This window comes from Xylocopa sonorina, chromosome 2 (genome assembly GCF_050948175.1).
Source record: "Xylocopa sonorina isolate GNS202 chromosome 2, iyXylSono1_principal, whole genome shotgun sequence".
Lineage (NCBI taxonomy): Eukaryota > Metazoa > Arthropoda > Insecta > Hymenoptera > Apidae > Xylocopa > Xylocopa sonorina.
Genome location: NC_135194.1, coordinates 11569626 through 12716373, shown reverse-complemented (window position 1 = coordinate 12716373; position 1146748 = coordinate 11569626). Strand labels below are relative to the sequence as shown.

Below are 1146748 nucleotides of genomic sequence, written 5' to 3'. Positions count from 1 at the left end.
ACCTTCACCACGCGAGCGGCCGCAGACTGACACTCCGCAACGGCGATTACTATTCTTCAGAAACACACGGTTTCTGCATTCACCGGTCCGTGAATCCGTGTATGAGGCGCGCACGGTGCCGGCGCGTAACACACGAGGACGATCGTACAGTGAACGTCATCAACCGGGGGAACAAGGCTACGTTTAACTCACGAGCTTGAGTTCCACGTTTTTTTTCATCGTACCTTGGTAATTAGCGGTATATACTAGTTCTCATAGAATTCATTCCGTCGAGGCTGAATAGAGCTCTGTTTTGTTCGATTCCTGGATAATGCAGGGTTTGTTAACGTATAGAAAGTGGAACATTTTTCTTCATACCGCGATTGATACTGCGAGGACTTTACTACACCTTTTCTACGGTTTAGAAAGATCTGTACCACTCTTCTTATTAAAATCTTCCATCCGAGGCGTTTAATTTCTACGCTGATTCGACGTCTGCAAAAAATGACAAAATATTACGCAATCCATTACGAAATAATGAATGAATCGTAGAGGTTCGATAAAATTCTGCTCCTCTCGGTTCATCGATGGTACGATATCAATGATTAGAAAGTAAACAATTTCTGTTTATACCCTGACTGGTATCGAGAAACCTCACAAAGTTCTTTCCCGCTGTACAAAAGAGTATACCGCAGGGAAGTAATAGAACACGACGCAAACGTAAGAGACAACTTTCACCGACGATTATCCGCGCTGTACGCATCGATAAGATCGAATCGCTGATGCTTGATAAAGCTAGTGGGTGAAGTCACGTGCTGTGCACATAATCACAGGTTACAGAAGAAGCATTGTAATAGAAAAACGGCTGTGATCGCGGCTGCATAACGGAGCAGTTACCTGTTCCACGACGCGATGGCAGCGTGTTTAAACGTCCGGGCGAAAATCAACTTTCGTTTGTTCGGAATTAATTCGAGCACGAACATGTTTTGCAATGCACACGGAGTTCGAACGTTCGGCGTTTCGTGTTCTTTCCCGTTGTTTCGAGTGGCAACAATTTTTACGGGTGAATGCGGACGATCCCTTTGTGTCTGACACACTTTTATCGATTTTAGGATCGAATTCATTCTATAGCTACGCGACCGGTCCTCGTCGACCTTTATATATGTACATCCGTTCCTACTTCCCGGCCGTGTAAAAATCCCCGAGGACCTTGAAAGGCCTCTCCCTAGCCTCGACATGCCGGCTGGCCAAGTCTCGCTACATTTTCATGCAATGCGTCGCATATACGCTTTGAAACTCGTGTCTAACCGAGGAATCGTCTCTCCCGTCTCGTATAATCGTCCCAGTCACGCTGTCCTTCTTCTAAGTTACACATACTGGCAAGCGATAACGTAAGAACATTTTTAAGGTACGTCTGTTTTAAGATTAATAAGGCCAATGCCAGATTACTGCAACTTGTCCATCGTTGTCTCTGATAATACTATCAATGTAACACGGAAGTTAATCCTCGGAGCAGCGTAACCGTGACACTGCCTTTCTTAGCCGCGTTGTAATTTTTATAACATGTTCAAAAATCTATATTTTTGCGTTTACAATATTCTAGCGGTCTAATACCCTCAATGCATAATTTTAGTGCACATTGGTGTTTTCCGTGAATGCTTAAAATGTTAGGTAGGGCAGTTACGACAAGCAGGCCGGAGCAAACCTCGTGCTCGCATTCAAGATTATATAACCACGTTTTTATCAGCTATCCAACAATTTTCGAATTAGTTAAATTTAATTTTGCTAAAAAGATTCTTGAAAATGGAATCCTCTAGCAAATTAATTGCCTACCGCAACGTAGAAAATCTGAAAAAAGAGTAACGATAAGATACACGGTTTCAATGAAACTAAAAAGAAAAGATTCCCACCAAGTGTCTACGTTCCGACGCGAGAAAAATCGCGAGCGATGATAAAATAGTTGGAACGAAACTAAAATGGGGAAAAAAAGCGGATTCCACGATCGTTATCGGTTCAGCCACCTTGATATCATCTGCGAATGTGTCCGCCTTTTCCAGACGGAAATATAATACAGTCGACCGCAATTCACGGCGTTTTCGTGCCAACTATTATATTTATATATAGGCCCAGCTGAACGCGGCTTAGTTGCAGTTGTCTAACAAATTTTGCGAACCACATCGAGCCGCAGAATCATGGGATTCGGATCGTGCGATACATTCTGTTCGGGCGATCGTCCCAACGGCGATACAATCTCCCCTAATTTGCAGTCGGCGCGCATTGGAAAAAGTCTATTTGCACATGTACCGGTTCGTATGAACGAGCACGTCTCCGAAGGACCGTTAAACACGGTGAAAATTTTATGAAGAAAGCACCTCGCCGGATAATGGGTCAATCAGCGAGCGGTGCTTTTGTAATCATGTTCGCGTGTCTTTTCTCTGTCCTATCCATAATATCAGACGCGTTCGTTAATCGTTAGACGACGTTTAACGGCCGTTGCAGGTGATTGCGACACGAAGACTTCTCCAAACTGTACGTTTCGCGTAAACATAATCTAAATTTCTTCCCTTTCGTATGGCGCGCGTGACTTTTTCGATACACCGAGAGTTCAACAGACTACAGATTAAGTTGGCGTTGACCATACGAGGCACGTATGTCCGGCTGTTCATCGATCAGGAAAACTCATGACATAGCTGACACGAACATCGGTGGTATCGCACAAACATAACGCGACACTGGATATTCCGCATCACGCTGGGACTGGTGGCTCTGAGTTGAAAAAATAGAAACGATCGTTGCGGCGTTCTCCCGAGCATCGACCGATAAATTACGGAATCAAATGTACGTAACGCCGCACGTTTCATTCCTAAATGGGTTATTGCTAAGAAATTTCTTGAACGCGCAAGTGTAAATGTTTGCATCTGATCGTCACGGTTTCCGCACCGCTGCGAGTAAATAAGTGTTTACGGTTCTTTAAGTTTTGTACCTGACTGATAATGAGCTTACTTTTCAACAGTTACATAGCCGCATATACAATGTATATTCACCGCGACACTCGACTCTATTGATAAATCGGTATCAGTACACGGTTAATTGAACGAAATTAGAAACCATTAGTCCCACACGTGCATCCTAAGTACTGTATTTTTAAATTTAGCATGCTCCGAGCATACCAGCAGCGTCCGTACGGCCAAGATTGATCGGTGCGAATAGAAGTTTCAAATAATAATTGGAAGATAATTAACAAATGTATATCGTTATAAATATAATCATGCATATACATTGGTCAACGCTGTTATATCATTAATAATTCTATTCCTCGTACATATACGTACTGATAATAACGTCGACTATGTGCTGCAGTCCGGCTGATCACGACGGCGCCAAACTACTTTTTCTGCCGAGATAGACCATTGGACTGTTCACCCACATAGACGATAGAGCATGCAATCTTACAGGACCCATATCAACTTAGATATAAACCTAGACTTATTCGCAATCGAGTCAGTTACCCAAAAACCGAACGAACAACCCTAACTAATCAGCAACAGTTGTTGACAGAGTAGCGATAGCATGTTCGTCCAGCAAATTGCCGAACAAAGATTCGTTTAAACGCAACTGAACCACACACAATCGTAGGAAACAAAACACAATGCCATTCCCCTCGTTGTCCTGATAGAATTACTATCCCCTTATTTTGATTAGACACTCACCTTAGCCATCATTCCGTGGGTGGGTCCTAGAGACAGTTCGAATCCGAGCGGCTCTGGTTCCGTGTTCTGGTCTCCTTTGACATAAGTCTCGTCCCGTGTAACGGTAGCAGATGCAACGGTCGCATTACCAGTCGTTTTGATTATTTTCCGCGCGACGCTTCCGTTTCGATCGCGGCCGTGCACAAGTTTCGTAGCGACACGTCGATTGTTCGCACGGATGCCTTCACGTAGCGACGCTCCCGACGCCGTCGTCGCCGTGAACGACGTTATTGATCGGCGCCGTGCGTAGGCGTCGTTACCCACAGAATGGAGAAGGGGTTGGAATTGCCGGTGACGGAGATAGTGCTCGAGGTGGTAGTGGTGGTGGTGATGGTGGTGGCGGTGCTGATGGCGGTGGTGGTGGTGGCGCCGTTTGGAGATGGAAAATGAGAGCGCCACCGCCGAAAATCATTCCATGAGTGTCGTGAAACTCCTCTCCCTCTACCCCAGCTTCCCTTTCTGGAAGCTGAGTAGGCTTCTGGGAAAACAGAGAAATATGGTGCGTTATATATACAAAAATCATAAGGGAGGATGGACAGAGGATGATTACCTGATCGCGCGATGACTTTTCAGCTCTTTAATGTCGATTATTTTGAATAACAAACATGTAAACTGTAGACATCGAAAATCTCGCCCTTTCCGTTATCTTTTAAACTTGTAGGATGCTTAAATCAATCGATCGTCAGTTGCAATCATTTTTTACTATTGGTCGTATAAAAATGTAAAATCATGAGAGTTTTTCTGGGAAATTAATCCGGGAATATTACGGATTATGTTAATCGATCGTCGGATTAATAAAACTGCAATGTTGTTCGTTGCACATAGATACACAGATAGGAAATATTTTTTATTTATACTCGGTAGCTGCACGACACAGTGATTACCAGAAATGCAGATACAGTAGCACAAATGAAAAATTGGTTTTTCTTTTTTGCGTCACCAAACAAAGGTTAATTGTTTTGCTTCGAAATCTAGGCAGAGGAAAAAGAGAGTACATTTTATGGTAATATTCTAACATGTACGAAGTCCCTCTTATAAAGAATTTCATAATCTTATTAATGATAGCAGAATTGTACGATATCGTAATTTTGATTTATAACGAGTCTGTACTTCCTGTAGTATTATCGGTCAGACGAAAAATTGTCTATATATGCGAACGATAAATATTACCTTGATAGACAAAAAGACGAATGCATTTCTCACCTCACACATTTTACAACATTCCATCGAGTCTTCTAATGAAACTTCACAACACAGCTTATACGATATCGTACTTTATACCGTGATAAACAGCCACGCTTCTTATCATTATCATCATGATCATCATCGTCGTTGCCGTAGTCGTCGATGTGTAAAATGATATACAATGATATTGACATCCCAAAATGGCGCAAAGAAAATATTGAAGAGAAAGTCTGTAGCTATCGATTCTATATGATAAATGTGGAATGGATTCTGCACAGATGTTCTTTTACACCTAAAAGAATTTATTTACATTGAGTGATATCTAGAACGATCACGAATCTCTTCCCAAATCACCACTCGCAATATTTCACTTGTATACATTCATGTATACATATATGTGTATATATTTTTCTTGTAAATTATTATAACTTTTAAATATATTTCTATATTTAAAACTCGGCACTATAGGCGTGAGTATGATTTTGCGCATGACATTACACGATCAAAATATTTTAAGGGCTATTTGGCAAACAATGCACGCTCGTTTCACTATACGTTATAGCAAATTTCCATTTCATACCTTTACAATATACATTTGGAATACACTAGATAAAAGGCATCCAAGGCATAATTTGAGCGGCATGTACTTAAGTTACGTACATCGTAGCGTTATAGTGCATTATTGTAATATTCATTGGACATATGCTCAGTTCTGCAAAACTTTTGTTAACTATTAAAAGATGATATCAGGTGATTTGGAAACGAGTTTGGCGATACTCGGTGCATCAATTAACAAAAAAAAAAATCAAGAAAGATACCAACAAAGAGTAAAAGCTCTAAATATAGTTATTACATATGTAACTATTCATACATACATATTGCAATAAAGCATTATGCTCGTTACGAGTGCGGCAAGCTCGATATACCTAAAACATCCGTTCGCATCTCTTTCAATTGGTGTACATTATTTTAAAGACTACGATACCAATTACAGTGTTTTTCCAATGGAAAATATTTTTTTGTCTCCGTTTTGTTCAAAGTAAACAGGTGTAACACAGGTGATCCACGAAGAAACGGCAAGCGATACTTTAAATATTCTTTCGATTGAATATTTTTATTTATCATGTAAAAGATCGTTTTTTTCGCAATGGATTATTGTCATATTTCCTTGTACGATTTGTGCTTTCAAATCCAAAAATATACAGCTTTATTTTCATTGATCCAATAAAGCAAATACTTTTATCATAGTTGATCACCCATACGTAATTTGCTAAATTTGGTAGCAAAGAATCACAGCTAGGTACATCGATAAATAAGTAACAGCAAGCGGCAGTGACTTGTTCCATAGTTCTCAAGTACTCTTAATTAAAATTATATGATCCGTATACCATTTTTTTCTTCATACTTATAATTGAAATATACGTAGAATACACATAAAAATTATCGTGAGTTTACCAGCAAGCCAGAAGATCATTTTACTATACATCACAGGTATGTTCCCATCTGTAACAGTAAGTCGAAATTTATATTCTTTCAACAGTACCTGTGTATCCAGATGCAAAATGAAATGTCCTGTTCTATACATTCATAAAAAGACATAGACAAGAGCGTTGCTTACAAAGAACTTCAGGTGCATCATACTTTTCAATGATTCAATTTTACTTAATGTCAACTAGATATTCATACGGTTCTTCTAGCTCATTATCGAATGTATGCGATACATAATTCTTACTCTCAGTAGTATAATAGTCATCCATTAAAATATATAAAACAAGCAATATTTTTCACAACTGAACATTTTCCAAGTAAAATTCCTTTCCGTTGATAAAAACCTACATTTTCTATCGATGATCGATAAAAATAGCTTTTCACGTGATTTAAATGAGACGCATCACATACATAAGATTTTGGCACTTTTCAGAATTTAAATCGTACAATTTTTCGTGTTCCATTGTCAAATGTAATACCAATTATTTAAATTGCACGTAACACCGTATAATTAGTACACTTTTTTGTATTTACATATGAACTTTAGTTAAAGTCTGACAATATCGCGAACACTTCTGAAAAGTGCAAAGTTAACATATAATTCTTATATTACTCTCGAATTCGACAAATAGCAAATAGACGACTCTATGTTAGTTGTCACATTAGTTTCTTATAAGGCTACATCCAAAGGCTTACGTTACACGAATGTTAGGGAACATTGCACGAAAAATATTTTTATATGCATCGTCAAAGTTAATATTCCAATATGTCATCAGATACAGTTAACTATCAAATGTCAACGTGAGATCAGCATCTGATGTCTATATTGAAATATTAATTGCATTATCATTAGTAAAATTGAAATTAATTACACTTAGATTACAGTCTTTATAGTAATGAATTCGAATAGTCTAAGGCTTGTTTAGGCATAAATCGGATGCTTCAAAAGCATGCGTACTGTATTCGAAACTGTAAATATTAAAATGTTATCAACAGTAAACCTGATTCATTTCGTTACGTTGACCGGTAATCATTTTTTACTTAATTGTTGTAGTTGATTTATTCATCAACTATGATCTCAGTAGAAGTCTCAAAACAATCTAACGAAGCATTCGTGATATAGCATTAAGAAATATTTTCATAACAATTTTCCATATAAAATAAAGTATTAAGTGTAATCGAATATATTTGAAAAATACGATTTTTCATATATATATATGTAAGACATTATATTTTCACTATAATTCTCTCTTATATAACAGCCAAAAAACTTGTACAACTTTTATGTGTACACTGTGATCTCCGAAATTTTTTTTAATTAAGGACCACTTTCAATACTTATTGACTTTCTGCAATCCTTTATATATTTATAATTATATTATCAACTTTCTTTATTTTGTTCAAATGAGAAAAGTCACGCATTTTCTCACTTATCACTTTCTCTCATTATACTTTCTTGAACCTTTTATAATACCTAACTTATGTTAATCGTACTATGTAATATTAAAACTGCTCTCGAATCATCAGGTTTTTTCTACATTTCACTATCTTCTCCCCTTGCTATTAAACATGAAGCAGAAATTATGATACAGAACTTATAGCATTATGGGGTGAACCCATTTGCGTTAACACTTTATCCAACCATTGCAAGGGTCCATGTAAGTGTGCTTCGATCCAACAGGGTGTAGATGTAACATCTTGTCTATGATATTCAGCACCCCAGCCCTTAACAAACGACATTCTGAAAAAGATATAAGTACATACTGTAAATAATACATTATAAACCTAAACATTAATTTCTCAATTATAAATTTTACCTTATGGTACACATTTTAGTTAATTCATAGACTGCTTCGAACCCATGATTAACACTTTGCGAAAGTAACTGTGCGAATTCCTGATTATTAAATATTTTCAGCGAACATCCCGGTGGTATCTTACAGACTGTACTAGGATGAAATCCATGATGATGATTACAATTTCTAGATTGCACGAATATAGCAGAGTCAGAGAGGCATTCTGCGTAAACTTCACCACCTACATAATATAAGTGTACCCCTTTGCCTATATGTCTTCTTGTATTTTCAATAGTAGAATTACGATTTACATTGGACAATTGTCCAAGGCAAAATCGATCAGAATTGTTACTTGGATTTGTAAAACCATCCACAATAACAGAGTGGGAATGACAATGGAAAACTTCACCCACTCTGCAGTTTAATTCATAATATGCAATAGAGGCCCAATAAGGTGGTTCCTGATAACATACTGGAGCTACTTCGGCTGATCCACTTGTATCCATAGCCACCGGATCAGGCGGTGGAGATTGTCCAGGCTGTGAGCCATCCTCGGGTGGAGAATACGCTGGAGGAGGAGTTTCTGGTAAGCCATTAGTTCCATACGGACTTTGTGGATTTGGAGATGTTGTGCTTCCAGGACTGGGAACAGAAGACATAGGCGACGTGGGGTTCACACCACCTGTAGATCCAGCGTTAAATCCACTAGAGGAATAGGATACATTATGTGGCATTGTTGGTTCTGCTATTTGTTGAAATGGTAACAACGAATGTCCAGGAGCATATTCTGAATGTCTAGGAACTAGAACCGGTGGCAGTACTGGACTTTCCACTCTTTTATAGTGATAAGGATTGATGCAAACTTCTTTTTGCTTAGCAGAAAATGGGTATTGACATAATTCTAATGGTTTCAATTCATGATGCGACTGCAAATCTGGCCATCTCCATACTCTGCAATAAATTACATGTGGCAAACCTTTACGATGTGAAACTTGCAGTCTACCATCTAAACTTCTTGGAATTGTTACACATTTACTAGGTGTGCCTGGACAACTCAAAGCACGTTCCAATTCCTCTATTGCACCCTTTCGTTTCTTCAATTTTTTTACTAAAGAATCAATTGCCTTTTCCGCCCATTTCTCTTCCTCGTCTCCTTGTTTCCAACCAAGTAACTTTTTTACAGCAGGACTAGTGAATGAAAATAAACTGTTCAACGAAGACATAGGTCCAGAACTCGATGATCCTTCTTCATCATCCATTTTAAAAATACTGTAATACGTAAACTATAACTATGACTTTTTTTTTTTAATGATATTCTTGTTTTATAACAACCTGTAATTTAATAGAATCCAGTCAGGTTTGTTGAATTAAAAATTTTCTATAGCAAGGTGTATAAATATCTTTCGCAGATACTTTATCTCTAAAAATAAAAAAAAAACTGTACGACAAGATATTACGAAATTTTTACGACACGCTTGAGTTGTATTAGAAAAGTGTGCTGATTAAACGAAGAAATAAATATTGCAGTAAATGTAATATAGGTTAGACATTTGAAAAACTTTGCACACAGAAAATACAAAGAGAATAAAATACTAAAAGATACTGAGCGTCAGAAAAATATGAAAAATTCCTATGACAAGAACGCGAAACAACTAATAATAAATTGTACATATACATACGTATAATTACTTAGCGATCCAGCATTGTTTTTACTATAATCTCCCACTCCTGTTACCACATTCTTGATGCCAACCTCTCACCATCGCGAACAAATAAAAATATCTATGAACTTATCGATTTCCACTTTTGCTGTATCGTATTCTTAACGACAACAATTCCGCGAACACAACAAATATCTAAGCAAACTTTCTTGTAATATAGTATAGCGATTCGTAGCGTTCATAATCTCCCTCTCTCTTTCCCTCTCGCACAACGACTTCTCTCTGTCTTCTAATTCCCGTCTCTTTCGCTCTTTCTCGTGGTTCAGAGTCAGGGTATTTGCAATAAGCAATAGTACAGAGACCTTTTGGAATTTCAGAAAGCGTTCCCACAAATTTTTTTCACCTACTCACCAAAGAATCGAACAGTTGCGAAATTATTCCGACACAGAGATACGTAAATGGAAAAACGAGGCGGATTCCACTTAAATGTCGTTCGCAGTTTTGTTACAAATAGTTATCGTAGAAAGAACGAAATGTCGTATAACAGTATTATGGCGTTGCAAGAACATCATGGCGCCTTGTTTATGAAGGCAGTCCTATGAAAACTGTATGCTTTAATAATGCTATGCATGTCGCTTACGATTCGTTAAATTCGCCCGTTTATTTGAGTCTTCTGTCGGAAACTAATACCTCTTCTACACTTTGTTTTCAACATGTATAAACATAATTTGTGTATACGTTTACGTACGGCAATAATATGCACCCGTCGCACTACGCAACGACAATGTATTCCACGATAAGGGCTGATCGTAGATGACTCACTTAAAAAAAATGATACATTAGAAAACGTTGCGAAACTTGACTGTGATAAACGAAATTAATTACAGTTTCTTTTTTTTTTTAAGTACCTTTTTTATATGGCGTTAATTTGACAAAGTAATCGTGCGTAATAAAACTATTTCAATTCCGTGTTTCATTAGATCGATTAGAGCAAAAAAAAAACAAAAAGCTGTGATTGGTACGAGTTGATCGCGGAAAAGGAGGGAGATTTGATTGTTTTAATTATCAATCGTAGCTATAAATATAAAAGAACGTTGTATTTAAATGATGTAGAATTACTGCACAATCATACAAAGACTTTGTACTGATATCCTTTTTTATTAATAAACATACTGTTTTGCTAGGGCTCTTAAAAATTTCGCTTTTCGAATATTCGCCGCTTCCCTCTGTATTTCTTCATTATTATTAGAATTCAATTCCAGCAAGCCAATTACTTTGATCTGAAAAGGTAACTTAATAAAAAAATGTATGTATTCGTCTTTAAATGAATCGCGTCTAATTACTGACCGCTAACTGTTTTCTATGATGTTCACCGCGTTTTGTATGCAAATAAATGAGATATTCGAGTAGCGTTGTATCCCAAATACAATGGTAGTACGCGTCCATAGCGTCAGCTGAAGCGCAACTCTTTTGGTCGCTGGCTGCCATTTTAAAAGCTAAAGTGTAATCTACTTCTTCTAAAAACTGGCATAATACAGCAGCTTGAGTGTAACATTGTAAATGAGCGCAACATTTGATCATACGCCTATAAACGAGATCGTCGATTTGTAATCTCGGTATTGGTTGGCTAAACAGATCGCTAGCTACCATAATGGCTTCCAAATAATATTTCATTGCACTTTCATAATAGCCTAGAACTAAAAATATAGCGTTATCTCGTCTTGTTTCGAAGCACACCAATTGTTTTCACACGTACCAAAATTAAGATCTCCCATTAATCTTAACCAAGGAACATTGCTTGGATAATATTTCAAAGCTTGTGTTAATAATTGAAATAGCAATTCCCCAATAATTCTAATGTTGTACGAATTAGCACTGCAAAATTATATTTGGTATACTATTGTAAGATAGTATAAGTAGTAAGTAAGATAGTATATATAGAAAAATTTACTTTGGTACACCAGCAGGCCACAGATTAAGGTACTGCGTATGTAATTCAAGGCTAGATTCATCGCGTAACACGTTTCGTAAACGTGCTAATAGCGAAATGACAACAGTTAAAACCATAGGTTCACGTAATCTGCCGAGGGTGCCTCCGATGCTAGCAATAACATCTCTCGAAGCACTACCGGCATTTGTCCCACTATTGCCACTGTTGCTTCGTTTCTGTGGCTGATCTCTGCTTGGACAAAACGCAGCCAAAACTAAAAATCCATGTTTAATATAACGCACTAAATAAAAGTTAATAATTTTGTTATACTGCCTTGTTAAAACCAACCCATATCCCACGCTTCTCTCGGAAATTTTCTTCCGCCCTTGTACTTAACGATATCTTGACAAACACTACTAACAGCTGCTGCAAATTCAGTGTAACTCCAGCGTTTTTCTAAACTTGTTAGGTAGTCCCATTCGGCCATATTTAAGAGGTAAACAGTACAATACTCGATAATTTCTTGCCGCGGAATAACTTGATCCGTTGCTTGTAACGCACCCAGACATTGCTTGCACCGGGTAACTAGACTTTGGGTATCACCTATGGAATTATTTAATTTCTTGGTACTACGTTAATTATAATGAATTATGAGATAAAAAAAATGCTTACATATATTTGTCGCTGGCCAAGCATGAAGACATCTCCAAATTTCAACAAGAAGACATTCCCAGTTTACTAATTTACATAGTTTAAATATTAGCATATTTCCGCTTTGCGAATGCTGCTGTGCTTCTTTTTCCAATACGTTCAAAATTTCAATTGCTCCATCGAAATCTTTCGACATTACTAATTCTCGACTTTTTGCTAATAATATGTACGAGAAATCTTGAAGAAAGCCCCTAGGAAGAGACATTACGACGCTTTGTAACGGAATAGGTAATTCCCAGAAACTGTTTACGTGCCACAAGGGTTTCATTCGGTGTTTACCGTCCAAATGTATTAGTATTTCGTGAATTTCAGAAGTATCGTATGTCTGCATCAATTTTTGCTCTAAATTAAATATTTCTATTTTTGAACTTTCTGTAAATTCATATTACACGTTGTTAAAATAATATTTAACAATTAATTGCTATTAAAGGCTAAGTGGCTAGCAATTAAATATATGTACTAACGAGTATACGTTACTAGTGGTACACCCCAATCATTTTTCAGTAATAAATCCGGTAATTCAAGTTCTTCATCATTAGCCAACTTTCTAATTTCAACTAATTCTTCTTCGTCGAATAATGCTGTGTATAACGGATCACCAAGTATTTTAGAAGCAAATCCATTAATATTACTAGTGTGTACAAGATAAAGGAGATAACGAGAAATACGTTTTTTATCTATGACAGTAGCTTTCTCTATGACGCCTCCTAGAGCCTATAAAAATGTTTATATAGTATATAAGAAAGTAAGTCAATAGATGTAAATAATTTCAGATAGTTAAAAAATGACTCTACCCAAAAAAAAACATCAATTCCCTTATTACCAGCTGCTTGTATTTCAACTACATAATCGCCAAGAATAATACTGTCATCTAAAATTTTTCTAACTAAATTTAGACATTGAATTTGAAGTAAAAGGTCACGAGCTACTACAATCTTTCTATTAACAGATCCTCCTTGCACATCAAGCTCCAAATTATCTCTGTAAACTTGCGGAATTTCTCTTGAAATATTATCTGCTTGTAGAATTTGTAGTATATTCTGCAACAAATAACTTGCATTAATATCTTATGTGCAAGTAAATATTTTAAATGGTATTCAAATGCATACAGTATATTGATCTTTGATCGATGCTTGTAATTGTTGAGTAAGACTTGAAGTAATTCCTTTTATAGGTACTTCGCATGCTACGCAACAACCATCTAATAATTCCTTATAAACTCTACAGTAAAGCTTATCTTCTGAGTTATTAAAATTATAAAACAATTCCTTAGCCTGTGTAATATGACGCTTTGCTTCCTGATACTCTTCTTTCAATAAATGAAATTTTGCTAGATCATAATGTATCTGAAAATGTTATAACAATTGATCATAAACGGATACAGTATAATAGCAATGTTAGTGTATCTGTACCTGGCACTTAAACTCGTCTATGTTTATAGGATGCATGTTCTCCCAATTTTGCTTAATTTCTGTACTATCCTCAGTCAGCATTTGAAAAGTATCAAAGGATAACATTTTTGGGCTTATGTCTTTAGCTTCGAGAACATTATTTAAAACATTCACGCTGTTAGAAGCATGAGCTTCTAACTTTCTGATTATATCATCTATTACACCAGGTGGTACATATGTTGATTCTTGGATACCTGGACTAACACATATAACAAGTACTTTTCAACAAAAATCTATGCCATAAATATTCTTATTAATTATAATAGATATTCAATATTTTACATGTGAAGGAACTGTTGCTTTGACTGTTTATTGTTTAAAGCCCTATAAATAATTGCCCTTATATGCCATCTATGGTACAGAACAATTGTGAACAGAACTTGATCAGAAATCGAATGCAACGTAAATTCAGGTACAGCTGGTATTTCGACAGTCAAATCTGATGTTATATACAAGAGATCTTGAAATAGTGTTAACTGTATCGGCAAAGGTAATTTTCTTTCCAATACATCCAAATCCCATTTTAAATGAGCCGCTACTTTCAACGAAAGAATTTTCAATGCAAGATTTCTATGGCTCCATTTATTCAAACCATTGGGCTTTGCATCGTTTGACTCTGCATCTACAACTTTCACTTCGTTTTCTTTCTGTTCCGAACTTATTGTCATGAATTTGATTATTAAGTCTGTTGCAGAGGGGTCTGAAATAATACCACAGAACTGTGATTAGCATAACAAGTTTAATAATTCCCTTACCCTGTTACTAGTCTACATGACATAGTTAAAGTTAGGTTATTATTTACCAGGAAAGTGTTTAGATAAATGCTGTTGCAATAAAGACGGGTTCAATAAAAATTCAAACCAAAGAATTGTATCAGGGGATATTGGTACTGTGCCTGGCCTTAATAAATCCACATCCATCATTGCATTACGTTTAATTGTACATTTACTATTGAAAAACCTGCAATCTTCATCACATGATCGCAGAAAACTTGTTCAATTTGAAAATGGTCTCGGATCTTCCTAGGTAATAAAGTATTTTTGAAGTAATACATACAAGGGAACTCGTTTCAGATGCAACTACACGCATGAGATTTCACACACACACGTGTCACCACACAATTAACCACGAGGGTATTGTTTATTGCCTGTTGCGTCATCTCTTCGAAAAATGCTCAAACTGGTCGCACATGATTGTCGACAGCGAAGTAAACTACTAAAGAACTACTAGCGCGTTGACCCAATAATAAATGTTTGATCGATCATAAGTATGTTGATTACTTGATTGTTTACATTCACATTTATTAGTCGCTGAAATTTGACAATCATGGTGAGATTAACCGCAGAATATGTTGAGAGAAAATGTTCCCAAGCACAGCTGAACAAGTCTCTCAGTAAAAAGCTGACAAAGGATCAACTACATGGCTTAACTCATTTACGTATGAACAATCTCTTTATTAGCAGCATTGTGAGTTATTTTTGATAACGGATAGCAACGGTCAAGTATATAACTTTTATATATAATCGTGTTATTTCAGGGCAATTTTGGTACTTATAAAAACCTAAAAGTAATCTACTTACAAAACAACGATATCTCTAAGATAGAAAATTTACACTTTGCGTCTAACTTAACGCATTTATATCTGCAACGTAATGCAATAAGTAAAATAGAGAACTTGAGTTCTCTTAAAAAATTACACACGCTCTATTTAGGATATAACAGAATCCTTGTGATAGAGGGTCTCGAATCTTTAAGTAACTTAACCGTACTGCATATAGAAAATCAACAGCTAGCTCTCGGAGAATCTTTATGTTTCGATCCTCGAACTGTACACACTTTGTCGGTAAATTTAAATTTTTTCTATCTTCTGTCCATTTATAATATGTAGTTTTTTTTACACGAATTTTCTTCCATTAGGCTAGTTTGAAAGTACTCAACATTTCGGGTAATAAAGTAACATCACTGAGAAGTATCAAAGAATTGCGGGAGTTAGAAGTTTTGGATGCCACATATAATCTGATAGACGATATCGACGATCTAACGGAAAGCATAAGTGGCTTAGTATCTTTAACAGATTTATCCTTAGAAGGGAATCCTGTAACTCAGTATTATAGATACAAAGAAAATGTTATTGCGAATAATAATACAATAAGTATGTTTTTATGTTGTATATTGTGCGGATTTATATTTTACTTTAAATGTTCCTCGTAGAAACTCTCGATGGAAAGACGGTGACGGATGTATGTAGATGTTTCATGAAAAGATTCAAGATGAGAAAACATCTGTATCATACGAGGAAATCATTAACAACCACGCTGGACGAAGATATTACAAGTATTATTATTGACAATTAATTCACGTAATACGTATAATTGTATTAATAAATATCTCGCGTTACAGGTTCCTTAAATTTACCACCCGCGTTAAAGGAATCAATATCGAGAGCGATATCTCAACATCCGAGGCCGCAGTTGCCCATCGCAATTTCATCTGCGATTAACGAAACGCAGTGCCATTTATTTCCATCTTGGAAAATAGGTAAATTAATAAGATGAGTTTTTTTAAGAAGTTCTAGTTCGATACATATGCCACCAGTAATCGTTTGATCATTTTAATTTAGCACCAGGTGCGAATACTGTAAAGAATGGTCATATTACTCCGAGACCATTTTGGAGCAACGTAAATAAGACCAAGCAATCTCGTAGCTTTCGATCTTTCTTGTACAGTAAAGCTGTTAAATTGCCATCAGTTTAAATTATCTGTCGATATATCTGCGATGTATCGCACACGTATCTGTACAAGGAAACAAGTTCTTCTTTGTTGAGGGTATTCTTCTTGTTTATTAATATTTGTCTTTAGAAAATTATTTATAATTCACTAGATGCTATTTTCGTCTGCATTTAATTGTTTCTTCTTTATAATGTACGTATTGTATTAAATAATTTTTATGTAAATCATTCATTACTGCCTGCATGCCGGAAAGTCGTGTACGAGATAAGAAAAAAAATCTATGTTCAAATTGCGATAAAAAGAAATAAACATATGGCAAATTATGGTAAGAAAAGAAGCTGACAGTAAAAACTAATTACACATTACTTTGTACAACTTTCTAGCACTAAGGCGACGTTTATATTATATGTGCAACAGAACGTTTTTATGGCTAAAACAAAGTACATCGAGAAATTCATGCGTGTAAAACAATAATTCGATTTAAATATAACAGAAACGTGCACGGTTAAACAGTTACGACGTCCTTACACACAAAATACTATTATATAATTATCTCATAGAACTATAATATTAAGTATATAATATAATTATTATGTTATCGCTAAATGAACCACAGAAGTATTAAAGTACAAAATACTATTAACTACATTTGTACACTGCTTGAAGTTTTAATACCTTATCTTTAAAGCTTAACTTTCGTTATGTCAACTGAAATACATAAATTAGATGGTGACGAAGAAATTGTTTTTTTTTTTTTGTCACTATTCGGTATTTTATATGTCGGCGTAGATAAAGAAATCTCTTCAAGCAGAGCTGGTACAAAATTATGGTAATTATAAATTGTACGAATAAACGAATAAATAAATTTCAGATGACACAGGCATTTATAATACATACATGTTAGTCACTATAAGCATGGAATGTTAGGTACGACAAAAACAAGATATGTATATAAAAAGAATGGAATTATATGGTATAAAAGGTACAAGTAGAAAATCAATCTCTTCTTTATCGTAATTTTACTTATTTTTATAACATCAAAACATAAAAATCGATCTACGAAGTTTTCAAAGATTGCTCATAAATAAGAGAGAGAATGAAACGTAACTAATAGAATGGTTGAGCATATTTAAAATGTAAACTAACGCTATAAAATAAAATGAGATTAATCAATCGGTATATTTTATAACATTCGAACAATTCATTAGCTGCCAACATACAACAAAATGTAACATAAAACAAGGTGCATCTCGCCCATAGACGGTCGATGATTATCCTTTGTTCTAAAGAACTTTGAATGCAATTTGTCCAAATATAAAAGTTATCAATATAATATAATACAATGCTGAATGTTAATACCGCATCATTGATGAAATATATAATCTTCAAGAATGTATGTGACAAGTGTAAATAACTCATTATGTAAAAAGTAAAAGTGACGTATCGTTTAATATAAAATAAATGCTTTTTGTGGAATATAAATGTACAGTAAAATACGTAACTTTTTAAGTAACACTTAAAAGAACAAAGGTATAAACAAGCCACCTACAGTGAGATATGCAATTTTAATGGTGCTTTATAATTGCTGCGCATGTACAATGTATATATGCTATTCATACATAAATATATGAAGCAACGGTATGTTTTAATATTTATATAACTTTATATATTTATGTTACTTTACGTTTCTGCAAAGTATGACTTGCATTTTAATAATTTCATTGTAAATTGAGGTTATCAGCCTTTCCTCCTTCTTAGCAATTATTTCTGTGTCGTTCATACAAAAATTAAATAAACTATTGAACAAAATAAAAATCTTATATAAATTTGTAGTTTCTTAAAACTACAAAGTTACAAGCTAAATTTAGACATATACGCTGACCAATGCATCATAGCTCTTGGTATGAAGTTACATACATATAATTTTTGTTTATTGTATTAATAATATACTATCATACCTTATCATCTTTGAAGTATATAATTCAAGAAAATCTACACAGCTTCCAAATGCATATTTTTAAATTATTAAATAAAAGTTGTACACATCCAGTAGCACAATGTCAACAACGTATTCCCATTTTTCCTTTACATTGCTGAAATAGTAATACTTCAATTTGTAGGAAACTTTGTAGATTTCTATCTGCTTCCGCAATTAACCATAAATGCTTATGTGTACATGTATATATATATATTTTTTTTTATTGTATATATTAATATTTAGTACTTAGAGAACTCTGACTTTGTCGCACAATAAACATTATGTAATATCCATTTTGAAGAAAATATGTCACAAATAATCAACCTATACAAAGGAATATTGCAGAAAAGCTACATTTAAATCGCGCGAAGCGTTGCGAAAAAATGTTGTTTTTCACTTAGGTATTGTAAATCTTCCACTCTCTGTTACTTTCCACATACTCATTTGAGTGATTCATTTGTCGTTAAATTCATACAAATTACATTAATATATGTATATTATACTGTTCGTGTAGCTCAGACGTATATTAATTATATAATTACATATCGTTGACTTGTCAACTTTTATTTAAATATTTTTTTATCTGTTTTTATTTCTTTTTATTATATATTAGGCTCACAAAGACGAAATTGAAAAAATAGAAATTTAAAGTACAACGAAAGGGTTGCAAAATTTAAAAAAAATTAAGCTTAAATTTCTTCCAGTACTGTTGAACAAGTCTTGGGTATTATTGAAACGTATTTTATATGAGACTTAATATGCTTTTTACGAGACGTCGTATAAATATGATGTTCGCTGTGAAATGGTGATGTAAGTTTATAGGGCACTCTGTCTTATTTTTCCATACTTATAAACAAATTCTTTTCTCGCGTACATTACGTACATACATCACTATGTATACGTATTACGTATTATTTATATATTTATGTCTCTGCGTACGTAGCTAATACATACTCTGAATATGAACACTGCAGTTTATGGTACAAGGTACCATGACATTTTTAGAAAAACATCATCAATGTTGTAACAACTTGATTTTCAATCAAGTTCAAGCTCATAGTATGCTGGGCAAAGTTTATTATCAGAAATAATGTTCGCTAATTATTAAATATTATTTCTGATATGCCCGTTACTTGGCAAAATATTTAAGTAAACATTGACAACAGCAAAATTCAGTCCGATCATTTCATATGCATTATTGGAGTGCATATCAATTGAATTTTCTATTATTTTTTTTTTTTTAAATCACGAGCATTATATCTTTTAGACGAAGAGTGCCCTTTATCTCTTACAAATGTGATTTTAGATCTTCAACAAGTTACTGTGCTGTTTGTTGTTGAATTTCTATTTTTTCTACGGTCATATCGGGATTCATAGCTGTTGCTTCTTGAATGGCTTCTGCCAAAGCTCGATCGTGATCAATTGGATCTCCGTCTGATTGTATTGTTATTTTCTGTTCTACGCGAGTTTCTACAACTCCATCCCGTTCAGTTTTGTACTGGAAATGCAATAATACATGTATTTTTAACACCATCGTTTTTATGTTAATGCCTTCGCATACACATAAAACTCGGTAGACTTACCGTTATTGTTTCAACAGTGCGAGTTTTACTGGATATTGTCTGAGAACTGACAATTTCTCCAGTTGCACTGTACATACCATCTTCGCTCTCAACAGCTACCTTTCGAGTTTCAGTCGCTACTAATGGAACTGTAGTGGTCGTTGTTATGTTTTTCTCTGGTTCTCCTTTATAGACATGTGTTTCGGTTTCAACAACACCAGCTGGATCACCCTGAATTACATTTACAAAATAATAGCTTTCCTAATGATACAGTTAAAAATGATATTTTGTAATGTAAAGATAATGTTCTTAATCAATATTATACGGTTACATTAATATATTACAAGTACAAACATTTTAAACGATACAATAAACCAAAGCGTTATTAAAGGGTTTTAAACTTTATGTTATTTTTTTAAACTACTGATTAATACCTTAAAACCAGTGCTTTTGATACAATGGATAATATTAAACTTTATATGATGATCTTATGAATGTTAAATAATAAGCATCAATATATAATGAGCATCGAGGAAAAATGGACGAAATATGTCAAATACCCCAAATAATATATACACTTATGTGAGAGAAATTAGTATTAATAGGCAACTAATTGTTCCAATAATTGCTATTCATCGAAGGGTATCTTTCTGTACAGTAAACATACTTGAATATGTACCTGGGTGAAGATTCATCCTCAGAACTAAATTCTTTAAATTTCTTAAACTTTTAAAATCCTGTATTTAGAAAGATATAATAATTTTAATTAATTACATCGTCCCTAAAAATTTACCTGATAGTACTGATTGTAGAAAGCTTGTTGATCATCTTCAAGGTCAATCGGAGTACCTGAATCATCGCTGCTTGAACTGGATGTACTGAGCCTTCGTGAGAACAGCTACACCATGCAATGTGTTAACCAAGCCGGCAAAATTAATTACAAAAATAAAAAAAAATAATTCAATGAAAATGTAGCACTGGTTAAACTTTAATAATCAACCAATGTTCTGAATGAGTTAAATGTAGTTGTTGTAATCCCTTTATTTAGACATATTGTATGATACCGTGATATGAATGTGTATATGATCTTATTTATCCATATATTACATAAAAAATGAATATGTACGGTATATTTCAAATGAAGTATATAACATTGAATGTGGAGGTAACATTGGTAGTTGACTAAACGCAAATGTGTCCCAAGTATGATATGATTCTTCCTTTTTTAATGTATTAATGTATTGCTTGCTTTTTACAGAAGCCACGTTCAATGTAATATCTTAGACAAATTATAAGCATCATAATGTTATGCGAATTTCCACAAGTTTGAACATGAGTGCAATGATCATATTATCAGGATATAACATAGTATGTATACTCTGAATGATTTACTGTTAGGATTAACCAAAAACACAGTATGTGATCGTTCACATAAATGCTTACATGCTTCATCCATTAGTGGTGAGCTTCGTATAAGTTTGAAATATAAATGAATCGTTACCTGTTCGCCAGACAGTACATGACTTGTTGTTCGAACTTCCTGAGTTACCACTCTTTGCTCTTGTCTCGTTGCGCTGGTTGCTGTTGTATGTGCTACAGTCTTTTCTTCTACCTAATATAAAAAAAAATATAAAAAAATAGCTCTCTCTAGCATTATTTTTAGAAATAATGTAGATACATATAATATATATAAGAAGATTGGAAACATTTGTGTGTGGTAACTGTGTGAAACAAGCGGAATAAAATTACGAATACAGCAAATGTGTATGACTTGAAACACTTTTGGAGAAGTGGCTAAGTTATAATAACGCATTACAAACCTGACTGGTTTTTTGATTTTTTTCAAGATCCTCGTGCATCGTAGCGGTGCGTGTGGTGACAGCAGTCGCTGTCATATACGGCGTTCTACCATCATCTGGTGCCTCTGCCTAAATACAACTACATAGTAACTAGTGTTTTGTAATAAAGCAGTAATATACATGTACAAAAATTTATAGTACAAAAATATTAATGGATACTCTTTTTTTAAGTTTCTTCAGTACACTAGTTTCAAGATGACTGCAAATCTCTTCGTTTGAAAATCACATTTCCAAATGATACTAATAACATACATGTTTACTGCATGCCATACTTAAATACTCAATGCCTAAGTATCACATAACAATATCTACAGTACATGTCATAAAGCTACTAAATGCACTATAAACATTATCAGTTAGGATCGATATCGAAAAGATATAGACTCTGTGTGAAAAATGTCTTGATAACTAGAAAAGTTACGAAAATGAAGAAATGTCGGCACTCCTAAAACTGTTTCATCAATACTTTTCTTCTTACCTTGTAATTAACGGAGTAGCTATTTATACTGTCATGAGCAATTATATGTATTTTAATAGTTTATTTTCTATTGCGTATTTTTCTTTTGCCGAGTTCATCTCCCCCCCTCCCGTGTCGTATACAGAAATTTCCATTCCCCATTTGTACTGCGATTACGTTTACGTTTTATGACATTGTTAAATTGTACCGGTGCTACCCCGTAAGGTAGTTAGCACCCAAAGCTAATAATTAATTTGCATCTCAATTTATATCACCTTATTCAAGTGCGTAGAAACCGTTACTTGGCCTGTACCACCAGGTGTAAGGTCTTCAACTTTCTCTTCTATATTTTGTGTTACTCCTTCTTGATCCTTAACGATTGATTGCTTAGTCGTGGTTTTCAACATAACTGTTGGAGCAGTGCTTGGGATTAATTGTTTCTTCGTTTTCAAAGAAACTGATTTCGTCTCATCCTGTACGTCCTGTATAAAATGGCATCACTATTTAAAGATTGCAAATGTAAAGGTTTGCGCGAAAAATAGTAGTCCGACTAAAAAAAATCTTAATTGGGCCCGCATGTAATTTATGTCAATGGAGATCTCATTCTAAATAAGGTGTGACGTGGTGGCGTCACAAGACTAGCTCACAGATCACCACTCATGCGAGAAATGTGAAATACGCGATCATAGAACCTTTCCCCCCTTCCCCTCCCCGTTCTTTTCTCTCTCTCCGTTCTACGAATAAGACTGGCGAGCTGAAGAAGAAGCAACCCAGAAGACGCCCCTTCGGCGAGTACGAAGGCCGCAGGTTTGCGGACGGGCTATGCGCCGAGGTAGAGTGACGGGCTCGACGGTGGAGGAGTCGGGAAGCGAACCAGAAGAGACCCTGAAGCCCGAAGGATAAGATCCAGAGCCCTGCACCGATAAGACCGCTGCCATAGTCCATGGAGACGGACAGGAAGGACCTCGGGTGTGAGAAGGACCTCCACCCCTCCCCTGAGCCCATGGAGAGGGAAACTCAAGATGAGCAGCGGAGCTGCAGGTGAGCCGAGGAAGCACGGCGCGCGACACGCGCCGCAGTTCAAATAATCCAGAGGACCCCCGCTGGACACACCAGAGGGGGCGATCAGGGAAGATCGCCGAAATCCACCGATCGATGCCCCGAACAATCCCCACGCGCATAGCCCTACCCCACCAAGGAACCCTAGGAAGGATCCAAGGGGATCCGAGGACCCCCAGCAAACCTATATAAGAGCTAGCCAGCAGGAAGACATCCTCTTCTTCGCCTCTACTTTTTAGCGACTACTTAGCGACTACTCAGCGAGCAACCGAGCAAGCGATCATACGGAGCGATTCGGAGGAGAGAGAGAGAGAGAGAGAGAGATATAGACGGACTGAACGAGATCCAGACTTGTTCCTGACCATTTTGTTCCCTGCCGCATTTGTGATATTGCGTATTGTAATTTTGTGTTATATAACGGGTGGTGATCCCCGGTCATTCGCGGCGTGTCGTATACCCTTTTGTAATACCGCGTCGAGGCAATCTAGAAAGAAGCCGTGAGTTCAGTAAAACCCGTCACAAAGGACGTTAAACTGGCTAAACAAACACCATTCGGTAGTGACGGAAATTACGTAAAAGACGAAAGACTCACGGAGAATTTGATAGATTAACGAATCAAGAAATTTTTTAAGATTAAGAAGCCTATCTCAAAGACGGTGTTATCCTTACTGGTATTGGAATGTACTGAGCTTTTTGCTGTTCCTTTAACCCTGCGGACTCCACGTAATCCAGTCCAGGAGTCTTTAGGATGGAGGGCTTAGATTCTGCCGTAGACTCAACATAGTTCAGGCCAGACGGTTTTATTCCGGCGAAGGGCTTAGATTCTGCCGTAGACTCAACGTAGTTCAGGCCAGCCGGTTTTATTCCGGTGAAGGGCTTAGATTCTGTCGTAGACTCAATGTAATTCAGCCCAGGAGTCTTTACTCCGGCGGAGGACTTAGATTCTGCCATGGACTTCGCGTAATCCAGGCCAGGTGACTTTATCCCGGTAGGAGGCTTAGATTCTCCTGCAAACTTTGCGTAGTCTAGTCCAGGAGGCTTAGATTCTCCTACAAACTTTGCGTAGTCTAGTCCAGGAGGCTTAGATTCTCCTACAAACTTTGCGTAGTCTAGTCCAGGAGTCTTCGTTCCAGCGGAGGACTTAGATTCTGCTTCTTTGGTTTTCCTTTTCTCCGCTGACTCGGCCACTTTCTTCTCTTCGCCTGGCGCGTAATTAAAAGCCAAGCCTGTAGCTTTTCGACTCCCGCCGGTTGGTGACTGTTGGTTTTGTATTTCAGGCGACGCTGGCCTGTCCTCATACGAAAATCCAAGCGGTGTAAAAGGCTTTTTAGTTGGTGAAGTTTCCGTTTCTTCGTAATCATAAGGCTTCGTGTAACTGAGCAGCTGTGGGGATTCTATTGTACTTTTCGCCTTCTCCCCATCCGATTTTTCAGTTAATGCTTCCTTTGCTTGTTTCTCCGATACAGATAGATTTGATTCTGTATCACTTTTGTTTACCGAGTCCTCCAACTCTTTGTTCTTCTTCTGTTTCTTCTGCCTTGTATCCTTTTCCTTCTTGCCAAAGAGGAAGCCGCCAAGCGGACTCTTTTGTAATAAACAAAAACATGCAATTCCAAACACATGCCATATATCTAGTATCTTTTTTTACATATCATTGACAGATAAAACTAACAAAACTAATTAAAACTAAATATCATTTTTTTTACAACGCGAAAACAAGCTAATACTCGTGCATAATCATATGTTCATATATATAAAATATGCAAGTATGTGATCTGTCTGTTTCGAAATTTTGTCATTTTGTGCGTAAAAATGTAATATTAAAAACAAGCATAACGAGAACTATATTTCTTTCACGCTTAATAATGAACTGTAGCATACAAATGGCGAAATAATTTACTTACCTTTGTTTTCTCTTTCTTTTCTTTATCTTTCTTTTCTGGTGTCTCCTTGTCTTTCTTTTTCAACTCTTTCTTACTCGGTGACTTTAAGTCGCTGTTGTCAAGAAGAGCACTTTCATTTATTAAATCAGAGTTGTTCAGATCATTATGATTTTCCTTTTCATTTTCGTTTTGCTTATCCTTTTTCTTCTTGGATAAACCACCGGGCGGTAGGACCGCAATTCCTCCGACCGGTTTCTATAAGTAAATGTATAGTCACACACCGCTTCATGCAATAAGCACGATTCAGCTCTATAGCTAAGCTATTATCAACTACAAATCTTTTACATTCTCTTGGCATATATACTATATATACGTATATAATTCATGCTTGACAAATTAGGTACGGTCTGCGCTCTCAAAAAAAAATGTCAGTCATTTATTTTGTTAGTCCAAGATACTTTCCTTTCGAGGAGCTTTCTTTTTTACTTGCTGTTACATGAGAGATCCCTTTGGGTACTTCTTAATAATGTATATTACACATGAGATGATTATTATTCGCATGCGAACAATAAGCATTTTCAGCGCTGGTTGAACAGCTTTTTCATAAAATATTTGCATCTGCGCATGCTTATGTGATTATCGTATCGAAATGAAAATTTTTTAAATAAAGTTCGAGAACTCAGCTTTGAGGCGATGGCCGTATACATAATGTCTTACAGAAATAAGTAAAAAGAAGTAGCGACATGCATTGAAAAAAAGGAAAACACCAAATGGTCACGTACATTAAATACGAAAGAATGAAATACATATGTCGATTAATGCATGACAGTATGTTCCAGGTGAAATTCTATACCTTTTTGCCACGATCTGCATCGTACTCTCCTTCCAGGCTACTGGTACTGCTAGCTGATGTTGTTCCAGCACTTGTTTTGCGTGTGAGCTACCGGTGTTAGTTAGGTGTCAGTTAGTTTTTATTTATATGGTCGAAGCACTAGGATGTGAATACTGAATTCAAGTTTTGTGAAATTAAATTATATCGCATACAGATGCCCGTGTGTTCAAATTCCAATAACAATTATTGTAAGACGAAGGTCTTGTAAAGTCTACACGTGTCTACGTTCCTTGCAAAAAATGTATTTCGAATCCGTATGACCGTATACAAGTTAATTAACTAAACCGATTAAATACCGATTGGATAAAAAAATAATATCTATTTCAATTTCTTCCGTGAAACATTCAAATTTTTTCGCTTATTTGCGCAATTTTTAATTGTCGTTAATTTACTTGTATACACGTTGTTTAACTTGCTTCGATAAGTACGAGAAATAGACGTATTAAAATATCTAATGCATACAACTATATCTAAAAACATGGCATACAAGAACAACATGCCATGGCTACAAACATTGTTTGTTTAATTTAAAAAAAAGTAGTGCATAATGATGAACTTGTACTTCTTTTTTCATGAAATATACTATATCTCCTATTCTCAAGTGAACCAATTGGTGTTCTACAATTTCTTCGTAATAAAGTTACCATTGAAAAATATCGTACAACAGTTTGAACAATTAATTAGTGAAACTTATTACACCATCAAAATCTTTAAAAGGAGGCTTTGTTTGAAAGCGTAGACCGCAGAAATATTTCGTTTAAAATTAATTTTTCATATAATAATAATCGATTATGCATGATTTCATGCATCCTCTACTAACTATTGTTATATTCGATATATATATATTTATATTTATGTATAAATATATTCTCCTTTACCTTTTCCTTTTGTTTTTTAATTGGACTAGGCCGCTGATCTATATGCTCCATATCAGGAATCATTTCCGGTTCATAGCTCATTGTATGTCTCTTACTTGGTTCTGAACCGTAAGATTCCACCTGCTTGGGACCTCCTAATGCTGTTACAAGGTAGAAGAACGAAATCTTTCAAAATCTAAGAGCGATCATTTATACAATGGGAGAATTAAAAACGGCACTTGCCGTATATCGCGCTTATAGTTAATATGCATCAAAAGTCTTTTTTACCATCCATGCTGCGAGACGTGGGACGACGACCGCTTAAAGATCTTTCGAATTGCGGAGGTTGTCTATCAATGGGTGTCTTCTTCGTCTCGTAATGAGTTCTTCCTGAATATCGGAAACGAGAACCCAAATGCGGTAACAAACCTACTTTCTTTACAGGCTCGGGACTCATGAGCCTAAAAACGAGCAAAGTGAGTGAGCTGCTTTCTTCCTGCATAACCCGATTCGCTTGTATCTTGTTGCAATTAAATTCGTTGCCAGATAGTTATTTACCTGAAGAAGGTATGGTGTTCCACGCACACTTTCCATAGTTTCTTCGCTGCCCTATGGTTCGCCAGTTTGAATCCAATCGTCGATTCGAATTGCTCGAATTCACCTGGTCTGATCTTTATGTAAAAGTTATGCCTCTTGTACGAGATCTTTAGTATCTTTGGCCAAGGAAACCTATTGATTCTTAATCGATCCCTATAGACGAGAAGTCCTGACGAACATACGCCTAGCATAATATCGACGCCTTCGGAATCTTTAGCAGGGTGAAGGTCAACACCGTACATTGCTAATTTCTTCGCATTCTCGAGATAGTGAAGTTCTGCCTCCGCAGGTGTTTGACCTCTAAAAGATTCATAAAAAAAAAACTCATTGTTCAAATGTTCTTAACATATAAATCACAACAATCACGCGGATAAGTCGCTAAACTAGTAGCCGAGACTAACTTATGCGTTTTATGCAGGTCCATTACTTTTTCCACTAGCTCTGGAGTCTGCTTGGGGGCAAACTTGAAGTCCTTCAAGTAGGTACGGCCGTGCGCGTCTGGATCGTAATCACCGACCTCCGATTGGACTAAATATGAACCTAGAAGAGCGTGAGTGACAAAAGAGCAAGGTAGCCGCCCTGTAATAATGTCGTTTCTAATTTGAAGGCATAGCTGATAGCGGGTTATATCCTCTTGTAATTGAGCTGGGTCAGGCGGATAAAACTTCACCTCGAAATTAAATTTCCATGGTTCGTCTGCAAAAACGAAAGTAACAAATTAGTTTCAACGATCGATATTGCGCAATAGCAACGTGTATGTAGGTATAAAGCAAGAAAATCGATCTACTTTTCACAAATTTTGCGATTCTTTTATCTAAATCTAGCCAGTTTCGTGAATCGTGCCTGTCCTCATAAATAAGACCGAAATAATCTTTTTCCAGCAGATTCATACTCTGGCATATCATGTCGAGCAACTCCTGGCCTTTTGCCTTTCTCTGAAACAAAATCAATTTCTCATTCAGTCCCGATATTGAAAAGCAGACTGTTTCAATTGACACGGCATCTTGATAGCTTACGTCTATGTGGAAGTCTTTGACGGTCCCATCGAGCAGAGTGATCCTTGCAATAGCTGTTTTGCCTTTGCTGACTGGACTCTTCGTGGGCGAGTTCGTCCCGGTTCCATTCTCTGCCGTTCCTTCTGATGGGCCACTAGCAGACTTTTGTTCCTCCGGCATATTTCAGCCCTGTAAAAACATTTCACGCGTTAATCCAATAATCTTGCATGATACGATACTCGAAAGACCTGCACAGCCGACGTGTGCAGTTTTAGTGTGTTTCGAGTATAGATCCTGTCTAGACTAGAGGGTGCCATGTAGAGAAATAATCAATATTTGCCGGGGCTCTTCGAGTTATACGTATCCCGTCTATAAAGCACTTCTATTTCGTTAAGGAAGGGAAACGTAGGGAAAAGAAGAATACTGATACGAATAATTTGAGTCATCCTGATGCATCACAGATATCGTTAAGTAGTGGACATATGCGTTTGCACGCGTTATCTGCAGGCAGTTTGCATACGTGAAGACCACGGACATTTACCTCTTCCTTTTCATTTCAGTGAAAGGAGTGTCTGCGAGCAATCTATGAAATAATCATTTAAAACGTTGGTTGATATCGGTAGTAGTAGAAAAGAGTTTGATCGTCACTGGTCTACAGAAACTAGACAGTAGATAATTCTTGTCTACCCATTGACTTTGTATGCGAATACATTTCTGCAGATAATGGTCTGTATGAGTATGTGTACACGCATCTATACTGATACAGACCTAGACATTGCTGAAACATCTTCTCTAATGAAAACCCTCGTTTTTTTCTTATACATAGCAGATGTATACCTGGTGGAGAACATCGTGGGTAGTACTGTGTGTACTGTTATGTACATCGAGGAGAACCGAACGACAGAAGTTTGCACGGCATTCGAAGCCCCGTTTTCTCATTAGTCGAATTACTTGACCTCGAGGTGCTTGAATTCGAGTAAGTCGAAACCAATAACTTTACCAATGCAAAGACTATTATGTACTTAGATAGAAATATCCTTTCAAGATTCTTAAATAATCTCTCCTTGGCTCGAAACGCACGCCTTGAACGCCATCCACTTGTAAGTCGAGTTATTTGACTAATGAGAAGTGACTCGAGTTTCAACACTGCAATTTTTCCCTTGCCTCGAAGTGCGCCTCGAACCTGCGTTGCTCGAACTCGGCTAATAAGACCAAGAATCCGTGGAAACGTGCACGAATATAGAAAAGAAGAAGGAGAAACGATAAAGAAAATAGCGGTAGACAAGTGACGATTTCGTAAGAAGTTTGAGGACAGGTTGCAGTTACGTGCAACAGGGGCACATGTGTTGCATTTACCGCAGGTCGTTGGCCCTTGTACAGAGACAGAAAGAAGATAGAACCGACGGCCGTGTAAAAGGAGAGCGACGTCTCGATCCAAAGCCAATAAACCGGCGATATTTATAATACCTCGTCTATCAAAATATAGTATCACCAGACGAGATAAAGTGGTTATAAAAGTATCACGTCTGCTCGTGATCGATCGCAGCCCGTCTCTCCAAGGATTCATAGAATCTTAACACCTTCGCTGCTCGATGGTATACGTGGCAAACCCTTCACCATTGCTTACGCTGATTTTCGAAAGTTCTACACGCAACGTGTCCTTGACATTTATTCTACCCTTAGGTTATAAAAGAACCATTAGACGAAACTTGATGAGGTTGCTCGCGTACTTATGCGACATTGGTTTCTGACGATAGAATTGAATGGGTCTCCCATGCATATGCGTAAAGACACTGCTGGTTGGAAACTTGTCGAGAAACGTGTTCGCAGTGGACGAGGAATGTTTAAGCATGGAATTCCTTGAAATTCAGGTTCGATTTCGCGGATCAAAAATAGCCGGGGAATGATACGCGCGCGACCCTGACCGACACGGTTTGCCGGGTCCGCTATTCAAATCGGCTACCACCGCGCGAAGCTGCCGCGGCTACGCTCCCTTATGCAACCGGCGTAGAGCAAATAGTGATAGTAATTCAACCTCAATTGCACGGAATCAGAGCCATACCAGGACGTTGTTTGTCGTTGCGAATAGCATTGGCGGTGACTAGCTTGGGAGAACGAGCAGAAAAACGCATTCGCCGTGATTCTCGGTGAGGTTCTCTCTCTCCCTCTTCTTTCTCTTTTTTATTTTTCTATTTTTTTATTTCAAGCTGCGGCGCGAGCCTGTGACTCACGCATGAGCAGGCGTACAAAAGGGAGACGGAGACCTTTTGCGTGTATCATTAAACGGAAATCACGGTTTAACGTTCAATTCCGTCCGAATATCGCGTTACATGCCTATGTAACCACTGCTGGTCCCCAGGAAAGGGTAATTATATAAATTTGCTGCGCTGTGTTACTGTACGTTGTGCAACATTAAAAAGTGTAGAAAAAAAGAGGGAGAAAATAGAGAATACCTTTTGTAACTATACTCTGGGATGTAAAATGAAGCAGACTTCCTGGACGGAACACGGTTAATTACATCCGTGTTACATCGAAAATATGTTATAGAAGGGCTGACCATACATTGTAAGTACGTTTTTTGAACAAACGAGAAACTAATCGGGTCGAAAATGGGCCAAAGATTGTATCAGGGTTGAGTACGTATGGTAACAGACTTAATGATAAGAAATATCTATGACATCACGCGATAGGTACGAGAAAACTCGATTCATTTGTGAAACACGTAGAAATCATGCTGGAATTTGTAGAATACATGGCTCGGTTCGTGCCGCATGCAAGTTCGACAAGCTTGATGCCGTCATCGCTGGAAGCAGACGTCCTTTACCGTGGTCTTTGCTAGACCGGTGAAGTAATATCCCGATTAGCAGCCATGACGCCGTTGACCAACTAATACTATTTCTGCATATCGCTCGTGTTTAACAAAATTCTGTTACGTAAGTAACGGTTCAGCTAATCTGATCGTGAGATACTGCCGCTAAAACGGAACATGCGTTGGGGAAAATCGGTTACGCTGAAAAATATATCAATGCTTTCATTTTCTCTGCTCGATTTCATTGATCAAGTTCTATCGCAGCAACCAGATTGCCGTGTCGGCGCTATACGCTCGAACCAAGCTAACCGAATCAACGACAATTGAGAAACAGCAGATAAGAAACGCGCTTTTCACCTGCGCAAACCGCACGCGATCGAGACCGTGGTAGATACCAGAGAAGCGTTGGAAACTTAAAACGGGGAGCCTCGATCCACGAGACACGTAGAAGAAACCGGTCGATCGTCTCGTTTCGCTAACGGGTCAGCTGAAAGTTTAAAGGCTCGTTGAATGGAGCGGAGCCGGTCTGAAAGAATCCGCCTCGTTCTTTTTTTTTCTTCCTTCTCTAGCGAGGCTACGTAGCGAGATCCTTTCAAAGACGCGTGGGCTTCATTTGGCCGTGTGTCAAAGGGCTTATTGTGAACGAGGGTCGCGTGATCCATGGCACACGCCCACACCGATCGTGTACACACTCGGGCTCGGTGATTCTATGTGTAGAACGCGTCTCTCGTCCTCCGCAAGTATTAAAGTGCCATCGTCTTTAATGAATGAATTCATACCTCGTTTCGTGGCACAACGGAGACGACAATCGGACCGTCTCTAGTCTTACCAGTCCAAAGACGACGCGAATTCAAATTTTAATTAGAGGCGCTCGTTTTGTCCGACCAATATGTACCAGATATTGCAGAACACCTTATCGTAACACGTGGCTGTGTTCCCACGTTCAAGCACTAAATCCTGATCCTGACGAAGCCAGAGTTACGACGGATCGCGAAACAACCTCCGTTACTGCTCCGTATTTTCCAGTTAACGGAACGGCGATCGTTATTGCCTCGATTCGAAAGAGACTACCGAACAACGGAAGCGCGCACTTAACGGATGCGACGAAATCCTTATTCTGGCACGTGCTCCGGTGGAAGGAGCATGAATCGCGGGGGATGTCATTAGAAAACGAGCCAGCTCTGCATATGCATGAGAGACGCGGCGGAGTTTATGAACCCGACCGGTGGCGGTGGTGGTTCGCGGTTGTACGTGAATGAATATACACGTCGCTCCGCTCGAGCAGAAGCGGACGCGATCGTTTCCGAGCGGTGGCATTTAAATCCCTGGTGCTTACTCCAGCACAATACGAAACGCGTCCGTTTCACGTGCGCCACATTCTGTACCCCATCGGAACAGATGAAAACCCAGCCGGCTTGTGCAGATGTATGAGGGGCAAGGATCAACCCCTTATCCCTGGAGGGGATGTTTGATCGATCGACGTTCCTGCGACAATTTTCCGTTCGGCGAGTAGCAACGAACGACCGCTGAAATACGATCAGACTTGAGGCCAGCGCGGACTATCAACGATCCTGCCTTAACCCTTTCATCGTTAAGATACTATGTTACGCGCGCTTATGAGTAAATTAAATAAGCCAAATGAAGTATTAGTCAGATTTACTCTATTTAGACTGTCCAGAGCTACTGTGACTACTCTCGTGGCACGTATCGAGGAGTTAAACGGCTCATGAATGGGTTCGTAGCTTACGGTGGATAACACTTTGTAACTTATACATGCTAAGTGACACAGGTGATGCTAACCACAGAGTGACGTGGGCAAATCTATCTTAAGACAGTTTATTCCTGTCAGCTACCTGACGCTCAGCGTCAAAGTAGACAGGATGAAACTGTTCTAATTGCAAGGCACAGTTGTTCGTCTACACTTCTTCTTCCGTACTCCAAACCGTTGCGAGTACATTCACGACATGCTTGAATAACAACTTCTGCGAAGCGTGCCCGGACTGCTGCCTGGCCGTGCAACTGATACGGGTAAGAAGAAAAAGGGTCTTCTTCCTCGAGTTCTCTCTCAAGCTACCTGATTTTCCAGCCGACCGGTAATTCGTTGATGCCTACTGCGAATATGTGAACGCACGTTAGTTCGAGCGAATGAACTTCGCTAATTACCTACGTCAACTGCTACCACGTACGAGTATCTTCCTAACCACTCCGATTCATTTCCAAAGTATTCGGTGGCCGTGAGAAATTAACGAGGCGCGAGATACGATGAGACGTATAAAGGAAGCTGACGCGTGAAAATTTTAGCTATAGAGAAAGACTAAAGAGAGGGTGAAGAAGTTGTAGTTGGTTCCCGCGAGGGTTGACAGGGGTGTCGTGGTGATTTTCGTGCAGATACAAGACTGGTTGGGAGATATTTATATTACAGTCGATTCACTCGCGAGGGTTCGTACCGCCACGCAAGTTGGGACAATTTTTTCTTTTTTTTTTATCTCTCAGACACGTCGCACCTCACCAATCGCGAACAGAGAATGCACCCTTCACCCTCGTAGTGAGTTTCTCTCTCTCTCTCTCTTTTTCCCTCTGTTTCTCGTTCAACCCGTTCTTTTATCGCAACGCGGCATTCATCGTCATAGGTCTTCCTCTGTCGCGAGTTTCAATGATAGAAGTCGCAAGGGTGAGAGGACGCGGACGGGAGAACACCGCTGGGAGAGGGTCGCCGAGGATTCTTTGATGCGTGAAATTAAAGGGCTGAAAGCTGCGAAAACATCGTTGAAAATTTTGATAACCAAAATTTGACGATTCCTCGACTCGACTATCGTTTGCAGGGATGGTTCAGACGAGCTCTTTCATTTCCCTGGTTGCTCGTAAATTTAGCCAGCTCGACGAGCAAAGTTTACGACTACTGGTTCCATCGTGAGTGCTACTTTGTTGCCACTAGCGATAGGGTCGAGTGCAGCGGTGGCCCGATAATTTGCAGGAGATCCTCGTTTCTTGCACATCGTCAACACTTGTTACATGTAATTGCTTAGAGAAATATTTAGTGGACTTTGATCTTACCGTTAATTATATATAGAAGTCTAACAGATACGATTGCGATTGGTGGCCTCATTTATTACATGAATCCTTCGATAAGCATTATTAACGGCAATTACGTCTTCAGAGCAAGAAATAATCTGGGCTAGAGGATATTATCGGATCGAGAGAGCCGGCGAGCGGTTCGTACTTTAATTAAACACCGCCGTACGAGACCCTAGCGTATTTTTACACGAGGATTCGTTCACGAGTGTTCGGAGGGGGGCACTCTGTTACGTGCACGTGGAATTAAAAGCTCGAGTGCTCGTCAACGATGAAAACGTATAATATGCTGACTTCGACCGCGTGCCATGCATCGTACCGTATGACTCATGTATATAAGATTGTAATTTTTAACGATTTTTAGGGCGTGGTGAGATTCGAAGCAATTGGATTTCGAATGCACTTTTTATACACCTCTGTACGTTACAAGTTCGATTGTTCCGTTATCTTTGAAAAAATAAGCTATTCCTATCGCTATTACTATCTTATAAACAAAGTATAATCGCCATTGTCTTTCTGCTCTACTGAATACAAAATGGACTTAATGTGTCCAGTTAGTGTAGTTCAGGTACAGAAATTCCATGGATCTTCATAAACATAATACAATATCCTCGTACGACTGGGTATGAATCATAAACGTGCAACGTTCTTCATCTCGTTTTGCTCTTGAACCTCGACAGTGATTTAGAGTAATAACAATGGCAGTTTTTTACGAGCACTTGTTTCCTCGCGTAAACTGAGATAATTGGCCGTGTCCTACCGTAACGCCACGATGCAATTACACGGGCGAGGCTCACAGCATTATTGCGCCTCGTTTTTTCACGGTCAAATCGTTTCCTCTATCCAGCGTGCTTCTTATTTTATATAATCCCTCGTCTACATTCGCGAAAACTATCTCCCTACCCTCGACCTGTTCTACTAATTCGAAGGAAGACGTTTCACGTCCCACATTTTCTGCTTTTTTCCCCCTACCATTGTTAGAGAAACGAAAGTGCCCAGTGTCCCGCGAAAATACGCCTCACGTTCACTGGCGGTAAAAAATAAACGCGATTCGGCGTGCGCGCCTCGGAAATTCGCCGTGGAGAAACCACACGCTCACCGATTAGATGCGCCAAGTGGCCATGACGAAAATAGAAAAGAGAGAAAAAGAAAGGAGGATTCACGTGGCGTGTTTATCATACGCGTGATTAAGAGAAATCTATGGGCGTAATCCGTTTAGATTTAATATGCAGTATAATATTCTTATAAGTATCTCATATTATTGTGTTCAACAATAATAGAAATGTTCAACTGAACGTTACCCTATGAACAAGATACCTTGGAACGTCTGATAAAAAAACGCGATGCATTTCAAACGCTCAGCGTTGCATAAGGTACTATATATAGAGGAAGGACGATTTAAGTTAATCGTGAATTACAATTCCAATCAGAGTGTACCAGAGGCACGTGACGATCGCAGCCACGCCTTGCTCGCGTTTATTATATTACAAGTTTCTTTCGCGCGCGTCGAACCCCAATACTTCCGGCGATCGCTTCATGGAAGACAGTTACGCGAGCACCCCGGAGCCAGCGGTACAATTAAGTTTTACGTGAATCGACCGACCACGCGCCAGGAGATACGCTTACTATAATACTACGCTAACAGGTGTACGATACGCCTTGCGCTGTTATTATTACGGGAGCGCGCCATGCTTTTAATTTCGTTCTCAACAATCCTCGATAAGAATAAACTACGTTAACAGGCGTCTGATAAAAATACCGATTACCGCGTACAATACCCATTGACTGATCTTACGGATCACGTGCTACTTGTTTATTTTCCGCTATATACTGATACCTAACTTATGTGACGAATGAATGCAAATTTCCACGAGTATTGAGTGATTCGTTCTCTTCGGGAAGATCTGTTACATTTGTAATGAGATCTTGGCTAGGCTTTGCAGATAATTACAAGTTTGTTCCGATTTTGGGATCAACGAGGTTGGCGGCTAGAATATTCAAGCGGTACTCGTGTCATAGTTCACGAGCACGCATCGTCCCTCGTGTACAAGAGAAAGGCACGTTACACGGTGTGTTGAACCGGTGTGTAAGCTCGTTTCCCCCAAGTTCATTGTAACTTTGGTCGTGATGTGCATCACCTACTATCAACGCCACACCTCTCTACGCATCGCTCGTGAGTGTACACTTCCTTGCCCTGATTAGCGATTGTACTTCGTTTGTAGTAATAATCTCTAAATACACACTGGAAACTATACCTGCAAAATTACTTTTTGTTATAACATGTAACACGATACGATTAGCATATTATTTGTTTAGCGTTATATTCTTGTTAAGTCGCAGTTACTTTTTTCATTAAACATACGAAAATAATTAAGAAGACAAAACGACTTTCAGAAATAGCACGATATCGTACGATGAAAAGTCGTAAAAATGCAACGAAGAAAAGCATTTATCGATTACCGACGGTGGCCAAGAAAGCGACCGAGTTAATGCATCTTTTGAAAAAGCTGGCGTCTCCGTGACAAAGTGCATAATTGACCTAATTTTTCGTAACGAGTGTTCGCCGGAAAAATGACGAAATACCGAAGCTAGTACGTGCCTCGTAAAATGTGTAATGTCACACGAATGAACTACATAAATCGTTCCTGAAAGCGGACAAACATCTATACCGCAGGGAAACCATCAACCATAGATCTTAAAAAAAGACGATAAATTTGTCAAGCTCGACAAATCAGTGAAAAGACTCGTTCAATTCAATAGTGCGTACATATATATTAGAATAAAGGGCCATATGCGACGAAGTGTCAAGGTGTGTGGCACAGTTCGCAAAATTATTCTTTTTACGCCCAGGGTCGCACACAAAAGCGGGAAGGACAGAGTAGCGGAAATAAATTACAGTCGACTGCACTGTTATTTCAGATTTGTCAATTATCCCCGACCCAGTAACAGAAAAAATTTCCTGGTTTTCCCTTGACAGCGATTTCCAACAGATTCTGCGCGTCTCGTTGTATATCGCAAAGCTTACAAGCGAATGGGTGATACTCTTTCCGACGAAATCTGATACAAGGCACGCAAAGAATGTAACTCACGAGTTTGATCTTGAATGTATTGATTCCACGGCTGTCAAAATTCTTGGATAGAATCGTAAACAACAGACAATAAACCGCACCAGTTTAATTCCGTTGAAAATTTAAGCAATACACTCTATCACATGATGCACGGCGCAATATACATGCAGCTAGGGGAAATAACGCCACGATAGTATGTTCTATCGGACATTTCTATTAACCGGGCCAAGCAGATGTTTCCGTTTATTGTTGATTAAAATATGTTCACGATATTACGTATCTCTGTATAAATATTGTTACTGTTACGTATGAGAGTGAATAAAATGTCATACCTTGTATCGTACGCTTTAACGTTCCTTTAGGTTATGTGAACAATACGCGTCCTTTGTATTGTATCGGGTTTTATGCGAGAATTTTAAGATACACGCGCTAAAACGGCAAGAATTAATTGGTAAATCGTCATGCAAATCCTTCGAACGAAAGTAAACAGTCATATTTACAAACGCGAAGTCGAATCCATCGTTATGAAAGTTAAAAAATAAATTAATATTTCTAAAGTCATATTTGAAACCTTTAGAAAACTTGGTGTATACTGCTCGAAGAATACGAGTAAATCTTGTTATACTATGTACTATGTCATGTTATACCGTGTAATAAGTGAAATCACAAAAGTAGTAAACGTACCTATAGAATGTAGACGCGATCTTCTCTTGTAGAATGCACAACGATGGGAAAATCGCAGATTAAAATATAATAAGAAAAAGTACACAAAATAGAAGCACTAATTGTCTTTCCTCGAACAAATAACGGAATACTTCCTACCATAAGCACATAAACAACTCTTGTTCCAATTCCACCGACAGCTACGAATACGAAACAGGTCCGTCGAATCGCGGGACGACGCTGGATGCGGCCACGGCCCATACTCGCACCATTTTCAAATAGTCCCCTCGCTTATACAAATATTACTGCTTACGTACCTTGATGTATTCAAATTCTTCGATCGATGAATGGTTATCGTTCATGGAAAATCCAGCACAGTCAGAGAATTTCTGCGATAATAACACACCATTTAATTCAAACCGCAAGCACAGCGAACACGGGACTGCTTTCGATGTTCTTACGCGCGAGTCAATATGGCTGACTACCTAGGAAAATCAGTTTCTCTTATGACGCAATCAAGCGAGTACGCCCCGCTTATGCACATTTTCTCCGCTAGATAGCAGCTGTTGGGCTGAAACTTTAGCGGCCGCTAAAGAAGAACACTAAGCATTTAATCCACCTTACCAAACCGACACACAAATGTTGTCACCATCGGTCAAGATTCTCTTCTCTGTCCAATCGAAAACACTGTTGTTGAATTTAAGGTTCAAACGAGAATATACGTTAATTAAAATATGTCTTGATGCATAATTATTTAAATTTCATATAATCACTTTACTACTGTCACAGATAAAATATACCATCTGTATTGTAACTATTATATTACGTCCTATGTCGAATCGGTAACACTGAGGGCGACATCGAAAGGTAAGTACATCTTGAAAGCTACGAATGTAACACAAATCTATTTCCGATGATAGGTCTATAATGCATTTCGTTTGTGCTGTAATCACAAAAGACGTGCATGTTCTACACGTCATCAGTAGTACACGGAAATACAGTTATCGTTACCGATAACGGGCTATCGAATTTTGGTCCTCCTGCATGTTACACGAAATTTAATCTTAGTACATTATATTGTCGTTAGATGTCAAGATGTCGTTGATAACGCTGCACGTGTTACGTTGCCGTAGTTTAAATAAGTTTGTTAGTCCGCTGAGGTTAGCAGCGACAGGTACACTTCTTAAGTCACGATCGTGTTCAGTGTTTCACAAAACCGTGAAAAAAATGTCGTATACTATTGTTGAAAGAGGTGCACTGAACAGCACCGATTACAGAATTTATTTCAGTAAGTATCCAGTAACATAACCTTTAAGGTCCGTTTTAGGTTGTAACAAAGGTTACATCAGCATGTCGGCAACGAATACTTTATGTTAATTTCAGAATAGGTTATTACATTTGCAGCGTGCATGTTGTTTGAATTGTATTAATGTATGAGTCAGTGAAATGCTTTTTTGTGCATATCGCTTTTTCTACGACTTGTTCAATGTCTTAATATATTGTCTTAATGTATGAATTCATTTGAATCGTTAAAAATTTGTAATGAATCGTGCAATGCGTTATTCCGGTAAACAGAAGTCCTACGTTGCAATAGCGCAGTGTTTGATCCTGGGTGAAAGGATCTGAATACCTTAAACGTAAAAATTTTCTATTCCCCACATATGTTCATCGTTTATCTTTATTTTCGCTAGTCTTATTGTAATTTCAGTGAATTTAATGATTATTGTCGATTGCATGGTCGACAATTATTTCGATAAAATCGTTTCGCCGATGTGTTTTTAGCTACTGTTCATTTGTTTTTTTTTTTTTCTAAACGTTCGGCAAGAAATCGTGCGCTTAACTATACGGGATATGATGTTGTATAATGCACGATTGCTTCGGAAAGGTCACGGACATAATATATATACGAAACTTTTTTAACGAAATTTTAACGTTATTATTTCTTTCGAATATTAGTTCGATTATTTGCAATATATATTTGTGAGTGGTAAATGAACTTTATGGAGGATTCTAATCCTTCATACAAATTTTGTGTTGTATATATATTGCAGGAAATGATGTTGGTCCAATTTCACCTATGCATGACATTCCACTTTATGTTGATGAAGCTAATAAAACAGTAAACATGGTTGTTGAAATACCAAGATGGACAAATGCAAAGATGGAGATTAATCTTAAAGAGACATTGAATCCTATTAAGCAGGATGTTAAAAAGGGCAAATTGAGATATGTTGCCAATTGTTTCCCTCATCATGGCTATATATGGAACTATGGTGCATTACCACAGGTACTTTAGGCACTTGTCTAAATTATCAATGCGTTAGATTATCATTAAAAGAAATTAAAGCACAAAAGAATAGATGATTGCAGTTGCTCGTTTATTACATTATCTGGTACTTAACAAATGATATCATCCATTTTATTAACAGTTAGTGTATCAAAGGAAACTAGTCATTGCATGGTACAGACACATACATACTCTTCTATCTATAGATGTTACATCTAACTGTATGAATAATGTCTTATCAAAGCTTATGTAAACAGTTAGACTTAGTTCAAGGTTATCTCATTATATTTATTACTTGTTATATGATGGTTGCTACTATGTTTCTTTCTCATTTCCCACTCCCTTTCATTTCAATACTTTTTTGTGCAACAATGAATGTTAACACGTACTACTTTTGTTTATGAGTAGACATGGGAAAATCCTGAAGTGTTAGATGAAGCAACTGGATGTAAAGGAGATAATGATCCTATTGATGTCCTTGAAATAGGCTATAGGGTAAGGAATCTTTATTGCACGTTAATCTGATAAATTTTAGTTTATCCTTAATGAAACATTTATTATATTAGGTAGCAAAAAGGGGTGAAGTTCTAAAAGTGAAGATTTTAGGCTGTGTTGCTCTTATTGATGAAGGTAGGACAGACTGGATGAATAGCTGAAAATTATTTTTTGAAACATTTTATCTTATCTTTAATTATCCTAGGTGAAACTGATTGGAAGATTATTGTCATTGATATTAACGACCCTTTAGCAGAACAAATGAATGGTAAGACCAATCTTCTATAGTTAATACTAATTATAAAATCGAGTTTGTTAAAAAATTAACAAAATAATTTATAGACGTATCAGACATTGAGAAACATTATCCAGGATTAATAAAAGCTACCATTGAGTGGTTTAAAATTTATAAAATACCAGATGGTAAACCAGAGAATCAATTTGCATTTAATGGAGAAGCAAAACCAAGAGACTTTGCTTTGCGTATAGTGGAAGAAGTGCATCAGCATTGGCAAAATCTTGTAAAACGAGAAGCTCCTGCAGGTGGAATCGCATGGTGCGTAAATTTACCAAATATTTCGCTAAAACGAACAATTTATTTCAAGCTGAATTAACAGCAATAAATTTGCTTGCAGTACTAATATAACTGTAACAGGCAGTCCTTTTAAAATTACTCCTGAAGCTGCTGAGGAAATACTGGAAAAGGCACCGGAATCACAGGAGCCTCAAGCAGTGGAACCAATTGGTAAGTTAAAAATATTTTTTGTATATGAATTTACTTGTCAAATTTATGTAACGTGCATTTATATAATTTACTTATAGTGAATAAATTTCACTTCATTGTACCAATGCAACATAAGCTATAATTGTGCACAAGATGTTAATGTTTAAACAAAGTTTGTTTTGTACTGGTAGTGGGTTCTGTTGTTGTTGTTTATTATACGTTTTGTATGTATTGATATTAAATAGTTATTATTAAAACATTCTGATCTTTGATTTCAGTTGATAAATGGCATTATGTGCATCTTAAGTGAGAATAAAGGAACATTTTCATGTCAACATTTATGTTGATATCTGCACCCTCTTGCTTGTTTTGACAGCACATAACGAAATATCATGTACCCTTCCCACAAATTGCTTTAACATATGTTTTGATACATTCAAATAGCTATATACATGGTGTTTTAATATGATAGTGTATGTGCTTGCAGTATTGGAACAAGCAACATCTAAGTGCAGTAAATTATCACAGGTCGACTATATATGTATCTCATTATTTATTTTAGAATATGTAATTATTCGATTGGGAGGTATGTACAAAGTTTGTTATGTACAACTCAACGACCTATCGAAATATTATTTGTTATTGTTCATACACTATTTTATGTACGTAGATACAATGGGTACTAGTAACTAAATACACTTTTGTCAGAGGTTGTGATGCAACTTTCTATAAATATGCAAGAATAGAATGTTCTAGAGATGTAAATCTTTTTTTTTTTATAATTTGTTATCTTACAAATAATATGTAATGCAAATAAATTAGTTTGCGACTTAATATTTCACTTCGGTAGAAATTAATATGAAAATCCTATGTCCTTACACTATTCCTACTCTTAATATACTTCAAAAGGAACACGAAAAGGAAACGTGTAATGAAATCACAAATTCCTATAAAATTCAAATTGGAAAATAATGTGCATCGTAATTGCACCGCTACCGGTTTAATTGTAAAATAGAAGATCGTTTATACTTCACGATCTCGTCGTAGGTGCGTGCTTAGCTACTACATTCCGCAGAAAGTGGTCTCCGAGGACACATTTCGTGTCTGCTTCGTAGTGTGCTTAAACATACGAGTTACGAGGCATATACATCGTCCTACGGAATATACATCTACCGGACCATGGAGACGAATCGGTCCTTTGGTACGATAAATTTTCAAATAAGATCTAACGCAAAACGGAGAAAGTGAATCGCGATGAACATTAAAAATTCTCTAAAACTAAATTATTATATCATTTTTGTTAATTGAAATATTCTGAAGTTTTCTCTTCATCAATTTTCAACGACCACAGAGGAGATGTCTTAAAAACGATGTTATTTATTTTTTATAAAACGTACACACTCTCCCTCTTTCTTATCCAACGATTTTGCTTTATCAATTCGCAGTTAACCGGTAACGAGGCAGACAAGTTACAAAGTAGAAGAGGCAATATTTAACAAGTATGATATAGCGACCGCCTCTCTCCGCGTTGGCTTAGTAACGTTTACCCCTTTGTCTTTCGCGGTGATGCGATCTATTTTGCGGAGGAAATGTCTGCGCGACGTTGTCTTCCTGGTCTCTACTCCCGTGGGAAGTGTCCGTGCACTTCTACCACGAGGAAAATAGCTTGGAAAGAGGTGAGCATAGAGAGAGAGGTTCAGATACAGTACAGGCTACGCGGTAAGAAAATAGTAAGACAAATTACCACGACAACTTTCCACTCGAAATACAGGCCTGCTTTTATGTCTCCAAGTATACCTTCAAAGAAAGGACGAAACTTAAAGGAATGGTAGAGAGTACCTGCCACTTGTATCTTGTGCTTCTAAAATCTCCAACATAACTCCTGGAAGTATAGCACTATAGCGTATACGTACACATAGCAGTGTTATTACTTGAGAATCTTGCAGAGCTCGTCACGATAATGTAAACTCTTCGTAGACGCTCAATAACCGCAATAATTGAATTTTATAACGACATAGTCAAATTGTTTTAGAAATTCGTGAAGCTTTTTGACTTTGTGGTTACTAACCCCTAATTAGTTATTTCATTTCTCTTACTCTTTCTGTTCCCATTTCACAGTCAATTCCCGTCATTTTTTGCATCAATTCAAAGGATAAGCGGAATAATTGACGTCAAATCAACGTACTTTTAAATAATCATTAACGTCCAAATCCTTTCTCGAAATTATTTATAACAGTTAATTTAACGCCATTAACGTAGAAAATAAGAGAACGGAGCGAGATTCATTTTCAGCCGGATCATTTATCACGGAACCTCTAATCCCGGTCCGAGCTGTAAAGAGCAAAAAAATGTATACATTTCATGGAATTCCTTAGATTTCTCTTTCGCTCTGTAACACCAACGTTTTGGAATAACGTGATAAAATTCTCGAAATTCTTAATTAATCACTCTTGACTCCCCCTCCTTCTCGCTTTCGCTTTCTTTCTCATTGTTTCGAAACACATGGAAATGTCATCGAGTACAATGGAACGTCACGGAACGTGGCGACGTGTCAACAAGATCAGTGATTAACTCAGAATCACCCGTCAAAGTGCCTCTCTAATCCGATGCGGGCTGATGGAGAAAGTACAGGAGAAAAAGAAAGAATGGTACCAAAGAAAAAAAAAAAGAAGGTAAAAAGAATCTTGCCCGGTTGGTCCGATCCTTTCGGAGCGAGGATCCGGTGCGAGACTGGATTCCTCCTCAGTGCCCTTCTGCCGAATTCCCCGCGCCCTTTTTTCTCTCGTCAACTCACTGGCAACACCGGCTAGGTGAACCGAGAGCAGGTGGAGGTATTGACTGGCGCAGTGTACCACGCGCTCGCGCGAATCTTGCTACCGGAGACCCGTCGAGGTAGACGTAACCCATGGAAAAGGAACAGACAGAGAAGGGTAGTCCGGTTTATATAGAAAACCGCCCGTAGCCCCCGTCGTCTCTCCACCTCATTCGCCGGAATCCGACCAATGGGCGGCCATGCGTCTGTGGTAGTGCGGCGTCGCCTCCACTCAGCGCAGTCACAACTCGTTCGACCGTCGTGCTGAGCGCTAGCGCCTTTACGGTATACGAACGGTACGAACGTGCTGGGGTTTACGTGCGCGCCTTTTCAACGCAACGCCTGTCATCGTTCGCGAGGAATTCTTTTGTTCGTAGTTTGTTGAATCGGGTCGCGGTGCACGTGTTTTGCGGGTATCCGCGTTGAGTCTCGCTTCTCTCAGTTCACGGTGGACAGTGTTCTCCCGCGGGAACAAGAACCATGCGATTTTCGTGGGTGTTCGTGGTCACGGTGCTTCTGGTGCTAGTCGCTGGGGCGAGGTGTAAGAGGAAATTCGACGGGGATTTCGAATTCGCGGAAGAGGTAAATCCAACTTCAGTTACATTTATAATTGCGACAACGTTTTGCGATTCGTTTTTATACACTTGTACACGCTCGCTACGCCGGCTAGCTGATACGTCAAATAGCGTTTTCGAGCCAGTGAAACTCTGACAGGCGCATTAATACGTAGGGTTGAAAAGCCACCCCGTGCTCCGTCTTGTTTCCGCGTAATGATCGTCCGCGAATCGGTTTCTTTGAGTCCGCGTTGCGGGTTGTTTACGTGGAATGCTTTATTCGAATAGCAGTAGATTTGTGGACGCGGCAAAATAGTTTTCGTTGGAACACATCAATCGATTGTCAGTGGTCTATCGATACAACGAAGATCGAATTTGCTCGTAATGATTATGTTTTTTGCAAAGATAGTCGTAAGATGTAACGGAGTGTCCGAAAAGTCCGAACGTACATTTTCTCATATTTATATCGCCAAGGATACGATTCGAGTGAAAGAGCCTCGAAGGTTGAATGCGTCGTAAAGACGTCGCGAGATAATACGATAGGTCGTTTTTGTCTTCATCTCATGGCGAGGTGTAACTTTTGGTCTTTAAATCATTGTACACCAAGTGTGCGTGGATAGATGTCAGAGATTCGGAGGTGAATTGCCTGTTTAATAAAAAAGTCCAATTTGCAATGACCTTTTTCAACAGCATCCACAAAGTACACGTTGGCAGTCGTTGTTCAATTGGTAGCTGGAGAACACGCAATGCAGGCACTTTTACTTTCACGTAACAGGATCGCTACACTATGCAACTTATCGGAGCAATTGTTTATTTTCTTTGTGATGGCGTGATCGCTTTCTATACGTTTGATAGAAACGTACGCTTATAAGTATACACAGTTATAATATATTTACACGTATTTTTAATATTATTATGCACTGTTTTACCATGGTCTACTGTATACTTTCGAGTACGTATAAGTCTTAAAGCATTATACATCTAGCTAGAAGTACGCTTTCAACTGCAATGCAGGGAGTCAGATGATAAAGGCAACGAAAAAACTCGCGCACTTTTGTTACGTCTTCATCCTCTCATTATTAAATGAAATTTCAATTATGTCTGAATTATTTGCGCCGTGTAATGCCAACTAGAATAAGAGCTGATACAGAACTGTTCCTTTGCTTTCATAATTGAGTAACACCCACGCGATATGGAACAGTCCATACAAGATGTATCTTTATCAACGAAGCCCACATTAGGGATGGATTTAGAACGCTGTATTTGATTATTCTTCACGTTCGCGCAATATATGCCGGCATTCCCACTCATGTACACCCTCCACTCGAACGTTTGACATTGTTTTCGTCGTGCAAACACTCCGGATTTGGGTAATTGTTTCGTGCTCCATAACCGACGTTCAATATATCCGGAACTGCGAGGGAATTCGAAAACAAGGTCAGGAACAGAGTGCACGTGCGGCTACGTCTCTCCGCGGTCGGTCAGTTAGCGTCGTTCTTAAGCGTCGATCAAAAAGTTCGTTTCAGGGTACTCGCGTATTCGCGCGGATGGTCAGGACACGCGTTCAAAGCGTACCCTTTATTGCGCGCGCGAGTTTTAATATCGCGCGCACTTTAAATTTATGAAGCGGCGTTTTCAACGACGCTGCCCCAATTTTACCATTGCTATAACGTTATAACTCTATACACCGTTGCGCCGCTGCTGTATGCACAACCAACGGCACTTGACCTTCTTATCTTTTCTCTTTTACAATCCGCATTGCCATTTTTCGACCCACGGCCGCGCGCGAATGGAGAACACGCGTCGTTGCGGTTTCCCATCGTGAGAAACTGTTGAACCACTTACCAATAACGCCTCGCTTCTGCGATAATTGCGTTTTTTTCATCCTTGTTCCCGTCTATTGCCTCATCCGCGATACTGCGTTTTTCATTCAGTGCACCTACCTTTTTTGCCCGACAGACGCTGATACTTACATTTCGGGTAATTATGCTGATACAGATTTTGTTTCTGTTTCGGTTGAAACGTAACTGGTTGCAACCCTCTCTTTAAATGGTCTCTAATTAGTAGTCTGTCTATCCGTTATCGTATTTACCCCATCGTGTTTGTCGATATACAAGCACATTTATTTGCTCGACTTTATTTGGTGCACGTATTTCTGTAAATTAACCGTGTGCTTCCTTCGGTGTTTTCATACGATTAATTCAGGATCGCAACTTACGCGCACGTACGTTTGTTACCAGCGTCGTTTCGGAAGGAGCGAGTGCGTGGTTTTCGTTTCTGTTTTCCTCCTTTTTTTTGTTTATCGATTGTTAATAAAACAATTTTAACGTTGGTACCACAACCACGAGATGATGCTCACTGGAATCGATAGCAGAGCAGAAACGACAGCCCCGTTCACCGCCCCGCTGGCTGGCTCGAAGGAACTTCCCGTCGCGAATTATGCTTATCATTTATTTACCGTAACCGAAGCCAATCGATCAGGGTTGATTCGATAACCATTGTCTCATGGTATTCCCGCGTACTCGTGCGGAAACTTTCTTGCTTTTTGTTCTTACTCTCGCGGTATGACGATCCTCGTTGAAAATAGAATATGAACTCTGGATGGAATTCCTATCCGATTTTTATTCTGCTCTTTTTGCGGTTCTTACGTTTTCTTCGGTCTCAAAACAAAGGGTTCGACGTTTGCTGAGGGAGCATAAAATAAAGAGCAAAGATCGGAAGATCATGATTTCGTGGACTGTAAAATACCTATTGCGAGCACAGATCAGATTTATTTAGATGTTAGGATGTTTTTGTCTCGAATTAATGCGGACAACGCCAATGTAACAGTTATCTGAAGAACGCACGAGGGTTAAATCAGCCAAGATCTACGTGTGCAGGTATACCAAATACGGGAGGCAAAAGTCTGCTTTTCGAGGCACGCTGCGAAACGACGTTAATTACAGCCACGTTATTACGGATCACGCCTATTCCCGTTTTGTAATTTTAATAATCGCAGCCGTAGCCTTGTCGTGAATCACAAATCCCTCTCTCTCTCTCTTCCTCACCCCCTGTCATTCTCTGCTGGCTGCTTTCTCCTTGTTTCTTGGTGGATGCGGTTTATAGGTACACACCAGCCGCTTTCCATCAGAGAGAAAATCGATTATCCCGTGGCGTAATGGAAAAGAATTCCACGTATCGATCGCCGCGGGGGTAGAGAATACTGTGTGACCTAGTGGCGCGAAGGTAAACGAGCCGTGCCCGGTTGCACCCGCTCTTTTTCGCGACCTATTGTTCCTTATAAATTACTACTTACCCCCTCCGGTTGCGATAGTAATTTCTCTTGTTGCGTTCGTTCATTGTTTATGACACGAACGGCACACCACCGTCACGAGAACGTAACAGTAATAATAGATATCGAATGGTGCATATTTTATCGGGGCCTCGGCGGAGTTTCGTGTCGAGCCGTGCGTCCTTTCGTTCAATTATTTTCACCTGAAACGGACGTTTTGGATATTAGTAACGTTAAAATAGAAAAAAAGAACTAAAAGCTGGATATCGATAGAAGGATGCCATTAGTTAGGGGATGTTTCAAAAAAATTCGTCCACATTTCACGCTACATTACATCATTGTAACATCGTCTATTAATAAGAAAAAATTCTCGACTGTTCGTGGTTGAAATCCATTTTATCTCACTCGATGCCCCAGGGGGTAAGGAGGGGAAATACATAGAGAAGAATAATTTGATAAAGAGAGAAGATATTTTTAATCAGACTGGGTCAGGATAATCCCTCAGCGTGGCCCTTTAAGGATTAAGCATTTAAGTAATTAATTTCATTGCATCATTTACGTTCAAACATCCATTTCTAACTTTTTCAAAGGGAATTCCCGTTTTAATTACTAATTTCCTCAATTACTCTGATGCTCAGTCAAAGTTCAGCACATCAACTGCAATAGAAATTGAAGGTACGCTCCATCGAGATCAAAATGGGAGATAATTCAAAGTCGAATGCTTTCCTTTGTAACGACTTGCATAATTACTATTATTTACGTTCCTGTGCAGGAGCCAGCCCCGAACCTTGAACTTTTCGAGGAAGGAAAAGCACAGGAGAGATTGAAACGTTCCTGTCCGCGGATATTTCCACCCTCCTACTTGTAACCTCACCAGTTTGACTTTGTCACGCGAGTTCTCGTTACATCGTGTACATGTCTTGCATGTTTTCCGCTTTTCCCTCTTCCCTTCTCTCTCTCTTTCGCTCACTCTCTCATACTTTCTCTCGTTTTACACAATCCTCAACCCACTCGAGATCACTCGATTATCTCCTTTGTCCTGGAAGCTACACGACCGAGTGTGTTTCGTGCTTCAACCCCTTTTCCTTCCTTTACAATCCCTTCCGGACTGTTTGAAATCGTGAATGGCTACGTTTGGATATTATCACGTGGTTCGACGGCCGACTATCGCGGTCTTTAATGTTGTTTCGCGTTTATCTTGTTTTTTTTCCAAATAATGGTACAAAAATACCTGTATCCAGGCTTAAACTGCATTTTAACGAAATTGCATTTTTAACTAAATATTTGGCTTCTTTCATTTACTATTAGATTTTCAATATATCCTTGGGATAAGAATATTATTTAGAAAAATCTAATTCTGTAAGAGACATAGGTTACATGTTTATCTTAATTATCTCACAAGCATCCGCGTTAAATATTCATTCGGCGTATGCACTTCACGGTGAAAGCGCGTCTCTACAACTTCCTATTGCTTTTCTAAAATCCCTCTCACTCATCGACGGCTATCTTGAAATTAAAAGCGACGCGAAGCATCTTTCAACATTGCCCCGTAATTTTCCCTTGACGTAAAAAATTCTGCCCAATGGCGCAATAATTCATAGCGGCTTTATCCCAACCGAATCGCCGTGCAAAAAAAAAGGGGGAGCAGACGCTGAAAACGAAAACAACAAGCGAAAAGCGGCAGAAAAAAAGAATGGCTGAAAAACAGATGGAAAGCGACGATGAAAAAAAAAAAAAAAATCCGAAAACTAGAACGGATGGTCCGGCTGTCGAGTTTCACGGAGGCTAAAACGGGCCATTAAGAACCCTTTAAAAACTCAATACGCTTTTCATAAATTTGGAGGCATCGCGGCGCTGTATCTCGCGGGCCGCATAATCCGAATACCAGTTCGGACGGCGTATTTATGGCGGGCGAGCACGCTCTTTGAAAATGTGAATACACCCTTTATAGGTCGCCGTTACACGTACCCCACGGTAAGGTGGTTCATAACCACGAATTTATACGCGGCTAGAGCACCAACCCCGTGTCTACTAGAGACCACTTTTATAAACCTCTTAGCGCGCGAATAAAATGGCGGCGAATGCCACAATGTCTACTAGTATATAAGCCCAACTAACCCAAGCAAACTAAACCTAACCGTACCTAATCGAACTGCTAGCGAAATATAACCAATTGTAGTTTAAAGAGCATTCTTTGGCGCATCTTTTGTCGCTGAAATCGGTTCGATAGCGTTCGATTTGGCCGAGTTAGGTCAGGTTTGGTTATACTATGCTAGGTTCTAGCATAACCTAAACTAGCCTAACCTAACCAAGCCAGACCCGACATGACTGGGTTATATATATTTTTCCGTGGGAGTGTTACCTCGGCAATTGGCGAGGTCTCGCAAGGAATTCAAGGGGAATTGCGAAAACTCTATTCCCACTGTCTCTCCTAACGTGAACTCTCGTCTGTCTTCAAGATCTACAGTCGGTACTTGCGGGGACTCGTTTGCGTCTACGTTTGTGCGTTCCTACCTGTTTGCGGTCTTTAAATGTTAATTCATTCAATTGTTACTTTGCTCGTCATTAAGCAGAATTCTGGTTAGCTGCAACAGTATGAGTGACGAGTAACCCTTGTAGAAAATGGTCAAAATGAAGTTCTATGAAAGTTCTAAAATATCTTTCGCAGATGTTTTATTATTTATATTTAGATATGTGTTGAAATTAATATTAATATCTTTTTATTCACTGGCGTTATTATCTACTGATATATCCAGCTTTGTAGTAAGAAATTAATGCCACGGTTGAAATTACAGTTTATTACAAATTACGCAATTACCCCGTGCGTTTGCTGCGTTTGTATCATAATTCACGTCAGCGAACTTGATTCGATATTATGTACCGAACAATAAGAGATTAATTACTTTGTCGGTTACAATGATGATGAGTGCACTTGCTATTTTCAGTTTGCTTGGGTATGAAACTTTAATTGGCGCGTGGAACGGTTCCTTGAATTCTGAAGCATTTATTCGTGGATGCATTGAATTGCGCAAAGTTGACTCAATTTGTAGGAACAAATATGAACGATTGTTCTCGCTGTATTTTTTTTTTTTTTTTTTAGATGGACGAAACGGTTATTCCTAGTGGAATAATTGAATATATTTCGTGCTTCTGCGTTTCGCTGGTCCGGTTAGTAGAACGTGCAATCGCACGAACCGTATTGCCACGGTGCATTTGTATCTCTGGAAATGGAATCCATATTCTTTTTCGTATCTGTGCTTCTTTCATAAATTAATCAAAATCATAAATTAATCAAAATCTTGGAACAAAGGATCGTGAGTCGATTTAGAAAATAAAACTGCGAATGTTCTTCGAAAAAAAGGGACTTCATCATAGGGGTAGAAACCTCGATCGTGCGTTTTTGTAACCCTCTCGTGGACACAACCAACGATCGTTTTCACCTCCGTAAAAATGTTTGGCCCGTTCGCGATTAAAACGAGCCGTGATCGAGTCGCGAGGTCGTAAACTAGCTGGCAGAGCCCGGTCGTCGATTATGGAACGCCGTGGTCGTCGCTTTCTGGTGCAATGCAGCAAAGACAGGTAGAGCAAATCGGCCCGAACGTTGCAGGTGGTTGGAACGCGAGGAATGTCGGCTGACACCTTTGGCAATGTTCGCCAACTCTCTCCTCCTACGGTGTCACATCCATTCACCAGGCGATCCTGCCTTTGCCTGATCGCCTCGCGAGTTTATTGTTTATGGCAGCTGCAGACTGCACGAGAAAGCGTGACGCGCACACGATACGCTCCCGAGATCTCGTTTCCGAATACTTGTCAGCCTTCGCTCCTTAATTCCATCTCGTCGATCGAAGATTACCCCGTTCGGGGCCAGGGTTTTACCGTAATGCGACCCCCGCCATAGGGATCGCGTGCTCATTCGTTGATCACCTGTAACATCGTCTCTCTTGAAAATTACGCATTCTTTTGCATCGTCCAACTTTGCGAACGAAGAAAGAAACAGTTGGAAACCGTGAACAACGAGTGTACGAAGTTCACGTGAACTTACAACGTTGTCCGATGGTGTGCTGAATAAATAGCGCGGGATGAACACGGTGTGTCATCCATTTGGAACGGGCGGAGTTGGTAAATGCTCTCCGGTTTAGGTACGAGGTAATATTTGGTATGATAGAAGAGGGTGTACGAGGCAGGCGGCCGAGGGGTGAGTTGATAGGGTTTGCCGGTAGTGTTTGCGCCTCAGAGCTGACACGGTTATTGATCTGCATATGGGTGGAGAACAGAGTGTGCAGAGTTACGCGCGAAATACTTAAGGCGCACGGTTTTACAAGTTTGCGGGGATATCCCGTTGAAGCCTGTACACATTCCATATTTCATTTCGGTCGAAACTTCACGGGGATATGTATACGTAAAATCTGAACCACCGGGCTGTAAAACTAGCTGGAAAGTTTGGATTCCCAACCATATTACACACTTGCGCCGACGCGTCGCGTTACCCCGTTGAGAGCTCGCAATTTCGTTATTAGAAAGTATTAGGTAGCTGATTAATTGAGTGGCCAAAGGAGATTTCATCGAGCCAATCGTCAAGCGAAACCATCGATTCTCTTAGTTAAATTGCCGCTCGTTAGCCACGTAACGATTGCACCGAGGTAATTCGATGCAACCATTCGGTTCATTAACTTTATTTATTTATTTAGCCTCTCCTTCTCTTTTTTCCGTTTAATTCTATCTCGCCGCAGACCTGCGATGAGTCACGATCGCAGCAAACGAGATTTTGTTTTATGTAGGTCGTCGGATTTTTTTTTGTTTTCGGGGCGTTCGCGTGGCGCAGAAAGGGAGGGTGTTTTTGGGCACGGGAGTAATAATAAAAAAAAGGAAAGATTGGAAAGTGGAACACGACATAGAGCGGGAGAGATAAAGGGAGCATAGAAAAGGAATGGATCCAGGTTCAACGGAAAAAATATTTCGAGCAATCTGGGCGGTGTATCGCGCGCGCAACCCCCGCGGACGATTTGCATTTGTATCGCTGCATATTTATCGCGAGCTTTTTCGCGGGCATTTTTTAAAATAAATTAGAACCCTCTTCCGTGTCCTGTCCTTTTATCGTGGACGTTCTTGGCGTTCACGCGGTGCAACTTATCGGCCTGTTCAAATTTCCTGACGACGAGGAGCTATCCCCGACGTACGCGGCTGTTTTACGCGTGTTAATCAGATTATTCCTGTCGACGTTCGGTATTCGCGAAATCTAGATCGCCGTGGCCTTGTTTCGCTTGCGTTCGTACGATGAGAAATATTATTAAGGCACACGATTTTCAAGTAAATCTTCGCGCGATTACTTTTTCACGTACGTAAAAGACGTGCCACCCTGCTGTTTTTTTTTTCGAGGTTAGTTTATTATCAGTTCGTGATAAATTACGTTCATGGAAATTAATCCACAAGTGTATGCAGGCAGATTGGAATTGGAATGATCGATCGAAGATTCTATAAGACGTTCAAACATAGAACGACGCTTATTAATTTAAATTTTATTTACAAGACGAGTTTGAACTGTCTCTTTAAGGCATCCGAAGGCCTGTTTGTAGATTTATTAGACGAGTTTCTCCGTTAAAAATACAAGTAACCTAAGCAAACAGTTAAAGAAGAAAGAAAAACAATCTCTAGTTACTTATTAAACCTACGTCGATATTTCAAATTATACAGGCAGTATAACCAGTCTTAATGAACACATTTTCCTACATCATCACTAACCGAGCGTTTACTCTCTTTTTTCTGTTTCTAAACTAAGTCAACCCTGGATCTCATTACACGTAAAACCGACCAACAAGTTTTAATAAACTCGACCATATAAATCAGCAGCGTTAATTTATTAGAAGCCAACGTTGCATTAATGGGGCATTTAATCTGCAATTTTTCATCGCGATCAATTTAATTCAATGATGTTAATTGATCGAATTAAATTGTAAATGAAACGTTCCGCGAACGAGCCGCGTTTGCAACGAATGGCATCAACAGCTTTGGGGGTGGATCGCAATTTTTTTCGTCGAGGTCCTGTTCGCCCCGATTCACTGAAAACACCAAGCGCATCCCGTAGCATTATGTATATCTAGGTCAGTATTTGTCTTAGAGAGACCCTGGTAATCCGGCTCGTAATCCTTTCTCCGAAGTTCGCTTTTAATAGCCGTTAAAGCCTCTCTGCAGAGTGTCGTAATCCGTGATTCGTTCTCACGCGCGTTCCTAGGCCCGCGTGGGCATCATCCAATGACTCAGCCCTCCGTCATCCTTTAATTAATCCCTCGCGTCCACGCACCTTCAATTATCTGCCTCTGTTTTATCGTCACGGATCGCATGTCCGTTACACTGTTGCATCTGATCCGTACGCGTGTAATGCGATTCTCTCTACAGCGTGACGTGAACCGTGTACATTTCGGCGAACGGAGGCCAATTCATTAGAGTTGTTACATTGGCCATTTTCCTTCAAAATTCTGCGCGTGCATCTCTGTTTTCGTTGAGCAAAAGAAAATAAACTGCGTCGATCTCTTGAGTCGATTAAATCGAGGCGACAAAAGTAGAGAAACCGCAGATCACAGTTCGTTAATTTTAACTCTGTCTTCACTCGAGGTTCATAAGTTGGTACATTACTCTGCATGTTCTATTGCGCGTTGCATTACGCGGTTGCATTGGACACACCTTTAGATCGCGTCCACGCCTTGCATATTTCAAAGCGCCCGAGGAGATTCACGATTCGCTTTGACCGACTCAACAAGATTAGTAGCAAAGCGAACGGTGTACATTAGAATTTTGATCGAGGGGCAATTTACACTCGAGCCGGCGTATTCCCGTTTTCAGTTGTCTCCCGAGATGTCCGTCGCGATGAATGCCAGCTTCTTTTTTCTCCGTCTCTCAAGGTATCGTACACCGCAGAGGGATCTTCTCTGGTGCGCCTACCTCGTCTTTATAATCTCTTTCAAAGGTCGCCTCCGTGAGCTTTTTCAATGGTGCTTGGCGATTTTGAAAGAGAGAACGGAGTTTTAGGGAGAAAGATTTTCATACCACCTTGTATTTTACGCCACCATCGCTATCGCATTTACTTCTTCCTCGGGGAAATTTGGGACGATTTGCAGAGAGGCGTTTGAGAGCGGAAAGAGGTGTAATTTCTACGTTTCCAGGACGAACGTTCTCGCCTTTGATGGCCCCTTGATTCGATCACGCTAGTCGAACCTGCTTTTACCGTTTTCATGCCGCACGGTCGCCGTGAATATGAAGACACCGTTTCAGGGTACCCTGCCATTCAACGGAACGGTATTAAGATTTCACCGGGTCTCGTCCTCGCCCCGTTCCTTTTCCCGCTTGCTCGCGTCGTTCCCGCAGTCGTGATTTTTTTCGAGAGGGATAGAGGGTAGGAGTGGCCTGTTTCCTGGGAGTGTTTCCATACAAAAGAGGTTCTTTCTTTCCGATCGGGGGGGATTACGGGGGTGGTTGTAGAACGTTTCTTTATCCGGCGACGAGCCCGTGAAGAAGCGAAAATGTGGGACCCGATAATGGCCGATCTCGTAACCATTTCTCGGACGCTTTACACGCCCTTCAATTCGTTCTTGCCGATCGGAATTGAAAATAGAAATAATCCTTTCGAAACTCGTTGCGCGTAGGCGTACACTGGATCGCCGCGGTAAAAGAAATCGTTAAAAGATGTTATCCAGCCAGCAGGTGAGGTGGGGGGAGAAGAGAACATCTGAGAATTATTGTGCATTGACTTTTTGTGTAGTTCCCACGAAATTTATGCATTTCCTGGCCCCCGCGCTTTTGTTTTAAACGACGAACATTTCCACCGCTCGTCCTTTTAGCGAATGTGTGTAGTTCTCTTGTTCCGTGCAAACGGAATTTATGCACCTTGGGGTTCTTTATATTCTTTATATATGCTCGTCCGAGTATTTTAGTCGGAAAAAAACCGTCTTCCAACTTTTTTTTTCATCGGCGGAATTTTTATCGAACCGTCGCGTATTCAACGTCCATTTTACGACCAGCCATCCTGTAACCGCGAACGGGCGGAATGGATGCATTCACCGGTTGTTTCTTGCGCCGTGCGTGTACCGGTGACAGTGCAAATTTGTTTTTCGCACGTCGACCCAGCAGAGTTTAAAGGAACGCGACAAGAGACGGCCGCGAACGGTCACGCGGAAGACTAAATACAAAACTGACCAAGAGGAAAATTAGTACATACTTTGTAAGCGTATTTCCGCGGCATTTGTACTTTCGCTTCAAAATATTAGATAATAATTCAATGAAAAGTGTGAAAAGTATAGACACGATACGTTCAGAGAAAACCAAGCACCATTTCGCTAGATTCGAACCCACTCGTGATCCCTGGGAGATTATCGAGTCCCTAGGGAGCTTCGCGAAATCCTTGAATCACCCTCTAGAGTAGGTAAATCCTCCGGACGTCGGGTGCGAGAGCTAAAGGTGGAGAGACAGGGGACGAGAGAAAGAAAGAGAGAGAAGAAAGGGTGGGAATCCTGGTAGCACGGCAAGTCGAGGAAATTTCGAAGGTGTCAGGTGCACATGGTCGCTTTTATTCGTTGCGGGGCCCTTCAGCTGGCCGACAACCCTTAAATTGCCGGTGGCACTTCCGGTGGCGAAGTTTCGCCGGGTCCTTTGTCTTCGCGATCCGCATCGTCGCGTCGTCCGACGCTTTTCCAATTTTCCGATGCCGCGCCCGCCGTGCGAAGACGCCGATTTGTCACGAGTCCCACGATGAACGAGATAAGCCGCGACCAACGCCGTAACGATGCACCCTGTCGAGCTCCCTCGCCGGTTTTTGTCCGCGAGAGTGCAATCTTCCTCGACGTTGACCCTGAACTAGAGTTTATTCGGGTCCCTCGGAGAGGCCAGTTTGCAGGTTGCTGTTCGAAGGACGGGCCATTAGAGGAGTCCAGGCTCGTCCCGTGTCGGATCGATCATTTTTCTCTCCCATCCTCGGCTCCTGAGGTTTTCTGCGAAATGGAACTGGCGGTGTGGAATTATGATGGTGCGCTTAGCTATAGGCTATGGTATTTTTCTAATTTTTTTTTTTAGGACGAACGTTCCAGTCGAAATCTGCAAAAAATTTATTTAGGAAGAGACGTGATAGCATTAATCGCATTGAAAAATTGAGGAGGCTGCAGTTTTTAAATAATACCAAGCGAGCTCAGCGAGTTATCGATCTTAACCAGCAAGGGGACCCGATTTGCATCGGGTTAGCAACCGTGGCGAAGCCTTAACAGCAGAGTCAGTCGGGGTCTGATTGCGAATTTTAAACGTTCGGTGATATCGTCTTGCGGGATCAGCTTTCCAATATCGTGAAAGCGCAGAGGGGCCGCCTTACCTGAAACGTTCCATTCGTTGTAATCTCGAATGCTGCGGAATCAGTGTTCTCGATACGATCTCACCCCTTCCGTTCTCGCAATAAGGGCGCGCGTATTTTGTTCGCTAAGGAGAAGCCAATAAACTCGGTAAGAAAATATCCTTGATAAAAGAAAATATAATCCTGGCCAACAGAGAGAGTCGATCGCAATATCCAATCATGTAATACAATTTTTATATGTCCCACGAGAAGCCTTTATTAATACCTATCTGGATTCGAGTATTTCGATTCGTTCGAACTTCCAGTTATCATTAATATTCGAAACACGACTATTAATAGAATATTTCTTGCTGCAGTTGTGTACCTTTAGTTTTCACACCCTGACAGGATACTCCGCCCATTTCGTTACCTCGTCTTTACTTTGCTTATCGTTAGATTACGCGGGGCAAATATGGCAGATGCGATGTAACCAAGGATCATCAAGCTATAAATAGCGAGACGGAAACGTTAGTGAGGTTTGCTGCAACTTGTTGAAATATCGAACGGCAAACCTTCGATGGGTTATTCTTTGGTTGGTGAACGTATGAACGCGTTGCATGCGCGACGCCACCGAGCGGAGTTCGCTAAGTTGTTGAATTTAGCAGTTTAGAATATGTTATCGGCGTAGGAAGTTAGTTCTTTCAGGAGAAATCGAGGGGAATAATCGTGGGTAAACCTGGGACGGTTAGGCGAAGAAGTTGGAAAAATATTGTCGACACGCTGCTAGAACTTGTAGAAGCGTTCGCAGTTGTTTGAGGAGCAAGAGGAAGTTCTAACGAAGGGGCTAACTTCTAGCCCGGAATTTCTTAGCAGGCAAACTTCGATAGACAGTGCGGTGCTTGTAGATACTCTTAATTAAGCTTAGGTGAATCTTTGCGTCACGTTTTAGAGTCATTGACGAGACGTTGAAGAAGAGTGGAGGAACTCGTGCGTTCATCTCTACCGGGTATATGATATAGTTGGAAGAGGGATCGTATTTTCCCTTGTACCATCGAGTGCAGCGATTTAACAGGCAAGAAACAAACTTTCCTTTAATTCTCCGACCATGTATCACAGATGTCATTAAGAAAAGAAACGATTTAAAGTGCGAAAAGTGAATATTCCGGCAGAACGTTCGAAAGTTACTCGATTGAGAGAGGACGTAATTTGACGATACGCTTAACTCAACTTCAGCCATCGCAGAGAACGTTGTTAAATTTCTGCAAGAAAATAACGAGCTGGTTTTTACAAAAAAAAAAAAGAAAAAATTATGCGAAACCACCCCTTCTCGGTTTGAAGGGGTTGTCGCGTGACAGAACGGTGCGTAAAAGCGGCATAAAAGGACCGCGTTGCTCATTAGAGAATATAATCCGCGATAAAATTGTGACATGGCCGACGAACGCCCGCTACCAACTCGAAACGTGATAAGTGCGCCTTCTCCTCGTTCTGTCGAGGTTACGTCGACGTCTTTTCACGATGGCGTGACCGCCTCCGCGTGCACGCAGGTGTACACGCACCTGTAAATATCCCGACCACCCACGTCGAGGCAAAGAATCTCCTTCGTGGCATGGCGTCCTTGGTCGAGCTTAATAGGGACCGTTCGAGGACGAGAAAGATCCGTTACGTGATTGATGGCCTTTGACGCGTATTTTATTCCACGGAATGCGGTATGTAAACTGCTGATGATTGTCTCTGGCTATTTCAAGAGCTCTCTATCAATCTAACGCTGCAATCAAATTTTTATTTGTGAAATCTCATTTCAACAAACAAAATTTGAGGAACTCTGAGACATTGTTTCCTCTTTTTCATCGTTTCGAAGATGTTTCGTGTGGTTATTATTGGTCGATCGTGTATACAGTTCGTGCAACTTGCTGCTCGTTCGTCATGAAAAATCTGGCCAATAATCTTGGCGCGTGATACGGGGAATTCTCGAAACGGGGAATCGATAGGCAAAGGGGTGAACGCGAAAGGGTGCACACGGTGTGTCCGGACCGAGGCACAGTTATATATGTATATTGACGGTGTTGCGCGGCGGTATATTGAATTATCAGGAATTTGGGTCACGTTCACTGGTAGTATCGGAAATTCTTCGGAACGGTCACGATCGATCGCGATTGATTAATTTTTGGAAAAACTCCCGGTGACCAATCGTGATAGGACTCTGAACTGCGTCGAGCTTTCGGCTAGTAACGAACGAAAAAGGATGGTCGACCCGCGAAACTCGAAATTACCGACCGCCGTCGTAAATCGGCCAGGTACCAAAAGGACGTCTTCCATGAAGACGAACTTTTTTCGACTGACCGTTAGCCTGGATGCTGGCAGGAACTTTTATTACGAGGCGTGGAAATAAAATTGGTTCTGTATCTTACGGAGAGATGGGCGTACAAAGCCCTCACTGTAGATCGTAAAAAGTTGATTTCGTTCCCTGTGGTTATGGAAACGTTTTATAACTCGAAACGGAATTACTGACCGAGGGGAATCTTATCATTCGATGGATTAACAGCGTTTTAATTAATATTATTGTTGAAACTAGGACAATGGAAACACTCGAAGCGTATTAACTATATGGTATAATGCAGAAAGGCTAATTGGAAGCGAACATTTCCGGCTACTGTTTCAGTAAACCGAAGCTTTATGATATTCATCTAGGATCGAAATTCTATTGGTGATATTAGGAACGTTTTCGGTCGAATGTCCCCCAGCGAGGGAAAATTATGCCATAGCACAGATGCCTGAGAAGATGGATTGGGTGATTAAGTGCGAGTGACAAGGTTTTGTTGAAGATCGTAGAGTTGATCGAGCGATGGGTGCACCGGGGGAAATGACCCGTACGAGAAACTCAGTGAATTTCGGATCGCCCGATGAAACTATCGTGGAATGGGAACGAGTTGGCCACTTAATCAAGGGGGTACCATCAGATGCCGTCCCGGAAAGGACGAACTGTTAACTTCTCTCACTTTCGGTTCGTTCCAAATCAAATTTCCCGTACAAGAAGAACCCTCTCGCACTTTCATCGATAGTAAAGATTATCATCAGCCATAAAAATAATATTTAATTACGGACTGGGACTTCAAACGTGGATTATATAACGCACACAAGAATGCACACATGAAATATAACAGATCCAACCGCTATAAAGCATTGTCATTTTTATGTTGGATGGTTGGTTAGCTGCAAATAGATGGGCGGTGGCTCGGTATGACTGCACCCTAACCGACTCGCGTCCTCGCAGCATCGCGTGCCTCGAAAAACTAGCGAGGGTGTTCCGTCGGTGCGGGAGGTGGTGCACACGAAAAGTTCGCCTGAGCTGCGCATCCTGAATCAACGCCGAAGAAACGGAAAGATCTCGAGGCGTTTTCATTGAGCGTGCCTTGCAACCTCATCCTCCCCCAAGCCAGTTTCCTCGAGTTTCCTTCTCTTTCCACCGGAAAGTACCCGCACCCACCACTGTCCCGTTCGGTCCGGTTCGACTCGTTTCCTCTTTCCCGCCGTCATTGGCCGCAGGAAAGAAACGGATAATGGTGGCGCGAGGGACAGACGGGAATAGGGGATGGGCGGCTTGGTGTTGGATAGTAAAATATTGGCCAGACTGGCGGGCGCCACCGACGACTTTTTCATCGGACGACGACGACGACCAGGACGTTCGGTTCCCGCCCTCTTTTCCCGTTCGCTGGACCCTCCGTCCGCGCGTTCACCCCTTTTCCGGTCCCAGCATCCCTCGAGCTTCTCCGTTACTCTCCTAGCCCGTCTGCATGGCGACGCTGCGCGGCTACGAAACTTTCCAATCTTTTCTGCTTTTGTTGGACGGTCTATCTTCGTGTACGTGTAGCCGCGCGTGTCTGCGTTCGGCTTCGGGTCGTGTTTTCGTCTTTGTTTCCATCGTTCTTCCTCTCGTACGTCTTCCACGATTGAGCGATGCCGCTGCGGTGGCACTGGGGGGTGAGTGGCTCGGCGCATGCAATGGATGCACGCGAGGACGTTCCTTGTTACTGGGTTATGGGGCGATCTTTCCGTCATCGGTTTGGGAGATCGATCTGTTCGTAGCTGGAATTTGGAACGGGTTGGCTCTGCTGTTTTATAGCTCGCAGAGTTCTTTAACCCCCTTACCGAGGATGTCTCGTTGGGAGAGATAGAGAAACGCTCACGGGAAGAGAGTCATTCGATTGACAGTAGTTCTTTTCTAAACATTAAACGCGCACTTTAAATTTAATTTCCATGGAAAACAGCAAGGTTCGATAGCAGTGAAATTCAACGGTACATTAATTGAAAAACTTTGTAGCCAAAGGGTTCGAGTCTTCTGTACGCGTTTTATCTCTTTTAGATCTCCTGATTCGCGTAACCGTAAAATAAATTTTTCCCCTTACCTTATTCGCGGTTCTACGGTTAAAAGTTAATTTTTACGTTCCTCTTGGCGAGTTACTTTTACCAGCCTGTTAAAGCATGCAGATTAGACGGTGTAACAGGCTGATATTGTCCACGGCGTGCGAGGGACAGATCAAATTTTGTAATTTTCATTCCCCAGTTTTATTACCCACACAGTCTATCGCTTGTTTCATCCCCTGTTCGAAATGAAGTTACAAGGGGGAAGGACTCGTGGCCCTGGCAGAAGTTGCAAAATAGTATGTAAATTTTAAACTTATCGCCGTATAAATTTTAATGTTTTTCGGAAGCCTTTGAGGACGGCCGCTCGCTGAAATTGCGCCCGCCGTGCCAGCCGAGCGAAAATTTAATTCACCGCCGTTCAGTTTCGATGTATCCTGATGAATTTTACTGCTTCTACCTCGTCAAACGTTCTATTCACACGGATCGTAATTTATCCCGCGACAAATTTCGTTCACCCCCTCGCCACCCTTCTACGACCGTACGCATTCTACCATCCGGAAGCACCGGGCTTCTAAATTCACTCGGAGAGGATTAAAATGACATTCAACTGGATTCTTTATGGCCCCGATTTCTTGTAACGAAATATTCCGATTCTCTGATCGACGAGGATCAGAGATCTCGTACAGTTTCACTCCCCCGTTAATCCTTTTATCGCTTAAGCTGGAAATAGAAGTTGGTAAAGGAGAAGCGCGAAAAATTGCATCTCTTTTTCGCGGTGGAAGTTCCGCTTCATTATTCCAGCGCCCCACAAAGCACTCCGCCCGATCTCTCTCGCATTGACTCTCGAGGGCCGAAAGTAAGATGAAACAGTCGCGACAGTTGCACATTTAAAGCGCATCCCCTATTGTTACTCCTCCCTCTGTCTGCCGGGACGGTTTCCACGGGGTTGTTTACATAGACAACCGATCTGAATTGTGCAATCTCCGGCGCCCCATTTTCTCCGGCTACAGAGAGACCTGTTCTTCCGATATTTATCCTCTCTCCTTTGGTTAACCGCAGCTGGCAAGATGAAGAACGCGTTCCACGCTCGGAGACGGTTACGAATCGCGCGACGCCTCTCTCCGATCCTTTAATTATCGACTCTCCGGAGTGATTTCGCGGATGGGTATTATTTCCCTCGCCGGTAGCTGAAGAATCTAGCGCGTGCCACGAATTCCCTTGTAGCGCCCTTAAACAAGTTAAGACACACCGTGCCTGGGAAATAAAAGTTGCCAGGGAGCACGTTTCGTACGTGATACATTTGTATCGTACGCCTCTTGCGCCGGTCCGGAGCCTTATGTACACGCCCGATTCGACATGGCTGAAATGTTATTTAACACTTGAAACGTTGCAAGCGTACCACGTCAGAGTGAAATTAAGTTACGCAAGGTGACTCTGAAGGATTCATACGGGCGTCCATCTCCACCCTCTGCCCCTGCAGCCTTCTTATCTGACCCTCAATAATTCACAAACAATTCAATAATTTACTCGAGATCAATACCGCGCGAGAACCTCAGTACCCCATAAATTTGATCTACGAGCGAATCTGCATACACAATACGATAAGAGAGAGGGAGAATAATGAGCTCTCCGTTGGAGTTCGTCGATGATCAATGCGAACGTTGTACGGAAAGGGCCCACTCCGTCCTCTGATGTAACCGGACTAGCTGTCCCGCGAAGTTCCCGCCACTCGAGCCAACTGCCTAATGGCCGTGACAATCCCGAATTGCGGCTGTAACCGCTAATGCACTCTCTGTGCCCTCTAATACACGCCGTCTTTACCCTCTCGAGGGTTTTATACGCCGTTCCGCGAAACCGGTGGAAGAGAAAAGAAACGGCCAGGGAAGACGAGACATCGGTGCCATTATCGCGGCACCCGTCGCGAAAGAGAGAGACCGTAAAAGTGATCCGCTAAGGGGATTATTATTCAGAGTGGCCGCGTGGCGAGAGGGATATTCGATCAAAGCGGATTAACAGCAGGGTACGCGTGTTCTTCGCTGTCGCTGGGGAAGGACGAATTCCCGTGTAGCTCGATAAAGGAATTAGAAAAGTTCGCGTGCTCGTCGCGAGATTAGACGAACGCGCGCGTAACAAACTTGGACCCTTCGATTCAAGTTTCACCCTTGACACAGTCGTCTGTCAGGATCGGTACGCGCGTTGCTTATCGGATAATGCCACTGAAACTTGTATTTGCGATAGGAAAGTATTGATTATGTAAAAAAAGTATCGAGTTATGATACGATTGCCAGATGAGCGAACCTCAAACAGCATTGGAGTCTGGTACGTCTTAGATATTGACTTTTACGAGGCATTTAACGCTTTACCATAATTCCCGTGTCTTACCTTTTATCCGTGGTTCTGGTTCAAGTGTAACATAGGGTCATTCCAACGGGTATCTTTCACGGGTGACGTACGCTCGGGGTGAGAGGAGTAATTTTTGCAGAACCCGCGAACCCGAAGTGCAACGTAGACTGTGGCCGCGCGTTAGCGGTTCCCAAGCGTTGGAGGAGGTGATATTTCATACCAGTGTTCCGTATATAATTAATGGCAGCTCCTTCCGGTTCCTCGGCCAATTCCATGGCCCCTCGAACGCCATTAACTCGGTCCCTTTCGCGTCACGACGACGTAAATGATCGTATTGTGTCCTCATATTCATTTACCTTCTAAATCTCGATTATTACCCGCAGCCAGAAGCCTCGGGTGAATTATAAAGGACCTTGGTTGCAGTGGGTGCCATTTACGGCCGATAAAAGTTCCCCGTGCATCACGATCGCGCCGGTTCGTGAACCTATTCCCGGCAATAATTGTATTTTTTGGCCGCCAGCGAATTTTCGAGCGAATTTATCGTTTCCTCGCCAACGAGCACTGATTGAAACATCGAAACCAACGTGTTCGCCAGCGAAACTTCAAACAGTGCATTACTATTTATTACCGGCGCTAATAATATCATTTGGATTTATCGCGAGGTAGACTCTCGAAACGATCATGTGTCGTAATAGATACACGCTCGCAAATAACCGATTTAAAACTGATATCTCCGCGTTCTCGATGCAATCGGTCTTTTTTTCCTTTTTTTTTCACGGACGAGTGTATACACACGGCGCCACCCACGCCTCCGTGTAACCGTACACGTTTCCAGTCACGAGCTAATGAGTTAAATTGAAGTTAGCTTTGCGTTACACGTGACTCACACACTTAGAGCAGCGTTGTCCCATTAGATTAATGAATAAAATTAGCCGCGGCCTTCGGTGATGCTCACCCGCGCCTCGTGCAACTCCGCCGCGTATAAGAGAGCGTCGTTTGCATAATTTATGCCGCTCGTAACGGCGAAACGTGTAACATACATTTATAGAGTATACCGTAACGATTCGCCGCGCGATAGTTTTGCGAGAGGTTCGCGGGTGATCCTCGATTCAAACACTTTGGAAACAATCGAAAGTTTTAGCACACCAACAGCGATTAATACACCTTTTTTTTCACCCGAAGAAATCGACAAGGGTTGCTCTATTTTCATAGCCACCCACGGTTTTCTCCTTGTTTCTCCGCGGATATTTTTACGCACCCCTTTGATCGTACCCTCGCTTGTTTTCGCCCGCTGGAGGGGTAGATTAACAAACTTTCCATTCGAATCACGGTAATTCCTTATCAGACGATATCTCTCGGCGAGTAGGTTGGCGGCAGGGATGATATCGCCCAGCAACCCCTGTTCGAGGAATTCGCGGCAACTTCGGGAAACTTGCTACGTATTGTTGAGTGGTTCTTTCTGTTCTCCGTCGTCGAAGGGAAAACGGGGACTGTCTGTTTTCCGATGGCGTCCCGGCGCACATGCACAAAGGATATCTCTGCGCGAAATTGCCATCTGACTTTGTCACCCGTCTCGAGGGCTTCCCTTTTCCTTCGTCTTTCTATCAATTCAGTTCTGGAAACTTTTTCTTTTTAATTTCTTCTCGCGAGCTCGCGGATTCGCCGATCTCTTTCATTCTTTATGGATGTTTCCTGGAAATTTGCTGTCAAACGTTTGAAAGGTGTTTGTATTTTTGTGTGTATCGTACATGTGGAGGTTGCAAGTGTAATTAGAAGAAGAACACGTGCGATATACCAAAGCCAGCGAAGTAACGAGAGTTTATCGTGAGTTAAGTAACCTTCTGTTCGGTAAGAGGATTGTGTCACGGCTGAAAAATTGGACAGCCGTCTAGAACTTTGTACAGCAGCGAACGACAGTAGTTGAAAGAAATTTTTCAAAATAAAAGTTCCACTGATCGAAGCAGCGCGCATATAGGTACCTGGATTCAATTCCCGTGAAAGAGAAGCGGACTCCTTATCCGTGTTTCGAGAGTTATTTCATATTTCTTCGACACTTGCTAACTTCTCTCGGACGAGTCACTTTTTAAAAATTGTTCGAATCAATTTTATTCATCGTGGACTCTTCGCACCAGTTCTTCGCACTTTCGCGGACGGTGTGCAAAATCATTAATAATTTTCGCGCGAAACAATCGATCAAACGCTTGATTATTAATTGCACGGACATTTGGGTGTTCGTCGTAGCGTTAAATTTGTTCGCTCGAACGTTCGCGTGTTACAATTTGTGCCGTTGTTAGAAACAAATAAAAATAAATGTCGAGCGAGAGACAGGGACGGCGAGTCGAGGTAGAAAAAAAAGAAAAAAAAATATTGGTAGCAGAGCCTCGTGATTTCCATTCGGTCCTCGTATTTGCTTTTCCCGGCCATGAAATCGCGTTTATTAGACCGCTTTTCATTCTGCGCGTGTAATTTTTACGCTTCGCTGATGGTACGCGCCCGGGCCATAATTTGAAACCATGTTTCCAGCCCGGGAGAGCCCGGCTTTTACATCGATACCCGTTCCCATCGACAAATCCACCGTGAAGTTATCGATACACCGCAGCCAGGCCGATTTCCATTAATCAGTTGCCCGGTTACGCGCCTCGGAATTCTCGAAATTGCTCGTAGTTGCCACTCTTATGACTGCCGCGCGAGAAACCATACGATGAAACGCGAGCGAAGGATTTTCTGTTCCATTTCTTCCTTCGGCTTCCGCTTTCCTTATCGTCGATCACGTCTTTGCTTGGCTGTATCAAACGATTCGCGGACATCAACCCTTTCTTCCAGGGGAATGCGATCGCTGGAACATTTCTATACACTCCGAGAAGCTCGAGTATCGATCGCATCGGAAGATTCAACCCAAATGAGATCTGGATAGCTGAAGATATTTTATAAATTCGAACGGGAGAACTTACCCCGTGCAACTGGCTTAATCCACAGAGCATATTAACACAACATCGACCCTATTAACATTCCCCGGTACTTCGCGAACTCCAATTTCCCAGTCGCCTGATTAAAACTAAATAAACTCGATTCTCGCGTGGAATTTCCGGAGAATCTGCTTTGGCGTCCAACCACCGGCAGCGATCCCCTCGAATTGTTCTTGGTCGTGATCGAGGGCCCTGGCATTAGACGTCGTAACGAGTCGAGGAAAGTCGAGGTGAAAGTAGCAGACTGCGCGTATCGATGTCTGATCGGCAAGACGGTGGCGAGGCGAGGCGGGACGGGTGCCACGATTACACGTTATTGTTCCGCGCGGCACGCTTCCGGGCGGCCGCATCTGCATAAACACGATGTCGTTCTCGAGGCACGGCCAGAAATTCCGACTCGGTTATTTTGCCAGGGAGTGGCGTGAGCGTTATCGATTTTCCGCGCGCACCTCGCGAGCATCGGGTCGCCGTGAAACGGAAAATACCGCGCGGGTACCGCGAAAGAATTAACGCTGGGACCGCGGCCATCATCGTTGAAGAGCAACCGTTTCGAAGCGAGCAAATGGGAGCCATGGATGTCGCAAATTTGTCGAGTTAGCAGAAAGAAAAAAAAAGGAAAGAAAGGAGGCAAAAATGGAGAGTTCCTTGTATTACACGCAAGGTTTACAGCGACCCGCGTAATTCGCCTAATTAAGCGAGAGCGACGAGAGAGCAGAGTGCGTGCACCTGTGCAAACATAACTGTACACGTACGTGCAAAAAGATAGGTGTGCGAGATCGTTCGAAGTTGTGAAAGTCCGCTCGTGTATTAACGAGTTCCCCGGTCGACATAAGTACTCGATGCATTTAATATTCTCGGGAGTTAATTCGATCGCGAGACGTCAAACATCAGACGGGGAACTCTTTTAAATTCCCTTTGATTGCTTATCTTATTTTCAAATGGATCCTAGGCTTCACTCTGTTTGGGGCTCGTTTAAATTGGTCAGACGAAACCAAACAGATCGCACTGTGCAAAAGCATCGGGCGAGTGTACCCTGTGACGAGTTTTAAGGGAATTAGATTTTTCGACGCTGCCCGGGACCGTGCTCCAAACTGATACTGTAAATTATCAAAACAGTTCATTAAAGCTACCCCGGTCTTCCCGTGCAAATTGTGCCGGCGTTTGTGTCCAACTTTCAGGGATAGTTCGTTACTCTGTGACACCGAGCAAAATCGATCGCAGTCATCGCGAAACTTCGTTCCACACGATTAAACGAAGTTTGCATAATCGTTATATGCAGTGATTCGAAGAAATGGTGCGAGACAAAAAATTTCGTCCTTGTTATCTTTCCAAATATTAATATACGTTAAGGGAGCACTTTAAGTATCAGTTCCACTGGAAATATGCAAATAATATCCAATTTTACTTCGTATCCTGTCTATCGAAGAGATTTAAAAAAGAAGAGGGAGAGAGAAGGGAAAGAAAAGTTCATCTGGAGACTGAGCTGAGCTATGAAAGGAATCAGGTCACCGTCTTCCCGGTTTAATTCAATCCCAGGCACGGGAACGTTAATGCGCCTCGCACACTATTTGTTCTTCCTTGGTAATCCGTATCGTCGGTGGCCCCGACTTTTGAAGCGAAAACGTTTGCCAATCGCGCTCTGCACACAGCGTGTCGAGGGCGGATAAGTTGGAAACTCGCGCTCGTAACGAGGCGACGACGACTTTGGGGGTTGCTGGAGAAGGAGGCGGAAGGTGGTAGACTTTGGCGGCGGTTGAAATTGAAACTTCGACCTGTTCGAGTGTACGACGTTACAACCCGCTCCCCGTGTACGTTCCCGTCCGGGACTCTAATTAGGAACTTTATATGGATTTCAATTCCCCCCGCGGCGGGAACACGCGGCGAATCTCGCTTTCTTTGATCGTGCTATTCTTTCGACGCTCGTTACAACGATTTAACCGGGATTGGTCTTTGTCGCGGCTAATTAGCCGTCATTAATTGGGGCGTCGTTAAAATTCCAACAATAACGTCGCCTCGAATAGGGAATTTGTTGGACTTTCTACTTCCTTAGAAAAGAAGAAAATTAGTCTCTTGAACGGACAATATTTACCACCCCGTTCCTTCATACACGTCTCTCTATCTCCCTTACCTATCCCTCTTCTTTACCTACATCACAACATTCCCCAAAAAGTAACTAATCCTCCACCCACCTCGTTTAACCATACTCGCGAAACACAATTCATCATACCAGAACATCACCCCCTCGAAGCCTCAGCCGGTCCACGCGAAGCTGAGACAGAACCAACGCCCAAAGACACCCAACGCACCACAGGAGTGATTAATCGCCAACAACCGACGTCCCCGGTCTCGTCTATTTTCTTATCCCTCGATTAATAATCAGCGACAGAGGGCAGACGTCGATGGTCATACCCCTCTTCGACTCCCGTCCCAAGTTTCGCGAGTCGGTTCCACGATTATTAAAGCTGGATCGATCGTTGCAAAGCGCGCGGGAATTAACGCGGTCGGGACTAACGATGGGGTGAGAGGACTTAACGAGAGGCTTGTGGATGCACACCAGCCAAAGAATTAATGAGCCCTCGGGGACAATTATGCGGGGCCTCTCCCCACCCCTTTATAAGGTAATTGGGTAAAAATTAGGTAAACCTTTCGGACGCACGCGTCCACGGGCCGGAAATGTATGCGAAAACTTTCCGCGCGACGCTTTTTCTTTTGCCGTTAAGGGTAAGTTCGCCAAGTCGCCGTCGTAATGACCTACGGTGGGCCAGCCGGTGGAAATTCGGAGTTCTTCCGTTCGTTCTTGCGCGACTCTGGACCAGGGCTACAGGACGGTTAATCGCGAAGGGACGGCGACAAAACCGGGAGGGCCATTTTTGTCGCGGACCAGTTACGTATTCGCCTCCTGATGGCCTTAATTATAGCCACGGTTTGCAACTTTCGTTCGTCTGTATCGAGGAAAAAAATGGACGAGCGGACTTTTCATCGGGGATGGTAAAAAAAGGAGTACGTAGAACGAAAGTTTGTTTGACGAAGCAAAAATTAGCGTTTTCAACGATACGCGTGACTGTTGAATTATGTAGGAGGATAATATTCGAATTGGTATTGGATTTGATTGAAACGTTTCGTTGAACTGTTGGAAACTTTACATTCGAATTACAATCCGTTACAGGCATTTATTTTTAACAACAACTCGCCACTGGTTTTCATTGAAAAATTCAACGCGTAAATATTGGTTATCGATTTTTATATGGACTGCCATTTTCGAGCTTTTGCAAGCCTTTAAAACCGGCACCCTTCCCAATTTTCAAACGCAAGGAGGGGGTAAGAGAGAGCGGAAAATTATATACGGAAGGATGCGAACATTTTATACGCGACGTAAAATGCTCGCATTTATACCGCGTACAAACATTTCGTTGTTTCGAGCGTGTAAAAAAGATATACCGGCCGGAAGAGGCTTATTTCGCGGTCGTAGCGGTGCGAGCGAATTAGTTTTTTACTGGTTTCGCATTTTTATGCGTCCGAGTTAAACTCGCTCGCCATACGAGCTGGATCGAATCTCGTTTTGAAACGCGCAAGTAATGACCAGACGTAATCGCGTGAATAATTACAGCGATATAAATTAAAAGCGCGATCTGTGGCTGGTATAATATTCTCCTGGAAAAAACAAACTGGAAAACCTGTAAAAAATTGCACGCTGCAAACATTGGTAATCATTATTTGAATATATCGTTTGCACGGGTATTATATAGATGTACATACGTAATTTCGTGTCGCGCAAAATGAAATTGTTGTGCACAATGTAATTTGCATAATGCAAACATAATCGTAAGATAAGTAAAATTTTCAATGAAAAGCTTTGTTGGAATATGAAAATGCCAAAGTTCTTTTTGCGTTCCTCGACGTCGCTTGAAAAAACCTGTGCACGCGGGAATTTCTTTTTTTTTTTTAAATTAAACCGCAACTTTGGAACACGCGGAACAACGGCCTCGCATAAAACCAGGGGAAAACCGAAACGCTACACGCGCTGCATCTAAAACGCGCGAAGAATATACAGGGTGTTTCCCCTAACAATTTGCAATCGCACCTTGTAATTCCAATTGTTTCGCTGCGACGGAGTTTCGTGACTCGCCTGCGAATTGCACCCCCGACGACTCGACTAGCCTCCTGTTTAATACCCCAAAATAAAACGAAAGTTAAACCGTGCCTGAAAATACCTTCCCAGGTGGATCGCGAATCCTTTCAATTAAAATACATTTCAGATTACAGCGATAGATTCGTAACGGAAACGCCGTGCATCTCTCTCGATCCGAATATCAAGCGAGCCCAACTTCCAATTCCCTCGTTCGAATATTAATTCGGAGCGGAACAACTTCACGCAATCTCGTACATTCGCGCACGCGTACTCGCGTGATTCGGAATGCGATAAATAAACGAATGCGAAAATGGAGGAGAAGAAAATAAAAAAAAAAAAAACAAATCGCAAACTCCTTCCATCGCTGCTCTGCATAGCCGGTTGATAAATCGGTCGGAAGTTCTAATTGCTCGCTGGTATTAATTCCATCAAGCAACGCATCCGTCCGCGTTATGCGCTGCTGCCCGGTGGAAACTTTACTTGGGTTCTATTGATTTTGCGGATTAACCCACGGCTTAACTTCCACGGGTTAACTTCCGTGGCTTATCCGTCAGACAAGGTATTTGTTAAAAACAATGCCGCGCGATGCCGGTTTACGTTACGTTATTATTGTTGCAGCGAGCGAAATTTAATGGAAAGTCTTCGCCTGACCGAAGCCACAGGAATCGCTCTATTTTCGCATGAAACGGATAAGCTGACTTTTTATAGCGAACGTTAGAATAAGTCTCGGATGATCGCTTCGCGGGTTCGAAGGTACACATTGCATCGGATAGCTGCGCCTTCGCGTGTACCAAGTAAAGGGGAAGGAAACAGGTTACGCACAGACACACTTGTGCGAACGTGCTGAATCGCTATTGTTGTATTCCAAGCGTAGACGCAGATTGAACACGTTTCACGTTCCAGCGAAAAAGGAGCGGACAAATCCGGCCTACTTTTCGCGCGGCAGGATTTTGCATATCGCGCGACGGGGGTGGATTTCCCTTTTCTTTCTCCGCTTCGTTCCGCACACGACAAAAATTTTCACGATCCCAACGATACGCGAGCGTCTCTTCCGGTTTCGCGTTTGTTCGTTGATTCTGTCGAGCAGCCGCGAGTTTCGAGCGGAATTCGCAATGTTGTCTCAGGCTCTCGATCCCTCCCGTAATCCATTCGATTTCGAAGAATCCAAAGCGTATTTGCCGTTTGTAGTTGCCTCGTTGCTTGCATTTTCTGCGCGCTTCTTCCAGATAACGTAGGAATCAATGGAAGTACGTATGACGCGAGGTTGAATCGTCGTTCTTATCGAGGTAATTGGGTCTAGGCTCGCTAAGCCTCGAAGCTTAGAGCGGTCGTAGCGCTGCTCTAATCGCTCGGTTTCGAACAACAGCAGGCGTTGCTGCAGCTGCATCGATAGACGTACCAAGTTGCGCGGACACTTGGCGAGCGATATCGTGGTCCAGCGTCCAGTGACGAGACCGCGTTATCTTCATCAGAAATTAACGCGACTTGTCAGCCTGTTCCATATACCGATACGCATCGATATACGAGAAGACATCGCGTTATTTCGATGCCTGACTGCTCCGCCTGCGGACGTCCGTATCGAAGCTTCCGGGAAGCAACAATTTTTGCAACCAGTTTCAACTTTCAAGCATGACAAAGCCAATTACCCGTTTTCGAGACGTCTCTTGAGTAAACCGCGATATGTTAATGTCTTCTTTTACTATAACACATCCATTCGGCAATTTCCTCTCGACAACCGTGCAGATCGATCAATCTCGCGAGTGTCGAACTCCCGTGTGTCGCCTCACCGTCGAAAATCCTCCCCCAGGGGCGGCTAACGTCCCGAAGAAGCCGGTGCGGGGCTTCATCAATCGCTACCGCCGCCCATTCGTTAAGTTTACGCAGTAAACCAAGATTTACGACTGTAACCGCGCGCTATCCCGGCAGGAGAGCCCAGGTTTGCGGGACAGAGCGAAGCGGGAGCGCAAGTTGAGCCGCGCGGGCAGGCTCGAATCCGTTTTTCGGCCACGGGCCAATCCACTTCGCCCTCGATGAAGAATTTCGAGCGGATTTAGGCTTAGCAGCGGCGGATCGCGGGGCTGGCTCGGATAGACGCGTTGGTAGACGCGCAACAGCGGTGTTCGCAACCCTCTCGAACGCGTAACCTGCAGGTGCAGTTCTGCGTGCAACACTCGACGATGGTTGCGGTTTAGTTTACAATTGCCGGCTCTGTAAACACATTAGCCCCCGAGCAGCCGACTCAGCGCCTTAACACAACGAATTCCGGGCCTGTTTGTACACTGGGAGCCACGGTGCCGCGTTTGCGAACCACGTCACGTCCCGCGCGTGCACCCCCGCGATGCGCCCGCCCTATCCATCCCTTTCACTCTACCCGGGTCCGCTTCAACAGGGTCGAATTATCGCGCGAGAGGCTACGTGCGCCGGGTTACCTCGTCGTTTTCTACCGGCGCACCCGATGGATCGCTCGTTCCGCGTTTACGTGGATCGTTGATGGCGACGATCATCTTGTCTGTCGTCCTTCTTGTATATTCCAGATGAATCTCGGTCACGCGAGACGATCACGCGGGGGTGGCTATGGTTTACGTCGCGGAGGGTGACGGCAGTTTTTGCTCGGGGGTTGAGTCGGCTTGAAAATGGAGATGATTTTGCGCTGCCGGTGAAGTTATTTTCTGTTGAACAAATAGGGGTTGCTTTTTCGTTCGCTAGATGACATCGAATCTTACGGTTCGAATACTTCGTTTAATTCGTATCAAACGGAAGCGACACAAATCACACGCAAGATTTCACGTCGTTATCCGTTCGATTTAGGGATACCCGAGAAGTCGTCGACAGCTTCGTACGATTTAATGAAGGATGCCGTAAAAGTGGCAGATATGGATTTATTTTAAACCTGCTATCGATCGCCTCCTACCCGTCTGAAAGATAGGAATGTCTGCGTGTGCCAGTTCCAAGTTCCTTAACGAGTTATTGAGCAGCGCTTCTCTAAATCCGGACCAGGCGAGAATAAATTAATCATGTACGGGGGAACCGTTCCACTTTTGACACGAGCTACGCCGACTCGCTCGACCCGCATCTGTTTGGTGTCGGGATTTGTGAAAAGTTGCCGACTGTTTTGGCGAGGATCTCGTCTGTTCGTGCGGCTTCCCGTTGAATGTCGGTCACGCGAGCTGATCGAGGACGGAAATGGTGGATGTTCCAGCCGGGGATGATCCTCTTTGTTCGCGTAGAAACGTGTTCGAGGGTTTGTTTCAGAATAGAGATGATTTCGTCTGAGAGAAGGTTACCGTTGCGAAGAAACAGTGGTGTTCTTTGTTTGCTGAGTGGTGCGACATACGTGGGTATTCAATATCGAGACTGAAACGCAATTTCACAGCTCAGGAATACATCCGTAGAAATAATGTACACGAGGATGGTATCGGAATGAATTTGCGTCGTTGAATATTCAGTAATTAAAGGAGCAGAGTGAAGGTTTGGCGCAGCAGAAGGATAATTATTAAGTCCTCTGTGTTTAGCGCCAATGATCAACGTTCGTTGGGATAGCTGGCCATTAATCCTCAGAAATTTCTCTGCGTTTTCGACGTAATGTTCGAAACTCGCCGTAGACAACTCTGTACAAGTATTTCCCTCGTAGTCGAAGGGGTGTACAGCTAGTTTGGAATGGACATTGTTACCCCGCGTTCCACATTAATGAAAGTTCTTCCACAATTAATACAATTTCTCGTAGCAGCAGTTTGGTGTGGACGTTATTGGTGTGTCTGACTTGGATTGCTTCAGATGATTTAGTATGGTAATCCGTTCGGCGTCCACCAAAGTGAAGCCAGGTTATTAGTGGAACGATGTTTAATAACTTCGTAAGATCGGTCTCGAACTCTGTCGACGAAATAATCGACGTTTGAAAAGAAATAAATACACAATCATTTAGGCGTGTGGTTATTCATGCGTCACAACTATGCGGACATGCGAACGTTGGACGTGGATTAGGGTGAAATGGCAATTCGCTTAAAATACAGATCAAATTATAATACCATTATAATGAGAGTCTGAAATGTGATCATCCATGGATGATAACAGAAACGAAATTATATCCGTCCGCGAATAATTCTATATAGCAGAGAATTAGGTCAGAGCCTCCCAACGGAGAAATAAATTCCACGCTTCGGGCGTAAAGAATAGCAACGAGTATAAAAAGTGTTTTAAATGATAGAAAAAAGAAAGTTATCAGCGGGGAAGTTTGAAATTAGCTTACCAAATGAGTCGCTAACGAGAAGTCGCGGGATATGAAATTCTCGGAGCGTGCCACGAACCGGGTAGCGGATGAAGTAACGATCGTATCAACGCGGGACGTTCAAAAGACCCGCCGCGCAAATTGCGACGGAATTTAGCCGGGAAAGTTTTCGCACGGTTTGGGAATTCATTATCTTCTTAAAGCGTTCGAATGTAATTAGTTGGCGAAGTGTCATTAGAAGCCCGTCGTACGTAATTAGCACGTTGGGATTTTCCCGGTTAACGAAGCCTCTTAAGGTTCTTTAATAAGCTGAGGATCACAATCGGAAGGGATCCACGATTGACAATAAGTTCCTTTAATTTTCTGTTTCAGGTGAGTGTCCATGGAATTTTCATCGTGAACGCCACCAGTCGTTCCCTTCCACCATCTCTGCGTATCGTGAGTTCTTTCGATTATCCTTTAACAAAAGAAGACGAAACGAAACTGCTCGAATCTGGTCTTCGTTGCTCTTTTTAGACGTTTCACGGTTTGCGCGTGCGCTCGCGTTCTGTAAAAGTTACGAGTAAATTGAAAGCAGAGTTGCAACGGAGAAATTGTAATTGAAGAAAATTGTGCCGCTTCGAGGAGAACAGTGACATTGGCGTTGCATAAATTTCAACGGCAGTAACGAAGAACGTCAGGTAAAATAGAGTAACGGAGGAAGTATCGATGGCTCCCGTTGGGAATCACCGATGTATACACACCCCCGACGAGAACTTATTAAAAGTTTTATCGAGTGGTGCGGGGCGAAACTTGCGGCTCAAACACGTGGAGAACATTTTGCGGGGAAATATGGCGCCGATCGTGACTTTCATCCATTGCAAATTGCACGGCCCATCGAACCCATCCTATTCAATCTTATAGTTCGATCGAACATTACAAAATTCTTTAAACTTAGCTCTGTATTAAAGGAAGAGGAAACTCGTGACATCATCCACTTAAAAGCAAAGTCGATCGATTCGAATATTCACAGATCGACCAGGCCTGCCTCGAACGCTTATTCCACCCCCTGAACCTCATTAGAACGATTAAACGTCCGCGTAGCACCGGGTAAATTAATTCGCTGCCGCGCAACTGGTTACTTCTTCCATTTTTCCACCCCTTTGATTCACGAGGGAGGAAAAGCGCAGTTTTCATATTCTAACGCGAGCAAGAGTTGGCTTCGGTGGCGCTTTTTTACGTCCGAAACACGGCAATATTTTAACGAGCGCAGAGGAGGCCGGTGCCACGTATACAGGAAATGAGGGGGTAGTTCGCGTGCACCATCGCTGTAAGAAACTCGGTCGCGGTGGGCGAAAATATGCGCACGCTCGGGACATCGCTTCTCAGTGTTAGCTGCGAGCATTCTCGCGTAGAAATACCGACACTTTCGGTCAATTATTTCAGCCGGCCGTTTCAACGGATTCCACTCTTTCGTACAAACCCTCCGCGACCTTTAATCCCAATTCTTTTCCCTTCGCCTCTTGTTCTCTTTCGCGCTTGGTCACTTCCTTCGCTTGTTCTCGAATCGCTGCAATTTTCAAGGGGAAACGTTACAATTTCTCTTTTAGTTGCGTGCACCTAGTGTACCTGGAATATATCCCAGAGTGGTGTAATTGGACTGGAAATTATTCCACGAAGAAACGTAGAGCAACGTTAAATGAGATGTATCGTGGGAAGAGGTGTACACGTTTCGTGACGTGAAATTCCACCCCGATGCGTCTTCGAAGCGAGACGAGAAAGGGTTCGCGACCACGTCAAGCGATCCGCGCGTTCAATCGACTCTCACCCCCTCTCGGTGACACATCGCGTGGCGGATGGAAAATATCTTCGATTCGCGCTTTTGACAAGTCTCGCAGCGAATTGTTTCTGGCTGGCGAAACGAGCAGCGACGCGTAATCGTCGCTGCTTCGGTGGTTCTGTAAGGAAATTTGCGTCGCGCCGGATATGACTGTCGAAACAGCGACGCCGCCCCGGTGGATGGCGGGAATTTTTCACCGTGGAATTTCACGGGGTCGCGGAACCGCCGCGGGCTGAACGCCCGGCGTGAAAATGGAAACGCGATATCCGCGCGCTGCAGCTCGCTCGAAAACCCGCGTTTCCATCCCCCGCTTATTCTTCTTTCGAAAAATATTTGAAACGCGCATCATCCCCGTGATTCTTGCCAGAAGCGGGAAACGCTCGGCGATTCGAGAGAGATTCGAGGTGTTCCGCCGGCTTTTTGTAAGCGCGTTCTTTGGAAACGTTCGCACGCTAAACGAGATCGCTGATTGTGAAGAGTGTCGTTTAGATTTTTTGTTTTTTTCTATACTATTTTTTGGCTGTTGCGATGGTAGATGGCAACGCAAGTTATTATTAGATGTAACTGTATATCGTTAAAATAACGATGAGATTGAAATTTCCAAGTTTTCGCCGAGAGCAGAGTGTTCGAATTTCAATGAAATATGTTATTAAGGCGAATAAATATCGTTATTCTGTGTCTCGCGTAAACCCCGTAAATTATATTTTCAATGTCCATTACAGGGGTATTGGGAATGGCGTGAATTCGCGGCGAACGAATTGCTTATCGGAATATTAATTAACATAATGTGTCAGCTCGATTTTGTTAACAGCCGCGTTAATCGTCCCGTGTAATCTCAACTTTTCAATCGCGGCGAACTCATTTCGCTGAAATTGCGCCGCGACGTCGACGTTCCAGTAAAATTTATTCAATTTCCACGCGCGCCCATCGCATCCGTAACTTTCCATTCTAATTAATTATTAGTTCTATTCCATTCTAATTAATTAGTAGTTATTACTTTCCATTCTAATTAATTCCTTTCTAATTAATTATTAGAAGAAACATTCGCACACCCGAGGAGGAGTAGCGAGCAACGTATCCGCGGAAATTCTCGTCGGTCTGACTTCACTTTTACAGTTTAACACGACGTGTAACTCGACGCGGATAAAAAAATTAGACTCTCAGCGATAATTCACAGCGGCGCAGAACGCATTAATATTAAACTTCCCAACGAACACTGAAATTTATCCGGGATTTATGTCGCGCGATTCAATATTAAATAAATTCCACGTAAATAAAATCCCTCGCAGCCGGGGCTGCCAATTTCTTCGTGAAATTTTATCGCCGTCCCGCATCAGAGATACCCTCAACGCAGCGAACGAAGTTATACCGCGGTGGCGGAGTCGCACATCCGGTAGAAAAATATTTTTCGTATGCACGACATCCACGACGCCGGAAGGATAATGAATTTATTCGTGCTCCAGTTCTGTCGCAGACATAGGTGCGCTGGTTGGTTCGTGTTCGAGCTAATTAATTATCTTCTGTTGACTTTCTAGATTTTCCTCGACAAACACGGCACCTGACCTCCATCCACCCCTCGACTACCCTCTTTCCGCCTTAGGAAACTACCGATAATCAAGCGTGGATGTCATTGCTCGTAAATTATCGTAGAATCGGCGTAAAATGTCCCATACATTTTGTACTGTATGCGATTTGTGCAATTTTCAATGCTCTCGTACAAATGTTCTATTTGATTCATAGTATTACGCGTTAGAATTTGCTGATACCGGTCCCGTTTCGTTATTATTATATCGACGCAATAAACACAATTTATAATTACCGCCATTATTATTAATTATCGGGGCACCTTTCGACTCGGCTATTTGTTAATTATTATCAAGATTAATATTACAATCCAAAATCGACGGCACGGTAAAAAGCAACCGCCTCTATTCCCCGCGGATTTAATATAGAATCGAAGGGAAATTAAAGTAGAATTTAATTTCGTTCGTCGGGAAGTTTGCAATCCATTTACAGCTATTCCCATCACAAAAGATCGACAAACAGATTGAATTCCCGGGATCAAAAATAGAATCCTGCGCTTTTATTTTTGTTGCGATATAAAGGAAAAGCTAATGGAAAACGACGTTGTTCCATGGTACGGACAGTTCGTTAACCCCCATTGTTTTCCCGTTCCGTACTTTTTTTTCGCTCGTCCTCTCAAAGTCACGCGGCGATTCGTCCCGCGTTCGAATTTCGCGGCAATTTCACCAGCGCGGCGTATTCGAGGCTCGAATTTCGCGGCACAATTTCCAGCCGGATTACCGCGCGTTTTCTCGATCCTATCCGGGCCAGCAGGTGTAATTCGGGCCAATTCGGATCCCTGCGAACCATCGCCGGCGGTAATTCGCCGTGGTTTACGGCGTTACACAAGTTTTTAATGAAACTAACGACCGCTGAACGGAATTTGATTACGTCGCCGGCGAAATTACTGTAAAACACCTCGGCATAAAAGGCAATTAGCCGAATGGCCGGATCGCGGACGAGAAAAATTATTATTTATTACGCGATTAACTTTCGTCCGCGGGCGAACCATCCCGGATGACGGCGCCGCGGCGCGGTTGTTTTTCTTTCGCCGTTCCGCCGTCGTTTTTCCACTCTTTCATCGGTGAAAGGGATGATGAATGGACGGACACTTTGTTGCATGCTTGCGCAACGTTATCGATCATCCTTGATAGCTTCTTTGTTGGATGGAACGTATTATTTCTTCCCGTAAATTTGTATTCACCGTAATTGAACAACTCGAACAGCCATTTCTCGCGTTCCGCAAGAAGTTACCGATATACGATTACCAGTCGAATCACGCGAGCCCTGTCCTTAAAGGTAAGACGGAAATCCACGGTCTCGCGAGACAAAAATCTATCGGTAATTGGGTCGCGAGGTCAAACGAAGCGGTAATAATTATTCCAAGAGGTGGCACGGTCTGTTAACCGTTTTTGATTACCAGAAACCCGTAGACATAATCGCCCGAAGTCGCGGTACCGCGGTGGAAACGCGACGTTACGTCGTTAACGTAGCGAATCCGGCGAGAACGATCGCGCAATATCAGAATTATTGCAGGAACACTAATGAGCATCCGCACGCAATACCGTGCAAGAGGTGCACGTGAGCCGTAGGGTTTCGGTTTGTCTCCTGGATACGCTTGACAGCTCCAAGATTACGTAGTTTAACAAGGATGACGTCTTTCGCGTGCGTGTGCAGGAATCCCGCGTAGCGGAATCAATTGTAGCTTCGCTTTGCCAACCATTTCCATGAGTTTCCACGAATTTTCGTGCTTCCATTAAATAGAAAATCGTATTTCAGCCCGAGGACATTCGCATCCCCCTTGCAGTTACCCTCTGTGGTATCAAAGGAAGAATTTCTTGAACGAAAAACGAAAGTATTTCGGTATAATTAACTCTTGAATAGTGCGCTAGCTCGTTGTTGCCTGAACTCTTTTATTCAGAGCATCGACGTTGAAGTTAGCTCTGCTCGCCGGTATCGAAGAATAGCCTAAGTTTCATGGAACTTGTTCTCATCGACGGATAGAAAATTCTTCTGGCTCGAGCTGTAAATAAATCCTGTCAGAATCTGGCTCGTTCCACCCGGGTATTCTTCCCGAATGGAGCGCGAGTTTTAGTTTTAAGGGCCATCAGACCAGTGACGGAGGAGGGTGGAACCTGTGTCACTGTAAGAGGAGCCCTCTCGGCTTTACTGCACACGCGTGAAGCTACAAAATTGTACAGCCGTTCACCGTGCGAGTGTCTTCCGTGCTCTTCGCCGGGATCCGCTGTTAAATTTACGGAACTTACTAAAAACATAGCCACCAGTATACTATAACGTAATATAATCTCACTTCGTGCGCGTCTCCCGTGACTCTCCCTGCGAGTCGCTGTCTACAGCAAGCCTTGATATCGAGCTCTCGATATTCACTCGACGAACACGTGCCCAACTGTCTCGCGAATAATTTACAATTTAGTGAAAACTCAGTGACAGAAATTATCCGCAGAAATTCGCAACAGCAGCGATCCGCTCGAAAGCGAGCCAGCTACTTTAAGTTTTCCGGCGTCCGGTAACCGGAAACGCGGCGGCGCCCGGAAAGTCACGTCGGAGCACGTAAATACACGGACTGGGTGCAAGTTTTAATCGCGAGTCAAGGGTCCCTCTTGGTCTCGAGTTGTTGGTACGTCCGCTAATGAAACGTCGCGAGGGATGGAGGCGCGATGCACCCTGGCTACGGACGCGTCGTCGTTAGGGTTGGTCAGTTCGCGCCCCGGAGTAACGCGATATCGACGATACGTTTGACACAGAACGCCCGGTTGCTCGAATTCGATTAAAGCGAACGATAATGCCGATCCTACCCTCGTCATATTTTCACCCCGTCCGTCTCTCACCCTCTCTCTCTCTCTCTCTTCGTCTCGTGCTGTTACTCCTGGTTCGAGTCCCATAGAAGTTAATACCTCGGAACAGCGGAACAAGGGGAAGCCCCTTTAAGTATTTACTTACCACGTTGATGTAACCAATAAGGTTCACTCTACGGATTCGTTTGTTCGCCGAGAGAGAAGCTCTGGCAGCTTGTAATTCCGCTTAATCGAATTATTCGCCGTCTCTTGCCGCGTCGACGTTCGTACGCGACGATATCGCGTGGGTATTGCATCGGTTCGGTTCGGGGATTCGCGAGAAATCGTCGACCCTTCGACAGCGATTAGCGTTAGATCAGACGGTGGGAGGAAATTCGTATCACGCCGTGGGAAAGGTGAATTAATCGCGCTCGAAGTAGTCGGTTCGTAGTTCCACGCGGGTAACGCGAATAACAACGTGTACGGCCGGTATCGTTCTCTTCTCGCGCGCAAAAACGCCGCGGAGGAGGAAAAAAAAACGGATGGGGAGGAGATAAGCGAACAGTGAAACGACAGAGAGGCAAGCTACACGGAAACGTATTACGTATGCATCAGCGAGATGTTGGGGTACAACAAGGCGCGAGGGCTTTCTAAAAATTGAAAGGCACCCTCCCTTTTTAACACGAGCATCTTTGATGCCACGACCTTGGCGCGCGAGCCTAGCCTCCACCAACCGGGATTTTCCCTCCTCTTTATACCTGTTTCTATCTCGTCGACCTCCTTGAAAAGCAACCCTACAACCGTGCACAATGCACACATCTACATAACGATTCACCGCCGCGTATACAACGTGCGCGCTATCCTCGTTTCTTTCGACTTTTTGCATTCTTTCTCTTCTTACCTACCCGGCCTACCCAACCTCTCCAAGCCTTTCTTCATCACCATCCTCTCTCCTTCCTTCTCTGTCTTCTTTCGCTTCCTCCGCGTCTTCTTCTTCTTCTTCTCCTTCTGAGCGTCTTCCTCTCGTCAGGCCCTCGCGCTCTCGTCCTGTTTCAACCTTAACCGTGCTTGCCAGCAGCCTCCATCCTGGCTGGCTTCGTCTCGACTCACTCCAGAGTGGTTCCGGAGGCAGGCTGGCAAAGCAGGCCCTCTCTCGTTATCGATTCGCGGAAAATCTCCTCCATCATCTCTCTGCCGCCACCCTTTTTCATCCTCTGTGTCTCTCTTGTGCAACGAACCGACAAAAATCTGTCTAGAAATTCCACGTACTCGACGATTCTTCGTTACCAGAAATATCAACGGCGAATCCTCCGTCTCCTTTTTTTTTCTCTCCCCCCTCTACGTTTCTGCCCTTTCGCTGCCGTTGCTGGAATGCTAATCGAAGGTCGCGCACCGCTCGCTAATTGTGCTGCCAGTCGAGAAACGAAGGTTTCCGGGGTGATTTGGAATATCGACGGTCCAGAAGCGTTATTTTTAGAGCGAACGATCGAGACGTTTTCTTGAATGCGGTTTTTTGGAGAATGCCGTCGTGAATAATACTATTTTGCAGACGTTGTACGACATTTGCAACGTATAAGTCAGTATATCCGAAGTGACATCATCTTTCGAAAGTTTTTTCAAGGAGTCACGGGTTATCCAGGTTTAAGTTAGAACGTTCATATTTTAGCATCCATCGCGAGGGGAAGTTACGTTATTCCCGGGGAATTTTCTCGAGTGCCAGCGTCAGTTTCGTCCGAGGGGGTGGAATCGTCGATCCTCGCGGCCACTTTTCTGACACGTAGCAAGGTAACGACGTGCAGCACGGGGTTGCGGCGACGTGAGGCGCGTACAAGCGAGCGCTAGCTGCGAAATTCATTTCACCCGGGCGACCCCTGTTTTTTTCCCCAGCCCCGCCGCCCCTCGACGCGGATATTACGTTGTAACGTGCTTCCTGATTGCGTCGCGACGCACTGACACGTGTGCTACTGCGTCGCGACGCGATCCAGTCGGCCGAGACGCTTAATTCGCGACGACGTCCGGTCTGTTCTCGAGATTAATTGCAGCCAGCGAAAGAAAGATCGGCGAAAGCGATTTTTCGCTAAGTAGAATCGATAAAAAAATTGCGATCTCACCGTTCGGGTAGAAAGTATTCCAATTTCCAACCCCCTGACTGAACGAACTATTGTCACGCGATGTTTCTAACGAAATTAATCACTTTCCACGTGGCATTATAATTTTTGTCGCAGCCTCGCGTAGTGTTGCCTTGGAATTCAATTAATTTTATTAATTCGGCCAGGTCGAGTGGGGAATTCCCCGCGCGCGAAATAAAAGATTCAAACACGGGACCGTCGTTTATTAAAATCGCGTATCGCGTGAGCGCAGCACTCGCACGGCAGCTGTTCGTGTTCACGTTCAAATACCAGCGTAACATTCTTCCGCAAACAGAAAGAGGGAGAGGAAGAGTCGGAGAACATAGTGAAAATCTCGCAATTTCGAGCGGCGAAAACAGGATGGTTCGCGCTGCGACTTTGTCCATTTACACGCTCATCGACAGACTTCTATGCCACAGATATTCCTACGTGTGAACGAGTAATTTTCATATATCTTTTTCTTAAGATACGTAATTGTACATCCATGCGATTTCGTGTCTTCGAGTTAGTTTTGGTTATTACTCGCTTTGAATTAACATTAATTTCAATGCCAGCTTTATTAGTTGTGTTGAGTATCGCGAGGTTAACGATTCTGATCGACGTTGCAGCATCGATACGCGAATTAAATAGAATTATACGACGAAAGGGAAGTGGTTCTTTCTTGTCGCGCTTTCGAAGACATCGTTTTCATTCTGGCAGCTTTTTCCTACGCCCCTTTATCCTCACGGCATAGCGGGGACGATCAAACTCTTCACTAAGCCTTTTGTTCCACGTACGGACGACCGCGGTCAACTTCCCTGAAAGCGGACGTCTGCGACTTTTTCTCTTCCCCTTTCAATGAATATGAAGCCTGAAATGAAAAACCACCGAGAGCTGTCCGCCCTAAGAATCCTCTGTTTTCACGGCGGCCGCGATACCCAGCGATCGAAATCGTGGGATTCACCTACGTTTGTCCCTGCTGAATCGATCACCGTGGTCTTATCGTTCTCCACTGTCTGGCCATTCTGTCGTCGACGATCGTATCCGACGAAACAGGAAGACGACCCCGGGAAATCCTCGCGAAACGGGCAATATCGGGGAAATTTGTGAAAACTCGGAGGATTTTTGAATTCTCGAGGCATTTGGCGTTTTCTAAAGGCGCACTTGTCGCCAAGCGCGGGACACAGATGGAATTCTGAATCTCCTTTTGCCGGGGTATCGCGAATTTTCCTGCTGTTTAGTCCGTTCTTCGCCGGACGTTTTTATCCGTCGACAGTTGGTCGGTGAATACCTATAGCATGGCGCATTGCTCAACTGAACACACGGGGCAAAGGGGTATTTTTAATGTCGGTACGTGCCGCTGACGTATGAATCGATACGCGCGCGTATAATCGTTATCAATGGGTTTGGTCGTACCGTTTTTTAGAATTTCTAGCGAAATGTTCGATGCGCGCGCGCGCGCGAAAGTGCCGTTGCAATTAGGTTGTTCTTTTTTCTTTTTTTTTACAGATTTTTAACGAGAATTTAGTAGACGCGTGTACGCGCGATACGGTTTCGCACGGGTCACTTATTACTTGCGTCGTAATTGGCACTTTATAATAACATACGATTAGCGAGCAATCGCGGCGGAAATGTTCACGGTCATTAAAACAAAATGGACGGGACTGAAACGTCGGGGAACGATCATATATTCATTAATTTCACCGGTTACTGGCCCTTCGTTATTATGCGTTACCAAATTCGTACCAATTATACCTTTGTAATTGCGTATTAAAATTGGATTACACACGGTACATTTGAGCAACAAGCTTTCGGAACTGGGTCGGTCCTGTAACGTTGACATGAGAACTTCTATTCGTCGCTATTGTTCATTTTTCACGTTCTATCTGGAGGGAGCGCCGCCTTCACAATCGCTGCATTGTGCGACCAACTCGGGTACACATCGGGATTGTAACTACCCATTTCGACGTTTAATCATTTATTCGATTATTCTTCCCAATATAGTCGATGAAGTAACTACTCGAAAACAACTAAACCCGAGAACAAGTTTAACGAACAAGAAATTAAATGAAATCTAAGTCGTCGAAGAATCGAATCAAAAGTTCGATCACGTCTCATGTTCCATAATTAATGGTATTCGTTTCCCCGTTATTTTCGACATCGACGCGAATAATTTCAATTTCGCAGTATCGTATTCGTAAATATCGTCGAGTGTAACACGATTACCCATCGCGGTGTTTCGTTTAAGAGAATTGGCTGGTCGATAATAGAAAGGGACCGTTGGTTTCGCAATATCGCGGCCATCTTTGAGCGCATAGAACGTGCAACGATGTTTTGCCGCGATATTTCTGCCCGATCCAATAACCCGCCGGTTAGTCAGCATATTAACGCCGGGGATAATCGCGAGCGGGGCAAATAGTTGGTAGAAATCCGCGGCTCGTGCGCGGAGATTATAATTTACCTTGGCCAATGTAAACCCGCACGGTATCCGCCACGCGTATTTCACAAAGCGGCCATTAGACGCGGGCACTGGGTCCGCGTCACGGACGATCATCGTCTCGAATAATCGACGCGATCGAACGCGAAGAATTCTGTACGCGTTGTTAACAGCCGACGGATTAAACCGGTTAAACGGATTCTGGGCTAAACGGAGGGAAATTCCCCGCTTGAAATGGTCGAAGGTTGATCGCCAAGGAGAGCGAGGAATCTCTCAAGTATCGTAGGATGCTTTTCAAGAAGATTCCACGGTTGGATTCCGTCGGAATATTTACGATCGTCGAGAAGGTCATCGATCGATCGATTGGTTGTTCGCATTCGGGTTGGTCAACGATTATAATATCCGCGTTTCTTCGATTTAACGTTCTGAAAAGAGCGAAGAGCTGTTCCGACGACCATCAAACACAATCAGGTAATTTCCATCGAGAAATTCGTCGGTCGAGAGGCAAAACGGTGGAATTAGCGTGGGACAAAATGAGCGCGCAGCAAGTTGCCAAGTAAGGTCGCGGGGCGTTTAAGTCTCCGGTTGGAACGGGCCGCGATTAACCTGGTGCCAGCACCGGAGGTTGGATCTCTGTCGAGCATTGTGTGTTTTCATTTGTCCCGGCTACGGTGGCCCCGATTATGACCGGCTAAATAGAGAAATACAACGCGAAAATGGCGGTAATTCGGGGAAAGTACCATTCACCGACGGAGAACCGACACGACGCAATCGCTGGCGATAACGTTCCTAATGGGAGGCTCGCGCATCCTCGGGGATTTTTAATGCCTTTATGTTCGATCAGCCAACCGAGTTCCAACTCGATAAGCGTTCAGCTATAAGTGCGCTACTAAATTAATATACCGTCGGTTCGTTAACTAAATTACTCCGTCACGAGGAGAGCATCGACGATTTAAATTTGAAATCAAATCTATCACAGATTATCGAGGTATTTATGTCGAAAAACGTAGCTAAAATGAGACGCGAGTTCTTTCACCCTTCTGATATTAATGGCTGGTTTTAAACGCGGCGATTGTTTGATGGAAAAGATAAATCGAGAATTGAAACGACGGCACTTGGGTGCTCTTTGTGTCGAGCAGCCTTCCCGGTCGTTCTCCAACGATCGTCGTGACGCAATTCTCGTCGTGGGCGCGCCCCGGTAAAACGAGTTTAACTTTGTTTACCGGATCGAGCGGGATGAGAGGCAGAGAAAGAGAGAGAGAGAGAGAGAAAGAAGAGCGAGTAGCGAGCGTTTCGATTAAAAGTGGCACGGTGTCGTTCATTTGAAATGGCAATTGTACGCGGCCGCCGGAAAGAGCAGTCCTTGGAGCAACACGTGCAACTTTGCTGCGGATCGACAACTTTTGGACCGCCGGAAACGCGGACGAAGCAAGTTTCGAAGCGACACCGGCGAGCGGTGCGTTAAAAACTCGAATATAGGGAAATACAATTAAACGCGGGCTACGCGATGAGGCGTGCCAAATGGACAGAGAGCAAACTGGCGAGCGGTTCGAAAAAATATTTCACTCCCATTACCATTTGAAAAATACACCTCTCTCTCTCTCCTATAATACGTCTATCGACGGAAAATATGCGCGTTTTTTTCGCTGCGATGGTTTGTCTATTTCGTCGATGCCTGAAAATGTTCAGAGGCGAGTCGACCGCGCTGTCGATGACACTGATTGATTAGCCTCCCGTTGGCAAGACTCCGTCAATATTGTCCACCGAGCGGCCGTAATATTTCTGGCGAAGAGAGTCATGGGGGAAATTAAAAGGCGGATCGCCGTTAATTACTGGCCGCCGCTGTACGAGTCGAGGGGCCGCGCAGGGATGAATGCGCGTCGCACGGAAAACAGAGGGCAGTCCACAAATATTTGGCCGATTTAGGGTACGAAAGGAAAGTCGAAAACTGTCCGGAAAACAAGCAGCCTCTGCTTGCCAGGATATTAATTGAACACTCTCAAACATTTACCGACTCGATTTACTTTCGCGATTGGAACTACCCCCCGTCTATTGCCTGTAAATTAACGGAAGAACGCGAAATACTTATTTTTCTTGCTCCGCTGATCGAGTCGGCGAATTTCGAACAATCTTCGCTTCACTCGCTGCGTACGCAAATATTTATATTAATCTTAACTGGAATGTTCCAATTATCGGAATGAATCGATGCTATCCCTCGCGATCTTCCAGCGATGTATCGAATACCTCGACTACCCTGCATAGGAAAAGTGTCGAACACGCCGTTGAATGGATTCTGTTAACGAATATACCAGCCCTCTGTTTCGCGGCCCATTAAATTCTTCGCGTCTCCCCGAAGTGACTCGGTAAAACTGACAAAGCGTCATTAAATCTGAGCCCTACCCCTCGGTGGTTGCCGCGACAAAGCGTAATTGCGCGAACGTTGCCGGGATTCCTTGCTTGTTCCGCGGCTAATGCGGCCGCGTAAATACGAGGGAAACGATAGGTCTCCAGCGGTTGCGCGCCGTATAAAATGCGAGTCTGCCTTCCCGCGATCACCCTTCCCGGAGGGTGAAAACAGCCCGAGAGGAACGTGTTACGGCCGCGGTATTGTTATTGGAACCCGCGCACCACCTTTTTATACGGGGTGGATCGAAGTTCGCGACAGAATAAGGCAACGGGTAACTTTTAGGGTTGTTAACATTTTTTCCAAACTAGCTAGCCATTCTAAGGGATGACGCGTACTTGAATAAATTCTGTTGAAGTCTCTAAAGCTGTTTCAATGAATTTTAAATGATCGTATCGCTGGGAGTTATTAATAAAATATATGTAATTACGATAAAGTTACAAGCAGATGGTAATTGAATAATTCGGGTAAAATTGGTTGATTGATATTCGACTGAGATACAATCGGAGCCACACTGTACGTTCGACCGCATGTGTTTCTCACGCTCTCGTAAATCCGTGGAATATATCGAGGGCGATGGCGAGGTGGCCTCATCCCACCCGACAGGGTCACTTCTTCTCCGGCGTTGGGTGAGAACGCGAGGAAGTTGGGACTGGCACGAACGCAATCCATCAGGATACTGATTTCCGTGCTATTGGCAGGGCTCGATCGGAATTCCCGCGTCAGGGATTTTCATGTTTTCCCCTGTTTTCTTTATTCCCTCCATCTTTTTCTTTACGTCCATCGGTTTTCCGTTCGTTTTCTCTTTTTCTCTGCCTCGTCGCAGCCCAACCTTTCCGCTCGTCGTCGCCCTTCCGTCTATCGTTTAACTTTCCAATCTTCTCGACGAGAACTGGGTCACAATGAACTTGACGCGGCAGCTTCGACACCGTGTTTAATTAGTTTCCCATCGTTCCGATCGTTCCGCGCCATATTCTTCCCCCTTGCGTAATTTCTCTCGCTCCGATTTACGAAACCATCAATAATTAAGAAACACAAGATTCGCCCCTATAGTCGCCTTTTTCGCTTGTACAGTATCCAACGCTCGTCCACCCTCAAAGGCGACCAATCTTTCCTCCACTATCGCAACCACCCCTTACATCCACTCAATATTCAGCAGCTCTTTATCCCAAGAGTGACCAAAATATTTTTCTCGATCCTTTCATCCCTCGCTTCCCCTCCCCATTCGTGGGTCTAATCCTGTTCACGCGAACCCTCCACGCGTCACAGAGCGACGCATCTAAAAGCCATCCTGCCACCCCGTTGAAAAGGCAGTGAAAAGCCGCGCGTCTCTGTGCGCGTCCCTAAAAAATTCGCTCGGATAACAGAGGCGACTGCGATGGCGGTGTAGTCGCAGATTATTTCTCCCGATCCTCGAACAAGTTGCCCTTTACTTTAGCGCGTCGGCCCGGCTGAATAAGTTCCGATGCAGTGGCCCCGGCCGATCCATTATCGGGAAACTCTCCTTTCGGGCGCGGCCTCGTGAAACGCCGCGATAAAACCCCTTTTTCCGGGCCACGGGGAATAGGGTCGTAGCTCTGGCGACGGAAGTGGCCCCCCGGTCAGCCCCTCCACCCCCCTCGTCGGCGAGAATTCCATCGTGGCCCAGGGGCTGGCCAACGGGATTCGATTTCGGCGTCGGAATCAGCTTTATAGCCGAGGAACCGGTGTCCGCCACCTTTGTACGCCACCAGCTCTGAAAGTCGAACGGTGTCCCCGTATTTTTCGAGCAGATATCGCCCGTGGCTGGTTGTTTTCACGTCCGCGTGATTGATTCGAGTTACTTCTTGGGTCGAGCCGGGGACTGGATACCCACGGAGGGATAAAAGTCCTCTCGCGGAACGGATGGACGCGTTCAGGTCGAAATTAGCTTGTTCTAACTTTGGACTCTTGAAATAAAGATCTGTGCGCCCTTTAATGGGATTGTTACGAACACGTTAACTCTACTCTTGTAACTTTTTGATATTTAATACTGTGTATACAATTTCTTTTTCCTAACGTCCTCGCGTTTAAGACGCGACTCCGCCATTTTGGTAGCTTTACCGATGAGACCATTCTCAGAGCCAGCATGAAACGTTCTTCCCTCTCTTTTTCTCCTCTCCCTTCTTACACACACACACAGTTGATGATACTTACGAGAATCTAATAAAAAAAAGAGTACAAATGAATCCTTAGTTTTTACATGAACTAAAATCTGGCGTTCGAACTCGGTGAAAGGTCTCGAGGTGAAAAGGGCAGAAATGGGACGAGGTAAGCGGCGTGCATTAAAACAGTATCGGAAAAGCGTTTATATAGAAATGTCCATTGGCGGCGGGGGTAGCTGTTGGCGAGCGTGGTCGCGGTACGAGAAAATGGCGATCGGCCGGAAATTGGTGAAAGAACGTCAGCCCGATTAGCAATTTATTGCCGCGGTCACGGCTGGACGGTTGACCCGATGCCCGGCGCACCGAAGAAATATTATTAGCCGTTAGATTTGCGGCCGGCGATATTTCCACCCGCCTAACCCGGTATATACGAGGCGGTGCCGGCTCCGACCTGCTCGTAAACTTATGTTAAAGTAAAGGGAATGTGTCTTTCGAGAGGACCGAACTTATTTCACTTCACGGAGAACGCGTGGCGTGCTTTTACGCCGAGCATCTCTTCGAATCAAATTTTCCTTTATCCATTCGAACCCATCGAACGAGTTCTTCTTTCGTACCCTTTTAAATCTTCCTTTAGCTGGGGATACAGTTTGTTTCCAGAAACGTTCTCCTATATCTCCCTCCTTCCCTCCGCTGGTAAAGTCCTCGATACGGCTCTGCTTGTTCTTTATTCACTTTTGGCCCCGTCCCGTTGCGATGGAAATTATTCCACCGGTTATCTCGCCACAGGAGGGAGCATATTATTTCGCAGAAACGTGGAAATAGGAAGACGCGAGGGGTGCACAAGCGGCGCGGTACTTTCTCTCCGCGAGGCGTGCACCTGGAAAAAATCGTGCGGCCACCGCGAAGCACATTTTTGCGTGATTACGAGAATAACGGAAGCATTACGGATGATAAAGTGAGATGCACCTATAGAACGCGTGCTCGTGCCGTGCGGGGGTTGCATGCGGGCGCAAAAATTGGGATTGCCACGGGTCCTGCTTGGTACGGGGATTTACGAGTTAGATTAGCCTCTACATATTTTTACGCGAGATGTTTTTTTACCAGATTAACAGACCGGCGTTTGTATTTTATTTCGAGGCCCGACAGCCCGTCCAGCTTGATAGAAATAAACGCCATTTTTCGGGGAGCGCGTGCTGAGAATTTACGCACCCTGGATTCCCACCCCGATTCTTTCTGCGCGAGAACGCGGGGGTGAGAATCGAGTCGAGGGTCGCGTAACGTCGAGTGGGCATCTTTAATGGGTGCATTCGCGACGAAAGAGACTGGCAGAGTTGAAATATCGAAATTAATGGCGATTGGTTTTCGTGGAGATTAAATTCGTCTCCTTGGAAGGAGGAATTAATTAAAGGGAAATGTTCGAGACGAGAGCTTCGGGTTGCCGGTAAAAGGTCAAGGAAAAGGAAGTTTCTGTGTTTGCTTAATGCAACGAGGAACGTCTATTGTTGGATCCTCCTCGAATCGATAATAAAAGAAGACTCGGCTCGCTTCGGGTAGTCATTCTGTACGGTGTCTATTGTGACTCCGTCTTGGTTGATGTTTAGTCCAGTCCAATTAATATTCAGTCCAAATGTACTCGGTCTGATTCGCCTCGGATGGCTCTCGTGTATGACCGACTGTTTTCGTCTAAATGAATTCTCATTAGCTGAAAGGTTGAGGGCTTGAAACGCGGGAGATTGATACGAAAATGGAGCGCTTAATGCGGTCGCATCTGCAAAATCGAGGAGTAATTTAAGACACGGCTAATTGATAGGTGGAAACGAATGTGAAGCAGTTAATGAAATGTGTCTGCTGCGGCGCTTCTAATATCAGAGTCCGAGCGTTGATGGAGTTTAACAATCGCGATCTTCGATACTTATACGAATTTATTGATAAAGACGCTTAACCAAGACTGATAGTAATAATTCGTGTCTAAACAGAATTATTCATACTAACGCGGCATAATAAGTTTACGTAGCCAGCGCACCAGTTGCCAGTGTAAACCAGTGCAAATCAGTAATTCTAAACTTCTACCAAAATTCACTGGCTAACGAACCGTTTCATGGAAACACGGCTTAAACATCTCCGAATCAATAACCGAACAATTCGTTTTATTCTCCGCGAAGAGTAACCACCCCTATGCCCGTCCGCGGATCCCCGTTGAAACGTGTGCGCTCAAAGCGAACGGAACGCGGAATAAATGAGAACGCGGCTTAAGGTTACCTTTTGCTCCCGTTGGATGATCCCGCGAACCACGGTCTGCACCCCAAGGGCCACGATCACAAGACGGAACACAATCGTCGCGCGTTAGCCTCGTGAAATTCTTACGCGCGTTGGAAAGCCGGCTTAATGAATATTGGAAGGGTTGGTTGCGTTGCGCGCGAGCCTCGCCGCAAGTACCGCCGGATATATTCATCCGACGGATCCCGCCATTTATCCGCGAACCCTTTGAAAAGGAGCGAAGGGCACGCGGAGTCGAGCTTTTCCGCTCTTCAGAATCCACCACCGCCCCTCATTTTCCCTCCCATTCCGAGGGGTTGTTATTATTTTTACTCGTCGCGTTTATTTAACGGATTGTCGCCGGCAACCCCGACCCTCTCGCCGGGATAATTATAGAATAACACGTGGCTGGAACGAAGCCATCGGGTCGTTTAGACGCGTCGTACCTGGAGGAGCTTCCGGTGGCAGGGAAAGCGGATTCCTCGGCTGTTTCACGGGTACGATGGAAAAATAATATTTTTGGGAGTATTAGACGTGATTGAGTTCTGTATGGGTTGTTCGAGGGGTCGTCTGAAGTAGAAGGAGGAATGTATGGTCAGACATTCGAGGACCAACGAAGATACTCGTCGCTGTACCATTCACTTTTCTATTCCTCTAGTTCTTTTGATTCGTAACCAAATGAACCCTGTTAGGATTAAACGCTGCACCCGGGTAGCTACGAAATATTCCATCAAAAGTTCCTAATAAAAGAACTTTGCATTTCATCCGCGTTCAATCCCGGGATCGAACGAGCGACCGTTCCAATCAGCGGCGCGATCTCCGCGTTACTGTTACATCAAAAAAGCAGACCGCGACCGGAGGAAGAGCCGGGGATAAAAAAAAAAAAACCAGTCGGCGATCGACGCTCGTACCCCCTCCGGCGGATCTACCATGGCGTTCCTATTAAAACCGGCGAATTAGCCTGGAACGCGTTCGAAATGATTTACACCGTTTCGCTTTTAGCGCGATAGTCGCCAGACGGCGTCGCCTCTGTGTAAACAGCCGCCAATCATTATTAGACCGGCTCATGAACGATTCATTTCGATAGAATATTAAATACGAACGGTCACGGGATATCCAGCCCGTGGACAGGGGGCAAACGGACTGGCTCGTCTGATTCGAAAAACTCGAAAGGTCTGGGGCTTGGTAGGTCTTGTCAGAATTTTTGAGCACCCGGCTCGACGTCTGCCAAAGGTGAATTATCGCTTCGAGGGTGAGCCAGCCGTCGTGCATCGCGTTCGACGACTTTTCTTCTTCTCTTTTTTCCACCCCCGACTTTCTGGCTCTCGTTCTCGTCTCCTTTCTCCGCGTTTCTGTTGGTTTCTCCGACCGTTCCTCGCGGCACTCGGACGGAAACGGGCACGGGCACGGGCACTTGTGGCTTTAATCCCGTTAATGCGTGGTACGCGATGCCTGTCGGCCGTTTCGTTAATTCCTGCCCGTTTCAATCGGCCCATCGTGCGGACTCTCGTTATGCCGGATGCATTTAATACAATGTACACGCCCCTCGTCGAACCGTTCGATCCCGCGTCCGACGGGGCTCGTCGATTCGTTGATCCACGCCGGAATACGCGTTCGACAAATAATAAAACGAGAGGCTCGAAAGGGACCGCGGTCGTGGGGTGGTTGCTCTAATTGTTGGTTATATCGCGCGTGATTAATTCCCATTAATCTGGCCGGGGTTCGTCGCGGTGAATTATTCGAGACTTTACCTCGAGCGAGGTTCCACGGCCGAGGTTCGAGTGCTGCGATCGTTATTCGCTTCGCGTTTTTATCAGATAAAAAGTATCGACGAGAAATGATTTCGCGAGCGACGCGCGATGGAATTATAAATTTAGAATCGTCCTAACGATCGAAACGATAATTCACGTTGACGCGTCAGGGTGACGAGCAATTATCGTAATCATCTTTGACAAATTCGGATGGCGCGCGAGCAGCTACGCGGACGGCGTCGGTGCATCGATTTTCCGTCGACGCGTACTACCGGGGGTTGGTGTAAAAGCGATGCGCGGCTCGTAAGTACCAGGGAATTCTGATTGTGCGCTAATTAACCCCGGAGCCGAATTGGCCCGATGACTTTTCGATCGCCGGTTCCAATTTATCCGCGGACGCTTCGGTTGCACGCGGCCGTCCCATCGGAAAATAATAGTTTCGCGTCGTTAACGTCCCACCCCGCCCCGATAAACAACGTATTAATTGACCCACGAAGCGCTTTCCAATTTATCCGTAGTGAAAGAAATAATTAACGTAAAGTCGACAGATATACCGGGGACAGGTCGGCCGGCGGATGGGATGGGCAATCGATCGAACGACTCGCGCGAAAGGGACGTACAATTCTATTCTATTCTATTTTATTTTTCGATCGAACGAAAGGGACTGTTGCTGTAAAACACGTTTTAACGGGTACAGCTTTATCTGGCAGCCCTTTCGAATCAAAGCTCGCCGCCGTTCGCTGCCTCTGTTAACCGATTCCCGGAATTTTTCCAAATTCTGCTCGCGCTACAGGATTCTATGGATTTTATCCATTCCATTGTGCTTCTTCTACCTTCGACGACGATCATCGTCGCGGTTACATTTTATCCTCCATCGAAAAATCGAATTATCAATTGATAGAGTCACGAGCAATTATCGAAAGAGTCGAAGGGGTTGAAACAACAGCCGATCGACGATTCTACGCGGCGCTCTGGCGCGGAGGAATTGCGGATCGTGTTCAACGGAGCACCCTCGAAAGCGTTTTAACCGCATTAAGCGGACGTGAACAAATAGCTGGGCCCCGACCTGGCGTGTCTCGTTATTTACCGAATGAGCGAAACACAGGTAGAAAAGGGGTGGAAGGTAAGGGAAGACCAAGGCCGAGCCGACTTCTCCGAGCAATGTCGGAGCCAAGTACAACGTCGACGTAAGTTCGCCCCGTGTTCGCCCCGTTTCTCGTTTCCTCCAGCCTCCGCGTTCCTTACCGACCGCGTCGTCTTCGCGGAGAAATGGCCGGGCAAAAAGGGGGTAGGAGAACGAAGGGACGATTACTCGCCGAGCCAGGACTCCCGCGGCCTCATCCCTCACGAAATTCCCTCGTCTAAATTATTGTGGACCCAACTCCACGACCCTCTGGGACGACTATATCCTCGGCTACTCGTTCATAATTGACCATATTCCATCCCCTTTGTGTCCACCCTCCTCCTACATTGATAACGCTGCGCTTTGAGCTCCTCTCTCTCTCTCTCTCCCTCTTTTCCTGGCCTTCCTCGATGGACCAAGATGCTTTTTAGAAGTTTGCTTACCCGTCCTTTCGGATTGTATCGTTATTTAGGACAGCTACTTTCAGTAGTAAATTATGAAATTGAATTGCGAGAGAGGTGTATCGTGTGGCGTTGTATCTTGCGATTCTACGGTTGATTCTTCTTGTGTTGCAAATTGAATTTGGTGTATACACGCGAAGGATATTTTCGTATTTTGTGCATCTGGATTCTTGAGAAATCAGCCACTGCACACGGCGGCCCAATTTTTCAGTCTCGCCCTTCCTTCGTTACCGTTCCTCCGCGTTGTTTAACTTTCCATCCCCTCCGTCGCCTGTTTTCGTATTTCGCCGGCGTCCGAGCAGCTTGTTCGGCGTCTGGACCGCTCGAAATTAGTTCGCCGTCCAGGCGGAAAACCCGATGGAATCGGCGCGGAAAACGGCGATTTTTCGTGCAAACAGCCCGCCTCGTTCCGCGCGACTCGCGCCCGTTAATTGCACCCCAGACGGGGCGCCTGCTCCCTGGTAAATTCCCCCATCTACGATGTACGTTCGCGCTTCCGGGTCGCGGGAGATTAAGAACGTATTCGCCTAAGGACGGAGACGGTCCCTTTGGCGGTTTCTGTTTTGCCAGGACGGGAAACGCGATGCCTTCGTTTGCTCGCCTAATGGCGCGTCCTACATCTAGAACGCGACGTCGCCTCTCGAACGATGAAAAATGATAGGGCCAGTTTGTTGTCCCTCGATAGTTGGAGTGACGTTCGATTGAACGAGAGGGTTGCTCGGATATTGTTTGGCCGGGATGATTGAATTTTTTTCATCGACGTTTTTCGGTTGCTTTCCCCGCAGTGTTTACATTCGAGCATATATATTTTCATCTACAAATTCCCTCGAAAAGTGAACAAGGAACGCGAAAAGCCCTCCAGAAGTTCGCTGGGGATAACCGTATTCCTTAACAAGCTCGAATCGCCGTAAGAAAAGAACGAAATTCAAGGGGGATGCGTTCCGTACAAGTCCGATTGTTCACCTAACAACGAAACGCCTTTGGATCCTACGGAAACGGCTCTCTGTAGGAAAACCGAGCGGAGGTGAAGAGGAAGGGGCGAGATCGTCGACAGTTACGATGGAAGTCTTCGGTAACGCGGATGGAACTCGTTATCATCCTCGTTCCCCGTCGTTTCGGATGCTTCTTACCTGGCCCGTTGGAAGCTGGTCGCCCCCGTTTGTTCTGGTAATAGCCAGCCCGACCTGCTGGCTCGGAATACTATTCGGCCAGCCCCGTGTCCCACTTGCCTAGGCGCTTGTCTACTATCTTCTCTTCGTTTTTACGCGCGACCCGTTTCCACGGAGCAAAACCAACCCCTCCGTAATTCCGTGGCCCCGGCTGAGGCTACGGTGCTGTGGAAAACCGGGTTTTTCCTCCGCTTTTAAATATAACTACAGCAATCGAGGAAGCGTCGTGGAATTCTCGGTTAATAAGTTAATAAATTTCGTCAATAATAAATTAGACGAAGGTTTCAATCGTCGTTGTGTTAATCATTTTCGTTTGGATCGATCGATAGGATCGGCACGGGTAATTTGGGAGCGCAAAGTGGTCGTTGAGAAACGGTAATTGTTTGGCGATTTAGCAAAGTGTCCGTAGGGTGATCGACTATAGTGAGGGGATTAATTCAGCATAGACGAGCTGGCCTCGCTTGGTTGGCGAAAATCCTCCGGTGGCGAATATTCCTTGTCAACTCGGTGTTAATTAACAAGACTCCGTTCGAGCTACTTGCAAGCAATTTCTAACAAATTCCTTAGTCCGCGCTTCGAAACATACGCGAACGTAATAATCAACTTTCTCGGATCGCTAGTAAACTGCTTCCAAGGTAACAAAAGTTCGAATTAATTCTACCTACGGTACCTTGTTCGATCCTCCACTTCAGAACCACCCCTGGGTCCATAAACGACCCATTTTACTGTTCGTCACCACTTGACTTTCGACGCGATCCTTTCTTCGATACAAACGAAACGTTCCAACCGTTCGATGGTCGCAGCTCGTGGTCCCGTCGCGAATCACCGTCTAAACACGGCAATAAAGGCGTCGCGACGCCACCGTTCGCCACCGCCGCGGAGCCCACGCGTTCGATCCACCCCTATTCGCAGGCTCGTCGTCTGCGGGCACGTCTCGTCGCTTCAACATCGGTTTATTGTTAATTTCGCGTTACGCGGTGGGAATTTAAAAGGGATTTCGAGCAGAGGTTGTCGTCCAACTGGATGGTTGTTGACCCATGGTCGTAAACGCAGACGAACTGAACATTCCACGGAGTGAAAGAGGATGGCAGAGGGATGGAAGAACTGGGTTATTACCTGGTCATTGACCGATTAAATCACCCCCTCTCTCGTCAAGCAGGAACCCATAGAAATGTGATTCTTCTTAGAAGAAAAGAGAAGAGCTCCTCGTGTAAGATCTGTTACAATTACAGATACACGTTTCGATGATGACGACAGGTACGTTTTTGGAGCGGAATCCATAATCCGCGCGGAGCGTTTAAATTTCATCCACGTCGTTCGTTTGTACAGTCGCAAGACGGGATCGAGTTCCTTTGATTACTCCCGGGAATTCCACGGGTTCCGGTTCTCTCCCCATCCCGTCCCATCCCATAACATCGTTCCTCTATTTTCAATTCATTATACGCGGCGGATTGTGACGTCACGCCGGTCGCGTCGTTCCATTTGTAAGAAGATTGCGAGCAGCGTGTCAAAGCGAAAACAAGATACGCGCGGTGCGGTTCCCGCGCGCTTCTCCGCTCGTTTTCTTCCCTCCGCCTTTTTATGATGTCACCTCTTTAGAGATACGAGATATCGGCTCGCATCCGTTTCGATTAGCCGAGCGACGCTCGACGAGCGATCGAGGCTGCTGGAAAGGCTGCGTCTGGTCTTCGCTCGAACTCGTTTGTTCGACGTCCATCGAGAGAACCGTGGGCGAGATCAGCGAACCAACGATACGATTCGTGACTAACAAAGTCTCTGAGATAAGTGTTGGAATTATTCTCCCAGCGAATTCCTCGATTCCCGAAGGCGACGGGAGGAAAAAATCGCGATGCTGGAAACCGCGGGTGGAAATCGCGCGGTAGATCTCAGCGGCGGCCATTCCCTCGCGTTTTATCATATCCCCAGCTCGCAATTGTTGTTATCACGCGGCGTACAGCATTTCCTCCGCGTTATCAAACCGTCTCACGGAGTCGCGCCGTTTTATCCCATCGCGCGATCGCGATCCACGCGGAATTGCTACACTTTGAATCTCGGCCCGCACTTAAACGGCCCCTTATCAGCGCGCGGTGTATTTCATTCATATTTCATATGGCGTCTCGCGCACGAATGACTCGCTCCACTTTTGGCCCTGCCTCGAAGGGAACGGAGAGAGAGAGAGAGAGAGAGAGAAGAAGCGGAGGGCGGGAAAAAGGAATTCGATGATCCCTATCTGGTGGCACCGCGTATCGCTTTTCCACGCGAACGAATAAATTAGCAACCGCTGGAGAAACGCTCGGCAGCGTGCAGAACACGGCTTCGTAAATTCGATAACGGCCTCACAATGGCGTTCAAGATATCTCCAACCCGTTCAGAAGTGCTTTACTCTTTTAGCTCGCGAAGGTACGATTGAAATTATTTGCCAACTAAATTAATACCAATCGACGATGGAAATCAATCGGAAGTGATACTTCTGATCGAGATTCGTAAAGAATAAATTCGATTGTTTCCTGCACCGGGACACGAGGCGTCGTTTTATTAAAGATATTTTAAGGGAGGAAACCAGCGAAGAGTATCGTTGAAGCTATGTAAAACGAATATACATCCGATACCCTTACAGTCGAGTTATGACGAGCTGTGTATTAGCTGGGTACGTTCTTTTACGTATTTCTCTGGGGAAATTCTGCGGAAATATTGAAACATCCTGGCAACATTGGGTACATTATTCGAAACATCTCGTTCCTCCCTTTTAATTGATCGTCCAACTACAATTCGTACCTGGTAATTCACACTCAAACGATATTAAAAAACAAAGTATTACACACCCTCACTAAAATCCACTAGGAAGAGATATTTATTTCCATGGACGACGCGCAAGGATCGATGAAGATCGGGAAAACTTCAAGTGTTCTCGAACGCAACCCCTTAAAGGGAGAGAAAGAAAGGGGAAGAGACACCCCCCGTAGGGATGAAAACAAACAACGGACGATCAAAGAGTTGCAGCAATTTCATTGTGTCATCTCGATCCTCCGGGTCTCGACTCGACGAAATAGGGGCGGACAATCCTATTACCGGACAGTAACTGTCGCGAATTGGATGTTTCGGTCGACGGTGGACCGAAGGTACGAAGTCGATTCGCTCTTAGAGTGGACCGTGTCCAATAAGACGACGATAGTTCGTTCCACTTCTCTGCTCAGGAACGACGTCGAACGCTAACAGCCCACAAAATTCTCCCTTTCCAGGATCACGAACTATGACACTCTCCTCTTCTCTATTCTCACCGTCCTAGAACAGGACTGGCGGAAGGTAAAATGGCATTGCTGGCGGGGAGTCGCGAAATTTCGTGGCTGCGAGATCCGCCGGGGGTGGGATCGCCGTTACGAGCTCGTGGAGTTAGGTTTGTCATCGGCACTGGTTTATTGTCGGGTGATCCCCGTCTCTGGGCTCAAAGAGGCGGTGGAAAAACGGTTTTGGGGTTCTCAAAGGGGTCCTGCAACGAGCTGGAAACTCTCGAAGGACTGATGAGGCTTGGACGATGGTCGGGATCAAAGCTCGGTAGACACCCACCGCCAGCGGAGGGGACACAGACGTCGCTCGTTTGTTACCACTTTTGACTCGAAATCGATACTTTCGCACGACTCTCGTCCGCATCGTAGACCTCGAAAACCGTCCGCTCTACTTATTCGAAGAATTATAAAGAAAATTATAACGTTCCACTAAAACAATTCTCCACGATTCACTTAGCAAGGTAAAAAGCTCTCCGCTCGAAACATCCCCCAAAATTCCCTCGGAATTCCCCGCTAACCGTGCTCCGCCTGGTAAAACCGGTAGCCTGGAGAGTGTCACGTTCCCGTTCCAACTTATCCCGCGAGAAAGAGTGCTCGGTTCTTGCGAGGGTGTTTTTGCGCGTGCGGCATCCAGTTTCCGCATCCCGGTCGCATCCAGGAAACGGCCGGGGAACAAAGACGCGCAAGATCCCAGCCCATCCCAACCTCCTCCCCTGCGTCTCCCTCTAATAAAGGTAAATCCGCTTTCCGCGGCTCGGGACGTGAACTACAAATTGCTACGCTCTCGACGATCGACCGCGGCGCGTTCTAATCCCCCGCGCGGATGTCTCGCTGCCGTCGAACGTTTCATCCCTGAGCGGAATCCGGTTCCGTCGCTCGCGAACGACTTCCTTACCATCGACGCCAGGTTGGGAATTAAATGGGAATTTCGCGGGACGATTTCTCGCTGCTGCGACAGAGGGTGAAACGTCGCGAACCGTCCGGGAAGATTATTCGAGGGGGATGGGGCGCGTGCGTTGTAAAATATGACTGCGCGGACGCGAGTGGTGCAAGCTGTTCCAAGAGGATCAGTACGTCTGCGGAGATTAGTGCGCCTTTGGAAAATTACAGGGGATCGTGACAACCACCCTTCTGTAATTAAGTATATATTTTAAAACGTACCCCTGTGTCAACCATTTCGTTATCTTTTCGACGTTCATTTTATAGTCGCGTATTTGGCGCAGTAAGTTTAGAGCAGTGGTATCTTCTAACAATTGCTCGACTCGAAAGCTTTTAAGAGCTTTTAAGAGATACTTGGCGCTCTTCGAATTCCTCGATAACTTCGGTTCTTTCGTATATTAGTTCTACATACATTACTCGAAAACTCCATAAAGTATGTAATCGCATTGGTGCGTGTATCTTTAAGAAAAAATGCTGATCTTAAAACTAATATACTTCAAAGACTCGACGAGACGCGTAACAAAAATAACAACGGACACCTCGCGTCTCCACCCTCTCCGGTGTTCGTCGAGCGGTCCCTTGACTTTAATTTCCATGGCTGAATCGCTCGAGCAGTTTTACGAGAGAGAATTCCACGGATTAGGTCGCGAGATGGCATCGTTTCACGGAAGACAGTGGCCCGTCATGTCGCTACTTTCTCATTCCACGGACAAGATGAGCCTCGGGATCCAATAAAGCGTGTATCCGTCCTTTGTGCTCCCCTACGCGAGATCGCCTGCAGCCTTTCGAATTCACGCCCGGCCAGCGTGAGCCACGGCGAAACTACGGACCCGCTCTTACCCCCGTCGCACCGTAGCGACAGTCCTATCGCGTTTATTACGCCGCCTTGAATTTTTCATGCTCGATTTATCGCCACTTTCATATCCGTTTCGACGCTTCGCCGGACCAGTGCCACTCCACGAATATCCCTCTCGTTCCTCGCAGACGCCGATTGATATCTCGATTCGATGAACTCCGCGAGAGGAAAACAGCGTGTCCGTCGTCGGGCAGTATCATCTTTCCAAGCGCGTCGAGAGATACACGAGATTATAGCACTGTTGCGAATCAGACGTTCGTATCGTAGTAATTGATAATACGCCAGCTTCCTGACAGCTCTCGCTACGATCTGACAGCTTGTCGTAATCGGTCGTCTGGTCTACCACGACCGATAACTGTTTCTTTATGAACACTAATTGGCCATGCTTCTATACATACTCGGTGCTCATAATAGTATGCAGATTGCTAGCGGATTATACATTCAATCAATTAACTACTTCATCCTCCGAGCGCTTCAAGTAATCTGATATTCCGACTGCAAGGAGTCAACCGTTGGGTTTTCAACGAAAGCCTCTGCAAATCTGAACTAACTTCGGAATCTCTCGAATCTAAATTCAACAAAACTGTCGCCTAAAAAAAAAATCGAAATCCACTCCAATCCTCCAGGTCGGTACCGCTGTTTCGACCTACGAAATTGAATTTAGAAAAACCAGCCCATCAGCGATTTTAGATGTCATACAGAAGCAACTGGATCGATCATCCGGATAAGACGCGAGCCTTCGATCGGAGGAGGAAGTCCGAGCGCGAGTAAGGGTGGCGGAGGAAGAGTCAGCGGACGATGGCGCGCGCGAAGGATAAATCGATCGCGTCGATGGCAGGGTGCACGAATTTCGTGGTACCACGTGTCGCTGACCCGGAGAAAGAGAAAACAGAAGGGCGGCGGACAGATTGGTGGAAGGAGGCATTTCCATTTGGCGGAGTGCAATCGACACGGAAAAGCGGCTCGCCGTGGCTCCTCCATTTCCGGATGAGTTTAGTCCGACGCGACGCGACGCGGCGGCGGCCGCCGTCGAGAATTGATTCGTCCCGTGAAAACACGGATTGTTGGCGACCACCGTCGCGATCCGCCGAATCGGGGATAGACACGTGGCCACCCTGTCACGGATTTTCGCCTGTGTTTGCATCTGCTGCGGAAGATTCATTCTCTCTTTTGTTTTGTTTTTTGCTTCTCTTTTTCCGGTGGTCGATATTGGATTATTTCAATACGTCAACGTGGAGGCAGAACACGCGTGCAGACTTTGCGTGGTCATTTTTCTTAGGCGAGAGGACCGCAGATTTTCTGTCGAGTGTCCTCAGAGTGCAGAACTGACCAGACTTGGTTCGCTTCAGAGATTCGGTTAATTTTATCGAAGATGATTTTAGGGGATTTTATAGGGAATTTTCGATACCAGTCGCAGAATATCGTATTGTTCGTCAAGGGTGGAGAGGTCTGGAGGCCAGGCAAGATAATACCAACGATAAGTCAGGCTAAGCAAGTTTAGAGTGGACTTGACTGCAGTGAAATAAATGAAGTTACGACTATAAGCTGGACTAAAGCAAACTCGAACCAAGAGTGAAGTAGAATAGGTTTGCTCGGGGCAGACAAACTTGAATCGAATCAGACTAAATCTACAGGTATTGTAGTGGATTAGTGCCGACCCCCGTACGAGGTTCAAACACATCGATTCAACGTCTGATTATTTCCTCCACGTATAAACTAATATGTCCGCACGAGATGTCTGAAAAAAGATATCGCCAAAGTGGCACGAAATATCATAGTCGTCTGTACGAACGTCGTCCAAATTAGCGAAGTTAAAAAGTATCGCGTGTATGTCGAGGAAAAGGGTTAATTCGTCCCTCGGCTCGGACATCGTCGTTTCAACCCCTGTTCCACTAGTCCCTCTCTCTCTCACTCTCCCTCCCGCATTCTCTATCGCTTCCTTTCCACCCCCTCGCATATTTTCCAGAGTTATTGCAGCGTTAGTAAATATGGCGATAAGCTTATCGAAGTTTTCCGCCGGAGCGTGAGTTTCCCGTCGAATTTATATCCGGCCTCGTGGACGTTTCGTTACGTATTTCACGATAAATATTTATTTATAGAGAGCATTTCAACGTCGCGTTACGGTGGCTCGATAACAAAAACCTTTCACCGTTGCCAGAGCGCGTTATTTAGAAAATAACGCGTACAAAAAGCGCCGTTCGAATTTTCGCCGCGGATTTATCCGCGTCTGCTTGCACGACACCCCCACCCGGCCCGTTTAACCCATTTTTTGTCATAAACGTCGTTACGGGGATTCGAGCACTTAAACGGATAAAAGCAATCGACGCGATGGCAGTTTGTAATTGGAAAACTATTGTTTACAGTAATTTCGAGGAAGGGAATATTTTCCTTCCACCTTTTTTTTTTTTTATTTTTTTATATTTTCATCCTGGTTCAGCGGAAACGCGCACGAACGCACATCGATCGCGCGTTGTCGATGAACGATTTGAAAACCAAGATCGACGGGGTCAAATTCAAGCAACAGAGAATCCAGAAAGAGGAAGGAAGAGAAAGGAATAAAAATTGGCGAAGGAAACGTGTAGCACGATTGACAGGAATAATAAGGGTGGATTAACATCGGGGAGAATGCGGCTCGTTTGCCTCCTAGATGATGAAAAGTCTCGCGTCGAAAAAACAACTGTGCGACTTACCGCGGAAAACGCGACTCGTTTGTTCGTCCACCATTTCCCCTGTTCTCTCCTCCATTCTTTTTTTTCAAGCTGCTCTTTACACGTGTTGTAATTCCGCGTCGATGTGGCGTAATTTGAAAACGACGGGACGAGAGTACGCGACGCGCGGACCGGGGAAAGAAATTGAATTCCCGTTGAATTGTTTCGCTGCGCGAGCGAACTTGGGGTTTGTCGCATTCGCAGTCGCGCGTTTTTAAAAGGACGCTCGCGTGCCATTATTCCTGGCGATTGCCTGAAATTAAAGAGCACGCGGAAAGCAATCAAGGAAATCCTCCCTTCCTTCCTCCCGTTTATTATTTTCAGGCGTTCGTTTCTCAGATTTCTCGCGTTTGCTTGTGTGTTGGACCTATAATTATTAATGAAATATTAATTTTTCATACGTTAGCGAAGGTAGACGAGCGAGGAGGAAATACGAACGCGGAAAATCCCCGTTATATATGGATCTACCATTTATAACTCTTCTGGCGCTGAAAATCAGTGATCAGACTCAACCATTCCATCCGGCAACGCGACAGTGATCTAGGTCAACAATAAGGCAGGCGGTTCAAGCATTTCGAGCGCTACCAGATTGAAGTACATATATCTCGAGAATCATTGAATATCTATTTTTAATATTTCACGTGTGCCAAGATGGATGCGCGTACCATATGATACTGCAAAAATATTGATCAAAAATCTCACGTGAATTGAACGAAAAAAAACATTTACATTCTCAAGCACCGCGAACTTCCAAATCATTTATACCCGTCGAAACAGATTTCCATCGCTTGTCCTTTTTCTAATTTTTAGATAACTCGAATCTGACACGAATCGATACCAAACATTCAGGTGAATCCGAGGCCCTTTAAAGACTGGAAATTTTCAATTCTCTCGCAAGCAAGAGATCCAACAAACAGAAATCATGGTCCCCGGTTCCTCCGCGCTGGCAGTCACCGGCTTATCGATTCCACGATTCATTTCAAGACACATTCCACGGCACGCGCTCGAATTACCTTCCTCTTCGGGGCTCTCCGTCTTCCGGGAGGAATTCCGCTAGCAATTTTTCCGGTCCCCCCGTCGGGATATGACTGAGGAGGCGACGATAGGTGCGAATGAAATCCGATCGGTTGCCTGCTCGACGATGAATCGCCTCCGTCCTCTCGCTCCTCGGCATTCTCTTTGCATGCATTATGCATGCAGCCCCGGCCAGGCGTATGCAAAGCGCGCGGCCGCGCGTGTTCCTCTGTCTCCACGGATTAACCGGATTAGAGGCAGAGTTTAGAAGCGTCGCGAGCCGAGTATTCCGTTCCCTGTCAAACTTTTGCATTACGAGCGCCGGCTACGAAAAACCAGCCGCCTCGTCCGGCACCCTTCTTCGACGCTTCCACCCACTTTCAACGCGTCCCATCGTTTCGACGTCTCTGAACGAACGAGGATCGTTCGCATTAGAGTTCTCCTGCTCATTGACTTTTGTTATTATCGAGTTTCAGGAATTTTTGATCGACTAGAGGGTGGTTGCAGGCATTAGTGGATTAATGCTGTATTGATTATTGGAACGAAATTCGTAAGCGTGATGGTGCAAGTAAAATAGCAGGCAAGTCGTGCATTTGAACGATCTCCATTAAGTCTGGATAACTCGATTGATAAATTTGGTACAGCCCACTCTTCTGTAGCGAAATGCATTATTTTATTCGACGGTGAATGATTTGAAAAATAGTGAAAAAACGATAGATTTGGTTAAGACCGATAGGTAGAGAAATTCCCTGTTGCAAAAGGATCTATATTTCCCGGAAAATCTTTAATCGCTCGCGCGATTTGCGAGCGGTTGGCCAGGCATGACCGAGCGCGCCCCCAGCCCGGAGGAAATGATCCACGGAGCCGATCCATTTCCCGTCGAGGAACGTACGTCCGTCAAAATGCACATCCGGCTGGGCTGTTCGCGCGTACGCGGTCGCGCAAAAATATTCGCTTACGTCCGTCAGCGGTGCGCGATATGGAAAATCTCTGACAAGGAAAATCTGCGATGACGGCCTCGGTTCACTGGTTATGATTCCGCGTGTGATACATACAATCAGTCGATCGATTTTCCATTATCCGCGGGACAATCGTGCAGAGCAACCGTACGTTATTATCATTATATTCCAGAACTGCAGATATCGAAGGGTTGCGGAGGTTCGAGCGTTTAGGGGCGTCTAATGGAGTCTTTCGAAACGCGCGTGTCTATTGACGTTGATGGCTGTTGATTTAAGAAGAAATTGCGTGGCATTAGGAAGGGTTGATGTCGATACCAATGTTTTTCTTCGTTCTCGCCGGTATTACGATCGTTACAGACCGAGAATTAAGAAAGGAAATGGATATTGTTGATAACAGTGTTTCTTGGAAGAAAAATATATACTTCGCTGTTACGCGAAGTCTGAAATACACTTAGAAAGTTCTCCATACTCCGAATTGCGTGTTCCGAGCAAGGAATTAGGAGTTGGAAAGTAGACGTCGCACTTTAAATGAATGCTCACGTTCGCAACGGCAACTGCAGCCGTGGCACGCACGTTTTACGGCCGCCACCCTCTTTACAGCTTGTGTGGAACGTTCATTTCGACGAATTTAATAGCGGCTCGTAGCTATGATCGCCTGTTCAAAATTCATGCCCCCCGCCCCTCGAGATATTCCGAACCTCCCGACTATTTCGAGAAATAATTCTGGGGGTATCGCGACGAGCGTCGCGCGGCACCCCCGTTGCGTTCGAGAGGAACCGCGTTGCCCTCGATGAACGAATAACTTCGAAATTTCGAAGTTTAACGCTTGCCCGTAACTTCTCTGCTTCAAACACAACATTTTCTAGCGCACCATTACACAAAGACTTTAAAAATCCATAAAATCCTCCTCGAAACCGCGCTTGCTTCATCCACCGCGAAACGGTGCCACTAAAAGGGTTGCAAAGGGTACCGTTTTGAAACGTACGAACTCTAGAAATCACAACGCGCACCCTCTCGAAGTCCACTGTCCAAATCGTCGCGATATTTCAAATCTAACCCGCGTGTTACACTTGCGAGCCCAGTAAAACATAGCTGACGTTCGACCCACGAGCTTCAGTCATCGAGAACGCGCTCGGCTGCGTTCCGCGAGCGAGTTAACGCCCCGAGTGCGGGTGACGAGGCCGTCTCCGACGATCAGAGAGCTCGGGAGTAATTAGGCGCGGGACGATCTCATTAACGGCCTACAGGCGGCCCCGGCTTTGTTCGTCGAGCGACAGGCGAAAGTAGTCGAAGGGGGTTAGAGAGGACCAGCATCGCGTCGACGCGGCTGTTTCTCTACCTGCATCGTGGAACGATGCGAGGGCGCATGGCGTGCGGCACCTTTCGAGAGACGAGAGAAGTGGGCGATGGTGGAGTTCGAAAGTTGGAAGCCAAAGGCTTTCGGTTCGGTGGTGGAAGCGGCGCAAGGACGGGCCAGGGAGGATCTTCGGATTATGGGAGCGGATGATGATGGTTCCTGGAGCAGGGGCGTTGGATCTTGGCGCGGGTGGAGTTGACGCTAAGATCGTTCGATGCGGTGGAATTTGGTGCGCTTGCCGCACCGGCTGGTTGCCGATGGAATAAAAGAGCTGAGAACGCGGGCTGGTAGAATATTCCGGATTAGCCGGCACCCGAAACGCAGCATCCATCCCACCGATAACCGAGATTAGGAAGACGGATGGCTGGGGGCCGTGCGTCCGGATTACAAACGTATCCAACTTAAATAAATCTGGATTAAGCGCGAAAGAATTAGCCCCGCGGCGATGCCTGGGACTTTCGCGCGCGCGTGTGCGAGAACACCCTCGTTGCGTTTATGGAATTCGATGCAGTCGATTTCGTCGGTACGATAAGAACGGGGACCGTGAGGGTGGGACGCCCTGTGGATCGAAATTGGGTTTCTCGTTGGAAACTCGTTCGTACACGGAACGAGAGTATGACGGTAACAGCGGACGTTAAAAGATACAGCAAAGTGTACAGAGAACTTTCTGCATCGATGATGTTTATTCGTATTTTGAACTAATAGCACCCGACACGATGGAACTTGAGAGTTAGAGAAACAGTCGGAGGAGAGATCGAAATGTCGCTGTCGAATGGGATTAAATGAGATAACAGTACTTGGTACTAAATTTTGCAATTGAATTATAGATTTATACGTGACACCGGATGGTTTCTAAACGTGAATAATTCAAGCGAAACAGGTAATCCAAGTATTTCGAATACAATTGAATGGCAGCGGAGGAATTAAGAACTTAGTAGTTGAGTTTGCAGGAAGAAATGATTAATTGTCTTGATTCAGTTAACATTAAGAGTATACGTAACTAGTAGGTGATCTATTTAAAAGGGATACATTTAAACCTTTCTCCTCTGAAAAAGGAGGACCAGGGATAGAAATTAATCGGATTTAATCTAAGAGTGTTAAGAGCGTCCCGTTTCGCACAATTTGCCCAGTTTCATTAGCACTAATTCCGAACTACGTCGCTGCGAGATCACGAGAGAGAATATCGTTATTGCGATATAAAATTGAAACGATTGCTCATAAAAAAGTAGACGAAAGAACGAACGCGCGCTACTTTCAGGGCGAAATTCCTCATACAAGACGAAGAATCATAAAAAGAGAGAACCCGACTGCTCGAGGACGCGATTTTCTTTGACACGGGACGGGAAAGCTACGGCTTCCTATTTTCCTTCGAAGGGAAGATGACTGAGATTGAATCGGATGCCCTACAAATACAATTTTGCAGAAAGGCTCCTGTTCGCGTAGAACCGTCAAGTGTGAAACGGGCTTAAGCATAGATCGTTCTCAAAAAAACACGTAGATTTCAGTACCAAAAAAAAGCTGTGACATTTAAAATGGAATATTCCTTAATATCTATCGATCGACGGGTGAAAATCGATGGCGTAACCTCGACGAAGGTCTTCGCACCCAGAGAGGCACCCCCTTCGGGAGGCACCTCTGGCGGCCAGTTCCAGAAGCCGCTGCCCGCATCTCTATCGATCCCAGCATTTTTGAGCGAACCAACCCCGTTCGTACGCGTTTATAAATAAAGGTTGGCCGTCGCGCGAGGGTTAATCCCTCTAATTAACTATAGCGCGACGTCGCAGCGACGGCTGGCCGACGTTCTTCCGGCGTGGATGGATTAAAGCGCGGCGGGCGTCTCGCGAGCCGTGGGGGTTGCGAATGTCGCAGAGAAAGTGGGACGCTATTCAGGCCCGTTCGCGTGTGAGTCGCTGGTTTTTATTCGACCCACGACCGGGACACGCGTGGCATTAATCACGGAGAGTGTACGATCGCCGAGCCGAAGGTTACGACTGAGTTTAAAGCCTGCTCCCGCTTTTGGTCGCGTGGTTCGCGAGCGTTGGTCCCGCGTTCTGACGTAGCCGCGCAAATTTTATGGCCAGTCGCGAGCTTTACTTCGCGGAAATGGCAGTTACGCGAACGTTAAACCAACGCTTTCGTTCCAGTCACTCTGAAAAGATACGCTAAGAAGTCGAAGCTACCCTTAAAACTCGCGTTGACACTGAACATTCCAAATTGTCCCGTTTCGGAACGCGCACCAAATCCGTCGAACTATCTTCAGTAACTGGAATTCTCCGTGCGAGCCAGTTTTTAATGTCTTCGATTATATTCGAACAGCAGCGGTAAATCTACCTGGCGCGATTTCACGTTTCAATTTTGACGATGGAAGGACAATCGAATTCGTGGGTGCTCAGTGCGGCAGAATGGCGCAGAAGCGGATCAATTCGATTCGAAGGACGAGGACATCGCGTACGAAGAGTCCGGTAACCCCGGTTGACCGAGCACGGGCAGAGGTCATCGTGGTCGATCTCCGTGGACCGAATTGCGGAGGAACGTCGCGCTGTTCCGCTACAAAATGCATTACCTCCGAGACGCCACCGCATGTGTACACCCTCTTGGCTCGAGTCGCGTAAAAGCTGGTCCCTGGCAAATTAACTTATCGACGCTATTGTCCCTCGCTGACCCGCACCACCCTTTCTCTCGAGCGGGACCGAAGGAGCGCGGTTAACGTCGCGATTTTTGACCCGACTACGAGTAATCCGAGTTGAACGCGAGATAGAAACTCGAAATCCATTTCGCGAAGTCGGACTCGTTCCACCCGCGAAAATGCCAACCTGAAATCCTTTGTCCGTCCCTCCGTCGTTTTTAAGTCGGATTTCGCTGTTCAGGTGTCTGATTAGCGTGACGGATGAAGATTAAGGAAGACGAATCCTAACGAAGATGAATGTAATTTCAGCGGAAGGACAGTCCGCTATTATTCATTCGCGAGGAAATAATTCGCTGCCCCAGAAATCATCACGCGACGGGCTTCCATTAATGAATCCAGCGAGGAATAATAATCAGTAGCCACGTATGAAGATCAATTTGAAACGTGAAAAACAATTTCCGTGGAAATAATTATTCGCAATCTAAACCATCGATCGAATCGGACCTCGTTCGTACCCCCTGCTGATAGAATCAGTAGCTCGTTCGCTCGTAATCCGGAAATGTACAGACGCTGCCCGAGCGGATACTCGGGCATAATCCGTTCAAGTAACGCGGTGGAAAATCCAGCGTGATTTTTGAGAATCGCCCCGTGGAGAAGCGATCGTGGAACGAGGGTCGAAAGGCAAGGGGATGGAGGAGGACACAAAATGCTGCTGGCCGCGAGATAGAGCGAGCGCCGTTGGCGAACGGATCGAAGGGGGATGGATTCTCCACGGATATTCATCGAACTATCGGCAACGGTCTGCATCGGTTTCATCGATCTTCCTTTTATCCACGGGGCTGAATGCGTCCGGGTACACGTTCGAGTTGCTTTCATCGTTCAAAGATCTCCGACTACTTTGTACGCGCCGCGTCTGGAAACAACCCCCATTCGTGGCCCCCGCCGCGGCGCGATCGATTAAATCGGGACAAATGGAAATTTCGGTGTCGGGTGTAATTGGAGCAGCCGGTGAATGAATTCGCGTTGGCGATACCAGTCGATTGAATATTAACGAACGGAGGGAAATAGTAGAGAAATAATTAAACGCGAAGGGTGCAATCGTTCGAGCTTGGACGCGTAGCGATCTAATCCTATTCGAGGCAACTTTACGAACTTGTTACACGTATTTATGGATTAAAATACAGTTAACCGGTATCGTAAAAGTTCATCTATTCGAAGTGAACGATTTTTCTATCGTTTCAATCCTGATTACCAATGTGTCGAGGTAACGTACCAGCCACGTAGCGATCATTCAACAATTTAACCAGCATCCAGGTGAACCAAGAAGCTCGCAGACCTTAACCAAATCGATCGATCCGCAGCGAGGCGCGGCCGGAATATATGCATTAAAAACTGAAGCACCCGTGGCCTGATTTCGTCGGCTACGCCACGTAAAAGGGATCCCTATCACCGATTCATCCCTGAACCGGATCGCCTCTATCGGGTCCGCTCGGTAACGCCATGAATTTCAAGAAGGAAGTCGAGGATTTCGATTAATCGGTCGCAGATTCGACCCGTGCGCGTATATATGTCTACGCTAGAGAGGGAGAGAGAGAGAGAGAGTAAGCTACCCCATGATAGGAGCCACGAAATGGTTTTGAAACGTGGCCAAGGCCTTAAGTCACCTCCAATCGGCTGGATGCCCCTCGGTGGACGCGACCACCGAACAGTTCCATCCGATTATCGCGATGCCGGCTTAACGTCTTCCTTGGGACTTTGCGAGACTCCACTGGGTGAAACCTTTATTTCTGTACGCTGAAAGTAACCGTCTTTCGCATGAAATTTTCGAAGAATCGCGCGTGTGAAGTAGAAACATTTTTGCGAATAAAATACGAGCGTTTGTAAGCAAGTTGTAACGAGCGAAAACGAATCGCGATTAACTGCGAACGATGGTACGATTCTCTATCGAAGGTGACGGAAACAATGACCGAGGATGATCGCGGACAATCACTGGACAGAGTTCACTAGCCACCGATCGAGCCTCGTCTATCCCGCGTATCCACTGTCTCACCCTCGCTACCCGTTGACGAGAATAACGATGGAAAAACGAACGACAGGCTGGTTAATTGGTAAAGTTCCGCGTTTACGGTGACCGGTCTCGTCCCGTGCGCAGTTTCACTCACTTTTAATATAGCGGCGGGCAAAGGGCAGGTATTAATAGCCGGGGAAAAGTTGATCGTCCCGGCGGGCTGCTTTGCGAATTGAATATTTAAAAAGTAGCGCCGCAGAAAACGGTAAACCAATAAACCTCCGAGCGGCGTTGTCTCAATTTTCCATTCTCTTTCCCCTTTTCATTTTTCTTCTATAAAATCATACGATATAACAGCGGAGTTCTAGCGGAGCCATTCGCGTTCCTTTACTTTCATTCAATTCCGCCGTATCGCGAAAGCGTACGGTATTATTAAAGGACGTTAAAGGATCCTCCGTAATATCCAGTTTGGCCAATCGCTGTACATCGTTGGACAGAATGCGCGTACCAAGCCGTTCCTTCGAATCCTGCCAAAAGAGGAGGCAACAATCGCGAAACACTGGCGGTCGCGTACGCAAAGCACGAAAACGCTTAACTAGAAAAGTTCCCAACCCAATTAGCCCGCGCACAATTTCCAGCCCGACCAGGCAACCCTTCCACGTCGTCCCGCGGAATACCGTGGAACACGCCCGACCTCCTACATGGAATCGACTTATAAAAATGTCGATGCCGTTCGCCGCGACCGAGGCCATTTTTACCGGAAGCTTCCAGTTGGCTCCCGTCCAACCCTTCTTACCACCCTCCGTCTCGCCAGCGCGTATCATTTCTCCAGACGTCCGTACGACGACAAGAAATATTTCCCGGCTATCAGAGCCGTCGGGAAAAAATGGCGACGGGTGAGAGAACAACGGGTTATCGCGTGGATCCGCGAAACGAGAGACAGTTTCGTCACTTCGTTGTCCATCGAGCGAGTAGCATCTCTCAAATATCGTATTTAACCACTCGCGAGGGTGTTCGTAACTGGTGAAATAAAATCCATTGGCTATCTGCGAGTTCAGACAGTTCAGGCGTATCTAGAAACCAGAATTCTATCGCAACGAATCGAGAAACTAGGAACGACGTTATCTATCAGTCTGAAAGAAATAAATTGGAAGGATTACCACGGGGGAACAGAGGGTGCACGGCGCAAGGAACTCTATTTACGTAAGCATTCCATGGAGAATGGAATCGCAGGAAAAATCGAAAGAACGGGAAATTCGTTCTGACTGCTCGCGAGACACACGCGTATGCGAGCACGGATGTAGAGACGATGCGAGGATCCGGGATCCGTAAAGCGGATGGGAACACTTAGCAATTTCATTCGATGCTACTTGAAATAAACCGTATTTACCGGAGATATTTTGTTTGGCAGGGAACTTGTTTGCTTAGGATGGAAACTAGACGCGTCCGTGGTCCCGAACAAGTTTCGAACAAGTAGCTGCAGCCACGGAAAAGCGTTTAATTGCCCAACTTCCGTAACCCAGTTCGCCCGTTCCGTCCTCTTCTTCGACTACCCCCTCGCGATCTTCCCTGTGAGTCGAGTTCCTCTACGAGAAAAGAAAGGCCCGTTGTTGACGCAGCCGAACAATCCATCAGCTGGAGATGTTAATTGGTCGTGACGGTCGGCCTGTTTGGCCCTGGACCAATGTTCCGTCCTCTGGGATAATAATTAAATGAACGACGCGTGTGATCGAGCACGACAACCGCGAAACGGAACAAGGAAACGGGTCAATCGGGGCTTAACGGAATTTCTTCGAGTAGAAGTGTATTTAAAATCGATCAATTGCAATTTTTAAAACGTCTTTCAACTTCTGTGTACGAGATTATTGTTGTTACATCTTTGTATCTTTGCGTTTGAAGATCTTCATTCGACTTTGTTGGTTCAGAGTGATGTCTGACTAATGAGGGTCCACTTCTACTTGCTACTGTGCGCCAGAATTCTTTTACAAAAATTCTTACAAATCTTTTTAATTGAAACAGTATAATATCGTTACGAGCTCCTCTCCTTCGATATTCGACTACCATTAAATTCGTTAATTATTAACAAAAATTCTTGGGGTATACAATTAACCGTGCACAATAGCAATTTATCGTCAAAGCACTCGCTTTGAGGCTTCTGATCGCCCGTTTAAAATTTCGCTCTCGAGAAAATCGCGATTAAATTCGTCGGGGGGGGGGGGGGGTGGATCTTAACGGGGTTAACCGTACCGGAAGTGGCTCGCGCGTTCCTCCGGCTCGCGCACTCGAGAAACATTATCCGGGACTGTTTAACGCGGGCACGAGTAGCCCGTTGAACGCGCGCATCGCCGGCGAGATGGATCCGGCCCTAAAAGCGGACCTTCGTCGACTCGAAAGGCAATTTTCGGCTCGTCGAATAATTCAGTCGGCTCCGCGGGGCGAAAAGTGGCAGGTTATCTCGGCCGGGAGCAACGGAATAACGAAGCGGAGGCCCGGGTTATGTATGCAGCCGGGTGAAACGACGCGCGTCAGCCCATCTACGAGGAGGTCCTCGTGGTCCCGGTGAAACGACCTTGTTAAATTCGCGCGGATCGATACGCGATCCTTCACGGTCCACGGGAATTAATCGCCGCCCGAATTTACCCGGATTCCCGGTGAATAGCGCGCGAGGTTTCACGAATAAGGAAACGAACGAATTGTCCGCCGCGTTGCAACAGAGAGGAATCGCGAGAGTAGTCGGAAAAATATTTCGATCGAGGATTCGACGATACGATAACAAATCGCGCGATAAATTCGAACGATTCGTTCGAGTTAACACGCTCCATTAGCCGACATAATTTCTTGGGAAATGAGCGCGTCGGATGCTCGAGGCCAGTCTGGAATCGCGACAATGACGAGGGCACATAAAATGATTAATCCTCGATGAATGGACAGCCGGATTATTCGGGTGCATATTTTCAGATTGACAGCGACACAATTCCGCGCATTGCACGGGAGAAACGTCCACGGTGCTGCGAAAGCTAATTACGCCGCTGATTAATTATTGATCAACGGGAAACGGGCATTTCCATAATTCGAATCCCCGCTCACCCGCCACGAGTCTCTCTCCTGCTGGCCGTTTTCCGGGACGATCCTGCGAGCTCGTTCCATATTTATCGGTGCCGGAGGCGCTCGATCTTCTCGCGCGACTCTCCTCGCGGCTGCGTCTTTCGAACGCGTTTTAATCCAGCATTCTACTGGTTTTATAAATTAGTCCTTTATAGCCAGCAGATGGCGATTCTGAAGAGCGCTACGCTCTTATTTTGCCCAATGGAAAACGTTCCTATCCTTTCGCATTTAATATCTTTGCATACATTGTTCTTCTTCTTCACTAAAATTCGTTACTCTTCCCTAGATCTTCCTTAACTCTTTCTTCCCTCTATTAGTCGCCTCTTACGACAAGCAGAGGATACTGTGGATGTATTCTGATCCCCATCACACAGGGATACTCTCCTCCGTACAGGGAAATTGGATTCGAAACGCGCCGCCGCGGAACGGAGCGATTAACGCGGCACTCGACGCGAGTGGAAGACCGTCGATCCCCGTCGAAAAGCGTCGACATTCAGCGGGGATCGCTTAAACGAAATGCCGTCTTAATCGTTCTAATTGTTTCAACGTCACCGCTGCGGGTTTCTTAACATTCATGAGATCGCGAATTCCGCTCGAATTATGCAAATTCTGCCAAAGTAACGAGGGAGAGTCGATGGAGCGGCGACGAAATTTTTCGCGCTCGCATCGAAGACTCGTTGAACCTCGGGCGTCTAATAAATTTCGAAGGGCCATCGTTACCAGCGTTCTCGATCGCTGTAATTACTCTCAGGGACATGGAATTCGTTTCCGGCGAAGACTCGAGGGAGAGACGCGGAGAGAACTCGACGTTGCACGAGCAGGCTCGAGGCACCCGGCTATTCCTTATTCCGTTCGATGATAATTACATGCTGCCCGGTTCTACTCGCTGCACCGATTCGCTGGGCCAATTTGAAAGTCGAAAACGCCACGCGAAACGTACAAGTGGCCGGCTCTGAAACGGGCCGCCTTCGAAAATTCACGGAGGACGACGCCGTTATCTTGCTAATTGCGAAACACTATCACCAACCCCCGCCTCTAACTGTATAGACAGCGAGAACGAGAGCGACGATAACGAGAGACTGTTGTTCGACGTTTGTCCCGTGAAAGCTCGACCGTTCGCCGTCGCAGGAACGAATTCTCCTCGAAAGGGAAACGGGGTGAATAGGCGATTTCACGCGAGCGGACGAGGGGGTGGCTACGCGGCAGTTTTCGGACGGAAACGGGTCGTCGAAGCGACCCGCTATTTGCATGGAAATTAAAATATCTCCAATGGATTATGCCGTACTGTAAATCGACGTCGAAAAGTTTCGCGATGGAACATTTCACATTTCGCTGGATAGATGTTACGATCGATACAGCTTGACGCAGTCGTATCAATCGCAAAATTATTAGAACAGCTATCGTAAGAATAGAGTGGCTAGAATTAATTAGCGAAATAGCAGCCTACTCGAAAAACTCCTCCGCGATATTGCTCGCGTTGCTTCTCAAGGAAAATTTGGTCGTCAGCGGTGGTCAGTAGCCCAGATCGTGCAGCCGGTTTCTCCGAAGGTATTTCAGATATTATCCTCGAATTGTTTCCAACTGGCACGTGAACTATCACGCGAGCTCGTTTCCCTCGTCCCAAGCCGCCCACGTACCGGTGCCACGAGCGACCTCGGCTTGAACTTCAAAACGGCTCGATTTTTAACCGAGCAACCCTGAATCTCGCGCACGTGACGGACCAAACCGCCAGGCCGCGTTCTCACCCCCGTTCTGCCGATTAGGCGAACGATTTCGACGCCTGGAATAGGATTTTCACATGAATCTCGTGACACGAGACGCGACCTTGATCGTCGAGTAAAAAAAAAAAAATGAGAAATGCCAGCAGGGTCGTGTTAGCCGGGTATAGAGGCGATTAGCGCCAGGGGCATGGAAATTTATCGGCACTGTGATCGGTGGTGCGAGCCGCCTGGCCTTAATAATCTTTCAGCGGAACCAGGACTTTGGTTCTTGCGCGATGCAGATTTGCATAGAGATGTCCGGTGAGGCGTTCATGAAAATTCGAGCAGACGGAGGCGAGTTCGTTTTAATTGGCTCGAAAGGAAGCGATTGTTTCCTTTGTCTCTGTTACCGGTCCCGTTTTTGCTGTCTGCGCGCAACTGGCTCCGCACGGCGTAAGAGCGAAGGGAATTTCGTTATTGGATTCAGCATGAAATCGTGTGCCGTGGCAGGATTATTGAAAAGCAGGGAATAAGCTCAAAGATATTGGTTTTTTCCTCCCTTTCTTATTCCACCTCTATTTTCTTTTTTTTTTCATTTTAACAAATAAATGATCTTGTCTCCGATATGTGAAAGGAAGAGTCGAAAGTGTATAGCTGAATGGGAATGTTCCTTTGTTGCAGGATGACACGCGTATAATGAAAGTGGGCGACAAGAAGAGATGGATACACGACCCGAACAGTGAGTACTCGACATTTGTATCGTAGATAAAAAGCATTTGCATACACGTGCATTTTCCTAGTCGGCTTCCAGAATTCATTATGCATATACATTTCGCATCAAATCCCTTGTATTTCAAGCAGCGGAGAGTTTAATTAATCGCATAACGAATACTTAAATGGACGCGAGAAGAAGAACGCAATGATATGCAAATGCTTTTCGCATCCGCTGTTGATGGACCATCGAAAATTTTATCAGATTTTTATCAAATCCCGTCGAGCTTCCAATTTATGGCACAGCTTAATTTAATAACCACTCGACGTTTCTGCTAAATGATTGACAATTCGCGTGGCCAGAAATTGATCATCGCGAGCCCATTAAAATCCATCTGGTTCTTCCGTTTGGAAAGGCCATCCCCTCGATTTTCTTTCTAAATAGCCAATTACTCGGAACTTCGGGGCTAACCCACTTCTTGAAGTGCAAATTCTGTCGCCGGGTGAAAAAAAAAAGGAACGAAAGAAAAGACGGGAGAAGAAGAGGGATGAAGGGGAAAAAGGAAGAATAGGTGCGCGTTAAAGTTTCCCAAGAAGTTCGAGGAACCTTTGGTACGCAAATTATGCAGTATTATGATAATCGGTCCGCGGGATACGTAACTTTTCCCAGGAGCTACTTCGGACGGCTCGCAATACTGTAACGAAACTCGCCTCTGATTAACTTTCCGCTTAAATTATCATTCGCCTAAAATTCGATACACTTGGAACACGACGCGCTGCCGCTCGAATTCCTTAAATTGTTCACGTTTTTTCGAGCCCCCTCGAGTCACCTACCCGCCGTCGCTCGGATTCTTCAGACCTTTAGAGGTTCTTGGACCCTCTACTTTTCCTTTGAACCGCTTCAACTTTGGATACACTTCGCGACGCGGCCACTGAGAAATTTATTATCGGTTTACGGTCAATTATTCAACCCTTGCTAACTTAAGATGAAAGAGAAATGATCAAACTTAGCGTCCACTCGTGAGAATGATATTTCGAATGGGAGTTTCACAACCTAATGTTAATTTCTCTATCGCGTTCTTAAAGAATATCTAAAAGTCATCGACCAGTTTTACGAATAAACTGCTTCGTCCGCCGCGGGGCACTTCGATTTCGTTTAAATGCCCGACCGTGCGCCGCAGATTTCATCGAGCCCACCCTCACCCCTTGTTTCGTCGCTACTTTATTTCACGAACGGGCGTGTGTGTCTTTGAAAACGGTACGACGCGGAATCGGCGCCGCGCCCTCGAAAAGAACGGGATTCCGTTTTTGAATCGTTAGCCCTGGAGGGTGAGCGAGTGGTCCGCGATTGTACGCCGGAAACAAATACGATTCTTTTGTAAATCGCGCGGTTAGATCAGCCCCTGCGAGCGACGCACAAAGAATGAATGTAATCGCGCGCACTCGTTTCGTTATTGCTACGATAACAATTCCGCCGTTTTATCTTTTACCATGCCGTCCATCGCGCGTTGCATCCCTTCAATGGCTTAGCCTCTGTGCGCGCCAAACCCACCCCCTTCGCCCATCCCGGCCCACCGTTCGCCCGTTTTCATTTACGGGCACGCAAACAAGTAATACGGAAACGTTAACGCACTTTTTGTCCACGGCTTGATTTGTTGAATTTTTCCAACTTCGATTAATCGTTGCATGGCCGATTATCCAGACACGCGGAGAAGAGAAGCATCGGCTTTAATTTCCCTCGATGTTCCGAGTTGCCGCGCGCTTTCTCTCTTCTAACGGATCGGTTCCATTCATCAACCGGGAAATTTTTGGCAATTTTTCTCGGCTACCGACAGAAAGGATGCGCTCGTTTAGAAACATCTGTGCGAGTCGCCACGAAACGTACCGTCAAAAATACATCACGACAAGACGTGCGTTTCTCGGGGAGTCCATAAACATTTCCAAATGAAATCCATCTTCGTCACCGTTCCTGACAACAGAACGCGAGATCGATCCCGCGGCTTCTACACCCTCTCGCGAATGGAAAATTTTCCCAACCACCGTCCGTCCAGAATCGATAAATCAGATCTGTCGTCCCCTTCGCAGTCGCGACGATTTTCCGTAGCTACGTTCGTTAAATTGAATCGCGAGGCAAGGGTCGAAGAGACAAGGGGTGGAAGAGAGAGTAGAGAGAGAGAGAGAGAGAGAGAGAGACGCGCATGGAATCGCTGGTATGCCAGCCGCAATTACTTTGTCCCCTTTCGGCGGAAATAACCGCGAATCCGGCCGCTGATTCGAGGCTGGTCATAATAATAGCCCCGTCGGTTAACCCTTTGTGCTCGCCGCGTTGCGTACTTCTTGCTGCGGCCGAGAGTAAGCGTGCTGGCCTCGGGTTTAGGGGGATAGGAACGAATGTCACGCGTTCAACGGGGGTTGAACGATCCTGCGTGATTGCTGCGAGTCGGGGAGAATAATCGATGGGGTTGTTACGAGCTGAGGAGGCTCTACAGCTCGATTCGTCTGCGTTTCTTTTAGGGGTGAGTTTCGAGACAGTGCGTAAACTATTTCAATTATATCTCAGTATTTTTTGTATCTTATTTTACCTTTGCAATTTTTGTCGATGTACGAACTATTGAAATGTAGTAAGAGTCACGACAGTCACGCACGAGTAGCTTTCGCTCGAATCCTCTCCTCGACCCGTTGCTCTCGCCGATTCAGACGGCGCAGCGCGTAAATCGCGATCGGAAAGTACGCTCGCGGTGCGAGTTGTTACTTCGTGGCCAATAACAGGCGTGCGGACCGCTCGTAAATTCTATCAGCGTAACGATACGAGCAATTACGGTGGTATCTATATAATTTAATCGGGCATCGGGAGACCGTGGTAACCGCGCGATCCCCCCCAGCCCTCTCGACTCCGCCGCCTTATCTCCTCTGGTTATCATTTTGCGCCGGAGAGGCCGAATCTTCCTGTTTCTACCTGCCCGCCGGAGTGCATCTGTGAATCCGCGCGTCCTTAATTCCCCGATGATACTCCACCACGACGACAGATCTCTCCTCCGTGTAATTTAAGCGGTGACCGAGGAAAGAGGCTCCGCTCGAGAGACGCCGCGCACCGTTGCGCGTACCCGTGTCTTTGGGACGTACCATGGTCGTCGTCGCGGTTTCGGATCCTACGGGACTTCGCCAAGTGCGTTTCAATAACGGTGAAACGAAAATTGCGATCGTTCTGATGCTGCGATAATAAAAATTATTGTGCGTTCATCGAGGCGTGTATTCTTTATAAGTTTTGAGGGATCGCTCGTGTGCTGATAATCGAATTTTTACGGAGATTGAATGACAATTAGAAAGCTTCGTATCGCGACGGATAGTCGCGTCGCGCGACGTCGAACCGCGTGCTCCTGCAGACTGACTGACGTCGTAATGAAAGGTGCTCGATTCGCAGACGGAACGACACGCCACGTTGAACAGTCAGGATAAATCGGCTGGTAATTATGCGCCTCCGATACGTGCTCGCCATCGCGTAATAATTAGCTGTCCGTAAGACGTGTACCTATGCCCGTGCTCTGACAATAAGAACACGTAATTATCCCCTGAGTCGTGTTCGATTACGTCCACCGCGGCAACAGAATCCGCGCGGCTCGACGACTCGTCGAGACGAGACCCGACGTTCGGTTTAAATATCGTCCGATAGAAACATGAATAACTGCGACGTCGGTTAAAGCGTTCAAGTTAATCACGGCTCGCGTTGGAACAGCGTTACGAAGGTAATGGTAATTTATAACGACCGCGGTGAGCGCCGGTTCCTTGGCAATTCTGGGAATGCATGATAATTTAGGGGGAGGATTTATGACGCTCGATTTATGCCAGAAATATTACAGGCTACACTGTTTTAATCTACGCGTGGAACATTTCCTAGCGCTAGTCGGAAAGAATATTGAGTTAGTTTCGCGATTTATAGGGGTCGCGCGTTGGACGATGGACGAATGACGGTGTAACGTGTACTTAGACCATTTCCATGACAACGTCAGCGAAGAAAACCGAAATACGTTCCTATATATTTCTCCATTTAACTCTTATCCATCTCTCACTATTACTTTTTTCCTTCCGATCGTTTCAACGATCTTCCTGGCCCACGTCTCGCAGCTCTTCCGGCTCTGATCCGCGAGAGAATTTCACCGGGCACGCTGACGAGCCCGCATATGTCACCCCCGTACGGTACTCATCCCCCGTTCGATGATATCGGATCCACGCCGCTGCGACGGAACGAACGAACCGCGCGCATTATCGTCTCGAGCTTATCCCAGCATCTTGGCCATTAGCATCGTCGATCATTCGAACCGCATGATCGATCGGGGATATATCCGCCGTTCCGCGGCGTCTAATTCACCGAGAAGTCTGGCCATTTTGGCCGCATTGTGCGCCGTAATTGTCAGCGGCGTAATATACGCTGTAATCGATATCGTAATGCGATTTCGAAGGGGACAGAGGGTTGCTCGAGGGGGGTGGTGGGCGAGGTTTCGGCTCACGGTACACCCGCGAAGGTAAGATAGACGGATAATTTGTGGGGTTAATGGGGTTCTTCGGGCTATTACGGTTCGAGGGCGACCCGAGGCAGCCGCTTCGCTTCTTTCCTCCTCATCGACGCGAAGAGTCACGCTCCACGATCGAGCAGATCGTGTCAGCTGCCACGTTTTTGGGTCGATAATTCGAGGCGAACGTTTTTTGGCTTTTACAGCGAGGATAGTAGGTTAAGTTGCGAGTTTGTAAAATATGTGAAGTGGTCGTAAGAAGGATCGTCGAATTTTTAAGAGACACACCTCGTTCCTAGCTCTTCAGGCTCTTCTTAAAAATGGAGGAAACGACGCCGTTCTTTATTAGAGGAAGGTTTAAGAGCGCCTCGACGAAATTTCTGAATGATACTACTGAAAGTTCTCGGATAGATCCTTCAGGAGCGAACGAAGAGGAAAATGTCTTGGCGAGGAATGAGTACGGGGGGGTCGAAACGTCGCCAGGTGCGCTGGGACTGAGTGCATTATAACTGCAGAGGGGTAGCGGATCCAGCAGGCGTGCTAATTCACTTGGAACGATTTTTGTTTCGAAAGTTCCGCGCAGTCCATTGTTGGCCGACTTGAGGAACTGTGAACACCATTCGCGATAACTTGCCCCGATTAGCATGTTACGAACATCGATGTAATTACCTCTGCGGTCAGAAAGACGTTCTGTCGTTCGTTATACCAGCTTAGATCTCCTGTGAATCCTTTTTTAAGATTCCCACTTTATTGGATTCGACTGAGGCGATTTAACGCGAGTACGATTTCTTCTCAAATTCGATTATAAATATTCTATACTCAATTCATATTCGATTTACTTTAATGGACCATTTCGTATCCTTGAAATCGTTTCGCCAATTATTCCTTACGTCCAGAAAAGTGGAGGTTTTAGCGAAAGGAGCTCTCGTTCGAGTTTAACGAGTAAAAGTCCACGCGACTCGATCAAATTTCCATGCAACCCCAGAGTCCTCCGAGCAGTGATCAAACATCGTAAATCTATCCGGGGAAAAATGCTTCGCGACGTCTGTCAGAGATGAAACGTCCGTAGGAATCGTCGGGGCGACAGGGATCCAATTCACTCGACGCGAAGCCACGCGCGGAAACTGTCGATCCTTATTATTGTCTACTTGTCTCCTTCGAAGGGGAACAACGCGGAGTAAATTATCAAACGTCACCGAATCTCGTCGATATTTGTGTATCGCCTGGAGCAGAAGACGAACGCCTCGATTATATCTGCGAAACGGTTTGACGATTGATCGACGGCGTACGAACGTGGTCAACGTAACGAGTAAAAATATCTGGCATAGGAGTAAAATTATCGTTGCACGCGGAGTATAGAATGAATCTATAATAAAACACGATACGTGGTCGAGAATGAGAGCTTATAAAGAGAGAGCTTTTTTTAAACGCCAGGAAGTGAGAGAATTCTATGAAACACGGCACTTCCTGGTTTTTATAAAGTACAAGAGACGCCATTGATGTTATCCTCGTAGAAGGTATATACGTATAAAATACTGCTCTATATCACAAGGAATCAAATATTTTCCTGATGAATTATGGAAGAGAAAATTTCGTGCACAATTCACCTCTAATTAATGACCAAAAATCCCAATAACACCTGCGAGAGCAAACTCTCCCCCGTCCTCTTGCACGTTTACCCTAAAACAGGCCAACCTGCCATTTATCCCACGATCCTCGCGAAACACCTTCGACCACGGTACTCCAATCTCCATTTCCTGCAATTACACCGTTCCTCGAGCCCTGGCTGCTCTTCCGTGGCATTCCATTTGCAAGAAAGGTTCGCTCGAGCGTCGAAAGGAAGGCTCGAGGATAGGCGTTCGATCCCGGGCCCTTTGATCGGCTGGCTTTTCCTTCCCTTTTTTTCCTCTCTCTCTATCCCTCTTCGCCAGAGCTGTGGGCCAGCGTAAAATGGCTGTCTAAGCCAGGGAGAGATCGAGGCGAGCGAGAGAGCGATAGAGAGAAAGAGAACTCCTTAATTCCTGCCTGCTCGACTTTAATTCCGCCTGCTCCCGCCCTCCCTTCTTCAGGGTACATTACGCGCGGAGGCGACGGCTCGAACAGCGTGGGGAAAACTTTTAATTAGACGCGCAATGGATCCCCCTGGATACAATCCCGTTGCACCCGCGCGTTTGTTTGCGATACACTTTTTCCGCGGGACGCGTATCTTCCTGCGACGCTCAGGCTTCTGGAGGGATGGAAAAGTTGGATTGGATAAACGCGCGGAGAGTATCTGCTACGAGGAATATTCAGACACGCGTCGGACAGTCTGCGATTTTTAACTCGTCAAGCGGAAACGGACGTTTCTTTGGAGGCGATAAAAAATAAAGTTACGTTTAAAATCCGTTCCGTTGGGTATTCAGTAATTGATGATGGGTAGAGACTAAATATTCAGGTTGGACAGCGCTATACGCATTACGGGACAATTATTCGCTATTAAACAAATCGTCGGGATAAAAACGAGAATGGCCGACGAAAAGTTATTAATCGTTTCGCGGTGGCGAAAATTTGTATAATTAAAAGCCGCGAGCGAATGCGGGATGATTAAACGAACCGTTTACCGGAAACCGGGTCACCGTGCCGTTTTTCGAATTCAGCGGCACAATTCCCGGACGCGGGCGAAGTGCACTCGAATCGAGGCGACCCGCGCAAGCAATACCTAAGATGTTAATATCTGTGGGCCGCATTCGAGTTGCATTAAGCACAATGGCTCGTGTAAAAGCAACGAGGCTGTTCGAGGCGAAGTGGAACAACGTACCGTATAGTCGGACAACTAGAGTAGTAGACTCGTGTACGATCGCGTATCTGGTACCGGACCCTTATACAATAAAATGGGACGAGATCGTTCACAGTTGGACGAGTGGACCGTGACGACGTCTAGTTGAATCAGTGTAGCTAATCAATCAGTGTAGGCTCAGACAGAATAATGTAAACTATACGTTAAATAAGTTCGTTTATACCGCCAACTCTACTGTAACACGATTAATTCTTACCGCGTTACAAAAAATCAGATTTCAGCTGGCAAAATTAGATTAATTTGCGACATTTTATATGGAAACCGTGTTATACGAGTACAGTGTTATAGAGTAGTTGACTGTACTCGTACAGAAATTTCTAAACTAGGCAAACTAGGATGGTAGAAATAAATTTGTACGCGATCCGGTTGTTCGAACAAGTGGTACAAGTCAGCGTACAGGAAGGCACCTGACCGATTAGTAATCGATACCACCCTCTCTCTCTCCTTTCCTCTTCAATTTATTCGTTCTAGCAGCCTCCTCGAGTACCGGTAATTGTTATTCCCTCCGAAACAATTCGAGACAGTCCGTAACGGATCAATCAATCAAGAAGCCACGAGCTGTTAAGGGCCGGCAATTTATCCAGCCTGCCGTTTCCACCCCGTACGTCGATCCGGAACAATCCGAGCAGGACAGTCGAGCATGGATCGTGATTGAACGTCAGGACAATTCCTTATCGGTTTTGCACGTCAAAAGGTAATCGTGGCTCGCGATTCAGGCAGATAGGCGCGATTGTCGAGCGCCAGCCGATTCGCGGTGTCGGGGGTTAAATGGGGACGAGGGTGAATTCGATCCGACGCGGTATGATCTCCGAAAACGAGCGATATCGCGTGTCGACTGTTTCCACGGGGCGAACGCGATTGCACATCCAGGCACGCGTTACATCAAAGAAACGAAACGAATCGTTTCGTTCGACGGAAACCAACCCCGTACACCCCCGCGATCGGTTGCCTGCTCGCGCTCAGCGACAGAATTAGCTTCACCCTTTCGACGATCGGCCTTACATTCGACGGCTGATCGCAGCAACGAGACCGTAACCCTCTTTCAGCAACCGGGAAATCCATTCTCGACTCTTGCGAGGGGGTTTGGCAGGGGTTACGAGCGCGATTGAGGAATCGATTTTCGGTGGGCGAAGTCGAGGGGATCGAGTTCGCGCAATTCACCTGTCTCATAGGAAGGGAGTAAAGGATTTCTCGAAAGACAGGAGTAAGCGTTTCGCAATATCGCGACGACCGTGGGTTATCGTAAAATCGACCCCTTCTTTATCTCGATCGCCCGTCTAATTTGGTTCGCGTCGTGAATTACAATTTACAATATTACGCCGTGGACAATCTCGTGTCGAAAATTATAACCGTCATTATCGTCGATTCATCGCAGGTATAAAATCGCCAGGCAAGTTTCATCGCGTAAAAGGGAGAAAGGCATTCCACGGCGAACAATATCGTAAAAAGCGGCGAAATCAGATATTCCTCCACCGGAAGCGGTCTTAAAATTTAATAAGGCGAAAGTGCGAGCGTTCCGCGGCGTCAATACGCTGCCGGATTACCAGGGCGAAGCGTAATATCGACGAGGGAGTGGGCGAAGGGGCGGAGGAGGTCCCCGTGAATTTTTCCACGTCGTCGATCGTGACTGCGAACGCTATAGTTTAATTCTGACGCACGCGAGCAACCCTCCCCCGTCTTCGACGTCGTTCACAAAGCGTCGAGGACATATCTTTCCCGTCTGTTCGATATCGAATCGTATTAACAATCGGGAATACCAATCCCTTAAAGCCGAACCGGGAGCCTTTTAAATCCTGTCTTTTACTCTCCTCTCCCGTTCAATTCTCGTTCCCCTGTTGCACGGAGATGGATCTTCGTTACTGGAATACTTTTCCGAGCAATTGAAGTCGATTGGAAGCGAGCGGTGTTCGGGTGGAGGGGTTCGTACGACCCGCGAATTTAATTGGTTCATTATTTTTAAGTGGGCGTAATTGGAAATTGCGATTTAAAGTAATTCGCGTATCTCGAAACAGGCCATCGTTAAATCCGCGTTACGAATCGCATTCACGTTTAATGACATTTCTGTTTTCCTTTCAGGCGAACTTTGTCGTCCACTGAACTGCAAGAAAAAGGACCTGTGCCTTCTGAAGGATACCTTCACCGCTGTTTGCGTCTCCAAGAAGGAACTCGAGAAATCAGGGTAACTATCCGCGAGACAATGCACACTTTCTATCATCTCTCTCGCTTATCGATCCACCGTTGCTTTCGTTTCTGCATTCAGAATTCCGATCAGAATTTGAGAGGCGTGAAGTTTCACCTTACACAGGAGCATTGATCGACGTATCATAAGCCCACGAGTAACACCAGAATTCGAGTAGGCACCTCTGACTGCATCTCAAATTAACCACCCCGTACCCTCTTCGATAACCTTTCTACGACCTGAAGAGACCTCCATACCATTTACACCAGTTTTCCCATCAGATTGCCGACGAACGTCGACAGACCTTCGTCCCAAAGAGAGGAACTAAAAAAGAAACAGAGAAGATGGGCGAACTCTCGACGCGTCGAGGCTGACTTGGACGGGGTCGTCGGAGGTATCGATCGACCGACAGGTACGCGGGCAAAATAAACAGTGCCGTCGAAATTGGCCGCTCGATCGGGAGCCCCGTTGACGTGGCCGCGACGGATGATTAACGACGATATTATCCGCGAACACGGCATTAAACCGAGCGGATCGGGGTATGCGATGGGGTGGCGTCGGTGCCGGGTATCATTGATTTCGGAGCGTGCTTATTGCCAGTTAACCGGCGGCCCCAGGTTTCCACGTGGATACGGTGGCATTCGCGCAGCCCTGGAATTTATCTTGAACGATCCGCGCGAGACACGTAAACCATGGCTTCATGGCCAATTAACGCATGGATCGGGCCCCGTTCTACGGCTCTTCTGTCCGCGTTCCATAGAGCGGTGGACAATTGTCGAACAGTGACGACGATCATCGGTGAACGGTATACATTCGCGACTAGCTGCTGAAGCTAAGGGTAGGCGATGCGGATGCGAGGGTAGAACGAATAGGTTGCGTTCGAACGGGGTTGCTTTCGTTCCAGTTTCGAAATGGTAGTTCATCATATTTTTGAGTAGAATCTCGGAACAATTAGATATTAAATTTCAAATTTTTATGGTCTTTCGTTGAAATACGAGATAGCGCGCGATTCAAAAGGAAGTCATAGAAACGACGAACGAAAGGGGATGAAGTTTGTCCGCGCCGTTGCAACGCTCGAAAGTAATTCGTTCTGGCGCGTTCTGGAAGCTTGTAAAATTATTCGCGAACGCAGAAACATTGTATTACGGGTACGATAAACAGTGAAATATTAATTTCAGAGGGCAGTTAGCATCCCTGTATCTACGTCCGTGCAATCCTGTCCCTTTTTTTCGCGTGATATATTATATACACGCGATAGTACATTTTCGCGTACGAGACATTGCGCATTGAATAAAAGAAGAGCCAACAAAGTCGACGAGTGCTCGCGTAAACGCGCGGCACGTAACATGTTACGGGTAGAAATTTTCCATTGGACCGTGCAAACTCGACGCTGTTATCGACGATAGAAATTTTCCTCGCCCTCGTTCCGCGCTCTATTTTCCCCCGGCGAGAAATTATATTCGGGAGCGTTCCATTTTCGTTGCCGGGAAATCGCTTTTAACTTATTCCATTTCCAGGGACCGAGACCCGGCATCTTGACACGGTGGATCTGCTTAAATTTTTTAAATTCGCTGGCTCTCCTCGCCCGCGGAATTGAAAACGGACCCACCGTCTACACGATTACGCTTAGCCTCCTCTTAAATTTAATCTGTTTTCGAATAGTTCCACCTTTTTGATATTCTACTTTTGCAATCGTGCAATCTTGCATTACATCGATACGTTGGAATGCAAGTGATTCATCTGTAATTTACGCTCATATAATTTAAAGCAGTTTAAATATCGCAACAGATTTCTAAAGATTTCTGGTACTCCATGGATTTGGAAAATTTATACGTCCCGACTTGGTTGGGTTAAAACTGGAGCAATTGTGGAACGTAAGCGAGGTCGGTTGCCAGATCAGACACTGTCCGTTTCTACTTGGCGACTTTCTTTTCCAGCGACATTGTAATCCCAAAATCCCGCGCAGTTCAGCAAAACCGACGAATGAGAACGGAAACTTCGGTCGACACGGAGGACGACGACGCCTTCTTCGATTCCGAGGACGATGACGAGGATCAGGACGAGTCTAAGTAAGTGTTCGCTACTTTCGTTCCGACCATGCGACAGTTTCAGCGCCCTCGAAAATTTTCAGATCGCCACCCCGTCTTCAATATATTCGAAAACGTTCCATTTTGACTAGCGTACAAATCTCAATCGTGAACATGTCTCTAAAACCGGAAACCACCCGTCCCTCATCATCCCCATCGCTGTATTCATTTATTATTTCATTTCGTCGTGTTCTCTCCTCGAAGCAGAGAAAAAAGTTCGTCGCGTCCCGTTAAATGAAATTTTTTAAATTAATTTAATTAATTTATACTTATCTAAAGCGGTATTCGAGTGAACTATTTTTTTCTCGAGGCAGAAAATCGTGAGATGGTGGATAAATCTCGAGGCAATGTTCGCGCAACTCGAAACGATGCAGTAACGAGCAAACCCGAGACGCCGCAAGTTGTTTCTCGCGTGTTTCGAGAGCGGGATGCTCCATCGAGTTTAGCGCGAGGAAACATTTGCATCCCCCTCTTCGAAGCAATAATTAAGTGCGAACGAAACGTTCCCGTACGAACAATCCGCTCGAATCGGTCGTTCGATTGATTCACGTCGACGTAAACAGGGGAAAGACGACCGTTCCGTTTAATCAGGCGAAACTGAACAATCGTAAATGACTTTTAATCGGGACGCGTTAAATTCGCGGAACGCAACGCGGACGATTATTCCTCTTTCCATCTGTGGAAAAACCGAAACGAATTCCGCTTCGTAACGCGCACGAAGAGAACGAACGTTAATCGCTACAATTTACCTCGATTTCGTCACGAGTTATTCCATTCGATAACAAACAATAAAAAGAGAGGGAGGAGGAGAGATAGAGGGAGAGAAAAGAACGCACACGCGTGCACACCGAGGCAGGGTACAAAAAGAACAGAAACACTGACGAATGGTCGAATAATTCGGTTTAATTGGTTCCTCTGTTCCCTGTCGCGTAAGTCGTATTGTTTTGTTAAAGCGTCGAAAAAAAAAGCTAGAAATGCGCTCGCGGAAAAATGAAAAAAAATCGGGGGAAAAAAATGGAAAAGCTAGAAAGGGAACCGTGAAACATATCGGAGCGAGTCCCGGCGGGCGAGTAGACGCGGCCTGTTTTGTTTTTCACGAGACATTAAGCCGGAATTATTGGTTTCGCCGGTTCTCCGCGTGTCGAACGCAAAACCCTCTGCTCCGACCCCTCCTCACCACCCCACGGGGCATCGTCGAATAAAAGGTTAGCTTTTTAGGTCACGTTTTCATGGATGCGTGACTCTTAAGTTTCAATGCGATCATCCAGACGTGGGGAAAAAGGAACGGGTGCCTTACTTTGCACCGCGAGTGTCGCGTTTGACGGTTTTTATACCGCGCGCGTGTGTCGAGCTTCGTTCAAACGTGTTGCAAGAATTTCCAACGCCTCGGAACGGAAAACGTGGCCCTCTCGACAACAGACAACTTCGTCGATCACGAGAAAATATCATGTTACATATTTCCCCGACACTTTTGTAATTAATTCTTTAATTATTATCACCTCAATTCGTTCGTAATACATCGTAGCACCTGGAGGATCCACAGTTGAAATTTTTACCAATTTCGAGCAACCCAGATCGCTCTCCTCGAAAAAGGTACATCCATATATCAGCGCTACCGTAGAGACTGCTCGATGTCCGACCATAGACGTTCTTGTACTACTTAAACCGCACGGTTCTACTATCTCCACTATCTAGAAACGAACGCGGAGAGAAAAGTAGCGAGCTACATTCCGAAATGTACGGGTAACGGCGTTCTGAATAATCAAACACGCAAGCGGAGCTATCTAACGATAACCTGGTGGCGGAAAAAGAACGGCGCGCTGAGAGCGGGGGGTTGGTGAATCCAATATTGTCTTTGCGCGAACGAGCCGGATTTTCGTTGAAATTCAGCCGCGGTTCCTGGAAGGCCACCGCCGCCTAGCGACACACAATAGCCAGCTCGCGGAAGAATAAAAAATGAATTTCGAACGACGCCGTCGAGGCAGAGGAATGGCGAAGCGGTGTTGGGAAAAGGGGCACGTGAAACCGGATGCGTTTACTTTAGCGCGGAGCCACGTCAAACAGGAGTCACCCTCTCCTCGGGTGAGGATGGAAAAGTGACGGGGTAGGAGTCGGCGAAGGGTTCGAAGGTCGGCTAGCGAGGGGGGGCGCAAGAAAAATTCCACGGGGAAAACAGCTCAGACGGAAGACGAACGGACGAGCGAGCGTAGAAAAAGGCGGAGGGGGTGGAAAAAGCCAGAGTTGCCGGCGAAACATTTCTTCCTACTTAAATTTGCACGAGCGAGCAGAGCAAAGAGGGTTTTCCGTCCGTAGCCCCCCTGCACCTCTCTCTCCGTTTTTCTCCTGCCCCCGTGTTTTTCCGTTCTCTTTTCTTCCTCTCGTTTCTCCTGCCACCCCTCCTAACATTTCAATCCTTGTTTTTTTTCTCTCCCTCGCTGCTCCTCGTTGGGTCCTCGCTACTTCTGTGTCGTTCGGTCGAAACAGTCGGAAAGATTAGAACGAACGAGAAACAGGCCTAATTGCGGGGGAACGGAGCGAATACCGTGTGTTTCGGATGAACGACGCGACGGTGATCAGGTACGATTTTATTGTACTCGACCGGGAGATACGCTGACCTGTTCTACTTGTCGCTGGGCTCAGTCGAACGCGCGCGATCCCATTGTGCTCGAAGGTGTTTAATGGTTTGTTCTACTTGTCGCGGCGCTTTTGTTCGGTTTAAGGGTGCTTCCCAGCCGTGACGTGTTTTTACAGGCGATCGGGGCCGGTGGGAAATTGAATGTTGAAGTTAAATATTGAACTTTCCGCTTTGTTCGCGCGTGGCTCCGCGGCAGAAGGAACGAAAAAACAGGCGAGCCAAGAGCACGGAGGAGCGTGCGGCCTGATATTTTCGATCAACTTAATATCGTTCGCGAAAATATCGGGTGGGAATTGAAACCTGCGCCGCGTTACCAAGGTACATACGATTGAAATTTTGTTCGTTTCAAAAATAAATCGAGCCAAGTAAAATCCTGTTGTTTAAATATAATCTTCCAGCGCGATGGACGTTTTATCGCGAACCAGCCGAGGGGTGGAAAAATAGTAGTTCGACGCGAACAAAGCGTATTGTGGAAAAAAGTGGAACACAATGTTAAGAGGATACACGTTTTTACCGTAGCTCTATATACTTTTAAAAACCGCTGTAATCGACGCGGAATTTATCGTCCGACGAAAATTCACGCTTCGAATACGCAGCTCTATCGTCATCGAAATGAAACGTAACCGAGCGACGATGACGTGAAATGATCGGAAAACGATGAAAGCAAAGATTCCAGTCGCGGGTGGTAACTTTTTTACGGTCGTATGCGTGTCACGTTACGCGTATCTTCGAGTAGAGCCATTGAAACGACTCCCGTACGTCCCCAGCTTCACCGAAAAATCCTCCCGGCTGAAATCCCCGGCGAGGAGAGGTCAGTCTGGGTCACGAGAAGCAGCGGCGGTCACGTACGAGTTGTAACGTCGCCAGAAAACTGTACCGGGGATCGTTAACGAGGAGTGGCCCCTTACCAGCGCCCTTAATGGCCCTTTGTCCAGCGGCACGCGACTTTTCCGCCGGATTTCGCGGAATTCGCGAGACTTCGTTCCGTCTCGACCGATAATGGCCAAGTTTTCGCCGCGGAGAAATTATAACGCGAGTTAGCAAAGTTTCGTTGAACGCGTTCAACGGGGATGTAAGTTGACGAGGGTATTTTCACGAAACGCAACATTGCGACGCTGTCGTTTTACATTTTTGTGTGTTTTTTTTTTCTTCTTCTTCGAGAAAGTTTCCATTTGTTGATCGCGAGCGCGTCGGTTATCGTGCGGGTGCAAACAGTGAGAACGCGGGAAAGGAATCGCTTTGACGCGATCGAGAAAGACGGTGTGAACGAAACAGGCTCGATTCCGGCCGACTAAAGGGTATTATTCGCCGTTCTAAAAGCGGATTTCACCAAGAGCCCCGCTTTCCAGTCGAGAGAAACGACCCCGGCTGTCCCATTTTCAGAAGGGCTTCCGCCGCCACTCCTATTTTACGCTTTTCTTTGTTATAATTAGCGGGACGCGGAGCTTTTGAAAACGAAAGTAAGATCCCGCCCGGCCGTGAAATAACGCCCTTTCGTGCGGACCTTTTATTTCTCGTCTCGAAAAAATACCCAACTGTCAACCCCTTTCTCGCTGAAAGGATTCTTAACGAAATTTTCCCATTAAATGCTACCACTTATTCGTGTAGCCAATAAAGCGACGATACAATGGAGAAAAGGCATGTAAAACGGAGAAAAACGAAACCATCGACTAAACGATAATCAGAGCTCTGTTGTCGCGCATCCCCCTACGCGTGGTGATCGCAGCCAATAAATACAAATCGTTTAATTTCCGAAAAGGAGTCGTAAGAAACTCCCATAAATCGTCGCTCGTAAATGATCGAGCGTAAACACGAGTATAAAATGGAACGCGAGCTCCTCGAACTTGGCTGCCAGACGAATTTATTATTCCCGAATCGCTGACAAACCGGTCTGCGATTGCTTTCGAACAGCGTTCGTTAAGCAACGCCACCTCGTTCACTGTACTTTATCATATTAATTCGACGGAATCGATTCGAAAAGGGAGAAGGGAAGCTCGCCAGGAATTTTTACGAATTCGATTTCGTCCACGATTTATAATTCAACGCGGAAGTCTCTTAAAAGCGCTGTGGACAGAGAAAACAACGCGGTCCATCGTTCGAGACCGCCGGAAACGCGGAGGACGCTCCGAAAGACGTCGCGGGGTTCCTTTAATGCCCGAAGTTATGTCTCGCCGTAAAGGATAGTTTCCTTGGCTCTTTCTTATATTGTTCCACGGCTCGATTCGGTCGAGGACCGGGGAATGGGGATGCTTTTGGCCTGGCAAAATGTGTATTTACGGCTCCTCGTACGGGAACGAGCATCCGGCCATCGATAGGGTCCTTCCACCAGCCACGCGGGGCTCTCTCGACGGTCGAACGACATCGGGAACGGAAAATGAAATTTTATAAACAGCACGAACCTCTGCGATAGCGGTGGAAACGTTCGTACGATGCTTTCCAACCCTCTGGTCTTTACAAACTACGTAATAAATACGTTACTTACGAGAAACAGAAAAATTCTGCAACACTAACAAGGGTACGAAGTCTCTTTTAATAACTGACTACCAGAATTTGACGACATCCTACTTCACCTCGATCAGTTGTCTGAATTATTTAAAATCGTTTCTGAATCCCTACGGATAATTTTATTTATACAGTCGTGTTAAAAAGAGGGGGTGAAGTTGGTTCTTTTTTAAACCGCGATCCTCTGTCAACGAAGAGTCCATTTCCACCCTCCTCGCGATTTCCATTATACCCGTCAGAAGTAGACTGTTTGCTCCATTTGTTTCAACGATCGAACGTCATAAAAATGCCATTATTACAACCCCCTCCCGTGGAAATTCATTACAACGGGAACGCATGCGGGGACGCGTATCGACGAGCGTACCGAAATCGCCACGATAATGGAATTTTTATGATCGCCCCGGCTCGCGAGTCGGCCAGGAAACTCGATGGTCCGCGGATGGCGACGCGGCCCATCGAGCGAGGTCCTTGAATTATCCTGGGTCTCGCGTTTTTCCGAAACTCCGCGAACGGGATTATTAAAACGCGTCGAGCGTGCTCGTCGAAGGTTCGTAAAAGTGAAAATATTTTCGCCTGCAGAGCCAACCCCCTTAAACCGCCTGTCAATACCTGCCGAACGCCCCGCGTAACAGGTATCGCGAATATTTCACTCGGTTATTTTGCGACTACTGCGCTCGACGAGCGAACGAAAATGTAAATAAATATCCGAGGCATGTAAACGGGACTTGGCGAAATTCTAATTAAAAAACGAGAGCACCATGAATAAACGATCGGGAAATATACGAATACATCGTTAAATGTATCGTGGAGCTATAAAAAGAAATCGATGAATTAAAATACGCTAAATACACGAAATTTATCAAGCATATCGAGACTGCAAATCTAAATCGGTATCAAGTGGAGCAGAATTAACGGGATTTTAATAGCGTTTGCAGAACATCGTGTCTCACGAGACGCGCTTAATAAACGTGATAATTAACGCCAAGGGTAAAGTAGAATTTAAAACAGTGAAGGGAGATTAAGCGAATCGCTAGGACAATGCGTAAAAGCCGGTCTTCTTCGTACAAAAGGAGGCGAATCTTGACGAGACAATCGAAATGAATCCTTTGATACTCGCGGAAGGAGTAGACGAGAATTGAAATGACACAGAACGATCGTTCGAAGAGTGTACGTCTGCCAAAAAAAGAAGGGAGCGTTAAGAGGGAAGTGTCCGGGAGGACGCAGTTGGAGAACGTGTGCCAGGAAAATAGGCTCGCGCAACCGCCTCCGCAAAGTGGAGCAGCGACGTGGTAGCAAGGACAAATGGCGGAAAGAGTATCTTCAGTCGATAAGCAGCCGGGTAATGCGATGATGGACGAGCATCGGGGCTCCGTGGTGCTTATTTCGTCGCCTGTTCCCGAGCCTTGCCGCGACGAGAGGGCTTCGCCTCGACTTTATTGCCGAGTAAGCTTCGCTCCCCAACCCGAGGATGGCACGTTCTTCCGCTACCACCCGTCTGCGACCCTCGTACCTCGCCCCGTCGCGGCTGAATTGGCGACTCGTCGAAACAAACGGCATGTAAAATTGCACTCGGCGTGCCGTGCTCGCGGCCACTGGACTCTTTATCGATTTCGAAAGGCTTTCTTGGCTCGTGGAAACCTTGTCACGTTCCCGTGCCGGCAGGAAAATCAATCGTCTTCCTGCAGCGTCGACTGGAGAACCTGAATAATTGCAAATATACATCTCCCGATGGATTAAACGCACCGATACGTTTTACGAGGCGAGACGTTTGAAACGGTGCCCTTCCCTATATCTTTAATGGGCCGACAGTTATCGGGAGGGACATGTTCCAGGGAGAAAAATTGCTGCGGGTACTTGTGCCTGCGCGGTTGACTGTCCGCGTTACAAGGGCCGTAAATTTCGTCGGGGTCGCTGGAAATTAATTTCCATCTGTCCCGTGGCGGCCGCGGAAAAATTTCAGTCGCCCGAGACCTGCTTGGAAACGGAAATTTCTTTGAGAGAGATACGCGTCGGACATTCCTCTCCCGGCGAGAATTAATGAAGAAATAGTTTTGCGATTAAAGCGGACGATTAAAACTTGCTGTCCACTTTGTTGGGAGAATTCCGACGGACATCTGAAACGCGAGGCAAGAGCCGGAGATCAAACCCCGCGTTAAACGCCGGCCTATTCTACGGCGAGCGACGTCGCGTTAAACGCGGAACTGTACTACTTCGCGGGCTGCCTGACCATTGATGGGTTCGTTCTACTTAAACGCGGTTTCGCTCGATACTCTTCAATAATTCGTGGGTTGTTTTATTTTATACGTCTTGCACGTTCTCTGCGCGATCTTCTACTATAAATTTGGTGGTCCTAAACATCTTGAAAGAAACGTGTTAATAAAATTATTGATGGTGAAAGAAAATAATGTCGCGCTACCAATTCAGCCGTTCTCCAGGCGCGCAACCCCCCAATCAACAAAGACTAGATTACATCGACAGGGAAACAAGATCGGCTCTCAGCTCATTTCGAGTAGGAACCGTGTGTTTGCGCGCGGACACGCATACGACGGGGATAAATTAGTCTGTTCGATTGGATTCCTTGCTGCCCTTTGCCGTCTCTCTGTGCCCGCGTCTCGGCCAACGACGCCCGCACGAATTAGGCTTTCACCGTCGTGTACGTGTATCCCTAACCGGACGGCCGAAATGAATGCCGCTGCATGCAATTCCGGCGGCAATAGACTGCGGTCTCCGAGCGTATTTTGCGGCCAGGTTTCCCACCAGCCCGTGCACGCCCGTCCTCCAGCTAATTAATGCACTGTCACTTGACACAATGCGCGTTGCTCGTTATTCGCCAGCCGATTAATCGCGAGTACACCTTTTATCCAAACCTGTGCCTCGCATTATATATTTACCCCCATTGCTCGTCGAGACGTGACTTTCAATCTCTTTTTAAATGGTACACCTCTGTGACGGTCCTCCGACAAAAATGCAACTTCAACGCCCGCCGCTAGAGGAACAGCAACATTACCATTTTCAAGCTCCATTTCTATGTATGGAATTTTTCGACCTGTCCTTAACGTCCCTGCGTCTAAAGTAGGATCTGCTAGATTACTTTACCAATGAGTTCACTAGCAGTCCTTCACTTTTCTTCCTATCTCTTCTCTCTTGCGACCACGATAAACGACGGAACGTATTCTTTAAAAAATTATTAACAGAAAGGGAAATAGAAAGGTGCAAACATTTTCACGGTAGAACAAAACATGTATAGATTAGTTGGGAAGTCTTTCCATGGCCAATCACCGTGGATTACAGCCGCCTTATTGCGATTCATGGGCACGTAGCAACGATTACGGGGTGAAATCCGGCTAACTGCATTTAAACTTCACACGAGCCCCTCCACCATTAACCACTTGAATCCAACGTGTACAAGCGCCCTGCCTCGTTTCCCGATAATTGTTACAAGAACAAAATAGCATTTCCTACTTTTTCTTATACCGCTACGACGATTCCCTACCCCCCGTCGCCTATTCCCGTGGATTTGCCGGAAAAAAGAAGCACGACGATACGGGGGGAACTCTGGGATCTGGCGTTGTAAAACGTAAAGTGTTCCACGGAACGAGATTGCCGCTGAAGGAAACCCTAAAATCGTTGAAAGTATCGCGGAGCAAGCAGAGATCCCTAAGTGGAGTTGTTCCTGCTCTTACGGTTGATCTCTGCTGTTCTCGAGCTAAAATTTGAAATTTTCATGTCTTCGTTCGTTCCCCGATTTCTTCGCGTTTTATTTTGTTACGCTAAATTTAAAAACTAGAAATGTAACAAAATAAAAAATCGCTGGCCAGCGATATTATAAAACGATCGATTGTTGCGTTCGACGCCCGCTAAATAAGTATCGCGATTGAAATAGAGTTACGCGCAGGGTGCTCGACGTCGAGCTACTCGAGCCCTATTATTTTGTCAAGTTACGAGGCAGGGTAATTCCGGCGTTTTAATATACACCGGGTTGGGTATAAAATTTCAATGGCCGAGCCAATAATAGCGCGCCGTGGATATTTTACTTCCATTTGTATTCCACTTGATCGGCTCGAACGTGCCCCCGCGCGGAGGCTCGCCTTTTCCCTTTCCCACCCCGGTTAACGTTCGCATCGAACGATCCTGTCGTAAAAGGAATTCCACCCGCGAACCCCGCGAGCGATAGTTCCGATTTCCCTGCGTACGACAATTTTACGTCCCAACGAACCATAGGTACAGCTGTGTAACACTTAGTGTACGAGAGATCTACCACGATTCGAATAAAAATTTCAAATGTACACAACGAACTGTTTCACTGGTTGGGTCACGCTCGGTTCTGAACCCAGTTTCTTCGAAACACGTACTCGACGCGTCGAGAATCGGTGTATTCCTTCGCGCGGGGGGTTGCGAAGCGTCGTTTGTTACCCCCGTTCGACCGATTGAAAACTGAAGTTCCCGGAAATACGGGACGGGACAGAGGGGGAAGGGTGAGGCGTGGCGGGCTGTGGACGGAAGATCGAAAGGGGAACGGTCAGGGGATTACATTTCGCATTCATGGAATTCCGTGGAGCGCGCGTAAATCAAAAGTTTCGAAAAACGAAGCCGCGTGCCGGGGCGGGCGACGTCGGTCGGGCCGTAATACGGGGCTGGGGTCGCAGCCGGTCGCGACGTCGAGACGCCGGCGTCGCGAGACGCGCGGCGAAAAATCGAAACCGTGTCGCGCGATAAGGATGGCTGGGGGATGGTAAATTTCGGGACGCCTCACGCGGACGCACTTCGTTACGGGGTGTAACGCGCGCGATTCTGGCCGAGCTCTCGTTTCGTTCTCTGTTCGACGGGAACTCCTTCGGATGGTATGGTAAACGGAGGGTGGCGGTCCGCAGGAACCGGCGGCAAATGGAATTTGGGAATTTGAATACAAATTGAAGCGAGGACAGCGGAGTACGGAATGGAGGTTTACGCAAACTTTTCCCTTTTTTTCACGCTGGAAATTGATGGATTTTTCTTTAACGCGAAATAGTGCGGGTACTTGTAGACAAGGACATTCATACTGGAGGCGTTCGATTGGAAAAAAGAATTGTCTTCCTGGGGGTTGTGGAATCACCGTTAGTTTAATCGAATTCGATGGATCTTGATAGGATGAAAGTTCAATATCGACGATCTTGAATATGCGCGTTCGTTACACAAGATAGTGTTAGGACACGTACAGTTACTACAGGACATTCTCGCGAAATTGCCCCGTCACTGAACGCGTCTCTTAAACTGAAATTCAAGATGCTTCCCCGGAACTCTAAAAATAAATTCTCGTTCCCGGACGACGAACGTTCCAAGTTAAACGACCTTCCACCGGATCCCGAAAATTTCGCGAAAGAGAACCCACGAGAAGGGCACGAAGGTCCGCGGGGCTTGGAACGAAAGTTTTTCTCCGTGATAGCACCTGGTCAAAGTTTCGAGGTTCTCACGGGTCTCGAATGGATCGAGCCGATATAAAAGAGCTAGATTAAAGACGGATTGGCACGTTCATTATCAACCACGTCCCTCCGTTCTATCTATTACCCGCCCGTTTCACCCGTTCGTTCTGCAATTCCGACGTAAAATACAACGCGATATGTCGTGCCGATACGAAGCCTGGGAATTTTATATCATCCCACTGGTATCGATCAGACGAGCGTGTTCCACGTACCAAAGAAACAAAAAACGTTTCCGTTCTCTACTCGAGCGGTTTACGCTTGACGACATTCAAAGAACCGACTGGCTCAAAACTAGAACCGGAAGACATTCAAAACAAGCTCGCGAGATTCCACGCTGCTTCCTGCGCTGATAATGGTGGCCACGATAAGAACCGGTTCAAGCACTGTTAGGACAAACGCGAATCTCTGAGTCTTCTCGAAAAGCATTCTCGAACAAGAACCTACAATTTCTTTTCATCCTACCAACCCCTACCGCGCTTCTAACCCCCTATCAACACTCGCCTTCGATGTACCACCTTTTCCTCCGATTTTTATTGTTCCGTCTTACTCGTCGGGCGTTTCTTAAGAATGTAGCGCGTTCAGAGGGAGGATGCGCCCGTTAAAAACAGTAGGGGAAACGGAAATAAAGGGGATAGTTACGGGGTGCTTGTTTAAAAATTGAAACAGTCGAGCGTGGAGTAGGACAGGATGAGAGAGACTTCGAAAATTTTCATAAATGAGTACGGTGAATATAATGGAGGGCATGGCGAATATCAACATTCTTCCTGCAGGTACAGAAATTCGATTCGAGCCGCGAACCAACCCCCTCGCTGTTCCCCCACAACCGACACCGAATTATGCGCTCTCCCGGAATGCTATCCAGCCAATGTATTTCTTCCAGCGTGAAATTATTTTAAAGAACAGAGAGTGAATACGTGGAAAAGTCTGCGAAGACCGTCGGGAATAATTTCTCTTTGCCAGCGCGAATGGGAGGGTTCGGTTCGCCGGGTGTCGGGCGACGGAAGTGGCTACCAGCGTTTAACGCGTTACGCAAACGGGGAACGGGTTCGCGGAACGGAGAAACGGGTGGTGAAATTGTAACGGCGGACAAAATTAATTACGATCGGCGGTTTCGTCGCGCGGGCGAAACTGCGCGAATTAAATTGTTTCGGGGCAGGCAGACGTCGAGATTACGTAGCCAATCGACTTTATCGCGTGCGATTGCGTGGCAGACTGAACAATTGATAATTGATTTCGATAGCCTTGCCGGAATCGGCTCGAACGTGCGTTCAGAAATCTGCGAAGATAAATTAATTTCAAACAGTCGTCCGCTTGGAAGAGGATCCGTCCACGATCTCTTCAAACGACTCGCGCGAAGTCGTCGGCTGGAAATATATGGACGACGACGATGCGACGGAGCCAAGAAGCCGCAGGCCCCGTCTTGATAAAGGAGTTAAACCGGCTTAATTACAGCGTTACTCGGTTTAAACTAATTACGCGTTTGCCAGCGACCGCAAGTTCCCGGGGTGCAACCTAGCGGGTCGGGTATTGTGGCCGAATCCGCAGAGGGACCCTTCTTTATTATACCGCCATAACCGCCCGTAATTCCTTGCTAGAGGCCGTTTCTCCCGTGGCTTCGTGCTGCAACTGTTGATTCGAGCTCGGATAATCGCCTGCTCGAGCTGACACGAGCCGAGGAAGCATTTTTACCCCTTTCTTCGGGGGTGAAACGACGACGAATGATTTTGGCGTGCGAGCTCGGGAGTACATTCGCGTCTAAAACTCTCAATTGTGAAACCAGAGTTGAACGAAGAGCCGCTAAATCGAGAAATGAATTTCAAACACCAGAGGGATAGTATTCCCCCTTATTTCCACTCTGCGTCGCGTTTACCCTTAATTTCGAACAGAACTTCGAGCCCGCGCGCGACACACGTAGGTAATATTATAAAATTCTAATCAACGCGAGCGTTCGTTGCCGAGGGGGGTGGTACGCGAACGGTAAACGCGTTATAATAGCGTTTCAGTTTACGAGGGCGGCCTTTTCACGCCGCGTTGCAACGTTGTTGCGCCCGTTGTGCGCGCAGCCCCCGCGAGCCTTACCCTCTGGTAATTTTCGTGTTACGACAGAGCGCTTAACGGGTTATGAAGCTTTACGCGTTGCGGAAACGCCGGAATTTTTGCCCGCGTTGGGCGTCGTTGCGTTCTCACAGAGAACACGCCACGCGCAAACTTTATCGACGGTTATCACGAGACATAATAATAACGAGGCGGGGCGCGCGGTGACGGTCCAATTTTTATTTTATACCTTTCCACTGGAACCTTCGTGTAGCTCGTCGTAATGAAAATGTTCTACGACCCGCAAAACTCTCTGTAATTATATCGTTGCGAGAAGAAATGGCGTTCACGTGACAATGTAATTATCCCATCAAAGTTTTAATCGAATTAGTCCACTTTTAGTCTAATTTCATTGCGCCAAACGGCAGGGTTGTTGCTGATACAAAAATATTCAGACTACCGTCGCAGTCTACGATCGTGCCTCTTTAAGAGTCTCTTTTCCAGCTGGCAAGAACTCTAAAATTGCGTTCTAGAAGGTCGCTTCTTCAGCTAACGGCGAATTCAGCTAATTGTAAGTAGATTCAGCGAAGCGCGTCGAGCTCTCCAGATTTCTCGAGTCTATCGGTCGTCTGGGCTGCGCGACCAGCTGAATCTACTTGCAATTAACTGAATCGCAGTACAGAGCTTGACCTTTGCCTCTCTCTCTCTCTCTCTCTTTCTCTCTATCTCTCAACCTCAATTGTAAAGCTTCTCTAAATTAGAAAAAAACTGGATTTTAAATAGGAAGAAATCGCGGAATATATTAATATCCGGCTTATTTTTCGAATATATACCGTCGTCTGACCGTGCAGTGGTCGGATTGAAACAATGGAAAATGGTAGCCACGATTTTGTAATTCTGTCCGTTTCTCCGTTAGTTAGTCCCCGTCCGAGCGAACGTTCTCCAGCGCGAGGAGGTTTGACAAAGAGGGCGAGATAAAGAGATTTGAAAACATCAGAAACCCCGGACACGGAGCGACCGTGGTATTTAAATGTCGTCCACTTTATGTGGCGGGAGCGAAGTTATGGAAATGAAGAAAACGGGGGAAAACAGCAGCGAAATGCACTCGGGCAATTAAAGCGGTGCGCGGAGAACGGCCCCCGTTTTAACGACGCGCCCGCGTCTCACCCTTTTGTTCCAGATGTCAGGAATGTCCTGTGGTGAAGCCGACGTTCCTTTGCGGAAGCGATAATCGCACGTACAGCTCGCCATGCCGACTGGAATACCACAATTGCATCCACCACACGTCGGTTCGCATCGCCTGCAAAGGATTCTGCCCGTGCAAAGGTGAGGATCGCGTGTACTACCCGCCGTTGCGGATCGGTTCCACGAGCCATCCGCATATCGTTCGCTAAATACGAAACCCGACCGAGTAAACGAAAGTTCGCGTCGAGGTGAAACGAAATAGCGTTAGATCGAGCCAGATTCTCGAGCTGACATTCAACGCGAAACGATTCCACGTCCCTTGGTTGAACCTTCGAGGGACTCGCATATTGCAATTTACTTGCAACACCGTTCGTTCGCGTGCAACCAGGTCCCGCGAGGTCGACCTCGGCGCAAGGAGGTTGCTTAAAATAATCGAAACGTGGGTGCCTGCCAGAACCTTGAGCGAGGACGACCTTCGATGATTCAGCGCGAGTCGACGCTGCGCTCAATTACGTGTACTCCACTCGCGAGCGGTTCGCCATTAAAATCGAGTTAGCATAATGAAAACGACGATGCCTTCCATCTACGGTGTTGCGCGGAGAGAAAAAAAAAAGAAAAAAAGGAAAAAGAAAAACCGTGGAAGATACCGGTACGCCGAGCTCGCGTCCTTATCCAATGAGGAACGCGAATGTAGGCCAGGCAAACTTGATTTATCATCCGTGAAGCCGGTTTGATTTATCGCCGACAGCTTTTGAGAGGCAAATTAATGGTTCCACGATCCTGTCCGCCGTACCGTATCGCGATTCATACTCGATATCGAAACAAATACCTTTTCGAGATTCGCCTCGATCAATTCCACGGAAACGAATTTTCGCAAGTCGTTCCCTCTGCGATCTAGAATTATAGCGCGGTCTCCTGTATCGAAACACCCAATGTACGATTGTCTATATATTCTAAAGCTGTTCGAACGACTTCGAACAATTAAACGGGCACGGAAAAGGGTTCTCATCTTATCGATATTTGTATCTATTCGCGAGCGACGCGAGATGATCGTGGGACCAGCAGAGAACGCAACGGGAGCGTTTAAACACCTTAACGAACCGTTCGTAATCTCGAATTCCCGTAGACATTTTCTGATTTTACGCGCGGAATTAATTCGTTAGTTTATTCATAAGAGGCCGTGTGTAGTCGGTTTAACAATGGCGGCGTGTTTGCGTCCCTACGGCTGGTCCCGGTGAACAAGCACACTCACCATGAATATTCATAATTGCCTGTTAGAACAATAATGTCGCTGTTAAAGCGTACGAGGCCGCGTAACTCGCGGATGAACGAATGGAAGCTCAAGAAATCACCGGTTCCTTCCTCCTCTCTCTCTCTCTCTCTCTCTCTGTCTCTCTCTTTTCAAATTTGATACTGCGAATAATTCGTTACACAAAGTACTGGCGATGTCGATTTTGCAGAAATGTTTATTTTACAAAAAGGCATCGACTGTTCGATTCCAAACAGTGGATAATATTGTACTATTTACTCGAAATTCAATTGGAAATATTTTCACGAACGTAATTTATTGAAATATCGACTGGTATTTTTTTTTTGCTTCTCACGGGAAAAAAAACTACGAACCAACAGCGTTCGAAAGGTAATCGCGACGTAAATAAACGCAGTTCAATTAATAACGTCGCGGTGCCCGAGGCATAAAATATTCCGGCTGGCGGCCGTGTAAACGTCGACAATCGAGTTTTATCGCGTGGCGGCCGGCAGTGTCGTCGCGTTTGTTTAAAAATCATCGAAAAGCTTGTCCGGCCGCCGCGAATGCAAATGCTAATTTGTTTACACGCGGTTAATGAGTTTTCGTTCGGCCGTTCGAGTTCCCCGCTCGGTTCGCGGGAAATTTCCCGCGAATTTCAACTGGCGAACCCCAGCGCGCTACGAGACCTCCATCAATACGATAAATAATTTATACACGATGCGTATAAAACCGCAAAACCAGAGGGATAGAGAGAGAAAGAGAGAGGAAACGCGCGTTTCGCTCGACGCATCGGAAAACAAAAACAGAGGGAACCTCCCTTTTCTGTTAGAAAACAAAAAGAAATCGAAAGCGCACAATGAAACTCGATGAAAAGGCTTTTGTTTCAGCCAGGGAACAATTAAGAAAATAATGAAATTCAATTTAGATGCTTTTGATAGACGCTTGACGCGAAATTGGAAACGTAGAATTCCGATGGGACGAGAAACTTTCAGCCACCCGTTCAAACCCGAAACACCATTCACCGTTTCATCGACGTTACGGTCTTTTCTTTCGTCTATTAGCGATCCGTCGACGTGTGTGCTCTGGCGAATAATTATGATACGTTCCAGCGGCTGATATACGTCAACACAACAAAAAAATGCAACTGCAACGACAAAAGGCACTCACCGGCAAGTTGTCGCGGAACCGCGACATCACTCTCACCCCTCATGTCTTCAACTACGACAATCATCACTACCAGTATCTCAAGTACACCAAGCGTGCCAAGGTAAGCTGGATACTTATTAACTTGGGATAATCAATATCCCCTCTACATTATATAATATAAAACAGAGGAATTATTAATATACATAATCTTAGGTCTGTAATTATTTTACACGATTTCCCCGCGAGACGAAGTAATAATGTCCCCCAACAATAACCGTAAGCCGATTCGCTGTCCATTAAATAAGCATAGATCATTTAAAACTTTCATTACCCCTTAGAACGGCTGACCGAACATCTCCGTGCTTACCAGCTAATAATCAGGCCCGTTGATCAAAACTTCCCGAACACCGTCGGGGCAACAAATTTTAATTACAACATTCGCGGTCGAGGGAGATCAAGTGGCGTTTCCCTCTTGGTTTAATAACGCGGTAATGCCCGCGCTTACGCGATACCTTAATAAGCAGACCCTGTACCAACTATCGTTTCGACCGGTCGTTAGTCGCCGGCTGGGTTCGGATATTAGTCAATTAAACGGAAATTATGACGTATAATCGTCTGTTGGAAGCAGGGCCGCGTCTGAAGGGAGGGTCGGGAGACTGGTTGGCCTCGCGGCGTAAACATACAACGAACACGAGGAACGGCGGATAAAACCGCGAGGAACAGGAAACAAGGCCGATGGTAGCAGTCAGCAATTTGAGATTCTGCTGAATCGCGTCGCCGCGGACGAGCGTTTCGCGCGAATCGCCGCGGCGATCGGGAGGGTTGTTCGTCGAGGATCTTGCATTTTTCCGTGAAACGCAACGTTTCTGTTTCGCTCTGCCCCCTGCTTTATTTTTTTTTTTTTTCATTTCCGCGATCGGATCAGCAACGAAACGAACCGCCTCGGTAATCTTAACGCAAACAGAAAATCCGCACGTACCGCAAACAAAATTCTCTTCCCCGATTTCTCTAATCTCCGCCTAACCGGCCCTCCTGCAAATAAACGCGCGTATCCACCACCCCTTCCATAGGTCCGGGACCCTCCACCGCGAGATTCGAAGTGAATCGACCAGCCAAGCACCCCGAGCTGCCTACCTGGCCACCACCCTCCTCGCTCGTTTCCTGTTCCGGTTGAAATATTCGCGGCGTCGTTTTGATTTACAACCGTTAATTCAATCGTCACGTAAACAGTTATGGTTTCGTTTATTCGTCGGTGGACACACGGAGGGGAGATGGAGGCTCGCGTCCATCCGCGACCTGAATATTTCAACCGGGGACGCGGGGATTTTAAACGGCCGCCATTACTATTCGTATTAGGGGCTATGAATTATTTAAGTTGGAATCACAGATTCGCGAGATGAACAGCATACTGTCAGGCTAAATTGCAAAATAAATCTGGACCGAGGGGGTCAAATCGCTTTCCATTTAACCATTCGCGAACACCAACACCCCCATACACCCCCTGGGTCTCTCTCTCTCTCTCGCTCTCTCCGTTCGTAGGCCCAGACTCGTTATCGTATTTCATCGGACGAAATTGCACGCGGCGTAAGACCTCGCGACAATCTCCATTGCCTATTAATGCGGTCCGCGCGTTTGTCATGGCGATACACGCTCAAACTGTTGGGATTAGGGTTAAATTGGCGCGGAGGAAGTTGAAAGTTAGCGGAAGATTGAAATTAACCCCTTGGCGATGGGCTGTGCTCTAAGTACCTCTTATAAACCGTACAACGCCGCTTAATAGCGCGCGTTTCCCAAACCCTGTGATATAAGCACCCAACTAAAACAGATTTAATAAATTCTCTAAATTGTAACCTCTGGGATTGAAAAACTCTGATCGTTTCCACAACCATTTCCTAAGCGTTGGAAGCAATTTTCAACTTTGAGGCATCCTGTAGAAATCACCGTGCGCAGTTAAACACGATAGCGTTTCGTTAGTCGCGTTCGAGCCGAGTCTTCGTCCCTGACACAACGACTTACACACCTGGGGATACCAGTGGTTCGCGAGCCAGCCCTCTATACCGTCGACCTTGTAATTTAAGGTTGAAGGTAGGCCGTGGCACGGAGCCGCTCGATAAAACACCAGCCGTGATAGAAGTTTCACGAACGAGGGTGGTGCAGTGGAATTGTCCTGGCCGCCCCTTGATTTACGCGAGCCAGCCTCGATCCTTCTTGCCCCTCTCCGCCTCTCTTCTCTTTCCCTCCACCGTGTCTTACGCGTGTCTTCCTCCGTTTTATTCTTCCCTTTCTTCCTCGAGAATTTATGTATCGATTATCTTTACGATTCTCATTGTCACAGGGGTCCGATAGATATCCCAGGTCTAAATCAAGAGGGGTCCATTTATCCTAACGTCTGTTTCCAAGTTGTCCTCCCCTTTTCCCTTTTTCGTTTCAGTGCGTTCTTCTAATTGACTGCGCGGTCATCCCTGCTTTCGATTGAAACAGAGAGCGAAAGTTCACGTTCGCCATCCGTTTCGACGTCTGAGACAATGAATATTAAACGAACAGCCGCGTTAATGTCGCGTCCAACCTACTTAGGTGCTCGAGCATCTGTAACGAGCTTTTAGAGCGACTGCAAGAGCGGCACTCGACATTTACGCGATTCAAACAAGAGACTACTTCTCACTTTCAACCGTTTCTACTCGACTGATCGTGAAACCTCCTGCCACGCATTTCATCCCCCGTCGGAACGTTCGCCGCCCGTCACGCTCTGCTCGAAAGAAGACGATTTCAATCCCGAGGCAACAGAATAACCGCATTTCCACCCTTCCTCGTGCCGTGAACTTGATACGCGCACCCTTTGTCGTTGAGGCAAAAAACAAACTGAACGTATCCATCCTCCCGTACGTATTTACCCCATTTCCGCCCTTCCCTTTGTATAAATAGACGGGACGGTGGCTGCCAACCGAACAGGCGGACGTGTGCAGTACCTTTCCCCGTTGGATCGAAGATCTCCGCGTCGCGTGATGCGAACCGTAATTTCCTAGACGTGGTATCAGAGATCGCTTTCGTTCGATACCTTTAAATTTATTTAAGGTAACATTCGTTTACCGTCTTATCAAATAAAAAATATTTTTGCCATCTGAGGATGTCCACGTGTAGTTCTCGAAGGGAAAAAGTCAAATCGATTCGCTAAAAGAACGATAGAAAGTCTTTTTCTTATTTTCAGAAATTTTGTAGCGTTCGATCAATTTTTTCATAGGTAAAATGTAAGTAGTTTGTGATAGCTTAATTTGCAACATTCTATGAAACCGAGGAATTATATTTTACGCCGTTAGCGAGCTTTGTATCGGCCTGTAGAGCCAGTGCTCACCCTTCGGAGCCCGTTGACAAGGAAACCACCCTCGACGGTCGTTGGTCGCGATTGAATACAGGAATATCGTCGATAAATCGCAGTTTTCTTCGGGTTCCGCGCGTGCTACACGGTGAATAAAATCACTCGCGGTGCTGCGGAGGACGAGAGATAAAGGAGACCTACCCTCGTCAAATCTAATGAAGTTTTAACGATGGAAATTTGAACGAAAAAAAAAACCGTTTCACCCGATCTCCGTTGCCAACAGCAAACAGGGACGAGAAACGGAGTGCAATTGTCGAACAATTTCGCGAGACGAAAATTGTCGAACCACCGCGAGGGTGAAGATATTCGGTTACGGTTCCTTCTTTTCGCGGGGCGTACGTATTGTACCGGAAACGCGGGGAAAGCGAACGTTAGAGGCGGAGAGTACGAGCGAAATAAATAACGGTGGAAAAAGTAGGGGACGGAACGTGGAAGGATATCAATAAATAAAAGTTAGAAATCGCAGAGGGAGAGGCGCGTCTTCCACGTTGTGCAACGAGGGGGTTGCTCGCGTATGCGTCGGGACTGTCTGAAATTCCCTGGCACGGAAACTGCCGCCCCGCGCCCGGAATCGGAAATTAGCGTGTTGTGTCGGTAAATCATAACTTTCTTTGGGGGTAGTTTACGCCCCCGGCTGGCTAGCGACGTTCCGGATACGAACGGGGCTCGATAAACGTCGAATTTATACGAAACGAATAGCAATTATTTTCTGGCACGGCTGATCCGCGGGAAAATTGAATATTTAAGTTCGCTTTGCTTTATCGTTTAAAAGTTCCACTGGCTAACTGGGAATTTACGAGCCACTCAGGTGCTTCGTGGATGGGGCGGATGTTGTACTTGTGCAGGGACACGTCTCTCACCCCCGCGGAAAATGTATCGATGAGAGGGAATTTACAAGAGAACGAAGCGTTCGTGACTGCGTCGTGGTTCTCTGTCGATGGAGAGGAAACGCGGGGAGGCTGTGGAAAATAACGAATTAAAATGGAAAACTGTTATTCGTTCAATTTTCCAGTGGTCGACGGAAATGAAGCTGCAAAGAGCAGCCGGTGACAAAGTAAACCGTGAAGCGTCCGCGGCGCAAGATGTTCCCGGGGTTTCCGCCTCGGTAAATGCAACGTCCTGTAGCCGACTTAATTAAATCAACGCTTTAACAGAGCCGACAAACATCTCCGTGGTCTCCGCGACACTTTATTCCTATTTTCTCGGGGTTATTTTTATTCCCCCTCTTCGTTTCTCCCCTTCTCCCGTTCTCTCTATCTCCGTTTCGTCCCGCTTTGTGGAAGATTCCTGTGGAAACCAGAGACTGAGGTAGTCCTCGTCGACGGAGACACTTAACTTTTATGATTTTCATTCTGGCAACGACTTCAACGGGGAACATTTGTTTAAACGTCGCACCAGGCTCCTTGGTTAGAAAAAAGAAGAAAGAAAAGACGATACTAATGGGATCCGGATAACTCAATCTTCCATATGAACTTCCTTGGACTCTTTTCTACGCTCTTCTTCTTCAGTTTAGACAAATTTCATTTATTCCAACCCGTGGCAATTTCTCTTTTCATTTAACTTTTTCACCCGCTCCACTGGCTGACATTAATTCATTCGAACGTCGTACGCATATATAATACATGCACTCTTATACGATTTATTAACATTAATTTATGCCAAAACGAGCAATAACTTTGATCCTGCCGGCCGCACATACGCAAACGCGCGTCGCGGTTGTATAATTAGAAATGGCTCTATCTACCGCGGGCTGTCCGATTGGAAATTACTCTATTTACTGCGTGGCTGTCCAATTGGAAATGCCTCTATCTCTACTGCGCGGCTGTCCGATTGAAAATGGCTCTAACTACTGTCATTATTTCTCACCCGTCCCGTAGAAACAGGGGTTGCAGCAACAAAACGCTCTCCGACCTCGTCCTTGGAAAACGATAAAAAAAAAATGCAGAAAAAAAAAAGAAAATTTATTAGAATATTCGCATTACGCGAACCCTCCATCGCCGTTGCCATTATCCACGTTCGATTGCACAAAGTCACCGCCGCCGATCGATCGTAGGAGAAAGTTACAAAGCGACCTGGCGTCGCGCGGGGGGGAAACTGGGGGGTCGAACTCGCCGGTTCTAAAGGAGGCGAAAAGTAGACGAATTAGGGTGGGACAATACGACAGATTTTCAATTTAAAAAGGTTTCCCGAGCAACGCGACGGGTTGCTTTTGTCGAATAATTCCCAGCGCCGCCTCCGCGCAACTCCTACCTACCGCCACCCCCAACCCTCGACTATTCCATCCTCCTCCACCGGGCTCTTGTCATTCGAATAGATTAGCCGATTCAATGAACATTTCATCGCGCGTTTTGCCTCGCCGCGCCCTGTCTCCCATTCTCGATTTTCAATGAGCCCCTGCTTTTGTCTTAGCCACCGGATCCTGCCTTTTTCCACCCCCTATCTGTCGCCGGCTCGTCCTCGCGTTTCACGACGGGCTGTATTGTCTTTTAAGGAACGTTGGCCGAACTTCATCTGGCGCTCGTTGGGAAAAAACGAATCGAAAACTGGAAGAAGAGACGCGTCTCGTTAAAAGTTCTGTTTCGCTGTCACAATAAGCCCGGATTTTCGTACGATCGTACGATCGCGCGACGTGAAACTTCTTCTGTCTCGTCCTTTTCTTCTTCCTTTTTTTTCTTGCTCTTTTTTTCCTTTCAAGAGAGATACTTTCGCTCGCGAAATTTAATTTCACCCGATCGATCCTGCCTACGACGGGATATGGGGTACGCAAGGGATGGGGCGGGTTCGAAACTTTCCACTCGCCCCTGCGAACCACGGGGAACAAATTTCAATCGGACGGCTCCGGGTGACGTTGCGCAAACAACCGGCCCGTTTATTAATCTCTGCTTCCGTCACGAAGAGAAGCGCCTTCGAATCGCGAAAAACCGGAAGATTAACTTTCATTCTAGCTATTCTCTTTTCTCGTTTACGAAGGAACGCGACGTACCAGGATTATTCCTCGTTGTACTGTGCATTTCCGGTTCAGTCGTGTCGCGTAGAGACCCTCCGATTCTATCGTGGCGGTGGAATAATGAATTCGTTAGAATCGAGCAAAGTCTCCGGTCGTTCTTCACGAATCGGCCGATAATCACTCGAGGCAAGCGTTTATGGGATTTATACGCCTGGATGCTGAGAACTTGATGAAAAAAAAAAGAAGAAGAAAGAAGTAGGATTAAGTGCGGCAGGGGGTGGATAAAGCAGCGTCTCGGTAATCAACGTCCGCCTGAAATCTGGAAATCGATCGTCCGCGGATTTCCTTTCGGGGATCTTAATTAATTCACAGGATCTCTCGGATCGGTCGTTTCACTTTTTGTTCGACGATCTGCTGATCTCGACGCTTTGCCATCGCCAGGATTCTCTGCTCGTGGATTCTGTAAACGCGATTTCAAGTTCAAGCCTTAAACATTTTAACGGAGGACAATTTTTTTCGCCGTGCCTACAGTTTCTCGTTGCGATCCCGTTATCTTCGCTGCTCTGGTGAAAATTACCGTTCTCCCCCCGATGTAACCCCATTTTTCTTCAGCCGCGAGAAATCTGCCATTTCGCGTGTTTCAGATTGACAGAAACATTCCCTTCGAAATCCATTCAGACGTCTTCCCGGCCTGAGCCTGTCTACATAAAAACACCTCTTTCCCATTTCCGTGGCCCGAAACAGAAACGATAAAAGATTCAAGCTCCATTCCGGGCGAGGCTCGCCTTTTCCGCGGCCAGAGAGTACCGACGGAAGGAAGCGAAGGATAAAAAAAACAATACATAAGTCGCGCGGGAAGATTGAAGATAAACAACCGATGGAAAATGTAGAGGGCGGAAGAGGAGAGACGCGCTGAATGGAGAAGAAACGGGGAAGAAAAACAGGCGTTTCGCAACGGTGGATGAAAGGGAGCAAAGAGGAGTCTAATTCGCGATGCTGTTCGGGGCGAAATTAATCCTGGAGGCCTCCTTAAATTATTCCTTACCACCGCCGTTAATTAATACTTATCTCGTCTCCGTTTCTTTATTACGTCGGATACGCCCCTCCGTTGGAAAAGGGGGCGAAAAAAGTGTGCCAGATAATTCAGCCGCCAGTATTGGCTTCCTCTTGATATTAAAAGCACGGGTAAACTAGCGTCTAATAAATCAGGGGATCAGTCGCTTAACGCTTTCTTAGACTATATTAAATCGTCGTTCTGAGTTACCTCTGGTCTCGTCTGTCATTACAAATTCACCCTCTAATATATATTTTTTCGTGCGCTAAATATCTGCTAATTAGCCAGACAGGATGCATGCGAAAGATTAACAGAGAATTGTTGAAAATGGCAGAAGAATTTTCAGTCGACGTATCGATCGAGAGCCGTAAGCGGGATTCGTTGGACGTGTTCGCGAAAGATCAAGGGAAATTATAGAGCGATCGTGGGACATCATCAAGCCCGTGCCAATTAACGAACTAATTTTACACGAACGATACCGGATTATTAAATGCGGTATCCTGTATAATTTTGTTTAATCACGCGTTCAGAAGCCCCTCCATCGCCCATCCCCGCCTCTGTGTGCCGGATAAATTGAAACATCGCGAAAGAAACGATTCCCAGATGATAATTGGAGTTCTCGATACCGATCGGTGATTGGTTATCGGGGAAAAACTCGGTGGATAAACATCTGTTCCGTTCATAATAAGTTCCTGGCGGTCCGCGTGTTTTCCCAGCCGAAGGAAACTGGGTAAACCGGAAAAGAAAAGCAATTAAGAGGGAGAATTCCAGGCTTTGGGGGATTAAAGACGATCGACGTTTCAATTTCAAGATACGAGATGCCGATGAATAATTTCTTACCAGCCAAGAAGAACTTCACTTTTACCATAAAACCCCTAACGTATGGATTAAAAAATCTAAAATTCTCTTTCAACAAATTTCATTCCTTTTCCAACAAAAAAAAATTAGCATCCCTACGCAACACGAAAATCATTCTTTTCCTGGAAACTTCATTTCTAAAAATGTCTCAAGCATCTCTCCATCGATGACAGTCAAAATAGACAGCCAAGGTGGTCGAGCGAGGTAGCTGCTCGATTGATGGGTGTCGAAACGAAGGAAAAAATCGAGCCTCGATCCTTTAGTGGAGGGTCGAGTGTCCTTCTACGTGATGCGGCTCCCATTGGGCGACTGTAAGCCTCCCACGAGTCGAAGGCTCGTATTTTCGAGCCGCCCAGACGAGGCGTCTTTCCCATCGATCCGGCTGAAAGCGTCGCCAGACGAGCGAGGAGCCGTAATATCGTTACGGTCGGCTGCAACCCCGTAAGACTTGAGGACGTGCATGCCGCGGGTAAAGCAAATCCGTTCCTGCTCCTTAATCCTTGCCGATTTTCAACGTTCCAAGATCGTTACGGTGTTGCTTCCATTCAAACGGAAGCTGAGCATCGTACGGAGGCGAGGGTGCTTCGTTTGGTCTCGTTCGGGGGTTGAAAATTGAATACGTTCGTATTCGTAACAAGTGGAAGCCCTGAGAATATTTTCTCAATTATTAATACCTCCCATGCAATTTTTAATACTTATTACACCTATAATAATGGACGTTGGAGGCGCGCATCACTTAAACGATAAAACGGATAAGCGTTTTTTTCTTTTTTAAACGCTTCTCCGTCATTTGATTACACGGGGGGGAGATAAAACTCCCGCGGACTTAATGCTGTTACCCCGGCGCTACTTTAATTACCCTTAAACTCAGAAATCTTGGCTCAAGAATCGTATTAAATTTAAACTCGAAATTTAAAATCAGATACTCGATGCGCTACGGGTAAGTGGGATGCTGCATTATTTAGAGATGATCGTTTAAAAAATATCCGGCTTGCGAGTAATGTCGAAGCTGCTGCCGAGCGCGGCTACCGAGCGCCGAGGGTGGCTGGCCCCTCGAGGGTCGGGCCGGAAGTACGGAGGAACGCGCGGAAAATAAAGAGGAGAAGAGAAAACTAAAAGATGAAGACGAGCCACGGTTGTTTTTTCGCGGGCAGAGGCGAGGGACGGCGGGTGCGCGTATAAAGCGGGCGCTGGGTCAGCAAGATTTGTGAGATAGGAATTTAGAATGGGGCGGGAACGAGATACATCGTTTCTACTTATTGTTAGCAGCTCTCCGCGGGGAGAAAATTAACGCGGTACAAGCTCGGTGCTCGGAGCGCGGGCGGTTTTACGGAGAGAAGTGAAAAACGAGAGATTCCTCGTGCACGAAAGCCAAGAAGAACGGGCCCTTTATCCCCGTCCCGTGTACCAGACGTATATTTACCCCGAAATTGCACCTTCGTACGGTTAATAATTGCGCCGGTCAAGAGCGCCGTCTCTTTTGCTCGCCGTGATTCCAACCACGAACCCGTGATCGATGAAGGGAACTGTTTGAGCAATCGTTTCGCACGATAATTGATAGATATCAAGAAAAGAGCAACGCTACGGTAACGAAAAGTGTTCCTTCTCTACTCTTAATTACCGTCCACTCGTAGAATCCAATTGAAAAGCGTGTGCGAAAAGAAAATTATTCTCGATATGTATAAGATACAAAGATAATCGAAAATCAGTTGAAATAGGTAGTTCGTCAAAGACTTAACGTTTCTTTAAGGAATTCATGAGACATGCATACTCGAATTGGGGTTCGCATGAGTACTTCATTCATCTGGTTTTAGGCACTGGCGGAAGGCAAGTATGACGACAAGCATCTGATGAGCAACGAGGTGATGGAGAAGACTCCGTCCCCCCTGAAATCGGCGTACAACTCCCAATCATCGCGTAACTCTGATTGCCCGCAATCATCCAAGCCCGCAATGGCGAATCGTCTCCTGGATTGGTTCTCCGTGGTGATGGCCGACTCCAAGCACCGTCGTCCGCATCCTAAACCGAAAGGTACGACCGTGTCGATTCTGGTGCCGCGTCGGTTTCGTACGTGCTGACAATAATTTTAGTCGATCGGTTCTGTTGAAGAAAAAAATTGATGCAAAAATCGCGTGACCAGCGTACACTGGTAATTGCTCCGCGTGTTGCTTAACAACTGGTAGAAACGGGAATGGCGGTGACGTGTCGAAAGTTGCTCTAATTATCTGGTGAACTGCACATGCGATGACGTGGCGCAACGAATTAGGAAGATAGGGTACAGACACTACAATTATCGCAACGTCATTCGAGTTACGTGAGGGAAACCAGTTTAGAGAAGCGTGGATTAGCTCTGTTCACAGACGAACGATTTGCAATTAAAGATATTCGAACCACCGAAAGCGAAACGTTCCACGAGCACTGAAATCGGATGGGGAGGGATTTCTTGATCACAGAGTGTAATTCACACTCAGCTGAGACGATACTCCGAGTCATTAAATCCCGATAGAGATGATCCCCCTGTCGAGAGACCCGATTGGAACGATAGCCGAGTCGCGAAACCCTGTTAAAACGGTCCCTGAATCACTAGTTCCAATTTGGACGATCATCAAACGGAGTAATCCACTTGAAATAGAGTCGATAGCGATTATCATGTAACAAGAGACGGTCATCGATAGCTAATACCGATATGAACAAATTTCTTTGCCGCGCGAAGAGTACAAAGGATAATTCCGTCACGTTGATTGGCAACACGTTGCCACGTCGACGGACAACGTGAAAAGCTCGTCGTTGACGGTAAACCGTGCGGAATGACCGGGTCGCAGAAAGGGTAGCTGGACGATCGGAGCTGAATATACAAGAGACTAATTGCTTCGCACGGAAGGGCTGGTCTCCGGACATTACAACGCGTACGATCTGCCGCAGTTTGGAACTGGCTCAACGTCACACTGCACGCCATTCGACTTTGGCACAATCACTTTCGTACCAGTTCGGAATTGTCCCGTTAGAATGAATCGCTGCCCGTTCAGATCTGCCGCCGATTACTTTACCCTGTCCCAGCCGATATTGTTTCGACCCTGTACCGTCTCGATTCGATCTTACGGTCCTACCGCCGCGAAATGGACAGTTGATAAATTGCAGAGCCAAGAATACGTGTAATTCTACCGTAGAACGTTGGGTGAAATCTCTATGTACAGTTTCATCCCTGAACTACAAATTCCTCCGCCCCTAAATATTACAATGCGCTATTTCCTCTACAATTAATTCATTCCACCGTCGCGTCTCTCGAATAGCCGTTTGTAGAAATAAGGAATCGTTGGCGTATCGATCAGTCACGTTTCTACGGCTACGACATACTAAATTTAAGTCCACTCGACCGCTAATACAGGTTACTAAAGTATACGGTTCCCATGGAGGATCGACGATATTTATATTTCACATCCCGGTCCGTCTAGAGAGAGGCGGGCATAGGAATTCATATTTCATCCCCGCACCGTTTCCAGGTCACTTCCCCATCGGTTGCCAGAGCGAGGTCAGGTGGATGTTCGGGCATTTGGACAGCGACAACGACGGCAGGCTCTCTCTTTCCGAGTTGTACGGGCTGGAACACGATCAGAACGAGCCGTGTCTGAAACCGTTCCTGGACGGCTGCGACACAGACGGGTAAGAGGTGGACTTCCGTGTCGCGCGATATTCCGCCCACGTAAATCCTCGCCACGTTGTAGTAATCCGTTTGTCGCATCCGTGGCGAGTTCTTCCTACCTCCTCTACTCGTTTTTTTTTTCTTTCTTCCTTCTTTTCCTTCTTCTTTTTCTTCCACGTAATTCTGTCTTCCGTTGCTTGTAAATCATTAAACTTCCGCGGATACGTGACCCGAAAAGGGGAACGGACAGCGAGAGAGGAGGATAGAGGGAAACCCTTTCAGTTTTTAATACCTTCGAGGGGAGGTTGACGCTCGAGCGTAATAGGTCTCGAGCGTACGTGCCTACGAAGCGGAGTGGTCGCCCGTTAAGAGGCAGACACCACCGGGCGTGTGTGAAACTTTCATTCCGAGTCAATTGCTTTCTGCTTGCATGCGAGCGGGGAAATAAGAAACGATGGCTCGTTGCGTTTGTCGCTTTGGGGGCGCGGAGATAGAAACGAGCGGTATTTCCGTTACGTTTGAGTGTACCGGGATTAAGGCGACACTGCTGGCTGGACCGTAGATTTCACACGCTCGAGGACAATGAACTCTGCTCGCTATCATACGTACCACTGTGCCGAGAATCATTTAAATGAACAAAATGTTGATGCGCTGCAACACCATTTTTCTCGTCGACGTAACACTACCAATAAATCTTGGCAAATTCGTGTTATTTACCAGCCATCTGCTTTCAGAGACATTTTCGTAAGCGGTCCCGAATGGTGCGGATGTTTCTCAAAGGCTGAACGTCCCTGCGCCGCTGTACGCAAGCGATCATCACCCGACGTTGCACCTGCCTGCGATTCCCGAGGTTACTACCGAAGCACCCAATGCCACCGTAGTCTTGGACTCTGCTGGTGCGTGGATCCTCATGGCGTCGAGTTCGCCGGCACTAGAACACGTGGAAGCAAACCAGATTGCGGTATCTATATATAGAATTGGCAATAAATATGTTTACATGATTATTCCAGCAGCCACTTATCTGTATCGCCATTGCAGAGACGATTGTGAATAAGATCAGTAATGGTGGTTTGAAGACAAACAGCGTGGACCTGGACGACGACGAAGATGGCGGCACAGACTCTGTCCAGGATCTCGAGGGATCCGCCGATCAGCCCTTGGACTTCTAGACTCCTTAGAATCAGCCAGCAACGGGAGCAGCACCTTGACGTGATATCGAACAGCCAGACGACACACAATTCTTCTTGTAAAGGGGAAAACGGAAACGCCAGGTCATCCGCTGGTTTCGAGGATCGCCGTTGTGATTGGAGGTGTCTTCAGTGAAACGGGTCGGCGAAGGCTGCGACCCACGCGCGAGCCTAACACCTGGAAAGGCAACAAAGAAACGTATATTAACGGAGAGTGACACGAGCAGCGGATATATACCCTCTGGCATCGTGGTTACACGATTTCAATTGCGTCCTCTTTGTCATTGGTTATGAATCCTTAACCCGATAACGAACACCTCTTTTTGAACCATTAATTTGACATGCCTATGTTGATCGTTTGTAGCCTGATTAACGATACTGTATAAAGATGCCCTGTTTTCGTTTACGGTTAATAGAAATTGATCTGTTCAAGAACACAAGTGCCAAACGGGTTAAAGAAGCTGCTAAATTAAGGAACCGTAGGAAGCTTGTACAGTGCAATAACTCAAGGGGCTACATCGTGCAATAGCAATCTCGTGTGGTGCTCTATTTCGATTCAAGACCAAGCGGACGGCGTCGTCGTTCGACGCGTAGGGAGGATCATCCTGGTGATCCTCAGTGGAGACACGTTGTACCCTGTGTGCCCGTCGAGGTACCTCCATGCACAACTCGTCTATAAATAACCTAATTACGTACTATTTATGCGTATACAAACTAGAAATTTCGCGAGGAAGGAAAAGCGGAAAGGTAAAGGAGGGAGAGGGAGGGGGAGAGAGAGAGAGAGAGAGGAAAAGAGAGGGGGAAGGAAAACAGTGTTAGAGAGGAAGACGAACACGAGAAAGAAGTTCATTTTCTATCGAGTAAAACTCACATGTCCACACCACGATGCATAGAAATTACGATACCTTTAACAAGAAGAGATACAAAAAACAAAGGGGAAAACAGAAAAAGAATGCTCTATGTAATTATGATTTTCAACCGCGTTAGATTAACGATATCTCGAATTATATTGTCTAAGCATAATATATATATATATATAGATATACATATAAATATATATATATAATACTGTCTATGACTTACGATAATACAGCGGACGAAAACAAGCTGGCTGAGAGAGAAAACCCGGCTGATCGTCAGCGGAAACGCGAGATACGCGTCGGAGACACACTTAGAAAGATGCACACGCTTCAAGACGTAGGATATTAACACAGAAAAGTATTTGCATAGTCCGAGTCACGAGTAATAGGTTTAACCGAGCTCTCTCGTAATAAGGCACCTTCGCTGATTCTTAACACAGGTAAACGTACGCCGACAGCAGAGATAGATTTCCGTCGCGATACCGCCGCTTATTTATTTTCCTCACGCTAACATTTTACTCCTCCCTTCTAATCACTTCTGCCCTTGTTTTATTATTTTTCATTTTCTTTCTCTCTCGTAGCTATCTTGCGTTGCGAGATTTAGTGTAAGATATACTGCATAAAAAAATGACCTATTTCATACTCGCTAACTACTAAACCGCAGTTCAATCACGACAAGCAAAAAAATTTTTGACGTCGGCATTTTTTCATTTTCTTTTCTTTTTTTTTGGGGTTGACAAGTAATGTTTGACATCGTGCGTATTGGTTCTTTCCGTTGAGTATAATTTTGTTTTTCACTTTCCATAATTTTGTGCTCTTGTAATATGGCAAGTGGGAATGCAGAGAACAAATATCTGGTAAATATTTAAACGATTACACGTCGTGATTCGTCTGCGTCTATTGTAATTATAAGCATTTTTACTTAACGACTTTTACTTAACGAGTGTGTGGTACACCGTAGGTACTAGAGTATAACATGTAATCCGTAGATAACTGATCGGTGTGACTATGTGAATATGCCCTAGTATTAGAAGGCAATTTACGTAGGACTAGCCAGTGCAAATTATACGTATCTCTCATCTAGAAAGAACAAACATGGTGGTTAAGTTTTTATTAAGCGTTAGGATACATTTTATTCCGATGTATTGTTTCATGTTCGGACTGTTCAGCGCTCCGGTGTGTTATCATTAATTAGAGGCACATGTAATACATGAGAATTTCAGTACTTACGTTCTTATTAAGAGCAACAAACATTTACTTTATTCTCTTTGTAAACACTTGTTTGAAGATAATTTTCATGTTTTATTGTTAAAACTGTCCAAGGGCACTTTGCACTTTAATGAACAACATAATACGCGTCACTTTAAAAAAACATTTAAAGTAACGTTTAATAAGGGATTCGTAGAAATTTACCGTGCCATTAAACATTTGGCGTACGGGAACCTCGTCCGCGATGAATTAATTAACTTACTATGTATACTCTTTGCTACGTTGAGCGCAATTTATATTCCGCCTGAATTATTACTGTACCGTCGACCTAGATTTAACAAGTATATTATTAACTCGAAGCAAAACATACATAGTTTTACCGAAAGTCTTGCATATTGTATATACATAATTATATACAATGGAAAATCATCGTCTATGATCTTCGTACCGTGATGATTTTTGTAAGGTATGCACCTGGTCAAAAGCGTAAAGAATTTTTACTTCATTCCAGAGCTACTATTAATATTTCACCAAATTGGTATTGTACATGTGGCTGTAAGAATTCTTTATGAATAAAGATTGTTGTAGAAACTTGGCGGACTGCAATCACTCTGAACCCAATTTATCAACAGGAATAGAAAAGTATATTTACGAAGAAATATATTAGTTTTATTTGAAAAGAGTATTACAAAGTAACCGACATGTTGAAGCCATGGGTGAAATATAGAAACGATAGAAAATATTAATGTGCTCTTTCTCAATAGTTGAGCACTACTCTTAGGCTGTAATGGAAGAAAATTCATGTTAATCGAGAAATAATAACATCGATATCTCAAATAACATATTAGACCGATATTATGGAACTTACCAGTTGCCTGAGTGCAACAAATCAAACCCTTCGTTGATCTTGTCGAACGGAAGAGTATGTGTAATAAATTCATCGAGAATTAAAGATTTCGACATGTACTCTTTTACTAATTTAGGAACACTTTCCTTCGATTTCCATCCACCAAACGCAGTCCCTTTCCACACGCGTCCCGTTACCAGTTGAAATGGACGAGTACTAATTTCTTGCCCTGCCGCAGCAACACCCACTATAACGGACGTACCCCAACCTTTATGACAAGACTCCAATGCAGCTCTCTGAATAGAATATATTCCTTGTAAATGAAAGCAATGCGATCGCCCAATGATTTATTAGCAATTTTAATTCGACAATCAAACCTTACCATTGTATTCACATTACCAACGCATTCGAAAGTATAATCTAATCCACCATCAGTTAATTCGATCAAAACTTCTTGGATTGGTTTTTTGTAATCTTTAGGATTGATACATTCTGTACATCCAAAAGTTTTAGCTAAAACGAACCGAATTATCGTTAATGTCGATAAATTCTTTAAATTAAGTTAGTGAATATTCTATTAATAATCAATTTTTAAAAACTCTTATTCTGTACCAAGTTCAAATTTACTCGGGTTCACATCTACACCGATAATACGCTTAGCACCAGCTTTCTTGCAACCATATGCAACTGCCAGTCCAACTGCGCCTAAACCCCATATAGCACAGTTACTACCGGGTTCTACCTTGGCAGTATTCAGAGCAGCACCATAACCAGTAGGTACACCACATCCCAACAAACACATCTTATCAAGTGGTGCAGCATCATCAATCTGAATTGCACAATGCATACTTTTATGTAACTACTAATAACTAAAATACCCAATTAGACTTAAATATTGAAGCAGAACGAAAGTACCTTAGCAAGAGAAATGTCCGCCACTACAGTATATTCAGAGAAAGTAGAGCAACCCATGAAATGAGCAAGAGTTTGACCCTTACAAGTGAATCTAGAAGTACCATCTGGCATCACACCTTTACCTTGCGTGGTACGAATCTTGCTACACAGATTTGTCTTTGGAGATTTACAGAATTTGCAATCCCCACACTGAGGAATGTACAATGGAACCACATGATCACCTGCATAATAAAATATTAGTCCTTTCTAAACAGGAATTAGAATTTTTGCAAACCCTAATAATAAAACTACGATATATCATTGACTTAATTTAGATATAGTAATAGCGACAATAATAATGTATTACCAGGTTGAAATTCGCTAACATCTTCTCCAACACTTTCAACAATACCACTGCCTTCATGGCCAAGAATACATGGGAAAATTCCTTCTGGATCTAACCCATCTAAAGTGTAAGCATCAGTGTGGCACAAAGCCACATTTACAATTTTAACTCTTACTTCATGAGCTTTTGGAGGTGCTACTTCAATCTCCTCTAACACCAAGGGCTGTTTTTCTTTCCACGCTACAGCAGCTTTACATTTAATTACCTAACAAGCATAAACATCGTTTCCTTGTTACCTCTTAACTGCCTACTTTACTAACTACAAGGTCATCTTTTGTTAAACGAAATAATCGTCTACGTGTGATAAATATCTCTAAATGTAACTTTGTTAAAAGTAAATTCAGATGAATTGTACGTATCTATATAACCGGCTTATTATTTGAGTAACAGGTGAATTGGTTTCAATCACTTTCAACAATGAAATAGAATAATTTAATAAATACCTTTCCAGCCGTACTCGACATAATTGAAGAACAGATTCACTGATCGACGAGCTAGAAAAGAGCAGAAATTCAATGAACAATGCTGCACCGAGTATGAATCAATTCTAGACACCGGTCACGATACGTTTAGCGATAAAAAGGAGTGAATTCAAGGTCGTGTTAGTATACGGTACCAATTAAATACTACTGACATCTAGTGTCTAGAAAGCTATATCTGTTACGATCCGTATACAAGAATGATGAGTAATGTAACAATTTGGTATCCTACATATAAAAAAATTAGTTATCGTTACTAAAAAAGAATTAGATTTTTACCTTTTATTGATCACAATATTGCAATAATAAATTCACAACAATTTTTCGTTATCAAAATTTAAGTTTCACATTTCAATTTTAATTAAATCCTTATCAAATTTCATTGCTGTATCAGAAACTTTATGTAACACGACCTAACATGACCCCTTACAGATAAAGAATTTTGTATTTTGAACACTTAGCAACTTCTATTCCTTTTAGATATCCCGACAACATAACCTAGACAAAATTGTGTTGTCGAGATGTATATCTTAATAGTTTTATTATAATTTATAGTATATTTTAGTAGTTTAATTGTAATTTATTGTATATACCCCATTTTAGAGGTAAGAGAGAGAGAAAGATATATAAGAAAGTCATAAGAAAGAGTGAGACAGATGTTATGACCCTACTCCAGAACCTGTGGCGCCATCTCTGTGAAAAGTGCTCAAACTAGTCGCACAGCGTTATCGACAGCGAAGTGAACTATTGAAACACTACCGCCATCTCTCGGAGAAGTCCTGAAACTAATACCCGATTAGTTCAGGGTTTCCCCGAGAGATGGCCATAGTGTTTCAGTAGTTCACTTCGCTGTCGATAACGCTGTGCGACCAGTTTGAGCACTTTTCACAGAGATGGCGCCAGGGATTCTGTAGTAGGGTCGACAGCGTCTGTCTCACTCTTTCTTATAGCACTCTTATATATCTTTCTCTCTTTTACCTCTAAAGCGGGATATATAAAATGTCACGCGGCGCAAGTAACAGTCCTCTTACTGTGACAAAGTTGTGTTGTCGGGTACATGTAGATTTAGAAATTGTTTTCTGCATATTTATTATATTGCAAAAAATACAAGATAACTTTTATACCATTATAGCAAACGTAAAAAGATCTTTCTTAATAAATCGTTTGGAGTACATTGAGTTGATCGAATCTCCTAGAATGACAAGAATTATTTACTCTAAAGTGGTTCTAATCTTGCTAGAGAAAATGTCTGAATGTGAAAATAAATTATTACATGTATAAAATGCTATGTTTATCAAAATGATTGGAATTCAATTTCCTATGACCATTTTTATTTATCTGTGAACTTTTTTACCCAATCTTAACATGGGCAATGTCTTTGCAAGCGTAATAAAATGTGCAACCGTGTATCCAAGAAGTGCACCTAGTACACATGGAATTGGCCAAGCTTGCCACGGCCTATCCCAGTCTAATGGAATCACAATGGCACCTAACCATGTCCCCAAAAGGGTAGCTTGAATATTCATTTTTATAGCATCGATCAAAACGTTGCCCTTCTGAGATTGTACCCCTGTTATGATTTCTAATGCACCATCCACCCCTAAGTGCAAGCTCGCAGGAACGAATGTCAGGGTAGTTAGCGTGGCAGTGAGCATGGTAGTTTCTTCGTGGTGCATGAATACTGGCGCACCGAACAGTATAATTATAATATAATACACAACTGACAAAAGAAAACTGGCTAACAAAAATTTGAAAATTTCTTTAACATATCTAGACCACGTCCTCCTAGCTTTCGAAGACGTCCTCGCTTCAGTTCTTGTTATAAGCAACGTATCTGAATGGAACATAGGAAACGTTAATTTGACCACCTCCGCAAAAAGCAGAATCAGCAATACCGGAATGAATTTGTACTTCCCCACATTGTACAAATTGTCGTTTAACTTGAGTAATATTAGAATACCAGGAAAGTAAATGCATGTAAACGAACAGTACGACAATAGTAACCTCTGACTCAATTTATTACCCACATTCATCTCCTTAACCTTCTTAACCTGTAATCGAAAACTTGAATATGTTTATGTTACGTAAACAAGACGGCTTCTTACGTGTATCGAATAATTCCTTACTTGGTGTAAAATAAAAAATAATCCTTCCTAATTTATCAATCGATATAATGTAGCTTTACGCAATGCGTCATCGTGTTTTGTTATATCCTCCTTTGAAACGCCTAACCAAATTTTCATACATGTTGTCTTTTAACAATGAAGTAAACCTTTAGAACGCACAGAACGATGATAATTGTGTACCGGTTAATTACACTTTTCCATTAAATAATTAAAAATATGTCACAGAAAGGTGAAAACGCGTACGGACAACACTAAGCATCTGATAGATCAGCTGTTAGCTGTTACAAACGTGGTACTGGTACGAGAAACTGAAGTGCCAAAATTTATGTGTAATTTCAAGATTTCTTGTTTCACGTTGTTGATGTAATTATCATGGGGAAAAATAAGCAAGCGCAACGAACGAAAAACAATGCAAGAGTAAGCGAAACGACGCTAAAGTACTAAAATTAATTTTCATAACAACTATAGGTTAAATTTTGTTATTGAAATACTTTTCTTTAACTGGAAATTATTTTTATGTTTGCGCTGAAAATATTGATAATAATTTAATTCTATTTAAGTTTATTTCATTAAAATGAAACAGTTCAAATATTTTTGTTTATTTTGAATAAAGTTTGTTTTGTATTGTACGACACATAAAAAAGTTCAGTGTTACATATAAAAAGTGGTATTACACTTTATTTAGCCATCAAACAGCAGCAGAAGTGCAGAACTTTTGGGCACTTCGATGCCAAATTTTGTTGGTTTCTCTGCGGTAAAGGATGGAGGATACGTACCTATACTACCAGGTTTAACACTTTACAATACGAATGAAATTGAAATGAACAATGTCGATAGCAACTTTCAAATAGTATTAAAGAAAATGAATAAGAAGGATGCAACAACCAAATGCAAGGTAAAAGATTATTACCTATTATTTGTAGGATTGATTTTAAAGCTAACCAGCATTTCCTTTTAACTTTTTCAGGCCTTACAGGAATTTGCTGTTATGTGTAAAGATTCAGAATTATCAGCTGTGGAAGGAATGTTACCATTCTGGCCACGGTTGTATTGTGCCTTAGCAATAGATGTAGAACACAGAGTGAGAGAGGCCGCACAATTAGCACATGCAGCTGTTGTAAAACGTGTAGGCAAAGGTATTGCAATGTATCTGAAACAATTAGCCGGAGCTTGGTTTACTTCACAATATGATACATATCTTCCTGCTGCATCAGCTGCTAGTAATTCATTCAATGTAACTGACTATCATTTATTAGCAATAAGAGTTTTCATTAACAAGAGTTTCATCGTATGAATTTCTTACACGTAGGATACATTTCCACCAAAAAAAATTATTGATGCTATCGTGCATTGCCAGCGTGAAATCTTGACCTATGTCTGTGATAATATAACTGTTCATACTCCACAGTCTTTGTCCATGCAAAAGTATGTTTCTGTTTATGTAATTATATTTTGAGTTTGACAATTTTCAACAAGCAGATTATATAGAGGAAGAATATGATACTTCTTGTGCCTAGGAATCTTCATACAGAAGAAATAGAAACAAAGTATCAAAGGATATTAATAGCTAGTTTACAAGGATACAGTGTCTATTTGAAGAAAGTTCCTGTTCAAGAAATCGAGAAAATGATCGACATTCATCGTAAAATTATAAACAACAACAAGTTTTGGAAATTAGCTAAGCATGATGTTCTACCAGTCAAGACAGCCTTTTTCAATGTACTAACATCAATAATTGACAATGCTAACATGCTATTGCAAGATGAAAAGAAAAGAACTGTAACAACTATTATGAATTGCCTTGATGAATCAGAGCCTGCACTGTTATCAGCCGTTTGGGAATCTGTGCTTGTCACTATACATAAAATAGAGGTAATTAACTTCTAGTTGAGAAAAGTCTAAATGTAAAATTACATTGCTGTTTTTCTAATCATTCTATTATCTGCTTCAGGACTGGTACAGTGTAGTAAATATAGAAAAATTAGTATTACCGAAATTATGGCGCGTTCTACGAAGTGGAGGACAGTGTTGCGCCAGTATCGTTTATCCGAATTTATTACCCTTTATTAGTCAATTTCCAAAATTAAATGTCGACCCTCATTACTTGTATATAAGTTTTTTCAACAATATGCGACAAGGGTACTTGATCAATTGATTCGTTATCTTAAATCGGTGTTGTACAATGTTTTAATATATACCACCTTTTTCAGATTTTCCGTAAAAAGTGTACAAATAAGCCGTTCAGAAATGTTTGCGGTAACAACATCATTCGCCGAATGTTTACGTTATTCTGTTCTATTAAATGTTAATAATCAAGATTTAATTAACGCACTAATCAAAGAACAGGTTTTTATTTCATTTATCTTATATTATACTATATTGATCTTGTACAGGAAGGACATTCAAATTCATTGATTGTTTCAGTTAATACCGGCACTGGAAATGTGCTTGAAAGAAAATAGTCCTATGAAACAGACATTCTTTTGTGAAATAACCCATTTAATACGGTACTGGAGCAAAAATCGGAATAACAAGGGCTATAAATCTTATTCTTGTTTAATACAAGAATTTTGGCGGACTCTCGATATACTGTTCAGTTCTCTTATACGTGCAAGTGAAAATTCGGAAACGTTTCATACTCCAGATACAAATAATTCCCAAATCGAATTTTTAATTGCACTAAAAACGGGGCCCGAACATAGACGTAAAAATTTAAAAGTTAAATTCTCCGGTCCAGACGAGAATACAACGGCTCAGTCTCATATACGAAATGCAGAAAGTAACACTGATACTGAATTCCTTAGTGAATTGAACACTTTTGTAAATTCCCTTTGCATGAAGTATTTCCATCAAATCACCGACCAACGTGCGAAAAAATACGTCATATATTTAAACAAGATTATAACATGCTTTGAAAGCAAGGAACTTTCCAAAAATCTATCCGAATTTCTTAAAACGCAGATAAACTTCCTCGAATTCTACGATAAAATATTACGGAATTGGTTGCTAACACAATCCAAAGAAACCGAACATATAATAGAGCTCATATTCAATGTTATGAAGTACTTGAGTGATTCTGAAAAGAATGAAATTTTGAAGACATTAACGGAGGTAAATAATATGCACTTTCTACTCGCTTCGTTTATATAAAAGCATATTTAGCTACATATGTTTTTTTTCCTTTCAGTTTGATGATATTGTAACTACGAGAAGTGTCGTACAATGTGCCCTATCGAAGAAGCATAGAAACGATATCATAGTAAAGAAATGGTGTTCACAATCTAAGATAACTAGTTTGTTAATAGATGTAGCAAAGGAGATTGCTTCAGGCAATTATTCTGATTTAGAAAAGAATCAAAACCTTATTTTATTAGCTTTCGAGCCTCTCAATGATGGCAGTAAGTTTTTAATATTTAATGCAGCCTATTATTTTATTTCAAATATAACACAAGTATATACTTTTGTTAGATTTATTAATAAAGGAAGAAGGGGTCAACGAAGTTATATCTATACTTTGCAATTCGTTCCACGGAATAGATGAGTCATGTTTACTGGATTTTGCAAGATTAATCTCTTATATCGTTCCATTAATGTGGACTCACAAACAAACAATAGTTGGAGCTGTACAAATATTGGAAACACTTTTCCAGTTACGCTCAGAAAGCTACTTCAATAATAATTCCGCTTTCGTTGATACAATGCGGGATGTATGGAAGGAAGGTCTTTCAGAAGCTATTCGGAAATTTTCACAAGTAGAATTTGTTGATTTAACGAAAAAGTTTGCGACTTCTATGTGGAAAAAGATATACAACCAGTAAGCAAATTTATCGAAATAATTTTGTACTGTGTTTCTTTTATAATATTTGTGAATGTTTCAGAAATTTCGAAAGTAGCAAAGAAATATTGGTGGATGTAGCGGTTGATTTTCTTGAAATTATACTTGACAACGAAATTTCTATAGGGAAAGATTACATGGAAGAGATTATTTTAACATTTTTAGCAGATTCTGATGTACAAGTATGGATAGCAGAAATGACTGGAATAGTGATATATGGTGAAGTAATAACTGGTAAACTGTATGTGTTATCTCTTGATCAGAAAATATACATTCACCAGAAATGTATGTCGATCGGTTTAACCAGCAATGAAATAACAGATAATATAGAAAATTACTTAAAATGGGCACTTTTTAATATTAATTTATTGAATAATCTGTGTTTGAGATCAACCGATAAATTTAAAGCAGAAGAATCTAGCGTAGAGGAATTATTATTACACGATTTCAATTTGCCAGGAATTACAAATCTGTTAGTTAATATCGTATATTCAATTGTTTTGAGTCAAATTTATTCCAATCATTACAAATCCGTGAGTATGAAGCTTTGTAACAAAAAATTTCAATAGTAACGCAATTAATAGTTCATTGAATAACTATTTTCAGACCAAATGTTTTAATAATGCGAATAAAATTTTAATGACTATATATGATAGCTTTAAACAACTACAAACATACATTGATGAGGACACATGTTATGAAATTCTTGATTACATAAAATTGTAAGTATTTCTTTTCATAAGTGGAGTTATATTGTAGAACATAATTCAGATTGATTACATTTGCAGAAATTATTCCAAATACGGAAGTATGTTATCATACATAATATACTTTTGTTGTACTGAATTATATCCTAGGAAAGAACCTGTAGAATTGTTTGAAAATTGCAAAAGTAGCAATATATTTGATACAAGTGAAGAAATAACGCTGCAGAGTCTACAGGTATCGAAAATGATTTTTTTTATTAACTTTTAGTCCTTTATAATGATAGAGAACGTTATTCTAGATTTTATCAAAATTTCAAAATTTTGAAAACATTTCGATACCAGCAGATAATGATGTTTACGAATTAATAACAGCAAGGAGCACATTAATTAGCCAAGAAGATAATTTAAAATACTCGAATATTTTAGAAAAGATAATATCTTATGAAAAAGAAAATCCCTCATTACTGGCCCTTGATTGGTAACATTTTTATTAAGAAAATTTCCCCACGTTTATAAACGGAATATGACATTTGTAATTGATTTTTCTTTGGCACAGTGAAATTTCCAAAATTCCGTGGCATGAGTTGAATTTACCTCTGGAACTTATAAGATTACTGACGGAACTCGTAAACAGAATTCCCTCCAAGTTAACTTACGAGCATTGGAACTTTATTCTAATATCTTTGGTCTTATGGGAGCTTTCTATCACTAAATCGAAACAAAATGTTAATGATTTTAAGGTACACAAGAATTACCTATATATTGACTATAATATTGTTAACTTAGTTTTATATTATATTTTTATAGGTATCTGCACTAGCAGTAGCTGTGTGGCAGCTTTATTACGCGATCCAAAATTTATTTAGCAAACATGAACAGAAACAGACAGTAGATATATCACCAACAGTGTTAGACGAATGGAAAAATGTTTTTGCTTATGATGTACAAAACGGAATCATTCAATTTTGGATGTTCTATGCAGGTACAGCTACGATTTATAAAATCATTACTTTACTTTTGTCATTTATCGTCGGATATTATATTACAGATTCGTACAATGAAAGAACCATAGCTTTGAAACCAATTGTGCTGCTGGATTACCTAGGAAAAGCTGTGAAAGTATTGAATGGAAACGTGATTTTTGGAAATCAATCACAAATATCTCTTGAAACATCCATTAATCTAGCATTAAAATTACTCCAATCACCTGTAGCCAGTATACAATTGAGCGCGTATCATGTATTGAAACATGCAGTATCGGAACTTGTACAACAAGACAAAGCCACCGTTGAATTGGAGAATTTCGATTCAAATACTTTGAATATTAAAAAAATGGAAGACGTACTTCAAAACACGCAGAACATCGTGAATACCATTTTAATGGATTTCAAGTAAGAAGTCAGCTAGATTTTATTCATAATAAATAGATTTTTAATTCATAATATTTTTCTAGATTATGTGATACTGTAAGTTGTACTATTCAACCGTACACCGACTCCTATACTTACACCGTCGGATATTTATTATCGTGGGCTATTATTTTGGACATGTGCGCGAATGCACACGGAGATTTGCTTTATCAGTATGCCGAAATACTTAAGTAAATATTGTTCTAGCACTTTTTTAATTTCTTAGTTTACGAATATTTATTAGTCATTATTAAGTAAGTTATTTCTGTTTCAGGGACAACTTCTTTCCTAGTTTATTAAATAATATATTCCGACTTATGCCAGTGGAAGTACTTCAAGACAATAAAAATAAGGGTGCAAAATTGGTGGAAATATTTTCTACCGAACCATCTTTAGATTTTGGCGGTACTAACATCATTCTTCTTCTACATTAGTCTTTCTTCTCATATAGTGAACTTTATCTCATACTTCTTTATTTGTAATATCTGATAGAAAGTTGGACAGAATGGCGGCTGGATCATATAGTGTGTTGGTTGTATACGAACAGCTTGAGATATTTACCAGTGTTGGTAAGACAATGGTGGAGCACTGCAGACAGCAGAATTAGTGCTGCAGTGGACAAGATCACAACGCATTATGTTAGTCCTATGCTTTGTCAGGAAGAGCTTCTTAACAATAAACTGCATAACATTGAAAATATGCAAGTAAAGGTTCATCCAACATTCCGTGAAGTGATAGCTTTGTATCAAATGGACGATACGAAACTAGAACTGAACATCGTACTGCCGCCTAATCATCCATTGGGAACGGTTACTGTGGAGCCTGGACAACACGCGGGTGGAACTGCCAATTGGCGGAATTGTCACATGCAATTATCGATATTTCTCACACATCAGGTAATTTACAGTTTAGGTACTCACGAAGCAGTTTGGAATTTATCTACTGTGGATATGAAAATTTTCTTCTATTTAATTCTTTAATCTTGTTTGCAGAATGGATCTGTTTGGGACGGACTTGCATTATGGAAAAGGAATTTAGATAAGAAGTTTGCTGGTGTCGAAGAGTGTTACATTTGTTTCAGTATTTTCCATATAAACACTTACCAAATACCAAAATTATCTTGTCACACGTGTCGCAAAAAATTTCATACGGCATGTCTAGTAAGTTTTATTTGTAATTTTCATTGTAAGTTTGCACAACTGGTACGTTATATATCCCATTTTCCTTTCAGTACAAATGGTTCAGTACAAGCCAAAAGTCTACGTGTCCAATATGCAGAAATATATTTTAAACTATGTTGTATTATTTATATACAAAATTTATATCTCTATTTAATTAAATATACTAACGTCTGTACATAATGCAACTGCAATGGAAGAGATTTATCGTCTGTCAGTTTTACAGTGTACAAATTATATCTGTCTAATGTAAATTATGTAGAAAGATAATAAAGTCATCGATTTAATTTTTTTGTCGATTTGAAGCACTCCCAACACCAATATATATCGCTAATCTTTTCATACTATTTTTCCGAGAACTTACTTTTGTACGTTACTAACTTTAACCAGAATACAAATATTACAGCAAATATGTGATAAGATTACAACTGTTTTTAATCAGGTGACAGCAGGTGATAAGCATTAGTCCACTTTGAAGTGTCATTTGTGCCAGATCCAAAGATGCCAAGTAAGTAATACTATTTTATAAGAATTCGATAAACTTCATTTTTTCATTACATTAATTTATATTATTCACCGAAACGATTGTTTTATATTTAACTATTTTGAAGGATTTTCTCGAAATCTAAATTTCGCTAAAATACCCAGAAATATTAACGCTACTTATTGTCTGATAGCGATTAAGTTAAATAATTTCGAATACGAAATGATATGATTAAAAATTACGTAGTTGGTTTCACGACAGATCGAAAAATTTCTATATGCGAATACATTAATGTAACATGTGTATAACAGACACCACTTATTTGTTTTCCCCTTATCAGCGGTGAAACTGAGTTCGAGAAAAGTCTTACTACAGCACAATCATCACCTGAGAAATCACACTCATTTTAAGCCATCTACACCTATATTATTTATATCTCTTTATCTATTTCATCATGAGAGTTTTCACATAATATTTATTTATATATAAACATACAATAGTGTTTTAGAAGAGAAAAGTAGTTTTGTTACATCTACGATACGGTCATTTTTTTTATATAAGTCAAAGGTAATCATTTATGTTGTAGTAGATGAATCAGAGATTAAACAATAATTTCCATCAAAGGTTTCAGATGGGTCAATCGAACTAGAGGGCAAAGTTTGCCGGAAACCGCGGTCATTGGGGGCCGTGACATAGATGGATGCAACATCTACGTTGGTAGAGCCTTCCACGAGGGTGATATGCTTCCGGCTAAAATAATCCCTGACAGAAGTGCCGCCTACGTATGTCACAACGGTCAAGAACACGTCAAAGATGATTACGAAGTGAGTATATCAGGAAAAGTCGCTGCATATACTGTCATTTCATTCAATCTAGTTTGAAAAATAAGACTTATTGACAACGTAATTAAATTATCTGCAGGAAAATCGCGTACAAAGAAAAGTTAGACACTTACATTTTTTAATCTAATTGTTGATAAAAGTGGCAATTATCTGTCGTTATCGTTCGCACTTTTTATGCTCGCGAGCCACGATTAAATCGAAGGCGGTTCTTGGAGAACATTTGTCGCTGATCGCCTTTTTTTTAGCGAATAAAAAAATTTTTCCGCCGATGAACTTAATCCGACGGTGTAACTGGCTTTTTAACGCACACGCAAACACGAAATCGAGATTTCGTGTCAAGGCGAAGCCGTTTCGCGGCACGGAATTGGTATACAGTTTGCACGATTTGCACGAGCCTTTAGCTCTTTGTACGATTTCGAGCAACACGATTACCTTGGGCTTTGAAAATGAACGCAGGAAAAAGCGATGGTCGCCCTGTCCCATCGGTTACCATCGCGTTACCATCTCGACTTTAATTCTCATACGAAAATCACCTTTGCCTTTTACCTCTTTAATCGATTAACTCGTCGAATACGATCGAGTAGAACGCTTTGTAGAATCAATTGATTGAGATTTAGCAAAATTTTACTAATACTAAAAATTGTTCTGTTCTTTTAAGGTTTTGTGCCAAGGAGAATTCGGATGGGAATTCTGCAGCAACGGATCCGTTCCATCTGACGCGGTAGTCGTAGGACAGACCACCGATGGAGAACCCCTGTATGTTGGCCGTGTTCTCCATAATGGATCCCAAACAGTTGGCAAGGTCGGAACGTTACTGTTCCTTGTATAGGAAATTTCTATTTTTAACTTAACGGAAGCTATTTTTTAATTACGAACACATGAAATCATTGGCGGAAAAGGACACGTTAGATCCGTATCGCCGAATTAAGAATTCAGATGATCAATGAGAATGTCTCTTTGTAGGTCCAACCGAGCCATGGGTGCTTGTACATCCCCTTCGATGGCGAGGAGCTGTCCTTCAGAGACTACGAAGTGCTTGTAATGCACTAAGCAGCACAACGCTATTACTGTTACTATTACGAGTCGCGTTCAATGTATTACTGAGATTTTAACTACTAATGTAAACACAAACAATTCGCAAAACACACTGAAAAGGAATAATAAAACAGCGTTCGTTTCTCCACGGTTGTGTGAATGCACAACAATAAAACATTCTATCTCATCTGCGCCCAGAATAAAACGCAGTTGATACGCATTATATCGGGACAACCGATAAGATAAAGATGGTGTTCTTAACGACGTTAATTATTTGCTAACTTTCGAACCCAGGAAACGTCACGACTCACTATGATTCATTACGAGCATTCGTTTAAGCAAATTAACGTTACGATTTTCTGAGACTGACGCAAATAGATTAAAAACCATCGCGTCACTGGTTGCCATAACTACGTACGTTTTTCAGAGTAATTAGATTGCCGTGGTACAGGAAAAACAAATTCATTCGGGAGCTAAGAAAAATGACTCTAGAACATAATACTTTCAATTAATTCGGTACTATTATACTAGGAGCAGAAATGCTGCGGTAGTTACTATTGCTTCTAAGTTTAACCTAGCGTATTGTCCCTAGCATAATCTTCATGGATCGATGGGTCGAGCTCGAAAGTTTCGTGGGCCGATTACCTCCTCCAAAACGCGAGGCCAATCGAGAGCTAAGGGTCCACGATAAGAGAATAGAGCGAGGTGACCGGGTTTCGACCGGTCGCTCGATCCACGAGCCAGTCTGTTCCGAGTTGAAGCGCGCGGTGACCAGCGGATGTGCCGGAGAAACACGAAAACAACAGGTCTGTTACGGCTCTGAATCGAATATTTTATAGCATCGCTCGAATTACGAGCATTACTCACTTGACGACGTCATACGGTCAGCTTAAAAGCCAGGGCCGTAACTTACACCTCTAATCCAGCCACGAGTCCCATGATTCCTTCTTTAATTCATCCTGAACCTATCGACTCGGCGTACCAACAACCCCCGAGAGGCTGCACGAACATCCCCGCCGAATTCGACGTCCCGATGTTAATCAAGAGCGTGGAACTTGGTGGATGTTTGCGATGGAAATTGACACGTCGTGGCATTGACCAAATTTCTACGGAAGCACGAAGGTCTAGAAAAATCTGGAGGCCATCGAGCGCGCGGGAACGAAGGAACGTAATTGCCAATTCGTCGCAATTGGCCGCCCAGCAAACGTGACTGCGGGACCAGAAAGGCCCGGCGAGCAAATCGTCGTGGTTGGGTATACACTTAATGGAATCTTTGATTTGTCGTTGTAGGTGGCCTCACGGGGGAGGGGACACGGCCCTGTCTGAAATAGGCTCCAGCCGTAGAAGACAAGACGGCCGGTTGTGATTATTTTATCAACAAATTGCCACATTTAAACGGCACCTCGGCATCTGGCCTACCGGAGATGTCGCTCGTAATGCTGCCCGCTGTTTACATCGCTGTTTTTCGATTGTATCTGATTATTTGATCATTAATCACAAAACGCAGTTCGACCGATTAGCATACATAAAAAACATTCTGTTGAGATATTTTTTTCGTCGGTCTGTAGCGAAGTTTCGGTAACGAAAAATACTTGGTGACGCATCGCCAAATATCCGCCGGATAATTTATTGCAAAGTATTGCTAGCAGAGATTTTATGGATATTTTATGATAACCTAATATATTCATCGATGTAAGCGGTCTAAAGAAGAAAAAAGAATGTGATTCTCGGCGGTAACGAAATAAACAAGAATTTCGCACTTGACCCACATCCTTTCCGATGATGCAAAACATTCATAACAGGAGAAAAAATATGTATTACCCAACCATTTAAAAAACCAATTAGTAAACAATCTATTAGCATAAGAAACAGTAGTAATGTATGCAGCAGAAGAAAAGAAAAATACAAACAAATTAGAATTTTGCCAATATTTGTTTACAACATCAAACCCAATGTAGAGTTAACGAAATCACCCTCAAGAAAATTGGAAGGAATCCCTAAAAAATTCAGAGAACCTTCGTCCAGACGCTCGAAGCAGACCTTGACCTGAAAAGCGTCGAAGAACGGAACCGGAAGCGTGGACGTTGCGCGTGGTTGTCGATCGTCGCAGAAACGGCACGTACCGGCGACGTACATTTAACGTCCTAGGTGGATGTACCCTCGAACATACCTAAGTATATACCCGACACCGCTCATGAAGAGGACCGTTGAAGTTTGCTCCAGGAGGGACAGTTGGAGGGATCGTCACGAGGTGGTGGAGGAAGAACCGAAGCAGGAGGTGGTCGGGAGAGGAAGAAGAAGGGAAAGAGGTAACACGCGTATCGTAATGTACAATGGTGCATTAGCCAGGAGTAGACGGTCAGACAGTCTCTCCCGGGGACTGACTGAAATCCGACGAACCGGTGTGCCAGTAAACGAGAACGATTTCAAGAATTGGACTCCTTAAATCGGTCCAGAGGGGAGAAATCAGAAGCCGACCAAGTGAGAAATTCAATTGTTAGATCCTATGACCTAAATAATTAGAAGAACTCGATCCGCTTTAAAATCCTTAGAAAACATTTGATTTTTATCCGAGACCAATAGTGATTGTCTCTTTGAACCCATCCGTATGATTCCAATCACCTTCGAAAACACTTGGAAGTTTCACCTGACTCCGAACCATCAAATTCGTATCGTAAGGGAGTTACTGGAAGTTTGGAAACATCTCATATGACGTAGATTGTTGAAAAGTACTGCGTATTCGATCCAGACACTTCGAGGAATACTTAAGTATCGTACGGTTCAGTCTGCTCCGGTCCAGGGAGATGGCTGACACAACCCCGAATAATCCACCCCAAGTAGAGAAGAAACGAGGAGAGGCCACCGGCAACCAAGTAGTGTCCGACACAGCCGTCGTATGGAAGTCTATGACCCTGCGTCAGAAATGGTCGTACTTCACCAGGAACATCACCGTGGAGCCTATGATCGCTTGTTACGTGATCCCTTGTATGCTAGCCTCTCTGGCCACGCAGAATCTTAGCTTGGAGAAGGCGTGCAGGGTGAATTTAGCATACTCCGACGAAGTCTGCACGGCGTTGGCCGAGAGGAACACAACAGGTTACGAAGCGGAAGAAACGGCGGTTCAGCAGCTGGTCGCTGGTATGCAAACGTGGAAAACAGCCCTGTCCAGTGCTTTGCCCACCATTTTGATCCTGTTTATGGGTGCTTGGAGCGACCGTACAGGGTTGAGGAAACCGTGTATGCTGTTGCCAATTATTGGGGAGTGTCTAAGCAGTGTCAGCATGTTATTGTGCACGTACTTCTTCTATGAGGTACCCATGGAAGCGACAGGCGTGTTCGAGGCACTGTGGCCAGCGTTGACCGGCGGTTGGTTCACCATGTTCATGGGTGTTTTCAGTTACATCGCGGACATCACTAGCGTGGAGTCTAGGACACTTCGAATCGGTGCCGCGAACGTTTTCTTGTCACTGGGTGTGCCGATAGGGATGGCGTTGTCAGGGATATTGTACCTGAAGCTTGGCTTTTACGGTGTCTTCAGCATCTCGACTGTGTGCTATGTGCTGAGCTTTATTTACGGGTTAGTGGTAATCAAGGAGCCACCTAGGCTGCATTTGAAGCAGAAGGCGGAGAAAGTTGAAGAGAAAAAGATGTCTGTGTGCGCCTCGATATTGGATTTCTTCGCGTTTAAGCACATCGAGGAGACCTTCCGCGTCGCGTTCAAGGACGGAAGGAACAACCGGCAGAAAAGGGTGCTGGCGCTCATGATCATCGTTATGGTGGTGATCGGTCCACTTTACGGTTAGTAATAGGTTTCCCTTACTATTGTTAATCGTTGCGATGGATATTTAACATCGCGGCGCAATTATCGTTAAAGCATCTGACAATACGACGAAGCATATGCTTCGTACAATTCTTTAGAATCTTCAAAGTCTTGCGAGAGATAGTCAGATCAATCCAGAAACGCAAGGTGTAAACTAGTTTAACTAGTTTCATGAATTTCAGTCATAAGAACATATTTCAATCGCTCTATTACATTTACAAATAGCCTTTCCTTCTTTTTTCTCCTTTTCTCGTTCACCTATACCACTCGATTTCACTTTCGCACAATTCATGTACACTCCATTTACCCTTTGCCCAACGTAACACGCAGTTAGATCGTTTCGAACCAGAACTTTTCTGGACGGCTGTAATTATTTCTTTTTTTTTCATTTTTTTTTCCATTAATTCGTAATCAAACGGAAATTTTTCTTCGCTGACCGATACATACTCATTTCCATAGACTCGCAATTTGCAAATCGACTGAGAAAGAGAGAGAGAGAGAGAGAGAGTGAGAGAGAGTATTCGCGCGATCAGCTAGCAGAAAGTCGGCGAATTTATCCCTTCTAACTTGTATATCGACAAGTAAATGAAAGTGGAAAGAGTTACACGTAACACTGGTTAATCCTACTGGTTCTGTTGCGGTAACCCACGGGTACAGAGTTTCTATCGGTCGTTGCAGCATTTCGGTCATGGAAATGTAGGAAAGTTAGTACTAGACGTGTATGAAAATGATAGTAGCGGCTCTCGGTGTTGCGAAAAAATAGTTAACCCCGTGTAATGAGCTGTAATTATCGATCAACGGTTGGTAGAACGTACACTGAGCACGTGTGTTTACCAGACATACGATGAACGAGGATACGTTGTACGTAACTTGGAAATTGCGAGAGCCCCTAGAGGAGTGCCAGTGAAAGTGTGATTAATAGATCTGTTCCTGACGAGCGTTGCTTTGTATAATCACCATTCATTTAATAGGATTCTCAGTCATTCTTTTATTGTCAATAAATCTTCCGATAAAGACACCTTTCACGGGTTTCTTGCATTACCTTTGATTTTATCGAATTTAGTGCTTCTTCTTTCTTCTACGAACGGTTGCGATACCAATCTCAAACGACAATACGGTTGCATCCGCCAATTACGGATTATTAACGCATCACGAATTCGTATTGCAACAGAGAATTCAAGGCGAGCGTCCTTGTCATAATTTAATTAGACCGCTAATACGCCGGACATTATAATGTTTCGTTGCGTCTTTATTCGTCTTGGCTGTGCTGCAAAAGCATTAGTAATCATGCTGCTTATAACAATTTCGTATAATGGACTTCTTCCGGATTTTGTGAGGCCAACAATTAGGCAGTCTATCTATATCTGCTTTTATCTTCTTCAAGGTATCGTCTTAGATTCGATAGAAAATATTGCAAAAATTTCAGTTAGACGTTACAACGAACAGCCGCTATTGCTTTATAATTATGATACGTAAGATAGTACCGACAACAGAATAATCAATAAGATCTTACAAATTCTATCTCATGGAGTAATTAATATTTTATGAATGAAGTGTTACGCGATCATAGAAATAGTACATCGTAGTATCATAGACACGGAAATGGTAGGGCAATTATCGATCTGTCGATACGCCATCGCTACCAGACGTACTGATACCAATTGTTCGAGACATCGCGTAATTGGACCGTGAAATTGGTGTACGTTAATTAAGTCAAGCATCGTCGTTTGGTTCAATCGATTCTAAGTACTCCTTTTCGACAATGTATTATAATATAGCTAACCCGTAGACACGTCGTCGACGAACGAAAGTCAGAACGGTACGTTAGCCAAGGCGTTAATTACGATTAGCGTTACGAATAGTAACCACGACAAGGTCGATCGAAAGAACGGGAACGATAGTCGATACGGTGGCTTTGCCGTCGTAACGTAAATCCATGCTCTGTTAAACAAATCCCAGATGAAGTTGCACAACCTACTAATATTTCTTCCCGCACTTTTTTCCCCTCGCAGAAATTCTCGCAGAGTTAGTTGATATCGTAGCCCCTTTTTCAATGGAACAATATGCGGCGAAGCAAGAAATCGTTTAAGAAAATTAAACTGAGAAACTTGATTATCGAGGGAGTCATAAACGGGCGAAACATTCGTGGAAAGTGTGAGAATAAAGAGAGTGGCCTGAAATTTATTACCGTTAGTGCATGCGTGAAGTCAACATACCTATTAGAACACAGATTCTATGAGCACGTATGCTAATATGTGCTGATAGCCTAAGTACCCTGATGTAATTTCAGATCTTTGACCGTCGGAAATCAGTCTAGTCCTCGTTGTTTAAGGGATTACCATAATACATTCAGACTATTACTGTTACAAGTTTATTCTACTGACTGTTAAATTTTAATCCAAGCTTTTATTTCCATCTTCATAACCTCCTCTCTTTCAGAGTTAGCATTTTGGGCCTCGATCTTCGAAGGGTTGTTCCACCCCTTAAACTAGATTTACTGGTTACGAGTTCTAAAGCTTAATTGGAGTAGAAGCTGAGAAATTGGCGTTTAATACAAAGTTTATGTACAATTTAATCACATCAAAATTACACTTTGTCGAGTTCTTTTGCTATTGTTAACATTTGTTATCTCGCAATTATATCCGTCAGCGAATGGAATGCAAAGGTATGTTGCGATTAAAGGATGAGGAGAGCATTAAATGCAAAAGCTACTTACAATTAATGATTCCTCGGCGACTGTCAGCAATTATGTAGCAATTTTATTTCACGACCGAACATTTATAATGGACGTGACGTTCTTTAAGTTTATTTATTCTCAGTTATTTGCATTAATGTTCGAGCAATTTTCGACATTCCCTACGGTCTTCGAATTTAATTCTCCGATTGAACGAAATTGTATTAATATACAAGTGTCTCTTCCTATTCTTTGCAAGCTAATAATGTTCAATTTACATCGAGGGTAATTTTATAATAAACTTTCCTTTTTTCCAGACCACTAAGTGCTCGGTTCTTGAACATGAACCACTTTTACTTAAAACCTACTCGGCTTAACGAATTCGTTTAGATTCCTTCGACGAAATTCTTTATTGCAAAGCATCTATCATCCCATTTTTCACAATTACATTGGATGCTGATTGTAGTTCGATTATAAATTAATTTCCCAGAGCTATAATCTCAAGGGGAGACGCAGTTGTCTGATTGTATAAACTCTGAAAGATAAATCGGTCGATACGCAGGAATTCAGAAATTTTCTGTACCGGAGGAATGCACACGAGAAAAAAAACAATGGAATGATACAATAATAACCTAAACTCGACGGAAACGATTAACCAGTTGGAAAATCATCTAATGAACAAACTTTTTGTATAACGCCGTGTTTATCCTTATGTAATATTGACTTAATAACGCGAAGAAATTATTCAGAATACAACTTGCAATTTCTAGGTAATTCATAGACTTCTAGGAAGAAGTTCCTAAGATAAAGGTAGTTACGAGTGATTAAAAAATTAATTTAATAATAAACGCTTACTCGGTTTCACAGACATTCTTCAGTAACAATGGAAGAGATGAAGTCACCGGTTTTAACTGATTCTTTATCAGAAAAATCTTACCGGAATACTAAAATAATAAATAACATTCTCTAAAATTATAATATGATATAACAGCATACAAGCAAGTATTAATAGTCAACGACCATTCGACAATAAGCATTCGTACATACGAAGGTCAACTATTAAAAACTAAAAGATCGTATCATTCTTTATCGTGATGTGGCAAAAACAGCTACATACAATTTAATGCAGAAGTAATATTAACGATCGTAGAATGCAGAATAGTAATTTACGCTTCTGCAGATTCACATTTGAAGAGGTAGTGATTTAATCGGAGAAAAAACGACGGATACACGATGGATGAACTTTTTTTGCTTGTTCCGATGTACAGCATCGGCGAATCTTCCGCGTGTCATTTTCAACTTCGAAAGCTATTACGCACAGCGAACGATGAAGCAACATTGCAGAGGTAACGCTGGACGCGAGCTGCCAATTCTGAAAAACGTTTTGACCATGATCTTTCATGCTGTGCAAGCGGAATTGTTCCACCCACATTGAATTTAGAACATTGTGGTTCGCGGAGTTACAACGCGTACGCGATGGATGTACCCGGCAAAGTAAATTAAATTATTGTCCTTGTTATTTGGAATTCAAATTTTTAACGACCGTCATTATTGAACTGATTGAGAGGAATTGCGACCCATTCGAGGCTTCCATCGTAAGAATAACGCTCGGTGAGAAAAATTTGGTAAATTTCAAGTGTTCTGTTGTTGTTACAGGTGAAATGGCGGTGATGTATCTTTACATGAGATACAGATACCACTGGAACGAAGTGATGTTCAGCATGTTCACCACATTCGCCATGGTGACTAATTTAATTGGTAAGTAAAGCGAATTAGATAATTCCTTGAATCCTCTCTGATCTAATTATCAACGAAAAATTAATTGACATAAATAGATGATGTTTTGAAATGAAAAGGAAAGTTCTATACGAATGCCAATCTTTCTAGCGGTAATCTCTGATGTTTCTATTATTTGCTCCCTACCCTTAACCCTTTCGCTCTAGTACACTTGTGATAAAACGCGATCACCGTGGATGAAATGCGTCACTAACTACTTGACGCTTACATACAAAGTACTTACGCGACGCACAATTGCGTATTCTGTTCTATAAACTTTACCATCAAATTTTGTTTCATCTATATTTATGTGATTTACTGATGTAGCATATTTTCTATTGATATTATTGATAAATTGTATTATGAATACAATGTGAAGCGACACTTACATATGGAACTTTACATAACAAACATATTCAATTGCTTCGAAATTGTTCAAAGTCACGATTGCTTCGGCACTTAATTTGCATTACAACATTTACATTTGCATCCTATTATATATCACTTTACATAACAAACAAAAAATGAAGAAATGTTTATCCAGCCGAAAGAAATAAATATACGGCGAATACGATTTTGCATTTCAGTCTTATCTATCATGATACATTAAATTGCATTTCTGTGCTATTTTTACATCGCAATGCTATGTACTCTAAAAACAGAATTTTTTTCCAAAGAAATGCTTCTTTTTTTCTAGGAAAAATACATTGTAAAAAATACATTTCTTGTTTTATCCATCTACTGAATGCTTTTTAAATGAAAAAAGTTGATTACTTATGTACGAAAGGTTACCTATATCCGCTACGAGCATGACGACTGCTTTGTCTTGTCAGTCCTTTTCTCTCTCTCTCTCTCTCTCTCTCTCTCTCTCTCTCTCTCTCTCTCTCTCTCTCTCTCCTATGGTATTTTCTCTAAATTTTTTTTCAAAAGACCTCGAGGAAACGTAAAACTCGTACGTCGTTCAATGATCACTTTTTTGTCCGATCGATCCACGAAAGCAACAGGAAGCGAGTTTATGTAATGGTATTGTTGCCAAGCGGAATTGTTGGTCATCATTTTCGAGAGAATCACGGAAACCTAGATACCTACAAACCGCGAGGTCGTATTTAAACGTAGATGAATTATAAAAAGTCATTGATCTGCGCGATCGTGCATCTATCCTTGAAGGAAACTAAGAGATGAGAAAATTGTTGGGAAGGTGCAAGAGGAACGAAATTGCCACTACTAATCGACTGGGGGTTTCCTAATCATTGTTTCCTCTCAAGCAGAAACCTAGCTGATGGCAAAAGGGATAAGTCTCGTTCCTCTAACATCGCGGATAGATCTCCGCAATATAAATATGTTTCAACTGTGCAATTCTTATTATTTATAGGAACTGCAGTATCTGTCGGTGTCTTCAGTCATATTCTGAAGATCGATGACGCAATCGTGGGCATTATGAGCTCGATGAGCAAAATTCTCGCTGGTTTCGTCTATGCATTCGCAATTACAGACTGGATGATATATTTAGGTAAGCGTCTATGCAGGCATTTCTTAGACTGAACAGCGTTATTATCGAATATCACGCATATCGAGTATCACGAAGGTAGCTGGAATTAATCGAATAAAACAACATCGTTTTCGTTTATTGTTGTTCCAGCGGCTATAGTAGAGATCGTGAACGGCACATCATTTATAGCGATGCGATCGATAGCATCTAAACTTGTGGCTGCAGACGAGCTCGGTAAGTAAATGCAAATTTCGTGACAACCTTGTAAAGCTACGTTGTGGAGCAAACCTTTTTTCAGACGTAAAAAGGAAACGGTGTGACGGGTACCGTTGCATAAACGTGATCAATATATTACACGTAGTAAGGATGTTCGTTTACATAATTAACAGATTATCTATGCTTAATTTACATAACGAATGTAAGTTACAAGCATAACGGAATTATCTTTACCAACTGTGATAAAAATATACGTAAACATTACGAGCTTAGTTCACTTAATACAAGGCGGAAGAAAATATTAACAAATCGTATAAATTTAAAAGAGACACTTTAGATCAATCATAAAATTACTAATGAATTCTACTAAATCTAGCGATGAAAAATTCATTCCACGATTTCAATTGTAACAGAGCTTCTTCCTGAACGCTTCTATTAGAATATCTTTTTAATCTACCCTTTAAAGACGTATGAGATGCATATCTAAACGAAGTAATGTCTTCAACGTTTTAAAAATGTCCAGATCGCAATCAGTTTAGAAATAGACGTAGAATGAAATGTATGCACAACGTTTTGTACTACTTGGAATGTTTAGGCACTCACCAACGTGAAATAAGATATAAAGAATTAGAACTATCTAATCAGATCATTCTGAAAAGCACTTCCCTTCGCCCATCTTCTCAGAACTGTGCAAATAGGATAATCTTGTTTGATTATATCTTTAAGTAAGCCGACACCGTTTCTAACCAATTTTCCACGGATTTTTCTTTCGGTTAGAACAACGTTTAACAAGGTTTTCCTGTCCAGCTAATAATCTGCCCAGTCTCGCGATCACCTTTATTCCTTCGTCCCTCCTGACACCATTACTGGAATCTCGAATGTTAATGCAACATCTCATTCGCAACCTTGTCTCACTCATTTTACTTTCCGCTCTCACATTATTTCATACCTTTTTCATTTGTAGGAAAAGTGTACTCGTTACTCGGTGTCTGTGAGTCAATGATGCCACTCATTTATGGGCCCATGTACAGCTCCATTTATGTTGCAACCATGAAAACGTTTCCGGGGACGTTCTTCGTTGTCGGCGCCTGCATGACCATACCAGCGGTCGCCGGATTCTTGTAAGTCTATCCAGTTGCAGCACGGCGCACTCTAGGCACTACCGTCGGTAGCCAATTTCAACATCTCTCGTGTCAGATTAAGATACCATCCCTTCAACATTTTTATCATTTTAATTACGTTTATCGAACGCCGGACTAAATAAAAAGAAATATCATTTCGTTTTCCTATAAATGGTGGACGATCGAAACGTCTTTAGAATTACTTAAATTACTTATCATAATTGTGCATCGTTTAAAGATAGAGATACTTTTTAAGAAGTGCGTTGTTAAGCGATTTCGTCGTTCCGTAGAGTCTATAGAATTTGTTCAAAAAAATTTAGCGGATTAATCGATGATATCATATGTATAGAGTTAATGTGACCTTTTTTGCGAACAGTTGGCTATACACGGAGCATAGACAGGATCGTAAACAGTTGGAGTTAGAGACGAGAGAAAAGAACAAGGAAGGAGCTGAGGAAAACGACTCGAAGACTCCGAAATGGCAAATCGTTGGCGAGAAGAAACCGGACGTTCTTACGGCGAACGGCATCGCAAATTCAGCTTTTGAATCAGATCATTTGTAACAGCTAACTTACTATATCGAAACGCGTAAACTATTTAATTATTAGAGCAAAATTTAATGAAGATGGATAAGAAGTCATTGCTAAAACAAATGATTAAACTAATCGCGTGCATACTAAAAGAGGGAAAGATTTTTTCTAGATACAAAGTACGAACAAAGTATCAGAATCTGATAGTATAATTAGATATTCCTATTTGACAAATTCAAGCAAAATCAAGAGATATAGGAGCACCGAAATCTTAATAGCAACTGAAGTCAGCACACTTACTCGACTCGAGAAATTATTTCAAATAAAGGATAACTTTTACCATATTGATAGAATTGAAGCGGTAAAAGTTTGAAATAGACATGTTAGTACATACGGCCTTTACAATCGATTTAATGGATAATTCACGGCAGCAGGTATTTTTTATTTCAAGCCCTAGTACAAACAGCCTCTCTGGTACTTAATAAATAAATGATAACAATAGATGAAATGGAACGGACGTATGTTTGTTCAAGTGCATCAGTATTACAAATGGTATTTGCATATACTTTTCCCAAACTATCGATATTACTATAAAGAAAAAAAAATACGGATAATAACAAGCGGCAGAAAAATTCAGAAAACAGGACGTTATGCTTACAGAATATAATGTAACTCTTGGACAACAGAGACATGAGTTTCATCTTGTGTTCGATACTCTTAAATCGATGTAAGTCTCATACTCGCGAATAAAAAGTAATAAGGTATCATAGGTGTACATTGTTTTCTATGGATCGCACATTTTACTAGAAAATCCGATCGTACGGGCAAGATCGATTTGCTAGAACGTTTTTACTAAATAGTATTTATACTAAATTAAGCCCCTACATCATTCCTTTACATGTATTATAGTTTATTGTGATATAGTGAAATAGTTTTGTATTTAGGAAATAAATAAAATATAAAATATACAAAAACGGAAGACTTCTCGTTAACTCTTTTTTCCATTGTCGGAGGACGATAAAAATGTTAATCGTAATATAGAGAAAAAGAAATTCAAAATACGAACGTGCAAGGAACCAAAATGGCAGGAGCGCTTCACATGGTGTTCATGCGACGCACACGGTGGTTGAAGTAACACTGGTTCAGGTAGGACAGATAAAGGAGATATTGACCTTGTTTCTACAAATCTTCTACCTCACGTTTATGTATTAAATTTGAGAGAAGCTATGCGTGTATATACATAATAAGATTTATACCGTGAGTATAGTTACTAATAAATATTGAATACTTTTCTAACAATTTAATTATTAATTTAGCTTCCCAAAACCTAAAAGTTTTAAAAAGCTAAACTTACTGTTTCATTCATTAAACAACTAATCTATTCTATCCCTCGTCTGTGGTTAAATAGATGAATCATAGTCAATGTAGGTTTCTACATTAGCGGCAACTCCTCTGGGTTATCTACACATGCTATTTCTATTCGATGAAGATTACGAAATGTTTGGAAGGTGTACGATCTCTATAAAACTGCATTCCCGATGACCATGTGTCACGTCACACGCTACAGTGAAGCATTGCCACCAAGACGAGTGGCATGATGTGAAGGAATTTGGATCGCGTGAACTTTGTGCGAATAAGTCATACAGTATATATGCGACACATTGTGTATCGCTTGCAGTGAGATAAGCTTCAGATAATCAATCTGTTAAAGTGCATATCTGTTACATAGCATCCGATTATTTCACACTCTTGCGACAAACTTTGACCTCTGTTTTTTTTTTTTTTTTTTTTGGATGAAGTAGGAAAGTTCTAACGGGGAGGACGCGGCCGTCTTTGTCTGTGTGTGTTCTACCACTCTTCCTTTCCGTCTCATTTCATCGCACAGTCTGCCTCTATTCGTCGTACGCATCGAAAGCGCTCGTCAGAAAATATAGATTCGAAAACGTGAACGTCGAGCGAACGAACGCTCGGCCAGCAAAGGTAAGCAAAATGTAGAAACTGAACTATTTAGATCTGTTCTTTTGACACTGATCCAACTTTTAATCGATCCTTCGTACTTGGAAGAATCTGGCAATTTAATTTGAACTTGAGAAAACTGCAACTGAAAAACGATCTTAATTTTCAAATGATATTGTTTTCTGACAATCTGTTGTTAATAACGATTTTTCATATCGAATCTACTCGCTTTTGCACATAGATCGCTCATAGAAGAAAGCGGAACGAAACTTTACTACATTCTAGTCGAAGTAATTGGACCAGTGATTCTAGTATCATAAAAATCTATTTTTATTTTCTTAGATAATGCGTTACACTGTGTTTGATCGGTGCACGATTTCATAAGCAATGATTTAAATCTCGCGGGATATACGTTTGATTTCCATTATCATAGTATCTGGTTGTTTGTCGAGATAAGTTTTGAACATTGTATTGTGATAGCGTTATGGAAATCACATAATATCATTATCGATAACCGAATGCTCTAAATCCGTAGTGCAACACGCGGCCAACATAGATGCTTAAACATTTATTGTATGTTTGCACACGGCTATTCTTGTGCACGTAGTACGACGATACTATGCAAATCTGTTTCATTTTGGTTCACGGACACTTGTTTATGACTTGGAAACAATTTAAAGAATCAAAAACAATGCCCCTTATTTACTTGTTCCAACGTGTTTTTCAGCATTGGACAGTAGTCACTGATTACCTTAATTCTTGGTACGTTCTTTCGTTTCGTGCCATTCAGGTCCATTGATAGGAAAAGTACATGCCATTAAATGAATTCATAACGACGGAAACAGTACCGGTTGAACCAGTTCGAACAAAGCAGAGGAACGTTTTTCTTTCTTTTCTTTCTTCCAGTAATTACAGTTTAAATATTTTAAACCTGTGTTCATTGTCACGCTCTACGTAGTCTGTAACAAACATATATCGATTTTAGAAATTTAAAAGTAACTTTTAAGGCGGAAGAAATTTACTTGAAATACGAAAAGGAGAAAGTTTTATATACTTTCACAGTCAACTTTACTTATTTTATACTTCTATAGTTGTATTTGAAAGCATAAGCACAGAAATACTTTTTTTATAATCTAATCTATAATTTTATATACAACGTTTTTCTAACCTTTATATATGAAGGCCTCGAATTGTATTATTTCTAGACAGACGGCATCTTTTTGTCCTTTCCATTTTCTTTGATTCAAAGATCATCGCGTGGCTTATTAACACGATGTATTTAAGCAATTATGTATACACCCAACGTTGTATTATATAGTAGATACAGAGAACAGAAATTAAGTGAATCAGTCCTTGTTTCATTCTCGAATACAATTTCCATATGTCTATGGAAAGAAAGAGGAGCGATATTACGTATGCATAACGCTAAGCTAATAATAACACTAATTCAAAAATAAATAATTTCATTTTCAACCGTCTGTTAATTAACAAAATTAAACATTTTGCATCATACGTATTAGAGTTTTTTTTTAACAATAGTCATGTAAAAAAGAGCTCTTCGGTGATCGTTCGATTTAATGAACCAATGAAAGCACAGGGAACAGTCTTTACGATTGCGATCATTGACTCAGGGAGGGTAGCAATGGTATCGAATTGAAAGCAATTTAACGTCCGAATATAGTGTTAACAATGGCTAATTGACAATTGGCCGATCATAACTTCGATTACTCTTACAATTTGCCTAACTTCGTGCTTCATTCTTCTTTAGACAATACCTTATATGAAAAATCGGCAATTATATAATTATATATAATTGTATTATGTTTTAGACAAAAACTTCGGCATTGTTTAAATTTATCATTTTTAAGTTCACTATTCTTTTCGAAAGCAGATCTTTTGCAACACATTTATATACTCTGATTATCATTAAAACTCCTCTATTTTGTTAAACTTTCTATACAACCCAGAGCTGACTTCTTACGAACATCACAATAGAATTTCAATTTCAACGAATACTTTCGCTATTGAGCACGTGAGAAATAGATGGAAATAAGATAATGGCAATAATATTTATGATTTAATGATATCCATCGTTTCTACGAGACCTAAACATATAATTAAGTCTCAGCGCCTTAAGCATGATGAACAAAATGCAAATAAAAGATATTCGTGGAAGAAAATGATACTAATGAAATGACTCATTTCGAGGAATGACTAACGTAATTTTCGATTAGTAGCGAAGAAACCGTGAATGGAATACTATCCATACTGTCCCTATAATGAAAGCTATTCATTCGATGAAATAATTACACAGAGAACATTCACAATATCATTTTTTTCTAGCGCAAAGGGATGCTATTAAAATGGGCTTATATAATCCTTAATCTGGTGATCTATTCAATCGCGTCTGTCGAAATTAAGAAAGCTAAAGCTTTCATACATTTGACGGAATTGGATTACGAGGATAGTTGTTCGGAAACAGCCAACGCGGAATGGACATTCGTTAATTCACCATCGAATAAAACGTTATCGTTATGGGTAAGTTTATCGGCGACCATACGTGATATTAATTTTAAAAAATAAGCTATGCAAACATTTATGAGTATACTCACGTCGTTGCAGGAAGAAAAACTGATTTCTTATGCCAAGTTCAAGACCTTTCAAAGAAACGAAGTTACCAATAGTACAGAAAATTCTAGCAGTGATTCATCTTTGCAATATAAATATGATATTACGAATAAAGTAGGTGATGCCTTATTAGATAATGAAGATCTTCAAACGGTAGGATAAATTGTTCTGTTCAATGGTCAAAAGATACATGTTATTTGTCTAAATAAAATAAAAATAATTCTGATTTTTATAGCTCGTTCATTTTGCTGGGACAGCAGAACTTCTGAGATTATCTACAATTGATAATGGGTCCTTAAATAATCGCACAAGAAATGGTATCATTAATTTTCCTTAATTATGAGTTAATTAAATAAAAAACTAAATGAAAATTATTTGAAAATATTAATATTTTCAGATGTGGAGAGAATACTGTCCCATAACAACAATGTTGAAAATAAGAGCTCTGTTTGGACTACATGGCATCAAGAATTAACTCCACTAGTTAAAAATTTCTCGACTATCCTACCACTTGCTGATAAAGCAGCTAAAGCAAATGGTTGTCATTTCTGAGAATCGAAATATTAGAATTTTATATATCTTGAATTATACAACTTAATGAAACATAACTGCATTGATTACAGACGCTAAGGACATTGCAGAATATTGGGAACTCTTAAGCGGATATAGCAATGGCTATAGTAATATTAAATATGAATGGAGCAAGATTGCTAATCTTCACAAAAAAGTATTGAAGTTTGTAATAGTTAACTTATCTCAGAAATACGGCATTACTATAAATGATACGATAGCGGCTTATTTACTTGGTAAGATATGAAATGACCTCGTGCACAGAATATCAATCACACTGAAAACTGTAATATTTTTGTGAAAGGATCTTTACAAGGAAGTGACTGGACCCCTATAGCAGTTGATGTAACACCTCACCCAGATTTAATGTACAATGTAAAAAAAAATCTTTGGAAGAAGGTAAAAAATAATTTTTTTCAGTGTCTCTGTTAGGGGCTGCAATAATGGTATAACACAAAAATCAAACCTAACTAATTTGCATTTCAGAAACTTATTGGAAAATCAATGTACAAAACTGCCTCTATAATGAGTAAAAAAATATTGAAACAAGTGCCACAGGCAGATTTTTGGGAAAATAGTCGTTTCAGTCAGCAATGTCCATCGAAGTTAATTAATTTCTGCAAAGGTGCTGTTTTGAGGTATTCTGCGGCTAAGTATTTTAAATCAACTTTTAAATAATCAATCCAACTTTATAATCAAAATTTTTGAAACTTTTGTATACTAGAGTATCTACTTGCTTCGACCCTACCATAAGCAATTTTCTCTCTGCTCATAAAAATGTAGCAAAGGTCGTATTCAACCAATTATCTGTCGAAAAGACTCCGGTACTTAATACAGCTAACCGCTACTCGGGTAAATATGAAAAAATATTTAAAATTATATTTCTTAAATTAAAAATTATATTTCTTTTACAGCTCTAGAAGAAAGTGTGACGGAACTGTTTGGTATTTTAGCTGCAAGCCCTGCTTGGTTGAATTACATTGATGTTATGGATAACTCCACTGATAATGAGCAGCATCTAATGATCTCCTTGATGATTACTGCATTAAACACATTACCGAGAATTTCTTACTATATGTCTGCAGATATGTGGAGAATTAACGCTATTGAAAAAGGAATGACAAAACCTGAAGATCTAATATCATCTTGGTGGATGTATAGGTATTAATATTATTATAAATATCATAAAATTGAGTTTGATGTACTTTTTAAACATTTTCTTCTAACACGAATTTTTTGTAATTTTTATTATAGAAAAGAATACGAAGGACTTGATTCGAATGAAACTGAGATACCTACATTTTTGGATGATGATTATATCACTAGCAATAAACCGTATCTTCCGTAAGTAATATTGTGAATAACAAATATTAAAACAAAGGTATCAAGACATAATATTGGTATGTATTATGTTTTTGCAGAAAACTATCAGGGATAATGTTAGCATTTCAATTATATGAATATCTGATGGAGTCCACAGAAGTGAGATATGATTCAATTGTAAGAAAACCAATAAATATAAATTTCCTGTGAGTATTGCATATAAATAAATTTTTTTACTAACATTGTTATGTCAGGAATTAAGAACATTATTGTTTGTCTGCTATTCAACAGAAAAATGATTCAGCAAGGAAGTGCCAATGATTGGACAAAAGTAATCAACAAATATTTAGAAATAGATCAGATTTCATCAGATTCACTGCTCTCATTTTTCTCACCTTTGGAGGATTATATTGACGATATAGACGAGGATTTCCAACACAAAGGAATTAGCGCCAAAGAGTCCGAGTTAGATGAATTAGAAAAAACTATTATTGCAGAAATAAATGCCCCACCAACAACTACCACGACGCCTAAAAGCATAGGCACAAAAGCAAAAAAATCAGACACAGCACCTAGGAATAAACAGAATGATGAAAGAAATAATGTAAATACTGTAATTGATTCTAACAAGAATTTAACATTTAAATCGTCTGTATCGATATCTGACGAGAAGTCAAATAATAGTACTGTATTAAAGTCAGTAACGACAACTGAAGTTCCTCTCAATGAGTCACCATTCGATGACCTAGAAGACACAGAACCAGATAAACCAAAGATTAACACTAGTAAAGCAGTATGGGCCCTGGCCGCTGTGTTGCTGGCAACAATAATTGTTTGTATAATCGCGATCTTCGGAAGACGAAGATGTCGCAAAACACCAAAAAATAGACGATACGTTTAACAATATGTCAGCAATAAGGCACAATTTATATAGTATATATATTTATTCTTGCATTTAGGTTGTAACACAATCTTTTCTCATAAGTAAGTTATTGTCATGGAGCGTTTAATGTAGAAAGATATTTACTAATTCACAATATTTAACATTCTACATTCCTTACTGCTCGTTGCAAAAAAATGATAGAGGCTATTCTCAGAAATATTTATATAATTCCTGTGATCAGTCTCGCGATACACTTAAACAGTGTACACAACAAAGAATGTATTAAAAAGAGAATTAGAATTTAACAAAAGAAACTAAATGATAAGTATTAATGCCTAAATATTATTAATTCAATTATGAGTCTCTACGTTAATGTAAAGACAAAAGACAGAACAGGAATGATTTAATTGCATAATAATGTAATGTTACCGATTTAATATCATTTTTCTTAAAGCAGAAATTTTAATGTTAGAAATAAAGAACAAATATTGTTGCATATATATATATATATATATATATATCAAGTACAAATAGTTCCTCCAGAAATATGCCAAACCGTAAGAAAATGAGTTATAAAAGATGCACAAAATAGTGTAGTATTTCTCATATTGTCTCTATGGAACTTTTAAAATATGTACTTCAATTATATCTTTGTTAACTTATGTACTATAACTTCTCAAACTTAACTAAGGCTTGTACATAATCGCTTATGCAATTGTAAAATGCAGCAGTAAAATGAAATAGAATGTTTAACTATCACAATGTCAATCACATCACAAAATCAGTTAAACATGTAACATATTTTTCGAATTTAATACTACAATGTACAATACTTGAATGTGTATATGTAGCTCATGTACCATGTACTGTATATTGAAAATTTATATTTTTTATAAAAGTATTTATTTTGTACCTTACAGAATAATAAAATAATAAAGTATTGTTCTGGTACAAAATTAGAAAATGAGAGTTACTGACCGTTATATCAGTTTAATATTTTATATACGCATGGAAATGCGTATGCACTGATAATGCTTGCTTTACTATGCCATACAATGCAGAACAAATGCACACGTAAAACTTATTTACTTTTTTCTTAAATTATTATTACTTTTTACATGTCTCTGTTAATTTTCTGGCAAATGCAATCGCAAGGAAATGGAGGATCATACGAATTTTTTTATTATAAATCCAAAAATCGATATCCTAATTCGTTGGAACATACTATAAACATTTAAATACATCATTCTTCTTCACTACACTTAACAATAACTTAATACAAGTAACTTTACGAAAAACTAGTCTTTGACATATCTTTAACACAAATTTTAATGCGTAGGAATCGACCAAAGCCGCGTAAACCGATCAACTGCTTGCAAATTTGAAACGGAAAATAGTTGCGAAGCTAATTGGTCGATTTTAAACAGTTCGAAGGAGAATACTGTGCCACGATTGGTTCGCATACAAATGAAGTCAAATATGAAATAGTAATAAAAGTATATATTTAAAAAGATGTTAAATGCTATTTTTTATAGTATTCATTAATTATATATGTATCTTCATAATATTAGTTGATACGGCGCTACTTTTAAATCTCTTTTCCGAATACATTACATCATTAGTATTACCAAGCATAATAGATATCTTTTAAAATATATTTTTATTTTATTTATTAAACAAATCTTTCAAAAAAATTTCTTATATACAAAATTGTTGATTTCTACAAACAGGTGTTAGTAAGCAAATGCTTTCAATAAAGTGTTTCTATCATGCTCTCGTTTGCAGTTATGTACTATAGTTCAAGTATAAGCCAGAGGTCATGCGAAGAAGTAACAACCTTTCTGGACACGGAAATCAAAGCGCAGAAAATCAATATAAGGCAAAGTCGGTGGTGAGTTGTGATATAATCACGTATTCTCGTGCAAGAAAGCGTACTGTGATTGCACGTCAGTAATAGTCATCCTTATCTCTTACTCATGATCTGCCATAAACAGTCCCAACACACAAATTAGCAAACAAAGGTATCGGAGGAAATATTTAGTGAATCAAAAGAGAAAATCGTGGATCAGTCAATCGATTATCAGTGCCTGGAGAGGGTGCTTCGGACATGCGCAGTATAACCTCAAAACAATAAGGGATGACCATACCACCGATAGTTCATTATCGTTGCGCCCTTCGCATGGATTCGAACGACAGTACTTGGTATGTTAGTGTTTAAAATTGCACGCACGCGAGGAGAAGCTAAGTGCGAAACAGAATCATCCCCTTTCGTCGTGAACGATCAGTCAAATTCAAGAGCATGCGCATTCGAGCCTAGACAGGGGTTGTTGCAGCTAGGGAGGGGCTCTCTTCGGCAGACTCAGAATATGCATTCTGCAAAGTACATCTTCGTTATTTTTAAGAAGCGACATGCTTATACGGCCACTTTATAATCGTACAGTGTTATTCTATTGGAAATCTACACGATGTCATAATTCGTGGCAGTGTTAAGTGTTAAGTGGATCGACTGTCAGCTGTCCCTTCACCATGAACGTGAGTACTTCAGTCGCCTCTAATATCGACTCGTTTTCTAGAACCAAAGAATGTGGGCGTACCTCTATTCCGCGTGTATGTATATTAACATAATCAGGAGTAGGAATGCGGTGTTGGTCTTTTGTAGAAGAAATAAGATCAAGAAATTCCTTTTGATCCTTTTTTTGTACAACGCAGTTTTAGAGCACACATAGTTAAACTTAATATGTCATTGACCTCTGTTACACATAAAATCGATGCGAAACTTACGTCTAATCATGAAGCTTTACGTTTCATATTGTATTTTCTGTAAATGTAATAATTAATACGGTGTACCAAAAAAACATAATAATGAACTATTGACATTCTTAAAAACGGGCTCCACGTCTTAATTTCATTATTTCGTACTTTAATTACTTGTTAGCAATAATATTTTTTCAAAATCAAAGCAATCCAAAGGACGAATAAATTGCTACTGTTATTTTTATCGATTGTTTATACGGTTTAGAAGAAATAGAAACTAGAGATCAATTCGCGAAGTTTAACCAGCACAACGATCAATTCTCAAACCCCATCCAGTAGCAGATAATTGTACCACGAATGAATCATCCTCTTCTTATTTAGGCACGAACTGTTATTAGGATCCAGTGACCTTCTTACCCAGAGCACTCGGCCTTTTTGTTTGCTTGGGTCAGAAAACTAGCTTAAGAATCGCTTCCAGTCGCTCGTATACCGTCCTTCTGACTAATTACAATCTGACGCCTTTATTCACGTGTTGAGACTTATATAGGTGTACCTTATTTGCCCGCAGGAAAAAAAGAAAGACTGGATAGAACAAAGCTATGTGGGCTGTAGAAAGAAAAACGTGTTTCGAAATTGCAAAAGCAGACATATCTAATCATTTTCCTCACCTGTCTAATCATTTCTTGTTTTTCTAATAAATCTTAGATTAAAATGCCATACAGTGGAAATTACATTTTATTCCTCAAGTTCCTTCGAACAAATGATAACAAATAAAATAGTGTTTAAAAATTAATTTTGTAATTTTATATGATGCAACTTTTATCTTATTAAGATAAGTTGAGATCATACTATCATGTAAAGCAATTTAATAAAAATTAAGTGTAATCATTTTATAATAACTATTATGAAACAAAAGAACATGAGGTATTCTCTATTAAACAGTATTTATATTAGCCCTCAAGTTGTAAGAGGAAAGAATGCACAACAATCTTTCAAAGGTACTGCTTCGCTGCATTTGCGAAGGTTCAAAAATAACGTGGTATTTTATAACCTACTACCTACGAAATAGCTTAAGAATGCGAAATTCTTGTCGCAGCCCATTGATGTAAATCAAATAATGTTGCAAAAGAATAAAATTTCATATATTTTAAAAACTTATTGTGGGTAATCAAACTGTCAATACATTGATATCTTTTAAATATCAAGGGTAATATTGAGTTTCATAAAAATCCACTGAACTGTAAATGTCATTATATTTCAACGTGGAAATGTTTCTAGCAAAAAGTAACATAATCCGAAAAAAATACAATTGCGTTTTTTTTCTCTTACTATTACAAATATTGCCAAAATTCCAGCAAACAAGATTAATAATGTAATCATATTTTTCAGGCCTTGGCGACAGGTATTGTCTGCGGCAACGGAGAACGCGTTGGTAAGTTCAATTTGCGCATACATATAGGGTCGTAATTTATACTTCTTTCGACCCACTTTAAATGTAGACCAACAACTAATGGTCAAAGCCTGGATATGTTACATCCGATGCATTTTCTTATGGTGCTTAATATCTAGTACTTATTATCTGGCAACTTCTTTCTTACCGCATACTTCAGTTTAAGTGTGTTCCTGCATCTTATTGAAGATGTTTATTATGCATTCGAACTACATAAAAAGTAGGGGTATATAGCAAATGTAATACTTATGTTTCCTTAATATCGATACGCAAAGAATGCTAGCTTTTTTCAATGCCTTATTGTGTTCTTAGAAGTATCTTCAAGTAGCTCCATTGTGGCTTTCTGGAATATCTGTTATCTGCGGTCATTTACAGTGTTTCATACAAAGAAAGGACTGTAACGCGTTTGGATTAAAGACGATTATTTCGTCGTCCTATTTCTTTCTATCCATTCTCTTAAACCAATCAACTTTTTATTGATTTTTTATTGTATTTCATCGTATTAATTGTATTGATTGATATAATATACATAAAAGTAACAATCGAAGTGTTTATAAATTTGATGAATCGATTACAGTTACGTATCTTGGCTCGCAGATGTCGCAGTTAATGTTACTGTCTATTTATATGAATTCAATGAAAAAACTGACTCAAACAGAAATGAACAAAATTATAATGACAAATTAAATGTCATTTAAATATAATCATATTAAATAATTGTCTACTAACAAACCGACTGTCTAAGCAAGAAGAGTATTATAATGCTATTTTTACCGTTCAATCCGAGAATCGATTTCTCGCAACAGTAGTCACAGCGATTGCTCGAACTCAAATCGAAAGCATTATCGTGATTAACTGGTATACATCATTCATTACTTTCAATTCGCAAATTAACGAAATAATAAATGTGTAACGATCAAAATTGAAATTCACCGCTCGAGGAAGCTGTGAATAAAATGTCAAACGTTCGATTATACATTGTTTTCCTGTCGATATGGTCTTAACCTCTTCCGTAAAGTGATAATCGATTAAGAATGAAATCCGCTCGCATTTATTACAAAACTCCAATATGAAACACCTCGTACACATTCAATGAGCCGGTAGCGGAGAGCTGCTCTCTATTCTGGCCGAAGCAGAGCGGGTATTTATTAATAGAGATTAAACACTCCGCGTCGTGTCGTGCCGTGTGCAAACGCTCTCCCGCGCAGGACGCACGCTGTTAGGGCAGTCTGACTCAGACAGCGGTCCAGATACTGATTCCGCCGAAATAAACGTTGAAAAATTCTGCTACTCGTTAATTGATCACTGTTCGGGATCACTGATCGGATTAAAGTTTTGTTTCGATCATTATCAGAAAACAAGTGATTACGTTAAGTGTGGTGTTGCATTAGAATTAATATCTGAAGAGATTCGTGTGTACGATCGTCTATTCGACAATTGAAGAGTGAACGGATAATTTTGGATACAATTAGTTCGTGATCTGTCACGCAGACATCCAGTAAAACGATGACATTTTCGTATTTGTGTGTTTCTTGTGTAATGCATCCATGAAAAGTCTCCTCCTTTCTAAGCAACTACAGGTTCGCCCCCTTTTGATCGACCAATGTTACTACACCGAGTGTGTCGACTGGCGAGAAATAGCTGTCACGTATCTGAATGCCGCTTGACGTACAATTGTAATCGTTTAGGTCCACTTAGTGGAAGAGAAAATTAATTCTGATTCACCTGGTCTTTATCTTTTCGAGTTTTGATCATGGTTGTAAGGATACGTTCATTAGTCTCTTACTTATTGTAATGAAGCACGTTTATTATGCACAGTGTTTACTACGACACCGGCAAGATTAATTGTTTCGTGTTATCAGTTACCCGATAGATTATCTGAAAGTAAACGAATTTAGTACACTTCACTTTCTCTGAATAGATAATAGCTCGTATAAATCGTTCTTATAATAAAATCTCTATTAACCTTTAATCAAAGTAGATTATATATGGCATTCGATAATGAACATATATTGTTAACGCAGACATCGATCTGTATGACTCAGTGTTTCAACAACTTTTATCTTTTCCTCATTTTTCAAAGCATTAATCGGTCCGACGAACCTCCGTTATCTTAACATTCGATTAGGTCGAAACAATTGCTTCGCCACTTATTGCAATTTAGGCAGTTGAATGCGTCGATTGACGTAATGTCTATTATTACTATTGTCGACTAGAATATTAGACCGATGCCAAACTTACATTTTGCAATTCTTAAAGTTCCATATCTCTGTTTAAATTGTACTTCTCTTTACTTTGATATCTTCAATTCTGGTTCAAATAAAAATTATGAATCATGCCGATAAGTACGCCTTATCCATATCGTATTTTCAAAAATGTCAATTATAAAGAAATTTCAAAATTTGTATACCTTGTAATGGTTACTAATTTTTGCCTTTTGTTTAGAAGTTTTAAATTTACATTATTCGAAGTATCACTATAATTCCGGCTACGTACTTCGATCAAATCAATTAACACTATGAAACTGTTTAATATGAAGACATTAAAATAAAATTTAATTCGAGAAAACAAAACAATAAAAAGTATGTCAATTTTTCCAGTTATAACATTTCTTCCAACGTAGCGGAAGTCAATGCAGTATTTCAGTATCTCCCGTACTTAGGTTCTTAAAGACCAGGACAGTTGCACACTTTCCATACACAGACGTCGCTTTTCCTTGTCAGTAAAAACGGAAACGTGGGTTCAACCACGATACGTGTGCTCACTGTTCACGATACAAACGCTGAAGTGAAATAGTATGCTGTAAACAAAGGCATCTTTGAAAGGTGTCATCGGCTCGAGTGCGGACAAGCAATCGACTCTGTTTTACGCGTGTTTCTGTCAAAGTGCAAACATCTTTCATGTGTGAAGAGCATCAGGAGATTGCAGTGTCGCAGGAATTGTTCCTATTCGTGATGTAACTTTGAAGTGATAAATGTATATACATTGTGTACATAGTGGAATAATAAAAAGTGAACACATTTAAAAATGATAGACAAGCTAAGCTTAACATTTTTACGGTTGGACGTTTGATAAACTGTGTACTGTTTGTTTTTACGTGATTAAACTAATCTCTTACGAGAATATTCGTTAGATGTTCTAACTTACAGTGAGTCAGCGTTACTACTATGTTGTAACGTGATAGAATAACAAAAACGCTGAATATTGACAAATGATGATAGTGCTTTTGTTGTGCGTCATCATGAAAATAGCAGAGTTCTCTGTGGGTCGTATAAGCCCACCATTTCAAGCGCCTGCACGACCGTCGCATCTTTACTATGGCAAACGCAAGAGGCAGGAACGAAAGTATTACCGGCGTCCTAATGAGAAATGCAATTGCTTTCTGTATAATCGTAAGGAGATAAAAAATTCATATATATTATATATACAGTCATTTAATTCGTATTTAGATATACGCAAACAAATCTACTATAATAATCGAATAGCTCTATTGATAAGGCAGTGGCCTAGTAATCGGTAAATTACGAATTGAAATTCAGGAAGCAGCAAATCTAATTTTCCTGCACCTAAAAGGCAAACGTGCATTTAATATTCTTTCTTCTTAAATGCTATATTAATTTTACAATCATTTGCAAACGAATTAATTATTATTAGAAGAGTAGTACGTATTATCTCGTTCAAGGCTGTGCGTGTTAACAATTGCTAATAAACGTGTAACGTTGAGGCTGCTGTAGTAACATCAATTCAAATGTGAACATATCAAGAGATTACATAAGTGGTTTAGAAGAATTAAAAAAATGTTTCCCAATTTAAGACTTTCCCACGATTACATGTGTGAGAAATGGCACCGTACCCTACTATTTCGGGTAGCCACACTACACATGTGGGAGTGCTTTCTATGTGTGCACGAGAGAAGAAATAATTCTGTGACATCTGCTGAAACGTTTACACACGGAAACGTGATCATCCAATGATTCATAATGTATTTTCGTTAATACCCTATAATTAACTAAAACCATTAAAAAAAGATGAAGAGATAAAAACACACTTGTTTCCTAAAAATTGAAATGCAACATAATGATACTGTTACTATGCTTCAAGGGCTCGTTATTAATAAACTTTAACATTTTTCTTCAATTAAAATATTCTTACCTAAAAATCACAACTGCCTAATAACGAGACGATGTCTCTGGCAAATGTCTCATAGGGATTATATTTCATCGGATAACGCGTAAAATTTTCGTCGAGTCGCAAAATTTGGCTCTTGAATTTCTTCTACCTCTTCCCCCGCTTCTTCTGTGGCTAGCTAAAATTATCTGACGGCCTCGACACTGGCAAACGAAGCACTGTGAAAGATTTTTCCTCGGATCTGTAAAATCACAGCTGGCATTAGCATTAAGAAGATTGTCGAACATGTAAAACAACTTCCATGAAGTCAAACTTCGATTAATGATATTCGGACTACGCTTTAGGATAAAATTAATCAACGTTATCAACCATAAACGCGAATAATTTAAAATACCCAGCAATACCAAATTCTTGGATCGTTAAAATATTCGAATACTTTGCTTTTCATGATAGTAATAATATTATTTCTTGATTTGGAAGGTGTGACGATGTATGTGTACGTGTAATTTTTATAACCATATTGAACATTCAGAATTAAAGCAGACGACTGAGGCAAACATTTTACCTCTAAAGATATGAGTAGTAAATATTTCGACAGACGACAAAAGAAATCTAGCGTGTCGTATCGTAACCTTAATTCAAGCGTGTTGTATCCGATTTCCTTTCGCCCACCCTTTACGCTGGATTGGCAATGCTCATGCGCCGCATGAGCAATCGTACTCCATAGGCGCAGTTAAAATGAATTCCTAACTATGAGTGACGGGTTGGTTTGCGCCATATGGTCGTGAGCATGAGTGTTTTCGGATAACATTTATCGGATGTAAATATTTTCCGTAGAACAGAAAAGCCGGACGACCGTGGCGATGCGGTGGAAAAGAATTATTCGAGGTACGATTAGCAATCGTATTGAAAACATTTTCTTCTTTTTTTACCATGTAATTTATTCTTCGCGATAAAAACATCCGAAGATCATCGAAAGTGTGTACGCCCGTCCATTGAATCGGTCGCGTGTGTGTTAACCATGAATGACGGTAAACTACGAACCACGCTACCGTGTCTTTACTTACAATGTTTATAACTTTTCCTATAATTACAAAGCTTATCAAAATCTAAAACAAAACCTAACATATATAAGAAAATAAAGTCGAACAAATCATTTTATTGTACATGACGAAGTTTGTCCATGTCTTTAAATGGTCTTAACACTTTTACTTACGTTGAGAATATATTAAATTAAATTGGTGATTAATGATAATTCGGAGCAGCTTATTCGATAGGTTTCCTCATTATGCATGTGCTGATCTGCAACGTCATACATTTTACAAACGAAAATGAATACATTTCAATCGATTAATTAATTTTTGATTACGTTACAACTAACCTTAAAACACGCCCTCTTAAGTATCTTGATGACGCGCAGCCTTGATCATCCCTGATACGGAACACGGGCGCACTTACTCAAATGCGTCCGCCATAACCTAAACCTGACGTCATTGGCTGACACTTCTTTATCGTGTACTTACATTCCACGGTGTATGAAGAGGAGGAAACTCCTTGCGTGTTTATTAGTGCATTATTGTTATTGGTATTTATTAGAGCCGTCTCATTGATTTCATTATATGAGGTAACCGATATTACGATACGTGCGTATAACATCGATAGAAAAATATTACGTACGATTATTTTTTTCTAAAAGAATATGATAAAGACGATATGTAATTTTTCCGCGTATTTATCTACGCGACTTGTGTGACACGGAATATGGCATTGCGACGATTCAATATACGATGATCTGTTACGAGGTAACATACAATTGTGATTGTATAATGTAATTTTTAACGATACAAAATGATCCACTATGCATGATTTGCAATATGACATTTGCAAAGAAGAGAAACATGTTTAACAAACCACAAAAACACTTTGTTTATGCAAGATATGGTTTGTTTCTATAATTTTATGTTCAAATTGTGTACAGTACTTTAGTGATTTCACTTATTAATAATACGTAATGTGTCTTAGGTGCAGGCAAGGGGGCTGCAGTGATGGAAGATCCACAAACACCTGGGTCTGATTGCAATTCCAATCCTGCAACAGATTCTATCCAACACGATCTGATTAGTTCTGAGTTTGTACAAGATAATGTGGAGTACCAGTGGTTCATTGATGGGTAGGATTTTATACTTAAGTTACAATATGTTCATATTTTAGTTGTATTTTTTAATTGTGTACATTTATTAATATGTAAAATATTAGCTATAGGGATGGGGGACTTCATGTTCATCCAAGCGTATTGTCCTCACTCTCTGCTTCATATTCTCGGGAAGATTTGGGCTATTACGATGACCTTGCCCGTAATCTGGATGCTAATTTCGCAGAAATTGATATAGAAAGCTTTCGCACAGCAGACATACATACTCTGCTCACTGCATTACCTGTGATGTGCACAGATCCAGTCCAGCATTCTGAGGTAAATATAATTAATTATTATATGTATTATCTATTTTATAGTTTTATACTTATGTTATAAATTTTAAATTACGTAATACATATCTAATTATTAAATTTAAATATCTTCACTGTGGATAGTTTGCAAGCAAATTATATATATTTTGTGCATTTTTTGGATCATATGGTATTGATATTTTTCAACAGTATTAACATTGATATGTTGGAATAAATTTTTGTTACGGAATTCTTTTAGCGATATATATTATTGTTCATCTTCTAACTATCTCTAATTATGGTTCTTGGTTATAACAGTTTAAGGTACTTCCTATTTCTTCACTCTTTTTGTAATTAACATTCTAAAGACATTCTGTATCTCATTATCATGGCAGTTTAACTATCAAAGGGAACGGTATGCCAGTATATCTGGATCTGTTATGGGAAAACTAGACATCGGTTCATCTATCAGCCCTCATACCAGCAGCCAGGTATGATAATGGCTGAAAATGTTGAATTTCTTTTGCTGATTTTGAGGTGGATACATAAAAACAATTACATCAACATGAGTTTTACTTGATATGAAAATAAAACTCAATTTGCTTGCAATTCCTCTGCATGTTCAATGAAAGGAACATATTCAAGCTGGTTTGATTATATAATAATCATAAGAGACAACTAGAATTGATGAAATGAATTGTAATTTAACCTGTGCATGAAAATGAGCTGTGCTAGTTTCATAAAGTGCATGGGAGATTATTTAGAAGTATATAGAATTCTGTAACAAAAACGTATATCATATTGAAGGGAGAAGATTCGGCCTGTTCAACGACGGATACAATTTCAATATGCAAATCGTCGTTACTCTTCTCGCCCTTGAAAGAGACACCCGTACTACCACCGGGGGGTAGCTACAGCGTCGACTCTCTGGACTGCGAGGATATGTTGCTAACATGCCAAACAAACAACAAAGACAACTATACCATTGCTTTTGAGGGTAGTATCACAATGTATTCCGATGGTTCACAAGATTTTGAAAATCAAGGTACATAAAATAAACAAGTTTGATAGATAAACGTAGTAAAGAAATATAATTATATCCTATCTTTTACAGAAAAGCAAAAAACTTACGGCGCGACAGGACCATATTATAACAGAAACGCGGGATTAAAAAATGGATTAGATTTATCGATGGCATGTTCTGATTCTAAAATATATACTACATGGAGTAATTTAAAACATTCTTCTATGAATAAAATAATAACGCGTCATCCATCAGGCAATAACAATACGATACCAGAATTTTCGCATGGCGTGGACAATATTATATCCGTAGCAAATAAAAGAAGCCAAAGTTTGCCAGATCTTACTCAAGCTACGCAATTACAAAATCTCAATATACCTCTTAATTTTTCTGTAAGTATCTAAGAAACATTTTATTATAAAAATTAAGAAAAATAATCGTTTATATCCTTAAAAGGTGAACACATTTTCTTTGCACGCGTAACTGAACGATGTTTAATCAATTGAACGATTTTTGTTCGAATTGTTTTTGATACAGGTTGATTCTGCAGAATCAAACAATCATGCACAACAGTTGCACAGTTCGGGATCTGTAATGAGTCGGTCTATAAATGAAGAGAGCTCGGACAACGGTGAGCACAATTCAACGGGGAAGAAGCTACAGAATTTAAGTCTTGTTAAGTTGTTTATGAAACAAAAGAGTATGAGTGCTGAAGGAATGAGTCTCACTTTAGATCAATCAGACTCGACTAGTGATAATGGATGGCCTACAAATAATAGTGCTAGTGACAGTGGTACTAATACGAATACGCAGATACAACGGCAGAATATAAAGAATAATTCTAAACCTCAAGTTCCAGAAAGCGACTTTACTATGAATTGGATTAAAACTAATGTTCCTCACAATCAAAAGACCGATAATCAGAAAGACAGTTTTAGTGACATTCCAAAGCATACATCAACGATAAGCGAACAAAAGGATGAAATGATGTCATCTGCGTCTGTAGAAGAATTATCAGAAAATATGTCCAAATCGGATTTAACGCATGATAATGACACTGACCAGAATGAATTCGATGTAATCCCTAACGCATTCGAACATCCGCGAAAAGTCGCATGGATGAAATCTTTCGAGAAGAAGCATCCAATTTGCAAAACGACAGGTATTCAAGCAATAGCTGAAACCGAAGATAATTCGGTTCAAACATCGTTAGTATTTACGCCACCTGTAAAGGAGAAAGAAAATCCATCTGTAAGAGAGACGATCGTTAATAAGAAACCAGTTTACGTTGTATATCCGAACTACGCTTTACCTGATTTATCGTTTCTAAATATCAAAGATACAAAGTTGAGCAACGTAGCCTTGAAACCGCAATGTTTCGGAAGGAATAGAGTTAGCTGGAAACATACCGGTAGAGCTGGTAGACCATTCTCATGTAACGATATAGATGCGTTGCGTCAACGTGGATTTTCACACGTCAAGGATTGGGAGTCGCTAACATTCCTTTTGCCCAACGAGTACAAGAAAATTCTACACGATGTGCCAGAAGTTTCGAGGCACATCAACATCAATGAAGAAACGAAAAAGCCTCTGTTTTGTTTATCACCACCGATGCGTCACAAAACTCGTACCATAAGCGAAATCATACCAAATAATTCATCCTCCACTAGTAGTACCGCTACGCAGCCATCCTCTGGATATCGAGGATCATCCACGATACTGACCGACTCATCGACGAATCAGCAAACGTTGAATAACGCAACCAATCCATTGTATCTTTACCGTTATGATAGTATTAGTTCCGAGGCCAGTTTAGTGAGTAACGATAAAAAAATGTACAGGCAAATTAATAAGACAAAGACACCTTGCCCATCTTTACCAAAACGATCGATTTCGTTGCCACACGGTGATCGCGAGTCTGAATTTTCTAATGGAAAAGTGCCACCTAGACCACCCTTACCTAGAAGTATTTTAAGAAAAAGCAAGGTTCCTGCTAGTAAGAGATATAGCATGTTCGAAATGGGAGATGTAGAGGAAATAGAAGATCAATCGCCAGAGACGAATAAAAGGATGTCTTTGCAAGAGCCATATTATATGAACAATGATTTGCAATTGACGTGTCGTGGAAGAGTCATTGATTCAGAAAAGGATGTTGACGAGATAGAAGAAAGATATCATACGGGTAAATATAATTAATCCATACGTACGGTTATGATTATCAGAACTTCGATTATGTTCCATATGATGCAATTATTTAATATTTCGTGGTATTTTGTGGTATTTTAGAAAGAGTAAATGAAATAGCTAGCACTGCAGATATAGAGACTGAAAATTCTGAAAATAGCGAGGATGATGTAAAACAATTGGAAGAATTTTTGAAGCGTAGTGGTTTCTCGTCACAAAGTAGCGACGGAGATACGGAATATCCCGACGTTAAATTAAGATCGTATGTAAGAAAGTTTTTAGCACTCAGGATGAATAAAGACGTTACCAAAGCTACTGAAATGATAGAATCACAGAAAAAGACTGTCAGTTTTGCCGTGAACCAAAGGAAAAAATATTTAGACAATAAGGTATCTTTTTAAAGATGTTTCATATTATTTTTTTTTGCAGTATATAAATTTTATGCGTATATCGAACTTTTTCAAAAGAAAAGAAACAAATTGTTTCAGACTAATAACTTAAATGCTGTTACAAGTGAACAAACTAACGATCCTGCATTTATAGAGGAAAGAAGGGCGACAAGTCCCGATAGTAAATTGGATCTAGATGAAAAAAGAAGTAAATAGATAATTTTACTGGTAATACTCTTTTTAACCATATAATAGATTACTAATATATACATACTTTTTTTTAGAAATGATATTATCCACAAATAAAGCGGTAGATTTATTACTGAAATATTGGAATACTGAGTCGACTCATAATAGACAGAATTACAATGATAAAAATGAATGTGCTTATATTTGTGTTAGTAATTTGTGCCCAGCTTTGTATGCCATCATGTCGGATGGATTGAGACCACATTTAAATTCTACATTCGGACCAATAACAAATAGTGTGTGGCAAGTGGTTGAAGCATCTTCTCAACAAGGTCCAGTCACTAAAGCATTGAACGAATTGGTACAAAAGATTAATGGGGAAGATGTTATTACGGAAGGAATGCTAAAGTTTCATGCATTTGTATTTGGTTTATTAAAGTAAGTAATTATCACGATAAAAACTATTATGCAATTTCTAGTATGAACAATATAACAGTACTATAATTGAGTTGTACATATATTTTTCAGCTTAAGAGCGTTGGATGCATGGTTTGCGTATTTATGTACGAGAGAGTCCATTCTAAAGAAACATTACAATAATAATAGTCTATTTGTGGCAGCTTTGGCTAATTCAAACGCACGAGAAGTTGTCGACGCTCTTTTATACATTTTAAATCCTCTTGTATTTTGTCCATTTCAGCTTGATCTTTTATATCAGTATCGCCAACTTCATAATAGCTTTGGTAATTTAAATAATCATACTATTAATGTAAGTATAGAGAATATTAAATACTCTTAAATGTTACGTGTATGAATATATTAACGATTTCATGCTGTTTGTCGAAGATTTTATTATCAAAATTAATCAATTATAATTATACTACAGGCTGTAAACTTTAGGAATGTCGATCTTAGCGCAAAAGAACATCATTTTGATAAAACGGACACGTGTGCAATGGTTTCTAGTCCCAGGAAAGTTCGTCCGCGATCGTGCGTCGCTTATACCAACTACGACGATAAATCTGGCGGTATACAGAAGGATATGGAAACTGTGAAGAAACGTTTAAGTAATCCTATAGGTTCAAAAATATTTCGTGCTCTCGATAAACTGGCTTCCGAGGACTCTGAAGACTATAGTGATAGTTTAGAACATTCACCATTGAATAGAGCTTCGAATAAGCAATCGATGCCTATTAAAAAATCGCATAGCCCGGAAAGTAAAATGGAAGACGAAGACGACATGCCCGGGGAAGAGAAATTTCGAAAGCTTCAAGAGAAGTGGGAATTAATGGTTGGAAAGGACGATACAAAGATTCAACCAGCAATATCATCGCCCTTATCGCCTACACGAACGCCCACCAGTGCGGGAAAGTCTAAGATACCAAGGCTTCTTACTTCACCGGTGAAACAATCAAGTACGATACCAGGACATGCCAAAAATACGAAATCTCCTATCTCAGGAATTCCATCGTTGAAGAAACCTGTCATGCTTTCGACGACGAAAACTACGCCAAAAAAACTTGTAGAAGTAAGAAACAAAGACGTAACGAAACGTACTAGTAGAGTGGATCAAGAAGTTATTGGGGCAACAAGAACTCATTTAACGCGACCTAGTTCTCTTCCTTACAAGTCTTACGGTGTAATGTCTAAGGACAAAAACATAATATCTCCCCAAAGACGAGCCGCGTCTACGTCTTTGCCACGACCAACTACTACTGCTAGTACAGCAAGAAATCCTCCTACAAAAAAACCACTTAAGTGAGTAGAGAAGAAAGTAATCGTGTCGAATGTATCGTTAAAATTGATTTATTATTTAAAGCAAGAAAATGTTATTATTTTTATGGTTTTTTTATTGCATTGTGCATAATTTCTCTTTTGTTTATAGCTTTAGGGCTTAACCTTTGGTTTTTCTTTTCTGTTTCTTTTTTTGTAGATTAGTAAAATAACAGATCACGCATCTCGGTTCCAGAGAAGTTCGTACGCTCACGCATAGAGTTTCATCAGATAACGGACATCTCGCATTTGGGGAAGGTGAGAAGCTGAAAGTAATTTTAGAAGTAGATAGTAAGTGGTTGTTATGTGCGAGAGGTGATAGAAAAGGTCTGGTTCCGCGGATGTGCGTGCATACTATTCAGACTTAGCCCCACACTAAACATTATTCAACAGAGAGATAATTTAAGTGAAGTAAAGAGTTATAAGACTCCAAAACACTACGAACCTAAAACGAGAGGATAAAGAATGCGTGTACAGTGTATTAAAGGAGAGGCATAGAATTGTTTTTAAAATATGGTATATAGTAATTGTTATTATATCCATAACTGTTTGAAGCTTCATTTATATCAGATTGCGATAGTATTATCGGTCGTATTATCATTGACTAAAGAATATAGGTATCACTAGTCATAGGCTTTCAAACCAGATTATATTTAATTAACTGAACATATACCTATTTATAATCAGAATGTACATATATACAGTGAAATATGATAATAATGATGATAAAGACGATAACGACATGTAATAACTTATAATATTATGAATGTAACTGTGATCATAGTGTATAGGTAAGTTTATCAATGCGACTGTGCGATAACGTTGAATTTTATTTTTAACGCTGTAACTTATATTTTATTCTCGTCTATTCCGTATATCGCACGATTAACAAGTATCTCGTTTAATTTTATCCTGATGTGTATAAATTATTACATTGCGCGCTTGTGGTTCGCAAACGATCACATTTTTTTACTTGCTTCATGTATTGTTTAGTATGCTGAACGGCATACAATGTAATCAAATAAAATCTAAAATTGTAATTGTACCCCTGTATATTTCTTCGTACGGCAGTATACTTTTTGTAAGGCATCTTATTCATTTAGAATATGAAACTAGCGTAATCAAACAAATAAATATAAATAATAAATACGAAGCATGCAAGTCTTGAAAATATTAAACTTCAGTAACCTTGAAAGCTTCTCTTCAATTATGTTAAATTACATTATACAAAATAAACTCAATGTAAACTCTCTTAAATGTACAAAGAAATAAGAATTATGGCTTACTACATGGTCGATGTTTCTAATTTTCATTGATAAGCGGCAAATAAAAACATACGATATATGTTCATATAAGTAGAATTTTCATGTTCATCGAGTATGCTTTCTAAATCTATTCACATTTTTTTACAACCATCGATAGACCGATTTTTAACTGTTTCGCTTATTAAAATGTTTATTATTTCCCGTGCTTTTAATTATGCAATCGTATCGTATATTACATTATCGACAAAATAAACTATCGTTACAGAACAATCGTAATGGTAAACGACGAAATGGTAATTCGGTTTCATTCCTAACGTAATAACACTAGTTCATTACAAAACAAAGATAAAGAGTTACCTATATATATTTAGATATTAAAAAATGTTACATTAGATTATATATCCAAGCACCGCTGTTTTTTATTCCTTCTTCTATAATGTTAAACATCTATAATCGATACCATGATCGTTTCATACACTGAGGAACTTTTTCTGTAACCAACACTCCTTGTATACAATTTTATGGGATAAAGTGAATTCTGTTAGAATTGATACATCTTTCTTTTTTGTTTTTGTTACTTACGTTAGCGCGAAATAACGTTTTCGTGTACACGGTATAAAACTCGATGAGGCCTTTGTTACAAAAATTTGTCACTACGTAATATGATTTTGAAAAACAGTTATACCCAATGTGCGTAGGAACATTCTATTGCTATGAGTCATGTTACGTTTAAATTATAAGAAAGTGCTCCTTTTTTTTCTTTTTCTTTAATAGTCTTATTACTAAAATTACGTTTCGCTAAGTTCTATTTACATTTCTCCTACCTCAGACTGTGCACAGGCTACATGTCTGATCAGCCTATTTAATGTATAATACAATGCAACCTAAATTAAATACGAGTGAACAATGTTTTTCTTCCTGAAAATTCACGACGTACTCGATTGTTCAAAATTGTATATCAGTAGTAACAATCAATAACAGTACCAGAAGCAGACGATACAATTAAATGACATATGTCACGTATGATATGAAACGGATTACGGTATCGGAAGTATTTTGATGACTTTGATATTAACTTACAAAAACGTTCATTGTATTTACAAACACGACTAACAGGTATTTTATATCTCGCGGAATAAGTGGAAATACTTTGCGTTCGACTGATCAATATGCGATTAAACAATAAAATTAGCGCTTCTCGGATACGGTATAATATTACGTAATTATGTCTCGTGATTTGCTTTTAAAATGATTTTACACGAAGCAGCATCGGGTGAAACAACAAATGGCCGTAATTTAAATAACATCATAAATTAATACTTTAAGCCGAGGATTGACTTGTAACTATCAAACAAAGGGGTTGCCGGATGGACTATCTAAGCGTTTCAAATAATTTCATCTTAGCGAGTTTTAGACAATAATACTGCAACCTGATAGTCAAGCGCTATTCAGACTCCGTGCAGAGGCGCGTTTTTCTCATTCCTTAGATGCAAACAAAAGAAAAATTAAAGAAATACGGTCACGCATTGAAGAAACACTCCTCTATATTGAACCTAAGGTATATCTGCGTAATACCGCTTTGATAGTCATTCGGTCAACTAGATTATTACACAACAGAAAGTTGCAAAGTAGCAACTAGTCTTAATGTTAATTGGTGATACCAATTACAATTTCTATAAGACTAAAAGACAGAAATTACAGTATTGATTTACATTAATATACAGTATGTATGTGTGTGCGCGTGTGCGTGTACGTGTGTGTGTGTGTGTGTGTGTGTGTGTGTGTGTGTACGCGCGCGTGCATGTGTGACTGGAATGCCATTATGGTACTATCAATATTAAAACCTAACTTCTGTATATATTCGTGGGATATGGTTTAATAAGAGACAAGCAATGTAACATGATACGTCGTATGCATGTCTATGATTTGTATGTCTATCTACCCAGGCAACACAACAAATCACATAACACTTCACAAAAAGTACCAGCGTATCACGGTGGCGTTCCCAGGTTCCGTAACGTCACAGGGATATCACCAGGATTACACGTATTTAAATACACCAGAACGGCATACGGTATCGTTCCACTGTTGATACCGTCTGCTAATGCCGTTCATTCTGAAATTTTCTCAGCAATGGTGTACGGTGACACTTTTTCATCCACATTATAAACGAATATTAAAAATGACTAAACTAAACAGTTTATTCATTTTGATTCTAAAATAGATTAACATGAAACAAAGGTATAAGATTATACTCGTTTTAATATAAGTATATAATGTCACGCGACGCAAGTGACACTACAGTGCTCTTACTGTGACAAAGTTGTGTTGTCGGGATGTATATTTCAATAGTTTTATTCCAATTTATTTTATATTTCCCGCTTTAGAGGTATGAGAGAGAAAGATATATAAGAAAGCTATAGGAAAGAGTGAGATAGACGAAGCTGACCTCACTCGGGAACCCCTGGCGCCATCTCTGTGAAAAGTGCTCAAACTTGTCGCACACAGTTATCGACAGCGAAGTGAACTACTGAAGAACTACTAGCGCCATCTCTGCGGAAAGTACTGAAACTAATGCCCCGACCAGTTTCTGCGTTCCGCCGGGAGATGGCGCTAGTTCTTCAGTAGTTCACTTCGCTGTCGATAACTGTGTGCGACAAGTTTGAGCACTTTTCACAGAGATGGCGCCACGGGTTCCCGAGTGAGGTCAGCGTCATCTATCTCACTCTTTCCTATAGCTTTCTTATATATCTTCTCTCTTACCTCTAAAGCGGGAAATATAAAATAAATTAGAATAAAACTATTGAAATGTACATCCCAACACAACTTTGTCACAGTAAAGTTAAGTAAAACACAGTTTCCACGTTAACAAATGTCATCCTACGACACTGGTTAAAAAATGAATGAATATATAAAATGCGTGATACGCTGGTGCCACAGAACGTGGTGTTACCACGTACCATCACAACCATCGACGAGTGCGGACGTGGATGGCTATGGAAGGTGATGTCACGCGGCGCAAGTAACATCACAGTGCTCTTGTTGTGACAACGTTGTGTTGTCGGAGTGTGTACAGGATGTCTCAAAATATTACCTCACCATTGCACTCTCTTTCATAAAATCAGTATATGCTTGACAGAGCATGAAAAATTGCAAACATTCTTTACTTCCTCTCTACTATAAACAGTCATTTCATTTATCATCAGCCTTTGGTAGTTAGACTGGTTTTGCTGGCACAAATGCATTGCTTCCTAATTGTTTTAAAAAGAAAGAATAAAAACGTCGAATTACAGTAATATACATAACAATAAGCAATGATGAGATTAGAACATTCATATTACACAATTTTTACAAACAAAATTCACAGCATATATAAAATAAGAAGTATCTCCGTGAATACAGTTATCTCTGCTTTTCGATATGTAAAAGTCCGAAAATTCATTAAATTCTAGATAGTGTTGCAATTAATCCATAATCGATTTTAATGTTACAATATCGTGCGATAGAGTGTAACTGTTAAATAAACTCTTTGTCCTATGAGTCACTTGATCATTTAACAATACTATAATAAGTTATATTGCGTTGCAAAGATGAATATTGTACATTGTTTTCTTTGTCTTTACAAAATAAAGATAATATTTTAGTTATTATATGCATACAATCAATTATGGATTAATTTTTCATTCATAACATTGTACGTTAAAGATTAATAGGTACATGTTACCGATTTCTATGTCTTACATAGCTACAAATTAATATACAAAGATGAAGATGCAGTATGAGCATATGTTACCCTTTTGGCACTGCTAAAACCTAATATCAGAAATAAAACAATTTGTCTAACTTTTACTTGCTCTGATGAATTACGATTGTGAATAACGGGCAAGGTTTGAAACAGAGTTAGGCCTCATTTGTTGTTCAAATACTTATCACAGTTTGTGTAGTGCGTTTACGCAATTTTGATAGCATCAAGCTACTTTAATTTTGTCACGTTGAGAGAAAATTGTTATAGTATAGACTTGATTTATAATACAGTTTACATCAAATTTCTTTCTATAATCTTGATTTAAATAATCCAGAGCAAGTAAAATGAGTCGTCTGTTTGAAATCGATAAATCACTATTTAAATAGAAGTATCAGTATCGTTCAAAACGTGCATCTTGAATAACCATCGTTTTCTCAGAAACAGTTTTGTATTTTCAATCACAGATCGTCATTACTAAATTAATGAGTGATTGAAATATTTCCATGGCCTTTTTAAAAAATTATCCAGTCTCATTGCACAGTCTTCAATATAATTAAGTCGTGGAAGAACGTTAAATGTTCTAATACAAAATAAATCATCTAAAATATTAAAAACTGAATAGAACGAAAATATTTGTTTAATCGCACAGTCAGTGAAAATCGTAGAAAACTGGTTCAAACAAGATGCTTCGTTTCATTAAACATTTTCAACACATAAATAACATAATAATTACGTATTCAAGGCCTTACAGGTCCACTGTACATACACTGGATGCAAGACTAATTTCAAAGCTAGGTTAGATGTTCAATAATTAGAGAATCACTTTCCTTGAGAGAACTGCGTGCTGCTATAAAGAAACCATGGACAATTAAGAGTAAAGTATGTAAGGAAGACTACTATACTTCGCTCGATAAAATTTCATCCATGATTTTTCGAACAGCATCAATTTTGATTATACAATGTATACACCTTCGTATAATCTACATTCTATAAATATACTTCGAAAATTAATATGAAAATGATTCGATTTACCAAATATATCTGTACTTATATATATAAGTGTATATATATATACAAGTCTATATAAAGAAAAAAAGGTTCATGGAGAAAATCTTATTTCTGCGAAATAAATCAGTCACCTTAAATATTGTATGCTGTAAAATGCAAAATAATTAGAGTAGCTTGTTTATTTCGTGCAAAGGTCCTAATAAATTCCTCATAGCTTCCAATCAGTTAACTTGACTGTTTCTACCAGGTACTTCGTATAAAATTGTTGAGTCATCTTCTTTGTAACAATTCACATATGATACTTTATAGATAAAAAACATTGAATGAATAATTCACTTGGCCAGTGTTTCATTCATTTTGTTATCTCTGAACAATCACTGCAGGATTGTTAACATCAATGAGGAACGTAATTGCTTCAAATTAAGAAAATTGTAACAGCACATATACTACATTCGATTCATTAGAATTAAATTTACTTCGACAAATTCCAATATTTACTGCACATACAAACGAATATTTTTCTAATATATAATAAATTAAATTAATGATAAATCATAAACAATATGAATAATTTATATGTGAATAATCCAATGATAAGTACAAGAAAGATTAAGGTGATAATAACATGAAATAAATATAAATAATTTCATTAATTGTAATTTATGTTAGTTTAAAAATAAAGTGTTACGAAGAAAACGATAAAATGTTGAAAAATAATTATCATAAAATGACATGCAACAGTTTAACATTCCCCATTGATGTATATGTAAAACTTATGGTACAGAAAATGGTTGTGCAATTTAACTAAAGCTATAATACACGTAAATTAACTACATGCTAGATTCCTTACTGGTGATAGTCTCGTTGGTATTATCAACTCGTATCAACGTCGATGAATTTAAAACAAGCGTCCTACTCAACGTAGCAACTCTTTCCATTACACAAGAAGCTGAGAGACGTGCTTCAGCATCATGATCCCAACACTCTTCCATTGTATCACAAATTGATTGAAGTCCCTAAACAAATAATATTAAAGCTACCTTCCTTTCCCCCTCTGGCATTCTTTTAAACTAAAACTTACGGGATGTTTACGCCACGTTTCTAGAATGACTGGCCTCTCCTTTTTATGCACAACACTTTCTTGCATATCTTCCAAAGTGGGATGAAGACCAACCTCGTCTTCGAATGGTAATCTATACTCTCCAATTGGTCCCTATAGGAAGTAAATTAGCCGTTCAATTAGTAATTGATAGAACGATATATCTTATACATTGAGATGTACATATATAAGAATTTACATCTTGCACAGTGCAACGCGAAGCTAATTCCCAGAGCACCAAACCACAAGCGTACATATCGATTCGTAAAAATGAATCTCTTGTGAAGTTAATTGCTCCTTCTAAAACCTCTGGAGCCATATACCTTCTTGTTCCAACCTGAAAACAAAAAGATATTCATCCTCGTATATCATAAAATGTTTCAAATTATAAGACGGACGCGAAATGAACATGCCTGTCCATGTGTATCCCCACAAGGTTTCCCAGGAAGAAATATTAACGCTAAACCAAAATCTGCTATACAGGCACTCATATCAGCTTTAAGTAAAACATTTTTCGACTTAAAGTCTCTATGAGCCACAGCAGGTTTATATCCATCTGCTTTATTAGCTGGAATCTCTTCGTGCAAGTGCATTAAGCCCCTAAACAGATTAGAACCATCAGTCTCACAACTTCAAAAATAGAGATTTGGAATATAACCATCCATCGCCCCCCTTTTTCTTTAGAAATCTAAATAGTATATAATAATATATAATCTCTTAACTTGTAATTCTAGACATGTGATAAAAATATTTTATTGAATGGCAGTGTTTCCTAACAGGTGAAATTTATACAGAAACCTTACCTTGCCATAGATTCTGCTATTCTACACATCTCAGGCCATGTGACAACATTTGCCTTCAAATAGTCGCACAGTGAACCTTTTTCATGATAGGCAGTGATTAACCAGAATTCAGCTTGTAAATTGTCACCTCTTTTTTCAACGCCTATGAATCGTAATATATCTTCGTGATCCATGTGTGCAAGTTTGAAAATCTCTTGTTCAGTCTGCCAAGACTGTTTGTCTTGTATAGGAAACACCTTAACGGCGACAATCTCGTTTTTTAACTGTGCTTTCCAAACAGCTCCAAAACGACCACGAGCTTTTATTTCGAGTAACTGTATCGGACGCAATCCTAAATTAGGAGATGGCTGCGGTAACGGCAGTGGTTCTAACGTGGGTACCTAGAACAAACCATTTTATGTAATTCTTATATGACTAGTTATATAATAGCTGATAATATAGCACCAAAAACAAAAGAGTTATAACGTTTAGTAATTGAGAGATCTGTACATATGCCTTCCAAACCTTGTTGAAATATCCCGACTTTCGTCGTCGGTAAAACCAATATAGAAATGGCAAAATGATAGCAAGTAATAGCATGGGTATCGATATTGACAAAACAAGCGTGATTATTTGTTGCTCTGTGTTTGGAACAGGTTCTGATTCTGAAACATCAGAACCATCAATGATCATTTAATAATTATTTCGTGGAACATACACAAATAATTTATTATTTAACACGCTGAGCGCGGCACCGGTCCCTGGGGACCGGCAGTGAACTTTTCGTTTGACCGGCGTCGGTCCCTGAGGCCGACAATATTAAAGTTCAAAAATAAATGTAGTCGTCTCAATGAAATTTATTAAAACAGCCTAAACAAAAATCTGGCTTGGATTTACACATATTGTAAGACGTGACAACATTACGCATGTCTCCTTCCTTTTTGAGTAATTTATGAACAATTCCAAGAGCTAAGCCAAGAGATAAGCCCTATCCAGTGCGTGTAGTCGCATGCTTCGAAATCGCGTGCTTTTAAGTAGCGTGCTTTGAAATCCCGGATCACCCTGCATCATTGTATCACTTGAGCGCTCACTCGCTGCCGGCTGAACGGAAAAGACGGCAATTTCGGCGCTCAACGTGTTCAAATAAGTAAGTACCATGAATAATAGGAGGTTGAATAGGTTTAGAGGAAGAAGTTGGATGGGGTTCCCACGTAAAATTCTTGTTACACATATTGCCGTCGCAACAACAGAAAAATAAATCTTTCTTTCTTTGCGCACTGTTCTCAATGCAATGTGGCCTGTCATAGCAATCGTTGCTATCCAAAAAACATCCCTGAAACGTATAATTTAATGATGATACTTTTAAAATTAATCAGATAACTAACAAACTAAATAATAATAATACAATACCTTCAACTTAATTATAGATTTCTTAGTGACATTATCAATTTGCCACAATACGTAACAATGATTTCTTTTCCCTGGATCGTGTGGACCGCATTCCTCTTTTCCTGAACATTCTTGCTGCGATGTTGTGCACAGTGTTTCATTATAAAATTCGCAAACTTGCGATCCTTTGACATCGTGTCCTGACGTAGATCCTGTAAATAAAACTTTGTTTACATACTTTTTCCACTGGTAGAAAAACTATAATTTGTATTACAGAAGCAAAATTGAACAGTCGCAGAATCGCAAGAGAAACGAATTCATCAACAAATCTGCTTTCTGTATATTCAATAAAATTATATATTAATGTGTCAAAAAGAAAAAAAAGAAAAAAAAGAAAAAACGTTATTTACGTACGTTTCAAACGGAACAACGAGAAAACAAAAATTCAAACTATATATCTTGCCATTCGATTAGATGTATGTAAGATAACGAAGCACTGTTATAAACATAGAACATAACATTGCTCTATAAAGCGTACAGAATTTAGTAACGGTTCGAAACGCATTCGGCAAGGAAATGTATCATAATCTCTGGAAGATCTAATGTTAGTGGGATTTTAAGTTGCGGATGTAACTGTCAAACGGTACATAATGGAGAACGGTGCAATTACCTAACAATCCTAGGATGAGATATGGCAGTATCATCGCATATGCGGACATCGTGAATGGATCGTGAAAGCATACCAAAAATTGTTAAGTCTAGAGGCACGGTATCAGCGATGTGGCTAAAGCGCCGGACTTTGGTGCGCAAGGATTCCGCGCTTAGCCGTCACATCTGGGTTATTTCTAAGTGATCGACACCATCGCGTCTGCCTATTTTCTCGAATACGATCCTACGGCATTATGCTCGCCACGAGGAGATCTCGAGAAACCCGCGAGAAACGAACAAAAAAGACAAATTCCGAGATTGAGTCTATTAGCTATTAAGGAAATTGTGGTAATTCATCCACCAACACATCTCTCTTCCTCTCCCCTCCCACGTTTCTGTCGGAACGCGCACACCATGGGAAATTATGGGATTTTTTCACTGTTAAAACGTTACGATCTTGATCACCTTCCAATTATCACGGCCACCACGGCGAACGAACGATCGAGTTTAATAAACGCGGCCGCAATTTCGACGCGATACGGTCCGGAAAATTTGATAAAAATCAACTAAGCTCGCGGACTTATAAAGATACATGTCAGACACACGGAACGATGGATCATAAACTAATGAATTCCAATAGAACGACGACGCTGATAGAAAATTGATACTATATTTCTCGAACTTAAATACGAATTCACGAAATCGATGATAGTTCACTTTAATATTTCGCGTAGGACAAGCGAGCAAACAGAGAAAGAAGAAAAAAATCGAAGCATCTGTATTTGAATTAAATGGATGGAATTAATAAACTGACTATCGCCTATCGCCGATAATGTAAGAAAGTGTCCTTACCGATGGCGTCCACGTTGGTTTTGAAACCCGACCATGTATATCGATCGGTCGTAATCGCATTTTCGGTAGTTGTTCTTTGTACTTTGTTTGTCAGTGACCGATGTGCGATTTGGATTGCATTTAAATTGCACCCGAGAATCCGTCAGTGAACGGTACCTCATGATTTTGTCTTCCTCCAACTTAAGGTTACCGAAATCTACGGTCAGCGTCGATGATTTTAACGAGAGGCATTGGTGGAAGGCCGTGGTAACACGTTTCTCTGCGGTACATTTTTGAGGTTAAGTACAGGGTGGTGCACCGATCAGATAACCATATCGCGACCGGAGTTTTTTTTCTTTTCTGCCTTTATGAAGTGTCACAGCGTGTAAAGTTTCCCTTGCTCTAATCAAAGTGTACGAAACCGTACAGAGAAACAACGGCCCAAACTTTAAATGACAAATAACTATGGCAACCTCTGCTTCTGATAAAAAGCCAAGAGTAATCATTTTAGGAGGTAAGCATATTCCATTTCGTATGGTAGCGTATAGCGGAAGTGATAAACAGGGGGGACTAAAAAAATGTTTTATCGTCGTAACAGGATGCGGTTTCATAGGACGTAATCTCGTGGAATATCTGTTGAGTAACGATCTTGTGTCTTTCGTACGCGTCGTGGATAAAGTTCCGCCGCAAACAGCTTGGCTTAATGCTAAGCATCAGCAAGTATTCGAGCATCCTTTGCTCGAATTTAAAAGCGCTAATTTAATCAATGCAGGTAATTGGGATGCTGATCATTTTTCTGCATTTTTGGTTTTCAATCCTTAGCCTCTTCTGTTATTTGCAATTAATCTTTCAATTCTATTCCCAGCATCTTGTCAGAATGCATTCATGTCCGATGATCCGATTGATTTTGTGATCAATTGCGCCGGAGAAACAAAGAGCGGTCAAACGGATCCTGTGTATAAGGAAGGAATTTACAAGTTGAGCATGAATTGTGCTCAACAAGCAGCAAAATTACATATTGAACGTTATGTAGAAATATCTTCTGGTAATTTTAGTACTTCTGAAAAAGTATGTGGAAGTTTATATTATTTGTATGGTAACTAAGTTGCTTCCAAGAAAACTTATAATTTGCCTGTTTCCTGTAGATTCCTCTCAAAGAGGAAGATGCTGGAGAACCATGGACATTTGTTGCAAAATACAAGCTGCAAGTAGAAAATGATTTGAAAAATATACCAGACTTAAATTACACAATAGTAAGACCAGCTATCGTATATGGCTGTGGTGACCGAAATGGATTAGGTAACAATAATTTATTTTTCGATCAGTGTTAAAAGAATTAAAAATAAATTTTGAAATACAAACATTTCCTTTGTAGCACCACGTTTGGTGGTGGGAGCAGTCTATAAACATTTGGGAGAAATGATGAAGTTACTCTGGGGACCAGATCTTCATATGAACACGGTTCATGTAAGAGATGTAGCTAGAGCTATTTGGCATTTAGTAAATAGGCCAGATACTGTAGGTCAAACCTACAATATTGTTGATGAAGGTGATTCAACACAAGGATCAATCAGTGCTATAGTTTCAGAATTATTTAATATCAACCATGATTATTGGGGTACTGCGTTCTCCACATTGGCTAAAGTATGAAAGAAAATTTGTATTATTGTTTGTTATCTGCTAATACATTTCATATGTGTATATACGTACAAATCTATGACATTGCACGTATCACATATTTACTTTCAAATTTTTTAGACATAAAATATGGTTACATAATCTATAAATCTGGATTATACCAATTTATTTTAAAGTATATTTATAATAAATATACTTGGAGGTAAACTGTTAATATAGATTAAAAAATGTTGTATTACATATTCTAGACAGATATGAATTCCGTCGTTGAAGAAGTAAACGACAAACATATGGGACCCTGGGCAGAAGCTTGCAATAAAGATGGAGTGGAAAATAGTCCTCTGTCGCCGTACATAGATCAAGAGCTTCTCTATAATAAGCATTTATATCTGCAAACAGGGAAATTAGCAAGTACTGGGTTTAAATATCTTTATCCAAAACTCACAAAGCATGCTTTAAAAGAGGTAACAAATAGTTATTGAAAGAATAAAGAGACCATAAATTTTTTACCCAAAATTTTTACTTTAATCACCTTTGTTGCAGGTTCTTGATGATTATGTAAAGATGAAGATATTTCCACATTCCTTGGTTCTATGAATTTTAGCAACACAGACTGCCAAGATCAAATAATGAAAAACAGCTTACAATGATTTGTATAAATAACTTACAGAGCGTTTCACCTTGTGCCTAGTAATCTACGCAAGTTACATACTCTATTGTATGTTACACACCTTACTCATGTTTTACTTGCTAACAAATATTGTTAGTCAAGTTTACAAAAGATGTACGGATGGAATATGAAGATTTCGCGTATAAGCCTATTGCAATTGTGATAAACTAGGAATTAATGTACTTAATTTTACTATAGTTTGAAGGTAAATGAAATTTTTGCACCGTGAGGTTGCTAGTCAAAAGGTTCAACTTTATATAAGAGCAACAAGTTGAAGTTGAAAAATGCTGAAGAACATAAAAACGTGAAACTTTAGATATTTACATGCCTAAATACGATATATTATAGTATGTAACGTTATTTGGATGAATATTTTAGAGAATTATGTACACATCGCCAAAAATGCTTTTTATACTGAATTTTTCAAGACTGGAAATATAAAAATAAACTTGTTGAAGAATTAACGTGATCTGTAGTAATGTACAAAAGATTTTTTTGTTTTTACATCCACTGCATTCCACATAACGTATATCTTCCAGAAGCTATGACTCATAACTTAGAAATCTTTTTATTCCAAGTAAATGATCTTATGGTTATCTAAATATAGAATATTAGATGTATTCAAATTATATAATGTATTAAATCAAGTACAAATAATATTAATTAAGCTAGAAAATATTTCTAAAACGTCACACACAAACATACATACACACACGCACACAAACACATACAAGAAAATTAGTAGATATATTATAATAAAAGTAAGCCTAATTTTTGCCTAGAGAATAATATAATAAGGCAATGACTGCCAAATAAAATTAATAGTATTAGTCTTTGAAGCAATTGTTATTAATCCTTTGATAATAAAGTTACTCATTTATGCATTTATTTCTTTGTTTCTTTACTATACCTCTTGTTTTGTTCAAAAAATTAACATATTTTGGGGTGGGATACAATTTTTTGTATACATATATAGATATATATATATTTTAACACAACAAACATCGATACACTGTCTTAATTTTATTTCAATCATTGGTTACAACAAGATACTGTAATCAGAAGAGTCAACAATATCATTAAATATTTCTCGTGTATCGTTTTAATACTTTTAAACAATAAGATTATAATTTGATGTAGTTTTCACTATGTATAATATATTAAAATATATACTTTTAATATTTTTTAGCAGATAATATGTGTGTACAGTCTACAGATAAAAGATATTTACAAAGTAACTGCACCCTAAAAAACAGCATAATTATATATATCTGCCATAGAACAATCGTATAGGTATCAGTGAAAGAAAAAAAAAAGATACAGGTGATACAAAAAGAAAAAATAAATTAATAAAGTTTTCTTAGTGCATAATAATTGCTATAATTAACGATAATAATACAAACTTCCATTTCTTTTACCGGGTTTGCTTTTCCATATATATCTTATACAAAATAAAGTATAATGTCTTGGCTATGTCTACTTATTGTATGTGAGAATATACTTTCTGAGGTAAATCGTGTAGAACTAAATTATAGTGCTGTGTAATAGGTACTGAGGTTAAGTTAAAATTAAGTAATATAAAGTGCCGAACCCTAGCATAGGGGTGGCAATTATGGAGGTATATTCAGACTAGAGTCGCCGTACAATACAATTAATACTTTGTCTATGTATGGCCAATACTATTGGATTGGTATATTTTATGAAAAAAAAACTATTGCAAATGAAATGAAGTAAAACTATTCTCCTTATTATTTAATGAAGGTACAATGTTAAATGAAGTTTAATACGGTATACTTGATGCGCAGGTGAAAAAGATGGTATACGAGTAACAAGGAATACTTTTTATATGTATAACTAAAAGTATTGTTTAGTACGATGAAACAAAGAAATAGCTATGATATTTCTAAATCAACGTATAAAATAATTTATAAGACAAATAAATAGTTTCTCTTTTTTTAAGAATCGTATAATCAAAATAGCCTCGATTTTCCAATATTTTGTTTCATACACATAAATGGTTATACTCCAAATGTAACAATTCACAATACTTGCCTTTTTCCCTATCTAGAAGTCTAAAGATAAGAATTTTTTTATTGCTTTGTACTTCAATACTGTGTAATCTTTCAAAGTTAATAAAACACTTAGACAACAGGCACGGCGACTCTATTTTTTGCTTTCTCTTTTTTATTTTTACAAAATTTGAAACTTATCACATCCACAAAAGTAGTCAAAGGAATAGTGATGCTAATTTAACATCAATATATTTAATTCATCCTAAATTTAGCAGATGTTGTCTTGTAAACCGTGGATACTTTTCATGTAAGGTACAAATCAACGCAAGACAGGATTTTAAAAAAATAGAAATATGCCTATAGCAGTCCAAACAATATCGCGCTTAACAAATACAGTACGTTATGCTGCTATAAAATGATCAAAACACTTTACAACTCTACATTCACTTTTTAAAACAAATATTCTAAAATCAATAGTTAAGATTTGTATACAATACGAGAGAAGAACATTTTCTGAAATGACAAAAGTATAAACACTTGCCTCTTAATATGTCTTTGACATATTAATTATTGTAGCTCTTCTACTTCATTAATGCTTTTGATCTGTTATTCTCTTTCTGTCTTAAAAATAATACCTTTTAGTTCACAATCTTTCCTTCGGATTCCATTAATGTAATTAAATTGTACAAGCTTAATAATTAACATATACATACAGTGCAAAAAATATTTAAGAAGTTAAGAATTTTAATGCAAAAAGAAGAATGAATTAATGAGCGATCAGTCGCTTACTACTATATATCAATTCACGTTTTCTTATTTAAGAAGAGTAACAAATACCTTCAACAAATATAAAAGTATACTACCATATGTCAGTAACATAAAATGTAACAGGTCGTGTTAAATATGATAACAAATGGAAAACAAATCATTTAAATAAAAATCACAAAACAAGCATTCTATCTGTGAAATGTGCCTGCGTTTTACAACAAATACAATTTGTTATGAAACTGCGTAAATAAATAGCTACAACCATCTGTTTAATCATGAAATTGAGATTCTGATAACTGTAGATCGTAGAGTATGTAACGAATTTCATATGTAGTAGTTTAAATGAATTTTCCTATTTTTCATGATCAGATCTTGTGAAATTTTCTTAGTAATTCACTAGAATTAAGTTTGCGGAGTTTCCATTAAAAAAAAATTCATGATTATGTTCTGTTATGAAATATGCATTACAAGAAGTTTATATATCAATAGCAACATTGTTTTAAAGTAAAGCAGAATAATTTTTGCAAAAAATGACTTTAAATTATACAAATGCATGTTTAACAAATTATTTCGTACAAAAATGTAAAAATCTGTGTAATAAATATATGGTAAATCTCTAGCATATGCAGATTGAATTATTTCTATTTTTACATGATTCATACTGTGCTTGTAGTGACTATGTTATTGCATAAATTCAGTGTAATGTGGTTGTTTAAAATAGTACTGGATGTAAAATGTAATAAATAACAATTAATGGAGGTACAATAATAACATGACATATCTACGTCTCACTCTAAAAGATATAGCTTATTCTATCAGGTACTGTGTTGGGTTTCTTTTTCTGTCATGGTAACATGCACCAGTCTGGAATATGTTTGTAGTTCTTTCACGTTTTTTCAATTTTTTTACTTTTGTATGATGTAGTTAACTTTAAATATCTTGTACAACGTAAGATTTACCTTTACTGCAAGAACAGGAAAAAGTATATAGACTATATGTTAAATATTTTTAATTATTTTAAATTAATACTTTAATTATATGTGATATAAATTTTTTAGATTTTTCAAGAAATTTTAGAAATATTTTTTACATGTTTCTAGAAAAGCTTTTAATATATTTTTTTTTAATTCTAATGTTAAATTTTTCCTGTTCTTCTCGTATATTTCAATAGTGTATAATACAATTATAAAACATGAAGTATAAAAAGATTCTGCTAAATTAATATGGATATTTCGATTAATCTTTGTTAAAAATGTTGATAACATTCTATTTTTTGATAGAATAAATATTTGTCGAAATTTGTAATGCTACATGTATAGTTATAGTATTTGTAGTAAAAGGAAAAACCTAGACTATACTTTTAATATATAAAGTCTGAATTAGTACTCTTCTTAATTCCTTAGAACCTAAAACTTTTCTTTTATTAATTCAAATTTAGTTAATGGAAAACTTAAGATTGTGGAATGATCAGTACTATTGCTCTCTTTAAAAAAAAGCAATACATATCGTTAAATAGATTAGGCCATACCCGTAACTTGGATACTTCACAATTTTTTTCCCTAACGTGGAGGAATGTATTATTTACCTTCTCAATATTATTCAAAACATGATATTTTATGAATATGTATTCATAATTAACAGACACCCTATTTTCAAGGGGAGAAAGAATTTTCTTATTATCTCGCTTAATTAATTCTCAATTTCATATTCTTTTCTTGCATTTTGATAGATGTCATTTCAGTACTATATGTGTGAGCAAGTTATCTAATGGATATTATTAAGTATTATTTGCATGATCTCTATCCTTGTCACAGTATTATTTCACACCAAATAAAGTTAAAAGAAAATTACTAAATTCCTTGTTGAACTAATAACGTGGAAATACTGTGTTTTCTTGATAGTAATAGCTTGCTTCGAAATATTATATACAAGACAATAGTTGAAGTTTTCAGATTCAACGCACTTTCAAAACGCTATTATTTACATATTGTTTAACCGTGTATGCATGTTAGCAATTTCACTCACTGGTTATGTTGCGTTAAATTTGCAAAATGTAGTAACGCATTACTTTTAACTTCCTTGAGAATTCTGTTCTTTTAACTCATCCGTACGCGTTTATATACATTTGTATGAATACACGTTTTGCAAATCAATCGAGTTGCACGAAAACTTTTTTACATCCTACCTGTTGCAAATGTGAGCATAGGAGGAAAAAGTTTGAACACGTGGTTGCATTGCCTAATGCTTTCATCCATTTGGTCCGAGCGTCGGAACAGATATACACATAGATTTTGGTAGGGACGTATCTCCTTCTGGACATCCAGAATTGTTATTTAAACTGCTACTACTGCTGCCTAAAGTACAATTGACCATCGTGAGCTGTGTACCATCTAGATCTTGTTCTGGCTCTTGTTGCTGCTTTTGCGTACTTAAGATGACACTGTCCATCGTTTTGTACTACATTTCAAAATATGTGATAATTTTCTGTACTAATTATTTCATTATTTTATATATCACTTTAGAGAGACTTTCCTTGGATAAAAAGCTATTCGTACCTGAGAATTATTTGTTATTTGGATATCTTTCGGTTCACCGTTTATTTCCCATGATGGTAATAAGGGTTCTTTCGCGCAAGATTCAAGAATTCCGTTCGATTTTCCGCCCTATAATAACAATATATTTTTGTGGAACTGTTGTATGCAAATATTCACACTTTTGCATATACGTACTTTCGTATCCAAATGTGGATTGGTTGTTATGGGCGACGCAGGACAAAGAACAGCAAGTTCAATTTCATTAGGCGTCGTTCTAGTGTTTATCTGCTGACTCACCGATGTAGAAGATTGATCTGTACAACATCTATTCCCGTTTCGCACCTTATGTAATGTACGACCTTTTGTAGATTGCGCGTGTTCTCTCAAAATACGAGCATTCTCACACTTCTTTCGACAATACATACTACACAGACAGATTGTAATAAACCCAATGCTTATGCTTACACCAAGAATTACGCCTAAAGTGTAATGAACAATAAAGAATTATGTAATTAATTTTGATCGCTATTACTCTTTCATGTAAATAACTTTTGGCAAATAAACTTACTTACCAAGACTTTGATCAGGCTTAGCAGTCTGTGGTGGTTTCTGCTCGTCTGGTGAATTTGTTACTTTCGACGGACTACCACCTGTAATGATAATCATAGGATCCGATGGTTTACCATAACCAGCCTTTGTTGTGGCTTGTACCATAACGAAATATCGCTTTCCCGATGCTAAGCCAGGTAAAATCGTCGATGTTTTGTTACCAGGCACAGTCACGTTTCTCCACGTGTTAGCTGAATCCATCAAATCCATTGTATATATGACAACGTAATTTTGTATTATACCATTTATGTTACTTGGTTCCTTCCAAGCGATTCGTACTTTTGTATTATTTACTAAAAACCATTCTAGTTTTTCTACCTTACTTGGAACTGAAATTAATTATTAAGTTAAATAACATTTCCTTCAATTTGTTTTTATAGAAACAGAGTCAGAGGGAAAAAATATTTCTTCACTTACTATCTTCATTTGTATAACATTCGACGGACTCACTATAAAAACTACTTTGGTTCGTATCGTTTTGAATACTTCTCACTTTAAATTGATATAATGTAAATGGTTTGAGTTTGTCAACGGTAGCCTTGGTATCGTTCCTGTAAAAAAGAAATGAAGATTAATAATGCTTAACGTTAGAAAAATTGATTCAAGTTGTACCGGAAAAGAATAATTTTTTTTATTACATACAAAATAAAACATTTAGGACTATCTGAATTCGCCAAATGAATCGCGTGATAGCATAATTCAAAAGAGTTTATTTTATGCACGACGTTCAATGACCATGTCACATTTATAGAAGTAGGTGAAACGGGGATTGCTTCCAAGGCCAATGGTAAATTATCTGCTTAATAGATAAAAGCATTAATAACATATTGTATTATTATATTTATGTCATAATGAAAAAAATGTTCACATATATAGTGTACTTACTTGTCTCGAGTTGAAAAGTCTCTATTTGTTTTGTTAGACAGCCCGTTACTTTATCAGAGCTTATCATACATAAGCCCATTGTATAAGAAACATTTACATCTAAGTGTAATAAAAAGATTTCCACTTTTTAGGTAGGTAATACATGCAATTTGTTGAAAATAGAAAGTAAGATATCAATACTTACCAAGATTAGTAAATACATATTCTGTAACGTTTTGCGGTAAAAAAATAGATGCTAACTTATGTCCACTTTGATTCTTGCAATAAATTTGCCAATGGTCAAATTCCGATTCAATCTTGTCATTTCCTTTAACATTTATGTTCCATTTCACCTAATACAAGAAAATTGAACATAATATTATGAAGAAAATAAAATTCAAGAAATAAAATATTAAATTAAAAACAATGCACCAACTTTTACAGTCGTCGCGTTTACTACTAATACTTGTACATCCACATTTTTAATAACACATTGATTAGATTCAGCAGATGGCATAGTTACAGTAATCCATTCTAATTGTGATTCGCTCATGTTAGGCCAACCTTGCTTTGTTTTCGCTAGTACTCGTAGATGGTATTGTGCTTCGGGTTCTAAATCTTTAAGAATGTTTATAGTAATTTTTTAATAATGTAAAAATAACGGTTAATGATCCTAAAATGATAAAGAAAGGAAAAATATACGTACCAGAAAGTACATACGATTCCACGTTGGCAGGTAAATGACGAACCGAAGAATATGGATGGTCATGCTTCCTGTACTGTAATTTGTATTGTACCACAATGCCACGAGACTCTTTTTTAGTTAGTGGCTCCCACGATACATTTAACTTTGTACTACTAAGTATTTTTACGTTTACTTTTGGTGCACCTTTAGGAACTAAATAACAAACAAGAAAACATAGTGGTACCGTTTTACATTCTGAATAAAAAAAGAAAAGTAAAAAGAACATCCAAAAAATCACGCACCACTTGGGGCTGTAGAACACAAAATGGTGGCTGATTGATCACTAGGACCAAAATTGTTCCATACTCGTATGTAGAAGGAGTAATTAGTATATGGTTCTAGAAGCTTCGTCACTTCTACTGACGTAGAATTACCCGGTTCAGGTGGAGAAACTTCTTCCTTGCCTCCTTCTTTGCAAATATATCATGTAAAAAAAATGTAATTAGAGATTTAACGTTTTGCCTATGTACAACATGTACAATGGTGTTTAGAATCACTAATAAAATATACACAAAGAAATAAATGAAAATGCGTATATGATAACATGAACAATGCAAAACTTATATAGTTTTATAAGTTTGTATATAACCGCTGATACACCACCATTCAGCTTTGCTTACAGTGTATATCCTTACCTTAAACCATGTCCTTTCTGGAAGTGTTATCCAACATTTTGCAAGCACTGCAGCTAACTTCTGATAAGTTTCATTATCAGTGTGTGCAATTTGACCCTTGATGAAATTAGCTACAGTGCTTGTGAAACGTTGGAATAACTTTTCTCAAAGAACACAACTTACATTTAAAAGTACATTATAATTATAAGAGTGTAATGTAATATTTCTATCCTGTACTTCAATTAAAATTGCTTAAATAACTTACCTACAGGACTATAATGGACGGTATAAGCTTTAATACTGCTATGTGGTAGAGACTTTGGTGGTTCCCAGGAAATAAAAATTTTAACGGGCGACAGAGCATGACATTTTAAAGAGGTAGGTGCAGCAGGACTATTACGAGACGTGTTTACTTGCAGCCGACCTGCGGCCCAAATTTCTCCCGCTGAATTAACAGCAACACATTGATAAATACCAGCATCAGCCGGAACTGTTGCAGATATTGCCAGTTCTATTTTATTAGACTCTTTTATATATATAGTCCTACGTCCTGTAAAAAGAATTTATACATTTACATTATACACGTAGTACATATAAAATAAAGACAAATAAATATTTGAACAAATAACTCTACCATTAATTGTAATATTCAATAAATCTTTTAACCAATATATTTTAGGCACAGGTAATCCTTGTGCTTGACATTCAAATCTTGCGGTTCTTCCATTTGGGCATACTTGATTCGCAGGTGTTTTCACAAATGATGGTGGTATCAACACATCGACTGTTATATTCTAAAATTGTTTTTCAAAAATATTTTATTAAAATTATTAGCGTAATTATATACTCACGGCAGTACTCTTTAATAACACACCTGAACCTCCACATTATTTGTAACAAAGTTTTTTACAGAACATATGTAAATTCCTGCATCGGATGCACTCACATTTACTAGTGATAATATGTTAATACCAATACTAGAATTAAGCAAAATGCGAGGTTGTGCAACATTGTGATTATCTAAAAATTAATAAATTGTGCCATGTTATATTTATATGTTGTAACAGGGAAGTGTCTAAACAATATTACTTATGTTCATATATAAATCACCAATATAGCGAGGAATAAATGACCACATCATAAGTGGTGATGGATATCCAGATGCAGCACATGCTAAAGTAAGATTCGATCCATTTAGCAGCCAATGATTGTATGAAACTTGTGGAAATAACAACGGCGGTGTATATGATCCATTACCTTCTGGTTGTGGAATAACAGTTAATTTTGCTTCTTTACTTTTTTTGGTTTTCTTTAGGAATTCATTATTTACTATGCATCTGTAAGAAAAACAGATAATACATTGTATTTTTATTTATCATATAATCTAATAATGATTAAATAACTACGATATACATACTTATATGAACCAGCATCTGATAACTTCGTTGCTTTTATGTACAGAACACCTGGTGGTACCATTATATACTTACTACTGTAAGTTAAACAATATTAATTAATAGAATAACTGTATAATTAATTGTTATTTGCTATTTAAAGGTACTCACTTTAAATTACTCTGATTGGGTAACAATATTTTTTCATTATGCTGCCATGTGATATTAGGAGGAAAAGGAACACTATCTATTAAGCAAGTTAGTCTTGCTACTTCACCTTCTTGTGCAGTTATATTTTTTGGTGATTCTTTAAACATATGGGCAAGTTCTATAATAATAAAAAAAACATGATTTGCAAAATTAGACATTGCAATGATAAAATATGAAATAAAAATCTTACCTGCTATATGAATGAATGTAGGGGATGATCTTAAAAGTCCTAAATTGGTACGTGTTACACAACGATATTCGTTTTTGTAATTATTTTTAAAGTTAATGATAGTAGTGTTCTTTTCTTTAAATTTCTGCACCATCTGTGAAAATAAGGATTACTTTAATACTAAAGCTGAAAATGAATAACACATACCAGAGGACTAATATTTCATAAAATGTACCTTGTGTAAGTGAAGAGAACCATTTTTGAGAAGAGTACAACGTGCGGTACCACAAGGTGGTGCTGATACTCCATTGTGTAACCAAGAGATATTTTGATTTGATCCAGTTATACAGCTAAGTGTAATTCCTTTCTTTCCCAATATCACATGACCACTAGGTTGAATTTCCAATGTTAAGCCCGAACCTTTAGTTGGACTATTGTTAAAGTTTTCTGATTTCGACACGTTTTTGTTATGCAAACTGGTTCCAATTTCTTTGACACCTGCGAAGTGAAATGTGAACCGTGCAAAGGTTTTAATTTATAAAATTCACAATATATTTCTGTATGAATCTTTAATGTTGCATAAGTGTAATCGTGCATCTAACATCTTTTTCGTGAATGTTGTTCACAGAATCACAATCATATCTGATGACTGAAATTACATAAGTAATACGTTCATAAAATTACATTGATTTGCATTCCAACTTATTGAAATAAAGCTTCTATATAACAAATCAATTGTACATTTACCATTCAAATATTTAAACAGTGCAATGTGTCCATTAAAAAATGACATATTTTTATGTATGTCACAATGATATAGGCAAAATATTTGGAAAACATGATTGCTTTTCTCAGAACGTTACGTGCACGTAAAACGTTCAAGTTTGGATCGCGGATTTTCATTCATCGAGTGCCGCTTAAAAAATGAGAGAAAAACGAGACTATCGGGATTACAATCAACGTTGCTAGTAGAAAATAAACGATTATTAACGCGTGGTCCAGCGTGTATCAGTTCGGCGAATATAAACAGATTAGATAGAAGGAAAGGAGGGAGACGCACCTGCGGCACAAGCGGGCTTTAGCACTTCTGTAAACAAGATGCTCAGTAAAAGTACTCGCGCCGCCATATATTCACACTCATTGGCACTGGTTTCACTGACAAATCTTGGCCGAAATACGCCGTCGGTTTGGTAGACTTTTCTGCGAAATTCGTCGCCGCATGTTTGACATCGCCTGCAAGAGTTTTTGGTCGTTCCGTTCACCGAACTCTTACCCCTCTTCGAGCCTCGCTCTGTGTTCTCACATGATCGCAAAGCGTAATAATATATCGTCACCGAACGATCGAGGACGTCGACAATACCGAGCGTTACACGGTCGTCGCGAATGATGCTCGATTAGCTTCGTTTGCATTAGCACGCGATTCATTCGTTTCTTGCCATCTTCTACCACTACTACCACTATTTGTAATTTTTACAGTAAGGAAAGGCAGTTCCAAAATTCCTCGCTGCGAACACGTGGCGCCGCGCACGGGAAACTTTTCAAGCAGAACGGACACAGCAGGTACGACGATTTGTCGGACAGGGTGTTCGATAACCATTGGTTGAAAATTTGTGACCGTTTGGACATTTTCACGTGGGACGATCTACGGCATGGTTACTTCAATTTGAAGAGAGAAGTGTCATTTTTCGAAGCATCGTGTCGTGCAGCGCCGCGTGAAGTTTCTCTATGCTTTGACCAATAATATTATTGAGAAAACAATGTCAAAATCACCTGCGAGTGATAACACAAATGTGTGTCCTTACGCTTTTGTGTGATATTATTGTACTTAATGCTTATTTTAAAAATATAAACTTTGAACCGTAGAAAGATACATTTTGTACGCTTAACTAATGCGCGATGAAATTTGGTGAATTAGTTATAAGTAGTTTTATGTAAAAGAAGTGGCTTGCGATAATATATCGGTAACAAGTGTACACATTGATATACAAACGTCGATTCCTTGAGAAAGTACCTAACCTCTAAAATTTAAATTAAATATGGCGCGTCAAAGTGTTAATGCAGACAGCGAGAAAATGCATAATCTGTTGGACAATAAAAATATTGACTTAGATAATTGTAGGAAATTAATTAAATCGTATATCGATCTGGTAAAGTTATGGAATTTATTGAATTTTATAAGATGTAGTTAAATTGTTTAAAATTATTGGAGACAGATAATTATTTGTTTGTTTACAGCATTTGTATAGTGCTGCTTTATTTTGGGCAGATAAGGTTGTCTCATTAAGTAACGAAGATCCTAAAGATGTATGTACATTAGCGCACTGTATGTATCTAATGAAGCAATATCATAGAGCTGCGCATCTTATTAGAAGTCGTGGACTAGAAAAAGTAAATTTTAATTCAATAATTATTTTCAATGATATGCAACATTGTTACATAAACAGTTTCTTGAATAATGTCAGTACTATTTTATAGACTGATGTAATGTGCCACTATTTGACGGTAAGAAGTCTTTTAGAGGCAAAAGAGTACAATGAAGCACTTCAAGTAATTAATGAATCGGAAATGTGTACAAACATAACACAATCAGGGTTTGGAGATCGCATAGACATATTGGAAGATGCTCCAAAAAATGTAATTATCTATAGATAGAGGTTCTTTCAAATGTAATTTTCTTCAATGGATAAAACTTTACCAACTAATTTTTGTTCTGCAATAGGTACAAAGTTCAATATTGTATGTGAAAGGAAGAGTATATGAAGCTATGGATAATAGAGCGGTAGCAACCGATTGTTATAAACAAGCTCTACATTGTGATGTATATTCATATCAGGCATTCGAAGCACTAGTTCAGAACCAAATGCTTTCAGCTGCTGAAGGTATGAAAATTGTGAGGTTTCATATAGCGTGAAAATGAAGAAATAAATATTGTTATTTTGTATAAAATTTTAATAGAAAAGGAACTTTTGGAATCTCTTCCATTTGGTGAACAGTGTACAGAGGCTGAAGCAGAGTTTTTACAATTATTATACGAGAGCAAATTAAAGAAATATCAAGAACCAAACAAGAAGCAAACACTTGCTACTTGCAGTGTAATGGGAGTTCTTGTTACTCATAAACTATTAGGTAATTTGGATATGGAAGTTGCAGAAGCAGAGCGATTGTATTACAATTGTGATTATCACAAATGTTTCTCTCTCACGGAAAGGTAATTTCTAGATATTAATATATATTATATCTTGTAATGTATAAGTTTATTATATCAGTGGTGTATACTTTAGGATATTAAAGAAGGATCCATATCATAATTCATGCTTACCAGTGCATATTGCCTGCTTAGTGGAACTGAAGAAAACTAATGGTACATATAATATACTATATCATTAGAAATAAGACACTCAATTCACAGACTTACATATAATACTTATTTTTCAGCTTTATTTTATTTAGCGCATAAATTAGTTGATTTATATCCAGATATGGCCTTAGCATGGTTTGCAGTTGGATGTTATTACTATAGTATAGGTAAATATAATTTTGATGAAACAGTTTTGATATCTTAACTTACTGTTCTATTAAAAATGATGTTCTGATAACAGGAAAAAGTGATCCAGCACGAAGATATTTAGCAAAAGCTACAGCATTAGACAGACTATTTGGTCCTGCATGGCTAGCTTATGGTCATTCATTTGCTGTAGAGAATGAACATGATCAGGCAATGGCTGCTTATTTTAAAGCTTCTCAGCTAATGAAAGGTTGTCACCTGCCACTTTTGTACATTGGACTTGAGTGTGGCTTAACGAATAATCTTAAATTGGCTGACAAGTTTTTCCAGCAAGCTCAGGGAATAGCCCCAAATGATCCATTCGTTATACATGAGATGGGTGTTATATCTTTTTACAATTTAGAGTAAGTATTTCAACGTTTATTTTAATGTTATCCCTGAGACTGAGTTACTCTAACATGCAAAAGAGAGGTTCAAAATTTACTCTGCAACCTGATTAGTGTACTTCCACCCTTCCACGGTTTTTGGAAATCTGCCTAATTTATCAAGAGTTGTCGTTTCATCGAATACAGTTACAAAACTGCTGAACGGCAGTTTAAGGAAGCCATGAAAAGAATTCAAGGTGGCCTAAAGGATGTTATTCTACCTAGCAAGTGGGAAGCACTTCTGAATAACCTGGGTCATACTTGTAGAAAAATGAAGAAATACGAAGAGGCCTTAGAATATCATCAACAGGTTAAAAAAATCGAGATTTAAATAATAACAGATTTTTGTTCAAATTATGATTTACTTTGTAATTCAGTATATAGAATACATAATAATTACAGGCATTAGTCTTAAACCCTTTAAATGCATCAACATATGCAGCAGTGGGATTCATCCATGCACTAATGGGAAATACCCAAGATGCTGTTGATGCTTTTCATCGGGCACTTGGACTTAAAAGGGATGATACTTTTACTACAACCATGTTAACTTATGTTATGGAACAGCTCATAGAAGAATCACCTCCATATCCTGGTATGGTGGAAAAATTGACTTCCTACTACATTTCATTAATAACAATTGCAAATTATACGTTTGTTTGGCTATAAACAATACTTTTTAGATGCACCAATCGATATTCCAAAATATAAATATCCTGCAAATAGAAATCAAGAGGCAGACAATGCAGAAACTTTAGAGAATGTAAACAACATAACTGGCACAGCAAGTCAGGATATTGATAAACTAAGAGTAAATTTATTTTCGGGCTGGGGAGAAGATTCTGCTAAAGCTGAAGACAATACTTCTGATAAAGTGGAACGTAATCCACGAGACGTGGTTGTGAATTATTCCAGCGACATTAGTTCTGAAGTTGAAATGTTAGATTCGTCGACCGCACATATAGAATGAAAAGCGCAAATTTTTTTAAATATAATAAACGGATTTTTGTCTATATAATAAAGCAATTGATTTGCTTCAAACACTCCTCTGTTCAATATTCCTCTGTCATGTATTTTATTAATTTTGTAACATTTTAAACATAAATTGCAAATTTAGTGCAATGATAAGATATAAAAAAAATAGAGATCGAATTCAATATTTTATTATATAATTTGATATTTCAATACGATGTCTTTTGCGTGTATTATAAAATTATGTTATTGTTGCAATGTACGAGCGATATATGTAGTAGCAATTCCTAAAAATGTCTACCTTATCTAAAGCATTTAACGTTTCAAATCAAATTTATTACATATTACAATTTTGTTTATTTAATCTATTATTTGTAAATGCTACATTCGATATTCTGCGGTAGAATTTTTATATTTTATTGGATAAGGGCGCGTTCGCGAACCGCGCCGGCGTTTAGCGAAGATGGTACTCTTGCTGATGCAAGAGGGAGAGGGAGGGTCAGATCTTCAATTCAGTTCACAGAGTGGAGCAATGTGGAGAAGAATGGGCGTTCCGTCTCCATCGTTGCTGTATCGACGTTAAATCGAATAGAAAAAGAAATAAAATTTTGCTTTTGAAGAACCAAGGAACTAATTATAAATGGGCGATTCTAAGAGTTAAAACAATTAAAATATCATCCCCCGGCGAATGATTAAAAACCCGGTGGGATCAAATGTTCTACAAAATTTTTAATGCAACACATAATTGTTGATTCACTAATTTATTAAATTCGCGTATTTAATTCTCTGTGTTCGTCGAATCGAGACAATTTTATCAAAGACATTTATTAAATATCAAATTTGTAATACATTGAACTACGTCACGGCGTAACCACGTTGAATCAGTGGAGAACAACGATCGGAACAATTGAAAATCTCGGCGAGGCTCAATCGAAAATCGACATGCCTACGTTAGTACAAACGGTAAGTCGTTATTCTCTTATAAAATATTTTACATTCTTCCTCTTTAAGTGGTCGATATGCGTTCCTTGATATTTCCCTGCAAATGTTTCGAATGCAATGCAAATGCATCTCGTTTCTCTGTGGACCTGGTTTTTTAACTTGTCATGTGGTCGATTGGTAACCTACTTTGGAATTTCGTTAGCGCTATGGTGTCATTTCGAAAGAGGAATTTATACCGTGTAAATCATGTCTGTACACAGTGACGATTATAATGTAGAACCTAGAATGTGAAACCAAATACCGAGGAATGTCCTGCGTCCTCACTTGTAAACAAACACGCGAATCGTACGTTGAGCCGCAACGCGTCCACGTGCAAAACACGTTGCGTTTCGTACGCTGATGGTCTAGCCCCTTTATCTAAATATAATATATGCATGTTGCACCACCTAAAATTGTCCTTAAACCTTCATCGATAATTTAATAAGTATCAAAGGTAATGAAGGTAATGAAGAATTCGATCGAATTTTGTCATTAAAATTATCTGATATCGACAAATCCGATGGAGATCCTATGCCGTATTTCTGCCGACACGTACCGTTCTTCTAACATTTTAGTTGTATCGTTCAACTTGGATGTGATAAATTTGTAACTAGAAGTTTTATAAAATCTAGGTTCCACTTATATCTGCTGACATATATGTATGTAGCACGTAGAGAATCTCCAGTCATACATCCGACGACTTTCGTAAGAACAATCGATATCGGTGCAAGCCTCGATGAGTCAAAGGGTCGCAAAACCTTAAGGGTTCTCGAAAATATTCCAGTTCTGATCAATGTAACACGATTATGCTAAATTATTTGCGTCGATTATATTAGGTTTCGTGCCCTTTTGAACTTGACAGCATTGAATTCCACGAAGTTTGGAATTCTTATTGAACTTGTAGAATGCTTCGATATCTTCCCCGGCCCTGCAAAATTTTTTTTCCGAATTCCATGAACGCGAACTGGGAGTGGCGTCCTTCAAGCTCCTGTTTTCGTTATTCTGTACCGAAGCGAAAACTCTAAGCACAGTTTGCCGGTGTCGTTCGTAGCGATGACTTCGAGGAATTTAGCGGTAGGTGGATACGCATTAAATTACACGATTTTTCGACTACCAACGGAAACATTTTAGCGTTTGAAGTCATTTAATCGTCTGTATAGTATATCTTCCGATGAATCGTGCAACTTCTGAAATTTCATCACCTTTGCCGGAAATTGCGCAAGGAAATCGGTTGACCAGCCAACCAGTACGCATTAATCAAAAAGTGTGCGATTGAAAAAAAAGCAGCAAATAGAAAATAATAGAATAACGATATGTATCATTTCTCACTCTACGTTCAAACACAATACAATTTACGAACACCAATTCAAACATTCCATATTAGCGACCTTACTTCCTATAGTGTTGTCACTTCGATGTAACGTTCATGTACATACACATTACAGTTCATCACCCTAAAAATTAACCGCAGCGATCTGTCGGAGCTATTTTTTTCGTCTCGAAAACAGAGGAAAACAAACTACGAAACAACTGAGGTGTCACTGTATAAAAAAGAATGGTAACAGGTTACTGTATTATCACTCTGCAACGCTACACCTTGTTATCACGACGCTGGACATATACTGACCGTGATTTATATAATCAAAATGCAAGCCGTTTCGGGCTTTTGGTTTACGATACTCTAATCTTCGGCGCGTTCTTCTTTCCTTTTTTTACAGGCAGACTCATCGTTCGATCTCGACGGGGTGATAATAAAGGATTGGTCTGATCGCAAAAATGAAACAACGCATAGCTTACAACTGCAGCGTGATCAGCAGGACCACGTGCAGGTGCAGACACGGGACCGGGAACAGTTAGAACGTGAAAAGTATTTGATGAAGTTGCAGCAGGACCGTGATCGTGAGCGCGAACGGGAGCATCCTCAACGGTTGCCGTCCATCAGCAACTTATTGCTGGATCTTCCATCGCCATTCAGTTCTCAGCAATATTCTCACGAAGCGTCATGCACGCAACCTAATAAGAGCAACAGTATTGATGGAAAAGGTTCGTTTTTTTCGTTTTACTTCTGATAGCCATGTAATGTTTTCTATTTTCGTATTTGGGTACATTTGTAGATTATCTGTTAATCATTTTGTGAAGCACTGGGGAGTGGAAAGAACTCGGATAGCAATAGTTAGTATAAGTAAATGGAGTGCTAATTATCATGGTGCTTTTAACTATCATTAACTATAATCAATAGCACTTTTGATGGTTAATAGCAAAAGGGTTGACACAGGGTTGTGTCGCATATAATTCTGTATGTTGGAACAAGAGTAACCAACATGGGACAGTTATTTTTGACTATTCTCTGGTTTTTAATGTACATTTTAACAATTTCTCTGCATTGATTGCTTTCATACCGAGATACAGAATTGTACAGTTGTGCGCTTTTTATATTTCATTGTGCGTTCTAATTTAAAAATGTTCCTTTTCTCTCTCTTCTCTTTTTTTTTTTTTTTAATAACACCTGATAGATGCAAGGAAGTTTGTTCTAATTGCCTGCTTGGTCGTTCAATTTCAAAAACTAACGAGCGTATCCGTTTGTCGTTTGTTACTCGATAGTCCTCACGTCCCTCTGATGTATATTTCCGTGAATTTATTCGAAACAACAAACAGACTTTTTCGTTTTTCCTCCCTTGCACTAGGTGACATGTCGATTTCGGATTTATTCGGACTGGGTTTACCGCGGGGATCGTTGATAGGCAGTCAATCAACAGCTACGTCTCCTGGTTGCCGCAATTATGAGTATCAGGGTCGCAATCAAGGATCCTCTCAGCATTATCAGGTGATATTTCCTTTTACTTTATATATTTATGCACAAGCGTCCACCACAACATGGTTTATATGCTGGAACGTTTTACTCTGATTTAGGTCAGGCAACTTCGTTATTCATGATGCGCTTACTAGAGCCAGTTCCTTTAATCTTTCCTAGCTACGATTTATAACGGTTTCCTAAAGATAACAGTTTACTTGCGTCGATTGTGAGAAGAGAATTAAATGTTGCCTACGATAAACACGTTTCATTCGGTCTTATAAAAATGTTAAATGCTTCTTATTTGATACAGTTGAAAAAGTTAATGAATTTCATGATTATATTTTAATCACTTGAAAGGTACAAGGAGCGAAAAGAGCGTGCTATTGTAAAATGTTTTTCTTTCAATTTGCGAATGTAGCTTGTTGAGCACGATAGTGAAAATTCCAAACGGTGAACTAGGCAGCAGTATTCCAAAACGTCTGCCTGCTGCCAATGCAATAACCGGAACAATGATTATCCTCATTGGAGTGACTCCAACTGCTCCTCAACCTTCCTTTTCTGTCCGTTGTGCCGTTAATTTTTTTTTCTTGCACAATAGAGACCTTCTGGCTACCTGATGTATCGATTTTCAATATATTTGTTCTGACGAATCGCTAACGTCAATTTAGGATACCACAAATAACAACAGTAGACCAGGATAATGCCGCGTAATAGCCATAAAGATGAAGTTTTAGAGAAACTAACGGCAATGAGAAACGAAAAGTATTGCGATGTGCTAGTACGTTACGTAATAATTTTTGTTTCAGCTTAAAATTGACCAATAATTTAATAGACCAATATTGGTTCCTGAGTGGCTGATATAATAATATATATTATTAATGACGAATTATTATAAGTAGTAATGTATAATTGCAATCTGTACCATAACAATGATTGAATGATGTTATTCGGTCAAAAGAGGTAAAAGCAAGAGAGACCTGTACGAAAGCTGTGCCTTATCGACCAGACGCTTTAATGGACATTTTATCAGGCTCTTCTCGACGCCTTTAACGTTATTACCTTCACCATTTGCTAGATGCATCTGTACATAAAGGACCGACAGGACATCGAAATGCACGTATTAGAGCCGACGTATAATGCGTTGGGCAAAATAAATTACGCATAGCCGCGCGCGTTAGCGCGACCCGGATTCCAGGGTAGCCAAGAATTTACAAGCTTGAGCCAAACGGCTCTATCGCGGCCCACTCTCCCTTTTTCCCTTTTCTTCTCTTTCGCCTCAACTGTTCCATAAACTTCTAATCGTATATCTCATTGTTTTTATCATTTATCTTGTAACATTATATTGGATGCGATCCAATAACAAATGATGCATACAAATCTATATTCGTATTATCTATATATCTATATATCGTATTTTCAATTTCGTACAATGAATAATTCCTAAGGTAAGAAGATTAAGAAAGTTTTGTCTAATTGTTGTATGTTTGGTGAATATAGTGTGACGATTGGAATGGAATCTACTCGAACTCTTCAATGTTAGATGTTCCAAGCTCCCCGAGTTCTATTACCACATCCGGTATCCCCAGCAGCCCCGGAAGTCTCTATTCGAACCCTTATTCGTACTCATCTACAAAGAGTAGGAATCAATCAACATCGTCGTTGACAAATCGAGGATCTATGCAATATGTTGGTTCACCGACATCGCCCATTCATTCTCCTTTTTACGGAAGACCTATCCGTGGATCACCACCTTACAGGTATTCAATTAGGAATACTTTATAGCCATGTATCGTTTAAACAGTTGGAACTGGTTAGTAACACGTGCTTTATATTTTTAACGCTAGTGACTGTAGTAGTCCTACATCCGAGTATTCTCACACTACAGGATGCAACGGATCTAGATCAAACTCACCAGCAGACTCAGAAACGAGTGGTATAAGTAGTATAGATGAATCTTTATCCGACATAATGGTAATTTCTTTTTTTTAATTCAATACAACTAATTACTTCAATTCATCAAGATTAAGGAGAAGTAAATGATTTCATTTTAGAACTGTTTATCATTTAACTCATCACACGGATGTTACACTCCGCCGTTTCAACGAATGGGAGCAAAAAATTATTTATCTACATCCCATCAGAATTCATCATCAACGCATCATCATCATTCACATGGACATAATCGTGGTCATCACTGCGGCGCGAATCAAGGTAGCGGTTTTCTGAATTCCCTTTTGTCGCACGAGAAAAGCTGTTGCTCCACTGGAAATCATATGATGGGACTGAATTCACCATCCGTGAATATCTTAGATCCACAGATGTCTCTGGAACGTGTAGCACGATTTCATCGAAGTGCTGCTGGTATATAACAGTTTACTCGTTAAAATGTATGCAGACAGAGACTAATAGGGAGCATATTGATAATAGAAGTTATTTCAGCACTTTGCGACCCAATATGCACTTGGAGTGGTACATTGCCACAACGTACTCAGAAACCGTCAGGTTATTCATCCAAGGTATTCCTCGGCGGTGTACCTTGGGATATTACCGAGTCTCTTTTAGTCGCAACTTTCAAGCAATTCGGTCAGATACGGGTAGAATGGCCAGGAAAAGATCAGTCCGCTACGCAGCCAAAAGGATATGTATATATCATATTTGAATCCGAGAAACAGGTAATTAAATATTTTATATTGCATATTGCACGTGTCGTTCCTCTTTTGATGAGAGACGATATGCATTGTTTAAGGTGAAAACTTTGTTGGCATGTTGTACACATGATTTTACCAATGGTGGCAGTTGGTATTACAAAATATCATCTAAACGTATGAAAGCAAAAGAGGTATGTCTTTCCATATTTTATTAACCCTTAGAGTATATATCAAGCTTTGATTTCTTTTTAATACTCCTTTAGAATAGTTACAATTTTTGTACGATTTTAACACAGGTACAGGTGATACCTTGGATTCTTGAAGATAGTAATTATGTTAAATCTACATCGCAAAAACTTGATCCTCACAAAACAGTGTTTGTCGGTGCTCTTCACGGTATGCTTACTGCTGCTGGTCTAGCAAAAATTATGGATGATTTGTTTCACGGTGTTATTTACGCAGGTAGAGAACGAGGCACTTGTCTACCGCTGAATATATATGATAATTAATGGATATACACCACTAACATTGAAACTTTATTTTAGGCATTGATACTGACAAACACAAGTATCCGATCGGATCTGGTCGTGTTACATTTAGTACAAAACATTCATACATGAGAGCAATTTCAGCTGCTTTCATAGAAATAAAAACTGCCAAATTTACAAAAAAGGTTTAAGTAATTTTTTTTAAATATTCGTTTTTAGGTAAGATCGGATTATAACGAAATATATTTCTTTATAATATAGGTGCAAGTTGATCCGTATTTAGAGGATTCTATGTGTTCTGTGTGTTCTTTGCAACAAGGACCCTATTTTTGTCGTGAAGTGGTATGTAAAAGAAATTTTTTTCCTTTCTTACATATAAGATATTTAATATCATTTTTACTCTTTTCTAGATGTGCTTCCGTTACTACTGTCGTAATTGCTGGCTATGGCAACACTCAATGGAACCAATGTTGCATCATAAGCCATTAATGCGCAATTCCAAGACGAATCAAGTGGTCGGATTATCTCCAAACGTAAATTCCGGATCTCGTGGAATTAACACATTTAAGTACAATTATTGAGCTTCCCTTTCATGATCACAGATTCAATTTTTTTTTTTTTTTGACTCTTTGTTTTTGCACGGACGTTGCGCTAGATGACTTATTGGCAAGGTGCAAACTTAGTTTTTATCGCAGAGCTGCGGGCAGCTGGTTTGACGATATACATAAAAATACCGGATATACCAGCTGATCAGCAAATGCAACGATTTGTTTATTATCGTTATTATCAACGTACGTCCGCGGTATAGAGACTAATTAATGAATATAAATCGTGTTTTCATATAAAGTTCCTATTTCGAACGCGGCCACCACCACGTTCTAAACAAACAATACTTTTATTTAGTATGTTTACTTAGGGACTGGTTCTCTTGTTGATCGTTTTATTCCGAAGAATATATTTGTGCCATTGGATAACACATCACATTATACGGCAATTATGCGTTACGAGTGAGCATTTACATTGAATTCGTGTGTGAGTTCAATTGTGGCTTTTATAGTGACAATAATTTTTATACGATAAAATGGGGAAGCCACTCGACTGTTAAAAAAAAGATAAAAGCGGAAAAGAGAAAAGGGCTAAGTTCGTGATGTTAAAAAGCCATTAAGAAAAAAACACAATGCGCCGCTATAATAATCTATCGGCGAAATATTACGCTTAATCGTAAACTATTCGGTGAGATTAGATTATTGTAGTGTTCTAGCGGCAGGAGGGATTAATAATTTAATAATTTTTTTTTTTTTTGTGAAGACCGCATTTGATTCGAGTACTAGCTAGAACCCAGGCTGTATATCGACATTTGTCGATGTTATTGCCCGCCTTTGTAGTTTTATGTTAGATTGTACAGTGTAAGTGTATTGCCGAAAGCGGCCACTGTAATCATAATTTATATTCTTATAATCAAAGCGGTAAACTTTTGCGAGCTTTCGTTTACAGGGACTGTTTAACGGTTGACAAAATGGAGAAGTACACGGTCTACGATTCTGGTGCGGATTGTAATGAATTGATTCTGTTTTTATTTTTTGTTACGATATTATGTTACGTATTTTCTTTCAACAATATTTTGTGGTATTACTTCGTAATCGCGTTTCTGATGTTTTGATATCATTTTGTTGAGCGAATTAAAAATCATATTTTTGCAGATAGATTTTCATTGTCGTTCCTCTCTTTCTGTTTTATCATTGTTTTTTTCCATTTCTTCTTTCTTTTTAGTCGTTCCAACAAAGAATTCTTCCAACTGTACCTTCTGCCCCTCCCTAAACTCCTGGCCTTACGAAATGTGTGCTTATGCAAACTGCTAGATACTAAATGTTATTCCACCATGAAAATTCGATAGATAGTATTAACAATAATATAAGATACTCAGGTTAATTATCATCTATACGATACTTGTTTTAATCATATTAACTTATACTTAATCTTTTAATTTATCATTTATCTTTAGATTGTTTTATATATATAAATTATAAAACATTATTTCAATTAATCATCGTGTGCAATAATCTTACAATTAATAATCACAATTGATCATCAATAAGATCAAGGGAGTATAAGTTAAAAATAATAATTATAACGTTGAAAAGATTTAAATGCAGTCAAAAGCTGAAATTCTTAATTATAAATTTCAACCTTGATGTTAAGTCAAGTAACAAGTAGCTAAGTTTATCTACAATTTAAAAATTATATTCGAAACATATGTGACAAAAAGTAACTTTACTTATATATTTATTGTATTTTTTTTAATGAAAAGCTATAAATCATATGTTATTAATTACAAATGTTCCGAAAAGAAGAATATAAATATTTATAAATGAAAATGCATATAATCAACTGCAGGTAATACTGCTATATTATTGGATTATTTAACGAATATTAAAAAAAGGGAAAATTTATCATATTTCTGAGTCATTCTCGCTTGGTTCAAAGAAGTGGAACAAATAAAAAAAAGAAATATATGGTGTTGTAACATCAAATGCAATTATCAAATAACATGGTTACTATATACGTAAGGAAATACTCATATGAAGTGCTTTAACAATATATAAAATAATATATATATAAATATATATATTCTACGAAAGCTTCGAATATAATCATAAAGTTTTTAGTACACAGAAGATCAGTTTTTGCTAATGCCTGAGGATGGTTCTAAACAAATGGAAGACAAAACCTCTTAGATTAAAAATCAACGAATTATTAATGGCTGAATGATAATGAGCCGTCAGAAATTTTAAAGATGCTCTTTTATCAGAAATATTATCTTATTTAAAAACTTTTAATAAGTCGTGCCTTTTAATGTAATCTCCATAGATTTTATTCTAATGTGGAAACACAAATTATTTTTAAATCATTGAAAACCACGCGATACAGGGTGATCTATTATTACAGAAACAAGACTGCTATTGGTACGCATAATGTCGAGGCTTTCTTAAAACTTTTAAGAGATTTAACCACTCGCGAGGCAATGATTACCATTGTGCCCTAGGTAGCAAAATATTTTTTTTTATGTTCATACAGAAAGTGCCTCCCATTCTTTCACTTTTATTGATAATACAACCTATGTCTATAATTTACACAAATAACATTTGAAAAATATTGTAAAAGTAATTCGAACGTTAGTAAACGTATCATAACTACACTAATTAGCTTAAAATCAGGTAAGCTTTATGTGGATATCAATAATTTATATTGCTTTAGCTTTTTTCCTATTGCATATATTCTTGTTAAAATATATCTTGTAACACAAAATTGATATATTAGAAACAATAAATTGTTCTTTATTGTGTTAACTACATTGTATTGTCTTTGTAGTATATATAAAATTATACTTTAAATTACATACAACGTTGAATACTTAAGATTGCTATTTCATCAATTTTAATACTTTATATTTATCACACAATACATATTTAAATAGATATACAAATTATAAGAATGATCTAATAAAACTGTGCATATGTACAATTCTTCTTATAATATTACAAATACTTCTACTGTTCTTTTTTATAAATACTTTTTCTGTTCTGCTTGTTTCCTTAAAGATTGATACAAACCAATGAAGGAAGATAAAGTTCCAAGTGCTCCAACATGCCAAGTTTTTAATCGACCACCCCAGAATATACCATATGGTAAATAATTAATTGCGTAACTGATATCTAGTATTAATCTTATACAAGTCAACAATTCATTCCATCTTTGTTTGCTCAGCGTCTTCAAAACTACTCTGTTTAAGCACAAAGAAATCATTGTTATTACTAAATCTTATTAACCAACTAAATTATACTTTTTTTTTTTTAAATTTACCCTGTATTACACTTAGTTTCACCAAGATGTGTCTCATAATTATTAAACTTTTTTAATTTCCGTAATGACCTAAAAAATATGTATTAGTGATAAACATTTTGAAGCTTAGAGTGCAAATAATCATGCCCCTTTTTCACATACTTTATTAATGACAAATGCAGAGAAATAACCCAAAACCATTTTGAAACATTATCCCATGCTTCAGCATTAATTTTGATCAATTTATGTTCACCAGCCCAAGAAATATGTTCTATCGGGCAAAATATAGCATCCACAGTAATTTGTATCAGTTCTGCCCATCTGATTAACCAATCTGGTTCCTATTACATGACATATGAAATTTATATGCCTGTAGAAGAATAATATACATCTATATTTTTACATTAATGCATAGAAAATGAAACTTGTAACCTGTGTAAAATGTTCTTTAAAAAATGCAATCTGTTTCATTTAATATGCGTACCTCTTTTCCCCATCCATATGTCATAGCATAATGTATCATAGGTATGTCATCTAATAATCTTAAAATCACTCTACATCCACTCATTTGATTGCTAATTATTCTTAACTTTTGCTCTGTCTCGTTTGAAGACGTGGCCAATGTAGCAAATTTTGCCACATAGGACAATGTTCTTAAAAGTTTATCTCTCCCCTGATATGTATCCAAATACTCTGATATCAGTGCAATACTCATTTTAATGTTTACAAATATGAATTTCAAGTCTTTACTATACTGTAATCATTACATATATATTAACTCTTTGTGGTGCTAATTATTTGATTAATTTGAGAATTAGTATAGTATCCATCATTCGTAAAATAAATTTCAAGGAATAATGACTTACCAAAAATATGCAAATAAGCTTTTGTAATTATATACAGTGACTTCTATCCCACTTATTATGAAGAAATAGCAATATATACAGTGAATTCAACAGTTAAAATAATTTATATGGTAGTACATTTAACATTAAAAAAGCATACTGTTTATATGAATTTATACCTTCTACTTCGTTAAAAAATTAAAAGCTAAAATTTGTTTGTGTTGTGCGTGTATAAATAAGCATAAAGTATAGATTAGGAAATAAATCTTCATTTTTTTTTTACGTAACAATGCACTCTTGTGACTGCATTGTGAGAATTAAAGCGAATACGGTCGATAAAAAAGATATTGTATATCGTATAAAAGTTGGAATGTATTGCAGTAACAATTAACATCAAAATACAAAATATTTGCTTCAAATAGTAACTATTACAAATATCAAATATTTCGCTAATTATTTATGTAAAAGAAAACATAGTTTTAAATATCATGTATTAGAAACAGAAAGTAAATATGTTAAATTAGTGGCATAATAAGTAAAATATATGATTGGCTACGTAGCTACAGAAATGACATCTTTTGTAATAGTCGATTCTCAATGAAAAAGTAACCGCTTTATATGTACGTACAGATTTTTATGGAAAATCGTTTTTATTTCATACTGTAATCGTTATAATACACGGGCGAGATTTATGTTAAATTTATAAATAAGTTTACACATCTATCGTTGTAACTGCGAGTGAACGTGTTACTTAAGGTTTCCCTTCTATGTTTATTGTTGGTCCGCGTCGGAGCGCATGGTGGGGGAACCATCTTTTCAAAGCGTCGCATTCGTTCACTGTTGTGTGTCGCTTTAGAGCAATGTGATCAGTGGTTCGTAGACGTGATGACGTCAGACTTCGAGGCACAAGCCGAGAGCGCGTTTAAAGCCGAGTAGGGCGTGAAAGTGTATGTTGTGCCGCTCGTTTTCCTCCTAAGTTCTCTTAATCTATCCCACCCACGAATATGTACAAATAGCATCGTGTGCCACCGTAAAAACAACGGGACAATTATGATTGGTGCTGTTTTAACGTGATTGATAGTGAAAAGGATACCATGTTCCGCTGCATTCCGATTTTTAAAGGGTGTAACAGGCAGGTGGAATACATTGATAAGCGTCATTGCTCTCTGTCGTGCGTCCCTGATGATATTTTACGATACTCGAGAAGCTTGGAAGAGCTCCTGCTGGACGCGAATCACATTCGTGATCTACCGAAGGTAGGCAAATACCGCTACATGCCAACTTTCTGTCTTACAACCGTACCTCTTTTTCTTTCTTTACCTCTCCCCTCTCATATTTGTCTCTCTCTCCCTCTCTCTTTCTTTCCTTCTCTCTCTCTCTTTCTTCCTCTTGCTATTGTGTCCATGACGTATCATTCCATCGGCTATAATGTAACGACGAACGCTCACGACATAGTTGATAGGGTAGCTTTTATTGTCACATTGCCGTTTTCTCCCCGACGTATACACAGTTGCTTATTTTCGTTTCTCTTGTTTCAGAATTTTTTTCGACTACAGAAGCTACGAAAACTCGGCTTGAGCGACAATGAAATTCACCGCTTGCCACCGGATATCCAGAACTTCGAAAACCTCGTGGAACTGGACGTATCTAGGAACGGTGAGTAGTTCTCTATTTTTTTTTTTCGTTTTTTCTGTTTTTTGGACTACTCTGTTCAATTGTTTCGTGACTTCGTTACCGACGACCACGATAGAGAAGATCCAGCGAAACGGCTTTCGCTTCGATGTTTCATTTCGACGTGAACATTTTTCTGGACGTTTTTTCTCTTCGTCTTTCCGGTTATCTTTCTTTTCGCATACGGTGAGCCAGCAGGCAACCCAGCGCCTGCCACAACGGCTTCGGACGCAGCACGTGTACGTGTTTCAGACGATTGTCAATGGGAACACCGTGTGTAATAACTCGCGTACAAAAGGCGTCGAATAAAGAAAAGTTAGAGTTAAACGAGGCGAACCATTAACGGAACCTCGACTCGGACGTTCGAGTTGGATAAACCGTGTAACAGTCGTGCCCAGTTTTATGTATTAATAAAACGTACATCTTGTGGGTAAGTTACCGTTATCGTTATACGTTTTTACTACACATTACAATAACCGGTGTATCGATCGTGATGATCTAACAGGTTGATGGTTACTTTTTTGTCGTCTTGGTCTTTGTCTCGTAGAACAGTTCTGAAAAGTATTAGCAATAAAATCGTGCATAGAATTGTTACACATTAATCAAATTATTGGCAAAATTTCAACAATTTTATTATCAGATATCGATCAAAAACACAAGTAGAGTCGATTCTATGATCGATATATGTCCAGAGTTTCTCGATCGTGTTTCAGTATCTCGATTAATTCTTATCGTTTTAACTATCGATCCAATGAGCGATTCGTTGGATTCAAAGATCGATTCGTGAAGATCAATACACACACCTTTAGTAAGCGGCGCCTCGTTTACTTTCTAACGACGATGCAGCGGCTCGTGGCTTGAAAGGCACGTTGAAGCGCGTTCTTTTACTCCCGCCTCGAAGTTGTTTCCCAAGAGGGAAGCCTTTCCTTTCTCGCTGTTCGCTGGATTTACTTACCGTTCTACTTCGGCGTTTTTATGTTTACCTTATGCTCGTCCCTCGCCACCCGCGTATATATATATATATAATACACACACACACACACACACACACACACACACACACACACACACACACACACACACACACACACACACATATACATAGGAAACTTCGTTACTTCACATGCAGCACAACGGCTGAAGAGAAGGAATGCACCGTAGAGTCGCGGATGCCTAGTTTTGCCATCAGACCACCTCCCCCTTTCTGTACCGGTCCCTTCTCTCCTTCTACACGCCTGGAATGCTTCTTGCTGCTAAATACTGAGCAGCACTCGTAACTCAATGTTAGGTGAAGATCTTTTACTCAAAACCTTCGAAACTCACAATTTCTACTTGTATCTGTATGTAAGTATTGCTGAAGAAGAGCAAGCGGGAAACAATTGTTTCAAAAACCGGCAACAATTTTCGTTCTCTCTGCGTATGAAATGAAATAGCCATATCACGGTACACACAAATTTTGTACGAATTATCAGAGAATGCAATGTACAAAATGTGAGACCACGTTGCCTTCGGTAATATCGCGAAAGGTGCGACAAAAATACACGCCATAAATAATTCCCTAGCGTAATTAGTACTTCCTGATGAGCGACCGTTCTCGTTATCAATAAACGTGCCTCTTTCGCATTCTTTCGTGTACACGCGCGCGTGACAGACGTCCGTCCCAAGTAATTAGGTCCGAAGTCGTAATGTCTGCGTACGCGTGCACGTTTATCCGTCGCGTGAAATGAAATTTTTCATTCAAAAAGAACCGAACAACGTGGATCTCGTCGGTCATTGTTGTCGCTCCTTTTGCGATTACACCTTCGACTATGTAATAACATCTTATCGGATCCACGACTTACTTTTCATATTCTCTGTAAATGGAAAGTAAATGTCGCGAGAGAAATTCCTTTCTGATGAATTCAGGATATTATGTCTGACAAAATGTTACGTGAAAATTTATCGCCAAGTGGCTCGGCAGCAGTTAACGGAACAGTTTGTCTCGTTGAACTGAAGTAACCGTGTAAATGCTTTACTTTAACTTTACATTGTTAGACGATATCATCCAAGAGCTTTCGCTAATGAATCTCAGTGCTGAAATCGCTTCTGCACTTAATTGAAAGTTGCTATTAGGTACTTTTAAATCACCAACGAAATTACCCGGATAATTACTCAAAAGTTTAGTCGCAATTTGCTTAACTTTCTTCGTTATCTGATTAATTTCGTTACGCGCTCATTCGTTTTCATTAATGAAACTAGTCCGTCATTTCGTAATACTGCTCACCCACTTAGCAAGCAATACCGCATGCCTACTTACGTATAACCTTTGAAATTCTGGTATCACCTTGAAAATTTAACATTTTGACTTTGTTCTTTGCTTTAGCATTCGTTAATAACCTCGAATGATATAATAAGTTGGCGCGAACCGGTGGGAATGTTTAACGGCCTAAATAGAGTCAACAGCCTCCATTTTTAGTCGAAACGCTCGAATAATAAATGCTAAAAATAAGGAATGAAAAAATAGAAGAAGAAAAAAAGATTTCGGACAATGCCGAAGTGTATAATAAGCGACGGCATTGTACGCGCTGAAAATGAATTCTTTTGTTCCGCAATGAAAGTCGAGAGCCGGAGTTCCAGCCAAGTAAAACGCTCTGCCGGTTTTGCGCCACATCGACCTGCGATTCTCAAAAACGAAATCGTGATACTTGCTTGCTCATTCGTCTGTAAACTGTCTCTCTCTTTCTCTCTCGTCTACACCAAATCGATATAAATCGCTGTCCCCGTTGCCGCCAGCCACTCAATTTCTATTTTATCCTGTGATCGCTGAAATTCTAAAAATTCTTCTAATTCCATTAGTACGTTACGAAGCAAATTGTCTGTTCAGGTATTCGGGAAAGGAGGATATATTTATCGAGCATATGGAAATGGTGAATGTGAACGAGATAAGCGGGAATAGATCGCTGGAATTTTCGATAGACATGTGGTCATCGACTCGTGTCACTGTATTGTTTCCAACTGGCCACCACCGTGACTCATTGATAACGGTTCACGATTTGACCGATAAAATCTCTTCTTTGTCATTCATGACCATCGCGGCCGAACAGTTGCCTCAGCGATGTCCTTCGTATAGTAATTCCGTAAGATCATCGCGACGAGCAGTAATTCCCTCGAAGGTAATGCTTTTAAAATAATGTCAAGTTTCAGTGTAGAAACTTTTAACTGTATTTGCTCGATCATCATCTTCCCGGTTTGTAACGTTAAAGAAACCACTCGAGATGCCTTCCTTCAGCAAGAATACGAGCTTCACCAGCGTTCGAAGACTCTCGAAGTCGTTCCATTCGCTCAACAAGCTTACACAACCCCCTATTATAAAGATCTTGGTGAATTAATAACAGGATAGACCCCGTCCATTCGCAAACCCAACATTTGCAACTGCAACACATCGTATTTTAAAATTCTACACTAATCGCGTCAATCCGTATCAGTTTCTTTCCTTGCCTTTCCGTTATATGTACCGAGAGCCGCAGACTTAATCGCCATTAGAATAGTTAAAGAGGTCCCACAGCGATCAAGGCGGCTCCTTTTTCCCATCTTTTCCTCGCGCGAAGGATCTATTTATCGCTTGGATCGCTACTTCCTTCGCCGTCAATCGATACTTACCCCTTCTCGCTCTGGAAGATCAAGTTATCGACTGGAAGAACAGTAAAAAGAACCGAGCCGCGTACCTGGGGGACATTTCACCGTTCCCTTTATTCCGCTTATTCCTATCACGAACCTTATCGAACCAATATTACGTCTGTTTCCTCAAGGACGATCTCCTTATTATTGTCAGCCGTGACACTTTCCAGACGAGATATCTGTGTCGGTCAACGGCAGACAATGGGTCTCCATACGGGGATGGGACACGCTGTTCACGAAATATAGGCCGTTCGAAGTTTGCTAATAGTTGCCCGATAAAGTCCGTGTAACGCGATATATCAGGTCGCGCTAATTTCCACGGGCGTGATAAACTGGGTTGCACCTTGGGAATGATGTTCCATGAACCGTTCGACTAAGTGGGCCGTTCTTGGTGGGATTAGGCGGTTCCAGAATGGCACCGCGTGAGAATAAATGCGCGGTAACAGCACAGTTCTCTGGGAAAGAATGGGGGGCCCCCGAGTCACCGTGGTTTTAACGCCAGGGAAAGAGCAAGTGGCGACGAAGATGAGTAGGAATCTTTTGAGCCGTACGAATGACGCAATACACAGATTTCCTAGTTATGAATTTCGGTTTCAGAAATACCTAATAACTGTGAATGTACTAGAGGGACTGGAACGTTTAAAATTCTTCTTTTAAAATTGCTTCATTGCGTCCTCTATTGTTGGCCGTGTTCTGTCCGCAGAGTCGAAGCTGGATGGTACTTAAAAGCATATGCGAAGGTGAAGGGATTTCGGTATTAATCTGCTTTTTTAAACTGGTATAATCCTTCGGCTTAAAACTTGATAATTTTCACGTTTCCAAGCATAATCTGCTAATACAGGAAGATTTAAAGAAACTCCGTTTGTGTCTGCTTCATATAATATTTAAGTTCCGCGGTATATTGGTGCTTCTAAAATATTAGACACCTGAATGAGCGATAAAGCTGTTTGAGTAGCTGATCCTCCAGTTATTTTGAGCTACGTATAGAGCTATCGATTGTACACAATTCGCTACAGCCTTGTCTCCGGTCCCCTTTATTTTATTTCGATATCGAGCCAAGGAATATTTTCCTGGAACCGTGCCATTTCGAGTAATTAACGAAATACTGTGATAGCCATCAGTTACATTCGCGGATATTAATCTTTAATATCTTTAATGGCCCACTTTGAAACGAAGAGTTTCTATTCTAACTTCGATTTTAAAAATTCGTATTACTAATGTAATAAATTTAAGATTTACACTTAAAGTCTTTTTCGTTAGAGCCTTTCATTCCTTGCGTACTTGCAGATATTAAACGTAGCGCTGGGATCATTGAATTCAATCAAGCATTCCCACTTCAAAAGCCTGGTCAGGCTAGTTTTTCGTGACGGTGCACGTTGGGATTCTTGAAAAAATTATTTCCTGTTCCGTGAATCTATTCGAAGGGACGTAGCCATGAGAGAATCGTGGACGTCGCGTCCAGTTATCACGGCATCGGTTATTTCCTGGTTCCAGTTAGTTTATTGTACCGGTACCGTGGCAACTCTAATGACACTCGTGATGACGGTACACCACAATACGCTTATTAAAAGCGTCTGTCTAAAACAAAGCCTTGTCTATTGAATAGCCTCGTCACTTATTGTTCAATTTGTCGAGCACTAAAGCATACGCTCATTTATCTGACATTATTTATTTCCGTACATTCGGAAACGAATGATTTGTAATTTCCAAAATTACAGGGCGTAAAAGTGAAGAAATTTGTTGACCTAAATCTACATGCGAGGCAAAAATTTAAAGTAGAGAGAATTGAATTTTTCCACTATGAAAAATGAGAAATGTTCACGATTTATATCGTAAACTAGACGAGTTTGGCACTTTTATACGGGTAAGGTTAATTAAAAATTCTTGCTTGTCTAAGCAATGGCACGTTCCGTTCACCACGTGGCGACACGGATGAACAATAAATTTCCTTCGCACGCGACGACATTGATGAGAATACACACAGTCACGTCTATAATTCTTATAAAACTTATTAAATTACCGAGGAAGAAATTACTGGGTTTTCCATTATCGAAAGAAAACATTTTCTCTAGATCTTATTCCTTCTCCGGAACGTTCCGACTTGTGAACTTATGGGACGCTTTTATACGATTATTATATTATCCTCGAATACATATAAATAACTGGTATTTTTTTTGTGATTAGAACATTTAATTGAATATTCATTTGTTTTTTTTATCAATATTTAGTAATTGAAGGTAAATTGATATTGTTATTGAATTTGTTATGAACGTACGACGACGGTACCTCTTCACTTTTGAATGAGCATCGTCCTTAATCACGCTAGTATACGTATCCTTCTTAAGCGGACGATCGTGATTCAGCAATTCTGTTATTCGATCTTCATTCGTTATTTAATCGTGAAAATCGCGTAGGTTGCCGTTATAGCCGCGCTTATACCGTAGAATTAAGCACCCGGAAGAGACGAGCCGGACGAACGACTCCGCGTTGGAAGCTTTGAAAAGAATCGAAGGATTGAAATGTCACGAACCTTCCAATGCTCTTAGCATTCTTGCTGGATCCGTGCCTCTCTTACCTTCTTCGCCTCTCTTTCTCTCTCCCTGTTTCACCGTAAACCCCGTGAACGTACAACTAACCGAATGGCTCGAAACACACTGGCACAGTTTAACAAATAGGCCCAACATTTTTTCGGTTAAACGTACGATAAATTTATAAATCTTTTCCATGAAGATCTATCGTCTAAACAGTGTAATTTGTTTCACGTCGTTCGCTTCGCTGTTCTACAAGAATAAAAGATTGGTGAATACCTCGCGGCAAATAATAGATTGCCTGGCTTTCGACGGTTCAGACAAATTGTTGTTCGTCTCTGCTACATTATGATTGCTATTGTTACTAAGTCAAAATAAGCATCACGCGCGAAACACGTGGTTCATTTATCACCATTTTGCGCGTGAAATTCCAATCAACAACGTAGCTGATTTTTATGGGGATAAGAAGGGGGATGCTTTTAGTTTAACCCCTTCTGTGCTCTCGATACAAGTCTTGTTAATATCGGAGCACATCTCGATTAATTGATTGAAATGACAACTCATATTTCAATCTTCAACTGGAAACAGCCAAAAGGTTAATATTTAAATCTATTCCATTCAGCGGGATCAATGCATTCCCTAAACGGCCTCGGCTCACCCTCGCAGGGCGCATATAGTATAATTTACCGTTGTTCTTTCTAAAATTGAGCCCCCGTTGCAATCGAACGCGTGTGTATATCGATAGCATAACAGTTACACGGTCGGTTGGAAAATAAATAAATCCGTTCTCTCTTTCTCTGCTCCGGTTTCTTCCTCGTTCCTCTGCCATGGCCAACACCGGCGCTATCGCGCGAACGTGTTGAAAATACGACCGATTACGCGCCATCGAAATGTCAGGATCGGCCCTCTTTGTGAATACCACTGACAAATATCTTACGCGGGAGTATACGTTGCCTGGGTAATTACGTGGGATACATCTAAACACCGTGCCAATTTGAAATGTTGCGCATGCCAGGGCGCGGAATAGCTTGGGTGCCTGCGGCCTCCTCTTCTGCCGCTACGCTAACAATATGCCACGTGTCTGTATCAACGGTGACCGGTTTCATAATCGCTACTTTTCGGATCTATCACTGATTTTAACGCGGAATATCGGATATGTTATTCGTAACAGAACGTTGGCTGCGTAGAATCTATATCCGGAACTGTGTACCCGATCAAACTTTCTTCCACTTGTCTTACAAGAATAATTACAGGAATATTGACGATTTTGTCACTCGGTGACAGTTAAATCGATATTCCTATCGTTACCAAAGACTGACTGTTTCCTTGAATCAACCGCGTTACGAATTGGTCCTGGCAGTATAATATGTGTGAGTATTAAGGGGTAGGAAAATGAATTTGTTTCTTTTTTATTTTTAATCGTTTCTAGAGATATTAGCATATAAATCATTTTCATCGTAAATCATCGTATGCAACGATTTTTCAATCGTTCGTTGCCGTTGCAATTTGCAATAAAGAGATGCATTCACGGATATTGCCCAGAAATATTGTCGCGTTTTATCCGGAGAAAAATTCTCCCGGAAACACTGACGAGCTGAAAAGCCGATACTGTGTCCAGCGAGTCATCGAAATAGTTGTACCAATATCAATCCCCTCGTTCCCTTTCTTTCTTTTGTTACTTTTTATTAACAACAATTCCTATTTCCATCGGTGTAACGCGATTCAGACTCTGTTTAGCTCGTTAAAAAAGGGTCAGAGAGCACGAGTTCCATCGAATTTCATTGGTAAATCGAATAAACTACGTTGTTGCGTTGCGTTTGACGCCGACGATGAATTCTGCGAGTCGAGGAAATAAAATGTCTAGTAATTCGCTTTTCCTTCCACCCATTACGAAGCATCTCTTGATGTTCTCAATTTTCCTTCGTAGAAATAACTTTTAGAACGATGCTATCGTAAAGTACCAATTTACTTCTTTTTATTTCAAACGAATTAAAAGATGTTTAGTTTATTATTAATTTATGCGATGATTCCTAGAGAAAGGGAATTGATTTTTAATTGAAATTCCTTTTCCACTGCTTCTAATGTTCTTTCGAACCGACGTAGAGTGAAAAAGCTTCGCAGAATGTTTCGAATCAAGCCTCTTACTCCCATTCAATTGATATTAATAGCGGGAGGTGTGATTTTATTGAAATTTATTGCCATCTTGGGAAAGGTTAGTGTACAATAAAAGTCGCACAAATGCCTTCCACGCCTAGATGGTTTTAAAAACCCGCCTATACTTGCTATAATTTTTTAAACACCTTCCACAAAGTCATATCCTAAATCCGTTTACAATTTCAAATCAAGGTCAATTTAATCATAAAATTCATTCACGTAACGTGGAGGATGAATCATTAATTATTTCCACTTGATGACGCTACGAAGTAACGATTCCAGCGTATCGCTGGAATATTCAAGGAATTAGTTTCGCCATTGTTTAAAATAGCAAGAACGTGGTCTCGGGGGATTGCCACGTAGCCTGGCCATGGTGGATAATCGGCGTGGTCGATTTAAGGCTTTGACAGCGTTACGAGCTCTCGTAGTAAATAATTTCACAAGCGTGCACGTGAAATGCACGATGTTAATCCACAGACACGCGCACAGAGCCGGTTAGCCGAGTCAGAGAGCTTTCCGTGTGCAAGCAAGTGTCATGGTCGGTGAGCAATTCTACGTTCTCTTGAGCAGCAGATACGTTCTATGACAAATTAGTGAGAAGTGCCGTTCGAAAAATCGGAACATCATCGAATGATTTACCACTTCCTGTAGAAAGTTGAGATTAATGGGAGCTATTCGTGCAGTTCCGAAAGGTCACCATTCGAGGGGTGATCTCTGGTCCATGATCGAGGACCCATTGTACAGGGGGCCAACAATGATATACTGGAGTTCCATTAACTAAAGTCCACTGCGCCATTTAATCGTGCCAACGATTAGGAATTTTGCAATCATTACCGTGCCCTGTTAATTAATACCGGTGAAGTTTGTAACTTTAATAATTACGCACAGTTCTGCCGTTGAAAGTTGGCCAGTTACTCGCTGCTGCTTGTTTGATTTTCATCGTTCACCGTTATTGCGTTTCCCTTTCGACTCTCTTTAATCCTTTGATGACCTATAAAACTTTAGAACCGTGAATCTAAATGATGATATTAATGCTGAATAATAGTTTTCATTTCGTCGTTAAAATTAAAGGTTGAAATGTTTCAGCACAGACGTTGCTCTCGAGCCAATCCTTTAATCGAATTGACAATATGTACACAACTATATCAATTAAATTCAAGATAACATTTATGGGAGTGAAGAAGTTAGGAACGCGATGAAGAAAAAGGAAAGATAAAAGGTCTGATAACTGTAGCACTAATAATATAATAATTTTCAACATTAATTTGCCTGGAAACAAAGCTTCCGATGACAGACAAGTGTACATTACATTTTCGTCTCTCTTTTTAGATGCAGTATTAATTGGATCGTTCAATGACACCCTATATAACAGCAGAACATTAATCTTCCTTTACTTGGTCGCTGATATCTCTCTCGTCACGATTATACATCGAATTCAATTTGTGTAATAAATTGCATTCCTATGATAATCGATATCATAAATTTCTGTCTGTCTGAACGCATTCTTCCCGTCTACCGAGAGCACCGCATTAATTCGTACTTTATCGAGTTTCCACCAATAACCGAAATTATTCTCGTGTCGATCAATGTGATCGATAGAACATAATCGCTCGCTATCATTTGAGGCGATAATGATTCGTTGACAATGATAACTTGCGATTCGATACGTTATTAATAAGCGAGTGTAGAGATTCCCCACTATCTTTTGTTATCCGTGGATTTTTCAGAGAAAAGTAGAGTAATTCTCGATTGTGACTCATAGAGGAAAGAAGATAGAGAAGGAAGAATAGTCAGGACAGGAGAGGATTGCTATTACATAATTCATTTGCTTAAAGGATAGTCTCTATCTAATCGTCATCGGTTGAAAAATTTGTTTTTAGAAAGATTCTGTCTTTCGTTCTATTGTAACGAGAAATTTTGTTAGTGACGTCTCAACGTACTTGGCACGTAAATACTTTATGTATATGTATGGAGTACTCTGTGTCATCATGGAACATTTTATATACGTCTACTGGCGTCTACTGGCAGTTTAATCAGTCGCAAATTACTACAGACCTTACTTGCAATCCAATTGTTAGACAACTTGGCTACGCTGATATTCGAGTGCTTGGAGAAACTACAAACCTTATCGAGACAAATTATTTTATCAACGATACGACAAGATGAGGAAAAGTACGCGTGTCGAAAGAAAGGAGAAGAGGAACGCGTTAGTCAACCAAATGAATCACACGAAGAATATTCGAACGTTCACATTTGACGCGGGCAATCCCGATCAATTTCGACGATATACGTCCGAGTTTCAGCAATTTTTCTTAATATTAGAATTTTTTTACCTAGCTTAGCTCCTATTTAAAAGTTGTATTATTCTACGCAATTGAATTGCTTTTTAATTAAAAATGAAAGTAATATTATTAGGACCGAGTCAGAATGTTCTGTACTTGCTAATCATTTCCTACTCCTGGCTAAGATCCAGTTAATTGATCATTTCAGTCGCGTTATATTACATTTTATACCAGTTTATTGCTGCGGCCTGATACTTTGTCACTACATGATTCTGAGGAACAGTTACTTCCAGATCAAGGAGGGAAAAGTTCCAAATGGTCGCGGTTATACGAAACAGACGGTTCGTACCGGCTGGAAAATGAGTTTGCAATGGCTGACTCCCAGCGGTCAACGTATTAAGGCGAGGATATCGGTGTGCATACCAAGTCGCTGATGGAAACTCAATAAGGCGCTACAATTAGGTTACGCGAAACGCGTACACACGCTGGCTTCCCGGACGTTTTCAGTTATAGAAACGTGCTGGGACTCTGCCGCCGACGCCGCCCTTTTTCTGCTTTGCCTTCGTAAAGCGTAATTGGTCTTCGACGCGCGGTTTTTCAAACTTGTACAACCATTGAAAATGGTAGCATGAGGCATAAGGAAAAGGTATTTCATCTGGAAGAATGTAAACATTATATTGAAATCTGTGCCGTAGGCAGCATGAGAATACTCGACGTTCCTCTGTTTTGCGAATTTTTGCAGTGTCGACCTAATAAATTTTTGGCCCAAAAATATACGTTGCAAAAGTTCTCCCTTTCGAGTAAATTTCATCGACTGTTCTCCAGATTCGCGTATTTTGTTTCAAGCGTGACACGAATAAGGGAAAAAGAGTGATCAGCACTATTTGCACTCGTCTGCATATGCGCGGACAGCATTTCTATGTATTGAATAAAAACGATTCGCAATATCTGGGCCAGTGATTGATATTTCTGCGTCGCTTTTGAGACTAGGGTGAACGAGAGAGAGAAAGCAGAGGACAAAAGTGTCCCACTTTTAGAGGCACCCTAGAGTGTTCGTACCTTCGATCGAGCCGCTTTGTTCAGCACTAAGGATCCATCGAAAGAACTACGTATGTATGTACGAACGTGGGAAAGCGAAAATAAACGAGAAAATAAAGGGTAAAACCACACCCTGCACGACCACGAATACCTAACGAGACCGTGAAATTGAGATTGTCTACTGCGTATAGGTAGCGTGGCAGTGGTGATACACGTGCCTCAAGGGGGTGTGAGACACCAGATAGACTTGATTGGGAAACAATTAACGTAGGGGTACATGCTATCCTGAATAAATATAATTCCAGTCGCTATGCACGAGTCAAGGGAAATGAACATAATTAGTACTTTTAATATTACCACTGCGTTTAGATAGATAAATATTTCGCGAGGTCGTCCTACAATATTTACGAAACTCGTTATAGATTGTGCGTGCAACTTTTGCAGTCGCACTTGCTGCACACTTCGCGGTCGACCTCGTTAATGCCTAACAAGTTACACACGAGGACGAGTTTGGGGAACAATCGAGTGGAAACTGACAACTGGAGACACGTTCCCATGTCGAGGGTGTTCCCAGAACTCCACTCTAATTTTAGGTGTACGCGAAACCGTGCTGTTTAATTAAAACGTTTGCATGTGCGTAAAATTTTTATAGTCACATTACGAGGGAGAATTGATGAAACAATTTGGGGAAAAATTCACAAGAAATTCCAGGAATTGGTCCTAGAATATCGATCTCTTTTTAGGTACTTGCGTGCATGTTCGAAAATTAATCAATGGCCATCAGCAACCCTTTTGTTGCGCTGGAATGGTAAGCGTACATATGCAACGAGGTTCGATCAATTTATTATATATACTGAATATTTACGAGCAATGCTGGTCGCGTGCTTTCCGATACTACTACCAATTTTAATATTTTCATGGCTGTTTTTGATAACTTTTACGTTGCAAGAGCTAACGTGGGATTTGATTAAACTACAGTCTCAAGATACTTCGAATAATCCAAAGTTATCAGATACTCGCGATAGCAAAGTAGTTATAGAACTATGAGAAATCGTGGAAAGTTTTTGATACAAGAGCACTGGATTGCATAATTTGGATATTTATTTCATGTACTAATTGGGTCAGAGTTGAAACGTTTTGAGCTTGAATCATGAACGATTCGTGGATGAATCGTAGATTGTTCTCCCACAACCTTATAGAAATAAACGATTTTATTTTGATTCGGAATTTTGCCAAACTTTATACTGCACGTGTTGAGTTAGATAAATTCATGTGTTATACCATTCATCATTAGGGTACTGTGTTTCGTTTAAAGTTGATCGTGGGAGGAAGCGCTCGATATTTTGCTGGATACCATCATTGAACAAAAGTTTGGTAGGAGGGTTGGAGAACTCGAAGCTCAGCATCAACAGTCATTAATTTTACAATATCCTGCATGGAAGCTAATGTTAATATCAAAAACGATTAATTTTGCAATTTACACGGAAAAGTTAACGCTGAAATTTCATGTTCCGCTAAAACAATACCAATGATTAATTATTGTGTCATTGTATTTACGATGATATTATCACGTATTTATTCGATGCTAATGCGAGATGGGTTTCACGTAAGCCTTGCAGTTTTCACTTGTTTCAATTAATGCGATACGCTCGAGTGAGACGGTTCATTGACCGTCACGAAAAAACAAGAGAAAGTAACAATTAAATTACACTGGGATTAGGTGCGTGCCGGTTGCTGTTACATCGCTGGTAATTCTAATTCAGTACTTTTAATTCAGAAAACCAACGGTGCGATTCAAGTCACACGCTAAGCGTGGTAACTTTTTCTGGGAGAGATTACCAACTCGAATACCTAATTTTTATTTTAATCCGTGAATTTTAAAAACTGTTACAAAGTCAATAATTGTTTGCGCGTTCAAGGTCTAAGAAAAATATTGCTATAAAGGTAAAGACATAATTACTTCTTCTGCCTTTACCATTTTTAGTGATACTTTAGTTATTTAAACATACTGTTCATCACATCTTATTCTTCTCCGCAATATATTTTACTAGAAGGCGTTTCTCAAAACGAACGCCTAAACCAGCGTTAAAAAAAAGCTGGAATTTCTTCCCTTTGATTAACAACTTCCATTAAGTATGCGTTTCATTTTAATTAGAAGCACTCTGTGGCTCTGGGGAAACTACATTTATATTACGCCTGAATGCAACGTTCTGCTTTATTATTCATCTCTGTTCTCCAGTTCGTGCAAAATTCAGTAAGGGCTACGTTACAAGACGATGTTGGAGGCAACGCTAGTCGCTCCTTCGTCGTTTTAACCAAGTAGATTCCCTTATGCCCTGCTCGCATGGAAACCCGTGTGTAAAAAAAATGCGACGCACACAAGCCTAGACCGCGCTATACGATCTCGTGAAAACTCGTTGCCTGATCATGGAAGAGATAAACCGCGAGCGACTGCAACAGGTTCGGGTTCAGGAAACTTGCCCCTTGATTAAGCCGCCCACGCACATGCGTGTGAACGTGCACACATCGATGCGTACAGGTTGTTGCGTGGTCTAATTTCTGCTAGCATCCTTTGAACGATTTACCTGCTCGCAAGTGGAATTTTATCAGTAAAATAATCACTGAAAAGAGACGGGGATAAGAGCAAGACATCCTTTTAAAAGAATATGTTTAAGACCCTGTTAAACTATACAGTAAAAAATGGATATGATGTTATAGAACACGTAAAGCATCATCAATGATTTAATCATTATGAGGTGACAGCGATTGTTCTCAATTATCATCGATCAAAGTTGCGTGCAGAGTCGCTGCAATAACACAGGGAAATTATATCATAGTTTTCTACATCATTAGTTCCAATGTAATTTTTGTTTTCTTAGGAACACTTCTTATTATGAGCTTTGGAATTATTGTTGACTCCATCAGTAATGTATTGTTCACCTTGTAACGAGAAAGTTGAAACTCTGGGTGTTACGTGTTGTCTCTGTATCCGTTGTTCGCGAATGGTTCCATTAAACTGGTCTTTAATCCGAGAGTTCCACCGGTTTGCAGATGTGATAGAATTTCTTTGGTCACAGAACTTCGCTACGAAAAGCTTCTATATGAAAACTCCTTTAAATATTATTTTAAAAACCTCTAGACAACATAAAGTATGAAATTTCGAGAATAAGAGAATGTACTCACAAATTAATCATAGGAGAAGTACCACATGGATGCATGCATTTTCTTCGCGTTTATTTTCACTAGCGAAGCAACAGCGTTTGGATTTAGATAGGAGATCTGGAATGGTCAAGACTGGTTGACAGTGAAAACTCGTTGCGTGCAAGAAATATAAGTTTATAGCAACAGGTTCGAGTTCAGGAAACCTAGGCTATTAATGAAAGGCGTTGCACTCGCGTGTAGGTGCAACGTACGAAGAAGATGCTACCGATTGGAATGCAACTAGCAAGATACTTTTCCGGTTCTCGTCCTTTTCGTAGCGTGTACGATTTTTCTCTTAGTAGGACTATGATTATTTACGTGAAGATGAAATGTAGTCTAAACGATCAACCAAGGAAACACGAAGAAAAATAATGTTCATCGTGGTGGTGATCGTTAATTACGGATGATTTGATATTGCTCCCAATTTGGAACGAAACGATAATATTTTCGCAAGCTGCGAGACACTTGTTGTTTCCCGTTCTCGTAGGACACTCGTTTATCGTCTCTTTCCTGGATTTACAAGTGCCCGAGGAAAAACAAAATCGTAGACCGTGTTTTCGAATCTCTCTGCAACTAGTTAGAAGATCAATTGACCGTGACTGGAATTCAATATCCTGAATAAAACTTCTATTCCCCTCTTTACATGGAGTACCGTTTTAGCAACTGTAAATGTATGTATCTGGCCTGAATTCTAGAAATTGATACATGCATTCTTGAAATTATTAAATGTAACCTGTAACCTTCGGGTATGGAGAAAAAAGGGGATGAAGCACCTGGTACAGAGAAAATTGCAGCTTGCGAACTTTCTAGCGAGTTCACCACGCGTTCACGTGTTGCTCGTTGTTACATAAGAACTTAGATCGCGCGTGTAGGCATGACGAAGAGCGAGGTGTCACCCTTCCGTTACACCCTTACTTCATTCTCCATTTTTTCCCCTGTGCTGCTCTTTTTCCGGTTCGAAACAATTTATTAATGTTCCTATGATCACTCGCGATTATCCGATAAATCTGTAACACAAACCACTGTTATTAAAGATCAGAAAAAGAGTATAAAAAATCTAAGTAAACATTGCAGTAAATTTAACATCAATAAGTGTGTTGAATTGAAGAGGCGAAGAATTACGAACTAGACGAGAAGACGGGACACTTTTTTTTTCTTCTAACCGGCTGATCGATTTCTTTACGTGTGTCGCCGATATTACGTAAGGAAAAAAAAGCATACATGTACTGTGTAATCTTTTACCCTTACCGCGTATTACCCTATGTTTCCCGTTGCGTATTCGCGATGGAAAATTGTAGAAGTGAATATCTCTTGTGATTTATGCGGCATAAAATTACACGTCACGAAAGCTTCAGCTTTAAAGGCTGTTTACCCGATTGCATTTTCCCTTTTTTTTTCTCTGGCGAGACCGTAACGCACAGTCTCCCGACATAGCGTAAACAGTGCTGCGTCGGATATTAGTGACTACATATACATAGATAGATACGTAGGGTGTTCTAGTAATGAGGCGATGCAAGCAGGAAGAGAAGATGGATTTAAAAATAGATAGAAAATATAGAATAAAATTTGTAAAATAAGCTCTTACTATGTTTCCTTGTATCAGAAAATTCGAAATATGCGAATGATGGAGGATCTGTGAGAAACGATGCCGTGTATGAGGTAGATACATACATTTGTGCTTTCATGCCTACAGTAATGGATCCTATTTACTCAAACTTAGTGCGTGTTCACATGTCAGGTGGCTGGCCTCCCCACCTCAGCATACGTTACACGGCCTCCGTCGCCTCCTCTTCTTCCAAGGTAAATTGCAAAGGCCGAGGGTGGATGTTTCGCGCTATTTATAATGTTTACAGCAGCGGACGCGTCCAGAGGTATACCGAAGCTATGTTTTGCGTTATTTACTGGTTGCTTAATTACAGATTACTGTATTCGACAAGTAGGCTTGGCAATTGACCGCGATCCCGTAATTACTGAAAATTGACCGATTCGATGGAAAAAGAAAAGGGTGTAACCAGGGTCGTGGCGACGAATTATCACGAGGGTGTGGTAGGAAACGTTTTTGCAATAAACCCACGTAATTCGATTGTAAACATTTTTATCAACCGGTGAGTGAATCATGTCGTAGTATTGTTGATTGTTTGGTTATTCGAAAAAGTGTTTCCTGAAAATAGTTTAGAGCTTGTTATGTTTCATCTGATTAAATAATCATAATCGTATGACACAAGTTAATTAATTTTTGGTCACTTACTTTCTCATTAAGCATCGTTTATAATCTTTGATATACTTTGAATCAATGATTACGTACAACGTGCATATGAACAGACTTAAAAAACTGCTACGTCTCTGTTGAACGCGTGGTGTATTGCACATGCTCATTGTGGCCGGTTGTCACGGCAATCTTCAAAATCGTTTGCAGATCGGTGCATGACGCAATTAAAAATATACTACGCACATATACAGCGCACATTCAATATTGATAGGATGGTAATTGTATCGCTCGATCGGAGATATTTTAACCACAAAACCATGAGATGGCGTATCGTTTCCTCGCTGCATAATATGTAACCAGACAGAAAGTTATCGGTCGATAACGGACGGTCACATATTCGATACCGTTCAAACTCCAGTCAAGCATATTACAAGGCAATCTCTTTTGTGCATCCATTCGTTGTTATAAAAGTCCTCAGACGTATACCTTTGTTCATCGATCATTAACATCCTTTTGGGAACAAAGAGGTCCGACGAACGAAGGGGTCTGACTCTTCTGTCTGGCGGAATCACGGTTAGTTTGTAATTGCTTCACGTCGCTGTCGTTACGTTCACACGTGCGTGCGCACCGTACATGCATTTCGCGACATAGTATGCGTTTGTGTACGCGCATGCATCCGTCACGAAACACGTGCGTACTACTACTATTTCGATCTTACTGAAACTCAAAAAGTTATAACGTAAGACAATTAGTAAAACTTGAATAACAACTTAGCAATTGCATAGTTGATGATGATTGGTGTAAAACACGTATTAAAAGTAACAAGCGATATTCCAAGGTTCAGTTTGCTCGTAAAGACTCGCTTCGCTTACTATGCGATACATGATTTTCCATTCCTCACCCTTTTCTCCGTGCTTCATCTTTTGATTAAGGAATGCACAATTGTGGTGTGATTCATCATACTTTCAAAAATGTGCATGTATTCGTCAATTTGATCTTATTGCACCATAAATGTAGATAATTGGAGAAATGAAACCACATCTTCATACCTATATAATATATTATTTTTGTATAACAAGTTTTTCAGAAAATTTATATTCATATTATAATCTAACTATATCTTGTAATAAATTGTTAACCAATTTATAAATAAAAACTCTGTAATACACGTTTGTAGTATGTTTTTAGTATATCCCAATTAACCAGTTTTTTAATTCACCTAAGTTTTCATATTCCTGCATACGGCAGCAATAAATACGTATATATTGCAATCACGAAAAATTACTCATAAATTCTGTGGTTTTTAACCAGTATATTTTATGTTCGAAGTCTGCAGATTCGTTATTCCCGTTAATTAATAAAATTCCTCAGCTTTACTCGGGGAAACAACAGGAGGAATGTATACATATTGTATTATCTCATCCACAACGCAGCATCCTGCATTCTTATGCAATAGCAGTGTTTAGTTCACCGATCGCGTTTATTTCTCACGGAAGAATTTGTCATTGGGTTTGCAGTTGGTTTCCTGTAAATCAATTGGCCGGTATTATTCAACGACGTGCAAATTATACAATACGTTGCAACATGCGTCAATTAACTCTTTCTTCACATAGCATTCTCAGAGGCTCAAAACTGTTTACGGACCAGAAAGGTCACATTTATTAGCAGAATTTAGAATTTTCGCGTCGCATAAAAAACTACTAATGATTAGATTCAAATGTTAGTACCATTTTTTTTATTTTTTCATTTCAGATATACCAGACATTCCTGAGAACATCAAGAATTTACGGGCACTTCAGGTGGCGGATTTTAGCAGCAATCCAATTCCAAGGTCTGTAAATGCAGAATTTTTTTTATTCGTTTAAAGTGTTTCTTCGTGTAAATTGAATTTTCAAATTCGAAAGAAAATATAGGATTAAGAATTCAAAGAAAAAACAAAAATTATCTTACAGGCTCCCAGCTGGGTTCGTGCAATTAAGGAACTTAACTGTTCTAGGACTTAATGATATGTCTCTTACGAATCTACCGCCTGATTTCGGAAGGTAACACCAACGGAAACTCGTTTTAATTGCATTTGAACTTAAAATGGTGTTAATTAAATTTCGTCGCATCTAGTACTTACAATTCTGTTACCGATTGTTCTTAGCTTGGAGGCGTTGCAATCATTGGAGTTACGAGAAAATTTGCTCAAATCCTTGCCGGAATCGCTGTCCCAACTTCACAAATTGGAGCGCTTGGATCTTGGTGACAATGACATTGAAGTTTTAGTAAGATAGATTTAAGATAAATCATTATAACAAATCTTGAAGGAGAAACGCGTTTATTTTAGTATAATACTCACTAAAAATTGCAATTTTTGTTGTAGCCAGCACATATAGGAAAATTACCAGCATTACAAGAGTTATGGCTGGATCATAATCAGCTACAGCATCTACCACCGGAAATAGGAGAACTAAAAACGTTAGCATGCCTAGATGTGTCTGAAAATCGTTTGGAGGACCTACCAGAAGAAATTGGGGGTTTAGAGTCTTTAACGGATTTACATTTGTCGCAGAATGTTATTGAAAAATTACCAGATGGACTTGGAGAATTGAAAAAGCTTACCATTCTCAAAGTCGATCAAAACAGGCTATCTACTTTAAATCTAAACATAGGCAGGTGAGATTGTTTTTTTACTTTTCGATTGAAGAATTGTTAACATTTTAAAAAGAGTAAAAGCAAGTTGATATACATTGCAGGTGCGAAAATTTGCAAGAATTAATTCTTACGGAAAATTTTCTCTTAGAACTGCCTGTAACTATAGGAAAACTTCATAATCTAAACAATTTAAATGTAGATAGAAATAGTTTGCAATCGCTTCCTACAGAGATCGGTAAGACAATTTCTTTTGTAATTAGATCCTGTTATGCAATAAATAGTCAGTCAATATTTCATGAAAAAGCGAGATATTAATTCAAACTAAACTTTTTTTTAGGGAATTTAAAACAATTAGGTGTATTATCTTTAAGGGATAATAAATTGCAATATCTTCCAGTCGAAGTTGGACAATGTACTGCTCTTCACGTTTTAGACGTATCTGGAAATAGGTGTGTAATTTTTATCGTTAAAGTCGAAATTTTTTTCATGTTTTATTAATTAATAACATTTAACAATACCCATGATTATATTTTTCAGATTACAATACTTGCCATATTCCTTGATCAATCTGAATTTAAAGGCAGTATGGTTAAGTAAAAATCAAGCACAGCCAATGCTTACTTTCCAGACGGATGTCGACGAAGAAACAGGGCAGGAAGTATTAATCTGTTTCCTTTTGCCACAGTTAGAAATCCATCCAGATGGTTAGTAGATTCATTTCTTCAAATTATAGTTCAACGCGCTGCATTCGTAACGCAACATAATATGTTATTTAGATTCAGGAAGACTCGGTATGCTCAGTGGAATGAGAAACGCTGTTCAGGATGGTGAACTACGTGAGCTAGGCAGCAGCGATGATGAAGGTTGGCAGGAAAAAGAAGCGTCGCGAACGCATTCCGTTAAATTCACGGATGAACCTCCAGAAACTGATAAGGAGGTGAGCAAATTACGAAAGACAAAACCTCCTAAACTCGTTAGATTCGTTGTGACTAAGTTTAGGATATTATCGAGATACATTGTGTGTTGGAGGCAATATTATTCTTATGATTCATTGAATTAAAATGATAACAAAAACAAAAGTGTATTTCATTCCTTACCATTTGTCTTCTTTTTTAAAAACGTATTTAAATACATCTAACATCTCCTTTATTTCAGACACCGTTTGTAAGACAAAATACACCTCACCCCAAAGAATTAAAAGCAAAAGCGCATAAATTATTTAGTAAAAGTAAGAGTGACAGTCGATCAGCGTCTACAGATGAGCAGGTAACTATTAATATAATTAATTGATTTAATTATTGAAAATCTAAATTATATATAAATTTTTATTTTAATGTAGTCACATTATATACTACGTTTTCATGGTAAAGAATAATTAAAAATATTTTTCAGGATGTTTCTCAAACATTTGGTTTAGATAAGACAGATACTGACGTATCAACAAAATCAAATGATTTGACAGTAGATACTACTCAGCAAGAATCATCGAAATTCGAGTCATTAGAAAATGAACAAAATGAAATCGTACCTGGAACGATGGCCAATAGTGCGGATCTTCAGTCTAGCAATGAACCAGAAGTAGTTTCTAATCAATACATTACAGAATCTAACATTGTACGTCTTACTATCGACGATAATTTATTTCTTTTATTTATTTGCTTTTTTTAGCAATTATTTTATAAAAATTATTATGTTAGGACATGGGAATTGAGGGTTCAATATCTGAATCAAAGGACAGAAATGACAAAGAAGATGGCGAATCTGAAAATGAAGACACACAAAGACATGTAGAGTTTTCTGTAACAGAAGGTATTGATTATGATGGCAGTGGTGATTCAAATAAACCAAATAGACTGCATCGCAGAGACACTCCTCATCATTTGAAAAATAAACGTATTCATACAGCAGTAGATAAAGAAAAAGTAGCTTCCATTATTGCACAGGTAATTATGGTCTGCCTAAAACATATTTAAAATTTATATTAATTAAATGTATTTAAACAGATGTCCACATAGTATACATGTTTATTTATTTATTTATTTGTAATTAATTGAGAGGAATTTTATATAGTTTTTATAGTATTATATATATTTTATAATATTATATATTATCTGTTAGGCACTTATGAAGAAAAACGAGGAAACTCCTACATCCACGTCAGCACCAGTAGAATCTACAGAGAATTTTGACACTCAAAGTCAAGGTAGAACAATCTAGTTATATTATACTTGACAACGTTTTAATTTATCGTTTAAAAGATCTCTAAATATAACACTTTTTATAACATTCACATAGTAGATATAAAACAAAATACTTCAATAAATGACATATCTTCTCGCCGCAAGTTACACTAAATGGCGAAGTTTTCTAAACTTTTTAGCGTTGTTGCGTCGCAATCAGTGACAGCAAACATACTCCACGATAAGATATCCTCTTTCCACTAGTTATCTTATCGTGTATCCAGTCATTTATCTAACTTGATGTGACAAACGTATGTGCGTAGAGAGAAACGATGGAGAAGATATGTTCGATTAAATTAATATTACGTATTGTGTATAAAAGGTGCAACTAAAAATGCCAAGAAAATATAGATGTTTTGTAAGAAAAAAAGGAGAGGGCGGTAAAGGGAGAAGTCTGTGAAACATTATATAGTTACATAATAAACATAATAATAGTAATAATAATTGAATTGGTATATCTAATTATATAGGTGCCACTTCCGATGCGGAACCAACGATAGAAGTACGAGATGAACAATATGAAATTCATATCGAGAGAACAACAGGTGGTTTGGGTTTATCAATAGCTGGTGGCATCGGTTCAACCCCCTTTAAGGGTGATGATGAAGGCATTTTTATTTCCAGAGTCACGGAAGGTAAACAATTAAATTTAAAGCGACAAATTTTTCGTTGCTAAATATACATATACATTGTGAATTTTATATAATTCGATTATTATATTGTTTTATAGGCGGTCCTGCAGATTTAGCAGGTTTGAAAGTTGAAGATAAAGTATTGTCTGTTAATGGTGTGTCAGTAGTAAACGTAGGTCATTATGACGCCGTAGAAGTTTTAAAAGCTTGTGGACGTGTCCTTGTATTAGTAGTACAAAGAGAAGTTACGAGGATAGTACCTCCATATGAACAGGTTCGTTTGTCTACATTTCTAATTCTTGATTTAAGTTCATTTTTTTGGTCATCAAAAATATGAATTTACATAAAACATGCAGTTTACTTATGAAATATAATGTATAATTTATTAACATTATTGTGTTTAACAGACGTCATCGAAAAAAGACTCAGTGTGCTCTAGTTTAAGTACCAGTAGAGCGCCAAGTGCGACGTCTCATGTTTCATCTACAGGTTTATCACATACTTTGGAGAATGGTGATGCTTTACCTCATGATGCTATTAAGGTATATAATTTTGAAAATTATACATCTTAAAATGAAATATAAAAATTTTAAATTCTTCTTTCCCAGTCTAAGAAAATTCCTGAACCCATATCTTCGGCAAAAGTCGATGATGAACCGATGGTATCTGTTCTTGTTCATACAACATTAATACGGGACCAAAATGGACTTGGATTTAGTATTGCTGGCGGAGAAGGTTCCCCGCCATTCAAAGACAATAGTGATGTAAGATGAAGTTATTTTCTACACTTAGCTTCTCACTCAGTTATGTATAGTCTTTTTCTACAAAATATAATTTCTAGGCGATATATATCTCAAGAATTACTGAAGGTGGTGTGGCCCAAAAAGATGGTAAATTATTAGTTGGAGATAAAGTAATATCTGTAAGTTTAGTACATACTAACGCATTCGGTTCTAGTTTATGTAGCACTGATTCTTTTGTCTCAAACATTACAATTTCGCTTGACAGATTAACGGAGTTGAAATGAGAGGAGCTAAACATGAACAAGCAGTTGCTCTGCTAACTGGCTTGGAAAGATTTGTTCGATTAGTTGTTGAACGTGAAATTCCACGTTCTCAAGCAAACCCAGCTACGGTGGTAACTCCTTCGGAAAAATCGCCACGAGTAATCGGTGCACCTAAGCCATACACAGGATTGTACAACGCCAATAGTTACATAGCTAATAGACCAGGATATACTGGATACAGGCGGTCCATCGACGCAGATAGAACTTTATCTCCGAGCCCAACGTCAAAAACTCCTCCGCCTATGAAAATAGAGATTACTGAGATGCCAAAAATGAACGGTGTCACAGAGTCTGGAAGTATTAAAAACGTTTCATCAATATCATCAAGTCCGACAAATAGCCAACCGCATCCGCAACCCGCTCCCAGGCATAGCATTTCACAGCCGACAATTACACCCATGACAACAGCAAGTTCGACGCCTACGTCTTCTACAGAGCCTAGGTCAAGCTCACCTCAGGAGGACATACAGGTACCGAAGCCAATCACCAACGAAGATTTTCAGGCTATGATCCCTGCTCATTTCCTTCGTCCTCCTACATCCTCGCCGTCACCAGACTCCCATCAGGGCCCAATCGTGACAGTGACAATAAAGCAGCCTGATAATCTACCTGGGGACGTTAACTTCCCCCCAGCCCCTACCGCACTCGGTAAAGTTACTGAGACCATCACAAAGAGCACGCTCACCGAGACCGTCGTAACTAGGGTGACTGAAAATCAATTGGTACCGCCAGTGATTATCGAGGTATGTGCCTGGTAGCTAGATGCATGGATATTACATTGCACACTGCGATTCGATCAAAATTTATTTACAAAATTTAGATATCATTTACCTTCTTTTCGATAAAGAAGATCGAATTGAATGACTAAAGAAAATTTGTTCTGTTAGTTTTTATATATCGAAATTATAATTATTTCTTCTCTAATGCGGGAATAGTTTGCACTTTTTTAATGTCTTAGGTAAAAGTTAAGTACTTAGTATTTATTATTTATTAACTTATTTCCATGCTTGGATGATAATCACAATCCTAACTATTTGTATGGTTCTAATGCCATAAGTTTTGATTAAATATATTTAAATGTAATCAATTATTCATCTACAGAATAATTACGATCATTGGAAAAGGGTGGTTCAATCGGTTTCTTTTCTTGATGCATGATTAATTAAAAATATAATATTTTTTTAAATTGTGACTGAATTTTTGTACACAGAATAATGCTTAGTAGGATTTTTATAATTACAATGATTGGTCTCTATTTTGAGAAAGGTAACTTTAAATAATATTATAGATATTTATTCGTTTTTTATTATTATTGTTTGTCTGTTTTCATTGTCAATCATATTCTTGTTTGGTGCATGTCTATATTTTTGAAATTCTGTGCTATCAGTTTGATCCACTAAATGTAATTGTTTCCTTGTGTATGTGTGCATTTTATCAAACCGTACCAGAAAATATTTGATAGGAATTGGGTGTATACGGAATGTTTTACATTTTATTATATACATTGGATGCTTATCCTCTGTGGCATGGAAATAGGTAAGTAGTATAAGCTAAATATATTCTTTTATTCAATATAATATTATATGTGTATCCTTCACTTTTATGAAAATCCACTTTCTGTTCGTTAAAATCTGTCCATGTTGTCTTATACTATTGTTCAAGACAATGTGTCCACATAATTTAAATAAAATAAGAATTTAGTATGTTCCCTTTTTTTTAAAACAATTAATTATGTTCATATTTTTAGGACGTAATTCTTGTGAAAGAAGGATCGCTAGGATTCAGTATTATTGGGGGTACAGATCATTCTTGCATACCGTTTGGTGCAAAGGAACCTGGAATCTTTATATCTCATGTAAGAGTTTATCAATATTCTTTACAATACTCCGAAATAATGTAATAATACAAGTGTGACACAAAAATTAGGTGGTGCCTGGTGGTATAGCTGCAAAGTCTGGTAAATTGAGAATGGGCGATAGAATACTAAAGGTAAACGGTACGGATGTAACGAAAGCTACGCATCAAGAGGCTGTGATGGAACTTCTGCGACCAGAAGATCAAATTGTGCTTACCGTTCAACATGATCCTCTACCAGAGAATTATCAGGTAAAAACCAATGCTGATGTAATCATTTGCTTGCTGGTCACTGCACACCATTTTACTGCTTTTTAATTACAAAATAGCTTTAAAGAAAAAACACGCTTGTGAAAAATATAAGTTTACAAACCACAAATTCACAATATATGTTTCTCACATGCTTAATTCTCACAATTTTTAACTTTTTAACGTTAAAATTTAATATTAATAAAGACTAGAATTGCATATTGCATTCTAACGCCTTGAATGAACGAGTTCTATATTAATTTAAAAATGTATGTAAAACAATAATTCTAATTGAACAAACAATAGAATAGAATAAAACCATTCATTAAGTGCTTATCATCTGCAAACAGTGGCACTTTGTGCTTCACTTACAATCGTTTCGTTATGCTGTTTCTTAATGCTATTATCTATAATTTGTCCAACAAGCTGGTCGAAATAGAGTACATCCCTGTGACAGTAAGTACTCAATTTTATTTGACCTGTTATTTTTATTTTTTCAATGCCACGCTTACCCCTCTATCAAGGCTGTAAGTAAGCTCAGCACCAAACCACGGATATTTGCTTTTTTGCCTAGATTTGAGATTACATAGAATCCGAAAATCTTTTCTTTTTATTACTTGCTTTATTCGCTTAATGCTAAATTAAAAAAAACTCGATAATAAAGCCATCATGTATCATGCATTTATAATTTTTATGTAAATATATAACATTGAAAATAACAAATTATATTTTAATATAATAGAAAAATATTTAAATTTTGTACGAGTTAAAATGAAACAGTGTAAAAAAATAACGAAAGTTCATTTAAAATTAATGTTACATTTCAGGAATTAGTAATTACGAAAGAACCAGGTGAAAAATTAGGCATGCACATTAAAGGCGGACTTCGGGGACAGAAGGGTAATCCTCTTGATCATACAGACGAGGGGGTGTTTATATCCAAAATTAACACAGGCGGCGCAGCTAAAAGAGATGGAAGACTGAAGGTAACTATTTTTAATGCTTATAGAAAAATTAATCTGTTGTAATTACATTTTCAATTTTAGGTTGGCATGAGACTATTAGAAGTGAACGGTACATCGTTATTAGGCGCGGCTCATCAAGAGGCAGTAAATATATTACGGTGTTCAGGGAATACAATTACGTTAGTAGTTTGCAAAGGATACGATAAAAGTGATGTTGAATCAGTATTGTTAGTATCTGACGGGAGAGAATCGAAAGAGTCTAGAACGTCTAAAGATTTAAAGGATCCTGCGGCAGAGGGTACTAAGTCGTTGTCGCAGAGTGTGTCCAGTCTGGATCGTGATGATGAGGAAGCAGCAACTCTTAGACAAGAGCAAGAAATGAAGGATGAACTTATAGCATGGGAACAAGAAGAAAGAGAACGTGCTTTGCTTGAACATAGGGAAAAATCTACTCCTGAAAAAGTAAGATCAAACGTACAATAAAATAGTCAGTTATAAAAATCTATATATACTTCTTAAATTTAAAATATGTATAAGAAAAACAAACATGTTAGATATTTTATAAATATCATTAAATATAAGTACAAAATAATTGCAAATTGGATAATGTATGCAGAATTTTGTGGCTGATACTTGATTGCTATTAACTAATTTTATATTAATCTTGATATAAAATATCTTTCAATGTTAAATAGGTATTAGATGTAGTAAGAGCAGCTGAATCATTAGTAAGCAAATCAAGTAGTCCGGTTGATATGGTTGTACCACCTAAATCACCAGGTGGTACAAAAGATCTCAAAACAACCACTATTGTGATGAGCAAACATACTTTAGCACCACAGAATACAAATGTAAGTACTTTTATTATATTATAAATTTTTAATTGATATAATTGCTATATTTGCATGTTCTTGCACTAATAAATTTAAAAGTAGTGGGTTTGCTTTTAGTAGTTAGAATAAAATAGTTTTAAAAATAGTAAATTGATAAAAATAGAATAATTAAGTTGTATTTAAGAATACTGATACAAGATCTGTTACTAATTTTTTTTATTCAATTTTAGAATTATTTTAGGTGTTGAATATATTTCCATAAATAATAAATCTTGCATATATGAATGCTTGATATTCTTTAGTTTTATGAAACTGTTATTTCTATTGTTCTCCTCTTTTTTTCTATAAATTGCTGCTTTTTATTTTCAGTTCTATTTGCAAAATATGCATGATTTTGCTGTATGTTTTATGCTCTAGTTGAGAATCATTTATTTATGTACATGTGTTCACGAATACATATACATATGACTTATTAACAAAAATATTCCATGTTTATTAATGGCACTGGAACAAATGGAGGGACATTTGAAAAGTTCAATTTACAAATGATAAAAATGTAAAAGTGGAGTTCTATAAAAGAAGAATAGCTTCTGATCATTTTTAAGACAGAAAAATTATTATGGTACAATGTGGTATTAATAGAAAACGTTGCTCTTCCCTATTGTATATACTTTTATATGGTTGTACAAGCATGGACAGTAGTTTTCATTTAAATTTATTTTACTTCCTCTTAATGAAAGTATATTGATTTATAGGATTATTTAAACACAATAGTTTCAAATGATTAGGAAACCATAAACTCTAATAAAATTGCTAATTTTTAACTAGAATAGTGGGAAAGAAACAGCAATATTACTTTATTAAGTCTTCTTATTCTTCAAATGATTGTACATTTAATGTAAACTGAAATGAATCTCTCAATTCGATACATCATTGTTAGCTACTTTATATATGTATATTTCTTTTCATTGTTCATACACTCACCATAACTCTCATTACTTATTTATAATATGTGACGCATGAAATGTATATTTGTCAGTGTTATTAGCGTCGCATGCTCTCCTGAGCGGCAAAACAAGAGATGTTTCACATGTTTGCAGACAGTGGAAGGTGATAGCGCTACTTTGGCTGCCCTCTAACAGGAGTGAGTCGTTCGACCCTCTACTTATTTCCCCTGTGTCTACGTCCATACCTCTGAATTCGCGGGACTGTGCCATAATAAAATACGATCTAAGGATATTCGTGTCGTTAACTCACATAATCATGGTGTTTATTGTGTTTCATATGGGTATCATTGTTGTACAATTTTAACTATCGTTACTCCGTTTGTTACTGATACTGCCATTATATAATATTAAGTGTAATTATTGCGAACACGCTCTGACTGGCTAGGTTGATTCTCTGTGATTGGTTTCTTGCTTTGGTACAAACAAAAAAAGCAAAGGGGGACTTAAGGTTTTAATCATCACAAAAATGTGATATCTTCCTTACAACAAACAGACTCTCGTGTACATAATTCATCGCTCCTTCGTTCATGTGAATATCGGTTAAAGAAAGATGAATATAAGAAGATAACTTCTGTGATAGGTAGGCGGACGTCATAGATGACATGAACTTCCCACATATTTAACAACATATTTTTAGCGATATTTGTACATTGATTCTTAAACTTATTTCGCAATCTATTTTAAAAGATTGGAGACATATGATGGCTGATTATTGCAATTTTGATTAAGCTTAAAAGAAAGAGTTATATGTACTTTTAGGTACTTTGTTAAGAATTACTGAAAGTAAGAAAAGATATTAGCAACAGTAATTGTAATTCCTGTTCTTATGTGAATACTAAGCAACAAGTGTATATTGTTACACTTCTAACAATTTTTTTATAATAGTATACTTGCTTCTTACATTTCAAAAGAGATACAGGCATTACCATCTTTATCCTTTGTGGTACACGACTTGGCAATTAAAGAAACGAGAGTCTATACACAGTCTTATTTTAAAATTAAATGAGTAACATCTAAGAAATAGTTCCATTACTTCTTAAAATACTTTTAATATATTGTTAATTAACAATCTCATTTATTTAGTATTTTTTTTTAGTTATATTAAACAAAAGTGTAAAGATTTTGTTATATTCATAATTTTACATGAATTTCTTCTAAAATATTTCTTAAAAATACCTTTTTATGTTATGAACAATGCAGCTTATGTACATAAAAAAGGGTGAAATATTTTATTACTTCCAGGGATCTAACCATTATTATATGATTAGGAATTTATAGTTATAATTCATTTTATAATGTTTCATTCACTCTCTTCAACTGTATATCATCAGAAACAAATAATATATTAATCAATGCGTGTATCACTAAATAAGGGAGTGTACCCAAAAGATATCAAGTTCCAATTACTTGCATCATTACATGGTGTATGGTAAAAATAAGAGAAAAAAAAATGAGAAATGAAACGTTCATTGAGACACAAAGTATCATTTGACAAGGTATTTGTGTATCTAGTATTCTTTTTTTCTAAGTTACAAGTGCTAACAACTATTGAATGGTTACTTCTACAGTAAATCTCATATCATTATTGAAATATAAATCAATGTACTGTATTCTACAAATGTTCTATAAATGTTATATGTTGATATAAATCTAATGGACCAGATGTTTATATATTATTACAAAGTATAAAAATAAGATAGTATTTATCTAATTGTAAAGAGAAGGAAAAGATGATGTTAATATTGAAGTTCTAGATGATTGACGTAAAAATGAGATAAATGCAGTGTTCTATTCAAATGTATCAATGCAAACAAGTACTTCTGAAATTAATTTTATTTAATCTTTATTTATTATCTAATCTGACAATTAATACTACATATAAACTATGAAATAAATTTCTTATGTTTATAATTATTAGATACAGAGAAAACAGTTCCTATTACTTTTTTACAATTTTTGGTATAAAGGTTACTAAATTAATTACGTTAATTCAGAATACCTTGTGATGTATTGATGCATATGAAAAAGTGATGGATAGAGGGTACAAATGTGAAGTAACTTTATATAAAATCAATTCTAATATATTTAAAAATCATTAGGAGGGTATACAAAACAAAGTTATGCGCAAAGCTGCATGAATTGTTGCAATAATAGTACAATTGATATAATACTGAATGTATAGGTGGTAAAAAAAGAAGAAGAATATTGAATGAATAAGTTCAAAACTGATTCCTTTTTAATTCTAATATAGATTTTGTATGAGATGTAGTGCTGAAAATAAATCTGTTTTTAAAATATAGTTACAAGTTTTATAAAACGAAAAAATAAGCTGAAATTTGAGAAGAAAAGTGAAGGAATCCTTATTTAATTACATAAAAGTTACATATTTTTGTTTCTTGTTAAATAATTAGTTCTCAGAAAGTATTGCTTTAGTCTAATAGTTTAGGTATACATTTATATAGTGCTTAACAGTAAATTCGTATTTTTAATTATGTTCTATATACTATTAACTCTACTAATGCAATTCTTCATATTATTCACTCAGTCACTAAGGAAAGAGAGCGCTGGAACATCAGTGGACAATCCGTCGCCAAAGTCTCCGGTCTCTATTCTTATTCCACCAGCGAATTTCAATCGTACTACTGCTGTCCAAAGCTTGCCTTCTCCAAGGAAAAAAAGTTCCCTACCAAAACGTAGTATTACATTTGCCGATCTTCCACCCATTTCTAAAGAAGAAGCATTCGATTATACTACTTCTTCCTCTTTGATGAAGGAGCACCCTTCATCCCTACATGATAACAAATTTATTTTCGATCCTCAAGTTACCTCTTATAAGACTGTCTATCAGAATCCTGCCCAGACTATTCATTCTCGTTTCAAACTCCCACCTACACCATTAACTGCTCCTAAATCCACGGCAGATTATGGCACTTCGGCTTCTTTTGATAAACGACAGAACGCACGCTCTGTTGATGGAAATAATCAGGTTGAGGTGGGTTTTTGATAAGCATGTTTAAGTAGCACTAATGCACTATTTCTTCTTGATTTACTCTTTATTGAGAATGTTGATGCATTTAAATTATAGAATTTGACTGTATACAACTTAACACTTATTAACAAAAAAAGTACTTTTCATCTTATTTGAATATATGTTGGTGTGCATGTAATAAATAAATTAAAGTATACTTGGTGGAAAAGGAAGTTTTTATACACATACTACGTAAATTACTGTTACTTTCAATTTTAATGTAACATTTTCAAATACAGCTTTCACCAACGCATTCACCAACACCACCTTTGGTGAAGATGTCGGTTAGCGATAAAAAGAAATTGTTTGAAAGTGCCATGGAGGAACATTTAAAACCTTCCCCTAAACCAGGTAAATATTGATGTAATATATTTCATTAATATAATATGTCATTTTTTTATACAAATCCATCTTCTTTTTTTTTCTCTTTTTTAGAAAAAGTATTTAGTTTTCTAAGTCAGGATGAAGTTGAAAAAATGAAACAAGAAGAAGGTATGATATCTGTTAAATCCTTTGTTAGTATTACTAGTACTGCTACTATTAATGTTATATTATAAGTTTATTATATGTTTTTAGAGAAAAAGATTGCCACCTTAACGCGGGATGAATTAAAATCGTGGGCTCAACTCGATGAGAATGAAGGTTTGGAAGATTTAGAGGAAACGATAGAAGATCGGGATAACCGGCGACCTAAGTAAGCTAAGTTGTACTCCTCATTCTACGCATTTAAACGTGTGGTTATCAAAACCTTTTTACCTTAGTATTTCTTTCTTTGTTTTCATTTTTTTCGTGTCAGCATACCACAAAATAAGAATAAAATGAAAAAGAAAATACTGGCTATTAAGAAATTACGTGTCGGTTAGAAACCGTTGTTAATTATCACGTTGAAGCTTTTAAGCAATAATTTAATCTCTTTGTTGTGAGAATTCTACTTAACTGTAGAATCTTTATGCAATAACATACTTTCTTAATATTGTTCGCGCAAAATATTGTATTACATATTAATAGAATATTTTTTACGGAAAGGATGAGAGAATTAATTTTATATTACATACACAAGTATTATAGCATTGCACTTTAGCACATGATCTGTATATAAAAATATAAAGTAATGTAATCATATTAATTATTTTCCAGTTGTAAGATACTAGACGTGGCTCTCTATTATATTATTATATGCGTATTATACGAGACAGCTATCTTTCAATTGAGAAATAATTATGTCCATATAATTACCAAAATTTTTTATCAATATTAATTGATAGTTTACAAAATTATATACAAATTTTTTTGTTTTTTTTTCATATTAAAGTTATAGTCCTCTTTAATTAACAAAAAAAGCTGCGTCGTTCTATATGAAACGACATAGTGTAAATATCAGTATTTTAATACCTGCGATAAGTTTTATATGTACATATAATTTATATCAGGTGCTTTTTATAGTAACTGTTACTTTATTACAAAAGTGTGCATGCTTATTATAATTAGCGTATAAATAGTTTCGTTACAAGTTAGCGATTTTTTGCTTATAAAATAACGTATACCTGTATATAGGCTTACGAGTTCACATTCACGTTGTACCTTGCAATTCAGGTTGTGGTTGTGCTTGCATACAGGCATTCACTGCACAATAAAAATTACATGTTCCATTTTCTTAATAAGACGAGGTCATAGGTTTACGAAGATAATGTATATCGAAATATAGTTTTCGCAGACAACAATTTTTACGCTTTAATACATTTTCTTCACACGCACTGCAAGCGCATTTCAACGATTTTGAAGAAAAATTATTATTTATTTAACGCGAGTGTTTCGTTCTTGCCTTTATTTATACGAATGTCTTATCGTCATTAAAGCAAGAACGTGGAAATAATTATTCTTCAGAATCTCCCAGCACCGATCCGATCACATAATTCATAGACTTACATTTGATGTGTAGTGTAGTCTAATTTTGTTTGTATTGTTATCGTTTTTTTTTTGTATATAAGTTGTACCAATATTTTTTCGCCTTTGTACTGGACGTTGCTTTTGTACCTCCTCTTTTAATGAATAAATATTAAAACTTTGGCACATGTATATGATTTGTCAGTGTGCATGCTCGTTACCTTGCAGTAGCCGACTGAGCTCGCGAAGTTCGATCCCCCTTCTGCAGAATCTTCCAAGCAGCGTAAGGACGGCAAAAGCAGAACGTCGCTTGAAGGAGAGACTTGTACAGGAGGTATTACTTTCATTGAATGTTAATACAGTATAATCTTGATTACAAGAAAACCAATAAATTCAAAATGTTCTCTTTTATATTTAATATCAATATTTTTATATTTCAAAGTATAAACGATCTTCTTTCTCGATTAATTGAATAGTATCTGTAATGATTAGTTTAAATAATTAAGATTCTACTGTAAGATGATACAACATGGACAACAAGAGTAAGAATTGTTTTAATCTAGAATGAGCACTACGGCTTTTATTTCTCATTTCATTTTTCATTTCACAGGGTAAAATTTCGGATGAAGATGAAGAAAGTCAATTAACCCCTGCCGAGCAGAGAGCATTAAGGGCAGAGAAGCGCGCAGCATGGAGACAAGCGCGTTTAAAATCTCTAGAACAGGTGAATAATCCATGCTTTAATTTCAATACTCCTTATAACTTGAAAAACTCATGCATTGAAGAGAGAGAAAGAAAGAGAAACAATATCTAGATTTATTTATATTAAACGTTTGTATTTAGGATGCTCTTCAAGCACAGATAGTAATTAAGAAAATGAGCGAAATGATGGATACTGCGAATAAAACAGATACAATACAGGATTCCACAGACTCTGTTCTTCCCGTTCCTGAAGCAGAAAAGCCAGCTGATGTAAGCACCTGCATCGTACCATTGCTCTAGTCGTCTTAGCAGCAACTAAAGCAATAAAACGTAATCTAACGATGTGTTTGAAAACTAATTAACCAGCATTATTTTTTATCGTACTACTAATTGTATTTCTTTGCTTGCCTGTAGTTCTCTAACTTTATAGTGTTCCGTGTATTTACAAACGTTGATATTAACTACAATGGTACCACATTTGTCTGTCTTACTATCATAGTTCACTACGTTACGGCCGTCTAGCGCAGATTTTCCCAAACTTGCCGTACGTAGCAAAGTGGGTCCCCCTAAAGAGATACGCGAATCCGAGAAAGTAGTGGACGAGAAGGTCACACGGCGTACCGAGGAATACGTGGATGAGGTGACGGGTGAACGCCGTGTGCGAACGGTCGAGTACGTCGAGAAGCTCATTGAGCGACAGGTACTATAAATTCTAGAGCTAGCACAAAATTTAAGCACCAGAGTATCGTTTGATCTACGTTATGGACCAGAGACGTGTTCTGAAAGATGTATATTTTCTAAACGAGCGATATAGTAATTGTTATTTTATTGCATAGAAACAGTAAAAAGCAATTGCTATAGCTTATCATGAATATATAATTCTAATACTTAGAAATTTTTAGTACAAACATTTACGCATCTGAATCATAACAAGAATATTATAATTAAAAGAATTGGCATATTTTATATTTGGATATTGGTAAAATTACGATTTGCGTGGAACACCTAATATAATTAGAAGATAATCTTTATAAACATTCGAGTAAAAGATGATATAAAAGTGTATATTTTAATGTACTCGTACATTTATAATTTGTAAATTCTAAAACAATCTTATGTGTGTGTACGTATGCATGTTACTCTAAAAATATTTTGCTTTAATGCACAAAAATCTAATGGAAACATTAGTTCAATGGTTGTGTTTGTTGTTCCAAGAATCCGGCACTGACCACGGAAATGCAATCTGCACCACCTTGAGCAATTGATTTCATTTCCACTGAACACTAACAAACTCTTCCTCACACTATTGGTAATGCTACTTTCAATTTTGTTAACCACTAGTTACTTAAGCATGCATAAAGGTATTTTTTTTAACTACTACTTTACTGTGATTATTTTTGTGGTATTGATACATGTACTATCATATTTATGTTTCTAAAACTATTATAAACTTTACGTTCAATTTCATTCTGTAATGGTAGTATACTTGTTTATATTCGTATGTTTCTTACATATGATTTAAGTTAATAATTACATGTAGCGATACAAACTTCTAATGTCCTACTTTAGGCGAAATTTCTTTTGTATTTACATTTATGTAACCAGGTTGAAACTCTGCGAGAAAAGATTATATCGCTGGAATTAAGTAACGCAGAGGATGAGCTAGAAAGTATTACTGGAACGGGGGCAAGTGATGCTGAAAGCGAAAGCGAAGAAATTACCGGGCAGTCTTCTGCTGTATGCACCCCACAAGAGAAAAACGAAACGATTATATCTACAAGTGCCACTGAAGGTGCTGCTCCTAAAATAAGTGCAAATACTGTTGTTCTTGTTTCTAAGAGAAAGAAACGAAAACGTTCGAAGAGAGGTCGTCATTGACCGCGAATAATTGACCGTTGGTGCAAAATGAGGAAGAACATAAGCAAGGAAATTGAAATATTATTTTATTACAGCATTACAAAAGTATATTGATCTATATACTTTACCTACATTTCAAAATTCGAATTCCTACTGTATCGGTGCATATAATACTACAAATCACTCGTTCGGCGCGTTACTCTTTTTTAAGTATACGCATACATGCATAACATAAACAAAATTTCGTACTCGTCATTTTATGTAACGAACTAGATTTATTCAAATCTATGGTCATTCGTTACTTGGATTGTGCTATGTTCTTGGTATTGACATACAGATCTTATGAATAGTGTATGTGTCGCTAGCATTAGTGCATCATAGTTTTCTTGAACTGGTGCAACATATAGTGATCAAAAGAAAGTATTCATTCACTGCAAATTTTCAATTTCTATTAGCAATGTTTCTCTATGTAACATTAAATTAAATGTTTAGTATATCTTGGATATGATTTTATTAACACTTACATTCTTGTAAATTATTGTGGATTAACAGATGTTTTTACTTTTTATTGTATTGAATACTATATTCTCAATAATAGACAGAAAGCTCAAAGTGTGTGAATACTTTTTCATTCGCTATAGATTATAATCAATTTCCATATATCTTCACACTTCATAGACCTTGTATTTTGTACTTTTTTCATAACATTCAACTTCTTATGATATTGATAAAAGGATATATCAATACTGAAAAGTTTTAGGGTGTTATATAAAAATAGTATTTGTACTGTCGACACTATACGATCATAATTCTTTTACGAAACGTATTTATTAAAGTCAGTTTATATGTGAAAAATTGATGTGATTCAATACTAAATATTGTTATATATACAAAGCAATACACATTCCTCTTTGCAATTTTTTTTCTTTTTCTTTAAATGAATATTGTATCTAATACATACAATTTTCCACAGTTTAGATAACAATACAGAAACAGTATTTTAAGATAATACAGAAACAACCAATATACACAGATGAAAAAAGTGTAATCAAATTATAATACAACATAATATATATAAATTGGTTTCGGATGTATGTAAAATTATTAATTAGTTTAAAAATGAAAAGTAATTCTTAATCCCTTGCCGTACTTTAACGAGTCTGAGTCGTGGTAACAATCTCGTGGCTTAAAACATGAATATCACGAATTAGACTCGTAAAAACAAATACGGGCCAAACGTAAACATCACGAGTGAGATTCGTGGACACAAATTCGTATAGCAGATATATATAACAGATCGTCGATTTCTATTGTTATTACGCTCCAGTTTAGTGCGCGTCGTCTCCAACCGCTTGGGCACGGATTTCGTTAAGCTAAATGGTACAGCAAGGGGTTAAACTATGGCTAGTTACTATGGTTTGTAAAGTATTTTATTTATTTTCATCTAGAAGTAAGTAAATTAATATATATGTTATATAAAACTGTTCTAATCTACATTGAAACACATTTTAAAGAGCACATATGTTTAATCTCATTGTTAAATATTAACATCTTTTCATCATTCATTTTTTTCTAGAAAGAAATGTATTTAAAGTTTATTATTTTTTTTTTTTTTATTTTAATTTTATTGCCACCTAAATTAATTGCCACTAATGTGATGGATACTACATACTAAATTTTTTTTTATTCTTTTAGACATGCTATTAAACTGTACACGCTTTGTTTTTTCTTTGTATCTTAATTTATTTATGTGTTAATGGTTGTTATATTTTTAACGTTGGTCTCTTTTATTTTACAACACACAATGTTCTCAATTACATGCTCAATACAAAGAGAGCTAGCCGACGTTTAAAAACAACTAACATGAAAGTAATGGAAAGATCAAAGAAAGAAAAACGCCTTACTTCTATTAAAAGTATAAAAAAATTAATGATTATTTAGGAAATGAAATATATGAATGTATGCTGTTTCTTTATTGTGTTAAAAAATTATTTAGCAATACAAAATGAATAGGTATATTTATTCAGCAGTGTAGATCAGAAAAGAAGGAAAGAGGGGAAACAAATTTTTAGTAGTTCTATTAGCTACCTAAAAAAAAAGATTATCTTAAAGTACACAGCAGCATTCTATATAATTCGTATATGTTTTTTTAATGGAACACAAACCATATTGTTAAGTATTAAGATTATGAATATTATGCATATGAAATTAAATAATATGTAACTTAAGTAAAACATTAATTCAGACAAGTATGCTATTAACTGCGGTGTAAAGTGCGATTAAGGGAGCGGGACCAATTTAAAATTATTAATAAGGATGTAAGAAACAAAAATATGTCTTTCCCATTATACACAATCTCATTTATGTTATCAGAAAACATAAATGTAGCACGTTTTATTTCAATAGCCATTATAAGTAATTTAGTATGTGCTGTCAGCAATAAAATCAGCTATGTTAGTATGGTAAATGTAAAGTGCCAATAATATTAATTATGTATTTCTAGTGAACTTATTTAAAAAGTAACCATTTTTTAAAAAAATTGTAGCTTTTTATAACATCAGGAGTAGCATGATCAAAAACATTATAACAATTATAGTGTTAAATATTATACAACATACATTTCTATTATAAAATAATCAAATTTAAGTGAAAACAATTTTTTTTAGTACAAAGAACAGAACTATAATTATGAACTCCGTTGTTTAGAAGTACTTTACATCGACGTTAAATCCTATTATAGATAATAATAATTTGTATGTACTTTTCAAACCTTTGTACTTTGTTCTTATTTTAATAATCAATTACAACAAACAGAAATATTACATTCTATTGCATGTATTTTATATTTTGATAGTATTACATACCTGGTTTTATATTAAATCGATTGCTGAATCATGCATAGATAGATTAAGTAAAATACATCTGACATAATATAATAAAAAAAGGAAAAACACTGTTCATACAATAAGTATCAAATTTGTGGTACTGCACGTTGACAAATTAAACAAATATGTATTTATTTACCCATGTTTACTATTAAACAATATTTATATAAGTTTTACAATGTTCAACAAATTTGTAAACAAAAAATATATATGCAAGTGCAAATTTATCATAAACTAAGAAGATAAAGAAAATTTCAATGTTTTTATACTGATATTATTGAATTAAAAACCATTCACATATAGGATCATAATATATATCTATTTCTATTGTAAATTACATAATAATTATTTATATATTTGATTTTATCTTTTTGGTGCAATAATTCCCTCCAACTGTGTCTGAAATAAAAATAATTCAATTAATGCACCTCTTTTATGTTCGTCTAGACTTTGTTAAAGTAATAAAATTTCGCTATGTAAAGGTTATTCACTTTTAACTGTTGATTTGTTTTTTTCAGGAATTGTATCTCTTCCATATGTTTTTTTTCTTCAGCTTCCCTTAATTCAGCTGCTCTTTTTTCAGCCTGTTCAAATTTTTGTTTTAGTTCAACAACTGTTTTTTCTAATTCAGTCTTTTGTAATTGCAAGTCATCTGCAGCAGCAATTAAATCTTCTTTCCCTTGTTCAGCCTGTAAAAATCTTATCAAAGATTTAATATCCTTTGATACTCTTATTTTTTAAGAATAATAGCCCATACTTGTAGAGCTTTGCGCATACCAAAAGCAATACTGCTTTGGTATAGAGTTTGATACGCAGCTAATGTCATTTTGAGCTCATCTCGTATTCTAAGTAGGAGCAGTCCACGTTCTGCACAATTCACTGTTACCTGACGTATTATTTCATCTAGCCAAAAGTATTATAAACTGTTCATAAAATGGTAGTATATTTTTACTAGCGTTCTATTGACATAAATACAATTTACCGAAGCACTGTGTATAAAGCTCCCTGCGTACTGGACAAATACCAGTTTCTCTGGCTTGCCTTTGCTGCAATTTCATATCTAATTGTTCTTGCAAATTGATAACATCTAATCTTGTTGCTGGTGTGCTTGATACCTGATATATGAAACAATACATTAGGAATAGAATAGATTATTTACTAAAGTAGGAAGATATACTTTTTGAGTCCATAATTGACCATCCTCTTCCCATTGTTTAGGTGGTAGAATTCTATTTAGAATTTCAGAAGTTTCATGCCGTGTGTCGAGTGTAGGAATAGTTGTTTCAACTTTACAAGCTGCCACTCCGATTTTTTGTACCTGATCTTTAAGTATCTATTTTAATGATAAAACAATTTGAGCAGTTTATTATTGTGCATTTAATTATTCTACTAAAATTAACAAAAATGGCGTTTGTTTTAGTTGGTGAAAATTAAACCTTCTCTGGACGTGTTGTAACTAAAACAGGATTGTCATATTTAACCAGAGTATCCATAGTTGGAATAACTCGATCCTTTATTGCTGTTGCCATTATGTTGTCGATGTATGCACACTATATCATATAATTAATATATCTTTAAAAAAAGGTATCATTTAAGCATTCATAGTTGTTTATCTTCGCTATGATAGCAAAATTTGATACTAGCAATTGTCATAGCAATATTGATGTATTATGCGTTACTAAGATACAGTTACTAAGATAGAAAATTAAGAAATAGCATCACAATACAACTTTTATTATTTCAAACACGATAAAATTATACATAGACTAAAAAACATACATAAACTTTTTAAAAATATATATCATGTAAATATAATATAAAATGCTAGAGTTAAAAGATTAGATCCTTATAAATCTCACATAGATGGGTGCGAAAATTTTTTTACATCTCTGTTGCATGTACCTTTAACATAGGTTTTTAGTTATAATTAATGCGTAACGTAATAACATTTGTATAAATTTGTTAAGCTATCGTCAATATGTATTAAAGTTCCGAGTGTCTCTGCATAATTTTTGCCTCGAGATCTGCATGGAGCTTTTGGACGGTCCTAGCGTGTTTTTTTATATGTTGCTCGTGAGTAGAATTATCTATCTCGTACTTTTTTCCTTGTCGCGCAGCTTCCAAAGCAGCTTCCGTATGCAAGTGTCGTAATTTGAGTAATCTTCCTTCATAGTGTAACAGCTCTTGCTGGTAATAAAGTGCATTATGAATAATGAGTTTGAAGAAAATGTATACACGTATAACTTACCTTCAATGACGCACGTTCTTCTGGTGTAAATTGTGCTTCCAATACGATACGCCATAAACCTTGCACTTTTGGTTCTATAAATTCTTTATGTTTCGGACCTTTCGCAGTTAATCTGTCCAAATGCTCGTACTTATTTCTAAGTTCCATATGTTTCTCCCTAAAATTTCATATGTAAATATCTTTCATTCTAAGTATATTTTTTGTGAGTAATGTATGAGTAAGTATTGTGTACGATCATAGTGTATATGCATACCTAAGTAAACTGGTTTTCTCCAGATGATCTAACTTCTTCTCTGCAACATTATTAGAAATTTCTTCCTCTTTGTCTATTTCATTCCAACTTTCTGGTTTATCATGTAAGCTATCTGTGAAAAATAATGCAAGAAACTTAGTCTATTCTATTTTGAGAACAGTAAGCAAGTCATGTAAGAAGGAATTACTTTTATATGCTTCTTTATCACCAGCGTCCACGTCTTGCAGCAGATTCATGTACTCGTCCATTTTATCTTGATAGTGTTGGAATTCTTCTTTTAAAGTTTCTAGTTCCTCGTCTATCGAATACATAAATTAATTATTATTATTTATTATATAAGCACTCATTTGTTGCATGACTTTTTAAACACTTGCATGTAAAACCTGCCACTTCAGCTTTGGCCCATAATTTGTTTAGTCTTGTATCCCTAAAAACATTTCTGGCAATATAATTACTGCCATCGTTTAAAGGTTTCTGTTTCTTTAACAATTCTGGATTCTCTGTATCATTGAAATTCTCCAATATTCCATAGGTGCTCATAATACCTTTAAAGGAATAGAAAGTTTAATGAAAATTACTGCACGCATGGAAATTGTTGCTATTTGTATTAAATTACCAATAAGTTTCTTTCTCAAACGTGCTTCTTCTTCGCCATTTGGATCTTTCCCTTCAGCCTTGTAATGTTTATACGCAATTTCTTCTTTGTCATGAATTTTCAAATCACTGAATATTGACTGCAACTTTGCATCTGTCAGACGCTGAAAGGAAATAAACTTGGTGATATGTTTTCTCACATGTACGTAGGCCCAAAATTTACTGTGTATATCAATACTTACATTCCTTGCTTTTATCCACACTACATTTAATTTTGCCATGCGAAATGGTTTATCTAATTCACGGAGAGAGGTTGGAAACGCAAGGGGATCCTCATACTTAGGCTTATTTGCAGCTGCGGAATATTTGTTAACAGCTGCACTCGTATGCAACAATAGAATGCATAAACTTATTAATAACCAGGTACTCTTTAAAAATGCCATTATCCTTCGTTCTTAATATTTTCGTCTACTATCCTTGCAGGAAAAGATTAATTAATCCTCTGCTACGACACACGTAAAATTGCCTTTGACCGTCTTTGTACGCTACCTATAAGTTCATTGCAGTCAAGTTTTTTCATTAATTCTTCAATCTCCTTCTCTTCGTCCCTCTTGTCAATCTTGTAAGAGAAAGAAGACAGGCAATTAATTAATCAAGGTAAAATACAACTCTGTTACAAATTTAGATATATCTATACAATAATATAATAGCTTAAATATACACTTGCACACGCATACACGTACACATATGTAGTCACCTTTTAACTTTTATTACCCGTGGCGCCATCTCTGTAAAAATTACGGAAACTAATCGAACTTTAGTTTCGGGTTCGCTCACAGAGATGGCGCCACTGTTTCACTAGTTGACTTCGCTGTCGATAACCGTGCGCGACCAGTTTGAGCACTTTTTATAGAGATGGCGCCAGGGGTTCTAGCGTAGAGTCGATATCATCTGTCTCACTCTTTCTTATATATCTTTCTCTCTCTTACCTCTAAATCTTTTTACAGAGATGGCGCCACTGGTCGAAAAGTAGTTTACGTTTCTTTTTTAAATATTTTTAATATTTAATTAATAAAATAAATAATTTGTGTAATGGAATAATATAAAGTACAAAGATTGTAGAGCATTACAAATATTTATTAAAACCAAAGATAGCCCTATAGGATATGATGCCGCTTTTTGCCATCACATTTGGAAATTTTACATTACTTTCAACATTGTTTTCAATATTATGCGTAGTTTTGTTTATTACAAAAAATATAACGTACAATTTCAAACGAAATGTATGACTGTAAACGAAGTAATCAATTTTATGCAACAAAATACTGTTAACGTATACAAGACTGCATATTTATAAATACAAAGAAAGAAGTTGAAATGCTAATAGCAATGACATAATCACGATTTATAGGCATTATACGTAGTCATTGACTACGGTATATATTATGTTACAACATATTTTTTATGAACTGCACAGGCATCATTATTTTTAAATTCATTCTCGTGAAGCATTATTTATATATATAAAGCTTAAAATATATCACGTATCTCGATATATTCTGTATCAAATATTCAACTGCGCGATATACAATAACAATTAAGGAATATAATTTCTTTCATATTTATCTTTAACACGCTATTTCTTTTTACTGCTTAATGCTGGACAGAATGACACGTATTATGCTTTGAATCCCCGTAATGTTATTGTGTACACGTAAACTGGTTTCTCATTCTCCTAAATTCCACGTAGTTACGTTTTGCAATCACAGCGCATTACAGTTCAAAACGGAGGTCCTTGAGGATGATGTTGGTTACCACCGTAACGTGGCAAGGTTGCATACCCACCGTAAGGAGTTGGAGGTATACCTTGATACGGATTATAATTTCCTACAGATGAAACGCAAAACATCAAATTTAACGTAACATCACGTCAACAATGATTTCGTATTGTTTAAATTACCTTGCGCTGGGTAGGGCATTGTTGCATAAGGATTATACGTAGCAGGCATAGGAGGAGCAATATATGCAGGATATGGTGTGGCCGGGCCAGCACCATATGGCATAGGCATTCCACCTTGGAAATGTGTAGGATATGGTAACTGCGATGATCCACTCTGCTCTGTTCCAGATTGATTCTGCCCTGGTGTCCCTACACATTTATTACATTTCAAAGGTTGATTACGTTAGTTACTTTGTGATTTGAAGTTATTTCATTAGAATTATATTTGTACCCGCGTGATGCGATGGAATGCTGGGAGTTGTGAGTGGGCCAGGCTGGCTTAAATTTGACGTTAAGTCTTTCAGTAATTCCTCTTTCTCTGTTTTCCGAGCAAAACAGAAGTCCGATATTTTGTTTTGGAAGACTACTAGTAACTATAGATAAAGTATTATACGTTTTAACTTCAATATAACACAAACGTAATAAAAAAATATTTAAAATATTAACAACAGATATTTACCTGTGTTAAATCATTGTAGAATTTAGCACCTTCGTTTAAATTGCCTTTCAATTCTTTAAATGCATCATAAGCAGCTGCTAATTTACATAACATCGCCTCTCTTGAACTACCACTACCAGACTGTTCGGATGTAAATTCTGCATGACACCTCTAAAATTGGTATTGAATTTAATACAATTGTAGACTGTAGTTGTTTTGCAGAGTAATAGTTGAGTCAGTTGTACGTACCTGAATATTAGCGATCAATTGTTCTTGTCGTGCAATACTATCTCTTACTTGTTTTTGTAAAGGCCCGTAAGTCTTTCCTAAACTCTCTATAGATAAATTAAGTTCATCAATTGTGCTGTCTTTTGCAAGTGCTGACAAAAATACTGCTTTCATATCAGTAGTAGCAGACTTTAATTCACTTTCTATAACATCACGTTCTGTTTTCAATGCCTCGACCTTGAGACAGAACAACTCAATAGTTTAATGTTATTTGGAAAGAAAAAATCAATTAATTTATACGAAAAACTTACATTTTCCATTAACTTTCTGAGTTGTGCAACAATACTGCTTTCCTGAACCGCCGATCCAGTTGGTACGGCATTAATCATAGTGTTTTCATCTAAACTTAGAATTTCCATACCTTCTTTATGATTTTCAAATTTCTCACGTACAACCTACGCCACGTAACGATTATTATACAAAGGATTAAGGTAAAGACATGTCAATTTTTCACTATAACTCTGAGTGAGATTTAAATTTTGTTTCTAAGGAACTATGTCCAATGACTTAGCATAATGTACCAGTATACCGGAAATATATTTGTTCACCTTATCAGCTGCTACTGCGTTGTTAATAATTTCACGATATTTGCGTAAAGTAGTATGAAATTGTTCTGTTAAACGGCTACTAGGTGTTCTTGTCCAGCGATCTTTGAATTGTTCTTTTAATTGATCATCGGACTCGCGTTCCTCTTGAAGCATTCGCTCACTCTATAAAAATAAAATAATTACTTATATCGAGAAGCAATAATTCTATCGTAATTTGTATGTCTCGTTACCTCATCTAACAGTTCTTTATTTCTTTGCAATAAATCAGGTAACTCTTTCATAGAGTTTTCCAAAGCTCTAATTCCTCCTGCCTCTTTCACATACTGAGCCTTTTCCAATACTGATTGTGGTAATTCGGTTCCACTTGTATCTTCGATAGCTGCCGGTAAATTTAAACTTGCTAATACACTAAAAAGAAATTTATTACATTATTACATTGCTTTAATATAATAACATTAGAATATATATAATAACAGACTTATTACAAAGTATAAATATGCATCATAATCATACCCATTTAGGACTTGTGTCATTTCACGCAATTTGGAAATTTCTGAATTAACCAATTCATTACGACGAACATCGTAAGATGACATCGCTTGATGTACGCTAACGGGCAATAAATCAGAAAATAGATCTAAAAATATATAACATACATGTATAATAAATAGTACAATACATATATATAGACAAGAAAATATTATTACATTTGTTAAAGTAACAAACCTTTGAAGTTCGAACTGAAAACTTCAGGCATTGGTATCAATTTAGCAACACTAGCTTTTCCAACAGGTTCCAAAGATTTTATGTCCGGTATTCTCTCGTGATAAATAAAATCATTGTCTTTTTTCACTTCAGCAAGATTTCTTTGAGCTCTATTGGCATAATCTTGGAACAAATGAGGTTTATTTGAACGTTGCTGCGCAGATTTGAATAGTTCTACAGCATGCTGAAATCATACATCATACTTAATATTCACAAATATACATTCGCAAGCTTAAAATACATCTTACAAGACTTACCTCCAATCTTGCAATTTCTTCTCCAATTGTCTTATTATTTTTACAAACTAACGATTGATAAAATTCAGTCATTGCACGATATCCGGCTTGCTTTCCTGCAATCTGTATCAATATTATGTACAATTATTCAAGATAGATTTGGTATTAATTATGCAAATATAATTGTGTACACGTACTAAGGGAACCCATTCCTTATCCCAAAATGCTCTGAAAATCTCTTTTTGGAATAACTTCAATGCATCTGCATATAGTTCCTCTGCCTGCGAAGCTAATCTAGCAACAACTCCATCTTTCATGGCATCATGGATTGCTTTGTGTACAAATATTTCTTGAGCTTGAGCAAGCATCAATGCAGATAGTGCACCTAATGTTTCTGGACTAATATCAGGTGTTGGTTCTTGTTGGATAGCCATCATAACATTTGCTTTGAGATAATTAAAGATACCAGCAGATTGCTAAAATTTATGCAACAATAAAAATTATGTAGATACAAATATTTCATGCTATCTTTTCAATTATTTTTAATGTTTACTTGAAACAATTTTGCAGCCAATTTCAATCCTTCGTCGCTTTCCAAAGATTGTGTCGCCGCAACCGAACTTTGTAAAGCAGCGATATTAAATAATACACATACTTTTTCATATGCCAATGTACTAATTGCTGAAAATATCAAATATTATATATCATTTTAGATATCGTTAAGTCAATATTATCGAAGGTATAGTCACGAATAATGATACAATCAAGAATGGTTTATCTTATCTATGTACCTAATTATTAATCCTTCTACATCAAATATGAATAGCTTGTACTCTGGATTTAAAAATATATTGAGAAAAACTTACTTAGACTCAGTTTTCCACCAAATATGGTACGATCAAACGCATCTTTCCATTTAAACGGAATTTGTAACTCGTGGGCAGGTATCTTACCTTCCAACGCACACAATTGATCATAGTAACTAAAGAGAACGAGTAAAAGTTTTTTATTTAACAAAAAAAAAAAACAGGTTACTACTTTAAAATAGTATTTTATTGTGTTATAATATATTTATATCCCTATACGTTATTTCATAGTTGCATTAAATATCATGGAAAGTTAAGAAGTATCTGGAAATCTCATAAAACAAAATATAATGAATTATTTACATGCTCGAAAGCATTGTCATAACTAAAATTAATGTAATAATGATTTAAAGATGACTCATACCTGTATATAACCTCTAACGAACTTTCATACTTCTCGAAAGCTCGCCACAGAGCATTATTCCTTAGCTTACTAAAATCTATAATCGCCTCCGTATAGTCCTTTTGATTATTCGCGTTACTGTATGTCGATTTAATAACATTTGACAGCGGTTTAACGACATCAACGTCAGACGGTTTCTTCAACGGGACCGAAATTAACTCAGCCATTTTGACGTCTGGCTGATACGGAACTAAATATCATTTGTCTGTAGATACCTAGTAAGTACTTATGTAGATATCTCAGATGTTATACCTGCGTAGGTACGTATACATTATTATGACACGTGATAATTTTAGGGTACGTTACGTTTTACGTGTAATACATCACGTCTATCGTTCATAAAGCTTTTAAACGTCTTAAAAATTTTAATTAATTACAATGTATCTTACTATTACTACTGCTACTGTAACAAAGTAGATTGATTGCATATACCCCTTATATCCTTGTTCCTCTGCGTGCATCGGTGCATTTTTATACATTTTTCTTTTTCAAATAACATCATTTCTTAATCGAAAAAAGAAAAATACGTCAAGTTTTGTACGAGCAGTTAAGTTACCTAAAATTGTCGATAGAATTTCACGGATCTAAAACATAGAAATATACGATATTAGGACGACAAGTCTACATTGAAGTCGTACACCGATTTTACCTTGTACACGTTATGTTGGAACAGAAAAGAGTCTTTTTAAATCATTAGTATTCGCGCCTTATGGATGCGTGTTTTCATTAATTATGAAGTAGATCGCATACGTCGCTGGTTGTCATAAACTATCTGCGTCATCTTCAGATATTTGTATAAATGAGATTTTTGTAAGTGTTTTTTGGTGAAAACATTAATCCTGCTCTATTGTGTGCGATTTATATAAATTGAGGTGAGATCGAGCAATTATAAAGAGGACGAAAAGTTATGTGGCAGAATGTGGAAATTGTTATTTTATAATGTAAAGGGAAACATATGAAATTGTTATCTCTGTTCAGATTTTCTTCAGACGTTTAAATAATATTAGACAAATACGTGGAAAAAGTAATGCGATTATATTCTAGTTGTGTAAGCTGTATTCGTTTTATTTTCGAATGTTATTTCTGTATAATAACTTGGACGGAAAAATACTATCGATTTCACCTTGAAGATATTTAAACGAGATCAGGGTTATTTACTTCCTTATTTTTTCTTTTATTTATTATTAATACCTGTTCAGGATACTTTGTACAAGGCAATAGCGTTATCATTTTCTATAAAATTTAGGTAATATAATTCTAATAGCTTCTAACACATTTTGATGCATGATTTAGTTGACACATTGAATATAAACATGTCCAAGACATTTGGTTCCAAGACTAAGTACCTTTAACATTTTTTATTATATAGTTATATTTATATTCATTCATACAGGTTAATCTTAAATCACAGAAATGACTCTTATTGAGGGTGTTGGAGATGAAGTGACAGATTTTTTCATTGTCGTGGTCGTACTCTTAGTAGGATGGCTTGCTTGGTACTCTACCAGTATCACGGATCAACCTTTAATACGCACAGTACTTGTATTGCATCGTACACGCACAAGGCTTGCAGAACTTAGAGCTAATCATCAAAATACAAGCTCATTTACAAGACCTCCAAATTTGGAGGTAATGGAAGAAGAGACAATAGAGCCAATCTCTAATGATAATAACAGCAATTCGCAAAGTTGCCCTGAACCATCCATCACAGGTAATACGCCCTAATTAAAGATACTTCTGATGTACATAAGATTATAAAATGGAATTTTAGAATTATTTATTGTCTGTCATAATAGACACAAATGAAGGAATTTCTTCTGACACGCATAGAACATCTGAAGCAACTGCCACAGAGGAAGTACTTATCGAAGCAATGGATTCGTTCAATAATGATAATGCAACTTTATTGCAAAGACAGACTAAAATAACACCTTCTAACGAGACAAATATATCAACATCGACACGCAATGAACCTGTTGAAAGCGCATCTCAAAATCTTTCAGCAAATGATGCTAATACAATTAGCATAAAACTTAAGTTTATAAATGATGATCAAAAAATGGTTACTGGTAGCCTTAAAGAGTTGCTTGGAGATTTTAAAAGGTTTCAATCATTAGTTAGTATATCTTCTTTCCTACCAAATCGTCATTAATGTAATTTAAATAACTTTTTTAGGAGGCATTTTCAAACTGAGCTTGATGCACAAAAATTAGTGCGTTTAGTCTTTAATGGTCGTGTACTGCAACCTGACACTCAAACTTTGGAGAAATGTGGCTTGTTTAACAACTGCGTAGTTCACTGTTTGGTGCATCAACCGCGACCAAACCTTGTACCATCTCAGGCATCAACGTTGGACAATTCTTCACCAATCTATTTTAATCCTGAACCATTCTCTGACATACCTGTTAGTACAGGAATCACCGTAGTTCGTAACGAATGGGATTTGAGTAGACCATTAGTAACCATTGTGACTATCATATTAGGTTCCGCTTGGTATTCCCGATATCATTATGCTCAATTTTTTACTGCAAGTACCACGCTTGCATTATACGCGCTCACTGCAATCTTCGCAATGTCAGTAGCATTAATATTATGTTATTAGTTAGTATCTTTTTTGTGGTCAGAACATCAGAAATATTGAGTGAATTAAAAAACAAAAAGTAAGCAGTTCAAAATATTCAATCTGAACATGGTTTTGTAAACGTTATTGTGTGTTTCTAATGCAGCATCATTTTAAACACATTAGTTTTTGGCTCGAAGGAGAATGAACAAAAAGAGTTGTGATTTTTACCAATATATGAACGAACACTCATGAATAAGTGAAGCATTACCTAGAAAGTAAATCAGTTGCATTTCAAATTTGGAATCAATTTATCCACGTGTTAAGCTCAAAATTTGTATTTATGTAGTTAGAAAAGAAATTTCCTTGGGTACATATAATACCATACACATAAATGAAATGAAAACGTGTGTATAACGTAAAATTTGAATGATTAGCATTTTAATAACTAATGAACATCTGTTTATTCAAATATATTTCCGAAATGAATCTTTGATAAATATTATTCAACTGTTGAATTAATCGTAATAAAATATTACATGCGATTGTTGCGATGGTGCTATATTGTATTAGTTTCAATGCAAAAACTTATATTCATAACTTTTTCATCGAATTTTTTTAAGTTTCATTATATCTATATATGATTTAACTTTCATGCAAAATGTATAATTATTATAAATTGCAGTTAATATAAAAAAGTCATACTTTTATAATAATTTCAAAACTTATAATACTACAAAAGAAATTACATATAGTGATCACCTTTTTTAAGCACCATTAAATAAATTGTTAACAAAAAAATTAATAAAAATCACCAATAGCGTGTGTACATATATGATTCACAATATATTAAACAATTACAATTGTAACTTATTAGAAGATACGTTTCATATTACTTCCAAAAAAAAGTGTCACTACATTTTCTGGCAAATAATGCCAATGAAAACAGTAGTTCATCATTAATTTCTGTAATACATTGTACTATAGTAGTTTATAGAAAAATCAACTTGCGAGGTATCATCATGATTTTTATTGAATATGAGATAAATTACTGTTATGTTCTTTTACAGTTTATTGATTGATTGAATGTAAATAAAAATTAATTTTTTCATCCGAATTTTTGATAAAATTACGCGATAAATTCAATAGAAAAAAGTATATTTGTATATTGTATAGTTTATAATATATATGATCGTTTATTATTTTTTAATTGTATAAAAAATGTTGCAATTACTACTGTTTTTCCATAAAAATCTCAACGACTTTATAAAGTCTTATAAGTAAGTAAATACAATATATATGAAAAAAAGCTGTCACCAAATCGGAATTGCTATTGAAATATATGATGTATGGTTACTAGCGTATTTAAAAAAAAATACAACCCTTAAATGAATGAAGTTATAAAATAAATAAATAATGAAAGAAAATTCATTTTTAAATAAAAGTTAACTTAATTGCAGCGTTTTTCCATGTAACTCAGTTAGTACTTTAGGTATAGGTTCAGAAATGTTTGATTTATGAAAGAAAATATTTAACAGCTGTTTTAACATTTTATCATCTAAGCCGAAGTCTCCCTTTGGATTCTCTAACAGAATAGTACCTTTCCCTAAAGTACCGTTAATATTAACAAATTTACAAATTGATGGCTTTAATACTGCAGATGTTTGAGTTATAATGGAATTTAATGCTGCTACTTTTATTGTCCGACTATGCAACGACAAAACAGTTATCTCTTCTGATATCGGTTTATCGTCGACGTATAAACCATAAGCACAACCATAAATACCGAATATTAGTTCGATTTCATGTTTTAATTGTTCATACGAGATAGGAACTAACGAGTTTGGAGCTTCTAACAGCACTGTTCCAACACAACTGGTTGCTCCATATCTCGGCTTTATACCGACAAGTTCAATATTTACGTATTTTAACGAAGGATCTGCATTTATTATTTTGTTATCTTCAAGTAAATCTACTTTAGGCTTCACTAAAAGAAGATCTAGGTCGATGCCTTTAATTTTTTGCATTTTTCTTATGATAACATTTGCATTACTTGGCATTTTTGTTATGTCTTCTTGTTGAGTTTTAGTTGCATTTTCAATAAACTCTTTATGACTAACAATTACTTTTGCTAAATTGCTATTTTGATCTTGTATTTCATAATATGCAATAGCCTCATCTGATGGAACCAGTTGAGCTTCTTTTCTTAGTTTTTGAATCCTATTAATTACTTCCCTGGCCATTCCTTCATTATGCATACTTTCATCAGGAGTAACGTCCAACAGAATTAAAATGTTTCCCTCGCTGTGAGCTTCGTACTGTTTTGATAATTGTTCTGCTGCTGGTCCTGTAAAGCTGAACATCAACCGTAAATCTTGTTCCTCTAATTTATGACCTTGTATGGTAATTTCTTTTTTTACAATGAACACTTGCAATTGTTCATCAGTTAGCTCTTTAATGGCTTGCATAACGGATTTAAATTCCCCTTTAAGACGTGCTCCAAGTATTTTATGATCTGGTTCTGCTCTTAATTTAACGCCGTATTTCTCTTTGTCTGTAGTAACAGTTAACTCTTTTACATTAAGTTCCTCTAGAATATAAGATTTTAGAGACTTCACTTCTTTTAGTACTTCAAGATCTTGATGAATTACTACAACTTCTGGTAATGGATATTTTACAGGAATTGTTTTCCTATCTCGTACAACGCGTCCTAATTCTATTATGGTTTGCATATAGGAAATAGCTTTTTCTATTTTTTCATTTATCAGATGCAAATTTGGTTCTGGTATCATTTGATAGTGAACACTGTCCATGTTAGTTTTGGATGGAGGAAGTAATTTTGCTAGACGTTGAAACATAAATTCTGTTAAGAAAGGTACAAATGGAGCATTCACACAAACCATTGTATAAAGAACAGAAAATAAAGTTGTCAATGCTTGTTGGCAGTCGATTGCATCACTATCTCCTTTTATACGTTTTCTATTCATTCTTACATACCAATTGGTAAGATTATCTATATATTTTATTAGGTGAGGTATTACGGTATACAATTTATATGCTTGCATTTCTTGTCTGAAAAATTGCAATAATGTTTGCGTAAAGGATAGAATCCATTTATCCATTATATTATTAGAGCATGCATTTTTTGACTGATTGTATACAAAAGTAGTGTTTTCCTCTCTTTCAAATCTTTCAATATTTTGCACTAAAAATCTAAATGCATTGTACCAAGGTAAGAAGACATCTTTTATAACATCTCTAACTCCATCTTCCTTAAAACGGAGATTCTCTGCTCTTACAACAGGAGAATTAATTAAGTACAAACGAAGAGCATCCGCTCCATATTTATTAACAATTTCCATAGGATCTGGATAATTCTTTTTGCGTTTAGACATTTTTTGCCCATCGGACGCAAGTATCAATCCATTGGCTACAAGATTCTTAAATGGAGCCTTACCAAAAAGAGCTGTAGATATAACTAAAAGAGTATAAAACCATCCACGAGTTTGATCTATACCCTCTCCAATAAAATCCGCAGGAAAACTTTCCTCGAATTCTTTTTTATGTTCAAAAGGATAATGCATTTGTGCATACGGCATTGAGCCAGACTCAAACCAGCAATCAAATACTTCTGGTACTCGTCGTAAAGGTGGATATCCTGATCGCTTTGATGGTATAGTTAAATGATCTATGCTTTCTCTATGAATATCTGTTATTTTCGTTTCGGTTAATTCTTCCAATTCCGCGATACTTCCTATGCAAACAACTTCTTGTCCATCCTCAGAAATCCACAAAGGAATTGGATTACCCCAATAACGATTTCTACTAATAGCCCAATCACGAGCATCTCTTAACCAATTGCCAAATCGTTTATCTTTAACATATTCGGGTACCCAATAAGTATCACTATTTGCTGCAAGGAGTTTATCTTTTATAATTTCCACTTTAATAAACCACGAGGGTACTGCTTTATATATTAATGGTGTATCAGATCTCCAGCAATATGGGTAACTATGTTTAATATTAACAAACTGAATTAATCTCTTATTTGTCTGAAGATACTTAATAATATCTTTATCAGCATCTTTCACATATTTCCCAACAAAATCATGTACTGGTTCAAGAAAACAACCACAGCTATCAATAGGACATATAATTTCTTGATCCTTTGTTATGACTCCAGCTGCTAAACAACAACGATAATCATCTTCTCCAAAATAAGGAGCTTGATGAACAATACCTGTGCCTGTTTCTGCTGTGACATATGTATCATTTAACACTACAAACGCACCCTTTTCTCTTAGATTTTCAAAATATGGAAAAGCAGGTTGATACTTTTTCCCTTTTAAATCACTTCCTTTTCTTTTACCTTGTATAGTATATAAATCTTTAGATTTGTATACAAGTTCCAAGCTTGATTCCAAAATGATGTAAACATTCCCAGAAGAATGATCTTTTACTTCCACATATTCAAATGTAGGATTGCAACAAAGTGCTAAATTACTAGGTAGAGTCCATGGAGTGGTAGTCCAAGCAAGAAGAGAAACACCTGGTTCATCCATTAAAGGAAACGATACAACTACGGAGGGATCACTGACATCTTTGTAATTTTGCCCCGACTCAAAATTAGACAGGGGTGTATTACAACCCGTAGAATAAGGCATTACTTTAACACCTTGATATACAAGACCTTTATTGTATAGTTCCTTAAATATCCACCAGATAGATTCCATGTACCAAGGATACAATGTTTTATAGTCATTTTTGAAATCGATCCACCTACCGATTCTACTCACTATTGTTTCCCACTCTGTTGCATATTTCATTACAATATTTCTGCATTCTTTGTTATAAGTTGCTATTCCAATTTTGGCAACATCATCAGGTCCTTTTATATCTAATGATTTATCTATCTCATACTCGACAGGTAAACCATGGGTATCCCAGCCGAATCGCCTTTCCACGTGATAGCCAGATTGATAAGCATACCTTGTTACAATATCTTTTATTGTACCTGCTAGTATATGTCCGTAATGAGGTAGTCCTGTAGCGAACGGTGGGCCATCGTAAAACGAATATTTCGGTTTTCCTTTTGATAACCTCAAACAATTTTGGAAAGTATCATATTTCTTCCATAATTCTATAATGTTCTCCTCCTCCTTTGGGAAATTAATCGTTTCCGGAAGTTTTTCTTTCATTTTTGCGAAAATTTCAACAACCACCTCACAATTCGATACCGGCTGGTATACTGATGCAATTTGCAGATTCAAGCTGCCATGTATTAATGAAGACACGTTACCACACGTTATTGAGTTACACGTAACGAAACCTTAGAGGTTAGCGCTACGATTTGCAGCACGTGCTATAAATGACTGGAAAAGTAGATGCGATATTTAAGTTGAGAACACCTGCAAATTTCGATATGGTCCATTCGTTTACGACGTGAGCAAGATACAACACATAGACATATTAGATCGTGGATCTTTTAAGTTTTAAATTCTTCTGTTGCTTTATTGTTTTATTTCACACCATGCATGGACAGACTATACTTCTCATACCTTTTAAATTTGATTCGATTGAAAATTTTTATTTATTATGCAATATATAAATAAAATTCTGTATAAATATATATAAAATTTCATAAGTATTCCAATAATTAAATTATTTCGTAAAATGTAAGTATTGTGTTTAATTAGATGCAATCTTCGCTTAATTATAAACGTTCTTAAATTTATTTAAAAACATTTTCTTATATATAATGTATAACAAATTAAAAATATATGTAAAACAGAAACTGAAAGCATTCATGACTAGACGTTTCGTCTATTTATAAATAAAACTATGACTGTTGAGTAACCTGCGGTATCCTTTGCCATTGCCCCCCTATATAAATAATTTGTCTTTGCTCATCTGGATGAATAAGCTCATCTGTGTGTTTCCAACGACATTTCTTTTCGCTATCTTTAACACGTCTATGATCGATATAACTAATAACGCAACTAGTTGGAATCCATACAATGGCAGTAATAATTATTACAGCACCAACTATATTATCTTTTAAAAATCGCATAACCTTGTTAATGTTTATGTCCTCAATAATATCCCAAAATCGTTCTACTACGTCTTGAATCGTTTTCTCGCAAACACCCTGTAAATATTTATTTCATTTGCACGTTTAGAAAATATACTAAATAAACTGCGAATGCGTATAAATACAAGCAAAGAACTATATCGTTTTAGTTTGAATACTTCTGCATATCTGAACTTTTCATAAACGCATAAACATACGCAGTCTAGCAATGAAATTTTCTCAATAGTGTTACCTTGTTACAAAAGCCTTGAATACATGGTGTTCCATCCGGTAAAATATCTTGCGGATCTATAGGAAAACACGTTTCATTCAAACTCATTCGACAGCACCTTTTGCACGCGTCTCCAACTGCAAATAAATGTATTAACATAAATACATATACTGTTATTTATTGTGTGACTATATGTATAATAAAATATAAAGAGCCGTACTTGTATCACACATACAACTCTGCAGACCCTGTGTTTCACAATATGGTACACATTTTCCAAGTCTACATTGACCTCTTTCAAGACAACCTGTACCATCATTCATCGGTGGAGACCTAGGACATTCGCTAGACGCTCCCGTGCAACGTGATTCCTGTTCACACGTAGCATATTGTGCATCGCGACATTTAATGCCCAATGGCATGAATGCACATCCTTGGCAACAAGGCGAATTTTTATCGCTGTAAAAATATAAAATTGAATATTCTTAAACTTTACAAAGAATGCACCTTATAGGTATGTGCAGACAATAGTTACCTGCAAACTGCTCCTGAACTTCGACGTAATTTGCAATTTTTATCGCAACAAGCATCATTATCTTCGGTACCAAGTAGTCCTGCATCGCATTCTTCGTCACCTTCGACCCGTAAATTACCACAAAATGATTCTTCTGGTTCAGAGAAACAGCGACCAGATTTTGCTTGTAATACTTTTCTAATAGATCGTAAACTACATGGTGAAAAACGCTAACCAATAAATAATTAAAGTTAAGTATTTTTTCCTGGAATTATTATTTTCTTTCATATTCATTAACTATACCTTATTGTTCACATCGTATCCACTAACACTGTATGTGTACATCAAGTACGAACCTCCCTGACTAGCGCCTGGACTGCATTCCTATTAAAAAGCTCCACTCGTCCAAATCAAAAGTAAACTACTGTTGTATGTTTCAATTACATGAAAATGAAAAAAAATTACCGTAATATCTGGATCATGTTCAGAACCCCAGTTATGCCCAAATTCATGTGCAGTAACTAAATCAGCTTCTCTTGTAATAACCCTTTGTCCATAATGATTTCTACTAGAACTTAAACCTGAATTGAGATACAGCGTGTAGCCATTTTTAAAATACTCTAAAATATAAAGGCAAATTGAATAAAAATTAGAAACACATAGTTTGAGATGAAGACCAAAGTACTCAATTTGACTTTTGAATGATAAATTTTGTTAGCATACCTGGTGTACAGATTCCACCTACTGAATTTCTACGAGGTGATCCAACATATGCTAATCCTAGTATACCACCTTCAAATTTGAGATCAGTAAACAAATGAGCTAAACAAAAATCTTTGTGGCTATATTCTCGACTAAACACCTAAACATCATTGAAATACGTTGATCAATTACGAACTTAAAGTCGTTTAAAAGAATCCGAAAGTCTAAAAAAATAATTTTACCTCTAATAATGTACGGACATCCCACTTGTCCCTGATCATGTTATAATGCGTTTCGCCTCCTCTTACACGGGTTGGCTCACTATGAACTACGATCTTTTTAATAACAAAACCCATTCCTTTAAATCCATCTTGTTCTTGCCGCTCTTGCCATAAGGTATCATTGTAAATTTTATGTACTCTATCGATTAAACTTATCTACAAAACATAAACAAATTATTATCTAAAAACAAGTTAATTACTATTAATTACAGTTAGTATAGACGACTACCAAGTAATTAATGGTAGTTTTTGTACTACTAGCACCCATCTCTTGATAAAAACGGTAGTCAGCAACTAATAGCAGGGGACATCTTGTTTTTGTTGGAGTATATTCATAAGTTTCTGTTTGCCTCTTTGTTCTGGAATGTTCATCTGATTTAAAATCAGATTCTTCTTCAATTTCATTTTCTTCATCAATTGGAATGTCTATAATGTAAACTTTACGTGAAAATACAATAATTTTTAATGCAATTTTTTATTTAAGACAATAAAGTAACCTAATTCTTCTTTTACATATCCACAAGTTTTAGGAACGCTATGCGTATGACCTTCTCCATCTTGAAAATGTTCCCAACTAAATTTAACATCTGATGATTTATAAATAATCATTGTTTCATTCCCTAAATGAGGTAGATGTCTCCAGGATGGCTACAAGAATTTAAAAACTGATAATTTAAATGATCATTATGCTGAAATACATTATTTTGCAATGTTGTTTCCATACCTCAATATGAAATGTTTCATCAGAAATTGTAATACTGCCTGTAAGAATACCATTGTCGATATGCACTTGTGCATGGGAATCAATTTCTCCAAACACTCGTCCATGATAAAAACTTTCATGATCTAAAAAATATAAGATCAAATATCAATCGGTAAAGGCAAATTTATGGAATGTACCACAAGTTTGCATATAAACTCTAGTTGGTATTATTATACGAGTAGTCTATAGAATACATATACCAGGAATGTTTGTACTAAACTTTGCAAGATATAATGTTATATAATCATATTGCTTAGAAAATATATTTGTGTGCATTCATATTATTTTACCTAAGTGTATAGTTTTCTCTTTTCCATCACAATTGACTTCGTATGCTTTGAATTTGGAATGTATAACTTCTCTTCTTGGAGTTAAAATTAATCTGAAATATCTATTAATAAAACAATATATATATACATGCATATAAGTTTTTTTTGTACGTTCTTGTCAATAAACAATTAAAAATATTACCGTCCATGAGAATAAAATTCTAATTCACTTATTTTATTATAAGGATGATAGCTGTGCTGAATACCTCGTTTGACAATATTATGTTTGAAATGAGATGTATGAAGAGTTTCATAATACCTTAAATTTGTATGAAGACCAACTGTAAAAATATGTTTTATAGCATACAAGTTATACTTATGATACAATTTTGAGAAATTTAATGTAATAAACTTACAAATGTCTTGTATATTACAAAAGATGTAGTATATTAGAAATGCATTTTGAAATTCCATTCTTGTTAAAAGCATTTCATATTAGTATGTGCAAGTATAGATTATATTTATTATTATATCTTGATGATTATATATATGAGTCATAATGTACATATATTTTTTATAAACATGCTGATTGTAAACTCACATTGTGTGTTTATACTTAAATCTCAACATTTAGGTTGACTTACTTAAGCAATGTAAACTGTTTTACTGTAAGTATGAGATACATACATAGAAATGTTACTCGACGTCAAAATGTAGTCAGTGAAGATCAATTATGTGAACATAAAGCTTAAAGTATAAAGAGAATGATTATTCGTTTCATATGTGTAAGAAACATATACTAATCAATTATAACTTAATTATCCTAACATGCCATTAACCTTTTTTACTTAGCATCAATAAATAATTTACAAATAGTACATTTTAGAAATGTTTGTAGTATTATCTTGTTATTATATTCTTCATGACAATGTATACACCAACACTAACTATAATTGATTCGAATTTTCCATGGATACCACATTCGAGAGTCAGGTTTAATTTTACTAGAACGTGCTAGAAGTTTTTTAGAACTATAGAAGCAAAAAGATTCTAACCAGCGTGTATTTAGTCAGTCGCAAACATTGCTGTAGGTTGTATGGTTGGTGTATTTACGCTCGTATACACAATCTTTCTGTATAACTAAATTAAAGTATAGCGAGGTTAAAAATGCCACAAGAAATAGTGTTATTACACTGTTATAATCGTGGTTGTGGAAAAAAATTTGATCCGAATGATAATAAAGAAGGTATGTTATTCATCTTCTTCCATTACAGTTTGATAGTTTTACCTCTTCAGTAATATAATTTATTTAGGAGATTGCGTGCATCATCCTGGTCAGCCAATATTTCACGACGCTTACAAAGGTTGGTCTTGTTGCAATAAGAAATGCATAGACTTCACAGAGTTTTTAAATATCAAGGGCTGTACAAAATCACGTCATTCAAATATTAAGCCACCAGAACCAGAGAAATCTGTTGACAAATCAAAGTCAAATGAAGTGATTGAAGTGAAACCTCTTATAAATGGAGCTGGTTTGGAAAGGCCTCCTTTTGATACTCCACAAATCATTTTAAAACCAAATGTGTCATCAACATTATTAGAACAAATTAAAGGTTTAACTTCTAATGTATCAAACACTACATCTGAGACTAAAGTTCAAATCGGACAAAGTTGCAAAAATAATTCATGCAAAGCTACATACAATGGTCCAACATCTGATGATGAAGTATGCAATCATCATCCTGGTACTCCTATTTTCCATGAAGGAATGAAATATTGGTCTTGTTGTCAAAAGAAAACTACAGATTTTTCCACATTTTTAGAACAACCAGGATGTACACAAGGGAAGCATATGTGGGTCTCTGTTGTACGTTTCAAATCTCCTTTTATATACAAAATCTTTCTATTTTCCAAAGAAATACTTCTTATTTTAATAAAGCATTAAAACTTTTCAGAATAGCAGCAAAAAAGTCAAATGCAGAATGGATTGGCATCAAACAGGAGCATTAGTTGTAGTTTCAATTTATGCTAAGAAATATCAACCGGATCAATCAACTATTAAGTTAAACCCTATACGTTTAACTGTCGATTTATACTTTATAGAAGAGAATTCTAGATATAATCTTGACTTAGAATTGAGAGGAGTATGTATAAAGAATTTTTAAACATTTATGGAGTTGATTGTTTATTTTCTAAATTATATAAGTAATATTTATATTCTTGTAGGTTGTTGATGTTGCACAAAGCAGTGTCAACATGCTTCCTACTAAAGTAGAAATTAAGTTAAGGAAAGCAGAACCTGGTTCATGGGCAAAATTAGATTTTCCTAGAACAAATATAGAGCAACTCGAAGAGGATAGTCAGAATGATGAAAATATTAGCGCAAAAGTTGAAGCTGTAGATCTTAGTGACCTTTAAACATATTTTGATCATATTTATATAATTTGTTAAGGACATCATTGTAAATTGTGTACTCCTATGTTACTTTAAAAGATAATACTTTTATTTAAAGACACACAAAGAAACATTATTTTCTTATTGTCGAAATACTTAGTATTTCAATTTGTTACTTTCATAGGAGAAGCTATTTAAAATATTCATGTTATTAAAATTTGCTATTTTTAAAAGCAATGCTGGATTTTTAATCATTTCTATGCCTTATTTTCAGTTTTTTAATATTAATAAATTATTTCTACTTAATAAACTGTGTTTTAATTCACATTTGTACAATCATCAAATAATAGTTAAAACTTCCTCTTCCATGTATTTACACATAAATCAGAATGAACTTAACCTTCTCTTCCTGATGTTTGAATAATACTTAACCTAGCTAATACTTATTGTTTTCCTAAGTATTTTATTATAAAAAGTTATTTATTTGGAAAACTGAAACATTTCTAGACTTTTAAGTATAAATAAAATAAAAATATTTTATAATTATTTTAAATAAAGTTTCTAAACAACTTACATTTTTGTACTGATAACCTTTTTAAGTTAATAATACTTATTAATTTATATATACATATATATGTATACATACACATACACACATATATAATATTTATTACAAATTATATAAAATAATTGATTAGCCACACTATGGATAATACAGTAAACAAGTTACGGGTAAGAAGAATATACATTTAAATCAAATTATATTTTTAAAATTATTTTAATATACACACATGTAGATACTTGCAATTCATGGATATGCTCAATCGGATAATATGTTTAAATCAAAACTGGGTTCAATAAGGAAGGGATTTAAAAAGGAAATTGATTTTATGTTTTTAAGAGGACCACATAAAGTTCCAATGAAAAGTAATTTTGGCATCGATGAAGCAGAAGACGGTATTTGAATATCTTTTGTAAATGTTATGATTTAGTATATAAAAGACTTGAAAGATTCATGTTTTGAGACAATACTATATTAAAAATAATTGTTATACATTTATAGGATATGGATGGTGGTTCAATACAGAAGATCATATATTTAAAGCGACTATTCCAAGTGATTTAGCTGTCGGTTTTGAAGACAGCATAGCATTAGTTAAAAAGACATTTGATGAATGTGGACCTTTTGATGGCATTTTAGGTTTTTCACAAGGTGCAGCATTTGCTACTATACTTTGTTTTATGCAACAGAGAAATTGTAAGTACTGATCATATAAAAATTAGTATGTTAATTATAAGATACAATTCACGTGAAAAATAAATAATTCTGCAGTACTGCAAATTAAATTTGATTTTGCAATCATTATATCTGGATTTAAATCATTATGCAAACCTCATGAAATATACTATGATGGAAGAATAAGTATACCATCTTTGCATGTTTATGGGAGAACTGATCAAGTCATACCAACAGGTGAGAGGCAGAGAGAATTTTTTTTCAGTACATTAATGAAATAAATCAATATGGCACATTATGACATATTATAATTTTTTTTTTTACAGAAATGGCAAAAGAAATTAGCGAGATGTTTATAAATAAAACAAGTGTAGTACACGAAGGTGGCCATTACATACCAAGTAAAAAGGAACATTATAAACAATTTATTCTAGAAATGTTATTAAATAAGAACAAAAATAAATAGTAATATTTAGTTAACAAATATCACATGATATATGAAGAATAGTGTAGTATATAATGATAATAAATCTGTATAGATTTATCTGTATATAGTGATATTAGTAAATTTATTCAAATCAACTATATAAATAAACATCATACAATATTCATTAGAGATGACATCTGTTAACAATTTATATATGGCAATCAAGACAAGAGAGAATAAGAGCATAACAAATGCAAGTGAATTTTTAATATAACATGTAATCAATTACTGTTTTATGCTGTTTAAAGATTTTTTGCCTATGTTATAAAAGGCACTACTAATTTGAAATGTTCAATATCTGGAAACTTAAATTACATATATTAAAAATGTATTAAATAGTGTTTTATTTTGTTTAATAGGGTAAAGTATTATTCCTTAATTTAGTTATATTGTTCATGCATACCTTCATATCAATTTTATGATTTAATGTTTAAGATGAAACATATTTTATTTGTAACAGGTTAAACACTTAAGTAAATATCAACTGCCCTTGTTTATATATATTGTGATTATTCATTGTTCTCGGTTTGAAGATATGTAGATTTATATAGCCTACTATTAGCAGTAGTATATATCTATAAACATAATTGGCATTTCATTGTTTAAATTCCTTTAATAAATCTACAGTATTGAACTTTATTTAACCACTATAAGGACATTATATTTGAATATATATGTAAATCAATAACTAAATTAAATCATTACAGTATAAATTAACTTATTGCAAATTTTTATTTTGTTAAAGTACTATTAGTTTAATTTAGGCAATTCAGATCTACTTGAATGCATTAAATTGTAATTTCTAAATGATAATACTACAACATATTTGGAAGTATTTTATATGCTAAATATTGTATGAATAAATTTAATGTATTTGTAAACTGCACATAATATTTCAATCTATAATAGTATGTAATAAATATACACGTTATTTTTTGCATAAATAAATTAATGTATACGTAAATAAAGTTAACAAGGTGTTATGGTATAGTAAAACATAATTGAAAATTATCTTGTGTTTTATACTAAAATGACTTGATGTAATGTATCAAATGTAATCAATTTTTTTAAATTACATACACTATTTATAATTTATCACATTTTCAAATTTCTATTTCGTAACTTGTAAAACCTAATTTTCAAAGTTTTTTTACAATCAATATTTTTAAAATTTTGCATTTTAAGTAATAAGTGACATTGCTATATATATTTTACAAAATTTGAGGCATTTTGTGTTCCAAGATTAATAAAAAAATTTATAGAAATTTTTTAAGCTTAAAAAATGTATTCACACAAATAACAGATAAATTAGGTTGGAAATATTATAAAATATTATAAGATAAGATATAAACTACAACCATAAATTACATCTGACTGAGGTATTTGGTCTATCTTGGCATTTTTTAACAAAATGTTGAAACATATTTTGTATCTATAAAAGATTATATATAATAAACTTGAATGGTGTACTGGATTATAAAAAAATTTTTACTCTTTATTATCTTTTTCAGTCGACTGTTCAAGTACATAAATACTACTTGAACTACTATGCATAAAAAGAAAAACAAAAACAAAAGAGTCAATAACTGCTTAGTAGTTTCACTAAGGAAGTTAAAAAGCCTCAAGACACTTTTAATATTTGTATAAATTTTTATGTACCTAATATTCACATCATGTTTGCTTAAGCTGTTAGCTTTTCTGGAAATATCTGACAATTATAAAATTGGTGTCAAACTTGACACCCTATCATCAGGTGGTTCACAATGGTAATGTTGTTTCAAGGTGAGTGTTCTTGTCCATTGGTTTCCTGAGATTTCATGACGTCTGGTAGATCAGGCGGCAGTGAGAATGGTGTCATCTCTAAAGGTTCGAATTGTCCATTTTCTTGACGTATAGCTAATCCTACTAATGCAGGACATTGTGGTTTCGCGGTCACTAATGTCAGTCCGTAATCAGATAAAAATTTACTATCTGACATTAGAACATTGTCTTTGTAGAACAGCTGTTGATTTACAGGTGGTATTTTCAATATACCTATGAGATAATGACATTTGTTTTGAAATTACGTTGATTCACAATGTATGAATATTCAAAATGTTCCATTTAAATTTGGATAAAGAGAGGAAACAAAGTAATTAAATCTTCTCCTTTAGAAATGTCATATTCTATGGCATGTACATATAAATCACAAATCCTTACCTTCTATTATTTTTTTAAGTTCAAGAACTGTTGTATTGACCTTGGCATCGGTAAATATCGTCATATTTTTTCGTCGAATCATTAAAAATACATCCTGAAAAGAAAATCTTGATTATATTTGAGGTTATCTTGTTTTGAGGTAAAACGTACAAGCATCAGAAGAAATAATTGAACATAGGCGAAAACTTACCATTATGATTTTAAATATATATCTAAACTGATAAAGGTAATTTAATGTACAGATTTGTTTTTGCTATGGTCCTTTGTTGATTATTGTTTACTTGCAGATCCTCAGGTTAGAGGCGAAAAGTTAAAATAAGGCAGACATTCAAGGACAACATGAACATATAAAACACGTTATATGATTGGTTCTTCTCTTTAAACGTGAACTATGTTTGGCGTGTTGTTTGTTTCTCTAACCAATCACGAGTTGGTTTTATATTTAATATATAACTACGAATCCTTAAATCAGAGATGATATCATTTAAAATATTTATTTATATATTAATAGTGTTTGATAAATGTATAAAAAATACAAAATAGTCATATACTTTAATTACTATATACATTTAAGATGATGAACGAATAAAACTTGTCAATGTTCTTTATTGTAAAGCATATGAAAAGTATAGCTGTTCGAAATGATAAAATGGCAGAAGTTCATTGTAATTAAAATAATAAGGTAGCTATTATTTTATGTAAATTTTAAATCAGTAAGTTTCTTCGCATAAAATTATAATTTCAGTATATATCAACAACCGCAATGTACAATGAAGTTATACATTAAAAGGCGTAAACTTTCTAGGCTTATTAATTGAATTTTCATGTTTGTTATACATTAAATTGAGAAAATGCATACTTTCTAATTACTAAAAAGTGATGTGATACTTCTATAAAGATAATTAAATAAATTTCTTCTCAAGAATGATTTCGAAATATCATATGTGTGAGAGAGAGAGAAAGAGAGAGAGAGGGGGAGAGCACTGCGTTGCTATAGAATCTATGGAAGCATTTTTCGGCTATAGGACTGGTTGTATATGCCTAATAGTTTCGAAGGAAAGGTCCTTGGCCTTAGAGATGTGGGGGCGTCGAACATTCGTGAATGAATTTCCTTTATGCAATGACGTCACTGGTTGCTATCAGTCCATCGAGTTACCCATGAGAGAAGCGCGATCTATGAAAGGGCGCTTGCGCTTTTTAAAATGACCTGCGTGGCGCTCTCGGGTTTTCCAGTGGAGGCTCGCCGAAAGCACCGCTGTTCGTTCGCTCACAACTCGAGTTCCACTGCAACGAGACGAGATGCACCCGTGGTATTCGTTTGCGGAGTACTTCTTTAAGGAAGTTAGACGGCTACGAGATCGGAAGGACATTTAACGAATAGACTGTAGGGAGAGGGCGAAGGAACATCCGTCGCAGTATGTCTCGGTGCGCGGTGGATGTATCGTGAGCAAAATTTTGAACAACGTGTGACAGTTTCCCCGTAAAAGGGCAAGAGATTTTCGGAGATTCGTGACGTGTTCGCTTTTATCGTGAATTATTCGTCTACTTCTGCACGTACGAGCATTTAGTTTTTGATTGATCGATAACCGTGAATTAGGTCGTCCACGAGTCGCGCCCCGAACAGTGGAACCATACGCATAGAATTCGAGAAGGTGGAAAAAGAATCTTAATTGGTGTTCGAACGAGCATCAGCCGACGTGTTCGACAATATTGTATGTCTTGAGCTGCGTCTACGTATATGATGAAATTACAGTTGCTTGTAATCGAAACAGATTACTGTTGGAGGAAAGCGTTGCTTAGGTAAGCCAGATAAACACGGATTTTCAATCATGCTGCTTATGCTTTTAGCGCTTGTCATTGACGTTAAGCTTGTTTAGTGATATGTCGTTTAAATGTACATAATACTTTCTTATTGTATTAAATAATTCGATCATGTTGTATTATGTTACGATAAAAGTAATCAAAGTATTTAGTTTGAAGTATTCTTATACTGTTACATTATATAGTTACATTTGCATTTATAATTTGCACAAGCAAATACTAATTGTTACTTGTTAAATACAATAGATATAGTTATGCAATTAGGTTAGGTTGTTTATATGTTGTGAATTACAAATTGGTGTAATATCTTTCAATGAATTTAATGCACTTCTTTCAAGCATTTCTTATAAAAGTGCAGTTTTTAGATCGATGTTTATTTCTTTCTATTTTTATATTCCTACTTTAGATTTTTTCTGCATTTCTATACAAAAATAATTATCACTTTGTTCTCTACATATAGCCCTCAAGATCTTTAGGCAGCTTTTGTAAATACTTTTGTTATCAAATCAAAAATTAACAAATTCTAGTAATACATTTTTCAAGACATTTGAATGTACCGCAAATGTGCGAGTCGATAAAGTCGATGATTAACAGCTGTCGGTAGTAAACTCCAGTCAAGTACGATAATCGCCGCTACGTGCGTGTCGCTTTAAGGAATTTGTTGATCCGTAGCAGGAAGAAAATGTGACGATTCAGAACGGTTTGGCTTTCTCGACAAGTTCCTTTCGTTCTATACGTTCGTGATCTTTTAGCTGACGCCATCTTTAATTTTTATTGTTGTTTAAGTGTCAATTTTCTGGAACCGCACGGTACACAATGGATCTCTCATAAAAGCGTTATGAGTGTGGACAGTGAGTGCGATGAACGAACATCGAACAGTCGGTCGTCTAAATTAGAATGATAGAGTGATCGCGATATGGGTTTGCGTCGTAGATCTAGTAGTGTTCAACCATCCCTGAAAGATTGCAAGTCAGAAAGGAGTCGTTAGCCGCCCAAGTGTCCATGTAAAAGTCATTCACTTGAATTCTTCCCCTTTGAAGTATTGTTGGTTAGTTTACGTGTTGTTTGATACATGTGTTTTCTTTTGTTTTTTTTGCCTTTTTGTTGCACTGCCGCGGAACGCATTGTCTAAAGCGAAGAAAGTCGAGTCCACGTTTGTTGGTTATGTCTCTGTTATAATCGTCTGTGGTAAATCGCACGCTTCTCTAGCACGCTCCGAGTAGTGAAAAACTGAAAGCTAAAAGTAGTGCGTGTATGTAGAAATAAAATGCACAAGTTACGATTACCTGTCAAGGTTGAATTGCCCAGTGCTTTAACAAGGTATGGTGATATTTGATCTACAGGTATCGATATTGTTTTCTCAGTTTTACGTATCGTCGTAATGCTCTTATGTATATTAGCGTGTCCAGTAAAGCCATACGATTCCAGATTGTAAACAACCATGTTGCGGTGATGAATAACCTGAAATTAATCGTTCCTTTTTTTACATCGTAATTGAACGACAAATTACGTTCCGAATACACGATACGATTTTAATTGCGTCTTTTACAGAACGCCAAAATAACTGGTGTAATTGTGTGTTTTAAATTGTAGCATTATCGTTACACGAATTTGTAACAGTCTCGGATCTAACCATTTAAAAAATATTAATATCGATACACTGTTGCTTTAATTTGGTAATGTACTTTATAATGTTTTGATACAATGTATGAGGTCAGTTCTTGTATATATGTTTATGACTAAAGTTCTCATTGCATCGTGCATGTTTTGTCCATTGCTTCTTCCAAAGTAAGCATGAAACGGTTATATACATGCGATTAAACTATAGTTACAAAGTTTACTAAATTGGAGAACATAATATATTCCATCTGTTATTTAGTAATAAGATAGTCGTGTGTAATTTTCAGCAATATAATCTGACCGCTTCTTTCATGTATCGAACGATCCTGGTTAAATTTCAGATATATTTTAACCTTAATATTGCATTTCTTATTATTAAATAACGATAGAAATAATGAGAGCAGTATGCAAAAATATTTTATACCCGTATATGCTGATTTCGGAAATTTCGAAAGATAAACAATATGCAAGAAATATGCACGTTCACGTTCACATATTTACAATAAAAAATGACGTGACACGATGCATGAAAATGATCGAGCGAACAGCTGATTTGATTCTTTCCTCAAGGTAGGCGCTTCGTTCGATTGGTCGTTGACCGCCATAAAATTTATTCCATCCAGTCGTAACGTGTTTCTATTTCTCTGTCCTAAGAAGTGATTGTTAGCCGTCAGATTAAAATTTGTTAATATAAGTGTTTAATAACTTTATGCTTAAGATTATGACGATTTGAATGGGACAAAAAAGTTGCTCCATTTATGAACGTAGTGGAACAAAATTGTAATTTGTAGTTTATCATTTCTTATGTTGGCAGCAAATTTAAGAGAACATGCGCGAGGAGTCGTTAATTCTATCATTGTCCCAGCATAGGCCAAGTGAATGCTTGTTCTTCTACTAATTGAACCGCAGTCGGCTGAGACGTTCGCACCGCCATTCTTATGGAAAGCAGCTGACCTTGGCAGTCATAAAACCTAATACAAGTTGCAGGGCCCTATCCGTCTCTATCTAATTCTCCTACCATCCAATTCCACGTTTTCTGCGATACGTCAAACCTTTCGAGTAGTTTCTCTGTAGTCTTCGCTTGCGAGGCACCGGGTACGGTGTCCCAGGCAATACAGAGGATCGCCATAACAGCAGTCTGTAATTACTGTTTCATGTAAGTTAATTGACAGTTTGAATGTTCGTGCAGCTTTGCAGCGAAGAAAAATTATAATTATTGAACTTCATTTTGGTCAGAAAATATTGCAGTAACACTATAAGTCTTCTCGTCTCGTTTCTTATATCTGTTAAAAATATATTTGAAGCGAACTGTCGCGGAAAAAAGTTTGTGAGAAAATGTTTAAAAAAGGGAATAGAAATTTTCATCAGAACTGGCATGTGCGTGGTGTATATTTCGAGGCGAGTGATCGATCGCGGTCGTCTCTCGAAGGGCGACGAGGTAAAAGCGAGATCCCCCTGAACCACCTGTATGTGTTCCGAGTGCGCGCGCGCGCGCGCATGTGTTCGCGGTTTCTCGGGTACACGTGCACCTAGCGGTTCAAGCAGAGAACGCGAGCTGTTCCGACTCTCTGCTTACCTACGTTACGGTTTCCCGCAGTGTATTTTTGGCGTCGCACCTCTTATGAGACCTTGCACGACCGATACGTGCTCTTTCTCGATTGCTATAAATCAAAATTGTCTTGTTGAAGTATTCGTGATTTAAATCCTGATCGTCTAATATGTGCTCCGTTACAGTTGCGTCAGTGGCGATATACATTCATCGTTGACAGTGCGGATTTGCTAGAACAGTTTTGTTGATGTGTACCTTCAAGTAACGAATGTTTCGAATACAATCGGTGACGCGATCGTGTAGGAACCTTCGAATGTAACTGAGTATTGTAGATGCTGTTACGTGATTGGATCAATTTTTGGCGTCGCACCTTTCACGAGACCTTGGCACAGTCGGTTCGTAGACTCCTTTGCTCAAAACTGTGCTATCGGACACATCCATCATCGAAATCATGAGCTGATCTGTCTTTATTTGTGCAAGTGATAATTCAAGTTCTGTTAATGGTGTGGACTCTTCGCTGTTACCATTAGGCTTCATCGATAAGCTTATAGAGCATCAAGTACGTAAAGTATTGTCAACAACATTAGTCAACCCTTAATCTCTAAACACGATTAAACAATGCAAATGCAATTATATTGTTAAATGTCATTCGTGTTTTTTCATTTTCTTAGGTTTCACGATTGTGTATTCATCGAAAGCCAACAGCCTGGCACTCCCTCAATGTTTACGCGTCAATGGAATTCCTGATCCTATTCGTGTAACAGTGTTCCGTCCGATTCCTAAGCTTATTTATCTTATTACAGAAATTAATTTTGCCTCTATATCAACGTGCATGTAGATCGGTTAGAGTATTGTTTTCAGTAACACATTCGCGGTGGTCGTTACCAGTCACGTATCATAATGCGGTGTTTCTTGCTCTCTCTGTTGCTTACATTGTGCTTGTTTCGGTCTCTGTTTGCGTCTTTCTCTTTTCCCTTGCCTACTTACCGAGCTCTGACCGACTCGTAGTATTTACATTGCGCGCGAACATGACGCCGGTGCAAACTGTTATTTTGCTGGACGCGTAAGTAAGCAAGATAACTGCTGGATAGATTCTGTTCCTTTTCTTTCCTGCGTCGATTTTTTCGCGGAGTATATCTCAAACATATCTGCAGAATATTACGCAAAATAATTTATCAACGGTGAACACATTGCCTTGAATTATCCGAATACTTTCACGTAGCAACGATGAATGTTTATTCCCTGATGGCTTACATAAAAGATCAGTTATTTCTTGTTTACGATTGGACTTTTGGATGCTTAGTTAGTTTTCAAAAATTTCTGAATTCATTTAATAGAATGTCAAGGCGAAGTGAAGTTAAACTCGCGCGAAAAGAACGATCGTCCTCGTTTAGTTCGTGTCTCGATAATTCGCATCTTTCGTCGAACCTCTCAACATGTTTTTTCAAACACGCACAAGTCTAACCGATCATATATTTGCCCCGACAGTTAAAACTAATTTTCTTACACGTCGGGAATTATTAGCATCGATTTATATGTGCATCAGCCAATTGACAAGGCAATGCGTATTCCATAGCTTTTTCATTTGTCAGAAAGTAATTTCTCGAACAATACTCCTCGCTTGAAAGCGTGCCTATAAAGCAGGAACGGAATCGATATCCTGTACAACGTACGGGAAATTGAGGAAAAGCTGGGACCATCATTAATGTAAGAGGAAGTGGGCAATGGGGTTGTGTTTTGTTCGTTAATGCGATATTATATGGATGATGGAGCACGGCTATATCCTGTGTTCAAACCCTTTGGCTATTCAAATTATAGAGGTGTGTGCGTTGGTAAACAAGTGTTGGTGTAATTTAACTAGCCACAGTGGAAACAGTCTGCGCGGATAACGTCGACTAGTGTAAAGAACATTACCGATCTCCGATTTAAGTTCGATGACGAATACTCAATTTTTGATACGTTAAAACAGACTGTGCGTTTATTTATAAACGGTGAAGGTATCTGGTATCGAGTCAGAGTTCTTTTGATCTAATTTGGCAAAGGGCAACATGTATTTTTCGCGCCAATCCGAACACATGACGATACAGCTAATTGTCATTGAAGATCCAGTGCGTTAATCACGATAGAGGGAACTGTGAGTCAGTTACGGAGAAAGAGGAAATGAGTCACAGACCGGGTGTGACGTAAACGTATCTGTTATGTAGCTAACGATAAGTTTCCAGGGCTTGCCGGAATCGTCGTCACGATGACGTCTTGGATGCATTTCGCGTTCGTCATACTGCGTTCCCACGTCTTTAGGGGTTGTATTCTTCGTTCGATTTCTTTTTCTCTGATTTACGTTAATATGTAATGTTCGACTTATGATAGCTGCATTGAAAAGTGCATTTCTTTACGTAGATGTAGTCGATTTCATACGAACTCATTTTATTTCGGATTTGTGCTGTTGAAAGTCCTCGAGAGGATAGGTCATTGAACCTATCCCTGGATTGACATTCTTGGGTTCGATTAGATTAAGTTGAACGTAAATTATAGTTTAATAAAGATCGATTAGGCGTTACTATCGAATGGTTCGCGCACCGTTCGGTAACTGCTTTCGTTTTATCGTTCTCCTTTAGCGCATGCATTAATCAGACAATTACGATGGCGCCAAACGTTGTCGGCGCGACGGATCGTAACGTTACGGGCTAACTTGCGAACGGTTGCGTAACTACGAGGACTTCTGGATCGTTCTTGTCAAAGGCAGCTGTTTCCGCCTGCTCATCCCGGCTGTTTTGGAATTATGATTATCTGGAAACGCGCAGCTGGATCAATACCCGTTGGCAGCGGTTATTTACGTTGCACCTGATCGATTCGTGCTTGGCTAGTGCATCTTTCGTGATTTCACGTGTCGTCGCGCCGGCTGCTGCGTTTCTTCGATACGCGGTTATTATTGGAGCCGAGATATTAACGAACGCATTCCGACGACGTCATCTGCCGCTCCCTGAATTTGTTTAACTCCCGCGAAAACCGTTTAAAGCCACAATAGTGTCAAGCTAGTTGTCTTAAACGATCCTTAAAGTATGACGGTGCTGGCGTGTACAGCGATGTATAAGCATTAAAGGCACTTGACATGATTCACTCCATAAACATCTTGTGTTTGTAGAACAATTTGTATCATTACTTGTAAAGATCTGTTGCGCCTGATGTTTTTATTATGCAATTCAATTAAACCGCTGAACACGATTGCAAAAATATTCTATCGTAAGGCGACGATTATTTAGATAACCGACACCGTTGTCTAGTTATATGAGGATGACTTATATAATCCTAATGATAGATTATGTTCAGTTTATCTTTAGTTCTTCCTCGAACTGGATTTTCTTCAATATTTTTCTGGAGTGTGCGTTGCACTTTGTTATTACTCGAATAAGTAAGGATTTTAATGTTGGATCAGTTTTTTCTAGTAGAGAATCAACAGTTTCTTCTATCCTATCATCTTCTAATCGATTACGGTTCGTAGAATGATATATTTTTCTATTAACACGCACTCCGCGTAATCTATCTTCTTCGTACACGAAACTAAATGCTTGTAAAATAAGCCGATGAGACCGCGTTCATCAGAATTTCCATAAGTTTTCGAAAGCAGAAATTAATTGTTCCATAACGAGTGACTTTTAATCGGTCATCGCACCCGGTGAAAGTCTTCTGGTTTGTAGCGACCTCAAGATTTTCGATTTTGACCATAGATGGGCAGAAAAGCGTAGAGAACTTATCCTCGAAGGATGTTCTCATAAAAGCAAAGTGAATTGTTCGAAAAAATAATCGAATTACCTTTTAATCGTGCTTGATCACGTTTGGAATGTGATCCCAATGTCTTCTTTTTTACTGCGTTCTCCGTCCGATCAGACCGTGGACGTAGATAATGGCACCTTAAACTTGTCTGTTATTACATTTCCTTCTCTGCTTCTTCGGTTCCATGGTATTTGCTTCGAGTAAACGTTCCGCATGCGTTCCACGGTTAGTTGAAGGAAAAAATATGGACTCTTCAATTTGTGGAAATTAGTATGAAACGAACGCCACGACTGTGTGTTTCATTTATCGTTGCATTTCACGCTGCACACGTGTTGATAAGACCGATATGTAAAAAGCTGACACGGTCACATTGCACATTATCGCCGCTTGAACCTTCAGTGTTCTGTGGTCTACGAAAATGTTACCTGTTGCTGCGCATTTGTAGCTCTATCGTCCATGATGTAATGAATCAGAGTTGGTCTTAACTCGCCGTAACGATGCTGAATCACTTCACTGCCTCGAACCCCTTCGATTCGGTACGATGGAACGTTCGACGACCGGTCCACGTGCCCCGATTGCTTCGAAGGATGATGAACGTGATCGTAGGACGGCAGGTCGATGAGACGTACCAGGTTAGACTGCTTGGTCCAATGGACGATTGTGAAAACAGGACATCGCAGCGAGAAAGTCGCTCGGCGAGGGGTGCAAATGGTGCAACTGGTGACAATACATTAAAGATAGAGCTTGACGATTGGAGGTAATCAAAGCACGCGTTATGATTATCTATGGTAAACTATGTATGGAAATATTTTAATATTTAATTCCATTTGAGTCGTTAATGGTTCATTGAATATAGAAACAATGTACATACGTGTAGTATAACGAAAGATTGTTTAAAGGCGTACTAGTAGAAGGCATTTGTGTGCAAATTACTTTCGTCGATAAATTATGTTCTTCATTTTTCATTTGAGCATTCCTTGACACTACACATCTGCGTTTAATTTCAGAACATTCATCCCACGTTTTATTAACCTGTTGCTAGAAGGTCTTTAACAGCAGTAGCTCTACATACCTCACCTGTGTAGCATCGAATCGATAGTAAATAACTGGCTGCGTCTCTCAAATAACTTCATTCTGTCTTCCGCATGGCCTACGATAAATGCTCCGAAGGGATTCGTTTGGGAATATTCACCATCCAGTTCTTCAGATACGAACGTTCTGTAAAAGACGCTCGTTCGTCAGAAATGTAAGTTTCTCTGGGTCGATTAGCGGTAAAAGTTGCTTGGTTACGATGCAGCTTCAATTTCAAGAACGTTAGCATCGATTCGGGATCGGCATTCGACATGGAAAGAGGATAGGAACGGAAAGCCTTGGGAACAATTGATTCGAGCCTCTTTGTTCGATTTTCTGCGAAGAATTACTTGACCTTTCGGTGAAAACGTTAACCCACCTCTGGTGGCGTTATAGGTGCTGCGCACGTGGATTTTTCAATACAATTGGCCCATTGAGAACTTACAAACGCGAGGAACTATTGTTGCGATAGATCAGCAGAATTTTCCTCGACCCCTGAACATACGTAAGTTAATTGTTCATTTTCTTTAAGACGTTCCTTAAGACTCGTCCGAAAGCATTGTTACCTGTTAAACGACTCAAAGAACGAACATGCAATTTTCTGTACATATGTGCAGTGTAGCTCTGCGCCAAATAGAAATTCATGTCGATGTAAATTAACGAATGCATATTCAACTCTGTGGCCTTCTTCGTAAGCGATATAGTTTGGGTCTTAAAAGTTTGATTGATTTAAGTCTCGTTACTAATTGTAACTTTAGGAGCGCTCACAGTGACCGATGAAATGCCTTCTTAAAAGCGGATGTCGCTGTTCGGTTCGTTTAGAGCAGGCCATGACGTGCACGTAAATGGATTAATAAAATTCTGTTTACCCGGGTCGTGCTGAATCAACGGAACACGCAGATTGGCCAGCTGGCTGCCTTTCTTTGATTAGATACGACGTCTACACAGTTTGTGCCGTTTTCGTGCATATATTATGCCTTGTATTCTTACTTTATATCTCTCATAAAAAGCAGAAAATTCACGACAAAGTAGCACAGAGATTATACTTGGAATGTACACTTGGAATTATTTATAAGGATAACCCATGGTCATTGAATCAGATGAGGTATGGCATTACTTAAGAAATAAGGCGATAAAGGCAACGCGTTCTCGAAACGACACGCATGTTCCGGGTTGACCTAATACTTTACTTTGAGTGATCTACTAAATGCAATTGTAAGAATTCATTAGTCGACAGGCTTAACCCAAATACGAGCCATGTATCGTTCAGGAATGCACTTGGAAAACCTCTCTTCGGTAGACAATAAATTCTTTGCCGTTTACAGCGCTCATCGTTAATTATAACCACGCGTCATAGTGTTATTCGTGGAGAGTTCGAGACACCCGTTCAAGTTGCACTTCTCGTATCAAGACGACTGATTTATTCGCGGAAGAGAAGTCGGTTGCGTATACGGGTCGTTTTGTCTTATTCTTCTTTTATTTGATAGTGGTGTAGCCTTAAAACGAAGAAAGCCGCGGCATTTCCGATTCGAAACTCGTGTCGTTGATAGTAGATGAATTGTTTTAAAATGTTGCGAGTTCAATATGCTTTGTAGACATCTAGGAGCAATCTAATTTGCCCTAATTGTTTTACAGGTAATGTTATTTTGGTTCATAGTGGATGCCAGGACAATTACACTGGAGGGAAACAAAGCAGATTCATTTATACCTGTAGAATTTCTGTTACGCAAATGGAAGTGTCAGTGAAACCCGTCTTTGACAGTGTCAATGACATTACCTACCGCTAAAGATATTCTTATGAATCAATCGATAGAAGCTTACTCGTTGAAAGGAATTGTGGTAGTATTATTAAGTAAGCTGTGAGTCAGACCTATTCATTTTATCTCTCAAATGAGGCTTACAGTTACAATATTGTCTTAACCATTGTTTTCTGGAAATTTATATGAGCATAATTTGTTAACAGAGGGAAAAGTGACTATGCAATAAGAGTTCTTCTTTTACCGAAGATTCAGCGGTTGTAGACTATAACCTCGGCCATGAACACCTAATAGCATCCATGACCGATAAACTATCTGTTTATACCTATTAAAAGCTTCCGTGCTCGCTATCATTAAAAGCTTCGTAATTCTTTATGCGACGTGTTCGTAAAGCGATTATCGAGCCGCAATCATGTTAATCGGTCGTTAAGTTACCATTTTCGAGCGGTGGTGTTGAATGAAGGTAATGTGGCCATGATAGCATAATATAATGGACTAGCTGGGTAATATTGATCGATCAGTATTAAAATATTTAATTCTCGGCGCCCGATAAACTGTTTTACGCTATCGTTTTACACCAGCGGAAGCCTAAAATTAAACACTTACGCAGACGTTTGAAAAGCCGAAGTAGCGGGGGTGGAAAAACAATAAATCTGCCAACCAGCCTACAGTACTGTAGCTTCCTAAAAAATAAATCTATAGTTAGAATTCGATGCAAAACGAGCTCCGCAACTGAGAAACATTTTATTCCACATTTTCGACTTATTTTCGCACGTAGAACAACTTCCTGTCTGGCTGTGCCGCATTCGGACATCCTGTATACTCACATGGTAATTTCTTTCTCGATGTAACGTAAAAATGTTTCCCGACGCTCGCGTAATTTATGAGAGAACGGTCGACGACGATGCGGCGAAAAAAAATGACCCGGTTTCGAACGAGCGTCGACGCGCGCATTCGAGCAGGAAGAAATCACGGGAGATCCCGCTAGAGCATCCTCCCCCTGTTTTTTAATCTTTGTGATTTGAGATAGGAGAGAAAAGAGAGGAAAAACGATCGAATCGCATGGAGCCAGAATGACGCCCACGGTCGTCACGTAGAAATGCATTGACGCATGCTTTTTCGCGAGCCGCATGGCCGGGAGGCGAATATTTCCACGCTTAGTAACCGATCGTTCCATTTGCGACTGGCCTTTGCGGAAAAACCAGCTTGCGCCGTTTCTGTAAAAAGAGCATGACAGAAATAGATAAGGGTACAGGGACGCTGTGATCGATCTTTCGCGATTTAGTGTCGAGGCATACTCGTTCCTCTCGTTATTCCATCTGGATTCCAGCGGATTCCCATGGAACTTGGTGAAAACTCCATCGCTCGGGGGGACCAAGACGAGTTTCTATCTACCGTAGGCGGTAGCCATTTCAGTTGAAAGTTTTATCACGTTCAGTCACGGTGGTGACATAAGTTACGATCTGGATCTGAGACGAGCGTGACTCATTTCGTGTTCCTTGATGTTTCTTGGTGTTCGACGCTATTCGAGGGGACGAATTTATGCGACAGCATGATTGAATAGTAAACTCAACGGTTTCAATGCCTCTTACATGAACTCGAGTAGGTATTCAAATTTCCAATCCTGACGATAATTGTAACGATTCTCTGTTATCCTGTACTACACCAGCTGATACGCGTCGCGAAATGAGATAGTGTTCTAGAAATGAAGGTTATCTCGGCGAGGAAAAGGTAGTTTCAGCGAATTTCGTGAGAGGTCCCTTGGCTATGGAGAGACTTCAGCTGGTTGAATGGGGTCGTCGGTCTGGAACGCCGTGACGGCATGGTTGTAAAGGTCTCATTTGGACGCTTATCAGGTTACTGGGGTCAAGTCCCGTGTTCCTCCGCGAATAACCCCATAAAAGTCGGGATATTGTTTCTGGAATTGCCCCTTCACCGTTCCTCGAAAGGGCATTGCCACTGATTGTTGCTTTCAACTTTGATTTCCATCAAACTCCTGGGAACAGTGAAAGAAGATGTTACTAAAATTCCGTATGAATAACTTAATGAATAGATCAGGGGAGATCACGAAGACCAAACAAAGTGTGTCATTATTTATGCAATCATGACACTCATAGTTAGCTAGAATGTTTTCTTGAAAATATGTACAGCGTATGACAAATGTTTAGTTTCGCAGTAACTCTGTTTACCATCGCGGTTTGATTTGATTGGTAGGTTCATGGCTCGTAGGATTGATTGTAATTTCTCGTCTTATCAATTTGATAAAGTATAGAAGACTTCCACGTTCGTTTGACCAACTATTGAATTATCTGCGCAGGATTTATCGCTCAATTCAACGCGCAGGCCGCGAGAACCGCCTACGGAGGAGTCTGTTTATGGGTGTTCGTGCCACCCACGGCTGAGCTTTTCTTCGTTAGCAGTGCTCTACCACCTCGTCACGCACGACGAGGATCCTTCGAATGTAGAAAAAGATAGAGACAAAAAAAGAACACCAGGAACTGGTGTGCTTCCAACGCGGTTCCTCGCATGTGTTCGACAAATAAATCAGTAATTAACTATGACTCGTATTAATCTTCTACAAACAAGATCTCTTGGCCAGAGCTAATTAAACTCGCGTTGTCATCAGATAACGTTGGGACTTTAAACAATTTCTGAGAGATTTTATCGCATCGAATGATCAAATAACAAGCTGTTAAATTGTTACTTAAGATTAGTTAACACTTTTCGTTATACAAATCAATTTTACAAGTGAATTAAGTGGACATTTTCAGTAGTTAGTTTTCTACAGTGGTTAGTTTCATTTACAAATGAAATAATCACTATATTTTCAATTAGAGAGAGAAACTAACTTCCTGTTTGATGTCCTTATTTCTTTTTTCACGCAGGAACGCGTTCTTCCCTTATAATATACCCGCTACGTTGTTCCGTCTTGGTAATAATCATCAACTTTTCCCTCTTTCGTCACGATCGCGCGGTATTATCAGCAGAATGTCTCTGCACTTTCTCGCAAACCCCCTGTCCGGATATCAACCCGGCCTCGCCCATCTCAGGACTTCAACCGGGAGCCGTGGTAGTCGCCTTTAAAGCGAGCCACGCCGTCGTATCCTTAACACGATAACCTTTTGCTCCGCCAGTGCGATGATAACTAAAAGTAGAACGTTATACCGGCTGCATCGTTGAGCGTCAACGATCCGGTTAAACGCAGACTGCTTGAACGTTTTATCGAGCGACGCGGGTAAGCAGCTTGCCCTGATTTTTACCTCAGCAACGGGCGACGTGTCTTCCTTGATAAAAATAAAGACAGAAAAATTCAGGTGAGACGCTCTGATCGAGCTGGTTGGCAAGTAGTTGTATTGTCGCCGCTCGAAATTTAGCGTGTCACCTGTCTATAAATAATCCTGGTTCATCTGCATTTAGATTGATACCTATCGTCGTCTGCGTCGCCGTTAAATTGTTCAGCGGCTTTTCCGACGTTCCAAGCATATATACGGTTGATTAAGGAATCGCGAGTCGATGGTTCGCTTTAGACTTCTCTCTGAAAGATAAAAAATTTATTAATAACATAACCGATAAATGCGGACTTTTCGACGATATGTGCCTGTCTCGAAGTAGCAGCGTGCACGTTGTATGGTTTTCTTGATGAGTGGCAAGACGATCATTTTTTAAAGGATTGGTGCGTGTAATGATTGTTGATTATTCATACTTTGTAATACTCATACTGTAATACTAACCTTAGAAAAATTACACAGAGAAAAACCTACGATGCGTTCCTTTAAAACTGGTACTTATCTTAGGAAATCAAATTGAGAAACAGACATCAGTTCGCCAAGGTGCTTCCTCGACATCTCCACGATCTCAAGGCGCCTCCCATCAATTTAATGGCACTTAATCGTTCACGATCTTACGTAACCACTTCGCCGATCGAAAAATTCCACATCATCCTCACCAATTACCTTCCATCCGAGAGGTCACCTAAAAAATGAAAAAAAATCTCGATTTCTCTTGCCAAGCTCACTGGAGTATTGCCTCCTATCCGGAATAAAGGATCAGTCGTGTACTAATCGACGCACATCCTCCTGGAATCCTTGGACTCCTCCGCGAGACAGCTTTGCTAGCCGGCACGTGCAACGTAAGAGCAATTGCGATGATAGCTGCGTCTTCTGTTCGCAGGATGGTATTGGACCCCAAGGTCACGAGCCTGCATAGTGATTACGGAAGCTTCGATCGACCACTGGGCGCTGGGGAGGGCCACGAGAGGGACGTCGAGGCGGCGGTTGATGGAAGTAGCAACGGGATGGCACAGTCGAGCGACGTTTACCAACGGCAGCCGTTATTACCTGGCGCACCGACCAAGGGCAAGGATAAGTGGTCCGGGGTGGCATCCGGCTCCGACTATTACGTGGACGACGAGGACGAGAAGATCGACGGTCTTGGACGGCACCCTGGCATACCAAATGGGTCCGGGAATGGTGTCGTTAAGCTCGACATACCCGCGCCTCTTCGGGAAGAGCCCCGTTTCCCGAAAGAAAAGTGGAAAACGTTTCTTGGTAAGGATCAATCGGAGTCTTCTGTCGAACAGTCGGCGATACGTCGTCGAACTCCTGTCTTGAAGTATATAATCCTTTCGAGAAACAAGATCACCGTTTGCATTGGTTATTTGTCTGTTAACTCGGATAAATGACGACTTGCCCAGTCACACGTATGCGGAAACATCGATTTTAATGGCCATTATGAAGTTGGAACAATTTTACAGATCGCGAGAGGAAAAAGTCGTTGTCGTACTGCCGGTTAATTTGTGGTATCTCTCGCGTTATGAAATTCCGATTAGATATCTATAGCTGGACTGATAAGGGTTGTAAAATAAGACAAAATACTATACGGGTAGATAATGTTCTGTTGTAAAATGGGAGAAAATTCGTGGTGTAATTTCATCGGCAATGAACTCTCTTCAGACCAGGCTTCTCGCAAACCGTGCACGCACCATTCACACGGCGGGGTGTCCATCGAGATCGAGGTCGCTACATGACCTGGTATTTCGGTGCAGATCTACTCGAAGGTTGATATAGCTGTGCTCGATCATATCGGGAGTTTTGGATCATCGTTTGGTTTATCTATAAGAACTGGCTTAGTTCAGGCCATTATTTAAGATAACTGCAAACTTGTTTGCTATCTATTGAAGAAGTATTATGTTTATCATTTAATATGCAGCGTTAAAAGAAATTTTATCAGGTGATTCTAGAGATTAAAATCAAACAGAAATCAAAAATAATGAAATTGTCTGTGAAACTTCGTTTTGGAGAAAAACGATTAATTATAAGTTTATTCTATATGGATTTTCAATGTCGTTTCTCTGGAAAATGAAAGTTCAAACACAATTTTTATTATTTTGATTTTTGACTTGTACAGGTTTTCATAGAAGTGGCTGAATATAATTTTCAGTAATATAACAGATCTGCTTATCTCTTTAGAATTGTCTTCATACTTTTAAAATCACGAAAAGTGAAAAATAGCTAGTGAAGTTGTCAAACCTCAAATGAAAAATTAACTGATGCATCTTATCCGGTTTCATTAAACTAATTGCATTTTCCTACCAGATCGTTACGTAAAAAAGTTCTTTATCCGTTCTTCTATGCATTCGGAAGCATTCATCGCAAACAGTGTCATCGCAAAAAAAAAGTCATTTTTATGCATGTTCTCATTGTGTATAATGAACTTCAGTGTGTTTTACAAAAGAACAAACAAAACATGATTCATCTTACGATATGTCAGTCCTGAGAACTACTTGCATATTTTCCATTGCGATAGTATATTTTCTTTTTTACGCGGTTAATTAACATTTAACTTTCACAAAATGAAATGTTGATAGCTAGATGGACGTATTATTAAATGGTAGAAAATTTAATGCACATTTCGATTCGATTTGATCGGTGGTGACATACTTGTAGAAATATATTTTAGGAGGAGCAGCTTCCTGCTCAATTTAACCAATAGTCATTAGAATATACGTCTTCATACATCACCTGATACGTTAATAAATGACGCAGATACATTTCTTCGTTGTCGTATTCGCTCATTAAACGGTAGTCTGTTTCCGTGATCGTTTGCGGATGTAGGAACGATTTCGAGGGAGTACTTTCGAAAGGTTTTCCCTCACTGGCAAGGAAGTCGGAGCGCGCGAGCGAAATTTTGGCACCGTGCCATTTCTTGCAAATGTATGTTACCGTGGTACCAGGTTTGGCGTCGTAGCTTTTTGATTAATATATATATATATATATATATATATATATATATATATATATATGGTGTCCTAAAATATATAGCACTCGTTGCGATTAATGCTCCCTGGTAGTATAAATAACAAGACAATTTGTCTGTTTTTACTTTATTTTTTGTTTTGAATAGGAATCCCCTATAGTACTTGCGATAAAAAAAGTACTGAGCTGAGCAATTGATTTGAAATTATAATTCTGTTAAATCATATACAGAATCACTTTAAAAAAGAGACATTTAATTGGAAAATATCTAGTATAATTGCATCTCGATGAATAATCATAATGTTCTCTTGGTAATACAAAGTTGTTTGCTTTTTATTGCAAGTCTCATTGAAAAGTATAAAAAGTGTTTCGTTTAAAAAGATTAGCTTGAAAAAATTGCATTTTTTCGCTGCACTCAAGCGGAAGAGTATGTCTCTTAAAGAGCAAGGGGTTGTGACAATGATCGCTTACTTATTTTTGCAAGTTAAATAATTTGTGTGCAACTAAAGGAGATACAATTTTTTGTTGCAGCATTTTTATTCATGGTCGTGAACTTTATACTGACCACCGCGTCCCTCGCGTTGGTGCACGAACGGGTCCCGGATCGAAATACGTACGGACCACTTCCGGATGTAGTGTTGGACAATGTCGCCGCCCAGGATTGGGCCCTTAATGTGTCGGAAGTTTTGATTATGATATTGTCCAATTCAGCGATGGTTTTTATTATTTTTCATAAGCATAGGTACGTATCGTATCGGTGTACACCGTGGTGCACTCATTACTTGTAAACTTGAACTTTTGCTCGACAGGCTCGTCTCAGAAGTAGAACAAGTAACAAGTAACTTTAACTCTACGCATTGTAACAGTAGAAGTTTCAAGATCGTTATCCTTTTAGCCCCTCGGATTCTCAGTGTCTCCGTTTTCATTTTCTTCCTTAAATTTTCTATCGTTTCAAAACGAGCTAAAAGGATACCCGTTTAAACCCCCGAACGTCTGAACACTACTGTTGATGATGATGTTTCAGATTGTTCTTATTTTAAGGAAACGTTACGTTGGCTATTTCAGGTTTATCGTTGTTAGGCGAATATTTCTGCTGATGGGGCTGCTCTACATGATGCGCAGCATCACGATGTACGTTACGGTACTGCCTGTCGCCAGCAAAACATACTACTGCAGCCCTAAAGCGAACAACACGAGTCCCCTACTCGTTACGAAGAGGGTTCTGCAGCTCATCTCTGGCTTCGGCTTGTCTATAAACGGCAAGCACACTTATTGCGGGGATTACATTTACAGCGGTCACACAGTCGTGCTTGTACTTAGTTACCTGATTATCAAGGAATGTAAGTAGTTCTTTTCGGTGATATAATCGCAATATCTCTGCCTCGCGAAAGATGATATTAGCACGCTAAAAAGATTGATTGATAAGGAACAGGGGAAAGCTAAAACGATGTTGGGTTTAAAAATGCAGATTCTCCGAGAAGATGTAAACCAATACACTGGCTGGCGGGCATTATTGTTCTCGTTGGGGTAACTATGGTCCTGGTAGCTCACGGACATTATACCGTGGACGTTCTCATAGCATACTACGTCACTACACGCTTATGGTATATTTATCATACGTTAGCTAATAATTCGCATCTTAAGGTAAGCTGAATTCCCTTTTTTTTTACTACTTAAGAATTAACGTAATCGTAGAATCAATTCTTTATTGGTGCCTGCGTACAATGAAATGTAAAACGAAGAGAAAGGGCGATGTAGCATCATGCGAGCGTGATACGGAACCGTGTCGATAATGTTGATGTTGTACATTTGAAATGTATATTTGCAGCAATACGAACCAAACAACTTTTTGGCCCGGCTCTGGTGGTTTCCTATGTTTAAATATTTCGAGAAAAACGTGGGCGGCACGGTGCCACGACAATACGACTGGCCTTTACCCTGGCCTCGACGATTCCTTGCCAAGCATCCTAATCGGGACAGTTAATGTCTGTCTCCGATTTTACGATAGAGGCTGTCAAAACAACGGAGTTACTTTGTTGTAATTTGTATATATATATATATATATATATAAACATATATGTATACGTATCTAGGCTTACAAAAAAAAAAGAAAAAAAAAGCGTGGAGATGAAAGCTTTACTAGAAAATGGTACGAGATATGTGTGGTGCTGTCTTTTGTCAGCGTTGACGAGCGCGTTCAAGTCTCGAGGCCTGACGGAAGTTTACGCGGTGTTCACTTCCTTGAAATCGAAAGGGAAAAGGAAAAACAGTAACAACAAAGGAAAAAAATGAAAAAAGAAAAACTCTAAAAACACACGAACGATAGTGAAAACAGATGCTTATACCGTCATGTTCGTTATCGTCCAATCGCGAAACCTATTTTTTTCTTGATTTTGATACGACTTATACATACATTGTAAGGGGATAGATAAACGTTAGATCGAGATATTAAGTCTCATGATGAATTCACGTAGAGGAAGGTATTCGAGAGTTACCAACAAATTAGTGTATAAAATAAATGCTTAGATATCTCTATTTTCAGATACTCCGAATGTGAAATACTTCGATTGTAAAAAGAAAAATGAAATTTGCGCTGTAACGCAATTCGATCGTGGTAACCCGAAACTGTCTTGTTGAACGTAGCATTTAAATGAATAAAGAGGCGAGCTCTTCTGTAAAATTTCTCGTTTGAGCAACGTTCCGTGTTGGAAAATTAAGAAACAGATAAACATCGGGTGAATAAACAGCCGATGAAGGGAAGTAAATGGAAAGCACCGAGATTTTGTTTGCCGTGAGAGTTTCCTTTGGTTTAATCTGTTCGAGGCGCGTTCTGATCTTTCGACTTCCAATAAACAAGACAATGCCGTTCTTTATTAGACGGCAACATGCCTTATTCCGATGAAATTCAACCGAATGAATCGCAATTTTCGAATCTTTCGAATCCGTCAATTATCGTTCGTTTCCCTTTCTCTCTAGTTTCTCTCTAGTGTCGCAGAAGCTATGTTCTCAAAATTGGAATCTTTTCTTTTTTACCACGGGAATGGTTAGTAGAAACAGTGATTGGTCCATATAGTTTTTTTAATATTCGATCGATGATCGTACAATTTCGTGGGACCAAGAATACAGAGAACAGTTGGAAACATACTACTTTTCGAGTGTTTAGATCAAGGGTAATTTTTTTACGGCGAAGAGATCGCCTCGTAGCGACAATAGAAGACGCGATGACGTGATATAAAAAATCAGTTTGTCTAACATTCACGTTCTTGCTCTACTTTCTAAAATCATGATTTTCAAGCATTGCGAATGCCATGTGTTCTATTAAAGGTTGATGAAAAATTGCCTGTCTACGGCCACGCGATTAGAAGCGACGCGTTAATATGTTTCACGCGCATCAATGAGATTCGTGATTCCTCGGAATAAGGTCGTCTTTACACTCCGCATACACCAGATGTTGTCAGATATACGTGAAAAGATGGACATGTCGAATCGTGCGAAGAAAGCCGAAGGTATCTCTGATCGTGCTTCGATGAAAAGTTGAAGGGATGTCTACGAATAGGAAGAGCATTCTTCAACGATTCATACTTCGTGCGATTCTATTCTATTAACGTTCTTTTGCACCATCTCGTAAACTCACATCGTTAATTCTACGCGATTCTTGCCGCCCCCCCCCCCTGTTTCATCAATATACAAAGCATTTCTTCAGTTTCACTGTCATTTCTTTTCGAACGAGTAGCACAAACACGCTTGGAATCTCCACTTTGAACCGCGCACGAGGCGTGAACGGGGAGTGTTTTAGTGAATCTCAATTGTCCGTTCTAAAGGGATGATAGATAGTTAAGAGACGGAGGGAGGGATGATAGGAAATTATATATTCTTGCGAACAGTCTGTCAATAGTTTTTAAGCGACATTGCCGCCGATTTGTTGTCTTCTGCGTGACCTATTGTTAAAGGATCGCGCAGAACTCTCGTTATTCATTGTGCGAGTTGTTTGCGTTCGAGTGACGCATGTTCGTTCCGAAGTGCATGCGTGGAACTATACACATTGTTGATGGTCTCATTATACGCTTCAAGAAAAAAAAACAATACTTTTTCCGTTTCGACGAACGCAACGAAAGACAGAAGAAAACGACGAGAGACCGTTACGATAGAACGAAGAAGTGTGGTGAAAAGCGAGGCAAATTGAGTAGAATTTGTTGACCCTTATTATGTGTAATTAAGTCTCTTTCCGCCTGTGATGATAAACGAAAAAAAAGCGTCGTCGTTGCGTGAATTCTCGATCGTGGAACGAGGTACAGTCGTGAAACGATCTGTATGGCGTGCCCGTATTATATTGGCCACTGATATTTCTTCTTAACTCTCTATGGACCATTCGGATTAAATTGAAACGTTCTTATCCACTTCCGGACACTTGTGAAATATTTTAATAATTGATTGTTCGTATAAACCACCAGGGAAAACGTTTTACGAGACTGTTTAGACGCTTCGTGAAATTGTAACAATTAAGTTAAGCAATTAAAGAAGTTACAATGGTAATGATGAAACATATTGGGCCGTAGAGGGTTAAACGCTCATATAGATGCGTCTACCGGATACATATATATACATATATTTTAATAAGATTAAATGTGGTTCGTAGCGATATTCTTAAGTGACGCAAGATTCGACGGTATCATGAAAAAAGAAAAAAAAAGGAGGACAGCAAACTTTGGAACATTCAAGTGTATATATATACATATATTTTTGGAGGTGTGCATAGGTATACACGCGCCGCTGAATCGACATTGTAACATAGTGACCACGTAGCGTGTAATTATGGACAGAAATTATAAACTCATCGCCTATGTATGTATGTATGTATGTATATTTGCAAAAATATCTCGTTGTTCTTTCTAGGCGGACACGCTTGCTAACCGATATAGATGAATGTATAGATGAAATTTACGTAGGTCGAAGAGGATACGCCATGGGTCTCTGATATCCTTTGGTTAAAGTGATGTTGGCCCAAATGAGAGCAGCAGAGCGACCGCGCCATGATCTGCCAGAGATATATGCTATTAAACTCGCCTCAATTTCGCCAAGAACGAACCATCGAGCGTGTGCATGTTACGCGTACACGTGCTACGTTTCCGATGGGCTCGTTAGAGATGCGTTTATACGTATGCATACCAGAGCGAGGAGGTACACGATTATACACGCACACACGATAAACGGAGAAATATAAAGGAAAAGAGAAGAGAGGGGCCGTACCGTGGGCGTACAAGGAAAATCTTTTGAATCTGCGAAAGTAAGTTACTGGATTTTTCATGTAAGCCAGCAATATGTAATGTACACAGCTTCTATGAACGGAAGGACTTTGTTAACGTTTACGAAGAGGAAACTCAGAGATGAGATAACCGTAGAGAATATTTACAACGTTATATGGACAGAAATGAATGGGAGTAGAAAGAAAACATGTGTAAAAGGAAAAAATCAGCCATGGTACATGCACATACGCGTGCACGAGCGACATACTATGTTGTGTGTTTATATATGTATATGTATATGTATATATATTTTTACTGTGTAGATATTTTTTGGTAACTTGTTACAATAATCCTATTAGACCAGTTAAGCGTATATACATTATACATACATATATTGTAAATATAACAAAACATAATAGCTGAAGAAAAAGCTTCTGCCCGTTATTACGAATCCGGATACTTTGGGTTCGAATGAATGAATCAAAAGGTATTTTGTTCGCCGTCTTAATGATGGTCGCCGTTTCTATGATGGTTAAATAGGCTTGTTCGATAATTCGCGATTTATTCGTGTTTCCTTTCTTTATCTCTGTGCATATATACAAAGAGATATTGATACGTTCGTATTCTCTTCGCAATTAATCAACGACTGGCTGGATCATGCCTGTATAATCATGATTTCCGTTGTCGATGATTCGTACACCGTATGTACATAACGAATAAAAAATATATATATACATATAGACATATATGTATGTATGTACATATATGTATATATGGCTAAGTCTTCAAGATTGTTCAATGTGAAAGGAAGAGAGCCGCGGGTTTACTACGTCGATACATGAATCCAAGCAGCGTGTAATAATAAAGACAAAAACAACTTGTACTCGATTTTACTTTATACTACTCTATATTTATAATATTTATTACATTTTTTCATATGTTTTTTGATGTAATAAAGTTTAGGTACATACTTTGCAATAGCCGCCTTTCTGCATCTTTACGGTGGGTTCGTCTTTACCGGAAGGACATTCATCTCATGCGTTTTTCTTGGCAAACGTATTGGTATTTCCCTTGATTAGGATGTTCGTAGAAAGAAGATCATTATTTAAAGATGCGTGTCTGCTCCTGTTCTTCCATTTGTACGTGTTGAATCGGTGACTTTTGATCTCTTCAGCAACCTGACGTCTGTTGCATAGGATTTTATTTGGAAGGTTTCTTATGTCCTCATATGTGTTATGCGCTTAAATATTTTTCTATAGCGTGTACATAGATGTATATCTCTGTTATTGTTAGAGAGAGTGATTTAAGGTATCTGCTAGGTAAGTCGGATAAACGTAATTTTATACTCTGATATATACATTGTGTATTGTGTATTTCCCGCTTTAGAGGTATGAGAGAGAAAGATATATAAGAAAGCTATAAGAAAGAGTGAGACAGATGATATCAACCTTACTCTGGAACCCGTGGCGCCATCTCTGTGAAAAGTGCTCAAACTGGTCGCACATCGTTATCGACAGTGAAGTAAACTACTGAAAACTACTAGCGCCATCTCTGCGGAAAGTACTGACACTAATGCTCGACTAGTTTCAGCGCTTCTCCAAGAGATGGCGCTAGTAGTTTTCAGTAGTTCACTTCGCTGTCGATAACGATGTGCGACCAGTTTGAGCACTTTTCACAGAGATGGCGCCAGGGGTTCTAGCGTAGAGTCGGTATCATCTGTCTCACTCTTTCTTATAGCTTTCTTATATATCTTTCTCTCTCTTACTTCTAAAGCGGGAAATATAGAAGAAATTGCAATAAAACTGGCGAGATATACAAGGAAATGCAATAAAATTATTAAAATATACAATAATTATAATAAAACTACTGAAATATAGAATAACTTACAATAAAACTGTTGAAGTATACAAGAAATTACAATAAAACTATAGAAATATATAAGAAGTTACAATAAAACTATAGAAATATACAGGAACTAACAATAAAACTATTGAAATATACAAAAAATTACAATACAACTAGTAAAATGTACAAAATATATATATATATATATATATATATATGTATGCATAAACATTAAAAATTATATTGGGTCTATATTCGATGAAGAATTTGGATACTTCAAAGTAGTATGAAAAATACAAAACGCATTATATGTTACTATATATTTCTAACCTTGTATGATGAACGGAACAGACGATTGTATGTACGTTAATAAACTTTTTCCCCAGCGTCGACGAAACAATACGTTATGCTTCATTTCGCGCCATTAACCACGTGATCTTAGAACATACTGCCAGGTCTGCGCGTGTAATGTATGCGCATGTAGATGGCTATTTCCGTGGACAAGTGGGGGTAAAGGGCCACCATGAAATTTGGTGGGGGTCGTGTGTATATACATACAATCCAACGAAGAAAAGCATCGTGGCTTAAAACACAGTGGAGGGAAATGGAACATTTCGTGTAACGACAAGTATTATATGGCTCATCGTTCTTCCTTTGATATTCGAAACGAAACCAGTATCGTTGTTTTATCTCGCTGACGGAAGTCGACAGTATCAAATGTAAATTCTCATATACTCTAATGACAAGTATAATTCAAAGTATACACCCGTACAGCATTTAAGATTATAAGAAGCCATTGCGAAACGAAACTGTTTTATTTCGTTTTAAGTACGTGGTACATATATTTACAAGTAAGTGAGATGTTTTCTTTTCTTTCCCTTTTTCGGTTTCGTACCCTAAAGAAATAAATATAATGAGAAACGTAAGACATTCCAACTTTGTTTCAAGTGTTTATAATAGGAGCGTGCGCACGATAGTTAGAAGAGCGCATAAAGTTCTTTTTATACATGGTTTGTAAAAAATGCTGTTGTACAATTAATATCGTACGATGAAATCCTTTTTAGCAATGGGTATTAATCCAATGAAGTGGAAGACCGGAAACGTGCTTTACACTATTCTAACACTCCTGATTTTTTATGCATTTTTCGTATATAAAAAGAAACATCATGTACTATTCGAAGGTATAATAAAAGATTCCAATCCCATACATGTTTGGGAATTCGTAGCAGACTTTAGTAACATGAAAAAATTGAATCCGACAATGTACGTAAAATAAAAAATGATTGCACTCGCCACTTTTAGCACGTGGTTATTATTGTTTAATACTCTTATTGATATTTGCAGAGAGGATTTTAATGTTATCGCGGAAAGTGGAAATTACGATCATTGGAAATATTCGGTTGAGTATACAGAACACTTGAGTCACATACCAATTATTCGAAATAAAGCACATGGACATTATGCTATACATCAAGATGACAATGGTTATTTAATTACTTCGAAACACCATACGTGTTTCTTTCCTAAGTTCGGATGTTGTGAGTGAACATTTTTACCAAAGAAAAACAGATTTTTTTTAAGACCAAGTACCGGTAACCAAGTGAGACTTTTAAATGATTTCAATCTTAAATTCTAATTCTCGTTTCAGTGGAATCGATCTCGCAATTCAGATTCGATCGTGACGGGGCAAAAGATACAAAATGTATCGAAACCGTGCAGTATGAATGTCCGATCGTATTTTCACCACTATGCTATAAAGAAGTTATGTACCAACGAGAAGAAATTATGAAGAGATTAAAATTAAAATTCTCGATGGACAAAGTTCAAAACGGCTAATATTGTTAATATAAATCTGTTTTACCGATTCTTGAAAGCTCGAAGTGTATTACTCTTACACTGTTTAAGACTAAATTATATACCATTTTTTTAATTTAATAATGCACTGTCTTATAAAATATAATGTGTATTATATTGAAAATAATAACCATAATTTGTATAGCTGTATACATTTTATAAAAATTTTCGCATGATATTTTATATAACGCGCTATTAATTTATACATATATATACGTATGTCTATCATTAGTATGACCAACATTAAAGTGTAAAATCTCTGACAAAGTAACAAAAAAGAATATAGAAAAGATCAACAATTCATTGAAAACATATACATGAGAGAACGTGTGAAAGGGAAACAGATATCGTGAACTCTTTGTATTTTTATTTATATTTGTTGAAATATATATCGTTTGTAGCACATTTAATCAATATTCTGTATAGGTTTATATTACAACTTGAAACATGTCCAATAAATTCGAGGCGTAAGTGAAACTAGCGTTCTTATTTCGTCGTGCCTTTTTCTGTGGGCTAGATAGAGGTTAGATTTGTTTTAAATAGAAAACAAAATTCATTGACATACTGTCTCGTTTAATATCGATTTTACACGTGTTTCATCGATTAATTCCACGCGTTATCTATTAATTTTTCGTCGTAAAGTATTTACTAACTAGTTCCAAATAACAAAACACGTGATAAGACCTGACATTTGTTAGAAACTAAATACCTTCTACTATATCGATATGTCCGTGTGTTAATTCTATTGCAATTTTTCTGAGACTTTCAACCATTACTAAACAATAATAAAATTGTATTTCTCTGCATGTGACCGTGTAGAAGCAATGCTCTTATGTCGTTATTTAAAAGTATGAAATAAACAAATGAAGCCTGTGTCTCATAGTGGTTTTGAATGAAAATCGTATATAAAAAAATTGTAAGAATAATTCGATGATAATATTCGTAGTTTTATGAGACTTAAGTTATAAATTATAATAGTACTTGCAGGTTAAAAACTAATGAAGACAGCGGAGATGATGAGACACAGTCAAAAGACATTCAAAAAACTGAGAAAGATTTGCTAGTAAGTATCGCTCTCCTTTTCTTTTATTAATATTTTTACTAAATAGCATATATATATTTATATATGTATATGTATATTTATTGTAGCCTCCAATAGAAATTAGTCCAAATGAGCACAAATTACAATATGCATATGCATTATGGTATAGTCGACGCAGTCCCGGTAAACAGTCAAGTATACAAAATTACGATCAAAATTTAAAATTGGTTGGTAGGTTTGCAAGTGTGGAGCAGTTTTGGAGTCTTTATAGTCATTTAATCCGGCCATCAGAATTGGCAACGCCTACAGATTTTCATCTATTCAAAGTTGGCATAAAACCAATGTGGGAAGTAAGTGGCTTAATATCTTTTTATTATCAATTAGCTATTATACTTGAACTGCTAATATATCATTTGTTTCAGGATGAAGCAAATCAGAAAGGTGGTAAATGGATAGTAAGATTAAGAAAAGGTTTAGTTTCTAGATGTTGGGAAAATCTTATATTAGCTATGTTAGGAGAACAATTTATGGTCGGAGAAGAGATATGTGGAGCTGTTGTATCTATAAGGTTTCAAGTAAGATCATTTTTACTATATTAATGTACCGAACCATGAACTGTTAATGATTAAATATCCTGGTTATTGATAGGAGGATATAATATGTTTATGGAATAAGACTGCGTCTGATTACATAATAACAGCACGTATTAGAGATACCTTAAGAAGAGTATTACATCTTCCAGCAAGTGCCTCAATGGAATACAAAACTCATAATGAAAGTTTAAAGAATGTTCACCGGCTCTAAAACCTTGTGAAACTAACTTAAAACCTTGAATTGTTGAAGTTGGATGTTCAGGTAAGTTATATTAAATTATTTTAGGTAATATCCATTCACTTATTATGGTACATATTGTGTACTCTTATATTTAGCCAATTGATACTTGTGAGAAGATGATACTTAGGAGAGAAATATTTTACAACTAAAGAATTTGAATGGCCATCTTATTGGATAACACATTTTATTCACAAGTGTCCCATTGTAACTTATGTAAATAACAAATACATATTGATAATAAAAAAAAAAAGAAAAAATACCCTTATTTCCAAAAAATATATAAAACTTTTATAGTTATTTTTTACTAAAAAATTTAACAAAAGGACATAACTCGTACAATACATTACGTTGTATGTACGGATGTAGAAAGTATTTAACTATGAAAATAAATAATCTCTCTATATGCCAAATATTTTTATTCAAGGGTACTTAAAATTTGAAGCCCATTTTTACATACGGTATTTATACATTTTTACACGAGATCATGTTTCTTTAGAATGTGTGTGTAATTATTAATGTGATTTGTACATAATGCTTCTATCCACAAAGCATTTCAACCAAACTGAAGCGATTATTTTCGATACAAATATTAATATATTTAGTATATTTTAACTTGAGATATATATATATAAAAAGACGGTAATTTTGTTGAAATTTTAATGTATGTACAAACTTTTTGTCTTATGCATATTTAAGGCAATGAAGCATTAACTTGGACAAGAACGTATGTAGTGTCACATACATTAAAAGAATAAAAGATTTCGTATATGTCAATAAATATTAACATTAGTCATAATATAATATGACACCTTATTGTTTATAGACTAGAATCAGATATAGCCAGTAATAAAAAAAAGGCTGTATGCCAAAAAAATACCTAAGATTAATTGTGCTTTGTTTCATGATTCTAATCATTATATTTTTTAGCCAAAAAATTACAACCTTAAGATAATAATTGTGACCATACCTATAATAGAGAAAAAAGATTCTGTTCATATTCTATTAAATAAAACATGTGAGTATAAATACTTACCTAGTACAAATGAAAATATTAATTTAAAATTTATGGAGAGATGGAGATATTCAGGCACACTATTATTCTGTTCTCCCTCTGTAGGTAAAAGTAATCCAACTATACAAATGATTCCAGCAATCAAAGCTACGTAATTCGTTCCTCCTAAAAATTATATTTATTCAATTAATTATGTTAAAAATATTTTTCATTTTTTTTTTTTGTTTAAAATATATAGTGTTTTTCTTTTGTACTTGTAAAGCTTGCAGTTTAGCTTGAATTTATATCAAGATAAAGAATTTTAACATTAAGGTACTTGGAAGAAAATTATATCACGTAAATTAAAATTGAATGGCACTTAAAACAGTATATATTATGTGATGTAAAACTAACAGACTAAATGCGTCATTACACATATATTTGAATCCAGATACTAATTTTAAATACTAACTTATTAACCTTTATCCATAGCATATTGCATATCTGAAGATAGGTACATTTTTGTATTCTTATGTTGAGTATTTCCACCAAATAAATCATATTGTAATTTTACTGATTTTCGCATATATTCTGCAATTGTAAATGATGATTTTTGCCATTCAAATAAGATTACCGTACTTTAAATAATCTTTCAAACTTACTATCAATTGCTTTATTTTGAGCTATAAGAGCATATGATTGTTGCTGTCTAGTCTCATTTATTGGAAGTTGTTGGAACATCTCAGGATCAGGTGTAGATCTTCCAACTGCTTCTGTTGTTCCAGGAAGTAGTTTGGCTTCGACATCTCTTTTTCCTATAGTCTATTAATTTTTCAACAGTATAATTTTACTATGGTACTTAATATATCCTTGGTAAACTGGTAAAAAATTATGAGTCCTAGCTCATATAATAAAATGTACGTTTAATTACCTGTTTAGTTGGATGTTCTTGCATTTGTATTCTAAACTTATCAATCACATTACAGTTACTTAATACAAGAGATGTATGTCTGACAACAATGTCAACGCAACACCTAGCTTTTATCGTTCCCTCTGGATCGACAACTTTATATTTGTTTGGTGCTGTGCATAGTACTGTAATAATGACAGTAGTAAAAATGTCTTGAATAATGTCAAGTAAATATTAGTTAGCTATTAACTTTGGCAATCATAACACACACCTTTAAATCTAATTTGAAAATCATATGGGTTATACAAAGTTAGGACTTGTTTGTGAGTGGACTGATCGTCTAAAAAGAAAGTCATACTTTGAGGAAATACGAACACTGGTAATTTTCGGGGAGTTGTTGCTAACTGGGACTGCATTATATCTGTCTAATTTTGTGTGGTCCATGCACCTACAAAATTATAAAAATTCTTGTTACATATGTCTATATTTGTTACCACTATCTGGACGTATATTATAGAATAATCCTCGTTATTTTAAATCTTTCCTTTGTCAGAAATTTCTTTCACGTATGTTTGACTTTTTTTTATACATTGTAACATCTAAAAGATAAGTAGCCACGATTGTATCTTCAAAACAATAGCTTACCTGTGAAAAAGTGAAGCAGTTTGCAGATTATAAAAGTTGAACTAAAAATTGGATGCTACCAAATTTTAGGCGTTAAAATAATTTATTCGGACATGGATAAAAGTACAGCTGAATACTAGCGTTCCTTTGAATAAAGTTTCAGATACTTATATTCAATCTAATTTTACGGCTCATTTCAGAAATGTGTTCAATCACCCTATTGAACAACTTCGGTGACTTAATCAGTTGCGATAAGCGCCTAATTAATTATATAAAGCAGTTCCTGTAAGATTTAATATTTACAAGCTCGTTAGCGTCATAGGTCTGTTTGATTGACCACTGCACTGTTGATCTTTCTAGTGAAACCATCCTTCGTGGTATGCGTCATACACATCACTTCTCAGTTACCAACACTTGCCGTCGTGTGCGTGAATAAGTTAGTTGTTGTATATTTTCTCGTCTTTCCCTATTCTGTAATAACTTATCATGTGAACCATCTAATTATTTCGTCTTTCATACCGAAGAGAGAGAAGGAGAGCTCAAGTGTATAACATCAAAAATCATTGTACAATTCACATGTTGTTTCTGTTCGATGTGTTTCGATTGGCTCAACGATAAGAAAATTTAATTCCTGAAGATTTCAGTGCGTGAAATGTTGTCTGTGATAATTTATTTGATTTAATCAATCGAAATTCTAAGAAACGACCGTCTTACTTATTCGTCTGCAGTGTTTTTTACAGTAAAACATTCGATCTAAAAGTAAGAAAACAAGACAGTTTAATTTACTAAAATTTACCTAATGTTTCTCTGAGTCAATCCGTCGTGCGTTATCATAGGGAAAAAATATGTGCATGTTTTGTTGGTAGCCATACGTAACATGTTAACAATACTTACATGAATTCAACAATATGGCACCGAATAAACGGACATAGGAGTAATCGTAGAATTACGTTGGTCGAATGTTGTTGATATTACTGTTGTATCGATATAACAACGATGTGCTAACGTAGGAGAGAATAATAAACGTATTGCACACACTCTGATTAATAGATATTGCTCGTGGTGAAAGTAGTAGTTGCGTAGTACGATTTTAATCTGATTTCGGAGTTTTCGAAGTTCTGAGAAAGTTTTCATCAGTGGTTTTATTTTTTAATATAACGGTAACAGTCTTTATTCGTATAATTGTGCTTAATCGATCCATATAACCTCCCCAGAATCACTTAAATTTAATCAATAAAATTGTAAAGAAAGAAATTTGTAATCTCTTTTATTTTCTATTTAATTATAGAACCGCACGTAGGAGATTTGTATTCCATATATGATATATTATAAGAACAGATGTTAATTGTTCAATTTTCCATTACGTACATATTTTCAGGAGTCCACGAAACAAGATACCATGGCTGCTGTTAATCCCAGAGTATTTTTCGATATAGAGGTGGGCGGTTTACCAATGGGCCGCATAATATTTGAACTTTTCGCAGACGTTTGTCCGACAACGTGTGAAAATTTTCGTGCTCTGTGTACTGGAGAAAAAGGACTTGGGAAAACTACCAGCAAACCGTTACATTATAAGGGAATTGTTTTTCATAGAGTAGTTAAAGATTTTATGATTCAGGGTGGTGATTTTTCAGTAGGTAATGGAACAGGAGGAGAATCAATTTATGGTGGAACATTTGCAGGTATATACAGATTTTGATGTATGTAAAAGCTGAGAGTAAGTATGAGATTTATTTGGGATAATATTTTACAGATGAAAACTTTATTATAAAACATAATAAACCATTCTTATTATCAATGGCTAATCGTGGTAGAGACACAAATGGTTCACAATTTTTCATGTGAGTATTCATAGACAAACAGTTGATTAATTTTGGTATAAAATTATAAAAATGTTTAAAACAGCATAATAAAACAATTGATTAAATCCATGGTAGAAGTGCAGGATCATATGGTACATTTATTATACGTCTAGTTTATACTAATTTTAAGACTAATGCGTTCATTATATTGTTTTACTAAATATTTATTTTGCATGTCCTTATTAACAAAAGTGATCAGCTTACTAAAGGTTAATACTTGTAACTACGAAAAGAACTGTATTTTGCATACGAAAATTTTATTTTTTAATATTTCTACTGGCTCAAAATTGTTTTTCTCTGCTGACAGATGTATACTTTGTCAACCTCAGAGGTAAAGGTAATAGGAACTTACTATACATTTAATTTCCATATTTTAACACTTTTCTACGCTAACATGTTTTCAAATATGTTTTAAATGAATAACAGGTGATATAATAATTAAATAGAAGGATAATTAGGTTTGTTAATTTTTGTGACAGTAAATTGTTTATGACTTTTCAATTCTTGATGTTCACCATGTACAGTATCTTTTAATTCATATGAATCACGTGAATCTTCTGGTGAAATACTGAAAAGCATAGAAGTAAGAATATCTTTGAAGGAATGAATAACTTAGCTATATTTCTGTGTAGTCGTGAGGGAAGGGTCTGCACACCACTACTACAACACAATGACCAATGAAAGCTGGCTCTTTCTGTTCATCTCTCATCCCCTTAATCATATTTTGTTGTTGTAGTACAACACAACCAGCGCCTCACCTCGACAAGTAAATAAGAATAAATAATGCATTTGTTATATATTTGTATCAAATAATTTTTGAATGGTATTTATGTTTAAATGTTATATTTTTATTTTAGTGTCCATGTGGTTTTTGGAGAAGTAGTGTCTGGCCAGGAAATTGTTACACATGTTGAGGGACTCCCAGTAGACCGTATGTCTCGTCCATTACAAGATGCGAAGGTTGTAAATTGTGGAGAACTTGTATTAAAGATTAAAAATAAAGGTGAGCCTTTTTTTTTTTAGTGAAAATTAAGTCTTTATTTTAAAAAGAAATTATCGCAATACAATTAAAATTGATTTTATTTCTATTTACAGCAAAGAAACGTGAAGTAAAAGAGAGCAGTTCGTCTGAATCTGATTCTGATTCATATGCAGAGAAATCTAAGAAGAAGAAGAAGGCTAAGAAAAAGTATAGTATATTCAAGTTTTATTATCTCTCAGATAATTAAAGAACTATAAATCCATACCCGAATTTATTTATTGTAATTCATAATGCTGTATATAATACTTTATAATGTTATAGTAAAAAAAGAGCAAAATCAGAGGATGGTGAAATACATGATTCTAATGAAGACGACCTGGGAAAGCCACATCCTCTTGTTTCAGTCACGAAGATAGATCCAGATGAAATCCCGGAAGTACCAGCCAATAAATTTTTATATAGAGCAGGGCCTACTAATAATGCAAATCAAAAAGAATTTAGGCAACATTATGGAAGGGATCGAGTACGATCGCATAGGAAAACTGGTCGCATATTCAAAGGAAGGGGGATATTTGTAAGTATTTATATGTAATATATGATGTATGGTATGTATGAATTTTGAGTATATACTTTCGCATATGAAACTTCATTTTATAAAAATAGAATAAATGGATGCATAAATACATTTTTAGCGATACCATACGCCTTCGCGTAGCCGTTCAAGAAGTGTTACACCACCTCATTGGAAACAGGCTCAAAATCGTACTATTAAGTTACATGAATTTCAGGTACATAATTATATTCAAATGTATCCCGTATAAAATTAATTGAATCAATTTATACTTTTGTTTTTTTTGGGGGGGGTGTTTTAATCTTTATTATAGAAGTTAGAAAAGGAACGTTTAAAGAAGGAGGAAGAGTTAAAGAAACGAGAAGCGGATAGAATTAAGAAGTTCACTGAAAATCCAGATGAAGAAAATCAGATGATGGATAAATTTGAAGCGGAGGTTCATATACCCGAAGAATTAGAAAACAAAGAAAATAATCAAACAGAAGAGAAGAAAATGGACGACAAAGACATCGAACAAGAGCAAGACAATTTGAATACTAGTTTAGATGTTAATGATATGGCATTGAAAGACAAAATGGATGGTAAAAATAAGAACGAAAAGTTAACGAAACGCGATTCACATCGAGCGTTCGGTGACAGATCATCACGACGGGACTCTCGGGATAGGAGTAGGAGACGTGGAAGTGGTAGATCGAGATCGCGGGATCGACGAAGATCTCGAGATAGAGAATACGATCGTAGAAACAGTCGTGATAGAAGAAATAGAAGGAATTATTATCCTCGAAGGCGAGACTCTTACAGGATTAATAGACCCGGCAGGGACAATTACAGACATTACGACAGACGCAACGACTATAGAAGGACGAATAACTCTAATACTAATTATGACACGGACGTTAATTCTCGTTACGATAAGAATCGAAGAAAAAGTGATAACGCTTCAGACTCTAATAACCAACCGAAATTCAAACGTCGTTCACGTTCAACTAGTTCTAGTAGCCAACACTCCAAAGACTAAATGCAATGTTTCCCGTACTGTTTCTTTGCATTATACAAGAAACAAAAAAATATAATTTATGCAGCAAACTAGATTTATTATGTTTTGAAATTTTTTATTTGAATTTGTTTCTCTTTATGGCACTAGGTAAAAAATTTACGTACAAGTAACGTATGCCTTAAATTTATGATGATTCAGATGATATGGGTTACGATATTCTAAATTATAAATTTTAATTTTCTGATATAAAGAATTGCCTCTTATATGCCAATAATTTTTGTATTTCTATGAAGTAAATACAAAAAGTGTTGAAGGATATAATTGTTCTAATATTCAGTTGTCCGTACAATTTTTAAATATGAACTGAAATGTTTAATAGTAAATGTATTTCCTATCTTTAAATCGTATATATTGTAAATTGAAAATTACTTTTATAGTCAGTGATTAATATATACACTTATAAGTTGCATTCGATATTTCCTTACAAATGGTTATTCTATGTATTTTCAGTCTCTTTTTATGTACATACAAAAAAATTAGGATCAAACAGATGAATGCATGTTCTTTTTGTATAATTTAAAAAGAATATTCATATATTGATATAACGTGTAATCATTATGCAAAATAAAAACGAACCACTATATTCTATATTCGTAAAATTACTATCAATAAGAAGCAACAACCTTTAATTCTCAATAAGAATGACTATGTAATATCTGTTGCGAGTTATCATGAACTAACCTTACGTAGATAGAATCCCTAAAAATGTTCGCCGAGAAATCCCGCCTGTGTCTTTGCATTGGTACTATTTGTGCTTTGAAGTTGGCTCCGTATGATGATTGGCTTTTAAAACTTGTTTACGTTAAAATTTGTGAGTTCAAAAGTGATGTGAGTGACAGTGAATAATTAGCAGTAATCAGTGAACATTTTCGACAGGTTCATCAGAATGGTACGATATGCTGCGCTCAAGGGTTTGTACGATCTGGAGAAGACCATCGGAAGCGGAGGTTTCGCGAAAGTTAAGCTCGCCACGCATATCGCAACCGGCGAGAAAGTCGCTATCAAAATAATGGATAAAACATCGCTGGGTGTAAGTGATTTTCAAAAGTTGAGATAAATCGGTGTACCATTTATTGCAACGTTTTCTAATTTTCAGGACGATTTGCCAAGAGTTAAATTGGAAGTCCAAGCGTTAAAAACTTTGTTGCATCAACATATTTGCAGATTATATCAAGTAATAGAAACAGAGAGTCATTATTTCATGATAATAGAATACTGTTCAGGAGGAGAATTATTTGACCATATTGGTAATATTCTGCACTACATACGAATTGTTATATTTTTATTCAATGTGTATATGTATAAAAACAAAATAATTCTTTTTATATTTGTAGTTGAAAAAAATAGGCTCTCCGAAACAGAATCACGAAAATTTTTTCGTCAGATTGTCTCAGCAGTAGCATATTTGCATAGTTTGGGATATGCTCATCGTGATCTAAAACCGGTAAGTTGTACTTTTCTTTTCCAGATTTAATAATTAATGTAAATGATAAACAATATTGCTCTGTGCTTAGGAGAATGTTTTGCTAGACAGGGATGAGAATTTGAAGCTTATAGATTTTGGACTGTGTGCAAAACCAAAAAATGGTATTCATTCACACTTACAAACATCTTGTGGATCTCCAACATATGCTGCGCCAGAACTTATATTAGGAAAAAAGTATTTAGGTACTTAACATTTACTTATGTTTTATAGAGGGGAAAGTATTAGAAATATTTATTACACTTAACTATTGAAAATAAGACTAATATATTTGTTTTACAGGTTCAGAAGTAGACATTTGGAGTATGGGAGTTCTTCTTTATGCGTTACTTTGTGGTTTTCTACCCTTTGATGATAATAGTATAGAGAACTTGTACAGAAAGATTTTAGTAAGATCTTTTATTTTTATTTATTGCACGAACTTACTGAAGACATCAAAGTTAATTACGTGAAAACATTATTTTAGAGCGGCAAATATAACGAACCAAACTGGTTATCAAGTAGCAGCAAAAGATTGATACGAGCAATGCTACAGGTAGATCCGAAAAAAAGGATCACTATTCAAGAATTGTGCAATCATCACTGGATCACAGCAGGATTTCTCAATCCTGTCACATTCGTCCATAAGACCAATGTAAATATAACTTTTTATACCTTTCAGCAACATGAATGTATCATAATATTTTAATAAGAGTACATTTACAGTTCGAAAAAGATGATGACGTCTTGAGTACTATGTCCGCGATATGCGGTGAACATGCTTCAGATATTTGGAAAAAACTTCTAAAAAGTGATCGAACTGATTATAAAACTGCTACGTATTTGTTACTCTTAGACAGAAAACTTCGCGGACTCTCACTTCGAATATCGCCTTCTGCAAAATCCTATTTTAAACCTGAGGTAATATACTGAAAATATATGTGATATATTTTAAGTAAACCTTTTCACTTGTTTCATTTTATTATTCACAGTGTGAAGGAGGAGGTAATGGCATTATAACAAAACTTGATTATTCTCCAAGAAATAAACCTATCAGATCACCAGTATGTGATGCTACTGTCAAGATTTTGTCACAAACACCTGATACTAGTACGTTTTACTTACTTTTATATGTGTTTTATAAACAATGTATATTGTCTAACTACTATCGTATTATTATTTATGCAGCTAACAATTTCATGGAGCCACATTTGCCTGGTAGAAAACGACTTAGAAGTAAAGAAGGAGATGACGCATGCTCCCCTGGTATGTTCCGTAAAATTATACTTATTTTCACATTATTGCTATATCGACACATTTCTTTTAACAACTATTTTTTATCATGTAAAAGTTTACCTATATTACCTATTCCTTGTCGTTAAATGAACCTTTAGGAACACGTATTTGTGTTTCATTACAGCCATGGCAGTTTTATATATACGTTCTCTAGACTTTACTTCTAATTAGGTGATACTAGCCACCTAATTAGAAACTTTAATGAAAGTTTCCAAGTGCCATAAATTGCTGTAGTTGCGCGAAAAGCAGATAATTAGTCAGAGAAAAGCAACGACTTGTGAACAACCACAATTCAGAGTAACAAATAGCTACGCGTAGGAGTTCTTAACTCCATTCCCCTTTAGGAGATATAATTTCCTTTATCCCTTAGTCCTTGCCTCTTTCCCTCGGTTTCTTTTAAATTCGCTCGTTCTTTTTAATTGTACATTCTTTGTATGTCACTTCAATTTTATACACGTAAGTTATATAATTATTAATAATAAATTGATTATAGTTCCAGCGAAGAGAGTTGCAGAAAAAGATAGGCTTGTCTCTACTCCAACTGATACTCCAGTATCGGAGACAAGGTATTCACGCGATAGCATTATATCATAAAATAATTTGTTGGTAAATGATATATACAAAAATAAATATTTAGGGGGTCGCAGTCGTCTACACCGGGGAGTGCAAGAAAAGTAATAATGGGTTTGGAACGTGGTTTGAATCGCGTACGTTGTGTACTCACGCCAAAGAGACGAGTAAAAAGCGAAAATATCGATCCAGACCAACCTAATGTACTTTCCGGAAAGGTTCGTACTTATTACCCCAGATAACTTTGAGAAATCGGTGGTTCTCTGAACTGAAGTATATTGTATCTTTATTATATTTCTCAAAGGGTCTCTGTAACGTATCGTCAACGTCAAACGACGATCCGAAATATGTTCTATCGCAACTGCGTCGCGCGCTTCGCCGCAAAGGAATCATGTGTCATCAAAAAGGGTAAAATTTAAATAAATGCTTTCGTAGATACATTTTATTTTATATTTTCATGCCACGTATCGAATGTATTCGTAGGTTTATCTTGCAAGGGGAAACGGAAGATTGTACGGAAGACGACACTGCGCGGCCATTTTCTTCTAGAAATGCTTGCTCCTTCGAATTGGAGGTTTGTCTATTGGAGGGTGTGTCTAATAACAAATTGGTTGGGATTCGAAGAAAACGATTAAAGGGCGATGCGTGGGTTTACAAGCGGGTGTGCGAAGAAGTTCTAGCTCTGGCAGCTGAAGAGCTTTCCACGGAACCGAAAGGTTCAACGGAATCGAAATGTCCTATTTAAAGTCTTCTCAACGTCCATCTACCTGATAACATAAACGTACATTTAAGGTTACATATCATGAAAAGTCGACGAAACCGTTCGATTATATTCTGATCTCCGTTAAGCATATACTAAATAGGTTAAAAGAGGAAAGTAACGCAGATTATAAAGAACTGTTAACTTTCGAATGTCTAATTCGGCAGATATTATTTTTGACAGTTTTGTAACATATCAGCACTGAACGTGCCTTGTTATGCGTAGAGTGTACATTCTTTAACAGAAGAAACGATCACGGGGGAAATATTGCAAAAACATGAAGGCTATAGTAAATATTTCTCAGGATCTTCTAAACGATATAGTAGAAACTTGCAATTCCAGTGAGGATTAGAATTATCCATTGTGTAATATTTATACAGTAGAAGGGAATTATGAAAGAGTTTTATTTTTTCCTACAATCCTTCGTTCAATATAAGGAACTTGTAGCAATAAAAGAACAGTGAAATTATCCTTTATACATTAAGAGTGTACTATGTATTAAATATGTCTAATCATAATAAGACAATAAAAATGAGAGCATGTATATTTCCACAAATGAAAATTGTAACGCGTCATCGCATAAAAGAAGACACTGTTTAAATGTCAGCGAAAGAATTAAAAAATATCGCGAATAGAGCGATAGACGTTCCAACTCGATGCGAGTTAGCAACGCAGATGCCAAGCTTGGCACAAAGAAACGTCTTGCAAGAAAATCTCGTGCCCCAGCCCCTTTCATAGGAATATGTAAAGCTCCATTTTGCGTTCACCCAGCGGATATAAAATATCGCGGCTCGTTTGAACCGCGGCGTCTACAGGGGAACCACTATGGACAGGGCAAGTTATAAAATCACCACAAATCGATCAGCATAAAGTGGAGCCGCGTGCACTTTGCTTTATTGGCAGTCAAACCGACCTTTTATCTCTGCCCGCTCAATAATCGTCGGTTCTTGTTCGTAGGGGCAGCCTTGGAGGAGTCCATTCCGCCGAGGTCCGATCGGCACGCTCTTTTTTTACTCCTCCACCTCCCTCGTTGAACCGTCGATCGAAACAAAGCGAGATCCGCAGAAAATCGAGCCGTTCTACCGAAAGACATAAACGCTGGAATAAAGAAATTAGACCTTCAGTTTATGATCTTAAAATGTTTCGGATCCGTACCGGATGAACGTCTCAAAGACATACCAACATAGATCAGCCGAAGGCAGAAGAGATGCGAACGAAAAATAGCACCATCATCTTAAAATGTATCGGATCCGTACCGGATGAACGTCTGAAAGACATACCATCATAGGTCAGCCGAAGACAGAAGAGATTCGAACGAAAAATAGATGTGCAGACATACGAATGCCTTTCCAAGAACTTGAAGTTCCCAAGTTTCAATATTATGTAACGGAGAGACGAGGAAGACGAACGCATCCCATTGTATTGGAAAATTTTTACGTTCGAATTATTACACGACCATTATCTCAACGCAAGCAACCGATTTTTCACAACAAGGAAGCCGTGAATAAATCAGTGCAGCACGCGGCTCTCTGAACATCGCCGAGCGAGTTGCACGCGTTGAATAACAGTCGCGATGGGGTGTGCATTTTACTGGAGCCGACCCGACGATTAATTAAACAGGTTATTTCGCAAAATTAATCAAACCGCGCGAAGACAAAAAGCCTGGACGATATAAACGAAGCAACCGGGCGAGACGCGAGCCCTAAGTCGTTCGGGCATAAATTACAATTAAACCGTTTTAGCATGCGTGCGCGAGCGTTCGCGTGAGCGCGCACGCACGCACGTGCAACTTACGGTATTAAATTCATCCTGCATTTTATCGAAGAGGCGAAGAGGATCGGCGCTAGAAGAGGAATGCCATCGGTTCTCCCCGTACGCGCGACGTGTATCCAATTCAATCGACGATATCCGCAGACCGATAATTAAGTTGTCTAACGATCGTTACGACACCAGTTGCATACCGAACGTTGGTCCCTGGGTTGACGTGCAACTTCTGCAAAAGGACACGTTCAAACTGATATCGATTTCGAGTCTTATAAACACGGTGGAACCAGTTTTCGAAAATTAGACGCTCGAGATTGTTTATAGAGCAAGTACCGTGATTATAAGTGGATTCCTTCGTTTCTTAGTGGACGTCTGCCTTTTTCCATTCCTCGGTGGAATTGATGGGATGGGATGAGATTGGGAAGACTATAAAATATTGCTCTATTAAAAAGCATTTTTGCAGAACGCAAATGGTAAATTGTATACAATATTACCAGTTTCATTGTTCGTTCTGTTATTAGAGCTCGAAAAACTTCCTCCTGTTACAATGCTTATCATTTCCGGAATACATAACGATTTCAAGCTGAAGACTTCGCGTACAACACAGAAGAGAACCAGCAGAATTCAAAGATCTGGCCGGACCATCATCCAGGAAGAACAAAAATGGCGGCTGAAAGCTCCACCGTAATCTGAGCATCAATATTGCATCGATAACGTCGTTGAGACCCTGTGAACAGGCATTACGTGTTATAACATAAAAATTGGATGCAAGCGAAACGAGGAGCCACCGATTTCTTATCTGGGACCGTCGAATTACTCGGTGCTCGATCGTTATTCGATCGGGTGCTCGCATGGGGAAGAGGACGACGCGAGTCGAAAGGAGTGGTAGACTCCTCTTGGACGTGTACGTATATGCACGCGTGTGCATTATTCACCACGTGCCCTTCGTTCTCGCCAATGGATCGGGTGTCGTACACCGGCTCGTACCAATTACCGTCTGGCCGCTGGTTAATTAAGGATTGGGGCAATGAGGCCCGGCGATGCAGTTTCCGTGATAATGATTATCTGCGACGGTAATTGAGCGAGCTGCTACGCCGGCGAGCAAACCGAGGCACATGGGAATCGAGGATAGAAAGGAACGGAGGAACATCTGACGTCTCATTTTTCCAAAAATACCCGTGTCTTCGAAAAGAAAAGTAATTCCGTGGAAGCTAGAGATACAAAAGGAATTGACATTTCTAACAGAAATAGACGTTCTGGAAGCAGCGGCTAGGTGGATAAATTCTAGCAAGCGAATGTAGGAAAGAAGATGAAAAAAAGGGGGAAGTCCTGGTAGCCGCGAGGCGAGCCTGCAGGCAGGACGGAGGCCGTGCGTGTGGATGTGCACGGACACGAACGGGTATACGATCTAAGACACGAAGAAAAGGTAAGGGTGGCACGCGCGGCCCGCTTCTATCGCTTCCGGGCATCAGCGTGCTCGCGAGCCGCGGCTAATTGCTCTTTAATGCAAGCCAGCGAGCGCGTTGCTTTTCTTAGACGCCGAGGGAAACTGGCCGACGCTCCTCGACGCCGGCAAGAAACGGAATACCGCGAGATTTATGCTGGCCCCTACGGACATTTCGTTACGCTTTGTCTGGGACACGGTTCTAGTTTTGAGAAAACCCCGCGAGGCCTCTTCCTCCTTTTTTAATTGCGACGGATAACTGTGCTTCTGATGCCGATCTACCGGTGGAAACTCGTATTACAGGATCGTTAATAATCGGACTGCGCGTTGTAGCGGCCTCAGATTAAATTAGCGAATGGAAGCTTCCTCGTTTTAGTTTGCCAGCTCGATGTTTTATTACGCGATCTAACTCGAATGCATTTTTGCAGGGGGAGCGACGACCACTTGCGGAAGAAATTTTTGAGAGAGGAGAAAAGGGACAGAGGAAGGTGTCTCTGGATGTTAGAACAAGAAGGACATTGATGCGACGCGACTTCAGTTTTTCTCAATTCCCTCGTATTTCACGCCGTCGGTCCAACCTTCCAATTCCACCCAATGATGCTCGAATCCCTCCAATCGTTCAAACTTCTCCACTCACAAAATTTGCTATGGCTGTCACAAACTCAGTTCACAACTCACATCGTCCACTAGAAAGCTACCCCAACATCAAAGAGAACGAAAGAATACGAAAGGCAACGCGCACAGGATGCTTCCCCTAGCTGCAATGGACGGCCGAGCGGAATTACGGCCGCTCGAAGCAATCCAAAGTCGAGCATCGTTATGCAGCTTGCACACGGAAGGAAGGAAGGAAGGCGAGGAGTGCTAATCATCCGGTTTACCCGCTCTTTTTTATCTTTCCTTCATTTTTTTTTTGTCTTTTCAGGTCGACCCCGGTTGTTTATTCGGTCCCGGGTCGGCGTGCACACCGGGGGTACAACGGCAGCCAGCGAAAATAAAGGGCAGAAAGCTCGATTCGCCGAGGCGTGACCGGCGTAGTCCAGCAGAAGCTCATACATATGTAGACGGCTCCGGCCTCGGACACCGGGAACCGTGGGGAGGAACCTCCGGAAAAATGAATATGCAGCCACGTAGAGAGGGGTATTATTTTATAAAATTTACTATCTCCCAGGTATATATATCCCAGATATTATGTACTTCTCCGTCGACCATTCTTCACTGTGGGTTCAACGTGCACGTTAACGAGCCCTACTCGACAGATGTACGTCCACGACCAACCGCCTTTTCTGTTAGACAAAATTCCTTGTCTGTTTGAATCTGTACACGAGACTGTTCAACCGAGTAGAGCAGAATTAGGAGACGAAAGTCTGTTTTAAACCTTAGTTAGAATAGAAATTCATCGATTCTTTCCACTTTGCTGTTGAAGTGACATTCGACAGTAGATTAGGTTGTATATAGTCGGACAGTAATGCTGTGTCACGAACACTCGTGTAAATCCTGTGTAGTTTGCGTATTTTTTAGAATCTTGAACTAGTTTAGGGGTTTTAGATCGGTTTCGTTCGACAGCGTCTTGAGGTCTGTCTATGACGGACGTATTTCACTTACAGAATCTTCGCACTTCGTTATACACTGGTATTATTCCTTCTTCGATCGATTTTTCGGTTTGATCGTCCGCTTCCGGTTGCCGTGGAACGTTCGAAGAGGGTTTAATTGCGAATCGAGCTGTGTAGGTACACGCACGAGGCGTCCCGCCTTTCGTTTTCGTGAAGGGACCATGCGACGTGGCGTGGTTCTATAAAATCGTAGCCCCTTATCGTCGCAGAGGAAACGAAACATTAAATCGGCCCCGACGGAGGGGGCGGGCTGTTTCGGTGGGTGCGTCCGAGATTTCCTGTGCGGACTCTGGATGCTAGGAAGGATGACTTCCTACCTAGCGCACAGGGCGCGTCCATCGTGCGCGCTGTCGTCATCGAGCTAGATTTATTCGATGTAACGAGGGAACGCGTAACAGGAATCCCCGCGCGGATCCCTTCGCGTACAGCACGTGCGATCGCCTTCGCCTCCTTCTTCTTTTATCCACCTACTCGAAGTTGTTGCCTCTTTTTCGTTGGGTTTATTAACCCTCTCTGCTGATATCGTTTACCACGGATGTAGCTAGAATCCTTTGCGTATTGTGTAATAATAAAAATCTCTAGTTTTACGCATAGAAGATGTATAATTTTTGCTCGAACCAATGAAATCAGACGCCATCTTGTTTCTCCTCGATTGAACAAATGGACGCTTCAAGAGGTGGAGCGACCAAACTAGTTTATGATTCAAAACCGTGATCCGAACAGCGGCAAGCCGATAGTGTAGTGTTCATGGTCATCGATGACACGTTCCGTGACACGTGCTCGATTGTCGAGCAACGCTCGACCACTTCGACACCTCGAAGGTATTCATCCGTACACGCGCGCCGCTTTTCCTCGGTTTTTCCGTGCAAGCCTGGCCCGGGCAATATCGCGACATCTAAACAACTTTATCATTAATGCAGCAGTAGCGGCGCATTACTAGGAATTTGTATATAATGGTGCTATGTACATATGTAATGCCCCCGGCCCACACATAATGGCGATATCATAAGATACGAACCAATAGCGGCAATTGTATGGAAATATGTATCTATGAATGAAGACACTTTCATTTATGAAACCAGATACTTATGTACCGGACACGGGGCGTTGTAACATCCTGCTATTATGTGTCCTTACCTACTCGTCCCGTCCTCTTCGCCTCCACCATCGATTCCCTCTTCCCTCTGCCGTGTTCCTCGTCTGCTTCCCTTCGGTGAGCCACCTTTGGCTACCGGTCGTACGCTTTTATAGATTGGATAGTTTGCTCGCCGCTCGTGTTTATGCGCATATCGATGAGTGGATAGTTTCGTTCTTCCAGGCACGATCCTCTTCAATTGAAACGTTACGAAATATTTGGGACTTTAGGAGGTTTTCATCTTTTCAATCTGAGTTGGTGCGTGTTCTTCAAGGGTCTGATGTGTGTCGCAAGCTAGTCAAGATAGGAGGAGATTTGAAAGAGTTTTTGTTGAAATATTTTTGTTTCGTTCGTTGGTTCATTCATAATGTCGTGGCTAGGGACTGGCAAGTCAGAAGGGACGCGCAACAACCCTTCGTCGAAGGTGGCGGAGGAGGAAGAAGGCTGGCGAAAGAGGCGAAGCCAGAGGGGGAACCAGAAGGAAAGAACGAGGCTGAATGCGGTGACTGTGACGCTTTCCGGTCAGGTGCCGCCCTGACGATTCTTCTCCTTCCAACTCCCATTTGGATCCACTCATTCACTTACTTTTACCCTCCTCGCTTCGCCTTCCCCCTCGGTCCCTTCCTCCTTAGGTACGTCCACCTCGTCGAAAGAAGGGAAGCAAGTGTGCGTACAGAAGAAAACAGGAAATTAATCCTTTCTGTATTAATATCGCGAGGTCTGGACGGAACGATAATTTTAAAAATATTCTTCCTGATCTTTAATCTCTTTTACGGGGAAATTACACGTAAAGCAGAGGGGAGCAGGAAACAAATGAATTTCACCGGTCACTAAGGCAATATCCGACAGATCGCATTAGGAAGAAGCTAGCCGGTCGCTTCTTTCTATTTACCGCGTTATTACCGGGCGTAATTATCGCGCTGCCTCGGGAGGCCATTGTCACAATGGGCGTCCGGAGTTTCCCTACGATTATCGTACCGAAAATCTCTCGCTGGCCAACCAACTCCTCGTCAGCTTCCTGCCGGATAACGATTATTTGTCGCAGCAACACCGTAAATTCTGTTAGAGAGAGGGAAAAAAAGGAAGGAAAATTAGTGGTAGGAACGACGACTTTCCATTCTGGTCATCTTCGTTAGTAAACTTGATTTAATAGTTGTCGATTCAGATCTTCATATTTTACATTTGTTACCAATTGATCACATTAACATTAAGGTCTGCCCAACAGCCCCAACTTTTCCTTCTCGTTACTTCTCTCGAAGAAAACTACAAATTTCAGAGCCTACTCTTGCGACATCCATCCACGTTCCCCAAACCTAAAACCCACCCCATGCCCGCTACTTTCGCAAAGAGCACCGCGACGATCTCATCGTTCTCCCCGTAGTTTCTCCGCGATTATCCTACCGAAAAATCTCTGTTTTTTTTTCTCTCCCTCCCGCTCGTCCTCTCTCCTCACTGCTCCTCGTCGCCGGTCGACTTCCTGTGCCCGCCGGGTGGACAATGACCAGCACTTGCCGCAATGGCAACGGGGCAGACGCGCTCCTAATATCTGCTTGGCCGATCTAGTTCGCGGAAGCCAGCCGATACTCGTGCATAAAGGTACTTACATACGTATCTGCCGTGCACGCGCTCGAACGTTCACCAGCGCGCGCGCGAGCCGCCCGTACTCTATAAGCATCGCCTGTGTACGTGTGTACATGTGATCCACTCTTCTTTCTCTCCTCTCCTTCCTGTTCCATACCGGTTCGCGTGCGCGCCGCTTTCCACGCTCGAATTTCTTTTCGCGAACCTCCAATTTTTCCTCCGTCTATCGATACGAATCATTAGGGTGGTTCTCGATGTTCAAATTGTTTGAAGAATAACTTGTTAATGGGTAGGAACCGATCTCGTTTAGAATTTCTGTTATTCTTCCGAATGTATCAATTGGGACAAAGTTCAAACTGTCCTAGTACTCCACAATTTCTAATTAGATCCAAAAAGTAATCTCCACAAAGCGTTTAGTCTCACAAAAACGTTCACAGCCTTTTCATCCCCTCGTCTGTCATTGCTGAGAATGGACAAGTACAAGATCGAACCAAAAGTTCGAAACGTTCTGGAAATGGATGGAATCTCGACGAACAGGCCGATTTCTGAAAATCACCTGTCTCGTTCGTCTGTGGCTCTCTCGTCCCAGGTGGCCAGGCTTCGCATGCGTCTCTTCCACTTCCTAGAGTGTGCATCCCCCACGCGGACACGGACACGCGTGACGCGTACAGTTCGCCAGGAGGACTCGTGCTCATCCGCGAGGACAGGGGGGATACGGCGTGTTCGAACGTGGACGAGCGGCGGCGGCGAGGACGCGCGGGGGTGGAACACCTCCGGAGAGGGTTTCTGGAAGGAGGATATGATGGCTCGTGGCGTTATGCTCCGCGGGCTGTTATGCTCCTCGGGCACCACCGGACCATAAGCGAGGCTACTTCGCTCCCGTACGCTCCGCGCAACAGCCGCCACGTTTCTTGTTATATTAGCGCATCGGCGTCGCCCGACTAAAGCTGGGGCATTGCCAGCGCGAATCCTCCTTGCGCGAGTGCTCCGCGGGCTCTGCTCGACGATCAGGGGATTTGATTTCGGAGAGGAATGTTGAGAGTCTCTTGAGGCACTTTATTACTTCTGAGTTCATACTTTATAGATGATAGAATTTTGATAACTTCCTTCTATGTATTTAAAAATTCGACGTGGTACCATTCGCGATTTCGAATCGTATGGAAATGTCCAATTGTAAGCTTACTAAGTAGTTAAGGGTTGTGAAATAGGAATAGTTTCGTCGAAGAATAAAATGACCTTCTGTCGTACAGATAGAATTTTTTGTAGTTCCAAGATGAAACAAATTTGACTGAATACAATATGAACATCGAGGAGACAACCCCCAAGTGGTTGATTAGAAATGGAGACACGCCATTCTATGCGTAGCAGAGCATTCGAATCAGCAGAATTGAATTCAGGAGTCGGACGCCAATGGATCTAGGCACGAGCCACGAGTCTGCGTCGAATATGCCTTGCAGTCTCTGACCCGCAGTTCCTCTCGGGGTAGAGTGTTCCGGGGAGGCGGAGGTGGACGAGCAGCACGACGACGAGGAGCTGGTGGAGGAAGATGCCGCGGTAGGAGGACGCGAGGGGGTGCGTTTGCCGTTCAGCATGCGTAAGGAGCGCCGCGGCATTATGCACGGGCCCGTAAGGCCGGCCTGAAACGAGCGAATAAGAAAGTAGTTAAGGCCTCGGCTGGCGGAGGTGGTTGCATGGATCGGGGCATTAGTTGCCGGAGGAGGAGAGGGTCGACAAGGGGAGAGGCCTGCTGCCACGCGCTGCCTGTCTCTCCTCTCTCTTCTGATGTGCCTCCCTGCCTCTCCTCCACCGTCACTTCCTCCTCCCGAGCCGATCGTGCCATCGTTCCACTCTTTCTAATATTATTTCCTTTTTTCCTTTATTCTACTTGCTCCTTTTTTCTCCCCCTATCCTATACTACTAGGAGACGTCTTCGCGATGTTTCTCGTCCTTTTTCTGCACTCGTTTCTAGATATGGCCCAGTTTTCGTGATTTTTAATCTTTACTTGATTAGCAGCAACTCTTTCGAATGTTTTCTTTATTATTCTCTACTAATCGCTGTTTTTTTTTTTCTTTTCGCAGGCTGTACCAGATAGTCCTGTACTACTTGGAGACATCTCTACGAGTTCCACCGAATGATCTCCTCGCTCAGGTAATTCGCAAAAAATCATCTCATTTCTACAATTCAGTTATCTGTGTTTAACTATCGTATACTACTTATTCTGAACTACTGTGTTCGAAGCACTTGTACTACCGCGTTCGACTGTGCCATTTTACTTGTTCCACGTCACTTGAAGACATTTTTCGAGACTCGTCGAAAAATCGATGGACGCGCTGTTTCTTCGACCTCTCGCAAACCTCTTCCAGATCGAGTTCTTTTCGCCTCCCTCTCTTTCTCTTTCTCTCTCTTCTCCAAATCCCCTACCCCGACGACATCAAGGCTTTATGATCCTCCGCGCGCCACCCCTCCGTTCTCCATGCAATTCGTTCATCTAGCTCGAGCGATCATCCTCCGTGCCGCAATGTGTAACAACGACTCGTCACACTCTGCTTGCCTGCGCACACGATAATTGCCCTCATTATAGTTATTTAAAAAGCGCTGCCGCCTCCTCGGCAGCGATCGAGCCGCGATATAAGGACGCGAGCTCGCGCGCGCGCGCCAGCGCGAATTAATCGCCGCGGTGCATAGAGGGAGGAGAAGGAGGGACGAGAAGCGGAAAAAACGAACAGAAGGAGAGGAGAGAAAATTACTCGCGTACGGTCGTGCGCCTACGTTCTACGATCGTAACTCTGTCGCGTTACCATAGGCAGTTTCAACCGTTTCTTCCCCCCATCCTTCCATGCGCCATCTCTTATTCCGTCTTTTTGCCTCTCTCGCGTTTGCTTTTTCATTATCCATCCGAGCCAGGCCGTTGTTCCGGTTTGGAGGTTTTAAACGAACGTACTGGCTCCTGGTTTGTCGGCCGTACAACAGTACCAGATAAGGACGCGATTCTTTTATTAATTTCTGCCTTTTCCACCCACCCTCTTCGCCGTTCTTTAGCCGTCTCGCCGCGGCGAAACGGGGATGATTCAATGGCAGCACCGCAATAAGAGATTAATGGGGTTTAATTAGCAAGCGGGATCGTAATTATCATGTGCAATGAAAGTTTCCCGTAATTGGGGAATTAAATGCGCCGCGGCAGATAAATTGACGGAGATTATACGGGGGTTGGGGCTTCCTCGCGCGAGCCACCGCTCGTTAAACAGCCCGAGTCTTGCCACCGTGGTTGCGCCGGCTCGTTCCCTCGCGTCGTGGTATTTATTAAGTCCCACCGAGAGATACGTAAAACTACAGAGGAAACTAGTTCGCGGTTTAGATTGCTCGCATCGCGATTTACCTTGGCATTGATTTAAATCTCTATCGCTCAATCCTGGTACTAGCTCAACGATTACGGAGACTAAGAAGAAGCAACTGTGTTTCGATTTATCATCGAAGCTACCCCTACAGGCGAGCAAGTATGAAGGCGACCAGCTACCACGGGCATGCTGTCAATCGAACAGCGAAACAAGCCGAGCCGTTTTCGATAACAGTAAAATCGAACGATGCCATTCGTTCGCGCCGCCTGGAATCGTAGACGTTTGTTCCTGTTTTTATGGTCCGGTTGAAGCGCGACGGTGTTGCGAGCGTTGTTGCTACTTTTAGACACTTGGCGCGTTATTAACGGGTTGCGCCGCGAATCACGAGCCGTGCGATATTTGTGTACACGTCGAGCGAACGGCCACCTCTAACGGTAAACCATCGCGCGATTCCTTAGGTGGCCGATTAATTAAACGCGGTAACATCTGGTCAACCGAGTTTCACCGCCCGCGCCAGATTGATACGATCAGGCTCGAGCGAGACACACGGTTTTGAAATTCAAATAGTTGGACTAATTGAGTTTCAGCTTCCGTGCTAGTTTCCTTGTCAGATTTCTAATAGATCGTTTCAGATAATTATCATTAACTTGGCGATTAATTCATTTTTCTAATTCCCCCTTGATTTCAACCGGCGCGTCGACTGGTAGCAGCGGCCTCGCGTAGCCGGAGCGGGTGCTCGTTCAACAGAAATAGAACAGATGGAACGGGCGTTAACAAGCAGAAGGAATCCTGGTAATTGATATTTCCAGCGATACTTGACACACCATTGAACGATCGCCAGCGTAAATCGTCGACGCATAAATTATTCGCGTCCGCCGCAGAGAGGCGAATCTTCCATTCGACTCTAATTTATAACGTAACGGCTCTTGTACCGTTAAGAGTCGAATATTAGCGAGCTTTTACTCGCCCGTGGCGGGTCGTCTCGTCTGCCTCGGAACGAGCTCTGGATTAATGGTCGGCGATAACGAATTTTCAGATGGATCATCGGTCACTCGCGTATCCGGCGACGATAAGTTACTTCACAAGGAATGATACCGATCGGACGGGAAAAACTCGATGGATCTTCCGCCATTTTCTCGAGAACTCGTTCTACGCACGATATCTATACACGACCGTGAAAAATTCGCGAAGAGAAAAAATTCCCACGAAGATAAGTACGAACGACGTCCCGAGGTTCTTTGCTCGTGCCGTAAAGGGGTTACTTCTACGCTCGCTTCCGCGTTTCTGTCTGCAGAGAGGCGAGCTTCCTTATCCGGCGGACATCGTCCTCACGATTTCGACGGACGCGACGCGTGCGGTGCATTTTTACGGCACGCTCCTCGCGAGGGCGAGGCGAAAAATTCCCATGCAAAGGCGATCAGAGGAGCACAATCGGCCGGGAGAAGACAAAGGAGGAGGGAGGAATCGAGAGGAGAAAGGATAGAAAATTTGCGCGGCGCAGGTTTGATTTTCCAGCCGCGTCCTGGTCGAGAGGCTGATCCTCTCGTCTGAACAAACACCGCAAACAAGCGAGGGAGTGGAGTCGTGGCGAGCAAAAAGGAGGCGAAACTAAGCCGTGTGGCACGGTGAAGCTGCGTTTAGCCAGGACACCGAAAGAAGCGGGAGCAGCAGCATTCCGCAGGGCATAACTTAAGCGAGGCCTGCGCTCACGAAGAGTGGAGACGGGTCACGACGCCATGTGTGCGGCCTACCAACCACACCCACCACCTATTTATTTATGTCTACCTCACGGCTTTTTGCTCGTGCCATCGAGCTTTCATTGCGCCGCGGTCGAACAACGCGAACAATCGACGGGGAAGAAGGGCGGCCGCCCGTACCCGAGCGAAAAGAATCATCGTCCCGGAGGAATCGTCCGGCGAGAGCCACGGCCGTTTCGAATTATTTGTAAAGCGGCTCGCTGCCCGGGGAATCGTGCACGCGAACGTGCCCCGGATTCAGGAAGAACGAAATGGTTAAAACGCGTCTCGACCGTTTCCTCGTGGAATTACGTAACGGCAGCGACGGCGCAAAAATTGCAAGGCGCTCGAGATTGAGAAACCATCGTTTCCACAGCCTTTCTAAGCATTCGAGACTCTTCCCGTTTGTAATTTGGAGCTTTCTAGAGCTGAACATTGCAGATTCTTTCATATTGTGCAACGATAATATTGCTAAAATCGTTAGTTTATCTTAGAGAGGATAGAAAACCGAATAATGCAATTACTTGAAATTCTTTTCTATCGTTGGGTAGAAGACTCGGTGTACACACCAAGACCAACCTCCGTCAACCTAAATCTACCTCCATTTCCGTAAAAGCTACATCGAAAACTACAGTGGAAACAGCATGTTACATACAGTTGAAACAAACCGGTGCGTCAGCGGGTTCCACGATATACTTTCCATTACCAACGTGTCCGACGTCCCAGTCGTGGACATAAAGTCGATCCTTCCGTTTCCGGCGGGCAGCGAGTCCGTCGCGGCGTGATTTTTCCCCGGGCGTGCATTGGTTGGCCGGGGTCAGGTCCCCGTCCCTATCCAGCTGGACGTTTCCGAGGCCGTGGGCAACGCCGTTCATGACTTAACGCGGTGGTTGGGTTCGGCTGTGCTTTGGTCTTTGGCGGTTCACCACTGCCGGGACAATGCTGCATTGTTTCATCGTCTCTGGTAGCCTATCTAGTCGGCACGGTAGCGGGCCCGTACGATGTTTATTATCCTCTTGCGCAACAAAACAAAATGCCCCCGGTGTTATATTATCCACTGGTTCGTGGTCGAATCAGTTTCCCATATAAAATCCACGGTAAGACGCGGCGGTCTCTGTCGTAACTCGGAGCCGTGCACGACGCGAGCTGCTATGGGGTGTCCTTGGGTGCCGTCCGGTACCGCAGGCTCCGTTGAATTCCGTGGAAAAGCTGCCCTGCTCCAACCCATAATGGGAAAAGGGAATGCTTTGGAAATTCTTCGGCAGGGTTCTCGCTCGTTTTTGTCATCGGTATGGGGATCGGCGGCGTTGAAGCTTGGAATTTCTCTGGATGACGCCTGGAGAAGTTGAGTAAGTGTTTAACATGGAATTTTTCACGGTTCTCGATTAATGTTCTAATCGATAGCAATCGCGAGAGATCTTCCACCTGCCTTCGTTCGGAACATCCTTGAAAACTTGATAAACGCTAAAAGGGAATTCCACTTAACGGGCTCTCCATTTCAGATCCTGAATTAATGGACTTAACCAAGCTAGTTGGAAGCGTCCCCTTATCGGTGAGACGTGATTTTAGAAAAATTTTACACTGACACAGTAAAGACGATACCACGGGTTGTCAAGGATTATCATATCAGTACTGGTAAGCAGCGAAACGTTAATTAATTTCTTGCATATTTGCGCTTCCGTGATTAGCATATCGGTTAATTAAGGAAGCTACTTTGTATCTCACGCATCCCAACCGGGCACTCTCGCGGTGCATGCATTACGCGTCCGTCCGCGCGATGACGAAAAAAGGAGGAAGGGAAAAATCCGGTGGAAAAGACAGAGAGATAAAAATGGCCACGGTGGGGGGAAGAAACGCAAAAGGAATTAGAAAAGCTTTAGTGGCCATTGTCCGAGCTGGTGAAAGCGAGCCGTTTTCAGATTTGATCTCCGATTAGCCTTGGCACGATTCGATGGAAATCAACAGGGAACGCGCGTGCACTGGCGAACGCCGGTGGCCACCTCGTCAGGGTTTCCTCGTCGTCGTCTCTATCGTGTTCCTTTCGAGGTTACATCAGATTTCATCTTCTCTTCGCTTGCGCGTAATCTTCTTATTCTTAATTCAAACTACCTTACGCCACTTCGTTATTATCTGCAATTACCACGACCGAGATCGTACGTATTACAAGTTTACAGATTTCGAATGTTTAATTAAAATGTTTCTGACTTAGCAAAGTGAGTCGTTGCCAGTATAAATGAGACACAGGTTAAAGGCTCCACGTTCGTTCCGATGGAACTTAATTGCACCATCCCCTTGGGACGGGGGCCCTCCCTCGGGCAGGTTTTCTTATTTCCATGAAAATCGCTCGCGCCGATCCCGACGACAATGCCATTCCGGTGTTTTAAATGCAAATCCGCGAAAGGAAAAACCGTAAGGGCATTATAATTTATATTACTACATGTGGCAGCGGCACTTCCGGCGAGAGAGCATAGGCGCAGTTCCGGTCAGCTCGGGCTGGAGATCCTACATCGCCAGATTATGAGCCCATGCCGCTTTTACAATGGATCGTCTGCCCTGACTCATACGTCAGCGGGAATAATTTCGTTGCCGCTACGTACGCGTGCACGCGTGTACGTGGATGGGTAGAGGACGTGGACTGCGGCCCCAGCGTCGTCGTCGACGGAACAGAAGAAAAGAATATCGCGCGATCTCTACCCTCGAGTAAAAGTTCCTGGCACGTGTGCGATGTTCTCGATAGATTCGCCGTGCGTCCTCGATGATTGATACCGCCGGCTTCTCGCAGGCTAATCGCGAAACCGAGGATAATTTGTTCCGTATTTAAGAAATTTATTGCGACGTAATTTTGTAATTAAGGGTTGATTATCTTTCACGATGAATCGGATTTATTTCGGATCTTGGGATTTTTTACGAGCTTTCCATATATAATCTACTTTTGCAGTCGTTTTATAGCCTTGCGTTCTTGTTTACGATGTTTTTAATTGCTAAAATTCAGGTTAGATTTTTCTTCTTAATTACTTCCAATAATTCTTTAAAATTCTTTTGAGAAAGTTCCATCTCTCAGCTTTATTTCACAATTAGCAGAGAACATCTCATATTGGACAAATGGTTGTCGTTCAAACGACAAATTGACCGTGTTTGATAAAATCAACGATCTCCTGCACGGTGCTCTGAAAACGGGCAAAGTTCACTTTGGCTTCCTCTGTGGACTTCGATTTGTAAATGGCGGTGGTGTAGGCAGCCGTCAGCTCGGTGACCAACCTTTGAGCCCTTCTGGCGGCGGCCTCGATCGAACCTGATGGCGTTTTTATGCTCCGCGCTGTCCTCACGATCTCCTCCTTGATGAGATTCACCAGACGCTCGTCATCCTTCTCGCTCGACTTCCCCGTCGAGATCACTCGAAGGATTCCTCTGATAGCGTCATCGGCTAGACCTGAAATAACACCGGGAAGCTAAAGAATACTATTCTACTCATCTCTTTGAGTAGAACAATTCGCAGATCAACCAACTACGTGCGTACCCTTTGAATTTCTTTGAAAACGGGGTCGCAAATAAAAGAAATTCTTTTTCCATCTAGAATCGTATGATCATGCTACTTCAAAGTGGAAGAACACAAGTTTTTCAGTTTAAGAGAAGAATCTTAACTTGTTCGAAACGCGATTCGAACAAGAATTGTTTCGTTCACCTGCCGTCGTTGCCCTCCTCCCGATCGATCCCCTCAGATCGATCCCATCGGATCGAGAGAGGCTGCAAGCTGCTAGAAGGATGATCGCAATCGTCGCGATCGTCGCGAACCTCGCCATGCTCGGCCACCCCATTGGTCGAAACTGCTGCTGACACGACGTTCGATTTTCTCTTTTTATACGCATACACGCGTTACTCCCCGCGTGTACGGGTCCCGGTATTATGCAAATCGTAATTTCTGGTTCGTTGTCGGGACCGATCGTTACGGATGGTCTCGATGAGTGTCATTAAAAGGAAAAGACAGAAGGGAAAGTGGAGCAGCGTAACGCGGCGCAGGAAAGTATATTGTTTCACGGGTTTCTTTGATTTTTACGTTGCAACCAAGTTAATGGAGGGGAGAAGAGGCCAGTTGGTCGAGGAAAATTGCTATTACGAGAAAGCGCGGTCACGATTGGGACCAGTTCGAGGCGTATTTTCGTCGAAACTTCGAGTTACGAGACTCGTAAAGTGAAATTGTTGGAACGCTTTGATAACGGGAAGCCTGAAAGGAAGAACGGACTTGAAACTCCACGGACATCGGCAGCGATATATCTGTTTAACCCATTCACGTGCGTCGATCCTTTGTTTCGAGAACTGGCGTGAAATCTATGGCGTAGAAATGACCGAGGACTCCATATATAGCGTTTCGAGCGATACAGGCGACTCTCCTCGACAGGACAACAGGCTCAACAGGTCGTCGGTTCCCCCTCGAAAAACGCAGAACCAGTGCCGATGCTAGCCGGCGGTAAAAGTGCGTGAACACAGGGAGGGAGTGCATCCAGCCATGATTCCTCTTCACCGATTTTTACCCCCTTCCTGTCCCCTTCCACGCCACACTCCCCCATTGAAACGGCGGCTCGATGGCTCGATGGCGATTAAAGCCTGCAGCGTCGTTTCCAGAATTCGTGTTTCGCAAAGGACGTCCACTTTCACCGACGGATACACTTTGGAAACGCGACTCGACGCCGCGTCGAGCGGTTGGACTCGTTTCTAAAACCGTTCTCGTCAACGAAACGTACGGCGTTGCTGGGCGACAATTAAAGGGAACGGTGCACGGAACGTTGCAGTCGAACACGGGACACAACGGTGTCACTGTGCCGCTTGGAACAATACGCAAAGGTTAAAGATAACCGCAAACGACGGCAATTACACCGAGGAAAAAGGGAATTGCGACACGAGCAGAAAAAGAATCGCCGCGGATCGAGAGGTGGTCTCGGTAAGGATCGCGCCGTCGAAGGCCAAGAAACGCCGATCGCGCGATCATTTTCTTCGATAAAGCCGTCGGAACGGGGATTTCACCGCGGTTGGCTCGCGATCCCGAACTTTTCGAGCCGCGGGTTGCGCAAGTCGCCGCCCCGAAGGATACCTCGGGTAACACGCGAAACGCACCCGTCCGCGATTAGCCACGGCTGTCGCAACGTCGCTCGGGCTAGGAAAAGCTGCACGCGAAAGGAGACGCCGCAGGATGTCGAGATAATACACATTATAGGCCGGCCATTATTACGCAGGAGCACCGGTGCCTTCTTTCTACGTGCGCGACGCGGTTGCCGGAAGGCCGGACTCCCGCGTGTCTGCTTTTCCTGCATGAATGAAATGTAATTTAAGCTTACTCAAGTACCCGTATTTCCATTCATCCCACATTCGCGTCTACGAGACTCCTACGTGCCGTCCGATCGCCATGAGGGACGCGGCTGCTTCGTTTCAAATCCGACGGTGGGTTTCGCTCGATAACTCTTCCCCGTGGCCTCGACAGTTCGAGGAACAATAGGGTGCGTTGGCTGCAGGTGGTATCGCGGGGGTTGAAGAGCGTACTATTTTTCTATTTCATAGAATCGATCGTATTTTACGTTTTGCATCGAAATTACTGGTCCAGAATGAACGGATCTCTGAAGGATTCGTAGCGTTGAAGAAGAAATACAGGAATACGACAACTACCTCGAAGATTCCAGTATCGAGAAAACCCAAGAAGCGACCACTTTAGACACAGAGACCCCCAGCCAGGCCCGTCGACAAGCGAAACAGACGAAATATCGATCTCTCGTACCATCGATCACGATCTTATCAGCGACACCCCCGTTGCAAGCCGCAGGATGACGCGCCTCGAACGCTCGGTGCGTGCGAGGTCCTCGGTGATCCCAGAACGACACCGTCCGAGCGTGCACACGTACAGAGGCACAATGAGAGGGCGAAGGGAAGCGAGAGGCACCGAGATCGGGACTCTTTATTCTCTCATATCAGGAACGATGGAAACGACGTGGCCTATTATGAGCCGATCGCGTCAGACACAATGATCAATGCCGGACAGAGCTGCGCGGAGAGCCGGTGAATGGAGGAACGCCGGTTCACCGTCCCGGGATTATGGCACCGGAGAGGGCCACCGAAGATCGACAGGACCGATTACGTCCGCGATGACTTTAAGCCCCCTTTAAACGCTGCTATTCTTTTCGTACGGGCCCTGCTTGACCCCGTCTATCGAGGTGGTATCCGTGCGCCGATTTTCTGATCCCCTCTCGCCTCCTCTTTCTTTATCTCGTCCTCCACCTCCTCCTCGAGTTATTCTTTTTTTTTGCCCTCTTCCGCCTGCTTTCTTTCTTTCTTTCTTTTCTTTCTTTGTTTTCGCGCCTTCCCTTTTGATCCGGGTTTTGTTCCTCGGGATCAAGGGTTCCTCTCGTGGTATACGAGCCGTACGAAGTCCCGGAAGTGTCTCAGGACGGATAATTCGAGTTGACAGGTGGTTATTTCGTTTCTCGCGTAGACTGTTTCGAAGTCTTCGTATTCTTTTGGCGTTGAGGTACGACGATCGGTGCGCGGGATAGAAATGTTGGCTTCGATTCTCTCGAGTTAATTAACGAGTTATTTTGCCACAATGATCGGGAGGGAGCGAGATCTAGTTCCATGGGGGGGAGCAGCGATTTCTACATCTAGGAAATCCCAGCTGCTTTCGATTCACCGTGAAGCGAGAGGAAAAAAACCCGGTGACTAAGCTCCGCGAAGAGAAATCAGGCGACAAATCGATCGTTGGACTTGATCCTACCGTTTCGTCCACCTGCCTCCGAGATCTATCTTCCGTGCCGCCGTTGAACGAAGCGAAACTGTTTCGATCGACGCCTCGACCTTTTGACGCAGAGAAGATGGACTCGAAATTCGAATTTTACAGAGATTTCATAGGATTCACCGCGCCTCCAGAAATCTGGAGGATCCACCGCCATGTAGGTGGTCAACGGCGGAATAATTTTACAAATTTCACGGCTCCGTTTCCTAGCGGAGGTCCTGAACGTTTTTTGTATCGATTAAGCAGAACCGTTGAAACCCATGCCGAATCTCGTCTTCCTGTCCCACTATTTCGAATTAACTCAGCAAAATCCTCGCCTCTGGCAGCCCTGCGATGCAGCGCCGCTCTAATGCCTCCCTTTCACTTCTGAATCTCTTTCCCTCCGTCACCGTCTTTCGCCTCTCTTTCGCTTTGCACGGCTCCACATTGTTGCGCAACACATGGACATTGTATAACCGGTTATCCAACGTGCAGAAATTATGAATATCAATCGTGGACGGATCATTTGCGCGCCGAAATGCTCGTCCAACGATTACCCGTGCAGCTCGACCGGGCAAACAGCGGCTCCCGCTAAATTATCGTCGGCTCTCGTCTCGGTTCTATCGAAACGGCGATTTCTTTGGCACGAGACGAATCACGACTACGCCACTCCGTTATTTCTTCCGTTTTTAGCGATATTTCACCGATAATTAATCCCTAATTATTTTTAATAATCTCGATGAGGAAAATTGACCGTTCAAATCGCGCTAATTTGAAATTGCTGTTCTCCTTTTTTTATTTAGGCAACGCTCGTTAATTGATCGACCAATAGGATGAATAGAAACGACGATGGATTTCGGAGGAAATTGAAGCCACGTTACGGAATCCGTTTTAAGCGAAAAGCGATTCGAGGAACTTGATGTTCAGCATCAACGAGCATTCGTTACGAGAATCATCGTCCTCTCTTTTCAATTAACTCCGCTGACGAAACTCGGAAGTCATGGGAGAGTTAATATTTCATTTCGAGGGTGAAAATAGAGCGGGCTCGGAGGAACGCGACGCTCGAACGATGAGGCAACGGGTAATTAAAATATGATGCGCCGATTGTTGGTTACGTTATCCATAACGATCTATTCCCAACGCGATTCAAGGCAGAAGGACGTACTCGTACGTGTCATTTGTCGACGAGTGCGTGCCTTCTGCACAGGGACGCGGGTTTACCCTGAAACGACATTTCAACCGCGACCATACGATAGCTTGCGCCAGTGGCGCATTGTGGCGCACATCATAGACAAAGCCGGATTATTTTTCACGGTTGCGAAGGAAGCGTGCAGCGGTATTGTGCACGGGCCGCGGTAACAGGAACTAGTAACAATGGTTGTACTTTTTGCCTTCGTTCTTCGTGTTACACTGGTTTGACTGGACTTCTAGAAGAGCGGCCCGTACGCGAGATGAGGAATGGCCGTGGACGGTGTGGCTGTCGGGTTGAGCAAATTCACGTAACCTCGTCATTTGCTCCCTTCGATCTTCGAAAATCGGATATTCTATGGGTCTATCGTTACAAACATTTTTTCTAGAAATATCGAGTACGAAAATTTATAACAATAGTAACAAGACGTACGACAAACGAACTCGTTGCTTCTTTAAAAAAAAGTCAAGCAAAGAATCGAATAGTCGAATGCCACTAGGGATGCGTGAAGCTACATTCAACCCCTAGCGACTTTCCTCTGGACAACAAGAGACACGATGGCAATATCCGCGAGAAATCAACCGGATAGCTGCGATCCGGTAGAAAATCAGTCGCAACGTGCGCAGCGTGTACAAACATCGAACTGTGTCACGGCTAATAACGCGGGATCGTAATCGGGGATAAGTAAGACCGGTAGCCGGTATTGGAAATCTCTTATTTAATCCGGCCTGTCCGTGCACGAGCGTTCTCCAGCCGATTCAGGGGCGAGTTACGGGCGTGTGCGCGGGGATTAATCACTGAACCCGGCCAGGTACACGCGACACGGTCCCTCGCGCGTACACGCGCGAATTACACGCCCGGACACGGGCCAAGGTGTACCCGTACCAGGAGGTAGGACACGAACGTGCGATTTCGAGTCACACCAGGCGCTACTTACGCACGTTTGCACTTCGATCGACCTGATTCCGCGATTTGTCACTTTGTTTCTTCTCATTGCGCACCGAACTTTCACTGTTCGACTGATGCAAAGAGGGCGGATGTCGAGTCACGTCGTATCCTTTAGCTCGAGTTGAATAATTAGGGAATGATTTGATCTTCCTCAATTTCGCGATCAAGATTCACCGTTTCTGAAGATATGAGAATTTTCTATTTGGGTCATCTCTGGCAAGTAAAATAAGAGATAAAGATACTTCTACGTAACGCACCTGCAACTCTGGGTACATGTACGTGTCACTGGGTTTAAGTTATTGGAGTATTTAAGAGTTAAATCGGCAACGAAATTCCCCGAGTATAACGGTGCACAAATTGATCGTTAGAGAATGTGTCGCGGCATTCCGCACGTTTTATTTACAGACACACTCCCGCGTTCGTCCCCCGCTAAAGTGATACTGTTGTAACAGTTTAGCTAACGGGTCGCTAGTTTTTTATGCCCTACTACGCTCGCGCCCACACATTGTAGCAAATCGAACGCATCGGGCAACATTTCATCCGGACATTTAACGTCTCCTCTTATCGGCGATATCATCCACGGCGTCCTCTGTGATCAGCGCATTCCACCGCAAGCGGGATCAAAAATCGCGAACCTGTTGATAAGCCTGCCTCAACATTGCACTTGAGGGAACCACCGTAGAGGCCAGGGTAATCACTTAATTGGACATTTCCCGGGTAGTTCGACCGTAAAATCGCTACGTACCCCGCGGCTAGGAGAGAGAAAAAAAAGGAGGCGTTCGTGAAATCGCGTCGAGATACCGTGGCCGGATCGAGGCGCGCTCGCGTGGACCCAGGAGAGGTGCAAGGCGTACCGAAATGGCGGATCGCGCCGCTCGCGGAACCGCTCGGGCAACGGTCGATCGATAACCGCTATATTAATTCGAATTGAAACGAGGGGCGGAGGGAACGGGTCCGGCGGGTGTCTGGACAATTTGTGCCCGGGACTTGCTCGATCGATATCTGGCTGCGCGTTTTCAACAATGGGCATTAATATCGATCGGCCGTAAAGACAGTGGTCGCGACCGTGTTCGGCTGCGCTTGATAAACCAGCTGAATTATCGCCTTTACGACACCTTAACGCTTGTCGCCGCTAGTTTACGGCCGCCGTTTGCCTCTCGTTATTGCGGACACGTACCTGTCATTATCGCGCGCAAACGGAATCTGTCGGATATTTGTCGTTTCTCGATCTCTCCGTTTTCCTATCCTTTTTTGTCTTTTTTTTGTTTCCTCTCCGCGGGTTAGTTGCTCGGTTATCGATCGTTGCAACGTTATTTAGATGTAATGTCGTATTTCGTATGCTTGTAAAATATATCGATCGATAATGTTGATATTAGTTGTACTTTCGAAGCGATTTATCGGATTTTATTAATTACCGCTGGCAACTTTTGTAACGGTTAACTGTGGTTATTCGTTATTAATATAATTTACCTGAAAAAGATTGAAAATTGTCGCGTGCAATGCGATAAGGCGTGAACGATAGGGTTGAAAGTATGTTAGTCCGAAGTGGACAGTTATTGCGTTAACAGCGATCTCTACCGAAATGGATAACGTCAAGCTGAGTGCTTAACCAGATCGTAAATAGCGGCATGTTTTTAATTTGCAACATAAATTACGATAAATCGAAGCCGCGGAACCCGTTGGATAAGAGCCTAGTCATGAATTAGTGCAACCTAATGTTGCAGGAATATCCAGTGCCGCTGGTAATTGCGTTCCGGATAAGCGCAAGGTTGTTGCACGATACGAGTCCGAACTGTCGAAGGTGTAAATCGTGGAGACAAGTTAGGAGGTTGCAACGTGTAATTACCGAAAGGAAGTAACATCGCCATGTTGGCGAGTGGTATGGTTACTATTGAGAATGAACGTTGTTAAGAACGCGATGGACAGTTACATTAGAGGCGGGTTAGTACAAGTTTTCATCGCAATCCAGTTTCATCCTACGCGGGGCCAACTTATCGTAGACGCAACTTCAGAGAGAATGGAGAATTCAGAAAAGTTGTCGAACGATCAAAAAGTAGCCGTGGCAGATTTAATAGAAAAAGTACGAAGCTGAATAAAAAATGGCTAACGAGTTCAGCTGCTGACACAATTTTTATCATCCATTCTCTACACCTAGAAAAAGTATGAATTCTTTCCCAAGATCGAGATCGACAGATCCTGCGTTTCTATCGATTGAGAAATTGAGCAACGGAAACGAGCATTAAAATTCCAACTGTCGAACGATAGAAAGAAGATCGAAGGGGCGGACAGGAAGTGGCGGTGGTGAAAAAAGCTCGCAGCTTTTTCAACTCTGTCACCGGTGTTTGGTCGGGACGCCCTCGGAACTTCCGCAAGAAGCACTCTCGATAATTCCTACGGAATCCGGTTAATTTTTCCGTAGGCGGTGGATAAAAAGGAAAAGGGAGAAAGAAAACACCGCTGCCGTTCCAGCGTCCACGTAATCCCGTGGCCGGGCTTCTTCCTGTGGCCATCGGAATCGACCGTCCTCGCCTTTCATCTCGCCACTTTCTTGCGTGCATTCCGCTGGACGCGAGCACGCGGCGATCGTCTCCGCGTATCCCCGTAAAACCGAGGCTAGCCTCTCGCGAATGCTCGTCGACATTCTGTTGCAGAATCGTCTGATTCGTCAACTTTTATCAGAAGAACGAACACTTTTTCTTCTCTACCACGCATGGACTACGGTCAAATTCGATAAGACAAGAAGCCAGACCGCTTCCTATCCATCCGACAACGAAACAGACGAACCATCGAGAACTCCATCCTCGAGCCATCAACCGCACGTTTCGTTTCCACTAACCATCGTCAAACTGGTAGCCGCATGGAAGAGGCTGCCGCCGCGCGCGGCCCTCCGAGTACACCCGGACCCTTTATACCGTGTTTCCGGTCGCGCGGAGGCCGCACGTGACTCCGACACTGTTCGCTTCACCTCGGCTCCTGCTACCTGTCCTAATTTAATCTATCTCGGCTTCTGACCGGTGCCCGATTACCACCGAGTCGTCCCGCGACCGCAACCCCAGCCTCGTCTACGCGTGTAAATAACACACCGGCAAAAGAATACCAATATCGCTTAGAGAATTATGCCCCGGGTACGGGGTGAACGGGATCCAGGATCTCGCACCTGACTATCGCTTTCGGCTCTCCACCGCGTAATTCGTGATTCGATCAGCTTACCCCGCCTCCTTCACCCTTGCCCACCCTATTCCTCGATGCCTCTCGATCTGAGACGCGAGAGCGTCTCTCTTTTTGCAACGGAACATGTTCCTTCGTTCGATGCGAGGAGATCGAGGCCTGTGATGGTTGCAGAGGAGGTTAAAGTGCAATCGAATAGCGTTAAGAGGGAGAGATGGTGTTTCAGATGCATTTTAGAGTGGTTAGTTTAGAGTGTCGCGAGGTGTAATTGTTTAACAGAAATTTAGTAGAAATATCTCGCGTATCTAGTAGTGAAACTCGCGTTTCAACGATCGCGAGAATCATACATCTGAAGCAACAAAATGCAACGAGCAGCGTTGAAGAACAATTTCCTCCTCGAGTGAGCCGGTCGATCCTTTCATAAATCATCCTTCAACGCGAGATCGTTCGCGGAAACGATGAGCGTGAACGAGGGAACAGAGATTACGGAGCACGCGTTCCACGGGGAAACGAATACGGCAATTTTCGGCGGGGCGGTTTTTACCCCTCGTTCGCGGCGTGATAGGCGGCTCGCGGCCGAGGAACGCTTGGCGTACGATCGAACGCGACCCGTTAAGGATGATTATGCAATTTATAGCGGGGGGGCAATTTACATCGGGAAGCCATTTAGCCGGTGGCAAGGCAGCGAGGATAACGGTACGGGATGAGGACGCGCGCGATGTCGCCGCGGATCGTGACTATGCTAATGACGGATCATCGGGCTCATTCATAAGAGAAGAAACCGGCTGAATGGCCGGCCGACCGCGGCTCTACGGCCTTTGGACGCGTATCCATCGGCCGCTTTCATCCCGGTGTTTGCGAAGCGTTAGCGCAGCCACGCTTTTTCCGCCGTTTTCTTTCCTCGGAATGAACGTGAAGCAATAATTATAATTGATTGCCCCGCAGCTGCGCGAAATTCATTTTCTTAATACAATAGCGCACTGTGAAGCATGAAGAATAACTCCGTCGAAAAGACAGAGGCGCATGCAACATTTTTGCGCCGATCGATTGATTTATAGTGATTGTTCACAGTTTCTATTTCTCCGATTGTGGACACAGTTTCTACTTTTGCTATTAGAATAAAGGACTGCGATGGATCGCAGTTCTTGCTACCCGCGGCAAAGAAACGTCGAAGTTTAGCCGCGGTTTAATCGGAAAATTTCTTCAAACCGTAACGCCGTAGAATAAGAGAAACCAGGGATTCTTTTATGTTTCGAACCAGTCGTAAATTACACTTGTAATTAAAATGTAAACCATCGACGGCGAGTGTAACTAGCGCGGTACCATAATCCCAGTGGCGAACGTTACCGCGGCAGTCCCTCGTTTTGCCTCCTTTCGTCCCGTCGCCTGTTTCATTTGCGGCGTCGTCGAGATCGAGGGCCTCGTTCAGTGGATCGTTTTAACGACACAGGATCGCGGTCGATTTAACAGGTGTTTCGAGCCCGAGCGATCGATCGCAGCGGCAGCGTCCCTGCCCCCTCGAGGAATCCTCGTAAAAAAGAGCGTGGTGAAGCAGTGGCCGATAATTAAAGCGGCGATCAAAGGATTCGCTTTTCCACCCGTGACACCAGCTGCCGATTGGCCGCTCGGCGATTGAACGATCTTGTGTCATAGCGGATGATTTTTTTCTTTTTTTTACCCTCCTCGTGCCTCTGCCCACGCCTCTTATCCGCCTGGCGAATTGTCAGCGCGGAAGGGCTCCAGAAGCTGGGAGTCCAGCAAGTGCCAACCCCACCTCCTCGTGGTGGAGCCTGGGCGTCGGACTTGTCCGGCGGCTAACGGGGCACTGGTCAAATCGAATAAAATACGGACGGGTCAGGTCAAGTTGTCTAAAAATTTGCCCAATCTAATCCAATTGAAATTCGTAAGGGGTCAGAGGCGTAAGGGGTGAGTATGCACGCGTGCATGTAGTAAGTTCGCCTCCTCGAGATTGGGATCTTGGTTCCTCGAGCGTTAGGGTAGCTGAAGGACTCAGTACTGGGATAAAACTGGAGGTAGCTGGATAACCTATTGGTATATACCCAGCTGGGCGAGGAGGCATGTCTGTTCCTCGTTCTGGGGTAAGATTAACAATAAACTATCAGCGCGAAAAATTGCGCCCTGTCACGCTCCCCGACCGTTCGTTACCGTCGAGCCGTCCGATTTTTCGCGAACCAATGAGAACCTTTTGTGTCTGCCGAAGAATGCACCTGGGCGCTCAATTATTCTCTGGAAGTTACGCCTCGCTTTACTGTACGTGTGTTCAAGGGTGGGAATTGGTTCATTTAAATGGAATTCGCTCGTTTCGAGATCCTTTAATTGCCCACCGACGTAAAATTGTTTTCTGGCTGAACAGACAGGGGGACCGTGGGATTTTCTGATCATTTCACGGTAACATAGAGACCTTAATGAGTGATCGCTGGGAATGAAGTACCTTGGACCGAATCTAGCAATCAACCGGTGGAGAAATTAAGTCCTAGTCCTTGGACACTCGAGAATCCACGAGAAGCCCGACGACGTGCAAGAAAATAAAGAGGATCTACCAAGAGTCGTGAAAAAAATCACTCTCAACTGTCGCGCGAATTTCATCGACCTTCGATTCGGAGCAAGACCACAAAACCCACGAACCACGCTCCCAAAAGACTCGGCTCATTATCCCTCCCGTCAATGGGCATGCAGCTTGGACAGAGTTGCAACGCTGAGCGCCGCCGGTCTCTCGTTCGGCCGAGCGATCTGAAACGGGCATTGTTCGCCGGCTGCGGGGCGGCAAGAACGATCGAATCCACGCGATCGATCACAAGGCAGAGTCACGGGGACGCCAGCGACGTTTACCTAGAAGTATGCGGAGAGTGGCTCCGTCACGGTCCAGGGAGCGCAACCTCCGGCGCTCGCGCCCTCAGCCCTGCTCGAGGCTAAACGGATTTCTCCGCGAGACGCGAGACAGGTGCGAGCGGACACCCTCGTCCTCAGGCCTTTATCGCCTGTCCGTGCCACTGGAAACGACACCGCCGCGGCGGCGTCCGCTCTTTTTCCCTCCATTTTCTGTGGATCATGCTAACCGGTCGCTCTGGCGACCGCGGAACCTCCGTTGGGACCACTCGCTCGTTGAAATCGCTCGACGAGGCTGCTGCTTCTTCTTGCAGGATGGTGAATTGCCATTTCGTTGTGGGGGGATTAAAGGATGAGTTGTGTATCGCGGGGTAGGATGATTGCGAGATCGCGACCGGTGATTGTCGAGCGGTACGGTGGTCGATGGATAGCTGGTTCGGGTGCGCAGGGTTCTTTCGCAACAGTGCGAAGATGGATGCACGTTTTTGTGTATGCACTCGTTTCTTGGGCCTCTTGTTCTTGCGCGATTACTTTACTTTGGTCTTGTATACGTACGAAATTGTAATACATTAGTGCTGTAATGAGGTCTGAAATTGGCAGGATAAAAAGACAGGAATCCGTCGTTCTGTCTTTCCTTAACCCCTCACGCTTCGACTGGCAATCGACCAAGTTCGGCTAAAAAGTATCACGCGATGTTAAATTGTACATTACGGAGAAGTTCGATCGTAAAACGCCAGGGAGAGAGAGAGGGGGGAAGAGGTTAAAAAACCGCTTATCGACAGAACGATCAGCGTCGATCGATATCTGGCCTGGATCTCCACACAATGGCCGCCCCAGTCGCGTCTAACCTCGGCTTCCGGCTGGCGGAATCCCCGAATTCGTATCCGTCCATCTTGCTAAACAAATACCGGCGCACCCGGTGGAATTATAACCACCCTCTCGCGGCATCGCCGCCACGCGCCGTCGACGATCGTATCGACGGACAGGTGCGTCCAGGTGCAAACGAGCTCTCAATAGCGCGGCGACGACGAGCCGCTTCTAAACTTTATCAACCTGTCCCGGGTCCCTGGCCCTCGATCGGACAGATTCCTATCTGGACTTTGTTGCAATAACTCGCTCCACGGTATCACCTCTCGCGATCTTCTCCCGATAAGCCACCGCCTAACGGAATTAAACGCGTACAACGTTAACGATAGGACGTAAAACTTAACGAAGGCGTTCCTGATCGTCTCTCGATTCTTGCAACACGCTTGCTCGCCGGGGTTATTGGTTGATAACTGGTACGTGCCGCGCGTGCTATCAACTTCGTGGAATAGTCGCCTCGATGGTGCAAAGCTGATCGTATTCCGTCGATTAGATGTAATTTGCGCAAACGAAGCTTTTTCTCTTTTTAAGTCAGGAAGGTACTTGCGATAATGTGTTTAGTTTTACGGTACACATCGAGTTGATGCGGTGTAAACTCGACTATAATCTGCTAATTAAGTTTGCTAATCTTCTTCTTTTAGACATCGTGGATACGAATACAAGGTGCAGGCCATATTGTAGATTTATTGATTAGTAAATAATTAGAATCAGTTCACTTTTTTATTCTCTTCGCTACTTATTTCGTGTCAGAACGATAGCACGCCCTGCGGTAATAGATTAGGTAACAAGAATCCACTTAATCGAGCATTCACGCAAATAGAGTTCTAGCATATGTATTTTATTATCTCTTGTACCTTCCTTTTCCATTTTATACAAATGGATGGAAAACTCTTCGCTCATGGATTTGCAAACATTACGTATTTTTAGATAATTGCTAATTAATAGGAATAGAGAATGTTGGTTAAATAGTACGGAAGATTGCTCAGTTGTCCTCGTTCTCACAAATACCTCTCTCTCTCTCTTTTTCTCTCTAATAAGATGATTACCAGGCTCGAGAAAACTTCGTTGGCAGGCACGACTTAGTCGTCGAGCGATTTTCTTTCGACGCGGCAATATCGTCGACGACAGCCTGCGTCGGTATTCCCGGTTACTTCTCGGTTGGTTTTGCGTCATTGTTTGCCGGTTTCTCGTGGTCATCGTCCGTTAGAGAGAATCAGAATTCGCCGGGTTCCCGCCGTGGGAGAGTCGTTCGATCTGGATCACCACGAGAGGAATCGCCCCGGGTAAACCGATCCCGTGGCAAGAGGAAGGTGTGTCACGGTCACTTGGCCAGGAAAGCGTTTAAACAAAATCGACGAGGACAGAGTCCGGTCGCTTAGCGCTCAACGACGTCCGATCCTCCTGATAGATTTGTACTCGCAGTTCACGCGGTTTAATGAACCTTGTAATTAATACGATTTCGTCGCAAACGAATCTCCAATTTGACTCTCGATGTACTGCGAATTTTTACAAGTCAGCGACGAATTAATTACGGTCTGTGTCGTTGTGATTTCTCTACTGCATGGGTAGGAGTCGATAGAATTTCCCCAGACGAAAACTTGCTCGAATCTCGACGATCGTAGAAACTTTGCGTGGTCCAGTTTATACCAGACGAGTTAGATTTACCGGGAAAGGGGAGATTCGAGGAGTTCCAACGTGAAATTACGTCCGGTCCGCATACTGGTGCGCGCTGGTGTTGCGGGGCACACGCACGCGTCGTCCCGGCGAATTTATCGGGTCGCATCGCGGGCCTGTTCGCACGCGATTCCACGCGGAATGGTCTGGCGCATGCAAAAGGAATTTCACTCCCGTAACGAAGTGAAAATTGACGCGCTGCCGGCTCCGTTTTCTGTATAAACGATAGACCCACCGTTAGACGTATCACCCTACTTTCGTTTCAGGCGGAAGCGGCCGAACCAACGAGAACGCCGGACAAACGCCCGGCGAATTCCTCTCTTCCTCCTCGTTTCGCCACTCGTTTATCTTTTCGTTGGCATTTCCTTACGACGTTGGAAAATATTCGAAACCAACGAGGCGGGTTTCGTAACAGGACCAAGGTGGATTCTTAACGAGGACAAATTCTTCTGGTCGACAATGGTTACCAAATGCATTAAAGACACGAGTTGCGAGAAACATCGACGCGAACAAAACAGAGGACGCGGCTATTAAATACGCTCGTGGATGTTGCAAGCAAAAATTACGTATTATTCCAAAGATCCATTCAAATAAAAAATCAACCTAAATCGCGCCAGATAAATCTCAGATCGAACGATTACACCCTTCAATTCCTTAAACCAATTTCCTTGAATAGCAGCACAACGACCACCAGAAATCGTCCCAAAGTGGTCGACTCCATCTCCGATCACTCGACTCGACGGACCCCGCCGAAAGCGGAAGCGGCCATGGCGGCGGCGGCCGGCCCGGTGACGAAAGGGAGCCAAGGCGAACGAAACGGAAAGAAAGCAGAAAAAGCTTCGCCGCAAGGCAACGGCCACGGGGATCGGATCGGGTCCTGTGGAGTGGGAGGCGGCTGGGACTGCGAGGACGGCGACAAAAAAAAATGGGGGAACGCGATTCGAAAAAGCCGGACGGCGGAGAAGCAGGCCCGTAGGAGAGGAGACGAGAGGAGAGAGACAGAGAGAGAAAGAGAGACGGAGGGCCCGGCGAGGTATACGCGTCTCCACGGCAGGGAGCCCGGCCAATCGGAGCACGGTGGGCGCCGCGGGTAGGAGGAGACAGTTCCGCGCCGACAGGCGACGTAATCACCCGCGGCCGTGTCCGCCGTTGCTCTCTGGCCCCTCCGGGCCCTGTTCCCTCTCCCTCCGCCGACGGTTCGGGCCCCAACAGCTCCCTCCACGTCCGCGACACGAGAATGACCCCACCACGGACCCCGTCGGAAGCCAACGCGAGGCGCTGCGACGGTCACCGACCAGGTCGCGAACTCTCTCGGCTCTTTTCATCCCAGCTGAACGTTTATTGGCCGCTTTTCGTCAGCCTTGGAGCAGCAGGACGCGGATTGCCACGGGTGGAGTTGCTGGATGTACCTTTGAAACCTTGCAGAGGTGAGATCGACGAGTTATAGACGCGTTTTTTTTTGTATCGCGAACATCGTGTATCGAGATGGAACGATATCGATCAAGAGTAGTCGTCGGAGGCTAAAGGTCCGCAGACTTGGAGGAGTATGAAAAACTGTAGAAGCTAACGATTGTTTCGAGTAGTTTGATCGATGCCAACACGATGACACTGCAAGAACGAAGAGGAGCAGAATGACAAGCGAATAAAATAAGCTCGACGATTCTTAAGCAACTTTCCAATTACCGATTGATAATTACGCCTAGCACGAGCAAGCACGACTCGAGCAACTTTCGAAAGAACGCGTCTCGAAACTTCAGACTGTCGTAACGATCAATTTAAAAATACCGGAATCCCGAATAAATTTCACACCGTCGAAACAGCGAGCGGGTCCGCCGGTTCGAGACCTTCCTCAACTTCCTCCTCGACACGGCGGACCGGTCGGGGCACGCTCGGTCGGGGTGTGTAATTTCGTGTTATTTTCTCATTACTCTCAACGGCACGGATGAAGATGGGATGTGCCAGCGGCTGCGTAACACCCGGTGCCGAAAGACGCCGATGAAGGCGTTGAAACGATAAGTAGCGTACCGTCGGGCCAGTGCACGAAACTGGACCACGAATCGATCGCTTGCGCATACCGCACGTATCCGTGCGCTCACTGAGACATTTTCATCGTGGCAGATACATCTTCGATTACTCTACGTAGAAACATAATCACCTTGGAATTTATCACTTCCTGCAAAATAGCAGAGAGTGACCTCGCTTCGTTTCTCATCGATCTTTCGCGATTTTCCAATGGAAGTGTTACTTATCGAAGCGTTATGATCGCCAGCGGGTTTTTTTTTCTCTAGGTAGTAGCTCTAACAATGTGTTTGACAAACTTGAGGTCTCGCGGAGCGACGACACGGTTTTTCTACTACTTTCACCGTCCGACCAGGGAGCCAACAAAAAGTGGATAATGGAGTCTAATCGATTCAATTCTCGTCGCAAGGAAATCGTTTTCTCGTTGGCCCGATCGCTGGCATCGCGTGGCTCAGTGATTTCGTAGCGAAACTGTTGTTCTACGCTCTGAATTCGCCGGATGTTTTCTTTGACACTTTCTCGCCGATCAAACCGATCGTTGCCAGCAGTGAAACTTTAGCTACCCGTCGCAAAATTGCCCCGGCAAAGTACACTTTTTCTTGGCGTCAATTAATTTCTTCGACACTCCCAGCTACACCGTGGATCACCCAAGTGGCAACAAGGACCGAAAATATAGACGTCTCGTATCGATTAAGCTCCCGCCCTGTCGCGAATAAATATCTCCCGGTCCTATCTGCAGCCAATTATCGGCAGCTAACCAAATTATGCCGTGGAACAAGTATAATTAATAAATGTATCTCTCACAGATCCACGGATAAGGGCTTTCGCGCGTTGCAGAGGCGATATAATGAATTCATATGCGAGCGATGGAAAAGAATAAAAAAAAACCAGGGGAACGAGGAACGAACGAGGGCAGGAGCGGGGAAAAAAAAGGGGAGCAGAGGTGGATATACGGAGCAGGCCTGAAAGACATTACCTACCCTACGTCCGGCGGGGCTGAAAGAAAGAAAGCCGCACCTGCTGGCGGTGGTACGTTTGCTGACCTACGATTACATCGACGTTTGCTCCTTGAATCGTTTTCCCGGCCGGATACCGATCTAACTGGCTCACTCTGCCCGGCGACGATCCATTTTCTGTTAATCTACGATCAAGAATTTTCGCGTAATCCGACGCCGTTCTGACGTTCGCAGGTGAGGCCAGATAAGGGGTATCGGGAATCTTGGCTGGTTGAATTATAGCGGATCGAGAGCGGTGGGTTGTTCGTGCAGGATTCAGCGTCGAAGCGTTGCAGTACCGATCGTACGGGAAGAGCCGGTGGATATACACAGCGAAAAAAAAAGAAATGGCGACGCTATTGTAATTAAAATCGTAGTTAAGAAGCGTGCAGAGTGCCGTTGTTGCACCGCGCTTCGACGAGTAACACGTTTCGCTTACAACTTTTGAATTATCCTAATGAGGATTTAAAGAGGTTTACAGAGGGTGGGGAGCAATATTATGTACGAGTGTAGAAAGACTTCCAAGGCATAGCGTTTGAAATTTGAAATTTTGAATGCGAAAGTAGTCTAATTGCCTCTGGACAATGGCCCGTTTCACGCAGGAACGAATCAGCCTTCCGTTGTCCACAGGCTGGGCAACGATTTAGTTGAGCGCAGCGAGCAGCTATTTCGCGGCAAACGAAACGGCCTGCTTTCACTCCAGCTGGCTCATTCCATTTTCTATTTTCTATTTCTCACCGCCCAACGCCGCGAGCATAATCGACGTCCACCGCCGCGCATCGCGCGCACCGTTTACGGCTGTCCATCGCGTCGGGAAACCGCGGCCCCTTATCTCCGCCGGCTCGCCAGCAATCAGAATCGATACCGGCAAGCAGGATTTTTCATTTTCTGCCCTGGTGAGCACTTCATTTACGCCATCGACCAGGCAATTGCCACGTTCAAGGGCGAAACAACACGTTGCACACCCCTACGAGCGGCTTTTTTTTCGTCGTCTAATCCACCGTGGCGCCTTTATCTCGGCCGGCTGCTGGACCCCTCGTCCTCCCAGGTGGCAATTCACGCGTTCACGTCTCGCCCCGAGCGTTTATTTCGATCCAACGGTCTACAGCCGATCTCTATCCTCCTCCTCGGACCAATCGAATTATCTCCACCCCGCGAATTATCCCCGCGTTGCGATGCTTAATAGCCCCGTCCAACTGCCTAATTTGCTCCACGGTGTGGATTCGATCCATTACCGGCCGTTCGGGCAGATTTATGGTTTGTCGAGGATCGGGTACGGTGTGATCGAGATGATACCGAGTGTGCCGCTTTATCCTCCCAGTCTAATTAATTGGAATTCCGCTTAAAGCGTGATTGCACGCTCCTTTCGATTCCTCCCGATGCGATTGGGATGGAATCGAGCCGCGTATCGGCAATATTTACGTAGTTAGCGAAACCTAATTCTCTCTACTGCTCTATCTGACATCTCATTGCGTCATTATTTTAATCGAATCGTAATCTACGCCACGAATACTCGCGATCGTCGGATAGGTAAGGGATGTATCTAATTAAGAAACGACACACTTAACGAACAGTGGCTAATTAAAGATCAGTCCGTCTCCTCATCGCGCACCCAAAAGAAGTGTTCCTCGTCTCGTTACTTAGAAATCTCCGATGACATTCGATTAGGCGCCCCGAGGACCACCTCAAACACGTCGACGACCACAAAAATCCCGGGCCAGGTTATCGTCCGCTCGTATCGGATGGAAGAAGGCGACAAGAAAGGCCGTGGCTACCGGAATTGCGTGGAACGATCGCCAGGACGCGATCGTGACGAAAAGGGACGAGTAGGGCCCCGCCCCTGGCCGGGCCCAACTCGTTACAAGGCGTCAGGTGCCCGGGACCGTTGACGCGGCCGTTACTACCATCCCCGTAATAACGCATGCCATTAATAAGAGCACACCGACGAAGGAGGAACGTGCGTGTCCTCGAAGGATCCCATCGAGCCCCGTTCCGGGCCATGTGCTCACCTTCGCGAAGGGCGTTTAACGGTCGAAACTGCTCCGTTCCTCGATATCGCCGGCGAACACCAGCTGATCCGCGTCTCTCACCCCTAGGATTACCTTTGGCCATGTGTTTCCCGCGCTTCTTGCACCCTAGGATGCACCCTGCGATCGTCTATTGGACGATACTCTTCTCGTTTCCGTTCTATGGAAACGCGTGCTGCGAGGGTCTTTCAAGAATAGTTCTTCTGATACTCGAAGGATCGTTCTGCGTGCCCTCTTGCTGTTCTAAATTCGTCGAAACAAGTCCGCAACCTTCATTTCTTCGATCCATGCCTCCGAAGGCATGAATTTGCATAAACATCAATCAACCCCGGTCGCAATATTCTCCAATTCGCCACGCGTCCACGAAACACCACCGAAATGACCCAATAACAACATCAATCTCCCTCTCTCTTCGGAGCGCAATTCTCGAAACGGAACCCATTTATCCCCGGCGCGCCGTCCATCGAGTGGCAGAAGATAGAAAAGCTATTAGGCCCGGAGTGAAGGAAACGAGCGGAGGTTACCATTAACGCGGGACCAATCGTCTATTCCGGATATTGCAAGGGCCGCGCGCAGGAGTGGTGAACGCGTACGGCGCGGGACCGTTGCACCTTACACAGCCACCAGCCGGGAGGAACAGGTGCCACAGCTGTTTCAGCAAGTGCAACGAACGCCGGTGGATAGAACGCGCCGCTATTAGAACTGTTGCGGGCCGGGCGAAAAAGGGGTGCATAACTATTCGAGGTGTTGCGCGTACCTTTTTACAAGGGGCGACCGTTGAACCAGCCGGACAGGATGCGCGCGGCCGACGTTTCATCTGGCACGGGCATCGTTAAATAGCTACCCGAGAACGCGTTAATATTCTACGAGCCCGTACAGTTTCGGGGGGCAAAACGAGGCCAATGTTTCCTTGAATACTTTAAGAGTTAATTACGGGTACCAGAGTACGACTCGTACTTATAGCGTCGAGCGTATCGGATATTTACGAAACGTGGAGTATTCTTCTTTTTTTCTTTTCCTCTTCGTTTCCGTTACGGAGAGATCGATGCAGCTGTACTGCTCGTGTTCTCGTTTCCAGTCGCGTAATCCATCAAAATTACGACTATGTACATGGAAATTGAGGCGCGCAGGTTTGGGACGTCAAGAAGTTCATTAATCGCAATCTCAGAAGCAATTTTTGGGGGTTACGCTGTTATAGCGCAGACGCTGCGTCGGTATTATAATTCACTATGGAATGTTTCCCCCTGGAAACGATTAACCGAACCAGCCTTTGTTCTCCAACCGCGATACTCCCCAATTTAACGTATTTGCGAAACAATGCTGACCGTGAATTTGTAATTCAAACCAAATGAAGGGCCGGGTGAGGGAAGACAATGGAGGGAGCAAAGGATACGAGTCGTTAAATAATATAAATCAGATTCGAAACGGCAAAGACTCTCGTCAAACTCGATGGTCCCAGCGGTCACCACTTCAGCGTGCGATCGATTAATCGAGTGGAGAACAAACGGAGAACAAGTGCCACGGAAGCAGGATATCGTCGGCGTATCGCGTTTCCGCAATCGAACTGCTAGCCGCGCGTTCATATCCTCCAGCTCGCGGGCTGGTTGTCGAAAAATTTGCACAAAAATTCAATGGCCTTCCGTTCGGTCCGTTTCACACGCCCACGCGTTTCCATCGGGCACGTACGAGCGAGAGCGCGTCGATTTACGACGCGGGAATACGAACGAGAAGCACCGACTTTGCCCAAAGTCCAATTTAAACGGGGAGGGAAGTTTCGCTCGGCGCACAGAGCGTGGTTCCGCTCGGTTCCGCCCATAACGGTGACGGTGTGAACTGCTCCGAGTGGACCTCGGAGTAGCCGTGGAATTTTCGACGATGGGCATCTTCAGCGTATGCAGTCGGGTCTTGGGCCTTGGTCGACGTTCTCCAAGTCGAAGGGGTACTCGAATATTCGTGGTGACTGCTCGAGGGATGGTCAGAAGTGGTTCTTCCAGGGTAGCATTATTAGAGCAGAATTGTTCAAGCTATACAGTTGATTGGATCACAAAGCATACCCCATCGTAGAATGAAGAGGAATCCCCAAAATCAGCAAGCAGGACTGTCGTTCGATCGCGCCACCTGGTCAACTTCAAAGCGACCAAGCCGCGCTCCAATCTCTCCTCACCTCTTGCCACAGCGTGTGGGGGCGTCGTGGTACGAGCGTCCACCAAAAGACTTCAAGAAAGTTGCAAGAGAGGGGCCGTTTTCATCATTACCTCTCCCCCTTGAACCCCCTTGGACTATCTCCCCGTCGTCCTATCTATCTCATTCTCTCTCTTCCTCTCTCTCTCCTTCAGTACTCCTGTTTGCCCCCTCGAGAACTCTTTCTCTCTCTCCCCGTCGGCCCACTGATATCGCGGTGAGGTCGCGGTAGAAGGGGAGGCAGAGAGACAGGTAAGCCTCGTAGTGCTCCGTTCGAGGCTTACGCGAACGAAGCCAGCCGGTCGCCAGGAGAAAGAGAGCGAGAGAGAGGAAGAGAGGCAGGAGAGCCGCCACGTCCAAGTGGAGGGAGGCCGGTGAAGCGGAGGTGAAGCGCGACCGGCCCTCTCTACTCCAGGGGCCCAGGCTAGTCCAGTCCGGGACAGCACGCCTCCTGCTGCACGCTCCACGAGGTAGAACGGCGAACGTAGACACGAACACGTAGGACGTGAAGCGCGGGACCAGCCGACCGATCCTGTGTGCGCTACCACGCTGGCTGATCGTCCTCGCCAGGATAACCGCACGGACCTCGTCCATCGGGATCACGCATCGGCGAGCGTGGGCCTCGTCATCGATCACCGTCACCCGGTTCGATCGACGTGCGTCGCGGCCACTTGTTCAATCCCGGTGAATCCCCCCTGGATAACAGGCTAAACTTTACCTCCACGCGTCTATCGATATTATCGATCGCCTCGTGAAAGTTGACTGCTACCCGGTTCGACGCGTCCCAACGTCCGCGGGCGATTAGGTTATCCCGTGATCTGTGAACTGTTCTTTGTGAATCCACTGGCTTCGAGCGTCTTTAACGGAGATTCGCCACTAAGGGTGGACTCGATGACACGGTCGGAGCCTCGAGCCTGTTGAATCGCCGATCAACGACGCTCCCCTTTGTGGTTACCCTCGGGAGTTCCGGAAACCGAGACCCAACCTGGGATCACCCGCGTCGGCTGCACGCGCGTTCGTCGATAGTAGAACCGTGATCGATCCTGTCGGTGGATTTTATCGTCATCCCCGACGGCGAACTTTGCCGAACGCTTCCTCTTTCAACCGTGCAACACCACCTCCCCTCCCCCTGGTATCACACGCGTCCAGCCACGCGATCAGCGGGACCAACGATCCGGAAGGTTTCGCGGAACGGTGACCAACGAGCCGGTCACTCTTAATGAACACCCGATCCACGGTGATTGAACATCCTCTCGTTTCGACGCGTCTGCGAACCGTCACCTGTGTCGTCCGTCGTCGATCATCGACGCGCGCGATGCTCGGAAATAATTGAATTCTTCCTGCCACCGAAGATTTATCGAGGACAGTTTATCAACCGCGGATTTCGATAATACACAGTCGACGGGAACAGCTGGAGAGTTCGTTCGATCCCCGTGACGCGCGCAGATTTGGTACGGATCGGCCCATCGGATTCGTGGCGATCGTTGGCGACGTTTCGAGTTCTGACCGAGAAATCCACGTACGAATGAATTGTAGAGGAACTTGGTAGATAATAGAGAAGCCTCAGTTGTTGTGAACCAAGGGAATCTTGTGCGGGTATGACAGACGATTGTGAACGGTGCGACGGGCCGCGCGAACGGTGAAGTGTTGCCGCGGTGTTCAGTGAATATTCAGAGACTTCAACGCGCGGTCAGGCGGTAACCGAGGGATACAGGCAGGCGACGAACACGACCACGACGACGCAGCGGTTCGTATTCGGGTGAGTTTTCTGTGCATCTCTGAACGAACTACTCGATCTCATATTATTAATCTTATCTTTCTCATTTCCCTCATTACGTGTCCAGAAAAAAAAAGGGTATCGCTATCTAGCCTGCGTGCACGCGTTGATCTGTTACACGCGCTGTTCCGATATATCCTGACTTTACAAGTACTCGCTGATATTTCGAACCTCTAAAATACTTGAATCGACGCAATAGTAAATCAGAAGGAATCGTACGAGGCTAATCGAATATTTTGATACGCGAGCGGAAAAATGTTCTGGTTCGATGGGTTTCAAAGTAATACGCGAAACACGAAGGTTTTAGAAAACATTATCAGTCGCAGCGGGTACTAAGGATTAGAATGCAACGTATTTGCATGCGGTACGCTGAATGGGGCAACGATAGTTGCTTGCACGCGATTCACACGCGCAAACTCTGCACGCACACAGGGCGGCAAACTCTGTGTTTACATTGGCCTATAATAGGCAACTGGTCTCCTACGTAATAATGATAGATCTGTCCGCGCGGTTAATGACTAACGAGCGGACTGTGACAAATATTAGGGGCATTCTCGAGCGACACACGGCAGGAACGTTCCACGGCGAACGATGCACGGCGATTTCTTTTTGCGGACTTTCGTCGCGGAAAGAGCCGAACGGTACGCGAAAAAGTTGATAAGGGACGGTAATTCGAGGTAGCGAACGGTAGCGATTTTATGACAGATTACAGCCGCGATTATTGTGTTTTGTAAATGAAAGAGCGAACGGGGCCGCGTTTGTTTAGTCCTTTTCCTTAATCTCGAAATATATGGAACGGGACTATAAATTCTCGAGTGTCATCGTTGAATCACTTCGTATAGAGCGCTCGAGCGAGTTTATCTCGACAGCGGAATATTCAGCGGAGCAATAAGTATCAAGAACGGCTACGTAGACCGCGTTTTTGAGCGCATTACCGCGGACGTTCCGAGATTGACGCGTTATAATAAACGCTGAACGATCCTATCTCGCGAAACAGAGGCTCGCCAGGGACGTTTATAGCCCGGTAAATCGGCAAAACACGCGGTCTACGGCGAACATTCGCCTCCGTTTCAATCGGTTAATCGCTTCGTCCTTTTTCCCTGGAAATATCCCCGAGACGTTGCTAAAATTCTGTTGTCGGAACTGCTGCTCGAGCCGTTAGAGGTGGTACCGATTATGCGATAATACCGATCGATAATAATTTCGGTGACATAACTCTACTTTTTACCTCGACAAATTTTTCTCTCTTTTTTAACGCAATCGTACAATCACCCTCCACACCGGTCGCACAACCGCGTCTCACTCCATTATTACCAGCGAATTTTGTATTCCTCTATTTCCCGTGTGGCTTCCAGGAAAGAAATCCTACCAACCGTTAGGTTATCTTGTATTATATGTTATCGATGCACCGGTATAATATTATTAAGATATCGAAGAGCCGAATAGCGGCAGTTACATTAGAATGTAACAGGATTCCTAAGCAATCTCATTTTCATTCGCTCACATTCAAACGTACAAATACACCAGTCGAATCCACATCGCGCGTGCAAGAAAATTATTCATTTTCGGATGTTTCGCGGGAAATGTGAGCGCCTGGGCGAGAGCAAAAATTCCCATAGTGGATAAGTTAAATTGAATTCGTTAATATACTTATCGATATCATTACCCGAACTGTAGCCCCCTTTCCCTCCCCGCACGAAAGCATTCCTCAACGGAATTACGCGGAGCGAAAATTAATCGGACCGCACGTCGTTTCCGCGAGTTTTTCGCCCGACGACAGGCATACCGTATTCAATTTGCAGACACCGCGCATCCCCTGGCCACTAACGATCCTCTGCGATCGTCAATTTATCAAATGAATATTCATTCGCGCGCGCGCGCGTGCCGTCGAGAAACGGCGTCCTGGTTGCCTCGCGCGGTCGTATCGGCGCTGTTCATCGAAAATTTGTGCGCGATCGAAAAGCCGGATAACGATCGTCCAGCGAGCCGCCCGGTTTCCTTCAACCGGTCCCCATTATCCTCGAGAAATTCGTTTCTAATCGGGAGCGAAACGGGGGCATCTGCCCTTTTTCCACCCCTTGCGGCACGCTTCCCATCCGAAGACAACTGCCATCTTGGCCAGAGGCAGTTGTTGCGTCAGGTGGCGGTCGTTAAAGACGGCCCTCGTTCGCGTTCGAGGGAACAAGGGTTGACAGACGATAGGGCTGCGAAGGGTTCGCCGACGTCTTTGGTGCCCTGGCTTCCGTTCCAATTGATAACAGCCATTATGGGAACGATTAAGGCGATTAGTTTGCGAGGGGGATGATCGATGCCTGACTGCAGCGTCCTATTGTTCGTGGCGCGTTGGTGTTTTGGAGATTTTTTTTTATGAAACTCTGAGAAGTATTTGTAAAAAGTTTATACGAAGAAGGTCTATAATAGGAGATTCTGGTGAATGTAGATAAAGGTCTGTGAGGGAAAGAAGTAAAGTTTTTGTAAAAATTGGTAATTTTGTATTACTCTGAAGGTGTTAAGAGAGAAGTTGATACAGTGTTCTCGCTACAGTGTAAACGAAGGTGTTTTGAATGGATGGACATCATCGATCGTTTGTAATCGTTTATTGATTCCACCTGACTCAGTTTCTCTCCGGAACTGTTAATGGTCTTATCGATAGCCGTTGCGCCTCGGGATTAATAGTTTTCGCTGTTCATTCGGCGTCCTCGCATGTTACATTGCCGCTTCGTTATCGAACTATCTGAATCTAATTACTCGCGAAACCGCATCCGCGATTTTTCAATCGTGCCAACGATATCCATTCGCGCCGTTCAGCTTTTTCCTTGGAATCTACACTCCGCAATCGTGACTTTCCAATCGATACAGCGCATCGTTTCGCGCTACTTTCCGTTTCGTTCCTTTTTTGCGTCCAGTTATGACTGATTATCACTTTTGCGACATAACTGTACCCTGCTCTCTCTCTCTCTCTCTCGCACGAATAATCTAATCGAGCAGAAGTTAGAATCGTCTCAGAAGGACGCGACAAAGTTCCATCGGAGAAATTAGAGTAGAACATCTAAGCGACATCTTTCTTTAATTTTACTGCAACGCGATGAAGTTCTAAACTCAAGTTTCTTCTTTCAAAAGAGAAATTTGAACTTGGTGGATCTCATGGCATCTCAAATTGCCCATTGTTCGACGAACAGAGAAAGCAACAAAATTGCAGATGCGGAGGAGGAGGGGATGGAAAAAGTGGCGGCAAGAACGAAAATCTAAATTTCTAGCCATTTTCTTCCCCTTACTTTTCCAGGGGAATTTAATATTCGAGTGGCGGAATTTCGGATTACCGATTATTTCGTTTGTCTCGCATCGTAAGCGTTCAACGCTCGTAATAAATAATGCCCGTCAGCACGGTGGTGCGCGGCGAGTCGCTGGGAAGTTTAACCAATCGCGCGGGCAAACTGTTCGCCTGACTCGAAGACCATTATCTCAGCTGGACATCCGAGTAATTTTCTACTGTCATTTCGCATCGAACTATACAATTCCTCTCGTTGCGGGGCCCGCGACACCGTGCAATCCGTCAAACCCCGCTCGTAATCGATCGATCGCGGGGTCACACCTGTTTATCTTCCCGCGACCCGATCGTGTAATTAGATTTCACAACGATTTTCACCCGGCCTACCTGTTGCTACGCCGCGACGCGTCGCGACGAATCGACGCGCGCCAACTCGTCCTCGAAAAGAATACGCAAATCTATTCGCTCTCGAACTTTTCAGCTATTAATTTTCGATATAAATATACGCCGCTGATAACGCGTGCAGCGGAAGTTTCGTAGATACGCGCGGCGTTATTAATGGTACGTGGTCGAATGGACGAGTTTCATCCAGCTCGACTCTATCCGTTCGAATGGGGATCGCAGCATCGTTAAACGCGAATAATCAACGCGCGTTCGAGCATTTTGAAAAGCTTCCTGGTTTAACGCGAGTGATAAAAGACCCGCGGCGGATAGACGCTCGCTACGCGCTATCGATATTTAAGCGTTTATGAAACGATCGAGCGTACGATAAATTTCTGAAACGCGAATATTCAACAGTCGCTGAAATGCCCGTGCCCCGGTGAAACGAGCGTGGTCCACGGTTAACAACGTCCACGGGACACAGATCTTCCGCGCGCGATAAAAAGGCAGGGACGGTTTCTGGTCCGTTGGAGGTTTTTCGAAAAATCGCCCGGGCCACGGAACGATCGTCGAACACGGCTCGATCGGGCCGGATAATCGATGGTCGCGGGTAATCGCGGGATTTTTCGATGGACACGCGCGATAGTACCGCGGGCCCTGAAATTTTACTGCGTCGTCCCGCGACTTGTTCCCCGAGCGACGCGATCGTTATTGGAAAATTTACGCGCGTCTGCCCCGGTTAACGATTCCCGCGCCTCTTATCCCCGCGTTCTCTTCCTGAAATCCCGTGGAATTACGCGGCCCCGCGCACCGTGGTATTACGCAGCTATTACGTGTCACGCACGCGAACCGGAATGCGGCCCCGCCGATAAAACCGTCTCGAAAACTTGGACCGGTCTAATCTAACGTCCATCAGCCTGTTCGTTAGACTCATTCACTCGCTACAAAGTGATATTAGCTGCGGCCACGGTATGCGGCTAAAGAAGTCATCACGTCGTGCAACGACCGCTCGATTCTGTCCTGGCTGATAGAAGAAGGTGAGCCCGGAATGCGAGTGATACGACGCAACCGGCAGCTCGAATCGCGGTTTTAGAACGCTCGACGATAAACTCGATCCTCGAATCGATGGAAATCTTCGATTTTCACGACTCCTCGCGCATCGTTCGCGTAGCAGAACCTCTTCAGATTCTTTTTAAAGCTTCCTAGAATTTCACACTGTCTAGACTCTCCCCTCGACGCGCGAGACATTTCCGATCGGCGTTCAGTTTCTCCAGGTTCGCTCGGTTTCCCGTAATCGTGGAATTGACGGGTAGCTTAAAAAGTAATTTAGTTTCGCGGTAGGATCGTTAAGCCTCTCGAAGACGCTGCGCGGCGTTTCTTCCGGCCGATACCTCGGTAAAACTGTACACGAGATAAACAAGAGCCGGTGGATTCTTAAGTAGACAAGTTTTTCACTCGTTCTCTAATGTCCGCTCCATTTCTCTGATTCCACTGACACTGATACTATTATTTTCATTAAACTACTGTAATACGAGGGAACGATAAGATGCAGCAGCAGTCAGTAGCAAGTCTCGAGTAAGATCTGCGGATTCACCGAAATTGCCAGGTTAAAATGGACGACGGGGGTCGCGTTCCGTCTTCCGCGTTGGTCGTACACGGCGGTCAACCGCAAAGCGTGCAGGTACCGCGGCGTCGCGGATCGTCACCTGGCGTCTGTCACGGCGGGGCAGGAATGCGGTCTAGGTGGTGGCCGATCGCGGCCATGTCAAGGATGCGGCGCGGGTGCTCCTCTTGTTTCGTTTGTTAACCGCTCGACCGGCCGGTTCCTCGCGCCGGTTAATTGCGCTTGGCTCGCGCGGCGTGCCCGCGCGTTTATACAGTTAACCGCGGCCGCGCCGCGTGTGCCCTCTCCGCATGTGGCGTGGCTCGCCACGCCGAGGGCGTCCACAGGTAGCTCGAATCTATTTATAAATCGTCTCTGCTCTGAGAACGATTCGTCTTCCCCTCGATTTTCCTGCTTTTCCCACTCGACGAGCTTTTTTTTTTCTTCGACGTGTTTGTAAGAGTTTTTCAACGATACTGTTGAAGCTCTGCGAGTCGAGTTGTTCGAGTGAAGTACCTGGATGTCTAGGGTGAAGTTTGGAAGAGGAAAATAGTGAATCTTTCTGTAAGGATCGCGCGACTCCATCTTGAAAAATGCCGCGGAGATGAAAGTAAATACCTCAAGATCGAGCAGAACCAACAAACGTTCCGCTTTATCTCGGCTCTCCCGCTTCCAGCATCAGGTCGAGCCACACCTGGCCCCGATTACGTCCCACCTATATATCTATTCCACTTGCAAACCTCCTCAACTATGCGCTCGTTCGGCCAGCCTGCTGCTGGCTAGCCTATCTGACCGCGTAGTCGCCAGCTACTCGCGGTATCTACGGCGCAGCTAGGCTGAACGCGTGGATTTACCACGGGCCACGATCGATTTTATTACTCCTCTGTCGTGCGGAATAATTTCCGTATCGTTCCAGAGATCTGTGGTCCCCGCAGTTTAAGGTTCGCATATCGATTGCATTTTTACATCTTTCGTTTCGTTCGATACCTCGAGCAGTTCTTAAAATCGAGCGATCTCCAGTCGATCTTCCATATTTGGGTTACCCTCTAAGAACTACCCCGTTGGCGAACCAGAATTGTTCCTCGAAGTCCACGCGTCTATCGACTTCACCAACCCTGAGAAGCTGTCACGACGAGATTTACCGCCTCGAAAGTAGCAAAAAGTTCCAGCGACAAGTATCTTTCTCACCCTCTGCCAAACTCTCTCCACGCTTCTCGTTCGCGATCGTTCCATTCGAAAGACGCTTTCTTACCCCGGGTGTGTTCCGCTCGTTTTGCTCTCTTCTAATTAGACGTTCGGCCGGCTCGCGTTTCTTATGCATTCCTCTAGCTCTGGCTGTTTACCCAGACAGCTTTTTCTGCCGGCCAACACGCGTTTTCAGCTGAATTACTGTTCTTACGGGCCCGAGTGCGAGATAAATGCCGCTTGATGGACGAATCATGAGGTTTTAATGGCACCCCGCCGGTCATTCGGATCACCGAGTGGTTATTGCTCTCTCGCCACCGACTTGCCAGTTTGCCGTAGCTAGGACTCTATCTCACAGCGTTCCCGATGCCTTTCGAACCGGTGGCTATCGTTCTTTCAAGCGATCGCTCTTGTTTCGCCTCAGACAGATGGGAACGGATTGATGCGCGGTGATCAGCTCATTCAAGAAACCGGAGACGCTTGTTCTTCATCCGCGAGGTACATTACACGGATGCTTTGGGTGTTCCTCTCGATGGACGTCGCGTAACAATGTTTACTCGAACATTTTTAACAGCTCACGCGATAACAAAAGTGAGATTCAAACGGTTCGACTCTCTTCTCAGTTCAGCTAGACGATAATTCGATTCGTGTATCGCTCGCGGTACCAGAAGCAATAAACTTGAAAGCAGAGGTAGGATTTCGAAAAGGGACGACGACGCACGGGGACACGCGGAGAGTAATGTCAGAGTTGTACGTAGTGGACTGTTTTATCGTGCTCGCGCGGCGAACGACGGCGCGCTCCGCAATCCATTTGGTCGCGAATTAGAAATTAGTTGTCGCGCATTTACATACCGCGCAGGTGGCCGCTCGCGGCCAGACCGGTCACTGTTTTCAGGGTAAAACGAGTTCCGCCCGCGGAAAAAAAGGCCGCGGCACTCGAAACCGGTGCAATAAAGACCCGCGCGATCTGCTACGCCGCGGCGTGTAGCCGGCGAGACGAAAACCGTGGCCGCGGGAAAATTTTCCACCGCTGAAAAAGCCACCTGTCGCGGTGCCGCGAACCCGCGGAAACGTTTGGCGGCTGATAAATATCGCGGGAACGCCGCGTAGCCGGCGCGCGACGATGTTAACGCGTTTACAAAATCGATGAATCGATAAATCCGCGGCGTTCGGCTGATCGTGAATAACCGTGCCGTACAAATTGCTGATCCGAATCTATTAGGATAGCGCGAAGATTTCATTTCTCGATAACAACCGACAGAAGACGCCGGTTTTCTTCCATTAACAGCTGTTACACTCGACAGAAATCGTAAACGATTATTCTTTAATCGAGGTGGGCAGTCGTTCGTTCCTTTTTCTCTCGTTTCAATTGGACTCGTCGTTCGAAGTGCATTAGTTTCAGCGCTGGCCACTTAATGGATATATAGGATATGTTAATAACCGTGTAATTTGTTCGAGCGAGTCGCAATGTATCCTAGAATTTGACACGATCGATTATTTAACCGCGAGAGCGTGGAATGAAATATCGCGTCTGTATATCGGGTAATCGTAAAGCGAAGGAATTCGAGGATCGCGAAGAACGAGGAAACCATCACACGTATCCATTACATCGTCCCTGCGTGGCCATTAGCGTCACATTGATCGACCTGTTCCGCGCGAAATTAACACCGCGTACCACTGCCAGACTACTCTATATACCATTCATTGGCCTCTATAGAAAATCAATTCCATCTATGTCCTCTATCGACGCCTATCGTCGGTGTATCACGGTAACGGTTGGAATTCCACGCGAAACGAGGTCCATTTTGCGAGGTGACGCGAACGCGGAGGCCAACAGTGGCCCCTGACAGCATTAATGGCGTCGCGGGGCCCGTTTTTCCGGCCGCTGAACGCCGTCGAGGGATGCACGAACCTGTTCTCGGGCGCCTCCTTCTGCGGTGCCCACACATCAGTCGGATGTAGTCATCTGTATCAATCAGAGGGACGGTACCAGCTAGTGCGTTATACACTTTCTTTGGCGCAGCGCGCGCTCGCGGCTCTACGTGCACGCGCGCAGTTAACTCCAATCAGGCTCGATTGCATCGGACAAGTGGAATAATTATTGCCCCGCGCCGTGGCGTTATTGAATTATTAGCGACGAACGCGACTCGGTTCGTAAATAAGCCGCGCCTCGCGGACGGCGATAACCCCGATCCCTTTCTTGCGATGTCGACGCCGCGCGTGTAACTCGTTCGCGAGGGTAAAAGAGGCGGATCGATAAATCAGACGGGGAACTAGACGACGATCCACCACCCTGTCGCGTTCGAACTGCTCTCGCGACGACGTTCACGTTCGCGTTTCGCTATTCTATCGCTTGGCAGCCTCATTGGATGTAGAATTTTGGAGCCGCCACACGTACGATCGTAGCAGCTACCGCGCGCGATTAAGCGCGTAAATATTCGTTCGTATAGACGTCGATTTTATTTGCCCGCCGAGGCGGCAGCTACGCGAGCCACCACGGCCAATTGAATCTCGTAAATCACTCCGGCAGACGTTATGAAAGCGAGGATGACTTAATGCGCTGTTACGGTAATGAGCGCGCGAGAGACGTGTTCTCGTGCCGCTAAGCAGCTCCCATGGTGTGCGCCCCTTTGTGCGCGCTTTTGGGCAGAGAAATCATTGCTTGATGGCCTCTTAACTGCCGAGCGTGTAATGCTGATTTCAATTAAACTATAAACGTTTCATCCGAGGTAGACCTTTTTCAGAAAATGAACGTTGGTAAATTTACCTGTACTTTTTTTAGAAAACCAACTTGCTTCTTTTACGTTACAGTTCTCCTAACAAACTGATACTTTAAAAAATTCAGGGCTCTCAATTTTTATGATTCTACACTGTTTTACGCGGAAAGTATCCCCTTCGTCTTCCTCAAGTATATCTCATTCGATAAATACACCCAACACGCCGTCGTATTCACAGACCAGACTCATTTCGCAACCACGATTCTATGATACTCACGCGCCAGGCTTCGTTTTGCCACGTCCATCAACCACGTCGAAATCCTGCCACGTCGAGCTCGATGGTGCGCGTCGCAAAAGTCTCGCGTATCGAAGACACTGGAATCGCGCTAATTTTATAGTGGCTGGTTTTAATTAATGTCCTCTTTAAAAAGCCGATCGATGCCGCGCGGCATGCGATGGATCACGCGGCGCAGCGGTGGAATCTGCGCGCGTCAAACGTGATATATTCCCGATGTTTCGGATCAAAACTGTTCGTCGCGCCGCGATATAAGTCCCGTGTATCCCCCCTTTCGTTGCTAGCCGCGCTGTTGCGCTGGCGTCGATCCTCTTGAATCCATTAGGGATCATAAAAGCGTGTCAGTCATGTTGCGCGAGCCAGAATCGACTTCCTGTTGCGCGAGCGCGCCGTTCGAATCGCCCGCCGCCTGGTAATGAACGCGTTAGTCTCCTATCCGCGCGTTGAAGTCACCAGGACCGCGGCTCGCGCCGCGCTGCTCTTTCCTACGGATTATCGATCGACGCGCGTTTCCTCTCGCGCGTATATTCATATTAATTCTTTATCGCGTCCAAGGGAGCCGGAGAATTGCTAAAAGATCGATCAGGAGTTCAGAGTAACTTCGAAGGCAGTGCAGTGCCATTCGATTTCACAGTTCTTGTCCGGGAAACACTAAACACGGCTCACATCCATAACTCATTTACGTGTCTGCGCGCAATTTATTGCCTCTTTAAACACTTCGTGTACAGGTGCAGGAGTTTAGAAAAGCAATCGATTTCCACCGGGGAGAACGTATCGGGAATTTTATACAGAGCGTTCCATCATTTATTCGATTAACTATCGCTCATTTATCACTGGAATTGAACGCAATCGAATCCGCGGGACGTTTCTCCGCGTCCGCCGTACGATTGGTGTCTTAACTAACGCGTTAAAATTAATTTACGCAAAAGCGGCTGCGTTCTTTTCTACCGTGGAACGAGCGGCTGGCGGAGCGTTGGCGCGTTTCGCGGGCCTCCTCGTCGGTTTCCTCGCGGTGCGTCGCGTTTCGAGAAAGTGTTACGGCGCGCCGCGCGGTTGCGACCTTGGCACGGCGCGGAGACGCGCGTCGGAACGTTTCGCAAATTGCCGGAAATTTCCGTGGGAAACTGCGCGTATTCTGTCTGAGAGTGGTGGCGACGAGCCGCGTAACAAGCAGCCCGGGTATCGGGTGCGCGCGCCCGCCTGAGCGTATCCTCGAACACGGTCCTGCACTTATAGTAAATGTTTCTCTACCGATTTCTGTCTCGAAGATACGCGCGAACGTTGCCTTCGATCGTCAGAGTCGTACATTGGAAGTTTCGAAAAATAATCCGCCGGTATCCAGCGCTTTTAACGAATGATCTCTGTCAAAATTTAAACAGTGCTCCGCCCATTACGAAAAACGGAAGAGGGTCTCCTGGAATGAATGGAAACGTTGCATGGCTCTCACTCGATCGCTAAAGGGAAACGACAAGTTCGAAGGGTAACAACCGTCGCTCGATCCAATTACCCTCGTCAGATTTCACCCGACAAGCCGTCCCTCATTGACGCCGGGAAAAAAAGGAACGAACTAGAGTAGAGAGAAAAGGGGAACAGTTCGAAGGGGAGAGGGCGCAATTATCCGCCGACAGGAAGTGAGAATTTACATTCCTGGTCGCGCGTCACCGTCTAAAACCCCTATTTGTTGGGCTGCCAGCAGGTGTAACGCTCACCCCCATAAATGACCGGATATTTTCCGTGTCGGTACGTGCGTCACCGTAGGAAACGGCCAGAGTACGAATTAGCGCGGCGTAATGGCAGCTCGTGCAACAAGTGCGACTCGTAGGTATCAGGTGCATGCACCATTGGATGGGTAGAGCGAGTTGAACGCGACCGTTAGTGGATCGACGTAGCACGTGACTGGAACTCGTTTCGATGCGTCAGGGGGTGGAACGACGTTCTTGTCCTCTTAGGAACACCCGAAACAGTTCAGTCCTGAAGCTTCAGAGTCATCGCTGACGTTCTGAAGGTTCTCCAAGCGCCTCCAAATACTCGAAGCTTCAACATTTTTCCAACTTGTCGATCCGATCACCAGCTATTAATTACGCTAAATCCCACGAAGAGTAAAAGAAGCTGCGAGGAGAGGACTCTGGTAGATCGCGTTATAACACTGTACCAACCGCTGGAGGCTACTATCTGGCTCGTAATTATCAACGTAACAGTATTAGCAGCTCGAAACGCGAAAGGTGGGCCCCGATAAGGGCGAAGCGCGGAAACGATGATCGGCGTTAAAGGAAAGCGAGCGGGCGAGCGGTCGATGCATCGAGGCTCTCGTAGCCGGTATCAGGTGCAGGGCGTAGGATAGGCGCACACGGTGAACGCAGCCCGTTTGCCACGGCGAGGCACGTGAATGAGGTCTACTCTCTCGAACGTATATACACGATCGGTCGAACCTCGATCGGGTATCGCGCGGCATGCAAGGAGGCGGGTCAAGATTTATCTAGCAAATAACCTCCTGTTGCTCGCACGTACCATGTGTGGCAAAAGTTTCCAACGCTCGTACTCGGCTACCCTGTACTCGTTCGACGTCTCACGACCCCGAAGTCGTCGCTGATTTTCCCGGCTACCAGTAGTGGAGTTTTTAATCATCGCCAGAATTTACTCGCGAGTTGTTCGACAGCGAGTAGCGTGGTTATAGTTTTAGTTTTTAAGTAGCTGATCAGCTGGAATCATTTTATTCTACCGTTCGTAGGCTACCATTCGAACGACTAAACAGCTGAATTCTTCAAGTTGCGATGTTTCCAAGGTATCGATACTCTGAAATTGAAATTCCACCCGAGTCTTACTTTTAACCTACAATTCCCAAGGAATTATTCTCAGATTCCTTCGATTCCGATAGCGTATACTTAGATCACGCTCAACACTTTAGGCGGCAATTATTTAGCGGCGCCCAAGAAGCGCAAACAATCAATAAAAGCAGTCGGCCATTATCCGGATTGTTCAGCCGGCTCGATTTCCCGCGATTTTCTAGAACGGGCAATAACTCGAGCAATAACTCGCGTTCACGCAAACACATTCTAAGCCATCGCCTTGAACGAAAGTGCAAGTAAGGAGCGTGCAATTAAACGAGCCCCGCGATCCCGTCGCGACGGCAGAAGCCTCGCGCACACGTGGGAACATTTTCCAACTTAAAATGGCTCGCGACAGCCTGTTTAATTACCATCCTTGAAACGGTAACGATCTTTCTACACGCTTTTAACCCGCCGTTCCATCCTGAATTTTTTCGCAGAGCCACGCCGATACCGGCGCAATGATAACTAGACTGCGGATACTCACGCATGCATAAAATACGTAATTAAACCGAACGCTGGTCAATTACGAAATACCAAACGACGTTGATACCTTCTCAAATTATATTCTAACGCCGGCAATTTCCACGACGTCGAGGGGAAAATGTTGCAAAGTATTGGTGTACGAAAAATTCTCACGACGGCCTAAGGGCGGCTAATTGGAAGCGCACCGCGCGACAATACGATCGATCGATAATGGTACAGGCCTCGAGGATGGTATCCAACAATGACTCGCGGAACCTCGAGTTCCAGCGACTCTCGATTCGATCTGGCCCGCGATGTCCCTTCGTAGATTGAGAGCGTGGCTTGACAAGGGGAACCGAGGGCCCCGCTTATCTTCCGTTGCTATATTAATTAAGATTCTTTGTTCACGGCCAGCGAGGCTTCTTCGCCACGGAAACATTGAGATCGATCGACGAAGCGTTAAAGTCGGTAGGTAGGATCGGTTGAAAAATGGTGGATCATCGCGACGTTTCTCTTCTAGCCGCGAACTATTTTCTAGAGCATCTTCGATGAGTTCGAGAGGAAATTTAGCGCTCGAAGCCGCTCGTGCATGGAAAATACGACCGTCCTGTAATTCTAGCGCGGTACAAACCTCTGCCACGCGGCTGCCATCATTAGAAGGTAACTCGTTTTGCAACTCGTCGCGTTCGTTTTTCCCGCGGCCGTTTCACCGTTTCCATGTGTCTCTCGATTTTACGAATTACCACGAAAACACGTATCCTCTATCGATTATTTCATTTTTGCCTCGCGTCCCTCTAGCGCACGCAATTATCCTACGAGGAGGAGCTTCCTACCGCGGCTCTTCTATCGGGAAATCGTTTCGATTAACAACTTTATTCGCCTGCTCTTGCGTCTAACGGGCGAGAAACGTTTACATTCGATAACGAAGGTATCGTTAGCGAGAAACGATGCTCTCTTTATATTCCTTTTCCGCATACAAACTTAATTTTCCCCATTATTTATCTCCATTCTCGGTTCTGGATTGCTACACATCACATCCATCGATTAACCGGATAACGCGTCAATAAATTGATTCTGAATTAATTCTGAATACCAAGAAACTATTAGAAAGTATTAGATATCAGATGTCAGGTATTAGATTTTTCTATTGGTTTAATGAAATGCCAGTAAAAGCTACGTTCGCGACTCGCTGCGAGACAATGTGAAACTGTCACTGTTCCTATATTCGAACGACGTGAGTTGTGGGGCCACCTAATATTTTCTTTGTCAGATTTCGCGCAACAGAACGTGGCGCCTCGAGAGAGAGAGGGAGTGGAAATGCCTCTTAAAGCCTCCACGGGGGTTGTATATCTCCTCTTGGAAATTCTGTAACGCTGTCTTAACGAGGTGCCGCTCGACGCGAGTTTAGCGCTCGTGGCACGCACCATTGCGCGAAACGGCCCCCTATATAACCGGCCGCTTGTTTAACAATCATTATTTGCGAGATACCCGTTGCTATACGACACAACGGTATCGGGAACAGATCAGATCGAATCTCTTTGCGGCTCGCGTTCGACCGTATTGTGTTCCACCCTGCGATCGCTTCTCGCGGAGGACAGCCCACGGTTCTGAGAGATCGACCCACATAAACCACCCTCGCGCTCCTTTTTCTGCCGAGCACGATTGCCCTTCCCTCTGGTTTACGATCGTCGCGCCTTTGCTACGTTTTGCGACATCGTTCGAGACACTTTTGTTACTTAAATTTCAATATATTAACAGAGTAACGTACGATTGTTAATTTGGAATTTTTTTATTTAATATTCCATTTGTCGATACGTTTGTTCGAAGTTACGATTGAACCAGTTTCACGTCTGGCCCGTGAAAGCGTGATTTCCATAGGAAGACGCTCGTTTGACTGGCGACCTTCGTCCATCATCTTCTTCTCGACGGTGACTACGAACGAAACGGACAGAGACGGAGACCGTCAAAGCGACCTGATTCTCCCTCAATTATCCGCGACGCCAGGCGGATGCAAGTCGAGTGGAATAAAGGAAAAAAACGACGGAGAGGAATTTGACGTCCGTTCGGCGCATCCGGTGCTGGGGAACCCGTGACGCAACTGGGCTGGAGAGCGAAAGGGAAAGGCTCGAACAAGGGGATCGACGATCTACGATCTAATTCAACTCCCGGCGCCGTTTGTTCCTGGAAAAATCGAACAATCCATCGACGTTTCAGCGAAACTGAAAATTGTGCCTGTTAAACAGTCGTCAAATGGAGAATTCGAGGAATCGCGTCGGAGGATTTGTTGGGCCGGGTAATTGATGATCTAATTGTGACGTCAGGTTTTATTGGAGGATTTAATCGTGCTTGGTTACACAGCGAGTCGCGTGGGAGTCAGTCGAGTGTTGCAAGATGCACTCTCGGTTGAAGTATTTAATCGCAACGTTTCGTGTTGCCGCGTATGTCATTTTCCTGCACTTGTCGCTCGTTGTCCGTTTATTTTTATTATCAGTTTGTACGGAACAATTAGCGAACGATCGCGTGCATAAAAATCGCAGAAGATGTCGCTCGTAAACCTGGTGGAACGAGTTTCGAGAGGTTTTTTTTAAAGAAACCCGAGGGAGCTCGTTCGCCGTCCTAGCTGTTTTGTCGTGGTAGCAACGAGCGTCGGACACGATAAAAACCTTGTCGACTTCCTGTGCCACCCGCCTTCGAGCAAGGTCGCCTTATTGCGCGCCAGATACTCCTATCTCGTGGGCTAATCAACCAGGCAAGGCCACCCAAAAGGAATCGTTCCAACGTCCCCTCGAACCAAGAAACTTTTCGCCTCGTTCTTAAGCGATTCGAACGAAATCGTTCGATCACGATCGCGGCGAGCCGTCTCCGCGATCTCTCGCCTCATACTAACTTTTCATCTGAAAATGCCTGCCTGTTGAGTCATACCGTTTACGTACCGCTCGCATCGAGTTCTGCCTCTATACGGTAATTACAACGACCCAAGGCAAGTGCTGTAAGGAGCTTAGCGATAATTGATCATAAAGGTGTTATAGCGTTGTGCGATAAATGCACCGCTCGAGACGGAGCCAGAGTTCGGTTCGTTCGAGTATGCGCCGAGCGATTAGAGAAACCTACCGCTGACGATCTCTTTGATTGGTCTCTGCTACGGGATCGAGTGCAGTGACTGTCTAATTAGGACTCGTGGGTGGTTCTGATCGCGTGATGTATAAAGTACCCAAATTATTTCAATTACAGGAAGCTGAGGAATTTTTAAACGTACTCATATTTCACCCCTTTAGACCACCCTCAAGAATACAAATTCTTCGAATCTCCCTGCATCTCTTTGAATCTCTTTGAATCTCTTTACAATCGTGCAAAGATCCTGTTCACCTCGAAACTACCCTTAGCAACGAACACGAGGTGTACAGAGACCCGTATACTACCGGCGACAATCTGCTCGGATCGTCCCGTCCCGTTGGATCGCGGCGGAGCGGACGCGATCGTGCGAGCGTAATGGAATAGTAATTGTCAGCGGGACGAACGGTAATCGCGGTGCGCAACAGCCGGGCGTATTGTCGGCCGTACGAGACGAGATCTCCGGTATCGATGGCCGGGGAGCAGACTCTTCCTGGTATCGCGAGGCGGCGACCGCCACAGGCGGAGCTGGGCCGCGGGAACGCGCGTTAACGCGTACGTACGTACGTACGCGGAGCGGATCGCCGATCGTACGCTCGCCCGCGCGCGCGCACGTGTGTTACAAATGCGTTACGTGCGTCCTTTTTCCACGTGTGCATTAGAAGCCCGCTCGTGCGTGCGTGGACGCGTCGCACACGCGCGTGCATGGGTAATTGGTGAGCTGATAAATGGAGAGAAGTTTACCGGTTAGCGCGATGTGTCCTGACCGTTTCTCAGACGGTTGCTACACGTAGACGCGGACTTTTTCGCGAGGATGCACGTGTTCGTTAGCTTAACGAATTGCGCGCGGTTAAAAAGAGAGGGCGGAGGGGGTTAACGGAGGAACGGGTGCGCCGCGATGGTTCGTCTCTCTTTATTTATCCGCTTCTTTTCTTCTGGTAGGAAGTATTTTGTAACCGGCAGCCTCTCCGTTTAACGGTGCAATTTGTTGTCGACTGTGAGTCGAGCGCAAGGATCGCGACGGAAAAATGATAATTAATACCCCAGGTGTATCCGCGGGTTATTTATACAACGAAATGGTATTTTGTTCACTCGGGGGGTAAATTGATGGGGCTCGATCTTTCCTCGATCGCGAGGCATCGTACGAACGTTGTATAATATCACTCGATAATATTCCGAGTGCAACACACCAGTTTCTGCTTAATCATCCAAGTCGATGCACTTGGTACACTCGGCTCTCTGGCTGCGGCCGGGTAGCTCTACTTAACAACCACCGCACCTCCGGGTCGCCGGTTAATGACTCAAAGCAATCAGTATTATGCTATGCTCGATAGGACGTATCAGAAAAAGAGGAGGATCGCCGGGTTGGGGGGGAAAAAAGGAGCATATTGGAACGTTTTAATCACTCAGAAATTTGTACAGGGGAAACAGAAGATATCGATCAGGCGAACCGAGGCGCGTAATCGGCCGAGGGAATACCGTTCCGCGCAGGGATCAACGTACAGGATGAAGCAATTGAATGTTGTAATGGTCGGAATCGATGAATCTCATCGAACAGCGAACGACTACTCATCCTCGTGTCGTGGAATTAAGATATCGATCTATAGAATCGAGCACCGCGATTGGGGAATCGACGGACGGGGCTTGCCCGGCTTATGGGGCATAATATCTCGGCGCAGGATCGGCTACGCGCATCTTTTTTGCCGTGTAGCACGTGTTCATTACGTGGCTCGATGCTCGTGGTGGAAAAATTGCGGCGATGTGTATGTTAATTCGTTCTGATCGGACAATTAGAGGGAACGGTGGATGGATGGGGCATTGAGATATCGAGCAGACGAGCCTCGCGCAGCCAGCACCGACGGAATAATCCTTTCGTTAAACGATTTGAATTATATTTTAAAAACAGGAAACAATTAACGATATTAGAGGGAATACGAATGCGAAGCTGTTGAGCCAGAGGATGGCGGACTTTGAGATTCGTTCTCTGGTAGGAAAAGTATCACGTTGCGTGCATTCGAGGCGGATAGAAGCACTTATTTTGCTTACGAGTCGAGCTGCAGGCTGTCAGGCAGAGTACGAGGAAACAGCCGATGGAGCAGAAGGAAGAGAAAGAAATGGACGCTTGCGGAGGTGGTGTGTTCGATACATGGACGCATCGGGTTGGAACTAGGCTTTGGGTTGAGCGAACGAACGAATCGAACGCAGAGCGTCCAGTATTTTTACGCTTTAATCGACCGCGTCAGGTCTCGCGAGAGATTCCGATCCGGAGACTTGTCGCACCGTCCACGTTCGAGAACATCGCTTTATTTCCGCCACACCTGGCATAATTAACTCTTCTTTCACGTTTTCGATCGCAAATCGTTTCTCCTTCGATCTCGTCGATCCTCGATCAGAGACGATTCTTTCCTTCAAACTGTCGATTGTCTCCCAGAAGTATGTAACGATTAGCAAGAATTTGTAGCGACGATTAGTCGCTCGAATCGAACGATTCGATCGGCGTTGCTCGACGTAGAAAGGAATTCGAGTCGAGCGATAGTCGGAGGATAAATGAAAAAAGTGGAGAAAGAAATCTCGATCAGACGGATAGATAGTCGCGACGTGTGCAATACCAGTGTCGAACAATCGCGACAGGTGGAAAATTCTCGCGTGATAAATTTAGAATCGTATCTCGCACTTTTCGTGTCTCTCTAAAAGCAAAAAGGACTCGTCTTTCGATTAAACAGCGGTAGTTTCAAGAAGAGAGAGAGAGAGAGAGAGGTCGAGCAACGCGCTCCCGTTCCCAGGAGGGACACAGCATCCGGCGACTCCAATAAATCCCAGAATAATAGAAACGCCTCGACAGACCGGAGTCGATATCCTTCCTGGTGCCGCAGGAAACGATCGCGGGGACGACGGTCTGCCCTCGAAGTCGGTCATTATCGCCGCGGCGAATCCAGTTACTTCTCGCGCGGTCTACGCCAATCGATTCGTCTCCGTCGGGCATAACCGATCCGCCGATGTATCGGCTCTTTCCTGCGTTTAGACGCATTCGTGGACGTCTCATCCGCGTGCCCACCTGACGATCGCTTTCTTTCGATTCGCGAACTTTGAAACACTCTGCTGTCGATTGATTTGGCATTGGTTTGTGGTTCGTTCGTCTGTTCGTTGCGTTTTAGCAAAAAAATATGTCTGAATAATTAGCCTCGGTTGTTTCGTTTTTGAAAATTTGCCTGGCGAACGGCCATCGCAAAATCGACGTGCTCCCACGAGAGCGAGATCGGCATTCCACGAATCTTTCATAACAGGATCGACTAATTTCGATTATTTCGGATTAACAGCATCTATTCAGAACGAGATCCGGTGGCCTTTTAGTCACGGTCTTGCGTGATTTACCTGTTAATCGTCACGCAGACAGACACCGATTTCATGGGAGAGGAGTTTTTAGGATACATCCACAACAAATACTGCTCCTCGATTCTGTTTCTTTTTTTTCTATTTTTTCTTTTTACCTGGGACACTTTAACCGTGAGTTTCCGGGATGGTTATGCAAAGGAATGGAAATATTCTCGGCTATTCCTCTTTTTATCTACGCGCTCGTTTTTAATAGCGTCTCTCACTGTTTCTCGAAGTTATTCCGTTCGAAAAATTCCTTTCTCCTCGTGGTTCGATAGAATGTCGAACGGAAATATGACGCATCAAATTACGATCGAAAGGGAAACATTTCGCGCCACTGAAACGACTTTATCTAGCAAAAAAAAAAAAATACGTTCCGTAACAAGAGTACTTAGTCTCGAGAGCAATTCCTTCCGCATGAACGCGAAGCAGAACGAGAACAGAACGAAGAACAGGGCGAGAAAATAAATGAATACATAATAAAATTCAACGTCCACTTCCTCCCCTCGTAACTCGCGTTTATTCCCCGTCATTTCCTAATTAATCCCTGTTGGACGACTTCCTGCAAACGGAACGGTATCCCCGCGCGATCGATCGATCGATCCACAGTCCTCGGTACGCGGGATCACCAAGCGGGGACGCGAGAGGGGAATGGAAGAATGGAAGGTGAGAAAAGCATTGAACGCAGAGGGGCAAGGAGAGGCGGACGGTGGGCAAAAACCGACAGAGGCCTGCGGTGGACGACTTTCCCATGGTGCCAGGGCGGAGGACGCGGGGCCAGGATGTGCCAGGACCAATCAATTGTACACGCCGGCCTCCGTCTTCTTCCTCGCGCCACCGCGCTTTTCTATTTTTTTCCTCTTTTTCTCGCCGCGCCGCCGCGTCTACGTGGCCGGGTGAGCCGCGCACGGAGCCTTCTCCGAGCGCGAGAAATTTTCGCGAACCCCGGCGCAACGGCCTGACGAGTAGTGCGCCTCGTTTTTCGAGCCATCGCCGAGCGGCGACAAGAAGTCGGGGACGGTGGTTCTCCGCGAGCTACGCGGAGGCGGCGGACTCGCCCGTGGGTGGATGAAACGCGAGTCGCTGGGGAAATGAAAGGATCTCGATGCGGCTGCACAGGTGTTTTAACGTTTGCACAATGCGGTTTTAAACGTGGTGGAATTGTAGCGAAAGGGGAGTTCGTTGCTTTCCGCTACCGTTGCGCTAGCTTCGATTAAATAGAATATCGTTGATACGTCGCTCATCTCTTCAATTTGCGTTCGAGCAACAGAGGCAATCATCCTCTTAGGTGGTCCACTAGATAGTGAAATGAAAATCGAGCAGTTTCTCTCAGTGTCGTCGATTTTTGCCAACGAGGCGCATCGCTCGATCGATCCAGGAACTTCATGGGAGGCGCGTCCGATCGAGACCGCACCGACGCCGCGGTTTCCCGATCTGAAACGATCGTGAAAGTGTTAGGGAAACTGCACAGCGGTGGATCCACCGCGCGGCTCGGTTATCGAGCCGTGTATCGATAAAAATGCAAGGTGGCACGCGGCCTGGACCTTCACTGACTGTGCAAGCGGCACGGTGGGCGGACTAGCAACGACCAAGGCGACTGCACTGAACTGGACTGGCCAGATACGACGGGGCACCGTGTTGATCCTTCCAGGCGCCACGTAACGAGACCTACGAACGAACGGATAAACCATTCTCGAGTGTTTCTTGCGACGAACGTTTCACAGGACGATCGTCAGCTGACGGTGAATAGCAAAGCAGAATGGTTTTAGGATTGCAGTGGCATCTGGAGATTAGCGTACCATTCAAAAGGGTATTGCGCGATTTGGAGAACATTTTGGAATTGGTATTTTAATTGAAGGAGGATTCCACAGATTGATGGACACTTGCTGTTTTAATTGAAAACGATGACGTTAATGGCATAGATGATGTTACAGATTCCGCCAGGTACACATATAATAAATTGTAGCAACCCGTTAAAGCTTAACTCCTCGGCAATTAGACGCGCGTTAAATTAGTAAGATAATTTCCCGGCTTGCGTCTCGGGGGAATAAATTAAATGCTCGTCCGGATGATTTAAACGGACGAATCAATGCTAGATTAGATTACGACCTACTAATTAGAGAAGATTAAGGACTCGCGATTCCGTCTGAATTTCTGTACTTATCAACCAGAATAGGGATGACGCTGCACGCGTCGAATGTCTATTCGCTGACGAGAAACTGGTATTTAAAGCGGACGGGATGGAGCAAATAAAGATCCAAGGAACGGACGCGACCAGTCTTTTTTTCTAGCTAAAAGAAACCAGTAGGAAGTCCACCGTGTTACAGTTAGCCGCTTGTATAATCTTCCGATTATCCACCTGATCGGCGGCGACCGTGCGCCATTGTATTCCACCGGTCGAAATCTGCTCGACTACAATGAATTTTCTGCCGTAGACGTACCGTTAGTGTACACACAAAACCCTAAGAAAACGTGGCAAAAATCCCTGTCACGATGCCCACGTCACCGTGACCAATGGACAGTCGAATGATCTTTGTTCTGGGATAAAAATCAGTCTTATTCTATAGAAATAGCTGTGAGACACTGGAATATCTCACTGTTCCAACGAAAAGCTTGCTTGACCCAACGCATATAGTGTTACATGTAAAATTTCAATTTTCCAACATTCCTCGATGTCTCTCTCGATCGCCTCTCTACGTACACGTGTCGATTTTTTTTTCGAGGTAAAGATTGCTGGTCGCTATGAAAATGATCGTAGCCCACGCGTTCGCCAGGCACGATATGAGTAACGTGGAACAGCCTCGATACAGATTGGAATATTCTAGGGCCAGCGCGGGACCGTTTCCTCGCACGCAACGAATCGCCTCTCACGGAGCAGCTTTGCAACTTTTCTATCTTCACGCACGATCGTCGCATCTGTGCCGATCCGGAGCAAAACGGAGCCACGTAGCTGGCTCGGGAGAAATGAAAGAGCCGCGGTGACGCGATTCGTTTCGATACCTGTCGCCGAACCGTGCTCCACGCTCTGCAATCTCTACACGTACGCGCTCGAGTTTCACGTCGATGGATCCATCGCCCAATGGAAACGCTTATTCGACGTTGCCAATGACACATTTTCTCGCAGGAAATATACGATTTCTACCGCCTTCTTCAAACGGATACTTTTGTAATCTCATCTTTATAACCACTGATGCAAAATTTTGGAGAATTTGAAAATCGATAGAAGCAACGCAAAGGTTTATTTTTGCAGAGTAACGGAAGCGCGTTATGGATTCGAAGAACGCCTCCAATTTTTTTAATAGAACGTTACACTGTTTCATCATCGACACGATTGTTCAGACGTCATCCGCAAGCCTTAATGAAAGGTCGTCCAAGGCGAAACCGTCATCGTCCATGGCCATCATCCATTGTTTCCGCGTTCACATTCTGTACCTCAAATCTAATTCAAATAAAGTAATCCCGATCGCTCTGGTTCCCACTCCTCTTCTGGATGCCTCGCGCGCGGTTTTGGTTCACCTTGGGCTCGCTGAAAATGGGAGAAATTCGCGCCCGGGGCGCGTTCCGTGACGAGTCTCGCGGTTTCGAGATACCTCCACTACGCCTCGCCCTGCCTCGAGCAAAAAGTCAATATTAATTTCCGGCAGCACCGACGGATTCGTCATAGTTCCACCTCCGGTCACGAAACGCCTCGTGAACGCCTCTCCTTGTCCCTCCGCTGCTCGATGAACGGCTGACCAGTTTGCTCTGTATCTACTGACCCGCTATTTCGCTTCGCAACCGACTTTCAGCTCGCAGAAGTACCCTGATAACTTCGTATCGCGGACTTGGAATCGTGCAATCGATGCATTTCAACACGCTGATTGAATATACGAAAAACAAAAACAGCTGGCGAACGATTTTTTCAATGTTCCACTGTTAGTAACGTGGTCTGAGAATTGAGCGATTAACTGCGATGTGGCGATCGCATTAAGTAGCATTAATCGTGGTTTCATTAGGGAGAACTTGTTCCTGGCCGTGGAAACGATAAGTGACATGTCAGGAACGACGTTGGTTTTGCTAATTTGACTTTCGCTGGCACCCGTGTTACGTGCCTGTTTAACGGGTTATTAATTCAGCTCGATCGCTCGTAACGACGTGCTCGCGCCGCCTGCCTTTCTCGACGGAGGCGTAGGCACGGTGGATCGATCGACGGATCAGCCAGGAACGCGATATTCCTCGTATCGATTACCTCGCGTCCGGAGACGGGAAACATCGAAAAACATCGATAATCCAAACGGCGCTATCGCGATGGCACTGGTAACCTCGAACGATCGCGAGGTGTTACTCCTGTCAAACGGCATCTAAAATACCAGCCACTCGGACTGGACGGCTTATCTAGCCGATCCACAGCTGAATAAAAGCACACTTCCTAGTAGGTGTAACGAGCGCGAAAATAAAGCAACGCGATCTCGCCCTCGCGCGCGGTACCGTCCGACATCCAAAAACGATCTGCACAATCTGAACAAGTTCGACCAGTCTCCACCCTTCCGTGTACTTAGAAAGCCATTACTCAAGAAATTCCAAGCCGTCCGGTAAATTCAACCGGTCCAACGGTAGATCACTATCCGTGATCCTCGGCTACCGTACGTACCCCCTTTTCCGCCCTTTCACGGCACGATGAAAAAGCGCGAGAGGCATCTTACCGAGTTCTCGATGAAGATAGAAACGTTCGGGGTCAGGGAATCGGCAGATGAACCAGCAGATAATCACGGAACCGGCGTTTATATAGAATGTAGATGTAATCACCGGCTCGCAGGACTCGGAAGAAGGAGACTCGACACAACCTGGCCTCACCCCCTCTCTCTTTCTCACTCTCTCCACCATCCCTCCTCTTTCTTCCTCCCTCTGGGGAAAGGATAGAGGCCAGATGCTGGCGTTGATCCTTCCAACGTCGGTGGGATGCACCTTGGTACCTGTTACCTGCTACCTAGCTACCTTGCATGATGGGGACGGGACCCGAAGGTAGCGACCCCGGATTAGAACGAGTGTGCCACGCGCCAAGGCTTCTACAGGTGGCTCTTTAAAACTCACTTATCCGCCTCCTTCCTCTCGTGACTCCCTCGCACGCGCCCTTAAAGATCGTTCCCGATTGTATTCCACCGTGTGGAGACACTGGGAGGCGGAGGGATCGATCGAAACGCGATCCTGGAAGGTTACCACCAGGGGGTTGGTATTTTCGACGTCGTTGATTAACGATGGAAATTGAGCAGAAGGAATTTCAGACTACGTAGCGGGGAATATAATAAAAATAGAAAAGTACTCTGCTTCGTGGACTTTGGCGAGCGTGGGTCATTAGAATCAGTGGGAAACGTCGCAAAAAATCGGCGTTGATCTAAGAGCGAACAGGTTCACCCAGAAAGTTTCGCCTGCGTTTTTACGTAATCGAAAAAGTCGACGGGGAACCTAATTAAGTGGAATGCGATCGCGATTTTTCTCGTCAGCGAACGGATCGCGTTCTAGAGGCGTACTTTGTCGAGTAGCGAGGTGATAACGCCGGTCGCGTCGAGCGTCCCGATGTCGTCCGCTGAAATGGCCGCTTCGCACGGTCGCCGATGAAATCTCTCATATGTTTCGCGTAATAAGCGGCGAGCGGCCGGTTCGTTACGCGCCAGGCTAGAAGAGGGACCTCTGGACGGAGCTGTAAAAACCGGAATCGGTGGGGCCGATTCGAGCGGCGTCGATCGAGAAGCGAGGCGGGACCCCTGCCCGGCGATAGTTATTGCACGCCGCTTTATCGTGCACCGTTACGCGTCGTTGTGTAATCGAAAGTCCCGCGTCGATGCGCCGGTAGACTCGAAAGTTTATTCCGATAGCCTGGCGTGTCGCGGTAGCGCCATTCGTTGCGGCTACGAGGAATTTTGTTGTTATGGCTGGTTTTATGGAGACTGAAATTGCTGCCGGCCTTTCCTCTTATCCGAGGGTTGTTATCGGGCTGCGTTTCGAGATTCCCAACGAGAAGCGATAGAAGTGATTCTACACGACCATAGGATTCTAACGCATTAACAGATCGATGGAGTATAATCCAACGTTAATTATAAAAAAAATCCACCAACTATTTAAAAATCCATAAATTCCACTGTCTTAAATATATGATACCCTAAAAAACGCCAGCAACATATAAACTCCCAACTAGCTATGTATCAACCGCTCGAGAAATCACCCCCAAAAGAATGCCATCATCCATATCATCGAACAAGACGCGAGATCACTTTCGATCGGCCCGCTCCATCGAGCGGAGGACTCGCGAGATTCTCGAGGGAGAGAGAGAGGGAGAGAGCACTCCGTTGGGACCCGGTCATGCAAGAACGGCCGTGGAACGGCACGTGCCACAGGTGGCTTATCCAGAGCCGGCGGTGTCCGCGAAACCGGCGCGTCTTTTCTCTTTTAGCCGGTCCACACGTCCCAACAGGAAGCGGTGGAACCGGAATCGGGGACCGTCCGCGCGACAGACGACGCGAATCGCCGCTCGCGTATCTCCCTCACGTGGGCCGCGCGCGCCGCCTCTCTCGCCATGCTCCGCTAGGCTCGCGCGATTTTTGTTCATTAACAGGACACCGCGCGCCGCCAGATCGGCGGAGGACCGGTCTCGAGCCGGGATCGCTCGTACAGCGACCGATAACAATGCACGGGGATTTACGAGCCGATCCGTGATAAACGGTGGAAACTGTTTCGGCTCGTTCCCGCGGCGGGGACCTCGATTGCGACTTCCACTGCGGAGGACCGCGGTGATTTACGGTGTTTTTGATCAGCGGAATGGTCGAGGGAGAGGTTGTTCTCTCGATTGGACATCTCGTCGGTTCGAGATGGGGGAATTGGACGAGGGAGATTAATTGGTCTCGCGTATCGACGGGTAAGTTTGTTTCGGTTAAGTCCTGGTCGCGCGTCGTTGAGGGTTGCGAGGTGATACGCGATGTTAGTGAAAGATTTGGAGCTCGAAATTGGGGATGTTAGATGTTTCGATTGATCTAATGCCTCGACAAGTCTCGAAACTATTAATACGAAGGAGGAATTGACCGATTCTCGCTCTCTTTAAGTCGACCACTGTACCTGGTATTAATGTAGAGGTATATGCGTTCGCGAATTGCTGTATCCGCGGCACGTGCGTCGCCACGGTGGCCAAGTACGGTTAATCAGGTTAATGAGCAGCCGCAGCGATCTTTTTGTCGGCTGGAAGCTCGATCGAGCGCCAATGCTAATCCCTCGCGCGCTCGCAGGTTACGTCGACGGGCGCGCTACACGACTCGGTTGAATATTCATACGAGCCATCGGAAGCCGCGCGATCATCCTCGCCTCGATGCGTCCGCGATGGCCGTCATCGGCTGTAAGATCTACGGAAAAACTGGGAAACCCGAAAAACTCGTTCGCGAATCTTTACGTCGTTATGAATTATTCAATATCGCATCGATTGTAGCTTGTTAACGTAACGGTAGACGCGTTCACCTGTCCTGGCTCCGCCATACATGCAATTAAACCTTCGTAAACCATTATATAATATATTCCACTTCTTCTCTCCTCCTTAATACAACACGTATTTTCCCGTTCTCCGGATGTATTGGAAATTTTAATCGTTTGACGCAAACCAAGGTGTGTTTGTTTAGAAAATAGGATAATTCCGCGATTACCACTCAAAATCCTCCTCTCTCTGTTCCTCGTTTAAAAATCGCGCGGTTTCATGGGAATGGCCGAGCAGGAGTTGCAAGCAGCCCTCGATTTTCCCCAGGAACTCGGCGTTGGAACGCTATCATCGTACGCAAACAGCGAACTACTCAGATAGCCGCGATGCAACGAGAGGCAGGGGCGGTGAGCGCTACCACGGACCCGCTACCGTTCTTCCTGCTCGTCTTTCTCTCCGCCGTCAGCCGATGCCCCTTGACTGGCGGTAATGGCGGTGCAGTCGGCGCTTAACAACGCGTGACAATATGCATCAAGAAATTGCCCCGGCCGCCACGGCGTTTCACAATAGATCCCCGTTCGCGTACCCCGGCTCCCTGTTACGCTGTCGTAGAATACGCGCTGGAACCGATACGGGCCCGCGCAACAAAAGAGTCGAACGGCGAACGGTCCGCCGTCGAGTCTCACGCGAAAACGCCTATACATTATGCAACCGGTCGGGCCCATAAACGAATGCCAACAGCGTTACCGCCGTATCGAAGATGGGATCCTTGGAAAAGGGTCCATTCGTCTCTCTGGCTGCGTATCCCGTGGGATTTCGTGGCTGGGTAGGAATCTCCGTGCCTCGAAAGGCTCCCAGCTTCCTCCATCCCTACCAGCTACCTCCAACCCGTTGGTCATGTTTATTAATTTATTCGAATCGCGCGCTGGAATCCACGGCATTCCCGCGATGATCTATATGAAGGTGGCGAACCTGCGGGGCTCCTGCGCCGCGGGCTTCCGTGTTGCATTCTTTCTCACGTTGCCCGGTTCGATCGCGAATCCGGAAATCGAGCATCGGTTAATGCGTTGATTTTTTTCTGAGGCTGCCTGAACTGCCTGGGCGATCTGTTTTTAATATCGTTTAGAGGAGAGGGTCGACGGGATGGCGCGAGTATCGCGGGTTTCCGCGGGTTCTACTATTCGCCAGGATCGGCTGGTATGCGTCGGTTCTTGTCGTTCCTCGCGAAGGAATTCGAGGGTTTATTTAGTACGTTGGTTATCCCCGTAGCGTATGAGGGATCCTCTCGCTTTACGATTCCACGGCCGCGCGGGGTAGCTGGTTTCTAACCGATTGGGCGAGATTAAATCCGCGTCGTGCATTATATACGCCCGGTTGTTTCGCTATATTTCTAATTACAGTAAATTCTAACGCGCGTCTAACAATAAACCACGGGGCACCCGGGAACCTACGGTATGTTCAACGAGTCGTACAGTTGTAAACGAACGTGCATACGTGCTCCACCATTCGGGTGGGATAAGGTCAGCACGGTTTGCCGACGGTTACTAGCAAATAATGGCCCAAGCCATGGGATCTAAATAGTAACGCGCTCGCTATGTGTATCTAGGTATTTTCATTATTTTCTATTAATCATCCACGTTGCACGTCGCTGCTATAATTGTAGAGTAAACCTTCGTGATTACGGTTCGACCATACGATCCTAAGATCGTTAGTACGTATTTGATCCATCCTTCGTAATCCAAAGGTGGACCAAGCATCCGCGCGGAAGGATCGACGATCTTCTGCAGCCTCCTCCAGGACGATGGCCACACACGCAAAGCATTTTTCCCTCTATGCAAACACGATCGTCGAGTTCGAAGCTCGTTGCGCGCAGTCCCAGCTAGTTTCCTCGGGCCCGACAGTTAGAGGCTGGCTGTCTAAAGAGAGGGGCCAGTTAGCGAACCGCGCGGCCGTTCAGGGCTGCCTATAAACAATGGTTTTAGCGAGTGCGTAGACACAACGGACTCCCACGGTCCTTGAGAGGGAAAACGGGGAACGTCGTCTCCGCGAGCGAGCCAGCCAGCCTGGTCTTTACGCGCACTTTGCCCGTCCACCGTTCACCCACTTTGCCTTAGTTAAGGCCGTTTTCGAGCGTTCCTAGATACGCGGACCGTTCTCCCTCTGCCACGACCGGCGTCCAACGACGCCCCGGCTTTTACCCGACGTTTACTCCGGCGTTCTAGCTACATTCCAGCCTCCATTAGGCGGCGAGCACGAGCCCTCCCGTATTCGAGCCAGAAGGTTACCCAGAGCTCCTCTACCGGCTAAACAATCATCCCTCTCGTTTCCGATAAGTTCCTAGCCTTTTTGCTAACCTCAGGAGCGAGCAGTTTCTTGCGCAGCCGCGCGGTTCGGACGTTCCTCACCCAATACCTCCTTTTTTTTTCAACGGGGTAACGACGGCGATGATCGCTGGTTTTCTGAGGTTTAGAGAGAGGCATTCGTTGAGAGGCTCTGTTTCTTTGGTTTCCGTCAGTAATGTAGGCTGGATTGTTTTGCGCAGCTTTCGGACGCGGTTTAAGTGAAAAGATTCGAGCTTTCATCGTGGAATCAATCGTTGCGACTTTAGCATAGAGTTTGGGTCAGAATCACATTTTTCTTGTCCCAACTGACGTTGCTCAGATGTGAAACTGTTATAGTTTAGTATTTAGCAAGGTTCCAACTGGGAATAATCAATTGGAGAGTAACGCGTAGGTCTGGAATTATCGAACAAATCGAGGAAGAAAGATCGCGATGTCGAAACGAAGAGAATCCGACTCCCACGCGGCGTCGAGTTCACGGGATTCCTGCGAACACGGCGGAACGCGGGAGCTGGTTCGAATTTCACGGTTGATTGGCGAACGCCGAATGACAATTGGCTCGTCGGACGATGCCAGTCGGGGGAAGATTTTACGCCATTCCTCCGCGAGCAATCCTGCCCGCGGGAACCGCGGAGATAGCCTCGTCTTTACTGCCTCTAATTCTACCGTGCGTTTATTAATACGGTGCCGGGGCATCGTTGCCACGGGAATCGCCGGATTCTTCCGCGAAGAATCGATTCCAAAGCAAATACGGGACTCGTTCACCCGCCTCGAATAGATGGTCTCGCTTTATTAGAGGAGCGTGGGTTAGCTGCGTTCAACTTTTTCACCGGCATCCAGAGTGGCCTAGAAATGGTCCCTTTCACTGTTCGTATCACCGTTGCCGGGGCCAATCGTAACAAAATATTAGGAACGCCTGGTAACAAGATGACAATAACGATGAGCCAGCGAAACGGATTCGTTCCTGCGCCGTTACGTCACAGAGTAAATTATTTAGAAGTTCAGTTAGTCATCGCGAGAAGAATCTCTACGCGATGCTATCCATGTTTAAATACCAAAGTCGTTTCGGTATACAGGAAACATCTTCAGAATGATTCTTCGATCGATCGATTCCTCCGCAACGGACTTAAAAAAAATTCAATTTACCCCGTCGAACAATCGAATCATCGCTTCTGTGCAGCGCCATTTCGACTTCCTCCTTGGCCGCGGAGGGGTCGCAAGAAAAGCAATTCCCCGAAAACCGAGCCGGGGCGCGTCTTATATAGGTCGGTGATCCGTCCAGAGAGTATCGTTCAGAGAGCGACGCGTCCATTCATCCTTTCATTCATCCAGGTGGAATCAGAGGTGGCTAGCGGGGCCTGGTCCGCGCCGCGGCGGCCTTCTCGCCGGTAATAAGCAAAAAAGCGTAGCCCTGCCGGGCCATTACGCGGGGCGGGCGAGGCGTTCGCCGACCGCGGGGTGTAAAAAGCGTGGCAAAGCCGATTCGACCGCCGCCGTCGCCGCCGACGATTCATTTTTCTGCCACTCCGAGCAACACCCGCGACGGGTAGCTAGACGCGGCCGCCATTGTCTACGGCTATTCTTGCGCGGGGAGGAAGCCAAGGATCGTCGATCGAAAACTGTGTTACACCTTTCGGGTTTGGCGAGGGCCAGCGCGCACCTGCGCCGCGACTAACCGGATGGACTCGAAGAAAACGTGGCTGGGTAGTTGATTTTTCCATCGATGAGGAGGGTGGAAGAGGGTCGGGTATCGATTCTTTTTGCGTTTCGCAGGTTTTGTTCGGCTGGCAGCGGCGATTTGAATGGATCGGTGATTGGAATGCTTGGAACGAACAGAGATGATCGTGTCTTTTTTTGTTTGTTTGTTCTAGAAGGAGACGAGGGGTTGAACAGACGCCTCGTCCAGATCGACGGGGTGTTGTCCGAGGCGGAGGGTGGTGGCGGAAGGCGGGGGTCGGAAGGAGGGTGGCGTGCTATGATCAGCATGGAGCTTCCGGCACACACGACGCAGCATGGTGCTCTTCACCTGGGGGTCGGGGTCGGGGTCAACCCAGGTGACCCAGCCGGAAGTGCCCTGACCGCCATTCATCCGCATCCACAGGACCCTCTGGCTCTCCACCACCATAATCACGGAGCTGCAACACCCGGAGGTATGCACGAGGACTCCAAGAAAAAACGTATGTTTCTTCTTACGAATCCATTTGCCTCGATTTTTTACATCTTGATTAAGAACAACGTAGGAAAGAGTTGAGCGCGAAATCACGTATGTTTGAAATTGTTATCGATGATATCATAGTCGATGTCATTATAGTTGAAGACACTTTCCTACGATTCTAGTTTTAATTAGTTTTAATTATCATAGTTTCTTCGCGATTTATATTATTTTTCACTCTCTCTCTGTCTCTTCTATTAGATCGAGCACTGGTGAGTAATTTGTTCTCATCGGATATTCACTCTTGGATTCGATTGAAGTAGTACAGTTTGTGCAACTTCATTCATCCACTATCAAGACAAACGAGTTTTGACGCAACGAAAGAGTCACGAGGTTAATGCTTCATCACAGTAATTGGTCTTCTTCTTGTCCGCGTTGTCGAGTCAACGTCCACCTCATAAAAACGATCCACGGGCGATGCCGACACTTGTATACTGGTTCTTCGCCTGCCGCCGTGTATCAGCACGCTCCAGGACATTCTTCGAATTCTTCCCTTAACGTCGCGTTGTTTCTTCTACGACCGAGCAATGTAAATTTGTTTTGCTTCTTGCCCGCGCTCTGCCAACTTTTTCCGTTCTTTTTCATTCGACCTTTTCCCGTTTCTTGCGCGCCCGCGTTCAGAATCCGATCGAGTACTCAGATCAGCACTTTCCACGTTAAACAATTAACTTCAACTGCAAATCTTATTGACGGCAAATACTCCCTCGATTCCCTCGCGATATTACGGTACAAAAAGCAACGACACCGCTGCGAGTCTGTCTTGCGCGGCAATTATGCACGGCTCTGCAAATAGCATCGCCGTTCGATCGACGACTTTCCACTTTTTTCCAGCGTCGATCGACGCCAGGGACGGCTAATAACACGATCATATTTTTCGCGCGATCCCCGAGCCAATCGGAATGCTGTACCCGGCAAAAAGCGTCGCGTTCCACGGGCACGTGCTTCGCGGAAAGCCGCCGATAAATCTTCGTCCGGCTGGCTGCTCGAACACGATCACGCGCGATGACAGTGCACCGGGTTGAGCCGCGGCGAGTCGACGCGGAATTCAGGAATCGCAGGCCACGAACGCGGACTCTACCCGCGGAGAAAATCGAGCACCGATTCCCCGGTTTACGCGCGCGGGGCGCCGCTCGCCACGGGAGGAGGAGATTTTACGATCGACGTTATCCGTCCCCGGGAAGACGAATGGACCCACTTTCGGACGCGATTTATTTGTCAATTAGCCAGATACTGGAGATGATTTACGGCGCAATTGTCCCGGACGATGGAGGCTGATCGTTTATCGAGGGGGAGAATTGCCCCGCGTTCGGCTCCGCGGATTTATTAATTCCGCTAGCGGGTTTGACACGCGTACTCGCGATGCTGTCGGAGTTCAAGGTTCTCCTCCGTCGGTGATAGCCTATAATTTTTCAAACGAGGCCAGTAATTTCGCTTGGAGGGAAACATTTCTTTCGCTCGCACTCGTTTCTGAAACAACAAGAGTATCTTGCATCGATGTAATTAAGTATGACTCAACAGTAGGGGTTCCTTTACAAGGTATACAAATGAATCGTTTCGTGTTCGACGCGAAGAAAGAGTTTCTACAAAATTTCTTCATTAAGCCGTAACGACACGCCAGGACGTAAAGGGCTCCGTTATCCACGGCTGCTTATCCCCGCATCGATATCGTCTTAATTGAATCTTATCCTCGCGAGACATCGAGCCTGGGCGATACGTGCCGATCCCTCATCAAAGACCGCCAGAACAAGAGCCGCGTGAAAGGCCTCCTTGTTCCGTACGGAACAATCGAGTTAGCTGAAGTTGCCCCGAGTTCCACTGGCAACGATCTTTTCGAGCACATATACACGTATACACGGTGTGCCTGTCGCGGCTGGTTCACCTACTTCGGGTTGAAAAATTCGCTGGATAACGCGTGACTCACGAGAATAGCCGTTCAGACCGGCCCTGGGGCTGTTGTTAATTCAAAGAAGGGGTAGCACAATTATCCAACAAGAACTTACGAAAGTCTCAAATATTTCTCCTCTTCGATTACTGTGTAACCAGAAAACTGAACCTGAAGAGTCAAGTATCATCGTCTCGCGTTATATCGATTGCAGTGAATCGTGGCACCTCTTCGCACGACGATAGACGAACGCGAATGAAACCGTCGATCTACGCGCAGGATATTAAAGACGCGAGTCTCTTACCGCACGTTTACGAGCTAATAAAAACGAGGCTATCTCGAGCGAGTACGTCTTTCAAGTAGAAATCTTCTATCTAACTCGCGCAGCTAACAGACTGTCGTCTCGCGAGGTGGTGACCGATTTCTGCGAACCCACCCTGTATAGGCGTGCAAACGGGCGCACAAAGGGCCCGGTGAAGCGGTAGTTCCCCGGAACCAGGCGTCGCGCTGCGGACTCTCGTCGCGTACAAACGTACAGAGCCGTTCCGGACGCTGAAGAGAGTGGCGCTGGTTAAGGAAGATGAAAGGCTCGCCGCCGTGGCAGCAGCCGCGAACGCCGCACGGCCCGTGGAGAACGGCACCGTGTTGCGGGGGAGGCGAACGGAGGTACTTGGAGGCATCCAGGAGGCGGCCAGGAGGGGTCGTTAAATCTAATGATATCAAGTATTTGACGGAGAGGGCCGCGATCAGTTCGGGGACCACACAAGCGCGCGCGACTCGCGCGACCACTTGTAACCTCGACTCTTTCCCAATAGCCGTCTGCTCTCTTCTCTTTTGGATTCGTTCGCGTTTCGAGAGGACGTTTCTCAGCTATAGAGCTACGAGCCAGCTTGATTGAGCAATTTTACAAGTGGTTTACGAAACGGGGTTTAAGTGGAAACTTGTTTTTTTCTTGTGGTTCGTATGTGTAGAGGTCGTACAAGCTATTATATTTGTATCAGTATTTGCATATTGATCGATCTGGACCAGGTACGCTGAATTCCTTATCACCTGGCGGTAAAAATGTCTCGTTGGAGAACAGGAACGAGTGTCAGTGCGCGAGCTACCGCGTTTGATTATCCTTTTTTCTTAATTACCCTCGTGTGTCTTTCTCGTATTCATACGAACTAGTTGTTAGAAAATTTGGACTGCTACACTGTTGCTATTTCTTCTCGAGCTGACTATATTTAGCTCCTTGTGTTTATAATACGCAACTCTGTATTTAATATAATTATACGTTTCACCATTGCGCGGCTTTGTTAGAACGCACAGAATTATGTCGATCTTGCGCAAGAGATTGGATAACAGAGCAACAGCATCGGTTTTCCTCGTTTCAACGTTCGTGAAAACGGTGATTCCATTCAATCGTTTATAATTCCAAGAGTACTGGGTCTCTCTGTCGGTCTTCCACTCCTTGATCGATCATTTACCTATTTAACGACAATCAGCACTGATCGCGGTCTATTCCCATCGGCGGATCGATCTATCAGCCAATCGTACCGCGGCCGTTACTAATTGCGCTCGCTGACGTTTACGTTAATCAATGGCTTAAAGTATTGTTAATGGAATCCTAAATATTTGTCGTCTCACGCTGAGCGACGTTCCAGCTATTCGAATTAAATCGATCACGCGGGACCACCTTCGGGCCATTGTGCCTCTATCTCGATCGCCGGAGATCGATATCGCGCGTCTTCGCGGCCAGCGACGACCAGCCACGATGGAAGATCGCCTCGATTATGCCGGACAAAGAGCATAATTCAATCTCTCCATCCGGGATCCGCCGGTTCCCTCCTTTCCGCCATTCCACTTTCCGGTGAAACTCGTTCGTCTTCGATTAATTAAAGATTTTACATACGCGCGTGGGTTAGAGAAGCTTTTATAACGCAGTTGCACATCAGAGGAGATAACATCGCGTGTGGGAGCTGTAAAAATTGCTTGACTGAACTCACTAACATTTATGAGAAAAGAACAAACGGCAAAGTGGAAGATCACAAATTATTCCGACTTCTTGGTTGGTAATTAAGATACTTATGCGTTATATATTTTCAACTGTATGAACTTCTCTTCACATCGAAGTAAATGAAGCTCTCTCTCTCTCTCTCCTTCTCTTTCGAACTTAAAACAGATTCTAATAAAAGACCACCGTACCACTCGAACTCCTGGTGTAGCACGATCATCGAGAGACGAAACGAAAATAAGCTCGATTTTCCGTCCGTGCGTTTCCACTCGCGGCAATTAGTATCGATACGCGCAACATACTCGAGGGTACATCCTTAACGAGCGGATACCCGCGTTTAATTAGCCGACGCGGGGAAAAATCGTGGCTCGCCGCCGGCGCATAAATTGGGCTCCTCCACTGCGCGGGCGATTTTTCTCGTTTCGCGAGCCGCTCGCGTCGACCACCGCCGCGACAATGTTTTAATTGCGAATCGACCGGTCGCAGCCCCGACTCGGCTTCGATTATCACTAATAGCGCTGCGGTTACTGGGTAGTTGCGTTAATCTCTAATTAATACCGGATACCACGCGGAATTACATACGTATGATCCGCAGATTCGATCGTCTGACCGCGACTTTGTAATCGCGATCGATTACGATCTGGCTTTGGTAGCCGCACGGAAAGTGGCGGCCATTTATCGACGATATAGACGATCGCAACGGGATAACTTCTGTGCGAAAAATGTGCCCGATTAAAATATAAAATTACGTCTAATTGATTTCTTATGGAGCTCGTCGGGAAAATATGGAAATACGATATTCAATTTAATACTTTGTTTCTTCGTATCGACTATTGACCGTTCGTAAAAGTTCGAGCGCGATAAATATGAAGAGAATATAATGATTGTGATTAGAGAATTTATGGTGGAAGCTACATAAATTATTACGTAAAAGCCATTAAATCACGGCGATGAAAAAGTTCGATTCTTTCTAGCCTGGATAAGTTTCTCTCTCGGTCGAAACTCGTTCTCTCTGAACTCGTTAGAAACAAGCTCTGCTCGCCTAGCTCTCCAAGAACTTGAAACTCTCGCTAATCTAACGCAGCTCGCTATTAGCGACGTTCACCCCTACACTTACCGTGCGCACACGCGTTTAGAAGAAACCGTTCAATTTCCCAGCGTAAAAGTCGCACCTGGCTGTGGACGGAGGAAGAAAAAAAAAAAAAAACGGTGTCCCTGCTCCTACATTATCTGTCAGATTCGTTGGACCGCATTCTGAGCGGCGCAACGTGTCGCCAACAGCGGAGACACTGGCTCTGCGCCTATGAAATATTAAATCTCACGCGCGGACATTAATTTCGTATGCATCGAAACTGTCCGCCTCTTTGGAATAACGATGAATGCAACGTTGTGGAACCTGCCCCTGGAACTCGCTGCCCCCTGAAATTAACAAGTTCATTTCGCAACGCGCGCGCGAGGGATCGTGGCGCAGAGCCCCGCCGCGCTCTCTTCCTCGACGCCTCTGGAATTAGTCGATCGTCAAACGGAACGAATTCCAACTGTAATAAAGGCGAATCTATACTTTGCATAATGATTTGGAATAAAGTAATCAAAGAGCAGTTACGGCTGCAAAAACTGTCCGAGGCAAATTGAATACAGCGCTCGAGCGTTGCATCAAAGTGTTGCAGGATCCACCTCGTCCCGAGGGAGTAATATCTCCTTCCAATCCCCCCCCTCTAAATACCTAATAACTTCCTTTCGAGCGAGAAACGACTCGTTTCGTCCCATTACGACCCACGTATATTCTAACGCTGCGAATAAGAAAAAAAAAAAAAGAAAAAAAATAGAAGAGAAGAGCCAAAAGGGAAAAAGAGGCGGAGATATCGTGGCAAGGAATTCTTTGCTGGTCCGATGCCCTCGCGGGGATTCCCATCGTGGCAACCCCGTAGCAGAGAGAGTGACTGGCAGCGCGTAATAATTCGCCAGCCGCGTCTGTGTTCGCGTTTAGCGATGGGGAGGGTTCGCGGCGCGGCGGGACGTTCGGGGTTGAGATAGCGACCGGTTATTTATGGGGTTAAATAAAGGAACACAGCGCGATGCCGCGATACCAGCCGCCCAGTACAAATAGGTTGCAACTCGTCTGCGCGGCCGCGGTATCGTTGCGAAGTCCTCGCGATCAGCGACGTGCAGCAACTCTAGAAGTCGCCCTTTTTTCCACCAAGGGACCACGGCGTCGAACCTCGAGACAGCCACGAATCGCTGCCATCGACGAGGAGGAATGCCGCGGATCCTCGATTCGAAATCTCGCTACGAGTCTCTCATTTCCCTTGACTCGTCGTGTCCAGGCGTTAATTAAGCGCAGTTCGACTGTTCAAAAGTCGCGCTGTCATATATCAATTTTACTGGGCTAAGCAACGTTATCAGTACTTGGACATTAATGATGTAACTCGTGTGTTTTCTTTCTTTTGCGCAGATGACGGTGGCCACGGGATGAACCAGGACGGTGAGTCGAAGCACAATTGTCTACATCTGTTTATTATAAACGCGAGTGGCGAGAAAAAGTTTAATCGATACGGATAACGGAATCGCGTCAAAGGATCGATATCTAATCGGGACTGGAAATTTATTGAATCAGACTCGTATTCGTCGTTAAGGACGACGCGGAATCGTCGAACGGGCGGAACCACGCGATCCGCTGATAAGACGGACGCCCCGTCGAAGACACGGCGCTCCGAAAGCTTAACTTCGGTGTCAACATCGGCCGTACCGTTATCGCCGGTCCCGTTATAATTAAATGCGCTCAGGACCGACGCTTATCGATCGCGTCGATTACTCTATCGCGTCGGCGATCGATCGCGAGAAATAACCAATTATCCTAACGCTCGTCGTTATCAACGCGGATGCGCGGCTTCCGCGGTCGATCTAATTGCCGAACCAGCCTCGATATCCAGCGTCGTAAATTATCTCCGCGTCTCCACCGTTCCATGGACCGATTCTGAGCCTAGTTCGATGGCGATGTTATTCACGATGGCCCCTCGCGGTGCAACCAATTTCTTTTCCTCCCTGTCGCCGGTTCTTCGCGAGCCTCGCGGTCGTCGCTCGATCTAGGGGACGTATTCGCGTGGATCTGTCGCGGGCGTATCGCGACCAGAGATCGACGCAAAGTTGCTATTCAGTCGCGGAACAATTAATGGGACCAGTTCGACGCTGGTCAGCGTTGACGATGCTCGATAACATCTGGAATGCTACGGCTGTTTGCGGCGGAATCGCGATTTTAAATAGCTACCGAAGTACAGATCGAAGATGACGGATGGCGGTTCGTTTTCCATTGGCTTCTCAATGTCGATCGTTTTTATTTCGATGGAAAACGCGAGACGGATCGACAGCGCGCATCGAGAGGAATGAAAATACGTAGCAGTAGAACGTAGCCAGGGATTATCATACAGGTCGTGATTCCAACAACCGAGCCAGAGTAACTTAACGCCCCCGGTCGCACCGCCATTTCGAAGGAGGGTTCTCGCGCGTTTATCGGGGCCCTCGATCGCGCCTGCGAATCGCGCGATCCGGACGGATAGGTCCGCGATCCACGTCGAGCGCCGCGGATCCGGCGTGGCAGCGCAACGCTCGCGCATAATTTATGCCGATGACGTGGAAACGACCCCGTGTGTACACGTACACTGTCGACCAAAAGTTAGAGACCTCCCACACTACTCGCTTCACTCTCGCTTTCGTGTCCACTTAGTCATCGTCGCCTCGATACGACTGTATCGCGAAACGTGGTATTGGCACCCTGGTAGATCCTTGCTCTTTCTCGAATACCATCGACCAAGAACCAGGAATCTACTTAAAAATTATCAGTCTGACTGTTTATCGCGGCCTTAGTACGTTTCCCGAACAATCCTTCCCTGGCGAGACCACAGACGAGTATCGTGAGAAATTCCCAGACACCCTCGTAGAAGGACAGTCCCTTCTTCTAATTAATGTCTACGTTATAAGTAACGTCAAGCAAAACGACAGAAGTTTATCCTCGATCTCCCCTCACCCGTGATCTTCCCACACCTGAAACGTTAGTTTATAGGCAAACGATGTTTTGGGCTTCAAGGCGTGATCCCGTACTTTTGACAGACAGTGTATATGGGATACGTGCACATGTAGACGCGAGCAGCGTGCACGCCGCGGTAGGTGGAAGGTGGTGGAGGTAATCACAAGTTTAAAGGGTAAACAGGTCGTAAGGTGTGAGGCCCCTCGAGCTCTCCCCAGCCCCCTCCTCTCTGTCCGCAGTCCGCGCTCAATATTCAACAGGTATTTACATTCGCAAATTGTTTACGTCAGGCCACGATGAAATCTGTCAGGATTTCGTTCCCTCGGCAGCTTAACAGCCTCCGCCGTCTCCGCCTTCCACCGGTTCGCCTCGTCCTCGTCCAGTTCTGGGGCACGCTCGCGCGCGTATCCTCGTCGCACGCGTTCGAGCCTCCTGCGCGATCGCTCGGACGTCGCTGGCGTGAGCCTGCCCTTTCCTGCGCCTCGCGTGCACCCTTCTGCCTCCTCCACGGTAATTACATCTGGGTATTAATCAAGCGTACGTCGGGAACGAGAACCGCGAGATCTTGATTTTCGCCACTTGCCCACGCGGTGGTACGCCCGCCGGGACCATCTAACCCCAGGGCCCGCGCGAGGTTATTAATTTATTGGAGACGCCTGGTTAGGGCCCGCGCATACCTTGATTTATGGGCGCCACGAATCTGCGTGGCGAACGTCACGTTTTGTTCTCTGTTTCTCTTACGTGTATACAAGGTACGTAACGAGAGCGTTTTTTTTTTGAGGCGAACTCTTATGTCGCTCTTGGGATACTCTTTATATTATCGCGGGTTACGCGCAACCTCTGCTTGCCTGAAAATTTTCCATAAAGGCATGGACATCCGCGGTCTGACTATTACTTTCACTGATCCAACGAGCCGATTAGAAAACTGTAACTCCAACAATGTTTCGCAATATCGAGGAACTTGGACAGCACATAACACACGGCTGGCTGTAATTATTTATTCCCCGCCTAATGATTCTTGCTTAATTAAGAACAGCTGTAACTGGAAAGAGCCGACTATTTTTTGCAATAATCGTATGCTCGTGAACTGTAGAGAAATTTTCGTATCCATCGATCTTGTGCTAACCATATCACTTGCAAACGCTATGATATTCAATACTCTCACACGGTACGATATCCACAAAGTAATAAGTACCAAATTTCACTACTTTCACCATCGTAGCCAGCATCTCTCGTCCCTCTCTCTCTATCTCCTCGCAGCTACTCTGAACATGCTCGCGCCAGGAGGACCTATCCCCCTATTAAGGGTTTATCGCGAGTCGTTAATACGGACGCGGATTACACGGCGGTAGCCGTTCGCGGTTATGCCAGGCTGGTCCTAATTATAGCGTAACACACAAGCGCAGACCGTATGCCGCGCTTACGTAATCCCACGATAATGCGGCTCCAGGCTCCTTGCATGCCTCGCCTGCCGATCCGGGCGTTCGCGCGCTCGCGCCGCCATTATCTGCTCGCCTAGGATAATGACATCGGCCGCGACGAGTCGCCCCGCCGTTCTCGTGGAAAAGAATAGTCGACGGCCGATACTGGGAGATCCCGCGTTCGATTAGACCGAACAGACAGTCGCGGTGTCGGGGAACCTCGAGGAACGGACGATAAGGGACGCGGTGGATGTCCGCCATGCTCGCGGTCGCTTCGAAAAAGCGAAGGCGAGGGTGCGGATCGTGGGTACCGCTGGTCTCTTTGCCGATCGCGTGCAGATTGCACGATTTATTCCGCGGGAAGTTCGAAGCAAGATGTCATTTAGCGTTCACTTTGGTATTGGTGAACCGTGCTTGAAAAGTGTCCGTGGTTTCGAGCGCTTCGACCACTCGCGGACATCGTACAATGATAACAGATGGAGAATCTTGAAACTCGACGACGCTCGATCTGATCCAGCTTCGATAATCGCGAACAGGATCTTCAATTTCCAAGATAAACTTCATCTAATCCACCTCCGAAGAATTTCCAATCACGCCTCCAGCCTTCTGCTGTTTCGCGCGTACACGATGCTTCGCGGTTTCCTCTTCCTCCTTTTCTCTTGCCGACGAGAGCTTACAGGGGAACCGGACCGTGAATATAAGAAATGTAATACCGGTGAACGATTAATTCTTGTCACTCGACGAATTCAGGAACCCTGTCGTTGGTGACAATTTATGTGCGATGAACCGAGCGATGGCTTATTCAAGGGGAGGAGAGAGATCGTGATCATAGAAAAATATGATAAACGATGATAAGATACAACGACAGGGTGGTTAAAGTATGTCAGTTGTTGGTCCAGTTAAGTGAAAGTTGCTCAGCGAAATATGGCCCCTGGTTTCCTACGAATTTTTCACTCCTCTTAATTCGCCAGATGAAAGATCGACTGCAACGAGCGGTGACAGCGATCCCTGATAAAACGATGGCCGCGAGAACGAACTAATGGTCGACGATTATTTCAAACGTAGACCTAGCTGAGGTTAATCCATGTCGCGTGATACCTGTTCGCGTCCAGATTGCTCGTATTTCAGATCGCTTCGCCTGCCGTCCACGAGACGACGCGGTTCAGGAAGCGGCTGCCGTCCTCCTCTGCTCGCTTCTTCGTCCTGCACGCTGGACGCTCGGGCGCGCTGATTAGCCCGGCGATAATATCGATCTGGCCGACGACCTTTGCGATAACGCGTTATGCCGCGATCGCCGCGGCTGCGAGATGACTCATCGAACGAGAACCACCGAGCCGGCTGATGCCGCGGCAGCGTCTCTATTGGAGACGATCGTCGTCGGTGCAGGTGAAAACGCGGACTCGCAACCGGGTATCTACAGAGTGGATAATCCTCGAAGTCGTTCTTCGAAGTTCTTCGAAATCGTTAGTCAGGAACGTGTTCGTTTCTTGGGTTTCATTCTTACAACACGATCCTTGGTTCACTTTCCACCCCCTATTTTTTTCGAATATCATCGTCAGAGACTATCATCGAGGGTTCGTGTACACCAATATCTCCATGCGAATCAGCGAAATCGCTTCGACTGGCAACGAATAGCCAGCGACCACCGGTCCGCCATCTCGTTTCCGTCTTCCGTCCGCGGAGAACAGTCAGGCGGGCACGATAAAGCTCCGGTTGGACACGGGCGACGATATTTAAGCCGGTCGACCGCCATAACTCTCTCCGCGCGCAGCGTTTCTACGATTCGACAAAGTAATACGGCCGGTTCAACGAGCTCGCTAATCAACGAAACTGTTTCTCGGCAACGGCTATCTGATGCACACGTACACCGTTCTCGCGGGCGCTCTAGCAGCGCGCGCGTGCGTGTGCCTCGTTCTCCACTCGCGGCCGCGTAAGTGGTACGTACCACGCCCGCGCACGCGAGAACCCGGTTGGAAACGAGCCGGACGAGGACGGTGGTATCTTCAGCGGCGGTGAACGGACAAGGCTGGCCGGCAGCGGTGCCGAGATAGAGCTCGCACGCGGAATGATTTGTATTGCTAAATAATCAGCGCCAGTTGTCTAGGATACTGGTTTAATGACACGCGTCGAGGAGTCGACCCGTCCCGGGCTCTCTCGTGTGCGTGTGTGTGCACGCGCGAGCCGGCTCGCGGAGTCCAGTCGTGCCAATTTCGACGGGGATAACCGCGTAATTTCTGCCACGCCGTTCGATTTTCTCGAGCGTCACGAGCCCGTAAATTATTCCGCGCGTACGGCGTAGAAACGATCGAACTCGCCGGAATCTCTCTCGCTACCTGACTTCGATCGCGCCACCATCTCGAATAGTTTCGAATAATTTCCAATGCCAGCTGCTATCGCCGATGATACCCCGTCCGATTTTCCTCGATCCGCCGTCTGCTCCAACGAGCGATCCTTCCCTCCTGCTTCTCTCGTTTTTTTTCCTCTTTCCCCCCTCCCCCCCTTGGCAGATCGCAACGGAATTCGTGGACGCGACTTTTAAGCGGCCGCGAATACGCGAAGCCGGGAAGATCGACGCGAGGATCGACGGTTCCGCCGCGAATTCCATCGAGAGGCCTCTTCCCTTTTCCAGCCGGGCTCCGCCGCGTCCCGACGCCCAGATACAATCGGTACGACCGCTCCGCTCTATGTGTACATGGTCACGCGTACACTACGCCGCTGCTTCCATCGCGTGTGCACACGGATGCCTGTGTGCACTGGCAAGGGTGTGGCTCTCCGCTTTGCAACGGTATCATCGTTGGTGCATACCGGTTATCGAAAACGAACTACCGAGCAGTTTCGGTTCTATCGCGGTTAAATGGCTGCGTTTCTTTGCTCGATTACCGATTGCTGGGGAGTGCGAGAGGTCGAGCGTTGGTGTCAAGCGGTGCTCGATGCGAAAAATGCTCGACCGATTTATCGAGCTGTTGCGATAGTCGAGTGTATCGATGGTGGTTGGTGAAGTTTCGTACGCAAGGTGTACGAGAAGGGATGAACCTGTGTCGACTTGAAGGATAACCAAGTCCAACTAGATTCTACTTGGATATTTAAAGAATTTGTAGGATTTTGCCGAGGAAAATAGTAATATGACTGGTATCAAGGGAAATAATATTAAATTAGACATTGTATACATTCAAGTAGCTCATAATTGGATGGTTCGAATGCTAGTGGACGAAAAATTTAGATATACCCGATGTAACACGATGTACGCGTTTTCCAAGAATCCGTTTCGACAGGAGGGAGGAATGTTGGTCGTTAGACTGATCTGTCATTCTAATTATCTAATTCAACGTTCGCGCGTTGCGCCACGAGCCATCGAACGAGCAGCGAGCATTTAATTAACAACGGGAACTTTCTCGAACTCGCCTCGTTTCTCAAAACGACCACCGAGCGGACAACTGCTGGCGCACTCCCGAAAGCAATCAGGCAACGACCGCCGCCGCGCTAATTACCGCGCCGTTAATTCCGCCGGGCGATCGACCGCGCGGCTTTCCACGGCGCGGAGCTGTTCGTCATAAATCCGGCCGACCGTAGGCTTCCCTCGAAATCTACGATCGCCCTCCCACGCAACGAGAGTCCCACTTAATTCGAAACCCGGCGTCTCGCGGCGTTTAGTTACGAGCGTGCGCGTACGGTCACACTCGAGGAGGTACCTTATCGTTCCTTCTTTAAAAACCCTCCTCCTCCTCCTCCCCCTTCTTGGTTGTCAATGTAAACGCCGCCGTGTAATGCTCAGCCGGTTGTGTACGCGAATACTTGCGCAAACACCGGGTGGAGCAAGTGCAGTTACGGCAACGAGGTAGTAGCCGATCGCGCACCTCTAACTCGTACAGGAATGTGCCACGGAAAAATTTGATGGAACACAATTTTGTTACTTGTCCCTCTTTCTATGATATCAACCAGATATTTCGTTTCGTTTTGTCGATCATATTTGTTTCTTCCCTCTTTATGAAGCTACGGATACAATGTCGTCTGTAGAGTCGCGAGAAGGTGCTCAGCGAAGGGACAGCTGGTCGAGAAAAAGGCTCCGTTTAGTAACGATCGTCGCTTGGTGACGTATCGCTGCTGTTGATCGCAGAAAACGTCGAATAAGGGAATTTTCAATCAAGGAAGCGTCGTTCCGCCGGATCTGGCTCGCCTTGAGCGCATCGCGTCCCGTTACTATATTCATACACATACGCGTACGTACCAGCTGAATCGAGAGTGGACTCGCGATTAACGCAAGAATCTCGATGGGAATCGATGACACGCGAGGCGTGTGTCGTTGCCCAAGATCGACCCTCCCTTGCTAATTACGCAAGCCGCGTCCCCTGGTTTCTTTTGCCGTCCGTGGCTGCTTGTCGCCGTTAATAAATCGATTCCGCGGCCACGACGGCGGAAGCGGGACCGTTCCGCGATCTTCCTGCGGCTGAGAGCTCGTAGGCGCTAAACGAGCGGGCGCTCGTTAATTTATAGCCGATCCGATTTTACCCGCGCAATTTCGTGAGACGTCGCTCGAGAGTTAATCTACGAAGCTGACCAACATACGTCCAATTGCTTCTGTTCGATACACAACCGTGTCCTCCTTTTAAACGGGATAAAAAGTGAAACGGGTTTATCGTATGCGTCTCGCGTGTTCGATGCTCGAAAATTTCTTATTCTCTCCTGGAGTGATACACGCGTGGATAACACAAGTATCCTTACTGATATAACTGTTCGCGTTGGAAAGTTGTCGGAAGTAGTTGAAATCGATGAAGGATCTACCCTTTAGTGCAGAGAATTCGATCGTTCGAGTTGTTTTAGAGGGGAAATTCCTCTGAGTCCACCGTACGCGAGGATTACCTTATCCGTAGCCAGCGAAATTACTAAATAAAATAAATCCCGTCCGCTTATTGTAGCCATAAACAACAATCGAAGAGCCGGGTCTCGATCCTGCGTAGCCGTCGCGACCGCGCGGCTTAACGCGCAGCCGGCGATGGGAATTTATTCGTCGCCGAGGGATTAAGACGTCGCGCGCGGGTTCTAATTGTTCCGCAAAAACGATCGCCAGGAACGGCCGTTCCCCAGGTGCTTAAGCGTTATTTATAGGCCGCGGGAATTCGAACGATCCGCCGATTAATCGGCGTTTATCTCGTAAAACTGGAACGCGAGCAGCCGGTAGCGATGGACGGCGCGACGCGGGGAGGAATTTCAATAAGCGCAATACGAAGGGGGCAGGCGACCGATCGGCTAATAATACGGATCTCGTGTACACCGACTGCTGGAGAAAGTTAGCCAAGGAGCACCGCGGAAGACGGCGCTCGTTTACGCCGCTGCGCGTACGTCGTATTACACGTTAACGATCTCGATCTCCCGTGAAAGCAACGAGGGAAGAAGAATCGTCCTGGTATCGATCGAGAGGGGCAGTTCCGACGAGAAGCTACGACCCGCGTTCGCCTCTCGATAGCGATACGAGCGCTGTCCGTTTGTTCCACGTCGAGAGACTTTTATAATAAACCACCTTCGACTATCTGAACTGTCGCCTCGACGAACACTCGATATCGATGAAGATCGCAACGAGGAAGCGAGCAATGATTCCCCAAGAGGTTCGATGATCAGGCTATCAGCCTGTTAAAAGGTCCAGGTTCGACTGGAAAGGTCACGGTGCATCCCTGATGGGCTTTACTTGGGGGACTCGAGAGGGTTTCCATTGACTCGTCGGCGGCGAGCATTGGCCATCGAGTCGGCTGGTCCGTAGAGCAGTCTGTGGGGCGCCAGAGCATGACGCCATTAGCGTAACGAGGCCACACGTTGCACCCTCGCGAGCACTCGACTATATCAGCCCCGAGTGCTTAGGCTCGCAATAGACTCCTAGACCTAGACCTCCGTCTAACTGGCCGATATCTCGCAATTCTACCCCACTCCAAGGACACATAGCCGGAGTAAGAACTGACCGCTTTATGTTTCCGCTTCTTGTCGGTTTAATGGCGATTTCGTTCGGCGACTGAACGACACGTGCGACTACGAAAATCATGTCGAATCGAACGAAAGTGATTTCTCTCGAACTTTCTGCTGCAGAGAATCGTTCGATTCGATTGGTAATCGCGAGGATGTAACAATTAAAATATCGTTGCGATCACAGTGTTTACGTTCGTGTGCACGCACGTGCACGCGCCACGTGAAACACCGGCGTCTCCCGTCCCAGTTTTCCGGTTGAACTGATTGCGAACTGGTTCTTGGCCATCGAACCGTTCGATTAATGGCGGACGCGTTTCTTCCGCAGTTCGGTTGTTTCGTCCGCTCTCAGATAAACGCACTCGATCGACGCGTACGGACGCGGCGTCGCGCAGCTACGCGTCACGGTACTGACAGCCCCGGGCGTCCATTCGAGGGTGCGTGAAATTTCGCGTTGGGGTAGCGAACGTACAGTGTTCGAGAATCGTTCGCGTGAGAGGAGTTTGGAGATTCGAGTGCAACGAGACAGGCATTGGGAGCGATGAAACAGGGAAAAATCGAGCGTAGAAGAAAGCTCGAGCGTTATTAACACGCCGCGTGTGCTATAATAAACGAAACGATAAGTGTAATTAACGTCGAGACCGTTAAGGCTGCGGTACATTGATAATTGGCGCGTGCACGAACGCAATAAGTGACATCGGACGTTAGAGGCCTCCGCGTCTGACTATGGACGGTATCGTTCCACTTCTAACCAAGTACGAACGTTATACCCGCTTATTACCAGGCCATTAAGTGTACTTAACGCGTAATAAAACGAAAAGGTTCAATCGCAATGGTTGAAACGTCTGATGAATTTCGCGACTGGCTGTGACGGTATTTAATCTGCTCGAGATCGAATCCTCGGACTGTGGAACGCGAGGAAATTGTTTTCTAACGAAGCGCGGCCACACGACGCGCGGTCTTAATTACAAAAAATCCGCAGGAAGAGAAAAGTACACGTATCCATCAAGAAAGCTGCATAGGAGTATTCAAAGAGCGTCTTCCGAAGAAAACTATCCGCGGCTCGAAGACACGTTAAAACGTTAACGACCGGTATATCAAGCGGCGGCTGCAATTTCAGCGACATCATCGTGCCGGAAGAGCGTTCGCGCGCGTATCGACGCGTAAATTACGCCACGATGGAAATCATTAGCGGGGCGATGCGAAGAAATGACGGGCGGATAATCTGATAACTGTCCCGGACGTCATAATTGGCCCGGTGCGCGGATCGCGCCGGCGATTCGCCACGCGACCATCGTCGAACGTCGATCGATCGTATGCAAATCGATGGATCGCCACGTGAACCGTGCTCGTCATCGGCGAAAATACGAGCGGATCGTGCTCGTGCGCGACCGACGCTCGCGCGAGAACGGGTTGCTCCAATTTTTCAATCACTCGCAAATCTTTCAGACTTCTCTCTCCCCGGCTTTCTATCGCACTGTGTAATCGCGATCTTGTTTTACGAGTCTGGGTCTCGTTAGCAAAAGAACGTATCCAATGTTTCGAGTTCTACTTTAAACTATTATCGACTAATTTACATTAAGAGACTCGTATTAAATTCTTTACGGTGATTACTACTTCTTTAAACGTTGCGACGCGGGGATAAAAAAAATTATTGCGCACCGGTCGCGATAAATCATCGCGTGTAACAACGATTTAGAAAGACGCGAGTCACTCGCCGATGAAAAAAGGAAAGCAGAACGAGTGGAATAGGTACGGTCGGGGTCAGCCGGAGGAGTGCAGAAGCGATCCCAAGGTTAACAGAGCCGAGAGCGGCCTTTAAGGTTTTACGAGGAGACCTTTGCAACTTGTTCAGAGCGAGGAATTGTCGAGTTTAGCTGGCAAACAGTCCCGCAGAGGCGAACGGAGCCAGGGTCAACAAACTGCGTGTACCTGTCAGCTATCATCCGCACGCAACGCCGCTGCGATACGACGGGCTCTTAATTCCAGGCTCCGAGCATCGTTTAGCCGTGCAATTGAATTCATTAATACGATCGATTTCATGGATTCCGTCGGTACCGGTTGTCCCTGAAAAAACCGCGAGGATTCGCCGCGCTTCGAATGCATCCTGCGTTTCATTTCGCTTCCTCGTCGCGATTAGACGCGGAACAAGTCGGAAATGGAGGACGCGCGATAAGGATACGGATCGTCGAGAGAAGTCTTCGATAATCGCGCCTGGTTTCACCAGGAAGAGATGCTTTCGAGACGTCGCGGGCGAGGATGAAAACTCGCGCGAACCACCCAACGCGAGCTCTCGCTCTCGATATCCGTGTGCCTCGACCGGAAGCGGGAATCCCGCGGCCGTCGACGGGGTCAGCAGGGTCGGCCAGCGTGCCCGTAACAAATCAGCGACAGAATCAAAAGTACGTTGCTTGTCTCGCGGTCGAATTACGGTAAATTAGCGGGAGTAAAGAGGTGAGCAGCAGGTACCTACATCGAAGAGCAGCGGCGGGGCCCCGTGCACGGCCCCGTGCACGGCCGTGCACCGGACGGGCGGGGGCAAACATAAATTAAGATGGGGGACTGATTATGAGGCGAGGGCAGGCTATCATTACCCGAGCCATCGTGACCGGTCGACCCTGCAGCCGCGCGGCTGCTGAAACACACCGCTCCCTCGCTCCGTCCCCGGCGCGATCCGAAATCCGAATCATGTTCGCAATCCGCCTGCCTCGTGCCCCGATAATGCCGGGGTGGGAACTGAAAATTATTAATCTCTGTTCCTGCATTACATAGTTCAGCGAATATGAAACGAGTATTGTCGGAGACGCGAAACCACCGTTCCCGAAGGAGCCAACGCGGTAAAACGCGGGGAACGAAATTATCCCGGGTCTGAGCGGGGCTCGAGTCCATCGTGGTCGTCCCTTCCTGATGGATCTTAGTAGTTTAACGTGCGGATGGTTGGAATAGTAGATCGAGTGGAAAGTGTCGTCGTTCTTATTTGCATTGTGGTATTCAAAACTGGCTGACAAACGAATTGACCGGAAGCGATATGAATATTTTCAACCCCGTAGAGTGTTGTGGAGAAACAGGAATTCCCGTGTGAGAAACCGAACGAGCCATCTGCAATCATCCTCGCGTTCCCCTATCATCAACCGATCGCCGCTAACCGGAAGACCGAGCAAACAAGCTCAAAACTTCTGATCCCGCCCGACTAACAGTCTAGCATTAGGGACCGCGCGAGATCGTCGTTGCTACGCTCTTACGGAACGGATCCGCGGCGATTCTAGCGAATTCTGGCGAAAAGATCCCTGGAGCTGGGAGTGCTGGTGGGGTTTCACGGGACGAGGTCGCCAGGAGGACGCGCAAGCTCGCAACTCGAAGAAAGTCCAGCTTCTTTTTCCTACCCGTTGTCAGCTATCCGATCACGGTCGCCGATAAACTCGGTTAGCCCACGCAATTTCTACGCGGTCGTCGCCATATTTTTTGATTTTTCGCGCGCCACAGGCGGATCCGGCGGCCAAGTAGGCCGCTGCTTCCACGTCTGACCGCGGCGATCCTCGCAATTTCCGGTGAAACCCAATTACGATAGTTTGCACCTGAACCGCTGCTGATCGGCTTCCACTCTCGTCGTGAGCGTCGAGACGAAAATAAATGGAGGAGGATACTCTGGCGCGGCCACTCTTCTATCTCGCGTTTCTAAATGCGCGTGGCTACCATCAAGCGGATAGCGGAGGAGATGAAACGCATTCGTCGGGAGGTCGTTCTAATAAGGTGATACGAATTTATTAATGTCAATCCACGCGTCGAGGCCTGGATGGAAATTCTTATTGGGCATGCGGATCGTAGCCGATACACGTTCTATCGGGCGACTAACTGTACATATAGTTATCTCCGAGTGTAGCACGTTTTATCGGCCGCTCTAATGGATCTAATGGTTAAAAAGATGCTCGATATCTGGCTTTTTTGGTGGAGTAGCTGGTACGCCGCTTATAAATAGACTTTAATCGCGCACGGTCACTCCGCTACGCTTGATTCCGGTTTTATCTACGGGACAATGCAGATTTACGTTCCACCTGGGATTGACGAATAGCTTAACAACAACCCAGCGGTAATTAATTCGTTCGATAAAAACGATGTTCGATTTGAACGATCGTGGGAGTGCTCGAAAGGGAATCCATAGTTCTCCAACAATTTTTTGCGATACCAATCGATATATCCGCTCTCCTCATCCAACCTTCGTTATTTAAACGTTGAAAAGAACCTAATCAAATCCAACGACCTACCACAACGCAAATAATTCGTGGAATAAATAAATCGTGGAAAAAATCGCTTCGCGTATCCTATCCTCCATCGAAAGACCAGCGTGTCCGATCGAAACAGGCGGGGGCAGGCGCTACCAGGCCACGCCACTTTTACCGGCCGGCAAGAAAGAACGTTTCAATCGACGTCCACCGATCGACAAAGGCGATCGATCGATCGTGGCGCTCGACAGACCGTGCGTGCCCGCAATTCGCCTTGCTCCGTCACACAGTCAACCGACCGGCGCACATTATTACACGGTGTACGTGCAGCGCGTTTGCATACGAGCCCGTGCGCCGTAACTGCGGCCGATCGTTGCGAAACGAAATCGGCCCGGCAGCCGTGGACCGCGGCGGTAGCGCGCCCGATGACCTTTCGCCGTGCCGCGCCGCATGGGCCCCGCTGTCCACTCGTAAAACCGTGTCCAGGCCCACCGCGTGGCCCTCCTTGCGATTTAGCGAGCGATTTTTACGCGACCGGCCACCGCGAACAATTAAAGATCGTATCGCGGCCACTCACCATCGCGTTGCCTGGCCACGCCAGTTTCGCTGCCTTCGCTTCGCTGGAGCGTCCCGCCGTGGGCCGATCGATTTGGTCCCTCGCGACGACGTGGAACGTGGAATCGTTGAAATTCGAATGCTTCGAGGATAGTTTGAGGGTGCGATTTTTAGAACGAGTAATCGTCGAGGGGGTCGCGCGCGATCCCTTCGACTGGTAGAAATTAATATCCAACACGCTACGTAATGTTCGAGCCGCGCTCGACGACTTTGAATAATTTTTGCCAATTTAACACGGTTTCAGACATTTCTAGTCCACTTTCACTTTCACAACGGCACGTTTCCTCATTAGACAAGATTCGATACAAATCTCGCGGTTAGCTAACTGTGGAGGGGAAATTTTGCAATTGGAAACGTCATCCATATTGGAAAAAGAATAGCGTAACTTCCATTTCGAAGCTCGGGTCAGGCATCCTGGCTGCGTTAACGGCTGACAACGGGACGCCGTGTAGTAGAACGCGATAGGATAAAAGCCGCAGCGTGACGGTGCTCGATAAACACGCGATCGAATAAACCGGAAGCCTCCGCTGCGCGGCGAGCCCCGGTTTTACGAGGAACCATAAACCTCGAACACTCTCGACGATACTTAAGGACGTCGTCGTTTTACCGAGCGCGGGTACCGGGCGTGAATAATTTATACCATTATTATCGAAAAACGAAGCAGACGAGATCGACACCTCGTCGCGAGCTTTCACGCCCACGAACGAGCCACGAGGACGCGTCCAAAACGAACAGGATCCCCTTGACATGGTAACGGGACAGGATATATCCGGACCAGTCTATTCCAGTGGGCTGGCCACGGCTACTGCGTAGACGGGACCCCATAAACTTTTAACAGGCCATCAACAGGGAGCTAATAACTGTAATTGAGGATGTAACGCGCATATAAATGTCGCTGCCAGCCTCGACCACACGATTAACGCTAATCCGCGTATCGCGGCGATCTAACGAAGAATTTCTGACCAAGTAACTCTTCCACGTTTTTTCCATCGCTACCCTTGAAAATCGATAAGCTTCGTTTCATCCTTGCAGTTTTTGCAACGAGGTAAATTACGATCATCAGTTACAGTTAAACGTGAACAGTTTCGGCTAGACTCGAACGCAAATAACTCAATTTCGAATCGACGAGGGGCGATGATCGACTAGGAAGTTCTCGCCAGAGGGTACGCGGGATGGTTCATTAAGAAACTGGCGCGGACATATTTTTTTCCCTCGACGTAGTCGCAGGTTTCCGTCCGTCGCGTTTATCGATGCCGTCGATCGAGCCAGGCCCTGTTTCACAGCCGGCCGATACATCGATCCGATTGGCGAAAAAAATCGATCGTCCACCCTGCGCACGGGCACCGGGAATTATCATAATCTCGTCGTGCTCGCGGATAATGCGGCTGATTTCCCTGGAAGCCGTGGGCAATCTGTGGATCCCGCGTTCGAGAGTGCCCTGTAGGCAACGCGGCTCGGAAAAAGCCGATCGACCCGTTAGAACCGTCCACGGGATGTATAATGGCTCCCTGGTGAACGGAAGACCATTCGTGGTTGACGCTTACTCGCACGCGTTACCATTCGACGACCACTTAAACATATTTCGCTCTCGATCGTCTTGACGAGGGTTCTCCCAAAACTTTTCAAAGCTCTCTCGATTATGAATAGAGAGAAACACAGGGGATTCGCGATCGTCTCGTTGAATTCGAGCTAGGAGAAGCGCTCGCGGATCCGCCATATGTTCAAAGCGGGACTGGTTGGCAGAGGCGTTCGCCAGAAGGGCCTTACGGTATGGTCCGGCCACGCCATGAATCTTTTTTCGCTGTAAAAAGAATAGAGGTGGGAGATGGAGTAAGAGAATGAACCCGGCGAGGCGATCGAAGTGCACGAGGCGGAGCGAGAGAGGGCGAGAAAGAGGTGTATTTGCATAACCGCCCCGACACACAAAAGTCTATGATAAGTTGGCCCGATAAAGACGACCACTTGTAATCCTCGGCTTCTGCGCTCGCGGGACCGTGTACGTGGAATATATCACAATCCTCGGTGCTCGTGGCCGTTCCCGGCTTTATTTCGATTAACGATTCAACCGGAGTGGGACTCGTCCGCTCCTGAATAGCCTCTTCCCTCTCTCGAACTGCTCCTTTATGGAGTGTCGACGAGATTCCATCTCCTCTGGAGGAGGAATTCCGTCGAATCGTCTCGGGAAATTGGCTAATTTCAAATAGAAGATCCACTCGGGCAATTTGATAAATTTCCACGATGAGCTTCCAGCGGGAATTTCATCGACGACTGCCTCGAACAGTAGTATCGGTCCTTTACTTCTCAGACGTGCAACAACGCGACGTACTAAAATTGCTTCCGACATGGTACGCGTATTTAATCTAGTTTTCCAGTCCGCTCGTTTACGATTACACGGCACTGGACGGAAAACCGATCCGCATTCCGTGCATTGCGGTAGTACGTAAAATCGAGAACGCTCGGGCAAGAATTACAATAGTTCAGCAAAGTAATGCGCGCGTAGCGCAAGGGTCTAATTAAGTGACGGAAAAATCGCGACGTCTCGCGAACTACAAACACTCGTATTTATAACACCGCGATGCGAACCGTGCGCTCGAGCTGCTTAAACCCCGTCGCCCTTAAAAATTCCGCCGCTCCATTACTCCGGGTAGTATCCGTTTACCACCCGGAATACGAACCGCGGACGGGCAATTAGGCGGCAGTTAATTAAAATCGGATAGCGCAAACATCCAGGCCACGGTTATTAGTCGCGTTGAATAATTCGCGGATTCTATCGCGCTAATTTTATTGTTTACGATAATAGGACCGCCGGGTGGGAGAGGCGTGCCACGCCGGAGGAACTGGTTCCGGATGGCAGAAAAATGGCCGCGGTCGCGCGAGTATCGCTCGGAAACGTACCGATTCCTCGCCAGCACGATCTCCCTTTGATGCTAACCGCCGCGTTCGGTTAACACCGGCCCCCGTGCCGCGGTCCGCGCCCCCTCGTATTAACAAACAATCTCGTAAACAATGACCACTGTGTTTTCGCCCCGTGGTAGGTGATAGGTGGACTAGGCGGCAAGTGCCAGCCGACCGCGTATATGGAGAACGCACCGCTCGAGAATGCATCCGCTTAGCAAATGCATCCGCGAGCCGGCCTGTTACATATGTACCGGGTGACGGAATTGTGTCCATGGGAATCTGGATAATGCGTCGTTGCCAGAGGATGGAGGTGGCCGCGTTAGGTCATCGCATAGCTAAGCGAGACGAACGCTCTGACGAGTGCGAATAAATGAATAAATTTCGCGCAGGAGAGTATGTGCATCGTACGAACGAATTTTATATAAACAGACCATTTCCTTCTTTGAGAAACTGGTCTTTTTTTGAAGATATGTTAGACTTTTAATTTTAAGGGTGGTTTGCGATCCCTCGCCATTGATCTGTCGCGTACTCGATTCAAAGCGTTGAAACAATCAGTCACAATTTACGATTATTACGAAACGAGCTTGTCGAACGATCAAAGGGAAGGAGGAGATCGCGGAGGTACCAAACGCCAGGCGTCGATCGAATTTAGTCGGTGTGGGGGGTAGTATCTCGAGCGTAAAATCGCCAGCTACACTTTCGACAGGATAACGGATAAGGATCGAGCCGGCATCGAGAGAAGGTGGACACCTGGTGCAGGAACGAAACGTGGGGAGCACGGAGGCGCGTGCTCACGCATGTGCAGGTGACAATCTCGTTTGTGTTCACGTGATAAACACCGCTCGGCTGCCGACGCGGACGTTTGACGTATCTTACGAGCGGTCACCGAGGATTGCTGCTCGCATACTTGGGATTTCGCTCCTTCCCTTCGCGTACGATCCTCCGCTGTCTCTGCTCCTCGGCTTATCTCTCAGCTCCGATATTACCTCGAGGCTGGCAATAAAATCTCCCTTCGACTACCAGCGGCGAGTGGGCTCGCCGATTATTCGTTGAGACCTGCCGCCGGTACTGGATTTGAGGTGTATTCGTCGAAAACAATGGATTGTTCCGATACGCGGATCAGATAACAGCTACTTATTGATGGATGTCGCGATCGATCTAGGCGCTGAACCAGGACTCGAATACGGATCTGCCTATCGCCAGATCGGCGTCAAGCATCCATAAATTCTTTACCTCTCGACGCAGGATTTCAGATCAACGCTCCCTGTTAACAGTAGCGACGAATAACCAGGCTGGCTGGTTCTAACAATTGCTCAGAAATTACGGATTCGAACGACTTCCCGCTTGCAACGGAATTAATCTTCGCGATACGGTTGCACGGACGCCAACTTGTCTCTCCGACAGCCATTATCGATCGGAGCTGATACGATTCTCGGAGAAAAACGAATTTCGAACCGTTCTATTTGAACAATTTTGATCGCGCGAGATCTGCTATCCCCGTAGGCTTGTTCACACGCTATCGCGAACAACGTTTCGTACACAGCCGGCTACGATCTAAGCTGGCATCCGCGAGCGTGCATACCAGAGGCCTCGTTCAGCCAGCTCGCCGAACGCCGTCGTCCCTTTTCATATGCGCGTTAACCTCGGCGCCGTTCGGTTAATTGATCCGGAATACCACTCGAGCCTCTTAACCCTTCCCCTTTTCCCCGTCGTTACCGATAGCTTTTCTATCCGGAGGAGGAAGCTCGCGTAGAGTCGGCCCGTCCTTTGACTCGACGGACCAGCGGAATCCGCGGTACAACCCTGGTATCCGCCGCGATTCCCATATCGGATGCTTCCCATGTTTGACGATTTATCGTTCCCTCCGTCGAGACGAATTTTTCTTCAGCCACTGCTCGCTGTTATCGAAATCGAAGCCCGTCGAGAGGGGATGCTGGATTTTTCCGTGAGGGTTGCGTTCGCGACGATTAGATCAATGATTTTTTTGGGGGACATAGAGAACGCTGATATTAATTTCAGTGGCAAATTTTTACGCTGAAAATATTAATCACGGTACCCAAGCTAAGATTCTTTCACACACGGATCCGTCGATCCGAACAGCGACCCGTCGCGATTAATCTCCATACAAAGAGGAACAAGCATCCCACAACACACCAGTGCACCGCTGCGACACTCGATTAATCACATTGTACATCAGCCGCGAAAAAACACCCGCTATTCGGATCCCTTATCGGCGATTCACCATCCAGCTACCGTTACTTCCAGTTGACAGTGCACGCGCACTCGTGGAGCCGCGATTTTATTAATGAGCCAGGCTGTACTCCTGCGTACCGGAATGCGAGAATAGATTCGGATCGTTTCGTACGAACAACGCGGGTAGCTGCAGAAAATCGATCAAACTGGATCGAAACTCGATCGATACCGACGGCTAGATCGTTCGAAATCCAAAAACGAGGCGATCAACGCGGGTGCGTGATTAACGAGGATTCGTCGCAGACAACGTGGCCTATAAATCCAGCACATCTCTCGATGACGCCCGTTTTATCGGCCCACAAACAGGTTCCTAATAATTTGCAGGCCAATTGAAACGCGCGCAGCGCGATAAATCGTTCCGTTTTCCTCTGCAGCTTCTAGTCTTCGTTTTCCACGTCTCGCCCACTCGAAGTGTCTTTTCGACGTGGAACTGTTTTCGACGTATCTTTTTTTTTCTTTTTTCTCCATGAGTATAAGAATAAGTAGATTTCGATGCAGTGTTTATGCAGAGATGAATCGCGCTGGCATCGTTGCGAATTTCCATATAGATTGGTGTTAATCAGTGCTCGGACAAATCATCTACGATGTAAGCAGCGTGTAATTACGACCGCCGCGGGTTGCGGGCTCGTCGATGCTTCTTTTGCGGAGACGCTCACTGGCGCTGGTATCCCAGCTTTCCAGCTTTCCATGCGAAACGCGAAACCGAAGGGATTATCGCAAATCTGGCTATTCCTCACTCATTTTCTCTTAACACAATACACGAGAAGATAGACAAACAGAAAAATTGAAGGAAAATTGAGTAGATAAAACAATCGTTCCGCTATTTCAGAAGTGATTTACATATTTTTCAATATTCCCAAGACAAGTACAGAGAATACTCGATTAAATGATGAAACTAGATGCTCTGATATTCCCAAAAGATGATATTCCGCCCCCAATTTTGGTAATTTCCATCCTGCTGCGTGTACGCGCGCCGCTTACCGATTCGATTCCGTCGTTTCACGGCGATGCGAGCGCGTCGCGATGCAATTCCGCGCGAGTACCCGGCGGGCAGCGCCCGCTGCTTATCATAAAACCACCGTCGCCATTGATTGTCTCGATAAATCCAGCCGCGTCTCCGCGGGGTGATTAATAATTAGGCGATTACGCGCGGCCGTGCTGCGTGCCGGAAATCGATCGCCGGCCATCGGCACCGATTTTTCGACCCGCCGACGGGCCGGCGATTGCGCGCCTGCTTCGCTCGCGGGACATTAAATGATACACGCAATTATCCTTACGCGACCTGTAACGAACGGCTCGAAGGTGTTCCGTGGCTTGATCACGCACGCAAAATTTTGTAACCGCCTAATGAAACGTCGTAGATCGTACTTCTACCGTTAGAGAAATATCGGACGATCGATAGATCCTGCTTTTCGTTCTTTCAGATTAGAGATCTCGTGATCAGATTCGTAATCTTAACAAGCGTTGCAGCACGTTCATGCAAACGAGCGAATTTTTGGAACGCGTGGACGAGGATTGAAGTCGCGTTTCGCAGACATTCCTGAGGGGTACAGTTTTCATGGAACAAAGGATCGAGGCAGCGCGGTTTTTTAAAACTCGAACAGCACGGTAGTTTCGTTTCGTGTGGGAATAAAGACCAGCTACCGCTGGATGTTCAATCATCGAAGGCGATCGAGGGGGGCAATTACGAAGGCGTCGAATTTAAATGTTCACGGTGTTCCGCGCCAATTGGACACGGGGTTAGTGATCGTAGTTTAGAAACACTTGACCGGACGTGGATAATGGCCGGCGTGGCCACAGACCCGAGTCCACCGACCCATCCGTACTGGTACGCGGGTGTACAATAACCGGGACTGCGGTTTCAGGATGATAGGCTGTCACGCCGCGTTGCAAATGATTTTCGGTGGAAGCCGTGCCGTTCGCCATCCTCCGAATTCGATGACGAAGCTCCTCGTCTCTACTATTGTTACGAAATCGTTCGCTTTCTGTCAATCGAGTATCGAATTCGATCACGATTTCATTTATCCCTTAATATCCGAGAGTACGAAGAATTCCGTAAAATTAAGCTTCTAAAAATAGCTATATCCTGATGGTGTCCGATGGAAATTGACACGGGATTAGATCATAAATTTTCCAGCATAGAAGATATCCGGTGATAAGTAATTTTACAATTCGAGGCGGTGCTCACCGTGGCGTGTATCGGACTTTCACGGGATATTTCTTCTGTCGGTTGCGGTTTCGAGTCCGCTTGCTTAGGCGGGGAACGCGGACAAATCGCGATTCGCGTTCTGCGATTAATTTTTTTCCCCCCAGGCACAGGCGATCGGCCTTCGAACGCGCGTCGAATCGACGGGTGGCGGCGACGCGCCCGTCAAAGCGTAGACGCGGCGGTACCGGACGCTCGTCCGCCGCCATGCTTTCTAGCTCGCGCGGTGCCGCGGACGCGTCCACGGGACAATTCGCGCGACAATCAACGACGCGCTCTGGTTCGTTCGTCGTCGGAAACGGAGCTGATTCTTTCCGGAACGATCGGACGCGGTCGTGGCCACGTTTCAGGCCACGGAAATATATATCTCGAGGCCTGCTTTAGAAATTCGTGGTAATTAAGTTTTGATGAGATTCGGTTCCGTCGGCTAGCCGGCTGCCGGAAGTAGTTAGCGGCCGCGGTACGCGAAAACGCGGACAGAGTTGCTTGTATCGTAAACAGTAGACATTAACGAAAATATAGGAGTAAATTAGAATCGAATTGAATCGAATTAACATTAACTGGAATAACAGTTCAGCCAGCTAAATGGCACTACTGCAATTATTGTTAACGCATCCTAGGGAGTCGTGCGATCTTCTCGTTCGACGAGGTGTCTATGGTTTGATGAATTTAATGTTCATTAAGGCGGTTGTAAAAAGTAATGGACGAATGGCTGGCGTGTCAGGGATGCCAGTACTAACAATCCGATTGTTAAGGTTGGCCAGAAGCGCGGAGCATGCGCTTCTCGCCATGGCTCGTTGGGTCCACGCGAACGGTCCGCGTTCACGGCTCCTTAACAGCCGCCAACAATGGTCCACCGATCGTCGTTACGCCGCGCGTTATTATCCGCCGCTTTACGGCGGACCTGGTGACACCTGCGTTCGTGGGTGGTAGGCTGGAAACGATGGTGGAAAAATCGGTGCTAAACGGTGCAACGAACCAGTGGCGAAAGCTTCGACTAACCGCTAACGGTCTCGATCGTGCAAACACGACGTCAAAACCGGAGGTACCATTTTTTTCTGACGTAAGTTCAACTTTTGAATCTTGTCATTTCGCTTGAAACGCAAGAAAGTGCAAATTTAAAGATATAACGTTAGCGTTGCAATAGTGTTTGTTTGATAGTTGCTTGATTTTGATCTTGATACACCATCGCGTAGGTACCAATTGGTTTCTCGTTTTCCGGTTGACGCGTACGCTCGGATCTTGGTCGAGCGCGCCTCGCATGAAGTTATTACGGGCAAAGTGTATTCTACATTGCGCCGGTAGGCTATCCGGGACCAGGACGAGGTGCTTACCCCTTAATGAGCTATAAAACCTACGTGGCCACGACCGTTTTACGCCACGCGTTCGACAACCGCGATTTTTCCTGTCCTCGGGGGCCTTAACGAAGGCTTTTTAATCTACGACCGCCGCTCCGCTACGGTATTACGTTTTAGTAATGGTCCAACGACGGTGGCTGTAACTTTGTCCGTTTTATTACGTGGAAACGGATTCCAGACGAGGGTCCGCGCGGTTTCAGAAACAGATTCGATTCTGGACGTTAACCGCGTCCTGGTGTACGGAGAATATTAATTACCTATCGCGTTCCATACAAAAAAAAGGCGACCCTTAAATGTTATTTAGTACACGTAAAACAAAGATTGTACAGATTCATTAAGAAAAACCCTGAGTGTTTTAACGTCCTCCAATTCCTTTGGTTTTCGATTCGAGCGAATTCATGAGACTCGATGAATTAAACAAGAGCGCAGCAGCTATTAAATTGAGCATCGAATGAAAATCCGTTTGGGTAAACGGAATTCTGCGGTACCAAAAGAAAGAAAGGGCGTCCTGCATCTCATTCGACCACCGGCCGCGTCGTAAACGTCGACTCCCCACTGAAAAACCAGTAGCATCCAGGGAAAATCGAGCGGAGACGCCGTCGCGCACCTTGACGGAAAGGAAAGGCCAGGCTCGTAAAAAAAAAGAAACGCAGCGAGAGGCGAACGCGAAGGGGAGGCGGGGAGAGGAAAGAAGAGGAGAGAAGCGCGCTGCAAATAAAAGCCGGCTCGTAATTATGTTTACGAGCCGTGGCTGCGACAATAACTGCGGGAAAGAGGGCTATGGGGCCGAAGGATAGCCGGACGGGAGGTGTCGCCACGCTCTCTCCAACGTAATTCCAATGGGAACCGCTCGGCGGAATGGGATCGCCCTACGTTACGATGTTACCCGTGGGCCCGTTTCAATAAAACGGGAAAAAGCAGCCGAGGCGATATCGCGAAAATCGCTGGAACGCGATGATTTACGCTGCCGCGCAGCCTTGACGGACGGGGACGCCGCGATTGGGGTTGATCCAGGGCTGGAATTAATGGAGCCTTTTGTCGTGGTGGTCGCGAACTCTGGGGAATGTTTAAGTGGCAATTCGGTGCTTTTTATTGCGATCGTTGTTACGGGTGTGTACGAGTCGACTGTGGAAGGTTCTCATCAACGTTTGGTGGATCGTAAGGCGATGGCCACCATGAGATAATCGATTGTACCTGCCACGCATCGTTTTCACGTAGTTCGTGCTTTTCCATTTGCCTTGGGAATCGATTAAGAATTAAAGGTAGCTGCTGGTGAGAGGCTTCTTTTCGATCTTGTACACCACGAAAGTGTCCTTGCTCCCTCTGAATCAAAAAACGAAGGCATCTCTTATGTGGTATACGGATAACTTGTTCCAATTGCGAAGTAAAGTATAGGAAACATCGTGCAACGACGAGGTACACTCGTAGGCTGTTATAATTTAACGTGATTTGCGATTAAAGATACATATGCTAGATTATAGAGGCCTATCAAAAAGGAGGATAGCAGCATGACACGCAGATCTGCATTTCCGATGGAAGAATGCCCGCGCGTATGTAGCAGACAGCAGGAAGCAGCCTGGCCGCTTAATTAAGTTTCTTCAGAATTTCTCTCGCCAGCACGCGAGTCTATAATAGGTCCACATTTCTGAGGACAGCGTAAGTGTTAAAGTGAAAAGAGGCGGTGGACGGACAGCGGGCAATAAAACGACTCGATTAACCTTTCTGGAATTCTTGCTATCTTAGCAAATATATATAATAGTGGATCAGTGGAGCCACGTTTCCTATGATACTGTAAATGTTTAACCAAGTATTCAGCACACGGACAATCTCCAAACTAAAATAACCATTCCACACTCATTAAACTCCCCAGAAATGATCGCAACTCTATTCACAAACAAAAAGAAACGCTCTTCCCGCTGCTAAACGCGCCGAATCCAAGAGGAAGGATCGCTAAACCGCTAGATCGCGATCGAATCGCTGCCGATCCGGCATTGATTTGCCAACCGGGTGTCGACGTCTCACTCCATTGACCGAGGAATCGCCGATCGGATCGCGGAAAGTGGCAATTCCCAGCACATCGCAGATCATCCTCCTCTGCTATCATCGTCCGCCGCTTCTCGCGACAGGAGCGATCGTTCGCCGGGGCGTGCGATCCGCTAGATGGTGGGCGGATAAAGGCCCTTATTCGACAGCGGCGGATCTAACCGTAAATCCGTTCGATCTACCTGATCCACGGAACCTGGACGCTTCCACGGCTATCCGCCTCGACCGCGAAGAGCCGCTGCAGAGACGAAGAGGACGGGGGAGGGATGGAGAACAGTGGATGGGTTCTAAACATCGGTTGCTATCGATCGATCGATCGAACGACCGACGATTGTCTCGCGTCGTGAAATTCGTATCGCACAAAAGCGATCCAACGCTCTCTGTTGTCTCTTTCAATTACACACCGTCTCGTCCCTCGTTCCTTTAACGATTTTTTAGACGAACGCAGATAGGATAATTTCGCAACGATCCACGGGTACGCGATCAGCAGGTAAGCGAGAGCACGAGTTCGTGCGGCACGTAATAATAACGACGATAAACAAGCGTTCTAACGAGGCGTCGTAGTAGGCCGGCCGCCTCCGTAGGGAAATATCCATGTTGTTTTATCGAACGCACCAGCGCGCGTTCCGCGAGCGGCTTGGGTCGCGCGGTCTGCACTCTAGACGGGGATACGGCCGAGTAAGTACGCAATTTGCCGATCCTCCGTGTCGTAACAGGTGGAGAGTGGGTTGTTCGAGGGAACCCTGCTGGAGGCTGCTGTCCGAGGATTAAGCTTGGGGGAATCGAACGCGATTTAGAGCAGAAACGCTTGGCTATGGATCGAACCTTCGCGATGCGCGTAATGTTTAACGATAAAATTATGGAGTCGCAGATACGTGGGTGTCTTCTTGTTTTTCGACGATTGACGATCGAGAGAGGAATAGTAGGAGCAGAGCGATCATGCTCGTGATTATCATCGTACAGACAACGATCCCACGCTGCCCTCCTGCGAGAATCGATCGTAGGAAATCGAGGAATCACGGAAAAGGGGTCGCGGGGCACGGCGAAGGACGAGGAAGACGACTCGCGACGATGGAAGGGAGGATTCTGCCCTCCGGGGCTCGGAGCGTTGCAGAACGGACATTTTCTGCGGTCACAGTCGACGGTTATTGGTTATTGCCGCGGAAGTGTTCGAAGCTCTTCCCATGGGAACCTCGTCGCGCGGTGCTCGATTCGTTTCCGTGTTTATTAGAACCGTCGAACTCTAATCCAGTTTTCAGAGCTGCGATCCGCTATCGCGGGTGGGGGAGGAAAGACGCGACGCAGAAGAAGCGGCGAAGATCGACAGGGTCTCGGATCAGCGAGCTCGTTCGCCGACAAATTAACACGAGGTTGCTGCGTTTTTGCGGGTGGCTCGCCTTCGATGAAATTTGCCTCGATCGCTCCGCGCTCGAAGACATATTTCAGCGGTTTTTAGATCGGACTTCTTGCGGCTCGCGCTCAAGGGTGAATGTAGATCGATGTTTTACCGTGGACAGCGACGGTAGGTCGTTCCACTATTCTTTAGCCGGGACGAAGAATAATCGAGTGAAATCGCTGTAAAAGTGCGATCGCTTCGAGCAAATTGAGATCGTACCGTGGGTGGTTGACTCGTTGGTAGAAACTCGGAATGGATTCGCATGGAGCGTCGATGGGGCTCGCGTCATCCACGGTAACACAGAACCGTACTCGACACGCAGAAACGGAACAACGCGCTCTCCATCAACGAATTCGATCAACCAATCAAATCCAGCGTACCGTGCCATCCGTCCCGCAGCTATACTTATCAGCCGCGTATCGCGATATTCGCGAGGAACGCTCGCTTCTCGTCCGATCTCGTTTAGATCGGAATCAGATAGCGGAGACGTCTAAATCGGCACGCGGAAGAGACCAACGACCGGCCGGCTCGTCGAAGCGAAGGGGAGACGGATGAAAAGGAAAAAAGAAAGCGAAAGAGAACGAGAGAGTGAGAGAGTGAGAGGGAGGGTGCACGGGGAGGAAATAAAGAAGAACGCTGCGGCTGCTCGCGTGACTACGTTCGAGTAACAGCCGACACGTAGGTAGTGTAGGTACACGCTGGGACCTGTCCGTGTTTATCAGCCATCACCGTCGGCGAGCTGCGCCGGAAACGTGGACGAGCACCACCGGCCCTTCCGAGGAGATCGCCACGAAAATACGACGCCCGCCTCCGGGCCAGCTACCACTCAGAATTACGCGCCCCGTGATCCACTTAAACGACCGATCTTCAGCCACTGAGCTGAGATTCGAGGGTAACTTGAAAGATGCACCATTTTCATTCACCTTATTAATCATCTGCTGCAGAGAATTTTCAGAGAAACTTGTCAGAGTTATATTTTTGGAAGCATGAAATCACTGGGACACTTGGTAAACTAGAAAAACGATAGAATCCGCGTGCGCGTAACAATTCGAAACAAGTTAATACGCGATGGATTCCGCATCGCGTCGAACGTTCCATCATCTCGAGAAGAAGCGGCGGCTCGTAGCAGCAACCGTGAATCACGTGTTTCGCGTGACTCCCAGCAATACCGGCGATGCACCTGAGCTTCGCAGAACAGGCGTTCATCATTCTAACAAGAAGCATTTTTACCCGCGACTCCTACTGGAACCTAATTCACCGCGTAGAGGCTCGCGAGCCTCTGAGACCGTCCCAATTAGACACCATTCGGTTCTGGCCGTTAATTGCCCGGGTAGGAATCGAGGAAGTAACGCGCGAGCCGGGCAGCCGGAATGGAGCAACGGGCGATGATTATTAAATCGTTAAGAGCCGGTAAAAGCCGAGGCACGCGAGCGCCTGGAACGGAACAGCGCGTGCGCGCGTACTCGTCGCGCGAAAATGATATGCGGAAGCGCGCGTCCGCGAGGAGAGCATCGCGCGGAGGACTGAAAGGTTGCGGAGGAGGCGGCGGCCGCCGCCGCCGCCACCGCCTCAGGACTCGTTTTAATGCGATGCGCCGCGGCTACACGCGAGATCCGACGCGATCCGTTGTGTTTAACAACGCCGCATCCACGCTCACCGCGCTACGGTTACGCTTTAACAAATTCCACGCCCGAGACTCGAGGGGCTGGCCGTTTCTGTTATTGCGCGCGGCTGATCGGCCGATTACGAATGTGGGACCGGGTGAAGAACGATGGCTCGTTCGGATTTCGGAAAAATCGCTGCCAGGCGTGGGTGGTAATGGTGGTTCGCGAGTGGGTACTTCGGCGCGTAATTTATTCGCAGAGCCGGGCTCATTTCTACAGCCGATTCTATAATAATGGTAATATCGTGATAAATCAGCGAGAGTTAAGATCGAATAAATTTCGTCGAACGCGGTAATTTCTTCGAGGAAGAGGCCAGAGAGGCGTCTCTCGCGTAACGATACCTCGAAACGGCAGAAATATTCGAGCGTGAACCACGTAACCGAATTTACGTAACCTAGACCAGTGGCTGGTGCTCGTGGAAGCGGTAGGTGGGCTCGAAACTGTCGCCACTTTCTCGGAATTTGAAAACAGTTCGCGGTCGTTATTACCACAGCCTCCTTCCCACGCGAATCGTCATAGATCGACATACGTAATAGCTATTTAATCGGACCCACTGCCTCGACTTTCCTTTTCCATTTGCAAAACTGAGCGTCGAGGGAAATTGACGATGTAGAGTCAAAGACTGCTCCCCAATCGTCGAGTGTACGCACAGAATATCAAAAATCGAATTAACACGCTACGCGAGACTTGTCAGCGAAGAGACGCTCGCGACAAACGAAGGGCGTCCAAGGGACCAAGGACTTCCTCGAAGCTGTCGATCCGCGCCGATGGGAATTGAATTTGTCCGCTGCGAAACGAGGCGAGAAAGTGACCGGGAAACGGGGGCTAGCACCGAGGACGAACATCGAGCGAGAGATACGCTATTACCAGGTTCCTGGTACCTCGATTAATTGGCCTGTACAGTTAAACCAAGGCCGGGAGGGGGTCCTCATCGATCGGCCCTCTCACGGTTAATTTATTACCAGGCTGGACTCGGTGTCGCGTTGTCTCGGCCGCGATCACGACACGGCGAATGAAGACTTTTATGCTAAACGCCTGAGCCGAACAGGTGGAGAGAGAACGTGCCGCGTTCAACCATTAATTACCGCCGCTGGGAATACGGGATCGAACCCTCGCAGCGAGCTGCCGATTTCGAGGAAGACACACGAACAGGGCGGGGACCAGTCGTGTTGGCATAAGGGACGTCGCCAAAGGGGAAGGCATTTCTCTCGGTTTACACGATGTTTTACATCGTTTCTATGCGATCCACGCACTTTTATTCCCCCGCGGTTCCGAGCCAGGCGAGGTCCAAGATAAGATTTTTCTCGCTTGAACGTGACTCCCGTTTCCTCGACAACCGCGGAGGGAAAATGTCGTCTCGTTTGAGAAAAAATCTGGATCGAGCCCCGCGAACGTCAATTAACGAAACGAGAGGGCGGGATATATCGGCGCACGGTTTACCAGCGGGCACGCATCGTTGCGCTCGATCACTCGATCACTGGCCAGGCTGCCGGTAGCCGCGTCGAAATTATCTGCAATTTCAACCAGCCGACGAGGCCGCGCTGGAAACGATTTATCCGCCGTCCGTGTATTAGCATAAACGGTTTATTTTAGGCCGCTCGCTGCCTCCTCGAGACCTGGATGGACTCGCGCGCTCCACTGATCTCACCGCTCAATCAACACCCCGTTCACGCCTTCGTCGGGTCGTGGCTCACGGTTCGATCTTTACTCCGCGACACGGTGTAATCATTGTCCGCGAGGATCTACGAGCGTACGCTTCGAATGCGAAACCAGAATCCCCTCTGTTGAACGCGACGATTTACTCGCACGATTCGGTTGGGCTTCATCTTCTCATCTTTTGCAATCGTCGCGGTTAGATTTGTATCGTCGTAGGTAGATATAGTTGTTCCGCGTGAGTCGAGGGTCCTATGCGCGTGTCGTATTACTAAAGATTTGTCCGCTCGATGCATTATGAGCGTAATCCGTATTGAAAGTGGGAAAGCGTTTCATAAGGCCGCAGAAGTGGATTATGCTTCCAGCTGAAGGGATTACAGAGGAGTTACGAAAGGAATTATTTACTCGAATCCCGTTTTATTCCCCCCTTCGTGCACAGTGGCGATCCTTTCGAGACCACTAAGGAAGCGGCGTTTCGATCCTTTCAGTTATCATAACGCCGAGTCAAGGGCTTAAGTGGAACGGGTACGGTTGCACTTTTGAATGTCCTTGCGGAGAAAGGTGTTCTATACGAGCGGCCCGAGCTCCGTCGTTGAGTTATGGAAATGGCTCGACGTTTCAATTCGCATTGCGCAAGCCATTGTTCTTGGTGGTGTACTTGCTGGTGTGGTTTTAAGCAAATTGTTATATTTCGTGATAAAATGTGTTACAGTGTATATTATTATAGCGGTATGTTCGAAGGATATTGTATTATACGTATAAGTGGTGTAAATTCGACCGAGCTACTCGGAGAATGTCCGCATTTTCAGCCAAATAACATCATTTCCAAGAATTGCTAAAATCAGAAGTCGAAGTCAGAAGTCGAGCGACGATTCGCTTCAACTTGCGAGTAATTCAATAGCTGTTATTTCAAAAATTGAAACATCGAAAGTCCACTTCAGTGCTCCTTCCGATTCGTCTGGAACGCGTTCGCTGTAATAATTCGATCTGTCCCTCGATCGTCGAGCGATCGCTTGAAAAATACTCAGCGAAACGGTGGAATAAGGACATCCAGAGGTAGCCCGTTCGACGAGGATACGGTTTATCTCCCAACAACGACCACAAACTGCGGATATATCGCGTTACTCGTAATTTCCCGAGTGTCCGGCCTGCACGGTCGCCGTGAGATCGATCGGGAGAGGTCAAGGAAATATCGTAAACCGTGCAAGATCCCGATGATTGTTTCACGCGTAATTCGCCTTTTACGAGCGCTATTAATCGAACGTAGACCTGATTTAGTGGAACGTTGAAAATGTTGAAGCGTTCTCATGCGATGGCCTTCCAAAGAGAGTGCTCCTGTTTTTTTTTTTTTAAACAAATTACAAGACAAGGTGTCTCGCGCAATCTAACGCGGTACAATTTACGACAACATAAAAACTGTACGTCGTTCGCAATGTCCCATAGCACGTAGCAATTCCAGCCGGGAGGTGGATGCTTGAAAACGCACCGAAAAGATCGTCCTCCGCCAAAGCGTCGAGCTCAAGGTCCGTGCACCGCCCAAGAGTCGACGCGCGAGAACAAAGTCCCGAGACGAGCTTCCATCGCGCGACCCGTCTGACCCCGACGGGGGCCATTTCTACTGGAACGTTTCCGCCTGTACCCGGTCTCGAGCAACGGGCCCAGGCGATATATACGAGGGGTCGTATCGCGTTACTCGTAAGTCCGCCGGCGTGTCCGTCGTCGAGTGCTGCAGCCAGAGACCAGCCGAGGGAAACCGTGCTACGGTGCGCCGCAACGATGGAAGTGGGGCGCGGCTGGGTGCCCGCGTAGGTAGCATTAGTCGTCCGATCGAGTTGCTCTTGTTGCGGATAACGCCGCTCGGATAGCGGAATGCGCGAATTCTTTGGTAAAGCAACAGGCTGCCGTGGCAGCGCGCCGCTTCAGGTGATAGAGCGACGAGGTGGCAGGACGGGCCCGCTCCAGATGGCGAGGGCGAGAGCGGGAACCGTGGGCGTCCTTGCCCCTGGGCACAGGGACGCGATGCTCCCTCCGGTGACTGCTGGTGACCTCGCGCACGCCATCACGAGCACACGCCCTTCTAGTCCCGATCCGACCTGCAGATAGGCCAGATTTTACTTTCCTGTTCCCACAACGGTAGCCGAGGTCGCTTGGCTTGGATGCGCGCGAGGTGTTGCCGGTGGTCTCAAGGATTTCGAACTTCAGTGGGGCACCGTGTCGAAATCTCGCGGCGTTTCAACGGGGAACTCGACGGCGAGGTGTTTTGAGTTCTCGAGAGCTACTTTTAACGGTACACAGCGTTCTATCGTAGCTGTGTTCAGGAATTTGTGGAAATGGGTTAGTCTTGGAAGTTGTTAGATAGGCGGAACCGGTAATCGAGCACTGGCGAACCTCGAATCTCGATCGTAGTGGTATCTCGTATACGGTACGAGTTTATCGATAGCGGTCTCCGCGGGATGATGACAGCGGGCCCAATTCCATCGGTGACCCAAAACCATTAGTCCAGTAGACGGCGAAAGAACGGGTTGGACGGGTCCGACGGGTCGCGGATGCATCGGCCGCTGCAGTGAGATCGAAAGGGAGAGTGCTGCCGGTGAGGCCAGGTCATGGTTAGCCCGGGAGCAGGCAATTGGGCGTTTTAGTGGGCCTGGTCCGTTCGTAACGGGTATAATTTACCCGCCGCGGAATCCCTCGTCTTCAGCTGGCGGGTTGATGCAACGACTTAGCCGCCAAGACACGCGATGCAGAAAGCAGGTAGTACGTACATCGGGGTCGAATCTAATTAGCATCAGTGGCGAACGTTGCCTCTGAGCAATCGCGATACAATTTCGAATCGCCTGATATTTTTATTGAAATTGTAACGTCCGTCGTATCTCTGCGACTAATAATGCCTGCTGGCTACTTGACAGAGTGCGTACAACAATGTGCAAGGAAGAGACTCCATAACCAGCGTGGCGATCTCGATAGCACTTGTTCCATTTTCACCAACGGATACCACGTTACGTATGCGTGTATGCGCATCGGAAGCGACTTCCTTCGACTCGATCGCTTCCCAGTTTCCATCGGGGAAGTTCCACCAGTCTCGAAAAGAAACCGGTCTCCGATCTTCCTCGCTGCTCTTCTCCCCCCTCGCGTCTCGTTAGGTGATGCAAAGATGCTGTGGCGAGGATAGGAAAAAAGGCGAAGAAGACAAGGAACGGTGAGCGTGGTCGAACGGAAAACAAAGATCCCATCGATCTAACGACAGAGCCCGGTGGGTCCAATACAGTCATTAGCCCCAGGCGAGCCGCCTAATGACGATGATGCGCGCAGCTGCGCTCCTCCACCCTCCCACGGCACAGCGCGTTTCGATCGCGGGCGCACGCTCCGGTGGAACACGCGCGCGAATCAAACCAGCCGCCATCATTTTATTATCGATGCTATTGAATACCGCCTCTCGAGCCGGCCGTACACACAACCTCGCAGCCACGACGTACCTTCTTCCGGGCTTTAAGGCCTGCTGCCGCGCCTTTATGTAGCGGATGCGGCCCGTTCCCGTTTCTCTCGAGAGAGTCCAGTTGCCCAGGCTCCAGCGCCTGTTCAACGAGCGCGCGACTGGCCCCGCGCTCGCGCGCACGCCTCGAGATATGCAATCTCCTGCCCCTTATCGCGAGGCCGACCTGAAATTCCGCCGACTGATCTCTGATCCTGCCTACTGCCTGTCGACGATCCGCCGAACGGACCGACGATCGAGTTCCCCGGCCGATAAACGCCGCAGATGCGACCAGATAGTACGCCCCCGGCGCACGCACGGGTTACACACCCGTATTCCGGTGTGACCGCTCCCGAGCTTGTTATCTAACGATCTTCACCGCGGACTCACCTAACGCCTGATAAGCGGCGAGCCGCCTCTAACGGGACTGTTAATTACTATCTGTCCGGCGACGATCCCGCTGCGCTGTGAAAGGGTTACGGTTGTCTTTGGTACCGCGCGGGATGGCACTGTTCTGCTTCAGCTTTGGAGAACGGAGGGACTCTTTTTGTCGTCTCTCTTCTCTGGTTATCGTTTACTTTCGTTATTCTTGCTTCAGCTTTGGAGAACGGAGGTACTCTTTTTGTTACCTTTCTTCTGTGGTTATCATTACTTTCTTTATTCTTGTTTCAGCCTTGGAGAACGGAGGTACTCTTTTTGTTATTTTTCTTCTGTGGTTATCATGATTTTCGTTATTCTATGACACTTGTGCGGGAATACCTCGACTCTCGCGAACTCCGCTAGTGACAGTTGATCAAATGGAAGAGCTTAATCAATGGTCGATGAATTTCATGGGGATAGCTACTCTGAACGCAACTTTCGAAGCCACTATCAGCGCCACGTTCGCATCATGTAAATGAACCGCTCGACCGGGTTATTAGCGCGTTCCCAGTTCGCAGCGGCGAAAAATACGGCCGGCGGTAATGAAATGCGGCGTTGGCGTTGGTAACCGGGGAAACGGCTTCGCCGAGATTCGCCTAACGAGCTGACAATTCAGAATTTCTCGCGACCCATAATCCGAGCGGCCATTTATGGACCGTCCGTTTACGGTGCACCGCGATTTTAATTCAGCTACGACCGGCAGTTAAGGCCACTCGACGCGCGCGTTTTGGGCCTGCGAGCGCGAACCTGTCCCCAGTTTAGTTGTAACTCAATCGAAGCTGCTCCTATAACAGGGTACTCTCTCCTTCTGTAGGAAAGTTTCAGCAGAGTGTTATTGTGGGAAAATAGAGCGCCGCGATTCGAAGGCACACGTAAGATCGAACTGGATGTTTGCAACTTCGAACTGCACACATTATCCCCCAGTACATTCCATCTCTCGTTCCTTGATTCATGAACTGAAGTGAAGATGATCTAAACCATCGTTCGTATCACCAGTAGCTAGAAATCGGAATTTCCAGTTTTTTTTTTATCGCATCGTTGCGTCACTGTTAAGTGGCCATTGTATCGTGCCTACATCTACGAAGATCGAAATCGATGTAACCACGAATTTTAAGTAACAGAGCCAAGCTACTCTTCTACAGTGACGAACAGAAGGCTGATCGAATCGATCGATATCCTCCAAACGAACATTTCACCTGGACGTACCTTCCGTAGTCGCAGAACAACAATCGAACCGCCTGATCCATCGATTCCCTCTTCCTGAGCGAGTGATCCCGCGCATGCATCGGTTCCGCTTCCTCCGCGTATCTCCGCGGCGATCGCACGATATTACGTCGGCAAACGACCGACGTGCATCATTACTGGCAATCAATCGGCCGATCGAGCTAACAAAGTAGATGAATTTACGAGCAAACAATTTGTTCCCGGATGAACCGGCGCTGTACGATCGTCCAGCGAGGTCTCTCATCGAGTTTGTCTCCTCTCCGTCCTCGATCCTCATTGTTCGCGGGCGTATTTTGAGGAAGTCGTGCGAGTCGCCCACGCCAGGCGATAGATAAGAGGAGGAAGAGGAGGCCGTGAGCGCCGAAGTTCTGGGTTCGCCTGAGAGCTGGCCGGGCAACGGTTCCAAGAAGTGCAAGAGGACTGTAATCGTTGCCCCTTGCGGCCGCTATACGAATCACTGTCGGCAGAAAAGTAGGAGCCCAGGGGCTCGGCAATTTCCGTAAATACACAGTGAAAACGGCGACCCGTCCGTGGAGGGAGGGGCAGCCCGCTGACAGGCGCAAGAAGACGGCGAAGAGGCGTCTTCAGGAAGTGGTTCTAATAGTTTCCTTCCAACACGGTTATTTCCATCGACGCCGGGGTGACCGAGTCCCCGTGGTCGAAAATCGGCGATTGGCATCCGGACGCGTCACGACTCGAAGGGTTAGATCGTTCCGGCCACTGGAGCACCGTGGGATAATCGTAATGTCGTTGGTGGTCACCGTGGTTGACCTTTTGCCGCGGCTCACGATCGTTTCGACGTGCGCGCGGCAGGGTTCGGTCGATTTCGAGACGATGTGCGATCGTCGATTATCTAAATTAAGCCTGGCGAGGCTTGACACAGTTGCAAACGACATACAAGCTTCCAAAGATTTCCCAAAATGAAAGCAATCGATTCGAAGCGACTCGAAATTGTAAATCGAGCGTAAGAGCTGCTCGCAGGCTGTTCTCCACGTTTTTCATCCCAAGCTGGGTCACGCTCGTCACGGAAGCCAGCTTCCGTCTCATTGGGCGGGCCTGGCTTGTTGCACTTCGCCGGCGACAAGTTCCCCCGGTCGCGAGCGTGCAACGCTCGACGTTACACACTAGCTATCGATAATTTATTCGGAATGGGATGCAAGGCGAGCGGCGCAAAGTCGTGCAGGGCCTGGCGACCGTATGACTTTTCCGTTCCGCCGGCTCCGCGGACCGAGAAATCGTTCGCTCGGATCAGCGCCGCGACGGGCGCCCGGGACGATCGTTCCGATCGAGGGTTGCCTCGTAGCCCAGACGGGCCCTCGCGATGAGGGAAGGCTCGATCACCTCTGCCTACGGAAACGTACCTGCGCAGGCAGTCCCTGGCACGTCTCTATCTGAAATTGGCCGGCTCGCGCTTACGCGAAACCGCGGCGGAGATTTACGAGCGACGACCGCGGCAAATTGGATTCTATTCCGCCGTTCGGCTGGTTCCCTGTCAGTGTACCGTTTCGATAAGGCCCCGTAATATATACGCTACCGTCCGCGCCGCATTAATCGCGGCTGCGAAAATTCTGAACGCGCGTCTGCGTTCCCCAATGAAATTAAATGCTCGCCGCGAGCGGCGTCGATACGGGAGATTACGGGACGTGTTGGATGAACCGTTTAGTAAGTTAATGAGGCGCGAGAAGGAGCCGAATTGCCAGCGAGCTCGAACTGACGCGGACCCGTGGATTGAAGGAGAAAAAAAAAAAAGGAACGATCGGCTTCGTTAACGATTAATTAGCGCGACGCACTAGCCGCGATAAGATCGAGGACATTCCCAACCGGAATGTTAATCTCGATCGATAATTCGCATGGTATTAGAGAAGCTGTCGGGTGGAATCAAAGGCTATCGATCATTCGCGAGTAACGAGGCCTGCGGAAGAAAAATTAATCGGCGCATTAAAGCGCTCGGCTACCGCCGAGGAACGCTTAATGGCAACACCTCTCGTGTGTATCCACGGAATCGTAGAGCGGGCCCCAGAGACGACCATTAGCCGGGATCGTTGTCGTTACGTTGTTACGCGCTGAATTCATCCGCTTTTTGCTGTCGATTGGGCGGGAGATCGCGATGCGCGTACCGGCGATCCAAGCGCGCCCGGATCAGCCGACTCGGCTTGTCCAATCTAACGGAGCAGGGAGCGGACTAATGATGAAGAATACCGCTTTCAGTTGCGCGGAAAAACGATCAATCCCGTAGGAGACGGGGCAAAAACCCTCTGAAATTACTCCTCGCGAGCTGGTGAATCGTAGCCTCCGTGCTAGAGGCGTTTGCCTCGATGAAACGCGCTCTTTCCGGTCGATGGCGACAGGTAAAGTCGAACAGATCGTCCGTTGACAAATCTCAAGATACTCTCTCACATTTCATCCGACTTTTCGTGCAATTATAACCCTGATCGTTTGAGCGTTCCTCTTCGTGGCTCGACGAACGCCTCCAGATACCGATCCTGAATATCCAATTGACCATTTCCCAACGACACTCCTCGGATCTCCCATTAAAACCCGGCGGAACGGAGTCACCGTGACTGTTTCCATCGAATGGCAAATGAACACGTGTAAAACGAAGTTGAACGAGGCGAAGCGGAGCCACGGTTGCGCCAGGCAGACAGACACGATAACGTACGAGGCATTTTTCGAATCGAATTTCACGCCATTTAATGCCACGAGCACATTAGCATAGGCGGCAGGCTCGTTCGGTGTCGCTACTTATTTTTTTTTCCCTTCCGTTCCTTCCTTCCACACCGCGGCGAACGCCCAGCCGCGAGATCTCGTGCACCAGCTCCGAGAGGCAAACGATGCTGTCTTAGGCGCGGACTTCACACGATTAGCATTGCCATTAGCATAAATAGTTTATGGGATCAAAGTGCGGCCACCAGTCGGAGAAAGGGCAGCCAGAATCTGTTTCGATTCATTCAAGGCTCGCCGAATCGAGCGCTCTCTCGTCTACCTACGATCCTGGGCGAGGATATCGTTCGATCCACGCGGATTGTTCGCCGTTCGCGCGCGATCTACGCATCCTGGACACACGAAGGACACTGGTGGAACGTCTCGATCGTTCAGACGCCGGTTTTCACGCTGGAACGTGACCGCGCAGCCTTGCCGCGCGATTAAGACCGTTTTCACGCAATTATCTCTCGGTTGGAACGCTAAACGCGTTCGTTGCTATCGTCGTTTTTTTTCTGCCCACGTTATCTGCTCGCGTGCAATGTTACTAAGTACCCGTTGCGTTCAAGTTCTACGTTTCTGTTGCACCCTCGCTTCTGTATCTCCAGCAATCGGCAAATTGGTTTCTCCAAGATTCAGCGAGGGCCTGTCGCATTAGAAAGTGGAGTTAAAGACAGTCGTGAGGAGAAAACGCGCGCCAGTTTCGACGATTCCCACTTACAATTAGCCATCTTGAACACCTTGGTTGCTCTCCTCTGTAGATCCGAAGTGTCGAGAATTTCGCGTCGAGTATCCTTGGTACTGCCCCATTGGTTTTCAACTGGTCGACTTAATCGAACGTCGTATCGCGACGTTTCGGAGCCGGTTCGAGGGAGAAACGGAGCAACGAGATCGGTACGCGGCCGTAACGCGCGTTCCTCGCATCGTGACGTCGGGAAAACACGGGATGACGACGACGTGGGATCGTCCTTGCGCTCGCTCCCGCGGCCCCCATTGTTCCGCGGCTCGTTTTGCTCTCGCAGTGGGTCGTGCGATCATCGAAAGTGCCTCGTTTTTCCGCCAGATTCGCTTAATCGTCCGACTGAAGCCGCTCGCGATTCAATTGTTCGAGCCGATTAATCGGACGCGGCTCACCCGTTGGGAACACTTTCGTACGTGGAATTGAAGTTTAACGAGAGAACAGCTCGTTCCTCGACGCTTGTAAACGTACGATGCACGATAGGTTAAGAAAGCAAGGGATTTTCACAATTCTGAATAACTTAGTCGACACTTCTCACTTTACCAGTACAACGCTCGCGTTCTGCTGTTTAAAAAGACGGTATAACATTCGTGCCTGCGTCCACGAGGAATTGTTAAGCGAATTTAATTAGTTGTAAAGGCTTGTGCAATCGCGGAGACCGGAGGTCTGTTGAAAGAAATGGAAACTCCGCGGCGAAGAGGATATCCACCTGTTGCGCAAGCCAGATGGATTTATTGGCCAGGGCAGACGCAACGTCCAGTTCGATTTATCTTCTGCGGGTTGCTCAACGCAGAGACAATGGCCCTTGGAAATCAATGTCTGTTTGACGATCGACGTCGAATCGGTTCGTCAAAATTATATACTATCCAGTACAGCTACGAGTACATCGTCTACATCGCTCACCGTTTTCTCGCCAGTTTAGTGTAGATCCGTATGTTGTACGAATCGCAGGTAAATAATTCTTAGAACGTGGATTCTCGTCATTTGAGATTCGTAACGGATAAAGGAATTACTCACACTTTACCGTGCCAAAGTAACTATCCATGATTAAAATACTAGCAATACTTGCAGTTGATAACTATGTTGCGAAGGATACAGTTTGAGTCGACAGCATATCCGTCACAGTTCCTACATCTCTATCAAGATTAAAATTAATTTAGAAAACTGGTATTACGCTCCTGTTGGAGTGTCTGAGAGATAAAAATAGCGTAGATTGTCCACGATCGCATGAAACTTGATTTTTGTAATTTTTAATAGTTTCATCCTCGATCCTCAGGACTCAGCCAACGCGATTCGCGTTCGTCGTTCGCTTTCAACTTCGCAGGTCCTTTCTTCTTTTCAAATTCTTTCTTCGTCCACGAGTTTTGCCTGGCTTCGTTGAATCATCACTTCCTTTTTCGAGCGATCCGCTCGAAACAATTGCGAAAAGTAGGCGCGCGATTGCGCCTCTCCTTGGGAACGGCTTGCGAAACCGATGTCGCGCGATAGCGCCCGCGATACACCCGCGTACGATGATTACAATGCCGATTACTCGTGACCGGGTTTTTGTTTCAGCCGCGCACACGCGCCAGGGGAAACCGGCATGAGAATACCCCTTTTGTGCGAGCCGTCCCGCGAATTCTTTGCTAATGATCCGCGCCACGGTTACTCGCGCTCAAAAATCGAGCGAACTTGCTTGTCGTACGATTTCGCGATATTGCGCCAGGAACACGAAACGCAAATTACCATTTTCAAACCCAGTCGAAGAGAAGGCGATCTCTTTGATCTTGAATTTCCATTTGGAGAGGAACATTGTTACGATCTGAACCATCCTGATCCCAGCCACCTTCGACCCGCATTGGCGAACCACCCCCCTTTCCGGTCGCAGATCTGAATATTGATCCATGTATAAAGCAGCAAGAATTTTGGTGAAACAAGCGACGATGGCGGTAAACGGAGGCCTGTAAACGAGGTTCAATGCCGCGTCTTCCACTTTCCTCGAGGGCGCTCCCCTAAGGGCGACCTCGGGGTTTCTCATGGGGGGACCAGCAGACCGAACTGCGCTGTGGCGATGGGAACCGCGAGATAGCCATCCGCACATTGATTTTCAAGAACGCCAAATTGCAGGAAGCGGGAGGTCAGATCGTCTGTACAAGCTACCTCTCGACGAAAGTGCAAGACGCGTAAGGAAATTCGAACGAACCGGAAATGTTCGTTTTTTACAATGATAAAAATTAAACGAGATTCGAAGGAGAATGTACAGGCAGCGAAACAGTTAATAGTTGGAACGATACGAGGAAGGTTTTGATACTTTTGAGCGGTAATGTACGTGCAACAAACACGGGAGGATGCACCTGTGCACCTGTAACCAAGCGCCGCTCCGCTCTGCCCGGCTCGACCTCGTCCGCCTCTCCTCGAGGAACGCGAGACTTCCGGGAGCAGTTCGTGAGCGAGGGATTTTTCACCAGGGCCCGGCCACGCTGCGCCCTTTATTCGATCCGACGTGAAATTGTGACAAACGACATCGTTCCAGAGACTTAACGAGCTACGACGCTGCACGCGCCTTCGCGGACCTTGTACGCCCCGGGAGCGGCGAGCTTTATCGCGCTTCCGACTCGAGCTCTTTAGTTGAACCGTCCGTTTCAGCCTCCTGCGAGCTTTCGCCGAGATTTAAGACGCGGCGATCTTCAAACTTTTCCTTCTCAGAGGATACAAGCGGTAAGAAACGAATCGTCGATCGCAGCGACGAACGCGTTTCTCATGGTCGCGTCGTCCAAAATCGGAGCCAGAGAGTATCGCATAAATCGAGGACGACACCCAGTGTTTAATAACCAGGACGAGCCTCGACTCCCGCTGGAGAGCGATGCATCTGGGATCGATACAAAGGCAAATCGATTGCTGGCCAGGGTGGAGAGAGGCCCGCGGGGGCGGACGGGGGAGGTCAGACGAGGTTGCCGGGCGTAGTGCACAGCGAAAGTGTACATAACGCGGCCGCCCTAACCGCGCTGTGGATTGCGGATCGCGCGTGCTACCACCACCAGCTATCTAATTGCATTAGCCAGCGCGAATGGCAGCCACGGCCCGGAGTGACACCGATTTACCAGACTTCGACGACGATAGGATCTCGTCGGTTTCGCAAACCGCCACGGCATCCGATCCGTACCCCGTGCCATTTTCAGACGGCGTCCAATCACGATCGCGATACCCACGAGCGGGCCTAACGAAGGACAAACATGGTCAATGAAAGTGACGGACCGCTGGGTGACGAATGCAGATCGCTCGGCTACGATTCTCCCTAATTGATAGGGTGGAGTCGATGAGTCATGAGCTGTCTCTCGCTTCTACACGCCTATATATACCTTCGTGACAGAACTCAGCCGCAAGAAACAATCGATAATAGCTGCTTCAGAGTCTTCTACGAGATTCTCTTGAGACGCGTCGAGAAGCCATGTTTTTTGCTCGAGTTCCAGTGTCCCAGAAAAGCTAAAGTGCACCACGTGCGTAACCAACGAGACACACTTACAACGACCCTCCTAACCATAGCGATCACGAAAACAATCCACTAATTAGACTCCCACTTCGCTTTCCATTACCCTAACGAACTAATTTACGTCCTGCTCCCCTTGGCGAGGTGTGTGTGCACGCACGTCCGCGGGGCGGGAGCAAAGGCGAGTAGAATAAGAAGGTGTTCAGACGCGGCGCGTCTGTTCCAGCTCGCTTGGGAACCCGCCGCGGAGCACGTCCTTGACCGGGTCTATCGTGTGACCGATCTCCGCGCATCACAATGCCTTTCCTCGTGCTCCTTCCCCCGGGTTGCCTCCGCGTCCGACCCCAACTTACTTCGCGGCGGTTTCTTCACGCAACCCTGCATAAAGAATCGTCGTCGCTCGCGCTCGAGGATTTTCGATGTCGATTGTTCATCGCTGAAGAGGAGCCTGATCTCTGAACGCCGTCGCTTTAATGTGCGTAGACGCGAGAAGTACACAAAAATGTTATGCTTCTACGGTGTAAGAAACACGAACACCAAAGATGCCATAAAATTAGATTACGGACGAGATCAGGTACGAGCAGAATTCGAGGCGATGGTGTCTGCTAGTTAGAAGAACGGAGGCCTTCATTCCGCCGCGACATTAATCCCAACACGAGCACGAGTTCGCTCTGCCGTCAAACGACTAATAACGACGACGAAATTACCGGTTCGGAGAACATATTACCGCAAGAACACCTACCACAATTATTCATCGGTGCCCGGCGACGAGCGGCGCGTTCGTCAACCGGACACGGACGGGGCATCGAGGATCGCGGGCATCGTTGGTCGGAAACCCGTGTCCCTCCGATTAACAGCCGGGCCAAGCGTAATCTAGCTGCGAGTCGTTTGCAGCCGCGTCGTAAAGTGTTTCCTGGAACGTACTGCGTAGTAAATGAAGATAGGATCATCAGAGAAACGAGGTCGGCGGTTGCAAAAAAATCACGCCGCCGTTCGTGCCCGAGCGGAGTGCACGTAACGCGTATCAAACGGCGAACGATCGCGCGGCCAGTTAACGCGCCGTGCAATTTGCCCGATATTCGTGTAATTAGAGCGCAAATGGACGGGGAGCGGCTCGAGGGCCGTTGGAGGGGTGGTGGCGGCTCGGTAACCCTCGTCCCCTTCGCCACAGTCGATCGTTCTCCTCTTTCCTCTCTTCCCCCTTGATTTTCGCCACCGCGAAACGGAAACGTCGCGACGGAGACGAATGAGAGCCGCTGGTGCACATAGTTTAAATAGTGGGAGTAAACTGGGAGTAGTACGGTGCGCAGTCCAGAGCGTAAGGAGCGGGGAACGGCCGGCTGAGACAATGGAGCATTAAAGCCACGGCGTCGGTTTTCTAGACAGGAAATTACAGGGATCACGCGGAGATTGACAGAAAAACGGCCATGGAGTGCCCGTGGATAGCGAGGGAGAGGCACCAAGTCGATAAACACCCCGTCCAGGGTCTCAGGGACGCGCTCGCGGCACACGTGAGAACCACCCCTCCAGCTGGAGGTCTACCGTTTTCAGGGAACGGAGATCCGTATCGCTTTCAGCGACTCTTAAACCCCTCGGATAGATAGATTATGAGTTTTTCCATTGGGCTGGTAGAAATTGATGGTCTCGTATAGGAGGGTAGAAAAATAATGGTACCAAGAACGTTTATACGTCGATTTAGTAGACTGGTGCGAGTTGATTCGAGAAACTCCTCTGTAATTGGCGGAAAGTAAGAGGAAACGAGGCTCACGGATAGCGAAGGATGATCGAGGAATCATTTCGCGGAATAATCGAGGGGGTAATACGTTCGATAGGTCGCGGCGTACGATCAATCAGCATCACCTGGCCTCTCAGTGAACAGGTGCACGGCTATTTCCAGACCAGGAACCGTGTAGGCGCACGGACCGAGAGAGGAAGTTCGATAAGTAAATCCTCGTGGCGGTAGGGTCGTTCAAGGTCACAGGCAAGCCGAACATGCCGACTGCCGACGCGGCGTGTAGGATTCGTGCCGAGGCTTGGCAGTGATGTAGCTTCATCCTTCACGTGGATCGTGCTCGCCCACTTTGGGTGATCCCCAAGCTTGATCCTCCGACAGTTACCGCTCCGCAACGCGATTCAGGGTTGCTGGTCGCGTCGATGCGCTCGCGACGCCTCCTCCAAGGGCGATCTAACGGTCGACGCTGGTTCCGTAGATCGAGCGATCGTTGGATCTCGGGGTAATTAAACTTTTTCCTCGCGGAATCGACGAATTCCGCGGCAATTCCACTGGCAATCGTCCGTGGAAAAGCGTTCCTACCGTGCTCGTCGAACGAGCGATCAGGCGACTGTTAATGAAGATCGTTCGCGGAAAATTACACAGGAACGTTCGTCCGCGTGGATCGTTCGTATCTTCGGATGGATCGCGACTCGGTGCGCGTGAAACAGGCTTAACGGTACAGTTGACAGTGCACCGTCCGCGCGAGGATCCACGGCGGACGCGCGAGTGACTCCGCATCTGACGAGCCGTTTTCCCGAAACGCGTATTAAACGCGCGCGTTCCATCTGGCCATCTATCATGCGGTTGTACACACGGACACGTACATTATGCAGGCGAATCCTAAATATGCGCTTCAGAAGGCCCGCGCCTCCGATCGTCTCGGGCGATCACAGAGAGAGGGAACCTGTCCGCGTAGCAGGATCCTGATCCTCGTGGAATCTCGAGCGTACAGCTCAACTATCCTACACGGGACGTCGATGACGTACGGCGTCGTGGCTATCCATTACCAGGGGGACGATAAATTCACCCTCGCCGGGGTTGACCGGGTGAACCTGAGGAGCGGCGTGTCGTACTCTCCTCTGCTCCGCCGGGTGGTGGGTCTCTCGGCTAATAAAGAAGACGAATTGCGAGCGAGAAAGAGAAGGACGGCGCGGGCGAAAGGGTGAAGGGAGATACTACGGTGGGGGTGAGGGGGAGGTAGGGAAGATCAAGCGGGATATTGGCAACATTAAGTATAAATGCAACCTACCGAGATTTATGTCCGCCGCGGAGAGGAGAGAGCGCCGGCGAGAAGAAGAGGAAGAGGACCGTGGAAGAAGGAGGAGAAAGAGGATGGCCGTGTGGTGGAGCAGAAGGGATGAGGTCGCCGCGAGGCGTAGCGGAGACCACACGGAGAGCCGAGACTGCTCGTGGCTCGTGGGGGGCCCTTCCTTCCACTTTCCTCGGGCTCTCTCGCTGTGGCTTGACTCTCTCTTTTACCCCTTTTCTTGCTCTGGTCTGAATTTTCTCGACAATTGCCCTTGGAAGCTATAATCGAGCCCTGAATATCGAATCGCGACGATGGGGGACTTTATTCGGGTGCGATTCGTACCACTGTCCTCTTCATCCCTTAACGAAGAGTGGTATCAACGACAGGTAGACATAGAGGTTCAGCAACGATGACGAAGAGTAGGTTTATTTCAAGAAGCATCGCAGATGGTTCGAATCTCTCGATGAGAAAGGGTGAAGCGGATCGCACGACGATGCTCTCGCTGATGTAACACGAAGGTCACGCCAGATTCCTCTCGAAGGTATCGCTCCATCGAGGGTAGGGGTAATTACTCGGCCACGGCGGGCATAAACGTTGCCTCGAAAATTTGTTGCGAGATATCGTGGCTCACCCCTCGCCCCGGCCCGCCCGTTAATGAAACCGTTTACGATATTTCCGCGAACCGGGTCCCCGCGCTTCCGCCGGCCAGTTTCACCGGAAAGCGGCGATTTTTTTCGAGTGCCGAGCCACGATCCCTGTCCCGTTCGATTTCGACAAACGGACGACGCTCGACATAAAACAGCTCTATCGCGGTCGACATCGTGGCCGCGGGGCCAGGACGGTCATTAGCGAAGAACCATTGGATTCCCTCGATAGCCGCGCTACGCTCGCCATTAGATCGGTCGCTTGTTCCATTCAATCGCCGGTGAGGTACGCGGACGTCCAAGAGAAATACACTAACCATCAAAAGTTCGGATCAAAAGTACCTGTTCCAGCGGAGTAGTTAACGAATTGCATACATCAGAACTGGTAAAGGGCATTGTTACTTCGAGATCGCTTTCCTGAACTCTGTGCGGACGACCCATTCGTCGAGTACGTTCGCGTAGAGGGGGACCAGAGCCTCGGAACTTTTGAGAGCACGTGTAACCAACCGTCCGGAACTTGCTCAACGCAGCAATCCGCCGCGTAATAAATTGTACGCGTGCTTACGCGTGGCAACGGGGATCGAGAGAGGCATTCCAGTTCCCCGCGGGAACTAATCCCGCGCCCTCGGTCCCCGGTTGTCGACGGTTTCAAAACGTTCGGCCGGGAGATTTAAAAACTGCGCGTTGGAATATATAAACGGCGGGACTGGACGACCGCCAACGGGAAACGAGATCGGAACGGGACGGATGAAGAAATGCCCTGGCCGTAAAGATAACCTGGCGTTCGTGCATACGTAACGCGCATACGTTACGTAACAGCCGGGGATATTGCGTCTGGTGGTGATGCTCGGGCCCCGGTGGGACGATATCACCGTTGGGACGGAAAACGCGGATCGTTCCGCGGGTACGCGAACCGGTTTACCATCGCCGATACTATTCAATATTCCACCTCGCGACTCATCTCGCCGTTAATTTATCGCTAGCCACGGTGAAACGTCCGCGCGGGATCGCGATCGAGTCCTCCTGGTTTTTCGCGATTACCCCCTATCAACGAGCAGAAAATATCGAGCCTCGAAACGAACGAAAAGAAACTGCAAGGGCTCGGAGGCTTCTTCGAGTCGAGCGTGGCGAGTCCGCGCGCACGTACATCCGTGTCAGCGATGAAGTCGTTTAATGGGTCTATCGGCGATCGCGAGGCACTCCCAGCGGAAGCGGCTCGAAAACCGATCCGCCCGTCGTCCAACGTGGCTCCACGTCTGTCAGACCCCGCGGGCTTCACCTTCGAGCGCGAGCCACCGGGTGGACGTCCGTGTACCCGCGATGCGGCCCGCGATCCCTCGAGCACGGCGTCGTTTTTCCATCAGCGAGAGCACACGGCAAACCGGCCAGAGCACCGTGCTATCTGCCCAGGCTACTTAACAACGACCGTTTTAGCGTGCAGCGTATACCGAGCGGCCGCATACCGGCGGCCGTATCAATTAGATTAGAGGATTTATTCGCGGTTACACCGGCTGGAAAGATTCTCTATTGGTATGCCTACTCTCCGTGCCCTGTGGTTCGAGCGGTGCGATCCTCCATGCTCGCGTGTGCTACGCTCCTCCGTACGTGCCAGTATCTTATTAGGTAGTGCCTCCCATAAGAACTGAATCTACCACCGCGGTACACCCGCGAACCCACGGCCACCCTACCCGCCAGTCGATCACCTTCTTTCTCCAACCCTGCGCGCCGGAGAACGACGCTAAGCTAAGGGAAACATGGAAGCGACCGCGTGCGGACGGTATGCAATCATGTCATTACAGGCGGTCCTGGCAGAGGCGGCAGAGGCCAGGAGGGGGTTGGACGCTCGCTGTTAGACACCCGTCCACCGGTAGTTATTTATATGGGACACCGCGAGCCTTCGACGATGTCTCCCGCCAGGACGCGAAATCCTTCTGCTCGTCGAGAGACGTTCAGTCGGATGGAGAACGAGGGACGGGTAACGAGGATGCGTCTGAAGGTTCAGACTTCTCTTGGGTAACCTTTGCTCGGTTCTATTAAGCGTACGGTTTATAGATGCGATTCGGATGATGTCTTTATCGTTATGCGATGCTGTTGCGTGTTTAAAGACTGTGGATGTTGGGTGTATACTTGAGTTGGCGAGGCAGAGATTAGTTTCGGGGAAAGAATCGTTGGAGGGATTCTGGTCGGTTCGTTGACAAGCTGGGGTGAAATTTTCCTCTGGTTTATGTAGCATGGATACGAAGTTGGTAGAAGAGCGAAGTCGTTTGGATATTTTCACAAAGTTATGCTAGCGTTGGTTCCTTCTGTTCGTTTCTTTAAACAGGTGATACACTGCAATCGAAACTGGCGCCAAATCGAAAACACAGTCCTCTTGAATTAGCAACAGATTTCCTTAAGCGTGTCATTAATTCAAGAAGAATCGCATCGGGCAAACCGAGACTGGTCACAATTTCCACGTCGAGAGACGTCCAGCCGATTAACAGGCGTCCTCCGCTCGTTGCCGCGGTTATTTACAACCCTGTCCGGGATTTCATAAATTCCATTTGGTCCAGCGGCACGACAGCTTCTGCAACGAGCGAGATCGAACGGAACAGGCGTCGCGCAACAAACTGTTAAAAGACCAGATCTTTAACAACTTCATAAAGGGGCGCAACGAAGCGTGCCGTTCTCGCTCCTCCTCGTCTCGAGGCGGAACGACTCATCCGCCGGCGCGGTGTCGCCGCGCGAACGATGGAATGCGGAGAGAGCGTTGTCGGGGATGGCGCGAGGCAGAAGCTGTCCGGTTAAACGGTGAACGAAACGTACCGTGTCGGTGCCGGAAAACTGGCATTCCTCGAGGTCCGCGAAACGAACTGACCGATAGGGACGGACGGTGCAGGTGTAATTAATGTCCCAGCGCGAGGACCACGCCAGGAGGAAACGATTCGTTATTGCCGCGTCGTTATCGACGAACGACACTCGCGCTTTTCCTCGATGGATAATTGAATTAATAGAATCGAGGCGCGGCTCGCGAGATATATCGCGGCGCACGGATTCCGTTCGCCAACCACGACAAATTAACGCCGACAGATCCTCAGCTTCCGATACGCGGATGAAGAAACGCAAACATTCGACGCGTAGCGTACGAAATATTGCACGCGATCTATTGGCCCTGTTCAGGAGATGGTTGGTATCTGTTTAACGCGACGCCCGGTTCCCGATCCAGCAGCGGATGGTGCCCTCGTTCCTGCGTTCCGTTGAGAGGTCTGTCCTTTTCTATTGGTCGCGTCGGTGATCGTGATTGCTTGGGTGTAAAATCGAATCGAATGGGTCGAACGACGGTTCTGTTTCGGTTTAAGGAGGCCAGTTGGTTTGTCGGAGGATTGATCTTGTAAGTGAACGACTGGTGGACGAAGTAGAACGATCGCGGAAGTGGTCAGACGCGTCCCAAACGATATTTAAATAGTATAGACAAGAATCAATGGATTCGAACGTAATTTTTTGTACAACATTTTCTACTTTAGAAAACGAACGACGTAAAATTGCACGCGCGTAAGTGTAAAATCAATCTGCATAAACGATCGGACGCAGTGCTTCTTCTATTAAGTATATGAATATTTATATGGGTGAAAAAGTTGATTAGCAAGGCAAGTTGACGTATTTACAGGATACAGTGAATAATGACAGAGCTAATCGGATTTCTGCGGATCGAATTCAAATTATCGAGGAATTATCCGCCGGGGAGTGTCTACGAAACTCGCGCGTCTCTTTCGATCGAAGCTTTCGCGACGAGGCTGCAAGTGTCGTTACGGCGTGTGCCACGATCGCTCAGGAATTAATGAGAAAACGAAGAGTAAAAGAGTAAAAGGAAAATAGGCGACGCTAGACGACGCACCCGCTCGAGCGTGAGATGCGTCGTTGCGCGCGGTTGCACGGGCGATCCACACGCGCGCACCGCTCGCACCGCTCGCACTCACACGCGGTGCCGCGCGTAAACGCGAAGGCAGATAGATAGGGATACGGCAGGAAATGATTTGTGTTGTATCTCCTCTCGTCCGGCCGAACAATACCACCATGACTCATCCTCTGTGAGCCGATGCCACGAAATGGACTCTAAAATAAATCCACGCCTCCGGTGCGTGCGTGATTTACAACGAGGGCGCCGCTGCTTTCGCGTAACATTCCTCTGCGCGGTCGCCCGTGCCTGCGTGATAAGAGCGTTGCGTCGATCGAGAAAAAATTCGATTCTCCCCCGTATCGATCGATTAACGGAACTCGCGAATACCGTGGTACATCGCGATCGATAAGATCTCCGCGTTGGTATTCTATTTCGAAGGTCGACCTGCTACGTTCAACATCGCGTACCCTTTTTTCCGCCATCCGATTGACAGTGTATCTGATCTTTATGCAGATGGGTACTTTCATAATCTAGATGGAAATAAAAAACTGGTACTCGTATTTAAAAAAAATTATAAAGTAAACTTTTCTTGTATTACTTTGTACCGTAGGTTCGTCTATTATGTCCATAGATCACGGGCTCGTTTGCATATTTAAATTATCCATGAATGCATAGAGAATTGCACGAACTATTAGCGCGAGAGTACAAACATCCTTTCGCTCTCGATCTCTTCCCCTCTCTCTCTGTCTCTCTTTCCTGAGAAATACAACGTTGGAAACGAACGGTTACGCAGATCGTACGCGACACCTCTCGATCACCCTCGTCGGAAACGAGACCAGTAAGAACGACGAAACCGTCCGAAAAGGAAGAAGAGGAGGTATAGTATGCCCGCGAGGGGACGTTCGTAGAAACGGCGGCGTTGCATCGGTACATAATATCACGGTCGTAATTACGCCGGCTAATGGGGATTACAGCGCGGTCGTGGAGGAATCGGCGAGCGAAGGGTAGCCGGATGATGATCGATACCATTGGTATCATCGTGGAGAGTAATTATGGGCGAGGCGCGGTCGAGGAACGGAGAAAGAGGGATTGGAAAGGGCGCGCTGAAGGGTGGCAGGGGTGATCGAGGTGCTGGCGGTGGTGGAGGGGAAAGAAAACGGGGGGATCTGGGGGGAGTAAAGAGCAAAATAAAGGGTTCCTGCGGTCGGAGGCGCGTTGTTGCGGTTAAAGCCATAACACGTCACGTCGAGGCTCTGCAGCCACTTCTTAACTACCCACCGCGGCCACGGATACCTGCTTGGTAGCACCGCGCAACGCGCATTTATAATATACGCGCCGCGGACGAAACGGTCGGGGTCAATTATCGTCGGACACGACCGCAGAGGGCCCCGCAGATACGCGTCGCGACGCGCCCCGGTTTCTGCCCGCGGGTACCAACCACTCTTTTCACCGTTCCGCGCAAAAACCGGCCGCATCTCGCGTCGCCGCCCCGGTGCATCACCCCCTGGGGGAGGGTCCGTTCGGTGAGAACGATTCGAGTCGTCGCGTCCGCCCAAATCGGGCAAAAAATTCCAAGCTGCTCGGTCGCGATTATAACGCACGTGCACGGGGACGACCGCAGAACGATGTATCGATCTTCTTTGCCCGCGGTGGGGCCACTCGTAGGTTGCGGAGGAACCGACGCGATGCGTCTTAGGGGCGAGATTAGGCTGACGGGATGTTTGATTTTAGGATGAAAGCGATTCGGTTAACGCGAGAGCGCATTCATAATTGTCGATGAAATTTTTCCGTTCCATCGAACGCTGTGTTTCCGATCGAGACATATCGGATCGACCGCAAACGAGTGGAATGAAAAAGTGGTACAAGCAGATTTTATTCGAAGATCGAGATAAGTGCAGGAAACGATACGTAAGGTATTATATTTAGAGAAAAAGGAGGTCAAGTGTTTTTTTCGTTTTTTACGAGTACATGGATTTTTCTGTTAAAGAGTAACCTTACCCAGAGTTTCGTCGAATTAGACGCTTTGTCTCTATGAATGGCGGATGATTGAAGAATTTTCTCAGGGCGGGTACGATCTCAGTCGACGATCAATGGCCGCGTATTTCTACGCGGCCGGCGAAATTTCGAATTAATTGAACAGCAAGAGGCACTCGCGAGGTGCGCGTGCAATTATAATACAGTCACGTGGGATAAACGATGGGGGAATTATTGCACGGAGGACTTGTAAAAACTCGGACAATCTGCGCACGCAATCATCGCGCTTCTAAGAATCGTTCGTAACGAACTCAATCACCGAACGTGCAAAAATGCTATTTTTCCACGGCCTCCATAATCGACGAAACTCGACCTGGATTATTCCCGTCCTCGACGCCTATCCTTGGCTGAATCGAGAGAAAACGTACGGTTTTCTCTTTCGTTCTTACGTTCACAGTTCCAGGCGAGCCGTTTCTGATCATCGCGTACTAATCGCGCATCACTTTTACGATTATCGACATCAAACATTGAGGCGATCCTATCCGAGGGATCTTTACGATCGCGTCTAGTTGTCTCGAATAGAAAAATAGGTAATACGGCTCCAGATTTGTTGATCGACGCTTGTATTCCGAATCGATAATGCCTGTTAAGATCGCGAGTCTCGATAACTAACCTTTGCTATTGGTTCACCGGCTACGCGTTTTACTACCTGCACAACAAAAGATCCACAACGGCGTTAATCGCGTCGGACGTAAGCCCAGCAACGTTATCCAGGAATATTGTGCAAAAAACGTTCGGCTGCGAAATTGTGCAAAAATCCCAAGACCCGAGAGACGGACTTCCGGTACTCGCAGTGGCAGCGTTGCCACGTTTGTTTAGCGCAGCCAGTATAATATATAGAGCTGAGTATGGATGAACTAAAAAACGAGGACAACCGTGTAACGTTCAAGGAATTTTTCTCTCTATAAAACTATCAGAGATAACTTCTAGCCTTGTTCGTTGTTTGTTGGTACAAAGTATCGTGCGAACAGTGTTTCGATCGAATCCGCGTTTGATCTGTGCTTCTGTGGAATCGCTGAAAGCATCCCCTGTGAGGAAGAGGTAGCTTTGTCTTGAAATAAATGAAATTTCAGGAGTAACGCGGTTTTTTAAAATATTCTTACGTTAGGTAAGCTCTCGATTAGTAACCTATGATGAAAACGATGATTCAATAGTGAGGATAAGATTCTCTTTGAAATTATCCCAATTAAAAACCGTGAGCGGAACATTTTTCCTCTTCCGCAATGCTAGTTCGTTGAACACAGAGTAAGAGAATGTTTCAAAATCGGACGCGGTGGATGCTCCGTTACATTTGTAGCTCTAATTTAAAGCGATGAAAAATGAAGAAAATTATCGCAGAAGCCAGTCACGTCACGGCGCTTTCTATATTTCGTTACGCTAATTTATTCAATTAAATTTCGATTCTCCATCAGAATTACTAATTAGCATTCCGAATGACACAATGTTGATTCAACATCTCCGTACACCTGTGTTCTTATTACTCTTTCCGTGCTGAATCGGTAAATTGGTGACCGACACAGGAATGGTAAAGGGGTGCGCGTACCCTCTCGAGCGGTGCGACGAAAAAATATATAGAGTGATAGCTCTGTTCCTCAACTCATCCGCGATTTCACCCAATTTTTGCGACAGCCTTCTGCTGCCATCTGTGCCCTGACGCTTGGGTGCCTTTTGTCGTCGCCATTCCCAGTAGGTAAGAACGAAACCGAGTTTGTTCCAGGCAGCCATTTTTTTTAACGCGAATTTTTTTAATCAAATTTCGAAACTTTGTTACCGATACACGCGACAAAAGTCGCGAACACGACAAAAACGTAACAAAAGTTTACAACAATGAATGGCCCACGTGGACGATCGCAAAGTCGAGTGTAAAACGTCTCCATAAGTCCGCGAACTGTTAACGAAGTTAATTAACAAAACGAGTAGAACGCATCGACCAACTAGAAGCTCTCTTTCCGGCAAATATCGGGGCGTAATCGTGGCCGACTTATCAGTCGCCGTTTAACCTTCTAAACCGCGTGGTGTTTCAATGGTAAGCGATCCTGTCCTTTCACTGATCGCTTAGAAAGTTATGCGTAAACCGGGAAAGAATGTGGTATTAGATGTATAGATATGCAACGCGGGTGCACTTGGATGTTGGATAGATATTACCAGTCGGATTGGTAGGCAGCCAATGGGTATCTGGGCTGTGGGCAATAGTAGAGAGTTAAAGGTGAAATAGATTTAGATACGGCGTCGCGCGGGTTGATTTAGAGACAGGCCTCTCGAGTTATTTGGGTTATTTATAATGGGATAGTAATATTGATATACGAGAAAAAGAGAGAGGTAGAGGGAAAGAAACACGTAAGTCTCGATCGCGAATAGTTGGTAGCGCAATAGGAGGGATCGTAAAATCTTTCTGGCGTTAAATCTCGCGAGGGTAGCATAATTAGGCGCACGTTGCAGGCTACGAATCAGTTTGCGTCACTCCACGATCTACACGTGTTCCAAAGGGCAAGAAACCGCGCAGTTGCCGATCTCTTGTTTTCTCCATCGAACTGCGTTACATTTCACAAGATCAACCTGTCAATTGAACAAATTTTGCAAACATTTTTTTCGTACATCCTTTGGTACCAAACAACCCACTCCTATATAAATACCATTAACCAATTTTCCTTAGAACACAGAAAAGGAAGTCGTCCAGCAGCCTTCATCGCCTAGCATCCCAGACCATGCACGATCCTCAGCGACGTAGTCGAAAGAAACGAAAGAAACCATCGCGAGTCGGCCCCGTTTTACGCGATCGCGTCCTCCAAAGGATCCTCGCGGTTCTCCAGGTACCGATCCGCGTCTCTCGTGCAGCGAGCAGGCCGTGTATCGTGTCAACGTGGCGCGCGTGGGCGTCGCGATATGAGAGATCGCCTCGTTACCCTTCCACCGTGCAACTCGCTCCCAGAACGGTGCCTGGAAACCGTGCAGGGACGAAACAGGTTACGCATATATACGCTTGTAAACGTTTCTGCGTGCGTTCTGAATTATTGCGTTTCCTGGTCGGCTAGTTGGGTGTCCGAGATGTCAAGGGGTGCCACGGGAACTTTTCCGCCCGGCGAATTGACCGCCGTCCGGCGACGGTAATTAAAATTGCCTTTCCCGCGGGCGGCGTGTATTTTAAACCCGATAACCGACCGGCTATTTATACTACGCTCGAGCGTGCGGTACGCGCGCCGATATCCGCGGCACGGTTCTCCTATAAAATGGTCTACCTTGGCCATTTAATTAACAGCGGTGCAACAGAGGCAAAGAATCGCTCGGGTTTATCTTACACTTCCAACCGATACTGGTATTCGAAAGCGATAGCGGGGTTACAGCTCCGTTACCAGATAACCATGCAGTTAGACGGAGGGCTGGAAACATTGTTCGAGTTCAATGAGAGTAGACGAGAGAATTCGAAAATGTTGCGAGGATCGAAAGAAACCGCGGGAAGGTTCTCCATCCGCGGTAATGTAGCTGGCTACCGAGCAAACGCACCGTAACGGGGTTAATTACCGCAGGATCACCCTGCGAAAAGATTTCCACGGTCTACCGTGCGGCAGGCCGCGGCCAGAGGGATGGGAAATTGAACGGTGACACGGAGGACGCGGATCCAGGCTGCGGACGCGAGTCGATTAATAACGTTTCCACCGTCTAATCCAGGCAGTTCGGTAGGTATGACGAATAGGCGCGTTATCCACGCGAGGCCCCAGCTACCGCCTCGACGAGAGACCAAGAGGGTTAACCCCGTCTCCGTTCGCTCTCTGCCGTGCCGTTTCTCTCCCTTCCACTCGAGGCAACCGTCTCCCTTCGCCTCCCGTCCCTCCTGACCCCCTTGGTCTCTCTTCGAGGCAGCGGTCGGGGGTTGAAGGGGGTGGCAGATTGATCCGTCACGGAGCGCGAGCACAATCACCCCCATTAGACATTATGTGCCTCCCGGCCACACATACACGCACTTACGTGCGCTCACGTAGGCGCCACAGAGGGAGAGCGTGCGCGCACGCGGACCGTTACCGTTGCCCGGCCACCGAAATGCATCCACTCGCTCTCTGTACCTGCCCTCTGAGCTATGATACCGTCGCTGATCTACGGTACTGGCCGCGGGACGCGGCACTCGAACAAATACCAAATTCCAGCTGCCACGCGTCTTTAAACCAGACGCCCGCGCGGCGATCCGCTTCTTCGATTCCGGGGCTGGACACTAGATTCACGGGGTTATCGTATGGCTCGACTTTGATTTTTGTATTGGAGGAAAGCTTCGAAATTTCCTTCTATTAGCGAACGTTCGAACCGTCTACGCCAGAGTACGAATTCCATTTTCTCTTATCGTGAATCTCGCGCGCACTGGCGCTTGCACGCAGCGGAGCAACCGACCGGCTGAATCTAGCAATCGCTGCTTGAACTTCCATTTAACGAGCCCTCGGTCACGAATTAACTCGGCCAGAAATACCTGTCCGAGACGATTCCAATCTGCCCCGGCTATCTATCATCCACCTTCCTGCCGCGTCCCCGCGAAGACAACGATCTCGGATTAACCAAGACAAAGGCGTCATTCCCACAGCCATCGTCCGCCCTCCCTCGCGGGCGATCCGAAAATCGTTATCTGAAACGGAAATCGGGACCGTCCGACTTCCTCCTTTACCCGGTCGCGATCGATGGTCTTGTTTGCCGGCGATACTGCCGGCCACAAATCAACCTGGCGATGGAATTTCGATCATATCCACGGGTGTATGTAAATCGTAGAGGGCCCGTTCGATCCGACGCGGTGGCGGGCCGCGGTCTCGTGCCGATTCTGAAAACCGAACGACGCGAGGAGCGCGCGCGGCGACACGGAGCGGTGCTCACCATTTGCCGCGCGCGTCGAAGCCACCCACGTAGCCCGCCGCTCGTTTGTCATCCGACAAATAGCCTTTCTGCCGGGCCGCGTTACACGAGAAGAGTCAAGTACGTGTGTCGACAACGGGCCGCACGCGCGTATTACCAGCGCCTGTGTACCAGCCGCGGCACCGTCTCGTCCGGAAGGATTCGCGCTCGTAAGATTATTATTATCTTAACGGCCACGGACAACCGAGGCCTGGCCCGCGACAATATTTCTCGCCTGCCACAGAAATACCGCTCCTTTCGCTGGCTATTAATCCTGACGGTGATCTCGCTCGCGTCGATCCGGGCCCTCGTCTTGGACGAATCGTCGCGTCGATACTTGTTGCCCCTTTTTGTAAGAAGGGAGCTTGGGGGTGGTTCGAGGGTAGAGGGTTGGTTTGGAAAATTAGTGGAAGATACTTGTAGAGGTCCTTGATGATGTCAAGATAAATCGAGAGGGAAGGAAGAGAAAGTTTATTTGCAACCCTTTCGAATTGTTAGAATTTTCTTGCAATATCTGAGTCATTCCAGTAGAATCTCTCGACAAGACGAATAGAACTCTGGTGGTACCGCAGCGACGATAACACTCGAATTTATTTTACCAGGCGCATAACTCCATTTATCCCCGACTAATTCGTAAGAACACTAAATGTCCTCGATAGCGAGGAGGAGATAGGAAAAAGCGAGCAAGAGGTTCGCGAGAGATCGCGATAGACGACTTCTGGGAAGCGTGGCGTTGGGGTGGCGCGACGCGTAGGCCAGGGTGAAAAGTAGGCTGTTCGGCTTTCCGCTGTTCGTTTTCGCCGGTGGATCCTTCGTCGACGTACTTACGCGGCAACATCTGGCGACGAAGCGGCGCGAGGATGTCGCGTGGCGTGAAAAAAAAAAATAAAAACAAAAGAAACAAAGAAGCGGATAAAACGAAGAGAAAAGAGAGGATACGTAGGCCCGGTAAGCGATACGTGAATTCGCTGATGGATTAGCCGCTATTCGAGGAATGCCGTCCGCGATGCCAGCCAGGCCTCCGGCTGATCGATGCTTTCTTCGTTCGACCGGCTACCCGGCTGGTAATTATTCGTGCCAACAACGCACGAAACGCCGATGTTTGCGTTCCCGCGAAATAACAAGCGTAATTTGCGAAACGCTAATATATCGCGTCGGGGACCGGGGGCATTTTACGCAACACCGAGTGCAAAAGTTACCTAAGACCATGTACGATGACGATAAAAATATAACGAGCCTGCGAGGGGCAGCGATCTCGATTTCTGCATCGCGGGAACCTAAATTTAGTCGCCGCCGCGTTTGTTACGGCGCGCGGGCTATTCTACAAATGCGCGCATTTCGAACGCGCGTGGTGTCTTAATCGCGCCAGGGCGATCCTTTCACACCGGTATCCGCGTTTCTTTCCCCTCGAAACACGTTTGCTCCGAAATAACGAAAAAAAAAAAACGAAAGCAAGTTTTCCCTTTACTCTGACTCACTTGCTGTCGAAACGAGCGATTCGACGCAATGAAAATTCAAGAAATGGCCGCGAGATCTACGAAACTGACGTGGAACATCTAAAACGTTCTGAATATTACAAACACCAATTCCACGCGATTATTGTTACACACGAAGCAAAGAATTGCGACGACAAGTCTATCAGAAGCATCCCCCAGCATCCGGGGTTCGCATAATCGCGAGGACGCGAGGGCAGCCGAGGCAGTGTTCGCAGGGGGTTGGAGCCGTGGAGCGAGCGCGAGGTGAGATGAATAAATAAGAGGGTTTTGAGAGGCGGTCGCCGTGGCCCAAGAGGTTATTACGCGGCGTCACGCGATGATGTATCCGCGCTGGTTCAGATTGTCTCCGCGAGATGGGACCACCGACCGTGAAATATGCACCAACCCCCGGGTTAAACCCCCTGGAGGCACGCCGCCCACCCTTATTCACCGCCGTATCACCACCTTCGGACGCGGGAGATCCTCTCGACGGCGTCTCTCGACTTGGGTAGGTCCAAGCTCGCGTCCCCTCGTCTCGATTTGAATATCAATCTTGCGCGGGGGTGGCTCGATCGTAATTAATGCGTTGGCTCGATCTCGCTGTAATTCGTGACATCCGGTGCTCGATCATTCTCGCCTGGTACCACGCGTTAAGGAGCGTTCCCTTTCGAATCGCTGCTCGATATAAAAGCACCGCGAGGAGATACCGCGGTATATCGTTCTGGCTGAAAAATCGGTAGAACTTGGATATCGCGCCGCGGAAGGCACGTAAGAATTTCAGTACGAGTGAAAGTTCTGCTCTGAGACCCGGCGGTGAAATTCGAATGCGCAAAAAACCACGGGAACGCGTGTATAATATGCAAAAACGCACGAAATATGCACGGCAAAACGCGCGTTCTAACGTGTGGACGGTAGTACGAGAATTCTTACGCTGGAATCTCAACCTTTTATTTACGAGATCGCGAGCTTCGGATAACCTGTGATCCGGCGGAAAAATCGCGAACGATCCAGCGTTCTCCATCCGGGGGAATACGAGTTCCTGCGAGGCGCGCCTCGCGACTTGCACCAGCACCCCGCGTTTTCCGGTGTCAAGGACACATCCCGGAGATCCGTTGTATTAAGCATGAATAGCGTCACGGTAATGGCTGGAAGAAGGGTTATGCCGCACACATACGCGGCAAAGGGGACCCACTCGAGCGGTTTGTCGTTTGTGGTGGGTGGAAAGCTCGTGAAGTTCACCCTAAGTGCAGAGGCACGTGGTGGTCGAAAAGGTGGTGGAGTCAGAGGGGTTGAATAGAGCCAGAGAGAGAGAGGAAAGCGGTCGCGGATAGAGCACGTGCTGTCGCGTGTCGGCGAGCCCTTGTGATCTATGTGCCGTCACTGCACCACCTACGTGTATATATGCATGGAAATTATTGCTACATCGGCCGAATATATCCCTCCTAATGTTCCGTCGCGATGCTCCTCTATTCAGCGGGGTGGCCGCCTCGATTTGCCAAAACATTTTAAAAGCTATCGATCGCGCGTCGCGACCGATGCCCGTCGCTCGTTGGACAGCGGAGAGATATTTCGGTGGACGCGCGAGCAGGAGAGACGCGGCGGTGCCCAAGCCTCGTGCGCTCGTACGTTTCACTCTACTCCTTCTATTTTTTCATCCTTTGGTCGAGGGTTTTACAGTTTGTCTTCCTGGTTGCGTGCATTAAAACCGATTACCACTTCGGATGAATATTCATGGGGAGCGAAGAGAAAGAGTCCGTTTGCCGATCGATGGTGAAGTATGTACCGTGCAACATTGTTGCTAAATGCGGATACGCGGGATTTACTTAACGCCACGTTCTCCGGCTTGATGTTTATTTTCAACTCGATTAGTAACGTGGTAGTATGTCAGCGGTTACTTGGAAAAGTTAATTTTTGACTCATCGGACTTTCAAATGAGCCTGCGCGACACGCTCGGTGATGCGCGTGTACGCATGAATTATATCTTCCTATAAAACGATGGCAGTCTTTCTTCCGTTCGTTATATACGAAATAAATAAAACGAGCGACTGCTAAATAGACGAGAACTACTCGACATGGTGCGGATATGTAAAATTCTCCCCTACCACGAGCGTAGGCCCGCGTTAATCTTCATTAATCTGAGATCCCTATCAACGAGCGTAAACACTGTTAACGATATCAAATACAAATGATGATGATCGTAGCCACTATAGGCCACGGCAAAGTTCGGTCGAGCGAAAGACACGTGCGTAAATAGTAAATATTGCCGTTGAATCCTGAGACATGACTACCCATTGAATAACCAGATCGTGCTAGTCTCGCGACCCGTGCGACGGATGATACGGAAACAGGCTGACGCGGCAGGCGAACGTTCGTGGCCAAAAAGGGAAGGAAAGCGGTCTGCGAATGAACGGGTCACCGGTGAAAGACTTTCCTAGTTTATCGTTAAGTGACGAGCTGTTGTTCGGCCAAAAAACGGCGATGTCCGTGATAATAGACGTGATTGATACGTGGAACAATGGCTGTCATAATCAGCCAGGAAGCGAGCGACCAAGCGTACAATCCCCAGTCTCGTTCCACGGTAAGTTCATTCTCAGCCATTTATTTACGCAATATCGAATGATCTCGTTACCTAATCGCTTTAATCGCCGGCAAAAATCGGTGAAATCAGTCGCTAGAACTCTCCACAGTCGGTCTGACCTGCGCAGGATTATTCCACTCCGCTCGATCCACTGAGAATCGTGGAGCGGGTCAGACGCTTTCCTATTTAATACCATCGAACAACTTGTATATCATTTCCTCGGCAGTGAACGGTGAAATCGTGGTGTTGGTTAAGACGCGAGTTTTTTATTCATTCCATATAATTGCACCACTACGATTATCAGCCGGTCGATTATAGCCTCGTGCTGGTTGAACGCGTTTTTCAGCCTAATCCAGCGGCCGATACCATCGATGATTTTCACATTTTCGCGGTGGCCGGTTAATTAAACCGGTCACGTCAGATCTTTCGATTTAATTAAGCCCGCGCGGAACGGCGGTCCCCGTCACGGGGGCCCTGCCAGAGGAGAATCGAATTGTTTGTCGCCGAGTCTCACGTAAATCCGCACGCACCGCGCAGTAATCGCGTCTAAACAAGGGGATGACGGACAGCGCGTAATCATATTATGATGCTGTGGCCTTTAGCTCCCCTGGGGACGGGGGTGGCCCGTGTGTTTGACATTTAGCATTTCCCGCGGGGTGACAGAGACTCCGTCTATCATCGGGAGATTCCATTCTCGTAACATTTACCAGATATTCCGCGCTGCTTATCGTATCCTTCGTTTCGAATTTCTTTCCACTTCTATCGAGATCCCACTGATTCGACCGTGAGTCGTCGAGCAACATTTCAAGCTAAAATTACGTACACGCATTCCAATAGACACGCGTACGTTAAGCAGCGAGTGGCAGTCGTCGCGTTTACGTTCTTTCTCCCATTTGGCGAGATGTAATTTTGTTGGAAAAAAGATAATCACACCCCGATAATGGCGGGGAGGAAGAAATCGCGGAGCGCGTCCGCAAGCAAACCAAGGGAAGACGTATCGCGGGCGAATCGTAATTTATTTTTGTATCAGACGGATGTGTCTAACTAGTTTGTCCCAGCGAAAGTAAGAGCCACCCCCACCAAGATTAACGATACTTTAGTGCTGTTTTAAAGAGGTACCCACACCCCGCGCCAAGGGCACTCGCGCCCACCCCCATCGTGCGCCTGGAAAATACTCAGGATTAACCTGCTCTCCACCTCCCTGCGAGCCCTCTCCACGCCCTGCCTCCTCCTGAACTCACCACTTCGTTATTCCCTACCGCCGCACTACCCTCGAATGGGAGGGTCGATGTTAGAAAAAGACCGCGCGGAGGGTGGAAAAAAGAGAAGGAGAGTAGCAATCGTCGGAACTTGAAAGCAGGGCATTTTATGATGACTACAAAAGTGGTCCGGCCACTGTTAGGGCGGCGAGAAAGAGGGTGGCACGGCGAGCCGAGGCGAGACTGAGTTACTACCCCTACCAGGCTTCCTTTTTTTTCCGCCCTTAGCCGGTAGAGGATCGCGGTAACAGAGAGAGAGAGAGATAGAGAGAGAGAAGAAACGTCAGAGAAGGAGGAAAGCTGGAGCACGATTCTCTCCCTTACCACGAGGAGAACGGTGCAGCCAGGGACTTGAATTGATTGCTTTCATTACGCAAAAAAGTCACTTCCTCTCTGTCTCCTTCTTTTTCTCAACCACCCCATGCTCGCTCGGCTCTCTCCTTCCTTCTGCCCTACGTCCGTCTAACTTTCCCGCACCCCGTTCCATCCCCAGGCGTATCCCTCACCTTGGCCTCCGTATTTTTAACTTGCGCCGCGCGACACTGGCGAATAAGTAAGTGTGCTATTTACATCAAATCTCGTAAGTTATCGCCCGCCTCCATCTCCTCGTCCCACGACCCTTTTCCACCTCTCTCTCTCTCTCTCTCTCTCTCTCTCTCTCTCTCTCTCTCTCTCTCTCTCTCTGCCCCTCTTCCGTCCTCCTTCCACCGTCGTGCCACGGTAACACGATTAGGGGGTTAATCTTTTGCGGAATAGTTACCGAATTTCGTGGCGCGGTCTCGCGAAGAGCACTCCGGGTTTTTTGCGGTTTCGAGAGCGGCCAGCCAACAGGGGGATAAATTCGTCCGGTGTTTTAACGGCTTTTGTTTTTGCCCTGCCTTTTTTGGCTTTTCGGCCACGGACTGGCTGTTTTTTGCCTCGAACCGAGATTCTCATCGGAGACCCATTATTCCCGTCCGCGCGACGGCAAACAGAAAAATAATTCTCGCGAAACCACCGCGACGTTTCTGGGACTCTAATTGGGGTGGCTAATGAAATTACGACCGCGGATAGACTTTTATCGCATGTTTTTCCGAAGAGTCTCCGCATTTCAAAGCAGCGGCTCGCGGCTTCTTAACAGAAAAATGAAATGAATTTTCCTCCTGCGACCACTTCTGGGTAACGAGATATATTAATTTATTCGAATTACCTTTTCTCTCGTTAAAAACATTTCGTAAAATCTACACTGAATACAAATATCCAGACTAACCACGAAGCGAAGATCGTGCAAACCGCAGACCCCGAGTCACCCGTCTTGTCTATGACAAATCAGATTAATACAGTGGTTATCCGACGGATTAGGAAGGATGGCGGTGCTCCTAGCTACCGATTAGCCGTCCAAGAGCACGCGAGGCAACCCCCAATGATCGATGCACCCGTAGTCGCTGGCTCATCTGCATCTGCCCACCCCTCGCACAGTGCAACAACTATCGCAGCTCGTGCAACACTTCGTGCGGCGTATCCCAAGCGAAACTACGAGTACGACCGCGGAGGAACTCCCCTAAACTCGAGTCGAATTCTCGCGTCGGCGGTGCGCACTCATCTGGAGGACATATTGCCCGTCAACGCGGGCCTGGCCGCTCGTTCGTTCGTTCAACGCAAATGATATGCCAAAGCGTAATCTCGCTAGATCCTCCAGAGATTAGGCGGGTCGACACGATAATGACGAATGGATCCTCGTGCCGCGGGGTAGTCTTTGCTCAATGGGATCGCGACGCAGGTGAACCAAGGATTCCTTCGAGGGTTCTTTCATAGGGGAAAAGAGAAGTCGCCTGCGTGGGGCGAGGGACTTGTTCGGAGAGTGGTTTAGAAAGATTTCAGTCGAAGTTAGAGTCTGTACAAAGGATCAATTCATATCATAAAAATCATAATAAGAAGTATCTAAGCGCATCTCGATTCACTTTCAGAGACTATGCAAAATCAACAATCAACATCGAAACGAACCTCTCGTATCAATGAAAAAAACGACTAATCAGAGTACAGTTCTCAAGCACGATTCTTCCCCTGCTCCTCGCAGGGGCCGCGAAGCCAATCCTTCGGTCTGCGACAACGCTCGCCCCGTCGAAGGTTAAAAAGTAGCCGTGGTAACAGGATGCGGTGTCCGCGTGCAATCGATCCCAGCGTGGCGGACAATCGAAAACGCAGAATCGGCCGGCTAGGAAATTACGGGATCCCCGGCGGCTACGTCGAGTGTCGGATACACACGGGCCGTTGCGCAACGACACTGAGCGTTCCTGTCGGAACGCTCTCGCGCGCGCACATTTCCCGATCTCACGTATCTAATGTCGACGGTGGAGGGCGGCGGAGGAGGAACGACAGGCTCGTGTCCCGGTCGGATCGTAGGAATGAAACGAAGAAAGGAGTCATGAAAGAACGCACTCGAATGTAAACCGGACCCTTGTGAGATTCGCGGCCCAGCGGCGGTCCCACCGACGCCGATGGCTGACCGCACCTTCCGGCTGATCCGAGTCGCAGCGAGCTTCCCAGCCATGGTAACATTTAGATAGGTGGGGAGGCCCCCTTCGTTGTCTGCTCCTCTTCTCTCTGGCCCGCGAGCTTCTTTCCACGGGTCTCGATACACTTTTTTACCCCTCCGCACCCACCCTGCCAATTGGGTCTGTTTCACGCACCATTTATCGGTCGACAGGTTTCCTTGATTTTAATACTGTCTGCAGAATTCCTATTTTGTGATCTGAGTTTCCTGGGCTCCGATGGAAACCATTCTATTTACCGTTTTACCGTTGATTGTATTAGGTGTTAGTCAAACGTCAACAGTTTTGAAGTGTTGCAAAATATTGAAACTTCTTCGAGTGACAGAGTAAAAGGAAACTCGTCTCGCAAGAGTTAAGAAGCTTCGACAGTTGCGAACACCGCGAGTATGACTCGATACAGCGACGCGAGGGGGTTAAATCGAAGAGAACGGAGGAGAGTCCTCCTCGAGAGAGATGTCTCTGAAGTTTCGAGCGCCGTTGCTGCGAGATTTTTTCCTTTCCTCGTCCAGAGCCGATCTGGATCGCGGTCAAACCCTTGCCATAAATTCGGATGCGAGCCCCGGGAAAGTTTGCCCGCATACCGGGCGGGCGCAGTAATTCGGGCGGGGACAAAAATCGCCCTGGCCCAGGGATGAGTAATTCGATCCCGCTGAAGGGTAATTGGAATGCATCGCGCATTGGGCAAACTTTCGAGTTATAGCCGGCATAAAAGTGATAAGTTTCTTCCGGCGAGTAAGCATCTATAGATTACCGTAAATGTTACGCCGCTCGCCGGTGCACGAGTTCCCAAGGAAAAGTATCCGAGCGATCCCGTCCGCGGAGAGCAGCGGCGCAGTTTGTAAACCAGTATATTCGCCCCCCCACCTTTATACTGGCTCCCTCCCCACTTAGTGACACGCGTTACTTGCGGATTCCTAGCCCTTTCCTCCCTCATCCACCTTTTCGCGCGCCTCCACGGACTATCGCCAGTGTCCACGGTATTTTGTCCCGGCGACGTAATCAGTCTCGTAATTAGCCGCGTCTGAGATCGATACTGTCTCCCGCGAGCCGCGACACTCGGTGATCCGAACGGTTATTGAGAAACGATCGCTCGATCGTGACGATCCTTAAAGATTTCGAGCGATCGTTCCTGACATCGATTGGTTTTTTATTCGAAAGTTAGTCAGGATAACGATCGTGGATAGTGATCGAGAAGAAGAGGAGAAAAGGGGTTCAGTGAAAGTGCAAAGGGTTGAACGCGAAACCTTCGCGTTCGATGGTGACACCCCCGATCCAAGCGGACGGGCGCGAGAAAACGTCCTGACAAGGTGGTCGAACGTTGACGTACCGCGAGACGGGTCCTGCCGGAAGAACTGGAGCGACAAAGGGAAACTGTTAAATAAATAAAATCGATAAGGCGAGACATCGTATCCAAGGAGTGGAAGGTAGAGAACCACCCGTAGAGGGACAGGGCTCATGAATAAGCAGTGCTCACGGGGGTGTGCGCCGCGTGATTTCGCGTGGGACTGTTGGCGGTAGACCAGCCGGCGAACGTTTATTTCGCAACCTTTGCCTCTTCCATTCCCGATCGGGTCGTCTTCCTCTCGCGTGACGCAGCCTCTTCGTCCCGCGGCGGTGGATGCCAATAACGACGTTATCCCGCGCGACGCTGCCGCCGTTTCCGTAGAAACCCCGCGTCGCAGAGCCGCCCCACCTCGTCCGCACGTGATCCGGCTCCCAGCCAATCCTCGTGCAGATCCCGCCGGCTGGATGCTGACCGAGGGATGCAAAAAGGCGGGGTTGCGCGCCGCGTGGGGATGAAAGCTCGACGATAGAGGCGGGGGTCGAAAAGCTTCGGCGAAGTCACGTGTGCACCGTCGCCAGAAGCCTCGTTCGTGCTTTCACGTCGTTGTTACCCGCACGACCGTGCCGCTTTTTGGGGTCCAGCCACCGTGTCACCGCGGCTGATAACGATAACGAGAGTCGGACGTGACCGAGAACCCTTTTTTGCCTGCTCCGCTCTTGGGACGGGCTTCCGTCGACGTGCTGTTCTCCTCTCGAGGGGGCGAGTTGTTTTCGCCGCGTTCAGACTGCGGACAATCGGGGCTACTTTCGCTTGATTTTTCGCTCGTCGAAGATACATACGTATCGCTGTGGTGGTTGGATCGTTTTTTGGCTCGAGAATCGTGGATAGTGAACATGGACGAAGACGAGATGGAATCTTCTTGAGAACCGTCGATGTAATCGACTTTAGTGGACTGTTTTCGACTGTCGTTTGAAACGATGGTTTCTGTGCGTCTTCCGGTACCATCGTTACATCGATAAGTGAACGTCGATGGGATCTCGAGTGAACCTCTTTTGGATACGGTGAAGTGGAAACTGTGTTGTTGGCGAGAAACAGTGTGCAGTGACTAAAGCTACCCTTTGTCGCATAGTATTTCCTCCTACGATTTTTCTCTTCTTAAATCTACGATGATCTAGAACTCGTTAGCGCTATTCATCTGATACATTCGAAAGAAGAACCGTTCCAAGGAACCAGCTCCTCGTCTGATCTACCAAACGAACGATGAAGAGGTACGAGAACCCTTTCGAGGACTCGATAGAAAATTCTTTAGTATGTACGGCTCGTGGTTCTGTGTGATTCAGTGATGTCGCGAGTGCAGTGAGAACAGACTCGAAGGGCGGTAGGTGTCTCGTAGATAGAGTTCCATTCCCGACGGACGAGGATTCAGCTCCCGATTCACGAAGATGAAGCGACGGCCGACCGGGTGCTCGACGAAGCCACCCGTCGTCCGGCACAAAGACGCTCCTGATGACAGTCATTGTGCCGCCGCGCCATAGACTGACCCCGGAGGCTTCCGTTAAAAAAAGAGACGAGAGCCACCGCCGCTGGGACCGTGCGAGGGCCGTCATCGTCGGTGGTCAATAGGACCGGCCAGGTCCTTTCGCGACCGTTTCACACGTTCATCCACGCACATCATCCACGAACGGCGAGAGGAACCACCTGGATTCCCACAGCCGACGGCCGTCGGCTGGTGAGGGGCAACGATGGACCTCAGCACCGCCTATCGTTACAATCAGAATATGATGGAATATTACACCTGTAAGCTGACGACACGTGCAATCCTCTCTTCTATTTTGTTTCGACAGTACAGTTTAACTGAGATTCTGTAGCTCTGCGGATGAGATGAGATTCTCATTGGTTCTCGCTTCGACCCTTTGTGGTTCGAAGGAAGATTTCGAGATTGGTACCCTTCGATTATTTCGTGACATACATATACAGGAATTTTCTTCTTTTTATACTCGAGTTTCGACGTGAGAAAATTAGGAACGAGTAACAGGAACGATCGTAAGGATGATGACAGAAGAAAATAATTTTCGTGTAATGATAGAAGCGTTCGAGATCGAACCGCAGAGGGTTAAAATACGTGAGACGTTATCTGGGTTGAATTAGTAATTGAATATTCATATTCGAGCGATTGATTCCTCTAGCTAGCTGATGTAGAATAGGATTGGAAGAGACTGGATAAGAAACCGCGAAACGTCGCCGGTTTTTACGCGAAATAACAGAACGATATAGATTTTAGCGCGGCTGGAAGAAATCGATCAGCTCTGTTCCGTCGATCGTGAGAGCGGGCCCGTTAGCGTAAAAAATCGATTTCTCCCGGGGTTTTCTGCCCGATTAAGCGGTCCGTGGAACGGAGACACGAAAGCCGAGCGACGATCCGCTCCGCTCGGCGACAAATCCTGCATTTGTCGTCTTAGCGCAAACGAGAGTGCGGGAGCAAGAAATCCGATGACCTTCATTCGGTACCGCTAGCGGTACCGCGGACGATAAAAAACGAGACCGTAATCGGTTGCAGTCCCAGCGATCTGCGTAGGAACCACTCGCGAGATCGTTCATCTCCCTCCTCGTCAATTTTCCCTCTTCTCGTCTACACTGGCCAGTGAAACCTCGTCGATCGCGTAACAGAACGCTCGACAACGAAAATCCAAGAGTACGCGGACCGAAAACAGACGGAAACCGCCAGCCGCAGGATCCTCCGGTGGCTACTCTCGTTTTCTCTCGCTTTCTTTTCCGCGACGATTAAGAAGTCTGTACTGTCGATTCAGGAGAAATTCAAAACCGTTCGCGTGGATCGGTCGATCCGCGAGGGGAGAAAAAAAGGGGGTTAAACCGGGTCGAATCGTGGGACCGTGTTGCGCGCTTCCGCGCGTGTACGGCGGTCGAGAGATCGGAAATCGTTTGGGACGACTTCAGAAGCGTATCCGGCGTAATCGCGCGTGAAGGCAGAAAAGTGTGAAACCAGCGAAAAAGGAATCGACAAGTGACGAAAGATAAGCTTACGCTTCCTGGTCGTGTATCGGTTTATTCTCTTGGTTTTTTTTCTTCTTTTTGATGGTATTAATTATTAATGGTATTAATGGCTGGCGGCTCGAAGCGGAGACAATCGAGGCAGCGATGCCGGTTCCGTTCGAACTAACGGCGTGATAATAATTATGAAACGTTAACAAGAACGACGCGGTCAACGCGCGCGCATCGCAGCCGAATCGTTCCGCGGAACCAGCCCGCCAATCGCTTTCATTGAACGGGCAAAATTATCCGTGTAATTGCCGCGGAATCCGCTGGACGTTTCCAAGGGGGAAAAATTCGGGTCGACGATCCTGCGATGGATGAACGAAAAACCGTCGTTCCCATCTGTACACGTAGCTCGACGTAATCGCGGCTAGTTTTTCCAAAGCTCAGAACTAGGCCACGCGTCTCGAAAGTATAGTTTCTACCGGTTGATTTACACATTTTACTAATAATTCATCTACGTATCGTTATTACTGGGCGGAGTGTTTACGAGGGAACGCTGCGCGACTATAATTTCCCGTGTCGCACTGGAATTAAACCCAGCGACCGATCGCGCAGCGAATTTCAGCAAAAATGGAGCTCGCTGGTACCGCGTTCTCCCGTCCATTTTTCAACCGGTCGAGAGTAATAAAGACCAGCGTGTTTACTGCGTACGCGAGGCAACACGTAACGTCAGACCGTAATGTAATACAGGAACAAAGCTGCTGGAAGAAATATCGTGTGACCGACTCTGGAATCTATATCATACGCGCGGTTCCTGCACCTAACCCGCTGCATCCCCTCCGTGTTCCACCCTCTTCCTTCGTCTCGCGCGTCGCCATTCAAACGCGCGCGCGTGTCTTTCCTCCGCGAATACCAGAAAAAGCGAAGACATCGTCGTCGACTTCGTTCGTCCCGCTGGTTCCCTTCGAATAACGCGATTAACCGTTCACCGAGTGTGTCTAATTGCGAACGGTGTTTGTCCCCGTATCGCGATCTGTTCGCGTGGTACCAGCCGACTGGTCCGCGACGGTGGTTAAAACGAGCCGTGAAGATTACCGCGATACGTTCACGGCGGACGCGTTAATGGATCGTCGATGAGAAGCGTGGCGGGCCCGGAAACGGTCCGCGTCAGCTCGACGGGCAGCCAGGTCGACTTATTTTGCATTGTTGTTCTTGCTGCTAGCAGTAAACGCGATGGGATTAGGAAACGGGACGGCTTTCTCCGGCGGCGAGTCGAAACGCCTATAAACGTTCGATTAACCCGTGAACGGACCCGTCGCGCATGGTAATACGCTGTGAGAAAGTTCCGCGGATGATGATACGAATCGGTGGCACGAGGACTGGGCGAACGATGCTGGAAGACACGGTTCAGATCGTGGACCAGACACTAGGACGGTTTAATCGAACTTCAACGGTACTTTACTTCACTTTTACAAGCACTTTACCGAGCGCCGCTCCCAAAGAGAAATAACCTCGCGACGATCCCATCGCTCGAACAACAGACCTCCGAAACGAGAGCCAAGCATAAACAGAGCTAACGTTAATTAACCAGCACCCCCAGCGACGCGGGCGAAACGTCAATTCCGTAACGCAGACGTAGATTCGGGGTAGAAACGAGTAGATACACGATAATAAGGTCGTGCGGCGCGGTGGCAGGGAACAGCAACGGCACGGCAATTCGTAGCGCTGGCAGAGCCCCGGATTTCGGCCTCCGGGGGTGGTTGCCACGGCCCTAGAACCGAGGGCCCTCGTATAGTTGCGGTCAGCAGGCGTGACGGCGTGTGTGAGCCGCGCGTAGGGTGGTCATGGTGCTTTTGCCGGTGGCACTGCCGCCGCCGCCGTGATCCCCGCTCGTGCATCCCCCTGGCTACCGGCCGCGCCGCGGGGGATGCGACCATAAACGCGAGAGCGAATTGATTTGCGACCGGAAAGCGCGTATCGTTTCTGGTAATGATCGCGGATCCCTCATTGTCTTGCTGCGCGGAGATCGCCGATACGATTACGCCCGCGGGGTGGAAGAAAGGGAAAAAGAGGCGAATCGGAGGTTCACGCGCCGCGGCGCGCCCCGTTCCGGTAACAATGACGCTTCTGATCGGAATGGCTGGTTCATCGCGGTAATTACCGACGATTGTTCCGAGTACACGCTTATCCGCGTGTCCGCGCGCGGGTCGTTACGAGCGGACAGAGGATTCGATCGATCCTGTCGCAGTGGTTTGTTCACATTGCCATCGATCGATCGGTAAGAATTCGAACGGTGATTTTAATTCGACGTCTGAGTGCAGAGACGTTTGTCTGTTCCTTTAATTTTGATCTCGATTATTCGTAGGAATAAAGCGGTTTTGACGATTCTCGCGTTCTCCACGATTGTTAGCGAAGTTTTCGCGAGCCAAGGAATTGGAAAGTTGAGAATTGTTAACTAGATTTTTCTACAATGCAAATCGAGAGTTTTCACTCTGTGATACAAGAGCGATAAGCAATCTGGAACGTAATTATTCAGTATTCGAAACAGGCTGGCGAGCGCTATCCTGAAGCAACCGAACGCCATCAATTCGGCGGTGGAAAGAAATATGCACGCGCCCATCAATCGTTCACTCCTATAACCCCTCGTTACGCTATCGCGCCTACGAAAAAGTAACGACACACGTAAAATACGATCGCGGGCGATAATCCACGGCAAAGAAACCCGCGCTCTCAATGTCACGTGAAAGCTGAACGGTCGCGAGACAAATCTCGAATTAATTTTCTAGTAGAACAGTCCTGTCCCGCGCGGACACGACAACAAGAAGATTCCTATCGGGGCTGTTATACTCGACTGCGTTACTGGAGCACGTTGAATCGAACCGCCAGCCGTTATCGCGACTGTTTCGTTCCCGTGACGGGCCACTGCGATCTGCATTAACGCGTCGTCGAAGAAGAAGTCGTTCGTGCAGGCGTGAAGCGTCCGCGGGGTCGAAGAATCGCTCGCTGGGCTCGTCTCGCGGAGCGTGACAGGGCTGGCCGTGGCAGGGGTTAGAAACAACGGCGATCATCGAATCATCGGTGCACTGGCTCGTACACGAGGACATATGTCGCGGTCCAGGACCCTCCATTACGATATTAGATCGAAGTTATCGCGTTAGGCGGCTGTAACGCGCGAAAATAAAGCCGCCTCGAGAGCGTAGTTGTGTCGGTTGGAAAATCGAATGATGTGAAACACGTTGCTTCCATTATTAGCAAATGCGCTGTCTACCCTGGACGAGGGGCGTTTGGGAAACAGAAAACGTCTTCGCACGTGTATATTGATCGAACGGTGATAATTAGAGTTTCTAAGTGGAGTGTGTATAGCATCGACTACACGCTATTCGCAAAGTGGAATGGGGAGTCTAGAGTATTTATTTTTGTGAAAGTTGTATCGCACGATTTGGACGTACGAAATAAAAAAGAAGATAGTCAAGCAACGTCTACTTTCAGTTCGATGGAGAATCATTGCCTGCCTCGAACGAACGAGCGTGTAATTACTTAAAGATATTCCATTCCCTTAGAAATAAAGAAATCGATGCGAGTAATCGTAAAGCACCGATGGAACGCGACGCGCGCAAGGGCGTAGGTGACAGGACCCGGTCAGCGTCGCGTTTTCACGGCGAACGATCGCGGAAGTTCGGCCTCGACGCGGAACGGTAGCCCCCACGGCTAATGCGTTATCGATTTCCATTTTCCAGGCCACGGCGGAGTTAACCAGCTCGGCGGTGTCTTCGTGAACGGAAGGCCCCTACCGGATGTAGTCAGGCAGAGGATCGTCGAGCTAGCGCACAGCGGCGTCCGACCGTGCGACATTTCCAGACAACTCAGGGTATCTCACGGCTGTGTATCCAAGATACTGTCGAGGTGAGTACCGACACCGGGTACAGGCGCCATCCAGGGACCCCCACGCCCGTATCCGTTACAACCGCAACCCCCAACAGCCAGAGCGTCTCTCGCTCTGCCCCTCTTTCCTCCTACGAGCATTTCCTCCGTCGATTCGCTCGTCCACCACGTGAATCGAATCGTTTCGCGAAACGTACCCGTCGAGGACGCGTCAAATTTCGAGTATATTCCAAACAGGAGTTGAAATGTTCAGAGCATCCTACACTTTGCGGAATCTCTAAAGGAAATGACACTCGATGGACAGCTAGATTAGAAATTGTTCGACGAAGAGACTCTAGAGAAAATAGAAACCCTTTCCTCCTCGACGATCGCATTTCACGGCTGACAGAGGGGACAGTTCCAATCCGGCGGACTGTTTAATTCGTCGATGGGAGGCAAAAGGCACCGGGTGACACGGTGGCGCGAATGATTTAGCGGAGGATCAAGTTCCCCTTGGCAGACGTAACGCCGTAATTTCCGCGCGTTCGAGATGGCCAAGGACGCTCGAACGCGGAGGGACGCGGAGGAGCTGAAGGGCGGAACGGACCGAGATGGAGAGGAGAATAGGGGCCAGAAGGAGTCGGACGGAAGAAAAAAAAAAGTATACTATTCCTGGTCTGAGAGTGATTTAATTAAAGACGCTGTTAGGACCGCGAGGAGAACGAACCCGGGGACGAAACTGCGACGCCGGAAGGAAGGAACCGTCCCCCTTTCCACCACGGTCCGGGGGGTGCTGGCGGGTGCGACGATATGCGGTTTCCATGTTTTTTCCACCCTCCGCCCCGCGTTACGTAACGGGTGGCCTCGTGCCGTTTTGATGGCCCGAATGTCATACGTCCCTGCCGCTGGAATATCATTGTCGCATATAGTTCGCTCTTTCACGTATATCCCGCGTCTATACAATAGGCTGGCTGGATTATTTACTACTTTTGCTTCTTCTCGAGTTACCATCCCTTCGATTTCGCTGTCTCTCTCGTTTGAATACCAAGCGAATCGAATTTTCCTAGTTTATTACCCTTGGCTGATATCTGTGCCTCGATTGGTCACGCTTGGGGACGGAAGTATCGTTTTCATGATGTTTAGTAGCTTTTTTTTCTAAGATTCGTTTGCAATTGTTACAAATGATTCGATCACCCGAGGAGAGCGATCGTTCAGTGAAGTCTGACCATTAGATGGCGTTTCTACTTGGAGACCCGCTGGTAACGAGTGTCGGCGGAAATGTTCGTTCCTTGGCAATCGACAGGATCGATATAGGTATTTTCTAGCGTGGACGAGTTCGACGTGGAAAATTAGCGAAATTCATTCAGAGGAAATTGCCGGTGGCCTCGCAATTAATCGTGGATCCCGGACGATTTTAATCAAACGTGCACGATGCCCGAACGATTTATCGCGCGACGGTATTAAACGGCAATGTGTTATGAGCAGAAATTAACAGGTATATTAACGTCGACTGGCGCACTTATTTTTCAACGGATTTACGGCCGATCGGATCGATAAGTCGCGCTGCAGTCGCTGCCTTTTGGTCGCGGCCGACGTGTGAATCAAAAGCTGGCGAAGAAAACGCGGTTGAACGGCCACCGGTTTCGCAATCGATTTCCTAATCGTTTATTCAAAAAACGGTTCGAATAAATTAAGCTGACCGAGATGGAGCAACTGCTCACTTTTTTCCGCGGCACTTCTCGCTTTTTCTAGAACGAACCGGCGCTCGATTGAAATTTAGAAACCACCGGTTGACGCGGACGTAACTTCCATTCCGTTGAGTTGCATTCCGTTAGAAGTAAAGAAGCTTGCTCGATAGATACTCTACAACAACGCGATTAACAAAATTTATTACTCAAGCATCGAATTTTTTGCCAACTCTCGCTGTCGTTCCAAACGACACCGTACTCTCGACCTGGTCGTCGCCACTGTTACCACGGCTGCGACTTCACAAGCCACGGCAAAGACTTTACAGCTATTCTTTCCGACGAAACTGCGACGAAAACGGCCCCAAACTCCGACGACAAGACGCTGTTAACACCCAAGCTTTACGCAGTCACGCGCCACTGATACGTCGCGACGGCTTGGCTGCCGGTTTTTCGCGGAATCGCGACGATCTCGACGCGTCTGCACAAACGAAACGGAAACGACGGTTCCCGTCTAGGTGAAAGTTCAGTGGAGACGGTGTTGAAAACTTCGCGACCAACCTGCTCTGTTCCACCGTGAGTACTTTATCGCGCCGGATGCGCGGTGGTAGACGCATTTTTAGGACGTTTTCGAGGAAACCGGCAACGATTTGCTCGAGCGACTGAAACAGCCAAATGGCGAGGTCCGCCACGGGCTACGCGAACGTTAAACAGCGCTATTATCGTAAAAAAAAAAGGGAAGAGGTGGGACTGAATGCGATTGACCCCGGTCTATCGACAACTCGGGTGGAAATTAACGCGCGTAGGGTTGAACGGTAGCGGCGTGGGTCGATTTCAAAAATCGCGCGACGTAATGGGTATTTCACGGTGGGGGCGGAACAAGGAGGGACAAACGGGGTGGCGAGCACCGCCATGTGGACCTGGAATAGGGTTTTACGCCAGATATAATCGTAATAATTTCGAAGCGGGGCGACACGGCCGCGATCGTTTAAGGGAACCCTCCTCTATGCCCTCGACTGTAACAGGTTCCACCAGCGATCGTTTTTTGCCTGGGGTGGATATCGTCGAATGAAACATCGCTCGACGATCCTGACACGATTTAACGACATAGAACAACGCGAATTGCCAGCCCACTGCTAATAGAGTCGAGGTCTCCATTAGTATTCTCGTGACGAATCTGAATCGAAACGATCGTCAGTCGCGTGAGCAGATCGAGCAGACTATCGTGGTCAGACAGGCCAGTGAACAGCGTACAGCAGTACTCCTTGGTCCACTCTCGTGCGTATACATGTATCATCGCTCGCAATAAGAAACGTCGAAAGAATAACTCTTAAATGTCAGTTCTGTCCGTTCCCCCCGATGGATCGCTTGTTTCTTCGTCGAATTACCAGTCCCGCAGTGTCGAGCCACGGCGAATCAATTTCTCACGCTTCGACTCGGCATGAATCACGCGGAAAGTAATCCCACTAATTACCAGCGCAACGCACGATACGTGATACTCGCGTACGTAGACATTAGTCATTATTTCCGGACAAACCTGATCTCCAAGTAATCAGTCATTCCAAACCAGCAGTCGCGCGAGATAATACTTTGCTATCTTTAATAAACCCCTCGTTCTATGAAGTGTCTCGCGATCAATTCCGTGTCTCTCGCAGTGTTCATAGCAAACCCAAGTTTTTCTACGTCTCGATGCGAACACTGCGAACGCGACAGGGGATGGAACGGGGTGGCGGTGTGGAGCGCAAACAAAATTGGCCGGCATTCGAACGGGCATGAGTCGACGGCCGGGCGGCGGACCCACATCCATCAAGGCGGCCCACAAGCGGACCATTATTGCGGGCTTTCCGGGCTTAATTGAATTTAAGCACCAGCGAAGATATTATTTAACTAATTAGGCACAAAGGGCGCGTTCACGGCGGGCCAATCGCGATCGGGGATCGCGGGCGCGCGTACACGAGCTGGGAGGGCTGGTAGGAGGGACGAAAGAAGAGGGAGAGAACGGGCGAACGGGTGTTCCGGGAGTGGGAGAGAGACAGCGGGGGGTTAGAGGCCGTTTGTTTTAAAACAGCCGGTCGTTGACGCGCCGCTGGACGGCGATTCGTTATTCCGACGTTGGCCGGCCGTCGCGGGAAAAACGATCGTTCCCGCGGGCCGCTCTTCCTCTGCCTTTTATCCTTTGATTCTGCTCGATGGAGGGGAAACAGGGTAAACTGCGCGCTGTCCTTTTCGATTCTCTTACGCAACGGTGGAAACGACAATGTCGATGCACATCTCCATCCAAGAGCGATACGTACCCTTTTGATGATTATTTAGTAATTATTTTTACATCGCATGCGACACTTTGGCGATAGAAACGGATGTAAATGAGGAGAATCGAATTTCTGACCGATCGCGAAGGTTTCTCTGTCGTGGAAATTGTAGACGATAGGATGAACGATTCAGAAGAGTCACGGATATCGCGGCGAACGCGGAGGAACGTAACAGAATCGCGACACAGATCCATCGAGACCGTTTCCTTTTTCTGTTCGCAGGTATTACGAAACAGGCAGCTTCAAGGCTGGCGTGATAGGCGGCTCGAAGCCCAAAGTGGCGACGCCGCCGGTCGTCGAGGCGATCGCCAACTACAAGAGGGACAATCCAACGATGTTCGCGTGGGAGATCAGGGACCGATTGCTCGCTGAGGGCATTTGCTCGCAGGACAACGTGCCATCCGTGTCCTCCATCAACCGGTGAGTTCATCCGTCCACCTTCGTTCCGTTTCACCGAGAAATCGGTCAACGATTTCTCGTCCTCGTCGTTCGATAGAGTAGACTCTGTCATTACCTTAAACAGCAGCTGGCAGACACGATCCGCGAAAGATTTCGTCGAATCGAACTCTCCCCAATCGAAACGATTTAATTCTGCTACGAGTTAATCGACGCGATCGTCGAGACAAGAAGAAATTCATCGTGGAGAACGATCGAAAGGAGCGATCGAAGGGGCGCGAGCGACCATATGCTGCGATCGCCAATGGGAGCGATTAGTTATCCGAGGAGTCGACGGCCCGCCCAAGGATCATCCCCTGTGCGATATCGTGATAAGCTCGAGTGCAGCCGGTCCGTCACCCCGATCCCATTGACCTTTCGCAGGTTCCTTCGGGGACCAGCCGATTAATACAAGTGTTTTTACATCGCCCGGTAGATCAAGCAACGCCGTTGAGAGAAAACGAGGAGGAGAGAGACAGAGGGTAGGGGTGGCGTGGCTGCGAACACGAGTATCCACGAGCAAAGGGATGCCACCGTGGAACAGGGGGGTTCGAACTCCCATGAGACGGCATTACGACGTATCAGCACCGCGCGAACCGAACGAGTGGATCCCCATTTTCGAGCAACTACGAGAAGCGATGGGGAGAGAGGGAACGAAAGGAGAGAGGAAGAAGAGAGAGAGAGTGAGAGACGGACCACCAGGGTACCATTGATCGGCACACATATGTCCCGAGATTTAATCAGTCGCTACTTAAGACCTTATCTCCCGCTTGGTCCGACGCACCCTGCGCGCGGCCACTTCGCCGTCTCCTCGCACCCTCTCGATCTGACGCCCCGCTCACGCCCCGCTCGCTTCAGCAGTGATAATGTAATCGCGCGTAATGCGCGTCGAATTGGCTGGCGCAAGTGAAATCCGTTAACGCGATTTCCGGCTGGCCAAGGGTGTTAATGGATACGCACGCAAATTACTTGGGGCACGTTAGACGGAAGCAGATAGGCTTGAGCGTTCGTCGCTCGGTGACGCGGTTGATCGCTCGCGGTTGTAAGTATCTCTAAAGAGAGATGTACAAGAAGAAGAAGAAGAAGAGAAACCACGGAGACATTCTAATTTCCCATCACCCTATTGTCACTCAACGCGTCGATATGCAAGAGTATTTCGACGCGAGGACCGTTCGAGAAGCTGGAGAGGACTTCCTCGAAGCGCGCACGTATCTCCATTCTTTCCACGAGCACGACGTCGATGGTGTCGTCATAGTCACGGCAGCGTGAAAGCGTGGCCGTATGTAGGTACAGGAATTGCTTTCTGGCCGAGGTTCCCGATGTGTCTAGGATTGCAGCGGAGGGTGCGGCGGCGGCTTGTTGCTCGAGTGACTTCCTCCACCTTCTCTCCGCCGTTCTAGCCCCGTCTCCGTCTAACGGCACGCTCGACCTTCTCTCCATCCACCGTCTCCTTTTCCATCCTTGCACCCCCGACCCAAGGCCCAGATGGCGGGTATTGATCTGAATCCGGAGAGCAGATCGCCTGGAAAAACTTACCCCGCGGATACTTACCTACCCGCCTTGGCTATCTACATGCACCTATCCGACCTGGCTTCGCCCGCTCACGTACTCCCGTGAACGCCCGCAACCTTCCGTTCCCTGTCTACGTGTAGGTAAATGTATTTCCGTTCGCCGAGCAATGGATAGGAAGTCGCTCGATGCTCCGTTGCCTGGCAAGCACGGGACGAGGCGGACGTGTCCCCTCTATCCCTTAAGTGATTGTTCGCGCCGATTGATCGCGCGAAAATCGACCAGGATTCTCCTGTGAATCGTGACACCGTGACGTCGACGGGTAACGGAAGTTTCTCGCGCGAAAAAAACGCGCTCAGTTCTTTGGTGGGTCCTTTGGAAGGTGCCGCGCGATGGAAATTAACCTTGCGGACTTTTGAGAAACTATCAGAGAAACGATAGGAATATTCGATGTTGAAGATGTAGAAAAAAGTGGAAAGCTGTTGGACGGAATGATGAACCGCAAAATGGCGAAAGAAAGACGAGCCGAACGCGGTGACCAGGATTTCGCCGCGATAGAGATAGAAACCAGGGATTATTAGGGTACAGGTTTGCGGGCAGCGCCGGGATTTCTCCCGTTACGAGCGTGTCCCGGTTTTTCTAGCTTCGAGCTAGCTTTCGTACGGAGAAATAATGATACGGCTAATATAATGTATTATCCTGCTTTTGCCGGGGCACCTCGAAATGAGACCGGCCGCGAACCGGGGGACACGGCCGCGGAGAGAAAGGAAGCGGAGACCGGGGCTGGAAAAAAAGCCAACGCTCGAGGAGAACGAAATAATGGAGTGGCTTTCGCGAAAAATAACAGATACGTATATATATATATATATATATTCCCGGGTGGGAGCGCAGGATCGAGGGCCGTGGAAAAACAGGCGAAAAACGTCGCCAAGATTGGACGGTTACCGTTTCGTGGCTCGCCTCTACTTTGCTGAATCAACCGAGCAATCTTTTCTCTTTTCTTCTCCGGCGTTTTCTTCGTTCGTGGCCTTGCGACTCCTTAACTCGCGAATTTATACTGAAGACCCTGTTCTATCCCTCGCGAGCCGTGCTCCTTTCAAAATCCAGCGATTCCTTTAATTCTCGGCTCGTCTAGTCTCGTGGCTTTCATCGCTCGTTTCTCGACTCTTGCTTCGTTCGCTCGATTTGAGCTTACGATACCTGAGAACGACCAGAGACATTTGTACGTCGAAAATCGAGGGGAGAAAGGAACGGAAGAACCCACGGAGGGTCCGCAGAGGTGGAAAATAAGAAGAGAGAAATTGCTGCGATGGTACCGCGGTGGATTTCGGGAGGAAATATTGATAGGCTCGGCTTCGGCTGCGGAGTCACGCTCGAGTAGCCAACTCTCAGTTGAGGTCTATCTTACACGCACGCACGCACACACGCTCACACAGAGAACCCTCTGGCTCTCCGTCCTTCTCTATCTCCCCGCGTTTCACCCCTTGGACGCCTTCCTCCTTTCAGCCGCGGAGGAAGTCTCAGGGGCAGATCGATAAGGAGCGAGGTTCGCCCGAGGGCTTTACGCCGGCTTCACAGCCTCCTTCTTCTCGTTTCCTCCTAGCAGCCCCCGAGACGTCACGGCCTCGCGTGTGCCTCGCTCGCCCTTTCTTGCGGCTTCGACGGAGTCGATAGCGCGGGTCTAAGGGAGGATTATTCCCTTGACTTCCTGTTGGTCCATCCATGGATCATCTCTTACCGTCCAGGATACTTCTTAACCTGTTAACTAAGGTCGACGAGTTTGCTCGCCGCGGTTGATACCTTCTCGGATGGAACTGTCTAGTTTTCTCTTGCTCGCTCCTCTGGTGAGTCAAGCTCCACTTAACAGGTGGATAAGCGAACTTTCAAATCGAAATCGCGATCGTCCGTGCTCGATTCATCATCCCCCTCAGCCATTCAACAGCAACTTTAATTCGACGTAATGACCAACGAAGGCAACAACAGTTGGCAGGAAATCTGTCGCACGGAATCTCTCGATGGAATTGTATCAATCTGTCATCGCGAACGTAGAGAGAGCGGCGGTCTCTCCTTTTTCCGCTATCGCGCAGGGTCAATCTCCCGCGGTGGAAGGCGCTCCATTACTTCCATATCATTTCGCACCCCCCAGGAAAAGGACCTCGTGGCGGCGCGAGGTTCGAGCGCAGGAGCGGCTGGCCCCGTGCGAGGCCATATGGCCGGTTGTCCTCCGCGACGGCAGAGACAAGGGCGGCCAATGGGATCGCTGCTACTTTCATGCCACTTTCGGCTTTCCGCTACCCGCCGTTCCGCCGCGTATCTCCTTCTTCATCATTCGCTTATTAAATTACATCCCCATAAATAACGCCTGCCTACCGGCTGGCTTATTTACCATTCCATCGACTCCGCGGGAGGGATCGTCTTTCCCTCCGTGGCTGACGAATCGTTGCCCGCCGTCGACTTCCAACGGGGACAACCAGGACCACCTTCCGCGGTCTTTTCTCACAGTCGACGTGCTTTATGGTTATACTGCCTTCCCAGATGCGTCCCCCATTTTTTTCCATACGTCTTGCCTTAAGAGGAATTCTAGCAGAGAAACCATCTTTACCGTTGAACCTAGATTTAACCAAGCAGTATAACATTTTAATTCAACAACTGACAGATACCACGACGATCTTGTCGCAAGTAGTAACAGATCAAATCGAAGGGCATGTAAAACTGCTGTTAAGAAAGGAACGAAAAACGAGAAGCTCGCGTGGACCCCAGTTAAAAGCCTTACGCGCGGTTTCGGAGGGAAACAATATGGTGCACCGTGGCGCGCGGTGAAGTTTCGTTAAAGCAGCCATATTTGCAGAACGAGCGGCAAAGCGCGAGAGAGAGAGTGGATAAACCCCTCCTACGTAAAGCGGGAGCACCCTCGGGGTTGGCCGTAGGATCCCAGGGATGATGCTCCACGTTGAGAGCTGCGCCGGTGGCGGCGGTGGCGGTGGCGGCGGCGGCGCGTATCCATAACCGTCCTTTGTCTAGATAACGCAATTATTACCGCGTTTCATCATACCCCCCTCGGTCGAAATTAGCCTCAAATGAAGTTACAATTACGGTATCCTCCTCCGTGTCCCCGACGTCGAACCAAGGGAAACGACGCTGCGGTGGCCACGCGGAGGAGGCGAACAGGCGGCTGAGGGAGGAAGGGAGAGAGAAAGGGCGGACGTTCAGGGGTTGAACGTCGACGACGACGACAACGAGCACGACCACAACAACGAAGACAACGACGACGAAGAGTACAGGCCGAGATACGCAATCCAGGTTGCCGTGGAAACGTCAGAGGACAGACGGAACCGCAATGAAACCGGATGGCCGCCTACTCTGCCAGCCCATAATGCTTCGTCCCCTTTTGTTCTTGGCCGAGAGCTGGAATACTAAAGTTATCCGGCCAGTGCACCGTCAAAATTCTCCCGCCGACAATCGTCGTGACGATCGTCGATGCCTTGGGACCCTCCGTCGACGCTCGACGATCTCCTTCGAGGTTTCGCGCGCCGATCTTTCGATTAAACCCGCGATTTTTCCCGATTCCCGCAGAAGGACTCGACTCGTTTCGAGTTTCAAGTAGAAACGAAACGCGATGAAACTTTCATAAAGCTGGATAAGTCTGGTTCGTTGGTGGTTCGGCTGTCAATCACTTTAACGCGGCCGATGATATCTGGGTGTACGAAAGTGGAATGGAAAGCGGAGCGAAGCTAAAGGAAACATAACGACGCGTTAATTAAGGAAACCGTGAAGGGATCGCGAAGGTAATTTAATACCCCGCGGTGAAAACGGCTGGCACCGTGTTTGATCGCGATGCAACAACGCTACCATGACTAACGCGAAGACCATCGCAACTGCGGGTATCGGCTAACGAGGGAAAGATGGAATTCCGAGGCTGCCCGCCCGATGACTCGCGGAAACGGCCATTTAATAGATGATTGACAGCTAATGAACCAACGAATGCTCGAAGATTAATCGGCTATCTCCAATGAAGTAATCACAGCGAAGTTTGATCGAATACTATTGTACCCGGCACGGTGAGCGTAATATGCCTAGTAATCGAGCATGCCACAAAATGGCGACGTCAGCTGCCGCGGCTCGCGCGCCGGAACCGCCGTTTCGCCATCTATAACCCCTTGCGCGCGGCCCCGTCGCGGAAACGTAAAAATGTTTAAACTCATCGCGGGTACGCCGCGTTTCCTTCTACCGTCATTCATTAAAATAATCGACGAGTGTTTCGAAAGTACGCTCGATCATCTGTACCGCGCGTATCTATACGCAAGATCAAGATGGATGATGGATTCAATTAAACGTAATGGGGAGGACGCACAGACCGTATCATTGCCGTTGGATAATTGAATCGCATCGTTTCGTAATGGCAATTGTAATTCCGCCACATAAATACGTGGCGCGGAAAGAGGCAGGAACTAAACGAAATCTAAATACGAGAAGCACGAGAGTCTCTCTAAATCGACAATAGCGACGATAATTGGCGAGCAGAAAAATTTCCATGAAAGGAAGAGGCTGAGCAAGTGGAGCCTAATGACCGGAAAAAGGAAGCTCATAGGTGTCTCGCGTCGAGTCATTGTACCGAAGAGAGTCAACCGACGAGTCATCCGAGGCCCCCCCGTCGGTGTCGCGGAGATCATCGTCGCGTAACACGAGCCTTGAAATTTGCATCGAAATGCAAATGGCCGGGGGACGCAAACACCGTAAGAATTTGAAGGATCGACAACTTCATAGAAGGCGATCCGGGGGTATATCGGTTCTGCGTGGCTCGCATAAATTCCCTGGGCTCCCCTCGAAATCGCATAATGGCTTGTAGATAGTCTGTGTCCTCGCGACTAGCGGACTGGTGAGAGGTGCCCGGCTACGAGGCGATATATTATAAATCGTGTGCTACATTGTGCTTTAGAGGATCACACTCGTGACTGTTGACTCGCCGGTATCATTGTTGGGAAGAGCGGCTTTTGTTGCTCGTACGCCAGCCATCGCAAACAAACACGCAAACACGCTCGAGAGTTGGGTGTGCGTGCGCGTTCGAAACGCGTACGTACGCGTCGCAAGAGAGAGTGGTACTCGAGAGCCACACGTAGCTGTGGCAGGGTGTCGGGGTTAATATAGTTGTGTGTACGGAGCAGGCAGCTGCTGTTTGACAATGCGAACTACGTCCCCGGATATAATAATATACTCGTCCCTGGTAGCGACCTGGGGGACACTTCATCAAACTGACTGCGATGCGGTGCCTGGGTATCGTGCCACGGTGCTCTGCTTTAATCTAACCTATACCTGGCCCTTTCTACCGTACGAACGTGCCTCTCGAGGGTGTACGGGAGAACCTTACGAGCGTCCGTGCGATTCTTTCGATCCATTGGAGAAGGAGCTATTATTTCTTCGTTTGTATCTAGTTTCTTCTCGATCTCGATCATTTCTCTAACGTGTGGCACGTTGTCAGCGTTGGCCGACGATATTTGGCTATATTGTACCTCTTTAAGCCTTTACAAATTAAAAATTCCGTGGGTTCGAACGTCGCGTCGATTAGCCGGAAACGGAGGCGGTGATCGCGGGATGAAAAGCGGGCGAAAATAATTAAGCCAGCCGCGAAAGATAACACCGGGCGGCAGAAACGGTAAACCCCGCTTCCTCCGCCCGTAGCTTTTGTTCAAGAATCACACCGTGCTACACCGAGAAGCGGCAAGTACAGCACGCTCCCGGGGTATATTACAGCCTCTCTCTCGAGAGAGAGGTGGTGGAATATCAGGGTACACCTTTTCCAGCCATTGTGCGCCTCTGAAGGGCGTACAATGGCCGTGGAGCGAGTCCCGTATTGTGTCTACAGCTCGACGAAATAGTTCTCTGCGACTCTCTCTCTCTCTCTCTCTACTCCTCTTTCTCCCTCTATATCTGTCTCACTCTGGCGCCTGCGTTCCCTGACCCTCTTCGGTCTCTTCTCACCCTGTTCACCCGGTTTCGTCGTCCTCTCTTATTCTTGACTCCGGGTTAAAGAGAAAGGGGAGTTCCGTTCGTACGCCGCACGCTCGAAGCATCTGCCCCTGAATGAGAGATCTGGCAAATCCTCTCGAAAGCCACCCGAAAATCCCCCGCAATCCACACCACGGGGCATATATAATGGAACGTAATAACTTTTTAGTCCCGCGCATTAGCGCCGCGAATCGAGCCGGCCGGTCCCAACTCCGGAACCATAATCGAGCAAGTGGCTTAACGCGACGGGGGTATTGTCTGGTTACCAGCGATGAAACCACAATCACGGTATTATCGCGAACGACGATACTGGTTGACGAATCTTTTATTTACCGTTAATTGGAGACAGATCTATCAACCGTTCGCGGATGAATGCCGTCGCATAAGCGACATTACGTTCCAGCGTGTGTTGCCTACGAGTAAATGTTGTTATTTTACGCGACAGATCGACGCACGTTCCTTTGATAACTCTTCCATGAAAGGAATTACGTGCAAACTAATTTACCGATCCCAGTTATCCGCGAGGGGTGACTGTTGGAGGGGCATTAAAAAAATTTCCACCGAAGAGTCGAAGCGACGGAGATGGTATTTAATCCGCGGGAATTAACTCCGATCCGCGGCAGAAAATTTAAGTCCGCCCCGTAGACGGCGACGAGAGGGGTGGAGAACTGTCAGAGGGTGGCGGAGGCTGGGAACGGTGGCGGCTTTACCGGCGAAATGCGATAAAGTTGGCGTAGAGGTAATTTGAGTATAAAGTTTTATTCGCAATAATTTAGCCGCGCGTAGAAACGGGGGTTGGTGGTTGCAAGGGAGAGAGAGGGAGAGAGAGAGAGAGATGGGGGCGTAGGTGGTGGGTTACAGAGGTGCTCGCCCCCGCGGGAAGCGTGCAGGAGCCCGGGTCATATATTTGATGGGATACTTGGCATAAAGTCGCGCATAAAAGTAATGCCAACATTAAAGTTTGTGGTTCCAGAGCCGTGGCGCGGCTGAAACTCATCCTCCTGCCACCGTACCGAACTATTCCGCTCCTATTCTCGGGACGTCTCTACGATTTTACGCTGGTCCCGAGAAGGTACGCGACCGTGGAGTGTCTTAAAGTATCGACCAACGGCGTTACCAGCCGTTATGCTTCATACGCCACCGTTCACGTTTCTGCGTCAGAGACCGCGCACGTTCCGAGATCCTGAAGACGATCCGTTTTATGCTTGGCTTTTACCATCAATGCAAACAATCGTTACTGTATCACTTTTTAACCGTCGCAAGATCACTCGTATCGAAAAATTCTTCAACGATACCTCGAAATATCAGTGCGATCCACTCAATTTCCCATTCGTTTGACCAAATACGCGAAGGCGAACGAAAGCTGAAAGAAAGTCGAGTTCGTAGGGGCGATCGGTGGCACTTCAGGGCAGATAGTCGAGCAGTTTAGTTCAGGAGTGGCCGTTGGGGAACGATCTGACGGCGCCAGGGGAGGCATAGCTTCTTCCCACGTGGCACCCTCGACACGGTCTACCCTCATAATTCTGCGAGGCCTTCCTCCAGGCGCCACCTCTGGTTTCTCCAAGGCGTCGCGGCCACGAGAGCGACGGAGAACCGACGCAGTTGAAAACCAGGGAAGGGAGCGAGATCCCTTCTTGTTCGCTACCGCGAAGGATTGGCGAGCTTCTATACACCCATCCCCCGTCGTGAATGGAAACCGCCATGTGATTTTCCAGCAGCGACAGTTTCACCCTCTTTCTTGGTGCCGCGACGGGGTCGCGGAACAGAGTTTTATGAGGGAATTGTCGATCGGTTTAATCGGTTTACTTCTGAACACGCGATCGAGACACATTGGAATCCAATCGACGATGAAGGGGTAGCTTTTCTCTGTCACATTCGTAGGTGTTAATTTTTCAAGGATTATCCAACTGGTAAAAGTTGACAGAGAATCTCGAATTGGCAAAATTTCACGATAAAAAGGATTTCCAGTAGTAGTGCTCCGGAAGATGGTATAGAATGGAGAAGGGCACTCGATGATTAGACAAAGCACGAGCAAACCGGAAGGGAAGCGACTCGAGGGAGAAGCGGAGAGTCGAACAAGAAGGGAAAAACGTTGTACCGGCGACAGAACGTTGGGGCTGCTCGATTTTCCCGTCGACCTCCGGCCATAAAGGTCTGTCGAGCAGCTTTAACGGTGCTCCCTGGTTTCCCTATCGAATCGATACACTCTCCTGCCTCTTTCAAAAATCTTGCTACGTCTCGTTTCAAGTTTCAACGAAAAGATCGTCGTACTCGCGCAAAGCGAGTTGAGTGAACGGCTGCACGGAGGAAGAGTAATCCACGAAACTTTCCGACTGCCTCGTTAACAACGGGGATAAGGATCGATCTCGTTTGAATTTCCAAGAAGATCGAAAACGCTTGGAGAATTTAAAAGGCGAAATAAATTACGGTTTCAGCAACACGTGGGATTGGTAATCGTTTTCAGCTCGAAGATTAGCGCAAGGGAAGAAGAGGCGAACCCGGGCTTATCATGGCTTTCTCTTACGTTCTTCGTAGCCGCGTGCACGAAATGAATTTCGCCGGGGTTACATAAATCATGCAACGCGAATCGGTAACGGTCGCTGATACTTATAAATGCATCGATAACGAACGAAACAGCGGCGAGCGCGATGCTAATTAGAAGATAGGGAAACGGCTCGCGCGCGGCTCTGGATAACCAACGAGAGAGAAGCCCTCGGCTCTCGCGCGGCCCTCGAAAACGCAGCGTGTGGCAACGGTTCGCACCATCTGTACGACGATAAAATCTGCACCTGTTGTGCGGACGCTCTGGCGTCGTTGCGCTTATTAGATCGCCGATCGGCGCTCATTATACCCGCGGCCACGGCCCTCTTGGTTGCGTTCCACCGCGTTTCGCGGAAGCCACGGGCCCCGATTTCCATCGCCTCCTCGGATCGGCTAAATCAAAGTCCCTTACGTTCGCGCAATTAAAAACCGCCAACCGGTTATTAAAGCTCTGTTGCAACGGGCCCGCTGTTCCTTTTACAATGTTTTACTCGTCGAACAGAATGGGAGGAAATACGTGGAATTACGACGTTGGCGAACCATCGAGGAGTCACGATGCAAAATGGAGACGAAGCACGCATCAGAGCGAATTCTTTCCAGCTTGATTAGTAGCTGTAGAGAGGTATTAAAAATAACGACGATACTTTGTACAGCTTGGGATAACTTAGAAAGGGCTGGGCTGACTGATAAAACAGTTCAGCGTCCGCGTAGATCGGAGGTATGATACATACCAATTTGCCGGCGGGTTTATTGGCGCCAGCAGGCTCAACGATTTAGGATCGTCGCTAGCCCGCGTCACCCCAGAGTCTAACCCTGATAAGGATCGTTGCTAATTGTTGCGAATTGGCGAAGGTGGCGAACGAGCCAGGGAGATCGGGCAACAGGTGTCATCTGATTGATCGCCGTAGCTCGCACCCCCACGATTACCTAGCCCACAAACACATCCACGCCAGAAACGAACGACTTAATGTCGATCCATTACGCGCTCGCCCGTTGCCACGCGAAACCGCTGACCTATTGTGCGCGGCAAATGTTTCGCCAGCGTGGATCACGCTGATTAAAAAGTCTCTGAATCAAGAAACCGATGAAACACCAAGATCAAGCAAGACGCAGCTGTAGCTGTGAGAGTCGACGATAGAAAAGTCGAGGAGAACACAATCCCAAGCATCGTACAGGCTCCAAACGCGGTTCAGTTAGCGGTACCCGATCACTTCCGTTCTCCGTGCGCTCCGCGAGGGCGTAGTGGGTCGTCGATCGGCGCCTGAGGGACGCGTCGCGTCCGCTTCTTCCGCGAGCAGAGTCGACGTACGCGCGAGCGGTACACCAGCGAGATTAACAACGGTGCGCCCGCGAATATTCGCCAGGATAATTGATACCGACGTCAGAGGACTGGCTGACCATTGAAACCGCGCGCACAATATATCATGGATAATAAGCAGTCGGTGGACGAGCGGAAGGGCGGCAGGGTGGAGAGCGCGGGACTTCGTTATAGCTGGCTGATGTCTGCGTACTCTCCTTGATGCGATTATGATACGCGACCGTTCCGCAGAGTCACGTAGCTATTCTATATCGAAGGTGGAGGCGATCCGACGGGCCTGTCCCGAACAATGGCGAACGACACACGCGTTGTTCCCGCGTTGGTGCACGCGCACCAGAGGCTGGATGGACCGAGCGTGTTCCTGGGCACGCGGTTGCCAGGGTACCACGGGGGATGATCGTGCGCGAACTGGCCCGCGTGATCGTAATTAATCATCCCGGTAACTTCGCGCCGGAGGATCGGTATCTGATCGTTTCTAGTTAGCCGTGGAAAAATTCCGTTACGCCTACTACTTGTGTTTCTGGTTTCGATCCCGCTTCACCCTGTGCATTGTCAGCTAGGAAAGAGATTGAAGAATCTCTTCACTTTATTTTAGTTACTTCCTAGCAACGGTACGATTCCTTCCACGCCCACGATTCCCAATAAACCAACCAAGTTCATCCATAAGTTAGCCAAGTCACATCGAATAGCCGCGTTCGTCGCGATTTAAAATGGCGAGGTTAAAACCACGGATATCGTCTCTGTTCCTGGTATTCTAATGACCACGTAACCCTATACACGTTGCCCATCTCCATTGTCCGCAGAATCGTGAGGAACAAAGCGGCGGAGAAGGCGAAGCACGCGCATCAGCAACAGCAGGCGCAGCAGCAGCAAGGTCAGCAGCAAGGTCAGCCGGGATCAGGTGGTTCCGTGTCTGTGATAGCCCATGCACCTGCAACGGCGGCGGGTCACCCGGCGGCGACCGCTCCCAACGCTTACAGCATCAGCGGCATCCTGGGAATCCCGGCGCACCATCAGGACCCGAACGGCAACAGTATCAAGAGAAAACGCACCGACGACGGTGAGTCATTGAATTCCCCCGCCCGCGGATGTCGATGATCCCGCGACCCGCGATCGTCCGTCCCGCTAACCAACGCCGCCGCCGCCGCCGCCGTCGCGATGACTCTCGCGATTCGAACCGATCGATCCCTCCCGCGTGTCTCGCACTAGTGCGACACACGCGAACGAGGGAACGCTCGACGCGACGAGGCACCAAACGTAAGAAGAGAACGAAAAATAATAGCGGACGAGCTTATGTAAACGTCAGATCGGATCGCGCGAAGGCGTCGCGGCTACATTTCACTCGCGATTGTTGCCCGCCGGGGTTATATAAGGCCCAGCAAGAAACGAGATATCGCTTAGATCGACGTCACACCCGAGTAAATCGGCACGAGTTTCGCCCTGGCCACCTCGGAACTGGCCTGAACAATGGCCCCGCAGTTGAACCGTTCCGCGGGACGATGATACCACGGTGACGTTACGTTGGTCCCACTCAATTTGTTTCGAGCTCCCATTGTCCGCGCCCCCTCGAGACGTTCGTATTTTCGTCGCGTTGTCCCTGGTATCAAGCGAAAGGGTTGCCAGAGGATCTCCTCGTTGCCTCCTTTCAATTGGCCGCAGCGAAGACAGCGGAGGAGGCGACGATTGAGCAACTCTTAGGCTTTTATCCGCGAGTCGTATTCGATTTGCCTTTACATCGTCCATACTTAGGGAAACTTAACGATGTCGCGAATTTAAGATCCTCTGTGGTTCGAACAATGGTTCGTTGGGGGAAATCTAGGTCGTAGAGGCTTGTACTTGGGTTTTGTTAACGTTTGAAGATACTGCTCGTGCTAATTAGAGAAGGTATTTAGCTGAGGATCGCTTACGCTATTTTAAGCAAAGTTAATGGTAAAGCTTTGATAGAGAGTAGAGTAATCTCGATCGATCGGCCAATTATGAACGTATCCAAACGCATCCCCGCTCGAATCGAGCCAGATCCGGTCGGCGATCTTGCTCGAGCTACGAACCAACGATTCCAAGCGTCACCACAAACCCAACCAAGATTAGCTACACGTATACACAGCGTGGGTATCAGTCAAACGTCGCGCAGCACGTGCTGCGATTCATTCTGCTGTCATTGCGTGAATAACGCGTCCCGAAATATTCTCGACACGTGCCGTTGCGACACGTGACCGACGTTGCTCGAACCCGGCGAGAAACGTAGCCGCGTCTCGGACGCGTACACGTTAGGTGCGAACAACCCTCGACGCTCGCGAGCGCTCTCAGCTTCTTTCCGGGCCGGATCGAATCGTCGCAACCCCTTTTTGTTTCTACCAATCTCGCGATCCGTGACTAACGATCGCGTCCTCGCGTAACAATGAAACCGTGATTTGTATTCCCGCGAACGGAACACGATTTCTCGCTGCCGTTGATTTCTTGAGGCGATCTCGCAATTTAAGTGCCGCGTTGGAGGAAACCGCGTATGGTTCTTGACAACCGCCCAATTTTTCCGTATCGAACGAACCAAATCCTCGTTCGACGAATAGTCGCACAGCTTTTCCGTCGAGAAACGCGAAAGGGAGAGAGAGAGCTGGGGGATGCTGCTCTCCGGTACAACCCCCCGATCAAAGTGGCACGGACGCGTCTCGCGCGCGCACATACCGATAGACGTATCGATTCGTACATCGCGGGGGCTCGCGCGAAGCGTGCTCTCGCCGATGGTACGCGAGCAATTCGATATAATCGGATTATGAGCGCGGCGATATGCGGTCGCAAAAGTGGTCGCGTCCGCGGCGAGAGCACTCAGTGTTTTGCGGCCGAGGGGGCGGCCGGAGGGGGTAGAACGCGTATTAGATTATAAACTTCACAGACCACAGACCGGCTCCTCTATCCCCCGGCAACGACACATTAGCCTCCCTGTCCTCCGGGGAGATGATCGCCGGCTGTTCTCGCGAACCACCGCGCCTCTTAACCGGCTGGAATTTCAACGAGCACGCCGCGACGATCGTTTACCGCGGTGCTCACGAACGCTCGATCTGCGGTGAACGCGCCGCGTCCACCCGATGCGTCGCGATCCTCCGGCAGAAAAAAAAACGGGGCCACCCTGCGGGAAGGAGAACCGAGGCGTCCACTTCGCGACATGTGGATCCGATCTGGCGTGTTCAGCCATTTTGGTTTCTAGATTTTTCACTTTTTCCCTGCTCCACGAACGGATCGGTAGACCACAAATTTGTATTCCTTTTTACTGGGCGGGGTGGTACGAGGCGAATCGATGGTAACGATAGACGACAGTAGACTCGATTTGTGGACATTCTACGTTTATTTGCACGGCGCATGCCGATACGAGGAGTATGAGGAAAGGAATCCGCGGTTTTTAGTCCAGGTGGCATTCTGCGATTTCAGTTTAAGTATTTTAATGCCCGTGCATTATACGCGGAATGTTGTAGCGTGTTCCGTCTTTTCAGAGAGAGCTATCGGACGTGACGGAAGATTTACGATCGGGTATGGGATCGAAATGATTTAGCAACATCATTTTTAGACCGTGGACATTCCATCGGTTGCTTGCCTGGTGTACTCTTGACGAGCTTCGAGAGTCGATAAGTTAAAAATCGGCCAGCGGAATTCGGTTAATTGGGAGGCAGGATTTCGAATAGCGAATCAAACGACAAAAACGATCGATCATGCATCGACAGGGTTATTTATGCGTTCGATAGAGTGGCTAAGACGTGTACTAGATTCGAAGAATCCCCGGGGCTTATTACGAATTTACGAACAACCTCTCGAGGGAAGCATTGCAATCTATCGGGGCTGTTTGTTGTCGCGTTACATCTGCGCGCTTTTGCCCCATGCAGAAATCCAAAAGGCCGGCGTTGTCCCACCCTATATTCGACGGGCGACCGTAGGGGACAGAGAACCGGGACCAGATTCACCCCAGAGTCCATTATTACCCGTGTATTGTATTGCTTAACATTGACTCAATTGCTTTCGAATAACGCGGCCGCTCTCCCACCCTCTATCTCCCTTTCTCTCTCTCTCTCTCTCTCGCACCACCACGGCGCGTACGTACGCTTTTGCCCTCACGGGCATCAATCGAATTATTCGATTTACTGCTCTTTTCGGGGGGAGAAACGCTGACCTTCCTTCCGCCATAACTCAACCACTGTCAAATCTGTCGAGGACCAGTGACCGTAATTTTGCAGAAGCTACAAGAATTTGCATTAGACAGCACAACCCTGCCGGGGCGCGTCGCGTCCGACGAATTTATGGCGTCCACCGTCGAGGCTTAATCACCCGCGACGCCACTTTCTCCCGCGGCCCCGTTCCTCCTAAAATTCAATCAGCCATATTTGGATAACCGCGCGAGAAGAAAAGCCAACCAATCGCGACGTGCACCAAGATCCGTTTTAAACGAATTCCCGAACGCGTGTCCCCTCTGAACTCTAAATGGAATCTCGCCCCGTGCAACGTTACACGAAAACCAGACTCCGCGGCGGAGAGCAGAGAGCAAGAGAGCCGAGAGGCAGACGGAGGGGGAGGGCGCGATTAACTCGGCCGATCGAATCGTAAAATTCAAGCAAGTTCATGGAAGCCCACGGTACCGGTGCGCCGTGTTTGAAACGGGGGTTTTATAGCGGTCCAGGAGAGAACAAACCCAGCCGGTCGAATGGTCGGGACCGTCGGCCGGACTGGACAATCACAACTTGACAGGGAGGTTTAACGAGCCCTATGCTACGTACTCCACCCATCTACCCTCGGATGGTCATTTAATTATTCGAGATACCCAAACGTTGGACCATCTACCCCCACCGCCGACGCTGGCATAGTCCGTTTCGCCAACCCCTACCACCGTTCCACGGGATCGTTGGTCAGTTTCATCCTCCTTCCATGTCCAACCGCCTCTCCCCGCGTGCACGTCCACTAAAAGGGTAGAGCGGTATACCGTCCACCACCACCCCCTCGCGCGTCGTCCACCCGCCGATGTACCGACACTCGTCCCACGTGCTTGTTTCTATATTAAACCGACTGGATGGCCGGGAGATAATAAAGACGTATAATGGAATCGAAATTGTTTCTCTATCTATCAATGCCATACACGGGTCTCTGTGCACGGGGGCCGATCCGTCCGACCCCGTCCGACAGATTCAATTTAGCTTCGCGAGGCCACGTTTAATTTGTGTCTTGATTCGTGGGTAATACCGCGGGCCGCGTGTACGTTGTCTAGCGTAGATACGTAGCCGGTGGACGGGACCAGGGGTGCCGTTTTGGTAGACGGACGGTCGTCGCGCGGTTACGATCGCATCGCCATCCCCGATGGCGGACGCTGGGATATCACGAAGCTCGGTAGCACGCGTCGCGGCTCGACAAGAGTTGTTTCGTTATCGCGCGTAATGGTCGAGAAGCTCTGGGACCGCAATGCAGACGTTGATTTGATTGCAGATGACAACCGAGACCTGAACGATCATCCCGAGGACGACCTGAAGAGGCAAAGAAGCAACTACAACGGCGACCAAATGTACCCGCCCGTACGTGTTACATCCTCATACGATCCTCTTCTACTCCTGTTTCTCTCTTTGATATCCGTTTAAGAGCGAATCAGGAAGGTGGGCCATCGACGCCTAACGATAAGTCGATGCCCAACGTTTTCTGGCGAACGGGTACCTCGTTGCCAGCCGACACTCGAACTTTGCCTCGAGCTTCCGACTTCTGTTGCAGCTGTGGACGAGTAAATGGAGCATGAAGGACGAGCACAAGCTCATGAGCGAGCTAGGCGGCGGCGGCGGCGGCGGTGGCGGCGGCGGAGGCGGCGGTGCTAGCGGCGGCGGCGGCACGAACGGCGCTGGGGCCGGCGGAGGCGGCGGTGGCGGCGGTGGCGGCGGCGGTGGAGGCGGAGGTGGCGGCGGCGGAGGTTACTACGAACACGGAGGATTCCCCGGGAACGCGATTGCCACCTCCGCCGAGCTCTACGACACCCTGGGCACCATCAGCACGATGACGCAAGCGCAAACGCCCCATCTCTACACCCCGCCCATAGGGGGCACCATAGGTGAGCGAATCGTTCTCTCTCTGTTCAACCCTCGTGCACACCCTCCTCCTTTCTCTCACCCCTCTCCTTTCGCACAAAATCCCGGACAGTGTGTGCACCACAACCTCTTGTATATAATACCGCCGGTGTACCAAGCCCCTTTCCCTAGCCGACCTAGCAAACCACCATCGTCGCTGCCTCCTCTTCGCCCTTCAACGATATTCCTTCTCTCCATTTGCCCACCTCTTCCATGGATACCTTCTGCTCGTCCACCCTTCCGTATCTGTATCTCTCTCTCTCTCTATGTCTCTCTCTATCTTTCTCTATCTCTATATATATCTCTCACTCACTCTCTCTCTCTCTCTTTCACCACCATCCTCGCGCATCCCTGTACGCTTATTATTGCGGCTTACGTCTTGCTTTGCATACCCATATCGGCTAAATACATGGCTTTAATAATGCATGAGCTGTGCTGAGCAGCGGCCACGGTGCCAGAAGAGGTGGCGGAACGCTCCCCATTCGGTGGTCTATCTCCTTCCACGATGTTCCGGGCTTAGGGATGTATCCGTTGGTACCCAGTACACTTTACTATTCACCTTGTTCTCGTCTTTCTCCGGGCCCTTCTCGAGCCACTTTCGCTTGCATCCACACCACGCGTAGACTGGTCCCAGGGTCGATTCTTGTTCGTATCTTTCTCTCTACTTCACTCACTCTCTTTCCATATATAATATATATATACATACATTTCTCACTCTATCTATCTATCTCTCTGTCCCTTTCTGTTCTTGTTGTCTATCCGAGCTAGTCGCTGCTGGTATATCGAGTCCTGGACGGCCGCGATCGTCGGACTCCTTAACCATTCGTTCGTCTAGTCTCTCTCGCTGTCGCTCCTTATTCTCGTTTCTGTCTTCCTTGCGCCGTTTAACGGCGGTCGATCAACGGCGGAGCGTACTGCTGGTAAAACGGTGTCGAGGGGCAACCGTCGAGGATCGCGCTGGCCCAACCGCGTACACCACGTAGCGAGCTTACACGTGCAGACACGTACGGGAACGGGACGAACTTTCTCCGGGTGGCACGTGTTGCGAGCAACTCGGTCACGCCGCCGCGCGCCGCGGAATTCTTTCGGTCGTTGCTTTTTCGGAATGGACGAAGCGAGCCGTGTAACGGCCGCTTCATCTCATGAAATTCAATCGGGGATCTTCGCGCGGCGGGATCGAAGAATTTTTGAAGGACGACGCTGCCGGGGCCAAGTCGATTCCACGGATTGCTGGCTCACCGCCGTTAATATGTACGAGCCGGACGTTTCTACGGGAGATTCTTGATCTAGAGTTCGCGGGATGGACTCATCCCCCTTCGCGCAACTGTTCGAAAGTGTGCCCGGGGGCGTGACAACGACCTAACTAAATCTCGTGCAGAGTTTCGTGTCGATAATTTCGACGGTGGTACGCCGCGTTTCGTAAGGAAGCGTGTACAGGCTGTGACAGTGCTCGTCGAGGGAAGCGAGAATGCCGCGGTGAACGTTTTTAAGGGGTGGTTTTTATAGCTCGCGCACTCGAGGCGAGAGTTGTTTTATTCTGTTGCTTGTGGAACAACGCAATATCCTTTTGTAACAAACGATCAGAATGGTAATCGTTCATTTGAATGCGCGTTTCTTCAATGAGTTCGACGCAGGTTCGAGAATGTGTGCGAAAAACAAGTGAACGGAGCAGCCACGTGAGTCAGCCAGATATAATATGTATGATAAAGCAATTCCACGCTTACTTATTCGAGTCATTTTAAATTCAATACCTGCGGAATGATTAATTTCCGGACACGTGTCCAATACGACTTTTTTGCCTCTTTCAACGAGCCAGCTTCGAACCGCTTTACACTTTTATGAAACAGCCTGTACAGAGTTCGTTTCTAAATTTATCCCGGACGATCGTAATGTTCGATATCGACGATTCGAGTCGAGCGTGTAGAAGTGGATGGTCTCGCGAAATCGCGTGTCGTTTTCGACGTTCCGCCTTGATCGCCAGCCAACGATACGAAAATCGCAATAACGGAAAAATGGGGATCCCTTAATAGCAGGTGGTACTTTGACGCCGCTCGCGCCACTGACGATGCAAGAACTAAAATTGAGCCAAACATTGGACGGGGCTAACATGTCTCCTTACCATACCACCGGTGAGTTCGCCACCTCTTTAGTTTTTCTTACGGTCTAGCCTTGGTCACACCTTGCGCGTCATCCGCGTCTACCATTTACATGAATCGCCGCGCGAATAAACGTGTCGCTCAACTAATACGTCCCACGTTCTCCACTTGTTCATTTTTTTTAAGTGTACACGGAATCGCGAGCATTCACACTAGAATTTCACTAAATAACTATTCAGCGTCCCTAACTCTCCCACCCTTCCTGTTCATCGTTCGAGTATAAGCTGTCACGCTAAGCGATCGAGGATCATCGTTCCACCCCTTCGAGACGCTCAGTACAGACGTCCATACTGCGTGAACCTTCGCAACGCACACACGAATCGCGAAAGAAGCAACTCCGTATGGGGAGAAAGTTTACTCACAGGTGTAATTTGGTGGATTTTGACACCGTACCGGACGACGAACCCAACTACGTTCCACTACGAAGAGCGTTTCGAGAAAGTCGAGAAGATTCCACAATGTACAGGGCATAATTGCACCCCTTGCCGAGAGATCTTGCGTGGACAATCACGGCCTCGTTCGAGCCGCCACTCACCTCAAGAAAGCGTTACGTACGCTGGTACGTTCTAGCCAAAGGGAGACACCATGTACGATTGACCGTGTGTCCCGTTACCACCAAATCATCCCCCTTCTCGCCCACCCGTACCACCCTGTTACTATTCAGAGACAATTTAATTAAGCTTTAGACGTAAGGCGCTGATCGTTAGCTAGTGCTTGACTCGAATGTCGTGTTGTGTTGTGCATGGCCATAGCAGAGAGCAGTACCGTCGCAGTGTCGTATGTGGGGGTGGGGGCCGGTGGGGGCGAGCAGAGTCCCCCGATTTCGTTGCAGAACGAGACAAACGCCACCCCCGCGGCCCCCAACACCCCCGGAGGGGATCCCGGACTGACGGTCTTGCAGCCGCCAGTTTCTCAGCCCCAGGTAGCATCTGCGATACCACCGTACTCCACGATGCTCCCAAGTTTCGGACACTACGCCACCGGTGAGTATCGAACACGAACAGCCACCTTCTGCTCTCTTTTTTCCTTTTTTTGTACCGATCATTGGAAAGAAAGGCGACGTACGAACCAGCCGAGGAAGCGCGACACGTTCGAAGGGTAAGTCAGGGCCGCCCTACAGGACCCTGACTTACCAGCTTCGCGATGAGCCGCGGATGAACGGCAACGTCGTTGCCAACGCGCGTTAACTCGCTTCCTAGGGTGACCATTGTTCTGCGAGGGAACGCGAATCGGGGATTCCCGGTAGCAGAGAACGGGAACGTAGATCTCGCTTGCATCGCGGTCAGAGTCAAGGAGGAGTAGAGCGAACGATTTCGTTTCCTTTCTGTTCTCGTCTTATTTCACGCCGTTTCAGGAGCTGCGATATCTCTAACGTGCACGTGATCGATGTCTGTTTAGGTGGTGGTGACTACGCGTACAGCGCGGCCTACTCCCAATACTCGAGCGCGCCGTACAGCGGGTACGGTTATGGAGCAGCGACAAGCGGGTTGCTCAGTAAGTAAACAGTGAGTATGAGTACCGATTAGATTAGGGTCAACGAATTGTCAAGTACTAACTCATCGATAGGCTAATCCGATCGGTATCGATAGAGCGGACACGTGCGACGACCGCATTGCCTACCCCCCTGTACGCATTCCCTGCGTGTATCATTCCGGAGAGGAGGAAAAAACAGAGAGAGAGAGAAAACGAAAAAAAAGGAAAATAGCAACGTGGCACAATCGGATCGAACTTTCTAAAACTGAAGAAACACGCCGCTATTTTATTACGCCTCAAGATATCGCGGGTAAAGATCGGGCCCGCAAAAAGCCCTAGGAATCGTGGACAGGCCGGTTCTAAAGTAGCCACTACTCAGTGCTCGCCTTTCATAACGGACGATTGCGGACAGTTCGTAGATCGGCGTAGATACACCTTTGGGTGAAATGCGCGGACAGAGCGTGTGCGTATTCGCCGCGCACAAGAATGGACGGAATAATAAACAATTTTTTTATCGGCCACGCGATACGTTCCCGGCTCCGTTCCTTGTACGTGACGCAACGCGCGCGCCCGTATTCGACACCGTAGAGAGCCCAAGTTTCGCGGTTCAACTTTTCCCCTTTCTATCGGCGCGTTTCGCAACCGCGCCGCGATCATAACCGAGAGCCCAGGTTGTTTCGCCGCGTTGTCGAAATTTCCTCGCGCGCCGCTGTTTATCAACGTCCAGCCGTATTCTAGGGTCTCGTTCTTCGTCCAAAATGAACGAACCGCCCCGAGGTGGTTCAAAGCACCGGGGAGGGAATTCATTTTGAACGTGGAACGATATTCGATATATTTCAAAGCACGAGAAAATAAAGTCCCCCGCGTCGGACGGCGTTAGTGGATTGGAAAAAATAAAATCGTACCTTGTTCCGCAGACTCGACGTACTACTACTGCAACGGGGACACGCTGGCGTCTTCCCACACCAATTCGCAGCAGGGCGGCGGATGTAACAACGCTGGGCCAGAGAACAGCACGGACGTAGCCAGCAGATCGCCTTTGGCTGCAACCAGGGCGAGCAGCGGCGCGAGTGCAGCCTCGCCAACCGGAAGTGCATGCACCAAACCGGATCACACTTCCACGCCGACGGATCTTTATCTGGCCTGATTAAACGATGGTACAGGAGACCAACTCCGGGCAGAGTGTCTCCCTGGAGTGGGAACAGCGACCAACCAGTTAGGACGCCATATCACGAGGAGCCAAGCTGAAATTAAGCAATGATCTCTTTAATGAACGGTTCGGGAACGAACAACCGCGAACCGTTTCGTCGTACGTCGTATAAGATCGGACCACCGATCAGCTGATGGCGAGTTCCCGTTGAGAACCCTGGGGAAGAATAATCGGAGGAACGGCGAGCCAGAGACGGAGACCAGACACGCGTTCGCGTCGACGGAACGCAAACGCTTTTCTACCACGATCGAGTCACGATCGCGCCGATCACCTGTAACTAACGCCACGTTTCGAAAGCTCATGTCGATCGACACGAGAATCGCGAGAGAGATAGAGACTTTTGAAATTTTCCAAGAAAAACGCATAACGACGATGGTTGAACCATCGGATCCACCATACACGCGGCGCATGTACGCACGCGACCGCGCGGCAACGCTCGATGGGACGAGAACACCATCGAACGCTGTTGATAAAGCCGCGACCTGTGATCGAGCGTGCGTCTGTCTGCGATTAACGTTCGAGGTGGTCGCCGACGCGCGACGATGGACGCGTGTCGCGCGACGACGACGGGAACCGTAGCTCCGTGGACGTCGACGATCGAGTCGACGGATTCTAAACGGGCGGCAACGACTCGACGAGTGTCTGGTCGAGGGCGACACGCTAAGGGCGACGCTGTCGAAACGCGCGTTCGGGACTGGCAGTTTGGCCCCGCGGCCGTTACCGACAGTGTCGGTACTCAGAGTAGAGTGCGCATAATCGTAGGTAGTTTAATTTAACGATCCTCAGTTAGCATAATTTCTACACAATGCCCGCGATCGGTCGTCCCACCAAATGTGTTCGTACATTCCTCGACGCGTTACTCGCGGCTGTATCAACAGTTGCGAGAGGGACGAATGTACTTGGACACATTTGCCACTGACGGCGGTTAGAACGTGTACATATATATAAAGTGAAGAAAAAAAAAATTATATATATATATATAAATATATAATTATATATATTACCCGCGTGTAAAACAGACAGAGTCAACTGCCCGATAAGGCACGTTCTTTCTTCTAACGAGCACGACGACACCTGGCCCCCACCCTTTAAAAAAACACCCACCCATCCACACCCCCACCTTCCCTTACTTACATGCGATATAAGTATATATATATATATATAGTAGATATAACGGATAAGTTTATTGAGATTTTTAAATCAGGAATCGACGTAACGATCATTACTGTTAAGGATATTATATATATTTTTTGTAGAAACCAAAGACCACAGACGGATTGCCGAAATGAGAATTGCGTGCGTACGCGTAGCTACGGCAGAAGGCAGAGTTTAACGGCGGTTCGAAATACAAAAAAGAAAAGAAAAGGAAAAAAAGAGAAGAAAAATGCGACTTTTAGATTGTAAACGTGTTGCGAGTGTTGCGAGCGACGTGCAGGATCGACGTGGGCGTGCAAAACAATGAGGGGGATACGAATCACGAAACCGGGAAAGCGTGAAAGGCGAAACGAAGTCGTGAAACGCGCCTGTTCCCCATCGTCATGGTTAATTCTCGAATCGGGGGTAACGTCACCGGAGAATATTACGCAAAAAGATGTTACCTTCGATCGGAACTGGCATCGTTCGCCGATCACGAACAGTCCACGGGTTCTCGCGGGCACGTAACGAACTTCTTCGTGCCGGTCAATTATCGTTTCTTTTTTGATTTTTTTTTTTCCCCAAGTAACGGACACTTCCTCGAGCAAGCTTGTTCTCGTACAACGGCTTCGCCGCTATCGCGCGCCCCCACCGCGGAAATCGAATAGCTTCCGGCATCGCGTCAAGCGGACCGTTTCGAAAAAGAGAAGAAAAACTATCACGAGACCGCGTAATTAACGTCTAACCGCGTCCATTTTAATGAGAAGTTACGTGCTCGCCGATTTCTTTATGATTAACGGTCGAAAATGGTAATTTTTTAACCTTAATAAGGAAATCCGCGCACGCGTACACACGGCGCGCAGCTCGATCCGCGCGGACGATACGAGCGCCTGCATGCGCGCCAGCGGCTTCACGGGTATAAAGTCGCGTGCGCGCGGTATAATTTGAAACCGTGTTGTTTTAAACGTATTTATTTATTAGGCTATCCTCTTGTTTTTTAATCCCGCGATTTATTATACGAACAACTTTTTATCCGTCTACGAAGGTAATTATGCCGTTGTCCCTCTTCTGTACGATGGTAATGCAAGTAGTGCAATGAACATGTCAAAGTATTTTAATTAATTATTTGCATAAATATCCGCGGTGGTGATTATCAACGTATCGCGTCTCGCTTGAGAAATTCACCGTGAAATGGGTTTCCTAGCGCAACCTCGCGCTCGCATCACAGTTATCTCATAATTAACGAGTTAGATTTTACAACGTGTTGCGCGTGAACGATAAGAGCTCGGGTAACTTCGAATCTCCTTGTTACACGTATAATTTTGCTCGTCGCGTTTCTTTTTCTTTCCTTCTTTTTCTCTTTTTTCTTCTCATTCTCCTTTTAACTGCATTTTATTAGAATATATTTATTCTCGAACGACTCGCGCGGTCTTTCACCTTCCCGTTCGTTGTTTCTTCGTTACCCGCGATAAGCGTCCGGCACGGTTGATCCGCAGCGCGCTCGCAACCGATCGTCAAAGATCGTTTCATCGATTCGAGCGTCAGACGGACAGCTTAACCAAAATTTCTCATTCGACTCAAGCGATTCAAACTGCGTCAGCAAGTTTCAAACGGAAAAAATGAAAAAGACCGATCGTTCGCCCCTTACCGGATAGTTGCTTTCCTCAGCTGTTTTTTCAGCCCGCCGACGCGATTTACGTTTACCACGCCTGTAACCGCGATCTCTCGTTGCTCGATAATTGCTATTTATAAATTGTATCGTAGCGTTGCTTGTCGTTAAGTATCGTGCGCAGAGGAAACGGGGACGATGAAACGGGACGAGCGAAGAGAGGGTGATCGATAGATCGCAGGAGGAAGAGAGGGATGAGGGAGGGAAATCGCGATCCTGTTAATAATTTCGAGGCTGCAAAACACAAATTCGAGTATTCACGCTGATTCGCAATCGCGATACACCTGCCACGCCGAGGGAAACGAGCTCTCTGCTCGTTTATCCTCGAGTACCACGTCGAGCGTTCTAAACATACTTCCGGTACACAGGTAGAGAGAGAGAGAGACGTACACGCATACATGGATACATATACACAAATACACAGACGTACATATACAGACCGTAGGGTCGAAGATCGACCAAACGAATTCGATCTGACGTTCATTGCGATTTTATAATTGTCGGGATTGTAATTGACTAATGCGTACTTTCCACATTGTTACTCTATTACTTATTATCATAACGATGATGATTACGAATTCTACATTTTATTACTATTATTATTATTTTTTATTCTATCCGCTATTTACAGCTAATTTTTCTCCCACTATTGTCACGATTATTATTATCGCTAGTTATTTTTTAATTATTATTATATTATTATCATCATTATTATTATTACGATTATTTAATGCCTTTATTATTTATTAATTAGTAACGACGACCTATGTGTAATAAGTTTTGCCAAAGAAATCCGTCGAATGAGAGAGAGAGAGAAAGGAAGAGAGCAATATCGCGGTAACGTTTCGAGCCTTCATACGATGGAGGCGTTCCAGAGATGAAAACAGACGCAAAAAAAAAAAAAGAAAGAAAAGAAATACGGGAAAGCACACGATGTAATATTGTCGAAACGTGAATATAGGGAAACAAACGAGAAAACCGATACGACACGAGTGGGATCACTTTCCCCCCCGCGCAGCATTCAAACGAAGAGGATGTACCCGCGGTACCGAATACCTGTGAGATCGAGACTTCGGCTTGGATGCTGCGCCCCGTGGACATTTTTCATTCGAGCAACAAACTGTTTTATCTCTTTATTTTTTCATCATTTCGTTTTCTTTTGTTCTTTTTTTTTTGTTTTTTTTCTTTCATTTCGCTGTCATTTCGTCCCGTGTGATATTCTTGTTCCGTGCGCCGCTCTTGCCGAGTCTCGCTGTTGATACTTGCAAACAAAACTCTGTACATCCTTTTTAAATAAATATGAGGTTTATATGATGTCTCGCGTTACTTTCTACCATTCGTCCACGGCGAGGAAACTCTATGCCTTGTTATGTCGCAATGTATCATTTTTTCAAGTAAACTGTTGGGCGATTAAAGGCGCCTGGTTTTAAAATAACGACGGGGTCCTCCATGTTGCTGTCGCGATAGTTAAGGAAGAAGAAAGTGATTGCGAAGTTTAAAATGATCGACGCGCGGATATTTAAAAAATGGAAGCGGCCCGCTTCTCGTATTTAAAAGGGTAAACGAAACAAGAGGTGCCACCTATCGTTCGCATGTTCCTCTTCTTACCTCTTGAACGGTTGCACGAAGGATAGCAGCTCGTCATAGGAAAATGTAGATTCCTTCCTTACTCGTAGCTACAAATATAGGTATTCTTTAAACCGACGTTATTAACTTTTTTTTTTATTGAACTTCGTATTTAGTAACAATCTCGTAAAAAATTATCATCGATATTCCGCAACTTGTAATCATACGTTCCGTAAGTTGCTACGAAAAATGTTGTACTTCACGCTTAGGCGATCTAGGTGTCTATAGTTAATTAAATGTAATTTTTACAGCACAGGTAACACGCTCAACGATAAGCATCGCATCGCCCTGGGGGTCCTCGAAGCGTTCACTTTTTGTACACGTAACTCTCGGCACCGCCTCGACCGAAACCTGTAATACGTAGAGCATGTAACACAAGAGATATGTAAATTACCGTTTGCAATAGCGTATACGAGCGTAAGCATCGAGTTTCGTTCGTGTGCGAGCAGAATCGATCGAAACTGAGGAACGTGGGAGTCGCAAAGAAGAACAGCGTCGAAAGTGGAATAAACCCAAAGTAGAATAAGTCCAACGCGTGACTAGAATAAGGCGAGCAGCAGCAATCCAAAGTAGAGCGAATGGATGCACCAGAGGTTTCTACGGCTGTCACTCACCTCCGGGACCAAACAGGGCGGCGTAACACGGATGATTACAATAAGGTTTGCCCTCGTGCTCGGCATGGCTACCGGGAGTTAAGGTTTTGTTGCATTTCTCGCATCGCAGGCAGGCACCATGCCAGTCCTTCCCCAAAGAGGTCTTCCTTTCGGCTGCAACAAACAGACGAGTCATCCACCGAGAACCCAGGCTTAATCTCGTATTCACGTTCCGTGCCGCAGAAATCGACTGTCCGGTTTCTGTGTCACGCCGATCCAGTGATTCACCGGGTGAAACGGAAACGAGGAAATTATTACGTTCGATCGGACCTATCCGCGTGGCCTCAATCCACTTGACTAAAGCCATACACGGCTCTACGTTCTTGATAAAGAACCCAGGAGGAGGTACGTTTTATCGCGAAATTGTCGTTTACTGCGATGCGCTTTCTCGCATGTTACGCAACCGGAGAACGTTTACCGAGTCGTTACGTTCGCGTGAACAGTCAGAGCTTCTGAAGCGCGGTCTGAGGCGATTTCCAAATACGCCATCGTACGTCAGTTACAGAGAATTCGTACCTCTGAACGATCTTACGGATTCTAAAAGAATTTCCAATATTTTTAGACAACTCTAAAACGATTCGAAGATTCGGATAACGATCGAACCAAGATAATACGATAATTTCAAGCGATTCCAACGTTGTCCTCCAGTTTCTGCGATGCAATGAAGTTTCTCCAATGAAGCAGACATCTCTCCAAAGACTCGACAGTGTGGTGAAAACGAAAAAAGATCGAGAGGCAACTTTAGCGAGGCGAAGAAACGAGAAACCCGAGGACGCTTGGCGGTCGTCATCTCGCGGAGGGCTGGATCGATCGGGGCGGACAATAAGGTACGCAGCGGTGGCTGCGCTGTGAAAAAAAAACCGTGGCGCGTGTGTTCCGTATCGAGCAGACGCCGGTGGCATCCCCAAGCGGGACGATGCTCCATTAGCAATTTCGTAATTATAAAATTGAATGGTCGATTCCCGGCGGGGACGATCGACGCGAACGCGAGCCCATTCAACGGAGGCGCGAAAACCCGGGGCGCCGCGACGCGTTTCCCCAGCGCCGTTGCGACAAAGCGCGTCCCGCTTTACAAAAACTGTCCGCGAATTCCCACGCGAGGCGTAACAGAAAGGAGGAGGCACGCACGATTTGCGCGGCGGTCGCGCGCGCGGGGGTGCCACGGGGGGCGGCTACGCGAGAAAAAGGGGCTGGAAACGCGACGGAGCGAACGGAGGAGACAAGACGGCCGCGAAACCTGGCCCGCGTCCCTTTTGTCGCGCGGAGACGCGGTTGATTAATCGAAACGCGCGCTCGTCCGCGCGAGGAACGAGGGGCGCGAGAGGCTGCCTTATTATCCGGCGAGGCTGGTCGGATTGAAAGAGCGGCGCGATCATCCGCCGCGTTCGAATGTCACCGCCGCTTTCAGCGGACGCGACGATCGGGCGTCGAAACGCGTAGACGATGAGCTGGATTAAATGGCGAAGTGGAGACAGAGGCGATGATGAGTTTAGCTGTTTTTATAAATCAAACGTTCGACATTGGTCCGAGGAGCTCCGTCGACGATGGCGTTTCTGAAGGGTCTCGCGGATTTTCGCATATTAGTCGCGAGCGGGGGCACGCTCGCGTATCGCGCAGGAATAACGGGGTTGGTTTCTAGCGCGACAAAAGCCCGCGGAATCAGAGGAGCGAGTGTAGCCTTTTTTTCCTTCGATGCGCCGCGGTGCGTCATGCCATTACGACATATCAAACCTCGCGGGGAAGACAAAACAGACACGGACCGGTGGCGGCCCGGTGGTTGGCATTCAAACGTTCCTCCGCGTCTAAGGAGTAGCACAAAGGCGCGGTGGTGCCAGCGAGGGGAATTGGAAAATGACGAGGAGCGTAGAGACACGGGAGAGATGGGGTCTAAAGGGGTCGATGTCGGTAACCAAGGGTCGGAGGGGGTAGCTGGTTGAGCGAGCGAACAGACTCGCGCGATAGAGACGGAGGAACGCGGAAGAGGCGAAAGAACGAGCGAAAAGGGAGATCGGTAGGAACGGGCAGCGTACCATGCTACCAGCAATGGAGAAAGAGAGAGAGAGAGAGAGAGAGAGAGAGAGAGAGAGATAGCCGTGGAGTAAGAAGGGTACGCATAAAGGGCCATTAGTTAATTAACTCCTAATTATCTGGCGGCGGAGAAGCGAGTGCATAATCGTCAAGCATTGCTGCTGTGCAGTGGTAACGCGAAAAAGAGGCAGACAGTGCTGTGCACGGATCGTTGCGCCCGGGCGCCAAACAATCGGCGGCTGCTGATTGCATAGGCTTGGAACATCATCCCCCGCTGTCTTTCCCTGCTACTCCTCTTTTCTTTCCACCTTTTCTCTTCTCTTTTTTCTTTTTCTTTATTTCCACGGCAGACCATTCTGCGACCCAACCACCACCCGACCGACCGCCCAACCCCATCCGCTGCCACTCTCTTCTTGCCGTCTTTCAAACTGCCGATCTGCCGCCGCCCTCGCCACCCTCCGAAGGAAAGGCCCTGAAAAACTTCTCGTTTCGCCAGCGTAAACCAGCGGATCGAAGGGCGGCCAAGAGAAGTAGATGAAGAAGAAGGAGAGGAAGAAAAAGAAGCTGACTATTCCGCAGTTTCTTCATCCCCCTTCGCCTCGCTGCAGCCGTTCGCCACCGCGACCCAGCGCAGACTATTCTTCGGTAAACCTGTTTCCTCTCTGTTCTTCTTATTATTCACCCGATACACCAAACTCCCCCTGTTCTCCGTTCACCCCTTTCTCGAAGCCTGCTCCTACCGTTGTCGCTGGTCCTCGCCGCTGGACGCTTTATTGTTGTTGCTCTCGATGGCGACGTGACTCGGTTTCCTCGTCCGTTCTGCCTCCCTCCCGTCAGGGTTTCTTGCTGGGACCAGCTCGACGCGGAGGACGCCAGCGTTCACCCGGGACCGGTGCCGTGAACTTTTTTGTTCGACCGCGCCGCTTATTACCGCAGGCCTGCCTACTGGGCCCCCTTTTTACGCCGCCTCTCTGCTTACACGCGACGGATTAACGAGGGATCTTTACGTGGGAGGCGTTCGAATCGCTGGCTACCAAAATGCGAGCGAGTTATTTACGTGCCATCACGCTGGGTCTCTCTGTTCAGCGTGATTAAGCTTGCGACAATATGAGAGTCTATTTAATTCTTATCGAACGTCGTTTTATAAAGAATTGCTTCATGGCTCGATCTTATTCGTTACCGTGTTCTTACGCGAGTTGTGGCCAAGTCGAGGTATCGAATAGACGTAAGTATTGCCCGCGAACAGTGGGTCTTTGAAACCCAAAGGGTCCCTCGCACAGGGACAGCATTCATCCTCGACTCGCTAAACCGTGGGTCGCCGAAAAGGGCACGCTTCTATCGCGGATCACTCTTGGAAGCCGAATAGAATCTACCGTTTCTACTTTTGAACGGGCAACGGGCACGGAAGATCGGACAGGAATTCGAGAAACGTCCCTTGGCCTCGCGACAAACGGTAAACGTTCGAGATCAGTCACCTGTCGGAGCCAAAGGGCTGGACTGTCGTGTCGCGGAAGGTTCTCGTTAAGCAGTCGTAAAAACGAGACGGAGGGCAAACGCGAGCAGCGAGCCGCTCGTCAAATGCCGCGAGATCATTTGAATGTAGCCCGTTCGAAAAGCAAGGGTGGTACCGGCGCTCCCAAAGGGCCGCGGGTCTTACGAGACCGCCGCGGAAAAAGCTTCTACCTTTGACGGGCACGTTACCGTAGAATGCTCCGGTGGAAACAAAGAAAACGCGCGGAGAAAGCCGCGAGTGCCTTCATCGCGGGCTCGCTGTTCGCCACCGTCTACCGCGCGGACCTCGAAGGAAAAGAAGGCCGCGCGCCGGCTCGAAAAAGTCACCTCGCTCGAGAGCGCATCGCGGAATGGCCTGGCCGCGATTTAATTGAATCGAGAGACCCGGCGATCAAAGGTGGACGCGCTTTTTAGGGCGAAGCGTAGAACGGAAGGTACTCCGGTCGAACGCAATTTGAAACTGTAACGCGGGTTCCTTTTTTTTTTTTTTTTTGACGGGATAAGAACGTGCTCGTAAATCGCGAAGAGGTGTGCGTACCCTATCCGACGCCTCGAGATTTGCATATCGCGAGTCAACTTCGATTATCCATAAATCATCGCGAACGCTGCTCAGAAACGATCACCAAGAAGCTGTTCCTTGTAAATCAAAAATTAAATTACCCCTCTCACACCTCCGCTATAAATTACCAAAGACCGTTCACATTTGAAGTACGCACTCGGTGAATAAATCGCGTGCATACTTCGCGTATGAATATTAATTAGCAATTTATTTTCCGGCCCGGCAATTTCGTCTCTGATTTACCGGGGGAAGAAGTTCCCCGACGATGTTTACAAGCAATACCGCGCGGTGATTTACGAACTCTGTACTTTACGTCTCGATTACTTTATCGAACGCACGCTTTCTCAACGCTTTATCGTTCGTCAAACAATTTCAAGCATTCGACGGACACGCTTCGCGATGATACCATTCAGCGTCGGTGTCTGTTCCGTCGAGACGGTGAAGAAGCGTACGCGTGGAGTGGCGGATGGTTTCAAGGGTCGCGGGGGTTAATCGCGAAACCCGGTCAACTCGCGAAATTTCGAGTCGTCCCGCGCGTTCCTGTGAGCGGGTGCTAATTAAAGAGGAGGGCGGCCTCTAAACGGTCGGTCCAGGGCCCCTGGTGACAGGTTAAAAACGCGCTCGCCAGCCTCGTGCGTCGGTTTAGAGTCCAATGACCCAACCCCCTGCCTCCCTGGCGGCCTCCGTCTCTGTTCAACCCTTTGAAACGTTCCACCCGCGATACAAGGAAAAGAGTGTCGTCCCTCTAATTCGCCCGTTGCCTCGGCATCCATTTCTCGCACGCCTACTTGGCCCGATCTGAAAGCCCATATACGCGGCCGTAGGCGGCAGCGACTCTCTATCTCTCTCTCTGTCTCTCTTTCTCTCTCGCGTATTCAGAAAAATCCGCTTCCAACGCTAATAGTGCTTTAACGGGACGTCTAAAAGGCCGCTCGAAAGAGGAAGCGTGCAATTAAAAGCGTGCTCGCCTCTTCTCTCTTCGGCTATCTCCTCTCTCTATCTCTTTCGTTTTCTCTGAATACGAAACGGCTGCGAGCGGAATACCAGGGCGCGTTCGAAGGGAACGCGGCCGCTATCGTTCTCCAAGCCGGCTGGTACCGGTGCCCGTTTATCTGCGCGCCCGAGGAGAAGCGCGGGTCGCCGATTCGACGACGATAAGGTTATCGGGACGGTTCGCTGGACGCGAGGGTTACTCGCGGAATGGACGCGCGATAACAGAGGAATCGAGCGTGTGTGCGTGGCGACTGACGTACCCTGGAGGACTTGGTGTGGGTGATTACTGTGGGTGCGTTGGGGTGTTGAGGGTTGGCGATTTGAAAGTTTAGAATTTGGGGACGTTAAGCGATGGTGATTGCTAGCATTTGTATAAGCTGAGGAAATAGGGAATGATGGTATTTGCAATTGCACCACCGAGTGGAAATTTGTGCGATAGGAAAGTAAATCAGCTGTCGCGAAATTCTTGATGAATCGCGGATACGTTACGCTGTGCGGAAATTATTTAGCTGATGCGCACGATAGAATGGTGAACGTTCTCGAATGAAACGTGGAATTTACAGTTTCCGAAATACGAAGAGGCAGCGAGTCGTACTAAATGGAAATGTAATGGCCTGTATTCGAGCGGCCAACAAGTGTTAATGGCAGCTAAAACGCTTTACGCGATACCCGTGTCTCAAGGTTACCGCAACAATAACAACCATCGCGTAATATCAATTCTGTAGTAATATCCGACGATACCGTAAAGCGTTATCACAACTGTCGAAAACAAAAGAACACTCGACGCTATTAAACTCGAGGCTACTACAATAGCAATGACCAAGATAAAAATACCGGTGCTTGATAACCAATCACTATGGTATAATCGAGGGCAAGAGCACGTTTCGAATGGTGTGCGTTTCCATTGCGTCAATTCGCGTAACTACACGTTGCTTTATCGCGAAGACGCTAAACATTCCACGCGTCCTTACGCGCGTACATCAGCGAACCGATCTCCAATAACGAACTCGGGACTTCGATCGGATCCACCTTCGATCGATCAGCGAACTAGGTACCTTCGCGCATAAATCTTGCCTATTAACATTCAAATCGGCTGGCAACCTTCTCTCCAGCCTGCTATTTAATTCTATGTCGTCACCGCGGCGATGTGGTCGTCGAGACGATGAAACACCCGATCGCGCGTACGCATATACATATTAAATTGTATAAAATTTCCTTCCTAGTGTCTCGTATTACTGCACGTTCTCGTTGCACGTCTGACCGTACACAGTGGAACGAGGCTGACATAATGTTTGTCAAGGTGGACCGCGAGGTCGCGCAGTGACATCATCGGTGTCGTCGTTCGGTACACGCTGGTCTCACGTAGAGGGCGTACGACCATCGCGACGCGTATTTCCTTCGGTAGCTACGTGATTTTTCTAGTGAAAACCTTACGGAAAACCAGCGATAATGCGTAATCAACCGACAAACAGACAGTTGCGCAACCATTGCGTAATGTGTATAAATATCGATCGAACGATCGTTCTGCACTAATCGTGCGACAAATCGTCCCAGAAGAAATTTGCAAATTATGTAAGTAACGAACATTTTCCGAATTGTGCAGATTTAACTTTTCAAGGAAGGAAATGCAATTCCTATCTATTCATGACCATATATAACTTCTGCTGGGACGATAAAATAATGTTTCATAGCTGAATGGAGGTCTGACAAAGTGATTATCAAACAACCAGGAAATTTCTATTGGAAGCTTCTGAATCTTCATCAGCTATTCTAAGAATTACACGTTCACAATTTGGCGTAAGAAGGACGACATGAAATTCTCCAAAAGCGTCACAAATCTGTACATTAGTACATCTAATCTACTCATTGCGACCGTCAGTGGATCGAAAACTACACCACTAAACTTCCACCCTCGACAATACCATCAAACGATTTAAAAATCCCAGAACTCACGAACAAATCCTTTCACTCAGCTATTCCAATGTAATTCGCGAAACGTTTTAGCGGAAAAAATTCCACGCACATATCCCGACGACGTAGAACTGTCCGAAGGAAGCACATCACGCTGCGGAAGCAGTTACTCACCGAAATAGACCGGCTTGTCGCACTTGGGACAGTTGGGCATGACGATACCAGAGTCTCGTTCTCGTGACTGCTGCGTAAACGGCGAACAGGATCCTCTCTGCAGCGTGGTCAACCGCGTACTGGGCCCGCGTTCTGCAAGGTAACGCGATTCTCTTCAGTTGATTGAGCGTACGGGCTGTACGCGCGTGTGTACGTGCGCGTGTGTGTACGTCCGCGCGCGACTAACTCGTGTTTAAGGTCGCGTCGTCGGATCCACTTCGAAACTGGTACCCCGATCGTGTGTAACTACGCGCGGTACGTGCACACGTGACGCGTGTGCGTGAGCTTGGGGATGTGCACCTGAACCTGGCGGCCAGAGGAAAGCGTCCGTGGTGCCACTGTGTGGGTGCACCACGCTCTCGCAACCGCTAACGGTCGTCGAGCGTCTCTCTTTCCCTCTCGATGGAGAGAAGTGGCTCGAGACTTCTTCGAGCGATGAATCGTTCTTCTGTGAACGGTTCCTGTCGGACCTATCCCGTTATCCATTGTTGACAGAATCGTTATCGAACGTGCACGCTCTAGCGCGGGGCTGTTCATGAGTATTCAGATCAGAGGACCTGGCCGGAGCGCACCGTCCTCGGTGTTTATGCGAGTAACGGGGCGAGTGGTTGCACTTGGAATGCAATTGAAAGCGGAGCGGATGACGGATGGCTCGCTGATGGGGTAGGGTTGGGTCGAGGAGGATTGGAAGAATCGACGGGCCCGCGAGACGGATGAACGAAAGTGATTCGCAGAGAAGTCGCGCATTTGCGTTTCTTTGGCGGACATGGTTTTTAAGCATATCGGTCTTGGAGTCTGTTCCCTGCAGTGGCTGGTGCAGATACGACTGGTTCTAATTAAATTATTCAGAATAAAAATAAAGAGAATTAGGGTATCGCGCGTCTTATCGCTTATTTATAACTAGGTATTAAACTTTCGAGTAGACGATAAAGGCACAGGGTACACGTAGATTCAACGGCTGACCACATCCTGCGATTAGTGAAATATGCCCACCGCCGCGTTGTCGAACGCCAGTTCGGTGCGAAAATCATAACGGAGCGCAGTTTAGAGGTATCGACGTTGCTCGCTGAAAATGAACTCGTACGATAACGATCATTTGAAATTGATAACGTCCATCGAAAATGACGACGCGGAGACTGCCGCGAGAATTTTCACGGAGAGATTCAACAGAAAATTCTTGGAGCCGCTGGGTGTCCTTCGCGTAACCGCTGTTCAGCTGGCTGCTTGGCAAGGAAGGATCGACCTACTGGAACTGTTCTACGAAAATGGCGCCGACATCGACGTGACGGACAAGATCGGTAGATGCGCCTTGTTTCACGCGGCGCATCGTGGAAATTGCGAAGTGGTCAATTGGCTATTGGAGCACGGAGCGTGCACGCAGAACCGTGTCGGTATCGATTCTTGTTCGAAGAAGGTGCCCGAGTCATCTTCGAGGATGTCTTTCATCGGTCGCGATGTTGGTAATTTCGATTGATCGAGATTTCGTTCGTAAAATAGTCGTCTTAAGAGGATCGTTTCTTCAGTTGCCGACGCCAGAATGTTGGGGCAGGTCTCCATTGCATCAGGCGGTGAAGAACAACCATTCGGAGGTGGTGAAGATTCTGGTGAACGCTGGCGCTGACGTGAACGCTCGAGACGAGCGTGGAATCACACCTTTGCTTCTGGCAGGTTCCGCGGTTGCTCGAGAGGATTGCAACGAGATGTCGAAATTCAACGACATCGTGGACGTTCTCGTTTCAGCGAAGGCTTCGACCAATGTCGTTCACCCTGACACAGGTACTGCGAAATAAATGTTAGACAATCCAGATCTGAGTAAACTGAGATAGTTGAAATCGTTTCAAGGAACGAACATTTGAAGAGAGTGAAGGGTTCTGGTTAAGTTCTTGTTAAATAACAGGTACCACGGTATTGCATACCGCGGCAATGCTAGGAAGTCCATCAGCGACGAAAAAGTTGCTGAACGGCGGTGCGTGGCCTCTTTACCGGTGTAAAAGCACCGGAAGCACTCCTCTTCACCTAGCCGCCAGCACGGATAGCCCAGAGATACTTTCGATCCTTCTAGAGAGCATACCTTCTGGCCAGGTCGACGTCCGAGATAACGTAACACTTTTCCATCTTCTAAATTTAACTCCTCCTCGCAAAGATCGTTCAACTGTTCCACTTTTTCCCCCTCGACGCGTAGATCAATCGAACACCGTTGCACAGAGCTTCCTACCAGGGCCACCGCGAATGCGTTCAAATCCTGATCGACCACGGCGGCAACTTGGCCGCGGAGACGACCACAGGCGTCACCGTGATCGACGCCATATTCGCTCACACGGCAAGACCAGTGCTGTTCCTCAACCATATTCTGGACTCCCGTGTCAGGATAAACTCGCTGGACAAACATTCCCAGGTAGAAAGAGGCAACGTAGCTAGTCTTGTCGTTTAACCATGTTTCCCAACGTTCTCTGGCTTTCGCCGGTTCTCATGTGCTCAAGATCGTCGTGGACTTCGACGTGCTGACGCCAAAAGGGGAGCTGCAAATGGGAGTAGTTACGTCCCTCATCGCGGCTGCCTCGGACGTGGAACAATTGACGATACTGCAACATCCGCTGGTGGAAACGTTCCTCTGGCTGAAGTGGTCCAGGCTGAGAGTGTTCTTCTTTAGTCTCGTCTTCGTCCACGCCCTCCTGGTCCTTTCTCTGTCTGGCTACTCCATAGCGATACTGCAGCACGAGGCTGACGGCGCGTCCCTGTTGCGGAGGGTCCTCGTTTCCTGTTCGTGCGTCCTCCTCTTTCACACGGTGGCCCAAGTGTTGATGGTGCCTAGGTTCGTCTTTTTAATCGCCACGTAGCTGTTCCTCTATCGCGCTATCGTTCATTGGAAACGTGCTCGATTTTCAGGTACTATCTGAGACAGTTCGAGACTTGGCTGTCACTCGCGTGCACGACGATATCAATGGCCGTTTCAGTGGTCGGCCGTGGTTACGCATGGGAAATGACGACTTCGACGAGGGGGAAAGAATTAAACGCGGCTCGACACCCCCCTCAGTGGGTGTTGCATTCCATCAGCCTGGCGATTCTACTTGTGTGGATGCAAATGATGCTGTTGGTCGGACGTTTGCCGATGTGCGGATATTACGCGCTCGTGTTCTCCACGGTGCTGAAGAACATTCTGAAGGTCAGCGCGGCGTAATCAACCGTGCGTGTAATGATCGCTGCGCCACGGCTCGACCCCGTCGCGATCGAACCACGGGAAAGGGAAAGTAACGAGGAAACCCCCCCGCTCGTCGGAGGAACTCCCAATTTTGCTCGTTAAAGCGCGTCGAGCCGTGCGGTTTTATAAACGGGCGCGAATGAAAAGCAGACACGCTCGACACCGCTAAGAAGAGACGACGTTTTACCAGGAGAAACGTTAACCCTGATTTAATACCGACCAACGGAGGGTACTTTCTCCCTTGAATCCCTGGCCGCGCGATGGAAGTACCGCGTTTAATCGGAACGAAAGGCGCAAGAGAGCGACGAGCTCTCCTCCCTTCGACGAATATCGTTAGAAATGAAAAGCGAAAGGGGTGGAATGGAAGGTTCTAAATGTCTGGTCGGTGATACGGCTCCCATCAGGGCCCACTTGGCTACCCCCACTCCCCTCTAGACCGCTCGATTTCTCTCTCTCTCTTTATCGCGATTATAACAACGTGCATCTGGGGCTTTTTATTTCCTTTCAGGTTCTCCTAGCGTTCGTCTGCCTGATTGTCGGATTCGCGTTCAGCTTCGCCGTTTTGTTCCACGGGAACGACCAGTTTCGCAATTCCTGGAGGGCCGTCGTGAAGACCGTGGTAATGATGATGGGTGAGTACGAGTACGGGGCTCTGTTCTCGGACGAGAAGAATGAGAGTTCGTTCCTACCAGCCACGAGCAGGGTCGTGTTCCTCGCTTTCGTCATGCTCGCTAGTATCGTCCTGATGAACCTGATGATCGGCCTCGCGGTCAATGACATCCAAGGCCTCGAGAAAGAGGTACGAACCGCCGATACTCTCGCTCGTTCATCCCACCTTTTCTCTGCCCGTACGTTTCGCCACGAAAACGTTCCCTCGTAAAGTAATCCGTTAGCAATCCTATCCGATGAAATTCACGATTATTCCACGCGACGTGTACTCTTCTTCGAGACTCTGACTATAACAGCTACTACGTAACCGCGTGAATTCAGGGCCACATTCGCCAATTGCTGAAGCAGGCCGAGTTCGTGGGCCATTTAGAAAGGCTGACATCACACGAAATCTTTCGGGGCAATTGGCTACATCCTTGGTTGGCCGAGCGGCTGAACTCGAGGCGCAGCATTCCCACAAAAATTACGTTCAACTATCACGAACGTTATTTCCGTGAATCATCCCAGGGTGTCCCTGCGCGGCTCAAGGAGGCGTTGTTCCAGCTTGCATCCAAGTATCACCGCGATTACGGAAGGTGAGGCAAATCGTCGGCGCAACGGGCTGATGAAAGTTTCACCGCGCGTTTTCGGTCGACCGCGACCACTTCGCGCGTTTAATTAATAACGCCGCCGTAACGATACGAAGTTGAAGCGGCTTAAAGACAGCGGACTTTTTTCAGGCCCGCAGCCAGTAACAAGCGAGAAAACAACGACGACGGCGGTAACGTGGAATTAAAGACGTTGCTGGAGGAGGTGTCGTTGCAATTAAAGGGGCTTTATTATCCGAGTGCTGGACGAATGCTTCCGAAGCCTGTTAATGTGCGCAATCAAAGAAGAAGTATCAATTTCTGAAGAAATATACCTATTTACCTTCGTCAGCATTTGTATATTAAACAATTGATTATAAATATTCAGAGTATGTCTGATTGTTTTATATGTAAACGATTGCGTTTCATTTGTTGCCAGATTTTGTGTAATTAATAATTTTACGAAATAGTGCCTGTGTGGCAAGTGTGACTGAATTTGCATGATCGCGCTAAACGTCGATACGGTGGGTATTCGCATTATCAACCTAGCATGGCGATGATCTCATTAGATATCGATCCTGGCATAGATGTCTCTGCGATACCTTTTTAGATTTTCAAAGCTAAGCTTGAATCGCGCACGGATAGTATCGTCGATTATTATAAGTACATAAATATCTGTTTATAAAAATACCCTTTGAAATATACGATTTGGAACAACTACACGAACGTCGGATGGAAATCTCTCGTTTCGCATTCGATATTTATCGCGTTTGCTTAAATTTCCATGGAATTTTCAAATATTCTCAAGTGACAGCTGTTACGAGCGGTCGAATAAGCAATAAAAGCAATTAATACGATTATATTTTACAACAATTAATTACGTTTATGGTAGCATGCGAACTCCGCGTTGTATTTCAATTGATACGGTAACGAAATAGAATTTTATTGAAAGTACGCTCGATATCGCTATGTCAACTCTCGTTAATAATTCGCTATAGATGTGCAATAATACGATGAAAACGTCTACGCGCATTTTTCGATGCGATTCCACGTTTCTAAATGACTTTTCGCGATATTACATCGAATATATTACGAATCAAAGTAACAGGTACGATTCGCCGATCATTTCAAATAGTTGCGGAAGCGCGGGAGAAGATGGTAGTTGGACGCGAAGTATGAAAGCGGAGGGACGTACGAACTAGCGCTCGTGTAGTCAACTGAATATCTTTCATCCCAAATCTAAGTTTCTCGTCAAGTATGTATGAACTTTACATGCGTTTCAACTTACGATATTTCTTGAACGTTATCAGCACGATTTTAATCGCTTCGTCGATGATTCTTACGACTGCATCGTATTGTAGGTTATACGCACTAACGTTCAAATTCCAGTGGTTCTCCCTCCATTCGACCCTTCCAGTGACACTTTATTTTCTTTATTTTCCAGCCAATTTCTCTCTCAGCCAGTCTGTAACTACTCAAGAATGTGCACTGATTCATGCGATGCAATTAATAAGTCCTGGGTAAGTTCGTGCGAGCCGCGTAATCGCAATTCGTTGATAAGGATTTACGCGATCGGTAGCAACACGTGAACACGAACGTGTTCGTCGCACGAGGAATAATTAACGCGAAGCCTGACAAAGGTAGGCGCAGTGATTCTGACATTTGAGGTTATTAACATTGACATCATGTTTTTCTAACCTTACTTAAAAAGAATAATTAATTGCTCTCTCATGAAAATTGTTCTTCATATTTAAGCATGCAACTTGAAGTTGGCTGTCATGCATTTCTATATCGAAATTACTTCGTGAAGTTGTCTGCCATGTTTGAACAAGTTAAATGGTGAAGTTACGTACTTTAAGTATCCGATTAGGTTGTAAGCTGTTTGCAGAATTAAAAATATAGAAATATAGGTGAGTAGCTCTTTATCGTTTAAAAATATTAGAGTCGATTTAAAGGAACTTTTTAAATATTGGGTATACTTAAAAGGCCACTCTCTCCTAAGCATACGATATAGTCATAAGATTGCGCGATTTCCTTTTCAGATTTTAATTAAATTCGGAAATTGGATAGGACAGTGGCAGGAGCATACATTACCATAAATTATCGTCCACCCATGGCTATAAAGAAATCACGCACGCACCTGCCTGAACGATCGTAACCAGCCTGGAGAAGAAACGCATTTTGCGGTTGCTGAAGCGAGTATGGCTTTCGAGAAAAGCGGTATCGAACGTGAAACCGTTTCGATAAATTCCACGCTTCCATCGAGAGCAAAAAAAAGAACAAAAAGGTGTCATCGGTGCTGGACAAAAAGGTTACCTTAACAGATAATTTATACCGTAGACCATGGAATGCGCGTGCACGATCGGAAAAAAATTCACAAACGAGTTTCCCCTATTCGAAAACGATCTCTAGGCAGAGCGGATAGCATAGAAGAATTTACGCCTCGCATGAAGTCATTCACCATCGACGGCTGTCGGAAACTCGCCGGTGCTCGTCTTCAATTAGGATAAATTATAGTTTCCAAGGTTGGAGGTTCTACATCCCGCAGCGTGCAAATTCAATGTGCAACACGATGTTCTCCTTCCTGACACTGGATTAATTAACTAACAAGAAGTTGGGTGGTAGATGTAATCGAAATTGCTTCACCTAGATAGCCAATGATAAAAACCTGGTTAATTACGAGCGGAGGCGAAAAGCGAAGACGAACAACCGACGTATCCATCGGACAATCGTGGCTGAAAGAGGTAACCGTGCGGTAAAGAGTACGAAAAGACAGACGACAAACGAGACGATCGCGCGAATGGAACTTAATAGAAGATAAACGTTTTGCTTATTTTTTTTTTCTTTTTCGTTGCGATACGCGTTGCGTGCCTGCGTTTATGAGAGTGTACGTGTGGTAGGTGGTAGCAGTAAGGGTGGAGGATCGTAGACGGAGGTTTCTGGCGACGAAATACTGCACGCAGGAGCAGCGGTAGCGGTGGCGGTGGCGGATCTGGCGGTGGGAGCAGCAACGGCGGCGGTGGCGACGGCGATGGTGGCGGCGGTGGCGTCGACGAAGACGGTGCTAGGAGTTCGGGTGACTCCGCTCGGATTCGGGTGGGGTCGGTTCGCCGCCTTGCCTGCCATGACTGGCCGGCCGTGGCCTCGCGGGGGGCGAGGATGGGGGGAGGTGGCACGTCGGCGAGGGAAGCCGCGGCGGTGAATCCGGCGTCGTGATTGGTTGTCGCGTGGGAGAGCCGCCCGCCCGAGCTCACCGTGACCGGCAGTCGGCACCGAGCATCCAGGCAGAGCACATCGAGCCATCGGAATCGGGGCGAGATACGGAAACACGCACCTCGGGACTTAAACCCACGGGCACGATGGCCGTCCGGCGCGTGCACCGTCAACAACAACAACAACAACAACAACAACATCATCAACAACAGCAACGTCGTCACCGTCGTCGTGGTGCCGTACTGGTCGTTACGCGTGTTCTTCGTGTTTACCTGCGCACGGAATCGAAGCAGCAGCAGCAAGATCGCGCGCTAGCTAAAGCATCGTGGCCACCATCGTGCGGATACGTGGCGCGCGGACTATGCGCCTGGTGCACGCAATAAGAAACGAAAGAAATAGAGAGAGAGAGAAAGAGAGAGAGAAAGAAAAACCGTATATATGTATATATATATGTGTATATATACATATATACTTGCACGCACGCACGCACACGACGACGAAGCACGGAAAGTTGCTGGCAGCGCGCGCGCTAAATACGACATATATATATACACACACAGACGTCGCACGGGGTACGGTGGCCACTCTACATACAACTCAACCTACATCACACACGTTCCACCCGTTTCACCTCTTCCTTGTCCCCTCGTTCCAGCGCCCGTGTATATCGTACCTCCTTTCCCTCCTCCCTTGTGTGTGCGCCGGCCTTCCCACGCGGTCCTCGTATCTTCGCCGAGATTACGTTTCGGTTAATACGCGAGGAAACGCGCGTCGGCCGTTAAACCTTCGGCTCGTTGCCGGCCGTTTTCTCTCTTTCGTGTCTCGTGTCTCGTGGTCATCGTGGTTTCTCGTCGTCGAAGCGTAATCACGATACAAGGTACATCGTTCTTTGTGTTCACTGACTTGGTGGTGCGTTGAAACGTGCGTTCGTCCCCACGGTCAACGGCGACTCGTTTTTATTTTACACGTATACGCGTACACGGTGCAACGTGTGACCACGTTCTGTGCTCTCTTCTTTTCTTCGACTGGAAAAGATACCGGGGTAAATAGTGTGCGTTTAATAGAAAAGAAGCCTGACCTCCTCCGTCGACGACGACGGTGGCGACGGTGGTGGTAGCGAAGGTGACGGTGACGGTGAACCTCTGTGCTCTGTGCTGTCGTCCGTTTCGTTTCTACGTTCGTTCAGTGTGAGACAGATAGCCGAGAGCAGAAGAAGAAGAAGAAGAGGAAGAAGTGTCTGCCCGCGTCCGTGCTCGTTCTTTCGTCGTCGTACAGTCTCGCGCGCGCGTCACACGGGAGGAGCACGCATCATCTATACGAGAGGCAAAGAAAAGATAAAGATAGATAGAGAAAGAAAGAGAGAGAGAGAGAGAAAGGAAGAGCCAGTGGTGTTGTTCCCGACGGATCGTCGACCGATCGGTTACAAGAAGAGTAGCTGCCGAGTCGCGTCCTCCTCCTCTGGTTTTCTTTGGCCCCCGTCGTGCCGCGGAGTTTACTTACCACGGAATTCGAAATTCCCGCGTACCGGCCCGCCTAACCTCTCGTTAATCCGCGGCTCGAGGCGGACACACTTCTCGTGTTAAGTCGCCGGACGACGAGGACAGGAAAGACGGTGGCCGGCCAGCAATAATGCCGCACGTGAGCAGCAGCGGCGGCGGTGACGATCTCGGCAGCGAAGACGAGGTCAAGGTCTTCAAGGATGAGGGCGAGGACGAGAAGAGGTCCTCCGAGAACCTCACCGAGGAGAAAAGTTCCCTCATCGACCTCACGGAGTCCGAGGTGCGTCGAAGTCGCGACCGACTGACTACATAAGATCGCACGTCCACGAGGAACGACAAATCTAGAAAAATAGTATATATACAGTGCTGGACAAAAGTATTGGCACAGCATGATTGTTATGATAAAAATGCTTATAACTATGAAACAAATTGTTAAAAAGGAAAAATTTGTTTACACGTTTATTTATTTATTATTCTAGATTATTATTTAACAGAAACAGTAATATAAATAAAGTGATATGCGAAATAATAACAAAAACATATTTATTGAGCGTTTTAAGCATGGACAAAAGTATTGGCACAAATGATTGAAAGTACTTAGAAATTAAAAATTAATATTTGGTTGGCCCTCCATTCCTCATGATAACTTCCTTCAATCGTTTTGGCATTGAAGTTACCAATTTTTTTGTAAAATCCGGCTCTATATTGTTCCATTCTTGTAAAATAATAGCTTTTAATTGGTTTTTGTTTGTTATATTATATTTTCTAATTTTTTTTTCTAATTCATTCCAAACATGTTCGATGGGATTCATGTCTGGACTCTGGGGTGGGGTATTTAATGTATGTGCGGTATTGTAAACGATCCATTGTCGTACAATATAGGCAGTATGTTTTGGATCATGGTCTTGTTGAAAATAAAAATCACGCGGGAGATTTAATTTATTAGCACTTTTAAATAAATTTTCCTTTAATATATTTAAATATACATATTTGTCCATAATCTCATCTATGAATACTAATTCGCCAACCCCAGACGCTGCAATGGAACCCCATACCATGACTCCACCTCCTCCATGTTTCACAGTGGCTTGTAAATGTTGTGGATCCATTTCCGTATTTGGCTTTCTCCAAACTAATACTCTGCCATCTGATTTAAATATATTAAATTTAGTTTCATCTGAAAATAATACGTTATTCCAGAATGTGGGATCCTTTTTTATAAATTCTTTTGCAAATTCTTTTCTCATCTTCCGATTCTTCTTGGATATGTATGGTTTCCTTCTTGCGACACACGCAGAATATCCCGCATCTTTTAACACTCTCCGTATAGTTTTCGAACTTACTTCTTTTTTATTTTCTTCATTTAACTTTGCTCTAAGTTGTGATGAGTTTAATTTACAATTTATTTTCACTTCCTTTACAATTTTCCGTTTTTCTCTAACTGTTAACTTTGAGGGACGTCCACTTCGATTCCTACTTTTGAAATCTGATTGATTCTCAAATCGTTTTACGACACTTCTAATAGTGAATCGACTTCTATTAACACTTTTTGCTATTTCACTATAAGATTTTCGCATTTTGTGCAAATTTAATATTATTTTTCTCTCTTCACTTGTAGTTTCTTTCCCTCTTCTTGACATTGTTGCTTGTTATATTTCCTATGTTGCTAATCGACTGAACTTAAGGATGACTGTTAGAAAAAATGACTATCAGGGAATCCCCTACCTATACCATCAAGTGACAATCGGATTTTTTTCGGAGAGATACAACTACACTAAATTTTGTATAATGTGCCAATACTTTTGTCCATGCTTAAAACGCTCAATAAATATGTTTTTGTTATTATTTCGCATATCACTTTATTTATATTACTGTTTCTGTTAAATAATAATCTAGAATAATAAATAAATAAACGTGTAAACAAATTTTTCCTTTTTAACAATTTGTTTCATAGTTATAAGCATTTTTATCATAACAATCATGCTGTGCCAATACTTTTGTCCAGCACTGTATGTATACGTACCATATACATATATCGGTTGCATACATACGGTGTTAATCCCTTTACGTTTCACGGTAGAGTTTGAAACGTGACAAGACACGCGACGTCGCGTCGCGTCGCGTCCGTTTCTACCCTCTTTCTCCTTGTCGATCGTCGTGTGTTACGTGCAAATACGTATCGGACAACGTCCGCAGTCTTCTTCTTCTTTGATCCACCCACTCGATCGTGACAGCCTAAGGACGTCGCCATTAAGTGCATGCGTGTGTTTGCAGGAAAAGGGCTCGCTCGCCGGTGGAAGTTACGCGACGACGGGCAAGACGTCCGCGAGATCCGATCTCAGCCCTGTTTTCGGTGAGTTTCCACGTTCTCTTTTTTTACGCTAGCTTTAAGACGCCTACCGTCGATTCTGAGCGGAGACCGCGTGGCTCTCCTTCAGAAATCACCGATACGAAACGGTGAACATAGGGAAAGAATAACGCGAGTTTCGCTCGCACGGAATTAGGAAGCTGATACGTTCGCCGACTAAAAGCACGGCAGTTTTGCAAGTGAGCGAATTACCATGCAAATTTATCCAATAAGATGGAAATGTATTCCGAGCAGCTGTTGCAATGGTACGTTTGTACTAAAAATTGTTTTTTTTCGTACAACACGAGCGCGTGCACGGCCAGAAGAGAATCGCGATTCAGACAGACGAAATTCCAAGTGCCCCCTCGTTCGATTCGAACCGATACGGCGACACCCGTGAAAACCGGCAGCAGTGGTTTCGTTTTCGATCGCGTTTTGTTCGTACGATTAATCGAGACGATTACGTAATCAATTGGATGCGTGAAAAATTGGTCGATCGTCAGTAGGGACGAGAAGATTGATCGTGAACGCGACACGGTCGAAAGTCGTGGGTTATTCGTCCCGTCGGACGTTTATCGCGGCTCGTTCACTCTCACTACCTCCCGCCTCTTTCTATCCCTCTCTCGCCTATGAAATCTGATAACGTGTTATGATATTTTATGCGTGTCGTGGGGGCAGGGCCTGATTCATATAAATTAACGTCATTGTATGCGGTTATCTTACGATCTGGTAACGTAATCTACTCGTGGCAAATCGCTTTTATGTCCTAATGATAATTTAGACGCCTCGCGGACGGGCCCGACGCCCGTTCGCCGTTACGTTCAATCGAAACCTTTCCGCGGCGCGCGTTCCACCCGCGATTATTAACAATCTAGCCCGCGTTCCCGATCGCCGAACGAGATTATCGGGCCCGACATCGTATTATCGTTTATTGCACCCGATTCGCTTAAAAACGCAAACTCTCCGCGGGCGTCTGTCTCTGATTCCCGTTTGGCGCGTTTCCCAATGAAAGCACAGCGCGCACGCATTTACCCGGATCATCTGCTCCCGTTAAACACGCGTGTCCTGTAACGTTAGATCATTTATTGCGCGGGCCCGCTACGATCCTCCTCTGCGAACACGGAAAATTCTGTTAGAACGTTATCGCGTACATTTTCGATAACAGCAGCCTGGCAACGTCGACTATTAATTCACTAATCGATACCTCGATTCTGCATTTCTGTCGTTCGATTCTCATATATTATGAATCGCGGGTACGACATTTTTTGTTGTCACGTATCATCGTTACGATTACCAGTGACAAAAATGTCCGTCGATGCTCGCGAAGGGATTTAATTACTCGCTGGAGGATAAAGGAGAGAGAGAGACAGCGAATTCGTAAGAATCGACGTGTACTCACCTCTTTATTTGATCGATGATCGCACCGAACTGTCCGCTTCTCGACGTCGCCCGCGAAACTCCCCAATTACGTGGACGCACATGCGTCGAAACGTTCGGAGTCGATTCCACGAATTTCGTTCGCCGCTCGGTCGCTTCGTCCTTGCTTTCATTCATCGTGTTATATGACAGAAAGCCGCCTCGTGAACAACGTAAGATATCTATCTCTCCAGTAGAAAAAACTTGTGAATTACCGATACGTGGCTTTTTTCTGCAATAACAGAATGGGTCTTTATCTTTCTGAGAACGAACTCGCCCAGTAGCCGTTTTTTGCTGTGACACGCGATACCGTTCTCTCTCCGCAGCGTTTCCAAGAAAGGCGACGCTCCGATTTACGTGGAAACGGCGCTAAGCATCGCTGGACGCGTATCGTTCGCTGGACGCGTATCGTTCGCCGAAAATTTCGGAGCCGTTTATCGACGTTAAAGGGCACAACGTCCCCCCTTGTTGCTTTTAAACACGACCACCTAGGAACCGTGTTGTCGCTCCTGGATCTCGTTTCGAGTCGAAACATCGACGAGAACACACGTCTCGATCGTTCAACGGAATTAAAAGCGAGACGAAAGTCGCTGGTTCGAATTACCATGGAATCGTAGTGCTTAAACAAATTGTACTTTATACCATTTGGTTTACGTTTCAGTTTCGTTGTGTAAATCTAATTGGTCGATTAAACGACAGCATTTTTCGCTACGATTTTCGCAATCGCTTAGTGGAAGGTTTTAGTGTCGCGAGAAGTTAGCGCGAAGTTGAGATCGAAGAGGTCTTAATGGAAAGTGCGTTCCCTCTTACTAAGAGAAAGGTGATCGTAAATTTGTTGCCAAGCATTCCGTCTAATTGTACGTCGATTTTACGATTCGAGCAATTAAGCGGAGTTTCTTACTTTGCGTTGCGGACCAAGCTGGAATTAATCATCGCGGTTGTAAAACGGTAGCGCGGTGGTGGTAGTTAGCGATTAACGCAAGAGTTTCCCCGTGAGTCACGGCGGTGTTGCAGAGATTTTAATAAGCTCGTCGATTCCGTTCCTCGATCGGCTCCGTCCTCCACGTTGCTAGACGCGACGTCGCGCTCTGGCCACGCTGTATCGCGGACAGAGGGCGCAGAGGGTGAAAAGTAATCGCAAGAGCCGAAAGTAATCGGGCGTCGAACGAGATGGGGCGGCGTGGCGGGCGTAGCAGCGGGCGAAATCGAATTGGCGTTGGTTAAAAGCGAAAAGGGTTTTCGGCGAGAAACCGCGGGCAAAGTTAATCCCAATTTGCCGGGGGAAATTGACCGAAGTTTACGGAACGCTATTATTCTCGCGACAGGTTTGAAACAAATTGTGACTCGTTAGCAAAACGGCTGGGCGAGCGGTACACACGACGGTACGCGGGCGCTGGATATATCCCTCGTCTGGGGGCTTTGTCATTGACAAATCGATGTCGTGTGACACACCGTGCAGGCTGTCACCGGGTTGCCAAAACATTTTAACGAGTTACGCGTCTGGTCCCGTCTACCTTACCTGACGTTTCCGTGAGCCGAACACCGTGTACGCGATCAAAGGATTGCGGGAAAGTCGCTTCGAATCTTTCGCGATGCTTCTTTCGCTGCTCGTTCTTTTTTTTACACCTCTCTGTGTTCGTTCGGTTCCATCGACCCTCCGCAAACGTCGTTTACAGACGAGTTACCTGGATCATGCGAATCTCACCTGGTTCGCTCGTTATTTTTAGACTACGGATGACATTATGCAATGCAAATTGATATTTCTATAGACACGTGAAACACTAACGAGTGAAACGCGTGCGGATTCTTTTTTAAATATCCACGATTTCCAGCCGTTGCACCCACGTCGTTTTATGGTTATATCGTTGCGCTACCGGAAAGCGATCTACTCGCGGCGATTATTAGTTCGTACTGCTAATGTTCGAGAAAAAAGCGTAGCGGCAATTATCGTTAAACTCTACGAGTTCTCTAAACAGGTTTCGGCAGGCTAATTGATAGAGTCCCTGCAAACATCGCTCTCGCGATCGCGTTTAATGAACAGCTAACCTAAATGAATTAGTTTCAATACGAATCGTGTTACATTAATCGTCGAACTGCGTTAACACAGCGTCGGTAACAAGTAAGGATACATCGTCAACGTTCTTCTTTCTCAGCCTCGATTCATAATCGTCGAAATTCCTCGTTCCCCTCCTCCATCCATGCAAATTGTGCCGCCCCAAGCGCGCGTCGTTACCCAGACAACTGTGACAAATTACTTTTTCCTCCTTTTTTTCCCCTCCTCCTCCCTCTCGCGCCGTCTTCGATCAATTTGTCCAGCGAGACGCCACTGCTCGAGGTCCCAGATAATCTCCGCGCGATAACGATTAATCGGCCGAGACGGCGATTATATTGACCGGCGGTTTATCGATGGTCAGTTGTCAGTTTAAGACGAGTTATCGTAGGATCTCGGTAATCGTTTGTTTGTCACGCGCCAGACGAACGCGATTGCACGAGGGTGGTAAAACGATCATTTATCGCTGGCTGGCCGTTGTTAGGCCTGCCCGGAACCCTGTCCGCAGAGGTGGCGATAGTTTTCGCGAAAATTACTCGCTGTCAAATCGGATATCGCCGCGGCGATAGTGGCCCCCGCGCTCGAGCGCAATAATATTTTAATCGCACCGCTGATTTACACGCTGCTGCTATCCTACCGAGCAATAAAGGGTAATTACTTGGAACGGTGTTTTAAATTGTTGCGGTAGCAGCATCGTTCGATTTATCGCTCGACCATATACATCGAATCTTGGGTGGATACGTTTTTTTTCTGCTGGCAAAGTTGAAGATTTCATTTGCACCCTTGGCATTGATTTAGTGGCGGCTAGAAAATTCGTGTTCTCGCGATTTTGTTAGATCGCATTAGAACTTGGAGTTTGGGATGCTGTTTGTTAAATGGTGACGAAGGAATGTCGATAGTATCGTTACTACTGGACACGAGGAATTCGATTCTGTATAATGTTGTTTAGAAGCAGGCGATAGACACTCGATGTGGTAGGTTTAGACGGAATTAGGGGGAGGTTAGTAACACTGGTGGCCCAAGAAAGCGATCTCGCGCGGTACCGTTTATTTTCTTTGACCAACTAATAAAGCATTCGTGCGGAACAAGTGTAAACGAATCCGTGGAGTGTTAAATTATTGTAATTTATCTTGTCTGAACGACGGCGGCGGCGGGCCGTGTGCCCACGACACGAAAATCACTTTCTACGGCGTACAATTACGTAGGGAATAACGCGTTCGTATCAGGATTCGTTGCACCCGCGACGTGAGCGCGATGGGGAGGAAGAGGGTGGGACGCGCAAAATATTACGTCGGGACCCGTCGTAATCGCTTAAGTGGTTAATTATGGTGCTTCAAGGATGGCTAGAGGAGCCCAAGGTGGGATTAATCTTGGCATCAATTACTTCGCTCTGGACCCCTGCCGTTTTTTCCGCCTCCCTTACCCTCCCTCTTCCCGCGTCTTTTTTCTTATTCACGTCGAAAACTAGTTTTCCGCCAGTAGGCTCGCTGCCTTCTGTATGGTGCGTGATGCGTCGGTTACTTTTTTCCCATTCATTAGACGTAGTTACTTACAACGACTTCCTCTACGTGGAAAGGTGTGTGTCCGGTTTTTGCAACCCTCGTTAACTCGTTCCATCCTATCTCTCTTTTTCTTTTTTTCCCTCTCCATTCTTAACACGTAGCAGCAGCAAGCGTTCTTGTAATTTCGGAGTCGAAGATTCGTTTCGTCCTGCGAATAATCTCGTGCCCTGCGAGTCGGATGGTATTCGCGAAATTTGCGTCCCCTGTCTCGTTTCTCGCATCCCGTTCTCGTTGTGCAACGAGAACGGAGCCGTTCACTGGGCCTCCACCCCTCCCACCCCGTCGTCCCTTTTGCCACGGAGAATTGGAAGGCCCGAATTTTTTACCCACTATTTGGCAGCTTCGCGTGATTCGGCCAGGTTCAAGGTACACTAACGATGTGCGTCGGTATAATAACAGAAAACACATCGTGGAATGCGCCCGTGCTTCACCCTCTCTCCCTCTTTCACACGATTCCTCGTTTCCCTCCTCCTCCTCCTGACGTGATCGGTGCGTGCTACCGATCCGACGGTAATTTCGGGACGCACGAATGTGTTTAAAATTGCGTCTTTCGGCGGCGCGCCGGATCGACGAGGTAACTATGCCTCGGAAATTATTGCACACCAACAGGTACGAGGGGACGCGGGCGCGGTATGCACACGGAATTTCAATGCAAACATCTCAATATCAATACGAGGATGCGAGCAGCACCTCGTGCGAGCGGAATTCGCGGCAGATTTTTTTACAATTCCTTCCTTGTTTTCCTCTCGTCTTTAAATCGAAATCCCGCGTAGGTGGACGAACGATACCAGGCGCGAACAATAATATTCCGCGAGAACGCTGTTCCATTGTAATACCTCGCCGTTTATAAACACAATTTTGCCGGCGGAATTTCGGGCAGTTTTTAATTGCGACCCATAGGACAAGTTAATACGATGGACCACCGCCATTGAACCACCGGTATCCGTTGCATTTGTAATTTATTCACCGGTGGAATTTCTACGTACTTCACAATTTTTACCACTCGCTCGTCGGAGGCTATCGATGTCGTTCCAACGGGCGAACGAAATTACCCGTAACTAATTTCATCGCACGCGCGTTTTCCATAAATGGGATTTTTTTGCAAGACGCCTCTTCTTTTCCAGCGGAATTATTTAACTCCCCTGAATTATCTATTTCTCCCGTTCGTTTGGTGGAGCATTTTTTAATCGGATATCATCGCAACCTTTATGAAAAATTATTCAGATCGTTCGCTCGTTCGACGGGGTACCACAGGAAGTAGCGACATCGTCGTTTAAGGCGCGGCGTAGTGTTAGGAACGATAAGATGGTTGGAAATTCAAATTCTTTCATCAGGATTGACGTAACTGTTCTCTCAGCGAGGGACGTTGACTCGAAGTTAAACGCTCCGGCGCGTTATCTCAGGCGGTGATTACGCGGATTCGTGGGAGCGAATTTCGCGTTGGGCGCGACAGTTTCGCCTCGCGTATGTGTTACTAATTATCAGGCATGCACCGTTGGGCATAACAATGACCGTGTGTATTTATACGGTGCATTATCGCGTCACGTAACAGGCCGCGTTGGCCGGTCCGTCGAAATCGGGCGGGTATCGTGGGAGAAAATCGGCGTCGAGCGGCGCGGAAGAGTTGCGAAAGAGCGTCGCGCGAGAGGAAATTCCGCGACTCGTTTTATCTGCGTCAACTGCGTTGCTGGAAACAAACATTGGTGTGTTACATGAACGGTGGGCAAACAGTCGGGCACTCGTACCTGTTCCGATGATGAGTTTTCCGAATTTTGCATATTCAGGAAGCCTTTGCCGCGTTCACTCGAAGAAACATTTTCATTTCCGTCGAGGAGATTCATTTTTAATACGCAACGCGCGCGTACTCGTTCGTGCCATTTCATGGACGGACGGTGAATAGAGATTGATGTAATAAAATTTTATTAAGATTCACGAGATAATGCATCTTTTTTTTATAATAAGGTTCAAGGGGTGTTTGGTTATTTCCATGCAAGAATAATATTTACGTTATCGCAATGGTGTGCTGCATCCAAAGCTTTATACGACACGTGTGTAAAGTCTTATCTTTCATTCTTCGTTGACTTGTTGCTGATAAAAGGCACGGCTGATTGTCCGCGCGTTACTCTACATGCAGATAAATGGCAATGACTTACAAGTACTCTGCTCGCTCTACTATTTCTGCGTTACGCTCTAAAATGCTTCAGATTCCCCGCGTTCTTCTCTATGCAAATAAGCGGTAACAATCTAAAGATACTTTCGATTCTGCTCGCACGTCTCTACTCAAATCTTTGTAGCGACCAGCTATTTTTCATCGATTCACCGCTAAACACGTCACAGCATTCCCCCACGAAATATGATGAAATTCGGTTCTCGTAGAGGGCGAAGAAAGAAGAGTCGAGTGTCGCGTCGCGACGCGTTCCAAGCGGGTAGCCCATTTTTCCGAGGGCTCGAATTTTCCGCCGGTTCGACCCGGCTCTCTCAGGCGTCGCACGCTCGCCGCCACCGCCGCCGCCGCCGCGATATGCACTTTGTCGCTACTTGGAAACTGCCTCCGCCTCCGGATTGCACCTCGCCGCAAATAACGTATGCAAGCCGGCCGCGAGAAACACGGAGAGAGAGAGAGAGAGAGAGAGGAGAACGTGAACGAGGGAACGGGCGAGGGACAGAGCGCGAACGTGTGAACAGAGCGGAAGGGGAGATAGATAGCGCGGGCGAGGGCGAACGAGCGAGGGAGAGAGCAGGGCGAGGGAGCGAGGGCCGAGCCATAAACGATGTGTCTCGTTGTGCGAAGTAATTGACGAGTTCGCGTGTAGGCGGTTGGGCGCCTAGATCGCCCGGGGCGTACCGTAGGCTTATCCTCGGAGAGACGAAAAACGAAACGAAACGAGACGAAACGAGCAGCCCTGATACCGGCTGTGAAGCCGAGTGAGGCCGGAAAGGGGTGGAGGAGGAGGAGGAGGAGGTGGGTTCGCGCGGGTCGACGCATACACGCGCTTCTGCACGCCTCGCACACACGCACGCACGCGTGCACGCGGGTGGAGAGGAAACGAGGGAACGAGGAAAGAGAGAGAGAGAGAGAGAAATTGACAGAAGAGTCGGTTAGTCAGGGAGAGGAGGGAGAGGAAGACAGAAATTGGGAGTGGGTTAGAGTCACCGTATACCAGAACGAGAGGAATATATATATACATATATAGATATGAATGTACGATAGAGAATTAGCGAGTGAACGAGTGAGAGAGAAAGAGAGGGTAGAGAGGAAAGAGCCGCTGCTGCATCACCCTGAACTTGCCCGAATACCTTCCCTTCGAACCTTACGGTGTGTATCCGCTCACCAATGCACATGGCACCCAAGCGAGTTCTCTCTCGTCTCTCTCTTTCTCTCCTACTCTCCTCTTCACGCCTGTCTCCCGTCCCTCTTCGTATATCCGACGATCTCTCTCTTTCTCTCTCTCTCTCTCTCACTCTCTTCGCCTCTCTTTTTCTCTCCTTGTCCCATATTCGTTCGCTCGAATCTCGCTCGCCCTTTCAGTCTGCTTCCTCTTTTCTCTTCTTACTTCTCTGCCTCCTCGCGGAGTTAACCCACCCATTTCTTACGCTCTGGAGCCGTATACCGGGTGGCGGTGTAATATCCGTGGATATAGATAGCACGGAACGGCGACGGGACGGGCTGAACTTCCGGTGCACCGGCAGAGGAGACGCGGAGTTACTGCCGGCACCAGCAGACCCCGATCGAGGGCTGCGACGCTGTTCGAGAGGGTTGGGAGCGGCCGTGAGTGACCCGTGATTTAACGTCTCTACCGAGAATTCGTTCGAAATAGACTGGTTATGAGTTTTCTAATGCTTTTCGCGAAAAATGCTCGAGTCACATAATTCTTGCTCCTCATGTTTCTACTGAAACTTAATTTCAACTTCGAGAGAAGTTAAAAAATTAACACGTTCGTCTACGACAATTGAATCTCGATCGTTTCCTCTATCGATCGCACGGAAGTGCTCGACGCCAATACGTAAGCCAAATCCTTCTTTCGAAAAGCTCGACAAGTAAAGAGAAACAGGGGACCCAGGCATGGACGTCTATCGCGCGAAACATACACCATTTCCAAGTCAAACAGCAACCCTCGTAGCTCTCGAAGCTACCCACGAAGATCACCGCTCCGCGAGACATTTGCGTTCCTTTGTGACGGCGATTATTGGAACACCCGGTGCATGGATACAGACACACCGGCTACAGTCAGCATTATACACCTACCCTGACTCGCCTCTACCTACCTACCTGCTCGCTAACGAGCCTACCTGCCGGACTTCTTGCATTCGAGGAGGTTGCCCAAGAAGAGAGATCCCATCCCATCCCTGGCTAAAGAGGGGAAGGGAGAGAGAGAGAGAGAGAGAGAGAGAGAAGGAGACGGTGGGCTACCCATCCCCATGGGTTCGGGAACTACACCCCGCGGTGGTGCTTGCACCTTCCTTTGTAAACGGTTAAACAAATTTCCCTGTAAAAGTGGTATTCCTAGAAAAACCCCGGGAGACAGGGAGGAAAAGAGAGTATAGGGTGAGGCAGGGCTCAAAAAATATGTTTGCTCTCTCTCTCTCTCTCTCTTTCTCTCTCGCTTCACGCGTCCATAGTATCACGCGTGACGTCCGGGAGACTTTTAAAAACTTTATAGCGGAGCATAAATTCAATTTATCGGTGTCCAGCGTTTTCGATGCTTTTGTGTCATCTTTTTTTTTATTCCCCCTCGCTCTGTTGTGTCTTTGTTCGTTTACAGCGGCGCATCGAGGGCTGGTTCGAAGTGCATGGCGCTATTGAATTTTCGGTTTCCTCGTGGCGGTGGATGCACGCTGTATTTCGAGTCGTGCCGCGGCGGAGTCGATCAATTTTTCTAAAAAAATTGGTAGAATTACAATCTCTGCGGTTCGCCTACGATCTTTTAAAATCAGAAGACCGACAGAGGCGTACGCTCTCTCCGTGGTAGTGCGTACATTTTTCCGGTGACTGAAATATCCGGTCCGTGACACGTGCTCGCCACGTGGGACCTTTGATTCGCGTTGTCACGCAATGCGGCACGTAACGAAGACAGCGGTCGACTAAAATATGCTAGCTAGCCGGTCGTATCGATAAAACAGGGTGAAACCTTCCGCCACTCTACCACTGCTTTTAAAAACAAAAAAAAATACAACAAACTTACACACCAAGACCGTACAAGAATGAATTCAACTCAGTCACGATCCTCTGGCTGTACGCGTTTAACCGCAACCCAATTCGTGCGTCGTTCTCACCTACATCGAGAGGCGGTCGGTCAACAGACTTATCTTCGCGGCCAGAGTGCGTCGACAAACATGTTGAACATTCGCGTTCCGCGATAAGCGCGCCGCGATACCACATGTACAAACATTTCCGCCGTGTTCGCGAAGGGGGCAGCCGTGGCACGGTCCACGCGTCGACCGTCTCCCTTCGGATCCTCTCGCGGGACCAACTCCTCTCGGATCGTTCACGGAAGTTCGAATGAGACGTCGCCTCGCGGGTAAACGCCTGGCAACGGTACCGCCGTTGCCCTTAATCTCGCTTGTACACCTAGACGCTAGCTCGCGGGGCAATCGCGTGATCCAATCAACGCCGATAACAAGATAAGCCCGGGCTGTGTCCGCGCGACGCGCACCTCCGCGGTATCGCCGGTCGATCTCCTCTCGCCTGGGGATCCTATCTCTCCCCACGTTCGGGGTCACGTACGGACGTGATTTCCTCGACTGCGTCGGAGGATTTATCGACGTCCTCGACTTCCCTCGCCTCCTCGACCGTGCAGCGTATCCAGGTTCCTCCCCGTGGATTCTTATTTCCGTAAGCTCCTCCATTAAAAAAAAATTCACAGGTAAATGGAAACTTAAGGTAGCTCTGAGAGCGTAAGCGATACTTGGACGTTGTAAGTAGACGTTTTAACGTGAAGTATAATATGTACAAATGGCCTGCGTGCTAAGCTACCGCTCGGAGGTGAACTTGGGTCGACGTTAAGATGGACGCGGCTACGTGTGCAGCTTAGCATCGCGATGCGTACGAGCCAGTCGCACCAGGCTACCGTACGTCAAATTTGACGTCCACGCGACATCCGTTGCGACGTTCTAACGTCCGCGAGGAGTCGTTAGAGGTTGTCTTGAGGCCACTCTTTCGACTTCGCCACCCAACCGTGTCCACCGCGCCTCGATCTCAGAATCTCGCGGTATTTCCGTGCGATTTTATCGTTCGTTCGCGGGTAGGAACGATGTGGGGGAAGACAGAGGGATCGCGCGAGCGAGTGCGTATATAAGGGAGCCCTCGGTTACTTTCACGCGCGGGAAACTGAAGATGGTCGTTTAACAGCGTCGCGAGCGTTATCGCGCGCGGCGACGCGCGGCACGCGTGCCGTTCACACGAGAACGGTGTTCCTTGACAAGATTAATAATAGCCGGAATTGAATAACTTATTACGAGCGCAGGCATACTCCTGAGGCGGGCTCGAGCGCGTGCTCGCGTCTAGTTGCATCGCGGATAAACATTAACGCTATTTAAAGGGCGAGGATTCATTCATCGCGCGCACACCGTGTCGACGACCGCGTTCCCTCGGTTCGAGCACGTGGCTTTCACCGTCTCCGCGTCCGATTACCGCGTTACGGCTCGTTTTGTTCGAATGATGGATCGTTCGGTTAGCGTAGCTTCAGATCACGGAGAAGCAATTCGGCGATGAGAAGGAGTAGCATTAAAAATGGTTAAGAAACTTGACGGTGTCCAATGATAACAATGATCCGTAAAACTGCTGTCACATTGCTGAGCGTCATTGATTATTAGTCGGTAGAATAACATTTGCGACAATGGCGATAGTAACGAGGGGCAATCCAGCGTTGTAATTTGGAGTTCGTTGCGTCAAGATCGTAGAAGGTGAGCAAACATTTTCGCTAGCGTTAATTAACAAAATGCTTCTTGGCACGTCCCATAAAATAGGGTAGAAAATTACGAATCCCATTTGGCCGGCGCGCGGGACGCCTGCCACGGCCACGATAAATTGAATATCGTTACGAACGGGAAGAACGGATTCACGGTCGTAAAATTCGTAAGGCGCGCGACCGCTCCACTCTCTTTACGCTTTTATAATATCGTCGATCGTCTAATTGCCGCCTATAAATACCCTAATAAACGTATTAACGTTACGACGTGTGTTTTTATCCAACGTGGCAAAGGAGGGACGAGAAAAGGGGGAAAAAGAAGGGGGGAAAGGACGAGAGAAAGGAACGAGGTGGAGGACAGGCCGGGGCGGGAGGAGGAAAAAAAAAAAAAGAGAAGAAATCGCGCCACCGCGAAAGAATGAAAAAGCAAAAGGCGCGTATGATAATAAGGCATGCCCACCAAAAATACCGGTTTCCCTCTCGGGCCCGTGGTTACGATTCAGGTTTGTCCTGCCTGTTTCCGAGACTCTGTCGAAACGATTTTCGTCAAACAAAGTCGCTCGACCGTACGGCTCTCCAGTCAATTAACGCCAGAAGACCGTCGTCGACCTGTTGTCTTGGACGGTTGAGAGGGAAAGAGAGAGAGGAGGAAGCAGGAGGGAGTTTCTCCGTGCTTTTCCCGAGAAACAAGAAATTTCTAAGGACCGATCGGGCGAGTAAAAAGCCCCAGCCTCGGCCTCACCCCAACTGGCAGAAGGAATTGCCCCGCGTTCTGATCAATTCTCGACCGCTAATTGCGCCACTTCCATCCACGAGTGGGTTCCACCAGCGCGACGTCGATGCCAGCTGAATTCGTACCGAGCTTCCTTCCTTCGAGAGTCGGACAGAAGGGTTGCGAAGTTTCGGATGGAAGCCTACGGGGGCGCGGTTCTTGTTTTGGTACTCTTCGCGAAGCGAGGAACAAAGTTGAGCGAAACGTGGAGAATTAACGAGCGATTCGCCAGTGATGGTGGAACCTGTGAAGAACGAAGAAGAATCGAAACGCGGAGCGAGTAAAGTCGGTACCAAAATGGCCGGCGCGAGGTCGAGGAACGGGGAGATTGAAAAACGGGGATGAAGGGAACGCGTGGTCGAAAAAAAGAAGAGGGACAGAGAGAGCTTTGGCGAACGGCGCAAAGGGAGGCGGGGGTGAGGAGGTGTGGAGGCACTAAAGAGCGAGAGAAAGCTGGCAAAGAGAGAATCGGGACGCATAGGACGAAGTACGAACCGGCGAGGGAACCGAGAGCCGAAGAGATACATCGCGACGAGCGAGAAAGAGAGCTTGAAAGGGAAGCAGGGAGTAACGAGAAAGGAATAAAATGAGGGAGGACGGGGAACGAGGCGTACAGAGGGAAGGGAGGAGCAGCAGCACCACGACCGTCCGTTGAACGAAGGTTAGCAATCTGCGTAGTGTTTTACGACAACTATAAATATGGCTGTAAAGCTCTTTGTTTAGAGCAGCTAGTCTCCGGCTTTCGAAACTCTGCCCTTCTGCTGGCAGCGCACGGCCATTTAGGCCTCGAGACCGAGCCGCGTGCCCGTGTAACCGATTCTTCCGTTCGTGCTTGCCGTGCACCGTTGCCGTGGAGCCTAAGAACTTCTCGATTTATTGGATTGCCGTTCGATTCTACGTTGCGAGCACCAAGTTGCACACTCTCCACTGCGAAGACACCGACTTCGTTCGACTGGACGTGGTCAGAGTTTTCGAATCGTTCGCACGATTCGCAAGATTTCGTTGCGCACTCGGTGACGGAATTACGACACTTCCTACCCCTCCATTACGCGCAACATTTTTCGATACCAATTTGGCAGCCATCGATGGAACGTCCGAGCGTTCGAAATTACAATCCTTCAAAGTTTATTGGTAGGTATCTCGAGCATGGTTATCGAGAATTTATAGCAGCACCGAATGCCGCGCATAGAGGGGTATCATACTTTCGTCGCACTTAGCTAGTTTACGATGCCAATTTAGCGGTACAATGTAACGCTCCTGCAAAGTAGTAACTCAAAAGTTATTGCTTATAGCAAGAGGAACGGTCCTTGAGAATTTATAGCGGGCGAATAGCAGCGACGGCACGATAACTTCGTCCCGGTTAATTACCATACGGCACCAATTTTCTGTTTCGCAACGGTAGCCTCGGTGAATAATAACCGCGTTCGCAAAAATTCCCCTGCAACTTCCGCTACCGGTAAGCAGCGCGGATCCGCCGTTCGCGTGATTGTCGCCAGGGTACCCGTGGGCCCCGATATTTATACTAATTACACTATTTGCCCGCGGAGGACGCGCGCGCGAACGATCGGTGGGTCCATCGCAGGAGACGGCCGCGTTTACACGTGAAAATTATCGACGACTCGGCCGCGCTGGTCCATTAAAAAGGGAGGAAAAGAAACGGTTCTCCGTCCAGTGGCATCTGCTAACCATATGCTAAAATGACTGAGCCCGGATAACACCCTGTCACGCTAATGTCAGGTTAAGCGGCGGGAATGATTTACAAGCGGCGAGTCGGAGCGGAGGAACCCCGGTTACGTTGCACACCGTGCAGCCGGGGATACACAGGACCTTCTCTCTCTCTCTCTCTCTCTCTCTCTCTCTCTCTCCCTCGACACACCGTTCATGCCTCCGCGCGCGATACTCGTTACAACAACGTTATTGCACGGGTGCAATTAACGTCCGCTAGATACGCCGCGTCGATAGGTTAAACGCGCGAGACACGTCGCGTGGACTGGGCCCTGTCTCTTTCGCTCGTCCGGCACACGAGCTCGCGGCGCGTTAAAATAATTTATGCCTTCCCGACACCGGCTTCCGGGCGTATTCGTTACGCTCGAAACGCGAGGTCCGTTTGATTCGCGGGATCATTTGTCGAAGCGCCGGCAAAACCCGCTCGATTCCCCGTGACAAGCTGCGCGTGCACGTCCTCCGCTCGTTTACCCGCGTTCCCGCGACGCGGTATTCTTAGGATCCGTCTAGGAGAATCGGCTTCGTTGGTGGCTGGCTATCTTGTCGCTGCGCTATATTGCTGATCGTGTATATATCGCTCGCAGCGGCGGCGTGAATCATTTCGGTGCGCTCGTTGATAAGAGCAGTACTTGTCGAAGATAAGCGAGCAAATGGGGGTAGAGCTTTGATTGGATCCGGTTTCGCTATTAGTTACCGCACTGTCTCCTCGGCTCACGCTTCTACATTTCGTTCGCAGTCTCGCACGCTATGCTACACCGATCGATCGAATCCGTTCTCACCCGTTTCAGTCTCATATTTGGTCAATCTGTTCGACGATATTTCGAAAGAATTTTGCCTTTCCCGCATGCGTTCTAAGCGGATTCGACTCGAATCCAATCGCACGCAAGTACTTCTCTCAAGTAACCTTCTGTTCCAAGTTCAACCTCTAGAACTCCACTACTTTAAGAGCCCTTGTGCTGACAGACAGACACCAGACAAGCACACTCGCGGAGTGTACTATATTAATTAGCCAGTTCGTTTAAGCATTGGTCGAAAAGAAAGACCAAGACACACGCAAGATCATTCGAACGATAGTTAACCTTATGTCTGCGTCATTTCACCCCCAAAGGTATCCCTGCATAAGCAGACTCTCCTCGATTTTCAATTTCCATCGCTGCGAAAAGATCGTAACGCGGCAGCCTGAGCGAGGTGGCTCGTTGGCTCGAAATCAACGGCGGAAAGGCCAGGCAGGAAGTAGCAGGGACGGTATAATAAATGGGGTCGATGGTGGATGAGCGAGCGCGAAAAAGGTGATACGGCGCGGAGACAAAGGCCGGGGGGCTGATCAATCGGGATCCTCTGCCATCCGGCGGTGAGTTAACTAGGGCTAAATAAGGTAGCCGGCCAGGCCCCGGTAAATAATTGTATCTCGTAAAGCGACTAGGTAACCGAGGATTTATATGGGCGTAGCCGACGGGGCCGACACTTGCTACTCCGATACACGACGCCGCCGCCGCCGCCGCCACCACCACCGCCGCCACAACGGGCCCACCACTCTTCGTCCCCGTTCTTCTCCTTCGCCGACCAACCACCGCCACGGCCACCACGTCTTTTTCCTTTCCTTCGCTCTTCGAACAGAATCTTGCGAGTATGTACCGCGGCGTGTACACGTGGCACGAGGTCGTGCTCGTTGTCGGAGGGGACCCGTCCCCCGAAGGCTCGACTTCAGTCATGCAAATTAACCGACGATAACTGGGCGAACGACTAATTATATCCGCGAGATTTTATCGGTCCGTTGGCAGCGGTGGCCAGTTCTTCTTTTTGTCAAAAGGAATATACTTTGGTTCGTAGTTCGATTTCTGTCTGTTGTAGTTGTTCTTTCGGTGGTATCATCGTGTTTTGGGTTATATTTGTATCGACGATTCGTTAGGATTTTCAAGAAAGGGAATGGTTGTAATGGTTGTGGTAAATCGTTTCTCTTACTAGAAAATTTCTTGGCTATGTTCGTTCGAACGGAGTGAAAAAGTTTCCGCGACGCCGGCTCGCTGCACCCTTTACTCCCACGCGGCGGGCAAAAAAATATAGTCGACGCGGGAAAAAGGAAAGCCCACCCGTCCGATGGTTGATCAACGATCTGGGAAATTAATTATCGTGCACGTAGTAGCCTCCCGGAGATTATTAGTCACGGCTTGTCCAGCTTGTTCACGCCGCCTCGAAGGTCCTTTTGCGCGCTTCTCGTGCCTCCTCCTCTTCCAGTCTGTAGCCACGTTCTCCTTCTCCCCCCGTTCGAACCGATGAGTTCACGCTCCTCCGTGGATTCGCTAATCTTATCTGCGGCGAGATACCGTCGCCGTGCTGTTCGTAAAAGCGATAAAATCGCGATCGCCCGCTCTTTAACAGCCTGTCCTCGTTCCCGCAGTGAAAACGCCTTGGTACCTCGAGCGAACAATTCGTAGCCTGGCGAACCGACGTTTATTAATTTATTCAGCGGAAACCCTTTTCCGAGTAGATGGAGCGGTCTAGCGGAAGTCACGCGTCCTCACGTGCCCCGTGCCAAGCGTCCAACCGTGCCCTTTTCTAGCGTCTACGACTCCCAATTCAGACTCGCGTTCTCTCTTTCAACAGCCACGTTTCCAAACTTATTGCCGCGAAATTCTAGCCGAGGTAACGACAGTATTAACCTACCATCGCCTCCAGTTAAAATTCTCCGAAATTAACTCGCGGACGACGAGTAACGCAAATAGCACGCCTCCTATCAAGATCACTCGACGTAATCGATGTACGCCATCGAATAATTACATATCCGTTGTTCAACGTACACGTTCGTGTCCCCAGAGGGCAATCCGCAACGGTCTTCCCTAACCTTCGTACCCTCTCGGCCAGCAACGTACCACCAGCTTGCCCATCAAACGCGAATCGTCGAGATTCCAGCTGGAATTCCACGCAAGTGCGTTTATTTGCATACATCGAATAACGGAACACGCGTACGCGGCCGCGTCGAGGAGGCGAAATCGGCACCCGGGCACCTCTCTCGAAACTGGTATGAATTCTAATGCATACACACGGATACGGTCGTTCCTGAACGACGCGGGAGCGAGCCAAGCCCGCGGAGGCGACTGTGTAGAAGAGCGGGCCCCTAATTTGGGACTTTATCGTCTTGTTATCCTTGCACCTTACGACGTTGACGACCGAGCTCTCCGTGTCCCGGTGTCACTCTGCCCGCCACCTTTTCCTCGATCGAGCCTCGCGTCTCGAGAACGCCATGGCATACGACGACGCGATCGCTCGCGTATAGACCTGCGAAACGGAGAAACGCGCAGAGTAAGCTTGGAGTACGATGGAACGAGAAGGAGAGCGCGATCTTGAGCGAAGAGGACGCGTGGAGGGTGGAATCGAAACGGACAGCGAACGGAGGGAAGCAGAAAAAGAGAAACTGAGAGGATCGTATAGGGTGTTACATACGAAGACAATTTATAATACTTTTTACTTTTATACGTGAATAACACCTCAGAGAAGAAGCGCAAATTTAAAATTGGTGTAGCAACGACGATATATTCGAGAAAGCTCCGTTCCACATGTTCGCGCGCAGAGTAACCCAACCTCCTCTGTCCTGAGACACCCTGTATAGAGCAGTAGTAGGAGTGGGTGCCCGTGTGTCTCCTTGCCCCCTCCCCGTGGACACTCAGGCCCAGTGGGGCCCCTTCTTCGCGTCTCCCCTTTCCATAGCCTGCCCGAGGCCAAGAACGCAGGGCCGTAGGCCCCAGCCACGGCACCGTCGGCTACTCGTAGGCCTTTGCGGCGTTGCCGAGTCCTCCCTGTACGTTCGATCACTCGAAATGCGCGCCTCCTCTCTCGCACACTCTCGTTTGGAAGATCGCGAGGTGGGTAGGGGAAGGACGCGGCGGAGGGGTGGTGGGGCCCCGGTTTCGCATAAATTACCGCTCTCTGCGTGCCCGTGCGAGAGGCCGCTTCGACGTGTCACGTATTATATACACGCGTATATATACGGGCCGTTTCGAGCGCGGGAGAATTGATTTTAAAGGACCGACGATGGAACTGAGGGGAGTAGAGGAGCAGGCGTCTCTCTCTCTCTCTCTCTCTCTCTCTTCGTGCGCGCGATTACAGTGGCTATTACCTACCTACCAGTGGCCTCAGCTCGGTCTCACCCGTCCCCGGTGGTTGTCGTGTCTCCCTGGCGACACACTCGAGACTCGTCTCCTCACCCTCCGCTGCTCACTTTTCTTGCCCCGATTCGTCCAGTTTTCTCTCGAAGACGAGACAGCCACGCGTGTTCCAGCGTGCACCGCGAAATTTATGGAGGACGACGGATCGTCCGCACGAGATCGTCCGCACCGCCTGGCACACAGCTGCGCGCGCCAGCAGGTGTATTTGTGTGCTCGTTAACTCGTAATGGAGATTGCCACCTTAGATCCCCGACCACCCAATGTCCCCGCAGCTCGAATTCTAGCCGCGTTTCTTCGCTGCGGTTCGCCAGAGCGTCGCGAAACGAGCACAGCCCTCGTTTCCAACCCTCCGCCAGGTTACGCGGGTGAAAAGCATTATCGCGTTACAAGAGGCTGTGCTGGTACGTCGTGTTCGAGGAAGGCGCCCGCGCGAAGGGTACCCGGCCCCAAAACCAATATATAATCGGCCGCAGCGTTTCTGACCGTTTTCTTATTTGAATTTCTCGCCTGGTCACCGAGCTCACCCGGGGACCAGCTCGTAAATTCGTGCGTCGAACGAACCGCGCGCGCGTTCCACTGCCGCGAGTATTCGATTCTGCTCGAGGAGAGTCGCCAGGGCGGGCAGCGGATGTTGGCAGGATCGCGCTCCTTTCCGGATAGAAGGTCGTCGGACCGAAAATATCACGCGTGTGTGTGCACGGCCCGGAGGAATTCCTCCGGTTAGTTTATTTCTTTCTGGAAATTACCGCTGGTCGCATTTCTGTGTCGACTAAAATCGTCCGGCTAAACAGAAGACGACCATGCTCACCGCCACCCTTCTCCTTTTTTTCGTTTTCCTCTCGCGTTTGGTTTTCTCTTTTTTTTTTCTTGTTTCTTTTCTTTTTCTTTCTGCCTCTTTCCTTATTTTGCCTCTTTTTTGCCTCGTCACAATACGCCCACGGGGTACGTCGTTCGATTCGCCTTTGGCGACAAACAAGGCGATCGAGAACCCTCGTAGAAATAGTTGTTCGATGCCTCGATCGGTCTACAGGCCTGTCAAAACTGTTCCCCTGCCGCCGCGTTCGATTCTCGGTCCCGCTACCTGCCGCAATGCCCCTCGAGGAAGGTGCCCCGTCAGGAGGGCCTTATTGTGACCCGAATGACACGGATCCTATCGATACTCGAGCCTCGGGACTGTCGATAGAGAGGCGCTGGCCATGATTTTTCCTCGCTGGTGGTTTAGACGCGCTCGTTTCGAGCGGCGTCGCGATGATTTTCAGTCGTGCTCCGCGTAGCGTCGTCCTTGATTTTCAATGGGCCTCGAACAATGGGTCTCGAGGGCCGCGTAATCGGCGTATCGACGATCGAAGCCTTCTCCTCCGTCCTCGATCGACCCTGTTCCTCGTTGCTCCGTTTCTTATTGGGCTTGGAATTATTTTAGAAAAACTGTCCGCCATCGTATTGCTAATCCTGCATCCGAGATGACTCGTGATCCATTGATTTCACGAGAGATTGCTTCACCAAGAAAGAATCGTCGAGTGGGTCTGTCAGTCTATTCTGGTCGGTCACATTCGCGATATCGGTTGGAGAATAAACGGAGGCTCTGATCGTTCGAGCATCGAAAGAGATCTCGACCGATCTGGAAACCGCATCGGACGGCAAAAACCGGCCGCTTTCCATTTTTAACCGTTATTGTACATTCGCGCCACGATCTCGCTTTCTTCCGAGGCCGTCCCCCCCCTGTTATCTCGGCGTTATCTCGCCCCATTACCATCGTAAAACCCTCTGCCATGGCCGCGGGAGGAAGCGCGCGCCCCGTTTTCTCGTGTTATTACCGCGTTCCTCTCGTACCCTCCTTCTATCTTGATCTGCTAGCCGGAATACGCGGCAGCGTCGTAAACTCGTCGAAACGAGAGCCCGTAAACGGAGCTCGGTGTTCGCGCCGCGAATCGGGCTTCAACGGGTGGAAACTACCCTCGCGAACTGCACGCGACAGCGTTTATACATTTTGATGGTCGCCTCGAATGGCTCGAATGAAAAATGCATTTAACAGTTACAGCGTGTAAACGCAACGTGCCCTAGCGACTTTAAAAGAAATTCCTCGCGACCATCGAAACGAGACCTATCGTTCCCTCTGAACCCAAAACGCGATTTTTCGCGGGGACGTCGAGGAGAAACGGCGAGCACAGCCCGATCGATCGACTCTCCGCAGCCCAACGAAATATAAACCGTATGCAAAGGAGAGGACCCACCTCTCACGCGGCGGGAATTCGGCGATTCCGGCAATCGTAAACGGTGTTCCGAAGCAGCGCGGACCGGCCAAAGCAGCCTTGGCCGAAGGCGCTGGCACGGCACCCATTGTCCGCGCCGTCTCTTGTTACGAGACGAGACGAGCCTCGGTTAGAGGGACGAAGAGAGGCCCCCTGGTCCCTGCCAGAAGAAGAACCAAGCCGGAGAGTGCCGCGGTCGAGAGCGAGGGAGAACGGAAACCCGGGTAGTCTCGAGAGCGTCGAGCGACGGAGAAAGAGAGGACGAGCCAGCCCAGGCGGCGGTCAAACAGGCAGACCCAGGCTCTTTCGTCCTCGTTCTTCTCCTTCTGGTACTCTCGGCCTGTCCCGCGTTGCTCGTCTTCTCTTTCTTTTGTTGCGTCCCTTCGCACGGGCCTCGCCAGGCCGGGGACCGTGCCGAGTCAAAACCACCTATGCGAGGGCCCCCGGCAGTAGGTCTGTTGCCTCGAGGCCTCTGGCCTCTTCTCTTCTCCTCCGCGACGATCCTCCACCTCCTCCTCTTTCACGATCCTTCTTCCTCCTCTCGCTCGAGTTCGCAGCGTCTCGTTTCCACCGCGGAGAGACGCGTATCCTCTTCTTGGCCGTGGTAGATCGCAACGAGAGGCTCCTTCTGCTCGCCTGAGCCCGCGTTGACCCCCGGTCAAGCCTGGCCAGCGGAGTTTTCGTACGCGCCTGACTCGAAACGGAGCCGATGACAGGACTTGGTAAAAATTTCTCTGCGAGACGATTTCGAGTTCGACTCGAGGAAATTTATGTTTAGACGATGGTAGGATGACAGCACGGATCGGTTCAAGGATCTAGCTGGGATGAATTATGAAAGTAGAAGCGTGGATACGCTTCTGTTTCGTTCATTCTTAGGAGTACTGTGGACTATCTCGTTTTTCTTTGCTGTTCTTGTGGATAGTTGTTTTGGATCGGTACGAATCGTGGAGCTGGGGAATCGCGTGGCTTCTATGGTGGGGAACTCTGTTGAAAATGTAGCGTATAACGCGGTATCGGCGATTGGTGGATGCGAATTGGACGTTCGCAAGAAGATTTCCGTGGGTCTCGATCGCTTAGTGCGCTCGGTGGCCTCGCGGTCGCTCTCGGATTCTAACCAGCCTAGCACGTCGCAGGGCCCGAGTGTACGTGACAGTGGGTCTGGCCTCGAGGCCTGTCAGGAATCTCCGGGTCCCATTACGAGGGTGCGCCTACTTGCTGATCTTTTACACGGCGAAAACCCGTTTCGTTCTGTCTTCGGATGATCCCGGCGTTCTCCTCTGCGCACGTGCGCTTTTCCGACCGCGTCGTCTTTCATCCGGCGCGCGCGCGCGGGCACACCACGCGGGAACTAGTTTCGCCCGCGTTCCGCCTTTATATTATGCAAATACCCGGCGCACGATAATGAGATTCTCGCCATGGTGATAAATAATCGGGCAGCTTTCTCTAACGACAATCAGAGGCCTGTCCTAGGCTGAAATCGTCACGCGCTCGCGAACAATTCCGCGTCGAATCGCATTATGTATATCCAGCTATTTATCGCGCGACCTCTTCTAGTCGTACGGTTCGTAACTGTTCGAAAAAGCGCGCGGGTCGAACGTTCGCGAGAATCGCGCGAATCGGGACCGCGCGAGAGGGACGCGGACGCGAGAGGGAGAAAGAAACGGCGCAAACACGAAACTCATCGGTCTTTTCGTGGAAGCAATAGCCGTTTCGCTATTGGTTCTGGTATTTACACGCAACGAGCCCCTCGAAACGCCAGGTTCCGGCGATTCCGGCGACAAAAGGGGACAGAGATTTCCGGGGAGATTCATCAGAGTCAACAAGCACGCGGTGACCACCGCGACACGGCACTTGTTGCACAAAGCGCGTGTCTCCAGACGAAATTTTCTCCGTGTCCTTATTTCACTCCGCCAGCCTCTTACTCGGCCCTCTTCACGAACGTCTCTCGCCCCCTAATTCCCTGTACACGGACCTCCCGCGTCGAGGGTCACCGGGTTACACGTCCGCCACGCATTCCCGTTTCAGCGTTTTGCCGAAAGCCTAGGGGCCCCTCTCTACGTGCTAGAAATCTGACTCCTGGATTTCTCGGAGCCAGTCGCCGCTGGACGGGCCCTCTATCCTTCTGCCCTGATCGTCGAGATATCCTGGCAAAAATTCTTGCCACGACTACTCGAAAACGCGTCTGATAGGGCGGACGGGATGCTGGACTCCTCGCTGGCAATGAAATTAACGTCAATCATCAGACACGTTGCCTTTTTTAGCTAGAATACCATTTAGCTTAATTTCCTCGTCAAACAGCTAGGTGGATGCAGGATTTTCATGATACGTCAGAAGCTTTAATCGTCATTAAACGTCGCTATATCTTTCTAATTAATTTCAAAGAGATTTTCAATGGATCGATAAGCATAGAAGTCCTTTCTTCGTGCGTTTCCTCTATGAGAGACTAAGTCGCAAGGTCTTCCATCGAGGGACCCCACGATGGACGCAAAAGAGGGACGTCGTAGGTTTTCACCGTGGACAATCGTCGAGAAAAATTGCTCGTCGCAAACAATTGGCATCTGCGGCCAGGACCAGGCACTTGTTGCACAAAGGGTGTCGGGGGACGAAAATTTCTCTCGTCGTCTAACCGCTGCGATTTCCTTTTCCACGAGGAGGAACCTGGCCCCCCGTGTCGAGGGGTCACGGAACGCTCCGTGGACGAGAGGCACAAGTACGGATTTCTATTGACACAGGCCAATAGGGCCTGGCCTCCGGTCTCCGCAGGAATCTGTACGGTCCTTTTTGGGAGTCGTTTCGAGCCTGGAGTAGGGGTGCCGTAATCCTTGGCCTTTTTTTTTTCTTTTTTTCTCTCCTCCTCTGCTTCATCCCCCTCGTCGTGTTTTCCTCGTGGGACACGGAAGAACCTGATAAATCCACCAGGATTCCTGGATCGTAGGAAATCGTATTCTCGACACGCGTTCTGACTCGACGGAATTAATTTCTTCGAATCATCGCTCGGGGGCAATGAGAGTCCGGGGGTGGTTTGTTCCTTGGTATTGTTTGCGTCACGCGCCTCGACGATCTTTTTTTCGTAAATTTCCTTTCAGTTCTCTGTGAATACGCAATTTCTTTATACTGTCAAACCTCCGAGCAAGGAATTGAAATGTTTTTACTTTGGAAAAAGAAAATGGGAAATGTGAATGCAAAAATCGATAGTATTGTTCGTTCTTGCGTGGCTTGCTCTCGCTGTAAAGTGCACGGATGCAAAATAATAAAATTGCAAGATCGAAGTAGGACTGTACGAATTTCCACGTTCTTTTTTGCCGTTGGTAGCAATTCTGAGTATCAGAGGGGGCCTAAAAAAAGCTGGCCAAGTCCGGCTGGCCATGAATTTGAGAACCGGCCAGTCGTGGCGGTGCAGTGTCGGCAGGTCGGTAGGTAGGCATATAGCGTTGATGGACCAGAGCTAATCTAAAAATCGCCGGAACTTCACAATTATAGTAATTTACCAGCCGACAACAAGCTGTACACACAAGCTTGCCTTATAATGGCATTAACGGCACGCTCTTTCGCTCCCGTGTCCTTTTTAGCCCTGGAATCCAGCCTCGAGTTCGAGCAGACACTTTGCCATCGAACTTTGACACGATCCCTGTCTTCGACTCGTACACTTTCGCAAACGTCCCATTTCCTTCAACCGTACTTAAATAGAATTTTTTTAGAACAATGCAACTCATTATTTAGTCGACAGAAAACCATCGTGCACCATCGCGGATGATCAATTATCATCAGCTTAACGAAGGAGTCCCGCGAAATTTGTCAATTTTTTCGCGGAACGATCTTCGCCACGTAACGACGCGAAAGGGAACAAAGGGAGGGTTGAACCTCGCAGACATTTATCGAGAAGGTGTAACCGGGAATACCTCATGCGTGTCGTTTCGTTGGAACATTTTCGAGGCACGGGACCGTTCGTTCTTTCAACCATCGAGTCATCGATGGGCTACAAACGAAGGCGCCAGCCACCCGCGCCTCGTTACGGAACGCCATCACGATCATTGTCGCCCCTCTCTGCGCGAGATTACAAAGATGGAACGAAAAAAAAACGAGAGAAAAAAAGAGAAAGGATCGAGGGTGAGGCGAAAAAAAAAAATACGCGAGGGAACACGGATAGATTTATCGTTTGTAACAGATAGCGTAGAGTTAGACGCGCCGCGACTCATCGTTTTTCCCGTTTCCATCAAACGAAAATGATCCCCGGCGCAGACAATGCTCGTCGAGAACACTCTGGCTCGAAATCGAGGGCACTCAGAACATGCGAATCCATAATAATCTCTTCGCGGCTTCCGCTCTTTGCCATTCCACTAGTCGACCACGCGGAACTCGCTGGTTACCCTCGAAAAACTCGTGGATATTGTTTAAAAACCCGCGCGTCCGCCCCTCTGCGGGCCGCGTGGCGTGTCTGCTTCCGGTCCAACTACTCCGTCCTGTGTTCTTGGACGTCGCCAGTCCGCACGCTTCTTCTGCTCCGTGTTTCTTTGAACGAAACTTTCGAAAAACGTAATCTCTCTTCTCTTCTCCTACATCTTGCGTTGACTTTTGCAATTTGAATTGCTCGAAAAATCGAGCTACCCTCGCGAACTTTTATCACCAGTCTTCTGGCACGGAGAATCACGATTCTAATCGTGCCAAGACCGACTTCCGTCGACGACAAGCCGCGTAGCGCCGGCCTGTCTATAATTACCGACTCGAAGTATTATTCCAACAAGACTGCGAGGTAAACAAAGCCGCGGGAGAGGAACGAGGAGGAGGCAGCAGCCTAGCGCTTAAAAGGGATGAGCGACGAAGAAGTGTACACGGGCACGAAGTGTTCGAGAGTCGGTCGTACATCGCGCCGCCGTGGAAGACCGATGGAACGCAGCAGAACGAGCGGCGGAGGAGGGTCTCTCTTTCTCGCTTTCTCTCTCTCTCCTTCTCTGGTGCTGGTGATCGTGATGGAAAGGATGCGATGGGAACCGGGTGCCGGGGGCCGAAGGGGGCGGGATGGCAATAAACTTTGGCGCGAGGAGTGTGGCGCACATGTGCGCGCTCAGGATATGCATTTGGAAAGAGAGAAACGGAGCTCTGGGTGCTGTGGTCGAACCAGCGATGGGCGAAATGTGTTTCACCGAGCAGTCGAGAAAGACGAATACCTTTCCAATCTGCGGTTATTTAATGCTCGAATGCAGGGATAATCGAAGAAGGTATTCGTCGCTCGAGTAGTTCCTCGAAATTCTACTGTCGCGCGTAATTGGTGAAATTCGCCGCTGGTATCTCAGCTGATCGGTGTCTCCAACGTCTACGATTTCCACACGGGGATCGAAACAGTGATTTTCAGAGCGTTCTCGAAGTTTTCCCGAGAACCGTAAGAATCGTAACGTCGCCACGACAGTTGCCCCCAGCTGTCCAGAATTTATCAGTCACCAAAATGGCGTCCGCGAACCTCCCGGACGGATCGTTCTCCAATAAAACGGAAGCTTTACGGTCCCGGGGGTAATCCCGGGACAAATTCGCGGGAGATTCAGCGACACTTTTATCGCGACGCATGGGGCCGTGTTTCGGATAAAACTTTCGTTAAATGCCCCGACTATTTGCCCCGCTCGCGGTTCACCACCGGGACGATATACGGTTTTCATCGCGGCGGCGGTAAAACGGGGATCCTCCGCGCGATTCCTCGGACCCGGTATGTCGCGTGCACGCAGCAACCGGAGTGGCTGCGTGTCGCGTTATTTATAGAGCCGCGTAGCTGACAATTTAATCGTCCGCAGTCCGTGTGAATTGCGCCGATGCGCCACGGACTCCGCGGACTCCGCGGACGCTCGTGTTCGCGTCTTAATAAGTCCGTTTCGCGTTCTTTCTCCGGCGATCACCGCGTGGACACGACGCCCACAGTTACCATTTTCCGTTCGCCAGGACGCGGATGGACTATTTCTAGACGAGACTCGCGCGGAACCGTGCGCTACCAATTTTTCACTTGGCGCGACAAATTGCAGAGTAGAAGTAAATCTTGAAAATTAAATCCCCAAGATTCTTCTGGCTGCAATATCGATGAAGAAGCGAGTAGAAATTCGCGAGTCGATCTCGTCGAGGCGGCGACCGAACGGGTTAACAAGTTCGGCCGGAACGCAGCGCGCGATGCGTCGTCGTCGTCGCGTTCCCTGGAAAAGGTCAACGGTCCCGGGTTGCTCGGTGGACGATCGAGATCATCTCTCCGCGGTCCAGCCTCGAACGAAGAATTAACTCTTTCATGGTCGACGCGAGCCTCGCCGCGCGTTTCACGCGGCTGCCTGCGTCCGCTCCCCTCGCCCCTCTCTCCCTCTCTCTCTCTCTCTCTTTCTCTTTCTCTCCTTCTCTGCCGAAGTATTAATTAACCGAGTGGTTCCCCGGCCGCGCGACTGATTTATCGCCGTTTACCGCTAGCCGTACGGTCACGTTGCTCTCGTTGCGGGTTGTCGCGTCGCCGTTGCGACCCATTTTTCCCGGGCATCGATAAGAACTCGACCCCAGCGGCCCGTTTGACTCTTTGCCGATTTCCGACTCGCGGGTTACCTTCCTTGGGTAAGTGCCTCGTAGCGCCCAGGAGAAATCACGCGGAACGGTTCTTACCGGTTTTTACCCGATTTGATCGATTGGTATTGACCAAGCCTCCGTTCGCTCGCTCCTTACGAGGGTTCCTTAATTTCTGAGTGCAGAAGGGTGCTGCTCGTACCATTTATACTTCACTTATTTCTGAATTATCTTTCTAATGGAACTTCGTCGAGGGTTTCATCTGTTTCACTCTAACTTTGAAGATTATTAGCTGGGTTTCTTTTTACTACGTTCGACCCCTTCTAAGGGTTGTTCTTGCTACTTGATATAACAAATCGTTAATGTTATTTTAGAATCGTACTCATAGTCGAACCCTTCGATCCACCCTCAGCTACAAGTTCCACAGCGATCGCATCGTGTTACTCGTCATCCCTCCCGCAGTTCCCACCTCGCGGCTTCCACGTCGACATTACATCGCCGCTGGCCTCCGCACTATTACAATCCTTTACGCGGTCGCGCATCAGGTGTCGCGGAAGGATAATGCTCGGGTGTACGAGCATCGCCAGGTCTATTCCCTTATCGTCCCGGCGATACCAGGGCACAGAGCACCGTGCAGCTCGCCGACCGATTTTTCTCTTCCACGGAGGCTTACAACCGCCCTTTATGGTGCCAGCCGTTGTACCCCTCCATCGGCGGGGGCATTAAGGCGGCCGTTCGCGATCTATCGTGGCCGAGTTAATAGCATACTCGCTACCGTGGCCCCTAACCGCGGTGATACTTTCTCCCCATAAAATAATGGCGTTGCCGATCACCTAAAGATGCTCGTCGCTGCCCTCGATACCATCTGCACCCGAGGGTAGTCTTAGCGATCCTAACTCCGTACCCGTCGCAGATCGTGGCTACGCTACGTGGTGCACACCCACACCAGTGTGCATCAGCGCGTACGAATACGAACGCGCAGGAAAAAGAGAGTGGGAGGTGGAGAGAGAGAGAGAGAGAAAGAGAGAGTGGTGAAGAGTGGGAGAGAGGGGGTGATAGTTATCAGTTCGAATCCTGAAAGCAGGTTTCTACCTCTCGAAACGATCGAGTTTCGCGGAACGGGGACCGAGTCCCGAGCGGACAGGATCCGCCTTCGGCGGATCGGGACAGGGGCGGGCCCCGTTCCCGGCAGCACAGCCTGGCCCAGAGATGATCGGTATCACTTGGCGCGGAGTCCTTCGTGCGGATTCTTGTTGCTCGACGCGATCCAGTTTCGCGGAACGGATAAACCGGCGAGAGGTTTCTGAAACAGGCGTACGGGCCCCATTCTGAGCCGTGCTTAAAGGCCCGTCGGTAGAGAGGGCCGTCGGTTTTCGCGTCTCCGTATCCGCGGTGCCCGCGATCGGTGTCCCTCGAACGGGTTCCACTCGGTGGAGTCCTTAGTAAGTGCGCGCGAATTAAATCCATTAAACGGGACTGGTTTAATGTAGACGTAATAACGACGGGAGGGAGAGAGGATGTCGTTGGGCCTGCACGCGTTGCGTGCGAATAGCTCGCGTCTAATTGCTCGGTGGGATCGTCGGATATGATTATTCGAAGACTATTCGCGCTTAATAAGCGTGCGGAGATAAACGTCGATCGGTGAGACGGCTCGTTGGATTTTTCACGCCTGCCAACTGGCTGCCTCGCCCTTCGTTTAACACCTCCTCCATTGGACGCTCCTTTTTTATTGACTCCAGCCTGGGTTCTCTGGAGTTTAATTATTGCAGCTAACGTATATATAGGAATTGCTTGATTATTTTAAATTAGCGGAGTAATCGGATTCGATTTTTAAATGGCGACGCGTTGATGTACTACGTGTGTCTTCCGTGCGCACGAATTTTGCGAAAGCGTTTAAAAAAATCTGCGACGGAATTTGAAGATGTCGTTGGCGTTTAACGTTACTCACCTGATCCTTTTTTTTGTCTTGATCTGTGAAACAGGTAAGGTGGATCCGACGCCACATACCTCGTCGTTCAACATGGGCTACCTCGTCTCGCCGTACCCCTACCCCAATGGCGCCGGAGGACCCATTCCTGTGTCTATGGTGAGTGTTTATCATTTTATTGTTTCCCGTATCGTTCTACCTGGTCGAGAAAAGAGCACAAGGACGGTCGAGCCTTCCATACGGGGCACGAGCACGGTTTCGAAAGTCTTCCAAGACTTTCCCTCTCCCTGCGTATCGTTCGTTAGCTCTTCAACCCCTTAAGGGATGAATTCTACGAACTTAGTTTAAATTGCACGTCTTACGTGCGTTGTCGCTTCGATGTTGGTTAATATAAAATTCGATGAAAAGAGAGTAGAATATCGTTCTCAGTTTCAAACGCAATTACACCCTTGGAGGGTTAAATTAGAGTACTCTCGCGGCTATCAAAGCTGGAGTACCAAGTAACGCGAAACGCGTCGCCGTTTTCGTTGTTCAGAGCCGAAGTTCGAAGCGTTCCCCCGCGCCCTTTGAGAGATCGTGATTCCCGTATTGATTTATGGCGGCCACAAATTGGATTCACGATTTATTTACGGGCGAACGTTCGCGCGTTCGCCGTGCCCGATGATGAAGTGCCGCTTGGAAGCGGCGGCGGCGGCGTTTAGAATTGTTTCTCTTTCCGCGACGCCTTTTAAACGATTAATCGTGACCGCCGCGCCACGTCACGCGGCGAACCAGCCCGCGCTTTTTCTTTTTTCCTCCTTTTTTCTTTTCACACCGAGCGAAAACTCGCGCGTCCCGGCTCCGTTCATCGCGTACGGCGCTTCTGCAAATATCGGAGGGAAAGTAAAAGGGTTGTCGGAGTCTCGTGTCAGCCTCGCGCGCAATTAGCGGCATTAGCGATTACGCGGATGGAATTCGTTCCGCGTTCGACCGTTATGTGTATCGCGTTCGAACCAGCCAGACCGAGGTACCCGCTCGCGAGGAACGATCCGAGGAATTTCAAGGAATGCCTTGATACGTTGTGTAAAATAGATAAATTTTTTGCTTCGCCCAAGGGATGCTTTGTGACGCCTCTCGTGGGCTGCTAGGAATCCTAATTGCATCGCAAATGGGAGATAAGAGGCGGTCTATTCAAATGCATCGACTCTCTTCGTATTCGCAGACTACATTGGTCGACTCACGCGTACTATAAATTTCATCCCTTAACTGTGAAGACAATTTTCATTCTCTGTACAGCTATAAAAAAATCAATTATTTAAGATAAAGTCAGTGATACGATTCACAACTGCTGAAGTACTCGAAAAACAGGTATGGACCAAAAGACTTGCAGGGCACTATACACGCGCTTCGTACTTGGCTTCGTTTATCGGACACGTGAAATCGGTCGTGCTCGAGAGAACTTGTTTCGCGAATGATTTACATCGAAAGTACGTGACAATAGCGATTTAACGAGGATCGGCGTGAAATCGGAAAAGGAGGGGAGGGGAGAGGGAGGAAACGAGACAGGCTGCACAGGTGTCGACGAGCGTGCTGGGGACGGGTTAAAAAAGCCGGCTAAAATCGAGAGAGCCACCCCCGACCCTCCCGTTCCCTCTATCGCCGCGTTACCACCCGACGGCCCCGCGAGATGAATGAAATTTGCAGATTCACGTGTACACGCGAGCGAATAGCATTGTTGCGCTCAATGGGTCCGCGGATCCGTTTCTGTTCGCGTCGCGCCGCGCGCGTTCCACCGTTCCGTGTTTGGACGGACGGCTAATTTCACCGCGATGAAGCATGGCGTCGCTAAATACTCGGCAAAATTGGTCCGATTCGATGCTTAAAGAGAGCGTACACGCGTTGATCGGGACCGCGTCGCATCGTCTTCGAGCGACTTCGATCGTAGGCTCGCGTTTGTCGCCTTAGCGTGCTCGCGGTAGAACCGGTAGGGATATTCCTCGCTGCATAACCCGTTCTCCGGTGCACGCCGCGTCGATTCTTCACGCTCGATGAACCGCCGTCGCCGCGAGACGAGCATTAATTTTCCGCGATTCGCCTCGTATCGATCATGCTTAACGTCGACGTCGTCTGGAGAGGGTGACGAAGTGATGGGAATAATGGCTCTTGGTTCTTCTCGCTGCGGGCATGAAACGCGCTTCTTTTCGCCTTCTCTCGTTTTGGAGCCTGCGTTCTTGTTGATACGTTTCGCGCCAGTCACGTGAAATTACGGTCCTTCCTTTTTTCTCTCTCTCTCTCTCTCTCTTTCTCGCTCGTTGGTACGTACTTGGCTTTGGAGGTAATTTCGTGGGATTTTTGCGAACGTTCTTGCCGGCCTCCGATTCAACCACCGAGAATAACGTTCCATTGTGACCGACGGTGGAATTGAACGTTGCGAGGGCAAGCTGTTGCTGTGTGTAATTGATAAGCGAAAAGTACCATCGTGGTAATCAGGGAAATATTTCGGTCGTAAATATAGGATATCGGTGATCGAGGAGCGTTCAGCCATCGATAATGGTTACGAGGAACAGAAAAAATTCTCCTCATCGATAGCAGCTATCGCCCACCGAGAAAAGAGAGGACTGTAAATCATTAATAGACGTCGAGGATACGTAGAACCATTCGAACGCTTCCTGTTGCTTGTAAATTTTTGTAGAACATCGCCATTAAATCAGAATGCTCGAGCTTAACGCGACCGTTGCGCCCGCGTACGGTTCTTAATAGGCGGCGGATGGGATGGAGAACGCGTTAGGATCCCGCTCGTTACCGTTTTTCTGTTCGCGTCACCGTCTAACGCGAGATAAGATTACGGAGTTTTCTAGTAGACGGCAAGTGTCAAATATGACTCAACTGGTTCAGTCATCGCCCGCTAAAGTACTTCCTTGAGCCGGTGCTTTTATCGCTCCACATTTCGAGGCGGTCGTCTAGCTGGCCAAGATAATTACCCGAGAAACTGGCTCGCTCCTTAAGTGGCCGTCGTTTCCGCAAAACGCCGCGGCGAGCGAAACGCGGTGGATGCACTTTCCGTGAATTTTCTAATGGATTCAGCCGGCGGATCGCCGTGGTCGCCGCGGGGTCTGGGGTAATAAACTGTAAATAAAATCAGCCCGAGTCGTCGATAAAGGATTGCGTGACGTGGCCGATGAGAAGAGGCGCGCGCGTACGCGACCAGAGTGAGAGAGAGAGAGAGAGAGAGAGAGAGAGAGAGAGAGAGCGTCGATCGAGAGCTCTCTTCGACTGCTCGGAACTTGATGAACCACCAGCCTGACCAGCGATGGTCAGCAACGCTTCCGACTCGCGATGCGGCCCGTGCACACACAACCGTGCGCGACTTCGCTTCGTCTCCCTTCAACCACGTCCTCGAGCCTCGCCTCTTCTTGCTCCTGGCTGAAGGAAGCGAACCCCTGCCAGACCGGGGCACCCAGTCTGGTTTCTCTCTCCCCGTTCTCCATCCGTCTCGCTCTCGCCCTTGGCCCGTACCTTGTCTCGGATTTACCTACCTCGGGCACTCATCTCCTACCATGTCATTATGTCGTTATTTCCGACAACGAGCGTGTCCCGACGAACCCTCGTACGCTTGCCATCGCGGGCAGAAATGGGCGCGAAAGCAGTTTCGGCCCTCGAAATTCGACTACAAACACACCGGGCGCTGGTGAATGAAACCCGGCTGTCGCGGTCGATTTTTCGGAATAGCAGCAACAGCCACCACGGCACCACGGAGATCCATCAATGGAATCCTGCTCCGTATTATTTCCACGCGCGCTTCTTTCGCTTCCTCTTTCGCTTTCTCGACGATACCACGCGACGAAGGTGGAGTACGTACGACGGTGGAGTCTCCGTGCGAGAAGACCAATAGATCGAGGAAACGATTTTCTTCGCTGGTCGATTTGGTCGATTTGGACCTTGTTTTCTAGCACTTGGTCATTAGTTTCTTTAGGCGTAATCGTTAGAAGCGCTGGGATACGCTGTCACGAATAATTGACCGGAAACTGGCGGACGATTCCTTTTGGTAAATGGGTGGATTATTCGGCGAGCACCCTGGCACTTAGGGGCGTGCGCTGTTTCATTGATGACGGTAATGTTTGTTTGCTGTAATTGAGGGGTTTGCGCCGCCAGCCGCAGAAATGTTTGCAGTCCTCCTAATCTTAGTTTCGAGTTCGCTTGCGCGCGTCGCATTCTCGTTAACCTTTTGCCGGGGGGTTTCGTTCGACCGAAAGTTTCGCGAAGAATTCGGTAACGCGCGTATGATAATTGGGGTTGCGATCTCGGTTCACTGATCCCTTTTTTTTCCTATTCTCGTCGAGGTCTTTTAAAACGTTGACGTACGAGAAGTACGAGAAGCAAAACGGGGAATTTCAGGCGGCCTTCAATCATCATTACGCACACTTAGCCGTGGCTCGAGTGCCGAAGAACGATCCGCGGCCGTTCCACCATCCGCGCGCGCGCTATTTTCGTCCGCGCGGCCGATGGGACAGTTTTAAACCACCCGAGAACCGAAAGAATTCTCATTCCGGTCTCGTAAAAAACGTTCGGTTTCCCAAGGTGTCCGTGAGCCGATTAGAAAGATCGTAAACGACACGATGCCAACGATTTAGAACGCGTTACCGATGGAATGTTGGAACATGCGCTATCGCGACCCACGTGCGCCGCCAGCGAGTCACGAGATCAAACCCGTACCCGGGTGACTGTCAAGTAGCGAGCCTGGGTGCCCCACGGTGGCGGTGGTGGTGGTTGTTGGTGTTGTTCGGGTGCTTTGCAGGTGCGATCTTCTGCTGATTAAGCACCGCGGTGGCGACAATTTGCTAAACAACGCGTGTTCCGCGGCGGCGCACTTTGCGGAATACAAAGTGCCTTGGCAACGCCTTTGAGAGGTGCACCAACCCGTGGCTTTCGTGGCCGGGGCTTTCACGGTAAAAGGCCGCGCGTAAAATGGCAATTAGGTGACCAGGAATCCGCTCGCGGATTCTTAGGAAGTCCCCGTGCAAATTGGACTGCATTCTTTAACCGTGAGCATTTTTTACTCTCCCCTCTCCCCCGTCATTTTCTCCCTCTTTCTTTCTCTCTCTCTCTCTCTCTCTCTGTACGTTCCTTTTCCTCTGTACGTCCGTGTATTTGTTTCACTTGGAATTGTTTCGCGATCGGTGATGCGTTCTCGGGAAACCCGAGCGGAGTTTCGATTGTGCTTTGAATAGAAATGTTTTCGGAGGCTCCAAATGTGCGCCAGCGAGCAGCCTCGCTTCGGGCGTCAGGTTTTTCTTCAATTTTCTTCTTCGATATTTTATTCTCTACACGACTCTTCGATTAAAAAATTTTCACAATTCTCGATCGCGCTCGAATATCCTTCGAGAGTTGAAAAACGTCATAGCAACGGTTACGAGTTACCAAAATTCCTGGCGTTGCCTGAAGAAGCAGAAGCGCTAGGGGATGAAACGATGTCCGCCGTCGCGTCGAGGCCTTTTCACGACAATTCTTTGACGCGATGATCGCGCTGCCGGAAGAAAAACACGGACCTGAAACCGTCGATCGAACGGCGAACGACGATGGTCGGACCACGCGCGGTCTCTTTCGCGGGGGCCGCGTTCACCATTAGCGCGGGGTAACATTCCGAAACGACGTTGTCTCTGCAGTCGAACTGCGGGCGACGTCGACTAATGCCGCGGCCAGAGGGAAGCGTGGTCGCCGTGACAAAGGAACGAACGCCTAGAATTCGCGCAGCCGTCGAAAAACAACGAGCGAGAGGAGCTCGTGCGGCAGCCAGAGGCTCCTCGCCTAGAGAGACGCAGGGTGGAAAAGGGAAAGGAAAAATCCTACCGGAAGAGAGAGAGACAGGGCAGAAACGAACGAAGAAAAAAGAACCGACTGGAGTGTCCATGTACGGGCACGGAAACGCGCAAACGTCCCACCAATTAAAAAGAACTCGATTCGACGGGGTTGCTGAAAATAACGGGCGTATCGGAGTGCAGTTTCGCGAGGAAAAGGGAGACAGAGGCACGGATCGAAAGGGTGCCAGAGAAGGATGAGGAAAAACTCGTACGGTGTTACGAGGAGAGAGAGAGAGAGATACGCGAACAGAGAACGAGACGGAGGACACACCAAGAGAGAGATGAACGGATAGAAAAGAGAGGAGGAGGGTTGTTCCACGTAGAACTACGAACATGACGACCTGCTGCTGCGGCGGGGGGTTGCGCGGACGAAGCGTAGGTTTGGGGTCGGTGGATGCACGTGAAATTCAAAACCCTTATATTAAAACACAGCCCAGCCAACCATCCACGGCGCGCTTAATTCAAAACAATATAATGGGCGCAGCAACATAGCTGTTGTCGCCTCTCTCTTTCCTCGTCCTCCGCCGTTCGTCCCCTCCTCGTTCGTTCCGCGACGTGTCTCGTGTCTTTACTCTTTCTTACCTCCGCACTGCTGCTCGTCGACTCGCGCGTACGTACACGCGCGCACACATCCAGGAGGCGAGGAACAGTGAAAATGTTCGTATTTAAGAGAACGCTTATAATGCGGCCTGGGCCAGGCGCGTTCTACCGTCGAGCCTCCGCCTCTGAGGGCTTCGGTCCCGGCATCGAGCGCGCCGCTGCGCTGGTCCCTCGACGGTGGACCAGAGAACGAACGGTGGCCAACCAGCGAGGTGCGACGAGGTGCGACGAGGGACGACGATGACGATGGTGACGATGGTTTTGTCGTGGAACCGGGGGGCTTTGTCTGTCCGCTCCGGCGGAAGACCAACGGCATTGTTCTCATTGTTTCGAGACACGAGCGGCGCAGAAGGACTGCGAGCGACGGGGTGGTAGGGGGTTGCGGCTGGTTGGTAGAGAGCACAGTGGTCGACGGGCAAAAGATGCCCGCGTGATACATGCCTGTCCCGCGTTTAGTACCTCGTCGTGCCCTTCTCGCACCGTGAGCACCGTCCTCCTTGCTAATTGTTTGCCAATCAGTCCGGCTGGTCTAGGCTCGTGGGAAGAGAGCGAGGCTTGGCTTTTCTTCGCCGCTATTGGGTAGCTCGTTTTCTCCTCGACTCCCTCAAAGGCAGAAACGAGAGAGCCCCGACCGAATCGCAAGGAATCGCGTTGCCCCGCGGTCGCTCCGTGGATTTCCTCGAGAACGCGCGGACCCACCCTGAGCGACGCGCGCGCCCCTTTTCCCCCATCCGGTCACGGTTCCGCGATTTGGATCCAGCCGAACGGCGCATGGTCTACATCTTGATCTGTGAAATTGCGTTTCCCTTTTGTCCGGCTTTTTCCTGGATCCCCGGGCTCTTTTTATCGGGCCAGTAATGGGGTTGGCTCGAGTGCTGGTACTTCCTGCAGCCATTCAATTCGTGGGAAGAGTTTTTCTGCTTTCCTCCTTTACTCGAACGCCTGCCAGTTCCTTTCTTCGGCTCCGACAGGATCTGCGCCGGAGCGAAGATGGAATTTTAAAAACGCCGCGTTCGTAAATCGATTCATTTTTACCGCGAGGAACGCGGCCTTGACCAACAGCTTCCGCGGAGGGACTCGCGCGTTCCGTCTGTCCTTCGCTCCGTCCTGACTAGGAACGAGGCGATTCTCCTCTCCGATTAAACGGTGAATAGCGAGGATGACGAGGCTCGTCCTACCGCTGAAACAGAAAATTCATCGCTCGTCAGCTCGGACTGCGCATAGTATCCCGTCATGCTGCGCGATTGGATTTTTTCCCAGCAGCCCAGTAGATTCCACGAGACGCGTCGTCTACGCGTGTATCGAAAATTTCGAGTTCCACTCGCGGTCTCGTTATTCGTAAGATTTTTGTTTGCGCGGTTGGTGGGGCGAGGGGGAGAAGAAAAAGGAAGAAAGAAGCCTGGAGTCCGGGCGAAGGTCGTAATCTTTTGAATTGTGGTTCCATCCAGGACGATGGAACGCGAGATAGAAAACAGGCCCTCCCCCGATACCCGGCGACCGCAAATTTTACCTGGTGCGAAGGCGCCATTAGTTTCGGTGTTCGTGGTTAAGTACTTTTGTGTTTAAGTACCTGACCAACCTCTCCTGTACCCCTTGTGCCGTGGAGAGGAGCGAGGGTGGGGTGGGCACAGCGAAACCCCCGGGGATTGTCCCTTTTCGAGGGATAATACCACGTGGGCCGTTAATGCCAAGATGGCTGCGCGATACGCGACTCCATTACGCACGCTGCGCCTCTTTCTAGCCCCCTTGTCCCTGAAACGAACCCCGCTAATTGTTGTCCTGTCCGTTCATTTAACGTGGGAACATTCGCAAGATGCGCGCTCGCTGATACGGATCTCCCGTCGAAAATTGCTCCTCCGGAGCGGAGCCAGTTCGGGATCGCTTCCATTTCGCGAGGATCGCCGTGGGTTCCTCGAATTATCCAGCTCCCTTTTGGTGGACTGACAGGCAGGATAAGTTATCGTTACGTAACAGGCTATTATCTTAGGGATCTTTCCGTGTATTAATCTACTTTGGCCTTTTGTATTTTCGATTGGGATTGTACCATTGCAGTTAGGAGGAAAATTGGGATATTTATTCTTTGGTGTATACTTTCGTTCTGTTTTTTCTTTTTACTTAAACGTTTCCTGTCTTTTTTAACATCTGACAATTCGTTTTTAATTAAATTTAAGCCCCGCGTTGGTCTTCTCTTTTGGCAACTCTGGACACACCACAGAGAAAATTCTCTCTCGCAACTGATAAGCTTTGTCGGACAAAATAGAATACGTTCCCGTATTTTTCATTCCGGAAAATTCGTTTCAACGGTGTATAAAAAACTACCGACTAAAAACTATGCCAGATAACAAATTACGAGAACAGTCAACTTGGATTCGACCATCCCGCTCGATCTCTATTTTATTTCCAACCCAGTTTCCCCGGAGAGCCGACGAAGACCGCGATCCGATCCGACTCGCGACGGATATCTTCCAAAGCTCGTCTTGTAATCGCGCCTAGGGAAAAAGGAGCACGCACGCGGTTCCCCTTTATTTTAAACGCTCCGTGTCGCGGTTACGACGTCGTTTTTCGCCAGCCCGGAGTTATTTTTGCCCGGACGTCGGGGCGAGCGCCGCGTTTCGTTCGAATCGCGTGGCCCGACAAATCCTCTGCCGCTCATTACGAGCCGCGATTCGACGAGCATGCGTCACCGAGAATATCCAGCCGGCCAGAATTTATTTCCTTCCCGCGCTCGCATTGGACGCCCGTCCATCCCGCGTCGTCGTGTCGCCTCGATCCGCTCGCCCCCAGCCCCGCAGCCCGTTGCGCCCCTCGCTCGTTTGACATAATCGGCGAGCTGCTGCTGCTGCTGCTGCTGCTGCTGGATTTCAGGAATCTCGTTTACCCGGCGACGATATTACGCAAGTCTTACGTGCCTGTCGCGCGATCCTTCCGACTTGCCGGGCTGATCGTTCGTCTGGCTGAAACGGGCCCGGGCTATTACTTTTGAACGAGTTTCTCGATCTCGAGCGACGTTCCACGGCGAGCCGTGCGCCTCTTTGACGCGCTCTCCCCTTTTGACTAGCGGCAGCCGAGCGTTAGAACGCGACACGGGAGCAGGATTTAAAAAAGAGGTATGAAAAAAAAAAAAGAGAAAAAGGAAGCCGGAGGAAGGTAAAAGAAAACGTACGCGTCGGCCAGGAAAAGCTCTCTGCCGTTCCATTTATCATCCGGATGCGCAAAATAATGTCTGCGCGCCTATCTGGTTGATGCGCGGGGTTCTTCTTCGTGGACGAACATCCTTAGTTCGACTTCTTCGTACGGAATTCTATATACTTGTAAATACATGCAGAATCATGCAAAAGTATTATTCGATACTATGGTAGCCCTTAGATCTCTCTAAGCTTGCTCGATTTCTACTTGGAAGTTACTTGAATACAATCAACGAATACCAAAAGTGAGGTTCGTAGTGGAAATTTAGGTGTTCAATGAGTAGTCGTAATTATATATCCAATTAACTCGTTACACAGCTAGAGGAGCATGTAAACGCATTAATCTATATGTTAAGCTGACAAGTGAACGGACGATCTTTAATGGGTTCTCTAAATCGTAGTTAGGACCTTTTTCCTTCCTCGAGGGATGACAGGGAGAATGATAATCCGACTCTGAAAAATTCCCTCGACTTCCCTTCGAACGAAGATTTTTCAGCCCGTCGGTCGCGTCGGAATTTTCGAGAGACCGTACGTCCCCGTATTTAAGTCGAGCCACTACTCGTTTTTAGTTCAACACCTGAGACCTTCGCAAGGGGGTTCCTCCTGGCGCGGGCGAAGGAGAAAGGGATGGAAGGGTCTTTCTGCGGCTGTCTCGGATGACGCGGCGCGTTGCTGAGGGACAAATGAGCCAGAATAAATACCCCAGGGGGTTGGGGCCCGTGAATATCCGTGGACTGTCCAGTGCCTAACCACCCCGAAAACGGAAGCCGAGATGTTTGCGATGGCCACGGGAAATACGGACACCCTGGCTCCTGCGACGGGGCAAAACACGATCATCCCTGTGACTTCTTCTTTGTAAACAGCCGAACGCTGTATCCGCAAACAGATCGCTCGCGTTTCCACCTTGGTGGATTCGTTGGGTCCGTTCGGTGATCGTTCTTCCCCTTGGACGAATTCTCTGAAATGATTCGTGGCCGAGGGTGACTGGCTCACGCGTGTTGAATACGATAAACCCCGAGGATCGTATAATAGAATTTTGTTGGCGTGTAATTGAGTGCAAAAGATCGTAGTAATTTCCAAGCATGTCCTGTCTAATCTAAAATCACTTCAAGATCTCCCACAAGAATGAACTATGTCCACGTTCAGACAAAATGACTTAAATATTAGACAAGGTTTCCCTCGAAGCCACTCCAACACCGTCAGAAAGATCATTAGGAGGGGTACAGAGGTTTCCATCCGAGCGCCCCAAAGAGGGTTCGAAAGGGTTCCTACCCGAAGGTAGCTGGCAGGACCGAAGAGGAGAAAAATAAATGCAGGAGTCTGCCTCCGTGACGTGGCACTTTTCACTGGACAAATGAGCGAAAATAAATACCAAGGAGAATCATAAATATCGAGGGCGAGAGCGGAGTAGGGGGCGGGTAGTGCGCACGGGCACGAAGAAGACGGCGATGCGCCTGGTTCACCTCTGTTTCCACCTGCTCGACGAATAATTAATTTATTGACCGGGCACGCTATTCTGCTTAAGCTACCATTTCATCCGATCCTCCTTGGCGCGCGCAACCGGACATTATAAAACTCGTTCCGCGGCCCGCTCTCTGCCCACCCCGTCCCCCTCCTCGCTGGTGCGCGTTCATTTACATTTAATTGGGAAATCAATCTAGCGCGGGGCATCGTTACACGGAATATTTATAAGGGTGTGGCGCGCGGGTAATACGGGTTTCAATTTCGCGCTCGCTCGCTCGCTCGCTCGCTTACTCGCCCCGTCCGTTCTTCTTCGGCCGATCTTTCCCGCGCGCGGTGCATTTCTTTAATCTACCGCGCGGCCGGCACGTTCGCGCCCTTTTGCCGTTTTCCGATTAATAATTCAACGTACGATGAAAAATTACCATCGCACTGGGAACACGCGCGCATACGCGCGTGTCCGTCCTCGTTCGTGCGACGAGGCTGGCGAACGTCCGCGCCCCCCGTGCGGTACGTCGATGACGACGACCAGGTCGACGGAACGCATGCATATTAGTCGATCATGTAAAGCACTGCGCCGACCACTCTCTAAGCCATTATACGTGCACATCGGCCTGGTTCAAAGCAGCTCGACGTTATTGCGCTCCGATAGGAGCGCGCGTCGTGCGCGCTCTCTACGCGACGCTGTCACCGGCGGCGGTGTTTCGCCGTTTCTAAATGGAAAACAATCGTAATTCAGCGGCGCGTTCACGCCTCGTTAACGGTGACTTGCCGGGGGCCCGTATGGCACGCGAAAAACCGCTCTATACAGGGTGGCTCCGCTCGATTGGTATTCACGGGATCGTTCTATGGATAAGTACAAATCGAACGTCTCAAGTAACATTCTCTCGTTTCCCGTTTTGAGGAATTTAAGGGGGTGAATGCGAAGTATGCTAGCTTAGTCAACTCTGAACAAACTGCTTGGTCGATCCAACACATTCAGTGGCACCAGACAATTTTTCCAACTCGATTCTCATCTTGTCTGCAATTGCAAATACGTACTGGCGGCTGTTTAATGAGAAATGGCTTCGTTCGATGCGATCGTCTCATAATTCGTTGTCGCAAGCGTTTGCGTAAACGTTCGAGAGAGAGCCTGGTTGCGATCGACACAATAGCCCATACCGTCCATTCCGGGACACCCCGTACACCGTTCCAGGGTAGCGTACGACCGTAAATCGTATTGTTGCCAGCGTAGTAATGGAGAGAAGGGTATCCGTATGGCTCATATGCCACCGTCTGAGAATCTGGGACAATGTCGGCCGTAATTCTAGCGGCAGCTCGACGCTGGGAATGCACACGAGTGCCTTCGAGACCCGTCGAGATCCTCGCCTACCGTATATTTATTAATCGATCGATCGACAGATCGACGGCTACCGCTCGGGTAGCACGGCCGCGCGTTATGGACAGGATCAAGTGGGTCACGTACTTACCCGTGGAGTAGGACGCTTGGTATGGGACTCGCGGCCACGTGACACGATCGCTCGGACGGGAGAGATAATCCTTGCTTGACAGCTGCGCCCGATCGTTGATATCTCTCGTGTATAATAATAGTAATAACAATGTGAATGTCTTTATCGTGGTAGCCGCGCATGTGGCGAGCGAGCGCCTGCGTTTAATGGTAATAGCTGTTTTCAGATGCTAACTACTTGTAATATTGGGGTACGGGATTCTGGTGCCGTTTGAAAAACGTTTGATTGCTAAAGCGGGCCTGACGATAGTAACCGTAGGAAATGAGAGATTTATTATAATAATCGCCAAGGAAAAATGGAGCAATAAATCATTGACGACCCTTCGAGCATATCGAGAACAGTTGGAAGAGCGCGGAAGGCGCGTTCCTTTCGACAGAAACGGTAATGTGTGTAACAAGTGTTATCGTCGAATTGAAGAATTGAAATTAACCAGAGAATCGTCAGTCGTTCCATCGATCGCTGATAAGCGACGGACGAGATCTCGTCGCAAGGAAACGTACACCTTCGTCGTCGACATTTGTCTCGGGGCAGAAAATTCAATTTGCCTTGGCGTCCGCGGCGGGGCGAACGAGAAACGGATGGCTGCGGTAAACCTGTTTACAGAAGTTGGTACCACCCGCGGATCGAAACTGCCGTTCGTGATTTAAAGCCAATAACGAAGCGTGAACCGCGAACAAATTGAACCGCAGCCGTGTCTATGGAATTTTTTCCCCAACTTTCGTGACTCGGGACCGGCCAAGGTTGAACGAACCACGGAATCCTCCCGTGCGTTCCGTCTCTCTTAACGATCGATCTCTCCGGTCGGTCGAGCGCGGGGAACCGGCTTGGGAAAAAATCAATCGTTTCGAAAAAAGGGAGAGAACAGAAAAAAGAAAAAAAGAGAAAAAGAAACCCTCGCGCGTAATAAAAAGAACGCGGTGGAACGATGATCCCGCGTTCGGATACGAGCACGAATTTAACTCCGTCACTCGGGAAGGGAAACCTTTCAATCGAACCAGAGGAACGATCCGCCTCGCCCTTTCTGCTTCTTATTCCTCCGCGCGGTTATTTTAAGCCCCTTACCGCAGGAAGTTTATAGCGCAGCGCCACGGTTTTGGGCACGAAGAGGCGTTTCCACGCTTCTCGCTTTGAGAAGACGCGAGGCGAGCCGCGGTGCACTCCTCGAGCAGAAAACACGAGTCGTCTACTAGACTCGTAATCGATGCTAATCTAATTCTTCTAACCCAAATCGCTCGCGATCTACATCGAACTCATCGTCGTGAAATTACCAAACGAACTTGTCGTTGATCTACTCTGGATCTCTCGATTTCACTTCGTGTTAAAATCTTCAAAATACTTTAATGAATCCCATACAAGGATACTTGGTATAATACCTTTCTTTACGAAACGTTTCGCGTTGCGCAAGATTCCAAAGAAATCCTGATCCACGAACGATCGCCCAATTCCTGCGCGATCGAAGGAGCACCTGCGCCGCCTCAAATTGTAGCCATTGTACCCTTCGATCGGTGGAACAGACTTAAACTCCGCGCGGGTATCGTTACTGTCTCCTTCTCGAGCCACGCGGTATCACAGTATCCCTGTTCTCCTCGAGATACCGTCACGGTCCGTCAGGATTCCTCTCTCGACTCGAAGAGAATATTGGCCGGTTTCGAGAAGTCGTAAAGCAGAGTTTTTACGAGGGCAGGTGGGTGAAAATCGGCAACCAGCGGCGCCGTCAGGTGGCAGTGGGTGGTTTGACGCCTGGGACCGCTGCTGACCGCGCGACGGGTTGCGACGTGTGGGCTGAAGGAGGTCCGCGTGGAATTTTTGCGTTGATAATTCTCTGGGACCCGAAACGAGCCCACGCTGAGGCTACCTTCTCATTTTCGGCTAGAACGAAGCGATCGACTGTGTCGATAGTCGTTCGCAGTGCGCGCCACCCAAACGCCCTCCAAATATAAACTGCGAGGAACAGGAAAATTGAAATTAAAGCGGAAGCTAATTGAAAGGGTTGCATATTCGCACGAGTCCAGTGATTACCGCGTGAATTAATGCAGAAATGGACTGCGTGCGCAACGGACACGCGAAGGAGCGTTGGTTTTAAGGGGCTGTCGCGACCTCAGGAATTTCGTGGCGATAGCGCAGTTGTCGGGTAGCATGATCGATCATCCTCCGTCCACGAGGGCAGGGGCTTCTCGGGAAAGCAGCCTGTTTCGTGTTCCTGCAGGTATGCGCACCACCTATACGAGTGCAGCTTCGTTTCGTCGATGGGCCCGTCTCGGAAACGGCGTCGTACGACGATTAGACTGGTGGGCAGGGTGGAAAGGGACGGAAGGGGTTGGAAAGTAAATGGAAACGACGCGTTCGTATTATCTGCAGGACGGAGATTGAGTCATTAGAATGGTGGGCTAATGAGAGCAGCCCTTTCGTGTGTTATGATTGATTTGCGTGGAGTCGGTTGATGAATTTTATCGATGGAAACACGTACGCCGCGTGTGCACGTATACAACGAGCACCGAGTGGTGGCGCGAGTCAGGGAAATGACAGATCGAGCCACTATATGCAATTTATTTCGACGCGTTGGACTTTATTTATTTCTGGCCACGGATCGCGGTTAGAATTAAACCGCGAGCGATTAAGCTAACAGTGTGACGTTAATGGCGATGAAAAATGGGGAGATGGAAAGTGGAGAAATGATCGCAGCGACGCGACAACAAAGGGCGGAGGAATAATAAATTTGCAGCCGATGCGATACGAAAATGTCGTGGGAATTTCTGAAGCGAGCCGTGAAGAACGGCAGCAGAAGTTTTTCCGAGGGACGTGTATCGGCGTTCGACGCGTACACCACACGTTTCTCAGCCCCTCGTACGTGCACGCGGGTCATACACGCGCGCGCGTAATCACTGTGGGATGCACGCCGGCCAGATCGAGGCGGGGCAGCGGCTGGTTCGCGCGATTAGATAAAAATAGTGTCCGTGTCGTTTGTTTATTAAGTTCACCGGGGAGTAAAGTGAACGGATGCAACGAGCCGCACGCGGCTGAACGAGACCGTCGACCGCATTGGCATTTGCATCATTCACCTTGAGAAGTGGATATAGTACGGTGGAAAGCCTTGTGTGTCGCGCAGGCCGCGGATTACGTTTGAAGGAATTTATCGTGCGGTTGGTAACGCACTCGCTCCTCGCGCCCCTCTTCCTATCCACGCTTCTGGAATATGCGAACTCCGCGCGCGCGACTTCGAACACGCACCAATGGATCCTGGTTCCGCGTGTCGACGACCGCTGGATTTACGGCCGATTCTTTCGACCCGTCCCATTTCCGTGATCGCGTGCCTCTTTAATAAGGCTTCTCCGCGCCGTGGACTTTGGACGCTCGCTTCCTGAATAGGTGGACCTCCTCCTGTCACGTCCGAGAATATCGATTTTCTTCAGACTTTGAACGTTTCGTTTATCTCTTTCTATAGGCGCGAAGTGTCGAGCGTTTTTTTCTTTTTTTTCTTTCTGCGACGGAACGATTTATTGGATTAATAGTTATCGAGTGGTAGCGTAGAAACGGTAGAGTACGATATACGTTCCGTATACGGGCTGTTTCTTAATCCGTGAAAGGTATCGGGCTCGAAGTCGTATTCACGATACGTGAACAATGATAAACCGCGTATTGCACTTTGTCTACGGGTCACAGCCTTCCCTGCGAGCAATTCGCTCCGCGAATAGAAATAGCATACCCGCGGACTCGCCGGCTCGTTTGTACCTCCGACACTGCGCCGTTGCACCTTCCATTCATTCCCGCTATGAATTATTCAGTAATTTCGTTCGTAAATGTCAAAAATTAATCACGGCCAATTACTGTTAAAGCGAACGCGTACGCGTTTGGAAGCTTTCACAGCTGTCTATAAAAACCACTACGGCTCGCAAATTTAAACCACGTGCGCCGATAGTAACCCTTCGTACGCGTTCACAAATTACTAGAATTCGTAACAAACAGTTATCCACGCGGCAGCTTCGTCCCTCGCGTTCCCGAGTCATTATCCGAAAAGCCACCCCCTTACGCGTGGCTTCGAAATTCACGGTACCGCGGCTCCATTCGCCATCGTTGGAAATAATCCCGATCGCGGGTGGTCCGCGTGGTCCCTTTAGCGGCGATTTATTTTTAAAGGAATCACGGTGCTCGTTTGCGCCCTTCCGCCAGTCGAGATAAAGGCGCGAGCAATTTCGCCGTCGAGGCGGTGTGAAAACCACCCCTGTCGCCGTCGCGGACCACGCGGACCCTCGTTGAGTGCACGCAGGTACGGTAATTGTAACGCAGCGGCGAGATTACACATTGTCGTCCGGGAAATGTAACCGCGTTCCACGCCAAGTATCGTCGGGGTGGCAGAGGTTGGGCAGAGGGAAAGGGGTTGGAAAATGGCAGGCGCAACGGGCGCTGTCCACTTTGTTCGCACGCGAATCGCAGATACAGAAGGCGCTGCGTGTGAAGAATTATATAAGCGACTGGTAACGCAATCGGGACGATCTTCCAATTAAAATATTCTGCCTGGTGGCTTTAAACAGTTTTCTGGGAGGGGAGTAAGAGAGAAAGAGAGAGAGAGAGAGAGAGAGAGAGAGCGTTGCCGTGGTTGCCTTCCGCATCCACGCAAGAGCAGATTCTTTTTGTTGGCTGCGAGTGCGGGAAATATAGCGGAGGGAAAGAGTAACGCTGGGGAAAAGCGGCGTGGAGGAGAGAAAGAGCGGCGTCCGGAGAAGTTTCGCCGGTGTAACGAAAAAAGAATCGCGCGCGTTGCCTCTCGCGGTCCCCAACTACCGAACGAGCTTTCCCTCCGCAGCCAGTTCTGTCTTTCTCTGCTCCTCGTCTTCTGCCACGGCTGCAGAGCCGCTGGCTGCCGCGCAACATTTTCAAGATCCGAAGAAGCGGTGGAAAGAAAGAAAGAAGAAAAAAAATGAAACGCGAAACTCGACGCGGAGGGGCGAAAGAGGAGATCGGTAGGCGCGGGTGAAAGGGTGAAACGGAAAGAAATTTCCCTAACTAGCGGTCGGATTATCCGCGCTGTCGTTTAAAGTTTAAATCGGTAGCCACGCGACTGCTTTGGTAAACGTTGCGATTAATTGATTGGATCGATTCGACCTGAAATGGAAATTGATACGTTCCTTCTGAAATATTCAGTATCATTTTATCAATGCCTGGTTGACAGGGTCGAAGGGCAATCGGTGCAAGTCGTGAAACCGCATTTTTTATCTCGGCACGGTTCCCAACAGCGTCAACGCAACCCTTATTCTGGCAATACACAAGGGTTAATAACTGTGAAATTGCGCGCGCGCATTGGTCTTTTTTTTTTATTTCGCCCCTTCCGTCCTCTCTTCTTTTTTTTTTCGTTCGGTCCCATTGAAAATTACACGGTATCGAAGTGACAAAAGCCGCGCGGCGCGATGCTAGCGAAATTATATTCAGTGTCGCGGGACGAACGAGAGCAGTCGGTCGAGTGGCATCAATCCGGTTAAATGGCCCTCGATACGCGCGCTCTCCACCGGTGCTGTTTTTGTACGCGCCCGTGGAAAACTAAATCGGCCCGGATGGAACTATTCCGAAGAGCGGCGGCCGCGCGCTCCGGATTCCTACGAATTACTCGTTTCACTCGTTCATGGTTTAATCCTTGCGGTTAATAAACGCGTCGCGTCCGATTTACATATCGAGAGACCATGCTGACGTTGATACAGAATACTTGCCTATAATCGGGAGTAACAAAAAAGTGTATAATTATACTGTCGTGAAACGTTATTTATTACGAGTGGAATGGAACGTTCGTTCCACGCAAACCACCCCTTGTCACACCCCAGGACGAGCCAAGAAATGATATTTTGGTACTTACGTTGCGATCTCAACTAATGCAGTAATTTCCTGCTGCGATTCAGTACCGTCACTGTACGATACCATTACACCCTTCATTTTCCGCTTCATTTATTCTACAATCTCCATACGTAATGGTCCCCGTGCCTTTCAACGTCCTCCTAGCGCAACAGCGAAACGATCCACCACCCCCTAAGTCCGCGCCCCTTCGCTTCCATTGAAAAAATACATAAACCCTGTGGATATCCCTGTTTCGAGCGCGCTTGTCGCTTACACCAGCGAGATGGACGTATTTATCGGGCCATTAAGCGCACCCGTGCCGCGGGGGTGAAGCGTCTGCGACATAAATGCGCGATGTAATCCGCGGGAAAAGCTGTAATCGCGCGCGAGGTCGTGTCACCGGTCGCTAGGTGTAAGGCTTGTGTGTAGTCCGGAGTAAGGAGGTGAAAGAGAGCAAACGATGGACTGGGGAGGGCACGGTGAAGAGGGGTGAACCGAGGGATAGAGAGGGAGAGAGTGAATGAGAGGGAGAGGAGAAATGTATTAGCGTGGTGGTGAACGATGAGAGGGGCGTGCCAGCCGCGGTAATAGCTGGTAAGCTGTGCTATTATGAGCGGCCTGCAAAAAAGTGACGTCACGCTAGGCCACTCCTGTGGTTGACCAAAAGGAAAAAACGAGACGAGGAACGGCGGAAAAAATAATAGAACAGAGAAGGGGCAGTGTAAGAGGTAGAGAGTGAGAGAGAGAGAGCGAGGGAGAGCGAGGGAGAGAGAAAAGGCGCGAGAAGAAACGCATTGCAATTCGTCGCTTCTTATTGTTTCACCGCAATTGGCCACTGCTCCCCCCTGCACCCCTCTCACCCGTCGCTGTTATTGTTTAGCAGCTCGCGTTTTCCCGCCGCTTCATTATACCCCTTTGTCAGCGGCCCGTGAGCTTTCGTCGCGCGCTGTTTAATATTTATTCCTTAACGGTGCATGTTCGCGGTCAATTTCCTGGTGCACGCGCGGCCCGACCACCATCGACCCGATCGCGACCGCTCGCGCCTCGCGTTCCGGCTCTTATCCGATGGCGCGCGTCTAATTCCTCGAAATTCCGCCGATAACTCGATACCACGACGAGCCTAACAGCCACGAACCGCGACATTCGCGTTTGTTAACCGTTCACTCTCTTGGTAATCACTGTTTCATTTGCAATCTGCTCCACTGGATCTAGCTTCAAGTGGACTCCTACCCCTCGCTCTTTCTCTAGGTTTCTCGTAGCGCGCCCCATTTGTTCCGCTCGAAGACTGTCCGCGAGCCACGTAAGTGGTGTCGGATCAATCTTTTCCACGGTACCCCAGACACGTCGATGTGGATGCCATTTACCTGCGATATGTGTTACGAATCTACAGCCAGGTTTAACGATTTCCACTAACCACCAGGGATAGTGGACGAATCGATGCGCTCTAACCCTCTCCGTCCATCGTTTCAATTCGTTTAACGTCGCACGTAAATCGTGCATTTATCAAATTCCCATGTAATCGGGGCATTTAGGATATATAATCGTTCGCTGGCGATTTTGGTATCGCGCAGCGGTACCAATGCGTGTGCCACGCGCGACGTCAGTTAAAAACTCGATAATTACAGGATACAGGATCGAGAGTGGATGCTAGTATCGTTGAATCGCGCGGTAAATAAAGTAACCCTCGATCAGGTATATAAAACCTCTGCTCGCGGTAACTTTTCCGTGCGAAGTATCGAAGTCGCGGGGACCACGTCTCGCGATCCGTTTTAATTTACAGTCAGGATTCGAATGCGCGCGGTTCGCCCACGCGTGCTTTCTAAACGGTCGAGCGGACCGTGGAAGGGCAGAAATTAGCCGGGTTTCTTCGTCGCGGACCGCGCGACACTGAAGAAAATCACGAGGCGAGGCTCGCCGCGGTATTAATATTTATAGAGCAGCTCCTCTCCGGTCTGCTCGCGTGTGTCGTGTCCCCCTTTCCTACGAAAAACCGAGCGACAATGTGTGCCACGCTGTGGGAATATAAATCCCCCGGCCGCTTCTTTACACGCGGGCATCGCTCGACCGCCAAGAGCCGCGCGGGGGTGAAAAAAGAAAAAAAAAAGAACACACCAGCACCAACCTGGCGGATCCATTAAAACTGAATGCGCGAAAAATCGATCGGCGCCCCCGTGTGCAGTTCGCGCGTACGTGTAAAACGTGCAACGCGCGTCGATGGTAACGACGACGCGTAATGGGTGGCGAAAGAAGAGTAGCGGTGGAGACGCGCGTCGGAGACGAGCGTTCTCGACACCCCTTTTCTCTCCTGGGCATTCGAGCTTCTTTGCGGTTCCCTGGAAATCGAACGACTTCGATTCGAAGCTGTTGTCGATCGCTTGGTTACACGTGGTCGCGTCGTGTGTGCAGGCTGTCGAAGAAGAAATTCTGTGTCATGTATAGCTTGTTACGGAGCACGGAGAACTGGAGTACGATCTGGAAACACGTTTTACGCGGTGTATTTATAACTTGATGGGTGTACGTCTGCACTTTGGTGCCGGTGAATCGTTCGTCCATCGCGATAGATTCGGAGAAAACAGAGTTACGCGCTTGAAATTGTTTCTTTCTTTTGCTTTTTTTTTGTGGGGGATGACGAGGGATCGATGATATTTAGCGTTTCGGAGATTTCAACGCTCAGATAGATGCGTGGATATTATCCTGCAACGTGTACTCGGGATACGCGTTTCGTTTCCGTTTGGTTAGCGTCGAGTTTTTCTTTTCGTGGCCGCGCGACGCATCAGAGGATGCCATTACACGCGTCGCTGACAAATGAAACGGCCGGGAACGTGAACGCCAGCGGAGTTTTCTTGCGCGGTTGTCCAACTGACGGTGCCACGCGCTGCTGGAAAAAAGAGAGACTCGTGAGGGAAGGTTAAAAGCGGTGGAGAAGGTACAACAAGAAGAATAGAAAAATCGAAGGTGGAAAAATAGCGCAGGATATCGCTAGAAATTGGTAAAAACGATTCTATTCCCCTCCACTCCTCCAGTTCGAACGAAATTTCCGCGACGACCAGCTTTTCATGGCGTAAGCAGGGTTCGTGACATATAGTTGTCCACGGTGTGACGCGAAGATGACAACACGGTCGTCTTTAATTAATGACCGCCTTAAGTCGACGAGGCCCGGCCACTACAGGTGCAGGAAGGTAGGTTTTGAGGGGTTGCTTTCGTGGTCGCGTGACTCGAACCTCTATTTTGCGGCGGCTCTCTCCAGCTGACTGTTCTACCTGTCCTCGTGTCACGTGACAGCCACCCCTTCCTGGAATTCGCACGAAATTCAACAACTAACTTGATTTCCCCGTTGATGCTATAAACCAGACCCACTCCGGGTTACGCCTTCATCAACCACGGACGATAAGTGATTCCTTCAAACTGCACGTTTTCCGATTCTGTAGAAACAGGAGGGATCGATGCGTATTACAATGGCACACGCACACCGATGCCTCGAGTTCGATTTTTTATTTGTACGCGATTTATTCGCACGCACGCCTGCCGCAACTTACGCCGTATTGTACGACGCGCGGTCCACTAAATATCGTTTTAACGATACCAAGTCTGTATTTGCTCGCTGTCCGTTATTTATTGCTCCGAGAGGATCCCAATTCGCGAAGTTTACGCACTCGAGGCGGGCTATAAAAGCACCCGGGCGTCTCGCTGAAAAAGGCGAGGAACAAATTATCGAATGCCTGTCAACTCGCGCCCGTTAACGATGCGAATCGTTACGAGTTGACGTTTAGCCGTGGAATCGTAAAGAAAAAAAGGGGGAAAAAAAAGAAAAGGGAAGAGCGGGAGGATGAAACTCGTTACGCGGAGCCTGGTCTCTCCGCGGCACGCAACACCGTGTCCGTCGCTGGGTACGTTTTACGGGTAGGTGCCCTCGCAGCCTGGCACGCGGTCCCATTATAAATTCGCGTTTAATCGGGTTTTCGGTATTAATACCCTACCGATCGTTATTATTCCCGACGGTTGTAATTATCGCCGCGGTAATATTCGTTTGCACGTCGCGGAGTCATTACCCGGCGACGTCCAGGTGATTACGTTCCCATCGTTCGCGGCTTAATTAAAAGGGAGTGACAATGCGAGAGGCCCGTGCGCCGTCTTAATAAACCACCTCGGAATATTGAAATCGTACGTGGCGTTTCTCGAACGCGCCGCTTTCGTGCCCTGTTCCTCTTAAACGTACGGGGAAAGAAAGAAAAAAAAAAGGGACGTCCACCGAGAAACCCCTCATTTCAGATTGTTTATCGATGCTTAAGTTGTACCTTGCGGGAGACTCGCCGATTTCGGGGGCTCCTACTCGCCCTGAGCTATGGATGATCGAGTCTCGTGGCGCTCGGCTAAGGGTGGGAGGGAAAGGTCGGAGGGCTTTTTGGCGGCGATAAGAGCTTATTGGCGAAATTTAGCAATATTCTCCTGGGCCGTGAGCCTGCTGCGCGCACTAGTCGAACAAGGGGTACACTCTCGTCCACAAGTAGACGAGGAACACCTCGAACTTTCTCGCAGAGCGTCGAGAGAATCGTACTTTCGAGTGTAATAGTCTTCGAATCTTCGAAACAAAATGCGATCGTTCGATGGCGCGATCGAAGATCCGCTGTGATCGTGGTACAAGACGAAGGCCAACGAATGGCGGGCCACCCCGTTCGGTAACTGCCGCATGCGAACGTTTCTTTATCCCGTGTTCATCAAACGGCCGATGAATTATGAACGGGAGTGTATACGCGGGGTGGTGGGTTTCGTCTCTCGAAGCGTGTGTTCCGATGGGCAACCGATATGGTCGCTATTAGTCTCCGGTGCTCAGAAGCACTATACCTACGGGCCATCTCGCCGGTGTCCAAGTGAAACGGAGGATGAGGCGGACCTGTAGCCGTGCAGGGCTTTTTGGGGCGTAGATAATAGTGAGAGAGTGGCCATTAAGGGGCGAATTGCGTAGCAGGAAGAAGGCTCCGCGAAACTTCGCACCTGCCTTTCCACGCTTCGGATACATATTCATAAATGGACGTCGGCGGGAGGAGGGCGAGAGCGTTTAAAAAGGCTGCTTCTCTCTCTTTCTTGCTCTCTCTCTTGCTCCCTTTTTTCCCTCTTCGCTACCTCCGTCAACCCCCACCATTTCACCCTTGGCCCTCTCGTCGTTTTTTCGCGAATTTCGCCACGAAGCAACCCGGGACCAGCTGGAATGCGCTGTTCCGGTTTTTGCCCCCGCGATGTGAGATATCTGTTAGTCTCGTTACGATCGAGCAGTTGGGATCTGCGATGTCATATCTGCTAATTCTCGGTCTTGTACTTTCGGATACATTTTAACATTCTTCCTCTTTTTGCAGGGTAGTCGGTCCAACGATATCTCGATCTCTTCTTAATTACTGTGATTACCCTTTAAATTAGTAGTACAAAGCGATGGACGATCTCAGCGAGGCGCACTTAAATTCTTAATCGTTCTTACAATTCGATCTACGATCGCTCGCAAAATTTCCGCGTCCCCCTCGCCTCTTTCGAGTCGACGTCCAACAGTTTTCCAAGCGGCCTGGAGTTTTCACCGACGTCCCGGGAATCGTCGCTAATTCGAATGCTAATGTTTTCGCCCGGTGGACGATGGCGTGCACCCACGGCAGAGGTTTCCGTCGCGAGTACCCGGGAATAATGATATTACGCTCACGGCTTGCGGCAATTAAAACTTTGGCAATTGCCGCGGCGAATTATGTAGTTACGTAATTACCACGTCGCGCAGCGGCCGTTTACAACGGCGCGCGATATCTCGCTCTTTGCTGTCGTTCGTCGATGTCGTTCTCGATTACCGGGAACCGTCACAACGATGGTACTAATTAAGAGTGACCAGCCAGCTCGGCGGGTTTCCACTTCCGTCTGAATGCGATCCCGCTTCTATCGTCCGGTTCCATCGAGCGTCCAGAGCACCCCTTCCACGGCCGTGCGTGCTTCTCTTCGATCGTTAATCCACCCCTTGGCTGCGTTTCTTTTTATCTTCGCCAGCCCCGCAAGATTCGTGCAGCGAAACATCATTAACCTTCTCGATACCAATAGCCGATCTCTCGACCGAGAAACGAAAAGCTCCGCTTCTGTTTTTATCTTATTTTTTAATTACCCAAGGCGAAACGAAGACGAGAACCATCGCAGCCGGTCGACCTTCGCTCCGTAATCGTGGCTCGTCCATCCGCGCGTTATCCGTGTGCCGTAGAGGTTGCGTCCGGTCCCCGGGTACGTCGTTTCGCAGCAATTTCCATCTAAATCCGTTGATAAACGGAGCGGGCTTAGGGCCAAGACAACGGTATCATTGTTATCTGGCACGTAGGACGCGTGCCCTCTGGCCGTAGCACACCGGGCACCGTTCAAAACGCCCACAGCCACACGGATCGCCTCGTCCGCGGAGAGACCGTCCGAGCCCTTCATGGTTAACCGTGGCTGGTGCTGCACAGTCGCCTCTTTGTCGATTAACGTCGCTGGCGAACCTCGCGCCGGAATCGAGACCGGATTTTTACCCGGCACCGAGACACTCGTCGTCTTCTTTCATCTTCCACCCATACAGGGTTCGCAGAAAACCCTTAACAGTGATCGTTAGAATCTTTCAACTTCAACTCTGCGGAGCTTCGAATATTTGAAAATCTAAATGTTTGCTGTTATTGTGTTTTTTGTCGTCGAAATTATTTTCGTTTGACAAAATCGAACTCTGATCGCAACGTGGGACCACCCACCTCCGTTTCGTAGCACGCGAACCATTTTAAGGCTGACATAGGAATCAGTGAAAAATCACGCGATCAAGGCGCACGCTACGGTTCGTTTATCCAGGACTTTATCATTATCGGATGTGACTAATGTAGCGTTTAACGCAACCTCTCAGGTTGGTTATTATTATAGCCCTTGGCAACCGGGCCTTTCTCTTCCCTTTCCGTCCCATCGGACGAAACGCCCTTCCGAGCGAGGAGTCCACATGGCCTCCAGGCCCAACGCGTCCCTCTCCCCCTTCTCACCGTTCCCTCTGCCTTTCCTAAACAGCATCTCTGGACACGTTTAGTTTATTCATTCAGTGAACCGTAGGACCAGTCGGCAGGTTTCGGTTATTGTTTCTCGGGTTCCACCGGGCAGAGCTGAAAAAAGGACGTGTCCAAGGCTGGATCGCGGGCTTAGGGGGTCCTTGTTGGTTTTCGACGAAATCCACCGCCCCAAAGATGGGACCCATTGTTTTATTAGCCACGGATCGGGGGTCTCTGCGGGGACACGCGATTCCTCGGTAGCTGAGAGGAACAGCCTATTTAGGGCCCTCCGTGGGACTCGACGAGGGCTTTAGGTGTAATTAACTCTCTTTAACGAGTGAACCTCCCTCCATGTTGAAAAGTCCAATATATGAATTTCATTAAGTGGCGCGATAAAGATTTTGCTATTAATTTTGTGACGATCGTTGGGCTACTTAAATGTTGACCATTGCCAATAAAAGAAGGAATACATATCTTAATATTTTCATCTACTCTACAAAGATAGGTTTATTCGTAACTTTAATACCAAAATTTTACGCTATTCGCACGATTATTCTGTTTCGTCGATGTATCCTTGCGTTATGCCCTTGCGCAGAGTTCCTCGTTCGCTTCTCGCTGAACGCGTAACGACACTTCACATTAGTACCGCGGCCATAATTTCACCCAACGCGAACGAATAAAGTCCCGGCAATAAAGAGTTAAACAATATTTACGTACGTGTAATTGGAGTAGCAATAAGGAGTCGACGCGGTAGTCCGGGTACGCGGCAACTTATCATCGACCGGCAATTTGTTAGCACGATCTAGGCGATAACTCTGACGAGATCCGAACGACAGGGCTGCTATTACGATCATTAGTGGTTTTGCAATTAGCGATATGTCTGCCGGCCCGCCGCGTTAACAAGCTACGATTTCTCTGCCACGGATTATATCAGACTCGTTCGATCGTTTTATTACGCGATTATTGTCACTCTCTGTGACAGTCGGAACGTACGGTGCTCCGCGCCGATTTCAGTGCTCGCTGGAACGATCGAGACTGCAGGTAGAGAGGTACATTCGCTCGCTATGGACGCTCTCCATCAGGAGAGGCCTGGCGATCGCCGTTAGCTCGTTGATAACGTTGGTACCCGCTGCTCGAACCGTCCACTTCGATATCGTAATTGAATCGGTCGACGGAACACCTGGCGATTCGTCCGGTACACGCACCTCTGGTTGTTCTCAGCTGGTGGACAGCGACGATCTCTCCACCCAGGTTGTTTGCTCGCTGGCGAAGACGCCAGCCTCCCCCGTGTCCTCGTTATCGAATACCAAACGCTACTGTTTACGCATACCTTCCGGCGCGTTATCTGCCACAGTTGGGGTACGAAACTGCTGCGACGCGTTATCTGCCACGGGAACAGTTCCGTTCGAGTAATCTCCGTCCCTGGAGGATCGCGCGCAGACGGAGCGCGACGCTCCTTCGGCTGGCGAAAGCCAGAGGATTAACCGTGGGCCCGTTGTTTGTTCGCGGACACCCGGTAGACGAGTGGAACGAGTCGAGGTAGCGTGAAGAATCCTCACGCTACCGTGACTGCTAACACGGGTTAATCTCGCTTAATAACACCCGTAGCGCCGTGTGTGTCTCGCCCTTTGCCATCGTTCATTATCGTTCGCGTAATTTTTTACGGTTCTGCGTGGAATAAACGATATTAATAATACCAGTAATTAGACCAAGGTAATCACCGGGGAGTATTTGTTAATTATCGATTGGCATCGTATGATAACGACGGGAAGGCCTGCGAGGGGGTTGGCGGCGGGAGGGTTGGCGAGCGCGTAAGACGATACGGTAATTCTTTACGGCCCAGTTAAACGCCCATGAAGGAGGACGGCTGTGCTTCTCCCGCTTCAACCCCCTGGCCAAGTACCGACGAGTCCGCGCACCGACATTGTAAATGAATATTAATTACGCCCAATTACCGGCCGTAGGGAGGGCGTTATCTTTTTCAATTAAACCGGCCGGCGATGTGCCGTCGTAACTCCCGAGACGATGCAGCACCCCCTTGATTCCCCGTTCCTACCTGTTTTCTACCCGCCGCCGTTCTACGCGTGTCCAACGGCGCGAGGAACTCCCGTCTGTACGTCTGGTTAGACCTGTCGTTAATTCAGCGATGGCATCGAGCCTACCGCGAGCCGATTCGAGTCCAAACCGATCGAGTCACTTCGTGAATATGCATCGCGCTTGAGAGATGCAGGCCTGCTTCAAGTGGAGACGTGTATTATTAATTTGCCACGTCGAAACTGGGGGGGGGGGGGTGAGTTGCAGCGTGCGTTGGTCAAAGTGTTTTATACAGGCATCTGCTAGTTTCTCGTGTATCATGGTCTTCTGTGGTATTCCATGCTCCACTTTGGGGAGAATTAGAATGTTTTGAGTGCGTTGGAGGGTTGTGAGATTGCGAGATTGAAAAATGATGAATTTTCCCGAGGGAATCTGGTGGAACTCGCAAGGTTCGAGCCCATCGCTAGACGCGATTGAATTCGCGACGGTACCGCGTCGATTTATTAGCCATTCAGGGCCCAACGTGCTCCTACCGGATGAAGTCGGCTCGAGCGAGTTCTTTTCCCTGCGTCCGCCGTTTCGAGGCGTTCCACCCGACGCAGTTCCCGTCCGTGGCGCACAAGCACGCGTCTGTTCGCCCCGCGAGCCGATATCGAAACTGTCCGCTTGATCCGTAGGCCAACAGAGATAATCGTTTACACGCCGCGATCGTGTTAATTCACCCACGTGTCCGACGGAGGGGAAAATCTTTGCCAGAGCGAATAAGCCACGGCGGACGAAGAGACCTCCGTCCGTCCCGATGCCACGCTAATTAGTCTGAATTACGTGCGTGGTCGTTCCCTTCGTTTTACGAGCGTTTCACATGGGAGCATCGACGGGCGTGAAAGGGCGCTGGGGATCGCGAGGTGGGAAATGGGTGCAGTGTTATGGTGCGTCTGGCATCTTGTTCGGCTAATACGGAGTTTATACGCCGTCCTCGAGTTAATTGTTGCGCGAAGAACAAATACCATGTAGACGTTTGAATGTAACAATCGATCCTGCTGTATTGTATCGGGTGTTTCGAAATGATCACCATGTAGACATCGTTCTACGACTTAAAACTGATCGATCGTATCAAATGTTCTTCTGACTGTTTCGAAATTGTCGAACGTAATTACCGTGAAGCGTGTATCTTGATAATATTTTAGGAGCATCCCATGGTACCGCGATGCGACTCGAGTGTTCGTCTCAGGTTCAGTGACTGAGTACTTGTTTAAAAAAAAAAGGGGAAAAAGGAACTCTAGCGCATTAACAAATGAAAAAGGAAGAACGCGAAACGAGGTCGAGAGACTTGGACTGACCCAACCCCAGAGACGGGGCCCGGTGACGAATTGAAATACGAGACTTTAATGCGTCCGCGCGGACCAGTTAAGCGGCGAGCGTAATTAGGCCCGACCCACGGTCCGCGAGTAATTATAATTACGGAATGCTCTGGTCACCTGGGCGCATTAATTTCCATCGTTGAACTTCGCTTGATACCCAGCGCGTTAATACACCGGGTGTTGTCGGTGAAACGAATCGATCGGCGGAAAGCTTTGCCAGTCGACCGTGTCGAAGAGAGCCAGAGAGAAAGAGAGAGAGAGAGAGAGGTGGATAGAGGTGAAATAAGAACGAAGGGAACAACTACGAGCAAGTGCGTCGACACATAAATCCTCCGAGCTTATTACAAATACGTAACGCGGCTTACGCTGTTTATCGATATTGATTTATTCATAACCGAAACAACGTGCCGCGTACACCAAGTCAACTTATGTATATATATATATACACGGCTCGTTTTAGCATCTCGTTAATCTTGGACGCGTTGATTACCGGCGTTAGGCTGCGCCCCGTGGAAACCATCGGCCTCCTACACGAACCGCTTCGCCTTAAATCACCGGCGTCCGATAATTTAGGGGGTCCTTGCGATGCAACGGCACCTCGTTCCAGGCGCACCCCGCGAAATTGGGAGAACGACCGGTGGCCGCGCCCTTGTCCCGCCCTTCGTGCGTCGGCGCCAAGCTTCCGTGATCCCGTGCCCACGGACCCCACCGCCGGAATCGTTTTCTTCGCTGACCATCGACGGAACCTGGTCCTTTTACGGATCTGGTTCGCCGCGCGGGATATCGAACCAATTTGCCACGGTTACTCGGTGTCGTTGACTTTATTAACGAGTTACCTGGAACACGCTCCGCGTCGCTGCTTCGACGAGCCTCCATATTTTTTCAGTCCAACGAGACATCGTTTACGGAAACGCGTCGAGCAATAACCCTGTCCCTCGCTTCAGACGTCGTACAATCGCGCAGCGATTAACAGACACTCGCGATGAGAGAAAAAAATGGATTCCTTGGGAGATAGTCGATAACTCGATGGTAGTAAGTCAGAACGCGATCCTTCGGAAATCACCCCTTCGTTCCGCGAACCGACCGAAATTCCAACTCCGCCAGCCCATCCTTCCGTTTTGCAACGCGCCAGTAAACGTCTCTCCAATTTCCACAGTCTGCCAGTCAGACAACGATCGGCAGTCCCTCGCCTCTCCCCTCAGGGGCATTTCCCTGAACAAACGATACGACGCGAGATTACATAAACACGTAGGCCATTGAATTCCGCGTGTCATTACCAGCGTCGTCGACATGTCGGCCAAGTCGGCGCACGCGGCGGGACGTAGCGGAAACAAATTGCGAAACGCGATGGGACACGTGGGGGGGAGAAGGGTTTTCACCTGCGCGAGAGAGGTTTGTTCCCCTGAACGGGCTGGCCGCGGGAAGCGCGAGACGCGGAGGCGATCCGGGGGCATTTTTGCTGCTTTCGCTCCTTTAATGGCGTCCGTGTTCCTCGTAATTTGTTCGTATCGTTGGTCCCGAGGTATTCCCGGTGCGCGCCCCGTTTCCTTGGCCAGGTTTTTGCCGGTTCCGCCGGCACGTGGTCGAAACCGCCGGACGGGGACGGTTGCGGCCGCAGAAAAAGCCCCCCGTCCCTCCCTGTTACACACGATGGACCCGCGTTAAATGCTAATAAGCGCGGTGGAGGTATGCGGGCCGATGTTTCTTCGGGGTGGTTGCGATTGCGTCGGGGACCAAGGTCGCTGGGTCTGGTCTCGTTCTTGCCGGAGGTAGCGCGTCGTTCTTTATTGGGAAACGGCGACGAAGATGTTACATCGGTTACGGGTCGTTCGAACGATTGTCAGCCGCGTCTCGAGCGGACGCAGGGGACGCTCGATCGAGCGACCCGCGAGTGACGACCAGTGAAATATTATTAGCTCCTCGCTTGTTCGAAGATATGATCGTATAATTTGATTGCCTCCCCTTTTTTTCTCGGTTCTTTCCTTCAACGAGAGAAGAAGCAATGGGTGGAGCGTAATGGAGGCAACGGCGCCATTCAAATTGTTCGCGCAGGGCGCCAAAATAGCTCTGCCAATGATAACAGCCCATTGCCAGCGCGACACGTGACGAAAACCGTACGTGACTGCGCATGGGCAATCGCAATGATCTCTTAAGAGCCCATTTGTAAGTGCGACGTGTATGCCCGCATTAGCGGACCTGCATACTCGACGAAGTCGTCGACAAAGTCGTTTTTCCCGATAGCGAAACTCCCAGAACTACGCTGGGGCGCCCCGCGTCCGCCCTCAATTATCGTCCCCGTCTCGATTTCCACGATCGTTCCTGAAAATTCCCGCCGAGATCGGCGAAACGCCGTCCAGGTCCGTTTAGGCGTTTACCGGCAGCCACCAATGGGCGAACCTTCGATGCGCTAATGACAGGAAACGGGTCGTGACTATGCGAGCGAGCACCGGCGTCCGTTTATGGAGGCGGCTGTGGCAAATTGTCTAAGGAGGGGCAGGAATCCTAAAGAGTCCACCGGTTAGAAAGGAACTCGCCACTTCCAGCGGAGAGCTCCTTTTTCCCTCCCTTTTCTTCTCTTTTTCCCCGCTTCTTTTTCTGTTCCTTTTCTCTTTTACTTATTTTATTTACACGAAGCGTAACACGCATACAAATGCAGCGAACGGCCACGCGGGGATCCTTGAAATCTATCCGCGAAATCTTCCCGTCCGGACGGTTCCCGGCTCATTTTTGTTCCACGACGATATGCATGCGCGACGGTAACCGTAACTGCTCGTCGTTCGTTTAAACTTTTATTACGTCAGATCGTAATCAAAGTACGGCCCGTTGCCCCCGGGGAGAAATATCGGCGTTTTATTCCGCGTTTCCGCCTCTCATCCTTTCGGTCTTGATCTTGATTCCGGCTCGGCCGTGGCTGGAATAGTAATCGCCTGTTAATGCCCGATGATCCTTTGAATTTAGATTGAGATTCCCGAGGAATTTACGAGGAACATCTACTCGTCGGCTAGCGTGTATTGATATCGATGATGCCAGTTTCGATCCGGTAGACGCGAACACCACCGTCCTCACCGGCTGCGAAGCCTGCAAATTCTTAATCACCTCTCTTCATATCGGTACCAGCCTCGTCGCTTTAAAGGGACATCGCTGACGATACGCGGACGTTTCTCTCGTTTCACCAGACAGGCTTCGTCTTCTATACAGACACGTAGAGATACCCAGCGAGCGAGTCGCGTGTCGCGCGACCATCGACTATCCGTAGGGTTCCAAATTTTTCGTATGGTAGGTTCAACGAACGCCTCCTCGCGAGTCGGAGGGTTAATCGAAAGGAAGACCGCGTCACGGAAAAGTTGCATCACGGGTGGAGGTCCAACCGCTCTCTCTCTTTCTCTCTCTCTCCCGCTGAACGGTTAAGCCTCGGCGTTAGAAAAGCAACTAATTAATTAGTTTGCGTGCCGTGACGCTATCTCGCGCGCGCGGCGCTTGTATCGCGGCGGCGGCGGCGGCGGCAGTCGGGGGCGGAGGAGGCGGTAGCGGCGAGAGGAGGAGACGTAGAGGCCCTCGGAGTTCGCGGCGTTGCCATACCTCGCGCACGCACCAAATATTTGACGCTAACCATCGGTGAAACACGCTCTCTCGCTCCCTTTCTCCCTTCTCGCCACGCTCATCGTTTCCATCCCGTTCCATCGCCGCTCCCTCTACGCTCACCGCTTACTAGCCGAGTCGAAAACATCGCCATCGCCGCCGCCGCCGCCGCCTCCTGCGTATTTGCATTCCCCTATAGAGAGCCGGCCACCGAGCGCGCGGTATGCGTGTCATTGTCTCTCGGCCCCTCGACTCGCCTCCCCGGCCTCGCTCGCATCGGGACGCCTTCCTCTCTGTTCGCCCGCTGGCTTTGGTCCTCGTCCCACCATCCTTAACTGGCCTCCTCTGTTCGCTCTGCTGGCCGTCGTCGCTGCGTCTCCTCTCGCAGCGAACCCACCGAGACCCGTGCTCGCTCGCGGTGATCGTCTCGCCGCGATTCGGATGGGCCTCAGCTTCCTGGAAGCGCGGGACCGACTTTGCCCCCGCTCGATTCGCTCTACGAAATCGGTGCAACTCGAATCTCTCGTTTTTAGAACTTTCAGATAAGTTGTTGGATCGTTTAGTTGGGCGATACACGTGGATTTCAACCCCTTCGCTTCGACCGCTTCTCGTTTCACCCTCGCGTACACGCTGACGTTAAACTTCTCTTATCTTCCCTGGATCCTCGTCGCTGGCTCTTTTGAACCTCGACCGCTGACCGACTTTTCACGACCTCGCTACACTGCCTTCGTCGCTTGCACCCGGTCGAGAGACGCCACCGCCTGTGAATCAGATATAAAACAGAGTGGCAATATCCGTAACGAGCTGTGCAGCGTCGCAAAGATCGGCGAGAACCCCGACGGGGCTCGTTTTCAAAGATCTCGACGAGCCCCCGGTCGGGGTGAGTGCTATCGACGTCGAAGACGAGCACCCGGCGTCTGATTCCGGGTCCGGGGGTCTAATCAGTGATATAAAGTACATACAGAGAGAGAGAGAGAGAGAGAGAGAGAGAGAGAGAGAGAGGGAGAGAGAGTGGAAACGCAGCGTATAATGGAGTAGGTGGTGAATCAATAATCTTCAGCCGCGTTTTCCCTGTCGGTTCTCGCAAAGAGAGCGCGCGGCCGATGCAGGTTTTTGATTTCCGTTCGATTGCATTCGACCGTTTGATTCGACCCGTGTTATCGGGTCCTTGAATCGAGTGCTGCCTCAATTAAGTATATTCGCGTGGATATTCGCGGCCGGATAAGCGAATCGATCCTCCCGCCGCCTCATCCGCCGCCGCCACCTCTTCCGTGTCCTCCACCCGCGCCGCTGTCACTCTGTCGGCCCTGTCTTCGTCCCGCTCCCAGCGCGCCGTGGGGCGGCGGTATCGCTTCGCGTCAATTGCGCTTCCTGTATTCGTCGAACGCCGCGCGCGCTGAAACATCCCAATTAGTCGTCGACGAACGTTGTTACGTCATTATCGCGAAAACCTCGAGTAGTCATTCACGACTATTTCTCGCCCGCTTTTCGCCGCCGTTCGCTCTCTCCTTATCCCATCCTTTCTTTCGTACGCGTGAGAAGCAGTTCCTGATTGGAGGGGATGGTACTTGGGGGTCGATGATCAACAAATATCGGATAAATTACGAGAATCGCGTTGTTCGTGGCGTGATTCTGTTTCTTAGAACGCGTAGCGATCGTGATCGAGCGCGAGAGATCGCACGTCCTCGGGGTCCCTCGCGTGGACGTCGAAGCACCTTCGAAGAAATTCTTTCGGCCGCGTTTTTCGGCGCACTTGGCGCACGTACGCGCGTATACACGTGCGCGCGAGAAGAGGCCCCGGCCCCGGCTATAGTAATTTACGAGCGGATCGTTCGTCGAATTCCCCGATGATATTTTGCCTCGCGGGGCCCACGGCCTCTCGTTCGAGCGGAGCTGCAGCTGCGCGCGCCACGCCGGGTCCCGTGCGCCGCCGCTGTCCGCCGATTTCGACACCTTTCGGGGACCCTGGTCGCGCCGCTGCACGGCCCACTGCGTCGTTTCGAATGAGAGAAACGAGCCTGCGGAGCCGGACGCGTCGTATCGTTGCATTTGAACTTTACGACGAAAGCGAGGGAAGAAGCGAGTAGGGAGGGACGGACGCGAGCGGGGGAATTCCGTCCGAGGACGATGATGAAGGCCCTCGCGTTCGCCCCGTTCGCTTCGTCCGCCGCGGCAGATGTCAAGCGACTAATTTGTCCGTTCACCAGCGTGCCTAATTACGAATCCACTTCGAACACTCACTTTCTTGCCCCTCCTTTTTCCTTCGATTGGCCAGCCCGAGGTGTAGATTCGGATCGAGCAGATTCGTCGATTTCTAGGCCAATCGAGGGGACAGCTGCGCCTGGGACAGGTGGAGAACGCGATCTTCCGTTTTGGGGGCGGACTGGGACCTCTCGATCGTGACAACGCCGTGTGTCATTTAATACGGGCAGCTCGCGCGTACGATCGGGAAAGGAAAAGTTGCGCGAAACCAAGGAGAATTAGAGTCGACGGTTGCTCGAGAGCAATTAGTCCTGCTCTCTGGTTTCGGTTCCTCTTTGAGCCTTTCGCGCAGCTTGTCGGTCACACTTGTTTAGCGTCGGCGGTCCCGGTTGGTGTGATTAAAGGAATCTTAATCAGCCTCGTTAGTCGCGTTCCCCCGTTCACATTCAGATCGAGCGTAGAACAATACGCAGTTTAGTTTGTCCTTATACAGCGAAAGGAAGAAAGTTGCTCGGCGTCGTGGCGGTGCTGCTCGTGGTCCCACTTCAGGTCCTACCTACGGGACCCACTAAAATCCATTCCAACACCATTACCAATAAAAAAAAAACCCCTTCAATCACTTGATTTTTTCTCCTCTCCGACAAGAAAGATCTCGAGCTACCATCCATCATACCCGCCATCCGCGTCCTCACACGGACCACGCTTCGGTCCCGCCGCTCCCCCGCCAAACCACCACAAGTATCCCCTGACAAGGGAGACGAACACCCGCGTACATACACCGCGCGCAGTGCACACAGCAGGCTCGCTCGTCCCCCGAACCGGAGGACGACTCCCGAAGAGATTGTCCACTTGACGATGGTTGGACAGCACTCGGAACACGCGGTACTTAGAGAGAGTCGTGGCGGCGTAAGAGGCGGTGGGGACGCGATGGAAACGAAAAAAGGAGGGAAAAAAAAAGGAAAAAAGTGGCGTAGGGGAGGGGGGCAGTAAAAAAGGAAAAAAGAAAGAGGAAATCTGGTAGCTTCTGGCGGCGGTTGCTCGACGCAGGCTCTGCGGAGGCGGCGGCGGCGGAGGAGGATGAAGAGGAAGAGGAGGAGGCGGTGGTACCACGAGAGCGCGAGCGTATAGCCTCGCAGAGTGTCGCGCATTTAGATAATGCGTGCGTCCCTCCCCCGTCGCTCGCGCCCCGTTCATCCTCCCCCGTCGCTGGTCTCTCTCGAGCATCGGGCCGCCCGTAAAAGCTCGAGGCGTGCATCCTTTTATCCTCTTGTAACTTTGGTGCCTTCGCACTTTTCGTTATGCGGCACAGGCCTCTCTTCGCCTCGCGCGCGCGAACGAGCGAGCGAGCGAGCTCGAGCGACCGCGGGAAAAAGGGGGATCGCGGCCGTGTGACGCCATAACGCCGCGCCATTAACAGGCGTAATCGCGCCGAAACATCGCGAGGCGAAATGCAACCGGCAGCTGTGTGTTGTACGCGCGGCTGTCTGTCTGTATACGGGCGGGAGCCGCGATCATCGGGACCCGTCGAGATACCTCGCGACGTACCCGCTCTCGGCCGCTTCCCGTCGCGAAAATAACAGTCGCTCGTCTCGCGCCACTCGATTTCACCGACGTTTATTTCATCGACGGGATCCGGACTAATTATTGGGCTGTCTTGTATTTTCCAACTGGAAAAAGAAAAGCGGAGGGAAGGAAGTTATTTATACATTCAGAAACGAGCTGTCTTTCTGTTTTCTTACACATCTGCCGTACCAAATATTTCTCGTTACGATCTCTGAGTCTTTGAAGCATGTTACCACCCCGAAATTTATAAGTACATGTAAGAATCTAGTTTACACGCTTGACAGCGATCCTTTGCTATAAAATAGCCATCTCGAGTGGTCATAGCCACGCGGCATTGTACCCGCAGAACCATAAATAATCCTCCAGAGGAAGGGGTCTCTGCGTCGTCCTTCCTCTGTCTCCCGCGATCCACCAATTAAAAATCAATTTCACGCCGTTCCACGGCGCTCGAACTCGTTATCCCGCGGCTCGAATTGCCTACCGGTGATTTATCCACGGACTTGTCGCCAATTCTCGCGATCTTGATTAAAGACCACCGGTTCTTCCGCGACTCTCTAAGCGGCCGTGCTCGCCGCGAACCCTTTGAGGGCGACCGTCCGTTGGCGCCCCTGGACCAGATAAAGCCCACCGTCCCGGCAGGGTACGCCTGAAAATTTATTCCCTTCCCACGTGCATCCTCTCGTGACCGCGCTTCTCGTTTCCAACGCGGCGCGGTTTCGCGTCTTCAAAGTTGCCCGCCTTGTTACCCGAGGGAGGCGACCCCGGCGAACGCCACGATTTACGACGGGTAATTACCAACAGGCAGTAGTCCCTTACGCTAGTGCGCCTAGCTTGTACATCAGCGGCCGCGGAGGCGCTCGAGGGACGCCACCGATAGTCGTGGCGCACGGCCATTGTTGCTGTCCGTTGCTCGTTCGACGGAAGCGGCTGCCGTCTCCTCTCCGCTAACCTGGGCCCACCGATCATTTCGTCGTCGGAGGCGAGAGACCGTGGCCTCTGGTACGATCCACGTCGAACCAGGGACCGTTTCAGGTTTCTACGCGAACGATTGATTCTCCGCGACGAGGATAATGGGACGTTTGGTCGTTCGTTTGCGAGCAGCAGCGGTTTTACGTCGTATCTGATACTTGCGAATGCGATATTATGCGGCACTGAAGGAATGAGAAGCGATCGTGAAGAGGTTACTCTTCTTACCAGATGCCACGGGGTTTTTTAATTATCATACTCTGCTCGACGTAATAATTTCAACGATAAGAATCGGGGGATGAAACGTCTCTAATTGAACGGATCGATCACATACCATCGATTTTAGTTCAAAGAGAGTTGAAATAAAAATCCGCCTTTCAATGGGTTTTAAAGTGAGCTGCGCGGATTACGAATTCTTGGTAATCTAGTGGTAAATGGGATCATGGCCGAGTGGTGGCCTCCGCTGATTCTACGGGCGAACCGATTATGGTGCACGCGGAGGAGAGGCTCGGTACTCTTTTCAGTTTCGTTAAATCGACGTTTGAACCGTAGGAATTACGCGGAACCGCGATGCCCGTCGCGATAAATCCCCGTTTTTAACGAAGTGGACTCCATATTTCTCTTTCCGAACCGTTCGCTTTCCTCATTATCTTTGATCGAGTGCCGCCTTTCGATGCAGATCGCGCCGGATGAAAAGCGGGGAGCGCGGCGGCCATCCCTCTAAACATGGAATAAAAACGAGCTGCAACCGAGCCTCCCCTCCCTGGGACTACATATCGATAATCGAGGCAAGAAAAAGTGCTCGGATCTATCCGACGGTAACAAAGAGACACTCTTTACGGCCACGATTCAATTATTTCGCGTCTACTCGATACGCCGTTGCAGCCTCCGTCTCGAGGAATCGGTGGATCGTTAAATTTCGAGTGGTCCCGCTTCCGCCGCTGATCCGCTCGCGCAAAACTTTCCTCCGATTTCTGCTCACGAGCGATTAAATCGAATTACGCCGGTCGAAAATGGAAACGCGACTCGCGTAGCTTCCTCGAGCCGAACGGAATAACAGAAGTGCTTCGAAGACTCGTGGATCACGCGCGCCACCACGGAGAACCACGAGATTCTCAATTTTAGTTACTCCTCGTATCTCGAATAATTACGAAACGATACTCGCCCACCTGGTCCCCTTTGAAACGCGGCATAAAACAGTTGAAGAGAACACATAGAATTTGAAAAGTGTCTCATTAGCTACGGAAGCATTATTATTCCGTCGTCGTTGATGGCCCCAAAGGAGCTCACGTCCTCAAGACCCCTCAGTGGTCCACTGTCGCCGGGCTGGGTACACTTTCGCGTAATTGCATTTCGTCGTACCGCGTCCTACCCCCGTCTCTCTCGACCTCGGCACGCCTAATGGTAACACGTATGCGCTCGTATGTAGGGCTCGGTTGCGCGCGCGATCAGCCTCGTGGATCGCGCGCTACCAGGTTCGTTCGTGACGCGGAATTGCGAAATCGTAGTAGCCAAGGTTAAAACCCGAGCGTGGACGCAGCGCGGACCGCTGAGCGCCTTGTCTGCACCTCCGCGAGTCAAGGTTGCGCCCGATCGACGCTGGAGAACACCGCGCGCGTACGGCGAACAGATCTACGGCGATATAGGCGCGGGCGTGCGGAGTACGGGCTGTACAACGGGGACGTCGGGAGGTACGCTTTTGTCGTGGCCCGGGTACGATTTTATTGAGACACGTAACGGTACGCCCGAGTGATTTACTGGCTGACTCGGCCCTCTCTTTTACGAACTGGTCGGTGGATTGAAAATATGTTAACGGTTAACCACTCCGCGGTAAGGAGGAATTTCTTAATTGGATATTGTACCGAGGAAATCTCATGGTAATTTATACGCGGTTATTTAGATTTAGGGTCGATACACAAAATCTTTATTAACACCGAGGATATATAAGGTGAACCGCGCGATTCTTCGTACAGTATCACCAAACCAACTGACGGCATAATAAAATGACTTCGAAAATCGATATTTCATCGCGCGAGACATCTTACATCATCGAACAGCCCAGTGAACGAACTCTTTCATACCACTTAAACGTATCCCGACACCTGTAGCAGTCCCCCTCGAAATTGCGCAAACCCAATAGAGTCTCGTCACGGTGTAGTCCCGATTTCGGGGGGCATCAACCTTCCCCGGGTTGATCCGTGCGACGTGGACCTTGTTGCCTAGCAGTGGCACCTGCCTCGTGCGATTTCGTATCGCGTAACGGAGAAACTGGAGTAGTCGTCGAGCACGACGCGTCCGGATGGGACGAGCGAGAGGGAACAACAAGGGGGTTGGAAAAGGGAGAGAGAGAGCAGTGGCGCGCGAGAGTAGCGTAGGTGTCTCGTTTCCATGTGGGCCCCACCGGTCGAACGCTATTATTTGGGCCGAGGGTCGAGGGATTCGCGTTATAAGCGAGAAAGAAGCGAGGAAGGGTCCCGTTAGCGAAGGGTCAAAACTCCTCCGCCCTCTTTTTTCGAGGATACCTTTCGTTCCTCCTACTTGGACCCCTCTCCCGTTCTCTTTCACGTCCACCGTCGACTCCGCGGGAGAGGGCAGCCGATGCTTTCTCATCTCGTTCTCGAAGGCGAAGCCCGAAGACCCCAAGGCGCAGGTATAATATAACCTCCACCTTCTCGCCGTCCCTCCTTGTCCAACTCGGTCAGCACCGTCGCATCGTCCGTATTCCGGTCTTCTTCCGCCGCCTCGCACCGTAGTTCTCCTCCTCTCTTTCTCTCTCTGCCCTCCCCTCTCGCGGCTAGCCGAGAGGTTATTTATTACAGGTTTGGCGTTTATATTGGATTTACACAACTTAAATACCGAGCCCGACTGGCGCGCAGCATCAACATAAATATTGTATTTCCCTCGTCGAACGAACCGCGCGGACCTGGACCATCCTTAGGACTCGCCTTTTCTCCTATCCCCGAACACGGGATCTTCTTAACTACTTCCGCTCGATCGACGGATTAACGGACGGATCCTGGTTCTCTTCTTTCCTAGGGGATCCGTGGAACAGTGGACCATTTGCGGTTCTCCGTAACTCGAAGCTTCTTTACCTTCTACCTCGCGATTAATCGAGGTTTACTGCTCGCGCGATGCGCGTCAGCGTCTTAGTCAACCTCCCCTATTACAATAGAGGTCGATACAGACTCAACTCCCTTAGCTTCTTCGTTGGAAGCATCGTGGACTGCGCTGACCCGCGACCATCGCCACCATCGGATCGACATCCCCGTGGCCAGTCGCCAGCCCTCCCTTAAACGGTCGCGTTAACATATTCCACGGGCCAACTCGCGTGGCTCGGCACCGCGTCGGATCAGTTTTTGCGATAAGTGGTAACAACGACACCGGCTACCGCCGTTGTGAGACACTGGTCGCATGCAACCAGAGGAGGAATAATACACTCCTCTCTCCGTTTAACCCTCTCGTTCGCTCCTACCTCCCCTGTCGGCTCTTTCTCGCTCTCGTACGCGGTAGCAGCGGACTCGTTGCTAAGTCCGCAGCTGCAACAACGCCAGCCCGTCCGGAGCGGCCGCAGCAATTCCCCAGGCGCGCGTTTAGAGCAAACCAGCCGCGTATAGCAATCATTCGTCTCCTTATCTAGCGACGGCGGCGAACGTGTAGGCATTCATCCATCATCCAGTAGCGTGGAAAGCACTCATTTAGCCGCTGCCCCGCTTTCAGTGCCCCGGCGAAGTCCCGCGAGGGATATCCGGCACGAGGCGAGCTCGAGTCTCGCGCTCAGCCGCCGAGAGGAACGCGCGTCGTCGACTCTCCGCGTCCCGCCTTCGGAAGCGCCCACGTACGGAGGCGTATCGCGCGATTGCGAGCGGAATCGAGGCCGACGGATAGGACGCGTCGGCTCGACAGCGGTTTCTCGAGTTGAGCGAACTGCTGGAGCAGCCTAGAGCTGGCTTTCGGAGTCTTCTGCTGATTCTAACGTCGACACGTTCTCCACAACGTTTCGCGTACTGTTTCAGTCGAGAGGAATACAGACGCGCGAGCACGTCGTTGTTCTTATGTTAGTCTTCTTCCGACAACGAAGTCGATCTCCCAGAGATCTTTTTTGGAAGCGAGTAAAGCAGACCACCCCGGATGCTCGACGAGAGAATTGAACAGCCTTCTAAGTGGGGCTCTAAAATTCGAAACGACCGTAAGAACCGAGGGAACTCCATAAACAGGGGCGTCAGTGACAACCGTCGGTAGTCTAGCCCCCGAAACGAGCCCTCGAGCAACAAAGGGAAGCAACCTCTTCGTGGCACTCGAGAACTCCCGCCAAATTCGATGAAAGGAGCCGTGAAAGGAGCTCTGCGTCGATGGATTCCTCCTCGCGGTCGATTCGATCGGTTGATCGACGCGTCCGTCGATGAATTATGGAGTTTCCCTGGGTCCATCGTCCAACGCCGCGACGCGTGCATCGATCACTCGTCGTCGGTTGCGGCGCTGATTCGTGCAGGCGTGGCTCCATTGTTTTCATGTACCGATCTCGATGTTGGTAACGACGCAAGGTGCACGTGCGCTGCTCGCTCGTGTACGCGTTTCGGCCCGCTTTATCGACGAGCCCAAATAAACCTCCGATTTATTTATCGAGTCGAGTAACGTGGTCCCGTGTTTCGATAAACTGTTACGAAGTGGCGACGCCCACGTAGAGAGGAGTCCCGTGCCTCTTGCTGCACGCGAACCAGCCTCCGGGACCGCGGAACGAACGTCCGGTCCCGCGTTTCCTCTCCTCTTTCGTCGCTCGCAACTACTGTGCGGCTACGCTTCTCCGTTAATGCGATTCGTGCGTCGTCCACGAGCGAGTGTGTACGATCAGCGGAGGGAACGTAGCGCGGTGTCCGCGTCGGTTTTGGCGCCGCTACGATCGTCGGGACTCGATAGTTGCGCATATGCGGTAAACGAGAGAGGGGCCTCTAGTTTCTCGCTGTTGATCTCTCGACACTGATCGTCACACGAATGCTATATAAAGGAATGTCTTTGTTCGTTTTAAGGGAAGTTACGTTTCTACCGAGGCTATCGCGAACGATAGCCCACGTGGCACGCGGAACGCGTTAATTTTATTCGCTTGTCCGTATGGTATGTCAAGAGCGGTCTGATTGTCGCTGGAAAATGTAAATGAACTTTAACCGTTATCCACTCGCCCACGAGTCTGCCCAGTTCCGTCTTGGAAACGATCGATGTCGCGTGCATTGTTCGCTGATGAATTTACGCATAATCGTGTATCGCTGGAAGAGGGCTTCGTGCGGGGAGACGAGTGTCTGTGCGCGTTCTCCAATTCTTGAGGATTCCTCGAGAGAGAGAGTCGAGGCATCGAGAGGCTCCGTAGGACTCGCAACTCCGCGGACTTAATGGCTACTGGCAGTCGGACCGACGCGAACCTAATCCTTCGATTCACGGTGACAAGTTCCGCGAAGTGACGCGGCAGGTCGAGGTCCTCGGGTAAGAGCCTCCGGACGATCCATCGTCCGCGCAGAGCGATTCAATTAGCCGCGCGCGAGCGCAGGCGTTGCGAATCGCGAAGCACGCGACGAATCCGTGAAGTGGCTCTAACGGGCTGGCGCGCGGTCCGCGCGTACGCCCCTGGCTCCGTCATGGTGGCGGCGGCTCTGCACCGCTTCAGACGCGGCAACATTGTAAACGAACCATATACACACACTTATACAGGCTTGTACAGAGAGAGAATAAAAGGGTATCGGCCAGTCTCTCGCGCGGGAGAGATACGGAGACGACGAGCAGTTGGTCGGAATGCTCGATCCGGCTGGGCAAAATTGACAGAGGACGCGATTCCTCGAGGGGGTAGTAGTCATTGGTCCCGCGTACACGTTCGTATCGATCGTTGGAAGTTAGACTTTCGGAGACCATCGTTAATTAGCATTCGAGGAGGAGAATGTTACCAAGAGGAACCGAGCGAGATTTCGCGGGCGAACGGACGAGACGAAACCGCGGCGCGGCGAGATAAATGGTAACGTACGAAGAAATATGGCTAGACCGCGTGGATGGAAGACTCTCGACGAAGGGAGAAGGAAAGGAGTAAAAGAGAAACGGGGGACGGAGAGGAAAAAGAGAAGACGAGGAGACCGTCAGGATGGACTCTCGCTGGCTGCGAATGTGTGCACACACGTAGTGGGTGTCGCCTCCGCTGCCGTTCCTCGTTACAGACGCAGCCGCTGGACGCCCTCCGCCAGCCCTCACGACATGATCTATCAGCCTTTTCTACGACTAACTCTCTCCTCTCTTCCTCATCGCAGCACCCGTCTCTTTGTCCTCTTTCTTTCCTCGCTCCCGGCGGCGGCGGCGGTGGCATCGTGCCTGCCGCTCGCTTCTCGCCATCCTCTTTTCTGCACTCTCGAAAGCCGCTCCGCGGCCGCACACACTCACCACGCGCGCCTCTCCTCGCCTCGACTGGCGAAGGGAATGAGCGGGCTTGATAAGCTCCCTTCGCTTCGAGATTTTTTTCGGTCCCCGGCTAACCACGGGCCTCCGCTCCCTGAAAAGTGGTAATTGGACTCGACGAGTGCCATTCTTCGCGGTTACCCCGTGACTCGGAGTCTCCTTGGCCTTGATTACGGGTTCCATGCCTCGCGCGGATTAGTTCCGATACTTTCCTCGGCGATGGGGTTCTTGGGGGGGATACACCGGGGTTCATCTGGACGTTGTTACGTCGTCGGACGTAGCGCGTGGTTCCTCGTCAATGGGTTGACGACCCAACGTCGCCTTTCTTGGGATCGGTTACCAGAGTGTCTCCAGCTGCGGTGGATTCGGAGCACTGGGTCAATTGCGGGCTCGCCTCTTCGAATAAAAACCGACTTGCTCTCGCGAACCGTAGCTATTTCCAAAACGATACCCTTATCGACGAGTCCTCCTCTGAATACCATAATAAACACGCCCAATTTTAAAGAAAACACAAAACTTCCACGATCTAATATCATCGACGAGGACGCGAGGAATTAGTTAACTGTCGAAGAATGTCAACTAATCCCGCAGGAAGAGGGCACAGAGGAATCCGACCACGGCCCTGCGCTCATCCTCCCGCGTTGCCCTTCCCCATCAGCCTCCGTTCTTCGGCCCCTCGGCGCGCGTCTCCCTTTTCCCGCCGTTCGATCCCTCTCTTCGCCTCCACGGACGTCTCCTTCGTCGGGCCAAGTCCCCACCGGACGTGCCATTCAGTGGTTCTCAAATCGCAGCCGCACGGTCCCCCGTCTTCAGCAACGCGTGACGCACCGACACGAACAGGCGCAGGGATCCTCCGGCCCCGGCGGAGGCAGGACGAGGTGGCGCGGCCGCCCCGTGTCACGTGCCGGCGAACTCGTTAACTACCCTAACGACAGGATTCCACGTGGCCGGCGTGGTCTCGTCGATAATTGGCGGCGGGCCGGGCAAATTGCCGCTTTTTCGACGATATTATATCGTCGCTGGTGCGCTCGCGACACGCGGATATATCGAACCGTGCGACGAACGACCGCGCACGGTAGGATCGCGGGGACGCGCGCTTCGAGATCGCGTTGGGGTGGTTTCGCGACGACACGCGGGGCGGATAAATCGCGCGTCGATTCTAGCAGGGGTGGCTCCAGAAATTTGTATATACCTGTGAACGCGTTGCAAACGGGAAACGTCGAAGAAGCATTCCACTCGCTAATCGATTCGTTTCCAAGGGGGTGGTTTCCGAGCATTTCTCGCGATGCTATCACGCGACGACGAAGGGAATCGCGGAAGATTAATGCTTGCTTGGTCCAGCGAAAAATCCGTGATCGAATGCGCGCTTGGTACATTGTAACGGTGAAATATCAGGGAAGAGAGCGTATCAGTGGCAGGTACACGCAATTTCGATCGCGGCCAATCGCGATATTATTCATCCCGTGGCCGACCGGCGAAACGCGACCGATCAACGCGGCAGCGGCGTTTTCCATTTAGCGAGCGTCAACGATGCCGATAATACGTCTCCAGGCAACCGCGCGTATCGGTGAGAGCGTGTATCGCGAGGTCGCGAATATTACATATGCGAGACGCATAAATCTTGCAGCGAGGTAATACACGGCGACGCGGTATGCGCTCTAGCACAGCAGCCAGCAGCAGCAGCAGCAGCTTCCCTGGCTGTGCAGCCAGCCCACCGACAAGAGCAAAATCTATGGCGCAGCCCTGTTTAATTCTTAATGCTTAATCAGTGCACCTTATCGCGAACGCGCGCGCTCTCCGACTCTCTCTCTCTCTCCTACTATTTCTCCTGGCGAGTCTGTCTTAAGGCTGGCGAGGCGAGGCAGTCTTGTAAATAGAGGAAACGCGTTTGCCGCCTATCTGGCATCAAAGGAACCGACACCGCGACGGTTTTATATACTTAATTTATGAACAATATACATCGACGTCGACCTACCTCGAATTCTGACACCTCTGCCCCCGCTTTGCTCTCCTTTTCTGTCATTTAGTCTGACGCGAGGTTAGCCAACAGCCACGAGACGCACCGCGAGCGCTAAAAATGGCCGACACGGCCACCATCGAATTTCAAACAGATGTCGGTAAGTTCGATGTGACCCAAAATTCTGTAAACCTCGAAGAAGGGTGTTCAGAGCCACAGGTGGTGGCGGTGATTTAAAACGAAAGGAGTTATCGATTAGTTCTAAGAAACATGACATCGAGCATAGTAACGAGGGTAGAGAAGAATGCAGCTACGAGCGCAATTTTATTATTCTTAATTCCCATCTGATATCTCTATTCGAAATTGGCTCGCTCGATCGTTCCAGACCGATGACGAAAGTGCTGGAACGCGACTGCCAGTCTGAGCGCAGATTTAACCGCGGCTGGAAAGTCTCCGGCGTTCTAGGCCGGCGATAAGGAATTCTCTCCAGTCTTTTATCATTAGCCGTGTCGCGTGAACGTGGCACGCGGTTGTTATCCGGTCCCGCGGTGTTCGCCGCGCGTCGCTCCGCTCGAGCGTGCCCGATTCGATTGCCCGCGTCGCCGTGGCCACCGGCAGGACGCTCTTTATCCGCTGTTGCCCGCTCGTTATTGCATTATTCCGGATTTCGTGGCTGGTACCGCGGATCCTGGAGCCGTGCGCACCAGACGCGTGCAGTAACAGAGGAAAGGTCGTGGGCCAATCCACCGACAAAGGCGCGCACCCCTTAACGAACTGCAGGCCGCAGTTTTTCCGTTTTCCGCGTCGATCGGTTCGCAAACGGACCGCGGGTACCCCGTTCGCGGATTTAATACGCGACCATCCGGCCGGAGCTCCTCGATAGGCGATAATTGGGATTAATTGGAAGGAAAAAGAGTTTTTCCGCGCTCAAAAGGACCGCCCTTTTTTTCACCGGCGGGGGCCGCCATTTAAATCTGCACCGGGGATAATTAATTAACCTCGTATCGTCGTGGCGTTTCCATCGGGGGTGTTCAACGGGCGGCGCCGGGGCAAAGGCACACACGCAGCCGGGCTCACGCTCGCGCGACACTGCATTATTTTAAAATTCTGTTTGCATAATTTTTCAAACGTGAATAAACGAATTCCACGCTACGCTCGTTCCACGGTTAAAAAGCATCACACTGCGCTCGCCTACCCGTTCCTCTCGTGCACACGCGAACAGGTCCTCGCTCCTTCTCTCTCCGCGTTCCTCCATTCCGCTCGCTCGCACTTTGACCGTGTATGTACTCTCCGGCGATCATCCTCTGTTTCTCTCTTGCCGCGCGCTTACGCCACTGGCTTTTATCGAGGGCCGTCGACTAACTGGCTTTTTGGCGCATTTTATTATATCGTGTAATGAGTCCCTGCGCCTCGTCACGTTGGTGCCCTGCATCTCAAAGGGACGCGCACGCCCCTATTCAGCCTGAAAAGGGGGCCCCGGGTAATGACGGCGATAAAATATGACGTGCCTTGCACAGTTCCTCGGCCCCGTGGCCCCTCTCTCACCTGCTGACGCCCTCTCTGTCTATTTTTCTCTCTCTCTCTCTTTCTTTCCATCCCTCTTTCTCACCCCGTAGCCCGACGACGAAAGTAGCGAAAGCGTCGAAAAGAGGGTCCTGCGTTCCTCTTCGCGTTCCGCGCTCCGTGTCCCCTCTGGCTCGCCCGTCCTCCGCGTTTCTCTCGCCCTATTGTTCCCACCCCTTGGGCATTGTTCCGTCGGAATTTTCGGTCGTTTCCCCGCTCTGTTTAACCTGTACCCGTTTCTTTTTCTGTTTCAGGTAAGTGCTCGAAAGAGAAGCGACTGCGCTTCCCACCTCTACGTTCTAGACTCGTGCAGGCGTCGATCTGCTTACCGTCGACGCCTGAGAAGCGTAACGCTACCGATCACGGCCGCGTACGATCGCCAGCCCTGCGTTCTGCTTCTTTATAAATCGCGCAGGCGATGGATAAGACTTGCAGAGTAAGTATTTATGCTTTACGATGTATAACGCAATCCTGTTAAAGAATGGTAGTTTTTTTCTTCGTTTCTATCGTTGGTAATTGACGAAATCGTATTGACAAAAAAGTTAACCACGCGACGTTCAATGCTCGTCAAGAATCTACTACCAAACTCGCTGCTCCGCGATCGTTCGACGACGCAACAAGAACAGAGACACCCGTTCGGGTATCCCATGTCGAGGGTATTAAAACTATAACCGGAGCAGCAGGGCTAGCCGGTAATACGGCCAGGGGGCTTTGTCCAAGAGTCGATGGACTCTTACTTAGCCCCGATATAGGCCCGCCAGAGCGTAATAGAACGTGAGAGAGAGATGGAGGAAGGCGAAGGAGAGGGTGAGAGCGCAGCGGAGCGTCCGCCCGGGAAGGGTGCATTAGCCTAATCCGACGATCCTCGTCGACTGTGAGAAGAGTATCGTATTCACCCTACCGAATCAATCAGCATCTATCCGTAACGTCTACCTTCGTGGGTGGTCGCGTTGAACGGCAGTTTTCTGCGGCTCGCCACTGACGTCCGTTAAGTGTAACGCGGCGCAGCGGTTCGCTGTTCTTCCACGTTTTCCACCCGTTCGTTCTGTCCGTACGGCAATTGCCGGCTCGTCGATTTGCGTAGACCCGTCGATGGTATCCTCCTCTAAGAGAACGCGAGAAACCAGCTGGAATTCGCTTCCGGCACGCGGCACTCGACGGTTTAATCGACCGGTTAATGGCTTAAGAAACGCTTCCGCCTCGGGGACTTTTTGCACCTTTTCGGGTAGAAATCTTTTTCGGTCGCGACGGCGACTCTTCGATGAAAGCTGGTGATTTGCAGCGGATAACGATACATACGGTGGCACGGCGGGCAAAAAACCGGTGTTTCCTTCTGTTGGGTGGCGGTACTCGCGGCGACAAGAAGTCGTGTAAGTGGTGGTTTTACGCGGGACACTGGGAACAGAAGTATCAATCAGTTTTCTATTTCTTCCACACGGTAACCCTTTGCGGATCGGTTTACTTCTGCGACGATCGTACGATTTTATTTGTCCCCGCATTAATTCACTATCACTTCACATATTTCATTTCTGACATCTGAAACGATACTTCACTCACCGTATCTATCTCTTGTCAGTAGAATCTTTCATTCTACTTTATCAAGTAGATCAAGTACTCGTGCCTATACTCGAAGGATCTTAAACAACCCCCAGATTTCGTTCCCATGAGTTTCCAATAAATTAAGAAATAAGAAAGAAAGAAAATCTCGAGGGATCGCTCGGTGAATCCCGAAACCCCCATTCACGCCATTCAAGGGTCATTAAATCGCAGAAAGCTGACGAGCGTCCCGGAAAAGGTTGATCCGTCAATTGATTCCGTCCCACGGTTTCCACGAACGCCGTCCACCCGGCAGTTTGTACTAATCTGTACGAATGATCCTTCGGCGGTGGCCCCTCCGGGCGGGTCTCGCTCCGTGTATCGTGTTCACCCCAACGGGCGTGAAAACGGCCCACTTTGGCCGGCCACAATGGGGCCGTATACAACACACGTATATATCGTTCTCCGTTGGGGAAAGAAGAGGGTGCCCCGTGAACCAGGCAGTAGAAATAATAACTCGTGTAATGGCCGTGGCCGGTTCGTAACCTCCCCCTCGAGTCGAGTCGGCCGCGTATTAAATAAATATAACACCCGCGTAATATGGCTGTTAGGAGAGGCCGTCGGGCGCGGTCGACCCCGTTTGCACCCCATCAATTGCACGCGGTTGTCTATCACCCCCCTCCTTTATACTCTCGCCGCAATATAAACCACTATCCGCACGAGGCTCTCTCACTCTCTCTCTCTCTTTCTCTCTCTCGCTCTTTCCTCTTTCTCTCTTGATACATCTATGGGGATGAATCGACGCTCGGCCACGGTATTTCGTTTAACGCCTAAACGGTGGCGAACCAGTGTGAATCACTTTTTTCGTCTTCTGAGAGTTTCGTATAGACGGTGTACGTATCAGGAATGGAAAAAAAGTCGATGATAAATATCTTAGAATTGTGGAAGAATTAAGTCAAACTTATAGTAGTGAAGGCAGTTCTCGAAATACTCTGTTTTGACGACGCCCTCTTCGTTATGATATTAAAAACAGGAGAAAGGGACGTAAAGAGCACGAGTGGACCAGAAAATAAGACACTTGTAATTTTCCCCTCCATGCTCGAGAGCGTGAAGCTGACGAACGATACGCCCCAGCCGAGCGGAACACCCAAATCATCAGGGCGGAAATCGTCGTTGTGTGTCGTAGCTGGCCCATTCGACGGGCGTGACGATTATTCCCGGTGATCCGTGATCCATGATCCGTGAATGGGAGTCCTCGGTAAATACGGTGCGCGGCCGGGGTGATCCACCGGCTCGCCACTTCGCACGTCCTCCACCCCCTCTTCCCCCCCTCTCTATCCAGCCGTTACGGAATATGAATATGATATCGCACCCCGCCACTTACGAAATGATTTATCAATTGAGCACCGGCAACCCCGGGGTACTGGTGTTGAAATATTATAACATCATTCCCCCCCACAGGCTCACCCTAATATTATCCCTCCCGGCCGTCCGCCATTAACATAACAATGGTCGACCTAATTGCGGCCTAATCGGCGCCAGGGGCTAAACCCTGATCGGCTCTGCCTCGTTCCTTTTTCTGCTTTCCCTGACCTCCTTCCCCTCCCCTCCCCCCTCACGGTTTCCCAGCGAATTGTTTTATATTTTCCGCTCGATCACCGCGGCGTTTTTAATTATCGACGCGCGGAATTTTTTTTCACCCGCTCGAGTGTTTTGATACGTTACAATCGCAACCTGGTTGGAACGAAACACTTTTACGCCCAGCGCGGTTCAAACTATTTTTCAACGACACGATGCGCGCTTTTTAATTGAAAAATATTTATTGGCTAGATTTCTGGCCCCGATTCCTTCCTTTGCAATGTCTATTTGTAAACTTACTATTCTTTCCTGGATATCCACGATCCCAGTTTTCATAAATATTTCGCATCTAATTACAGTTAATCTTCCTTGTCAATTATACATTAGACGTATTATACGATCGAAGTAAATGGGGGGTGCGATTCCCTCAGCACTCCTCGACTTCTCACCCCAGCTCACGTTGTCGAATTCGTTTCTTCGCGATTCGTCGATCCTCCATATCTCTTCTCTGTAGAGATTCGCGAGGCGATGGAAACGAACGATCTCCAGGAGATCGGCGAAACGGTAACGAATGGAACGGCGAACGATCGAGCGAAGAAAGAGCACTGGCACGAGTTTGCGGTCGCGCGTAGTCGCGAGGAATCAGCGTTGCGGCCAGCCTGGCTGAAGAATCTTGTCGCAACTCCTTCGCCTTCCCCGTTACTGCGAGGGAGGGACGGGAGGCGTTTATTCGTTCTCCCCCACAGAAGAATGCCACTTACCGCAATTCCAGCCTCGCCATCGCTGCCAGCCCTTTTTTTTTTTGTCGCTCGACAATCATAACTCCTGGATTTTTCTCGGTTTCGCTGGTCGCTGGATAGATATCTCGGCCGTGCAATATTTCTACCCATCCGCCCCTTCTTTTTCCCATCTGTTCTTCTACTACCTTTCCACTGAAACAGGCGAGGCCTAATCTCCACCGATCTTTCGCCGATTCTCGCAAAGAGGAGGAATCCCGCGAAGGACAGGGATAAGTGGCAGGGTTCGTGTCTCGTTCTCTGATTTCTCTAGCTATTATATAGTGTTGCGCGTTGGTACTATGTGGTCGCTGTTCACCCCCTTTTTATTGACTGCAAGAAGATTGACATTGGATCTTGTAGATGCGCGATGAGAACTGTCGGAGTGGACGATGGAACGTTTCGAGTTAGATGAGGGTTGGTGCTCGTGTAAACTGTTTTACGCGACTCTTCTGCGAAACTTGTAATATGATATTGGAATGAGAAGCGTTACGATTTTTAATGATGGCGCGGCATCGAGACGAAAAAAGCTGGCGTTTAAAAATCGCGTTGCCGAATTTCCCGTCGAATTTTCCCGCGTTTGCTATCCCTCGATCGAAAAGCTCATTAGCGAAGACAAAGCTTATTAGTAGGGCATACTTGGCGCTCGATAAATCCCTGGAAAATTCATACAGCCCCCGCGGACCGACGTTGCAGCGAGTTCAGGGGGTTGGAAGCGGAGGGGGTGGTAGACGCGTATTTTCGTCGACGCGTTTATGTTGTAAACACTTGAATAATTCAGCGCAGAAAATTTCGGCCGTTGCAGCAGGGCAAAGCAACGTCATTAAGTTAATTATCGTCCGGTAATCACCGGTGCGTTCCGCTTTCCACTGATTTTTTCTCTCTCTCTCTCTCTTCTCCTGCTCTTTCCACGGTGCTTTTTTTCTTTTTCCGTTCGTTTTTTCATCTCCTCCCACGTTGTGTTCGTTGACCGCCACTCTTGCACAAAGAACGAGCAAATAAAAACAGTGGCGACGCGCGTGCATCGTGGTCCACGTTGGCTGGAAAGAGAGGACGAGGGTATAGAGATAAATAGGGAGGGGGCTTTGGGGGGATGTAGGGTGGATAATAGGGCGCGGCGACAAAGATATGCGTACGGACAAATGAGCGGGCTGGGAGCATGTAATCATTGTGGCTATTGTCAACGGTGTCCAATAAATAATCAATTTAACGTTAATCTACAAAGTAAAGCTCGCGTCAGCCGTTCCTAACGACCCGGGGTACACTCGGTGCTCGCTGATGACACGTTTCGACCCTGGCTCGCTCGATGTAACGTCGATTTTTCTTTTTCCGTCAAATTAAAAGTCAACCCCCAAGCAATTTGCAGCAGCTTTTTCACGGATCATTTCGATATCTTTCCGGATTTTTCTCCCCGCGCCACGATTTTTCGCGAGATAGCTTCGAGAACGATCCTCCACTCGCTGGCGCCGGTGGATCAATCCAAACGTTACCAGCGGTGATTAGTTTCTCATAAAAAATTAATATCCGATACGAGCCTGTGGAGATGGTAAAAAAGAATGTGTCCTTTACTCGAGTTTCCCATCGCAGACACAGCGTACAAGAATTTTCTATATTATCGATGGTTAGCCAGCAATTATCGTTCCGATGATGCAAACGAGGCTGCTTTAAATCACTCGGAGACCACGGCTGAGGAGCCAGGCTCCGATCTGAGCACCGCCTCTAAACTGGAACCAATTTACATCCTCCCGATTATTCCTTCTTTCATCTTCGACCGCGGCCCCCGTCCAATTACGAAATATATCCGCGTCGCGCGGCCGCGGAAGCTCCGTCCCGCTATTTTTACCCACGGCAGAACCCTCTTATCCGCCTCTGTGAGCCTCCAAGGAGATCCCCGAGCACGGGACATCGGGTTCGGTAATCCAGTTATTGTTTTCCGTTAGGCAGAGTTCGAGGCGTGTCTCGTCGCCCAGTGGCACTGGCCCCCGCCTGCTCGTCTCCTCTCCTCGGTTTTAAGACCCCGTGGAGGCTTTCCACGAGGCTGAAATCAATTTCGAGAGGGTTTAACGGCTCCGAAACAGGAAAGCCAGTGGACAACTAATTCGAGAGATACCGCGCGGAGCCCGCGGACGATATCTCGAGCCATGAATCACCTGTTCCAACGGCGTAGTAACGACCATATCAAGCCTCATCATTCTCGAGACCGGGCACGCCCAGTTTCTCGATATCAACGGGTTTACGATACGCGCTGCTTAATCTCCTCCGCTACACCTCTCTCTACGCGCATCATCCCCCTTATTTCCCACCTGCGCGTTTAATCCAGCCATCGATCCCGATATCCTCGAGATGAATCGTAGGTTTAGTGGCGCTCGCTCGCTCGCTCGCTACGATCTGGTCTGGCTCGACCGCTTGCGCGACAATCAGGCTCGTTCGTTCGCTATAATTTATTATTTCCGGCGCGGACGTGCCCCGAGGCGGAGCGCCAGGGCCCAGGCTACCAGTGCCTCGAGGGACGACGTTTATTTCTTCCCAGACGTTCACGATGACCGCTGGAGACACTCCGGCGATCCTAGAAAGTGGACGACCGCGACGGGGACAAAGGGCCAGCGGCACGAAGGGAACGATAGAGTGGGGAGACTTGGTTTAGGGTAGAGAAAGAGAAATAGAGAGAGAGAGAGAGAGAGAAGCAAGGCGAAAGTCGCGAGCACGTTACGCTCGCATGATGTATCCCCCGGTATGTATGCAGATAATGGATGTGGGGGAATATACAGTCGGACGTATAAAGACCCCACGCAGGAGATACGACGGAATGGAGGCCATCTCTTCACCCTCCGTCCTCCTCCTTGTCGCTCCTCCGCCTCTCCGCTCCTCCTACACGTTCGCGTTCATCTCTCTCTTTCTCTCTCACTTTCTCTCTATGCTCCCTGTCCTCGTTTTCTGTACGTCCGTCTCTGTCCTCCTCGCGACTGCACTCGTGTTTATATATAGGAAGCAGAAGATCAAAGAGCGAACCTTCGCTTAGCTTAGCATCAACGCCGCTTCGCTTGGGGAACCGGCCCATCGTCACCGAGAGATAGCTCGGGCGCTGCGAATGACGACGATGGGTGGTAGCAGGAACGACGACTAACGGGTGGCGCGGCCACGGGTGCCGCTGCCGTTTTCTACGGAGGGTTCTCGGTTCGGTTCAGCGTGTTACCGATATAAATGTTACGCGTTATCGGGGTGGCTGCGGCGGTGCGAGGGGTGAGACAGAGACGGGGATGCCATTGATCTGACGAGTCGCGCGTGCATCCGTCGAAGGAGACGCGGACGCGAGGGATTTCTGGATCGATCTCTCGAGTGCACGACCGCGTTCCGATTGATCTCTCCTCCGCGTTCCATCGTTGCGATCTCGTTGCGCAACGTCTGGCCCACGGTATTTTTAGAACCTCGAAATTCACTGGCTTAGACGTTCCATGTATTTTCGGAATTGTGGATTTCCGGTGGTCGCGCGATTCTGGAATTTCGCACAGTCGAGCCTCGCAGCTCGAGGAGAAGGGAGTTCGTTGGATTTTTTCAGAGACTCGCGCGAGGGATCGCACGAGCTATGTAAAAGTTTCAATCGCAGAGGATAGAGTAACGAAAGGGTTGGTGTTAGAAATTGCGAACCAAAGGAGAGTGGGCGATGGCCATCAGTTCTTTCTCCGCGATGGCGTCTATCTGCAACGATTATCGTACCGTCGATGCGGTTAAACCGTGCATGAATTTCAGCGGGAATTAGCTTGGCCTGGCAGTCGGATTAGCGGATAATAGGGTTGTAATGCACGCACTGCCACTGTTTACGCAGATTACTCCCGGGCGCGCACACACCCGCTCGCCCACGTACGCGTAATCAGGCTGGCGGTTACGTAAGTTCGAAATTAACGCGAACTTGGCCAGGATAATCGAGCGGAACGGGCGACACGTACCAACCCGTTTCGACGGCGCTTTCGAATCGTTTTAAACGCGCGAACACACGCGTAATAACGAGCCTAGCCGTGTGTGGGGCTGGGAGGCGGGGAGGGTGACGGTTAAGGGGGTTGCGTTGGCGGCGAGGACGCGCGAGCGACGCTGGTTTTTCAACCAGTTTCAACGCGGACAAATCGGTAATTCGATTCGTCAATCCCGGAGAAAAATTCATTTACACCTGCGCCGCAAAAATGATTAAACCGGCCGCCGCGCGCGGTCGGGAAAACAAAAACTACAAAAACGCCCGGCCGGCCATGAAATTGAAAATCAACGTTTTAAATCACTCTCGCCCGGCCCGTAGGCCGGCCGCTTTTTGTCTGTTAATCTTTTGCGCGTACGCTCACGCCGTGTTTGCCTTTTCGACGCCATGGACAACGGCTGCCAAGTGCATTTTTTTTCACCTCTCTCTCTCTCTCTCTCGATGACCAGTTTTTCGCCTCGCTTTCGTAGGGGGTAGTTTTCTTATTTCCTCGCAAATGGCTTCTCTCGAGCGATCGAGGTGTCGCGTGGGGTTGAATTTTCGTCTCGACGCGAGGGAACGAGTCCTTTTTTCAACGAGCACGATTAGAATTTCGGAAAACAGCAACACGCTTTTACGATTCGCGGAACGATCGCGTTTACAACGTTCGCGTTTGCCGTCGCTGTCTAATTAACGTAATCACAGTGAAAAACAACTGGATATCGAATTTGACGCGGTACAAAGGGAACCAGAGGGCTGCGAGGGGGAAGTGTACCTCCGCAGGGGGTGAGCGCAGCCGTGCAGCCGCGAGATATGAAAAGTTTGATCGGGTTGATCGCGGTGTACACGTTGTGCACGCGCCGAGTAACTCGATATCGTTAAACGACGACGTTGGCCATGGTTCGAGCGTGCCTCTGATCGCCTCTGCGTGTTTTTGTGTAAATTTCTAGGGGAAAGGCCAAATCTCCGCGACTCGTCGTTGGAAATTCGTTCGTAGCAGTTGTAGAAATGGTAGGGATCCATCGCGACCACCCTCTGAGGGTCGTTCCTCTCGAAAACGAAATCTCCAACCGAGTTCTATTATTATATTCGTTTCCGTCTTATTCTGAGCCTATAGAATCGACGCAGAAACGTTCCGCGGGACGTTCCACGGTACAACCCCACGGTTCGTGGGGCCATTCTCCGTGAAAATCGCAGCTCGGAGGATGCGTTCGATCGCGCGGCCGTTGAATTCGGATGGTTCTTCGTTAATTAGAGATCGGTGGAGGTTCCTGGAGGCATAAAATCCATGGCGGTCCGTCGATGGCGGCGATGCTGGCGGTGGTTGGCGGAGGTAGAGCGGCGTAATCGCTGGATTAATTTCGGGTGAAACTGCCGGCACTCGTGGAACTCGGTAGAATTCGCGGCGGCTGGAAAAGGGGGTGAAAATGAAGCGAACGAACCGCTGCTGGTGGTGCTGCGCGATGAAGGCACGGGGGCGGGTGGGACGGTTGCGGGCGTTCTGGGGGGTGGCGGTGGATTCGGTGGAGTGGCGTGTACGCTGAAGAGGCTGAATTTTAAAGCTAAATGATTACGAAGGGATCCGCGAGCGAGGCTGAAGGGCGAACGGGAAAGAATGAGGTAGAGCGAGAGAGCGAGAGAGGTTAGCTGCTCGCCAGGCATAGAACGTTTTCCTACAAAATGGAGAATAAAATAGTTACGCGTTTGTATTTATTCATCCCGCGCGGCCCGGACGGATTCTATTCCAGTCGATTCTAGTTGATGTATTCACCGCGTTCCCCAGCCAGCGCATCGGGTATGAATGGCCGTACACATTCTGCCGCATGAATCGGCCCTTTTACCGGCTGAAAGTTTTCTCGCTTTCAGGGAGAGAGCGAGCGCGAGCGCGCGCGCGCGCGCGCTCGCGCGGCAACGAGCGAACGGTACACTTTTTCGCACGCATCTATGACCGTGCCCACCCGCGCGGAGGCCCACGGCTTTACCGAAACCCCCCGCGCGAGCGCGCGCCCTATCCCGTGTTCCTTTCTTTCGCCAAGAGTCAGCACGTCGTTAAAAAATACTGTGTTTCAGCGAAACGGCATTCATTTTAAAGACCCGAGCCCTGCCAATTGTTCAATCCCGTCGTACGTTAATAATTCTTGACTAATGAGTTCGAGAACGCCGCGCGCCGCCGTCTAAACGGGGCCGCGCGATATCCGCCCTCTGAATGGATGGTAGCTGCACCCGTGAAAAAAATAACCCGGCATCCGTGTACGGAGCCGGTGCCTGACTTCTGCCCGGGATGTTTCCGTCCGATACACACGGACCGGATCTCGAACGTTCTCCACCCGGCGCCATCGCGGCGTCGGGGATTAGTCGGGGCTCGTAATTCGCCCCACTGTGCGCATTGTTCCTCCTCCAAGTCTCTCGATGGATGCCGCGTGCCTCGATCCCTCTGTTCCTCCTTCTTTGAACGAGAACGAAGAAAAAGAGAAGAGAGTTACCAGATATATACAAATATTCTTCCTCCTTTATGCTGTTTCTACGTAGACGCTCGTAATTATCGGTTCCAGAGAGTCTTCCGTTCTGGCGAAGTTCGATGATTCGTTTACGAAGAGATAGAGAAGTAGATTTCCGGTGAGCGTCGCGGCGCGTAGACAGTGGCTGGCGCCCTTTCGTGGCTCGTCTAGAGACGGGATCGCAACGACGTGCTAATTACACGATGTTCCGCGTAACGAGATGCGGGTCTCGAGGGGGTTGCCCTTTTCGAATTAGATGTCAGCCGGCTAGTCGCGCGGGAGACGGAAGGAGGATGGCTAGTCAGCAGCCCTAACAGTTCCCGGTATCCACCGCCTCTCCTCCGTGTTCGTTCTTACGTAGCCACGATTTTACACCGTCGAGAACGAGATCGGTCCCCCCGGTCTCCCGTGTCTTTTTCTCGCGAGTCGCCTGAAACGAGCGGCCGCTTGTTTCGTTTTCTTCTATCGTGTCATCCAACGTATCATCTTTTCTCGCGTGGAAATAAAAGACACACCGGTTGATACGTGGAAAACCGGACTCGAAGTCCTGCTGCGCTGTCACCCATAGGTTCGTCTCCGCTGTTACAAACAGCCTCGCGCTGATTTTATTCATTTCACGCTCACGGGACAAATGGAAAACCGTACAGGCTGTTTCAAGTAGTCTTCGTTCCTGTTCCATCGACGCGTGTCTCTCAGCGAGTCGTAGCCGCGAAAAATTTGTATTTCGCCCCAGCAGAAACGGAGGCAGGGCAATCTTCTTAGAGCGCCATCGAGCAGGTCAAGCCAAACCCTCCACGGTTCCTCCTCGTAGCCGTGTAATTTATAGCGGAAGAGACCCTCCCTCCATCAGGGCGATCTCTTGGGCCTCCTCTAAGGGCCAGCTCGTGCCTTCGCATCCCTGATCCTAAAACGGACAATTAATGCTCCCTGTCACGAGCCGTTTTCTTGGACAGCGGCTGCGGTAGATCGACGCTCGATTTTCATCGTTCCTGCGTTTCCTGCCGCGAACATTCCGTTTACCCAACGGCCTGGGAACTTGTACGGTTACGCAGCGCAATCGTTGTCACCCGCATGGGTTTTGTCATGGCCCCGAAGACAGACGACACGTTACCCCGTGACTGTTGATGGAACGTATTGTACGTACGTCGCGGCGATGTTCGGTGGTGTGGCGGATTGTTTGGTATTCCGGACGGGGTGCGCGCTTCCGGTAGTAGCGTGCACAATTAATTCCACTGTTGTACGCTCAATGCCTATAGACTCTACGATACTTTTATTTGTGTTCCTTCTCAATAACGTCAAGTGGTACAATTGATAGTTTTTACTCCGGGATCGCTGACACGGCCGCGTGAAATCAACGGACAATCGATCAAAGATAGCCAGCTGCGAATGGACGGAGCCGTTGTGGAAACCGCGCCACTCGAGGCTATTATTCGACCGGGGAAATTCGATTAAAATCTTTCGCCAGATCGCACGAGCGAATAAGAAGTTCGCACGTAATTGCACACTTTGTTAACTCTTCGCGCACCGCGGCGGAACTTGGTTCGTTCGAACGAAATTTCAGCCGGATCGCTTCAACTTCCGCCGGAATCCTATTACCTGATCCATCGTGCAGTCGAACTGCGCCGCGAAAGTCATTCTCGGTAAGCAGAGAATCAGTGAGCTTCCACTCCGCGAACCACACGTTCTCCCGGATCAGGTCAGATAAACGAAGTTCCATCGTAATTGGCGAGTCGCAGTTCCGTCGTTAGTCCGCCTCTGTTCCTACGATTGGCCGCGACGTCTACTCGAAATTTCGCCGGTCCCCTCGTTACCAAACGGTGGGGAGGAACGAATTTCGACGGATCAGGGTGGCGAACAAAGCGGAGGCGCGTCCCTGGCCCCGTCCTCCGCGTGTCGACGCAAACAACCTGCTGCCACCGGCGCAGCCCGATGGAGGTCGCGCATTACCCTCTATTAATATCATAATATAAACATAACTCGCACATGCGAGTCAGCGAGGCGACCAGCATCGCTGGTAGGGGGCCTGCGTGCACGACGAAGCGGGACACGGTTACACACCGCAGGGAGACGAGCGTGCACCACCGAGCCAGGGTTGATTTTCTGGGGTCGATCCCAGCCATCGAAGGGGCTAGAGAGAGAGGGAGAGAGGGGAGCAAGTGGCGCGTGATGAGTAGGGTGTGTTACACGCGCATTATGCCAGGTCCTGGCTGTCTACCCCTCTCTTTCTCTCTCTCTCTCTCTCTCTCTCTCGCTCTAACCGCCCCTCGTGCCCTGATCCTGCGAACGCGCAACCCCCTCTGGCCTAGTGTTCGTCACGGCGCGTTTTATATATCGATGAACCGTCGAGGGTTACAACTATATCGGGTAATCGTTTCTGCGTGTAACGGCGACCCTCGATGAAACGCACCGGGGGCTCCCTCCACCACCCCCCGTTTCTGGTTCGACTTGGTTTCCCGCTTCCGGGGTGCTCTCGCAGACGGTGCCTCGATTCACTTGTTCCGTTCGCGTCAGTTCGCCGTTCTCTTCTTGCGCGCGGATGCTGATGGATTTATTGGATGATCGATCAGGTGTCTCGGTTTTTTGCGACGACGCCCGTTTCCGTGGGGCGTTCAGGGGGCTGCTGCGGCGTTCCTGTACGAGATGCGAGCGTGATTCTGCGGTCGGGTTGCAGGTGAACGCGGTGATTGGAGTAATTTCGGTGTGGCGTCGGGTGCGAACGTGGGATTGCGGCCGGATGATTGGGCTGCTGCGGAAGAAATGGATCGGCGGGACCGTTTAGGGCAGCTAGCGAGCTGCGAGTCTGTTCCATCTGTGTTTCTAACGAGTTTCTGAAAAGTTTCGCGCCGCGACGGAGCAGCTTCGAGGGACGAGACAGGTCTCGAGATGTTTCTCGACGTTTGTCGTTTCTACATCAGCTACAACACGTTACCGTTGTATAATTCACGATAAATCGTCTAACATTACACTTCCCGCGATACATCTTGATTCAATTTCTGTTCTTACGACGACGTAACCCTACACTGCGCATTCTGCTCGAAACTGAGACTTGAAACCCGATTACCATCTGAACAGTCATCGAGATAGCTGAAACATGCTGTAGCGGCCGGCCGCATAAGCAATTTAGACGTCTACCAAAGCAGTTCTGCACCCGCGGGGGGCGAACCGAGGGAAAAGCTGGACGTCAGGCGCATATTTTCCACGGTTAACGGTAAAACGACCAGCTATGGAAACTTACACCAGTTGGCCAGGTAAAAGTCTCACGGCTGCAAGCTAATGAACATAGCAGGATTAACCGGAATGAAAAAAACTGTCGCGGGGATAACCGTGAGACAAATCGCGCTAAGATTTCTCTTTGGGTGTAAAAAAGATAAACGAGAAAAAGTTCACGCCGTTTCGTTCGCTTTATTTAGAATCGCTGAAAGATTAACCTTATTGGTACCGCGATCTCTTTTCAAATGTTTCTCCTTTCTCTCCCTCTTTCTCTTACGTCAGAGATCGCTCGATATGGAATACCGATCGCGACCAAGCTCACGGCTGCAGAACGCAATTAATTCGAGAAATATTTTTTAATACCCGTACCGGTGGTAACGAATGGCGCGAGTCGAGACAGTTATTCGTGTTTCCAAGGTATTTCCAGAATATTAAAATTCCCCGTCGGGTTCCCCGGATAATCGTAAAACTTGAACGGCCCTCGGAGGCGCAGCCGGAAACGCACGCAGCGAATACAAGAGTTCCCTCCCCGGTAACTGTAATGAATTATACCGCGCGAACGCCACCCCGCAGCTTCTAAGAGGCGACGTGCCGTTCTCGACGCGGTCATTATTGCGAGAGAGGCCGCGTTTCCGGTTTCCTCGAAGAAAAGCCGACCCCACGATTTAGCACGCGCGTGCCACGGTGCGCACGTGCACGCACGCGCGCGATCAAGCACGTGCGAAGTCGCGAGCGTTTTAATTGGCGCGATCGCGGGGCCATTTTTCATCTCTGCCCTTCTCGATGACTAAATCCACCGCGGATTAAGTTCGACCTTTTTAACGGAATGCAGTGGTTGTTTGTAAAAATATTCCACGCAAATTCTTAACATTTACAACCCTTGGGAACAAGTCTCTATCGTGCATGCGAGCACAGAGAAACGAATGTTCAGCAAAATCGAAAGAACAGCTCGAAATCTTTCTCGTCGTCGAAACAAACGTCGAACTGGACACTCGTTCGTTTCAGCTCGGGAAAACTGGCTAATCCGACACTGCGTTAATCGAACGATTGGCAATCGCCGCTCGTCGTCGAGCGGGCACGAAATTACGGCGGGAAAAATACGCGGTCGACAGTCACGCGTGTCGCAAACGATCCTCCATTTACCAATCGGCAAATTAAATCAACCCCCCCAGAATCCCGTGAAAAGGGGTTCCGGCAGCCGCGCCACGGTAGCAGCAGCACGCGCCGCGGCGCCGTTAAGTAACACAAGCTCGCGCTCGAACCGACGAGAGGGAAGCAGCGTCATCGACCGTGTGTGTCGCGGTCGGCGGCGACTCGCGCGGCACGCTCGAAAAATCTCGATGATCCATCCGGCCGTCTAACGCGCGTTGTTTTAACGATCCTTTAGAGTCACCCGGTACACCGGTGCAGTGGCGCACTTGACTGTAGCACCGGCACTCCACGCACGCAGGGGTCGAGGGGTTGCATACGTTGCGGTATGGATTAGTTAGGCGGACACAATAATTTTGCCAGCACACCCCCACCGAACGCGGCGATCCTCCGCCACCCCTCGCCCCGGCTGACGCTCTTCCACGCTCTTCCGCCTCTGTTCCGCGTAACGTGCGGGCGCGCAGTGATTCGAAGGGTGTACCCGACGATTCGTTCATCCCCCGCGCTCGTTTCGGACTCTTTGCGCGCGTTGGTTGGAACGCGCGAGCGACAGCCCCGCGCTGGCAACCCTTTCGCTGAAAAGAAGAAATTGACCCAATCCGTTCGTAGAGTTCAACACTCGCTTCGTCGGACGAGCGTAAGTTCTGACAACCGTTCGCGTTGGATGATGGAAATCCATCGCGAGCTTTCGACGGTTCCCATAAGGTCCTCGTAAGACTTTCGTAAGAGGCTTCTCTGGCTTTCTGGTCTCTCGTTGGTGAACGAGGAGAATTTCATCGGTGCGACGACGCTTCCTACGCTAGAGCCTAAGCCCGAGAGGATGAGAAAGAGTTGGCTTGTTGTCCGCCGGTGAGAGGCGGCCGGGCGGAGAGCCGAGCCAAAAATAAAGCGGAGAACGCGCCAGGGAGGCGCGCGGCAGCTGTGGACATTTGGTCATATACGATGGCAAAACTTCCGCTTGATAATCTTCATCTGGCTGGACGTGTTCGCGGCGAGAAAGGGAAAAAGGACGAGGCGAACGAGCGGAGCCACGAAGAGGAGATGGTAGAGAGGGAGGGAGGGGGAAGCGTGGAGGAGAACACGAGGACGTAGTCGAAGACGAAGAAGGGGATCCAGGTTCGGGTAAGGCGACGGTAGTTCCCTGGGCGAGATACGAGGCCCCGAAAGAGAAGAGCGGAGCTAAGGACACCGGTTCGAGGAGTCCGGGGTAAGAGAAGAAGAAGCGGGGGAGAACCCCTGGCCACCCTTATTAAGATTCCAGCTGTGGAATTCTACCTGCGCCGAGCTCGCTACTGGTCTTAAGTAAATAAAACACGACCGGAGCCACGTCGCCTCCGCAACGGCTCCGCTCTCTCGCTCGACCGGGTTTGCGTAGCTGCTCTTCGTCGTCTCCCCTATTCCATCGCGCGCTGAGTCCTCCCTCTCTTTCTCTTTCGCGCCATCGTCAACTTCCTTCTCCGTCTCCTTCCTCTCCTCAGCGTTACGTACCTTTTCTCGCCAGTATATCACAGGTTTCTGTTCTCTCTCTCTCTCTCTCTCTCTCTCTCTCTCTCTCTCACTCTCTTTCCTCCCTGACGTCCCAACCCTCTCGCGACCATCCGAGCGCCTCGTGTTGCTCTTGCCTTGGCTCGCCTTCGACTCGTCCACGTCTCGTTTTCTCGTCCATTATTACGGCTGCTTTGCCTACGTCTCGCTCCCTCCCTCTCTCTCGCTCTCTCCCCCAGCCGTATCGTTCTTCCAGTTCTTCTGTCTCGTCCTTCTTCTCGATCTTCCTTTCCTCGTTTCTTCTGGCTTGTCCCTTCGTTACTGGCCATCGTGCTCCTCAGCCCGGTTTCACTCTCTTCTCTCTCTCTCTCTCTCTCTCTCCCTCTCCCTCTCTCGCTTGTGTTCTCTCTGTGGAGCGCGCGAAACGCGTAAGCGCACCTCCGACCGATTCGGCCCCCGATCGGCCCTCAAGGACATACCAGGATTCCACGGGCTCTCCCCGCGCTCAGGCGAACCGATCGGAAGCGCTTTCGGGACGGGGGCGAGGCAGCCCTTTGAACCGGAGACGCGGAGGAATTCTAGCGGTGAATATTAGAACGCGTTGCTCGGTTGGCATCCCTTTCGCGACGCTTTTGCCCGATCCTGGACGCCGTTCGCTGCGCCCACCGTCGGTTTTATCGATGCCCCGCTCCGCACGATAGAAACGATCGGTTCCGCGTATGCCTACGGAAATGTGTTGGTCACGCAAGTGTTCGAGGTCGGCTGCAGCAGCTTGCGGTTGACAGTAGATACTCCTAGAGATCACGTCGGAGACGCAGAATTATTCACCGCGGATTGAAAATGTATTACATTGAATCTGTTCGTTCTCAGAAGACTCTCCCCCCCGCGAATCTTCCTCGATATCCACGTCTTGCGTCTCCGCGGTCGAGTTAGACCACCATCGGACCGATGGCGATGACACAGAACCGCGGGGCTTGTTATTCGTCACGCTTACGTGCAACGTGGCAGCGTCAGGGGGTGGCTGGCGGATGCCAGCATCTCTTCTGGCTCCATACTTCTTCCAGGCCGACGCTGTCCCACGGATACGTTTTTAATATTCCCCCGGGCGGTGTTTGCGCCGCTGTCATTCAGGAGGATCCCCCGTGCACCCTGCCCTCCGCCAGTCTCCACAGGGTGGTGGTGGTGGTGGTGGTGGCGTTGCCGGCGCTCGCGAAGCCACTGCAGAGGTGTCCACCCATACGCGCGTACACCTACACCATCGAGGGAACCGAAACGGAACGCGAGCGCGAGAGAAAAGGCACACGGATACAGGGGGGCGGGGGCTGTGGTGGGTAAGGGTGAAGGTGGAAAGGATAGGCGCGAGCCGCGCGGCAACAGACACGTCGTCCGCGCACAATGCATCGGTCCGTGACGGTGACGAGAGGCTGTTGCTGATGCTGACGCGGTGGTACGCCTCGCTGATGTGCGTGAGGACACCCGCCCACCCTGTGTCCCGGTTCCTCTCGCTCCAGGCTGCGCGATAACCACCGTGCTGGCTACGCGTGTCGTCCTCCTTACACGAGTTCCTTTCTACCCCTATCTTCATCCCTCCATCCGCAGCCTCGACACGCCGTTTCCCGGTGCCGGGTATCTTCCCGGGTCCCGACCGTGTGCGTGTGCGCCAGAATCAGGCACACGGAGGACACACGAATACACCACGGCCAGATAAAGAGAAGACTTCCGGGCATAATCCGGAGCGTCGCGCGGCGAGGCGCTAGAACAAATCAAGCCGCTTCATTGTTCCCAGCCCCCGAGCCAGCTTTCCTTCTCTCTCTCTCTCTATCTCAGTTTTTTTTCTTTCACTCGCCGCCATCCTGGTCCCTCTTCGCGCTTTTTCGCTCTTCCTCCCTTTATTTTTTGCCATTCGGCGACGATTGGTGCGAACGGCGCGAGGGACGCTGTTAACCGAGCGGAGACGAGGAATTTTCGCGCTACGCCGCGTCTTGGGCTTGAATCGGAGGGAACTGCTAGCGGGATTCGCTCATTGATTGCTTGGTACAGGGTTTTCATCAAGGTTTCTCGTGGATCTTATCTTCTTTCAAGTCGAGGATTGGGAATCGTTTATTGTTTCTATGAGAGACAGAGAGAAAAGTGTGCGGATAGGTAGGAAAAGTTAATCCGAGCAAAAGTGCGAAAACCTTCAGGCCACCGAGCGCCTGTCGCCACGGGGGGCAGCTCGTTCCACGCGAAACGAATCACTTTCCTCCTCGATGTCTACGACTCTATCCAAATCGAATTTCTCTATTTTCCCCTGTATATAACATATCAACAAAGAATCATCCTAGGGATCGTCTCTCCATTTTAAATGCTGCTTAATATCCTCTAAACTCCATATCGAATACACATAAACCAGAACCATTCCGTGTCTATGGTAAAGATAAAACCATGGCAATCACCGCGATCGCGACGTCCAGCATCGCGTTCGACCACGAAACTATCGGTCGAATCCTTTCACAGACGTTCCGGTCGCTTCGTGGAAGGAAGCCGCGCGGGTAGCTCATCAGTGCCCGTTCGTCAGCGTCAATCGGAGCTGTCAGCCCGGCTCTCGCGTTGTCCACGCGGTCGAGTTGACAGCTCGAAGCGATAGAGCCGAGCGGAACTCTCCGGTGACGCGTGTCCCATCCACGGCAGCTAATTGCCATTCTGTCCGGGGGTATCCGACGGCGACTCGCGGAAGATTTCTCTCGCCGTGAAAGAGCTAGGGCTCTATAAGGACAGCCACCGTGCACGGGGAACAACATTCTTCCGTTAATGCAACCAAATGGACGTCGGGACGCGCGGCTTCCCGCGATAACGTCCCGCGTCTTGCGAGGTAACACGTGCCGCCTATTTCGGGCATCCCGTTGGAACCGTTCATTGAGTGCTTCCCGAGTGCGCGATTTCCTTGCTCCTCAGAAATGGCCAAGCTTCGTTCCGAGTGGTAGAAAATGAAAGACAACACTGCGAGCAACGAGAGCCAACTATCCGCCACTCTGAAATGAAGAAAAAAAGAGGAATTTGAAATACAAAACATGGAAGAACATGCGTAAGCGTTGCATAGATATTTGAAGGTACAGAGGAGATAATGAAAATTTGCGTAAAGCGAGGGGAGAATGGTACGCGCATCATCGCACATTAAGAAACTAGGAAGTCTGCGCGTCGTTTACGAAGTTTCGAAGACTATACCCCACTTTGCATACATTTCCAGGAACAGCCGGTCGCGTATCCGACCGACGGTAATATTTCGTTCGAAATCGGTAACCAAAGTTCTCCCTCGGCGGGCGTACCGCAAAAGAACTGACTCGAAGCCATTGTTCGGCCCTATCCAACCCGGAGCGAGCGAAACAGAACCTTTCAAATACCACGTACAACAGGCGACATCGGATTTTTCGTCCGGTAGAAAGCCAACTTTGCCTAACTGTCCCATAAAAAATGCGTAGGACGAAGGACTTTGCCAAACGATGGGGGAGTGGCCACCGTACGCGCGTTCCTCGGGCCACGGGGGATGCGAGGGCCGAGGGGGTACACGGTATGCATTGTGTCCTGGGCCGCGGAGGAACGAGAGGGAGCCGAGAAGGTTCGGGCTTCTAGGAACTCCGAGGTTACATTCAGACTCGAAACGGCTAAACTGGCTCGCCGTTTCGTGCGGGTTACCACATGGGGTTTTCGAGTTACCAGGAAATAACCGAAGAGTCATCCAAGACCGACAAAAAACCGTCTCTGACTTCCCCTCGTAAAGAATTTTCCATGTCGAGGTACCCTATTTTATTTTTTTTTTTTCTCCTCCGCTCGTGCACGTTCCGTGACCTCGTTCGCCGAATGGGATCGTGTTTTTTCCACCCCCTGGCGGAGTCCTCGAGGAAGGTTGCCAGTGATTAATAAGAGGGCCGCGCGGAGCCTCGAAGGAGGAGACAGCTGTAATCTTCAATCAACGACGGTAGACCGTGCAATTATGAATTAAGGATGAATCGCGACAAACAGAGAAAAGTAGGCAGGCGGGGTTCGAGGATTCCTCCCTGGCAAGGGTTCCCTTTTTTTTCTGTTTTTTCTCGCTCTAGTTCGCTCTCCGTCTTTCCCTGTCGCGACGAGAGGAACCACGGCGTGTACGACGCGTGCATTATCCGCGTGTAGTGGAAGACTTTTATTGTCCAGGCCTATGGGTGTGTATGGGTGAGCGTGTGCACCCTCGATCGTGATGGAGCAGCGAGGAGACTGATTGGGCATCACCTTGCGTGGCTTCAATCCGTACTCTCTCTCTCTCTCTCTCTTTCTCTCTTACTCGCTCGTTCTATCCATCGTGTGCTCTGCTCCCTATAATAAATCTCCGGAAATTTCTCATCTCTTTGCCTCGTAGACCGGCTCTTTCTCTCTGCCTCGTGACGCCGGCTGGCTATTATCCGCCACGTGAAAGGGAAACGAAAATAAAAAAAGGGGTGGGAGGGGGGGGGGGGTGGAGAAAAAACTCGGCAAAGAATAGTGGGGGATGGGACGAATTTTAAATAAATCTTTCTAATCTGCATCGCATATTTCCCGGGCTTCTTTTAATGGGATAATAACCGACTAAAGGAGCGACGAAGAGAGAAGGGTAGTCTCGTTCGCGTAATGTTGTATTCTTTGGGGAATGACGCGATTCCCGTATGACGCGCGTGATACAAAGGAACTATTTTGTAATTATTCCAGAGGGGGGCAAATTTTTCTGGCCGGCGTACTTGCATTTTAACACGTTCTTTATCGCGCTATATTCCCACGCGATACGACTTTCCTGCTTCTGTGTACAAATTTTTTAATTACCGTGGAGTCCAATGTTCGCACGAGAAAAGGATCCCATCGATTTCCACGCGTACGCGATCTTACTTCTGAAAAAAACGCGATCGCGGGCGTTTCCATCTCATTTACCTTTGATCGGGATGCACCGCGCGCAACACGGGCGCAGCGCGGCGAGCGGTCGTCGAAAATAAAAACGGGGGTGAAAGGCAGCATAGAGGGGAAGAAATCGTGGAAAAAGGCTAGGCGAGCATAGCGCCGGTGTGTTCTCTGCGCAGCGGGTAGCCTGGTATTTTGGCAAACTACCGTCGACAGTGCTCCCAGTTTGAAAATCAATGCCACCCTCCGCCACCGAGCCAGCGATACGGTGTAACGAAACGCACACAGGCCCGGTGGAAACGTAGCGCAGGAGAAGAAAGCTCTGGTACCGTGGGGGTTGTGGGTGGTGGTTGCGCGGCGAAGAGAACAAGTGAGACAGAGGGTGAAAAAGAGAGGGTGGCTGTGTGCACGGTGTAGCGGCGATACGCGCGCGTGTATTTATATATACGTACGTATCGGTACTCGAACGATAGAGAGAACGTGCGGCAATGGCGGTCGGCTGGATGAGGAGAGACGGGAGCGAAGAAGCAAGGGGTGGCGGGTCGTTGAACATAAAAGTGGGCACGGAACGAGTCACGTGTAGCGCAGCGAGCGCATTGAGACGGATCGACGGGAGGACCGTGTGGCCGGCGTGTTGCAGCGGGGCAAGAGTGGGCTGCCGTGGACGACGTGGATGACGGTGGTGCAGCAGCCGGTGTACCACCAGCAGAGAGCCAGCGACAACCATAGGTGTGTACGAAGCTAGGCTAAGCTGGCTGGTCGGTTGGCTGACTCGGCTGGCTTGCTCGGCTTGCTTACTTGCTTCTGCTTGCCCCGTTAACTTCTCTCTTTCTCTCCCTCTCTCCTCCCGGTGTATAGTATATAACCACCCCCTACTCCCCTCGACAGTTTGTGTATAGCCGCGTTTCACTCCCTCCCCATCGCGCTCTTTCCCTCGCGAGACTCACGAGTCCCCCTCCGGGTTGCGCCACCAGTAATTGCTTCCTTTGAGTAGCTCCGGAGGTGTAATTTAGTCCCCGACCAACAACCTTAACTAATTAACACACCGAGTAGCGAGCGAGTAAGTGAGCGAACGAGTGACGGAGAACGAGCCGCGACGGCTTGACTGACGGACTGGCTGGTTGACTGGCGGCCTGGCTGCCTGACTGATTCCTTCTTCTTCGTCTCCTTCTTCTTCTTCTTCTTCTTCTTTTCTCAGCATCAGACGCTTCCTCCCTTCTTATCCATCGACGGGTTACCGTCTGCCTCTTCTCTTCTCTCTCTTCAACCAGTGGGTACCAGTTGGAGAGGTACCCGCGATTCCTCGATGATCGAAGCCCAGACGAGCAGCCGCGGGGCGCGTTCCACCCGCTCGACGCGACCCGCTAGGCGCCTTCGAGTTCTCGCTGCTCTCTCGCCACGTTCACCGTAAGCGCGCGGCCCGTGACCTCGCGTGTCGCGTAACCGCGCCACTCGAGGCTAATCAGTCGCCCCGGCCGGGGCCTTCGCCGATCGAAACCGGCCGCGTCGACCGACTCGGCGTGCTCGCGGCCCACGATAATTACGGGTGTTCGACGCGCGGCTGCACACCGTCGTCGTCGCCCTTTTCATCGCGACTCCTTTCAGAACGAGCCTGCTCGACGGGAAAGGGGGCTTGTTGTTTCACTCCACCTTTCCTCGCTCCTTTATTCCCTCCGTCCTGCCTTTTTCGACGCCGGCACTGCTGTCTGCGTCCGCGCGCACCGCCTCCGGAGGACTCGCGAGGATCGGTCGGCAGCGATTTCTCTCTGTCACTGGAAACAATTTAAACAACGCACTAAGACAACACGTTACTCTAATCTTGAACGGAACAGTCTTTAAACGCGACGGAAGTAAATCATTTTCAGACCAATTCATTGTCACTTCGTTCAACTTCCATTTTGTCGAGAAATTACGTGCGATTAAAAAGTTAACTGACTATCGATCCAGATCGCTTCCCAGAATCGTGCAACCCCTAACGATCTTCTCGACGCACCTGTCGTCCGGTGTGGGCTTCGCCTAAGCCTCCTCTTCCTCCGCCAGGACGCAGGCCAAGACGCGTCGGATCCTCGAACCGCGCTTAGCCAGTGCCGTGGCGTCTGTACGATGCCCGAACTCGAAGGTCCGTGAGTCGATATAGTAAAAAGAGAAAGAACGAGGGAGGGCCGACCGGGTACAGGGACCTCTCGAACGCGGCCGGTGGTGGGAACACTCGAGGTGTGCAACGATGCTCGTATTTAACACCTGATTAAAGTGGGAGAGAGGGGTAGCAGCGTTGGCGTGACCAAAGCGATTCCTGCGAGATGAGCCCTGCCCCCACTCCCCGGCGAGCACGCACACTCGTTTCGTTTTCGGTACCCGCTCACCTGGCCCTCACCTCGCGACTCCACCGTGGGCCCCCTCCTTCTTCACGGTTTGAGGACATAAGGTGGTCCAGTCGGTTCATCACCGACGCCAACTACGCGTACGCTGTTCTACACGATCGTTCAGAAATGGCAGCGGATACTTTGGTGAACTCTCGATTTCGAGCAACGCATACTTGGTGTGCCAGCGTTGTAAATGTCGATGTTAGTGAATAATTCTTAGATGAATCTGTATTTCTTAGTTTGAGCTTCGCTGAGTCTATGTTTATACGTCTATGGTATCCATTTGGTGGTACGCGAAGATGGATGCAGCAGGTTTGTCATGCCGCCAGGTTTAAGTGTCTGTATATAATTAAACGTTCGCGGTGCAGCGCGGGAATAATATTTTATCGGATACTTTTGAACGTTACTATACGCTGGTGCGCGAATCCTTTCGAGCGGGGGCCCAACGTGGGGATAGGTGCCTCGGGCGACAGCGTAATCACCTGGACGAACTACCACACCGTGGTGCACGGCGTGGAGGCAGTGGCGTAGCCGGAACGAAACGGGCGTGTGTGTCACCCGAAAATTGCGGCCCGTCCGCCACGTACGGGACGATTTACGAGTTGGTGGGCCCCGGGTTTTCGTGGAGAAACGCGGCGGGTACGCGCGTGATTCAAATGTAAATCGCGCGTCGATCGGTGCGCGGGCTGCTCGGTGCTCGCCGTGCGACGTCGGCGCCACGTGGATCGTGTTTCGACCGACGCCTCGCGCAAGAGTTATCGTCCTCTCCCGTTTTCGTGGATTCCCTTTTGGTCTCGCGTCTGCTTTCCCTTTTCCTTTTTCTCCGCCATCCCCGTTGACGTGGGTGAAAGGTTCCCTCGCCGTGGCGGCTCGAGCGTTCGTGCGCCCGGATCGGCGAGTAGAGTCACGATCTCGACGATGGAGAATCGTAAACGAAGATCTCAACTTTCTTCGCTTTTTTATGTAAAACGGACGGACAGATTTGGAAATCTCTCGCGTACGCGTGCTGCACGGTCTCGCTAAGAATTTCCACCGTTGGCTGGCTTCGCGTTCGAGTGTTAAACTCCATTCCGTCGTTCCCGATTCCACGTCTCGACGCTGGCTTCAAGAATCCTCGGTAGAACGTCTTTAAGAGATAGCCAAACACCTCGCTTAGACGTACGGCCTCTGTCCCATCATTACTCGTGGAAGGAGCCTCGAGACGCGTCGAGGAGCGGCCCTCAGGACTTTCTTGTCAAACGACGATTACGGCGCAGCATCCCCCGCGAGAGCCACGGCGAGCGTTCCCTTAACGCGGCCGTTAATCCACGTTAATGACGTCGTCGACGAAATTCATGATTACAAAACGGAGACGAGACGGCGACGACGGTTGCGGGGGGTGGCAAGAGGGCGGCCGCGAATAAAGTGGCAAACTGCTCGTTCGCTGGAACCTCTCTTTTCCACCGCGAGGAACAGCCCCCCCTTCCACCTGTCGCGGCGAGTTTCTTTTGCCCTCCTGCAGCGAGGCGCGCTACTCCGGCGCCTGATCCTTTGAAAATGAAATATTCCCTCGTTAATTTCCGGGCCCGCGAGAGAAAACCGTCCCAGCGAGGGGGGTGGTGCGGTGGAAAGAACGCGTGAAACACAAGGACGCTGGAGGTGGAGCGCGCGTGTCCTCGCCTCGTCAAACGCGCCACCACCGAATCCGCGTTCCTGCTTTTTTCACTTGGCGATTTCTCGCGCGAGCCAAACGAGAGGCGCCTCAATCTTCTCCCTCTCGGAGACGCGATCGCGATCTGACCGTACGAACGAGCGAAACCATCGAAAGAGGAGTCTCGAGGAGTGTTCGCGCCCCAACGACGAGCGCCTCGTCGCGATCAATCCCACGGAGGCGCCATAACTCGCCTCCGAAGGAACTCTGGCTGCGATCAGCTCGCGTATCTTCGAGCGCACCGCGGGGCCGTCAAATGATTTACGACGCGCATCGCGCAGCAACGAGGAAGCGTTCTAAACGGTCCCGCTGTCCGGACCGCGGCGGCATTGTTTCCCCGGTTGATCCACGATCGATTACAGTACCCGCACGAGCGCCACGGTGGCCTCTACGCTCCCGCGGTAGACCTTGTCCAGGGACAATAACACCGAGGTCGACGACGATGGTAGCGGCGGAGGGAGCACGAGGAGGGGTACGATCGTTCCGCTGCTCCGATCTCCATTTCGAGGCGCGGCACCGAACGTTTCCAGCCGACGGCGTGGGCCACGCTTCTGCCTTCTTCGTTCAGGATCATCGTCCACGGTGAAACAATGCATCGCGTGGGATCTCGTTGCCCGTAGATCATCGCGGCGTGCCACTTGATACTTCTCATTTGTCTTCGAGCTGGAACGAGCGGAGCCGCGCCGCGTCGTCGTCGCCCTTTGCCCTCCGAGCGTAATTAAAGATCGGCCTCGAGATCGTTAGAGATATTGGCTGGATCGAACGATGGGATACGTGGCTCGATTTAGTTCCTACGCGATTTTTCTTGGGTCTTTCTCGAAGTGGTTTGTACGCGATATTTTTTTTCAGGGTTGACGAAGGAATGTATTTTGTTGAGCGAAACGTTTCGCAGGTTATTGTGGAAACTTGGTATGGCTCGATGAGTTCGGATCGTGTGCAAGTTGGATCGAAAGCTCGCAGGATTCTGAGTGGCCCGCAAACCGCGACAGATGTTGCTCGAAAAGATTGCAGAAGGGACCGTAATGGGATCCGTACACCGGCTAGAAACCGAACGCTGGCTTTCTGGCCTCCGCGCCGATCGATTCGGCTTTGTTCCTCGTGAATCGATCGATTTTGCCGGGAACATTAACGAGGAGAACCTGTTCCTTCGTACTCCGTCGTACACGGCGGTGTACGGCAGTTTCCGGAATTACATTCGACAGGGAACGACTTTCGACGGTGATCACTCGCAATCTAGAGAAACATCCCTCGCTGCGAAGACGAATTACGATATCCTCGTACATAAAAAATCACTCGTTCCCATTAAAAAATACCCTGGCTATTCATCACGCTCCTACCTGTCCTCGAAATCCAAGCGCTAACGACTTCCAACGCTCGAACCACCCCTCGATATAGACAAGCGTCCAGCAGCACGTTAAAAAGTCTTTCCATCAATGTGTCAATCATCGATTATCAGGAATTACAGTCTGGCAGAGAGGTGGGCGTAATTAATTCTTCTTTTTTTTCTCTCTTCCTCTTTCACTCTCTCTCGCTCTCTCTTTCCTCCTCGGCTCGGTCCGTCAAGGTCCCTCGACGTGCACGCCATTGAGGCAAGGGATGCGGGGGCCCGGGACCTCACCTCGGCCCCTTGTTCGCCGCATTAACAGGCATGACTTGAAAAATGCGGTTCCTAACACCGTCCCGTCCGTCCGTCTCGGCGGAACGACCGACGAGATCGTATTATTAATGCGTCTTCTTGCCTCGTTTCGCTGATAGCCGGGCCCGAGTAAGAAGAAGCTCGGAGGCGTCGCGGATGATAGGAACAAATTACGAAATCCAAAATTGGCGGGATTACGGACGATCGTGCCGCGGGATAACCGGTCGGAGCCCCCTGTGGGCCACGATAATTGAATCGCGAATTGCCAATGGGTGGAGGGGTGTGCGAGAAATCGTATCTGCTATTCGAATCCCCGTCGGATGGTTAAGCGCGCTCGAGAGAGGGATTACAAGCGCGTCCTGAAATTTGACATTTTCCGGGGCCAGTCGCTCGCGTCCGCGAGACACGGTCGAAAGTTCGAAAGACGAGGAGGAGGTTTCGACGAAGCTTTTTAGAGAAGCCCGTTTGGCTGATGGAATATCTAGGTTCAAACTTTAGCTTCTTTGACTGAAGTTTCCTGGCCTTGAACTTGCGCGTTTAAACACAGTCCTTAACTTCCGCCTGGAGTTCCTTCAGCCTTGAACCGCCACTTCTGCAACACTCTTCTCGCCTCTTTACTCTCGGCCCGTTAATATCTCGCGATCTAAAATCGACTCGACGCTTGGTACACCTGGCGTGTACCCGCGAAGTATCTCCGAGCGATTCTCTTTGCGATCGCCGATTAACCTTGTCGTCTTAAATTAACACTTTCGAGCACCGTCCGTGGAACGTTTCGAACTGGAAGTACCTTCCGCGCGACGTGGTTAACGAACGGATCGGTTTCCGTTTGCGGACCCCTACAAAGCACGACCAGTACCGATTTCCTAACCGTAATTGTCCTTGCATTTTCGAACGCGTCGCGCATGACCCGCTACAGGCTACGAGTACGTAGTAAAATTATCTGTGACGCAATTAGGGCAAGTAGATTATGTCGTAGAACGTGTTTGTGCAACCTCATGGAACGCAGAGGTCCTACGAATTAGTTCACTATCCAACTAATAATTCTGACCTGACCACGTTCTTGATGCGTGCACTTTCAGAGACAACTAAGTTCCAGATGGTATCGTCCCCAAAGAACGTTTCCGTCAAACGAACGCGATCGAGATGATTCGTTTCGTGCGGATAAAAAATATCATCCTCCCCCTCCTTCACTTCCTATTTATCATCACTCTCTCAAACGATAACTAATCTTCGATAACCATGAAAACGGCAGAGGACAAGGAAGAAGACCTCGTCCACGGCGTAACACCGTTAACCCCGGTTCCTGGGGATCCTCTCGGTTGCAACCCCCATTGAGGTAGTCCCCGTGCAGCCGGCACACTCCGTGGGAGGCATTGTTCACTGACCTGCCCTTGCCCTCGAGCCTGCGAGCGCGGCTCGTGTGCCTCGTGAATTTCTTATCGCGCCCCCATTGTCCCCTAAGAAGGCTCCGCGGCGTTACCGTGGCAAAGAGGGAGCGAGCCAGCGGAAGAGGAAACAAGTAGAACAAGACAGGCTCGATTCGACGGCGAACGATTCACAGCGTGGCTCGGACGATTTGCGTGGGTCGCCGGCAGTCGCGGAGGGAAGAAATAGGCCGAGTCTCTCTCCGCCGCCATTTATTATGGAACGGGTCGCGTCCCGCGAAGACGAGGAAACGGCGGCGATTCGAGACCCGTGGAAGGGGTCGCGCACGACTTTTCACCGTCGAGGAAAATTCCCCTTGATCGGTCGCCCTGAATAATGGATGCCGATCGAAGCAACCTGCATTCTCTTCCGTGGCGCCTTTAAACTTTCAACCCTCTTACCCGAACGCCGTAGTCCCCAATCGCCCCTCCCACACCACCCCCAGCTCCATTATCGAGATCGTTTCATTTCTTTCCTGCTTTTTTTCTTTTCTTCTCTCTTTTTTTCTTTCTCTCTCTCTCTCTCTCTCTCTCTCTCTCTTTCTCTCTCTCTCTCTATCGACTATCACTTCCCCTCGCGCACCCGCGTCCGTTTTAAATCCCCGCTTCCAGCGCGAGAATCATCCGATTCGACGGGTCGCGTTTTCTAGGCCTGGCAAATCGCTCGAAGCGCTCGCTTTTAGACGGATTTCCCGTGGACCACAGCCGCGCAACCTTGCCGCGTGAATTATTCAGCGGGCAATTTGGTTCGCTGAAGGAGAGTGCACGATGGGGGGGCACCGTCGGAGCCAGCCCGCGACGTCACCCAGTTCGCCCGGGCTGGACGCTTTCGTTTCGACGCTTCCGGCGAGCCTGCTGTAAATAAAGATGACAATTGACGCGCGGAGCAAGTGGATCCTCCGGGTGATGCTGCGAGAGAACGGCGTGTGTGTACAGGCCTGGGGAAATCTGTTTACACGCTGTATATGAGATGGCAGCTGGAGAACGCATCAAACTCAGAATAGACGTTCCCTACTATAAATTAGCACAATTAATTATACATTATAAAAGCACAAAGAAGGGCCAACCCCTTTTGTAGCTAAATTTCGCACGATTCTTTCGTCTCGACTAACTCGCTTTTCCACCGTACGAAACGCGTTAGTCCTCAGTTCCTCTTTCGACTCGCTCGAGTCCTGTCGCGGCAACCATAGGCCAGGTCTCCTGGTCTTTTGTTTCCTTTTATTTCCCGTCTGTCTCTGAGCGCGTGCACGCGGCCCGATATTTGCACGAGCGTGTACACTGGCGAGTGCTCGCGTAGGTTTCGCCTGAGGTCGGTACGTGCGACACATCCCCGATGCGGCGTGTAATCCGGGCCAGGAACATTAATGTTGCATCGCGCGCAGGGGACGACTTAGTGCCTGTGGACAGCGCGACAACTAAACAGGCATTATCCTCAGCCTTGGGCACCCTCCGTCGGACGAATCTCTGCGCCACCCCAAAAGCTGACCACCACCCCTCGCGGCCGCTTCCTTTCGTGCGTCACGAGGGGGCTGTGATTTCCTTCGCTCGCGTCCCCTGCCCTCCTGCACGGCGAAGTTTGTCGTCCACTTCTTTTTCTCCTACTTTTAATGCCCTCGTTCTTCGGGAGTTTTTTTTGGCGTCGTGGCCCTTTTGGAGAGAAGCGGCGTGGCTGAACGAGTACTCCAAGTAATCTTTATCGGTGATAAAATCTGAGACGCGCGATGGCCACGATAATCAGTTTTCTGACCAAGTAAGCAGGGGGACACGCCCTGCGTCTCGCAAAAATTACACTTTACACCGTTCGCGTCTTTTTTATAAAGGCAAACGGCGGTACCGGCAATCAGGTAGCAGCATCTTCAATTACACGCTCGTGACGCGACGAGCAATTACCAGTTTCGCCCGGGTCCGACGGGCCTCCGAACAGTTTAACATGAAAGATCAGTAAATTGCCGCCCCTGACCATCCCGATGCTAATTAATCGAATCTTTCCTGGTTCTCAGCCAATTATCGCCGTCTCCTCGGCGCGTCTTTTATTTTCTGCGAGAATAACATTATGATAGCGAAGCTACTGGCGACGCAATTAATTCCCGCCTCGTTACATCGGGATCGTGCACCACTGTTCCAGGAATTTTCAGCGATTTCTCTCCTCCGTTTTCTTTATCAACTTTAGTGGCGATCGCGCGGAACGCACACTTTTCCAGGGACGCCTCGAACGAGGTTTAAGCGCTATCGTCGAGCTCGTACGCAATTTCTGGCGATTCTTATATCACGGATCTCCGATGGTGCCTCGTTAACAGACGAGATAACGTTAATCGCGTCCTGTCGCGAGCCACGCCGCCATTCGTCGGTAATTAAACGAGGGGGCGCACGGCTCGACATTAATTATGTAACTGGGAAATTGAATCCGGCCGCGAATTTTGTTGTTGCCGATGACAAAGTAACCGGCCGTAAAATCATGCAGCGGGCACGGCTGTCTGCGTGGCGTCGTTTGAAATTCGATCGCGAAATTAATCGTTGAAAGCGACAGTTTTTCCGTGATATCCGCGGTCCGCGATTCGCGCAGCTCGTCGCGTGTCCGGCACGATGATCGATACGATCGCGGTGGCCCGGCAAAGTTTTTAACGACTCCAATAAAACGCGCGAACTCGATATTTTTCCCCCCCTTTTTTTTATCATTCCTGATTTGCCTGTAAATATGTAGAAAAATGCGCAAATGTCTTCCTCGATGGAGAAGGAGGGGGACACGCACCCCTTTTAAACCCCATTCCGTTCGCGTAACTCGTTTTATTGGAGTGCGAAGAGATTAAACGGCAAAGACTCGCGAAGCGGATTTAAACAACGCGGATGAAAGCAATAGAGTAATTACTTAGCATAAAGGCGCGTTTACACCGTCGTATTCGTTTATGGCGCGCGTACAGTAGGATGCTTTGATTCGTACCGCGTGGAGCTGCGAGAGGCTCCACGGTGAAGTACCGCGGGCAAGATAGAAGGTAACTTTGATGGTGTACGAACCGCGGCAAGAACTCGCGCATCTCGCGGTATTTCACGTAGAAGGAATTAAAGCAAACCATTTAGTTCCCGTGCCAACAAATACAGTTTACCTGTACTTGCCTCTGCCTGCGAGCGAACTCGGTATCCTTCACGCGAACCTGGTAATTTACGAGAGAACGCGTAAATATTTAATACGAGGAACGGACGTTCGACCATTTTTACCAAGCGCAAGAAGTCGCGCAGATTCCTCGGTGGATGCGTACAGAGTGAAATATGTATCAAAGAGAGAAGCTCTTAAAACGCGTGTCTTCGATAACAAAAAGAAAATCTACCCTGCGAACGTATCCTCCCACCAACCCTCCACTTTATCGTCTAATCAGCATAATTCCCAGCGAGTCGCGTCGTTTAGTCGTCGATTTGCAGCTGGCGACCGTCTCGCGAGTCGCGACTCCACGCTCGTGGACGTGCGCGACGTTTTACAGGAGAACGAGCCGCCTCGACGAGGGCGCAAGAGGGAAAATTACACATCGAGAGCCCGCTACTGGCGTTCTTCGCCCCCTGGACTGGCTTCCCGACACCCCACTGTCGTTCGCCACGCGTCCCCCTCTGTCCACCCTGGCGTGTGCCCTCCAAACGGAATACTCGATCGCGATTAAACATACATAGGCACACCTCCGTCGTTCACCTTTAATTCCGCCTCGCGCGGCCCTGTCTTTTGCCAGGGGATCCCGCGCCGCCACCCGCGACGAGTCGTTTCCTTCCCCACGACTGACCTCCGCGGACGAGCGTTCTTTCTTTTTTTCTTCCTCGAACGCGCTCGCATAGCGTGTCAACGCCCACGTGTAATCCAGCGACGAGCCACCCCCTGTGTCGCGACCCCTTGATCGGGACCCGCGAGGTTGATCGGCGGTTGCGATTGATTTCTGTTATTAACTGTTGCCAGCGGTCGAGGGTGTTTCTTTTCTAGTATCCCTCTAAACTCGAAAACTGCACGATTGGAGATTGAACTGGCGTAACTTTGACGGGGTAATTAGCAGAGCTGGTTCCAGAGACGCACGTGTGTACCTAGCCATAATCGAGGTCAATGCAACGAAACGATCCTCAAGTAACGTAAGAGAAAAGGACGTTGCAGCATGAAAATCCACTCGTACGTGCGCTCGAACGGTGCACACAGTTCGAGGGTGGAATACGGCGGTGGGTCTCAGGACAAGCGGCGGGAAACGCAGAGCCAGGGGTGTTCCGGCTACGAGGCGAAGCGGAGGAGAGCGTGCAGAACGCAGCGCGCTAGAGCACAAACGGAATTTTTGATGGGGAACGATCCGTTATTCACGGATCTCTCCCTCTTTCTCTATTTCTCTCTCCCTCTCACTCTCTGTCGCGCGCTTCATTGTATACGATCGCCATGTCGGCGGCTCTTGGCCGCCGGAGCAAACTGTCCTCTGGGGTTGATCGATGCTGCCTCCGGTGTGTGTCGAGCTGTGAACGGGAAGAGGGAAGAAGAGAAAAAAGAGGAGCCGACCCCGAAGGAGGGAAAACAAAAATCGCTCGAGGAGCCATCGGACGGGTCGAAAGAGTTGATAATAGCGCGAGATATCGAACGTCGAACGGGGGGGCGGCTCGTTTAGGAATTCGGCGTTCGGTGTTTCGCGCTGCTTTGTCACCCCTGACGCGCTCCGCTCGTTACCGTTGCCCGCTCGCTTCGCGTCATTCTTTTCCGGAGTCCTCGTGGAACTCGATCTTTTCCACGGTTTAGTCTGTCAGAGGCGAAGCGTCGGGTTCATCAGAGATCCGTGCCTGTCGACGTCAGTTTCGATGCCTCGACGAGGTATCCAACGAAGGGTTGACGTGTCGTCAACAATCGGATATTTCAGATTTCAAGTGGAAATTCTTCAAATTGTGCTTACTCCTGGTACTGTGGAGCAGTGATATTGTTACGGCGATTGTAATCGATAGGGTAGAGTCAAAGTGTCGAGACTACTGAAAATGATAATAATGATGATTAATAAAATTTGAAATTTCTTGAGACAAATTCTTAATGAATTCTAAAGAAAATTAATTAAAAAGGTGATATCCATATATCAGTCTATACATTCGCGACACAGTAAGAAAGCGTACAATTCTTAAAATCGAAGAATTCTCTATCGAAAGCTCTAATCCTTAGCGCGCTAAATAATTCCATCGCACTCAACAAGAAACCGCAGACGAATTTCCGTGGCTTGTCGCAGGGGATCCATCCGCGTCTCACCCACCCCGTCGAATCTCCGCGATCCGCGACATCCGCGAGTAAAGCGCGATCAATGTTTCACGCCACGCGTTCTATCGGGTGCCTCGTTTGCGAACACGGGAGGGATCCCTGACGGCATGCAAACGACCCGCGAGGGCATCTCAAAAACGAAAACGAGACACAACGACGAGGCTCGCCGGGCGTGATTTACGACGCGGTTATCGGCTTCCTGGATCGCGCGGCCGTGCAACCACCGAGCGTGCGATATACCAGCGGCAAGAACGACTCGGGGAGAGCCACTCTCTGGCGTTCGTCGCAGCTTTTCTCGAAATCGTCCGCCGCGTTCTACGCGGAATTCAAGTGTAAGGTCGTGAAAGAAACGGAGCCAGGGAAAACGTACTCGCGCGCAGCGAGGGAACGGCCGACGGCCGCGCTCCTTGAATATTAATAACGATCGACCGACCCGCGAGCGAATCCCCGCGCGCGTTCTCGCGCGTACGCGCGCGCTTCTCGTCCCCCATCCGGGTCCGGGAGATCGTAATCGTGCCGCATAATTATTATTTCACCGGGTGCCGCTATTTTTGCAACGAACGAGGAGGAGGACGAGGAGGGTGGAAGGGAGCGCGCGCGGAGACGGGGGTGGAAACGGGTGGGCGGGCGTGTTGCGAAAACTTTTGCGCAACCGGCACTCCCCGCCGCCGCTTGCGAGAGGGGTTGGAGGAGGGACACCGAACACACGGGGGTTGCGCTTGGTCAGTGCTCAGAGCGATATTTATATTCACGGCTTTTTGAGTTTTTCACCCCGGTCGTATCGAGTTTATTTTATGCCGGATTAATCCCGTGCCGGCGACGATAATTCGCCACGATGTTCCGTAATGCAATTACGCTGTCCGTATTAATTCATTTAACTCTGTTGGCCGATGCGCGAGCGCGCGCCGCGGAGGGCTGTTCGCGTTCCGATTTGTCCACGATTTAGAGGATTTGCTGTTGGATCGACGCGTTGGATGTTCGCTTCTGTCTCTTTTCACCGCGAACGATACACTAAATTCGAGCGTTCTTGCTGTCTTGGATAACTCGCAGGCGTCGCGGTTCATCTCCGATCGTTTCCATCATCCGCCGTCGCGTTCATCCTGGAAACGGTGCGTCTGAGCGACGATTGCGAGGGCGTGTTACGTGGGGCCGTCTAAAAATAGTCGTTGGCCGATTACGCGGAGCTCCTCCTCGTTATTTATCGCCAGGCATCGTTAATGCATCGCGCGGAATGCTCGGGGAGAGTGGTGCGCGATCATCGATCGCATTAGCATGCGGCGCTCGAGCGTTGGGCGCGCGCAACCGAGCGCCCCGGCCGATCCAAGAAACCCGAGTCCCGGGAAAAAGTCGAACTTCTCCCGAAGGTGTGCGCGGCTTGAAATTCTCACGGCGCGATCCGCGCGCAGGAAGCGCGGCCAGAAAGAAACAGACACGGGATCGCATACCCGGCCTGGCTGTGCCCGCACGGGACTGGATGGGACGGGACCGTTGGGCCCTTGATACCGGTTTTACGCGAGCTCTAATCCGCCGGAAAGCAGATCGCGCGCAGCTTCGTGTTTCTTGATTTCCGCTCCGAGACGCGGGACGAAGAAGTCGCGGTCAGCTTGGGCAGAAGAAAATGGCATTAACCGGAATACGGTTGTACGCGAGCTTGTTCGAGCGTGGAATTCCACTTGGTGATCCATAATGTAGATCTCAACCTGGGATGAACTCTATCGTCTCGCGTAATTAGATGTCAATTTGTAACTTCTATAATTTTACAAATACAGCAAGCAGTTGATAAGTCCAGCGCGACGTTCTTGTATTCAGTTAATACTCGTCATCGCTGTCGGTGTGATTCAACGTTATCAGACAAGCGAGCGATAATGACGGTAATAGCGTTCCTAAAACCAGTAACGATATCAAATATTTCAAGCTACGCACCTCCGTTATTACTGGGGACCTAAAATTATCGTTTTATCTCGTCACTGTGTATTACCACTGCACCGGGCTCCGGCAATTGATTTATAACGACCATCGTTCCCACAACAGGAGGAACTATAATTGTCTCGAAACAGTCCTGAGGCCAAACGGCGCGTCGAAAATTCCAAATTCACAGAAAGAGCTTTCAATTAACAATTCCACGCGACATTATCACATAACGAGCAGCAGAAAAAACGAAACTTGTCCTACTCGAGTATTTCTCGTTTCATCCAACGTGTCTCCTCGCAACCAAGCCGAACGCATCGGGCGTCTCCGCGAACCGCTGCGAATTAGTCTCGCGACGAATCCTCTTCAATTAGCGCTGCGAAACGGCCGCGCACACGTATATCCAGCCGTCTCGCGTACACGCGTGTAGACGTTTAATACACGAACGATGGAGCCTATGTCGTGTACGAGCGAGGAGTACGTGGGTGCAAGGTTAGAGGTGACCGTGCGCGCCGCGACACGAGAAGCCTCATTATTTTCTAATGCACTTGTTAATTGACCAATCGCGGGAAGCACGCCACCCACACCTACCCGCGGCCCTCCCCTTCCCACCGTTCGCCTCTTCCTAGTGTTAACCGGGGCCGGAACAATTTAATGATCGGCTCCCGTTTCGCCTCGTCCCAGGATTATTACGCCGTCGGCCTTCTTCACCTCCACACCCCTCCCACTCCTCTCCCTTGCATGCTCCCTGGACATCGCCGTTCTCGCGAAACGCAGCCAGAACAGGGATGCTCCCGCCCTCGCCACCACCCTCGAGCAGCGATCGTGGAACGAGGGAGAGGCAGAGGAGACCCTCTTACCTGCGCATCATTTCGTTCGAATGGCCGGGAAAAGCGGACCGGAACGAACGACTCGACTCGACTCGTTCTCGTTCGCAACCCCATTCGGGGACAAATCACCACGATTACTGGGGAAACTGGGATTTTTCGGAGACTGCATTCGGGAGTGGTTCGCTATGGTTCTCTATTTTTTTGTTTTCTTCCTCTTCCTTCTTTTTTTTCTTTCGGTTCCTGGATGCGTGGAGACGCCGCAGGCTGTTTTCTGGATAGACGGTTCTGTTTGGAGTCCGTGGGGATTGGGTAATGGGCGCTGGTTTCTCGGTGGATTGAAGAATGGAGCTGTTTCGAGGGACTCGGGGGGTGATCGATGAGGTTCGTGATGGGCGATGAGCTCGAGCTATCTTGGGACCTAATTTGGTCGTGCGTTTAGAGCGAACCTTGTGCGATTTAATAGCTGGAAAGTGTCTTCTGTTTTCCATTCACTTGTCTCGTTATGCGCTCGTTGCAAAATTTTGACCCCGCTATGTCTTTGCCATTTTTATTTAACTGTTGCTCCACTGTGATATTTCGAAACTGCGCTAATTCTACTGTAATTTGGTTTGACGTTCTTTGGACGATCATCAATCTAGCACCCCTTAATTTACTAGACCCACAGTAGGATTCCATAGTCATAAATCTTCAGTGGTTCCAACCTTTTTCACTCAAGAACGAACGAACCGTCGCGCGCAATCAACTCCTCGAATTAAAGCGGAAACTTAAAAGCACCGGATGGTACGATTTTCAAAAAAGAATGAAAGTTCGTCACCGACCTGGTCGAACACGATCAGGCGTGATCCGGCCGCGTGCTCGTGTTCCGGTAGACCGTCGGATTCACAGAAAGGGAGAGCGTGTGCGGTTCGATCGAAGGCACGGCAGCGTTGCGGATGGACTCGAGTTAAGCAGCGCGACAGACAACGGATGGAATAATGACCCGCGTCCCCCAAATGACGCGAGATGCATATTTAATGGCTCACCTACCTACCACTCCGTCGTTTTATTGTTTGTGTTTGTGCACGTGGCCCTCGGACGTGTGTACGCGGCGGGCTGGTGAGATTCGCGCGCGCGCGGCCGCGGGACTTGACGAAAGAACGGAAGCGGCGTGGCGAAGACGAGGAGGGCGGATGGAGAACGCACTCGCCTCGGTTCCGTCGCGATTCGAGGGCGCATCGCGGATCCAGAAGAGGAAATACAACGACCAATGACGCGACTATCCTCTGACGCTGAAATAGCTTTTGCACCGCGAGGATCCAAAATGGAGACGCGATAGGGGATGCTGCGCGGTCTCCACGGTGTTTAGTTTTCAGAGGAAAGAAGAAAGCGAAGAAATGTTTGAGAGATTGATGTTGCAGATTTCTAAGCGTTTAATCGTTTTACGAAATGTAATATCGCAACTGTTATTGATTCATTCGGTTTGATATTGTTCGCGATTATTTTCCTGGAGGGAGATCTAGACTTTGTATCAACCGCCGTGGAATTCTTCCCGTTTTATCGTTTAATTGTCCGCTGTTTGAACTGCGTTTCAATGTACGTTTGATAAATCGTTTCCATCATCTGGAATTCCACGAATCCGTAATGGATTCGTGTTGGGTGTCACGGTTTCGTAACTTGGAGAGAACGATGGCATTTGTAAGCAGTGCCCATTACGCGGAAAGGTGCGAAGAAAGAATGATCCACGTACGATAAGAATTTATGCGTTTGCGTCATTGATGGAGAAGAGTCGTATCGCAGCTACGGATAACGCGACGAATTTTGGAATTCGAAAGTCTGATCTGATATGACTAATCTAATCTACCTTTTACGTAACGCAGAGTTTCAGAAGAATAGCTCAAAATATGGAGAAAGGAAACTAGTGTTTGAAAGTATTGTTTAAAAAATAATTAGCTTGGAATAATCGCAATTGGAGCCAAAAAAGGGGATCACTTTGTTCTCGTTTGTCCTTGTATAATTCCTCGAGCAAAGATTCGCACGCTCACAGCGCCCGTATCGGTAAGGAATCGCCGGTAAATTGGCGTGCATCGTCACGCTTCTTTCCCGCAATCTTCTTCTTTTCCCTTTCTTTCGCGGAGTACGCTCCCGGGGGCCGGGGATATCGAGTGGCCTTAAGTGGTTTATCGCTCCCCGGGCCGTCTTGTTTTTATTGAATGACGAGTCGTGATGCGATTTCGCCCGAGCGAATAACCAATCGATTTACCCGAAGACATTAGGAGGGCGTCTTCCGGTTAACGTCTTTTAATTTCCTCGATCGTTCTCCGTCGGGAAAACGAGCTCTCTTCCTGAACAATTCAATGAATGAAAATAAATCCCTATTAAATGGAGCGTATCATTTTTCTTTTATGATCAAACATTTTTCCTGACGAAATTAAATGCAGTGGATACTGTATTTTAATAGTTTCCAGAAATTTAGTCAAATCAATTTTCGATTAAAAAATGAATCGCATTTTTTATATATATTTATATTCATTTTTCGAATGATTTTTAGTAAAAAATAGAAAGACACTTTATCTGTCTGCAACGGTGAAGGAAATATGGAAAATGACAAGCGCAGTTTAATCGAGAATGATCAATGGCGTGATCCACGGGAATGGCAATGGGGGGTTGTTCCTTACGAGTGGCGGTATCCACGATACGCTTTGCTTTCCGCCTGATCAGCGGAAATCGTCGAATTCACGGCGGCCCTGGCTTTGCTCCGCGGATGAGCTGGTTTTATTAATCTGGCTGACAAAGAGCTTTCGCTTTTTCGTAAATACTCGCAATAACGGTGGCTTCGTCGCGCGGCCACGGAGAAAGAGCCCAGCCACCCCATACGCGACCCATTGTTGGACGTCAAATATTTCTGAAGATGTCGTTTCATACCGAAAGGGGATGGCTAGTACGAACTTGCTTGAGCACCGTTCGAATCGTTCGAATTTAGATATCTAACGCGAATCACAACTGTACAGATATTTTTACTATCATAATATTATAATATTTTAAACCGAATGACACATGGAACGACGTGTACTAACTTTGCTTTATTTCCTTGTTTGTTTCAGGTAAGTCTATGCTGATCGCAGTCCTCGAACACACGCAGAGTCTTCTACTTCCAGATAATTCTATAAGTTTTTCAACGTCAAATCTATCCATCGTACATGAAACATTCAAGTGAACTTCCCTGTCACGTATCGTAAAGATATCATCGCCATTTCTCCAACTCTTATCGCGCATTCCATTCGGTACTCGAAGACAATCTTCGCTGAACACTTGGAACTCGAAAGATTCGATTAAAACACGAGCATCGTTGCTATGCTCGGGCAATTTCCGTTTCGATCGTTATCGCGGCTATCGATCCGTCCCCGTCGACTTGCCGCCCGCAGCTCTTCCATCAAAAGCAACGGCCCAACGCGCAGCAGTCGCAAATGCAAATCCCATTAAAGAAAGGAGTCCCCCAGCTAAATTCCTACGTCGGTGGAAAATGCATGCAATTCCGTCACGTTTGGCGCGAAACCACCGGCTGGTATCGTACCCGCATCGATCCCCGGTCAGGTACAACAGATCCTCCGATTCCTGGTCCCCATCCACAACAGCGGCCATTAGGAGCGACGCCCGCGATTTCTTATCACACCTGCCTGTATTCTTATTCCTCGCCATTGGCGAGCGTCGCCACGGGACCGCGGGCTCTGGTACTTGCCTTCCTGCTTGCGTGTCACACCGAGGAATCCCCCGTTGACAATGAAACCCGTGTACCCACCCCCCCTCTTCGGGCCCCTATCGATGAATACTTGATAGGGCCGTGTCAGAGTTTGCCGCGACGCGTATACACCCCACCTACGAGATTATGCGGCACCGACGTCGATTTCATGCGTGACGAGGCTGCAATTTGCGAAATGCCACGTATCAACGGCGAATGACCGGCATTTGCACACTTCGACGAAGAATGATGGACAGACCGGCGGGGCAGCCGTGCGTGCTTGTCCACGCGAGTGCCGTCCCCGCGCAGGACACGCTACAAAATATTATCCTTTCGGTGCTGGTAATAGCTGGGTTCAGATAACGAATACAAAATATTTTCTTTTCGGTCCTTGCAATCGCAGGGACCAGCAGAATGCAGTTGCATCGAGAACCTTCGAAACGTTACCAACAAACAGTTTATTTCGTGATGCTCAAGTATTCTAAAGAATTCGTCGCGCTTCATTCAAGGTTCGTCGCGATATCGCGACAGACGATCAACAAAGATACAGTTTGAAGTCACATGTAGAAAAGTATCTCGGAATACCAGCTCGAACGACAAAATAAACCGCGTCCAGTGTCCCCGGTGCGTGGCTGATGAGGCGAGCCGCGGTTATTCGGGAATAATAGGGGCTACCGCAGGATCTTTTGACGAGACACGAGGGCTCCCCGTCCTGGATATGGATTTCGGGCAAATATTTGGACGCGTCCACGAGCCGTGGTACGGGCGAAGAAAAGAAGAAGAGGGGCCAGCCAGAAGACGCCGAGGGGGCGGATGAAGAGGAGGCGAGGACATTGTCCAGTCGCTTAGCGGACCGCGATAACAGAGTTAGCCTGGTCTTGCGGTCCATTGTGCGCACCGGCTCCCTGGCAATTTATAAACCGCACGGTCGCGCGAAAAAAGGACCACGTCTCCCTTGGCTCTCCTTCGAGGAAGAAGCGTCGTCGCCGCGGCATTGTGCGTCCGCCATGAGGAAGCAGCGATGCGTGGACGGGTCGAAGATTTCCCGATTCAACGGAGCGCCATCGGTCCTTAGGTCCCGGCGCGTTCGATCCTCTTCAGGGACTAATCAGCCGTGCCTCGTTTTTTGTTGCTTCCTCCTCGATGTGCCAGCGAGACTCTTTTCGAAAAGGGGGATGGAAAGTAGCTGCTTTGACAGGTTCCTCGTGGAGAAATGACGAGTGTGCCACCTGTTCGCGAGGGGCACAGGGCTTAGCTTTGAGATTTCAATTGTTGCTCGATAGTTCAGGGTAGGTGATTTTCATGGTGAACCGCTCGAATCGAAGAGTTATGGGAATGGAAGCAATAATAGGGTATTCAAGTTAGCAGACGCATAGCGAGGTTGTTTTCGAACGGTTTTGACAGAGAGGATCGCGTCAGCGAAACCGCGGCGCTTGGCGCCATCGTGGCGCGCGTCAAACAGCCTGGCAACCGTGAAGAAAGTCGAACGGGGCGGGGGTCCTCGAAAAACCGGCGATCGGTTGCAAAGGCGTTCGACAAAGGCGCGATATCGCGGCGAGTGAAAGTCGATCGAGTGTTGGGCCGGCCGGGTGCAGCAACGGGAGCGGCGGTCTAAATATTTATACGCTAATGCCTATGCGTCGGTTCGAACATCAAAGACAGGGCAACGTCGGCGGCGCGATCCCTCGCTGCATACTTCGTAAAAATAAATTCCCGTCGATCCGCGCGCTCACGGCACCCCAACGACGTTACCCGACGACGTTGCCCCTCGCTCTTACGTCTGTTCCTCTCTGTCCCACTCTCGAGGGGTTCGAGAGCCGATGGGGTGGCGCGCGGTACTAAAAACCGTCGGTTCCGCGATGATACGCGCGCAGGAACACGAGTTGTGTGCCCGGAGCAAACACTAGAGGACTGGGCTGGTTGGAAGAAGGCGAGAGGATACGTCGATGTGGAAACGAAGGAACCGCCGAGACGTTAAAGCAAACATCGAGTCACACGTCGGCGGGGACGAGGTTGGACGAGGATCACAGAGGGGGGAGTTGTCTTCGTGCTGGCTAAAGTCGAGTTTCCTCGCGTGGGTGGGTTTCCTTGATACCATCGCGCTCTCTGACCCGCATACGTGGATGCTGGGTTACGAAAACATCGCTGGGAGAATGGGGGTGAATTGGAGCGTGAGCAGAGTGTGGTTGTTTTAAACAATCTTTTCGAAACTTTCTTAGTCGGTTCACCCGTTTCATCAGTCAACTAATCCTTTCGATTAACGCGTGGACTACCCTCTAGTCTGTTGTGATACCATATTTCTATCATCTGGTTTCCTAAACAAGCTACGTTAGCAGCGTGCTGTTGTCGTTTCATTTTCTCTCGCTTCGTTCATTGGTAAAGGTGAGAGAAAAGCGAGGATTGGAAATGCCAGGGAACGAGCCAACACCGTGGAGATTTAAGGGTGGCACGGAGAGAGAAAGAGTGCAGTGGGCGGAGGGCTTAGGACGAGGCCCCGGAGACGAGAAGTTCGTCGTCGACGACGACGACGACGACGACGACGACAACGACGTGGAAGAGGGGGCCAGGGTTGAAGGTGGTAGCTGGCGAGTGGAAGAGATGGCAGAGGGTGAAGGCGGCGAGGGAGGCTGGCTCGAGGTGGAAGAACGGGGCTGGGAGGGTAATTACGAAATATAAAGGGTGGGCTGGCCCGTGCCACCGAGCCAGGCAGGCAGACTGATGAATATTTCACCGCGCTGCATTAGCCAGCGAGAGGCGCTTGTGTGTGTCTCTTTCACTTTCCATACACCGCGTCCCTCTGTTTCCCTCCTGCCTCCTGCGCCTCCTTCCCCTTGTATTCTTGCAGAGAGTTGGATTCCCGCGTGTGCAACGCGCTCGTCAAGACGCGAATAGCGTAACCGACTTGGACGCTGATGGACTCTGACTGCTGTTGGTTCTTCTTTTTCTTTTAAATACTCCGTGGAAGATTAATGATCGATTGAAGCGTCGATTCGATTGATTTGTAATGGTAGATAATCGATTCGTCCGACTATATATCGACGAATGCATTTCTTTGTTTCTCTCAGATTAGCTCTCGATATAATTATCATCGCTATTCATTAGCAAAATCTTCAATAAACCCTCCCTGATCTAAAGCGTTTTACCCCATCGCGAATGCCTCGATTCTAGCACCCAAGCTGAACAACTCGAGTAGAATCACCTCAGCCGTCTCGAACATTCCAACATATCAGAAGGGGTGTCGAAGAATCGGTTCTCCCCGTCGCGCAAGGAGTTCGAGCTCCAATCTACAAGGGTGGATCCGTGGGGGTTGAGCAGTCGGTTTTCGATGGTTCGACGACGAGAACAGCAGCCGCAGTCGTCGTACCTGCCCCTCTTCACCTTTCTCGCATAGTCGACGCACACGCGCACAGAACGCGGCTTCGTACAGCGTAGGGTAACGCGTGCACATCACCCTTTTCGGCGCGAGCCCTGCCAGGGCCAACGGGCGAGTCTATCGACGGCAAACGGACTACCACTTCACGTCTGGCGACCCTTCCGTCGTGCACATTCGAATTTATTGGCGCGTGTTCGAATATTCATAAAAAAAAGGGACTCCGCCGACGGAGCGACCGGGTTATATATATATTTTTTTTTTTTTTTGCGTCCGTCCACCACCCCCTTTTCTCTGCGTTCCTCATCCGCACCCCTCGCGCCTCTCGCTCGCGTGTCCCCACCCACTCGTGGCCCGCGACGAATTATTATACGAATTTTTTTCCTTCTCTCTATGTCTTTCTCTTCTTTTTTTTTGTTTTTTGAGTGGCGAGAGAGACAGCTGCTGCCGTGGAGAGACTGGAACCGGTACTCGGTGCGTGCGTCGTGATCGACGGATAGAGGGAGAGAGAGGGATCGATTGTTCGTGCGGACAAAGTGCTCACTGACTTTGGCTGGGTGGTTGAGGGCCTCGTGTGTGCGGCTTCGGGTCTGTGCAAGACGATGCCTCGTCTAGAGGCGTGCGTTTGCCTGCTGTGGCGCTCGTGATTGTCAAAGGCTTTCTTTTTTATGGTTTTCGAGGTGAAATTGAATAAATCCGGGAGTTCTGCGTGTTCGATGGACACGTAACTTTGTGAACTTTCTGGACTTTTGACGAGGAATCATTTCCATTCGTGGATTACCTATGCGGAATAACGCAAGGGTTGAAAAGGAAGGTGGAAATTGGGATCTCGATTGGTGAATGGATTTCAATTATCCTCGTGTTCTATTGAACAGAAATGTGTACATTATGCTGTCGTGGAAAAATCGTACGCCTGCCCTGAATTTACACACACGTGCGTATGCCTTTCAAGTACCGCGCTAATGACGAACGAACGCCACCCTTCTCTTCTCTGTTCGATCTTATCGGGAGGACACGCGTGAAGCTCGTCCAGATTGCGATCTGCACGACCGAAAGAACTGGTCCTATTTACCAAATGCGTTTATCTCGCTAAATTTATCGGTGAATTGCGAGAAAAAAAAGGAAAAGTAATGAGGGGGAAATCGATCGCGCTCTTCAAACCATTCGAAATCCGATCCAGTGTTTGCCGATCAATTCCCACGTTCTATTGGCCGACGACCATTGACAGAGTCCGAAACGATGAAAGACCCATCGAGACCGAGCTTTTAATTACAGTAATTTCGAATGAAAAATGTGCTATACACGTGCCTTCCACGCTGTAAAGTTCACCGTTTAAAATGTCGCACTCGATCCATTCACGGGTATCTTTTAATCTTCTACAGCCCTCGTTCCTCTAAATATTACGTTCCATAGAGCAAAAAGAAACCTCTTCCCGCTATTAAAGAACATCAATTCAGGATCACTCGCAAAACACACCAGGGATACGAGTCATTTTTCAATCTCCGTTCGCCAACCACCGACGTCACCGAACCCTTTGACACGCACACGGGACGCGCATAATAAACCGTACACGGGCGCGCGTATAAACGACGCGGCTCGCATAAAAAGGCCAGTTAGCGATTTCACGGCCAGCCGGGCTCGAAGCGGGGGTGGAAGGAAAAAAAAGAATAAAGAAAATCAGCTCGCGATTGCTCGTCGAAACGAATTCGACGACGTCCAATTTCCGCGTCTCTTTCGATCGCTCCTCCCGCCAGAGGGTTGCGAAACCTGGAAAGACTTCTGCGGCTAGGATGCAAAGAGACACGATCGATAACGGATCGATAACTTCGTTCCGATCTCGATGAAATTAATCATTTTCAAGCAGAAAAAATGCCACGAAAGACCAACACGCAGAACGGACGAGGGACACGTGTGTACACTAACAGGAGAAGGATGGTTAGAAAGAGAAGAGTGATCAATTTTCGAGAAACGAGTTTTCCAGCGTCCACTTCCTCGCTGTCCTATTTATTGGCAGAGGATCGTGTGGTTTCTCCCCCTTCCATAAGTTGAATTAATGCGATTAACCTGTTCGATGGATAGGCGTGCTTTCGGTAGTTCAGTTTTATATTCTGTCCACTCTGTTGAATGGCGAACTTTTAAGACAGCAGAAAAGTGCATCTATTTAAATTGGATCCAAGAAATGTTCCTACATCCACGGGAGTTGATGTTTCCATTCTCGACGAAACTCACCTTCAACCCCCGAACGCACGCTGTCCAAACAACCCACCCACCCTTCGTCCAAAAAAAAAAAGAAACCGCGTGCAAAGGTTCGTCTCTAAAGAACCGGTTGCGGAAGAGGATGCGAGTGCTCACGGATCAGCCACAGCTGCGTGGCCGCGTATTTAGATAAGGGCAAGGGTGCGTGTAACGGCGCGTCTCGGTGGTCGTCGCCGAGAGAACGCGCCAACCCCTTTCCTCCGTTCGTTCTACGGCTCTCTTCACTTTGCCAGCCGCGTATGCGCCCGGTTGCAGTGACTCAGCCGGTGCCCGTATTTTGCCAGCGGAATTCAAAGGCGGGCAGGGGCTATTGTTTTTGGCAAAGATCAGTGTGATCGGTTCGCTGGTCTTCCGCATGGAAAGCCCGACTAGGCGCTCTCTTCTCCCCCTGCTGCATTATTTGCTCCGCTAAACCTGAAGAGGTCCGTCCTATCCCGGACTCTCGTTCCTCCTGCTTCTCTCTCGCTCTCTCTCCCTCTTCCCCTCTCTCTCTATGTCTCTCTGTTTCTGGTTAGGTTCGTTCTACGTGCATCCGGCTTCTTTGCCGGTTCGAACGCAGCTTTGGCTTTTCCCTCCGCTCTTTTCTCGCGCCACGCTCGCTGGTACCGTCTCTCGCTGACTAGCAAATTCTTATTCGACTAGGATAATAATGGGTAAGGTACGTAGTTTGTCACTTGTAATCTTGTTGTACTTGTTGATTTTCTGGATTAATTACTGAGTAGCAGTAATTATTTCGAGATTCCACGGATGGTTGTGTGTATCTTTCTATTCGCGTTTTGGCGGGTTATTTGTCTCGCGTGAGAAGAGGATGGGGTGGAAGGAAGAAGATGAGAGAAAAGGATTGGAAAAGTAGAAATCTGTCGAAATGACGTTTTACTGTTTACAATCTGCAGGTAGTTTGTATTATTAATTAAAGTATTTAAGCGGCTCTGTGTTAGATGGCTGGAATTACTGTCTTTTCTTACCAAAATCGTCTAGTCCTAATTATTAGACAAAAGTTTCCGCTAGGTTGACGTTACTTTAAAATAATACCTTCCTAATAAAACCATCGTCATCGCAACCACCGCGAAAGCAGCGACCCAACCGATCGGCAATCGATCGATGTCGATGAATCAGCGCGTCGAACTAACATCGCCGCGAATAACGTGGTGGCAGGGGGTGGACGGGCGCAATTAACCGTCCGAAAAGACACTCGACGATGAAAGCAGGGACGGGCGGTAACGGGGCGCAAAAACTCTGCCGGAAGTGTATTCGGCCACGTAATCGGGGTACACTCGAACAAGAAGACGACGAAATCGCTGTCGGACGAACGCGGTCTGCCACGGAGGGTGGGCACAGAGAGAGAGAGAGAGAGAGAGTGAGAGTGAGCAGCGGGGGTGGACGGTCGACGACGACGATGGACGGTCGGGATCCGCGAGAAGCGTGGAAACGCGGCGCGGACGGCCTCTTCGTGGCCGGCAGAATTCTGTAACGTTAATATAGCGAACGCCGAGCCGAACTGGCGAGCTCTTTGCCACTCCACCGAGCAGAAATTGATAGGATAAATTCCGGGTCTGAATTGGCTCCGTCGAGCTGGAAACCGTGCCGCCCCGCGCCGCCACCGCCGCCGCCGCTTCGTCCTCCTACGTCGACGCTTCCCACCCCATTCGCGCTACCCTCTGCGGAGTTTCGTCGAACGCTGATGGACGGTCTTCTTTCGCTTCGAAGAGGAATCGACGAGGTTCTAGAATTAACCCGTTCGCCACTTGTCTTTCGAATAATAAGTCCTCAAAATCGTGTTCCCTTTTTTCCATTGAGAGTGGTTTTTTAAAATGGTATCAATAAAGAAAAAAATGTAAAAGGTACAACACTGTCGCGAAAATGGCAATTGGCATACAAATTACTTTTCCAGTGTAACGTGGGAACCAGATGCCTCGAATAGTTAACCGAAACACGAGCAAACCGCGTCACAGCCTCGCCCCCTCCGTGCGTACACGGAAGTCGAGCGCGGACCAATTCAGAATACTAAAAACCGAGCCAACTCCTCGGTCCCGCACCCACCATGGAAAAAAACCATCGTAGACGTACTCTAAATTCCAGCAAACTCCGTCATACGCGTACAAATGAGGATCGCAGGCCGCCCTAATCCCTGCCAGCCGTGTGCGTATCCGCCGGTTTAACTCGGAACAGTTTCGATAGGAACGTCGACGAGGCTGACCGGCGATCCGGCGCTCATTACGGCCCTCGATCGCTTATTACCAGTCGTACTAGCACGCCGCGTGAATGAAGCGATCATCCGCGAGCCGGAGATTTATTTAATGAGCCAGCCACGGTGTTAAACTGGTTTAAGGCGCTGAACCATTATACATTACGAGGCGGCCCCGTCCGTGGTTTCCGCCTCGTACGAGCCCATTGGTGTCGCGAATAGAGATCGATCGTCGATCCAACAGGCAGATAATGCCCGTGGAAAGTCGCTAGGCAGTGACAACCGGCTGACGGGATCCGGCCCGTTGGATACGGCACGGACAAGTTGTTGCCCGGTGTAAAGATAGCGGAGTCGCCGCGGGAAAAAACTCGCCGCGTGATAAAATGGTGCTCCGCTGACACACGTATGCACGTATATGGACGCCTGAGACGGAGCCTCGTGGAGAGATTAGAGCGACGTGGGATGAGCGGGACGGAGGTTGGGTGTGCGTGGTAATCGCGACGTGGTTCAAAGGAGAACGGAAATTAGATCGACGTTAGAGGCTCGCCGAGGTGTAGAAATAGGAATTCGCGGAAAATAACGCTTTCAACAAGACACGAGTGGAAATTGCGTAATCGCGAGGAAAAACCATAGGAATTCCGCTGAAAGTGAACGCGAACGGCGACCCACCCGTTTCGAGCTCCCGATCTTCTCGATGGTCCCCGAAAAACGCGGCAAAGTGACACACACGCCCCGTCCATCCCCAATACGCACAACTGTCGGCTCCATTATGCGCACTTAATTAGGCCATGGCGCGTACAGGGTATTAACCAGGGGACATCGAACGAAAAAAAGAGGAGAGAGACACGAGCAGAGGAGCCATCCCGCCAGTCAATAGCCGAACAAGATACACCCTGCGTGTACACAGAGGAGATAGGGTGAGAGCAAGGTGAGCCAGGGACACACGGGGCTCCGGATGACACGTATCTGGAACGCGGAGGGACGGAGGCACCCCTAGGGGGTAGACAAGATTATAATCGGCCCCATTATTGTACCATCGACGTCCCGGGGGGGATTTCTCCGTCCGACAATGCAGTTACACTTTTGTGCATTTAACATCCGTGGCACTGTCCCATATACGCGCCGCACCACCCCAATGGTGTCTCCTCTTGTCTCTTCACGGTCAGGACGGAGCAGTCCACCCCTTGGTACGCGTGTTGAACGATCGGACGGATCGACGGAGGGGGTGGAAAAATGGAGATCGGGACAGAGGCCTGGCAGAAGTTCGTACGCCCGTAACTGGGGTGGCTCATCATCCTGCTAAACCGTAAAAAGGGATCGCCGGCTATAATCCTACCTGCATATGATGTTCTCAGCTTTGTTTGCCACGGTCACTGCGACATACGCGCGTCCAGGGGGGTGGAAACACGGGGCTTCGTCCGTTCCCTCCTCCGCCACCCCTATTAGGTTGACGAAATGTGCTTAAACGGCGCTCCGCTTTGGGCGCTCGTCTGGAGCAAGGGTGACGAGCGGTCGGAGCGATCTGGCTGACGAAGATGCATGGGAGACGATTACGATTCGGTGGAAAATATTTTTGTTCCACTGTGACAATGCTTTGCACTGTTAAGAATTGTTTTTCCAAGTTCTTTTCTTTCGATTGGGGGTTCAGAAATTTAATAAGCAGCTAGCGTTGAAATGGCTCCATAATTTTTCTTTGCGACAAGGTGAAGTTTAATTGTTTAGTTGGCGGGAAGATTGCTCGCGTTGGGAAAAAACGGGTTTGTTTCATTTAGAGGAGTTGAAAGGGAAAGGGTTGCGTAACGAGACGTCGCGCGAAAGAAGCGCGCCTCTAAGTGTGCATAATTGAGTAGCGAAGGAATTCGAGCCGAAGCAGTTACTTCGTTCCAAGTTCTAAATAAAATTTCAGTTCGCCCCAAGTGCGAATAGTTCGATAACAACGTCAGCAGGCAACTTTCTCCGTATCTCTTTGCCTAGCGAGTTTCCACGCAAATTTCCAGTCGTCCTGCTTTCGCAATGCCCCGAAAGGTGCAACGACCACCGTCGAACTTGAAATCAACGTTCGGTTAATAGAATGTTCATAGTTACCGAGTTTTTCCTGGCACTTTACGAACAAACTCGATACTGACCGAGATATTCGCGGCGTCCCGTATTCGTCTGTCCCAAACAAAAAACGCGACCTAAGTCAATCTCATTGCCAACTATCTTCGCGACCATCAAGAATTTGAAAGACGAATTCGGGTAGTTAACACCAGTTCTTTCGTAGACTCGTCCAGTTGACGCTTCTTCCTTCTGAAATTCACCAGTTGCTCACGACCTATATACACAATGGCCGAAACTTTGTCTGTTATTCCACTCGACGCCACTCGAAACTCGAGCAACCCCCACACCTCTCCGTGGCCACAATGATGCTCTAAAAATCTCTCTTAACATCACCTAACTCGATTCTTATAATAATCCATCAGTTATAAACGTGACATTTTTCTTTCACTTTCCTCCTTTTAACTCGCGATACTTAACAGTAGAATCCATAGAACATTTCTTACTCGACCAATTAACATTACTTTCTCCTCTTCCTGTATGCAAAAAGAATTAAATGATCAATTCCACCTGCGCGTGGTAAATAAAAATAAGCGAAAAACGAGCGTTTTCCGGATGGAGGAGTCGGCGTCGTTCGAGGCATCCGTTCCAGACGCTCGATTCCGTGGGTGACACCGGTAATGCGTAGGGCAAACCCCGTAACCGACCAGGCCATATCTAATAACCGTTATTGTGCGTGCGCGCGTATGTTGACAGTGGTAATGCGGCGTGTAATAGGGCCGACATGCGAGACGCGCGCGTGCCTCCGATATATCGTCGTAGACCGCGGGTTATTGAGCCTGTCGACGGGGAAACGTCGATCGCGCCGGTCGATCGCCTGCCGGACCGTCGAGATGCTTCCGATTAGTTAGCCGTGTGTCTACCGTCCGCGCGTTTCCGTTCCCCAACGTGGCAAATGTTGCGCGTGTCAATTTTTCTCCTTTTCACACTGGCTACCTAAACGCGCGTTTCTCTTTGAGAATTTTACTTGGGTTCGAATTTGGTTTCGAAGCTTCTGCGAGAAGCTGACGTCTCGACTGGTGGAAAAGTTAGACGATTCACTTTGCAGACACCCTCGTGGGTCTGTTGTGGGGTGCGCGCACACAATGGCGAACCTGGCACCCTAAATATGATGTACCGTGACACTTGACACTTGGGCATCGTTGCGATGGTATAATTTCATTAACGAGCCCCTAAATCAAACGCTCCACCTTATCCTCCGCCTCCAGCAACCCCTTACTTAGCGTCCGCTCGGTCAGCCTACGCACGGTGTGTCCTACCCATTTCTACCGGGAGTGCCACGCGCGGTTCGCGGAGTCGTTGCTAATAAGCCGGCCAATTAAACGTTTTACGAGGCGATTTTGTTTTCGCCGCATAACACGACGCAGGGTGGGAGTCGCGCGACAGCTTTATGGATATACACGCGGCTGCGCGTCGCCCCCGTACCAGAGAAGTGTAAACCGGCCCACGGGTGGACAAATATAAACGGTTCATCGTGCTTAGTCCGAGCGCAGAACGCTTGTCAACATGGGAACTGCAAACAGGGATCGAAACGGATATAGATAGTATTGCAGCCGAGCAAATAATTGCAACTACCCCCTCCCTACGACCACCCTCAATTTTCGGGACCTACAACCCTCGTTGGCCCGTGGAACGCGCGCGTCCGCATTATGTAAGACCAAACACGCGAGAGTACATCGCGTACGACGAGTGCTCCCCTTTGAGTGTCCGAGTTAAGAGAGAAGGGTGAGTCGTCCTCACCCTTCTCTGCGTTTCGTGACCCCGTCCTCTTGTCTGCTGGTAACAGGTCGTACGGCGCGTGGGACCTACGTTGTCCCGCTGTCCACGGCTCGAGAAATTATTGGATACCCCGGCGATACTTTACTCGACGCTCTATCACCGTTTCGTAAACTTCACCTTTATCGCGCTACTTTCTTACTCGTAAAATCGCGAGAACCATTGGAATAAACTTGGGAGGCGATTTTCCACAGATCAGAAGAATTTGCATTAGCTCCCTCGCGGGAGACCATAAACTTCGCGCTTCCTCGCAATTAATATTCACCGCACTCCCGTATACGTGTGTACCCACGTATCTCCCAGCCATTACATTCACCCGTCGCATCTTATCAAACGAACGCGCACGTTTCTCCCCCCGGTGTATCGCCGGCATTAATTCCACCACGAATTTTAATATCTCTCTCCATCTGCTTTCAGGTGAGTCCACGTGTTATCTTAACGAACCCGGAGCCGTCCGTGCACAGCCATCCGGTTCCCGTAAGTAATTATTCGAAAGCGCGGCACGCCATTCACCGGTCGTCTGGCCGGCGAGCTAGTTTTATTAACGGCGACAGGAAGCCGTGAAACGCGCGGCGGTATCGCTGGTTCGTATCCGCGGCTCTTTCGCGGATCGACTCGCCTGACAAAGTCCACGGAGTCCGCCTCTGATCGCGACGTGTCGCGATTTTCGTGGACCATCCGGTTGAATGGCGGGATCGCGATTAAACGTCGTCGCGGTCGACGACGAGCCATCTAGATGCGAGGCTTCGCCTCGAAGCAACCGGATCAACGCGTTCGTTTACCAGCGAAAATTTACCATTAAAGTAATTCAGTCGCGAACTGTCCGCAGTAGCGGAGGAGTCATTCTTGAAAAGGTTAGACGCATAGTCAGGAATGATTACCAAAGAAATACATCGAGGACGGCTGTCTGGAAGCAGCGTCCTCGCGCGCTGAAAATTGCGGCGCCGCGAAGCGCCAGACACCGCTCATTAGCTCATTAGAGCGCTACCAGCAGCTACTACCACCGCGTCCATTCTCCTCGTCGCTCTTCTACTCGCGTACGTCCTGCCATCCCCCTGCTCCGCCCCCGTGGTTTCACGCAGGCGTCGCATAGGTGTATCGGTTACTGCGTGCCTGCGTACGCGAACGAAATAACGCCACGTGGACCGGACAATGCCCATCGTACGTGCTGTCAGCCCTGACGAAACCGTGCTGCTGTTAGGAAATCGTGAAACGGGTGTACGATCGCGTGCGCTCGAGTTGGATCGCGTGTCGAGTGGAGTCGAGAAGTTTAGAGAGCGAAACGCGGAAGGGGTGGTTTTCTTATTTCATTGCCTACCACCATCTGATAGACGTTTTTAAAAATTAAAATTGTGGGAAATATTTTGTTCGTACTTCGTCATTCCCACGAGATTTTTTTCTCAATTCGAGCAGAGTATTATTGAATGAAATCAAGATTGTTAGGTGGGTCCGGGTAACCAGTGGAAGCTGATCATTTCCATTCTCGATGGATATAATCTGGACCCTTCTACTTTCTAGGGAGCACATCGTAACGAAAGTAACAATCATCGCCTACCGTCGGCCAGTTTATGGGCCCACTTTTCGGGAAACAGCTTATGAATGGAGCCTGAATTATTGCTCTCCTATGATCGTGTTGGAAACTGGTATTTCCTGGTTCGAATCTTTTTCTACTCTTTCCGTTGGTAGGGTACAAATTACGGCGGCTTCGAAGAAAATATCCGCTCACCGTTCTGCCATCGTAACTCGTTTCTCGTTTCACAAGTCGCTCGCGAATGACTCATTAAATACACTTCGCGTTGCTCGCAGAGAAACTTTCCTCGAAAATATGCCAGACAAATATGACGCCCATACGCAGCGAAAAATGTAGTGCATCGAACTGTCAGAGGGTTAAGAATTTACGATTACTGTAGAAGGGGTGGTTTGCGCGATGGTTTGGGATTGCGCGGCGGTCTCGTCGTCGAACGTTTCGGTGGCGAGAAAAGTGGCCTCGATTTTCGATACTGGCGAACGAAGCGACCGCTCGAAAAAAGAAGAAGCGCTAATGGCGGTCGGAGAAAGAGGCGAGGGATACGTTAGACGAGAGCAGTGTGCTAAAATCGTGATGAGCTAAAGAGCAGGCTGCTTTGCTCGAACTGCGCGCGTGTTTCCGGCAATTATACCGGAGTTTCGCAAGGTCGTAGGATACCGTCCACCATAATGCTGCCTAAAGGATCGCTAATTCGTACTATCGTGCACGCTCAACAATCGTCGCTAATAACAGTCCGCTTCGATGCCTCGAAAAATCCATTTTTCAACGCTTAATGAATTCAGCTATTTGCATACGAATTTGCGAATTTTCCGCGCGTTCTATCTCATTGGGGGGAGAAATAATTGGAAGCAACAGGTTAAAATATTCCGGGAATGGAAAAAGTTCTTTGAATTTATCAGAACGTTAAAAAATCCCGCAACGGATCATTTAATCCCGAATTTCTCGGTGTTATTATATTTCCCCAAACCGGTGGCAATTACGCGTCAAATATTTAGCGTACAATTTACTGGCGAATTACTTAAATAACGCTCGTTGATGTGCGCGCTCCTCGCAAATAGAAGCTGGTCACGTAAGGGATTCGACTGCTTCAAATTTCTGGAATCGAATACAGAAACGAGCTGCTGCCACGCTCGGCAGTAGTCCTCGAGCCGTGTTACGCGTGACACGGCCATAGAAGTATACTCGCTCGCCGAGTAAAAAGCGTTGTCCACCAGCCACGAACGTTTCCCTTCTTCGTGATCACCGCGAGCCAGCAAGAAGCTCGCGCGGCCGAGTTGCGTGAGAACAAGCCGGGAACGGGACGGGGTAAGAAACTTTATGGCTCCCTCGAGTCTGCCGATTGGCATCGCTAGAAAAAACTCACCCCGCCTAGCCTCACCTGGCCACCCCCGCGCCACGGGTGAAGTTGGCCCGTTTCAGCCGTGGTTAAATTGCAGGACTGGGCTAATGCCGGAAACGGGCTGCTTCGCGTTCGCACTTCGCATTCGAACGAATCACCCCGCACTCGTATCATGGAAATCTCCTCAAAGTGGATTAACCGCTTCCGAGTGCCTGGCGATTCGGATCGATCCGCACTCCACGGAGGATTACTTGGTTTCGAGTGGATCGTACAATATCGCTTTCACTTGGATTACCATTTTACTTGGCATCCGAGTTTATTTTCTCGGCTGATTTAAGAATCCTGCCTCCTCAACGATTCTTCAAAGCCTCTTACCTAGATACGCATACACGTATCGAGTTATCTATCGACTTTTTCCACCGTCGATTTTCCAATTGTTGAAAATCTTCGAGTTTCCTAACTTTATTTGAAATTTTCAAGGTTGACTGTGTCTCTAAGAATCTATAGGCAAGAGAAGATCGATCAGTCCGTAAATGGTTATCGCGATAAATTTACCTGTTCATACCCCATTAAACTTCGACGAGGATACAGAGTCGTTTTCTCTGAGAGTCAAGATTCGCCGTAGACGTTAGTGTAGTGGTTTTTATGCGGTGACCAGTCGCGGACAGGACTCTCTGACCCAGATATTCGCATCGTTGGCCGGAAGAACGCCGGTTGCCCGGTTCAGGCCGCTTTTCACCTCGTCTCTCACGTGACGTGAGGAGAAGCGGCCGCCTGGTCTCGTGGGTGGCCCCGGTCCGCGTCCGCGGCACGCCGCCCGTAATTATAGGTTCCTTATTTACCGCCTGTTACACACTTCGTTAGCACATCACTTATAAAGTGGTCTTGTACCACTTAGTAGGATCGCCGGCACGTCGCTCTTTCTCGCTTTCCGCCGGTGATCTGCTGGCTGTGTGGTCGTTCGAGGGCTAACGTAGACGTTTACAAGAGTGAACATGGGGTGGCAATTGGAAACTTATCGTCACGTGATCAGAAGTATTAAGAAACCGATAGTTTTGAGGTTCCATGGAATTTTGTTCCTCAGTTATGTCTAAGAGGTTAACAAATTCGTGGATCATAAGGACACCTTGAAATTAGGAACAGAGTCTTCAACTTTTTTCTCTCGTTCTTCGACGAGTTCTTTGTCAGAAAGAAAATGAACGATTCCCAGCCGCAGAGATTCTCGAAACTCGTGGGTATCTGCGAGGAGGCTTGAAATCGAGAAGGGTAGAGAGGATACGCGGCAGGAACGCGGGAGGAAACGGGCAGGAGGGACGGCGAAATGTTCGCCAGAGGCGCGTTAAACAGGTCGTGATGGTTGCGCCTTGGCCGAGACCTTCGCGGAGGCTCGCCGGCGAGCCAGGCACGTCACGGTTCGGTAATAATCACGGCGGTAGGTGTATCGCGAGCGTTCGCGGAGTAATTGAGAAACGCTCTCGTGTTCGACCACGGCTTGGCTACCGTTCTCGCCGGGGCCCGCCGCTAATAGGCCAGTTGGCACGCACGCGATTCATTCATAAAATCCAGCCCGCCGTCGCTTCAACGTTCCCCCGGAACCTCTCGTCTTCGACTCCACCAGCGAGATAATACCACGGAGGGAGTTCGCGATTTCCTCGAGAATCCCTCTCGCGTGGGAAGAAATATATAAAAATCGTTGCGCTCGCCACGTATCGCGCCATTCTCGTCATTCATACTTTTTACCCTCGTGAGAGTTACAATTCTTACGTTGGCTCGAAAGATGCGAACCAGCGTCATTCTCAGGGTACCTTCCTGTTTCACTGACTCGATGATCGTTCAACCAACGCGCTTCCTCGAGAAACTAAATAGAAAAAGGGGGACCGTCTTCAGAAACGAAGGTGGCAGGGAACTCTCGATCCTCGTCGAGCGTAAAGAGAGAATCTTGGTCTCGACTCCTTTCAGGCTTCGCCAGGAGTCGAAGAGAAGGGACCACCAGCTTACAATTCGGACCGTGCGCCATGGTATCCACCATCGTCGGTTTCCGTGGCCGCGTCGGTAATGAGGTTTGAAAAAAACGACGGAGAAAGAGGCGGAGACAAATGGAAGGAGGAACGAACGCCGGATTAGACAACTCACGGGATCGTCGTCGTCGTCGTCGTCGTCGTCGTCGACGACGCGGTCGTTCTCCTCTCCTATTTGTCCCCGCTTGGAAGGATGATCAGCGACGCTACGTGTCGTCGGATTGTTAGTCCGCGGGCATTCAGGCAAAACTTTCTTGGGGGGATAATTGCGATTGTAATTAAAATTCTCGGGGTGAAAAGGAGCCTGCAGCGGGTCGGTATCCGCGCAGAAATGAGCAAGAGTGGAGGAAGAGCAACCGTGGGGGAGGAGAGAATATATATGTATATGTATATACACGTGTACCGGGTGTTCGATAGCACAGTTGCGACGATGCTTAAGAAATCTCTTCGATTTAAATTAATCCTAAAATCAAGGATAATCTACGGATTGTATCTACGGCTTTGCTTTGGAGAAAAACCATCCCCTAATTGTAAGAACCACTGTGGAAAAATAGCTTATGGATACACGTACTGACGAAGATTTCTATTATTCTTCATTTACGTGTTATTCTAGCCTGTAAAATGGCCTCGTAAATATTCTGCAAATGATCGTCGAGCACCCTGTATATCGGAGAGACGATGCTGAAGCTCTCTTCTCGCAGGGAGAGATGAGAGGGATAGAGAGAAAACGCGCAACCCGGTTGTTGGAGCGTCGACAAGCCGGAGTGCCATAATTGGAACGGTCGCGTGCGCCTGCCGCAGGACAATGGACTCGTCCGAGTGCAAATTATTAACGCGAACCTACTCACCCTCTCTCGTTCCCTCGTCGTTCGCCCTTCTCCGTTGCTTCTTTGCTCCGAACTACCCGGTTTCTTCTGCCGTAGCAGTCCTCCTCCGCCGCAGCCTTCCTGCAACCAGCGTGGCCGCCTAAAGAAAATCGTTCGTCGTCCAATCCGCTTCGACCTGGAAACGGAATCGCGTTCGAAAGTATCTGGGACTCGAAATCGCTATTACATCGCTGTTACTTAAAATTCGAAGGTAGATTTTGGTAGAATAGGTACTGTCTACAATCAGACACGCCCCTAACTAGAATTTTGTTCTTCCTATTATTCTCTCGCGTTCAACCCTTGACCTAAAGAGCTCCAGTTCAACTAAATACTCGATATCCATCGTGCTATCCCTATTATCAAGGGGCTGTAGAATTCCTGAAAAAGAGGCGAACTCTTTTGTACGAGTGGAAAAATAGCGGGAGCATCCGTTTGCAAATAGTACGAGAAAAGGCTGGCGATACACAGGAGGAACCGTGAGATCAGCCAAGGTATTGGGTAGCCTGTCGATGTAAGGATCTGGGAGAGACCTCGAAAATTCGGTCGATTTTAGGAAACCGTCGGAAATCAGGGTCGATCTTGAATACCAGGTGCTCGCGAATCGTTCGGTGAAAAGGCGCGCGGGAATCTATTCGAGCCGATCCGCGAAACGCGAAAAAAGGATGGGACTGAAGAACCGTTAAAAAGAACCAGAGAGGGGAAAAAAGAGAAGGGAAAGGAAATAAACTCGGCAGCTTTGGCGAAAATACCGAAGAGAGAAGAGCCGCGCTCGTTCTTGATACTTGCCAGTCGGGCCGGTCGAATGGTCGGCGCACCTTTGTTTATTCGTGGATCAACGCGAGGAGAGAAACTGATGGATGCACGGGAAACAGAAAGAGAAGTAAAAACACAGTGAAAAAGAGTGTGCGCGGAAGAAAGTGTGAGGGAGAGAGATGGGGGGAGAGAGAGAGAGAGAGAGAGAGAGAAAGAGAGAAAATCGGAGTATAAACGATGAAAGAGAGGGAGGAGCCGAGCAACGAGGGATGATGAGGATGGAGGTTCTGTTCTCGCGGCAGAAATCCAAGTGCAGAATCCTTCTGACCCCTTGTTTGCCCCCTGGACGCCCCTCGGCGCGCCCTCCGCTGGTTCCACGGGCGTCTCTTCAACGGAAAGCGAGTGAATGACGTGGAAGGTGAAGGAATGCGAAGGAAGAAAACTAGCCCGGGGATGCTAGGCGCAGAGGCGCCCGTTTCGACGCTGGTTTTCGAGCTAATGGTGTGCCGGTTGGCGTCGGTGGTTGTTGTGTTGCCAGTGTGCTCGAGCGGCGGCGGTGGTGGCGGCGGCAACGTTGGCGGCGGCGGTGCTGCTGGTGGTGGTGGCCAATCAGGGGTGAGTTCCATTTAAACCGCGCTCAGGGTGCTCAGCCGCGGCTGAAAGGCATTTAGCCAATCCAAAAGGCCTCCCCTTTCATTAGACATCTCACTTTGTCTCTTTCTCCCCGGCTTTTCCGAAGGTTTATATTTTAAATGCTAATTGCAAGTTTTTAATGGGCCGTGCCGAGGCCTCCGGCTTCCCCTCATTGTACCTGGTCGCGCGAGCTGCGCCCAAGAAACGTTGCCAGCCAGGAGGAGCGAGAGGGATGGCTCGATACGCGGAGCCGAGGCTCGCTCTACGAGAAACGAGCGAGCGAGAGGGGGTTGCGATTGAAAGGTAAAAGCGATGCGAGGAGGAGAGGGTTGCGCAGGGGAAAAATAGCCGGGGAGGCAAAGACGGAAAAACACACGCGCGTAAAACCGTAGGGGTTGACGTGTGCGTAATTCCGCTGGTGGGACACGGGTGCGCCTCGACGCGGAGAAACGCGCTACCGCCGCGCGCGCGGGTATTTGTTCCGCCGGCAGGTTATAATGAAAAAATTACGGCTTTCGCGGCCATTATGCGTGCACACGTACGCGCGGGCCACGCACGTAGCCGGTGAACGAGCGAGCGCGCGGCTACGTGCGTGCAACCGCGTTCATAATTTCTTCTTTCTCCCCACGCCTCACGCACCCCCCGGAACCAGACCGAGCTCGAATTAAGCGCGGCGCGGGCACACGCGTGACGCACCTCCTACCGCCCCGTCGCCAATTACCCAGACACCACCGGCCTTTCCTTGTTACCGCCGCCAAGCGGTCTTCTTCTCAGCCCCCCTGCCTCGTCGATGGATTATGTTAATAAATCGGTGGATGATTAAACTTTCGCTCCTCGAACGGATCCTCTGAAACGTCTTTACTTGACTATTTTCAATATTCAAATGTTCTACGCGACGGATAGGGTTTTAGAATTTCTGAAGCTTGCTGCACACCAGAGAATTGCGAAAGATCCGATTTTAAATCGAAGGTATTTGGTATTCGTCGAAACGAATTTTTGGTCAATTCCTAGGATGATGTGTTACGAGGTCTACGAGGGAGTCTACGAATTACCAATGGCCGATCTCGTCGATTTCGAAGGTGATTTCCCACTGAGGATGAGAATTCGCCGAGCATTCGTTCCAGGAAGGCGCCGCCTCCTCGGGATTCCTCGTTCTCATGGTGATCGTTAATTTCGTTACACGTTGTGCGTGCGTAATTGGCCGGGTTGATGCGCATGGGATACGGGAAGAGGAAAAACAAATAGTGGCGTAATATACGGTGCGGCACCAGAATTATAATTAGCGTGTTCGAGCTTGCAGATTCATTGGAATCTTTTGAAATTTCAACGAGAAACGAAAGTTGAGAAACCAGATATTCCTGTTCGCTACACTTTGTAGTTGCTCCAGATTGAACAAAACAAAAAAAAAAAAAAAAAGAAGAAACACAAGAAAAACGAGGAAACTCTGGCACATACACCGGAAGCTTTCGGTCCTTCGCCTCGCTGCCAACTTTCGCACGTGTTTCCTTACGAATTCTTACCAGCGTCGAACGGAAGAGCACGGGGGCGGGTACGTCGAACGAGGCAGAAAGAATCGTACGAGAGTCACACGAAGTGTAAAAAATAAGAGGGCGCAAGGAAGCGAAACCGGCGGGCATAGGAAGAGCGGGCAGAAAGAAAACGGGGAAGAAAAAGAAAAAGCAGAGAAAGGAAGGGAAAAAAGGCGGGAGGAGAGGAGCAGAGCACGGGTGCTCGCATTATTAGCACGTCGAATGCTCGGAAACTTTAGTTAGAAAAGCACATTCATATTTCAGGCTGAATGGCATTATGAGAGCGAAGGGACAGGGCTCCGCGTGAGCGCACGATAACGAGGTTGCCACGACGCTCTCTCGCCCAAGGAGCCAGGGAACAGACGACGAAAAGAGACAGAGAGAGAGAGAGAGAGAGGGGCCGGGGAGAGCCAGCAGCGGCAGAAGAACCGCCGGAGCAAGCGAGACCCGGAGGAAGAAAGAGAGGAGCGCATATGCAAGGGATTCAGGCAGAAAAAAAGAACGAAAGAAAGGAAAGAAAGGGGGACAACGACATCAACGACAGGGAACCGCGACGACGTCGACGATGAGAGCAGGAAAAGCGACGGGACGAGCGGCGGGGGAGGCAGGGCGACTTCTTCAGGATCCTTCCTTCGAGCCACCCCCCGGCTACGGGACCCACTGCTGAAAGGAACAACTCCGCGCAGCGGAGGAAGAGGATTGAAAAGTGCCGCGGCTGAAAGCCCGATTATTTTCCGCTCCTTGTCGTTCCCGCCTAATCAGCGAATTAAAGCAAGCCTGCAGGGGCCAGCATCTGTCTTCTCGTCGGACCACCCTCCTCCTCCACCCCCGCCTGAGCCTTGCTACACCACCGGTTTCTCTCGTCTTCTGTCCGTTGAACCAGCCACCGCATCGCGAACCAGGAGGAGCTACGACACTGCCACGCAAGTTGACGTCCTTCTCGCTGGTCCCTCCCTCGCGTCCTTTCCTCCTCGCGAACAGGAAGTCGATTGTCTCGGCCTCCACGGCCACGCAGGATGGCGGATCGACCGGGGAGGAAACCGGAACCGCGGGGAACGTCGCGTTGGATGACCATTGTTTATTGGGAACCGCGAATTCGCGAAAGTTTAAGCTAGTTGGGTTTTTTCATTGGGTAACGTTTACTTTTTTATAACGATAATGACGAAGCGTTCGATGATGGTTTTTGATGAACGTTCGAGAACGATGAGGTTTGTTTTCCTCGATCAACTGGACGTAGCCAGCCAAGAAATATCTTCTCGACGAAACGCCACCCCCCGTTTCGCTCAGCGCTTTGCGCCAAAATCCTCTCGCTGGGGTGGCTGCGCGCTTTAGCGGCTCGTGGGAGTTTTCACGCGATAGCCGGCCGGGGCCACTCGTGTTTAATGTAAATTCGCAAATTGGAGAGGGCCAGGGTAATCAACTAACCGCCAACGAGTAACTCCGGTAAACTCATTGAAATAGTTCATAACTTCGCCGTTAGTTTGAGTTTCGGGGCTGCAACTTCCACGGAATTTCCCACATCATACCGACCGACCGACTGGCCCGGCATTGTTACGACGTTCCTCGCCGGCAACTTCGCCTTCCAGCATCGTTCTCGCCCGCAATTCTCCGGGCAAATTCGTGAAACGCTTTCATACAGGCGTGTACGATCGATCGAGACGCGTTCTCAGAAGGGGACAATTCATCATTCCTTTTATTCTTGCGAAGTTTTTAAATTCTTTGCGCTCTTTAGTTGAAAAGTTGTAATGAAGAGGATGGAAGCAAAAAAATTAAACGATAAACGAAATATTGAGCAGGTTAATTGGAAGAATCAGTACACGTGATTCGAACAGATTGATCGCACGATACAGCCAGAACTGTAAAACCGTCGTAAAGAAAATCGTTTCAAGAATAGACAAACAAACCATTCTGAACCGCTTCATCAACATCCGCGTCTCGAACGCCAGAGCCACCTCGTCCACTTACTTCGGCAAATATAAAAACGCCCACGACTGACAACACCATAAACTACAAAAGATCGGGGATCACGTTTAAAGAGTATCAATCAAGCGGTCGTTTGCCAGGGGAGCGTAGAAAAAGCGCCTCGGAAACACGGAGACGAAGGTCCGCCGCGGTGCTGGCCAGCTGGTTTCCGTGCCAATCGAATCGATTCGCGATCGCTGGCGCGCTTCCAGCTTGCCGCGAACGGACGTAAAAGCGTCTCCGTTGCAAAGAAACGGGAATGGAATCGGGGTGGGAATTGGGGAGGGCGCGAGGAGTCGAGGAGCAGCGCGAATCGCGCGGCGGGAAAACAAACGAGAGCGCGAGTGAAATCGGGACGTTTCGAGCGCGTTCAGGTGGAACCGCTTCTTGTTGTCGCATGGGAATGCGAGACGCAGGCATCCGTGGACGGCACGGTGGAAAAGAAACGATCGACGATCACTGTGGCGAAGGTTGAATGATTGGTGACGGATGTTGGAACGGGAAGGGTGGATGGACGAACCCTGGTTGATCAATTTTCATGTTTTAAGGGCTGGGAAATTTAAGGTTCGCGTGTCGAGTTACACCTCGAGGTGGATTTCATCTTTTTTGTGTCATTATTATGCATAGGATTGAAACAAACTGTACACGTGTTACAGTAGCACTTAAAGAGTTACCGATTGTTGAAAAATGAAAGGTTGAAATGCCAGACTCTGTGGCACGTTTGATATTTTTTTCAAAAAACAACGTTCGCCAGTGTGCATCAGGAACACTTAAAAATAAATATACTTGTTATATATTCAAAGCATAAAATATTACCGTTAGAGGGAAAAAAAGCCACCCTCCCGCCAGAATAATCCAAAGCCAGCGCAAACGGGAAACGTCAAACGCGAAGCGAAATACTTTAGAGGACAACTACCAGAAACAAATTATCCACCAAACTCTATCTTTGCTCTCCTTAATCCGCCTGTCTCTCCTTCTTCCTCTCCATTCCAATCTATTCTCCACCCTTCTGTTCCTATCCTCCCCCTTTCTCTCTCTCTCTCTCGCGTTGGTCCACTATTTTTCATTATTTTTTTCCTCCACGCTTTAATTTTTCCGTTCTCCTCTCTGCCTCCGCTTCTCTCGGGTCTCCACCCTTCCTCCGCCCTTTTCTTCTCCCTTCCCTCTCCTTCCTCCTGCCGTAGCTCGCGTCCACCCCCGCCTCCGACACGCCAGGACCCTCGGCCACGTACACAAAGCCCAACGGGTCTCCTGCTTTTATTATACGAGATACGAGATAGCCCCGACCATTCCACTTTCCACTCCACCCCCATGGTATCTTTCTCTCTCTCGCTCTCTCTTCCCGCGTGCTTCAGAAGAGAGCACACGGTGACGTCCGAGGCAGCAGCAGCAGCTCGCGCCACTGCGTACAAGTCTCTCTATTGGCAAACTTTGCGAATCTTGGATCACGCCGGATTAGGTATCCACGGCAATATCCTCGGTGCCCGTGGAATTCTATGGGACGCGATGTCTCCATGGGGGAGCGGCTCCTCCGTCGTGCCGACAGGATAGTCCTTGCACCATTGAAATCGTTGGAACACCGACGCTACTTTAATTTCCCGCGACGCCGGGACCTTTCTTGGGGGATTGCGAATTTTAGCGAACGCGACGTTTGCGATCCTTTTCTTTATTTATTCACTTGTCTACGTATGATCGTGAATATACTTAGGGAGCGATTTTTTTTAAGAGAGGAAAAGGAAGATCGAACGAGATGAGAAATCGTAATGGTAGACGTGTACGAGTGATGTGATCCGCGTTGCCTCAGATGAGAGCTAGTCACCGAGCAAAGCAAGAAAGGATGAGATGAAAGTTTAAAGATACGGGCCAGTGAATGAGCAGTAGAATCCTCAGATAGCTCGTAAACTTTGTAACTGCGAAAGGAGATCGAAAATCCGAAAGAACATCGACTCGAGTCTCAATCTTGCAACCCGAGAGACCAGATCAACCGCAAGAGAAGCTTCTCGCGAGCAAGAAAAAGCGCACCGACCAGTTTGCTGAACCTTCCATTCAAAATATTAAATTGACCACGAGAGAGCCCCCCGCCCTTCCACAAAGAAAAGTAAGGAGGACGCGATATAAATACCAAGCGGAATCCAAGAACGCAAAAAAAGGAGCGTCAAGAGAGACGGTGGGTATATATACACCAGCAGCGAACCAAAGAGGTCCCCGGCGCAGACACCAGCTTCGTCCAGGTCCATCCAGAGAGGAAAGGAAGGACCAAGTTTCCCCTTGGAGAGACCAACAAGCACAGAGGAACGTTACGAGAGGAACAGAATGGGAAGGAAACGGCGGGGGACAAGGACGCCGAGGAGAGGCTACGCTTCCAATATACTAAGAGCGAACTCACAGTCGACGGGCAATCCCCCGCTGTTCGACGCTGGGCTGTTGCTTACCTCCTGTCGCCGGTACCTCGTTCTCCACCAGGCATTGTCGCTGCTGCGTTCCTCTTCGCTCGCTTCCTTCGTTCCTCCTTTCTTCCTTTCGACGTCGAGCTCATTGTGCGCCACGGAGACCATTTATTTACGTTTCTGAAACTTTTTTTTAATCCAATGAGATAGCCGACTGCTCGCGGCTTCCTTAATTCCGTCGTGGACGGATTCCGCTGCAGGGACTTCTGAGACTCCTGCTGGACGACACTGTCGAATTTCTCCGTCGTAACTCTAATCTCGTAACGAGTGGAGCTGGTTTCTAATCACTTTCGTGGTTTCGAGTTTTCGATTCCACTACTGGAAGCTCGCGCGAGGTGATAATTTGGCGGCAGTTACACGGAACCAGAAGAAATGGCATGAAATGGAACCACGTGTAGCGTTAACGTAATATTCTATCGACAAATTCGCGATCGTTCAAAAGTTTCCTTAGTTTCGACAACAGAGATGAGTTCAGAATCAAAAAGCATCCGTCACAAAGGGACTTCTTATTTTACAGAAGCGACGATCATTTAAAAATACATCGAAATGGAAGATTTCTGCTACGCGGTGTACGAGAAATAATTCCAACTACCGCGTAGCGCGGATACGAGCCGGATTCGACGCGCGAGAAAGGAACGGTTCCAATTCTAACGCCAAGGATCAGACGATTAAATTTAATTCGAATGGGTAGAATTTTTGCTCGCACCCGCGATCGAATGTCGTTCCGGGTCTCTCCTCGATGGCGATACGGGGTGACGGCGGGGGCGGTGGAGGCCGACTTAAATCGATTACAGGATGGCCCGTGAGATGGAATCGGGTATGGGAAACTGATAGAGCGACGAGATTGGATAGAATGGGAAGCCGTGCAAAGTGGATGAGAGAGGAAAGCAACGTACCTCCACCCCCGCGCTGCCACTAGTCAAGATCGGCTGCGAGAAGTTGCTCCAGTAAATTACACTTTCTTCTTTCTTCTCGTCGAGACGTTGCTCCGATCGTGGCTCAAGCCTGGAGAACTCTTCTACGTCGCAAGTATTTCTCATCGACAGAGTAAAACCGCGTTGTTCCAACGTGAATCGCCATCTGTAACCAACGAAACCTTCTCCCGCGGCAAGGTCGAAAAATCGCCCCGCGCGCGAAACTCGATATGCGGTTTTCAGAAGTTCGCCGTGCAATTTTCACGGGGCAAGGCACATAGGCGCGTACGCGACATTGAAAAGAGTGGCTGGTTCGTCGAGCAGAGGGAGGGACACTGGCGGCGGATTTTACACGACGCGGAGAAGGACAGAGGGAAAGAGGGTGGCGCGGGACCAGGGGCGCGGTCGGAGAACGAGAGACAGAGACGGTCGAGGCTGTCGGGTACGAAAGCCAAAACCGCAGAATGAAATTACTCCTGCTCAATCGTTTATAACGGCAGGATAAATGGATTAAACCGTCGGCGCACAGTTCGCAGTTTATTTGTCATCGTGCGCACAGAGAGAGCTCCGTCCCCGGCCGGACCGCCTGCCCCGTTTCTGTGCCAAAAGTCACGCGACCTTGACATCGGTACACCACGCACTCGAACGATCCCCTGGGAGTACCGTCGCTCCGCGAGCGTCGTCTCACCTGCTCGCAATCGCGTCGCAGACTGAGTCGAGAGTGCACGCGTCGCCGGGGACGTTTGCGAAATTTGGCCGCGGGCGACGCGCGATTTCGAGGAATAAGCGTTCTCGAGAATGTTATCTTGTATTCCTGGAAGCGTACAAGCAGCAAATATTAACGAGCCTTCTTGTTTGAGAACGGGGATCGTTGTGACTGAACATTGCACGACTTGTGTCCACCTTCGAAATAAAGTGTTTTGGTAATCGAAGAAAGTTAATTGAAGAATATATTTTTATATCTTCCGTGTTGAAATACTTTTAACAGGTACGTGATAATATTCGTATTCGCGTTCCAACAGAATTTTCTTAAATACCCGCGTGCGCGACGCGAGCGCTGTACGAGAAAAGAATCATTTAGCAGGCCGCGGGGGGAGGTATTGAAGGCATTACACGTGTACCTAACGAACGAACCGGTGAAGTGAAATATTACAAAAGCCGGGACACGAGGGCTTTTTCATCCTGAGGGGGAGACTTTCCGTTCGCGAGCCTTAAATGGCCGAGGAGAGGAGCGCCCGGCATATGCATTACAACCCCCTATAAAAAGAGTCCTGCGTACGATAACGAAACCGCAGCAAGCTGTAAATCCCCAAAGTAATCTGCTACGAGTGCCCCGCGTCATCTGTCAACCGCGATCTTTTTCTTTATCCACGATCAATATGCAATCTACATCCTTATCGACGTCGTTACTTATATTATATCTAACAGCTACTTAACACCAAGTACGACATGGAATCATAGAATCCTGTAGATATGTGTATTACGAACAAAATCCTAATTCTCGCACATAATTAGATCAACGCGCACGATGCACTCGCCAGATCTTCCAGCGTCCAGTTTCCCCTACTTAAAACCCCAATAACGTTTCTACAAGTCTTTTAATTATTTCGATTAGCAAAGTATTTCGTGGCAAGCGTTCGAATACTTTCGCGAGTCCCTCGAAGAAGGGTAGAGCTGGTTGTTGCTCACTTGCCAGGGCCAATATCCGCGGCGTGTCGAAAGAAAACTCTTGGCCCCTTCGGACCGTGGAACAACGAGGCCGCGCGGGAGATGCGGTAATGAAAAACGCCGTGCAGGGATGGCTGGTTGATACGAGAAGGCGGATAGTCGGTGGCGGTGGACGAGCCTCGAACGTTGGACACGGGAAGAAGGGAAGCGGGAGAGAAGGAAGAGGACAGGCGTCGGGGTTGAAGGGGTTCCGCGACGTGGAACGAGGAGAAGGTGGCGGGCCCCGGTTGGCGTGTTCATATCTGGTCGCGTGTGTGCGCGCGCGGCGAAACAAGGGTGCAAGAGTAGCCTGGGTATTGTTTGAAATGCGAACACTTAGTAAAGCGGCAAGTGAAAAGAGACCAGATGAGAGAAGGAAGGACACTTCGGTGTGCGCTGGCTCGAGGGAGAGAAACAACCGGGGTAAGAGAGGAAACAGTACGCGTATTCTACCACGACCATCAGTATCGCCCCCTCAGTCGGATCCACCCCAAACGAGTGGACCTGGCAAAGGCTTTTGCTTTACGCATTGCAATTTTCCTGTCGGAACTTCCTACGTTACCCTCTTCCACATTTTTTTTTATCCACCCCTCCCGCCCACCCGTTGAAATGTTGATGGTTACGCGAACGCGCGGCAATAGCGGCGTTATCGTAAAATATCTGCAACTACCGATGATACGTATATATGCATATATATATTTCTTTTTTTTTTTTTTTTTAAACGCGCCCTTCGCAACGCTCGCTGCAGCGAGCTTTTCCTGTGCTCGTGACGAACGCCAGAACGTAACCCCGGGTGTAACGGCGATGTCGGACGGATGTAAAAAAAAAAAAAAAATAAAAAATGCACATATAGCCTGTGTATGGTGTTGTCGTTTGTAGCGCGCGATTCGAGGATTGAAGTTATTGCCGTGCACGATGTTGTTCCGCATGGGTGTTGATCGAATGGGCTGATCCGGTTTTACGATTGGTTCGATTGGACGGCCGGTTGGATTTTGGGAGGTCTTGCGGAAATTCTTTTTGTGAAGTGTATCGGAGAAATTGATATGCTCGTTTTTCGAGGTTGGAGAATATTGATCAGCAAAGTGGACATTAATACCTCCTTCGTTCATCGTTTCGCGTACCCAAGCGTCGCGTACGCGTCCATCACCGCCGTGACAATGCAACATCTAATTGTCAGATGAAACCAACGATCCCACTGAATTTCTAATTACGATCGAAGCACGCCTTACCCCAGCCCCGGACCACGGAAACGCCATAATCTTCCACTTTGTCGAGCTCACCCATCAAACCGCCAACTAAAAACCATCATCCCCTTAAAGAAAAAAAAAAGAGAGAGAAATAGAGAGAGAGAGAAGAATGACAGTCGATTACATGCTCGACGTTCGACGAGGGGAGTAGAATCGAAGGGTGGGCTCCGTAGCCCCAGCCACGATAGGCCAAACCAGCCGACGTAGCGGAAATCCACGGTTTATGGCTTTCATAAGCGGACGCGGGGACGGTCCATCGTCTTATGGATTCTGAAATCCGCGACGTTTAAGTGCCGTCGTCGAAAGTTGTGTACGTGCGTTACATCGTGAGGAGCGACGGCAACGTAGACGACGACGACGACGACGACGACGATCGCACCGTGTCCCGCAACAATGACGCGCGTTCCCCGTGGTATATTAAGTCCTGGTTTTTAATGCACGCGCGCGGGCGCGCTCGCGAACGACGAGGCACAGCTGGAAAATGGGGTGGGCGAAATAAGGCGAGGCGCGGGTAGCTAGAGATATCCCACCGCACAATGGAGGACCAGGGAAATCGTTAGGCGGCTTAAACGCTTTGATTCTCCGTCCGTCCGCTTCTGTAACGAACATCCTCGGGATAGACTAATTTCTGGCTGCGGTTATGCCGTTCCATCCGGTTATCGGCGAATCGAGCGCCTCGAGGTATAGAGCAGACGTTTTCTTACGGGGTTGGGGGAGTTATAATTGGAGGAGGAACGGGGTTAGTTGCTATATTATATTATTAAATGCGTTCTTCGGACTTTTTGTTGGCCTGGATTGAAACGAGCATAGATAATCGAGCCTTAGGATAAGAGAGACAAGTTTTAGTATTGCTTCGATGATAGCAAAATCGTAGTTCTCTTTTTGTGAATATTTTGGAAGGGATATTCGTGTTCGACGGAGAAAAATTTGTACGAGGAAGAAGGTATCGTCGCCACAGCTCCCCGTTCAAGCGACGTTCGAACAAAGTTACGGGGCGCCTCGAGAACACCTCCCCACCTTTGCACAGGTTAAATTCACCGTGACACACGATTCAATCGCACGCACGAGCCCTCGTGCACGATTTACACTCCCGTTTTACTATGAATTGTTCTGGGGCTGCGGAAAAACGAGGAAGAAACGTTTGAATTCGGGCGAAACTAACTCGATGTGGTAATTAAACGAGACAGTGTTTGTTATTGATTGATGTACGGAACATAGAATAGGATTAGGATGAGCGGAGGGTCGCCATTTTATTTTTCGATTCGTACGTCGCCGTTTTTCCTTTTCAACCCTCCACTGACAGGCGCAACGGGGGTTGATGCTTGCTCGCGCAGCCTCACACGCCTCCTCGTTCTACGATTGCTCTATCGACTCCTTCGAACTTGTTACGCGGAAGAATTCGACCGTCAAAGTTGTTTCTTCGAGTTGTACCTAGAGATTAATCAGAGTCTTGAGGTATTGCTTGAAAAACTTGGGACATTCATATTTTACTGCAGTATGACATCATTGAAGGAGAATTGATTGGAAACGAGCACGTAATTGGAACATTTAATCCTATTTAAAAAGAAAGTAGTATATAATTCGTGCAAGAAATAAATCGAAGGTAAAATTAAGTTGTTTCTTCCGCATTCGATACGAATTACCGTCTAAAAACCAAGCCACCCGTCCACCAAACTACCCTCAGCGGTGTACAAACACGCGGTGCAGTCGCGTCAATTATTCAGAAAGATCCCACGGAAAATGAGAGCCGGCTAACGGATTTGCAAGATTTAACGAGACGCACGGTCTCACGTAACGACTGCTAAATACTAAACGACCTACGCTACACCTCGCGAGCTCGTCTTCCTCGACCAACCAAACGTGTGTATCAAGCACTAGAAATTAAAAATAAAATCATTCCACACGTACAAGCTAGTGCCACGGGTTTTTTTTTAGGGGGGGGGGGAGCCGAGTTTCGTGCTTTTTCTCGCGAAACACGAGGCGTCCCGGAGCGTTGACCGAACGGGTGCGTCCTCTTGCTGCCTTAATCCCCAATCAGCTTCGTCCTGGCCGGAACGTCGGGCCCAGAAAGCGGCCGTTTGCCGAATTAGCGGGAACCCGAATCCTCTGGTAAATGCAAATGCTCCTCTCGACCAGGTGGTTTCATATTCCAAAGGTTGTGCTCGGTCGCAGAGAGGGAGAGAGAGAGAGAGAGAAGGGGAGAGAGATGGCCAGGTCGATGGGCGACAGTGGTTGAATGCAAGGGGGTGTCTGGAAGACTCGCTCATTAGCGGCGACACAGCGACGCTCTGCGCAAACCCCCTTCAACCGGTAACGTTACTAGCAATTCTCTGGCTCGCGCTGATCCGGGCTTCCTTCTGCTATTCGGTCCATCACGAAATTTGTTCCTCGCGTCAGAGCAGATCAGCTTCGATGTGGACCTGTGGGCATCCGTTCTATACGGGTAGAACTAGAATTGACGTTATCGATTATTAATGGTAATTATTACCGTTATCATTTTAATTCCTCCAAGAAACGCTCTGTCCAATTTGTAGACGAATGCTTTACGCGACGAAGGGATTCGTCTATATTATAAATTACAGGGTTTGTACGATTGTTGCATGTTCAGTTTGGCGTTCAGTGAAAAGGAAGCAGAGATCACGTGAGAACGTGCCGATCCAAGGGTGATCGTTCGAAATCTCGTCGGAAGGTATTAAAATACATAAAAGAGATAGGGTTAACGGACCAATAAGGGCAAGTCGGTGGGTTGGGTGGATCGTTTAATTACCGTCGGAATTAAATATGGCATTGATGATGCGTCCCATCGGTCGGGCCGGGCAAACATGCCGGGTTTCCTTTGAAGAATCGCGAAGCACTACTTCGCCGAGGATTGGAACAGAAGCAAGGGGGTCGGAGTGAAAAGCGGCGCAAAATATGCATCGTTCGCGGCTAGTGGAACGTCCCGTTTGACGGAAGACGAATTCTGCATTAAGTAAGTCAATTACTGGCTGGAATCGATAATTAGCGAACTAATTGAACGAGCCCTTAGCGGGCCGCCGTGTTATTGATCGCTTAGACGGAAAACTCGAACGCCACTGTCTTTCCATCTAAGTGTCCTCGCCCGTGAAAACGCTCCTTAATCTTCCTCCTCGTCCCACTTCTCCTCCTTTTCTCCTCCCTCTCTCCTTGTCTTTTCTATTTGTTCGCTTGTTTATCGTTTTTCTGTTTCTTTTTTCATCCTCATCCTTCTCGTGTCGCCTTTTTTTTCCATCCTCGTCCGACTGAAAGTGGCGATGGTTGGATGGCGGGGCAGAAAGCGCGGCAACTTAATTGCCAGAGCATATCAAACGTGGCAACGTCACAAACGACGCGGCAGCTTGCTCGCCCGAAGAGGAGCATTCAATGGGCAACGAGTAACGTCGCCTGGTAGACGTTCACTCGTTATATTAAAAGATTTGCTGAATGCCAAGCGGACGCGAGAAAGAGGTGTACAGAGGAATAGGGGTTGGGCGGGGTGGTGGCGGTGGTACCGGGGAGCGGTATAAAACGGCCATTGTACCAGCAATTAAAGTAGCTGCACAACCGACTCGCGGCACGTCAGCGTCATTGATGGCGCCCACTAATTTGTATTTGAACGAAACGCGCGAAATAACAACCGCGGCCATTATGTTTCATAGGAACCAGCGGCGAGGGAAACGCCGGGCTTTGTGCTCGATTCGCTCTCGCGCCATCGTACCTTTTCTTACCGCGGCTTCTACGTATGGACCACCGAACGTACAAATGATATTCGAAAGCTTTCTGACCCGCAAACCTTCGTTGAATTTTACTTCGACGCAAATCATTGATATCTATCTCGATGACCACCGTAAAATTCTTCAGAAACTGAAAGAATGGAGAATTTTCGTGTTCCACAGTCATAGCGATGAACACGACTTTGCTTTCCCTCGCACGATAATTTTTCCATCGTCTCTTTTCTGAAAGAAAGTGTCATAACGTTCCCCAATATTCGCCATTTTCCAATCCACGAACGAGTATAACGAATTCATCCCGAGTCCCCGAGCGAAGAGTCAGCAGGACGTTTAATTGAATTCCCGCTGGTTCGACGATCGGTGGAGCTTTTGAGAAGCATCGAGGGCTCCTCCCACGTTTCCGCCGCGGCAGGAAGGACGACGTCTTAAAGCGCCGCGTGGAAGGAGATCAAAACAAATCGGCTTTGGCCGGGTGTAGCGGGAGCGGAGGCCTAGAGGGTGGACGTCGAGGGGTTATTCTTAATATTTGTAAGGTTTTCATCTTGCCCCGCGCAGAAGGAAGCAGTCCTCTTACGTTACCGTGGCAGGGAAACCCTCGAGCGTCGCTGGAAATACGCAAATCCCGGATTAGAGGCGGAGGGCGAAAATATGGGATGATCTTCGTCCTCCCCCGTCGTGGAACGTGTGGCAAAACGTTTGTTGCCGTTACGCCAGCAATTGTAACGAACGCGTTCGAACGCCAGGGGGTAATGATGACGGCGACGAAGACGATACAGGGGGAGGGAATTAATTAACGAACCGTCGCCGCGAGGCTTGATCCACGACACCAACGAGGCTCGATGATTCGTGTCTCCGGATGCGCGCTTCTTTGACAATCGAGTCGTTAAATTTACGAGAAATCGGATTGAATAATAATTAAAGGCCATAGCAAGGTCGGCACTGCTTGATAGAAAATGCAAGGGATGACTCCGCGAGCTTGAATAAGATCACCAAAAAATAGCAAGATTAAAATTCTCAATCGTACAGAATCATCCCCCGATATCCTCGCGTTAAGAAATATCTATTTCAGACGCGTTATACGTTCCATTTACCATCGAGACCAACCAACTTCCGCCTCCCATTGATCGATACGAATCTCCGAACTGATTAACCCTAATGGCTTTCAATAACAGAAACAATCCATTAGAGCTTCGATAAACCCGCAAAGCCTCAGAGAAGCGCAATCCGTTTCGCGAAACTAGAATATTCTCGGACCGATTGTCGCGATCTTCGGACCAACCATCGAGGGCGCGAGGGAGGGAGAGAGAGAGAGAGAGAGTGAGAGACGGGGAGAATGAAACGGTGGTTGGAGGATTTTCCTGGATTGCGAAACCGGCGAGGAGATGGGTGGGCAGGGACGGCCAGTGGAAATTTCGTGGACGGGCCAACGCTTTGTGGCGGCCGAGTCCGCGGACGTGACAAATGGAAACCGGTGGCTGTTGGCAGCTCGTTCGTCGCGTTGGGCTCAGCCGAGAATGACGCCGCTGGTTGTAGTTACCGTTGATGCTGCCGCGTTGTTGTTGTTGCCGGTAGACGGAGAGGTTTAGGCCGCCCTGGGCTGGTACCGTTGTACAAGGCTCACGGCTACGTAACTAATTACCTGATCCTACAACGCGAACAACCGAGCGGAGTTCATTGGCGAGGGAAGGGACGAAAGAGAGGGTTGGAGACGGGTGGGTGGCGCAGCGTTGCGAGGGGCCGGGGATGGCGGCGCGGTGCTCTGTTGCTGACACCAAAGACTTCTCAACTTCCAACCGACGCTCGACTCGACTCGACTCGACTCTCTGGTGCCAACCGTAATACAACTTCGCCGCGTTCTACGAATATATTTCGCTGTAAACCACCGACCCGGCGACCCCGAAACTCGACCGAATCCCACCGATCGCAGCCCGGGAAGGGCGAAATTTACGCGTCGACGAGGGTTGTTCTTGCGATACGGTTCTCGCGAACATTGGGGCGGTTGGCTCGCAGAAATGGACCCGACGCGGTCTTCCGTAAATAACAGGCGAATCTTCACCGTAGACACCGTGAGAATTATTCGTTTCCCCGACGAATCTTTATTAAAAAACGGTAATAACCCGACATCTTCGCGATTCTCCCTGCTCGAGTCCTTCTACAGCGACGGAGCACCGTAGCCGTCGAATTGAAATTGCGCGACGTTCTCCTCCACTCTGTCGAATTACTACTGGGACACACGGGGCGGGAGGGTGGTTCTCGCGCGAACGGTAATTCGCGAAAGCTTTCATCCGTTAAAATCCGAAACTCTCCTAAGACTCTTACACGACCAACTTCTCCTCTCTATCTTCATCTATAGCCGTGCCTGCGCGCGTATACCCTCTCTGCGAAGCGTAGGAAGCGTCGTCGCGCGGCGTGTAATCACATCACGTGCCTCGAACGAGCGCGCGCGAGGACGCGCCGCTCGGGCCCCGTCCTTAAACCGGAGCGCCGTTCGCCACGGATTGGAATCACCGCAAATGAATCCACCATCGGGGAAAGGGAGCGAGCCGGTCGTCAGGCTGTCAGAGAGCACGACGACACGGTCCAGGAAAGGGGTGGACACACGGTGGTGGAGAAAAAAAAAAGAACAAAGCAGGAAATGTCCTTTCGACGTTGACAGAACCATATATCGGCTGGCCACATCAGACTGACGCGTTGTCATATCGGCGTCTCGCTCCTCTGATGATAGGAAGACTATTTATAACGGCGCGCAGGTGGATATATCAGGAGTTGTACACGGAAAATATGGAACGAGAGGGAGAAAGGGATCGATTCGATATTTACAATCTGGTGACCACCCCTTCTCCAGGCACGGTGTGTGTACGTGTGCGATACGGCGGAGCGATGGCTCCGCTCCTCGTCGTGGACCGTTTCGTGCCGCTGTAGTTACCACGGAAACGGAAACCTCGGTAAAAAATAGTCAAGTAATGAACGATGAGAAAGGGGTATAATTTAAAACCTTGAAAGAGTCATTGAACGCGGGAAATAGTAGAAAAGAAGTTACGAGAGATCTTTATTTGCTCGAATGTGTACGAAAATGAGCAGGCTCGAGGTAGACCGTGAGAAAAGACACGAAATTCGAGGAAATACATGGGAAAATAACGTCGACGAGGATGTGGCGGTTGCGTCGAAGCGGCCACGCGTGTATACCTGTGCTAAGGAACGCTTCCTGCTTAGAGCAGGCTGGATTCGCGCGCACACGAATCACGTCGAGGTAACCCAGCGTGTCGCGACAACCTGCACGGCAAATGTTTAAGGTTGTCGCCTAACGATCCGGCGCCGTGTGTTTTCTTAGCTCCGTGACACGTCGTCTGACGCGCCCAAGACGATGTTCCCGATGGCGGAGTGTGTTGGAGTTGGGGTGGTCTCGATGGATTCTACGTAACGCCGCGTTGTCTCCCTTCGAAGTTTCTTGGCAGAGTTGCCAGGCTCGATTGCTGTTGTCGAGAAACGGTGCTGGGGTGTTTAATTAAAAATACTCTCCCTTATCGATCAAGCGTAACTTAATCCACACAAGGGCCAAGAATACACCTGACTCTTCCTATCAGTCCGCGGAACAACATTGACAAAGGTAACTGCGAATTAAAGCTGCGCGCAGTTAATAGAGCGTCTCTGCTCGACAGCGATCCTGCGTTAACTTTCTACAAATTAAACGGAAACCGTTGCTCCCTGCCATGGAGTTCGACTCGATCCTCTGTGCGGGTCAACTTCGCCTGTCCATCAAACGCGGCATCCAACTGTGCAACTCTAAAATGGCCATGAATCAGCTAGGATGCGTCGAGCGTTGCATTCGGCGAGCGATATTAAAAAATCCAATCACCCTCCTGGACCGATCGCCCGAAAGAGCGATCGGCCAACCCCGTCGGAAGGCTCCATATCTGGGATGGGCCGAGTTACGTAAAGCTGGGATCGCCGTTGAACCGTCAAGACTCCTCTATCAATCCTGCGGAACGCGATAGAAGGCAGCAGCCGGGTTGGATAAGAGCGAAAAGAAAAGCGAAGTCGCGGCGGAGGGTGAGAGGTGGGGTTTGGGGGGTGGACGAGGACGGTAGGAGAGAAGGCGGGGAACGGCGGTGGATCGATCGTATTTTCCAATCTCGGCGGAAACCTATCTAGCCCGGAAAGCCCGGCAACAAGCAAGCAAGCAGAGCCTCTCATCCCCGCACCTCCTCGCTCACCCCCAGCGTGAGAGAGACTGTATTTGAATTCCAGCGCGTAGCTCTGACGCGCGCCGCGCATAGAGCATAGAAGCAGCAGCAGCAGCAGCAGCAGCTGGTTAGCCCACGGTTCTGTGTACGGTTCTCTCGGTGTTCGTCCTAGGGGTGGTCAGAGGAAGCGAGTGTATATAGAGATGTACGTGTGTATATCGGTGGTCATGCTGCGTCGGACCTGGCTGGGCCCTCCTGGTGCCTGCGATGGTTCCTGGACCGACGCTGACGTCGACTGTCTTTCGCATCTGCAGGATGGTCCACGGGTAAATCCAAGAATCTTGGTAGGTTTTTCTTAACGAGAAATAGGTTACGATAAGTGGCTCGGTTTGAGCGTTGATACGTCCAGTGGGTCAGGGTTCATACTCTTCTTCTAATTGGAACGATCTATTGCTGTTTGGGACATTGATACTTTGTTAGAATATGTAGAATGTGTGTGTGTTCTTCTACTGATAAATTTTATCAGTATATTTGGACCATTTAAGTTATTTTAACCGAGAGTATCGTAGGAAGATTGGATTAACTCGATACAGTTATTGCGATAAATCCGTATGGTACGTTTCCGTTCTAGTTCAGATGACCTATTGGCTTCTGCGTGTATTACTACAACGAGTATGAAACCATGAAACTAGTTTAACATTAAACATCGTCTCCTACTGCCCCGATTTAAAACTCACGGACCTACTGTCTTGAAGTAACACTAAATCCCTTGAACAGTGGAAAGGTAACCGTGCCTCGATAAGCGAACCGCTTTCAGCAGCTTAAACGCGGACCCCGTACCCCCAAACAGACGACTCGTCATACCCGCAACCCTTCTACCCATGATAACGCTCTCGACGCATAGTTGACAAAGCGTCTCTCCGTTTACACACTGGATACCCCATATATCCATACAGATACACATAAAAAATACACACTGAACCCGTCCAGCCCGTCTCCTCGCCGCGATCTCATCTCCCGCACCCCGATGCACCCTTGTCTCTCTCTCTCTCTCTCCCTCTACCGCTTTATGTGGGTAGTTGCGGCCGGTGCTGCGATTGAATGCTAGGAATTTCATCATGAGTTGAGTCGTGGAGACGGCGGCGGAGGCGGCGCGGGGCACGACGTCGGCCGAGCGAACCGGCGACCAGAGAGAAGAGAGGATCGCGCGGTATAGAGATAGAGCCAACGCCGTCGACGGAGAACCGCCCCCGGGGTTACTATAGCCGGCAACCCCCCTGTCCACCTCCCACCCTCCTTTACCGCCTCCACCTCCTTTTCGCCCTTGCCAGCTATCCGAGGCCAGCGGACAGCGTAGCGTTGTACGAACTAACGGGGCCAGAGCTGCGGAGCACCCTGCAGCGGGGCAGCCCCTTGCTTAGCAGCCGGCCGCTTCCAATCATGATTCCACGCTCCACCGTTTGAAGTCTCGATTGAAAAGGGGCGGAGGTTTGACTAAAGAACGAATGCTACGACCGGGGCTCGTACGTCGTCCGCGCCTCTGCGTCCTACCCGGAAACGGGAGCGACCGGGCCCACGGGACGCGCCAATACGCGCGTCATACCTCGGACCCACGTGTGGGGATCTTTGTATGCTGACAGAGAGAGAGATAGAGAGGGAGAGAGAGATCGATGCGTGGAGATGATATTTTGGTGAGATCGTTCTGTGTGTGTCATAGGTTGTTTCAGTGGTAAGGGTGGCGGGTGTAATTGGAGAGGGAGGACAAAGAGGTTCGTGGTTGCGGACTGATAGAGTAGTTGAGGAGGTTAAGGTTTCGATAGTCTATATTTGTTCTACTTTGAACTACGCTCGATGCAGTGGGTTAAAGTCTGTAAATGGATTCGGTAGTTACATGCACGGTTAGTAAGCGCGTAGTTGCGGACGAGCAAGTGCGAAAAGTACGATCGGAAGTAATTTTTGGTCCAATTTACCTTGCACTTCCGACGGTTGTTTGCTGGTCGAGAGGTTGGTTGAAGTTCACAGAGGAAGCCCGTGTTCGTGAACCTGGTTCTATTAACCTAGTTCCACGCGAACACAAAACTACCCCCTGATACGTCCGAATTACCAGGACCAACCGCCGCGGACAACAGCAGAACTCTGTCGAACAATAATCGCGCGGAGTCACTGAACTTCCCTTTAAATCACCATCCTCGACATCCTCCGACCATCCTGCCAATAATGCACCCCCGGCTGTAGCCCGCCACCCCATTTACCAATCAAAGGTCAAATCAATCCAGCGCTGGCAAAAAGGCCGCGCGCGGAAAAGAAAATGAACGCACGCAACGGGAACGTAAGCGGAGCCGATTGGAAAGGGACGGTACATGGAAAACTCATAACGCAAAATGCGTATCAAGCCGGCACGAATAGAGAGGGTAGTGCTCCGTTAATCATCCGTAACCCGGAAGCGAATCACTGCCACAGTTTTGATCATAATCCAACGATTCTTCCGCTTGACCCCGTGTCGATTCATAACGCGCGTGGATCGGGAAACGCCTTATTAGCGAAATGGGCTGGGGTGGCTGCTCTCCATCCGGGGTCCTTGGATTGAAAAAAAAAGGAGAGAGATGGAGAGAGAGAGAGGTAGAGGTCGAAAAAAGGGAGATCTCTCTGCTGAGGTATTACTCGCGTGGTACGCAGCGTAGGAAGAGAGAGAGATACACTGCTCTATATCATTGTGCCGGATCTCATCACAAAGAGTAGCGATAGCATCGAGCCTGCTGTCGATCTCGTTGCGCAACCCTCCTGCGCGACCCCTGCTCCGCGCGTTCCGTTTCTTCGTCCATTCATCCGTGCTTTGGTTCCCCTGTCGCTTTGCAGAGACCAACTCGGCGCTCTGTGTGCATACGCGCGTACGTACACGCGTTTCGCGAGGGCTGACGTTCATGGTAGTAGCGCGTCGCACGGTGGTAGGGGGTGGGCAGGCCGGTAATCCCTACGAAATTACATATTATTATGACGTGTTATTAAACGCGTAATAACGGTCCGATCCACGGTGCGCCAGGTGGCCCAGAAACAGAGCCCACTCCGATGGAGCCAGCGATAGAAATCGCTGGCTGCTACATGCTCGCGATATTTAGGTGATATCGTGAGTAACGCTGTCGATCGTGAGAGCAGACTCGAGAATGTGATTTTTTTTATAATAGGGCAAGTAACGATCCGGGAGGGACAAACGATGGGGGTTGAACTCAGGGAGATTATACAAGATTTAACATATCGTGGGGTGTGACTGACGTTGTCATACGTATCGTGGCCATCGATCGAAAAAAATGGCTAGATTTTTATTCTGAAAACGTAGACCACTGCTGATACAAAAGTGCCATAGATGGAACATTATAACCGTCCCGTTTCTTTCGTCCTTGCGGCGAAGAAAACGAAGGCGGAAACAAGCCCTCTCAGATGGGTAAAGACCGCGAGACGAGAGCAAGTAGAAAGGGGCGAACCGGGGATGGTGGTATCGAGGGGGCCGCACAAAGTGTCGAGCTAGTTTGCGCTATAATCTACTATCTCGTCGTTTGCAATTAACTTCTCTTGATGATGTCACGTTTCGTTCGCGCCTCATTTCCAGCCGTGCCGTATAACAATCCGTCGCCCTCGCCCCTCCTTCCCCCACCCGCGTACCCGATCCTTTTAACGCTCGCTTCTAAATTTCGTAATCAAGTTTTTCCTCGTCGAGGAAATTTGCGAATCTCTTCCATCTCTTTCCCACTCTCCCATCGCGTGCACCCTTCGGCGAGTTTCTCCGTCTCGCTCACCAGCAGCCCCTCACCCCCGTCTTCCGCGATGGGATACCACCCTCTTCTCTCGTACTTTGATGTCAAGCCGTGAACGTCACCAGCCGACCGTTTAATTTATCGGTCGATGTGTTTGAAAGACCCCCCGCGCGCGCCCCTTCTTGACGCCCATCAGACATCCGTTTTCGGATCGTCGTGTCGTCCGTGCTCCACTTCCTTCTACGCCCGTGTTTTTCATCCCCGTTCGAGCCCTCCCTCGGTGCCGCATCTTCTCTCGATTTTTCTGCTACCTTCGAAGGCTGGCCTTCGGCCTAATTGTAGCTCGTACAAAGAGTAAAGCCTCTCTCGCGTTACAAAATTACAAAATCCGCCTCGAAATCCTATCCTCCACCGCTTTGCATCCCTTCGCGTTGTTCGCGACCGTTAAACCAGCGCGCAATACTCCACGATATTGGATAAGTCCCCGACACATAAGAAGTTGACTCGCCCACCGAAAACTGCTCTCTTAGCCATCCTCGAGCCCCTCGCTCGAAACCACCCCTCCGGCGAACACCACCGTACGCCGTTTTCTACCCGTTCCCGGGCTTCTTCATCGATCAAATACTCCTCTCAGCGCTGGCCAGCAGGTAGCGTTTGCACGCACCGGACAAGACCGCTGAGTAACTTGTCCGTTCATCGGCGGAATCACTTATGCGCGGCGAACAGGTATATTAGCAGGTAGTCGCGGGTACCACGGCCGGTTGGCAGCCGCCGACAGGCCTGTAGGATATATGTAACCCCCCCGCGAAACTTTTCAATGTCGCCGGTTCGCCACGCCATTCAACCGCGTCCAAGGAATCGATGATACCGAGAGAGAGACGACCGGTCAGGTGGCTCACGGCTAGCCTGCTCGCTCGCTCGTTCGCTCGCTCGGGCTGCTCGCCCGGTTGGCTGCTCGTCCGTTACGGCTCATCGTACCGGCGTATAATTTACTCGGATAGGCGTGAGCTTGGATTTATGATTAACGAGCGACGCGCGACGACGCTCCGTGGAAATCAATTACGAGCAGCCGCGTTCGACGCGGTCTGCACGCGCGATTTGCTTCCCGGTAACGCTGATTCCGTTCGACTCGCTGTCGGCTTCTTCTTTCCGTTTCGAGGGCTCGCGCTCGACGGAGGCCCTTCGACGTCGCGCAAGCTTGCTGAAGAGCACACCAGTCTTCCTTCGATTATACGTGGTCGCGCGCGTGCGCCACTTTTCGTTTCCACGGTAGCGAGCTGGTCCTCGGTCACGCGGAGATATTGTTTAATGATAAATAGGGAATTTAATATACTTGGACCGTAATTAAACGGTACGCGGACCGATGAAATAGATGCCGCGCTGTTTGCAAATAGTTTTCATTGATATTAATGATTTCATTGGTTTAAATGGATTGATCTTTTGTAGCTTAAGACGATTAAATTAAAATATCGTTCAGGGGGATGGATCGTTTAACAAATCACCCGTTTGAAAACATCGTTTATCCGCGTACACTTAAATACATCGCGAAGCTGGAGTTTTAATTCGAATTAAGGTCGCCGTGCGAACAATCGCTGAAACTCCATTCGGACATTGAAGTCACTTTTTTCGCGCGACGTTATCGACTCTGCTGGAGAATCTTCCCAACTTTCATTAACACTATTCTGTATCCTGAATCGTTCGCGAGGAGCGATCCTCTTTTTTTTTTTTTTTTTTTTTGTCGCCATGATTGAATGGAGCTTTTTAATTTCGTTTTCGATGGTTCGCCGGAAGTAGCGCGTCCGCGGTGACGATCGCGCGCCGCCAGCCTCCAGGCTGGAAAATTGATTTTCCATTAAGAGGCGTATAATTTGTACCGCCTATCGGTAGAATTTCGATTTCCGATAATTAATCTGTGCCCGCCGCCACCATTTTTCGGCTCGACCCACAGACGTAACCGGTCCTCCGTTCGCGCGGCGCGATCGTTAAGGAATTAACGCCGCGCTGGATCCCATCGGTGATCCAATTTGCGCGAAGTTCCGCGGGGATCGTTCGGAAACGTCCGCTGATCGAATCGAATCGATTTTCTTTGCGCGCGGAATTAATACCCGGCCCCCGTGATTTCGACGTGGAATCCGAACCCCTACCCCCGATGGCTGGCGCGCGAGCCGCGCGGTGATTTTTCAACGACCGGTCGACGGTGACTTTTTGACAAAACAATACCGCCGATATTCGCTCCCGCGCAAACACTGGCCCGCTCTATGAAAAGGCCACAGACTGCGGGGAGTTTGCGTTAAACAAACCCCAGATTGATAACTCCTTCCGCGATGAAAGCGGAATTCGTTAACCAACACCCGGCACCCTCTTCTCGTTTCCATTTTTTGCAAGTTCGACTAAATTTTAGAGGTTTTATGCGGAGGTAGTCTCTCTGGTCTCAATTGTCATCGTCAACTTCGTGATGGGAGCACAGTGAGCCTAGTTTTTATCGATTTAAATTTTTGAATTGTCGCTTCTTCTCTTCTCTCTCTCTCTCTCTCTCTCTCTCTCTCTCTCTCTCTCGTTACGATCCCTTGCGTGAAATGTGTTAACCACTTTAACCTTGACGCAATCTCGATCCATCCAGTGCACCATCACTATTTATGTCGCGATATTAACTCGGCGAAAGTTGGTCGGAAGTTTCGACAGACGATGCGGCCCGATACGCAAGCTGAAGTATGCCAAAGTCGAGGGGGGTAAAACGAGAAAACGGCGTCGCGAAATCGACGAGGAGGAGCGAAAAGCGGATCGCCTCGAAGCGATCCAAATTGGCGATTTTGCTATACAACAATTATAGAACAAGGCGGGAATGAAGATTTCATTAGAGGGAAAATAACGGAACGTTTTTCCGTGATAAGCGATCTAAGACCTTGTCTCGACGTGCCGTATGAACGTGTAAATACATAAAAATATATAGATATACGTATACATAGGGGTGGGTGCGGAGCCAGGGACCCAGAGGCATAGCAAGTGGAGCGAAAATCAGATTTGCTCGTTGTCGCCTCCACCCACGAGCATCGCCACCCACCTACTTCCGGTCTGCCGGCTCCATTCGAGCCACCACCACCCACCTACCACCCTATCGTTCGCCCCTCTGGCCCCGTTACCGGTCCACCCTCGTCGCCACCCTCCCGTCCCGTGCCTCGAAAGCTCCAACGAGCACCGCCCTTTGATCCTGCCGACAGCCACCCTCCTCGACCCTCCGCCGCCGACCTAACTCCATCCCCCAACGGTCCCCTGGTCCCTCGAACTAAACCACCCTTCTTCCCCGTTGCCTCCTGCCTTTCCGTCTCTGTCTCTTCTACTCTCTCTCTCTCTCTCTCGCTCTGTTTCTCTCTCTCTTTTTCTTTCGTCGAACGAACGAACGCCTCCTTTCCCTCTTCGACGAATTTCCTCGCAGGAACACCTTCGACTTCTGCCTCGTCCGGCCCGAGATGATTCTTCTTGGTAATGGAGAACGCTTTGGGGGTGGCCGAGGTAGACAATGGATGAATAATGGACGCACGATAATTAGACTGCGGATGTTTATGCATTTATGAGAAATTGTTACAAAGGCATGGGAAGTGACGGAGTGCTTGTAACGTGGACGCTTTTTTAGAGCATCTAATGTAGACATTGTTACAAGGTTGGTATATAAAGTGAACCTCCGTAGAATCTCCGCGGCTTTGATCGTGCTCTTTTGTTTCACGGGGTTAAAGGGTTAAGTGAACTTTACGATGGCGCAAGAGTACACGCGCAGATAAATATACGCTATTATTTATAATTCCACTTCGTACTCCAGAAATAAGTGGCTGCGGCATTCGGATACGTTTTACCTTCGCGCGTATCATTTCGACGAGACCTTTGCAAAAGTATCTCGCGGGTATCGCTATATTTGGTAATAAACGCGGAGTAACGCGAGCGCGTATTTATTTCATAAAATAAAAATCACGGGCACAGGTTATGAAATAAAATATATTATCGTATCATCCGCTCGATCGGTTTACAGCGCGTTAAAAACGAGCGTGTAATATCAAAAATTTTCGACTAAAAATTACGATTAACTGCCGCGTTAACAGTTTCCACCCGGCGCGCGAGAATTTCCCGTAGAAATTTTTCGCCGCGCGTACGAGCCTGGCCCGGGTGCGCCAGTTTGCCGGTTCGGTTTGCTGTGCGAGAGGTCGCCCGCCGTGTATACGGGGAGGGAATATTAATTTGCCGCGCGTCGCATTAACTGGTTTTTAACGAGCACGGAAATTGGCGGCGGCGGCGGTGCGCGACGCGAGACGGTCGCGTTTAACAAATTAAGTTAATGCTGTTTTTGAATACATAAATAAAACGGCCTTTTACCCGGCCAATTTCACCGGCGTTTCCAACGCCGTGCCGCGGGAAAGACCTGGGACCGAATCGAACAAACGGACCGGAGAAAAGGCAAAAATTAAAGCTATTAAAAAAGACAAAAAGAAGATCGCAAAACTCCGCCTCGATACGCGTGCCTAACAGAAGAAAAGAGCGATCGATTCATTCCCGGGGTAAATGGTCTGCAAATGCATCCCTTCTTTGGTCATTTCATTAACTTTCATTTCTCTTTTCCCCCTCTTTTTTTTTTTAATACAAATCCCATTTTTTTTTTTGCGCCGCTCTTCATCACGATATAATTCGCGTGACGGTAAAAGGCTTACGATATAAGGACGATAATTTGTTTAATTCGCGTTAAAAAAAAAAAAAAAAGATGAGAGAGAGTATCTGTCCCAGAGGCACGCGATAGAGGAGTGACTGAATAATTTCATTCTTTTTTCGGGCGCGGAAGCTTTTAATACCCGATGGTGAACCGGTTTTTAAACGGTCCCTGGCTGAGTCAACAATGACATTTGCCGGTGAAAATGCGCGCGAAAAAAAGGGGTGGCCCCAGTCCACGGGTATTTAAATGGCCATTGGCAGATTACCGATATCGGCGTACTGCTTAGTTAAACGAGTTACCGCGAAAACTCAATACCGCGCTCTGCTCTCGTGCACAGAGATAGAGAGAGAGAGAGAGAGAGAGAGAAAGAGAGGGGACGAGATGGTAGAGTGTAGAGGGTAGTCGACGGGTGATAGAGAAAGACAGAGGCAGCGGGAGGGTGTAACCGGACTGTGAGAATCGAAGAGGCGCGATCTACGTGATCGAATCACGTGGCAGTATTACAAAACTGCCGAAAATTGAAATTACTTTCGACTATTTCCGCCCTCGAATGAATTCTATGACGTTTTCCGCGACTCTTGGGCAAGTTTGTTTGACACGCGGTAGTAACTCGATAGTTGCACGAAACGGGAGTGAAAATTCGAGACTCGTACTATTAACGAGGAAACGCGAACCTGGAAGCGAGACCAAGACCAATTCCTTCGCCCATTTTTCTGCTCCTCGGTCTTTTACCTCCCGACGTTATGCTCTAAACAGAAGAATCGTTTTGTAATTTTCTCACCGAGCAAACAGGGGAGTGCTACGTCCATTAAAATAAAAATATAATTCGAACAATACTGTGGAAAATACGTTCGTTAGAAAATTAAAAGGAAAATGCCAGCAATATAATTTCCCCTGGAGCAAATAGCAGGAAGTTGCATTAATTAAAAAAAAATATAACTTTAGCAATGAATTGGGAGATTTAATCCAGAACCACTGGCTGAGAGTTGATCAAAAGTTCGCTATTAATTCTGATATTTTCTCCACCCGCTCGCTGCACGCTCTCTATAAAAATCCTGCGCACTTACGTAATTAACGCGATCCGGTGGAAATTTACATCGAGATCGGTACCATCCTCGCGAAAGAAAAGCTTAATACGTTTGTTGGACACGCGCGCGCGTACAACCTTTGCATTAGTTTGCACAAAGAACTAGCGCGGATCAAACGGGCGCCAGTTAATAGAGGTTCGTAGCAATTACGGGCCGAAGCTCGCAGGACTTCGTTGCATTTTCGTTCGCCGGAGATTTCCTTGACACCGTCGCTGATAATCTCCACCCTCTCTCTTTCTCCTGAGAAATTCCAACGATGTTTCGTGCGTCTTTTGCACGTGTCAACTTCAAGAGACTCTGAAATATTTCGCCCTTAAAACAACCCCTCGAACAACGATAATATCTTGCAATGAAGAATGCGGTTTCATTTTGCAAACTTCGTTTCAGCCTTTGGTAGTAATTAGAAGCAACTTTATTTGCCCAACTATGTCTGGCAATATTCTCGATTTCGCAAGAAAAAAAGAACTAGAGAAATGACAGAGAGAGAGAGAGAGAGAGAGAGAAGGGTCGCGTAGGAGTCGGAAATCCTTGCCAGGAAATGGACTCGTGGATCGACCGCAAAAGTTCCAGGAAATTCCGTGTCCAAAGGATAGAAATCGCGGAATAAAAATGAAAAAGAAGGAAACGGGCTGGCAAAGGGGGTTCGCCGGTGCGCGGCGGTAGGGAGCCGGGGGTTTAACGTGGCAAAAGAAGAAACGCGATCGCGGCCGTCTGACGGCGCACAGGGGGCCCCGGATCAAACGCGCGCAAGTTAATTGAGCCTCGTGGCAATTACGAGCTTAGGTTGCCGCGCTTAATACATTTTCGTTTACAGAGATTTCCTCGACTCGCTCTCGCCCGAGCCCGCGCGCCCGCGTCCCGGATAACACGTTCTCGCGCTCGCTTTTTCGCGCCCTTTTTCCTGTTTCCACCCCACCCTCTTTGCCGGCCGTTCTCTGCCGGCAAAGGGACCAGAATAGTTGGGAAACCGACAGAGAGATTCTCGGCGAAAAGGAAAAAACGAAAGGAGAAGAGGGAGGAGGGGAGGAAGAAAAATTACTGGGAAACGCGTGGAACACGCCGCGCGTCGGTGGAGGTGTACGCGTGTACACGTGAAAAGGGGTGGTGTAAAGGGGGATGGAGAAAATTGAGAGGAGCGAGAATTGAGAGGCTGGTGTGAACCGTGGGAGCGACGGTGTAAGATGATTAAAACGAAAAACACTAGCGCAGAGAGGACTGCGGGGGTGGAATGGACGGAAGTAGCTGGCACTAGACACGAGATCGTAAAAGAATAAGGGAAATATAATGGAGAACGCGACTGAATGTGAATGGAGAGGTGATTGTTGAATTCCAGCAGAGTTCTCACGCAGACATTGTTAAAAAGCAGAAATCGCACCAAGTGTTCTGTTCAATGTCTTTCGACGCTCATCGAACATCTACTTCTTTAAATTTTAAACAAAAAATTGGGAGAAATAGAGGAGAAAGGCAGGAGAAATTGCACGAGGGTAAAGGAAGGCTAGAGAGAGAAAGAGAGGAGGAGAGAGGAAAGCTCTAGGGGGGCTAAAACAGACGCGACAGAAGCCTCGTTTACGAGGAGCCGCGATTTCGCAGATCAAACGCGGCTGCCTGGAGGTGGCTGATTGCTTGGCATCCAGGGCGCGCACCGCCGTCGTCGATCCTTGTACACAGCCTTCTTCTTTCGACGCCCGGGCGCGAGAAACGCTCTTTTGCGACGCCTGGCTTCCGGCGCCGCTGAAACGCACTCTCCCTCTCTGCCGTCGTACACGCGGCCACCCGCGAAAACACCCACGCACGCGATGTTTAGAAAACAAAAGGGAGTAACGCTCAGGGAACCGGGAAAAGCGCTTTGCGCCGCCGCGTCCTCGCGATTATAATCCTCACGCGGCTGCTGACTGAAAGTGCTTGGGCGCCCAGGGAAGCGTCGAAAATTCCTCTCGACGCTTCGTTCGGGTGAAATGTCTTTCCAATCTGTTTTCAATGAAATTAGATAGAATACAGAAACAGAATTGTTTCTCGTATCAAAATTAGTGAATCATTAGTGGTATCATAGTACGATCTCATAGAAAAATCGTCTTTCATCCCCTAATTTTCTTTCCCGTGAATTTCTCCAAGAGTCGTTTTTCATTTTTCCCCGAAACACGAGCTCCGCCTTTGCTTCACGCGAGCACGTCGACGGAAGAGCGAAATAAACGCGGAGTTATGCCTCTATTCCGGTTTTTTCTTATTTCCCCACTTCGCAGTTTCCTCTGCCTCTCTGAAAAGAGTTTCCGCGAAGAAGCGGGATGTCGTTGCGAAAACATTTTGTTTTTCTTTCTTTTCGCTCCGAAAAAGGCGAGGAGGGTGGCACGCAGGGTCGGTGGACGACGCGCGGTGGGGCGCGGACGTAGGAATGGATACGCGCGGGGGTGCGCGCGTGGCCTTTGATGCCATTCTTGCTCATCAGCCCCGCGTATCGTCTCCCTTATTCCCCCAAATAGGTTTTTCAGATTAAATAAACTGTTTGCACCCTCGAAGGCAGCCGACTTTTCCCCGAACACTTAGCAAAGTGAGCGAACCACCACCGTCGTTACATAGCACCGGCGGCTGGCCGAATCAAAAGCTTTTTCTGCGTCTGAAACCGCGAATTATACGGAAATGCCTTCTTTTTCTCGTGGCCCCTCCTCTCCCTTTCTCCCTCTCTCTCTCTCTCTCTCTCTACACTCTTTTTCATCTTCTTTGCCTTCCGTTTTTTATTTTTACCGCTGTTTCTTTGCCGCACAATTAACGCGCTCTTTTTGAAACAAGCCGAGGGGCTGCGAATAATGCGAATGACGTTTTATTAAAATCGAACTTGGAGAGAGCAGCCAGGTGAAATTAATACACTTGGAAACCAGTCCCTTTGTGGGATTGTAAACATTTCCCCGGATCAGTGTTCCCCAATCTTTTTTCAAACCGCGATCTTCTTTTATAAATGGAAAGTAACCTGCGGTTGCCACGAGGTTTTCCACTAAAAATTATTTATATAATTACTGGAAAGCTCCGTGGCAAAATATGTTCAAAGAAATACTTGCAGTTATAAAAATAATCCCACGTGATAATCCAGAGAACACTTTGCGACACCGTTGAGGTATCCTCAAGCTCTGAAATCATCCCCATTTTCCGGAAATTGAAAAGTTTTACTGCGATTAGCGCGAGCGAATCGGCGAACAAACTGCTAGGCAGATACAAAATTTTAATTAGCATCTGGTCAGTCAAGGGCTGAACATTTTTCACGGATTAATTACCGTCCACTCGTGCCTCGCTCACTTTCCTCGCGTATCAACCACTCTAACTGGCTACGTAGGCTCAGTGAAAAAAAAAACGGGACAAAAAAAGTAGAAGAAATAGAGGGAGGGAGGGAGAGAGAGAGAGAGAGAGAGAGAGAGAGAGACAGTAGGTACCAGGGAAAAAATCTCCACTTTAAACACAGCAGAGGATACTTTATCCGCCTCGAAGTGCACACCGCCGCTTAAACACGGGCAACTTTTCCTCAGGGTTACGGCTGCATCGTCGATGCGCGCCTAGGTCCCGTCGTAAAATGAAGTACAAAGTTGCCAAGCAGCCGCGGGGGTGGCTAGAACAGGAAACGAAGTGAAAGTGGAGAGCATCCACCTTTTCGAAACTTTCAGTTCCGCGCCCTAGGAACACTGTTTTGCTTGTGGAAGCACGTTTTTACTCCCTCCTCCTACTCTTCTATTTATCCCAGCGTTGGACGCTGGATTATTAAGAGGACTTGTTTATTACGAAATCGGAAGGTGATTGTAAGTTTAAATGATCGTTTAATGTGGCGACGCGTTTGATTTTAATTGGGATTAAAGGTGAAAGTCTGTCGCGCGAAGACGTGCGAGCATCGGCAGTTTAACCCTCGCGTGTTATCTGAAATACAGCTAGGAAGCTCAGCGATGTGTCACGGTTATGTACTTGCAATCAAACGAACAAACCGGGAAACCCCGTTGGAACCAGCCGGCGGTGGTGAGTAAAATTAGAGCGATCCGTAGTGGCGAATTCTGCGGCGCGGCGAGTGTTCTATCAGCAGGTAAAATTAGGGCGATTTTCCCAGCGGCGGATATCGCGGAGCGCAAATAGTTTCTGAATTACGGTCGAATTGACCGGAAGAATGACTGCGATCTGCTTCTCTATCGATCGCAATGATTACCATTTGGTAATTAAAATGAAAATTAAGACGATCTTCAACCTGTTAGAAATAAAATATTTAATTGCTGTTATTTTAAAACAGATCAAAAAAGATTCGCGTCTCGATAAACGAAATGGTTTACGCGAACGTAAATTTCATCCCCGGCTCGTTGCAGTGTTTATTAACGACGGGGAACGCAGCCCTTAAAGAGGCGATGAAGGCCGCGAGAAAAGAGGAAAACGGAAAATTACAGGTTCCCGCGAGGAGCGAACGATTCCGGAACGAGCCGTACGGGCCATTACGCTTGCCCTTGCATATATCCACGGAATATATAATTACGTAATGCCGGCCTGAGAAGATTTAGGGGAAAGAGCCCTTTCGTAAGAGGGTTGGCGGGCACTCCCTCGTCAACGCACGCGCAGTTGACGTTCATTGTGCTTCTCCTTCCTGGCCCCAAACGCAAAGATTGTGTAATGGTTATCCAGACGTGTCGTTATGCTTGGGAAAAATATCTATGCCTCCTGGAGAGCGAGGGGTGGTTTCTTCTCGAGCAAGTTTACGAGTCTCAATGATGAAATTATAATGCTCCATCGACGGAGAGTTCAGAATTTGCGTGATATTATAAACTGTCAATAAAACTCTGTACAATTTGCGCTATGGGAGATACTTTATTCTTCGAATAGTTTACAACCCTTAGGAATGGAAAATGAAGCTTGGAAATTATGCTAAATATTGTAAACTTAAAATATGCGTAACGACAGTAAATACAATGAATAGTAAAGCAAATAGAATGGACACCAAAGTCGAAGAACCTGGGACACCTTTAATCGAGCAGGTTTAAAAAACGACCGGCTCATTTTGGGCGCGCTCTCGCACCGCTACTTCACCACCCTTGAACAGCTTCTTTTGTACTTCACCCGCGCGAAGTAGAAGCACGAAGTGAGCCACTGAAACGGCCGGTGAAGAGCGCAGGGCCAGACGAAGATGAAGTGCAGCTGGCGAAGCAACAGCTAGCCGTGCCGTGTCGACATTCGGTTTTAAGTTTGTCACAGTTATAAGCCGCGGCCAGGGCTGCCGTTGAAAGTGGGTTAAACGAAGTTCCACGATACTTCCTCGTGGCACGGTTCGTCGAACGGGCTCGCCGATGCAGTCGCCCCGTGGAAAAGGAGATCACAGGAGGCGGGGCCCTGGCCCTCTCCTCGTCCCGTATCGTCGATCGTCGATTAAACTCAGTCGTTCTGAATCGAGAAAGATGCAATCACCCCGCCCGCCGTCCCGCTTCCTGCTCGATTTTTTATTCATCGGGTGAAAAGGGACGAGAAAGGAGGAAATAAGGTTGAACTTGGCGGGAAAACCCGGGTGCCGGTATAGGATTGCTGGATCGTAGCGTAAAACTCGAATAAATCTGGGAAGCGGCGGAAGGGACGTTAGTGGGGGTTGTTGGGAAGGGGGTGGTGGTCTCGACTCGGGGCACGTCAAAGGGAGAAACTTGCCGGTCCTAAGTGGCGTGCAAACAAGACGAAGACGATAACTTTATTTACGCAGCTTTATGCACCGGGTGTCCGGAAAAATGACTTTTAAACCCCTCCGCGGCGCCCCGAAACGGCGTTCCACCGTGCCCACCCCTATTCAGACCGTCTTGCTTGGACTAAATTCGACCTAGCACCGTTTCGCGCTGCGAATTGTCGCGGCGAAAAAAAAGTGGGTTAACGGGGAGGTGTGGGGGGGACTATCCAAGGTGTGTTTCACGGTGGCGCTGCTGCTACCCCTTTGGCGATGAGAGAACAAAAGATATCGCAAGCGGAGGGTGCGGTAGAATGAAACGGGATAGAAAGCAGGGACAAAGAGGAGACGAAGGACGAGGAGACCGAATATAACAGCGGAGATGCGATGTTAAGAGACAAAGATAAATCGTATTAACGCCTATTCTCCGGGCCACGATTGTGCACCACCCATGCTGGACACATGCAATTCCGTGTACACAGGGCATACGTAAGTGACTGCCTATCTGTAGAGACATACTGTACACGTATATACGGTACACTCGATGAAGACATTATCTGAATATACATACCTGCGTATATACGTATATAGATATAAGGACGCGCATACACAGGCATAACGTTATCGTGGTATCGTATGCACGCGTGTGGTGCAGGTATTTGCACATTCCATAGGTGCACAGACACGCGGCCGATATATTTAAATACAGAGAGGGGGTGGCTCTGTACATGTTTATACGTACGCGTGCCTATGTGTGTAAGGGCGACGCTGTACGTTTGTGCCGAACGTCTGGACGCAGGCGCCGGTAGCCATGGCGACGATTCCTTCGGATTGGCCGCAGCTTCCACTTGAATCCCCTACGTCGACCCCCGCAGCCGGCCTCCGGCTCTGACGTATACTATCCGCCACCATCGATAACCCCTCTGGCTCTCGTAGCTTGCTCTTCCTCTCCTACTCTGCCTTCCTGCCTCTCGCTCAGCCGTACTCGCACCCTCTGACCCACCCCCGCGTCGTCTACCATCGGTTTCCCTCTCTTTCTTGCCCTGTCCGTTCCCACCCCCGCGCAACTACCCCTTCGCCGTCTTGCGAGCTCTTCCTCCCGCTTGTTTCGCTTTCTCTCCTTCCTTTCGACGGATTCGGCCGTTTCTCTGCTGCGAACCGAGACCGGAAAGGAGGCCGTCTCTTGCGATTCGTTCGGTCTCCGGTGTGGTTTTCGAATTTCTGGATCGTTTTTCGAGTGGCTTAGAAAGCTGGTGGTAGTTATTTGATGGGATTCTGGGAATGTTTGGCAGCGATCCGCTTGTGGGTTGTGAGAAGAGGCGATAAGCTGATATTTCTTCATTCTTCTTTTTTAAGTAGACACTATGGCGAAATATCGAATTGGAACGAATGCAGTCTTATATGAATTATTAGTAGTATTGGACTTGGGGAGTATTAGACTTTGTGAATTCTTCAGAAATTCTGACTTCGACTCGCCAAAGAAAGGCAAGTGGCGGATGATTGTTCCCTTATAACGTTTCATTTAAATACATCAAACAAGCGGTATATCTCGCAAACGAACATCGAAACAGCCCCACGGCCGGCGATTAATTAACTCCAGTGCATTATTAGCGTTATTAACGTGCTGCGCCCGCGACACAGCCGACGCAGATAAGGCTGACCACTTCCGGGTGCGTGGCGACCACACGCAGACAGAAACGCCGCCAGGTGAAACACCACCAGAACCAATTAGCATTCTGCTTAACGCGAAGAATCGTGCGGCTTCTTGTTCGCGCTCCACGGCCCTTTCGACCCATGTTTTCTGCTCGCGATCATGCTGCGTACACACCGCTTGATCTCGATGCGAGTTTCGCCTGTTGCTCGCCCTTCTAATTGTTAGCGTTTACTCTCGCATTGTTCGAGGACACACCAAACTAATTATTTCTCTCGTGAATGTGTCGTTCGATGAAGTATGCGGATTCACGAGTAAACATCCTCGATAGAACAGTCGCAGAGGAAGGAAAGGAACGATCCCAGAGATGGTATAGCTAACGACAGAAGCGTCGATCGTATTGTAATTGGTAAATTAACGAAACTAATTTACGATTACAATTGGGACTGTTCACTCGCATCCAATTAGCAGAGAGCTCACGGAGAACACTTGCGCGGTGGAAAGTCCGGATCGCGATCGCGAGGTTTTCCAACGGAACATTGAAAACAAGATTACTCGTTGCGACCGGCCGGGGATAATGATTACGCGCGCCACCCCCGCGCGTCCGGTTTCACGACGGGCGCGAATACGCGCCTCGCGTCGCACCCCAACGCCGGCTAACGAATATCCAACGTCGTTCGTAATCACCGTGTAGAAGCCAGGTTCTCCTCCGTTTTTTTTTCTTCCTCGCATTTTATTTTTTTCCCTTTTCTCTCCTTCCTTTTTTCGTCCCCGCGTCACGAGCGAAATGCGGTTAAACCGTCGGCCGCTCGTGACGGAAATAATGGTAAACGCGCGAGCACGGCGCGCTCGTTTAATTCGTGGCGAACGAAAACAGCCCCTTCGCCCGTCGTTGTTGAGAAGAAAGACGCGGGTCGAATTCCGTCCTGGCCATTCGGCTGTTCAACGTTTCAGCTACAATTTTATGCACACAAAACGACAATTGATGGAACGATCAAGCCACGGTTGGCTCGATCCTGATTCTATTTTGAAATATACTTCGTTTTCTATGCTCTTAGAAAAATATACGATGACAGGTTGATACAGTCGCGAGGCTGAAGTCAATCTTTACGATTGATACGCGTCTCGTATAGTGTTAGACGCGTAGACGGTCGCGAAACGTAGCCGTGGTTAATTATCGTGTTCGCTTCCGGGATTCGCATTCTACGCGAGATCTCGACTGGATGATTTCGGTGTCTGGCTTAATTACTCGCATTCATCGCGCTCGAACTACCAAAATTTATCTACAGTACCTAGTTACACAGTAACACTCCGCATATAGGAAGCACACGCGTGTACACCGTGCAATTTGCCGTTTGGCCAGTTACAGAGAACACATAGAGCGGGGTGGAACAAAGAAACGAGGGCAATGGGAGCGTCGTTGCAGAGGTAAACGTTCTGATGACGATGAACGTCGCTTGCTAATGAACGCGTGTAGCCGATAATTTGAAGGAGCAAAGGGAAATAGGTTGAAAGCACTGCCTCCGCCGAAAATCCTGGCTTCGAGGGGAGAAGTGCTGTTGGGGAGAAAGAAAAACTTTACAGTGGAACGTACATAGGTCAAATAACATTCTTATCTTTGATACTGTCTACGCTTGCCACTTTCGTCGCTTCTCTTAACGCTCGTGGAAAGTGGAGAATCGATGAGACGAGCTTGGCTCACCCCAACCATAAGGCGCCCGCGACGCAAATCTAAACAGAAACCGTAATCGAACTTTGGCGACGTGAGATTCGATTCCAGAACGTTGCAGTAGAACTCGCGTCCACCGAAATCGGACTAGCCGAGGACCAGGGAAATACCAGCACGTGCTGTCAGCCAGCCCGCCGGACGAGAGGCTATCGATCATTATCACGGCGCGAGAAGACCAGTGGCGCGTTGCAAACCTCTAGGATTACCAGGCTGGAGAGTAATCCAATCCAAAGCGGGAACGAGGAAACGTGTTGCAATCAGAATTCGCAAAGAATCGGCCCGGAGAATCGGTAATCGTGTAACGCGAGCACGCTGCTCCCAGACGCGCGAACATTCGATACCGGAAACGAGAATCCTCGAGATGTCTGTGCCATCCAGCGTCTCTCTGTCCCCTCTGCCTTCCTGTTGCTTGGACATTACTAATACTCCGTGGTATATTCGACAAAGGCGAGTGTACGTTCGAATATTCGATAAAATCAGAGAAACGGGGCTAAATGGAGACACGAGGGTAGTTTCAAGTGGAATATGTCAGAAATCGATGGCTGGAGAATGAAAGATATAAGAATAAGATACAAGATGATACATACATATATATCGTTGAGTAAATTCTAGAGCGTTTAGAAAATTTCGTAGAAAATGAATTCGTTTATACGACTCGTCGTCTGAGAGGGAGCGGGAAGGGTTAAATGCATATACAAGTAGGGAGGCGCGTGGGCGGGCGTACATGGATGGTCCGTGTGCAGCTGAATACGTCGGTAAATATGTGGGCCGTAACTAGGAAGCTGTGCACGCGAGAACCGTGTCCGGATAGTCGTCGACCTGAAAAAAGAGGAACTGAAGAAAAAGGAACGAAGAAAGAAGACGGAAAGGAAAAGGAAAAAATGTGAAACACCGATGCTGCGCCGGCCATATACGGCCATGCTCGGTTTAAATGCGCACGCTTAATTATTTCCCAAGATATACGGAGGACGGGGACATTCCTAGCGTTATTACTTCCCAGGATTTTAATATTACTCCCAGCTTCAAATCTCTTCCCTCTTTTCGAAGGAGTTTAATCAAATTTAAAGTGTGCAGTATTTTCGAAATTCTAGATCGCAGAAAACGATGTACCTCCAACAATCGTAAGCTTTTAAGAAATTGTCACTTAGAAATTCGCAATCATTCGCCTGCAACAACGACGACAGAATGAATTGTCACACGTTCGTAAATACGAGGCGAGTAACACGCAGAGGCCACAGGTGGACGTACGATTAATCCTTTCTGGGTAACTGGTTCCACGGTGAAACCAGAAATTTGTATCCCTTTCCCGATATTTTTTTTTTTTTTACCCCCCTCCCAGTCCTTCTCTCTTTATTTTTTGGTACCATCGGCGGAATTGATATTCGAAGAGGAAACGATGATGGCGCGCGAGCAAGCCCGCGTCACGGTGTTGTTTTTACAAAAATCCTCTGGAACGAGAAGCTTTTCGTTCCAGTTTGCGAATCACAGCGCGTGGGTAGAGGGTGGCTGACGGCACGGAGACACGGATTCGGACGATGAAACGCAGGAACGGGAACGAATTTCGAAGCGCTACACGTCCGTAATGATTTATTTTCATCCGAATTTACAGAGCGAAACTGCATTTTTCCCGAATTTATTAAAGGGCGGCCCGTTTAATTGGAAAAGCGAAGTGGGCGCGCGCACACGCACGCGAATTTACCGTTAAATAATTGTTGTGTTTTTCGACGCACCGCGGCCGGAACGAGGACGTAATTTCGCGGGCGTGAAAAAAATTCAATCTCGCCCAACATTCGGCCAACGCCATGGTTTTTCCAACGATAATCCCATCGTTTCGATGTTTCGTCCCTTTCTTCCCTCGCCGTTTAACCCTTCATCGCGCCGCGTTTCGACCAGCAACTCTCGCCGATATAATCGAACGTTTACATTTCCAACTATTATTTATTGCCTTTCCCTTGCGCAAAAATTGAGAAAGATCGCTCGACGAAGGGTTGAAATCACCCGTTAAAATTATAATCGCCAGGCTTCGTAGAGAAGACAACGAAAATTGTACACGCTCAGCGTGTCGCGAGCACAAAAGGGGAAATTGCAAGAACAATTATTTCAACCCCAAACAAAAAGACGCGCACGGACAGAAATAACACGGAGCGAGGAAACGAGAAAGATAGCAAAGCCTCGCGACAGAACGAAAGAGAGATCGATCCAAACGCAAGGGTTTGAATAAGGAATCCCGATGCGCGCTGTTCGCGCAAATAACCATCGAAGAATAAATACCCGAAAGCATATGGGGGTAAAAGACACACGCGCGTCTAGTAACTCGTCTAACAAACACGGAAGAGAACGAACGGTGGGGTGAGGGAGAAAGACTGATTACTGCACATGGTTTAAAGTGCAACGACAAGCAACGACGTCCGTCGGTTACGTTTCCCCGTTGAACGTGGTCGTTCGCCGCGAAACGGTCCTTCCACCCCTACCCAAAGACTTCTCCGCGCCCCCACCACGGCGTCTCTTTTCTCTATCCCTCTCCTTCACCATCAGAACCTAACCACCCCCGCGACGGTCTCGCCGCACGGCAGAGAAACCCTCTCCTCCGCAACCCTCGTGGCATGGCCCTGGTCGACCGAACGAACGAGGGAGAGAACCCTTCCTCTCCCTGGCAGCGGAGCGCCTACGCCTCCCGCGTTGCCTCGGCAACCTCAGCTTGGGGTTGGCCTCCGCCTCCTCCGTGCACCGCGGCTCCATTCACGGCGACCACCTCCCTCGTCCCTCGTCGTTCCTGCGGACCAGCTTCTCTCCTCGTGCACACACCACGTAACAGACACAGAGGACGGAGAAGAAGCGAGAGACAGAGAGACAGAGAGACACAACGTGTGGCGTGCGTGTATGCGCTAGAATATGAGGGTAGAAGGGTGCAAGAGGGAGAGAGAAAGGAGAACTCTTCCACCATCCTCCCGTAGTCGCGCTTCCTCGCTTCGCTACCCTTCCTCGACCGTACCCTGCACCCCCGCACTCTACCAGCTTCGACTGCGCTCGGTCCAACCCCCCTGCACGCCTCATTCTTCCCATCTCGCCCTTCTACTAGCCTCGTTTCAAGTCGGGGAAGAACCGAGGTGGAGAAGAACGTTCCCATCGTCGACGACGACGCGACTTGGCCCGCGATCGTGTGTGCAACGATGTGCCTAGTTGGAAAGACGCGGGCAGCGAGAGGAGAGGACGGTGAAACGGGGCGGTGGAGGACGTCGGCTCCTCCGGAAGCCAACCGGATTAACGTATCTCGAATAATTCATGCATACTCGCCGCGCGAGAGAACCGGCTACCATCTTCCACGGGCCAATTTCAGTCGCTCGCAACCCCTTGCGGGTGGTTCGTGCACGCGCGCGCGTGTCGAAGGGGTTCGCTGAATGTTCTCTATGGCGACCAGCGCCTCGAGAAGACGCGTACCTACTCTTCGATGGTATTATATTATCGTCCTTGTCCGTGGCGACGCGTTCGCGCTGTATTGAGAAAATATTATCGATCGAGAGTGAAAGGGAAAGAGAGAGAGAGAGAGAGAGAGAGAGGGAGAGAGAAAGAGAGAGAGAGATGTAAAGTACGCGCGCGCGCGCTCGTTCGTCCGCCCCTGCGGGGGCGGCCGTGAGAATTTCAGCGTGGTCGATCCTGGCTTCCCTCGGTGGGACGACGATGCGCAGTTCGGGGAAGTAAGCGAGAGCGCCGAGAGCCAGCCGGAAGCGAGGCGCGCAGGTAATCGGGGGGGTAGGAAAGTCGGAAGGGCAAATTGGGATTGTTAACTCGTGCGACGAATGCTGAGTGAGCCGGTGACGGAGGTGTTTGTACGGGGAACTGGAATATTTTGTGGACTCTCGCTGGAGTTTGGTATAAATTATTTACCGATGAAGCGGAAGTAGCTCGCGGTGTGCGTTCGAACTTGTACGTTTAATATCCACGGTTTTAAGTAGATTTTTTAACCCCTACATAACACGTTGAAACATCCTCTATGAAAGGATTTAAGTTTCCGTCCATAGCAGTATATCAGGGCAAAGATGATTCATTTTTATCATTCTCATTAATTTCTGAACGATCCTCGAGTCTTCTCGAGATAGCCGTACAACCCTCTCTTCCATTGCACCATAAATTTCTCCGTATACAGGGGACTCGAAAGCGCCGTTGGGCGCGTGTTTAAAACTCCTGCGGCGCGTCGCGTGTTGCACCTACGCTGGGTTAGTGCAGTCGAGCGAGTCGAATTTCCACGTGCGTGTCAACTGCAGAGGGAACAGGGTGGATGGGAGAGAAAGAGAGAAGGGCGCGGCGCGTGTTCCTCTCCGCGTCAGGCTGTGCGCAGCCCGAGGAACCGTGCAACCCTCTTAACGCCGGCGAGCAGTCTCTTACGATGTTACGACGACGGTGAAGGGTGGAACGCGGCTGCTCCTACGGACGCTTTTTCTATCTCGAATAGGGGTGAATCGAATTGACGCCGCGTAAGAGGCTGAACGACGGGCTCGGATTCGATCTTCCGGATGGAGGAGCCGCGAGCATCTCGCGACTTCCTTCCACGAAAGGGAAACATCAGGAGGGGGTTAAATCGGTGGTAAACTCTTATTCGGTTCGCGATGACGGCGCAGCGAGGAAAGGAGGAACCCTTATCGCTCCGAGGGTGTTGAGGATTTTCGTTTTATCGTTTGATAGCGTTGTCGCTTGGCAAAAACGCGTATCATTTTATTTGCCATTTAGCGAGTTGAATAACTAACCGAATGTTAACATTGTACAGAGGACAACACTCCATTATTCTTTCGCGATCTTACCTGCGCAGGTTTCCGTTTTAAATATTTCTCTCCTGCTAGCGGAACGTTATCGCCATCGCGAAAGACCGTGCCATTAATTTCGCTCCGTCGATACACGAGCGCCGGCCAGAATCGAGGGAGAGGAAAAAGGGCGTGCAGATACGCGATTATCGTCTTTAAAACACGGTCTCGGCTCGGGTCACCGCCGGTACACGGAAAAGCTCTCTATATCAGACCTATAGCAGCGCGGATTGACAGCGTTCCGGGACAGATAACCCAATTAAAACTTACGCGGCCGCCGCGCGTCGTGGTTTCTGTTTGAGAAGAAAACGCGTCGCACGCACACAGCGGGATACCGCTGACACCGCAGCTGCGACTGATCCGTTTTGTATAAATACGTATATACAGACTTGCTTGTATCGTTAGGCGCACTTTCCCCGGCTTAAAATCGTTGCACGAGAAACGGGTACGGCCAGTTTCCTTGCCGGGGTGTGGACACTCGCGCGCCACGGGGGCACTCTGGTATTTTTTCTCTCTCGGGTTTTTTTTCTCTCTCTCTCTCTCTCTCTCCCTCCCTCTCTCTCGAAACTTTTTGCTTTTAACGGCGAAACGCACGATTTCGCGCTCACGTAATCGTGAAGAATGGTTTCGATAGCGTTCAGCCGTGGATTTTTTCAGCAGCCCGGTATTTTTGCGCGCGTTAATGGGCGATTGGAATTTAGGTTCGTGCTCGAGGAATTTCTTCCATGGGATTTGTATTTTGATTGAAAAAGTTCCGCGAGCTTATAATTACGTTCAAGTTGTTGAATTTCGTTTATGAATGCTTTCTCTGTACGAAAAATTTCGGTGTCGCGAGATCAAGAACGAGTTCACTTCCGTTCTAACGGAAGAGTTCTCGTTTTAAAGAAACATATTAGATACGATAAAGATTCTTTTCGAAAGATTTTGAAACGCGGCAGTGACACACAATACCAGCTGCTAATGAATCAATCGCGCAGCGTTCAATCGAACGATTTCCGTGGGAGAGCCGTGGCGACTAATGCCGTACTACGCACGGTCCGGATCTACTGTGTCGAACAAAGCGGTTTCCAGCCGCGCTGCCTGAACTTTAAAGACCATCCATACGCCATTTCTTCGCTCCGATATACATAATAATCCCTCAGTCTTTTACCTTCCCACGCTATGTCTCTCTCTCTTTCACAAATATCATTCCTATTCAGCCATCCTACTCGCTACTTCTATTTTCCATTAATTGCTCAGCGTGCTTTGCTTAATCCTTCAAGTTCGCGCAGCTTTCTTAGGCGGACTGCGAAAATTCGTTAGCGAGGAGAAAACACGTAAAACGCATAGGTGCAACAACAACGACGTCTTAGACGGACAGAAATACCGGTAGGAGGAATTTTGATCGAACGCAGATACACGCTGGTACCTCGACCCGCTATGGCGTGCTGAGGCCAGGTGGCGTGTGGACGGGGCTTTAGATCGGATCGCGGCGGCATGCGTGGCTCGAATTCCGGACGTGGAGGAGACAACGCGTACCGGAAAGTAATCACGCATATATACCGAACCGGGTACAGGGGCTACAGAGGAGGAAGGCCGATCGATTAGCCTGTATCCGCGATACGTACGCCGCCGCCGCGCACCGCAACTACGTGACAAATATTATCGCGATCGACCGACCAGCTGCGTTTGATGTGGACGCGTTTATGAAATGCCGACACGCCGATAATCATGCGTGACCAGCGCCCAAGGCTAAATCCGATTTGCAATATTAAGCCGCTACCCGTGCGTCCACCGCCTGCCGGACGGACAGCAAAGGGTTGTCGGGGGTGGAGGTGCGCGCGGCAATTTTTTCGGTCCCCGGCTAATTAGCCAGGACGATCGAGGGCCGCGACGATGGCGAGGACGACGTGTGGTCGAGATCCTCGATAACCTCGGCTTCCAGCGGGGGCCTTGATTTTTAGGGGCTGCGACGGAAGGGTTGCTGTTAATGGGCGAAGGTGATGCGAGACTGCTGGGAGGTTCGCGAGGGACTCTCGCAGGAAGTAGCTGATGAATAAGTTATAATTCTGGGGTAAATGGTTCGTAGCGAGTTGTGTATAAAAAGGATTTAATTTTTTGTTGCGAGAGATGGACTAATTGAACGATCAATTTTTATTGGTTACGCTCATGCACGCATAATTTCCACCTTCTCTCTACTTTTTCTATGTATAACTTTAATTTGATCTACATAATTTAATGATAATCGTTTGCTCGATGGCTGTATATGCTTACTTTATAGTTGTTTGTTCGATAGAGTAAAGGTGTTTAACTTCGAGGACGCACACTGAAAGGGTTAACGATCAGTTTACACGTAACGCTGTTCGGATAATAGTTTTACCAGAGCTGAATAGAAATTTGTTTCTATTCCCAACGAAAAAAATGTACGTCACGATTGAAGAATAGTTTGACTAAAATTTCAAACCGTGTTGGTCGGCAAAAATTGAATTCGAACGTAGACACTCGAGGCTAATGGAGCTCCAGAGAACGCCATCGAGCTCCGAACCAACACTCGACGCGTCGTTATCGGCGTCGATTTCAATTAATCGTTTCGCCAAAGTGAATAGATAGCGACGCGAGTAGATAGATCACTTTTATTTTGACCTATAACCCATAATCGGAAACTGTAACGTTTCAATATGACCCGATCGTTTTCTATTTGCCCATCGACTGGATAAGGATTCTTCCCTTTCCACGTGCAGTCTCCCAAGTATGATTTAAATTTTTATTTAAAAATTCTAAACAAAAAGACACTCAACAAAGTACAACGAATGGAATATGGAACAGTAATGAAACAAAGAATACTCGAGCCCCAGTTTGTATCGCCATCGAGCGCTACGCTCTGGCTAATGTCTGATCATTTGCGTCTTATTCCCCTAGAACGGAACATTGGAGGAGTATACGCGTCTCGTATGGCGTGGAGCGCTGATCTTTCGCTCCAGTTACGAAAAAAAGAGCCTCGCGAGAGGAGTCTGCCTCTTTCCCGTGCAAATTGGAGCACCGATAAACGCGGCTCGCTCGATCAACCCTCTTTCCAGGGGGAACGTCTATTCCGGTAACTGCGTTCCACGACACGAAGACGGGTACGCTTACCTCTCGTGCACGCGTACGCGATCCTGGAGAGCGTTTATACAGTGTTCAACCGTGCTCTTTCCTCGATAACGAATACTGTTTACTGGTTTCTCGCAGTTTACGATCTCTTTACAATTGATATTGCCGTGGATACCTTCTCTTTTCAGTTAGATTTTTCATTTAACACAAATAAAAAACACCCCTTACCACACAAAGCTGCAGCAAAGTTACATCAACCCAGCTTTGTCATCGAGACCAAAGAATGATCTTCATCGACAGGAGAAACTTCACAGAAGACTACAAAATGGGTCATCGATTGCCATTCATCGCGAATCACGCCGACATCACGCGACACTCCTTCTCAGTTCATCGACAAAATCTTCAACCTCTCTCGATCTTGCATCCTCCGCCCCCTCTGACCCAAAACACGCACGCAGTTAAGCTGTCTATCGTAGCCAGCTCCTTCCTGTGCCACCTCTGAACTTCTCAGTGACTGTACATCCGCCGTTAGATAACGTCTCCGTCCCGCTCACGCTCGCGAGTGCTCCCTCTTCCCCAACCCCATCGTCCTCCATCTCCACCCCCGCCTCCTGCTCTGTTCCTCCTGGCGGCGACGGTACCCGTACTTCTCCTTCTATCCTCCCATCGTTCTCCGTCTCTCTGGCACGGTTCCCGTGGCGCGCGCTCGTTCGTGTTCCCGTTCTCTCGCTCTAACCGCCTCCCCCGCGCTGGCCCCCTGCCCCACCGCCCCCGTAGCATGCCAACCAACGAGCCGGGGCCGCTTTCGCTTTGTGCGCGCCGGGGCGGCGGTACATCAAAGCCTTCTAGTTCCCGCTCCGGCCTTTGACGGCTGCGTCGCGGCCGCTCGCTCAGTCATCGCTCGGTAGGCGAAGCCGGCACGCCGTGGATGAACGGTCGCGCGCGCGCGAACCCTAGCCGGATCCGTCGCGAACACGCAGGACACGCGCTGCCCAGGTGAATTCCGCCCCGCCGTCGACGATGTCGCCCCGTAGCACCAAGTGCACGCGCCTGAACGCGAGGACGACCGCGAAAACGAGGCTGGTACGCGGCTCCAATCATCAGCAGCATCAACGCGAGCAGCAAGGCGGCGGACAGAGCGGCGAAGAGGCTGGAGGAGAGGCTACGGACGTGCAGGAGGAGGAGAGGATCGCCAGGGACGAGGACGTATCGGTCAGCAAAAGCAGCAGCAGCACCACGACGACGACGACGACCAGAACGAGTAAGTCTGCGGTGGCAGCGTGCGAGGGTCGATCGCCGTGGACGGCGCGCATGCGCCAACCCCTGGAGAGCGGCCTCGAGCCCCGTGAAAACGGCACCCTGGTGCAACGATGGCCGACCAGCAGGCCACGCCGCCGCGATCGGATATCCGCAGCCGAGAATCGACTGGACGAGCCCAATCATGGGGATCACGCCACTGTGTCCTCGTTCACGTCGTTGTCCTCGCCGGCACTCTCCTCCACCACGGACGCGTCCTCCAGAAGGTCAACCTCGCCGCCATCGAGCGTCTCGTCCCCGGCGCATTCGACCTCGTCGACGTCGACCAGTGCGAACGTACGCGACGCCAACGTTAGGAGGCAGGATGATCGGGTCGAGGAGAAGAAGAATACGGACGCGAGGAAGTATACCAGTGACCAGGATCGAATCAGAAAGCGGAAACAGGAGAGACAGTGTTCCGTGAGAGCACGCGGTGTCAGGGACGTGATCACGGAGAAATCGTCGACCATCACCGCCTCGACGTCCACCAGTGTCCCTACGTCCACCGTCGTATCGTCCGCCTCGCCGTTCTCCTCGTCCTCCGTCTCGACGAGCTCCGACAAGGTGCACGAACAGTCGACCCAGGCGAACCTCCGCGGCTGCCCGGCGGTCCCCCATTCCTCCGTTATCGAGAGCCTGAGGAACGCTCTGGAGAGCTACGACCGCAGCAGAATCTACCTCGCACATGTGTCCTTCCTGGATTGGCGGGACCTGCCCGGACGGCGCCGCGCCACCGCCGCCACAGCTGGCGACGCGGAGAGGGTGTGGGTGGTGGGGGCGGCTGATCACGAGGGCCACCATAGGACACGGTTGTTGGTAACCGGTCGCCATTGGCGGCCACGTTGCCTGAGACGGGTGAACATGCTTAGCCAGCCTGTGATCTACGCTGGCGGTGGCAGGGGTTCTCTAACCGTCGACCTGTTCCTCTGGTGGTTCCACCGAGAGTTCGCGGTCACCGCGATGGCGATGCATCCCGACGGGGCTGTGCTGGTCGCTGAGAGCGCGGATTACTTGCCACCGGAAGCTGACTGCGTCGCTGCTGACGGATTAGTCAGGTTGTTCGTGGTGCCGAAAGATTGCCTCGAGACTAGGATCGTAATCAGAGAGCTGAGAGTCAGACTGGCGACGGGGGTTCTTACGAGAGCCTGTTACGGGGTCTATCACAAGACCTCGAATCCTAGCGCAGAAACGGATCCACTGCATACGTTTCTTAGACGGTTCACCCTGAAGGAAGCGTTCGCTGACCTGCATCGAGCCTGGCTGAGCGTCAGGTCGGAAACGTTCGCCAGAAGCTGGATCCTGCCGCGCGACCGCGAGGACGCGTCTATCGGTTGCTCGAACGGTATCGTCGGCCCTACGTTGTCCTCTCGCGTGTTCCGCGTCGCGTCAGCTGATCAAGAGGAGGATAGGATGTTGCTGATCGAGTTGCAAAACGTGGCCAGGGAAGTGGGTCTGGAGGTCAGCGACGAGGAGCTGAGCAAGTGGATCCTCGAGGAGGAGAACGAGCCGGCGTCGCGTTGCGTAGTCAGGAAGAAGGAGCTCGAGGAGGATCGTTGCCGCGTGAAGATCGAGGCGGAAGAGAAGTGGGCCGATTACGAGGGCGGGAAGCAAGAAGGGACGGACGGCGAGGAGGAGGACGAGGATGACGAGGAGGAGGAAGACGAGCCGACCGCGGAAGAGACTGTCGGTCTGCTGTCGAGGGTGCTGACTTGGATGGAAAGGGAGCCTCTCGATCCAGGACTGTTACTCGCCGTCAGATCGATGCGCGATACAGCCGCACTCATGGTAAGCACCGACTGATAAGAGACAACCACTCGTGGGTATCGATCGCGTCGTCGGTGCACAAGGGGTGAGGAGAGGGCTTTTGCGACCTTGCGAGCCTTCGCAGCGGCCAGATTGAACTAATTCTGTAGAAAAAGAGAGACGAGTCGGTTAGGAAGAGGAGAGAGCGCACAGAGGGGTTGAAAGGGGACGAAAAAGGGGAGACGCGACGAGTCGCGCGCGTAGAGGACGCTGAAGGGGCCACTTGAATTCGGCGATACGTCGCCGTGACGGCGAATGGAAAAGCCGAACGGAGAGAACGGCGAAACCCTCGAACGTTCGAGGAGAAGCGCGCCGTCTTTGCAAATTAATGCTTCGAGCTCGTCCTCGATAAGCGCGCTCCACCCCCGTTTCGAGGGTTTATTGAATTGTATATTATATTTCCTACTCGACCAGAGGAGAGGAGGGCTTTTTAGGAGACCCATCCTCGGTCCCTCTGCCCACCCCTTCCTGCTGGATCGTCGTCCATGGGACACGGCTACGGCGAGAGGACACGATGCTAATGTCTACGTTAAATAAGGGGGAGAGGAAATGGTACTCGACGGGGCCCCGATCAAAGAATCGGATACTAGCTTTGTTCGATCGTTAAACCGGGTTGTTGGCGGTAGGGACATTAGGGTAGATGGATGAAGGTCTCGATACAATAAGAAGGCTGTTTGATCGAGGATAACTATGTAGTTGACACTTGATAAATCGGGCTATTCTTTGGAATACGGCCAATTGTTGGAGTTAATTGTTTCGCAGTTTCTTATTTGATGCAGAGATCGACCATTAAATTTACCTGTCCCAAGACCTGTGAAGGGTTCTTTTCAATTATCAAGAATCCTATAGAAACGTGTAAAACATTTTTCACACCTGCGTACCGCATGATTGTCTTTGAAGTACGTGTATCTTGAAGGTTCGAAATTCAATTAGCAGTGGACGCTGGAACGCTTGAAAAGCGACACGCCATCGATCAAACGACGGGGCGGAGGTAAAGAAATCAATTTATATCGTCTCACGCAAACACCTGTCGATGCTTCCGGGGCATCAATTAATTAATTGATACCCCCGGGCGGACTACTAATTACCAGGCTGCATTAACGGAGCATTAATCAACACGGCATTAATTAATTACTCGATAACGATAATGCAACGTTGACACGCAAAGCTACACACTATATACAGTTTCGTAAATGATTATGCGCGTGCGCCTGTACATATGTACATATCTATACCCATGTCTAAATGCATACGTGGTACATATATACGTATATAAATAAGTTGTACTTGTTTCGTATTCACGACGATACGTTCGTGCTAACCGTATCTTTCTCCCTGTTTGATTTATAGGCGAGCAAGATGGGCCTGGCGGGGACGCACCCGAGCGGGATGCCCTTCTTCTGCCCCAACGGGGACCACCTGACTCAACCACCGCCTGCTCATATGGGAATTCCACCGTACGGGACGCTGGATGCCGGTAAAGCAGCCGCGGCGGCAGGTGAGTACCAAGTATCTCCTTTAACCGGATCATCGAGCGGATTGAACAGGACTATTAACTCTTTCCTTGGTCCTTCGATGGCCACGAAATGTACAGTGCACCCGATCGTTCTCCATTTTGTGTGAAAAATAGGAAATGCAATCGATCGGACGTTTAAATGCCAATTCGTAAGAGCATCGACATGAAATCGAGACCGAAACGCACCCCTCCGTGTTCTTCTTAATTAAGAAAGTTAGCCTTGAACTGGGTTCAAGTTTCCACAAAACATACACGACGATCGTTTCACCCTCCAGTATCGGTTGAATCAATAATTCTTTCACGAAGTTAAACCGCTAGTGTCGGTGCAAATATTGACAACCCTCTCAAATTGTAATTGATGGAATACTTCTCGTCCCTGTATTAGAGCAACACGGTCTAGCGTATCGTTTCGTTGTATCGATCCGCGCAAATATCAACATCGTCATCCCTGTCATATGCGAACAATATAAACAGGTTTTATCTGCGGCTAGTCCCCATTTAATCGAATCATTTACGTCTCGCTTCTCGAATACAAAACTTCGATCCCTCCCGGACTTCAGAAGCGAGTTAGGTGGGGTGTCCATTAATTCCAGAATAAAATTATCGCGAATTACTCCCAGTAATAAAATTTATCAAATCATTTCCGAATTCAAAATTCAGATTTCATCCCCCCGTTCTCGAGGAATATTCAACGCCCTTCCAGTTTCACTTCTGAGTCGAATAAAAACTAAATACGAGTACTTAAAAATTCCATGCACCAACACTAGTCTCGTAAAACAAGCAACCGAGCACCCTCCGCAAACTTCGTCAAGAACAAAATGCCTCGGCGTTTCCAGAATCGCCCCGAGAATCTTCTCCTCGAGGGTCCGCCCCCGGAAGCTACGGTTAGCGGACTGCGCAATGTCCTTTGGCTCTCGAGGCAAATTAAAACCCGCCGCCGTCTGCGTCTACGCGGCCCGTTGTTGGTAGTCGTGCAAACATTGATATTCCTACGGGGCCCTAATTGAAGGAATATTTCTTATCGAGTCAAGGGTCGAACCGGTAGGGCGAGTACGGGGTGGGAAGCGCGAGAGAGGCGGAGGAGGAGAGGCGTCCCCAGAGGGGTGACAAAGAGGGAACGAGAAGAACGGATGGAGACAGAACGGAAGTGGTGGTGGGATAAGAGAGAGAAGAGAGGCTCGCGAACTGGCGTCAAGTAGGAGAATAAGAGGAGGACTCACCATTAGGCTAATCAGCCAGGCATGCAGCCTCCCTCTGGCGCCGGGTCAAGGGGGTTTCAACCCGCCTCTCTATTTCTACAGCTTCTCTCCTTCCTACCCTCGATGCAACCCGCCCCCGAGACCGCCTCCCCTGCCTTTAGGGAACCCCTAGCTATCAACTCGCCAGCCAGTGTGGATTAACAGTCGATGACCGCGCATCGGCTGAGTCCCACCTGCCGGTTGTGTTGTTCTACCCTTCTACTGTGGTGTACACGACACCAACGAAACCCGAAAACCAGCCTAGCTTCACCTAGCCCGGCTCGAAATTGTACAAAGTTGGGAACTTAAAGAAACGATAACCAAGACCATGTATCGAGTTCGAGGTACGCTACGTTTGCGACACACTTTGTTCATACGATGTTGGATTAGGGGTGGATTTCTAACTTCGTGCTACACTGCACAGTGTTGAGTTTTGCACGCAGATAAGACAGTGGCGGAAGATTGAAATTTTTTTGAGAAGCGTGCTCTAGACGAGGTCGAGTAGAATAGGGTTCGCTTTTGAAGCACCGCGTGGTTTCGCATTAATTCAGGGAGAAGCTCTCGCTTAACCCTCGAAGTTGATATTTTTTTAGCTTAGCTCTACACGTTTCGCAAAGTATATCGTTGCTGCCAGAATTTTTCATCGCTTTACGGTTGTCAGCCCCCAAAGTTCGGCTAAGAACATCCCCGCCTGATCGACAACTCTAATTACGCTGCATTACCCTGACAATACCTTCTGCGAGCTCTTCTCAGACGAATAAAGTCGTCGAAAGAGAACGATTCTAATTCGGTTCGATCCTCCTCTTTCTCCACCTTCTCACCGGATGCTCTAGATATCGTTTCGTGTAGAACAAGGGAAGGAAATAGAAAGAAGACAGAGCAGAGAGAGAGAGAGAGAGAGAGAGAGAGAGAGAGACATCGAAACCTAGAGACTCTGAACGTGTTTGCGCGCGCGCTATCTTTCTATCCTCGCCAACGTCTCCTCTACTCGCCCACGTCTCCTAGGACCCTGGAATATGTAGATGGGGTTGATAGAGAGGAGCGTTTATGCAGGGCTACGAGTTCGTACGGCTCTGGTTCTTTGTCTTGCAAACGAGCGAGCATTTTGCCCCCTCCGCCCCCCCGTCTACTTCGTTCTCCATGAGCTCGAGAGTTCACCCTCGCTCCTTTCCCTCCACTTGCGACGAAGATGGAATCTTCGCCATCTCTGTCCTCCTTGCGAGGGTTTCTCAACGCTATTCACCCGCCACCCACTAGCTCGTTCGTACTCTCATGCTACGTAGCACCCACCGCCGCCACCTCTCTCGTTCAACCCTCCCTACACCGACCTCTCACTCTTCCCTGCTCCACTTCTACCTCCTCTCATTTCTGTACTATTCTATGTCTCTCTTTCTCTCTCTCTCCTCTCTCTCTCTCTCTCTCTCTCTCTCTCTCTCTCTCCCACTTCCTATTCGTTCCCTACCCGCGTATTACGTCGTTCATCTTCGTCCAACGCGTTGATATTACTATTCAGACGATCCTCTCGCACCCTATCTGCTCTCACCGATTCGAGAGTTCGAGAGAAACACCAGCCGTGACGCAAAACCACCCCTCTAGCTCGTCGCAGCTTCATCTCGTATCGTTCCCGCGCTTCCAGGAATATATTTCTAATTAGCTCCACTTTTCGATCTCCTGCGCGTGTTTATTTCAGAATTCCCTTGAACAGAGAGGAGTTTAAGGCGGATAGGAGGCCTGGGGTCGGTACAGGATACGACGCGGAGGGTTCGAGAGAGGATTCAGGGCGTTTCGCCGGGGCTCCGCCATTGATCCGCTTAATTTTTTTCTTTCCTCGCGCCACCCACGCCGCGGGCGGCTGCTCTCTCTCTTTCTCTTTCACCCTCGTTCCGTTGCTCGCTACCTCGCCGCGATTATGAACCGATTCTTGCCGATTTCCTTGCCCACTCCATGGTTTTTTCTTTTCCAAGCGTTTGTACGCTGTATTTATCCTTTGATCGTGAGTTATTTTTAACTGCGATATTTCAGGATAAAGGGTTTCTTCAGCTTCCGCTTGCTGTTGCTGTTCACTCCTCTGTAATGAACATTTTGCTCGCTTAGAGAAAGAACATCCGTAACAAATGAATGGGTACTCGCAACCTCAGCTAACCCTACAAGTTTCCAGTGAAAGTAAATCAAACCAGTCGATTAATAGACATAATAGAACGTCAAACAAGACCGGGGGAGTATCATCGTCACCCTCGAGCCACCCTTGGCTCGCGGGGGCGCGCGCGCACCCAGAAAGCCACTCGGCCTCTTTCACAGGCGGCTACGATTCTTCGAGCACCGTAATCCTTCACGAGTAGGTTCTCCAGTTTTTCTCGCCGCTTCGAGCGGTCACTTTGACATCTTTGTCGGGCTTTCCACGCGTGTGTCGCGGCCTGGCGCCGCCCGTAAACACACTTTTCCTCTCGTTCGAGTGTTAAAATACCACTTGAACGTATCCTCTCGTTGCGAGCGGACCTCGAGTGCCATGGCTCGAGTGCGCGCGCCAGTCCTCCTTACGCGAAAGTTATTCTTTCCCCAACCCCGAACCGAGGGGAGAAACGAGCGCGTGTCCTCGAGATTACCGTGAATCCTTACCCCGATGATCCTTCCGTTGATTAGCAGATTAGGTACTAAATGCTGGCCATATGCACAGCGTTACGAAATACGAACATTGAAGTAAAAAATGAGTACATTAAAGTATTACTGAAGAATCTTTACAAATTTTCCAATCGCAATATTTGAAGTCCCATACGGATTCAAACCTAGACACGATTAAAGCATCACTGTCTCCTCGATATCTATCGAGTCCAACCCTCCGTCACCATGTATATACCGTCCCTTTGTCGATTTCACCCCGGGAACCGTGAGTTTCCTCCCCCATGGAGACACGCATGGCTCCCCTGCCAGTGTCTTCCGGCGGTAACCACGACCGGGTAAATGTTAACGATAGCCTCTAATAGAGCGAACCGTACCATCCCATCCACCTAGAACGACGGAGCTACAGAGTCTCTCTTTTTCTCTATTCCTCTCAACGAAAAGAAAAAAGAAAAAAAATAGTCGAAAACCGTCGAAGTCGTCGGCCGGAGGGAGAAGGCAAGGAACAGAAGCGTAGAAACCTGCGGGGTTAGACGGGACGAGGGGGGCGGAAAGACAGAGAATATCGCGGTGTACGGAACACCGGGAGCTCGAGTTGTTCGAGAATAAAAGAGTAATTTTCCGGGTGGTGAGACCCCGATAATGGGGTTGCAGACTGCCGAGTCGACTGGAAAGTGATTAAGCACACATGACGGAGCCCGCGGACTCGCCAGGATATTACGAGCCACCCCTTTCAACCCACCACCGCCGTCCTGCCCTTCCCGACCGCCCACTCGCCCAACGCAACCCACCCATCCCCTAACCTCCGTTAGTACCCTTATATATCATCCAGCTTCTTCCACGTTGCTCTCCGTCGCGGCTCGTACTTCTAATTCCCGTCCCTTACCTCGTTCGCGCGCGGTACAGGACAGATAACGATCCTTTCCTGTTAGTCGAACGACTGCACCAGTCCAACGACCACCCCCTGGGCGACTGGAGAGAGACTTGATCTCGATATCGACTCGTCTGTCTTCCGTTCACGTGCTTCGAGTCTTCTGAACCCCTAATATATAAAAAGCTGCTCGATCATCAACAAATTTTACTCTCGATTTCCTCCACCACTGTCAATGGAATTATCCCAGTCCTTCCCACGCGGACCTGCGCCTGAACTTTCCAAAATTCCATCAAACTCCGGCAAACTGACCATCCCCAAAATAACAACCTATCACCGAAACAATCTGCAACGTCCTAACCACCCCGCAACACTCGTATACATCATCCCGAAACGGTCGTTCCACTCGAGGACTCCACCTCCTCGAGCGACATCAAAACGATGCGGCACGAATCCATGTCCTGGTGGTCACAAACGGCGCAACCCTGTCCAGTAATCGAGAGCCGCAGGACCGATCTCTTTACGGTCCAGCGATAGACGGTCGTTATCCAGACACCAAGGGCTTGGAGTGGCCCTATCGTGGAAAACCACGCGTTGACCGATTTCAGGGACGATTGCAGAGACGTCCATGGGGGCTGCGGGGGCGGACGGTCGGAACGGGTGGTACACAAGCCTCCGGGACATATTCAGCCCGCGAAACGCAAAAAGGAAGGTGAAAGGCGAGTCCGTCCACACGGTCGGTCCGTATATACCAACGACACAGGGAAAGAGACGAAACGACGAACAGGGGTGGGCGCGCGGGGGTTGAAAGGGGGTGGTAGAGTGTAGAGGGTGAGGAAAGAGAAGTATTGGCCTCGTCAAGCGGTTTCAGGCTTGCCGATATTCCGGCTGCTTCTCGTCGACCCTTATGAAGCCAATTACACTCCGCCTCGCCAAAGGCACCCCACTTATAGCTGGCAGTCGACGTTTCTGGAGCTCTTCGGGGGCCGCGAACGTTTCTGCGGCACGTATACCACCGGTTATGTATTAGATACCGGCACTGCGAGTGCCTGCGAGCACCCCTTTCTCTGTCTCTCTCTCTCTCTCTCTCTCTCTCTCTCTCTCTCTCTCTCTCTCTCTCTCTCTCTCTCTCTTGCTCCCTGCCTGGTCTCGTAACGACGATACGGGGTGACAGCCTCGATGTAGAAGTAATTATTGATAGGGTGAAACGGGGTTCGAATGGCTGATACTGATTCTTTTGGTTCCTGTTTTGGCGGGTTAGAGATGTGTCCTTTTCGAGGGGTTCGAGTAGGTTGTAAGTGAGGCTGATTTTTTTTTCTCCAAGTTTTGGTAATTGGATAGGGATACGTGAACAGCTTTTAGTACAGTTTCATTTTTCGTTAGAGATAATAGGAAAAAATGTTTAGAACATTCGTTCCAAGAACAAAACTGTGTAAAGTATCAACCAAAGCGATATCCAGAATTTTAATCATCAACGAAGATCACGTGCTATGCAAATTACTAACAAACACGCATTCTAAACTGGGGAGGAAGTGGTGGTCGCTCGAGGGTAGGTGGCCAGTGATCCAGGCACGTTCGCCGGGTCAACCGATTCGTGTTTAGAGTGCAAACCTACTCGATATTAAATACATAGCCCTCCTTTCCTCCAATCGGATCGTTCTTCTTTGATCCCAGCCGTAATAATGTTTATTCTGCATCCGTTAATACGCGGCCAGCAAGAGCGACGCCGACGGCTCACTGGTTCGCAGCGAATCAACCAAACCCCCCTCAGAAAAGTATCCCGAGCAGGTTCAGGCTGTTTCTCTTGCAACTGAGATCGCCTATGATCTTGGCATGGCCGAAATTGATCTCACATTTGTGATTATTAGAAACTGACAATTAGAAGTTAAGATTTTTAAAGGTTTACTGATGTTTTAAATATTCGTCTATTTTTTTTTATAAATATTCGTAGATATCGTCTTTCGTGTATTTTTTTAAAAGAATGCAACAGCAGCGTCCTCATTTTTGTTCCAGGTTTAACGAGAGCGCCGATGTATCCCTTCTCCACGGGTCAATATCCGTATCCCATGCTTAGCCCGGAAATGACACAAGTCGCTGCTTCCTGGTAAGTCAATAGACTAGTCTCGACGATGGAAAACGTAACTAGCAAAAATCTGCATAAATAGGATATCTATCGAATCATTTCCTTGCGCGATACCTTACGAAATGACAAAATTAGTCAGCCTATCGTTTATAATAAATAATACTACAATGGGTATTTAGATATTAGAATTCTACGAGTCCCACTATTAACGAGGATCCAGACTCAACGTCCCCTCGTTTCACGGAAAACGTGGGTAAAGAAAGCAGACTAAATAGCCACGATGTCAAATAACAGCTTGGTCGCAATAAACTCTCGGCGACTCCAAGTTGGTCGACTGAAGAAGTGGGCTGATTTACATGAGAAGCAGTCGTTAATTCCTTGCCTTTCTTGTATTAACGATTCGACCCTTAAACGCGAGACTCGACCAGGATAAACGCGACTTATATTTAGCCCGGTGAATCCTTCTTTTGCCGCCCCTAACTCTTTCATCATCCTCGATCTTGAACTCTCGTACGCTTTCTCGTCTACATAGACGATGAAAAGCCGATCGAAGAACGCGACGCATAGGCGATCCGAGGCGATGAATTTCCCGATTCAACTCGCGTTTTTCCGCCTGAATCACGGCTCCGTTACCCCGGGTCATCCTCTCAGTTCCGGTCTATTAGACCCGTTGCCGTTGGAGTCGCCATCGTCGTCGTAGATCCGGTTCGAACGCGCGCTGACCGCACGAGTAACCCTCCTCTTGGCCGCCTACGGTGCCTCAGCTAACCCTCCTTGTTATTTGCTTTCTGCTCGAACCGCTCCAAATTGAGATTTTCCACGGATGATTAGGCCTGTTCTTCTCAATTAGGAGGGCGGAACCGCGCTTTTCCCGGCGATCTCGAGCTGGCTGATCGCGTTCGAGAAGAGCCGAAGCTCGCGACGAGGAGACGCGCGTTCGAGATGGACCTTCGTGCGAATTTCATATCTTAAATGAGTTACGATTTTAGACTTTATTTCGGGACATTTTCGTAGCGGTAGAGAAAGTGACATGGTTTTTTTTGAGAACTAAAACATCGAAAATGTTTACACCACGATTTTTTAGGTGCTTCCACTTAAGAAGTAAATGAATCGTACGATTTGCTCTTGTTTTCAATATGGAACAGCTAAAAAATCGCGGTGGCTACGAAGAATGGATACTCTAATGTGAAAAGACATTTGCTTTCAGGCTAGTACCTTTGCTTGACAAGCAACGATTTCATTTCAGGCACACACCGAGCATGTACCCCATTTCCCAGGCAAGCACTGGTTTCCGAAGTCCGTATCCCACGAGTTTGCCCATCACGAGTTCTAGTTTACCAAGGTTAGTAGGTGATCGTGATCGGACTTGTCAAGTTCACTCGAACACTCTAATTCCTGTTACACATTACTACGCTCTCTGTGTACGCGTCCAGCTAATTTGTACGACGCGTCGGTATCATTGAACATTCTCTCTCGGTCGTACAACTTTGAAGCTTTCGAAATATTGCAAATTTAAGATCTAGCCCTTTCGTTGCAATAGCCTGAGAGAGAGCAAAAGAGAAAGTCTCTTCTATATCTCTCTGCATTTACACTATGAAAGGGTTAAATGATCCCGTAATTAAAGTCGAGTCGAGAATGTACAACAATAAACGATTCCTAAACGAATTACTTTCGACGCGTCGTTCTCCAATCCACGATTAGCGACTATCTGACACTTTTTCCAGTGATCTCTACCGGTTTTCACCAACGGGTCTGATGCCCCCGCACCCCGGACTAAGTCCGCACGCACACGCGCTGGCGTCCCACGCACTGGTGTCCTCGGCGCCGAAGACGGACCATTCCACCCTGGATCACAATCACAGGTTCGTTCTCGACATTTCAGCGACACCTGCACCCTCTCCAGAGAATCGAACGACCAGTCCTCGTCCAATAACCCTCCGCGTTGTTCACCCCTTTTTTCCGAACCCCTTTCCCCGAGCGTATCCCACGGCGGAGCGTAAATATCGATTCCGCGGTCCATTGGAATCAACGCGGTAACGGTACATCGTTACCTTCAATCGATCGGAAAGTTCTGCCATTGATAATTGGCAGGGATGGTGTACCAAGTGTCACGGTCTACACGGACCAGTCACCGCGATCGAATAATCGACGAGCTATTGGCAAACTTCCGGTGAATTTATTAGCGGGAAAACGAGGAGAGGCACCGCTGATCGGAAACGACGCGGAGGCACGCCAATATCATCGGAGCAGTGTGTCAAAGCGCGACAGCCTCGAGAACAGTGCAACGCGCTTTCTGCAGGCCTAATTTTCACCCCGCCGGAGCGAATCCCCGATACAGGCTCTCGCCCTTTGATCATGGCCGTGGATTATCTGATAAATATTGCACACGGACGAGGGGGGAAGCATTATCGAGGAGCAGGGCGGCCAGTCGATAATTCGCTGAATGCACCCTCGATGGATGGAAAGGGTGGAAACGAAACTGGGAAGCAACTTCTTGTCCTACTGAACCGAAAATGGATCCTGTAAACTGTGCTGACCCAATATCGATTATCGCGAGGCGTTTATCCGTGGCGATCTTTCGTCGCTCGTCAATGGACGAATACCCAAGATGGGGCCAGATCCCGTATCTTGTCCTACCGGATCAAAGATGCTCCCTACAATCTTTCGTTACCCGATATCGATTTGTTTCCTCCCGTGAAACGTTTATCTACAACACTCTTCCGTCGTCCTACGAACGGTTCGATATCCAAGATGGAACCGTGCACAGGATACATCCGTCTCGTCTCAGGATCACTTTTCCAGCCCTCCATCGATAAGGGAAAAACGTCCGACCCCGTCCGTTGATAAAGAAGCGTCGTCGGCAGCGTACAGAGGGGTTGACTGATAGTTTCGTTGACGACCATAGGGGGTAGCACGTCACGGGGTGTTCCAACCCCTCGTACAGCCGTTCCCCCTTCGCCGCGGCGAGACACGTATAACACTTATTGAATGACTCTCTTCGCACAGCGTCTGCGCCTGCCGGCGCCGCCGCCGCCGTCGCCGCCGCCGCCGCCGCCGGTTATGTATTGATCATTACCCTCTTAAACAGATTTCTAATTTGCATTAGTACCCGGCCGATCGCCTGGCCCGAGCAACGAGTATACAAAGCCGCGTGGCCGCGCTACCTACGTGTCGGGTACACGCGTGCACACGAGAGTGCCCATGCACGGCAGAGGCCGTGCTGGATCAGCTGGCAGCCGCTGGACGAGTCCTCGCACACGAGGAGGGGAGCGTCGCGTGCCGCCGTCGAGCGTCGTGACGCCGACGGACTTTTACGAGCCGCGTAAAACGGGTCTCTCGCGTGCTACGGGCTTCCATTTTGACCTTCGATGCTACGCAGCCACGTGCTTCGAGTGGTGCGAACAGGCGATCGTTCCTACCTGGCCAACGTTGGGAACCGCGAGAAGACTCGCGGATGAGGTGCACGCGTGACCGCTACGTGTCCAAATCGAAAATTTAAACCGAACTGGTCGCGGAATCGAGCTGGTTCTCTGGAGGACTCACGTGTTGGGATCGGAAGACGGGAACGACGGATAGGACGACTTCTCAGGGAGGAAGAAGACGTCGGTAAATGAAAGCAGCTGATCTAAGGGAACGCACGGATTAACAGAGAGAGGGAGAGACAGAGGAGAAGACTTGGTCCAGTCTAGTGCAGAGTCTGGTCCTGTGCAGGTGGCACGTATCGTGGCCGTGTCCCCAGGCGGAGCGCGGCGGGGGTGTTTAGGGGTGCCGATGGTAGCGCCACGCAGCCCGCCAAAAAAAGGCATCACGCAGGGAAAGCGGAGAGAATGCAATCTTCACCCCCCCACGCGCGAATTATACATCGGCGGATGGTAGGGTGTCGTTGCTGCGGAGCCATGAATCGCGATGATGGCCCCAACGGTGCAGCCCTCCACCCCTCCGCCCCTTCCGCACTCGCGGATAATCAATCGTCGTAACACCGCTCGGTGATTCCACCGACGCCAGGAACGACGCGTTTCGCGCTGGATAAAAGAGGAACACACGCAAGGGTGACGAGAGGCGCGGAGGAAACGGACGGTAGTACAACAGCACCGAACAGAACACCAATCTTTCTTACTGTCTCTTCTCCCATATATCCCTATCACTCTCTCTCTCTCCCTCTCGTTCACTCTCTCTCTCTCTCTCTCTCTTTCTCTGGCTCCTTGTGAAATAATCGTTGTACAGCCAGGAAGGACACTCGCGTGTGTCTACGTAACCGGAGAAGAGTCGCAGAGGCAAGAACTGCGAAAGAAGAGGATCGTCTTCTCTCTGGCTTTCCTTTCTTTTTTTTTCCCCTTTTTCCGTTCGGGGGTGGTGGTGAAACGGGCCAAGAAAGTATACACGAAGGGAGACGATAACCGTGCACGAGATGCCGCCCCTGGAGACATTTTACCGTGCGATTCGTCCGCTCGACGCTCGTAAATGTTTAATGCCGTCCACGACGATATGGAGCCATTAAGCACTACGGGTATACGCGACGGGACACGGCGTGAACAGTGTCGTTTCGACTGCTTCCGGGTTGACGCGGTCGCCTCTGTCGTCGTCTGGAGCAGCAGCCAGGCGCCGTGGTTATCGGCGTAGATGTTGTGCGCGTACGTGTGCTGTTTACAACGGGGACTGCTCCGTCAGGATAACTCTTCGGCGTACAGTACGATGGTCGGACACGGGGACACGGCGACGAGGAGCACCGTGATGGAGTGCAAGGTAACGAGGTGTTACGTGGCCAGTGACGTTTCCGAGCTATTCGATCCTATAGTGATACACCAGACGACGACGTACTTGTACGACAGTGTGAAGGACATCGACGAATTGCCAACCGGATGGATGACGAAACGCTACTCGAGTCGCTGCGTCGATCGCTGCGTGGTGAACGTTCACGTGTACGGAAAGCTGAGCACGCGAGAACTGAAGTAGACAGGGATTAAGAGAGAGAGAGAGAGAGTGAGAGAGAGAGAGAGGAAGAGAGAAAGAAGCTAGACAATACAACAACCAGGGTAGAAGTGATACACGCGACGTCGCGGATCGATGGGTCAGGTCAGACCGTTCCGGTGGGTATAAACGGGGACCCACGAGTGCGATGGAGCCCGAGTGCCTGGAGCCATTGAACCTGGTGATAAAGAAGGACGACAACAGCACCGAGAGCGGGCCAACCACCGTTACGATCGAGGAGGGCAGCAGCGAGGGATCGATCGGGAGAATCGACGAGGAGAAGTGCAACAGCGAGTCCGGGAACGGGATCGAGGACAACATGACGATACTCCAGGACGCGATGAAGGCGGGCGAGGCTGGCTTACCCACCGCCGATCACAAGATCCTCACCGCGCTCTACATGAGCAGCCTGATGCAGATGTCGAACATGAATTTGCCGAGGAGCGTGACGCCGCCTCCGTACGGTGCCCAACACAACTTCGTCCAGCTGTTGGCGATGGTCGAGGCTCGGCACCGTATGTGGCAGCAGATGAACTGGCCGCTGCCGCAGAACTTCCCCAGGAACCCGTTGACCCTGCCGGCCCAGCCGTACTTCGACGGGCCCGCGTCCAATCTGACGGAGCAGCTATGCAATTCCCAAAACTCCACGCCACCCTATCCCCTGTCCTGCACGAAACCCGACCAGCAACCCTTGAACCACGACGCGAAGCAGCCTTACTTCAAACGGTAACCATGGGAATCCAGATGAAACGCACAGGATGGAATACTTTAAGCGGGAACACGCGAATGTCAACCTTCGTTACTGGCGATCGCGTTGCAAAGTACATTTGCTTCGAGCAAAGTAACGCCGTTCGAGGTTCCCATTGAAGTACTCTGTTCTGTGCACAGGGTTCAGCATCGATGTCGCGTGGGAAAACGAGTCAATTTTTATCGCTAAATACTTGGAGGAGATCTAACGTGGTTCCGTTGGCATTTCTGTTGGCAGGTCTACGGTAGAGCAAAAGAACTCGACATCGTTACCGTCGGACAATTCGAAGTCGCAGGACACAGGGCAGCAGAACAATCAAGGTAAGGGCTCGTTTAATGGACCTGGGCTACGGTGATCAGTTTACCGTTGATTTTCACTGTAGAGGTCACCTCTTATACCCGTCGATGATGTTTGACAGATAAAAAGAAACCCCATATAAAAAAGCCTTTGAACGCGTTCATGCTGTACATGAAGGAGATGAGGGCGAAGGTCGTGGCGGAGTGTACCTTAAAGGAGAGCGCAGCGATCAACCAAATACTGGGAAGACGAGTGAGTAGACGGAACTATACATTTTCATATTTGTTAAATGTCAGTGTTAGTGTTGGTGAACTGTTACATCAGGGTTTGTTCGTATCTCTTATCGAGCTTGCTGTACTATGTGTTGTTAATCGGATCCATGGTTGCTTAATATGAACTGCTATTAACCAGACGACGAAATGTTTCAGGAGCAAATTGTACGACTATGATACTTGCTTTTTAAGTTCAAGGAATCGATCTGTATGAAAGCTCTTCGGAAATGTGTGACTGGGCTCCCGAAACATCTTTCTGCGTCGATTAATAGAGATGGAAATAATTGAGAAAACGTATGGGAACGAACTCTGATGTGAATAGACGCGTGCCAAAGTCAAGATTTTCTTCTGCCACTTTACTATCGCAAGTCTCTCTGGAATAGCTTCGAGAAAGTTTCACGCGTAGAACTGAAAGTCCAGACGCAGGCAGTCCGGAAGCGAAATGTTGACTTGGCGAGCACGAAAACGATCGCAATCCCAAGAGAGCACCCACGAAATCGGACAGGGTGTCTCCGAGGACGATCGAAGAATAGAGAACAAAAGAAAGTTGCATGCGTTTTGTTCGTTCTTTCGTTGATCCGCGAGATTGATAAAAATGTCGAAGCACTAACCGTATCTGCTAGTATCTCAGTACGACTAGATAGACTAGAGAATAGAATAGAGTATAGAGAGAAAGAGAGGGAGAGAAAGGGAGAGAGAGAAAGAGAGCATCGTAGGTGGGATCTAAGGAAGTGTCTCGACCACGTAACGAGGGGGTAGTTTCTCTGACGGGACGGGTAGATCGAGAACCGGGTTGGGACGATAGAGAAAAAGTAAAAGATACCTCTCTCTTGGTGTTTTTGTGTGTGTGTATATCCACTCAATGAGGGTAAACAAATCGCTAAAAAGTAATAACGAAAAAAAGTACAGTAATACGATAACATAAATTTCCTTTAAAAAAAAAAAAGTATACACGTGGAAAAAAGAGGGACGTGAATAAAAAAAATATATATATAATAATAATAAAAGGGACACACGGTGCACGGATAAATACTGTGAGACTGTGAATCTGTGAATCTGAATTTTGGGGGTATGACACGCAGTGGCACTCGCTAAGCCGGGAGGAGCAGGCGCGGTATTATGAGGCGGCCAGGCAGGAGCGCCATCTCCATCAGCAACGATACCCCGGCTGGAGTGCCAGGGATAACTACGGATACGGCAGCAAGAAGAAGAAGAGGAAGAAAGAACGGTCCGCAGATCCCACCGGAGGTACCACTTTCCAGTGCTAGAACAGCAGGCCCTTAATAATTCATTATAATAATAATCATAATAATAATAATAATATATAATGATAATGATAATAATAATAATAATTCATATAGATTACCTACTACTGGTTGATATTGAAACGATCAAAGTCTCTTGTGCGTTTCATTCTGTTTTTTTCAAACGAACACGATATATTATATTTTGTTCCGATTTTTTTTCTGGTCTATCGTTCTTGTTTCAAGTGTCCATTTTTTTGTATTTGTTGTATACGTTTCTCTCTATATTTTTTTTTTTTTTTGTTTAATTTTTATTTTTTTTCCGTTCACTTATTTATTTTTAATCTCGTCTCTGGCATTCTTCACTCTTCGACTCGTGCGGACTTTTATTTCGTTTTTTGTTCTCTCATGTGTTCAAAAAGTGAATACCGAGCAACCCTGTTGAGCAACACGACGCCCACGTACACGCGTGCACGCGAGCGCGTCCTGTGCACCCTATGCGCGCCCTCGCGCGCGTGCACGCGCCTACGTACGCGCGTCTCCGTTCTTTCTTTTTGTTTTGTTTTTTTATTTTTTTTTTTTTCCTTTTGCGACTCGATGTATCGCATATTTTATTGGATCACATTGGATTGTCTGTTGGGGGCGGATTCTTTGCACCGATCCGAACTATGCGGCGGCGCGGGCAAGAGGGAACGAACGGACTCTCCCGCGTCATGCGACGATCGTTATACGCAGATTCTTTTTTTTTGTGTATCTGGCCAAACTCCCTAAAGCGGTATCCGTTCGCGGAGAGACGAGGGAAAAAAGAATGTGAAAAAAAGGAAAGCAAAGAAACGACGAAGGAAATGTACGAACGAACATAGATCGACTGTGATTCATTCGAGTGAAAGCGATGATGTACGACGAGAGCCGTAGGTACGGGATGTCTGATAGAGCCTGGTGAACCTCGATTTCCTCTCGGTTCATCCTTTCGTGACTGTTCGAAACCCGGGTTACCGCTACTCTTCTTCTTGATCCGTCGACACGAATCGAAAAGAGGGTTGCGCGCGAACTCTACTAAATCCGCGACGTCTTTTGATCTGGTTCGGTAACATCTTCTTGAACGATCAAATTTTCTTTCTCACGGTCGTGAACGGTAAGTGACGACGGTTAATGTCGTAAAATCCTTTCTGCGATTCACTCGGAAGGGCGTAGATCGATGGGCGTGAATACACTGAGAAAAGCAAACCTGCAATGTCCAATTTGTAATTGGTTTTGCATCGACTCGAGAATGATAATTGATATTTAATTATTAAGAATAGTTTGGCACGTGAACCGTTCTGTCTAGCTGTATCTGTCTGTGCAGTTTATTGTATGTGATCGCAGTGTATTTTTCCAGTGTACAGTTCGGCTGAGAATCATCGAGAGTAACTCACGTGACGATCCTCTATCAGACACCCCGTACCATCCGAACTTGATATGTTTAAAGTAAAGATATACGACGAGTAGAGCGTTAAAAACGAGGGGGAGGGGTGAATCTAGGCTGTTCTTCTAGCACTTTAAACGGAAAGTAGGGACCCCAGTGTTACTGAAAGATATGCTCGAGCAATGGCGGCGGCGCGCCGTATGAGCATACGCAACATGCATATAGAAAAGCGCATACGAACGAGAAAAACAAGACTTTTTATATATCATTTAACCGAAAAAAAAGGAGGCAAACGAGAAAAGAAAACGAGCATATATAACATTTTGTTTAGAAAGAGAGAAAAGATGAGTAACCGTACCTAGCCAAAGAACAAACGAAAGATGCAAATTAGGGTGGCGGCAGTAGCATTAGTGAATCTCTTTTTTTTTTCTACTTCTTGATTAAAAATAATTGTTTAGCCCACGGTTCATGCACAATTACAAATAGTGTTTGGTTCTCTCTCGGTAGTGGCACGCGCTAGGGCGAGAGGAACAGGCCAAGTATTATGAGTTGGCGCGACGGGAGAGACAGTTGCACATGCAGCTGTACCCTGACTGGTCTTCCCGCGCAAATACCAACCGAACTAAGAAGAGGAAGCGCAAACAAGACACAAACAGTGATCCTGGAGGTACCCACATGCCTCACTCCACACATTCTTTACAACCTCCCGCCCCCAACCCCCAGCCCGCCCCACGAACAGCAACAACAACTACTACTTACTACTACTACTATTACCTACTACTCTACTACTACTACTACTACTATTACTACTACAATTACAATTACAACAGCTACAGAAATTTATTGAAATTATTCCACCCTTTTTTCAACAGCCCCCCACCCCCTCATTATTACATATATTATATTATATAATTATTATATACATTCTTATTGCTACACTACATTATGTTGCATGTTTTCCCCCCGTCTTGGGGTTTTGGGTCGATATATATACATATATATTATATATATATTCGATTATCATTATTATTACTATTATACATGCACACGCATATATACGTTCATATATATACATATCGCGATGGGCCCTGGTAAAGTTGCGCATCTGATACGAGTCCGCGCGTACTCTTCATCGTAGTCACTGGTATCGAACGGGGGTGTTCGATTAGCGTACGTAACGTAAAGGGGTACGCTGTGATAAATGTTCGACCAAAAGTGATTTTCTCTTTTTTTTTAGATAAACAGGTATTCGCGCTGATTCGCTACTTTACCAGAGGAGAGACGATGCATATATATGTAACTTATATCTATTATTGTATATGGTCAATGGTCTTTCGTGTAATTTTTAGTTCCTTTTTTCTCGGATGTAACGAACAAAAAATCTGTGTAGAGATATAAAAAAAAAATAGATGGAAAAGAAGGCAGAAAGATGCAAAAAGAAAGAGAATAAGAGAATGTTCGAAAAAAGCCAGAAAAAAAAAGATAGAATACGAACGATACACTCGCGTGAGCGGGCGTGCACGTACGCATGCGCACGTGCGTGCCTCCATGGTGTTCCGACAGATTTCCATTATATATTGTCTGATCAAATATATAACGGGAACGAAAGTAAAATGGGACACGAGCGCATTCAGTACACACGTACACGCACATGACACAGCATTTATTAATTATTAATTACGTATACAACTTTGGGGACGCTGGCCATCTTGCATTTTTACAGGGACCTATACTCCGCAATCAGACAATCCTAAGCGTTTTTAATTTTCACTCAGTCTCTCTGTGTTCACCTGTCTTTCTTTTCTTCTTCTTCTTCTTCTTCTTTTTTCTTTTCTCGTACCTTTCTTTCGCCTCTTCTCTCTTTCGCTCTTACTTCCTTCTTACTTTTCTCTCTGATATGCTAGTTTTTCAGTTTCACACCCCCTACCTCTTTCTTTTTTCTCGCTCGCCATCGCCTTTGATCGTTTCAACATTGCCTGTCAACCCCGTTAATATACATTTTTTTTTTCTGTATTTTTTTTTTTTTCTTTTTATCAAGATCGCAATTTTTATTCATCCACTTGCCCCCTTTATTTCGTTTGGTTCTTTCTATGGTCACCTCTAATCAATCACTCAATTATTCTCGACCCTTACATGCGAGTTGATTCGTTTACGATGCCCGAACGCTCGAGCGTCCATTTTTTTTTCCTTTTTTTTTTCTTTTCATTCATCTTTAATATTTATTGTCTAGAGCTTGCGTTTTTAATACAGATCACGACATTAATTGAGTAGATATGATCTTTGATCGTGTTTTTTACGCCGTTTTAACGTTTTTACGCTGCATGCACGTTTTTACTCAGCTTGACAGAATATCTCTTTTCTTGTCGATTCGCAGAGTCCCTCCCCTGAAGACTGCAATCTGTTGTCGCTTCTTTCGAATCGCTAAACGTTTGTTGGTAGAACAATATAGAAATTAATCACGTCTTCTTGGGAAGATCTGTTATACTAATATATATTGTCAGATTTCTAGACTGTTTGAGCTTGAGGTTAAGCAACAACAAAGTTTTGTCGATTCTAAATCCAATTCTTCCATGTAAGAGAAAATCTGAAGCTTGAACGTAAAGTTTTCTGAGGTAGATCAAGTTCAATCAGTCAGGTTCGTCTTGTTACACGCATGACTAGTTGACAAACGTTGAATTCGTACTCCGTATTCACTCAACAGCAACTAGTGTACGCCTTTAATGCGATCGTGGTGTCGATCGATCGTTTCAAGAGCGAATTATATCCTCCACGGTAATGATAAACTCTGGTTATACCATAACTCGAACGTCACTGTCAATTACGGTCATTCGTTTGGCAACGGGGAAAGAAATTGGACGATATATGCGCAAGAAAAGAGACATAAAAAGTATTAACGCCTTCCCACCCCCTGTTCACGGCCGAATGATGGTGCGCGACACGCTAATCGTTGCACGTTTCGCATTTTCTAGGTAACAACATGAAGAAGTGTCGCGCCAGGTACGGATTAGACCAGCAAAGCCAGTGGTGCAAGCCGTGCAGGTACGTGTGCATCGTGTAGATGGTTTTGACACGTTGCTTCTTGAGAGAGGAATTACATATACCGTCTTGTCGACAAGCTGCGCACGCTGTACCGGTCGCGTGTATATACGTATTCGAATCTTGAGAAGTGTTGAGAAGGACTAGAAGTCTCACGTCGGTTCATAGTAGTGAACACTAGAGGAAGTTACTTTTCTTTATATATGTGGTGAATGATGGTGAACGATATACGAGGCACGGGCTGCTGCGGCTCGAGTATCCTCCGTAACACGTTTCCACGCAAGATCGCGAAGTAATTAAAAGTTCGTGCGCATTCGTATTTCTCTGATTCGGTGAGACGACGCGAGTAACTTCGCAAGTAATCTCGTCTCGAGGAGAGAGGACGATCGAGGGGCGTGAAAAGTTTCCACGGTGGAGGATAGCCGATCGAGCAGCCCGAGGCAAACCGGATAAAGATGTAAAATACAAGAGTTGACCGGTGGTAAATCGGGCCATCACGTACGACGTAAGAGACTTGCAACCCGGGCACGAATCTAGTTGTTTCTCGATTATCACCACTTCTTATCGTTATCGTCTTCTACTCCGTTCCGTCATCCACATGTTATCGTGGAACTTGAAAGAGAGCCTGAAATTCGAAATTCCGACGGGGTCGTTCGAACGCCACCGTATTCACGACCACGTGGCATTGAAACGAGATAAGTATATTCGAGTCCTCGCGATGGAAAAGATAGACGAGCTAGAAACGACCGTCAGAAAATGTGTCTTCCAAAAGATAGAAGAGGGAGAGAGAGAGAGAGAGAGAGAGAGAGCAGATGGAAGGAAAGATTTCGCGAATTTTGAAAGTGAAAATAGAGGATCTTTCTTGCACGCTGCTGGACCGATCCAAGCGGCATCGTCCACTTGTACTTTTTGCTTGTAAATATCTTTACTAGATACCACACAGTAGTTTATTGCGGCATCACGAGCCACCCAGTTTTAGCGCCACTCTAACTTCCGTTCTCACTGTACGTAAAATCGCACAGTGCGCCCAAACGCCCCAACTCCTCCCGGGTTTGTGAATCTCATGGACCTCATTAAAGGGGCGATGACGAATCCCAACCGCAAAACTTTGTTCACGGTGCTACATTTCACGGCGATCGTGAGTGCTCATTCGAAGAGAATGAGAATCGGTTTGATTGAAAGAAACGAAACACGTGAATCAACCAAGCGGAACGCTTGGCTACGAGCTTCACTCGATTTCAATTAGAATTACCTTGTCTCCGTTCTGTTCTTACTTGAGCTGCACAAAATCGTTTTAAACATGGAAACATAGAGTACACGGTTCACAAACTGTCACGGACACGGTGGCGACCAAGCTTCCTCACCGAAGCTTCGCAAGCATGGACTCGAACTTGGGAGACATATTTTCTGATCAGACAGTCTAATCGAGTCGTTGATCGAACGTGATTTAAAGAAATTCCAACAACAACCATCTGGTACCACGATCGGAACGATTCTCGGCGATCCTCCGTGGTCGCAATTCACGCTCGTAAAGCTCGGTAAGCGATCGTGGGAACAGGAGAACGTACGAAGTCGCGAGGAGAGAAGGAAATAATGAACGAACCAGGGTTGAAAGCGTGCGAGAGAAAGAGAAAAAAAAAAAAGAAACGAAAGAGGAACGATCGCGTAGAGTCGGTGGTCCGCGGGCCAGGTTACTCGCTTGTCCACGGACACTCGGGCCGATATGCGTGTGGGTGACGACGATACGGTGTGCGGGATTTAAGGATGGGATTAAAGTGATAACGTCGATGCGACGAGCGCCCCTTTAATGGCTGGTGGTTGGTTTTGGCAGCCCAGTGGAGCATGGAGCGGGGATGGGCATCCACGCGAGCATAATCCATCACGGTGTGGGAAGTAGCGCGGGGGCAGGGGTCGGGGCTGGAGGCGGTGGAGGATCTGTAGGGGCAGCGACTGCCCCCCCAAACACCAACACTGCCTCCAATGCCTCCTCGCCTCAGCAAGAACCCACTTATGTTAATCTCTAGTCAAGCCTATCGCCTCCCTTCTACTGCAACACTTCTTCTTAAACAGTGGTCAGTCCCGACTTAAACCTACGGGCGTAGCTGGCCCTCGCTATGCTCAGCCAACTCTGCTCGTATATAACATCGAATGCAAATAGAAGAGATCCGGACGCTTTCCAGGGGATGTACTCGAACGTGATTATCATCTCTGCGCGCTAATCACGGGAATATTTTCTATTTCCCCTTCTTCTATTTTTTTTGTTTGTTTATGTATGAGTACTTTTGATATAATCTATTCTATGTATTTCTTTTTCTTTTTTTACTCTTGGAAGAGAAAAAGGGAGTGGGGTTGAATAGATGTTTCGCTTCCGGTGGTCGACACGAGCGGACTGGCATAGTGAGCGGCACAGCGACGCCCTAATGCTCGCATTGTTTCTCATTGTTGTGGCTCTTTGCAGCTTATTATTGTTACATTTGATTTACCCTCGTTTAGTTGGACTTTACTCAGTGTTGCCCTTAGCATGGCTGGTCTGTAATACATATATAATACATATATATGTATATATTATATATATACCGCTTGTGTTTATATATATAAATATATACGTTGTTGCGTACGTCTACCACGTGTAACCAAGATACCATATATCTCTAATTACAACAAACATTCTTTTCTTTATTGTTATGTTGTTCGGTTCGGAACGTTTTGGCTATAGAGAGAAGTATACCTTACAATATACATATATAATATATATATATATACATTATTTCTATTTATTATGAGTCTGATTTTGATGGCATGGCAATTCGTGTACGGTAATTATTACGACGATTAATGTGTTGGTAACGGATGTGTTGGATCTACTATTTTTTTTTCTTTTTTTTTTTTTATTTCTTTATTAGTACGTGAACATGGTTCGTTTTATTCCAATATCTTGTCTTTTTTTTTTATTGTTTCATTACTATTGACGTTCTCTGTTTCTCTCTGTTACTTAGTTTTCATCTATCGTTTCTTGTAATGTCGTAAAATATATATACTTGTTGCGCAATGAATATCGGTGTCGTAGTCGCGCGCGCGGCGTAACTCGACTCGAGGCGAGCGGCCCGTTCAGTAGAACGGGACGCTCGGTGGTCAGACCATGGCCAGACCGAGTCTCGAGGGAGCTCGCACGATTTCGAAGTTCGTTCTCGCGATCTTTTGAGCTTCACAGAGGCCGCAAACGCGTCTCAGAATCGATTCGTGGTTCTCTGTATCCAGCTGCTGGTTCTTCGTCTCGCGAACGTCACGAAAATTTTCGATCGACACGTCCGCAAATTTACGAACAAGCGGAAAATGGTAGAACGGAATACCTTTGAAAAGTCTTCGAAATTCGAACGTTCGTTCGATACGTTTCCAAGGTAAATTCAAAACGTCGAAGTTGTAGACTCTGCTTTTGGAAGAACCAGCTCTTTCTTCCTATATTGTTCGTTCGAAATTAATTGGCCAATTAATTAATTGGTTGAAGGCTTCAATTTTTTCCAGATTAACTTTCAAACAATAGGCTGCGATGCAAGGTAGAAGCAATGAGACGAGACGTAGAGAAAGAATTGACGAAGTCAAATAAGTGTAGAGCGTTTTCTAGTGGCGATTGATTGGTTTCGAACGGGCTGATTAATTGTTTCCTAAAGCAGCTGGAGGACAGCACGAATCGATAGTAATCGGAGCACGCAGAGGTGCGAGCTAACGCTTTTGAATCCAGACGTGCCTGCGAACAGTATACGTCCTGCCCCAACAACCGTAATATATTGTTCACACATGGATACACGAGATGAAAAGATATAGATAAAGATTAACTGGCTAAGAGATGAATAATGAGAGCCAATGGCAGAGCGATAAATGTCTCGACTGCGATGCAGTTAGCACACGAGGTCGGTCGGGCTCACTTTTCGGGAACTTTGCAGTAGTAAATACAATACTAATAGAATAGATGTCCTTTTCGTTTCGCGTTTATCCGCCAAATTGATTTCTGCAACAGCAAAACGTCTCACGCGGTTAATAATACAACACGATCGGTTATCGTCTCTCTTTTTTCTTTCTGTTCGTTTCGTTTCTCGTTTCCCTTGATTTTCTTCGTGGTGAAACGGACGTGGGAAAAGCAAGAAAAAAAAAACAAGTTCACCGATCGATCGAGAAAGAGAGAAAGAGAGCGTGCCATTTCGTTGATAAAAGTTCCAAGTTCCACGTAACATCGATCACACATTCATACACGCGAGCACTTTCGCGGGTTCTTCGACAAACGAGAAAAGGAAAACGGAGAGAAAGATTGTCCTGCGATCTTGTTTCTTTTCGCAGCGAGATCCCGTGATCGATTTCCGAACGGCGCGTTAACACGATAACGGCGTTTTATACTGCTCGGGACACGTAGTTCTCGCCTTGCGGATTGATACTACGTCCACTCTTACCAATGAAACTCCACCCGCCCACCCTTGTGCCCATTTGGCATTTCAATTCTTTTTGTTGAGACTTTCGTTTTTCACGTATACGTTTATTACACCACAGTTATTTGCTTGTTACCGTCTGAACTTTTTGAGCATGGCATTTGCAGCGAGTGATTCCGTGTCGAACAATAAAATACCAGCCGCTTGCCGCGCAGAGATCTCGTTGGTACCGTACAAGGAGCCGTACGATTAGCAAACCTATTCGAACCTACGTCATAACTTTTACAATCGCACGATACGATCGATCCTGAGCTCCATTGCTAATCGTACGGCTTATCGCACGGTAAATCGCAACGAGCAAGGAGCATTGTACACCCCGAATCTCGAAAAGCGAGGCGGACCACGAAACTCCCGATTCTCGAGATGTCTGCGCGGTCGGCCATGTTACGACCACGAGTGACCGCATGTTCTTTTAGTTGGTATAATAATACTGGATGTAACCTTCCGCAGGAGGCTTCGAACGTCACACCCCTACAACCTAGCCTGCTTTGGACCACCAGTCCACTACGTTAATTATAGTGAAAACCCTTTTGAAACGAGAAAGAACGACGTTCGGGGCCCATCCTGTTCTACGTAACCACACGTAATATCACCCACCCCTAAGTATCCCCGGGGCAACCCAGGACTAATCTCTGTCCGCTTGTTTTCGCAGACGTAAGAAGAAATGTATCAGATACATGGGGGAGGGAGGAGACGGCGACGGCGAAGCGGACGGCGAAGGCGACGACGATCACTCGGAGGACAACCTCGGCAGCGTGGGGGAGGCAGGCACTCCCGAGGACGACGAGTCCCTGAGCAGTCCCGGGGGTCTGTCCGCGTTGTCTAGTCTGGCCAGCCCGTCGCTGGTGTTACCGTCGCCCTCGAGCCTGGCCAGCCCGTGTCCCTGCCCGCTGACGCCCCCGGTACCGCCACCGCCACTGTCGATACCCACCAGCCAGCCGCACAACCAGCCGCTGCAACAGCCGCCGCCCCATCGTAACCCAGTGGGCACCAATCCCCACGACATCAACAATCCCCTTAGCGTGAACCAACTGACCGGACAGTGTATAAAGAGTGAAGTGGTGTCGCCGCCGTCGGGCACGTCCAACCCGGCGATCAGTGTCACGTAGCCCCGGCCGGAACCACGTGACAGGGCCGTTGTTGCTGCGATCTGCGTAGCCAACAGCTGGACCCGTGTACGTGTTGAACAGACGAGGTGCTGGACGATCATATTTGTCGCAATCTGGGTGAGCAACGACGCGGACCAGACGGCTGACCGTTGCCTCTTGTTCGTCCCGTTCCTCTTCGGGTGGATCCTCGCAGAATGTATACCTAGGCGGAGAGGGTTGCTGGTTGGCGGTGTTCAAGAGGAAACGCTCCGCGGTGGGAGTTTGGAACTGGACTGGAGGACGGACGCGGCACTGGAGTCGTGGAAGCGTAGTCCGAACGTAGTCGGCGGGTTGGAAGAGGAGGATCGCCCTCGACGACGGGGGTGGTTTCAAGATTGGCGGCGGAGGGTGAAGCTGAGGAGATTAGGTGGATCCTCGGGTAATCGTGTCCAGCCTCGAGATGTTCGTTCGCCGGTACGGACCCAGTGCCCACGGTCGATGGTGTTAGGGCCATTTGGGAACTGGGACGACGATAGGGACGTTGTATACGCGTGTAACGAAAGAGTGAACGAACAAAGATGGACAATGCGAACAAACGAATGAAAATGAGGAAAGCAGAGATGAAAATACGATGCAGAAATACTCAGGACCAAGTGTCTGGCTGTAGTCACCCACGCGAGAGAGAGAGAGAGAGAGACAGAGAGAGAATGGGAGAGCAAAGTTGCCATTTAGCATGTTGGAGAATGTTAGAGAGGTGTGAATGAGATAAGATCGCGTGAACGTATGAATGCGAAAGAGAGAGAATGGGAATTGAGTGAAAAGCGTCTACAGGGTGGCGAGATAAAAGTGCGCGTGACTCAGCTTGTAGTCCTTGTTACGTTGTGATGCCAATGACTGAGAGGTCATGTTCCTGTGCCAGGTACTATATTCTATAAAGTAATTATACACCGCAGACGTATAACTAAAGGTAAAACGAGAAAGCAAGAAAGAACGAACGAGAAGATTAAGAACGAATGTTTTATGTGTACGCAAGATAGTGTGAACGAACGACGAAGCGAACGACGAAGAATGAAAGTGAAGAGCAAGAGGATTACCAAGGTACGTCTGAACGCGAGAGAGTGCGAGACAGTTTCTCGTCATTCATTTTATTCGACCTCACAGTGTCAAAATACCTATTCTTCTGTATGTAATTTGTTATTTTTTTAAAAGTCTATACACACACACATTGTGCGGATTGATTAGCGTGTAAGGTCTCTTTTCTTTTCTTTTTTTTTTTTATCCGTGAATCCAGTCGCTTTTTAAGGCCCCTCTTTTTTTTGTATAACCTTCGCCATTACGCCGCCATTTTGTTTCTACTTCGACCGCCAGTTCGTACAATTTTTGGCGAGACTCGCGAGACAGCACAACGCGATTGGCACCAGTCCTTATTACTCTTCTCCTTTTAATCGAGACCCATTACAGAAATGGATCTCCAATAATAACGAGTCATCTAAACGAAATCTCAGGAATCTTTACCAGGACTTAACGATCGAATGACAACTCCTTCGTGAACGATCCGTATTTCTTCTCTTAACCCGTTCCCCTCACAGCGACATCAAAATTGATGAACGACTCGAGAAATTTACAGAAAGTGGATCAACTTGATCGTGGAACGACTTGCATAGAAATAAAAGAATAGATCAAGGATCAAACAAGCGTGTAGAGTACACGCCATCCCGCGCTTTCGAGCTTATAACCGGGAGACGGTTCTGGCGGCGAACGCGCGATCCAGAGCTTCCATTAGAACGTGTCCAAGGGTGGTTCTGTGTGCTCTACCACCCCTCGTCCCTCCTTCCTTCACCAGGATCGTTCGCTATCGAGACCTTGCCGAGAGAAGACAATTACACCACGCACGCGTTGCATTATTTATCGAGCGTTCTCCCGATCGAGCGACAATCACGTTCTCTTCTATTGTGTATCAGTTTTTCTTACTCTTCTGTGCACCGTGACTTTCTTTTCTACTTTTTTTTTTGGCTCACTAAATTGCAATAATCTTCTTAATTTCGTAGTTCGGTCTTTACAAGTGTTTAGAACTCTAGCGATCCACGATCCACGAACGCTGTGCTTCTTAAGCCTCCCATTGCAATTACGTGTTGTCTTTGTCTTCTGATTAAGCGGCAGTGTACCATTGTTGTTTGAATAGCGAAATGATTAAAACGAGGAGGAAAAATATTTCAGCCAATCGTGCGATTTTATGTTTTTTCTCTTATTATTTTTTTTTTTTTCTTGTAATTGCGTTTTTTTATGTTCTCTTCGAAACCTTGTTACTGTGGAATAGTCGTGCGAAGCAAATCGAAGATTGTACGTCTCTACGCCCATCGCTACGATACGTTTGTGTATTTTTATGTTCATTTTGTTTTCATCGTAAAATGTCTTTGAACAGCGCGAGCAAAGGGGCTGATCGTCTCGTAATTCTGTAGGGAATTTTATTTTTCCCTTTGATTTCGTTGCTGTTTCTTTAATGACAAGTTCATCTGCATTTAATTCTTGCATTAATTGCAACTTACGTGTAATTAGAAATGATCAATGATTTTTCCTTTTAATTCAGCTGTACGATCGACACATTTTATTTTCATTCGATCAGTTGTGTCAAGTGTTTCCACGGAATTATTCGTACGAGAAGCCCTTTTAGAATACGTATAACAACTTATTTCTGTTTATTGTTAAACGTCCACTCCGTGGCGATTGAAATTTTGGTCCTATTGCATGAATCCACGGTGCAATCTCCCCTGAACCCCCTTAGGAAACTCAGCGCGAAATGAAACGAAGCTACGGGTCAATCAGAGGGGATATTTCACCTGTTACACCTTGGAACTGTCCAATACCGTTTTTGTTTCTCGCGCGTATTCATTAGCGGAGCAGCTCTTGTGTACATAGGGTAGGGATACGTTTGTTTTAAGGTGCATTTGTTGCGTCGAATGGGAAAGTGCAATGGAGGACTGTGACAAAGAAGAAGAAGAAGAAGAAGATGAAGCAGAGGAACAAGAAGAATATGTAGAAGACGAAGAAGAATAGAAAAAGAGATGCGTTATGCCGCGATGTGGATGTCACGCGTGCGTGTCCACGAGGAAATTAGAAGAAAAAGAGAGGGGATGAGAGTGTGTATGTGTGTAAGTGTATGCGTGTGCGCGAAACGAAAAGAAGCATAGAAGAAGCAATTTTTTCTTTCTCTTTTTTTTCCATTTTTTTCATTTCTCTTGTTTTTTTTTCAAACGCGTTTCATTTCCCGTCTCCACGCGTTTCTTCTCGATAACCCGACTGAAGCGACCACGACGTCTGTACAGCGTGAACGTAAGATAAACCTTGTAATACATGCGTCGACCGAACACTTGAAACTCGAACGTGCCATAACGACATCATGCCAATATTATCGATAATGCAATATTTTTTACGATTACGATCCGTTTCGAAACCGGAGCTTCTGTCAGTCGTGTCTGAACGCTTCGCTGGTCCGCGTTCACCACGGCGGTCTTGCGTCTCTTAGTTCTTTTGCCGCGTTTTTAACCTCGGCCACCGGTTCTTCTCTCCCTTCGGTCGTGCCTCGTCCGCTCTCGATCGGTTGCATCTGCACGCGATCCACCACTTTCTGTCGTCGCCGTCACGAACACGGAGGCTCTTCGAGAGTCCACTATCCGCGGCTGGTGTGCGTCGAGTTAACCCTCTCGCAGAATACAGAGTCGAGAAGAAGCGTTTTTTCATATTTTATTATACCTCTGTGTTTCGACAGGTGCAAAAATAACGAATACTATTAATGCTGAATAATTAGTTATAAATAAGATTAAAAAACACCCTATTTGGTCTCTTCGAGGGGTCCGCGAGAGGGTTGATTGAAATCCCAAATACACAGAATTCGTTAACTTTAGTTGGCTAATAGGTTGCATCGAGCATAAACTTGAAAATTGTCTCGAGGAGGATCAGTAACAATGTTGAGTGGGTACAAAAACCGGGCGACCGGATCTGGTACATCGCGAAACACCATGGAGAACGGTTCGATCGAGAGCGCGCGCGGTGCCGCAAAGGAGGCAAGTACGGGCAAGGACGACCAGCGGTTCACGGAACGAGCGCGAAAGATAGAAAATGGGAAGGCGAAGGAGAGCGAGAGCGAGAACGCGTAAAAGGAGAGGACCTACCGATTGTACTGACAGACGTTAGCCACAAAGAAGAAAAGACTCGTAAATGCCGTGCGATGTATTATTCCGTGTATGTTGCTAGCGTGCGTGAGTGCGTGCATGGGACATGATGACTGCATGTGCATGGTAGCCGAGTTGCGGGGGCAGAGATCGCAGGAACGGCGATGCTCGATTTCCACGCGACAGACAAAAAGCATTTAAACGCATTTCCTCGCTCGTCGCGCGAACACACAGAATCACCGCGCTCGCATCGGTAGGATACGGGCAGCAAAAAAACTGTCCACGAAGAGATCGTCCTGACTCGCGACACCGGCTACACCTCTCGACGGTTCGCTCGTCGATTCTGTATACGGTTTTTCTCTGGTGATACTATAGATCCTTCGGAATGGTCCCTGCCGTGAACGCGCGCTGTGATCCGAGACCAGTTTCGTTCGTGGTAAAACGACGACGAACCCTGACGGGGGATAGCGTGTCCGGGAGTCGGGTCGACGATTTTTGTCGGTGTATCGTTGTTGGGCTCTCGCGTTCGTCAGGATTCTGCTCGTGAAACTCGGCGTTAATTCACTTTGGAAGGAACGAGACGACGTCGCGAGGGTCCTTCGTGGTCCCCACGAGTGGTCAGGGACGGTGAAGCTGTTCCCACGTCGGTTTTTACTCGAAAAAGTGTAGTAACAGTTTCGTTCGCTGCTGCGACTGGGACGTGGGCTCGTCGACGGGCGAAGCAGCTGGACGTGGCGGAGCAGCTTCCGGGATCCGCTTGAAACACGGCCTACAGACCGCGTGGGACGTCATGCGAGGTGTCGCTCGGGAAACGCCCTGACCGTGGCCGTAGGGTGGACCCTGTTTTTCTTCCTGTCAGAGAAGGGAGGAAAGACTTCGGCCCGGTTGGGCTCGTCTCGCTTCAAGGAGTGCTTGTAACATATTGTAAAGTATCACCGACAGTTTTCAGCTGCGTTGTACAGTGTTTTCTAAGTATCTAGTTTATATAGCGTGTAATTGAAGAGGATACATTGTATTTACACTAAATAAGTGATCTGTATCAAATTCATTCTCGTATAGCCTGTACTCCTACTCATTGTAGATGCTAAAAGTGATTTGTGTCATAAAGAAACCTATAAATAAAATTAGCAATTTGAGAATGTTGTCGACCGCGTGGATTCATTGTCTGTTTCACCTCTGCTTGCCTGTTCTTTGCGGTGAAATCAATATCGGCCGTTCGAGGACTTCCCTACGATGGGGGATCTTCGTCGATGAAGTACTGTGCAGAGCTGAGGCGGTCTCTTTTCCTTTTCTCTATGCGTGCATTCGCTGGTACTGTTAGTTCCGTAGTAAGTTATTGTACAAGGGGTCACAGACAGAGAAATGAACCGACATCCGTGGGTCCGATCGCAGGGCGTCACTTATTACCGTCGATTACGAAGGAAGCCGGGAAATGGTGCTTCAGTGTCTCAGAGTATCTTCTTGCTTCCCCTGCGTACCGTTTCACATGTCATCTCTGCAGCACCGCACAGTATCTTCAGCGGAGAAGAGATCATTCTCCGATGATTTCGAACGGCTCGTTTGATTCTCGGTTGGAGAAGGGTGTCTGATACGTAACAGGGTACACTTTTGCTACGATTGTAGAGAGAGTCTATCGATTCTATTATCTTGGCGTCGCGAAGTCGCGGCGCCCAAAATTTCTAGACCGACGCCTGTCGAGCCGCGACGAAACATAGTTTCCGATTATATTGTAGAACAAGTACGTGGGATACCGGGAGAGAGTAAGCGAAGAATGGAATGAAAGTTGAATAAAAAGTACTAGTCTTCTGAGAACGCTTGTTTTTTCTTGAACAACTACGACCCACCTCATCATCGTTCTACGCTCATTCGTTCATCTCTTCACTGCAAGTACGCGCAGATGCTGGAACTTCGTTGCGATCACTAGCGATACAAATTTCTCTTCATTGAAATACCAAAATATAAAGACAGACACTCTGACAACGAAGAATCGCGATTTGAACGAATTTCTCATGGTCACTGTATACATTTCGGCGGACAGCCAGTCTTCGCGTCTGAGAAGAAGGACAAACTCAACACATTGACAGCGTTCAAGGTGTACACGTTGGGTGTCTTCAGATTGCAATTGGTCACGAACACCTTGGCCATCTTCATGATACTCTCGCATTTCATCACGCATGCCGCGCCGTCGAAACTGGGCAGTCCTTGGTCGTTCCTCGCGCAAGGATCGAACAAATAGAACTTCCCGTAGTGCTGCATCACGGCAACCGCCATATTGCTCGTGTGAAGGATCCCAGCGCAGTTCGATCGGAAGAACATGGTCAGAGATTCGGACAGATCGAAGGTATGAAGCAATCCAGCCGTGGTATGGTTGTGAATATGTATGGTAGCCCTGAAATCGCCAACGATGAAGACAGTCAGCAACTCGCTTGGCGATAACGTCCTGTTCCCTGGACGAGCAGCCCTCACGCTGTCCGAGTGTAGCAGATCTCCGTATCTCAGGATAGCATCGATCAACTCAGGCGTCCAAGTGGACGGTACGTGAAGAAGTCCCACAACGATCGCTACAGCAGCGATCGCCGTGCTCTGGAAGCCTCTTCTATCCGTGCTCCAAGTTCTATGATGCATATGAAGAGTCCCGCGAAGAACGCTGAGCTCCTCGTCCACCATGTTGTACTCTGTCACCGTCTCCACGTCCAACGTGGTGTTCCTCTTCATGGATGTGACTGGGATCGGTGGTGCCGTGCAATCGAAGTAAGGTCTGAATCCAGCGGGGCATGGAAGAGGTTCTATCATGGCAGTCTTGATGACCACCCTGCTGATCTCGTAGCGTCCGTATTTCTCCTGTTCGTCGATGTTCGCGAACAGAACTTCGTAGAGGGGCTGCAAGCAGGCGAACCACATCACGCAAGAGGTACCGTAAAAATCGGGTAGACCCTGATCGCTTCGTGCGCGAGGATCGTACATGAAGTAGACGCCCATGTCCTTCCAGATGGCCACCGCTCCGCGATCAGTGACTAAAATTCCAGCTCGATTGTTCTCGAAGAACAACGGAACACCCTCTTCGAGTAGAATAGGCGGTGGAGGTGGAGCTCGTACTCTGGTGGGCCTCCTGCTCTTCTTGCCCCTGCCAGCTCTCGCTCGTCTCTTCGTTCCTCGTCCTTTCTTCTTCTTTTTGTCCTCAGGATCTGGCGGTGGAATCGCCACTATTCCTGCCACTGTGCCAGACTCTATGTCGGCCGTTAGGATGTTAACTCCCACGTAGAACACCCTGATGATGTCTTTGGGCTTGATACGGACTATGGTGGGCTTGGCCTTTTGCGTTTCTCTATGGACGTTGGTTCCTATCGCAAGGATCTCGTCCATGGTTCTTTTGGTCCAGGTGACAGGGTTCTTTACCACGGACATACCAAGGGCTACCACGCAATTCGCGGCTCCCTGCTTGTTCCGTAGCAGTTCTGGGAAGATCTCGTCACCTTGGTGGTAGCTACCCCTTAGAATCGCTCGCGCTTCGCCACGAACTCGCCTGTAGGCGTTCAACGGGGGTAAATTCGAGGGGCGAACGGCGGAGCTGGGATCGAATTTCCAAGGTGGAAGCTTGTTCCAGTTGACCACGTCTATGGCAATCATTTCGTAGTCTCCTTCGTCCCCTAGGAAATTCTGGAGATACTCTATCAACGTCTCGATATCGATGAAACGCAAGACTTTCGGGTTCACCGTTGTCTTATCATCTTTGGTGGTCGCCCAGTCAGGGATCAAGGCGTAGTAGTCATTGTTGCACTTCCAGACGGCTATGTTTCTATTCCTGCTAACAGTCAACGCCCCTGAGTTGAATCTGGAAAAGAAGTTGGTAACTCCTGTCTTCAGACCTTGAACTTTCGGCGGTTTCGCGACCAAACTTCCAGCTTCGACGCAATCCTTGATGCTCAGATTAATACGACGCGTAGAAAGGAAGAATTCCGTCATGATTTCGTTGATCCTCGGAATGGCGCCTTCCCCGAGTCTGTCCACGCACTTCGAGTGCAGTTTATCTCCAGTAACTATCACCTCGTCGAGCACAGCTCGCGTCCAGTATCTCGGTTCGTAGACCTTCGCGAAAACGATGGCCATCACCGCGATAGCCGCAGTTTGGTTGTTCCTGTTATCCTTTTCGAACCTGATATCGTCCATGCCAACCGTGCCATCGATGGCCCACACGTTCTCTGTCATCTTAGGAAAATGGTACCACGGATTGTCGCCAGAACTCGGTCTCGTCGGTCGTTCCTCCTCAGCCACCCTCGTCTCGTAAGCGTTGTCCAAATTGACGACGTCGATGACGAACTCTTCACCAGCAGCGACCTGCTGTATTCCAGCAGCCAACGATGGAAGGTCAGTGTACCACAGAACAGCAGCTGCGCCATCTTTCTCTCGAGGCTCTCCCCTGCTGTCCCTTCCTTTCGGATCCATCGTGAAAAATACGTCCCCCTCTTTCCAAATTGGCATCATTATGTTGTCCTGTCTGAATATACCCATTACATTCGTCTCGAAGAACGTTTCCAATTGTGACTCCAACTCGCTCATCTTGCCCGCGCCTGTGTCCTCCTCGAGACCAACGTACATTCGATTCACCCCAACGGCAAAGTCTTCGTTAATTTCACTGGGCAAAAGGTACTCCCTCGGTTCTTCGTCTTCCCCTCCTTCCTCGGCTAGGTTCTCCAGATTGTCCACGGTGATCTTATCGCCTAACTTCAGAATGTCATCGACCACTTCCCTGTACCACAAATGAGGGTTGTACAGCTTGGTCATCGCTAGAGCCGCCAAGGAACTGCCAGCTTGTTGTTTGTCCCTGGTCTGCCTCTTGAACATCACTTCGTTAGCCTGGTTAAAGCTACCCAATAAAATAGCGCCTGTATCGCCCATGTTGGTATAGTTGTGCAGATCAGGCTTCACTGGGATCTGTTTGTCGGCCTCGATCTCTTCCTCAGTCATCTCGGAACCAATGGAAACAACCTTCATATCGTGAATGGAGAACTCATTGCCAGACTCCTCTTGGTCTTGTCCCGCGTTCGCTTCGATTACTCTCGCCAAGACGGACAGGTCCATAGTTCGAATCACGCAGGCAGCGTTCCCTTCGATCTCTTCCTCGTCGGGTGCCCAGGCACCCTGTTTGTTTCGAGGGTTCGGATCGAAGCAGTAGTACACGTTCACCGGGACCATTTCGTCCTTCTCCTTCACTTCCTCTTCGATCTTCCACACGGCCACGCTCAGATTCTTCAAGTCCACGATGCCGTATTGGTGTTCCTCGAAGAATTGCTTCAAGGCTGTAGTTAAGTTTGGGACATCGACGGTGTCAGCTGGCGAAGTCAGGTCGCCAACGATCGTCCCTTCCTCGATGTCGATCTTCACCTTCCTGTTTTTGAAGTAGAGGTTCTTCTTTAAATTAGGCACGAAGAAGTACCTCTGCTCTGTTTCCTCGGTCGCTTCCACCGCAGGGTTGCACCAGTTATAGTACGCGTCTCCTTCTCGAACTACCGTGTCGATGGTATCGCTGGTCCACTTTGGTGGAGGCGTCTCTTTGGCGCTGATTAAAGCCACCACTGGCATAGCCAGTCCTTGAATTCCTCGACTTTCGTCCTCGAAATCTTCATCCTCGTTGGATATGGTTCCCTGGAGAACCCAGGTTTCACCAGGTGTACCTGGCTGGAAATCGTGCCAAACTCTGGTCCCAGGCACGTCGTCCAAGATCGTGATGTGTCTTATGGTAAATCGATCGTTCTTCTTCGTGTGCTCTACGTTCTTCAAGAATAAGGCGGCCAGCGAGTCCGTATTCGGGAATCTGATCACGCAACAGTTTCCCTTTTTGCGAGAAACCGTATCAGCCTTGGCACCCTTCCCACCTTTCTCCTCGCGGATTCTGACGCCAAGCTGGTCACACTGGCGTGGATCGAACATGTAGAAACAGTCATCCTGACTCCAGATCGCTACGGACATAGCCGAGGACTCGATCACCCCCTCAGTGTTGACCAGGAAGAATTCCTCCAATGCTTGCCTCAGATTCAACACCGTTGGAATCTTAGAAGAGATCGTACCAGTGACGGTAATCAAATCTACGTCTATGACCAGCTTTCTTCCCTCCACCTCGATCTTCACGTCGTTCAGGTCAGACGCGGTCATATTCCTCATCATGGGCTTGGCAGACTTCACCTCAGCGTACAAATCATCACCCAGAGCCAGTATCTCGTCCAACTTGGGCCTCAGCCAGGTCTTCACTGGGTGTACCTTCTTCATGGCAATGGCCAGCACGCAATTCGCCACGTTCTGCGCTCCTTTACCCTTGTACATCTCGCTGTGCTCGTGAGTCAACCCATTCAGTATCGCCATTTGCCCTGGTAGCTCTCTGAACGTGGACGGCACGTTCACGTGCATGTCCTCGTAAGCGTATCCGGTGTCGAACTTGTTCTGGTCTACCAGTGGATCAGTTGCGAAATGCTGGTCGATACTGTAGTTCGAAATCGTGATCGAAAGAGGCTCCTTGTGGATCTTGGCCGCCGTGACCGTTTTCATTTTGTCACCCTTTGGCACGGGTTTCGTGCAGTCCATCTTGTTCTCGTCGATATCAACGGGATTGATGGTCCTGAGGACGCTCTTGTCCACGGTTAAGCGACTGCTGCTTGGCATACGATCGATATACCCACGAGCCACTTCCGTTACTTTCAATACAGTCACCTTGTCGATGCAGTATCTAGAATCGTACCTCTGGTCCATACTTTTGAGGAAGTGGTCGCGGATGTCGTTCAGACACTTGAATCTCATGACGCAAGCCACACCATCGGAACGGTGGACACCCTCGTCGTCGCAGGGCGCTGGGTCGAAGAATAGGAATCCGATTTCTGGATGACGCCACATGGCCATCGACGTTCCCTGGGCTGTGATCACCCCAGCGTCGCTGCTCTGAAAGAATTTCTGCAGCCCATCCGCGAAGTCTGGACAGCCCACTGTCTCGCTGAAGAGGTTCCCATAAATACCAGTTTCCTCCACGCAGACCATGACCTTGTACGTGGAAATGTAGAATTCGGGATAGACCAGACTGGCCTTCATGTACTCGTTCTCCTTCACGTGATTCCTCATCATGCTGGTGCGGAACACCTTGTCGCCGTACTCCAGTATTTGGTCCACGTACTCCTTCATCCACTCCTTGGGCTCGAACAAGCGGCCATAGACGATGGCCACGATCGATGCTGGAGCAGCCTGTCGACCACGACTTCTGTACTTGAAATGGGGATCATTCATCGCGAAGGAACCACGGAGGATAGCCGAGTTCGGCGTCAGGACACGAAATCGGTGCCATCGTTTGCCAAAATCGGTCCGTGGAGCTCTCCTCTTCTTAGGAGCGTCGCCCTCGCCGGATGTGCCTGGAGCATCCGCGATATCCACCTTCTTCTCGCCGGCCTTATCCGTCATATCACTTCTGAATGTATTTCGTTGCAGTACTTGAAGAGATTATTGTTTTATGTACTGCAATGTTTGTGATTATTTTAACCATAATTCCTGATTGAAAGTTAAAGAGAGATTCTGAATACTTGCATGATTTAACTCGAGGCAGAACCAATTTTATTTCAAACTTCCAAAAATATTCATTTTTACCTGCTGATACTTTGTTAATCGTTACTCACAAATTTTGTATAATTACATGCCTAAATAATATGAAAAATGTCTGTCACGAAGACGGTCGAGGAAGAAATGGGATGAGAATCGAAGTTAATATCGATACGATAACGTGAAATTCGTACTGTTAATCAATGAGGTAGAAGACAGAACGAATACGAAGAGATTTATTGTTTTATATATTTTTATTACAAGCTTACTTATACCCAGGCAACACAGCTTTGTCACAGTAAGAGCACTGTGCTCTTATTTATTTGCGCCGCGTGAATTTATATATTTCCCGCTTTAGAGGTAAGAGAGAGAAAGATATATAAGAAAGCTATAGGAAAGAGAGAGACAGATGCTGCAGACTCTACTCCAGAACTCCTGGCGCCATCTCTGTAAAAAGTGCTCAAACTGGTCGCACAGCGGTACCGACAGCGAAGTGAACTTCAAAAACTACTAGCGCCATCTCCTGGAGGAACCCTGAAACTAGGTCGGTAATTAGTTCCAGTATTTTCCGCAGAGATGGCACTAGTAGTTTTTGAAGTTCACTTCGCTGTCGGTACCGCTGTGCGACCAGTTTGAGCACTTTTTACAGAGATGGCGCCAGGAGTTCTGGAGTAGAGTCTGCAGCATCTGTCTCTCTCTTTCCTATAGCTTTCTTATATATCTTTCTCTCTCTTACCTCTAAAACGGGAAATATATAAATGTCATAACGCAAAAATAACATCACAGTGCTCTTATTGTGATAAAGTTGTCTTGTTAGGGTATATATAAAGTTAAAGAAAATAATTTGCTACATATTAAACAACAAGCGATCACTGTCGAATTTATTATGTTTAACTTTATATGCATAAATAGTAAATGTTCCTTCCTATATTAAGAAGAATCTTTCATTGTGACCTTCGTTTTGTCAAGCATAGATTTTGCGTGTTCGGGCAATAATGTTTTTAATTCATCTGGCATAGACATATATTTAAAATTCAATAGTCTTACTAAACCATTCTGGTAGCCAACTACCATCCATAAATAACTCCATGCATTTGGATTCCATGATATCTAAAATTGAATACTTGATAGTCTCCAAAGGCGAAGTTATGATATTAAACTAGATAAAAAAACAGTCGTAATATACGCACTCTGTTTACAGACATGAATGGGTATTCCTCAATTGGTACCGCGGTTAATTTTTCTCCGGGTAATGACCCTTTACGCGCATATCGTTTAATATTCTATGAATGTATTAATATAGCATAAAACATGGGGATAAAGTAGGTTGTATAATATCAAAATTGTTAAAAATACTTACTGTTAAATTATCACAGAAAATAATACCGAATCGATCACAGCACTGAGTATACGTTTCTGGCATATAATAATAATCCTTCGAATTCTTTTTGTGCTTTTTATCATTCTTTTTATCATCTTCTTTTTCCGAAAAGTCCACTATTTTGACAAATGAACTCAACTAGAAGGACAACATACACACTTAAATTTATACGAAAGGTATTAACATATTACCAAATAAATATAAAAGAAAATACCTTTCTCTTTTTATGTAAATTCGTATAATCTCTACCGTGCACAAGTTCATGAGCAAAGACCGCTAATATTTCTCCCGCTAATGTGCCGTGCGCAATGCTATTCGCATAGTCAGAAACTGCTAAAGCCTATAAAATTTTTCAATAAAATATTGCCGATTTTAAAGAATATATGTTTTTCGAAATCACTTACATATGTGGGAGAATTTGTTCCTAAAACAGGATAATATTTGAATTCGTATTCTCTTAACGAAATCAAATATGTATTAGTATGCTTGTATCTGTGAATAGAATAACAAGGCACTAAAAAATAGATTCCACTATAGATTGAAACTACTTTCTTCGTTGTTGCTTCTTACCCAAGAGCATCATCGAAACTAACAACTGCGCACGGCCAATGTGTCATCCATGCACCATCTGCTATAATACCCTTTTGCATAGAAGTTTGAGGAGTGCTTGTATCTTCTAGATTCCAAAATTTATACGATCTATCCAAACTTCCAGATGCTAGAAATCTTTCTCCGTTATATGGAACTAACGCTACCACTGTGAAAACGATGTATTTTTAAATATATGTTGCTTTATTTAATGTGAACATTTCTAAAAATTTTCATTTAAAAATACCAAGAATAATACTTACTACTCACAGCATTACCATGAGCATAAAAATGCTGAAATGCATTTACAAAATATGTGTTTTGTCTTTTTTCCATTGATAACGGTGACTTGTATGTTAGATCCCACAAAGCGATGTAACCATTTGAAAATCCAGCGGCAATTGTACTGAAAAATATCATATAACTTTTCTCTCTCTTATATAATATGTAATTAAGCACATATACGTGTATAAAACCTAATGAAAAAATTTACTTATGACCATGCTCTTTTGTCCATGATAACTTAGTACACTGCCAATGTTGATCATTGATATCGTACATTGAAATATTTACTACTAACGTTAACACCGGATCAGTAGAATATATAGGCCACCTATGATGATAAATGTTAATATCAGCGGAAAACTATATAATCTGAACAAAGTTTACTTACTCGTAATCTGCGGTTTTCTTAAATTTTAATTCCTCCGGGAAAGGTAACGAATAAATATGTACATTTCCATCTGAGCAAGCTGCTGCGAGCATACCCATCCGTTTCAGACTAGAATTCGTTTCACTTTCTTTCTCGTAATTCTTCAAACTTTCATGTTGATAACATCCAGAAGGACACCATTCTATGCACCATATAGTGCCGCTATTATGTACAATTGCATACGATAAAGTAGGAGATACTTTTTTATTATCACCAACTCTAAATGAAGAGACAATACTTTCAGAATATAGTTAAATATTCTAATTCATTAATTGTTCGTTCACTACTAACCCATACTTTAATGGTCCTACGCTCCAAATTTGTATCATATTATGCCCAGAGTGCGATTTTCCTACAGTGTATTCACTTTCCATTGTTGGATGAGTACTAATCGCGATATACTGACAAGGTTCTTTAGAATACATCGGCGATGGAATGGGTAACCATGCCAATGCCCATACTGGACCACCAGTAAAAAAAGTTGGAGTATCTGAAAAGTTAACATAGCATACTAATGTTTGTAAAATTTGTTTGGCAGGAGGAATTGTTTTATCAATGTACGAACCTTCATCTAAACTACCTTCAAAGCGTTTCCATTGTTTCCAAGATATTTCTGTATTACGTGGTTCTTCGAATGAAGTCCCTTTCTTCGCCCGCATAGAAACCTCTAATTCTGGCAGATATTTAAAAGCATCCAGATTATTTAACAATGTAAACTTATTTGGTAAATATTCGTCAAACAAAGAAAATTCATAATTTTTCCTCTCGCTATAAAAGAAAATTAAATTTAATTATTCAAACATTGAATAAAAGTACGTACTAACAATCGTAGGTAATCTAAGTATTTACAATTCTAAAGTCCACTGCACAGCAGGGAGATACGGCTCCGACCATCGAACTTTATGTAGCTGTTCCTTGTCCAAAAACTTCATGGTATAAGATGTTTCTGAAAGTATAAATCATAATTAAATGTATCTCATGTTTTCGTTTGACAATAGAATTTATTCTTACTTTCGTCCGAACTATAACTATCTTCTTCAAAGTCTGATGATTTATCGATTTCTTGTGTCGTCGCATGTTCTTCTGTTACGTGCTTTACCATATCTTCATTGGAGTTAGTTGAAAATTTACATATTTTACACAGATAACACTGCAATAAAATGAAGCTATAACGTACCTTATAAAAGTAACACTAATTATATATGTATATATACCTCTTGAGGAGTAAAGTTGCAATTGGAAAAATGTTTACACATATCATCATAAGATGTGCACGTATAAGTGCAACCTGGTTGATGACAACTTATTTTTCCTTTTGAAGACAATTCTTTTTTCCATATACCTTTCCATACTGATGGAATACTCTTTTCAAATTCTGGTGTCTTTATTATACGCTTCTATAGTAATAGATAACAATTTCATACAATTATTCACTTAATATATTATTTAAATTTAATTACAAATATTTTAAAACATAACATATACCAGCATAGAAGAGTCAAGTTTTACTTTTTTTTCAGGAGGATCTTTAACAAATTCTAAAATTTTCGACACAGCTCTGCAATTAAAATATCATATCACTATCTTTATTTAACTTCGATCGTGAGATCTTTAATTCAAATCTTACTTCTCTGCAGCTTTACGTTTTACTCTTTCATTATCAGGAGTACATAATTGTGATTCCACTATTTTACTTTGTTCCGATTGCCTGTGGCTCCTTTCATGTATTTCCATAGATGATGGCATCATGATAGCACCACAAATAGGGCAAGTTACCATCAAGGCTTGCTTTTCCTGGCACATAGGATTAGTGTAATTACGTCATGTTTTTCTGTCGAATTATTGAAATAAATGATTAATTCTAGTAAAAAAATTATAAACATACTTCTTCTGACTTGCCACAAAATTGCATGTGAGATATAAAGCCGTTTACACTGCGCTTTACACTTCCACATTTCTCACAAGATAATTGGCCCTTTTTCTTTTTAATAGCCATTGTTAATACCTTTCTCCATAATTTAACATCATTCTCGAAATCCTAAAACATACAATTTCTTAGTAAGTGGTATTTAAAAAATATTTTAATTTATTTACATGTACTCACTATTGGTTCATCACCATTCACCCAACTCATATTGTTATGCTTAAATAAGTTGTGCGTATTCCATTGGCTTTTTAATATGTTTACTCCACATTTGGCACAAGTTACTAAATCTGCCTGAATAGAATACAAAATAATATTTATATAATTTAGTTAATGTTAAACAATATCATACATACTTCTAATATCATTAGCATTTTGTTACAAAACTTACTTCTGATTGGTGAGCGACAGTATTAATTGCATTTGAATCATCTTTTTCCATTTGCTCTGTAGATATTGGTCCCATTGAATTTGGTATATATTCAGCTTCTAATGAAGGATTAGATCCTCTGCCTCTGCCTCTACCTCTGCCTCTACCTCTGCCTCTACCTCTACCTCTACCTCTACCTCTGCCTCTACCTCTACCTCTCTCACTGCTTGCAACTTTATCAATACTTGTACCTGGTGGTCTACCTCTTTTTTTAATAATAATGGGATCTGGAATGTTACCCTCAGTACTGTCAGCACCACTTAAGTCATTGGTATTACTAATATTATACGATTTTTTATCGTGTTCCTTACTATGCATATCTATTTCTGTAGTAGAAACATCATTAATTTTTTGTGAAGTGTTTAAATCTGAAATTGATACATCTGGAGTTTTTGGTGTTGTGAGCATAGTTTTCCTAGGTCTTCCCCGTTTTCTTTTTACTGGTACTTGACTGGTGTCAGTTTGATTTATCAAGCTTAAATTGTCAGTTTCTTGCTTTATTGAAGTAGTCGATGTTATAGGGATTAAATTAATCTTATTTTCATCACCACTTATATTATTTTCTTCATCGTTTAAATTTTTCATTCCTCCAGATTCAAGTACAGAGGTATTCATTACTCCTGTAATTACTTCCTTTTTAATCTTATCGTATTGTTTTATATCTCTCGAATTCATTGATTCCAAATTTTTATTATTTTCTACATTTGTACAATTTTGTAAATCTTGTACAGACGATTCCTCATCGTTATTTTTAGTGCTAGAATGACTTCTAGAAATATTACCGGAATTCAAAGGCAGTGAATTTGTTGTTACAACTGATGTGATAGAAGTAGAAGAAAGGTATAAATCATTTTCATTTTTAAACTCTTGTTTTATACACATTATTTGATTAAGATCATTTCCTTCAGTTTTATCAGATAAAGAAGCATTAGATATTATTGCTTGATTTGATTTATTATTAGAAGTACTTTTTCTCTTTTTATTCAGAAGTTGATTAGTCTTCTTACACGTGATAATACCATCATTAGTGTCTACTCGTTCACGAACACGTTTAGATCTGCCAAGTACCGTTCCATCAATTTTTATTTCTTTTTGATGTTTTGACATATTTCTTACATTTTCTCCTTGAAGCTTTGGTATATAATTTGAGGTAGCTTGATTACTTTCTGAGTTGTTACTAGTATGTTTTCCTTGCGCTGCAGTAATCCCTTTCCCTACAACATCTACCAAGCAATCTGCTTTTGCGTTACTGTTGTCTTTCCTTATAGTACTATGAATATCTTTTTCTTGCTTTATATGGACTGCTCTAGACACTAATTTCTCCTCATTTGCAGGTACTTCTGTTGCACTTCTTAAACTTTCTTTATCCGTACCTTCTATCTCATTGTTCTTACTAGCTTTTATTACTGTGCCTGCTTTTATCACACTGTTTGAATTGGTACAGTTTTCAGTAGATGTACAAATCTTATGATCTTTAGTATTATCATTTTTTATAAATTCTAACGTAGAAACTATATTTTCATCTGCAGAAGAAAATATTGAATGAGAAATGGATAAAAAATAATGTTTATTACATTTTAAATTATTATAATAATTAATAGGCTTACCTTTTTCCATAGAATTACCAAGGCAAATATTTTGTAACACGTTTGGCGGTAGGATGAACATTTTTGTATTATTGAGAAATGAATGATTGGATTTACTGATCAAGTTCACATTATCTGATGAAGTATTGGGATCCACAGTCTTTTTGTTCATTATTAATATAATCTGGAATAGTAAAAACAAAGATATTATGTACTTTCAAATATTATACGTTACATGGAATTAAGGAGGATATTAAAATAATACATTTTTTATGCTATACAAGAATGGAGTAATATTTACTTAAAAAATTCGCAGCATATTTAACTATTTTTACGTAATATTTTGTGGCATAAAAAATTGTTTGCTATTTATTAAAAAGAGAATTAACATGGACAGGACTCGAACCTAGATCATGCAACGTTGAAACAGGCTTTTTGCACTCTAATCCAAAATCAAATACAATTTATTAGCTCTTACAGATGAACACGTGGGCCGAGCCCGTCCGTTACGCGAGGAAATAATTAAAATGCTGTGAAAATTTATTGATATCGTAAAAAATTAATTACACTCACAACCTCTTTTGCACCAAGTACAAAACTGTATTAAGGTTAGGCGTGTAATACGTACGCGTGAGAGAATTTATGATATAATTTCCACATTCAATGATTCCTCGATTTTTTTCGAATATATTTAGTAGAATTTAGTAAAGAATTTTTTTCTACGTTAAAAATAATATCTTGTTAGGAAATAAAATATTCAGTTTAAAATCTCTGAAACAAGATTCGAACCAACAAACTTCGCTTTGACACACCATTCTCAGATTATATTATAGCATAGAATACCGACCGACTCTATTCGATGTAGTAATCCAGCGCATGCGTTTCTGCTTGAAAAATTCGTACGTTCAAATAAAGAATGTTTGTGTAATTAACACTTGCATAGCATTGCAGATATAGATTATTGATTGCAATAATAAGTAACAACAAATATGTACATTTGTACATACTTCTTTCAATGCAATCTTGTGCATTTTAGTTTTCTTCAATAACATGTTCATTTTGATGTTGAAAAGCAAGGGTGTGTAATTTTACGTATTTATACAATAAATAATAATACACGGGCGCTTGTATCATTATTAAATGAAAGTGTAGGTAAAACGTGACGCAATGTAACGTGTTGTATTTAAACGTTTATTTATCAAGATTTTTATAAATTTAAACCATTCTCCTGAGAAGTTCATTGATTTTGTCCTCACGATTTCCGAAATCACCACCTTCAACATAGTGGTTAGTCTTCTTGCGCCATCCGCCGTTGGGTGTGTTCAGCTAAGAACATAAATCGAAATAAATGATTTGATACAAATACATTAGGGTGATTAAAAGATTCTAAAAGTTCTAAAGACCCATTGAAATGTTTGAGTTTTACTAAGAAACGCAAAATTGTATGCGTACCAAAAAGAAAAACTCGTATTACTTTACGACATAGTAGGAGGTTAATAGAACATTGAATATCTTTTACAACCATGCCTATGTCGATAAATTAGATGTAAAGATTTATATACCTTAAATGGCCACAAGAAATTACTTGCAAACTTGAACTTTGGTCCAACTGTGAATATTTCATGGATTAAGTCTTCCACACAGATAATACCAGAGCGTCCTACAACAATTTAGTTCCCGCGTTAATTACATGTTTAACATTAGCAAATAAAATTATTCAATGCAATTATAAATTGTAAGAATTATTTCAAGACCTTTCCAAAGGTATGTGGAAGAGAACTACAAAAATTCTATTACTCTTCGACAAGATGGAAGGGAGTAGATTAAAATATAAATATACAACTCCCATGGACTTGTCAAACATACAAAAATAATTTTTATCTTTTAATATCTGTAGAAACTAATTACATTAGACGAAAAATAAGTGGTAAATGTACTGACCAAGTTTCTTTTCGATGATAGAATTGCTTGTAATTGGGATACGTTGTCTATTTATTTTGGCAAATCCTCTTTTGTAAATCAGTTCTCTGACCGATTTCAGATTAGGATATCCCCATGTGATATAAGGTTCAATGATACGAAGCATGTTAATTGTTGCCTTATTTAGTTTTACAAATACACCATTGTTAATTTGTTTAAGGCGAAAGAGTTGAAGTACCTTACGCACTTTAGGAGCTACTTGATTCACACTAAAATAATAGTATTTGTTTATATGTTATGCATCAGTAATTCAGTAGTATTAGAATGATTGGAACCAACAAAATAATCTTATTTACCCTCGAATACGAATAACAAATGCAAGACGTGCTTCTCCAGGGATATAATAATTGCCACGGCTTTTGGCTTGTCTTATTAACCTGATTTCATCCCTCTCTTTCGTTCTGTATTCTCTCACATATTTCTCAGCCCTCTTGAAAATCTCTTTTCTTTTCCGGTAGAGACTCGCGCGGTGCTAAATATTATGATAAAATTGTTTAAATTGCTTACATTGATTTTAAATATTTAACTAGAGGTTTTAAGAAAGTACCTTGATAGATATTTGAAGACGTGCAGCACGTACTGCTTCGCGAGTTTTCCTCCTCTTAAGAACAGATTCCGGTACTGCTGGCAGCTTTTTAGCTGCAGGTGCAGCTTCTGTCTTCCTGCGAAGTAAAGTATTAACTCTAAGTTAAAAATTATACGGCTGGTTCACACAAAAATGGATAAGTCGCATGGTACACAAAATTAAAGTGAGGTTAAGTTGCTTTGAATAACAAGAATGTCATTTTTAGTTCAAACGATTATCACTAAAATCAGGTTCCATACAAAGTGCAAATTAATGTTATATTAAAGAATTAATGTACACGTTGGAAATGTAGTATTAATTATATTTCATATTGATCAACAGTATAACTTGTGTCAGCACCGAGTGATATTTTCTTATTTCCACAAAGAAAATGAAAACTATAATTAATATATGATAAAAGATTTAAAGAGAATTAAGAATAATACTTTTTGAGAATGTTAAAATCATGTTAACTAGTGATGTTTTTAGATTTCTTTACGAGTTTGAACAACACTTACGCATCCGCCATTCTTGCTCTGGGTAAAGAAATTCTCAACCGCTGAGCATTTCAGAGCTATCGAAACGTTTATCTTGAAGTTGGCTACCGTTCTTCCGGTTTTTGTATAATGGCGGTAAATTTGAAATTTTGCACACAAAAGCTTACAAGAGAGTTCACACGAAAAGGTTGCGTTAAATTCTTTAAAAGAAGACAAGTATCTGAATGCAAAAGAGGAACTCAGTTCTTACTATAATAAAATAAAACAAAAGACTGCGTTAATTCTGTATATTTCAATAATGTAATTTATTGTATATTTCAGTAATTTTATTGTACGGAAGGGGCTGAAACTAGCTTCAGAGGTTGTCCAAGAGATGGCGCTAGTAGTCTTCAGTAGTTTACTTCGCTGTCGATAACGCTGTGCGAACAGTTTGAGCACTTTTCACAGAGATGGCGCCAGGGGTTCTCGAATAGGGTCTGCAGCATCTGTCTCACTCTTTCCTATATCTTTCTTATATATCTTTCTCTCTCTTACCTCTAAAGCGCGAGATATAATTTATCCTACTGTTTCTATCGAATGAAAATTAAGGAATTTAGATTGATTGATGGGATTTTAGATGACTACGGGTCTGCTGACGCTTCTTGAAAGTGGCAATATCATCTAGCCGTCTGTTGTCTGAGAATTTATGCAGTGTTCTGTGAACAAAAATGAAAGAAAGAAGAAGAAAGTGATACGTCGAATAGAAGGAAAAATCGTCACCTTTGTGTTTACGTATGTAATGCATCGTTCACACTGTTATACTATTATTTACAATTGGCAGACGGAAGTGGCACTTTAAGCAGTTTGGAATTGGTCCAAGGGTTCGCTCTTTATTCCTCATGATCATATTAACATCATTAGCCTTTCCTTGACAAAATATGAGCATCGGACAGGCAGTATTTAACCATTTCGCGTACATTCTTATCCTTTCGTCCCGCTCATGGTAAACAGAAGTCAGCGATGATCCGGTAGGGCATGCTGACAATCTGTGGACCGTATTCGCGAACATTTAAATTATACGTGGACCAAAGGTGATCACTCGAGATACAGAAGAAGACCACTGTCAATACTAGTCGACGGTGAGACAATGAAATTTACAAGGAACACGTACAAAAAGAACAGAAGGGGGAAAAAGAATAAACCGTGGATTGCTCGTTGATCGAATTGTCTAGCAACATTCCATGAACAGCGGCGAAATAACAGTGTATGTACACAAGTGCCGGTCAATTTTATTCACCCTGAAAACGCAGCAACAAATCGTCGAGTCAGCAAAAGTTAATACAAAGTGAATGGAATACGATACAACATAATATATCCCTATCGTTACAAAGCAATACAGTAAAAGTATATGTATATATCACACAACGTTGTCGCTGTACAGTAATTTAAACGCGATCAAGAGACATCGTGGTAAACGTATAACGATCACGGATAATCTTGTACACCTTCTATATACATAACAATGGCAATTCGTTTGGAATAGAACTCGAGCAGAACACCCGCAAACGTCACCTCGTGTACGCTCGCAACCCTCTTAGAAACATCCGCGCTACCTTTCATTTGACAGAGGTCTAACAATCTCCCTATAGAAAATCGGATGGATTTGGTCCACGTTATGCAAGCATACCACGCGCTCACGGAATTCACGGACAACCTTTCACGCCTGTTCACGGCGCAAAGTCTATCAGTTTTCTCGTCGTTCGTTAATCGTCTAAGGAAAATGAAGTTATACGTAGACAGGTTTCGTCGTCATCCTCGTAGAATCGTCGAGCCTTGGTGCGGATCGTTCGTTCCGGACGAACGGCTGCCATTTAATCTTACGTGAAACGAGTCGGATCAACAACAAGAACAACGCACATACGCGCAGCAACACGATCCATAAATCTCTACTCTTTCGTTCCTCCTTTCTTTCTCTCTTCCTTTCTCTCTCTTCCTTTCTTACTCTCTTTCTCTCCCTTCCTTTCTTACTCTTTTTCACTCTCTATCTTTCATTTCCTGGCTCTCTCTCTCAACGCACGAATTTTCACGCTTGCTTCGGGTGCGGCGCGGGCGTTGTTGGTTCCGACCGGAAACACGACAACAGGAAACCAGTGTACATGGCGAACAAAACGGTAATGGCGATCAGCATGTACATGTAGATGTTCAGTTCCGGCTGGCGGTACCTGTTCTTGCGTAGCCATTCGAGGACTTCTTGCTCTTTGTGCAGGTCACCTGTTGAGAGAACGATTGTCACTCGACAAATTGGGACCTAATTGCGATCGTCTTACCTCGATAGATACTGGGGAATCTCTTGCGGAAATAGACGATGGCAGGAAGCTTAGTGACGCCCCATTTTCTGGCGTAACGCGGATCCGCCATTTTGACGAACGTGATGTCCAAGTTGTCCGTTTCGCCGTCGATATTCTCCAGCCTCTCGTTCACTTCTTCGCTCTCCTTACTGTGGTGTTCATCTGAAGACAGCAATTGAACTGTTACAATTTTTCCTCGATCGTACGTTTGTTTAAAAACAAAGTAGAGACGTTTCTTCGGTACGCACAAAAGAAGACAGCTAGGAATTCATTTTCGTCCAGCAATTTGTCCAGCATCTTCTTGTTAACCTCCTCGATCTCGTTTTTAATCTCAAACACGTCTTGAGAGGTCAGCCATTGGAGGATTTTGTCTTCCTGGGTCAGATCGCCGTCGTAGATCAGAGGTGTTTTCTTGCGGAAGTAAACCAGCGACGGGACATTGAGAATTCCGAATTTCTCAGCAGCCTCGGTGCTGAGCACTTTCACAAAATCGATGCCGAATAAGTCTGCCTCGCCGTCGATCTTCTCCAAAGCTTCCATGATCTCGTCGCATTCAGGACAGTCTTCGTCGTCTGATTCGAATAGCATTCGATTCGAGTGAACGTGAGAATGGTTTCTAACTTTATTAAGAAAAAGAAACAACTTACAGAAGAAAACGGCTAAGAATGGGGATTCGTCGAGAAGTCTCTCCAACATCCTTTCATTCACAGCTTCGATCTCGTCCGCCAGTTCTCGATTATCGTCGTCGATTAACCATTCGAGAACCGATTCCTCGTTTTGCAAATCACCTGTTCGAATTCATTGAAAGTTATCCAAATTTTAGAGACACGGATCGTGATAATTGTCAAATAAAAAAATTTAGGAACCTTCGAACAGAAGAGGGTTGCCATTTCTGAAGTAAACCAATGCAGGGAACGTTTTAATGGAGTATCGTTTCGCTAGCTGGGGATCCTGAATTTTTACCAGGTGAATGCCAAACACGTCGCACTCGTCGTCGATTTTTTCCAATCCTTCCAAAATTTCGTCGCATATATGGCAATTTTGCTTGTCTGTAATGAAACGATAGATGCATATAAAGCAATACCTATACTGTCGATTAGATTGATTTCGATAGAAGACCATAAGAAGTCTTACAGAAGTACACCGCGAGATACTGTGTCTCTTCAACAGAATTCTCCAACATTACTCTAGTTATTAATTCTATTCGATCCTCCGTCTTCTGTGTAATTAACCACTGTAGAACTTCTTCCTCCACCTTTAAGTCACCTGTGTAGAAAGATATTCAAAGTAGTCTATGATTTAAGTGAGCATAATATTAAAATTAAGGAGAAAATAGCAAACCTTCGAACACATTTGGTATTAGGTTTTCAAAGTACACCAGTACAGGGAATTCCATCACTCCATAATCCTCCGCCACTTTATAATCCTATACGAACATGTGTCAAATAATAAATTTTCACTCTTTAAATTTTTCACCAAAGATCGCTGAACTCTTCAGAGTTTTGCGAACGAGCGATTTGGATACCATCTTGGTACTCACTTGAGTCTTCACAAACGTGATACCGTGCCTGTCGCAATCGTCGTCGATGTTCTCCAGTTCCTCGAGGATCCCCATGCATTGCTCGCAGTCTTCGGTATCTAAAGAGACACTGCATCGTTATAAGATTCACGAACACGTGGAAGTGATTTCTACTTGTAAGACAACGATCTGTTACGATGAGACAGAGATCGGGTAAGACGGATGATTGGGCGATGATCTAAGAAAGCAGTCTATCCGCTTCATCTATGGGAGGAAACTAATTCCGTCGAGAACGATGATTTCGATTGACCATACTCATCTAATTGCAGCTCTATCTAAACACGAATCAAACAAAAATTGCTGGCATGCTGGTCAGCGGGGTCTCTATGGTCACTATATGGTGGTTTCTGCCGTCTAGATCTATGGTTCTCTCCGTGCATGCTCTCTAATCGTGCAGGTACACTTCTGTGACGGTGTGATTGTGTGTGAGATCCACGAAAAGTCGCACGATCTGGGAAAGATCCGATAAAAATTTGTCCAGCTTCGAAATGGAGGCCAGGGGCTAAATTCAATTGTTTAGCAATTGTAAAGATTCAATTTTTGTTGCGAACGAAAAATAACGCGAGCCTTTTCCCTTTCGAGAAACGGTAAAAAAAGTGTATTCGTAAAAAGGAAAAATCGATTAAAAACACGGCGTAGTACTATATCAATGTGCTGTATGGTGTATTGGTGAGTGTCTGTGGTGTTGTGGGGTGGCGCACAGGGTGGTGAATGCAATCTGGGTGAACTATCTGGAACATATTCTAAACTGGTTGACATTCTAAGTTGGTACAGAAAAAAAAAGAAGAAAACATAAATCGGGTCGGTAACTCAATTGTCTCTTTTTCTGTGTTCACGTGTACCATCGATTTCCACGGCTGCCTCGTGTTCGACGATCCTGCGCTCCTTCTGGCGAGTCTGCTTGCGTTGATATTTTGCCTGACACAAGTCACAAAGCGTTCTGTTCCCTGCGGCATTAGCAGACAACGTGTACAGCGTATGGACGAGACGAGGGGCAGATAAAAGTAAGAGAAAGAGAGAAAGAGAGAAAGAGAGAAAGAGAGAGAGAGAGAGGAACAGACAGAGAGAAAGAGAGTGAGAAAGAAAGATAGACAGACAGGCCAAGTAGCAACGATCACGAAGAAACGTGTACAAAAAAAACGTGAGATGTCAATAACAAAGACGACGGACAATTTTTTAGAATTAAAAACCAAAATCTGATTAATCGATTGCGGCACATTAAGCGCAATTCGCAGAGAAAAACACGAGACTAGAGACCGCGTAACATATGCTTCGACATTCCTGCTTCCAGGGCAGGAATTGTCAAACGGGAACGAGTTGCGATACAGTTGTTATTCTCTTTAGTAGAAACAGAGTGGTCGATAGATTAGCGTGAAAGGATGAGGACGAAAGGAATTGGATGCGAGGAGGTCCGCTCTAAACGTTTAAATAGAATTATCGACTAACTACTACTTAATTATTGGTTATAATTTAGTGATCGAAACGTTTGAAACAAATAATTGAAAAATGTCTTTAACTTGGCGAATGACGAATGAAAAGAAACGTACAAATGTAATATTTACAACTGAACGTGTATGAGAATATATACAGAAGAGCGGAACGGAACGTGGTATGTATAAAGTAGAAATATGAAAATATTAGATATATAGTGGTACGCAATAGGCTAGAGATACATTCCTGCTTGGCAGTTGGCCGTGGTTGAAGGACTGTCAGACTTACAGAAGTATACCGCCAACGATTCCGACTCTCTTATCAAATTCAAAAGCTCTTCTCCTTCCAAATCCTCGATTACCTCTCCGGACGGGTCTTTTTGCGTCATCAGCCATTGCAGAATCTGGTCTTCATCGTACAAATCGCCTGCGAATAAACAATTAAATCGTTGCATTTCATCCATCTACGTAACGTACGCTACCCTTATTAAACATCCACCTACCTGCATAAATGACTGGCTCCTTGGATGACATCTTAAAAAATAATATAGCGGGCAGTGCAAAGACACCGTATTGCTTGGACAGTTGCTTGTCGTCGATCTTCACGAACTTTATACCCGCGTTGTCCGCTTCGTCGTCGATGTGTTCGATTTCCGACAACACCCTGCCACACTGTTTGCAGTCGTTGCTGTCTAAACATACGCGCGCCACCGCGTTCGACATGCTCGAAAATCTCGTTTCCTCATTTTGTTTTGTTTTTTTTTTTTTTATTTCTTAATGATCAGAAAGGTAGCTTTTCTTTCAAATTCGTTACTCACAGAAGAACACTGCCAGGTAATCAGTGGTCTGTCGTATCTTGTGGAACATCTTCTTATTAATTCGTTCGATGTGATCGGTGAGCTCCATGTTCTCAGGATTGGTCAGCCAGTCGAGGATCTCCTCCTCGTCGTCGATGTCCCCGTCGTAATTAATATTCTTCCCCTTGCGGAAGTACGTGATGCCTGGCGGGTTCCGGAAGCCGTACTTCTTCGCCATCAGCCGATCCTTCATCCTGACGATCTTTATGCCGTACTCAGCTGCCTCGTCGTCGATCAACTCGACGTGCCTGAGCACCCTAGGACTCTCTGGATCCTCCTCCTTGTCTACGGGATCGAGATAGCTTTTTTTCGTTTCGAGCGGGCCAGATTTCAACCCCTTAAGTGTTTATATTTTACTTTCACGAGACACTCTTGTCTCAATCGCAAAGAGTTCGCTACTTTAGTGATATATATTTCCAGATTTCGTTAGGTGAATAAGATACTTAAGGGGTGAGCGTAATTTTGAATCACGCTGAATTATGAGTTTAAGGAAATTTAAACCAGTGGTTATAAATATTTCTTGTAATATTTTCATATCACCGATACGCTATTAGATCAGATTTCTCAGTTTTTCATTGATCGAGCAATGAATTTTACTTACCCCTAGCCATTGAATCAAAAGTTAATAGACTACGTAAGCTACTGCGAACAATTTACGATTCTCGTGCAATATATTGTGTGTTTTTTTCTTTTTTAACGAAAAAAGTGGTAGATGTCTTACAGAAAACGACAGCCAGGAATTCTTTCGTCTCGATATACTTGTTCAGGAGGTCACGATCGATTTCTTCGATGCTCTCGTCCGTCTTCTGCTTCACCATCCAATCGAGCACTTCGCTCTCGTCGAGCAGATTACCTAAGTTGTCATAAGTTTGCTCGAGTGTACTATCATTGTTTTCTAATAAACGCTCACTCGAAGCATGTTAATGGAACGCTCATTAAAAAAAAAAAACAAAAATAAAATTAATTATTGGAGAATCTATTTTAAGAAAATTTTTAGTTACAGCGCAGTCGTTTATTAAGGATCTGGAATGGCTATTCTTTCCGATCGATTCTGGAGATTTCTAGACGTTTAAGAAAACTTACCCTTCAGCAACACATAGCATAGGTGTCGTTCAATGTTCGAAGTTGAAACGATCAGAAGACAATTCTTCCTGGTAAACCATAGATCGCTCAAACGAATGATTCCAATTGACAATCGTCAATTTTCGTAAATGTTTGATACGTGATGCTTTTTAAAATTCTGTTCGACGCGTCCACAACGAAGGAATAGAAGTTGCTCTCAAACTTGTAGATGGAAAACGTGTTTCGGTTTTAAAATCGACAATTGTTAATTCGAGAAACGTCGTTTTATTAGTGTTCCTCCTACAATTTAAGAGCAGCGTAAAAGATAGCATCGCGAGTCCACGGTGAGCATTTGATGACCGTGTAGCTGGAGTATCATGAGATGTGTTCGTCGACTGCAAGCAACGTTCACGTGATAAGACGGCATTCAGAGTGTGAATGATGAATCTTAAACGCGAGGTTCGTTCACTCGTTGGACGATCACGAAGCACACGACTTTCAATCCACGAGTTTCAATAGTCTACTAGTCTGCTAGTCTGGTGAAATTACGGAGAGGGGACTCTACGTCTACGATTAGCAGTAGTAACGGGCAAAGCAAGTACAAAAGGATACTAATTGGTATTAGGAAACATATTTATTATCGAGTTTTATTATATCGTACATGTTGCACTTATGCGATTAACGAGGACGCCGTACGGCTAAAAGTTGCGCAAAAACTGTTTACGAACGGTAAAATAATTTCATGCCTGACGTGCTCGCGGCCACAGACGCAGCGCGATAATTAAGCTTCTTATATTATCCTTATTAGCCGGACGCTATACTTTGAATCTGATTCGATGGGTTTCAATAAAAAATTTCTCTCGTCAATTGACGATCAGTGATAATTAATTATCGCGCTGGGGGGCTCGACAACCGCGACACGAGTACGTACAGTGTCCACGCGAGATTTACCCTTTGTGCCAACGTAGTTTTTCGTACAGATTATCGGCGTCCGATCGACGTTCGGCGAGAACGTCAAGTGAGTACAGAAATCAACGAAAAATAAGACACTTATACAAATAAATAAATAAATAAATAAGATGAGAGAGCGTTTCCCTTCCAGTTTCATCCTCCTCGCCTTCGACCGAGTCCACTCAGGACCGTTCGAAAGGGGAGAGAAAAAAAAGAACAAGACATCTCGATGCTTTTTCTCCATTTTTTTCTGATACTTTGACTGGTTTTTTTTTGTTTTCTTTTTGATTTTGTTTTTAGTGCTGGCTCGTGCGGCCCAGTAAGCGGTCAAGCGATTAGTGATATAGCTGGCGTAACAAGAAACGCACGTGTTCCTCGACGTTTTGTCTGTTGAGGAATTTCGATTAGGGTATGTTTATGTCGCAACCACGGTCAGGGTAGCGCTCAGGTGTGTACACGCGATCTGTGTCTGCGCAAGCGTGAATTAGAAAAAGAAACGAGAAAAAAGAAAAAAAAAGAAGAGGCGAGCCAATGTGGAAGTTACGAATAGTGATCTGAGTTCAGATTAGTGGCGGACAATATCTACGCGGTTCGTTTCTTCGCGTAGCCGATGGATCTGAAACGAGACGAAAAACAGCTTAATCACGAGTAACGATATCCGATTCCCAGGAGTGAGATTAAAAGAATAGAGCGGACGATCAAGCAGTCGTTTATTCCAGATCAACATACGGTTCGCCTTGATCACCAACTGGCTACGAACCTGTACACGTCGCTTGCGTTGCGCTTGACATAAACATACTCTTGAGAGATCTGCAGATTGATTAAGGAATTGTATGTATAGATAAGAGATCCGGTCGTTTCGACCCTGGAATCGAACTACGTGTTCGAGGCGAAATTATGATGATCGATCTCGTCGATAAACTCGAAGAAGGGAGCGATCGGAGACGGAAATGATTCGTAGCAGCCGTCGGATTCCAGGATCGAAACCGATAATATGATAAACTCAACGAAAGTGTCCGTCGCTACAACCTATACCGCGAAATCTAGGTAGAACACAATTAAAAGTTCGGCAACAGCGAACAGCCACATCCTCCTCTCGATCGTCGACGGTCTATCGATCGATCGTCCACGACAAATGAGCCCTACCCCGTTCTCCCGCGAGCGTTACCGATCAAAAATGCAATGGGACGGCGGTATCGCGTCGTCGCGACGATTTAACAATAGAACACAGACGATTACGGAAAATAAATAATTAACGACAGGACGATCGAGGTGTACGGTCGACCATCGTCGATTCACTGCACTTCTCCGATTCACGCGCACGCGCGCTCTCGAGCGTTGAGAAATGCACGTGGATTCCGTTTATTTCAACGTTTTTCCGTTTTTTTTTTGTTTCCTTTCCATTTTTAATCGACTATTAAAAATCGTCTCGTAGACCGAAGCAAGTCTTATGTTTCTCGAAGGTGAAAAGCGTGTGCGAGACGGGAGGTGCAGAGTCTGCCGTGTCTCCTCTTTCTTGCTCGCTTTTTCTCCCCCATTCTGGTTTTAATGATGTAGAGCGCTTAGTTATGAGTCGAGTTCGCTGGTCTATTTGCAGTTTCTCAACGAGAACTCTGATAGGAACGATGGTCAATGATGGACGTACCTTTTTAGCGAAGGGGATAGAGAGTGCGTTGGGGTTACAGATATGGGGTTAAATGAGGGTGATTTTGTGCGTCGATCAATGGGCGTTCGCGACGAGATTCGAGTATTCGTTCGTGACGATGAACGTGGAGGAGAAAGATGATCACGTCGATGATGATGATGCTTCGAGGTGTCGATGACGAATCAGAATGACGATGACGCGATGACACGTTCAGGAACAAAATTCGTTCATCGAACGAAATTTTTAACTCTTTTTTTTTTTCTTTTACAATTTCTCTTTCAATATTTCTTCTTCTTCTCCCTCTGCTGCGATCTATCGGAAAGCGAGCATTCGTCTGGATGACTATCCTCTTCCGTTTTCCCTTCTGTCTCTTCTTCTTCTCGTCGTTTCATCGGGTTTTTCTCTCTTTCTCTCTGTTCCATTTCGTCCTTCACCTCCACCTCGCTTCCCTCTGCTCGCACTTTAGAGTTTCATGATGTACGGGAGCCCGGCCACAACTGCAACAGGCCACAACCCCGACCCAACTCTCAGTGAGACGTAGAAAAACTGTATCCTCACGATCCTTTCTCATCGCGGCATATATACATATATATATATTTTTTTTTTTTTCGTTCGTTTCCGTTCCGATATTTATATTAGTTACATTCTTGATTTCCACGGTACGTATAGTCTTTTTTCCTCTCGTGTTTTTTTTTCTGTTTAATTTCTGTCTCTTCGGAGCCGATGGGATCAAGTTAGGTCGCGTATTTTTAATTGTCACGGATTGCTTTCGTTTTTCGATCGACGATTACAAGGTTCTTGGACAGACACACACATTGTAGGAGGAAGTGGGATGGGTTTCGGTAGACTGTGACGGAGCTATAATAAAAATCTCTATCCGTTTTATAACGCACGAAAAAAAGAACTCGTCGAAAGCGTCTTCCTCGACACGATCCAACTCGAAATGGCAAAAATGAAAAATTAACTGATACAGCGTGGATTATAGCTCCGTCGCGGTAGTATCGTTTTAACAGTCACGTAAGTATTTATGTATGTATATCCGGCGCGCGGACGTTTTCGAACGTTTACAAGATTGCCGTTCGTACGGTGTGTATTGTTAGAAGACTAGAGACTTTCACGCGAAACTGTTATCCCGACGATTCGAGGAATCCGAGGAGCCAGCCCACCGGCTTCCCTAGGCACGTTTCTTGGATCGTCTTGCTCGTCCAGAACTTGCGGGCTCCTGATTCTCTTCATGGACCGCGCGACACACCTGTATTCGAGATACGAAGACGTTTCGTCAGCCGGCCCTTTTCTCACTTCATCGTTTCTTTCCAGCCCCGTCTTCACACAGATCGGCTGTCACTTCGTTTTCTATCTCTAACAACCTTTACTACGTGCCTCCCCCTACGGTGCCAATTAAATCACTGCCCACTGCGCGTGGACACTGATTTCTTTCAGCCTCGTAGCTCAATTCTTCTTCAAAGCTATGTAGAACGTTTCACCGGAACGGTTTACTCGAATTTTTAGTCGTTGCGACGATGTAGTAGAATATTTGCGAATCGAAATTAGGTTTTTTTTTAAATAGCGAATCCAATGTCAGCTTGTACAACATCATAGATTTCTTTATGGAAATAAAATGAGCAAGAAAAATTCTACGGATAAGTATTAAAACATAATAGATTTGGAAGGAAAGCTTTATCGCGAGAGGTTCGAATTATCATTGACTTTTACTACTGAATCAGTCATCCAATCACGTTAACGACAACATACGTTTTCTAGCATAAGTTTAAAAATATTCTAGCATACCTCTAGGAATATTCATACACCAGAAAACACGTATACGTTGCTTGTTAAGCGATTGAATGTATGTATCAGTAGTATAAGTCAATAATTGGAGTTCCTTACGAGAAGTAACTTTCTCAGCAAATATCTCAGTAAATACTCGCTTTAAATACATTATGCCTAATACTTATTGATTCAATTTTTAACGCTCTTTTAATTCCCGTAAAGAAATGTAGGATAATTCATTCAAAATGGCTTTAAATTCGCTATGGGAAACAACTATTCTCGAATGTTATCCACTTAACACAGATAACTTGTGGTAAATAAGCTTTCCCCTTAACTACACGGTTTGCAAACTGCTAGAAAATCATGCGAACCGATAGAAGGAGCGTCCCTCGGAGTATAGTATCCTTTTCTTTTTTTCTTTTTTTCATTAACAATTCTAGAACGATTCCTCTTTAACAGCAATGCACGATTCCCCAATGAGTCGCGTTTCTTGGTCAGATCCACGATGCACGTGGGCAGTGATTTAACTCCGCGATTACCACAGCCAGGTCAGATATTTACCGCTTCCGAAGAATCCTTTCTTGGCCTTCTGGTCGCCGCCAGCCGACTTGCTAACCACCGTTGCGGCTTTTCTGCTGTCCTTCGCGGTGAGCTTGTTAATCGGCTTCAGGCCGGGCAGCCCAAGCTTTTCGGACCTCTCGTGTACTTTGCCTCTGTCCCTGGCGCCTGGGCCGATTTTCGTGGCCTTGGCGACCTTGGTGCCGTGGGCGACCTTGGCAGGACAGCACTGGTAGGGCTCATAGGAGGGAATCTTGGGTTTCGCGCTTTTACCTCCCATGCCGATGTAGAAACAGCCGTCGCCTGCAGTAAGCAAATACAGAACGAGTCAGATACAGAGAGATTCCAAGACAGAGAGATGTGAATGAGGCAAAGAGAAAGAGAGAAAGAAGAGAGACAAAAAGAGATAAGTGAGAAAAGTTGGCTAGCCTACGGCACTGATTGATTCGCCTCGTCACGAGTCAATCTGGAACAGGTCGAGAGATGGGGATTCGGTGGTAGAAACAAGTAGACGATAGGAAGATAGAGAGATTGATTAAAGAAAAACAAAAAAAAAAAAAGAAGAGAAGGGAACGGTGACGGTGTGAGAAAAACAGACGGAGAGCGAAGATAGAGAAACGTTGAGAGAAGTGACAGATTGATTTGATTGACTCGTGAGATTTTGACGTTAACTAGTGCAGTGAGAACGTGTCACTCCAACCCCAATTGCGCAGCAAAAGCCAAACGTGCATGTTTCTCACAGACGAGAATATCTCGCGGCGAGTCGACGACTCTTTCAGGGTAGCCATTTTAGCGTGGACCAGCCTCCACTTAAATCTTCTAACAATTCCAAAGAAAGCAACAATTCTTACTCGACGTATCGTTTATATGATTCATTATCATCGTATAATCACTTTAAATATTCTAATTTTTTTAACATTCTATTTCATATACGAACGATTTTTTTAATTTTCGATATTCACGCGAGCAATGAATTCGTTGGCATGTTATCACCGCGATATCGCGAGATGTCTCGAACGAAACCCTCCCGTTATTTCCTCGCTCTTTCAAGCGGAGGCCAGTCCGATTCTCTTCGACTCGGAGCTCGCTGCAGACGACAGCTGTCAACTACAACAGGAACCATCGGCTCGCTTTGGAGAAATCGTTGTTATTTCATTCGTTGGGTTGTAAAAGTGCGATCGTGGTCTCCTGGAGCTACGGTACCATCATCAGAAAAAAAACGAACTACATGTACATAATACTACTTACCTCGATTAAAAACGGAATAAAAAAAGAACAAAAACATAGACAGAGAACAAAAAGCAACGATGAGCAATTTTGATATCAACGAAGAAAGCCGTATCGATAAACGTACATAATTTAAATGAACGCACGAACGCGACAGCGAGACGTATATCTGGTCGCGTAGCTCCATCGACAAGGGGGTGTCACCAGGCTCGCATGCAAACGGGGGTAGAGACGTTTAGAGGTGAGAGAGTGGAGAACAAAAAAAAGGGGGGAGAAAGGGAGCCAGGCTGAGTCAGTTGGGTGAATAGAAGAACCAAAAAAAGAAAAAAAAACAACAAAAAAGAATTTTAATTCCCATGCAGGTACGCCCTACGGCCACCAGCTCGACCGTGAACGGCGAGCGGACGGCCACGTTTCGTTTTAGATTACTTTGTTACGGTCAATTCGAATCGCTCTACTGGCAATACATATATGTATATCTCTACGTTCTGTTTTCTGCGGGGAAATATCAATCGTGAGATATTGCTATGTATTTATGATCTTTTCTGTGTTTTTTTTTTATCGCGCAACACAAAGCCCGTCACACTTCGATCTCTCACGTGAAATCCTCTTCGGCCTCCTTGGATGTCGTTGGACCTTTACCTTTGTCCAGGATTTTCTTCAGAGCTTTGTTCATACTCTTATCTTTTTCTTCATCATCTTCATCATCATCTTCATCATCATCGTCATCGTCATCGTCGTCTTCGTCATCGTCGTCGTCTTCGTCTTCATCGTCGTCATCATCGTCATCGTCATCATCATCATCATCGTCATCATCATCATCATCATCCTCATCGTCATCATCATCATCATCGTCATCATCATCATCATCATCATTATCATCATCATCATCATCATCATCACTATCATCATCATCATCATCATCATCATCATCATCATTACCTGCATATTAACAGGGTCATCGGTAATACTCTACGCGACCGGAAATGAGAGCGTGTACCTACGTTTTTTGTGATCGATACGGCCTCTCGGTTCAAGGGGTTGCATGCATTTAACGTTTCAAAATGGATCACATTATTCACGTACGTCACAACGAACATTTACGAATATGTTATCGATATCTTGATATGGATGATCGCGACACGTGATACACATACTTGATGGAATATGTTCGCGGATCTCCTCCGAATGTGCATTCGTGAAAACTTTTTCAATCTTATTTTTCTCGCGCCGTTTCATTGTCAGCAATCTCGCTCGTGGAACAATGTAAAATGACAACTAAAAGACAGCAACTCAGAATTTCCATTTGTAACTTCTGAATGACGAGATTTAGACATTACTTCGGCAGTAACTGTTTTTTAGTCTTCATTGGTTGTTCGCACGATCGGCTCACAACGAAACAGGCCAATGGAAACGCGGTCAAAGAAAGATCTTTCGTCACAAAAGTCGCTAGATAGTGGGCTCGGAAGCCTGGCGAAAGTTTGATCAACTCGACTGGAAGATAGTAGCTAAACGCTCTGCTTTCGTCTACTTTTCCGCGCGGAACGAACGGGAAAACCGCGCTCTCGCCGAGACAGACGATCGAAATTGCTGTGGAGCGTCGTATTATTGCGGTGAGATGGCTGCGTAATAGAGTGAGTGACAAAAAGTAGAAAAAAAGAACAAAAAACTAGGAACTTGAGATCAAAATCAGTGATAGAAAAAAGAGACAGAGAGTGTACAAAAGTGGAGCCAAGATAGAATGGAAGCTCGCATTGTATGAGTGTGGCTTTTAAATGCATTGTGAACGGGTCAGTTGGCAAGAGCGATATTGCGCGCGCGTTAGAAGCTAGATCACGAATCGAATTTTTCTATTTCATTTTCATGTTTCACCGAGCTTTGTGAGATCTTTCTTTTTCGTTCTTGTTCTTCTCGTTTATATTAAACCGAGCAACGACTTCTTTTTGTTTTATCCACCGCCGATCCTCTACCGATCTCCCAAGCTTTCGAACGCTTAAAGTATTGCTCGCGTATCGAAATCAATTGTAAACCCTCAAATTCTACTTTAGCTAAAAAACTCAATGTTTTACACAAAATTAACGGTACACTATATTTTCAAAAATGATATTTAACATCATCCTTTAAGCGTCAGTGATATAGACATAGCAAGAAAACTAAGGAAACAAACGTTTTTATCTTTGTTCTCATTTGGAGAACACGCGATCATGGGGATCGTGGTTGCGGCAGAGTGATCGGGGTGATCACCACGGCGCGAGTACTATACTCGTAGCCGGGTGGTATGGTAATGACCGAGATTAACGTCACAAAGAACAGTACACCAATAATAATAATCATCATCCTAGAAATCTCCTTACTTTTCTGTTCGATTAGCCATTCCAGAACTCTCTCCTCGTTCTTAAGATTACCTACAAAAGGCACACACGCATATCAGGATCAGCTCATTCGCTTTCTGTACCGAGAATTCATTTGTTCGGTTGCATGGGGTGGGGTATTTTCTGGTGGCGGGGTACCTCGGGGGATCGGTTAGCCAGTTGTTCTTCCTTTTTCGAAACATATCTTTTCTTTTTACATTCTTGTTCTTTTCTTTGGCCGTGACTTTTATATCGAGCAATCTATTCAAAGTGCAATTCGATGCATCGAGGTAGAGTTATTAGAAGCAAACAACTTCAAATAGTCGATCAATAATTCGTTTAAAATGGAAACAATATCGTACGATGTTACGTTGCACAGAAGTGCGACAAACCTTCTGGAAATTGATTGATACATGTTAGTCGAGCAATTCATCAAGTTTCGCGACACTGGTTTCTCGATCATAGTCGCGAATAAAAACTGAAACTGACTTCGCATCGTGGTCCGTCTAAAATTGAGCGTACTGATCGAACGTTTCACGAAGACCTCAATGAAAGAAGAACAATGCAGAGCAAAAAGGAATGTCCGTAGAGGAATGTACAGCAGAAATCTCTACGTGTCTTTGTTTCGACGACGTTAAAAAAGAAAAGTGAAAAAAAACGATAAAGGAAAGAAAGAAGATAGAAGTATGATAATCTTGAACGTAAAGAAACAAAGACGTATCGAACGAAGGGAATCGCGGGTCTAGATCGTGATCGAACAGAAGCCAAGGAATAAGCAATCGAGACTTACCGTCGTACATGATGGGCACACCAGTCTCGTAGTAAACGAGCGCCGGAAATGAGAAGACGCCGATCTCGGCGGCTAATTTCGCGTCGTTCGACTTAACAAATTGAATACCGTGCTTGTCAGTGTCGTCGTCTATGGTCTCTAGCTCCTCGAGTATTTCCGGGCACGTTTCGCATTTATCATCGTCTGTTTGAAAAAGCAGACATCATTTTCTAAAGAAACCACCCTTTCCACCCCCGCTTTGCAACAATCGTAAACAATATTCCATATGACAGAAGATTATAAACGGAGAATCGAAACTTCATCTCGAATAATGAAAAAGCAAGTAGAAACAGTTCGTAGTACTCACAAAAGAATACAGCGAGGTGTTCGACGTCGTTGATCAGCACCTGCAGCGTTTTCCGGTCGACATTTTCGATCACGTCCGGAGTCTGCGTTCGGAGATCCAGGATCCAGTCTAAAATCGCTTCCTCGTGCATCATGTCGCCACTGTAAACCTGACGGAATTTGTTTCTGTAGAACGCGAGTGCTGGCAGACCCGGAAGATCGTGTTCCTTTTCAATTCCCTCGTCTGAGATCTTCACGAAATCGATGTCCTTCTCCTCGCACTCGTCGTCGATGTTTTCTAGCTCTTGCAGGATCTTCTGACTTTTTTTATCGCCTTCCTTATCTGCAAAGAACGCGATTAAACGTGCGTAGACAAACAAATTTTCGTTTAACGTAGGATTATTTAAGAATCGGTGACCGATCGACGGCTTGACTCACAGAAAAAAACCACGATGTAATCGTTCTCCTCAAGGATGTTCTCCAACATCTTAGAGTTCACTTCCTCGATCTTCCCGGGAATTTCAAGAGTGTCCTCGTCGGTGATCCACGAGAGCACTTCGTCCTCGTCCTCGATGTCACCCTTGAAGATCAAGGGCTCCTTATTTCTGAAAAAAGCCAGCGTCGGGAAACTCTTGATCCCTTGCTTCTTCGCGAATCCAGTGTCTTCCGTGGTGACGAATATGATGCCTGTCTCGTCCAGCTCGTCGTCGATGTTCTCGAGCTCCTCGAGTATTTTGTCGCACTCGTCACCCTCCTCGCAATCCCCGCCTAAAATAGATAGTATCGTGTTAATTACTGATCCATATACTGCAACGTAAAATCCCTCTCTCCCGAGCTTACTGAAGAACGCGACGACGTATTCGTGTTCCTCGATCAAATCGGCCAGAATTTCGTCTGTGACTTCCTCAATGGTGGCGCTGTTCTTCTGCTCGATCAGCCATTCGAGGACCTCGTCCTCGTTCAATAGATCGCCTTCGTAGATCGCCGGGATCTTGTCCTCGAAGTAGACCAGAGTCGGCAGATGATCGATTCCGTACTCCTTCGCCTCTGCGTCATTGTCCATCCGTATAATTACGATCCCCTCCTTCTCTAGGTCATCGTCGATGTTCTCCAGCTCGTTCAGTATACGTATGTTCTGCTTGTCGTCCTTGTCGTCTACGGAAATGAATCAATTCGTGTCTCGTTTTCGCTCGCGATCGGCCAACAGCACCTACCTAACCGGTAACAGTGGAAGAATGTTAAAAGGAGGTAGAAAGACGAATCGATCGCTTACAAAACAGGACTGCCAAGTAGGGCGTCGTCTCGATCAGCTTGTCCATCATCTCGTCGGTCACTTCCGGTATCTCCGTGTGCTTCTTCTGATGCAGTAGCCATCCGAGCAGCTGATCCTCGTTCATCAGATCTCCTATGGGATCGAGGATAGTTTCGTTACGAGACGAGACTCAACGAGGTGTACCACCAATCGACAGCGAGATGTATTCAATCGAAGTACCTTCATACATGTGTGGTATCCTTTTTTCGAAGAATACCAGCGTGGGGAGAGTATCGATGCCGTATTCCTTCGCTTCTTCCATATCGGAAATCTTTACGAATGCTATGTTGTGTTGGTCACAATCGTCATCGATGTTCTCCAATTCGGCAAGGATCTTCTGACTCTTCTTCTGATCCTTGTCGTCTGCGAACAGAATGATACAGTAAACGCAACGCATTTCGTGTAATTAGGCGGTGATTCAAATAAATTGTAGAAATCATTCGATGTTCGCGCGAATAAGTCTTGAAATAAAAAGGAAATTAATCACTGACAAAAGAGGACGGCTACGTGAGGCATCTTCTCGATCACCATGTCGAGCATCTCGTCGGTGACGTCCTCGATGTGATCGCTCTTCTGCTGTTGCTCTAACCATTTCAAAACCTTCTCCTCGTCCTCGAGATTTCCCTCGTACAACGTGGGTATCCCCTTCTCGAAGTAGAGCATGCTGGGGATCTTCTCGATACCGTACTCTTTCGCTTCATCGGCGTTGTCGATCTTGACGAACACCACTCCTAACTGATCGCACTCGTCATCGATGTTCTCCAGCTCGTTGAGAATCTTTTGCGATTTCCGATCGTTGTTGTCGTCTGATGACAATTAGCAATTGTGAATAATATTTTTCATCTTTTATACACTGACATTTCAATCCATTCGTGCGAGGCAGCTTACAAAATAGCACGGCAAGAGTTTTCCCGTCCTTGATCAGACGATCCAACATTTCGTCGGTGACGTCCTCTATTTCATCCCTCTCCAACTGCGACAGTAGCCATTCCAGAATTTCATCCTCGTTCTCTACGTCTCCTGCGATCGTTCAATTTTATTTCATTTAATCAAAAATTGTACCAATTCGACTACCTTTACTGCTTCTCTTCCAGTCGCCACACCCATCCACCTACCGTCGTAAACGTTCGGGATCTGTTTCTCGAAATACACGATCGTCGGGACGGAGTTGATCCCGAACTCCTTCCTCGCTTTCTCGTCGTCTATCTTGACAAATTGGATCCCGTGTTTGTCGCAGTCGTCGTCGATCTTCTCCAATTCGTTCAGCACCTGCATCGAATCCTCGTCACCGTGATCGTCTGAGGGATTATTCGCAAAACGATGGGTCGTGAGCGTGATCGGGAGATCGATTAGAAATTAATGGGAAATTGCGTACAGAATAACACGACCAGGTTATCGATATTTCCGATGAGGGTTTGCAGTGTCTTCGCGGTCACGTCCTCGATCACGTCCTCTTCGTCCCCTGTGCTCTTGTTCGCGATCAGCCATTCCAATACGTCCTCCTCTCTGCTGAGCTCGCCTACGCAAATGTTTGATTACCACCGTGATATAATCGATAATATATATAATCGACACTTTCGACGAGTGCTTACTTTCGTAAATGATAGGAATCTGGTGTCTGTAGTAGACCAGCACCGGAAGAGGACCTAGATTGTACTCGTCGGCTAGCTCTTCGTCCGCGATCTTCACGAAACCGATCCCCAATTGATCGGCCTCGTCGTCGATGTTCTCCAACTCTTGAAGGGCCTTCAGACACTTCTTGCAGTCAGGCTTGTCTGTCCCATTTGAAATAGAAACGGTGTTATTCGGGTTTCGAGCTATCCCTCGCGGGGATAGAAATCGGTTCAAGTAGGGTTAAATAAGGTTTCCGATCGCAAATCTATTTATTGAAAAATCCTAGTCTCTCAAACAAAGTGTCCACTTACATCTCGTTTCGTTCTCTATCAGCGAAAAAAAAGGGGATACACTGTCGTTGGATTAGTACGAAAAATGTCTCTCGGTTATCATACGCATTCCGTCTATTCTAAGGGGGGTGTGTAGGGGGATGCAAGATGATGCACATTCTATCATCTAAACTGTGACGTTCCTCAGTGCACACGGGACTTTGAGAATTAGTAACTGAATACTTCATTCCTCTCGCTTGTAATTGGGAAAATTATCGTAATACAATAAATATTGTAACTTATTTCTTTTACTTCTTTATCACCGTTTTCCCTCTAGACTCTCAATCCTCTAATTACAATAAACAGATAGAGAAATAATTGCTGAAAATAATACAGTGTTCTTGAGTATTACTCGATAGTAGGTGGTAATTGTTAAATATGTGTATCAGGAGGGGGGGGGGGGGGCAGATAGTTTGGGAGGAATACATACATGGAAACATATAATCAAACATCAATGACGAGCCATCAGATTTAAGAAGAACAGCGAGTATCGTTCAAGCTAGAAAAATCATCCTCATATCTTTTCCTCTCTTTCAAATTAGAAACAAAATGTCGGGGGAAAGTATCGCGTAAGCGGAATAGCGGTTTCTTCTTAAATGTCATGACTGATGTATCGCAGTGTGTACACAAGCATTGGGAAGAAAAGCTGTGCGACATCCAGTGCAGTGATTTCATTGAAGTGTGTACTTACTAGAACCGGCGCCAGCACACCGCTTCGTATCTGGACCTATCCATACCAACACACACAAGAATGTTTCACATATATGTATTATTTACAAGTATGTTGCAAGTGATCGGATCGCAAAGTGGAAGGACTCGCTCGAGCTCATAGTCGCGGGTTTGCCGTCGAGAGAAAATTTCTTCGACGCTCGACGCTCGATCTACTTTGCGATGCGTTAATCGTATCAAACAGACGATAACAAAATTTCTGCAGACGACGGGAGTGAGACGAATACTGACAAGAGGATCGATCGTGTGAAAAGGGGGACGTTCACGGTGTTCTCTTTCGAACGAAGAGAAACTTTGATTGCGTGTTTGTGTGAGGTTAACCAGAGCGTTAGAGGCGGGATAGGAAACGGGACGTACGTAGTCTGTGACATCGTGGAATGAGAGGAATATTTACAAATGACGATCTAACGATTTCTCTGTACCACGATGGTTGGTATCGTTGCGCAAGAAAAACCACGCTCGGCGTTAATATCAGTGAAAATAAAACCAAAGAAATCTGCTCGAGACGCGTAACGTGTTAATGCGACCGAGCTTCTCGGCTGCTAGAACTCTGGTGAAAGCTCTGTTAATCGTTCGATGCGTTTACGTAGTGTCTGCACAGACATATTAGTCAGACAGTAAAATAATAATAAGAAAAGTATTGCGTATTATGTACAAGAATTGTCTGGATCAGATATACAGTGTGTGTGAACAATCGTTGATAGAGAATTTAAGGAATGATCGTACAGGTCATCATTCCATAAATTTTCTACCAACAACTATCAATCACCCTATACGTACACACATATGACTACATATTCGATTTTGCAATTCGATAATAAATTATATACAAGGCTGAAATCGAATTTTTCTAATGATTTTCACTGTTCTCGTTGAGGAGGATGTTCTTGTAGATATGAAAAAATCGGTGTAAAGGTTTGATGCTATTACCTTTGGAGATGGTTTTATCTTTTTTACACTCTTTCGGATGAAAGTGAATCTTGCTTTGAGGGAGACAGAAAGAGAAAGAGAGAGAGATATGATATTTAAGTTAGAAGGTCGTCTCGAGATAACGAGGGAAGAGAACTCACAGAAAAGGACTGCCACGAACTCCGTCTCCTCGACGATCTTCTCCAAGATCTTCGAGTTTACTTCCTCGATACGATCGGGCAGGTCCATCGCTTCTAGACTCGTCAGGAAGTCTAGAACGTTTTCTTCATCCATCAAGTCACCTAAAATGATGCAACGAACGCTTTTAACATTATTTTTTACCGCTGTTCGTCTCCATTGCGAAGCAACGGTTGCTTAAAAGATGCCATGGCATAATCAGTGACCCTGTACTAATTCTATACGCGTTCTACGCGTAAAATAAAATAGTTAATAGCATATATATCCCCGATCACGACTTCTTCTCGCTTCTATTTACCATCTCGAGACGTCTAAAATAGCCTCTGTTGCATTAGCCACAATTGAAATAGATGCGATCTGTTGTTGCGTCATCGAACAGAAAATCAGCCGAGACGATTCCGGGTGAAAGTCAATTCTATCAAGTCCTCCGTCTCCACTTTTCCCCGCGCTCGTTTTATCTCGGACATGATTAATAAACGTACAGGGACCGCGTTGCCAAACGCGGTCTCCATTGGTCACAATGTTACCCGACTGATGATCACACCTGTACCTCGGTCTGCTTCCGGGTTGCTCGTCCAACCGCGTCCAATTTCCGAGCACCAACCCCCAATTTTATCGCTGCATCTTTCGTACTCTATTTCAACGTATCTCGATTCTAATTCTTACTTGTAGTGATAATTGTGTATGAAAAAATCGTCAAGTACAGTAAGTACATTCATTATTCTTACGAATCGACTGCAATAAGAACCCGTGTAACATTCATGCTATCTCGTACAGTCTGTAGCTGTCTGATAAAAACAGTGTTCGCTATCAACTCGTTTTATCGAAGAATACGAAGAAAAACGAAGATAACGCTGGTTACTGCCGCACAATTGCGACAGCGGCGCATTGTATCGGTACCGATTCCGTTCCAAGCGAATCGACGCGTCTCGATCTAAATGTAGAGAGCCGGATGGCGAGCTCAATGAAACCGTAAGTGTGCAACACGCGCCGCGTTGCATCGCACGCGTTACATAATACCGCGCATTCCTTGTATCCTATTAATTTCTCCTGCCCGACTCGTGTCAGTGGCCAGGCCCGCGGTTTCGCGTCGACGGGGGTGGTTATGTCGAACAAAAGTCGAGCGCACGACCGTCACTCTTCCACAGGCTGATCTCAGCAAATGCTGGCGGCTAGGAACGGTGCCAGATTCGCGAAGGTGGTCCAAGCAACGTAACGTGCAGCTACTCTCGAGTTCGCGAAAATCCGAGACCAGTCGCGATTAATAAGATCGTTGTGCTCCGGCTGTTATCTCGAATCTACTTTGCTAATTGGACGCTGCGCTTTGTTTAACGCGAACAGCAGGGATTCTTTCAGCCTCTGATACTTTTTAAGCTGCACGATTAACGTTTCGAAGAAATATGTCCGTTGTTATTTATGCAGATCTTTTTCATAGCATTGCGTGCCACGTGGTAAAGCAACGAAGTCGATAGGGCAGGTATTCGAGGAATAGAGATCGCGTAAAGACGATAGAAATGTAACTTTCAGTAGGAAGGAGATCGAACCCCTTACGTCTGACCATAGCTTATTTGTTCCACTGACTGGAGAAGAAAAGTTCGAGATTCTCGATAATTCGAGAATACCAGCGATTGTTCCGCCGATTCTGGGTCAAGTACTATACAGTAACGAGTCTCGAACCTCGTTTCTCATACCTGGCAAGGTTACCGAGATCGCGGCCGGATTCCAATAAAAGTTTGGCGAACCTTCAGCCATTAGGAATCATTACTATTCGCTTTTGTTCGTCATACTCGCGAACGTCTTGTAAATAACATTAGAGTGAAGCTTCTTTTTCCTCGAACGACACGATAAGCTTCGTAGAAAAGCGTCTGAATCGTGGACGGGAGTCTGACCTTCGTAGATGATCGGTTCCTTCTCGCGGAAGTACGTGAGGGCTGGGAAGTTCTTGATGCCATACTGCTTGGCCAGTCGTTTGTCGTTGATCTTGACGAAGTCGACCCCGAAATGGTCCGTGTCGTCGTCGATCTTCTCCAGCTCGGCCAGCACCTTGTCGCAAGTCGTGCAACTTCTTGCGTCTGAAAGGAAATCGTATTCGATTAGTATCCAAGCGTCCAATCCGAAACTCGATTACGCGGGAAAGTTCGAGCGGCGTCGGGGTCGCTTGGCGAGGGACAGGGATCCGCGAGGTCAACGATCATCTGCCCGCGGATGTAGGAGTCCTTGGGATCAGCCTTGAGTTACTGAAGAGAGGAAACTAATCCTTCGCGCGGGAATTTTATGCTTATCGCCGGTAGCTTGGCAGTTCCAAGCGTTCTTGGCCGGCGCCGATCCGTTTCGCTCACCGTCTCGGAGACCATTTGCGCGGGTGTTGGGTTACAATCATTGGATATGGACACCGAGGTGGGTGTCTCTCGACCGTTTTCCACGGTGCGATTTTTCCGCGACTCCCGTGCTCGATGTGATCACGTTCGAGCGTCACTCGAACGAGGGAATCGTCGTGGGAGAGGCGAAAGAAGAAAACCGGCGAACAGGTGGACGTAGCCATTTTTGGCCACCGCGTCCTCAGAATAGAGCGACAAAAGTTGCGTGAGGGGCGGATTCGCACTCTCTTCTTACAGTCTTTCTCTTTCTTTGCCCTAGCTTTGGTTGCTCTCGCGCGTCACGGACACTCCGCTCTTCTCGTGTTCGATTCTATTTTTGCGTGGCTACCAGGACTTTTGTTAAGGAACGGGGGAGGGGGAGGGAGGGTAGAACGTTGCCATTGTCTTTCCGGGACAGATCAACCTCGTTTATCAGTCTGCAACAGTGGCTCGTTTGTTTTTCCGGGTACGTTTTGCTTGCTGTTTCTGTTCTTGTTAGGCGCGTTTCGCCTGTGAAGGTGTCGTTAAGATGGCAGGTTTAACGGCTGGTGGTAGACGCTACCGCGCGAAACTTGGCGGGAATACGGCTCGAGCGGAAAGAAGAGAGGGAGAGACAGCGGGCGAGCCGCTGAAAGACGTGTGCCAGTTAAATTGGACTGATTTCACTGGCTTCGTCTTCGCGATGGCGGTTAGTCGGGAGAAATTGTGCGCTCGGGGTAGGTTATCGTTACGACGAGGGTTACGAAGGGCAATTTCATTCTGGCTGATTAAGGAGAGAGTACGAAGTGCTTTAAAAAAAATTTTTTACTAATCGTACAGTTATTTATATTAAAAATTACTTGATTTTCTACTATGATTATTAATATGTAATTTACATTTCTCCCAAACAAACGAATAAGGCTCGAATAATCTGTTTTATTATCCAGTCATTTGGAATGACTGTAGATTATATTCTCCGCCACCTACAATAATCCCCAAGGATTCAGTTGCTATGAAAACGATCTTAAACTGATCTTCCCGGTGGAGCAGAGACTCGCAAACAAATATAAATAGAGCGACACAAAACAATTCTATTTTTATTTCCTATCGTATCCACCCACTTGTTCCACTCCTAAACGGTTCGTCGAATCGGGAACGAAAAATAAGTGATACGCTAGAACCCGATTTCACGCCTGGTCTATCGATCATCGTGGTCCATCGTCGCACGTGAATCATCACTACTTCTGTCCATGGAAATTCGACCAGGTTCCCTCGTATCTAATTGCATCCAAAGAGAACATTTTTCATTTCCAATCTCGAACCACTTTAACTCACCCCCTTCTCTATCTCTGATCAACTATTACTTCTCCACTATTTTCCATTACTCCTCAATTCTCGATCTTCTACCATCTCGCATCGTTCAATTTCCCACACCGCGTTCCACGAGAATAAACCAACGACCAACGCGAACCATAAAAAAATCCGCAGCTCCAAAAATAAAATTCGCCAACACCCCGCTCCGTCTCTAAACTCGACACGGTGCGGCTCATAATTTCCAGTTTATAATCCCCTACTTATCGCTCGACGAAGCGCTCGTTCGAATCGCAGCGGTTGTCCATCACCGTCAATCCGTTCGATCCGAGAGACGTCGACCGATATAAACGTGTCAATCGAGCTGCAGATCGCGCACCGTCAGATACGATGTGCTCTCCAACCTTGATTCACCTGGAAAGATGCTCGATGTAATCGAGACCACGCGCCTTCTTCGACATTTCAAGGTGGCGGAATCGAGGAGGCACTTAGCCGTGCGCGCGCGAACAAGCACGCGTAGAAACGGCAGCTTCAGAGGAACAGAGACGACGAGATCGAACGACGGCCAGTGCCTAGTTTACGAGCCACTAAAAATACGAGAACGAACGGCCTCGCCATCCATCGCGACATTTTACTCGTCTACGTTCAGCTCGCGAACGTCTCCTCGCGAAGGGTGAGTCTTCTCGACGACGGGGTGCGCGAAACGGACAACGAATTTGACGAAGTACGAGAAGAGGATCGAATATCGAGAGGAAAATGAACCGAAGCGATAAGGTTTTAGTTAAAAAATTAATAAAACAGGCGAGGAGAATGTATAGAGTGCTAAAAACCCAATTACTAAGTCCCAAGTTCTAATGGTAACAAAAATAATGAAATATTTGGAAATCTGTCTACGAGAGGAACCGTATGATTTATATTGTTTGGATTCTGAACCCTTTATATAACCCTGAGGGTGATACAAGACGTCACAACAAATCAACCTAATTGTACGATAAGATCTAGACAAATTTGTTTCTAAAAAAAAGTGGTGGACGTCAGGAATGAAAAAAGGGACAACATAGGGGATAAATTAGAGTAGTAGTTTTTCACGCGTAAAGGGGTGAGCAGCGCGCAGTCGATAGTTTTATTTATACCGGAAGAGGCATTCGAGGCATATCTTCAGGGTCCCAGCCCGCCTCTAAAGATAGCCACTCAATCGGCCGTATTTCTTGTCTCACGCGTAGACGCGTGGGTCGCGATTGTGTCGGTATGGGTGAGCGTCAGTAGAGTGAATCAACGATTTGGGACAACGCGTGGGTGCGCCCGAGCTTGCGCTACGGCTCAGGTAAACCCGTGCGCGATCTACGAGCCCCACCATTGGGGTTGTTCCAGCACGTGCGGCCATCGCTTTCCTTTGATACCGTTGTGTAATTGGGCGCTTTGAGTATGGACTCGCTGACACGAACGCTTGGCGCCAGGATTTTATAGACAGATCTATATTCTATATTAAATCCATCCGCTAGATGTAATCCAAGCGAAGGCAATATGGCGTCAGAAAGCGCGAGGCACTTGCACGTTAAGTCTCTTGCATGATTTTGCTAATTTTCCTACACGGGTCGCTGTGACTTTCATTAGGATTCGATTGATCAAAGTCTTATGGTATGTAACGTGCACTGAGACGAACGAGACTGTTGGGGATAGTTTAGTGGTCAAGGCTATAAATGCTGTAGCACCAAAGTGCAGTGACCCGTGTGGCAATGTAGATCGCCACCAGAAGGTTCCTCGGAGACGTATCTGCAAATTTTACGGGGTGGTATATTGGCGTTTCTGCGTTTAATCCATTTCTGTCTGTTTGCTCTCATAGCAGGTGGCTCCTGATGGATATTTTCCGTGTCCATAGTGATTTTACTGCCGCGATTCACACTTCCAAATGTTAAATAAACTTTGGCAATTATAAACGAATTGAATAAACACAGACTTGTGTAATAAATTCCTATTAAAATGTTATACACTCCGATTCTAGTAATATGAAGTTCCAATCATTTATAAATTCCATACCCATGTATCTGTTCATTGATATCTACAATAAAATCATTTTCTCAAGCGTGATTTCGATGCGACCATTTTTAAAGAGGTATTCAGATGATGTAGAAAAATTTAGCCAGGCGGTCCACTCAAGCTTCCTAATAACGATGTAATGGGAAAAGCATAGGCGCGTAGCCAATCAAGAATTGAAGTAGCGACGACATGCTCAAGCGAACGCACCACCGACCATCCACTCTTGAATAAACAACCTATAGTATCGAATGTATATATATATCCGAGCAAACCGAATAGTTGGCAGAGTATCAGCGGTGCTTATCATTGAATTAGCAATTTTCTCATTCTATACTTTTCCCTGGCATGCTGATAATTAAATTAAACCGCGGACGTGCGGCCAAATACCGTGCACCTTTCGTGCTGGACGGTTCCTTTCTCCGACTCGATCGATCTCTATTCACAACCCCCTACAACGAGAAGGAATGTTCCATATTTCCAATTATCGCATGGTTTATAACTTTCAGAGTGGATCTAACATATTTGTTCGACAATACATACGACTTGTGAAACAGTTTTAGATCCCAGTCAGACTCTCGTAAGATTCTCCTCGTCCGTTCTCCTCGAGCGATTCACGCACAACGGCTCGTCCTTGGTAGCCGATGACCGAACGCCCGGGAAAATGAGACGCGCGAAAACGCGAGAACCGCGTTCGACCGAATGATCGTAAATCTGCCGCGCAGAAATACAGTGTTTCACAAGGCGAGACTTCCAGGCCCCTGGTGCAGTTTTACGCGCGGGTCTAATGAGAGTGAAATTCGAGACGACAGTTAAACCGGTTGCACGCGGCTGGGGAAACGGCACGGTTTATTAGTGGAACGAAAGCTATAGCGAAGTCATTTTCCTCGTTGAACAATGTTTCGAAGCCAATGCTAGGTGCCGTTGGTCCAATTGTGAGCAGCGAAACTAGAAGGTGTTCGATGAACGTTGCTGTACACTTCAGGGGTTGATTCGTCGTTGACAATGTGTGCAGTATGACAGCACTGAGGGCGGAAGCTCGTCGCAACGAGGGTGTTTATACGCAACCATATTAAAACAGACTTTTGCCTTATTTTATGCTGTCAGAGCCACGTACAAATCACTGTTCACGGTGGATGAAAGTTGAGGTATTCTTCGATGGATCAAAAGGTTAACTGTTTCGTACTCATGGCGCGGATATAGAGAGAAAGAGGGAGCATCGTTGAACGAGGAATATTCTCCTTAATTAACTGGGCAGAAAGAGCTCGTCATTCAGGATGCTCGAAACGAGGAAGCATATCTGGAAATATCTACTCGAGGGGCCAGCGTCTTCCGGTACGCGTCATGGATCTTTCATAATCGCCTCTGCGCTTACTTCGAGCGGTTCGCTCTTCTTGCGTGGACGCGCTTATTTTGACAAAGCGTGGAACAAATAGAAACGAAATAAGCTGGGTCGTACAATATTTGCATTGTAAGCCATCGACGTATGTCTACGGCCTCCCCTGTTAATTATACCGTTGAGAAAACAAATAATCCGCGACAACTAAAATAATCCTCGATGGCGCGCAAGAGACAACCAAACAACCACCTACTCTGTCCCCCTTCGAGAAAACCTAAACACCTGACGTTACGTACCATCAACTCTGCTCGACTCTCTCCCACCTCGAAACTCGATATATCGCGAGAAGAGAGTAAAGTTGAAGGAGTGGAATAGAAAATGTAGTCTCTGAGTCGAGACGAAATCGGTGTGAAAAAGCTGCGTACGCGTGCAAAGAAGCTGCGAGGACACGGCGGCTGGAAATAGGTCCGCTTGTCGGGCTCGTTCGTCCGGGTCTTTTCAACTGGTACACTTGAAAGCTGGTCCAACCATCGACACCGTAACCTCGACATCCCCCTAAGAGGAAGATAATTTCTCCAGGCATGAACACCACGGCTCCAGGGGGCGATCGCGAGCTGAACAGGAGACGGTCTTGCGTGCAGGGTGGTCGAGGACGGTATGTTTTCAGGCGAGACGGTAGTGAGAGGCTTGGCGGCAAGCGCTAAAATAACTCGAACGTGTGCTAAAAGCGGCGGCTACCGGAGCGCCGGCCTTGCTACGGCAGTCTTCAAGAGGTATCGCTCTCTCTTCCCTGCCGATCGACCGGACCAGAACCCGGCCAGTAGGGTCCCGATAAAAATGCCCGAAATAATAATCCACGTGCTCGTAAAGGGAAGAAAAACGAAGATGGAGGAGGAGGGAAGAGGACGCTGACAGGCAGAGGGGGTGCGTCGGAGGGGGAGAAAGAAAGATTTCTCGGTGTACGAGGGACTATTTTTACAGGAGGCCTCAGGAGTGAGGAAGAGGCGCGTGAAACGTACTCGCCACGCTGGTGTATTTTCAGAGTAACTCCGTTACGTCACGGAGCGTCGTGAGAGGTCGAAGATAGTTAGGAGAGAGAGAGAGAGAGACGAAGAGAGAGAAGGCCTCGGTTTCTCGAAACGAAAGAAGTAATGGGGTTGAGCTGGTCGCTGGATGGGGATGTCGATGTTCATTTCTTCTTTCCATTTAATCGACTCGGGCGTATCGCTAAGCGAAGATGAGCGATACGTGAATCGGATGCATTTTTCAGCCTGTAACGTGAATTGGTAAAATGCACGAGTTGGGTTAAAGGTAGTAAAAATTGACGTGACGAACTGACGGGTCACGATAATAATTAGTAACTGTTTCGTGCGGTTTCCTCTTCTTGGCACGGTGTACATTGGCCGTTCGAGCTGTTTCGACGGTACGGCTGTTGGTTATTTCGTCCGTCTTCTAGCGTGTTAGCTATTACATCAGGCGGTATTATGAAAACGTGATTCAGGGGAGAGTCGCGAAAGGAATGCGGCTTGTGCGAGATACGATACATTTATGCGCATACGTACACGTGGCCTGATACCATCCCGAGCCTTTAGCCCTTATTAGACCGGGTGAGGGTTATCCGTACGCGTGCCATTTCCACGACGATCCATTTCGATCATGTTCGGTTTCGTAGAGTGGGTGATCTGGCGCGGAGGATTTTTCGTGAAATTCAATAGCAATAGAAATGGGGGATGCGTTAATAAACGCGTTACTCGTTCTTATTTGAAAATGTTGCGCTCTCTCGGTTAGCTGAATAATTCTCTAAACTTAAACTTGACATTTCGCTAGTCCAGATCCAATTCTAATTTTACTCGATCTTAACAATTTCTCCGTTCCTCGGTTCCTAGCTGAAATGTTGCTCGCTCGAGAAAATTGGTTAAAGGTTCCCTGACCCACTGATCCCGCCGTCTCGTGGTTGGATCGGCGGTGGGGTATACGAGAGTTGCTTCGATGGAATTAAATGAACGGCTGGCAACGCGTCTCGATACGCCACAATCACCATCCGTTCGCATCGGTGTGTGCGTCACTGGGCTGAGTCAGTGGCCGCGGTGCATTTCCCGCATCGGAGCGAAGAGATCGTGACCACCGCGGCAATTTTTAACCCCTTCTCGCCTCGCGTCGATTTGAAGTCAACCCCCAAGCCGTTCGCCTCGCTGTTTCTCCGCGCGATAAATCGACTTTCGCTTATTTATAATTCCAACTGATTTATTATCATTATTTACTTAGGATCGTTACGCCTCTGTTATTTGAAAATTCTGATTACTTTATGGTGTTGCACGCGTCGTGCCAACTACTCTTCCAACCTCTATTTGCATCCACCGTTGTTCCACGCTTCAATACAGCTTCTATGCATTGTACCGAGGTGCAGGTGGCTATCTATATTTACGCGTTTCAACGCGATTTTAGACGATTCTCTGATTAACGTCTTCGTCAATTTTCCATCGGGTCGAGCCGTGCGAAGCTTCTAAATATACGTCTCGCGGTAAGGCTATCCGCAAGAGATTACGATTGTCAAACTCGAGGACCGAATCACTCGAACGTCCCACGAATCCGTAAAGAAATTCCTCGAATCTTTGTTCAGAACATCATCAAGCGGCTTGTTCCTTTTCTAAATTTAAAAGCAACGAGAAACGCGTTACGAGAACCCGGTTCGCTGTAACATCGAGCAGCGGAGGGTTAACATCGCGTGTGTAACCTTCGAGCAATTTATCTGTTTATACTCTGATAACCATTTTATTGTGCCAAGACGTTCCCAGCTTTTCTATATTTATGCGCGGTGTTCAAAAATTTACAGGATCAACATTTTCTTCGACACCTCTTACATCCCGTTCCAAGAATATCGGACGCACTTTGTTGTTGACGTCAACGGGGATTAAAAATACCGAACAATGACGCAATGGAACGGCGGATCGGCGAAAAGAGCAACAATGTCGATGCACGTTGATAGAATTACACCCTGCGGTTCGCACTAATTAATATGGGCGTGCAGACGGCCGCGAAGGCCCGCGTCTGACTCGAGACGGCTTGTCCTACTGTGCGGACCAGCCGCTTGGCAAAGGGTGCGAATTTAATACCTGTTAATTGTCACGCGAATGAAATCCGCGTGCATAACGTGTATATTATCGTCTGTACGCGCGGATTGTACTCACTTTGGGACGAGTACCTGCGATCGACACGCGAATCAGCTGATATCGAGTAAAACATTCATCGAAACGCAATGTTACGTTTACTTAAAGAACGTCCAAATTTCAAGAGTCCAATTTTCGTCAATTTCCAAGGATATTGGATGTTATCGAACGAGCGTGCGAAGGATACGCGTTTATCCTGAAGAGTCTGCGAGGGACGAGGCAACCGTACAACGTCGGGACCAGCGACTTCAACGGGGAACAGAGGCGTCAATCTCCTGCTGGGGGATTTATTTATAATGCACGAACGCGAGTCCCCGCCTTGGTACATTAAACCGTGCCCGTATTGACGTCTCACTTGTCGCCTTTTGCATTCGAAACGATCTCAATGACGAATCGCGTGCTGCAGTTCTGGCTTTCATCGACACCCACTACTGCGGAGCCACGAATTACATAATTCCCCGAAGAAGAAGAAGAAGAAGAATACGGCGAAGAAGAAGACGGAGAGGATGAAAAATGTTGAAGAGCAGAGGCGGTGTCTTGCAGCCAAGAAAATGCTGCACATATTTACGTGATGGCTTGATAAATGTTGCCGACGTATAAAAATATGTATAACCGTTAACCTCTGATATGTAGGTTAGAAATCTTTAGATCTTCGAACGTTTGAAAAGGGATCGTGCCAACTTCGGCCACCGCGAAAGGCGAATTTTCAAAAAAATGTTACGCAACACCTCCGCACACCTCTCTCAATGATAGAATCTCACCGTGTCACGCGACGCCTCTGGGTGTTCTCAAATTAATCTCCAAGCGGGAGCATCGACAGTCCCTGATACGGTCACCCGATTTAGTGCAATCTCTTCTCGGAGAATTCAAATTCTAACCTAGATTTCTTTTTGGGAGGCGTAAAAGTTGGAAGGCGGTAGAAGAGGATCGAGAGCCAGCTCGCGGCAGAAGTCGGTGAACCGAGAGGAATGCTAGAGTCGAAGCGGGGTGCGATAGGGGAGGCGAGAGAGAGAGAGAGAGAGAGAGAGAGAGAGAGAGAGAGAGAGAGAGAGAGAGAGAGAGAGAGAGAGAGGGATGAAGAGAACACGCAGCGCTAGGTACCCTGAAGAATTCGCATCAGAGGCAAAAGGGCCCGTAGACGGATTACGTAAGATCGTGTCGGGTGCCACGTGTCGGTGGACGTCGAGTAGATGCTGCATTTCCACGATGCACTTTCGTAACGGTGGCCGCGATACGGTTCCAAAAAACGGAAACGTCGAACTGCCAATTCTCGCGGAGCTCGATCTATGCTCGGAGAAAATCGAAGTTCTCCGGATATCCCTTGGATCTATAAAGGATCGATTAATCGCGGTAATGTGGAGCAACGTGTGCTTGATACGTTATTAATTACTGGCGAAATATCTAGGGTCGAATTATGGTACTTGATTCACATCTAGAGCAAGCATTCCGCGCGCTCCCAAAATACAAGAACCAGCAGAACAGCCAGAATCGTCGATACCTCCGTCAAGATTTCAACGAGTACCCGTAAATGCCTACCAATCCTCGCCCCAATTATATCACGCGAGAAAACAATTTCAGAACCGAACAGCCAATCCAAACCTCCGGATCAGTTACTCACGTGAAACCAAGAAAACAATTTCAGAGCCGACAATCAATCGAAATCTGAAGATCGATCATTCGTACGAAAGCAAGAAAACGATTGCGGAATCAACGGAGGAATCCAACAATCCGCAAGATTAATTACATCACTCGAGAGGAATCGAACGGAGCAACTGTAGAACCGACGAAACGACACCTATCGTGATCACCATCTAGGTCCAACGCCTCCGCTTGGAGGACTCAAGGTTCCCATCGGCCCCCTCCACGGTACCATGATCGTCGCTCCCCTGGGCATCGAGCAACGATAGGCTAGCAATCGTAGGTGGAAAACGCTCGCGATCTCTCCTGACAAGGTGCAACACTTACACCAATACACGGCAACAAAGTCCTTCTCCTTGAGGAGCCGTTCGAGCTGCTTGGCATTGACTTCCTCGATGACAGACGTGGCGTCCTTGTGGGCACCCTTGGGCTTGGGCTCGTCCGGTCTCGTTTTCGCGATGGCGTCGACGGTGCCCAGGAGGGCGCATAACACCGTGACAACACCGAGAAGGAGGATCGTCTTCGCGTATCCAGTCGGCATCGTCGTTGGCCCGCAGGTAGTACTCCTCCTTCGTCTCCGCCAGCACCACCACCACCGGCCGAACCGTACCGCCGAAACGTCGTTCGCCGTCGACATCGCCGCACTGACTGGCACACCGGCTATTTTCGATTTTTCGGACAGCGCCGCGCTAGACTCCGTCGACGACGGCCACGCCACGGCGACGTGCTGCCCGTCACCGTTTTCAGCTTCCTCGCGCGCCACCCCCTGGCGCGACCGCCGAGGGGACCGCGGCTGGGCTGCCGTTCGCCAGCCTGACTCTTCTTCTTGCTCTTGCTCTTCTTCTGCTGCTATTGGATGTATCTTTCATGTTCAATGCGTCCTCTTCTTGGCTTCTGAGAGCTTTCGATGGGATCTTCTGTCTTGTTATTTTTGATAAAGATCTTATCTGGGTACATTGGAACAGTTCGATTCATCTTCTTGGGCGGATGATGAATCGGGGATGGATCTTCTGCTCCGATCGTCTTCTGAACTCGATGGTTTCGTTGAGTTCTGGAAAATGAAAGATGAAGATTTATGTAGTCCGTAAGATACGTCTTATCGTTAGAGAAGATTTTAAGTATCGTGTTAGGTTTTAAACTGATTGTCCGAAAAGAAGGAGTTATAGGATAACCAAAGTTAAATATTTGTCTTTCTCTCGTGATTAAGATCAGGTATGTCTTCATCAATTAGATGATGTCGCCCTCTAATCGCAGTTGCCGCACGTGTTATGGGATTGTAGATAATTTCCATTATGAGAAAAACAAAAGAATTCTTACATTTACGATATTCGATTATGAGAGATTATACGGCTACGATAAAAGGTAATATCGAAATACACATAGTTAGATATTAAATCTTACGTAAGAATGAATGTATAAATATACGAAGCAAACAATTCACATTGTAAACGTTCCTTATTCATGGCTTAAGATAACAGTTGATACCGAAGTACACAAAATGGGTAGAACAATGTAGTATTAGACAAATTACTCGCCTTACCCTTGGTAACATCTTTCCGTGGCTCTGGTTGAGAACCGCTACTCTAAGGATATCGTTCCTGATCCAGTAACTTCAACGCGCCTCTTCCTGTGTCGTGTCGACCTCATGATTTCTTCAGAAATTTTTCGTATCGTCGCAAAATCATGATTCTAGATTACGCCGATACACAGCTCACCCTATACATGTATATGTATATATGCCAGCTCGAGGATTATGCTAGAACAGGTAGTTGATCATCGGCTTCCGTGCAAGACGGTATACCATGGCGGACGCCGATCGAAAGTCGCGGATTGCCATCGTCGGGGGTGGTTTGGTGCGTGTCCCATCTTCCACTAGCGAATTTCTCGCGGCAACTAATTATTTAACGCTTTCTTCCACAAGTTTCACACGCCTTTTAACACCTTGCGTGACGTCGATACAGTGAGTGTTCGATATTTTAGGTTGGCGCTTTGGCTGGCTGCTTCTTCGCGAAGAGGGGCCATTCCGTGGCCATTTATGAGTACCGTTCAGGTGAACACCATGAGAATCGATTCAATTATTACGTACAGCTTTATCGATTTTTACTCTTCAACATTTCTCAAATTCTTGATTCATACTGTGTTGTTTCTAATAATTCTTGTAATAATCTCGCTCGAGCACCGAGATCTCTACATTTTCTTTTACCTATTCTTCTTCGCGGCACGTAACGCTGTCTGCTTCGAGTATTTACGTTTCTCAGATTATAATAGAATGGAACATTGAAAAGCTCGATGGTGGTTCGATCGTTTTTAGACATCAGAGTGGTAGATTCCAGAGGTCAGAGCATCGACTTGGCTGTGTCGGTTCGAGGGCGAGATGCTTTGAGGGCGGTTGGCCTCGAGGAGGCCATAGTCGACAATCATGGCATTGCCATGCGCGGAAGAATGATCCACAACAAGGACGGTACCCTTAACGAGATACTCTACGACAGTGTGAAAGGAAATGTGAGTGATTTCGCGATTGTTCTTTCATTTTTCTTTCTTCTTTCTCGATCTTCAGCGCAGACGATATATCTGCATAGTTCACTGACGACGATCGTTTTAGAACGTTTCTGGTACCATAATCTTTTTCCATTGCAGTGTATTTACTCGCTCAGCAGGCGATACCTAAACATGGTTCTGTTAAATGGTAAGTAGAAGCCCACGTAACACTGAGATCACTCCGTTCCTCTCTTTCGGCACTTTGTATCGTGTGCGTCGATCGTTCGCGGTGATCGTACTGCTTCGCATGAATTAACCAAGAGGTTGTACACAAAAGGTTATCTCGACGAGATCAGATTTTTAAGTTGAGAGAACACGAACGAACTCGAGAAGCTTTTCTGGTGAAAAATGGCCAGCGAATATCCGATGTCGAGGCAGTGCGTGAAGCCACAAGAATTCAAGAGTGTCGTGTTTCTCGCCACCGCTACCTCGTGCTTTTTACGATTTGCCACATTCAGCGCTGTAGTAGCTACGTCCAGCCATTGAACATTGAAACCCACGGCCAGTGCGGTCATAATCGACCTTTTTTTTTTTCTTTTCGAGCTCAAGACACTTGTTGACAAGCCTGAGAAATTATACCGTGTCAAGTTCTCTTTCTTCGCCAGAATAATTGAACGGAAAACGGTGTTTCATCGAGTTTAACGCGAGTTTTTCTTTAAATATGACCGTTTTGATTTACATGTGATTAATGTATAATTAGCATACATTAATTTTATGCAACTTGGTGTACGTTTAATTGCTGTATCAATTTCATATACACTTAGTAGCGCGTAAAACTTTCCACACGATAAGATACGCTTACGCAAGAAAACAATGATTTGCAAAATTTAATTGTAATCCAGGAAGTATCAAATTCTATTCCGAGATATGCTTCGTGTCGTTGTTTCGATTACATCTGATAGCGATTAACGAAACGAGTGAAAATACAAATCGTTCCAAATAATCGAAAGAGGCGCAAGAAATATACGCATCTATCAATTTCTAATTCTACTTTTGAATTTCTTTGGGACGCGTCGATTGAACAGCTGCGGAGAAGTATCCCGAAGTGAGTCTTCATTTCAACAAGAAACTGGTGGACGCAGATTTGGAGAATGGAAAGCTGAAAATACTCGAGTAAGAAAACATAGTCGTGAAACAACGACGATGCAATATCTTAGCAGAGGTTGTAAAGTTGTATGAATTTTTGCAGCATGAAGAACCAAACGACGGAGGAAGTGGAGGCTGATTTGATAATCGGGGCTGACGGTGCTTACTCGACAGTCAGGAAAGTGATGTCGAAGAGGCCATTGTTCAATTGCAGTCAAACGTACATCGAACATGGTTACGTCGAGTTACTCATACCCGTTGGGGAGAACAACAGTGTAGGTACACTTGTTCGTGCACGTCCCTTAAACTTTTCTCGTTTCTTTCATCCTCGCACACTTGCGCAAAAGTATTGAACCTGAATTCGTTGAATTGCAAGTTCGCGATGAGTGGCAAGCACCTTCACATTTGGCCACGAGGAGAGTTCATGACCATAGCTCTGCCAAAAGACGACCACAGTTTCACGGTGAACATATTCGCGCCGTTCGCCACCCTCGATAAACTCAAAACACCCGATGACTTAGTGAACTTCTGTCAGGAACAATTTCCGGATCTAGTGGACTTGATTGGCAAGGATAATTTGGTCGCAGATTACTTCGAGAGGGAACCGAAACCGTTAGTCTCCATTAAGGTAAATGTTTCCAAGCTCGAGAGAAAGGGTAATGTCGAAATAGTAATAATTAAGAGATTTAGTCGTGATTAAACGAAACGTTCTCCCTCGCGAATGTATCATAGTGCAAACCTTATCACGTTGGTAAAACCACCCTGCTAGTCGGGGACGCTGCTCACGCCATGGTGCCATTTTATGCTCAAGGAATGAACACGGTGAGTCTCAGTCGATCGTTCGAACCAGCTCTATTTCCGCTATTTTTTTCGTAATTCGTTCTCTTCGCCAGGGTTTCGAGGACATTTTATTGCTGGACGAGTTGATGGAACGTTACGACTCGGATTTTAGCAAGGTCCTACCGAAGTTCACGGAGATTCGATGCGAGGACGCTCACGCTATCTGCGATCTCGCTATGTACAACTACATCGAAGTAATTCTCTTCTCGTTACGCTAATTAACAGTTAACTCTATCGATGTTTGAAAATACAGCGAGCAGGTGCGTTCAGATGGAAACAGAAGATCGATATTCGAGGAATGTTATGAATCTTTCAGATGCGAGATTTGGTAACGAGGAAATCGTTTCACTTTCGCAAATACTTGGACACGTTTCTTTACTGGCTCATGCCGAACACCTGGATACCGCTCTACAGCACGGTTCACTTCTCGCGGATGAAGTTCAGCGATTGCATCGCGAATAGAGCGTGGCAAGACAAGGTTGGCCGGAGCGAACAAAAATATACGAAGCGTAGTAACAGTAGGAATGACTGAAAATGTACACGTGGACAAAGGATTAATTCTTTTTTTACAGATCTTGCGCAGAATCGGTTGGTGTACAGTGTTTCTAATCCTGGCGGTGCTAATGGCGATTTTAGTCGACTTACTCGCAAGAAATGTCTACAATTAAATAATCACACGCGACGCGCACATGCCCGTCGAATACGCGATGAACGCGCGCTCATTGAGTTTACAAGAAATCTAATTGTTACTTAAGTTTACGGTGTCTTTTTATTCCTATCAATAATGCTTACGTATCCTATCTCACAACTTCTCTTCTATCCTCGTTAATATTTCTAGCTGAGAAAATTCTGTTCTTCCAGGGCTTTCTCTTACTTTGCGATTATCGTAGCCCCCTCTAATCGAGCGTCAATTCTCTTACAGCTTTCCTATAAACTCGATACAATTCAAATTCGCTTGACTCTATAAAAATTGTTCAAATGTAATCGACTACTGACTAACTAAACTAAAGCGATCGAATACTTTTTCTCTCTCGATTCTCTCCCAGCTGATCTCATCGGAAATCGTTATTGTATCGCATCGCTAGATGAATTCGAGATGCACCGAATCCGCGTTCTTGATGTACTTGTGCTTCTCAGCCTCGAACAATTGCACGAGGCTGTCTATGAACTTTTGATGATACTCGTCGATTTGCTCGTTCGTTGGTTCTTCTATCTTCGGGAGGTCCAATGGGCTACCGACTAGACGATCGAGAAATAAATTTCATCATTGGAATTGTATAATATAATGGTGGCGGGGAATTCTGATCGATTTCAAGTACTCACTGACGACAGTGATCGGCGTTCGACGAGGGATCAAACCGAAGCTGTACTGGAAGAATCCTCGGCCAATGACGATAACCGGCGCGACTCCCACCTTATTGCGAATGTATTCTTGCACCCTTCGGAGACGCGAGCCCATAGGTGCGTGTACTTGGTCGTACGTATCCGGTTCTCCGAAGGGGATGACAGGCACTAGAGAGGTTCTAAAATCGATCAAATGTAAAATCGATATACTCCACTACATTGGTCAGGTACCATGGAATAGTCATACAGGTTCGTTTCAGCGAATCGTTGAGTCAACGGTGTGAACCAAGATTCAAGGTTTACCCTAGAAAGATGGAGCCTCGAGTCGTGGAAGTAAAAATGACGCGTTTCAAGGAACTGACCGCGCGAAAGGAAAGTAGCGATCGTACGATCTGAACTGTTCGGCAATGGTGAGCTCGAAGAGCCACCCCTAATCTTTCTAGGATCAAAACGTTGAACCTGTCGAACGGAATTCCGTTTCAAATATTGTCGATTCTAACCCGTGCTTCAGCGCTAGTTTTACGAAGCCTTTCCTCTTTTTTATCACGGTACGATAAGTCCCTGGAATACTCTCCAACGCCTCGAACGCTCCACCGACGACCAGTACCGTCGCCATCCCGGTGTACGGCGGCGGTGGTTTCGACGATAATCGATAATTCAAGCTTTCCGGAGAGCAGCTGATAACGCCTAAATTTCAATAAAATAGTGATCAGTATCGTTACAGCAGAAACATAGCAATGTATTTTTTATCAAATGCGACATATTTTTTTCCCGATGTCCAACGACAGATAAATATGCTTAACGACAATTAAATATTTTATCTCGGCAACGTATCAACATATCTGTTGCGTAAGAGGAACAAGCTTGGTAGATGAGCTATTGGTTGAACAAAAATGTCCATAGGATACTTACTGAACATATAACAGTACTCGCGTGCAAATGGTAACCTGAAGTGTTGATCTAGGATAACCGCACGGACCTCGATCCCTGGGAATAACGTTCTGAATCTGGACTCATACTTTATGAAGCCTAAAACTCCCATCGAGAGTACCCCGTGCGGTACACTGCACAACAGATACGATTTGTTCGGATCCAAGTCAGCCGTTTTTTCTACTGTCGTAGGGAAATAGTCGGTTAAGTTTTTTAGGTATGCGGAGCTCCGGAACCATTTGGTCCAACGTTCGCTGAAAAAGGAGAAAATCATTGGATGAAATAAGTCGAGCGAAAAGAGAAACGAGCAGCACGACAAACCTTCTGCCGCCTCTATTGCACGTGTCCCAATCGTAGTACATCCATACGCAGTAGAGCAGCACTATGTAGCGTGTGATCGACGAGTAATAAAGCATAGCGGTGGTAATAATGAAGGACCAGATGATCCCAAAGCCTATTATGACCACCCATACCGCGATCGACAGTGTTTGCACTCTACGTTTCAGCGGTACGTTCAACGGTGCGAACTTGATGCCGAGTATCTCCATCGTGACCGCCAATGATTCACTTTCACCGTTTCCTTATTGTGGCATGAAAACGCGTTCCTTCCGGCTCATCTGGCAACAGAAAATCGGTTCGACGAAGCCGAGCGACGATGACCAAGCGACGTCGACGTCGATGCGTTCGATTACGGGTCGAACCTGTTATCGACGGTACTGTGAACCACAAACCGATCGTGACTGGAATAACGTTCGGGATTTAAATCAGTTTATATATATAATCACGATGCATACATGAATAAATAATATCTCGTAACGATTGCACGACTCTCGGATTTGCGATGCTCGAAAAAACTTGAATTACTTCGCCTCGCGAACTCCAGATTGACTAACAAATAGAGATAACGCCGCGAGTGCGTGTCAATGAGGTCGGTTTCGATACGCCCTTTTACGGGTCCGGGATTAACGATCCTCCGTGTGATTATCTTAAATACCACTTTGTCTTATATTCTTAACGCGGCGTGATTAAACGTGTACGGAGCCATCCGGACATACGACTTATTACGATAACACTTGTTTCGTTCGAGAAGTTATAGTACTTATCATGGACAAACGTCGCGATACCTCGAATGTGACTGAACGTTTTTTTTTATCGTGATTTCTCGGGTTGTTTCAAATAAATCATTATCGCTTGCTTCGGTCAGCTGCATTTTTCCTAACAGAAATGATGTGTCATTTATTCGTACAGAAGAAGCGGCTCGTTCTTTTAATTTCCATCCGCTTCTCGTGACCAACCTTTACGCGGGTCGCATTGTACGAATTAGTAATCCACGTGTCACCTCCTGTTCCCCTCGCGACGCTCCAAGAATAGAGGTTTCCAGATCGATGTGCATAAACGCGCGTACGCGATTCTCCGGCCTAAAATCGTGCTTAGAAAGCCATTGACCTCGAAAACTCTTCCTCTCCTTCGAATTCTATGGTCGTGACCATTCCTGTCGGCCAATGCTGCCGCCAAGATGGCCTCTGAGGGGCCTCGTACACTTTTCAGGCACGCGCGTCGACAGTCCTCGACGCGTGTTCCGCTCTTTCAGTACGGAGTGTGAACGATCTCAACGATCTCTCGATGGATCGATACACGTGCGATTTATTTCTTTCCTCTTGAAATGTTTCATTTCCGTTTTCCTACGGCTCTCGAAATCATCTTTAGATACGCTTCGAACGTAGATCGCGTAGATATCACGCCTGTGGGAATCTCAGTGTCTCCGAGACACGATGCTTTAACCAACAACTCGAACGTGAAAAGACGAAAAAATGGGCGGCTACAGTTCAGCCGCGTGCTCCACCAGCAATGCAATTACACTATTTATAGAGATTACATGTGACAAAAAAAAAAAGATAGACTTTGCGATTTAGAGCCACTCAATCATTACGATTGCAGAACATTACGAACGCATTTGTAGGTATCTAATTCGCTTCATGAAAGAAAGGAAACATTTAGAATCATTGGTCTTCAATCGCCGTCCACGTGGTACTACGTGGATTCATTGGAACGTGGTGAAATAAGAATCGTTTCAAGCATCGTATTAGTTTCTTACGCGGACTTTTCATTCATCAGAAAAGTAATTATCGCTGTCTTCGACTGTAATAGATCGCTGTACCGATTGTAATAGATCGATGTAAACAATAATGCGACCTGCGGGTAAGGTGGTGGTGGTCGTAAATAAAGAGGAAGTCGAAGTTCGTGTGCCGAGCACTTTGTACTCCAAGAAATTAAAATAAATATGGACGTCAGTGCTTAAGTAATTACTACGTCAAAAACGTTACTTTTTATACACGACTATAGAAGTGATTTTTCCGATCAAAAGCCAATGTTTTGTTGCTAAAACGCCGGGGAAAAGACGTAAGCGATGTTATGCGTCGAGTTTTATTGTACTCCGGTGTTCTATGATACAGCAAAGGCATTTGCACAATTTGCTGTTCAACATTCCAGCAGCGATTGAATAAAAAGAAAATGGGTTAACCTGTATGAGATCCATTAACTTTTATTACGTAACTTTTAAACGGTCACGTGCACCTAATTATCTCGCGAATTAAATTAAAATTCGTTAAATAAAACTGTAATTTTACCGAGCGTACACTACATATACGTTTAACTACCGAGGCGTACACGTACAGATTGGGTCGTCCGGAAATTTCGTGCCGATTTTTGGCACGCGTACAGGCGTCAGGGTAAGAGACGATACTATCTCAGGCATATTTGAAACAAATGTTGGTAACGATACGTTCAATTTTGCCAGTTTCATACGCTTTTGAATATAGGAGCAAACGAAGTGTATTAAAGGCATAACAAACAAGATATATGCTAAAAGAATTGCTGGAAAGGGGTGTGCTAGGTTCAAAGCTGGTGATTTCAACCTCGAGGATCAATAATGTCCGGATAGGTCCTCCGCCACAGATGAAGATCAGATCAAAAACGTTGAGAAATAGCGAATTGGAAGGACGGCGTGTTTCATCGGGGCAATACGCGATCTCGTACGTCTCTGACAACTCGACGAGCTCAGTTGATAGGTGGACCGAGTCGCGATCACCAAAATACACGATGGGGTGACGGACCCATCGGTGCGTCTTACCAAGTGACCACGAATAGACTCCTTTCCTCGTTACAAAGCCTCTTCAGTTCCCATCTCCAACCTGACTCGCTTACGCTCTTATCTACCGGTTCTTTTGGTTGCACTTCTATATATATACACGCCCGGTTAGGCTAGTAAAGGAGACGACCGTTAGGACGTGGATTCACTCGCGATGATACACACAGCACGACGTCACGTTGCTGACTGATTTGGTATCGCGACGAACGAGAAAGACCGCACGTACGACTACAATCGGGTCGACAAGCACACGGTTCGCACCAACGACCATGTACGCCCTCGTGTTCTTTTTCACTACGGGTCGCTGAAAACTTGACGTCGTCGGATGTGACTCGCCACTGTGCTCTTCTCGAAGACGACGGGTCTGACGGTGGTGCAATGGACTCTGGAGGGTTGCAGCTGCACTCCGGAGTTATCTCGCGGTCCCTCTTCAGAGACGCGAAACCATGGAAGCTAGAACGTTCTCTCGAGAGAAACGAGTATCAGTTTATTTCCTCTTCCGTACAACGGTGATCGAATGTTATTTATCCAATTTACGTTCGCTCCGTGCCAATGCGAGCCGCGCAGCTATCTTATCGACGATTTTTCTTTTTAAAATAAAAGTTGCAAGTAACACTTGTGTAATCACAAGTCAGTTTTGTCATTGAAAATAGTACGACACGATACATCCATCAATGCCAGCGTTTGCGAAATGTTTAACTCGTGTTATTTCTTCATCGAGTATTATTGAACGTTAATGATCGCTGGGTTGCAAAGATCGTTATGTGCGAAATAATATCTGAGGTTCCAATTTTACGCTTCGATAGCAAGAGTATCTTCAACGATAAGATAACTTCACTATACTTCCTTCGCGTTCATTCCCCCCACCTCCCCCATTTTTTATCTCGCTTCCTTTTTACATCTCACCGCGAAAATGCAACGAATTCTTCCATCGCGTGGGCCGGAAGTGAAACAGACAACGTTTCTGTGGAAACAATACGTTTATTGCTCGATCTATAAAAAAAGGACGAAAAAACCAGACGAAAGAGCATGGCGTGCACTAGCCAGAGAGTGTGCATCGGCACCAAGACGAAAATATATACCTCGATTAGTTAGAATCTATTACCATCGCGACAACGATTACAATTAACAACTTAACCGGTTTTACGTATACATAGAACAATGCACGCGTAGTTTCCGACTTCTCGTCCTCCCATTGAATCGATCCTCGTTTGGTCAAAAAAATATCTTCACTGAGAATCAGACTCTCAGAATCACTGTGCACCGCGTGAAGTGTTGCTGGTTCAAGCGCATCTTCTCGAAAATTTAGTTTCGCATGACGCTTACAGCGGTAGCTTCCTGTGCAGCTATTCGGAAGAGAGAACAGAGAAGATTAAAACCGATCGAACTCGCGCGATCCGCCGTTTATCAAGGAAGAACGTGTTGATGGTCAAACAATACACCGTTTGGTTATAATATATTTCTTTTCTTCATATAAAATTCACTTTTAGTAACGCTGGCCGCGTTCAACGATTGACTCTATAATCATCGTTTTAATTAGCAAAACCTGCGATTAGTGGAACGCGTTAACAATTATAATGACTTCAGCACGATTAATAGAACAATCTCGCGTCTAAGTTATTCTGCTAGCCGATTTACGTAACGACCTCTCGCAATTATCTATCCATTCGTCTTCGGATTAAACAGATCAAAGACGTGCAACAACAATATCTCCTCTCCCGGCAAGTTTACGGTTATCAGACATCATCGTACAAACATCACAACAAACGTGACAACGTAACAGAATTCACCACACATAATTCAACTGGTTGAGTTTAACGAAGATACCCACGAAACTGAATTCCCAAGACGGTCGAGCGAATCGAACGACTTGGTCTCCGTTCGCCGGACGATTGGCCGCGATCGAGAACGTCCATGGCGGTGCGCGACGAGAAAAGAAATAAGTTCGTAAAATGAAACGTGGATCACTGGATATTTAACACGAACAACAGCACCGATCGATACGCTACATCAGCGCACAAAGTTTAGCGAGCTCGTTTCTCGCGAGGTCTGGCCGTTTTCGTTTCCGCGGCTCCTAAAAGCGAGGGAACAACGGTCTCGATTTAGTTTCCTCCCTGTCTCAAAGCCGTAGATTTATCTTCTAAGCGCGAAGCCTAATGCTCGAGCGTCTCGTTTAAAGTCCTATTACTCGGTCGACTTGAATCTCCAATTCGAAATCCATTTACACGCGCGACCTTTCTTCCGTTTAGGCACCTCAACATCGGAAATATCCTTTAACAACGGCGATGAGAATTGGAATTTCTCTTGGCGAACTCGATTTGCCTGGGATTCATCACAACAAATTAAGTAATCATTGAAGTGTCAGCGATTCTTGGTACCATTGAGTAATCGCTATACTGTGAGCTCAGCAATTCTGATTGTTATTATTAGGTCAGCAGTTTTGGACGTGATTAATAGTTCCGTTATCAATCGCGCGTGCCTTCTAACGTCGACTGGGTTAGGACTTTAACGAGCTTCGAACAGAATCGGAGCCGCCGCTCGTTCAAGCGCGCAGTGGTTACATATTGTCACGGACCTTCGTATCGCCTACGGCGTCCACATGCGAATCAACACTCTTGATCGACGTGATTGCACACGGCCGCGACAGACGCAACGCTTAGTCGTCCAAACCACCCTCGAACTCTCTCGACGAGCGAAACGAAACGATACGAGACGAAACAAAAGAACGAAGAAAGTGTACCGTGGCCACGAGGCTGTTTGGACGACTCGTTGCGCGACACCTTGGCTACTTACTATAAACGATTGTCAGGGACGGACAGTGAGGTTGTTGAACGTAAAACGCCAAGGATCGATCATCGGACGCGACGCGATCGACCGGAGCGATCGAAAGCTTCGAGTCGCTCGAGGTCGTCGCGTGTACCCGTTTCGTAAAACGAGGAAACGAGAGAAACGGAGACGAACGAAATCAGAGCACCTTCGAACTCGAGAACGAACCACGAACGAACGACTGACCCACCCCCCTGATTCACAGGGGTCGTCTCCCGTTCGTCCCACGTTTGTTTCAACGTAACTCTACTCTAACGCTATTCCAGCGTCAACGGACATCACTAACGCAATAAAAAGTAATAAAAAAGTATCTAAACGATCAAGCATACTTTGGGTTATTCGGGGTTAATGACAATAATGTAAAATTACAACGTGGATACACATTTCTTACTCGGAGGCGCGGTCGATTGACCCAGCGTTCCGTTTGGCTCGTCCATCCGCTGTCGATCTTCTCTTCGATCGATTTTCAGCCGACTACGAAACTGGATACGAATGGGTTAATCGATGCGGTTTTTAGAACGGTTCGTTCCGCCTCTTCGAGCACCTAAGAATGTTTAACAACGAGTATAACGATAATCTGTCCCACGAGGTATACACATACGCGCGTGTATATAGGTATATGTATAGATCGCGAGAAAGCTCTTAGTTTATTGCTTTATCTAATCTAGAATTGAACCGCGTGCACGACCTCGGCGGGCAGCCGTTCAAACTTTTCTGGGACTCACGTTCGTCCATCTTAATGATAAATCAATTGAATATCATTCGAAGATGTAGGTTTTTCTCTACTTTAGTTTCACGAATTCTACCAGCTACTACTCTTCGCGTAAAGTGGAGGAAGGAAAAATTATTGTTGGATATGGACTTGTCGCGGACAGCTCTTGCTGTCTATTGAAATAAAATAGAAAAATTGGAGACAATGCTTCTGGACAGTGTCTGTCACTTGTGGTGCGACATTTGCGAACAAAGACCACGGAGACTTGAAAATGCCTCCGAATACCCTGTAAAAGAAACAGTCGACAGTTGGGACGCTTCACCTCCACGTAACGAAGACGTTTGCAAATATGCACGCGCCTCCACGAGGTTCAAATGTTAACAAATTGATTCATCACTTGGCGAACACGAGTTTACGCCTATTATTATGATAACAAGCGCGCAACCAGTCACTCGGTTTTCAACGATGGATCCACGATCCACGCTGGATCACCGAAGCCGTAGTGCCACGTAAGGAACCAGCCGCTCCACATCCCTTCAGCGGAAGAGTTGCGACGTTGTGTACCAATCCTCCTCCCTCGTATTCTTCTCTCGAGTCTTCCATTCTTTTAAATATATATATATCGAAAATACCGCGCGCCAGCTGCCGCGACTTAAGTTCACCAACGACGTGACATATTGAGCTGTTCGGAAAGTAATTTCGATTTTTGCCAACAGAGGAACTAATTGTATTTTTTCACAGCTGATACAGTAAGGCTTGTTTGTTAAAAATCTCATTTGATTCTTTGCAATAGTTTTTGTTTGGTATCCTATCAAAGATGGAAAATTGAAAGTAGCATTTTTTAAAAACATCCAAAAAAAAATTTCAAGGTGATCGTTTTTTTCGAGCTTCTACCGGACAATACCACGATTAATTCTGAAGTGTAGTGTGATACCATACCACCACAGTGTGTACTACCACACCACCATATTCTCCAGATTTGACACCTTCGGATTATCACTTGTTCCAGTCTCTGCAAAATTTTTTGGACGGGAAGACCTTCGCTTCAAATCAGGACGTCAAATATCACTTAGACCAGATTTTTTGCCAGCAAAAATCAGAAGTAGTAAAAAAACGAAATGACTTTCCGAACAGCTCAATAATGAAATACGACATACAATAATCGAGTGGACGCTCTTCGCTGTACAATGATAAGAAAAATAACAGAAAAGCGATCGACAGTATTCGCATTTAAGCCGGTCGTTTAACTCTACGGTTCGCCGTCGACGCTCCTTCCCGGATAACGCGCGTCCACCTACTCCATTCAGCACTGTCTCGTTCTAAAACCAGTACAACAACTAGCTATTTCTAAGAACAACAAGATCCCACGTTCCATCGTAATAACGACGACGAGAATACTGATTATTGGTGTTTTTGGCAGCCGATACCCGCGCAGCGCGCGAACAACCGTCTCCTCATCCACCGCGATCCTCGATACTACCCTCGGATTCTCGATGTTTCCTAGCATCGCCTGTCAGAGAGTCAGCCCCGGCGGCGATTGACCTGCGAGTCGCACGTTCGCTCCGGGACTGCCGAGACAGGACCAGTGGCAGGTGATCCTCTGCTTTTTACTTTTCTTTTTTACTTTTTTCGATAGAGAGCGCGCTTTACTCGCAGCGAGAAACAGACATGATGGGCAGTGGTTTCTTCTTGACTCTTTGGGGAACAGTTCGGCGTCTCCGCCAGGCACTTTTCGCCGTTCGCGAGGGACCGTCCGTTTGTCGCGATCGATGCCGACAGGGGTGCGATTCGTGCGAGCCGACCCCGTCGTTCAGAGCTCGGCGAAAGCGAGGGTGTTAAACGCGCGCGCCACCACGGACATCGTACTATCGAGCGGAACGGTCGATCCGACTGCTTCGTTCTGTCCAGTGCTTCGCTGGCTGGGAGGCTTCCTCAGGGAGTTACGTGGACGTAGACGGCGACGATGGGGTTGGGTCTGGCTGGTAGTACCTCATACCGTTTATCTGTAACATTTTGTGGTATTTTTTTTTTTTTTTTTAATTTAATTTACTTGGAACGAGAAAATGGTCCAACAAATTATTCTTTCATTCGCGAGTGTATACGTAATAGCTGAGCAGCGCAATTTAGGGCAATAGATATAATGTGAAGTACTTTGAGTCACGAAATTTGATTCGACTTAGGAGAAATTCGAAAGAAATCTCTCACCGTCATGTCGTATTCCGTGATATAAGCAGGGATCTCCAGCTGTTCAGGAGACATCACCTCGTAAAGATACTCGACTCCAGGTAAACTGTGCACCTTCTGCTTGATGGCTGGGGCCATGAACGTCGTGAACCACCACGTCATCATCTGTAATCAAGAGCAAGAGAAAACGATGACTCCATTTAATCTTCCCGTAACTATCCCTTAAGTATCGATACAATTATTCGCCCTGTCCGTTTTTAAGCTAACAAGGGAGGGCGGAACGATCCAATTATTTCCATCCGCTTCAATAACACCGTACTTCGCCGCATTCGTATTCCCTTTGAACCGGTAACGATGCCAGCTCCAATTCGCAATACACCGATTGGCCTTGCGCATTTGCAAGTCGCGCACAGCGAAAACGTATTAACTAAGTGGCTACCGGAAGGTCGGGAGATTCGATACGATCGTGCGATTTGCATAGAACGCAAATGTGGGAAATGCGAGTCGCTTCGGTGTCTTTAAAGTTCCGCCTTATCGGACGCTTTTTATCGATTTTCATTGAAACGCACGCTACTTTAATAAAATGTGCCAAACGTTTTCAAACGCGGGAAATTCCATGCACTGACCTTGGTCCAAAATGTCGGATGGATAATATAGAAGTGTTTCAAGTTCTTCTTGTACCTGGAACACAAATATTGCGAATGATTCGTGTATCATATACGAATCTTTCGAAACATTAGCTTAGATTTAAATCAGTTTAAATGGCTGAAATTGCCTCGTTCTTATTACACGCAAAAGCAGAATCGAAATCCCAGTGCTTTATCGTGGAAAATGGATCTTACTTGTAAGGTAGCACGTTGTACACTTCGCGTAACCAATGGAGGCTGGGGTAGTTGTTGCTGGTCGTTAACGTGTGGAAATAAGCGATAACGTAGTCGCCTTTGACGATGGGATCCAGCAATTGAATCAGGTATAGCAGCGCCTGCAACAGAAACAAGAAATATCCTGTCGGTGAATTCAGCTGGGATCCTCGTCGTTCCCATTCAAGACCATTTTCCCTCCTCTATTTATAGAATTCTCCGCGCGCCAGGATTAATCTTTTGAATTATATTTTAGTTGCCACGAATTACTCTCTGAATGGAATCACCGGGCCACCCGCTGCAGGATTACCAGCCGCGATTTATGGCGCCACCGGAAGCTCGTACAAAGCGAACCGCGCAACTGGGACCAGGCGTAACCTTTTTGTTCGAGCGCAGTTAGGATAAAATATCGCTTTGGAATAAAAATTAGAAATTACCATGCGCTATTTTTATAACGTAACGTACAACTTGAGCGAGGACTTGACATTCACGACTATACTTGCGGAAAAAATTAGTCTGGTCGCAAAATATTTCCTTGAAACATCTCTCAGACAAGTTACTCGCATCGCAGAGTTCTTCGAATAGAATGCCACATAACGCCGTATCTCGTCTTCCATAAAAATATCTCTCTTCTAAAAAGAAATCGCTCGAATCGAAGCTGCCCTCGTATACCACCCTGTTCTCTCCCGAATCCCTCCTAAATCGAGACGCAACCGATCGCGATTAAAACGCATCTGGCGACGAAAAGTCTTTGATCCCATCGCGGCGCACTCGTCACCACGTTTTAATCGATCGCTGCGCTACGACTCGAATTAGTGCCCCGGTTCCTCGCCCTCGACGCGAGGATCGTGGGAACCAGGTCGTGGGTCCCGCGACCGAAAAGAGCAAAGGGGTTGCCCCGCGCGAAGCTCGTGGCGCGGCTGCGAAAGTTCGCGACTCAGAAGGGAAACGGGGATGGAAAGAGGGATGGGCTGAGAGGAGCGGCGGTTCCCTTCCGCCAGATATCGTCTCAGCTGCAGGGACGCTCGCCTCTGGTTTCGGAGATTTACAGCCACCCCCGCGGATGCTTCTTCCCTTTCGTTTCTCGACGCTCGCCCGTGACGTCAGAACGTCTGCGCGACGTGCCGTGTATTTTAATCGGATACCACGGACGCTGACGCACACATGTAGGTCGAACGGTATCGGGATATTAAATTCTGCGTTCTGGCGAAGTGGGGCGCGGCTCGAGGGTGGAAGATTTCGCCCCTCTTCTTGTTAAGCTGCGCGTGATTCTTCCTCGACGTTCTCGGACATGTACAGAAGGTTGATCGAGTCTGATTCGTGGAAGAAAAATTTGAAGGAGAGGTAAATATTTCAGATTGGTAGAGGAAAGGATAATTTTTGTTCTTTATTAGATACACAGGTTTTCTCTGTTGATTTATTCTAATGTATTCGAGCGGATGACAGAGAACCATTTACAATTCCTCGTTTCGCGTCTCCAATTCTTTCTGCAAAGCGCGGCGAATCGTTCTCAGTCGTGCGATGAATAAATGATCAGCAGCAGCGGGATTTAAATAATGGATATTACGTGGCGTCATTTGTCACGGAGACACAAAGGGTATCGCTGCTATCGAGATGTCGCGCGGTTTGAGAGAGTTTCGATTTGCGTCAAGTGGTGTGATCCCCGGCAAATTAAGTCGTCACGAGGTGTCGCAATCAGCTTCCGCGAACGAGAAAGTGAATCGCGTGCCGTTTCGCGTTCGTCGACGATGGAATTTTTTGCTGACTTTTAACCGGCGAACCGTCTCCACGTCCCGATTCTTGATCGTTGGTAAATAAGACCGCGGATACGAGCAAACCTCGCTACCGTTAACGTTGTTGCGTTTCACAATTTTTCGCCGACTTTTACCAGCAATATCGGTGTCGGTTTAGCAAACAGAATCGCGGGAACAAACAAACCTTCGAAACGGCGAGCGGAAGAAAACCACCGCAACTATTGCGCGGTCCGCGAGTCCCGAACGTTTGCCAGAATTAATCCAGCCAGCGTTTGGATCCGATCCCTCTGCGGCGTCGTTCCGCTCGCGAAATTACGAGCTTGCCAAGAGGAACGGAAACAAGACGGCGGCGGGTTCGAGCGAGCGCGTTAATCATCGTTTACCATCGACACCGGCTTTGTTAACCGGAAATCCGCGATTACTACGCTCTTTTTGCATTTACCTTTTCCACGCGTTACGATCTCGCACGAGCACCACACGTAACGCCATTCTGAAATGTGTGCAGACGTGGTAGCTCGACGTACGCGTTTGTCGAAACCGATGATTCGTTGTTTCACTTCGCTGGTCCAACGTGGAGATTTATAGCCGCGCAGAAAAAGGTGTAAACGAGTCCGTTTAATTTCTAACGGAGCTCGAGTTTACTCGAGATCGTAGCGAACGAGTGAAAAACGGGGTCTGCATCTTTCTGCTCGATGACTCACACCGTGATTTCATTAGCTCGCTTTGGACATGCTGCGATCGCGAGTACGGAGATCGAGAGTGAACGGGGGGTTGAAGAATTGAGGGATTAAGAAAGTTTGCATTTTAAATCGAGAAAGATATTAATTTCTAGAATTCTGAAAGCTTGCATATCTAAGAATTCATAAATTCATAAAGATCCGTATAAATTTAAGAACTCAGCACTCTAGACTTTCGAGAGCTTTTAATGAAAATTCCCCAAACTGTTTCGTAGGAATTCGCATAGGAGGGTGGAAGAAAGGGAAAACACCTGTATCGAGCACTTGTTCTCTCGAGAGTCGAAAGCTCCGCGTCAAAGGCGTAATATTAATAAACAAAGGCAACAACTTTCTATCTTATCGGCGAGGGAGAGCCTTAAATATCGATGATTCAACGATGCCACAAAGCGAAGCTGGCTGACAAGCTTCGAAACGCTCGCTATCTCTATCGCGACCCTGAAGTCTCATTATCTCGTCAGTCCATTTAATTAGCGTTTGTTAGTCGAACGTTCTACTTGTCTCTCTCGCTCTCCCTTTCTCTCTCATCGAGTATCACGAGATGAAAAGATTTAGACCGCGCCTTCTTCGACTTCACACGGTGAGAGTAATATGCGCGTACGTGCATGCGAGTGACCACGTCCTACGTACCGGGTGTATTTTTGGCGACAGCCTTCTACGACGCCGTTGTAATTTTTATCTCGTTTCGTTTCAAGGCGGCTGAAAGTAAAATTAGTCGTGCGTCGAGGAAATAAATAACAGGTATAGATTCTGTTTGGAATTCCTTGCGCGTTCATGTTCGCGAGGTGTACCGCCGCCCTCGCAAAAACAGCAAACCTTTCGAAACCATTCCACCCGCATCTCCTCTACGTTTGAAGATTTATCTTGAACGAGCGATATCGTTACGTACAGCTACGCGCAGATTATGCGCGCGAGATGAAACTTGGTCTGAATCAGACGGAGCATTTAAGAGAGCATATTCACTCAAGTGACTAATAATGTTCGATCATGCTATGAATAGTAGTTATCGTCACGGTGTATTTAATTTCGACGCACCAATAGTACATTTACCAATAAGGCTGCTATAAAGCTGATATTTTAATCTACGAAGCTAACATAAAATTAATCAAAATCTTCAATTAAATACCAAGGAGGATTTACCAAAAATTCAACTACCCTCGTGACCCTACCTTTGGAATTACCGGATCGAGCCACGTCCAGAAGGGAGGATGGAAAAGTGGAGCAAAAAGACGAGCGCAAACGAGACTGGCTGGAAAATGAACTCTTTTGCGGAACGGTATGGAAGGGTTGTCGATACCTTAAACGTCAAGACCGGTGGATACGGAATAGAGCGGGTGATCGAAGGGGGTTGGAGGGTTTCCATCGTGCAGCGGCCGATAAACGTGTGACCTGAAATTTCTATCGCGAGGTCACGGGGAGAATGATCGAGTGCGTCCTTGAATCTCGGACAGCGACCTACATTCGGCCACCAGGAATCGTCGTTCACGGCTTCTTTCGCCTCGCCCTCTCTCGATGGTATCCTATATTCTCCTGATTGCCTCATGTGTCGCCACAGGAACGCGGCGGAGCGACGACGACGCGAGGCCTCCTCGAATCGGATTCGAATCGGTTCGAAAGTTACTACGTAGATGTAAATTAGAAGGAATAAACAAGACATTCGCGTGCCAACCATTGCTATTGACAGACAAACATAACAGTCGCTATTCCATCTAAACAACGTCACATGCCTTTGTTGATTCGTTTCGAGCTTAACTTCAATGCCAGCTACCCTCCAGAGGGGAAGACAGAAATGTAGAGAGGAATAAGAAAAAAACAGACGCAGGATGATCGTCGACAGAAAGAAGATGTAGGAACACGCGTTGGAAACGGGAATTCGCTCGAGTCCATCGATCACGATCAACGTCGAGGCGCATAGAAAGGGTTGATCGGCGCGAGGGGCGATAGGTGCGAGGTCGTGCAAGCGTTTCCGTTTCGATCCCACCGCGGCTATTTCCGGCTGCGACACTCGGCTCGCCTCGATGCTAAATAAAACGAGAAGGGCCAGCGTGCGCGTTAAGGGATGAAAACAATACTTGGCCAGGGGTGGTTCCGGCTGTGGCGACGTCGCATGCTACGCGCGCCCTCCGCTTGGGAGCTGTTCCGTGATCGGTCTATTTCTGGACGTGTAAATATCGATTCGAGCCGACGGTGCTACGCTCGTCGCCAACGGGAGGGTAGGAGACGGGCGACGAGGCGGGCGAGAGTGGTACGAGCATAGATGATATCGATACACGCAGGAGTAATGAGGAGGCTGGGAGGGGCATGCATCGCGAATCGAACTCGTTCGCTTGGTCGAGATGGGTGCAGTTCGTGGGTTGTTGGGAGGCGTCGATAGGAAACGAAGAGGAGAGTAACAAGTTGCCCTCCTAAGTTACTCTCGAAGGGTAGAGTAAAAAATGTGAGGGATGGAAGTTGGTTTCCTTCGAATTTTTGCTACCTCGGGTAATTTCAGTCTTTCTTTGAACTCGGGGTAATAATAGTTTAGACGTGTGGGTGGGAGATCGTGTAGGATCGTGTACAGAGAGCGAAGTGCGAAGAATGGGCTTTTGACGAGCTTTTACGAGTAGGGCTACTTTCGAGCTGAAGGATGCGAGAAGAATGGACACTTGACCGATCCTATTCACGTAGTCTTCTTCGTAGAACTCGACCAGACTTCTGAATAGTTCTTACCGTATAACTCGCAGCTACCTTCGAAGATAGTTCGTGGAATAGGGGCGACAGTCGTGTCGCAAAAGTATCCCCAGACGCGCAGTCTTTAACAAGCCTGATAATCAATAACTTCGAATGGAATGAACAATCGCGTGGGACTCGACGCGTAGTCCCTCGAATGCACTCCAACGCGATGACATTGGGATTCGGAGATAATGTCTGCATTCACGAGGATAACCACCACCGCGTAACGCATCGCGATCAGCAACACGAATGAACGATCGAACGACAGAAATGTCAACGATTAAAAGAATTCCATTAACGAGGAAACCCGAGGCGCGAGCGAAATCTGAACTTTCCCGGATCACGTTCAACTTTGGATCTTGGCTGGCGCGGTATCGAGGGCTCCAGTGATGCGAGATGATCCATTTAGAGGGATGTCCGTTGAACGTAGCAGGCGTACGGTCAAAGCGATTAAACGCTCGTTTCGCAGCCACGTCGCGGAGGATTTAGTGGAACCATCGAACGGGCGACGTTCTGAATAAACATTCGATCGATGAATAATTCTAAACCGTATCCGGTGTCGGCCATTGCTTCGTCGCTCCGTCTCGACGAACAGCGCGAACTAAATTCTTGTCATCCATGACTTTCGTCGAACATTTCCAATGTCAATTATGCAAATCCTTACGTCCGGTTAATCAAGTGCGATTTAACAAAGCACCTTCACCTCTCGCGCAACGACATTTTTCTCTGGCTGCAGAGGGGGAGGATTGTCGCGACAAATCGATCGATGAATTCGTTTTAGATTTACGGACGCTCGATTTCGCCACGGAAAACCGTCCGGGCAATTTCCTCGCGGCGCGGAGGTATGCTAAACGGATCGATCGGCTTGTAAAGAACTGCTAAACACGCTAGCCCATAATAAAAGAGGCGAGGCTAACCCCGCGGGGCGCGTATTGATTTTCCGCTCTCACGCTATACGCTTTCCTCTCGCAACTATGTTCCATTACGCGATTCGTTGTACGTTTTCGAGTCACGAGGCGAGCCCAGGCTGTTCACGTGTCCACCACGGTGTCGGCCGAGGACAGGGACCAGACAGCGGGCGTCGAATCTCGAGCGACGCGTTCCGCAAGGGGTTGCGAAAGGGACGCGCGCGGGAACGAGGGTTGATTGATCCCGTGGATACCTGTCTGACTTATTTAACGGTGTTTACGGTTGGTTGTGATTATAAGTAGCGCGTAGAACGGTTGCAACTCCGTTAGCGATTCTTTGAACGACTCTGTCGGTCGGAAAATGACTGGGTTGCGTTCTCGCGGAACGCTTCAGGTGTGTTATCGTTAAATTGCGAAGGAATTTTCGCTTCCCAGCGGACTCTTTTCCCGTTTATTTCTTTAAAATACTCCGAATATTTTTTTTTTCGTGGAACAACTGAATTGCACGATAACAGCCGCGTGAATTAGTTACAGGCTGCCTGTGACTCGACGAGGTTGCAACTTTAATCAGCTAAAACGAGCGTGCATGTTTCGCGCGTAACACCAAGCCGGTGCGAAATAAACGTCGAAAATGTCGCACGTGCCGATCGAGATAACGCGACGAATGCAACGGTATTACTGGTGGGAAAGAGAAAGACGAATCGAAGTGCGAGGAGTAATTGCCATAGAAAATGAGAGGATCGAGGGAAAATGAAGGAAGTGGCATTGTTCGAACTGGTTTTCAAGGTTCGATAAATTTGAAACTCACCTTGTCCAGGTTGATTTTAGTGGCCGGGAACCATTTGCCGACGAACACGACGACTGGTCGACCCTGACGGTCGACTCCGCTTTGGTAGAGGCAGCCAATGCCTGAAACCTCCGACAAATCTTCTGTCTTCGCTCTTCTGAGGAGCCTCTCGTACCTGAAACCCACGTACAAGGTATTTCTGTGGTTATTTCGACAGCATTTGATCGCCCTACTCGGTCTGAGCAGCTATAGACGATAGATGGTCGAGTGTTTCTTGGGGAAACTAACGACAATACCGGTTGCGGTGTTCTAGGTCGTTCAGTTTCTTCGTAATGTGAATTTTCATCGATCGAAACAGTTCGCGAGCAATTTTTTTTTTATCCAGAAACTATAGTCGGGTGTCTGGAACACTGACACACATTTTAACACCTAGCGGTTGTTTGAAGTATTCGTCAGAGTTTGCAGGTTTTTAGATTCCTTTTTTTGGCTCTGTTTACCGAAAAGGTTTTGGCGTATATCGAGGAAAACAGAGATGCGTTGCATTGGTTTCCGTTCAGAAAGGGAGCGTCGGCAGAATTGACATTTGTGTAAAGAACTTCTATTTACAAATCTTGCTGGACGACTATTTGGCATACGTCGCTCTCCCGACCGAGCGAATCAATAAATTGCTTCACGTTTTTTAAACACGTTCGATGCGCGATGTTTATTCGATGCGTTAGACGCAGTCATTTGATTGCACTGGTTATTTGCATGCACCAAAATAAAGGAAAAAGTATGCAACGTCTGCGTTGCGAGCAGCTGTCAAATACACGCGATATTTGCCGACGCTCGATTTAGAACCATTCAAGTGATCGTTATCTTCGCGTCCAAGTGCGATTCAGAAGTGGTAATCGTAGCAGAGTAACTCCATTGTTGCTTTCCACGATTACGAATCGTTGGCGGAAAAGAGGAAAAACGGTGAAGTTGGTCGACTCGCGTCTGGAATATCGATGCCATCACGTAGCGTTAATCGCGGCGACGAGGGGAGCGTGCGGTTTGCGCAAACACGCGATCCTCGGGATACCCAACCTTACGAAATAAATATCGCGATACGTATCTCACGATAAGGCTCTATTAGTACGAATTTCGAGAAAAAGTTTCCCAGAAATTCGACGATAAACGCTGCTATTCAAGCATTAATCGGTGACGCGAAGGTCGAGTCGCGAAGCTGTCGATACAACTCCACGAACATACAAAATTCGTGTTATGACCGCTTCAACTACGTAAATTCCTTGACACGAGATGTCGTACGAACCAGCCATGTATATTTAGCAACCTCGCGGTCCTCATCTTAAGACGTCCACCCCCATCGCGTCCACCGCGCGCGCCACGAAATCCACCCCTCTGATCGACCGTTCGCCAGCACCATTTCGCGAGCTCGCGACAGTGTCGTACGGTCGCGCGTGGACGCGTCCATGAATATTCCATTCCAGCTAAAATCAATGAACACGCCTCACGTGCGCACCGCGAAACGTTTCGTCCTAACGTCGTTAATCGAGTCAAGCCGCGATTGAACGCGGTTAATCCAAACAAGCCGACATTCCGCCTTCAGCGAACTTCCAGCGCGCAACTATCGACTTTTCGCCAGGTTTTCCGCTTTTCTGCCCGCGACGAGGTGTGTTCAAGGCCGCGAGGTGCGGATCACGCACCACTAACAAGGCGTTTGGCTAAGCAGCACGCGATCGGTGGAATGAAAGAAAAATTCAGGACCACGACTTAGTGACACGAGCGTCTTAATTCATCATACATTTAATTACGATTGATCCCGTTGCAAACCTGTTTCCTCGCGTTTCATTTGGTATTCCATTGCTTCTGACACGTTCACGGCCGCCTCACTGTTGATACGCGTGAAATCTAATCGCTCGAAGCAGGATGAACGCACGAGAGCCGACAGCGAACAGGTTAAAACAATCCGTGCGTAGAGCTCTCGAGTGATGCGAAATCCTGCTCTACCCTCCAGTCATGTTTCTCTCTTTTCCTTTTTTCGATGCACAGCACGACTCAATTAAACACCAATTGTTCGCGTGAGCTCGTTTCTACGGTGACGGCTCGTGTCTGTCTGACGATGAACAGTCACAAACTACTGACAACGCGCGCAGCTGTTTCCTTTAATTGCTGCTCGAGCTACCATTGTCTTTTCAGCGACATCTTCTCATAGAGAGTTATAAATTATTGTCTACTCTACCAAAAAGGAGAGACAGAGAGAAAGAGAGAATGACGCGAGCATTTTGCAGTACTTCCTTTTTTAACGTTCATGGACTCTGATTCTTCACGAGGAGGACACGTTATTTCGACTAAAATAAGCTCGACCGTGAAAAACTGCCACGTAAGAATGAACTCGTGATACGATAAATATTCTCAATGATGCGAAATGAATTACAAAGTTGTTCATGCTTCCGACCTTTTTGCGATTATCGTTAAACTGCAGCTATTTGCATAAATACGAGTATGCATAATGATTCGGGGGTCTAAAGTCGCGGGACTCGAAAGAAGCACGTCGTCGAGCAGCTTACGTCCCGAATATCTTGTTTGCATCGTTCGTACATGTATTACGCGTATCCCATGCGTAACCGCGCGTATAAATTTTCTGAAACGAACGCGTAAACATCCGCGATTCTGTTATCACCGTCCACGCCGCCAGTCGAAGCTTCCTACGCGCTCCTCCGTTCCCATTCCACGAACGGTCGATACGATTTTCCTCCCACGATCGTAGATTACGAGCGTGGAAAACCGAAGGCAAGCAAAACCAACGGGGAGGGGGGACTCCGCGTTTTTTCGCGATGAATCGAGAGCGCCACGAGGAAATCCGTGCGCGTACGTCGAGCAGGAAGAAACGGAGATCTCCTCTGGGTGGACGACGAAATCGTGGACCTCGGTGGATAGGGAGAAATCAACGCGTTTTGGAGCGCTACCAAAAGTTAGCGGGACACGCGAAACAAAACTGGGCGTTGGACCAAAAATAATGCTACCTCTTATCGGAAAACGATTAAAGCTTCGCTCCAGAATCCTCGTGCATCGAGGGTCCAGCTTTTACTCCGCGTTGCACCCAGTCGCAATGTTACCGCAACATTTAACCGGTGATATCTTTCTGTATCAAACGATTCCAATATCGTTTCCGCTAGCGACCTAACCGTGAAGATAAAAACGATTATTAATCGAGCACCGAGCGACGCGTAACTGCAACGCAACGGTACACGAAATTGCATATACGAGACGCTATAAGAAATTACACGCTTCGATCGGAGAGGTAAGCAAAATAACGCTGACTGAGCTCGTTGTGAATTCATGAACGTTACAATGGGTTTAAAAATAGAGGCTGGAAGAAAAATGATCGAGGAATGCAGGTGGCCACCATAGCCATCGTCGAATTAAATTCTAGCTGCACATGACCGTCTCGAATCAACGGAATCAAACGAGAACGAACGCGGCAGACGGCGAACATTTACGTAACGCGGAAGCACTCGACGCCGCGGTGACAGACGAAATGAAAATTGAATTGGCAACGAAACCGAGGATAGCAAACGCGGTGACAATATTCCATACGCACCGGTCCTCGTCCTCGATCACATCCACCATGTCAATCATGACCATTCTGAACGTGTCCGCACGCTTTAGTCGAACAACTGTCTGGCGTCGCCGGCGATCTCGAACAACTGGAGAACAGTGGCCTCGGACAGCCTCGAATCGCCTTTAAAAAAATTCTCTTCGGCACTCTGACTCCCTTTGCTATTGCTCGTCTCTCAGCTGAATCGACGCGCGAGTCGTCTCCACTGCTGTCATCGGTCCAGACGCACTGACTCTAGTCCATTTTACGATGGCAACCAGCCTGTCATCCGACGGAACGTACCGATCGTGCTCGTGCGTCGATTAATCGGACGATCGCGATGAAAGTTTCGAGGGAAAGCGAGCACCGTCGCGATTCGACGGGATGGTCGGCGATAACGCGGTTGGAGAATCGCGATGGAAGAGCGAACGAGTATGGACGCGACGAGCCTTCGCGACGTACCGCAACGTACTGAGCCGGCCGAGCGAGGAAGACGGGGGACTACGAGGCGAGGAACGACGTCTTCGTCGGCTTCGTGGGTGCTCGCGCCTCCACCGGCTGCGTCACGGCGCCTGCTCGTAGCTTAGGCTAGTACGTGTTCGATGAGTAAAAAGCCGGCTCGTGGGGGTAGGGGCGCGATCCGCGGGATGGTTATTACGTTCGATTCGCGAGGCGTCGACTAATTGCCGGAATATCGCATCGGTTGCCCATAAAAGGGGCGCCGGTTTCCATCGTCGCGTCTCTGATCGGGTCTAATATCAACTCTCGAGGTTTTTCTTCCTATTCAGGGATGTTTGATACGTTTTCTTCTTTTTTTTTTTTTTTGTTTCGATGCAACTTATTGTAAGCTGTTACATTTTGTGCGATAAACTTTCGCGAGGTTACTCGATATGTATTTACACACGTGGCGCGCGAATTATCTAACGTTGTCTAATGAATCACTTAGGCGCAATTTTCTGATAGCTGGTCGATAATCGATCTTAACTTTCTTAAGTCTAATCGTGTGTGCGTTGAGAGCAGTTAAAAAAATGCATTATCGAAATCGATGATATACGAGACACGGTGATGATAAAAGTTCTTGAATATCATCGTGAAATATTGAATTTCTTGGAAGGAACCATTATCTGCTGCGAATCACGTGTTGGTAAGGTGTGGACGAAGAGGTTTCCAAGTCGTCGATGTTTTAAGGCGCAAATTTGAATAGCGCTTGATAAAACTGAAAGGCCAACTCTCGATTGCCACAAATTAGCGACGAAAAACGCGCGTCTGTTGTCAGGACAGTTATTAATTGCACCCAGCAGTGTATCAGCTAATTCTAAGCAGAGAATTCCACGAATCAGCGACACGGTTGATGCATGACACGCACGTGCCGCTGGAATATGCGAAATTGGGAGCGATTCGCGAGCCGGGAAGCTGCCGCGTTTCATTTTGCCGACGTTGACTGAGTTACGCGATTAATATTTGGCCAGCAGGCATAATCCAACGTATTTTCGACCAGCTATTAAATAAATGCCGGTTTTCAGCTAAAAATTCCGTGGGTTTACGCCGGGAATGCGTGATACACGGGTTTCGTGTACGCGCATTTATAGCCACGGCTATTTTCGAGCTGACAACCAACGCGTTGACTAATTTTGGGGTTGCGGACCGATCGCCATAAAAGGATATGCCCGTTGCGTTTTTTAATCCCAATTAGCGCGGAAATTTCAGTTTTCATCAATCAAACCAGGACGCACGGCGTTCCAAATGGATCCGAGCAATCTCTAAAAGCTTTGGAACTCGCGCTGGTTACTCTGCTACGCAGTTGGTTATTTCTACAATATGGTGGGCATCGTTTCGTTCGAATCGCGTTCCACGATGTTCGAGAATTCTGTATTTTCGAATTGTATTGAATGGCAGGGCTTTGATTTCCAATTTGACGTAACTCCTCGGCAAATTTAAAAAGAGCTTTTAAAAGAACTGATAAAACAACCCCTAACAATCGACATCGCGGGCGGTTTTCGTTCGCAAGAGACGTTCGATTCTTCGAATCACTCTCCATCGAGTCCCGATTGCAATTACTTCGACCCGGTGCTTCCGGCGAAATGAAAATAGGACTCTGTTCGATTTCTCGGAACGTGTTGTTGAAAAGCTCCAACGGGAGATTAATCATCGGGGCGCACGCTACACGTTCGAGCCTAGCCTTCTTGGGATCCATAAACAGGGAAAACGTACGTTTTTAGAGCTTCCACCGGATGTCGGAAGTATAATTCCGCCGCTTTCTCGAGGGCCACTCGGCTTGTAATAAACATTGTTGGCGTGCCAGGAACGCTTTACGGATGCACGCACCTGCTATTATTACATTCGTTTTCGAAGTTTGCAACGACATTCATGGTTAACAACGTAAATATTATGCGCCCACTTTTAGCGGCTACGAGAAATACGGGATTTATAACTTTGCACTCGAAGCGTCAGTTGTGCTGCCGTGAAACATTCGTTTCGACGATTTCGAACGCCGCTTGCGTGCTTCTATAAACATTCGTAAATTTGATAAATGAATAAATTCACGCGTACAACGAGGATCCTTTACGTAACGAAGAGCTATTTTAGAGATACGCGAATTCAAAAGAATATTAGCAGGAGAACTTTTGCTGATATCGATAGATTCCTCGTTCTGATCGAAATCGAACGCGATTGATCTGTGGTGATCGCGGTTCCATAAAAAGAGATAATCCTCGCGATGGCTTCGGCTGATTTTCTATTCGCAAAATGTCAAGCCCTGATTGTGTTCACGATTTCACGACCGTGGCCTCGATTAAAATTGATTCCAGCCGTTCCTTCCACGAAACGACCATGTCGAGACACTCCTTCTTGTCGAGTACAGAGGCGTTTATTCCGCGACACGCATCAATTGCGATAACACTCCAAAACCTAAGCATCGTGAAGGGAATATTATTCGAAAAACCGAATCTGACCATGTAGAAGCAATAAACTCGTAAAGCCTTCAACTGAAACTCTAGTTAAATCGAATTTATGATCCAGAGATAGTTTCTAAAAGTTTTCGTATTTGAATTGCACGCAAGTATAGTATTCCAAGCTTAACAGTCCATTAAACTCGCCGTAAGCGTGGCAATTCTCACTCGTGGAACACACGGAAGAATGATGTCAGACGTATTAACGTTAACTAATGTCTACGCTAATGTTTACCGTCACTGATAGACTGGCGTAAAACAAACTACATAAGTACTTTGTATCCACCGTGAATGACGCACCAGGATTTCGTAAAATGTAGAATTAATAGTGGAAGTAGAAGGTTTCGAACGACCAAGCCTACGAGGATACTATTCGTGTACGATCTAACGAACGTCCTTATACGCACTGAAACAGATTGCACAACAAATTAAACATCACTAAAAGATCCAACTTATATTTAACTTCCGCATTCGTTATCTTCTCGTTTTGTCTTAAAAGTCTAAGGAACTGCGAGTAAAAGTAAAAATACAACGCCAACGTAAGAAAACTGGAATAAAAAAAGTGTTACAGATCTGAAATTAAACTGTGTGATACACCAATCTAGGCCATCGGAGTATTTTCTACTCTTAAAAGAAATTGCGGCAAATTGCTGTTGAATTACGAGACCTCGTTTCTGTCGAGCATCGAAACTTCAGGTTCTCGACTTGACTTCTTCGCCACCTCGGATGATTTCACTGCGAGATAAAGCAAACTACGAGATTCGTCAGAGCACTTCCAACTTATCTCGTTTGATGCATTGTCACGATCAACCGCGTGATTTATTTCGATGACGTCTACGAGGCAGTGTTACTATTGTGCAAATGAGTCGCGATTATGGTCGATGACTTTTCGCGGGGAATGGAGCGACTGTACTTTTCGGCTGTTTTAGTTGTCGAGTATTCTTACACGCTTAGCTATCTCGAGGACTATGAACGAGATTGCGAGCTATGAAAGATTGCGAGGCTATTTCAATCGATGATATTATCGAAGGAGGACCGTCTATACGAAAATAGACAGGTTTCTTCTTTCATTGTGAACTGACGTTCGGTTTCATTGACGAATGTTAAATCGATGTCCATCAATTTTAGATCAATGTGATCGTGTAATGCTTGACATGACGCGAGGGTCATTCGAGAGAACATAGAAATGTCAAACGATGTTACGGACGTAATTGTAATGAATTGACGAATCGACATGGTAAATTAATTCCCTATCATCTAGTGCAACTTTGTAGTCACGTACCAGTAAACTGGGTTTCTATTAAATACAGTTTTTTAATTTCAGAACAATCTAGTAGCGGAAGAAGTGCATGTCATTTGCAAGCGCATTACTTCCTAGTATGACTTGAAAGTTACGAGCCTATTCTGATAGAAAATTACTCTGATTTAAAATTCCTTGAAGACTAAAATTAATTTGCGTGGCAGTGGTTTAATATAGTACCGTAGTCGCATGAGTGATTCAATTAAACGACATTGTACTATGGGAATAAACTCGGAAGGAATTGAAAATCTATCTTGCGTACGCAAGCGCACTGCGCTGTACTCCACGAATAGTACTGTCATTAAAAGCTGGTTTCGTTATAGGTATCAATGGCTCATTGTTCATTGAATGAAACATTCATGCAACAAACGTCGGTATCGTGGAGACCTGTATCTGGTAAGAAAGGTTTTCATTCCACGCAACACTTTATCGTCGCATAAGCGAATAAAAAATCGTGGAATAAACGTTTTTTCAAGTTCTGGATACTTTCACGATATTCGTGTAAACATGGAGCATGGAAACAGCTGCGTTTCATTTTCTTTTTTATCAGCCAACGATACACGTTACGTAAAACATAAAGTATTAATAAGTCAGGGTCTCCTCGAGAATGAAACAGTACGTAAATCTGAATAAAAATGTTTGAATACGAAAATAGTATTAAGTTTGTATCTGAGTAGTCAAGAATAACGTAGTGACGTACGAAAAAGATGTTAAGTTCGCACGAAATTGCATTTGGAACGATATGAATGGAATCCTCTGTTTATTAAAGCATTCTGGGCGAAAATATGTGGAAGGTGCATATTTCGGGTGAACAAGGAACGTATTTTAAACAGATTGAACTAATAAATATTTCTACGCCCCGAATGTTATTTTTCACTTTTTATATTTTGTAATAAAACGTTTCGCGGTACCAGGTACGATCGAAGTTTATTAAAATAGCGAAGCAGACCAGATATCTCGAAATAATCTCAGTAAATCATTTTTTAATTCTAATTGGAGGGTATTAATATTAGTTAAAAAATATTTTTTAAATGGGCATACCTTTCCTTTTGCTGCATTTGTTTCAGCATAATGTCCGCGAGCGGATCCGCTGGTGGCCTTTCTCCAAGGAGTCTTTGACGATCTAAATCTCCCTGCATCTGCGCGAATGCGTGTTCACCAATATTTACGGATGTTTCCAATTGCGTGGAGAGTTCTACAGTCTCGTCGCCTGTAACAAAGAAACATAGAAAGCCTCAATGAATACGCTCGAACAGCCGATAGTTAAACATATTAGTATTGTATTTGTACGTACCGTGTAAAGCGTGCTGAGGATTGTCGATAATTCTGATTTGTCGATCGGGAAGTAAAGGTTCCCCATCCATTCCGCCTACATCGTTTGGTAGTTGCCAACAGGCATTGTCTTGTTCTGCTAAGTTTCTTGGAAAATAGAGTGGTAGGAGAACTTCGTAAATTCCAAGATCACACGGTTCCAGAACAAACACGATGCATGTGACAGAATCACCATATTGCTCCAGAAATCGTCTTATCGTTCCTATTAAAATAACGATCGGGAAAATAAAATCTACGTCCATACATAAATGTCTATCGTCTAGCCATCAGGTTTATAAAACGATACGTGTACTTACTAAGAGCAATATGCGCTCCCGCGTCGGGAGGATAATTTCTTCGTACAGAATTAATTACTGGTAACGCGATTGTGCGCAATCCAAGTTCACGTGCCTTTTGTAAAACATTTCTATAAAAACACAATCAGAAATTCAATGTTTGCACCAAGATTTCACATAGAAAAATTCTTTATATCGACAGAAATTTACCTATAGCAGCAATGCAATGTATTTTGCGCCGCTGTTTGGTACTTCACATTATACACTGGTCCAACGGTATGAATAATAAAGCGTGCAGATAATCCATGGCCCTGGGTTACTCTCACTTCGCCAGTTTTGCATTCTGTGAACAATTGTTTATCACACCTGTTAACTTGGGTGGTAAGTTCTACTATTTACACAAGAATCTATTATAGAATATACCTTTGATTTCATTAAATATCTCCATTTTAAGGGCAGAACCAGCTCGAGCAAATATTCTTTGGCACATAGCACTGTTATCATCCATTGTTTCGTTAGTAGGATTCACTACTGCATCTACTTGTAGGACGGAAATGTCTCCAGTCCTGAAACATAATCGTGTTTATAGTATAGTGTTCATGAGCTAATATTATTCTGAAAGCTGATATAAACATTTTTATATCTTACCATAGTGCGAGCTTGTTATTAAGCGCTGGTTGGCATGGAAAAGGGCTTATGGTGTGATGAGTTGGCTCTCCAACGGAATTGGAATAATCCGTGAATCGATGTTGGACGGGGAAGTCGGACCATCTCTTCAATGCGCCCGTCTCCACCACATCCGGGGCAACACCCAAGGGTTCCATGAGCCTCATTCAGCTTTAAACAAAGAGATTTACATCGTTACAATCGGATACGTACACAAATAGCAGTAGTTTCCTCTAATATCTAACCTCACTTTTCTGTCAGCTACGATCAAAAGATATCCGCCACGAATTTCCCATGCATTCCTCGAAACAGTCACTAACTTTTACAGCTATTTTTTTATCGTTCTGTCGCATCATTCATTCACGAATATCGAGTTTACTTTGTTGTTCTTCCTCGCGAAATGTCACGCTGACAACTAACGCGCATGCACGCCCTCCACCGCCGGTGATCGAGTTGGCGCGACATTCGAATTCGATCGAACGCCACGTGTTCCACTGTGCTTTCAATGGAACCGGATGCGCGGGACGGAGATACATGACGAATGTAATAAAATTAGGTCACGCGTGAGAGTACATGTAAGAATATGACGTCAGAGAAAAAAAAAAGCGGCTAGGGGAGGCAAGGTCGGCTGAGTAACCCCAAGCGGAGACGAAATATAGTTGCTGACGCGCGTACTATCTCCGATATCGTGGAAACCTAAAAATAAACGGTGCTATCGATGAAAATCTGGGGCGCACCCCGGGCTAACGAGAGCGCCGGGTTTCCAAGGACGTAGCCTCGATCGGGAGTTTCGAAAAACAACTTAATTCGTGGACGACCCGTGTCATTCTCTGCGCATGCAGTCACGTGCCGCGCGTTAAAATCGTCCCTGTGCGCGATCCTTTTTCCGCGTGCAAACAGGAGGAGACCGTGTGTCTGTGTTCGTGTTGGACGCGGAATGTAGGCTTCCCTAATGCCGAGGAGACAGAGTCTGGCGCCGTCTGTCCTGCTACGGAACTTATATCCTGGCAACCCCGTAAAGAACAGGATCATCGACCTCCTCGCGTCGCTAGGTCCCTGCAATCCTTTACAAGACGAACTTGTTCAACCACCTGAGGTTCTAGGCGTCAACGACGAAGTAGAGGAACAGAATTGCTACGTCGAACGACTTGACGACGCGTTCCATTAGGTTCCACGTCTCGTTTCTACGGTAATAAATTTTTACGCTCGCATGAGTGTACCATCGAACGCGAAGAAAAATATATCGCCAGCGTTCAGATGCTTTTTGTAGCCGCTGTACGAAGGATTTAAAGACAAGGACAGGTTGTTATTCGTATTCAGAATACGGCATTCACCGAGATCCATCCTCCATCGATCGTTGGCCAGCTCCTCTGCGAAACAAAGCCTCGAGAGCTCCTTTCAATCACGGAAGAGACTCGAGATGTTATTTGCATAAGCCCCTTCGTCAATTTGTGTTAGGGAACTGCTGATGAAAATGAAAACATCGGGAACAGAAGGGAGGGGAGCCGAAGAATGAAGCGCGGAAACTATGTCAAATTCCGCCCCCCCTAATGTTTGTTCGCTCGAGACTCGGCGGAGGCTACAAATGGCTCTCGCGCTTAAGCAGTTGCGGCTCGTTTGAATAACGTTCGCTTATCAGCGAACATTCGAGCGGCGAACTAAAAATTGCACAATGGAAGAAATTAGCATTTTTATGGCACCGTTCGCGTACGAGCGAGCGAAACCTTGACGAATGTGGAGCAGGATGCTCATCGATCGTACAAATGAATTCTGATGTTTACTCTGCGAAGTTCTCGGTGTATACGGGCGCGCGCATTAAGAACACATCCGGTTTGATCGATTCTAAAGGGAAAACATTGCCTGACAAGATCGAACTGAAACTTCGCGTAGGGTCACGGCCATGTGTGACAGAAAATCGTTCGCAATTAAAGTGCCAGCAGAGAGTTTGAAAATAGCGAAGGTGTAAACGATTTTTATTCTGATACTTCGTTTCTCTTGAAAAGTTGGAGATTAAATTTTATTTCGATAAGGAAAACCGAAGGCCGTTAAAGTTCGTTGAAACGCCGTTCCAAGTAGAATGAGCAAATACCGCTGTTAAAATGTTAAAGCTAATGCCATTATAAATAACAGACGTTCCACACGATCCCAGCAACAGCTTAGCGCGATTTTCAGAATGACAGAAACGCAAATAGGTTGCAATAACGCTCTCGAAAGGTTACTTTAACCTCGGCTTACCGCGAACGGGTTAATGTTTCGATCTATTCCAAGCACAAAGGTAAAAGCCGTGGGGCTAATCAGCCGTAAAGGGTTCTCCACTTTTACCACCGCCGTCCTTGAAGATGCATTCGAAATCGAGCCTCATCTATTCACCTTACCTGTCTCTTCCGTATCGCATAAACTCCTGTGCCATCAATCATCCAAGGAAAAACGTACGAGACAAGAACAAGGTGAAACTGGAGACAGTTAGAAGTTGCATTTGCTTTGCCCTCGTACGTGCAAGTTTAACAAAGTTCGTACATACATCCATTCCTTTTTTCCGCAATCCACCGCACAGCTACCGTGTGTCCCCAAAAACTTTCCCACGTGTCGCGTGTTCAGCTGTCTAAAAAAGTTGCTCGTTTCTTAAAGGAAAACTTCCTTCCACCTCGCGCGGTTCGCCTCCATCCTCTACGAACCTCTATTTCTACGGTTTCGTCTATATTTGACTAAAGATAAACCTATCTCTCGCTATGACCTAGATTTAACGATTATCGATAGGGACCATTTCCACTTCCACCTGTTTCGAGGGCTTACGCCGCTAATGGCACGTCCGCACGCGTGAGACGCGACGAAAATTGCCCGCGTGAATCCACTAGGCACGGTCAATACGCTAAACACGTTAAGCTCGCGCTTCTAGCGCAGCCTGAAGCTTCTTACGCGTCTTATTCGCGGATAATTAGCTAGTAATCCGAAGCAAGCACCAGCGAAGACAATTACTACCTTGCTCGAAGCTTACATAACGGTTGAACCTCGTTCCTGCCGTTCGATCCAAACGAGATACGTTCTCTCTCGCGAAACGAACCGAAGCGACCGCTCGAAAACCCGTCCCATCCCATCGAGAAGTCCCGAAATTGTTCCGGGAAGAATGGGATCGAGCGTGTTCCGATCGAGCGCACACGACGAGCGGCTCGCGGTCTCATTGGCCGCGGGGAATTCGGTTCGGCCCCGTGCGGAGGGTAGCTTCCAGCGGGAAGCCCCGCGGGGCGAGAGATGCGAGACGCGAAGTGGCTCGGAAATGTTCACCTTGCTTCGAATGTGGAACATCGATTGACCGGTGAGCCGTGTGTGAGGTCGTTTGTTGTTTAATAGAAAGACGGCTGCGGGGCGGCAGAGGCGGACGGCGCGGCCGCGGGGTGAAACAAAGCTCGTCTGAAAGCACACCAGCCCCGGCGACACGCGGCGAATGAAAGTCGTGGCCACTCTCCCGTTCGAGGTTGGGGTGGGCATTCGTGGTTGGTTTCCCTTTTGACTCGGCTCGGAACAGGGCCAATTACGCCGCGGCGTAATCGAGATCGCCGCAGGACGGTACCAACAATGGCTTCGCCCGGTTAATTCGTCCGGTTTCATTTATTTTCCCCGCTTTCGATCGGCCGGGGGAATTGCGTTTCAGGGAGCAGCGAGAAAGTTGATGCAACGGCCACCGCCCGGCGGTCGATTTGCTCTCGAGGAATAAGGGAACTTGTGGCTTCGACGGGTATCGATTCAAGTCGAATTTCCTATTAACCCTTCGCGCTCGAATGGCGATTCTCACTCGCCACGATGTTTCGCGTGGCAACTCGAGCGGCTGTATTTATATTGAATTTCGTTATCTTCGATTGATAGATGCGAAGTATTGGTTCGAGAATGTGGTCCCTTAGACTGTTTATGTCTTCGGTTGGAAAGTGACATTGTGACGTAAAATTCTACGACTGTAGTCCTGAATACGATAATGTCCGGCGTTAGTACAGTTTCGACGGTCGTAGGAAGCGCACGTATCGCGAAATTTTCCACCACTCGTTTTTAATTTCAAGCAAGTGTAAACAGTAATGACGTATCGGATGTGAGAAATAGAAAAATTAATGTAATAAACAGTGAATCCGGGAGTAGCAGCGATGACCCACAAGATCCTGGCACTTCAGAATACCTTGGTAAGTGTTTTGTAAAATATTACAATTACACAGAACTTGAACTCCGATAATTATCTTTTTCAAGAATGTAAACACAGATAATATATCAATATATAACACTTTCGTATGTTAATTCATCTGTAAATTCATTTACGCGCGAAATTGTCTTGTTGCAGCGCCGCCGATCAAAAAAGTCGTCGAGCGCAAAGGGTTAATATCATTCCCACGTGTTTGACCAGGTGTTCGTTGGGTCAGACATTTTTGGGGAAACGGACAGCGTTTTGCGCTCCCGTGGAAGCTTCGAGCGATCCTCGTCGTATTAATTCATCGAATTTCATTTAATTCCGCGATGCTTGATAGGTGGTTGGAGTGCGCAAGGCGTTCGGAAAAATAAGAGCACGCTGGCTTTCAGGTTTTCAATGCTTTTCATAATATTAATTCATCGAATTTAATTTCATTTTGTTGCTTTCGATGAGTGAGAAAATTGCATTCTACCGAAGCGGAACGCTGATGGAATGGAAGGTCTGCGCAAAGTCGAGGCTTGATGAGAGCGTAATTAAAGAATACGCAAAGTTGTGGTTTCCACGGTATCGATTTGTCGTTCTAAAATGTAGGAAATCGTGCCACTTATCTGAAATCAGCCGAAATCAATTATTAAACGACTGTATACCCAAACCATTTCCTGTACTCGAGCAATTTTCACGGATTAGGCTTATCAGGCTCGAATAAACGTCCAGTGAACCCCGTTAAAGAGCTGAACCCTAACATTACGGGTCGAAAAGCTTCCGGCAACATTTCACGAGGTTTCACCGCGAAAAGTGCAGTCACGCAAGCCAGGAGGAACGGTATACATTCTTAAAGTGCAATTATGAGGACCGATAAAGATTGCACGAAGCGTTATGGCGCAATTTACGCGCGTGCAACGCAACAGAAGCGTAAGTGGACATCGTTCTACCGAAGGAATTTGCGTGAACTAGAATAGGCTTTCTCGAGCGGAGTGGTATGAGAACGAACGCTGTGATTAAGACTCTAATGACGCTAACAACGCTAATCGAGTACTGTATTCTCATGGAAAAAATATAAAATCTACAATTCTTCCTTTGGTAAGATGGTAGGAACAGAGACGTTGATAGGAGACGATTTATTATCATCTCGATGCCGTGTCCCAAAATTGAATCGCACCCCTAAATTAACGAGGGTAGAGCAAACACGACGAGCTGAGTCATAGCGGTTACGAGAAATCAGGGATGCATGTTTATACCAATCCCGCCCGGCACGATATGCATACTCACCCCATTAATATTCCTCGTTGAACGTGGTCTGAACAAATCTGTCCGTGCCTCCACCTGCACGGATTTACATACGGAAGCACGCGGTTTTTCGCGTGCAAAACAAACACCACCAGTCGCGTAATTACGAATCAACATATGGACATCTACGAGAGATCACCTTTTCTTCGAAGAATATTGAAGATACAAACGAAATTTCGTACGAGCGATCTTGAACCCTCGAAATTTTCGATCAAGCGATTCTCGCTGTCTGGATACTGTCCCTTAATTTCCGTGACACTCACGGGTCAACGATCTTCGAAAATGCTAAGCGTTTCGTTTCCATTGGGCTTACTCAATTTGACGTCAGCGGATATATCGTGTCGAATAATGACAATGTCAAGTACTGTGAGTTATTAATAACTAGTGACGCGACGAAAACACGAAGCATAGATAAACCCCAGGAATAATACGAAGAATACGAAAGAATAATAGATTCGAAAAATTTCTACCATTTACCATCGTCAAGCTAGCGCGAGTCATCGTGATCGATCAAACCGATTTATTACGAAGACAGATGAGAATAACCTTGAACGTATCGATGGTCGTTCTCGAAGGAAGTATAACTATGTCAATCTTGAAGACACATGGATCGAGCTAGGATTCTCGTGCGATACTTCACGACACGTAAAACAGAATTGAACCTCTCGTTGTTCTCGAAGTGTCTCGCTCGATTCAGAGACACGATATCCAATGGACTAATCGCAATGAATCGCAATGAAACAACGCTCGATCGTCGCTGCACAGCCGTAACGGGACGTAACGGAATGGTGACCCATTGGTGACCCGCGAAAGGGGTAATTGAATGTGTTAACCGCGGCAGACGAATGCACCGGAGAAGCCTTTGCGATATGCGCCGCTTCTGTACGCGGGGCTTCCAAACAAATCCTTTGCGAGCGGCTGTTCCCGCCGATTAAGCTGAAAACAGCTGGCTCGGTGGAAAAAAGATCGAGCGGAAAGAGGATCTCCAGATTCCGCTCCGCTCGGCACATTAATTGCGTTACGGAGGCCTGGCTCGATGGATCGAGTGGGTCACGTATCGTATTAGGCATGAAATTCGCAAGAATTGCACCAATTTTTCGGCTAAAGCGTCTGCGAAAATGGAGCTCGCTGTACGAACGCAACATGAACGACTTGCAGAACATTAGTATGCCCTTGAGTTGTTTGCACCGAAGGAATTTTATTGGCGCATTTAACCCTTCCTAACCGAGTTGTATAATTCACTCGTGACAGGATAAATTGTACTCTGCAATTTGCTCCGTCTATCGTTTTCATTTCTGATGTGGGCAACTAATAAATCGTCTTGGACTAGATTGATGGAGTACGTAGTATGTTTGCTTAGTTACGATTTTTTGGAATTAAGAATGGGCTGGTGGTAGTTGGTCGGCTTTTGGAAAATTGGGATCTGTCGACGTGCCAGCACATCCTTTCGCGAGCTAGAAGCAAGAGAGCTCTCGACACAGTACTACGTCTTTTCATTAGAAGTCGAGAGTCACGATGGCGCGCCTTTCCTCGAGAGCTGAACATCTTATCGGTCGAGTGTCTCACGGTACCAGTCGATGGTTTGTCGCGATCGCTGCGAATTTACGATTGCTGATACGATGCGCAATAATACTTTCCGCGACATTAAAGAGCGACCTTTAAACGTTTAACATTAACGCTGCACAATCGATAATCGATCCCTTCCCACGACCTAATACTCATTTTCTTCCTTTTAAACGTTTTGATTTCTATTTTTGACACTCGCGGAGATCGATAATCAACTGAATCCTTGGTTGATTTTATTTCGCGTTCAGAGGCGACGGAAATTTCCAGTGTAGCTTATCGAAACGCGTATTGTTAAGTCGAGTATCGATTTATCTTTCGTAATAATATATCCCAGCTGAGAAAAATGCCGTGCGTACTCATTCTCTAACCGCACCGCGATAAACAATACTGCTACTCGCGACGTTGTATTATTGTTAACCGGAACACATTTGAGCAGAGCTGTTACCTCTTTCGTGCCGTTAAAAGTGGAACGGTGGAAAAAGTGGGAGTCTGACTAATAATTTACATAACAGTTTGAAAAAGGCGATAACTCTGCGGAAAACGCTTTGCACTCTAAGCCTTCGCTTTCTAGCGAAATGACTTTTAAAGTCAGTAGAATAAACTGAACCGAATTCGACTAACAGCTTACATAAAATCGCTTGACAATATTTTTTTATATCGAGAATACAATTTAAATATAACACTCTCTGATATCCTGTAAAAATACATTAATATCAATTAAACAAAATCGAAAAGGATAATAGAAAATTACAGAACGGATAGCAACCCCCACGCGCGAGGGCTTCGTTCGGTCATTTCCCGTGAAATGGAAAGCTGGCATTCGCGCGGTGGCTTCCACTGGTGGAATAAGCACGTCGAGGGATTTGCATCGAGGAAAAACCTCGCGGGACAGCTTCATCCGGCGCTGGCATTAATTGTCGGTGAAATTAACTGTCACGAATGAAACCGAGGGTGAGAGGAACGGCGTTTTTAATTGATCCAGGCGAAGGTACGTCGATCGAGGGAAATGGTCGGCGAACGACTGTCGCTGATAAAACGTCGCCGCGTTCTTTCGGCGGTAATTAACGTGCTGACACGAAAACGTCGATGGTTGTTAAACGGATTATACCCCCGTTACAGCTGCGCGAGCGAGCACGCGTGGGATTCCTGCTTTTCTCGTTTCGAGCAACAGCAGCAGAGGAAATCTACACTTTGCTTGGGAATACGAAAGTAACCTGAATTTTCACGAAAATTACATTGATGTTAATTTATTTCGCTACGAAAAAATTGTTCGTAATGTACGTGTAATACCTTTTTCAATGACCGCGTGCATGCCTTTCGTCGAAGAGCTTAAAATATGACGATGATGAGGGATATTGAATAAAAACCGGGAATGTCATTCTTTCCCGTTTCTGCTCTTTCTAAAGCAGATAGTGTCGCCTCGGATAATGGCACAATCGATCAGAAAATTTGCCCGTGGCAATCTGAGCGGCCATCACAGTCCGACGAATCGCTGATGAGTAAGCGAGCGACGCGAAACGAAGATCCACGAGAGCCTGTGTTAACAGTTTGCCCCGACGATTGATTATCAATCAAATATTAGCTAATTCGCGGTGTTATCGCCGCGCAAACGGCGTGTCAAAGGCTTCGAGAGTCGATAAGACTCTTCGACCAATCGTAACGGCGGTGATAAACGGTATTTCGAACCTCGCTTCTCGATTTCGCGAGGCTTCGAGGAGTCGAGTCTCGTTACGTACGATAATGCCAGCCGTTAATTTTCGTCTGGCGAATTTTTCGCTCGATGTTATTATTCTTCGCGATCGCAGAGACAGGCGGTCTATCTGCAAACATCCCTGCGATTTTTAGATTATTGCATATCGTTCGTTCGTTTATCATTGCGCTAACAATGCATGGAATGCATCATCGTTAGCGCAGTGTCTTTATTTTCGTACGTGTTCGTGTTTCTGCGTGAAACACATCGGTGTACATTCGAATGTAAACGACTAATTGCATTCTTGTGAGATTTTAATGAAGTCTGCTTGGAGAATCTCGAGTGGAATTCGCTGTGGTACAATTTACGCAAGATAGTGGAGAACGATCGTTACGATCGTCTGTATAATCGCTACGAAGGAAAACTCGTTACGATTTCGAAGAAATCAATTAGAGATTGAAAAAGCGATGTGTAATGAACATGCAGATTCGATTCTCTAATGTCATTAATCTTATGAGATTACGCGTTAGAGTGTTATATAACAGAGTTCACTGAAGGCGATTATATAGATTTCTGATACGTTTAATTATAAATATAAAGAAACGATCATTAACAGAAGAAAAAAGCCAGAAAAAATAATAATATACCACTAGTCGGTGGAGAATCATCGATACGATAAGTCAGACGCTGCGAGACAGGTACCATTTTTTTATTTACGCCTCGGGTTAACACCGACCCATTAGCGACTTCATGAAATATGCAGCGGAGGAACGAGTGAAGTGTAAAGCGTAATGCGTACCGTGTAACGTACGTTACGAATTGTGTAACAGAAATGACAAACTTCTGTAAGAGCTTCAAGAATTCTGTTCCGTAACTGGATCATGCGGGAATCAAAATGATCACGATTTACGCCTGGTACAAAATGTCTCGCGAAAATCCTTCGCGCAGAATTTCCCGTGATATTCGACGAAAAATACGGCTCCTTTAATGAAAACGTAGTACCAAGTGGAACAAGCTCTAACGCGAGCATAATTTGTATCGTACCTTCGGTCCCGATGCTTCGATGTTTAATACGCGTCTGCGACGTATCCCTGCGGAAAATATGCGACAAAAACATTTGCGCCGTGCGATTGTGATAATTTCGTTGGAATTAAGTCAGACAACAATCTCCGCTCAAACAGACGGGTTTCGAGAACGAACGCGTTACAAGACTTGGAGAACGCGCCGCTTTACCTTGTCTCGTGACTAACCACGATCGTCAAAGCAGGGGCCGTAGCGACGCGCGAAAAGCAGGGGATAATAGGATTACACACGGGATTCAGATAAAACTTTCGATAAGATTATGCCGTCGTACAACACCTCGCATGGTGGACATTCTCGTAGTCGCGACACAATTTTCTCTTTTTTTCTTTTTTATAACCACGTCTCCTGCACGCCGTAATTTCACATCGAAACAGTGAGAAGAGTACGTAATTAAGCCTAACTATCCTTTATGCGGGCGATAATTGCAGTTGAGATTACTTGTTAAGTCGCTGAGGTACTCTTGTTAATCTTTGAAATTGCAATTTACGACCCCCGTGAGTAGTTATTAAAAAAAAATCATGATTCTTTCGTACGTGGATTCTCACCTTTATCTCAAGGTACCTCACCGCGAGGCAGCGTAACTTGTCTTGGTCATTGTTGTGTTTTAATTTGTAATTCACGTTCTACCGGTTCGATGCTGGCGAGAATTACACTCTCTTCTATTCACAGCTGTCTTGTGCTTTATAATTTGTGCTTTACTACTGGCTACGGTAGCACGTAGCGCGGCTGACCTATGCGAGCTGGCTGCATCTGTTTAAGTAAGTAGATTATTCTTCGCAGGACGGCCGCTGTCGCGCGCTTCAGTTAATGAGGGCCTGTTGACCAGAATTGTTGGACGCAACAAGGGTCTCAAGCCCTTATTTAGATCTCTTTCTGCCCTTTACTGTTACTTATAAACACCCTCACTCAATTAATCGATCTGTTCATTCGCAGATTTGAAACGTTCGATTCTACTGTTAACCTGGACCATAGAAAAATCCGAATTCCGTGCGTCACGTTCGAAACTTATCAAGGACCAAGACACTCGACTGTGATAATTATTCAAGCGTCGACAGATTAAACTGCAGTCACGAATTTCGAGGGTGGCGAACGTAGTCGCGGGGGTTGATTCAATTTCTGCGTGATCTATGGCGAGAACTGGTACCCAGAGCTACTTAACGTCGTAATAAATTATTTTCGACCTTTCATCGAGATGGTGTACAAGAATAATGGTTCCTACCAGTGACGCAATCGCCAGAATATCGTCGGTCCCTCTGAGCGTCGCCGTAGATATTAATCGTGAACCAGATGACGCGACACAGGGCGAACGGAACCGCAGGAACGATCGAACGAAATATTCCAATCGTGCTTGATGGCGCTAAATATATTCGAGGTACACGCGCGCAGAAGATGCCTCGTCTTGATTTTATCGAACGCGCGAACGAACGAGTAGCAGAAATAACGAGCAAACAAGCTGACTCGCGTGGTACCAATCGTTCCACGATAGACGAACGTGTGCACCGCGTTTCTGCGTATCAAGGACTGTTTAATCGTGACGGGAAAGCGAGTCGACGATCGAACCAGTGATGTCTTCGGCGTGGCCGTTCGTGATCGAACCTAGCGTGCAATTACAATGCTCGCTGTGACGTAAGGATCCGATATCCGTCCGCTGGGTCACTCGAAATGACGTTACAGCATGCAACGCGAAATGGCGTTGCATCACTGGAGGAACTCCCCGGCCGCAGACATTTCTCGTGCACGTTTGGAACGCGAAATCGAGCGCGAACGAGGCGCATTCATCTGCGCTAATTCCCCCCTGTTTCTCGCCGACGACTCGTCTCGTATTAGCGGCCAATGATAATTCCACTGATTCCTGTGCAAACAACAGGATGGAGAACAGGCTTGTCGTTTACGAGTCGCCAGATACGTCGATGATAAAAAGAAAACAAAGAGCGTCGCGAGATGAAGACCGCGACGCAATTAACGGATGATTCATTCGTCGCTGCGCGGTCTGAGAAATTAGTTGGTTCCATTATGGCACATCTGTGTTACAGATGATCCCCGTTCGTTCGATGTTTGTTAATACCTTCGACGCCACGTAGCCTATCTGCGGTTTACGATGGTACAATATTTGCTTCCATTCGATGGGCGAATACATTCGTTTCTCTGTAGAACAGATCTGAAAACGTGGTACTTTCGTACTTTCTGCGTGACGGTGATGCAACGCAATTGAACGTTCCAGAGAAACATTTTTGCAGTCGATCGGTTCAGAATCAATTTTTATAGGACACGAACTCTGTCGTCGCGGCGCACCCGGCGCTGGCGTTCCTTTCGAAGGCACAGTGATTCATTAAGCCATTGAAACCGCACCGCCAATCTGGCAGACCGATTCCTACGTTTTCTCCGACTGATTCATGTCGCGCGCGGGCTGAATAGTTCGCAGTTTCCGTGGCGAAATAAACACCGTTTCCTACGTCCGCCTTCTCACGGTTGCGAAATGCTTTTCGCCGTTACGGGAGCACCGCTGCGTAACAATCCGCACCGCGGAAGAATTATTGCTCCGTGGGTGGGTTCGATTGTTTGGTTGAACCCGTTGAACGCGCCTTCTTTCGTAATCCTTATTTGAATTCTATTCGTGCGCCATGGACGCCGCTCGAAAACTGCATTAAACACGATTGCTCGAGCGACGTCGACCAGAATTAACTCTGCGTATTCACACCGTGGACAAGTTTCGGCTTCTCACGGATATTCGAATAATTTATGGAACTGGATGTATGCGCGTAAGAAATAATTTGTCGCAGTGAGGTTCGCGGCTACTGAACCAGCCATTTACGTAACGCTACGTTTTCTGTCTGCCAATTGCTCTCTTCGTTGCGAACACCAGAGGCTGGCAATCGTAGCTGTGCTTTTGAATCTAAAGAGTGGATACTCTTCGTTTTTGTTCGAAGCGTGCGAGCATCTAGGAAACTGCGAGCGAAATATACGGTCCTGGCCCGAAGCATCGTCTGAGGGATGAAGCGAGCTGCCTCTTGTGCAGGCTGCGTGAAAAATTCAGACGCAGGGTAGCCGGCGTTTCGAATATTTTTCATTCCGCGAACGAACGGGCTACTTGGCGCCAGCCGCGTGAAAAATTCAGCCGTCGAGCACGCGGATCCATACCCGAATTCAGATTTGAGAGGACAACTTTAGCCCTGTCGTAAAAACTGACGATAGATGGTGATAAATTCGTAATAATCGCCAGGTGCCTCTTTCACCTGTCTTGCCTTTATTGCGGTCAGTTTCGAACCGCTTCCGGGATTAATAATGTAGCATCCCCTTTTTGGGGAACAACCTCATGTAAAACTTCCTGTTCTCATTGCGTTGCGATTCACAGAGTACGTCGTCTAAACTGGAATTATTCATTCATCGCCGATGTTTTATTCGTTCAGATGATTTTTATATACTCCACACGTTTCTCGTCGAATCACTTAAAAGATCGAACATAGATTTCGAATCTTCCAATCCGAGGTTCATTACCATCAATTTGCTCGGGGATGTGGAATAAAAATTAAGTGAAAAGCGATCGAAACCAGAGAGTTGGAGCAAAGTTGCTCGAAAAATTCGAAGAGCACACATTAAGGCGGAGGGAGGGATGGAAACTTCTTAAAAACGAAGAGAGTTCTCGGCGTGGATCGGTTATAAACTTCCTGGAACTTCTTCGAGGGCAACTTCCCTAATTCCTCCTCCGTTGAGGCGTTAACTTTCGAATTAATCTCCAGCCGTTACCTTCCATTTGTCCCGGTCAGCCGAGTTCACAGTCAACGCTGTCAGAAATTGTTGCACCCTCGCTGGAACGAGGAAACGGGGGTCGTGCGATCGCGAGGAGGGGAGGATGAGGGAAGAGACGAGACTTGAACGTTTCGATGGGATCAAACTCGAGAAAGGCACGTCTCGCGGCACGTGACGTCGCAGATTCTCCTGGCTGTACTCTATTTCGTCCTGGACCGTTCCGTCTCACCTGCTTGCTCTCTACTCTCGCGCATTCCGCTCGTTTCACCCCTTACCCGACGCTGCGTGTCCCGAATGTCGCGGCACCGTGGATCACCGACGGACACGAGACGAATTCATCGCGATCGATACGAGACCGTCCGTGAATACGGTGAATACTTTACGTAGAGCCGTACAGTCGACTAGGAAAATATCTGCAACCCCTGTATAATTTTTAGTTCCATTTCGAACAACTCGAGCGAACCAGCAATAAATATTTATTGCAGGATATTATAAGAAAGGTTGAGTTAGTTAGCGTGAAAAGGTAACGATAATTGCAAATGTTATTCAGAGGTTAAGTGGAATGTTTGCAGAGTTTGCAAGTAGAAAATATGACACGTCGATAGGAGTTCGTATCCGTGGTGACACAAATGAAATCGAATGGAAATTATGAGATCTCGGAATGGCGGATTTTTCGCTCGAGGAATCGTGTAGCAGCGATTGAACTTAACGACTCCATTAAAATGAGAAATGGAGGACGATAGTGGAGGCGTTCGGAGGGGATTAGGGAAATGGAGTTTAAAAGGTTATCATTGGAAAGAAATACTGGATAAACAGACATAGTAACTGGAATGTATAATATTTCTTGCAACTAATTGACACTGATTCGTGCGTCTAGAGCGAGGCATGGTAATCGAATCTAAATGTTATTAATGTACAACAGTGAGAATACCATTTTTTTGGTTAGAAACTGACTCGGCTCAGTGGGGACCAAATGAACCAGTAAATTTCAAGTATTAGTTTTGCCTACCATCCATAAAGTACCCCCAGTTTTATGGAAGTTATAAAATCGGAGGCATTACTTCTCATTCAACCCTCGTATTAACCACGCCATTAACCACGAACCTAGTACAGAAACTCCTACTCGACGTAAATCAACAAACAAACCAGCAAACCAATTAATTACTCCTTTTACTTCATAACTTTCCCCTCTTTTCCACGAAAGCCGCCCACGCGCCCCTAAAATTGACCTAAATTTAAGCGCGAACAAAAAAATTGCACGTTAATAAACTGCTAGCGATAAATCCGTTTCGTTCATCCTGGAAATTTCCAAAAGCTCAATCGAGACGAAAGGTTCTCCCTCTTCCAGGTTAATGGCGGACCTGTCGCGTCGGTGCGCCGCGCGATGATTAAAAAATTGAATCTCTCGCGTGCCGATGCAGCGTGTCAAAATTCGACGAAACGAAAATCCAGGGAAAACGGGGGGTGTTGCGCGGGTTGAGAGATTTTTTTTTTTTTATGACCTCGCGCACAGTCGCTGGCAGATGCTCGAGAGAGGGTTGGAGCATCGCTTTCGAGAATTCCCTCGAGTCTCGAGGAAAAGCGTCGTCGAAAGCGGAAGGTCCGCTAATTGGAGAACAATCCGCGAGACGGCCGTGCCAGAAACGTCCTCGCATTAAATTTTCGACCTCTGATGAGATTTACGAACGGTCGTCGGTTTAAGTATTATTAACACAGGGGTTTCAAAAGAAATTTTTTCCAGAACATCCCTTTTCGAGAGATATCTTGCCTCTTGTATGTTTCTAGAATACTGCAGGTCAAATTGAACGGTAAGATCGAGTACACATAGAACCACGATTTTCCTTGGATCGTTAATGAATTTTGCAAGAAACGATAGAATTAAACGATCTTCGTGAATTATTCTCTTCCCCTTTTACGATTTCCTCCCTGTGTACCTTGAGAACACCACGGACGTTGCGAAATGTCCGAGTTTAGAGTACGACGGTTTTTCCTTGGGAAAAGTCGGGTTTCAGTTGGACGTCGCACGCGAGCGTTCCCCGCGCGCATTTAATATTTAACGAGCTTGCGATGCCGCATGTCTATCAAAAAGTACGGAACGAGCACGAGATGCAATCGCCTTTCGAACGAGGGCGGACGGTACGTGTTCGAAAAAAGAGCGAAAAGACGAAAAAAAAAATAGGGAAACGGTGTACTGCGGCTGTTTTTTTTTATGGCTTCGCGATGCTTCAGCGTTTTTAATTGTGACCTTTCGAAACGAGCACGGATGAGGCAAATGGAATGCGCCATTTACAACGGAAGCTACGCATCGGATACCTAACATGTAACAATTATCGTAACGGTGCGACGTAACCGCGAAAAATGGCGGTGAAAGAGAGGATGGGGTGGTGGGGTGTACAAGAAATTGCGAGGGGAAAAGGATGGGAGTATCGTGTATAAAAAATTCAATGAAAACCGAGAGCTTAACGATCGTTTAACATGTCAGCTTAATTAGAAGTGGAAGAATGAAAAATTCAGGAAGCGTAGGAGCGATATCCTCTTTTTTTCGCGGCGTTTTTCGTTATCGTATTCGCGTGAGAAACGCCCGTAAAGCGAATCGTATTTCGACGCGCGGCTCGTAAAACTAAACTGTCCCGTCAGCCATGAAATGTTTATCCCATTAATAATTCTTCCTATTCCATATACGTGCAAACAAACGTTCCTTGCGTGCAACCGAGTCGCGCGACTACGAAATACAATTGAGTTCCGTTTCGCCGTGCACCGCGTGACGATCGTCAAAGCAAATCACACTAAACATCGTTGAAACCACCGATGAATCATCGTTAGAACCGAGCAGATATTAGCGGCCGCAATTATACGAGTCACCAAACTGCGACTCCGATTGCCGAGTGAATTAATTACAAATTAGCCAGCCGCTATTAACGGTGACGAGGAAAATGAGAAAATAACGATACGTATAAATACCAACGCGAACATCGATAATTCTCGATATCTATTCCAACATGCGTGGCGATAACTATTCGAATGGAAATTACTGGAAACGACCAATTCCAGCTAGAAACTCTGAATTCCCAACGAACTCGCAAATAAATTACTCTTTTTTCTTTATCATCCCCTCTTCGATCAGCAAGCATTTAGAACTCGCAGCTCTTGAAACCCTCGACTTAGCGAGCTCGTCTTCTGTCACGATTCTCCGCCGTTCCGGCGATTCTTAATGGAGTCGAAGGGACGCTCTCGAGTTGGGGCCACCGGTTAATGTGAGAAATAATGCGCGACCTAAATCGTCCGCGGGAGATCCTGAGCGACTTAAGACCCGACGTGATCCAACGCGCCATGCCAAATGATCGCGCGAAGGAAACGCGAGTTGGCACGCCGCGTAGCCCCGCGGTCAGCCCGCTTGGAAACGTTACGCCGGACCGTTGACCCGGCGTTTCCCGTGGTATGTTATCAAACCGGTATCGATTGTGTGCAGGGAAAACCCCTCAAGATGCTTGCGGCTCGGCTCGCGGTCGTTCCACGGCTTCGAAATCTCCTTAGCCTCGTTCGATCGCTCGCTGCGGTTTTACAGGTGTGACCCACCCTTCCGCGGATCTACCCGCGAGCCCCCAAAACATGGGACTAACGCGACGAATTTCTGTAGAGCTGTTCATGCATCGTATCGTACAATGTACATTCTTTGGGATGGTAAACGTATCACGTAAATGTGTCTTGTTAATTTTAGAAATTCATAGAGGTTCGTGTGGCGATTAAAATTGTCAGTGATGGATGAACGTTTGTACATCCCCACTCACCCCCACCTCGTCTTCTTGATTCGTATACTTTCTTTAATGTAACAGAGTGCTGGCAGAATTAATCGAACTTCCTCCTCGCAGCTAACTCATAGAATATTCTAATCAATGTACGCCAGTTAATTAGCATATAATTAAGATTCAATGGCTTAACTGATGCATCCAACTAAACAGTTTGCGTCTAATGAGAAGTTCCAGATATATCCTGTCTTAAAATACTAGTTAATTCAACGACATTCATTAAGCCATCATACGATGCTTCGATCGTGTCACGTATCCTGCGTGGCGAAAGTGTTAGAACCACCCTCCTCGATTTCATCGTGGCACCGATGCCCGTCGAAATCCTGCGTCATCCTCCACAGCACTCGTCCACCATCGTCCCCGTCGTACAAAGGCTTTGTGTCAGCCGCGAGTGCAATAATCTGGTCATAATCTCTTTCTGGTCGAGTTGACCCTATTAGCTCATCATCATACGCGAGCCGTGCGAGCGCGCTACCACCTCGTCCGTCGCGTTCTCTCGAAAATCGCAGACACAGACGCACCAGCATCGAGGGATATCGACCCTTCGGTTGGACGATGAAATTCGTTAATTAACGCCACGTCGAGCCGTGCGGACTGGCACGCTTTAAGCGGGACGACTGATAAAGAGGATCGATGGGAAACGGCGCGGACGTGCGGGGCCGAAAATGCATGACCCAAATTATCAACGCACGAGCCCTGTATCGCGAAGGGATCCCACGGTTCACCGGGTAGCCCGCAGCATCTTGAGAATGAACCACCGGCATTCTGTTTGCCTCGTTTGGCTCGCTTATCGAGAGTTCATCAGAGGGGTTTGCTTACAGGGGCCATTTAAAGTACCGAACATGGGGGTAGGTAGATCCTTCATCCCTCGCTGTCGCGATTTTTCTTCTAATTACTGCACGCGTCAGTAACTATCTCCACGCTGGATATCGCGCACTCGTGATCGCGACGAATTTAATAACGTTTCAGAGATTCATCGGGTGGAGTTGGTAACTCGCGATGGAAGTTCCGTAATTGGCTGTTTCGGGGGCAGGGTCGCGGAACGAAGGGCAGTTGGCTCAATCTGGATTCTTTAATAGAGAATCTCGGGTGCCTCTGTTCCTGTGACAGACAGTGCCGTGAGATGGCGAGTTTAATTTATTCGGAACGGTGACGAAATTAGCGTGGTCCCTCTGACGAACTCCGGCTATAATCTCGCGACGCGCGAAAAGGAGCCAAAGCTCGCTTGAAATTGCACGCGGAGCCGTTGAAATTTCTATCGCTGAATCTGACGCGAAATCCACGGCGAGCGAGCGTTTTATACTCTCAGCCGCGGTGGCTCCGTATTGGTATCGCAGGATCGCATCAAGGACTCGTTTTATCCCGCGAACCGCCGTAAAATTATGCGAGCCTCAGTAAAAATCCAGGGGGTATAAAACCTCCGGCCAAGAGTCGCGTTTTAAAACCGCGAACTAGATCCTGGGTAGACAAAGGGCCACCTTGCCCCGAATTATCCGAGACGCGACGCGAACGATCGTCCTTACTACATCGGATTCGCCGTCTCGTTCGATGCAACGCTCGAGCACATCCTCCTCTTCGAAGAACGGCGTTCGACGACAGAAATAGCTGCGATAGCTCGTTTGGATCCGGTTCTGCGACTTTTTTTCATCCTCGTTTCGCGAATAAAGTCCAAGGTTCGCGAGGCACCGCCGCGAATAATTTACATTTACTTCCCAAATTTGGCTGAGCTCGCAGATCCGTGTAATTGAAATGGTTTTGTTCGATCCGCGCCCTGTCGTGCTCTGATTAGCGTCCATGGTGGGTCGCGATACGTTCGCTGGTATCCGATCCTTTACGCGCAAGGTGTCGCGAGACGAGTAACGCGTACAAATGGACCGAGGATCGGTTTGTTTTGGAAGAACGAGACGAAAATGCAGCGTAAAATCTGACTTTCTGAGACGTTCAGGTAGGCGTGTGCTGGGTATTGGTATATTTTGAAAATTAATCATTCTCTCTTTTTCTCTCTTCATCTTCTAGCCTCTATGGCCGCAGTAATCGAGACTCGGTACTATATTACGTAAACTAATTAGAACGATTAGATATTTTTCCTTTTTTCTTAGCCACGAAGAAAAAATAGAAATACACCGGTTGCGTGTCAAAAAGACGTACGTCTACACTTTGCTTAAGTACTATGCTACGCAGGCTATCGCGTCGAGATGCTATCGCCTGGAAAATGCCAATGTGAAACCGGTTTCAGGATGACAAACGCTTTAATTAGTCTTTTCTCGAAAATGAGACTTATCCACTCGGCTTTACGTGTAAAATAACATCTTCTCCGGTTGTGCGGTTCCCAGACAGACGCTTGTTAACTTACTCAGTTGGTTCCGTTAGGTTACGATAGAAGATAGATACAATTAAAGAAACGGCTTATCAACCGACGACAGTATTGACACGATAGTTTTTCTACTTTCGAACGTGAAAAAGCGATAAACGAACAAGAGTTCTGTTGGTATCGTTCGCAGATAAGTGTCGAAAGGATGATTTTGACGTCACTGATAATACGATAAGACGTTCCTAGCTTGCGTGCCGCGGAACCGTTAAAACGTAAAAAAACTACTGAATTATTGCTCGATCAAAGTTTGGATAAATAAAATGCAACGCGGTCGCCGCTGTTGAAGATCGAGTGGGAAAGATTCGATGCTGATACGCGGCATAATTTCTTTCGCGAGTGCGGCCCGCGTTATTTGTACACAACTTGGGAAAAACACGATGAGCGTACGGAATTAATTTTCCTCGACGATATAAAAATGGAATTTGTCGAATATTATCGTACGTACGTCGCGTACAGAGCTCCTCGCGAAGTGGCTCGTGTTCGCCGAAATTGGACACGGAAAGTCCATTATCCGAATACGTTTTTAATTAACAGATCGGTCCACCTCTCTCGGTCTGGTCGATAAAAATTTCACGACCGAATTAATCGCGCCGGAATTGTCACATTCTGCTGGACCCCGCGAACGATTCGGTGCACGCCGTTTCGATTAATTACCACGGTTTTTGAGGTTCGCGCGCATCGCGGATTATTACGACCGCGGCGTCGCTTTTGTTCGATACGCGCGGCGTACAATGGCCAATGGAATACGTTCTTTGCCAGGCTCCATTGTAAGACTCTCTGGAAACCTTAATAGAGAATGTAGTCCATCGAACTTTCGAAATGGAACAGGGGAGTCGTCGAAGTTTATTCGAACAAATGTGCAGCGGCGAATTGACCCGTTTAGTATCATCTCTACGCTTACGTTCTTCTGCTGTTGTTTCGTAAGATTCGATATTAATTAGGTTGCTACCGATACACATAATGGCGCTATAAATTCGACCGTTGGGATGTTTTAAGGTACAAGTAACTTACGCGACTGACAAATTACAATCGTGTACGTGTATGCTCTTAATTAGTGGAGCAAGGTGGAAAAACAGGAGTGCTTCGTGCGCTAATAATCGTCAATGAGAAGGTATCGAAACTTTTGAATACTGTACAGGTTCGATTTCGACAGACAAGGCTCGAAGGAGCCAATTGTTTGAAATACAAATTCGTAGCACGTAGAGATATGTTTACTTTGAGCGGATAGTATGGGTTTGTTTAGTTTAGTCATAATTTATAGCGAAAACTGTCGAATTCACGGCAATAACACTTTCCAACCGGGTGAATGCCGTAGAAATTCGACGGAATTCTATCGCTGGATGGCGGTGAAGTTTTTGGTTCACCGGAAATCAATGGGAACCGTCGCGTTCTCGATGAAACAACCTTCCGCTCGGTCAAATATTTTCAATAGTATTCCAGCTTATAAGCTAAGCCATTGGAAAATTGGTAAATACCGAACGCGTCGCGACCTTTCGTATCAACGGAAACGAATTATTCAAAAGTTCCAGCCGTGATCCATCGGTTTCAGCCACGCGTCGGCATTGTATCTTATATTTTTAATAGGATCGAAGGTGATTTAAATAGATATTCTCGTAGCACAAGCATTATGTAACAAATATAGTACATAATCTACGGCAACCGTACTCCTAATCGCGTATAATCATAGTCAGTCTAGATTCTAGACTTTAAGCTAATCGATATCGGCTTCGTAGACGATCATAACAGTCCTTTGAATCGGTACCTCTCGCCTATCCCAATGTAATTGATAAACTGCTTCGTACTCGAGGCATTTTCAAACAACAGCGACATACATACTAACGCGAATGTTATACAAACGACGGAATAAATATTCTCGGTGCTGGCGTTCGCAACGTTCGTCCACTCTGAGACAACTCGCCTTCGGCTGGAATCAGCTGACGTTTACAAGTAACCCGTTTCCACGTTCGACGCTTGATGGATCGCGTACAAACACATCTGATTCGTATCCGGCGATCGGCTCGATGGAAGCAGCACGATGTTAAACGGGCATCGATGCATAGCTGCGAGAGGGGAAACGAGTGGATTGGCGCGAAGACGACGAATACGAGACGGGGACTACACGACAAGAATTATCGACGCGCGCTGCTCGAGTGTACCGCTATACCAGCTCCGCGATCAAGGTCGCGGACGAGGGTCTTCCGCTATGTACACTCGCGAAGTCGATGGACACGTCTAAAGAAGCCGCTATTCTTATCCGCCGCTTATTAATTTCAACAATCGACGGTCTATCCCATTCACGGATCGATCGATAAGAAAGGTCTCGTCGATAGGCCTCGCGAACGCAGTCACGCAGGTTCATTGAATATTTCAAAGCGCGGAGGTTGCTGCCGTCTCGCCTTCGATCGTGACCGTTCCTTGGTCTTTTTTTTATTTATCAAAGAACAGATACGAGAGGGATACGTGCGATCGAGACCAACGCGATTAAGTCGAGGGAAGGACAGCCATCGATAACGATTCGCGTCTCTCGATACGCGGCTTCAGTGATCGAGTCCTCCTCTGTCAGTCCGCTGTCAAATATTCGTCGGTCACTCGCACTTCGTGTCCGTCACGGAACTCGAAGGTGGCTCGATGAAGCGAGTTCGTCGAGAGACGGCGACGAGCTGGCGTTGGCTCGCGAAACGGGGGACCACCGTGGGTCATTCGAATTGGTCGCGAACGTTCACGCCGATCGAGACGCGCAGGACTGTGTTTTCGAACGTGACACGCGTAGGACATTTTTACGCAAATTCCGTGAACGTGACAGGGAGACGGGTGAAAGCGAGACCGCGGGGGAACCGCGTGCTTAGCCGCGCCGACGCATCGTTTACAGCTCGCTCACCTGCGAATTGTCCGCCTATCAGCGCGACCAAAGATGGACTAATATAGAGAGTCCCAGGTGTTCGACAGGTTTCCCGTGCGTTGGTGTTTCCTCGTATACGCCAGCCACTCGCTGCTTCCTATCCTTCTCGTCCTTTCTTGCCTTTATCCTCGAACGCGCACTGTCTCCTCCTCGTAGAAACGTCACCTCCGTCTCCTCGTTGCCGAGCTGGTCTCGTGAGAGCAGCTCCGAGCGAAAACCCGCCAAGACGCCCGGATGTTTCGTCGCATTCGTGTACGAACAGTAACTGACGGCCTTGTCACCGAGGCGATCAGTACGGCACATGAGCGCGCGTGCACTCCAGCGAGCAAACTCAGTGGTGCGACCAATCGGAACGGCGTCCTGACAAACGCCAGGCGTGCGCAGATCGCGCACGGTTTGGCGGCTCTTTTCGAACGTTTCGTTCGTGGAATCTTCCTCCGCGACACGCGTAACGGCGATCGTTTTTTGTTCGTTCGTTTGTAAACTTGGTGAAATATGCTCGAACTCGATACGATAGACGCGCGGTTTTTTTTAGGTTGGTTATATTTACGTTGCCTCTCGCCAATGAAAATAAGGGCGAGTTTTAATTCTGAATTATCCGTGGGTATTTGTACAGCTTGCTTTTTAATGGCATAACTTATGTGCCGCGAGAGTGTGTTATTTTTGGAAGAAAAGAAAGTTTCGAATACACATTCGATTCGTGTGTTTGTCAGAGGTGTAAATTATTTGTATAAAGAAATGGGACGAGCGTAGTATCTGGTTTGTGTTTTAGCGTGGACGTGCACTGTTTATTGTTATAATTAACAGTTCAGAGAAACGAATTTGCGGAATAATTTGTGTGCTTATGAATCCTTGGCATGAATATGAAGGTACGTGAAACGTAGCATCGATTATAACGTGAGACATCTTCCTCTGTAAAACTGTCCCAACGACTTCTGAAACAATGAACGTTATGAATTATTGAAATTTCTATTTCGCGTTGTTTCACTTGGTTTCGCATCTTTTGCAATGGAGAAGATAGCGAATCGTGAGTTGGAAGAGCTAATAGACAGTAATCGCGCATTCTATTCGCATGTTACCTCGCAATTACTCTTGTTATATTCACAATGCGTTCAATGCAAACTCGTAGCGATAAATAAAGTTGAACCGTGCTTTCGCAAGTTTTATACCAGATCTATGCCATCTTATATATCGTTTGTGATATGGATTTCCACAATTACCCACGCTTCGCTGCCAGATGGCGGCTGCTGTTTCGTTCGGTCCGATTGATGATGGCACAAGTAAAGATTACATAAATGAACAACTTTTATTTTTACATTTACATTCCACATGATAATAGACGAAAATGCATATTCATCGAGCATAATTTAAACGAGATTCGTTACTCCCAATCAATACGAATTACCAAATGCGTATTTTAACAAGTACGTATTTCGTGAAAAAAAGAAGATGTACAACTCTGACGAGAACATAGTTGTAGATTATGTGAATAGGGCTGAGTGAGTAGAACCCTTATCGATTTCTTACGACTAATTTCCCGCTGTATCCTTCGCTATTACTGTAATCAAATATTTGAGGTCCTCGCGTCAACGCGAGATTGGATCGGCATTTTTCCAAGAGGATGGACAAACTTTCCACAATATCTCACCTGCTTATAGTCCAAAATTTCGGCACACTTTCAATCGAGAGGTTATTTGCGTTTCCTGAGATAATAATTTCTACGTAATAAACGTCATTAAAAATTGCCACACGTAGACATTGCCAAACATCGACTATGAATTCGTCCACGCGAGTAACCAAGGAGAAGTCCTGGCACATAGCTCCCATTTCCACTTCGTCGTAGACTCAACCATTCGTCCTTACGATCGAAGATCGAAAACGACGGACGTAAGTCGTAGCTCGTGACGAAAAATTTGCGATTTCCTGTTCAGCCGGCGCGAGCGCACCCCGTCGTCGTTAAGGATCGAACGCAATATTTCAGCGTGGTTAACGATGGACAGTCACCCCCTGATTAAGCGATAACTAGCAAACGGTGGAAACTGTTTGCATTTGGTAAATCGACCGATAACATTGTCCAATCGTGCCAAGATGGACAGCTGTTTACCGATCAACGTCAAAAGACGCGTCAATTCTGTTCAAAATCTAAGTCGTTCGCTGCTAACAGAGTTAGACAGGGTCTATTTCAAATTTTTGACGCTCGACTACGATTGTCACTTGGTAATACTCGATAAGATGTATCAAATTATTGATAACATTGCCGATCGAGACTGTAGCGCAGTCGACACTCGGAGAGACGATTTATCTGCGATTCTGATAAGAGGCAGAAACATCAAATTCGATGTTATCAAGTAATTCGACTGCTTTTTATATCCTCAAACATTGTATAGCAAATTTGGAACGAACGTTCTCGCGTTTCTTTGTTTCGTATTACTTGATTGCATTGGACTTTTCGCCGGGCCTGATAACAATCGTGTTATTCACTTTTCGACGAATTTATCTGGATGTATAAGAGAGAAATAATATCGATTACTTCCGTATTCTGGGAAAAACAAAGCATCGCGTTCATGAATCACTGTTGCAAACGTGTTGTAGACACTAACGTGGTTATATAAAATTAAGCGGATTCTCGAGAACAGATTTCTGTCTTGCGAAACCTTGATCTGCCTTGCGAGAATCATGAATTTGGCTGGCGCCACTGAGAGCGCACTGCAAATAATATGCTGTTCAATCTTAAAGATGACCACGAACCATTCTGAATTCGATAGTTGTTAGCTACGCGAACAAATGATAAAACTCGCGTGAAATTATTTAGAAGAGAATACTATAGTCGATGGTACGTTGTTTACCTCGTTAATTGTGATTTTCTTTATTGTGCAACCACTACATAATTTAAACTGTAACATCGATGGCGCGTGACGATGACCAACAAAGTGGTGTACACAGAAATGGATTGTTCTTTTTTTGAGTATAAAGCATAGACGATTGATGCTCGCAGTAAAATCACTATCAAAACACGTTTAATGGATCGCGAAATCGCTGTGGAGCAGTTTATTAATTTTTTTCTGTTTACACAGATGCCGCGCGGTGACAGGAAGATGTACTCGTGCAGGAAATCGAAACGATTCTGCCCGCGAGCACGTGTACCGCTACGCTGCGTCGAACCATTTGAAAAATCGACTAAATTTAGAGCAGGAGCAGCGCTATTGTTAGGTTCAACGCGTTTTCGTCGCTGTGTTTCTCCTTCGTTCGCGTGTTCGTACGCGTCGTGGAGCTTGTCGCGAATTTATGACGCCAGGAGGATTCTCCGAATCGGTCGTCTCGCTTGCGCTGAAAAACATTTTTCCCTTCTATCGACGATCGTTTCTTGTCGCGATACGCGACAACGAAAACGTGTCATCGATGGAACCGCTTCGATCGAACAGAAGCTTAATGGCTACTCCTCGCTAGAAATCGACCACCACCCCGATCCAACGGATCCACTGGCGGCAAGCTAGAGCGCCTGCTGGCGTCACACGGAAGTGGCGAACGCGCGTGCGCGACACACGAAGCCGAAGGCTTCGACGTCCTCGCGCACGCGGTCTTTCGAAACGATATTTTTAGAGAAGTGAGTCGCTGGCCGCAAGCGGCGACGGTACCAGTCGAGAGTGCCGCCGTTGACCCTAAGGAAATCGAACCCTGCGAGCGATCCACGATTCGGATGACCACCGGTGAGTGACCACCAATCGTCGCGATCGCAACGATCGCCCCTCCCCACCGGATCCTTCGATCGTTACGAACACTCTCGTCTCTCGCCTCGCGTTCCGTTCGCCGCAGAGGTGTCTCAGGGATCGATCGCTCGCTCGATTCTGTCGTCCGTCGTTTCGCAATTTCCTGTTACTCTCGCGCAACTCCACCCCTCGTGACGCGGCGGTTACGCGATCCGCCAGCCGTGAAGAGGATTTTTCGATCGGTGTTAGCGGGTTCGAAGGGAACCATCGGATCGCTCTCGTGGATCTAAATTTGGATCGCGTGCCGAACCGCTAGGTATATATATTTATGATGTATTTATGGCACCGTACAGACTCGCGTTCGCGTTTGTTTCGACTGTTTCACCGACCTTCTGCCTCTATCGATCGCTTTCCTTGCGATTGTACACGGTTTTCCGTCAACTCTCTCGTCATCCCTCGATGGAGACGGGAACCATGGCACCACCTATTTTTGGTTTTCGCTTTCGACTTTTCGAACGTTTTGGATGTCTATTACTGGTTTTGGAAACTCGTTCAACATGTGCCGTGGATCTATATATGGGTCCGTGGACGAGCGTTCGATACTGTTGTCGAGATTTATTGCCTATCTTCGACTAGTTTAGAACAACATTAGGGTCTTGCTCTTGAACGTCTACTTTCAACCCTTTCCTTGGTTTAGTCCAAGTCGCCTTTGAGCATCTATTCCATTTAATCTCTTACTTTTGCCATCGTTGCGGCAAAGATCTGATTTTTCTCAGGACCACGAGCGATTTACGAGTTAAAGCGCAGTTCTGTGTTTTCGTTGCTGTTACACGAAACCATTTTTTGAGCAAGGCAAAATCTGGGAAGTTCGAGTCGTCAGGACGGTTCTTTGTTTTCGTTCGTTCAGCTGGGAAATGGACGGCCGTTTCCGATCTAAGATCGAGTTATATTTAAGCATATTTACATCGCGGCTCGCGTTGCGAGGAAAGACGCGATGGCACGCGAGTTATAAAGCTTCTTCGAGGGTACCTCCGCGCGTGAACGAGGCTCCCTTTGATCTTTGAACCGCAGCGGGTAGCGGAAAAGAAATGTCAGTTGTCGGGGTAGTAGAAAAGAAACGAAGTCGCGCTCTCGAATGAATTCGTTCCCATTGTAATTGGTAGGACGGCTCGTCTGGTCTGGTCGGTGTTTCATCTTTTTACGTCGTTATATTTTCGCGCGACGGAAGATTAATGCAGATTTTAAAATAAAAGATCTAGACCGATCTGTCTTCTAAAAATACGAGCTGATCCGGGCCCGACTTTTTTCTTCTCTGCCAACTCGCTCACCCTCTCTCTCTCTCTCTCTCTCTGTTTCCCCCTACAGAGCTAATCGAGACTTCGTGAATTAGCAGCAGCTAACGTACAGATTCATTTATCTTGATGGTTCTACTTTTTTTCCCCTGCAACTTCCTGCCGGTAAGATGATAAAGCTGGAAACTTTCCGCGTGGGTCGCGACCGGGGTACCGTGAGCTCTTAATCTTCTCGCAGAATCGCCGAACTCGGTTCGAACAAACTATCTGACGCGGCACAATTTCCATCGAACGCATTAACAAGAGCGTAATAACAGCTTCCGTATCCCCAAACGTCTCTCGTTCATCGGAAGACGTGTCGAAATACTTGGAACACCACGTGTTTTTCACGTTTCGAACAGAATTAGAATATCGCGTACGTTTTATCCAATTCTATAAACACAACAATTTATGCGCGAGAAATGCGACTGCGGAGAGAACGACAAAATCGTGGCTCTCGCTGATGTCGAGGGATCTCGAACGACGTACCTTAAATCGCGTCAGAATAATCTGTCTCCACCTACATCAATCGTGGCGTTAATAACGACGTACATGACGGTGTACGAATAGCTTGAAAAGTAATTGAAAGGTACACGACGTTCATTTCAGACACGTATCGCAGAGCAGAGGGAACGAGCTACCAGCGAGAACGAATTCCGCGAGGAGATTAGCGGTTCAAGTGGAGTAGGCGCAGTATGGGCGCGGCTGGCAGTAGTAACGGGCCGCAGTCGGCCCCCCCGAGGGAACGGGGCGAGGAGATGTTTGTCTACGGGACAGAGGAGTCCTGCTGTCCGGAATACGCGAACGAAAATATACGACAAAGGACGAGGACCAGCGCGTTCGACGTGGGTGAAGAACCTCGATCGCAGGTTAAATATAAATCGAATATTTATCGTTGCACGTAGAGCGAGGGGGAACGAAGAGGATCCGCGGTGTCGACCGTCGGTTGCGATCAAAACGGTTTCTGCGCGCCGTTATACGTCGGATTTTATTTTAATTCGACGGGATCTTGCAGGGCCCGAGTCCTTACGCGACCTTCAGAGGCGACGAATGGCGGAGTCAACGGCCATCCGCGCCGAGTTTGTCGAACTTGCGACCTCCGCGCCGGGAGACTCTGGTAAGCGCGGCTTTTCTTTGTTCCTTAACGCGAACTTCTTCAGCTTCATCAGGCTGTACGAAAGCTCGAAGCCGTAAGAAACTTTGGGACTGTTTCGATGCCCGTTTTCGTCTCGAATTTTGGGTTTTACTGGGTTTACCTGTTAGGATGTTTAGGATTGTTGTAGTATGGAAAGCTTGTTGCTTGTTTCTTGGTGCGAAACGGATTTCTGATTTCAGTCAAATTGTCGATATCTCGTCCGTTCAACTAGAAATTGCACGCGATGTGAAATTTAATTTCGTCGGCTGCGCGAGTTGAAAGTTGCACGGTAGAAGGGCAATTGGTCCGTGAAAATATACTGCCGTTTAAGCGGCACGATCTTTGCTCGGTATTTGGTGCACCGGGGATTTCAGGCCGTCACGGAAGATAAATATTGTAAGTAGAAAGTAGAACGTAAACAAGCTCGTAAATAAAGCAAAAGAATTCCTCTTGCAACGAGACGAAGCGAAGGGTAGATGGGAATTTTCGGGGGTGGCCTGTTCGCATTTAGTCGATACGATATTCCTCGTTGATCTGTCCGCTTTTTGCAATTTTTAGGATATTTCCTCTTCGTGACTCAGCTTTGTGCATCAGCGAGCGTCGCACTTTCGAAATCCCATTGTGTCAGCTCGAAAAAATCATCTCTTACATCATTCTCTATTAAAATCACTAAGAAAGCCGAATTCTTCTTTTCCTCCTGTTCTCAGAAACAAATTTCTGTGCACAGTGTTTCTATTTTAATTTGCCACAAAGGATAAGAAATAATTTGTATCTAATCATTCTACTAAACTGTACTGTGTATAACCCTAGCGTGGCTCTGTTTCTCTCAGAAATTCTTTATCGTAGTTCTCTATAAAACAAAAAGGGGATAAAATCAATCGTTTAAAAACCATTTCTAATGCTTTTTCAAAGCGCTGTACACACGAGCTACCCTCTATGGCTCTGCCAAAAGCGTCTGTCTCTATGCCAACGAAGTACAAAGCGATTTATGCAGGCAAAAGGCGGCTTCAAAAACTTGGTCCAAAGTTTATTTCCGTTTCGAGTGTGGCCGCGATTCGAAAAATCGAAAACTTCGCCCACGCGCACGCAATCGTTAAGGCGTTCGCGATCGAGACCGCAGCGCACGGAGACGCAGATGCCGGCAGGAAATTTTCCGGAACGCGATCTTTTGTCCCGCGGCGGAAAAGCTGGCCAGCGTCCAAAACGCCTGTGCGGCTCTTCGTGATTTCGGGAGAACACGCTGAGTCACGGCCACTGTCGGCGCGAATTCGCGGAGGCATCGATGGCGATCACGTGCCCCCCCCGTGTCTTTGGTTCCTTCGAGGAACGCGCCGCCCCTTGTGCCAGTACACTCTCGTAGATCGTTCAGCGTGGATCGAGCTATCGAGGGCTCGTCGACGATCGATCGTCGAACAGTCGCGTCTATTTCCCTCGCGAACAATTCGCGATCCGCTCGTGACTCTTGGGACGACTTAGAAGGGCTGAAGAATTGCACATACTCTGCGATTTTGTTCGTTGCTGATTTTCATAGGTAAGCTTTTGGTATCGCGTGGCAGGTGTTATTGCGTTTATGAGGGTCGATTGAAGAGATCGAGGACTGATTATGAAGATCTGTTTGCGAGTGGTTCTATTTGCAACTTTATGACGAGCGCGTAAGTAGATGAAGCTACGCGAGAAGCCCATGGTCAGACACACTGCGGAAATATACACTTGCATCGCGACTTTTTTCTTCTCGATTCATCCTCGCGTTCCTCGAGAAGCTTGAAGATTGCGCAAACCATAAAAATTTTCCAAATTTCCATCCATTAACATCCCTTCTCTTTTATTATCGAAATCGAACTGTACCCATGACGCAAGCACAGCTCCTCGCGACGAGCCCACGACAAAAAGAGCAACGCGTCACGTAACCATTCCTTGAACCAGAATTCCGATCGTCGATCGGCTCGTTTCAATTAGCCCCACTGAAATTAGTTCACTTATTTATATTGCAGTTGACGTACGCGACGCAGATGACAGGTTGGCAGACGGCCGAGGGGCAGAGCCCTTCGTTCGCGCGGCAACACCAAGAGGCGATGGAGCTGTCGAAAGTGATCTCGCAGCTCGCGATGGCCAATCAGCAGCTGGCGTCCACGCACACCGCGACATTGTCGCACTTGGAGGCGCTCTACATGGAGTTGCGTAAGGAGAAGGAGCTGCGACGACGAGCGGTCTCGTCGGAAACGGTGGACGAGGCACTGAGGAAGAGGCTGGCCGTCGAGCAGGAGCGAAACGAGCAGATGGAAGAGGAACGAAGAAGAATGGAGGCCAGAGTGGACAGATTGGAGGACCTGTTGAGCGTCAGACAAGGGAGCGTTCGTCAGGAGGAGGACAGGAAGCTCAGATCGAGAGTGGAGCGGTTGGAGGCCACGGCGAAGTCTCGAGGGCTCGACAGGGAGGTCGAACGACAGAGGTTCACCAGCAATCAGGACTCAGAGTGTCGACGGACGAACGATGTCCCGTGTGATAGACTCTCGAGTGGCATCCGCGTACCTGAACGCGAACTTAACACAGAGATTTCGACGGACGTTGGAGCGAAGACTGTGGCTAGTAGTAGAATAAGTGTCAGACGAGACGCGGTCGAAGTTACAGACTTGTGGTCCAACGACGAAACGGATCGTTCGATGGCGAATTTGCATTTAGACAAATCCGAAAAGACGGAACGTAGGATCGTAGAGGATAAGGAGAGTTCGACTAGAAAGGAAGTGATCAGACTGACGGAGGAAGTTGAAAGGCTGAAGGTCGAGCGGTCTGAGTATCGAAGCGAGAACGAGAGGCTGTCGAGGGAGCTGGCTGAGCAGAAGACGCTAGTCAGAAAGCTGACAAAAGATTACGAGGTACGTTTATAGACGATTAAATGTCGCGTGTTCGTCAACTAAAAACCTTTCGTCCTACCATTTTCCAGGAGTCAAAGCTGCGACACGAAGAGGTGGAATCGAGTTTACAGGAGCGAAGGGAGGAGCACGATAAGCTGATGGCCAAATTCGACGCCGCCACAAAGGAGACGGAGAGGTTATTGAAAGAGATCGAGGCGTTCAACGAACTGAAGGACACTGCCGCAGCTAGGATCTCTAGCCTCGAGCAGGATCTCCAACAGTTGATGTCGGAGAAGGAACTGATGAAGAACATCGACAGCCAGGAGACATCCAAGTTAAAGGCACAGCTATCAGAGGAGGTGTCTGACAAGAAGAAGCAGATGAAGGCTCTCGAAGATGCTTTGGACGAGATTCAAAGACTGAAGGAGACTATCAAGACTGAGGGAAGGGGTGACAATGACGAGAGTTCAAAAGCAAACGCTGGTACGTCCGATTATGCGAATGTATCGCGATATATCTCTCTCTGATCTATTTCCTTTCGAACAGGTCCGATCGAATCGATAGACGATCCGCAGGAGAGTCCGCCAGCGGATCGCGCGAACATCGAGGAGTTCAAGAAGGAGTTGACCTTGAAGCGAGAGGCGCGGCAACGAGCAATCGCAGCGGTCTCGTCCGAGATGGAACGGCTCAGACGAGAATTGGACGCGGAAAAGGAGGCCCATTCGGAGACGTCGAGGGTGTTGGACCTTTTGAGGTCCGCTCAGAGCGACGATCAGGCGCGAACCAGCGTGGACGAGGACTCGAGGAAGCTCAGATCGAGGGAGGAGAAACAGGACGAGCGGGAGCTCGCCGCGCAACGCGTCGAGGCTCAGCGATTGACGAGCATTCTGAAGGTAAATCGTCTGAGCTGATTAAAATTGGAACGGTAACCAATCGGTCGCTGGTGGTCGGTTCTTTGAGGATCGTTTTCGAGTATAGCCAGAACGCGTAGCACGTGCTGGCGCGTTTACACCTTCCGTATGTAAAACAAACTTCCCGCTCCGGGGAAGCAAATAGAAAGGCGAGAATGGAACAAAGGGGCGAGAATCGTCTTGACGGATTGGTTAAACAGTTTGATGGATATCTACTCCTTTTGACCCTCCATCGAACCGATCTTTGAACACTTGTTTCCAATTAATTGGAATTCACGGATTTCCAGGAAGATTGTATTTCAAAGGAAGTGAAAGATAGTTTGCTTTAGGAATCGAAGCAAGTTATTTCGGACGTTCCAAAAATGAATCAACATATTCACACAGATTCTGCGTTCGATAGGACTCTAAAGCGTTGAATCTTAATCTTTACTCGTCTCGTGACAGGTATCCGATGAACTGAGGAACGAGGTGCGCGTCCAAATGGACAAAGTGGACGATCTCCGTTATCAATTAGAAACTGATCCCGATCTGCATCGGTACCGCATCCACAGTTTGTCTGAAGTGACGAACAGGGCGCGAGAGGCAGTTTACGTGCGAGAGCGTCGTGCCAGCGAACTGAAGGACCATCTCGCGCAAATCCTGGCCAGGCTGGGCGACAGAAGCTTTCTGGAGGCGAAGGACGACGTTGGCCTGGAGTGCGAACGTCAGCTGGAGAATATTAATAGCCTGAAGAGCCTCTACAACGAGAGGCTGAAAGTGCTTGGCGAGCTGAAGGATTCGGCTGTGAGGGAGCTGGCAGCTACCAGGGTCAGGTTGGACCATTCCGTGAAGCAATGCGAGTGCCTCGAGGAGGATCTGAAGAAGGCTGACGAGAAGGTACTGAGAGGGCCTGCCTGTGAATTCTTCGAGAACCTTTTGTTTTAATCAGTTATTATTAAAAACAGCGGACATCTAAAGTCGAAAAAGCAATCGAGTGTTTCAAATATACTTCGTGTGTGAAACAGATAGACGCACAGGATACAGAGATAACGAATTTGGAGTCTCAGTTGGGATTGACCAAGGCGGACTGCAGGGATCTGCAGAATCAGATGTCGTTGATCAATGGTCTGTTCACTCAGATGTTACTGGGCGCCACCTCTGCTGACATGGATCTTGATCGACTGACTCAGTTACTTCAGGTACCAAAGAAAGACTGGTTTTATATTAAAATAGCGTGGACATGTTTCATCAATGTTATTACACAGGAGAATCACGACCTGATATGCGACATGGCAAGAGAGGAGGGCACCGAGGCTGCAGCGCTTCCCAAGCTTCTTCTCGATTTAATCGAGCAAGTCGAAGGCAGTAAAGGATCTCAGAAACGTGCTGACGGTGAAAACGGGGTCGAAGGTGAAGTGGAGAAAAAAGAGGACGATCTACAGCAAGAAGACATAGCTCACAATTTGCCTAAAGTAATATTGGAACAACTCTGACAACCATCTTAGCTCAATATGATTGAAATTAGAACTTGACAATGAAACGTTCTGTTTCAGGTATGGCGTGTCCTGTTGGAACTCTTGAGTTGTCACGCGGAGGGCACACCGACCGCCTCCGCGGCGTCCTCTTCGGACCCCAACATCTGTTACAAGTCAGTCGACACTCCAGCTGGTCCAAGGCTCGTAATTTCAGTCAGCAAAACGTACATTCGCCTGAAAGAGCTGATACTAGAGAAGAAACACTTGGAGAAGGAGATGAATCGTATGAAGCAGTTGAACGCTCATCTTGAATGCAAGCTTGGCGAACAGGTAAGGGACGCATACGCGTGTTTCAAGACGATTTCAATGAAAAATCATCGCGTACGTTTCCAGGAAAAGAGACTGTCGGCTGTGTCGGCGGAACTAAGCAAGACTTGGACCATAGTCGATCGAATGCAGGCTCAGCATCACCAACTACACACCCACGAGCAAATCCTGCGGTACGAGTTGCAACAGAAGCGGAAGATGTTGCAAGAGTTGAAGCAGGAGCTGGAGTATTGTCGCGAGAAGTGGGAATCTGCTAGACAGAAGAATACGAACACGGAATTGGAGTGGAGAAGTTTGAGGCGAGAGTTTGCTGCTAGAAAGGCACTGGCTGCTCACGATTCCTTCAGCAACAGGTGAAATTTTTCTCCACATTACTAGATTGTCTTTCTAGTTCTGAAGATTCCTACGAACGTAATTCGTTTTTCGATACAGCGCTGAAAGTGGCTTCAGCGACGAACGTGGGGATGATACTGACGAAGAGGATAACGCAGTGGAGGGAAGAATCAGACTGGGACCACGCAGAAGACCGAGAAAGGTTCGAATTAATCATTCGTGTCACTATTTGGCGTTCTTGTACTGTGGAAGCTAATATTTTCACTTGACTTATGGTGTATTCTCAGGAGAGTCCTCGAGCACCTACACCAGACACAGAATCGGAGCAACCAACCGATACAGAGTTATCCGAGCCAAAGACTGGTTCCTCAGCAACGCTGGAGCAAAGGACACCTACGCCAGACACTGAAGCAGAATTAGAAGAAACGGAAGTTGCTGACAGGACACTGAATACCGAATCCACGAGTGCAACTGAAATATCAGTAAGTTAAAAACTAACGATTATCGACTGTCTAACAATTATAAAATTCTTTACATTTGATATTCTTATAAAATTCGTTTTCGTCGATAGTTGGTTCCAGAGAGTCCGCAGGAAACACTGAATCCCTTGGATCAGGCTCTAACAAACGTGATTCAGAACCTGATAGGAATCGACGACAGTATCACTTCGACTTCAATAACTTTCGCGAGTTCAAACGAAGAGGACGTCGCAGAGAAGATCGCCAAGGAAGACATCGCCTCTAAAGACTCCGAAACCACGCAACCGCATATCGAATCCTGGTCCACGTCAGTCCATATAAAGTTACCAAAGATCACCACCGAATATACCAAAGAACAATCCACCCTCGAAACAGAGGAGGAAAAGGATCAGCAATCGAGCACCGTGGAAGATCACCTAAACACAACGAATACGGACGGTGAGAAAGCAAAGAGCGAAGAACCTCAAAAATCGTTCGTGTCCCATGCATCCACTGTAACCAGCACGTCCAGCACGCAGCCTGTGTTCTCCATCGGGCCCTACCCTCCGTCTGACGTGCCACCCTCAACTGTGAAAAACGTCCAGTTCAGCGATCCGCTGGTCGTTGGTCCGTCTAATCGATTTTTTGCTCCAGTTTTCGGCACGTCGCTGTCCAACAGTGAATCATCATCGTCCCTCGACACGTCGACGCATCAGAACGCGGAACCAAGGGAGAAAAGGGGTGGCAGATGTTCTGTGGAGAACGTGATGGACTCGGACAGCGTGTCTGTGGATTCATCGTCGAGTTTGGACACGGTGAAAGAGTTCTCCGCGGTGGAGTGTGTCGCTGGTTCGTCAGCTGAGACTGGGAAATTGGAGACGAGCACCTCGGAGGAGAAGAGAGTTTCTAGCGTGAAAAACAGGACACCAGAGGAAGCATTGGCTGCTAGGGAAGACAGGCTGAAGAGGTTAGAGGAACAGGCAAAATGGTTGATGAACAAGATGAACGCGACCAGTAAAAGGGGGTCTGCGTTGAGTACCAGGTTGGAGGAGCTTCACGAAGTGTATGGGGAACCACCTGTTCCACCCCCCATGCCTGATGTCCTGCCTAGTCGAAGGCTGAGGACCAGCTTGTCGAATCTACCTCGTCAGGTAAGGACGTTTCACGGATTCTCGTCTATCACGTAAACGTATCGTATTGGCCAGTGTATTTTGCCCATTCACGTGACAATAATTCACTGACATGTTTCTTGTATGTTGTTCCATTAATAGCTTGTCTAGTCACGAGTTGTTTGTTTATGCGTGAGATCATGGGTATCGGTACAATCAGTATTCTGAGAATAAGTGTCACTCATTGTTTCGCGTTTTTGTTATTTTTAGTTGCCAATTTTTCTGGACATTCAAAAGTTGTGTCATTGTTTCAGACACCTGAATCCTCGACCACCGTGGACACTAAAAATACCGAGGAACCCGTCTCAAGTGGCGATTCGAACGAGTCACCGCCCAATAACGCGTCTTGAGACGCCTACAATTTTTAATCGCCCGATTACGTCGCGTTTATTTCCGTCGAATACGGAAACGTGAGGAACACGTGCTGTCCGCTCGTGCCACGCCAGCAAGAACCTGTTGGCTGGCACTTCTGCGAGGGATTAAACAATTTCTGACGGGTCGATCTATTCAAACACGTCTTAAATATTATCGCGTCACCAGTTATTCGAAATCTACGTGAAACCTGTCGTTTACTCGAAACGATCAATCGATACGAGCGAATATGATCTGTCGCGAGCCTGTTCCTGTTTTGTACCTTCTACGAACTATATCTACTAATTTCGGTGTATAAATAAAGAATCTGTAAGGACACTAACCAATCGCGTTAAGAAAAGAGCGATATTGTTATCCGAGTTTTATTTAATCGCGATTAATTAATCGTACGGAATTAATCGAGGGTCATGGGTTCACTTTGTTACCGGATCTTCAGCATGTGCGGGCATACTAACGTGGGACGATACACGAGCGCACACCATGGAAGCGATAAAGCTGTCTGGAAGCGGAGCGTTATACGGTGTCACGAGCACATGGTAGAAATATTTTAACGGTGAGTATTTTGGCTCCTCCCAACGGACTTAAATTAGTCCAAACGGTTACGTAGGTCTGTCGCATACATCTACCATTAATTATAGCAATTTTTACCATGAGAAATAAAGAGGATTCGTTCACTTTTAGGTTTCAGCCTTGACAATTTTTCGTAGCTTCTGTATAAAATACCAGGATCAGGTAAGGTTGATGGGATCGATATGATTTATTTTAAAATAATTAACAATTCTCAGGGTGTGTAAAACTTTCGTGTTACTGCTCCTCTCCGCGCTTGAATCACTACGCTATATGTATACCATAGATATGTATAATATTCACAAGGCTCCTCGCGCACTCCGTGGATATAATAAAATTCGTACAAAATCGTTTGTATAACAAAGAAAAAAAAAAAAAAACAGCTCTAGGTACGCTAAACTCTCAACATCTCTACGCACTCGTCAACGCGTAACCGCTCGACGACGATCGCAAAAGGCACTCGAGGATGGTTCGTTCGATTATTATCAAATTGGAGCCGGGCGGGTAATCTAGAAACGCTTCACCTCGACTATCTTCTTTTTCTTTACCGTCGACCTTATAAAAGACGACACGCGAACTTACATATGCAGAGGCACTCGTTCGAGGCATTCTCACGAAATGATCGTCCAATAATCCCTTACGTTACTCTGGTTTATCTACAGACTTTGTATCCTAGTATTGGCCGTCTATTCTCTCTTTTCGTCGATTAATCTCATTCGTAACAGGCTGTATCGTGTCGCGGAGAAACTATTTTATAAAATCTGTATCTTGCAGCCAGACTGACCATTTCTTCCTCTTTCTCTCACTTTATTGGAGTCACTACAAGGTGGTTAAATTTATATTAATCGTTCTGGGATTAAATCCCTGTTGTGCTGTAGAATTAGAATCCAGGACAAGAGTCAGCTTGGCTCTCAGGTACAGAAATGCAACACATCGTTGTCAAGCGCATCCTATCACAGTGCACGTAACAGTACACCATTCGTCGCGTTACGCTAAAAGATAAAATTACGACGATACGATAAGAACGGTATATTGGCACGCTTTGAGAGGACTGGTAGAAAAATACGTTGCAAGAGTTGCTCCCTGCGGTCTCTGAGAGACAGTGAGAGACACCTACGTGTAATCCTATTGTGCGACTAAACGGCTCGTTGAAACGAACATCTGACGCACGTAAGCGTAGTGCTTCGATAAATCTACCCGGTTAATTTCGCGTCACGTTGAACGATCCGAATTTCGAACGCGACATCTCATCTTAAATACAATTCACCCACGAAAAAAAATATAATAAATTACTCCGCGCGCGCGTACTCTGCGCGCGTATCTCACGTCCGTGTAAGGCACCCCGAGGTTCCGTGAATTTTGTACAAGTACTATACCCTATAAATAACGTAGCAGAATAGAAAACACATTTGAACTCTGTTCGTAATACGTATCACTTCGATCAATTGCAATCGTTACTTAATCACCGAGAATGTCATCCACTCGTGAGGTCTACGGTTCTACTTAATTATTCATTTGAGCGGCTGTCGGGCACTTGGCGAGTACAAAATACGCTCGTCTCTACAAGAAGTGGGGAGGGGAGTAAAACCTCTGGCTTTTATCAAAAATACAAAAGTCTGAAGCGCTCCGTACGCGTTGCTCGCGATTACCAACTTGTTAACCGAGAAAGACGCGATCTGCCATGTGGGTTAACCTGAACCTGGTACCGAATCTACTTCGCGAAGAACATGCTCGCGTTCGCAACAAGTGGGGGAAACAGTTTCACCTTTCACCCCTCGCGTGACTAACAAAATTAGAAGCACTGCCCGGAAACTAATCCTAGCGTGCGTGCGCGCCACGAGCTGGTCACGCAAGGGGGTTGACCCCGCGTTCACAGTCTGAACGGAGGGCGACTCGGTTAACAGGTCAATCCGTTGTTATAAAAAAAAATTACCATCGAAAATATATCTATATATTTATATATTTATACCGTAGATACGAGTCACTGAATCATCTGCAAGTACCTGTTCTCCTCGAGCAACGAGCTCAAAGACGAGGTCATGTCGTTCACCACCATGTTCGCGCTCGACGGCAGCGGCTGAGGCAACGACATGGGGTGAGTGGAACTGGAGACGTTCGTCTCGTGGGTCTGCGCGTTTCCAGACCAGTTCCTGCACTGTTGCACGTATTCCAGTGTCCTTCTGTACGAGTCCTGCCTCATGCCTTGAGGCGGCTTCATGGGTGAGCCCTGTTGGGACTGACTGATGTCCCTGCACTGAATCTCGGGCATAGTCGCGCCAGCCGGCTCGTGGTAGCACTGGTCCCCACCGTAGCCCCATTGGCAGCTGCAATTGTACGGCTGGTGACTCGGAGGATTGCTACGAGCTTGGCAATTGTGCGCGCAGGTCTGGTGCTGATGTTGCATCCTGCAATTGGTCTGTTGAGCCGTGCACAACTGCGGAGACGTTCTCTTAGGCAAGCTTGTGTCGGTGATCGGTCGATGGCTACCGTTGGGATGAGCACAGTTGCCCATCTGCAGGCACGGGGTAGTCGCTTGCTGTTGAGCTTGTTGCTGGCAGCCTTGAAGGCTGGTCATGTTGGTTATCGGCTTCGCTTGGTTGTTCATGGTCAATTGGGAACAGTGCGGCGATATCTGGGAGCACTGGTTCGTCTGCTGAGCGGAATGCAAGCTAGGCACCTGACCATTGGGTATCACCATTGGCCTGGTACACTGGTTCACGATCTGACCGCACTGCGTGCTGGGATGACTTATGGTCGTCTGGTTGGGTATGACTGTCTGTTGAGTACAGTGCGGCGATAACTGCTGGCAATTGCCAGGAGGACGCATCTGTACGCACTGTTGTTGGGTGATGGAATTGTGATTTGGTGGGACGCATGGGGAGGTCGTGTGGTGGTTCGCTTGACCGTTCAGATTTCCGGTACAGTTCGCGCTCATTTGTCCTTGACAGCTGTAGTTGGGGTAATAACCGTGGTGCATGTGGTTCTGAGGACAGTTTCTGGTTAACTGAGCCGAGTTCTGAGGAAGGTTCTGAGGAGCGTGTTGGGGTGCGAGGGCGCCAGCTGCTGGCGATGTTAGGGGTTGATCGCTGATGTGACTGGGCGCGTAGTGAGATCCTGGCGACATTACTTGACCTGCTGCCGGGCTGAGAACTTGGCCGCCGTTCGGTTGGGATGGATAAGTAGGCGGTGGACAGTACTGAGAGTTGGGCTGGGCGGGTCGAGAGCTGGGGCATTGATTGTAGGGCGACGGCGAGGTGTTTTGGTAGTTCGCGCAAGTCGGTTGAGCGGGTTGCTGTTGGGGATAACAATTTTGCTGGTGAGGCTGGTTGTAGTTGCAGGTGGGTTGCATTTGACGTTGATAGTGCAAGGGATTGGTGCAGATTGGAGACTGGCAAATGGGGAGAGGGCTGCTGCGGTAGTTGACTTGAGTTCCACCTGCTTGAACCTGAAATAAATGAGGAATCAATGAAACGAGTTCTGAATAAAATCCTTTTGAGGATTATTTTACGATTTAGTTAAAAAATACATACTTGATTCAAGTACTGCATCATTTCGTCAGGAATGACCAGCTTGTTCTCCACCATTTCTCCTTCCCCAACTTCATCTAGGATAACCTCTTGATTGGGATGATGTTCTGGAAGCTGGGCTGACCTGGGCCTAGGTGGCATAGGCGGAGAGTTCCTTTGAGCCTGATGACCCCTCGTGGGCTCTGACATACGACGATCACCAGATGGTTGCGTACAATGGCCACTCGGACCGTTCCAGTCCCCTGGCATACCCTGGATGCCCTAAATTAATCGTAATTAAACATTCTGCCAAACAATCCCACCCAAGACGATAAAACGTAACATGTACTATCTCAATACCTGAAGAGACATGTTCTGCGTCTGAACGACAAGGTTGCTCGTCGAGTATGGCCCTTGAAGATGACTGGGTGGGTTGATCCTACCGGAAGTGGTACTCATCTGACTGCTTCTTCTGGACGTACCCGGACTGATGGGATCGTAGAAGCTTCCAGGACCGGTCGAACCTATTCTGACAGCGCTAACTCCGCTAGCCTGGCTGCTTCTTCTGCTACCAAAGTCCGTGGACTTCATGCTGCCGTAATAAGTGCTCACTGTGCTGTTGCTGTCTCGTCTAGGCTCGTTTAGGGGTTGCAGCCTGAGTTGCAGGTCGGACAGACTCGTCTGACGCGCTGGACCACCACCTTCCATCTTCAGATCGGTAATCCTCCTGTTCAGATCGCCGATGTTACCCTGAGGACCTATACCACGCGCTCCTCTCATCCCAGACACGCTGACGGGCAGGTTCGACATGCCCTTCGCGTTCAATCTGCCTTTCAGACGATTCCTCGAAGTAGGTGGGGGTGGTTGCTGCTGCTGTTGCGATTCCATTCCTCCAACCTGTGCAATCGATTAATTTCCAGTATTTCATATTCCTTTATAATATGAAATCAAAGAAACTCAGTCGAAAACTCACCATGGCACGAAGAGCAACCGGGAGATCAGCAATGTCCAGGTCATCAGGTTCCTCGTTCCAAGGTTCTTCAGCCAAGGCAACACCATCGCCGGTCAAAGCACCAACGCCAGCGACTTCGTCGTTGCAACCACCGACCAATGGACTGCCTTGTTGCTGCATCATGCTGGGAGGACTATTGGCTTCGCTCTCGGATTTCATGCTTGGGCTTGACAAACTGGGAGTTTTTGGGTGAAGATCCTCGCTTCTGCTGGGGCTGTGCCCGCCAGCACCGGCTTCGTCGCTACCACCGCCATCTCCGCTCTCACCGCCTCCACCTTTGTGTTTCTTGTTGGCGTAGAACTCCGCGCCGTGCACCGTTTTCACGTGTTTCCTCAGGGACGATGGATCAGTGTACCTCTTGGTGCACCCTGGTGCCTTGCAGACGTATGGTTTCTGAAAATTATTACGTTTGACGATGTAGCTTACGAAGCACTCTAAGAATATGATTCAGAATTTCTCGATGATTTAGAGGGTGGTTTTCTATGGGGGATTTTGGGTTCAATGTCTACCTCGTTCGAGTGAGTCCTGTTCTGATGCTTCGCGCGATCGCTAGCGTTGCTGAACGCCTTGCTGCAGCCAGGGTATTCGCAGGTGTACGGTTTTTCTCCGGTATGGGATCTGATATGGGTCTTTAGGTTCTCCAGTCGCGAGTATGCTTTGAAGCAGTCCTCGAACTACGATCAAATCAGTCAGAATGTTAATGATGAACTTCCGAATGTTAGATTAAAGTGTTCATTTAGATATAGATGTACTCACAGTACACTTGTGGGGTTTCTCGCCAGTGTGCCTTCTCATATGCACCACCAACATGTATTGAGCCTTGAACGGATTTGCTTTCCTCGAGCAACCCTTCCACGCGCAGACGAAACTCTTCTTGTTCGTGTGTATGTGATCGTTGTTGATGTGTTTCACAAGATCGTTCTATAAATAAAAGAAGCTTAGTAAATTGTGTCATTCGTAATCATAAGCTTAAATTACATTCAAATACACTCGAACTCACCTGAGTTGGAAACTCCAGACCACAATCCCTCCAATGACAATTGGTCTCGATAAAATCGCCAGGTTCGTCCTTAAGATCCTCGTTAGGACTGCGTCCAGGAGGATGAGCGGGCGGTGCAGTGGTCGTCGTGGCGTTGGTCGTCGTCGTCGCTGGCTCTCTTTTCACCTTGGTCGAGGCCCTCCTCGAGGAGGTGTCCGCCTCGGCTGTCACCGACCTGGTCGACGACTCCGATGCCTTTCTGCACGACTCCGCGCTCTGCGATTCAATCACCATAATAACAATCCAAAGTCCATCCAAAATTACACCAGCCCCGCAAAAATATCGTAATCCTCGCGCAATTAGCATTGACCGTTCAAATTAAATTATTTTCGAGTCCGTTCGACGTTAAACACACGCTGCCCGTTATCAAACGGGCGTTCGCCGTGGCGTGTTCGCGTTAACAGAAATAACAGCCCGGCGGACGTTCACTGTAATTTCTCGCGTCCCGGTGCAAAAGATTAATCACGGCACGCATCCGTCCGGCAATTTACACGGGTCGAGCAATTACGATCGCGGTGCTCGATCTGCTGGCAACGGGGAATCGATGCTCGGTGTTAATTCAATCGCTGCAGGAAGCTCGAGGGTGGAGGAGGGTTCGTATCGACGATCGCGAACGCTGGACCAACGATTTTCCACAGCAAACATCGACGTTCGGGCGTTAGAGATGGAACGACGTCTCGTTACGACGCAACCGCACGCGATCGCGCGATCATCGTGCGTTTTGCAGTTCGTATCAATTAAATCGAGCGTTGCCCGCCTTCGTAGGACGTTGACTGTGGAGACTGAGAGAATAATAAACGAATTCGAGATCTATTCGAACGTGGCGTCGAAATCTGCAGAAACGAGGAGGAATCGAACGCGCGTAAAATTTTTACGACGCTCCGCGATATTCCACGACGGTTATCGAATCCTGGAAGCCCACCCCCGGCCACGTTTAAATTAATGGAAGCGTAAGAGACGCACGGACGAAAGTGGTTTTTAAGGTCCGGGAAAGTATTAGGCAAACGCGCGGGTTCTAAGAGAAAACTTTTAGCACTTTCTGGTAGCCGGTGGAAGATATAGGCGGTAGATAGGGGGCCATTAACACTTTCAAGGCGCCTTTCGACGGTGCCCGATCGTGACTGGTGAAACGCGTGAACGGCTTCCACTGGAACTTCCTTCGATTAAGTTGTCCGATCAGGAAATTTATCGTACAGTAGAACGTCGCTGAATACCATAAACCACACGCGTTTTTACGCGATACCTGTTGAACGGTAGCGCGGCGGTAGCACTCGTTAAAATAACAGCCACCGTGCAGCTACGGTGGAAAATAAATGAATACCAGGAACCTGCGCTCAGAAGTACGATTTGAGAGAAAAAATGAGAATAACAAGATACATGTACGTACCTGACGCACCTGTGCAGATAACGAGGGAAGAAAGAATAACTAACGTATACTAGAAATCTGCTGCTCAACGCGAGCGCGCCTCAGTTTCTATCGTCGCTATAAATACCAAGTCCAAAACATCGAGCAACAATCGCGGAATATTAATGGCATCAGGCATAGAGATGTTGCAAGAGAGGTTCGAGAGAGGATTACGTTTCCTAGAGGCGAGCGCTAGGCCATCCGCGGTGGTAACGCCGCTGAAAGAGGAAGATGGCGGGGCCCTCTCGATTACCGCGCGCGTATAAATCCATCGATCACACTGTGGGAACGAGCGCGTGCACGACGAGACGGCGAAACCGCGAGCAACGATGCGATCTGGCCCGGGGGAGGTTTACAGCGCGCGGACACGCGGCGGGTCGTGTCGCTGCCGGAGAAAATGAAAACGGTCGCCGCGGATGTAGATAAATCAGAGCAGCCTGTAGGGGCGGAAAGCCGCGCGCTACGAACAGCGAAACGGGTCGAGGAAACGCTCGCGGAGAGACTGAGAGGGCGGACGCTGAGGGAAGACCACGAGTATTGTGGAGAACGCGGTTAACAACGACGCGGATGGAGAACGTATGAGTAGAAAGAATCTGAAGAGGAAAAGGAAGAAGGTAAACGACGATGATCTGCTGTACGGGATGAAATCTGGCGAAATAACGCGCGCGAGATTGCTTGCAACTCGAGGACCACGCGAGGAGGGTAATTCAATCTTTTTTTCTTTCTACTCGCGCCATCGTTGATCTCAGAGAGATCCTGAACGTCGCGTACTACTTGCACAGTAGGGAATCGTTATTTATCCCAGTTGAATCGATGACAAGCATACGTTGTCACTGTGTGCATCATTAATAGGATGGACACCTGTGCGCGCTTAATGGACTCACTGATCGCAAGTATCGCACGAAGGGATGATCGACCGTGGGGACCAGAATTTCTATCGCATTCTAAGATTAGTCATTTGTAAACTCGCTTACCTCAGTTTTTGGCGGCAAACCTCCGCCATGAGGTTCGAGGGTCGCAGAGGCTGTGGAATGGGGCGGCACACCGGGGTACAGCTGCGAATGCGGCGACAATCCATGGGCGTGAGGGTGAGGATGGGGTGGCGGTGGCGGAGGCGCAGGAGGTTGCAAGGGATGAGCGTGCGGCAGAAGTGCCGCTGCTGCCGCGCTCCTCAAGAGGTGGGCCTGCAGCTGTTGCAAGTGCGGCGCCATTCCAGGGTGCATTCCCAAAGCTGGACTCATTGCTGTAACAAAAATTCAAACGCGTCAACAATTTGACTTGAAATCCAATTTGAAAAATAATCAAACGCAATTAGCAGGCTATTTACTAGTGGAGCTACGATTGGTTCCATGATTCTCTCTGAACACAATTAAAAGCACACCCCGCGAACGAAACAAGCGCCCACGGCTATTTATCGTCCCGTATCAAACGTATGTTCCCCCATGCTGCGTACAACGCGCGAGCGCGCGCTCTCTCGATAATTAATTGCAAGGAAATCCAGCTCTGCTGGTGTAGAAAGCCGAAAGCCGATACCGTTACCGTGCGAACACGAGAAAAAAAAAGAAAAAAAAAATAAAATAAATAAGAAAATGGCGAGGAGGGGAAAAGAAAACGAGAGAAGGAACGATCGCCGTGTGGTGTGTAACGGGGAACTATCCGCGCGATCCTGTGCTGATTTAATCGGTCGATACCGAGGCTCGCGTCGCTTACCCAGAACGGTTTAATAGTTTAACGCGAACACGCTGCAGGACGACGGAGGGTGGCGATACACACCCGGGGATAATCGATAGAGATCGAAATCGGACCGCGTCCATTCTCTTGACAGTCGGGGCACGCCACGCCGGACTTCCGGCACGTAGGCCAAGCTTGCATTTCAATGCTGCGAGGCCTCACTTACGAAACCACGAGCCTGTGTGCACAGACGGCGACCGTGTGGGCAGTGTTCGCCGCGTTATTTGTCGTACCCTCTCCTCCGCGTCGTCCACGAGAGAGAAAACGCCGCGATAAGCGGACTGGTGAACGGCTACTCAACCCTTCAGCGGGGAAGGAAATCGATGAAATCGATACCTGTGTCCTTGCAACGACGTGTAATATCGTTTCGCGATTTTTCACGGAATTTCTTAATGTATCGCATCGGGTATTTTGAATTATTATATAATATGTGCACGGTGAATTTGCATGCGAATTCTATAATTGTACAGTTAGCCAAATGTCAGATTGTCCTTAGAACGATAATTTCGATGCCGTCGAAGCGTGAGACTGTTTATACAGTATAATCCGGATTGAATAGCGATTTAATCGATGACTGTAGATACACGATAAAATATTAACGATACGCGCGGTCGCCAGCGAGTACCCGCGCGATAAATTGCCACGGCTAAATTAATCGCCGTTCGATATGGCGATGTCGGTGCGTTACGTGACGGGCCTGCGAATCACGCTTCCTTCTAATCGCGGACATGATTGACAGGCTCCCTATCGGTGCTCTATAAATTAGGCTCCGTGATATTTACGCTCGATTGACGGTCGATGGACAGGAGTCACTTTTGATATTTGAACGGTTAATCGCGGTCGTATCGCCAGCGAACCATTAATTACATCGAAGCTCTCGATACTGCAGAAACTGGAAGCGATGTGAAAGTACTGTTCCACGGGGAGTTCGATACTTCTCTCGCGATATTTGCATTAACGCGCTTCGATTCGTGGATTTTTTCAGGCGTACGAAATAAAATAATCGCGAGCGTGTTCAGAAACGATGCAAAATCGGCCTGGAAACGCCTGGAAACGCCTTGAATTGGATCTTTCGAGCTTTTCCGCACGGAATCGCGTCACCGTTTAGCAGTCGATGAATGCTCCATCATCGATGCAACCGAGCACCATCCACGGTGCCATCGCGTACGTGCGCCAAAGCGCTTAGACGACCGGTCACGCCCATGCGTGTCTACGTTCTAGGCGGTGCTTCATAAAAGCGAGCACGTTGCATGTCCGTGGACGCTTAACGATTAGCAGTGGGCTTTTAAAGCAGCTGTGTCCGTGAATGCTCGGCCAGACGATGGTAATTCAACTAGTTCTTCCAGAGAACTAGCCAGAGGCCGTTTGTCGCGAATCAACCAAGTCGAAGGAAGATCGCAGATCGATGGATCGTTCAAGGCGAAAAAACCCTAAGATATTCACCAAGTTCACCAAGTGGAATAAAATTTCGTGTAATACTTTCAGTTTCTGATCAATGACGCGCGGATCATTGAAGAACGTTGAATAGAAAATTGGTGAGAGAACGAGAGAATTACATTGGTTTCCAGGAAACTTTCTCGCCATTTATCCAGCATTTACATTTACGTCTTATTCTTGGCACGACGCGTAGTGGAAAAATCGCGTTTCATACGTGAGATTGTAAAACGCTTGGCGCGCTGTATTTCTCGCGGCGCATTGATAGTTCCCCGCGATTCGAATGAACATAAAACCGGAGGAACGCGCGGAGTGCACGCCTACGATGCTTTATTTAAGAACACTATAATTCTGCGGGATCGACCGTACGTTGCCGTGGTAAACGGCCATCCACTCGCGTGCAGAACGGTAATCGCTTAATCACCGACGATACTCGGCGCGCGACACCGCAGACGCGGCCACGAGAAACTTCGCGAGACGCGTCCCAACGACGCTCGATAGAGAAATGCTGCGGAAAATCCCTCGAATTTACGATCGATTACATTGTCGTTGCCGCGAACCATGTTAGACAGAAACGCGTAAGTAGCCTTTCATCGTTCTCGCGTCTTGCTGCCGCCATTATTTCCGATGTCGAGCCTTTGTCCGCGAGTCGTCGACCATCGATGAGATGTTCGAGATCGTACCTCAAACTCCAATCCCGCTTACACTCCATACTAACACATGTTATCTTCGAATTAATTGCTACGAATCCTGAGAGCTATAAAACGCTATCGTTACCACAATCTCAGTAAAAAAGAACGTGTTATATTAAATTCTACAGACAGTTCATTGCACTCGAACTTCGCGCACCAAATATCCATATTTATCCACGGCTATTTCCCAACGAACGAGAGGAATCGCGCGGCACAGTAGCTCTCGACGCGAGTTTAACGAGCGAGGGGATCCCGCGGGGCATCGTGGCGTCGTCAGCCCGACAAACGACCGGCGTTCGCGAGCCGGTTGAATTTTAATTCGTTAATTACTTCATTTAATCGCAAATTACCCGGCTACCCTTAAACCGCGCGAGCAAGGAGGTCCAGCCGACTTTGCGGTTCCCGCGCGCACCCGGGCCCCGTAATGGCTTCATGCGCGCCGCCTTAATTCGATGCCCCCTCCAACGCCGCTCTGGGTCCCTTACGCGGGGCCCTTAAACGTCAGGGCCTGATCCATGCGAGCACGGGGAGGCCCACCGCGTTAACGCCACCGTCGATGACTTTATTCGTTTGGTACGGGTCCGGTAATTATGGTAATTCCGACGGCCACAGGCCCGGTTTCTCTGAGAAACCGCCCGATCCACCGGTTTACGACGATTGTTAAAACGCTCCACGCGATCACCAAATGATACACGCCTGGCCGTCGATGCCTTTTTAATATCGCCGCGATACGGACGGACCCGTTCCACGTCCCAGGATTAAGATCGCCGCGATGGGTGTACTTAACCCTTTATGGGTACACTTTGCTGGAATTACGTTGCCACGTATTATACGTCGGGTCGAACTGTCTATCGACGGAGATTCCAGTCACGGTGTACGATAAAGGCGAACGACGCTCGCAGACGTCGCGTCCGTGTTGGACGCGCGACGCGAACTATCAACGGCCCGAAATCTACGACGCGACGGAAGAACGAAAAGATTCCGTGGTCAAAGCGAAGGAGAAAAATAATCGTCGCGAGGATACCTCTCCCGTTTACGAGCCCCGTACCTTTCGTCCGTCCCGTAACGCGGCAATAACACGGAAAATACGGCCGTCACGCGGTAGTCGCGCATTAACAACCGCGCTGCCCGGCTACACGTGTAATTACAAGCGTGTAATTCACGTATCGCGCGGTACACCCCTCGCGAAAACGTTTACGGCCGTGGTGGATCCGCTCGGCGACGAGACGAACAGCCGCGTCGGTAATTACGGGCGATCAATCAACGTGGTCCCCTGTGACGCGGTTTGGGACCGCTCTCGGTGACTTACGTTTTCGGGACTGGTATCGTGCGCGGGTGATCTCTTAATTGCGACTCTGCCCGCCTCCGCGCGGTTTACCCGCTTATTTATCCGGCCCGCGTAAATCGCCGCTGTAACGTCTCCTTTTTTCCCTCCTCGCCCTCCTTTCGCCTCCTGCCCGGGTTACCTGGCGAAGCGGGTGGGGGGCAATTAGCCACAGGTGTTTCACGGCGGACCGCGACGCGCCAAAATTTACAGCCGCGAAATGAGTAATCGACTCGTACCGGTTTGCCGGCCAATTACTCAAAATTGCTGCACACGATTCTACCGGCGGGGGGATTTAACGTCCCTCAAATCATGCCCGAAGATCGGTACACTCCGCTGGGAAAGTATTTCGCGAACCCTCATTCGCTCGCGGGACGCTCTTAAGCGACTTCGGTTAATTAACGACTCTATCAGATTTATCGGTTCCCGTTCAATTCAGCTGCAGGTTACGTTCGATCTGCATACGGGGACAGAACGACAGAGGAATCGATGAAATTTATAGCGGCTGTCGCGATATTTTTCACTCATTTATCGCAATGACAGGTGTCCCGATAGAGGCACTCTTGAGCGTGGGTGTAGTCACGATCCGAGGGGAGCCTGGTTTTTCCAGCCAGTTTTCAGTCAACGTGTAATTAATCGCCCGGTAAATCATGCCAGGTGGGAATAAATCAACAAATTTGACGGGTAGAGTCGACGCGGCAATTATAATACCTGTAAGTGGTCGCTTACCGGCGGAAAGATGACCGTAACTGCCGCTCGCGCTGCTGCTACGGGATCCGTTCACGATGGAGGCCAGACTGTTCGGGCTGAAGCGGATCATGCTGTCGATGTCGAAGCGGTCCGAGTACGGGGAACTGCTCAGGGCTCGTTTCCGGCTCGCTCTGATGGCGGACGCCCTTGGGCTTCCTAGCCTCGACGACGCTGATACTAAAAATTCCACATTTTTCACGTCAGATTGGTCCATCGTCTATCAAATAGACAATTCAATTTAACTCTTCGAATCTGTCCATACGTTTTACTGTCATTCAATATTCAATCCTTCAAAAATACAAAATTCGTCAATTACAAGTACGTTTATTACAATAATTTATTATTTATTACTGTGTTCGAATTAATAAGCGCTTGTCCGATAATGATATTAATAATCGATGAGAAGTAGGCTATGATCCTCCTGAAATACAGCACGATACGCGTGAACCATCGCGAGAATCGTAGACGCGTGAAGTGGGGAGAGCGACGTAAGTTAGCGCCGACGCTCATCGCCTGACCACGCATCGAAGTCACCAGCCGTCGCGCCGACTCCCATGGGTATCGCTTCCCTACGCACGGAACGCGACCGATAGAAACGGGACGCGAGAAACACAGAGAGCGTGGAAGCGTCCGGGAATCGATTCGCGCCGCGGATTCAGCGAGCAGCTGCGCGAATTCCCGTGCAAACAGGCGAGAGTGTGGCCTCAGAACCAGTTCAATTAAGCGCTACGAATTCTTGCGGCTCGTACTACCGAGGAATATTCCGCGGCGAGAGGGGGGGGCAGGGGTTTTTTTTAAAGGTTCTTGCCTTTCGGTGCGCGCGCTCGTAACCAGATAGATACACCAGAACCGAACCTGGAGAAGGTGAGGCAGAGGCGACGGTAGGTGGAAGAGGAGACGCGAAGGTGGGAACAGAAAGGCTGACACTGCGGCCAGAACGTTTTAGCGGCGATTTGCCTGCGACCGCAGGCCAACGACGTAATATACAAACCACTTTCTTAAGCTCGTGGTGGCGGCTCGCTTGTACGCCGCATCGTTGGTTATATGGTGGCGGTTCTTCGCTTCCTCGCCTTCTTCTTCTACTTCTCTTTTCGATACACCTCCTTTTATTACATTACCTCTTCTGTTTCTCTCGTTTTATCCTCCTATTTCCTTTTACTGTAGCCTAGCGATACTTGCGACGCTTTTTTAGATCCCATCAATTTTTCATCAATTCTCTCGCTTCTTGCTTCTTGGTTTCCACGAATGTTTGACGAGACCTGCTCTGTTTAGAACGTTAACGCGTGCATCTTACCGGTATCTCTTCTCGTATCGATCTTTTATATCCTCGAAATTGTATTTCTCTCTTTCTCTCTCTCTCTCTCGAATCTTTCTTCTCGCTTCTCTCGAGCTTCCATCACGCCCACCCTCCCGTTTCGACTGCCTCCGCCAGTTTCTCGGGCTTCTCTCTATCTCACCGCGTGGTCTCGCACGGGCAACGCGATACAGAGCGCCAGCCACGATGAGGAGCACGGCTCGAGGCACAGCTCTTTCTCTCCTTGGTTTCCACTCGGTTGATCGTCCGTTCGCGCACAACGGGTATAGGGTTACTCGCGGTTGGGCCTCCTCGCCTCTCGCGGACGCGCTCCTTTATCCCCTCGCCCGGTTATTAATTCGAGCAACGATCAAATTTACGACGGTCAACGGGCGAACGGCCAGAGGAGGAACGAGAGGGACGAGGACCGCTGCCGTGCGGTTTTTCCGCATGAGCTGAAACGTTTAAGGTTCCTCATCGACGGTCTCGCGGCTGGATCGAGGTCGTTCGACCTCCTCCTCGTTCTTCTTCAGCGGCGACGGCGATGTTCGTTTTTATGCTGTTTAAACACCGATCGTTCGCGGTTTTTCACGCTTCTTTTTGCCGTCACGAAGTAATTTCTCATCGCTTCGATTCTTTTTTTCAGATATTTTTTATTCTTACGCTTCTAATCTGTCCACCGTTCCATAAAACGGCGGCGAACAAAAGAATAATTATCCATTCGATGCGTTTTCTCGTTTTCGTTGAAACAAAGAGCTCATCGATTCCCTTATCTGTCTCGAAGGGTTGGTCCAGGTTCCACGGAGGAGTCTCGGATTTTAATGAATATGCGAACGATTCTCACCGCCCTCCTCCGTCCACCGCGTCCAAAGACGAACGTCCTCGTGACCCACGACCCTCTGGACTCTACACGTTCCGTACGTTTCACCCTCCTCGCTTCTCTGCGCCCCTCGCGAGGCTAACATGGGATTGAGACATGTAAATTGGTGCAATCGGCCACTGCGATCGACGCGGCTCGTTCCACGCTACCCGGCGCACGCTACCACGCTACAGGTTGCTTCAAATCCCGCAACCATAGTGTTCCACAGCCTTGCGAAGTGACTCAAAAAAAGATTCCCTACGACTGAATAGTAGACGAAAGAAATGGAACAAATGCTAGTCGCACGATACTGTAAATATAAAATAACGTGACAGTTACAACGAATTCATAATTATTCACTTAAACCTTCATCTTGTCGTTCCGTTTTGTCTTTTCCTCTCGCTTAAAAAATCGAAATACGTAATATCAATTACCGTTAAACGTGCCTCTTACGTAACCCTGTTGCAATACCTTTACATGGCGGGAGAACAAGCTGGCGATGCTCCTTGGAAGGACAAAACAGCCGGAGTACGCTCGCAGTTCGTTTCAGTCTCCCGATATATTCGTTTAGAATTTGATCACGTACGTTTGAACGGAGCGTTGCTCAATGCACGCTGAAAGGGAGCAGAGGACGGATAAGGGGGGAAGGGGAACGGCGGAGAGCGAGCTGAGGAAGAAGAAACGTGAGACAACCTGTAGGGTAGGCGCTAAGGTGTTAATGAGGTCGTGTCGCTCCGAGTCGATTCAATTATGCGGCGGTGGCGACTAACGAGGCCCCGTTTACCCTTTCAGTCGTCTTTTAGCCTCTCGGCCTCTTAACCGGTCGATCTCCTACCTGCTGCTAGCGCTGCTACACCTACGGCTAGCAGCGCGTACCGTGCATCAGGATCTTTCATTAGATTCACTTGTCGTCCTCGAGAGCGAACCAGCGAAAAACTCTCTGCCGTTTCGTTCGTCGAATACGACCCGCCTCGGCAATTTCAGGCCTGCTCGAGAGATCCTCCTTCTGTTCCTCGCGAGGAATCGTCGCCACGATTCGTGAATCGTAGACATTTTCAAGTATCAGACGCGAAGAACGGTGTAAATCGACGAATTTTTGGATACTTCACCGATTAGCATCGACGACGTATAAAAATTCAAGGTACGATACTATGGCGAGGGATTTTCTTCCTCGAATAGATTATTCGTGGTAGATAAAGTTTCAGACCTCTTACGGAAGCGACTGGAGGTTCAAGTTTGATCACGTCCAGGTAAATTCTCTATCTCGGTGGATGAGAAATTCGGTGTCGAATGTCAATGATTTTATCGATCTTGTCGCGTTCGATTAGAGTCACGAGAAACAGTAGGATCAGGGCGATTTTTTTAAATAGAAAATTTTTTATTTACCGTCGATGGAGAAGGGGAATTCTGATGATGCGAGGGTGCTCGCTGGTCCGGCTGCGTGCAAAAGGTACTCGGGGCCCAAACCACCCAGTCCTGAAAAAGATCACGAAACTAAATTGTTTAAAAAGCCTAGGAATAGTCGTTGGAGCATTTTCGAGCCGGGGTATAATACCATCCCGTATCGTGGGGCATGTCTAACGAATTCAAAGGCCTTGATTCTCAAAGGGATTCTTCCGCCGGAAATGCGGGCTCTTTATAACTTCTCCGCGTTTAATAATAGAGAAGGTATACACGCCCCTGTTCTCTTTTATTACGTTTATCGAGGGAAAAATTAGCCCCTGCAATCCACATACGAATATCCACGAAAATCATTCACTTATACAAGCTACCTATTTTATTTAGAGACAGCTTAAAACAACAACAAACATTATACAGAATCCATCCGCGGATGATAAACCGTTCCAAAACAATTCTATCTTCCCGGCAGGAGTTACCTACTATTTCCTTTCTTCGTCTTTTATTGCGCCCCCCCTTTATCAACGAAGAACAACGACCATTGTCAACGGCAAACACGATTCGACGTCGAATAAATCCGCGGCATCGAACAGGGTACGTGGTCGAAATTAGGCGACGTACCCTCGCCGGCTATCGTTCTAATTATCTTGGAACAAGTACAAGCGAGGGTAATTACCGTGTAACGAGGCGTTGGGACTGTGCGTGGAGGCCTGGAGCTGGTGGTAAAGGTGGTCCATGTAGTTGAGCCGGTAGGCGGGATGCAGGGCCGTATGCTCCGAGAGGGGGTGACTTCTGCGGAGGAAATCACCGCCGGAAGTCCCGTTGCCGGCTGCCCCGCCGCCACCGCCCCCGCTGCCGCCGCCACCACCGGCGCTCGCACCGCCGCCTGCTCCGCCACCGCCACCGGTGGCTGCGCTGCCGATCGCCGTTGTGCTGCTGGACAATCTGAAACACGAACGAGAATTTTCTGTTTTATTTTACGTCGTTGTTCGACTAGCTAAGAGAAATTCGAGGAATCCGTCGATTCTCCCGTGGAATCTCGTTCGAAGCGCGTAAACGCGGCAACCTCTCTCCTCAGGGAGGAGTCAGAACTTAGTTCCGGCCACTTTTAAGCCGACGAATTATCGCCACGTCCGTCATCTCGAGGGGCGAGCGGTTAAAGAAGCAAAGGGGCGCACGGGAAACAGAGACGTAATTCAAACAGCAGATTAATCATCTCGAAGGGACAATGCAAAGAGAGGAACGGCCGTTTGACGAATGAAATTACGACACGCTCGAAGCCGTGACAAATGGCGCGTGTCTCTTCGTCAAACATTCTATTTCTGCCACGTCGACGCGGTGGAAGGGAAACAGGTGTCTTCTAGCGACCCCGAGCAAGCTTCCCGGCCTGTTCCAGAAAGGCGATTCTGAACTTTTCCCGTTTTCCTTCGCCGCCGTTTCTCGTTGCTGGACAAAAGTGCTGGACGAGTTCGAGAATCGCGAGCATAGTCGAGCGTGCCGCTTTTGTTGGCCGCGGACCATTCGTCACGCACGGGATATCGGGTAATGATGCGTGTCTCGCGTCTGCGGAACTGTTTCCCTCGGAAGTTGTTGCGGTTACTTGTTCGTAGATCTTATTTTCACGCAATTACCGATGACTGATGGGCAATTGTGCTGTTCGCGTAATCGTTTCAGCAATCAAGTAACCGTCTAATTATCCGTTTCGATTTCTGCTCGAATTCTTCAAATTTGCGTTAGTCTGTTCGAAATTTTTCACGCGTACGTAACTTTGTAGCAACACTCTGAACGAATCGAGGGACGGCTAATTTGTTCGTGCTCGTCCACGTTTCGAGATCGAAAAGACTGGCGGAATGGCTTTGTCGTCGTCTCGAGAAAACAGTGTTCGCCGCTCAATTTAGCTGAAACGCGAACGACGGCAAAGAGGACAGAGGGACCTGTCTGGGTCCTCGCGGAATAGAGCGGCTTGCGTTTTGACTGACGGCCATTCGCCACGGTCGAATCATCGGGAAATGGCGCGTGTCTCGTACCTTCAAAGATATTCTCTCAGCCGCTTGGTCGTTAGTGCCTCTTTACGAGCGCCTCTCTCCGCGAGCCGGCAGGATTCTTCGAGGAATCACAAAGAGCGTCAGGTGGCCGGAGATCTTTATTGGAAACGCTGAAGATCCCGCCGCCAGTTAGGCGAGAGTCTTCGCGTAGGTTGGGATCAAGGTCGCGCGCTCGAGGAATCTCCGTGGTATTCGATAGGAAATTCGCTAGGTAACAAGGAAATGAGCCTGGTGACGGCATCGAGGAGGACGTTATTCAACAGAAGCAGAAGCGCGAGGATGAACGATGTTTTCTCTTTTTTTTTTTTTTTTTTTTTTTATTACTTTCAGTGAAACGTCAAACTTTGAGAATGAAAACGTGAACGTAAATGGGATCGTTTACAACGTCGTAGACGTCAGATGGGTTCATTAAAATTACGAATCTGGCTTTAAATTAGTTTGTTTGACAGTTTCCTGCATTCTGGGACGTGTTTCACGTGAAATCTCCGATATTTACGTCCACCCTCCCCTTTGGGCCATAAATTTTTATTCAGGGAGCGTTCGCTTTAGAAGCTAGACACGTTTCTACACCCCGTGTCAACGGGGACTACTTTATGGGGCGTTCGTTATGGCGTGAGAGAAAGTTAGCAGACGAAATTCAGGTTCGCCAAGAGTCAATGATTCTTGCGCGTTCGATCAATTAAAAAATTGCACATTTACCTGAAAATTGCAATCAAGAATCGAGTGCAAAAATCATTTCGAATAATTTTCACGAAATAATCTAAAGTCAAGGGAGACAGAGAGAAAGACGAAGAGTTTATCCTTCGTCAGCTGTCCACGGTTACGATTTCGCTTAGCGTCAGGGCGCGTTACCAAAATGGCGGCGCATGAAAAGCAACAGAGGCGCGAACCGCACCGGGCCGCAGGAAGCAGAGACGGCAATTGGCGCGTGTCATAACGTTTTAACGCGTATTACGATGTTTGAGCCGGTCCCTGTCTAAATATTGGCTCCGCACTGGCGCGAGTTTGCTGAGCAAAGACAACCGCCGCGGCTGTTTGACTTTACTTAGAGTCCACGGATCTCGATTACTGCCTACTCGTTACCTGCTTTACGCGGCCTGCCTTGTGTTAACAGCTTTGTCATACAATCCGCGACTTGTCGCCACCGAAATACGACGAGTGCTCCTCCTCGTCGTCGCGTTTTCGTGCCAACAATATCACGGCCAATTTATGCTCGACTCTGGTGAACGCGCGCGTCAATTCCCTCGTCGCAGACCGCGCTAATTTTCGTCATCGTAGACGCGCGCGAGATTCACATTGTGCGGACGGTTCGCAGATGATTCAGCGACGAGGAGACGTCGAACACTCGAAAGACTCCGTGGACCACATAAATTCCCTCGACGACGCGAGAGGACAGGCAAACAAGAAGAGGCTATCGTCCCAGGAAATAAACCAATTTCAACGAAGAGCTCGGGGCGGCGGCGATGAATTAGAACCGGATCGTATAGAAGCGACGAATCCGGGACAAAAATTAGGACGGTTTGACAGGCTGCTTAGTAGCGTGGCCCGTAAAAAGCTCGGTCCACGAGGAACGGCCAGAGGGACAGGGGACATAATTACAATGAAAACATCGTCGACCCCGTCGGCTCGACGTCTTTTTGCTGCTCGTTTTCTTCCTCAAGCTCGTTGCCTGATGAACGGCCAACAGAGAGGGGAGACAACCAGCCGAGGGATGAGGGAACGAGACCGATTCTATTTCGAATCCCGCTGAGTGCCAGATGACTCGTGGTATATACGCTTCTGCCTTCGAGTTCTCTTCCTTTTCTCGAGCCTCCCCTGCCCCGAGCCTCGCCAGCTTTTCTCCTCCTTTTCTCCGCGGATCGTATTGTCCTCTTTCTCAACCCTTCCTCTCGCTCTGTTTCTTCCTTCTTACAGATTTGCTCTGCCACTCTTTTTTCCCATCTCCGTTTTCACTTTTTTCCCGCGACTTTGGTTATTTAAAGATCGTTTCTTTCTCCAGCTCTCACCCCCTAACTGTATTCTCACAAAAATTCAAGCGATCGTCTATTCAGTTGATAATAGTTTCAGCGCGTTGCATAGACGAGTCCAGCACACATTCCGGTTAAATATTCTCGAAAAGGGAATAGTTTGTTACCCCAGAAGGACGATACCAAAGTCCACAAGCGGGATATTTGTAACCGCGTTAGGTCTTCCGTTTCGATTTATTCGGTGAACGAAAGGGGAAAATTTTTACGACATGTTCACTGTTTATCCCCCTGTTCCGTCTTACTTCCACGGTCTCGGTTCTCCAATTAAGCTATTATTAATTTCTCTTTCGGGGTTCTTCTCTCTCTCCCTCTCTCTCTCTCTCTCTCTGCGCATGTTTCTTTCCCTCCCCGTGGCTTCCAGACCTGACAGTCGGCGAGGAACAAGGGACACGGAGGGGAGGACCGACAGATAAAACTCGAGTCGTTAACTCGACACGCCGGAAACCGACGCATCTATCTTTATCTACGGCCCGTCTGCCAGCGAGCCAGGTTCTTCTTGAAATTCCTACGGCCTTCGACGACTCCTTCCTCGCTGTTTCTTCCCCCCCTGCCACCCTGGGAAGCGTTCTTTCTCGGCACGTACCAACCCGTTCCGCGACAAAATTTCCGTCGTCCCGTTATTTCGACGGTTAATACCATACACCCTCTCGATCGCGTCGTGCAGATAGACGTTCGATTATTTTGGGGACGATTGGCAGGTTCAACGCACCTTCCGACCGATTTCGCACGGATTATCCGACGCCAGGGCCCTCGTCACGACTTAACGAACGTTTTGTACGCGAACGGTAGGAGAAGACGGGAAGCCGGGTGAAGTATTAAGGGTCGCAAGCCCATTAACGCGACTCGTGGTAATGAGGCGGGCTAAGCGCTGCTCAAGGAACATCTGCCAGGTTTCCCTGCTGTTCTGACGCAAAGCTGGGCGAGCCTGATCGGAAAGCAGCCTTCCGCGTAAACCAGATCCGAGGGAAACACATCCGAACAGAAAGCCTTTTCGAAAGTTCCCGGAATCCTCTGGCACCTCGTTCCTTCGTGCCGATTCATCGTTTCTAATGGGACGAATACCAGGAAACTGGTCGGGATTCCTCCATTTTCAACGATCATCGAATTCGTTTAAAGACGCTGCAAAAGGGTATCGTGGTTGCATCGAAAATTTCTTCCCAGGCGAGAATATAGAACGCGAGACAAAGCGTTCGCGTAAGCTCGAATAAAAGCGAGACGAAGTCGACGAGATTTCCGCGAATCCGCTCGAGAGCCGTGCGCCGATCGTTCGCGCGACGCGAAATCCCGCGTCGCTGACAAAGTAGCCAGCATCGCGGTGCGGTTGAACCCGGCTGGGACGAGTTTCGCGGCTTTGCCACGGATTAAGTCGGGAGCCTAACACTTCCACGGGGTTTCAGGTTATGATATTTATTGCCCCGGCTCGGTGAACCCTGCCCGCGGGATGATCGAGGAGGGTTGGAAGCGCGCGGGAGGGGAGACGGAAGGAAACCATATGGGCGACGCGGCACGCGCTTCAAACGCGGCCGGTTGGAAGAAAACGAGCGGACGTCGCCGCGGGAAAATGGCGTGGAATTCTTCATCCCGTGTCTCGCGTCCATTCTGGATCTATTCTTGATTTAAAGCGCGCGGGGGGGAGCGCCGGCGGTAACGAATCGGCGAAAGTTGGTAGCGATCGAGGAGGCGGAATGGGTGGAATGATCGAGTATAATGAGAGTCGACAGGTGACACGCGTGGGTGGAGTGTGCCGGGGCTTATTGATGAGGTTATTAATTTGTACGAGTGGCTGCCAGGAATTATTCATGGATTTATCGGTGTCGTTGAGTGGTGTTGGTGGGCAACGGTCAGACGGGGCTTAAAACGATTCTTTTATCGAGGGAAGTGTGCCGTTTTCTATGTCGTCCGCTGCAGTATACATAATTAGAGTTCTGGATAATTATTTTAACGAAGGAAACAGATCATTCACTTGTAACAGAACGTGGGTATCTAATGCCATGTTACGATTAGTAGGCAAGATTATATACTTTTCTCTACAGAAGCAAGTTTTGCCATTTTTGTGCAACAGATAAATTCAGAGTACTGATTTATTAAGGTAGAGTGAATGTTTTTTAATTTTGGTTCGCAAAGTGGACGATATCGATCACTCGAGCGAGGACGAGGGGTGGATATTCGAGGCGCGTACCGTGGTGGCGCTAATAGAAACGCGCACCCTCGATTTCAGCGATTTTCTGGTAATTTCGTGGGCGCTGTTCGCGATTCATCTCGCCGCGGTTGGCGCGCGGCCAGGATCGAGCGTCGAAAAGCTCCGCGAGTATTTCTTACCGCGAAAAGTCGTGAAACGTCGCGGCGCGGGGTTCATTCTCCTCGTTCATACGGATATAGTCTTTTAAACGACGTTTTCGCAGGTTCGTAGCTCACTCGCGGTAACCGTATATTTAGCGTGCCTCCGCTGTACCAATCGCGATCATCGAACGCGTACGCGTTAATATCTCCTCTATTCCTCGACTAATTCCATTCGCGGAACACGAATACCCTCTCAGCGTCTGAAACGGTGCGAACGGAGAAAAAGGCGCGGCCACCAAACACCGAATTAATCCCAGTAAATCACCGCGGATGATTAACCCAGCCGAGCAACGTGTTCCACGTAATTGCAACCCGCAAGAACGTTCGTCGCGGAGCGACAGGTCGACCCATAAGTATCCCCTTAATCGCGGCTGTAGCCGGTTCGTGAGAACTGGCCGAAATGTTTTCGTGGCTTGGCCAAACAGAGTCTCCCCCTGGACAGGGCTAAATGAGGCCCTCGTTAATCAAGATATTTACACGCGCGCAGGGTCGCCGTGGCATCGATATGCAAGCCGCGGCCGCGGCTCGATCGAAGCCGCTCCTTCGTTGAAAATCCGGCCTAAACGCCGCTGAGCGGTGCCGCGCGTTATTTATAGGCCATTCGAACGCTCCGTAGCGCCTCGCGCGTACGTGAGTCTAATTCATTTAAGTCGGACGCGTACCCGCGAGAGCGAATTCGTCCATGGGGACGCGATCCGGTAGCTCGTTCTCGCGATTAGCATGTCGAATTAATAAGGCCCTCGATCGTGTTAAAACGCGACGAGCCACTTTTTAAAAAAGGAACACAGCTGTTGTCTGAACCAAGGAAATTTGTCTGAACAAGTTGGATGAGGAGAAGGGGTGGTTTTTTTGGTGATCGGTTCGATCGAGCAGAAGGGGTGGTTTGACGAGTAATTTCATGGGAAATGATCTGCAGGACTTGGAAATTTTATCTGCGCGAGTTCGATTTAAGTATAAAAGCTTTATTTTTAGAGAGCTTTTTCGGGACCAAAAAAGTGATCGACGAAGGTTACTTTTTTTCGCGGTTACCCATTAGCAGTTTCTCTACGAATGATGCTGGTTACCTGTCCTGTCGCGGGGATGCGCGGCCGAGCGACGTTAATGCGCTTTTTGTGTTTCCGCGAAAGAAATTTATCGCGCCACCCGCTGGATTTATCGCGCCTCTCCCCGTCGCCGTTTCTTCTAACCCTTGCGGTTACGACACGAAACGGTCTCGTACGAGAGACTCTTCTAGAAGTTCGCCTCCTCCTCTTCCTTTTTTTCAAGAATAACTAATCGACACGAAAGCGAGAGCGAAATACATCATTCGAGTGGCCATTTCGAACCAGTATAAAGACGATCGTAAAACAAACAATCATTTAAACAACCCATCGAACATCTCTTCTAAAACTTCATCATTCCAGTTATAATTACAAACATATTTAGCCGAATATTCATCGAAAATCAGAGGCGCGTCGCCGCGCACGTACACACCTGTTAAGTGTACCAGTTTTTACGACTCGTGATCGAGCCCTCCTTAAAATTCTAAACGGATCCCAGCCACCATTGGTAGGTGGCCGCAAAACAAATCCAATAACCTGAAATTCCGATACCTTCGACCGCATGTCGACCGCCCAAACCCCTCGGAGCGGTGTTCCCTGTCGAGCGTCATTAATATTCACGAAGGCCCGTCACGCGTGGCCAATTAAACCACTACTCTCGACGGCGGCGTGGAAAACTCAGGAAACGGATTCCCACTTCGATCGCTATCGGACACATCCCGTGGCACTCTCTGACGCCTGTTCCCCGCCGCATTTCCACGGGGCGCCCGGTGTTTCGAGCCGCGCGTTGATCGAACGCCCGGTTAAATCACCGCTCGTGGCTCTCCCTTAATTAAGAACGATCCAGGCTGTCAGAGACGCGACGGAGCGCGGGACACGGACGTCCAGATTGGAAACATAGAAATAGATACAGAAATAAGTGGGTAGAGATGGATCGATAGAGCGGGACGGAGTGGGTGACGTTGATTGATTTATTAGCTTATTATGTGGGGGGAACTCTGGTTCGCGATCGTAGATCGCGAGTAATAAATAGGACCGCGATGAAATATAATTAAGGTAAATCGAAAGAGAAATTAGATTGGGTGAATTGTGGGATAACGGTGAACGATATTTTGAGCTGTACAACGAGGAAGAGATATCGCATTTGTCAAACTGCGAATTCGCAGAAACGTTGGAGAACGAAGCTCGAAAGTTGACGCGAGACAGACGAAGGGGTTGAAAGTGGAAACACGGTCAGACGGATCGATAGATCGAGTGAAGAGGGGCACGGCGAGGCGTTGGCTCTGAAAGGCGATTTACAGGCGAGATTCGACTACCGTTGGGCGGTTTTTCAGAGATGTAAGGACTGGGATACGTGACGGGTGTACGGGATACACCCCCGGACGGTTTCACGGCATAGAAAACTCACCGGAGCTCTTTGTCGCCTTCTTCCTTTTCAGGTTTCGGTAAAATCGACATGCAAGGCAGGCAACGTAGCCACTGTCGCCACGACAGGATGCGACTGGTCGCCTCTAATGAAGTAATTCGTGCGCAAAAACGTCGCGGCGTACACCGTGAATTATTCATAGCCGCGCGATCGCGCTGGAAACCGTTCTGCCCTGCAGCCAGCAATTCGACTATCCGACTAGCCGAGGACGCCGCTTTTCCTATTGTATACGTGGCGCCATGCCATCCTTTTTTTCCCTACCAACGGGAATCCATTAATTCGAAATTGTCCGAGCCTTTTTCTTGAATCCCTAATGGATTGGTAATGGAGCCGTAGACAGGGGATGGGGCAGGGTACGCGTCCGTCTCACTGCTCGTTCTCGAGGATCGAGTTTACCATACAATTACCATCTTTGACGATCGTAAGCGCGACAGTGAGTTGTAATCATATTTTTCTTGTCACGCGAACGAATATTTTATTATTAAAATTAATCAAAGCTGGAAATTTCGTTAAGATGTTATATACATATATATATGATAGAATAACGAAAAGGAGCATGCGTTTGTGAGAGATTCGACGTGGAGTTGCGAAGGGACCTACGTCAGCCCCTTGGACCGTCGGCTATTGTCGACAGCTGCCATATAATAGCGGCTGTTGACTGTGTCCGATGATTGATACCTCGCGCCAGCTATGCATATCAACTCGATAAATCTCTGCCGGGAAAACAATCGGGATTCACATCGTTATGTGGTAATACCTTTATTCGCGATATTGCATACTACTTGAAACGCTGCGAAACTAACCGTGGCGGATATCCGTCACGGGTAATGGCTTCCATTTACCATCTTACTCGAGATTAAGCGCCTTGTTCCTCGCGTTATAATTTATTTAACATTTACATTCTTCTCCTAAGTTAGAACGTGCTTAGAAAGCGTTATCGGATCGAGGGGGTGGAAACTCTGAATCAATCAGAATGGTTAAACACGAAAGTTTGCTAACGCAATTCACCTCTGAATACGTCTAAGACCGTCTCTATCCCCTGACAAAGCGAATCGACCGACAATTACACCCTGTTCGATCGCAGAATTGACTCGGTATTTGCGCAACGCGAGTCGAGACGTTGTCGAAGAATAGAGGGGCGCGCATCGTCGAGGACATTTCGTGCCGTGTGGGATGTAACGATCCGTGGAGATGAAAAAGGGACGAAGCAGCGGCGGCGGAAGATCTCAGGAGGCTGGTAAGAGGGTGCGAGAGGCGGGGGGAGGGGCAGGGCCCCCAGGTAGAGGAGGAACGAATATCGTGGGTACACCGAGGGCCGTGACTAATGACTCTATTGACGCTCGGAGAGAGAAGTTGGAACCAGAGGAGAACCGAAGGTCGTTTACCGGCACAGAGGAACCGACTCACCTTCTCCTCTACCTTTCTCTGCCGCCTCTCGCTCCCTCTCGCTTCCCCCTTTCTTCGTTTCGATGCCGTCTCGATGCCTCTCCGCGAGAGCCGCTCGTTATCTCCCGAGGTGCTTCGAAAGGGAAGGTCAGAAAGTGTCGCGGCTGACCTTTCGGTAATGAAGCTAATGCCCAACGCGACGGGTGGCTGCGGACCAGCATCTCTCACCGCGGTCACGCTCACCGTGGTCGCCACCTTGCCACTGTTACGTAGCTATGGTCGCATCGATGGTTATTAGGCGATCGCCTCCGAGTGGTTCTAATTAGAGGCGAGAACGGTTTACGAGGCCTCTCGATCGAGACGAGCCTTCTGTTCGAAACCGAGGGAAGCTGCCAGAAATTATTTGATGGAATAATGAAGAGCGTAGATCGCGCGCGATTCAGTAGCTAGGAGATCGTATATGAGCTACGAGCGTTTTTAAACGGAATTAGGAAGTCGTTTGGTATGTTAAACACAAGCCTGAGTTATAATACTAGGGTTAACTGAACTTCCTTGTTCTTGATGGATAGCTGAGGAACTATGGGAAATTACTTTGTGGAATAATATAGATCCAGATTATGCGGGCACACGATTATGCACGGATATGGTTAATTCTAAATGTAATTAACAAGGTAATTTCTCTCGTTATCCCTGTATCAAGCAGAAGATACGGTTTCAACACCCAGATTAGATCACTTTGGATATTTTCTATACTCAGTAAACATGAGAGACGCTTTGTATTTGGGTTAAGTAATTAAACCTGAAGAAATGTATCGCATTCTTTGACTGGTTCCAATAACAGCGGGTTTTGTTGCCTGGCACAATACGCGCATTCCCGCACAAACCGTTCGCCCACGCCGCACCAAAAACCTTGAGAAAATAAAAGGAAAAGGAGAAAAATACCAAAGCCTCCACCGAAGCATAAACTTTACAACCGACCGTGCAAAGAATCCTTTCAACCACCCACCCCTTCCTCCCGCGGCCGAGAAATCGATTTTCAAACCGCTTACGTAATCCCCTGAAGGAACGCGACGAAAGTTCGCACAAAGTCGCGAGTAAGCGGGAAAAAGCCGCGATACCATCCGACAGAAAAACCCTCGCCCCTATTCATCTCGTTCGTCCAGCTCCGCGAAACGCGATCGTTCGACTCCGATCGCGTCCTCTTTTTCTTCCTCATCGACGAGGGCGATGGGAGGGTGCCGTTTCGCCTCGTCGAAAGTCTCGCCCCGCGGGCAGAAACGATGAAGATTTTAGTTATGCCCCAGCTTCGTAACCCCTCCCCCCGTTGCCCGTTGTTATTTCACTCTAAATTGAAGAAGCCGCCACGTTTTGTCACGCTTTTTAGGCAGAACGCTGTAACGCGTCCGTGATTGCCTCGTACAATTACCTTCTTCCCCGCCGTTGGGCCGGACACCCATCCGAGGCCCGGCCGTTTTTCTATCCCCCAGTCGGTGGTGTGTACGCACACCTACAGCCTAATGTACAACACGGTGCGAGCAAGGCATAAAACGACGACGGACCTCTTTTTGCGCGGACGCCACGCTTCATTCCGACCGGGCGAAATTACCCGGCCGGCCTCTTCCTTTTGGCTGGAGAACCAGAGGTAGGGGGAGGGACGCGCAGGGCAACCCGGTCATCTTTGCTCCCGATCGCACGCACGACCACCGCCACGTACTCCGCGCGATCCTGAAATTAAGTTCTTCTCGGTGACGAACGAATTTCTTACTCTTCGAAAATCAATGAAACCTCGACAGAGTTCGTGACACGAGTCTGAAGGATCGTTACTCCACGAGTCTCTCCTTCTAGTATTTTGCGGAAATGCTATTTTTGAATCCTATTCCTGTCGATACTTGGTTCGAGCATTGAAATTACACGCGAGAATTTCTCAGAATCGACAAGCAAAGCTTCTCGAGAGGCGTGCACCTAGCCGGTGCAACGGATTACGAGATGCTCGAGCTGCGCGCCAGAGAGTTGCCCAACTTCTCCTCGTCGTTGACAATATTGTGAATAACGAGCGGACATTGCGCGTTGCGCAATGCCATGCACATTTGGTGTAGACATCCCGACAAGCATAACTCAACTTTCTCCCCGGGGACACAGCTCGTGTCTACGATCTTATGAAACGTGTATCCGATCCCGCGTTGCACGTGGCTTCGAGGAATCCCTCGAACTAGATCTCGATCCTCGAACAGCCGAACAAATATGAAAATATCGATACGTCTATTAACAGGATCGCCACGAGTACACGACGCTGCGCGCACACTCGAATCCTCGTGTCGCTTACTACGTTTACGGAGAGAAAGTTGGACTCTCGTGACATCCTCTGCAGTGAAACGTCAGATCGATTCTATTGGTATCTATACAACTCGCCAACTATCGTGGCAACTAAGTTTTCTAGGACAGATTTCGAAGAGAATCGAAAAGAAACCAATCGTCGATGAAAGTTGTAAGAAATTTGTACGATTTCTTAGAACGATCGCTTCTAAAAAAAAATGGCGAAAATGGTGGCTGAAAGATTCAGGATTCATACCTCGTTTCAGACGCGCATTATACCATCGTTCCAAGAATAGAAACAGACGGTGCCACAATAGGAGATCCCGTCGAACCGAAGCCGAAGACAGGAAACGGCGAAACGGCAACCGATTCAGACGCCTCCGTCGTTAATTTCCACGTCGGGAACCCACCGCGGTCGGCGTCGCTCGCGCGAACACCGTCGTAATAGCGCGGCGTGTGCTCGCGCGAAGCAAGGTCGACGCGAGCGCGAGCTTACAAGATCCTCTGAAGCCGCTCCACCTCCGCGCTATCGGGCCTCTTCCTTCTTCTCCTCGCCAGGGACCAGCATCCCCCGCCTGCCGCCCGATCCGCACCACCCATCGTGGTCGCGCTAATAAAATGCGCTCGGCTCGTTCGCTTCGCGCGAGCGCGAGGAGCCCTCTTTACATTTACATGCCCGGCTCCCCCCGAGGCCGCTCGCGAGGACACCGCGCTCATGAATTTATCCCGTGAGACCCAACGTGGCGCGGGAGGGCTCGCAGAGGGGGACAGGGACGAGATGATAGCCGGATAACGTTGGCGTATCATTGGACCAGTTCTTGGAGACGCGAAACGCGAACCGTGCTGAATCGAAATGGCTGGATTCGTTGGTGTGCGTGTCGCTTGTTCAACGGTGGATGTTGGACGGATCGATTCGAGGGGGTTCATTCTTCTGGGGATTATCGAGCTCGATGATATGATGGAATATTGTGTTGAATTGGTGTTGCATATTTGATAAATTGAATTTTCTAGTTGGTTATTATTGTTTTAGAAGTGGTGTGTGTTGGTATGTTGAATGGCACAGGAGCTTGCGCAGGTAGAATCGCAAATGTAAATGCTTTCGAAGTGAAATTGCACTGGTAGCTATTTTCCTTGGGTACCCAACAGAGAAACTAGTCGCTGAATCGTTCGAGAAACTTTTCAATAAACACGGAAACCTTAAATTCCTTTATGCAAAGTGGACGTCTAAAATATATCATTATCCAAGTCGCGCAACCGCTTCATGTATAAAAGATCAGCGGCGCGGATTGAAACGAGCGGCTTACACCGAGCTCAAATGTAAAACAATTAATTCGAGCCGAGCCGTGCGAGCGTGTAAAAGCCCGTCGCGCGAAATACAAGTCTCTGTAATTTAATTCAATGCAACGTATCTTTACAAACCGAGCTCCTCGCGGGGTAAACCTATAATCCAACCGCTGTGAAATTCCGTGGCTCTTCGATAAACCGTGCGCGCCTCGCGATACACATATCGCATTTATTTATTCTCTCACCTCTCAAGCTCTCCGATACGACAAAAAAAAAGAAAAAAAAAACAACAAAAACCACCGTCCCCGATCGTTTGAATTCCAGAAAGGAATCGAATCGCACGCTTTCGAACTCGACCCAGCAAGATTTTTCCCCGGTTGAACGGTCAACCGTACCGTTCGCCCGCTCGTAAAACCGGCTGATTTATTCAGCGGATCAGCCTGGAACACCGACTAATTAGCACGATTAGCTTGCGCCACACGATCTTCGTATTCGTGGCAGCGATCGTTCCGCGGGCATGAATGGACGCCTCGTGGCCGGCTAATGCCTGAAACCCGGGGCCGATCGGCCGGGTAACAAGCGATCACGTTGAAAGGTGAGTAATATCTAGTTACCACGGGCCCGTTCCACGCTTCGTCGTATATTTCATGAACGACCGCGGTAGAGAGCGATCCGATAGACCGTGACAGACGGCCGGATCGTTATATCGATGTTGACGCGTCGTTGGTACCTATTCGCCTCGATTCCGACGGCGAATCAACGGCGGGGCCAATTAGAGGCCCGATGGCGGAACGGGGCTGGGGCTTGCGACACACTCGCGAAGGGGGAAAGCGACGCGACGAGGGACTAGATCGAAAGGGGGTGTCGAAAGATTTGGAGCACGTCGAGAACGAGCGTTGGTGAACGGTGGAGAATTGCGAAAAATCGTAGATATACATAAGCCCATATAATATCGTTTTTCAGAAACCGAAATCAATTAAGTTGCTTGATGTATTCCACTGCGCACGGGTCTGGAACGAACGACTTAATCCGATACAGAACACAGATCGGTCCCACACCACCGCCACGTTCCACGTTAGTTCCACGGCGTTTAATTTATGAAACGCGAATACAGGCAAAAATCCCGACGTTTCGAGTCACCTCGTTAAACGGATAATTAGCAGGGAACACTTGAGTAGAACGTTGGCGAACGGAAAGTTTCCGCGTGGTCAACCCCGAGCGCGAAAGGAAGAGTCGAGGCAACCGCGCTCGAGCTCGCTCGTTTCCCAAACGTCTCAAGCACGGCGAACCCCCCGGGGACTCCACCCCCGTGCGGGCCGCGGAAAGGGGCATCATAAAGCCCCGGCTAAATTACACGACGCGCCATCGAGCGCATTCAATTAGAGAGGATACTTTACAGCGGGCGAGCGGGCAACGCGCGTCCAGGGTTGATCCGCCCCTGGTGTGTGCGATCGCGCACAGGTTGCATCCGGACGCGCATAGGTGCCCACAAGGCTCCTCGCGTCTGTGTAAAGCGCAGGCCCTCGCGCGTTCGTCCGCGTGTATGTGGTTGCACTTCGTGGTAGAAGGTGGTGGAGGTGGAGGTGTGTCGACAATCAAGATTACGTGGGCGGATACACGCGCAGCCCAGCGCCGCCGGCCCGGCTGTCCTGTCCCGCTTACTCTTCTTCTTTGTCGTGGCTCCCCCTCCTCTCTCCCTCCTTCATCTTCCTCTGGCTGGTCTTCTTGCCCTCGCTGTCTTCCTTCTGGTCGCCTCTATGGGTTAGGGCTCGTCCCGTTTGCCCGCGATGTTCCGCACGGCCCCTCGGTGCCTACACTATTTACAATTCCCGCGGCATGCCGTGCAAGTGCGCGCATCACCAGCGCGCTTTAGGGGTACTCTAGATCACTCTCCCTCTCGCCTCGACCAGTTCCCCGATTAACTTACATGTTTGCGCGCGGAATCCGCGATGACGCCGCTTCCTCGACGACTGCCGCCGCTCGGAATGCGGGCTGGCGTCGTCCTCGCGGTGACGCGCCGGAGAAAACGCGGATGAGTGGTACCAACGGATTCCACATCTCTTTTCTCCTTCTTTATTTCGGATCTTTCGTTGTCGCGCGAGTGGTTGAATCTTGGGAATGATTTACCGGCTGCGAAACGCGAAAGACGCGTGGAGGATTGTTCCCATCGAGCAACATCCCGGCCCATCCCAGAAATTAATCCAACAGCCGGCGATTACCTTGTCAACCGACGATGACACCGTTGAAACAGCGAAACGCGGTACCACGCAACTCCTCCTCGACTGGTCGTGCGAACGACCATGTCCCACTCTTGGTCCTGCGTGCAGCGATTTCGCGGGATAACCGCGTGTTTACGCGATTCCGCATTAAATCTGCGTGGGTAACCTGCCTCCCCTTGAATGGGCTGAGAGAGAAAAGGGTGCCCCGACAGGGAGAAACCGGGAAACAAATGAAGGGACGAGAAGCATAATGGCGCGGTCGTGAGGGACAGGGGTGATGGGGTGGGGTTTGTACTGGGAGTGGAGCCCGTGGAGGGATAAGAAATTGGATAAGAACGTAAGGAGGAGATCGGTGTGCGCGCGAGCGAGCGACTAAGTTTCTGACTGTCTGCGTGGTGCGCGTGTGCGTGGCAAGAAGGGCCCAGAGGGACCGACGAGTGGGACGAGAGAGGGAGGGGGTGAGGCAGGTTGGATCCAAGGTGGAGGATTTATGAACGACCGAAACAGGCTGCGAACCCTGCTCCCCTCGCTGGCCAGCCTCCGCCTCTTTTTGCTTTGTATTTCGACCTTAGCGCGAGTGGAGTATATACCTGCTCTCTCCCGTAGGACCCGGGGCCCTCCCCCGTTTCTCTGGAACCGCGCTAAAAACACACTTTCCTTTTCCAATTTCTACCAGAACCCGAACCGTGTGTCGTCCCCCTTGTACATTTCTCTCGCACCGAATGTAACCTTAATTACCATTTTTTATTTCCCCTTTTTCTCCGTTTCTCCGTCTCGATCGCCGATATTATTCCAGGGTCCATCTTAATTGGCTAGGCTCGACGTTTAGCCTCGCAGCCGCGTCCGTGGTGCGAGTAATAAATTGACGGGCAGACACTCGTTCCGTAATACGGAAGCACCGCGAGCCAAGATCCGCGATAGCGGGATCATCGGCTCCCGTCATAATTCCGTAATTCAAGGATCCGCAGCTTTATTGAGACGGCAGCACGGACACTCTTAATTAACGCGAGGCTACTCTCGCCGCTGCCCAATCGGTCCACGGGATCTAAAATCAATTTAGATCCCCGGTGCACGATACTGCCTTCCCCCCTGGCCCTCCGCGGTGCTGATTGTCCCGGGTACCGTCGTCCAGGGGAGAGAAAATAAGAGAGAAAGGGAGAGGTGTACGCACACACGGTGCCCCGCGGGCTGCAATCTATGAGCACGAGGGACGGGACCAAGATCGACTACGGGACGCAAGGGAAGAGAACAGGCTACGTTCTGTAACCCGGCGATGCTCGTTTTCTCAGCGGTACCGAACGTTTGCTGGCATCGAGTCTGACGTCGGGTAGCTCTAACGAGATTTGAACGATCTGATTTGTACGCGCGTTTGATTTCCGACGTTTGAAGAGGGTTTGAACGGTTCACTTATTAGACGATTCTGAGGGTTATGAGAGAGAGAGAGAGAGAGAGGAAGAGGGAAGGAGGCACGAGAAATTTTGATCCGCACGGAAGGTTGGATACGACCGATACTTTGGACTCGAATCAATTTATATCGTTCGAATAAAGTTCCGTGTTAATGAAGCGAGTCTCGTGTCGACTGAGTTATAAACAACTTAATTATATTCATACTTTTGTCTGGCTCGTCCGATCTATAATTCATTCGGCGCTTCCAAAACTAGAAATACAAGTTTCCGCGGCGGCATGGCCATTCTAATTAAGCGTATCCCGAACCGTTCGATCACTATCTCGACGCGATCCGGCGAAACGACGAAAAGGAAACGAGCGAACGACAATTTTCGCACATCGATCATACGGATACGAACATCAGAATGCAACCAGGTCCGTCGATTAACCCTGCGCCATCATCACCTGGCGAACGTACCTCATCCGCCTAATGAACGATTAAATTCCACCAGGCTGGCAAAACGATCGAGCGAGGCTGCGCGCGATTAAATCGCCCGAGAAGCCGCGAGAGCAGAGAATAGAGAGGAAGAGAGAGAGAGAGAGAGAGAGAGAGAGAGAGAAATAAAGAAAAGGATCGTGTGCCCATCACCGGCGGTGGTGCTGGTGGTTAGAATCCATGGGGGCCTCACGGTGCCCCGTGGTAACGTGGGTAACTTAATATTCCGGGTAATAAATAAGAGAATGCGGCTCTGTCCGCCCCACAAAAAACCCCCCGCGGGCCAAAGAGCAAGACGCCCACGCCTCGCGTAGTACCCACAACCCGGTCGACCCTGGGCCCACAACCGCGGGGCCCAGGCGGATCCGAGTGAGCGCAGCGGTCCGCGCGGCACGAAAACTTTTGTGGGCCCACCTTAACCTCCCGTGGCCCCCACGCTCAACACCCGAACGTTATCCGGCCGTGGCATCGCGTAATTAAGTTATTACGCTCGCGGGGAACTCGTCCTGTTCCTCGTGCGCTCACCTCTCGCTCGGGGGAGGGAAACGGCCGATGATGACGCGGACCACTCTCAGGGGCATGAATTTTGAGCCATCGCCGCGGATGAGTCTGCGCAGGAAGTGATATCTGGGTGGCTGAAGCGAGGTTGATGTTCACCTGTGTACCGCTTCGCGAAGTATATCCTGTGGGAGCAAGTTGGATAGTAAATGGGGGAAAAACAAGGATAGAATGATTGAATAGTTGTTGCAATGATGGTTTCGTATAAGACTTTCACTCGAAGGGATGAATTATCTGGATAAATTTATTCTAACTTTATGACACAGATGCGAGAGCTTGCGCTGACTATGAAGAATACTTACTAGTCAAACAGATGGATGGATCCCATTGTTTTAGCCTGGCTAATTTATCCCCAAACAATAAAGACATTTAGAATCCTTGGCTGGGACGAGAAGGACGTAACGGGGTTGGTCGTATTATTCATCGCGGCCGATCGCAATTTCCGATCGTCAACTTCCTCTCGGTGTGTTATTACCGGTGTAAAATATGTGTTCCCGCGCCTAAGATCAAGCCGTTCCTTTTTCACGCGTCTAAAACCTCCACCCCTTTCGGTGCGCACTCGTAATTTACAATTTAGACCCTTCCATTTCCTCTGTAATTACGAAACGGCCGGGCAATCCCGGCCGCTTTATGATACGAACGCGGCGCAGATGTTCCCGTCCAAGCGGAGTCGCACGCAAAAACGCCATCGAATCGCGCGCGCGTTCCGGCCTCCAACCACGCGGCGAAGATTATCACCTCATCGCGCGAGCGCGCCGCGGCCAGGCAAAAAGCGTCACCGCGCGATGGGGACCGAGGGATCGACCGCTTTGCCTCGGTTCCGTCGTTCGAACGACACAGAAAATGGCTTTTTACCAGGCTGTTTCGAGGCTGATGGCTTTTTCTGATCTTCCGTGGTTCGCCACTTTGTTAATGGAGGATGTTAGTTTAATAAAGTCGCGTAGAGGCAATTGGTCGAGGCTAGCGGATAACGATTTCTGACCTGGTAATGGTGGTAATGGTTCGAGGTATCTGAAGATCGTTCCAAGTTCATTTCAGAATCGTCTGGGAGCAACGTAATTTTCCAGTAGATTTAACATTAGAAAAGTTTCGAGTGAAAGGATCGAGACTTGAATTCGAGAGGCGGTCGTTACAATGCGAGTGGAGAAAAGAAGCCACCGCAGGGTGCGCGAGCCATAAAAGTCTGCGTCGCCAGACTGGACTAATGTTCCATCGATAATTAGCCCGAGTTCCAGGTTTTTTTCGTGGACCCGTTCACATATTTTGGGAGCAGGTGAGAAGACCACGAGCAACCCTCTTCTGTTTTACAGCTTGCTTGTGGAGGATCCTCCGGTGCGTGCACGCACACGCTGGAAGCGACGCGGCGAGGAAGGTGTTCAGCCGGTCGTTAAGCCCGGGAAAACACGAGAGGTGTTCTGCAATTAACGTGGACAAAAACCGGTCACATTTCACCGTGGACACAGTTACAATTAGTGAATCGATGGAAACGAAGGTCGATGACAGGATCGAGCGAGAATTTCTGGACGCGCAACCTCACGAAGGGAGGGTCCAAAAATATTTCAACCCCTCAAGACCTCAACGATCAACTTAAATCGCACACCACTGACACACCACCGACAAGACAACACCAAGCGAGTGACTATAAAAAAAAAAAAAGAAAAAAACCGTCCAGCATCTCTTCGATCTCGCATTCCGAGTGCGTGCACGAGAGAACAGCCAAGAACCGCGAAACGCGTTGCCAGAAAGTCCGTCAGCGGCGTTTTATCCGGGTTCCATCGATTTCAGAAAATCCCACCGGTGCTCCCCATCGACTTGTCACCCATCACCGCGGAGTACCATGTCGGACGAGCGTGTCCACGAAGGTGGAGAGTGACGAGCAGCGAGCCAAGCCGGGATAAAGTTGGCTAGCAAGAAAGGCGGACGACGAGGCGGCGAGGAGGTAGAGGAAAAGGGTACGCGCGGACGGGGCACGAGGAGGGGAAACAGGACGGAACGAGGCGGCGGAATAAGGACAGCCGGGTGGACGGGGGTAGGAATGCCAGTGCGTGGGTCTGTTGCCTCTTAGACAACGTTGCCTCGAACGCCGCGTCTCTATCAGCCATCATAAATAATTCTCGTCGCTGGCCCCGTCCTCGTCCCACCGCCTGGTCCCCGTCCTTCTCGGGCGCGCACGGTGTTTTTCGGCCACGCTGTGAACACGGTGGCATCGGTGGTGTGCGTCCGTGGACCGGTTGGACTAGAAGCGTTCGTATACGCTCTCCGGGGCCCTTTAACAGAGATAGCACTCGAGAGGATGGAGGGAAAAAAAGAACAGGTGGAACGACGTACCCGGGGACCCTTCTCTCTCTCCGAGCTACGCTGCCTGATCGAAGCTGCATCGAATTTGGCTTCGGGTCTTAATTCTTCACGGGGCCTGATATTTTCTGCCGCGCGGGGCCTACGGTGAAACGCGGGCCACGTTGCGTAACGGAGACGTTCTCCGTCGTTCTATCGAGGCAACCTTCTGGGCGGACACGTTTCTGGAGTATTTTCGAGGAGGTTCGAGGACTTTGTCGGGGTTCCACGACATTGTACGATCGAAGTATCAGCAAATACTTTCCGAGAGGAAGAGTTTGCGCACGAATAACGATAGAATTGTATAAAACTCTGGTGGTCGCATTTTAATAGCCGAAGACTGAGAGCAGTGGCGACGCGCACGAGAAGGGGTTCGAAAAAAGGAGGAAAAGGGCTGAGAATCGGGGACCGCGGTTGCCGCGGCGCGGTTGCACACCGGTGTTACGCGCGTACACGCACCGCAAGAAGCGCGTCCCTCGTTAGTGGCACTAATTACGCGCGGCCCCGCACGCCCCGCTGCTGGCCATCCCCTTAATGAGCGGCCTAGCGATGGTACGCGAGAAAAAAATTGTAACGCCGTCGGAATAACTCGCTTACGCGTCGAACACGCCGGACTTGGTACGTGGCTGAAAAGGAAAAGGGGGAAAAAGGAGGCGAAAGCTGTGGAAAAGGATGCAAAGGAGGCGAGGAGGACGATGGTGGGCTACCTTTAAGCCTTAATTACCGATTAAGCGCGTGGCAGACGTTACGAAATACCTTGTACCGGGGAGTAATTGCACCCGTGGGTAACGATCGACGTAAATTTTATGCCGTCCACTGAAAACCAGGAAATTTACGGCCCGAAGATGCGATCTTTTGACAGGGAAACATCCTCGAGCACAGATCCGACGATAACCAAGGTGGTTTCCTCGGTTTTCTGGCTAGATCGACGTTTCTCGAGCCGAATAACGGTGTCTGGCTTTTTCAGAAACCTGAAAAGATCGAACGTGTGCTCGCCTCTACCGATCGAATCGCTCGATTGCTCGAGCCAGCGCTTTATCGCAATAATTAAGCACGCGAGCAACTAAAGCCCGCTAACGGACGTTGATATCGCGAATTACTTTGGCAAACATCGGTTCATTCAAACTACTCGCAAATGGAAAAGAAACACAAGGAAAGATTACACTTTCCCACAGCAGCCACGCGAAAATTCTCGCAACCACGATCCGTCGCCACTGCCGGTGCCAAAAGGAGCGAACCGTACCACGCGGTTAAGAAAAAGGAACGACCGAAAGAAGAGTGACCAATACCGATTCCAGCCACACGCAGCCTCACCCTCGAGGATTCTCAGTATTCCGTGACGCGACCGATTCAATTAGGCGTTCCCCTTTCGATGTGTCCGCGTAATTGGCCAACGAAAGTCGTGAGGAAACTGTGGTAACAGTGGGAAAGGGCGATTTCACGGCGCTTGGCAGCCGCAGCGAGGTTCATCGGGATCGCGGTGCGTGTCGATTACGACGGGCTCGCCATTAGAAAGACCGCAGAAAAAGGGGCAGGAACGGTGGAATCGGCGGTGCTCAGCAGCGCTGGCAATCGCCCTTTCTCCCTCTTCGTACGGGCGTGTTCGCGATTCCAGACGAGCGGTACGGCCTGGATACGAAGTCAACAGGCCGGAGGTCTTTATTCGGATCACGAACGCGAATCACGTCCACGCCGGGGAGGGACACCGTCTCTCGTAACAAATATGCATCTACCTCGAAACATGATGAATCGTGCCAGGGGGCTGGTATCGGCTGGGCGTCGCGTGCGAGACGAGACTGATGCCGCTCTCGGACGGCCGGTGATTAATTAACACGATTTTCGTTTCGCGTCCTCTACGGATATTACGCAGCGAAATTTATTTCCCGCTACATTTCAAGGGTTTCGCAAGCATTTTTTCTTCCCGCTGTGGATCACGCGATAAGAGAGAATCGCCGTTTCGCGCAAGCCTGGAATCGCTGGCCAGGCTCGTTTAAAAATCCCCTCGCGACTCTCTCGGTTCATGCGAAGCAATCGATCGAACACGTACCATCGATCGACAAAAACCGCGCTGCCAAACGACAACCAAAAGCTTCGTTCGAAATGATGAAGAAATATCGGGGCGAGCTGTTCGGTATCCGTTGTTCGCGGTACTAAGTATTCCAGGGAAACGCGAAGGCGAACGGATCGAGGCTGGAAAGAGAGTCAATCAGTGGGGAGATCTTCATTGGAATCGCGGAGGCGAATCACGTCCGCGCCGAGAAGGGACATCCCCGTAACAAATATGTATCTCCCGCGGACCCCTCATACCACGCGCATGCGACAATGCACACAACGACAGGCTGCAACGGTTGAAATATACGGCGTGGCGCACGCACCGGGTCCTACCTACGGCTACCAATGCCATCCGGAGAGCTCGTGCATCGTTTTCTCGGGCCCCGGAGAGTCCGCCAGCGGGTCTAACTAACTAGCGTACACGTTTCTCCCGGGCCCCGACCTACACGTCGCTTATGCGTGCGTCCGCCTAGCGATGTCGCCGAGTCGCATGCGTTCCTCCCTTACTCCACTCTGGAAACCTTCAACAGAGCGCGTCGAATAGTGTTTCACGAACGTGCAGCATCTTCTATGACACGTGGATCTTCGTTTCTAAGACTTTTGTTTCTTAATCGTGGAAAGAGTGGAATTTTCTACATACACTCGAAGAGAAATTCTAGCGAATCTTCGCGAGAGTCGTCGCAAGGCGAAGTACGAGGTGTAGCAGTAATTGACATCAGAGTATTGAGAGAACTCGATGACTCGCGAAGGGTCGCGGCTCGAAGCCTTCCCTACGACGAGGAAAGAACTGGACCCTCTAACAAAGAGATGTCTGCCCGTCGGAGTCCTCGGTGGCGCGGGTGTGCGCGGGCACGGCTGTGTGCGTTCGTCCTCGTGAGATTACGTTCGTGTTACTTCGGGCATCCTCGTGTCCGACTATTCGTCCCGAGGGGCCTTTAAGAGGGATTAAGGGGACGCACACGTGACGTTCGCGGGGACCGAAGACGAGAGGCCTGATGGGCACCGGCAGTACCGGGCAGACCAAAAAAGAAGTACATCGATTATCCGTTCTGCCGGGCTCGCCGCTAATTATACCGGGGAAAACGATCAAGGCGACAAACGTTTTTAAACACACGGAACGAGCCGGCCGCGATTAGCCCCGGGGAAACGATACCCGGCCGCCTCCTCCGTCGCTACCTCCTTTTTGCTTCAATCGATTCATCGGGCCGGGTAAAACGGTTCCGCCGAATCGGCTGAACCTTCGGGACTTTCACTTTCCCACCGGCCGCGTGGTGGGCCCCGTGAATCCGAGCATCTCCCGCGTTCGCGTCCGATTTACCGAACCGACCGATTCTTTTCTGTTTCACGCGGCCCAGTTTTTTTGCCGCGAACGATCGGCTCCCCAGCTCCACGGATCCTGGACCCTATTGTCTTCTCGTCCGTTGCCAATTGGTTCCCGTGAAGCTTCGTGGGTGGATTGAGCGTGCGTGCGTATTTCGCCGCGATCGCTTCGCGAGTCGATGACTCGTCGTTGTATCTTCATTAAATGGAGCTCTAAAGTTGTACGCGGACCCATTACAGAGGTCTATAGAGTATATGTAACAATAAATTTGCTTGGAAGACCAGGTGGTTTTCAAGTACAACGTTTAAAGTTGAGTGGAATAGTTACTAGGATAAATGTAAGATACCTTTTGGCTAGTCTATGCCAAAGTTTTCTTTTTTCAGTTCGAGCAGCTACGGATGAAGGATAGAGCGAGGCAGAGGGACGTTCACCAGGGTGAGACGAGAGAAAGAAAGAAATTTCGGCGGTAACGAGACGCGACAGGGGTCTTCGGTGTACCAGGGCTCCTACTTACTCGGAAGTCGTCCTTAATTCATGCCACGATGCCTTTTTCAGGCCCGACTGTTCGCGGAAGGCCCGTCGATTCGGTAGCCCGGCTAGGGCCGTCGCGTCATCTCTATTATACCAGCAGGGCCGGCGATAAAAACCTGAAACGTTGCCTATTTCGTCCCACGGCGACGACTGCCACCGCGCTCCACCTTTTTCCCTCACCTCCGATCGGATGCTTCGCGAAAAGAAAATTGTAATCCGAACGAGCCTATTTGTTTCCCGTAGTCAGCTGTTTTTAGCCGTTCCTTATTCCCCGGGTGTCTCATCGGAATTCTTAAGTTCCCAAGGCTTTGTTCTCTCGCCCTTGTCACTCGGTAAGCGGAATTAACTCGTCACGCCAAAACTTGTCTCTCGCGCCCAATAAATTGTTCCTGTTCTTAAATAACGCACCTCGCGCACCGATAAGTTTACCGCTTTATGCGTACCAGCGAAGGCGAAGTCACGGCCAAGCTTATTTTGGGCAAAACGAGTCGTCCCTCCCGCTCTCTCGCCTTGTAATTTATCGCTCGACGATACTTAGCAGGATCGTGGATCGAGAACTGGCCGAGTTAACAAATTAATTTGCGCCAGAGGGTCTCGCGACCGTGCTCCACAGACGGGAAACCGATCGAATTCTCGCGGACGTAGCTACCCTTGGCGGGGCCCGTGAAACCAAGCCAGCTGACCATCGTCGAGGAGGTCCGCGAGAACGGCACACGTGCCCGTTCCACTGGCTGCTGGACTCGAATCTTATCTCATCGGCTCGGCCACGAGTCGGCTCTGGAAAGTTCACGTTTGCTCACGTTGGCTCGATCCGTGGACCCCGCGTGTCTCGAGGGGGCAAAGAGAGAAAGAGAGAGCGGGTGTACGCGCGCGCGCGCGCCAGTGGCCCTCGTCGAGGAGTCCGTGGAACCGGTAAGAGCATCTCGAGCGTTTCGATCGTAACGCCTCGCGAACGTAACGACTCCGCATTCCGGCAAGAAAAATGTCGACCGGGAATATCCTTGCCGGTCTTTCTCTTTCCCTCTTCTACGTCCGCCCCCTCCTCAGCCGTCGCCTCCTGGTTGGCCGTAGCCGCCATGGTCTCCGTCGTTCGCGAAAGGAACACGCAACACGCGAGGAAGGAGGAACAAGAAAATAAAGGAGAAGAAGAAGAAGAAGAGGAGGACGATGAGGCGGGGTGACGGGGTGGTTCGAACAGCGGGAGGAAACGACGCGTGAGCGCGAAGAGCCGCGAGGGACAGAGACAGGGCGTAGAGAGCCCTCAAGCTGCTTCACACGTGGCGACAGTCGCGACGTATTCACGCGTGCGTACGTATTTATAGCGGCTGGTACATTGTCGGCGGGCTTTAAAAAAAGAACACCGGGCTTGACAGCGCGCGGAGGAAGCGAGCGGATCTCGCTCGAGCCTGACGATCCGCGAGCCTACTCGAGACCGCTACCACGTTTCCGCTTCGAAAGAGAGAGAGACGCTTGCACGTCGCGGAAGAAACGAACGCGCGAGTCGTTTGCCCAATAATTTCGCAGCCGTTATCAGTCGATATCTTTCAGTTTCAGGGTTTGATTATGGACGTAAATTCGCAAGCTTGGAAATCGCGCGTTTTTCATACGACCTGGTATTACTCGCGTTTAATTATCCTGCGATCCAGCAAACACGAGAATTGTTCGATACGTGTTAAGCGCGCTCGCAAGTTGGATGTTTATGGACCCTTGCGGTTCCGCGAGGACGTTTATTGTCTTTTGCGGTGAGCTTGCGAGGAAGTTGTGGCGCAACGTTGGCTTTGATTGGGTGTTTGAATCTGATTGTTTGGGAGCGAGTGGGCTGGAGACAAGAAGCAATTACTCCTTTTGCGGTGTCGAATAAATAAAATGTACACCGCGCGATTCTTGTCCCGTTGTTAAGCTATGCGCGTGCCGCTCGAACAAGCTTGTATCGACGAAACAAATCTCCAATCAGGTATCATGTCCATACGCGCATTTATAAAAGCATAAATCGGCGTGAGTTTATCCGCAGTCTAGCAATTATACTTCGCGACTACGACGGCGAATGGCCAGACAATTGCAACAGTGAGACGTTACCTCGTCGAACGAACCCGAAATGAGACATCAAAGTGAAAGAACGTGTTTTCCAACCACCTCGGGGAATACCAACAATATTTCTTCCTGTTTGACAATCGTTTCGTAACCAAGCACCAGGCCCGATCACTTCCTCGTATCTCCCAAACCAGTTACACGTTTATCGCGCGATCGTTCCCGCGTCGAATCCCATTTTAATACTAAAACTAACGACGTTTAAGGTATACCAGTTTCCGTTCCTCGAAGAATCGAAACGATAGATAGATCCTTGTTCTCAGAAACTGCTGAAAGACAGAACTACTGGCTTCGCGAACGCGTAACCGCGGCGGTCCAGCGAGAAGCGATCTACTTGTCAAGTAGATACAGCCACTTCCGTTCGACTGTCGCGCGAAATCACTTGACTAGTTCCAACCGATCGCTTTCGTTTCTCGATCATCCCCAAACTTCTGTACCAAACTATTCGCAGCTCCTCCAGAACGTTACAAAGAACGGACCATTAACCTCGAAGAAGCTGACCAGTATAGCCCTCGCACAGTGTTAACCGGCCGTGTCGTTCGCACGTCGCGACGCGTCTCGTCGACCCGTCCGCGGGGTCCGACAATTAACTATATTTCGAGCGGTCATAAACAAGAGCCCCTTCTCGACGCACCGCCACCCCCGAAATACTCTCGCTGCCCTACCCTTTTTCCACGCGATAGCCTCTCTCGGTTCGAAACAATGGCCGATTGTTTCGCGTTGTTTTCGCCGCGGCGCCGATTGTTTGGCAAACAAACGGGTCCGTGGCTCATTGTTGCCCATCGACCGCGGCACACGCCTGCTTTTTCGGCCCCGCCGTCGTCCTCTCGCGCCCCTCTCGTTCGTCTCTCTCGCTGTTTGGTGAACGTCACCTTCCGCCTCTCTCTCTCTCTTTCTTTCAACCCCCTGTCGATCGGCTGTTGCCGCTAGTAGCACGCGAAATGATTATATTGTCGCGCAATAAAGTCGACGGGGTACGTCGTGTCGACTTAGCCACGGTCCAGCGAGCAACCATTGTGGCCGGAAACGGCGGTGACGACGCCTCCCTTCCGGGCTGAGAGGTTCAGCCAGCGGAGCAGTTCTCGCGTCAAAGGGGTTAGGCAACGCTCGATTCGTGCCTGAGGGGAGAGACAAGGGCTCCGACTGGGTGGATGGTAATTGAACGCCAGAGGGGGGTCGATTGATTCCTATAGGATCCCGTTCTTGTTGACGTATTGACGATGATCGTTAACCCCTCGCGCGGGGACCGGTATCAAGGGACGCTTTGTTCGCAAGGTGGAACCACGTTGCTGCACGGCGCACGCCCACTTTCCTTTTTTCGACCTCGATGAAATTGCGCCAATGGGACGGGTGAGACAATGGTGACGTCGTGATGAGGTCGGACGTTTACACGCCTCGGTGAACCTTTTCTTGCGCGGATCCGTTTGGGCATGTCGATGGATCCGGACGAACGTGCTTGACTTTATGGTGTTCTGGGCTAGCGAAGTGGGACTTGACTTGGAGACCTTCTACTTGACTTCGTAGACAATTTTTCAATCTTTTCTGTGGTTATTTATTATTATTTTTCTGTTCTATTTTGTTCACGTTTTTACTTGGGTCCTTCGATAAGGTTTTATATTTCCAAACATGTCCAAAATTAAAACGATCAATAGTGAGATGTATAGTTAGCAATAAATTTCTAGTGTTAGCGAAGAAAACAAAAAATTGAGGAACAATATACCGTGAAACGCAATAATCCCTAACTCAGCAGTCACTCGATCGTACACAAACATCCGCAGGTGTTCCGCAATCTACCCTACTGTGCCTTCCTCATCCCCATAAATCCCAATCACGAACGCCCCACAACATTTACCCCTCACAACCGCAGGCACCCCTAATTCCCCGCCTCTAATTGTTTCGATCTGTCGATGGTGCGCGAGCATCGAAGTCCTCGCCTAACCCTTTCGCTCGGGTGCCAATGGAGGACAATGATCGAATCGCGCGCGTTTCCGCCTCGCTGGCTTCGAATCCTCGAAAGGGAGGCCGCGGTACAATTTTCTATCGCCTTTATTTATTATTATTTTAAGACTACCGCGCGCGTTAACGGACGCTGTTTTGCCGGCGTTGTTCTAAGCGCCAACTTCTCTCGTCCCCCCCGCGGGCTTTCTTCCGCTGGTGAAACCGCAAAACCGTGGAACAAAGACGATCTGCGGTGGCGCGGCGCTGAGAAGCGGGACGATTTGCATACAACTCTCGCGCGGAACCGTCGAGACGGGCCGCGCGCACGCGGAACGTCTTTATAGCGGCGCTGACTTTCCGCATGATTTGTCTCTTTCAGCCACGGGACGAGGGGGCTCTACTCATTTTAATAGGGACAACAAAAAGCGGTCGACGCGCTCGTTTCTTTTTCTCCATCTTCCTCTATTTCTTCTTATGCGAGCTCGCCTCGAGACGATCTTCCGCGTGGATTCGCGCTTTCTGCTCGACACTGGGACAGGAAGTCGCCATTGGTGGCGACAGCGAGACGTTAATTGCCGCCTGCCACGGCGAACAAACGGCTATTCCGATCGGATATTTCACCATTTTCAATGTCTTCTCTTGATTTCTCATTGTCGTCGCGGATTGTTCTTTGGTTCTCGCCTCGTTCTTCAGAGGGAGATGGACCACCTCCGTGCGCGAGAATGGCACACGTCAGGAGTAATTGCTTCGGTTGGCTGAGAATAATTGGAGCGATGGTTGGAAATATCGGGGTTACGAATGGCTCGTGGCTAAAGTTCACGGCTGAGTGGATACTCTTTGATAAACGGAGGCGAGGAGGCTTCAATAATCCGTTAAATCGCCGCGCCGGTTCTGCATCGCCGTTGGTGTACGTCGAGCAAGTTTTTCAACTCTTTAATCAGCCAGCGCGAGCAGTTAATAAATTATGTAAAATGTCGCAAACGCTCGATGAAATGATCTAAGAGTTTTTCGAAACGATTGCAGTAAATATGGTACTAATGATTTCTTGAAAGGAAACTTTTGCTAATTTTTAAATAAGAAATAATAAAGCAACTAAAATCTGTTAGTATAATGAGCTACGGATAAACTGTTTCATAAATCAACCTCTTTTTTCCACGATGAATACAAAAAACAAGATATTTATTAAAATATTCGTTTATGCTAATAGAGCCGGAGACACTCCGGAATACCTGTCTCTAGAAACTCATTATACATTCGTGGGATATGCTACTGTTGTTGGGATCATTGAGATTCAGCCACCGAAATCTCGATACCCCATTCGATATCAAATTACTAAAACCGAAGAAACCCACTTTCACAGAATGACATCTTAATTCCCAGCCACGCCTATGTACGTTCAATTACGTAATGATACCGATTATCAAACGCTAGGGAGAGAGAATATCTCGTTTGGAGTTACCTTCTTTCTCCTCCATTCCATTGCTCCATTCCACCTTTCGTATACGCGAGGTCTCGGCGAAAATTGTCGCCTGTCAATGAAATGCTTCTGCTGGCTAAATTGGCTGTGCGTGCCGCGAGTTTACCACTTCAGATCCGGGGCGGTAAATCCTCGAGCCATCATCGTTTCGACCATCGCGGGGACCGATAAATCTCCTTCCTATTTTTCCACGCGCCGCACCCCTTACCCTGTCGCCAAGGAGCCGCGGCGCTCCAGCTCGAATACCAAGGTTTCCCCAATTAAATCGCACCTTTTGATGTGGCACGAGCACGGCTCGTTAATAATCCGCGACGCTGGGAAATGAAGCAGCCTGGATCAAAGCGGAGCCACGGTACGCGTCTGGGAAAATACGCGCGGAGAGCAATCGCGATGATCTTTAGTTTGCCAAAGATAATTGCCGGTTGTCCATCGGTTGGCCAAGCGCACGATTCGGAACCGCACGGCGTTCGCCAGCCCTGGCGAACGCGTCCCGTCAGAATTAAGAGATCCCCCGTTCATCGCGTAATTTCTTCATCCACCGCCCCTTGCGCGCATCCCCTGCCCTCTCTTCGTTCACTTCCACCCTTTCTCTCTTTTTTTAGACGTTCTAGAAATTCTGAAAACCTCGTCGAGCTATGGAAGATCGAAGATTGCCTCGTATAATTTCTGGGGGGAAGATATTTCGTAATCCGTATCGAGCAATGGACGAGTCGAGGCGAGGGGGAAGTCGACCATCCAGGGATAGCGTAATTGGTTTGATCTTTCGGCGGATTGGGTTACGACGGGGGGAGATCCGGGTTCGGATGGTGATTGTCGAGGAAGTTTCTGGTATTTTTAGGGGGGACCTCGTGGTATTTATAGAATAATGGGATCGGGGAGGTGTAAGATGGGCGTTCGTGGATTTTTCATCCGCTTCGATGGCGAACAATTTCGAGAGATCCGCGCGGTTGGACATTCATTTTACCCTGGCACTCGCTTCGTCGCTATTATTAATCATTATAATGGCTCCAAATTTACATTTCCTCGCGCATAAAACAAAGATTATTTATTCCTCCGGGAGGGAGAAAAAACTAAATTTGCCAGGCTCGTGTAAAACACCGAAGATTATATGGCCGTACATGAAAGTAAAGTCGCATCACCGAGGAAGTTAACTGACACGGGGCCAGCGACGAACGTTCCTCCTCTCTCTCTCTCTCTCTCTCTTTCACGGGGCCACTGAATCGAAAAAAATACACTCGAAGGCAAAAAAGTTGAAGATTACCAGCGAAAGCATCAGAAGCATCACGGTTCCCCGGGTAAATTCATACGTTTTCGGGTAGGAAGATCGACCCCGTAGGTGGGGCTCGCCGGTCTGGCCGTAATTACCTTCATTAAAAGAAGTGTACGACAAAAACAGTCGGGACACCGAAGCGGCATAAAAGCGCAAATTACCCTCTCGCTGCATTAACGTCGAATTAATGAGTAATTCAGCGTGATTCCCTCCACCCTGTCCCCCTTTCGCCCCGACGTCCCTCGCCGCTCCTTTAGTCTCGCTCGTGCACGCCGGAATGATCGTCGTTCATAAATCGGGACGATGAGCAGCCGGACAGGGATGGAAAAGCGCGATCGAGAGAGAGAGAGAGAGAGAGGTAATGAGAGAGAGAGAGAGGGGGGCGCGCAAAAATAAATACAGAAACCGGTGTGCGTGGATGGTGATTCTTTAAAGTGCGCAGTTGCAGCTGCCGATGGTCGCGCGGCCGCGGAGAGGACTTTTGCGATCGCCTTTGCCCATGCAGTCGGAGAGTTTAACAACCAGTAATTGTCCGGCCTGGCCTGTCGGAGCCGTAAAATCCGAGCGAGAGCAAACAACCCGTCGTCTCGCGATTCTCTTCAGGGACGGCTCGCGGCGCTTTGACGCCCGCCGGAATCGAGTCGCAGACGAGAATGCAGCCGTTGATCCTCGACGCTGGAAGATCGCCTGGATCGAAACAATTCTCGCCGTTAAACGCCTCTCGTATCGCCACGAACGTGGCATCGAGAGTCTCGTTAGAATATCGTACCGATACTGCGTTCGATAAATGCAAAAACGTGCAACTTGAACCGATCATAAATCTTCCATCGAACATTACTTAATTACGCCGTGGCTCGCCTCGACATTTGCCGGTTTCCACGATCGATTACTCATTCCCGATCACCTCGAGCCACAATTCCATCTGGACGAGCCCACCAGTCGGTTCATCAATTATTTTCCACCGAATTTTTAATCGTCGATCGACCAAACCGTGGACGCTCGTCGAACGAAACGGCAGGCTCGATCCGATCGGCTCGACGAGCCTCCGCATCATGGCTGCCGACGAATCGTTTCGGTCACGCTGTCCCTACTCTCTCGTCCACCATCCAGCGCTTGCTTCGATCGCCTAATCGTGACCAGAGTTTAGACACGACCGTGTCTAGCAATTCCTTGGTACACGCGCGGAACGCGTTAGCTCTTTCGTTCTCGTTACGCCGACGGAGGAATGCCGCGGACGCTGGATGAAGTCATCGTGTCGCCTGGGCATATGAACGCGCGTTGAAGAGTCTCGCGACGGAATCCGACTGTTTCTTCTCGTTTATTTTGGAATGCACTTAGAGCATCGCTTGTCGGGTAATTTCGTAGATTTTTAAAACAAACGAACGCTCGAGGCACGTTCTTTCTTTTTTTTCTTTATAGCGAGGGAATCTTCGCTTTTAGTACTGTTTCACAACAACGTTTACTTTACCCACAGTTTCCTCAAATTAAAGACTTTACCTCTTGAATCGCGTTCTTCCCTCGGTTCTAATTGCGACTGATTACACCCCAAGTCCTTCACCATCTCCGTTCACGATCGAAACGGAAACGAAATTTATTAATCGACCACCGAACCGAAGCATTTACCACGAGAGGTAGCCAGCAATCGCGCGAGATACCGCGAGACACGCGGGTATACTTATCCGATCGTTAAAGCAATCATCGGATGAAACACGCCGAGCGACAGAAACGCGACCCAGCTATCCGGCTACCATTGGCACGCACACCCCGCTCAGGGATATCCGCGTCCGCCGCGGGGCGCGGAATCGTCGCCGTTTAACATAATCTACGGACGCGTTTATTAACCGTCCGCGTACGCTAATTACTCTCACGGGCGTTCCCCAGCGCGAAGAAGGGTGGACATCGGGGACCGCGTCTACGCGTAGCCCCCGATGGTGCACGCAGCCGCGCGTGTTCGCCAAGCGTCGCGTGCAAAAAGGGGGTGAGGAAAGTCCGCGACGCGCGGCGATTAACATGTGGTAACAGGTAACTCGTTCGTACATGCGCTCGGATACGCTCGAAAGATCGATCACGTCTCACGAACTCGTCCCTTTTCCTTGCTGCCGCTTTTTCTTCTGTTTATCGCCGTTTTATACTTATTGCGCGCCTTTTTCGTCTCGTTTCTCCTTTCCCTCCCCACCTACCTCGTCGTTGTTCTCCGCTGTGGGTATACGCAGAGAGAGGGCTGGCCAGGCCGTGGAACCGGAATGATATCGAGGGGGGATGCGAGGGGGTGAGAGGGACGTGGAAATTAATGAGTTTTTATTGGGAGCCCGACGATTCTTCGCCGTGCATCGTATTATGGATGCAAATAGGATGTAATTTCATTAAAGGGACGTTACTTCGAATTACTTACGGCCGCGCGTCGATCGTCCCATCTCATGGGCGCCCCCAACCCCCCTATTTGTTATGGTTACAACCGCATTGCGCCGCTGGTAATACAGTTATTTGCGATTTTAGCGGCCACCTCGTCGCGAATTATTACGCCGCGGAGAGATTGATACCGCGTGCACGGATTATTATGCCGCTGGCGAGATTCCGGAGCGGGTTATTGAGCTGTTCGCGAAGATGGTAAATAGATTTCTTATTCATACCTCTTCTGAGGGTATAAACACTCGGACAGACTCGAGCGTGGGGAAAAAATAGAGAAATCCTCGAGTGGGTTCCGACGAAAAATTCTCCCTTCTGATTACATGTAATCACCCCAGCCATTGCGATCGATATTTCCGATCAATTCTAGGAAATAATTCGCATCGATACGTTCCCCGCACCGCCTAAACCGCAACGGAGGGGAACTCCCCGAGAGCGGCCATCGCGAGTGCAACTCACGTTTATCGCAATTGAATACCAACGCATTCCGCGACTGCTACCTAACATTACAAAGCGAACGGTTAACAATCGCTTCCACGACCCCGCGTTGATCCCGCGAATCTCCGTAGCCGATCATCAGGAGCTCCGTCGATCTTCAGAGATCCGTGGAATTAACCTTCGCGAGGGAAGTTAGCGAGGGGGTGTCCTCGATCGAGGGTAATTTCCAAGCGGAGGACGAAACGTGGGAGGGAATCACCTCGCGAGTGCCACGGCGACGTGCGTGCCCCGCTATGCGTCATTATCGGACAACGAACGCAATGAAATGAGAGAACTGGTTCTCCATCCGTGTTACGTCCATCCGTCTGTACGATTGCCCGCTGGCATCCACGGTTCCTCCCTCTCTTCTTTTCCTGTTTCGAGCGTCCCACCGACCGCCGCGGATTCGCAACCTCCCCTTCTACCTTCCGTTTCTGTCGATTCGCGTTCGTTTCGTTATCTGTTAGGTGGTTTCCTTTATGCGCGAACGTCCGGGCGCGTCGTCTCCTCTTATTCTCGATTCTCAAGCAGCAATAATTGTAAAAAATACGCTTACGAGCGCGTCGAGTACCGTGAGAATAAGGCGCGTCCGCGAGGCGAGCGCAGGAAACATCTTCATCAACCGGGCGACTGGAAGCTAATCTAATAAAGCGATAACACGATTTATGGACGATAATACAGGAAACGCGGCCTTTTTCTGCAAAACGAGGATCCAGAGGCGTGTACGCGTTCACGGGATTTTTGCGGCCGTTCATTGCCAGCGAACACGGCGCGGCGGATTTCTCGAATATTATGTTATATCTCGTAGAACGGCGCTTAAAGGCTGCTATCTTCCCTACAATTACCGCGGATATTTACGACGTTGGCTGGGCGAATCTTATCCGGTCGAGTCTCTTCCGTGGAAACAATGTAGAGAAACGTCGAACGCCGCGTGCGTGCGCGGGCAACGAGTAAAGGCAGCCCCTATCGAGCGAATTATAATTGCAGCGAACAAAAATGGCGCGCGTCGGTAATTAGAACGACCGCGGCCCGTCGTGAAAGTTGCCGCGGTTAATTTCCGCCTCCTTGAACAGACTTATCAAGTAGATAACTCGTTCGATCGTTATGTTCCAGAGGTACACGCACCGAGAAGAACGTTCTCGACGCGCCTCTCTTCAGTTTTTAATTAAAAATTACGTTTCCTGCATTCGACTTCGAGCTGGAGTCCGCGCACTTGCAAGTCGAGTTAATACTGTACAATTTCGCGTGCGGATTACTTTTGCACTCGTATAATTTCAATTACCTGGAGCTAAGCGCAGAGTTTATAATAATTATGCTATCTTTTTCATTTTAATTAACCCTTCAAGAAGCAGCGCAGCAGGTGTACCGCGTTTCTTTCACGATGTTCATTAACAGAAATCACAAGGATACCAATCTTTCGAGTGCGTTACCAAAACGAGATAACCTTCCAAACCTTCTCCACTAACCCCTCGAGCGTTCGTCTCATCGCGTTCCACTACAGCTTCGAAAGTGAAACCGACGTCAACCCCAGCGTTCACCTTCGTTACTCTCGTTTACGGAAAAGCGAATCAGTCTAAGAAACTTGCAGCTCGTTTGGTTACGTGTCTTTCGAGACCAAACGAAAAGCGTCGCGTCTCTCTGGCACGAAACTCCAGGCCCTCCGCGGTCTATTCTTCGCGCGGTCGGTCATCTCCATGACAATAATAGAGATATTTCTCTCGGGGCGCTGGCCGGCTCGAATTCGAGAAAGCGGGCCCCGCGCTGTCCCTTCGTAGGGCCCAACGGTGCCGAGAGGCCAACGGCGAGAATAGGAATTAGGAATTAGGCGTCTCGTGGCCGTCGAACGGAACGAGCTGCCTCGGTGAAACTCCGCCGGGTGGAAGGAATAAGAAAAAACGGTGAATGGTGGCCCTCTGTGTGCCTGGCGCGCATACCTGGGTCCCTGGACCGGCAGAAACGGAGCGGCCCAGGCTTCGTCGTGCACCGACCGCGTCACGGATAATCGGGAAATTCCGACGAGAAAAATGTGGACGGTTACGTAGCCTACTGTGGGGACTGTTGTAGTTTTAATCGCGGCTGTTGCAAGCCAGATTTCGATGGAACAAGCTGCAACGTCTCGTAGCAGGGCCAAATGAATCGTCAGTGTATCTAATAAATAGATTTTTACTCCCAAAGAATAATGCAAACTCACCCTGTATCCTCACCAGGAGGACGTTCTTCCCATTTTCGAGTCCATCGTAGACCGCGATTCGAAACGGTAACCCCCGCTCTCCCGCGGATGCTCGTCACGAATCGACGATTAGATTATCGTGTCGAGGAATCGGGTGGCGATCTACGAATCACGTGGCGCACCATCGGACGTCTTCATCCGGTACGTGTCCGCGACTCGAGAGGATGCGCCCGTCCGTGGTATCCCCGGCTCTTTTCTACGTCTCTCGCCTCCCCTTTCTCTTTCTCCGGTTCGCACAACTCACGTCCGGGCAATCAGGTATGATTGGCTCGATCCACGCTTTCGCACTAACCACTTTATCAAAGCGGCCGTTCTAAATAAACCTGCATTTGATTACAGCCCGTGCCACCTTGTCGTTATCGTCCCTTATACCATTCTCCTTCCTTCGCACCTCCTCGATCGAGAATCGTTTCACTTCACCGCCAAAGAATTATCTCGTCGTTTATACGGCTGCAACCGATCATCGTCGATCGTACCGCGAAAACACGAACCGGTCCTCTTTCGAGTCGGCCGTAGCAAGGTCCCTCGCGGAGGTCCCCTGATTTATATGGGACCGTGCCGGGGGAACGTGTGGGAATATCTTCGACGCGGTTATCCCCGGATATCTCTAACAAGAGATCGAGACGCGCTGAATTTCTCCGTCCCCGCGTTTTGACGGGGTGTCCGCGGAAACTGTTCGAGCGTGAACCCGCGCGATCGCCGTCGGACGATCCTTCGACAGCTACGACTTGACAGCTCCGACAGCCACACCAGCGACGTTCCTCCCACGGAACCGGAGCTTTCCACCGCCGACACTTGCCACCTTCACCAATCAGCACCGACGTGGCGACCGATCCCTACGAATCTGCGTGCCGGCTGCCATCGAACTATCGCTCGTCGGACGTCCTCGATGGTCGAGCGTGTCCCGCGACGCGTTCCACGGACGAGAAAACCTCGAACCCTTGCTGGAGAACGCGCACGCGTTTTCTACATACGCACGCGTAATCCACTGGAGGTGATCCAGCGGGGTCGTCCTCGTCTATGTCTACGTCGTCGTCGTGGTGGATCGAGCGGAACCGGTAGGACTCGCGCGGGCTATTCCAGCCAGCCCTGGCACTGGCGTTCGACGAGAGAGGAGCACACGACACCGGCTGGATCGAAATAGTGTTCGTAGTGTTGGCTTGAAGCGCGTCGGAACACAACTGAAGCGGTAGGACCACCCAGTCGGTCGAGGGCCCCTGCCCCGTCCGGATACAGTTCCCTGGGTATACCGTGCAAGCTCTCCCACTACCGCCTGCTGCCTCCTCTCCGCCACGCTATACTCCCTGATTGAGCTGGACTCTAGCAGGTGCCTCAATGTCTTACTCCGGGGATGGAAGATTGCTTTGGCAAGGGAGAAAGGAAGGAAGGAAGGGAAGGAATCGAGGAAAGGTAGGTAGGTAGGTAGGTAGGAAGGAAGGAAGGAAGGAAGGAAGGAAGGAAGGAAGGTTGGTCGGAGGACTACCTCCGTGAGGATCGTGTCTGATGCCTGATTGGAGAGGGTGGTAGGCAAGGTGGACGCCAGTGATGGAGAAACTCGGTATTTATTAGGGGGTTCCTCGGCCACAGCGTCCTCATTTATCCGTACGAAGGTGGATGCTGAAGAGGAGGGGAGGCGGCTTGTTCGAGGACTTGATGAAAGTCGGAATAGCCATTGTTTGGGAAGAGAGATGTTTGTTAATGGTTCCCGCTTGCCTCTTTTCGGTTTACTCGGACGACGTTCGGGGGGGTGACTCTGTGCAACGCGCGTCCGCGCGCGCTAACGAGTCCCGTGGAAATTTGCTGGTCATTGTTCAATTATGCATTTTTGAATACGTTCAGGATTATTTGTGGAGATGAGCTTGCAACTATTACACCATCCGACCATCTGCTTTCGGTCTAAAGTTACTATCAATTCTACGTTTGATTGTTTTATATGTCGTGTGTGTAGAAAGCTTGCGTTTTGGAAGGTTCACGGGTTTGTTCTCGAAGTCATCTGCAATTTAACGAATTCGTTGCGCGCAATTAATAGCCGCGAAATATTTGCAATTTCTTCAGCTGTAATCCTATTCAGCTGACGTCGTAATTTTAGACTACGATGGATTCCGTGATCGCAGCAATTTAGAGTTTGATTCTGGTAATATTAAAAATATTCCCGCGTCCGTCACGAACTATGTTCCACCCTTACGCCTTCTCCGTGTTTCTCGTACGCGAGATACTCGGTGAACGGAGAAAAGAACGAAGAAAGTGCAACGCGAAATTCATGAGGGATACTCACGAATGCAAACACGCTTAATTATAAGCTCGCCGCATGGTACACGTTCCACTGGCTCGCGATTGCGTGGAACTAACGCAATTAGCGCGAAACAGGCTTGTTACCAGCGATTATTTTCGTTTTCCGAATGATTATATTAACCTTATCCCGAACGAGCGATCTATAATTATTCCTCCTAACCTCTTTCTAGATGATATGAATTTTCAAACAGTATAGAGACATTTTTATCCAATTATCTATCAGCTTCCTGTGCCAATGTGGAATCGTTATCGACAGCGAATATTTTTCCTTAATTCTCTGACCACTGCCACTAAAATACAAAGTAGAATTCCGAAATAACTCGGAAGGGATCGCTGGGCGCAGCAATGTTCGCACCAAAGAGATATCGACGCTCGAAAAGGCGTAAACTTCGAAAGTATCTCGATTAAAACCTCGCCCCTAATTTACGAGCCTTAAAAATCACCGCCTTCGCGACAATATCCAATCGACCCCCTCGATCTTCGATCCACCTACAGAATGCAACATCGACGCGCAACATTGCCACGAAAAACCCCTCGAATTTAAATTAAAGAAAAGGGGGGAAAAAAATGGGAGACGCGGGACGAGAAGAAAAAAATGCTCAGCAATTAACGCGACGAATCACAATCCGATCTTATCGCCGGCGAGACGATCGGCTTAAACGATCTCCTCGAGCCCCGTCGAGGGTACAGATAAAGCCGAACGGATCTTGGGGATTTAAGGACTGTCATTAAGGCGCCTCGCGGTGATGTCTCCCTTAATGGGCGTCGTTAAATTTGCATCCGGCTTATCGCGCGAGCAGATTAAGCCCGAACTACGGGGAAAAATCGCGTTTCTCGCCTTCGATCCTCGAGCTTCTCGCGTTTGACTCGATTACAGTGTAGCGCTCTAAATATCGCGGCCGTGGACGCGGCCCGCCGTGTCCAGCCTCGAACGAGAGGCACCTCGATAAGGGCGGATAAAGCTTTGGAAGTGTTCGACTCTTGAGGAATCGATTTTCGATTGCGCTTAATTGCGTTTTCACGAGGCCCTTGTAGCTTTCATCCGCGATGATCGTGATCGTATTTTTCTTGACGAAGAAACCGATAATTCCGAGCCCTCTTCCTTCTCGAAAAGGACGGTCGCAGAGAATTCGAGGACCTCGCGTTTCGCTTTTAGAGGTTTCCTGTTATCGAAATCTCTTTTGTCACGAATTAATTTCATACAGCCGTTCCCTTTACAATGGATGAAAGGAAGCGAGAGCAATATGGATTTCGACTGATAATTGTTTCTGCCTTGCTAACGACGAGGAGTTCATTAGGAATCGTTTTTCGAATTCCGATTGGAAACCACCGCGCTGTGGTTTGCGTCCGTATGAAAAATGCGAGGAATGTTTCGCCTGATAATTGCATTCTTCCGAGAGAAAGATCCTTAATTGAATTACACACTTATCCATTCCGGGAATCCAACGGGCTATAATGCATATCCTCGCATACGTAACGATAGTTTTATTTGTTCCGCTAGTTACGCCTTAACCTTCTGTGTGGATAGCAACGAACCTAATTAATCGCGCCTTAATCAGTTGCAAAGCTTCGCCACCGTAAATCGTTGCGCGTACAATTCCTCTGCGACCCCTCGCGAAATTATATGCGCTTATAATAATGATGGAAAGAATTGTGCAGTAACGATCCTCACTGTTAATTTCCTTTCCTGTGTAGCGATTATCCAATTAATTGCTCGACAATTAAAGTTCAACGAATATCTTACGCTCTACAAGGTCTCATTTTACTTGAGAGATTTCCAAGTTAAAATTGAAATTGCAACTTCATTACGCTTCACGAATTCAGACTAAACATACCTTAAGTACATAAAATCAGCGTCTATCAGCATGTCAAGCCGATTACAAGGTAAAACCACCCCCGTATCTTAATCACTTCGAAAAGTCCCCTAAAAAATCTCAAACACATCGAGCCAAGAAACAACTCAACTCTCCTCACGAAAGAGTCCTCCCAGTCCTTCATCCAGAAGGAACATCCCTAGCCACCCGCTTTCCCATAAACAGCAAATTGCCCACTGGCAGTCGCCGGCAAGTCGATAATTCTCCGAGTCAAGTATCTGTCGCCCTGGCGTCCGCGGTGCACGCGAACCCATCAAAAAGAGCGGCGGGCATAAAAGCAACGGGCCGGTCACCGTTCCCAATGGTAAATCACGCCACACCCCCGGTGGGTCCCAGGAGAGGAGGTCCCCGCGCGGACTGCTCGTGACCGCGCGTTAGTCGCGCTCGTCTGGCCCCGGCTTTTCCACAATCTCGATCGGCCGTGTGCAATTTCGTCCGCGACTTACGTGCATGAGCGCGAGATTTAAGTATATACCTGCTTACGACAGGGGTAATTCCACGTCGTCGTACCGCCATAAAGCCGCGGCGTGCAGAGTTCACGGTTATGGGGCCTGCGCCCGCTCACCCCCGCTGAACCCACCGCCTCGAGGGCCTGCTGACCATTCCTCGACGCACCGTGCGCGTCCTCTCTTTTCGCCCACGGACTCTCTGCTACTCTTCTCTCCTCCTCCCGCTGGCAGACGGTTTCCGTCTCTTTTTCGTCCTCTCGCGGCGACGGGTCTTACGGCGCTTTATGCTCCCAGAGTCATGGGATCGCGGCCCGGCCGGATCCCATGATCGATGGGGCTTCGGCTTAACCCTTCTTCTCGCGTTCGTCCGTGCCGCGGCATCGGCGCGCGGTCGCACGCAAACGCGCACCCATCGCGCCACCCACCACCAACCATCCCCTTCTTTCGTCCCTCTCCGTCTCTTTTCCATGTAGTTTTTCGCTCGCCATAACACTCGCCCTTTCCACCATAATATCGTGCTGCTCGAGTCCGCTCGCGTAGCTGGGCTTTGTTATTCACGGGGCTCGCGATTGCGAGGACGCACCCGTGTGGGTCTCCGTCGGGGATTCCGGTGATTCATGCGGCCGTGTTCGGGACCCGCTGAGCTTGAGATATTCGCGATTAACGCGGGGTGCATTCGGAGAACGCGCGCGGGAGTGTTGACGAATGGCTTACGAGCGCAGCACGTTGAAATGTTTGCCGTCGATGCTGTCAGGGCTGGTAGCAGCTCTCTGTGCAGTTTGTAAACGGATGGTTTGTGCCAGGTGGCAGAAAATAGCGAACGCTCTTCTTGCACAGGGACGAAGCTAACTCGTCGCAGGCGTTCGAGGGGTCAACTCGCGGGAGCGCAGAGCGGAAGACCACACGATCGACCTGTGGAAGCCGCCAGCAACCGGAGAAGTCATCATTGCCTGGCAATCGTTCGAACTAATTGTACGATTTCGATACGTTTCCGTGGCGGAGGCCGCGAGGCGGACGGTCGATTTCCGTGCGCGGTGGTGCGCGCGCGCACCCCTTAATAATATGTGAACGGAGAGATCGTGATGGGATCGAAGGGATTATTACGCTCCACCGGGAGGATTTCTTGGCGCTGCACACAGAGGGGAAGAGAGAGAGAGAGAGAGAGAGAAGAAGAAGAACAGATAGGGGGAGGGATGGGGGTGGGGTAGAGTCGAGGGATCGAGATAAAAGCAGGAAGAAACCGCGGCCACGAGGGGAACGAGAGGGTTAAACAGCGGTTTCATCCGAGGGAGTAGGACAGAGGGTGGGTGGGGGATGGGTAGCCGAGTGAGAGATTTGAGAGTAAAAGAGGCAGATAGGCAGGTACCAGGCCCCAGAGAGGATAATTGAGTTATTACTGCAATTGTAGACCACCTTGGTGGGGCCCCGGAACGACCGTAACAGGTTCTGAAAATCGCATTCGTATCTGCCTACGATTCTCCGGCTCTTTAGCGATAAAGGATTATCGTACGCGGGCGGGGGTGCGCGCGTACGGGACCACGATTACGCGCGTAGAGAATCTTAGAGAGACGATGGTCGATGGCTACTGTGATTTATTCCACGGTGACATCTCGCGAATAGTTTTTTTTTTATAATATTCTTCTGGGGTTGAAAGATGTCGATAAGTAATTTTTGGGGTAGGTTAGAGAACTGCGTGTACTCACCGCGCTTGGTTAAGAGCATTGTAATCTAGCGAATCGTGGAAAGATGAGATACTCACCTGCAACAGAAAAAGAAACAACGATATTTAGTTAATTCGATATTTTTATGGTATACGATGAAAAGCCGCAAACAGCGTTGTTTTCCAACGCAGATGAAATTACAGGGCAAAAATATTGGATTTTGACGAACGTCGAAATCGTTCTGGGCTCCCTCAGTATGTATATTTAAGCAACCGCACGAATTTTCGAACGGAAGGTCCTCGAAAATTGGCTTCTTCCGTGGACAGCTACGCGCTTACTTCTTTACGGAGAACACCTGACGCCGCGTATCGAATAGCCGTTGATATCCTCTAGAAACTATTAAATTAAATAACGCTGAATCTTCCAAACTCGATGATCATTTTTCAGATCAGTTTCTTGATCAGAAAATTTCTTAATAATAAAATTACTGCACTACTACTACATAAAGTGAATACGTTCAGAATAGCTGGCAACCAAAGCACCAACGAGCAAACCTCGAACAATAGTTCGTGAAGCATCGCAGCATCCCAGCATCCTCTCGTTGGCATCGAACGCGTCAGTGTTGAGGCCCGTGCCGATTTCAATCTCGAATTTCTACCAAAATCCACCGCACTCCCTTAAGGTAGCCCCTGCGCGGTGACTCGCTCGGGGAACGCCGTGGAGAACGGTGTTTTCTAAGAAACGCGCCAGCCCAGGCCAGCTCGATCCGCCACCTTGGCTGCGGGCTAACCGAGACCCAACCGAATTAAGTCGTTATTTCAGCAGATGCTCGCTCGGTTCGCGAACATCGAGAGAGAAGCCTATGACAAGCGTCAACCCGCGGCCATCTGTCCACCCTGCTTAATTGCCAAAGATGTCCAAGGTCTGCGATGAAACGCTGCTCGATATTCGCAAGCAGATGGATTCTTGGTGGATGAACATCGATAGACGCTGAAGGGTGTGTTTTTGAGTTACGAGAAAGGGTGGAAGATGGATACACGATTTTGTTATTGCCTCTTTTGGATAAATTGCGTATGGACGATATCAAACGGGTTTGAAATGTAACCTAGCTTATTGGCTGAAGAGAGCTGAGGCTAAGTGGCTCTTGGAGAACGAACGAACCCTCAGAAACGCGGAGGAGAACGCGTTCCTCTCGACGCAGGCTTGTAGCCAGCCCGAACGGCCGTGTTCGTCCTCTTGTTTTCTTGCTCGCGCCGATCGAGGCGTCGAGGATAAATCGCCTTAGCGAGAGTATTAAGGGGAGCCGTGAATTCGTTCCTGTACACGCATACGTATATCTCCGTGGGTACGCGGGCATCGGCCGGTTTCGACCACGAAAAACGCCCGCCCGTCCTCTGTGCATTTCTAATCCTGAAAACCTACACCCCATGCAAATTGCGAGAGCGCCTCGAGATCGTAATCTCCCGTGGGCCCCTAGGAAAAGGGTGGCTACTCTTCTTTGTCCGCGTGGTAAAGCCGCGCTCGTGACTCGATTCTCTTTCTTCCTTCGCCCTTGTTTTTTTTCAGAAAAATCATCCAAACCTTTTGAAAGAAGCTTCGTTGATTTTTCCAAATTTTTGCAGAATAAACTTGAAGAGTTAGTCGACGAAGGTTTAAAATTGTCTCAGATTTCTTGGCGAGCTTTTGTTTAAAAATTCAGAAACGTTCTACTAAAGTTAAAGATTCGTAAGGAGATTTTACAGAGAATTGGTGGATCTTCAATAGCAGATGTATCCGCCGTTTCATTAGCCATGAAATGCCCACTCGCAATCCTTCCTCTCTCCCGAATATGGCAAGAAAGCGCTTCGCTTGACGCGGGCGAAATACCAAACCCGTTTATTATTGTTTCGTTCGAATGTTTTACGGCGGGTCCGGCTGTCAGGAGGAACTTACGGCTCACGGGATACACGGCGCAGAGCCCTTTAAAATGTTGCAAGGTGTTCGATATATATTCGGCAGCGTTCGTGTTCCGAGGCGGTTGAAATCGTCTTCATCCCATCACCGGTCGGGTTGCCCCCGGCGATGAATTCGTAATTGAGGCGTTAAATCTCGAACGAGCTGTTTTGGCTCCTTCGCGAGGATCTGTCCGTGCCGGGTAGTAACCGCACGAAACGCACCGGAGACCCTCGATCGTCTTTGCGGTATTACATTCGAATCGCTTCTCTTGTCGATGATGGCCAATATTTTCCCGCTCGAATATAATCCACCGCTTTATATGCTCTCGTCTTCCTTCCCGAAAACAGACACACGTACGTTCAATTCGACGTTTCTCTCATTCTATTTTGAATTTTAAATTTCTTAGTTCCTGTTGCATCAGATTTTACGATTTTATCATCGTTACGAAACGGGCGAAACGTTCTCCGATCATTTTTTCTAACGCGAAAACGACCATCCATCGAACAGACGAGACTACCATCAACGTATTCGAAGCAGCGTGCCACTGGTTCTGGAATTGAATCTTCCGCAGAAACAACTTGACCGGATCAACCCCTCGAGGGAGGCAGGCGCGAGTGGTACTCGATCGATCGGAGCCGAACGAGCCAGGTTCCCCGTCCACGCAAGAAAGCGAGCCAACTATTTCGAACGGACGTTCGAACCGCGACCTAAGCGGCGAGAGCTGGCCAAAGATGCGTCCATTGTCTTTATTTTGTGTTCGCGGAACCGGCCGGCATGCGGCAGCATATTTCGGAGCTTTTTATACGTTCCACGATCGACGGCCGTCCTCCTCTCGCTCCACCGCGTTTCTACGTCACGCGTGCACCCGTGTACACCCACAGAGACACCATTGCCCACGTTTACATACATTCCACAGTTATAACAATACCCAAATGTTCCAAATTTTTAAATATAAAAATTGGAGAAAAAAGAAGGAACATAGAAAAGTATAGAAAAATGCGATAATTACATACACACTTGCGCGTTAATATATATATATATCATATCATGTACACATGTATACATTGGAAAGGTTTACAAGCTACATAATAGTCGCCAGCGATCGGAAGGTGGAAAGGTATAAAGGAAGGGGCGAAAGGGTTGGCGCGCGAGGAAGCGGAGAAGGAACGGGCCGCGGCAGAAGCGGGCTCCGCTCGAGGGATACAGAGAAGGGCATGTAACGGGAGGACGCGGGGATATATAAAGGCACGATGTATCGAGGTATACAACGGGCCTAGTAAGTTACACCTTCTGCCCTTATCTGTGAAGATCGGTTCGGGTACTCGGATACCCGGCCGCCTTCTGCCTCCACCTACCTTCCACCTCGCCCCTTTACCACGGCCGCTTATCGCCGTCCTGGCTGCCCTCTGAATAACTTTACTACCGGTTTCGTGCTCTGCCTCGCGCCAGCCACTAAACTTTCGGGATAACGCGCTCACCTCCTACGCCCGCGCCGCTTCTTCTTCTTCGTGGACCCCTTCCGCGCGATCTACGACCCGGGTGATCGCGTGGGTGCTGAACGCGTGTTACGAGAAAGTGGATCATCGGTTATGGCGGGGTCCCCGTAGGAGTGGCAGGGACCACGAGCTCGAGTGGTTCGTGTCCGAGCATGTTTTCGACGGGGTGAACGCGAAGGGTAATTTGTTGGGGTTGGTACTTATATGGTATCACCCCCTGGGGATAGCGCTCACTGTCGAATGCAGCTATCGAGTCGATGGTTGCAGAGGAGGAACGGTGAACGACTCTCTGTTCCGCTAACAAATCTATCCAGTCGGAGCTGCGCTTAGAAATCTCGAATCGGATCGCTGAGAGAACCCGATCGGCTTCGATACTTTCACCCGCGCGTTTATCCCAATTTACCGCGTGGTCACGAGACAATACCGCGGGAGGGGGATCGAGTGTCCCGCGGCGTCGACGAGGACATCGATCGAAGATACGCTCGCTCGATCGAGCAGCGAGATCTCGTCGATCCCTAGAGACCGACTCCCCCGTAAAAGTCTCTCCGCGAGTAGTGGGTCCGCCGTGTGTTACCTGAGCCTTTTCGTCGGGAAGCCTGCGCGTCCTCGTTCACCCTCGCCGTGCGTCCTCCTCGCGAGACCGTTGCTCCCCTCGTCTCTCCCCCATCTCTCGTCGAACCAGGCGTACGGTGCCTCGAAGAAGTAACATTTGCATCGAGACGCGTTTGCACAGAAGCTGTGACGGCTTATTAGCCTGCGAGCAGCTGCGTGCTGGTAATGAGGCCCAATCTCGAGTTCGCCCGCTCGCGGAACGTTTCGACTTTCAGTTCCTCCCTCGCTCGTTTTTTCGTCCCCCTCGTCTAGGAGGATAATTATCTGTATTTTGCTCGTTAATTTGCGTGTTAGAATCCTTTTCCGTTGCGATTTTATTTCTAATCGTCGGCTGGAGTGATCCATCTGCATTTCTATTTATTCGATGCAACAACCATTATTATACAGACATCCGCTGCAATTAGATAACACTATCTCGCTTTATACTAATTACACTCCTGGCGAGAAACATAAGTAAAGAAACTGGAGGAAACAATGACAGATAGCCAACTAACCCCTCTTCACGCAACGTCTTTTAACCCTTCGCTCGCCTCCTAACTGTGCACCATCGTCGAACCTTTAACCTCCCGTTCCGAGCGGGCTATTTTCCTCTCAGTAACTCAGGGCAACCCTTCCCCCGGATTCAGAGGCACGTTTCCACTCGGCAGCTCCCCGCCGGCACGCATCCACCTCGACAAACGTCTCGAATTCCAAGACGGGAGCGGTTCGTGCGCAATTTTGGATCCGCTCGACGAGCAACGCGGCACGCAAACGTAACCGCTTCATCCTGTTAACTTCGAACGTCGAGCGGGCCGCGTTTACGGGGGAATTTAATAATTGCCACCGGTCTGCGGGACGACGACAAACGTTGGTAGCGGTCGAAGGAAAGGGGATGATGGTGTGCGCGTTGTACGCGAAGACGGACCCGCGTAACGTCACGGGGGATGTCGAGGCGCGCGTTAACCAACGCGGATGCGAACGAAACCCGCGATGGCCCCTCTTTGTCCGTGTGGGACGAATGTTTCGTTCGAACACGCGGGAGAGAGAGAGAGAGAGAGAGAGACGGTGCAATGTCTTTCTTATGACGGGCAGGGATCGGTTCGGTAAAAAGCCGATCGGTTACAGGGAATCGGGCTGTGGAACGTAACGTGGCAATTTAACCAATTTGCAGGGAATGGAGCGGCCGGTTGTTCCTCCGTTTCATCTACCTGTCGTCTCCTACTGGTGGAAATCGTGTCCGATTGCTCTGCCCGCCTCTGAATTTCTACGTGCGCCGCGTTTAACAGCAATTAAAGCGCAGCGTGGTTCACCGTTTGGGGATGAGTGCGCGATGGACGTCCGAAAGGTATGATTTTTGCGAGGTTGACGGATGGATGCTGGTTCACGAAACGAAAATTCGATCCCTAATTTTGTCAGAGCGATTACTATTGCGAGATCTCTTGAATTTCTCCGCATAGAGTATTATAGTGTCTCTGGCTTACTGATGCCACGTGTCTGACTCTTTGTGCTTATTCTACTAGCAATCGTTAATGCGGCATTATTTGATTCAATCATTGGTAATTAATTATTTTTGCAATCGAGTATCATCGAAATTAGCTCAACGATCGATACCACAACTCAGATTCCTGTCTGTCTGAAACTTCTCCCACGCTTCGTTAAGCGATCATGTCGAACATCGGGATTACTCAACGTCGAAACCGAAACACAGGTTGCAGCGATGTAAAACGGATAACAATGATTCGGTTGCGCAACGGTGTTACATTATCCCGAAACTTAACTCCGGTTCCTCTTTTTTTTCTCTTTTTCAGCTACAACGTCGTCGATGAGGTAACCGTGCCGAAAATAATAAAGTTGTCCGTGGATCGACGGTCCCGTTCGTTTTCTCTCTCGTTCTCCTTTGACCGTGTATACGGTACACCTACGGCGACTACCTCGGTCGTTGTACTACATCCGCGTTTTATGGTGGACCGTCATAAAGTCGTAGCGCACCACCGTACTGGACGCATCCAGGGTATGCGTGAATATCGCGTGTTCGGCTTGCTTTTTGCTTATTATTTACGAGTCTTCGAGTCTTCGAAGTTCTCCAACTTCAGTTCTCCACCAGTGGATCGCTAACAGATCGCTCCAACGCGTTACTCAAAACTCCTACCACCAACTTCTCTACGAATAGTTTCGATTTTGAAACGGAACCCTCGCACGGGTCATCACCCTCGAAAGTCGACGAGTGTTAAAAAAAAAATCGATTCACCGGACAACCTCCTCCCGCAGGAGGCACGCTCGCCAGTATCCCCGTCGTCCGCTCTTGTCCACTCCGCTTTCCGAGAACAATGATCGAGCGAAGGCGGGGGTTAGCGTGGAGAGCGAAATGACAAAACGAGGAGCGTACGCGGGCGAAAAAACTCGTCCCCGTTCCCTGGGACATCGTCGGGCCCGCGGGCCCCGCAGCGGCGCGGACGCACGCGCTGACGCGACAACCTCATTTGTGCTCGACGGCTTCCACCACAGAGCCGCGACTACGAAACGGCGGAGGAACAGCATGGAAAAGGGGGCCCGGCTAACCGGTAGGACGAGAACGAAAGCTGGCTCGCAAACTAGACCGAACGAGGGGTGGGAGGTAGCCGAGGCACCCGGAGAAATGGGGTGAGAGTTGGCCATTCGACGACAGAGACGAAGAGGTTCTCTCCGTCCGCTCGCGAGGAAGGGAACGCAGGGGAGAGGGGGGGAGGGGGATGGATGGATATACCGTGGCGCTGGAAGAGACACGAGAAAGAAACACGGGAGAGGACCGATGGACGGTCCAATCAAGGGAGCCTGGGCACCGCGCTGACGTGATTACAGTTGCCGCGCGTGACTGGAGTTAGTTCGCTGACTTGTCCCATCCCCCCGTGTGTGTTTCGCCCGGCTGAGAGCGGCTTCTGCCACCCGCTTCGATTCGTCATGTTACGCCAACGTTCCTGGGAGTGTCGCTACTGGCTGGTACACGTCTGCGGTCGAGAACCGCGTACGGGTTAGTTTCGCAGCCAAGATTGAGGCTTTGTTCGCGAGATGATGGTGGCTGGGAATAATGCGGGGGTTTTTGGTATTGCGAATTTCTTGCGGTCGCGATTAAGTTATTACAGCTCAGAGGATCATCGAGGTTTCCGTTCGCGTGGTTCTATTCATTGTCGGATGAATTTTTTATTTGAGAAGGAAAAATGGTACCGTCAAGTATATTCCTCGAGTTCCACGCGAGTTCTATTCACGCAGCTCGAAATCAGGGATCGAGTCGGATCCTGGGAATTGAGTCGTTTAACCGCGATCAATTCGTCGTAAACGGTGTGTTCGGGAGAGTGACGCGGATAATTGAGAAGTAGCGCGAGTCCGCTGGCTGTGTAACAGGGATCCGGTCGTCTAAGCTTGGAGAGAACGAGCGGAGCGGGACCGGTAGATGCATCCCTGCATCCACGACGACTTTACAGCGGTTCGCTGGGCCTGTTTTTGCGCCAGGCCAAAGTCTTCAGGGCCCCGTGCTCCTTTACGAGGATTGTACGATCGTATAGCCGGTGTAAGCCGGTGGTTTCTTAATCGCGAAAAGAAAACGACGCTTGCTTCGCAGTAGATTCCACGGATTCGAGTGACTCGGCGCTGGGAAAAGTCAATTAACCACCACTGGCCGTGCCATTCCTTCTCCAATTTTTTTTCCAGTAATCGCGCTTATTCTGTTACCAACCTATCTAAACTAGAATCTCTCAGAGTATTTCGAAAAACTCTGACTCAATCGAGTTATTATATTCGACATCGATTTCTTCTGCATTCGCGAGGGACATTAGAAGCGAAGCATTAACAGTCGAGAGGCATTAATTGAGACAGCCAGTCTGACGATGGCCACGAGGATCGAGGAAGCCGAGGAAGAGAAAAAGGGCGAAAAATATGCCCGTATTAGAAGCTCGAAGGGAACCGCTCTATTTGGCGGGCCGTTGCGTTCCACGTACGAGAAGCCACGGTCCCCGTCGCCCCACCCTTCCACGACGTGGCCGTGGACCCCCCGGAGGACCTTGTATGCGCGCCCTTTTACGTCCTACGGCTCGTCCAGGGGAACGGAACCACGTCAAGGAGAGACAGTCCCGGTGGACATGTTTATTATTTCAACGTCGAAGCCTCTCCCGAGATTTAGTGGCCTGGACAAGGCCCCGTCTCCACCCTGCCCCGGAACCCCCCCTGGCCCCACCCAGCGATCCGCGCGCCGCTACAAGGCAATAAGATCAGAGGGACGTAGGGCCCGGCGAACAAGTTGCGTGGAACACGTCCAACAGCCTGAACCTTTTCACTTTCTCGGGGGGACAAAGACCGTTCCAGCATGCGATAACTGTGTTACACGACGACGCCCTATGGCGGGACAGCGTGGAAATTGGTGTAAGGGTAAATTAGGATCGTAGATGGGCGCGCGATTATTGGGAGTGCCAAAGAGCGTCGTGAAAGTGCTCGAGAGGAATTAGCTACGGTCGACCTCGAGTCGCGACTAGATCCTCGAATAGCTATAAGAATATTCCATTTGAAACCGTCCTCCCCGTGATCCACAGCAATCGTACAAATTTTTTGGTCGCTCGATCTTCGTTCGCTCGCGCAGTCGAGCAGACCGCGGCGATTTCTGGAATGCGTTCAAACGCACGCGGGTTTCGTCGGTTCCCGCTGGAATTTCGTGGAAGATCGTGGCGAACGAGAGAGACGCGGAATGCCTCGCGAGGATCGTAAATTTCCGCGAGTCGCGGACGCGCGCCGATAAATCGAAAGCGACCAGAAGATGCTCGAGCGGCGGGACGATTCAATTTATGGAAAGGCGACGAGGAATAAAATGCTTTTGATTTTCCTCTCCCTTTCTTAAGCATCCGCGTTAATCAGAGCCCTCGTACTTCATCCGGTGGTCGTTACACCGCATATAATGAGGCAATTAAGTAACACGAAAGGCAACGGTACTTAAGTTCGAATTAATTTTGTCTTATCAATCGATCTCGTCGCTGGTTTTTGCTCGTAAAACAACCGGCCTGCTCCCTTGACCGATTATTTAAAAATCGCGCGCACGAACGGGCCGGCGACCGGCAGGAACGATTACGAAAGTTCGTCGAGCGACGCGCATAAAATCGTTCGTTGAATTCTAATTAAAATTGTCGAGAACCCGAACGGGGCCTCGTACCCACCATAATTATTCTCGCACGTTTGCTAGAGAACATACAGTGTTGAGGAAAATTGCGCATGCGATCGATCCCGCCGCTTGATAACGATAATATACTGCGATTGTATTTGGGGCGAACAAGGTGTGCTTGATATATACCGCATAAATTAAGACGAGCGAATCGATTATTTTGATTACCCGGTGAGTTTTACACCGAGTTATTTATGTCCGTACATACGTGTTAACAATCGTGCTAACAGAACCGTTGTAACCAGAGGATCGTGATGTAACACCCGAGTAAAACCCGTTGCGATAACCAATAAACGTTATATACACTTCATTCATCAATTTCCCGTACGTCATCGTCTACAACCTCGTAATTTCATCGTGAAGTAAAGAATAATCGTATCAATTTTTATTAGATCCTGAAAGTAGGCGATAGAGATCGATCGATCGATCTCGATCGTTTTCGCGCGCGTTTGTTTGCAGTTTACGCGTGCACCGTGCCGCGGCTTCCGGTTGGATCGTCGACGCGGGGAAACGGCGACCAATCAGGCGCCAATCGTCTCGGATGCTACCGACTTAACGGCTCTTACCTTCGATCCGCTTCCCTCGACTTTCTCTCCCTCACTGCCCTTCCATCGCGAGGCCCCGCGAGAGACTTGGCAACGTCGCGTGGGCCCGAACCAGAGCGAGGGAATCGGGCCCGGGCCCAGGCGGGAAGCAATCGTACGAACATCTCGAGGAGATCGCCCAGCTTTGTCCAGTCAATTGGTTCGCGTCTATTACTAGAATTTCGATAGGCTATTTAACAGTCTAATCATATTTTAACGTTGATCAATAACTGGAGATCGATACGAACATCTAAACATCCTCCATACTCGTGCGTGTATTCCAGAGAATATTTTACCTGTTCAAACATTGAGTAATCCAATTGATCAACCTGTACCCATCCCAACAAGATCACCGCGACATCGTACATCGAATCCATCACTCTATCAGACATCAGGTGCTTCGAGTGGCTAAACGATCTCCATAGTTGCTTGAAAATTCCAAAAGAAAGGCTCTCGGAACAAGACTCCCTTATAGAGGAGTCATCAGGAGCGATTAAAAACCGATTTTCCACGAGGCCTACATCTAGCCATCTCCGTGTACCCAGCCAGTCCGTGGTTCTCTCATGTCGCTGATTGCTTAATAGGCCCGGTGTAAGGGGTACCCGATCGAAGGAAAGGAGAGCAGGGAGCAGAAAAAGAAAAGGAACTAGAGCACGTGCTCCGTATATCAAAACGGGCTAAATTATCAGCTTCCTAAGACAGGGGCGTCGCAGCCGCTAATACAGGCCACTTTCCTTCATCTCTTTTCGTCTCGTCCTCTTTTTTCTGTTTTTTTTTTCTCCCCCCACCGCCAAGTCGAGTGCGTTATTCCGCTCGAAGGGATTCCACCGACCGGGAGATTACCAATTAAAGGAGCTGCCACGGGGAGAGAAGTTATGCACGGTTAGATGCGGCCCTGCGCGTGCATCGCGATGCATCCTCGAACGAGAAAGGCCCCCGAGGTGGGACGAGAGTGGATGGAGCAAAAGCCCGGGCCCGCCTCAGCCCCGCGATGATCTATGGCTCTATCGCGTTCGGACTCTCAGATCACAATCATCCCCCTTTATCGTATTCCCCACCGCGAGTTTTCTTCTTTCTTAGCAGGTGCCCGCCGCGCGCCGATATATTACGTACCGGGTGTCCGCTTCGAGAGCTGCACCGCCAGGGTACCAGGACACGCACGCGCGATCAATTGCGTTTAAAAATCGCTCGCGTTAATCTTTCGAGGCACTGCGATCGTTTCGATACCGCGTAGCGAGAGGGATCGTCGAATCGCTGAGCGTTGTTACGTTCGCGGATAGGGGTGGTTGCTTTACAGATCTTTGGCGATCTGAAATTTCAACGTTGCTGGCGAGAGACACGTTTTTCTCTTCTAGCGAGCATTGGTTAACATTTTTGGGGGATTCTGATAAAAGTAACAGGACCAACCCGCGACCCACCCGCCTCGTCGTCTTAATCTATTCGTAACGAGCCGATTCAATGCTCGAAACCCTCGCAATACCCCTAGACTCGTGCATCATAAATCACTGGTAGCGACAAAGGAACCTTCTTCCCCATTTTTTTGCCAACTCACCGCCTACCAGAGATTAGCGAAGTTACACCAATCAGCGAACGAATCTCGACGGAGCCCGCTGTAGAGCGAGCAGAGCCTGGCCAGGATTTTCTGCCAACCCAGAATCGACCCCATTAAAACCGAGACGTCTCAATAGATGGACGAGGAGGCAGCGAGGCCCAGTTAACGTCCCATCGAGCGAATCGTTCGTCCGGTCCGGCGGAAACGGTAGTCGCTGACCTTTCACCGAAACCAGTCGACGATTTATAAAGGGGAACCTAGCGGGGAACTCGCTGCTCGTCGCTCAGGAGGGTCCAACGCATCCCCGTGCGGTGCTCTTCTTTTTTTTCTCTCTCGTTCGTCGGTCGAACTTCGCGAGGGAGTGGCTGATGGTTAGCAAGGACATTGTAAATTCGTACGCGGCAGCCTGTAATTAAGGGAGATGCCAGGGGCGTGTCCGTGGGCCACCCCGCTTTTCTACGTTATTACGGGGGTGTCTCTGAATTGGGGAAACGTTCGCCGCGAGGATCGCTGCAGGATCGCCCACGGATTTTTCGTCCTCGCACGCGGTAACCCCTCGCAGGTGTCGGACCGTTTTGGGTCCTGCGCGCACGAGCACGCGCGAGGGAAGAGAGAGACATTATTGGGGAGGGGCGTCGAGATTCGAATCTACAGGGCTGGGCCTTGATTACCGGGCCTCCTCTTACCTCGGTGTGTTTACGAAAATGGGTTGCAACTGATTTGTGGCGCGGCTCGAGCGTCTCGCTCGAACCGTCAGTCCGTTCGCCAGGGGTGAATTCTGCGCTTGGATTCGCGCGTACGAGTCGTACGTGTTAATTAACCGTGGCTATTATGCACGGGTTTATTAATTACGTAATAACGCCGCTACGAGCGAGGATACAGTGCCAGGTAGTCTCCCCTGTTTGCAGAAACCGCAATAACTTTGCTGGACACCCTCCGCCGCACGCAACGTGCTATTTCGTGCAATTAGTCCTTATGACGTCGTACAAATTGATTCAGCGAGAAGGAGCTGCGAAACAGGGGAGGAAAGCCGCGACGATCGCCGGGGTTTCGAGGCACCCGGGATACCAGCGTAATCTCGAGCGTTTGTCGCGACTGCGGGGCTGGTAATTAAGTGAGATCAATTGCTCCGAGACGCACCGGTAATCTTGTTAGTCGCCGCTAAACGCCGTACTCGGCGGCGACGGTGAAACGCGCGGGATTTTTACCCCCGGTTATCGTCCGTATGCAAATTCGCGCGCGAGCAAAGTAACCCCGTATCTATCAGGCTTCGATCGCGATCGAGATCGCGGGAGGAATGCCTCGCGCGACTAGGAGGCTCCAACTCGAAACTCAATCCACGGCCACCGCGAGAGGGCAGAAAAAGTGGAGAAAAATGCAATCGTCGTTTACAAATGGAGCAGGCCACCTTACGGAGGCGACAGAACCAGTCCTCCCGACCGCGTGTCTCGAATTTCCTGAAATCGTATACAAGTCCCAGGCACGCTCGTCGAGCGGCGGACGCGTCCGGATGTGTCGCTACTTTGTAGTAGCAGACGCGAGCGCAGCTTCTCTAGCGCGAGCTAGAGGCATCAAGGAAGCATCGCGGAGGACGATCAGAGGCGCGGGGCGACGGAGACGACAGAGGTAGCCGTGATACGAGCGGAAGAGACGGACGCTTAAGTACGGACGGACGAAAAGGAGACGGGAGGCGAGGAAGCGGCCAGAAGTCGAGAGGAGGAAGAAGGAGAAGAAGAAGAGGATGAGCAGAAGGAGCGAGGAAGAGGAGCTGGAGGAGGAAGGAGCAAACAGGCCCTTCCCGTATTGAGAGCGAACTCGATCTTCGACTGGCCGGCATCAAGACATTCGAGACTTCGACAGGGCAGCAAGATCGACTACAGCTCAATCACTCTTCGTCTCGTATCCTCTTCCACTCCTCCTTCTCCTCCCAGGCTCGTCGCGTCTCTCTTTGTTCCATCATCGCCCCCTACCCCAGCGAGCCTCTGCCTCTGTCACTCGCTCCTCTTTCCCCCACCGTTCACCTGGCCCATCCAACTGGGCCCGCAGCCCCTCTCCCTCTTCGCAACCCCTTCTACCGTCCCCGTCCCTCCACTCGAGGCTTATCGCGTCCCGATCTCCGGGGCCTCTCGGCTTCACGTGGCGTGCCCTAATGACGTCTTGGAACGAACGGGTACCACCGCCATCTAACAAGAGACTTTTTCACGTTCCAATGCTAATCCCCCGGGAGTCGTTCCCTTCTGCTCCTTTCTTTCTTTCTTTCTTTCGCTGGTTCGCTCTGTCCGACGTTCGGTACACGGCTAACGCAACACGAAACGGACCACGGGTTTCGTCTCGAGGCTCGACCCCACCCCATCCCCTGGGCCGCTGTCCCTCGTGTTCCTCGGTTCTTTGGTTCTTAGGCGCGAGCGAAACGAGAGGGCTCGCGCAGGGGTAGGATAAGGTTATTGGTGAACTTCGATCACGATGCTTATCGCCAGTGTCCCTGATTTGTTGTCGCTGGGCTCCGTTTGATTGTTACCGACCCTGCCACTTTTTTCATCCCCCTTGCCAAGTAACGTTTGGCAACTCGACAAAGGTTAGCGTTTACTTGATCAGAGTCCAAGTTAAAAATTATTAAAATTTGTCGAATTTCCTAAGTCACCCGCTTCTCTGTAGCATCCGTGGCATAGAGCGTTAGCGAAATTTCCATTTCGAACTCGAGGATCGTGCAAAAGTATGCAAGCATCAGCTGGAAATATTCCTCGAACGCGATCGATTCGTCTTAATTGCTTGTTGCCGGCGTCGCTCGCTCCTAATTATTCCCAGGCTCTTCATTTGCCGGGATTACACGTCCCCGGGTCCGATGCTCGCCCCCTTTCCTCGCCGTCCGGGGTCAAAGCTGACCTCCAAGGCCGACTTCTCGCGGGGACTCATCGCGACGCTCCCTCTCGCTCCCTGTCGCAGATGTGCGCGTCGGGGCCCAGCGGTAGAGAGAAGGAGGGACGCGAGACATTCGACTGTATACGGGAGTCGATTGAATCGGTCGCAGCGCAAAAAAGGGCGACCGGGACAAAACAAAGGGACTCGGCTGGAATCTCTATCGAGGGCCCCAGACCGGGTGGGTGGGGAGGGGCGCGACAGAGCCAGAGGAGTCCAGAACCAGAGCTGGCTCGTGGAAAAAAGACCTTGACTGCGGCTGTTCGAGTCCTGGATGGTTGCTGCGGCCCGAACCAACCGCCAACCGCTAAAAACCTAATTAGATGTCATAATTATACCCAGTGGTGCTCAGCCACATCCGAGTTCCTCCGCCCAAAGAAGGACTCTCGCGGACAACAGCCTTCTTGTCGTTGGGATTTATGGTAACGAATGCTGATTGACAGGGTGGAGAAGATTTGTTGGGCGCTTTTTAACATTCAACATGGAATTCTGCTAAAGTTCGTCGCATTATAGACCGCATGGGTATCGGCCCCACCTTGAATGCCTGCGGGACTTTTTCCAACTTCGTACACAATTAGTAGCTTGTATTATCCTTAATTAATCTCATTAGGCGGAATAATTCTCCGCGGCGATTTCTTCGTGAAATTTTGCGCCCCAGTTTCCCCGATAAAAAGGAGTCGAAAACACCTTCCCCGTTTCAACGACCGATCCAGTCTTCCCTTTTTAAGGGCCGCTCAATTCACCCTAATCGAGCCGACGTCCGCTCGAGCAAACAATTAAGGGAGCAACATTCTTGGCAGGCACGACCTTCGCCGATTGACGCGCCGCTGATCAACGAGTGTCCGGTTCACGATAAGTTTCGCGCTGCCGCGAATCGATTATCCGCGATATCCTCCGCTGGTATCGACGTCGATCGCGTTGACCTCGGTCAGCAGCGTCGTGTATCGTCGCTGATCGATCCGACCGCGATAACCCCGTCACGCCTCGCGATATGAAATCGCTCAGTGGCGCGCGCGCGCGCGCGAGCTCGAACTTAACAGGTGGTATCATCGTGGCCCTCGAAGAGTAGAGTATCCTGTTTCAAATTGCGCGCTGTTGCCCGACCGGTAGGTTAATTGCACCAGAGGCGGGCAGAAATTCCATTAACCACGCGAACAAGTTCATTAGACCGTTTGATAGACGTATTTATCATGCATTGTTCGAGAGGGTACAGAGGGATGCAATTTCTGAACGGCTACGGAGGCTCCGTTTCCGTTTCGCGCTGCAAGAGATTCGCGAAACACGTGAAACTTATCATCCTCCTCTTACGAATCCTCTTCAGCGAGGTTTCTTGTAAATTACAGCGTTAGAATTAGAAACACAGGGTCTAACGGAAGATTCCTGGCGCTGGCCATGCGGGTAATAAATCAAACGGAAGGGTTTTTCCCTTCGAAGCTATCTCTACCGAAAGGTGGTCGTTTAGCGTGGCAATTGAAAATCGTGGCGGTGAATTGAATTGCAACATACTAGGAAAATTGTATTCCTGAACGATCCTCTTAACTTTCGACACTTTTTACTGCGAACTTCCTCCGAGGAGGACTTCGATTACAATTTCCACCCCTTCCTGAAATGTTCGTCCTCGAGATATTCGAACTAGTTGTTACGAAACGCTTGGTACCGCGTATCGGACACGGATAAACACGACGAAACTCGACTGACCCACTTAAAAGGAGCACGGTAACCACGTTAACCGGGTTCTTTATCATCGTCATCTGCGCGTACGACGGGATGACCGAAGGGACGGGCTACACCGTTGACGAAGGCAACAGAGTTCGGGTCGGGTTCGAGGATCGTCCGCACGGATCCACACGGGCTGCCGCCTTTTCACGGTCGTATTCACCGTTTATCGTCCGTGTCAACGACCGTGAGCCAGCGGAATGCCGGGGATATTTTAACAGTCTCGCGGCGTTAATTACCATTATACGGCACGCGGTGGCCAAGCACCGCTTGAGTAACAGTGTGCGGCTTGAAACGAGATACTCCGCACCTCGGACAGGCTGATACCACCTGTTGAGCTTCAACGTCCAAGTATTTCGAATCGCGCGCCAGGCCCACGAAAGAGGTACGGTCGTACATTCCGCGGACGCGAATTTCCCTCGGGTTGACAGTCAAGGACGTCGATGGTACCAGTTGGCTCCGCGCAGACGAGGAGCTGCGTGGTGTGCGTGATTAAACGGTGAACAGCATTCTGAGGAATCCTCTTCAGTCAGTATTTTCCAACGTCTCGTGGAAAATGTAGTCGAGAGCGGGACAACGTAAGCGTTCAATATCTTCCAGCCTCTTAACAGGATCCTTGATTGGTCGATCGAAATGCTCGCAGAGTCTATCGGACAGTCCATAGAACAGTGCAGAATTATTTGAGGAACGCGAGGTGAAAGACGAGGGAGAACGAGGTGCACCTGTCTCGACACGGTCGAGGGTGAAATTGGTGGGAAGCCTAAGTCGGTCGCAGGGGCTGCTCGACGAATCCCTCGGGACGAATCGCACACGTAACCACCTGTTGCTCGCGCAGGGTAATCGCTCGCGACTGGTGCTCCAATTAATTCTCTCGCTCCACCGAAAATGTAGGGTGCGATTAGCTTAATCCTACCCGCGCCACTTAGCTCGCATTTAATTCAATTGCGTTCGTCCCTCCTACAATTGTTTCCCTCTGGTTAAAGAATTGTGCAGACACCCCTGAACAATCTTGAACGACAGGTTGCGCCTCGGTATTCCGCTTACTCGAAACGTTGAAAGGATAATTCGAAGGCCCGGAGAAGCAATTGTCCTCGTTTCTGAAATAGCCTTCCAGCGTGTCCTGGCTACTACTAGTTAACCAGGCTGGTGAACGAGGTTACGCAACGCAATTACACATGGATAGATTTATTACACAAACTAGCGGGCGCGTGGATTGCGCAAGCGGAAATTGGAAAATTAATGGATCGAACCGGGGGATTCGTGAGCGGTGATACGAGAGCGGAGGCACGAAGAATTCGCGGAGATCGGCCGGTGAAAAGTTAACGAGCTTCCTAAAATGGATCGTTTTAATCATCCCCCCGTGCCTCTGATTGCAATCGGACGAGAGAGGTGATCGGTGAGCTATGCTGAAGCAGTTCTCGCGTTTCGTCGGTCATAGACACGCGAAACAGCGCAGATGGAAATACAGATGAAATAGCGTATCCGATTATACCTAAACGAACGTTCCTCTCTGCCGAGGTACGAGGCCGTGTCACGCGTGTTACGTTTCCTACGTTCGTTTTTTTTTTATTAAATTGCTTAATATAGAATGTAATTAATGTTCCCGCGTTCCGATTTGAGCGAGTCTTGTTGCGCCATTTTAAACAAGATCTCCGTCTAACGTGTAATTAGACTTATCAAAACAGATAAAGCGAGTATAATAAATATAAATTATCGAGTGAAAAAACGAAATTCCAGGTTCGCGCTGCATATAGTTCGTTCCAGCGGTTACCCCACGAGTGGTTGCACCAAACCGTGTAAAGGTCCTTTTGTACAGTTTAAAAAATTGCCACAGCATCGCGAATCATCTCCAAATATGATGACGAAGCTGAAGAAGTGGCGGGTCTTAAAAAATCGTGAAACCGTTGAATCGAATCGGACGAGCCAATTCCCAGCGCGGTCGCATTCTGGCGGCATTCTTCCAGCGTCCCGATGGAATCCCGGGCGAGAACTAGCGCGGATCCCCGGACGAATTAATTAGCGCCGCGAGAATCGCAAATTGCGCGGCCGGCGTTTTTGCCCGGCGCCTCGTTGCGCGGCTCCCGCGCGTACAAATCGGGACACGGGAGCGTCGCTCGTGTTCCGCGCGGAATACGCGCCTTTCGGCGGCGTGTCGCCCGGTCGGCGGTCGCTTTTGATCAACGACCGCTCCCTCGATAATTCGAACGCGAGTCGAACGCGTCTACTGGGTGTTCGATTCTACGGATAGATCGAAGCGAAACGAAATTACGATCTGGAGTAACGAAATTGCGCGCGAGGCTTCGATTTCGCGGAAAACGACAGCGATTCTTCGAGGAGGGAGAGCACCCATGACTACCGCGACGCGAGCGGACGCTACTGCACCCTCTCTGAGATTTTTCAATTCGTTTCTCGCTGAAAACCAAGCGACAAACGAAAATTTCTTGTTCTTCATTTGTTGTTCATTTTAATCTACAGAATCGTTCTACATATTCTTCGTCATAGTTACGCGTTTTTCTTAGCCAGCTTCTATAATAAATCCTTTCAATCAATGAAGGTCTGTACAACTTCATCGCATATGGTAATGAAATCAGAAATCTTCCTTATTTCTTCGTTTGGCAATCTTGAACGACAGACGGAGACGGTGTCTTCGCTGAACTGTACGCGTTTCCGGGCTTGCGGCGAGCCTCGTAGAATTTTCGACGCGTCGCAGAGAAAAGTGCGGCCCTGGCGCAGCCTCCCGTCGTGGACCGGTTCAAAAATACCACGGATGCTCGCGCTGCGGGCGACGGGGGCGGGTTGCGCGCCGTGGCTCTCGATGGAACGGCCGGTGGGCCGGGGTGGCGGGGACGTAGCGACCGACAGAGACAACACGAGCAAAGGGAGAAGCGTGCGACGACGACGGAAGGCCAAGAGTGAGACATAGAAAGGGGTCGTGGCGGGCCAAGGGCCGGCGGAGGGGAGGTGGTCCTGAAAGAGGACGAACGGAGCGAACGAGGGATGCAAGGAACGGGGGAGGAGGACGAACACGCGAGGACCGTTCGAACGGCGAATCTTCGAAGCAAAACGTACGGGCAGACAAGCTGGGGGTGTGGTGGAGGGGAGGGATAGGGAGAGATGAAACGAAAAATAAAATGATCCCGTGGAAAGGGGACGAGGAATGGAGGGACGAGGCGCGTCCAAGAGCGAGACGAAGCGACGACCTGGAGGATGGCACGAGATAGACGGCGAAGGATGGAGAGAGAAGGGGACGTTGGGAGGCGTCGAAAGCGGGAGAGAGACGGAGGGTTGAAGGCGAGGAAGGGAAAGGGTGAATCCGGAGGTAGCGGCAGAACGCGTCTTTATTATACGAACGGACCAAGGAACCCAGCGACCAGGCCTGTCTCTGATGATGTTGTACTCACGACTCGCACGTTCTCTCGTACCTACTCGTACTCGTTTAGCTTTCTCGCGTATATACGAGCGTGCCTCGTCCACGCTCGAGGACCACCGAGCCCAAGGGGGAGGAAATCGGCGCGATCGTTAAACGGTCAATTATCACTGGACCCCTTACCACCCTCTGTCCCTCTTTCGTCCTTCTTCTACACCCCTCTCCGCGCCTTTCCTCGGTTGGTATCGGGGTCGTTCGCTATTTCTTGGCTTCGAAACTTCCCTCCCCGTTTCGCTTCGCTCCTGCTGGCCCTTTTATCGCGCACTTTATGGTTCTCTTTCGTTTCACATCTCTGTTCTCGTTGAACATCGCTTTCAACCTTCGCGTTCCTATTTCGCGCGAGACATCGAAGTCTCCTCGAAGTTTTCCTTTGCAGATCTTCGCGTGGAGTCTTCCACGCGTCGAGGATTCGATGAACCTCGATACGTGGGCCACGTACACCTACAATTCCGTCCACGCCCCAACAATGAAGTTCTCCAATAATTCGCCGACGCGAGGTTACAAAAATCCTGCGCGAAATCGACGAGAGAATATTCCCCGGACAAAACGGCCGAAAACAGCCGTGTCCACGGTGCAAAGAATGCTCGGTATCGGCGAGCACCGGCGCATTAACAAGCCGAACATGGGACGAAGCGTGTCCCGTATCTCGAGCAGAGGATACCCAATAACCGGAGAGAGCCACCTCCGCGATCGGCACCAATTTTTCCAGCCGCGGTACCGGGTCTCGCGCGGCGAACGAAATCGTGGGGCAGCCCGTGACAGCGCGGTAGGTATACACACCACGGCAGCCAGGTCGGAGAAGGTACGACGTGGTAAAATGAAGAAGTTGTGTGGTGGCCGGCGCGAACCTCGCCTCGGATCTGGATCCGGCCGAGCCATTAGTCGGCCGATGGTCGGACCAATAAATGCTCGCTGCTGCCGTCCGGCGACCATAAAGTCGTAGGATTCCTTGTTATGCGCCCGTGTGAGCAAGCGTGCTGGAAAAAACGACTGGCTGGAATAGAATGAGAGAGAGAGAGAGAGAGAAAGAGAGAGAGCAGTGGAAAAGGAAGAGAAATAGGCGAGCAAAGGTGAGGAAAGAGACGGAGAGGACTAGGAGGGGTAAAGGGCGCCGGGAGGACACGATAAAGATAGAGACCCGAGGACGAGGGATGGCGGGGCACGGGGGAAAGGATCGAGGCGAGAGCAGCTTCCAGGTTTACCACTATAGGGTAAAGAAAAAAGATTTTATATACTGATAAAGGGAGACAGGGGTAGAGAAATCCACGGGTACCTCTTTGGCCGTGGCAAAAAGGTAGAAAAAGGCGCTAAGATGGCGCGGGCTGTTATAAAATCGTGGCCAGCTCCTTTATTGGCATCGGGGCGGGAAATTATGTGTACGTTCCGCCGTGGAACCTGTTTCGGCCCGTTTCTCGCGTATAATTGGAACGTTCGGACCCAGCTTCGGGACACCGTAACGTTGTATTCGTTGCCGCGGATCGTTCGTTTCCCTGCGAGAAGAACGCTCGCTCGACCTTTCCGCCTCTTCTTCCTCCTCGTGGTAGCCGAAGAGGCTCCTCAGTCGAGCGGACCACGGAGTTTTCCCTGCGCGATTCACGTGCGACGAACGGGGAATTGGAGAACAGGGCGGCCAGGATTTTCGACGCTGAAATATCGTCGGAGATTTATATTCGTTGGACCACGGAGGCGGGCTCGCGAGCCTCTCCGTAGCCTCCACGCGACAACAGGGAACTTAACCCCTTTGAGCGGCGAGCTGCCCGATGCCGTGCGTGTTTTATACGCTGCTTAATTATTCTGATAAAGTATGCGATCGCCTGAGTAATATCTCATTTTCGATGCAAGGTGGATACATCGATTGTATCTGAAATTAACACGTTCGCTGCTCAGGCATTCAGCGTAGTTCCCTAGTTCCCACTCGCACGTCCCGCGATGTAACACCGGGCGGTGATTAAAAAATCGTTTCTCTCGTTTTTCCGTCCTTATTTTTCGTAATACGTTACGTTCGCGTTTCCACGTCGGCTCCTTGAAATTAGCCCAAGATGGCGATTGTATCGCGCCAGTAATGACCGTGCGCGAACGCGCAACACATCGGACGGCGAACGTGTTAACTAGTCGAAAATTAAAATTCATAAAACAAGATACGCAAAGTGTATAAAAGTCCAAGAGCAACTTCTTTCGCAACTCCTCTGGTATATTATTGCCGGGTTAAATAATTGCTGGCGCGTCTGAGATCCGGAGAGGATCTCTCGATCTTTGCCTCGTTCGAAGCAGCGTCCGTCGAACGAGAAATGCGAAAGATCGCCGTCGCGAAGTGTTAATAAAGAACGAGATACAAAGTTGCCGGATTTCGCTTACGTCACGCGGTCGAAGAGATGAAACGACGAGCGCGGGATAGATATTTACGAGGGGAAAAATGTGCCGACGTGCTAGGGAAGGCCCGCCGAAAATTAGCCCGGTGACAACGATTAATGATCTCCGCAGGCTCGCTCGCGCGATTTAAATCTCGTCCACGACTATATCCGCGCCGCGGTGCTCTGCCTTCGCATCTGCCCGTCACTTTTTGCCCGCTCTTTCATGACACCGTCATACAGGGTTATCCGAGTGCCATGAACCCGTGAACCCCTTCACAGCCTTGAAGAGGAGGCCTCGAGTTCTGGTTCGATCTCGAGGATCGTCGGTTCCATCGTTTAAATGGAACTCGTATCAATTATATTCGCGTTGCAAGTGCAAATATGCGGAGAAAAGCTTGCTTACCACTTCGTGTTACTTTCTTTTGCGCTTTCCCTTTTCCATTTCTACGGATTTCGCAATTTTCTAAACCGATGGCTTCCCCCCTCGATTGCGAAGCAAATAAATGACAGAATAATGAACGCTGATCGGGACGAGCTAGATTGTTCCAGCCGGGCGATTACAGTTTCACGAGTAAACTGGTTCATCCATAAGGTAATAACATTACCTTGCGGGGCACGAATTCACCGGATGATTAATCGTTTAATCCGGGCGTCTTCTTTAACGTTCGCATAAGAACGGGGCAGCGTTGAATGAATCAACCACCCTGTATATGAATCGCCTTGCCTCCGTCGCTGGCAACCCACTATGTCTCTATTAAACGTCCGATCGAGCGGGAATTCTTGGCGTTTTGCATACGCCAATGAATTTTTTCCACTTACCGTAAAGAACGGTCTCGAGGGAACGCGCCGGTATGGTCACGACGTTCCATAAACAATAAATTAAGCATTTATGGCGCGCGCTCGATTCCCCGGAATACAAATGAATGATAATCGCGAGCCATGCGCGCGAGAGAGAGAGAGAAAGAGTCTCTGGTCGTTCTGCAAGAGAAACGAAAAAGAAAAGAAAAAAAAAGTGGGAGAAATCAAAATCAAGAAAAAGAAGAGAAACGAACCAGAAGAGGAGGACGAAGTCGAAGAGAAAGGGGGGTAAAAAAATAAAGAGAGAAGCGGCGGACAGAGGCAGGAGAGATGGAAGGGTTCTATCCACGGACGTTTCATTATTGGCTGTCTCTCTCGCGCGTGTTACGGGGCCTAACGAAACCTCGATATAATCGCCAGCCTACCGAATTAATGAAAGCAAAATTAAAGGGCCAGTCGCTTCTCATTAATCTCCGCCGTGCGCGTAAGAAGCAAATGACGGGTGTCCAGGCCACGAAAAGATGATGGACGCGAGTTTTCGGGACACCCCGTAGTGCACCCGGCCGGTGCACGCTCATCGGGCCCTCGCCGGCTTAAGTGATGGCGGCCATAATGTTTTATGCAACGGAGTAGGCGGATGGGAACTCGAACCCACCGCGGCCTGTCAACGCGCGATCATAATTATTTGGCGGTCCTCTCGATGTGGATTCACTTTTACACGCGTGCACACCAATGCGCCAAAAGCCCAAACGACACGTACGCGTCACTCTGAGCAATTATGTACAACGTCCTAATACTGGTTGTCCTTCGTTAACCATTGCTCGAATTTCAAGGACCAAAGGACCTCGCGCGGACAAGACTTTGCTATAATTCCTGCAAAATACAACCCACCATCCTCCTCCCACTTTCTCGAACCGCGCACACCCACTCCCTTAATCGCTATATCTTCTCTCGAGGCCTCCGCGTATCTCGTCCCTTATCATCGTGCTGGGCTACGAAAAAAGGACCTCGTCGCGCTTTCACTCCCGATCCCCGTTCCCGTTCACCACCTTCGCAACCCACGCTCAGTCGCGCCGAAAATTCTGCCAGGATAATCGCGAAACGTTATCGCGTCGCGCACGAGCGAGTAGCATGCGAGAGCCCGCGTCGCGGCGCGCTGATTGCAAATGGCACCGCGGACGGTCCCACGCGAAGCGGACGCGTTTTCACCGTTCCGTTTCTTTTCGTGGGCGCAACCTGCCGCGCGGAATTCCAAACCGGCGATAAGTCAACCAGCCCCCCCGGAACGGGCCGCCGCTTCAATTAACGCGGCCCATTAAGGTCGATTTACATCGGCCGCGACCGTGCGAAAAGAATATCTCCGCCGTTCAGTTTAATGGACCTGTTTGCACCTACCCTTCGTACGGTCCTGCAGCGTTAACGAGCCGGGGAGTGTAGCACCCTGCCCTCCTAGGCGTCGCGACTCTGTCCCTGTTCCATCGGTTACCAACTGGATTACCATTTACCCTTTTTAACTCTCTCTCACTCTTTCTAACCTTGTCTTGGTGCACGCAGCGTTTTATAGATCGTCTCATTAACTCTACGCGAACGACATCGATTGGATTTTATAGACGATGGGCGACCGCGACTCGATAATGTTGCCCTGCTGGTACTCCTGGCCCGGGGGGGTACGGGACAAGATGAAGTGCGGATGGATTGGATTAACGAGATCGCTCGTGCGAATTGAATATCGCGATGAATAAAGTTTGCAGGGGAGTTGGTAGCGGTTCAGAGAATATTTCAGCGTCCGTTGTAAGGATGTTCGCAATGATCGATGCACTTGTCGGTGGCAAACGTCTCGATGGTCGTTTCAGTTTTCCACTGTCTTCTGGAGACCAACTGAATGCGGATGTAAGGATTTATTTCAGTACAAGTTTCAGTAGGTTGATTATATATAATTGTAGTGAATGGAAATAACGTGAATTTTTTTAACACTATTCCTACCAGGACCGGTCAAATGACCGTTTTTAAATTTTCAATTGGAATTTCCTACATTCAACGTATGTGAATCGCCTTTAAACTTTACCACTTTTCCTCATATATATGTATGATATATTTTTCAGTATTCACTTATTTTTTTATTGTTTATTTTCCGAGAAAAATTTATAGTCTGTCTTACCTACCACGACCGGTCATTTGACCGGTAGTACGATTTATACATTTTTGTAATAGTTTCTCTCTAAAACTCAATTCCAAAACTATAAAGTCGTTACAAACGAAAGGTAATGTAGTTATGACACGATTTTATCCGATAAGTGCCTTCCAGAAAATTGCGATAGACGGAACTGTTTGGCAGGAAGTAAAAATAGGGTCTAATCCTGGAAGAGCATCTGGTCATAATATTTTTAGGGAAAAATCAGGCCCGACTGGGTATAGTAAACGTAATATTATGAAAGGCGAAGTTAGGACGGCATTTTCTGTGATAATTGATAAGAATATAATCGAACTTATAAGAAAGTGCACAGAGGCAGAGGCATTTAGAGTGTTGGGATATAAATGTTAACTGTCTACTGCAAAGTTATATGCATTTTTTGCAATTCTGTATGCACGCGGCGCATATGAGGCTAAGAATATAGATATAGCACTTCTATGGAACAAAAAGTGGGGCCCGCCTTTTTTCTCAAATACTATGAGTAGACATGACTTTACGGAGATTATGAGATTTATTCGATTTGACGACAGAAATCAACGAAGCCAACGGTTACAAACCGATAAATTTGCTATGATTTCCGAAGTTTGGTACAAGTTTATTGACAACAGTCAAAATTGTTATAAACCAGGACCATATATTACTATTGACGAACAATTGTTTCCAACGAAAGCAAGGTGTAGATTCACTCAATACATGCCCAATAAACCGGACAAATTTGGTATAAAATTTTGGTTAGCATCCGATGTACGTAGCAAATATATAATAAACGGCTTTCCTTATTTGGGAAAAGATGAAAGTAGAGAACCCTCAGTTCCTCTTAGAGAGTTTGTTACTATGAAATTAGCAGAACCGTATGTAGGATGCGGAAGAAATATAACCACGGACAACTTTTTTACAAGCCTACCTTTAGCAACAAAACTTTTAGCAAAAAATACTACGATTGTTGGGACAATTAGAGCGAATAGAAAAGAGCTACCAAGACTGGCAAAACTGAAAAATGACGACATGGCACTTTTTTCAACCAAAATCTATCGCTCAAATAATTGTATGTTGACAGTTTACAAAGCCAAACCAAGAAAGAAAGTTCTAATTCTCAGTTCAATGCACAACTCCGTACAAATTGAAAAAAATGAAACCCGAACACCGGAGACAATTCAATTATATAATAGCACCAAGTTTGGCGTAGATGTGACCGACCAAATGGCCAGAAATTATTCGGTAAAATCTAAATCTCGGAGATGGCCTTTGCAAGTATTTCTTAATATCTTGGATTTAGCCGGGATAAATGCATGGGTGTTATATAAAGAAACTACGGGGGGAGAAATTACAAGACAGGAATTTCTATTTCAATTGGCAGAAGAACTTGCCATCGAATACCAACAAGAGCTCGGCAAAGAAAATCAACCAACACCCATCGCAAGTACAAGTACAGGTTCTCGTGAACGGAAAACATGTCAGATAAGGTATTGTAAGGATAACAAGACGAACAAAATCTGTCTAATATGTAAAAAGTACGTATGCGGAAAATGTACAGTTGAGAAGCCCATTTGTAAAAAATGCGACGAAAAAGAATAAAATGTAGATTATGTACTCGTGAATAAAAGAAAATATATTTTTATACTGGTAAGCTGGCTATTGGTCTGCATTCAACATTGAAAAATATAAGTTGTGAAAGACCGGTCATTTGACCAGCCGCGGTAGGAATAGGTATACGTGAAGTGTCGGTAGGAATAGTGTTAAGTAGAGTGCGAGAAAGTAATTTGAGCTGTAGAAACTTGCGAGAAATGTACAGAATGTATATCCTGTATTATCAGAACAAGTTCCATCGAGAGTTGATCGCCGCGCGGCTCGTAAGCGGTATTAAGTGATGACCGTTTAATGGAAACTGTCTGTTGATGAAGTTAATACAATAAGTAAAAGGGAGCAACAAGGCGTTGATTACGGTAGCCGTGCTCGTCGGGGCTATTGTAAATTAGACGCCTTAATCGTATTCATCATTTCCCCTGTACGATGATGAACAAGCGTAATGCATCACGTTGCGAACGAAGCCGTTTCTATTAAGCGGATCTCGATAGTTGCGTCCGGCGAGATTTATCGATCGGACGTGCGCGGCTAATTCCAACTACCAACAGCCTCGTTCGCCGGCTTTTTGCTTACTTTATCAATTACGGAATAATTTATAGCGAGTATGTAAATGATCTACGAAAAAGTCCCGCGAGTTTTCCGCTTCGCCTTCTTCGAGCGCCATTCTTCGCGCGCGATTCTTTTCCACGCGAAATACATTGAGATCGATATTTATTAATACGATACAAAGGAAGATCAAAGATAACCGTTGAATTTCCAGCTCTTTTTTTTTTAATCTCTCAAAGAAATCTTCCGTCTGATCTTCGATCTACCTTCTAGCCGTCGCTCTCTGCGACGTACGCCGGTTTTTTACGCTTTATCTCCACGTAAATAATAACACGTCGAACTTACCGATGCATTTATGCAACGAGGACGAACGTATTTATAAGGAGGATTAAAAAATGAAATTAAAATAAAGACAGGTAGTGGGTTTACCGCTCTAATTATCGTAACATCTACACCGCATCGAGTGTTCCACGCGCTGCGCGCGCCCCGCGCACACAGTCGCGCGGTATAAATTAACGTGCGTACGTGTATCCGCGGGTGCAATTATTGTTATCGTCGTTACCAAGTTGGCCAACTGGCAAACAAACAAGTATTAATTAAAACCACCTCCATCGGCCGTTTCGAAGGAAACCGCGAGGCATCTCCTATCCAATTTCCAGGCCCGCCATCATTTACCAGCGCCTCCGCCTCGTCCCGCGCGCGTTTTCTCCCATTAATCCTCCCGTAATAACCAAACGGACGTGGAACGGGCCACGGAGAAAGGGATCGTTCTATCAGTGTCAAAAGCGCGGCTCGCGAGTCTCGCTAATCGCGGAAACGCATCTAACCGCGCCAGAGCCGATCGAGGGGGCTACACGGCCAGGGTGGATATCGAGCGCGAAAATATCAGCGTTCCTCCGCTGCCGCCAATTAGAATAATGGAGATTAGGAGGAGAAACGAGAAGGAAAGAACAGAGAGAGTGTGTGTGAGAGAGAGAAAGGGACGACGGCTCGGCGACGAGACGCCGCGGAATTACGTCGGGCTATTTAAATTTATTAATTGAGCGATATCAATGAACTCGTGCGCTAACAATGCCCTCATTGAGTTCGCCCCCGGCTACGCTCTCTTCGCGATAACTCCCGCCGCCTGTATCTCTCGTTCTCTCTCTCTCGCTCTGCCCCTTCGTGGTTCTTGCGGCGACCGATTTTTCGCGACACGCTTCTTCTCGCGTTTGCGCGCTCCGCTTTTTTGTCTGCTCTCGTTCGTGCAGACGCGAGCTTTCTGGGGCTGTATTCTTTGGAGCATACCCATCTTGGGAAAAATTGCGATCGAAGATGGTGTCGTTTCCGCGCGAAGATCGTTCGCCGATCTCGCGGCGAGTCTCGTTCGGTGCGCGTCGATTTTCGAACGGAGGCGAACGTTCAGCGAGGTGAAAGGCAGAGGGGCAAGATTTACGCAAGCTCGTATTTTCGCAGTCAACCGGCTAAATTGCAACCTCGCGGTGCCATTTGTCATCGACGCGCGGTAAGCGGCGTGTATTTACCCCGCGGTTTCAAGGGAGCATGTAAAAGAGAGAACCGTAAAAGCGGGGAACGATGTTAACTCGAGAAGCGACTTTCCTCGCGCAGCGTCGCGAGGCGCGTACGAGATATTTTTCCGAGACGAAAGTGCAAATGGATTCGGCGATCGTTCGAGAGCTCTTCAGTCGAGTTGAAACGGCTCTCGCCTTGATTCATGGGGCGGAATGCGTGGTGCGCGGGTACCAGTTGTCGAGGCGACTTGATTATTGCTGGACCAATCATTTTAATGGCTAATGTCGAGGGCGACCGATAACCCCGCACGATAAAAGGACCGTTTCTTCTTCTCTGTCGATCGGCTGTGCGCGACGCGATCACAGCGCGACACAGTGGCGATCGCGATGACACGCGGTACAATATTTAACTTTCGCGACGATCGCTGCACTCCAATCGTTTACAATTCACTGGTCAATTTAAACTGCGAATTTACTTACAGAGATTGGGAACTCTGACGAATGTAAAAACAGATAAATCCAGTAATTCGTCGATAGCAAAATTCTACAAAATCGGCAAAGAAGAGTTGACAAACATAGTCGAAGAAGCGCACAACTCGAGATCGCTAACTACCCACGTAGCCAGAGATCGTCGCGACGAAAGCTGAACGTTCCCTTCGCAGCCCGTCGCTCATTGAAATCGAAGACAAGGAGGGGCTTTAAACCCTTTTCTACGGGCGGACGTGTCCGCGACAAAGGAGCGTGGAAGAGGCCTCCCCAGCCGCGAAGCTCTTGACAAATGGACAGTCGGTAGCGCGAAGGTGCCGTGTGTAGAAAAATAAATCGGGGCTACGGGGGTGAGGCTCGAGTCGGTGAAAAAATATCCGAGTGTTTTCGGTCGTGAAACGCCGACGAGCGCGTTCGCCGCTTAATCCTGATTAATGCGCCTGGAAACTCGCGCTAATGCTAATGCCAACGAGCCCGCGCGTCCGCGTTCCCCTTTCTTCAACCCTTCGCGAGCCTCCCCCAGCCTCATCCTCGTTCCTTTGAGCGACTCTCGCGACGGCGCGTATTGTAACGCCGTCTTTCATGCGAAAGTACCTCGACGTTTCGCAAATTTCACGCCCTCGCGCGCAATTTTCGAGGGCAACGAACTACGTGAAAACCGCGCGAGGGTTTCTGCGCCCTGCGACGCGATTTTGGCACCGACTCGAGCTGGAGGACGCACAACGCGCCTTTGGTAGATCGGATCTAGGCAGCACTTCACTTTCGGTGGACTAACAAGTGAATTTCGTGGAAAGGTTCGAACGGAAGATGGGGATGCTGTGGATTTATAACAGGAAAGGTCCAAAGACCTCATTGTTCGACCTTGCTTCCTGGTGTGCACATGTGCCGCAGACGTCTGTCGAACTGAAACCGCAGGAAGCCTCCGTGAAAAGTGCCTCTGTGGATGACACTGACCGAGCCGTTCTACGCGAGCCACTCAGTAAAAAAGTAGCAACCACGATCGTCTCTATTTTCTACCCCTTTGAAACCAGCAACGAGAAGCGATGTGGATCGTCTTAACCGAGACTAGAGTCACAGTTTCGATCGAACGTACAAACATCGCAGTGCGATGTAGCGTTCTAAAAGGGACAAAATGAAAAAAACCACCCTTCGACGTGTAACCAGATAAAACTCGAGCTCGCCAGACTGTTCTACTTGGAGGCAGGCTTGTGTGAGAGCCGCTTAAGGATCGTGACCGGCGATTGAGTTGTATCCAGCGTTTGTTAAGGCTGCTAGAGAGAAGGAGACGGTGGCGGTGGTTCGAGCGGGTTGGTAGCGGTTAGGATGGAGAGGCATGATCGGGACGCACGAGACGATGCATCATCTCCGGTCCCGCGATGAATCGGACGAGGACGAGCGTGCCGGGCCGTTCGTTCGACGAGAACCGACGCATAAATTCACGTGCACGTCCCCCGGTCGTCGGAGAGAGACGAGCGGACAGGAACGAGCGAGAGCCAGCTGGGGGCTCACGTGTGCGAGCATGCGAGACAAAGAAGCGCTCGTGCAGTAAACTCGCACGATCTTCGTGGCGCAAAGCCGCCTTTCGCTGCGCGCGCTCCATCGCGCTGCCGAGCGGATCGCACCCACACCGCGCGCGAGCGTCCAACATCCTCCTCTACGCGCGCACGTACGCTCCTGCGTTCGAGGGGGATCAGTCGTGGCGTTCTACCCCTGCGAGGGAGCGCGAGAGTCTGCTTTTCTTGTTCTGGAGTACGAAATTATTGTGCTTCGGATTTTGAGTGTTTTGAGAGAAAGGAAGAGGGAGAGAAAGTGGTAGCTAAAGGATTTTGAAATAAACGAGGGTCTAATTAAAGGCTTTAGCAAGAATATGCATCGATGAACTTGTATTACAGGATCGAAAGCAGCGAATTTCCCACAAGAGAAGGGTTCGAGTATCGCCTCGATAAAGGTCGTGCTTAAGAGGATGGGAGTTAAAGTATTTAAATTCAGGTGATTTCCTGTTGCCAATGATTACAGTCATATTCCCCGTGCATTTGCCTGCACGTACCATCACGCTGCAGGCGACTCACGCCGTACCAACACAGAGACATCGTTCTGCGTGCGAGGATGAACGCGTGAGCAAAGATTACGACGGACGATTAAGGATATTCGCGAACTTTCTCGGTTTCCCCCGCGTGGATCTGACAGAAGCCACGGCTCCCACGAAACAGATTCCTCAAAATTCGCTCGACATTTTTCCAATCTCGCTTTCCCAGCAATCTATCGAAGCTCTTATTTTTTTATGAACTTCCCAGTCGCGCATTCCACGGCAAGAATTTCGTCGCGAGCCTCGTCGAAATCGAATCTACCGATCTTCGAGTCGCTCGAGGGCCTCAAACGAGCGAGCCCATACGTAACCGCGTTATCGCGATATCATCGCGATGTCTCTCGTGAGATCACCAAATACATAGTTGCGGTTGAGGCACCTTCGTCGATGACGTCCCTCGTACCGGTTTTTCCCCTGGATTTCGCTTTTCAAGACCCCTGCGGAACGCTTCTCGCGCTGGCTCCTCTTCTTCCTCACCGGGAGGAATACCAAGGATAAACGACGATCGTTTCAGCGCACGGGCTGGCTGAGTAAACCTAGGCACAACCCTCTGGCTCGGATAAGATCGCGGCACGGCCTCGAGTGGACGGCGGAGTTAAAGGATAATTTAGTAATTACGGCCAGATGCTTGGCCCGCGGGTAACCTCACCACTCCCACGAACGTAATCGCTGGGGGCTCGCTATGGACGCGCGAAATCTGCGACAGAGTGTCGGAGCTCGTCGTGTTCGCTGCTCCAAATTCGAGAGTTCGACTAATCCTGACAGCGACTAGCAGAAAGATTGCAGATTACTTTGCTTAATTGCAAGACATCAATAGAAATGCTCGCATTGTTGAAGAATCAATTATTTCACATTACAGAGTAACCCTTCTAATTCGATCTGTCTGCAGTCCAATACCTTCCATTATTCCATGCGACAAGATAGATGAAATAAATCAAACATTCGTGTAACGAGCGCTAGTTTTAGCTAGTAGATACGTCTGACTACTGTCTGTCTCTACTTGCATCGAACGAGGTGTCGATATAATGAACGAAATCTAGATTCTACGAAATGTGTGCTCTGGAAAAGCATCGATCGAACGAAGAGCGCAACAACGATGGAAACGGAAAGTGCGGAACGGAATCTTTGTTCGATCCAGTTGCAGGGTTCGCGGGTCCGCGGATCGGCGCCAGGATAAAGAGGCTCCGCGGTAGAGGCGGAGGAAGAGGATCGCGGGGGAGGTTACATAGCAGCTACGAAGATGAAGTTTGCAAGGGAGTAGCACGACCGACTCGCTGGTACCATGCATCATCGATCCGGACAGCTCGCTGCCCTCTCCTCGGACCTCTCCGCCGCCGTGTTCCGCTCCGTTTCGTTCCACCTCGCGACTCCTCCGGTTGGCCTCTTGCCTCCACGGCGATCGTCCTGCCTACCTACCTACCGACTCGGGCCTAACCACCTTCGAACCACCTCCTCACGAGCTGGCAAAAAAGGGACCTGGATGCTTGGCCCTGCGAGGGGTCGAGATCGATCGATCGATTGCGCGCGCGGTTACCTGGGAGATGGTTGGTGCCGATCCGGCCGCGATCCGGGAGCCTGCTCTCTTTCTCTCTCCTCCTTTCTCTTTCCCTGGTTGGCTCGTGCTAGCTTCTGGGGATACCTTTCTCGCGAAACGTACGTCGATCTCGTTTTTTTTATCTTTCAGTAACTTGCGTCTCTTTTTTTTTTTTAATTACCATAGAGTTGACAACTTTGCGTGTCATAAAGTAGTAAATGAAAGAGATACTTCGCGATAGGCTGTTGCAAGTAGAGTCAGATTACGACTAGGAAGTCGATCGAAATCGAAAGGTATTCATTTGTAAAGCTACACAACGGGGATAAATCTCTCCGAGGCCAGCCATTAATCAGCCTTTTTAGCCTTTTTCCCGAGGAGTCGCCAGCCCACTTTTTCCGCCGCCTCTTTAATCTTCAATTACTGTTCCTTTTTCATTATCGCGAGCGCAGCATCTATCTTAAAGACCGATGAAGACATACCGATCGTAAGTGCCCGCTGAGAGCATGCATTAGGTGTCAGAACGCGTTCGCTGCCGGGGCGCATGGAAACGCGTACGCGTCCCGGAGCGACGTTGCGCGATTATCGTCGTTATCGCGCGGAAAACGGTACAGATTCGCGGCGGAAGCAGCCGCGTTATGCGTTCCACGGGAGCTCATTAAGGAACGAACGTCTGGTGTCGCAAAAAGAAAGACCGCGAGCCGAGTCTAATTTCTGTGTAATCTTGATAGTTGTATTGGTTTCAGCGAGGCACGGTGGACGAGAACGATCAAAATGAAGGATCAGTCGCGAGTAGACGGATGCTTCTTGCGATCTGGACTCTCTCTCCTACCGAGGGATACTAATTACTGGCTGATGGCTCGAATAAATGCTTGATGACTGGGAATGCTAGACATTTTATGAGGTTCGACGAAAGAAACGGTATGGCTTGCACTCCGCTATATATTTAACCAGTATGAGTTTTTAGTATTGCTGTTTTACCCTTGTTTCCTCCGCGTTTCATGCCACCCAGGAATTATATTCCACTCCCGGCGACGTTTATAAGTACAGTGGAAAAATACTGCCAGCGTCTAACATTTGGTAGCCCACCGTTTAGAGTTATCGCGATTCGCGAGACACGTTCCACGGTCTTCAGGAAGTAGTTCGACCGCGGAACAAGATGTCCACGAGCCCCAATCCCTTCCTCTTGAATCACACGCGAAAGAGGAGACGCGAACAAGGATAGACCGGTCTTTTCGTGCACCGTTTACGATCGCGCGGAAATTACCAGCGCTCCCCGCCCGGGACGGGATGCTTTTTTGCAAGAAAGTTTACATCTTCGCCACTTTTACGATCCATAAACGCTTTCGGAACCAGGCGGCGTCGTTCGTTAATTTACAACGAGGAAGCGGCGACGCCGCAGCCGGCGCGTTCCGTCGCGGCGACGTCGATCTCGAATTTACGATCATCGGGTCGAGACTGTACGAGCCAACACGGCGCAAGTTTAGGAACTCACGAATTTTCTTACGCAATCATCGCCAGCCAATTGGCCAGCTCGCGATACGTGATCGAATTACCGACCAATCCGACCACCACCAGCCTCGTACCACGAAGAACCCTCGATCGTTCGCCACTTTCGATTCGCGCGCGATGAACAGCGCCTCCAGCTCGAAAATGGAAGCTGCTCGATCGACGCAGCACCCATGGGTGCTCTCCTGTTTCGTGCCATTTTCTCGTGGTACTCGATCATTCCGTCAGAGTTCGAGATGATCAATTAACTCGCACAATTGCAGATTTAAGTACACATGGGTATTATAATATTGTATTAAAGTAGGATTTTATAAGACGTAAGTGACCCAGTGATCCAAAAACCTGACCCTCTTTCAAAGAGGAAATTTCGTTCGATAAACGAGAAAGAAATTAGCGTTCGTTAATATCGAGATCGTGTTCCTCAGATCTATGTGGTTATTTCGCTCGTATGGGCAGCTTCGAGGAAACGATCTGGATAATTTATCACCCATTAATGAGGCTCGTGTTACGTACTCTGAATGCTGGACGCTCGAAATTATTCTACTTTCCGCGAACACTATAATTCCCGGGGGCATGTACCGAAATATGGGAACGCCGATAAAAGGGATCAGTGTTCCAGAGGCGCGCGCTGTTTCCCATCAAGCTGAACGGTTCGAGAGCCGAAATCGAGCCGGATCACCCAGAAATGTTCTTGCATCAGCCTCTGAACGAAATTCCATCTTCGTTGCCACGAATGGGGGAGGGTAGAATTGGAAAATCTCGACGAATAATTGGAAACTGTCAGCCGTGAGGCGAGTTGGTAATATTCGAGGTGTACGTGGAAGTTCGAGCGTTACGTCGTGGCACGTCGTAATTCCTGTGGGATGGGCAGGGTGCGTGGGCGCGAGGCAGCAAAGTGATCGGCCGCGCGGCGCTTAATGCGGGTGCACGGAGCGAGATGAACGCGTGCAAGCAGGTACGCAATAATTCCATGGTGCACGTGGCTCGCGTGATTCACCGCGACGTCTCTGTTTTCGACACGCCACGGGCCATCGACGTGCCGGAGACGTCAATGGGGAAACATGTCGGCCGACTGCACAACTGAGAATTTACAAACGGAAGCCGTAAATTTTCGCCATGGCCACGCGATGGCTCCCGCCTGACGCTCTCGGAGGAGGAGAAAAATATATAAAAGCGAATTGTTCTTGCGAATGTTTGGCAACGTTCATCTCGAAGCGTTCGAAGGTAAGGATTCAAGATTGCCTGCGTTTCTGTTCGACTTTTTTTTTATAGCTTATTGCGTTATAATCGGAAATTTATGGTGCACCTAATTCTTTCGACTTCGAACGATGCTCGTTTTATTACTCGAATATATATAAGTTTGTGAAATGTTCGCTATTTAAATTCGCGATATTTTGCCAGTTACGTAACTGGTTACGCGTGTCTGACCGTGCAACTTCTGGGACTACTTACCAACCACTTACACGCGATCGATAGTTAAAAGACTAACAAATCAAACTTTCTCGTGCACTGAAGTACCAGACGAGCACAGCTCATCGTTTCTCTATTTTAACCCTTTGCGCTCGACGACTTTTTCGGTCGGGCGGCGCTGCAACTGCAGACAATTCCATGGGTAAATGAATTTATATAAGAATTAACTTAATTATTATAGAATACTTAACTTAATTATATAAAAATCAAGTTGTCACGCGAAACATCGTGGCGAGTGAGAGTCGTCGTTCGAACGCGAGGGGGTAAGTTTACATAAATCGATACGCGTGATGCATTAATTTCGTTCAATGGAATTATACAATCTATCATCGAGCAACTGCTCGACGAATTGCTCGGATACTTTCACCGTTCGCTTACATCTTGTGTCCCAAGGAAAAATTACTTTCGAATGAGTCACGCATTTTTTTCGACCGTTAACCATCCCGCCAAACCCTCTCACGATTCGTAAAATAGGAATGCCAAGCGTGGCGGGGTTCCAGGAAACGAGAGCGACGCTACCGTTCCCCGATCACGATTTCCTTCGATGCAGAAGATCGCGTAGATCTCGATCCACAGCGGATAAAGCCGACTAGCCGCTCGAGAGCAGAGATTGAGTTACCAAGATAATCGGATGCACACCCATCGCGCGCGCGACCACGCATCTCGATATCTGTTAGGCCCGGTTCACAAAGCGGACTCCCTGTTATCGAGATACCCTTCCACGATGACCCGAGATTCCAGCCACGATGACCAGCGTACCGAACGATACGATTTTCGTGTCGCTGGCGACCATTCCAACCTGTCCATCGATCATTCTCCGTTCACTGCTTCGATTCGTGGTAAAAACTCATCTCATGGCGATACGTCTACTCGAAATATGAAAACACGATCATGATTCTAAGTTCTGTCAGTACGTCCAATTTTTCTCGAAACTAGATGACCCAAAACGTTTCGATGGAATTCCACGAAGCTCGCGATCCACTGACCGTGGCACGGGAAGTAACGCGTATCGTAAAGCAGCAGCAGCAGCAGGTGAAAACTCACGTTTTACACGACGAAAGGCGGCGCGAAGGGCCAGTGGAACACGGGCACAATGGGCCCTCGGACGGCCCCGTGGTTTCTCGCGCAGAAATAAGCGTTCCTTTTTTTTCGAGCGAGGGCGAGCAGCGCCCGCGCAACAAGTGCCCGTGAAAAGGCACGGCCCAGGCACGGAACCGGGGATCTATAGATCCCGGCTGGGCCACGCAGTGCCCGTGGATGGAGGCCAGGAACACAAAGCGATAAATCAACGTAATAAGGCGGCCCTTGGAAGAAACACCGAGTCCATAAAGATGTTGGTTTAGGACGCGGATTTTCGAGCCGTTCCCCGCGGCATTGAATCTCTCACTCCCCATAGAAAATCACCGATCACCGCCACCCTGGACACCCGGGGGGCGCGGCTTTCGAGGAACACGGGTGTCGATCCTGGACGATTCCTGGTTTCCTCGTGTTCCGCGTTTCGTTACACTTTCTTGAGAACTTGCAACCTTCTTTTTCCATCTTCCTTGTTGTTTTCTTTTTTTTTTTTCTCGCATCCCGTTGGATGAACGAAGGGTTGTTTTAAGGGTTGTTCGATTCAGATGTAGTCATTTTAATTCAGTTAATTTGAAGATTGTATAAGTGGATTATTATCGAGTTTGGGGAGATGTATTTTTTAGATAGATCGCATCGATGTTTTATAGCATGATAGATTGAGAATGATAGGGTTGTTTCACTTACAGCACCGCAGCCATGGCGTACTATAAAGTAACGTAACTCGTACTATAAATATCTACCAGTGTGTACCCCACAATGGAATACGCTGAACAATACTGTTACTCTTTAGAATGGAATAGGCGATACGAGTCAATGATGCAGCAAATATACTAAATGAATTGAGCTACAAGTTACTAAACTACAATTGACTATTAGTGTAGCAGTATTTCATTTAATACACCCAGTTTGAACACGTGGAAAACTTTTTGAGATTGTGATAGAGTGAAGATACCTCTAATTAAAAATTGCTCTCGATGGTCCATCATTCGTTAAACTGAATTGTTTATTGGAAAGTATGCGAGGAACGTTTCTGGATCCTTTTTGCTTGAGAACACGGATTCGATCGGATCGTCGAACCTTCCATTCCATTCCAGGAACGAAGGAAATCGAACCGCGGCGAGGGTAGAAGCCAAAGATTAAAGGGCGGAGTTAATGGCTCAATTAGCGCGCTGGAGGCCGACGAAACATCGTGGAGAACATCGTTGGAAAAACGCGCTTCCGATTTCTTCGATTTCATAAAAACTCCGCCCCTGGCTGCTTCCCAGAGCCGCCATTTTTCCCGTGGTTCGATGATCGTTTCTTGGAGAACGCTACGGCGGTTTCTCAACCGCTGTATTAATACCTTCGAATTTTTCAATGGAGTTTGAAAAAATACGCATTTACCTGTTCGCGCGATCGATCGTCCCTGCATATCTAACGCGAGAAATTTGAAAAATTACAAAACGATTTCACCGTGATACGTGCTAAATAATCGTAAGAATTTAAGGATATCGACATTTACATAATCGTGGCGATTTGAATAACGTCAGAGTAGAAAAATGACATCTGACAAAATGGAAAATTCTCTGCCTCCGCTGTCAACGCGATGCGACTGAAAGAAGTCGCGCGTAAAACTCGAATAAAAAATCGCGAATATCCACTTCTCTAATGAAATATCGATATCGAAAGTGACTCGAGCAGAGATTGTACTTGCAAATTTACGTTTCAAGCGCACGGAGTCTCGAGCGTACATGAAATTTTCGAGTCCTTGGCAGTAATTCGAGCCTTTTTCCGCGCGTGGCATTTTTAGAAGAGCGGCTACAAGAGGAACAGAACCGAGCGTATAAGTTTATGGAAACCTCTGCTGGGCTTTATGCATTGTAATACGGCCGAGATACATTCCAATCCGGCCTCGTGCGTTCCGTATCTTTATTGCAACCCCATTATCACGTCTTATTATACGTTTCCCTTATCACGAGCTCGGCTGGCGGACAAGGAATGCAGCTCGAAGCGGGGAACGGATTTTTGCGACGGATTTTATTGAAGCCGGCCGCGCGGCTTAGAGCGCCGCGTGTCTTTGCCCGGCGAAATTCTCTCGCTGCGAGAAAAACCGATCGCGGGATAGTTAAAAGTATCGCAGATACCATTGGATTATCTAAACTGATAAGCGGGCGATAGGTGATACGGAATGCTCGATTTCTGGGTCACGCGATTCGATTCGAAAGCGAGCAGTTTCTAGTTCTCTAAATTACTCCGTTAATGGTCGGTTATAAATCGACAGTGGGGGAGAGGGATTTGAATTTTTCCCGCTCCACTTTCAAACTTATGATCAGAGTACACAGCGGGATTATGGAAAGTCGTAAAATCGAACGATTTCCGTGTTCATTTTTCTTTTCTCCAGAATTTTAAATTTCCAGAATAATAAACAACAGCACTAACGCGATTTTATTGCAATTAATGAGAGAGGGGCTCGAGAGCAATATTCGATCGCAATCGACGTTCATCCCTTCGTCCAATCTCGCCGCATAAATTCCACGATTTCGAGCACTCGAGGTTTCGCAGTTCTCGGGGGCCGAGGACACGATAAGCGTTGCAAACGATTATCACACGTCTGAAAGAAGCGGAACGGACGCCGGGCACGCTGATAAAATCGTGGAGGAAGGCTCGCTCGAGGGGTGGAGGCGAGAACGCGGCGTGGCATTAAAAGTCGTCCCGGGACGGGGCGATTTTATGGTTTCCGCGGTAGGAACGATTTCCAGGGGACCGTCGGAGGTGACGCGGGTGAAAAGAAACCGCGAGGAACGGCCGACCCGGGCCGCCGCCTCTGTCAGCTGTCATTAAGCGTCGTTAACTTGACAGTGGACAGAAGTCAATGGCGCCGGATCCCGGGCACACCGGGATTACCAGTTGCTCCTCGAATAGAGCGGTTATCTTTATGTCGCTTCTAAGAAGATTCTCGACCTTCTGCCACCAACTTTCTCCTCCTCGTTCACCCCGCCCCTCTGTCCGCTTTTGCTTCTATCGTCCTTCTCGAGTCCTCCTCGCTCTCGTGGATTCCGGCATCTCGTTCTTGCGAGTATCGCGATTCGTTGGTGGTGGAACGTGGCGTAGTTGGTGCGGATCGAGGACGATAATTTAAGGGTTTGGCAAAGATAAAGCACTTTGCGGTCTCGAGACATTTGTACCTGCGAATTATCGTGGACGTACAGTTTCGTGAAGCTACTTTCTCACTTGCTACGTCCAAAGGCGGATCTCGTAACTGAAACCTACCCCTGTCGCCTCTACGTCACAGCTCTGAACGAGAACCGCGCGCGGAAGCAACGCGGGGCGATCGGGAAAGCAAAAGAAAACAACTGAACAAATCTCGAGCAAATCGATCCAGCACCCCGCGATTCACCCCGCAGAGAAAACAAGAACGCGGCGCAACGTGTCGTTTTCTCAGACAACAACGCGTCATCCTCGCCACCTTGTGCCGGCGCAGGAAGATCGAGCGAATGCCAGGCGATCGACGCGGGCAACAGCAGCACGGGACTCGAGGCGAGATGAGACGAGAGGGCGTGGAAACGAAAACGAGCCGATACCAAGAGCGAACTGTTGGAGCGAGGTGAATAGAGGGACGATCGGTGCTTCCTCGAAAAGGTCCGCGACGCCGCGCGCGGGTGCATAAACAACCGCGTTCCCGTGGAAGCACGCGCAGCTCGCATAAAATCTCATAATGCCCTTGTCCAAACAAACGCACGGTGGCAGTGTTATGGCGTTCGAGAATTTACCACTCTGAAAAGCGGCGAACACAGAGCCCACGGATGAGAAACGATGTGAGAGCGGGGGCGGCGGGGTGGCGAACGGGTGCCGAGGGGTCGAGGGAGAATGTAGGCGGGAGTGGCCAGAAGAGAGATCTTCGCGCGTAGGAGCGCCACTCGAGCCCGCTCGTTTAAATCCAACTACAAGGTAAACCTCGCTCCCTCGAAACCTTTCGCTCGCTCTTTCTCCCTCGTCCCACCCCCAGCTGTTTCCTCTCCTCGTCCGCCACGATTTTCGATCCCCTCCTCGCGCGCGATATCCCCTGCATCGAGCGCTACAACCGCTAATCCGATTGTTGCCAGCTTGCCGCGCATCCCCCGTGAACAAGGAATCCCTGGACGCGGGATTAAGCAGCTATCTGGTGGATCGCGGACGAGGATCTTCGTCCACGAGTGATGTTAGCTGCCGTGTTTCCAGCCGGAAGACGAGGGTTCTCGAGGATTGTTGTTTCGCGGATTGGAGGGTTTAACGTAGTGGTTTTTGTGAAAATCACGGATCTAAATAATAACTGGAGGTATCATTGAGAATCTGTACGAATCGATAATTGCGGATGGAAAGTCGAACTTCAAGGTGTTTGAAAAGCTGGTCCATTGATTCTTTAATCCGAGCGGTTGACGATAAGTCGAGAATTGTGGATGATATCGGAAGTTCTCATCTTCGAACGTCGAGTCGCTCAAACAGACCACGTGAAACGCTGGCTAGTTGAAATATTTGCCCAACGTGTGAACCGCCGCCGGTCGTCGAAGGCGACGCGCGTGACGCGGGGATTTAAGCCGGCGGAAGTGGTTGCAGCGCCGCGGCCGTGTGTTTGCGGACTAAAGACAACACCGGGGTAAATCTGTTTGGCCAGGGGAAGCCTGGCCACGTGGCGTGCACGTTTCCTCGCGTGTTCTGGGTCTAACTGCTTCCTCTAATATTTCCCCAGAAAACACCTTTCCTTTTCCACCAGTCTCGATTTCGACTCGCGATACTCGAAAAAATATTTCCACTGTTTCAAAGTACAAACAGTTACCCCCGTCTCGTGGCCTGATGATCATCGATGAGATCGACCAGTCTCAGCTCGAATTAAATTTTCGACGAACAGCGTCACTGAGAGCAAGAAGCACACTCGCGCGTTATATTCGAGTACGCAGCAGCTATTTGCTTACAATTCAGCCAGCATAAACCATCTTTCGGCGATTGTCTTTCGAGTTCCACGAAGGCCTCTCGATCGTCCAGCCGAGGAGCCGCGAATATATTTACAGGACAACGAAGCCAGGGGAATGTTTGCAGGGCCTGGCCGCGGGAAATATTTGGACGCTGTAATCTCGACTGGAGATAGAGCGTCCGGCAAGGCAGACAAAACAAACCGGGATTTATCGGCGGCTATCATCGGCTAATTGTCTCGTTAAGGCGATTAGGCCTTTTGGAGCCGGACGAGGCCGGCTTGTCGCTGCCGAGTGGCGTGAAAGTCGCGCCTCCCTTCGTCCACCCCGCCCCCGCTGTTGAAACACGACGGATCTTATTGGTTTGACGAGCACACTCCTGCTTTATGACACGGGATAAACTTGAGGGACACGACGAGTACTCTTAAACTGTGGGAAAGATTTCGTCTCCCCTTTTGTTGTCAGAACGAACCGAGAACGTTGTTCGACCGAGATGTTTAAGGAGGTTGAAGGGACGCCGCGTAGATTGAGGAATGCGGATCGTGGTGTTGAACCCCTTTTAATTACCGGATGATCAATCAATGAATTTCTCTGGGGTCGTCGCGCGTGTGTTAAGCACTAATTTAAAGCTGGAAACTCGAGTTGCTCCATGGTTGCATTCGAATTGTTTCCAAACATCGAATTGAACCTGTCGCTGGTGAAGTGCCCAACGACGCGCGATAAATCCATACGCAGATGGAACATATTTTTAGGAACAATGTTGGGGAGACTATTCTTATCAGTCGTAATAAAACCTAATCCAACGTCCAAACAGATTACACTAGCTCGTCCTAAAAACGAAGGGAAGAACTATAAACCACTTGGAGTAATCAACTTCGTGCTCCTGTAAGGGAGCCTCTCCAAACATACTCCAGTTCTCTGCGAGAGATTAAGAAAACAACAGTAAATCGTATTCAGACACCCCCCCGTAGTACGCCATGGGGGAACCATCTTTACCAATCTCGACGAGGCGTACGTTTCAAAACGGATCGCTCCAAATTTCGCATCGCGAAAACTGTAACCGATACCACCTATATCATAAGTTATCAATTGTTAAACATAAAGAAACGAGAAGAGAAATCGCAATCGATTACGATCTTCTCTCGCATGAGCGAACGGAATTGCGTTTACAGAGGGTTTAACAAACAACTGAGGGGGGGGATGGGGTGAGGTCCACCCTCCGCGGGCGTATTCGTTCGTTCTCGCGTTACGTCCGCGTCTATCTGCGCGATGGAACACGAACAAGCGACGGTGTAACGCGGCGGTGCCCGGTATCGTCCCGGTATCGTATCGTGCCCGGGTATCGTGTGTCCCTCGGACGTGGATCGCGCGGTTCCGTGGCGTTATGAATGTCTGGAATTTATCAATGGACGCCGCGCGAATGATAAATCGCGCGCGCGCCCCCGTATCGCCCCTAGCCGGCCTTTCTCTATCCGCGGCAGAGAAAGGCGGAGGAGAAAGGGGGGGGAGAGGACAGGATGGCTGGATAACCAGGGGCCACGAGGGAACGTCTTCCTTCGACGAGCTCCTACCGTGTACATCGCGATCCCGCCTCGCTGACAAATCGGCTCCCGTTTTTACACAACCAACGCGCCTCGAGCCGAGACGGCCCTGGAATACGAGATAGGGGCTTCTTGAAAATCGCTTGCCATTTTTTTTCATCTCCTCTTGCTTCCTTTTTCCTCTACGCACGCGTTCTTTTTTTTTTTTTTCTTTCTCACATCCCTTCGCGGTCTCGTCCTTTTTTTCCTCTTCACTCCTTTTTATCGTGCACGATTCTCAGATTCTCCCTTTGACGCCGCGGGGGAGTGATACAGCTGGGTACGATTGGGAAGGTTCGCTCCTTCGAACGGGTCCAGGAATTCCAGCGGGGTGATTTCTCTGGTGGCGAGTCCGACAAGCTGGCTAATAAGTCGAGTTTCCAGGTATCAGCCACGCCACGCCTGGATTCCCTCATTTCAGATGGATATTGCTCCAGTCGAGAGCAACCAGCTTCGCAGGCCGGTACAACGGAACCCAACGAGGATGACATCACTCGTGGTGCACGGGAATCGCTATCTGACGCGAGCTCGCGAACGGATCGAACTCTCGGCGAACGGCTCGACATAATCGTATCTCTCGCTTCTCGGAAGACGGCCGCCGCATGATCGAAACAATCGGCTCCGAGTCGTCGACGACGAAACTGCGCGCACGTACCGCGCGACAGGCGACCATAAAATATAGAAAAACGGAACAGAGGATCGATCCGTCCGCGAAGGAAGAAAACCGTGCTTCGAAACGGGGATGCTCAGCAGACGCGCATATTCGAACGCTATATAAATATTTCACGACATTCGATATGCTGCCTCGAAAAGAATTCTTTAAAATTCCAGCACAAAATGGTCCACGCGTAAGAGCAACCATCTGGAACGGTTCTGGAATTCTAGAAGCATCAGAAGTGAAATGCATACTGTTCCCATAGGTACCATTCGCTTTTACAATTGCAGCAAGCATTTCACTCACGAACACAGCTAGAAAGTCGAAGTTTCGAGGGTGTTCTAAGGATGAAAAAAAAGAAAATTCGAAAGCAAATGCTCCCTTCTGTAGAAGATCCCTCGATTGGTAGCAGGGTACGCGCAGACAGCCCGCATGTTCCTCGAGTTCCACGGCTTTCCTCGTTCCACCCGATGGGATCCCGTGTGCCCACGCGACCGACACATTCATAAACGGGACGCGAGCGTGCATTGTTCACCACGGGGACCAGATTTTCCTCCCACGAGCTGTGCGTGGGGCCAGTCCGATCCGCGATAAAAAAAAAGCACGCCTAAGGACGACCAGGTACCCCGATTTACCTGACGTTACGACCGTTCCCTGCTCGACTTCCACCGGGAATCTGGAGCTTCTATGCTCGCGCAGATAAGGCAATCGATTCGCGATCCTTCTCGTTCTCTTTGCCCCCGCCTCCTCGTTCCTTTCCTTCTCCACTGTTCTTCTCGTCTTTTTATTTCGCTCTCGAGACTCGAAAACGCACCAGAACTCGAAAACGCGACGAGGCGAAGGGGGTCGATGCTCGAATTATCGGCGCAGCCTCTGCGCTGGCGGGACTGCTCTGACCTTTTTGGGTTCGTCTCGTCGAACGAGCTTTCGTCCATCTGAATGCGTTTCACAATGATTGCTTCATTTTTGCAGTACTATATGCGAGGATTAACCTTTTTCCAGTCTGAATTTAACGTACAATATTTTGTTTCCCCAATCGAGTCACGCGAAGTTTTGTGTACGCGTTCATAATGGATGTACGTGTACCTCTCTAATCGGTTACAAATTCTCTCGTATCTATTTTTGGCATTACCGCGAACGGTCCTTGAATCGTAGAGATTAGAGCGCGTACAGCAAGCGTAATGTATTCGCGGACAGCTAAGCGGAGTGTTACACGGGGCGAGCGTCTCAGCCGTAGAAAAGGACGAGCGTTCGCATTTGCAATCGGCAAGTGCACTTGGATCGCATTCACCGGTGCCCAGGAAGTGTCTGCCCGGTCCTCGAACGCTGTCGACGTCCAACGAGCCGTGGGTAACGAGTAACAGCGTGATTGTGCCGGAAAATGCAAATATCATTGGCCTGTCGTGTACCCGGGATGAATCGTCGTTAAAGGGTGGCTGAACGACGAACGAATTGTTTCTTGCTTCGAGAGACGCGTAACGACTTCCTACATACGCTCTGAAACTTCCTATTTGCGGCTGGATTGCACGTCGCGTCGATCCTCGCGAATTTTTACGAATTCAGTACTGTTCGTTTGCGAAGCAAGCGTTTGTCATTTGTTTCGAAGATGTTTTAACATTTCACCTTAAACCTTTCGTACTCCAAAATGATCGAATGCTCCTATTTGTAATGTAAAAAGGAAATTCGCAAGTAGAAACTCGTGTGAACGATTGTCGTATTCTAATTACAGATCTAATCTGCGAATTAACATTCGTTAGAACTTAAAATTCCAGTAAAAAGGTTACTCTTTAGCTGTCAAAAAGTTCGTGCTCCGAACACGCGCTCCCGCGGCTTGTCTGGCTGCGATCATCGCGTGTAGCTTAATCTACTTAAACGAGTTCCATAGACTCCGCGACTCCGTGCATCAGTATACACGCGAATGTTATGCAATAATTCATCATACTCAGAGTGGAAACTTTGCAATCGAGCCTCGCGTACATTAAATAAACAAAGTTTCAATTGATCAGCCAGACGCTTGAAGAAAAATGCAATAATAAACGTTTACTGTTCGAGCAGATCCAAAAGAAACGCGATTTACTCCAATCGCCGTCCCATTATACATCTAAAAATTAATTCGAGTACAGAGAAACATGATTCTCTATTCGTGGCAAACACTATATTTTTATCTCGCTTAAAAAAAAGATTCACGCGCACACACAGTCACGTACGAACGTTCATCACTCTTCATAACTTAATCATCATTCCAATTTCCAATTATAGTACGGATTTGTTTTGAAAATAAAGACTCCCCTGGCGATGTCCAGCTATAAATTCAGCGATCGAAGGCGCGATCGTAAAGACGCGCGGGCGAAACGTCGGCGCCAGCCGGGGATTTTTCAGTCAAGGGGAAATACGTCGGAAACGAGCGCATCCGCTGGACATTTAGAACGGGCTGCTCGTCACGGAGAATGAAATGGACGATATCGCGTACCGCGACGAGGGGCGAGGAGGCGCGACACACGCCGATGGCAAAAATACATCCGCGTCTCTCGTATCCTCGTAAAGAGACGAAAATATCCGTCGAGCGGCCGAAGGGAAAGCGCTGAGCGACGCGCGCCATGAATTTTGCGCCGGCCGTCGCTGCTCTGATCCCCTGTCCGCCTTTCTAATCGCTCTTTAACCTACGCTCGCGATCTTTTGTCTCCTCGATCCAGCGCCAACTTGAGAAACTAGCGAATTAACGAAAAATAATGTATCAAAAAGGAAAAAAAGAAAAGAAAACGAATTTACTCGTCAGTGGATCAGAAAGGTGTCAGCAAAATGTCGAGAGACAATCGTCTGCAAGAAGCAACGACGAAATCGTTCGAGAGGGGAATACATCGTTACGGAGGCTTAAATACATCGAACGAGCAGGATTTCACGGTTGATCGAAGGGGTGGCAACGATCTGGCTGGCTGGTGTAATTAAACGCTTAATTGAACCGACGCTGGCCTGGCCGATTGGCTAATATCGAACACCTGCTACTTGCCCTCTTGCTCGATCTCACGATCGGAAGCAATTACGACAAGGGGGTAATCATTTTTTCCTTTCTCTCCCCGCGCGTCGCGGACACATTTGTCTTGTCGAGTAATTGCCGCAGGATGGACGGGACCCAATGAAATTTTGGAAACGACAAACGACACCCACCCGATCGAGTCCTACCCTGAATCGTTACCCGACAAGTAGTTTCGAATATCGAATCTTCACTTCCTCGTTGGTTATTAACAATCGAGTAACGGAAGCAGTTGCAAGGCTTGCAACCATCCTTCATTGCATAAAAGGAATCGTATTCTCTGTCAGGAATGCCTAACGATTACGCGATAAATTTATTCACGCGAATAGTAGTTTGTTACAGAGAACAGCGGAACGTACGTCTGTTTTCTCTGCAGTTGCGATTGAAATACGAAATTCTGGGGGGAGAGGGGTCGTGGAGGGAAAGGTTAAACAGAGTTCGAGTTCGGTGAAAAGTAATTGAAATTCAAGCAAAGACGATCGACACTTCCGTTCGAGTATCAGCCGTGAAAAGGGTTAAGCAGGCCGTTTAGAAACGTCCAATTATCCCCCGGCGTGGTTCGTTTCCACGAGCCCGTTAGCCTAGCCTTAACAAGTCGTCGAGGTAATCTCGTTGCGTGCAATAGCGTGTCGTGTTTGCGGAACGTGAAAACGTGCGAAGCCGCCTTAATTAACTCGATTAAGACGTTAAGAAGTTCCCCCTCGCCGCGCAGCGTCCGATCCACCAACGCCAAACCATTCTCCTCTTTCACCCTTTATTTTCTTCGTTACTTCTTTTCCATACGCGGCCGCCTCTCCCTTTATCCCTTTGGCGTTCCTTTTCTCGCTCCGTCGCGTCGTTCTCGTCCGTTCGTTATCGATTCCAGCGATCGAGCTTTCCTCCTCTTTTTTTTCTTCCCTTTTTCTCTCTCTCCCTCTCTCTCTTTTTCTCTCGCGTACGAAAAATAAATCGTTATCGCGATTCAGAAGAAATACATATAGAGAGGCGAGGCGCGGTGTGACCTCGCGCTCGCTCGGATTCATTAGGGGATAATTAAGGGCCGTGAATCGAGGCGATGCGTTTGATAGATAAGCGTGATCAAGGGTGATCCACGCGAGGATTACCATTAGGCCGCGGCTCGTTGATTCTCATTCAGCGCGCGTTCCGCGCCGGCGAACCGTCGGGACGCGTCGCTCGCAAGTTTTGCGCCGTTTCGCGGGGCACAAAGTAGCCGCGTGTACGTAATTCAATTAAATATCGCGTAACGTCGGTACGAGCCAGGCTCGCGGCTGGCTATTCGCGTACGAAACGCGCGATCGTTTTGTTCGCACGGGGTAAGAGAAGCGTAACGTTGTTCAAGAATAATCTGACCGGTTACGCCAACAGAGCTGTCCGTTTAAGAGAAGATAAAAACAGATAAAGCCGCTGAAGGAATAAAGCACTTTGCGTGGTCTAACGTGAGAATCTAAATCGTGATTCAAACGCGATGCGCTTTTCCGTGTGTGGCTTGTTCCTCGTTGAAGAAAAAGGGGTAACCCACAGAAAGAAAAATGCGTTTCGCTCCGATTGCGATCATCATCGTATTTTTCCCTTTAAGACAGATAATGAATTCCGTGATAATCGTTGAAATTATCGTAGCATTGGAGAGATCACTCTAGATTATTGGTTCTATTACTCTCGGAAATTCCTGTTCATTTATCTCATAAAATCGCTATGTAGGCTCATTTAAGTGATGCGAGTCTCATCGAAAAGCGAGCTATCGAGTTAACCGCGTCTCCTCGTAGAAACGAAAATTACACGCTTCACTTTGCCGTACGATATAACCGAGCCAGCGAAACCGATCGGAAAGCAAACAGTGTGAATTACAATTTGATCGAGCACCGTGATTGATTGCCGATTCACGTTGCCTTCGCTTCGCTTACAGTGTCACTCAAACTGAACCGTGTAACTTCGCTTTTGGACAAGAGACTGCCAAATGAACCATCGCCATCCATCTCGTATCGCTCGAACAACTTGATCATCGAATGGTAACAACCCTTAAACAAACTCTGACCAAATTCTTTCACAGTTCCAATCCCCCAAGACGCGTGCTTCGAACGCTTCAAGTGATACGAGTCGTCGCGAAAAGTCAGACATCGGTCCGACCAATGCAACAACGCGAAACGCCAAATCACCTCGCGATGTCTCTGAATGATCTACGAAACTCTCGTCGAACTTCGTTTCGACACGCGTAAAAATGAATGAAAAGGCAAAGACTTACGGATGAGGCGGTGGCGCGTGGAACGCAGCGGCGGCAGCCGCGGCTGCGGCGGCCGCGTGGTGCTCCCATGCGGCGGCGGCTGCAGCGGCCGGATGTGGCGGTGGCGGTGGTCCATGATGCGGATGGAACGGCGGCGGCGGCGGATGAGGGTGCGGGTGGAACGCAGCGTGGAACGCGGAGTGCGGATGATGCGGGGGCGGCGGCGGCGGCAACAGGGAGAACGCCTCCTGATGATAGGCGACCTCCTTTTCCGGCATTTTGTTCTCGCTGCTCTCGAGGCTCTGGTGCCGCGCCAGGGAACGGGCTGTCTGCTCGTCCAGGATCAGGGAAGATCGCCCCGTATGCCACCCCGTGCCCGACGATAGGTACCACCCTCGATCCACGATTGCATAGTCCGTTGATCCTGAGGAGACTCGCTCTCTCTCTCTTCGACTTCGACGATGTTTTTATTACACTCGAGAGATTAATTTGCTGTAGGGACTGTTGCGAAGATCGGTTGATTCTGTTTGGAGAGGTTCTGGAGGTTTTCAATAGCGGATGAATCCGGCGATTGGGTTGTTCGGTGACTGCGAGGACGGGTTGAGCGTTTGCACGCGTTCCGTCGGACGGCGACTGACCGTTCTCAGGGTAATCGATCGTGGAAATTTGTCAAAGCTCGCTGTTGTTTATTTGTTTAATGGAGGATGGGTATTTTGCTCGCGACGGATCACTGGTTGATCTTGAAACAGGCGTTCCCTCGGAGCGACGCGATTGATGGCGTTCCGAGAATCGTCGCGGTGATGAATTGGAGCAGTTGAGTGCGCCGAGGAGTGTCCTCTTAGCGTCTCGCGGAGCTGGCGAGCCGCTCGTCGTAGAAGATACTGGCTCTTAAGGTCATTTAGCAGACTGTTACGCAGAAACGATCCTAGAATGTAAATAACCGGTTGTCAAGAGTCAGCGGCGAACGAAAACGCACGGAACTGTTTACGAATCGGGCTTCCGTCATTCGTGGTTATCCAACGCGAGTCCTCGGTATCACGTTCACCGTGTGGAGCACTCCGTTTGCATACACGTCACACCATGACGTACACCAGGACCGACAGTTTCACTGGTCCCTCGAGCGTCGCACGGTCTTTCACCCCGGAAATGAAGAATGAAGAAAAAGAACAACTACAACAACAACAACAACAACAACCCCTACACAAACAACTCGTGCGCTCCGACAAGAGCGAGGGGGAGAAAACTGTTCCAACGCAGGGAGGTGGTTCCGGATCGTTGACGAAACGGTCCAAGCACAGTTCACGAAACGAACGTTTCTCGCGGGAAAGCCGGTGGCAAGTGGCCCGGGGGTTAGTGGAGTCCCAAAAATCCGCGGCGTGTGTACGGGCTGTCACGGTGCTCGTGCTTTGGCGGGTATGGCGGTACTGAGGCTCCACCACCACCACCACCGTTACCACCACCATCAAGCTGGCCACCACCACCAGCACCACCACCATCAGCGGCGGAGCACGAGCAACGAACGGTGGTGGCTGGCGTGCGACGAGGATCGTCGCACCAAAGAAAACTCCCGGGGAGAGCGAGAAAGAGCCACACGAGTAGTACGTACGGCCCCTGGCTCGCGTTGAACGAGCAATACGAGACCGCGGGACGGAACGAGACGGGACGAGACGGTTAACGCGACGGGGAGCGAGACAGAGGGGTCGAGTGGATCTCCCGGTGAAATGGTGGGAAGAATCTCGTGGCGAGAGAGAGAGAGAGAGAGAGAGAGAGAGAGTAAAGGGGAAGGAGTTAGTGGGGACGAAGGTCGAAGGAAGAGGGTTCGCGATGGAGACGGACGGAGGAGGATGGAGAACGCGTGTCAGCTCGACAACTCAACTAGCACCAGCCGACCCTGACTCCCACCTCCGGTTCTCTCTCTTTCTATCTCTCTTTCTCTCTTTCTCTCTGCCTCTCTCTTTCTCTCTCGTTTTCTCTACAGCCCGCGAAGGCGTACGAGGCGGAGATCGAAGGGGTAGGGAGTGCGTGGGTGACACGCGGGGACCACGAAACTATTCCAAGGGGAGAGACTATCCATCAGAGCGCGGATAGACGGGCCCCGTGTCCACGGTGATGGGCACGATTAGCGGGGCCCGTGTCCTCTGCGTGTTTACGCGCGGGGGTGGCTCGAGTGGCGGAAGGGTTTCACGGACGTTGATAGTTTCGAGAGATAAGAAGGGGTTGGCGAGTGGAGTTTCTGGATGAGTTCGATCACGGAAATGAGATGTTAATTGGTAGATCTGGGAGTGAAAGGGGGTTGATCGAGACCTCGATAGATGTATTCTATATGAACAGAAGTTTAATCCGTGGTTCCTGTAAAGTGTATTGATTATTGCTCTTTCTAGAGTTTTGGTAAGTGTTTTAGTAAGAAATAAGAATTTTTTGCACGCGTCTTTACGAGAGAAGACGAAACTATTTTCTTTCGTGTCAATATCGACGCCGTGTGACCAACGAAATAGAAAACTGCTCCAGAAACTAACATGTCGTGCGTAAAATGTTCGGTTGCCGCACATGTGTCACGAGGAGCCCGTGGAAACATGAAACCAGCGGAGGCGAAAATGCGAAGAAAGGCAGGACACGTTGACAGTAGGCGGTTGGGTTCCAAAGAATTCGTGTCGTCGGGTAGCCAGATTTCTCTGCGCTTTTCGAATTCACGCGCTAGGAGAGGTCCTTCTGAGAGTAGGGGAAAATATTTGACCGGCTGTTCTCGTGAAACTTTCTGGCTGCCGGAAACCAAACACTCTCGATGGCCACTTGTGTTCGTTGTCCAAGAAAAACTCAATATTTTCGCATATGCTCTTATACAGGACGCATTCCAAGTATTTTCATTCGTCAATAAGCATTCGTACCGCATAGAACGTTATTTCGTCGGAATAAAATTGACGCGTACGCTAAACCCCCGAATCATCTCGTCTACATTCTCAACAGCCAACAGTAAAGCCACAAAAGTCTCATCCAGTAGCCTTAAATTCGCTTCCGATGACAGAAACTACCCTCCAGCCGACCGCGTCAGCACCGAAATACTAATTCCGTTTAAGTAATCACCCTCGAGCATCCGGAACAGCGGCAGAATTCCTTTTCCAAGTCACACTCGCCCCTTCCTGCTACGCGTCGGGCATCACGAAGAACAGAGAGGCCCCGATCGCTGTTCCACGGCATTCAAATTGGCCGTTTCCCTTAAGTCAGCCGTTAGAGTGGTCCCTAGCTCCTCTGTCTTCGATTCCTCACTCTCGTAGCCAGCGACGAAGACATCATTGTCAACCTGTGCTATCATCGTCGAGGGGACGTCGACAATTAGGGCGGATTTTTAGCGAAACGAGCAGCGTCGAACGAGCTGGCTGTCTCCCTTCGAACGATCGTCCAAGAACGAACGGACACCGAGCATGGTGGCGCAAGGGAGGCGCGCAAGAGCTGTCGTTTTCGTGCGTTGATTGGCCGGTCGTTCCAGGATAATTAGGTCCTGACCAAACGGGACAGGGCCTGGTGGGAGAGCCGGGCAAAATCAACAAAATAATAAGTAGCCAGGGGTGTTTGCCGGAGACGCGGACGTGACGCGTCTCCTCGATGATGAAGAGAGGTACCTGAACGGCAGAATTACGACACGGCGGCTGGGGGAGGGGGTGAGATTGGCCGCAACGAGCGGACGCCTGGCTAATGACTTTATACGATGTAACTCTTTCGCTGATTGGTTGGACTCTCGTCGAGGGAGACTGTTGGTCTGTTTAGGGATAACTATTCGACTGGCTGATTCTAATTACTCTGCAGGATCGAACGCGTCTTTTGCTGAATTCTTTCTTTTATAAGGAAGCTAGTTTAATCAGAGGCGATTATTTGGGTTGACCGTGTAACGTCCTCGTTTAACGTATAAATCCATACGTTTGTCCAATAAGAAATACAGCTGGAATAAAAATGAAGGCAAGTTTCGCGCTCTGAGAAACAGTTCTCCCTGTTTCCTGGGATTTCCAGCGCGATGGAGACGACGAGCATCCGCTGATCGCGTCGGAACACGTATCCTTATCGATAGCTCGAACATCGAACGGTGGACGGCAGTGCCGCGGCTATCCGACAGATCCGATCGATCCGTCTTGACTGAACCGCGGTCGTGGCCGTGGCAAAAAGCGGTTACCTCGCTTCATGGTAGCCGTGTAATGCAGTGTAAACAAAAAAAGTACGCATGTTACATGGTCTATCCGAGTGGTACGAGTGAGCTGGCAACAACGCCGCTCGTTACGATGGACGCCAACAGCATCCTCCTTCCGTTTCATCCTTGGATCTCCTTTTGCGCGGGCTCCCAGTCTTCCACGGCGGTTACCATCCTCCGAGATACGCGTTCGCCAGGCGACGGTACCATCTGCGCGTTGGTATCGCACGACCGCTCATCGATGGATCGCGATACACAGACGCGGACGGTGAAAGTCTCCGATTGATATCTTTCTTACAGGCAGCGATCCCTTGACTAATCGTCGTCTGCTTGTCGACCGATTGGCAAGAAGCCACCTAGCTAATGTTTAGTCCAACTGAATTCTTATATCTGCCTCGCCTAATGGGATCACGTTCGAACGTGACCAGGAATTCGAGTAATCCCGGCGGTGCGATTTCAGAAATACATCGCCGTTCAAATCTCGCGTCGTTCAGGTTTCTGCGTCTCAGCTTCCCCCCACGTCCGTTCGATCGTTCGAAGATCGCGCATTACGCGTAATAAATGTAACAGGGCAAAAAAACGAGCACGATGGTATCGCGTCGATCGTTTTATTAACCCTCGGATACAGCCGTGTACAGGTGATCCCGTTGCAGCGAATCGACCACTTCGGATACACCCTCCTCTCCCGTGAGAGCCTGTACGTCGATAAATTATTCGACGGGAATGACTTAATTAGACGACGAAATTATGCCTGAAAAAAGATTCTCATTATCTGCATCTCGAGTGGCCGGGGAGCCATCCTAGCAATGGGATGCAGGGTGCTGACTGCAGAAAGGAAGGACTGGAACCCTTTAGCCGAGCTGTTCGATGGTGGGAGAGTGGGCCGGGTCAATGATGAGACTCCTTATGGGGGGCCCTACCAGGTACCTGTTGGTCAGGTGGGCCCCACTATTGCCCCATAGCGTTCGCCTCTCTTTCCTTCCAATGGTCCAGTCCGCGCACCCTCCTACATCTCTTTCTCTCTCTCTCTCTCCCTCTCTCTCTCCCTCTATTTCTTTCTGGCTTTCCTCGTCGAATCCCTGGTACACCATCTCCTTTTGTTCCGTTCCAGGCAGTGGACCAACGCGAGGATTATTCTTCGGACCCGCTTTGATCTTTCGGCACTGTTGCTTCTCATTCTGAGGGCCCCGGCGAACTTCTCGGAGTCGCGCGAACAGTGATTTCTCAATGCGTCGATTCCTCCACGGTGTTCCCTTTGAAGTAACACGGCGTGGTCTCGGCCGCTTTATGGCCCTGAATAATAATGACGAATGTCTAATGAGCGGTAATGAAGTTGTTGCTCTAAACGGGATGATTGGTTAGGTAACCAAAGGAGATCCTTTGATTTCTCGTATTATATCGATACAGCGATTGACATTTACTTTCAAACAAGACGAGCAGATCGTATCTCTCGTTAACTTCAAGCGACTCGTTACCTCGATCAAATTTGGCGACTTCTAGCGACGACGTGGCAAGCATTCGTAGCGAGTACCTAGAAACGAGCCTGGAACGGAATTCATTATCGTCGATCGTCTCGATCCTCGACCAGTTCAACGAGGCATCGTCGTCAGCTCGTACATCTCCGAAAAGTCGTGGTTGTCGTGGCCTCGGTAGTCCAGGCTGGTCATAAAAGCTGGCAAAGGTTTTACGCGAGAAACAGAACCCGTGCGCGGAGTAAGAGAAGCGCGCGACGGATAGAGACAAAGAGCAGGGGAGGCGTTAAAGAGAAAGAGACGGGTGAACAGCAGGCCGCAATTCGTGACTTCCCAGAAAGGTGGAGGAGAGCCTTCGGGGCCCGTAGCAGCTCCCCCGTGGTTCTAGCTCATTAACCGTCATCCCACCCTCCACCCTGCCCTCATCATCCTCTTCTGCACGTCGTTGGCGTGACGGCGGGCCCCTCGGAGACGTGCGTGTGCGTCTGTACGCGCTCATCAGGTAAGAAAGAAGCCGCCTGTGCCGACACGCGGGGCGCTAGGCGCTGGGTCAGTTAGTTAGCGAGGGAAGAGAGGGGCCAGAAGGAGCCTGACTCGGCTCGTGGTGGGACCGCGACCGCTCTGGTGGGGCGAACAGTCACGTGATGGGACTAATGCCGCCGCAGACGAGCGCATGGCGGGAGAACGGGGCCCGTTCCCCCCTCCACGAGCCGAGGCTGGCCACAACGAGCGATCTCGTCGCTTTAAACCGGTGTGCGTCCGTCTGACGAGATAATTTGTTCCTCGTTTCCTGGGATTTCGTGAGCAGAAGACGGCACCGACGTGTCCAGGGGCCTCTCGAACGAGCCTGGTCAATCTGTAGTTAACCATTGGCTCGACTTTTCTCGATGCAACGAAATTCACTGTCCCGATACGATGATTACAATTTGATGCATGAAAATCTTCGGGTTTCTGGTTAATTGCGCACGGCTGCAGGATCGAATTACCGTCTCAGATTGTTTCGTGTTATCGATGAGGATTGTTAAGTAGACGAGCAACCGAGGAGCGTAGAGACGATCCTCGTTCGGTCGTTACCGGGACCTGGGCACCCTTGCTCGTGGGAAAATGAGAAGTCGATGGTTTCGAGCAGCCGTTTCAGGTCGTTACGATAACTCTGTGTCGTTAGAAGCCACGTTATCTGGTGCTCCTACGAGGGAGATCTACGAGGACTGGAATAGGGAAACGGTGTCTAGGTACAACGTGCCTGCACGCGTTCAGGATCGGATTGGAATGTCCAACTCCCCGGCTGGGGACTCGCGTCCACGTTTCTGACTAATTAGCCGAGTTTCAAGTAGATCGAGAATACCCCAAACGAAATTTCTCGAAACGTTATTCCAACCTCAAGGTATTCTTCGCGCCATACTCCAAGGATCTTTCAAAAGGAAATCAATACTTCATTCGGTAGCGTGTAAAAGTCTGAAGTGATGGCGTGAAATCCATCAAAACGGACAACTCCGACCGCTACCAGTTCTATTCTTACGCGAGATCACCGGTGATCGATCACGAGCGATCATTGGACCATTCTTACCGGAGACTTCAGAAAATCAGAGTGAAATTCGAAAAGGCACGAACGGTTCGCCAAAATCGGCTGGCCGGCTTTCAACGATTCTCGCGTCCGTGGACGTCTTCCATGACGAAAGACGCGGTCAGGTGCCCAGCGCACGCAGAACCAGAAGAAGGAGAAAGAAGAGGACGAGGCAGAAAGGGAGAGCAAGCACGGGAAGAGGATTGGAGCAGAGGTGGCGCGAGGCAGACAGGTTGGTCCGTTCGCCACCCGGGGGCGCCCCAAGGTGGCCGGTGCTCGCACGCCGTGGTGTGGATGAGGACAGAGCGAACGGTGTACGATGCCAGCGACGAAGACCGGACTAGACTCGAAAAGACCCGAAGGAACATGGTGGCCTCGCCCCACGCGAAGACCTCCCGAACACGGAGCCCCGAGAGACGCGGCTCCTTCGTTCGACATGTTTATCGATGATCCCCGGCTGGAACTCTGCCTTGCAATTTCGATGGATCTTCCGTTTTTGAGAAATTGACCCATTATAATTAACTGGCGCATGAATTATTACACACGCGCGTCCTATTCGCCGCGAGACGCGCGCGCGCGCGGCTTCCCTCGACTTTCGCCGTCGAACGGTGGAACTCGGTTTCTGGAATTTCCTACGGTTTCTTCTAAATTGGCCGGTGAATTACGAGCGCGGCGAAAAGATGGAGATAAAGGACGGCCGCGGCGCGGGCACGGGGTTGAACAGGTTTGATTTTGAAAGAAAGGCGACCATCTTGAACGGTGGAATTCCTCCTGCGGGTTAAAAAGGCAACGCGTCAAGTGGGAACACGAGAAATCGGTGGATTCGTTCTGGTCGATACGGATTATCTCGACCGTGGACAGAAAAATCCACCTGTCTTTTATTTATGTATCCTTCTTTCCGTGGCTGACGTAAACATCTTTGTCGGACGGCCGCCTCTGTCCCGAGATATTGCCGTGGTCCTATTTACGTCCTATCCTCGGCCATCCGACCGCAACGCTAATCTTGTCCTTATTTCACCCGCGACCCTCCTCCACCTCCTTTTTCTCCCGTGTTTTCAGCTAGATTTCTAAAACCCTTTTCACAACGATCGTTTCGCTCTTAAGTTTCAAGCCCGATAATCCTCGTACCTGTGCCCGCTTAATTGACGCGTTAATGTCCGCGCATCCGCCCTTCGTCCCCTCGCTATCGCCAAACCGCGAACGTCAGGATCGACTGGGAACTGGAGAATTTTTAATTTCACACATTTCGAGCCTCCGCCCTTGGAAAGCGCGTAGCTGTCGCACGAAATTCGAGCCGATCGGTGGTCGAAAGGGTTCGAGGGGGGTTAACGGTGTGGAGGAGGCTTTAATCTTACGATGGACGTGGCGCGGGGCCCCCACCGCGCGTGTATGTCCTCTAATCATGGTTGGAAAGGCCGCCGCGGCCCGGGATAGAGACGTTCCACGGCCTAATTGCTATATATATGCCAAGAGGGGGGCCCCTCGACCCGGTCTCGCTCGGTTATGCCTGGGCCCACGGTGTTATTAAACCCTCAGGGCCCCGGCCCACCTTCCTGCGCGTGGAAACGCACGCTGCGCCTCCAACGAATATTCAGCGCGAACGAGAAACCGAAAATCGAAATCGAACGTTTGGACACACCAGCCGAGCTGAAGGATATTTCCAGAGATAATTAAGAGACGTGGAGTTTCAGTACCGATCGAGGAACCGTATCGAGGGGAACGCACGGAATTTACAATGTAATTCCGAGCACTCGTCGACGTCAATGTACGCTATACATAAATTTGGTGTATATAAACCACGGATAAGCTGAAATTTATTGGAGTTCGAATTCACGTAATACGAATCAAACACGCATTTAAATTCCACTAGCTCTCTCTCTCTCTCTTTCTCTTTCTCTACGTTCGAACTATCCGGTACTTTATTATCCCCAGAAAAGATGGAAAAAAAAGAGAGAAAGGAGAAACGAACGAAACGCAGGAACAACGGCACGAACCGCGGCACGTTGTGTCCGGCATAAAGTATCCTAAGCATTTCCGACAGAATAAACGAACATGACTAATATTCCCCACGGCCAGCCTCTCGCCACGGGCCACGGTTACAACTCGAGGCACGCTGTTCTCCGTGTAACAGGTTTCGAAGTCCGACTCGTAGCCGAAGAAGTGTCGCGCGTCGAGGAAAGTCGGTAATAAACTTATAATGGGTCTGCCCGCCAGATTTACAGCCCCATTTACCACGTTCCTCTATCCTACGCCCCTCCGTCTACCCTTCACCTTTTAACTCTCCTCTCTCTCCCTCTTTTTCACCGCGACGCAACGTCTTTTCGTCTCTCGTTCGAGGGAGAAAAAGAGAGGTTCCTCCTTTTCTCCGTACGTACGAACGAAACGGTTCGCGACGGACTTTAAAGAGCGACCGAACCGTAAACCGCACGGAACGCCGTGAATAAGAAGAAAAAGTCGCCGTGAAGCGTCGGTGGACGCTGCTGCGAGACGTCATGGTGGCAACGGTGAAAAGTCCGCGGGGGGCTGACTCGTTCGTCCCCGCACGGACGATCCATTTCCACGCGGCGGAAATCGACGAGTCACGATTTACGACGATACCTGACGGCTTTTCGAAGGCGATACCCCAAGGATTCCGTGCGAGGCGGTTGCAAGGCGGTTGCTCGACGGCCTCTCGCAGCCTCCTTCTAAGCTGCTATCTGCGCGGCCGATCTGCACGCTGCGAGCTGAGATACGTCCGTGCGACCGATCTCTCTAACCGTGCCCCCTGTCCCGGTTGCGCTCACGAGCCGGCTGCCGCGAGCTAAGCGCTGGACACGGGGTAACCGGGGAGCCGGAAGGGTAGAATTTACCACCGAGGTGTCGAGAGTTAGTAGCTTGCTCCCAAACGAGATCCTGAGATAAGCTCGTCCACGAATTAGCGAGAACCAAGCCGAGGAGGATAGAGAGAGAGGGAAGTGGAAGCCTGAAGAAAGTCACACTTTCAGAGAGACCGGCTGGACGGCGTACCGGACGCGGAAAGCTTGCCCCCGGAGTGGAATCCGGGGGTTGGTTCTGCTCTGCTCGTCGATCGACATTTTTATTGCCAGGAATTGCAGTTGTTTTATCTTCATTTCTTTTTTTTCTTTATATTCGCGATTTTTATGGGGGTTGGTTACAATGGCGCATGATGCGGTTGGTGGGTTTTGGAGAACGAGACTGTGATTATGGAATTTTTGCGATTATATCGATATTGGATATAGAGAGGAAGGGTTTGTTGCTACGAAATGGACATCGTTTCCTGCTTAAAATTTTCATCGGACATTTTGCTGGGTATCAAACGAGCATCGAACGACGAATGGTTGGGACTGAGTAGAGAGAGAGGAGAGAAGGAACGACGGCAGATGCGCGGTCGGCGAAGCAGCCATCGTTCTCGATTTCTTGTTTGCTTCATGGCGAATCAGAAGGGCCGCGTAGCGAGTCCGAGTCCGATCGGGGCCGCCTCATTGTTTTTCCACGGCTGGGGCCCGTTCTCGCGGCCTTTATGAGCCACGAAGGGCCCCACGACGCTCGCCCAGGAGCGTAAGAAGTCGCGAGTTCCGCAAGTCACTCGTTGGGGCCCCTTTATCCCAGTGTTTGCTCTGCCCGCTGCTCGCTTCGCGCCGATTCGCGCGAAGAAAAAAGAGCAAAATTGATTCCTACGGCTGGTTCCTCTCGCGGTTCGTTCTGCTCGAACGGTTTTGGCACCTGTTGCGGTGTTCGACATTCATTTCTCTGAAAGAAATTAACCTACACCTTCAGCTTTTGTTGATGCATCTAATTTTCAATTAACTATGATATCACGCGTTCGTTTTCATACAAATTCCTGCAACCAACAAAGCTCACAATCGTGATTCGTAGAAACGATCAGAATTCACCCCCTTCGCTTAGGGATCCATTTCGTTTCGCGTGCTTATTTCCATCACGATCGACGATCGCTTCTCTGGTTCGTTCACGGTCCCCCATTGTTTCACACGGACCCATGGATTTTCTGTGGTCCTCACGAGGTGTCCAGAAACATCTGAAAACCAGCGAGTTCGTAGGGGGCCTGGGCGGGGCAACGCGTGCACATAAAAGAAGCGGGCATCCACAGGGTGCAGAGAGCACGGGCGCGATTTTTCATTTTCGAACAGGCTGGCAACGCCTGAGCTTGGACCCGGAGCTCGTCGAGGGCCGGTAATCATCTTGTTCTCGACGCCTGGTGAATAACACAAAGGATCGAACTGGCGCTAATTACGTCGCCATTACCTTCGTCACGACAGGGACGCGAGGATCGCCGCCCCGGAAAGAGGAGCAAGCCGCTGGAACGAATGCTCTCGAGCCTGGAATACAGCCGTTCCAGGAAGAATTGTTTCTTCAAGGGGGAGGTTCTTAAGGTAGTTCGTTAGAGAGGGTTGGTTGGCGGAAGAAGATCGAGGTGAAAACTGCCTTTGGTGGGTTTGGAGTTAATTGCGATCCTGAGGGTAACGAACAGACTCCCTTCTTGTATCACAATCTCGACCAACTTCTACGAATTTTCAAATGCTTTATATATAATTCACGAACAAACCTCGTCTACCTTGGTACTTTTTGCAACGATAAATACCCAGATACAATTGTTACGTACACAAAACCCACCCCTTGAAACTACCTCGCGTTCTACTCAAACAGTCACGTCCTACTTCATCGAAACGTGTCAGCGACGAGTTTCTACGTCCACGCTTCGAACGTTGCACCCAGCACCTGTCGACTTTTCCCGATTTTCCGGCTCGCCTAACAAGCGTGACGCTTTCGTGCCGGGGCGCTTGCGATTTGCCGGTGGTTCCGCCATTGAGCAGCCATCGAACGTCCGCGCGATGAGTGACACAAAGCCGGGACATTAGCCGGACGGATCCTGTCGCTCGCGACGGCTCACCTGGCTTTTCATCGTCCTGCTCGGTGCACGGTCGAGGCGATCCGTCACTTGGCCGATGGAAATTACGTGTAACGGGGTGCCACTGGTGCCAGCGGGCCCTTTTCGACCTCTCTCATCCGCCGCGGATTCAGCGTGACCGACGAGCGCGACAATCGCGGCTGTCGTCTCACGGTTCATTCGCGACACGCCGCTCGAACACGATGGGAGAATTACACGGCCTCTCGAGGGCTGGGGATATTAAGGGGGCTGGAATTCGAAATGGGCGCTCCGTCGTTGATGGCCGTCGGAGCGGGCCTGTCTCGTTCACAATTGAGACGCTTCTCGCGTACCGCGGATAGGGGTGGACGCGAGAGGAAAGGGATGAAATTCTGGGAATCAACGTGTTCGCAAAACGTTTCGCGGCACCGGTTCACCGTGAGATTCGCGTTGGTTCTTTAAAAAGGTATACAATTTTATCTCCTCTCTGTGTCGTAACGTTGTAGCCACTCGTTTCTTTTCGCGTCTCTCGTTGCGTATCGCGTTGGAACGTTCTCAGGCGACTCGCAGAAGCCACGGCCGCTGATTTCCATAACGACGTCGTAGCGACGGACAAACTGGACCCGGCAGCAAACCTGTTCCCAATAAATTGGCAATGGCCAGTGGCTCCTGAATTCCACCGCGGCGGATCGACGGGCGGAAGCTGAGACCGTTCGCCGATCGGGAATCTAGAACAAGCTCGAATCGCGAACTGGCGATACAAACGGAGCAGACTGTTCGGAAATAACTTTATTAACCATCAAACGGCATTAAACGGCTAATTCGTTCGGAATGGAAGGCGAGCGAGAAAAAGAGAGGGGAAAAAAGGAAACTGAGGACGATTGAAACCGGCGAACGAAACGAATCCCCGGGCAGCCGATGCAGCCCATCAAACGGCCACAAAACGTTCGTTTCGAGGCGTCAGTTTATGACCGTGGCCGTGTGCATCGATTCGCCACAGAACGATCCGTGGATCGACGCGTCTTCGCCAGAGGACGGCCATTAACGTTTCACCGCGGCACGAAAATAACAAACAGACGGTGAAATCCGATTTTCCACGGTGCGGCGGCCCGTTAGACGAGGAGGACGCGTTTCCCGGCGCATCGCCCGGCACCCATTTTCCACGGGGCGCGTCCCAAATCCCCGGAACGTGTCGCAATAAAAGGCGTCGGGGACGCGCCAGGATCGTGCGTCGCTGGGAAATCGTCGAATATCCAGCCGTGACATGCGTCGCGGGTAAACATCCGGTTGTTCGATTTTTACGCCATCGTTTCGCCACTGTAGCGTCGTACAATGACGCTGGTCACTGTTCGAATCGAGGCATATAACGATACTTCGTGAAACCAGAGAAATTAAAGCTTTTATTTTAATTTGATGTAGATAATCGAATCAGATTCGCGTTTGTATTCAGCTCAGAGTTACCTCTAGCTAAGACGATATCGCAAGCGTTCTCTTTTCCGAGGTATTCTCGGTAAACAATAATTTACGGCTATCATCTGACATTTTTTAACGTCGTGCCCACGTCGAACTTAAATACAGTGTTCATTATTACTTTATTACGGCACGTACGTATCTGAAAAATGGTCGGCAGAAATCAGTGTACACGTTCATTATCGTCGATTCAAATTTTTCGAACGTGGCATTACGCGCAATCTGCGGTAACGAGACCAAAGTACGATGTTATAACGCGGGATGTTCCGTGAAAGATGTAGCAATCGTTGCCGAATATTACAGAGCAGCCGAAAACAAAAGCAACGGGAGCCGGCCGGCTCGGTAAAAATCGGCGACGAGTCTATTAGCTGGGAAGCACCGCGTCATCTCGCCTTCAAAGAACTTCCCGGATCCCTCATTAACCTTAACGATTTCCGGCGGCGGCTGCGAACAATGCCGCGGGAGCGAGCGGCCGTTTCCCAACATTTCCCTGGGCCAGAAGAGAAAATCATTTCCATCGAACGCGGACAGAGTCAGCGTTTTCTGCGACTCGTCGGCTCGTCAGCTTCCGCCACGGGTCATCGAGGGGGAGATATTAAGAAGTTGTTCGCTCGTGTATGCCCCTGCACGAAATTGCCCCTTTCTCCGACGAGCTGCTCGCCAGCCTCTCCAGCGGCTCGGTGACTTCACACTCTCGTAATGAGCCGCGATTCTCCTCGCTACGCGAACATCGGTTACATTGTTTCTTACGCGTTTCTCATAATTCTTCGTTTCGTTGTTTCTTTCGCGAATCTCCCGATCGCGGTGAGAAAAGGTGATTCGAGCGATTTGCTGGAATTGCGTATTGTGTTTCGATTAGCGCCGCAAGTATTAACTGTGGAAACGGGGAAGGGTCGTTAAGCAACGAGTACATTGTACTTGGTTATGTAAATCTGTGGGTCTTTAACACAACCGAACAGCGAATTGGAAATCTCTTTCTAAACACAGTGTATCCACAGAACGTTCATACATTAAGAGAGTACCTGTTCCAAAAAAACCATAGAAAATTCTTTAAAAAGCTGTCAGAAAAGGAAGAACAAAGACAGAACTGGTGTAGAGGAAAAAGAAGCTGAACCGTGTCGAAGAGGATTCGCTGGACGTCGATGATCGCTCTATCCAGCAAGGACACCCTCGCAGCGCGACTCCGCAAGAGCCAGCCGTGTCAGCGAACGGCGACAACGTGCACGCTCGAACTTTCTGTGAAATCCTTTTCACGCGTCACGATCCAAGCGCGAACGGTAACAGGGACATTGGAGTTTGGCGAAGGTGAAGAGGACCGCAGGCCATCGGATGGCATCGTGTTCTGCTCCATAGATCACGGCCAGGCTCCTTTCTTCTCTCCCTTTTCAGGAAGCGGCACAATGCCGGCGAAGCTAGCATTATACGAGGCTGTGGCCGACAATGGACGCGAACTTGTTCATTGTGCCGGCCGATTCGAAGCCTGGAGCAGGGACAGAGAGGCTCTCCCTTTTCCTTGCCCGTGTTACCACCGAGATGTCTTCATTAGCGCGTCCATCGCGCTCTTCCCTGTTCCACGTCGCGAAATATTCGTACCAGCGTCTGCAACGCAGAGAGCGACGCAGGGTGCGCGTGTTGACTTTACCATTTTGGTATTTCGATATTATCTACCCTCATCCGTTGGTTTTAAAATAGCTACCCTCTTTTCCGCCCTAAAAATCGTCCACCCTCCGTCTCTCGGTTCCGTCACCGACCTTTATCGACCTACATCGATAATTCCAAAGTCCAGAGTCCCCCTAGAAACCCGTTCATGCGTTCTCCAAGCGGGAATTCCGAAAAAGCGGACGTCCCTCGGCACAGGTAGTCCAGGGTTGTAGTTTCCACGCGAGTTGAGCGGCGCGGCGCTTTTATGACGGCGATCGATCCGCCGCGGGGATGGAGACGGGGGTTGATGCCTGAAACGATCGTTATAAATCGTCCGCGGGGGCTGATCACGGCCGGTTTACAAACAATCCGGCCCAACACGGTCCAGAATCGACCGGGGCCAGGGATTCGACGCGCGTATCGCAATAATTCCAGCGCGCACCGCCAGCCACGTGATAGGTGGTAACTGGTAACTGGTACCTGGTGATTTGTAACTGGTAGCCCCCGCTGCCCGGGCTAATCCCACAAAGAGAGCCGACCTTTGAAATTTCTGGACAATTTATCTCGTGGCATGCACCGTGCGCGCGAGCGAGCCTCGCTGCCACCGCCATTGTGACGGATAATCGGGAACGGACCTGCTGTTTGGAGATCGGTTTCTCTCGTTTCTCCATTCTTTTTCTCTTCTCTTTTTCGTTTGATACTGAAAGTGAACGATGATTGACTGATTTTTGATGAACGCTTGAAGAGGGTGACTTTTTCTCTTAAATTTTGCTCGAGGTTCGCTTCTGCTTGCGACTGTTAGACGTGAAACGATCGCGAACAGTTCGATTTCGTATCAGACATTTCCAATCGTCTCGATTCGCGCAAGCGGCTCACGATCTTCTCGAGAAGGAACCGTTTGAATCTCGGTTAAAGTCGAATAAATCAATCGCGGCTATCTACACTTTCACATCTCGAAGTCTTAAGAGAGAATCGTGCACGTGCAGAGCGATAAGCTGAAACCCTGAACAGATCGAGGCTGGATCCACAAATTGGGATTCCCAAAAACTCGGATACAAATTTCTTTCACGGTTCCCGGGGGAGCGTGGCGCGCGAGGACGGCTCCCTCGTGGGACTACTCGTATTTTCCTCCGATGAAATCTTATCTGAGTCTGAGAAGGAGGTGCCTGGCAAGGGGAAGAGAGAAGGAGAAAGAGAGAAAGAGGGAGACAGAAAGTGGCACCGAGAAATCGACGGGGGTCCATGGGCAGAAACACGAGGACGCAAGGGTTCCAATTTCTCTAGGCGCGCGCAACGCGTCGCAAAAACGCGTCGAGGTCGACGGTTCCAAGAAAAAACGGCCACTGTGTCTTCTTTCTGTCGCGACGGGATCTGGCCCCGACGAGACGTCGCAACGGAGCCTCTGGTAGCCTCATTCGAAAACAGAACAGCTGAGACTTCCTCTGCCTTTCTTTAAGATCGTTGAATTCACCTGCTGAGATTATTATTATCTGCCAAAACCCAATATCTTTACCCAACGATATATTGCTCGAGCCATTGTAAATCTGTCAGTTCCCCGCCTTTTTCCTGGCTCCATGTCTCTTTTTTTCTGGTCAGTCTTAATCTGAGACCTCTGTCACGTTCCAATTTTACGATCACCCCGTTTCCTGCTAATTGCCGTTATTCACAGAAAATAGGGCGCCAGAGAGTAGAAAATCGGTCGAAACAGGGGTGGAAACCAGTGAGTTATATGTAACATTAGGCTCGACTAAGTATTGCTTGACTCGTACTACTTGTCTAATCGAATATCTCGACGATTTCAAAGCCGCGGATGGTATACATAAATTCTTGTCCACGAAAAACTGTGAGAAGAGAGCTCTGCCTCCGATTTCAGTCTAATCCACAAAAACCACCCTCGACCACCGCGCGACGGTCGCCACGTACTCTGTAAACATACCCTCGATCCTGCTCCAACCACGCTGGGGCACTGCGTCGAACCCCGTATACCCATACACGTGGAACGTGCAGAAGAACCGATCGCAAGTCAGTTTTCCAACGAACTGGGCGAACCGATCGCCAGCGACAACCACCATCGCGAAGCTGGCCGCGCGTTGCACGGGGCGCGGCGTGTTCACGTTAACGCTCGCCTCGAAAAACTTGCACGCCACTCTCCCTCTCTCTCTGTTCTGCTTGGTAGTAATTTCAGGTCGCTGGACGTTGCCAGGCAAAAAGCAGAGTCCGACAAAAGGAGGCCCGATACCAGCGAAATTACCTTCCGACAACCTTACACGGCCACGGCTCGAGGAGTCCTAATAAGGGGCGACGGTATAAATAAAGTCATTTGCGGTAGTCGCCGCTCGTCGTCCGCGCTCGGGGCCCGTTCGACGAATCGGCCCTTTCGTCGCGTACGGACGGACGACGGAGCGGGACCGGAACGGGGACCCGCGGGCCCCCTCCGATCGGTTTGTTTTGCGGATTAGGCTGGTTTTAGCTCGCCCCGTCCGCGGCTCGCGCCGCGACGAATCGAGGGACAAGGCCCGCCGCACGTCCCCGGGTTTTTGCCAACGCGAGAAATCAAGTTGTCCTCGTTCCAGCGGCGCGACGTCGCGGTTCTCAGCGTGATGTCGACCAGGCATCGAGGGCGGTTTCGCGGTTGCGTTCTTGAGAGGGGGTGCGTTTGGAGTATAGCGTATGTAGATCCTCGATGAAGCGGTGTGTTTTGATCGTCGTTCTTTCGGTTCTTCGGTTCTTTGAGTTCGATCATTTCGCAAATGAGATTTAACACTTGTATTATCCAGTTTTATTAAAATTACAGTGAAGTATACAGAGATTCCAAGTATACAAAAATTACAATAACATTAAGTAGAAGAGGTTCTCTTGGAGACGGTATGTACAACAGAATATAGTTTATGTATACATATTATTTTATATTATATTATTTTATATTATATTATATTTTATATATATATGTATAAATCGGATATCTCTCTATGCGTACGCATATGGTATGTATAAAGGAGTAATTTCATTTTGGACGTAGAAAAAGGACAAGTTAGTAATTACACGTGATACAAGGTGCGAGCTTGTTTCTTCGTCCTCGTTTATGAAACGATCGCGGACGTACGTATCCTTCTTTTGGTGAGACATGCGGCCTTACAACACCGATGGATGGAGATAGTGGATAGAAAAAGGAAACGTGGAAAGTATTATCGTTAACGATACACCTGTCCTCCGCTTATTGCTCGTCCGCTCCTTACGCTACTTATCGAGCTAAACAAAATAAAAGAAATGAAGTTTAATGCACGTGCGCGTGCAATATGAGACATGTTCCGCTCGCTCTTCCTCGAGTCTGATTCAGCGACGTTGCCGCGGCTTCGTCTCGATCGGACGTAACTGGCGAACGCTCTCGATCCGCGTTTCAACAGCTCCAATTTCTTCTCGAATTTTAATAACATAATTATTTAGTAACGATCTCTCGAAAGAACTCAGTTCGCATCGCGAAACTTCATCGCTGAGCCTGGCTCGTGTCGCGGATCCACCGCGTCGCGACGCACCGATTCGCGAGTTGACGAAGCCGGGCAACATGACACGACCCGCCTAGAGAATAGACTAAACAAACAAACAATAACAACAATTAATAATAATTTCCGCCCACCGCGGCGATCGGCGCCGTTCGCACGACTTATGACACTGTGTTAAGTCACGCGTCCATTCGCGTGCAGCGTTTGCCAAGCACAGTCTGCGGAACACTTGCCAAAATATTCGACTACGCGATCGAGAGTCATCGATCTTTGATTCTTCCAACGACTGGATTGGAAAAATTCGACGCATCTGTTTTAATGACAGCGATAAGACTCTCGACGATAATCGAACTTTCGCAACGACGCGCACGAGTGCTTGGCGCGACCAGTTGAAGAGAGGAAGAAGAGAGTAAAAAGGAAAAAGGTAAAACGTGAAAACGACAGTCGGAAAGGGAGCCTTCCCATTCATTGGTTGTATTTTGGCACGGGGATGAAGTAACCAGCGCGTCTCTTTGAATCTGACAAAGCCTCATCGCGTTCGATCGAACATAGAATTGATCCTCGAATCCCGTCGACGGCAAAGAGACCGCTCTCTGAGACGTGTCTACGTATCCAAAATCGTTGAACGAGTATATTAAATAAATAGAGGAAAGCGTTTCTCCGCGAGCACGAGAATCCATACGCCACCGTGGTCCAAATTGCCTTTTTTTCTTTCTTACTTTGGTTCTTTTTATCCGAGACGCTTTCCTTTCAATAAATAATCGTTTTAATTTAATAAAATAGACGATCGAAGCTTCCCAATAGGAAGATTAACGGTATTACGTTCCTGATCTTCTCTTTTCATTTTAAATAATCGCGGGATATATCTCGATATCCGTCGATTAAAGCATGGTCGATGAACAAATTCGTTTCTCCTGATATTCTTTCGCTCTGCGAACCTGTGGAGGGCACCGTCCAGCGGTTTCGTCCACGAGCCTCCGTCGACCGGATTTCCACTGTCACTTGTACGATCTTCGCTGTCTAAAGGGAGTCGAAGTTCGATTCTCGATCGCTGGTCTGAAAGAACAACCAAACGAACATTGCTCACGCGTCGAGAATCACGAATATCCAATTACAGAGCAACAAAGTCTGTCCACGTGCGACGAAACGAGTAAGAACAATGGAGAACGCGATCGAGACGAGAGCATTTCACGTGGATCTCGAATTTCGCTGGTAACTCACCCTGTCCGGGCTATAAAGGGGCGGATGCTGGGCCGGAAGTCTGAGCGTGCTTCCCAGATCCCTCTCGGCCATTGTGTGCCCCTCGCTGGCGCTGTCTCTGGTGTCTCTGTTGTCTCTGGCGTCCTTAACGCTGTTCCTTCTGCCGTCGGCGACTTTGGTCGGGGGTTGGATGGTCGTTTCCCCGCAGGATCTGGCCAGGGTCGAGCCAGACTCGCCTAAGTCGAGCCTCAGCAGCTTCGTCGGCGCTTGGATGGTCGTCTCGCCGCAGGAACGCGCCAACGTGGAGCATTGGTCCGCTTGTAGGTCACCCGTTCGCAACACTTTCGTGGCTGTCTCCACTGTGGTCTCGCCGCAGGAGCGAGCCAGCGTCGATTCGGCGTCCATCGGTCGAGTTACCGTCGCGGACACCTGGAAAAAGATGAATAACATGGTTTCAATGAGATTCAAAAAATCAAAGGGTTGAACAAGAGAGACGTTAATGTAGATTAATTCTCGAATGACAAAACGGGGTTCGAAGATACCTGAAAACCAGCGCTGACGAGGGCGCCAGCAGGTGTGCTCTGCGTTCGAACGATCTGCACGTCAGCCTCCTTGCAATCCTTCGCGCTGGATATACTCTGCTTCCTGTTTCCGGCGTTATGCGTGCCGTTGTCGAGGTAGTTCAACAGCTTGTGCTCCTCCGTCGAGAAGGTGCTCATGCCGGACTTGTAGTTCTGAGGAGACTGGGGTGCCGATCGATACTTCGCGCGCGGTATCATCACTGTCAACGAACGATCCCTCTGCTCGTCGTTCACCGGCACTGCATCGATTGCAGAAGCAAAAATATAAAAAAAAGAAAAATAATATTTCTTTCGAAATTGTCGAGGTGACTAATTTCTGGCAGTGAGACAAACCTGATGCAGGTATCATGGTGGTTTTCCTCGGTGGATGTCTGGGTTTCGCGCTGATCTTCCTGATGGGCCTCTTGCTAGGCGGCAACGGCGCTATCATCTGCGGGGGTGGCGGCAAAACGTGCGGCACGTGGTGAGGGATCGCCAGATCTGTCACGCTACCCTCGCTACTCGTATCCCCGCCTGTTCCTGGAATCATGGCCCTTCTGTCGCCTGTCCTACGCTTCCGACCCGGCTGACGGAAACAAGCCATGCCCACGCAAACCGCCAGAAGGCCCAGCAATATCGCGCCAGTCGTAACCAGAGCTATCAGTAGCACTGTGGACAGATTTATGATCAGTGTCAACGGTGGCGTTCGAATTTCAGACGTTGCACGAAATAGTTTTAGGTGTCAGACAATTTTTAAGAGTCAGAATAGTGCGAAATCAATTAGACAAATTTACCTTTGAGATTCACTTGACATCTCTGACCACTGTGCCAAGGGAAGCACTCGCAGACTTCCTGACCGTTGGTGTTCGTCACGCAGTGTCCTTTGTTATTGCAGCTAGGACAGCCTAACGGCGCTTGAGAACAGTGTCTGCCAGGATACGCGGGATTCTCGGACAAATCCGCCCATCCCTCTTTGCAAGAGCACTGATACGAACCCCTCAAATTGAAACAGGCCGCGTTGGGCGAGCAATCGTGGTGCGGTCCACCCTCTTCTGTCGCGCACTCGTCGAAATCCACCGCGTCGATCTGTGCAGCAATAATTTGTTAATCACCCTTTGATCGAAATTGATCGAACGATGATATTTAGAAAGAAAATTCAAAAAACATGTTCCTCTGTTCTTTTCCAGAGAAACAAAATAGTTACCAAATTAAGATTCTTCGAAGCATAAACCTCAGTACCGCCTAAACTGTAATTGCTTCCGATCAGGTATTTACGAAGGACCTCCTTCAGCCTCGTCTCGTTCGCGTTGTCGCTCAGCTGGACGTGGAACTCCACTTTCGTTGGATCAGGCGAGAAGCCAGCTATGTTCAGCCCTCTGTAGACGTCTCTGAGATCGCTCTGCATCAGAGTTCTGTCTAGGGCGTCCTTGGTAGGGCCTAGCAGTCTTCTGAACACCGTCGAACTCGAGTCGTTCAAGCTGGCTTCGTAAAACACTGGCTCCTGTCCAATGCGATCCAAGCCAACTCGTAACGTGTACGTATAGGTAGCTACGATTTCGTGTCGAATAAATTAACTCGATTAATATATATATCTTTAATTCGCCGTTAGGAATATTCACGTGTCGATGACTCACGTTTGCATGGTCTGTCGGGGAACATCCTGGCAAAACCTGGACGACACACGCATCTCATTTCACCACCAGCTTCCGTGCAAATCTCAGCTCTGGAAGCTCTGCACTCCGGTGTGCACTGATTGACAACTGGTTGAAGGGACACCACAGGTGCCCCAAGAACTTCGCCAGCCAGGACTCTGTGAACCTCGTTTGTAATAATAGGTTGGTCGTCCCTCGTAATATCACCATATTCAGCCTCCACCTTGAAGAAAAAAATGTACATTTTAATACACATCCCTCACTGCTGTGAATCGTATATGGTTTTGATGTCGAAATTCAATCCTCACGTTTACAGCTTCCGCGTCAGACGCTGGTGGTTTCTGATCGCTGACCACCACTAAAATGGAATCGTTGTCGACCACGTTGTCCTGAGGCGGTGGCAGTCTGGTGACCACAGATTGCAAAATTGTCGACGTAACAGTGGAGATCACGCTAGTCGGTCGCAGCAACGTTTCCGTCACGGTCTCCACAGTGGTCGACGTCATCGTGTGGGTGAGAAGCAATGTTCGCGTGGTAGGCGGAGAACCTAATACTGACGTTTCCGTTCTGGTCACCGTCGACGTCTGGAATCGTGTCACCTGCGCGAGAAACGATTACAACACCGAAATCGAGGAACGAGCAATTTCTCTAATCTAATCTCAACAAATTTCTGTAGAAAATCCAGCGAATATAACAGCAGTTTATATTATATTCGTTAGTATATCGAGAGAGAGCTCACCTCTTTCGGTTTCATATGCATAGTCGTCGTTGTCGTCCCATTAACAGCCCCACGTGTCACACTGGTGACGTCCTTCGTTATCTTGATCGTCGACTCGTTCCTCCTGTCGATATTCCCTAACAGCGTGCTCGTTACCTTCGTTATCGAGCTGTCAACCCTGGTCACCACGCTGGGCAGTTCCTTCGCAGCCGTCTCGTTCTTCCGTTTGTGCTCCGTCGCCGATGAAACGACCACCTTCGTGGCGTCGCTCTTGGTCATCGTGGGCCGCGGTTCCTTCCTCTGGCTCGTGGCCACCACGTGGGTCAAGCTGTCCGTGGCCTCGACTTTCGTCGACGGTGGAATATTATCGTAACTCGATTCCAGAAACACAGGATGCTCTGGACGCTTCACAGGGTTCAGAGGAACGTCCTGATTGGGGAATCGTGTCGGTTCCACGTGTCGAGACGTCGACGTCGACCTGCTTGGTTGAATGTAGTCCGGATGGTGTGGTCTCGCTTTCGTTGGGATCACTATATTCGTTGACAGCATCGCGGTTGGTTGCACGGATAGTCTGCAATTTTTTCGTACGAAAATCTCGAGGATTACGAACGCCATTAAAGATACTGTCGAGCGAAAATAAATAGTACAATTCGTGTACCTTGATACAGGCCTCGTATCGAATGGCCGCACAGTGTAGATGCTAACGTGTTCAGTCTTCCTCGTCTCGATTGGCCTGAGAATCTCAGGCACGTCCACGACTACTGGAAGATCGACAGTGCCGTGTATGATCGGTATCTTCGATTCCATGTCGTGTATCACTGGTATGTGAGACGTTGCGACAGCTGTCGCGATTTGGATCGAGCCGGACACCGCCACCGCTGGTCTCACCGTGGCTATCTCGAGGGGTCGAGTGGTTTCCGTCGCTGGGGGTGGAGGCACCATATCCTGAAAGATATAAACAACCAATCGATAGCAGCGTGTACTTAGAGTAACTTAAAACATATACGCAAACTGTACGAGGAATATATTCACCTGAGAGAGCAGTTCCATGATGAAAGGCCTGGTTAAAGAAGGCCTTGGACTAGGTGGTACCATGGAGACGCTGGGTAAAGGTGCAACCGTGGACTCCTTCAGAGGAATATATTTAGGCGGTGGTTTCAATCCAGATTCGTTGGCAGTACCAAACGGAAATCTATTGTCATCCATGGGACCACTAGTGGTAGTGATATCAACAGGCGGAGGTGATAAACCAACGACATCTCTCGATGGAATAGGGGGTGGTTTAAGGTCCTCTTCTTTGTCTTTATTCGACTGATTTATTCCGACTACGGGTCTCAATGGTGGAGGCTTCATTTCTCTGGATGGTACACCCATGCCCTCCATGCTGTTCATCATATCCACGGTGGACGTTTCAATGGGTCTCACTTTAACTTTGCTCTCATGAGGTTCCATGGAATCGCCCTTGTTCGCGTCTGAGGCTGCGAAATTTGTCTGATAAGAATTATCCAGCTTCTCGTCGTTGTTATTCTTCTCACCGATGTTGTTCATCGTGACCAGCATGCTGGGTGGTCGTTCCGTTTGCGTTTTACTGTCCACCTCTTCGCCCATGGCTTCCACTGGCATGGAGAACTGATTTGGCGGAGTTTCAGACTTGCTGTTGCCCGAGGAAATAGTAATTGTTCCGGGTACTTGAGGTTTAGGTTTGACGATGATGTGAGGATACTCTGGGTGAATTCTCGTTCCCATTCCGTGGCCCTGTTGCGTCACCTTGGGACGATTATTGTCCATGCCTAATTGCACAGTCTCGCTACTGGTTTGACCATACTGGTTTTCAAATTGATGAGTAACAGAAGTGTTCTTCAACTGATTCCACATCATTCCGCTGTTATTGGTATAAATCATGTGATTGTCTGGTCGTTGGCTCCAGTTTAAGTCCACGAAACCTCCCAGCAAGATGCTCTGATTCAATCTGCTTGGGGGTGTCATACTGTTGTTCGCGAATGATTCCAGGCTCCCTGGTTTGCCTTCGTTCGATGGTTTCATTTGACCACTCATTTTCATGTCAGTGGTTTGGCCCATATTATCAGGTCTGGGGTACAATACAGGTCTGGGTTCCATTTTATTTCCTCCTGGCAGTCTTGGATACGGTCTGTTAGGCTTGCCTGATTCGGGTACCGTTTGAGGAACTATTGCTGGTGGCTTCAGGTGCATGGTGATATCCTGTTCGTGGGTCTGTTTCTTCTGCTGATTCGTGTGACTCATTGGAGACATTTTGTTACCGTGGTAAGTCGATGGTACACTTTGCACGATCTCATATTCAGACTTATTTTCGCCCCATTTGTAGCCATACGTATTCTCGTTGCCAGTGTACACGTCAAATGGTTTCCCTTGAACTATTGGCATTTCGTGAGGCTTAATGTTGTAATAATTTTGCCCATGAGGTATCTGAACTGGCGCGCCATCGTTTTTAAGGGTGAATGGAGCTCCTGGGCCTATCCAGATCGGTTTCTCCTTCTCATCCTTCTGGTAGTCCATTTCTTCGATTGGTTTGCCCATCACCGTGTTACCAGTCGTGTTCCTCCTTTGGTTAACAATCGACGTGTCCTCTTTCGATTTGTCGTGCTTTTGCATATCGCTTATCTGATCGTGATAATTTACAGCCTCGGAGGCGTCAGTGTGAGAATCCATGGTCTTCTCCGTTTGCGTGCCGCTCTGCCAAGTCTCTTGCTGTCCTTTTTGATTGGACGGCACCTGATTGAAGTTCTGAACCTGACTGTTCACAGGCCTGGCTGTGACAGGCTTCTCTTCCTGTTTTATTTTCGGATCCGATGGATTGTGGTACTCCATAGCTCCAGTGGGCACGTGTTCCACTGTCCTCTCCGTTTGGGGCCTGATATGACCCACGTTCGTCGGTCTATTCTCAATATAAAAGTGCGGTGGTCTATCCTGAAAATCGATCTGCAAAAGAACGTGGAATTAGAATAGTCTATCACTTTGTTCCGTTTTATTCGATAAAATACTTCAGAGTTTCGATTACCTGGAAAGGAGGCCCGAAAGAAGGCTGCCTCTCGGTCGATACATCCTTAACCACGTCCCCAGGCGTCGAAGTGGTCATCCTTGGAGGTTCGTGATGGATCTGAGGGTTGGCCATCGGCCGATGCGGGAGCACGAACGTGTTCTGGGGCCTCTGAGGCCCGTTATAAATTGGTTTCCTGTTATTCGGTCGCTCCACGTAAATCGGACGACTGGTCGTCGATTTCAATGGCGGGCGAGGTCTCAATCTGTTGTTCATCAGAATCCGCGGGGGTGGTTTCTTGTCAGGCTTCCAATTAGAATTCAAAAGGATGTCGTTCCCTGAGTCTGGCTTGGCTACAAGCAAGTATTGATACGGATTATCTTGCTGATTCGGTATTTCCGTTCTTCTCGGTGGTATGCTCGAGTCACCAGGTTTTGGAATCTTAGGATACTGCCCTCGTGGCGGTATGTGATTATTGGGGTGCGTGTGAGGGTGGATCGCAGGATGTGGGACGCTCTGCGGACGAATATTTATTGACTCTGGTCGATGGTCGACTAAGATCTCGGTGTGCAGGTGACCCTGACCGCCTATGGCTCCCGAATTGTCCGGGTGTTTGATGAAATGCACATCCGACGGTTTCTTTTCTGGCCTGATTATGGGCGCCTCTAACATCTCCAACGGTTTCGCGTACTCGAAACGGCCTGGTGATAGAGGGATAGACTGTGGACGATTGGAGGGGTGCTTCTCGGGGTGAGGCTTAAAATTAACCGGTGGCGATGGTGGAACCATGTAGTCCACTGGATCCTTCCCGTTGGAATACTGCGGCAGATTTTCTACCTGCGCGCAGAATAGTAACAATTTTTATTTCGTATTCTAAATAAATTAACGAAAAGAATTGTTATACATTACCTTAAACCATTTACAATTAATTGCAAGTCGAGTAACTAACCTTCTGTATTCCAAGGAATCCCAGACCAACTTCTGATTCTGGATAGGGCGAGGGATCGTCGAAGTACTGTCCACTGATGTGCGGTTCGCTGGTGTCACCAAAGATCAGCGCCTGTGTACCACCCTGAGGAATGACCACGTTCGTCACCTGACTGGGCTGGATATTGACCAGCAAAGGCTGACCTGTCGATCTGTCGATCACGTGAGGCACTTGATGAACTATGGGCTCTGCTGGTCGCGGTTTGGGTTCTGGATTTTGCATGATAACGTGAGGATCGGGGAGCAAAGGGTCTTTCTGGGACCACGGCGGTCGCTTCTGTTCTTCGGACAGCCATGGTTTTCCTATCGGTGCTTTTCCCGAGTCGATCTTCTATAATATTTTCGATAGCGTTCAAGGATCTTTGAAATCCCTCAAATGTTTTAATACCACATCGAATCAAATGCAAGCTGTACCTGATCAAATTGCGGATGGGGTGGAGGAAGCTTCAGAGGGTCCTTCGCGCTCCACGGCCTCCTAGGCTTCTCAGGACTCCATTCCGGTTCCTTCAGGTTCAAATTAGGATTCGCGTACTGCTCCACGTTAGGTCTGTCTGGTGGTTTCAGTATAGGTTCGTTCTTCATCACGTCCTGCTTCGAACCCATCCTCTTCGGTGGTGACGATTGAACGGGGAGCAGTTTCTGGGGTTGTTTTGGTATCAACTGTGGCTTCGAGTCGACAGGCATGGAGATTGGTATCTTCAAGTGTTCCTCGTAAACCTGCTGCGCTGGATATATCTGTATCTGTGGTCCTTTGTGGCCTTGGAGGGTCTGCTGTGGTTGCGAGTCGTCTCGATCGTTCTCCAGCACCTCCAACACGGGATGAACTGGAATATTGGGAACTGGCTGCGGCGGTGGTTTTATGCCAATGTTTACATTGTCTTTTAAAAATGTCTGAGGCAATCTTGGTGCCATTTTTCCCGGTTTTCCAATGATCACGTCACTGTTCGCGGTGATCACTTCGCCTGGGGAGATTGGGATTCCGTCTGCCAAGCTGGACGCCACTTTGTGCCGCGTTTCGGGGATGTAGTTATGGTTGAGGTTCGCCAGATGAGCACCTTGAAGAAGAACAATTGTACCGTCGATTGAAACAGTGAATCACTAAACGATAAATATTAATCTTCTGGCTTCACAGAAACTTTACCTATATTTTGACTTTCAAGGGGTATCATATCTCCGTCAGCGAAATCAGTAACAGGTATATAGATGGGTGATCTTTGCGTGGTCACTTCCTGCGCCTCTGCTTGCGGGATCGAATCGTTTCGACGCGTCGCAGTTGTCTTCCCTTGCAGAAGACCAGCCACAGCGGTAATTACTGGTCTCAGAGCCGACAGACTATTGATTCCCAACGATCCCAGATTTAGAAGATTGCTTACTTGAAGATCGCTCGTGTTTTGACTGGCAGGCTTCTTGTTCTGTACAGACTCGGTGGAAACAGTCGCGTTATTCTCCTGCGGTTATAATAAAATTATAACATATAGTATGAAATATTTCAAGAACTTAACTATTTATAGTACTAATGAAAGGTAAGTTCTAATTACTTGGCTGATTTGTTCAGAAGGTTTTAAAATCGGTTCTTTGACGACTGGTGACGGCTCGCTGGATGCCAAGCTCGCAGAGATCGCCTCGTCGTTCTGCACCTCCACCGTGGAGGTCGCTTCCTGGAAACTGGAGCTGGTCGTAGAATCGATCTGGTCGTCCTCGTCGAAGAAGATGATCGTTGAACCAGTAACCACGTTTTTAACCGGATCAGAATGATGCGCTGTAGTCAGTAAATTCATGTACCCAGCGTTAAGTAAACTGGGCGCTATGGACTCTGTGACCACGTTCTCCACGATGTGCGACCTCGAAGAAACTGTGGTGGAAGTTTCGCCGTCTGGTCCAGCCTGGAAATTTTTACACGAAATAATTTTCCATCGAGTGCAACGTATAAGATTTAATTTACAATGGTTTAAATTAATCAAGGTACCTGAAGTAACGTTGTGAAATAAGTAAACGTGGTCAGATACGTCTTCGTGGCGAAAATCTGAATGGGTTCCGGAGTGGGATTAACCGTAGCCGTTTTCGTGGTCGTTTTCTTGATAGGCACTTTCTCCAGAACCACGTCAGTGGACGTCGCGACGTTCGTTCGTACAACCGTATTACCTTTCTCCAAGAAGGTATTGTAATAAGTATAAGTGATGTAGTACGTCTTCATGATGTCTGACATGCTTTCTTCCGTGCTATCCAGCGCAGTTAACGTGGTCGTAACGCTGGTCGGACGCGGAGGCGGTGCAGACTCTGTTATTATCAGCTGAAATGGAAACGGTGTCATTTAAAATCCCATTTAGCGGCGCAGAGATTCACTTGCCCGCGTCGTTCATCATCGACCACGAACCTGGGTTACTGTATCGCTGGTGGTTTCTATTCTGGTGCGTCCATCCTCCATGAAAGTCTTCTCCAGCAACCTGGTACTGAGGTACGTGTTCGTTTCCGGTTGCGGGGCCTCCGATGGCTCCAGAATCGTGTGCAGGTAATGCTGAGGAGCGGTTACAGTGTTCGTGATCACCTTCGTGCTACTTTCCAAAGCGTCGTTCACGTTCGAATGATCAGTGTTTAGTGTTAGGTAGGTGTACGTGGTTTTGAAGACCTCAGTGCGTAACGTAGGCGATGCTTCTAATGTTACCGCGGCGGTCTCCGATCCTGGCTTCCGGTGGCGCTCCTCTGTCGCAGTATTGGCTATCACCTTCAGCAAATTGTAGATTAATTTTCATTCGTCGCGAGGTCTCATTCTTAATCGAATCTCACGCGAATAAACGCGAAATGTCAATTCGAAATTGCTAATTTTTGTCGTCGATATCGTAGTTATACCTGTTGCTCCGTGGACACGGTAGTGGTCCCGTCTTTCGTGATGGTGGTGAGATACGTGAACGTGGTCGTACACGTCTTCGTGACAAATTCGTTCGGCTTATCTTGCGGAAGCATCATGACAACCGCGTCAGACAATGTCAGCGTAGGCTGCGGCATCGAGGTCTCCCATCGTAGCGCCGGCGTCGGACCCGCCACGATCACCTCGACTCCGTTCGACATGACGCGCGTCGCCAAGTTGAACTTCCGACCTTCCTCATCTTTCGCTTCGTGCTCCCCTGTCATTACAATTCCACGATGAAACGTGACAAATCATCGTTGCGTTCTCGCCTCGTCACACGTTTAGACACTTGTAGGCTAATTAACGAGTAAGATCGTATACCGTTCAGAACCATTCGAGGATGCTTATACGTTTTGTAAATCGACATTTTCAGATGGTCCCAATTACCATTATCGCAAGTGAACCGAAGTGTTCGAACGGTTACGAGCGAAACAATGTACATCTGAAACGAAGGCGAAGTAATTTAAAGAATTCACAAATGCGCGCGCAAACACGCCTGAACGATCTAGCTCCCCGCCACAGATGTACTGGGTGGCAGCAATTGTCCAGGCGTGCGCGCGCGAACGGTCACTGTACACTGTTAAAACACTTTCGACATTCGAGAAACAAAAATATACAGAATAGACTATAGAAATAAAAACGAACGAGAATAGAGACTAGATATGTACAAGAATCAGAATTCATTTACAGGTATGTACAGTTCACTCAGAGTATCTATTGTACAGAAAACAATTTAGACCGCCGTAAGCCAATCGAAGTGAGACTCGGAGGAGCGTCTGTACAGTCTCGAACCAGCTCGAAAGGAAGTATCATATTAGTCTAAGGAAGAACATTACTTTTTACATCGATCGTCCAGTGCTCCCAACAAACAACGCTCTACTTCATCGTCAACAACCCCAGCCTTCGAATGCGATTCACGGAGCAATTCCAAAACTCTCCAATTCCAAACTCCCGGAGCAGTGGACGATCGTTCAGTGGAAGAAGGCTTCTGGCAGAGCCAATAGTAGCTACTCACCAACAACGGGCACCGGGCTATACACAGACGAAACGGAGTACGCTGACGACTCCACGGTAGGAGTGACAGTCACCGTGACGGGCACCGTCAACGTAAGCGTCGTCACTCTCGGTCGGACGGTCGTCGACGACGTCACTTTCGTCTCCAGTCCGTTCAGTTGCGTCACCACGTACGTGTACGTTCTCAGTCGCGTCGACGTCACCATCGTCTCGGTATAGTAAACGCTCGTGCTCGGCTCTAGCTGAGGCGTGTCGGACCCGGTCTCGTGAGGCCCCACGTGGACAGGTTTCGACGGCAGGATCTCGGGGAAGTCTGGCCTGGAGAGGGACAGGTACAAATCGTCGGCCAGGCCCGCCTCGATCTCCTCAGGGGTGGGCGACGCGATCGACGTGATCGACGTCGCCGCCTTCCCACTCTCGAGGCTGCTCGTCGCCTCGAGAACCTCCGGGGTACTCGTCGCGTGCTCGACTTCGAGGGGTATCACGCTTAGGATCTCGGAGTCCTCCGAGCGACTGAGGCCGACGGTGTCCTGCGACGTCGTTTCGAGCGTCTCGAGGGGTAGGACACTGGCGAAACTGGGGTATATCTCAACGAGAGACGTCGCGGTTGACGTTGCGGGCACGGTTGTGGGTCGGATCGGTTGCACTGTGGGGATTTCTTCCTTCTCCTCAGGTTTAATCGTGATCGCGGACTCCTCTTTGGGAACGGCGATGTCTGTCGCATTTGGGAACGACCTACCCGTCTCGAGAGTTAGGCTGGTGGTTGTAATTGGAACGGGGGATTGGGTCTTTTCATCGGACTCTTCGATAGATTTCGTCGAGGTGGTTTCAGGGCCTGGTTGAACATCTGTCACGCGAGTTTCGATGGCTTTCTCGGGGGAATTTTCGTTGTTGGTTTGGGGTGAGTCTGTGGGTTCGAGTTCTGTCACTGCGACTTGGGATTCGTTGTCTTTCTCCGAGGAATCTTCCGTATCTTCTAACGAAGATTCTTTGGATTCCGTTTCACTTATCGTGGTGGTTGATTCGATGTCTTTTTCGAAAGAGTCGTTAGTATCTTTTGATGAAGTGTCTTCAGGTTCTGTCGCAACGGTTGTAACGTGGGGTTCGACGTTCTCCTCGAGATCATCCTCTTTCGAGGAAGATTCATTGGATTCTACTTCAACGGACGATGCAGGGTGATCAGTGTTAGTATATTCATCTTCTTTCTCAGTAATTGGTACGATTTCCTTGTTAAACTGTGTCGTGGTCTCGATTTCTTCTTCAGGTATATCGATCGCTGTTGTTTCTTCAACAGGTACTGTGGTCTCTACAGATTCGACTGTCGTTACGCGTTCTTCTTCATCCTCCTTTTCATCTTCTTTGGTTTCAGGATAACTAGTCGTCGGAACATCATCTTCTGACGTTTCTTCAGAGCTTCTTTGCGTGGTGACCACCACTTCTTCATCCTCTATCGGTTTCACAGTTGTCAAAATCTCTGCAGACTTATCTTCTTCCTTCTCATTAATCGATTCCATCGTGGTTTGACTAACAGTGTCACTTTCTGGCGTTGTTTCCTCTTTTTCAGCTACATCAGTAGCTGCGGACGTTGTTGAAATGTCCTGCTTATCAGAAACTTCTTCTACTCTCGTAGATTCCGTCGTGGTTGGTATTTCTTCTTTCTCAGACTCTTCCTTGGGAGCTTCAGTCGTAGCGTCCGCGTACTCCTCCTCCTCGTACTCTTCGTACTCGTCATCGGACGGTGGGAAGAAGAAATTATCAGTGATGATAACCGGCGAACTGACAGAACTTTCCTCTATCGACTTCGAGTCGATCTCTTCCGTTGTACTTTCAGTTTCGAGCTCTTGGGGCTTGCTGTCGATTACGTTAGGTGGTTCCTCCAGTTCAGGCGTGACCGTCGTACTGGGAACCCCTTTGTCCTCCACTTCTTCGCGTTCCTCCATCTCAGAGTACTCCTCCTCGTACTCTGAGGTCGGAGCAGTGAAGAAACCAGTCGTAATAATGGCGAAAGTCGGGCTAGGCTGTACCGGTCTAACGGCGATCAACTTTTTCCTGGTGATCCTACCTCTTCGTTCGCTGCTCGTAGGCGAAACGAAGGTCGAGCCTATTTTTCTACGCCTGGTGATGGTCACCTTGTGCCTTCCGATCTCAGGCCTGAGGGCGTCTGGCTCGAAGTCACTTCGAATGGTATTGGCCAAGCCCAGAGTCCTGACGCGAGTCACCACGATCCTTCTGGGCGTGTGGCTAGCCACGACCAACGGAGGGTCCTCTGTCCTGGATGCAACGGGCCTTCGTCTGACCACCGTCAGCTTGTGTTGCCTTCCGTTCTTTCTGATAACGGGCACGCGGATTCTGACGCGTTTCCTGGGCGTCTCCTCGAGGTAGTCGTCGCCATTCTCGTTGAAGCTTCGGACGTTCTCGTTGGACGGCCACGCGCGTTCGCTAGAGACGTCGCTCGTTAATCGGTAGTAGTCGTCGGGGTAAACATCTGAAAAGGCGACGTTCTCTCGCTTGCGTGCACGCACTGATCCTCGTCGGATGGGCTTTGTATGGTTTTTTACTTTTTTTACTTTTGTTTCTACGCGTGTATGTGAGTTACAGCTAGGGCAACCGGTGAGTAACAGGCGGGTGGGGTGGGTACGTTTCGAGCCATCTCGAGTGTTAGGTTAAACAACAAGACAAATCGTGTCAGACACATCCCATCCTCATACGTTCTGTTTCGTGCACTTAGTAGAGCCGGGTGTTATCGATCGACCGCGCGATTGGGCCCAGCAATCGCCGATCCGTTCCTCGACAGAGACCAGAGACAGAGTAGTACCATGCGTCGCGTGGATTTCGTCGCGTGTGGGCGCGCGTGCGGCGGCGGCGGATTCGAGGCTGCGTTTAATAGGTGGACCGTTTGATGGAGGACCACGGGAGGTGAGAATCAGAGAGAAAGAGAGAGAGAGAGGAGGAGTGAGAGAGTATCGAAGAATGGGAGAGCGAACAGGACGTGAAACGGACGTCGAGATAGCGACGAGGATTCTCGATTCAACCGAAGCTGCGAGCTTTTCGCGATTCTTCCATCGCGAAGGACTTTCGAACGATATGATACACGTGAAAAATCAGCGACAAAGGTGATCGATCTGTATTTGGTCGCTGGGTAGCGCGCAGAAAACGCGCGCGATGAACGAACCAGTGAGCGAGCGTCACCAGCTTGGACGAAGTCAGAGAAAAGGTCGTCAGCTTCGGTCTCTAGGTGGGTTTCTCACGATGGATGTTCGAGGATGAACTTATATTAATTGCTTGAGTGATGATAGTTAAGGGAGTGGAAAAGGGGGTTAGGATCATCTGGCGATGCGTGTCGAGGGTTAGGTGTGGATGGACGTGGATATATGCCGTCCGACGTCACCCACTACGCTCTCGAGACTCTGTGTCGGGGCGTGCGCGTCCAGCGAGTCCTCGCTCCCCGCCAGAATGGTGACCTCGTCCGGTCCCGCGTGCAACGACGGCGGGATCGACGGTCGAACGTCGACGACCGCGTCCTCCCCTGTTTCCCTTCGCCTTCGTGACGGGCCGGCCGTGTCGCTCACTTTCACGGTGCTCAGAACGGTGCTGAACTCCCCTGGCCTTCGCCCGGAAACGTACAAGGTCACAACGCTGGACTCATCCCTGACAGGCTCCTCTTTCTTATCGTTCGATTTACCCCGACCGTTTCTAGGCTTCGACGGTTTGTGGTACTGTTGAACGTCCTCCTCCTCCTCACCCGAGTAGTCATGATTGTCGTGTTTATAATCGGAATCAGCTGGTTGGTGCCTCCTCTCAACCTCGCCAGGCAAGGTATTGCTCTGGGTAAACGGAGCAGCTGCGAACAGGGGATCCAACAGGGGGTTTGTGTTCTTCGGCGCTTGGGGTTGCTGGAGGAGCAGCAACAAGGAATTCAAATTCGCAGCTGGCAACGCAGCCGTTGGTGTCACCACCACTGTGTCCGTGACGAACTCTGTCGCCGTGACCACGTCCGTCGAGGTGTCCACCAGGGTGGTGAGTATCTCTTTCCCTCGAAACGTCAACGGGATCACCGTGCTCTGTTGTTTCGTGATCGTGGTGACGTACGAGGTGGTGCGCGTGTTGTACTGCGTGGAGGGTGTGCCCTGCTGTTGCAGCAACGGGTTCGCCTGACCTAATTGACCGAGAAGCAGTTGCGAGAGGAGAATGTTCGCGAGAGGTGCGTTCCCGGGTAGAGACGGTTGCACTGTGGAGACCACGTTCTCCACGGAGTAGACGGTCGTGGGTACGATCACGGACTGCGAGGCCCTGCGGCCACCCAAGGTGGTTAACGTGTGGGAGACGCGGGTAGTGGGCGTCTCGTGGAGCAGGAAACGGGTTACCTCGGTCTGACCTTGGGGATTGGTACCGGTTACCTCGCTAACGATCACCACTAATTGTCTGCCGTCACCACCTGTCACGGTGCTGTACTGAGACGGAGCCAGGACTTCGGTGCTGGGTTGGGCGGTTATGATATTCCTCTGCTCCGTGATGCCGTTGTTCACCACTGGTATGGTGACCTCCGTGGGCACGTAGTGAGTCACTGTGATCGTCCCGTCGTAGTCTGGATGCACTGTGGGCGCTTCTCTGATATCCTCGAGGGAACCTCTGGTTTTCGTCGGTTGCGATGCTCTTCTGTTACCATTCCTGCTGGAGGACCTCGTGGCAGTGCGGCCAGAAGGTGGTACACGCCTTGTGGCGGTGGACTCTGTCGATTTGTTCGATCCGTTTCGCAATCGCGGTGGTCTCACGCGTTCTGAGCTAGTCGAGGTTCTACCGTTTGTTCTGGTTCCTGAAGAACTTGGTCTTTTATAGTTCGATCTGCTGGAACTCGTGTCTTTCTCTCTGAGAGTGAACCTACCGTTGTTAGAAGTTGGGGAAGGTTTTATTCTAGAGGTGGTGCTTCTCTCGCCGTTGTTATTACTGTTTTTCGACCTGTTTCTGGTCTTGCTTTGACTTAACTCCGTCGATTCAGCTGACGTCTTCTCAGAATTGCTCTGTGACTTGGACGCAGGTCTAGACGCTGTCAGAGACCTTCCTCGAGTGTTACTGTAACGAGGAATAGGCTTCGAGTTAGACTTGGACGTCTCTTCTTTACTCGAGATATTTTCATTCACGTCAGACTTGTCTTCAGCCTTTTGCGCACCTGTCTGACCCGGTCGTCGGAATCTACTGGTCAAGGATCTCAATTGACTCGCCTGTCTGCGTATCCTTCGTAACCTGTTCGGTCTGATCTGCACGATTGGTCTGGTAGACTTTCCAGAGCGACGATTACTGTTCGCTGTTCTGTCTTCGTGCTCAGAGCCATCGTAATCGTTGTCAGCTATCTCTTCTACACCATCGTCCTCAAAATTTTCCTCGTCTTCACCTTCCAGATCCTCGCTGGGCTCTATCTGCTCCTCTATGGGTAGTTCCTGTTTCTTCCCAAATAGTCCTCGAGGAGGAAATAACCCTGTGCTACCCTGTCGAGGCCTGGTCGATATTGGTGTGTTGCCCCTTCCATTGCTTCGAATATTACTAACTCTAGGAACAGCTGGCGTGGTTGCTCTGTTCAAATTGCCGTTTCTTCTCGTAGTCGTTGGTGGCCTGGGTGTCGTCCCAGTTCTGCCAGAAGTGCTCAGACTGTTTGGCCTGCGGAACCTCAGTAAAGGATTCGTCGACCTCCTTGGGGACTCTGTGGTCGTTTGAAGAGGCGCTGTAACAGTTTCTCCGTCCTCCGCATCCTCCGTATAAGGTGTCTCTTCAGTCACCAAAGTGGTCGTAGTGAATTCATTGGCATCGTTTTCTTGGTCGTCGTGTTTAGCCGTTGCCTGACCTCTCAACAAAGTGGACGATGGCCTGATCGGCGACCTGTACCTGGTAGACACTCCAGGGAATACGGAACTCGAGCCACGAGACGCTGCTCTAGCCGAGGAGCCTCTGATCGACGTTGGTCCACGTCTGTTCCCTTGGAACACGGACGATGGAGATATTCTGGGCTGAGCCCTGCCTCTGGTGCTTCCTGTCAGAGTCGAGGAGTAAGAACTGGCTGTGCTTGGAGAACCTCGTCTTCCAGGGAATCTTCTCGACCCTGATGGCGACAACGTCGAAGAGTATGGACCTATTGGCGAACTGACGCGACCCCTGGACGAAGCGAATCTATTGCCCTTTCCAGCCAAAGTTGCAGTTATCGTAGGTGTTATATCCGTTCTGGTAATCGTCGTTGCACCTTGTGCACCCTTTCGCTTTGGATTAAACGTGGGCCTGTTTCTGGACGCGAATGGTCTGATCACTGGAGTGAACGTTCTCTTCCTAGTGGAGAAAGTCAGCCTGGATTTCTTCTTGACACTCTGCCCATCTTCCCCTTCTTCATCTTCCTCTTCGCTCTCTTCATTCTGCTCAAGATCTTCGTCCTGGTCAGGAGGCTCTGTCGTCGGGTCCTCCGACAGGGAGGATTGTATCACTGCAGGGGAAGGTGAGATTTCTGGGATCTCCGTGGGTTTCGTGGGTGGCGAAGTCGTCGTGGGTGCGATCTTTATCGTTGGAGTCGAAGACAAGAAAGTTGAGGTGCTCTCTATGATCTGGGCATACCTACCCTCGATGTTGGTACCGATCACTTTCGATTCGTAGAACGTCGTCGTGCCGTTATTCTCTATTTGACCTTGGATCAGTCTTACCAGACCAGTTCTGTGACCCTGAGTGGGTGGTATAGTCGCTTTTCTCTCCTCGTCTATCTTAGTACTCGAAGTGCTCTCGATTACCTTCGCGTAGAGTCCGTCGAGCAGAGTCCCGATCTGTTTCGTGGTGAAATAGATCGTGGTGACACCATCAGCGTCTATTATGTTCCCTTTGTTCATCGACAGGACGCCTGTTGGCAGGACTGGCGTAGCCACTGACGATGGCAACGGTGGTACCTCGATTCTGGTCGAGCTCTCTTTAATCTGAGCGTACAACCCATCGATGTAAGTGCCATGAATGTCAGTCATATAATGTGTGGTGGTGCCGTCGTTAACTTGGCTGGATCTGATCGTCGAAAGTAGACCAGTTTTCGGAAGCTCGGTAGTTTTCGACGGTGTAATCGTTTTCTCCTCTGTTGCTAAGGTTTGCTGAAAGATTGGACCATCGATGGCTCTTCCAGTTGCAGCTTGACGAGTGACAGGAACATCAGGAATGGAGACGCTGGTAACAGTCTCTAGCCTGCTATTCAAAATCGTCTCATTGCCTACGTAGGAAGTCGTGAAGTAAGTGTAAGTGGTGTAATACGTGGTTGGTTCAGGGTTAATTGAAACGGACTCTGAAACAGTCTGATCAGTAGTAGGGGATGTGGTGATCTCTTTAGAACTCGTAGATCCCAGTTCCTCGATTTTCGAATTCTGAATAGGAGCCACGTCCGACGGTGTCACCTCGTTATCAGCTGTGATCTTGGATTCTTTCTCGCTGACGAAGCTGTCTTCGACGTTCGACGTCGATGGACGATACGTCATGAGCACTCCTAGCTCTACTGTAGGCGTGGGTGTCACTCCAGGTGTCACAACGTTGCTGACTGTTTCTTCGCGACTTGTGGTGACAGTATCGCCATCCTTATAGAACGTCGTCCAATAGGTGAACGTCGTGAAGTATGTCACTGGCAAAGTGCTAGTTTCAACTGGTACCACAGCAGTTGGTCGTATGGTCTCAGTGACCACGTTCGTGACGGTTTCCAAACGACTGACTACGTTTGACTCGTCACCTTTGTACATCGTCGTGAAGTACGTGAAAGTGGTGTAACTGGTCTGAAGCAGAAGAGTAGGCGCTGGTTCCACGTCGTGGTGATTCGACTCTGATAGCTCTTGATCTTCAGGCACAGCGTTCCTCTTGTCCATCACGTCCAACACGGTGCCGCCTCCGGAACTGGAGGAGGACACCACGTCAGTGACCATGGATCCCAGAACTTCACCCTCGACTGGTGGATTGGGCGTCACCTGGGCGTTCACTTCGAAACCACGAAACATATTCTCTGTAGTTGGTTGATCCTCCAAAGTACTTGGATACTCCGTTGTCGGTTCCGCTTTAGCTTCAGGAACGGTTGCAGCCTCGTTGCTCGATGCTTGCTGCTGCACTTTCTTCGCCAGAAGAAGGGCTTCCTCCTGCGATTTCTGTCTCTGAATAGCTTCTAAGTACGCCAATATTTCTGGTGGAACAGCTGGTTTATTAGTTGGTGCAGTCTCAGCTTTGGGCGTGGTTGGTTGCTGGGTCTCCTGAATTACGGGCACCACAGCAGTCGGCTGGAACTTCTCAGTAACGACATTCGTGACTACTTCGGTTCTCGTCTCGATTTCCGTCTCATCGTCGACGAAGATAGTAGTGAAGTACGTGTACGTCGTGTAATACGTCTTGATTTGTTCCTTTACTTCTTCAACTGGCAAACTTGGCGTAGGGCTAGGTTCAATTTCTGGCGTGGTTTCCTTGGCATCTTCGAAAACTTTATTAGTGACTCCAGACTCTGTAGGGATATTTTGATCAGTAGTGGTGTCTTGTTCCTGCAACGTGGTCAACGTGTCCTCCGTAGTTTGCTCCATCGTTGTTGGATACTTCTCAGTGCCCTCTTCGCGCATGGGCGTAGTGGAAGGCAGAACGGTGTCTGAAATTTTTGTGGGCAATATCGAAGACGACTCGTCCGTTTCGAACAATCCAGCAACCACAGCGGATACTCCGTTGGGGCCAACGGTCTGAGTGATCACGTTCGTCTCGACGACCTCTCGACTGGAGATGCTGGAAGTGCTCTCCTGGAAGAAAGTGGTCAAGTACGTGTACGTCGTGTACAGAGTCTTGAAGATCAACTCTATCTCCTCGTCCTGTTTAGTACTTTGCTCCACTTCCGTGACCAGCAAACTGGGCGTGGTCGTGGTCATCATGGGCTCTGTCACGGCCGTAGGAAGGATCGAGGGCGCAGTTTCGCTTGGCAGAATCAACTCCGTCAGATAAGTCACCTCTGACGAGACCACCTCTCTCGATTTTATCGACGTCGTAGTCTGATCGCCATTGGGGATGAAGAAAGTCGTGAAATAAGTGAACGTTTTGTACACTGTTGAAGGAAGTAACCTGGTTGCCAATGTAATTTTCTCTTCCTGCTCGTCAAACGCGTGGCCCTTGTGATCCTGGTGTCCCAGCTCGTTATTCGAACCGCCTACCTTGATACTGCGACCTTGAGGATCGCCAGGCACTATATCGTTGGGAATTTCATCGTCCAAAGTTGAAACGGATTCGGTGGTACCAAGCACAACCCTTCTGGCGCTCTCCAGGATATCCTTCAATGTCGTTAACACGCTATCCGTGGTGCCTTTCAATGGCGTGGTTAGTTCGTTCATTTCCAGGAGAGACTCCTCGCTCGTGGTGATTATTCTGGGCGTGGTACCAGTTGTCATCTCCATCGTGGTATCCAGTTCGCCTTCAGACTCTTCAGCAACTGTAGTACCATAATCCACGGTGGTATCTTCTGTATCGTACGTTGCGGTTGCCTCGTCAGGGAAGAAATACACGTTCGATGACGTGTGAATAGTTTGAACGTAATTCGTACCAATATAGGTGCCATAAATTAAACTTTTATAATGAGTAGTGATACCATCAGAAGAAGTGGTCGAATCGACGACCTTCAGAAGGCCTGTGGGCTTCAAGGAGGCAGTCTCGATGTCTGGTACCAGAAGAAGAGGCTCCGTGGACGTCGTGGACGGTTCAGATTCGAAATTCTCAGTGACGCTTGGCTGAATGTTCGCCCTGTTAATGGCATCCAATAGAGGATCACCTGTTTCACTGTTCGGATCAGACTTGCGTCCTGGATGCTCTTTAGTCTTCTCTGGACCGGATACCACACTGGTTGGTCGAATCTTTATTACAGCGATCCCATCGTCAGGCCTCAGAGTCGCGTCACCCTTGATCGTGGTAGCTGGACGACCAACAGGAGCTGGTGACGTGCTTGGAGAGAAAACGATGACAGTTTCACCAACGGTAGTAGTAAACTCCGCGAAGCCATGATACGTCACAGTCGCCAAAGGCTTTGGATCTAATCTCTTCTGCACAGTTGGCTTAGGTTGAGGTTTGAAGATCTTAGGCACTCTGGGCCTGAAATTCTTCGGCTGATCCTCTTCAAGAGTATCGAAATTGGTCGTCACGTACTCGTGCTTCACAGTGTACGTAGGCAGATTATCCGCGGGTCTAACCTTCGCTGGTTTGAACCTCTGACCATCCGTACCAAACTCTCTTTTGCTAAATATATCATTTTCCCTGGACAGTTCATCCAGCTTCGTCGAGGAAGCTTTTCCATTTTCATTTTGGCCATCAGAATCGCCTCCCTGGCCCTCCTCCTGTTTCACATTTCCAATATCCTCTAACGCCTTGATAGGCGCGTTATCCAGAGCCACTTTCAACTGCCAGTCATCGTCAGACGTCCTCGAGGGGTAAACCACGTACGGGGTTGCCGAGTCAGGACTGGGCTCTTTGTCGTAGAACACCCTGCTGGACGTGGCCAGTATTCTCGCGTAGAGACGACCGTTGTCCAGCGTGGTACCAAGCACCTGAGTAGCGAACTCAGTGCTGGCGCCATCCTGCACGAAGGTTCGCGCGGTTTTCGTTAGCAGACCGACCGGGGGAACGGATTTGCCAGGTCTAGCCGAGACCAGGAGTACCGTGGTCACGCCTGGTTGTCGATCACCGCGCATGGAACGAGTGTTTCGAGCATGGGAAGTGTTCAGGATCGTTCAGAGGCACCCGAGGACCGGGGACAATCGCCGCGCGAGGAGCACGCAAGATCATTAGATTTCCATTCCCGTTTCGTTCGCATTCGGGATAGAGAAAATAGAAATAGACAGAGATCCAGTCGAGTCGTGTGTGGTAAATTCGTCCGAGTCGTCCGACGGTCGCGATTTGATCGGTGTCAGGCCAATCGGTTAATCGGTGTCTCGTATGGAAGTATTATCGTATTTCGTGTTTTCGTTTTTCGATAAAATATGTGGGTCGTCGGAGAGACGGAGTGGCGGGCGGACGTTGGAGGCAGACGGCATCCAGTTGTTGAGAAGAGTTGAAGGCGAGGAGCAGGCGGGAGCAGTAACAGAAACAGAAAAAAAAAGAGACAGACGATCTTAGTGGGCGAGTCATCCTGTTGGTACAATAGCCTATAAGAGAGAAGGAACCTGCTGCGTCCCCGTTTCTACCCTCTCCCCACGGGTATCGGTTTCCGATCGTCGCACGTTCACGGTGGCCCCGACGGATCGCCTGTTCCGTTCCGTCCCGTTCCGTTCCGTGCGGCGCTAGACCGGAAACGGGGCCGGTACCTGCAACCGGGGCGTCGCGGTTCCGCGTCCGTGAATCGTGCGCGCGCGCGAAAACGACAGTAGAAGGTGCACAGGCGTTAAAAAGATAGCCGTAGGCCGTACACGGTATTGCAAATCGATACGTATACATGTATATGCGTTATATAGGTATATAGAACGTTGTATAATATATATGTACGGCTCGAGGGACCTGAGAACTAGTTCCAGAGGATCCGTTTATGATACTCGGTCAACAATGGAGGCGTTTCTAATTCGCGCCCCGATCTATAGGCCCCGTGCGAACCGTGAAATTCATTTCACGTTTCAACCAGTGAAAGTACTCCTATATTTGTAAATCTCCCCGCCGCGGTTACGTATTCTTTCTTTATTTCCTTTTTTTTTTCATTTTGCTTTTTTCGAGGTTCCGTTCTCTTTTGCACGCGACTCTTCGTTTCGTTAGATCGATCATCAAGTCCCCCGAGGCTACGGTTTTGCGGTGAGTCGATCGTCAGGGGATTTCGAGACCATTTGCCCCACGGAAACGAAATCGAACGCGACACTGGACATTGTACTGTAAATCTGTCACTTTTCGATGACTGTCTCAACTGGACGATCTGAGATTTTTTTTTAAGCGAATACGGAAATCGTAAGTGCAAGAGTGATCGACTTGCGGTACAATGAACCGTGCACGATGCGACAGAAGAAGAGAAAAAAAAAAAATTAGGGGTACAAACACAGAAAGAGAGACACAGATATGTATATGTATATATATATAATACGAAAGAAGTCGTTTCTGATTATGTACACGGCCGCACCTCGCGTCGACACGCACATTGCAGGTTTTTAGAGACAGAACGATCGGTTTTAACTGTGAGAAGAGAAAGGCCAGACAGCGGAGACGAAAGATAGAGAGAGAGAAAGAGAGAGAGGGAAGCGAAAGAGAGAGAATCGTTGTTGCCGATAGGATTGTGCTCGAACACGGACCTCGTTGCGGATAATGGAGCTACAGAACGTGGCTGACGATGTGCATTCGTCTCTCGTCCCACCGTGAAGCCATTCTCGAGCACAATTCTATTGGGAAAACACGAATCGGATGCAAAACAGGCACACGAGGAGGGTGCAACGCTCACCTTGCAGGTCCCTTTCTATCCTAGGTGCTCTGACTTCTGTCAATGGTCTCTCATCTGTAAATTAAAAATTAAGTCACCATTAATTCCTCGAAGAATTAACAAGCGATAACGTTTATTACAAAGTCCATGTCTGTTGGCATACGTGTTAGCACACACGCAGCCAGACAGAGTACCGTTTCGACGAGCGTACGCTAAAGAATAGAGCAGATGTCCAAATCAGAGTGCAACAGTTTCGAACGACAGTGCAATTTGCGAAAAACAAGAGAAACTTTCATCGAAATGTTTATCTGTTTAACGCACTGGTCAAGGCCGCGTAATGGCACCTCCGGGAAAGGAAATGGTGGGTGGTGAAGGGAAGTTCGCGAAGGATGCTTGCTCGAGAGGCTGCGTTTGGTCATCATATAGATTTCTTCGCGTTGCATGGCTGAACGCGTAGGAAAGGATAATTATGCGCGATGCCCATATCGTAATTCAACGAACATAATGGTAAACCTACAAGTTTAGGATCCTCGCGGTGCGGTTCGAGATTTATTCGACGGTGGAATCGCGATAGAATTATCTCGCGGTTGGCTGGGCAATTTCAGAATAACCTGAGGCGAATAATTTACTAAAGAAGCTCGTATAAATAATTAAATAGTTTCTTCTATTCACGAGCAAAAATTCCATCGCACTTCTCTGCTCATCTAATAAAATCTACGATCGCAAATAACTCCATCTGCATCCTTTTCATCAACTCGTTTGCACAAAACAACCGCTATCTACTTTAATAATCCTTAAAAATAATATAATAAATATTTAATAATATAATGTACAGTGTCCTCTTGCCTTTATCATCAGTTTCGTATTTCTCGCGATGATAGCAATATTTGTCAACGTGCTTAATGGCGTACCAAACACGACGCTCGCGTACTGTGACACTGAGAGCGTGTTTCTCAGAAATGGCCCCGGGCGAAGCGTGGTTCCGATCATTTCCGAGCGCGGGTACGAATTCCACGTCTCCGCTAAGTAAACCAGCGAGCAGCGGCGAAGTCGCCAGACGACGGTCGAGAGCGGGAGCGGTAAGGTGCACGGTGTATGAGAACGAGAGAGGCAGAGGTCCCAGGGCCCCGACGATGCTGAAGATGTCGTCCGGAGGCCGAGACGTACAGTTATCTGACCGACTCCTTTCTTCTCGTCGCTTGAACGTCACCACGGTAGGTACCATGTGCGCGCTGATGAAATATCCTTCAGTAACGGCCACGCACGCGTCTCTCCATTGCGAATCGCTGGGTTTGGGTACCATTCTGCGACCAACGAACATCGAACGCGGCGCAGGTGATCTTGAGAAACTGAAAGCAGCTTCGATCGAATTGCGTTTCAATTGAGGTGATGAAGGTGGATTAATTTGGCCAAGGACGCGTCTCGTATGTGTATTCGAAGCGACTTCCCGCTTGACATTGTTTCGAATGTCACTGGACCGGATGCGTCGAGGGAAAAATAAGATCGAGGGCTCGCGACTCGTTTTTCTCTGTCGTGACACTGCGCACCTGGTTGATCCAGTTGGTGTCATTTAAAACGAGCGACGCAGGAACGCAGCCGATCGAGCGGATTCTTTCTACGCTGTTTCATTCATTCGTCATGCTCGATTTGCCGAGTTCACCCGACTACGGGGAATTTCGTTCGTCTTGAATGGCGGCCGCCGTGACCCGGAGTGCCCCAGTACCTGCCTCACCTGTTCCACTGCCTCCCCGTTAGCTTTTAGCGCTATTAAAGTCACTGTCGCGTCGCTCGCGAGCACCATTCTTCCGCCATGTCGATCGCGACTGCTGTTTGCTGAGACTGAGTTCGTAATTATCGCTACAACGTGGTGATAATTTAGCAAAAGTATGCGAATTCAGTTGAGCTGAGAGTTTCCTCGATTCTAGTGGATAGTACCTTTGAATTGGTACGCATTGTTTTTAATTGAAGAAATATGATGTTGTTTCCGGAGTACCGTAATGAAAGCACTACAGTGTCCACGAATTGACAGGAAACAGAGCGTTGCAAACGATCTTCCAGCATTACGGAGCATTACGGTGGATGATTATGAAACGCCAGCTGCAGGCGATATGTATTCATCGAACGAGATCGATCAGCGACTCCTTTAATTGCCGATCCGCTGATCCTTAACGATTTCTGCGAACCTCTTTAACCAGAGCTCCGCGAAACTAACGTAATAACTGTGAAATTGAATCGCGCGACCGCCTGGAAAGCGGCACTACGGGCCATTTTCTCGAACGCAAATTGGTCGATCGAGTTTACGGAAAAAATGCGAACGCGATTTGCTATGACCCACTATCCTTATCTGTTTACTGAGTACTCCACTTGTAAAGAATAATCGCGCTACTTTAATTACATTAATCACCGTCTTCCTTGTATCGCCGTTAAACCGAACAAGTCCCGCTATCACTTATCGAACACTCGTATCTCTGCTTCATCTCCAATTTTATTTTCTCCACGATCGTTTACCACACTCGAAGATCAATTAAAAATTCACGATCTAAATCCACGTTTCTGTAGATCGTCTGACTCGTGGTAGCTCGATCCACTTGCGAATAAAATTGACTTTCGTTTCTTTTAAAGTTGGCAACGAGATTTTCGCGTGTGCTGTTTAATAGTGAAACAATTTTCCAACGATTTATCTTGTGCCAAATCGACGAGAACCAAGGCAGTCGAAATTTGACAGGGATCGAGATGACATCCGGTTGTCCAACCAGTGGTCACTTCTCGGTAGTCCACCGATCGAGATCGACGTACTCTCGTGGTTCGAGGTCATCGTCGTCCCGGTGCATTGGGTCAGCTGGTCGACTTGGTGTCGCCCTTCTTTCTCCGATGGTTTGGCCTGAGGCCAACCAGGCTCGTTTCGATGCCAAGGGACTCGCACTGTCTCTGAATGATCGACAACGCCGTCGGTCGATCTGTCTTTCAACGAGGAAATCTGGAATCCTTGGACGACTTAAATCAAATAAATTGCATTTTTATGCGAAGAGGCTATGGTAGTTTCTTTTAGAGAGATCGTAAGGAAAAATCGGACAAATTTGATTCAGAAGTCTGACAATTGCGTATTCTTTATTCCAATTTCAGTATCTTTTTTTATAATATAAATATTTTTTTTATCATTTGATATTATTTGTTCTAATGAAGTAAATTGTGAATGTGTAGATATAGGAACCCATGGAATCACGCCTGTCATTCTGCAACCATCATCTTCAGCACACGATTGCAGTTGCATACAAGAGGCGTTGCCTTGAGCTCTTTTTCTTCGCTGCAGCCACCTTCAAGAGGAGGGAAGTCCCTCGAAGCATTCCTGGACTCTCGCAACAGATAATTCGTTCATTCATGTCGTCTGTTACCCCGTGAACAACGTCTAGCCTTTTTTCCACCGCTTTCTAGCTAACGTAATCGTCCCCAGACGCGCTCGTGCGCGTTGCAACGAGGATTCCTCGGGGCTCCGAGTGCGGACGATAAACGGCGACGAAGTAACGGCGAAGGGACGTCAAATGGATCACCTTACTAGGGAATCGAGCGTTCCAGGTGAACGCCTGAACGCTTCGCAGTGCTTCTTCCGCGTAACAAAGTGGAGGACGACCAGCGATGAAACTGGAGCGTGCAAATTGAGAGGATGATCGACCATTTTGGATGTCCGTATTCAATCACCGCGATGGTAAGTAAAATTTAGCTTCTGAGAAGAAACGTTTAAACGACACCAGAATAAGTAGCGCAGAAGTTAATCGCGAGGAAAGAACACGAATGAAATTCCACAAGAAAGAATAATTAAGTAGTAAAACCCTATGAACCAAGCATCAGGCTCTAAGATCGCGTCAGAAGTGTCGAGCAGCAAGTGATTGTCGCTTTCAACGTTTCGTAAATACAGAGAAAGATCGGGAGCGGTGAGTAAAAAATTTAGAAACAGAGACGAGTCGTCTAAGCTCGACAGAGATAACATCGGAAAGTGTTTCATGGGAACGCGTACCCTCGCTCGCGTCTGTTCCATTTCCATCTGATTCCACGTCACGATCTAAGCCTCATCCACGTTTCGTACGAATTTTATCTAGCGGGGACAAAACAGATCTTCTGGACAGGTAGCATCGAAACGTGACCGCGCATACGACCGCGTGCGATCGTTTCCACCAGCGAAGTCGCCGACACGGTGACCCTGACTGGAACGTGTCGCAAGTTCCAACGATCTCGCTGCCAACGAAACCCAGTTGGCATTCAATCGAAAACGCGAGATCTCACTTTCCGTTCGTAACGTGGAAACGATTTAATGGCGGCACTGGATGGTCTTTTGGCGAACAGGCGCCTTCTTCTTGAATCCAAAACGACTGACTTTGCTAGAGAGTTACGGTATTCGACTAATACTTTGAATTTTTATTACTCAATTGTACCCGTTTGAAAGTTTACTTTCTTCTATTCATAATTGAGAGATATGCAACAACCGTGAAGAATTAAAACGTTTTTGTATTAATTATTTGCTTTCAATACAATATGAGAAAAGGAGCGATCCAATACACATCGACCAGATATTTCGAAACGAGATGTTATCCAGTTGAACGCACGAATTAAGCACAGGCACAGCTGCGTCGACTTAACCAGCTGTATAATAGCGTTCCTAACTAGCTACGCGTACTGCTTTCGGAATGTAAGCCATCTTTAAAGACTCGTTGACGAGTGAGAGCTAGAACGATGATCACTCTCACTGGCGCGATGAGTTTTCGCAACCGATGCTTCGCGTGTGTTCTCCAGTCTCGACCATATTTAGTCCTTCGAGGGTGGTTCCATCGGGTAATCGCGATTTTTCATGGTTTTTCTAGCTTTTCGACGATGGAAAGTAATTGCGTTCGCGCGGTGATATAATCGCGTTCGCAAGCAGCGAAGATAATTCAAGCGTTAAGGTTCAAGTCTTTAGCGTCAGTGGAAAAGGTCAGTCCGGTTCTCTTATGTAACGCCAACTCGGACATTTTGAAACGAGATTTTCCAATGCTCTTGTAACGTTGCTATTAGTCAAGCGACAATTTGCAGTATATTATATCCACGTAGAAACTAGCGCGTTAATAAATTATTTATTTGTATATGATAACGAAACACGTAACGCGAGAAAGCATTTCCCAAATTCCCGTCGCGAGTTGAGAAACGAGTAACACTTAACAGAATCGAAGTCGAGCTCGACATTTGCAGAACCAGAGAGGTCTGTTCATTTTGCATATTTAGTGTGCATCAAGCGTACGAAGCAGGTTCGACGGAGAAAGTGTTCGATCGTGGGAACCGGTAACAACGCTGTCATCGCGTCGCGCGGTTGTTAATTCCTTCGAGATTCGTCTCGAACATTCTGAACACTCTGAATCCCGTATTCGCCACTGAAATCGCTCCGTCTCGTTCCGTAACCGCGAATGAACATTAATTACGCGCTCGTAAACGTCACTGCGCGCAGTAGTACGAACAGCGTTGCCTGACAATTGCCAGGACACTACTACTTAGCCGCGTGCACCACGAGCCATTGTTCGAACGCAAAATTAGCTGGTACCTCGACTTCGCGTACGATATTCGCGACTAATTACAATCAGAGCAACGCGTGACACACGATCACATTTTTATTCAACTGTTATTAAAAAAAAAAACAATTTTTAACATGTTAACATTAACGATATTAATTGCCAGTAATATATCCGAGTAGCAGCGAATAAAGCGAACGCGTCTGAGGCAGTTTCGATGATCTCGTGGCCCGAATGAGGTCCAGGCCATTCGATAATTGCTCGAGGAGAGCCGTGGCCGGCGTCCCCGTCTGAAAAAGGCAGAAAAAGCGGGCAGAGCGCAAGAGCAAAAGGTAATCGCGGACACCAGGGCTGCTTTTAACGGTATTGCTCTGTACTCCGGTTCGCTCCACACTCGAGATCCTTGTCCCGACACGGCAGAGGTCGATAACGTATCGTTTCAATCCTCGCTCCCTGTGGCTGCAAGCCGCGAGACATTGATCACGATATCGTAAGTCATGATCGCGCTCGCTGGACCAATGGGTTCAGGTAGGACACGTGTTCACCTTGCGAAACGGACGAGATCGATACTATAGAATGGGACGAGGATCGTTGCTGCGTGTCGATAGAATTAGCCGCTCGAAAGGCTCTGTATATGTGGATCAAGGCTTACGATTTTTCCGTGGCGTTTCGAGCTACGCGAGCTTGACGGATGATGGTGAACGAATTTTAGGTTTTACTGTTCCTACAAATGAATGACAGTTAATTTTTTTGCTTGCAAAATGATGAATCTCCGTTTTAATCGATTATCGGCTCTCCTACGGGTATGCAAAATCATTTTAATTTTCTCCAGGTAATCAATCCGAGAATTACACAATCTGAAAGTGGATTCTCTTCATATATCATCCAAACACGATTTACCATAATCAAGCGTAGCAGAATAGCGTTAAGCAACGTTTTTCTGAATAAAGGTAAACTGTGTGGAAAGTGTAGAAGAGTATCGAGACAGATTTATCGACCATTTACGAGTAATCTGTGCAACGAAGAATGTCGGTGCATTGACGTCCCCGTGGACGGTGCAATTTCCTCGTGGTTTCAAGCGTAATAACACTTTTACTGCACCGCGCCAGCGATAATGCGGTACTATGGTAATAATCAGCAATAATTCATTGCCACGTTCAAAGGCAATTCAACTTCATTATTTTCGACTTAGTGCTGATACGCGTCGCTGGGATGTGCGTGAAAAATTTCTTTTACATTCTATAATTCTAATAGGATAACTAAAAACTAATAATCACCTTAAGTGTAATAAGAATTTCCTTTTCTTGTTCTCGTCGAATTTGCAATCAATATATCTACATCAGCAACGAAGCACGTGTATCCTCTCGCGGCACGTGTACACGGCTCACGTTTAAAAATGCGAGTCGCTCGTTTGTCAAGTGACATTTCCTTTGCTACCGCGAGCGAAATGAAATAATTCTGAAAGTCGTTGGAGCCGAATGGAAACGGATACGAGGTCGTGGGTGCTCGCAGTAGCGTTTCGACCTTAGAGAGCCTCTCTCGGCCTCTCTCGGTTCAAACCGTGATTTTATTAACAAACAGCGATGAAAGTCGAGACCCGCGACACGAATCACGCCGCGAGAGTTGCAGAATCGCGAATGGACGCGTGCACGTGTCCCCTTTTTCCATCGATCGCGCGTTTCCTCGTAAAAATAGAGTTTAAGCAAGTTTCCGTGGAAGATGAGCGTCGCCTTCCTGATGTTATTGCAAATTAGAGAAAGCACGGACCAGGAGACATCGAGGGGGAGGGCAACGACGCGATTCTTCGATCAGAGACGCGTTCTCCATTTCATGGAGCGATAGAAGCTCGCAAAGAATCGCGAACAAACGTAATAAGAACCATGTCTCGTTATTAACAAATTTTTTTCTCACGAACAATTGTGCAACCGCGACATGCGCTTTCACTTTCCTTTTTAGTGACACTCCACTCTGTTTACGTAACAAATACATTCTCCTCTACTGTTTTAACTAGACGAGCGCACCTCTTTGCGTTAGAAATTAAATGTCCGAAATATATTTTACTGGGGACGAAAAAACGTTCCACACCAGCGGGTCGCATCGATCGCAGTTTGTACTCGTTTAAAACAACAGCGGATTGTATTGATAACAGTCGAAGAGAGAGAGAGGCAGAGATAGCGTCTGAGAACCAGCAGCGAAAAGTAGTCTCGCGTGAAACATGACCACTGCCACGTGAGTTGTCGGACGCACGTGACCGACAGCGTGTCAGAGAGCCAAGCAAACGGATAGACAGAGAAATATACCCTCGATCACGCAACAACCATTTCTTGCATCTTTCTAACCAGCTATTGCGTCACAACCCACCACCAATAGTGAAGAGGACCCGAACGCAGTCGACTCGTTATTGGGTCGCAACTAAATGATGAACATCGCCTCCAAGGTATATTTAATTCGTCTTCCACGTTCACGAATAAATTTAATCAGAAATTCAATCGATCGTGCAGTCAGTACACGAAAATCAGGAACCAGAAACGATCATTTGCAGGACGATGTGACGCGAATCGCTGACCCGATTCGCAGCGTTGGGTTCTCGATCCACCTGCGTCAGGATCCGATCTACCAACGGACGAGACGCCTTCCTTTCGAGTTTCCGCGGCGAAAGGCGACTCGGCCTTGACTGTTTCGAAAACCGCCGCGGGTCGTCGAGCCGGCACGCGGTTTTCAACGCGCGTCCATCGCGATCCTCTCGCTCGTGGAAAAACGCAGGCAGGGAGGGAACACCGTTCTGGAAGAGCGAGCCACGTGTTTCGCGTGGAAATCGGCGTTAACGAGCGGATCGGTCAACGATGGAAAGTTCTGATATCGTCCACTGATAGTCATCGATATTTAAGATGAACAATGCTTCCACTTTTCATGGTTTAACTGTTGAAACCGAGCGCTTGACCGTATCGCGAGATCGGACTCCAATCTTCGTACGATTTGCACGCGTTCGGTTTGTATATGAGTCGATCGAGTTGCAGCAATCGCTGGTAGGTGGATACTGTCTCGAAGTGAACGATCGCGTTCGAAAAGATCACGAGGAGAACTGTCAATCGACGGGGCGTCACGTGAAACGCTGTTTCAACGCGGCACAGCCGCGCCGCGTTCGCCGTTTCCGTTCTCCATTCGAATTCCGCGGCCAGCGACCACGCTGAATCGTTTCGCGAGCTTCCGCTCGATTCCGCAATCCTCCATTTCGGACCGCCTGCGATCTGTTTCGCTGGATTTCCGCTGCTACCGACAGTTTCGCAACTCCTTTGAATTCACGCGAAACTTGTACGAGGCACTTTAAAAAACGATCTTTTATCATCCTCGACAACAGATACAAATAAATTGCATTTTGGCAGTTATTATTTTATAATAGCAAGATATTTTCTGGCTAATAATTGTTAGCAGCTCAGCTTCAGATTAAATTAGAAAATTATAACCGCGTTTCTAGTCCCTCTCTTCTTTAACAAACGATAGGTTGACCTGAATGATCGACAGTGGAGCGTATCTGGCGCGCTCAAAGTGTTAAAGGTAATCGTGGTTGCCTCTACAATAGAGATCAATGGATACGATTTGCAGGCTCGTTAGGCTCAGCGTTCGAGCGTTATATCAAGCGATTTCCACGTGCACCCCCGCGCGATCCGGCTCGTCGAAATAATTGGAAACGATCCCAAAGGTTCGGCATAGATCGACCGCGCAGCCTGATCTCGTTACGCGAGACTTTCGAGATAAACTGGTTCTTCGTACGCAGATCGGAATTTGTCCTCGATACATCTCATTAGCTCCGTGCATCCTATCCCAGGGCACCGATAACGAGCGGCTATACGTTCTTCCGTTCGAACGAAACCACCAGCCTCGCGTACTATTGTCGTTGGGTAATTCTTACGCCTGAGTCCAGCTCTCGAGAATATTTGCAGAGCTTGCGAACCTCTTTTGCATACGCGCGCATCTGTTACGCAAAAATTGAAGAACGAAAATACCTGAACTGCGTGCGTGTTTTCATAATGCGCGAGGATGGTCGTTGAAGAAATATTCGACTATGATCGCAGTAATACTGTTATAATTGCTTTAGGAGATTTCTTCTGACAGGTGGAACGAAATAGAAATTACAACTCGGAGTCATCGGTAACTGGTCGAAGTAAAAGGATAGCAATTTCACGGATACGACTTCCAGGGAATATTTAACAATCTCCCTGACCGAGAAACCTTTAGCAGTCAACGCAGGCAAAATAGACGGAAGAAATCGCTCGCAGGAATGCAAACGCATTCCTTCAGCGCTATTTGATCAGCTGTTTACACCAATCCCGCTAATTATCCTATTCAAAGAAGAAAGTCCTCGAGGCATTCGCGAAAGCAGCACAACTCGTGTGGCGCCCAGCATCCGAAAGAAAGCATCGAACATTCCGTGCACAATTCCACGCAAGTTTCTCATCGTAAAATTCCGCTAATGATCGCGATACCAGTGGGTATCAGTCAACGACGGCTAATGAGTCTCCTCGAAGATATCCTCGAAGAAATGAATCACTCGGTTCGAAAAGAAATGCAATCAGAATCCTCTGAACGCGGAATCATGTTGGATCGCGATAAAATTCTTCGATAAATAATTCCACGCACAGGCGGGACGATTTATTAAAATCTCGCGAGCGACGCGGCCACCGTGAAATTCGAGTTCGCGTGTCATTAGCCACGAAAGGGGTGGGTGCACCAGGCGCAACGCTGCGTGGGCACGATAGTTCCGCTACCTCGGTATAAATTATGGGGAAAACGAGCCGTTTAAAGAAAGTGGGATCGAGGATAGCGGTCTCTCGATCGGATCAGACCGTCCCGGATGTGGCCAAATATTTTGGTCAACTTGTGCGACGCTTGTGACGGGAAAAGGACCACAATTTCACGTCATACATTCGATTTTCAGCGAGCGCACGTTTATAAATCTTTAAATAACCAATGTTAACTACGATAATTATATTCGAGGTAAATAGCGCAGCTTATTACATCGTAAAAGAGAGTAGTTTGAAGGGTGACTAAAATTGATCGAGCAAAATTAATCCGTTCGACTTCGAAGCGGATATATATAATACTGAACGACGTATACCAAGAACGAATGTACCCGAGGGCCAACTAGAGAGACATTTGAAACTGGTCTGACAAAGTAACAGACCGTGAACATCTCCGGCTGGATCTCCCAACGACCGCGTCGAAATCCCTCCCCAAACGACTCGCTCCACCGACTCACGCACCCGTTACGTCCGCGGTCCTCCCGTTGTTTCTTTTTCGCCTCCTCGGTGCTTTCCATCCTTCCCCGCGTTCCCTTTTTCGTCGCTCATCGCCACGTGAAAAATCGATTCACGGGCCGTTACGCATTCGGCTCAGAGAGGGACCCCGGCTGAGAAGGAGCGAGCGTTACGGGGCGGCGAGCGCGCATCCGCCTCGAAATAGGAAGCCACCGCGTACGACGACGGACAATGAAACAATGAGGCTGTTACGCGCGAGGAAGGAAAGCCAAGGAGGACTGTTCCCTCGAAAGATCCCCTTTCGTTCGCGACGGTGAAACTCTTCGCCCCGTTTCGAGGCGAATTCTCTGGAGACGACTGCCAGTGGTCAATTAGTTTCCATTTTGGGTCCATTCGAGCGTTAGATCGCGAGCGTTTCGATCGATGGATGGATTAACATTGAGTTGGATTATAAAAAATTGACGCGACTTGAAGTTGAGTGACTTAATTAAACTGAAGAATACGTATTATTGAATGGTCCATCGCGATTTCCATAGGCCTCGCGATCCTCAGCGTCCCTATTCTCGCGAGACAATGGCCGGCAGCTCGATTCGATCTCCGTCGAAAGATCGATCGCACCCGGACGAGGCGCTAATAATCGGTGGTCATTCATCCTGGCTCCTCTCCATCCTCGCGTGGAATTAGAAAGTGAGTACAGCCCGATATTTGGGTCACGCGGGGCCATTAATTGTTGCCACAGTTCGGATGTGTAACCTCGACGCTGCTTAATAGCCGGTGCCTCTCGTTATTGATCGGCCACTTTTGCAAGTGTATCCTGTGCAACACGCTCGACTCGTTCCGAGTAATTGACAGGGACTCCTGTGCTACGAAGCGCTATTAATCGCGCGGGCTGTTATTAATTCTGCGCTGGAGGCACCGACGAGAAATTGATTCTGCAACTTTGTATGGAAATCCCATGCGAATCTCACCGTAGAAAGGTCACTCGAAAAGTTCGATCGTTGTAAAGGACAAGTTTTGATAGAAATTTTATGATATAAAAAAAAATGGGATATTTTTTGTGAAGATTATGTACATTTTGTTGCATGAAACATGCAACCCTTTAGAGAACGATTTTGGCAGCTGGCGCATACGATGTCTTCCGTTTGGCTTCCTGCTCGAAGTAGGTTGCCATTACTAATTCAAATATAGCCGTATCTACATGTATAGGCGGGGTTTGTTGCATGTTCGATGAAAGTACACGGGTCCCACTTGGCGCAGTGAGAGGAAAACACTTTCACATTTGTGTCGTTCGACAATGCGAACGTTTTATCTGGAAGACACGTACGATTGCTTGCAATCGAGTTACCTTCGCACTTGTTGCAATTAAAGGAGCTACATGATTAATACATATCTGAAATCGTTGCAATATATATGCGAATGATTGATAATAACAAAATTCCTGTCCCAAGCGAGCAAGGGCGCCTCTCGCCGTAGCGATAAACGCTTCTGAAACAATTCTTGTATGGATGTTTGTAATGCGGATGCTTTTCTTCCTATGGGGAAAGTTAACGTTCTCGTGTCTGCGATGCATAATATAGGCCGTGAATATTTATGCAGCCGGTTATCTTCATTAATAGAGGGGGACAGGCAACATTCTGCTGGCGGACAGAAAGTATCTTTGTACCATTCCCACTTTGAATGGGAAAACGCAGGTGTCGAATTAATTATACCTTAATATATTCACAAAAATATACAGCTACGACTTTTTGCTTTTAAACCTGCATAGTCGTACCGCGATACGAGCTGCTGGTCGGATCAATTAACGATCTATTTGCATATTAGTTTCGTAAAATCGAGTGGCCGAGTGAAATTGAAAAAAACAGCATCAGCTATTAAACGTTTCGAGCATTAATAACGATACGTACGTAAAGTGCGCCTGCGAATAAAGCCACGAGTAACTTCAGACGGTCGTAGTCAGCCACTCGATATCAGAACGAATTTATCCAACGTACCTTAAAATCAACCGCGCGATATACAGCCTCCGTCTGCCATTCATTTCGAGGAGAATTTCAGAACGAAATCTCGCGTGTACCATCGACGACCTACATAGCCCACAAAGGGTTGATTATTCCTCGAATTACAATGACGTACGATCCTTCAGGCGAGCAAAGGCCGCGGCGCACACGGTCGAGTCGTGACCAACTTTGCTGGTCGGTCCAGCTCGTCCACGCGATCCCACGAGGCTCGATGTGGGCCGCGTGTCCCACCGAAAACCCGATCGCCCCGGGCCCATAACGGGCCGGCACACTGACTGGGCCTCACCGCGGGCCACGCTTCCTCGTAATTGGCCGATGCAAATCGCCCCGCAGCCTGCCCACTCGCATGCTAATCGAGCCCCTTTTGTGTGCGCTGCGCGGCGCGCAATTTGCATCGAATTTATTACGTGTCCGCGGTGCGTGTTCTCTTTCGTTCGGTCTTACTTTCGAACGACCGCCACCGACCGTTCTTATCTCGCGCTGTCCGCGCTCTTAAACGCGATTTAGATCTACCCCTCCTGGTAGAGAGTTATCCGTGGCTTCCTCTGAGTGGACCCTGGCTCGTTCTGATTTACGGCATCCTGGCAGTCCACGCGTGTTGCACCGCGTCCCAGAAAGGACGCTAGAAAGCGTAGGTAGCTGGAATTCAATAGCTGCCGGTGGGGTAATTGGTTGTTTTCGAATGCTTCCTCGCGGGAAGACGAGTGGTTCCCGTCTAACGAGGCTGGTGAACGTTCGCGGCCGACTAAAGGGAATTGAAATCGTCGAGCTAGGTTGGGCGAGCACTCGCGTCCGAGCATTGTTCGCCGTTGATATTTTAAGCGATCGTCGATGCATCGGAACGTTGTCTGAGAGTCATAATTATGGATCGCTGTCTTCTAAAGATCGCGTTCTGATTTTCGCGACAGCTTTCTCCGTGGCGAGCCGCGCTGCTCGTGCGATCGAAAGGAAAATTACCGTCTCGAAATTGTTGAGACCGCTGTTCGATACTTGCGAGACGCCTGAGACGTGACTAATTTTTTCAAAGAAAACTACACTGTAACATTGCGAGCAGTCGTCGCATAAATTGCTTTCTACTTCGTGTTAATCTGATCGTGTCTCCATTGAATCTCTTTCGCGATGTAAAAATCATTCGTTCCTCCCTCGCGATGCAAAAAGACACGGAATGAAGTATATTTAATTAATCACGATAGTCGGAGAGGAATCTCAAGTGTACGCGTGGTTGCGCACGGGGAAATAGAAAATAGAAAAAGAGGCTGAAAGAAAGGAATCGTGCCAGTATGCAGAACGGGGTTGGAATGCGGCATAGTATTTCGATGCGTGGCAAAAACCAGCGGATAAGTCGTTTGCGCGCCAGCCAGGGAAAGATTGATCGTAGTGACATTCATGGCTGGCTAGGACCGACTCACTTAAGTACGTAAATGTCCCTGAAGGAAAAGATTTCATACGTCGCCTAGCTGGAGGATGCTGGAATGGAGAAAGGTAATCCGTATGGAGGGAGGAATGTGGGTACGTAGTATGAAACTGACGTAACGACAGCCATCGAAGACGTTTACGGTGGACATATTTCATTAATCGTTCTACTTTTCCAACGCCAACCTAAAAACCCGCCTTTTCAGCACATAAATCTATTAATAAATTTACTACTATAGATTCGAGTGACTGCATTCTCCTCTCATAGTTGGATGGAAAGTTTTTCCGGCCAATTATCTCGCGGATAATTTATAGTTCGAGAAAAATGAATCACCGTGGGTACACCCTTTTTTCACAACCGTAAAGTGAACTATGGGAAAGGAATGGACGTCTGCGACTCTCGTTCCCAAGAGGGAACTCTTGCCTTCTCTTTAGCGAACGATACCGCGATATTTTCCGCGCGGAAACTCCTACGACCCGATATGACTCACTATGAATCATTCAATCACGGGTTAATTAATTTCAACTCTGGCACATTTACCAGGTAATTTGCATTCCGCGTTACCACCTCAGAAGTCCTTTTAATTTTACCACATGTGCTGAAAAATCAGGTGATCTCGGTAATTAACCCGCGAGTATGAAGCTGACGACGACTTCGTGATCGGCGAGAGGCAGTGCCATTGAAACGGCGGGTTTACGCGGCTCCCGTGTGTTCGAGGGTATGGCCAGAACGTAGAAAGGCTTGGTATTTGTGCTAGTAGGTCGTTTATGGACCAAGCCCATAGAAGTTCCTTGGCTCCTAGCGGCTGGATCCCGTAATGACGCACTGGTGATCACGTTACCGAGGCCGAGGGAGTCGGAGAGCCTTCGATTTCCTCGCGATCCACCCGGTTCCGATCCTCCACTCCGCGCGCACCGCCATTCCCCATAAACGGTTTCGTGTTTACGCTCCGCGTGCTCCTCTAGTCGTCTTCAGATGTGGCTCTTCAAATGTAGAAGACCTGCGCGATTTTAGGTCATCTTCCTTTATCTCGATTAGGAGTCCGTACTTTCACGTTTCTTCAGCGTTCGATTATACACGCGCAAGAAATAGAAACTGAATTTAGGAGATCGGGAGCTTTGGGAGATCGAGTGAAATTAGTCGATCGGATCCGTTGGGATCTTTCTTGCGACGCAAACTGATTTTAATGCGATCCAGATGAGAGTTTTTTTCAGTGAGTAGAGTTGCGAGAGTTGCTCGAGATACAGCGTTGATAAAGTATTAGAAGCACGGCGATAATGTTTTTACCGTGAAGAGAAAACGGTTCGAGTGTAAAGAAATGTACGATGCCACTTTGGAGCATCTTCGCTTCCGGATGCTCGATTCAAATCGAACGCCGTAGTCACTGCAGATATTCGAAACTTCGATCCACGATCAGATCCTACATCTAACTACCGAACCCGTGACTGTCCCACTTTAAGGTCGAAGTATCGTAAATTTCAATCGTCGACGACCTATACACGTTTCCTTATTGGCTGGATTCCCTGTTAAGAGAATGCCGACGATCGATCGCGGTTAGAGCACGGATGCACGCGGTAGTTTCTCCCATCGCAGACGGGTCAAAGGTCGCCGCTACTTTCCCATCGGTACGAATTTAATCGTTGCGCGCGCGTAATTCAGTCGCCGCGCGTAGAAATAGGTGAACGGATACCTACGCTCAAGATCGTGGCGCTAGATCAGGCCTCGTTTCTTCGCCATTGAATCGCGACCCACTGCGGGTGCAAAATCCCTCTTTCTCGCGGCGTTGTTCAATTAAACCGAGTGATTCGCGTGACCGCACTTACGGAACAAGTCACGACGCTGGTCCCTGCGATGTATCGAGTGCTATTGAGATCGAAGGCGAAACGTCACACTCTTTAATGAAAAGCTGCGATCAATGGTAACCTCGTTACTTTATAGAAAACGATAGCTGCAATTATCACGCTTCGACCCAGCATTTCTACCCGCAAACATCTAATCAGAACCATCCACTTGAACAATAACATGGTTAAAGGAACGTATGCGTGTGACATTTCCTTCACGAGCGCTCCGTTACTCTCCACACTTTCTGATTTTCCAAGCGTCCACCTGCTCGCGATGGAATTTCCATCTGCGGACAGACACGCGAGGTCTCGTCTTCGCGATCAGTCAAAATACGACCGCTTTCACGAGAGACGCTTTCTCGTCCGGATCGACGCGGCCGTTCTCCAGGAAGCGGCGAGCCCCGCGCGAGGATCCTTGGTGAAAAGGACACGCGGTCGACCGCGCCGCGCGAGGCTAGTTGCGCAACCGACTATCGGTTTCACCTACGCGGCAATGTATCGCAGGCGGTGCACGCAAGTGCGCGATAATTGTCGAGGGCAATGTCTCCTTCTGCCGCGGAGAGAAAGACGGATGAAAGTCGATGTGGATCGCTGTGGGACGAGCGTACGAAAAACGGGGACGGTGAAATCGATGCTGGGGCTTCTGGAAAATTGAGAGTACTCCAGATGAGTCTTCTTCGATTGATGAGTATCAACGATATAAGTACGATATTCCAGACAGTTAATCTTAATCGAGATACTTTTAATTTTTTTTTATATGGATTTTGTCACCACCTTTAGAAATAATTTAGAAATATGGAAATGACGGTTTGCAAAATTATATATGCATAACAAATAGTATTAATAGATAGCAGACATTGGTAGTTTAGTATGAGACAATGCAAATAGTCTAGCAAAAATTGTGAACGTAAGTGAACGATCTATTTGACGATTGCGCCGCGGCTAAGCAGCGACTGAGTTCAGCCGGTTATAGTCAGACATATGAAACCGGAGGAACTCGTACTTAATTCATACTTTTTCCTACCTATTTCCTATGCAGCAAACTTTCTTTCCACGTTCGTTAGCTGTGGTGGTACGAAGGAAAGTAGATGTTTCGAGTGTGTGAGTAGTGCGGCGTTCCGTTCGGTTATACAATAGTTGCGAAGAGCGAATTAAGTGGGTGAGGTCGTCGCGCGATCCTCCAATCATTTTCGTCGTTTTGCTCGCGTTACGTCGATGTATTACGTGAAGGAAAAACGACGAATTTTAACGCGAGAGTCTTCGAACTCTTCGCAGAGTCCTTGAAATCTATCAAAAAATCCAGAAGTTCATTTTAATCGCTGTATCTCAATAACTTTTCAATTCTTTCGAGGGACTTCGTTTAAACTCCGCGCACGAAACTCGAAGGAAATCATTTTCCTTTCGTCGGCATCCGAATCGTTCGAGTTCCACGAATACCAACCGTAGGATCGTGGTATCCCGTGGTCTGTCGCGACTGCCTCGCCCACGAAATCAAGTTCGCAACAACACGAGTTGGCATTCGTGACGAATGGCTGCGCGAGAATTCGCCGTTTACCCATGCAAGGGAGAACGGTCGGATGCCAAGTGAAATATCAATGCCTCGCAATCAAACGCTGAATTCAGAATGCCCGACGATCCTCGAGGAGAAGAGAAGTGTAGCGTAACCGACGACGCACCCCTTGTCTTTCGCGCCTCGACGTTCCAGCTTTCTCGATGGCGCGATGTCACGCGTTACGAGAGAAAATTGCCGTAGATATCGCTAGTTATTAGCGCCAAGTCTCTCGAATATCGTCTCGACTCGTAATTGATCCAATTCGAATAATTAACGAGTCAATACTTGGAACGTGTTACCTCGATATCAATTGATGACCGTCGTTTCGTTTGCCTGTAACGATCCACCGCTTTTAAAATAATTACATTCTCATTTAGCGTCGAAAGAACCGCGTATCGTTACGTAAAGTACTCGGGAGTAATTACTTTTTTAATGCGCATCGTTAAGTTTAATAACCAAATAAGCGGTTTTAACGTGCGCGTTTACGTGCCACTATTATTAGCGACGGACGAGCGTAATTCCTTCCAGGAAAACAGACGGCCCACGGAATTGAATCGAATTTTTTACCACGGGCTAAAGGCGATATCAAAACAAGCGTCAGACGCACGCAAGGACTCTCATGGTAGCACGTGACTCGTGTACACGGCACGCAGATTTGTCAGCCAGTCAGAAAACGTCGTATACGCTGTTTCGCGTGTACCGCGTCGGAAATGTCAGTGGCAGGGGCGTAACAACGTGAGACGCATCCTCGAGGCGCGTGCACTTGCACTTTCGAAACGCATGCCAGCGGGAACACGTAAACCCGTCGACGTAGAATCCGACTGGCTCGAATAATTTACCGTAATCGCCTCCGTGGATCGCATTCGCGGTCGTCGTCGATTATTTTTAGCCATTCACGAACAGGGAACGCGTGGTCCACCGGATATCAGCGATTCTTCCATCGCCATTATCCGTTTGGACCGTCGATATCGGCCAGTCGCCCCTCGATAACTCGAATATCCAGCTGAGATACTTGGAGCACTTTTCGAAACGTGAAAGCGCGAGGTTGCGTCGCGATAAATCGCGATGCACACCGCGCTCGCACGTAATTGCTCGGTGCGCGTGGAAAAGCGAGATTGCGACGAAACGGGAAAGTGGTTAATTAAAACGGTCCCGGCGATCGTTGCCTCGCGGACGACGCTCCGTCTCTGCTCCCGATTCCCATTCGTATTCCTGCGTATCCGTCGCGAGGAGGCCAAGCAACGATTTCGTAAGGACCACCTCGCTACGACGACGTGACGGGACGAATCTCTCTCGTTTCGTCACTGTCGTCAGGCGAATCTTCTGCGACCAGGCCCGCGCAATCGTTAAATCGTTAATCAGAATTCGACGAAGGCGTACGTCGCGCCTTGCGCACGCATATCGCAATGGCGATTAGGTTTCTAGAGTTGTCGATGAAAACTGTGTCTGGAAATTTCGCAGGACGTTTCGTTACTTTTTATCAATCGCAATCAACCCTTCTGCAACTCATAAAACGAACTAACTGCATAGCTGAATCATAAAAATAGCCATTCGAAGTGCAACGCCTCATCGATGATCTCGAATCAAAAACCAGCCACTCTTTACTCACGTGGGAGTCTAACGGAAGTTATCCAAGAATCTCAAAGGTAAGAAACGAAAAGTGAGACATCGAGGCATAAACTAATCAGAATTTTCCGGCAATTATCAGCCCCAGGGCAAGTGTCCTCTCGGATCTGGCTCGACTGCAGGTGGTCAGGCATCTGAACGTAGAAACGGTGAAACGTGATGTAACGGCATGCCTGGAGTCCTCGTCCAGCGGCTTCCTCCACGGTTTGGTACCGCGTGGAACTTTAATGACGCGGAATAATCGTTGTACGACGCGGAGTAATGGGTGCTCGCGGGGTCAACTTCTTGTAGAGATCGATCGTAAGCTCAGCTCGTGCTAAGTTAAACGAACAGGCACCAAATTGTTCTCGTCGAGTCGATCGAACTGATTGCGTTCAATTTCTTTGATCGATAATGTCTGCGATTGGTAACAATGATGCATTACGAAGTACTGGACCTTTTGGACACTGTAATTAATTACCTTTGAATAGCAGTGAGTGTAGAGAAGCATCATAGCGATTAATTAAAGTCATTGGAAAATGGCAGAACTTTTTTTGACACTATGGAATATGTTTCATTTGAACGAAATCTCTCAGACACTGGTCTCAGCGTAGAACGACTAGATTGCTACATCTGTTTCCAATTATCTACAGGTATTCCAGCTCCAAAACATCAGAACGCGAGACAGCACCGCGAATCGCATGAAATTCTTCCCGTATAAGAAGCAACACTTGGCAGAGGTTCAGATATTGAGTAAGCGATTAATACAGCGAGACGAAAGCGCGGTAACGTTTAACGCGCTGGGCTAATTTACGATTAGTAACGCTATTACACGCCGTGAGACAGAACTGCGTGGCAGAGGTTCCCTTAACATCCGTGGCAGCGACGAGGGGTATCTCGAGTAAATGAAATATCAAACACGAGCGCCAAAAGCGATCTTTCCGCTCGTATCGCGCTGCGCGTTGCTACACACGCGCTCCCCCGCGTGAACCCTTAACGATGCGAAAGGATTGCGTAGAAAGTGGCTGGGAAACTGCGTAGACCCGCGAATTTACGCAATTCCCGCGCTTTCCCGCCGCTCCTCGTCGTTTCAGCGAATCAAAGCCGGCGAAAGAAAAGGTATTTAACGACTTGTTCAAACTTATTCTTTCGCGCGATGCGTCCGCTTTCTCCGTTGCGAAATTGCACCAGCTGTACGTCATGTATCGCTGAAAAATATTAACCCGATTCGAGGTCGATTTCGAAATAACTTTCGATTAATCAGACCGGTGACAACTCTGCGTAGAACGTCGCGTAACAACTTCCACGAAACGTCATCCACGAACCGTTTCTACGTCACAATAGGCGACAGCTCGCAGGATCGAGTGCTGTTCTTTTACAGAACATTTCGCGTTTCACAACGTGGGCTCGCGTTTCCGAGCTTCGCCTCTCGAATCGATTACATCGCCGTTGGTTCTTCGAGCGGAGACGTTGTTCAGGTTGTGATCGGGATGCCGTTCGTTCCACGATTGAATTATCTCGGGTCGACGGGGTCCGATAGTCGTATCGCGGCTGGTACAGGGGTTATAAAACACTTTCGCCAACCGCGCGACGTTCAATCGAATTCTTGCCTCGGGCCGGAGCGGAGCCTTGGCTGGAATGTCTAGGAATTATGCAGCTTTTTCACCTCTCCGTTTCACTCCGCAGAAACGTCGACTCCCCTTTTTTCTCTATCCGGTTGCTTAACCGATCGATCGGACCGGTTGTTGCTTCGCTCATTTGCGAAACGAGCCGCCGCTGCTTCGTGGAAATATTAGTGTCCCCTCGAAACGCATTTCTGCTAATTTCTCATTTTCATTCCGTAATTTACCATCACAGACTCGTCGACGAGATGATCGTTAAAATTTCTCTCGTCTGCGTAGCGATCTATTGTGACACGATAAGAAATAGGTACGATGCGCCAACAAGTAGCACGGTACAGTAACCTAGCACGGAATTAGGTAAAATTCATTGCGATCACGATTTCAATTTCCATTACCAAAGGTTGTTTAACATTCCAGAAACGCGTATTGTAATTCCCCCTATCCGTCCATCAAATTTCACATTTTCCTGACTCGTAGCTACGCTAGAACTGGGTACGCGTACGCTTTCATGGTAGAACGAGCGATTTTTCACGGTCGCGCGCAAAATGGCGGCGAGTTACGCGCGCGGACTTTCGAGCAGCAGGTTGAATGGAGAATCGATGGAGATTGGGTAAATTCAAGCTGGTGATAATGGAGAGTCGATGATGATTTCGCAGCGTGGATCATTGTTACGAGTCGGTGCTCACCAATCAGACGTCGAACGATTAAAATCAATGAAACGAAGCTGTACTCACCTGAAGCGATATAAGGACTGGAAGACTGTTATTATTCGTAAGTACTGTTTTATATGCGAGTGTTGCGCGTGTTTGTAATGGGATTACAGCGATGGAAGTGCACGGTAACGAGTGCAAGCTCACGATTATTGGTGCATAGTGGAACACTCGACTTGTGCTGATTTTGAAACGTGACGATCGAGCGATGATAGCTTAATAGGCGTTGGGAAATGTGTAATTACGGAATGAAACTTAACACCAGAATTTTCTAACAAGCCAACGCGGGTTCTTATTACTACGTAATCTAGTTTCGTAAGCCGCCCTCGAAAGCATTTCCAATTAAACGCGACGCGTATCATTAAATTTCTACAAAACAACGCGCGATCGTGAATTTTATTAATTAATCTTCGAGTAACCTCGAATTATTCGCGCGGTTGAAATTTCGCGTTGCGAGCGTTCGAAAAATTCGACCGTGCGAAGTACGGTGGATCGCGTGGAAAATAGAATGGAACGAAGGTTGCATAAAAATTAGAAAAAGGAAGAGAAGCGGACGCGCTGTGGAAACGAGCGCACTGGCGATCCTATCGCGCGATTCGAACGACTGAAAATAGTTTGAAGTTACGAACGGAGCGGAATGTTTCGGAAGACTCGAGCGGAAAATAAAAGGAAACGGCAGTGAAACTAAAACAGCCGGTTGCATCGCGAGCGTTGCATCGAGGGCTCGATGCCCGTGCGTGCGTTCTCGTTCGCGTGTAAAGCCGTGTTTACACGGTTCGAGGAGCACGCCCAGCGAAGGAGAGCCTCGCGGATCTTATCGAGTTCATCGCGTTTCGCGCCACGCGATCGTTCTTATCGAGACGTCCTCGCACGCTGACGGAAATTCGCGCTCGACTATTCAACTCGTTCGGTCGCGATTAATCCTCGGCGGAGGAACTAACAGGAAAAAGATAGAGACTCTGTCGTAAGCAGTTGAAATATTAATGTATCCTGCGATCTTTCATCCGGTGGGTAGCTTAATTACGACGACGCTCGTTGTAATTTGAAATGCAAAAATTCTTACTTAAAATATTAATTTTAAATATTAATATTAATTTTACATTCGTGTCGCATGAATTTAATATAAGATTGCTCATCGTTTCACGGAGGGGGTGAAAGATCACTTTCTGTCTGAAGGGTGAAGGATAGCGCGTGACGAGCTGTTCTTTCCGGAAGTTCTTCGCGCGACTGCGAACGATGATTGCTGATCACTCTGGAAGAGCCACTTTCCGGAAGTAGCAGCGTTACGCCGAACGCTAACAAATTACACTTAACAACCGACCGCTGTTCACGCTTGATCCTTGAACCTGGTGCCTCCCGCGTCGATTTTCTATTCCTTCGAAACAAGGAATCGTTACTTTCGAATTCTTTTTTATTTCTTTATTTCATCGCCTGCGCCATTTGGTGCAATGAGTATCTCTGACCAAATGCTGTGATCTAATTTCAGTAATTTTCTATTTGGATGCTACGGTTTCACTTTCGATTTAATGCCGTTGAATGCTAGGAAGTTTTTAGTACGCTTAAGACTAATTAATTAGTACCAGTGTTGAAGTAAATACAATGGTGTACATTTTTAGCCATTTTATACGCAGACATTAATTATGGGAATCGGATGGTTATTTTGCAATATTTTTTGTAACCTTAAAAGATTCGTCTGATTAATACTGTCTGCTTGATTAAATCGAGGTTGGGCAGAATTCAGGATGAAAATAGTGGCATTGAGCATTTCCGTGAGTAACCGCGATAATATGGATGAAATTCAAAGGAAGCTCGACTCGTTCGATCGAACAAGACCCACTCGTGTATCTCAGTTCCACATCTGATTCCTTTTTTAAACAGATCGTGCACAGAACTGCTGAAGAAACTGGAGAAAGAAAAAACAAAGGAACACATCGTTGCTTGCATAACCGAATCCCGACTGAACAAAGGAAAACGTTACCATTATTCGCGATTTTTCTCAAGGAAATAGTACGCACCACCTTGTACATCCAACACTTTCACCACTGCCAAAAGTATATTAACCCTCTGATTACGAAAGCCTTACATACACGCGCCAAATCCTACGTCTAAACATCACATTTACCAACCAACTAAACTGTTACAGTACACAATGCGCATTGACTATTATCTTCGTGCGAACATTGCGCTACATAACGCTCGCGATCTTTTGCTCGCTTATTGCAATCAAAGTAATTCAAAGGAACCAATGTTCCACTCCATCAGAAGTCTTAGTACAACTTACAAATTCCCCAAAAATCTTTGTTAGAACTCGCCAATTATTAATCGAACCTCGCTCACACGTGTGGCCGAGGAGAACCGAGGAAAACTCGAAAAGAAAGGAGCGTAGCCGACGGTTTCGAACGCGTGGCCGATTCACGGCCGGCGTGCGGGAATAATCGTTGCACAGTGGCGACGATAATTGCCCTCCGCGTGCTCCGTGACGATCAATGGGCCAGGTTTCGCGGTGGGTCCCACGGTACGCACCGGGACGCCACGCTGCGGGCACTCGTTACGGTTGTTTTACGAAGAGGAGCCGTCCGAACGAGCCACGTAACCGTTATTATTTACTCAGTCGCTCGCTACTTTCATCCTTATGCAACCCAACCTAGATCCTATCTGCGTCCCTCCCCTGCCGCCTTCGCCGCCGCCTCCACCACCTCCATCTCGTCGAACTTTGCGAAATCGTCGACACTCGCTTGGGAACACGCCGAGTGGAGCTTCGTTCCGCTCGATTCGCGATCGGCGGACCAAACGATCGCGACTCGAGCGAGATCGCGAGTCGCGTTCCTGACGATTTATACCTGTCAGTGACGTCTGTGCTCGAAAACGGATTTCAAGACTGTTCGAACGAAAGATCGTCGTCGATGTTGGTATTCATTTCGAGACGAAGACACACTTTGCATAGATCGAGAGCAAAGATCAATGGTCAGTGGCTCAAAGGTACTCGATCGGAATTTCGAAAAATCTGCATCTTCCTACCTATTTATCTAAATAGCTACTAATAGAGGGATAACACCGAGATGAAGCTTTCGAGCCGCTTCTTTAATTACTCTCCTCAATTTCTTCGATCGATCAGACTCGGCTGGTTTCGATCTTAATCTCCGATCGCCGCGTACAGAGAGACGCTTGCAACATCTCGTTGCTACTGAAAAGGACGCGTGGTAACGAGCGACGAGTTAAACATCTCCGCTTTCTAGTTAATTATTCTCCGCTTCGTTAGGCGAAGCGTCTAAGCGAGCGCGCGAGGTGTTGCACAACCGAGGTGCAACGCTTCTGCCGAGAGGTGTAACTTTTTTTTCGTGCCACAGTGTCAAGACGAGCGGCGATCGCGCAATCGCGATGAAAATTATGATCAACAGGAACGAGGGAGAAAAAGGAAACGAACGATCGTTGATAGAGCGTGCAACCGTGCGATTGCACTTCCGTTTCACTGTCCCCTATTTCACCGCGTCGGATCTGCGTGCCCTGTCGCGAACCACTTCTGTACAGCGAGCCACAAAAGTCCGGGACCGCCTGGCAGGAAAATGGCTTCAGCTATCGCCAGGAAACCGGTAACACGGGTGGTCCAAGACTTTCGCACAGTGGTGTACGCCAACCTTTTCCACGATAGTCGATCGAACGACACGATCGACCGACTTTGACGTAACACGATTTTTATCTTTCCGCGATCATGTTAAACGTGGCGATCCGAGGGGTTGGATTTGATCGTTACCAGTCAGATTTCCTTTCCTGCTGCTTATCCAAGTGGGCGTGATAAATTCTAATTACTCGATTCGAATGTCACACGCGTGTGGAGAACTCCTACGCGATTATGGATCAAGTAGCTACTCGCACTTTCCGAGAAAAGCGACGCGCTTTTACTACGCTTTCACTGCTCGTGACAATTTTTAAATTTCTCAAAAATTCTATTCAGTATAGAATCGAAATACAAAAGAAAGTAATTAGAAATTGAATATTGTATTTATCGAAATCAAATATATATTTCCATGGTCGAGAAATCTTAGTCAATCGTACACATATGCAAGTGTTTAATCAGCTCGATGGACTCGACACATCATCGATCTAAAAAATGATCCTCACGCAGCGTTCGCCAATTTTACGGGCATGAACGAGTTCTCCAATATTTTTTTCTCCCTCTCAGCAATCGTCTGGAAATGAACCTCGCGATCGCTTCGTCACGATGGCCACGTTCCTCATCCTCGTTCTAACTACACCGTTCCCGGTTTTCTCGCCGAACTGTGTCGCAGAGGCGGCTAGGTGGCCGAGTTTGTGTATTTTTTACGGGAACGCGGCGTCTCGTAGACGGCCGTACGTAAGTACTGTTAGCTGAATGTGGGATACGAGGTAGATGTTCGCCGTCACTGCTGCCACCATCATCGTACGTGTACGATGCCTGTCTATCTCGAGCCATCGTGGTATCAGAACATCATTAACAACTATATTTAATAGTCGTATTTCACTGGGAATTACAACCGTTTAATAAACGCGATAGCCTCCTTATCGCAACAAACAAATATCATTTCACATGCTTCTCCTTCGGATCGATTAATTACTTCCGATACGTGCTTGGCGACTTCGAGTGGAACAGTGGAAAAATTGGTCGTACAAACGCGAGTAGCGATTCCGATACCATTGATCCTGGTAACACGAACGCGTGGCAGAAGCGATGCAGCCAGAAGCGATACCAGTAGAAGCAGTCGTTCTTAACCGGACAGTCGCGCCAGTGGATAGAGTATTCGAACTGGTCGGCTGTGCCACGCGTCTGTTTATTGAGGTGAGCAGGACCGTAATCACCGTTGGCCATGTATAAACGCGAGATAATTGCTTAAACAACAAGTACAGTAAATTTATTTAACGCACGCTGCGCGTATCTTAGTATGTAGGATGAATTCCTCAGCAGTGCGGAACCGTTTCTAATCGTTCGTAAACGGGACCGAATTGACTCAACTTTTGTAATCTCGTTATCTTTATTACGCTTGCATACGTAGTTTACTCGCGTAGATTATATCTGGTGCGTTACTTCTTACACAATCCCCCTGTCGTACGTTTTATGGACTCGCTAATAAGGTCGGGTCTTGCCTCGAAGCTTTCGTGCAGAAAACATCGTATTCGCAGAAAGTTCGAAGCGTCGATGTACAGAGAGTGTACGAGTTTACGAGCAATATTATCTTCGTCAATCTTATCGCCTGGCCGAATTCAGCTTCAGGAACACGATGGATTTCAGCGAATCGAAAGTGAGAATCAAAAGTAAGCTCGAACCGGAATGGGTATCGAGATGTATCGTAATTAAGAATATAATTAACCGGTTTAACGGATTCGACTCGCTCGTGTTCCTCTGCTCTGGAAGCTGCTCTGGAAAAGTGGTTAACATTTTGGCCCCGTTTTTATCGTCGCCGCGGTGTTTTTGGTGGGGACGCGAACCTGTCGCGCGTTCTCCAACGTTCTCCATTCCCACACGGTACCACGCGCACGGAACCAAACCCGAATTGCCCGCGTTAATCTTCGCATTTACCACCACTCGTGTCAACTTCACACGAGCTGGAACAATCGGATCGCCTAGTTTCGTCGCTTGTCTCCCTCGATTCATAATCAGAATCATCGCGCATCCCGTGTAACTGCGAGAAGATAATTACTGCCGCGACAACGTGGTTTACGTAACGACAATTGAACGTTTGTTCATATAATTAATAATACTTCATTGTTCTTCATTAATATCGTAACGATGAATATCGTGGTACTGTTGACTCGCGTTGGCCGCGTTGGAACGGAAGGAAGTAGAGCGTAATACGAGTTGAAAAAATGACAAGTCGAACGGTGTGTAAGAAAGAAAAAATGTAGTCTCGATCGGCTGCAGAAAAACTCGATTACACGTACAGCTATGAAAGTGTAGTTTTATTTAGTATCGCTGAAAGTTTTCGATCTATTTTGAGTCTTCGTCGCATGCAACGCGATCGATACGCTTGCAGTTATGGAAAATCATTGCATAATTACATGTATTTATTTCACTTACGGTTCGTTAACATTTCATGTCGATTTTCACGATGTCAAATATGTATTAAGCGCAAATTAAACCCAAAACTCTTCCACGATCTGTAAATTTAATATAGTTACGAGAATAGAATCGAAGAATCGAAAGGGTGTAAGTCACGCGTTCGCTTAGCACCGATTCGATGGTAAAAGTCACCAAGCTGAAAAAATTCATTTTCTCTCGTTCTCGCGTCACTCACGAGTTCTGCGTGAAAAATCCATGCAAAAAAATGGCAGAAACTGGTTAAAACTGCTAGGAGACTTTCGATTCTGGACACGTGTAAAATTATCAAGAGTCGGGAGAAACGAGAACATAAAATCGAAGAAATCCTTGCCTGCCTCGATCGAGCGTGATTAGTAACAAGAAGGCAATGATACTTCGCGACTAACGTGACTATGTTGCACGCTCGTGGGGAAACTTATCGCAAGAATAAAACCCGCATCCACGGCCGGAGGGAGGCATAGAAACGCGCGGGCGATTCATGGCTGACCGACACCGTTTTCGAAGTGGGTCGACAGGAAATTTTTAGCAACGTGTCATAACGAATTGCGGTAGCGCCTACACCACACGAAATTACACGTCGCAGCAGGGATTTTTTGCCAGCCGTCGTTACGTCCAACCATATAGTTAAACTCCTGCTTACTCGAAATAATTCCGAACCAGGTCGAACTTTTATCTTTCCTCGAATAACAAAGTTCGTTCTCTGTTCTCTGAAATGTCACATTATGCAAATCTTAACGCGTGTACATTAAAATTTAGTTAACACTATCATAATCACAAATTCATATTTCTTATCCTTCGTTATTATCTTCTCTCATGTGAATATTCAAACAGACGATTTTTAATCTTAACCAAAAATTTTCCACTTGTTCTGAGAACAAAACAGCATTGGTAGCAACAGTCGCAGCATGCGTTCGCGTACGTTTCGCCTACTGTTCGCGGTAACCAAGTTGCTAGGGTTGAATTTCCTCGCGGAGTCGAAGTTGCACGGCGTTCGTCGAAGAAAAATGCCGCGAGCTGGTTCGTTGTGATAAATGAGACGCGACGCGGACCGGTTCCCCGGCTCGGCTCAGTTTCGAAAGCGGGCGTCGGGACGCGGACGTCGAACGGATTCTGGATCGGTTCACTGTGTTACTGTGACGGCCGCGTGCGTGTGGAATCGATTGTTCCTGAATACCGATCGATGCGTGCCTCGCGTGTCAACGAGTGCCTAGAGTATGTGGACGATTTTTGCATTGCGATTGGGTCAGTAGGATTCGAGCCAGACATCAATGGTCCGTCTAAAGTCACGAATGGTATTCCCCAGCATTTTGCAAATTCACGATACACTGCGACGATATGACCTAAAAATGACGAGCTTACTAAAACGTAGGAAGAAAGTTTAAAGAATCGAAGGTAACTTCAAGCACGTAAAGTGTATTATTCGACGTTTCGAATATCTTTAAAGTGGAAAATATAATGTAAAGCGGGAAATTTACTGCGGTTTCCAATGATTTCACGTCAGAACGTAATGCGATATTAACTGGACCGTAGTTATGACACAATTTGTACCTGCTGTGCATAATGGTTCGATTTGTAATCGAACAGTCGAGGAAACGCTGCCGATCTGGCTTGTAATCAATTTATATATACAATTAGAACGGTCTGTTGAAAAATATCTGTCCGCAACGTTGATTTTATCGGCTCGTTTATTTTCATCACGATTCCACAACTCTGCAACGTTCTTTCGCGCTCTTACATCCTGGGTCAATGCGATGAAGTTAACACCACGATGGAATTTACGTAGTTCGATCACTGTCGTGCGCGTTTGGTGTCCACCTCTTTTTTCCCTTCTCGTGCGTCGGAATCGTCGATTAATTTAAAAGGCATAAAGTAACGGTGAGCATACGAGATTACATAACGCATTTAAAACGTAGAAACGCAGACGTACGGCGGCACTAATTGCGGTCGCAATGGGTCGAGTGTAAAAACGCGCGTTCAAACCTACGTTCCGGGAACTTGCTCCGCTAGAAGCCGTTCTAACTCCCGTTTTTCTCGGCTTCTCCACGATTTTTCTCGATCTATCCTCGTTCCTACCAAACTCTACCAGTCCCCACGATCCAATCGCGATAGAGAAATGGTTGGTGAACGAGGAAGACTTAAAGAAAGAGACGATCGAAGAGCGCGAAATTTAAAGCGCAGAGAACGCACGCGTAAATCGCGAGCAGATTAGAAACGATCATCGACGAGCGCAAGTAAAAGTTGCGAGGGACGCCCACCTGACCGCGAGCAACGCGATGGACAATGGGTGACGATTGCATCGGCACGGTGCGCGATGCACCCAGCGGAAAGACACGGGGTGGGCTGAAGCAGCGCGAGCACGTGGGCTGGTAAATATGCAAGCGTGCCTGCGCTGGCACGCCCGTGCAATTTCCACGTGGAATTTCCACGCAGCGCCGCGCAAACGTGTATCTCTGTTCACGCTTTGTTTCATCTGCAACGGTATTGCTCGGTTCCCTTGCGATACGAAGCCTCTTCGTCTATTCTTTTAAACCTTGCGAACAAACAAGCGCACTGTACGTGTAGTAATATTCCAAATTGAATGAATTCTATATATTAATATTGGTGATATTTTAATATTAATCAGTGTTTAAGATCGATATTCCACGGGGTGGTAACGAAGACACGCGAGAGTCTGGTCGCACGAAGTCCAGTGACACGTGTGTCCAGTCGCGCGAAGTCCAGTGGACGAATTCTACATATTAATATTGGTGATATTTTGATATCGATAAGTGTTTAAAATCGATATTCCACGGGGTGGTAACGAAGACACGCGAGAGTCTGGTCGCACGATGTCCAGTGGCACGATGTACCCGAGGATCACTGGAGCGTTCGAAACCTCCGTTTCACGGGCCGTGTTCGCGTTCAGCTCGCAGCAACGCGGTGGACAGCCACGATCGGTGGAAACAAAACGAAACCGGGTAGCAGATAATAGGCGGCCTGCGCCGTGGCGTAGAAATGCGGGCAAATAGGGGTTTCTTCGCTCTACCGTGAAAATTCCTAGCATACCGTTAGAAATTTTCGTGCGATAGAGGAGAGCTGGCGATGGCCGATCCGCGGCTAATAACGCCGTTCGCAGCCGTATCTACCGCCCGTGATGAACAGGACGGTTGGTGAACGTGGCATCAGGAAGCTCCACGTGGAAATTTAATAATAAAGTCTCAACTTTATAATTGCAGGAAGAGGAATCCTTGCGTGTTCCACTTGGCGTTTTTCCAGCACGTAACGTCGATACGTAAATGATTTAGAAGAACTTTGAAAAGCGATGTAATAAGTTTAATAGTAGGAAATGAGATTGTTATAATTGAATCAGGTGAAGTATACTGTTATTTACCAATGGATACATGGATTCAACATATTAAGACTGATTCGAATTTGTCAGTATCCCTTTTCCACCACCGCCATTCTTAGCTCTTTGGATTCCACCAGTTTTTGCTAAAGTCGTTGCTTAAAAGCTTACAACACGCCTGCCTGGGTTGCTTGTTACCCTAACGTGTACCAGCGGGTCACTGCAACCGGAGCCTTATGTCATCGAGAAGGAAATCGAGCGAATCGAAAAAGAAATAATTGCCTTTGCGGTAGACAGCCATGTACTTACACGATTGCCCGCTTATATGGTTTAATTAGTCGTCTCCCGTAATCGCTAGCGAATATTACAGTTACTCGGTTGTCGGGGCACGCGCCAGGACGTGTTGTCAAGTGCGTGCTGGGAAAATTGGCACATCCCGCAGAGGCCAACAACGAGGACTCAACGCGCCATTATACGAAACGTTCGTTTGTCGGAAAAGGTACGCTCGAGGGAACGAATCTCTCGTCGATGCTTTCGTCTCGAACCACGGAGATCCGCGATCCGTCGAAACTTTCTACGATCGCCACGGAGTAATCGCGTGGATCGATAAAGTGTAGCCAGGCGCGGTGAACAAAAGTTCAACGCTCGCGTCGCTACAATTTTCGCGTCCCCAAGATTTCCTTCGCTGCGCCGTTTGATCGCACCATTGCCCGTATGACAAACAACTTTCTACGTTTCTTGCGTAACGCTGTAAGCGCGCCGTATCCGTCTTTAAATTTCAATCCGTTTCGTCTAACGAGGGACAGAAACACAGACCATCCGTTCGATCTACCGCAGAATCTCGAGAAACGACGGGAATGTCTGTTCGATAAGGCGATTATCGTCGAACGTAATTCCTAATTTACGTCATGCGTTACGTTACATGCATGTACCTGAATTCGTAACAAAACTATCGCGGTTAGTAACGAGTAGTAACAGCGTTGCGAATTTCATGGCGGTTACAATGAAATTGTAAAAATTCTTTACGCGAACAGCGTAGCACGGTGAGAGCCAGGCACGAAAGGAAATAGGAATTTCAGGGTTGCATCACGGCTGGAAAATATGAAAATGCTCGAGCGCACGGCGATAATCTACGATCGCAGGAATGGAAGGACGTCTATTATAATTACAAAGTGGCTGATCTTTACGAGCCAGCTGCCATGCCGGCCGTTTGTCTGGCTTTCTTCTTACGTAAAAATATCGCTGACGTCCGCGCCGATTTGATACCGCGGTGATCGATAATGTCTTCCGTATTCGAGCCTCGTGTCTGTCGTTTAATTGCTGGGATGGGCGACACTTACGACGCCTCGATGAAAATTCAATTCCCTGCGAAGGTGAAAACACGAGTAAATCCAGTTGACAGCTATTATTCCTCACGATATAACCGTGAAGGCTCTAGCAATTTTTCATAACAATGTCAGAGTAAACTGATACCATCGACTATTATCTCAAAGCTTAACATTCCAACTTATCATGTCTGCTGTGATCGAATTTGAAAAATAATCCTTCGAAATGTTTCTTGCAGCTATCTATTCGCGGACTTTGCACCATAGCTAAAGGGGTTGAAGCACCGTCAAAGGAACTATTCCCAATTCCCTCGATAACTCCACGCACCAATAAAATTCCTTTCAGCTGAATAACCACTGACATCGTCAGCGTCTAAACGCCAACGATGATGAACTTGCCGTTACCATCGTCCATCCGCACACTCGAAGATGGTACAAAGCGCGTAGTACGAACGCGAAAGACATCTTCGAGTAGTGGTCGGTACGTAATCGTCGAGGCGGAGGAGGAAGAGGAAAGATGACGGAAGGCGGACCGCGAAGGCCTCGTTAGAACGGTAAACGGCGTCAACGGTGTCCCAGGACGAAGGACACGCCAGGCTATCGGTTCCATTGTCCGTCGTAGGGTCGTTAGAGCGACGGCGTTGCGCGGGATCCGTGGAGGATCGCTCGAGGGCAGCAATTTGTCGGAGGACGACGCGGTCTTCTTCTTTTCCACGGTCGCTCGTCGTCGATCGACGCGTGGGTCGGAGCCGATTATTCGTTCCTTGGCCAAGTAACAGGAAGATGACAGGTACCGATAGAAAGCGGGCTCGAACGATCGCCCAAGGAAACGGATTTCTTTACTTGCCAGATGCTCGAGGAAGATATCGCGGGTCTTATGTCGATGTTACCAGTGGATTCCAGTGGAGATATGTAATGTTTCGAAATTTTAATATTGCGTTTTCAAGCGTTGGATAATTTTAGTTAGTCGAGAATAATGTTCGAAGTGTTTGAGGAGTTGATAAACAACCGTTTGTAGGTATGATAACGAATCTAATAATATTTGTATAGAAGCCAGAGCCAAGTTAAGTAGAATTTAATATTCATCGGATAGAACGTCGAAAGAAACGGTTCTTCCCAAAAAAACACCGCAGCTACCTCGTTCCGTGTCCACTTTACGATACCCGTCTTGTGGTATCCAGTTCCGCTCGTTCGAAACGATTAGAAGGTAGAAAAAAAAGAGTGTCGCGATAGTGGTATTCGACAGGAATTTCCGAAAACTGGTCTCAGCTCGGTGGATTTTTCTCCAGGAATTCGTCGAAAACCAGATGTTATTATTATACCCCGTGAACATCTATGCAAATTCAGATTTTCGTAAGGATAACCAACGAAATGGAAGCTCGAAGAATTCTTTCGCGCTCTAAATATATATCTCGTACTTTATTTCGAATCTTTCGCGCATCCGTTTGCATACCAACTGCGATATGTATTCCGTCCGCGTTTAAGTTCCATCTAAATTATTATACCGTTTTCTACTTCAACCGCTAACAGAACTTGCACGAAACGTATGTGGCTGGGAAAAAACGCGCGTTTATCACGGTTCACAATTTGTTAAGAGGCACACGGTCCACGATTGTCCTTCTTGGCAAGTATCGCGCGGTCTTTGGGCCGCGTTCGCATTCAGGCCCATTTCCTCGATCGCCATATGCGGGCCGCGCGTTCGATCACGGATAAATTTAGAACGGACTGGCGAAATCGAATTTTTTTACTTTTAAAGTTAAACGCGTGCCCCACCGAACGGATACGAATCGCAGAATGTCGGATCGTCCGTTCTAAACGCAGTAGAAACTCGATAACGTGCGACCCTTGTTCGCAGCATTGCGTAAACGCAATCGTCGTATACGGTTGCACAGCGATGATTTAACGAAATGGAAGGCAAAAATGGTGGATCTCTCGCCGATTGATCGATCGTCTACGTTCGTCGAAAAAATCTGCGCCCGCATTACGCATCGTTTAAGGGCTCTTGAGTACCGTTTCGCCCAGATTCACGGCAAACTAATTAAATTATCACGCCTCGGATGCGTCCGAGAGTTCTCTAATGAAAACACATTCGCGAAACTCGATCAATCATCTCGACGATCAATCAATGCTACCAAACGAAACTTCAGGCTACCAGAAGTTACCTCTATTCCATAGGAACAGTACACGCAAGAGTACGCACACGCGAGAAACGCTGACTGATGGCGATATGCATTACAGAATATCATTACCTCCTCTGGAAGTCTCTAGATTTATATCCACACTGACAGCTAACAAGCAGAAGAAATGAAATTATAGGAATTACTCTAGCTAGCCCAATCGGTGCAACGTTAAACGTAATCTCGCTGAAAGTACCTTCGCGCTTATCCAACGTACAAATTTCCATCCCCCTCTCGCATCGAATTATTATTCGTTCGAAAAGATCTCGCTGATCGCAGTTCGATCGACGTCGAAGCGATCGCGTTTCTTCGCCAGAGAGAAAGTTCCTGCTGCTGATAAAACACCGACTCTTTTCCAGCGGCGAAACGTAAGGTCGACCAAGTGTGACCGGATTTTTCCCGTTTCCGCGTGCACGCACGATCATATCCGACTCTGTATTATCTAACGCGGACGGTTGTGAAATTGAATTATAGAGAATTCCTGCGTCACGGGATTCCTGCGAACCGCTTGGATTTCTATTCTTACGACCGCCAGCCACTTTCTCCGTCCACGGTGGAAAGAATCCCCGCGACTTCCGTTCGCCGATCGCGAGCCTCCTTCCGTCCGCGGTTTTTAACGCTCCGACATCATCCGCGGTGAGAGTGCCGAGCGACGATCGGTTGAACGTTTTTTTTTCCTCCAGGCAAAAGATTCGAGACGATCTGGCCGCTGCTGTTCGATGTAATCGACTTCGAGCCGATGAGTCTGGCTTCGCGTTCTTCGCCGCGTTTTTCCGACCGGTTCGTTACTTTCGCGGGGATCGTAAATGCCTACCACGGACCAACAGTTCATTTAATCGCCACAGTGTTATTTGCCTCGGCCACAACGAACTTTTAAATCCATAAATCATTAATATACGTTCTTCGCGGTCTACGGAAACTTCCTGCTGGGTTTTTAAGAGCAGTTCAAGCGTCATCGATCAATTTTCTATTCTTACTTTCATTCTTACGTACGATCGCGTGAGATATGTAGGGAATTATACTTTCATAAATTTCGAAAATACGTCGATGTGACGTAGATTGAACGTAACGCGACGTAGTGGCGAGAGTGTGATTCTATGTTAATGGGATCGGTCGTGGCCCCTCGGGGTCGTGACTGCGAGACAGTCGGCGGAAAATTATAATTCACGTCGGGTCGGCGATCTTCGAGGCCACGGGACACAACCGAACCACGTAAATGGGTTTCTAGCTTACGGAGAGTCTCCTCGTGCGAACTGGAATTCCGCGGCACCGAATCGGATCGATCGTCATCGCGTCGAACGGACACGCCGCGTCGAGGGGGTTGCGACACGTCGTTGCCGTGAAAATTGCGAAATTCGTATTGTATTAGTCACGTCGCTGTGTCATAACCCTTGCTTGTCATTACGAATTAATTGTCCGATTGTGAGAAGAGAAAAAGGAACGGGGACGGTTATCTGATCGAAAGAGAAACGAAAAGCTGACATCGATCTTGCGTCTTTTGGCGAGGGTGTGCAAAATTTAATAAAATATTATCATTGAATTGCACCAGAGGCGAATAGTCGATAGAAAAGCTAGTAAATTTCGAAAAACTGATAGATCTCGATAGAAAAGTCTGACTGGCGCAAAGGAAAAATGTATCGAACGATCGACGTGTCCTTAATTTCCGTCGTACACCGTGAACTTGAATTCCTGCCCCGGACAAGAAGCGTTCCACTGGCGGAACCGCCATTCAACGACGGGGGCAGCGTAACTTTGCCAGTGATGTCACGTAACGAACCGTTAGGAGGGCGTTTTGTTTAACACGGTTGCATAAGATTATGCAAAAATCTGGGTCACCGATCGAGCGAGACCAATCTGGATCGATCGTACGCCCTGTCATTAAGCCGCATCCGCCGCTCGCGCGCGTGCCTTTGTTTAGCCAGCGAATATTCACGACACGTATCGATGCTCCGTTAACATCGATCGCACGTTATCTGTCATCAAGGAAATTCTATCACGCGCCTCTTCGATCTTGTTCGACTTCGATCGTCGATGGAATCTGTACCATCAGAGCCATTTTTTGGAACTCGAAATGCACTCGTGTCCAGACCTCTTTTGCATCGACCAGTACAATCGCGGATCGATGAAAGTACGAAGAGTTCGCACGAGAGATGGTGAACGCGGAAGTGGAACGATGCGAACGACCCCGTGGAAAATCAGTCTCGATCGATGGTATTCGGTTCGTTCGATTCGTTCGATAACGCGTGCGATACGATCGAACGGTGATCGCGATCTGTTGCAACACGAGGAATTGATTTTTGTCGCAGGGATGCCCAAAAGAAATTAGGTTAAACGGCAGTAATAATCGGAAACGTTGCTTCGAGGAAGAGAGAATGAGTTCGTAAATTAAGAGGAGCAAGAAAGTAAGATGATCGAGAGGCGGTCGAGTTCTCAAGTGCTTGTAGGTCATCGAAATGAATCACGGGGGGAGGAGTGATAGGGGAGAGGAGAAAGAGGAAGCGTCCAGGAACGTGTTTTTCTTGCTGGTACCCACGGATGAGTTCGCGTTCGTGAAATTGGGACCCGGGTCCGGGGACTCGATACAAGGGAATGCGAACTTTCATCGCCTGGAGCACTCTGCGAGAGTGATCTCCACGTGTCCACTTTCGTGAACCAAGTCCATCCGTGGCGCACTTTTTTTCATGGGCCTTCTGGATCCGACTTCTTCATCGAGCAAAATGTCTTCTCGAATCAATGGAAACCTATGCCATTACGGAGTCTTATACCCTCTTGATTTACATGGAATGCTTTTTATCTTTCAATTTCACAAATCTACACGAGAAAGAATGATAATAAGTAAATTATGTTTGGACATAGAGGGTGCTCTACAGTTACAGAGCCAGGAACTTGCGTCCCAGTACCACTTTCTCGACTGAACCCGACTGGACGAGAGCAAAAAGTTTCGTCGAGGCTATCGAAGCCGGGAAATGAGCGGGAAAAGCCGATCGACGTTGGTAAGGACACCGTTTCGCGATGACCGTGACACGACGCGTCCCTTTCGAATTCTCGTCCTTGGTAAAGACTGAAATCTGTCTTACTGTTACTCCACTCGCTTGGTCGAAGTCGATCGCGTTTTAAATCGCGATTCCCGCCGCGCGTTGTTCGATGGCCTTCCATGCGCACTCGTCGTCCTTTCATTCCACGCGTTTAATGGACAGGCGTTGCTCGAGCCGGACGATTACCATCGTTCTTGCCACCGATGGCCGTGTTTAATCGGTATTTTCTGGAATTCTAATCCTCTCGACGAGACCACCTCGACGAGCTTCTTAAATCTGAATATCCGTGGACGCGTTAAACGTTTAATTTCGACGAGAGGAAATTTAATTGAGTTCGAAGCGGGGGGCGCTCGTCTTTTTCTAATTTCACGGGCGATGGTTTTGTCACGGGGGACAGGATCAGTGGAAATGACGGGACCTGCTTTGGTGTTTCTAATTGGCTCTGGTCCAGAGCTCACGCAAACGCGGCGTCGTGATCGTTCGGAGAAAACGGGGCTACGTGATAATTCGTCGTGGTTTCACTTTGATCGGCCGTGCGGCATTTACAACTCTTAACTTTCAATTAGTCGGATTTAGCCGGATTTCGAGCCTCCAGATAAGATATCTGGCAAGAGAATTATCGTTGACGAAATATCAACCCTCGAGTTTCTAAAGGCTGGTTCTTAACAACCCCTTCGCATTTGATATTCGAAAATCATTCCTGTCGTAACTATTTCTAAACTCAATTGACTTATATTTAAAGGTGCTCCTAATAATACGTTTAAGAGACTAACTGCTCCAGTGTGGGTTAATGAAAGTGATCGTACAATCTCTCGACTCTCCAATCTACATCTTAATACACGTTAATACCGTTAATTGTGCATTATATTTATACTCAGCTGCTCGATACATTTTTGTCCCTCGTATCCGTTTACGTAGGCAGTCGCAGTGACGCAAATGTCACGAAAATGTCGCTCTACCGTGTCCTGGCCAATCGAACCTCGTGTTCCACCACAGTCGAATGTACCGAGCCGGTTGCTAAGGCGATCGTAACAGTGAATTAAAAAAAAATCCTACGTCTTAACACCCTCGGGTAATACTGAAACGAAAACGCTGCTACAAAAATCAGCCAACTATTGCTACAATTGTATCAAGGCAGCTTCGAATGCCAAAACGAACGTGAATGCTCGCAACGCCTTAACTCCATTCTGACAATCCAATCTGAAGACATGTAAGAGGAACGTCGCGAGTTTCTTGCGCGTAGAAAATCTCTTACTGGTCACCAGAAAGCTTCGAGGAACGCCGCGAGTTTCGCGTACGTAACGGAGGGAAAAAGCGAGTTACCAAAGATGATCGCGTTCGCTCAGCCGCTCGAAGGGACGTGCCGTCTAACGGAGTTAACGTAACGCGGTGTTCCCGGGAGCTAAGGCGTAAGCCACGCATTCCTGCTCGGCTTAAACGCGTCCCTGCTCCGTTTCGCGGCACGGCAGCTCGGGAAATTAAACGGCACTCGGGAAAGGAGCGCTCCCCCTTAGATAGCGACGCCCGGGTAATTGCGCAAAGCGGACAGAAGCGGCGTTTCTCGCGGGTACGCGAGCCATCGGACGTTTTTTCCGTGAACCGGAGAAAGTCTCCGCTCCAAACGCAGCGCACAAAGGGGAGAGAAGCGATTAACCCTTTCTGTTTCTCTCCATTCCTATAAAACGCTCGCTTGCATCCAGTTTATATAATTCTATAGCAATCTGATTTGTTTACGTAAACGATTGCTTGATTTTCTACTAAACACTGAGGAATCTCGAACGATTGTATGAAAATTGAATCGTGGATGAAACTCGATCGATTAAAGTGTAATATTTCGTCGATGATTCCATGCGTCACTCGTTACATCATCTTACTTTAGTTATCCTGGTTAAAGGAAGTCGTAAATCAATTGATCCATTCGATTCAATATCGTCTCTCGCTAATCAAATATTGATCGAAGGAATACCTCTCTGTTAGCGTTGCCCACCGCTGCGCACGATCGACCGTACTTTATTTTTACCATTCTCTGCTGGCACTACCGGCGAAGAGTTTCAGAGTTTACTTTCCAGCGAATTCCCCAATGGCTGGAATCGATTAGCCGATCGGAAAAGGCAATTCGAACGCGTACTCACTTTTCTTACGGCCTGCGACCGAGATTTCCACTTGCATTAATGTGTAACTCATCAATTGGAAGCTTTCCCCGCGGATTATTCCCAATAGAAGAATACCGGCTACGCTTTCCCATGATCGACGAGGAGAAGACGTCCCGATGATTTTCATTAACCCTGAATATCGCGCGGTATATCGAACAGCCTCGAGGATTCGTCTCTTCTACACGTAGATTCTCAAACAGCGTGGCTACCATTCGATGAAAGAATGATTCGAATTTCTTTAAACACAGTAACTCGTAATACACCATTGCTTATAATTTTTACTACGAAGAAACAGGAGTACCAAGAGCAAGGATCCCTCAAGAATTCGGCCGCCATTTCATGAAACGCGAGTCGCGGAGCGGTTACACCACAACCAGAAAATCACGAGAGAAACGAGGGCCTCGAGGCGCGGAACAGCGCAAGCCGGTTGCATTATTCGCAGCGTTTTTTAACGACGCCGGTTGGCCTTGCGGACATTACCTCCGTGTTTCCATTCACTGCTGCGAAACAGGAGAGAGATCGTCGCCTCTAACGAGCCCCGATTCCTTCGGGCTCGTACGTCTTCGCGGTTGGGAGACGTCGTCCGCGATCCGCGATCTAATATACGATCCTAGCCGCTGAAAAGGATTCCACGCTTCGAGGTGGCGAAATCGTGCTTTCCGTCACGACGATCCTACCGAACGTACGTGAATTTTTCCAGCAGACGTTCCTTCTACGAGCCACCTCGTTTTACTATGCCAAACTTGTCCACTGGAATTAAACTCTTCGACTTAGAATTCTAGACATGGAAAGGAGAATTCGACTATGCCAGACTTGTCCACTGGAATTAAACTCTTGGACTTAGAATTCTAGATATGAAAACGAGAATTCGTTACATCTCGTCAGAGTTGGTCACTATTTTCATTGAATCGAATAAATTCGAGAATTCGTCGCGTCCAGATCAGAATTGAGACGTGGTCCCAGAATTTCAACCCTCTTCGCGCAGAAGCTCGAAATTCCGGTGTTCTCAGTGTTCCAGAGCACTCGCACGATACACGAGCGGAAGAGCTAATTCGCACCGGCTCGTTTCCGAGACGTTCAACTGGGATCTCGGCCAGCACGCGTTCGCGGTTTGTTTTTCTGGCTCGCACGCGCTGGCAGCTCGCTGAACGACCGCCGGAGTCATCGTACGCGATACCGCTCCGGCATTAATTAAAGAATTACGCGCGCCGGTTCGCGCTGGCCAGCGATTACGTGCATATTTAATAAAGACGCGATGTTGCATCGAGCGAGCGTCGACCGCGAAACCGAACGCTCGCCAAAGCCTTCCGAACAACCCTCCAAACTAATCGCAACGCGAAACGATCGTTGTGAACGACTCGTTCAGCTATTTTGCGAGTCTTGAAAAATATTCGAGAACTTTAAACATGTGTCACCAATCTTCATGCTTCCTGACAACCATTTTCCTAAAATTCGCAGCACTTCTAAAGAAGCAAACTTGTTACCGCCAGAGCTTCGATCTTAATCCCAATTCTTCCCATATGACGCAATTTTGAAAACAATGGAAACAAACGAAGAGCCCGCTCTTATTAATCAACTCCATATTAATTAAAATCGCATTTCACTCGACGCGTTACAGCTCTGTTCGATTAACGATAACGATCTTAACGACGCTGCGTCGTTCGATCCACATCGAGCCGTGAACGTTTGTGGGATCGATGATCGAGCGCGCGCGCGCGCTCGTCCCTCGCGATCCTCGGTCCTGGATCCGATCGACGCAAGCGGATACCGGAGTGGAACGCGCGCTCGCTCGCGCCATAAGCCGCGCAGACCGTTATTCCGTTCGTAACACACAAACTATCGGCATTATTTTCTAATGCCGCGCGCGGTTCGCAGGTCCCAATTTCTCTGCCTGTGTATATATGCATCTATAGTCCCAGGAAGATCGGTTTCATTCGGCGTTTCCGTTCCGTTTCCATCTGGGTCGATCGTCGAGTCGGCTCTGCCCGATGGATTGTTCGTATTCGATCTGCGCGTATGTTAATTAATGGAATTGGGACGCCTCGTTGTTGGATACTTCGAAACGTTTTCGCGTCGTGTGCGTTGCATTGCCCTCCTTTAACGCCGATGGGCCATCATCGTTCCTTTCTTTTCTTTGCCTCACGTTCGAGGAAGGTCGCGGAGGATTTTCCAATTTCGCGAGGACAGCTCGCCAGCGTATCGTAACGTCGTTGAACCTCGCGCGTACGAACGGTTGCTTCGTCCTCTCATTTGATTTAATTTCCGGTTATTCGGGTCACAACGATTTACGCGACGTATTGTTACGTCCGCGCACACCGTTACACGGTTTGCAACACCTAGGTACACGGTACTATCTCTCTAATCTACTCCTTCGCTGTTAACGTTAATTCCATTGAACTTATGCAACCTGTTCCTCAAAATTACCTTCATTCGTTGATCCTTCTATCTTGGACCACCCGTCGACCGTATCAATTTCGATCTAACACTTGCTCCTGCCTTCTCTCCCACGAATATACGTACTCGATTATTTCGCGGTTCTCCACGATGTTCAACGCCGATTTTCAAGCTATTTTGAGTAACCATTTTGTTCTAAATACCACAGACTTGTCGTGGAGTATTATTCATAAAGTTGCCATTAGCGTCTCTGCTTGACAAAACTCATATGGATTGTGCCCCAATGTACCAGAGTGTAACTCTTATTAGAAGTAAGAAGCGTCCACGAGACGCAAGGAAAAGTGAACGAACAAGCAATAACAGTATCAACCGTATACGTAAGCAGATTCACGCTATTCAAAGGGTTAATCAGAACTTCCCACGCAGGCTTTCCACGAAACTGAGCCGTCTACGCCATTTTACTCCCCTTTTTCCCTCGTGTCGCGACAACCAGCGGTTTAACAAGAAACACGGTTCACGCGAAACGCCAGGTAGTTCCTACTCGCGTGTTAATCACAGCCGCGAGTACAAAGTTCGCGAACAATCCCAGCTGGGTGAGAGCCGCGCGAAGCGTGGCACAAATGTGGCTGTCCTATTAATGGAGAGCCGGGTCTCGGCTACCACGCGGAGGAACAGCTGTTTCAACGATGGACCAGTCGCACGAGTCGACTTCCGCTATCCTGCGAGAGGCGCGAGCCAAATTCGAGTTTAACCCTTCCTGCAGAAACGAGCGTTGCACAACGCGTTCCGCGACAAGTATTTTCTACCTTCTCGCGGCGACGAATTAGAAAGTGTTTAACGCGTTTCCAGCCGCGGCTGGCTCGCGTGATGCAAACGTCGTTTGCATAAGTTGTCCTGGGAAAAGCTCGTAAAACACACTTGGTATCGACGATATCTCGATACATCGAGTTGTCTTGCTACCGTTTTAAGGCGTTCGTGAATATATTTAGATTCAGATAGGCTCTCAAATGAGACACGAGAGTGAGTGTCGCGAGGTGACATTTGGATGGCGTCGCTTTTAACAAGCGATTCAAATCTTTTTCTTGTTCTAACCGCGCAACATCGAATACGGAAACAAGGGAACTCACCCTCGGATCTCGCATCCGCCGCGACAGCGAGCAGCACGGCGGTCACCAGCAACAGCTTCGTGAACCAAAGCCTCCACATGTCTTCTTCGCCCATCTGTTTCCCCGCTGGCACGGAGTAGCTCTTCACGAAATATTGCCAAGCAGAAGACGCGCACTGTCACGTGAAACGGCCCGCGAACGACAAAACGTTTGCCCGTTACATCGGCACCAGAACCGTCGACGTTCTTCTTTTCACACCTCGTACGCGAACCACCTCTATCTCGACACGCGTACCGACGAAATCTACCAGGACGCGAACGCAATGAATAGAGACCAAGAACCAAGATGAAAGGAAACCAAAATTAAAATCGATCAACCAAAATCGACAAATGAACGGTTCTCGAATGGGAATTCCCCGTCACAGTCTATCCACGTATCTCTCTGGGTACACGCGAGGAGTCGAGACTTTTCCACCTGGTCACCAGACGGTGCGGTTGAACGAGAGCTCCGGAGCACTCGACGAGCAGAGCAGCCGACCGATTGACCTTTCTCCGGGTGCGTAACTTTGTCTGTGTCCCGGTGAGGACTGAAGGGGAAGCAAGCCCCGCCGCCGGCTGTTGGGAACCGGAGAAAGGTGTATCGAGAGAGAGGCCAGAGGCGAGCCGGTAAGGCCCCTCTTCTCTCGCTTCTGTCCCAACCCCCTCTACCGTGCACCATCATTCTTGCTATTGCTCTCTCTCCCCGTGTGTCCGTCTCTCTGGTGGTTCGTTCACCGGTTTATCCTCTCTTGTCGCTGCTCTCGGTTGTTGTCTTTGCTGCGAGAGGGTCCGTTCGTCTGTCGCGACGTTCTTCCCTTCTCGAGGATGATCATCGCGAGGATTGTCATCGCGACCGTACGCGCGTGATTAGGTTCGCGATATGTTATCAGAAGCTACCCTGGTTACGTTTTCCTCTCCTGTCGCGTGTCATTTTGTTGTTTGGAGGCTGATAGTGGAGAGAGAATGAAATGCAAAGGAGGGAAGAAGGGATATGGTGGAAGGATTTGGGGTGCGAGGATTTTGAGAGCGATGGGGGGTATTAATTGGTAGATGCGGAGAATGGGAACAGTGGAGACGATTGAAGAAGTATGGGTTTTGTTTAATTCGAGTAGGAATTTCATCGATAGATAAGGCCAGAGAGATTTTCTGTTACTTTCTAAGCAGAAAATCTAGCGAGCAAACAGAAATTGTAATAGTGAAAGTAGAGGAGCGATTTGAAAAGAAGAACCGTTTTGCGATTAAAAATGAAACACCGCGCGGCAGGGTGGCGCAGAAAATATTCATAAAGAAAGTTGCCCGATTAATTCCAGCGGCGAGCCAGCTCCGTTCTTTTTCGCCTCATTCGCGCGGCTCCGTTCGTCGTCTCAGCGCCAGGGCACTTTCGAACCGTATTACACGGGCACCCGTTACGTGGTAATTCTAGCCGGTGCACCAGTGACGCGAGACGTCACAGCTGTTGCACACGGGTTAATTTACCCGTCAAACTTCTGCTTTGCTCTGTAATTGGAACATTCGTAAGCTCGCGTCGATCGAATTTGCAAAACGCGAGCTCGCCTCGATCGGCACTGAATCAGCGGCGGTAATCAGGAACGACCGCCAACGAGCGTGAGTGGCACAATCGTCACAATAATGGTACTCGAACGGTGCGAGGCTGAAGATGGGACGAGAAATCGTACATATTTGAATATCTCATCGAGACTTGACAAATCGAACGTTTCTAATTAAGAACCAAATTGATTCGTGCTCTGATTCCCCTTGATCTGTCAAGTTTCAATTGCTCGAGCAGATATGACTACTGATTAGTGGACGGGAATATTCGATCGACGGTTATTTCGGTTTTTAATGCGAAAGACGTAAAATATGGAAGCTGTTGAGAGTCTAGGCCATTGAAAGATGTATACGTAGAAAATTACTTTCAAAAATAACGGATCTTCGATTTACTTTTTCTCGAGGAGAAAAGTAATTTATGCGAAGTGGCCCGCCTCGAGACAAGGTGGTGTCGACGAGAGGTGTCCCTTTCAAACGTATTGAAGTTTCACGTTAAACATCTCGCTATAAAAACATTCCACCGCAAAAGAGTCTAGCTGTTGTGCGGCAGAAGATTTTTTGCTCGGTAGAAAAGAAAATTCACTTTTTGAGAAAGTTGGCCCATTTGAATTTAAAATAAGAAATGGTGTATCGAGGAATACCGTGGGTACATCTCATCGCAGAGAGAAAAAGAGATATCTTGCATATTAACGAAGCAATATTTTTTCTGCACTTCCTCTACGTACGCCTAATATGCGCCATTTCTGTTTTATTATACCGCCTGCCTTACTTCAGAAGTACTACTTCGCATTCCTTATATGTTCGCGTATTACGTTACTATATGGGTAATGCGCTAATTATTAATTACCGTCGACAGTATAACAATAACAGTGTTCCCATTATTATTACAGAAATAATATGGCGATACGGAGCGTGAGTCTCGTAATACTACATACTATCATTCCCAATTACTACCAAGTAACACGCTGATTCACGCAGTACCTTTCCACCAATATATTAACACCCATGGTCCCTAAGCTGCAACCCCTACATCATATACACCAGACATAAATCGATAATCTCGCACGTCCAAACGATCCAATCGTTCGAACTCATCTAACCGAACGTGATCGATAACAACAATCAAGACCCATTAACGCAATCTCAGTTCCAATGCACCCTACTTCCTACGACCTTCCTCCACCCACAAAGTGTATTCCAGTCCATCCATTTGATCGCCCACTCGCAGCTCGTGGTGCCTCCTTAGAGGCGTCCTGTACGAGCAGAAGAGCCCAGGAGTCAAGCCTGTCGAGACGCTCCTGTTAAAGTCAACCTTGCGGAGCGTCTCCCGATAAGGTGGTCCACCTGTCCGCCTGGCTGGACTGAATGAACGAGCCACGGGACACGGACGCGGTTCTTGAAGAGGGCTGTACGACAGTGGCACAGGCTGTCGAGGTGGGAGGTACGCGTTACAGGTGGCGACCCGAGGACCTACATTCACGAGCTGCGAGGCTCTTCTCTCCTCTCGGTGTCCGCCTCGTCCCCTCGGGTATTCGTGTCGATGGTCGGCTCGTTCGCTGGCCGATCATCGAATTCCGTCGCCGAGATTCCACCGGAGAAACTACTCCCTGCCGTCCCTCGCGGAGGCCTCCTCGATCCTCTCGCGTCTTCTGCGCCTGGTCCCGTCTCGATCCTCCGTTACCCGCCTCGCGCAGGGACCGTCACGCTCGCGGACCGCGAAATTGAACAACGTCCCGGCGAGCATGACTCGAGGTGAGACCGCGAAGCGTCGATCAGGGCGTGGACATTTGGAGAAACTGCGCGCAAGGATCGTTGTCAGTCGAAGTCATTGTTCGCCAGTGGGTGTAATTACACGGTGCGCGATGTAGAACGATCTTGGTTTGACGTTCACGAGCAACTGCCTGCGAGGACGATGAGAATTTCGCGTAATTTAGTGGACATCGCATAGTTAACCCTTTCGTGGTGTAATTAAATGGAGATAAGTTTGTATAATTATACGGTTTTCGAGAAAGGTTTTATCGTACTATAGATAGGTACAACTCGTAACCATATGGGTGTTATTTGTCTTCGAATGAACAAGCACTAAATCTTCTGTACTGTTCCTTTCGCGATGGTTTGGAATCGATGCGTTGCGAAGTGGTACTTTTGTACTGTTTAAGGGTTGGTTGGTGAGAAAGGGTAAACTCGAGAAAGACGCAACAGGACGAACGTACTTTCTAATGCAACGGCACGGATCCGTCTAACGAGAGGGAGGATTAGCGTCGCGTGTAATTGAGAACACAAGGACGCCTAGAGATCGTAAAGCTTAAGCGAGCGTAAAAATGGCCGGCGCGTCGAAGTCGATGGCATCTGACGCGCAATTGGAACGCGATTGCGATGGGATTGCAGCCTCCTACGAAGCATAATAATACCAGAAACGAATACATTGCTGTTTGATACTTAAAGTTACATGCGTTTATTACATGATACCAATTGATGTTGATAACTTAATGAAGCAAAAGCCTCGCCAACTTTCACTCTTATCCATATGTTCGATGTCTCGTTCCTCACTTTTCTCCGTCTCGCTCATCGAGAGAAATTCCTTGCAATTGCAACGCAGCTGCGTCTGTAACATCAACAATCCTTCAAACAATCACAAAACATATATCGTTACAATTATTATCTCTTCTTCGTAGAATGGATAATCATTGATTCTTTTTTGTTCCTTAAAACAGCAGAACTGTTTTGGACGGTACATTACTCGTTATTTACGAAGAATACTCCAATTTTTTAAACGTTTATGCAATTCGTTATCGTATTTACGTAACGACGGAAACGAAACAAATGAGGAGAGCAGGAAATGCGGGAACGAAGTTTACGATTTGCGATGCGCACGTAACTCGCATTCACATGTTCCAGTTTCGTTAACTATTTTGCAATCGCCGAGTCGTCTTCTTTGCCCCGTGATGTACTTTTGTTCCCCATGGGAGACAACTGTGTCGCGAACTGTTACATCCGCTGCGGATGACGCTATTTAGCTTCTCTTCTCTTACTTAAATAATTGTCGAGCAAAACATAAATTAAGCGAAACAGACTGATGCTATCGAGGATACGCTTCGAAAATAAAATTGCTCGATTTCGTAAAAAAAAATGAAACTAAAGGATGAGGTAGTTAGGGAAGGGTTAAGCAGAAGACGAAAATAAAAGGTGATTGCAAAATTTATTCTACTTCCATTTTGGATTCTGTTGACTGATTATTTTCTGCTAAATCATTCGATTCGCTCGACGACTTCTCTGTATTTTGAGGAATAACTTCTTCAGGGGTATCCTCTTTTGGGGGTTGCGGTTTCTCCGAAATGTTCGGATGCACGTTTCGACTAGTGCGTTCTTTCGGTTCCTTAGTTGCTTTCTGCAATGCTTCATTTAAATGTTTCTTTCCAAACCTCCTAAATTTAAAATTGGTCAGATACTTTAGCTCTCCGTCCCAATTCCTCAGCATGTTACACTGAGATGTATTTAAAATATCCGGAATTTCTGAAACACGAAAAAAATTTTAGATGTTCTACTGTTATGGACAAAAGGGATTCTAATTTCTTACCTATACCACATGTATCGTACTCTTCTTGTTCTCTCTCCTTGGTCATCCGAATCACATCTTCTCTGCTTGCGTGCTGTCTGTTCCTTCGGCCACCTATAGACCGCTTGATAACAATCTGTTCCATTTCTTCATCGTTCCTAGCTATATACCTTTAAATTGCATATGGAAAAGTTACTAATAATTGTAGCTCCCTCGCAGGTCCTCTTTTACCCACATTTCTAATAATTGAGCAGTTAATTCTGGAGTATAGGGACAGACATCTGGAACCATGTGCTCTTTCATCCAGAGCATTTTCTCACCAATTAAATTCTGCTTTATCAAGCCGGACATTTTTGCTTTCTGTCTGTTTGTTATCCTGGAACAAAACATATTCATCAATAATGGTAACAATTTTTATAAAGCTGAAGGCTTTAAGTTCCAAACAGCCTTGCCTTGGAAGGAGTCGAATACGCGAAAATTATATGACTTACTTCTTTGCTCTTCTTGCAATGGCAATAGATTTTCTGCTGTTTGGATGCGTAACCTTCTTAGCCTTCAGGAACTCCTTTCTCATTGCGGTGGCCTGTAAGAAGAATAATGCAGACGTTTAATATTCAGCAAACAGTAGGATATTTTAAGTACAAGTCGATAAAAGTCTTACCATGTTTGTATTTTGTTGTAATCAACGTTCCTAACCTAGAAATCTCTTGCACAGACCACATGGGCCAGCCTATTGGTCAGAACTCGCTAAGTAGTATCAGAATGGTACTTTTAGTCAGACGTCTGAAAGGTAGTACTACTTGCTACACCGATGGTTAGCGACATCTCTCGGCGATAGGGGCAACACCGCATGATGCTTTACCATATCACTTCCGACCTAATAAACTTCCAAATTTTTCTTCTGTTTTTAACCTACGCGTACCTTTAGATGAAATATTGAAATTGTAACCTGTTTCGTACAGCTTTATTTTTGATACAGTATATATTAATAGGAATTTTATGCGAGCAAACTTTTTTGGCGGCTCTAGCCACATCTCAGACATGAGGAGATAAAAAATTCGACGGAAGCGACCGGTGACGATGAAAGTTTTTATCGTGATATTGCTTCTCTTAATTTTAACGTCAAACGGGACGAGTTTCGGCAGAAAAAGATCCAGGAAATGTCGAAGGGATAAAGTGCAGATTTTTAACAAAAGCGATGAGAACTCCACAGCGGATTACTACTACAATTGCGACCCAACGGAGTTCAGAATAGTTCAGAAGATTCCGTATTTGCGGTCCTGCTCGTCCTGTGACAGAATGGATATCGATTTTTCATCCGCCTGCATCAGATGCGGAATGTGTCTTGCTATTGCTGACAAGGTTGCGCAACAGTGCATTAGGGGGATTACGTGCACCAAGGGGATGTCATTTCTTCCAATCGTTGCACGCAAAGACGAGTTACTATAAGTATAACAATTTGTTGAAATATTATTTTACATTTTCTCAGATAAATCAGACGCTACTGAAAGTCCACGAAGAATTGCCCAGCGCGTGCTTGAACGATACCGAAATCGAGCTTCTCTTGAGGACGATCTGCGACTATTCTTTCCAATAGTAAATTACTGACAAATAAATTCTACCACTGTTAAACGGGAAAAGTAACATTTTTACGGTCTTTTAACAGCTACAGTCTACGTGAGATCGACGAGAAACGATACATTTCTGATCGATTGCCGGGTTCCATCATGGTGACCACGTCTGCGGATGGACTTTGGGCGAAAAAGTGAGTGAGGAACGTGAAGGACGGAATAGACTGTAAATACATTATACACTTCTATTTCTGTCTTCGATACATGCAATTATTTAGATTGAGAGACCTCTGTCATTATTATCTGGACGAAATCGGGGAGGTATCGTTATACGAGCAATGGCAACAATGGTGCAACGACGACGAAAAATTTCCTGACTTAATTAACGTTATGTGCCGGTAATAATTAGATAACTATATCTCCAATTATGTTACGTAAATCACACAGTGTTCTCTCACTGTTAAACATTTTTTAGAAGCACGTATGGTATACTAAGAGATTGCAGAAGCATGGAAGATACGAAAAGATACGAATCTCCATTTAAGGCGTACAATGCCAAGGCAAAAATCACCGCGACGTATGACAAGTACGATAAACGCGATTGAACGTATACAGAGCTGAAGGAAAAGCACTGTCTATAAAATTTTTATGTGCATTCGCGTCGACGGATTAACCCCTTACTTACTGATGAAATGGAAATACAGCGTTATCCCTGGACCTACCTTTCTGCCCACTGATCAACTTTCTACGTTCCGATCCTGAAAACGAGTTCGCGTGTTTCACGCTGGCCTGTTTCCTCCAGCTGAAAAATTTCGGTTCGAAACGCGGTCGATTTATCTCCGCGTTGGTATCGACGTGCTCCATCATCTTCGTTGGCGAGGACTCTTTCTCGACGGGCACTGAGACACCCGACGCACGGTGTTCCTCGTTCCTCGTCGAATCGCATTGCGTGCCATGTTTGTCAGAAACACCCTTCTCCGGATTACGACGAGGATGTAAGTGTGGCAAATGAGGGAACCGCGAGAACGTTGGGAAACGAGGGAAATGAGGCAGATGCGAGGGTATCAGATGGTGATTGCGCATCCCACGAACGATGGTCTCTTTCATCTGTCGCCTACGGTTCCAAATCCTTTCCGCGATCCAGATCGGGATGGACGACAACCCCCCAGCGATCAGAATGAAGAACGCGGAGTAGACGTCGGCTAGCCTGGCGCTGTGGAAGGTGGTGGGCGACTTGCATCGCGGCATTTCTGGTAGCATCCGTTCTGTTATCCTATTCAGAACTCCTCGTTCTCGTATTTTCAGTATACTGAAACATTCAACGTTCGATAGTTGATCTGAAGAAGATCTATCTCACCTCCTTCGATTTTCCAAAGAACGGTGCACATGCGAAGCATAAAATATCGTAGAGCAATTGAAATTAATCGACGTACTTCAAATTAATGATCTTCTTGTAAGGACAGGAATTGGCCATGGGCAGAGCTACCATCGTGAAGGTTTGCGGGAGGGGTAGCTCCTTCAGGGTGCATCGCTCTTGGATCAGCGTAGACCTCAGCGCGCGACGAGCAAGGGTCGCGCTTATGAAGAAACCGTAGTGTCCTTTCACAGCCTTCGTCAGACCGGACGTTGTGTCCAGTCGTGACTCCCGATTGTTGAACGCTCTTATGTACAATTCCCGCAGGTTGCTGTCGTTCACGTTCTACATATGAACGAGTGGAAGAAGTAGAAAGAAATTTTTCGAAACGATCGATGAAGCAACGTTTCTCATCTCCAAACTCACCCTGATGTATTCGTCGTCGGTTATGCTGTAACCCAGTTTGAAGTTATGCGACAGGATATCGGTGATGGACTTGATACCACTGGCTTGCACCGATAAGATTGAAGTAATAAAGCCAGCGTAAGCGTTGTACATCACTAATGCGAACATTAGACTGAATAGTAGTACGGTTTTCCCCGATGGATTGCGAGGTGTCCATGGCGAGCCTGCGATAAATATCTAGCTAGATAATGAGCATCCTTTCGTGTAAGAATACCAAGGGATAGTAAGAGCATTTGAGATAATTGGGGATACGTGAAAATTAGTCGATAAATTACGAAACCTTGCATGCACATTATGCTAATGCACCAAAGCGCAGCCTCTCCTATTCCAACGCGTGTCTCCTCGGTGTAGTGCAGCACAGTTTTCGCCGCGTAAATGATCAGACTCATCGCGATCAATATAGCGAAATAAGTGGAGGCCACGCAGCCCAATAGATAGTTGTTAAAGGGTTGTCGAAATATGTCTCTCATAGTCCCAGTCTCCAATGGATGGTAGTAGATGTTTCTCCTGTGCGAAAATCATTTCGTTCGAACAGTGTGACTGTTTTCAACTAACCAGGAATTTATTTGCACGCATCATTTTCATATACGTCAAAGAATTCTGACAGCCTCAGCAATGATCTCGTTGCGATGTGAGCTAGGATGCGCAGAGTGGAGTCAAGAGGGAAGTCTGCTGAGACCGTGACTCCTGGGTCAAAGAGTACTGGTTGGAAACTACTAATCGCTGTGTTGCAAGAATGAAAAACGCTTGTGACGGATTAGAAAGTGTCATCTCTGCGAAAAAACTACGCGTATCGTTTGAATGCAGACTCGAGTGTCAATACATTCTTGCCAATGCATCAGTTTTTCAGAAACGTCCCCGAAGTACTCAACAAACATCCTGCACATCAATCTTCGAGATGGATAAAATCATCCGATAATTAAATTCTCGATCAGATCCGTTCAATGAGACAGTAACGAAGAGTTCTAGGGACCAAAACTTATGCATTTAACGAGACATCGCTGTGTTGTTGTTGAATTCTTCTCAATGCTATGATAAACGCAAGTGACAACACAAGAAAAGGTGAATTGGAGAACGGAAGTTTCCTCACATGTAGCGGATGAGGGGGTGGCAGAAGAACATTTCCGCTTGCCGTTCCTCGGTCACGGTGATGTAACCGAGCCCGATGTCCACAGCTCCTGAGACGACGTCCCCGAGAAGATTGTTCCAAACTTTGTTGTTCAAAGTGCCAAGTTTCTCGTGCGGTATCAGTTCTATGCTGCAAAGTTTTATCGCCTTTCTATTTACGCAATTATGGTATCAGTTTATACTAAAGTTACGAATTCAACAAGAACGAAATAGAAGGGGCGAAGAGGGGGCAAAAGAGAGAAGTGTAGGCGTGAAAGAAGAAGAGGATGCAATAGATTCACGTGTTCCTCTCCGATAACTGTGCAATTAAAAAAAAAAAAAAAAAAAAAACACGGTTCTATAATCGCGTATATTTCTTCCTCTTTCTTTATAACCTTACAGACATATGGGATAATTAAAAACACATCGGATTATTAACCGACACCGTCACAAGTTAACCATACGTGTGACCTAAATGCATCGCAATTTCAAACGCATACTTCACATTCTTAATCGGCGATTTAATTTTAAATTGTCCGTGAACTGCATATCCGTCTTCAAGTATTATGTGTTCTTTTTTTACACAAAGTGGCTAGAATGTTTACAGCTATGCAAACGATTTAGCTGAAAATTAATAACCCAGAATTCGTTTGCATACATTACTCGATACTTTGCTGAAATCTGTAAAAAAAAAACTTGTCGCGTTCAACGTATTCCAAGAGCGAAGGGGAATGATTTCGTCAGCGTCGAGAGAAATTCATCGAGCTGCGTTTCCACAATTTGCAAAACTCTTGAGAGTCTTAGTAAGCGTCGAATCTTGGCCTGCCTAATGCGACTCGTGTGTGATGGCAGTTGCAAGTTGTACCTCGCGTTCACGCTGCTGGTGACGAAGTTGGCGAAGTCGAGGAGCGGCGCTATGTCGTTCGCCTCCTCCTCAGGCATGTCCATGTGGCCGTCGATCGTCTCGTTCAGCACACCGAAAACGATCGGCAACCCCTTGAAATCGCTGCGCAATTTCACGCTGATCGGACTGTGCAACGACCAGAAGTCCGGGTTCCAAGAGCCAAGGAAATTAGTCACCAGACTGGTGTTATCCGAGTGTCTGATCTTGTACACATGGACGAAGTGGAACAGCATCGTCCTATTCTCAAGGACAGCATAGTTCAAGTTGGCAGACGCGTTCTCGTCGAACCGTTTGATGGGTGGCTCACGAAACTCGAAGTTGTTACCATAGCGTTGCAAGGACGAGCATGTCCTGAAAAATACGAGGAAATTTAGTTAACCCTTTCTAGGGTTAACCATGAACAAGATGTACTTAGATACCTGAAGCATCATTCAAGCTATATTCGAAAAGTATATGTACGTACCTGTTCCAGTACATTTGAGACAACTTCTGAATCGCCTCGTAGGAGGACGAGGGTGTCGCGACGACCACATCGCTGTCTATACCGATACTCAAGTGTCGGAGAACAGTATCGATCGTAGCATCGGTGTTTCTCGTGGTTATCATTAGCCAAGAAACATAGTAATTGAACTGAGACCTCTGTGATGCCTGAGACATTCATTTTCTTACGTTATAGCAGCAGTTGTTTGTGAGATTAATTAAATTACGCGTTCTTATTCTACTTCTATGTCGCATGTTGATACAGCAATTAGTAAATTATTAGGAATTTATACAGACTTATTAGGAAATTATTTATAGCGATGAACAGTTAAGAATACTTCCACCAGATTTTTACTTTCTACCCTTTAATTCCAACTCTATAGCCGATCAATTAAGAATGGAATCTCAAATGTTAAATAACAATCCAGACTCCGAGCACTTAACGGGTGCTTAACTTAACTTTCACGGGTGTACTTCTTACCACATTGAGAATATTGTCAGGGGATGTAAGGTTAAGCCCGTCCAGCAAAACGATCGATCCGATCCGATGCTTCTGGATCGCGAGGGCGTCCGGCAAATTTGGATTGACAGCTGACTGAATTGACACGCTGATTCCTTCGTTGGCCAGACACGCTATTAGCGGCCTGGTGTACGTGAATACACAATCTGTGCCAAAAAAAGAAAATATCATATTAGATAACGAGGTCTCGTGGAATATTCTTCATTTTCACGTCGCTAGACATCTGAGGATGATTATTATGCGATACAGTTGAAAGTAAAAACAAGCTGTCAAGTGAAAATGTTCTTTTTCGAGATACGTTAATTGAAGGTGATTTTTATGTCTTATATTTTACGACTTAATCGAGTTCGAAGCGAGGAATTTTACTATATTAAACGATAGTCGAGGGTCAATCGATTGCCGACCCACGATTATTCGGATCTTACAACATCAAGAAGTCCGATTTCTTATACATTTTCACGGACGGAGATTTCGTTTCACGTGAGCAGCTTTGGCAATTAATGCGCCAGCTTTAAATGTTACATCATTCCGTGTAATACACGATTACTCTAAAGCCAAGGTCCACGGACTTGTTTCGCAATAAATTTTAATGTCGATAAACCGTGGAAATTTTCGTTTAACAGATATGAAGTACAGTTGCACGAACACGCGTTGCGCACGTGCCGATTCCTAAACCGCATTTATATTTCTCCCCCTCTCTCGCTCCCTTTAAGCGTGGATAGTAAAAAAATGAAAATAATTCACATTTTTTGTTTTTAACATTTTGCTTAGAAAGTGTCGACGTTGCTTTGAACCGTGATATCGCGGATATCACGGTGTATATTTTTCTCGAAATCTACTGTAAGAATGCGTTTTTGCAATTTATGCAATCAAACCCAGCAACTTTGTTAACATAACAAGGAATTACGAGCGTGTCTGTTTACAAGTAATACATAGTAATATATAGTATAGTAGTAGTAGTAATATATAGTATATATGTTGTATATATCTGTATAGCAAAGAAATGTTTGATTCAATCACTTAAATATTTAAATATCGATTTGGTTTACCCAACGAGGTTAAATTTTCGAACAGCACTAACTGATCCCAAGCCCTCCACTTGGCGAACTCCAAGATTAATTGCAACGTTAAAGGCGAGGGTAAAGTGCAAGTAGCAGCCGCCATGGCGAATAAGACCGTCGTGAAAACTCCAATATTCGTGTTTCTATAAACAAAAGAATACGAAACTGTCTTTTAGAGGGTACTGCGACAGGTTCAATTCACTTCGTTGTCAGGAACAAACGATCTATCGCACACGGGATGGTAATTGTCTGAACAACACACGCGTACCTTGCGATCATTTTACTAGGAACCTCCTAGGAGAACAATTAACTTTAACAAATTTATTTAAGCCTGGTAGATACCGTGGAAACGAAAGAGTGGCTAGTTCCTCGAATTCTATCGACGCTTAGAAAAAAAAAAAAAAACGCGAGACGTCTTAGGCAGCGATCGAGTATAGACTGAAGGATTATCTCGACGTAGTCCTTTCGCCCTTACCTTCGACGCATGCGATAGAAATTAACCGCTAGATAGCCATCGATGAAACATTCTACACGGTTCCCACCCTGTTAGGTGAATTGCATTGGTAATTGCGCACGTTATTATGTCCTACGTATTATACACCGAGTTTTGGTTATTACATTTCTAACCAGCGTTGAATCATCAAACTTATCGAGTGATTAATATGGAAGTATAAGCAACTGACGATACATTATGCAAATGATACATGCATAATAATATTGAACTCTGTTTCTACTATACATGTATTCTACTATACATGTATGTTAACAATAAATGTATGTTAACAATAAAAATAGATTCGTCATTGGCGTTCACACGTGTTTATGTAATTCAAATCCGAATTGTAGAAAGTATAGTTGACAATGGGCGTTATTTTGTCGTTTAACAATTTTTATCGCCGTCGAGTCGATTAATTGGACAGGATATCGATCCGCGAGCTGAGAGAACCTTTAATATCCAACCACGATCATTCGGATTTTTATTCAAAGCTATTTGAATTCGAGATTCTCGTATTCCTGAAAAGTTAGACGGTTCGTCGTACAAAGTAGATACGCACATCGCGTGTTATATTTCTTCTCGTGATTTGTTTGATAAATTACATTCTTGTTTGCGCTGGGGAAACAATCGTTAATTTCCATTGCGCAATGCACAGCGAAAAAAGCAATCCTGGCTGGTGCGTTTATCGATTGGCGCGCGATCCACGTTTCCTTTCCTCACCGATTCATTTCTGGTGGTATGTATCTTAATTGAAATTCGTTGCCAGCCGGGAAGTTTACTGTTACTCAGGGTAAATCGAAAGCGATTGCCAGTTAGAAAGGGACTATAATGGAGGGATCGAGTTACAATGTTTGAAAAAATCAGAGCGCCGGATACATTGAGGTTTGTACACAAAAACCTAGAATGAGGACAATGGTCTGTCGATAATAGTATTTGCTCCTCCACCGTCGACAGCAAATCGATGGAATCGATGCAATCGATACGAGCGATGAGAGGAATCGGCGGGCACAGCAAGTCCGCTTCTGAGGAATCATGAAAAATTTCTTCGCGCGACCGTAGAATCTCAACCCCTTAACGCGGCACGTATCTAGCGTTTGTAACGATCTAAAAAAAAAAGAAAATGAGTAAAGCAGTCACGAGATTGATCCCATTTACACCCCTTCATACCAGTGACGATAGGTTAGCGTAAGAAATACTATTTTTCACCTTCATTATTCGTGATGAAAATTAACATTTCTTAAATGTGATCTGTGAGTTCTGTATGAACTTTACTCGAAATAGAACGATACACGCGGTTCGTATAACTGGATTCAGATTTGCCAGAAACTTTGCCATAGGAGAGGCAGAAAACTTTAAAAAACATCGCTGCAGACGTCTGTAGATGTTCGTTTGTCATTTTTATGGAACCTGCGTTCAATTTTGCTGAATATTTATTCGCAGAAGCTGGTCATCAAGGACGTTGAATGTTTCCTTGACTTGATACTCCCAACAACGCTTGTAAAATTCCAATCGGACGTTTTCAGATTTCTGCTCATTTTCGTTGCATGTTAAATTTAGCTATTGAGGGAGTCAACGATAAAGTATAACGCACACGCATCATGTGTTTCTACGTACAAATAATATTTGAGACTTCCAGATTTTTATTCATTTCCGGGATTATTAATCTCAGTCGCTAGGATGAAACATATAATTCGCATATGTAAATACATAATATGACTATAAGAAATGCTAACGTCACTGGTGTCATTACCGCTCATTATTGTCAATCGCTTCAATAGGAACAACTTGAGAGCCCCCACAATTCTTTCAATTATCGAGCATCCCAACAATTTATTTTTTGCAACCCCAACGTAAAACTCGTTGAATCACGACTAACGTGGCGGTATGCTATTCATTATTTTTATTCATTGTATATCCTTGCAATAGAAAATGTATGCACGATTATACTTCTATACGCCACTTAATTAATGTGACACCAAAATTCACGCCGGAATGTGTCATCCCATTAACCGCTGTATTATTCATACAATTCTGATATTATACGCTAGTGCAGTCTTTAACATAATCAGATTCAGGATTGGACTTCAAAGTTCGAATTTATTTCTAAGACAGCGAAGAAGAGTTGAGTAATGAGCATTACATAAGGTGAAAACAATTCTGGTTTGATGCTCAAATTAACAAATGAACGGATGAGTATCATTTGATTCGAGGAAATCGTTTCTTTCGGCCAAACATGCATTTTATCCACTACTGTTATGTTATTGCGCACAGTATACATCGACTGAAGATAAAAGATACTTTCCTTTTGAGAAACTAAACTGGTACAATGACTGAGAGTTGATTCCAGTCATTGAAGGCGGGACGACTGTCTTGTCTAAATGAGTCCAAAAACTCGAAACGTTTAAACGCATTGTAATATTAATTATTGCCAAACAGAGTACCAAGACTTCAATGTTACTACTACGTAATCGACTGAAGATAAAAAATTTAATTTAATTTTAAAAGCAAAATTAATTGAATAAATCTCTCAATAATCTCAATTTTTTAATTAACAGATTGCGCCGTTCAATTAAGTCGGAGGTATTAAAATGAAATCGGAAATATTATAATGCAATCTAAAACTTATGAATGATAATTATGAAAACGTATGCACATAACATATACACTGTTTCCGTCATTACGTAATGCCATTAACAACATATAATAGCATTAGGTTAATATGATGAATTATTCCATTTGTTTAAACGTCAAAACGCAGTGCCAACAGTTTAAGCTATAAAAACCGATACACTTTCTCGCCCGTACGCTTGCATTTCCAAACGACCAATACCAGCAAGGAGAATATAATATCAAAAGAAGGATCTAATTTTTTCAAAATTCAAACGATCCCTATCCTGTCCCTCTTTATCTACAAGTAACTAGCCAGCAATATCGAGGCAACCAAATGTTCCCGCGAGTTGTACAAGCACAACAGTCTTCGATGGTTAGTTTGTAAAACAAATCGGGAAAAAAACGTACACAGAAACATGGGACGAGTGTCAATTTCTTTCGATAAGAGGTCACGTACGCATCTGCCCGCGGAGCAAATGTCGCAGGATCAACGCGTCGTACGGTACCGCGTTATGGCGCCACTGTCGTTTCCGTACGATGCGAGGCGCGCTTGTCGTTGTGCTCGTGTTTGCCGATAATCATATTTAGCTCTGGCCGCAAGTGCCGGCATCTCAGTCGTGGTTCACTGTCAGGTAGCTCGGTTTGTAAGGGACGAGCACGCATTTTACGAACGAGCCGGTGTCCCCCCAGAGGTATTAATCCGGTCATCACGAAGATCAATCCTTGTGGTATCGTAACTGCTTCTCTGTACGATCGCGCCTCTCCTGTAACGAGCACGCACCGGCAACGGAGCATCGACGGCGTCAGGCGGTAATATTCGTCGATCCAGCCGAAAACAAGAGCGATCCACCGGCGAAGAGGCCCACGAGGATAGCGGAAAAGGTACGTTGCCGTTCGTTCTTTGCACACGCGAATTATTCCGCTCGTTACGACGTTTCCTGAGAGGCTCCGGACGATTCCACTCGGTGAAATCAATGATTTCAAAATTGGCACGCGGCGAGAGAGTGATAGGTGAAAATCAGTGACGGAAACAGCGGATTCGTTTCACGAGTTGCGTGTATATTTTTTTCAGAGATCTTTTCGAGGCGATAGGTAAATGGCAAGATCGAAATGGTCTCGTTTGTTAGTGGCACGATTCCTCGGCTCACAACCGGTCATCCCAACGTCGCGTGATCGGACATCTCGAATCGTTTGAATCTTATCAACATTCGCGATGATGTAACGGTGCGTTTGATATCTCGACGCGTGATCATTCGTCTCGCCAACCGGCTGGGATTAACGAACTTAAATCGCGTTAAATCTGAGCGACCTTTGCAACGTTCATTTCACCGTAGTCCGGAGGATCACTGAATTTCTCTTTTTTTTTTCTGTCTTTTTTTTTTGTTTCTACGCGCACGCGCGATTGTTGCCCCGAGTCGGAACTTTTACTCAACTCGCCGACAGAGTAGCACAAAGCGAGGGAGAAAGAACCCTTCGATTTAATAGGAGATAACCCTCGAAGTATGCGCTAACTTTGAGAAAACTTCCAGTCGATTTGAAGAGTTCATAGTTGAGAATGAAAATCAATCGCTACATGGTCGGTTAACTGTAACAAGTATTATCGGTTTCCTGAAGTTACACGCATACTTTAGTTACCGTCAGCAACGTGAGCTGAATACGTTCACGCGTGGCGTGACGCGACGTGTTAATTGCAATCACTCTTGAAATCACTGGACACTTGCCACATTTTATAATTCGTTGTATTATTATTATTAAAAGACATCTAATTAAAATTGTATGGAAAATATAACGACTCGTGCAATTGTGAGCGCACCAACGTTCGCGTAAGTACTTATTCGCGAAGCGGTACCACAATTCACGGCATAACGTCAACAGTAGTAAAAATAGTTACGCCTCTATTCGCCTACCTTTTTTCACTCGCAGACCTGATTATTTGCTCGTTTATCGTATTTATGTCTGCCGTTCGAAATCCACGCGGAAGTCGTAAAAAAGTATAATTTACGGGGAAAAGGAGTTTATTAACACATTTGAAACTTCACGCGAATCGAATAGAAAACTGATCCCTTCCATTCCTCCGATCGATAACTGGTTCGATATGACTTTGTAGAATGTTTCGAGCAGATGCTCCCGTTTAGTCGAGCTCGAGACCGTATAATTTCACACTGGTCGTCTGTGCACTGTTCAGATCGATCCAATAAAAGTTAGAGTGCGCGACGATGATCCTGGCTACGACATTTCCACGATCTAACACCTGTTGAGCTGTTTGGGAAGATTTCTTCGACAGCTCGGCTACTGATAAAACTTGACCATCGTTTTGACCAAATCTCGAGTTTATCCCTTTACCAGATCCGTTCTTTTACGCGACGACCCAGAGAAATTGCCTGACACGGTGCCACGATAGTCGAGCTGAGAAAGTAGATCAAAAAATAAATTTCAAATAGCCAAGAAAAATGATTTTCCTCGATGAGGGTCCATGGATAATTATTGCGCACCGTGTCGCTCGCAATTTCATACACGATCGGATGCGAGGATGTATTACGTATTCGAGTACAGGAAACGTCTATCCGATTAGGGTCGATTAGTAGCATCAGTGCGACCCGACTGCTCCGTGCTACGCATCTGACGATGGAAAAGCCTTTTGCGCGTTAAAAAATCAATTGATAAGCCCGCAGCCTGCCGAAGATTAAATCATCCTTTGCCATTAACGATTGTCGGGTATTGATTTTTACCTTCGAGGTGTCCACGACTGCATTGCAGTTCCCTTTGCGTCCATTTTATTAATTCGAATATATCAATCAATGGTGGCGTTCGAATACATCAATCAGGAGAGCCAGTTATACAATTGCATAGAAATTTCATCATCTGAAATTACTTCAATTGCTTCGCAATATTGACACCGTCATCCGTGTTATTTTAAATTAGCATTCATTATACCTGGTATACTTTAACGCACATTAAATCAAGTAATTTAGGAGCAATGCCTGTATAATCTACAGTGACCCTTTTAATTGATTCAACCTTGCTCGAATCTACCTCTATCTACGTTTATGTACAATCTGTTGGGTTCTGGTACCTTGTATGACACCAACACCGATACACAGCCCGATAGCCGCCCAACAGGAAACGCTCTACCTACTGGCGTCGCGTCTCATTGGCTGGCTCCGGTTGCGTTGGTGTCATACGAGGTACCAGAATTCGGGAGACCCTGTGTACGTTCATCTACGACCATCCACAGTGATTTACATATCTTTCACCCGTTATTTATTCGGTTACTAAATCTTTGCACTGCTACGATCTACCCAAAAGTGTTTCGTGATCCTCGTAGTGTTACCTGTAACGGAAACCATCTTTACCGAATCGAGAAGCCGATTACAAAACGTTCAACCATCGAACACGCCATGACACGTAACATTATGTGCTAGATAAAGAACACTTCCCAAGGGGTGAATTTCATTAAAATCCCTCGCAACGTCACCAGCAACTGCTCGCTTGGCCACGTTCCTCGGTGCAGTCGTTGGGAATGCCTCGAACGCTCCCACGAAAATCGTTCCAGCCTACGATGTCGTTACGCGGCTCTAATTTTACGATCGCGCTGAACTTTTCAGCGCGTCTCGCTCGGGCATTCGCAGAAACGATCAAGATCGCGGCACTAAATCGTTGATTCGCGGTTACGCGCGAGCGGGAACCGCGCAGTCGCGCGTCAAACGATCGTTTTCACGGCGTATCTTAAACGTATCCACTGATAGCATTCAAATTCGCACGCGCAGAAATGCAATGTTCTTGAAGCCAAAAATTATTTTGATACCGTCGAAGACCAATGTCATCCACGGTTGCTTCGCTTCCAACGAAACAACCTGTTCTTAGAATATGATTCTTCGTTAGACAAACGTCTAATGGACAAGCTGCGCGTACGTGGAGGTGGTCCGTGCGTGACGTTAACAGGAGCAGGATGAAAGATGACAACATTTTTTCTCATTTACACGTGGTGCGAACGGCAAGTTTTGTAGCCGTTTTCAGAAGCTTGATGAGAGAGCGTTTGCTGTTTTATTTAGTAATGAGCATGAATACTCGATCGATTCGATAAACGGATAATTAAGAATTCATGTTGAATAATTTCACAAATGCATAAATTTCCATGCGAAAGTGGAAATCGTCACGCCGATAGGACCGTACGATTTGGAGCAAAGAATGGTACCTGCGCTACGAAACCATACGCGAGCACACGTGTAGACACAAGTGTTCTCGTCGAACTTGAAGCAGCAACGACAAACGTTTGTCGCCACGTTCGCTCGCGAGTGCATCGGCACATTTCATCGGTTCGAAAATTTGTCATTGTGAAATGCTCCGTTTTCTCGAATTTTCCACTAGCTTGGAAATTGCTTATCAGTCTTATTTACAGAGACAACGAACAATTTTCCAGCCGATAGGGAATCCGATAATCGTGCGATCGCGCACTTCCCGAACGCATTCGCTCGCACGAATTCTTCCGCAGTGTCACCTTTCTCTTGCTCGCGCTGTCGGAAAGTACGCGCTCGACAGGTATCGCCGTTCCTCTTCCATTACGATTCTCGAAATCAGTTCGTTACCATGACGAGATTCGCGCACGAAATCGTGCATGACGAAAATTTGTACGGACAAATAATAAATGCACAACGAGGGTTTCTGTTGCAATGACCATACTGGTTTCCAGGAGGTTAAATACACGTGTACTCGTAACTTTTGCATTTTACGCGTGTACTTCTTGTATTCATAAATTAAAAGTCTCCATTTGCATAGTAAATCGAGTCTTACTCGAAACGGAACAATAATACGTATACAATGGAACAGATTGCTGAATAGCGGTGACAATCCTGGTGCGTTTAACGAGGGGCTTGGTACGGCACAGCTGTTCAAGATGTACCGTAGCGCCAGAATCTTTTGCCCTCGTCTGTACGTGGTACCGTACGAGCAACTTTTTCCTAACTGTCCTAAATTTCCCTGAAACAGGTTCAAGTTGATCCAGGCGACGATTTCCTCGATTCGATCCCGTTCAGATCACTCGCGTATTACGCGAATTATAGTTACCAAGGCGTCAGAGAGCATCTGATTCATTCGAGTCGAGCCATCACTCGCTTTTTTTATATTTTTAAACATAAACGTAATACCTCGTAGTAAAGTTTTGCTCGGCAATTAGTTCTTTATTTAAGCAAAGCCGGTTTTCATTGACATCACAGAGAAACCTGAACGCAGTGTCATATTTAAATGAATAGCTCGCACGTTTTGACGTAAATGAGATATTAAACAAGCTATTTGACGTAAATCTGATATAAAGGAAACGTAAATAATGCATGAATTTATAGTATTACACGCGCAAAATTAAGTCATGTAAAGTAATTCCTTAGATACGTATTGATACTGATACTTTTGTGTTTCATTTGAATGGCGAGCAGAATTAATTGCATCGTACGATACACGATGAATAACTTCACGTATGCAACGTGTCATCAATCATTTTCTCATACACAGAATACACTGATTAACGGCACTTCACCAATCCTGACTTTTTAACTCTTAATTTTGATACATTTTTATCTAACATATCATTTGAAACACATGAGGTTTACACTACCACTCGTACATTTACACCTGACTGTTCACCTTCATTTGTTCTCTCGTCTTGTGCTTTAAACTTTCAAATATCGAACATCAACGAAAAACAAATTCAGACGACTTCGTTGCACGAGCGTAGAATGGAACGTAAAACAAGCGAAGTTATCCCAAGCCTACTATTTGGGTAGTAATCAAGCTTTTAGCCAAAGAACCGTTAACGAACGTACAGCTCAGCATTGGTTCCGAAAACATCGTAAATCGTGGATCGCAAGAGTATCAGTTGAGGAATATCAGTTCTTATTTTCAGAGTCCGGAATATCGGTTCTTATTTTATAAGTATTATTAATAAATTCTCTATATTAATAGACTTTACTCTAAACTATGGCGTACGCTTTGCTGCGAGGTGAATTTTGTTTATCTACATAAGAACTACACAGTTGTATATAATCTTCTCCTGGTAAGGATAAATATATCAGAAAAACGTGCGAAGACCGTTTGTTATGCCTCAAGTTAAGGTAGGCTCTCTTATCAAGAGTCACGTAATCGAGCCGTGACAATACGTAACAAGTCCGTTATTCAAACTAATATTAGCTCAGGTTGAGAATCGCTGGCTCACGTAACATATACGGACCAGGAAGCGATTCAAGAACATCTCGTGCCTTTCGCGGTTCACTGATGTACAGTGATCGTAACGCGCTTACGCGCATGCGTATTGACGGGCGCTGTACACGTGATTTGTATCCGCGCATGCGTACTAATCGAATGCTCGTTCGATATTTTACGCGCTATTCGAATGTACTTGTCGAGCGCCCACCAAGAATTTCTAATTATTCCGTGCCGACTGATATGCATATGCATTCGAGATTGTGATTCATATTGTAAGCGTACACGGATGACAATTTGCTAGTGATAAAGTAAATGAAACAACGGTTTTTGTTATTCTATTACAGGGGTTCTCAAATTGGATACGTTCTTACGCGCAAAGGTATTTAATTTTCACTGTGCTGCGAGATTTCTTTAACTCGACGAGGATGCCGCTGCGAAAAATGTTTGAATATCGTCGGACTGGTTAAGCATAAAAACGGAATTTTATTTCTCAAACATCCTCGCGGAAATTCGTCGATCTGCAAAGGCGCGCTTACGATACAATGACCAAGCCTAATTAACGGTGCATTGTGAATTACGCACGCATAGACTTGGCCAAGAAATTAAGCCACGCGTAAAGAGTAGTCTGATACCCGTGTATTGGATCAATATTAGAAACATTTTCTCGCGATATTTCAAAGACTGTTTTCTCTTCGCGGCACAAAAACAGAGCAGTGCTGCCTCTTTGCATACTTTCCACTTTCTTTTCTGGTTGTACTACAGTCACTTAAAGAAGGTTCCGTTTGTAACGAAGCTCTGCAAAGGATCGTGGATAATTAGGTCTGGGAAATGCGCATTCTCTTCGCATATTTTATATACACACTTGCTACACGTGGTAAATGGGCGTACCGCATGGCACGTGCTCTCCACGCTTCTTGCCAACACTGTACACGTTCCCAAATCGTGACACATGAATTACCAAAATCATATTTTACAAGTTGCACATATGTCAGCCGTAATAAATATTTCATGTGTAATATCCCGACCGATTTAGCGCTTGAGATAGTTGCGCTTTTTAATACCCATCGAAATTAGCGAACCTTAACTACGTGGAGTAGTTAAGTTTCAAATGAATCTTTTATTCCAGTAGAGTATTTACGTTTCACAATATATACGCCTTTATTGCGTCTGCATCATAATACGAGAGTTAGCTCTATTAGGATATGATTAATTTCGTAGACAGCACAAGTGTGCTTACGTGCATTGAAATTGCACGCTATGCAAATGTGTGTCTAAACGGACCGTTGTTCTTTCGTCGACACGTGAACAGCAGAAAGCGTTTATGATCAATCAACGTGATTGCCAGCGAACATCGTCGTAAGCGTGGCTGTAAGTTATCCTGATAAATTGTATCATTGAGATCGGTCGCGTGCGCGCGCCGCCATGTTGTGAATCAAACAGCATAACGACTCTCATTCTCTGTATAAAATCGCGACGATTAACGTTGCCAATTGGATCTCATTCTTGCACTAATGAGTGTGATAATTCGCGTGGCGTACCACGCGAACGTAATTGTCGACATAAAATTTGTATAATGCACTTTTTTATCCCGTACTTACTGCTCTTTTCTGTCTTTTACTTTGGTATTTAAATTATACATGCAGTGAAAGCCTTTAGCGTTAAATTAGCATACATAAAGATTAAACGTTCGCAAGAATTGATGCAAACATGTAGACAGTCATGAATATTTTTCCCCTTTTTCGATAGTTTTTTACGATAACTAGAAAAAAACTTGTTCCTCACGCCTTGGCGTATAAGTTTCTTCACACCACGATAACGGAAAAACGGTCGAAATATCCGGTCGGCTGTTTGCCGTTTAAATTAGTAAAATGGCACGTGAGAAACGGTTGTGCTATTTCCTTCCCCGTTGTCCCACACTTTTCAAGCTATTTCGGTACAGTTTTCCCCCGATACGCGGTCACAGACACAACGTTCTTCGCATCATTTTCCAACCGCACACACTCTGGATCATCGTATTATTGATAGCCGTTAAAGATGAACCAGAAATGTTGCGGACTGCCAAGCCTAAAACAAAACTACGTGGCAACGTGTAAATGAATTTAACACCTGCGAACGTAAATTTATATATAACCTAACACAAGGCCATACGTCATTGTCTCGAACGACAAAAGAATCGCTCCCCTCGAACCTCCCGAGGAATTCTTTCCAACCGTAACCTTCCCACACTACTCTACTCTATATCCAGCTCGAATGCTTAAAAATGATCGTCTCGACGAACCAAGAGTTCGAAGAATTTCATCGAAAGTTATCTAGCAGAACCCTCTCCAGTTCAGCGTTGGGGCCTCCATTCACCGGTCGAAATATTGGCCTTCCGGTATAATTCGCCCCGCCACTGGCAGAATCAGCTTATTCCCCTTCCAGGACGACGTCGATCCGTCTTTCTCAGTCGTTCGTCACAATAAATTTCTGTTCCCTCGTTCCCATAGCGCCTCCGTGACATTCGAGTGCATCACCTCATCGTGCGGTCTGCCTATCGCAGGGACGCGTGGCCATCGCCAGCAAGTTCCACGAGACGCGGCGGGAACACGTCGATACGATTCCGGCGTGCCGCGCGACCGATCGTACGTCTTTCGTGGAGCCCTATTCGTCGGTTCTAGGTGGCGAGAGCTGTGACGCGGCACGGGATTGGTTCAGCCGGTCTCAGCTGAGCCGCTGTTCGCCGCTACGTGTCTGATTTTAAGCGTTCCTCTATCAAAGACCGACCAACTACTATTATATTGTATTATCGAAACCAGGCGTCCCAACGATGCGCCGCGCAGCGCGTTATCTGCTGTATCGTTAGAATCCCATTCAATTGCGTCGAATATCCATTAAAACTTTGTTCTCAAACGAATGCGATCGTAATGTTAGCTGTTATCTCATTATTGCCTTTTTTCCTACTGTAGACACGTACATTTCATTTGCATATGTGAATATTTTACTCGAACTTTATATTTGTGCATAATTATTTGATGCAACGCGAGACTAACATTGTAGTTAACGTCTGATCGGGTTTTTTTTTTTTTTTTGTCTTCTTTCGACATTCCCGAGTTCAACAGGTTTGACCCGTTTGAAACGTACACTCGCTTCAACGAATCTTGGTTCTCCTATGGATATGTTGAAAGTGCGCGCATCTTTTGTACGTTCGAGTTACGCGCTCACAGGTGTCGCTGGCACCTTCAATCGAAAGTGGCACGACCAAGGTCCGTTCTAAGAATAATCGCCCGTCTTTAATATATATGCATAATTGTATGCAGAAGGTCGCAGTGCTTGCAAAATTTTAATTGCCCGTTTGATACTCGTTCGAAGACTTTCGCAATATCAGCGTCAGTATCAAGTCTATCACGGAGTTCACAGGTTTAGACTGTTCAAGGCCACCTTCTGTACCGGTTTTTTTTTTTTTGACTAACTATGAAACTGGAACCACTGTACAAAAGTACTTGTTCCGAATAAACGAAGGACAAAATTAGTTTTAGTATTGTCGTGACATTTATAAGTTCCTGGAACCAACATCCACTTACGAGCACGCAAATATCGATGTAGTCCGTGCGAAGGGTGAGGACTCTGTTCGATGAATTATATAAGGACGATTAGTTTTATATAATATAATCACCTGGGTACATGCCAACTGCAATCCTGCATTATTATTTTTACAAAACATTTTCAGTCCATCAGTTTCCAGCAACTGATCGACCCAAGTCATCTTTTTATATCCACTCTCGCTTCAACCCCATTTCACGACGCCCCTATTCCCGATGCCCTTCTCTGCTCAGCAATTTTCTTTCGTAGCAAGCAATACTCCCCAAAAAATCCTGCCGCCATCTCAGTCATTTCACCCTTTATTCCAACCCTATTCACTCTCACCCTCTTTCGTACTCCCCACTGAACATTCATCTTTCCCAAGACTCTCAGCTTACTGTACCAACAGTACCGCTCTCTGAAACCTGCAGAACTAGATGGTGTTCGTGCAAATTCATATTAACACAATATAGAAACCTTAAAGAAGCAATTATATTAAACGAAACGGTTTACTTCAGTGCAATATCTTCGAAGAAAAAACAAAATGAAATTAATTTCACAAAAAAAAAAACAAAAAGAAATGCTTTATTACATCCATCGTTAACTAACCACATCGAAGTGATGACGTTAACGCCTATCACCTATCACCCCCTACCAACCCTAAGTCCTACTCGCGTGGCTTTCGAAACTAGATCCCAGCTTCCATTCTCAAGTATTAACGCCAAGGCAAAGGACAACCGTCCCAGTGAAACCCACAGACTTCGACACAGGTCAACAGCCCTACCAAAAAGTTTCGATCAGTGTTCCGGTCGCGTCTCGACGCGACGGAAGGAACATCCTGCGGGCCAACAATGCCTGGACGCGGCGAGGACGAGTCTGCGCCCTACGGGTGGCGCGCATCGTGCGATCCAACTGCCAGTCGATAGGTGACCTCGTTCAGGCTTCGACCAGGCGTATAATCCGCGGGTTTTTCCATGGTTTCAATCGACAGGTTCTACCCTCCATTGCAGCCGTCACTGGACAACCGGAGAAGGGGTTACAGGTGTTTTCGAACGGACGTCTAGCAGCTGTCGAGCAGGAACAGTGCCCATGGGTAAACGCCAGTCAGATTCGTGATATAACAGTGACGGTTGTGAGTCTTTGGAGCGATTTCCAACTGAACAGGAGGAAAGGTGTAGATTGTATGGCGCTTCGTTTAACCCTTGTAATGGCTGAACGACCCTCTCGTTTCTATACACGCGCCGCGCATCATCGTCCATTAGTATCTGGATAGTCCTCGCGTTACAAGGATCATGTGAGACGTAAATGAGAAACTTCAAAGTTTAATCTGGATTTTAATTCGAAGTTGGTAAAGAGATCGGCGAATACAATAATTGGCCTCTTTGAATGCTGGTCTTGCGCAAACACTTGAGCTCGATGACTTGCCGTGATCATTGTAACACACGATTGACCTCAGCTTTTATAGTTAGGATTGATCGCGATCCATGTTAATTCGTTAATCTACATAAATCGTTTATGTAGAACGGTTTTCGGAGTGTAGAAATGTTTTCGCAACCCTCCTTGATTCTTAAGTTGAGATAAGTTTAACAATGAAAGCACATGCGTTCGCTACTTTGAATCGAGTTGAATTCTCGTCGTAATATACGTCCTTGGTGATTATTTTAATAATTATGAATGTTTAGTGTGTACACGTGCTTACTCGCTTCAGCGAGGGTTCATAGAACCTGGCGAACGACTGGTGAACGGAACTTTTAGGAAGGGCTAGGTTATAGGATGCGAACCAAAGACGCTTTGATTTTCAGTCTCGAGAAAAGACTCGCTTGCGAGGAAGGAACAAAGTTTGGTCATCGTTGGGTCATCGAAGAGGAAATTGAGAGTAATGGAAGATTCGCGTGGCTGATCGTAGAGTGTTTACGCGGCTCGCGTTATCGATTTCACGGGGATGTCCTTTTCCGATGGGTCAGAGGGGTGGTCGCTCGGTTCCATGCCGGAAAATATTACGCAACCCTTGCACGCGTATCGCCAGTGATAACTCAGAGTGTGTGCAACGTATCAGCGAACAGTTATTGGTCTACCCACAATGTTTTTTTAAATAAACTTTTCGATATGAAACTGATATCTGCGAGCAAAATGAATTTCAGATTAAAATACGAAATTTGATCGTCCGTATTTTTTGTACATAGAGTATGTACAGACTCTAAGTGTCATCATTGATCATTATAATTCATGTCACTATTACAATTCGTGTCATTATAATTCATGTAATTGCACTTGTTATCGTCACGTATGATTTACTCACTTCGATCGACATCGTCGTATAAATTAAATTGCTACTTATTTAAAATTTCTCTCGCGATTAACAAAGGGTTAAGGTTAACGTATGCATGAATCACTGTTGAACTATCGATAAAATAATATCGATAAATGTTATCTCATTGGATTTAGCATTCGTCGTTCATGCTCATCGGAAACATTTTATCGTAAGAGGAACAGTAATAGACAGTTATAGACAGTTATAAACAGAGTAAAGACAGTTACTATCTATTAATCTTTTTTTTTTTTAACCTTGTTGATCCCTACGAGAATTCAAAGAAAGTACGCGAGTACTGTTTAGATTATTGGAAAGGTTTTAAGCTATCTTTCCGCGCTCCTCGTCGGCATCGCGCGATTTCCTCTGCGCAATCTTATATTAATTATTAAATAGACTCATTGCGCTTGACTAGCAGGTTTTTATCGCTGCATGTAGACACTGTCCAACGTGCACTTGAAACAAATCATTAAAATATTCATGAAGATAACAGCGACATTTTCTAGAATGGACTTTTTTGCGTACGCCAATTTATGACCTGTGATTAACATTTGTTGTTAATTATGTTACTATTTGTTTTTTATCACGTTCGCGTGCTACCTTGTAAACTAATTTTAAACTTGTTTATGTATTCCCAGGCACAAGAAAGAAATGGCGCCTAACATAACGAGTGCCCCGACGGGTGTGCAGTTCGAGGGTGAAACCTCCGAGAATCCCACGATACTGGAGTCGACTAAAACCAAATACAAGAGGCAAATTGTCTGGAGGAACGTGATAATCTTCGCGTACCTTCATCTGAGCGCTGTTTACGGACTGTACCTCGTTTTTACGTCGGCGAAACTACTGACGACTTTATTCGGTGAGTGAAACGGATCATCCCGGACTTAAGCCCGCTCGCATCCCTTGATTTGCATTTAACGCGTCCTACATGATTATTAAACGTGCGAATTCTTTTGCGCGTGAATTCGATGTTTACTTTATTATTATTGCATTGTCACCTGATTTTTTCTGCGGTGCTGCTCGGGCAACGGACTAATAATGCAATAATAAGGACGCGGTCATGGATTTTTCCAAACGAACTATCTAATTACCCTTATTACTCCTGTTGAATGCGTGCATCTTATTTGAATTTATTTACATATGGTATATACCGATATACAATTATGACAAACATGATAATTAATTGCTGACTTCTTCGTGATTATAATAATATACATAGTAGCACTCGTTTATAAACGATCAAAATGTTACATGGTAGCAAACACTCTTTTCTTATTCGTAACCAACTTACCGTTTTTCATGGTGCCAAAATTATTGTACATTACGTATACCTACGGTGGTGCCATGTACCTTTCCTCGAAATCACTTTAAACGCGTTACTAAATCTTTTCTATATATTATATATCACTGTTAAACAACAATTATGATACTCGTATTGATAAAGTACCTAACACTTCTTTGCTTTTGTTTTACAGCCTACTTCCTATACGTATTCAGTGGCTTGGGAATAACAGCTGGTGCACACAGATTGTGGTCACACAGATCCTACAAGGCGAAGTGGCCCCTCCAGGTTCTTCTGATGATCATGAACACCATGGCGCTTCAGGTAAATGGTCGATTCGCTGTTAAATATGTAACATGAAAATGGAGAATGCATTCATAAAATGAATTACATGCTTGTCATGTTCATTGTGCAATCGTATCGGATTAACAAGTCATTAGTCCCATTAGAATTGCTCTCATGTATCGCATAGAATGTTAGTGCAACGGTATTGCGAGGTGTTCGTGGAAATATTCGCAAGACAGAGGACAATCTACGCGATAACGAGATAATCTATCGGTGATAAGCAACCAACATGCTGTCAGTCTCATATGCATCGAAATTTTGTTACCAGTCTCGATCAATAATAACAGAATTGGCGAAGACGAGGTTGCTCGTCACCGATCTTCTCTAGCATTCGTGTGCTAACGTTTAATAATGAAATTGAAACGCCATTCTCTCTTCTGACTAACCGTAGGCGATCGAAGTTTCGATGGAATTTAGAAAGAAGGAAAAAAATGTTTTCTATTTATGTTATCGATAGGACGCGGCGGTCGATTGGTCCAGGGACCACAGACTTCACCATAAGTACAGCGAGACGAACGCGGACCCTCACAACGCGACCAGAGGATTTTTCTTCGCGCACATGGGCTGGCTGTTGTGCAGGAAGCACCCTGACATCAAGGAGAAAGGCAAAGGTCTCGATATGAGCGACCTGCGTGCCAATCCGGTACTGAGGTTCCAGAAAAAGTAAGCATCCTCTTCCGTCTATCACTGTCCGCGTCGACAGATCGATGACAAGCCTTCAATTAATTTTTAAAATTTCCCTCGTTACTCGCTACTTATAGGTACTACATTTATCTGATCACTCTGTTCTGCATCGTCCTACCAACTGTCATCCCAGTCTATTGCTGGAACGAGACCTGGACGAACGCTTACTTCATCCCCACAATTCTGCGCTACGTGTTCACCTTGAACATGACGTGGTTGGTCAACTCCGCGGCTCACATGTTCGGAAATAAACCATACGACAGGTTAGCATCTTTTCTCGCTCGATAAACATAATCAAGGTTTCTCCTGTGCTTATAAATCAATTAAAGCAAATAACGAATCAATTAGAAGGAAATGAAAACCCTAAAAACTAAGAGCAACGTCGATTAAGTAGTATTCACGCGATCGTATTATACTCTCAGGTACATCAATCCTGCGGAGAACAAGGGGGTGGCCGTGGTAGCTCTGGGCGAGGGTTGGCACAACTATCACCACGTGTTCCCGTGGGATTACAAGACTGCGGAATTGGGCAATTATACGTACAATTTCACGACGGCCTTCATCAACTTCTGCGCGAAACTCGGTTTGGCGTACGACTTGAAGACCGTGCCCAGGGACGTGGTGCAGAAGCGCATCGCGAGGACCGGGGACGGTAGTCACGACCGATGGGGTTGGGGTGACAAGGACCTCACTCAGGAGGAAAGGGACCAGACAGTAGTGACGAGTTGTGTCAAGAAGGATTATTAAGGAACAGGTTCACCGTGCACAGAACTAAGACGGTTCGCCCGTCTTCCTTTATCGACTAAAAACACGAACGACCGACTATTTCTTTATATATATATATATACATATACATATATATAGTTCTTTACGAAAGGAGAAGGATATGTAGGTTGTCCGAGAATTTAGTGGAATATTTTGAGATATCGTTTAATACATTTAGTTACGCTGCTGTACAACCGTCGGTTATGTTCGATTTCCATCCAAGACCGGGTTCACAGCCAGTTCCATGGTGAACGATTGTTCGCACACTATTAATGTTTCAAACGTACGATACAGTGTTATTATCGAGATTTTTTCGTTTCAGATAGGTTTGCGCACGGAACTCACGTGCTCTACCAACGAATGAACGTATTTTGTTTCCTTTTTACTAAGATTATTTAGATGTAAACGTAGGGTTTAAGAAATATATATATATATAATAATATATAAAGTATATATTTATGTACTGTGAATTGCGGTTTTCGTAAGATAGGTAACGGTTCATTGCTGGCTAGGACGGACTGTTGCAAGCAAAATCGGACATAGCCGACATTACGATAACTCGATTGATTCGGGAGCATCCTTGTAGCTGGTTCTAAATGACCTAATCGATCCCAAGAGGATCGCGACGAACGTTCGAACAGTATCTCGTGCTCCCGCAAGGCCTGTTGGGGACCATCGACGCGACGTCGTTAACATTTTCATTTCGATGACGTTGTGCAATCGTGCGGTGTTTTATTTCCCTGATGTGAAATGTCGAAAGTAATTACTATCCCAGGATCCAGATCGTCTAACGAGGACCTAATTATTATACGTAAAGCAAAAAAAAAAAAAAAAAAATGGCGTCGCATAGAAATAAGCTTTCGTTTAAACTGACGAAGATAGAGCAGACAATTTTTTAATTTCAAACATTTTCTCTGCATACGATTTGAACTCCACGTCACCGTGCAAGGATTCGCCGAATCCACTTCGACGCCATTAGACGTACAAACTTGTCGAGTTGCACAACTATTCGCGTCATGCATTTACACTAGCCGCAAATGATTTTCTTTATTTTAAGCTTCTTTAACTATTCCTTACTTGTTCTGCTCGATTCACGTTTCATGTGAATTCTGAATCATCTCGATGAACTTTCCGTTTTTCTACTTAATCGCACAATAAAGAATCGCGTCGTCGAGGCCGGGAGTATGAAAGTACAAGAATAGTTCGAGAAGCAATTCGTCGGCGATCATCGTAGCGTCCTAGTGCAAATCAGGCCGCGTAAAAAAGTGCATTCAAAATGAAATTACTTCGTGAGATTGATTTATCGTTTATGTTACATATGCGCATATGATTGCGCATCCGATGCCTGATTTCGCACGAGTCGCTGCTGGTAGTAGCTTCCATCATTTTTCCATCTTTCGTTTCTCGCGTATTAAAATGAACGCTACCCTTTCTCTGTCCACGCCCTCAGCCTCCCTCTCGCTTTGGTCTCTCTCCCCGTCCGTTCTCGTTCCGTTCGAGTGTTCCGTCGCAATTTCTTTTTCCCCGCGCGAACTCGAGCGCAACTTCCCTTTCCTGACCACCCCAACTATTTTTGCACTCCACGTCGAACCCGGAAAGCGGAAGCTAGCGAAGAGTACACGAAACGCGAGGTTTCCATCGCGCTCTCGTTAATCGTCACTGTCAGAGGGAGCCCGATGATTTTTTCCTTTTTTTTTTCTTTCTACGCGTACACGTAGAGAGCACAACTTAATTTATTGTTTGCTACCGCAGAACAATGATCGATTAGCATTCTTACGAGAAATAAAAAGCACTGCGAGCAAAGTAACCGCGGCGAGCACAATGTCCGCGAAACACTCACAATTGGTACCTGATCGTAGAAGAAGCGACAGTTTCGTGCTTTCTCTGGTTGAAAGGTAGAAATGGGAACGAAGAATGTTAACGCATTTCCTGCCTTGTCCTCCTGTTAAATGATCAGCGCGCAACGGGCGCAGAAAATCTGTACGCGACGACACTCTATTGTAACAGATATTTAGGAGCATATTGAAACAGAAAAGGTAATAAAAAGAAAGTGCAGAAAACAGATGTCGATATATCAGTTTAAAGACCAACAATCGCGTTACCTGTTAAAAGTGATCGCAGTGATTTTGCAACGATGTACGATTGCAAAGAAACATTATAGAAGATCATGCTGTACGCTTAATGTCGATAGGAATGACTGCTGTAGTTTTCTACCTGAGATCGCCTGAACGTATGTATGGAAACCAGAGATTCCTCCGTTTCTATTGAAACTGCTACGAGAGCAACTCTCGAAATTCCAGTTTCTTCGGTCACTTCGTTTGCGAAGTCGAATCAAGTCTACACAAAGTAGCCAATAACTCCAATACTTACCTCAATTAAAGTAATGATGTTCTCTGTGCGATGGTCACTCACCTCTACGCCTTTGAACACGGCTCCTCCACTTGCACGTCCACCCGCGACTATAAAACGTGTACCAACTAGCGATTGTCGCGTGGTTTCTCGAGACGCTTCAGCATCGTCAGCGCTGTTCGTTAGAAACCTGTGCGACAATGTCTCTTCTTTTTCCCTTTTCACACAAAGTTATACTCTTGATCCGTACGCGTCCATATCCTCCACCCACCCCCTTTAATTTCGCGCACAAATACAATGTGGCACACGAGTACAGAGAACTCTGTCTCCAATTGTAAGAACGTAAGCCGCGCGAGGAACTCTCGGGATTAGAACTAAGGTTTAATCTTAATGTTGAATAAAAGAGTATGCTGTTATCTGATTTTAAGAGACAAATATACGATGTTTTGTTATCGGATCAGAGGGAACTGATTGATTTCATTCCAATTTGTCGAGCAACCAGTTTGTTGCGCCGCGACGACACGAACGAAGCTTCCCTTTTGCCATTCGTTCAGTTCGTGAAGCGAATGCGTCTACTAATTTTTTCAATTTGTAAGTTTGCGATAGTCTCACAACTAAATTAATGCCATCGCAATGATCGTAGAACTATTAGAAGGTGATGTTGTTCAAACCAGATTTTATTTAGCATTCAAGAGGATAAACTGATGAATCAATGGATTCGTGGGTTCTACGTGTATCGGTGGGAGTCTGAAAAGGAACATGTCAATCTTGACCAACGTGGCGTTAGAAAAATAAAAGTGCAATTCAGAGAATCAGAAGAAATAAAAATACAATTGAGTATATTCTTTGTTCAAAGTTGACGAATCGGGTAGTATGTATTTTACGGTGCCCCGACGCCATATTGGTACCGCTTGCGTTGTACCAGGGTTGATCAGGTAGCGCTCTTGTGGCTCGAGAGCAGCACAGTCTGCGAAACACTGCACTAAGCAACACGTCGGCGCTCAGAAACAGAACGTGAAAGTATAATAATGGGATAGTCTGTTCTGAAAAGCAGAGCAATTTTCTTAAGTCACATCTGAACCTCCAGCTGTTGTTTCTTCGCGTTGTAAACGGATATTTCCTTCAGCTTCGCCAGGCCGTTCTTGAGCGTAGATTTCTTCTTGGCCAACTGATCGAGCATCTCCCTGATGTCCTCAGAGTTGGACGTCAGCTGATTTTTTACCAAACCGAACTCGTACGACAGTTTAATGAAAGTGTTGGTGAATCCGTTTCCGTAACCACCGAACTCCCCGCACTTCCAGTCCCACGGGACCATATAATGGTACGCCTGCCAAAACGTGCGTTTTACGAAGAATATGCTGAGGTCGTCTGCTGGTATCCTGAAATTATAGCGAGTCGATTAATGAAAGATGCTACTTCGACGTAATTGAGATGTTTGCATGTTGGTTAAAGTTTGATATGACGCCGTGTGAATAGTTTCGAAGCAAATTCGAAACGTTCTTGATTGTTGAGAGTGGACTCATAGACACCACGATTCATATGATTTATGTAAAGTAAAAACTGACAACTGAACGGCAAAATTTTCCATCACAAATTCTGTTGTATTTTACTTAAGAAATTGTGGAATTCTGTTAAATGCCTACACCAGATGATAATTAGAAGTATATACATTCTTCGTATTATCGATAAATATAATAGCTCGGCGATTCTTGACGGTTTCACGTCAAGGATCCTTCCTTTCAGTCATTTTGCAAGTAGTCTCTAGTCATCTAAAGGATTAAGAACCGCAGTAACAGCTTATTTTATATGGATTCCGTCATTGCCGAGGACGACAGTGCCGTGGCTCTTAGGCATATTAAAGAAGAGCAGATAGCACAAGTGAAGTGTATTTAGAATGGCCATTAACTTTTTCCCTTCTGCGCTCCAGATTATTCGTCCGCTGTTCACCAGCCAGGATATGTTCACCAGGATCGCGAACCGTAGAAGCCCAGTGATCACGGACACGGTCATCGACTCGTCCCAGTACTCTAATGGCGCGTTCAATGGCAGTATTACACCGAATATTATGAACAGTGGCCAGTAGAACCTGTGAACGCAACGAAAGCATTGTGAGACAGCATTGCGAGCAATGAAATGTTCAGCTATCAAAGGTGTTCGAACGTAGAACTCTGCGTAGGAAAATCAGAAAATTCTGACGCAGTAAAGGTTCGACCAGTGAAACGGATCTTACAATTTTTGAAAATAAACGAAGTTATCAAGCTGCATGTCGCGCATGTCCACTTCCACTTCCATCTCTTTAACGTACGCATCCCACGACAGGAAATTCGCCACGTAGTGGCTGTACAGGAATCCCTTCTTGTGATTGTAAGGATCCTTGTCGGTTCCGTAATACTTGTGGTGGAGTCTGTGCATCAACACCCAGTCATATATGGGACCCTGTAAAAGTATATGAAACCTATCGAGTCTTGGTTGTGGTACTCAAAGGATTACCGACACACAGCGATTCTTCTATGTAAGATGGACTCGATCACGATAATTGTAACAGTGCATTTTTTAAAATATAGCGATTTAAGACACGTACCACTCCTGTAAGTGTGTGAGCCAACATCAGGAGGAGCCTAAGCGACCATGAAGCTTCATACGTTCTGTGGGCCCACAGTCGATGGGCTCCTGCCGTCACTCCGAGGTAACCGAGGATCGTTATGAATATGGCTGGAGAATTTGTTCGTTAATTATAATGTAAACACCAATGAATTAATACGAAAATTGAGGCTATAAATGTGTCGAAATTCGGACTGGATAATTAAGTGAAAAATTCAGTGGAGCAAGGATACTCCAGAGCGTTGCATTCAAGAAAAATGAAACTTGAGGCGAAGGAGTTGGAAAGTGTGCAAAGTTTCTTACTGAAGAACACAGTCTTCCATTTGGCCGCGGTGAGTATCAACCAGATGCCATAGACTCCGAAAAAGTGCAGATGAATGTACCACAGAAGAGCTGCCCATTTGATGTCCTGTATCGTCACCGACTTCTGTTCCTTGGACATTCTGTTGCCGCAAAACTAAAGCTGTACTCGATAACACGCGACGAGCTAGCGCTCAGATAGCACAGACATCTCACAGACATCGCCATTGTTTTATCCAAACATCCTGCATCTTGACAAACACGGTCTTTCCTCTACGTGTTTTGCGTGTTTGTAAAGAGCATTCGAATTGCACGAGATAGTATTGACTCTTGGGATTGAAAGAAATTTTAACAAGCTTTCCCGAAGATTATAATAAGATTGTCATGCTTGTGCAAACGGAAGCAATTATTCCGTCCGATCGTATGCTCATATTTTTATACTTGTAAATTATCTGTTTGAACCCTGGCTCGAACTGCGAGCTGTTGTAGTACGCGTTCGTGATAAATAAATATGTAACGTCGATACAATAGATCAATCGGATCGATCACTCTGTATTATAATTTACGCATACGTGTGTGGATGTGCGTACGCACGAATTCAATTCACTTTGGCATATTTGTTAGATGCATTCGAACATGGGTTTTTATGAAGTTTCGATTTTTCGATCTTTAAACCACTAAGATTTTCATAGCTTGGCTAACGTGATTCGAACCATCTATTTCAGATGTTTTTAAGTGGCCCATATAGGATGTCTTTGTGCTATCTGGATACCTACTGTCGAATCTTTCGCTCATTTGTTTCTATTCTGAATAACCACTTGAAACGTTCTGCGAATCGTTTCACCGACCATCGTGAAGGTAAATGGTAAAATAAACATCGAAGGAATGTGATCAGAATTAATCGTTTTAAACACGAGCGAAACGAAAAAATAATTTTTCTTACAATTTCATTTACAATCCGTTAATTTTAAGCGTTACAGTTTCACCCTCTAAACTCTTCAACGTCACCGCAGAAACCGGATGGAAATGGTCCGCGAAAGAACTCGAAGAACGTTCCCAACACGAACATGGACACAGGTGGATCCAACGAGCCAAGGAAAAAAGTGGTCACGTGAAATCAAACTCGGTTTATCCAAAAGACGAAGCAGATAATCACGAAAGATCGATACGCGTTTCGAAGAGGCGGCTAAGTTTACCTGGGGCTGTTCTTGTGACACGAAACGTGCTTCTGAAGTATCCGAGAGGAACTACTTAAGCGAGTGTCAACCCGCAGCGCTCGTCGATTAACCTCATTAACATCTGTTCGAATTTTATTATTGTTAAGCAATTCATAGCGTCATTTCCGCTGTTTTAACATTCTGGAACACAGTAAAAATCCCGTGGCTCCGCTCATCGTTTCTAAAACTTATCGATCTCTTATCAGTTCAATTAAAATACAATTGACGTGACAACACCGAACGAAAGGAAGTCGGATCCGCATTTAAATAACGATTTTAATTTATGGAGAGTTTCAAGATCGTTCGACCTTTAGAGAGTCGTTTATTTTTCACGTGCATCCGACGAGAAGTTGACAATCAATTACTCCTTTCATAATTTTTCTATTATCCTCATTACGATATATCTGTCTCTCACACTGTTCTTTATTCGAACATGTATCTCGATACCATTCAAATGAAGGCAAACCGTATTTAAATCTCGCGATTGCTAAAAGTGATGCAGAATAGTTTGCCTCCTGTTCATATGTACATCTACATACGTTATTCATACCCGTTCGATACCTGATTCTTAACCAGGATATTTAAACGATTTCTTGTACTACTTCTAAACAAAATTTGCTTCTAATTCCCCAAACTTTTCACACCTTCCACCAACCGCAACGCTTGGATCATACTCGAACCGTCCAAGGTCTACGACAATTAACACATTGCTGACGGGCAACTATCCTGAAAATTTACCTCATGCGCCTGGCTATTGTTTTGAAAGTGGATATGGAAGTAAAACAATATAAATAAACTTTAATAAATTTTATTTATTACTCGACCCTTAAAATTTCGTATGATAAAAAGTATAACAATCACGTACGAGTAATGGTACACCACAAGTTTTGCAAATATATCGGGTCTTGGCTGATCTTATGAAAAAAAAAAAAAAAATTACACTACAAGATTCCCAACAGTGCGCCGTGAAAACAATAAAGGTGGGGAAAACAGCTTATTACGAGTTTACTCATGGGTGGCCGCCAACGCTTGGCCACGAAACCACGAGTTAACTCGTGACCGGTCAGCGATGTGTTAAGTTATCATAAGATACGCTGATCCACTACAAGTTATCTCTCCAACCACATGCATTTACATTTAAATTTGTTCCCTTAAAAGAAGACTCGTTTAAGTAACTAAAGAAACGTTTCGATTCGTACGCGCGTCTTCGCACGTTCGATTCTTCAATATTACAAGTAACCCCGCGAGATCTCGCTTCGTGCGAATTGCAGCAGCCGCAACGACGGTAAAAAACGTTCGCGCGAACCGTACAAAAATCTGCGTAACACGCGTCACTCGCGAACGGGGACACGATGAATGATATCACAATGACAGATCTAGCTGATGCGGCTGCACGAACACGTTAACCGCGTTCAGCCTGCTAGCGCCACATTTACGTCCAGGCGATCGAAGGAGTGCTGCATCGATGTGTGCATCGACGGCTGAAAGCGACAGAGGTCACTGCTTCTTTTTGTCCATCAGTTCGAGTTCCTGGAGGTCCTCCTTGGGGATGTCCGTGTCACCGTAACCCCAGACATGGCTGCCATCGCCGGTTCTGTCCGCCCTGCGCCTGACCATCGCAGGGGACACGTACTTGCGGTCGTACGCCCAGCCAATGCACGCGAACGCGTCGATGAACCCGGTGGTCATGTTGAACGAGTAACTGCCCAGCTCGCCGGTTTTGTAATCCCACGGGAACACGTGGTGGAAGTTGTGCCAGCCCTCGCCAAGGGCCGCTATGGAGACCACGACGTTCTCCACGGGAGAGATGTACCTGAAACGAGCGCGAAATTTCAACTAATCATCGAAATGGAACTGTCACATGCAACGAGAACCTGGTAAAATAAGCTGACGCGAGTAGGTAAACAATTGTAACGCGGCTTCGCGCGAGCCGATTGTATGCAAATCGCGAGGAGCCACGGAGAAACTCACTTATCGTATGGTCTTTGGCCCCACATGTGCGCCACGCTGTTTATGAAGAAGGCTATGTTCAGGTTTATGCAGAACCGGAAGTTGAAGTTCACCCAGAAGGACGTCCAGATGGATTCTGACCAGAAGTAACAGGGTATGCTGACTGGTAGTCCGATGGTTAACAGGGCGAACAGGGGTACGTACAGTCTGCGGATGAACGTACAGTTGGTAACGTACTCGAATCCAGTATGTGCATAATTACGGCCAGCATCCCTCACCTTTTCTGCCACATGACGATTGGGTCGGCCTCCAGGTCGCTCATGTCCACCGCTTTTCGTTTCAGTACGACGTCAGGATGCGGGGTCGTGAACAGCCAGCCCACGTGTGCGAAGAAGAAACCCCTCTTCACGTTATGGGGGTCCGCGTCGGTCTCGCTGTACTTGTGGTGCACCCTGTGGTCCAACGCCCACGCGTACACGTGATTCTATAATACAAACGGAACCAAACATCTCTTGAAAATTCTATTGGAGATTAAGAAACGTGTTTATCAATTATGCAAAGTTATGGCGTCGGATATAGTACGAACTTGTCCAGTTATGGTGAACAGGAACGCCAGAAGCAAACGTAGGGGCCATTTTGCCTTGTACGCTCTGTGGGACCATAACCTGTGCGCACCAGCTGTTATGCCGAATCCGGAAGTGTATATAGTGACGAATACTGCGGAAAGGAAACCAACACATGTACGTAGACGTATTTATAGTTTGTAGTAGTTGCAATAGTCTAGCACGTAGATCTATTTGCTTTTCGATATGGCAAGTATATTTATACTTTTACGTGGAGCGCATCAGATATATTTATAGTCTGAACTTGAGCGCACTGCGTTGTTGGTTCAATTTAAATTTAGTGGTGTCCATCGTTTTCAACATTTTTATTATTACCTGTCGAACCTGATTACCTTTGCTGCTGCTCTAATTTCAGTGATATTAATCGTTCACGATCCTCAATTTTAAAGAAGTTACCATCGTTCATTCACAACATTTATCTAACGGTGTTATGTAATAATATTTACACAAGAGACAGAGAAAGAGAGGGAGATAGATGGAGTGATTTTCAGAAGATGGTTCGTTCATCTTCCCGTTTTCATTGAAACGCCTACCCCCCCGTTTTAATCATCGTAATCGACTCTAGCCAATTCGAGCGACTTCACCCGCGCAGTACGTCAGAACCAAGAGGAACGTCCTGATTCTAATTATAGGGGGTGATTAAATTCGAATACGATCCGTTTCTACGCTTTCATTCACGCTTAGCTGGTGCTTGTTCGCGCGTTCGAGGTTCTATCTTTTTCTACAACCAGCTGAACAATCCGATTGGATTGGAGAAGAGACTGTACTTTAATCAATGATCGAGTGTTGATAAAATGAAGTCTGCGTATTTATTTAGTATCGATCTAATATTTTGTGCCACGTATCGAACGATGAATAATTACGATTTAGACCACAGATTTCGAAAGGCTACCACTATCGATAAGGATCGATCGATCAAACGCACGATTCTCGGAAGTTATTCCAGTTATAACTCGAAGGCTGGTTTGTCTGTCGGTCGACGAGCACCGATCACGAACTTCTACTAATTTGCGTGATCCGTGGCCAAGAACAGTGTCATAGATTAATAATAATCGTGCAGGAAATGCAGCTTGGTTATTTCTGTCCCCGGGTTTGAATTTTTGCAACGCCAAGCCGCAGCGACGCATCTGAAGAGTCGAGAGGTCAACACGCAACGCTCCTCCGTTGTGCTCGTCGGTTCTAAAACACGTTACATAACTGACGTACGCAGCGATGAAGTTTCGAAAAGTCGAGGAGGAATTTCAGCGAAAATGTTTCGTCGCGTGTAAGTAATCGTCCGCGAGGAGTTGCAAGAATTCGTCCTCGCGCTTGGAAACAGATAAAATATGCCGATCCGACGATTCTCGCGATGTGTCATTGCGATTCTGACGAATAGAAATGACTAATCTTGTTCGTGGATTACGTTACCGTGCCAACTCGACGTAATTGAAACGAACCTCGACTCGAACTACTAGCAAAGCCATCCGCGACGAAGCTAATACCAGGTTACACCTACCCCACAGGCTGGTGAGAAGCTTGGCTTCCGCGAGGACCAGGTAGAATCCGTAACAGCAGCCGACGTGAATGAAAACTTGCGCCAGAAAGTCCGGCCACATGATACGAGGAACATACTCCGCTTTGCTGCTGCGATAACTCTCGTCGGTAGACAAAAAGTCTTGCGTCTCCGCTAATCTACCATTCTTCATCCCATCGTCTTTATTCTCTCCGTCTAACACGGGATGCACTGTGGGCGGCATTCGTTCCTTGTCCGGAGACATTTCCCTTTAGTTTCCCCAATGAATTTCGCGCGAGGAATAGAAGTTGAATCAGTCGTTGGCTGTTAAACCTGGTTCAACGCTGTTCCCTTCATCCTTATTTCTCTTGCAGGCTTCGATCGATCGGCAGCGCGTCGTCGTCGGATCGAAAATTAGTTTCTGCAATAAAGTGGACAACTGTCATTGAAATAATAGCGACATACAGACGCGAGAAGGGATCTTGGATTTGCGGCTCTTTCTGCTATCGTCGCTTCTGATTGGACGATTGCGCCAAGCATTTACGTCCGTGAGTAGTACCGCGACCTGATTCACGAGACCAGGATCACTGCTCGCGAGTGTACAGTAGAACGTCCCGTGTTTGAACAGCCACTATCTGAATATTCCAAAATTCGGACGTTCTACGTATGCAAATATTTCTTGAACAGTATCCTGCAATCCAAGCAGAGCATTTCCTAGGAATTAATGATATCGACATCGAGGAATGACATTTATAGCATCGCGAATGCAAAATGCGGTACATGGTATCCCTAATTTCGAAGCAACATCGAGGATACTTTCTATATCGTGTATGCCAACTGGGTACTTTAACTTTCTTCTTTTACAGTCACCTGTAAGAAGAACTTCGTACGAAGAGCAACGACTTTGACTCGAATCGTTAGCAAAATGTTAGTGGCTGTCCAAATGAAAGTGGATTTATCTACTTGCGCGGTCGTCTGATTGAAACGAGCTCTATCTACTGAAGTCGCTTAATACACTGTTTGTCGCTACGTTTGCATATGATATACACTAGCCCCTCAAAGAACCAATTACCTTCGCCTCCATCTAAATGTATCAAGCGTTCAAAAAGTCCGACTACTTTTCTGCATTCCAAGAATTACGTGTTTTTATTGCAATTAGCTCAAAGAGTATCACACTTATTTCTGGCTGTTGTGTAATCGAGTTAACGAAGGCAAAGACAATGGAGTATTCTTTTCACGGACACTTTAGGAACCTTAGTCTCGAGCCATACAAATAGTAATAATTCCTACGTCTTTTTTTTTTTTTTTTTTACTGGAATCCAACGATTTTCTCCGACTTCGCAAACAGTAGCGCGTGTATAAATTTGATCAGTAATGTATGGCGTCTTGTACATACTTTATTCGTACCGTGCACGATGGTTGCATCGATTATTCGATCAACGTGATTCCGTTTCAACTGGAGTAACGCGAATCGATCAATTACGTCGCAATGTGACTACGCTCGGCCACCAGCTAGGAAAGACTGACACAGGGCACGCAACCTCGCTCCACGTTAAAAGATCACCACTATCGATCGTAGACATTGCCACATGCGGTACAGCGATATGCGTTGATAAAACTTCTCTCCCCCGTCACTCTTCCCCTTTCTCTCTGTTTATTCTCAGATACTCATTATCATCGTTAACTAAGATTAGCTTGCCACATTTCGCGGATAGAATCCCGTGATCTACGTGACAAGTTCACGTGTTCCTGGTAGAGATCCCTCGGAAGTAGGGGCAAATTGTAGGAATAGTAACGATCGATAAGAAAACAATTATTCCATCGTAGCTGAATGACGATGTTGGGATTCGAAAATTCGCTCGAATAGATTCACGGTTCGAAGAAAACGAATGTTGGAACGATCTAATGGAACGATCGATAGCGGATTTTAGCTAACGTACACTGTTACAATTAGCTTTGACAGTCTATCGCTTTACCCGACGTGTATCACCACCTGGATCGAAGGACAGTTTTCGTGTCCTCTTGTTGAACTATTGATAATATTCCTCGAAGCAGGAGAGAACTGACCGCGCCTCAGGTTTTCCAGATAACGAGAGAACGCTCGTAAATACAAAAATTGTAGCGGATTAAGCGAATAGACTCTGCCACGATATTTCAGACGTTCGTGTCGTCTCTAACGCGACGTATTTCTTAAAATGGCGGGGGATAATGTGTCCAACGCCCTAGCGCCAGCCGTTTCGGACACACGGGGTGAATTTAATATTCTTTTCCCCCGTGAAAATGCGAGCTGATATCCTCGTAGGAGTCGCGGCAGGCACGAACGTTGATACGATGAACAACTAATAAAGAAGGCGAGGAACGAAAGGAACGATAGGACTGGCGCCACGTGTCTCAAGCTGCAGGGGGTGGAAGTAATATCGTTTCGCTGTCGATGGCGTCCTTATGCTAATGTATCCCAACGAAATGAGTACTAACGCGAGTACTTTTCGTTACAGAATAGTTCTGAACCGTGCGATCTCTCATCTACGAAGAACCGTGCACGTCGACACGTTCTTCGTGAAATCAACCGTTTCTATTTTGCCACGCAGTGAATGAAGACTGCCGCAACGTCGCGTCAGAGATGCATTGATAATTCCTCGATTATCTAATCGAACGGATATTCACGCACACCGTACATTTTCTCGATACGCAGCTTTTCTTATTTACTGATGACGTGGCGCGTCCCGACATAATTCAACTAGAGTTGATCCTGACACTGGATTCGACTGCTTTAGCGATGACGTTGCGCCACGTTCCTCCGACGCGATTACGTCATGGCGTGATCCGTCGTAATATTGGAAATATCGCGTACACACGGTGCAACGTTACGCTAAAAAATATGACTCCTTGTCGGGCAGAGATCTTTATGCAATTGCGGCGAAGGTCGGGGCAGTTACGTGCGTGCAACAACGCACACCATCTGGCGCGCTCGAGTTTCGCGTGTTATCAATGCATATCGAGATACGGCTCGAGGATGTACCGTGTGGTCTCTGTGACGATCGACGGAATCGAATCTGTACGGACGCGAGCGAGAAACGGTGGCTGTCCTGATGATAGCGGCTTGTAATTTCCACGCGTTGACACGCGCCTTCCATTTCGAACGATACAGCGTTTAATCAGTATTTATTGTTCGGAATTCATAGTTCACGGCCGAATCGTTCTTCCAGCCGCCACTTTATTGAAGGCGACGTGAAAAGATGAGATATCGCCTACTTAAACTTTAACAATCTCTCTGCCGCTATTTCCATTCGTCGATCAAGCCTCGTCGATCGTCAAACTTTGTGCCTCAATTGACGAGAGGAGGAATTAAGTCTGTTGAATTGCGTGAATACATACTTGTAATCCAATCGCTGGAATTTAAATGATTTTAATGATCTAGAAGGAGGATCTACTCTTGCTGGCTACACTCAGCGGCCAGCTAGTAGAGCGGTTCCGTTTCTGCTCAGACATAGCCGAATCGAACTATATTTGCTGTTCGCACTGTTACTAAAATGAAAAGATCGCTTCTCGAGGACTTGTAACGTTGCATTTCAATGAAATCTGCAACTTTGCGTTTCAATGACATCTGCAACGTTCCTCTGAAATCGTGACTCTTAAAGCAAGCGAACAATACGCATTCGCAGGGAAATAGATCGAAGAAGAGCCGCACCTTTCGTGATAGACATTTAATCATTCTCATCCTGTTATTACCGTATGAAATTTACACTCCCCGCGATACGCCTCTGGACGAAGAACGATAATGTGCTCGAGGACATTTGAACCTGAGAATGGCGACGCAGAGATGCATCCGAGCGCGTTAGATCCGCAAGCAATCGCGAACGTGGAATAAAAAGAAAAAAAGTGAGTTCGAAACGTTCGTCTATTCCGTTATGCAAAAGGCCAGGTCGCGATTGAGTTTTTCCTCGGTTATCGATACAACAGAAATTTTTATCGGTGATTTCACGCTACGCGTGTACTGACCTCTCGTTTATATAAAATTTATGATTTATGAACCATTTCCTTGTAAATTTTTAATCATACGGGTCAATGAAATATTCTTAGAGCAATTTGCCTTCGCGTTAATTGTCAATCGAAGGATTAGTAGGGAGCAGCGGTTGGGAGACAGCGAGCATCCACTTTGACTTCTCTAATATTTATCCGTTAATCAATAACGTTATGTATCAGTGAAAATCGTAGAAAGATCCAATAAAAAATGGATCGCAATTTTGTAAAATATTTCGAGGAAATCACGAAGTAGTCGTTCAGACAGCTTTAATGCGTTCGATGTCTCTGATAAGAGTCATAGATACCGTTGTCAGATTACAAGAAGCATTTTAGGCACTAGCAACGCTTGTATTTTGATTATAAACATTACCGTGCTGGAGATTGCCCAATGAATCATCCTGAGCCACTTGTTCTCATATCATTTCCACCCTCCGCGTGTTCCTTGAAAGTTTGTCAACATGCAAACTCGAAAACGCACACGTGTCTTTTAACCAACCGATCGAAGAGGAGAATATCTGTAACACCTGCGCGATCGAGATATCTTGGCGAGTTTGAAGAATCGATTGACTGCAATTCCCTGGTTTTTAACACCTGAACTCGCGATTACGAATCTCCAGATAGAGATCGAAGATAGAATCGAGAGTTTCGTCGAACTGACGATGATTACGGACGTGACACCTGTTCGTACGCGTGATCGCTGCCCGGTTCGAGAATAAATACTGTCCTCTGGGCAAACTCCCGCGGCTTGGGCAAGGAAACACGCTCGTTTCATGCGCGAACTCGCGCCGCTACGAGCCACGCCGACCAGCCACGGATCGGCACGAAGCAGGGAGATCTTTGATCAGATTTGCATTTCGTAACAACCTTGCTGCCGTATATTTCGCATTTCATGGCACTTTTTCCTATTATTGTTGTACTCTATTTTTTTCCCCCTCGATCCAGCCTTCTTTTCACCGCAGCGATGCCAAGATAAATATATATGTTTGGTGGAGGCGACGGGAAGGGTAGTTCGAGTCGTTTAACGCTCGACGTCCACGATGTCTTGCAAAAAACTTTTTACAAGAAATGCCAACAACTGGATCGCGAGTTCAATTTTTTTTTTTAATGGATTATCGAACTTTGCACGTTGGAATTAATTTTATCTTTGATTTCTGAGAATTTCACTATTGATTAAGCTTTCTTAGTATCCTGATCTCGAATAATACAGGAACTTATATGCTTACTTATTTTACATCTATTTCTTACAGTTGAATCGGTCAGCAAATTCCTGGATAGCGTTTCAGTGGCAATCAATTTTCGTTCAATTTTATATTTGCATTTTTTAAGACTAATTCGAATGATTAGACTCAGTCGACGCGCTGGTTATATTTGTATGAAATTCTAATAGCATCGAAAGGAATCGGTAAATCGCCAAGAATATGTAAAGTATGTTTCATTGATTTAAGCACACGTTTTCTACCGTGTTACTCTGATTCCACGATGTTTCGTTTGCTTTCGCGTACGTCCATTTACATACGCGAATGGTACAACGATAACGCTGCTATCAATGACGGCCATTCATTTGGCTGGTAGTAAAATTTTCTGTTACGAACGACATTTGCTGGTTTTTGCGGTTTTATAAATATCGTCGAGGGAATAGTATGTTTCTACGGCAGTTCAGGTAAATTGAATACGTCTTCGATTGGAATCTTGTACCTCGTTATTTACCTATTATTAAATGCTAATAGAAATTTTCGTCACATTGTAGCGTCGAGTAATCAGTTATGTCAGTTAGTTAGTTAAACGAAGATACGTTCGTACACATCTTGATCTCATCGTGAATCGCGTTAATTTGAAGACGGATGAAGAATAATTCTTTGTTTCGCGCTAAATGTTTAGATAAGGAATGACATTTTTTTTTCATAATTAGATATGGGATTCAAATGAGAGTATATCTGGACTTTAGATTTGTATTGAACGGTAAGATATTACGAATGAATAGTCGCGAGCAGCGAGTTATCGTCGCAACGATGAGAAATAAAGTTTCTCGGTGCTATCGTCTAGACGCTGCAAACAAACGTTAACGGCCAATTTATCGATGTTACCACAGCTAATTTGCAACACCGTTTCACTCCACCGTGGTGTAACATCAGTGTGTCTAACGAGTTAGCATCACAAATGAGCAAACGCTATAAAGATAGGAAACTTTTAAATCCTCAAATGTCATTCGCAAACGGAAACGATTATAAATAGAAAAACGAGCAACGTTACCAAATATTCCAAGTAAAAAATCTGTTCAACTAAGATTAAATATAACAACAGTGTTCCTATAATTTTCTGTATCAACGCTAGCTAATTCTGGATTACTTTCAATTATTGAAAAGCATTTCAATATCACAGATTTGTAGCTTAACGATACACGAAAAGCTTAGTCTGAAAAATCGTAACAGAAAAAGTAAAGAGAGAAAAGGCAGTGAAGTTGAACAGTTTCAAATTTCAAATACTTGTTCAGCTTAGTTCCCGTCTTTATCGATCGAGTTGGACCAATTGGTAGTTCTCGCTACGCCCATCAATGGCGGCAGTGACAGCGAATCAATGGAGCCCACCTCGGGACTGGTACGCGGTTTTATTCCAACCCTCTGAATGTTTTTCGTAGACAACGGTCCTTTTTTACTTTTCCTTTATGGAAGTAACGCGCATGCACCGTGGTTTTGATGAAATACACGCGGAAAACGATGGTTCCACGGGTGGGCGAGGGGAGAAGCAGGACAAAGGGAGAGAACGAGCTAGGTCATGAGGTAGTGAACCACAGTCGAGCTAGGGGTTGGCTCGATGCTTGCAGCAAACGCAACCCCTGACGCAACGACGCGGTCATATTCGTATCTGATCGTAATAAACGGTTCGCTGAAAATCCACTGATTTTTTCGTCGCACGACCTGCTCGAAGCTGCTCTATTCCGGATGATTCTGTTGGTCCACGGTGAGAAATTGTGCAGTTTATACGTAAAGGGTGCTTGTGGATAACGTTGTGTCTTGGGTTACTGTTAATCGTCCCTGTGAGGGAACACGATTGTTTATAGCTACGATTTCAAGTTGCGGATAATGGACTTGTGAGTTGTTTTTCGAGAGACGATGGGGTATGTTAATGAGAATGAACGTGAAAGGAGTTGAAACTTAGTTGATCACGTAATTTATGGATTTTTATATACTACCGGGTGAGGTTCGCGTTGCGTGGGTGGTTAGCTGTCGTCTGTGGTGTTTGAACGGGGTAATTTTTATCCGTTTACTTTATGCTAAATATAAAACAAGCTATTAAAGTGATACTTGTTGTATTTTTAGTTTTGTGTGTAGAGGATAATATTATCTATGGGCGCCCTTCTTGTTGGTAGTGTTTTTCGTGATTCAATTTGTTCTATATTTCTTTCTTTTGGCTTTGTATGCACATCTGGCCTTTGATTTTAGTAAGCGGGCAAGATTTAACGATGCATTGTTTTCGTTCTGCTGCATCTTTTCACGCGTTATCGTCGTTCAACATTGTTTTAAGAGAAAGTTATTTAAGCAGCGAAAAGTTTGCGATAAGCACATTTAAAGATGCACGAGATACACGTTCGCGTACTTTTCACCGCGGAAAGTTTTAAAATCTGTTGCTCACGTACCACGACGCACGTTTATCTTGTTACATGTTTTCGCTGCACGCGCAATTGATAATTACACGAGGCCTGGTCTTATGCTGGCAAAATTCTCGAAGCTTCCCTGCAACTTTGAGTCCGTATTTTTCGCCACTAATCTGCACTCTTCCATGTCGTTGAGAGTTTTTCAACGCGTGACATTAATTGGATAAACTGTTTTACATTCGATCGTAGATAAAGTACGAGTGCCGGCGAGCGTGTCCATAAAATACAGATTTCGAATCTCTCCCGACGATTTCGAATCAGAGACCCGCCGTTAAAGTCTCGATTGTGTGAAATTAAATTTATGGGCCTCTAAACTTATACTTCGCACGGCTGCTTGTAAACTTTTTAGAGCCATCGTCCGCATGGGAACCTAGAAACGTTACTTTTTCCAAAACTACCCTCGAGCGTCGCGTTTTCATATCGTCCCTCGAACGTTCTGCGGTTTATTGTCCGCTCGAGTTTGAAAGCGATCGATTCAACCCCTACAGAGGACGATGCAGAACACGTTCTCCGCGTAAAACATCCGCGAATCCTCGTTCCCGTTTAACAGCCAAACGAAAAACGGCTCCCGTTATCGGGAGCAAGAAGGAAGTTTACTATCGGTCAGTGGGGCACATCTCTGGCTCAAGAATTACGCCCGCGACGAAAGAACTAAGCGAGCGCCCACTTTCTAAAACGGCACGTAGATATACACGCGGATTCAGCATTTCATTTTCGATCCTATCACGCAGCCAGCTAATTTATTCGCGAGTTATGGCGGAATTCCACTGTTCATTTTTGACGAACGACCCGTCGAATCGAAGCTACGGAATCGAGGGACGAGCGTTTACGCGTTTCAAAGAAACCGATCAAACTGGTTCGCTTAAGAACAAGATCGACGCGAGTGAAAGTATTTCCATTACTTGGTCTTCAAACGTTCTGCTGTTAGTATTTACCATCCAATGATTAGTTTAACTGTCTCTGAAAACGATGCCAAGTTCTTTCCCACAGGTACCATTTCCTTTTTGCAGTGGACGCACTCTTTTCTCTAGGAAAAAAGAACACTCGCGCGTTTCCTTCACGCGAGCCTCTTTTCTATTTACACCCGTCGTCGATGTATAATCACAGCCAAAACGATTTACATAATGAATAAAAATTATGTTAAATAACGGGAATTCCGTCTGCGGTCGCGGCATCTACCAATCCGTAGGAAGGAAAATAAAATCTGAAAATGTTTACAAATTAATACTCAGTATTGAAGAGATTTCTCCAGCTGAATGTGCTAGAGAATCGGCTGAAAGTACGTTTTGTGCGAGGTCATATGTCACCAGAAATGATCAATGTACAAGATTTCCCTGAAAGGTGCCCAAGATTTCAGTCAGGTACACGCTCGCGCGAGTCTCCCTTGGATTCGGATGCATCATCTTGGCTGACGCTGATCCAGATCGAGAGAAAATTCGATAATCGAACGATTCGATCGAAGAACGAAGGTTCGCTTTCAATTTTCTCGAATGAACAGCGGTCGTCCAACCATCGCGAAACGCGTGGTTGAGCCTTTAGCCGCGGAAACCCATACGAACCTGAGGTAAGCCTGCAGGCAACTCGAAAGTCTGGTTGGTTTCGTTCGAAACGGGACCTCACCCTCGAGCATCTCGTCCCGTTCTTCGTTCCCCTCTGCTAGAGGAGGTCCCGTCTCTTTATCTCGCTCGTTCTGTGTCGGCGAACGACGCTTGATTGTCGAACGGGTTTGACCACATTTGACCGTGGGAGAAAGTTTCGTCCTCATGTTCATTGCCAACATCCGCGCTCTAACAATTGGAGCAGCCGTTCCGTGGCACCTTGGAGGGGATCTCGAACCGACGATCGTTTTTGTTCGAGCGACTAGTCAATTTTTGGGGGACAGCACGGTTGGGACTAGGATTGGAGGACTTACGATCGTGGGTCGAGGCGATTTTGGGTCAGAGTTGCAGCTACGTCCTCCTTACGCTCGAACAGAGATGGTGCCAATTTGCTTCTCGATCGAGGAAGTCTTTTAGGACGATTTGAGAGTGTTTGCTTTCTTTCTGGTTCCTCGTTTTATCCCACGATAGTGAAATTGCGTTTCATTGTGAAGTGGAAGTCCGCAGGAAGACTCGATGCTTGGAAATTACCTACGAATGACTGGACGGATTGCTCGTGATTGTCGCGATGTTAATTAGACGCGCATGCTCAGTTGAAATTCATTTCAAAGCGTTTGTACGCTCGCGCATGCAAATGTAATTTTTGTTTAATGTTGTTAGCAGCTGTGAATGAATGTTGTACGTATCTACTATCGATATGCACGCGCGTACAGGCTCTCATTTGGGTCACACCACCGATGCCTTTTTTTACACCTGTGTTTTGTATCTCGCGAGATGAATGTCCTGCGAGCATCCTGCAAACCCGCGGATTCTAGGCCATCGTCGTTTTCGTACTTTGCGAGGATTTACGTCTGCAACGTTTAAAGTAATTCAAGATAACTTTAATTCGATACCCTACTGTTTGGCTACCTATTTATTTGTAGGCCATTCTTGTACCGGGTCAAGGCTACACTATTTTCTCCAGACTCGAAATCAGATTCTCTTTTCACCGGATTTACGGTTAGCCTTTGACGAGAAATTTTATCTTATACGGATCATAGATCGCGCGCGTACACTAAGTTAATTAATTAAATTAGGTGAAACGAGAAACCACACGGAGCACAGTATATACGTTAGGGTCGCTTAAAAGATTTGTAAATCGTCTCCACCTATTCGTGACAGAACTTATATAGATACAAGAGTGACAGATTTATCTTTTATTGACGGATGTTCTGTTAACGCCAAATTCAACAGCTCCAACCATCATTTTTCCACATTTTTAATAGCATCGTCAAAATTATATTAGTTTAGGAGTGTCTGCGTGCCTTTTAATTGTTGACGAGCACACTCGTCGCTCGAGATGTCTCATTAAAGAACTTTTCGCATTCAATTATCGCTCGATAATCAATCTGTAGATAAGTAAACGCGCAGAAACATTACGAAATAGGATTACAGTAACGTTGCAACTTCAATCTGTCCCCGAAGATCGGTATCTCGTGCAGAAAACGACGCCTCGACTGGCCCAGACTTAATATTGGCCAACAGGCTCGAAGTTTATGAGCGGCAAATGTTTGCCCGTGTACATTTCTCCAGGCCTGTTTCCTCATTCGGAATTCATGTGAACCGTTTCGTAGAAACAGATAACGACGCGTTTCTACGGACTAAACTGGCGATGAGGAAATCACAAAGCGCCATTATGTCAATTAGTTTATATCGTTTGTTAACGCAGACCTCAGGCATTTTCCTTTCATCTATTTTTCGCTGTTTTTCTATCACCTCGTCCTCCAGCCGTTCATTTCCATATTTCATCAGCCTTGTTCCACTAGAATTTTTAATCCCCATTTCAATTTTCTCTATTTTTACGCACGCCATTTAGCATCGGACACGTTTCCTGTATCTATAATATCCTATGATTCAATGCACCTCTAGTCTGTTGATGTGTATTGGTTATATAATACGTGCGTACGTGGAGAGAATTACTGTGAAACCCAAATCACTGTAATTTCCTTTGATGTATACGTCTATATTTTTTCCTAATTTCTATTGTTACGAATCATTTACGCTCTTGGAAAGAGACTTGCGTGGGAACTTGTTGCATTTTTCATTCGAACTATTGACCTCTGCATAATAGTTTGGTCGGTGATGAAAATGTTTAATGCCTCGCTCTTAAGTATAAACTATTTCTCAGTATAGTCGGCTGTTGGAGACACCGGCTTCACGCACAACTGCTACATTTCATAAAAAATATGCATTATATGCGTGACGTCTGTTTATTGCCTTCATTAATATTAAATAACCGATTAGAATTTCTTCTCACAATCTGAATATACTTCGCATTCATATTCGCGAATCATCCATTATACGCTATGTGGATATTGTGATATCCGCATCGATCATGTCGTTTCAAGGATGTACAGTTTATATCTCCGCGAGCTGAGAGAAATGAGACCAATAACGATATAATTATTAAGCACCGTTCGATTACATAGTCGAGTAGTAACTTCATAAACAGTTACATAACGCTTGACTGAATCTTTTAAACATTTCACAAACATCGCAGCTAACCTCGACGAATGTCAGAGATTCGAAGTAACAAAGTGCGACGATTCGTTCGCAAAGAAATAGTCTAAGTTCGAAAGCTTAATTAAGTAATTAACTGCGACAAGAATTTTGATTGATCGTAATTGCCTGACTAGCGAGCGAAGTGTCTTTCAGTTACGAGTTTAAAAAATTTAAAAATTACCGATACTCTTGCGTAAATTACACGATGAATGGAAATTAATGAAACACGTCAGAAATTATTATAATGGACGATCAAGCGTTGTGAATGTACTCTTTTTTCAACGGTCATTGTTTCGAATTGCGACACAAATACAAAAGAAAACGTCGATTACGATATACTTGGGAATAGATTGTTTTTCCTCCCCAGTCTCTCGCCAGACTTCAGACATTGTTTAACATTTTACATTCGTGCACCTGTAACGCAAAGGAAATTGTGACATTATAGTCACTCGTTCGATCGTTTCGAGACTACGTTTACCAATCAACAGTTCCGATGATTTTGCTATTTTTTATTCAGTCATTATTTCTTAACTACCTAATCTACATTTCTTTTACTATTTTTACACTTGGTCGTTCGTACAATTTCCTGTTGGCTCAATTACAAGCGTAGTCAGTCACTTTAGTAGTTCTCAGCGAGACAAGATAATCCGTTTCACACTCCTAATTATTAAACACATTTCTATAGCACGCAACATGAATTCTGTGAAAATCGTCACGTTCAATGCGACCAAAATATGCCAACGAGCCATACTATTTGAGAAAGAACGCTGTACTCGCGATGCTTGCACGTTGCGAACCCCTCAAATTTAATTAAAGATAACTTAGAGACGCTTTTCGTCCCCGATTCCTCGAGTTCTTCTCGTTGGCCATAGCACGCGCGTTTTGCCCGTAAACATCTTTCAAGTTTCACGGAACGGACGGAATCGTGTCGACGAAGAAAGAACATTAAAATCGGGACGCGGAAGGAAAAAATAAGTAGGCAAAGTACACGAACAGTGGGGCAGGTGAGAAAGAAATTTACGACGGAACGATCGTACGTCTATGCATCGAGTGTATCTACGACGAACGCCATTTTAATCCATGACAATATAACTTAAAAGTGTACGTCGTAAAAATGATTTACGTTGCGTACAATCGGTGTATAAATTAAAATAAGAAACACCAATTTATTACCATCGATGAATGAACGTTGGAGCGAGACGATGAATAAGGCATTCGTCATTAGTCCGTTGCAAATATCGAGTTGTCCTCGAAATGGTCGTTTTTCGATGGACTTGACTCTTGTATATCGTTCTTCGCGGTATCGCGCGTTCGATGCTTCCGTTCTTGCTCTTGAAAGTTATTAAACACGGCGGAGGAATTTCGTCGCGGCTACTCGGAATGACAATAACAAGGCACGATTTCAAAGCGGCCGTGAAATAGGCTTCCAGTTATTATTTAAGAGGAAGTCGACATTTTTTAAAAGTATTTTAAGATATGCTAATGGAGATATAAATTCTATGGCTTCAGAATAATATGGCTGAACAGTGGACTTTGACTAAGTTCAAAATTCCACATTTAAACTAGAATAATTAATACTAATAATAGAGTACTTAGTTAAACTAGAAATCTCAGAAGTTAGAGATCTACCCAAAAAAGACATACAATTTGCGATTCATCCATTCAACAATTTCTCCCAAAATCACGCGATCGATTGTTCGCAATCTTTCTTCCAAAGGATCGCGCGAAAATGAGCATTGCGTTCGAAATTAATCTGAGAGCCTCGAGCGTAAACCACCCCCGAATCTGCAACTTTTCTATAGTCGACGAATTTAGTTCGAAGCCACTTGTTAGGGGCAATATGACGGCATCGTGTGTATTGGTCGTTTTGTAAGTCGATTGATGCCTCGTTGAATGACGCTGTTCGCTAGTGGCGCGGTTCTCGCCATCGCTTCTTTCTCCTTTCTTACGGGGCGGCACCACTACGGAGCCGGTGGTCTCGCGTGGGGGTTTTCGTCAACGCGATTTTATGGAGCAGCGGTAGAGTTGATAAGTGGGACATACGCTCTTGCATCTTGCTATTTCGTAGTGATCCGGCCACCAGTTCGGATCACCTGCAGTCCAAGCCACTTGGGGTCAGCTCGTTGGAGAACTTTGTGATACGTGAACCAGGGGATACCGCACGCTTTGACGGACGCTGCCAGCGACACAGCTACCCGTAAGTTTCTCATTGATTAGTGACAAATTAATCGAGAGAATGATTGTGGGTGGTCGTGTTTGAGTTTCTGGTTGGAATCGAACGAGAAGCTGGATACTTTTGGGTTTTTGAGAAACTGTAAATGGGGGTGGTACTTGTCATATTTTCGCGAGCGATGGTTAAACAAATTAAATGTCGTTTCTGCGTGGCTAGTGTGTGATTGAGTGGTCGTATTCAGGCATAAGCGTCTGTGGTAGAATTCCATGATTTTCTGTAAATGCTAGTTAAGTGTCGACTGAATTTTGTCGTGATCGGTTTAGGAATTGTGGAAATGAGTTTCCTTCTGAAAGTCCCAAAAACAATGTCACTAGTGATGGTAATCTCTTTCACTGGCTCGATTAAAGAGTCGAGACTGTTCGCCAGAGATTCTCGCGGATCCGCGCATCGTCCGATAGCATGTGCCCCAGCATTCCATTCGACACACTTTCTTGAGTGTTTCGTCTGCTTACTAGAGTGGAATCGAATCATTCTAGAGATCCGTCACAGAGAAAAAGCTTCTCGACTCGCGAAAGTACCGAAAATGTGTTTCCATCCGTTTTAGAAGCCACTCACCTTCCTTTTGAGACCGCTGGTCCTTCGATCAATTGTCCACGATTCCGTATTTTCTACCTCTTATATGCTCACCTATCGGCGCGTCGTTCGATCGATTAATTAACGTTGGATCGAAAAACTCGTACACTTGTTACTGCTTAAAAAATGCAACAATCAATTTAAATTTTTAATCGAACCAGACCAGGAAACGGAAATCCTGTTTTGAATAGAGTCCAACTAGCACAGTCCTATCTAAGCAAACGAAATTCCTCGTTAATAAAAATTATGTCCGATATGCGTGACTAACGAACGAGACGTGGATTTGGATAGGGCGTAGACATTGTAACACAGATTTAAATACAGTTAATCGACTGATTTATCGTGATTCACCGGCAGTTGAAAACATTCGACGCGATAGTTAAATATTTAAGTAGGATGCTCATTGGATTTTCAAAAAGGCACAAGAATCTATTATACGCTGCGGACGTGGACTCCGTCGGTGATGTAATTCGAGAATAATTAAACAGGCCAGGCGATGAAAATTTCAAGCAATTTTCAACTGAAAAATCGGTAGAGCGCCGATACTTAGAAGCTTGTCGCATTTCAAACAGCAATCTTTCTCATGCAATAAATTCACGTGGAGGTCAGACCTATTATTTCTACAATAAGAGACATTTTCCTATCGACCCGACAATAGATTACAGGAAGCGAACGCTTTCTTCGCTCGCACGTTGTCATTACGCGTTCGAGAAGCGACGCTTCCACTTCGTAATATTTCCCTCCTTCGATTTCTGTTCGCGCGTATATCACCTGCCAGCTGAACGGTTTGTGCGCCATTGTGGATCGTTATCGTTGCACTTGGACCTAATCATCGCGCTAGGATGATATAAGGCCGTTTCGAGGACGATCTGGATGGGAAAATGGACAAACTTGCGCGGTTTGTATCTTCTGTGTCAGAGAACAGTGATCGAATGTCACGAGAAGCGATTGCTTTTCGACTGCACCACAAATGGAACTGAAATAGTAATTAGAACAAAGTTTTACTGCCTGCACGGTTAACTCGCGCATAGAACTGGAGAACAGAGAGGAGGAACAGTTAACAGTTTCAAGTGAAATCAATTGTTTCTGTAGTATCGGGACTTTGACAGTGTTTGGAAATATTTCGAACGAGGAAAAGAATTTGTGTACGTGCGGTGATTTTATTAATTTCGTGATTACGGTTGACACGGGTAGCCGTCGAGATTACAGCGATGAAATATTTCGACGTTCGTGGAAATGGTTCACTGTCAATTAGGTTCCATCTCGTATCGCCGATGTCGTTAATTTCGAATTTACGTGAATTTATTCCGAAATCACGCGGCATTTTCATTTAATATTTTTGCTACAAGCTGCCAGTGCCGTTTCGTCCATTCTCCAGGCTTTACGTGTACAAAAGTAAAGCAACTATGTATTTACCTTATCAATTATGCGCGAAACTTTCGTATCAACGCTACTCTATCGCGGAAGCACTTGCTATTTTAACTATCTATCAGGTTACTTTCGAAACATCGTATTTTGAAACGTTTCACGGTTAACTAAAACGATCGTAGGTCAGCTTGTGGCTGCGCGATATCTTGAAAGAAAGAATCGCTTCGTTTCCGATGAAACCAAACGCTTATCATTGTCCTTGCTGATCTTTTTACACAAGCCGTCCATTATTGCGACTCGTCGGTTCTGCCGTTTCGACCGAAAGCACGCTGACGTTCGTGGTTTCGTGACGGAGAATCTGCATTCCAACGTTTCGCGTCTACCCGTCGAACAACGAAATCGAACAAACTTTTTGTTTCTTCTCACTTTCGATCGATCGCAACAGATTTCATTCGTCGAGGAACGAGGCAGTCGGAAAATGTTTCAAAAGGATTCTCTCGACCACATTTGTCTATTCTAAACGATATCAACAAAGATTGATAACAGAGTTAATTGATATATCGACGTGCTTAGTAAACTTTTTAGTGGCCATCATCGATGACTTTAAGCTCACTTTAAGAGTACATTAAGTAGGATGAGAATGTCACACTTTCAGCTGGAAAGTTTATAGAAACCTACAGTGAATAATGGTTTTTTCAAAAGTTCCAAGTCAGACGATTCATCAGCCAGGTTTAATACCTGTGAAATTGGGCGATCGTCGTGTGTGAAAATTTGTTTGGCTTTGTTCGCGTGTGCGAGAACGACGAGCCGTGTAGCGCGTTGACCCAGGTTTCTCAATCGGTTCTTCGGTGATTACAAGCAGGTTTCGTTCAACCGTTGGCCTGAATATGCTTCCATTAAGGTGTACTTGTGCCCGACAGCCGTTCTAATACCTGCAGCCTTTCAGTCGAAAGTTACGATAGGATCTTTAAAACTGGTCGACACACGTGCTATTCGAGAATCGTCTTTAAACGCTCGACGTAACGCTCGTTGAATCTCTAGAGTTAATGGCTCAGGAATTCGCTGGAAAAATTTGCCGAGGGTTAAACATTCGTAGACGAAGTTAGCTTTCGAAACGTACGCGTTGCCCAGATTCGACTCGAGTTTCTATTTTAGTTCGAGAACCCGTGAAAATTCCAGGTTTTCCTTCGCCCCTTCGAAACAAGTTTCGCAATTAAACTTTGCTGGTACCGTCGACGAACCAATTTGCTTACGAGAGGTGAAGTGGATTTCCATCGTCCACGGTTTTTCAATTTCATCGAGATACTCTCGTTAACTTCACCTTCGCCACTACGTTTCTTCTATCGAGTGAGGTGAAAAATATCACCTCGTTAACGAGTGTACGTAAGTATTAACCCTCGACGAGCGTTCTCGATCCCAGAGATCGCACAGAAAAACGAGAGACGGAACAGATTCCACAGAGGTGATTGGTAATGACCTCAAACGTCATTGGCCTCTTTTATACAAAACCAGTTTCCATGCTGGAACTTTACTTCTTCCTCGTTTCCGCTCCTCTGGTTTTCTCTCTGTCGCGCCGACCCCTTTCTCTGCGGATACTCTCGCACGTATACACACGACACGTACCGTTCCAATATTTCGTCAAGCCTCTTACGACAATTCTTGGAAATTTTCTGAAAAAATTGTAATTTCTTTCGAAAAATCCTTTCTTCTTCTTCTTCTACTTTTTTTTTTTTTTTTAGTGGAATATTTCCAGTAAAATCCAGTGAAAACGTAGGAACAACGAACCGTAACAAATTAAATCCATGATGATTCTCAAGTTCGATTGTACGTTAATCACGAGCAAAGGAAAAATTTGTGAATCCACTGTTCGCGTACATCGTACGTACGTCACATAGACTTATGGTCTGATAAATTGTGCAACAATGATCGTCACGAAGAATTGTTGAAGAATTCTGTGCATATTCTGAATAAATGTTTATTTGAACTCGATATACCTTCTATCGATTATAGATTTGTGGAAATTCCAAGTTCGTTTGTCTTCTAATACTACATAAATTAAGCAACGAAGAAGCAAATGGTTTAACGCAGAATTGAACTTATTTAAAAGCTGTCTGGAAAGAAAGTACTGAATTTTGATTCATTTAAATTTCTAGTACACAAAAATTTCACTGGAGAAATTGTCGAAAAACTGAATTTCAAAGGCAAATTCACTCTCCAACACTCTCCCTATCGTTTCTATTTGTTGTTCTTTCTTATGAAGAAGAGCATCTACCATTTGAAACACGCGGCGTAAACGAAACGTGTTAACAACCAACCAGCATCACGCATAGTAGTCGGCAGGCATTGAAAATCTGTCGAACACAATGAAAGGCGGACTTTCACGCGTAAAAACGCGTCGCAAGTGGAACGCGACTTGCATCGCGACTGCTATTAGGTCACTTGTATCAGCAGCGGATATGTATTCCAATATGCTTTGTATTGATTTCAAAAAATGTTACTTAATTTAAAACGTTGCTGATAGAAGCAGGACATCAAGAACAATCTTACCTTCGAATCTCGAAACTAGATCTTCTCTCAATGAACGAATCAATTTTCAAATATTGGAACTGTTCTTTGAGAACGTGGAAATTTCAATTTTCATATCCATTTGCATGACAGTGGCAATAATTACAGTCGATTCGAATCAACCAGATATCATTGCTGGTGAAATAAATAAATTTTTATAGATCGCGTCACATTTCGATGGGCCATCGTGGCTAATTATCAGAGTTAATGTATCTGTTTCAGATTATTCAAAATGGCACCGAATTTATTTGGTACATCGGCGGCATTGTACTTAGAGGCCTCGCAACAGAACGTTCTCCAGGGAAAATCAACGACAGAAAACACAGCCAGTCAGAAGGTGCTAGTCCAGAACTCATCGAACTCGAAACAACCGAAATACAAATGGAAAATCGTATGGAGGAACGTGTTGGCTTTCATGTATATGCACTACGCGGCGGTCTATGCCATCTACTTGTTATTCTACGAAAAGCTTATCGTAACGTTTCTCTTCCGTACGTATTACTCGCATCAGGATTCGTTCTACGAAATCTACTCGAACATCTTACTCTCTAGCGAACAAGTGACATCACGGATTATCGAAACGAATATTAGATAACGATCCCTTCATTAGATGCTCAAATCGCTTTTTAATAAGATGTTTGCTTCAACATTTCGTAGTTGAATTCCAGATCGCGTTCATTTACAAATACTTACCATTGTTAAACAGAGGATCATATTCTTTTTTTTTTTTTAATAATAGTAGTTTTAATGTATTTAACGTTCGGAGATGTAAGAGTGAAATGACTCTTGTTCCTTCCATTTTCGTTTGCTCCACTGAATCGTTATCGAGCGACGAAGTAGTCGATTGGCGGATACTAGGTTAAATAAAGCGACGTGTCAACAGTTTTCACAGCAACCGCAGCACGAATCGCTGGAAACCGTGAAAGCAACGTTATTCCACTCTCCCGAACTAAGCGTCGCGCACCATGTGCCTCTCGTCCAGGCGATTTCGAAAGTGATGATCTCCCGTGATCCCGCTTCTCTCTCTTTCTTTGCTCGGTTCTTATTTCCGCTCGATGCTCCGCTGTCATTGGCAATGTTAACGGCTCGTAACTGGGTCGAGCGTAAAACGGAGTTGCGCGTCCTGTGTACACCGATCGAATGTTTTCAGAGGTGAGCCTGGGAATAGTGGCAGGCATGGGCATCACTGCTGGCGCCCACAGACTCTGGGCCCATAGATCTTACAAAGCGAAATGGCCACTGCGAGCTCTGCTGATGGTCTTGCAGACAGTCGCTTTTCAAGTGAGTTTCATACGTTGCTTTACTCTCGCAGAAATCACACGTATGCCATTTTTCTTCGCAAGGCGATCACGATACAGAATCGTTGGACGTTTTCTGCCGTTAAATTAGCAACATTTTCGCGCTTTCGCTAACCTGTCTATTGAATTATATAATTGTAGAAATGTCAACCTTTCAGAATCATATCTACGAATGGGTGAGGGACCACAGAGTGCACCACAAATTCACGGATACAGACGCGGACCCCCATAACGC

General features: G+C 46.1%; 61 protein-coding genes and 6 long non-coding RNA genes across 139 annotated transcripts in view; 29 read left to right on the top strand and 38 right to left on the bottom strand.

The window, feature by feature from the left end:
• Toc (toucan) overlaps nt 1–4002 on the bottom strand; it is a 25628-nt gene extending 21626 nt beyond the window's left edge. Inside the window, exon 1 of the mRNA XM_076909810.1 lies at nt 3690–4002. Coding sequence (XP_076765925.1) covers nt 3690–3701 — 12 coding nt within the window. The 5' untranslated portion in view covers nt 3702–4002. The remainder of the gene's footprint in view (nt 1–3689) is intronic.
• A 1629-nt stretch (nt 4003–5631) lies between these two features.
• On the bottom strand, nt 5632–10902 carry Mad (mothers against decapentaplegic homolog 1). Of its 3 annotated transcripts, none has more exons than XM_076909795.1 (4): nt 10767–10902; nt 9877–10679; nt 8219–9529; nt 5632–8142 (listed from the first exon to the last, which is right to left on the bottom strand). In XM_076909795.1, the coding sequence occupies exons 3-4, from the start codon at nt 9454–9456 to the stop codon at nt 7983–7985; spliced, it is 1398 nt and encodes a 465-aa protein (XP_076765910.1). In that variant the 5' UTR covers nt 9457–9529; nt 9877–10679; nt 10767–10902; the 3' UTR covers nt 5632–7982. The 3 variants fall into 3 exon arrangements, with proteins under 3 accessions (XP_076765910.1, XP_076765912.1, XP_076765911.1); XM_076909797.1 differs by having other exon boundaries at nt 8219–9466; XM_076909796.1 differs by lacking the exon at nt 10767–10902 and having other exon boundaries at nt 9877–10702.
• A 32-nt stretch (nt 10903–10934) lies between these two features.
• Ints8 (integrator complex subunit 8) lies at nt 10935–14997 on the bottom strand. Of its 2 annotated transcripts, none has more exons than XM_076909794.1 (12): nt 14753–14997; nt 14233–14650; nt 13912–14149; nt 13609–13845; nt 13294–13539; nt 12964–13213; nt 12461–12871; nt 12137–12391; nt 11810–12062; nt 11615–11733; nt 11206–11549; nt 10935–11138 (listed from the first exon to the last, which is right to left on the bottom strand). In XM_076909794.1, the coding sequence occupies exons 1-12, from the start codon at nt 14871–14873 to the stop codon at nt 11019–11021; spliced, it is 3012 nt and encodes a 1003-aa protein (XP_076765909.1). In that variant the 5' UTR covers nt 14874–14997; the 3' UTR covers nt 10935–11018. The 2 variants fall into 2 exon arrangements, with proteins under 2 accessions (XP_076765909.1, XP_076765908.1); XM_076909793.1 differs by having other exon boundaries at nt 11206–11555; nt 14753–14996.
• A 279-nt stretch (nt 14998–15276) lies between these two features.
• On the top strand, nt 15277–16730 carry LOC143433222 (uncharacterized). Its single transcript, XM_076910462.1, has 6 exons — nt 15277–15417; nt 15488–15793; nt 15868–16102; nt 16162–16284; nt 16351–16488; nt 16571–16730. Exons 1-6 carry the CDS (start codon nt 15277–15279, stop codon nt 16702–16704), a joined length of 1077 nt encoding a protein of 358 aa, XP_076766577.1. The 3' UTR covers nt 16705–16730.
• A 1407-nt stretch (nt 16731–18137) lies between these two features.
• On the bottom strand, nt 18138–38911 carry Cora (erythrocyte membrane protein band 4.1 like coracle). Of its 6 annotated transcripts, XM_076910457.1 has the most exons (18): nt 38591–38692; nt 38453–38472; nt 28841–29008; nt 28612–28759; nt 28226–28520; nt 27786–28124; nt 27516–27688; nt 27249–27388; nt 26332–26418; nt 25500–25733; nt 24717–25179; nt 24265–24632; nt 22812–23018; nt 22041–22148; nt 21722–21832; nt 21014–21118; nt 20242–20451; nt 18138–20156 (listed from the first exon to the last, which is right to left on the bottom strand). In XM_076910457.1, exons 3-18 carry the CDS (start codon nt 28997–28999, stop codon nt 19977–19979), a joined length of 3327 nt encoding a protein of 1108 aa, XP_076766572.1. In that variant the 5' UTR covers nt 29000–29008; nt 38453–38472; nt 38591–38692; the 3' UTR covers nt 18138–19976. The 6 variants fall into 6 exon arrangements, with proteins under 6 accessions (XP_076766572.1, XP_076766571.1, XP_076766573.1 ...); XM_076910456.1 differs by lacking the exons at nt 38453–38472; nt 38591–38692 and adding an exon at nt 38749–38911; XM_076910458.1 differs by lacking the exon at nt 38453–38472.
• A 573-nt stretch (nt 38912–39484) lies between these two features.
• On the top strand, nt 39485–42776 carry Nurf-38 (Inorganic pyrophosphatase Nurf-38). Of its 2 annotated transcripts, none has more exons than XM_076910012.1 (8): nt 39485–39719; nt 40483–40718; nt 41127–41213; nt 41285–41348; nt 41419–41481; nt 41556–41769; nt 41849–41958; nt 42036–42118. In XM_076910012.1, the coding sequence occupies exons 1-8, from the start codon at nt 39527–39529 to the stop codon at nt 42077–42079; spliced, it is 1011 nt and encodes a 336-aa protein (XP_076766127.1). In that variant the 5' UTR covers nt 39485–39526; the 3' UTR covers nt 42080–42118. The 2 variants fall into 2 exon arrangements, with proteins under 2 accessions (XP_076766127.1, XP_076766128.1); XM_076910013.1 differs by lacking the exon at nt 42036–42118 and adding an exon at nt 42216–42776 and having other exon boundaries at nt 39492–39719.
• A 2197-nt stretch (nt 42777–44973) lies between these two features.
• Nucleotides 44974–162721, top strand: Cow (Proteoglycan Cow). The gene is made up of 10 exons (XM_076909868.1): nt 44974–45331; nt 119153–119210; nt 128603–128705; nt 130643–130774; nt 144603–144748; nt 146966–147123; nt 157049–157265; nt 158735–158894; nt 159609–159835; nt 159913–162721. Exons 1-10 carry the CDS (start codon nt 45230–45232, stop codon nt 160041–160043), a joined length of 1434 nt encoding a protein of 477 aa, XP_076765983.1. The 5' UTR covers nt 44974–45229; the 3' UTR covers nt 160044–162721.
• On the bottom strand, nt 162018–164852 carry Fdh (alcohol dehydrogenase class-3 Fdh). The gene is made up of 7 exons (XM_076909869.1): nt 164721–164852; nt 164239–164482; nt 163893–164113; nt 163590–163806; nt 163360–163490; nt 162999–163273; nt 162018–162912 (listed from the first exon to the last, which is right to left on the bottom strand). The coding sequence occupies exons 1-7, from the start codon at nt 164739–164741 to the stop codon at nt 162888–162890; spliced, it is 1134 nt and encodes a 377-aa protein (XP_076765984.1). The 5' UTR covers nt 164742–164852; the 3' UTR covers nt 162018–162887.
• A 991-nt stretch (nt 164853–165843) lies between these two features.
• Pig-f (phosphatidylinositol glycan anchor biosynthesis class F) lies at nt 165844–167174 on the bottom strand. Of its 2 annotated transcripts, XM_076910312.1 has the most exons (3): nt 167063–167174; nt 166883–166983; nt 165846–166807 (listed from the first exon to the last, which is right to left on the bottom strand). In XM_076910312.1, the coding sequence occupies exon 3, from the start codon at nt 166787–166789 to the stop codon at nt 166091–166093; it is 699 nt and encodes a 232-aa protein (XP_076766427.1). In that variant the 5' UTR covers nt 166790–166807; nt 166883–166983; nt 167063–167174; the 3' UTR covers nt 165846–166090. The 2 variants fall into 2 exon arrangements, with proteins under 2 accessions (XP_076766428.1, XP_076766427.1); XM_076910313.1 differs by having other exon boundaries at nt 165844–166820; nt 166883–167078.
• Nucleotides 167160–174291, top strand: Ltn1 (E3 ubiquitin-protein ligase listerin). The gene is made up of 22 exons (XM_076910308.1): nt 167160–167299; nt 167568–167777; nt 167850–168116; nt 168192–168307; nt 168400–168754; nt 168834–169021; nt 169093–169228; nt 169307–169993; nt 170070–170280; nt 170351–170696; nt 170761–171250; nt 171324–171439; nt 171506–171659; nt 171724–171902; nt 171981–172164; nt 172232–172406; nt 172473–172815; nt 172878–173024; nt 173108–173238; nt 173326–173729; nt 173826–173993; nt 174065–174291. The coding sequence occupies exons 1-22, from the start codon at nt 167255–167257 to the stop codon at nt 174122–174124; spliced, it is 5112 nt and encodes a 1703-aa protein (XP_076766423.1). The 5' UTR covers nt 167160–167254; the 3' UTR covers nt 174125–174291.
• Nucleotides 174292–174387: 96 nt separating this feature from the next.
• On the top strand, nt 174388–176464 carry LOC143433159 (uncharacterized). Its single transcript, XM_076910314.1, has 4 exons — nt 174388–174519; nt 175120–175319; nt 175996–176139; nt 176301–176464. The coding sequence occupies exons 1-4, from the start codon at nt 174513–174515 to the stop codon at nt 176385–176387; spliced, it is 438 nt and encodes a 145-aa protein (XP_076766429.1). The 5' UTR covers nt 174388–174512; the 3' UTR covers nt 176388–176464.
• A 2274-nt stretch (nt 176465–178738) lies between these two features.
• On the top strand, nt 178739–188972 carry LOC143433157 (putative peptidoglycan muropeptide transporter SLC46). The gene is made up of 6 exons (XM_076910311.1): nt 178739–180170; nt 184523–184624; nt 186015–186152; nt 186282–186365; nt 187312–187468; nt 187845–188972. Exons 1-6 carry the CDS (start codon nt 179177–179179, stop codon nt 188029–188031), a joined length of 1662 nt encoding a protein of 553 aa, XP_076766426.1. The 5' UTR covers nt 178739–179176; the 3' UTR covers nt 188032–188972.
• Nucleotides 186653–189126, bottom strand: LOC143433161 (uncharacterized). The gene is made up of 2 exons (XR_013103098.1): nt 189065–189126; nt 186653–187506 (listed from the first exon to the last, which is right to left on the bottom strand). It is a non-coding gene; the product is annotated as an uncharacterized LOC143433161 (long non-coding RNA).
• Nucleotides 189127–189549: 423 nt separating this feature from the next.
• On the top strand, nt 189550–195737 carry LOC143433156 (angiotensin-converting enzyme). 2 transcript variants are annotated; one of them, XM_076910309.1, is made up of 14 exons: nt 189550–189708; nt 189798–189978; nt 192298–192492; nt 192577–192735; nt 192818–192899; nt 192980–193120; nt 193206–193388; nt 193457–193551; nt 193639–193790; nt 193877–194004; nt 194067–194313; nt 194407–194496; nt 194574–194681; nt 194767–195737. In XM_076910309.1, the coding sequence occupies exons 3-14, from the start codon at nt 192307–192309 to the stop codon at nt 195374–195376; spliced, it is 2181 nt and encodes a 726-aa protein (XP_076766424.1). In that variant the 5' UTR covers nt 189550–189708; nt 189798–189978; nt 192298–192306; the 3' UTR covers nt 195377–195737. The 2 variants fall into 2 exon arrangements, with proteins under 2 accessions (XP_076766424.1, XP_076766425.1); XM_076910310.1 differs by having other exon boundaries at nt 189552–189708; nt 189801–189978.
• A 5000-nt stretch (nt 195738–200737) lies between these two features.
• Nucleotides 200738–212739, top strand: LOC143433165 (uncharacterized). Of its 2 annotated transcripts, XM_076910322.1 has the most exons (14): nt 200738–201142; nt 202163–202954; nt 205713–205860; nt 205947–206160; nt 206531–206626; nt 206943–207180; nt 207250–207551; nt 207697–209341; nt 209446–209732; nt 209832–209940; nt 210017–210359; nt 210450–210690; nt 210808–211679; nt 211891–212739. In XM_076910322.1, exons 2-14 carry the CDS (start codon nt 202774–202776, stop codon nt 212060–212062), a joined length of 4848 nt encoding a protein of 1615 aa, XP_076766437.1. In that variant the 5' UTR covers nt 200738–201142; nt 202163–202773; the 3' UTR covers nt 212063–212739. The 2 variants fall into 2 exon arrangements, with proteins under 2 accessions (XP_076766437.1, XP_076766438.1); XM_076910323.1 differs by lacking the exon at nt 206531–206626 and having other exon boundaries at nt 200739–201142.
• A 3295-nt stretch (nt 212740–216034) lies between these two features.
• Put (activin A receptor type 2 punt) lies at nt 216035–222238 on the bottom strand. Of its 3 annotated transcripts, none has more exons than XM_076909649.1 (10): nt 221653–222238; nt 221004–221194; nt 220749–220926; nt 220080–220258; nt 219615–219994; nt 219225–219411; nt 219011–219148; nt 218794–218925; nt 218563–218728; nt 216035–218013 (listed from the first exon to the last, which is right to left on the bottom strand). In XM_076909649.1, exons 1-10 carry the CDS (start codon nt 221699–221701, stop codon nt 217934–217936), a joined length of 1680 nt encoding a protein of 559 aa, XP_076765764.1. In that variant the 5' UTR covers nt 221702–222238; the 3' UTR covers nt 216035–217933. The 3 variants fall into 3 exon arrangements, with proteins under 3 accessions (XP_076765764.1, XP_076765765.1, XP_076765766.1); XM_076909650.1 differs by having other exon boundaries at nt 216035–217551; XM_076909651.1 differs by having other exon boundaries at nt 216035–217548.
• A 304-nt stretch (nt 222239–222542) lies between these two features.
• LOC143432896 (uncharacterized) lies at nt 222543–225657 on the top strand. The gene is made up of 7 exons (XM_076909870.1): nt 222543–222975; nt 223060–223233; nt 223327–223529; nt 223607–223760; nt 223837–224105; nt 224348–224563; nt 224643–225657. The coding sequence occupies exons 1-7, from the start codon at nt 222927–222929 to the stop codon at nt 224694–224696; spliced, it is 1119 nt and encodes a 372-aa protein (XP_076765985.1). The 5' UTR covers nt 222543–222926; the 3' UTR covers nt 224697–225657.
• A 3144-nt stretch (nt 225658–228801) lies between these two features.
• Nucleotides 228802–236147, bottom strand: LOC143432891 (protogenin B). Of its 5 annotated transcripts, none has more exons than XM_076909861.1 (20): nt 235749–236147; nt 234924–235186; nt 234710–234842; nt 234481–234637; nt 234333–234407; nt 234005–234252; nt 233790–233935; nt 233550–233709; nt 233181–233465; nt 232544–232708; nt 232263–232454; nt 231993–232174; nt 231762–231909; nt 231578–231676; nt 231335–231488; nt 231110–231243; nt 230656–231021; nt 230279–230562; nt 230105–230212; nt 228802–230006 (listed from the first exon to the last, which is right to left on the bottom strand). In XM_076909861.1, the coding sequence occupies exons 1-20, from the start codon at nt 235813–235815 to the stop codon at nt 229797–229799; spliced, it is 3576 nt and encodes a 1191-aa protein (XP_076765976.1). In that variant the 5' UTR covers nt 235816–236147; the 3' UTR covers nt 228802–229796. The 5 variants fall into 5 exon arrangements, with proteins under 5 accessions (XP_076765976.1, XP_076765977.1, XP_076765975.1 ...); XM_076909862.1 differs by having other exon boundaries at nt 228804–230006; nt 232544–232711; nt 234333–234404; XM_076909860.1 differs by having other exon boundaries at nt 228805–230006; nt 232544–232711.
• A 341-nt stretch (nt 236148–236488) lies between these two features.
• On the top strand, nt 236489–239659 carry Cdc16 (cell division cycle protein 16). Its single transcript, XM_076910225.1, has 11 exons — nt 236489–236835; nt 236924–237076; nt 237164–237322; nt 237408–237567; nt 237644–237896; nt 237970–238049; nt 238124–238213; nt 238288–238597; nt 238766–238928; nt 239021–239213; nt 239302–239659. The coding sequence occupies exons 1-11, from the start codon at nt 236725–236727 to the stop codon at nt 239586–239588; spliced, it is 1959 nt and encodes a 652-aa protein (XP_076766340.1). The 5' UTR covers nt 236489–236724; the 3' UTR covers nt 239589–239659.
• Nucleotides 239660–240133: 474 nt separating this feature from the next.
• Orb (polyadenylation element binding protein orb) lies at nt 240134–248202 on the top strand. Of its 3 annotated transcripts, XM_076909709.1 has the most exons (14): nt 240134–240553; nt 241246–241366; nt 241476–241645; nt 242290–242614; nt 243256–243395; nt 244863–245122; nt 245210–245336; nt 245417–245726; nt 245805–246037; nt 246112–246204; nt 246310–246475; nt 246559–246686; nt 246763–246843; nt 246912–248202. In XM_076909709.1, the coding sequence occupies exons 3-14, from the start codon at nt 241625–241627 to the stop codon at nt 247080–247082; spliced, it is 2055 nt and encodes a 684-aa protein (XP_076765824.1). In that variant the 5' UTR covers nt 240134–240553; nt 241246–241366; nt 241476–241624; the 3' UTR covers nt 247083–248202. The 3 variants fall into 3 exon arrangements, with proteins under 3 accessions (XP_076765824.1, XP_076765823.1, XP_076765825.1); XM_076909708.1 differs by lacking the exons at nt 241246–241366; nt 241476–241645; XM_076909710.1 differs by lacking the exons at nt 240134–240553; nt 241246–241366 and having other exon boundaries at nt 241452–241645.
• Nucleotides 248203–249343: 1141 nt separating this feature from the next.
• Nucleotides 249344–251167, bottom strand: Pex11c (peroxisomal biogenesis factor 11c). Its single transcript, XM_076909698.1, has 4 exons — nt 250826–251167; nt 250504–250682; nt 250363–250431; nt 249344–250282 (listed from the first exon to the last, which is right to left on the bottom strand). Exons 1-4 carry the CDS (start codon nt 251054–251056, stop codon nt 250063–250065), a joined length of 699 nt encoding a protein of 232 aa, XP_076765813.1. The 5' UTR covers nt 251057–251167; the 3' UTR covers nt 249344–250062.
• Nucleotides 251168–252008: 841 nt separating this feature from the next.
• Nucleotides 252009–288986, top strand: Scrib (scribble planar cell polarity protein). 7 transcript variants are annotated; one of them, XM_076909855.1, is made up of 35 exons: nt 252010–252442; nt 252725–252842; nt 271679–271757; nt 271879–271968; nt 272073–272193; nt 272292–272584; nt 272665–272798; nt 272901–273012; nt 273101–273267; nt 273340–273500; nt 273719–273829; nt 273956–274177; nt 274261–274506; nt 274682–274766; nt 275274–275438; nt 275534–275709; nt 275843–275977; nt 276044–276199; nt 276277–276357; nt 276444–277244; nt 278249–278356; nt 278428–278607; nt 279432–279590; nt 279651–280031; nt 280265–280420; nt 283955–284401; nt 284677–284788; nt 284873–284929; nt 285014–285131; nt 286550–286655; nt 286932–287045; nt 287165–287293; nt 287523–287723; nt 288239–288332; nt 288629–288768. In XM_076909855.1, exons 1-34 carry the CDS (start codon nt 252281–252283, stop codon nt 288278–288280), a joined length of 5925 nt encoding a protein of 1974 aa, XP_076765970.1. In that variant the 5' UTR covers nt 252010–252280; the 3' UTR covers nt 288281–288332; nt 288629–288768. The 7 variants fall into 7 exon arrangements, with proteins under 7 accessions (XP_076765967.1, XP_076765972.1, XP_076765969.1 ...); XM_076909852.1 differs by lacking the exon at nt 288239–288332 and having other exon boundaries at nt 252009–252442; nt 288629–288986; XM_076909856.1 differs by lacking the exon at nt 288239–288332 and having other exon boundaries at nt 276444–276971; nt 288629–288986.
• On the bottom strand, nt 266695–270613 carry LOC143432855 (uncharacterized). Of its 5 annotated transcripts, none has more exons than XR_013103069.1 (3): nt 270413–270613; nt 268491–268724; nt 266695–267104 (listed from the first exon to the last, which is right to left on the bottom strand). It is a non-coding gene; the product is annotated as an uncharacterized LOC143432855 (long non-coding RNA). The 5 variants fall into 5 exon arrangements; XR_013103070.1 differs by having other exon boundaries at nt 266695–267101; XR_013103068.1 differs by lacking the exon at nt 266695–267104 and adding an exon at nt 268237–268408.
• On the bottom strand, nt 281255–282422 carry LOC143432898 (uncharacterized). The gene is made up of 2 exons (XR_013103077.1): nt 282311–282422; nt 281255–282186 (listed from the first exon to the last, which is right to left on the bottom strand). It is a non-coding gene; the product is annotated as an uncharacterized LOC143432898 (long non-coding RNA).
• A 3019-nt stretch (nt 288987–292005) lies between the features above and the next one.
• Dnali1 (Putative inner dynein arm light chain, axonemal Dnali1) lies at nt 292006–293367 on the bottom strand. Its single transcript, XM_076909716.1, has 6 exons — nt 293202–293367; nt 292943–293098; nt 292748–292880; nt 292523–292668; nt 292257–292454; nt 292006–292164 (listed from the first exon to the last, which is right to left on the bottom strand). Exons 1-6 carry the CDS (start codon nt 293292–293294, stop codon nt 292129–292131), a joined length of 762 nt encoding a protein of 253 aa, XP_076765831.1. The 5' UTR covers nt 293295–293367; the 3' UTR covers nt 292006–292128.
• Nucleotides 293368–293652: 285 nt separating this feature from the next.
• On the bottom strand, nt 293653–295377 carry LOC143432897 (alpha-2-macroglobulin receptor-associated protein). The gene is made up of 7 exons (XM_076909871.1): nt 295103–295377; nt 294883–295024; nt 294641–294811; nt 294454–294564; nt 294267–294378; nt 294014–294170; nt 293653–293952 (listed from the first exon to the last, which is right to left on the bottom strand). Exons 1-7 carry the CDS (start codon nt 295301–295303, stop codon nt 293749–293751), a joined length of 1098 nt encoding a protein of 365 aa, XP_076765986.1. The 5' UTR covers nt 295304–295377; the 3' UTR covers nt 293653–293748.
• A 1085-nt stretch (nt 295378–296462) lies between these two features.
• Nucleotides 296463–300631, bottom strand: Alix (programmed cell death 6-interacting protein-like protein AliX). The gene is made up of 15 exons (XM_076909867.1): nt 300366–300631; nt 300002–300117; nt 299689–299816; nt 299333–299611; nt 299157–299258; nt 298861–299083; nt 298648–298771; nt 298365–298542; nt 298135–298296; nt 297838–297981; nt 297548–297763; nt 297320–297469; nt 297092–297233; nt 296821–297009; nt 296463–296747 (listed from the first exon to the last, which is right to left on the bottom strand). Exons 1-15 carry the CDS (start codon nt 300569–300571, stop codon nt 296641–296643), a joined length of 2466 nt encoding a protein of 821 aa, XP_076765982.1. The 5' UTR covers nt 300572–300631; the 3' UTR covers nt 296463–296640.
• A 453-nt stretch (nt 300632–301084) lies between these two features.
• On the top strand, nt 301085–303589 carry LOC143433220 (transmembrane and ubiquitin-like domain-containing protein 1). 4 transcript variants are annotated; one of them, XM_076910451.1, is made up of 4 exons: nt 301085–301214; nt 301798–302115; nt 302201–302507; nt 302580–303589. In XM_076910451.1, exons 2-4 carry the CDS (start codon nt 301818–301820, stop codon nt 303004–303006), a joined length of 1032 nt encoding a protein of 343 aa, XP_076766566.1. In that variant the 5' UTR covers nt 301085–301214; nt 301798–301817; the 3' UTR covers nt 303007–303589. The 4 variants fall into 4 exon arrangements, with proteins under 4 accessions (XP_076766566.1, XP_076766568.1, XP_076766567.1 ...); XM_076910453.1 differs by having other exon boundaries at nt 301183–301276; XM_076910452.1 differs by lacking the exon at nt 301085–301214 and adding an exon at nt 301316–301452.
• Nucleotides 303590–304105: 516 nt separating this feature from the next.
• Ilers (Isoleucyl-tRNA synthetase) lies at nt 304106–308325 on the bottom strand. The gene has a single exon (XM_076910450.1). It carries the CDS (start codon nt 308160–308162, stop codon nt 304410–304412), a length of 3753 nt encoding a protein of 1250 aa, XP_076766565.1. The 5' UTR covers nt 308163–308325; the 3' UTR covers nt 304106–304409.
• Nucleotides 308326–308619: 294 nt separating this feature from the next.
• On the bottom strand, nt 308620–312520 carry Tace (ADAM 17-like protease Tace). The gene is made up of 14 exons (XM_076910159.1): nt 312212–312520; nt 311998–312136; nt 311817–311917; nt 311488–311609; nt 311261–311411; nt 310993–311189; nt 310725–310919; nt 310504–310642; nt 310246–310400; nt 310084–310164; nt 309802–310010; nt 309487–309725; nt 309288–309403; nt 308620–309112 (listed from the first exon to the last, which is right to left on the bottom strand). Exons 1-14 carry the CDS (start codon nt 312282–312284, stop codon nt 308804–308806), a joined length of 2226 nt encoding a protein of 741 aa, XP_076766274.1. The 5' UTR covers nt 312285–312520; the 3' UTR covers nt 308620–308803.
• A 275-nt stretch (nt 312521–312795) lies between these two features.
• On the top strand, nt 312796–314422 carry Mora (cysteine and histidine rich domain containing protein). The gene is made up of 4 exons (XM_076910296.1): nt 312796–313041; nt 313109–313662; nt 313751–313939; nt 314022–314422. The coding sequence occupies exons 1-4, from the start codon at nt 312963–312965 to the stop codon at nt 314211–314213; spliced, it is 1014 nt and encodes a 337-aa protein (XP_076766411.1). The 5' UTR covers nt 312796–312962; the 3' UTR covers nt 314214–314422.
• A 223-nt stretch (nt 314423–314645) lies between these two features.
• Nucleotides 314646–316061, top strand: LOC143433142 (esterase OVCA2). The gene is made up of 5 exons (XM_076910297.1): nt 314646–314921; nt 314987–315146; nt 315253–315447; nt 315523–315663; nt 315753–316061. Exons 1-5 carry the CDS (start codon nt 314895–314897, stop codon nt 315890–315892), a joined length of 663 nt encoding a protein of 220 aa, XP_076766412.1. The 5' UTR covers nt 314646–314894; the 3' UTR covers nt 315893–316061.
• Nucleotides 316062–317380: 1319 nt separating this feature from the next.
• Elob (transcription elongation factor elongin B) lies at nt 317381–318462 on the bottom strand. The gene is made up of 3 exons (XM_076910298.1): nt 318303–318462; nt 318113–318206; nt 317381–317947 (listed from the first exon to the last, which is right to left on the bottom strand). The coding sequence occupies exons 1-3, from the start codon at nt 318303–318305 to the stop codon at nt 317691–317693; spliced, it is 354 nt and encodes a 117-aa protein (XP_076766413.1). The 5' UTR covers nt 318306–318462; the 3' UTR covers nt 317381–317690.
• An 886-nt stretch (nt 318463–319348) lies between these two features.
• On the top strand, nt 319349–338559 carry LOC143433140 (phosphatidylcholine:ceramide cholinephosphotransferase 2). 8 transcript variants are annotated; one of them, XM_076910288.1, is made up of 6 exons: nt 319349–319912; nt 333872–334248; nt 336487–336697; nt 337021–337295; nt 337424–337599; nt 337784–338559. In XM_076910288.1, exons 1-6 carry the CDS (start codon nt 319851–319853, stop codon nt 337937–337939), a joined length of 1257 nt encoding a protein of 418 aa, XP_076766403.1. In that variant the 5' UTR covers nt 319349–319850; the 3' UTR covers nt 337940–338559. The 8 variants fall into 8 exon arrangements, with proteins under 8 accessions (XP_076766403.1, XP_076766406.1, XP_076766409.1 ...); XM_076910291.1 differs by lacking the exon at nt 319349–319912 and adding an exon at nt 320696–320937; XM_076910294.1 differs by lacking the exon at nt 319349–319912 and adding an exon at nt 320696–320981.
• On the bottom strand, nt 320603–321512 carry LOC143433145 (uncharacterized). Its single transcript, XR_013103097.1, has 2 exons — nt 321214–321512; nt 320603–320729 (listed from the first exon to the last, which is right to left on the bottom strand). It is a non-coding gene; the product is annotated as an uncharacterized LOC143433145 (long non-coding RNA).
• LOC143433046 (uncharacterized) lies at nt 330589–331306 on the bottom strand. Its single transcript, XR_013103089.1, has 2 exons — nt 331000–331306; nt 330589–330918 (listed from the first exon to the last, which is right to left on the bottom strand). It is a non-coding gene; the product is annotated as an uncharacterized LOC143433046 (long non-coding RNA).
• LOC143433144 (uncharacterized) lies at nt 332497–333884 on the bottom strand. The gene is made up of 5 exons (XR_013103096.1): nt 333760–333884; nt 333607–333673; nt 333084–333236; nt 332962–332985; nt 332497–332846 (listed from the first exon to the last, which is right to left on the bottom strand). It is a non-coding gene; the product is annotated as an uncharacterized LOC143433144 (long non-coding RNA).
• A 4786-nt stretch (nt 338560–343345) lies between the features above and the next one.
• Nucleotides 343346–345019, top strand: LOC143432911 (uncharacterized). The gene is made up of 4 exons (XM_076909903.1): nt 343346–343894; nt 344108–344306; nt 344388–344581; nt 344692–345019. The coding sequence occupies exons 2-4, from the start codon at nt 344110–344112 to the stop codon at nt 344877–344879; spliced, it is 579 nt and encodes a 192-aa protein (XP_076766018.1). The 5' UTR covers nt 343346–343894; nt 344108–344109; the 3' UTR covers nt 344880–345019.
• A 204-nt stretch (nt 345020–345223) lies between these two features.
• Nucleotides 345224–347058, top strand: LOC143432910 (eukaryotic translation initiation factor 4E type 2). 2 transcript variants are annotated; one of them, XM_076909901.1, is made up of 6 exons: nt 345224–345364; nt 345876–345960; nt 346047–346289; nt 346362–346514; nt 346588–346794; nt 346869–347058. In XM_076909901.1, exons 1-5 carry the CDS (start codon nt 345345–345347, stop codon nt 346741–346743), a joined length of 657 nt encoding a protein of 218 aa, XP_076766016.1. In that variant the 5' UTR covers nt 345224–345344; the 3' UTR covers nt 346744–346794; nt 346869–347058. The 2 variants fall into 2 exon arrangements, with proteins under 2 accessions (XP_076766016.1, XP_076766017.1); XM_076909902.1 differs by having other exon boundaries at nt 345226–345364; nt 345885–345960.
• A 114-nt stretch (nt 347059–347172) lies between these two features.
• LOC143432908 (motile sperm domain-containing protein 1) lies at nt 347173–349805 on the bottom strand. Of its 5 annotated transcripts, none has more exons than XM_076909898.1 (7): nt 349320–349805; nt 349033–349122; nt 348696–348859; nt 348427–348586; nt 348245–348355; nt 347807–347950; nt 347173–347740 (listed from the first exon to the last, which is right to left on the bottom strand). In XM_076909898.1, exons 2-7 carry the CDS (start codon nt 349088–349090, stop codon nt 347709–347711), a joined length of 669 nt encoding a protein of 222 aa, XP_076766013.1. In that variant the 5' UTR covers nt 349091–349122; nt 349320–349805; the 3' UTR covers nt 347173–347708. The 5 variants fall into 5 exon arrangements, with proteins under 5 accessions (XP_076766013.1, XP_076766012.1, XP_076766011.1 ...); XM_076909897.1 differs by having other exon boundaries at nt 348946–349122; nt 349602–349802; XM_076909896.1 differs by having other exon boundaries at nt 348946–349122; nt 349320–349801.
• Nucleotides 349806–350061: 256 nt separating this feature from the next.
• Nucleotides 350062–354173, top strand: Moca-cyp (nuclear cyclophilin protein Moca-cyp). Of its 3 annotated transcripts, none has more exons than XM_076909894.1 (9): nt 350062–350323; nt 350677–350980; nt 351052–351139; nt 351897–351926; nt 352018–352163; nt 352256–352349; nt 352464–352716; nt 352835–352930; nt 353027–354173. In XM_076909894.1, exons 2-9 carry the CDS (start codon nt 350698–350700, stop codon nt 353729–353731), a joined length of 1695 nt encoding a protein of 564 aa, XP_076766009.1. In that variant the 5' UTR covers nt 350062–350323; nt 350677–350697; the 3' UTR covers nt 353732–354173. The 3 variants fall into 3 exon arrangements, with proteins under 3 accessions (XP_076766009.1, XP_076766008.1, XP_076766010.1); XM_076909893.1 differs by having other exon boundaries at nt 350062–350458; XM_076909895.1 differs by lacking the exons at nt 350062–350323; nt 350677–350980 and having other exon boundaries at nt 351046–351139; nt 351793–351926.
• A 172-nt stretch (nt 354174–354345) lies between these two features.
• LOC143432766 (maternal embryonic leucine zipper kinase) lies at nt 354346–358402 on the top strand. The gene is made up of 13 exons (XM_076909654.1): nt 354346–354800; nt 354867–355017; nt 355105–355214; nt 355285–355438; nt 355536–355642; nt 355720–355887; nt 355959–356153; nt 356225–356342; nt 356421–356498; nt 357022–357094; nt 357166–357316; nt 357403–357506; nt 357582–358402. The coding sequence occupies exons 1-13, from the start codon at nt 354657–354659 to the stop codon at nt 357841–357843; spliced, it is 1815 nt and encodes a 604-aa protein (XP_076765769.1). The 5' UTR covers nt 354346–354656; the 3' UTR covers nt 357844–358402.
• Nucleotides 358403–373577: 15175 nt separating this feature from the next.
• LOC143433286 (uncharacterized) lies at nt 373578–374279 on the bottom strand. The gene is made up of 2 exons (XM_076910572.1): nt 374147–374279; nt 373578–373894 (listed from the first exon to the last, which is right to left on the bottom strand). Exons 1-2 carry the CDS (start codon nt 374277–374279, stop codon nt 373578–373580), a joined length of 450 nt encoding a protein of 149 aa, XP_076766687.1.
• A 22357-nt stretch (nt 374280–396636) lies between these two features.
• Nucleotides 396637–532785, top strand: Sv (paired box protein shaven). Of its 7 annotated transcripts, none has more exons than XM_076909886.1 (12): nt 396637–396886; nt 427772–428074; nt 434440–434469; nt 506006–506171; nt 510346–510543; nt 522733–522989; nt 527387–527472; nt 527663–527993; nt 530040–530138; nt 530918–531148; nt 531564–531659; nt 532556–532785. In XM_076909886.1, exons 2-12 carry the CDS (start codon nt 427873–427875, stop codon nt 532783–532785), a joined length of 1926 nt encoding a protein of 641 aa, XP_076766001.1. In that variant the 5' UTR covers nt 396637–396886; nt 427772–427872. The 7 variants fall into 7 exon arrangements, with proteins under 7 accessions (XP_076766001.1, XP_076766004.1, XP_076766003.1 ...); XM_076909889.1 differs by having other exon boundaries at nt 427769–428047; nt 530043–530138; XM_076909888.1 differs by having other exon boundaries at nt 427769–428074; nt 530043–530138; nt 530921–531148.
• A 4557-nt stretch (nt 532786–537342) lies between these two features.
• Nucleotides 537343–545270, bottom strand: LOC143432913 (cysteine-rich protein 1). Its single transcript, XM_076909907.1, has 3 exons — nt 545108–545270; nt 537892–538044; nt 537343–537628 (listed from the first exon to the last, which is right to left on the bottom strand). The coding sequence occupies exons 1-3, from the start codon at nt 545145–545147 to the stop codon at nt 537585–537587; spliced, it is 237 nt and encodes a 78-aa protein (XP_076766022.1). The 5' UTR covers nt 545148–545270; the 3' UTR covers nt 537343–537584.
• Nucleotides 545271–546218: 948 nt separating this feature from the next.
• On the top strand, nt 546219–549973 carry LOC143432778 (transient receptor potential cation channel subfamily A member 1 homolog). Of its 2 annotated transcripts, none has more exons than XR_013103060.1 (9): nt 546219–546602; nt 546670–546922; nt 547044–547246; nt 547329–547541; nt 547627–547958; nt 548033–548309; nt 548854–548977; nt 549336–549589; nt 549734–549872. XR_013103060.1 is itself a non-coding variant. In XM_076909668.1 (9 exons), exons 1-9 carry the CDS (start codon nt 546219–546221, stop codon nt 549903–549905), a joined length of 2379 nt encoding a protein of 792 aa, XP_076765783.1. In that variant the 3' UTR covers nt 549906–549973. The 2 variants fall into 2 exon arrangements, 1 of the variants encoding a protein (XP_076765783.1); XM_076909668.1 differs by having other exon boundaries at nt 548854–549144; nt 549734–549973.
• A 3879-nt stretch (nt 549974–553852) lies between these two features.
• On the top strand, nt 553853–766406 carry LOC143432904 (protein pangolin, isoforms A/H/I/S). 9 transcript variants are annotated; one of them, XM_076909883.1, is made up of 12 exons: nt 553853–554572; nt 556567–556645; nt 585986–586089; nt 740292–740439; nt 747196–747286; nt 748473–748607; nt 748990–749127; nt 753219–753301; nt 753400–753530; nt 754633–754798; nt 759169–759238; nt 764366–766404. In XM_076909883.1, the coding sequence occupies exons 1-12, from the start codon at nt 554423–554425 to the stop codon at nt 764820–764822; spliced, it is 1752 nt and encodes a 583-aa protein (XP_076765998.1). In that variant the 5' UTR covers nt 553853–554422; the 3' UTR covers nt 764823–766404. The 9 variants fall into 9 exon arrangements, 7 of the variants coding, with proteins under 7 accessions (XP_076765998.1, XP_076765999.1, XP_076765997.1 ...); XM_076909884.1 differs by having other exon boundaries at nt 553854–554572; nt 748512–748607; XM_076909882.1 differs by lacking the exons at nt 553853–554572; nt 556567–556645; nt 585986–586089; nt 754633–754798 and adding exons at nt 736762–738923; nt 756707–756866; nt 761067–761307 and having other exon boundaries at nt 764366–764504.
• A 4577-nt stretch (nt 766407–770983) lies between these two features.
• LOC143433047 (uncharacterized) lies at nt 770984–776407 on the bottom strand. Its single transcript, XM_076910153.1, has one exon. It carries the CDS (start codon nt 776405–776407, stop codon nt 770984–770986), a length of 5424 nt encoding a protein of 1807 aa, XP_076766268.1.
• Nucleotides 776408–777371: 964 nt separating this feature from the next.
• Nucleotides 777372–784227, bottom strand: LOC143432988 (uncharacterized). 3 transcript variants are annotated; one of them, XM_076910016.1, is made up of 21 exons: nt 783792–784227; nt 783185–783347; nt 781539–783100; nt 781328–781441; nt 781109–781261; nt 780851–781017; nt 780709–780781; nt 780438–780620; nt 780235–780373; nt 780073–780169; nt 779789–779991; nt 779515–779713; nt 779185–779442; nt 779005–779124; nt 778775–778917; nt 778494–778680; nt 778328–778415; nt 778138–778263; nt 777903–778061; nt 777733–777825; nt 777372–777652 (listed from the first exon to the last, which is right to left on the bottom strand). In XM_076910016.1, the coding sequence occupies exons 2-21, from the start codon at nt 783333–783335 to the stop codon at nt 777473–777475; spliced, it is 4395 nt and encodes a 1464-aa protein (XP_076766131.1). In that variant the 5' UTR covers nt 783336–783347; nt 783792–784227; the 3' UTR covers nt 777372–777472. The 3 variants fall into 3 exon arrangements, with proteins under 3 accessions (XP_076766131.1, XP_076766132.1, XP_076766133.1); XM_076910017.1 differs by having other exon boundaries at nt 779521–779713; XM_076910018.1 differs by having other exon boundaries at nt 777467–777652; nt 777746–777825.
• Nucleotides 784228–784333: 106 nt separating this feature from the next.
• On the bottom strand, nt 784334–786237 carry Rpl7 (ribosomal protein L7). The gene is made up of 6 exons (XM_076910571.1): nt 786227–786237; nt 785691–785826; nt 785440–785615; nt 785105–785352; nt 784726–784823; nt 784334–784489 (listed from the first exon to the last, which is right to left on the bottom strand). The coding sequence occupies exons 1-6, from the start codon at nt 786235–786237 to the stop codon at nt 784379–784381; spliced, it is 780 nt and encodes a 259-aa protein (XP_076766686.1). The 3' UTR covers nt 784334–784378.
• An 816-nt stretch (nt 786238–787053) lies between these two features.
• Hlk (hulk) lies at nt 787054–820781 on the bottom strand. 3 transcript variants are annotated; one of them, XM_076909877.1, is made up of 28 exons: nt 820320–820781; nt 810057–810239; nt 808131–808271; nt 807023–807058; nt 805981–806163; nt 805764–805907; nt 805504–805686; nt 805277–805408; nt 804880–805194; nt 804569–804751; nt 804350–804481; nt 803917–804231; nt 803515–803844; nt 803099–803419; nt 802753–802935; nt 793120–793251; nt 792360–792683; nt 792045–792233; nt 791831–791968; nt 790954–791058; nt 790073–790170; nt 789874–789958; nt 789667–789798; nt 789399–789581; nt 789180–789320; nt 788781–789104; nt 788512–788694; nt 787054–788455 (listed from the first exon to the last, which is right to left on the bottom strand). In XM_076909877.1, exons 1-28 carry the CDS (start codon nt 820627–820629, stop codon nt 788268–788270), a joined length of 5313 nt encoding a protein of 1770 aa, XP_076765992.1. In that variant the 5' UTR covers nt 820630–820781; the 3' UTR covers nt 787054–788267. The 3 variants fall into 3 exon arrangements, with proteins under 3 accessions (XP_076765992.1, XP_076765990.1, XP_076765991.1); XM_076909875.1 differs by lacking the exon at nt 807023–807058 and having other exon boundaries at nt 820320–820723; XM_076909876.1 differs by lacking the exon at nt 790954–791058 and having other exon boundaries at nt 820320–820722.
• Nucleotides 794080–800351, bottom strand: LOC143432912 (uncharacterized). 2 transcript variants are annotated; one of them, XM_076909905.1, is made up of 3 exons: nt 800211–800351; nt 798388–798687; nt 794080–796553 (listed from the first exon to the last, which is right to left on the bottom strand). In XM_076909905.1, exons 2-3 carry the CDS (start codon nt 798662–798664, stop codon nt 796519–796521), a joined length of 312 nt encoding a protein of 103 aa, XP_076766020.1. In that variant the 5' UTR covers nt 798665–798687; nt 800211–800351; the 3' UTR covers nt 794080–796518. The 2 variants fall into 2 exon arrangements, with proteins under 2 accessions (XP_076766020.1, XP_076766021.1); XM_076909906.1 differs by having other exon boundaries at nt 800198–800319.
• Nucleotides 820782–821624: 843 nt separating the features above from the next.
• Cn (Kynurenine 3-monooxygenase cn) lies at nt 821625–825495 on the top strand. Its single transcript, XM_076910155.1, has 11 exons — nt 821625–821845; nt 821973–822042; nt 822304–822494; nt 822630–822678; nt 823556–823643; nt 823720–823891; nt 823993–824244; nt 824349–824438; nt 824510–824650; nt 824773–824934; nt 825029–825495. Exons 1-11 carry the CDS (start codon nt 821795–821797, stop codon nt 825122–825124), a joined length of 1362 nt encoding a protein of 453 aa, XP_076766270.1. The 5' UTR covers nt 821625–821794; the 3' UTR covers nt 825125–825495.
• Nucleotides 825496–825537: 42 nt separating this feature from the next.
• On the bottom strand, nt 825538–830050 carry LOC143432922 (2-acylglycerol O-acyltransferase 2-A). Its single transcript, XM_076909918.1, has 6 exons — nt 829861–830050; nt 827052–827347; nt 826713–826984; nt 826301–826487; nt 825780–825979; nt 825538–825695 (listed from the first exon to the last, which is right to left on the bottom strand). The coding sequence occupies exons 2-6, from the start codon at nt 827276–827278 to the stop codon at nt 825538–825540; spliced, it is 1044 nt and encodes a 347-aa protein (XP_076766033.1). The 5' UTR covers nt 827279–827347; nt 829861–830050.
• A 4778-nt stretch (nt 830051–834828) lies between these two features.
• On the bottom strand, nt 834829–876369 carry Gdap2 (ganglioside induced differentiation associated protein 2). Of its 3 annotated transcripts, none has more exons than XM_076910479.1 (12): nt 876056–876369; nt 853442–853630; nt 853217–853359; nt 853004–853136; nt 852815–852924; nt 852481–852720; nt 852228–852396; nt 843377–843530; nt 836443–836582; nt 836227–836281; nt 835622–835765; nt 834829–835419 (listed from the first exon to the last, which is right to left on the bottom strand). In XM_076910479.1, the coding sequence occupies exons 2-12, from the start codon at nt 853624–853626 to the stop codon at nt 835357–835359; spliced, it is 1536 nt and encodes a 511-aa protein (XP_076766594.1). In that variant the 5' UTR covers nt 853627–853630; nt 876056–876369; the 3' UTR covers nt 834829–835356. The 3 variants fall into 3 exon arrangements, with proteins under 3 accessions (XP_076766594.1, XP_076766596.1, XP_076766595.1); XM_076910481.1 differs by lacking the exon at nt 876056–876369 and adding an exon at nt 863215–863345; XM_076910480.1 differs by lacking the exon at nt 876056–876369 and adding an exon at nt 853705–853726.
• Nucleotides 876370–876939: 570 nt separating this feature from the next.
• LOC143433284 (uncharacterized) lies at nt 876940–878307 on the top strand. Its single transcript, XM_076910570.1, is given in 5 exon segments — nt 876940–876945; nt 877654–877724; nt 877726–877765; nt 877832–877970; nt 878093–878307. Coding segments are annotated over 5 exon segments (471 nt in total).
• Nucleotides 878308–879647: 1340 nt separating this feature from the next.
• On the top strand, nt 879648–890271 carry LOC143433223 (uncharacterized). Of its 3 annotated transcripts, XM_076910466.1 has the most exons (16): nt 879648–879783; nt 881724–881983; nt 882130–882231; nt 884241–885122; nt 885191–885584; nt 885648–885994; nt 886457–886888; nt 887017–887190; nt 887257–887463; nt 887545–887796; nt 887860–888146; nt 888226–888328; nt 888414–888608; nt 888698–889043; nt 889239–889735; nt 890008–890271. In XM_076910466.1, exons 2-16 carry the CDS (start codon nt 881810–881812, stop codon nt 890101–890103), a joined length of 4488 nt encoding a protein of 1495 aa, XP_076766581.1. In that variant the 5' UTR covers nt 879648–879783; nt 881724–881809; the 3' UTR covers nt 890104–890271. The 3 variants fall into 3 exon arrangements, with proteins under 3 accessions (XP_076766581.1, XP_076766579.1, XP_076766580.1); XM_076910464.1 differs by having other exon boundaries at nt 888698–889735; XM_076910465.1 differs by lacking the exon at nt 882130–882231 and having other exon boundaries at nt 888698–889735.
• Nucleotides 890272–892580: 2309 nt separating this feature from the next.
• On the bottom strand, nt 892581–999432 carry Ci (transcriptional activator cubitus interruptus). Of its 2 annotated transcripts, none has more exons than XM_076910324.1 (12): nt 999020–999432; nt 907813–908081; nt 907125–907214; nt 903565–903762; nt 898629–898897; nt 896211–896465; nt 895967–896131; nt 895720–895884; nt 895172–895603; nt 894559–895095; nt 894223–894480; nt 892581–894137 (listed from the first exon to the last, which is right to left on the bottom strand). In XM_076910324.1, exons 1-12 carry the CDS (start codon nt 999274–999276, stop codon nt 892674–892676), a joined length of 4359 nt encoding a protein of 1452 aa, XP_076766439.1. In that variant the 5' UTR covers nt 999277–999432; the 3' UTR covers nt 892581–892673. The 2 variants fall into 2 exon arrangements, with proteins under 2 accessions (XP_076766439.1, XP_076766440.1); XM_076910325.1 differs by having other exon boundaries at nt 894223–894471.
• Nucleotides 999433–1018437: 19005 nt separating this feature from the next.
• Nucleotides 1018438–1032459, bottom strand: LOC143433282 (uncharacterized). Its single transcript, XM_076910569.1, has 21 exons — nt 1032453–1032459; nt 1029761–1032409; nt 1028688–1028962; nt 1028215–1028562; nt 1027807–1028130; nt 1027379–1027723; nt 1026982–1027288; nt 1026255–1026895; nt 1025803–1026171; nt 1024875–1025690; nt 1022870–1024795; nt 1022496–1022782; nt 1021859–1022408; nt 1021434–1021718; nt 1021102–1021342; nt 1020672–1021015; nt 1020262–1020553; nt 1019822–1020136; nt 1019450–1019727; nt 1018929–1019336; nt 1018438–1018763 (listed from the first exon to the last, which is right to left on the bottom strand). Exons 1-21 carry the CDS (start codon nt 1032457–1032459, stop codon nt 1018728–1018730), a joined length of 11043 nt encoding a protein of 3680 aa, XP_076766684.1. The 3' UTR covers nt 1018438–1018727.
• Nucleotides 1032460–1032974: 515 nt separating this feature from the next.
• LOC143433281 (uncharacterized) lies at nt 1032975–1085524 on the bottom strand. The gene is made up of 3 exons (XM_076910568.1): nt 1085305–1085524; nt 1042175–1042228; nt 1032975–1040431 (listed from the first exon to the last, which is right to left on the bottom strand). The coding sequence occupies exons 1-3, from the start codon at nt 1085396–1085398 to the stop codon at nt 1033107–1033109; spliced, it is 7473 nt and encodes a 2490-aa protein (XP_076766683.1). The 5' UTR covers nt 1085399–1085524; the 3' UTR covers nt 1032975–1033106.
• Nucleotides 1085525–1090050: 4526 nt separating this feature from the next.
• Nucleotides 1090051–1091204, bottom strand: LOC143432889 (translation machinery-associated protein 16). Its single transcript, XM_076909851.1, has 5 exons — nt 1091087–1091204; nt 1090917–1091008; nt 1090661–1090801; nt 1090447–1090595; nt 1090051–1090382 (listed from the first exon to the last, which is right to left on the bottom strand). Exons 1-5 carry the CDS (start codon nt 1091087–1091089, stop codon nt 1090069–1090071), a joined length of 699 nt encoding a protein of 232 aa, XP_076765966.1. The 5' UTR covers nt 1091090–1091204; the 3' UTR covers nt 1090051–1090068.
• LOC143433280 (uncharacterized) lies at nt 1091146–1092620 on the top strand. The gene is made up of 5 exons (XM_076910567.1): nt 1091146–1091239; nt 1091757–1092021; nt 1092092–1092190; nt 1092275–1092394; nt 1092472–1092620. Exons 1-5 carry the CDS (start codon nt 1091146–1091148, stop codon nt 1092599–1092601), a joined length of 708 nt encoding a protein of 235 aa, XP_076766682.1. The 3' UTR covers nt 1092602–1092620.
• Nucleotides 1092621–1092677: 57 nt separating this feature from the next.
• LOC143432865 (glutamate receptor ionotropic, delta-2) lies at nt 1092678–1098176 on the bottom strand. Its single transcript, XM_076909817.1, has 10 exons — nt 1098156–1098176; nt 1097876–1098030; nt 1096788–1096972; nt 1096290–1096474; nt 1095788–1096177; nt 1094906–1095073; nt 1094096–1094322; nt 1093777–1093979; nt 1093430–1093695; nt 1092678–1093305 (listed from the first exon to the last, which is right to left on the bottom strand). Exons 1-10 carry the CDS (start codon nt 1098164–1098166, stop codon nt 1092678–1092680), a joined length of 2418 nt encoding a protein of 805 aa, XP_076765932.1. The 5' UTR covers nt 1098167–1098176.
• A 3465-nt stretch (nt 1098177–1101641) lies between these two features.
• LOC143433168 (acyl-CoA Delta-9 desaturase) lies at nt 1101642–1118936 on the top strand. The gene is made up of 6 exons (XM_076910326.1): nt 1101642–1101875; nt 1113693–1113913; nt 1114530–1114660; nt 1115139–1115344; nt 1115443–1115628; nt 1115788–1118936. The coding sequence occupies exons 2-6, from the start codon at nt 1113706–1113708 to the stop codon at nt 1116110–1116112; spliced, it is 1056 nt and encodes a 351-aa protein (XP_076766441.1). The 5' UTR covers nt 1101642–1101875; nt 1113693–1113705; the 3' UTR covers nt 1116113–1118936.
• A 598-nt stretch (nt 1118937–1119534) lies between these two features.
• On the bottom strand, nt 1119535–1121599 carry LOC143432811 (acyl-CoA Delta-9 desaturase). Its single transcript, XM_076909712.1, has 5 exons — nt 1121384–1121599; nt 1121061–1121191; nt 1120710–1120915; nt 1120386–1120565; nt 1119535–1119858 (listed from the first exon to the last, which is right to left on the bottom strand). Exons 1-5 carry the CDS (start codon nt 1121520–1121522, stop codon nt 1119549–1119551), a joined length of 966 nt encoding a protein of 321 aa, XP_076765827.1. The 5' UTR covers nt 1121523–1121599; the 3' UTR covers nt 1119535–1119548.
• Nucleotides 1121600–1124062: 2463 nt separating this feature from the next.
• LOC143433164 (acyl-CoA Delta-9 desaturase) lies at nt 1124063–1126946 on the bottom strand. The gene is made up of 5 exons (XM_076910321.1): nt 1126666–1126946; nt 1125134–1125264; nt 1124826–1125031; nt 1124569–1124754; nt 1124063–1124410 (listed from the first exon to the last, which is right to left on the bottom strand). The coding sequence occupies exons 1-5, from the start codon at nt 1126925–1126927 to the stop codon at nt 1124095–1124097; spliced, it is 1101 nt and encodes a 366-aa protein (XP_076766436.1). The 5' UTR covers nt 1126928–1126946; the 3' UTR covers nt 1124063–1124094.
• A 15104-nt stretch (nt 1126947–1142050) lies between these two features.
• LOC143433163 (acyl-CoA Delta-9 desaturase) overlaps nt 1142051–1146748 on the top strand; it is a 5817-nt gene continuing 1119 nt past the window's right edge. Inside the window, exons 1-4 of the mRNA XM_076910320.1 lie at nt 1142051–1142180; nt 1145438–1145706; nt 1146366–1146496; nt 1146672–1146748. The exon at nt 1146672–1146748 is cut by the window's right edge and continues 129 nt beyond it. Coding sequence (XP_076766435.1) covers nt 1142164–1142180; nt 1145438–1145706; nt 1146366–1146496; nt 1146672–1146748 — 494 coding nt within the window. The 5' untranslated portion in view covers nt 1142051–1142163. The remainder of the gene's footprint in view (nt 1142181–1145437; nt 1145707–1146365; nt 1146497–1146671) is intronic.

Excerpts from the sequence above, each read along its gene's own strand:
- LOC143433168 (XM_076910326.1), top strand. The coding sequence starts at position 1,113,706 with ATGGCGCCTAACATAACGAGTGCCCCGACGGGTGTGCAGTTCGAGGGT. Across the intron at positions 1,114,661-1,115,138 it reads TGAACACCATGGCGCTTCAG|GACGCGGCGGTCGATTGGTC; the intron begins GTAAATGGTCGA and ends TGTTATCGATAG. Across the intron at positions 1,115,629-1,115,787 it reads GGAAATAAACCATACGACAG|GTACATCAATCCTGCGGAGA; the intron begins GTTAGCATCTTT and ends TTATACTCTCAG.
- Ilers (XM_076910450.1), bottom strand. The coding sequence starts at position 308,162 with ATGAAAGAAAAACTTCCGGAAACGATTAATTTCCCAAAGGAGGAGGAG.
- Ci (XM_076910324.1), bottom strand. The coding sequence starts at position 999,276 with ATGCCGGAAAAGGAGGTCGCCTATCATCAGGAGGCGTTCTCCCTGTTG. Across the intron at positions 896,466-898,628 it reads GTTTGCCGCCAAAAACTGAG|AGCGCGGAGTCGTGCAGAAA; the intron begins GTAAGCGAGTTT and ends ATTGAATCGCAG. Across the intron at positions 895,096-895,171 it reads CGGTTGCTCTTCGTGCCATG|GTTGGAGGAATGGAATCGCA; the intron begins GTGAGTTTTCGA and ends TCGATTGCACAG.
- Cn (XM_076910155.1), top strand. The coding sequence starts at position 821,795 with ATGGCGGACGCCGATCGAAAGTCGCGGATTGCCATCGTCGGGGGTGGT. Across the intron at positions 824,245-824,348 it reads AACCGTTAGTCTCCATTAAG|TGCAAACCTTATCACGTTGG; the intron begins GTAAATGTTTCC and ends AATGTATCATAG. Across the intron at positions 824,651-824,772 it reads CTATGTACAACTACATCGAA|ATGCGAGATTTGGTAACGAG; the intron begins GTAATTCTCTTC and ends TGAATCTTTCAG.
- LOC143432912 (XM_076909905.1), bottom strand. The coding sequence starts at position 798,664 with ATGGGAGGTAAAAGCGCGAAACCCAAGATTCCCTCCTATGAGCCCTAC. Across the intron at positions 796,554-798,387 it reads GAAAGGATTCTTCGGAAGCG|TTGTGGCCGGGCTCCCGTAC; the intron begins GTAAATATCTGA and ends GGCCTGTTGCAG.
- LOC143433165 (XM_076910322.1), top strand. The coding sequence starts at position 202,774 with ATGATGATAGTGCTTTTGTTGTGCGTCATCATGAAAATAGCAGAGTTC. Across the intron at positions 206,161-206,530 it reads ATCCAGTCCAGCATTCTGAG|TTTAACTATCAAAGGGAACG; the intron begins GTAAATATAATT and ends TTATCATGGCAG. Across the intron at positions 207,552-207,696 it reads ATATACCTCTTAATTTTTCT|GTTGATTCTGCAGAATCAAA; the intron begins GTAAGTATCTAA and ends TTTTTGATACAG.
- LOC143432891 (XM_076909860.1), bottom strand. The coding sequence starts at position 235,815 with ATGGCGGCGCGAGTACTTTTACTGAGCATCTTGTTTACAGAAGTGCTA. Across the intron at positions 233,710-233,789 it reads CAAATAATGTGGAGGTTCAG|AATATAACAGTCGATGTGTT; the intron begins GTGTGTTATTAA and ends AAACAATTTTAG. Across the intron at positions 230,563-230,655 it reads TAAGCCTGATCAAAGTCTTG|GCGTAATTCTTGGTGTAAGC; the intron begins GTAAGTAAGTTT and ends ATTACACTTTAG.
- LOC143432922 (XM_076909918.1), bottom strand. The coding sequence starts at position 827,278 with ATGGAGATACTCGGCATCAAGTTCGCACCGTTGAACGTACCGCTGAAA. Across the intron at positions 826,985-827,051 it reads TGCAATAGAGGCGGCAGAAG|CGAACGTTGGACCAAATGGT; the intron begins GTTTGTCGTGCT and ends CTCCTTTTTCAG. Across the intron at positions 826,488-826,712 it reads CGAGTACTGTTATATGTTCA|GCGTTATCAGCTGCTCTCCG; the intron begins GTAAGTATCCTA and ends ATTGAAATTTAG.
- Tace (XM_076910159.1), bottom strand. The coding sequence starts at position 312,284 with ATGCTTTTAACAAGAATGGAATTTCAAAATGCATTTCTAATATACTAC. Across the intron at positions 310,401-310,503 it reads AGGTGGAATCTGTACACCAG|AGTATTTTAAAAATGGCTAC; the intron begins GTATGCTAACAA and ends TTTATATTTTAG. Across the intron at positions 309,726-309,801 it reads AGTTCAGGAGCAGTTTGCAG|CGATAAAAATTCGCCTTGTT; the intron begins GTAACTATTGTC and ends ATATTTTTACAG.
- Rpl7 (XM_076910571.1), bottom strand. Across the intron at positions 785,353-785,439 it reads TTTGTTATTCGTATTCGAGG|TGTGAATCAAGTAGCTCCTA; the intron begins GTAAATAAGATT and ends CTATTATTTTAG. Across the intron at positions 784,490-784,725 it reads ATTTCTTGTGGCCATTTAAG|CTGAACACACCCAACGGCGG; the intron begins GTATATAAATCT and ends TTATGTTCTTAG.
- LOC143432904 (XM_076909878.1), top strand. The coding sequence starts at position 736,863 with ATGTCGCCCCGTAGCACCAAGTGCACGCGCCTGAACGCGAGGACGACC. Across the intron at positions 747,287-748,472 it reads ACACAAGTCGCTGCTTCCTG|GCTAGTACCTTTGCTTGACA; the intron begins GTAAGTCAATAG and ends ATTTGCTTTCAG. Across the intron at positions 748,608-748,989 it reads ACGAGTTCTAGTTTACCAAG|TGATCTCTACCGGTTTTCAC; the intron begins GTTAGTAGGTGA and ends CACTTTTTCCAG.
- Orb (XM_076909708.1), top strand. The coding sequence starts at position 240,533 with ATGCCTACGTTAGTACAAACG. Across the intron at positions 243,396-244,862 it reads GATCCTCTCAGCATTATCAG|TGTGACGATTGGAATGGAAT; the intron begins GTGATATTTCCT and ends TGGTGAATATAG. Across the intron at positions 245,123-245,209 it reads CGTGGATCACCACCTTACAG|TGACTGTAGTAGTCCTACAT; the intron begins GTATTCAATTAG and ends TTTTAACGCTAG.
- Pig-f (XM_076910312.1), bottom strand. The coding sequence starts at position 166,789 with ATGAATGTGGGTAATAAATTGAGTCAGAGGTTACTATTGTCGTACTGT.
- LOC143432988 (XM_076910016.1), bottom strand. The coding sequence starts at position 783,335 with ATGAACAAAAAGACTGTGGATCCCAATACTTCATCAGATAATGTGAAC. Across the intron at positions 778,918-779,004 it reads ACAAAAGAGCATGGTCATAA|TACAATTGCCGCTGGATTTT; the intron begins GTAAATTTTTTC and ends GATATTTTTCAG. Across the intron at positions 778,264-778,327 it reads GAACAAATTCTCCCACATAT|GCTTTAGCAGTTTCTGACTA; the intron begins GTAAGTGATTTC and ends AAAATTTTATAG.
- Gdap2 (XM_076910479.1), bottom strand. The coding sequence starts at position 853,626 with ATGAGGCTCATGGAACCCTTGGGTGTTGCCCCGGATGTGGTGGAGACG. Across the intron at positions 852,925-853,003 it reads ACATTGCATTGCTGCTATAG|AAATGTTTTACAAAAGGCAC; the intron begins GTAAATTTCTGT and ends GTGTTTTTATAG. Across the intron at positions 852,721-852,814 it reads GGGAGCGCATATTGCTCTTA|GAACGATAAGACGATTTCTG; the intron begins GTAAGTACACGT and ends TTATTTTAATAG.
- LOC143433220 (XM_076910451.1), top strand. The coding sequence starts at position 301,818 with ATGACTCTTATTGAGGGTGTTGGAGATGAAGTGACAGATTTTTTCATT. Across the intron at positions 302,116-302,200 it reads CCCTGAACCATCCATCACAG|ACACAAATGAAGGAATTTCT; the intron begins GTAATACGCCCT and ends CTGTCATAATAG. Across the intron at positions 302,508-302,579 it reads TTGCTTGGAGATTTTAAAAG|GAGGCATTTTCAAACTGAGC; the intron begins GTTTCAATCATT and ends TAACTTTTTTAG.
- Mad (XM_076909795.1), bottom strand. The coding sequence starts at position 9,456 with ATGGATGATGAAGAAGGATCATCGAGTTCTGGACCTATGTCTTCGTTG. Across the intron at positions 8,143-8,218 it reads ACTAAAATGTGTACCATAAG|AATGTCGTTTGTTAAGGGCT; the intron begins GTAAAATTTATA and ends TATCTTTTTCAG.
- Scrib (XM_076909852.1), top strand. The coding sequence starts at position 252,281 with ATGTTCCGCTGCATTCCGATTTTTAAAGGGTGTAACAGGCAGGTGGAA. Across the intron at positions 271,969-272,072 it reads CTACCGCCTGATTTCGGAAG|CTTGGAGGCGTTGCAATCAT; the intron begins GTAACACCAACG and ends GATTGTTCTTAG. Across the intron at positions 274,178-274,260 it reads ACATTACAGAATCTAACATT|GACATGGGAATTGAGGGTTC; the intron begins GTACGTCTTACT and ends TTATTATGTTAG.
- LOC143432911 (XM_076909903.1), top strand. The coding sequence starts at position 344,110 with ATGGGTATTAATCCAATGAAGTGGAAGACCGGAAACGTGCTTTACACT. Across the intron at positions 344,307-344,387 it reads AAAAAATTGAATCCGACAAT|AGAGGATTTTAATGTTATCG; the intron begins GTACGTAAAATA and ends TGATATTTGCAG. Across the intron at positions 344,582-344,691 it reads CTTTCCTAAGTTCGGATGTT|TGGAATCGATCTCGCAATTC; the intron begins GTGAGTGAACAT and ends TTCTCGTTTCAG.
- LOC143433156 (XM_076910309.1), top strand. The coding sequence starts at position 192,307 with ATGCTATTAAAATGGGCTTATATAATCCTTAATCTGGTGATCTATTCA. Across the intron at positions 193,389-193,456 it reads GATAGCGGCTTATTTACTTG|GATCTTTACAAGGAAGTGAC; the intron begins GTAAGATATGAA and ends TTTTTGTGAAAG. Across the intron at positions 194,497-194,573 it reads AGCAATAAACCGTATCTTCC|AAAACTATCAGGGATAATGT; the intron begins GTAAGTAATATT and ends ATGTTTTTGCAG.
- Put (XM_076909649.1), bottom strand. The coding sequence starts at position 221,701 with ATGTCCGCATATGCGATGATACTGCCATATCTCATCCTAGGATTGTTA. Across the intron at positions 221,195-221,652 it reads TCTCATCCTAGGATTGTTAG|GATCTACGTCAGGACACGAT; the intron begins GTAATTGCACCG and ends TTTTATTTACAG. Across the intron at positions 219,149-219,224 it reads GTGGGGATACACATGGACAG|GTTGGAACAAGAAGGTATAT; the intron begins GCATGTTCATTT and ends TTTTGTTTTCAG.
- LOC143433280 (XM_076910567.1), top strand. The coding sequence starts at position 1,091,146 with ATGGGCCAGCCTATTGGTCAGAACTCGCTAAGTAGTATCAGAATGGTA. Across the intron at positions 1,092,022-1,092,091 it reads TGCGACTATTCTTTCCAATA|CTACAGTCTACGTGAGATCG; the intron begins GTAAATTACTGA and ends GTCTTTTAACAG. Across the intron at positions 1,092,191-1,092,274 it reads GATGGACTTTGGGCGAAAAA|ATTGAGAGACCTCTGTCATT; the intron begins GTGAGTGAGGAA and ends GCAATTATTTAG.
- LOC143433142 (XM_076910297.1), top strand. The coding sequence starts at position 314,895 with ATGGATAATACAGTAAACAAGTTACGG. Across the intron at positions 315,147-315,252 it reads CATCGATGAAGCAGAAGACG|GATATGGATGGTGGTTCAAT; the intron begins GTATTTGAATAT and ends ATACATTTATAG. Across the intron at positions 315,448-315,522 it reads TTTTATGCAACAGAGAAATT|TACTGCAAATTAAATTTGAT; the intron begins GTAAGTACTGAT and ends ATAATTCTGCAG.
- LOC143432811 (XM_076909712.1), bottom strand. The coding sequence starts at position 1,121,522 with ATGTCCAAGGAACAGAAGTCGGTGACGATACAGGACATCAAATGGGCA. Across the intron at positions 1,121,192-1,121,383 it reads ATGGAAGACTGTGTTCTTCA|CCATATTCATAACGATCCTC; the intron begins GTAAGAAACTTT and ends CAAATTCTCCAG. Across the intron at positions 1,120,916-1,121,060 it reads CTCACACACTTACAGGAGTG|GGTCCCATATATGACTGGGT; the intron begins GTACGTGTCTTA and ends ATACTTTTACAG.
- LOC143433281 (XM_076910568.1), bottom strand. The coding sequence starts at position 1,085,398 with ATGGGCGAAGAAGACATGTGGAGGCTTTGGTTCACGAAGCTGTTGCTG. Across the intron at positions 1,042,229-1,085,304 it reads GGCGGATGCGAGATCCGAGG|ATGAGAGACCATTGACAGAA; the intron begins GTGAGTTCCCTT and ends TTTAATTTACAG. Across the intron at positions 1,040,432-1,042,174 it reads GATAGAAAGGGACCTGCAAG|GCGTGACCACGGTACTCCTG; the intron begins GTGAGCGTTGCA and ends ATCGACAACCAG.
- LOC143432910 (XM_076909901.1), top strand. The coding sequence starts at position 345,345 with ATGTCCAATAAATTCGAGGC. Across the intron at positions 346,290-346,361 it reads GCATAAAACCAATGTGGGAA|GATGAAGCAAATCAGAAAGG; the intron begins GTAAGTGGCTTA and ends CATTTGTTTCAG. Across the intron at positions 346,515-346,587 it reads TTGTATCTATAAGGTTTCAA|GAGGATATAATATGTTTATG; the intron begins GTAAGATCATTT and ends GGTTATTGATAG.
- LOC143432865 (XM_076909817.1), bottom strand. Across the intron at positions 1,096,475-1,096,787 it reads CTGACAATATTCTCAATGTG|GCATCACAGAGGTCTCAGTT; the intron begins GTAAGAAGTACA and ends TGAATGTCTCAG. Across the intron at positions 1,093,696-1,093,776 it reads CCGACGACGAATACATCAGG|AACGTGAACGACAGCAACCT; the intron begins GTGAGTTTGGAG and ends GTTCATATGTAG.
- LOC143433286 (XM_076910572.1), bottom strand. The coding sequence starts at position 374,279 with ATGGGGTGGCCGAGCATGGCGAGGTTCGCGACGATCGCGACGATTGCG. Across the intron at positions 373,895-374,146 it reads GAGGAGGGCAACGACGGCAG|GTCTAGCCGATGACGCTATC; the intron begins GTGAACGAAACA and ends GTGTTATTTCAG.
- LOC143433164 (XM_076910321.1), bottom strand. The coding sequence starts at position 1,126,927 with ATGTCTCCGGACAAGGAACGAATGCCGCCCACAGTGCATCCCGTGTTA. Across the intron at positions 1,125,032-1,125,133 it reads TGTTCACCATAACTGGACAA|AATCACGTGTACGCGTGGGC; the intron begins GTTCGTACTATA and ends TTTGTATTATAG. Across the intron at positions 1,124,755-1,124,825 it reads ATCGTCATGTGGCAGAAAAG|ACTGTACGTACCCCTGTTCG; the intron begins GTGAGGGATGCT and ends GTTCATCCGCAG.
- LOC143432889 (XM_076909851.1), bottom strand. Across the intron at positions 1,090,802-1,090,916 it reads ATTGCAAGAAGAGCAAAGAA|GATAACAAACAGACAGAAAG; the intron begins GTAAGTCATATA and ends GTTTTGTTCCAG. Across the intron at positions 1,090,383-1,090,446 it reads GTACGATACATGTGGTATAG|AAATTCCGGATATTTTAAAT; the intron begins GTAAGAAATTAG and ends TTCGTGTTTCAG.
- LOC143432896 (XM_076909870.1), top strand. The coding sequence starts at position 222,927 with ATGGCAACCTCTGCTTCTGATAAAAAGCCAAGAGTAATCATTTTAGGA. Across the intron at positions 223,530-223,606 it reads ATTTTAGTACTTCTGAAAAA|ATTCCTCTCAAAGAGGAAGA; the intron begins GTATGTGGAAGT and ends TGTTTCCTGTAG. Across the intron at positions 223,761-223,836 it reads TGGTGACCGAAATGGATTAG|CACCACGTTTGGTGGTGGGA; the intron begins GTAACAATAATT and ends TTTCCTTTGTAG.
- Cdc16 (XM_076910225.1), top strand. The coding sequence starts at position 236,725 with ATGGCGCGTCAAAGTGTTAATGCAGACAGCGAGAAAATGCATAATCTG. Across the intron at positions 237,077-237,163 it reads GAAGTCGTGGACTAGAAAAA|ACTGATGTAATGTGCCACTA; the intron begins GTAAATTTTAAT and ends ACTATTTTATAG. Across the intron at positions 237,897-237,969 it reads TGTTTCTCTCTCACGGAAAG|GATATTAAAGAAGGATCCAT; the intron begins GTAATTTCTAGA and ends TGTATACTTTAG.
- LOC143433222 (XM_076910462.1), top strand. The coding sequence starts at position 15,277 with ATGGTGAGATTAACCGCAGAATATGTTGAGAGAAAATGTTCCCAAGCA. Across the intron at positions 15,418-15,487 it reads ATCTCTTTATTAGCAGCATT|GGCAATTTTGGTACTTATAA; the intron begins GTGAGTTATTTT and ends GTGTTATTTCAG. Across the intron at positions 16,103-16,161 it reads TGCGAATAATAATACAATAA|AAACTCTCGATGGAAAGACG; the intron begins GTATGTTTTTAT and ends TGTTCCTCGTAG.
- Pex11c (XM_076909698.1), bottom strand. The coding sequence starts at position 251,056 with ATGAGTATTGCACTGATATCAGAGTATTTGGATACATATCAGGGGAGA. Across the intron at positions 250,683-250,825 it reads CATATGGATGGGGAAAAGAG|GAACCAGATTGGTTAATCAG; the intron begins GTACGCATATTA and ends GTCATGTAATAG. Across the intron at positions 250,432-250,503 it reads CTGCATTTGTCATTAATAAA|GTCATTACGGAAATTAAAAA; the intron begins GTATGTGAAAAA and ends CATATTTTTTAG.
- Mora (XM_076910296.1), top strand. The coding sequence starts at position 312,963 with ATGCCACAAGAAATAGTGTTATTACACTGTTATAATCGTGGTTGTGGA. Across the intron at positions 313,042-313,108 it reads TCCGAATGATAATAAAGAAG|GAGATTGCGTGCATCATCCT; the intron begins GTATGTTATTCA and ends TAATTTATTTAG. Across the intron at positions 313,663-313,750 it reads AGCATATGTGGGTCTCTGTT|AATAGCAGCAAAAAAGTCAA; the intron begins GTACGTTTCAAA and ends AAAACTTTTCAG.
- Cora (XM_076910456.1), bottom strand. The coding sequence starts at position 28,999 with ATGCCGGAGGAACAAAAGTCTGCTAGTGGCCCATCAGAAGGAACGGCA. Across the intron at positions 27,689-27,785 it reads GAACACCATACCTTCTTCAG|GCTCATGAGTCCCGAGCCTG; the intron begins GTAAATAACTAT and ends GCTCGTTTTTAG. Across the intron at positions 25,180-25,499 it reads AAAAGAAAGAGAAAACAAAG|AGTCCGCTTGGCGGCTTCCT; the intron begins GTAAGTAAATTA and ends TTATTACAAAAG.
- LOC143432908 (XM_076909897.1), bottom strand. The coding sequence starts at position 349,090 with ATGCAGTCCCAGTTAGCAACAACTCCCCGAAAATTACCAGTGTTCGTA. Across the intron at positions 348,356-348,426 it reads TCAAAATAAAGCAATTGATA|AATATATGCGAAAATCAGTA; the intron begins GTAAGTTTGAAA and ends TTACAATTGCAG. Across the intron at positions 347,741-347,806 it reads AATATTTTCATTTGTACTAG|GTATGGTCACAATTATTATC; the intron begins GTAAGTATTTAT and ends TCTCTATTATAG.
- Elob (XM_076910298.1), bottom strand. Across the intron at positions 317,948-318,112 it reads ACTTAAAAAAATAATAGAAG|GTATATTGAAAATACCACCT; the intron begins GTAAGGATTTGT and ends ATTATCTCATAG.
- Fdh (XM_076909869.1), bottom strand. The coding sequence starts at position 164,741 with ATGTCGAGTACGGCTGGAAAG. Across the intron at positions 163,491-163,589 it reads CCCGAGTAAATTTGAACTTG|CTAAAACTTTTGGATGTACA; the intron begins GTACAGAATAAG and ends GGTTCGTTTTAG. Across the intron at positions 163,274-163,359 it reads TTGGTAATGTGAATACAATG|AGAGCTGCATTGGAGTCTTG; the intron begins GTAAGGTTTGAT and ends TATTCTATTCAG.
- LOC143432913 (XM_076909907.1), bottom strand. The coding sequence starts at position 545,147 with ATGCCCAACTGTCCCAAGTGCGACAAGCCGGTCTATTTCG. Across the intron at positions 538,045-545,107 it reads CGACAAGCCGGTCTATTTCG|CCGAAAGGAAGACCTCTTTG; the intron begins GTGAGTAACTGC and ends TGTTTGTTGCAG. Across the intron at positions 537,629-537,891 it reads CGCCCTGTTTGGTCCCGGAG|GTTTCGGTCGAGGCGGTGCC; the intron begins GTGAGTGACAGC and ends TACGTATTACAG.
- Alix (XM_076909867.1), bottom strand. The coding sequence starts at position 300,571 with ATGGCTGAGTTAATTTCGGTCCCGTTGAAGAAACCGTCTGACGTTGAT. Across the intron at positions 299,817-300,001 it reads TGGTGGAAAACTGAGTCTAA|CAATTAGTACATTGGCATAT; the intron begins GTAAGTTTTTCT and ends TGATATTTTCAG. Across the intron at positions 298,297-298,364 it reads ATAAAGAACTGTTAGATGAG|AGTGAGCGAATGCTTCAAGA; the intron begins GTAACGAGACAT and ends TTATTTTTATAG.
- Cow (XM_076909868.1), top strand. The coding sequence starts at position 45,230 with ATGCGATTTTCGTGGGTGTTCGTGGTCACGGTGCTTCTGGTGCTAGTC. Across the intron at positions 45,332-119,152 it reads ATTTCGAATTCGCGGAAGAG|GATGACACGCGTATAATGAA; the intron begins GTAAATCCAACT and ends CCTTTGTTGCAG. Across the intron at positions 147,124-157,048 it reads AGTACACCAAGCGTGCCAAG|GCACTGGCGGAAGGCAAGTA; the intron begins GTAAGCTGGATA and ends ATCTGGTTTTAG.
- LOC143433282 (XM_076910569.1), bottom strand. Across the intron at positions 1,028,131-1,028,214 it reads CCAGCGATACAGTAACCCAG|CTGATAATAACAGAGTCTGC; the intron begins GTTCGTGGTCGA and ends TTTCCATTTCAG. Across the intron at positions 1,026,896-1,026,981 it reads CCTTGAAAGTCAAAATATAG|GTGCTCATCTGGCGAACCTC; the intron begins GTAAAGTTTCTG and ends TTCTTCTTCAAG.
- LOC143433047 (XM_076910153.1), bottom strand. The coding sequence starts at position 776,407 with ATGACGGATAAGGCCGGCGAGAAGAAGGTGGATATCGCGGATGCTCCA.
- Dnali1 (XM_076909716.1), bottom strand. The coding sequence starts at position 293,294 with ATGGCAACAGCAATAAAGGATCGAGTTATTCCAACTATGGATACTCTG. Across the intron at positions 293,099-293,201 it reads TTACAACACGTCCAGAGAAG|ATACTTAAAGATCAGGTACA; the intron begins GTTTAATTTTCA and ends TCATTAAAATAG. Across the intron at positions 292,669-292,747 it reads GCTTTATACACAGTGCTTCG|ATGAAATAATACGTCAGGTA; the intron begins GTAAATTGTATT and ends ACTTTTGGCTAG.
- LOC143433140 (XM_076910287.1), top strand. The coding sequence starts at position 327,371 with ATGCTGAATCACTTCACTGCCTCGAACCCCTTCGATTCGGTACGATGG. Across the intron at positions 336,698-337,020 it reads ATTATTTTTCATAAGCATAG|GTTTATCGTTGTTAGGCGAA; the intron begins GTACGTATCGTA and ends TGGCTATTTCAG. Across the intron at positions 337,296-337,423 it reads TTACCTGATTATCAAGGAAT|ATTCTCCGAGAAGATGTAAA; the intron begins GTAAGTAGTTCT and ends TTAAAAATGCAG.
- Sv (XM_076909886.1), top strand. The coding sequence starts at position 427,873 with ATGATCAGCATGGAGCTTCCGGCACACACGACGCAGCATGGTGCTCTT. Across the intron at positions 510,544-522,732 it reads TCCGTGTCCTCCATCAACCG|AATCGTGAGGAACAAAGCGG; the intron begins GTGAGTTCATCC and ends CATTGTCCGCAG. Across the intron at positions 522,990-527,386 it reads GAGAAAACGCACCGACGACG|ATGACAACCGAGACCTGAAC; the intron begins GTGAGTCATTGA and ends ATTTGATTGCAG.
- Hlk (XM_076909877.1), bottom strand. The coding sequence starts at position 820,629 with ATGTCGACGGCGAACGACGTTTCGGCGGTACGGTTCGGCCGGTGGTGG. Across the intron at positions 805,908-805,980 it reads GATTCCTATCATTTACGAAA|GCGAGCTCAGCAGAGAGGAG; the intron begins GTAAGCACTCGT and ends ACATTTGCGTAG. Across the intron at positions 792,684-793,119 it reads ATTCCTGGCTGTCGTTTTCT|ACAAGGAGGAGGATCCAGAG; the intron begins GTAAGACATCTA and ends TCGATCCCGTAG.
- LOC143433223 (XM_076910464.1), top strand. The coding sequence starts at position 881,810 with ATGGGCGCGGCTGGCAGTAGTAACGGGCCGCAGTCGGCCCCCCCGAGG. Across the intron at positions 885,585-885,647 it reads GAGTTCAAAAGCAAACGCTG|GTCCGATCGAATCGATAGAC; the intron begins GTACGTCCGATT and ends CCTTTCGAACAG. Across the intron at positions 885,995-886,456 it reads GATTGACGAGCATTCTGAAG|GTATCCGATGAACTGAGGAA; the intron begins GTAAATCGTCTG and ends GTCTCGTGACAG.
- LOC143433157 (XM_076910311.1), top strand. The coding sequence starts at position 179,177 with ATGGCTGACACAACCCCGAATAATCCACCCCAAGTAGAGAAGAAACGA. Across the intron at positions 186,366-187,311 it reads TGTGGCTGCAGACGAGCTCG|GAAAAGTGTACTCGTTACTC; the intron begins GTAAGTAAATGC and ends TTTCATTTGTAG. Across the intron at positions 187,469-187,844 it reads CCAGCGGTCGCCGGATTCTT|TTGGCTATACACGGAGCATA; the intron begins GTAAGTCTATCC and ends TTTTGCGAACAG.
- LOC143432778 (XM_076909668.1), top strand. The coding sequence starts at position 546,219 with ATGAACTCGTACGATAACGATCATTTGAAATTGATAACGTCCATCGAA. Across the intron at positions 546,603-546,669 it reads TGTCTTTCATCGGTCGCGAT|TTGCCGACGCCAGAATGTTG; the intron begins GTTGGTAATTTC and ends TCGTTTCTTCAG. Across the intron at positions 549,145-549,335 it reads TCCAAGGCCTCGAGAAAGAG|GGCCACATTCGCCAATTGCT; the intron begins GTACGAACCGCC and ends GCGTGAATTCAG.
- Ltn1 (XM_076910308.1), top strand. The coding sequence starts at position 167,255 with ATGGGGAAAAATAAGCAAGCGCAACGAACGAAAAACAATGCAAGA. Across the intron at positions 170,281-170,350 it reads CGAGCCTCTCAATGATGGCA|ATTTATTAATAAAGGAAGAA; the intron begins GTAAGTTTTTAA and ends TACTTTTGTTAG. Across the intron at positions 173,239-173,325 it reads ACCATCTTTAGATTTTGGCG|AAAGTTGGACAGAATGGCGG; the intron begins GTACTAACATCA and ends AATATCTGATAG.
- LOC143432766 (XM_076909654.1), top strand. The coding sequence starts at position 354,657 with ATGGTACGATATGCTGCGCTCAAGGGTTTGTACGATCTGGAGAAGACC. Across the intron at positions 355,439-355,535 it reads ATTAGGAAAAAAGTATTTAG|GTTCAGAAGTAGACATTTGG; the intron begins GTACTTAACATT and ends TTTGTTTTACAG. Across the intron at positions 355,643-355,719 it reads ACTTGTACAGAAAGATTTTA|AGCGGCAAATATAACGAACC; the intron begins GTAAGATCTTTT and ends ACATTATTTTAG.
- LOC143433159 (XM_076910314.1), top strand. Across the intron at positions 175,320-175,995 it reads ACGTCAAAGATGATTACGAA|GTTTTGTGCCAAGGAGAATT; the intron begins GTGAGTATATCA and ends TGTTCTTTTAAG. Across the intron at positions 176,140-176,300 it reads GATCCCAAACAGTTGGCAAG|GTCCAACCGAGCCATGGGTG; the intron begins GTCGGAACGTTA and ends GTCTCTTTGTAG.
- LOC143432897 (XM_076909871.1), bottom strand. The coding sequence starts at position 295,303 with ATGGCATTTTTAAAGAGTACCTGGTTATTAATAAGTTTATGCATTCTA. Across the intron at positions 295,025-295,102 it reads TGTGGATAAAAGCAAGGAAT|CGTCTGACAGATGCAAAGTT; the intron begins GTAAGTATTGAT and ends ATTTCCTTTCAG. Across the intron at positions 294,565-294,640 it reads TGAAGTGGCAGGTTTTACAT|ACGAGGAACTAGAAACTTTA; the intron begins GCAAGTGTTTAA and ends TGTATTCGATAG.
- Moca-cyp (XM_076909894.1), top strand. The coding sequence starts at position 350,698 with ATGGCTGCTGTTAATCCCAGAGTATTTTTCGATATAGAGGTGGGCGGT. Across the intron at positions 351,140-351,896 it reads AATGGTTCACAATTTTTCAT|TACAACACAACCAGCGCCTC; the intron begins GTGAGTATTCAT and ends TTGTTGTTGTAG. Across the intron at positions 351,927-352,017 it reads CCAGCGCCTCACCTCGACAA|TGTCCATGTGGTTTTTGGAG; the intron begins GTAAATAAGAAT and ends TTTTTATTTTAG.
- Ints8 (XM_076909793.1), bottom strand. The coding sequence starts at position 14,873 with ATGATGGATGTGGATTTATTAAGGCCAGGCACAGTACCAATATCCCCT. Across the intron at positions 13,540-13,608 it reads CGATCAAAGATCAATATACT|AATATACTACAAATTCTACA; the intron begins GTATGCATTTGA and ends TATTTGTTGCAG. Across the intron at positions 12,392-12,460 it reads TTGGCCAGCGACAAATATAT|GTGATACCCAAAGTCTAGTT; the intron begins GTAAGCATTTTT and ends ATAATTCCATAG.
- Nurf-38 (XM_076910012.1), top strand. The coding sequence starts at position 39,527 with ATGTCGTTGATAACGCTGCACGTGTTACGTTGCCGTAGTTTAAATAAG. Across the intron at positions 40,719-41,126 it reads ACTATGGTGCATTACCACAG|ACATGGGAAAATCCTGAAGT; the intron begins GTACTTTAGGCA and ends GTTTATGAGTAG. Across the intron at positions 41,214-41,284 it reads TCCTTGAAATAGGCTATAGG|GTAGCAAAAAGGGGTGAAGT; the intron begins GTAAGGAATCTT and ends TTATTATATTAG.